The 1,142,178-nt window shown below is 44.9% G+C and overlaps 8 protein-coding genes and 3 long non-coding RNA genes across 15 annotated transcripts in view; 3 read left to right on the forward strand and 8 right to left on the reverse strand.

Annotated features, from left to right (window-relative positions):
• Positions 1–86,762: 86,762 nt before the first annotated feature.
• LOC141051007 (uncharacterized) lies at positions 86,763–937,222 on the reverse strand. Its single transcript, XM_073547783.1, is given in 30 exon segments — positions 86,763–89,768; positions 115,281–115,371; positions 115,570–115,667; positions 115,748–115,871; positions 115,955–116,134; positions 116,264–116,413; positions 174,056–174,153; positions 174,237–174,360; positions 174,443–174,622; positions 174,752–174,889; positions 180,607–180,704; positions 180,780–180,915; positions 181,000–181,179; positions 273,486–273,629; positions 299,556–299,653; positions 299,735–299,858; positions 299,943–300,122; positions 395,276–395,425; positions 400,471–400,595; positions 425,158–425,248; positions 425,437–425,534; positions 440,958–441,081; positions 441,163–441,342; positions 908,433–908,567; positions 910,916–911,040; positions 915,453–915,543; positions 915,733–915,830; positions 915,906–916,287; positions 916,417–916,563; positions 937,166–937,222. Coding segments are annotated over 30 exon segments (5,415 nt in total). The 5' UTR covers positions 937,193–937,222; the 3' UTR covers positions 86,763–88,269.
• LOC141051140 (uncharacterized) lies at positions 119,093–129,437 on the reverse strand. Its single transcript, XR_012220576.1, has 3 exons — positions 129,338–129,437; positions 119,670–119,733; positions 119,093–119,352 (listed from the first exon to the last, which is right to left on the reverse strand). It is a non-coding gene; the product is annotated as an uncharacterized lncRNA (long non-coding RNA).
• On the reverse strand, positions 312,903–314,394 carry LOC141051139 (uncharacterized). The gene is made up of 3 exons (XR_012220575.1): positions 314,186–314,394; positions 313,983–314,093; positions 312,903–313,878 (listed from the first exon to the last, which is right to left on the reverse strand). It is a non-coding gene; the product is annotated as an uncharacterized lncRNA (long non-coding RNA).
• Positions 329,021–361,217, reverse strand: LOC141051018 (uncharacterized). The gene is given in 13 exon segments (XM_073547807.1): positions 329,021–330,857; positions 340,401–340,491; positions 340,674–340,771; positions 340,855–340,978; positions 341,052–341,231; positions 341,361–341,495; positions 343,649–343,773; positions 350,606–350,696; positions 350,893–350,990; positions 351,070–351,193; positions 351,266–351,445; positions 351,575–351,724; positions 361,191–361,217. Coding segments are annotated over 13 exon segments (2,877 nt in total). The 3' UTR covers positions 329,021–329,403.
• Positions 465,152–524,756, forward strand: LOC141051010 (uncharacterized). Of its 3 annotated transcripts, none has more exons than XM_073547786.1 (12): positions 465,152–465,291; positions 488,802–488,951; positions 489,081–489,260; positions 489,341–489,464; positions 489,548–489,645; positions 489,844–489,934; positions 506,657–506,781; positions 508,704–508,835; positions 508,957–509,136; positions 509,219–509,342; positions 509,426–509,563; positions 520,835–524,672. In XM_073547786.1, the coding sequence occupies exons 2-12, from the start codon at positions 488,874–488,876 to the stop codon at positions 523,036–523,038; spliced, it is 3,474 nt and encodes a 1,157-aa protein (XP_073403887.1). In that variant the 5' UTR covers positions 465,152–465,291; positions 488,802–488,873; the 3' UTR covers positions 523,039–524,672. The 3 variants fall into 3 exon arrangements, with proteins under 3 accessions (XP_073403887.1, XP_073403888.1, XP_073403886.1); XM_073547787.1 differs by lacking the exon at positions 465,152–465,291 and adding an exon at positions 466,089–466,279; XM_073547785.1 differs by lacking the exon at positions 465,152–465,291 and adding an exon at positions 473,356–473,400 and having other exon boundaries at positions 520,835–524,756.
• Positions 570,838–600,419, reverse strand: LOC141051145 (uncharacterized). Its single transcript, XR_012220581.1, has 2 exons — positions 600,327–600,419; positions 570,838–571,193 (listed from the first exon to the last, which is right to left on the reverse strand). It is a non-coding gene; the product is annotated as an uncharacterized lncRNA (long non-coding RNA).
• Positions 602,175–666,020, forward strand: LOC141051013 (uncharacterized). Of its 2 annotated transcripts, none has more exons than XM_073547792.1 (13): positions 602,175–602,276; positions 612,443–612,552; positions 616,714–616,863; positions 616,993–617,172; positions 617,247–617,370; positions 617,454–617,551; positions 617,750–617,801; positions 644,215–644,333; positions 649,750–649,881; positions 650,011–650,190; positions 650,264–650,387; positions 650,471–650,608; positions 662,273–666,020. In XM_073547792.1, the coding sequence occupies exons 3-13, from the start codon at positions 616,786–616,788 to the stop codon at positions 664,246–664,248; spliced, it is 3,201 nt and encodes a 1,066-aa protein (XP_073403893.1). In that variant the 5' UTR covers positions 602,175–602,276; positions 612,443–612,552; positions 616,714–616,785; the 3' UTR covers positions 664,249–666,020. The 2 variants fall into 2 exon arrangements, with proteins under 2 accessions (XP_073403893.1, XP_073403894.1); XM_073547793.1 differs by lacking the exon at positions 602,175–602,276 and adding an exon at positions 602,637–602,706.
• Positions 718,262–798,503, forward strand: LOC141051012 (uncharacterized). Of its 2 annotated transcripts, XM_073547790.1 has the most exons (12): positions 718,262–718,329; positions 740,179–740,312; positions 740,389–740,535; positions 740,618–740,741; positions 740,825–740,919; positions 741,119–741,209; positions 753,982–754,106; positions 756,579–756,713; positions 756,843–757,022; positions 757,106–757,229; positions 757,313–757,450; positions 796,249–798,503. In XM_073547790.1, exons 2-12 carry the CDS (start codon positions 740,235–740,237, stop codon positions 798,297–798,299), a joined length of 3,288 nt encoding a protein of 1,095 aa, XP_073403891.1. In that variant the 5' UTR covers positions 718,262–718,329; positions 740,179–740,234; the 3' UTR covers positions 798,300–798,503. The 2 variants fall into 2 exon arrangements, with proteins under 2 accessions (XP_073403891.1, XP_073403892.1); XM_073547791.1 differs by lacking the exon at positions 718,262–718,329 and having other exon boundaries at positions 740,444–740,535.
• On the reverse strand, positions 904,048–906,624 carry LOC141051048 (uncharacterized). Its single transcript, XM_073547867.1, has 2 exons — positions 905,607–906,624; positions 904,048–905,512 (listed from the first exon to the last, which is right to left on the reverse strand). Exons 1-2 carry the CDS (start codon positions 906,508–906,510, stop codon positions 904,410–904,412), a joined length of 2,007 nt encoding a protein of 668 aa, XP_073403968.1. The 5' UTR covers positions 906,511–906,624; the 3' UTR covers positions 904,048–904,409.
• Positions 937,223–972,018: 34,796 nt separating the features above from the next.
• Positions 972,019–1,017,820, reverse strand: LOC141051019 (uncharacterized). Its single transcript, XM_073547808.1, is given in 13 exon segments — positions 972,019–975,584; positions 997,263–997,400; positions 997,484–997,607; positions 997,690–997,869; positions 997,999–998,130; positions 1,000,362–1,000,486; positions 1,007,682–1,007,772; positions 1,007,962–1,008,056; positions 1,008,136–1,008,259; positions 1,008,338–1,008,517; positions 1,008,647–1,008,732; positions 1,008,735–1,008,795; positions 1,017,777–1,017,820. Coding segments are annotated over 13 exon segments (2,817 nt in total). The 5' UTR covers positions 1,017,804–1,017,820; the 3' UTR covers positions 972,019–974,130.
• Positions 1,017,821–1,077,110: 59,290 nt separating this feature from the next.
• The window catches only part of LOC141051175 (uncharacterized), a 223,470-nt gene continuing 158,402 nt past the window's right edge, over positions 1,077,111–1,142,178 (reverse strand). The window contains 7 exon segments of the mRNA XM_073548040.1: positions 1,077,111–1,078,100; positions 1,127,870–1,128,619; positions 1,130,672–1,130,795; positions 1,130,879–1,131,058; positions 1,131,188–1,131,337; positions 1,134,028–1,134,054; positions 1,134,829–1,134,935. Of these exon segments, the coding sequence (XP_073404141.1) occupies positions 1,077,427–1,078,100; positions 1,127,870–1,128,619; positions 1,130,672–1,130,795; positions 1,130,879–1,131,058; positions 1,131,188–1,131,337; positions 1,134,028–1,134,054; positions 1,134,829–1,134,935 (2,012 nt within the window). The 3' untranslated portion in view covers positions 1,077,111–1,077,426.

Genomic DNA, 1,142,178 nt, shown 5'->3' on the forward strand with positions numbered 1-1,142,178 from the left:
CTCTTAACATGGCGGCGGGGAGCGGTGATCAGCAGCCTGAACTGTACTTCTAAAGTCATGCTGTGAATACTGCTGCCAATACTCACCTCATGCCGGCGGACCTCCGCATCTCGACATCTACTGACATTGAGCGGTGACAGGCATTAAGAAAATGGCGCCGATCTCCTCCGACAGCTATAACCTGGACAGCCCAGGTCACAGCAGGAGGCAGCCAAAGTGCAGCAGATGCGGTCAGACACTGATCACAGGTTACTATGTACAGGGGCTGCCATATTTGAGGTGTCGTGCTCAGACACTTACACACCAGCAAATGGCAGTCCACAGTGGCTGCTGTTAATTTTGTATTAAAAATAATTGACTTTCTAATCAATAATTATTAACCACTTCACCACCCAACCTTTTTTCACCTTCCTGACTAGGCTAAATTTTACAATTCTGACTAGGGTCATTTTATATGGTTATAACTCTGGAACGGGGACTCCGCTGATTCAGAGAATTTTTTTGCAACACATTGTACCGTATTTTGCGGATTATAAGACGCTAAGGCGCACCCTAAATTTTGAGGAGAAAAATAGGAAAAAAAAAACTTTTTGTAATAAAATGGTGGTGCCTCTTCTTATGAGTCATTGCTTACAGGGGGTGGTGGCTGTGGTGAAGAGGGGTCCCAGGGTCGCTGTTGGAGGGGGTGTTCGGATGTGCGACGCTGTGGGTGTTCCGTGCTGCCGGGGCTCTGCCGACATTTTGAGAAAGGCCAGAGCCCCCGCAGTTGTATGGTCTCCTATGCGGAGGACTCCAGGAAAATGGCTGCCGGGTGCGGCGCATGTGCAGATTGAGATCTCGGCCCCAAGATCTCGGGAGAGGAGATTTCAGTGCTGAGATTGCATCTCCCGAGATCTCCATCTGTGCATGCTCCACCCCTGGTAGCTATTTTTCCGGAGTCCACCGCATAGGAAACTGTTGTGAGTTCATTTTCCCCTTCACCATTTAGGTCTGATGAACTCCCTCTTCTGGTGAAGGAAGGTAGTGTGGCTGATTACCAAGCACCTGAGCAGAATGATGATGACTGGGTGACTGGAATTGCTGACTGGATATAAGGCAGCCGACACCCTTCTGCCTTGCGGGTGATTTCTCTGAGGGATTCTAGGAGACCAGTCTGATTCCTGCTCCTCAAAAGCTAAGTTTTCTGCTCTGCTTTTTGCATTTGTGTTTTGGTTTTGTTTTGCCTTGTTTTTCTGGATTTCTGCCATTCCCTGCTGGGGTGAGCTGAATTCCTTTTTGCTCTGTCTTCAGAAAATACCTGAGTACTGATATAGTCTTTTTCAAGCCTAGCATCTTCAGGGATTTTTTCCCTATCAGTCTGTTGGCTCTTGTTTTGATAGGGTTTTTGGCGGCTTGCAGACAGCAGCTTTTCTATCCTGTCCTATTTAGTTAGCTTGGGCCCCATCATTTGCTCAGCCTATCAATCTATCTGTGTGTTTTTTCATCTTGCTTCACCGTCATTATATGTTGGGGGCTGCCTATTGCTTTGGGGTCTGCTCTGGGGCACTTTAGATTTCCCTTTCTGTCTTTAGGCTATTTAGTTCTCCGGCTGTGATCGAGGGGTCTAGGGCACCGTAGGAACCCCCCACGGCTACTGCTAGTTGTTGTTGATAGGTTCAGAGGTCTGCAATCCGATAGTTGCCAACTTCTCTGGGTTTCTGGACTTAGCTAGTATTTCTGTTTTTTGCCTCCTACGGTGACTCATTCATAACAGAATCACCCGCCATACCGCAGATCCTAGGGTACTCAATAGCAGGAAAGAATTGTAAAAAAAAAAAAAGTGTGTATATTTTTTCCTCTATATCTCTGAGGCCGTAGGGGGGAATTTTTTTTTTCTCTCAATGGAGATAAAGCAATTGTCTGATCGTGTGGAGCAGCTCGCTGCGGAAGTGCGGGGAATTTCCGCCTACCTTGCTCATTCACATGCTGCTGAACCAAAGATCCCTACTCCTGATGTTTTTTGGGGATCGGTCTAAATTTTTGAATTTCAAAAATAATTGTAAATTATTTTTTGCATTGAAGCCTAGCTCGTCAGGGAGCTCCGCGCAGCAGGTTAAAATTGTCATCTCTTTGCTGCGTGGCGATCCCCAGCATTGGGCGTTTTCTTTGAAACCAGATGATCCTATTCTGACTAATGTGAACGCATTTTTTCAAGCCTTGTGGTTGTTGTATGACGAACCTAATGCTATTGATCAGGCTGAAAAGACCCTGTTGGCATTGAGCCAGGGTCGAGATTCTGCAGAATTGTACTGTCAAAAATTCCAAAAGTGGGTGGTCCTAACTACCTGGAATGATAATGCCTTGGCAGCTCTCTTTCGGAAAAGCTTGTCAAAAGCCGTAAAAGATACTATGGTGGGATTTCCTGTTCCCTCTGGTCTTGACGATTCTATGTCTTTAGCCATTCAGGTTGATCGGCGTTTACGTGAACGCAGGACTGCACGAGAGGTGTTGCCACCTGTTGAACAAGTGTCTGAACCTATGCAATGTGGTAGAGTTTTGTCCAGGGAGCAACGTCAGGAGTTCAGAAGGCGTAATAAGCTGTGTTTTTTTTGTGGAGATGCCTCGCATATTATTTCTGTCTGTCCTAAACGAGAGAAACGTTTTGCACACACGTTTTCTGTGGGTGGTGTTCAACCTAAGTTTCTTCTGGCAATTACTCTGATCTGCTCCCTGTCCACATTTTCCGCCAAGGCTTTTGTGGATTCGGGAGCAGCCCTGAACCTAATGGACTTGGATTTTGCTAAACGTTGTGGATTTCCTATGACACCTCTGCGGACGCCTATCCCTTTGAGGGGGATTGATGCTACTCCTTTGGCGAAAAATAAACCTCAGTTTTGGACCCAGGTGGTAATGCGGGTCGCCCCAGACCATCAAGAAAATTGCAGATTTTTGGTGTTGCATAATTTGCATGATACCATTGTTCTGGGGTTTCCCTGGTTGCAAATTCATAATCCAGTTTTGGATTGGAAATCTGTGTCTGTGGTGAGTTGGGGTTGTCGGTGTGCCCTTAGTGAGGCTCCGTTTTTTTCCACCTCTCCTCAGTCGCATGATGTTCCTGACTATTTGGCGGACTTTTATGATGTATTTAGTGAGAATGAGTCTGTGTCTTCGCCTCCTCATAGGAGTTATGACTGTGCAATTGAACTGAGCCCGGGGTGTAAATTTCCCAAGGGTTGGCTCTTCAATTTATCTGTACCCGAGCACGAGGCTATGCGATCCTATATTAAGGAGGCGTTGGAAAAGGGTCATATTAGACCATCCTCTACACCCTTAGGTGCCGGTTTTTTTTTGTGGCCAAAAAGGATGGTTCATTAAGGCCTTGCATTGATTATCGTGCCCTCAACAAAATTACTATTAAATATCAGTATCCGTTACCCCTGATTTCGGATCTATTCTCCAGAGTTAAGGGTGCTTGCTGGTTTACCAAGCTTGACCTCAGGGGGGCGTATAATCTTATCCGCATTAAGCATGGGGATGAATGGAAGACGGCGTTTAATACTCCGGAGGGACATTTTGAGTACCTGGTGATGCCTTTTGGGCTTACTAATGCCCCTTCTGTCTTCCAGTGCTTCATGAACGACATTTTCCGAGACTTTGTGGATAAATTTTTGATTATCTATCTGGATGATATTTTGATCTTCTCCAAGGATTGGGATTCTCATGTGGAACATGTTCGGACTGTGTTCCGGATCTTGAGGGAGAATTCCCTGTATGTCAAAGGATCGAAATGCCTTTTTGGGGTACAGAGGATTTCATTTTTGGGATTTATTTTGTCTCAGTCAACTATTGAAATGGACCCGGCCAAGGTACAGGCCATTTATGATTGGGTTCAGCCCACTTCTTTGAAAGTCCTCCAGAAGTTTTTGGGTTTTGCTAATTTTTATCGGAAATTTATAGCAAAATATTCTAGTATTGCCAAGCCATTGACTGATCTGACTAAGAAGGGTGCTGATGTGTTGAATTGGTCTCCGGAGGCTGTTTCTTCCTTTCAGGAGCTGAAGCGAAGATTCACTTCTGCCTCGGTTTTGCGGCAACCTGATGTCTCACTTCCGTTCCAGGTAGAGGTGGACGCTTCTGAGATTGGTGCAGGAGCTGTTTTGTCCCAAAAGGATCCTGTAACATCTAAAATGAATCCCTGTGCTTTCTTTTCCCGAAAGTTCTCTCCATCTGAACGTAACTATCATGTGGGGAATCGGGAACTGTTAGCCATGAAATGGGCATTTGAGGAGTGTAGACATTGGTTGGAGGGAGCTAAACATCAAGTCGTGGTCCTCACTGACCACAAGAATTTGATTTACCTGGAGTCGGCCAAACGCTTGAACCCTAGACAGGCTAGGTGGGCCTTGTTTTTTACACGTTTTGATTTTGTGGTCTCTTTTCTTCCTGGCACTAAGAATGTTAAGGCAGACGCCCTCTCTAGGAGCTTCTTTGCGGATTCTCCTGTGGTGACCAAGCCTGCTACCATCTTAGGCGAAGGGGTAGTTCTTTCTGCCATCTCGCCCGATTTGAGACATGCTCTGGAAGAGTTCCAGGAGGACAAACCTGAGCGTTGTCCCAGTGGAAAGTTGTATGTTCCTGACCAGTGGAAGAAGAGAGTGATGTCTGAAGTTCATTGCTCTGCATTGGCTGGTCATCCAGGTACTTTTGGTACTAGAGATCTGGTGAGTCAGTCTTTTTGGTGGCCCGCCTTGTCTCGTGATGTCAGGAATTTTGTGCAGTCCTGTGGGACTTGCTCCCGGTCTAAACCTTGTTCTCGCTCTAGTGGGTTGTTGATGCCTTTGCCGGTCCCCAGGAGGCCATGGACCCATATTTCAATGAATTTCATCTCTGATATGCCTGTCTCTCAAAGAATGACTGTTATTTGGGTGATTTGTGATAGGTTCTCTAAGATGGTTCATTTTGTACCACTCCCTAAGTTGCCATCTTCCTCTGAGTTGGTGCCCCTGTTTTTGCAACAGGTGGTTCGCTTGCACGGGATTCCTGAGAACATTGTATCTGACAGAGGAGTTCAGTTTGTGTCTAGATTTTGGAGGACTTTCCGTTCCAAGCAGGGAATTCAGTTGTCCTTCTCCTCTGCTTTTCACCCTCAGACCAATGGGCAGACGGAGAGAACAAACCAGACCTTGGAGTCGTATTTGAGATGTTTTATTTCCGCTGATCAGGATGATTGGGTTTCATTTTTGCCCTTGGCCGAATTTGCTTTAAATAATAGAGCTAGTTCTGCCACTTTGATGTCACCTTTTTTTTGTAACTTTGGGTTTCATCCTCGATTTTCTTCAGGGCAGGTGGAGCCTTCTGCCTGCCCAGGTGTTGACACTGTAGTGGAGAGAATGCACCAGATCTGGGACCAAGTGGTGGATAAGTTCTCTCTCTCCCAGGAAAAGGCCCAACGGTTTTCCAACCGACATAGGACCATTGCTCCCCAGTTTAAGGTTGGTGATATGGTTTGGTTATCATCAAAAAATATCGCTATGAAGGTGGCTTCTCCTAAATTTAAGCCTAGATTTATTGGACCTTACAAGATTTTGGAGATTATTAATCCGGTCTCTTTTCGGTTGGCTCTTTCACATTTAAAATCCATAATGTGTTTCATAAGTCCTTGTTGAAGAGGTTTGTTGAACCAGTTGTTCCTGGGGTGGCACCTCCGGACCCTGTATTGGTTGAAGGTAATATGGAATATGAGGTAGAGAAGATACTGGATTCCCGTCTGGCTAGACGGAAACTCCAGTATTTGGTTAAGTGGAAGGGTTATGGTCAGGAGGATAATTCCTGGGTCTCTGCCTCTGATATTCATGCCAAAAGACTGGTGCGTGCCTTTCATCGGGCTCACCCTGATCGCCCTGGTGGCGTGGATGAGGGTTCAGTGACCCCTCCTCAAGGGGGAGGTACTGTTGTGAGTTCATTTTCCCCTTCACCATTGAGGTCTGATGAACTCCCTCTTCTGGTGAAGGTAGTGAGGCTGATTACCAAGCACCTGAGCAGAATGATGATGACTAGGTGACTGGATATAAGGCAGCCGACGCCCTTCTGCCTTGCGGGTGATTTCTCTGAGGGATTCTAGGAGACCAGTCTGATTCCTGGTCCTCAAAAGCTAAGTTTTCTGCTCTGCTTTTTGCATTTGTGTTTTGGTTTTGTTTTGCCTTGTTTTTCTGGATTTCTGCCATTCCCTGCTGGGGTGAGCTGAATTCCTTTTTGCTCTGTCTTCAGAAAATACCTGAGTACTGATATAGTCTTTTTCAAGCCTAGCGTCTTCAGGGCTTTTTTCCCTATCAGTCTGTTGGCTCTTGTTTTGATAGGGTTTTTGGCGGATTGCAGACAGCAGCTTTTCTATCCTGTCCTATTTAGTTAGCTTGGGCCCCATCATTTGCTCAGCCTATCTTTCTATCTGTGTGAGTGTTTTTTCATCTTGCTTCACCGTCATTATATGTTGGGGGGCTGCCTATTGCTTTGGGGTCTGCTCTGGGGCAGTTTAGATTTCCCTTTCTGTCTTTAGGCTATTTAGTTCTCCAGCTGTGATCGAGGGGTTTATGGCACCGTAGGAACCCCCCACGGCTACTGCTAGTTGTTGTTGATAGGTTCAGGGGTCTGCAATCCGATAGTTGCCAACTTCTCTGGTTTTCTGGACTTAGCTAGTATTTCTGTTTTTTGCCTCCTATGGTGACTCATTCATAACAGGAAACCATGCAACTTCGGGGCTCTGGCCTTTCACAAAGTGTCGGCAGAGCCCGGGCAGCACGCAACATCAGTAGCATGGATCATCCGCAGCACGGAACACCTCATATCCGAACACCCCCTCATCCCAGCCTGTGGCCTGCAGCGACCCTAGGACCCTGCTCCACCGCGGCCGGTAAGGTATATCAGCATTATAATTGGCACCCCCTATTCTGTCCTCACTGAATGAGACAGACTCGTTGCAGCTTATACAGACAGCTAAACCGCTATACCGGGGTCCAAAAAGGAGACTAGTTGAGTCTGTGTTTTTATTGAACTTGATAGTATATTGGTGTGGTGAAATTGTGAACAATCCTAATACACATAATCAGTACAGGGTACAGAAGAAATACATATTATACATGTGCATGAAGCTTACAAACTAGAACTGACCAAGGAGCAGGACTAACTAAACCAGGCTAATATTAGGACAGGAGTTAACTAACATAAAGACATACCGGCAATGCAATCGCAAGGGGACAGCCATAGATGAGCTCCTTCTCAGATACACGCTGAAGGAAAAATGGAGGAAAGTGGAGGGAGATGGAGGCTGGGCTAACCATAATGTATTGCAGAAGAAGGGAGGAGATTCAGACATTGAAAATGAAAAAAACAGAAAATAGGACTGAGAACATGACTCTGGCCGCTAGAGGGAGCCAAAACACTGCAGATGAATAAAGATAATTAAACTCTTAAATATACAATTTCCTATATGAAATTACAAATTATGCAAACAAACAATCAGATAACGATTAAATGTCGGAGACGGATGTCACTATCCCTTTTTTTCCTGAAGGCAACAACAGGACCTGTTCAGTTACCTGTCTGAAAAATGTCTTAGGTTCATTCCCTTTGGTCATCCTTAGTTAAACTTTGCGGACGTTACCATCCTTGCTCGGGAATGTTGCGGTGACTAGATCAAGTGGCCACTGGTTCCGGTGGACTTGGCAGTCTTTCACAAGGACGAAGTCACCTATGCTCAGATTAGGCCTAGTAGATTGCCACTTCGTCCGTGGCTGCAAGGTAGACAAATACTGTTTGCGCCACCTGTCCAAGAATGTGTTTGCAAGACTTTGTACCTGTCTCCATTGGCGCTTGAAGAGGTCCTTAGCATCGAATCCTCCTGGAGGGGCACTGGTCAGTCTTGTTTTCTGGGTAAGGAGAGTAGCTGGAGTCAATAACAAGGGTTCGTCGGGGTCGTTAGGGACTGGAACCAAGGGTCTTGTGTTGATTATAGCTGCGGCTTCTGCCATGAAGGTGATTAGGCTTTTGTGGGTAAGCCTCGCTGCTCCTTCTTGAAGAAGAGGGGAGTCAAGAATTCTCCGTACTAGACCAATCATTCGTTCCCAAGATCCACCCATGTGTGAAGAGTGAGGCGGGTTGAACGACCATGTGCAACTTTGGTCACTGAGGAACCCCTCGAGAGTCTTACAGTCTAGATTTGAAGGCATTCCTAATTCTTTTGCTGCATCAATAAAGTTAGCACCTCTATCTGAACGTATATGCTTGAAAGGACCATGGATGGCAATAAACCTTCTTAAAGCATTGATGAAGCTTGAAGTGTCAAGGGACTCAATGAGCTCTATGTGGACAGCTCCGATTGACATACAGGTAAACATGACAACCCAACGTTTACTACTGGCTTGGCCGCCCCTCGTATAATGTGTAACAACTGACCAAGGCACAAACACATCAAGATCAACGTTGTTAAAAGGAGGGCCTGGACTGAGTCTATCTGCTGGTAGGTCAGCCATCTTTTGGGTATGAGTCGAACCACGAAGCTTACAGCAGGTAATGCATTTGTAGATGACACTACTGATGAGTTTCTTTGCACCGACAATCCACAGGCCAGCAGTTCTGATGGCTCCTTCAGTAAAAAGTCTTCCTTGGTGCTTGACCAGATTGTGGTAGTGTTGTACGATTAAGTAGGCAACATGACATTTTCCGGGAAGAATAAGAGGGAATTTCTCCTCAAACTCCATTTTAGCTTCTTTGAGTCAGCCTCCTACTCTCAGCAGGCTGTTTTTGTCGAGTTTTCCCAATACGCTGCTCACTGGTATTGGTGCTTTGTTAATAAGACATTGGATTTCCGCAAAGTAGGTTTCTCTTTGAACGGTGAAGATGATGTGGTTTCTGGAGAATTCCAAGTCTGAGGTAACATAGGCATTTTTTACAAAGATGCCAACCTTTACATTTATCTGTGTCACAAGCTCTGGTGGTCCTGAATAAGCGAGCTATATGAGCCAGGCAGGTAATGTCTCGAATAAGTGACTTCCATCTTGAAAATTTATCAAACCTGTGAGATCCAAGCTGGATAGCAGAGGTTTTTGTATGAAGTGTAGACACCTGAGGGTGGATTTCAGCATCTGAGACCTCTCCTACTAGTTCAAAGGTGTCTGGAAAACGTTCCTCAGTGTACAATAGTTTTGGTCCTGAGAGCCATGTTATGCTCCCTAGTCGACTGCTCTAGTTGTGTGATCCGCAGGATTCTTGTCTGTGGGAATGTAATGCCACTGATTTGGATGAACTGATCTCCTAATTCGTAGCACTCTGTTATTGACATAAACGTAGAATCATCTAGTTTCATTGTGGATGTATCCCAGGACTACTTTGCTTTCTGAGTAGAACTTGGCCTGTGTCAGGTCGATATCCATCTCAGATGCGATGGACTCTGCTAACTCAACAGCTTAGACTGCAGCACAAAGCTCTAACCTGGGTATAGTTTGCTCTGGTTGTGGAGCAAGTTTGGCCTTCCCAATAAAAAAAAACAATGTCGCTCTGACATTTGGAGTCTACAGTTTTGAGATAGGCAACAGCGGCAATTGCTTTGACAGAAGCATCTGCAAATACATACAGTTTTTGGCTTTGTATTTCTGTAGATGGCACAGGGGTGTGTATGGTCTTGGCACGTTCAGGTTGGAGAGGGCTGCTAAAGAGATCTTCCATACTTCCCACTGGATTCTCTTATCAGGTGGCAGAGGTGCATCCCAGTCAGATGTTTCCGTAGTTAAGTCTTTTAGTAGGGCTTTGCCTTGTACAGTACAGTAACAGGCGCTGAGAATCCCAAGGGATCGTACAGACTGTTGATGGTAGACAGGACACCTCTACATGTGAAAGGCTTTTCTTCCTGGCTGACCCGAAAGGTGAAAGTGTCTGACTGTAGATTCAAAAGAAGCCCGAGGCTGCGTTGTATTGGTGTGGGGTCTGACCCCAAGTCCAGGTCTCTGAGACCAATACATAAGCCTTGTGAAGGGAATGCTTCCATGAGTTCTTGGGTGTTTGAGGCTATTTTATGAAGCCTGAGGTTTGAGCAGGCAAGCATCTTTTGGGCTCTCCTGGGAAGACTGATGGCAGTCTCATTTGAAGCCATGGCTTTCAGACAGTCGTCAACATAAAAGTCTTTGTCTATGAATTGCCTGACATCTGCTCCGTATTCTGCGTCTCCTTCTCGAGCCGACCTTTTGAGTCCATAAATGGCGACTGCAGGTGAAGGACTGTTGCCAAAGATATGTACTCTCCTGCAATACTCTGTGATTTCTTTAGTAGGATGATTGTCTCTGTACCAGAATAATCTTAGGAAGTTCCTGTTTCTCTCTCTCACAAGGAAACAATGGAACATTTGCTGGATGTCAGCGATGAAGGCAATGGAATCCTTATGAAAGCGCATAGGTACTTTCAGCAGTTTGTTACTGAGGTCTGATCCTGTCAGTAGAATGTCATTCAGGGAGACGTCATCAAACTTAGCACTGGAGTCAAACACCACTCTAATCTGGCCTGGTTTCTTAGGGTGGTATACTCCAAACATGGGTAGGAACCAGCATTCTTCAGAGTCTTTGAGAGTGGGATCTAGCTCTGCATGGCAGTTTTCAAAAATCTTTGACATGAAGGAGAAAAAGTGATCTTTCATCTCTGGTTTCTTTTGCAGATTATGTTTGAGAGAGGAGAAACGTTTTAATGCCTGATTTCTGTTGTTTGGTAGACGTGGTCTGTGGGTTCTGAAGGGAAGAGGTGTGACCCAGCTGTTGGTCTCATCTTTAACAAGTCCCTTTTCCATTACCTCTAAGAACAACTTGTCCTCTACCGACATTGCCACTTGGTTGTCTTGCTTAGTTCTCTGGAAGACTGTGCGCCCTAACTGATCCTCGTAGCTTCTAGACACTATACTGCTGTCGTGAGTAAAGTCTATTAAATGATTGGGCAGTTGGATGCTGTGTGGTAGTTCTCTGATATGGAACTCGTTGTTACAAGGTTGAAACAAGAGATGGGTGTCCTTTCTCAAATGTATTTGTCAGCATGCTTGTCACAGAAGTTGGGGCGTGCATGCATCCCAAGCATACATTTCCTATTATGACCCATCCTAGGTCTAGCTTTTGGGCATATGGAGCATTGTGGAGTCCATAGATATGATGTCTCACTTTATGAACCTGTAGGATATCTCTCCCCAAAAGCAGTATTATCTGGGCCTGATGGTTGAGTTCCGGAATAAGGTGTGCTATGCGTTTTAAGCGAGCGTGACGATTTGCCACATCTGGCGTAGATATTTCAGATCTGTTGTCTGGGATCTGGATACACTCGATGATCGTTGGTAGTGGTAGGCAGAATTGTCCGTCTAAGGACTCAATTTGGTAATCAATAGCTTTCCTGTCTGCTGTTGTCACAGTACCTGCACACGTCTTTAATGAGTAGGGAGTGCTTGGCCCTTTGATGTTGAATAGGTCAAAGAATGTTGATCTAGCCAAGGATCTTTGATAACTTTGATAATCCAAGATAGCATACAGTCTTACAGCTTTGTCTCTATGGCCCTTTGGGTACACTCTGACGAGGCATATTTTTGAACAGGACCTACTGTCTATTGTTCCTTTAGACTTCAGTACATCGTTAAGTGATCTCTTGCATAGCTGCATCAGTGTTCCTTTCCTCGCCATACTCACTGTCAGCTGGCCTGTTTTAGTGTACTCCACGGAGCTGGGCCAGGGTGTAGAGCAGTGTTACGATATGTCGTGCTACATTCTGTGCATTTTACACTGACCTTACAATCCTTGGCGAGATGAGTTGTGGATGAGCAGCACTTGTAGCAGATACCGTTCTTTCAGGAAGCTTCTGCGATCTGGCATAGGTTTTCCTCTGAAGGCTCTGCATTTCAGGAGAGGATGAGGCTTCTGATGGAGCGGGAACTACATGTCAGGGTCCTGCACCATTGTCTCTGATTGGTATCAGTCAGCAGACCTGTAAATGGAACCTGGAGAAGAAACATAAGTCGTGCGCACTGCCACAGACGTTCTGCGTGGATTTGCAGCTGGCAACGGTGTGGCAAAGTCAAAGCTGGGATCGTTTCTAATTCTCGCTTGTTGGTGTACAAAGTCTACAAAAACGGAGTAGGGAGGAATGGAACACTGTTTGTATTTGTACATGGAACCATGTGTGAGCCACCTCTCCTGTAGATTGTAGGGTCAACACCTCTGGCTGTATCGAGGAATCCAAGTCCTTGTAGGTCATCTTCGCATTTAGCAACTTGGACTTCCTTTAGCAGGTCGCTTAGTTCTCTAAGTTTCTGGAGACCTTTATTATATATTTTAGGAAAGTCATCGATTCTTTTGAACAAGGCTTTCTCTATTACCTCTGCTGAGCCGTAACACTCATCCAGCCTCTTCCAGATCTATTTGAGGCCAGTCTCAGGGCAGTTCATATTAATGTCTCTGATCCTTAATGTGTGTTTGACTGACTCTTCTCCCAGGTATTTGACTAAGAGGTCTATTTCCTCCCTATGTTGTAGCCCAAAGTCTCTATAATAATGTAACCCAGGAGGGCACCACAAAATAAAGGTAGGGATGCTCCTGCAGTCAGTAAAGACTAGACTAGAATAATGTGGAGAGAAAGCTACTCACCAAACAAGCAGGGATCACCTCAATACATAAATTTTATTAGGTACACTTAGACAAAACCATATTAAAACATTTCATTTAAAATTCATACAAATGACATATACACAGGGAAAAACACAAAAATGGCTCATAATAGAGCCCTAAAAAGCTCCCCATAAGAGCAGTAGTAGTTATAATAGAAGTGGCTATATATACAAATAACAGATGATACAAACACAGTAGGATTACACAATATGTCATACATATGCATGAAAAACTCCCAATATAAATGGAGAGATAAATAACATGCCCAATGACAAATAGGTGGCCATAAAAAGACCTAAATAGGCCCCTGACGAAGCCACCTTGCGGCGGCGACACGCGGCGGGCATCTCCACAAGCTCCCCCTATTGAGCGGTATTGTACTGGGACAGTGTGTGCAGGGTTGACAATTTGACTTTTTAAGATATAGATTCCTCTCTTCTGGTGATACTTACTGGTGCCCAGATTTATTCCTAATGTTTTTTTCTTTTCCTGCCTGTTGTATTTCTCGACTGTCCAATTACTACCAGCACATGTGGCCATTTTCTAGGATTTCGGTGGTCCATTTATTTCTATGGGCATTGCTAGTTATTGATCTTGCAATTCAGGTCTTTTTATGGCCACCTATTTATCATAGAATCGTAGAGTTGGAAGGGACCTCCTGGGCCATCTGGTCCAACCCCCTGCTCAAAGCATGATTCGCTAAATCATCCCAGACAGATGTCTGTCCAGCCTCTGTTTGAAGACTTCCATTGAAGGAGAACTCACCACTTCTCGTGGCAGCCTGTTCCACTCATTGATCACTCTGTCAAAAAGTTTTTTCTGATATCTAATCTGTGTCTCCTTCCATTCAGTTTCATCCCATTGCTTCTAGTCTTTCCTTGTGCAAATGAGAATAAAGTTGATCCTTCTACAATGTGACAGCCCTTGAGAAATTTGTAGACAGCTATTAAGTCTCCTCTCAGTCTTCTCTTTTGCAAGCTAAACATTCCCAAATCCTGCAACCTTTCCTCATAAGACAGGGTTTGCAGACCGGTCTCCATTCTGGTCGCTCTTTTCTGAACTTGCTCCAGTTTGTTGATGACATTGGGCATGTTATTTATCTCTCCATTTATATAGGGAGTTTTTCATGCATATGTATGACATATTGTGTAATCCTACTGTGTTTGTATCATCTGTTATTTGTATATATAGCCACTTCTATTATAACTACTATTGCTATTATAACTACTATTACTATGTTTTTATATGGTTTTGTCTAAGTGTACCTAATAAAATTTACATATTGAGGTGATCCCTGCTTGTTTGGTCAGTAGCTTTCTCTCCACATTATTCTAGCCCCAAGTCTCTAGTGACATTTTGGAATGACGCTTTCCAAGCTCTGTAACCTTCAGCTTGGTCAGTGAATTTCATGAGTCCCTTGGCAACCAGTTCATATCGTGTGAAGAACTTAGCAAATTCATTGTGAACCGGTTGTCAGCAGAGTATACTGGTGATGGGTCGCCCTGATAGTGATGTGAGGTGCTTTGGTACCTGTTAGTATCTCTTCACAGTGGCGCCAGCCGGTGTCGTATTGCTTCGGTCTGACGTGCGATGTGTCAGCAAGGTGATTTACGTTGGTTACCTGGTGAGGGGCAAGGTAGTAATTAACAGAGTTGTTTTGATCCACATTTTCCTGGAGCTGAGCCTCATGACGACTCTCGCTCGTTTCACTGGAGATGTCGTGTTCTTGTTCAGAAGCCGGTTCAGGGTTATAGTTTGGATCAGGAAGTTCATTAACATACTGGGATGTGCGTTGTAGTGAATCTTGCAGTGTAAACTCCAGACTTGACGTACTGCTTTGTCTATGCAGCTCAGGGTTTTGCACGGCTTCTAGCGATTCTGCTTCAGCTAGGACTGCGGCAACTTCTCTTTTTGCTGCTAGGCTCTCTAAGGCGGCATCCACGTGTGCCTTCTCTAACAGCGTCTTTCTCCCTTGGTCATCTAGGCGTGCTTTCTCTAATTTAAGTTGCATCTCTTCGTCAGCAAAGCTCGTTCGCATTTTGGCGGCTTCAGCATTTGCGCGGGCAATGGTGACCGCGCTACTGATGGATGTAGTCTTTGAGGAGACGGAAGTAACAGATTTTGTCCTGTGTGATTTGTAGGATATGGTGTCTTGGGGAATGCTTGGCTGTGCAAAGATTGCTGTATTAAGTCTCTGTGTAGCTGGTGACTTGAATCCCACTAGCTGGATGGCTGCCTTTTCACTGAATCCCACAAGCTGGATGGCTGCCTTTTCACTGAATCCCACAAGCTGGATGGCTGCCGTTTCACTAGTTCCTACTTCCTACTAGCTGGATGGTTTCCGTTTCACTGTTCTGTCCTCACTGAATGAGACAGACTCGTTGCAGCTTATACAGACAGCTAAACCGCTATACCGGAGTCTAATAAGGAGACTGTAGTTGAGTCTGTGCTTTTATTGAACCTGATAGTATATTGGCGCGGTGAAAGTCTTAGTTACTCACAAGTTAACGGTATTTTTCAGAGTCTATGACAGCACCACCTGAGAGAGGGGATCCGCCCTTCAGGAACAGGAAATCCTACAGATACATAAGGGCGGCACCTCTCCCACATATCACTTGGTTTACAGAGCACAAAAGGACCACCAAGGTTAATAGCATAATTTATGTACAATACTTTACTCAACTATTTACTACCAGTGTACATATAAGAGGAAGAAGTGCACACCCAAACTAAATAAAAGGGAGGGAATCTACAGGTGCTGTTATGGACTTCGAAAAATACTGTTAACCGGTGAGTAACTAAGACTTTATTTGGTCGTCCATGATAGCACCACCTGAGAGAATTACAGAGAGTAATCATTACTTAGGAAGGGAATACAGCCTACAGAACCCTTACACCAAAGGAAAGGTCTGAGGAAGCACCCAGGTCTAGTCTATAATGGTTGTAGAAGGTGCTCGAAGAGGACCAGGTAGCTGCCTTACATATTTGGTCGATCGAGACTTCCGATCTATCCGCCCACGAGGTTGCCATGGCTCTGGTGGAATGCGCCCTCAGCTTGCCAGGAGCCGTTCTGCCCTTTGAGGTGTATGCTAACGAAATGGCCTCCCTAATCCATCTAGCTGGCGAGCTTTTTAAAACCCTAAGGCCCTTCCTAGTGCCCTGATAGGAGATAAACAAGGCATTATCTTTCTTCCAGGGATCGGTAACTGCCAGGCATTTCAGGAGACATCTCCTAACTTCTAGAGTGTGTAGTTTTCTTTCCTTTTCGTTCATTGGATTAGGGAGGAAGGATGGAAGGACTATCTCCTGTGTTCTATGGAAACTGGAGGCTGCCTTAGGCAAGTATGCTGGATCAGGTGTAAGTATTACCCTGTCGTCCCTGAGTTGTATGTAAGGAGGAAGTATATAATAATAATAATAAATTTTATTTCTATTGCGCCGACATATTCCGCAGCACTTTACATTTCAGCTAGATAACGCCTGGATGTCAATTACTCTACGGGCTGACGTCAGTGCTACCAGAAAGGCCACTTTAAGAGACAGATTTTTTTGTAGAGGCTGATGAAATAGGTTCAAACGGGGCCTCTATCATAGCCGTGGATCCCATGGCATAAATTTATTTCTTACTACCGGTCTGGACCTGCCTGTTGCCTTAATAAATCTACTGATCCAATAGTTACTGGCGATGTTGCAGTTAAAAAGGGCCCCTAAGGCTGACACTTGTACTTTAAGGGTACTGGTGGAAAGCCCAATGTCCAGACCTCTTTGTAAGAACTCTAGGATCTGCGCTATCAGTGTGGACTGTCCAGCTACTACCCCAGAGTTCTGAAGGAATCTTTTCCAGATCCTAACAGATTTTGGTTGTGATCGGCTTTCTGCTCTTAAGCAGGGTGTTAATTAAGGTTGGGGAGAACCCTTTCTCCTTTAGCAGTGACCGTTCAAAATCTCTGGAAGGACCCATGGGTCGGACACCGACATGGTCCTGAGGCATGAGAACCGTGCCCTCCTGGGCCAAAACGGGGCGATCACTATAACCTTCGCCTTGTCCTTCCTGACTTTCCTCATCACCAGGGGTAGTAGAGACAGGGGAGGGAAGGCATATCCTAGCCTGAAGTCCCATTTTATCAAAAGAGCATCTACTGCCAGAGGCCCTTCTCTGGGATTTAGAGAGCAAAACTGAGACACTTTCCTGTTCTCCCTTGTGGCGAAAAGGTCCACTTCTGGCTGCCCCCATTTTTGTGTGATCAGGTCGAAGATGGAGGTTTCAAAGGACCATTCCGCTAGTCTTAGAAGGTTGCGGCTTAGTAAGTTCGCCATGGTGTTTTCTCTTCCTTTTATGTGCAGAGCTGTTAAAGACAGAAGATGTTGCTCTGCCAGTTGGAACAGCCGCTCTGCTACATTCATTAGGGGTCCGGCACGGGTCCCACCTTGGTGATTGATGTAAGCCACGGTGACGTGATTGTCGGAGAATATTCGAACATGGTGACCCTGTAGATACACAAGAAGGCTTTTAACCGCCTGCTCTACGGCTGTTAACTCTTTCAGGTTGGAGGACATTTCCACCTGATGGTGATCCCATAGGTCCTGGACTAAGACCTCCTCCATGTGGGCCCCCCAACCAGTAGGGCTTGCGTCCGTGGTGACTACACGGGTCATGTTATATTCCCAGGGCACCCCTCTGGCTAAATTGTTTTCCTCTAGCCACCAACCAAGGGATTTTATAGTATGTTGGGACAAAGTCAACTGGCCTTCTAGGTAACCCCCCCAGGATTTTCTGATGAAGTAAAACTTCGCCCTGTAGAACCCTTGTATGGAACTGGGCCCACCGGACCGTGGGGATGCAGGACGAGAGGGAACCTAGGAGAGACATTGCTTTCCTGAGGGACATGGTGGGGTTATTGGAGGCGTTCAAGACCTGATAACGTAGGTGAATCAATTTTTCGGGTGGCAGACGACACTCCTGATTTTGCGAATCTAGGATTAGACCTAAGAACTGCTGAATTCTCATGGGTTGTAGGCGGAACTTTTTAATGTTTAGTAGCCACCCTAACCGTTCCAGTGCCGCCTTTGCTTTCTGCAATTGATCCAGACAATGGTCTGCTGTTTTGCCTACAATAAGGAAGTCATCCAAGTAGGGGATTATCAGGATATCTGCTTTGCGCAGATTGGCCATAACCTCCGCTATAACCTTAGTAAATACTCGGGGGGCGACTGCAATACCAAAGGGAAGGGCGACATATTGGAAATGCTGTACCGACCCCTCTAAATGAACAGCCACTCTACGGAAACGCTGATGAGACGCATGGATGTGTATACGGTAATAGGCGTCCTTTAGATCCAACACCACCATAAAGCAGTTTTCAAACAGTAACTTTATTGTGGAATTGATTGTTTCCATCTTAAATGGGCGAATGACCAGAAATTTATTGAGTGCCTTCAGATTGATAATGGTCCTGTAAGAGTCATCCGGCTTACGGACCAGGAATAGAGGGGAGTAGAAGCCTTTGCCTTTTTCCACCTCCGGTACCTCTGTCAGGACCTTCTTATAGCAAAGGTCATGGATTTCGGTTTCTAGGGCAGCTTGTTCCGATAGGGAAGACCTGAGAGGGGTGACCTTAAAATTGTTCCGGGGGTTACAGGAAAATTCTAGTTGTAGACCTGAGGCTACCAACTCCAGGATCCAGTTACTGTTTGAAGTCAGTGACCAGGCTTGGTAGAAGGCAGATAATGTACCTCCCACCGGAGCCGCTAGTCATTGGGGAGGCTTCTTGGTCTCCCGGGATGATACTTTCTGGCGTGCCCCTCCAAACATAAACCCGGTACCTTTCTTCCTCTTATCTTCCCATCTGCCTCGATCTCTGGATGACCTTCTATGGAAAAATCTCTTCCTAGTGAAGGGACGCCTATAGGAACGGGTTGGCAGGGTAGGGAATTTCTTTTTATCGTCCCCGACTTTCTCCAAAAGTTCATCCAGAACTGGACCGAAGAGATATTCTCCCTCACACGGGATGGAGCAAAGACGGGATCTGGCCTGGATATCTCCGGGCCAGCACTTCAGCCATATAGCCCTTCGGGCTGCATTTGATGGGCCTGCAGATTTGGCCGCCATCCTTGCCGAATCTGCTGATGCATCGGCTAAAAAGGCTGCAGCATTCTGGATGGTAGGGAGGGTCTTCAGGATGGACTCTCTCGAGGCCCCGTCTCCTAACTGTGACTCAAGCTGGTGCAGCCAGACCTTCATAGATCTGGCTGTGCAGGTAGCCGCTACTGCTGGCCTTAGGGCGCCAGCCGACATTTCCCATGTCCTTTTCAGGTAAGAATCTGCCTTTTTGTCCAATGGATCTTGTAAGGAAGCCATGTCGTCAAAGGGGATAGCTGATTTTTTGGATGCTTTAGCCACCGCTGCGTCCAATTTTGGGGCTTTATCCCATCTGTTCACCATGGCGTCCTCAAAGGGATATCGGCGTTTAAAAGCCGGTGGTAGGGAGCCCTTTCTTTCTGGTTTCTTCCATTCTCTATTGATCAGGTTCTGGACCTTGTCATTTAATGGGAAAGATTTACGTTTCCTGGGGTCTAGGCTGCCGAACATCAGGTCCTGTGCTGACCGTTCTGTTTTTGTGTCTGCTACACCCATGGTGGCCCTTACTGTCTTGACCAACTTATCCACCTGCTCTAGACTCAAGCAGAAACGACTGGAGACCTCCTCTGAGGAGGATGCAGAAGAAGAAGTTGAGGGCTCTGAGGAATCTTCATTTCCTCTAGGGCTAGCTGAGGAGTCCGACCCTGAGAAACTCGCTCCTTTTTTCTTCTTAGAGGATTCCCCTTGGCATAAAGACTTTAGAGCCTTAACTTCCGATCTGATAATTTCCCTTAGACTCGTAGCGAAGTCAGGGGTTTCTTCCGCCACCTGTAGAAGTGGGGAAAGTGTAAGGAAGTATGTATGGTAAATTTTGGGGGACTACCGCCTCCCTTTTTTTTTTTTTTTACAATCCCCTACCGTCTGCCGTATACATGACTGACACAGCTTTTTAGGGCAGGCGTCTGGCAAGGGACAACTGCAAAGAGCGCACTCCCTATTTTTCGCTTTACACTTCTTCCCCTATAGGAGAGAAAAATATAAGGGGAACACTGCATCAGGGCACATTCACGAAGATCTCTTACCCGAGCAGTAGGAGTAGGTACCGGTTCACGGGGGAGGCTAGCTGGATCCTTCAGCCTGGAGGAACTTCTGCGGCTGGATTGCCCAGTACGTTTCTTCTGCCGGGAGCTTGCCTGGGGCCTCTCTGAGGCACGTTCCTGCTCTCGGTCCAGCTGGGCCACGGAAGCTTCCGGCTCATTCATTGCTGCAAATGGGCCAAAAGCAGCCCTACAGCGTTTGTGGCCTTTTATGACCCCCCCGGAAATCCGGGTCAGCAGGCGATGTGGCCAGGGGTTCCATTCCTCCCTCCACCCTCTTTTGGCCGTCCACGCCTCCCCCCCGCCACCATGCCGGGACCCGCGTCGCCGCCACCCAGCGGCGAACAACAGAGAAAAGCCGGCGGTATCCGACTTCCGGCCAGGCGCCGCTGGCTCTGCCCGCATCACTTCTGGCACTTCAGTGAACGTGAAAAAATGACAGCGGCGTGGCGCCACGGCCCGACCCGCTCCGTGCCCGCCACCACGCCATGCCAGCCGGCCCCGGATGACGGGCCGGACCACAGGAAGGTGCACCAAGAGGAGACCCAGACGGACCCAGGGGTTCGGGAAACAAGATACTCACGCGCCGGCGCTGGCCCCGGAGACAGGCATCCTCCGGACCCCGCTCTCACCTGCTCTGCACACTGTCGTAGAGCCCTACCTGGAACCACCGTGGCGCTTCCAGGGACCCCGCACTGACCGAGGTAGGAGACCCCCCCCGCTACCTGAGTCGGTCAGCCGGCTTGGGGATTCCTCATCCATGATAGTACGATCTGTAGGGAATCCTGTCCTTTAGGAACAGGAAATCAACTGATGCGTGGGAGAGGTGCCGCCTTTATGTATCTGTAGGATTTCCTGTTCCTGAAGGGCGGATCCCCTCTCTCAGGTGGTGCTGTCATGGACGACCGAATAAAGTGTGAACAATCATAATACACATAATCAGTACAGGGTACAGAAGAAATACATATTATACATGTGCATGAAGGTTACAAACTAGAACTGACCAAGGAGCAGGACTAACTAAACCAGGCTAATATTAGGACAGGAGTTAACTATAAAGAACATAAACATATACCGGCAATGCAATCGTAAGGGGACAGCAATAGATGAGCTCCTTCTCAGATACAGGCTGAAGGAAAAATGGAGAAAAGTGGAAGGAGATGGAGGCTGGGCTAACCATAATGTATTGCAGAACAATGGAGGAGATTCAGACATTGAAAATGGAAAAAACAGAAAATAGGACTGAGAACATGACTTGGCCGCTAGAGGGAGCCAAAACACTGCAGATGAATAAAGATTGCTAGACTTGTAAATATACAATTTCCTATATGAAATTACAAATTATGCAAACAATCAGATAACGATTAGATGTCGGAGACAGAAGACCCCCATTTCCCTCCCATAACTTTGGGGGAAAAAAATGAGTCTTATAATCCAAAAAATGGTATTTAGACCTACCGCTAAATGTATCTCCAGGAATCCATCCTGAGAGCACCATGGAGGACGTCCTTCATATCCTTCTTGGGACAGCAAACAACGAGAGCTTAAAAGGTCCCTCCCCTCACCACCCCCTCCAGTGCTTTCTTAAAGTATCACGTCTGGATGGATGCAACAAAATTTCATTAAACAATCTTATACAAACATTACTTCACATTAGTAAAGAATATTTGCAGTAGGGAGGGAACTAGTAGTGCTGTCAGGATGTATTTATGGAAATACAATTACCGGTAGGTTAATTACCTTTTTCCAGTTCACCACATGACAGCATCATGGAGAAGTACCAAAGAATGACAGTCTAGGGCGGGACTACTGCGTGAAGAACCTTCCTACCGAAAGCTACCTGCCCTGAGACTATGTCTAATTTGTAGTGTATAGTAAAGGTACTAAGGTTAGACCAGGTTGCAGTCCTGCAGATTTGGTCTGCTGAAGCCCCCCTCTTTCTGCCCATGAAGTGGCTATGGTTCGAGTAGAGTGGGCTCTAAGTACATCCGGTGGAGATTTCCCCTGGGCTTCGTAGGCCAGACTTATTGTGGATTTAATCAACCGGGCGATTATGGATTTTGATGCCCTCCTACCTCTATTTGGACCCCCATACTGAACGAATAGGTTTTTGTCTTGCCTCCAACCTCCCGTTGCTTTTAAGTATTCGAGAACAGTCTCCCTAACGTCTAGGTTATGATAAGTTCTCTACTTCGGGTTTTTAGGGTATTGGCAAAATGAGGGAAGGACGTCTTGATTTATATTTGAACATAAGGATGAGTGACCTCATGGAGATCAACATCCAACACTGCGGAGACACCATCACATGTTTCTCAACGCAGTGATCTAGAGCAATGCCCCCATCCCTTATGGGAAATATGCAAAAGCATGTAAATCAACAGCCGCGGAGACACCATCACATGTTTCTCAACGCAAGCAATGACTAGCCAGGTCTTTCCCCGGGAAGGAACAACCACGGGAAGGGCAGTCTCCAATGAAGGAAACCACCTATGCCAAAACATGGTATCCATCCACAGACAGCTGTTTCGGGGTATTGCCCCTCATCAGTGTGGAGTAGGAAACTGGCTAGTAGGAGCAATGCCTAGTGAAAGGCTATGAACATAAGGATGAGTGACCTCATGGAGATCAACATCCAACACTGCGGAGACACCATCACATGTTTCTCAACGCAGTGATCTAGAGCAATGCCCCCATCCCTTATGGGAAATATGCAAAAGCATGTAAATCAACAGCCGCGGAGACACCATCACATGTTTCTCAACGCAAGCAATGACTAGCCAGGTCTTTCCCCGGGAAGGAACAACCACGGGAAGGGCAGTCTCCAATGAAGGAAACCACCTATGCCAAAACATGGTATCCATCCACATTGATTTATATTTGAGTCTGCCACAACCTTAGGAAGAAAGGTTGGGTCAAGCCTCAAAACTAAACGGTCTTTGAACTCCTGAAGTTACGGGTCTTGGATGGACAGGGTCTGTAGTCCCCCTAGCCTCTTTGCTGACGTGATGGCCACCAGAAATACCGTTTTGAAAAAGAACTTGCTGATTTCCATGTCTTCTGATAGGTCGTATGGGTGTTCACACAGAGTATTAAGGACCAGATTAAGGTCCCAAGATGGCACCAACTTCCGTAACAAAGGCTTTAGCCTCTGTACTGCTTTGGAGAACCTAGCTATCCAGGGGTGTAAGGACAAAGCCGAGTCAAAGAATACGCTAAGGGCCGAGATCTGCACCCTCAGGGTACTAGGTCTAAGGCCTTTTTTAAAATCTGCCTGCAGGAAGTCGAGAATTTTAGGGATGTTAGGATGGGTGGTATCTATTGATGTTTCTCCACATGAGCTGCATAATCGTTTCAAAATCTTGTTATAGATGGTGGAGGTCACCGGCTTCCTACTTGCTTGGAGCGTGGAAATCACCTCGTCTGATAAACCTCTGGATCTCAGGACCTCCCGTTCAGGATCCACGCTGCGAGTTGCAGAGCGCCCGGGTGGTGGTGCAGGACTGGGCCCTGGTGCAGGAGATCTTCCCTCTCTGGCAGTAGTATGGCTTCTTCTTTCGACATCTTCCTCAGCAGAGGAAACCAGGCTCTCTTTGGCCAGAAGGGTACTGCTAAGATGACTGTTGCCTCTTAGTCTCATATCTTCCAGATCAGGGGGAGAGGTGGGAAAGCATATAGGAGGCCATCTTCCCATGACTGGGACAGGGCATCGAGCCCTGCTGTCCCGTCCAGAGGATCTAGAGAGAAAAACGTCCTGACCTTTGCATTTTCCATGATGGCGAATAGGTCCACGTCTGGTTTCCCCCAGCATTGGCACAACTTGTTGAACACGTCATCACTTAGCTCCCATTCCGAGGGGTATACCTTCCTTCTGCTCAGAAAATCCACCACCTTGTTGTTGGTCCCTTCTAGATGTACTGCCGAGATGGATAGGACAGATTTCTCTGCCCAAGTGAAGATTCGCTTTGCTAGCCGTTGAAGTGCCGGGTGTCTTGGACCTCCTTGGTGACGGAGGAAAGCCACTGCCGTAGTGTTGTCCGACAGGACCTTTACGTGCTTGCCTCTGACCAGGGACCGAAGCTGGAGAAGCACCTTCCATATTGCATATAGCTCTCTGAACTTTGATGATTTGGCTCTTACTGGGCTCCAATCTCCCTGGAAGTATCTCCCTTCCAAATGACCTCCCCAGCCTAGCTGACTTGCGTTGGTGGTGATAATGATGCACGGGGAGAGAATCCACGGAACTCCAACCCGAACGTTCTCCGGAACCGTCCACCAGCGTAGAGACTTCCTCACCTGCGGGTATAGGGGCATTGCCTTGTCCAGCGAGAACTGACTTCTGTCCCATGCTGACAGGACTTCCTTCTGCAGATCCAAAGAGTGGAACTGGCTTCATCTCACACAGGGGACGCAGGATGCCATCAGACCCAGAATCTTCATCGCCTCCATGATACAGCAGCGTTTTTTTGTGAAGTGGTGAATCTTTTCCGCTATCCCCCTTTGTTTGTCTTCTGGTAGAAAAGATGTTCTGAGGTGGGAGTCTAGCAAGACCCTAGGAATTTTGTTCTTGGTTCTGGGACCAGGTTTGATTTCTCCCAGTTTATGACCCATCCCAAGCCTACAACTTGCAGTAACCACCGATCCACCAAACCGCTGCGCGACCAGCTCTACCCTCGCCTACTATATCCTCACCCATCCCGTTGTAGATTGTGAGCCCTCGTGGGCAGGGTCCTCTCTCATCCTGTACCAGTCGTGACTTGTATTGTTTAAGATTACTGTACTTGTATGTATTATGTATACCCCTCCTCACATGTAAAGCGCCATGGAATAAATGGCGCCATAATAATAAATAATAATAATAATCCCAGATTCTACAGCGTGGAGATTGACCTTTGACAATTGGCACTAAGCTGTTCTCTCGAATTGGCCCCTATTAAGAAGTCGTCTAGGTAAGGAACGATTGTGATGTCGTGACTTCTCAGATGGGCGACCACTTCTGCCATTATTTTGGTAAATACTCTGGGAGCAGAGGTGAGGCTGAAGGGAAGGCACCGGAAGTGGTAGTGACTGACCCCTTCCGGAGCCCCCAGGGCAAATCTCAGAAATTACTGATGAGATTCGTGAATCGGGACGTGATAGTACGCACTTTTTAAGTCCAAAGTGCACATCACCATGTCCCTGTCTATTAGGAGTACTGTGGATCTTATGGACTCCATCTTGAACCTTTTGTACCTGACGTGTATGTTTAGAGGTTTGAGATTTATTATTGTCCGGGTTTCTCCGGAAGGTTTTCTTTATTGAGAAGAGGCTTGAATAATGTCCTCTGCCCCTCTCATGAGCTGGTACTGGAACTATGGCTCCAATTTCCAGGAGGTCCTGGATGTCTGCCCACATTGAGGAGTTTGAGGGAAGGTTGGGGTTGGTTACTACAAACCACTCTGGAGGTAGATTTGTAAACTCTATCTTGTATCCCATGGAGATGGTCTGAAAAACCCATGGACTCTGAGCTCTCTCCATGCTCCCTGGAAATCTTTTAGCCCAGGGTTCCCCAACTCCAGTCCTCAAGGCCCACCAACAGGTCATGTTTTCAGGATTTCCCTGTTAGGAACGGCGGAACGCACTAAATAAAAATAATAATAAAGTGTGTTTGCCGCTCAGGGTCCACCGTGCAGTAGATGATATGACTGCTGCTAAGTGGTGGCAAGCAAGCAATATGGCGGAAATGCGCACATGGGTTAAACGTCACCCAGGTGTTCAGAGCAATCTCTGTTAAGTCACAGAGGTGCCAACAAAGACAAATACAATAAGGCTGAGCCTGTTGGAGTCACAGTACTCAAGAGTAAATGCACACACGGTATCTGGTCACAGGATCAGAGTCAAAGACAGCGGAACTGCGTCCTTCTAGACCTACCATGCGTCCAACGTCGCAACTGCGGACGCCAAGGAGGGCTGCAACTGCAGCGCGGCGTAGGACACTGCCGCTAGATGACAAAGCTAGTACCAGGGCTGTGGAGTCGGTAAGCCAAACCTGCGACTCCGACGCCTCAATTTCCCTTACACCGACTCCAACTCCGACTCCCACATATATTGCTTATATTTAAGTGAAAAATATATTGTAGTACAATGTGAACACCAGACATTTGATCATTTCTATGATCCAATAATCAAGATATTTAGGTAGAACATAATATCTATTTATTGGAATACAACTTTAGAACACAAAAAACTGTAATAAATTGTAAATATGTAATACACTGTATAATATCGATTACATATATACAGTACAGACCAAAAGTTTGGACACACCTCATTCAAAAAGTTTTCTTTATTTTCATGGCTGAAAATTGTAGATTCACTCTGAAGGCATCAAAACTATGAATTACATGTGGAATTATATAATTAACAAAAAAGTGTGAAACAACTGAAAACATGTCTTACATTCTAGTTTCTTCAAAGTAGCCACCATTTGCTTTGATTACTGCTTTGCACACTCTTGGCATTCTCTTGATGAGCTTCAAGAGGTGGTCACCGGAAATGGTCTTCCAACAGTCTTGAAGGAGTTTCCAGGGATGCTTAGCACTTGTTGGCCCTTTTGCCTTCACTCTGCGGTCCAGCTCACCCCAAACCATCTCGATTGGGTTCAGGTCTGGTGACTGTGGAGGCCAGGTCAACTGGCGTAGCACCCCATCACTCTCCTTCTTGGTCAAATAGCCCTTACACAGCCTGGAGGTGTGTTTGGGGTCATTGTTCTGTTGAAAAATAAATGATGGTCCAACTAAACACAAACCGGATGGAATAGCATGCCGCTGCAAGATGCTGTGGTAGCCATGCTGGTTCAGTATGACTTCAATTTTGAATAAATCCCCAACAGTGTCACCAGCAAAGCACCCCCACACTATCACACCTCCTCCTCCATGCTTCACGGTGGGAACCAGGCTTGTAGAGTCCATCCATTCACCTTTTCTGCGTCGCACACAGACACGGTGGTTGGAACCAAAGATCTCAAATTTGGACTCATCAGACCAAAGCACAGATTTCCACTGGTCTATTGTCCATTCCTTGTGTTCTTTAACCCAAACAAGTCTCTTCTGCTTGTTGCCTGTCCTTAGCAGTGGTTTCCTAGCAGCTATTTTACCATGAAGGCCTGCTGCACAAAGTCTCCTCTTAACAGTTGTTGTAGAGATGTGTCTGCTGCTAGAACTCTGTGTGGCATTGACCTGGTCTCTAATCTGAGCTGCTGTTAACCTGCGATTTCTGAGTCTGGTGACTTGGATGAACTTATCCTCTTCAGCAGAGGTGACTCTTGGTCTTCCTTTCCTGGGGCGGTCCTCATGAGAGCCAGTTTCTTTGTAACGCTTGATGATTTTTGCCACTGCACTTGGGGACACTTTCAAAGTTTTCCCAATTTTTCGAACTGACTGACCTTCATTTCTTAAAGTAATGATGGCCACTCATTTTTCTTTACTTAGCTGCTTTTTTCTTGCCATAATACAAATTCTAACAGTCTATTCAGTAGGACTATCACCTGTGTATCCACCAGACTTCAGCACAACACAACTGATGGTCCCAACCCCATTTATAAGGCAAAAAATCCCACTTATTAAACCTGACAGGGCACACCTGTGAAGTGAAAACCATTTCCGGTGACTACCTCTTGAAGCTCATCAAGAGAATGCCAAGAGTGTGCAAAGCAGTAATCAAAGCAAAAGGTGGCTACTTTGAATAACCTAGAATATAAGACATATTTTCAGTTCTTTCACACTTTTTTGCTAATTAGAATTATATAATTCCACCATGTGTTAATTCACAGCCTTGATGCCTTCAAAGTGAATCTACAATTTTCATAGTCATGAAAATAAAGAAAACTCTTTGAATGAGAAGGTGTGTCCAAACTTTTGGTCTGTACTGTGTATATATATATATACACACACACTATGACTTATCTCAGCTAAGACAAAGCCTAGATCCTCAGGCTACATTCACACTATGGGCGTAGCCAAGATCAAACCTGGGGGGGGGGGGCAGAACCTCATGCTGTTCCGCAGAATTTCATACTGCACACCCCTACACTTGAAAATAAAGCCTGCACCTTAAGAAGATGTGGTGATGAATGCAGTCTATTTATTCCATCTATCAGTTGATGTTGATGTTACTGAAGACGAGCAATGCCTGTCCTGGGCGTCCTTTTGGGCAGCTATGAGGTGTCCCTGACTGGTGCTAAAAAAAAGGAGTGTTAGACTGTGTGCTACCCGGCTTTCATTCTTTTTGGTACAGATTTGATATGGATACAGATATGGATAAATGGATAGATAGAGCAGATTTCTAATCTGCTTTTGCTATTGAAAACATTATCTATGAGCTCAAAAACCTTTCAGGTGATGCGGTTTTTTAAAAAGCTGATCTGCTTTTGCAGCTGAAAAACGTATCCTCAAAAAACGCAGGAAAAACGCTGAGTGTGAATGTAGCCTTAGATCAGGAATAGAACAGACATTTATAGGACATTTCATAACTTTCCCAAATTCCTATGAAAAAATATTCAGCACATTCTGCATTGAACTACTGTACCCAATTTATTATATATTTTAGGAGTCGGAGTCGGTCCATTTTATACCGACTCCAACTCCACCAAAATGAGCACAGACTCCGACTCCACAGCCCTGGCTACTACAAAGCGCAATGTCGGACGCTAGCAACTGTGGATGATGTAGTAGTGGCGCGCTGGTGCTGACTCTAAGCTTAGTCCCTGTCCACATACGTAATATCAGAGGGAAGGGGTTTCAAATGAGTCATTCACCAGAATCATAGATCCATCATCATTCACACAGTAGCAACGGCCATGCGCGCTTTTTATAGCAGCCGGGACCTTCCGGAAGCTTCCAGATCTCCGAGATGGACCAATGAGATCTGGAACAGGACCTGAGCACATGACTCCCGATCACCAATGGGAAATCGTCTCATGAGCATGCTGGAATGCACGAGGCCCTCAGGGAGGAGGCGGCCCCCAGGCTGCCGCATGTTGTAGGCGGTGTGGATGCTGGCCGGACACCGGGGGAATGCGACCGGAAGTGCCTGCTGAGATGCCTGCCGCCGGCGACCGTGGGAATGACCGTGAGGAAGAGCGTCGAGAGCCCCCAGGTAGGGGGAAGCGGCTCGGACCCCAGGAGCAGCGCTACATTGGGGTAAGCTGAGGGACCCCTTTGGAGTTGGGGTGTCAGCCGCAGATCGCTTGGCCTAGCCTAGCCAATCTGGCTGGTCTGTTCAGGGATAGGAGCTTCCTCTTATTGTTCCTATCCTCCGTGGGACAGGAAAAAACACTGAAGGGTGGTAAGGGGAGAGTCCTTTTAATCTCTCGTTGTTTCCTGTCCCAAGAAGGATATGAAGGACGTCCTCCATGGTGCTGTCAGGTGGTGAACTGGAAAATAAGGTACTTTATGTTAGTGGTATATGAAGGCAGATATTATTGGTCTTTGTTTGTAAAAATATTGGAAGTTTGCAAAAATTTTGAAAATTTCACAATTTTCAAACTTTAAATTTGTATGCCCTTAAAACAAACCTATCAGCAGGATTTTTGCTAAGCAACCAACAGACACTGTCAGATTGGCAGTGTTAAACTGATTAAAATGATACCTGGGGTGAAGAAATCCATCTTGTGGTTCTTGTGTAATCAGTGTCAGAAGTTTTCAGTTAATGAGATGCTCATGCTCCAGTGTGGGACTGTAGGCAGAGTCTTATCTTGGTGCTCTAAGCCAGACAAACCAAGGAGAGACCAGCACAGGCCATCCTGTAGCAAAAACAGACTTTCTGTATGATGAGGAACATGTGTGTCCTTTGGGCGGCCTGTGGGTAGGTCTTTCCTTGGTTTCTCAGGCTTAGAGCAGGAAGATAAGACTCTTCACCTCAGGTATCATTTTAATCAGTTTAACACTGCCAACCTGACACTGTCTGTAGGTTACTTAGTAAAATCCTGCTGACAGGTTCACTTTAAACCAGATATTTGTAACATAAAATACTTAATAAATAACATTTTCCACATGACTGCTTTACATAAGCATCATTTTTGAAACATAATTTTATTTTGTTAAGAAGGATTAAAAGTTGAACAGAAATTTCTCAATTTTCCAACAAAATTTACAAAACCAACTTTTGTAAATGTCACATTGCATCTGAAGTGACTCTGAGGGCCCTATGTGACAGAAAATACCCAAAAGTTACACCATTTTAACTTTATACGATAAAGAAAAAATGCAGAAAAAATGATTGGAAATGGGTAAAGCTGGGAACAAAATTTGTCACACAATTTCTGCTGAAGAGAAAGGACCCCATTTTGGAAATTACACCCCTCCGGGAATTTTTCTACAGGTATAATGATGATTTTGATTCAATGAGTGTTCTCCAGAAACAAACAGCAGAGGATGTTGCTGAGTAAAAATTGCAAATCTGTCAGTGTTGTGCCTACTACATTGTAGTGCCCTGTACATTGTGCCCAGCTTGAGCTTCAGGAGATATGGAGCCCGCAAATTAGGCGGACTCCAATCACTACACAAACGCCAAACGTGTGGATGCTAAATATGGTTTAGAAACATTGTGGGGCTCATAAGGAAGGGAGGCATTTGGATTTGGGGTGCTGGATTTGCTGGATTACTGAGTGACGGATCCGAGTGGGGACTTGTTTTTTTTTTTGTGGATAAGTTGAAGCATTTTTTGAGAACATTTTACTTAACATTTTGGATCACATTTGTCCTGCGCTCTACGCTGAGCACTCACAACGGGGTTTCCATCTAAATCTCTGATCCATTCACTATAATGAGTTTCTCTGGACTCCGTTCAGCAGTATTCTTCCTTTCAGAGGTGCACAATACTGTGTCGGACAGCGCTTTTATGCTCGCCTAAAAAGTCGTCCACTACCAGATCACAGGTCAGACAATATCCACAGTGCCTCCATTGGAGTCATTATAAAGAATCTTCCGCTGGGGGTTGTGTCTGAATCACGTATTTCAGAGATTTATATGGAGATCCCAGTGTACGGGTTTAGTGTCGAGCACAGGATAAAGGGCAACGACAGGGTAGAGTGAAGGATGCTTCTCCCGTATGGACGCGACCTGGAGAACACTCTGCACTTCACTTGGGTGAGATCCATGATGTTTCTTCCTTTTTCATTCACCTTATTGCACTGTGACACTTTAGGCTATGTGCACACGCTGCGGATTCACCTGCGGGTTTTTCCACGCAGATCCGCAGGTAAAGTGACCTGCGGTTTTCCTGTGGATTTGCCTGCGGTTTGACACCTGGACAATGGAACAGGTGCCAAACCGCTGCGGAATCCGCAGAAAGAATGGACATGCTGCGGTTTGTAAACTGCAGCAAAACCGCGCGGAAAAAAACGCAATGAGGGCACAGCTGTTTTGAAAACCCATAGGATAACATGGTACTGTACCATGTCTGCAGAACTGCTGCAGATCCGCAAGGACAAAAACGCTGCGACACCAAAGCAGAATCCACAGCGTGTGCACATACCCTTACTCATTTCGTCCTAGCACCACTAGTCAGATACAGTATGATAGCTAGCATTCCCACTATAGGATGGGAATGCTTCTTTGTGGTTTGTTGTATACTGATAGTAGGTGCTAGGTTTGGATGCTGCTTCGCTAAATTTTTAAGTTATGATTTAATTAAAAGTTAATTATTAATTGTATCCTCAAGGCTGGATGTGTTAGTAATACTGAGGAGGTGGCAAGATAAAAACAAGGGCCTTTATTCCTTTACCTAAACAATACAAATCCACCCTAAGGCTATGTGCACACGCTGCGGAATGGTCTGCGGATTTGTATCTGCGGAACCGCAGGTAAAGTGACCTGCGCTTTTACCTGCGGATTGGCCTGCAGTTTATCACCTCTACAATGGAGGAGATGGTAAACCGCAGCAGAATCCGCAGAAAAGAATTGACATGTCATTTCTTTCTGCGGATTCAAAACCGCAGCATTTCCGCAGTTAAAAATCCGCAGCATGTGCACAGCAGAATGTAAATCACATAGACTTACATGGTACTGTACACTGTCTGCAGAACTGCTGTAGATCCACAGCGGCCAAAACCACAGGAGATCCGCAGCAAAAACCGCAGCGTGTGCACAAAGCCTTACAGTCTGCAAATCCCACCAAACATCCCCCAGCATTACAAAGCCCCTGATCCCACCAATCATCCCCCAGCATTACACATCCCCCGATCCCACCAATCATCCCCCAGCATTACACATCCCCCGATCCCACCAATCATCCCCCAGCATTACACATCCCCCGATCCCACCAATCATCCCCCAGCATTACACATCCCCCGATCCCACCAATCATCCCCCAGCATTACACATCCCCCGATCCCACCAATCATCCCCCAGCATTACACATCCCCCGATCCCACCAATCATCCCCCAGCATTACACATCCCCCGATCCCACCAATCATCCCCCAGCATTACACATCCCCCGATCCCACCAATCATCCCCCAGCATTACACATCCCCCGATCCCACCAATCATCCCCCAGCATTACACATCCCCCGATCCCACCAATCATCCCCCAGCATTACACATCCCCCGATCCCACCAATCATCCCCCAGCATTACACATCCCCCGATCCCACCAATCATCCCCCAGCATTACACATCCCCCGATCCCACCAATCATCCCCCAGCATTACACATCCCCCGATCCCACCAATCATCCCCCAGCATTACACATCCCCCGATCCCACCAATCATCCCCCAGCATTACACATCCCCCGATCCCACCAATCATCCCCCAGCATTACACATCCCCCGATCCTACCAATCATCCCCCATTATTATACATCCCCCCAATCCCACCAATCATCCCCCAGCATTATACTCCCCTTCAAATCCCCCACAAAACTTTCCCCTCTCTGAGGATCCCACACTTTGCCCCTTTGTACCTGCAACTTCTTATGGTAGACAAGAACAGTTGATTCCTTGAGGTAAAGATGTCACCGGAAGGGGCGGGGCCTACTTCAGTCCGGTGAAGATCCAATGGCAGGAAGCTGCTTTGTGCTGAGGCTGCTGGAGAAGAGAAGCTTGAAGTGAGGGGCTGCACTATGGAACCATGTCAGGAGAGAACCGAAAGGCTGAAGCCAGAAGAGGAGACTAGAATGGAGTCTGTATGAGAATCACAAAAAATCAACTCTGATCTAGACGCAAGCATATGGCTGACGCTGTTCTGTGCACACAGGACCTGGGATGAGGTCACAGGAGGGGAGGAGTCAGGGGTCACATGATCAGGGGCCTCAGTGTATACAGGACTCTGCTGTGCTGGTTGTCATGGTGCTGGATGAGGGGAAGTTTCTGTGGGGGGTCAGGAGGGGTTTACAGGGTGGATGTAGCAGAGCCGCGTGTGGACGAGGTGTACGGAGCAGAGCCGCGTGTGCGCGAGGTGTACGGAGCGGAGTCGCGTGTGCGCGAGGTGTACGGAGCGGAGCCGCGTGTGCACGAGGTGTACGGAGCGGAGCCGCGTGTGTACGAGGTGTACGGAGCGGAGCCGCGTGTGTACGAGGTGTACGGAGCGGAGCCGCGTGTGTACGAGGTGTACGGAGCGGAGCCGCGTGTGTACGAGGTGTACGGAGCGGAGCCGCGTGTGTACGAGGTGTACGGAGCGGAGCCGCGTGTGTACGGAGCAGAGCCGCGTGTGTACGAGGTGTACGGAGCGGAGCCGCGTGTGTACGAGGTGTACGGAGCGGAGCCGCGTGTGTACGAGGTGTACGGAGCGGAGCCGCGTGTGTACGAGGTGTACGGAGCGGAGCCGCGTGTGTACAAGGTGTACGGAGCGGAGCCGCGTGTGTACGAGGTGTACGGAGCGGAGCCGCGTGTGTACGAGGTGTACGGAGCGGAGCCGCGTGTGTACGAGGTGTACGGAGCGGAGCCGCGTGTGTACGAGGTGTACGGAGCGGAGCCGCGTGTGTACGACGTGTACGGAGCGGAGCCGCGTGTGTACGACGTGTACGGAGCGGAGCCGCGTGTGTACGAGGTGTACGGAGCGGAGCCGCGTGTGTACGAGGTGTACGGAGCGGAGCCGCGTGTGTACGAGGTGTGCGGAGCGGAGCCGCGTGTGTACGACGTGTACGGAGCGGAGCCGCGTGTGTACGACGTGTACGGAGCGGAGCCGCGTTTGTACGAGGTGTGCGGAGCGGAGCCGCGTGTGTACGAGGTGTGAAGAGCAGTGTGTGTACGGCGCGGAGTCGCGTGTGTACGAGGTGTGAAGAGCCGCGTGTGTACGAGGTGTACGGAGCGGAGCCGCGTGTGTACGAGGTGTACGGAGCGGAGCCGCGTGTGTACGAGGTGTACGGAGCGGAGCCGCGTGTGTGCGAGGTGTACGGAGCGGAGCCGCGTGTGTGCGAGGTGTACGGAGCGGAGCCGCGTGTGTGCGAGGTGTACGGAGCGGAGCCGCGTGTGTGCGAGGTGTACGGAGCGGAGCCGCGTGTGTACGAGGTGTGCGGAGCGGAGCCACGTGTGTGTATGAGGTGTACGGAGCGGAGCTGTGTGTGTACGAGGGTTCCAGAGCAGAGCCGCGTGTGTACAGAGCAGAGCTGTGTGTGTGTACGAGCTGTACAGAGCGGAGCCGCGTGTGTACGAGGTGTGGAGCAGTGTGTGTGCGATGTGTACGGCGCGGAGTCGCGTGTGTACGAGGTGTACGGAGCGGAGCCGTGTGTGTACGATGTGTACGGAGCAGAGCCGTGTGTGTACGATGTGTACGGAGCAGAGCCGCGTGTGTACGAGGTGTACGGAGCGGAGCCGCGTGTGTACGAGGTGTACGGAGCGGAGCAGCGTGTGTACGAGGTGTACGGAGCGGAGCAGCGTGTGTACGAGGTGTATGGAGCGGAGCAGCGTGTGTACGAGGTGTACGGAGCAGAGCCGCGTGTGTACGAGGTGTACGGAGCGGAGCTGCGTGTGTACGAGGTGTACGGAGCGGAGCTGCGTGTGTACGAGGTGTATGGAGCGGGGCCGTTTGCATCAGAGCCATGTTCATAAAATGTGTACAGAGCAGAGCCGTGTGTATGATATGTTTATGGAGTGGATCTGTGTGTGTATACGAACTGTAAGGAGCAGAGCCATGTGTGTACGATGTGTACATAGTGGAGCCATTTGTGTACGTAGGGGAACACTGTGTGTACAACATGTACAAAGCAGATCCATGTGTGTTTATGATGTGTAAAAAGTATAACTGCGTGTTTATGATGTGTGTGGAGCAGAGTCTTGTGTGTATATGATGTGTGTGGAGCGGAGCCATGTGTACGATGTGTGTATGACGTGTATAGAGCGGTGACGTGTGTGTACAGAATAAAGCAGTATGTGTGTTATGTGTACGGGGCGGAACCGTGTGTGTATATGATGTTACGGAGCGGTGTTAAACAGTGATTGTGGAGAGGATTTGTGTGTGCAGAATGTGTAGGAGGCGTGTAGACCACAGCTGTGTGTACACAGTGGAGCAGTGTGTGTAGGATGTGTGTCGATTGAAGCTGCATATACAATAAGTCAAATGAAGTAGAATGACCAGCTCAACAGCGTAGTGAAAAGCAAGGTTTTTATTCACTACAAACACATTCCAGAGAGAGGATAAAATATCAGCATGACAGGTTACAGATTATCGGATCGACGCGTTTCTGGAGACCAAGCTCTCTTAATCATGATGGCCGACATTCAAAATTGCAACACCTTTATGCCAAGATCCAGAATACACACCGGTGAAATAATTATGACATAATAGACACAGATGTCAACATAGCAAATAGGTGTGATGTGGCTACATAGAAACATACCCAATAGAACACTGAAATACAGAAGATAAAACAATAAAATCTTGACATGATTACAGCAGCAAGTTTGCAAAAGAGAAAGCTATGAATGAACATACATATGTTCCCAGAATAAGGCAAAGATTAATTAGACACCCTTCAAAGTTGGCGGATAAATATATGTATAAATAATGAGTTTCAATGGGGGCAAAGTACTCCCTCTCTCTTGCAAATCTGGTCATGAGTTGGTGGGAGGAATTGTATGTATATACTGTAGATAATTCTTTCAGGGACTGTATGCTACGATATGGTAGATGCATAGATGATGTGATCATTGTGTGGGGCTCTGATGCATCTGCTGTGCAAGATTTGGTGTGTTAAGGGGGTTTTACACATAGCGATATCGCTAAAGCGTCACCAACTTTGTGACGCAGCAGCGATATCGCTATGTGTGACACTTACCTCCGGCCGGCTCCCCCGCTGGCTATCGCTGATCGCGCGAGATCGGCCGGGTCCATTTCTCGTCGGGCGCCGACGAGCGACGTGTTGAAGCGGGTGGGAGGACGTCAGCATCGCTGCGTGTGAAAGGTAAGTAACGACGACTGCTGCGTCGCTATGTCGCTGTGAGATCTGCCTGTTTGGCAGCTCACTAGCGACCACTTAGCGATGCACCAGCGATTCTGTCCGGGTCGTATCGTGGTCGGATCGCTGGTGCATCGCTAAGTGTGACAGGACCTTTACTTTAACTCTAACCCTGTCAATCTTAAATTTACAGTCCATCATAATTCTTCATGCATAGACGTTCTTGATCTCAAATTGAGGGGCATACCGAATGAGATAGTCATTCTACACGCCAGTAGTCTTCACCCTAAACACACAATAAGGAGCATTCCGGTGGGAGAAATGATCAGGGCCAAACGTAATTGCAGCACCCAGAGCGATTATAAAAGGGAAGTTGATAAAATCAAAAAGCGGTTGGGCGATAGAGGATATCAAAAGTGGAGTCTGAACAGAGCTGAAAAAATAGTGGATAAAAAACCACAGTTTAAAACAGAATTTGACACTGGGAAAAATAATATAACTCCTGTAACCCTAGTTTTACAATACAGCAATCAGATCTCTACTATCAGAAATCTGATCCTCCGTAATTTGTCGATTTTGAAAGAAGATTCTGAAACGGCAGCGATTATCAAAAACGGGTGCAGAGCAGTATCTAGGAGAGCGCCATCTCTGAAACAGACTCTTTCACCAAGCTGCTTAAGATCTGGCAATACCAAGACAACTAATTGGTTAAATATTAAAGGGTATCACAAATGTGGGGCCACAGATTGCAAAAATTTGCAAATTTTCTAAAAAAATGTGTGGAATTTTTGGATTCAAGTGGACACAGTAAGTTCCCTATAAAAACCTTCCTAAAATGTAACACAAACAATGTAGTTTATATTATGGAGTGTACGTCATGTCGTTTAATATATGTTGGGGGCACAAAGCATCAATTAAAGATGAGAAACAGAGAGCATCTGTGATGTTGGAAATGTGAATATAAATAGGAATACATCCCAGGTATTAAAACATTTCATAGATCGCCATCAAAGTAATCTGGAGTCGCTTAAAATCTATGCTATAGAAAAAATTCATAAATCCACGAGGGGAGGTGATACTGAAGTGGCCCTAAGAAAGAGTGAAATTTGGTGGATATTTAAATTAAATACAAGATCACCACTAGGTCTTAATAAAAGATAGGATATCATGTTGCCCCAGCACAGCCCAACCCACCTGCCCCAGCACAGCACATCTGCCCCAGGACAGCACACCTACCCCAGCACAGCCCACCCCACCTTCCCCAGCACACACCACCTGCCCCAGCAGACCACCTGCCCCAGAACAGCCCACCTGCCCCAGCACAGCCCACCCCACCTGCCCCAGCACAGACCACCTTCCCCAGCACAGACCACCCCACCTGCCCCAGCAGAGCCCACCTGCCCAAGCACAGCCCACCCCACCTGCCCCAGCACAGACCACCTGCCCCAGCACAGCCCACCTCACCTGCCCCAGCACAGCACACCTGTCCCAGCACAGCCCACCTGCCCCAACACAGCACACCTGCCCCAGCACAGCACAGTGCCCCAGCAAAGCCCACCAGCCCCAGCACAACCAACCTGCCCCAGCACAGAGCCGCCACCACCGCACCAGCCTGGACCACCGAACGACCCCTGTGACCACTCCTCCACCTGGGCCGGATCCCTTCCCTGGTAAGCTGAATTCGGACTGTAAGACTGACCCCTATTTGACACATTATTAATTTTTTCCCTATTTTCCTTCTGAAAATTTGGGGTACGTCTTATGGTCCGGTGCGTCTTATAGTCTGAAAAATACGGTATGTTCATTCATAGCTTTCTCTTTTGCAAACTTGCTGCTGTAATCATGTCAAGATTTTATTGTTTTATCTTCTGTATTTCAGTGTTCTATTGTGTATGTTTCTATGTAGCCACATCACACCTATTTGCTATGTTGCCATCTGTGTCTATTATGTCAAAATTATTTCACCTGTGTGTATTCCGGTACTTGGTATAAAGGTGTTGCAATTTTGAATGTCGGTCATCATGATTAAGGGAGCTTGGTCTCCAGAAGCGCATCGATCCGTTAATCTGTAACCTGTCATGCTGATGATTTATCCTTTCTCTGGAATGTGTTTGTAGTGAATAAAAACCTTGCTTTTCACTACGCTGTTGAGCTGGTCAATCTACTTCATTTGGATTCTTCACGCCTTGACACAGCGGTTCCGTGCTCCAGGCATTATCAAGATGCAGAAACGGTGAGCTGGAAATCTTTTCCATATACAATAAGTGCAGAGTGCAGCTGTGTGTAGGATGTGTGCGGAGTATTTTGTGCGTGTCAAGATGATGAAAAAGTTCTATTTTTTACACATTTTATATTTATTTTACAGTGTTCATCATATAGGATAAATAATGGGAGACTTTTATAGATCAGTTTGTTCCGATAGTAGCGATTACCAGTATGTGTACGTGAAGGACAGGGGGAATTTAATGGCAGCTTACAATCTTCCTGCAAGCATGTGTAGCTGTAACAGGACACCTAGCTCAGCAGGTGGTCCTGCCACACTAGTTAGTAAAAGCCAACAAAAATTAAACTATCCAAGAAAGAGCTCATAAAGCATAATTCATCTTTATTAAGTAAGGTATAAAAGACATACAATTAAAAACCAAGTTTAAAGGGGATTATTTTAACAGAGACAAGTGGTAAACAATCATATATACGTTCAAATAATTACATGGATTTACAGCTCAAAATATTAGCATATAATTGAAAAAGGAAGATACAATAATCTCGGTAAACCATGTGTAAATATAAGAAATGAGGCAAATATCAAATGCTGTTTCTCCATCTAGTGGCCATATGCGAAAGTGCAATCATAAGGTAAGGTATATCCTATAACAAAATCCGTATCAAGGTTGGGTGTATATATAAATGACTGTCAGTGCACGTTATATACTGTGTAAAAGGTATATACTTGTTAAAAGATTATAGATTTTCAGTTTAATATCAATCTAGGAAACTGTGCACTGCTCAATGAATAACCTATATAATGACAGGACACAGAGCAAAAGGGGTACAAATAATAGACAAATACACAGCAATCAGTGTATCACACTGATGGAGTAAAAGTAGAAAATATAAAGTGCAAGCAAGTGCTATATGGAATATTTCATCATTGTAGTGAAGCCAATATAGTTCAAAGGAATAAACATCCTTATAAGAGAATGGGGATTGCAATAACCTAAAAAGACATGCCGGTAGTATACAGATTGAGATAAAATATTTACCACTATTCCCTCTCACACTAGTTAGAATCCAAGCTCCTGTGAAACTGCTTTGTTCAGTCAGCTAGGATTTTAAAAGGAGAATATGAAATTATTGTATGTCCTATCCACACACTGTTTACATTTTCGAGATATCTCGAATGGGCCAAACGCCTTCCAGGGTCTTGTTCCATTCTAGAACCCCAGGGTGGGGAGATACATAGCATGGCTAGTAGGAGTAGGTAGCAAATCTATTTGTAGGTCGACCATCAAATACATCATCCAACAGTAGGTGGGGTACAGGAAAGAGATAGAGAAAAAGTCAGGGAGTGGGAAAAGACACGAAAGAAAGAAGGCACGTAACATCAATTGGTTAGCTTACGTAGTCATCCCATGGAGCCCAGATGTGATTAAACAAATCAAGTTGATTATTAATACAGGCTGTAAGATTCTCCATGCATCTCATTTCTTTAATCTTCATCCTGAGTTTTTTCATGAAGGAGCTGACCTTTTCTTCCAGTACGAGGTTATTAGACACTTCGCCGATGTTAGGATATGGAGGAGCAGCCTGGCAGGGCCCTTTCTCATAGGTACGGGGGAGAAATTAAGCAAATACAGTGGGGAAAAAAAGTATTTAGTCAGTCAGCAATAGTGCAAGTTCCACCACTTAAAAAGATGAGAGGCGTCTGTAATTTACATCATAGGTAGACCTCAACTATGGGAGACAAACTGAGAAAAAAAAATCCAGAAAATCACATTGTCTGTTTTTTTTTTCATTTTATTTGCATATTATGGTGGAAAATAAGTATTTGGTCAGAAACAAAATTTCATCTCAATACTTTGTGATATATCCTTTGTTGGCAATGACAGAGGTCAAACGTTTTCTGTAAGTCTTCACAAGGTTGCCACACACTGTTGTTGGTATGTTGGCCCATTCCTCCATGCAGATCTCCTCTAGAGCAGTGATGTTTTTGGCTTTTCGCTTGGCAACACGGACTTTCAACTCCCTCCAAAGGTTTTCTATAGGGTTGAGATCTGGAGACTGGCTAGGCCACTCCAGGACCTTGAAATGCTTCTTACGAAGCCACTGCTTCGTTGCCCTGGCAGTGTGCTTTGGATCATTGTCATGTTGAAAGACCCAGCCACGTTTCATCTTCAATGCCCTTGCTGATGGAAGGAGGTTTGCACTCAAAATCTCACGGATACATGGCCACATTCATTCTTTCATGTACCCGGATCAGTCGTCCTGGCCCCTTTGCAGAGAAACAGCCCCAAAGCATGATGTTGCCACCACCATGCTTTACAGTAGGTATGGTGTTTGATGGATGCAACTCAGTATTCTTTTTCCTCCAAACACGACAAGTTGTGTTTCTACCAAACAGTTCCAGTTTGGTTTCATCAGACCATAGGACATTCTCCCAAAACTCCTCTGGATCATCCAAATGCTCTCTAGCAAACTTCAGACGGGCCCGGACATGTACAGGCTTAAGCAGTGGGACACGTCTGGCACTGCAGGATCTGAGTCCATGGTGGCGTAGTGTGTTACTTATGGTAGGCCTTGTTACATTGGTCCCAGCTCTCTGCAGTTCATTCACTAGGTCCCCCCGCGTGGTTCTGGGATTTTTGCTCACCGTTCTTGTGATCATTCTGACCCCACGGGGTGGGATTTTGCGTGGAGCACCAGATCGACGGAGATTATCAGTGGTCTTGTATGTCTTCCATTTTCTAATTATTGCTCCCACAGTTGATTTCTTCACTCCAAGCTGGTTGGCTATTGCAGATTCAGTCTTCCCAGCCTGGTGCAGGGCTACAATTTTGTTTCTGGTGTCCTTTGACAGCTCTTTGGTCTTCACCATAGTGGAGTTTGGAGTCAGACTGTTTGAGGGTGTGCACAGGTGTCTTTTTATACTGATAACAAGTTTAAACAGGTGCCATTACTACAGGTAATGAGTGGAGGAAAGAGGAGACTCTTAAAGAAGAAGTTACAGGTCTGTGAGAGCCAGAAATCTTGATTGCTTGTTTCTGACCAAATACTTATTTTCCACCATAATATGCAAATAAAATGAAAAAAAAACAGACAATGTGATTTTCTGGATTTTTTTTTCTCAGTTTGTCTCCCATAGTTGAGGTCTACCTATGATGTAAATTACAGATGCCTCTCATATTTTTAAGTGGTGGAACTTGCACTATTGCTGACTGACTAAATACTTTTTTTCCCCACTGTAAGTCACAGGATCCAGAGGAATCTCTACATCCAACACCTAAGAAATCAACCTCTGTACCCTTTTCCAGAACGGGGATATAGTCTGGGAATCCCAGAATATGTGGCAATGAGCCCACAGCCCCCGGGCATCTCCAGTATCTATCCAACGTGGCAGGGTAAATATTATGTAAAACCTCCAGTGTATACCAATGCATCAGTATCTTGTACTGATTTTCCTTCTGTATTATGCATGGTGACGATTAGCTGCCTTAGACCACATGACCTGCCAGACAGGAAGCAGAAGTTCCCTCCCCATGTATCACTCCCACTTAATCATGTAAGCATATTTAGGAGGGGGATCTGATGGCGGAGTGAACAATATATTATAATTGTCCGTGATCAAACCCTTTGTAGAGGGATTCCCTTTACAGATTCGTTCAAAGGGAGTGGGGGTAGAGAACGTTGTGTTTTTATATAAAGTTAAGGCCAGGTGGCGGATCTGTAAGTATGAGAAGTAGGTCCCAAGTGGGAGTTTAAACCACTCTCTAAGAGTCTGGAAAGGAAGAATATTTCTGTTAAAGGGGTCTACAATATCCGCGCAATAAAATAATTGTGCTTGAAGCCATGGTTCCGTCATAGCTGCAGTAAGACTATCAGGTATGGAGGGTGTAAAAAGAAAGGAGATCATAGGGGATCTGGGGGAGATCAATGGAAAGGCCCTTCTGCTTATCCTCCAAATTTTCATTGTAAATGCCATAGAGCCCAGGAGAGGCACCGAGGGGCATGTACTCCCATCTCCCCATAGCAATGAATTGGGATGCGCTGGAGCCATCCAAAGTTTCTCAATTTCTACCAATTTGCTATAAGCCTGCAAGGAGGCCCAAGCTGGTATCCTTCTAAGGCGCACAGCCAAGTAATATCTCCAGATGTCTGGAAAAGAAATACCCCCTGCATTCTTGAAGATGTGAGGACTGATTTAGCTATTCGATGAAGTCTCTGACCCCCAAAAAAATTTAGAAGCATGGTCTGAAACCTCCTCAACACCGCTCATGCGATCAGAACCGGCAAAACCACCACCATGTATAAGAACTTAAGTATAATAGACATCTTTATTGAATTTGCTCTACCAAAATGTGAGAGAGGAAGTTTAGACCATTTAGAAAGTAACCCATTAATCTCTTGAAAGAAGGCTGGGAAATTATGTCTATAAAGAGAGTTGTAAGAGCCAGTCAGGAAGATACCCAAACATTTAATTTTTGTGTACTTCCATGCTAATTTAAACTTTGCTCTCAGGGCATCCACCAATGCACATGGTAAGTTAATTGGGAGCGCTTCAGTCTTTGTCGTATTTACCTTGCACCCTGAGAATAGTCCATATTCTGTCAAGGTAGATTGGGGAGTGAAATGTGTGGTTTGGTGAGGGTGAGGAGAATATCATCCACAAATAGAGACAACTTGAACTCTCTCTCCCATACCTTAATGCCCTGGATATCTGGATTATTCATAATTTTGAAAGCTGAGGGCTCTATGCAGAGGAAAAACAGCAGGGGAGAGAGAGGACACCCCTGTCTAGATCCATTTTAGATACTGACACGAGAGGAAGATGCATGGGGGAGTTTAACCACAGCATTGGGCAAGGAATATAAAGCCTGTATAGCCTGAAGAAATGGACCCGATAGGCCATACCTGTGTAAAGATGCAAATAAAAAATGCCAACTCAGTCCGTCGAATGCCTTCTCAGCATCTAAACTGAGCAGAAGACCAGATTGACCATTTCTTTCAAGGACATCAATAAGATCTATAGTACGTCTAGTGTTATCTCCCGCTCGCCTATTTGCTACAAAACCAACCTGATCTTTATGGATTAAATCTGGGAGAAACAAACTCAATCTATTAGCCAGGATTTTAGTAAATATTTTAAGATCGGCATTTAGTAGGGATATAGGACAATAGTTGGCACAATCAACAGGGTCCTTTCCCTGTTTATGTAATACCGTGATATGTGAACTCAGCATAGGGGGAAAATGGGAGAACCCGACATGAAGGAATTAAAGAGCGGTAACATAAAGGCCATTAGTTCTTTCTGGAATGTTTTGTAATATAAATACGTGAACCCATCAGGTCCTGGGGCAATTCTTTAATTGTATTCCCCAGTTCTTCAGTTATTATGTTATTTAGTGTTAAAAGGGCTTCCGCACTCAAGGTTGTAATTGACAAGAGTCCAAGTAAGTTTTGAGTCTTTCAGATCTATCAATCTGGTCTATGGGTAGAGTAGAGTGTAATGAATACAGACGGGAATAATAATCCTGAAATATGTTTGCTTGTTTCTGTGGATCATATCTGAGGTATCCCTTTTTATTTTTGATGACAAAGGGGAAGCCTTAACCAATCTCTCCCTTAACTGAGCCACCAAGAGAGAATGGGCCTTATTACCCCTCTCATAGTATTTTTACTTAGTATACACCATCATTTTTTCAACTTTCTGGATAGCGAGATCCTTCAGCCGACCCCTTACCTCAACAATTTGTACATTTAGAGGGTTGCATAGACATTCTGTTCCAACTTTTTGAGACGTGCCGAAAGGTTCATCTGTTGATGATTACTGTCTCTTTTTAAGTGTGATGCTAATAAAATGCAGTTCCCTCTCATTACAACTTTATGTGCCTCCCAAACGGAGGAGAATGAAGGGACCAAATCTTTATTTAGAGTAAAGTAATCCTCCAACTGTTCTTGAAGGTCGACTTTATGCATTGGGTGTTTGAGTAAATAATCATTTAGCCTCCAGTGACGTTCCCGCCTTGGCGAGGAGGCCTGGCGGAGATCCAGCAAAACTGGCGCATGATCTGACCACGCAATTTGGCTAATGTCTGCTGTTGCAGTCCCTCGCAAAGCCAAGAGATTGCCAAAGAAAGAGTCTATCAGCGTGTGGGTAGAGTGTGGATGTGAAAAGAATGTGTTTTATTTGGCTGTCAGGTTCGAGGTGTGCCACAGATCATAAAGGCCATGCTTCGCAATAAGCGCATGGAACACCTTCATTTGTCTAGTCAAAGTCAGTGGGGTTGGGGCATCACTTACAGAAAGCCTGTCATTTAACGCTGAAAAAAATCAAATTAAAATCTCCTCCCAAATATAGCGCAGGCGATGGGTTTTGCAGTAATTTAGCTAATACCCGATTTAGGAAAAGTAGCTGTCCAGAATTAGGGGCACATACAGTTAGGTCCATATATATTTGAACAGAGACAACATTTTTCTAATTTTGGTTCTAGACATTACCACAATGAATTTTAAACAAAACATTTCAGATGCAGTTGAAGTTCAGACTTTCAGCTTTCATTTGAGTGTATCCACATTAAAACTGGATGAAGGGTTTAGGAGTTTCAGCTCCTTAACATGTGCCACCCTGTTTTTAAAGGGACCGAAAGTAATTGGACAGATTAAATAATTGTAAATAAAATGTTCATTTCTAGTACTTGGTTGAAAACCCTTTGTTGGCAATGACTGCCTGAAGTCTTGATCTCATGGACATCACCAGACGCTGTGTTTCCTCCTTTTTGATGCTCTGCCAGGCCTTCACTGCGGTGGTTTTCAGTTGCTGTTTGTTTGTGGGCCTTTCTGTCTGAAGTTTAGTCTTTAACAAGTGAAATGCATGCTCAATTAGGTTGAGATCAGGTGACTGACTTGGCCATTCAAGAATATTCCACTTCTTTGCTTTAATAAACTCCTGGGTTGCTTTGGATTTATGTTTTGGGTCATTGCCCATCTGTAGTATGAAACGACGACCAATCAGTTTGGCTGCGTTTGGCTGAATCTGAGCACACAGTATGGCTCTGAATACCTCAGAATTCATTCGGCTGCTTCTGTCTTGTGTCACATCATCAATAAACACTAGTGACCCAGTGCCACTGGCAGTCATGCATGCCCAAGCCATCACACTGCCTCCGCCGTGTTTTACAGATGATGTGGTATGCTTTGGATCATGAGTTGCACCACGCCTTCGCCATACTTTTCTCTTTCCATCATTCTGGTAGAGGTTGATCTTGGTTTTATCTGTCCAAAGAATGTTCTTCCAGAACTGTGCTGGCTTTTTTTTTAGATTTTTTTTTAGCAAAGTCCAGTCTAGTCTTTTTATTCTTGATGCTTATGAGTGGCTTGCACCGTGCAGTGAACCCTCTGTATTTACTTTCATGCAGTCTTCTCTTTATGGTAAATTTGGATATTGATACGCCTACCTCCTGGAGAGTGTTGTTCACTTGGTTGGCTGTTGTGAAGGGGCTTCTTTTCACCATGGAGATTATTCTGCGATCATCCAGCACTGTTGTCTTCCGTGGGTGCCCAGGTCTTTTTGCATTGATGAGTTCACCAGTGGTTTCTTTCTCAGGATGTACCAAACTGTAGATTTTGCCACTACTAATGTAGTAATTTCTCGGATGGGTTTTTTCTGTTTTTGCAGCTTAAGGATGGCTTGTTTCACCGGCATGGAGAGCTCCTTTGACCGTTGTTTCCTTCACAGCAAAACCTTCCAAATGCAAGCACCACACCTCAAATCAACTCCAGACCTTTTATCTGCTTAATTGAGAATGACATAATGAAGGGATTGCCCTCACCTGTCCATGAAATAGCCTTGGAGTCAATTGTCCAATTACTTTTGGTCCCTTTAAAAACAGGGTGGCATAGGTTAAGGAGTTGAAACTCCTAAATCCTTTATCCAATTTTAATGTGGATACCCTCAAATGAAAGCTGAAAGTCTGAACTTCAACTGCATCTGAATTTTGTTTAACCCTTTAACGACCAAGCCATTTTGTAGGTTAGAGACCAGGCCTTAATTTTGAAATAGGACCACTGTCACTTTATATGGTTATAACTCTGGAACGCTTCAACGGATCCCGCTGATTCTGACATTGTTTTTTCGCGACATATTGTACTTCATGTTAGTGGTAAAATTTCTTCGATATGACTTGCGTTTATTTATGAAAAAAATGGAAATATGCCGAAAATTTTTAAAATTTTGCAATTTTCATAGTAACATAGTTATTAAGGTTGAAGGGAGACTTTAAGTCCATCTAGTTCAACCCATATCCGATCCTAACTTGCCCTAACATGTTGATCCAGAGGAAGGCAAAAAAAAAACCCATGTGGCAAACAGTAAGCTTCACATTGGGGAAAAAAATTCCTTCCCGACTCCACATACAGCAATCAGACTAGCTCCCTAGATCAACGCAATGTTAAGGAAACTAGTTTATATACCCTGTAATATTATACTTTTCAAGAAAGGCATCCAGTCCCTTCTTAAATTTTAGTAGGGAATCACTCATTAGAGCATCATATGACAGAGAGTTCCATAGTCTCACTGCTCTTACAGTAAAGAATCCGCGTCTGTGAGTATGCTTTATACATTGTAATAAGATCACCGCTAAGCCTTCGATTCTCCAAACTAAATAACCCCAAGTGTAATAACCTGTCTTGGTATTGCAGACCCCCTAGTTCCCTAATAACCTTGGTCGCTCTTCTCTGCACCCGCTCCAGTTCAGCTATGTCTTTCTTATACACCGGAGACCAGAACTGTACACAGTATTCTAAGTGTGGTCGCACTAGTGACTTATATAGAGGTAAAATTATGTTCTCCTCATGAGCATCTATGCCTCTTTAATGCATCCCATTATTTTATTTGCCTTTGCAGCAGCTGCCTGACACTGGCCACTAATTGTGAGTTTGTCGTCCACCCATACACCCAGGTCTTTTTCAGTGACAGTTTTGCCCAGTGTTTTACAATTAAGCACATAATTATACATCTTGTTCGTTCTACCCAAGTGCATGACCTTACATTTATCCCCATTAAAGCTCATTTGCCATTTATCAGCCCAAGCTTCTAGTTTACATAAATCCTCCTGTAATATAAAATTGTCCTCCTCTGTATTGATTACCCTTCAGAGTTTAGTGTCATCTGCAAATATTGAAATTCTACTCTCTATGCCCCCTACAAGGTCATTAATAAATATGCTAAAAAGCAGGCCCAAAATTGACCCCGTGGTACCCCATTGCTAACCGTGACCCAGTCCGAGTGTGCTCCATTAATAACCACCCTTTGTTTCCTATCCCTGAGCCAGCTCTTAACCCACTTACACATATTTTCCCCTATCCCCATTGTTCTCATTTTATGTATCAACCTTTTGTGTGGCACCGTATCAAAAGCTTTTGAAAAGTCCATGTACACCACGTCCACTGCATTCCCTTGGTCCGGAACTTACCTCTTCATAAAAGCTTATCAGATTTGTCTGACAGGAACGATCCCTTGTAAACCCATGTTGATATTGGGTCATGAGGTTATTCTTCTCCAGATACTCCAGTATAGTATCTCTTAGAAAACCCTCCAGGATTTTACACACAGTTGAGGTTAAACTTACTGGCCTATAATTTACAAGTTCAGTTTTTGTCCCCTTTTTGAATATTGGCACCACATTTGCTATACGCTAGTCCTGTGGTACAGATCCTGTTATTATGTGTCAAAGAAATGGTTAATTCTAGTTCTCTAAACTCTAGAAAAATAACTGAAAAACAACTTGTAACCCATGACACCATTTAATTGTTATCATCTGTCTACATGGTTATATAATTCTGCCAGTGGTCAGTTCCAAATCTTTCTCATAATAAATGTCTAAATATGTTGAGGCCAAATATTTATCTGGCCGAAAAGTACTAACGGAAATAGTTCCACGAATTGTTAAATTCACATAAGGGAAATGCCAAAAACTCCCGTCACCTCCAATTAAATATATCTTATAATACATGATACAGTTGACATCTTGTTATATAACTTTCATTCTTGCCAATTATTGTGTAAGCTCTCTGCCATTTTGTTAATTATTACACAATGTTACGGAATTGTCCATGTTTGTTCATTTCCTCTTCTGATGAGCTTTAAAAGATCTACCCTTACCCTCCCAATAGAGGAGATTAACTTGAAAGACAAGCAACCTGTGTCTCTTTTTATTTCTCCACTCCTAGGATCCTAGGTAAGAGAAGTTCTAAGTGAGCTTTACCCGAGGTTGGTGACTAGAAAAGAAATCCCGACGCTGACAACTTGGAGGCCCACAGTGGGATTGCATTCCCCTTTAACTATCGATTTGGACTGAAAAAGATTGCCTTGCTTTTGTCGGAGGGAGAGCAGAAAGAGGACCCGGGTAAGTGAGCATTTTTGCTCGCATCCTTTCTTGTCTCCCTCAGACAAGGTAGGTAGGTCAGTCTGTCTGGATCTTTGAATGGGAATCCCCTCGGGTAACAAAATTTAAAAGAGTTAGGTTTATTTTATTTTTGTCTCTTTGCTGTAATCTATTTTGTTTTTGTGTTCTTGTTTGTTTTTGCATATTTGTATTTGCATTTGTCTGTCTGACTAAAAATACTAACCATCTTAACATTCTAATATTGTGTGCTTAATTGTTGTTGCAAAGCAAAGACCGGGCAATAGACCAAAATTGCTGTTAACAATTGTTTTGTTTCAGGATGAAGTGCGATGATTTTCCATTTGTTTTGTCTGTATCTGTAATAAAGGTTCCTGTCTTTCTGTTTGTAATGATATCAGTGTTTAATATTGAAAATATTGCAATCAAATTGTCTTGATCCTGCTTTGCTATACTTGGTTTATGTTTGTTCTAACTTTTATTCTTTTGTTTGTTGATGCCTTGTCAAATGTTAATTGATAAGTAGTACTGATAATGCTGTCCTGATATGTTGCTATATCTGTGTTGTGGAGCACTAAGCTGCGCTGTTGAGAGATGGAAGCGATTTAGCAGAGAACATGATAAATGGATTAAGAAACATGGTTATGAGGAGCAAGCGGTCGCATGGATGAGAACAGCTGAGCAGTATGATCCATATTTTAATACTGATGATGAGAGGGAGTTCGCCCAGAATAGGAGAGGGAGAAATCAAATAGCGCAGGGGCGAGCAGCAGCCCCTCCTTTACAGCGACAGTCTGTGTCCGCAGCTCCCTTCGCCCCTTTGAGAGTAGGGAAATCTCTCTTAGTGACTCAAATGTTACCAGTAGTTGCAGTTCTACAAGGGACAGAATCCAGTTAAGTAGTAAAAGGATAAGTAGTAAAAGGATTAGAATTGGTTGATTGGTGTGAATCTGAAAACCCCACGTTATTGGAAGTCTGAGGAAAAGATTACTGGAGGAGTTGGCTGGTGGGCAGGCATAACGTGGCTCGGACCTGTGAGAGTATATATTGACTATAAATATTCATTTTAGAGTGCCTCGAGATATCCCGGTCAATTGTGAGATAGCGAAGATTTGGAAGTGCAGGAGCCAGTTATTGCCCAGTGGCTTTGGGACACTTTGAGATGAATACTAGTCTGTGAAGTGTACGTGTTACATGTCATGTGAAAATTGTGTTCGGTTACTATAGTTGGAAAAAGAGTGAGAAGATTAAGGTCTGATTGGTTTCTGGAAAGAATACATTTGACGCCAGTTGTTCCCCATCAGTACAGGAGAGCAAATAAGTTGTATAGAGTATGTATCAGCATTAGGACAGAACAGAGAGCTGCGGTTTATGTTATTGCTTTGATAGTGGGATTGCTGGCTATTGTAGGTAGACCAGTGCGATCCCACTAATACATAACAGGGCTGAAGATAGGGGTCACTACCTTTGACAGCTGTTATGGGTGCTAGGCAGGTTAATACATAACAGGGCTGAAGACAGGGGTCGCTACCTTTGACAGCTGTTATTGGTGCTAGGCACACCAGGTCAGGACAGACTACGGATCCGAGATATAAGATAAAGGACCTGCAGGATTATGAAGCAGTTAACGATACCGCTGACAATTCTTGAAAAGGCAGAAGAGCCAAGAGTCAATTTCTACCAATTTGCTATAAGCCTGCAAGGAGGCCCAAGCTGGTATCCTTCTAAGGCGCACAGCCAAGTAATATCTCCAGATGTCTGGAAAAGAAATACCCCCTGCATTCTTGAAGATGTGAGGACTGATTTAGCTATTCGATGAAGTCTCTGACCCCCAAAAAAATTTAGAAGCATGGTCTGAAACCTCCTCAACACCGCTCATGCGATCAGAACCGGCAAAACCACCACCATGTATAAGAACTTAAGTATAATAGACATCTTTATTGAATTTGCTCTACCAAAATGTGAGAGAGGAAGTTTAGACCATTTAGAAAGTAACCCATTAATCTCTTGAAAGAAGGCTGGGAAATTATGTCTATAAAGAGAGTTGTAAGAGCCAGTCAGGAAGATACCCAAACATTTAATTTTTGTGTACTTCCATGCTAATTTAAACTTTGCTCTCAGGGCATCCACCAATGCACATGGTAAGTTAATTGGGAGCGCTTCAGTCTTTGTCGTATTTACCTTGCACCCTGAGAATAGTCCATATTCTGTCAAGGTAGATTGGGGAGTGAAATGTGTGGTTTGGTGAGGGTGAGGAGAATATCATCCACAAATAGAGACAACTTGAACTCTCTCTCCCATACCTTAATGCCCTGGATATCTGGATTATTCATAATTTTGAAAGCTGAGGGCTCTATGCAGAGGAAAAACAGCAGGGGAGAGAGAGGACACCCCTGTCTAGATCCATTTTAGATACTGACACGAGAGGAAGATGCATGGGGGAGTTTAACCACAGCATTGGGCAAGGAATATAAAGCCTGTATAGCCTGAAGAAATGGACCCGATAGGCCATACCTGTGTAAAGATGCAAATAAAAAATGCCAACTCAGTCCGTCGAATGCCTTCTCAGCATCTAAACTGAGCAGAAGACCAGATTGACCATTTCTTTCAAGGACATCAATAAGATCTATAGTACGTCTAGTGTTATCTCCCGCTCGCCTATTTGCTACAAAACCAACCTGATCTTTATGGATTAAATCTGGGAGAAACAAACTCAATCTATTAGCCAGGATTTTAGTAAATATTTTAAGATCGGCATTTAGTAGGGATATAGGACAATAGTTGGCACAATCAACAGGGTCCTTTCCCTGTTTATGTAATACCGTGATATGTGAACTCAGCATAGGGGGAAAATGGGAGAACCCGACATGAAGGAATTAAAGAGCGGTAACATAAAGGCCATTAGTTCTTTCTGGAATGTTTTGTAATATAAATACGTGAACCCATCAGGTCCTGGGGCAATTCTTTAATTGTATTCCCCAGTTCTTCAGTTATTATGTTATTTAGTGTTAAAAGGGCTTCCGCACTCAAGGTTGTAATTGACAAGAGTCCAAGTAAGTTTTGAGTCTTTCAGATCTATCAATCTGGTCTATGGGTAGAGTAGAGTGTAATGAATACAGACGGGAATAATAATCCTGAAATATGTTTGCTTGTTTCTGTGGATCATATCTGAGGTATCCCTTTTTATTTTTGATGACAAAGGGGAAGCCTTAACCAATCTCTCCCTTAACTGAGCCACCAAGAGAGAATGGGCCTTATTACCCCTCTCATAGTATTTTTACTTAGTATACACCATCATTTTTTCAACTTTCTGGATAGCGAGATCCTTCAGCCGACCCCTTACCTCAACAATTTGTACATTTAGAGGGTTGCATAGACATTCTGTTCCAACTTTTTGAGACGTGCCGAAAGGTTCATCTGTTGATGATTACTGTCTCTTTTTAAGTGTGATGCTAATAAAATGCAGTTCCCTCTCATTACAACTTTATGTGCCTCCCAAACGGAGGAGAATGAAGGGACCAAATCTTTATTTAGAGTAAAGTAATCCTCCAACTGTTCTTGAAGGTCGACTTTATGCATTGGGTGTTTGAGTAAATAATCATTTAGCCTCCAGTGACGTTCCCGCCTTGGCGAGGAGGCCTGGCGGAGATCCAGCAAAACTGGCGCATGATCTGACCACGCAATTTGGCTAATGTCTGCTGTTGCAGTCCCTCGCAAAGCCAAGAGATTGCCAAAGAAAGAGTCTATCAGCGTGTGGGTAGAGTGTGGATGTGAAAAGAATGTGTTTTATTTGGCTGTCAGGTTCGAGGTGTGCCACAGATCATAAAGGCCATGCTTCGCAATAAGCGCATGGAACACCTTCATTTGTCTAGTCAAAGTCAGTGGGGTTGGGGCATCACTTACAGAAAGCCTGTCATTTAACGCTGAAAAAAATCAAATTAAAATCTCCTCCCAAATATAGCGCAGGCGATGGGTTTTGCAGTAATTTAGCTAATACCCGATTTAGGAAAAGTAGCTGTCCAGAATTAGGGGCACATACAGTTAGGTCCATATATATTTGAACAGAGACAACATTTTTCTAATTTTGGTTCTAGACATTACCACAATGAATTTTAAACAAAACATTTCAGATGCAGTTGAAGTTCAGACTTTCAGCTTTCATTTGAGTGTATCCACATTAAAACTGGATGAAGGGTTTAGGAGTTTCAGCTCCTTAACATGTGCCACCCTGTTTTTAAAGGGACCGAAAGTAATTGGACAGATTAAATAATTGTAAATAAAATGTTCATTTCTAGTACTTGGTTGAAAACCCTTTGTTGGCAATGACTGCCTGAAGTCTTGATCTCATGGACATCACCAGACGCTGTGTTTCCTCCTTTTTGATGCTCTGCCAGGCCTTCACTGCGGTGGTTTTCAGTTGCTGTTTGTTTGTGGGCCTTTCTGTCTGAAGTTTAGTCTTTAACAAGTGAAATGCATGCTCAATTAGGTTGAGATCAGGTGACTGACTTGGCCATTCAAGAATATTCCACTTCTTTGCTTTAATAAACTCCTGGGTTGCTTTGGATTTATGTTTTGGGTCATTGCCCATCTGTAGTATGAAACGACGACCAATCAGTTTGGCTGCGTTTGGCTGAATCTGAGCACACAGTATGGCTCTGAATACCTCAGAATTCATTCGGCTGCTTCTGTCTTGTGTCACATCATCAATAAACACTAGTGACCCAGTGCCACTGGCAGTCATGCATGCCCAAGCCATCACACTGCCTCCGCCGTGTTTTACAGATGATGTGGTATGCTTTGGATCATGAGTTGCACCACGCCTTCGCCATACTTTTCTCTTTCCATCATTCTGGTAGAGGTTGATCTTGGTTTTATCTGTCCAAAGAATGTTCTTCCAGAACTGTGCTGGCTTTTTTTTTAGATTTTTTTTTAGCAAAGTCCAGTCTAGTCTTTTTATTCTTGATGCTTATGAGTGGCTTGCACCGTGCAGTGAACCCTCTGTATTTACTTTCATGCAGTCTTCTCTTTATGGTAAATTTGGATATTGATACGCCTACCTCCTGGAGAGTGTTGTTCACTTGGTTGGCTGTTGTGAAGGGGCTTCTTTTCACCATGGAGATTATTCTGCGATCATCCAGCACTGTTGTCTTCCGTGGGTGCCCAGGTCTTTTTGCATTGATGAGTTCACCAGTGGTTTCTTTCTCAGGATGTACCAAACTGTAGATTTTGCCACTACTAATGTAGTAATTTCTCGGATGGGTTTTTTCTGTTTTTGCAGCTTAAGGATGGCTTGTTTCACCGGCATGGAGAGCTCCTTTGACCGTTGTTTCCTTCACAGCAAAACCTTCCAAATGCAAGCACCACACCTCAAATCAACTCCAGACCTTTTATCTGCTTAATTGAGAATGACATAATGAAGGGATTGCCCTCACCTGTCCATGAAATAGCCTTGGAGTCAATTGTCCAATTACTTTTGGTCCCTTTAAAAACAGGGTGGCATAGGTTAAGGAGTTGAAACTCCTAAATCCTTTATCCAATTTTAATGTGGATACCCTCAAATGAAAGCTGAAAGTCTGAACTTCAACTGCATCTGAATTTTGTTTAACCCTTTAACGACCAAGCCATTTTGTAGGTTAGAGACCAGGCCTTAATTTTGAAATAGGACCACTGTCACTTTATATGGTTATAACTCTGGAACGCTTCAACGGATCCCGCTGATTCTGACATTGTTTTTTCGCGACATATTGTACTTCATGTTAGTGGTAAAATTTCTTCGATATGACTTGCGTTTATTTATGAAAAAAATGGAAATATGCCGAAAATTTTTAAAATTTTGCAATTTTCATAGTAACATAGTTATTAAGGTTGAAGGGAGACTTTAAGTCCATCTAGTTCAACCCATATCCGATCCTAACTTGCCCTAACATGTTGATCCAGAGGAAGGCAAAAAAAAAACCCATGTGGCAAACAGTAAGCTTCACATTGGGGAAAAAAATTCCTTCCCGACTCCACATACAGCAATCAGACTAGCTCCCTAGATCAACGCAATGTTAAGGAAACTAGTTTATATACCCTGTAATATTATACTTTTCAAGAAAGGCATCCAGTCCCTTCTTAAATTTTAGTAGGGAATCACTCATTAGAGCATCATATGACAGAGAGTTCCATAGTCTCACTGCTCTTACAGTAAAGAATCCGCGTCTGTGAGTATGCTTTATACATTGTAATAAGATCACCGCTAAGCCTTCGATTCTCCAAACTAAATAACCCCAAGTGTAATAACCTGTCTTGGTATTGCAGACCCCCTAGTTCCCTAATAACCTTGGTCGCTCTTCTCTGCACCCGCTCCAGTTCAGCTATGTCTTTCTTATACACCGGAGACCAGAACTGTACACAGTATTCTAAGTGTGGTCGCACTAGTGACTTATATAGAGGTAAAATTATGTTCTCCTCATGAGCATCTATGCCTCTTTAATGCATCCCATTATTTTATTTGCCTTTGCAGCAGCTGCCTGACACTGGCCACTAATTGTGAGTTTGTCGTCCACCCATACACCCAGGTCTTTTTCAGTGACAGTTTTGCCCAGTGTTTTACAATTAAGCACATAATTATACATCTTGTTCGTTCTACCCAAGTGCATGACCTTACATTTATCCCCATTAAAGCTCATTTGCCATTTATCAGCCCAAGCTTCTAGTTTACATAAATCCTCCTGTAATATAAAATTGTCCTCCTCTGTATTGATTACCCTTCAGAGTTTAGTGTCATCTGCAAATATTGAAATTCTACTCTCTATGCCCCCTACAAGGTCATTAATAAATATGCTAAAAAGCAGGCCCAAAATTGACCCCGTGGTACCCCATTGCTAACCGTGACCCAGTCCGAGTGTGCTCCATTAATAACCACCCTTTGTTTCCTATCCCTGAGCCAGCTCTTAACCCACTTACACATATTTTCCCCTATCCCCATTGTTCTCATTTTATGTATCAACCTTTTGTGTGGCACCGTATCAAAAGCTTTTGAAAAGTCCATGTACACCACGTCCACTGCATTCCCTTGGTCCGGAACTTACCTCTTCATAAAAGCTTATCAGATTTGTCTGACAGGAACGATCCCTTGTAAACCCATGTTGATATTGGGTCATGAGGTTATTCTTCTCCAGATACTCCAGTATAGTATCTCTTAGAAAACCCTCCAGGATTTTACACACAGTTGAGGTTAAACTTACTGGCCTATAATTTACAAGTTCAGTTTTTGTCCCCTTTTTGAATATTGGCACCACATTTGCTATACGCTAGTCCTGTGGTACAGATCCTGTTATTATGTGTCAAAGAAATGGTTAATTCTAGTTCTCTAAACTCTAGAAAAATAACTGAAAAACAACTTGTAACCCATGACACCATTTAATTGTTATCATCTGTCTACATGGTTATATAATTCTGCCAGTGGTCAGTTCCAAATCTTTCTCATAATAAATGTCTAAATATGTTGAGGCCAAATATTTATCTGGCCGAAAAGTACTAACGGAAATAGTTCCACGAATTGTTAAATTCACATAAGGGAAATGCCAAAAACTCCCGTCACCTCCAATTAAATATATCTTATAATACATGATACAGTTGACATCTTGTTATATAACTTTCATTCTTGCCAATTATTGTGTAAGCTCTCTGCCATTTTGTTAATTATTACACAATGTTACGGAATTGTCCATGTTTGTTCATTTCCTCTTCTGATGAGCTTTAAAAGATCTACCCTTACCCTCCCAATAGAGGAGATTAACTTGAAAGACAAGCAACCTGTGTCTCTTTTTATTTCTCCACTCCTAGGATCCTAGGTAAGAGAAGTTCTAAGTGAGCTTTACCCGAGGTTGGTGACTAGAAAAGAAATCCCGACGCTGACAACTTGGAGGCCCACAGTGGGATTGCATTCCCCTTTAACTATCGATTTGGACTGAAAAAGATTGCCTTGCTTTTGTCGGAGGGAGAGCAGAAAGAGGACCCGGGTAAGTGAGCATTTTTGCTCGCATCCTTTCTTGTCTCCCTCAGACAAGGTAGGTAGGTCAGTCTGTCTGGATCTTTGAATGGGAATCCCCTCGGGTAACAAAATTTAAAAGAGTTAGGTTTATTTTATTTTTGTCTCTTTGCTGTAATCTATTTTGTTTTTGTGTTCTTGTTTGTTTTTGCATATTTGTATTTGCATTTGTCTGTCTGACTAAAAATACTAACCATCTTAACATTCTAATATTGTGTGCTTAATTGTTGTTGCAAAGCAAAGACCGGGCAATAGACCAAAATTGCTGTTAACAATTGTTTTGTTTCAGGATGAAGTGCGATGATTTTCCATTTGTTTTGTCTGTATCTGTAATAAAGGTTCCTGTCTTTCTGTTTGTAATGATATCAGTGTTTAATATTGAAAATATTGCAATCAAATTGTCTTGATCCTGCTTTGCTATACTTGGTTTATGTTTGTTCTAACTTTTATTCTTTTGTTTGTTGATGCCTTGTCAAATGTTAATTGATAAGTAGTACTGATAATGCTGTCCTGATATGTTGCTATATCTGTGTTGTGGAGCACTAAGCTGCGCTGTTGAGAGATGGAAGCGATTTAGCAGAGAACATGATAAATGGATTAAGAAACATGGTTATGAGGAGCAAGCGGTCGCATGGATGAGAACAGCTGAGCAGTATGATCCATATTTTAATACTGATGATGAGAGGGAGTTCGCCCAGAATAGGAGAGGGAGAAATCAAATAGCGCAGGGGCGAGCAGCAGCCCCTCCTTTACAGCGACAGTCTGTGTCCGCAGCTCCCTTCGCCCCTTTGAGAGTAGGGAAATCTCTCTTAGTGACTCAAATGTTACCAGTAGTTGCAGTTCTACAAGGGACAGAATCCAGTTAAGTAGTAAAAGGATAAGTAGTAAAAGGATTAGAATTGGTTGATTGGTGTGAATCTGAAAACCCCACGTTATTGGAAGTCTGAGGAAAAGATTACTGGAGGAGTTGGCTGGTGGGCAGGCATAACGTGGCTCGGACCTGTGAGAGTATATATTGACTATAAATATTCATTTTAGAGTGCCTCGAGATATCCCGGTCAATTGTGAGATAGCGAAGATTTGGAAGTGCAGGAGCCAGTTATTGCCCAGTGGCTTTGGGACACTTTGAGATGAATACTAGTCTGTGAAGTGTACGTGTTACATGTCATGTGAAAATTGTGTTCGGTTACTATAGTTGGAAAAAGAGTGAGAAGATTAAGGTCTGATTGGTTTCTGGAAAGAATACATTTGACGCCAGTTGTTCCCCATCAGTACAGGAGAGCAAATAAGTTGTATAGAGTATGTATCAGCATTAGGACAGAACAGAGAGCTGCGGTTTATGTTATTGCTTTGATAGTGGGATTGCTGGCTATTGTAGGTAGACCAGTGCGATCCCACTAATACATAACAGGGCTGAAGATAGGGGTCACTACCTTTGACAGCTGTTATGGGTGCTAGGCAGGTTAATACATAACAGGGCTGAAGACAGGGGTCGCTACCTTTGACAGCTGTTATTGGTGCTAGGCACACCAGGTCAGGACAGACTACGGATCCGAGATATAAGATAAAGGACCTGCAGGATTATGAAGCAGTTAACGATACCGCTGACAATTCTTGAAAAGGCAGAAGAGCCAAGGAATGGATTTTTGGATGCTGAGAGATATGAGTGTTTAAGTAAGGAGCATGCTGTATGGATTGGAAAATGTGATTATGGTGTGCAAGTTGCAGCGTGGATCAGAATCTCTGAATGATATGGTCTGTTTTAATACTAAGAATGATGAAGTTATTACTAAGAAGTTATGATGAATGATGAAGTTAATTCTAAGTGTAATGACGTTAGAAAGAGAGAATGTACTGTATGTCAGGCAATTTGCAGCGTCTCCACACACAGGCTGCTCCCCCTTCACAAGATCAGTCTGTTTCCACAGCTCCCTCCTCCCCTGTAGTAGCGGAGGGGATGAGACCACCCCCCCTTAAGCAGCCCAAAGAGCGAAGTTATATGCTGACAAGCGATTTCTTCTGTGTCTGCAGCCTTAACATCTGTATAATTCTCTACACCCCATCTCTGGTAGACCCTAGTGATATACCATCAGCCAGGGGTCCCATAGGTGCCAAACACGGGGGGAGGACTGATCCCCATGTCTCCGCAGATGCAAACTAGCTGACTTTTATATGATGCTTCTCTATACTTATTACCCTTGGGTTGCCACAGGGGTTCACAGACAGTTTCTCCATTCCGGTAAGGAACAGCCCCAAGCAGTTCATACAGTGGGGAGAAATGAGGAAACATTTTACATTTCACTTGCAGGCATCCCTTACACCTCATAACTATGATTTGAAAAACCCCAGAGAGGCTAGATTTGGAAAAAATATGTTACTGATAGGATTGAAGGAAGATCTGAGAACAGAAGTAATGAGAGTACGGCCAGAATGTATATACAATCCCTTCCCATGTTTAGGGGATAGAGGACCAGATTACCAATAGGAAAAGTAAAGAAGCAGCAGAAGGCGACTCCTGTTATGGTGAATATACCTCCGGATGCATTTAATAATGCTGTTAAAACTGTGGTGCAGGTGGCAGGTATACTTCACAGGGGAACAGTAGAGAGAGAAGAAAAGGAAAGATGGGATAACAGACCCAGAGAAGTGGAAACAAGAACAGCGGTTCCCCCACAGGATGGTCCAATCACTATGACATAATTAAATCTTCCTGGGAAACCATTAAAATTCCTGATTGATAGGGGGTGAGCTGTACTATAATATATAAGAAAAAGGATATGCCACAATTCATGACAGGAAAAATGGTACAAGGATTAGGAGCAGGAGGAATGGTTCATCCTTTGCATGAAACAGAGCCTATGAATGTGCGAATAGCTCAGACTACTGACTTATGTGCCCAATTGTTAGTTTCAGAAAAGTGTCCACTGAATATGATAGGTGCCGATATTTTGAATGCTGTCAATGCAATCATTAAGTTTGGGAAAAAGGGAATTACTGTTTCAGGCCCTTTATCGGAAGAAGCCCTATCCACGGTGATGTTCATGATGCAGTTAGAAGAACAGGAAAAACAACAGGTTGAGCAAGATGAGGAAATACTGCAAATGCTCGAGCAGATACCAGCTGCACTATGGGTAAAAGATAAAACAGATGTTGGTTTCGGATAGTACCAGTATTCATTAGATTGAAGCAAGGAACTGTACCGGTGCGTATTAGACGATATCCCCTGAGCAGAGAGAAAACAGGTATGTCTAATGGAAACAGCTTCCTTGTTAATATTTTTGTACCATGAAGGATGTAAGGTGTCAAGAGGTAACTGCCAATAGCAGAGGAAAAGGTTTTCTTAGGTCATTGCATTTCACTTCAGGTGAAACGCATAACACCAGAAGAAAAAGCCATAAGACAAGCAATGGAGCTCACTTCCATCTGCCACTGAGTATATTCCTGGGGCTGACCAGGTACTGTAGAGAAGTCATACCAACTGACCCCAGGAAGCAAAAGAGGGGTTCAAGGACCTGAAGGAAACCATTCTCTCAGCCTCGGCTCTAGGAATCCCAAATTATGACCTCCACTTCCATATGCACTGTCATGAATGGGTGACATGCTAAGGGTATACTGTATTTTTAACATGGCTACTTGACAATGTGCAAGAGACACCAATCCCTAATGTAGATCAAGAGTTTTATGTAGATATGTCACAGGTTTATCAAAATGAAGTACCTTATACAGGTTATTCAATAGTTGATCAATATAAGGTGGTACAAAGTAAAGCTTTGCCTTCTAGAATGTCTAGGATGTCTACTTGAGAAGCTGAATTGAAAGCACTCGCTGAGTTGTGTGTAATCGCACTTGACAGAAAATACTTTTACAGATATCCGCTATGCATTTGGCATCTGCCATGATTATGGTCCCATATGGAAGAGCAGAAAGTTTGTTGGTTCCTCTGGTAAGCCCATTAAAAAAGCTGAATTGGTAGCCCAGCTTCCCAGAGCATTGGAGCTGCCTAAAGAAAGTTGCTATAGTGAAAGTGAAAGCTCACACTAAAGAGCACACTAAGGAAGCCGAAGGTAATAACCGAGCTGATATTGCAGCCAAGGCTGCTGCTTTATTCCCTCTTCCCGCAGGAACATACACTGTACAGGTGTTGGGGGAGGTGGATCTTCAATTACTCCAGAGCCTGCAAGAACAGGTCTCTGCACCAGAAAAGAAAGAATGGCAAAGGCACACAGGTGCGAAGGAAGAAGATGGATTGTGGAGAGCAGATGGTATTGCTTGCCTAGGGCGCTGTTCCCTATGGTATGCTCCCTCTCCCACGGATTAACACGCCAATCCAAGGATGGAATGGTAAGCCAGGTAAAAGCAAGTTGGGTCGCACCAGGGTTCCATTATGCTGCTGCAAAATTCGTACAGGGATGTGTAATCTGCGCATGCTATAATGTGGGAAAAACGGTGAAGGTGCCACCAAAGTGCACCCCCAGGCCATTGTACCCTTTTCAGCGACTGCAGATTGATTTCATTCAGCTTCCAAGAGTAGGCAACTATAAATATGCGCTGGTATGTGTGGATCTTTTCTCCAATTGCAAATGCACGAACTGTGGTTAAAAAGCTAATGTCAGAAGTTGTTTGCAGGTTTGGAGTGCCAGAGGTAATTGAAAGTGACCGAGGTAGTCATTTCACATCACAAGTGTGCCAAGGAATCACCCGAGCCTTAGGAATGGAGCAATCATTTTACACTCCCTATCATCCGCAGAGCAGTTGCAGGGTGGAAAGGTTAAATGGTACACTGAAATTGAAAATTCAGAAAGCAATGGCAGAAACAGGTAAACCATGGACTGAGTGTCTTCCCATTGCATTGTACACTGTTAGTGTAACTCCCAACCAAAAGACAAGTTTAAGTCCATATGATGTATTGTATGGGAGCCCTCCCAAGACAGGATTGTACTTTCCCCAGCAGATGCAGGCCTCTCATTCAAATATGGCCTATGTGGGCACATTACAACAGGTGTTGCAGCAAATTCATACGCGTGTTTTCAGTTCCCTTCCAGATCCGTCCTCCTTATCAGGCTCGCATGACCTTAAGCCTGGAGATTGGGTGGGAACGCAAAAGCACCTGAGGAAAAGTCTAGATCCTCACTTTGAAGGACCCTACCAAGTCCAGCTGATCATGCCCACATCTGTTAAGCTGGAAGAAAAGTCTGCCTGGATTCACATGTCTCACTGCAAGAAATTCTACATGAATTAAAAGAATAGAATTTGGGAAGTGCTATCCATTCTTGCTTCTCACTGTGATTATCTATTCAATGAAAAATAATAATGATGTCTTCTAACCATGGGATAGTGATGTGTCAAAACGGTGGGCTAATAAATTTATCCAGCACCATAGCTATATTGCCCAGGTCAGAAATCTATCCAATTGCTGGATTTGTTCACATGCCCCAATTGCTGCAAAAACTATGCAATATTTTATAACTCCATTGAGAGAGGCAGTTTATGTAGATGAAGAAACCAGAGAAGGTCAGTATGGAGCTGCTGAGATAAGTATAAATACTGAACCAGAATGTCAGACATTACGATATTATAGGGCAGTCACTATGGATTTAGACGACTCTTGGTGTCTTTACACTGACACTACCCGGTTGGTTTCAATAGCAATAGCTGTTCTTAATGAATTTCAGTTTATAAACATAGTATGTGGGAGTAATGCATATATGTGGATTCCTAAAGGAGCTGAAGGTGCATGTACTCTGGCTAGGTTAGAGCCAGTCACCTGGGTATGGAATGAGAATGATTTCCCTTATAAAAATGTCCCTGGTCACATGATAGCAAAGCATAGTGCACCCTCTCCATAGCCACCCAAGCATTTAATGCACACTCCATGGTATCTTAAAACTGGGATGGTTCTCACTGGTCCTCTGGGAGTTATGTTCGGAACTCTAAGAAATGCTCAGATGATAGAAGAATTGGGTGATATCTTTGATAAAGTAACTGAGTATTTATTTGATGCCATCAATGTAGAATCTGCTTATATGAGACAGTTCATTGTTATAACTAACCAACACTCTATGGTGCTTGACTATCTTACAGCATCTCAAGGGGGATTCTGTCAGGTAGTGGGACCCGCATGCTGTCATATCGATCCATCCGGACTGATGAGAGTCACTCATGACATAGAACAAGCTAGGCTGATAAAGGAAGGAATACGGAAGGTTAATTCCCTGGAGGACCTGTCCCTCCCTGAATGGCTCGCATGGTTAAATCCTTTGAATTTGTTTAAAGGAATAGGCGGATGGATATCAGGAATAATTAATTTTCTAATTCAAACAGTTTTTGTGATATTGGTTATTGCAGTAATGATAAGAATATTTGTTTTACTCATAAAGAAAATTCTTGGCTCTAATTGTAAATATTTTCCAGGTAAACGTAAAGCTAGAATCAATACTGACTCTGATATAAAGCAAACCCAAGTGATGACAACCTTCATAACCACTGGTCAGCGTGAATGTATATTCTGCAACAAGCAAACTTCAGTAGACCTGGCTGATTGTATGCATTGTGGAAAACCCCGCTGGTTTGAGCAAAGACAAAGGCTCTACAAAGAACTACAACGATGAAGATTACATGCATTATGGACTTTAAATGATTAACACTTACTAATGAATAAAAATATATACTAATATATCAAAATATATGTTACCATGTATTACAGTAATTATGAATTTACTTTATCTTATTAACATGTTACACACAAAACAAACTCCCCTCAATAAAATCTGTATTCCTCTGAGATAGGGAAATAAGTAAAAGAGAAATTGGGAAAGGAGGTTTAATTCACAGGTACAATCTGAATGGATGCACAGAAGGACTGGTATCCCATGATATTCATAGGACAAGCCGTGTATTTTGTGAAGTAGGGTTATCTTGCAGGCCTCGGATAAAGGCAAGGAAAGGTAAAGGTAGACAGATAATAAAAAGAGGGGAGTTGTCAAAGAAATGGTTAATCCTAGTTCTCTAAACTCTAGAAAAATAGCTGAAAAACAACTTGTAACCCATGACATCATTTAATTGTTATCATCTGTCTACATGGTTAAATAATTCTGCCAGTGGTCAGTTCCAAATCTTTCTCATAATGTCTAAATATGTTGAGGCCAAATATTTATCTGGCCGAAAAGTACTAACGGAAATAGTTCCATGAATTGTTAAATTCACATAAGGGAAATGCCAAAAACTCCCGTCACCTCCAATTAAATATACTGTATCTTATAATACATGATACAGTTGACATCTTGTTATATAACTATCATTCTTGCCAATTATTGTGTAAGCTCTCTGCCATTTTGTTAATTATTACACAATGTTACGGAATTGTCCATATTTGTTCATTTCCTCTTCTGATGAGCTATAAAAGATCTACTTCCTGCTGGGTTAAGCAGGTGACATTTAATGGAGAATTTTTATCCCTGATCATGTTATCCGTTATGGGATTTTCTTGTGTAAATACCGTTGAAAAAAGTCATTTAGCATATTGGCTTTTTCCTCATCCTCATCCACCATTTCACCCAGACTATTTTTAAGGGGACCAACACTATCATTTTTTAGTTTCTTACTATTTATGTAGTTAAAGAATATTTTGGGATTATTTTTACTTTCTCTGGCAATGAGTCTCTCTGTCTCAATCTTTGCTGTTTTGATTTGCTTTTACAGAATTTATTTAATTTTCTGTATTTATTTAATGCCTCATCACTACCTACTTGCTTTAATTCTCTAAGTGCTTTATTTTTATCTCTTATTGCGCCCCTTACAGCTCTATTTAGCCATAGTGGTTTCCTCCTATTTCTAGCATGTTTATTCCCATACGGTATATATTGTGCACAGGTCCTATTCAGGATGCTAATAAACGTCTCCCATTTTCTTTGTGTATTTTTATGCCTCAGGATATCGTCCCAGTTAATTGCCGCAAGATCATCTCTCATCCATTGGAAATTTGCTTTCCTGAAGTTTAGTGTCCTTGTAACCCCTCTACTACACATCTTATTAAAGGATACATGAAAACATATTAATTTGTGATCACTATTACCCAAGTGACCCTCAACCTTTACATTTGATATGAGGTCTGGCCTGTTGGTTAATATTAGGTCTAGCAGTGTCCCCCCTCTTGTTGGGTCCTGAACCAGTTGTGAAAGGTAATTGTCTCTCATAGTTGTCAAAAACCTATTACCTTTGCTGGAACTGCAGGTTTCGGTTCCCCAATGTATTTCAGGGTAGTTGAAGTCCCCCATAATAATGACTTCTCCTTGAGTCGCAGCTTCATCTATTTGCTTTATAAGGATATTTTCTGTTGCTTCCATTATTTTTGGAGACTTATAACAAACCCCTATCAGTAATTTATTATTTTTCCCCCCTCCCCTTATCTCCACCCACAGGGACTCTATATTTTCATTAGATTCATATATATTATCACGAAGGATGGGTTTTAAGGCCGACTATATGATTTTATATATAAACACACGCCTCCCCCTCGCTTATTTGTACGGTCATTTCTGAACAGACTATAGCCCTGTAAATTAACCGCCCAGTCATGGCTCTCATCCAGCCATGTCTCAGATATCCCCACCATGTCATAATTATGTTCCAACAACATTATCTCCAATTCCTCCATTTTGTTGGCGAGGCTTCTGGCATTAGTATACATGCACTTTATGTATCTCTCTGTACCTCTATTCTTTTTTAAATTATTAACTGTTCTAACCCCACCCCCATGCCACCCCAATCCCCAATGTCATTATTTGTGCCCAGGTCTCTTTCTGCACTGTCTTCCCCTCCTATAAAAGGAATACCCTCCCCCCGTCCCTAATTTAAACACTCCTCCAACCTTCTAGCCATTTTCTCCCCCAGCACAGCTGCACCCTCCCCATTGAGGTGCAGCCCGTCCCTAGCGTAGAACCTGTAGCCAACTGAGAAGTCGGCCCAGTTCTGCAGGAACCCAAACCCCTCCTTACACCAATTCCTGAGCCACTTATTAACCTCCCTAATCTCCCGTTGCCTCTCTAGCATGGCAGAGAAAGTATTTCCGAAAATACCACCTTGGAGGTCCGTGCTTTAAGCTTACAGCCTAATTCCCTGAAATCATCTTTAAGGACCTTCCACCTACCTCTAACTTTGTCATTTGTGCCAATGTGCACCATGACCGCTGGATCCTCACCAGCCCTCCCAGTAATCTGTCAACCCGATCAGCGATGTGTCGGACTCGAGCGCCAGGTACGCAGCACACCGTTCGACGATCCCTGTCTTTGTGACAGATTGCCCTATCTGTTCCCCTAATAATTGAGTCCCCCACTACCAGAACCTGTCTGGCCTGTCCTGCTCTCCTATTAGCCCCCTTACTGGAGCAGACACTCCTCCGGCTTTCAGAGGACATGCCTTGCTGCAGCAGTGCTACTCCTGCACTAACACTCCCCTCATCTGCCAACTTAGCAAACTTATTGGGGTGTGCCAGATCAGGACTCGCCTCCCTTGTGCTCTTCCCTCTACCCCGCCTTCTAACTGTCACCCAGCTAGCTGCTTCATTGTCCTGCAGCTCCAACCTAGCATCCCCCCCTCATCTATCCCATTGAGCGTCTGCTCAGTGAGCCGAAGACTCCTTTCCATATTGTCTATGGATCTCAGTGTTGCCAGCTGCACATTTAGATCCAGTATCTGGGCTTCCAAATGCACAACGTGCTCACATCTCGCACAGCAGTATGCACCCTCGACCGGCTGTTCAAGGTTTTCATACATGCGGCAAGACGTGCACTGGATGGCATTGGCAATAGTTGAGCACATCCTAATGGGGATTGCACCAGACAATAAGATAAGCAAAAATAAATAAAAATCTCAAGTCACACACCACAGTTCGCACTTATGCTCAGGTCACACTCAGCTCGTTCACACTCGCTCAGGCAGAGGTTTTTTTTTCCCCCTTTTACCAGCACACCACCGTGCTGCTCAATGCACTTCCAAAAGGAGTTGAGCCCCAACCAGCTGCCCCTTATAAACCCTTAATTACTGTATGAACTCCCACTCTTAATTAACCCCTTGTGAATATAGTTACACCTCAAGATTTAAATACAATATAGTTAACCCTTAAAAACACAGATAGTAAAATAAGAGATTAACCCTGTAGAGAGAAAAAATAGGTTAAACAAGCCCCCCAAAAATTGAACAGGTAGAAAGCACTCAGCAACCTACAATTCAGCAACTCACACAGGTATTTGTTATAGGTTTTCCAAATACCTCTTCACTGAATCTCAAGTCACACACTTACCACAGTTTGCACTTACGCTCAGGTCACACTCAGCTCGTTCACACTCGCTCAGGCAGAAGATTTAAAAGTTTTTTTTCCCCTTTTACTAGCACACCACCTTGCTGCTCAATGCACTTCCAAAACTTTCAAACTTTTAATTTTTATGCCCTTAAATTAGAGACATATGTCACAAAAAAAAAGTTTATAAATAACATTTCCCACATGTCTACTTTACATCAGCACAATTTTGGAACCAAAATTTTTTTTTGTTAGGAAGTTATAAGGGTTGGAAGTTGACCAGCAATTTCTCATTTTTCAAACAAAATTTACAAACCATTTTTTTAGGGACCACCTCACATTTGAAGTGAGTTTGGGGGGTCAATATAACATAAAATACCCAAAAGTGACACCATTCTAAAAACTGCACCCCTCAAAGTGTTCAAAACCACATTCAAGAAGTTTATTAACCGTTTAGGTACTTCACAAGAATTGAAGCAATGTGGAAGGAAAACATGAACATTTAACTTTTTTCCCAAAAATTTTTATTTGGACACAATTTTTTTTATTTTGTCAAGGGTATCAGGAGAAAATGAATTACAATATTTGTTGTGCAATTTCTCCTGAGTGCACCGATACCCCATGTGTGGAGGAAGACCAATCTTTAGGCGCATGGCAGTGCTCAGAAGGGAACAAGCATCATTTGAGATTTTGAATATCAAATTGGCTGGAAACAAGAGTGGACACTATGTCGCGTTTGGAGAGCCCCTGATGTACCTAAATAGTGGAAACTCCCCATAAGTGACCCCATTTTGGAAACTAGACCCCCAAGGAACTTATCTAAATGTGTGTTGAGCACTTTGAACCCCAAAGGGCTTCACAGACGGTTATAACGTAGAGCTGTAAAAATAAAAAATCATATTTTTTCCACAAAAATGATCTTTTCACCCCCAATTTTTATTTTCTCAAGGGAAACAGGATCCCAAAAGTTATTGTGCAATTTGTCCTGAGTACGCTGATACCCCATATGTGGGGGGAAAATTACTATTTGGGTGCATGGCAGAGCTCGGAAGGGAACGAGTGCCATTTGACTTTTTTGGCTGGAATTGAGATCGGAAGCCATGTCGCATTTGGAGAGCCTCTGATGTGCCTAAACAGTGGAAACCCTCCACAAGTGACCCCATTTTGGAAACTAGACCCCCCAAGGAGCTTATCTAGATGTGTGTTGAACACTTTGAACCCCTAACTGCTTCACAGAAATTTATAACGTAGAGCCGTGAAAATAAAAAAATATTTTTTTCCACAAAAATGATCTTTTTGCCCCCAAATTTTTATTTTCCCCATATGTGGGGTGGATCCACTGTTTGGGCGCATGGCTGAGCTCAGAAGGGAAGGAGCACCGTTTTGGAATGCAGACTTTGATGGAATGTTCTACGGGCATCATGTTGCGTTTGCAGAACCCCTGATGTGCCAAAACAGTAGAAACCCCCCACAATGACCCCATTTTGGAAACTAGACCCCCCATGGAGCTTATCTAGATGTGTGGTGAGCACTTTGAACCCCCAAGTGCTTCACAGAAGTTTATAACGCAGAACTGTGAAAATTAAAAAATCATATTTTTTTCCACAAAAATGATCTTTAATGAGCTATAATTTTTCCATATTTTGGCCGACAGAGTCATGTGTGGGCTTGATTTTTGCGCGAAGAGCTGACGTTTTTATTGGTACCATTTTCTGGCACTTAACGTTTTTGATCACTTTCTAGTCTGATTGTTCTGTTCATTTTTTGAATGAACAAAAACCAGCAATTTAGGAATGCTTTCTTTTTCCCCTCCGTTCCGCATGTGGTAAAATTAGTATGGCAGCTTTATTCTTCGGGTCACTACGATTCCAGCGATACCTCATTTATATCGCTTTTTTATGTTTTGGTGTTTTTTACACCATAAAAACTTTTATAGAAAAAATATTTTTGCATCACTTTATTCTGCGAGGTAACATTGTTATTTTTTCACTGATGATGCTGTATGGCAGCTCGTTTTTTGTGGGACAAGATGACGTTTTCAGAGGTGCCATGTTTATATCCGTTTTTTGGAGCATGTGTTATTGCACTTTTTCCAAGCGATATGATGATACCACTTGGAAAAAGTATAATTTGCTGTTTTTTTTACGGCATTCACTGCAGGGGTTAACTAGGGTGACACTTTTATAGATGGGATTTTTACGGACGTGGCGATACCAAACGTGTATGTTTTTTTTTTTTTTACATAAAAATGTGTAATTTTTAGGGGATTTTTTAGGGAATTTTTTAATTATTTCTTAATAATTTTTTTACATATTTTTAAAAAAAATGTGTTTTTTTTTACCTTGTCCCTTTATGGGACTTTCACTTTTGCTTTGACTTTAGGTATAATACATTGCAATGCTCCAGCATTGTAATGCATTATACCAATGCTGAAAGCTGGTGACACCTTGTTGTGAGCATGGTCTCTCCAGCTTTCAGTAGGTAAATGACCCGGAGGTCGTCATGACACCTCCGGGTCATCATGTCACATGTCGGGCCCCGCGATTTCATCGCGGGGACGCCGGCCTGATGCAGAGGGAGCCCCCTACCCTCTGCCTCCCCCTCTGAACGCTGCGATCACGCTCAATCGCAGCAGTGAGGGGGTTAACAGCCAGGGGCGGGGGGGGGCTCAGCTCCTAGCTGTCAGTGCAGGACGCTCAGCCACTGCAGCGCTGAGCTCCTACACTGATATAGGGCATGAAAGGCTCAAATTTCAGCCTCTCCTGCTCATCGCTGCTGTGTTTGGTCTGTCAGATTGAGTGACCAATCACAGCGCTGTGGGTGCAGGGACCGAGTGCAAGGGTCCCTGCCCCCCTTGCTGTGCCTCTCAGCTGTCATAGACAGCTGTCCGCACTGAACTGAAACTGTGTGTTTACACGCAGTGACAGTTCAAAGGCAGGACGTGCAGAGTCCGTCATGGTGCGGGAAGTCACCTCCTGCCATGACGGACTCTGCACGTCCATAGACATTAAGGGGTTAAAATTCATTGTGGTAATGTCTAGAACCAAAATTAGAAAAATGTTGTCTCTATCCAAATACATATAGACCTAACTGTACATTACATAGTAACACAGGGATTCCTTTCAAGGTGCCTGTTAGGATCAAGTATCGTCCATCAGGGTCTGAGTCCGAACTAATAACCTGGAAAGGGCAATTTTGAGCTATCTTAATCACCACTCCCGCTTTTTTCCTATTTTGGGTGGCTGCATATACTATTGGGAATCTCCCCCTAGCAAAGTTGAAGGATCCTGTTCCACCATGGTGCATCTCCTGCAGAAACACAATATCTGCATTGGAAGACTTCAATTCTCGTAGAAGGAGGCGTCTCTTAACATCCGAGTTGAGCCCCTTAACATTCAATGACATGAGATGCATCATGATAGAGCCATTGTCTCCAATAAAAACAATATATACAATATGAAGCAATATACAGTATCTCACCCCCTTACAGGTCCACTGGCCCTGTCTCTTGAACAAGCAGTGGCCCACCAAAGCTGCTCACTCCATACTGGAATAGCTACATGATGGTGTTACCTAGGAGAAGAAAAAGAAAAGAAGGAAAACATGAAGGGAGGAGGGAGAAGAGAAGGTAGGGAACAAACAAACTTTAGGTCACATTGCCAAGTGTGACCCCATTCGAAATTAGACTCCAAAATCAAGTCCAGAGCCCGATTTCTTTTTGAACCGTGGTCAAAATCCCATATTGACCCTATTCCTTCTCTGACGCCCGAACTGATATTAGGAAGCTGCAAATGTCAATATGGGGGTAAAAAAAACAGGAAAAAAACAAACTAGAAGATTCTGGAGATTTCAAATAGACCAAGCTGTTTGCCTTCTTGCACTCCCTGCCAGCCTTGCAGCTGAGGCAGTATTATCTTATGCGATCATTCTTACATAGATATAAGATAATCTGTAGTGCAAGACCCAGGGTCTGTTTGTGTTGGCAACACAGGCAAAATAGTCCACCTAGTTTTCCATCAGTGCCTGGAAGGGTGGTGGTTTTTCTCTGGAGACAGCATCGGGGGGGGGGGGGGGGGGCACGTCGTTTTTCAGCTGAAACTTGCTGCCAAGCTAGGAGTAGCGGGGGTGGAGCAGGGGGGGGTCAGTAACCAGTTACGTAGTTTTGGGACTGGAATTTCTAAGGCTGAGCAAAACTGGTGTAGGGCGGCCGCAACTCTAAGGGTGGTTGAGCGGCCATTTCTTCTGGCTGTAAGGCTGAATGGGAACCCCCACCTGTACATGATTTGGTTTTCAGTGTTAGAAGGGGACGCGTAGCAGACACCTCCTTTGCAGAGTGAATCAGCAGAGGTCTGGCAGGATCTGGAGTTGATTTCCCTCAAATTCAATGCTCCATTTTCTCCTGGCATGGAACATTATTTCTTCATTTAGTCCATAATCTATGACACAGCATATGATATCACAGGGCAGTGGAGATGTTCCTTTAGGACGTAGTGCTCTATGTGCTCTATCTAGTTTGATCTGTTGAGCAGGAGGCGCGTCCATTATTTTATTAAAAATCGTCTTCAAAATCTTAGGGAGATTTTCCTCCCCATGAGGTTCTGGCAGGCCACGAACCCTAATATTATGTCTACGACCCCCATTTCCAAATCCTCCAGGTGCCTTTGATAGTCACAAATTGCTTCACCCTGCACCATAACTGTGGAATAGAGCTGAGAAACATATGTAGAGGTTAGATCATGGTCATCTTCTAGGGTCTCAACTCTGTGTGAAATAAGTTGAATATCCTTCCTTACAGTCACAATCTCCACTCAGCACGCATTACGCACTTCAGCTATAAGCAGTTTAAAATCTGTGGGAATTTGTTTCATATATGAGCTCCATTTATCATGAGCATCATCAGGTACTGTAAATTCGAAGTCTGAGGAGGATTCCTGGTCTGTATTACTGGCAAATTGAGACAGGCGAGGAGGATTTGATATATCAGCTTCTTTACCTGTACATGGATCTTGCCGCCCTGACCTCCTGAGATGGGGGATGTCTCCTGTGCTGCAGCTGAGCTGATACACCGCTCTGCTTGGACAATTCCCCTTGCATGTGTAACTCTGGGAGGGGGGCAGGGGTGGATCTGAGGGGGGCTGCAGACTTTTCTGCTCCTGTCTCATATCAGAACGACCCTCCAGTGTCTCAGGGAAAACTTAATTCACCACTGTGAATTCACTATACACTATATACAGAGCTCCTGTATATATTCATTGATGAGTCATTGTATTACCTGTACACTTACTACACTTACACTCTACACTTTATACAGAGCTCCTTTGTAGAATGTAATCATTGGAAATAAGTGTTGTAAGCATTGTGTTTTTTTTATTAATGATCTGTATTCTAGTATTCGGTCGGTCACTATGTAGTGGTAATATGTTGTCTGGTCAAGGTGTGGCAGTATTCATCCCTGTAAGTGGTATTATTTGTTCACTATGTGGTCTGGTCATGGTGTGGCATTTTTTTCCCTTGTATGTGGAATTTTTTGGTCGCTATATGCTGGTAATATGTGGTTTGGTCATGGTGTGGCAGTATTTCTCCCCTGTGTGTGGTATTATTCGGCCACTATGTGCTGGTAACATGTGGTCTGGTTATGGTGTGGGGATGTTTCTCCCTTGTATGTGGTGTTATTGGTCTTGGTATAGTGGATTGTGTTGTGTATGGCAGTCAATTCTTCTCTCTGATATTAATTACTAGAAGATTAAGTATTTAATCACTAATGGAAAGAAATAATGTCCACAAGTGATAAGTTATTGATTGGAGGGGTCTGACTGCTGGGACACACACTGCTTGGCAGAATGTGGAGCTTTTATCCCCATTAGACTGGACCACTGATCCATTTATTCCCTTGGTGGCTGCAAGCTCTCCTCTTGTTTTATTCTGGAAAGCCCAAAGAGAATGAATGATGCTGCAGTCAGACATCTCACCTGCCTCTTCATTTTGAAATGGAGATAAAAGTTCCCTGTCAGGGATAACAGTTTCCAATTCTTCCGATCAGTGCAGTTTACAACAGTCAAACCCAAACGATAAAGAAGTTAATCACCTATCCTGTAGAGCCCATGGATCGGTGTGTTTTAACCAAAGAACCCCTTTAACCCCCCCTTAACCACCGGAGCTGTTTTTGGTTTTGCGTTTTCGTTTTTCGCTCCCCTTCTTCTCAGAGCCATAACTATTTTATTCTTCCGTCCATATGGCCATGTGAGGGCTTGTGTTTTGTGTGACGAGTTGTACTTTTGAACGACACCATTGGTTTTACCATGTCATGTAAAAATTCCAAGTGCAGTGAAATTGCAAAAAAAAAATGCAATCCCACACTTTTTTTGCTTGGCTTTTTTTATGCTAAAACTGACCTGCCATTATGATTCTCCAGATCATTATGAGTTCATAGACACCAAACATGTCTAGGTTCTTTTTTATCTAAGTGGTGAAAAAAAATTCCAAACTTTGCAAAAAAAAAAAATTTGCACCATTTTCCGATACTCGTAGCGTCTCCATTTTTCGTGATCTCAGGTTGGGTGAGGGCTTATATTTTATGTGCCGGGCTGACGTTTTTAATGATACCATTTATGTGCAGATACGATCTTTTGATCACCCGTTATTGCATTTTAGTGCAAGGTCACGGCAACAACAAAAAATGTAATTCTGGCGTTTCGATATTTTTCCCGCTACGCCGTTTAGTGATCAGGTTAATCTTTTTTTTATTGCTAGATCGGGTGATTCTGAACTCAGCGATACCTAATATGTGTATGTGTGATTTTTTTTTTATTGTTTTATGTTGAATGGGGCGAAAGGGGGGTGATTTAAACTTTTATATTTTTTTCATATTTTTTAAAACTTTGTTTTATTGTGGCATGCTTCAATAGCCTCCATGGGAGGCTAGAAGCATCCACTATTTGATCGCTACTTGATCGGCTCTGCTACATATAGGCGATGAGCAGATCGCCTACATGTAGCAGAATCACAGCATTGCTATGAGCGCCAACCACCGGGTGGTGCTCATAGCAATGCCGCATCAACAACCATAGAGGTCTCTATGAGACCTCAGGTTGTTATGGCAATGCATCACTAACCCCCGATCACGTGTCGGGGGTCGGCGAAGCGTTCATTTCCGGCTACTCTCATTTCCTGCTGGAAGCTCTAGCGTTCGACAGCGGGATTTAACGAGTTAAAAGGCACGGGCGGATCGCGTTTCCGCTCGCGCCTATTGCGGGCACGTCAGCTGTTGAAAACAGCTGACATGTTGCGGCTTTGAGGTGGGCTCACAGCCGGAGCCCACCTCAAAGCGAGGAATACAGACCGCTGACGCAATAGTACGTCAGCGGTCATAAAGGGGTTAATGCAAACTACCGTAATTGTACATCCCAGTTATAGTATGCACATGGTAGATGTGCAGGAGCCGCTTGTTTTTTACAGTCGCTGCTCCATTATAACGGGTATAACGGCTAACAGGTATTTGCATATAACTGTAGGGTGGGCCTTAGATACCCCAGTCCAGTGCTGGAAGAGCGTATCTCAAAACTTTGCAGCCCTTACAAAGTAATTTTCATCCTATTGGACCCCCTAGATTCCCCATATAGTCCAATGGGCTCCACATAGATGGAATAACATAGATGTCCTGTAGATATATACTTTCAGAAGCCTACTATATATAATAAACTTGCACCCTTTAGTGCTTTTAATATGGCGCTAAGGGGTGCTTAGCCTTACTTACCCTAATAAATAAATGAGAAAAATGACATAGTGTTCCACCTAGATTTAATAACCAGCCCAGGTAAAGAAAACAGCTGTGAGCTGATATTATCAGTCCCTAATTATTGGGCCTTTTCAGCCTAAAATTACCAGCCTGCAGTCACCCCAGTATTGGTGCATCACTTTAGATACTCCAATTTTGGCACTTTGCCCCACTCTTCACAATTGCCCTGGCGCGGTGACAATCGGTGTAATGATAGTTGGGGTTGATGACAGCTGTGAATTGTCAATATTCATAGCTGGCATTAAGCCCTGGGGTTTGTAATGGAGAAGTGTCTATTAGACACCCCCATTACTAACCCAGTAATGAAAAAAAATACAGAAAAATAAATTTTATTTGAAAGAAACACTCCCACACACGTTCCCTGGTTCACCGATTTATTTTTGAAAATAATATGCAGTCCTTCGTAGTCCAGTGAATCCGCTTTAGTCCACAAATGGAAAGTTGAAAAACATAAAAAGAGAGAAATAAAAGCAAGATACTGTTCCTCATTCACCAATTTATTAGAAAACAAAAAGTTCTCATGCAGGTCCACCGTAATCCATGGTGTTCCCACGGCATTCTCCGAATCTGACGTTGAAAGGCTTGTTTAGACAACAAAGCTGCATAGGCTGTAGCATCAACCACTCCAGGTCCCGCTGTGTTACGTGCTACCCTACGGCTCAGAACAGAGGTGACAGTAACTACACCATTCATCAGAGTTGCCAAGTCATGCTACTTTCTGTATAGTGGCCCTACATAGTGCACCACAGTTTAATTGACCCAAATAGTGCCCCACAGTATAATAGCCCCATATAATGCCCCACAGTATAATGATCCCACATAGTGCCCCACTGTATAATGGCCCCATATAATGCCCCACAGTATAATGGCCCCATATAGTGCTCCACAGTATCCTTGTATATGTGCCCCATCCTGGTATATATATATGTCCACCCATCCTGGTATATGTCTCTCATCCTGGTACATGTCCACCCTCCTGGTACATGTCCCCCATCCTTGTATATCTTCCTCATCCTGGTCCCCATCCTGGTGCATATTTCCCATTCTGGTATACGCCCCCCCATATATTCAATGCATAGGAAAAAAATGCTTCTACTCACCTGCACTCCCAAGCAGATCAGCATCCACTTGTGTCAGTTTGTTCAAAGCACAGCAGCGTGATGATTTCCCTGCTGTGCTCTGAGCACTTCAGCAGTGATCACAGCCTGTACTGTAATAGTGATGACAGGCTGCAATCACCTCTTCCCAACACCGCAGATACTCACTGCACCCCATACCTCCTCTCCACGGCAGCTCCTCTTATCACATGCACTAAGCAGTGTGGGTAATGACAGGGGAAATGTGCAGCATGCACATACACCGCAGGCTGCACAAAGATGGAGCCCAATTCCTCCAAGAGCTGTGACCTGGACAGCCCATTGGGTGTGCCCAGGACACTGATAGATCATACCACTGCCATCTTTGTCAAGATACGCAACTTCGCTGCCTCTAATCGTCAGGACAAACACGCAATGGGCTGCCGAATGATCGATGAGGCTGCGACTGAGCATATGGCACATACAATGCCGATTCCAATGCATTGAAAATAAACTTCTTTCTCACCCCCCTGGGGTTGATCTTTGTTGTCCTTTCTCATTTCTCGGGTCCTCTACCAGAGGCCTGGGAGTTTGAGGGTTCTGCGCAGCATCTTAGTTGTTCCCAGTATTGCGCTTTTCTGGACAGAGAGCTCAGATGTTGCTCCTGCGATCTGTTGTAGCCATTCTTTCAACTTAGGGGTCACTGCTCCAAGTGCTCCTATCGCCACTTGAATCACTGTTGCCTTCACCTTCCACACCTTCTCCAGTTCTTCTTTGAGGGCCTAGTATTTCTCCAGCTTCTCATATTTCTTCTTTCTGATGTTGCTGTCACTTGGCACTGCCACTTTTATTATCATTGCTATCTTCTGATCCTTGTCTACTATCACAATGTCTGGTTGGTTAGCCAACACCTGCTTATCCGTCTGGATTTTGAAGTCCCACAGGATTTTTGCCCTTTCATTCTCCACCACTTTCTCTGGGGTCTCCCACCTGGACTTAGGGGGGCTTAGCCGATATGCTGCATAGATGTTCTTGTATATAATTCCTGCTACTTGGTTGTGGGGTTCATAATGCGCTGTTCCTACTTGCATTTTGCATCCTGCCACTATGCAAACTTGTTTGCGCTTCCGCGTAATGTTCATAACAGCAGAGAGAAAGCCAGCGGCTGAGGGCTGATGTTAATATTCTGGGTAAAGCCCCTGTTACACACTGCGATATCATTAGCAATATCGCTGTAAAGTCACCGATTGACGTAGCAGCGATATTGCTATGTCTGATACCTCCGACCGGCTCCCCCGGTGGTTATCGCTGGTCGCGCGAGAAGGTCTTGAACCATTTCTCGTCGTCAGCTTCCTGCTGTGACGACGAGCAACGCGGGCGGGAGGACGTCAGGATCGCCGCGTCTGACAGGTAAGTAGCGACCCCCGACCCCTGCGATGTCGCTGGTGAGATCTGCCTGTGTGGCAGCTCACTAGCGACCACTTAGCGATGCACCAGCGATCCATATCGTTGTCGGGATCGCTGGTGCATCACTATGTGTAACGGTACCCAAGAGCCAATATCCATGGCCCCTTCTCAGGCAATTAATATCTGCTCACAGATGTTTGCTTAGCCTTTACTGGCTAGTTTGCAGGGGAACCCCAGAAAAAATTGACATGGGGTTCCTCAATAAAATTGAACCAGCATAGGCTAGCCAGACACCTGTGGGCTGATATTAATAGCCTGGGAAGGGGCCATGGACATTGGGCCTCCCAGGCTAAAAGCATAAGCTCTCAGCTGCCCCAGAAATGGCACATCTTATAGATGTGCTCCATTTCTGGCACTTAGCCTTGCTCTTCCCACTTGCTCTGCAGTGGTGGAAAGTGGGGTAATATTTGTGGGGTTGATGTCACCTTTGTATTGACATCAAGCCCATGGCTTAGTAATGGACAGGCATCTATAGGACACCTATCCATTACTAATCCTATAGTGATATGGTAAATAAAGACAGACACCCAGAATAAAGTCCTTTATTTGAAATAAACACACAGACATTTACCATACTTATTGCATTGCCTAATCCCCGAATCCCTCATCTCCTGCAACAAAAATAAAATAATAAACCAACACAAATACTCCCTGGTCCGATGTAGTCCTAAATGAGTGTCCCACGACGATCTCATGTGCAGAATAGTCACATCGGGAGACGTGACTGCTCTACATGGCTCCGGTGATACACTGAGAGGTCACCGGAGTTCGTGCTCTCACTTATGGCACCACTGCTGTGAGAATTTTCTCACGCAGTGGTGCCGCAAGTGACAGCATGAACTCCGGTGACCTCTGATGGCGGCGCAGTGATACACTGTGGGAGGATACCACTGTATCACTGGAGCCATTTAGAGCAGTCACATCTCACGATGCGACTGTTCTACATGTGAGATCGTCGTGGGAAACTCGTTATTTAGGAGACAGTCTCCGCCCACACACTCTTCCTCCTTCCTTTCTGCAGTGTTTTTGGCACACAAATCCGCAGACCTTTTTACACCTGTGGTTTAGCTGCGGATTTGACTGACTCACTGTAATTCAATGGGTGCAGAAATACTGCAGATCCGCAAAAAGAATTGACATGCTGCGGAAAATAAAATGCTGCGAATCCGCCCAGAATTTTCAGCAGCATGTGCAAACCAATTCTGGATTCCCATTGGTTGGGCAATACATTGTGGATTTGGTGCAAATCCACACGGAAAAACCGCTGCGGATCCGCATAAAAATCCGCAACGTGTGCACATAGCCCACAGAAATGCTATGCACCTGTTTCACAATGCAGATGATGTCTTCCTCCTAAATAGAACATTGAAGCTCGGGGAACCATTAACCACAGAGAAGATGGCCACAGGATGAGTGGAATTTACAATGGGCTACTTGCCATTCAATTTGTATATCTTACTGCTGCGCCATGCACCTTCTCTGCTATAAGCTATCACCTTTGCTTTCCTCCATCAATCAAGAGGCGGAGGGCAGTGACATGTGTATTTCAGAGAATACATTTGGAACAAAGAATGTTGCAGGACCCTCCCTTTCAAACCAGTGGTCTTATTACCTTGCAGCACAAAACCAGCATTTAAGGTGTTGGTGAGAGGGACTAGGAATAGGAGTTAGGCCTCTTTCACACATCAGGTTTTCGCCGTCAGGCGCGATCCGGCGCTTTTGACAGAAACCGGATCCGGTTTCCCCCCCATTGACTTGCATTTGCGCCGGATCGCGCCGGATGGCCATGCATTTCATCCGGTTTTCGCCGGATCCGGCAATGTGTCGCGATCCGGCGTCTGGAAAAAACGGCTACTGTAACGTTTTTTGTCTCCGGCGAAAAAGCCGGACATGCCGGATCCGGCGCGTCCGGCTTTTTCACACAATGAAAGCCTATGAGCGCCGCAATGCGCCGGATCCGGCAAAAGCCGGATCCGGAGGCCGGATCCGGTTTTTTGGTCTGAGCATGCTCAGTAGCTCTGCCCACAAGACATATATAAAAGCAAGACAGTGGGACCCACAGCCACACCCAACATGCCACCCAAGAAAGCAACCAAGCGAAGCAGGAGAAGGCAGGAGACCACTGCAGCACCATCAGCACCACAACCACCCCAAATGGAGCAGCAAATGCAACATGCTGAGGAGGGGAGGCCAGCAGCAGATGAGAGACGGTAATTATCAAATCCCCCATTCCTCCAAACTAGGGCTATTGAATATCAAGATATTCATTGGCCCTTTGTTTCTCTTTATTCAACAGCCACCCAATAGATGCAGCAGCAGCAGCAGCAGCAGCAATGGCAGCAGCTGGAACACCACCCACAGGCATGGAGTGTGGCCACCAGGAAGACAGCACATCATCTTCTGGGAGCCCTCCCTCGCATCGTCAGCGTTTGACGGTAAGTTTTTATTTCCAAAATCCATCTTCTCTGTAATATATGTCTATTCATTGCCTTTTATTTCAAAACAGGATTCACAAGATGAAGAGGAGCTCCCAGAAGAAGAAGAAGGAAGGGGTGGACAGACACCTGGAGTGGGCTCACAATTGGTAAGTTTTTTGCATCAAACGCAGAAACACAACATCACACTACACACAACACATAGAAAACAATGTTCTGCAGACCACACACAGCAAACAAATGCCTACATCCAAAGACATAACATTTTTTGTTTTCTTCTCTAGTCTTCCCAATCTGGTGCTCGGCCAAGAGGTCCTCGCAGTGCCTCCCAGGGTCGTCGGCGCCAGCAACGCGGCGGTCACCAGCGTGTAAGTATAAATATTTTTGCTTTGTTTTTTTGCACTTTTTATTTCATTTCTTATGTGGAGGCGTTATTTTTGTCTTTTTCTTTAACAGCCTTCACAGCGTGCTCCCGACTCTGACGGTGAGGATGGAGGACTTGATGTGGACCACCTCATCGATCTCGTCCGAGAAAGGGAGCCGCTCTGGAATATGGCTGACCGCCGCCACGCTGACCTTATCGTTACCCGACGACTCTGGGAGGAAAGCTGTTCGCTGCTTGTGGGCCGCTGGGAGGACCTCGATGTTCGGGCCCAGATTACAGAGCGTAAGTATATACAGTACCGGTTGCTTGATGTAAACCAGTGTTTCCCGAACTCCAGTCCTCGTGGTCCCCACGGATCATGTGTTCAGGATTTCTATTTACTATGGAAATCCTGAAAACATGACCCCTGGGGACCATGAGGACTGGAGTTTGGGAAACACTGATGTTGTATACTAACCACTCCTTTCTCGTTTCAGGGAACAGAATTGTGAATCGGTGGCGGTCTGTGAGGGATCGTTTCAAGAAGGAGTTCAATAAAGAGATGCGGGCCCCGAGTGGATCTGGAGGACGCAGGAGCAAGTACAAGTACGCAGAAGCCCTGTCGTTCCTCCGGGAAACAATGGTCACCAGAAGGTAAATATTACACACCACATGTGAAAACAAATGTTAGATGTAAATTTTTTTTTCAGCCAGGGCCATACCATGTCAGTATTTTAATTGTTTTTTTTTCTCTTTATTCCACAGCACGGTGAGCAGCACTCGGGAGCCTGCACGATTGGACCCTTCTGAGGCGATCCCTGAGGAGACCGGCACCGAGGGACACTTCGACCGCCCCGGTACATCTGCACCTTCCCAGCCTTCCCACACATTCGACCCATCTGTCCCATCCACCAGCACAGGAGCATCGTGGCCGCCTACATTACATGAAGCTGCTGGTGAGGAGATCGCTTTCCCTTTACCCCACCCTTCTGCCCCTGCCACCTCTAGTACACCTGCGGGTACTGGGCGGCAGCGGCAGAGGGGTCAGGAAAAGACTTATGCGCCAGAGTTCTTGCATCTGAATGCATCTTTCCAGAACTGTCTAAAAGTCTTGTCAGAGCAAATCTCCGCAGGCTATCAGATCAACTCCAGCATTCTGGAGGTGAAGACACTTCTGCAAACCATGCATTCAGAAGCAAGATCTTCGCCAAACCACACCTTTTTCAGGTCTGTTGTGGAGCGCATGGAAATGCTCTCTCCTGCCCAGCAGATGCATGTAATGCATTCATGCCACGCTGCTCTCCAGCAAGTTACCTCCCAACCTCCTCCTCCCACCACAGTAGTTCCTCCACCTGCACCCCCTCCAGCCACTTTCCATCCTCCCCCTCCTATTACATCTACACCCCCTCCAGCCACTTTCCATCCTCCCCCTCCTATTACATCTACACCCCCTCCAGCCACTTTCCATCCTCCCCCTCCTATTACATACCATCCACCTCCCCAGCACCATCCACCTCCCCAGCACCAGCAACCTCCCCAGCACCAGCAACCTCCCCAGTACCAGCAACCTCCCCAGTACCAGCAACCTCCCCAGTACCTGCAAACTCCCCAGTACCTGCAAACTCCCCACTTCCAGCAACCTGCCCCGTACCAGACATCTCCCCACTTCCAGCAACCTGCCCCGTACCAGACATCTCCCCACTTCCAGCAACCTGCCCCGTACCAGACATCTCCCCACTTCCAGCAACCTGCCCCGTACCAGACATCTCCCCACTTCCAGCAACCTGCCCCGTACCAAACTCCTTCCCCATACAACTTGCCATCAACATCATCTGCTCCTACAGTCCCTGCCCAACCCTCCACTCCACCACCCACCACCTCTTCTGCTTCCCACATGTCCACCCATTCTGTAGTTTTTTCCACACCTTCACCTCTAACTGTTCCTTCCCCACCACGATCCCAGTCCTCTCTCCACACTCCCAGTGTCGAAGTGTCCCGCAGCCCCTACAGCAGTATTTCCACCACACACTACACAGATTTATAATGTGTGTATTTAAATAAAAATGACCAGTTTTATGGTTTCAGTTTTATAGTTTCAAAGTTTTATTAAACAAGTTTATTAAAATTTTAAAAAAGTTTACTAAAAAAAACATTTTTCAATAAAAGTTAAATTATTTTACACTGGTTGTCTGTCATTTCTTTCTGCGGCGAAAAAGGTTAAATACAGGGTATTTAAAAGGTGAAATGGTATTCAAAACTAGGTATATAACTGTGGGTAAATTTTAGCTTTTTGCCACAGTTGTGTTCCTGGTTGTGTTTGAAGCAAAGTATTTCACCTAAAAAGTTGTGTTTATTGTTGGTGATTTCCTAACAATGTACACAACTTTTGTTAAAAGGTGAAATACTTTGCATAAAACACAACCAGGTACACACCTGTGGCCTAAAGCTAAAAATAGAGACCATGACAAGATAGCCAACTTTGGTTGGCAAAGGTATATACTGTTGGTACAGAAGGTACACAAGTTTGGTTGGGCACAAATCTTTCACACTCTGTCATCCTGCCAGTGTACTCTGCCTTGAGGTGACATAAAGTATAGTGCAAAATTGTCCCTCATTACTGAAACCATCACAGAACTTCTAGTGGTAATGTCATGGTAATCTTGCAAGGTGGTTTCTTCAGAGGTGTCCTCAATGGAAATGGGTTCCTTGCAGATAACAAAATTGTGGAGTACCACGCACGCTTTGATCACCTCGTCCACAGTTTCTGTCTTGAGGTTGATCGCAGTCAATAGGACCCGCCATTTGGCTGTCAGAATACCAAAGGTACATTCAACCATTCTTCTTGCTCTTGTGAGGCGGTAATTAAAAATGCGTTTTGGTCTTGTCAATCCTCTGCTAGAGTACGGTTTCAAAAGGTGTTCTGACAGCTGGAAGGCTTCATCCCCTACACAGACAAATGGTATAGGTGGACCAGATGTTTGCGGCAGCGGTCTAGGTGGTGGGAACTGGAAGGTGTTTCCATACAGTTTACGCCCCATGGCAGACAGTTTGAAAACTTGAGAGTCATTGGAGCGGCCATAGGCCCCAATATCAACCACAATAAATTTGTATTCCGCGTCAGCGATGGCCATGAGGACAATTGAAAAATATTTCTTGTAATTGAAATATTCCGATCCCGATCCAGCTGGCTTTACAATGCGGATGTTTCCCGTCCACAGCGCCCAAGCAGTTTGGAAACTGACATATCTGTTGAAACTTGTCAGCAATTTCAATCCACCTCTCTGTTGTGGGCTCTGGTAAAAACTCTTCAGCTAAGGAGTCCCACAGTGCACGGCATGTGTACTTCACAATTCCAGATATGGTGGAAATCCCGAGTCTGTACTGGAAATGCAGTGACGAAAGGGATTCTCCAGTTGCAAGAAATCTGTGGGGAATTAAAAAACAATAAATTAGTTTTAAATCACAGCATTACATACCAAAACTGAGCTATAACACTTGGAGATACAAACTACCACCAACAAGATTGCAGTGAAAGTGTGCTCTGATGCGAGCATATCCAATAAATGTGGCTTACCTTAAAGTCACCATCAGACGCTCTGCGGGTGAAACAGAGAAGCGGCAATAGGTGTCCGCTTTTCTTATGAGGTGTGCAATGCGCTCCACCAAGTAATCAAAATTCTCCATTTTCATCCTAACATATCCAAAAAATTTATCCGGGTTTCGTCGAAGGTCCATGCATAGTGTAGAAGAGACCCCACGCGTCATTCTCTTGGCTGTGATGGGGTGGATCCACAAACGTCGTCTACGATGCCTGATGCGCTGCTGTCTCGCTCTCTCCTTCTCCAGAACAATCACCCTCAAACGATTTGCCTCCGCTGTAAAATCCGCCAAATTCTTCAAAATATTTCCAATGACAACATCCATCTTCGCCAGTAACTTGCTCTTCTCTCCAACCTGCACTTTCTCCTCTACAACCTGTCAAAGAAGGGCTGTAGGAACATGCTATATATAGTTTTCCAGTAGCCAATCCCGTTCGGAAGGCCACAAGGGTCAATTTTAAAAACCGGATCCGGCGTAATCCGTCGAAAAACGGATAGAAAAACGGATGAACCGGATGAGACGGATCCGGTTTTGTCTGTCAAGAAAAAGACGGATCCGGCAGAAAACCGGATCCGTCACATCCGGTTTTACGAAACAGTTGCTGGATCCGGCGTTCCGGCACGACGCCGGATCGCGCCTGACGCCGAAAACCTGATGTGTGAAAGTAGCCTTAGTGGTGACATCTTTCAATATCTAGTATACAGATTTATTATCTGCTTTGGAAAATGGAACATTTGGTGAAGTTAGGTCAGGACCACTTACTGTTCCACTGATCCACAAATATTGTCTCTCAAAGAAATTCTCATTTATTAAAAGTTATGTATTTTATTAATTCTTTTAAAAAGGAACTACCACAAATATTCCCAAACAAACACAAACTGGCCCAGCAAAATATCTGAATTCCTAGGCCATAATATCAAATCAGGGGTAAGGTACCTACTGTGACATCGGCGGCCGCGGTCGCCCCTCACCTGCGCACCCCCGTCCGTCCACACTTCCGTCCTGTGGTCCCTCCGGCTGCTGGCACCCGCGCCGGTCTTAGGTCGTGGGCGCGCGCCCGCCCCTTCTCTTCGTCTGTCCGTGGGCGTCACTGAGGGGCAGGGCTGGGGACACACTTCCTGCTCCTAAGGTATTTCAGGCGTCTTCCCTATGAGGAAGACGTCTGGTGATCGTGTGGTATCCCGCACTACTCTGGCCTGCATTCCTAGCGCTACTATCCGGCGTCTCCCTGTTCTGTTTCCTGCTCTTCCAGTCTGCCTCCGTCCCTCCTGTCTGTACATTCCCCTCCGTACTCCGCTAGCCTGCTGTCTGCCTTTCGTACCCGTTTCCTGCCTTCTTGGTTCCTCTGTCTTATGCCCATATACATATGTACACATTTCTCCCTGGGGTCTCCTGTCTGCACTCCCTCGGCTTCTGTACCTTTCCCTGCCGTCCCTACGGGTATAGCTGCCTGGTTCCTTCCCTCTCGGATATCCTCTGTTCAGGTACCCTAGCTTCTGTTCGTTATCCTTGTTCTGTCTCTTGCCTTACTCGTCCTTCGAGCCGTCCCTCCTGGTATCGGCTGTCGCGGCCCTGACCTCTGTGGTCTTGCCCCCAACGATCCCTGTATAGAGGTCGGTCATCACCTGGTGCGCTCCCCCCGGAGGCTCCAGAGCCGCGACCCAGAGGGTCCACTCTCGGGCGTAGTCTGCTCCTGAGCATCACACCTACCTACTACACCCGATTTGATATTATGGCCTAGAACTTGAAGTATTTTGTTGGGCCAACTTGTGTTTGATTGGAAACATTTGTGGTAGTTCCTTTTGAAAGGATATATAACTTTTAATTGAGAATTTCTTTGTGAGACATTACTGATACTCGCCAACACATCTTATATATGGTTAGCTCTGATCCATAACTCTGTAAAGAAGGCCTCACATTGTATACATCTGTGTGGAACAACTGGACCCCACCTAAACTACATCTGAATGGGTTTGAAAATTGGATTTCATCAGTAGAGATGAGCAAACCCGAACTTAAAAGTTCATGGTTTGTACCAGACAGTTAGTGTCTGGTTCTAAACTGTGAACTTCTCCCCAAAGTCAGTCATAATGCTAGGAGTTCCGTGGAAAGACAGAGTGAGATTTCCAGTTCAAAAGTTCAGGTCCCAATTGTTCGGGTTCAGGTTCACGCTCTGGCACCCAAACAGAACTTTGGACTAAAGTTTGGGATGGGTACGAGAATTCGAATTTTCACAGATCCGCTCATCCCTATTCATCAAGTATTACAAGACTCAGACATCTATTATACAATAATGCTGTTTGTCTCATCAGTTATAGGAGGAATAGAAGCTCCTCATAGATGATTTTATCATATTCAGATACGACAAATCTTTGATGCACAAAACAGGATTAAGAAACCTTAAATGCAGTCAGACATGTTACTGAACACAAATTCAGGGAGAACGTCTGGTATGACTTCTGGACTTTATAAAATGTCGCCATTTAAATATTTGAAAAATGATCCCCTTGTAAGAATGGATAAATGGAAAAGGGACATTGAGCCCGATACTGATGACCAATTGACAAGCGTCCTTGAGGTGGTCAGGTGTATAGACAGACCTAAGGGAAAGTATCAGTCTGTCACAATTATATTATCCATAGGGGATATATGACCCCTCTGTTTCTCCACAAGATCGGAATAGGTACGGAGGTCAAAGCTACGAAGTCCTTAGTAGAAGTTGCTGATCTTATACACATGCTCGGGGATTACACAGTAAATACTTTCACAGAGTAAAGTTATTACAATTGTGTAATCATAATTGATAGGTTTCATTGAAGACACCAAGGTATTTTTTCATAAATAATGTAGAAGAACCAACACTGGACACACATGGTAAAACTGTGGTAGGACATTTATTGTTTCTTGCATATAAATTGATAACATTTAGATGGATTCAGAAAAACCCTACTACAAAACATGATTAACAAAGTCATTACTACAGGACTGTATGAGAAAGTGGTTTATTCTAAAAGAATCGCTAGAGGTAAAAATGAGAGAATTCGGGCTCCGTGGCTGGATACTTCGGGCCTGGTTCCCAGCATGTTAGTACAAAACGGGGTCTTTGTCCTTAATGCTCCTCTACTCAGTATAATGAGACTCACTAATACTGTTGATCTACAGAGCGTTTGTGTAAAGTAGAAACTGCCAAAATACGAGGACCTCCTCTGATCTATATGTCATTGTATAAAGAACTATGGAGATAGCGGTATTCACTATATAAAATATGTGATGTTCCTGTAGCCCTAATATTTCCGTACATGAGGTCTCTGAATAAATAATCTTTCCCCAGCATTACAAATTTGGATAAGGGAGGCGGGGAGAAGGAGACATTTTATTTTAATTGGAATGGATAACCAAAGATGTTCAAACAAACAAGGAATGGATCGTACATGTGAATAGTAATTTACAATATGAACATGTTTATTATTGTAGTATAGAAAAGTTATAGACTTTGTTCACACACGGAGATTGTGGATTGAAGAGACTGATGAATGGCAGGTCACTGATATTGGAGGTAGAAGGAAATATTGGGTATTATTTGGTAGATTTAAGGGGAGGTGTTGCAATTCTCTTGTTCATATAGGGTATATTTAAATATGTAGCTGTGAACTATTCAAAGGAATATTGCATTTAATTTGATGTTTAGATAACAGGTGTACCGTATTTTGCGGGATTATAAGATGCACCCCAAATTTTGGGGTGACACAAGAAAAAAAATTTACGTAAAATTTGGGTGCCTCTTATCGATTTTAAGGGTAGCTTACCTGGGGTGGAGCGGGATCACAGGAGGCAAGGATGCTGCTTCAAAAGGCTGGTGGTGGTGGCAGGAGTGGGGCGATGCTGTGATGCCTGGGCGCTTATTAGATATCGGAGCCTGCGAGCGTAGTCCCCTTACCCATTCAGTTCCCTGCGGCGGGCTTTGGAAAAATGGCCTCCAGATTGAGATTTCGGGAGAAGAGATCTTGTTTCCCGAGATCTCAATATGCGCATGCGCTGCCTCCGTTGGCAATTTTCCTGAAGCCCACTGAATGGGAAGCTGAACTGAATTGTTAAGGGAACTTCTCTTACCGACACCAACATCTAATGAGAGCCCAGGCACCGCAGCCAAATTTGGATGAAAAGATAGTGCATCTTATAATATGAAAAATACGATATATTAAGAACATATGTTTTAATTCAAATGTAAGTTCTAACTTACTTTCTGGTTTACGTTGTCGTTAGTTTGACTCTCTGTTATGTGTTTTCTTGTACAGTTTGTCAAAAATATATGGTTTATACCTGTGTGAGTTTTCCTTTGTGGTCAGCAAAATATGATTTTCAAGTAAAACATTTCCCACATTCTAGGTATGATAATGACTTCTCTCTTCATGAGATATTTGATGTTTAATAAGACTCTTTTTGTTGGTAAAATATTTCTCGCATTCTGAACATGAAAAAGGCTTCTCTCCTGTGTGACTTCTCTGATGTCTAACAAGAGGTGATCTATCTGCAAAACATTTCCCACATACTAAACATGAAAATGGCTTCTCCCCTGTATGAATTCTCTGATGTGTAACAAGAATTGATTTATATGCAAAACATTTCCCACATTCTGAACATGAAAATGGCTTCTCCCCTGTGTGAGTTCTCCGATGTATAACAAGATGTGATCTATCTGCAAAACATTTCCCACATTCTGAACATGGAAATGGCTTTTCACCTGTGTGAGTTTTCTGATGTGTAACAAGAATTGATTTATATGCAAAATATTTCCCACATTCTAAACATGAATATGGGGTCTCCCCAGTGTGAGTTCTCTGATGTATAACAAGATGTGATCCATCTGCAAAACATTCCCCACATTCTGAACATGAAAATGGCTCCTCTCCTGTGTGAGTTATCTGATGTGTAACAAGATGTGATTTATCTGCAAAACATTCCCCATATTCTGTACAAGAAAATGGCTTTTTCTCTATGTGAGTTCTCTGATGTTTACTAAGATGTGATTTCTGGTTAAAACATTTACCACATTCTGAACATGAATATGGCTTCTCCCCTGTGTGAGTTCTCTGATGCTTAATAAGAGTTGATTTATCTGAAAAACATTTCTCACATTCTGAACATGAAAATGGCTTCTTCCCTGTGTGAATTTTCTGATGTTTAATAAGATCTGATTTGTATGCAAAACATTTACCACATTCTGAACATGAATATGGCTTCTCCCCTGTGTGAGTTCTCTGATGTTTAATAAGATCTGATTTAAATGCAAAGCATTTACCACATTCTGAACATGAATATGGCTTTTTCCCTGTGTGAATTTGTTGATGTCTAATAAGAGTTGATGTAATGTTAAAATGTTTCCCACATTCTGAACATGAATATGGCTTCTCCCCTGTGTGAATTCTGTGATGTGCAACAAGTTTTGACTTATTTGCAAAACATTTCCCACATTCTGAACATGAATGTGGCTTCTTCATTGCGTGAACTTTTTCTTGTCTAACAAGCTTTAATTTCTGGTTAAAATATTTCCCACACTCGGAAGAAAATCTTTTCTCCGCTATGTCAATTTTTGGATGTGTAACGAAAGACGTTTTGAGGGAAAAACTTTTTACACATTCTACATTTGAAAATGGCTTGTTTGCTGTAAGAGCAGTTAGATTTTTAACGTTTCTTTTGTGACACTTATTTTTCTTAATAGTCTCTGATAAATCAGAAGATAGGACCCGTTTAAAAATATCAGATGAAGACTGTACTTCTGGAATAGTGGTATAGACATCAGTTATATCTTGAGTGATATCAAGGTCTTCTGATTTAAAAATTAAACATGTCAGCTGTCCATCTGATCTCTTGGTGTAATCACCTGCCAAGAATAAAGATTATTTTTTAATAAATCATGTTGAATTATATTTTTAGAACATTTCTAATTTGCGTAAAGAAATTGCAAGTTATGTAGCAAAATTAAATTATTTAGCAAGACAAAAACAGTTAATAATTTAACCGTAGACCTTGAAAAGCAACCTGGCTTCATGACCCAATCCAGCAAAATCTGTGCTCCCACAGCCAAATATTCCCTCGCTTTTGAGTTCTGCTGTGTGCCAAAATACTGCTACAATCCACATTTTTAGCATTTTACATTAAAATTTATGTATGGTAGACGTGTCTCCAGAAGCAAAAGTTGGGCTACGCTTATTGGGCATTAAAATGACATATATGCAATTTTTACTCTCCAGCATTCACTGCGTGCTAGTTTCCAGATATTACATTTGGAGTCAAAATAGTCTCTACACCGAAAGGTGAATTCCATGAGGGTAATACAGTCACTTTATGCAGTTTTCTACTGTTCTATTTTCTGTTGTTCTGTCACCCACACACTATTCCAGCAAAATCTGCATTCCCATACCAAAATTTTCTTCATTCCCTTCGGAATCCTGCCATGGGCCCAAATAGTATGATATTGTCCGATTTGGGAGAAGTTGCAAAATATATTGTGGGGTCCATTTTTTCTATTTACCCTTGTAAATTGAAAAAATTGGGGCTGCATCAACAATTTAGTGATTTTTTTAAATTTTTGAATTCTAATTGTTAATTATTGTTTTACACCTAAAAAGGTTAAATTTCATGAATGCTTCATCGTTTTAAGATTGAAGGTAGACTTAGTCATAGAATGTTAGAGTTGGAATAGACCTCAAGAGTCATCGTGTCCAACCCCTTGCTCAATGCAGAATTCACTAAACCATCTCAGCCTCTGTTTGAAGACTTCTGTTGAAGGAGAACGCACCACCTTTTGTGGCAGCCTGTTCCACTCAATGATCATACTCACTGTCAAAAAAGCCGGATTACTTACCGGTAATGCTCTTTTAATGAGTCCATGACAGCACCCACTTGGAGAGAGGGATCCTCCCATAGGAACAGGAAACCTACAGAGATAAAAGAGGGCGGTCCACCTCTCCCCCTCAGTTGGATTTCAGAGTACCAGGAGGACCGCCAAATATTAGGCCATTATATTATCCAATTATTCTAAGTTATTAACTTCACAACTAAGAAGGTGTATATACATTATGTTAACTTCTAGGGAGGGTTAGTGAACGGGTGCTGTCGTGGACTCATTAAAAGAGCATTACCGGTAAGTAATCCGGCTTTTTACCCTTCGCCACGACAGCACCCACTTGGAGAGACTTTCAGAGACCTTCACCTGGGAGGGACCACCGTGCCGAGGACCGCTCTACCAAAGGCTAGGTCAGATGAGCATGATAAATCAAGCCTATAGTGATTATAAAAAGTAGAGGGTGTAGACCAGGTTGCCGCCTTACATATAGATTCGATTGCGACGTCTCTCCTTTCTGCCCAAGAGGAAGCCATAGCTCTGGCTGAATGTGCTCTGACACCCTCCGGAGGATTCTCATTGCTGAGTATGCCAGCCCAATCGCATCTCTGATCCGAGACAGGGTACCCCTTGTAACTTCACATCCCTTCTTTTGGCCCTGAAAAGAAACAAATAGAGCCCTACTCTTCCTCCAGCTGCTAGACCTTTCAGTGTATTGTAATTTTGCTCTTCTAACGTCTAGTGTATGGAATCTTTCTTCCTCTGGAGTAGAAGGGTTACTAAAAAATGAAGGGAGATGGATTTCTTGTGACCTATGAAACCTCCCTGCTACTTTTGGTAAGTATGAGGGATCTGGTTTTAATATTAGCTGATCCTGTAACGTCACTAAAAAAGGGGGATCTATTGAAAGTGCCTGTATGTCACTAACTCTTCTGGCTGAGGTTAGTGCAACTAGCAGTGCTGTTTTGAAGGATAGGTGTTTAAGGGAAATTGAATCTAAGGGTTCAAAAGGCGGACGTGTTAAGGCCTCCAGAACCGGGTTCAGATCCCAAGGAGGGACTCTAGGTATGTGTACTGGCTCGCTCCGCTCACATGCCGCGATGAATCTGCTTATCCATTTATTGCCTGCCACATTATAGCTATAGAGGGCCCCTAGAGCTGACACCTGAACTTTTAGTGTGTTGACAGCTAGCCCTAATTCCTTTCCTTTCTGTAGGAATTCTAGGATCGCCGTAATCGGGATTCCTCCAGACTCAGGCCTTGTGTGGGACTCTAGGAATTTTCTCCATACTCTGGTATAAATTCTCGTCGTTGTTATTTTCCGACTTTGTAGGAGTGTATTGACTAGTCCCTCCGAGAACCCTCTTGATTTCAACATTTCCCTTTCAAGTTCCAGGCAGTCAAGTGGAGACTGCCCACTTGAGGATGGAAAAAAGGTCCCTGTGAGAGGAGCCTGGGGGTTGAGGGAAGCACCCACGGATCTGTTACTGACATCGCTTGCAGGCATGAAAACCACGGCCTCCTGGGCCAGAATGGTGCTATTAGGATTATTCGTGCTTCCTCTGCTCTGATTTTCCTGATCACCTGCGGTAGTAGTATGATTGGTGGGAACGCATATGCCAGTTTGAATTGCCACGGGGCCTGGAGGGCATCCAGAATTTCCGGACTGTCTGACACATTTAGAGAGGCGAACCTCCGCACTTGCCTGTTTTTTCTGGTGGCGAAGAGGTCTATTTGGGGGAAGACCCCAAAGCGACACGATGTGTGTGAATATTCCCCGGTTTAGACACCACTCCCCTTGCCGCAGTGTATGGCGGCTTAGGAAATCTGCCTCCACGTTGTCTCTTCCCCTTATGTGGAGGCCTGAGAGAGACAACAAATGTTCTTCTGCTAGGGATAAAATTCTTCTTGCGGAAGACATTAAGGTGACCGATCGAGTTCCGCCTTGTCTGTTCAGATAAGCGACTACGGTGGTTGTCCGAAAGGATTCTCACGTCCTCCCCTTGTAACTGTGGAAGAAAATGAAATAATGCATGATAAACTGCCTTTAGCTCTTTTAAATTTGACGAATCCTTATCTTCACCTATATCCCATAGGCCTTGGGCAAAGTTATTCCCCATATGGGCTCCCCATCCTGTGGGGCTAGCGTCCGTGATAATTATACGGGAGGGTGTTATAACCCAAGGTACTCCCGCCGTTAGGTTATCATCCTTTAGCCACCACGCAAGGGAGGTTAGGACCTCCTGGGACAGCGTGATTTTCTTTGTCAGATTCCCTCGGTCACGGGACTCCTCTAAAAGAATTTGGTATTGTAGCGTCCTCGTGTGGAACTGGGCCCACTGAACTGCCGGGATGCAGGCAGTAAGGGATCCCAGAAGGGACATTGCTTCCCTTAAAGACATGTGTGGCCGACGTATCGCCATCTAAACCTTCTTTTTAATCGCTGAGATTTTTACCTGCGACAGCAGACACCTTTGGCTTATGGAATCTAGCTCGAGACCCAGGAAAGACTGAACAGACTGCGGCTCGATTCTGGACTTTTTGAAGTTTATTATCCACCCTAGGGCCTGTAAGGACAAGATTGTGTCAGCAACTCGATCACTACATTGTCGAGATGAATTTCCCACTATCAGAAAATCATCCAGATAGGGTACTATTAGTGTGTCCTTCTGGCGTAAAAAAGCCATCACTTCCAGCATCACCTTTGTAAATACTCGTGGTGCGATGGAAATGCCGAATGGCATGGCTGTGAACTGGAGATGCTGTATCTTGCCATCGAGAAGGACCGCCACTCTGAGGTATTTCTGATATCTGGAATGGATGGGAATATGATATTAAGCATCCTTCAGATCCAAGCCTGCCATCATACAATTGGGGAAGAGGAGCTTAATCGTGGATCTTATGGATTCCATCTTAAATTTATGATTTATTATGAATGAATTTAATTTTTTCAGGTTGATAATTGTCCGGAATGATCCGTCTGGTTTAGATATCAGAAAGAGAGGGGAGTAAAATCCTCTCCCTTCTTGCCCCTTAGGCACATGGACCAAAACTTTTTTGTCCAGTAAATTCCGAATCTCAGCTTCCAGGGCCTGCTGTTGGATTGGTGAGCTGAAGGATGTTATAATCAAAGAATTACGGGGTATATGATGGAATCCTATTTTTAACCCGTCTCTGATAATGCCTAGGACCCAAGGGCTAGCCGTAATTTTCTCCCATTCTCGGAAAAAAAATTTTTGTCTCCCTCCTACTGGAGGGACCGGCTCCTCAGTTCCTGTCCCTGCGGAAGGAGGATCCCCTAAACATGGCACCTTTGCCTTTTCCTTCCTTTGTGGCCCAGCGGTTTTGATTCTCCGCTGATCTTCCCCGGCCGAAGGGTCTTCTCCTAAACGCCCTCCTATAAAATGGGAGAGGAGGGTTAGGGAATCCTTTTTTCCTTTCTTTTGCCTTCGTAAGGATTTCATCTAAGGCTCTTCCAAATAAGAACTCACCCTCGCAAGGAATGGTACACAGTTTTGCTTTGGACTGAGTGTCACCTCTTCAGCTTTTAAGCCACAGGCTACGCCTGGCGTTATTAGCCAACTCCGCTGTTCTGGCTGCCATACGTAAGGAATCAGCCGAAGCATCCGCTATATATGCTGCTGCACCGCGGATTAGTGGTATGGCGGCTCGTAGTTTGTCTCTAGGGATCTTCTGGTCTATTTGCTGGTCTAGTTGATCGATCCAGACCAGCATAGAACGAGCTGTGCAGGTACTAGCTATTGCCGGTTTAAATGTGCCGGTAGCTGCTTCCCATGCCCTCTTCAAAGAGGCGTCAGCTTTGCGGTCAAGCGGGTCTTTTAAAATGCCCGTGTCCTCCACTGGTAAGACCGTTTGTTTTGAGGCGGAGGCCACTGCCGCATCTACCTTTGGGACCTTACCCCATGTCGACAACTCTTCGTCGTCGAAGGGGTACCTTCTTTTTGAGGTTGAGGGAAGATACCCTCTCTGGTCCTGTCTCTCCCATTCTTTCTTAACCAGCGCTTTTATTGCTGGAATAACTGGAAAAACTCTCCTCTTTTTGTCCGTCAGACCTGCAAACATGATTTCTTGAGTCGTCTGCGGCTCCTTTGTGTCCGTGCATCCCATTGTATTCCTCACGGATTTGACTAGATTATCCATGTGATCTAAAGGAAAACAGCAGCGGCCCTCCATCTCTGAGGAGGATGCTGATGTGGATGCGTTGGAACTATCTGAGACTACTTCGCCCTCATCGGTGTCTACAACCGCTGGTTTGGTAGTTTCGATATTAGAGGGCCTGCTCTGGTTTAGGGCCTGTAGCTCTTCCCTAATTATGGCCCTTATGTCTACGGCTGATGCCTGTTTTGCCGTCTCATTAATGCATTTTTTGCATATCCTTTTTGTCTAAGACTCCGGTAACGGACGTGCACACAGGGCGCACTCTTTATTTTTTGATTTTTCCTTCCTTTTTGCCTGAGATATGATGACGGCAGGGGAGAGAGTAGAGAGGGAGAGAGAGAGAGAGAGAGAGAGACATTTTATCAGCTTGATAGGCAGAGCGACGTCCACTCACCCAGGGAAGCTGTAGGTACCGGCTCAGGCTGCGAAGGAGGCTTGTTGGCGTGGCTTCTGTGGCTACGATCCGAGGACCCTCGTCTTGTATGGTCCTTGGTTGCTGCTGCGTCGCCTGCCTGGGGATGCGGGTCCTGTCTCGGTGAAGACATGATTGCACGCCATATCTCTGCGCCCCAGGCCTTTTGTAAGCCCCTTCATACCTGGTACCTCCCCCTCCAGGTGCGCCTATTTGCGGCTCATTAGTATGCGCATCGGCGCTGACACTAGCCGCTTGCGCAGATTGAATCGCTCTCTTTTTTTTTTTTTTTTTCTCTCTGCTGGAGGGGGCGGGGAGCGCCTCTATGCCTGCGGTGCCGCCCATCCGCGCGTGCGCTGTGAGTCGAGGAACCTCCGGTAACCCGGAAGTTCCTCCTTACCACATCCTGCCGCTCTGCATGTGCGTCCTCCTGGACGCTGAAGCCTTCTAGGAACGCCGGAGGTTGCCGTTTCCTCCGGTTCCTGCGCCCCCACATGGACTGGAATGGATCCTCCTGCCCGGTATGTTACCCCAGACAGACCCCGGTCGGCGCCACCCGGTACCGGTGTCTCTGCACTCCATACCAGCCGAGGAGGGAGCCGGATTCCAGCACTCCCCCGTCGCTGCCTCTGGACCAGAACCCCTGCCGTTCTCGCAGACACTGCACAGGCGGTTCCTTGGCCCAGGTAAGCTGTAGCGTATCCTGCGGTTCCCCATCGGAACAGGAAACCAACTGAGGGGGAGAGGTGGACCGCCCTCTTTTATCTCTGTAGGTTTCCTGTTCCTATGGGCGGATCCCTCTCTCCAAGTGGGTGCTGTCGTGGCGAAGGGTAAAAATTGTTTTTAATATCTATTCGGTATCTACTCCTTTTCAGTTTCATTCCATTGCTTCTCGTGATTCCATGTGCAATTGAGAATAATGATGCTCTTTCTACACTGTGACATCCCTTTAGATATTTTTAGACAGCTATTAAAGCGAACTTGTCAGCTGTTTTGCCCGATATAAGATATGGCCACTGTCTTTCAGGGCTTATCTACAGCATTCTATAATGCTGTAGATAAGACCCGATCTGACCTGCAAGATAAGAAAAATAACTTACACTCACCCAGGGGGGCGGTCCAGTCCAATGGGTGTCGCAGGGCCTGGTCCAGCGCCTCCCATCTTCTTATGATCGCCGTCCTCCTGCTTTCTTCATGGTCCCCGGCATCGCGCTACTGCACAGGTGTACTTACCTGCCCTGTTGAGGGCAGAGCAAAGTACTGCAGTGCGCAGTTGCCAGGAAAGGTCAGAGAAGCCCAGCGCCAGCGCACTTCAACAGGGCAGATAAATACTCCTGCACAGGAGCGCGATGCCGAGGAGCCTGTGAAGCAAGCAGGAAGGCCGCATCACAGGAAGATGGGAGTATAAAGAAAAACTCCTGAATATAAATATACCCCCGACTAAGGAATATACTTCCGAAACGCGCGTCGGGGTGTGCGCAGTATTAGGCACCGGCAGAATTTAAAGGTACAGACCCCTCTTTTCATAGATGATATTCTTGTATTAGTATTCTTTGTGTGCTGCATCACACTGACTGGAATTATTTTCTCATGTAATTTCTTCCCCCTTTCCTTTTTGCACTTCTGGCACTTCATGTGGTATATTGCATTTAACCACATATGCACTTTTTTGGTCACTCATTTGCGTGTATTCACTTTTTAAAATTTATATTCAGGAATTTTTCTTTATACACCATTTAATGATGCATACACAAGTATTTTTTTATATTTAAAAATCATCTTTTTATAACACTTTTTAATCTTCTATTGTCCAAATTGAGGGGCTTTTTTACATTTGACCATTGATTTTTTTTTTTATATTTATTTGGTATGTGTTTATTATTGTTTTAATACCTTCTCCATGTCCGCCTTTTTGTACATACAATATATACGTTGATTTGTTGTAAATAATTGTTACTACATTTTCTAGGTTCCTAATTACAGGCACATGTTCTGATATGGTACTACCATTTGCCATTTTAAAATAAAGGCATTTCATTTGAATAATTAATTGTCTGTCGACTTTGTTGTCCACTTATCTGGGTATCTTGGTTCTCTGTGAAAGTGGAAGTAGTATGTTGTTTGATGGGAATCTACTTACAACGTATTGGGGAGAAGTCATCATGACATCTTGCTATCTTCAAAACAGAGTGCCAGGTAAAGCCACAAATAAAACTCCATATGAGCTATGGAACTGCGAGAAGCCTAACCTGAAGCATCTCAGGATATTTGGAAGCAAAATGTTTATGTATGTTCCCAAAGAAAAACGTGCCAAGTGGGAATCACATGCAAAGCAAGGAGCCTTGGTGGGCTATAGCAAAACTCAAAAGGGATACAGAATCCTGCACCCGGAGACCAACACAGTAAAAACCAGCAGAGATATAGTGATTGATGAAAACTCTGTATCACTCAAATTCCATTAAGTTACACCAGTTATTCAACCTAAGAAGCAAGAACAAGAATCTCAATCACCAAACCCAGACACCAAAAAGGAAAACACTCAAGTGTGGATAAGCTCTGAAGCCACCAAGGAAGACACAGAAGAACCAAGTCAACCTCCAGTCAGGAGATCAGAAAAGGCCAAAAGTATCCCAGCTAGACGCCTTTCTTATATGGTCAGAACTTAGACATGTTGGGTATCTGCAAACTCGTAATGACCTGGAGAATCATAACGGCAGGTCAGTTTTACATTTCGTGAAAATGGTAAAAAAATTCTAAAAAAATAATTGTGGCATTGCACGTCTTTTTGCAATTTCACTGCACTTGGATTTTTTTTCCCGTTGTCCAGTACACTATATGGTAAAATCATTGTCGTTGTTCAAAAGTACAACTCATCTCGCAAAAAACAAGCCCTCATAAGGCCAAATTGATTGAAAAATAAAAAAAAAAGTCATGGCTCTGGGAAGAAGAGGAGTGAAAAACAAAAATTCAAAAACTCAAGCTGGTAAAGGGGTTCAAGTTATTTACTACATAAAAGGAAACATGTCAGATTACAAATATGGGGCAGAAAACTGGCTATGGTAGAAAGTTATTAACTGAAAGAATCTTGTGCAATAACTAATATAGACAAAAACTGACATTTCTTGAGTAATTAGAGCAGACCTGCACAACACACATGCCGTGGGCCACATACGGCACGCCAAAGGATGTTGAGTGGGCCGCGGAGCTGACCGGGAGATGCCGCTCCCTTCTTCCCATATTCAGCCCCAATGTGCATTAACAAGGTGGTCAGCACGCTGCTGATCTCTTCAAACTGCTGCTGGCGCCAGGCCGCAGAGGTGACGAGGACTTGGCGTGCATTGGTAAGCGCTCTAGGAGGAGGATGAAATGTGTGTTTTGTGCTACTTTCCAGGGGACATTATGGACAAATGGCGAGATTATGGAGCAATGGAGGATATTATGCGGCAGTTAAGGGGGGTTGTGAAAGGGGTCATAATATAGTGTACGGAGTAAGGGGACTTTATGCACAGAGGCAGTGTGGGGAGATATTATGGAAAAGTGCATTTTGGGGGTGACATGGAGAGCAGCAGTGTGAGGGAACATTATGGAGATGGGCAGTGTGGGGGAAATATTATGAAGCACTATTTGGAGAATTGCAGAGGGGAAATGTGAGGGAGACATCATAAAGAGGGGTATTTTGTGTGGGGGGCATTATGGTGTTAAGAAGTGTGGGGAGATATTTTGTGCAGGACGCATAGTGAGGGGCAATTATATATTCAGGGGCGCATCATGGGAGATATTTAAATTAATGGAGCAGTATAATGATACTTTTATTTCTAAGGGCACCGTGTCAAGCTCTGGGCATGAAATCTTATAATCATGTCTGCACTACATGGGGACAAAAGGTATGGGAATTATTTGAATTAAAGAAGATGTCGCCTATAAGGTACATGGATGTAAATGTTTTATTTGTGATCCTGCCTGCATTTCATCAGTGCTATGGCTCCTGCATGGTCCGCAGTCTTATGAAGGTCAGTAACAACTCCCAGCATTTCCTTACCACTGATAAGGACATATTGGAAATTGTAGGATCAAGTAATATAATTATATGTGGGGCTGACCTGTCATTACAATTGATCACTGTACTAAGATTGGTGTTGTATAATTCTACTGACGGTGGTTCTGGTGGTACATTCAAGCATTCAGGTTTTGATTGTGGTTCTGGAATTGCATTTATGTACTGATGGTGATTCTAGCACCGCATACATGTTCTGATCTTGTACACATGTAACAATCCATAATGTGATTCATGGCTATGTTAAAATATAAAAATCCTGTAAACATAGAAATTTGAGATTCTGAGAATTTGGCAAGTTTCTGCTGCAAAAACTCTGGTTAAGGCTAGTTTCACACTTGCTTTTTTTTGCAGCGCGTTTTTCCCGCAAAAAAACGCATTAAAAAAACGCATACAAAAGCATACAACTGCTGCGTTTTTTTCAAGCATTTTTATGAGCATGCATGAAAAAAACGCAGCGTTTTTATGCGTTTGTATGCGTTTTTAGTGCGTTTTTACCGCGTTGGCGTTTTTTTCCAACATTAGGTGGCCCCTCACACTAACCCAAACCATGACTTTACTAACCCTAACCCTAACCAACCCTAACCCTAACCCTGACCCTAACCCTTAACCAAACCATACTTAACCCTAACCCAAACCCTAAACCCTAACTAACCCTAACCCTGACCCTAACCCTAACCCTAACCAACCCTGACCCTAACCCTGACCCTTAACCAAACCATACTTAACCCTAACCCAAACCCTAACCCTAACCCTGACCCTAACCCTTACCCTTAACCAAACCATACTTAACCCTAACCCTGACCCTAACCCTGACCCTAACCCTTAACCAAACCATACTTAACCCTAACCCTGACCCTAACCCCAACCCTAACCCTGACCCTAACCCTAAACCCCTTTAACTAACCCTAACTCTAACCCAAACCCCTAAATTCCATGGTTAAAAAAAAAAAAACGCTTGTGCAAAAAAACGCATACATAAGCATGCCAATGCGCACATATGCGCACCCATAGGCTATAATGGCCATTTTTAGCGCAAAACGTGCGCATATGTGCGCATGCGCTTTTTTGCAGGGCCAAAAAATGCAACATGCTGCGTCTGGAAAATACCAACGCACACCCCAAAAAAACGCAGCGCATGAAAATCGCATACGTGCGCATGCCAGCGCGCAGGTATGCGCACCCATGTTAAATATAGGGGAAAAAACGCATGCGCAGGTATGCGTTTTTTTCCAGCGCTAAAAAACGCAAATGTGAAACCAGCCTAAGTTAGCTTGTGTTAATACTGATTTTTATTTGGAGTAGAAACTCTCCAAATCCTCAACTTGGCAACAGTGACGTATTAATGTACTGATGGTGCTGCTAGTGATGGATTTATGTAAGCACCCCTTGAAATTTTTCGTGGACCTTGGAATTGGTTCAGTATGGCAATGTACCTTTTAGAGCAAAAAATGTTGTGCAACCCTGAATTACAATATGTGACATGGTATTACTAGGCAATCCAAACAATCGTAGGGGACAATATTTTCTGTTTGATGAGTTTATTTAACCCCTTCACCCTGAGCCGGTTTTCACCTTCATGACCAAGCCAAATTTTACAATTCTGACCAGTGTCACTTTTTGTGGCAAGTACTCTACAATGGATCCCACTGATTCTGAGGCTGTTTTTTGTGACGCATTGAACTTCATGATAAAGTGGTAAAATTTCTTCGATTTGACTTGCGTTTATTTGGGAAAAAAAAAAAAAAATCAGAAATTTGGAGAAGTTTGAAATTTTTTAGTTATCTTCAAACTTTTAATTTTTGTGCCTTTAAATCAGAGAGTCATGTCACACAAAACAGTTAATAAATAACATTTCGCACATGTCTAATTTACATCAGAACAATTTTTGAAACTTTTTTTTTTATTAAGTAGTTTTAAGGGTTAAAAGTTGACCAGAGATTTCTTATTTTTACAAAACCATTTTTTTTTTTTTTAAGGGACCACATCACACTCGAAGTGACTTTGGGGATCTCTGTGGCAGAAAATACCGTAAAGTGACACCGTTCTAAAAACTGTACCCCTCAAGGTGCTCAAAACCACGTTCAAGAAGTTTATTAACCCTTCAGGTGTTTCATAGAAGTTATTGGAATGTGGAAGGAAAAAATGAACATTTAACTTTTTCACAAAACATTAAATTTCGACCCCAATATTTTTAATTTTCACAAGGGTAACAGGAGAAAATGGAACACAAAATTTGTTGTGCAATTTCTTCTGAGCACGCAGATACCCAAATCTGGGGGAAAATTACTGTTTGGGTGCACGTCAGTGCTTGAAAGGGAAGGTGGCTATTTGACTTTTCGTATACAAAATTTACAGGAATAATTAGTGGACACCATGTAGCATTTGGATAGTCACTGATAAAACTAAACAGTGGAAACTCCCACAAGTGACCTAATTCTTCTCAAGGAATGTATCTAGACATGTGTTGAACACCTTGAACTCACAGGTTCAAGTTTATAAAGTAGAGCTATGAAAACAAATAAAATCACATTTTTTCCACAAAAATGTTTTTAGCCCCAAATTTTCAACGATGCCCCATACGTAGTCTAAAACTACTTTTGAGGCACAGTGCAAAGTTCAGAATTGTAGGAGCGTCATATCACATTGCAGATTTTTCTGCCTGGTTTGAGGGTGCTATGTCACACTGGCAGAGCCCCTGAAGTGCCAGAACAGAAAACCCCACATAAATGACCTCAATTTACAAACCACACTTCTCAAACTCATCTAGGGGTGCAGTGATCATATTGACAGCACATGTGCCTCACAGAGTTTTATACCATTGGGCAGTGAAGAAAAAATAATTAAATTTTTACCACTAAAATTGTATTTTAGCCCCAGATTTTACATTTTCATACTGAGAAATGGGTAAAAATGGCACCAAAAATTGTCCCACAATTTCTGCTGAATGTAGAAACACCCTATATATGGCTGTACAGTACAGCTTAGCCACATGGCGAGACTAGGAAGGAGGAGCGCTATTTGCCTCCTGGAGTGCAGATTTTCCAAGAATAGTTTTCAGACTCCATATATAGAGCCACTACGTGATAGAAAAGCAAAATCCCACCTCAACTGACCCTTTTTTGGAAATTATCTACAGGTATGCTGACGATTTTGACTCCATGGGCGCTTTGCAGAAACAAGCAGCAGTGGATGTGAAAATTACAAACTGCCATTGTAGTGACCAGTACGTTGTAGTGCCCAGCTCGTGCTTCTGGAGACATGCACCCTTAAATTAGGTGAACTCTCATTGCTACAGAAATGCCAAACATGTGGACGCTAAATGTGGTTTAGGCACACTGGGACTTAGAAGTAGGGTGTATTTGAATTTGGGTGCCATAAGCGATTTTCCAGAGCCTTTGTGCTACCAGAAACGTGCAAACCCCCTATATATCCGTTAACAAATGGCAGACCCGAGTGGAGACTTCCTTTTTTGTGGATTGAGTTGAAGCTTTTAATAGGGACATTTTACATAATGTTTGGGATCACATTTATTCTGTGCTCTTCGATGAGCACTTACATCGGGGTTTCCATCTAAATCTCCAAGTGACGTGATTGAGATGAAACACTCGAGGGATCTATTCACTATAATGAGGCAGGAGAGTTACTCTGGACTCCATCTGGCCTCTGTTCAGCGGAGTTCTTTTCAGAAGTGCACAAAACTGTGGCCATCGGCGCTTTTATGCACACCTAAAAAGACGGACACCGCCGAATCAAAGGCCAAACGATGTCCACAGTGGCTCCATCTGCCTCATTATAGGGAATCTTCCGAGGGTTCCATCTGAATCATGTATTTCAGAGAATTACACAGAAACCTAGGTTGACACGCTCAACGCAGGATACATGTGAACCGAGCCTTACTGCGTTCTTTGGGAGGCAGAATGAACAAAATCAACAGCAGGTGAAGAATTGGTTTTATTTTTTATGCCGTTCTTTGTGCAGTATAAGTGATTAGACAACTTTATTCTTCGGGTCAGTGCGAGTTCAGCGATACCAGATTTATATAGTTTTTATGTTTGTCTGCTATCACACATTAAAAGACGCTTTTTATTGCGCATCCTCATATTTAGATTGCTATCATTTTTCATATTTCGGCTGACAGTCAGGTCAGGGTTTGTTTTTGCAGGGCAAGATGATGTTTACAGTGATACTATATTCATTAACATATGTCTTTTATCGCATTTTATTTCACTTGTTCAGCAGTATGATGATAAAGTATATTTTTTTGCCTCACTTTTTTATTTTTTTTTTACAGTGTTCGCTAAAGAGGTTAACTAGTGGGGCAGTTTTCGTGGCAATACCAAATGTGTACTTTTTTTATAACAATATTTCTGTGTACAATATATATATATATATTTTTTATTATTTTATCTTTCTTTAAAAACATATTTTACTTTGCCCCTCTATTGGACTTTCACTTTTTTTTTTTTTAAAACTCTGATTGCTTCTGATTACTTGTAAAGCATAACAATACATGAGCATCGTCATACTTAATAAACTGTCTGTGCTGAAATGAAAGACAGACAGGATACACAATGCTGTGAGCATAGTGCAACATGTTTGCTAGCTCTGGTGACCCGGATGTCGTCATGATGACATTGAGTCACCATGGCAACAATCAGCTTCTCACAATGACATCGCGGGGCGCCAACCGGAGGGCAGAGGGGCTTACTCCCTTTGCATGCCTGCTAAATGCTGCAATCAATATAGAGAGAAAGTCTATTCTTAGGCCCTCCTGGATTAGGTTTACTATCCATGGGTTGTTTGAAATTCTCCTCCAGGCTGGAAGAAAAAGGGTTAACCTTCCCTCCACCCTGGGCGTACTGTCACTTGGAGGGCTTTTTGTCTCGGGAAGAGTTACTAAAGAAGAACCCTCTATCTCTTCTTTTGTCATCCCACTTTTGTTCCCTCGGTGGTCTCCTCTGAAAAAACCTCCTATTTCGAAAGGGCCTTTTAAATGCTGCTGGCCCCAAATTTGGGAACCCTTTCTTCTTGTCCGCTGCTTTCTAGAGGATGTCATCTAACATCTCCCCAAAAAGGAATTTCTCTTCACAGGGGATTGAACATAATTTCATTTTGGTCTGTAGGTCCCTTGGCCAACTTTTAAGCCATAGTGTTCTTCAGGCCGCGTTTGAAAGTGCTGCTATTTTGGACGATAGCCTGACTGAATCGGCCAATGAGTCCGCTAGGAAAGCAGCCGCTCCCCTTATTACTGGGATAGAATCTAAGATCTTATCCCTTGGTGTCCCTTCCCTCAGCTGTTTCTCAAGTTGGTCCACCCATACCATTAGGGCTCTTGAAGTACATGTCACCGCTATGGCTGGCCTGAGGTTACCGCCTGCTGACTCCCATGCCCCCTTTAGAAAGGTATCTGCCTTTTTATCTAGGGGATCCCTGAGGGTGCCCATGTCCTCAAAAGGAAGGGCGAATTTCTTTGAGGCCTTTGCGACTGCTACATCAAGCTTCGGGGCTTTATCCCAAGACGTAGATGCCTCCTCCTCAAAGGGATATTTTCTTTTAAGGGAAGGGACTGTAGTATTTTTCCTGTCTGGCTTGTCCCATTCTTTTTTGATTAGGCCCTTGACAATTTTGTTAAGTGGAAATGCTCTCAGTTTTTTTCTGGCCTAGTCCCCCGAACATTATGTCCTGGACTGTTTTATCCGGCCTAGGGTCCAATACCCCCATGGTAGACCTTACAGCTTTTACTAGTCTGTCTACCTCTTCTAGGGGAAAACTGTGACGCCCTCCTGTTTCCTCGTCTGAGGAGCCGGATTCCGAGGTTTTAGACGTGATTTCTCCCGACGTGGAAGAGTCTGACTGGCAGGTTCCTATCGTGTCTTTCTTCCTCGTTTTATCCCTATGCTTAAGGGATACGAGGGCGCTCTGAACCTCTGATTTGATTGCGGCCCTTAGGTCGGATGCGAAATCCGGAGTCTCCTGACAAAGAATTTTTGTGCAAGACTCACATAGCTTTTCTCCCATGATACAGGTAGGGGTCTAGTGCAAGTGGGGCATTCCCTGTTCTTTTTTCCCTTCTTCTTTCCCTAATAAGGGAGAGGAATTGTATTACAAGGGTGAACATTCACGAAGATCACTTACCCCCAAAGGTGCGCGGCTGCAGGTACCGGTTCGGGAGATGGAGTCAGGTCCTGTATAGGCTGATCTCCTGGTGGCGATTTGCTCCTTGCCGCTGACGTACTGCACCGCGTGGAGTGACTGCTGGAACGGCCATCTCTGTTTCGTTCCTTCTGCCGGTGGTGGTGTTGGTGGTGCTGCTGCTGCTTGAGCTGCAGCCTGGCATGCTGCTCCTGTTGCTGGTCGCTATCCCCCATTATCAGGATTGCTTCCAGCCAGGAGTTCTGAATCCACCATTTTTAAATGTGCCGTCCCCGTGACGTCACCGCTCCCATCCTGCACCGCGGCTGGCCGGGGAGCATGCTCCTGCGCATGCGCCGGTTTGAGGGACCCAGAGGCCGTCTTGGTACTCTCTGTCCAATGGCGCTGCCCACACTTCCACCGGGTCCCCGTGAACCCCGATCTCCTTTCCGGAGCGGCGGCTCCGACGTCTCCCGCCCGCTCACCCAGCAGCACGCATCGGCCCCAGTGGTGGTGGCGGTGGTGGCTTCGGGCACTGTTCCTGCCGCAACAGGGGCCTCCCCCCTGCCGTATACTGGACAAGTCGGCCCCGGATCCGGACTCTTCTCCTTCAAATCACAGGTGCGCCGTACTGTGGGTCCCCCTGTCAGGGACAGGAACCCAACTGAAGGCGGAGGAGAGGTACCGCCCTTTTATCTGTAGGTTCCTGTCCCTGAAGGGCGGATCCCCTCTCTCTGTGGTGCTATCATGGGTGAGAGAGAAAGTTCTATTCTAAGCAGTATGTGTGGAGAAAACCAAGCAATGCTCATCACCTGCCCAATACAATCCCAACAGTGAAACATGTTGGTGGCAGCATCATGCTATGGTGGTGTTTTTCAGCTGCAGGGACAGGACGACTGGTTGCAATTGAAGGAAACATGAATGTGGCCAAGTACAGAGATACCCTGGATAAAAACCTCTTCCAGAGTGCTCTGGACCTCAGACTTGGCCGAATGTTCACCTTCCAACAAGACAATGACCCTAAGCACACAGCTAAAATAACAAAGGAGTGGCTTCAGAACAACTCTGTGACCATTCTTGACTGGCCCAGCCAGATCCCTGACCTAAACCCAATTCAGCATCTCTGGAGAGACCTGAAAATGGCTGTCCTCCAACGTTCACCATCCAACCTGACGGAACTGGAGAGGATCTGCAAGGAAGAATGGCACAGGATCCCCAAATCCAGGTGTGAAAAACTTGTTGCATCATTCCCAAGAAGACTCACTGCTGTACTAGCTCAAAAGGGTGCTTCTAATCAATACTGAGCAAAGGGTCTGAATATTTATGACCATGTGATATTTCAGTTTCTCTTTTTTAATAAATTTGCAAAAATTTCTACATTTCTGTTTTTTTTCAGTCAAGATGGGGTGCAGAGTGAACATTAATGAGAAAAAAAAGAACTTTTTTGAAGTTACCAAATGGCTGCAATGAAACAGAGTGAAAAATGTAAAGAGGTCTGAATACTTCCCGACCATGACGGATATTTACTGCAAATGTCGTGAAGGGGTTAAAGTACGACTCCAGTGTTGTTTTTTTTATTGCACTGCTGGAGTGGTGCTTTAAATCTAAATCCTCGGCCACCTGTCTGATACTCACCTGCAGCATTCATCTGTTTCCAGCATTGCTCCAGACGATCTCTGCAAAAAGTGACCTGCTCGCAGCTCCAGTGCTTCATGGAGAGATGCGGAAATTACTTTTCAATAAAAGTCTATTAGAGCCTCATTTTAGCTCTCATAGACCTGTATTGAGAGAGTGTGACGTAGGTTCTGACTTCCGGCCAGTTAGAATCTACTGTCACAAGAAGGCGCAGGGGGCACCAGGAAGGTACTGAAAAAAATTATAAAGACACCGCAGGCAGGGGGGATTAGATTCAAAGCGCCACTCCAGCATTGAAAAAAAAAAAAAAAAGTCATATCCTTTTGTCTATTATGTAGAGCCTCTCCTTTCCCTAATGTTTTTTTTCTTTTGTCTTCCCGAAGGGACAGGTGGTAATGTTGGCAAGTATCTCGCTCTAACATTTAATTTTATATAGACACTTACCTTGGGGTGCTCCTGCCTGTGTGGGTCGACATTGGTGGAACTGCTGATCATTGTCTTTTGTTTACATATAAATATGTTTGGGGAACAACGGTTCTACTGTCCGCAGGCTAACAGTACCCTCCAAAAGGATGGATAATTGCTATATCCCACATTGCTGCCGCTGCTTTAGGATTACAAGGATTATTTCCTTTCATTTTTCCTTTAATTCGAAGAAGCAGCAGGAACTTTACCTCCCAATAAAGTTGTGTTTTTCCTGCAGTTTTTCTAGGACTGAGGCATCTTTAATTATATTTGATAATTACACAAGGGAAGGAGGGGAACTAGTAGAGATTATATATATATACACAGTGTGGAAAATAAGTATTTGATCCCTTCCTGATTTTGTAAGTTTGCCCACTGACAAAGACATGAACAGTCTATAATTTTAAGGGTAGGTTATTTTTAACACTGAGAGAGAGAATATCAAAAATAAAATCCAGAAAATCACATTGTGTAAATTATATACGTTTATTTGAATTTTGCTGTGAAAAATTTGATCCCTCTGGCAAGCAAGACTTAATACTTGGTGGCAAAACCCTTGTTGGCAAGCACAGCAGTCAGATGTTTTTGTAGTTGATGATGAAGTTTGCGCACATGTCAGGAGGAATTTTGGTCCACTCCTCTTTGCAGATCATCTCTAAATCATTAAGATTTTGAGGCTGTTGCTTGGCAACTTCAACGCGCTCCACAAGTTTTCTATGGGATTAAGGTCTGGAGACTGGCTAGGCTACTCAGTAACCTTAATGTGCTTCTTTTTGAGCCACTCCTTTGTTGCCTTGACTGTATTTTTTGGGTCACTGTCTTAATGGAAGACCCAGCCACGACCCATTTTTAACGTCCTGGCAAAGGGAAGGAGGTTGTCACTCAGGATTTTAAGGTACATGGCTTCATCCATTCTCCCATTGATGTGGTGAACTAGTCCTGTACCCTTAGCAGAGAAACACCTCCAAAATATAATGTTTCCACCTCCATGCTTGACAGTGGGTATGGTGTTCTTTGGGTCATAGGCAGCATTTCTCTTCCTCTAAACACGACGAGTTGAGTTACTGCCAAAGACCTCAATTTTTGTCTCATCAGACTACAGCACCTTCTCCCAATCACTCACAGAATCATCCAGGTGTTCTTTGGCAAACTTCAGATGGGCCTGTACATGTGCCTTCTTGAGCAGGGGGACCTTGTGGGCACTGCAGGATTTTACACCTTCACGGCGTAATGTGTTAGCAATGGTTTTCTGGGTGACTGTGGTCCCAGCTGCCTTGAGATAATTAGCAAGTTCCTCCTGTGTAGTTTTAGTCTGATCACCTTCCTCATGATCAACGATACCCCATGAGGTGAGATTTTGCATGGCGCCCCAGATCGATGTCGATTGACAGTCATTTTGCATTTCTTCCATTTTCTTACTATTGCACCAACAGTTGTCTCCTTCTCACCCAGCATCTTATTGATGGTTTTGTAGCCCATTCCAGCTTCTCTGTCCCTAACATCCTTAGAAACCTCTTTAGTCTTACCCATGTTGTAGAGGTTAGAGTCTGACTGAGTTTGTGGACAGGAGTCTTTTATAAAAGGTGACTATGTAAGAGAGTTGACTTTAAAGCAGGTAACGAGTTGATGGAGCATCTAACTGGTCTGTAGGAGCCAGAACTCTTAATGGTTGGTAGGGGATCAAATACTTATTTCTCACTGCAAAATGCAAATAAATTTACATAATTTATACAATGTGATTTTCGGGATTTTATTTTTGATATTTTCTCTCTCAATGTTAAAGTTATACACTGTTCATGTATTTGTCAGTGGGCAAACTAACAAAAATCAGTAAGTCAGCAGGGGATCAAATACTTATTTCCTCCACTGTATGTATGTATATACACTGCTCAAAAAAATAAAGGGAACACTAAAATACCACATCCTAGATATCTCTGAATGAAATATTCCAGTTGCAAATTTTTATTCATTGCATAGTGGAATGTGCTCAGAATAAAACATAATTATCAATGTAAATCAAAATGAATATCCCATAGAGGTTTGGATTTGGAATGATGCTCAAAATCAGTGGAAAATCAAATTACAGGCTGATCCAATTTCAGTGAAAATGCCTCATGACAAGGAAAAGATGCTCAGTATTGTGTGTGGCCTCCAAGTGCCTGTATGACCTCCCTACTGTACAACGCCTGGGCATACTCCTGATGACGCGTCGCATGGTCTCCTGAGGGATCTCCTCCCAAACCTGAATTAAAGCATCCGCCAACTCCTGGACCGTCTGTGGTGCAAGGTGACGTTGGTGGATGGAGCGAGACATGATGTCCCAGATGTGATTGATTGGATTCAGGTATGGGGAACGGGCGGGCCAGGCCATAGCTTCAATGCCTTCATCTTGCAAGAACTGCTCACACACTCCAGCCACAAGAGGTCTGGCATTGTCCTGCATTAGGAGGAACCCAGGGGCAACCGCACCAGCATATGGTCTCACAAGGGGTCTGAGGATCTCATCTCGGTACCTAATGGCAGTCAGGCTACCTCTGGCGAGCTCATGGAGGGCTGTGTGGCGAAAATGCCAAGGTGCTGATAATAGCGGCACACCACGCAGCCGCTATGGGCCCCTTGAGTCGGGGGGGGGGGGGGTCGCTTGCAGCCAGCACCAACTCCACTCCGCTGCAGTGTTCAAAGCAACGATGGAGGAGAGAGCGTCAGATGACGCTCCCTCTCCCATCATTTCCCTCTGCCTTTGACACTGCGCGTACACGATAACGTCACTTCATCGCGCACCAACTGTATGCCGCCGTAGAGACCGGAGACAAGCCTGGAGCAGCGCGGGGCACGAGGAGGTGAGGATTGTGTTTTTTTTATTTTATATATATCATTGAGTACTGGACGGTGGGGCCTTTCTGGGGGGGCAACATTATATTCTATGGGCAGCTGTATTATATTCTATGGGGGGGGATACATTATATTCTATGGGGTGGTGGGCTGTATTATATTCTATAGGGGGTACATTATATTCTATGGGGAGGTGGGCTGTATTATATTATATGGGGGGCTACATTATATTCTATGGGGAGATGGGCTGTATTATATTCTATGAGGGGGCTGTATTATTTTCTATGGGGGGGCTACATTATATTCTATGGGAAGGTGGGCTGTATTATATTCTATGGGGGGCTGCATTATTTTCTATGGGGGGGCCTGTATTATTTTCTATGAGGGAGGATTGCATCATATTCCTTGATGGGGCTACATTACAGTATATTATATGGGGAGGTGAGCTACATTATTTTCTATGGGGGGCTGTATTATTTTCTATGAGGGAGGATTGCATCATACTCTTTGATGGGGCTACATTATATTCTATGGGGAGGTGGGCTGTATTATATTCTATGGGGGCTACATTATATTTATTATATTCTATGAGGGGTGATTGCATCATACTCTATGAGGGGTCTACATTATACTACAGTATATGACGGGGCTGCATTATATTGTATGGGGGTTACATTATATTGTATGGCGTGGCTGCATTATACTCTGAGGGGGCTACATTATATTCTATGGAGTGGCTGCATTGTGGGGTGGCTGCACTGTACTATATGTGGACTGCATTATAATGTATCGAGGACTATATGAAGAACTATGGGATGCATTATACTATGGGAAGTGAATTGTACTACATGGATGACTATGGAGGTGCATTGTACTAAATGGAGCACTATGAGGAGTGTATTATACTATATGGAGAATTGAGGAGTGTATTATACTATATGGAGGACTGAGCAGTATATTTTAATTTATGGAGGACTATGAGGAGTGTATTACACTATATGGAGGACTATGGGAAGTGTTGTAAACTCCCTTGCTCGGATTTCTGAGCTCCCTCTGGTGGTTAATGAGAGAAGTGGAGCTGGCCAGGTGGATGGAGGTTCTCCACCTGACGATGATAAATGGGAATCTGGGATTGCTGGCTGGGAGCATATAATGGAGCTGGCTGCTCTTGAAGGTTGCTGGTGATTTTTTTCCTCTGTGTGCATTTGGAGCTCTTTTGTCCCCTGCCTGATCTGCATGTTCAGCTAAGTGATTCTTTTCTAATCCTTTGCATCTAATCTGGTTGTGTCTTTTTTTGCTTTCTGTTTTGCTGTTAGGGTTCAGCGTGTTCCCTGCTGGGGGCAGCGCTGGGCCCTGCTTCATATGTTGCAGCTTGTTCAGTCCCCTGTTATGTTAGTATCTTTTTGCTTGCTGCCAGTTTATATCAGAGTGCTGATCTAGCGGGGGTGAGATCGTGTGATCTCAGGATTTTTTATATATCAGAAGTGTTTGACTTTTTCATGGTTTTGTGCGTGATTGCAGACAGTATCTTTTTCTGTCCTGTCTAGACAGCTTGGGCCCCACCGTTTGCTTAGTTTGTTCTCTGCCTGTGTTTGTGTTTCATATTGTCTCACCGACAATATATGTTTGGGGGCTGTCTATTCCTTTGGGGATCTGCTCCGGGGCAGTTTAGATTTCATCTTTCTGTCTTTAGGCTTAGTTAGTCCTCCAGCTGTGACGAAGCGTCTAGGGCATCGTAGGAAAGCTCCACGGCAACTGCTAGTTGTGCGGATAGGATCAGGGGTCTGCAATCCGCTTAGTTACCAACCTCTCTGGTCTTCTGGTGGCTTAGCCTGTTCCTGCCATCCTCCTCGGTGACCCATTCATAACAGAAAATCACCAGACTAACCGCAGACTCTAGGGTACTCAGAAGAAGGGAAAAAAAAAAAAAAAAAAAAAAAAGTGTCCGAATTTTTTTTTTATATATTTTTTCCTCTTTTTCTCTTGGGACGGAGGAGGATATTTTTTCTTTAATGGAGACTAAGCAATTATCCGATCATGTTGAGCAGCTCGCTGCTGAAGTGCGGGGAATTTCTGCTTATCTCTTTCAATCATCTGCTGTAGAACCAAAGATCCATACTCCTGATGTGTTTTCTGGGGATCGGTCTAAATTTTTGAATTTCAAGAATAACTGTAAACTATTTCTTGCCTTGAAGCCTAATTCATCAGGGAGCTCGGTGCAGCAGGTTAAAATTGTCATCTCACTGCTGCACGGCGATCCCCAGGATTGGGCTTTTTCTCTGACACCTGGAGATCCTATTCTGGCTAATGTGGATACGTTTTTTTCAGGCCCAGGGGTTGTTGTATGATGAACCTGATACTATTGATCAAGCTGAGAAGACCTTATTGGCATTGAACCAGGGTCAGGATGCTGCGGTTATACTGCCAGAAGTTCCGAAAGTGAGCGGTCCTTACTAAATGGAATGATGATGCCCTAGCAGCTCTCTTTCAGAAAGGTCTGGCAGAAACCGTAAAAGATGTTATGGTGAGATTTCCTGTCCCCTCTGATTCAAATTGATCGACGTTTACGTGAACGTAAAAGTACGCGAGAGGCGGTGCTGCCTTTTGAACAAACTTCTGAACCCATTCAATGTGATAGGGTACTGTCTAGGACGCAACGTCAAGAGTTTAGAAGGCGTAGTAAGTTATGCTTCTTTTGTGGGGACGCCTCTCATGTTATTTCTGTCTGCCCTAAACGAGAAAAACGTTTTGCTCACGCATTTGCGGTGGGCAGTGTACAGCCTAAGTTCCTTTTGGCGGTTACCTTGATCTGCTCCTTGTCTACTTTTTCTGCTAAGGCCTCTGTGGATTCAGGAGCAGCTTTGAATCTGATGGATCTTGACTTTGCCAAACGTTGTGGTTTCCCCATGGTGCCCCTGAGAACCCCTATTCCCTTGAGGGAGATTGATGCTACCCCTTTGGCAGAGAATAAACCACAGTTTTGGACCCAGGTGGTAAGGCGGGTCGCCCCGGACCATCAAGAGAATTGTAAATTTTTGGTGTTGCACAATTTACATGATACTATTGTACTGGGTTTTCCTTGGTTGCAAACCCATAATCCTGTTTTAGATTGGAAATCGCTGTCTGTGGTAAGTTGGGGTTGTCAATGTGTTCTTAGTGACACTCCTGTTTTCTCCACCTCTCCCCAGTCTCAAGACGTTCCTGACTATTTGGCTGATTTTTCTGATGTATTTAGTGAGAGTAAGGCTGGTTTCACATTAGCGCTTTTTAAGCGCACGCACGGCCGGGGGTAGCTCCGCCCCCGAGCCGGCTCTCTGCCCGGCGTGCCCGCCCCTTGCTTGTAGCGCCGCCTCCTAGCGCACAGCAGCGCCTGCGATCGGCGCACCCTATCTTTAGCATAGGGTGCGCAGATCGTGCGCAGGCCGTGCGCTAGTTGCGCTTTGACCTGCGCTGCGCACTTTTGACGGTGCGCCGTGCGCGCCAAAAATCAAACTTTTCGGATTTTGGCGCGCACGGCGCACCATCAAAAGTGCGCAGCGCAGGTCAAAGCGCAACTAGCGCACGGCCTGCGCACGATCTGCGCACCCTATGCTAAAGATAGGGTGCGCCGATCGCAGGCACCGCTGTGCGCTAGGAGGCGGCGCTACAAGCAAGGGGCGGGCACGCCGGGCAGAGAGCCGGCTCGGGGGCGGAGCTACCCCCGGCCGTGCGTGCGCTTAAAAAGCGCTAATGTGAAACCACCCTAAGTCCGCGTCTTTGCCTCCTCATAGGAGTTATGACTGCGCAATTGAGTTAATGCCCGGTTGTAAATTTCCTAAGGGTCGACTTTTCAACCTGTTCCTGTCATCCTCCTCGGTGACCCATACATAACAGGGAACTGTATAATACTATATGGAGGACTGAACAGTGTATTTTAATATATGGAGGACTATAGGGAGTGTAACATACTATATGGAGGACTATGGGGAGTGAATTATACTACATGGAGGACTAAGGGGGCACATTATATTATATGGAGGTCTATGGGATGTGCATTTTACAATATGGAGGACTGTGGTGCACATTATAATATATGGAGGACTATGGAGTGCATTATGCTAAACAAGCAAAATGCTCCATATTCATCGAGTGATTGGATTGTTTATGCCGGAACAGAAATCACTGTTCTCAGCAGCACATCGCCGGTGTAAACTGTAGATGTGCTGCTGATAACATGAAACTGTATGGGGACAGACTGATCCATTAGTTATTGTTCTGTGCCAATCATTGTTTCTCAGTTGCTGTAAAGAGGCCGGGAAACAAGCGTCGAATGACTTCACTATTGTCAATCACACTCGTTTAGTGGCCTGAACTCAGCGCATGTAAGTACAACAGAAATGCTTTTGTGTGATGTGCAATAGGTTAGCATTTGGGCCCCATTTTAAACTTTTGCCTAGGGCCCCACTTTGCCAAAAAACCGGCCCTGCTGACTACAAAGGTTGAAAAAGTATTGGTACTCCCCATTTTAGGTAAGATTGTGGAGTAATTTTCACTACTTATGATCGACAACATCATGAAATTCATGACATGGAGTCATCAGATCCAACGTCTTATAAGAGGTAAGGGGAGATGTTTATTTTCTGACCTTGCATATTCAACAATGGATGGCTCCAGTACAATTTCTTATATAAGTGCTCAAACTAAGAGGGACAGTTTTTGGTGTAGGAGCATGCAGTGGTATAGCGGCAAAATGGTGACCTTTAATGGTGATATGGTTGGATTACACAGCCGATAAGCAGTGACAGCCAGTGACTGAGGAGAATCTGTGACTTCTCTGCATTTAGTGGTTACTACTCACCTGGGTAGTCATATGTAGGAATCTCCTCTTTACACCACTCATCACCCCTCACATTTGTCTCTGTGGTATTAATATGAGTCAGATCTTCATCCTGAAACAAATATTGTAAAAGTCACAGACAGATGGAGAAGTCACATCTATGATCAGCTCTAATCCTGCCATCTCCACCGTTCTTATTACACAAATATAAAATATATAATACTGGTGGATAAAACAAGACTGAGCACAAGACCTTCACAGCCGTCTACACTTCATAGGGGAGATCTCATGACACCTTCTCTCCATCTACCTGATGAGCCAGAGGAACATTGGGATCTTCTTGTTTACAGTCCTGTGGAAGAAGAGGACGGGGACATCTCTCTGGTGTTGTCCTCTTACTGGATAGAACTAGAGGAAACACATAAAAGGGACTGAATTAATTCCTTACATACAGATAATTATAGGCCATGTGTATTTAGTACTATTACCTGGTGATGTGAGGGGCTGGGGAACCTCCATCATGACGTTCTTGTACTGATCTGTGTGTCCTTCTAAATACTCCCACTCCTCCATGGAGAAATAGATGGTGACATCCTGACACCTTATAGGAACCTGTCACATACAATGATATTGTCATCCCTCCAATCCCTTCATAGCCATACTGCATAATGTCCCAGCATTCCCAGCAGTGTCACCTCTCCAGTCAGCAGCTCAATCATCTTGTAGGCAAGTTCTAGGATCTTCTGGTCATTGATGTCCTCATGTATCAGGAGGTGAGGTGGAGGCTCCATGATTGGACTCTGGGGTCTTCTCCATCCCTCAGACACAGGGGCCTGACAGCGCCCCCTAGAGGTCTTCTTCACTACTGTGTAATCCTAGTTATAGAGAGACACATTAATAAATCTCACTACAGACATTTCCAGAGTCCTCACCTCTCCAGTTCTGTCCACCTGTTATTCCCATAGATAAGAATTATGTAATATGATTTTATCTGAATCTCTCACCTCTCCAGTAAGCCGGAAGAGGATCTCTATGGTGAGGTGTAATATCCTCTCCGCCATCTTGTGCTTGTCCATATCCATCCTTGATGGATCAACCAGAAAAAATCTCTTATATAGAAGATCTCCACTGAGAGGATCCAATATTGTAGGGATCTAAATGGGGAGAAGACAACGATGTAACATCATAAAGATCCCATGTAATAACACAATTACAGGTGATAATAAGGAGAATATATAAGGAGACAGAAAGCATAGGATGTTGTATTGTCAGATTGTATGAAGTGGAATGTCATAAACTTGCTGCTCTTGTAACTTGGATGTGATTGTAAAGGAGCACTCTGCTTTTCACAATCACTTGTTCATTCAACTACCACAATAGGCTGAAAATGTGCTAAGCGCCCCCCAGGTTATCCCACACAGTCGCACCACACTTCTCACAGCCACCACTCGCCATTTTGATAGGCCACCAAGACGCCTGCCCTGGATGGAACACTAGCTCACATGCACAGCTAACTATTCAAAGCACCAGCTAGGTCCTTCTTGCACTTTGCCATACACCAGGTGAAAAAATAAACAAGCTATTCTTTTCCTTTATGATGTTGGCACGTTTAGAACAGTGATATACAGCAAAAGTAGTATCGATTGTTCCATTGCACAGCGTACCAGGTACCCTTATAAGTTTACCCCCGTACTAAAAAGCCATAACCCAGATTGCACATATAAATCTAGCACATTGATAATACCACAATGCAGAAGGGTATACAAACAAAAGGGGTGAGAATACCACAATACGGAAAGGTATATATAAACAAAGGGAATGAAAAATAGGAACAATCTCACCACAAATGAAGAACAGGAACGGAAGTCATCAGGAATCCTAAGTCATGGTATGCAGCATGGGGAAGACAATATCCTGTCAATCCCTATGGGGCTAGCAGTCATCTATCCCCAAACTCCCGCCCTGACAAGGGCAGTCCACAGCAGACCCTATGTTAAACATGCCCTGTATTGTGAGTGGTTTATATTGCATCCCAATGGATTGTGTCCGCCTCAGTTAGTATACAGGCATTTTGACTGTGTAGGTGGAACATTCCATCTTATTTTATTCACTGAGGGTGACAAAACCTTTTTTGGTTATGTTTTTAGTGACATTATTAAAAGTTCTGCTTTAATTTTCACCTTTTGCTGTATATCATTATTCTCTTTGGTGAGATTAGTTTTGATGTTAGTTTTGGTATTTACCACAAACTCCTTGCTTTATTTTACGTTTAGAACAGCAAGGAACAAACTTATTAAACTTTAGATTTAATATATATAAGAAAAGTACAGTGCTTAAAAAAATGACAATTAAGTAAAATGATAAGATTTGCACAAAAGGAAAAAACTGCACAAAAATAAATGGGTTAAATTCAGAAACATGTTATGGATTCAGATCTTTACTGTGAAACAAACATTGTAAAAGTCACAGACAGATGGAGAAGTCACATCTATGATCAGGTCTAATCCTGCCATCTCCACCGTTCTCATTACACAAGTATAAAACATATAATACTGGTGGATAAATCAAGACTGAGCACAAGACCTTCACAGCCGTCTACATATCAGAGAGGAGATCTCATCACACCTTCTCTCCATCTACCTGATGATCCTGAGGAACATTGGGATCTTCTTCTTTACAGTCTTGTGGAAGACAGGGACATCTCTCTGCTGTTGTCCTCTTACTGGATAGAACTGGAGAAAACACATACAAGGACTGAATTCATTCTTTACATACAGATATTTATAGACCGTGTGTATTTAGTCCTGTCTATTACCTGGTGATGTGAGGGGCTGGGGAACCTCTATCATGACGTCCTTGTACAGGTCTCTGTGTCCTTCTAAATACTCCCACTCCTCCATGGAGAAATAGACGGTGACATCATGACACCTTATAGGAACCTGACATACACAATGATACCTTCATCCCCGATCCCTTCATAGTGTTACTGTATAATGTCCCAGCATTCCCAGCAGTGTCACCTCTCCAGTCACCAGCTCAATCATCTTGTAGGTGAGTTCTAGGATCTTCTGGTCATTGATGTCCTCAAACATCAAGGGGTGAGGTGGAGGCCCCGTGATTGGGCTCAGGGGTCTTCCCCATCCTTCAGACACAGGGTCCTGACAGCGCTCACTAGAGGTCTTCTTCACTACTGTGTAATCCTGGTTATGGAGAGACACATTAATAAATCTCACTACAGACATTTCCAGAGTCCTCACCTCTCCAGTTCTGTCCATCTGTTATTCCCATAGATAAGAATGATGTAATGTGACGTCATCAGAATCTCTCACCTCTCCAGTAAGCCGGAAGAGGATCTCTAGGGTGAGGTGTAATATACTCTCTGCCATTTTATCCTTGTCCCTATCCATCCTTGACGGGTCAATCAGGAAAAATCTCTTATATAGAAGATCTCCACTGAGAGGATCCAATATTGTAAAGACCTGAATGGGAAGAAGATGATGTAACGTCATTAAGATCCCATGTCATAAAACAATCACAGGAGATAATAAGAGGAACAGTCGTCTCACATATCCACACCACTCGCTATTTTGATAGCCATCAAGACACCTGCCCTGGGTGGCACACAAGCTCACATGCGCAGCTAACTTTTCAAAGCCGCCGACAGGTACTTCTTACACTTCAGTGGAATACACTGGGTAAAAAAACAAAAACAAACAACCTAGACGTACATTCAGCTAGTGAGCAGCACAGAGGATTTCCACTAAATATTTCTTCTTGAGGAGAGTCTTCTAGGTTACGCTGTAACCCGTGGATCTGCAGCAGCTGTAAAATACCACACACGCAAAAGAAGTCTAATCATGTTAGCACAATCTAACGCGTATACCCCTATTTTATATGGTTAAAACCTTATTTTACGCCATATTCTCTCCCCAGCTTTTTTCAGTCTGAGCAACTGTCACACTACAAATGAAGACCGGGGTCCCAGTTGAGGCGATTGCACGCCAGGAGCCAGTGGCAGTGTCTGTTGCATGCTCAGACTCTGTTCCGAATGGGTCTTGCTCAGAGTTCTCTGATGATGATGATGATAGTGGCTCTGAAAGGTCACGAAAAGAAAATCTCTCTCCTGAAGATTTAGCAGTTATATCGCTGTCTTTACAGTACGACGGGGACAATGAACTTGATAAGCGATTCAACATGACTATGGATACTGCTTACGATGACTCAATATTAGGAGACCAAAATCAACATTACTTGGCATACCATACTGAGGAATACCCTAAAATGGAGATTAAGGGGAAAAGGGATTTTTTTACGTCTCTCCCACAGCTCAGTAATGTTGGTCATGTGGAGGAAAAGTCTAATGTTAATACAACTACAGCAATAGAAAAGTCAGAAAAGTCAGAGACTCACTCAAATTCCCATTGTTCCAAAGAATCGACTAGTCAAGATTTACCATCCAGGGAAAATTCTTCATCTACAACCAAAGAAAAGCAAAATTTCACCCCTTTAAAATTCCCTAATGGTAATGACCCCTCAGGAAAATATAGTAAAAGAATTAACTATACTAGCTTGGTCCGTGAGAAATTTTCGCACATTGGTCGTTGGGGGTACAGGTAATTTAAGCAAAAGCATGCTGGTCAAATGTAAATATATTTCATATTTATATATTAATCCAATTTGTCCACAAACTTCGAAAATTATAAATGGCACTTCAACCAATTCATATATCACAAACCAGAGTAAATGAACTCCAGATAGAAGCGTTCCATTAAAATGAGATTTATTTCAATATATTTTTTATTTTTTTTTTTAAAAAGACAGACAATAAAACGAAACAAGATGTCTCCAAAAATGAGACGTCACCGCAAATCAGTTAACCACCATCAGTATAAATTTTTGGCAAACAAAAGTACATAAGAATTGAATTCACAGGAAAAAAAATATTCTCTCTCCTTCTATATATCTATATATGTACATATACACTTGGCTATAAAATCATATGCCTAAGTGTTCTTATTTATAACCATCAATTTCAAGGTATACAATATATTGTTATGCCAAACAACTATAGTAGACTGATATAATTTGTATTTGATAAAATATATATATACCAGGAAATCAATCCTTATAAAATCGTGAATGTGTGGTTTGTTTGGCTGTTTTCTTGCTGAAGGGAGCAAGTTTACCTTTCAAATGGTGTATCATGTGTGTGTGGGGCGAAGTAATGAGTGAAAAAGCAGTGCATGTTTACAAATGTGTTGGTAGTGTGCTTTAAGGTACTGTGGTGTCACCTGCAGGTCATTTTTCTTTACTGCAGGTTTATGAAAATTAATGTTTAAACTGTATTTTGTGATCAAATCGTGGATGTGTGGTTTGTTTGTCTATTTTCTTGCTGAAGGGGGCAAGTTTACCTTTCAAATGGTGTATCATTTGTGTGTGTGGGGGTGATACAAAGGAATCACTGAAAAACAGTGTTTAAAAATAGAATAGATTGAAAAATTACATGCTACTGATGCACCTCTGTCATAAGAATTTAAGGCAAGACTAAACGCAATTCGTCAAACATTTGATCAACCTCCTGTCATATCCTTAAATGAAAACATTTCCATTGATATAGACGGTGACAACTCTTTAAAACGCTAAATAATTTGGAAAATTCAAGTACAAATAGTATACCTGTATCTAATATATTTATTAATCCCTTTAACCGTGAAGGTGGTTTGCAGGTTAATGACCAGGCCACTTTTACAATTCTGACCACTGTCAGTTTATGTGGTTATGACTCTGGAACGCTTCAACAGATCCCAGCGATTCTGAGACTTTTTTTTAGTGACATATTGTACTTCATGATAGTGGTAACATTTCTTTGATATGACTTGCAGTTCTTTGTGGAACAAAAACAGGACTTTGACAAACATTTTGAAAAATATCGCAATTTTCAAAATTTGAATTTTCATGCCCTTAAATCGCTGAGATACAGTATGTCACACAAAACAGTTAATAAATAACATTTCCCACATGTCTACTTTAAATCAGCACAATATTGTAACCAAAATGTATTTTGTTAGGAAGTTATAAGGGTTAAAAGTTGACCAGCGATTTTTCATTTTTCCAACAGAATCATATTTTTTAGGGACCACATTAAATTTTAAGTCACTTTGAGGGGTCTATATAACAGAAAAATACCCAAAAGTGACACCATTCTAAAAACTACACCCCTCATGGTGCTCAAAACCACATTCAAGAAGTGAGTTACCCTTCAAGTGCTTCACAGGAAGTTTTGTAATGTGGAAAAAAAATGAGCATTTAACTTTTAAAATAAAAAATTTACAAGGATAACAGGAAAAAATGGACCCCAAAATTTGTTGTGTAATTTCTCCTGACCATGTCAATACCCTATATGAGGGAGAAAACCACTGTTTTGGCGCACAGCAGAGCTCAGAAGGGAAGGAGCGTCATTTGACTTTTTGAATGTAAAATTTAATGGAATCATTAGCGGATGTCATGCCCCATTTGGAGAGCCCCTGAATGTGCCTAAACACTGGAAGCCCCCCACGAGTCACCCCATTTTTGAAACTAGATGACTCAAAGAATGTATTTAGATGTGTGGTGGACACCTTGAATCCCCAGGTACTTCACAGACGTTTATAATGTTGAGCCGTGAAAATTATAAAATCAAATTTTCCCCACAAAAATGTTATTTTGGTCACAAATTTTGCATTTTCATAAGAGTAAAAGGAGAAATTGCACCATATAATTTGTTGTGCAATTTCTCTTGAGTACGCCGATACCCCATATGTGAAGGAATACTACTTTTGAGGCACTGTGCAAAGCTTAGAAGGGAAGAGGCGCTATACTAGAGTTCAGAATTTGCTGGAATGGTTTGAGGGTGTTATGTCACATTGGCAGAGCCCGAGGTGCCAGAACAACAGAAATCCCCTATATGTGAACTCATTTTACAAACTACACTCCCCAATGAATTCATCTAGGGGTGTAGTGATCATATTGACAACACGTCTGCCTCACAGAATTTTATACCAGAGCACCAGATTTTACTGTTATGGTTTGCAGGTGCCATGACCCACTGGGCGAGCCCATGAGGTGCCAGAATAGCAGAACCCCCATAAGTGACCCTATTTTACAAACTACACCTCTCAATGAATTCATCTAGGGGTGCAGTCATCATATTAACACCAACATTTTGTTTTAGCCCCAGATTTTACATTGTCCCTTAATTTCTACTGAATGTAGCAATATCTCATATGTGGCTGTAAAGTACTATTTAGCCATACAGAGAGACTCGGGAGGGACGGAGCACTATTTGCCTTCTGGAGCGCAGATTTTCCTAGAATAGTTTGCGGACTCCATATACAGAGCCCCTAATTGCTAGAAAATCAGAATCCCCCCTCAAGTGACCCCATTTTGGAAATTATACCCCTTTGTGAATTTATCTAATGGTGTTGTGATGATTTTTACTCCATGGGTATTTTCCAGAAACAAGCATCAATGAATGTTGCCGAGTGAAAACTGCAAACTGCCATTGTAGTGACCAGTACGTTGCAGTCATCAGTATATTATGCCCAGCCCGTGCCTCTGGAGACATGCACCTGTAAGTTAAGAGGACTCTCATCACTACAGAAATGCCAAACATGTGGGTCCTATATGTGGTATATGTACACTGTGGGGCTCAGAAGGGAGGGGGCATTTGGATTTGGGAGCAGAGATTTGCTGAATTTATTTTGGAGGGTGAGGAGTCATTTTGCTTTTCACTCGTCTAGCTAAAAGTCTGCTAGCTCTGTCCCTCATCGCATAGAAGGATAGTTTCAATTTTTAAGGTCATGTTCATATTGACCGATTAAATGGGAATGGAGTCTAAATCTAAGATCACAGATCTCGTTTTAAATTTTGACTGTGGGGGACTTTTTATTTGCCTCCTCTAGTTTTTGAATTTGAGCGATAAGATCAGACCGCTCTTTATATCTCATTTTTTTCTGATAGGAAGCTATTTTTATGAGTTGACCCCGAATCACAGATTTGTGCGTAGACCATAGTGTCTCCTCATTTACTTCACCATTGTCAATGTCCCAGAAGTAATCTGTTAGAGTTTTAGTAATCTCAGAGATCGTCCCATGATTTAGTAATAGCCGGAGGTTCAGTCTCCAGAATGGGGAGCAATTCAGAGAGTACTAATCAGAAACCTTGAGGAAAATTGAGGCATGATCGGACCAAGTAATTGGTCCTATAGATGCAAATATACAGTTAGCGACAGAGCGACTATTTACTAAAAGCATGTCAATTCTGCTATACCATTTGTGCCTAGGAGAAAAGAAAGTAAAATCTCTCTCTCTGAAGCATGAAGATATCTCCATATGTCGTGGAGATGCAATTCAGAGATTAACGAACCCAAGTCCATCCTGCGGGCTGGCTTTTTAGAGGAGGTATCCATCTCCGAAGAAGCCGGAACATTAAAGTCCCTGCAGATAATTTCAAAGCCCTGAGCTATCTCTTTGACTTTTAACAAAACACCACGAATGAAAGATGTTTGACCAAAATTTGGCAGTATACATTGGTTATCGTGTAAGGCAAGCCGTTTAAGGAGCATACCACAATGTAAAAACGACCGCCAGGGTCTTTATGAAGGTTAAGGACCTTAAAAGTAACAGTGTTCTTTACACATATACAAACTCAACCTTTCTTTTTAAGATCATTTTCAAATAGTACTGTAATTGAGAGAATTGCGGGTGCTTCACTCGCCAGTTGTCTGACTCCAGCAAGTGAGTCTCTTGAATGCAGGCGAGGTCACAATTGGAGGTCAAAATCTCTTTCCACAATGAAGTTCTCTTCATGGGCGAATTCAATCACTTTACATTCAACAAGGGAAATTTAATACTCATAAGAAATCCAACATCAGCTTAACTTCTGTTGCACTCTCACATTGTCCAATAGGAAGGGAACAAGGATGGAAAGGAAAGGAAAGGGAACACAAAAACACAACAAGTTCAACCAGGACCACATAAGCCATGGTTGGTCGACATGCCCTAGGTCCATGAGCATGCTGGGGGGGTTATACTACGTTAACCCAGAATTGGAAAATACAGCACAGGACATATATATGCTTAAGTTCAACCTTTATACCAGTCAGGAGGAAGCTTGAATGACCCCAGATCAGACCTCACCATTGAAATGGCTTGAGGAACGATTAGGTTCCATTCTTTCATTAGTTTCTCCAGTTGCAAAGGAGAGTGGCATATGTGCAGTCTCCCATCGTGGGTGACCACCAGCTGCAAAGGAGAGTGGCATATGTGCAGTCTCCCATCGTGGGTGACCACCATTTTAACCGGAAATCCCCACTAGTACAGAATATTGTTTTCATGGAGGATCCTAAACGGCCCCGCAAATTCCTTTTGGCGAAAGTAGCGGCAGACAAATCAGGGAAGATTTTCAGGTTGTGGAAAGGGTCTGGAGGTGGATGATCCTGCTTGAATTTCTGCATGAGTGCATCTTTAGCCGGAAAAAAATGAATCCTTGCCAATGTACCACGGTGGGAGAGCTGGGTCTATATTTTTAGGCTTTGGGACCCTGTCGATCCTGTCCACAATAAGATCCCTAGTAATCCAGTCAGGCAGCGACCACTTTATAATAATAATTTTTTATTTATATATAGCGCCAACATATTCTGCAGCACTTTACAATTAAGCGGGGACATGTACAGACAATAAATTCAATACAATTAAAGACCAAGACTTTAGCAACTTTTGAAAGCAATCATGCAGATCTTTGTCAGCAATGGCTTCAGGAATACCGATTTTAACATTATTACTCCTTGCTCTGTCCTCCTGATCACAGACTTTGTTACTCAGGCGCAAGACCTCTTCCGCTAGTGCTGCATTAGCATCTATGAGTGCATTGTGTGATTCTGCAAACTGTGCCATTTTAGCTTCTATGTGTGAGGTCCGCTCCCCTAGTTCCTGAATGTCTCCTTTAATGTGTTTTACCATGTCCCTCAAGTCTTCTTGTAAGGATGTCCTTAGTGAAGATAGCAATGTCTGCATTATTTGTTCTGTGAGGGGGATGTCAGAAGAGCTTCCCTTCTGTGCAGATTCACAACCTGGGTGAGGAGCGAGATGCGTGGGAGGCAGCTGCAGAGGAGCCATTTTACTGGAGGGAGAAGCTAGTTTGTCCCTCGGATAAAAGTCAGTAAGTTTAGCTGGCACAGCCGGTTTGTGGGGTTTCCCCTTGGGCATGACAGGCACGAGGTACTAACACAGGTCTGGGTAGGTAAACATGTCGATATGAAGCCGTGTAGAGCCGGTTTATGGTCCTATGCTGTGGAGCTCCTGGATCAAGCAGCCATCTCCCTAGGCTGGCAGGCCATGCCCCCCATTTTGCTTTTCCAGAGCCTTTGTGCTACCAGTAATGTGGAAGCCTCCTATATTTCCATTAACAGATGATTGCTTTTTTTTGTGAGTTAAAGCTTTTATCGAGAACATTTTACATAATGTTTGAGATCACATTTACCCGGCGCTCTACAATGAGCACTTACTTTGTGGTTCCATCTAAATCTCTGAGTGACGTGATTCAGATGAAACCCCCAAGGGATCCATTCACTATAATGAGGCAGCAGAGTTACTCTGGACTTCGTCTGGCCTCTGTTCAGCGGTGTCCTTTTTTAAGAAGTGCACAAAACTGTGGCCGACAGCACTTTTATGCAATCCTAAAAAGATGGAAACCGTTGGCTCACAGGTCAGATGGCCTCCACAGTACCTCCATCTGCCTCATTAACAGCAGGGAATCTTCCATACAGGGTTCTGTCTAAATCACGTATGTTAGAGATTTACAAGGAAACCCCTGTGTAAACGTTCAGCACAGAGCGCAGGATAAATGTGCACTAAAGCCTTACTGCGATCTTTGGGAGGCAGAATTAAAAAATCAACAGCATGTGAAGAATTGGTTTTATTTATTTTTTACGCCGTTCTTCGTGCAGTATAAGTGATTAGGCGACTACTCTTCGAGTCGGTGCGATTACAGCGATACCAGATTTATATCGGGTTCCTAAGTTTGGCTGCTGTCACACACTAAAAGACGATTTTTATTTCAAAAGAAATAGTTTTTTGCATCCCCATATTTTGAGAGCTATAATGTTTCAATATTTTGGCCCACAGTCATGTGAGGGCTTCTTTTTTGCAGGATGAGTTGACGTTTTTATTGGTACCAGTTCCAGACACGTAAAATTTTTTGATTGCTTTCCATTCCGATTTTTAGGAGGCAGAATGAACAAAAAACAGCAATTCAGGAATAGGTGCGAGTGGACAGTGCACCCTTTCACCAGACGACCTCACAGATATATTTTGAAGAAGACAACTATATGTGGGGAAAAAAAAACCAAAAAAAAAAAAAAAACCACAAAAAGAGGACTTGAAAATCCTCCAAATATCTATAAAAAGCACCAAGAAAAATGCAGAGATGCTTACCTGCCTAGGTCTCAAAACAAATGCAGGGTGCAGTGGACCCAAATAAAGATGGCGGCTACACAGGTGCAGTAATAGCGATGAGACAGCCAGCCTACAGTCAGGGATTGGCCGTTTGGTACACCAGTGCAAAAAAAGATACAATCTGTAAGCGGCATTGTTCACACACAGAAGAAGCAGAGCATCTGGCTTACAGCCTATTAACGACTCCCATACTCTTAGATTAGGCGCGCCACCCAGTGCTAACTAAAATGCATCCTGTGTCACCAGACACCACAGTTTACAGATCCATCTGGGCCCAAATGCACCCTGAAAAAATAAAGTGCAAAAAAACAATAAATGTGAGGTGGGGGATGGCGGCACTGTGGAGACATACTGTGTGTGGGGGGGGATGGTGGCACTGTGGGGACATTACACTGTGTGTGGGAGGGATGGCGGCACTGTGGGGACATTATACTGTGTGTGGGGGGGTGGTGGCACTGTGGGGACATTATACTGTGTGTGGGGGGGTGGTGGCACTGTGGGGACATTATACTGTGTGGGGGGGATGGCGGCACTGTGGGGACATTATAATGTGTGGGGGGGATGATGGCACTGGAGGGACATTATACTGTGTGGGGGGGATGACGGCACTGTGGGGACATTATACTGTGTGGGGGGGATGACGGCACTGTGGGGACATTATACTGTGTGGGGGGGATGACGGCACTGTGGGGACATTATACTGTGTGTGGGGGGATGGCGGCACTGTGGGGACATTATACTGTGTGGGGGGGATGACGGCACTGTGGGGACATTATACTGTGTGGGGGGATGGTGGCACTGTGGGGACATTATACTGTGTGTGGGGGGGATAGCGGCACTGTGGGGACATTATACTGTGTATGGGGGATGACGGCACTGTGGGGACATTATACTGTGTGTGGGGGGATGGCGACACTGTGGGGACATTATACTGTGTGTGGGGGATGGCGGCACTCTGGGGACATTATACTGTGTGTGGTGGGATGGTGCAATTTGGGGACATTATACTGTGTGGGGGGATGGCGGCACTGTGGGAACATTATACTGTGTATGGGGGATGGTGGCACTGTTGGGACATTATACTGTGTGTGGGGGATGGCGGCACTGTGGGGACATTATACTGTGTGGTGGATGGCAGCACTGTGGGGACATTATACTGTGTGGTGGATGGCAGCACTGTGGGGACATTATACTGTGTGTGGGGGGATGGCGGCACTATGGGGACATTATACTGTGTGTAGGGGGGGATGGCGGCACTGTGGGGACATTATACTGTGTGGGGGGATAGAGGCACTGTGGGGACATTATACTGTGGGGGGATGGCAGCACTGTGGGGACACTATACTGTGTGTCAGAGAGAGTTGCTGTGCTATGGGAGCAATACACGTGTGCTGACTTCCGATTCTTAATATTTGGGTCATATGTATCTATCAGAGGAGAGGAAAGAAAGTGTTATACTTCTTAGTACGCTGGAGTCACACTAGACGTATAAAAAAATTGGTCCGTTTTTCACGGACGAGAATCGCACAAATGTTTCATGAACAGTGATCCGTATGTCATCTGTGTGCAATGCGAGGATGCAATATCTGTGTGACATCTGTGTGGCATCCGTAGGGTGAGATTTTCTCGCCGGCTTGCAAAATGGACATACAATGGATCCATAGCCTCAAATATTCGTGAAAACATATATGCAGTCTCTCTCTCTCTCTCTCTATATATATATATATATATATATATATATATATATATGTCAGTGAGACACATATACTATATATATATATATATATATATATATATATATATAGATAGATAGATATGAGACATGGTTTACATACAGTAAACCAATGCATATCCATTTTTGAAAAAATTGGGCGGGGCCCACGCCAGTTTTTTCCATGAACTAATCCTTTCATTTAACACCTACAGCTCCAAAATGTTACACCCAAACACTACTAACATTATTAGTGAGGGACATATAAAAACAAAATAACGGATATGCAATGGTTCACTGTATGTAAGCCATGTCTCATAGCTTGTCGGGTTCTGTAATGGTTTTACAGATGTCGACAATTGAATTTTAACCTATTCTGCTATCTAGATCTCTATGAAATATATATATATATATATATATATATATATATATATATATATATACACACACACACATTATGTGTCTCACTGACATATACTGTACATACCTATACTAAGTGTATACATGTATTCTATCTATCCTATTTTAACCTGTCAGTGTGATTTTACAGTATAGCGCACTGAATTCCCGGCTTTTCTAAAGGACACGGGTGCCTATTTCTCGCAAGTCACACATGTGGTCCGTGTGTAATCCGTTTTTTTCTCCCCCCCAATAGACTTGCATTGGCAAGTCTCGGCCGTAATACGGTGCAAATCGAAGCATGCTGCAATTTCACCCGCACGTATAATACAGGCGAGAAAAAAACAGATGATGGGAGCTGCCCCATAGATTAACATTGGGACGAGTGCTATGCGATTTTTTTTTCTCACATAGCACTCATCTGTATTTCTCTCTAGTGTGACGCCAGCCTGTAATGGGGACTCTCCAGCACCTACCTCCACCTGCAGGGGGCGCCATCTCCGGGAATGGAGGGGTTACTGCCCCCTGTGCAGCCCAGTAATGGGGAATCTCCAGCACCTACCTCCACCTGCAGAGCCGCACTCCACATATATGGCTGCTCTGTGCGCACAGGACCTGGGATGAGGTCACAGGAGGGGAGGAGCCAGGGGTCACATGATCAGGGGCCTCAGTGTATGCAGGACTGTGCTGTGCTGGTTGTCATGGTGCTGGATGAGGGGAAGTTTCTGTGTGGGGTCAGGAGGGGTTTACAGGGTGGATGTAGCAGAGCCGCGTGTGTACGAGGTGTACGGAGCAGAACCGTGTGTGTACGACGTGTACGACGTGTATGGAACGGAGCCGCGTGTGTACAAAGGTGTACGGAGCGGAGCCTTGTGTGTACAAGGTGTACGGAGCGGAGCCATGTGTGTGTATGAGGTGTACGGAGCGGAGTCGTGTCTGTACGAGGTGTACGGAGCAGAGCCATGTGTGTACGGAGAGGAGCCGCGTGTGTACGAGGTGTACGGAGCAGAGCCGCGTGTGTACGAGGTGTACGGAGCGGAGCCGCGTGTGTACGAGGTGTACGGAGCAGAGCCATGTGTGTACGGAGAGGAGACGCGTGTGTACGAGGTGTACGGAGCGGAGCCGCGTGTGTACGAGCTGTACGGAGCAGAACCGTGTGTGTACGAGGTGTACGCAGCGGAGCCGCGTGTGTACGAGCTGTACGGAGCGGAGCCGCGTGTGTACGAGGTGTACGGAGCAGAGCCGCGTGTGTACGAGGTGTACGGAGCGGAGCCGCGTGTGTACGAGCTGTACGGAGCGGAGCCGCGTGTGTACGAGGTGTACGGAGCAGAGCCGCGTGTGTACGAGGTGTACGGAGCAGAACCGTGTGTGTACGAGGTGTACGGAGCGGAGCAGCGTGTGTACGAGGTGTACGGAGAGGAGCCGCGTGTGTACGAGGTGTACGGAGCGGAGACGTGTGTGTACGAGGTGTACGGAGCGGAGCCGTGTGTACGAGGTGTACGGAGCGGAGCCGTGTGTGTACGCGGTGTATGGAGCAGAGCCGTGTGTGTACGATGTGTACGGAGCGGAGCCGCATGTGTACGAGGTGTACGGAGCGGAGCCACATGTGTGCGAGGTGTACAGAGCGGAGCCGCATGTGTGCGAGGTGTACGGAGCGGAGCCACGTTGTGCGAGGTGTATGGAGCGGAGCCACGTGTGTGCGAGGTGTACGGAGCGGAGCCGCATGTGTACGAGGTGTACAGAGCGAAGCCGCATGTGTACGAGGTGTACGGAGCGGAGCCACGTGTGTGCGAGGTGTACAGAGCGGAGCCGCATGTGTGCGAGGTGTACGGAGCGGAGCCGCATGTGTACGAGATGTACGGAGCGGAGCCGCTTGTGTGCGAGGTGTACAGAGCGAAGCCGCATGTGTACGAGGTGTATGGAGCGGAGCCACGTGTGTGCGAGGTGTACGGAGCGGAGCCGCATGTGTACGAGGTGTACAGAGCGAAGCCGCATGTGTACGAGGTGTACAGAGCGGAGCCACGTGTGTGCGAGGTGTACAGAGCGGAGCCACGTGTGTACGAGGTGTACGGAGCGGAGCCGCATGTGTACGAGGTGTACTGAGCGGAGCCACGTGTGGGCGAGGTCTACAGAGCGGAGCCACATGTGTGCGAGGTGTACGGAGCGGAGCCGTGTGTGTGCGCGAGGTGTACAGAGCGAAGCCGCATGTGTACGAGGTGTACGGAGCGGAGCCACGTGTGTGCAAGGTGTACAGAGCGGAGCCACATGTGTGCGAGGTGTACGGAGCGGAGCCGTGTGTGTGCGAGGTGTACAGAGCGGAGCCGCATGTGTACGAGGTGTACGGAGTGGAGCCACGTGTGTGTACGAGGTGTACGGAGCGGAGCCACATGTGTGCGAGGTGTACGGAGCGGAGCCACATGTGTGCGAGGTGTACGGAGCGGAGCCACATGTGTGCGAGGTGTACGGAGCGGAGCCGTGTGTGTGCGAGGTGTACAGAGCGAAGCCGCATGTGTACGAGGTGTACGGAGCGGAGCCACGTGTGTGTACGAGGTGTACGGAGCGGAGCCACATGTGTGCGAGGTGTACGGAGCGGAGCCACATGTGTGCGAGGTGTACGGAGCAGAGCCGTGTGTACAATGAGTGCAGAGTGCAGGCTTTTACACATCAGTTTGTTCTGGAGGTGTTGATTCCCAGTAGGTGTTTTTTAATTTGTACATAAAAACAGTGTTTTTAGTAACTAAATATTTTTCAGGACATTTAGGACTTTGTGTGAAAAAGATAAAAAATGCAAAAAGTCTGTGTTCTTTTTATGTCTACTATTATTGGCTCAACATTTTTCTATTTTTCTTAAATATTAGTATATGGAAGGTGTTTTAGAGCTTTGTTTTCAAACTTTATATGCTTTTTTTATTGTTTTTTTTTATAATTTGTCCGAGTACAGGACTTCAATTTTCACTTATTTGATTTCTGATTTAAAGGGAATCTGTCACCTGTTTTGGCCACTATAAGATGCAGCCACTGCCTTTCAGGGCTTATCTACAGCATTCAATAATGCTGTAGATAAGCCCCGTTCCAACCTGAAAGATAAGAAAAATGCGTTTTATTATACTCACCCAGGGGGCGTCTGGTCCGATACGTGTCAGAGAGGTCCAGCGCCTGCACACTGCAGTACTTAGCTCTGCCCTCAACAGGACAGATCATTACACCTGCGCAGGAGCCGAGACACGAAGCAAGGAGGATAATGACATTGTATGAAGATAGAAGATGAAGGACCCGGACCTGTGACGCCCATTGGACCAGACCGCCCCCGGGTGAGTATAATAAAACTTGTTTTTCTTCTCTTTCAAGTCGGACCGGGGGCTTATCTACACCATTATTGAATACTGTAGATAAGCCCTTAAAGGAGGTGGCTGCATCTTATAGCGGCAAAACGAGGTGACAGGTTCCCTTTAACTCCTTCTCCCCGAAGCCTGTTTTCACCTTCCTGACCAAGCCAATTTTTACAATTCTGACCACTGTCACTTTATGAGGTTATAACTCTGGAACACTTCAAGGGATCCCACTGATTCTGAGAATGTTTTCTCGTGACATATTGTACTTTATGATAGCGGTACAATTTCAATATGACCTGCGTTTATTTGTGAAAAAAATTTAAATTTGGCGAAAATGTAGAACATTTTGCAATTTTCAAAATTTCAATTTTTATGACCTTAATTCAGAGAGATATGTCACAAAAAATAGTTACTAAATAACATTTCCCATATGTCAACTTTTCATCAGCCCAATTTTGGAAACAATTTATTTTTGTTAGGAAGTTATAAGGGTTAAAAGTTGACCAGCGATTTCTCATTTTTGCAACAAAATTTTCAAAACCATTTTTTTTAGGGACCACATCACATTTGAAGTGAGTTTGGGGGGTCAATATGACAGAAAATACCCAAAAGTGACACCATTCTAAAAACTGCACCCCTCAGGGTATGTGCACACGTTGCGGTCCTGCTGCGGATCTGCAGCGCATTTGGCCCTGCAGAGCCGCATCAGATCTGCAAGTGAAGTACAGAACCATTTTAGCCAATGTAAAACAAAAAACACTGTGCACATGCTGCAGATTTTTCCACTCAGATTTTCTGCTGCATGTCACTTTTGTGCAGATCCGCAGCATTTTTACACCTGCTCCATTATAGGAATCTGCAGGTGTAAAAACGCAGGGGAAATCTGCAGAAAATCTGCAGAAAATCTGCAGAAAATCCGCAGTAAATCTGCGCTAAATCCGCAAGTAAAACGCAGGTCCTTTTACCTGCGGATTTAGCAAAATCCGCACAGAAAATTCCACAGCAGAATCTGCAACGTGTGCACATACCCTCAAGGTACTCAAAACCACATTCAGGAAGTTTATTAACCCTTCAGGTGCTTCACAGGAATTTTTGGAATGTGGAAGAAAAAAATAAACATTTACTTTTCTTATCCAAAATTTTTCCTTTAGACCTATTTTTTTTTTATTTTCGCAAGGTTAACACTGTGCAATAAATTTCAGGGAAGTTCTTGTCCCCTGAGAAAATTTTATTGTATCTTATAGATTTTGATATGCTGAACATGAATATGTGCTCCAACAGTCTGTATTACATAAGGTTTTTAAGAAACAACAGTTTATAATCTACATTATAACATCCGAGACACTACATCCATGTGCATCGATGTCAGTAGCAAAAGCAATTGTTCAAAAGTGTTTTGCAGACGACTTTCATTTATAATCCTTGTCAGATGCTTCTCGAATAAGATTCCAGCAATAGTCAGCCAGCATTGACGTACTCCACTTTCCCTGGTAACTTTTCTCCATCAGCGCAATGTCTTGGTGAAATTTTTCACCGTGTTCATCACTAACGGCACCAAGATTGGCTGGAAAAAAGTCCAAGTGAGAATGTAGAAAATGCATTTTTAGTGATATATTGCATTTCATCAAATGATATGCTGTGAGCATGTTGTCCACAAGTTGTTCAAAGTTTGGTGCTCTGCTGTGACCAAGGAAGTTGAAGGTCACATCTTTAAAGGCTCTCCATGCCACTTGTTCAGCACCTTGCAAAAGACCATCAAAGCTACTGTACTGTCATTCATTCTATCTCTGATCTGTGGGCCAATAAAAATACCTTCTTTAATCTTTGCATCACTTATTCTTGGAAATTTCTGTCGCAAGTAAGAAAAGGTTTCCGATTCTTTGTTCATTACTTTGACAAAATCATTCATTAGCCCAAGTTTAATATGCAAAGGAGGGAGAAATATCTTTGCTGAATCAATGAGATTCCAGCAACCAGGTTTTTGCGGAGTGGCCAGTCCTTTTCTCGTGCATGACTGTCCCACTCACAAATAAAACAACAATACTTGGTATATCCAAGCTGCAGTCCAAGAAGAAATGCAACAACTTTTAGATCACCACATATGTTCCAGTTATAATTTTTATTAATGTGGGTCAACAGTAACTCCATATTCTCATATGTTTCTTACATGTGTACGGCATATCCAATAGGTGTAGCAGGATAAATATTTCGATTGTGTAGTAAAACCACCTTCAGACTTAAAAATGACGAGTCAATGAACAGTCGCCATTCCTTCGGGTCATGTTCGCATCCAAGAGGACCAAACAACCCCAAGACATCGTTGCAAAAAGTTAAACTGTCGAAATGGTTAAAAAATTGATTAAGGTCTTCTTGACAACTGCAAAAAACAGAAACTCTTGTTCCTGGTAATAAGAGATTCCATTCATGTAGCTTTGATCCCAATAATTCTGCCTGCCTCTTTGACAATTTCAAACCTCTGACCAAGTCACTCAGATTAGCTTGACTGAACAGATGTGGATTAGATGTAGAAGGCTCAAAGTCTGGGTCTGAAGCAGTTTCATTTTCCACTGACATTGTTAGTTCATCTTCGTCGTCCTCCATTGCCATACTTTGGGTGGCTTTGGAACACGAAGACTTTCATCGTGTGGCACTGGTCTTATGACTGAAGGAAGATTATGATATTCTATTGATTTCTTGTTCTTTGCTGAATATCCTGTTACATTTGTAAGGCAGAAGTAGCAATCTGTTACATGAGCTCTCTGCTCTCCATATCATTGGAGCAGCGAACAGCATTGAAGGTCGTGATCCATTCAGCCATGCTCTAAGTATGTCAGTATTGTCTTTTGATTCCTCCCCTGCCCAGAAGATGTGGTATGCTCCGTACATGGTCAGCCGAATAATTCACTGTGACTGCGCGGAATTCGCATAAGTGCTTGCATATGTGTAGATCAGCGATTTATGTTATTTCAGTGGAAAATTCAGAATATACTGTTTCAGCAAAAGTTCATATATGAGGTTTTAGAATTAAAAGAGAATATTATAATGTTTTGTATCATTTCTCAAAAACCTTACGCGATAGGAAAAATCTGAAGTCATTTCTGAAATCAGCATGAAAAAATCTATGAGGAACACTCAAAATTGTCCGAGTGACAAAACCTTGGTAACACAGTGTAAGGCCGGTTTCACATTTGCGCTTTTTAAGCGCACGCACGGCCGGGGGTAGCTCCGCCCCCGAGCCGGCTCTCTGCCCGGCGTGCCCGCCCCTTGCTTGTAGCGCCGCCTACTAGCGGACAGCGGCGCCTGCGATCGGCGCACCCTATCTTTAGCATAGGGTGCGCAGATCGTGCGCAGGCCGTGCGCTAGTTGCGCTTTGACCTGCGCTGCGCACTTTTGACGGTGCGCCGTGCGCGCCAAAATCCGACAAGTTTGATTTTGGCGCTCACGGCGCACCGTCAAAACTGCGCAGCGCAGGTCAAAGCGCAACTAGCGCACGGCCTGCGCACGATCTGCGCACCCTATGCTAAAGATAGGGTGCGCCGATCGCAGGCGCCGCTGTCCGCTAGTAGGCGGCGCTACAAGCAAGGGGCGGGCACGCCGGGCAGAGAGCCGGCTCGGGGGCGGAGCTACCCCCGGCCGTGCGTGCGCTTAAAAAGCGCAAATGTGAAACCGGCCTAACAGGAGAAAATGGACCATACATTTTAATGTGCAATTTCTCCTGAGCATGCAGATACCCCATATGTGGGGGAAATCTACTGTTTGGGCACACGGCAGGATTCGGAAGGGAAAGAGCGCCATTTCACTTTTTTAATGTAAAATTTACTGGAATAATTAGCGGTTTCCATGTCAGGTTTGGAGAGCTCCTGATGTGCCTAAACAGTGGAAACCCCCCACAAGTGACAACATTTTGGAAACTAGACTTTCCGTATCACATTTCGGCCATTTCACCAGTTTGTCTTTTTGTCTAATATTCAAAAAATTGAAACCATATATGGCCCTATGTATAAGTCTGTATTGAGTGTCTCTCCAGATTTTGTTTACTATCTTCTTCCTCATCTCCATCCACCCTTTCAAGATTTTTTCTTCCCCTTCTTGGTCTCCCAACTGCTTTGCCCATCCCTCTAAAATTTTCCCTGGTATGTTGGGAACTAATGCTTCTCTCAAGTCCCTATAGAGACCCGAAATGGTAATCTCATGAATGTCCTTTAATAAAATCGTGTCCAAGTGGTTTACCTCATATTCATTGTTTACGTTGAGTAATTTCCTCATTATCCCTTGCTTTAACTGTTCATACTGGAGAGTCTGGAATGGGCGCAAGTCATATTTCTCTCTTATTTCCCCACATCCATCTCCGCTCTGTATCATGCATCAAGTCCCTTAAAGTCCTTATCCCCTTCTCCCTCCACTCTCTAAACAGGTCATTTTCCCTCCCCTGTGGGAAATCTGGGCTTGCCCAGATGTTAATGAATTTTGAAATATTCCATGCTAGCCCAAACTTTTTTCTAACCGCCTTAAAGGTCATTACTGTGTCCCTACATATCAATGAGTATTTAATAATGGGTGGTAAATTTGGTATGGATGTATGTAATATTGATCTCAGGTCCCATGGCCTACAGAATTCGGCTTCTAAAGTCCAGTCAGAGTGTCTACTTGTTTGTCTAATCCAGTCAACTGCATGTCTCAAAATGCAAGCCAGGTTATAGCCAGGGGCGTAACTACCGGGGTAGCAGCCGAAGCGGTTGCTTTGAGGCCCGGCCTATATAGGGGCCTGGGTCCCCGGCTCCGATGGGCGCTACCCGGTAGTGCAATTTAATTACCCTAACCACCGGTCCGCAGCCCAGCACCAGGCCATTGCAGTGCTCTTGCCGGTCCGCGGACACAAGGGGAGTCGGCGGCTGTGTAGCAGCTGATACTCACCCTGCATAGCGGTCCCTGTCGGCACGGCTGCTTCATCCAGCGTTGAGCTGTCAAGTGTACCGCTCATTTAAGGTCATGAATATGGACGCCACTCCTCTCCCATAGGCGTGGCATCCATATTCATGTACCTTAATGAGCGGTAGCACGTGACCTCTCCGCACAGGAAGAAGCTGAAGCGCCGCCATATATACAAGGGAGGGAGAGTGGAAGCAGAGCCATATATACAAGGGAGGGAGAGTGGAAGCAGAGCCAAATATACAAGGGAGGGAGAGTGGGAGCAGAGCCATATATACAAGGGAGGGAGAGTGGGAGCAGAGCCATATATACAAGGGACGGAGAGTGGGAGCAGAGTCATATATACAAGGGAGGGAGAGTGGAAGCAGAGCCATATATACAAGGGAGGGAGAGTGGAAGCGGAGCCATATACACAAGGGAGGGAGGGTGGGAGCGGAGCCATGCATACAGGATGGGACAGGGGAGCCATGTATACAGGATGGGAGGGTGGGAGCAGAGCCATGTATACGGGATGGGAGGGTGGGAGCGGAGCCATGTATACAGGATGGGAGAGTGGGAGCAGAGCCATGTATATAGGATGGGAGAGTGGGAGCGGAGCCATGTATACAGGATGGGAGAGTGGGAGCAGAGCCATGTATACAGGATGGGAGAGTGGGAGCAGAGCCATGTATACAGGATGGGAGAGTGGGAGCAGAGCCATGTATACAGGATGGGAGAGTGGGAGCAGAGCCATGTATACAGGGTGGGAGAGTGGGAGCAGAGCCATGTATACAGGGTGGGAGAGTGGGAGCGGAGCCATGTATACAGGATGGGAGGGTGAGAGCAGAGCCATGTATACAGGATGGGAGAGTGGGAGCAGAGCCATGTATACAGGATGGGAGAGTGGGAGCAGAGCCATGTATACAGGATGGGAGAGTGGGAGCGGAGCCATGTATACAGGATGGGAGGGTGAGAGTAGAGCCATGTATACAGGATGGGAGAGTGGGAGCAGAGCCATGTATACAGGATGGGAGAGTGGGAGCAGAGCCATGTATACAGGATGGGAGAGTGGGAGCAGAGCCATGTATACAGGATGGGAGAGTGGGAGCAGAGCCATGTATACAGGATGGGAGAGTGGGAGCAGAGCCATGTATACAGGGTGGGAGCGGATCCATGTATACAAGGATGGGAGGATGGGAGCAGAGACATGTATACAGGATGGGAGAGTGGGAGCAGAGCCATGTATACAGGATGGGAGGGTGGGAGCCGAGCCATGTATACAAGGATGGGAGGATGGGAGCAGAGACATGTATACAGGATGGGAGAGTGGGAGCAGAGCCATGTATACAGGATGGGAGAGTGGGAACAGAGCCATGTATACAGGATGGGAGAGTGGGAGCAGAGCCATGCATACAGGATGGGAGGGTGGGAGCGAAGCCATGTATACAGGATGGGAGCAGAGCCATGTATACAGGATGGGAGAGTGGGAGCAGAGCTATGTATACAAGGATGGGACAGGGGAGCCATGCATACAACAGGGGTAGCCACACAGAGCTGGACAGGATGGGGGGGACCACACATACATTTTCTGATGATTAGAAAATAATCAGTATGTACAGTACTCCAGTACAATTTTTCTTAAGTGCTCAATGCTCCATTTCCTTGTAGATTCCAATCATCATTAGCAGTGACTGTCATCAGTAGAAGTAGCCCAGTGCTCCCACTGAAACAGAGAACCAAACAAGCCAGGTGTTCCCACTCATTCAAAACCTATGGTGAGTTGAGTCACATTATAAATGTTATAATTAAATGATAAGTATGCACTGCTAAACTACAACCGCGTCCATAGCCCCGCCATCTTATGACCAAAGCCCCGCCCCTGTCACGCATCCATCCCCGCCCTGCTGGGCCATGGAAGAATGGTCTTGCTTGAAGCCGGTCCCTGGTGCAAAAAAGGTTGGGGACCACTGGTGTAGGGGATCCGGGGCCCCGGCGGAAAAAAATGTACACTATGATTTAGCAGCCTACGCTGCATTTCTGTGCCTGCTGTGCGGAGCGAAAAACATATTTGGCCCGCCTCCCTGCCTGCAGCCAGTCACAGAGTGTATTGCTTCAGACTAGTTCAGTCCCGCCCCTTCCCTGAGCCTTCGCTGTCTATTAGCTCTCTGCAGAGCTGCCTGCCGCATGGACCTCTGGGAAATGTAGTTCCTGGAGGGGTGTGTCTTTGAGGGGGTGTGTCTTTAAGGGGGCCCCGTTTAAAAGTTTGCTATGGGGCCCAATCAGTTCTTGTTACACCCCTGGTTATAGCCTCTAATATTTGGTAGTTTGATCCCCCCCTCTCCATTGATAGCATTAACTTATTAGCGCTAATCCTCGATCTCTTTCCCTTCCACAAAAATTGAGAGAATGCCTTTGTCAATCTTTTTATGTCTGAATATTTGAGAAGTAATGGGATTCTCTGCATGGGGTAAAGGAGCCTAGAGAAGCTCATCATTTTTATCAGATGATTTCTTCCCAAAAGGGTCAGCGGAAGATTAGCCCATCCCTGCAGTTATTTCTCTATACGTTCGATTAGTGGGGAATAATTTAAGGAATATAAAGCTTTTGGATCCCTCCCCACCAGCACTCCCAAGTATTTAATTGTGTTTCTGGCAATAGGAATGTCACATATTGAGCCTCTCTCTCTCTCCGCTCTTTTTTCTCCCAAAAAGAGTATTTCACATTTATTTTTGTTAAGTCTGAATCCTGCCAGTTTCCCGAACCCCTCAATTTGTGCTATGACTTCACTCAGTTGTGTTTTGGGCCTACTCATAAACAGGACAATATCATCAGCAAACAATGCCGAACACAGTGCTCTGCCCCCCACTTTGATCCCTTCAAGTCATCATCCACTGTTCAAACGTCTAGCCAATGGTTCGATAGCTAAATTGAATAACAAAGGTGACATCGGGCAACCCTGCCTGGTTCCCTTTAACAAAGGAAACGTTCTTGATAAGAATCCCGGGGTGTTCACCCTAGCTTGTGGATTCACGTACAGCACCTGCACAAAATTTCTAAAGGCTCCATGCAAACCCAGATGATCTAACACCTGTTCCAGTCATGACCACCTCACATTGTCAAATGCTTTTTCCGCATCCAAGGTGATCAATGCTGGAGTTTCTCCCCCTCTCCGCTTAGCTATGTCAACTGCCAACATTACTTTCCTGATGTTCGTCACTGCTGAGCGCCCCTTGACAAATCCCGCCTGGGGAGATCTATAATCTCTGGCAATATCGGTGCCAATCTATTAGCCATCAACTTTGCCAAAACTTTCAGATCCTGGTTGATTAACGAGATAGGCCTATATCTAGTTGGGTCCTCTAGGTCCTTTCCTGCTTTAGGGATGAGCTTTATGTATGCTGTGTTAAGGGTAGCCGATACTCGCTCTCCCCCTAATATCTTATTAAATAACTCCTTCAATACAGGTGAAATTTGTTCCTTTAAAATCTTGAAGAAACTGCCATTGAACCCGTCTGGTCCCGGGGCTTTCGTTGAACTCATCTTTCCTATGACTTCCCCTATTTCTTCCTCCGTCACCTCCCTATTCAATATCTGTAGATGCTCCTCCATAAACCTAGTCATTTGCGTTCCCCTTAACCATTCCTCTCCTTCCACCCTCCTCACTAACCCCTCCTCTTTGTATAGATCTGCATAGAAGTCTCCCAGGATATCATTTATTTCCTTCGGATCTGTTGTTTTGTTTCCCAAAGCATTCCTCAGTGTCGTTATACGAGTCATTGGTCGCCTTCCCCTTGCCAAGTTTGCCATTAATTTCCCTGCCTTATTCCCGCAGCGCGTCAACTCAGCCTCCTGTTGCGTTCTGTACATATTCTCTTTCCTTTCCGACCAGTTTTCAAAGTCTCCCTTCGCCTCCACGCACTTTGCTTTTGTCACCCTTGATGGTTTTTCCAGAAAGACCGTATATGCTTCCCTAACTAACCGACTGGCTTCTTGAAATTTTACTTTCGCCTGTCGTTTTGCCATCATCGTGTATCCCATCACCTTCCTCCTCAGTACTGCCTTTGCCGTCTCCCAAAACAACCCTATCTCTCCTCTATGTTCCTGATTCGTCAGTGTGTACTCCACCCACCACTCTCTCAATATCCTGTGAAAGTTTTCATCTGTCGCCAAGAAAGTGGGGAATCGCCAAATGTAGTCCTGTCCTCTCTGAGCTTTGTCAGCTACACTTGCTACGACTGGACTATGGTCTGAAATCACCATGTTTTCTATGTCAATCCCTTCCACCCTCTGCATCAAAGTCTCACTTGTCAAAAGAAGATCAATCTGTGACCACGAATCATGCGGGTGTTAGTGCGTGAACTCTCTCTCTTGTGGGTGATACATTCTCCAGCAGTCGTGTAGGGTCGTGGTTTCCAACATCGCTTTTAAAGGTCCCTCCGTATGCCTCCCCTGTTTCCCCTGGCTTCTCCTGTCTTCTTCTTGGGAGACTACAGTGTTGAAATCACCACCCACCATTTTACACACTTCCCCATCAAGTAATATCCTATTTGTTATGTTTTCAAAAAAATTTTTTTGTTCCATGTTGGGAGCGTAAACATTGTGGATGCTAAAAGTGCCCTGAGTGCCTACGATTTTGATATGTAGGTATCTTCCTTCCTCATCTGATTCTTGTGACTCCACCGTGTGTGCCAAGCTCTTATTGATCAGAGTGAGCACTCCTGCCTTCCTACCTTGTGATGCCGACCCATACACCTTTCCCACCCACATCTTGTTCATACGGAAGAAATCCTCTTTCCGCAAGTGTGTCTCCTGCAATAAAGCAATATCAGTTTTAAGCTTCTTAAGATGACGTAAAATCATATTTCAATTGAGTGGAGATCTGAGTCCCTTAACATTCCACGTTACTATCCTAGCCATAATCCCTTAAAATGATTGCTCTTTTTCCCGGCCGTGTTGCATGTACTAGAAAAACTACTTTCCAAATCCCCCCTCCCCTCCCCCCTCAACTGATTGCTTGAAACCACCCTCATTTTCAACTGTACATAAACATTTTTCCACTTCCATTTTTTCTGAGATGTTAAATTTACCTCCCAAGCCTCTGCCATAAGTCGAACCGTCTTGATTGACACCCCTTTCCTGATGTCTCCCTCCTCCCCTCTCATAATCTCCCACCAATTCCATCCCCTTCCATCATTTTTTGCAGATTTACCAAGATATGTCACTTCTAGTTAGAAGACAGAGAGAAGCACAAGACATAACGATACGCTTATCACCATATTCCTCCTCCCAACGTTCCAAAAATTACAATCTCTGCTTCCTCATCTCAAATCACCAGCGACTGTTTCTTCCTCCTTTCTTCCCAGTTGACAAGGCCATGTGTCGTTTTTCTCTTGGACTTTCCACCCTGGTGCCCGCTTGACTCCGATCTGATTCTGGATTCGGTCTGTCTGAAGATGGTCTGTTAGAAACGGAGCCTCCTCCATCCGATTCCGTGACAGTCCCCTCTTTTGGGTTCTTGTCCTGTCGCCGTGAACTCCCCTCCTGGGTTAGCATCCGCTATGCTTCCAACGGGTCCCGAAAAGTCTTAGTCGCTCCATCTGGCCCTCTTACCCTCAATATTGCAGGGTAGAGGAGCTGGAATTTGATGTGTTTGTGGTAAAGAGTTGTGCACACCTGACTAAAAGCTTTTCTTTACCGGGTGACTTCCGCAGAGTAGTCCCCAAATATTAAGATCTTATGTCCTTGGATTCACAGATGTTGCTTTCTGTTCCAGAAGGCCCTCAGGATTTCTTCCTTGTCTTTGTATTCTAGATATTTGACTATGACCTGACGTGCTGTGGACCTTTCATCTTGCCTGGATGTATCGTCTGTAGTGGTCCTTCTCTCCTGCGTCATCGGTCCCACTCTGTGGGCTCTTTGCACACGACAGCTGTGTGTTAGGCCCAGGGCCTGTAGAAGTTCTTTCTCACAGATTGCATCCAGCTGGCTTGGCATCACTGACTCCGGCAGTCCCACCACTCTCAGATTGCTCCTCCTTGACCTGTTTTCCAGGTCATCCATTTTTTCTTTCATCAACTGGGTGCTCGTGTCTAATTCTTTAAATCTGCTCTCCGGCCATGCCAGTGTATCTTCAGCGTTGGACACCCTCTGTTCTGCCTTAGTCAGCCGGACATTCTGATGTTCTATGTCCTCCTGCAATCCTGCTAAAGCCTCCTTCACGGTGTCCTTCAGAGCTTCTCTGTGTCATGGTTAGGACATGGTTAATGTCCTGGTTTCTCAGGGTTAATTTTGCTGGCCTCCCTTTGGATCTGGGATGGGTAATTATACTCACTCCAGACTAGGATTCCCTGTCAGCTATACTGTTATTCTGGCTGTGTGTCTGACCCGCCTGGTGTGCTGGTAAACTGCATTGCTTGTTTGATTCCCGTGTATGACCCGGTCTGTCCCCTCACTCTGTTCTCTGTCTCACGTTTGGTACTATTGTCTTCTCTGGTTCTGACCTCCTAGCTTGGCTATTGTTACTCCGTTACCATTTGCCCCTTTTGTACCGTCTATTGCCCGTTCTGGTTTTCTGATCTATTGCTACATCCTGACTATCCGCTCTGGTTAATCCTTTGGTACTGTCCTGCTATCTCGTGCTTTGACCCCGGCTTGATCTGGTTTACGTCCCTGTCTATGCCCCTTGGTAACTTGTCCCATAGTTACCTTTCTAGGAGTCTCCCTGCAGCTCCTAGCTCTGTGGAGTTTAGGCCACGCCCCCAGCAGTCACATGCTTCAGGTCCTGATAGTCTGAAGCACGCATCGTCACCGCTGCTGCCTTGCTCCACAGGTATCTTTGAGCACTGTTTTTGTACTCAGGACACACGCACTGGCTTAGTGAGCAAGTGCAGTGCGGTGTTCCTGACACTCTGACCTCTGCAGCCAGGTGATCTGCTACTTCTCTGGCCAGTCTGCAATAGGTGATCTCTCCCCCACTCAACCTCTGTGATTCATTATTAGGTACAGCGTTACTGCTCCTTTGTCTGTCAGCGTTCTCTCCCTGGAGCTGCTGCTGCTTCTCCCCCTCAGCTCCCTCCTCTCTACCGGTGCCATCTTGAGACCGCTCACTGCCCTCACTCTGGATGCTGTCTCAGCTCTGCTCGGCGTGCCCCCACTCCTGAGGAGATACTGCTCCATGCACTGACCCTCGGTGAGGTTATCAGCTGTTTTCACGCCGTCCTGGGGAGTCTCCTTGTCGTTTTTGTGAGATTTAGTGCAGTGGCCAGCCGGAGCTTCTCACCTCCCTCACCTCACATCACAGCCCCGGAACCGGAAGTCGGGTGGCGATTTTAATAAGGTGCACGACATTGAGATCATAGAATCATAGAATCGTAGAGTTGGAAGGGACCTCCTGGGCCATCTGGTCCAACCCCCTGCTCAAAGCATGATTCGCTAAATCATCCCAGACAGATGTCTGCCCAGCCTCTGTTTGAATACTTCCATTGAAGGAGAACTCACCACTTCTCGTGGCAGCTTGTTCCACTCATTGATCACTCTGTCAAAAAGTTTTTTCTAATATCTAATCTATGTCTCCTCCCATTCAGTTTCATCCCATTGCTTCTAGTCTTTCCTTGTGCAAATGAGAATAAAGTTGATCCTTCTACAATGTGACAGCCGTTTAGATATTTGTAGACAGCTATTAAGTCTCCTCTCAGTCTTCTCTTTTGCAAACTAAACAATCCCAAATCATGCAACCTTTCCTCATAAGACAGGATTTGCAGACCGGTCACCATTCTGGTTGCTCTTTTCTGAACTTGTTCCAGTTTGTTGATGTCTTTTTTAAAATGTGGTGCCCAAAACTGGACACAATATTCCAGATGAGGTCTGATCAAAGAGGAGTAGAGGGAAATAATGACTTCACGTGATCTAGACTGTATGCTTCTGTTAATACATCCTAGAATTGCATTTGCCTTTTTTGCTGCTGCATCACATTGTCGACTCATATTCAGTCTGTGATCTATTAGTATACCCAAGTCTTTTTCACATGTGCTGTTGCTTAGGCCTATTCCTCCCATTCTGTATATGCTTTTTTCATTTTTATTGCCCAGATGTAGTACTTTGCATTTTTCCCTGTTAAAAACTGTTTTCTGTTAGTTGCTGCCCACTTCTCCAGTTTATTTATATCTTTTTGAATCCTCTCTCTCTTCTCTAGTATTAGCTATCCCTCCTAGCTTTGTGTCATCAGCAAATTTAATCAGTTTACCCTCAATTCCTTCATCTACATCGTTGATAAAGATGTTGAACAATACAGGGCCCAGGACAGAGCCCTGTGGTACCCCACTTGAGACATTCTTCCAACTGGATGTGCAGCCATTTACGACCACTCTTTGGGTACGATCACTAAGCCAGTTATGAATCCACCTAACAGTTGCCTTGTCCATTCCATACTTAGTCATTTTTTCAATAAGGATTGTATGAGATACTTTGTCAAATGCTTTGCTGAAGTCAAGATATACTATATCTACAGCATTTCCTTGATCCACCCAATCAGTGATTCTGTCATAGAAGGAAATTAAGTTAGTCTGACATGACTTATTAGTTACAAACCCATGCTGACTCTGTTTAATCACTTCATTCTTATCCAGGTACTGACATACATGTTGTTTAATAATTTGTTCAAAGATCTTTCCTGGTATAGAAGTCAGACTCACCGGCCTATAGTTGCCTGGGTCCACCTTCTTCCCCTTTTTGAAGATAGGAACAACATTTGCTCTTCTCCAGTCTACTGGGACTTCTGTTCTCCAAGAATTTTCAAAGATTATGGAGAGGGGTTCAAATATTTCTTCTGCTATCTCCTTCAGTACTCTGGGGTGTAATTCATCTGGACCTGGAGACTTGAATTCATTTAGGTTAGCTAAGTGTTTCCTCACTATCTTTCTGTTTATAGATATCCTGGATTCTTCTATTCCCTTAATAGGACAGTGAAGAACAGTTGATGTTACATTTCCTTTCTGAGAGAAAACAGATGCAAAATAGGAATTTAAAAGTTTGGCCTTCTTAACATCCTGTCTTACCATTTCATCATTTTCATCCTGTAAAAATCCTATAGCATCTTTGACTTTTCTTTTACTTTTGACATATCACCAAAATCCTTTATTATTGCTTTTGACATCTCTTGCAAGCATCAATTCATTGTCAGCTTTAGATAATCTGATTTGTGCCCTGCAGGTTCTGCAGACAGCATTATATTCTTCTTTAGATATGCCTCCCGCTTTCCATTTTATAAACATTTTTTTCTTCCTATTTAGCATGTGCTTAAGTTCTGTGTTCATCTATCCTGGCTTCCTTAAATGCTTCCTATTCTTCCCTCTTTTCGGAATTGTTAACAATTGTGCTTTGAGAATTTCATTTTTCAAGATTTCCCATCCTTCCTGGACATTTTTGTCTTTAAAGATATCCAGCCATCGGATCCCTCCAATTCTCTTTCTGAATCCCTTAAAATCTGCCTTTCTGAAACCTAACCTTGAAGTCTGAGTCTTCACAGGTCTTCCTCCTCCAGTTATCCAAAATTCTAAAATAGCATGGTCGCTACCTCCTAGGGTCACAGCCACTTTTACCTCCTCAACCATTTCCTCCCTGTTTATAAGGATTAGATCCAAGGTAGCAGTTCCCCTTGTTTTCTCCCCTACCTTTTGGAATGGATGAGATTGAGAGCCAGATGGATAGATCTGGCTCTCAATCTCCTCATATACCTACGCAAGGGAGACTAATACAATCTTTTTTAGATCATCTGGGACTGTTGGATGTTTGGAGAGTGCAACACCCTGTTGAGAGAGATTACTCCCACTATTCGCATGTTCACAATTCCCATGCTAGAATTGATTACTGGTTGCTGAACCCCTCACTCATGCCAAGAATCACACATACCACAATTATGGACGTACAGTACATATCTCAGATCATGCACCGATAACGTTCAGCCTAAAACTTACTAACCCAATCTATTTTCATAGGAAATGGAGGTTTCCTTCATACCTATATCACTCAGATGATTTAAAAAATGTATACAATTCTCATGGGATACGTACAAATCTGATAACCAAATACACTGTGAAGCACCAATTCTTTTCTGGGATACCGCTAAAGCAGTGTTGAGAGGACAAATAATTGCATATATAAGTCATAAAAAAAAACAGCTGCAGGAATGGACCCTGGCTGCACAAAGGGCTTTAACTTCAGCATATAAAAATTTTAAACTTAATAATTCACCCTTCACGAAAAAACAATATATCGAGGCAAAAGAATTGGCGGATGCACTAGCTTATGAATGGGCAACTTATAGTATTGATTTACAAAAGCAAACATTTTTTAAATGGGGCAATAAAACTGGCAAATTACTTGCGTCTCTTACCAGACCATACAGAAAGGCCACAAGGATTCACAAAATTCGGACCAAAGAGGCCAGAGTGTTGACAGAGAATGGGGAAATTGTAGAGGAATTTAGATCATTTTTGGCTCCCTGTATAGAGCAGAGAAGAGAGAGGGGAATGATATTCTAAACTTTATGAAAACAGAGGTGGCACCTTTACTAACAGTGGAACATAGGGAAATTCTCAACGCCCCTATATCCCCTTCAGAAGACGTCCAAACTAACAGCTCCTTGAAGCTCTCTAAATCTCCTGGCCCTGATGGGTATAGTAATGAATTTTACAAGATATTGGGAGGAAGTATAGGGACCAATCTTAGTGAAGTCTTTAATCAATTGGTTCAGTCGGGGCAGCCCCCGGATCGTTCTAATGAAGTAGACATAATAGTGCTCCTCAAACCAGGCAAAGATCCTTTACTAGTGGAAGGATATAGACCAATCTCTCTTTTAAACTCCAACTTTAAAATTTTTACTAAAATACTAGCAAATAGAGTGCAAAAAATAATCCCCAACCTGATACTGCCTCAAAAAATTTGGTTTGTTCATGCTAAATCCATAACATACAATATTCGGACGGCTTTGGGAGCTATCTCTTACGGAAAATCTCATGGCTGTTTAGAGTCTATTGTGGTCAGCCTGGATGCTGACAGAGCATTTGACAGGGTTGCATGGGATTATCTCCTCGATACTCTGGAGTTTAGAAACTTTGGTCCATGGTTCTGTGATGTGATAAAGTTGCTATATAAAAGTCTGGTGTCCAGGCTGGCCATAAATGGTATACTCTCTTCCACATTTGTAATCCAGAGAGGAACGCGTCAGGGTTGCCCCTTGTTGCCCTTACTTTTTAACCTCGCTTTAGACCCTTTGCTTAGAACTCTCCAGAATTCTTCATTATAAATGGGCATAGAGGTGAGTTCCACCTCACTTAAAATTGCGGCATTTGCCGACGATATACTCTTTTTTCCATTCTACATGACGGCACCACGAGAGAGAGGGGATCCGCCCAGCGAGGACAGGAAACCTTCAAGATAAAAGGGGCGGCTCCTCTCTCCGCATCAGTTGGTTTCCTGTCCTCGATGGGAAACCCTCAAGATGAAAACCTCTTGATGGAAGAAAGAAGAGGATGCCTGGGCCTGGATCGGGTGATCAAATAGCAGGCGCCGGTCTGCTACACCTGATACCAGGTACCGGTAGTCGCCTCGGGGGTCATATATTCCTATGTCCCCCCTGAGCGAGTGCATGGCCACAGCCCATGGGGCAGATGCCCGGGTGAAGCTGGATACCTTGGAGGCCACAGGTGGTGTACCCTCCAAGAGGTAAAAATACCCCGTAAAACGTCCACGGAGGCCACTTTTCGTGTTCCCTCCCTGTCGACGTACGGTGGCCATGCAGCCCATGCGACACATCGGTGTCTGGGCGAAGATATTGCTCCTCGGGGGTGCCACGTTGGTGTACCCACCCTGTTGAGACCCGACGCCAGTCCCTGCAAGATTCAGGGGAAGGTTTACCTGGTGGATGCGTTGCTGGTATAGTGGTCGCCCATCCTCTTCTCCTCAGGTAAGAGGGAGCAGATGGCCGGTATAGGGCCCAGGCGCTCACCGGGCAACCCGGGATCGCGCCGCTGAGCACACCGGGGCGGCAAGGATGCGCGCATGGGAGCACGCATGGCGGGGCCTTGCTGGGAGGAAGCCGACGCTAAACCGGAAGTGGTAAGCGGCGACCCGGAAGTAGTACTGGCGCGCTCAGCAGAGACACAGGAGGGTGTGCGCAGTTACTGGGGACGTGCGGGCACAGGCGGTGGCGCGCGCGCGCGCACACAGGGCGCAAACAGGGCGCGGGGACCAGGCGGTCCAATTAGAAAAAAAAAAAAAAAAAGGGGGAATAACCCTCCCTCTTAGGCGGAAGGTGACTGCTCTCATTAAGTGGCTCCTGCTAAGCACCTGGAAGCTGGGGGCTGCTATTTAAACCAGTAGCGGCAGGCGTCACTACACCATTATATGGTAGGGTGTGACTGCTCTCAGCACAAGATAGCAGCAGACATATACGGCAGGATGGAGAGCCCCTCACCAGAGCATATACAACCACGCCAGGAAGCAAGGCGGTCACGCTCACACGAAAAGAGCCAGACACGCCGCAGCAGCAGTGGAAGCCGCTCGGGCAGCGCACGGGCGGATCGTCAACGCAAGAAGGAGGGGTCCCTAGTCTCCTTGGGAGACAGTGAGAAGACCAGTCAGCCTCCAGATCCGGTACCCGTTTTATGAAAGCGTCCGAGTGGTGAGTGAACTACGAGAAAGTCCAGTACTCTAATGTCTGTTCTCTTTCTCTTGTCTCCTCTCTTCCTTCTCCTCCCTCTCTTACATACACTGGCGGGGTGGAGTATAGGAAGTCCCTAGGAAAAGTAGGGGAAAATCTAAGAATAAAGAATGTGCTTTATGCAAAAGTCCCGTGGGAACAGCCTGGAATAAAAAGTTATGCCAGGAGTGTATTAACAAAACTATAGCGGAGGAGACTCCCTCATTTTCGGATAGTCTGAGGTCCCTAATTCAAACCGAGGTTTGTAAGTCAGTAAGTGCATTGCAAACTGCGGATGCAGATAGGAAAACTAGGGATAGATCCAGCCCCTCAGGGGTCTCTCAAGAAGACTATACAGGATCAGAGGAGGACTCAGATAAAACGCACTATTCAGATAGTAGCTCAGATGGGGAAGATACGTTCCCAGTAGATTCTACGGATGAACTTATTAAAGCAATCAGATCTACCATGGGTCTGGTAGAGGAGCGAGCAAAAAAGACAGCCCAAGAACTTATGTTCAGTGGACTACAAAAGAAAAAGCGTAAGACCTTCCCTATTAATGAGCAAATAGAAGAGCTCATAAAACGCGAATGGGAAAAACCAGAGAAAAAGTCCCAGATATCTAATTCTCTGAAGAGGAGGTATCCCTTTGAGGAAGAGGCATCCTCATCCTGGGATAGAGCTCCCAAAATCGACGTAGCGATATCAAAAGTCGCCAGGAAAACCTCCCTACCCTTTGAGGATCTGGGGTTTCTGAAAGAACCGCTGGACCGAAAGACTGACAGTTGCCTTAAGACAGCCTGGGAAACCTCGGCTGGGGCACTAAGACCAGCTATCTCAGCTACGTGTGTGGCTAGGTCTCTAAAGATATGGGTAGACAACTTGGAGGATCAACTAGAACATGGAGTGCCCAGAGAGTCAATTCTGGAAGCATTACCGGCTATTAGAGCGGCGGCAGACTTTCTCGCAGAGGCTTCTGCAGACTCGGCCAGACTAGCAGCAAAGTCAGCAGCCTTAACCAATGTAGGACGGCGCGCAGTATGGCTAAAATGCTGGCCGGGAGACACTCAGGCAAAGATGAAACTGTGCTCTCTGCCATGCGAGGGAAATTTCTTGTTCGGACCAGCGTTGGATGACGTATTGGAAAAAGCGGGTGATACAAAGAAAAATTTTCCAAAACAACCATTTCAGGCGTTTCGGCGCTCCTTTCAGAGGGGCCGAAAATTCAGAAAGCAACAATTCAGAGATCGAGACAAAAACAATTCTGACAGACGATACAGAGGAGGGAGAGGCTTCTATTTCGGTAAGCCCTCCAGGGAAGCCAAAAAGCCCTCCCAGTGACGGTCCTTCTCAGGTGGGGGGAAGGCTCTCTCACTTCCTCCCAGCCTGGGAGAGAATCTCATCCAGCACCTGGATCCGACAGATAGTGGGGTCAGGTCTGGAATTAAAGTTCCACCATTGGCCACCACAAAAATTCATTCAGACTCCAGTGCAATCTTCTCAAGAAAGACAAGAGAGTCTGGAAGAGGAGGTATTGTCACTCATACAGAAACTCGTACTGGAAGAAGTTCCGGAAAAAGAAAAAAAGGAAGGCTTTTACTCCCCCCTATTTCTAATAAAGAAACCAGACAATTCCTGGAGGACAATTATAAACCTGAAAAGCCTCAACAGATATTTGATAGTCCCATCATTCAAGATGGAAACCATAAGATCTGCAGTGAAACTCCTCTTTCCTCGGTGTTACATGGCGGTCCTGGATCTCAAGGACGCTTACTATCATGTCCCGATCCGGCAGCAAGACCGCAAATATCTCAGGGTGGCAGTCCAGATAAAATCTCAGTGGCATCACTTCCAATACAGGGCTCTGCCCTTTGGGGTAGCAATAGCCCCCCGGATCTTCACGAAATTAATTGCGGAGGTCTCGGCACATCTCAGGGAAAAAGATGCCCTGGTAATACCATATCTGGACGACTTCCCGATAGTGGGGAGAGATTTCTCTCACTGTCAGGAACAAGTCAAGATAGTGATGGAGACACTTCAGACTCTGGGTTGGCAACTGAACCTCAAAAAATCCAAACTGGAACCAACAATGATCCAGAATTTTTTGGGCCTAACAATAGACTCAGTGGTGCAGGAATGTCGCCTCCCAGAGGAAAAAGAAGGAAAAATCAAAAACCTAATCAGGACAACATTAAGAAAGCCAGTAATGACTCTGAGGAAAGCCATGTCAGTGTTGGGATCCCTAACTTCCTGCATACCAGCAATAAAATGGGCTCAGTTTCACACAAGGGAACTTCAGTGGTGCGTGTTACAAAACGATCTGAGGCTTCAGGGGCAGTTAGAGCAAAAACTCACCATCCCGGACCCTGTACTCCAGTCACTCAGGTGGTGGTTACAGATAGAGTCCTCTCCAAGGGGAGTACCCTGGACATACACAGCCTCCAGAGTAATCACGACAGATGCCAGCCCTTGGGGCTGGGGAGCCCATCTAGACACCCTATGGCTTCAAGATCCTTGGGCTCAGGACGAAAGAGATCTATCCTCAAACGAGTGGGAGCTGTTAGCCATCGAAAGGGCGTTGGAAGGTTTACTGACACACCTGACAGGACATCACGTGAAAGTCCTATCAGACAATCGGACAGCAGTAGCATATGTGAACCATCAGGGGGGCACCCGTTCTCGGTCATTAATGAAGATAGCGGGAAGAATCCTGACTCTAGCAGAACGTCAGTTTCTCTCATTATCGGCCCTGCATATCCGAGGTGTGGACAACTTGAAGGCAGACTTTCTGAGCAGGAACCGGTTGAAGCAAGGCGAATGGTGTCTAAAAGAGTCCATTTTTCAACGGATTATGCTTATGTGGGGGAAACCCATAATAGATCTCTTCGCCTCAAAAACCAACAGAAAGGTTCAAAAGTTCTGCTCTCTAAGTCCGGCAGACATGCCACTGGCGGTAGACGCCTTCAGGATAAAATGGACATCAGGTCTCCTGTACGCCTTCCCTCCGATATGCCTCATTCCATTAGTCCTGAAGAAGATCAGGGAGGACCGAGCCAGAGTAATTATGATAGCTCCCTTTTGGCCAAAAAGACCATGGTTCTACTGGCTAAGAGTGATGTCAGTGACGGACCCGTGGGTACTCCCAGAGGACCACGACCTCCTAACACAGGGTCCCTTCAATCACCCTCCGAACTCCAGGTTGCATTTGACAGCCTGGAATTTGAAAGGTCGCTGTTAGAGGAAAAAGGGTTTTCACAAAGGTTAATTTCCACCCTAATCAGTAGCAGAAAGCCAGTGACTACAAAAATATACGGGAGAATATGGAGAAAATTTTTGTCCACCTCGGGCCCAATACAGGAGGGGGAAGTACCTGTGAGGGCAGTGCTAGAGTTTCTGCAAAGGGATTTAGACTTGGGCTTAGCTGTCAGCACCCTCAAAGTACACGTTTCAGCACTGGCAGCATTATTCAATTATGACCTAGCAAATGATAGATGGGTGGCCAGGTTTATCCGGGCCTGTACTAGAGCCAACTCTGTCCCATCTCCTAAACCTCCTCCCTGGGATCTAAACTTAGTCCTATCATCTCTAACAGAAAGTCCATTTGAACCACTAGACGTGACATCAGATAAAGTGTTAACTTTAAAAACAGCCTTATTAGTAGCGCTTACATCGGCACGTAGGGTGGGGGACTTACACGCACTGTCAGCAGACCCGCCGTACACTCAGATTATGGACGATAGAGTTGTCTTAAGATTAGACCCAGCATACCTCCCTAAGGTAGTGTCGAAATTCCACAGAGCTCAAGAAATAGTCTTGCCATCCTTTTGTTCTAACCCCGGTAACAAGAAGGAGGAGAGGCTACATTGCTTAGATGTTAGGAGATGTATCCTACAATATTTGGAGATGACAAAACCCTGGAGGAAACAGAGGGCCCTGTTTGTTTCATATCAGGGGGCAAGGAAGGGCCTTAAAGCCTCTAAGCAAACTATAGCTAGATGGGTGAGAGAGGCCATCATACTAGCATATAGTAGTGCAGGTAGGGCTGTTCCAGAGGGCCTAAAAGCCCATTCCACGAGGGCCATGGCAACGTCCTGGGCGGAGAGAGCGGACGCCTCCATCGACCAGATCTGTAAGGCGGCCGCTTGGTCCTCTCCATCTACCTTTTTCAGACATTATAGATTAGACCTATCTGCTACCTCTGATCTCACATTCGGGAGAAGAGTGTTACAAGCAGTGATCCCCCCCTAAAGAGAATACAAATCTCTGTAACTCTCTCGTGGTGCCGTCATGTAGAATGGAAAAACACGGGTATTACATACCTGGTAATGTGTTTTTTCATGAGACATGACGGCACCCTTATATTCCCTCCCTATTTGATCACGTCATTAGTTGGGTGCATTATTAGTATTATACACTCCCTTGGTGTCGGAAATTTATCAGCGTTAAAGTTGTATTATTTATGTGTACACTAACCTGCGGAGTTCCTCTCGTGCTCTGTAAAACAACTGATGCGGAGAAAGGAGCCGCCCCTTTTATCTTGAAGGTTTCCTGTCCTCGCTGGGCGGATCCCCTCTCTCTCTCGTGGTGCCGTCATGTCTCATGAAAAAACACATTACCAGGTATGTAATACCCGTGTATTCATCTCCGATCCCAGCATGGCAATACCAGTTATTATGGAGGCCCAAAATAATTTTGGCAAATGCTCAGGCTTTAAAATAAATTACAGTAAATCAGAGGCCCTGGCTCTGTTTGAGCAAGGGAAATTAAATAACTCAACACTTTCTTTCCAATGGAGCACATCATCTATCAAATATTTAGGTGTCCATCTCCCGGTAGATTTGATGTCCCCATACCACATTAATATTAGACCCCTAATTGCATCCACATTAAATCTTCTAAACTCTTGGAAACACTTTACTTTATCCTTTTCCGGATGATGTTAAAACGCTAAACACTGCTTTTAGCAATTTTATTTGGGGAGACAAAAATCGCACACGTATAGGTCTAATCAAACTACAAGCCCCAAAGGAGGAGGGTGGCATCAATTTTCCAGACATTGGAGAGTACAATATACAAAATGAAAAAATCCCTGTTATAATTAAATAAGTAAAAAGCAAAAGTGCATTTAAATCATACAGAGTTCTTAGTAATACTGTATTTGATCAAACATAGCATAAAAGCCGTCCCACCATCGACAAGGTGACTCTGTGGTCGGGGCGGTCCTACACTGTCTAATATTAATAACCTTATCATGTGTCAAAGTGGACGTCTGTGTGAATAAGGGCAGACAAGGACCGGGTCCCAACCAGTGGACACCAGTCAGGGGAAGCCTTTAAATACAATTTCCAGCTCAGGAGAGGGAGGCCACACCCCAGGTTGCACAAAATGCAAAAATGCAAAGAAAAAACACAAAAATTGAGCTTGGTTTGAGTTAGTACACATGCAGCATATAAATGCATGTTCACATGGCCATAAAGCATACAAAACCTACCCTGACTGGTGTCCACTTGTTGGGACCCGGTCCTTGTCTGCCCTTATTCACACAGACGTCAACTTTGACACATGATAAGGTTATTAATACTAGACAGTGTAGGACCGCCCCGACTACAGAGTCACCTTGTCGATGGTGGGATGGCATTTATGCTATGTTTGATCAAATACAGTATTACTAAGAACTCTGTATGATTTAAATGCACTTTTGCTTTTTACTTATTTAATTATAGCAGGGTTTTTTCATTTTGTTTTTTTGTAGGTTTTGTATGCTTTATGGCGATGTGAACATGCATTTATATGCTGCATGTGTACCAACTCAAAGCTAAATTTTTGTGTTTTTTTCTTTGTATTTTTGCATTCTGTGCAACCTGGGGTGTGGCCTCCCTCTCCTGAGCTGGAAATTGTATTTAAAGGCTTCCCCTGACTGGTGTCCACTGGTTGGGACCCGATCCTTGTCTGCCCTTATTCACACAGACGTCAACTTTGACACATGATAAGGTTATTAATACTAGATAGTGTAGGACCGCCCCGACCACAGAGTCACCTTGTCGATGGTGGGACGGCTTTTATGCTATGTTTGATCAAATACAGTATTACTAAGAACTCTGTATGATTTAAATGCACTTTTGCTTTTTACTTAATTATAGCAGGGTTTTTTTCATTTTTTTTTTCATTTTTTATTTGGTCTTTTGTAGGTTTTGTATGCTTTATGGCCTTGTGAACATGCATTTATATGCTGCATGTGTACCAACTCAAACCTAGCTCAATTTTTGTGTTTTTTTTTTTTGTATTATTATTGGAAAGTACAATCTAGCAGCAAATTTCAGATATACCATCGATTGGTTAAGGGGTAACTCACACTTCGCGAATGTACTTCTAGACCAACAATTAAGCCCTCAGGTCTCCATACCAGCATTACTACATATGGTCAACAATGACCTTATTGCAGACATAAGAAACCACCCCACCTTATGGCATACAAACGTGGAGGAAGTGCAGGAGACTATGTCATTTGAGAAGCGATGTCTCTCCTTTTGAGCCTTTTCTTGGTAACCTGGACTTTATGGGAGGTAAACCACCCTTATTTTACATTGAGCTGGCCGGGCAGGGTTGCATCTTGGCAGCTGACCTATTAGATGATAGATTCTCCGCGCTTGCATTTGACATAGCAGCACAACGTTTCCCAACATTTGTAAACAAACCCTTCCTTTTTCTTCAAGCAAGGAGCTTAACTTTGAAGAGTATAGTAACTAGAGGTGGAGATAGAGGGAGGAATGTTTTGGATGGCTTCCTTAGGACCGCCAGGTTGCAGATAGCCTCAACAAGCAGTATCTACACATTGTTGCGTAAGCAATGGTAATGGGAGGGGAAAAAAACAGGCCCAGCACAATGGGTTGATGATATACAGAACATCACAGTCGGGGAAATCTTAAGGTGATCCCCTCCATTAGTTATGCAGACATGTCTTTATTACCCCTTCATAGAGCTTATGTTAGGCTGGCAGAACGCACCAAATAATATAGATGTTAATGAGGTGCGTTCTCAGCCTGGGGTCCACCGTGCAGTGATGGAAACTGCTGCTAGACAATGGCGGATAGTAGCACGCTCGGGTTACCTCACCCGGAGTGTGCGAGTCGAACCCTGTTACTTCACAAAGTCGCACTAATATAATGTGAGCGCAAGCGATCTGATCACAGAACTCTGCCCAGAGGCATGGAGTCAGAGTCCTTCTAGACCCACTTGCGCACAGAGCCGCTGCAGCGGCGCTAGAGAGTGACGCTAGGAAAGTGCTGTGCCCTGTTAGCTGTCACAGGGTGCAGCGGATAGACTCATACCGCCCAGAGGTACAGGGGATATGGCGGCACTATGGCGCTAACCTTTGTGCTGGACTGGAGCACTGTGGCACATGCTTTGCCACCATGAGGCGCTGACTCAGGCTAAACTAACCCTAACACATATGTATCAAAGGAAGGGGTTATTTAATGAGTCAGTCACCAGTTTCATGCATCTGTCATCACCCACACAAGTCTCAACAAAAATTTATCTTAGCGCATGGCCGAGCGGCCATGCGAACCTTTTATAGCAGCATCCTTCCGGGTCCTTACTGACCTTCCTGATGGTCCAATCCGAGCTGGAGAAGGACCTGAGAATGTGACCTCCGATCTCCAATGAGAGATCGTCCCACGGGCATGCTCAGTGAACTGACAGGAGGACTTAGTCCCTGGAGTAGCTCGCTGCTGACCAACATGCGGTGCTATAGCTAGACCAGAGGTGGCAGCAGCAACCAAACCTACAATGCTGGTGTGAGCAGAGCCCTGGGATCTATGAGTCCGCTGAGCAGGCTCCACTGCGGCCGGAGAGGAATAGGAGATGGCCGAAGGCAAAGCTTGGGATTCCTGCTGTGCAGGAATCCGACGCCTAACATTACCCCCCCTCCTATGGCCCCCTCCTCTCTGAGCCTCGCTACGCTCAAATGCCGCAATAAGGAGCGGAGCGTGGATGTTCTCCACTGGCTCCCAGGTCCGAGCCTCTGGGCCATGATCCTTCCAATCCACCAAATAAAACTTTTTGCCCCGCACCACCTTGCATCCCACGATGGCATTGACCTCAAACTCGTCTGAAGGCAGGTCTGATGTCCCGGCAGATTCTCGCGATATTACATCCCCGCTAGTACCGTAGCCCTCAGCAAACGGAAGGCCCCCATTCATGGGCGCCGGCACTGGTGTTCCCAAAGGCGAGTGGGCACCCCCACCTGCTCAGGTCCCCGGCACTTGCCCGTGTGCTGACGCTAACCCTGCATGGCAAAGTCAGCTATGGTGTAAGATTCTTACTACCATACAAAAACCCCTCAGAGGTTAAATATCATCAGTAGCTTGGAGGATTCCCCACTTCATAAAACATAACCTTTAATCAGTCATTAAAACGTGAGACAACACAATAACAAACAAAGTAGTGCTTGTGCAAATCCGTGCTCATTAAAAAATGGTTTGGTCTCACCACTAATAACGGACATAGCAATCCCGGTCTGTTTTCAGATGTATCCTACCGGGTACTGGATCCAAAAGAGGGAAAAAAGAGAGCATAGAGGGGGAGGGATATGAGTATGCAATATTTCCCTATCCTCCCTGTGTTGTCTCAGGTTTTAATGACTGATTAAAGGTTATGTTTTAACCCTGCATGGCCCCTTTATCCCCATCCTGGTATACATGTGTCACGATCCCACTGGGGATCGGTCAGCGGACGGCACAACACACACTCAACAGGATGGTAAAGGGGAGAGAAGGCCCTAACAATAGGGAATGAGGGATGTGACACCTCCAGAGCTCCAACCTGAGCCTGTTCCTGCACTCCCCTAATGCCCTAAGCGGGTCCTTCCCCCCCCGCCGCCATCATGAACTTCATCCTTCACTGTCACCTCACACTATCTTGGCTAGTGCACTGTATGGCAACAGCTCTAGCATCACCACTGCACATAGTACAACACAGGGGATAGTGACAAGCATGAGACAGACAAGGTAAAAATACAAACTAAGCTAAAGGCACCGCTGCCAAGCTCCATACCGCAGAGGACACAGAAACAGAACCCAGAACTCCAGAAGTAGCTTATACAGCGCTGACACCAGAGAGTTGCAACTGCAAGGCTTGTCTCCATAGAATAACTATCACTAACAGTCAGATGATGCATCAGGTGACTAAAGAATGGTGGGAGTGGTCACCACCCACATCAGCTGACCTAGCAAATCAGCAGCTGCAGCATGCTGCCAGCAAGAAAAACTGATATTAATCCCTGCTGGTCTGAAAGGAAAAAAAACACATTTAAATTATAGTGGAACCAGAGCTGCCACAAATCCCAAAATGGATTGTGACAGTACCCCCTTTCAACTAGGGGCCTCTGGACCCCTAACACCGGACCTCACCGGAAATAACATACGGTGAGGACGCCTTTTCCCACTAGAATTCACCTCCGCAGTCACCTGATCCGCAGGTTTATGGCAAATACAGCCCGATGGTGATGGAAATAACGTAGACTCCGGAGGCGCAACAAATCTCCAGAACGACGACCTGTGGAATACCTTATGTACCTGAATTACCTGGGTTAATTGAAAAGTCCCCGGGCTGAGAATGGCTGACATTCGATACTGCCCGGTCACCCTAGAACTCCAGGTCCCAGATACGTACTTCCACTTGATGTTTTTAGTGGACACCCACACGTACTCATTAACACACACACACACACACACACACAGGTACGGACCTGAACGTTTATTTCCACGCGTACGTTTGCCAACAGACGATGATTTCCCTGAGGAACAAACAGAGGTGTCGCCCCATGTCACCAAGCTCATATTCTCACTACATTCAAGGGGAAACACCACCCTCCCCTGATCCATCCTCCTGAGAGCAAATCGAGACTCAGGGTTTTCTTGTGAGGGTTGCATTCTGCCCCTATTCATTTGTAACACCTTATCTGCCTCCACAAGAGAAGGGGTAGGTTTGAGAAGGACGGCAGAGACAGTAGCTCCCAGGCAGCAGTCTTTACAAGACTGGTCCCAACTAACTACTTCCCTGGACTGCCAATCAATGAGCGAATTGTGTCTCTTTAGCTAGGCAAGGCTTAAGACGATAGGATTTGGCATACCCTCCAAGACGTAGCACGCAAGGGCCTTCATGAAATGTCCCTACATGCAGGTTAATATTGTCTACGACTTGGGTCACTCAGTCAATTGCCTGAATGGAAACGGGTCTTGCCAGCATCCTATCGATAATAACAGAGTCTGAATCCTCTAGATTGACCCCAGGCTCCACTATCCACAAGAACCGGTACCGTCTCCGTCTCCCCACCAAACACCACAGCAGCAGAAATAGAAAACGGAGACGTGAAGGTGGAGGAAATGTACACACCCTGGTTGCCTCTCTCTAAACGACCAGGGGAATGTGGCTTTGGAGATGAAGTACCAACTTTGGAGCGAGATGGGCAGATATTAATGTAATGATCCATAAGACCACAGTAGAAACATGCCCCCATCCCATGGCGAACCGCAGGCAACCCAGTTTGAAAAGAGACTCCTCCCACCTGCATAGGTTCGTCTGTCTGCACCAGTGTGTTCTCCTCCCTAGAAAGAACAACAGAGGTCAGATTCAGCGTAAGTCTCTCCCTGAGGAGTCTATCCACCTGGATAGCAAGGGCCATAGAAACTTCCAACGACCCAGGAGTAGTACACTGCAGCAGAGTATCCCGACGCCTAGCTGCTACAGCACTGACACCAGAGAGCTGCAACTGTAAGGCTGGTCTCCATAGAATAACTATTACCAACAGTCAGCTAATGCATCAGGTGACTATTTAAAGGATGGTGGGAGTGGTCACCACCCACATCAGCTGACCTAGCAACTCAACAGCTGCAGCACGCTGCCACCAAGGAAAACTGACATTAACCCCTCCTGGATTGAAAGGAAAAGCGGTACCGTACATACTCATGTTTAAGCCGAGTTTTTCAGCACTTTTTTGTGCTTAAAATGCCCCCCTTGGCTTATACACGAGTCATTGTCCATAAAGCCTGTGAGGGGAGGGGCAGGAGCCGGCAGCTGCGGTTGTAACTGTGCCACTGCTAAAGAGAAATGAATATTAATTTCTCTTACAGCAGTGACTGCTGCAGCTGCTGGCTTCCAGAATACATCATACTCATCCTCCTCGCACCGTCGCTGCATCTCCGTTGGTCCTGGGACCGGTAGCTCTTCCTCTGCTGAGCAATCATGTGGCACTGCTCATTAAGGTAATGAATATGCATGCCTCTCCACTCCCATAAGCGTGGCGCACATATTCATTACTTTAATGAGTGGTACCACGTGATTGCTCAGCACAGGGAGCACTTCTGGAGCTGGAACGAGGTGCTGCGCCTGTGATGGCACGCTGGAGGATGGTGAGTAGGATGATTTTTGTTTTTTTTAGTAAGAGGAAGCATGCATACCAGGAAAGGAGGGGGTGAGACATGCATACGACGGGACCGGGGGAGCCATGCATACAGTGATGGACCGGAGGAGCCATGCATACAACTACAGGACCGGGGGAGCCCATACATACGACGGGACAGGGGAAGCCATGCATACAATAACGGGAGAAGCCGAAGAAGCCACGCATACCAGGACAGGGATGAGGAGACAATGCATACTCGGCTTATACTCGAGTCAATAAGCTTACCCAATTTTCCGTGGCAAAATTAGGTGCCTCGGCTTATACTCAGATCGGCTTATACTCGAGTATATATGGTACATTTAAATTATAGTGAAAGCAGAGCTGCCACGAATCCAAAAATGGATCGTGCCAACATGGTTCCCTCATCCCTATCCTGGTATGCATGGCCCTCTCATCCCCATTCTGATCCTGTTATACATGGCCCCATCAGAAAAAACAAATAAACCCAAACCATTTCTACCTGCCTTCTCTGCGCTCCCTTGCAGTGTTCTGTTCTGATGGCAGAAGCTGGTTTATGCTTGTAAGCAGCGCTTACTGCTCAGGAAGTCTGGGACTATGGGAGTGTGGAGCAGTGAATTTTCATTTCTCTTTAATAGCAGGCACAGTGTTAGCCACAACCGCCGGCTTTCTGAAGCAGCTGGGCAATCACGTGTGTCCACTACCTAAAGAAAAGAATATTCACTGCTCTCCACTCCCATGGGCGTGAGTAGTGAATATTCATTCTCTTTAATAGCGGGCACACGTGAGGGCTCAGCCGATGCGGCTAACAGTGTGCCTGCTAATAAAGAGAATGAATATTCACTGCTCCACGTGCCCATAGTCCCTCCCAACTGTTGACGCTGGCTTTGGTGCCTAGAGGTGGACGGGATTATGGGAATAGGGAGCAGTGAATATTCATTTCTCTTTAATAGCAGGCACAGGGGTTAGCCGCAGTAGCTGTAATATTTTTGTACATGAGGTCTCTGAATAGATAATCTTACCCCAGCATTACAAATTTAGATAAGGGAGGTGGGGAGAGGGAGACATTATTTTAATTGGAATAGATAACACTAGATGTTCTAACAAAGAAGGAATGGATCGTACATCTAAATAGCAATGTGCAATATGAACATAATATTGTAGTACAGAAAAGTTAAAGACTTTGTTCACACATGGAGATTGTGGATTGATAGAGTATAATGGTAGATCGCTGAGATTGGGAGTTAGGAAGATGAGATAGGAGGAAATATTGGGTATTTTTTGGAGGTTAAAGGGGAGTTGTTGCAATACTCTGCAAATAGTGAATATATAAATATGTAACTATGAAATATTTAAATATTGCATTTAATTACACTTATAGATTACAGCTGTATATTAATAACTTCACATGTTTTAATTCAAATGTAAGTTCTAACTTTCTTGTTTACTTCTTAGTCTTTACTTTGACTCTCAGTTATGTATTTTCATGTAGTTTGTCAAAAATATATGGTTTACACCTGTGTGAGTTGTCTTTTGCAGTCAATAAAATATGATTTACAAGTAAAACATTTTCCACCTTCTAGGTATGATAATGACTTCTCCCTTTGTGGGATATTTGATGTTTAGCAAGACTCCTTTTGTTCGTAAAATATTTCTCACATTCTGAACATGAAAATGGCTTTTCCCCTGTGTGAGTTCTCTGATGTGTAACAAGATGTGATTTCTGGTTAAAATGTTTCCCACATTCTAAACATGGAAATGGCTTCTCTCCTGTGTGAGTTCTCTGATGTTTAACAAGACTTGATTTATTTGAAAAATATTTCCCACATTCTAAACATGAAAATGGCGTTTCCCCTGTGTGAGTTCTCTGATGTTTAATAAGAGTTGATTGATCGGCAAAACAGTTACCACATTCTGAACATGGAAATGGCTTCTCACCTGTGTGAATTCTCTGATGTGTAACAAGACTTGATTTATTTGAAAAACATTTCCCACATTCTGAACATGAATATGGCTTCTCACCTGTATGAGTTCTCTGATGTGTAGCAAGATATGATTTATCTGCAAAACAATTACCACATTCTGAACATGAAAATGGCTTCTCCCCTGTGTGAGTTCTCTGATGTGTAACAAGATACGATTTATTTGCAAAACATTTACCACATTCTGAACATGAAAATGGCTTCTTCCCTGTATGAATTTTCTGATGTTTAACAAGATATGATTTATCTGCAAAACATTTCCCACATTCTGAACATAAAAACGGCTTCTCCCCTGTGTGAGTTCTCTGATGTGTAACAAGATAAAATTTATCTGGAAAACATTTACCACATTCTGAACATGAAAATGGTTTCGTCCCTGTGTGAGTTTTCCGATGTTTAATAAGATTTGATTTCTTGTTAAAATGTTTCCCACACTGTGAACATAAATATAGTGTCTCTCCTGCTTGAGTTCTCTCATGTGCAACGAGTTTTGACTTACTTGCAAAACATTTCCCAGATTCTGAACATGAATATGGCTCCTTTCTTGCGTTAACTTTTTTTTGTCTAACAAGCTCTAATTTCGGGTTATAATATTTTCCACACTCTGAAGAAATCCTTTTCTCCTCTATGTGAATTTTTGGATGTGAAACAAAAGATGTTTTGAGGGAAAAACTTTTTTCAAATTCTTCACTTGAAAATTTCTTGTTTACAGTAAGAGCAGTTAGTTTTTTATCACCTTTTTTGTGACATTTGCTTTTCTTAATAGTCTGTGATGAATCGGAAGATAGGACCTGTTTAAAAGGGTCAGATGATAGATCTTTGCTGTGAAAGGAAGACCGTATTTCTGGAATAGTGGCATAGATGGCAGCTATATCTTGAGTGATAGCAAGGTCATCTGATTTAAGAATTGAAGATATGCGTTGTCCCTCTGATCTCTTGATGCAGTCATCTGCCAAGAATAAAGATTATTTTTGAATAAATTATGTTGAATTACATTTTCATTACATTTCTAAATTACCCATATAAACTGCACGTTACAAAGCAAAATTAAATTATTTACTAAGACAAAATCAGTTAACAATATAACAGTAGACCTTGAAAAATAACATTCATGAACCAATCCAGCAAAATCTGTGCTCCCAAAGCCAAATATACCCCTCGCTTCTGAGTCCTACTGTCCACATTTTTAACATTGCTGTAGCAGGGTAAAACCAAGTGGCTCAGTGGTTAGCACTGCAGCCTTGCAGCGCTGGAGTCCTGAGTTCGAATTAAACCAAGGACAACATCAACATCTGCAAGGAGTTTGTATGTTCTCCTCGTGTTTGTGTGGATTTCCTCCCACATTCCAAAGACATACTGATAGGGAATTTAGATTGTGATCCCTATTGGGGACAGCGATGATAATGTGTGCAAACTGTAAAGCGCTGCGGAATATGTTAGCGCTATATAAAAAATAAAGATTATTAAATAAAAATTTGTGGTGGACGTCTCTCCAGAAGCACAAGCTGGGCTCCACTTATTGGGCACTAAAATAGAATATCTGCAATTTTCACCCTCCAGCATCCACTATGTGCTTGTTTTCAGTGATTACCTGTGGAGTCACAATAGTCACTACTCCTAAAGATGAATTCCATGAGGATAATACAGTCACTTTATGCGATTTTCTACTATTCTGTTTTTCCATCACTCTGACACCTTCAGTGATCTTCAAATGGTGCCCTCAATCTATTCCAGCAAAATCTGAATTCCCATACCCAAATTGCGTTCCTTCCCTTCTGAGCTCTGCCATGTGCAAAACAGCATGATATTGTCCGATTCAGGAGAAATTGGAAAATATATTGTAGGGTCCATTTTTTCTATTTCCACTTGTAAAATTAAAGAAAACATGGGGATACGTCAACAATATAGTGATTTTCTGTTTTTTTAACTTTTTAATTCTGATTTTTGCTAATTATTGTGATACACCTAAAAGGTTAAATTTCTTGAATTGTTCAATTTTAACCCCTTACCGACCGCTGATGGGATAGTATGTCAGCGGTCGGTATCCCCTGCTTTGAGATGGGCTTGTGGCCATATCAACAGAAAAATAAAAAAGTTATGGCTCTGGAAAGAAGGGGAGCGAAAAACAAAAAATCGAAAAAAGCTCCGGTCATTAAGGGGTTAAGGTTGAAGGTAGACTTAAGTCCATCGAGTTCAACCTATAGCTCAACATGTTGATCCAGAGGAAGGCAAAAACTCAATGGCTCCATACTAAGGACAAATGGCGCTGAGATGTCCAGTCCGATTACAGAAATAACACTTGCGGGGATCGGATGTAGCCCTGACGTTGGCAAAGGGGACAAGTCCTCTGGTGGGTCGGCTGGTAGGGGTATTGGGGTTGGTTGATGGCTTACCCCCTTTTCAGCTGGCGGTGACTGGCTTCCGCATCTCCAGTTTACGGTTGGCCTTGTAGGTGTCGGCGATCTGCACTGCTTTGTCCGCGTCTTTTGGCTCCCGGTCCATCACGAACTGTCGCACCTCAGCCGGACAAAGATGTAGGAACTGGTCTTTTATCATCAGGTCCTTCAGCTGCTAAAAGGTGATCACTGACAGTCCTTGGATCCACTGGTTAAAGTGGGTTCTGAGTCCATGTACCACATCACTGTAGCTGCCGTGTGGGAAACGTTGGCGGTTCTGGAACTTTTTATGGTAGACCGCAGGAGTCAGCTGGTACTTCTTTCTCAGGGCCTGCTTGATGACCTCATAATCTCCATCTTGGTCTTGAGGGAGAGACGCAAACTCCCCAGAGCTTTTCATTTGAGCTCTGGAGTTAAATATGGGGCCCATTGGCTGTCAGTCAGCTGGTACTGTCTGCAGACTTTTTCAAATCACAGCAGAAAAATGTCCAAGTCCCCGTCCTTTTCCATCACAGGAAAGTGCTTTGGCTGGGGTTTAGGGAGATGAGGTTTGCTGTCACAGGGAGTTGTTCCAATACCACCCGCAGGTAGGGGTCCACAATATCCTGGTTGCGAGTAGGGCTGGCAGTCACCTGTTGGATCTCTGGTTCGGTAACGTACACACTTTGGCTGACCCTTACCTCCACTGGGCTCAGGGAACGGTCTTGATCCGCTTTAAGTTGCACCAGTTCTTCGACCATTTTGTCCTTGGTTTTGCCATGAGGGTCATGGTCTTGGAACGTATATATTCCAAGAATGTCCTTTTTCTGCTGGGTGTACCAGGATTCTCCCCTTGCAACCAAAATTGCCAAATAAAAGATAGGACAGAAAAACCAAGAGAAGGGGAGAGGGTAACTGCTACACACACCGTATTGTGTCAGATCTAGTAAACATTAAGTTCGATCTTCAAAAATTTTTGCACAGGGTCCTCGTAAGAACCATGCAAGTTTTTAGTGAGAGGAATGATTGCGCAAACCAGATCACTAATGCTCTATGATCCCACCGTTGTGCCACCAATATGTCAGGGATTTGTCTATCCCACTACTGACACCAATATGTCAGGAATCGGGGGGAAGTTTTGACACCAGTTGTCAGGAATCTATATATAATATACGTGGTCGGATGATATATAAATCTCCACAACTTTCGTTTCCACTTTCAGTTCCGTTTCGGAACTTGCTGCTCTCTGGTGCGCCCCTTACCTTCAGGTCAGTCAGGGAACTGCACCTAAGTTAAGTAGTCACCAGAAAGGCTGCCTGGTCACATCCTGGTTATTGGACACTCTGCAGTGAGGGCGATATGTATATCACCCATCTCAGCAGGAAATACACACACAAACCTCCGATCCGTCACTGCCAGGGTTTTCCAGTATCACCAGGGGCGCATCGCTGCCACCAGTTCCTCGCTTGATACCAGCTTATATCGGGTCAGGAACGAACCCAATAGGTAGCGTAATTTAGCGTGGAGGATAATCATAGAGCTAAAAGAATGAACTAGTAATTATATAAGTTTACTCCAGAAAACACAGGCAGTGTTTACAGAAAGATACAAAAGATATTACAAAAGGAGACAAAATACAGTATATAAAAACAGTTACAAAAAATAGAGGGTTAAAGTAAGAAATTACACATTTCAGTCACTGGTATGACGTGTCGATGAGGAGGGGAGGAGAGCAGTCACAGATCAAAGGGTACATATCTGCACAGCTTCATGTAGCTGATTCTCCCGGCAAGTGGCACCCCCGATTGAGCATCTGGGCTTTATCCCTTTTCCCAAAACCAAGGGACTCCCCCCCCTTGCTGACCTCACTAGGTGGGCTGGGCATGCCCCTTTTTGAAAGTTATTAGAAACTTCTATTTGTCATAACTCTGGGTGGAAACCTCACAAAGAGACGACAGGGGTATAATTTTTCCTATTACAAAATTATCTTTCATTGAAGAGTGAACATGACCTCTCTGCAGGTCACAGGGGGGCAGAAACTGTTTTCCCGGTTTCTGGGGACTCTGGAACCAGCAGAACGCGGTCGTGCGTAACTTTCGTTGTACGGATTCCGAAAATATATGTTCCCTGGCCCTAGGATTATTGTGCATTATTAAATTTGAGTTTGAACAGACAAAGGAAATTCCAAATCCTTGGCGGAAAGAACTGCTCTTGATAATGACCAGCTGCTGTAAGGAAGGGAGGGGGAAGGGTGGATTGAATTACACACAGGCAGGGAGAGAGGGGAAAAGGGGAGAAAATGCAGCATGAGAAGCTCAGTGCTACACTGAAAACCTAAAGGGGATGGGGGACCATGAGCACTGGAGCAGTACCTAGGATTTTAGGAATCACTCATATTTTCCTGACAAAAATCTTCATACCAGTTTTTATTTCCAGCACTGAAAACATTGCACAGTTTTCTAATTGAAAACATGAAAAGAAATGCATATTATTTTTAACTACTTTGCAGAAAATATAAAAAAATGTATTATTTTTATGACTATTTAGCATTCATGTGAATCACTAACCTAATAGTTGTATACCCAAAGTTTTTAAGAACTGCTTCACATCTCTGTTGCATAGAGTCAAACCCCTGTCAACTGTTAATCCAGCCCCAAGGTAATTGAAAAAAGGAGGAAAGGATCCAACGGAAGGTGGGGTGTAGCTAAAATTTTACTTTTAATCAAAAAGTGGTTTAATATAATATACAGAATATACAGAAGAACAGATCAGTTTGATCTGATTTTCTGTGTCTTCAGTACCCGACAATACAGTCATATGTAAAAGTTTGGGTACCCCTATTAATGTTAACCTTTTTTCTTTATAACAATTTTGGTTTTTGCAACAGGTATTTCAGTTTCATATATCTAATAACTGATGGACTCAGTTATATTTCTGGATTCAAATGAGGTTTATTGTACTAACAGAAAATGTGCAATCTGCATTTAAACAAAATTTGACCGGTGCAAAAGTATGGGCACCCTTATCATTTTCTTGATTTGAACACTCCTAACTACTTTTTACTGACTTCCTGAAGCACTAAATTGGTTTTGTAACCTCATTGAGCTTTGAACTTCATAGCCAGGTGTATCAAATCATGAGAAAAGGTATTTAAGGTGGCCACTTGCAAGTAGTTCTCCTATTTGATTCTCCTATGAAGAGTGGCATCATGGGCTCCTCAAAACAACTCTCACATGATCTGAAAACAAAGATTATTCAACATAGCTTTTCAGGGGAAGGATACAAAAAGTTGTCTCAGAGATTTAACCTGTCAGTTTCCACTGTGAGGAACATAGTAAGGAAATGGAAGAACACAGGTACAGTTCTTGTTAAGCCCAGAAGTGGCAGGCCAAGAAAACTATCAGAAAGGCAGAGAAGAAGAATGGTGAGAACAGTCAAGGACAATCCACAGACCACCTCCAAAGACCTGCAGCATCATCTTGCTGCAGATGGTGTCACTGTGCATCGGTCAACAATACAGCGCACTTTGCACAAGGAGAAGCTGTATGGGAGAGTGATGCGAAAGAAGCCGTTTCTGCAAGCACGCCACAAACAGTCGCCTGAGGTATGCAAAAGCACATTTGGACAAGCCAGTTACATTTTGGAAGAAGGTCCTGTGAACTGATGAAACAAAGATTGAGTTGTTTGGTCATACAAAAAGGCGTTATGCATGCGCTGTATTGTTGACCGATGCACAGTGACACCATCTGCAGCAAGATGATGCTGCAGGTCTTTGGAGGTAGTCTGTGGATTGTCCTTGACTGTTCTCACCATTCTTCTTCTCTGCCTTTCTGATATTTTTCTTGGCCTGCCACTTCTGGGCTTAACAAGAACTGTACCTGTGTTCTTCCATTTCCTTACTATGCTCCTCACAGTGGAAACTGACAGGTTAAATCTCTGAGGCAACATTTTGTATCCTTCCCCTGAAAAGCTATGTTGAATAATCTTTGTTTTCAGATCATTTGAGAGTTGTTTTGAGGAGCCCATGATGCCACTCTTCATAGGAGAATCAAATAGGAGAACTACTTGCAAGTGGCCACCTTAAATACCTTTTCTCATGATTTGATACACCTGGCTATGAAGTTCAAAGCTCAATGAGGTTACAAAACCAATTTAGTGCTTCAGGAAGTCAGTAAAAAGTAGTTAGGAGTGTTCAAATCAAGAAAATGATAAGGGTGCCCATACTTTTGCACCGGTCAAATTTTGTTTAAATGCAGATTGCACATTTTCTGTTAGTACAATAAACCTCATTTGAATCCAGAAATATAACTGAGTCCATCAGTTATTAGATATATGAAACTGAAATACCTGTTGCAAAAACCAAAATTGTTATAAAGAAAAAAGGTTAACATTAATAGGGGTGCCCAAACTTTTACATATGACTGTATGTGTTTATGGTTTTTTTAAACCACTTTTTGATTAAAAGTTAAATTTTAGCTACACCCGCCTACTGCTGGATCCTTTCCTCCTTTTTTCAATTACCTTGTGGTTGCTCAACCAGATCCGAGTGTGGCGTTGGCTGGAAGCAGGGAGTCAGCACACAGCCCAGGATAAGCTGACTACACCCTATTTTTACGTTACTCCAGCCCAGGATGCTTTGACTAATTCCCACAATTTTTTGGCATTTGTTGGCTTTGCCTCAAAAACAGCATTTTTATATCACCCCATAAGTGTTCTATCGGACTTAGGCCGGTTTCACATTAGCGCATTTTATGCGCACGCACGGCCGGGGGTAGCTCCGCCCCCGAGCCGGCTCTCTGCCCGGCGTGCCCGCCCCTTCCTTGTAGCGCCGCCTCCTAGCGGACAGCGGCGCCTGCGATCGGCGCACCCTATCTTTAGCATAGGGTGCGCCGATCGTGCACAGGCCGTGCGCTAGTTGCGCTTTGACCTGCGCTGCGCACTTTTGACGGTGCGCCGTGCGCGCCAAAATCAAACTTTTCGGATTTTGGCGCGCACGGCGCACCGTCAAAAGTGCGCAGCGCAGGTAAAGCGCAACTAGCGCACGGCCTGCGCACGATCGGCGCACCCTATGCTAAAGATAGGGTGCGCCGATCGCAGGCGCCGCTGTCCGCTAGGAGGCGGCGCTACAAGGAAGGGGCGGGCACGCCGGGCAGAGAGCCGGCTCGGGGGCGGAGCTACCCCCGGCCGTGCGCGCGCTGAAAATGCGCTAATGTGAAACCGGCCTAAGGTCCGGGGATTGTGCTGACCACTCCATAACCTCAATTTTATTGGACTGGAATCAAGATTTTGCTCATTTACTGTTGTGTTTAGGGTCGTTTTCTTGTTGAAACACGCATTTCAAGGGTATATCTTCTTCACCGTAAGGCAACATGACATCTTCAAATATTTTAATATAGGCAAATTGGTCCATGATCCCTGGTATGCAGTAAATAGGTTTGGCACTATAGTAAGAGAAACATGCCCATATCATGATGCTTGCACCACCATGCTTCACTGTCTTCAAAATGTACTGTGGCTTGAATGCATAGTATGGGGGTTGTCTGACAAACTGTCCGCGGCCCTTGGATCCAAAAAAAAACCTTTCATCAGTGAACAAAATGTTCTCCATTTCTCTTTAGGCCAGTTGATGTGTTCTTTAGCAAATTGTATCCGCTTCAGTACTTGTCTTTAACAGTGGGACTTCTTGCTTAGAGATTAGCGTCACACAGGCATCTTCTGTCACAGTCCTCACGGGTAACTTAGGCTACTTTCACAATTGGTTTTTTTTGCAGCGCGTTTTTCCCGCAAAAAAACGCATGGAAAAAATGCATACAAACGCATACAAATGCTTCGTTTTTTTCAAGCATTTTTATGCGCATGCATGAAAAAACGCAGCGTTTTTATGCGTTTGTATGCAGTTTTAGTGTGTTTTTACCGCGTTTGCGTTTTTTTCCAACATTAGTTGGCCTCATCAAAAAAATCAAGATAGGGTTAGGATTAACACTAACCCAAACCATGACTTTACTAACCCTAACCCATAACCAAACCATACTAACCCTAACCCTTAACCAAACCCTACTAACCCTAACCCAAACCCTAACTAACCCTAAACCCTAGCCCTTAACCAAACCATACTAACCCTAACCCAAAACCCCCTTAACTAACCCTAACTCTAACCCAAACCCCTAATTTCCATTGTCTAACCAATGGTCAACAAAAAAACGCATGCGCAAAAAACCGCATACATGAGCATGCCAATGCGCACGTATGCGCACCCATAGACTTACAATGGGCGTCTTGCTGTAAAAAAAACGCTTTGCGCGCGCATGCGTTTTTTTGAGGCAAGTCGGACGCCCAAAAAATGCAACAAGATGCATTTTGCGCGCCAGAGCGCACACCACAAAAAAATGCATGAGCGTAAAAACACATACAAACGCATGTGTATGCGCACATAAGCGCATCCCATGCAAAATATAGGAAAAAAAAGCGCATGTGTTTTTTAGCGCTAAAATACAGCGCAAAAAAACGCAAGTGTGAAACCAGCCTTAAGACTGTCTTTGATCATCCTGGAGCTGATGATTGGTAGAGTCTTTGCCATTCTGGCTATTCTTCCATCAATTTGAATGGTAGTCTTACATTTTCTTCGATGTCTCTCTGGTTTGGCGTTCCATTTTAAAAGATTGAAGATCATTTTAGCTGAACAGTCTATCATTGTCCGTCATTCTTTATTAGTTTTACCCTCTCCAATCAACTTTTTAATCAAATAGAATATTCTTCTGAACAATTTCTCGAACGATCCACATTTCTCAGGCTTTCAAGGAGAAAGGCATGAACATGTCCTGCCTTCACCCTTAAATAAGGACCACCTGATTCACACCTGTTTCTTCACAGAATAATTGAACTCCATACTGCTGTTATTTTGAACACACCCCTTTCAATTAAATCATTCTAATATACAGACTCAAAAACATGAAGCTCATGAATGCTGAGCTGAGTCTGTTGGTTTCCTTAGAATCTACTGCCCCGACTGGTAAATTGTTTGACATGTGGTAATATAATTTATACCAAAAACAGTGACTAATCTGGTTAGTCATATTGGACTGCTATTATCTTGAACACTACTGTATGGGGCTGACATTACAATTGATCGCTGTACTAACCTTGGTGCTGCATACATGTACTGTAGGTGGTTCTGGCCCTGGATTCATGTACTGACAGTGGTTCTGGTGCCACATACATGTGCAGATGGTGGCTCTGATCTTGTACATATTTAGTAATCCATAATGTGCTTCATGGCTATGTTTAAACTTAAAAATCCTCAAGTTTAATTAAGTTAGCGTGAGTTCAGACTGATTATGTTTTGGAGCAGAACTTGGTTCTGGTGATGTATTCGTGTTCTGATGGTGGTTCTAGTGATGTATTCACACAATGTTGCCCTAGGTTCAGTGCCTCAATGTGGCCATTGCAACAAAATATGTTGTGCACCACTGAGTATGTGACATGGTAGTTTTTGGCAATCCAAACTATTGTAGGGGCAATATTTTCCATTTGAGGAGTTTCTTTAAGAAACATTAGACATTTAGAGAGAACTTTTCAACATAGTGCACTAAATCTGAGTTGTATTCATTTATGATAGACCATTGGACCTACTATAAGTCCTGTCTAGGAAGGAAGAAAAAGTATTAGTGCTCCCCCGTTTTAGGAGAGACTGTGCAGTAATTTTCCTTCCTATGATGTAAAACATCATGAAATTTATTACATCGAGTTATTACAGCCATCAACCACGCACAGCTTAGAGATATATCATGGCACTGGTGTAATGTGCTTCAGTGTAGTTTATCGTGAACTTCTTTGAAGTTAGGTCTTTTCTCACAGAAACTGAAAAGTCAGGATAAGGGAAACTCTGCTGTTATTGTACAGAAATTCACATTTGGTCAAGACTAAAAATGATTACACTTAATTTAATCTACTAATAAGGGGATTATTTTCTGGCCGTGCAGATTCAAAAATGATGGCTCCAGTACAATTTCTTATATAACTGCCCATACTAATTGGGACCGTTTTGGGTTGGGAAGCATACATAGTATGGTATAGTGGAAGAATGGTGACCTTTAATTATGATATGATAGAACTACACAACAGATAAAGCAGTGACAACCAGTGACTGAGGAGAATCTGTGACTTCTCTAAATTTAGTGGTTACCACTCACCTAGGTAGTAATATGTAGGAATCTCCTCCTTACACCACTCATGACCCCTCACATATGTCTCTGTAGTATTAATATGGAGCAGATCTTTTTCCTGAAACAAATATTGTAAAAGTCACAGACAGATGGAGAAGTCACATCTATGATCAGCTCTAATCCTGCCATCTCCACCGTTCTCATTACACAAGTATAAAACATATAATACTGGTGGATAAAACAAGACTGAGCACAAGACCTTCACAGCCGTCTACACATCATAGGGGAGATCTCATGACACCTTCTCTCCATCTACCTGATGATCCTGAGGAACATTGGGATCTTCTTGTTTACAGTCCTGTGGAAGAAGAGGACGGGGACATCTCTCTGGTGTTGTCCTCTTACTGGATAGACCTGGAGGAAACACATACAGGGACTGAATTCATTCTTTACATACAGATAATTATAGGCCGTGTGTATTTAGTCCTGTCTATTACCTGGTGATGTGAGGGGCTGGGGAACCTCCATCATGATGTCCTTGTACAGATCTTTGTGTCCTTCTAAATACTCCCACTCCTCCATGGAGAAATAGACGGTGACATCCTGACACCTTATAGGAACCTGACACATACAATAATACTGTCATTCCCCAATCCCTTTATAATGTTACTGTATAATATCCCAGCATTATCAGCAGTGTCACCTCTCCAGTCAGCAGCTCAATCAACTTGTAGTTGAGTTCTAGGATCTTCTGGTCATTGATGACCTGATGTATCAGGGGGTGATATGGAGGCTGCTTGATTAGGCTTAGGGGTCTTCCCCATCCCTCAGACACAGGGGCCTGACAGCGCTCACTAGAGGTCTTCTTCACTACTGTGTAATCCTGGTTATGGAGAGACACATTAATAAATCTCACTACAGACATTTCCAGAGTCCTCACCTCTCCAGTTCTGTCCATCTGTTATTCCCATAGATAAGAATGATGTAATGTGACGTCATCAGAATCTCTCACCTCTCCAGTAAGCCGGAAGAGGATCTCTAGGGTGAGGTGTAATAGCCTCGCCTTGTCCATATCCATTCTTGACTGGTCAATCAGGAAACTTTTGTTACATAGTAGATATCCATTGAGAGGATGCACTATTGTAAAGACCTGAATGGGAAGAAGATGAGGATATAACATCATAAAGATACTATGCAATATCACAACTACTGGAGATAATACGGAGAACATATCAGGAGACAGAACTTGCAGATGTTCTATTCTCAGATCGGGTAAACTGAAATGTCATAAACATCATCCACTTGCTGCACTCATGATTACGATGTGATTGTAAAGGGGGACTCCGCTTTTCACAATCACTTGTCCACTCAACTACTACAATAGGTTGAAAATGAACTAGGCGCATAGTCATCTCACGTGTCCACTCAACACTTTTAAACTTCTTGCAGCCTCCACTTGCCATTTTTAAAATTGCTTTATTGCAAACTGCTACACAACAATACATGTATTCCAAATGACTTGTTCAGAAGCAGGTACCTAAAATACAACAATATGCATTGTTCTTATTGTGACTGAGCCCTTACACTCACATGTGGATGAACAAGCCAGGGGAGATGTTTAAACTGCACACCTCATGTTCATATACAGACTATGCAAATTCCTAACCTGACCCTGATTTGCTTTTTCCTGACCGCGTAGGTTGTCCATCTAAAATTACGCAATGGCGCCCCCACCCTGAGTGTCCTTAATTGCACCCTTAACTTTACAAAGAGTGTAACCTGATACAACCACAAAAGAAAGTGCACATAGAAAGACGGTGAGACAAAGGATTAAAGTAATACATCAAAAACTAAAGAAAAAGAAAGGAAATAAAAAAAAACCTTTGGTATAAATGAAAACCCAGAGAGCTTAAATGTAATTAAATGGGAAAAATGCGGAGAAGGGGAACCCGTAAACAAACCATTGGAGAAGGCATAGAGAAAATCATAGCAAGATAATCCTTCACTGGGGAGCTGGGACCGAAACACCCACCCAATTTGAAATATAGACAGCAAAGACTGCATGTGCTAGGTAAGTAAAAATAGCCCCTCCCAAGATGTGATAGGAGAAACCAAAACGAGGAAGTGAAAACACCTGACAAGAGCATTATCATTAGCAGTTGGACAGAGACAACACAGGCTGTGGTCCAACAGAGAGGGAAACTAACGCACAGCAAGAAGTTACGGGATCATGCTCAGCAGACGAGCCAGCCATAACAGTTCTTCAAAAGATGTTTATAAAGGATATTATCAGGTACACCTATCATTGCATAGTTTCATACTAGCAAGTCTATTAAAACCCGATTTGAGTTGAAGTATATAAACAATATACACGTTATCATCAAACCTGAAATACAGTTCAGAATTTAAACCATTTAGAAATAACAATAAAACCTTTTGCAGCCCACTGTAAGAGTCCCATCTACCATTCCAAACTATATGTAACCATTAAATGGTAATAGAAATAATACCTCAAATGTGAAAGAGCGTATGCACCGATGAGTTCCATTAGTCCAATACCCTGAGGGCATCCTTTTTTATTATGATACACTGTTTTCTAATATGTGATTGCTGTGTTTACGGAATCAACGCAAACCCTTAACAGTGGGGAAGAATTACCCATCCATCTTGTAGCTATCAATTTCCTGGCAAGACAAAGTTTCTACAAGAAAGAATATGGTATAATGACTCTATATTTCCTACTCTAGTAGTCCAAATAAACATTTTAGGATCTAGTGGAATGGGAATGGATACCAAGAAAGATAGGAAGGTGACTACACCTTGCCAGAAGGAGAGAATAATTGGTGAAGCCTAAACCATGTTCTAGAAATCTGTGTTTAAAGGGAATCTGTCACCACTTTTTTCGCATATCGTGTAAAAATATTCATTTCAGTGTCACCTGTGCATTATAACAATACTTTTGATACCCCTTGAGTCCCCACTTTTGATCAATAAATACTGTTTATATTCCTCCCACAGTGTAGGTAAATCTGCTCGGTCCGATGGGTGCGGCTTATTGTCAGTTTCTCCCCCCTCCTGTCTTGCTTTACGCATTTCTTTCTTATAATTCCTGCGTTCGAGTACTGTTACCGCGTGTGCGCAATCAAATGGCCTTTCGCGCGTGCGCAGTCTGTTTTGCCCAACAAAACATAAAATCAGTATTGCGAATGTGCCGGCATACGCCATTAAGTTCTATGGCCCGGAAGTATTGCGATGCGTGAGGGAACACATAATTTGCATCGCAATACTTCCAGGCCATAGAACGTAATGGCGTATGCCGGCGCATGCGCAATAACAGTACCGCGGTAACAGTACGCGAACGCAGGAATTACAAGAAAGAAATGCATAAAGGAAGACAGGATGGGGGAGAGAGGGACAATAAGCCCTGCCCATCAGACTCAGCAGATTTACATACACCACGAGAAGCATATAAACCTTATTTATTGATCAAAGGTGGGGAGTCAAGAGGTATCAAAAGTACAGTTATAATGCATAGTTGACACTGAATTGAATGATATGTTTGCATGATATGCAAAAAAGTGGTGACAGATTCCCTTTAAGGTGTGACACCATAAACATTTCCGAAAGGGTAATCTACTCATTCGGTACAACCTTCATGGGGTTATATAGTCTTGGCGAATAATATATACGGTGATTGCGTCATACAGGTTTGGGATTCCAAGATCTCCTCCTAGTGCTCCTCATTAACTGTGGGAATAAGGAGCTCCCACTTATCTTTCACCTTCAGTGAAGTAGAACCAATACCTATTGATAGCATGTACAGGTGCTTCTCACAAAAGTAGAATATCATCAAAAAGTTACTTTACTTCAGTTCTTCAATACAAATAGTGAAACTCAATTATTATATACTGTAGAGTTATTACACACAGAGTGATCTATTTCATGTGTTTATTTCTGTTAATGTTGATGATTATGGCTTACAGCCAATGAAAACCCAAAAGTCATTATCTCAGTAAATTAGAATACTTTATAACACCAGCTTGAAAAATGAGTTTAAAACCTGAAATGTTGGCCTACGGAAATGTATGTTCAGTAAATGCACTCAATACTTGGTCGGGCTCCTTTTACATCAATTACTGCACCAATGCGGCATGGGTGGCATGGAGGCGATCAGCCTGTGGCACTGCTGAGGTGTTATGGAAGCCCAGGTTGCTTTGATAGCGGCTTTCAGCTCGTCTGCATCGTTGGGTCTGGGGTCTCTCATCTTCCGCTTGACAATGCCCCATGATTCTCCATGGGGTTAAGCACAACACACAAGAACACATTGACCATAAGTCCTGAATGTAAAAATATATATACTTTATTATTTTATAAATAAAGGTACTTGAGGTATTTTAAAAGTAGCAAAGCATCTGTGTTTTATAATATAAAAATATACATAGGAGGGCAGTACTAGCCATTTCATAAGGGCAGATTACTGCAGTAAATGGTGCTAACAAATATATATATCTCAACAGTGAAAACATTTTTTTAAAAAACCAAAACAAAATGATAATATATATTCATAAGTAAGGTGCATACAAATTAGTAAAAATTGTATATCAATTCCCTATAGGTGTACATCATAATTATACAAAGAAGAAAACGTATATAAAGTGCAAAAAATATATAGGTATTAAAGTGCAATATTAGTGCAAAAATAGTGAACACCATATGTGTCACTGCATAGATATACCACATGAATAATGGGAATAATACCAAATAGCACCAATAGGTGTCAGTATATGCATAGTTTATGTCATAGACCAGGAACATTTCTGAAACAGTGTTAGACATCAAGGAGTATAGTTAACCCCCTGATGAAGGCTAAGGGCCGAAACACGTGTTGGGGTGTTGGGGAGGGCGGCTGTCCAGACCAGGTGCAGTGTAGCTTGTAAGTTATACCTTATACTTACCATACTCTTTGATGTCTAACGCTGTTTTCAGAAATTATCCTAGTCCATGACATAAACTATGCATATACTGACACCTATTGGTGCTATTGGGTATTATTCATGTGGTATATCTATGCAGTGACACATATGGTGTTCACTATTTTTGCACTAATATTGCACTTTAATACCTATATATTTTTTGCACTTTATATACGTTTTCTTCTTTGTATAATTATGATGTACACCTTTAGGGAATTGATATACAATTTTTACTCATTTGTATGCACCTTACTTATGAATATATATTATTATTTTGGTTTTTAATTTTTTTTTTTCACTGTTGAGATATATATATTTGTTAGCACCATTTACTGCAGTAATCTGCCCTTATGAAATGGCTAGTACTGCCCTCTTATGTGTATTTTTATATTATAAAACACTGATGCTTTCTACTTTTAAAATACCTCAAGTACCTTTATTTATAAAATAATGAAGTATATATATATTATATTATTATTCAGGTTCCTCTTTCAAGTGAGATGGAGGCAGATGGAAGGCCACTCACTACCACCTTAGCCTTAGGGGCCACATATAGTATAAATATCCATTTGCAGAATTTGGGGCCAAATTAAAATTTTTGAAGACGTTGCAAGAAATGGCCATTCTACTGAGTCAAATGCCTTCATGGTATCAAGTGAAGCTAATTCCCAAATGTTCTCAGGCCGTAGTGAAAAGCGGAATGTACCCTTATGATATTTATGGAAGTACTCTCGCCTGGCATAAACCCCGTTTGGTCTGGATGTACTAAATCTAGATTCACTTTATTGAGTCTCATAGCGAAAATCTTAACGAAGACTTTAGAGTCAACATTTACTGAAGAAATAGGCCGATAAGACCTGAAATTCATAGAATCCTTCTCTTAATAATAGAATAAAGTTAGCTTCATAAAAGGAAGAATCACCCTGGAACTCTTTCAATAAAAACCTTCAGAAAGTGGGGACTAAAAGCCTTGTGATGTCTAACATAGAATTACAGTGGGATTCCATCTGGGCCTGGTGCTTTACCGGAGGCCATATCACTCAGGGCCGTGCTAATTTCCTCTACAGTGATATCAGCATCTAAAAAGATTTGCTAACACTCTCATTGAAAGTAAGGAACTGTAAATCCGCCAAGTACGCCAGCTGTCATTATATTAACAGGGTACTTAGATTTGTATACAGTGTCATAATACGCTCAAAAACAATGAGTAATGCGGACGTTACTGCAGAGCCATCCAAAGCTCTGACCTTAACAATAGGATTAGACATATTCTGCTGACGAACCATAAAAGCCAATAGTTTTCTAGACTGAGGAATAAAAAACAACTTGCGCTTGGATTTAGTATCAGTATGCGCATAAAGGAGTTGAAACTGCAACCACCTCACTTTATTTGGATCACTCTCCATTTTGATAGGTCATCAAGATGCCTGCCCTGGGTGGCACACTAGATCACATGCACAGCTAACTTTTCTAAGCCCCCGATAGCTACTTCTTACACTGTGGCATACTCTGGGTGATAAAACAGTCCAGCGCTCCTTCCACTTTTCCTCTTTGATGTAGATACGTTTAGAATTAATATATAAAAAACAAAGTACAGTGCTTAAAAAAGACAAATTAAATAAGATTTAAACACAAGAAAAAACACTACAAAAACTGGGTTAAATACAGAAATGTCTTGCAGTTTCAGATCTTTACCCCAAAACAAATATTGTAAAAGTCACAGACAGATGGAGAAGTCACATCTATGATCAGCTCTAATCCTGCCATCTCCACCGCTCTCATTACACAAGTATAAAACATATAATACTGGTGGATAAAACCAGACTGAGCACAAGACCTTCACAGCCGTCTACACATCATAGGGGAGATCTCATGACACCTTCTCTCCATCTACCTGATGATCCTGAGGAACATTGGGATCTTCTTGTTTATAATCCTGTGGAAGAAGAGGACTGGGACATCTCTCTGGTGTTGTCCTCTCACTGGATAGAACTGGAGGAAACAAATACAGGGACTGAATTCATTCTTTACAGATAATTATAGGCCGTGTGTATTTAGTCTTATTACCTGGTGATGTGAGGGACTGGGGAACCTCCATCATAACCTCCATAATGACGCTCTTGTACAGATCTTTGTGTCCTTCTAAATACTCCCACTCCTCCATGGAGAAATAGACAGTGACATCCTGATACCTTAGAGGAACCTGACACACACAATAATACCGTTATCGCCCCGGATTCCTTCAAAACATTACTGTATAATGTCCCAGCATTCCCAGCAGTGTCACCTCTCCAGTCAGCAGCTCAATCATCTTGTAGGTGAGTTCTAGGATCTTCCGGTCATTGATGTCCTCATGTATCAGGGGGTGAGGTGGAGGCCCCGTGATTGGGCTCAGGGGTCTTCCCCACCCCTCAGACACAGGGGCCTGACAGCGCTCACTAGAGGTCTTCTTCACTACTGTGTAATCCTGGTTATGGAGAGACACATTAATAAATCTCACTACAGACATTTCCAGAGTCCTCACTTCTCCAGTTCTGTCCATCTGTTATTCCCATAGATAAGAATGATGTAATGTGACGTCATTAGACTCTCTCACCTCTCCAGTAATCAGGAAGAGGATCTCTAGGGTGAGGTGTAACATCCTCTCCACCATCTTGTCCCTGACTCTATCCATCCTTGAGGGATTAATCAGGAAGTTTCTCTTATATAGAAGATCTCCACTGAGAGGATCCAATATTGTAGGGACCTGAATGGGGAGATGAGCCAATGTGACATCATAAAGATCCCATCCAATAACACAATTAACACCCACTTGCTGCACTCATGACTTGGATGTGATTGTAAAGGGGGACTCCGCTTCTCCCAATTACTTGCCCATTCAACTACCACAATAGGATAAAAATGAGTCAAGCGCACCCCTCAGTCTTATCACACATTTGCTTCCATATTAACCTGTGTGGTCTTGAATTTTAATTTGTAGTACTGAAAATTTTGTACAGACCAGATACATTTTGGTTGGATCTAAATGTTATGATCTATAAGACAAGATAAAACTGAGGAGAGAAAGAGCGCAATAGGGTCTTATCTGGGTAACAGATGAAATAAATTCAGAGAATCTACTCACCTTTTCCAAGATAGTTTAAAGCATGTAGATCAATGTCAGTCTGCTGCACGCCCGAGGTTCACGTCCGTGACCACAGATAAAGATCCTTTTGGATAAATTATTGGGCTTATTGTGCGCTGCTGAGCCAAAGATAAAGTCGCCACATGAAATACTTTTTAACTCTTTATTCCCAACGTGTTTCAAAGTGGAATATCACTTCTTCTTCAGGGGATGACATAGAGTCATCCCCTGAAGAAGAAGTGATATTCCACTTTGAAACGCGTTGGGAATAAAGAGTTAAAAAGTATTTCATGTGGCGACTTTATCTTTGGCTCAGCAGCGCACAATAAGCCCAATAATTTATCCAAAAGGATCATGATCTATAAGACAGCACTTACTGTACATGTATAAATTATTAGATAAGTTATGTGGATGCATTAGGAATTTTTTTTAATTGTTGAGTGATTCTGGTATATCTTTTGGAGTTATAATCGTGGTCCCAGTCACCTTAACCATGGCTAAACAGGGCCAGAAGGGTCAGCCATCGGTGAGCAGGGATGCCATTTGCACAGATATAGGGTGCCAACCTCCACAGCAAGGCACGGACAGGACAGCGACCTTGCAGGGTGAAGCACTGGTGCTTATTTGTTGTCTTCCCTTTAGCTTTTTTGGTGATGCTAGTTCTATTTTTGTTCACCTATATGTGGTATTTTTAATTAACTATTAAAGGTTACATTTTAATATATCTTATTAATTATTATCTTATTTAATATATCTTATTGACTTGGGGATCCTAGTTAATGATAAACTTACCTGGAGCAGCCAGTGCCAAGCAGCAGCTACCAAGGCAAACAGGATCATGGGGTGCATTAAAATAGGTCTGGATACACATGATGAGAGCATTATACTGCCTCTGTTCAAATCTCTGGTTAGACCGCACATGGAGTACTGTGTACAGTTTTGGGCACCGGTGCTCAGGAAGGATATAATGGAACTAAACTGAGTACAAAAGAGGGCAACAAAATTAATAAAGGGGAAGGGAAAGCTACAATACCCAGAGAGATTAGCAAAATTAGGATTATTCAGGCTAGAAAAAGACGACTGAGGGGGGATCTAATATCCATGTATAAGTATATAAAGGGATAACACAAATATCTCTCCAAGGATCTGTTCATACCAAGGAAGGTGAGGCTCACAAGGGGGCATTCTCTGAGTCTGGAGGAGAGGTTTTTCCACCAACATAGAAGAGGAATTTGTTAGGGCAGTGAGAATCTGGAATTCCTTGCCTGAGGACGTGGTGATGATGAACTCAGTTGAGGGGTTCAAGAAAGGCCTGGATGTCTTCCTGGAGCGTAACAATATTGTATCTTACAGTTATTAGGTTTTTTAGAAGGGCGTAAATCTGGGGATTTATTCTGACAGAATATAGGCTGAACTGGATGGACAAACGTCTTTTTTCGGCCTTGTTAACGTTGTTATTATGTTATAAGTATAGTTTTTTTGCGGTGAAATAATTGTCTGATATACTGTATGTACTAATTGTTCCCTTTCGTCTGTGAACTTAACCCCTTTCTGCCATATGATGTACTATCCCGTCCATGTGCCCTGGGACTTAATCCCCAAGGACAGGATAGTACTTCATAGCTGACACCCGGCACTATGATCGCAGTGTACCGGGGCATAGGAGAGAAGCGCACTCCGAGAGTCCACCTCCCTGCAGGCCCCCTGATCCAATATGGCCACGGGGTCCTTCGGGGGCCTGCAGGGAGGCGGCTTCCTCACTGCCTGCTGAAAGCAGGCATGAGGAGGCATTGTGCAGCGCCTGTCAGATCGCTGATCTGACAGACAGCTGTCTAAACTGTCAGATCAGCGATCTGACATCTTATAGTGATGTGCCCCCCTGGGACAATATAATAAAGTTAAAAAAAAAAGTGTAAAAATAATTTATAAAAAAATAAATAAATAAATATTCCCCAATAAATTCATTTTTTTGGAAATAAAAACAATCAAACAATAAAAGTACACATATTTAGTATCACCGCGTCCGTAACGACCCGCCCTATAAAACTGTCCCACTAGTTAACCCCTTAAGGTAACCCCTTAAAAAAAAACGAAGCAAAAAACAAATCTTTATCATCATACCACCGAACAAAAAGTGCAATAACACGCGATCAAAAAGACAGATAAAAATAACCATGGTACCGCTGAAAACATCATCTTGTCCCGCAAAAAACGAGCCGCCATACAGCGTTATCAGCGAAAAAGTAAAAAAGTTATAGCTCGCAGAATAAAGCAATGCAAAAATAATTATTTTTTATATAAAATTGTTTTCATTGCATAAAAAGCGCCAAAACATAAAAAAAGACATAAATGAGGTATCGCTGTAATCGTACTGACCCGAAGAATAAAACCGCTTTATCAATTTTACGACACGCGGAACGGTGTAAACGCACCCCCCAAAAGAAATTCATGAAATGCTGTTTTTGGTTCATTCTGCGTCCCAAAAATCAGAATAAAAAGCGATAAAAAAAGTCACGTGCCCGAAAATGGTACCAATAAAAACGCCAACTCGTTCCGTAAAAAATAAGACCTCACATGACTCGGTGGGTCAAAATATGGAAAAATTATAGCTCTGAAAATTTGGTGATGCAAAAGCTATTTTTACATTAAAAAGCGTCTTTTAGCGTATGACAGCTGCCAAACATAAAAACCCGCTATAAATTGTACATCAAACCCCCCGTTATCACCCCCTTAGTTAGGGAAAAATAATAAAATAAAAAAAGTATTTATTTCCATTTTCCCATTAGGGCTAGGGTTAGGGCTAGGGCTAAGATTAGGGTTAGGGGTGTGTTGGGGTTAGGGTTGGAGTTAGAATTGGGGGGTTTCCACTGTTTTGGCACATCAGGGGCTTTCCAAACGCGACATGGCGTCCGATCTCAATTCCTGGCAAAAAAGTCAAATGGCGCTGCTTCCCTTCTGAGCTCTGCCATGTGCCCAAATAGTCGTTTACACCCACATATGAGGTATCAGCGTACTCAGGACAAATTGCACAATAACTTTTGGAGTCCTGTTACCTTTGGGAAAATAAAATTTGGGGGTGAAAAACGGTAATAGCCCTACCAGTAATTGTGTTTCTAGGAATCCATCCTGACAGCACACTGGAGGACGTCCTTCTTATCCATAGTGGGACAGGAAACCACGAGAGCTTAAAAGGATCCTCCCCCGACCATCCTTCAGTGATTTCACAAAGTAACACATCTGAATGGATGCAAACATAGACTTTCTTTGTACCAACATTATTCATACACGTTACATCACAGTTGTATGGAAAGTGTCATCGGGAGGGAACTAATAGTGCTGTCAGGATGGATTCCTGGAAACACAATTACCGGTAGGTCTAATTACCGTTTTCCAGGTCACCACCTGACAGCACACTGGAGTAGTACCAAAGGATATTGGTCTTAGGGCGGGACCACTGCATGGAGTACTTTTCTCCCAAACGCTAATTGTGTGGATGCAACGTCTAGTTTATAGTGCTTGGAGAAAGTACTAAGACTGGCCCAAGACGCTGCCCTGCAGATCTGCTCTGCCAAGGCTCCCCCCCCCTCTCTGACCATGATGCGGCCACGGCCCTAGTTGAGTGGGCTCTAAGGCTCCCCGGGGGATTCTGACCTTGTGCTCTATAGGCTATGCTAATAGTGGATCTAATCCACCTTGCTATTGTAGATTTCGACGCCTTTTTCCCCTTTATTATGGCCTCTATATTGGACAAAGAGATTATTGTCCTGCCTCCAGGGTCTGGTTGCGTCCAGGTACCTGAGTACAGTTTCCCTTACGTCCAAGTTACGGTAAGCTTTTCCCCTGTTATTCTTGAGGGACTGAAAAAAAGAAGGGAGCACTACCTCCTGATTCATGTTTGAGTTTGAGATAACCTTGGGTAGAAAGGCCGGGTCGAGTCTTAGGACTAACCGGTCACTAAATACTTGTAAGTAGGGGTCTTAGGTCGATAGGGCCTGCAGTTCTCCTAGTCTTTTGGCTGAGGTAACTGCTACCAGAAAGGCTGTTTTGAGTGAGAGATTACCAATATTTATCCCTGCTCCTAGCTGTTATGGCTATTTACATAGCGCATTGAGGACTAGGTTATGGTCCCAGGGAGGGCCGGTCTTTCTTATTAAGGGTTTAAGCCTCTGTACCGCTCTCGAGAACCAGGCTATCCACGTGTGCGATGATAGGGTTGTGTCATAGAACACGCTCAAGGCTGCAATCTGCACTCTGAGTGCTGGGTCTAAGGCCCTTTTTGAACCCTGCCTGCAAGAAGTCAAGGATCTTCGGGATGTTGGGTTGGTCAGTCTCGACTGTCGCCTCTCCACAAAAGCTGCAGAACTTTTTCCAGATCTTGTTATATATTGCTGCGTTCACAGGTTTTCTACTTGCTTGTAGGGTAGATATGACTTCATCCGATAGACCCCTTGCTCTTAGGACCTGCCGCTCAGGATCCAGGCTGACAACTGGAGTGCCTCCGGCCTTTGGTGTAAGACCGGACCCTGGTAGAGGAGGTCTTCTCTTTTTGGCAGGAGAAAGGGTTCCTCGCCCGATATCTTCCTGAGTAGGGGAAACCAACTTCTTCTTGGCCAATAGGGGACCACCAGTATGACCCTGGCTCTGCCCTTGCAGATTTTCCTGAGGACCCGTGGAATGAGAGCTAGAGGTGGGAAGGCGTACAACAGGCCTCTGCTCCAGGACTGTGATAGATCGTCTATCCCTGTCTGGCTTCCCAGAGGGTTCAGGGAGTAGAAGGCCCTGACTTTTGCATTCCATTTGTCCGCAAATAGGTCTATTTCCGGTTGTCCCCAACAGTCGCACAGGCTGCTGAACACTTCGTCGTTGAGTCCCCAGTCTGTTGCGGTTATTCTTCTTCTGCTGAGGAAGTCCGCGACCTGGTTCCTGGTGCCGTCCAGATGCACGGCTGAGATTGAGAGGACCTCTCTCTCCGCCCATCTGAAGATCTGCTCTGCTAAGGCCTGCAGTGTCGGGTTCTTGGTCCGCCCTGGTGACGGAGAAAGGCTACTGTCGTGGTATTGTTTGACAGTATTTTGCCGTGCTTGTTCTTTACGTGAGACCAGGCGACGAGTAGTACCTTCCAGACCGCATGAAGTTCTCTGAAGTTGGAGGACCTGTTGCTGTCCTCCGGACTCCATCGTCCCTGGTAGTACTTTCTTGCGACGTGTCCGCCCCAGCCGTACAGACTCGCATCTGTTGTCACTATGACTTCCGGGGACTGAATCCATGAGACACCGGTTTTTAGGTTTCTCGGAGTGGTCCACCATAACAGCGACCTTCTGACCCGAGGGGTTAACTGTATCTTCTTGTCCAGTGAGCCCTGCCTTCTGTCCCAGGACGCTAGGACTGCCCGTTGTAGGTCGCGGGAGTGGAATTGACTCCATCTGACGCAGGAAATGCACGAAGTCATCAGCCCCAGGATTCTCATTGCGTCACTGATCGATACCCGTTTTTTTGAGAACTGACGAAACTTCTTTGGCATGCTGGCCTGCTTTTCGTCTGGTAGATAGGACATTATTCTTTCCGAGTCTAGCATGACCCCCAAAAATTTTATTCTGGGCTTGGGTATGAGATCCGACTTTGACCAATTTATGATCCAACCCAAACTCTGCAGCGTGGAGATTGAGGACTGACAGTCGACTCTGAGCTGGGTTGCTGAATCGGCTATAATTAAGAAGTCGTCTAGATACGGGACCACCGTGATGTTTCGAGCTCTTAGGTAGGCAACTACTTCCACCATTAATTTTGTGAAGACTCTTGGGGCTGATGCTAGGCCGAAGGGTAGGCAGCGAAACTGATAATGGTGTATCCTGCCGTCCCTTTCGACCGCGAACCTGATATATTTTTGGTGATCTGGGTGGATGGGGACGTGATAATACGCGCTTTTTAGATCGAGCGTGCACATTACCACCGCTTTTCGCAGAAGCGGAATTGTGGATCTTGTTGATTCCATCTTGAAGCGTTTGTATGTTACACACTTGTTTAGGGGCTTGAGATTTATTATGGATCTGGTTTCCCCAGATGGTTTTTTATTGCGAAGAGGCTCGAGTAGTGTCCTCTCCTTTCTTCTTGGGTGGGTACTGGCGTAATTGCTTCTATCTCCAGGAGATCCTGGATGTCCAACCACATGACGGAAGCTGAACTGAGTCGAGAACTGGTCACTAAGAATCTGTTCGGGGGCAGGGAGTTGAACTCTATCCTGTACCCCTGAGAAATGACCTATAATACCCAGGGGCTGGAGGTAACCTTCTGCCATTCTCCCTTGAACTTGAGCAATCGCCCCCCTACTCTGGTGGCGTCATTTTTTTCGGGAGCTGGACCATGGGCCAGAGAAGGTGTTATCTCTATTCCTATTTCTACCCTCACCCCCTTTGGGGTAGCTCCAACGACCCGACTTCCCCTTCCCTCTGTAGTCCGTTCTCTGGTTGTAACGGGGTCTACGAAAGGGCTGGTATCTTTTACGTTTCTTTTCAGGGAACCCCTTTTTTTCATCTGATGCCTTCTCTAAGATATCGTCGAGCACAGGCCTGAAGACTCTACCTCCCGAGAAGAGAATTGAGCATAACTTATTCTTTGAATGCATGTCGCCCGACCAACTCTTAAGCCAGACAGCTCTTCTGGCTGCGTTGGACAAGGACTGGCTTCTGGCCGTGAACCTAACGGACTCCGCCGAGGCGTCAGCCAAAAACCCTGTAGCTAGTTTTAGTAAGGGGAGGGACTTCAGGATAGTTTCTCTTGGGAGTTCTATCTGACAGGTGCTCCTCCAAATCATCTATCCACAGATGCATGGAGCGTGCCACTGAAGTCGCGGCTATATTTGTTTTTATGATCGCTGATGAACTCTCCCAGGCCCTCTTTAAGGGTCCATCTGTCTTTCAATCTAGGGGCTCCTTTAGGTTTGAGGAGTCCTCGAACGGAATCACCGTCTTTTTTGATACCTTCGCCACTGGGATGTCTATCTTTGGGACCTCCTCCCAAACCTTGACCTCCTCAGGGTCAAACGGCAGGCGAAGCCTGAAGTCTCTGGGGATAGTCAATCTCTTCTCTGCTTCCTCCCATTCGTCCAATATCATTGCCCGTATATGGGTGTTTACTGGGAAGACCATCGAAGTCTGGGAGCGTAACCTCCCGAACATCTTGTCCTGTATTGAGAGGGTAGCCGGGGGTTCCTCAATCTGCATAGTCTGCCGCACCGCCCCCAGTAGTTTGTCCGTATCTCCGGATGAAAAAAGATATTTTCTTCCCCTTTCTGAGTGCTCTCTGATCTCCTCCTCCTCTGCGTCTGATTCGGACAGGATGTCTTCAGAAGACGTGTTTGATTCCCTCTGCCTCTTTTTGGATAACTGGGGGTTCACCAGCAGGGTCTGGGAGGTGGCCAGGCCGGATACCGAGGCCTGTACTTCTCTAATTATTGCTCTCATGTTACACATGAGTGTCGCTTGTTCTTCCCCCACTATGTGTTTTGTACATGCATCGCAGAGGGTCTTTTGCCACGTGTCCTTTAGCTTCTTAGAGCAAACTGGACACTTCTAATCCTTCCTCCTGGGCTTCTCTCTCTCTCTGAGGTGGAGGTTCCCCCTTGGAACATATAAAATACCTGTTCTGTGGGGTCTGTCTTAACAGCTCCCTGCAGTGACCTCTCTTTGAGGTTACTCACGTGACCCTGGGTCTCTGCTGCCATCTCCGTCTTTGCCTAGTCCTCCACCCTGGTAGAGAGGAATACTGTGGCTGCCTGCTGACCGCTGTGAAGACACAGAGATGTGTAAGTGTCCATGGGCACCACGTCCAGCTCCTCTAACTGCAGCAGAGCCCTGCGTACCGCTGCTTGCTGATCCGCGCTGCCGATCCGCTCCTTGGACGCCTGCCCACCTTCTCTGGTGGGCCTATCCGGCTGCGGCCTGTGACGCCGGGCGGTTGTTGACCGGAAGTTGCGCCGCGCGACACGACCGGAAGTGACGCACCCTCGGCCGATGACGCGACTGAAAGTGACGCGCCCCCAGTCTGCGACATGCGCCCAGTCTCCGGGCACGGCGGGGCCTTGTTCCTGACGTGCCGCGTCCCATGGAGGGGGGGGAAGGTGCGGTGATCTGCTGCCGGGGACCGCTTATGGGGCCAGAGGGCTCCATAGAGGCGGCCCGGGCTCCGGTGGTGGCGTCCGGGGTCGAGAACCCCCGTCAGGAGGAAGCGGCCCCGTCTCCAGGAGCAGCGCTACACTGGATGGGCTGAGGGACCCTCTGTCGGGTGTCAACTGCAGACTTCTTGAGGTAGGAAGGGAAAGGCTGGGCCCCCCCGATCCTAACCATCTGCGTGGAACGGTCGGATCTTCTCTCGTCGTTCCTATCCGCAGTGGGACAGGAAAAACACTGAAGGATGGTAGGGGGAGGATCCTTTTAAGCTCTCGTGGTTTCCTGTCCCACTATGGATAAGAAGGACGTCCTCCAGTGTGCTGTCAGGTGGTGACCTGGAAAGATCATTTTTGTGGAAAAAAATATGATTTTATAATTATACGGCTGTACGTTATAAACTTCTGTGAAACCCTTGGGGGTTCAAAATTCTCACCACATAACTAGATAAGTTCCTTGGGGGGTCTAGTTTCCAAAATGGGGTCACTTGTTGGAGGTTTCCACTGTTTAGGCACATCAGGGGCTCTCCAAACGTGACATGGAGTCCAATCTGAATTCCAGCCAATTTTTCATTGAAAAAGTCAAATGGCGCTCCTTCCCGTCTGAGCTCTGCCATGCGCCGAAACAGGTGGTTCCCCCCCACATATCAGGTATCAGTGTACTCAGGACATATTGCACAATAACTTTTGCAGTCCAATTTCTCCTGTTACCCTTGGTAAAATAAAAAAAATTGGACCTGAATTAATTTTTTTGTGAAAAAAGTTAAATGTTCATTTTCTTTAAATATTCAAAAAATTCCTGTGAAGCACCTGAAGGGTTAATAAACTTCTTGAATGTGGTTTTGAGCACCTTGAGGGGTGCAGTTTTTAAAATGGTGTTACTTTTGGGTGTTTTCTATCATATAGACCCATCAAAGTAACTTCAAATGTGATGTGGTCCCTAATAATAAAATGGTGTTGCAAAAATGAGAAATCGCTGGTCAACTTTTAACCCTTATAACTTCCTAACAAAAAAAAATGTTGGTTCCAAAATTGTGCTGATGTAAAGTAAACATGTGGGAAATGTTACTTATTAAGTTTTTTGTGTGCCATATCTCTGTTATTTAAGGGCATAAAAATTCAAAGTTGGAAGATTGCGAAATTTTCAAAATTTTCGCCAAATTTCCATTTTTTTCACAAATAAACACAAGTTACATCAATAAAATTTTACCACTAACATGAAGTACAATATGTCACGAGAAAACAGTGTCAGAATCACCGGGATCCATGGATGCGTTCCAGAGTTATGACCTCATAAAGGGACAGTGGTCAGCATTGCAAAAATTGGCCTGGTCATGAACGTGCAAACCACCCTTGGGGGTAAAGGGGTTAAAGGAGTTGTGGGGGATCATTAATATGACTATTACTATTTTTATTATTTTATAGTAGTCAGTTTTTTCTTTACATATGCTCATAAAACCTATACATTTGAGGCCACACACACAACAAGCAGTTTCTTCCTTGGACTCTTCAGCTGAATATGTTTCTCATAGACTCATCTTCCATAACGGTAATTCATGTGCCATTTAGTAACATAGTTATTAAGGTTGAAGGGAGACTTTAAGTCCATCTAGTTCAACCCATATCCTATCCTAACTTGCCCTAACATGTTGATCCAGAGGAAGGCAAAAAAAAACCCATGTGGCAAACTGTAAGCTTCACATTGGGGAAAAAAATTCCTTCCCGACTCCATATACGGCAATCAGACTAGCTCCCTGGATCAACGCAATATTAAGGAGACTAGTGTATATACCCTGTAATATTATACTTTTCAAGAAAGGCATCCAGTCCCTTCTTAAATTTTAGTAGGGATTCACTCATTACAACATCATATGGCAGAGAGTTCCATAGTCTCACTGCTCTTACAGTAAAGAATCCGCGTCTGTGAGTATGCTTAAACCTTCTTTCCTCCAGACGTAGAGGATGCCCCCTTGTCCCAGTCACAGGTCTAAGAGTAAAAAGATCATTAGAAAGGTCTTTGTATTGTCCCCGCATATATTTATACATTGTAATAAGATCACCCCTAAGCCTTTGATTCTCCAAACTAAATAACCCCAAGTGTAATAACCTGTCTTGGTATTGCAGACCCCCTAGTTCCCTAATAACCTTGGTCGCTCTTCTCTGCACCCGCTCCAGTTCAGCTATGTCTTTCTTATACACCGGAGACCAGAACTGTACACAGTATTCTAAGTGTGGTCGCACTAGTGACTTATATAGAGGTAAAATTATGTTCTCCTCATGAGCATCTATGCCTCTTTTAATGCATCCCATTATTTTATTTGCCTTTGCAGCAGCTGCCTGACACTGGCCACTAAATGTGAGTTTGTCGTCCACCCATACACCCAGGTATTTTTCAGTGACAGTTTTGCCCAGTGTTTTACAATTAAGCACATAATTATACATCTTCTTTGTTCTACCCAAGTGCATGACCTTACATTTATCCCCATTAAAGCTCATTTGCTATTTATCAGCCCAAGCTTCTAGTTTACATAAATCCTCCTGTAATATAAAATTGTCCTCCTCTGTATTGATTACCCTGCAGAGTTTAGTGTCATCTGCAAATATTAAAACTCTACTCTCTATGCCCCTACAAGGTCATTAATAAATATGTTAAAAAGAAGTGGGCCCAAAACTGACCCCTGTGGTACCCCACTGCTAACTGTGACCCAGTCCGAGTGTGCTCCATTAATAACCACCCTTTGTTTCCTATCCCTGAGCCAGCTCTTAACCCACTTACACATTTTCCCCTATCCCCATTGTTCTCATTTTATGTATCAACGTTTTGTGTGGCACCTCATCAAACGCTTTTGAAAAGTCCATGTACACCACGTCCACTGCATTCCCTTGGTCCAGTCCGGAACTTACCTCTTCATAAAAGCTTATCAGATTAGTCTGACAGGAACGGTCCTTTGTAAACCCATGTTGATATTGGGTTATGAGGTTATTCTTCTTCAGATACTCCAGTATAGTATCTCTTAGAAAACCCTTCAGGATTTTACCCACAATTGAGGTTAAATTTACTGGCCTATAATTTCCAAGTTCAGTTTTTGTCCCCTTTTTGAATATTGGCACCACATTTGCTATACGCCAGTCCTGTGGTACAGATCCTGTTATTATGGAATCTTTAAAGATTACAAATAATGGTCTATCTATGACCGTGCTTAATTCCTGCAGTACTCGGGGGTGTATCCCATCCGGGCAGGGGGATTTGTCAATTTTAGTGATTTTTAGACGCCGCCGTACTTCCTGCTGGGTTAAGCAGGTGATATTTAATGGAAAATTTTTGATCCCTGATCACGTTATCCGTCATGGGATTTTCTTGTGTAAATACCAAAACTGGAATCGGCATTAGCAATACTGCAGGAGATATTCATTACACGTGACATGAGAAATGACTTCACGATGAGGACGACATTTTCATTTTTACTACGGATCTATGACATATTTGGTCAGAGTCCATCTCTGACTACATTATCACCAGCTGCCTACAGTAGTGTGAAAGAATGTTTTCCCCCCTTCCTGATTTCCAATTCTTTTGCATGTTTGTTACACTTAGTGACAGAGATCACCAAACAAATTTAAATATCAGACAAAAATAACACAAGTAACCAAAAAATGCAGTTTTTAAATGATGGTCTTTCTTATTAAGAAAAATAAAATCCAAACCTACAGTGTCCTGTGCAAAAAGTGTTTGCCTCGTAAACCTAATAACTGGATGGGCCACCCTTACCAGCAACAACTTCAATGAAGTGTTTGCGATAACTGGCAATGAGTCTTTTACAATGTTCTGGAAGGAATTTTGGCCCACTTATCTTTCCAGAATTGTTGTAATTCAGCCACATTTGAGGGTTTCTGAGCATGAACAGCCTTTTTAAGGTCATGCCGCAGCATCTCAATCGGATTAAGGTCAGGACTTGGCCACTCTAAAGTATTAATTTTCTTTTTCTTAAGCCAGAGGTGGACTTGCTGGTGTCTTCTGGATCATTAACCTCCTACATAACCCAAGTGCGCTTCAGACTGAGGTCAAGAACAGATGGCCAGACATTCTCCTTCATTATTTGGTAGACAGCAGAAGTCATAGTTCCATTTACCACAGCAAGTCTTCCAGGTCCTGAAGCAGCAAAACAGCCACAGCACTACCACTACCATATTTTACTGTTGGTATGATGTTCCTTTTCTAAAATGCTGTGGTACTACTACACCAGATGTAATGGGGCATACACCTTCCAAAAAGTTAAACTTTTGTCTCGTCAGTCCACAGAGTATTCTCCTAAGTCTTGGAGATCATCAAGATGTTTTCTGGCAAAACTGAGACAAGCCTTTATGCTCTTATTGCTCAGCCGTAGTTTTCATCTTGAAACTCTGCCATGCAGGCCATTTTTCCCAGTCTCTTTCTATGGTGGAGTCATGTACACTGACCTTAACTGAGGCACGGGAGGTCTGCAGTTCTTTGGATGTTGTTGTAGATTTTTTTGTGACCTCTTGGATGAGTCGTCGCTGCGCTGTTGGGGTAATTTTGGTCGGCTGGCCATTCCTGGGAAGATTCACCACTGTTCCTTGTTTTCATAATTTGTGGATAATGGCTATCACTGTGGTTCGCTGGAATCCCAAAGGCTTTAGAAATTGTTTTATGTCCTTTTCCAGACTGATAGATCTCAATTACTTTCTTTCTCATTTGTTCCTTTATTTCTTTGGATCGCAGCATGATGGCAAGCCTTTGAGGATCTTTTGGTCTACTTCACATTGTTAGATAAGTCCTATTTAAGTGATTTCTTGATTGAGAACAGGTGTGGCAGTAATCAGGCCTGAGTGTGGCTAGGGAAAATAAATTCAGCTTCCCAAAGATGTGATAAACCACAGTTAATTTATGTCTTAAGGGGGCAATCACCTTTTCACATAGGGCCCTGTAGGTTTGGACACCTTTTACCCTTAAAGGGGTCGTCAACTACTAGGAAAACGCTTTCTTAAACTAAATGTTTGGCCCCAATATAGTAAAGCCTATACTCAGCTCCCGGGCTGGCGCCATTCCCGCGGTGTCGATACTCGCTCTCCCCGGGGCTGTGATGTAATCTTGTGAAATGTGACGGTATGGACATCATACTGTGTGTGGTGGGAGAGTGGCACTGTGAGGACATTAAACTCTGTGGGGGGGGATGGCGGCACTGTGGGGACATTATACTATGTGTGGTGGGATAGTGGCACTGTGGGGACATTATACTGTGTGTGGGGGGATGGCGGCACTGTGGGGACATTATGCTGTGTGTGGGGGGATGGCGGCACTGTAGGGACATTATAATGTGTGGTTGGGGATGGCGGCACTGTGGGGACATTATACTGTGTGTGGGGAGATGGCGGCACTGTGGGGACATTATACTGTGTGTGGGGAGATGGCGGCACTGTGGGGACATTATACTGTGTGGGGGATGGTAACACTGGGGACATTATACTGTGTGTGGGGTGATGGCGACACTGTGGGGACATTATACTGTGTGTGTGGGGATGGCGGCACTGTGGGGACATTATACTGTGTGTGGGGGATGGCGGCACTGTGGGGACATTATACTGTGTGTGGGGGATGGCGGCACTGTGGGGACATTATACTGTGTGTGGGGGATGGCGGCACTGTGGGGACATTATACTGTGTGTGGGGGGATGGCGGCACTGTGGGGACATTATACTGTGTGTGGGGGATGGCGACACTGTGGGGACATTATACTGTGTGTGTGGGGATGGCGGCACTGTGGGGACATTATACTGTGTGTGGGGGGATGGCGGCACTGTGGGGACATTATACTGTGTGGGGGAATGGCGGCACTATGGGGACATTATACTGAGTGTGGGGGATGGCGGCACTGTGGGGACATTATACTGTATGTGGGGGGATGGCGGCACTGTGGGGACATTATACTGTGTGTGGGGGATGGTGGCACTGGGGACATTATACTGTGTGTGGGGGGATGGCGACACTGTGGGGACATTATACTGTATGTGGTGGGATGGCGCACTGTGGGGACATTATACTTTGTGTGGGGGATAGTGGCATTGTGGGGACATTATACTGTGTGTGGGGGGGATGGCGGCACTGTGGGGACATTATACTGTGTCAGACAGGAGCGCTGTACTATGGGAGTAATATGTGTTTCCTGACTTCCAGTTATTTATAGTTGGGTTGTATGTATCAGAGGAGAGGGAAGAAAGCGTTATAGTTCTTAGTAATGGGGAATCTCCAGCACCTACCTCCACCTGCAGAGCCGCACACCACATATATGGCTGCTCTGTGCGCACAGGACCTGGGATGAGGTCACAGGAGGGGAGGAGTCAGGGGTCACATGATCAGGGGCCTCAGTGTATGCAGGACTCTGCTGTGCTGGTTGTCATGGTGCTGGATGAGGGGAAGTTTCTGTGTGGGGTCAGGAGGGGTTTACAGGGTGGATGTAGCAGAGCCGCGTGTGTACGAGGTGCACGGAGCGGAGCCGCGTGTGTACAAGGTGCACGGAGCGGAGCCGCGTGTGTACGAGGTGTACGGAGCGGAGCCGCGTGTGTACGAGGTGTACGGAGCGGAGCCGCGTGTGTACGAGGTGTACGGAGCGGAACCATGTGTGTGTACGAGGTGTACGGAGCGGAGCCGTGTGTGTGTGTATACAGAGCAGAGCCATGTGTGTGTATACAGAGCAGAGCCGTGTGTGTACGAGGTGTACGGTGCGGAGCCGTGTGTGTACGAGGTGTACTGAGCAGAGCCGTGTGTGTACGAGGTGTACGGAGCGGAGCCGTGTGTGTACGAGGTGTACGGAGCGGAGCCGTGTGTGTACGAGGTGTACGGAGCGGAGCTGTGTGTGTACGAGGTGTACGGAGAGGAGCCGCGTGTGTACGAGGTGTACGGAGCGGGGCCGTGTGTGTACGAGGTGTACGGAGCGGAGCCGCGTGTGTACGAGGTGTACGGAGCGGGGCCGTGTGTGTACGAGGTGTACGGAGCGGAGCCGTGTGTGGACGAGGTGTACGGAGCGGGGCCGTGTGTGTACGAGGTGTACGGAGCGGGGCCGTGTGTGTACGAGGTGTATGGAGAAGAACAGTGTGTGTACGAGGTACGGAGTGGAGCTGCATGTGTATGAGGTGTACAGAGCAGAGGCATGTGTGTGTACGAGGTGTACGGAGCGGAGCTATGTGTGTACGAGGTGTACGGAGCAGTGTGTACGAGGTTTACAGGGCAGAGCCAGGCGGGTACGAGGTGTACAGAGTGGAGCCGTGTGTGTACGAGGTGTACGGAGCGGGGCCGTGTATGTACGAGGTGTACGGAGAAGAACAGTGTGTGTACGAGGTACGGAGTGGAGCTGCATGTGTATGAGGTGTACAGAGCAGAGGCATGTGTGTGTACGAGGTGTACGGAGCGGAGCTATGTGTGTACGAGGTGTACGGAGCAGTGTGTACGAGGTTTACAGGGCAGAGCCAGGCGGGTACGAGGTGTACGGAGCGGGGCCGTGTGTGTACGAGGTGTACGGAGCGGGGCCGTGTATGTACGAGGTGTACGGAGAAGAACAGTGTGTGTACGAGGTACGGAGTGGAGCTGCATGTGTATGAGGTGTACAGAGCAGAGGCATGTGTGTGTACGAGGTGTACGGAGCGGAGCTATGTGTGTACGAGGTGTACGGAGCAGTGTGTACGAGGTTTACAGGGCAGAGCCAGGCGGGTACGAGGTGTACAGAGTGGAGCCGCGTGTGTACGAGGTGTACGGAGCAGAGCCACGTGTGTAAGAGGTGTACGGAACAGAGCCACGTGTGTACGTAGCGGAGCCGCGTATGTACGAGGTGTACGGAGCAAATCCGCGTGTGTACGACGTGTACGGAGCAAAGCTGTGTGTGTACGAAGCGGAGCCGTCTGTATGAGGTGTACGGAGCGGAGCCGTGTGTGTATGAGGTGTACTGAGTGGAGCTGTGTGTGTATTACGTGTATGGAATGGAGGATGAGTGCGGAGCAGAGCCATGTGTACAGAGTGGAGTAGTGTGTGTACGGTGTGTATCTGATGTGTACAGAATGGAGCCATGTGTTTGCAGAACAGTCATGTGTGTAGTATCTGTGCGGAGCGAAGCCGAGCCGTTTGTATGATATATAATGGGAGACTATTATAGATCAATCCAGTCCCTTTCCCCTGCTGTCACCACTCACCTAACTAAAATATTTAACCTCTCTCTCTCTTCCGGTATCTTTCCTTCCTCATTTAAGCATGCCATCATACAGCCATTACTTAAAAAACCATACCTCAACCAAAACTGTGCCGCTAACTACAGACCTGTCTCTAATCTTCCCTTCAGCTCCAAACTCCTGGAACGCCTGGTCCACTCCCGTTTTTTCCGCTATCTCTCAGATAACTCTCTCCTCGACCCTCTCCAATCCGGTTTCCGCTCTTTACACTCTACTGAAACTGCCCTCACTAAAGTCTCTAATGATCTACTAACAGCTTAATCTAATGGTCTCTACTCCATGGTAATTCTCTTGGATCTCTCTGCAGCATTTGACACTGTGGATCATCAGCTCCTCCTCACTATGCTCCGCTCCATCGGCATCAAGGACACTGTTCTCTCGTGGTTCTCCTCCTATCTCTCTGATCGCTCCTTTACTGTATCTTTTGCGGGCTCCTCCTCCTCTCATCTTCCCCTTACTGTTGGGGTTCCTCAAGGATCAGTCCTAGGCCCCCTCGTCTTCTCTTTGTATAATGCCCCTATTGGTCAAGCAATCAGTAGATTTGGGTTCCAGTACCATCTCAATGCTGATGACACTCAATTATACGCTTCTTCTCCTGACATCACGCCTGCCTTTTTGGAAAACACCAGTGATTGTCTTACCGCTGTCTCTAACATCATGTCCACTGTCACGCCGCTTCCTCATACTCACCTGGCCTCCGCTCACACGCCGCAGCCACCCGCCGCCCGACAGCCACGGCGGTCCCTTCTGACAGGCTCGCGGCCAACGGGGTCTCTGCATGCAATGCGCATGCGCCATAGACCGCGCCTCCCTCCTGTTACTTGTGCTCCGGCAATGCCCTGACCCAGAAGCACCTACGGACCAATGGCAGACCTGACAGGGCCACATCAGGCCGTTCCCCCCTGAGAGAAGCACCTGATCGTTGTGTTTGCTAGCACACTAGGCCCTGCTTCCTCGTGTGCCCTCTGCAGTCTCGCAGTCCTGTCTTCAGTGATTCCTGCAGTAGCCTCGCAGTTCTGCCTTCTATGGTCCCTGCAGTAGCTCCACAGTCCGGTGCTCCGTGGGTCCAGCTATCTATACTCCAGTCCTGCCTCCTGTGTTCCTGCTCCGTCCTGTTGTCTATGCTCCAGTCCTGCAGTCCTACTTCGGTCCAGTCTCCAGTGATCCCGCACTGTTGTCTACGCTTCAGTCCCGCACTCCTACTCCAGTCCGTCCTAAGCCGCCCCTCTCGGTACCGGCTATCGTGGTACCCGAACCCCTGGGCCTGCTCCTAACGATCCCTGTATAGAGGTCGGCTCCACCTGGCAGCTCTGGACCGTGGCACCGAGGGGCCCTGGGCGAGTGTCCACTCCTGAAGATTTGTCTCCTGACCAGCCGTGGTAACATCCTCCCTCTATCTGAAACTGAATCTGTCAAAAACTGAACTCCTCATGTTTCCTCCCTCTACTTACCTACCTATATCCGACATTGTCATTTCCGTGTGTGGTTCCACCATTACTCCCCAGCAACATGCCCGCTGTCTTGGGATCATACTTGATTCCGAGCTTTCATTCACCCCCCACATCCGATCACTGGCTCGCTCTTGTTATCTGCACCTCAAAAACATTTCTAGAATTCGACCCTTTCTTACTTTCGACTCTGCAAAAACGCTTACTGTTTCTCTTATTCATTCTCGTCTGGACTATTGTAACTCTCTACTAATCGGTCTCCCTCTTATCAAACTCTCCCCCCTCCAATCTGTCTTGAATGCTGCAGCCAGGATCATATTCATCACCAATCGCTATACCGATGCCTCTACCTTGTGCCAGTCCTTACACTGGTTACCCATCCACTCCAGAATTCAGTATAAACTTATTACCCTCACCCACAAAGCACTCCATGGTTCAGCACCATCCTACATCTCCTCCCTATTCTCAGCCTACCACCCTACCCATGCCCTGCGTTCTGCTGATGACCTGAGGTTAACATCCTCATTAATCAGAACCTCCCACTCCCGTCTCCAAGACTTTTCACGTGCTGTGCCGATTCTTTGGAATGCACTACCCAGGCTAATATGATTAATCCTCAATCCCCACAGTTTTAAGCTTGCCTTAAAAATGCAATTGTTCAGACTGGCCTACCGCCTCAACGCACTAACCTATATATTCCTGTGTGGCTCATTTCAAAATTTTTTACCATATCCAGGGTCCTTGCACCAAGTTCTCTGTGTCTGTACTGTTACATATTTAGACTGTTTAAATGGTTCATGCAGCAACAGGAACACCCGATTCTTACACTATGGCTGGTCCACACAATGAAAGCAATTGTTACCATCCACCTTTCGTGTCTCCCCTTTTCCCTCATAGATTGTAAGCTTGTGAGAAGGGCCCTCATTCCTATTGGTATTTGTTTTGATCTATGTGTTTATTACTATGCTATGCTGTAAAGTCTATTGTTTGTACAAGTCCCCTCTATAATGTAAAGTGCTGCGGAATATGTTGGCGCTATAGAAATAAAATTATTATTATTATTACAAAAGGGTCGATTCACAGTAGGTGTAATTTTTTCTTGTTTTCTTTTTACATATAACAGTGTTTTTAGTGACTAAATATTTTTCAGGACATTTTGGACTTGGTTTGTGTGAAAAAGGTGAAAAATAGAAAAAGTCTGTGTTCTTAAATTGTCAACTTTTATTTTTACACAGAAAACAACTATTTTAGTGGTTCAACATTTTTCTATTTTTTTTAAATATTTTGTTGGGGCTTTTTAAATCTATTTTTACAAACCTTTTTTGGCTTTGTTTTTTTTATAATTTGTCCCCACTTATCTTTTTCACTTTTCTGATTGCCGGTTTATTAGCCTCAAAACCACAGAAATGAGCCGGACTATAAGCTGGTAAAAGTGCGGAGTGTAAGAGCGCGTTCACACTTTGGACATTTCACAGACAAAACCCAAGAAAAACCTAAATAATCATATACCTTGCAGTAAGGTAATAGTGCATGTAATAGCATCGGGGACTTATTTATCGCTATTTTTATATAAATAAGCATAATACATATATTTTTTTAAACTTTATTTTTGAAAGATTTTCCTTTTTCTTGTGCAAATAACATTATAAACACAAATCTAGTTTTGGAAAAATTATGCAAAACATTTTAGATGTTTCCTCCAGTGGCATAGTGCGCTGCACTGCTGCTCCTACCAACAATAGGTCAAACATCTAATGCATCATCCAACACTAGATGGGGTACACGGAAGAGATAGGGAAAAAGTCAGGGAGGGTAAAAGACACGAAAGAAAGAAGGCACGTAACATTGATTGGTTAGCTTAGTTACATAATCCTATGGTGCCCAGATGCAATTAAACACATCAAGTTGATTATTAATACAGGCCGTAAGATTCTCCATACGTCTCATTTCTTTCATCTTCATCCTGAGTTTTTTCATGAAGGAGCTGACCTTTTCTTCCAGTGTGAGGCTATTAGACACTTTGCCGATGTTAGGATATGGAGGAGCAGCCTGGCAGGGCCCTTTCTCATAGGCAGGGGGGGAACATTAAGCAAATAAGTCACAGGATCCAGAGGAATCTCTACATCCAACACCTGAGAAATCATCCCCTGTACCCTCTTCAGAACGGGGATATAGCCTGGCAATCCCAGAATATATGTGGCAATGAGCCCACAGCCCCCGGGCATCCATAACATCTATCCGACGTGGCAGGGAAACTATGTAAAACCTCCGGTGTATGATACTAATGCATCAGTATCTTTTACTGATTTTCCTTCTGTATTGTGCATGGTGACGATTAGCTGCCTTAGACCATATGAACTGCCATATAGGAAGCGGAAGGTCCATCCCCAGGTATCTCTCCCACTTAATCATGTAAGCATGTTTAGGAGGGGGGGTCTGATGGCGGAGTGAACAGTAGATTATAAATGTCCGTGATCAAACCCTTTGTAGAGGGATTCCCTTCACAGAGTCGTTCAAAGGAAGTGGGGGTAGAGAACGTTGTGTTTTTATATAAAGTTAAGGCCAGGTGGTGGATCTGTGAGTATGAGAAGTAGGTCCTAAGTGGGAGTTTAAACCGCTCTCTGAGAGTCTGGAAAGGAAGAATATTTCTGTTAAAGGGGTCTACAATATCCACGTAATAAAATAATTGTGCTTGAAGCCATGGTTCTGTCATAGCTGCAGTAAGACTATCAGGTATGGAGGGTGTAAAAAGGAAGGAGATCATAGGGGACTTGGGGGAGATCAATGGAAAGGCCCTTCTGCTTATCCTCCAAATTTTCATTGCAAATGCCATAGAGCCCAGCAGAGGCACTGAGGGGCATGTACTCCCATCTCTCCATAGCAATGAATTGGGATGTGTGGGAGCCATCCAAAGTTTCTCAATTTTTGCCCATTTGCTATAAGCCCACAAGGAGGCCCAAGCTGGTATCCTTCTAAGGTGCACGGCCAAGTAATGTCTCCAGATATCTGGAAAAGCAATACCCCCACTGCGTTTTTGGAGATGTGAGGACTGATTTAGCTTTTTGATGTCATCTCTGACCCCCCAAAAAATTTAGAAACATGGTCTGAAACCTCCTCAACACCGCTCGTGTGATCAGAACCAGCAAAACCTCCACCATGTATAAGAACTTAGGTATAATAGACATCTTTATCGAATTTGCTCTACCAAAAAGTGAGAGAAGAAGTTTAGACCATCTAGAAAGTAACCCATTAATCTCATGAAAGAAGGCTGGGAAATTATGTCTATAAAGGGAGTCGTAAGAGCCAGTCAGGAAAATACCCAAATATTTAATTTTGGTGTCCTTCCATGCAAATTTAAACTTTGATCTCAGGGAATCCACCATTGCGCACAGTAAGTTAATTGGGAGAGCTTCAGTCTTTGTCGTATTTACCTTGTACCCTGAGAGTAGTCCATATTCTGTCAAGGTAGATTGGAGATTGGGGAGGGAAATGTGTGGGTTGGTGAGGGTGAGGAGAATATCATCCGCAAATACAGACAACTTGAACTCTCTCTACCGTACCTTAATGCCCTGGATATCTGGATTATTCCTTAGTTTGGAAGCCAAGGGCTCTATGCAGAGGACAAACAGCAGGGGAGAGAGAGGACACCCCTGTCTAGATCCATTTGAGATATTGATACGAGAGGAAGATGTATGGGGGAGTTTAACCACAGCATTTGGCAAAGAATATAAAGCCTGTTTAGCCTGAAGAAATGGACCCGATAGGCCATACTTGTGTAAAGATGCAAATAAAAAAGGCCAACTCAGTCCGTCGAATGCCTTCTCAGCATCTAAACTGAGCAGAAGACCAGATTGACCACTTCTTTCAAGGTCATCAATAAGATCTATAGTACGTCTAGTGTTATCTCCCGCTTGGCTATTTGTTACAGAACCAACCTGATCCTTATGGATTAAATCTGGGAGAAACACACATGCACCAGACGCACCATGATAGAGCCATTGTCTCAAGAAAAAAACAATACATACAATATGAAGCAATAGATCTCACCCCCTTCCCGGTCCACTGGCCCCATCTCCACCAAGCTGCTCACTCCATACTGGGATAGATAGATGATGCCGTTACCTAGGACAAGAAAATGAAAAGAAGGGAAACAAGAAGGGAGGAGGGAAAAGGAAAGGTAGGGAAAAAACAAACTCTTGATCATGTTGCCAAGTGTGACCACATTCAAAATTAGACTCCAAAAACAAGTCCAGAGCCCGATTAATTTTTGAACTGTGATCAAAATCCTACATTGACCATACTCCTCCTTCTGACATCAGGAAGCTGGAAATGTCAATACGGGGGGTAAAAAACAGGAAAAACGAACTAGACGTTTCTGGAGATATTAAATAGTTCAAGCTGTTAGAGTGCCTTCTTGCACTCCCTGCCAGTCTTGCAGTTGAGGCAGTATTATCTTATGCGGTCATATTTCTATAGATATAAGATGATCCTGTCATGATTTGTCTGGCTCGGTTATTCTAGGGTTAATTCCTAGAAAGGTAACTACAGGACAAAGTTACCCAGGGCCATAGACAGGGACGTAAACCAGATCAGGCCGGGGTCAAAGCACGAAATAGCACGACAGTACCAAAGGATTAGACAGAACGGATAGTCGGGGCCAGGCAGAGGTCAATACCAAACAGACAGAGAAGGTACAGAGACAGAATCCATCAAGCAGTATCCAGAGATCAGACCGAGTCAAAAATCAAAGTATCAGGCAAACCAACACACTCAGCCAAGGGCGAAAGTATAACTGACAAGGGAAATTCCCAAATAAAAAAAGAAAAAAGGTCCAGCTTTGCAAATTCAAGTCCAATTTATTGTTAAAAACAAGTCCAAAACAGAGCAAAAAATATTGTGTTCACATGAGTAACAAGTAGTAGATTATGCGTTTCGAACAATAGCTTGTTCTTTCTCAAAACTACTTCCCCTGGGTGTTACTGCAATATATACTCTTTCCACCCAGTAAATTACAAACACATGGTGTGAAGGGAGAGAAAAAAAAAAAAGGGGGGAGAGGGAAACGTGTGAAATATAAAATATAAAAAATAATGTGACAAAGAAAAACACAATTTTTATGTAGAGAGGGGGGAGCCAAAAAAAGACTGCACGTGGTCCGGGCTATCCGCTACACATGTCTTCAGGTGAGCTGGCTTCTTTTTCTCTTTTTGAATGTTTACAGTTTTTTGGCCGTGCACACCAATAGCTATATTTTTAAGGAATGTTCTATAATAATTAATAGCTATATGGCATTGTGTATGTGTTAAAGTCCGATTTTTTGAGTAAATCACAATGAACACAAGTCCAGAAAGAGTGTGCATGGCGGCTCAATTATTTACTTCAGATGGATCCACATTTGCAGGTTGCTTGGAATCTGATCCATTTGTGACAGATATTAGCAAGTTAGAGAAAACAATGATTAATGAAACCAAAGTATGGTGGGACTATACAACCCTTGAGAACTATGTCCATAAAAACATGATTCCAAGGGGTTTACGCATAAAAAAGATTCCAACTACTGTGCACTCCCAAGACTTTGTCAAAGAATGGAATCTGATTCTCAGCAATTGCTCTATACAGCTCATGCAATTAATCATGAAATATGAGTCCACCAAGCTAAAGGATTTTCAAACTGAAATTGACCAAATTAAGTCAAAGCTGGAGTCGAATAATAATGCTAAGTTTGAGGAAGAACTTGCCAACATAAAAAAATCTATCTCCAAGTTGGAAGAAATTATTATAAAACGTAAGTGGAATAAGTTCCAGCGTGACTTGGATGATTATTAGATGAATCAAGTTTATGAATGGGGAAGATGGCAGAAACCTCAAAAAACTCCCAGGTCAATTTTAAAACGCAGCTATGTTTTTTCTAACACACCTGAACGACAGGTTTCCTTCAGCTCCTCAGATGTGGAATCCACTGATATTAGCTCAAATGATATTCAGAGTGACACCAGCATGAATTGGATGAGTAACACCAATTCTTACTATAGAAAACCTAAAAGGTATTTTTCAAAAAACGCAAAAGGCAGGGGGGCCGGAAGCACCGCAATAAATACACGGATGACAACCCGCAACAATAAAAAATAGCTTCAACCTCTCAAAATGATTTTTCTAATATTTTAAACATCTCTGGCTACAATCTTACAATGGAACAACTTCAGGTATTGACATTGGGATTAAGTTTTGCACCAGGTCAACATTTCAACATTTTTAATACACTTTTTCTTCCTCTCCCTTCACACCATATGTTTGTAATTTACTGGGTGGAAAGAGTATATATTGCAGTAACACCCAGGGGAAATAGTTTTGAGAAAGAACAAGCTATTGTTCGAAACGCGTAATCTACTACTTGTTACTCATGTGAACACACCATTTTTTGCTCTGTTTTGGACTTGTTTTTAACAATAAATTGGACTTGAATTTGCAAAGCTGGACCTTTTTTCTTTTTCCTTGGTTACTGCGTGAAGACTGCACGTGGTCCAGGCTATCCACTACACATGCCTTCAGGTGAGCTGGCTTCTTTTTCTCTTTTTGAAATTCCCAAATGGAGGCCATAAAAAGTCTATTCAGAGTCAGAGTGAGGCTACAGGAGTTTTCCTTCAGCTCCTATCTCTCCGGAGCTTAGGCCAAACCCACCAACATTCAGGTGCTTCAGGTCCTATCTGGCCTGAAGCAATCTCTCTTCTGTCCTGCTCATTCCGCATTCCTAGGAGCCTGAGGCTGTCTTCTGAACCTGTCTTTCCGGGAGATTGCACCGGTGAGTTCACTTGCAACTCTTCCTGTGACAGATCCGTAGTGCAAGTCCCAGAGTCTGTTCATATTGACAACACAGTCAAAATAGTCCTCCCAATTTTCCATCAGCGTCTGGAAGGGTGGTTTTTCTCCTGAGACAGGACCTGGGGGAGGCACGCTGTTTTTTAGTCTGGTTTCACATCTGCGGACGGAGGGCTGCGGGACTTCCTCCGTGAAGCCCTGCCCCCACCGCGCCTCCTCCAGCTATTTTCAAAACGACGCATGCGGCGGCATCCACATACTGCGGCACGGCCTGCGTACCCAAAGCCGCATGCGTCGTTTTGGCGATGCGGCACCCGCATAAAATTCCAACATAATGCATTCTACGCGGGTCGCCGCACCGTCAAAACGACGCATGCGGCGGCATCCGCATACTGCGGCATGGCCTGCATACCCAATGTTAAAGATAGGGTATGCAGGCCGCATGCAGAACTAGGCAAATGTCCACAAATGTGAAACTAGCTTAAGTTGAAACTTGCTGCCAAGCTGGGGGCGGCGGTGGAGCAGGGAGGTCAGTTCCCAGTTAGGTAGTTTTGGGACTGGAATTTTTAAGGCTGAGCAAAACTGGTGCAGGTCGGCCGCAACTCTAAGGGTGGTTGAGCGGCCATTTCTTCTGCTGAATGGGAACCCCCAACTGTACATGATTTGGTTATATTTCAGTGTTGTTAGAAGGGGACGTGTAGCAGATGCCTCCTTTGCAGAGTGAATCAGGAGAGGTCTGGCAGGATCTGGAGTTGATTTCCCTCAAATTCAATGCTCCGTTTTCTCCTGGCATGGAACACTATTTCATCTTTTAGTCCATAATCTATGACACAGCATATAATATCACGAGGCAGTGTAGATGATCCTTTAAGACGCAGCACTCTATGTTCCCTATCTAGTTTGATCTGTTGAGCAGGAGGAGCATTCATTATTTTATTAAAAATATTCTGTAAAATCTTAGGGAGATTTTCCTCGCCATGAGGTTCTGGCAGGCCACGAGCTCTAATATTATGTCTGCGACCCCTATTGTTCAAATCTTCCAGGTGCCTTTGATAGTCACAAATTGCTTCACCCTGCGCCATAACCGTGGAATGGGGCTGAGAAACATATGTATAGGTTAGATCATGGTCATCTTCTAGGGTCTCAACTCTGTGTGAAATAAGTTGAATATCCTTCCTTACAGTCACAATCTCCACTCAGCACACAACACGCACTTCAGCTATAAGCAGTTTAAAATCTGTGGGAATTTGTTTCATATATGAGCTCCATTTATCATGAGCATCATCAGGTACTGTAAATTCGAAGTCTAAGGAGGATTCCTGGTCTGTATTACTGGCAAATTGAGACAGGCGAGGAGGATTTGATATATCAGCTTCCTTACCTGTACATGGATCTTGCCTGTATTAGAGCCCTGACCTCCTGAGATGGGGGATGGGCTCCATTCTCCAAATCCGCAGGGGGAAAACCGCACAAAAACCGCTGGAAAGCCGCAATAAAAAAGGAAGAAATCCGCAGGAAAAGTGCAGGTCATTTGACCTGCGGATTTCTTCAAATCTGCGCAGAAAAATCCGCAGGAGGAAAATCTACGTGTGCACTTAGCCTTAAAGTCAAACCAGAAATTATTTACATTATTAATTGCCACATCACTTAGCTTAACAGTCAAAGCAAAAACTCTATTTGAAGACACATGTTTTGGGGTGTTTGCCCATCATCAGTGCAAACAAAATTGTCCGATTTGGCTGAATGTGAGGCCACTGACCAACGTCTAAGATCTACTGTCTCTCTGTGTGCAGAATGCTAATGAGAGTGCATGTGAACAGTGACTTATAGGCAATGAAATGTTCCTCTGGGAAATGACAAATTTCAAATTGCCCCTTCTGAGAGGAAGAATACTTGATCTCTAGATTTGTTGATATTCCTGAGGATGAGTGGAACATACAATGGGCTATTTACCTTTCAATTTTTTTTATCTTGTTGGGCTCTGCTATACTGCTGTGCCACGCAACTTCTCTGCTATATCAAATTTGTTTTTCCACCATCAATCAACAAGTTAAAGGCAGTAACATTGTATAAATGTGTCTTACAGAGATTTAATTTGGAACAGAGGAGGTGGCATGACTGTTCCTTTCCAAGCTTATTACCTTGCAGCACAAAACAAGCATTTAAGGTGTTGACGACACGGACTAGAAATACTTGTAGGTGTTGGTGGTGACATCTTTCAATATCAAGTATATGGATTTATTATCTGCTTTGGAAAATGGAACATTTAATGAACTTTGGTCCCGGCCACTTACTGTTGGACTAATCCATAACTCTGTAAAGAAGGCCTCACTCTGTATACATCTGTGTGGAACAACCGGACGCCACCTGAACTCCTACATCTAGATGGGTTAGAAAATTGGATTTCATCAGGTATTACGAGACTCAGACGTCTATAGTCCAATAATGCTTTCTGCTCGTCTCAACAATTACAGGAGGAATAGAAGCTCCTCATAGATGATTTCATCAGTATATTCAGATACGACAAACCTTTGTCAGACACATTGCTGAACACAATAGCAAATTTAGGGAGAACGTCTGGTATGATTTCTGGACTTTATAAAATGTCTAAATATGTGGAAAATTAAAAGTAAGTATAGGTAAATGGAAAAGGGACATTGGGCCCATTATGGACCAATGGACAAGCATCCTTGAAATGGTTAGATCTGTATACAGATCTAAGGGGAAGTAGCATTCTGTCATAATTATATTATCCATAGGGGATATCTGACTCTTCTGTTTCTCCACAAGGTCGGAATACATACGGATGTCAAAGGTTCGAAGTCCTTAGCGGGAGCTGCTGATCTTATATACATACTCCGGGATTATAAATACCTTTTAAAGAGTTATTACAATTGTGTAATCATAATTAGCAGGTTTGGTTGGAGAAACCGAGGAATTTGTTTTAATAGAATGTAGAAAAACTGACACTGGACACACATGATATAACTGCGGTAGGACATTCATCGTTTCTTGCACATTGATAACATTTAGATGGTTTCATATGAATCCTCCTACAAAACGTGATTAACAAAGTCATTACTACTGAAATGTATGAGAAAGTGATTTATTGTAAAAGAAACGCTAGAACCAAAAATGAGAGAATTCGGGCTCCGTGGCTGGATACTTTAGGCCTGGCTTCTGACGTGTTAGTACGAGACGTGGTCTTTGTCCCTGGAGCTTCTTTACTCGGTATAATGAGACCTCACTGAACTTGTTGATAAGCAGAACTTTTCAGTAAAGTAGAAACTGCATAAATATGAGGACCTTGTCTGAGCTGTATGTCTTTGTATGAAGAACTATGGAGATAGCGCTATTCTGTATAAACTACAGTGGGGAAAAAGAGTATTTAGTCAGCCATCAATTGTGCAAGTTCTCCCACTCAAAAGATGAGAGAGGCCTGTAATTGATTCATAGGTAGACCACAACTATGAGAGTCAAAATGAGAAAACAAATCCAGAAAATCACCTTGTCTGATTTGGCAAGATTTTTTGCAAATTATGGTGGAAAATAAGTATTTGGTCATTAACAAAAGTTCATCTCAATATTTTGTTATATATCCTTTGTTGGCAATGACAGAGGTCAAACATTTTCTGTAAGTCTTCACAAGGTTGGCACACACTGTTGGTGGTATGTTGGCCCATAGTCCCTGCAGATCTCCTCTAGAGCAGTGATGTTTTGGGCCTGTCGTTGGGCAACACGGACTTTCAAATCCCTCCAAAGGTTTTCTATGGGGTTGAGATCTGGAGACTGGCCTAGGCTACTCTAGGACCTTCATATGCTTCTTACAAAAACACTCCTTCATTGCCCTGGCGATCATTATCATGCTGAAAGACTCATCCACGTTTCATCTTCAATGTCCTTGCTGATGGAAGGAGGTTTGCACTCAAAATCTCACGATACATGGCCCCACTCATTCTTTCATGTATATGGATCAGTTGTCCTGGTCCGTTTGCAGAGAAACAGCCCCAAATCATGATGTTGCCACCCCTATGCTTCACAGTAGGTATGGTGTTCTTTGGATGCAACTCAGCATTCAGTCTCCTCCAAACACGACGAGTTTTGTTTCTACCAAACAGTTCTACTTTGGTTTCATCAGACCATATGACATTGTCCCAATACTCTTCTGGATAATCCAAATACTCTCTAGCAAACTTCAGACGGGCCTGGACATGTACTGGCTTAAGCAGGGGGACACATCAGGCACTGCAGGATCTGAGTTCCTGGCAGCGTAGTGTGTTACTGATGGTAGCCTTTGTTACGGTGGTCCCAGCTCTATGCAGGTCATTCACTAGGTCCTCCCGTGTGGTTCTGCGATTTTTGCTCACCGTTCTTGTGATCATTTTGAGCCCATGGGGTGAGATCTTGCGTGGAGCCCCAGATCGAGGGAGAAGATCAGTGGTCTTGTATGTCTTCCATTTTCTTATTATTGCTCCCACAGTTGATTTCATCACACCAAGCTGCTTGCCTATTGCAGATTCAGTCTTTGCAGCCTGGTGCAGGGCTACAATTTTGTTTCTGGTGTCCTTCGACAGCTCTTTGGTCTTCAGCATAATGGAGTTTGGAGTGTGAATGTTTGAGGTTGTGGATAGATGTCTTTTATACTGATAAGTTCAAACAGGTGCCATTACTACAGGTAATGAGTGGAGGACAGAGGAGCCTCTTAACCCCTTAATGACCCCAGCTTTTTTCAGTTTTCCGTTTTCGTTTTTCGCTCCCCTTCTTCCCAGAGCCATAACTTTTTTATTTTTCTGTCAATATGGCCATGTGAGGGCTTATTTCTGGCAGGACGAGTTGTACTTTTGAACAACATCATTGATTTTAGCATGTCGTGTATTCAAAAATCGGAAAAAAATTCTAAATGCGGTGAAATTCCCAAAAAAGTACAATCCACACTTGTTTGGCTTTTGTGCCATTTTCCGATACCAGTAGCGTCTCCATTTTTCCTGATTTGGGGTTGGGTGAGAGCTTGTTTTTTGCATGCCGAGCTGATGTTTTTAAGGATATCGTTTATGTGCAGATACAATCTTTTGATCGCCCGTTATGGCATTTTAATACAATAATGTCGCGGTGACCAAAAAAACGTAATTCTGGCGTTTTGATTTTTTTTCCTGCTACGACGTTTAGCGATCAGGTTAATCCTTATTTTTATTGATAGATCGAGCAATTGTGAAAGCGGTGATACCTAATATGTGTATGTGTGATCTTTTTAATTGTTTTATTTTGAATGGGGCGAAACAGGGGTGATTTAAACTTTTATATATTTTTATTTTTTAAAACATATTTTTTTAAAATTTTGGCATGCTTCAATAGCCTTCATGGGAGGCTAGAAGCATCCACAACTTGATCGGCTCTGCTACATATAGGCGATGAGCAGATCACCTATATGTAGCAGAATTACAGCATTGCTATGAGTGCCAACCACCGGGTGGCGCTCATAGCAATGCCTCATCAACAACCATAGACGCCTCGAGGAGACCTCTGGTTGTGATGGCAATGCATTGTTGACCCTTGATCACGTGACGGGGGTCTGCGATTCGCGTATTTCCGGCCCGAAGGAACGGAACCGCTGGTTAAATGCCGCTGTCAGCGTTTGACAGTGGCGTTTAACTAGCTAATAGGCACGGGTGGATCGCGATTCCACCTGCGCCTATTGCGGGCACATATCAGCTGTTGAAAACAGCTGACATGTCCTGGCTTTGATGCGGGCTCACCGCCGAAGTCCTCATCAAAGCGGGGGATCTGACCTCAGACGTACTATAGTGTCCGAGGTCAGAAAGGGGTTAAAGAAGAAGTTACAGGTCTGTGAGAGCCAGAAATCTTGCATGTTTTTAGGTGACCAAATACTTATTTTCCACAATAATTTGCAAAATAAATCTTGCCAAATCAGACAAGGTAATTTTCTGGATTTGTTTTCTAATTTTGACTCTCATAGTTGTGGTCTACCTATGATGTCAATTACAGGCCTCTCTCATCTTTTTAAATGGGAGAACTTGCACAATTGGTGGATGACTAGATACTTTTTTTCCTACTGAATGTGGTGTTGCTGTGTGGTACTTGCAGGTACGCAGGATGCAGTGACGAGTCGCGAGACAATTTGGTGCTTTCTATAATAATGTTTATAAGACTAGAGGGAACTTTCCTCAGTCACGGCTTGATCACCAAAATGGGTGATACGGGTTGCCCTCGCAGTTGCTCTAAAACAAGCAAACACAAACAGGTAGAACATGACTACTTCCGGCAATAGCTGGTCACTATAGGGCCGCGGTATGGCCGACTGCGGGTCCGTAAATATATAGTCAACTTAGCCATCCAGACGTCCCTCGCCGTTCGGGATGGTGGTCTTTCGGCGTAGTAGTCGCTGGGCCCAGTTGCTGAGGCGTTGGCGAAGTCTTTGCGCGCTTTGGCGCGCTGATGACACTGAAGCCCCACAGGCCCCGGCGGAGTCCTTGGACGGGTAGACCGCAGTCCCCGGACTGGGGCAAGTGGCAGCAATGTAGGGTGGTGAATCACAGACCACCTGCGCAGCTATCGGCTGCGACGGGGAGTCCGCGGCCAGCAGAGGCTCGGCCCCTGCTGCGGACCGGAGCGAGACAGTGGTGGCCGGCGGCGGCACTGTACTTGCCTCGGCCACTGGTGAGAGCAGGGCGGCAGCGGGTGGCAGCAGCCGCGGGCTAGAGCGAGATTTCAGCGGCCGCGGGCGACCGCGGGTAGGCCGCAGCCGCGGGCTGGAGCGAGATGGCAGCAGCCTCTGGAGTCCTCAGTCGGCGTCTTCCCTGGCACTGGTAGGTTGCTCTATCTTGCAGTCGCTCCCACGGTCTCCTGCTGCCTCTGTCCCGGTCTGCTGACTCATCGTCCCGGGGATTCCCCGCCTCCTTTATACTGGTCCCTCCCCCAGCCCATCTGTCTGTCACAACGGTCCATCCTCGAACTCTGTCCCCCAGGGACAGTTTCCGGCGGAACCCAAATGACGGCTCCCTTGGATCCAGCCCGGACACTCGACGGGGGCCGTTCCTCCCACAGCTGTAGCCCTAATAGTTCTGCACATGAGGTGTTGTGTCCCATGAATGGGAACAACTTGTTATGTATTCTTTATGTTATGCATTGTATTCTGCTATTGCTAGGGAAAAGCCCTGCCCCTTGAAGTTTGTCCCTTTTTTCTCTCCTGTAGTTGGTGAGGTTAGTCTTCTTTATCATTATCAGTTTCCTGTAGCCACTTCGGATGTACATGTGTACTTCTCTGTTTGGGATTACTCTTTCTACCTGCTGCATTGTGCTTAAATACAATATTTCAGAGAAAATCAACTCTGTTTCTCCTGGACTCTTAGTTCCAACTCAGCCACACTGACTTGTAATATCTGAGGACGCATCACGTGCGAGTACAAAAATCATACAGTTATTTAAGGGTTTGATGGCTAAGGATTTAGAGACTCATACTGCTTTGAAGAGTCAGAATAGTGGAAAGAGTGGCCTGCCACCACAAACAGTATTCATCTTACACTCCAGAGAAAGGAACATCTATAAAGCTAATTGTGAAGACACAGCCACTTTATAGAGTCTGCAGACACTGCCAGTGCTGCTTATAAACAGCAACATTGTATGTGAGCTCCTCTGCAGCTAGGAGCAGAACAGCCCCCACCTTTGCATTCCTTTGTACAATGGCAAAGAAAGGAAGGATTTCTAATTCTCTGCCTGATTTTGAACAGCAAGAAAAAGACATGGGATCTCAGTCTTCAGCGAATGATCCAAAAGCTTGACTAAACCTACATGGAAGGTCAAAGACAATCTAGAAACCGCCAAATGTGAATTACTTTCCAGTGTATCTTCCCTATGGCAAAGGGTGCTGAATCAAGTGAATGTCTTATCTAGGCCTGGCGGTCATGGACTACCACCAGAGGGAGCCCTGGAATGATTGTACTCAGCATACCAGTCTATCAAGGATATTTGTGAGAAATATATCTCCATCTTGGTGAGACTAAACACACCAGAGTTTCTAAAGGAACTTCACAGCTTTCAACAACTCAATTCTGAACGAGACTGCACTGTGCATGATATCATGAATAAAACAGAAGCAAAAATTGCGCAGAAGTCGGAAGTGTCATTTCACAAATCCAGGTCCACTAAGTACTCAAAGCACTCATCCAGATCAAGTGCATCAAAATTCTCTACCCTCAGTGAATAACTTATAAGAGTGTGTTCCGACGCAGAAACTACAAAACTACAAGCCGTCTTCACCCAAAAGAATGCAGACATGGAAGCTGAATCTGCATGCAAGAAAGCAGAGATGGAAGCCAAATCTGCGCGCAAGAAGGCAGACATGGAAGTTGAATCTGCATGCAAGAATGCAGACATGGAGGCTGAATCTGCACACAAGAAAGCAGAGATGGATGCTGAATCTGCACACATGAATGAAGATATGGAAGCTAAATCTGCACGCAAGAATGCAAACATGGAAGCTAACTCTGCACTTAAGAATGCAGAGATGGGGGTGTGGCCTAGCTCTTGCCATGTGAGGAAGCAGGAGACTGGGGCTCCCACAAGACTTCCCAGAAAAGTGACTATAAAGCAGACTTTGAGGTTCCAAACTATCCTCTTTTACTGTGGGACAATTGCTACTTGCCCCAGGATCATCTGATCAGACCTTTAGGACCAAGCAAACTGAAGTTTTCCAACATAGAAAGTATCAGGATTACATTGCTTCCCTATCCAAGATGTCTGCCATGCTGTCCTTGTACAGCTAAAACCAGGAGAAATGTTCCCCTTCCCCTTATGTGGGTGAGTAGCTGAATTTGCCTATATACATCAAAGTACTTTGCATTACCTTTCTGAAGAAAGAAGATTTGCATATAAAAAGAGAATCCCTGGTTCATAGAATTATCCTGTGGATTCAAAGAGGCCAGATAAATATTCCTGCCTGAGATGAATGTGCCTCCATCTGCCTAGTTTACATAAGGAGCATTAGACTTTATTGATCTGCTTTATTTACAGCCAATCTCATATTACATAAACTATAGAGCTCACTGTGGTATATACTGTGATCTGTACTAAGTATACCGCTCTGTCACAGGTGGAGAGACATTTTGCACCCTCAGCTCAGCTCTACCCCCCGCGCTTCACTTTCTGGCAGGGAGAGAGAAGGATGGATTCCCCGGGCAGAGGTGCTGGGCTCCATATAAGTATTGGGCTCAGTGCTTTCTGCTTCTGCCTGGGGGACCCTATACAATACCACAGGACACCAGTAGATGATCTTGTTTACAGCAGGCCTCCCCGGGATTTACAAAGGGCGTCATCGCAAGTCCACTTAGATTAAGGCTATGTGCACGCGTTGCGGATTGTAAGCGTTTTTGCCGCGTTTTTTCTCCGCAAAAAATGTTCTGTCCCCACATGAGGCGAATGGAGGTGTAGTTGAGTGGTGCTGGGAGAGATTCCTACCTTCCGTTTCCTCGATGCAGAGCAGACAGGACCATTGTTGCTGTTTTGCTGTTCATGCGTCCGGAGAGATGATACACACCAGATATTGTGAAGTCCAGACTTGTTTATTGGAAATCTGGACATACAGCGTATGATTGGTAATGCAGTACTTCTCCAGAAATGCAGGTGTAACGACCCAGGTGGTACAGCAAGATGTGTGCAGCAAGGTATGCCGCAAGATGATTCAGCAAATTTAGCAAATTGTGTGTGGGTGGTCAAAAAACTGATGCCTTCCACAGCCTGGTAAGCGTGTCTCTCCCGGGTGAAAAAAAAACTAGTAATGGCCACCGGCAGGAAGAGAAGGAGTCACTGACCTGGAAGTGGGAGGCATGTACTAGAATTAATTAGCTGCCGTCTGCTATACAGAAAAGGGACATCAGGTGGCAGCAGACCAAATGCAAAACTGAATACAAAGAAAGGTAACATAACACAATTATATAAGCATACAATCATAACCTTAGATGGAACAGCACAAAAAACGCTGCGGAAACGCTTACACAACGCAACCCATTGAATTCAATGGCATTCCACAATGCTGTGCTAATGCTGCGCATTTTTCCGTGGCGGAATCACATCACAGAAAAATACGCAGCATGCTTATTCTTTGTGCGGAATCGCGGCGATTCCGCACACATAGGAATGCATTGCCCACCATGTGCAAAGTAAGCGGATCATGTGCGGATGGTACCCAGGAGGAGAGGAGACTGTCCTCCAGGCTCTGGGTATCATATCCCTGTTAAAAAAAAGAATTAAAATAAAAAATTGTGATATTCTCACCTTCTGTCGGCCCCCACACCCAGCCCGGTCCTTACCGATGCTCCCGGCAACTCCCGTTCCCAGCGATGCCTTGCCACAATGACCTGTGATGACATAGCAGTCTCGCATGATGCTACATCGTCTGGGGTCATTGTCGCAAGGCATCGCTGGGAACGGGAGTTGCCGGGAGCATCGCGAGGATCGGGAAGGCTGCGGGGGCCTCCGGAAGGTGAGAATATCATGATTTTTTTAATCTTTTTTTATTATTTTAAACATTGTCTTTTTACTGCTGATGCCGCATAGGCAGCCTCAATAGAAAAAGTTGGTAACACTTGTCAAACACTATGTTTGACGAGTGTGACCAACCTATCAGTTTTCCATGCGATGCTACAGATCGCTTGGAAAATGCTAGCATTTTGCAAGCTAATTACGCTTGAAAAACGCTAGTGTTTAGCGAGAATACGCATGTCAATTCCGCATGCGTTTATCCCCCGGCAGGGAGTTGCGGAATTTCCGCTGCAATTCCGAACGTGTGCACATAGCCTTACAGCCGTCTACTGCAGCCTGCCAAAGAAGAAGCTGCAGCATCAGCTAACCAGCAGATCCAGGAGCGCTGCTCATCCCAGCACAGAAGCCACATCAACAGGGAGTCCCAGCGTGTGACGTGAGGCATAACTCCTTATAAGAATCTCTGCTTCTGCTCCACAGACCCTGTACAGTCCTCTGCTTTCCCTCCAGCAGCCTTTACAGCAGAACTGCCTCACACGTGAGCCTGCAATGGACTCTGCAGGGCTGACAGCCTTCCTACCAGCACACAGGATTCAAGACTGGATCTCCAAAATAGCTAAAAGCCTCATCTCTAACCTTTTCTTTTTTCTCTATGTACAGCATCACCACAGGTGACTTATTAACTGTTTGTTATAACCCAGGACTTGCCATACTTTATATCATAAGATAGAGACTTGGGGGATTATTGTGACAGCTGTTATTCTTTGTCCAACAGGTTTCTTATTTGATTTTGCTAGCCTCCTTGTACTCTACCCTGGTAATCAGGCTTGTAGACTTATATAGCATTCTGCATCCTTTCAGCACCATCTACTGGTTTACAAACTTATGTCCACCTAACCTTCACTTCTCCCTCCAAATACAGTCTACTACTGATGTGAACATTTTACCTGCTATTTCCAGAGGTCAACTCCACGCAGTTTGAGGCTCACCTTCAGTATTGCGGTTTACCCTGGCCCTATCTTGGACATATTGGTGCCTACTTGTTACTTAACCCTACTTACTGTCATGTAAGTATACAAATTTCCACAACTAGGGCCTGAAAAAATATGGCACTTCCCAACTAATGTATACACCAAACAGATCAAGGAAGCATAATGCCATAAAATACAAATTGCTTTATTGAAATACATACAGCAGACATGAACATGATAAAAAGAGATAGATATATCGATGGATATCACAAATACAAGTGTGCTAATCGTGTAAAAGTATACACAAAAAATGATACACCAAAGATGAAATATCAAAAAATCACAACAAAGTGCATCAGTATGAGGCATAAGGGGTATGCAAAACATGTACATTCATAAGCAGATAGTATCACTATTGCAGTAGACTACAGTCTAACAGGCAAAAATACTGAAAGCATCCAATATTACATGACAATGTGATAGACATGACCAAAATGTATGCCCTACATGAGGAGGAAAGCTCTCAGCAGACAATATATAGGATATGGTCAAATTCAATGCACGACACTGCTATAATAGCTTAGACAAGAAACCATGTCTTAAAAAAGTATATATTTTGACCTATTATCATACCAGTAACACTAAACAAACATGCATAGTCAAGAAGCGTGACATATAGTATGGCCAAAATACTAAGTATTTATAAATATGCTGCCAATAATAATATAAAACATTATCTAAGTCAGGGGCAGAAGATAATGTATACCCACAATGTTATGCCATCACATAGGTGCAATAAATGACACAAGTGTGTCCATGGCATGTATAACCCCATTCTAAGTGTGAAGCAACCCCCCTGAGTGAAAAGCACATATGACCTGTGATACCGTAGTCCCCGACGCGCGTTTCGCCTTAGGTTCGTCCTGGGAGGTAAGTGAATGTGGCTACATGGTGTGTTGGAGTATATATAGCGGCATAATTGCAAATCGCTCACACCTGAGAAATCGCCCAGTGCCCGGCATGTGACGTCATCATGGCGCGCGTCTCCCGGCCGCACAGCCACTCCCCATCATACACGTCATGATGTGGAGACGGCTGAATGAAACCAGGGAGAACGCGTTGCCAAGGCGACGCACCACACTGCAGGATGACACTGCAGATAGGTAAGCCACTCCTCCGCCCGACGTGTCAGGGCAGAGAGGCGGACTTAACCCGTCCAACAGACGTTTCCACACAGAATGTGCACAGTGCACTGGGAAATGCATGGGAATGGCGGTATACAACAATATAATGTTATATCTGAGGATTTTGCTGCTCAGATGCATCATTTATAAATGCATAGTGGGCATAAATAGCGCCCTACTGGACTAGGTTCGAAAGTCTATATATCCAAGAATTTCTCCATTAGAGTATGTAATATATAGTAGATGGAAGGGGGGGAACGTGGTGGTATGGCCTGTAATAGCATATGAGAAGGAGGCATTTAGGCAATTGAGGGATGGGAGATGTTATCAGAAAATGACTTTTAATCCCACAAAGCAAACCAACAGGAAATTAAAGCAATTTTGGAACGTGCTTTTGCAGATGGGCTGATTAATCGAGAGCTTAGAGACAATCTTGTACCTTTATTCCCTAAGGTGGCATGTATATATTTTATACCAAAAATTCATAAAAACCGTACTACCCCACCTGGACGACCGATCGTGTCGGGCAATGGGAGTTTATGAGAAATTGTGTCTAAATACTTGGACTTCTATTTAAAACCTCTAGTCTCTGACCTGCCATCTTATGTGAAAGACACCAGTGATGTCCTTCGCAAAATCAAGGGCATCCCATTTGAAGATGATATGTGGCTTGTTAGTCTTGACGTTGAGTCCCTATACACCTCCATTCAACACCAGGATGGTGTACGGGCCACTCAGACTTACCTAACGATGGCGGATCATGACGAGAGGTTTGTTAACTTTCTGGTGACATTATTAAAATTTGCCCTTGAACATAATTATTTTATGTTCAAAGAAACCATCTACTTGCAAAAACAAGGCACAGCTATGGGGGCAGCGTTTGCCCCCTCATATGCCAATTTATTTTTGGGCATGTGGGAAAGGGACATTTTTTTCACTCGCCCAGTTGCCTTTATTGAGAAGGTCCTGTTCTGGGCCCGTTATATAGATGACATACTTCTGATTTGGCAGGGAACAGAACAGGACCTTCTCAGCTTCCTCAGCATACTTAATGATAACTCCATTAATGTCAGGCTTACGTGTAAGCACAGCCAGTACGACATAGACTTTTTGGACATTAAAATCTTTAAGGGACCAGATGGTTTTTTACACACTGACATGTTCCGGAAAGAAACAGCGGTAAATTCTATTCTACACGCCACTTCCTCACATCCCAAACCATTGGTGGAAGGGATTCCAACAGGACAATTTCTCAGGGCAAAACGCATTTGTTCGAGCGAGGAAGCGTATCAGGGGCAAGTAGAGGATCTTACATCTAGGTTTACGTCTAGAGGTTACTCTAGACGCAGTATCCACAGAGGAATGAGGAAAGCCAATCAGGCGAAGCGAGTGGATCTGCTTGTTCCTAAACATAGACCCATAGAAGCACAAAAAGTGAGATTTATCTCTTCGTTTAATGATAAGTGGCACGAAATGAGACAGGCTTTAGACAAATATTGGCCAATTCTCATGACCGATAGAACTTTAGTAAAATATGTCCCTAAACATCCTTCCATTACATACAGGAGGTCCAGTAATTTACGGGACAAATTAGTGCACAGCTATCATGTGGGTCAAAGGCCTGAGAAAGCATTTAGGTCTAAGGGTCCTAAGTTGGGATTCTTTCCGTGCAAAGAGTGTATTGCATGCCCCAATATGAAACAGGCTTCTTCTTTTAAATCCAGTGACGGTGGCACAACATATAATATCACGCAGCATATTACTTGTAACTCTATTGGTGTAGTCTATTATGCTGTATGTCCATGCGAAAAAATCTATGTCGGCATGACCTCCAGGCCCTTAAAAATTAGAGTAAGGGAACATTATAGAGATATCAGGAACGCCTCTGAAACTGAGGATAACACAACTCTCAAGTCAGTTCCGAGACATTTCAAATTGTTCCATGGGAGTAATCCCAAATTATTTAAGGTCTGTGGAATAGACAAGGTCCACATTGATCACCGTGGTGGAAACTGGAGGAAAACATTAGCTCAGAAAGAGGCTGAGTGGATATACAAGCTGGGAACAGTTCAACCGAGGGGACTTAATGAGGTTCTGAGCTTTGCCCCATTTCTGTAGGATGCTATAGGTATATGGTGTAGGTCTGTTTCTTCATGTTTTTAACCTTTTTTAATTCTCAGTTTTATTTTCAGTTCATCACTCTTTTATCACATTGCTGTGTGGTGTGTATGGACGTCGGGTTAGGATGGCGTCTTCAAGCCTATTGTTGGAGAAGTTGTCATAAGCCACCTTACATTGGAGGATATCCGAAAAGCAATTGGTCTACACCTATGAGAAATCAAGAGAGAACCCGACCATCGTGGGGTCTGTTTTTCAGGACTGCTGCATGTCTACACTGTGGATTTTTTGTTTGTATTAAGGATGCATATACCAGCATATGTATATATGTTCTTGGGTCCGTATAATACTTCTTTTGGAGTTTTATTCTTCTAATCTTGACACACTATGTGCCAAGAAGTCTGCATTATATTGTAGATGGGTAGACACTTCAGTAGTAATCATATTTCATGCACTTGGTTTGGGGAATGATGATGCTATGATAATGTCCCTGCAGAATTATAGACCTAGGTTCTAATATGCATGTTATACGCCTCTTAGGGATTAATTTCCATATGGTCATTTTCCGTACAATGTGCAGTATTACTCTAAATATATTGAGGATTAAAGGGACATTCCATGTTATTATGTTTCTTGTGTACTTGGTGACTTACACTATATTTAATCCAGACCCTCAATTTTCGCTATATATGTTACTGTAAAATTAAATTTTTTAAACAAGGGTCATCAATATCGCTTTCTCTATATTAATATTTTCGGAATTGTTCCCTACACTTTATCACATTGCTAGATAAATTTCCATCTACTATATATTACATACTCTAATGGAGAAATTCTTGGATATATGGACTTTCGAACCTAGTCCGGTAGGGCGCTATTTATGCCCACTATGCATTTATAAATGATGCATCTGAGCAGCAAAATCCTCAGATATAACATTATATTGTTGTATACCGCCATTCCCATGCATTTCCCAGTGCACTGTGCACATTCTGTGTGGAAACGTCTGTTGGACGGGTTAAGTCCGCCTCTCTGCCCTGACACGTCGGGCGGAGGAGTGGCTTACCTATCTGCAGTGTCATCCTGCAGTGTGGTGCGTCGCCTTGGCAACGCGTTCTCCCTGGTTTCATTCAGCCGTCTCCACATCATGACGTGTATGATGGGGAGTGGCTGTGCGGCCGGGAGACGCGCGCCATGATGACGTCACACGCCGGGCACTGGGTGATTTCTCAGGTGTGAGCGATTTGCAATTATGCCGCTATATATACTCCAACACACCATGTAGCCACATTCACTTACCTCCCAGGACGAACCTAAGGCGAAATGCGCGTCGGGGACTGCGGTATCACAGGTCATATGTGTTTTTCCACTCAGGGGGGTTGCTTCACACTTAGAATGGGGGCATACATGCCATGGACACACTTGTGTCGTTTATTGCACCTATGTGATGGCATAACATTGTGGGTATACATTATCTTCTGCCCCTGACTTAGATAATGTTTAATATTATTATTGGCAGCATATTTATAAATACTTAGTATTTTGGCCATACTATATGTCACGCTTCTTGACTATGCATGTTTGTTTAGCTTTACTGGTATGATAATAGGTCAAAATATATACTCTTTTAAGACACGGTTTCTTGTCTAAGCTATTATAGCAGTGTCGTGCATTGAATTTGACCATATCCTACATTATCTGCTGAGAGCTTTCCTCCTCATGTAGGGCATACATTTTGGTCATGTCTATCACATTGTCATGTAATATTGGATGCTTTCAGTATTTTTGCCTGTTAGTATCACTATTGCAGTAGACTACAGTCTATCTGGTTATGAATGTACATGTTTTGCATACCCCTTATGCCTCATACTGATGCACTTTGTTGTGATTTTTTGATATTTCATTTTTGGTGTATCATTTTTTGTGTATACTTTTACACGATTAGCACACTTGTATTTGTGATATCCATCGATATATCTATCTCTTTTTATCATGTTCATATCTGCTGTATGTATTTCAATAAAGAAATTTGTATTTTATGGCATTATGCTTCCTTGATCTGTTTACTGTCATGTAAGTTGCTTCAACTAAATCCTGGCTATATTATCCCCCTCCTCAGTTACATGCATATCTTGTGACAACATACTCCACGTCATCACCCATGGAAAGATTTGGTAGTTTTAAATCTGTTAAAACCAGACACAGGTTGCTAAGTCTCCTCCAAAAACATCGAACTCTTCTATTGCTGTCATGCCCGCCATGTCTGTTATGCCGCATGAACCCTGGAGCAGTGTGCACGTGCACTGAACCATCATGCCCGTTATGTCTTATGCTGCAAGATCCCTGGAAGCAGTGTGCACACGCACCTCGTGACTGTTGTGCTGCAAGATGCCTGGAGCAGTGTGCACGCGCGCCTTACCTCATGGCTGCCTGCCAGTGCGCATGTGTGTTTTATCTCATGGCTACACGCCGTTGCTGTGTGACCAGCCGTCTCTGCTCTGCCTGCAGCAATCCTCTATGTGGTCCTGCCCCTGATCATGTGACCTTTCCTATGTTCCAGCACTGTCTGATCCAGCTAACCTCTCAGTGTTTCTGGAGTCCCTGATCATGTGACCTTCTCTATGGTCCAGCCCAGTCTGATCTAGCAATGCTCTCTATGATCCTGGAGGATCTGAACCAGAAGTCCTTCCATGGTCCTGACCCGGAAGTGCAGGTGCTATATCAGACCTCCCCTTCCTATGGTTGGGGCCTGAGTATCGTGTTGCTTCCCTGCATGCGTCGCTGCACACGCTCTGTGCTTGTATTCTGCCTCTTGTCTCGTGCCATGTCTTGTGTTGTCTTTTGTGCCATGTTTTGTCTCTGCTATCCTTGGACTTATAGTACTTCCTATGTTCTCTGCCTTTGCCTGTTTTCGCCATGTCTTGTCCTTGCTATGCTTTGCCTTGTAGTACTTCCTTTGTTCTCTGCCTTGCCTGTTTCGCCATGTCTGGCCTTTGCTATTCTGAGCCTTGTAGTACTTCCTCATTCTCTGTCTCTGCCTGGTTTTTCTTACTCTGTCTTCTGGTGCTCTCCTGCACATTCCATGTCTACTCTCAAGGTTCTGCCTTAACCCGGCTCTGGGCTTCGGCCTACGCTCTGCTGCTAGCCCTATACTCTCTCTGACCCCGCTCTGTGCTTCTGCCTACGTTCCGCTCCTTGTTCCGTACCTTGTCTAGCTTTGCCTTGTTTCTTGCCTTGCCTTGTTTCTTCGTGTGCCTTTTGCATGTGCCTGGCATTCCTAGCCTCCTGTCTGTGCCTCAGCCGTGCCCGCCCTAACCGTGCCCGCCTGCTTGTGCCTCAGCCGTGCTCATCGGCCAGTGACAGCTGTGTCGCCTGTTATGCCTCAGCCGGGTTCGCCTCAGTCTTGCCCATCTGTCTGTGCCTCAGCCCGACCAGCTAGCCAGTGCCCCAACCGTGCTCCCTGTGATTCCTTGCATCCACTCTGTCTCTGCATTGTGCTTTGCGTGCTTCTCTAATAACATGCGCAGGCCCTAGCCTGCTCCTTGGCATACCTTCCCATGCTTCTGTAAAAGTACGCGCAGGTCTTGCCATGTACCCTGTCGTGTCCTCTTACACGCACAGGCCCTAGCCTATACCCTGTCATGCCCTCTTGCACGCACAGGCCCTAGCCTATACCCTGGCGTGCCTCCTAGCAAGCGCAGGCCCTTGCCTTAGCCTGAACCCTGGCGTGTCTCTTAGCACGCACCCTGACTTGAACCTGACCCTGGCGTGTCCCTCGGCACGCGCAGGACCTTGCCTTGAACCCTGACCCTGGCGTGTCCCTTGGCACGCGCAGGACCTTGACTTGGACCTTGAACCCTGGCATGTCCCTACACACGCACCATGTCTTGTACTTTGAACTGTGAACCCTGGCGTGTCCTCTACACACGCACCGCGTTTTGTACTTTGAACCTGGTGTGTCCCGTACACACGCACCTTGCCTTGCACCATGCCCTGGACCCTGGTGTGCCCCTAGCACGCACCCCGCCTGGAACCTTGCCTTGGACCTTGGCGTGTTCCCTAACACGCACCATGTCTGGAGATCTGTCGTGCCTCCTTGCCTGAATCCTGGGTTGCCTGCCGGATGCCCGGAACCTGCCGATCGCTGCCAGAGATCGTAAGCCTGACGACTGCGGCCTGATGTCCGGAGCTGATGTCCGCATCCTGATGCCCTGATCCTGTCGATCATTGCCAGCTGTCCGGAGTCAGATGCCATCAAGCCTTGCTTGTACCTAGGCGTGCCATCTAGCATGTACCATGCCATGGACCTTGGCGTGCCATGCACGCACCTTGCTGTGTTTTGCCTGTTATCACGTTTTGCACCTGATGTTACCCTGAGTGTGCCTTAATGAAGATGCCTTGAATTCACGTCTTGTCTTGTTTCCTGCATGTTCTTTGTCGTCAGACACTCGTACTTAGTGTCTACCTGAGCCGGCCGTCTGGTTCCAGCAGTCGTGGTGGCTCACCCCCTTGGTCTTGCCCCTGACACTCCCTGTATAGGGGGTGGTCCCTCACAAGGTTAGCTCGCCCTAGGTGGGTGGGTGCCACGACCCAGAGGGTCCACTCTAATGAAAATGACTCAGCGTAAGTTGACTCCGTCACAATTGCCATGTCTGAAGAATCTTTACAAGCTATCGCCGCTTCTATCACATTGAAGCTCATGCCGGCAATCAACACCAGACTTCAGTCTTTTCAGTCCTCGTTGGAAACCATCACATCTCAATTAACCGATCACACCAATAAAATCTCAGCAGCAGAGCAACGGATCTCCAATTTAGAGGATACTGTTCAATCCTACGCCGCTCAAATAAAGGACAGAGATCATGCAATAGAGCAGCTCCAGGAAAAACGCGATGACTTGGAGAATTGGCATCGTCGAAACAATCTTCGGATCATTGGTGTCCCTAAGTCAAAGACCTTCATCACTTTACCTCCTCATGGCTCCCACGGGCACTCAATTTGCTGTACGTGCCTGGCTCCATGGTAGTAGAGAGAGCGCACAGGACTGGACCTGAACGTTCCAATCCAAAAGCTCGCCCACTCCCTGTTATTTTTAAATTGCTTAATTATCAGGACAAATTGCAACTTCTTCGGGCATTTCGAGCCGTCTCCAGGTTGAAGTATGAGGGGCATTCCCTTCATATGTTCCAAGTTTTGTTGCATGACAGGAGCATTTGTTTTGCCATTCTATACCCTGCATGCCTTTGGGTACTGCTTCACAGACGATCCTGATCCAGCCTCGAGGGAGGTGGAGCGCTCCTCCCGGGCACCTTCTTCAGTTACTTAAAACATGACCAGAAATCAGAGTTATTTCCTTTAAAGGGAATCTGTCACCCTTTTTTTTTTGACTATTTGTTGCTGGCACCAACATCAGGGGCTTATCTACAGCATTCTGTAATGCTGTAGATAAGCCCCGATGTAACCTGAAAGATAAGAAAAACAAGTTAGATTATACTCACCCGGGGGGGGCAGTCCTGTCCGATAGGTGTCGCCGTCCGGTCCAGCTCCTCCCATCTTCCTATCGTGGCTCCTGAGGAGGCGCACTGCTCTACCCTGTTGAGGGCAGAGCAGAGTACTGCAGTGCGCAGGCACCTGGAGAAGTCAATAGGGCAGAGCAGTGCGCCTGCGCTGGAGCCACGACAGGAAGGAAAGAGGACGGCATCATATGAAGATGGGAGGCGCCGGACCGGACCGCGACACCCATCGGACTGGACCGCCCCAAGGGTGAGTATAATCTAACTTGTTTTTCTTATCTTTCAGGTTACATTGGGGGCTGTACATAAGCCCCTGATGTCGGTGCCGGCAGCAAATAGTCGAAAAAAAAGGGTGATAGATTCCCTTTAAGTATTGGGATCTGGGTGATGATGTGATATCATTGTACAAGAATTACCTAGGTTTTCCTTTAGTACCTTGCACAATGTTTGCTTTTATTGTGTAAAATTCCATTTAAGGGGATACTACTGGCAGGGATAATTTAAGCTGATGTTATATATGGTGTTTTTCAGTTTCTTTGGGGTTTGGGAGTGGGGGGGGGTCGTTTCATTTCCTGGGGCACACTCTGCGTTCAGTCTTTTCAGTTAATTTGAGTATTAGGGTTCACTCGCTGGGACAGACTTTTGGCCATATGTTTTTTTCTCACTATTTCTATTTACTGGCCTCCATGTGGGATAGGTTAATATGACCACATTTAATGATGTAGCTTCTCATATCAATACTGACTCTCTCAAACTCTTATCTTGGAATGTAGCTGGTCTGAACTCGCCGGTAAAGCACAGGAAGGTGTTAGATCATATTACCTGCCTACGCCCACATATCGTCTTCCTACAAGAAACCCACTGGCTTTGCAGGGGTCACCCAGCGCTCCGTAATAGACATTATTTTAGTGAGTGGATGATTTAGTGAGTGGATGATTACAGGGTTTTATGCAAACTTCTATCAGGAATCATTGCAGTCTTTAGAGCCCGCGGCAGATATTCCAACATACAAAATGTCATGGCGAAATGGATCTCCTCTTGGGCTTGCCAACGTGTGCACGTAAAGGGGTTTACGCCTCTCATCTTTTTAAGTGGTGGAACTTGCACTATTGCTGACTGACTAAATACTTTTTTGCCCCACTGTATGTCATGACATTATTTTAGTGCTTGAAGGCTTCTTTTTCACGGAAGAAGCATGGGGTGGCTATTTTTTTTCATAAAAATCTCGATTTCTCTGTACAAGATGTGGTGAGAGATAGGGCGGGACAATATTTACTAGTCAGAGTTCTTATTGAAGAGCGGCAATACTGTCTCGTTATTGTTTATGCACCTAATAATGCCAAACCTTTTTTATTGCTAAATTAGTGGAAGTTGTCCACAGCTTGCACCCCACTAATATATTATTGGGTGGGGATTTAAATACCCTTCATGACACCTTCCTTGATAGATGTACACCCATGCCTGTATCTCATTCTCCAACTGGAGCGATTTCCACCCTACTAGATAGGCTTGATTTAGTTGATGTTTGGAGATACTGCCACCCCACGGAGAGAGAGTACACCTTCTACTCTAGAGTACATGACGTTCATACTCGTATTGATTATTGGTTGTTCTCTGCCACTCTTCTTCCATTCTTAAAAACAGCTGATATCCTCCCATCGGTTATTTCGGTCCACTCTCCAATTTTACTTACTTTAGAACTCCCCACTAGTAGAACTGTATCTTTTCGGATTACTTTAAACTTTCTTTAATTGGTTGTTGGGAGACTTTCATGGAGGACAACTTGGAACACTTGGAAGATATCGATTTGTTTTGGACCACTGCTAAGACGGTGCTTAGGGGACATATTATCTCTTTTGTGTCTCAAAAAAAAAGCGGATTACTTACCGGTAATACTCTTTTGTAGAGTCCACGAATGCACCCACTGAGAGAGGGGATCCGCCCCTAGGAACAGGAAACCTACAGAGAGATAAATGGGGCGGTCCCCCTCGCTCCCTCAGTTTGGATTACAGAGAACAACGAGGAACCGCCATACATGTTTTAGTTAATTTGCCAGATAAATAGTTGACACTTATACATATCTATCGCTTGCTACACAAAAATACTCCTTAATTCTCGTTTTCCACCACCAAGGAGAACCACGTGCAAGTTTCTAAATTAAGGGAGGGAAGTGAACGGGTGCTGTCGTGGACTCTACAAAAGAGTATTACCGGTAAGTAATCCGTTTTTTTCTCTTCGCCACGACAGCACCCACTGAGAGACTTTCAGAGATAGTCACTTGGGAGGGCACACCGTGTTAAGAACTGATCTACCGAAGGCCAAGTCCTCAGAAGAGGATAAATCTAGTCTATAGTGGTTATAAAACGTAGAGGGAGAACACCAAGTTGCAGCCTTACATATTATTTCAATTGGAACGCCTGCTCTCTCTGCCCAGCAGGATGATATGGCTCGAGTAGAATGTGCTTTTACACCCTGTGGAAGGTCTTCTCCTTTTGCTAACTATGCCGTCGTGATCGCATCTCTGATCCACCAGGACAGTGTTGCTCCTCGTAACTCCAGACCCCTTCTTGTTACCCTGGAAGGAGATAAAAAGAGATCTACTCTGCCTCCAGGGACTGGTTCTATCTAGGTAGGTCAGGACTGCTCTTCTGACATCTAATGTGTGAAATTTAACTTCTGGCGTCACTGGGTTCTCATAGAAGGAGGGAAGGCAGACTTCTTGGGCTCTATGAAATCTAGTAGCACGCTTGGGAAGATAGGACGCGTCTGTTTTCAACACCAGCTTGTCATGGCTTACTAACAGGAATGGGGTTGATCTACCGATAGTGCCTGGAGATCACCTACCCTCCTCACCGAAACTAGGGCTACCAATAGAGCAGTTTTTAATGAAAGCTATTTCAATGATGCTAGGTGCAGAGGCTCGAATAGGGCCTGAGTTAAGGCATCTAAGACCAAGTTAAGGTCCCATGTAGGTAGCTGAGGAATGTGGACTGGACTCGCTCTCTGACAAGCTGAGATAAATCGGGTCACCCATCTATTGCCTGCTATATTGTGGTTATATAAGGCTCCTAGAGCCGACACGTGAACCTTTAGGGTGTTAACTGAGAGTTTTAACTCTCGGTCCCTCTGCAGGAATTCTAGAATAGCTCTAATGGGCATCTCACTGGAAAGCTTTGCAGTGTGAAAAGCCAAAAATGTCTTCCTTATTTTTACATAAATTCTTGTTGTGGATTCTTTTCTACTCTCTAGTAGCGTGTTAATAAGATTATTCGAGAACCCTCTTAATCTTAATAGCCTCCTTTCAAATTCCATGCCGCTAGGTGCAAGGATCTGACTCGGGGATGGTGGCAGGGTCCCTGGGAAAGAAAGTCCCGATGTAGCGGGAGAATCCATGGGTTGATTATCGACATCGCTCTCAACCATGAGAACCACGGCCTCTTGGGCCAAAATAGGGCTATCAGGATAACTTTCGCCCCCTCCTCCCTTATCTTCCTGACCACACCACTGTTGGTAACAATATCATTGGAGGGAAGGCGTAGGCCTGTTGAAATGTCCAGGGTGTTTGAAGGGCATCGAGGACGTCTGGATTGTCCTCCCTGTATAGTGAAGCGAATCTTTCTACGTGTCTGTTGGCTCTTGTCGTGAACAGATCTACAGTATATCTGGTTTGCCCCATCTGGCCGTTATCATCTCGAAGATGTGTCGTCTGAGAACCCACTCTCCTTGGTGTAACGTTTGGCGACTGAGATAGTCCGCTCTAGCGTTGTCTATTCCTCTGATGTGGATGGCGGATAAGGAGTGGAGATGTAATTCGGCCATCTCTAGAATTTCCTCCACTATAGACATGAGTGGTCCTGATCGCGTACCTCCTTGCCTGTTTATGTATGCCACTGAGGTGATGTTGTCTGTTTGGATTCTCATGTAGGTACCTTTTAGCTGCGGAAGAAATTTAGATATAGCAAGATATATCGCTTTTAGCTCCTTCATATTTGACAAGCACTTTGTTTCGAGTTCGGACCACTGACCCTGTATCATGTTCTCTCCTAGATGGGCTCCCCATCCTAAGGGGCTAGCGTCCGTGGTAACTACTCTAGAGGGGGTAATCCACCATGGGACCCCTCCTGTTAGATTGTTAGGGTTCAACCACCACCTTAAGGAGCTGATTACCTCCGGTGATAGGGATATCCTCCCATTCAACCACCCATGCAGCCTGTTTCTCGTAAAATGGCCCATTGCAATTTTCTGGAATGGAATTGAGCCCACTGCACCGCAGGAATGAATGATACTAAGGACCCCAGTAAGGACATGCCTTCTCGTAAGGACATCGAGTTTTTATCACACGCCATCCGTACTTTGATAATTAAAGCCCGTGTCTTTTTTTCTGGCAAAAAACATTTCTGACTTACAGAGTCTACTTGGAGGCCCAGGAACATCTGACAGGTTACCGTTTGCAGTCTGGACTTTCCCCAGTTGACCAGCCAGCCTAGTGTCTGCAGGGATGAAATTATGTTAGCTACTCTTTCTTCGCATTGGGACACCGAATTCCCCACTATAAGCAGGTCGTCCAAGTACGGGACTATTAAGGTGTCATCTAGCCTTAAATACGACATCACCTCTAGCATCAGCTTGGTAAAAATGTGGGGAGCCATTGATAACCCGAACGGCATCGCCGTGACCTGGAAGTGTCGTATTTGGCCCTTTACAGGGACCACCACTCGAAGGAACTTTTGATGCTCTCTGCATATAGGGAGATGATAATAGGCATCCTTTAGGTCCAATACTGCCATATAGCACCTAGGAAACAAGAGTTTTATCGCTGAATGAATCGATTCCATCTTAAAGGTCCGCAGCTTTAGGAACGAATTAAGCTTCTTTAACCCCTTTCTGCCATGAGACGTACTATCCTGTCCATGTGCCCTGTGACTTAATCCCCAGGGACGGGATAGAACGTCATGGCATTTAATGCGACATCGCGACTTAAGTCGTGATGATCGCATTAAAATTCCGATGCCATCGTACCTTATTGTAGATGGCCTCGGCATCCTGGGGTCTGTCGCCGCCCTCCCTTCCTCCCGAGCGCTGTGATTGGCTGTTGAAATCGAAACAGCCAATCACAGCGCTTCTCATTGCTTCAGCCAATCGGCGCGGCTGAAACAATGATGTCCTAGGCTAGGATCGAGTACCAATGTACTCGATCCTGGATCCGGTGCCTGGCACCGGCAAAACCCCCCCCCCCGGATTGGCGCGATCGAAGTACATTATAGCGCTGCTCTGCCAGTATCGGTCCGGATCGGTGCTGTATTAGCACCGATCCCAGCAGGGCCTGCAGGACTGGTTGGCGCGATCGATTAGATCGGCGATTGCGCCAACCACAGGGCACAGCTGTGGTCACACTGTGACTGCTCTGTGCCCTGCTGATGACCTGGGCATGACCTGCCTTTGAATCGGAGCTGTGAGCTCCGATCCTAGGCGGTTGTCATGGTCACCAGGCAGTGCAGGGATTGGTGGATCGATGTTATCATTCGATCCCAGCAATGACAGGTCACAGCAGCTCTGTGACCTGTCCCTGACCTGCCTGTGACCTGTATGACAGCTCTGCAGGGGGTCCTCACACTAGCTGAGGATTCCCTAGAGAGCGGTCATAAGTCTGGATCTCCTGGTGTGCTGGGTATTGTGGTACTACAGCAGCTTGTAGCATCACAATACCTGCTAAAGAAAGAAGAAAAAAAACCCTACATCTGTAAGTATTGCCTGATCCCCGATCCCTGCCCAATCTAGCTTCACCCCCCCAATCTAGCTTCATCCCCCCCAATTCCCCCTTCCCCCTCTTTTTACCCCCCTCCACCCCCCCTTTGCGCCACCTCCATGCCTACATTTACCAGCCGCCGAGCGTTGATTGGTGACGCAGTTCACCAATCAACACTCGTGCTTGCTTTTTTTCCCTAAACCCCCTTTGAGCCAGCTCCATATTCGCATCCTACAGCCGCCAAACTTTGATAAGTGACATAGTTCACTTATCATAGCTTGTGCCTGATGATTTCCTTTTTTTTCACCCCCCTTTGCGCCACCTGACTACAAGCGTAAGTGCTAATCCCTGTCCGATCTCGCTTCATCCCCACCCTTCCCCTTCTTTTTACCCTCCTCAATCCCTTTACGCCGCCTCTGTGCGCACATTTAGCAGCCCCCTTTGCGCCACTCCTTATTCACATCCCACAGCCGCCAAACTGTGATAAGTGACATAGTTCACTTATCATAGCTTGTGCCTGCTGATTTCCTTTTATTTCACCCCCCTTTGTGCCACCTAACTACAAGCGTAAGTGCTAATCCCTGATTCCTGTCCGATCTCTCTTCATCCCCCCTTCCCCCTCTTTTTACCCCCTCCATCCCCCTTTGCGTCGCCTCTGTGCGCACATTTAGCAGCCCCCTTAGCGCCAACTCCTTATTCGCATCCCACAGCCGCCAAACTGTGATAAGTGACATAGTTCACTTATCAGAGCTTGTGCCTGCCGATTTCCTTTTTTTCACCCCCCCTTGCACCACACCTGTACGCACACCCAGCAGCCGCCACTGAACTTTGATAAGTGACGCCGTTCACTTATCAGAGCTAGGGCCTGCTGTTTTAGACTTTTCTTTTCACAGGTATTTTTCTCCCCATTTCCTTTTTCTTTTAGCTTTTTCTTTACAGGATAGTGTGCACCAATCACTAGCCCCCCACACATACACATAGTTGTAAATAAAGTACACCCAAGCACCACTTTCACAAAAAATGTCCCACCCATCGCGTTCGTCCCAACAGCGCTATTCAATGGAGGAGGCATATTCTTACCTTGCCTCTGACACTGATAGCGAGGACGAGGATCCAACTTTTCTTTATTTTTCGGATTCTTCATTCTCTTCCTCTTCCCCCTCCTCATCTTCCTCCTCAGGTCCTGTGGAACCGCCATGCAGATGCTCCAGGACAGAAGATGAGGCAGCGCCCACCATGCCCGAAGCTGATTCAGTAGACCCTGTATGGACTTCGCCCCCTGAAAATTACGAGCCACTGATTCCTGATTTTGTGGCAGAATCAGGAATCAAATTTGACACCACCAGCCTCACAGAAATAGACTTTTTCAAAGTCTTTTTTCTCTGAGGATTTTGTTAACCTCATGGTGGAGTAAACTAATTTGTACGCTCGTCAATTTTGGGCGGAAAACCAGCGTCCATCATATTCCAACTGGTCTTCTGTGGACGTAGTTGAAATGATGCAGTTTTGGGGTCTGGTCCTCCACATGGGGATACTGAAGAAGCCGGAAATTCGACAATATTGGAGTGCTGATATTTTATACAACACTCCAGTGTTCCGAATGGTCATGGTCCGGACGCATTTTGAGGCCATCCACAAGTTTCTGCATTATACCGATAATGCACAGTGTCCCGCACGAGATGACCCCAACTTTGTCCGTCTGTTCAAAATTCGGCCGGTCATCGAACACTTCAACATAAAGTTTGCTGAAGTGTACGTGCCCCAAAGGGAGATCAGCGTGGATGAGTCCTTGGTCCATTTCAAGAGAAGGCTCGGATTCCGTCAATACCTAACCAGTAAGAGGGCCAGGTACGGAATCAAACTCTACAAACTTTGTGAGAGTACCTCAGGGTACACTCACAGGTTTAGAGTCTACGAAGGAAAGGACACCAGAATTGAACCCCCTGAGTGTCCTCCTGTCCTGGGAGTGAGTGGGAAAATTGCGTGGGATTTGGTTCACCCACTGCTGGATAAAGGTTATCACCTCTACACTGATAACTTTTATACCAGCATCCCACTCTACAAATCCCTCTCTGCGCGAGGTACCGCAGCCTGCGGTACTGTCCACAAAAATCAGAGAGCCCTTCCGAAGATGCTACTTGGGCTGATGCTCATAAAAGGTGAGAGCAGAGCCCAATGTAGGGACCACCTACTGGTGGTCAAGTACAAGGACAAGAGGGATGTCCATCTCTTGACCACCATACACGGTGATGGCAGCACCCTCTGCACTGTATGGGGTACCTCCACACAGGTCAGCAAACCGACCTGTGTCGTGGGGTACAACAAAAACATGGGGGGGTTGATCTCTCCGATCAATACCTCCAACTGTACAATGCTCTCAGAAAGGCCAGGGCGTGGTACAAAAAGCTGGCCGTGCACATCGTACAAATGGCAATGCTCAACGCATTCCTGCTGTCACAATGTACACGCCACACCGATACGTTGTACCTTCATTTCCAGGAGGTAGTGGTTAAGGCCCTGATGTGTGGCGCTCAGCAAGGAACTGAAGGTGCTCGTATCGTACCAGGTCAGCATTTTCCAGGGGTGGTCCCGCCAACTGGTACTGCTGAGTGTGTTACAAAAAGGGAATACGCAAGGACACCATTTACCAGTGCGACACCTGCCCCGAAAAACCTGGCCTGTGTATGAAGGATTGCTTCAAATTGTACCACACCTCCATGCACTACTAATTTACATTAGTTTAGTTGGGGGCACATCTAGATTTGTTCTTTGGGGGTCTAGTATACAAAATGATGTCACATGTGGGTTTTTTTCCTGTTTAGGCACATCAGGGGCTCTGCAAACGGAACATGACGCCAGCAGACCCATCAAAGTCTGCATTCCAAAACGTCACTACTTTCCTTTCGAGCCCCGACATGTGCCTAAACAGTTTTTTCCCACATGTGGGGTACCAGCGTACTCAGGTCAAATTGGACAACGTCTTTTGGGGTCCAATTTCTCCTGTTACTCTTAGGAAAATTAAAAATTGGGGACTAAAAATCATTTATGTGGAAACAAAATAGGATTTTATATTTTCACGCCCGGGCATTATAAGCTTTAGCAAAACACTTGGGGGTTCAAAGTGCTCACCACACATCTAGATAAGTTCCTTAGGGGGTCTAGTTTCCAAAATGGGGTCACTTGAGGGGGGTTTCCACTGTTTAGGTACATCAGGGGCTCTGCAAACGGAACATGACGCCCGCAGACCATTCCATCAAAGTCTGCATTCCAAAACGCCATTACTTCCCATTCGAGCCCTGCCGTGTGCCCAAACAGTGTTTCTCCGCCACATATGGGGTATTAGCGCACTCAGGACAAATTGGATAACAACTTTTGGGGTCCAATTTCTCCTGATACTCTTGGGAAAATAATAAATTGGGGACTAAGAGATCATTTTTGTGTAAAAAAAATTATTATTTTTTTTTCACGCCCGGGCATTATAAGCTTTAGCGAAACATTTGGGGGTTCAAAGTACTCACCACACATCTAGATAAGTTCCTTAGGGGGTCTAGTTTCCAAAATGGGGTCACTTGTGGGGGGTTTCCACTGTTTAGGCATATCATGGGTTCTCCAAACGGAACATGGCGTCCGATTTCAATTTCAGCCAATTTTAGGTTGAAAATATCAAACGGCACTCTTTCCCTTCCGAGCCCTGCTGTGTGCCCAAACAGTGTTTCTCCCCCACATATGGGGTATCAGCGCACTCAGGACAAATTGGACAACAACTTTTGGGGACCAATTTCTCCTGATACCCTTGGGAAAATAACAAATTGGGGACTAAACGATCATGTTTGTGGAAAAAATATGATTTTTTATTTTTACGCCCGGGCGTTATAAACTTCTGTGAAGCCCTTGGGGGTTCAAAGTGCTCACCACACATCTAAAAGTTCCTTAGGGGGTCTAGTTTCCAAAATGGGGTCATTTGTGGGGGATTTCCACTGTTTAGGCATATCATGGGTTCTCCAAATGGAACATGGCATCCGATTTCAATTTCAGCCAATTTTAGGTTGAAAATGTCAAACAGCACTCCTTCCCTTCCGAGCCCTGCCGTGTGCCCAAACAGTGTTTTTCACCCACATATGGGGTATCAGCGCACTCAGGACAAATTGGACAACTTTTGGGGCCCAATTTCTCCTGATACCCTTGGGAAAATAACAAATTGGGGACTAAACGATCATGTTTGTGGAAAAAATATATTTATTTTTACGCCCGGGCGTTACAAACTTCTGTGAAGCCCTTGGGGGTTCAAAGTGCTCACCACACATCTAGATGAGTTCCTTAGGGGGTCTAGTTTCCAAAATGCCATCACTTGTGGGGGTTTCCACTGTTTAGGCACATCATAGGCTCTGCAAACGGAACATGGCGTCCGATCTCAATTTCAGCCAATTTTAGGTTGAAAAAGTCAAACGGCGCTCCTTCCCTTCTGAGCCCTGCCATGCGCCGAAACTGTGGTTTCTCCCCACATATGGGGTATCAGCATACTCAGGACAAATTGGACAATAACTTTTGGGGTCCAATTTCTCCTGTTACCCTTGGGAAAATAAAAAAAATGTTGCTAAAAGATAATTTTTGTGACTAAAAAGTTAAATGTTCATTTTTTCCTTCCATGTTGCTTCTGCTCCTGTGAAACACCTAATGGGTTAATAATCTTCTTGAATGTAGTTTTGAGTAGCTTGAGGGGTGCAGTTTTTAGAATGGTATCACTTTTGGGTATTTTCTGCCATATAGACCCCTCAAAGTGACTTTGAATGTGAGGTGGTCCCTAAAAAAAATGGTTTTGTTAATTTTGCTGTAAAAATAAGAAATCGCTGGTCAACTTTTAACCCTTATAACTTCCTAATAAAAAAAAATTTTGTTTCCAAAATTGTGCTGATGTAAAGTAGACATGTGGGAAATGTTATTTAGTAATTACTTTGTGTCACATATTTCTCTATTTTAAGGGTATAAAAATTCAAAGTTTGAAAATTGCAATATTTTCAATTTTTTTTCCATATTACCATTTTTTCACAATTAAACGCAAGTTATAGCAATGAAATTTTACCACTAACATGAAGTACAATATGTCACGAGAAAACAGTCTCAGAATCGCCTAGATCCGTTGAAGCGTTCCTGAGTTATGACCTCATAAAGGGACAGTGGTCAGAATTGTAAAAGGGGTTAAATTAATTATCGTTCTAAAGGAACCATCCGGCTTAGGGACTAGAAACAGGGGAGAATAGAACCCCGCTCCCCACTCCTCTCTTGGCACTTCTACCAGAACATGCTTAGACAAGAGCCCCGCTATCTCTATTTCCAAAGCTTTCTGCTGCGTTGGGGACTTCAGAGAAGTCAATAGGAAGGAGTTCGGTGGAAACCGAACAAATTCTAGCCTTAGCCTTAGTCCTGATGATACAATAATAATTGCCCAGGACTTTGATGTTATTAGATGTTATTCTCTCCCACTGATGGCTGTATTTTAGTAGCCTGCCACCTACCGGTGATTTATCGCTACTGGAACCTGTCCCCTGACTTAAAGGGACGCTTCCCAAATAGGTTGCTTCTCTGCTTTGGATCTTTATTACCCCAACGGTCTTGGGGTCTGAAATCCTTTTTCCCAAATGGAGGCTTCCTGAAGGCTCTCCTGTTAAAGGGAATGTATGGGTTAGGGAATCCTTTCTTCCTCTCCCCCGCTTTTGTCAGGATGTCATCCAATTGTGTGCCAAACAGGTGCTTACCCTGACATGGCATAATGCAGAGTTTGGTTTTAGTTTGCACATCACCTCTCCACCTCTTCAACCATAAGGCTCGTCGGGTTGTGTTGGTTAAACCCGCTGCTCTGGCAGATAGACGAAGGGAGTCAGCTGAGGCGTCGGATAAGATGGCGGCTGCCCCCTTAATCAGGGGAATGGAGGAAAAGAGCTTATCTCTCGATGCCATACTTTTTATTTTATCCTCCAATTCGTCCAACCATACTATCATGGACCTTGCCATGCACGTGGCGGCTATAGCCGGTTTAAAGGTCCCTATGCATGCTTCCCAAGACCGTTTGAGGAAAGTGTCAGCTCTACGGTCTAGTGGATCAGACAATGTCCCTGCATCCTTTACTGGTAAGGATGACCGGCGGGAGGTGGAGGCTACTGCCGCATCCACCTTGGGAGCTCTAGACCAAGACACCAGCTCTTTATCGTCAAAGGGATATTTTCGTTTGGAAGCTAAGGGGATAAAGGCTCTCTGCCCCTGTCTTTCCCATTCCTTTTTTACCAGCTCTACTACAGGGAAGGCTCTGACTTTCTTTTGGGCGATGCCCGCCAACATAATTTCCTGCGGGGTTGTGGGCTCCTTAACATCACGTAGCCCCATTGTATTTCGCACAGATCTAACCAGATTATTCACGCTGTCTGTGGGAAAGCAAGACTGCTCTTCCTCTTCCGAGGTTAGGTATTCCTGAGACCTATCCGAGTCCAATTCTCCAGCCTCCGAAGGCGACCCCGATGTCGGTGACCTTACCCCTCTAATGGAAGTCTGTCCACCCTGACTACCAGCACCGCCCAAGGCCTGCAGCTCTTCTCTGATAACCATACGAATATCCTCCTTTCTAGTGGAGGACTCCTCCCGCAGGGTTTGATCAATACATAACTGACATAACTGCTTAGGGTGACCATCCGGGAGGGGTTGGGAGCATAAGGCACATTCCCTGTGTTTATTTTTCTCAGTCCTTTTGGTCTGAGGGTATACGAATAGACAAAAACAGAAACGCCATCAGCTAAGAGCTTGATCCAAAACACTCACCCGTGAACTTCGTCAGCTCAATACCGGCTGCGGGGCTCGAGACTCAGGCGAGGAGCGAGGTGCTTTCTTCCACTTTTTTCCACCTAGAGCGTCCGCTGGTCTCTCTCCTGGAGCTGCTGCTTCTTCTGGAGTTGCTATTTTTCCTAGTAGCGCTCTGAGAAGATTCTCCGGGTGTACCTCGGAGAGCGAAACCGGGTCGTTTGTGGTCGACATGGCTGCGCACCGGTGTGCCTCTGGCCAGTGCCTTTATGCAGCCCCCCCGGTTTCACTTTCTCCTCCCTTTTTGCGCTACTGCGCACACGCGGTTGCGCCCGCGGTCTCGCGATATCTCCTGCTGCTTCGGAAGTGCCTCCACCACTTCCGGGTTGCCTGGTCTCCACGCAATGGCACCAGGTATCTGCTCCTTTGGCCGCCGCGCGCACCCGCGGTCCTCTCCCGACCGCTGCCTCTGCACCGCCAGATCAACATACCGCTCTTATTCAGATATTTGAAGATTCTCCCTTTCAGCGCCTGTGGCACATATTGCGTCCTGCGCGAGCTTCATCCTCCTCCCTGGCCTCGCCATCCCCGGACTTCTTTTGGGGCGGGGGAGTGAGAGGGGGGCCTTCTCCTGGTTCCCCGAACCCCCGACGCTGTGCCGCGCTCCGTAATGCGTAATCCCCTATCGGGGAATCTCCCGGGTGCTACTCCCATGCACCTCCTGGTGAGCCAGGCACTCCTCGCCAAGGCCTCACCCGCATTACAAGCAGAGGGGGGATTCCTATGCTGGATCCGCCCGTCACTGCTTCCAGCTCTGGGGCCCCCGTTGCTCATATAATGCCGCGGGCGGCTACCAGGCCAGGAATCCTCTACTCTGTGGGTTCCTTCCTAGGAACAGGAAACCAAACTGAGGGAGCGAGAATTCAAGTCTCCAGGTCCAGATGAATTACACCCCAGAGTACTGAAGGAGATAGCAGAAGAAATTTTTGAACCCCTCTCCATAATCTTTGAAAATTCTTGGAGAACAGGTGAAGTCCCAGAAGACTGGAGAAGAGCAAATGTTGTTCCTATCTTCAAAAAGGGGAAGAAGGTGGACCCAGGCAACTATAGGCCGGTGAGTCTGACTTCTATACCAGGAAAGATCTTTGAGCAAATTATCAAACAACATGTATGTCAGCACCTGGATAAGAATGAAGTGATTAAACAGAGTCAGCATGGGTTTGTAACTAATAAGTCATGTCAGACTAACTTAATTTCCTTCTATGACAGAATCACTGATTGGGTGGATCAAGGAAATGCTGTAGATATAGTATATCTTGACTTCAGCAAAGCATTTGACAAAGTATCTCATACAATCCTTATTGAAAAAATGACTAAGTATGGAATGGACAAGGCAACTGTTAGGTGGATTCATAACTGGCTTAGTGATCGGACCCAAAGAGTGGTCGTAAATGGCTGCACATCCAGCTGGAAGAATGTCTCAAGTGGGGTACCACAGGGCTCTGTCCTGGGCCCTGTATTGTTCAACATCTTTATCAACGATTTAGATGAAGGAATTGAGGGTAAACTGATTAAATTTGCTGATGACACAAAGCTAGGAGGGATAGCTAATACTAGAGAAGAGAGAGAGAGGATTCAAAAAGATATAAATAAACTGGAGAAGTGGGCAGCAACTAACAGAATGGTTTTTAACAGGGAAAAATGCAAAGTACTACATCTGGGCAATAAAAATGAAAAAAGCATATACAGAATGGGAGGAATAGGGCTAAGCAACAGCACATGTGAAAAAGACTTGGGTATACTAATAGATCACAGACTGAATATGAGTCAACAGTGTGATGCAGCAGAAAAAAGGCAAATGCAATTCTAGGATGTATTAACAGAAGCATACAATCTAGATCACGTGAAGTCATTATTTCCCTCTACTCCTCTTTGGTCAGACCTCATCTGGAATATTGTGTCCAGTTTTGGGCACCACATTTTAAAAAAGACATCAACAAACTGGAGCAAGTTCAGAAAAGAGCGACCAGAATGGTGACCGGTCTGCAAACCCTGTCTTATGAGGAAAGGTTGCAGGATTTGGGAATGTTTAGTTTGCAAAAGAGAAGACTGAGAGGAGACTTAATAGCTGTCTACAAATATCTAAAGGGCTGTCACATTGTAGAAGGATCAACTTTATTCTCATTTGCACAAGGAAAGACTAGAAGCAATGTGATGAAACTGAATGGGAGGAGACACAGATTAGATATTAGAAAAAACTTTTTGACAGTTAGAGTGATCAATGAATAGAACAAGCTGCCACGAGAAGTGGTGAGTTCTCCTTCAATGGAAGTCTTCAGAGGCTGGACAGACATCTGACTGGGATGATTTAGCGAATCCTGCTTTGAGCAGGGGGTTGGACCAGATGGCCCAGGAGGTTCCTTCCAACTCTGCGATTCTATGATCTATGATTCCTGTTCCTAGGGGCGGATCCCCTCTCTCAGTGGGTGCTGTCGTGGCGAAGAGAAAAAATTGTTGTCCTCCATGCGGCCTCTCTTCGACCGGCTTATTCAAGCATATAGGGATTTTAAGTTATATAACACTCCCTCCTTCAGAGAAATTTACCTTACAGCTAAACAAAACTTAAACACCCTACTACACGAACAGGCACACAGTTAGCTCATCAACGTAAACGATATTTTCGGTGGGGAAATAAACCAGGCAGTCTTTTGGCGTCCCTAACGAAACCTTTCAAAGAGGCCACTAGAATCCCTAATATTACATTACCCGATGGTTCTATTACTCATGACCCAACTCAAATCTGTGCGGTTTTTAGAGACTTTTATGCAGATCTTTATGGCCCATCCCTAGACTCCCTATTGACCCCTCATTACAGCGGTTGTGCAGGAAATACAATCTTGGAAGTCTCTTAAGTTATCCTTTGCAGGCAAGGCCCATCTGATAAAAATGATTTATTTCCCTAAAATACTTTATCCCTTACAGACGCAACTGGTTCTATTATCTAAAGCTGTTGACAAGCTTTTGACAAAAGTTTTTCGTCAATTTATTTGGGGTTTGAGTTTGGGCTCTAGAATTAGTATTTTTAAGTTGCAACAAACTAAATCCTTGGGTGGTCTTAATCTCCCTAATTTACGTCTATACAATACAGCGGCTGTCTTTCATCATTCCCTGGACTGGATCTATGCTTTTACCCGCTTTACCAACACTCCAATAGATGAGGTGATGTGTAAACCCTTTAGTCATTCTGCTTTACTTCACTGATGCCAGGCTGAGATCCCAGTGGAGATTTAGGGATAACCCCAACTGTGGTCAGTAATCTTGGGATCGCGCCATGCTAGACGAATTAGGCCTCTTTCACACTTCAGTTTTTTGTGTCAGTTATAATCCGCCAAAAAGGAGGACAAACGGATCCGATCCTAACTGATGCGAACGGATGCCACAGGACCCGTTTTTTGACGGATCCGCAAAATGAGGAAATTTAAAGGAACCGCTGGCCGGGAAGAGAGAGAGAGAGAGAGAGAGAGAGAGAGAGAGAGAGAGAGAGAGAGAGAGAGAGAGAGAGAGAGAAAAAATTTTTGTCCGGCACCCAGACAGAATTTCGGGTTAAATCAGTGTCTGGAGGATCCGCCAGCCAAAAAAATGTTGCAAGCTCCGTTTGGAAATCTTTGAGGATGATGACGCACAGCAACCTTATGGCGGATCCGAACAAAAACGGATGCAACGGACGGCAATCCGTCAAGATCCGCCAATAATGAAAGTCAATGGGGAAAAAACGGATGCGCAAAAAAAAATTTGCGGATCCGTTTTTTTCAAAACCTGGCGGATTTTGACTGATTGTAAAAAACGGAAGTGTGAAAGAGGCCTTAGTGAACTCGACTCCCATATTTCATCCTTTCCGAGGCAATCCCTCCTTTCCACAGGGCAGGCCACCTCCCATCTATCGTGTGCTTGAAAATAATGGTTGTCGTCTGATTTGCGACATGTTAGCAGACAATCAATGTCCCCTCACTTTGGAAGACACTGCTTTAAAATACCCATTCCTGATGGGAGATAATTTTACTATTGCCCAAATTAAACATTATATAGGCTCGATTTTGCGGGATATACCAGACGACGTTAGAGCACACCCTCTAAACTTAAGCTCCATTGGAGCTCACACGGAAAATTATTCTTTAACTTTATTTATAAATCAATAAAACCTTCCATATAGTGGTCAGACTCTTCACCAGGCCCGGGGAGATGGGTATCTCAACTAACCGACTATCAGGTAAAAGACCTTTCGAAAGCCAAAATAGGTATTAACTCTATGTTACCGTATGATAGCTACACAACCATGACTCTCATGATATTTCATAGACCATATATCTCCCCAGAGATTAAATCTAAAATGTTCCCCTCAGGTGATTTTCCTTGCCCTAGATGCTTACATTCTCCAGCTGATATTTTTCATTGTCTCTGGGACTGTCCAAAAATAAGGGAGGTATGGGGTACACTTTTTGCAATATCTCACTAACACTTTTGGTATAAATATTTCTCTTTCTCTGGAGTGGGCCATATTCAACATTCTCCCACGAGAACAATTGGTGAGGCTTTCTGTTCAGCAACGTCGTATTCTATTCGTGTGGGTGGCAGTTACTCGCAAAAGTATAATGCATCTATGGGCACAGGATAGTACCCCCTCTTTGAATTTCATTTCTTCAAAAGTGGCCTGTCTTTTCAGGATGGACTGGATGGAGTCCATATTAAATAAAGAAAAACACACTAAACGTTTTTTTCTTACATGGTCTTCTTTTATTAATACTCAGACATGATCTATAAGCCAGGCGATTCATGACTGCTTCCAATTTACAGATTGGTACATGAGCGAGCAGACTGATGGCAGAACTCCGGTTAAGCTGGATTAAAGGTATTTTTTGAAAATACGGATGTGTGCCCTGGGGGGGGGGGGGAGAGGGAGGAGAAAATGGTTATAGTTATAAAACACTGTCTAAGTCAAAGTACTGTAAAATTTTTACTTATCAGATCTTTTTCTGATGCTTTCGTACAATTTCCTGTCTGTTCCGACACCTCTCCAAAGCACCAAGACGCTGAACCGCCTGCAGCTCTCAAGGTCAGTCCAACACACGAACAATGCCCAAACCTGAATCTCATTCAGGCTTTAATACTCAGCCAAACACTGTACCTAGGCAAACTCCAGCCCACATCTACAAGCAACCTAACATGGCGGCAAGTCACTATACATTTGACAACTGCATGGCTCCAGCCTTGCATACAACAGAGACTGTATACACCAAATTGCTGGGTTAAACACTATGTCGCTCCATACCTTCCCATGTTTCTGAATCAAAAAACTAGTGCTTCTGATTCGCGGTGGATGCACCGTCACTGCCCCATACCCAGCACATTCACTGGACTGACTCTGCACTACTGTGCCTTATGTCCCTATCCCCGGGGGGACGTCTAATCTTTTGGCTTTGTGTTAGAGCACTGTGTAAACCACAATAGTACAATACTTCGTACTTTAATGAAGGTCAATGTGACTGAAACGTCTACGGTATGTACTGGTTATTAAAATCATCGTTCACTGGAAATCACTATTAGTGTGTGCCAAGTCTTTGTACCCATTCAGATGAAGACTTTAGTCTAAGTGAGGATTGGCATTAAGTTAGGGTCCTGGAAAACAAGAAATGCCTTACCGTGGCTTCCAGGTACACATGAATTGACCATTTTATTTGCTAAACTTTCTCATACTTCTAATGCAGTAATGCAATTCATTTTTCATATTTGCATGCTATGGCGCTAGTGTGCTGCCTTTTTTGTTTGAATGTATATGAGTTGGTGACTCTAGGTTAAGCACCCGTTCACACTGTTTATGCTTGGATGTGACGGTCAGTTTTTTTAAATTTGTATTAACCTTCTGTCACGATGACCCGTCCAGTGTGACACGGCCCGCAGGCCAGTAACTGAAACTACAAGATGCGGCACGTGATACTGTCCTGTGTGACACGGCCAGCCGGCCAGTACTACAACAAGACACGGGGAAAGTGGATACGGTTACAACGGTGGGCCCTGCGATAGGGAAAGGGGATGTTGTATTAGACCTCTTCGGTCCTTGGTCGGTCGTTACAACAAGAACTCGTGGGGGAAGTGTGAACAGTAAGCGATGGGCGGTTCTATTTACCTGTTTAAGTAACCGTGCAGTTCACATTGAGGTTATCGAGTCCATGGACTCTTCATGCTTCATCAATGCCCTAAGAAGACTAATACTGCCTTGAAGAGTCAAAATATGAGGTCTCAGAATAATCTTACCCCAGCATTACAAATTTAGATATGTGAGGTGGGGAGAGGAAGACATTTTATTTTAATTGGAATGGATAACACCAGATGTTCCAACAAAGAAGGAATGGATCATACAAGTGAATAGTAATTTACAATATGAACATGTTTGTTATTGTAGTATAGAAAAGTTATACACTTTGTTCACTTACAGAGATTGTGAATAGAATGAGACTGATGAATGGCAGATTGCTGAGATTGGGAGTTAGGAAGAAGAGGGAGACGGAAATCTTCGGTATTTTTTCGGAGGATTAAGGGAGGTGTTGCAATAATCTTCTCCATATAGTGAATATATAAATATGTAACTGAAATATTTAAAGTTATATTGCATGCAACCTGATTCTTAGATAACAGATGAATATTAATAACTTCATATTTATTATTTCAAATATAAGTTCATTTTGAGTTCTTTTGTAGTCAACAAAATATGATTTTCAAGTAAAACATTTCCCACCTTTTAAGTATGATAATGGCTTCTCCCTTTGTGAGATATTTGATGTCTAGTAAAATTACTTTTGATGGAAAAACATTTCTCACATTCTGAACATGAAAAGGGCTTCTCACCTGTGTGAGTTCTCTGATGTCTAACAAGAATTGATTTCAGGGTAAAATGTTTCCCACATTCTGAACATGAAAATGGCTTCTCCCCTGTGTGAGTTCTCTGATGTGTAACAAGATTGAACCTACTTGGAAAACATTTCCCACATTCTAAACATGAAAATGGCTTCTCACCTGTGTGAGTTCTCTGATGTGTAACAAGATGGATTCTACTTGGAAAACATTTCCCACATTCTAAACATAAAAATGGCTTCTCACCTGTGTGAGTACTCTGATGTGTAACAAGATGCAATCTATTTGCAAAACATTTCCCACATTCTAAACATGAAAATGGCTTCTCTCCTGTGTGAGTCCTCTGATGTGTAACAAAATTAAATCTATTTGTAAAAGATTTCCCACATTCTAAACATGAAAATGGCTTCTCCCCTGTGTGAGTTCTCTGATGTGTAACAAGATGTGGTCTATGTGCAAAATATTTCCCACATTCTAAACATAAAAATGTCTTCTCTCCTGTGTGAGTTCTCTGATGTCTAACAAGATGTGATCTTTCTGCAAAACATTTCCCACATTCTGAACAAGGAAATGGCTTTTCTCCTGTGTGAGTTCTTTGATGTATAATAAGACTTTTTTTATGAGCAAAACATTTCCCACATTCTGAACATGAATATGGCTTTTCACCTGTGTGAGTTCTCTGATGTTTAACAAGATTTGATTTATCTGTAAAACATTTTTCACATGCTGAACATGAAAATGGCTTCTTCCCAGTGTGAAGTTTCTGATGTCTAATAAGAATTGATTTCTTGTTATAATGTTTCCCACATTCTGAACATGAAAATGGTTTTTCCCCCGTGTGAGTTCTCTTATGTGTAACAAGATCTGATTTATATGCAAAACATTTCCCACAATCTGAACATGAATATGGCTTCTCCCTTGCGTGAACTCTTTTTTGACTACCAAGCTCTAATTTCTGGTTAAAATACTTCCCACACTTGGAGGAGAAAAAATTTTCTTCTTCAATGTGAATTTTTGGATGTGTAACAAAAGATGTTTTAAGGGAAAAACTTTTTTCACATTCTACACTTGAAACTGGCTTGTTTGCTCTAAGAGCAGTTAGATTTTTAACACCTCTTCTGTGACTTTTATTTTTCTTAATAGTCTGTGATGAATCAGACGATAGGACCTGTTTAAAATGATCAGATGATAGATTTCTGGTGTAAAAGGATGACTGTATTTCTGGAACAGCGGCATAGATGTCAGTTATATCTTGAGTGATATCAAGGTCATCAGATTTAAAAACTGAAGATGTCACTTGTCCCTCTAATCTCTTGTTGCAGTCACCTACCAAGAAAAAAGATTATTTTTTAATGAATTAAATGGAATTGTATAACATTTCTAAAATATTAAAAGAAATTGCAAGTTAGGTAGCAAAATTACATTATTTACCAAGACAAAAACAGTTAATAATTTAACTGTAGACCTTGAAAACCAACATGGCTTCCATGAACTTTTCCAGCAAAATGTGTGCTCCCAAAGCAAAATATTACCCTCGCTTCTGAGTCATGCTGGGTGCCTAACTACTGTTACCATCAACATTTTTCGTTTTGCTGCAGCAGGAAAAAGCCACTTATTTTGGCCTGGGGTGCAAGCAGATAGCAGTGGCCCATGAACAGCTGGCCCATCCTTATAGTTACAGTATGAAATTCACCATTGAGTGGGCTACATACATAAAGCACTGAAAGATCAAAACCTACTACACAGCTATGGTATCAAACCCAAGCTTAGGGTAACATTTTTTACGGGATTCTACCTTAAAAAGAGCTGCAAAAATGCCACAACAAAATGAACGTAATAAACAACATTGCTGTACACATGTTTAATATTTTGTTACCTCTTTTAACCGCTTCAGGGATTGGAAACTGAAGAAGTTAAAAGAAGTGACGTGTTCATTCATTGCTAAAGTCACTCTCCACTATTGTGTAAAATAAAGAGAAACTACGCCGGCGTCTGGACCACCACAGAAAACTACGGCAAAGCCACCAGTGAAACTACTTTAGGAAAAGGAGCGCTGGTATTTTCTTGAAGCTTCTTTGCTTAGAAAAACTTGGCTAACCAGATGTTGTGTGCACATATCAATAAGGGTATTTCAGAAACGGTGCTAAAGACACATACACTGTCACGATTCCCCTCTATTCCCAGTGTGAGCAGTCGGTCACGTGATCCCAGGTATGTGATTTTCACAATTTCAGTCAAATACCAACTAGTTTTTCATCTGCTTCTCTCAATCTTCTACTGAGAGAAGCAGTCGAGACTCAAGTCGGTACGTGACTGCAACTGTGAAATTCACATACCTGTGATCACATGTCCGACTGCTCACACTGGGAATAGAGAGGAATCAAGACAGTGTATGCATAGCACTCTATCGCAATTCAGATATCTGCAATGACAGAGGGACTACAGAAATTTGTCTATAGAACCTGGAAAACCCCTTTAACCTAAAGAGGCAGTAGCAGATCCATGTGCACTACATACATACAATAACAAAGCTAGTAGTGGTAGTAAACTTTGTTCTACTACTTATAGATACTGAAAAAAATGATCAGCAGTATAAGTTGGTATGCATGCATCATATGGGAGCATATTCATACTGGCTATTAAACAGACAACACCTAAGATAGAAACAAAAGTCTTAGTTACTTATCGGTAACAGTATTTTTTGGAGCCTATGACAGCACCACGAGAGAGGGGATCCACCCTTCAGGGACAGGAAACCTACAGACATAAAAGGGTGGCACCTCTCCCACACATCAGTTGGATTACAGATCACAAGAGGACCTTCCATGGTTAATGGCAGAAACAGCTAATACACCTGAGGAGCAGCACTTTTAGACCTAATACTATCTAACAGACCTGACAGAATAACAAATCTGCAGGTTGTTGGGCATCTAGGAAATAGCGACCATAATATTGTACAGTTTCACTTGTCGTTCACTTGTCTTTCGCTAGGGGGACATGTCAGGAAGTCACAAAAACACTGAACTTTAGGAAGGCAAAGTTTGACCAGCTTAGAGATGCCCTTATCTGGATGACTGGGAAAATGTCCTCAGAAATAAGAATACAGAAAATAAATGGGAAATGTTTAAGAACATCCTTAATAGGCACTGTAAGCGGTTTATACCTTATGGGAATAAAAGGACAAGAAATAGGAAAAACCCAATGTGGCTAAACAAAAAAGTAAGAGGGGCAATTAACAGTAAAAAGAAAGCATTTAAACAACTAAAGCAGGATGGCACCGTTGAAGCTCTAAAAAACTATAAGGAGAAAAATTCTTTTTCTAAAAAAATAATTAAAGCTGCCAAAAAGGAAACAGAGAAGCACATTGCTAAGGAGAGTAAAACTAATCCCAAGCTGTTCTTCAACTATATCAATAGTAAAAGAATCAAAAGTGAAAGAGCAGGCCCATTAAAAAATTGTGAGGAAAGTATGGTTGTAGATGATGAGGAAAAAGCTAATATATTAAACACCTTCTTCTCCACGGTATTCACGGTGGAAAATGAAATGCTAGGTGAAATGCCGAGAGACAAAGAAAACCCTATATTAAGGGTCACCAATCTAAGCCAAGAAGAGGTGCAAAACCGGCTAAATAAGATTAAAATAGATAACTCTCTGGGTCCGGATGGCATACACCCACGAGTACTAAGAGAACTAAGTAATGTAATAGACAAATCATTATTTCTTATATTTAGAGACTCAATAGCGGCAGGGTCTGTTCCACAGGACTGGCGCATAGCAAATGTGGTACCAATATTCAAAAAAGGGCTCTAAAAGTGAACCTGCAAATTATAGGCCAGTAAGTCTAACCTCTATTGTTGGTAAAATATTTGAAGGGTTTCTGAGGGATGTTATTCTGGATTATGTCAATGAGAATAACTGTTTAACGCCATATCAGCATGGGTTTATGAGGAATCGCTCCTGTCAAACCAATCTAATCAGTATTTATGTAGAGGTAAGCTATAGACTGGACAAAGGGGAGTCATTGGATGTGGTATATCTTGATTTTTCCAAAGCGTTTGATACCCTGCCACACAAGAGGTTGGTACACAAAATGAGAATGCTGGGTCTGGGGGAAAATGTGTGTTAATGGCTAAGTAACTGGCTTAGTGATAGAAAGCAGAGGGTGGTTATAAATGGTATATTCTCTAACTGGGTCGCTGTGACCAGTGGGGTACCGCAGGGGTCGGTGTTGGGACCTATTCTCTTCAACATAATTATTAACGATCTGGTAGAAGGTTTGCACAGTAAAATATCGATATTTGCAGATGATACAAAACTATGTAAAGCAGTCAATACAAGAGAAGATAGTATTCTGCTACAGAAGGATCTGGATAAGTTGGGAACTTGGGCCGAAAGGTGGCAGATGCAGTTTAACAATGATGAATGTAAGGTTATACACATGGGAAGAAGGAATCAATATCACCTTTACACACTGAACGGTAAACCACTGGGTAAATCTGACATGGAGAAGGACTTGGGGATCGTAGTTAATGATAAACTTACCTGGAGCAGCCAGTGCCAGGCAGTGGCTGCCAAGGCAAACAGGATCATGGGGTGCATTAACCCCTTCTCCCTCAAGGGTGGTTTGCACGTTCATGAACGGGCCAATTTTTACAATTCTGACCACTGTACCTTTATGAGGTCATAACTCTGGAACGCTTCAATGGATCCCGGTGATTCTGACATTGTTTTCTCGTGACATATTGTACTTCATGATAGTGGTAAAATTTCATTCAAATAACTTGCGTTTATTTGTGAGAAAAACGGAATTTTGGCGAAAATTTTGAAAATTTCGCAATTTTCCAACTTTGAATTTTTATGCCCTTAAATCACAGAGATACGGCACACAAAAAACTTGATAACTAACATTTCCCACATGTTTACTTTACATCAGCACAATTTTGGAACCAAAATTTTTTTTTGTTAGGAAGTTATAAGGGTTAAAAGTTGACCAGCGATTTCTCATTTGTACAACACCATTTTATTTTTACGGACCACATCACATTTGAAGCCACTTTGAGGGGTCTATATGATAGTAAATACCCAAAAGTGACACCATTCTAAAAACTGCACCCCTTAAGGTGCTCAAAACCACATTAAAGAAGTTTATTAACCCTTTAGGTGCGTCACAGGAATTTTTTTGAATATTTAAAAAAAAAAAAAATGAACATCTAACTTTTTTTCACAAAAAAAATACTTCAGGTTCAATTTTTTTTATTTTACCAAGGGTAACAGAAGAAATTGGACTGCAAAAGTTATTGTGCAATTTGTCCTGAGTACGCTGATACCTGATATGTGGGGGGGGGGACGACTGTTTCGGTGCATGGCAGAGCTCAGAATGGAAGGAGCGCCGTTTGACTTTTTCACTGCAAAATTGGCTGGAATTCAGATCGGACGCCTTGTCACGTTTGGAGAGTCCCTGATGTACCTAAACAGTGGAAACCCCCTACAAGTGACCCCATTTTGGAAACTAGACCCCCCAAGGAACTTATCTAGATATGTGGTGAGAACTTTGAACCCACAAGGGCTTTACAGAAGTTTATAACGTACAGCGGTACAATTAAAAAATCATATTTTTTCCACAAAAATGATCTTTTCACCCCAATTTTTATTTTCCCAAGGGTAACAGGACCCTAAAAGTTATTGTGCAATTTTTCCTGAGTACGCTGATACCCCACATGTGGGGGTAAACCACTATTTGGGCGCATGGCAGAGCTCGGAAGGGAAGCAGCGCCATTTGACGTTTTTGGCTGGAATTGAGATCGGACATCATGTCGCGATTGGAAAACCCCTGATGTACCAAAACAGTGGAAACCCCCCACAAATGACACCATTTTGGAAACTAGACCCCCTAAGGAACTTGTCTAGATGTGTGGTGAGCACTTTGAACCCCCAAGGGCTTCACAGAAGTTTATAACGCCCGGGCGTGAAAATAAAAAATTCGTATTTTTTCCACAAACATGATCTTTTAGTCACCATTTTTTTTATTTTCCCAAGGGTACCAGGAGAAATTGGACCCCAAAAGTTGTTGTCCAATTTGGCCTGAGTATGCTGATACCCCATATGTGGGAGAAAACTACTGTATGGGCACACGTCGGGGCTCGGAAGGGAAGTAGTGACGTTTTGGAATGCAGACTTTGAGGGAATGTTCTGCGGGTGTCATGTTGCCTTTGGGGAGCCCCTAATGTACCTAAACAGTGGAAACACCCCCACAAATGACCCCATTTTGGAAACAAGACCCCCTAAGGAACTTATCTAGATGTGTGGTGAGCACTTTGAACCCCCAAGGGCTTCACAGAAGTTTATAATGCCCGGGCATGAAAATAAAAAAATCGTATTTTTTCCACAAACATGATCAATTAGTCCCCAATTTTTTCATTTTCACAAGGGTAACAGGAGAAATTGGACCCCAAAAGTTGTTGTCCAATTTGTCATGAGTACGCTGACACCCCATATGTGGGAGAAAACTACTGTATGGACACACGTCGGGGCTCGGAAGGGAAGTAGTGACGTTTTGGAATGCAGACTTTGATGGAATGGTCTGCGGGTGTCATGTGCGTTTGGAGAGTCCCTGATGTACCATAAACTATTGAAACTCCCCACAAGTGACCCCATTTTGGACACTAGACCCCCCACGGAACTTATCTAGATGTGTGGTGAGCACTTTGAACCCCCAAGAGCTTCACAGAAGTTTATAACGCTCGTACGTGAAAATAAAAAAATCATTTTTTCCACAAAAATGATATTTTTGCCCCCAATTTTTTATTTTCCTAAGGGTAACAGGAGAAATTGAACCCCAAAAATTGTTTTACAATTTGTCCTGAGTAGGCGGATACCCTACATGTGGGGGTAAAACACTGTTTGGGCGCATGGCAGAGCTTGGAAGGGAAGGAGCACCATTTGACTTTTTCAACTCAGAATTGGCTGGAATTGAGATCAGACGCCATGTTGCATTTGGAGAGCCCCTGATGTGCCCAAACAGTGGAAACCCCCAATTCTAACTCCAACCCGAACCCCAACACACCCCTAACCTTAATCTCAGCCCTAACCCTAGCCCTAACCCTAATGGGAAAATGGATATAAAATACATTTTTTTTATTTTATTATTTTTCCCCAACTAAGGGGGTGATAACGGGGGGGGTTTGATTTACTATTTATGGCGGTTTTTATGTTTGGCAGCTGTCGCACACTAAAATACGCTTTTTATTGTAAAAATAGTTTTTGCGTCACCACATATTGAGAGCTATAATTTTTCCGTATTTTGACCCACCGAGTCATGTGAGGTCTTATTTTTTGCGGGACGAGTTGACGTTTTTATTGGTACCATTTTCGGGCACGTGACATTTTTTGATCGCTTTTTATTCCGATTTTTGGGACGCAGAATGAACAAAAACCAGCGTTTCATGAATTTCTTTTGGGGGGGGTGCGTTTACACCGTTCCGCGTGCGGTAAAATTGATAAAGCGGTTTTATTCTTCGGGTCAGTGCGGTTACAGCGATACCTCATTTAGGTCTTTTTTTATGTTTTGTCGGTTTTATGCAATGAAAACTATTTTATATAAAAAATAATTATTTTTGCATCGCTTTATTCTGCGAGCTCTAACTTTTTTATTTTTTCGCTGATGATGCTGTATGGCGGCTCGTTTTTTGTGGGACAAGATGACGTTTTCAGCGGTACCATGGATATTTATATGCTTCTTTTTGATCGCGCGTTATTACACTTTTTGTTTGGCGGTATGATAATAAATCATTATTTTTTGCTTCGTTTTTTATTTTTATTTTTTAAGCGGTTCGTTAAAGGGGTTAACTAATGGGACAGTTTTATAGGGCGGGTCGTTACGGACGCGGCGATACCTAATATGTGTACGTTTATTTTTTTTTTTTTTTTTATTTCCAAAAAATGGATTTATTGGGGGAATATATTTTTTTTTTTCCTAATTTATTTGGCGATTTTTTTAAAATTATTTTAACACTTTTTTTTACTTTTTTTTTAACTTTATTACATAGTCCCAGGTGGGACATCACTGTCCTGTGACAGATCGCTGATCTGTCACATCACAGATCACTGTGACAGATCAGTGATCTGTCACAGGCAGTGCAGAAGGCTTCCTCATGCCTGCGCTTTGCAGGCACTGAGGAAGCCAGCTTCCTGCAGGCCCCCGAAGGCCCCCGTCGCCATCTTGGATTCGGGGACCTGCTGGAAAGGAGCCCCCCGCAGCAGCGCTGCACATTGCGCTGCCGTGGGGGGCTCAGGGAAGCACGGAGGGAGCCCCCTCCTTGCCGATGCTTCCCTTTAACCCCGGTACACCGCGATCATGTTTGATCGCGGTGTGCAAGGGGTTAACGTGTCGGGGGCGGTCCGTGACCGCCCCTGACACATTGTGCCGGGTGTCAGCTGTGATAATCAGCTGACACCCGGCCGCGATCAGCGGTGCTCACCACGTGGGCGCCGCTGATCGCGGTAGACGTACTATCCCGTCCATGGGCATAGGGGCCCGGGTCCCATGGACGGGATAGTACGTCGGATGTCAGGAAGGGGTTAAAAGAAGTCTGGATACACATGATGAGAGCATTATACTGCCTCTGTACAAATCTCTGGTTAGACCGCACATGGAGTACGGTGTACAGTTTTGGGCGCCGGTGCTCAGGAAGGATATAATGGAACTAGAGCGGGTACAAAGGAGGGCAACAAAATTAATAAAGGGGATGGGGGAACTACAATACCCAGAGAGATTAGCAAAATTAGGATTATTTAGTCTAGAAAAAAAGATGACTGAGGGGCGATCTAATAACCATGTATAAGTATATAAGGGGACAATACAAATATCTCTACGAGGATCTGTTTATACCAAGGAAGGTGACGGTGACAAGGGGGCATTCTCTGCATCTGGAGGAGAAAAGGTTTTTCCACCAACATAGAAGAGGATTCTTTACTGTTAGGGCAGTGAGAATCTGGAATTCCCTGCCTGAGGAGGTGGTGATGGCGAACTCAGTCGAAGGGTTCAAGAGAGGCCTGGATGTCTTCCTGGAGCGTAACAATATTGTATCTTACAGTTATTGTTAGGTCCTTTAGAAGGACATAGATCTGGGGATTTATTCTGACAGAATTTTATAGGCTGAACTGGATGGACTAATGTCTTTTTTCGGCCTTACTAACTATGTTACCTAATACCTGATAATTTCACACTCGTGAATACTTACAAGTGGAAGAAGTGCACATCCACACATGAAGGGAGGGAATATAAGGGTGCTGTCATGGGCTCCGAAAAATACCATTACCGGTAATTAACTAAGACTTTATTCTGTCTCCCATCAGTAGTGACCACCTGAGTTAAGATTTTCCTAGGGAACCCCCTCTGGACAGATAATCCTGGACTAACCACCACATCAGAGAATGTATAGAAGGGCAGGTACCCTTTAAAGGAACTGTCATTAAACAAAACATTCCACTGCAAGGTTCTTGAATGAAACTGAGCCCACCGGACCGCTGGGATACATGAAAGTAGTGACCCCTACAGGGACATAGCCTTCCTAAGGTATATTGTGGGATTGTTTGAGGCTTTCATTACTTGGTGACGAAGGTTAACCAATTTATCAGGCGGTAAACAACACTCCTGCCTCTGAGTCCAGAATAAGCCCCAGGAACTGCTGCACCATTGATTTTTTAATATTCAGTGGCCACCCTAAGTGCTCCAAGGTGGCCATTATCCCCATTACTTATGCTGAGCAATGATTTGCTGACCTGCCTACAATAAGAAAATCGTCCAGGTAGCGAATAATCAAGACATTGGTTTTATGCAGGTGGGCCATGACCTTGGCTACCACCTAGGTAAAAACGGGAGGGGCCACAGCAAATCCAAAGGGGAGAGCTCTAAATTGGAAATGCCTAACCGTACCATCTATGACTACTGCCAACCTTAGGAACCGCTGATTATCTGCGTGAACAGGCACATGGTAGTACACATATTTTAGATTCAACACCGCCATAAAAGTTTTCAAAGATTAGCTTTATTGCTGATCCAATTGACTCCATTTTTAAGGGACGCACTACACGTTTCACCCCCTCCAGATATCAGGGCTCATCAGGGGACACAGATTAGGAGCAGTCCATAATGACATAACTGCTGGATATGGGATATGACCCATATCCAGCAGTTATGTCATTATGGACTGCTAATCTGGTTACTGGGAAGCGCCCCCCAGGACCAGCCCCGACGTGTAACCATGGCATCCCCGGCCGCCTCACCAGGGTCTGTCGGCCACGTCATGAGGCCCGCCCAGTAACGTCATCAGCCGAGCCCCCAGACCGCTCGAGTCACATCACGCGGCACACCCCGGGACGTCCCCAAATGCGTCACGGGAGCCCCAGTACACACCCCCAGCCCTAGGCTGAACGCTCCAGGAGGCTCCACGCTGCTACTCTAGGGTTATACTTACCAGTCTTCCAGCGCTGACCTTCTGGAACTGGTAATCCTCCCCAGATACCGCTCCGCTCACTGTCGTGCGGTCCACCCTGGACCCACCGTGGCGCTTCCAGGGACCCCGCACTGGTCGAGGCAGGGGACCTCCGCTGCCTGAACCAATTGGCCGGGCCTGGGACCCCTCGAATCGTAATACAGGTATGTCTGATAAGGTTCCCAGTCAGGGACAGGAAACCAACTGATGCGTGGTAGAGGTGCCGCCCTTTTATGTCTGTAGGTTTCTGTCCCTGAAGGGCGGATCCACCGTCTCACGTGGTGCTGCCATGGGAGACTGAATAAAGGAGCAAATACCCTGCTGTAAGTAAAAAATAATAGGGCACTACTTCGTAAACACTGTTTTTTGATTTAAAAAAGCGTAAAAGCATCTCACCACGACAAGGTGTACCCAAACTGGGAGGGTCCTATACTGTCACTGAGTCACACTAGTGTATAGCATCTGATGCAATATGCTAATGACACTTGGCTCCAGCTCTGCTGCGATCGTGAGCCGAGTGTCAGTGCTCTGATCCTCCTGCATGAAAGTATTGCTGCATAGCTGCGAAGGAGATGGAGAAAGTAGTTTCTCCATCTCCTCCATTGCCTGTCATACAGTGGACTGCACGGAGATGACATCTGAGTGCAGTCCGATGTCTCACATGCACCCTTAGACTTGTATGGGTGCGAGTGAGCGGAGATTTGCTGCCAAATGCTGCATGCTGATGAAACGGCATGAGAAAATAATCGCAGATCTGCTCTACCGCAGACCCGAGTGCTATCCGATAAAACATCACATAGCATCACATTAAAGGGAATCTGTCACCCCTGGGATGTATATGACCTATTAACCCCTTAGTGATAGAGCCAATTTGGTACTTAATGACCAAGTCCATTTTTACAATTCTGACTACTGTCACTTTATGAGGTTATAGCTCTAGAACGCTTCAACGTATCCCACTAATTCAGAGACTGTTTTTCTTGACATTGTACTTCAGGTTAGTGGTAAAATTTCTTCGATATAACTTGCGTCGATTTATGAAAAAAAAACAGAAATTTGGGAAAAATTTTGAAAATTTTGCAATTTTCACACTTAAATTTTGTACCCTTAAATCAGAGAGCGGTGTCACACAAAATAGTTAATAACTAACATTTACCACATGTCAACTTTACATCAGCACAATTTTGGAAACATAATTTTTTTTTGTTAGGACCTTATAAGGGTTAAAAGTTGACCAGCTATTTCTCATTTTTCCAACAAAATTTACAAAACCATTATTTTTTTAGGGACCACCTCACATATGAAGTGAGTTTGAGGGATCAATATAACAGAAAATACCCAAAAGTGACACCATTCTAAAAACTGCACCCCTCAAGGTGCGCAAAACCACATTCAAGAAGTTTATTAACCCTTCAGGTGCTTCACGAGAACTAAAGCAATGTGGAAGGAATAAAATTACATTTTACTTTTTTCACAAAAAATGTACTTTTGAACCAATTTTTTTTTCACAATGGTATCAGGAGAAAATGGACCACAAAATTTGTTATGCAATTTCAATATACGCCAATACCCCGTATGTGGGGGAAAGCCACTGTTTGGGTGCATGGCGGAGCTCAGGAGGTAGGGAGAACCATTTGACTTTTTGAACGGAAAACTGTCTGGAATCAATGATGGTGCCATGTTGAATTTAGAGACACCCTGATGTACCTAAACAGTGGAAACCTCCCAACTCTAAATCGAACCCTAACCCCAACACTCCCCTAACTCTAATCCCAACCACAAACCTAACCCTAACACACCCCTAAACCGTAATCCCAACCATAACTACAACCCTAACCCTAGCCCAATCCTAACTTTAGCCTACCCTAACGGACAAATGGAAATAATTTTTTTATATTTTATTCTTTTTACCTAACGCCTAACTAAGGGGGTGATAAAAGAGGTTGGATTTACTATTTTTTTTTATTTCGATCACTGTGATAGGGTCTATCACAATGATCAAAATGAACCAATAGGAAATGTTTCCTATTGTTGCTGGGTGCCAGTCGGGAGATCTCGGCGGGCGCACTGCGCATGCCCCCGCCATTTTCTTCCCAGAAGACGCCAGCAGCAGGGGGACTTCACAAGGGGAATGCAGGGACACAGGAGGTACCAGGAGAAAAATGGGGGACCCCATTTCTCTCTCCTCTGATGTGTGAGGAGAGCGAAATTAAATTGGAAATCAGACTTTTTGTTTTTTTGCGATCGCCGTTATTCCATTAATAACGGCAACCGCAACACTAGGGTTGGTAAAAACCGACCCGAATCATGTTCTCTGGGGTCTCAGCTACACCCTACAGCTGAGATGCCGGAGAAATTCCGACTCTGGGGGGAGCTATACACTTCTTTCTCAGCGCCGTTAAAAAGCAGCGCTGAGGCATAAGTACCCTTAACCACTGCCGTTAAAAGGCGTATCGGCGGTTGTTAAGAGGATAATATGGGCATATAGGTAATAGAAATTTTATACTAGTCCTACCTGTATGCCTCATATTATTGGTCTCATTGTTGAGAAATGTTATATTCTGTCTTTATTCTAATGATTTCTCCCAGGCAGTGCACGCCTGCCTCCTGTCTTCATTGTAATACTACCCCCTCCCATGCACATCAGTTACGCCCTGGAATCGTGCATCTACGCCTTGCACTCCCTCAAAAATCTATACCTCTTCCCTTTTGTGGGCACTGCATTCAGGGATCTTCTGCTCCAGTGACCACCTGCGGTGTGTGGGCTAATAAGGTGCTCTCCCCACTTCCTCCTTGCATAGTCATCGCTATGTACGCATGGTTCCTAGCGATGACTGTGCAGTGAGGAAGTGGGGAGAGCATATTATTGGCGCGCACACCAGAGGTCACAGAGACTCGCCGGCACCTGTGCAGAAAATCCTTGAATGCAGTGCCCACAGAAGGAAAGAAGTGGTATGTTTTTCTGGGTCCGTAACTGACGCTAATGGGATGAGGTAAGTATTACATGAAGATAGGGGGCAGGGATTCCTTCCAGGTACCGCACGCCCCGGAGACTGGAAGAAATCATTAACAAAGAAACAGGGATTTTTGTGATAAACTCACCGTAAAATCCTTTTCTCCAAGACGCTCATTGGGGGACACAGCTACAGTGGGAGTATGCTACTGCCGCCTGGAGGCTGACACTAAGTGAAAAAAAAAAAAAGAGGTTAGCTCCTCCGCCGTATACTCCCTTGCCCCGATTGCGGGCGGAAACCAGTTTAGTGCAAAAGCAGTAGGAGAACAACAAAATCAGCCTTAATGCAAGTAACAATATGTCTAGAAAATAACCACCTCAATGTCAACGAAAATGCACATTAATTAAACATACAAGAGCCAACTGGCTAACAGGGTGGGTGCTGTGTCCCCCAATGAGCGTCTCGGAGTACAGGATTTTACGGTGAGTTTATCACAAAAATCCCTGCTTCTCCTTCGCCTCATTGGGGGACTGTTGTGAGCTCATTTTCGGGTTTGCCTCTGGCTTCTGTTGAGGGTTATGGAGCTGGCTGTGCTGACAGAGGAGTAGTGAGTTCTCTATCTGGACTCCCTCTGTTGGTGAAGGGAGGTAATTAAGCTGATCTAAATGGCAGAGACCGGCCACCTGAGGAAGAGGACTGCGATTGGACATCAGGAGTTTCTGATTGGATTTAAGGCAGCCGACTCCCTAGTTTCTTGCTGGTGATTTTTCCTGACTGTGGCTCCTGGTTTCCAGTTTGGTTCTTGCCTTCCTAAAGCGAAGTTTTCTCTGCTATTGTTCATATGAGTTTTTGTCTGGTTTACTTAGTTTTTGTGTTCAGCCAGCCCTGGCTGAGACTGGGCTGCATCCCCATTTTGTCTCTGATCAGTTGATCTCTTTTGCTCTGTCTTCAGAATATACCTGAGTGCTGATATAGTGATTTGAAGTCTAGCGACTTCAGGGCCTTTTTCTATCAGACGTGTTGGACATTGTTTTTGGCAGGGTTTTTTTGCATGATTACAGACAGCAGCTTTTCTTTCCTGTCCTTTCTAGTTAGTGAGGGCCCCATTGTTTGCTCAGCCTATCTTTCTACCTGTGTCTGTGTTTTCATCTTGTTTCACCGACAATACATGTTGGGGGCTGTCTAATGCTTTGGGTCTGCTCTGGGGCAGTTTAGATTTTCCCTTTCTTTCTTTAGGCTTATTTAGTTCTCCGGCCGTGACGAGGCGTCTAGGACCACCGTAGGCACGCTCCACGGCTACTGCTAGTTGTTGTGGATAGGATCAGGGGTCTGCAATCCGCTAGTTACCAACCTCTCCGGTTTTCTGGGCTTAGCTTGCTTTTTGTTTTTTCCTCCTCGGTGACTCATTCATAACAGGGACAAAGGTACTGTGGGACGTCCTAAAGCAGTCCCTGGGTGGGAAGTTGACTCACCGATCCAAGCTACATGCACCTCCTGTTTAAAGGTGCGCCACTGCTGCTTGTAGAATCCTTCTACCTAGGCTCGCATCTGCTGAAGCCTGAGTATGGATATTGTAATGTTTGGCAAACGTGTGCAGGCTGGACCAGGTTGCTCCCTTGCAAACCTGTTCCGTCGAAGCCTGGTGCTGAAGCGCCCAAGAGGTGCCCACTGCCAGAGAAGAGTGTGCTCTGATCCCTGCTGGAACCGGCGCACCTCTGATGCGGTAGGACTCCTGAATAGTCAAACGAATCCATCTGGCTATGGTCGATTTCGAGGTAGCGAGTCCCCTCCTGCGCCCCTCGGTGAGCACGAATATCGTGTCTGTCTGCCGAAAGGGTGCCGTCCGTGACACGTACCACCTGAGGGCTCTTACCAGGTCCAACGTGTGAAGAGCCTTTTCCACGCGGTGTACCGATGCTGGACAGAATGAAGGCAAGATAATATCCTCTTTAATGTGAAACAAGGAAACGACCTTCGGCAGAAAAGGGGGGAGCTGGTCTGAAAACCACCTTATCCTTGTGGAAAGTGAGAAACGGGGCTTGGCATCATAGAGCTGCCAGCTCTAAGACCCGACTGATTGATGTTATCGCCACAAGAAACACTACCTTCAAGGAAAGGTATGACAAGGAGACATCCTGTAGCGGTTCAAATGGCGCTTCCTGCAGAACACTTAAGACCAGGTTAAGGTCCCAGGCATCCAGGGGCGCCCTATAGGGAGGTACCAAGTGGGAGACTCCCTGGATGAAAGTCTTTACCTGTAAATTGGCAGCAATTCTGCGCTGGAACAGGACGGATAAAGCCGATATCTGTCTCCTGAAAGAGCTCGGGGCCAATCCTGAGTCTAGGCCAGACTGTAGAAAGGCCAAGATGTTGGGAAAAGAGAATCTCAGAGGAGGATAACCGCGGTCTCGACACAAAGAAAAGAACACCTTCCAGGTGTGATGGTAAATTCGCGCTAACCATAGTAGCCACCACCTCGCGCCCAAACCCCGCCTGGGTCAGAATCCAAGATTCAACGGCCATGCCGTCAAACACAGGGCCCCTGAGCTCGGGTGCAAGATCGGGCTCTGGCAGTCGCCAAGGAACGTCGGCGAGCAGCTGCACTAGATCTGCGTACCACACTCGACGGGGGCCAGCAGAATCGCTGAAATCCCCTCTGTTTTGATCTTCTTGATGACCCTCGGAAGTAGTGGCAGCGGGGGCAATAAGTATGTGAGGCAAAACTGGTTCCATGGCAGAACCAACGCATCCACGGCGATCGCCTGCGGGTTTCGGGACCGAGCGACAAACATGGGCACCTTGGCGTTCATCCTGGAGGCCATCAGGTCCACATCCGGTGTTCCCCACCGTTGGCAACTCTGCTGGAAGACCTCGGGGTGCAGTGACCATTCCCCGGACGCAAGACCCTGCCAGCTGAGGAAGTCTGCCGCCCAGTTCTCCACGCCCGGGATGTGGACCGCCGATATCACCGAGTGGTTTCTTTCGGCCCAGTGAAGAACGTGCCCTACCTCGCGCATGGTTGCTGTGCTGCGGGTGCCCCCTTGATGATTTATGTAAGCCACCGCCGTGGCGTTGTCCGACTGAATCCGGACGGGGTGGCCTGCTAGAAGGTGCTGAAACTGTTGCAGAGCCAGCGAGATCACTCGTATTTCAAACAAGTTGATCGGGAGGCGTGCCTCCTGCGGCGATCACCGTCCCTGGGTCGTGTGGTGGCGAAAAACCGCTCCCCAGCCGAGGAGGCTGGCATCGGTTGTGACTACAAACCAATGGTCTGGGGGAAAAGGTTTCCCCTGAAGCAGTGCGGAACTGACTGTCCACCACTCGAGTGACTGACTGACCTGAGAGGACAACCGGCACCGGTGATCGAGCGTGAATGGGTTCTTGTCCCAGGATGACAAGAGGGCGTGCTGCAGGGGGCGAAGATGAAACTGGGTGAACGGAATCGCTTCCATCACTGCCACCATTTTTCCTAGTATCCTCATCCCGAAAACGGATGATGTGAGGGACCGGTCGGCGAAGCGTCCGGACTCCCTGCCGGAGAGCTAGGGCTTTGTCTTGAGGGAGAATTACCAACTCTCGGCAGGTGTCGAAGATCATCCCTAAAAAGGCAATCCTCTAAGCTGGGACCAGGGATGATTTCTTCATGTTGACCAACCATCTTAAGCGGGAAAGAGACACTTTCCTCGCATGCCCCAATTGAAGGGCCCTTGACCAAGAGATCGTCTAAGTAAGGAAAAACGGCCCTTCGGTGGCTAGCCCGAAGGGCAGCGCTGCGAACTGGAAATGTAAACAGCTGATGGCGAAGCGTAGAAATCTTTGATGCGGAGGGGAAAATGGGGATGTGCAGGTAGGCGTCCTGGATGTCGATAGAGGCCAAGTATTCTCCCTGCCCCATGGCTGATATAACTGAACGGAGAGACTCCATCCGGGAATGTCTGATGCTGATAAATTTGTTCAGGAGCTTTAGGTCCAAAACAGGCCTGACCGTCCCGTCTTTCTTGGGGACCACGAATAGGTTGGAATAGAAGCCCTGAGCCTTCTCGTGCTCTGGTACGGGAATAATTACTCCGTTGTGCTGTAGTAATTCGACGGCTCCTAGCAATGCCTTTGCCCAGGTCTCCCCTCTGGGAAGACGGGAGAGAAAGAACCGCTTTGGGGGGTACCTGAAACTATCTTGTACCCTGAGGATACCAGCTCTCTCACCCCTGAGTCATGTGCGACAGTGACCCAGACGTGGCGAACCAGAGTAGGCGGCCACCTACTTTGCTGATGTCGCCTAAAAAATGCCTCGAGTCATTTGGCTGAGGCTCTCTGGGACCTAGTTCCCCTCGACCTGGGCTGGCGAGCACACAATCTCCCCAACGGGTTGGCTCTGAGACTTGTCGATCCCTATCTCGGTTGGGGCGACTTGAAGCAGCGGAATTGGCCGCTGTAGTCCACCCGGGGTTGCGAAAGGCCCGAAACCGTGCCTGAAACTGGTGGCTAAACGGCGGTTTGACCCTTTGTTGAGGGAGAAACCCGCTCTTCCCTCCTGTGACGTTGGAGATGAGCTGGTCTAACTTCTCTCCGAATAGGCGGCCGCACTGATAAGGTAGGGAAGTCAAGGACTTCCTGGAGGTTGAAATCGGCCCACCATGTCCTTAACCATAAGGCTCTCCTAATGGAAATTGCGTTTGCGGCAGCCAGTGACGCGCAATTGGCCGCATCCAAAGAAGCATTAAGTAGTCCCCAGCAATAGCGATCTGACTCGCGATCTCTGATACCTCTGCAGGTAGCTCCCTATCCTGCAAGGTTCTGTTCAATGATTCAGACCAAGAAATCATGGCCTTGGCTACCCACGTTGCCGTGAATGAGGGAGAGATTGCTGATCCGGATGCTTCAAAAACTGAGTGAGTCGAGCTCTCTATGAGACGATCAGTGGGGTCCTTAATAGAAGAACCACTAGGTACGGATAACAGGGTTTTAGAGGCCAAGCGTGACACGGGTGGATCCACCGTTGAGGATTCCGTCCATTTTTTACAGAGATCCGGGGCAAACAGATACCTCGCTTCCAGCACCTTCTGGCCGTTCCCTGTGTCGTTGCATTATGTCCTCGAACTCTGGGTGAGTGCAAAAAACTCTATGTGGCCGCTTAGCTCGCTTAAATGACACCTTATGGCCTGAAGCCAGGGTGGAATCATCCTCAATCCCCAGAGTCTGATTAACGGCTTCGATGAGGCTGTCCACTGTTTCTCGACACCCCGGGGTAACTAGATCCAGGGGTTCGTCCAAGTCATAATTTGAACTTTGCTCGCTCTCGACTGCTGGTACGGGAGAGCGAGAAGCAGAACTCACGGATCCCGAGGCACCGGACGGGCCGGGAGACGTCGCGTGGGTTCATTTCCCCCGCGTCTGCCTGGAGTGAGAGCGGCCCCTGCAGGCCCGAGGCTCCTGTGAGGTGGAGGACACATCCAAGACAGGCGAGCCACTATCCCTGCTCCTATCTGGGGCGCGAAGGGACTCGATTGCTCTCTTAAGTGACGCCATAGACTGTGACAGTGATAAGGCCCATTTTGGAACACTGGGCTCGGTCGCAGGGGAGGGCTCCTGGGCGCGTTTGGAATCGCAGGCTTCGCATAATCGCTTGCTCTGTGCCCGCAGGTAAGCGGCTCGACAAGAGATGCAAGCAGCATGTAGGGACGTGTGCGTCTTCGCTTTTCCGGAGATCCTGTATCTGCCAGGCATCAGTACTGCAGCCTGCTGGGGGGGAGGAACACTCCTCGTCTTCCCGTAACGTGGCCTGTCGGGTTGGGGTGCAGCACTTACCCCAGTCCTGTGCCTCCCACGTGTCCTGGAAGTGTCGGGCCTTGTTCCACTCAAAAAAAGCACGCGCCTCAGCTACGGGCGGGCTGTCGGAAGAAGAGGCATTCTGGACGGTACTTCCGGTTGAGGCCTAGCGCTGGTCCGAAGCCGGGAGCTCAATTTCTTCGGCGCCCGCCCAGGCCACCGGGGGCGGGCCGCCGGAAGTAACGCGAAGGGAGGCGGGACTTCCGTCCGTGGCCCAGCACCCGGCCGAAGCCACGGGCTGGATTTTCAGCGTCTGCCCGCGAGGGGGGGGGACGCCATTAACCGCCAGCCGAAGATACGTGGCCGGATGCCAGGACACGCCGCCATGAGCAACGGGGGTGACTACCTTCGCCCGACAAGACAAGGCTAAGGGCTCCAGCCCTGTGGACGCTGCTGCAGGAGCCCTCCCAGGCCATCCCCTCCGTGACGATGCTTCAGCTTCCTAGCTCAGGTAGAGGGGAGGGGGGCCACATATAGGACGGTGCAGGCACCCTAGCTCCATCTAACCCCTTCAAGGGGTGAAGAGAGGGACCATCCGCCGCCTTGCAGCACCGCAGTCTAGCATTGGTGGAGCAGTGGGGGCCGCACGGACTATGCTTGCGCCTCTGTACAGCCCATGGTTTCAATGCCTAGGGGTGGTCAAGGCTAAGTCCGGCATCATGTCCCACGTTGCAGGATAGGATACGTGGAGGCGACACTCGCACGTGCTCGCCCGTTGTTGGTTTGAGGAAATCGGACCCTTTCAATAGGATCTGTTGCCCCTGTCTCATCTTCATGGAAGGTGAAAAAAAAAATAAAGTCTGGGAAAGAAAAACAGACGTGTGCCTCCAACGGATACTAAGCATGAACTGGTTTCCGCCCGCAATCAGGGCAAGGGTGTATACGGCGGAGGAGGAGCTAACCTTTTTTTCACTTAGTGTCAGCCTCCAGGCGGCAGTAGCATACACCCACAGTACCTGTGTCCCCCAATCAGGCGAAGGAGAAATATTATAACATTTCGCAGCCACAAGACTATTAATATGAGAAATACAGGTATAACGAATGTAACATTTCTATTACCTGTATGCCCATATTAATAGGTCTTATACGTCCCAGGGGAAGGGGGGGGGTGACAGATTCCCTTTAACTATACTTCCCTAAATCTGAGTATATAGTGTAGTGTCAGGGATCGCACTCATCTGCGTTAATAAAATTGCTTTGATGTTGTTCCAGAAAAATAGGATGAGTGTCATGCTAGTACAATGCGATTTTTCTCACATAGCATCTGTATGGCATGCGTATATAAAGCGTTTTTTTTCTTTACAACTATTATTCTACAATCATTTACTGTGTTCTATGCCACTTGCATTGGAGAGTCTCGTTTGATATATGCAGCACTTGCAGCATGCTGCAATTTTGTGCTCAGTCTGATTCAAGCTGAAAAAAAAAAATGCAGATGAACAGTGAATCAGTGAATAACATTACTCATTGTGCAATCCGATTTTTTTATTGAATTGCAGTCATCCGAGTTAAACATAGATGAGTATGAACCGCCAGTATGTTAAAGGGTTTGTCCGGGCTTTTCACATAATCTCAGTACATATCTGGGCTGCAGAATTATGACAATAAGTATAGAATCGTAGAGTTGGAAGGGACCTCCTGGGCCATCTGGTCCAACCCCCTGCTCAAAGCAGGATTCGCTAAATCATCCCAGTCAGATGTCTGTCCAGCCTATGTTTGAAGACTTCCATTGAAGGAGAACTCACCACTTCTCATGGCAGCTTGTTCCACTCATTGATCACTCTGTCAAAAAGTTTTTTCCAATATCTAATCTGTGTCTCCTCCCATTCAGTTTCATCCCATTGCTTCTAGTCTTTCCTTGTGCAAATGAGAATAAAGTTGATCCTTCTACAATGTGACAGCCCTTTAGATATTTGTAGACAGCTATTAAGTCTCCTCTCAGTCTTCTCTTTTGCAAACTAAACATTCCCAAATCCTGCAATCTTTCCTCATAAGACAGGGTTTGCAGACCGGTCACCATTCTGGTTGCTCTTTTCTGAACTTGCTCCAGTTTGTTGATGTCTTTTTTAAAATGTGGTGCCCAAAACTGGACACAATATTGCAGATGAGGTCTGACCAAAGAGGAGTAGAGGGAAATAATGACTTCATGTGATCTAGACTGTATGCTTCTGTTAATACATCCTAGAATTGCATTTGCCTTTTTTGCTGCTGCATCACACTGTTGACTCATATTCAGTCTGTGATCTATTAGTATACCCAAGTATTTTTCACATGTGCTGTTGCTTAGGCCTATTCCTCCCATTCTGTATATGCTTTTTTCATTTTTATTGCCCAGATGTAGTACTTTGCATTTTTCCCTGTTAAAAATCATTCTGTTAGTTGCTGCCCACTTCTCCAGTTTATTTATATCTTTTTGAATCCTCGCTCTCTTCTCTAGTATTAGCTATCCCCCCTAGCTTTGTGTCATCAGCAAATTTAATCAGTTTACCCTCAATTCCTTCATCTAAATCGTTGATAAAGATGTTGAACAATACAGGGCCCAGGACAGAGCCCTGTGGTACCCCACTTGAGACATTCTTCCAACTGGATGTGCAGCCATTTACGACCACTCTTTGTGTCTGATCACTAAGCCAGTTATGAATCCACCTAACAGTTGCCTTGTCCATTCCATACTTAGTCATTTTTTCAATAAGGATTGCATGAGATACTTTGTCAAATGCTTTGCTGAAGTCAAGATATACTATATCTACAGCATTTCCTTGATCCACCCAATCAGTGATTCCGTCATAGAAGGAAATTAAGTTAGTCTGACATGACTTATTAGTTACAAACCGATGCTGACTCTGTTTAATCACTTCATTCTTATCCAGGTACTGACATACATATTGTTTAATAATTTGTTCAAAGATCTTTCCTGGTATAGAAGTCAGACTCACCGGCCTATAGTTGCCTGGGTCCACCTTCTTCCCCTTTTTGAAGATAGGAACAACATTTGCTCTTCTCCATTCTTCTGGGACTTCTCCTGTTCTCCAAGAATTTTCAAAGATTACGGAGAGGGGTTCAAAAATTTCTTCTGCTATCTCCTTCAGTACTCTGGGGTGTAATTCATCTGGACCTGGAGACTTGAATTCATTTAGGTTAGCTAAGTGTTTCCTCGCTATCTTTCTGTTTATAGATATCCTGGATTCTTCTATTCCCTTAATAGGACAGTGAAGAACAGTTGATGTTACATTTCCTTTCTGAGAGAAAACAGATGCAAAATAGGAATTTAAATGTTCGGCCTTCTCAACATCCTGTCTTACCATTTCATCATTTTCATCCTGTAAAAATCCTATAGCATCTTTGACTTTTCTTTTACTTTTGACATATCCCCAAAATCCTTTATTATTGCTTTTGACATCTCTTGCAAGCCTCAATTCATTGTCAGCTTTAGATAATATGATTTGTGCCCTGCAGGTTCTGCAGACAGCATTATATTCTTCTTTAGATATGCCTCCCTCTTTCCATTTTATAAACATTTTTTTCATCCTTTTTAGCATGTGCTTAAGTTCTGTGTTCATCCATCCTGGCTTCCTTAAATGCTTCCTATTCTTCCCCCTTTTCAGAATTGTTAACAATTGTGCTTTGAGAATTTCATTTTTCAAGATTTCCCATCCTTCCTGGACATTTTTGTCTTTAAGGATATCCAGCCATTGATCCCTCCAATTCTCTTTCTGAATCCCTTAAAATCTGCCTTTCTGAAATCTAACCTTGACGTCTGAGTCTTCACAGGTCTTCCTCCTCTAGTTATCCAAAATTCTAAAATAGCATGGTCGCTACCTCCTAGGGTCCCAGCCACTTTTACCTCCTAAACCATTTCCTCCCTGTTTATAAGGATTAGATCCAAGGTAGCAGTTCCCCTTGTTTTCTCCCCTACCTTTTGGAAGATAAAGTTGTCAGCAAGAGAGGATAAGAATTTCCTTGACCTGTTAGTTTTGCCTGAGAGAGATTCCCAACAAATGTCTGGATAGTTGAAATCTCCCATGACAACTATGTCATATTTTTTGGAGAACTTGGCCATTTGATGCATAAAGAGTTCATCCATATCTTCAGCTTGCACAGGCGGCCTGTAGTAAATGCCTACAATGGTGTCCTTTCCATTGTTCTGTCCTTGTATTCTTACCCAAACAGTTTCCACAGAACTCCCAGTCTCTGAAGCTTCAATCTCTGTGCAGATATACGCGTTTTAACATACAATGCGACACCTCCTCCTCGTTTATCAAGTCTGTTTCTTGCAAATAAGTTGTATCCTTCTAGTCTTGTATTCCAATCATGTGTATCGTCCCACCAACTTTCAGTGATTCCAATGGCATCATATTTCTTTTCCTGTGTTAGTAGTTCCAATTCTCCTTGTTTGTTGCCCATGCTTTGTGCATTAGTATAGAAACATTTTAGTTTGTGATTGGTTTCTCTTTCTCCAATATTTTTATCAATTCTTTTGTCTTTGTTCTTCCTTTCCACTTCTAATAGCAGAGTTCTCAATAGCATTTGTCAGGTGTATGGCTTTTTCTGGTCTTTTGCTTCCCTTCCCATGTTGTTCTAGTTTAAAGCTCTCCTTACAAGTGTAGCAAGGCAACTTCCAAATACATGTTTTCCAGTCTTCGTAAGGTGCACCCCATCTCTAGCAAGTAGTCCATCGTAAAGGTAATTCACTCCGTGATCCATAAATCCAAATCGTTGCTGACGGCACCATCGACGTAGCCAGTTGTTCACCTGCAGAATCTTATTCCACCTCCTTGTTCCATGGCCATCCACTGGGAGTATGGAAGAGAAGACCACCTGCGCTCCCAGTTCTTTCACTTTCTTGCCTAAGTCTTCAAAGTCTCTGCAGATGGTTTCCAGGTCGTTTCTTGCAGTGTCATTTGTCCCCACATGTAGTAGCAGGAATGGGTAGTCATCTGTAGGTCTGAAGAGTCCTGATATCCTGTCAGACACATCTTTAATTTTTGGACCTGGAAGACAGCACATTTCTCTTGAAGTTATATCCGGTCTGCAGATAGCGGCCTCTATTCCTCTCAACAGGGAATCCCCCATGACCACCACTCTCCGTTTCTTCTTCACAACATTTTTCTCTCTCCATCCAGGAGGACTCTGAAGGCGTACAAAGTTGCTGGTTGTGGGCAAAGTCTTACCCTGATGTATTTCTTCATCGTTTTCCTGCGTGAGAGCCTGGTACTGGTTCATGAGAAGTATGGGCGCTGACTTTCTGTCAATAGTTTGCACGGTTTTCTAGATATTCTGAACAAAACGTCCAACGGGGGGGGGGGGGGGGTGTTATGGCATTGAAATGAGAACTAGTCGTAACCTCCTACTCTACTCCAAACATGCCCTCTATAGCAACAACCCCACCCTCCATAGCTACAGGCCCTCCCCGTCCACATGAAGAATCATACTGTATTCTGGACGATGAGATTATGTGAAAAGCCCGGACAACCCCTTTAATATACTCACCTCCTGCTGCACTCTCCAGGATCCAGTGCTGTTCTTCTCAGTGATGCCACTGCTCTGCAGGATCTCCAGATCAAGCTGCGCTCTTCGTGACTTAGAAGTGGCTTTTACAATGTAAATCTATGGAGGGTAAGTACGAGGCCTCATATCCTCACATTGTAAAAGAGACTTCTGGCTCACACATAGACCGCCGTGTGATCTGGGGGGGTGTAAATCACCGTCATGTGACTAAAGAGGAGCGGAGCGGTGCTGGACACAAGAGAAGACAGTGATAGGTAAGTATATTAACACACTGACACTACAATACATAGATATATTATCTACTATATAATCGTTTAATTCTGTCTGTAACGTAAATCCTGCGTCACCCTTTGGTCGCGCCTGGCTGGGCGCGACCAATTAGCAACAGACGCAGTCCGGCTGCAAATTGGCGCGGAATTCGAACGACGCACGCCACCCCTACCGTCGGGAGATCTGCAGCGCTATCTCCTGCCGCATGGAGGTCAGCGGCGACGCAGCCGGGAGATGACCGGCGCATCGCTCAATGTGCGGATGGTACCCAGGGTCCGGAGGAGAGGAGACTCTCCTCCAGGCCCTGGGTACCATAAACCTGCGCCCAGCATATTCCGGTCCCAGTAATGCTTTGCGCGAAAGACCGCTGATGACATTGCGCTCTTGCGAGAATGACATCATCTCCGGACCTTCGCGCTAAGCAGTACTGGGACCGGAAGATGCCGGGAGCGTGGAGAGGAGATCGGGGGCCGTTGGAAGGTGAGAATAACCTTTTTTTAAATTTTTTGTCTCCCGCTGGCCATATTCTAGGATACCCGATGCGTTAGAATCGGGCCACCATCTAGTATATACATATACATCTCTGGCAAAAATTAAGAGACCACCACATCAAAACCCTGTCATGGGCAGTCCATTCTCCAGACCTGAACCTCATTGAAAACCTCTGGAATGTAATCAAGAGGATGATGGATAGTCACAAGCCATCAAACAAAGAACAGCTTAAATTTTTGTGCCAGAAGCAGTGTGAAAGGCTGGTGGCAAGCATGCAAAGACGCATGAAAGCTGTTTTTAAAAATCATGGTTATTCCACAAAATATTGATTTCTGAACTCTTCCTGAGTTAAAACATTAGTATTGTTGTTTCTAAATGATTATGAACTTGTTTTCTTTGCATTATTTGAGGTCTGAAAGCACTGGGGTTTTTTTTTTTTGGTTTTTTTTGTTTGTTTTTTAATTTTCACCATTTCTCCTTTTCAGAAAAAAAAAAAAAAATGTATTGCTTGGAAATATTATTGTCTGGCCTTGCAGATTCAACAATGGATGGCTCCAGTACAATTTCTTATATAAATGCTCAAACTAATAAGGACAGTTTTGGGTGGAGGAGCATGTAGTGGTATAGTGACAGAATGGTGATCTTTAATTGTGATATGGTCAGACAACACCACCGATAAAGCAGTGACAGCCAGTGACTGAGGAGAATTGTGACTTCTCTGCATTTAGTGGTTACTACTCACCTGGGTAGTAATATGTAGGAATCTCCTCTTTACACCGCTCATCACCCCTCACATATGTCTCTGTAGTACTAATATGGGTCAGATCTTCTCCCTGAAACAAGTATTGTAAAAGTCACAGACAGATGGAGAAGTCACATCTATGATAAGCTGTAATCCTGCCATCTCCACCGTTCTCATTACACAAGTATAAAACATATCCACCAGTATTATAACACAAGACTGAGCACAAGACCTTCACAGCCATCTACACATCATAGGGGAGATCTCATGACACCTTCTCTCCATCTACCTGATGATCCTGAGGAACACTGGTGTTTTCTTGGCTACAGTCCTGTGGAAGAAGAGGACAGGGACATCTCTCTGGTGTTGTCCTCTTACTGGATAGAACTGGAGGAAACACATACAGGGACTGAATTCATTCTTTACATAGAGATAATTATAGGTCGTGTGTATTTAGTCCTGTCTATTACCTGGTGATGTGAGGGGCTGGGGAACCTCCATCATGACGTCCTTGTACAGATCTTTGTGTTCTTCTAAATACTCCCACTCCTCCATGGAGAAATAGACGGTGACATCCTGACACCCTATAGGAACCTGACACAAACAAAGATACCGTCATCCCTCCGATCTCTTCATAGCATAACTGTATAATGTCCCAGCATTCCCAGCAGCGTCACCTCTCCAGTTAGAACCTCAATCATCTTGTAGGTGAGATCTTGGATATTCTGGTGATTGATGGTCTCATGTATCAGGGGGTGATGTGGAGGCCCTGTGATTGGGCTCTGGGGTCTTCCCCATCCCTCAGACACAGCATCCTGACAGCGCTCACTAGAGGTCTTCTTTACTATGGTGTAATCCTGATTATGGGGAGACACACTAATAAATCCCACTACAGACATTTCCAGAGTCCTCACCTCTCCAGTTCTCTCCATCTGTTATTCCCATAGATAAGAATGATGTATTGTGACGTCATCAGAATCTCTCACCTCTCCAGTAAGCCGGAAGAGGATCTCTAGGGTGAGGTGTAATATCCTCTCTGCCATCTTGTCCATATATATTTGTGATGAGTCAACCAGGAAAAATTTTTTATATAGAAGATCTCCACTGAAGGGATCCACTTTTGGAATGACCTAAACGGGAAGATGATGATGATAGTATCATAAAGATCCCATGTAACTATTACTAACAATTACAGTAGATAACATGGAGAACATATTAGATGAAAGAAAGAAACAAAAGAAGACCTTTAGAATACATCAAACCCCCCAGACTATGAATATAACAAAATGTGAGAAGTACAGAGAACTTCAACACACAAAACCGTTGTTGAAGCAATAGAGAAAACCTTTGCAAGATGGCTTTCAAAAAAAATAATATATATATATATATATATATATATATATACATACACACATATATATATATATATATATATATATATATATATATATATATATATATATATATTTTTTTTTTTTTTTTTTTTCCAAGAACTGTCATGGCTCGTCTCCGAGCCATATATATTTGCTCAGGTACACGGATCATTGCATAGTTTCACATTAGAAAGTCAATTAAAACCAGATTTGTGCTGAAACGGACATATAAACAATATACATCTTACTCTATATTCAAGCCTGAAATACAAGCTCAGGGTTTAAACCGTTCAAATCTAACTGCCCACTGTAAGAGTCCCAACATCTCCAAACTATAATATGTAACCTTTTACTGGTAATATACAGTATAACACCTCAATTGTGAAAGACCATTTGCGCCGATGAGTTCTGTATGTCAGATACCTATCAAACGTCTGAGGGCATCCTCTATTGTATACACCGTTTTCTCATATGTGATTGCTGTGTTTATAGAATCAACCCAGACCCTTAAGGTTGGTGGAAAATTACAAATCTATCTTGTAGCTATCAATTTCCTGGCAGAAAGTAAAGTTTCTACAAGAAAGATTCTGGTATGATGACTCCATATTTCCTCCACTAGTAGTCCAAACAAACATATTTTAGGATCTAGTGGAATGAGAATGGATATCAAGTAAGATAGGAAGGTGACTATGCTTTGCCAGAAGGAGAGAACAAGCCCAAAGCATGTGCTACAAATCTGTGTTTAAGGTGTGACACCATAAGCATTCTGAAGAGGGTAATCTACCCATTCAGTATAATTTTGATAGGGTTAGGAAGGCTTGGTGAATAATGTATAATTGAGACATTTGCTTGTTTAATGAAGGGGAGACATAAAGGAGGGATTCTATGACATCCCCCCAGAGCTCCTTAATAATAGTGGCAATAAGCAGTTTCCACTTGTCTTTCCCCTTCAGTGAAGTAGAACCAATACTTATTGATAGCATGTGTGTATAGGACTGATATGAAACCTTGTGGGACTTGAGATTTAAGATTACCTATCAAAAAGATGGAAGATAAGGTTACTGCTGCATATTGTGCAATTATGATCAGAAAGCGGACCTTAATTGAAGGTATCTACAATGTTCTCAACTGAACAAAAGATCACAGTATACCGTATATACTCGTGCATAAGCCGAGTTTTTCAGCACATTTTTTTGTGCCGAAAACGCCCCCCTCGGCTTATACACGAGTCATTGTCCCGGAAGCCGGCGGGGGGAGGGGGAGCGGCAAAGCAGCGGGTCACGGGACAGGAGCCGGCAGCTGCGGCTGTTAACTGTGCCGGCTGCTAAAGAGAAATGAATATTCACTGTACTGGCAAGGAACATTCTTTTCTCTTGTAGCGCGTGCACAGTTACAGCTGCCGGCTTCCAGCAGCTGTAAAAAAAAATAAAAAAAAATTCCTACTTACCGTCATGCGCGCCCTCGCAGCAACTTGTTGTTCCGGCTTACAGTAGCTCCTGCGGCTGGGCGATCTCGTGTCCCCGGTGAGGGGTGAGAGGTGAATATTCATTACCTTAATGAGCGAAGAAACGTGATCGCTCAACCGCAGGAGCTGCTGGAAGCCAGAACAACAAGATGCTGTAAGGGCGCGTGCAGGGAAGGTAAGTAGGAGGGTTTTTGTTTTAATACTTTTCTCATGGGGGGCCATGCATACAAGGATAGGGATGAGGACACATGCATACCAAGACAGGGATGAGGAGCCATGCATACAAAGATAGGGATGAAGAGCCATGCATACATAGATAGGGATGAGGTGACAATGCATTTCTGGCTTATACATGAGTCAAAAGGTTTTCCCAGTTTTTCGTGGCAAAATTAGATGCCTCGGCTTATACTCAGGTCGGCTTATACTCGAGTTTATACGGTACTCCAGTTATAAAAGGTCGCCAAATAAAAGGACATTTTGAGTGCTCCAAAATTGAGAGGATGGGTGACATAACAGGGATGGAAAGTAAGGGTTCTGCATAGAGACATGACAGCTAAAATATGAGTAAATTTGACACTCATCTGTACTGTCTCCAGCCTAATAGCACTATCTTCATACGCAACATGTTGGGAATCTCATGTTTATCAAACTCCAAAAATCCACTTAGACAGAGAGTGCCTCTCACTTCCGCCAAGTGACTCTCCGAATTTGGCAGTTGAGAACCTGGCATCCAACTACTTAGTGCCTTTAGCTGGCCTGCTATGTAGTAAAAAAAAAAAAAAAAAAAAAATCTGGGTCAAGACCTACCCCACACAAATGAAGACATTAGCGAGTTAAAGGGAACTTGTCACTTCGTTTTGCCGCTATAAGATGCGGCCACTGCCTTTCAGGGTTTATATACAGCATTCTGTAATGCTGTAGCTAAGCCCCCGATCTAACATGAAAGATAAGAAAAACAAGTTTTATTATACTCACCTTGGGGGCGGTCCGGTGGGTGTCGCAGGTCCGGGTCCGGCGCCTCCCATCTTCTTGCGACGCCGCCCTTCCCGCTTGCCTTGTTACTTCCTGGCATCGCACTTCTGTGCAGGCGTACTTCTCTGCCCTGTTGAGGGCAGAGCAAAGTACTGCAGTGCGCAGGCGCTGAGCCTCTCTGAACTTTCCCGATGCCTCAACAGGGCAGATCAGTATGCTTGCGCAGGGGCGCGACACGAAGTAAGCAGGATGACGACATCGCATGAAGATGGGAGGCTGTTGAATGAGTCACCGGAGGAGGAACAAACAAAAACACAAGCTAAATCCAGAAAACCGGAGAGGTTGGTAGCTAGCGGATTGCAGACCCCTGATCCTATTCACCACAACTAACAGTAGCCGTGGGGGGTTCCTACGGTGCCCTAGACCCCTCGTCACAGCCGGAGAGCTAAATAAGCCTAAAGAAAGAAAGGGGAAATCTAAACTGCCCCAGAGCAGACCCCAAAGCAATAGACAGCCCCCAACATGTATTGTCGGTGAAAAACAGATGAAAACACAAACACAGACAGAAAGACAGGCTGAGCAAATGATGGGGCCCAACTAACTAGATAGGAAAGGACAGAAAGATGCTGGCTGCAATCATGCAAAAAACCCTGCCAAAAAATAATGTCCAACACGTCTGATAGAAAAGGCCCTGAAGTCACTAGACTTCAAAATCACTATATCAGCACTCAGGTATATTCTGAAGACAGAGCAAAGAGATCAACTGATCAGAGACAAAAATGGAGTTCAGCCCGTCCCAACCAGGGCAGGCTGAACACAAACACTAAGTAAACAGACAAAATCTCATGGAAAAATAGCAGAGCAAAAACTTAGCTTTTAGTAGACAGGAACTAAACTGGATGCCAGAGCTCAGAGCAGAAAGGATCACCAGCAACCCTACAGGGCGTCGGCTGCCTTATATCCACTCAGAAATCCCGGATGTCCAATCACACTCCACCTGTTCAGATGACAGGTTCTTCCCATCCAGATCAATTTCACTACCTACTTTCACCAGCAGAGGGAGTTCATCAGACATCAGAGGTGAAGGAGAAAATGAACTCATAACAGTACCTCCCCCTTGAGGAGGGGTGACCGAACCCTCATCCACGCCACCAGGGCGATCAGGATGGGCCCAATGAAAAGCACGAACCAATCTTTCGGCATGAATATCGGATGCAGAGACCCAAGAATTATCCTCCTGGCCATAACCCTTCCATTTAACCAAATACTGGAGTCTCCGTCTAGCCAGACGAGAGTCCAGTATCTTCTCAACCTCATATTCCACATTACCTTCAACCAATACAGGGTCAGGAGGTGCCACCACAGGAACTACTGGCTCAACAAACCTCTTTAACAGAGACTTATGAAACACGTTATGGATCTTGAATGTAACAGGAAGAGCCAATCGAAACGAGACTGGATTAAGAATCTCCAAAATCTTGTAAGATCCAATAAATCTAGGTTTAAACTTTGGAGAAGCCACCTTCATAGAGATATTCTTTGATGACAACCAAACCATATCACCCACCTTAAACCGGGGACCAATGGTCCTATGCCGGTTGGAAAACCGCTGGGCCTTTTCCTGGGAGAGAGACAACTTATCCACCACTTGGTCCCAGATCTGGTGCATTCTCTCCACCACAGTGTCAACACCTGGGCAGGCAGAAGACACCACCTGCCCTGAAGAGAATCGAGGATGAAACCCAAAGTTACAAAAAAAAGGTGACATCAAAGTGGCAGAACTAGCTCTATTATTTAAAGCAAATTCAGCCAAGGGCAAAAATGAAACCCAATCATCCTGATCAGCAGAAATAAAACATCTCAAATACGACTCCAAAGTCTGGTTTGTTCTCTCCGTCTGCCCATTGGTCTGAGGGTGAAACGCAGAGGAGAAGGACAACTGAATTCCCACCTTGGAACAGAAAGTCCTCCAAAATCTAGAAACAAACTGAACTCCTCTGTCAGACACAATGTTATCAGGAATCCCGTGCAAGCGAACCACCTGTTGCAAAAACAAGGGCACCAACTCTGAGGAAGATGGCAACTTAGGGAGTGGTACAAGATGGACCATCTTAGAGAATCTATCACAAATCACCCAAATAACAGTCAGTCATTCTCTGAGAGACAGGCATATCAGAGATAAAATCCATTGAAATATGGGTCCATGGCCTCCTGGGCACCAGCATCAACACCCCACTAGAGCGAGAACAAGGTTTAGACCGGGAGCAAGTCCCACAGGACTGCACAAAATTCCTGACATCACGAGACAAGGCGGGCCCGAAAAAGACCGACTCACCAAATCTCTAGTACCAAAAATACCTGGATGACCAGCCAATGCGGAGCAATGAACTTCAGACATTAATCTCTTCCTCCACTGGTCAGAAACATACAATTTTCCAATGGGACAACGCTTAGGTTTGTCCTCCTGAAACTCTTCCAGAGCACGTCTCAAATCGGGCGAGATGGCAGAAAGAACTACCCCCTCACCTAAGATGGTAGCAGGCTTGGTCACAATAGGAGAATCAGCAAAGAAACTCCTAGAGAGGGCGTCTGCCTTGACATTCTTAGTGCCCGGAAGAAAAGAGACCACAAAATCAAAACGTGTGAAAAACAAGGCCCACCTAGCCTGTCTAGGATTCAAGCCTTTGGCCAAATCCAGGTAAATCAAATTCTTGTGGTCAGTAAGGACCACGACTTGATGTTTAGCTCTCTCCAACCAATGTCTCCACTCCTCAAATGCCCATTTCATGGCTAACAGTTCCCAATTCCCCACATCATAGTTACGTTCGGATGGGGAGAACTTTCGGGAAAAGAAAGCACAGGGATTCATTTCAGATGTTACAGGATCTTTTTTGGGACAAAACAGCTCCTGCACCAATCTCAGAAGCGTCCACCTCTACCTGAAACGGGAGTGAGACATCAGGTTGCCGCAAGACCGGAGTAGAAGTGAACCTTCGCTTCAGCTCCTGAAAGGAAGAAACAGCCTCCGGAGACCAATTCAGCACATCAGCACCATTCTTAATCAATGGTTTGGCAATACCAGAAAAATTAGCTATAAATTTACGATAAAAATTAGCAGATCCCAAAAACTTCTGGAGGGCCTTCAAAGAAGTGGGCTGAACCCAATCATAAATGGCCTGTACCTTGGCCGGGTCCATTTCAATAGTTGACGGAGACAAAATAAATCCCAAAAATAAAATCCTCTGTACCCCAAAAAGGCATTTCGATCCCTTGACATACAGGGAATTCTCCCTCAAAATCCAGAACACAGTCCGATCATGTTCCACATGAGAGTCCCAATCCCTGGAAAAGATCAAAATATCATCCAGATAGATGATCAAAAATTTATCCGCAAAGTCTCGGAAAATATCATTCATGAAGAACTGGAAGACAGAAGGGGCAAAAGGCATCACCAGGTACTCAAAATGTCCCTCCAGAGTATTAAACGCCGTCTTCCATTCATCCCCATGCTTAATGCGGATAAGATTATATGCCCCCTGAGGTCAAGCTTGGTAAACCAGCAAGCACCTTCAATTCTGGAGAATAGATCAGAAATCAGGGGTAACGGATACTGATATTTAACAGTAATTTTGTTGAGGGAACGATAGTCAATACAAGGCCTTAATGAACCATCTTTCTTGGCCACGAAAAAAAACCCAGCACCTAAGGGTGAAGAGGATGGTTTAATATGACCCTTCTCCAACGACTCCTTAATATAGGATCGCATAGCCTCGTGCTCGGGTACAGATAAATTGAAAAGTCGACCCTTGGGAAATTTACACCCAGGGATCAGCTCAATTGCACAGTCATAACTCCTATGAGGAGGCAAAGACGCAGACTCATTCTCACTAAATACATCATAAAAATCAGCCAAATAGTCAGGAACATCATGCGACTGGGGAGAGGTGGAGAAAACAGGAGCGTCACTAAGGGCACACCGACAACCCCAACTCACCACAGACAAAGATTTCCAATCCAAAACTGGATTATGGATTTGCAACCAAGGAAACCCCAGAACAATGGTATCATGCAAATTATGCAACACCAAAAATCTGCAATTTTCTTGATGGTCTGGGGCGACCCGCATTACCACCTGGGTCCAAAACTGAGGTTTATTCTTCGCCAAAGGAGTAGCATCAATCCCCCTCAAAGGGATAGGCGTCCGCAGAGGTGTCATAGGAAACCCACAACGTTCAGCAAAATCCAAGTCCATCAGGTTCAGAGCTGCTCTCGAATCCACAAAAGCCTTAGCGGAAAATATGGACAGGGAGCAGATCAGAGTAATTGCCAGAAGAAACTTAGGTTGAACACCACCCACAGCAAATGTGTGTGTAAAACGTTTCTCTCGTTTAGGGCAGACAGAAATAACATGAGAGGCATCTCCACAAAAAAAAAACACAGCTTATTACGCCTTCTAAACTCCTTACGTTGCGCCCTAGACAAAACTATCACATTGCATAGGTTCAGACATTTGTTCAACAGGTGGCAACATCTCTCGTGCAGTTTTGCGTTCACGCAAACGCCGATCAACCTGAATGGCTAATGACATAGAATCGTCAAGACCAGAGGGAACAGGAAATCCCACCATAGTATCTTTTACGGTTTCTGACAAACCCTTCCGAAAGAGAGCTGCCAAGGCACCATCATTCCAGGTAGTAAGGACCGCCCACTTTCGGAAGTTTTGACAGTACAACTCTGCAGAATCCCGACCCTGGCTCAATACCAACAGGGCCTTTTCAGCCTGATCAATAGCATTAGGTTCATCATACAACAACCCCAAGGCTTGAAAGAATGCGTTCACATTAGTTAGAATAGGATCATCAGGTTTTAAAGAAAATGCCCAATCCTGGGAATTGCCGCGCAGCAAAGAGATGACAATTTTAACCTGCTGCGCGGAGCTCCCCGATGAGTTAGGCTTCAAGGCAAAAAATAATTTACAATTATTCTTAAAATTCAAAAATTTAGACCGATCCCCAAAAAACACATCAGGAGTAGGGATCTTTTGTTCAGCAGCATGTGAATGAGCAAGATAGGCGGAAATTCCCCACACTTCAGCAGTGAGCTGCTCCACACGATCAGACAATTGCTTAATCTCCATTGAGAAAAAATTCCCCCTACGGCCTCAGAGAAATAGAGGAAAAAATATACACAAAAAAAAAAAAAAAAAAATTCTGACACTTTTTTTTTTCTATAATTATCTCCTGCTATTGAGTACCCTAGAATCTGCGGTATGGCTGGTGAGTCTGTTATGAATGAGTCACCGGAGCAGGAACAAACAAAAACACAAGCTAAGTCCAGAAAACCGGAGAGGTTGGTAGCTAGCGGATTGCAGACCCCTGATCCTATTCACCACAACTAACAGTAGCCGTGGGGGGTTCCTATGGTGCCCTAGACCCCTCGTCACAGCCGGAGAGCTAAATAAGCCTAAAGAAAGAAAGGGGAAATCTAAACTGCCCCAGAGCAGACCCCAAAGCAATAGACAGCCCCCAACATGAAGTGCCGGTGAAAAACAGGTGAAAACACAAACACAGACAGAAAGACAGGCTGAGCAAATGATGGGGCCCAACTAACTAGATAGGAAAGGACAGAAAAGATGCTGGCTGCAATCACGCAAAAAACCCTGCCAAAAAATAATGTCCAACACGTCTGATAAAAAAGGCCCTGAAGTCACTAGACTTCAAAATCACTATATCAGCACTCAGGTATATTCTGAAGACAGAGCAAAGAGATCAACTGATCAGAGACAAAAATGGAGTTCAGCCCGTCCCAACCAGGGCAGGCTGAATACAAACACTAAGTAAACAGACAAAATCTCATGGAAAAATAGCAGAGCAAAAACTTAGCTTTTAGTAGACAGGAACTAAACTGGATGCCAGAGCTCAGAGCAGAAAGGATCACCAGCAACCCTACAGGGCTTTGGCTGCCTTATATCCACTCAGAAATTCCGGATGTCCAATCACACTCCACCTGTTCAGATGACAGGTTCTTCCCATCCAGATCAATTTCACTACCTCCTTTCACCAGCAGAGGGAGTTCATCAGACATCAGAGGTGAAGGAGAAAATGAACTCATAACAGGAGGCGCCGAACCCAGACCTGCGATAACCATCGGACCGGACCGCCTTTCCCCTGGTGAGTATAATAAAACTTGTTTTTCTTATCTTTCAGGTTAGATCGGGGGCTTATCTACAGCATTACAGAATGCTGTAGATAAGCCCTGAAAGGCAGTGACTGCATCTTATAGCGGCAAAATGAGGCGACAGGTTCCCTTTAAGTGTTGTGAAGGAGGATTTAGGGATATACACAGCACTATGCTGTAAAGTATAACTGAATTTTGGCTATATTATCTTAATTTCAAAACGTCACTACTTCCCTTCCGAGCCCCGACGTGTGCCCAAACAGTGGGAAAATAAAAAATTGCCGGCTAAAAAAAAAATAATTTTTTTTGAGGAAAAAAATGATTTTTTATTTTCACGACTCTGCGTTATAAACTTCTGTGAAGCACTTGGGGGTTCAAAGTGCTCACCAAACATGTAGATAAGTTCCTTGGGGGTCTAGTTTCCAAAATGGAGTCACTTGTGGGGGGTTTCTACTGTTTAGGCACATCAGGGCCTCTGCAAACGTAACATGATGCCCACAGACCATTCCATCAAAGTCTGCATTTCAAAATGTCACTACTTCCCTTCCGAGCCCAAACAGTGGTTCCCCGCCACATATGGGGTACCAGCGTACTCAGGACAAACTGGACAACAACTTTTAGGGTTCAATTTCTCCTGTTACCATTGGGAAAATAAAAAATTGAGGGCTAAAAATTTTTGGAGGAAAAAAAAAAAAATTTTTTTATTTTCACGGCTCTGCGTTATAAACTTGTGTGAAGCACTTGTGGGTTAAAAGTGCTCACTATGCATCTAGATAAGTTCCTTGGGGGGGGGTCTAGTTTCCAAAATGGAGTCACTTATGGGGGAGCTCCAAAGTTTAGGCACACAGGGGCTCTCCAAACGTGACATGGTGTCCGCTAACGATTGGAGCTAATTTTCCATTCAAAAAGTCAAATGGCATTCCTTCCCTTCCGAGCCCAGCCATGCGCCCAAACAGTAGTTCCCCCTCCCACATATGAGGTTTCAGCGTACTCAGGTCAAATTGGACAACAACTTTTGGGGTCCACTTTCTCCTTTTACCCTTGGGAAAATAAAAACAATTGTTGCTAAAAGATCATTTTCGGGACTAAAAAGTTAAATGTTCATTTTTACCTTCCATGTTGCTTCTGCTGCTGTGAAACACCTGAAGGGTTAATAAACTTCTTTAATATGGTTTTGATCAGCTTGAGGGGTGCAGTTTATAGAATGTTGTCACTTTTGGGTATCTGCTATCATATAGACCCCTGAAACTGACTTCAAATGTGAGGTGGTCCCTAAGAAAATGCTTTTGCAAATTTTGTTGGAAAAAATGAGAAATCACTGGTCAACTTTTAACCCTTATAACTTCCTAAGAAAATAAAATTTTGCTTCCAAAATTGTGCTGATGTAAAGTAGACATGTTGGAAATGTTATTTATTAACTATTTTGTATCACATAACTCTCTGGTTTAACAAAAAAAATTCGAAATTTTCAAAATTGTCGCAAAATTTCCGATTTTTTTCACAAATAAACGCAAAAACTATAGACCTAAATTTACCACTAACATGAAGCCGAATATGTCACGAAAAAACATTCTCAGAATAGCTAGGATCCGTGGAAGCGTTCCTGAGTTATCTCATAAAGGGACACTGGTCAGAATTACAAAAAATGGCCAGGTCATTAAGGTCAAAATAGGCTGGGTCATGAAGGGGTTAAATTCCTATTTTGCATCTGTGTGCTCTAAGAAAGCAATTGTAACATCAACTCATCTTCACTGTGCTTTTGAAGAAATAAAAGAATCCACACCATCTATAAACAGAGATGGCGAGGGAACACTTAGCTAATTTAACTGAATTTAAATCTCCTGGTCCAGATTAATTGCAGAGGAAATGAGAACAGGATAAATCCCAGAAGATTGGAGGTCAAATCTTGTCCCTACCTTCAAAAAAGGAAAGAAGATGAAGCCATTAAATTACAGGCCAGTAAGCTTTACTTCTATATCAGGTAAGATCTTTGAACAAATTATTAAACAGCATGTATGTAAGTATTTAGATAAGAATACAGTAACTAACCAGAGCCAGCATGGGTTTGTAGCAAACACGTCATGCTAGACTAATATAATTTGCTTCTATGATGGAATCACTAACTGGGTGGATCAGGGAAATGCGTTAGATAAAGCATATCTCGAATTCAACAAAGCATTTCATAAAGCATCTCATACTATCCTTACTGAAAAAATTATCAAGCATAGGACTGACAATGCTACGGTTAGATGAATTCATAACTGGCTCAGGGTTTGTACTCAAAAAGTGGTTATATATGAATACACATCCAGTTGAAAGTGTGTTTAAAGTGGGGTACCACAAGGATCTGTCTTGGCCCCAGTGTTGTTCAACATTTTTTACAAATGATCTAGAAAAGGGAACTGAAAGTAAACTAATCAAATTTGCAAACGATGAAAAGCTAGGAGGGATAGCTAACACTAGAGAATACAGAGAAAGGATTCAGAAGGATCTAGATAAGCTTGAACAACGAGTGGCGGCGTCTAATAGGAGAAATGCAAGATTCTACATCTGGGCAAGAAAAATGAAAATTACATCTACAGAATGGGAGGAATAGAAATAAGCAACAGCAAATGTGAAAAAGACTTAACCCCTTTCCAACATCGGGCGTAAGTACGACGATGTCGGACTTCCAATGTTTGGTGTTGGCTCCGGCCCTGAGCCCACACCTTTCCGGGTACATGTCACCTGATTTATATACAGCTGAAAAGTGCCCGCAACAACCATGGGATCACCCGTGGCTGTTAACAAGTTAAATGCCGCTGTCAATCTCTAACAGTGGCATTTAACTGGTGCTTACTGGAAACGCATCAGAAATCCCGCCCATCAATGACCCAGACACATGATCGCAGGTCACTATGGTTGTCATTGCCAGATTGCTGTCAGCGCCGACATCGCCTGTGTAGCAGAGCAGATCAAAGTACTGCAGCTTCTAGTCTCCCATGGAGACTATTGAAGCATGCAAAAAGTAAAAAAAATATTTTAAAAAATATAAAAAAAAATAAAAGTTCAAATCACCCCCCTTTCGCCTCATACAAAATGAAACAAACAAACAAAAAAAATCAAATATACACATATTTCATTTTGCCGTGTTCAGAATCACCCAATCAATATAAAAAAAATAATTAACCTGATTGCTAAACAACGTAACGAGAAAAAAGTCAAAACGCCAGAATTATGTTTTTTTGGTCGCCGCAACATTGCATTAAAATGCAATAACGGGTGATCAAAAGATCAAATCTGCAGCAAAATGGTATAATGAAAAACATCAGCTCGGCAAGCAAAAAACAAGCCCTCACCCAAAACGAGATCACGAAAAATGGAGACGCTACAGGTATTGGAAAATGGCGCAATTTATTTTTTTAACAAACTTTTTTTTATTTAAATGGTGAAAAAAATTCCAAATAACCTAGACATGTTTGGTGTCTGTGAACTCATAATGACCTGGAGAATCATAATGGCAAGTCAGTTTTAGCAGTTAGTGAACATGGTAAGAAAAAAAAAACCAACTGTGGAATTGCACCTTTATTGCAATTTCACCGCACTTGGAATTTTTTTCCCATATTCCAGTAAACCATATGTTAAAACCAACAGTGTTGTTCAAAAGTACAACTTGTCCCACAAAAAAGAAGCCCTCACATGGCTCTTCGAAGATGGGGAGCAAAAAACGAAAACGCAAGAACAAAAATACCTCTGGTCGTTAGGGGTTAATAGATCACAGACTGCACATGAATCAGCAGTGTGGTGCAACAACAAAAAAGGCAAACTTATGGGATTTATTAAGAGAAACATACAGTCTAGATCACGTGAAGTAATTAGCCCTCTACTCCTCCTTGGTCAGGCCTCATCTGGAATACTGTGTCCAGTTCTGGGCACCACATTTTAAAGATGACATTGGAGTAAGTTCAGAGAAGAGCTGCTACGACGGTGAGCAGACTTCAAGTATGTCCTATGAGGAATGGATAAAGGATCTGGGAATGTTTAACCTGCAAAAAAAAAGAAGGCTAAGAGGAGACTTAATAGCTGTCTACAAATATTTGATGGCCTGTCACAGTGTAGAGGGATCATCCTTATTCTCATTTGCACATGGAAACACGAGAAGCAATGGGATGTAACTGAAAGGGAGAAGATACAGATTAGATATTAGAAAAAAACTTTTTGACAGTAAGGGTGATGAAACAGGGTGCCATGAGAGGTGGCAAGTTCTCCTTCAATGGAAATCTTCAAACAGAGGCTGGACAGACATCTGTCTGAGATGGTTTCGTGAATCCTGCATCGAGCAGCGGGTTGGACACGATGACCTTAGAGGTCCATTCCAACTCTAACATTCTAAGATTCGATGAATGTCAGAAGTGATCCCTTTTACTGTTTTGATGAATGTTGATCCCTAGATATTTAAAATGTGTGACTACTAACAAAGAATCTAAATGGATGGAAGGCCCACGTGACAGAGGCTTTAACGCCTATTCGTTCCAGTTAAGTGAAAGATCAGAAAATCTACCAAATGTATCTGTAGTAGGGATAACATGAGGTAAAGTGTCACCGACCTGGTCTTTAAAAATGATCACGTCATCAGCATATAACCCAATGTTATCCATTAGTGATGAGCGAACGTGCTGGGATACGATGTTATCCGAGCATGCTCATGTGCTAACCGATTGTCTTTGGTGCGCTCGAAAAATATGTTTAACGCCCCCGTGGCTGCATATCTCGCTGCTGTAAACAAACAGGAAATCCCTGCATGTGTTGAGACTGTCGAACAGCTGTGAGACATGCAGCCGCAGTGACTACAACAAATTTTTTGAGGACGCCAAAGACACTTTGTTGGCACACAAGCATGCTCGGACAATGCCTTATTTGACCGCGTTCCCTCATCACTAGTATCCGTCCGATCAGCTATAAATATGCCTTCAATTAATGGCGTGGCGTGTATTCTAATCACTAATGCTTCAATAGCCACAGCAAATAAAGCGGGGAGAAGGGACAGCTCTGATGAGTTCCTCTCTCAAGTGAGGTGGATGCAGATACCATTCATTAACACCTTAGCCTTAAGGGCCACATATAGTATAAATACACTGCTCAAAAAAAATTAAAGGGAACACTCAAATAACACATCCTAGATCTGAATGAATGAAATATTCTCATTGAATACTTTGTTCTGTACAAAGATGAATGTGCTAACAACAAAAATCACACAAAAATCATCAATGGAAATCAAATGTATTAACCAATGGAGGCCTGGATTTGGAGTCACACACAAAATTAAAGTGGAATGCAATGTCCTTAAAACACGTTAAAATGATGCTCAGTATTGTGTGTGGCCTCCACATGCCTGTATGACCTCCCTACAACGCCTGGGCATGCTCCTGATGAGGTGGCGGATGGTCTCCTGAGGGATCTCCTCCCAGACCTGGCCTAAAGCATCCGCCAATTCCTGGACAGTCTGTGATGCAACGTGACGTTGGTGGATAGAATCATAGAATCGTAGAGTTGGAAGGGACCTCCTGGGCCATCTGGTCCAACCCCCTGCTCAAAGCAGGATTCGCTAAATCATCCCAGTCAGATGTCTGTCCAGCCTCTGTTTGAAGACTTCCATTGAAGGAGAACTCACCACTTCTCGTGGCAGCCTGTTCCACTCATTGATCACTCTGTCAAAAAGTTTTTTCTAATATCTAATCTGTGTCTCCTCCCATTCAGTTTCATCCCATTGCTTCTAGTCTTTCCTTGTGCAAATGAGAATAAAGTTGATCCTTCTACAATGTGACAGCCCTTTAGATATTTGTAGACAGCAATTAAGTCTCCTCTCAGTCTTCTCTTTTGCAAACTAAACATTCCCAAATCCTGCAACCTTTCCTCATAAGACAGGGTTTGCAGACCGGTCACCATTCTGGTCACTCTTTTCTGAACTTGCTCCAGTTTGTTGATGTCTTTTTTAAAATGTGGTGCCCAAAACTGGACACAATATTCCAGATGAGGTCTGACCAAAGAGGAGTAGAGGGAAATAATGACTTCACGTGATCTAGACTGTATGCTTCTGTTAATACATCCTAGAACTGCATTTGCCTTTTTTGCTGCTGCATCACACTGTTGACTCATATTCAGTCTGTGATCTATTAGTATACCCAAGTCTTTTTCACATGTGCTGTCACTTAGCCCTATTCCTCCCATTCTATATATGCTTTTTTCATTTTTATTGCCCAGATGTAGTACTTTGCATTTCTCCCTGTTAAAAACCATTCTGTTAGTTACTGCCCACTTCTCCAGTTTATTTAAATCTTTTTGAATCCTCTCTCTCTCTTCTCTAGTATTAGCTATCCCTCCTAGCTTTGTGTCATCAGCAAATTTAATCAGTTTACCCTCAATTCCTTCATCTAAATCGTTGATAAAGATGTTGAACAATACAGGGCCCAGGACAGAGCCCTGTGGTACCCCACTTGAGACATTCTTCCAACTGGATGTGCAGCCATTTACGACCACTCTTTGGGTCCGATCACTAAGCCAGCTATGAATCCACCTAACAGTTGCCTTGTCCATTCCATACTTAGTCATTTTTTCAATAAGGATTGTATGAGAGACTTTGTCAAATGCTTTGCTGAAGTCAAGATATACTATATCTACAGCATTTCCTTGATCCACCCAATCAGTGATACCGTCATAGAAGGAAATTAAGTTAGTCTGACATGACTTATTAGTTACAAACCCATGCTGACTCTGTTTGATCACTTCATTCTTATCCAGGTATTGACTTAAATGTTGTTTAATAATTTGTTCAAAGATCTTTCCTGGTATAGAAGTCAGACTCACCGGCCTATAGTTGCCTGGGTCCACCTTCTTCCCCTTTTTGAAGATAGGAACAACATTTGCTCTTCTCCAGTCTTCTGGCACTTCTCCTGTTCTCCAAGAATTTTCAAAGATTATGGAGAGTGGTTCAGAAATTTCTTCTGCTATCTCCTTCAGTACTGGATGGAGCGAGACATGAAGTCCCAGATGTGCACAATCGGATTCAGGTCTGGGGAACGGGCGGGCCAGTCCATAGCTTCAATGCCTTCATCTTGCAGGAACTGCTGACACACTCCAGCCACATGAGGACTGGCATTTTCCGGCATTAGGAAGAACCCTGGCCAACCGCACCAGCATATGGTCTCACAAGGGGTCTGAGGTTCAAATCTCGATACCTAATGGCAGTCAGGCTACCTCTGGCGAGCACATGGAGGGCTATGCAGCCCTCCAAAGAAATGCCACCTCACACCATTACTGATCCACTGCCAAACAGGTCATGCCGAAGGATGTTGCAGGCAGCAGATCGCTCTCCTTGGCATCTCCAGACTCTGTCACGTCTTTCACATGTACTCAGTGGGAATTTGCTTTAATTTGTGAAGAGCACAGGGCGCCAGTGGCGAATTGACCAATCCTGGTGTTCTGTGGCAAATGCCAAGTGTTCTGCATGGTGCTGGGCTGTGAGCACAACCCCCATCTGTGAATGTCGGGCCCTCAGACCATCCTCATGGAGTCGGTTTCTAACCGTTTGTGCAGACACATGCACATTTGTGGCCTGCTGGAGGTCATTTTGCAAGGCTCTGGCAGTGCTCCACCTTGCACAAAGGCTGAGTTAGCAGTCCTGCTGCTGGGTTGTTGCCCTCCTACGGCCCCCTCCTCGTCTCCTAGTAGCGCCTCCAGTCTCTGGACACTACGCTGACAGACATAGCAAACCTTCTTGCCACAGCTTGCATTGATGTGCGATCCTGGATAAGCTGCACTACCTGAGCCACTTGTGTGGGTTGTAGAGTCCGTCTCATGCTACCACGAGTGTGAAAGCACAACCAACATTCAAAAGTGACCAAAACTTGAGCCAGAAAGCATTGGTACTGAGCTGTGGTCTGTGGTCCCCACCTGCAGAACCACTCCTTTATTGAGGGTGTCTTGATAATTGCCAGTAATTTCCATCTGTTGTCTATTTCATTTGCAGAACAGTATGTGAAATTGATTGTCAATCAGTGTTGCTTCCTAAGTGGACAGTTTGATTTCACAGAAGTTTGATTTACTTGGAGTTATATTATGTTGTTTAAAGTGTTCCCTTTATTTATTTTTTTAATATAAATTTTTATTGAAAATTTTCAGTAACAACAAAATAGTAGCATAGGTAACATCAATCATGACAATTAGACATCATAACTATTGCTATCACAGCATATGTAGGTTGAAGTCTTAGATTGAAAGTGCCACTTTCCGGAAGCAGTAGGGATAACCCTAATTATGCTATGCAGCCTATGAGAGACGACTAATAAATCTGTCGATAATACAAAAACGAACAATAAAACAAAGAGGAAAAGGAAAGGGACAAGAAAGGGGAAGAAAAAAAAGGGGGGGGGGAGCCTCCACCAAGACGCCTCACACATCCAAACCGGCGGTCTAGCTTGCCTCTCCTCCAATCAGCAAAACATCATTATAGTGTGTATTAGTATTGGGGGGCCCCTTCCCTCCGCAATCCTCATCCCCAAAAATGTAAAACCGCCATCGGCAGAGATAGCGTCCTTACGTTGCTCCATAATTTGCCGAGCAAACCCAAAACTAAGTCCCAAAATGGGACTATATTACTACAGGACCACAGGCCATGCAATAAAGCAGAGCTAGGTCGCTGACATCTAAGACAAGCTGTAAGTCTGTCAGGTCTAGTGTCAGGTTTATGGATGTTAAAAGCGTAAATTGCTCCATGCATGATTTTAAATTGCGTTTCCCTCCAATTCTCATTTATTATGTTTCCGGAAAAGAGACCATCCTTTTCTAATTAAGGAGGGAGTTTCATCATCATCCAATTGTTGTCTCCAATATTTATAAAAAGTATCTGGATGAGGGTCCATTAAATATGGTTTCACTATGGAGCATATTGTGGAGGTGGACGGGGTCCCAGTAGGGTATTGAAGCAGATTGTCTAGCATATTGTGGCTTGACTCAAATGTAACATCTTGTTGATTAGACATAACTGAGCGTTTAACCATGTAGCCTCCGTTGGGTGGAGAAGATGTGAGACGTTGACAATCTCTCTGTCGCCATGTTATAAACAATTTATTTTCTATACCCTGAGGGAATTCGTGATTTGCCCACAGAGGTAAATATTTGGATATTCTAAAAGAGAGGCTATATTTTTTCCTCACCGCTTTCCAGATTGAGATAGTGCCCCTAAATAGAACTGATTGTCTTAAATGACGGGGAAGGGAGGGGAGGCACGCATGTAAAACAGCCGACAAATTTATTGTGTGCGCAAAATCAGCATCCAGTCTGGTGTCTGTCTATGAATGTCTTGTGCAGCCAATCAATAATGTATCGCATATTACAAGCTAAGTTACAATTCCTAATACTAGGGAAATATATTCTTCCATCATCTTTGGAGGCCATCAATTTCGAAATAACAATTCTGGGACGTTTATGATTCCATATAAATTGGCTATTTAGAAAGTTAACATCAGAGTGTTTGAGCAAGAGGGGCAATGTTTGGAGAGCGTACATCAGTTTGGCCATACTAATCATCTTAAGATGAGCTCTTCCCATGAACGAAGTTGGGAGATTTTGCTATGTTTTCAATTGGTTCGAAATTTTGGATATTGGGGGGGATAATTTAGATCGTATAAAGATGAAGGAGTCCTGCCGATTTTGATACCTAAATAGGTGATATAAGATGAGGTAATGGAAATGCCACCCAAGGGGATTTTCCGTAGCACTCCTTTATTTTTTTGAGCAGTGTATATAAAATATCTATTTAAGGAATTTTGGCCTAAATCCAAATTTTTTAAGACATGTAGCCAGAAATGTCCATTCTACTAAGTCAAATGCCTTTGTGGCATCAAGTGAGACTAATGCCCACCTGTTTCAGGCCGTAGTGAAAAGCGTTGGACTACGGAATGAACCCTTGTGATATTTATGGAAGTACTCTCGCTTGGCATAAACTCTGTTTGGTCTGGATGTATTAAATCTAGAATCACTTTATCGAGTCTCATAGCGAGAATCTTAGTGAAGACTTTAGAGTCAATGTTTACTAAAAACATAGGCCAGTAAGATCTGTAATCCATAGGATCCTTCTCTTCTTTTAATAATAGATTAAAGTTAGCTTCATAAAAAGCAAGAATCACCCTCGAACTCTGGCAACAAAAACCTTCAAAAGTGGGGACTAAAAGCCTTGTGATGTCTAACATAGAATTACAGTGGGATTCCATCTGGGCCTGGTGCTTTACCGGAGGCCATATCACTCAGGGCCGTGCTAATTTCCTCTACAGTGATATCAGCATCTAAAAAGATTTGCTAACACTCTCATTGAAAGTAAGGAACTGTAAATCCGCCAAGTACGCCAGCTGTCATTATATTAACAGGGTACTTAGATTTGTATACAGTGTCATAATACGCTCAAAAACAATGAGTAATGCGGACGTTACTGCAGAGCCATCCAAAGCTCTGACCTTAACAATAGGATTAGACATATTCTGCTGACGAACCATAAAAGCCAATAGTTTTCTAGACTGACTCCCCAGTTCAAACTAAGACTGACAAGTAAAAAAACAACTTACGCTTAGATTTAGTATCAGCATGTTGGGCATAAGGGCGTTGAAACTGCAACCACCTCACTTTATTTTCATCAGTTGCCATATTGATAGGCCACCAAGACGCCTGCCCTGGGTGGCACACTAGATCACATGCACAGCGAACTTTTCAAAGCCCCCGATAGCTACTTCTTACACTGTGGCATACTCTGGGTAAAAGAACCAAGCTATACTTTTCCTCTGTGATGTGGGTACGTTTAGAACAGAAAGGAACAAACTTATTACACTTTATTTTTTTTTTTATATGTTAAATCTAAAGTACAGTCATGGCCAAAAGTTTTGAGAATGACACAAATATTATATTTTCACATGATCTGCTGCCCTCTGGTTTTTATGTGTGTTTGTCAGATGTTTTTATCACATACAGAAATATAATTGCTATCATATTATGAGTAACAAAAGGTTATATTGACAGTTAGAATGAGTTAATGCAGCAAGTCAATATTTGCAGTGTTGACCCTTCTTCTTCAGGACCTCAGCAATTCTCCCTGGCATGCTCTCAATCAACTTCTGGATCAAATCCTGACTGATGGCAGTCCATTCTTGCAAAATCAATGCTTTTATTTTGTCTGAATTTGAAGGTTTTTGTTTGTACACCCGTCTCTTGATGATTGACCACAAGTTCTCAATGGGATTAAGATCTGGGGAGTTTCCAGGCCAAGGTCCCAAAATCTCTATGTTTTGTTCCCTGAGCCATTTAGTTATCACCTTTGCTTTATGGCAAGGTGCTCCATCATGTTGAAAAAGGCATTGTTGATCGCCAAACTGCTCTTGGACGGTTGGGAGAAGTTGCTCTTGGAGGACATTCTGGTACCATTCTTTATTCATGGCTGTGTTTTTAGGCAAGACTGAGAAAGAGCCCATTCCCTTGGCTGAGAAGCCACCCCACACATGAATGGTTTCAGGATGCTTGACAGTTGGCATGAGACAAGACTGGTGGTAGCGCTCACCTGGTCTTCTCCGAATAAGCCATTTTCCAGATGTCCCAAACAATCGAAAAGGGGATTCATCAGAGAAAATGACTTTACCCCAGTCCTCAGCAGTCCACTCCCTGTACCTCTTGCAGAATATCAGTCTGTCCATGACGTTTTTTCTGGAGAGAAGTGGCTTCTTTGCTGCCTTCCTTGAGACCAGGCCTTGCTCCAAGAGACCCCCCTCACAGTGCGTGCAGATGCACTCACACCTGCCTGCTGCCATTCCTCAGCAAGCTCTGCACTGCTGGTAGCCAGATCCCGCAGCTGAAACACTTTTAAGAGACAGTCCTGGCGCTTGCTGGTCTTTCTTGGGCGCCCTGGAGCCTTTTTGGCAACAAGGGAACCTCTCTCCTTGAAGTTCTTGATGATGCGATAGATTGTTGACTGAGGTGCAATCTTTCTAGCTGCGATACTCTTCCCTGTTAGGCCATTTTTGTGCAGTGCAATGATGACTGCACGTGTTTCTTTAGAGATAACCATGGTTAACAGAAGAGAAACAATGATGCCAAGCACCAGCCTCCTTTTAAAGTGTCCAGTGGTGTCATTCTTACTTAATCATGACAGATTGATCTCCAGCCCTGTCCTCATCAACACCCACACCTGTGTTAATGGAGGAATCACTGAAACGAAGTTAGCTGGTCCTTTTAAGGCAGGGCTGCAAAGATGTTGAAGTGTGCTTTGGGGGGATAAAGGTAATTTTCTAGGCAAATATTGACTTTGCAAGTAATTGCTGTTAAGCTGATCACTCTTTATAACATTCTGGAGTATATGCAAATTGCCATTAGAAAAAATGAAGCAGTAGACTTTGTAAAAATTAATATTTGTGTCATTCTCAAAACTTTTGGCCATGACTGTACAGTGCTTAAAAAAGACAAATCTATGAAATAAGATTTAACCTCTTAGTGACCGGGCCAGATTTTTTTTTAAATCTGACCAGTGTCAATTTATATAATAACAACACTGGAACACTTCAGAAAAATCCCATTGATTTTCAGACTTTTTTTCGTGGCATATTATAAATTTATGATAAAGGTAAATTTAGGTCGATATGCTTTGTGTTTATTTATAAAAAATAAATTTGATAGAATTTTTTTTAAAAATGTGCAATTTACAAACTTTAACCTCTTACCTACAATGGATGTAATATTCCGTCCATGTGACCCTGGACCTAATTACCATGGTCGGAATGTTATATCACAGCGATCAGTGGCGCCCACGTGGTGAGCGCCGCTGATCGCGGCCGGGTGTCAGCTGATTATCACAGCTGACACCCGGCACAATGTGTCACGAGCGGACACGGACCGCCCCCGACACGTTAACCCCTTGTACACCGCGATCAAACACGATCGCGGTGTACCGGGGGTTAGAGAGAAGCTTCGGCAGGGAGGGGGCTCCCTCCGTGCTTCCCTGAGCCCCCCCACAGCAGCGCAATGTGCAGCGCTGCTGCGGGGGACTCCTTCCCTACAGGCCCCCGGATCCAAGATGGCGACGGGGGCCTTCGGGGGCCTGTAGGGAGCTGACTTCCTCACTGCCTGCAAAGCGCAGGCATGAGGAAGTCTGCAGAACTGCCTGTGACAGATTGCTGACAAGGTAATAAAGTAAAAAAAAAAAAAAGTGTTAAAAATAATTTAAAGAAAAAAAAAAACACCGCTAAATAAATTAGTAAAAAAAAAAATTATTCCCCAATAAATCCTTTTCCAAAAAAAACAAACCATAATAAAAGTACACATATTTGGTATCGTCGCGTCCGTAGCGACCCGCCCTATAAAACTGTCCCATTAGTTAACCCTTTAGCGAACACCTTAAAAAATAAAAATAAAAAATGAAGCAAAAAATAATGATTTATTATCATACCACCGAACAAAAAGTGCAATAACGCGCGATCAAAAAGACACATATAAATAACCATGGTACCGCTGAAAACGTCATCTTGTCCCGCAAAAAACGAGCTGCCAAACAGCGTCATCCGCAGAAAAATAAAAAAGTTATAGCTCGCAGAATAAAGCGATACAAAAATAATTATTTTTTATATAAAATTGTTTTCATTGCAAAAAACCGACAAAACATAAAAAAAGACCTAAATGAGGTATCGCTGTAACCGTACTGACCCGAAGAATAAAACCGCTTTATCAATTTTACCGCACGGGGAACGGTATAAACGCACCCCCCCAAAAGAAATTCATGAAACACTGGTTTTTGTTCATTCTGCGTCCAAAAATTCGGAATAAAAAGCGATCAAAAAATGTCACGTGCCCGAAAATGGTACCAATGAAAACGTCAACTTGTCCCGCAAAAAATAAGACCTCACATGACTCGGTGGGTCAAAATACGGAAAAATTATAGCTCTCAATATGTGTTGATGCAAAAACTATTTTTACAATAAAAAGCGTCTTTTAGCATGTGACAGCTGCCAAACATAAAAACCACCATAAATAGTAAATCAAACCCCCCGTTATCACCCCCTTAGTTAGGGAAAAATAATAAAACTAAAAGAAAATGTATTTATTTCCATTTTCCCATTAGGGTTAGGGCTAGGGTTAGGGGTGTGTTGGGGTTAGAGTTGGAGTTAGAATTGGAGGTTTCCACTGTTTGGGCACATCAGGTGCTCTCCAAATGCAACATGGCGTCTGATCTCAATTCCAGCCAATTCTGCGTTAAAAAAGTCAAATGGTGCTCCTTCCCTTCCAAGCTCTGCCATGCGCCCAAACAGTGTTTTACCCCCACATGTAGGGTATCAGCCTACTCAGGACAAATTACAAAACAACTTTTGGGGTCCAATTTCTCCTGTTACCCTTAGGAAAATAAAAAATTGGGGGCAAAAACATCATTTTTGCGGAAAAAAATGATTTTTTTATTTTCACGCCCAGGCGTTATAAACTTCTGTGAAGCACTTGGGGGTTCAAAGTGCTCACCACACATCTAGATAAGTTCCGTGGGGGGTCTAGTTTCCAAAATGGGGTCATTTATGGGGGGTTTCAATAGTTTAGGTACATCAGGGGCTCTAAAAACGCACATGACACCCGCAGACCAATCCATCAAAGTCTGCATTCCAAAACGTCACTACTTCCCTTCCGAGCCCCGACGTGTGCCCATACAGTAGTTTTCTCCCACATATGAGGTATCAGCGTACTCAGGACAAATTGGACAACAAGTTTTGGGGTCCAGTTTCTCCTGTTACCCTTGGGAAAATAAAAAAATTGGAGACTAATTAATCATGTTTGTGGAAAAAATACGATTTTTTTTATTTTCATGCCTGGGCATTATAAACTTCTGTGAAGCCCTTGGGGGTTCAAAGTGCTCACCACACATCTAGATAAGTTCCTTAGGGGGTCTAGTTTCCAAAATGGGGTCATTTGTGGGGGGTTTCTACTGTTTTGGTACATCAGGGGCTTTCCAAACGCGACATGGTGTCCGATCTCAATTCCAGCCAAAAACGTCAAATGGCGCTGCTTCCCTTCCGAGCTCTGCCATGCGCCCAAATAGTGGTTTACCCCCACATGTGGGGTATCAGCGTACTCAGGACAAATTGCACAATAACTTTTAGGGTCCTGTTACCCTTGGAAAAATAAAAAATTGGGGGTGAAAAGATCATTTTTGTGGAAAAAATATGATTTTTTAATTGTACCGCTGTACGTTATAAACTTCTGTGAAGCCCTTGTGGGTTCAAAGTTCTCACCACATATCTAGATAAGTTCCTTGGGGGGTCTAGTTTCCAAAATGGGGTCACTTGGAGGGGTTTCCACTGTTTAGGTACATCAGGGGCTCTCCAAACGCGACATGGCGTCCGATCTGAATTCCAGCCAATTTTGCATTGAAAAAGTCAAACGGCGCTCCTTCCCTACTGAGGTCTGCCATGCGCCGAAACAGTGGTTCCCCCCCACATATCAGGTATCAGCGTACTCAGGACAAATTGCACATTAACTTTTGCAGTCCAAATTCTCCTGTTACCCTTGGTAAAATAAAAAAAATTGAACCTGAAGTATTTTTTTTTTAAATATTCAAAAAATTCCTGTGACGCACCTAAAGGGTTAATAAACTTCTTGAATGTGGTTTTGAACACCTTAAGGGGTGCAGTTTTTAGTATGGTGTCACTTTTTGGGTATTTTCTATCATATAGACCCCTCAAAGTGGCTTCAAATGTGATGTGGTCCCTAAAAATAAAATGGTGTTGCAAAAATGAGAAATCGCTGGTCAATTTTTAACCCTTCTAACTTCCTAACAAAAAAAATTTTGGTTCCAAAATTGTGCTGATGTAAAGTAAACATGTGGGAAATGTTATTTATTAAGTTTTTTGTGTGCCGTCTCTCTGATTTAAGGACATAAAAATTCAAAGTTGGAAAATTGCGAAATTTTCAAAATTTTCGCCAAATTTCCTCTTTTTTCACAAATAAACGCAAGTTATTTGAATTAAATTTTACCACTAACATGAATTACAATATGTCACGAGAAAACAATGTCAGAATCACCGGGATCCATGGAAGCGTTTCAGAGTTATGACCTCATAAAGGGACAGTGGTCAGAATTGTAAAAATTGGCCCGGGAGTTAACGTGCAAACCACCCTTGGTAGTGAAGGGGTTAAATGATTATCCCTTTAATCAAGATAATGTTTTGCTATGGTATGACTTAATAAGCAACATTTCTCTCATATCCGCTTCACATCAGTATGGTTTGCAAAATGTTACTTTGTTAGCATTTAAGGAGGTTTCAAAATGTAGCTGTAATTTTTCATTTTTGCAAGGAAATTTATTTTTTTAGGGATCTATCCAGGTTTGAAGTGGTTTTGGGGGTCCTGTATATTGCAAAGTCCTCAAAAGTGATACAATTTTAAAACAGCACCCCCCAACATATTGAAAACTGCTGTCAGGTAGTTTATTAACCCTTCAGTTAATTTTCAGGAATGCAAAATGACATGACAGGAATGAAAAAGTGATTTTTAACACGAACTTCTGAATAGGCCGCTATAGCTGGCAGACTCTAAGGTCGCTATTTGACTGTGAATTGCCATGGCAAACATCAGGACCACAGCATCATGATATCAGAGTGCTGATGAGGATAAAGAGGGAGCCTCCACACTCTTAACCATTTATATGATGTAGTCACTATTGACAGCTGCATCTAAGGGGTTGAACAGATATGGATGCTATTCTCTTATATCTCAGGTCAGTAAAAAGACATATTAGAGGTCATTAAGTGGTTAAACACAAGGCAAAAAACACACACACAAAAAAAGTTAAATACAGAATTGTCTTACAGTTTCAAATCTTTACCCTGAGACAAATATAGTAAAAGTCACAGACAGATGGAGAAGTCACATCTATGATCAGCTCTAATCCTGCCATCTCCACCGTTCTCATTACACAAGTATAAAACATATAATACTGGTGGATAAATCAAGACTGAGCACAAGACCTTCACAGCCATCTACACATCATAGGGGAGATCTCATGACACCTTCTCTCCATCTACCTGATGATCCTGAGGAGCATCGGGATCTTCTTGTTTACAGTCCTGTGGAAGAAGAAGATGGGGACATCTCTCTGGTGTTGTCCTCTTACTGGATAGAACTGGAGGAAACACATACAGGGGCTGAATTCATACAGATAATTATAGGCCGTGTGTATTTAGTATTTAGTCCTGTCTATTACCTGGTGATGTGAGGGGCTGGGGAACCTCCATCATGATGTCCTTGTACAGATCTTTGTGTCCTTCTAAATACTCCCACTCCTCCATGGAGAAATAGACGGCGACATCCTGACACCTTATAGGAACCTGACACACACAATGATACTGTCATCCCCCCCGATCCCTTCAAAACATTACTGTATAATGTTCCAACATTCCCAGCAGTGTCACCTCTCCGGTCAGCAGCTCAATCATCTTGTAGGTGAGTTCTAGGATCTTCTGGTCATTGATGTCCTCATGTATCAAGGGGTGAGGTAGAGGTCCCGTGATTGGGCTCAGGGTTCTTCTCCATCCCTCAGACACAGGGTCCTGACAGCGCTCACTAGAGGTCTTCTTCACTACTGTGTAATCCTGGTTATGGAGAGACACATTAATAAATCTCACTACAGACATTTCCAGAGTCCTCACCTCTCCAGTTCTGTCCATCTGTTATTCCCATAGATAAAAATGATGTAATGTGACGTCATCAGAATCTCTCACCTCTCCAGTAAGCCGGAAGAGGATCTCTAGGGTGAGGTGTAATATCCTCTCAGCCATGTTGTCCCTGTCCCTATCCATCCTTGTAAGGTCAATCAGGAAAATTCTCTTGTATTGAAGATTTCCATTGACAGAATCCAATATTATAGGGGCCTGAATGGGAAGGAGATGAGGATATAACATCATAAAGATCCCATGTAATAACACAATTACAGGAGATAATAAGGGAACATATAAGGTGATAGAGCGTGTAGATGTTCTATTCTCAGACCATATAAACTGGAATGTCAAACATCACCCACTTGCTGCACTCGTGACATGGATGTGATTGTAAAGGGGGACTCCACTTCTCACAATCATTTGTCCATTCAGTTACCACAACAGGCTGAAAATGAGCTAAGCGCCTCCCACAGTCATCTCACACATCCACACTCATCGCACCCACCACTCGCCATTTTGATAGGCCACCAAGACGCCTGCCCTGGGTGGTACACTAGCGCACATGCACAGCTAACTATTCAAAGCACCAGAGAGTGGGTGTTTTTTCTAATTTGGCATACACTGGGTAAAAAAAAAATAAATAAGCTATACTTTTCCTCTTTAATGTGGGTACGTTTAGAACAAGGAACAAACTTATTAAACTTTAAATTTAATATTTAAAAAAATAATGTACAGTGCTTAAAAAACAGAAATAAATGACATACTAGATTGGTCGTCGGGGGCGCAGGCAATTTCAGAAAAAGCAAGCTGGTCAAATGTAAATGTATTTCATGAGCTGAAGAACACAGACAGGTATTTATATATGTAGATTGGTAATACAATAAATTGTTTTGATAAGTAGAGGCCAAAAAAATGTTTTCCGGTTGAGGTGCCACCTGCAGGTCATTGTGTCTTTCTGCAGGTTTATGAAAAAGAATGTTTAAACTGTATTTAGGGATAAAATTGTGGATGTGTGGTTTGTTTGGCTGTTTTCTTGCTGAAGGGAGCAAGTTTACCTTTCAGATGGTGTATTGTGTGTGTGTGTGTGGGTGGAGTATGAACGGGGATACAAAGGAATCACCGAAAAATAGTGTTTAGAAATAATAGAATAGATCATTAACACACAAGGAAAAAAGAAACATTGAACCTTCTGGCGGAGGAGATCACCACAGAAATTAGGACAGATCTACACCCTAAAATTCAGCTACATTATCTAAAGAACTAAAAAGTTCTATTTCTGGGATAATCTGTCCCCAGAATGTCTCCATAAGGCTGGAGTCACACACAAGGTAGAAAAATACGGACCGTATTTTACACCCGTAATACGCATAAATGGTCCCTAAATAGTGCTCCGTATGGCATCCGTTGTCAGGGTGTGGCCGCGTATTTTTCTCATGTAAGCATCCGTATACCGTTTTTTTCTCGCAGGCTTGCAAAACGGACATATAATGGAGCCCAATGACAGGTTTTCAAATCCAAACGAAAGAATAGCTATACACTAGGGTGACCGCAAAAAATCGATGTCGGAATTTTGTCCGTCTGAACCCCACAAAACGATTCCCCTTTCCAGATATTGAGATAGCCAAAATTTGAGCTCGATGAAACGACGTTAACCCGTGCCGCTCGTCGCTCAAAGTTTGAAAAAATCCAAATTGAGGTATTTTAAGATTTAGGTATTTTGCATAGTCTGTTAGACTATAAAGAATGTGACAACAACATTGCAGAAATAGCCATGACCAAATTTTCGAACCATTTGTGGTATTTGAATGCAGAGTTGGTGGGATTATCGTTTTTTGATCCCACCATTACAGACAATGAAAAGTTGTTAATGGCTAATAAATTGCTCAGTAGCACAGATGAACCATCAGAGCATGCTAGGGTTGTAAATCCAAAAGTTAGGAAAGAAAAATTAAAAGAGGTAGGAAGTAACCGACTTTAACGACCTTCTGACAAAAGATGAAGAACAAAAGCAATATGTCCTGCAAGTTGTAAGCAAATGCCGAGCATTATATTCTGACGTTTCAAAAACTACTTTAACAAAAGCTTTAGAATAGATTAGATAACTATGTAAAATTATCAACTCATGTAGGTTAGCGTGCTCTGATGGTTCATCTGTGCTACTGAGCAATTTATTAGCCATTAACAACTTTTCATTGTCTAATGGTGGGATCAAAAAACGATAATCCCACCAACTCTGCATTCAAATACCACAAATGGTTTGAAAATTTGGTCAGGGCTATTTCTGTAATGTTGTTGTCACATTCTTTATAGTCTAACAGACTATGCAAAATACCTAAATCTTAAAATACCTCAATTTGGATTTTTTCAAACTTTGAGCGACGAGCGGCACGGGTTAACGTCGTTTGATCGAGCTCAAATTTTGGCTCTCTCAATATCTGGAAAGCGGAATCGTTTTGTGGGGTCCAGACGAACAAGATTCTGACATTTTTTCCCCCCCATATGAGATCCGGTCACCCTACTATACACACACACACACACACACACACACACATTGTATGTGTATATATATATATATATATATATATATATATATATATATATATATATATATATACACACACACACACACGTCATTGAGACACATATATATTTATATTTCACAGTTCTTCATAGCGGAATAGCCGCTAATTCAATTGCCGGCTTCTGTCAAATCATTCCCCAACCTGACATAAAATGACACATGGTTTACATTCAGTAAACCATTTCATGTTTTTATATGTCCCTAACTAATAATTAGATGAGGCTTTGTGTGCAAAATTTGGGAGGTGTAGGTGTTAATTTAAGGGGTTAATTCGTTGTAAAAAAAAAAAAAAAAAGGCGTGCGCTCCCGCTGTAATTTGTCAACCACAGAGGTAAAGCAGGCGAGTGAGGGCAGATTTTAATAGCCATGAGAGGGACCATTGTTTTTGGCCCCCCGGCTACAAATATCTGCCCCCAGACACCCCAGAAATGGCGCATCTATAAGATGTGCTAATTCTGGCACTTATCCTCTCTATTCCCATTGCCCTGTAGCGGTTGCGAATTGGTTAATATAACAAAGGGTTAATGTCATCATTCGATTGTAAGGTGACATTAAGCCGATTAATAATGGAGAGGTGTCAATAAGACACTGATCCATTATTAACCCTATACTAAGAAAGGGTTAAAAACCACACACAGACATTAATTAAAAAGTCTTTTAATGAAATAAATACACCAAGTTTTTGACAAATTATTATTAGTCTGGTAATCCAAAATAAAACCACGACCTGCAACAAAAATAACAAAAAAAATCACCAATATCCTTACCTCTCCGCCTTTGTCATGTCCCACGCTGCAATCCATCAGAAGGGGTTAAATAGCTTACAATGAGGACCGGTGCTAATGCGACCAGCCCCACTGTAATCTACTACAAAATGAATTGATTCAGCTCTGCGCAGCCTCAATGGCTGCCTGTAGATGAACTAATTACCGTGGGAAAGTTTCTGACTTTTTTCCCACGGTCATTAGTTCACTTCAGGTCAGCCAGGGGACTCATCGCAGCCTCAGTGACGTCAGCAGGAGTCCCCGGGTGATCTGTGAATGAACTAATGACCGTGGGAAAAAAACGTAATTAGTTCATCTACTGGCAGCCATTGAGGCTGCGCAGAGCTGAATCAATTCATTTTGTAGCAGATTACAATGGGGCTGGTCGCATTAGCACCGGTCCTCATTGCAAACTATTTAACCCCTTCTGATAGATTGCAGCATGGGACATGACTGAACAGCGGAGAGGTAAGGATATTGTTGATTTTTTATGTTATTTTTGTTGCAGGTCGTAGCTTTATTTTGGATTACCAGACTAATAAAAATTTGTCAAAAACTTGGTGTATTTATTTCATTAAAAGACTTTTTAATTACTGTGTGGTTTTTAACCCTTTCTTAGTATAGGGTTAATAATGGATCGGCGTCTTATTGACACCTCTCCATTATTAATCGGCTTAATGTCACCTTACAATCGGATGGTGACATTAACCCTTTGTTATATTAACCCATTCGCCACCACTACAAGGCAATGGGAATGGAGAGGATAAGTGCCAGAATTGGCACATCTTATAGACATGCCATTTCTGGGGTGTCTGGGGGCAGATTTTTGTAGCCGGGGGCGGGGGGCAAAAACAATGGTCTCTCTCAAGGCTATTAAAATCTGCCCTCACTCACCTGCTTTACCTCTCTGGTTGACAAATTACAGCGGGAGCACACGCATTTTTTTTTTACAACGAATTAACCCCTTAAATTAACACCTACACCTCCCAAATTTTGTACACAAACCCTCATCTAATTATTAGTCAGGGACATATAAAAAATAAATAAATAAATAAATAAAAAAAAACAAAAACATGAAATGGTTTACTGTATGCAAACCATTTGTCATTTCATGTCGGGTTGGGGAATGATTTGACAGAAGCCGGCAATTGAATTAGCGGCTATTCTGCTATGAAGAACTCTGTGAAATATAAATATGGTATATATGTGTCTCAATGACACATATATATATAGATCTATTCTTTCGTTTCTTTATTAAACCTGTCAGTGTGATTTTACTGTATAGCGCACTGAATTGCCGGCTTTTCTAAAAGACACTGGGTGCGTATTTCTCGCAAGTCACATGTGTGGTCCGTGTGTAACGCATATTTTTAGCGCACCCATAGACTTGCATTGGCGTACTACGGCCGTAGTACACTGACAATCGCAGCATGCTGCGATTGGCACGGACCGTAGAATATAGATGAGAAATATACGCCTGGTGCGAGGGACCCCATAGAGAATTATTGGTCCGTGTGCAATGCGTCTTTTTTTATCGCCTCTCACTCGTCCATATTCCTCTCTAGTGTGACGCCGGCCTTACAATGTACATCCCACACCGCAGAAAACAGCCCCTCATACATCTACAGCACCGGCCCGGGGGCCACAGATCCAGATGGTCGGTGCTGTGTCCCGGGGTCATTTGTATCAGGAATGGGGAGAAGGGAGCATTTATTTATTAGTCGGTAGGGTGGGTGGTACCTTACTGTGGGGGGCGTCTTGTAGTACCATAATGTGTATGGATGGGGTTGGCTGAACTGTGGGGATAGTCACACTGTGGGGACATTATACTGTGTGTGTGGGGATGGCGGCACTGTGGGGATATTATAATGTGTGTGGAGGGGGATGGGGGAACATTATACTGTGTGTGTGGGGATGGCGGCACTGTGAGGACATTATACTGTGTGGGGGGGGATGGCGGCACTGTGAGGACATTATACTGTGTGTGGATGGCGGCACTGTGGGGATATTATAATGTGTGTGGAGGGGGATGGTGGCACTGTGGGGACATTATACTGTGTGTGGGGGGGTGGCGGCACTGGGGACATTATACTGTGTGTGGGGATGGCGGCACTGTGAGGACATTATACTGTGTGTGGGGGGGTGGCGGCACTGGGGACATTATACTGTGTGTGGGGATGGCGGCACTGTGGGGACATTATACTGTGTGTGAGGATGGCGGCACTGTGGGGATATTATAATGTGTGTGGGGGGATGGCGGCACTGTGGGGACATTATACTGTGTGTGTGGGGATGGCGGCACTGTGGGGATATTATAATGTGTGTGGAGGGGGATGGGGGCACTGTGGGGACATTATACTGTGTGTGTGGGGGGATGGTGGCACTGTGGGGACATTATACTGTGTGGGGGGATGGCGGTACTGTGGGGACATTATACTGTGTGTGGGGGGATGGTGGCACTGTGGGAACATTATACTGTGTGTGGGGGGGGGATGGTGGCACTGTGGGGACATTATACTGTGGCAGACAGGGTTGCTGTACTATGGGAGCAATGTGTGTCTCCTGACTCCCGGGTCTTCAGAGTTGGGTCGTCTGTATCTATCAGAGGAGAGGGAAGAAAGCGTTAGGCTGTGTTCACACACAGCATTTTTTTTTTCACGTTTTTCCCACGGATTTACCAAAAAAATCCTCTCAAAAAAATGCTTAAAAGAAGCTTCCCATTCATTTTAATGCATTTTGCACTTTTTGTGCACATTGATGTGTTTTTTACCACAAAAAAAAACGCTTTGCGGTAAAAAACGCAGCATGCTCATTAATTTCACAGTAAATTCCGCATAACTGGCTATTTTTCTGGGAAGGAGTCCTGTTTTTATGCAGAAATTTTCTGCATACGTGTGCACATACCCTTATAGTTCTTAGGCTAGGTTCACATTTGTGTTCAGGAGGGTTGCAACTTCCTCCCTGAAGCTCCGCCTACTTCTGTATGCCTCCTGCGTTTCCCTGAGTACCTATCTTTAACATTGTGTATGCAGGGACATGCCTTGTATGCGGATGCTTCCACATGAGACGATTTGAAGTGTGCGGCGACTGCACGGAAACACAGAGTTTTAGCGACACAGTCATGAACACGTTCTGTCTCCTGGAATGCGACCTCAGCACTGAGGGGGTTAATGTCCCCTGCCCCCAGTAATGGGGAATCTCCAGCACCTACCTCCACCTGCAGAGCCGCACACCACATCTATGGCTGCTCTGTGCGCACAGGACCTGGGATGAGGTCACAGGAGGGGAGGAGTCAGGGGTCACATGATCAGGGGCCTCAGTGTATGCAGGACTGTGCTGTGCTGGTTGTCATGGTGCTGGATGAGGGGAAGTTTCTGTGTGGGGTCAGGAGGGGTTTACAGGGGGGATGTAGCAGAGCCGTGTGTGTACGGGGTGTACGGAGCGGAGCCGCGTGTGTGCGAGGTGTACGGAGCAGAGCCGCGTGTGTACGAGGTGTACGGAGCGGAGCCCCGTGTGTACGAGGCGTACGGAGCGGAGCCGTGTGTGTACGAGGTGTACGGAGCGGAGTCGCGTGTGTACAAGGCGTACGGAGCGGAGCCGTTAGTATGTCGTGTAAAGAGCGGAGCGGTGTGTGTACAAGGTGTATGAAACGGAGCTGTGTGTACATAGTGTAAAAAACAGAGCCGTGTGTATATGATGTGTACAGAGTGGAGACGTGTTTGCGATGTGTATGGTGCAGTGTCATGTGTGCAAGATGCTTGTGGAGTCGTGTGTGTGTAGGATGTGTACAGAGCCATATGTGTAGGATGCGTGTGGAGCAGAGCCATGTGTACAGTGCGTAGCGGAGCCGTGTGTACTTTAAGTACAGAGTGGAGCAGTGTATAGGATGTGTGCAGAGCAGTGCGTGTACAATGAGTGCAGAGCGGAGCTGTGTGTAGGATGTGTGCAGAGCGGAGCTGTGCGTATACAATGAGCGCAGAGCGGAGCTGTGTGTAGGATGTGTGCAGAGCGGAGCTGTGCGTATACAATGAGTGCAGAGCGGAGCTGTGTATAGGATGTGTGCAGAGCAGAGCAGTGCGTGTACAATGAGTGCAGAGCAGAGCTGTGCGTGTACAATGAGTGCAGAGCGGAGCTGTGTATAGGATGTGTGCAGAGTGGATCTGTGTGAAGGATGTGTGCAGAGCAGAGCTGTGCGTATACAATGAGTGGAGCGGTGTGTAAGATGTGTGCGGAGTATTTTGTGTCAGGCTGATGTAAAAGCTTTATTTATTACATGTTATTACATGGCAGTTATTACATGGCAGTTAGTCTGGGCAGGAGTCAGGTAACCCACACTCTGCTCTCCTTTTTATCCATGTGCTTTATTCCTATCCTCCTATGTTCTCTTGCAATCCACTTTCACCGACCAATCCCCCCTCCATCACGACTCGTATACATCAGCTCCTCTCTCTTTCCTTCTCCCATGTACAGCTCCCATGCACTTCTCACTTCTTAAAAAACCTCAGCCCATCTTGCCCAAACACACTGCACAAAAAATCTTCATACAATTCCAATAACTACTTGCTCTTTATCTTCCTGCTCCTACTGATTTCAGGGGACATCTCCCCCAACCCCGGTCCACCATCCCCCAACCTCAACCCCTACCCTACCTCACATCGAAACCTTAATAATCTTACTAATATTATTTGCACTCCTTCATCTCCTTCTTTCAATTGTGCCCTTTGGAATCCACGGTCTGTATGCAACAAGCTTCCTTTCCTACACAATTACTTTCTGAAAAACTCTCTGAATCTGTTGGCCCTCACGGAAACCTGGATTCAGGATTCTGACACTGTCTCTCCTGCTGCCATTTCCCATGGTGGCTTACAATTCTCCCATTCCCCGAGACAGACAAACAGACCTGGTGGTGGAGTCGGCATACTCCTGTCCCCACAATGCACTTTCCAGGTCATCCCCCCAGTTCCATCACTCTCATTCCCTTCTTTTGAAGTCCACACCATCAGGCTCTTTCGTCCCCTCTCCCTCAGAGTAGCGGTCATATACCGGCCCCCAGGCTCACCCACCCACTTCCTGGACCATTTCTCTGCCTGGCTGCCGCACTTCATGTCCTCAGAACTACCAACCCTTATCCTGGGAGACTTCAACATCCCCATTAACAGCCCCACTTCCATATCTGCATCCCAGCTTCTATCACTAACCACTTCTCTAGGCCTCTCACAGCTCTCAACCTCTGAAACACACAAAGACGGTAACACCCTGGACCTGGTTTTCGCCCGGTTCTGCTCAATCTCCTACCTAGATAACTCACCGCTTCCCCTCTCTGACCACAACATTCTCTCCTTTACACTCACAAATCCTCGCTCACCCCAGCACCCTCCTACCTACCATTCAGTCAGAAATCTACAAGCCATTAACCCTCATACACTTTCAGACTACCTACACTCATCATTGTCCCCAATCTCTTCTTTGTCCTGTCCTGATCTGGCTGTACATCACTTCAATGACACTCTTAGAAGCACCCTTGACCAAGTAGCTCCCCTCATCCTCAGAACCTCCAAACACAGAGTGAAACAGCCCTGGCTCACATCGCAAACCCGATTTCTCCAGCGATGCTCTAGGTGTGCTGAACGCTTATGGAGGAAAACATGCACACCAGAAGACTTCATACACTTCAAAAACTCTGCCCTTCACCTCGCCAAACAGACCTACTTCACCACCCTGATCTCCTCACTATCCAACAACCCCAAGAAACTTTTTGACACCTTTCACTCCCTCCTCAGGCCAAAAGCACAAGCCTCTATCACAGACATTTGCGCTGATGACCTGGCCTCCCACTTTATAGAGAAAATAGACAATATCCGTCAGGAAATCCGCTCCCAATCACCAAGTTCAGTGAGTCCCATCCCTCCCTGCATTTCCCCTGGCTCACTCTCCACATTCAATCCCATCACAGAAGAAGAAGTCTCCAGGCTCCTCTCCTATTCTCGTCCGACTACATGCACAACCGACCCCATTCCCTCACATCTCCTCCAGTCGCTCTCTCCAGTCGTCACAACTCACCTAACTACAATCTTTAATCTCTCCCTCTCCTCTGGCATTTTCCCCTCCTCCTTCAAACACTCTATCATTACTCCATTACTATAGAAACCCACCCTCGACCCATCCTGCACAAACAACTACAGACCAGTCTCCAATCTCCCCTTCATCTCTAAACTCTTGGACAGACCATCAGCAGATTTGGCTTTCAGTACCATCTTTATGCTGATGACACACAACTGTACACATCATCCCCTGACCTTACCTCCGCTGTACTACAGAACGCCACTGACTGTCTGTCTGCAGTCTCCAACATCATATCTGCTCTCTATCTGAAACTCAACCTCTCCAAAACTGAACTTCTTCTGCTCCCGCCATCTACTAACCTCCCTAAATCTGACATTTCCCTCTCCGTGGGTGGCACCATAATAACACCCCGACAGCAGGTGCGCTGTCTGGGTGTTATGTTTGACTCCGATCTCTCCTTCACCTCCCATATACAATCTCTTGCCCGCTCGTGCCGCTTACACCTAAAGAACATCTCTAGAATCTGCCCTTTTCTCACCATGGAAACAACAAAAACCCTCAGTCGCCCTGATCCACTCCCGCCTGGACTACTGTAATGCTCTATTAATTGGCCTCCCCCTCACTCGACTCTCCCCTCTCCAGTCTATCCTTAATGCAGCAGCCAGGGTTGTCCATCTGGCTAATCGTTACTCAGACGCGTCCGCTCTTCGCCAGTCGTTACACTGGCTGCCAATTCATTACAGGGTACAATTCAAAGTACTTGTTCTCACCCACAAAGCTCTCCACAGTGCGGCACCCCCTTACATCTCCTCCCTCATTTCTGTCTATCGGCCTAACTGACCGCTGCGCTCTGCAAATGACTTTCGACTAACCTCTGCCCTAATCCGTACCTCCCACCTCCAGACTCCAAGACTTCTCCCGTGCTGCGCCAATCCTCTGGAATGCTCTACCCCAAGATATTAGGACCATCCACAATTTGCATAGTTTTAGGCGCTCGCTCAAAACACATTTGTTCAGAGCGGCCTATCACATTCAGTAATCAAAGTCATTTTATGTTAGTGTGTGTGTAGCCCGTTCACTATCTAAATCTAACCCACACCCCCTGAAGATGGCTGGACCATCATTGTAAATACATCATTGTAAATACAAACCTGTGCTTTGTATCTCCCCCACCTCATTGTAGATTGTAAGCTCCCACAAGCAGGGTCGTCTTATTTCGCTTTAATTATTGTATTGTTAACGTTGTTACTTATGACTGTTGTGTTTGAAACTGTTCAACTGTAAAGCGCTGTGGAATATGTTGGCGCTATATAAAGATTATTATTATTATTATTTATGACGTGCTTTATATTTTTTACGGTGTTCATCATATAGGCTAAATAATGGGAGACTTTTATAGATCAGTTCATTCTGAAAGTGGCGATTCCAAGTAGGTGTACTTTTTGCTTTTATTTTTACATAAAAACAGTGTTTTAAGTGACTAAACATTTTTCAGGACATTTTGGACTTGTGTGTGTGGAAAAAAAGATAAAAAAATGGAAAAAAAAGATAAAAAAATGGAAAAAAGTATGTGTTCTTTTGTCTATTTTTATTTCTACATAGAAAACAACTACCGTATATACTCGTGTATAAGCCGAGATTTTCATTACATTTTTTTTGTGCTGAAAATGTCCCCTCGGCTTATACACGAGTCATTGTCCAAAAAGCCTGCAGGGGAGGGGGAGCGGCGGTGCAACGGCAGGAGCTGGCGGCTGTTGCACAGTGACAGCTGCAGCCGCCGGCTTCCAGAAGACATCATACCCACCTCGCATCTCCGTCCCAGCAGCTCTTGCTGTGCTGAGTGGTCACGTGGTACTGCTCATTAAAGGTAATAAATATGCACGCATTTCCACTCACATAGGTGTGGAGCGCTTATTCATTACTTTAATGAGCGGTACCACGTGACCGCTCAGCACAGGAGAGCTGCCGCACCGGGACAATGGAATTACAGCGACGGCACGAGGAGGGTGAGTGGGACGCGGAGGTGTGAGCCATGCATACAGCGATGGCACAGGGGAGCTGAGCCATATGGGACCGGGAAGCCATGCATACAACAGGGGGAGCCACACATACCAAGACAAAACGAGGGAGCCGCATACCAGGACAGGGGAGCCACACATACCAGGACAAAACGGGGGTGGACCACATACCAGGACGGGGGAGCCACACATAGCAGGACAAAACGGGGGAGCCACGCATAGCAAGACAGGGATGAGGGGACAATGCATACCTGGCTTATACTCGAGTCAGTTTTCTGTGGCAAAATGAGGTGCTTCGGCTTATACTCGGGTCGGCTTCTCATACTAGAGTATATACAGTATTTTAGTAGCTCAATATTTTACAGTTTTTTTGTGTCAGAGCACGTTCACACTGTGGCTATTTCACAGACAAATCCCAAGGAAAAAAAAAAAAAAAAAAATCAGCATATGTCCTACAGTAAGTAAATAGTACATGCAAATAACATAGGGTACTTATTTAACACTATTTTGATTAAAAAAAAAAAAAGCATAAAAGCCATCCCACCACGAAAAGGTGTACCTATCGGGATGATCCTAATCTGTCTATACAGGGTGGGCCATTTATATAGATACACCTAAATAAAATGGGAATGGTTGGTGACCCAGATCGGCGCGCTAAATTTGCAGAATGGGCAAAACAGAGATTGGAACAGGAACCTCAAGTTTACACAGAACGTTATGTTCAGTGATGAGGCTAACTTTTTTGGGTGGGCCACTTATATGGATACACCTAAATAAAATGGGAATGGTGACAGTTTTCTTGCATAGGGAGTCTTGCATTGAAATCTGCTGCAATGACTTGGGTACTGCGTTCACCAGACATCAACACAATTTCTATTCGCTCCTCACGTGTTAACCTCTGCGACATGTCAGTACCGAAGTGCGTATAGTTCACCCTTATTATAATGTGTTGGGACTGGTGTTGATAATTTTTCAAAAGTATTACAAAAAAAAATTATTTTGGGTGTCTAGATTTTGTATTGTAAGTAACGGCTAAACTGTTCCTTAAACACAGCTGCTTCATCAGCTCCCCACCCGATGATGGAGCGGCTCTGTGTCTGGGGCAGATACAAATTCTATATCGGTAGCAGGTACTAACACCGCTCCATGAGTCCTCGGCTTTTTACATCCATTAACAGAATTAGATACACTGCCATGAGATGTGTTACCCAGTGTAGGGATTCGCTCTGGTAGGTAATGGCAGGGCTGTAGTAACGAGGCAACACACAGGATTAAAGTCCAATTTCAGTGGTTTAATGTCATGTTGCAAACAGCAGATTAACAGAAAGTAAGGAAAAACATAAAAATACTCCAGCTTGGATGATCACTGGTCCCAGACTCACCCCTTGCACGGGACGGGCTTAACAAAGCGGCTGCCAGGTCCGCAGCATCCGCCAGGTGCCATTCCCAGGGTTGTTGAGAGTCTTGCTGCTATAGTCCTGCAGCATGGGGATCCTGTATACAAGTCCAGGCTAAGTCCAGCCAGGTTCCTGTAACTTCCAGACACACACTCACCATGTGCCAAACCCCAACCTCCATTACATAGGCCATAACCCCTCCTACAAGTGAGGTAGACATCACATGGGCTGATCACGTGACCATGACATCATCGCAGGTCCTGTCTTTAGGGAAAAACCCGGGCAAACATTAATCTGCTGGGATAAATGTATCTCCCATCCAGTAAAACACCCTTTACCTTACCACACCAGATTAGAGGTGCCTGACAGACCGGCACCAGAGGGATTAGTAGGTACAATTTAAGATGCTGCTGATGGCTGTATAGTATGAGGCACCCGTATAATGACTGGTTCTATGGCGGGTTGCTTACCTTCAGCGAGCTGACCAATCTCACGATCAAACGCTTCACGAGTCTGTTGTCTTGTGTTATTCATGGCGCTGGTCGTGCTTGTTGGTGGCTCTGAAATACGCTTTGTTTTTCGCTTTTGTTTTTGGGGTGGAGCTACTATGTCCTGATATAGTTGTGTTGTGCCATTCACATGAATGATCGATGGTGGGGCAGAATTTGTATGGCGCATTTCACACTGGACTGCTGACACATGGCTCCCCCCCCCCGCGTTGCACTACACAGATCGGTGATAGCGACTGTGTTCTAACAGCCCCATTAGCAGGCTGTATCGGCTCCCACTTTGGTGCTGTGTTATTCTCGGAAAGCTGTAGTGGCTGTAGAGCTGCTGGAGGTGTTTTTCTCCTGACTCGGCGTTTAGCTGCAAGGAAAGATTATACAAGTGTCTGATATGTTCGAAACCACAGCATCATTGGAGAAGCAGGTGTATAAAGATTACGCAGATATATCAAAATATACATTTACGGGTGGATTGGGCGACTGCAGTGGTGACTTCAGGCGCATCTATGAGGTTCTCCATTAGTAGAGGTATATTCTCTTTTGAAAATATAATTCTCCTAGGTTTCAGTTCATAATCTATAAACAAAAAATATAGTCATTAGTTGCGGCGTCGCAATTTTCTCTTGGTAGTTGTGCAAAACAAGTTTTCATACGCCGGGGACCTTTACCCTTCTTGCTCGTCGCTTTTCGTGGTTTTGTAGGGACTTTAGAAACCAGACCGTTTCTCGGTGTGGCGGTTGAGTACAGCATGACTTCTGCGGGCATCTGATTGTTTTCCGACGTAACGGGCTCTTGAACCAGCTCGACATCTGTAAAAGAATTTATATTTATTTTCACATAGTGGTACGGCAAAGGGTGTTTTACTTGATGGGAGATACATTTCTCCCAGCAGGTTAATGTTTGGCCGGGATTTTCCATAAAGACAAGGACCTGCGATGATGTCAGGGTCACGTGATCAGCCCGTGTGATGTCTACCTCATCTGTGGGAGGGGTTATGGCCTATGTAATGGAGGTTGGTTTTTGGCACATGGTGAGTGTGCCTACCATTGCCTACCAGAGGAAATCCCCACAATTGGTGGAGAATGCGGGCATACGCAGTGAGGCCGGGCTGTGTTTTGCTCATTTTTTGCTCTGTACTCCACCTTATGTCCTGGGTGAAAAGAGTGCCACAGACCCAGGTGGAGAACTTTCCAGAAATGGAGATCACAGTAAAAATGCTTGTGGAGGCCATGCAACAGCAGCAGCAGGCTATGCAGCAGCAGCAGGAGGCCATGCGGCAGCAGCAGCAGGAGGCCATGCGACAGCAGCAAGATGCTACACAGCAGCAGCTGATATTTAATCAACAGCAGCAGGAAACAAATCGGCTGTTGATACAGCATATCACGACAGCGCAGACAACAGGAAATTCCGGGGAATCCATGATGTCCGAAATGGAGAAGTCTGACGATGTTGAGACCTACCTAGAGATGTTCGAAGGAGTGGCTGACAGGGAGAAACTTCCCCGTGACCAGTGGGCAGAAATCATCAAAGCATATCAGGACCTACCCACTGAGCAAAGGGCAGGCTACACGATCGTCAAGGGTGAGACACTGGCACGTCTTGGGGTAAATGTGTTAGTCCGGGCCCTTCGGGTACACTAGTGGGAGTTTACCCCCTCTAACCCGGCTCGGTCCAGTATTACGACCTTGTGCACCTGTTACAAAAATGGTTGCAGCCTGAGGTATTGTCTCCCACAGCCAGGCTGGACCGCATAGTGACTGATAAACATTGGAGGGCTTTGCCCCACTCCCTCCAAACATGGATTGGACAGGCATCTTCTACTAATGCTCTTCAGATGATAGACCTCATAGAAAGATATGGGGCTACCAAGGAGCTACAGGGAGGGACTCCCCAGAAGGTAACAGAAAGGTTTCCTAAGTCCCCACCCCTGGCTCGGCGAACAGAGCCCAGGAAGGCCGCTCAGGACTTATTTGGGGAAGAAAGGAGTCCCATAATCTGCTGGCGGTGCCAGGAACCAGGTCATGTGAGAGCTGATTGCCCCCACCTGGCTGAGCCCATGGACACAAACTTTGGGTACCGCCAGTCCCACTATGCCGAACCAATGTGTGCAATGGGCACCCCGAAGGGTCCCAGTATGGAACATTTGTGTAAGGTTGAAGTGGAAGGCACCCCGAGCGAGTATACTGGTCGGAAAATTGGGGTGTTGTGTATACATGGTGACTTAACAGACTATCCTACTGCACTAGTGGTGATAAACACACCAGCGGGAAGGCAGTGCCATAAGGTGGGGGTTGTGATTAATTTGCATTATGAAGTGATAATTGGAAGAGACTTTCCTCTATTTTCTGTGCTTTGGGCAACTGTTGTCCCACCCACTGAGCAACTGCCGGCACCAGAGGCAACCAGGTTACATTCTCCAGAGGTAGAGCATGAACCTGGTGGCCCAGAGGAAGAAGTGCTGGCTGTTGGGGTAACCTTTCCTTCGGTGGAGGAGGGGAAGAATTCTCCCATAGAAGTATTGACTGGAGAGGTGGAAGACTTGCCGCCGGGACCTGAACTGTCCGACTTAAATGTATCAGGTGACAATTTTTGGTACGGCGCAACTCCGAGACCCTACTTTGGCTCGAGCCAGGGAAAATGTACTATTTGTCAATGGGGAACCCCACCAACCTGGGGCAGCTACAGTGTTGCCACGCTTTGAGCTGAACCAGAATTTGTTGTATCGAGTTGAGAAAATACGTGGGAAAATCATAGAACAATTACTGGTACATCAGGCATATCGTAGGCTGGTAATGGACTTAGCGCATTCGCATGTACTCTGTGGGCATTTGGGCCAAAAGAAAACCCTAGACCGAATTCTGTAGCGGTTTTACTGGCTAGGTGTCCATGAAGAAGTTAAACTGTACTGTAATTCATGTGTGCCAGGTAACCAGTCCCCAGCCTCACTTTTGGAGTTCTTTGGTGCCTTTACCAATTATAGAGTTACCTTTTGAAAGAGTGGCAATGGATCTGGTTGGGCCTGTCAATAAGTCAGTAAGGGGACACCAACACATCCTTGTAGTTCTAGATTATGCTACCCGATATCCTGGGGCCATTCCACTGCGCCACACATCAGCTAAGCTTATAGCAAAAGAACTCATGGGTATGTTTTCGCGAGTGGGAATTCCTCAAGAGATTTTAACAGACCAGGGAACCCCCTTTATGCCAAAAATTATGAAGGAACTCTGCCGCTTGTTAAATGTTAAACAATTGCGCACATCGGTCTATCATCCCCAAACAGATGGTCTGGTAGAAAGGTTCAATAAGACGCTGAAGAACATGTTAGAGAAATCAGTTTCCAAAGATGGGAAGGACTGGGATCACTTATTGCCATATTTGTTGTTTGCAGTGCGGGAGGTGCCCCAGGCATCTACGGGGTTCTTGCCCTTTGAACTATTGTACGGCAGACATCCACGGGGCTTACTCGATATAGCCAAAGAGGCCTGGGAGAACCAACCTACCCCCCACAAAAGTGTCATAGAACATGTTGCAAAAATGCAAGAAAGAATGGAGACAGTCCTACCATTAGTCCGGGAACATATGGAGGCAGCACAACGGTCACAGAGTCGGGTCTATAGCCAGGAGGCTCGGGTAAGAACCTTTAGCCCTGGGGATCGAGTGTTGGTACTTGCGCCTACCGTAGATAGCAAATTTCTTGCAAGGTGGCAGGGACCCTACGAGATCATGGAGAAGGTGGGGCCAGTAGACTACAAGGTACACCAACCAGGACGGAGAAAGCCAGAACAGGTATACCATGTTAATTTGCTTAAACCATGGAAAGATAGAGACCACCTTGGTGGGGATAGTCCGCTGCCTGCATTTCAGATGGAGAAGGCTCCATTACCTCTGGGCGAGTCAGGAGAAACCCACTCCGTAGTCAAAATAGCAGATACTTTGTCTCCTCGACAGGTTCAGGTGGTCCGGGAGTTTGTTAGCCGAAATACAGATGTTTTTTCGGAGCTCCCTGGACGCACCTCCCTAATCCAACATGATATTGTCACGGAGCCACAGACCAAAGTCTGACTAAAGCCTTATCGGGTGCCTGAGGCCCGGCGACGTCATCTTGGAAGAGGTAAAAACTATGCTACAGTTAGGGGTCATTGAAGAGTCCCAAAGTGAGTGGGCCAGCCCAATAGTCCTAATACCCAAGCCTGATGGGACTCTAAGGTTCTGTAATGATTTTAGAAAACTTAATGAAATTTCAAAAATTGACGCCTACCCCATGCACCGGGTTGATGAGTTGATAGAGCAGTTTGGCCAGGCACGGTATTTTTCAAATCTGGACCTCACAAAAGGATATTGGCAGGTATCCCTAACAGAGGAGGCGAGGGAAAAAACGGCTTTTGTAACACCCGAGGGGCTGTTCCAGTATAAGGTGTTCCCCTTTGGGTTGTATGGCGTGCCAGCGACGTTCCAGCGGTTAATGGATATTGTTCTTCATCCCCATCGCCGCTATGCCTCAGCCTAGCTAGACGATATTGTGGTGTACAGTACAGACTGGGAAAGTCACTTACCAAAAGTACAGGCAGTGATAGATTCTCTATGACAAGCAGGCCTAACTGCCAAACCAAAGAAGTGTTCCATAGGGTTGGAGGAAGCTCGGTACTTGGGTTATGTCATTGGGAGAGGAGTCCTCAAACCCCAAGTAAACAAAGTGGAGGCAATCCAGAACTGGCCCCGTCCCCTCACAACCAAACAGGTAAAAGCCTTTTTAAGTTTAGTGGGATATTACAGGCGGTTTATTCCCAACTTTGCAACCCTGTCCGCGCCTTTAACAGACTGCTTAAAGGGGAGGAAGTCTGTGATGGAATGATCAGATAGAGGAGGCCTTTGTAAAGTTAAAATTGGTACTATGTGGTACACCAGTTCTGATCACACCCGATTTCAAAAGAGAGTTCATTGTGCAGACTGATGAGCCTGAGATAGGGCTCGGTGCCGTGTTGTCTCAGGAGATTAACGGGGAAGAGCATCCCGTTAGTTTCCCATGCCTGAAGCTTACCCCAGCTGAAACCAGGTGCAGTATTGTGGAGAGAGAGTGCCTGGCCATTAAGTGGGCACTTGAGTCATTGCGCTATTATTTGCTAAGGAGAACATTTTGTTTGGTGACAGATCACTCCCCTCTTACGTGGATGAGTCAAGCTAAAGAGAGGAATGCACAAGTCACCATGTGGTTCCAGTCCCTGCAAAATTTTAAATTTTCAGTAGAACATCGGGCAGGCAGACTACAGGGGAACGCAGATGCCCTGTCCAGAATTCACTGTATGTCATGTGTCCACCCCCCCTAGGGTTGAACATAGGAGGGAGGTATGTGGTACAGCAGTCTGCAGCTCCTCTTGGCGTCCGCAGTTGCGACGCCGCATGCACCGTAGGTCTAGACGGACTCTGACCCTCTGCCTAGGGCCCAGCTCCTGTGACCATATACCGTGCGCGCACTTCTATGAGACCTGTGAGTCCAACAGGCTCAACATTTATGTTATTGCCTTAGGCGTCTCTGTGAAGCTAGCAGAGTACGCCCAGCGCACACCGGGTGACGTCTAACCCGCGTGCAATATACCGCCACATAGCGCGTCTGCCATTATCTAGCAGCTGTTTAACACTTACTGCACGGTGGACCCCGAGCGGTGAACGCACTTTATTATTTATTTATTTAGTGCGTTCTGCCGTTCCTAACATACAGGAACTTGGCTGGAGTTAGCCTGAATCTGTTTGCTGGACTGCATGTGCTGCAGAGCTATAGCAGCAAGACTCCAAACAACCCTGGGAATGGCACCTGGCGGATGCTGCTGACCTGGCAGCCGCTTAGTTAAGCCCGTCCCTTGCAAGGGTGAGTCTGGGATCAGTGGTTCTCCAGGCTGGAGTTTATTTGTGTTTTTCTGTTAAACTGCTGTTTTTGAAGTGACATTAAACCACTGAAGTTGGACTATAAGCCTGTGTGTTGCCTCATTACTGCGTCCCTGCCATTGCCTACCAGAGCAAATTCCCACAATATATATATATATAATATATATACACACACACACACAATGTACCGATGATGTCTTGCGCTAAATTAACTTCCAAGGTTTCCGCTTCTTTAATGTTACTACACACCGCTCCAGGTAAAATCCCGCACTCGCGGTCAGTCATGCTCAAGGCTGCTAAAAACTCCTCAGAGACATCACAGTGCATAACATATGTGGCTGAAACAAGAAAGAATAAGATAATATAAAAATAATATACAAAACAACACTTAATCGGAATGTCACACTAGCATTTGTGTTTATATAAGACATAAAGCATAGCTAATTCCGAATCCGTAAGTGCGGGTGAAAAATGATCCACAAAATTTTGGCATTTCATCTAAAATAAAATTAACTGTGTGAATTTTCAGTGCTATCAGTATTAAACCTACACCACAGTCAAATACGTTTTATACAGTAAAAACTAGATTATACAACACAACAACTACATTTGAGCCTACTGCATAAATACGCCTATATTAAGCAAAACACATGTAATACAGAATAAAGCTTTTCTATATTAATTCTATACCACAGACAAATATGCTAGATTAAACTACACAGTAACAAAATTTGAGCCTACTGCATAAATACGGAATCTACACCACAGACAAATACGCTTTATATAGTAAAAACTAGATTATACAACACAACTAAATTTGAGCCTACTGCATAAACACAGAATGTACATCACAGACAAATACACTTTATACAGTAAAAACTAGATTATACAACACAACTAAATTTGAGCCAACTGTAGAAATACAGCTATATTATACTATTGAGTATAATGACAAGACATAATAAATAGAATATACAGCATACAATCTGGTAGGGCCTGCGGAACGAACCAAATAATATGAAAGGAGACATGAGGTGCGTTCGCAGCCCGGGTTCCACCGTGCAGAGATGGAACCTGCTGCTGAGTAATGGTGGAACTAGATGGTGGCTAAACGCTTGCTCACACATGGGTTAACTTCACCCAGTGTGAATAGAGGCGAACTGTGTTACTCCACAGAGCCGTTGAAACAAACGCAGGAGCCTGTTGAACTCACAGAGCTCGGCTGAGTGAGCACTAATTAGGGGTCACAGAGCCCTGTCCTAGAGACACCGGATTAGAGCTCCTCTAGACCATCAGCGCTGCGGCTGCAGTGCCAGCAAAAGGTAACAGTATATGTAATCGCACCAAGTGCACACAGTGCCGCCTTGGCGAACGCCACTAACCACCCAGGAAGGGAATGAAAGCACTAGAGGTGTGCACGGCGTCGCACGGCAGTCACAGCTACCTGGTGCGCTACGACAGTGCCCCTAGCAGGGAGGCACAGTTGGACACTAGTGTGCGTAGAGTACTGGGAGCACGGGGGCTTGAGCATAGCCACCCATTGATGCTGACTCTCACGCTGAATCCCTAACCAACATGTGTATCAAAGGGAGGGGAGTTTTAATGACTCAGTCACCAGATACATGCATCCATTATCATTCACACAAATAAGCATAAGAGTCTATACTAGCGCATGGCCGAGCGGCCATGAGACTCTTTTATAGTGGCGTCCTTCCAAGACCTTCCCAGTGGTGGGCCAATCCGAGCAGGAGCGGGACCTGCGCATGTGACCTCCAATGGGAGGTCGTCCCACGGGCATGCTCAGTACCCAAAAGATAGGACTTAGTCCCAGAAGCGTCTACTTGCTGCTGACTCAGGCATGGAGTTATAGCAGAGCCAGAAGGAGCAACCAGATGCCTAGCATCAGCCTGGGCAAGATGCCTGGAGCGACGACCCTGCTGAGCAGGAATCTCTGCGGCTGCAGAGGAATAGGTTACCGCAGAGAGCATGGCTCGAGATTCCCCCTGTGCAGCGGGGAAAACTCGACGCCTAACACAATCTTTATACAAGGCTACACATCCCATGTGTTGAACACACTATTTAGGGACTATTAACTGTCAGGTTGCTGCAATGCAGATAGGTGCAGGTTGAGTAGAAGCAGAACTGCACCTAAACAGAGCAGGCTTGCAGTGCAGCAACTAGGCTACCACAGGTGGCAGCAGATTAGTCAAACATGCTGAGTCAAGCAACAAACTAGCGCGGTACCAAACGGAATGAACAAACTCAGGGTCAGAGGCAAGCCTAGAAGGTCAGTAGCGGTCAAGAGCAGATAAGCTAAAAGACAGAAGCAGGTTAGGATACAAGCCAAGTCAGAACAGGGGAGTCAATACATTAAAGGGAAACACTGAGTCAAAACAGAAAAGGGGGAAAACAGAGACACTGGTTCAGACAGTAAACGCAGCAGAACAAATCAGAGCATTCAGGGTCAGCTACAGCAGCCTTAGGGAAAAAATATAACTGGCATAGCCTGCAGGAAGCAATGATATATAGCCAACCTACACCCACACTGAGAAAGGTTAACCCCAGACATGACCAGACCGGAAAAAAGGGAAAACAGGAATCAAAACCCTGTCTAGATCATGACAGTGTCCTCGTCTCAAGGGGGGGCACAGGACCCCCAGGTTTCCCAGGATGCCGCGCATGAAACGCCCTAACCAACCGATCGGCATGAACTGATTGCGCCGGGATCCAGGATAGATCCTTAGGACCGTAACCCCTCCAATGGACCAAATACTGCAGTGAACTGCGGACCATGTGTGAATACACAATCCGTTTCACCTCATACTCCATCTGCCCATCCACAGAAATCGGAGGCAGAGGGGATGGAGACCCATCCGCGGAAGGTACAAATGACTTCAAGAGAGACTTATGGAACACATTGGGGACCCGAAGCGACGGAGGTAGGCGTAAGCAAAAGGCAACTGGATTGTCAACCTCAATTACTTCATAAAGATCTATAAATCTGGGATCTAGTTTAGCGGAACTTTCAGCCAAATGTTCTTGGTAGACAACCATACTTTATTTCCCACCAGGAATATAGGTCCTGTAGATTGTCGCTTATCAGCAAACTGTTTGTTTGCCCTAAGCCTCCCCAATGTTCCTCTGGACCTCCTTCAATACCTCCCTCAACCGCTGAATGGCCGAATCAACCCCTGCACACCCCGAGTCAATCCTGGAAAACTCACCAAAATGGGGGTGAAAACCATTGTTAGCATGGCTGGTCTGGAGCCGGAATCTCCAGGAGCGGACCCTCTGGGACATGGCACCGAGGGGCCCCGGGCGAGCTGCCAGGTGGAACCGACCCCTATACAGGGACCGTTAGGAGCAGGCCCAGGGGTTCGAGTACCACGGTAGCCCGTATCGAGAGGGGTGGCTCAGAATGGACTGGAGTAGGAGTGTGGGACTGAAGTGTAGATGACAGGACAGAGCTGGAACACAGGAGACAGGAGTGGAGTAAGACTGTAGACTGGAACATGGAGGGACTGAAGTGATGACAGGACAGAGCTGGAACACAGGAGACAGGAGTGGAGTAAGACAGTAGACAGGAACGTGGAGGGATGGCTGGAGCAGGAACACAGGAGACAGGATTAGAGGACGGAAGGACTGGAACAGGATGGAACTGGAACACCGGAGGCAGGACTGGAGTAGGACGGAAGGACTGGAGCTGGATGGAACAGGAACACCGGAGGCAGGACTGTAGTAGGACGGAAGGACTGGAGCAGGATGGAACAGGAACACCGGAGGCAGGACTGGAGTAGGATGGAAAGACTGGAGCAGGATGGAACAGGAACACCGGAGGCAGGACTGGTGTAGGATGGAAGGACTGGAGCAGTATGGAACAGGAACACCGGAGGCAGGACTGGAGTAGGACGGAAGGACTGGAGCAGGATGGAACAGGAACACCGGAGGCAGGACTGGAGCACAGCAGGGGACACGGATATCAGGACTGCGAGGCTGCTGCAGGGAGCACACGAGAACGGGACTGTGAGACTACAGAGAGCACACGAAGAAGCGGGGCTCAGTGTGCTAGGAAAGACAACGATCAGGCGCCTCCCTCAGGGGGAAGCGACCTGATAAGCCCCTGTCTGATCTGCCATTGGTCAGGGGGTGCTTCTGGGTCAGGGCATAGCCGGAGCACAAGCAGAAGGGAGACGCGGCCACGGCCTATGGCGCATGCGCATTGCCTGCAGAGACGCCGTCGGCCGCGCGCCTGTCAGAGGTGACCGCCGTGGCCATCGGGCGGTGGCAAGGGGCTGCGGTGTGGGAGCGATGACCGGGTGAGTATGCAGAGACGGTGTGGGAGCGGAGGCCGGGTGAGTATGTCAGAACAGCGTGACAGTACCCCCTCCCCTAAGCTGCCTTCCCTGGAGATTAGCAAGAAATCTCTTGAGGATACGGGGAGCATTGATATTCTCCCGGGGTTCCCAGGATCTCTCCTCAGGACCAAAGCCCTTCCAGTCAACAAGAAAAAATGTCCTACCTCTAACCTTTTTCATGGCGATAATGTCCTCCACTTCAAAGACATCATTGGCACCCACCGACTGAGGACCGGAATCAGGCAAGGAATGGAAGCGATTCAGCACCACCGGTTTCAGGAGAGAGACGTGGAAGGTGTTTGGGACCCGGAGCGAAGCAGGCAACCTCAATTTGTAGGCGACTTCGTTGATACATCCAAGAATTTCAAACGGACCGATGTAGCGTGGCCCCAACTTGTAGGAGGGCATTTTCAACCGGATGAATTTGGACGAGAGCCAGACCTTGTCCCCGACACGATAGGGTGGAGGATTCAATCTCTTCTTGTCGGCATAATTCTTCATCCGATCAGCGGACCTCTTGAGTGACGTGTTGGTCTCGGTCCAAATCTTGTAAAATTCGGAGGACAGAGCGTTGGCCGCGGGTACCTCGGAGGAAGGGGTTATCGGAAGGGGAACACCAGGATGGCTGCCGAACACAATGAAAAACTGAGACTTGGCCGAGGACTCGCCAGCATGGTTATTGTAAGCGAACTCTTCCCAGGGAAGTAAGTCAACCCAATTGTTCTGGTGGGCGTTGGAGAAATGAAGTAGGTACCCAGTCAACGTCTGGTTGGTACGCTCCACCTGCCCATTGGACTGTGGATGGTAGGCCGAAGGAAAGTCAAGGGAAACGTTCATGAGCTTACAAAGTGATCGCCATAACTTGGAGGTGAACTGAACCCCTTGGTCAGACACAATGCGTTGAGGTAGTCCATGGATGGGGGATGGTGGCTGAAGACTTTGGCCAACTCCGGAGCTGAGGGGAGACCGGGCAGAGGGACGAAGTGGGCCATCTTGGAAAAATGATCCACCACCAAGATGACTGTGCAGCCTGAAGAACAGGGTAGGTCGGTGATGAAATCCATGGCGATGTTTTCCCAAGGGACCGCAGGGACGGGCAATGGCAGCAACAAGCCGGACGGAGGTCTTCGTGGCACTTTGTTTTTTGCACAGGATGGACAAGAAGCCACAAAATCGAGTACATCTTGGCAAAGCGTGGGCCACCAGTAGTGACGCGCAATAAGGTCCAGGGTCTTCTTAGTCCCGGCATGGCCGGCCAGTTTGGAGAGGACCCAGGCCCCTCTGAGGCGGTCAAACAACTCCGGAATGAGTGGAAGAGGGTACCTGTTCATGATGGTAATCTCATTCAAGCCCCTATAGTCAATGCACGGCTGTAGAGTTCCGTCCTTCTTTTTGACGAAGAAAAACCCGACTCCCGCGGGCGATGAGGATTTCCGTATAAAGCCTTTGGCGAGGTTCTCGTGGACGTATTCGGACATGGCTGTGGTCTCAGCGGGAGACAGGGGGTAGATTCTGCCCCTTGGGGGGGTTGAACCGGGAACAAGTTCAATTGGGCAGTCAAAAGGCCGGTGTGGAGGAAGGACCTCCGCTTCCTTCTTATCAAAGACATCGGCGTAGGAACTGTAGGCTGGAGGGAGACCCGGAAGGTCTGGGGGTGGCCGAGGAGCGGCCGCAAGGCGGACAGGAGTCAGACAGCGAGCTTGGCACGGGTGCCCCCAGCTGATTATCTCCCCAGAAGACCAGTCGAGAACAGGCTGATGAGTCCTTAACCATGGGAGACCGAGTAGAATGGCGTGGGAGAGCTTAGGCAAAACGCAAAAGGCTATCTTCTCTCGATGTAAGGGACCGACTTGCAACTCCACTTCTTCAGTGACCAAGGTGACGGTCACCTGTAGCAGTTTGCCATCCACCGCGGCAATCTGGAGAGGGTTAGATAGAGCAACCATGGGAATTTGGTATTTGTCCACTTCTTCAGGCCGAATCCACGTAGGCCACCTCGGACTCACGTCTCTCCCCTGAAAGCAAAAGAACAGATTTAGTAAGAGGTTGAGAGGGATCATCACCTAGGGAGGCCTCTCTTACCTGACCTAGGTGGAGGAGTTTCCCTGTCTCTTAGGACAGGTGCGGATATAGTGTGAGGAACTTCTGCAATAAAAGCACAGACCTTGTGCCCGCCTCTCTTGCTGACGCAACTCGGCCAACTTGAGGCGGTCTATTTGCATGGACTCAAACGAGGAGGAAGAAGGGGACCCGGCCGAACGAGGACTGGCAGAACGGGTGAGAAGGGGAGCTGGCCTGGTGGACCTCCTGTCTCTCGCTGACTCCCGAGCGCGCTCCTGGAAGCGTAGGTCAATGTGGGTAGCCAGCGAGATACGTTCCTCTAAGGTGGTTGGGGTATCTCGACCTGCTAGTTCATCTTTTATTCTGCCTGAAAGACCGCGCCAGAACACCCCTACCAAAGCCATGTTATTCCAGCCGAGCTCAGAGGAGAGTGCAAAAGCGGATAGCATACTGTCCGACCGTGAGAGAACCCTGATGTAAGTTAAAGAGTGACTCTGTGAGAGCGGCTAACCGACCGGGCTCATTGAAGACCCTGCGAAAAGTATCCAAGAAAACCGGAAGACTTGAGACAACGGGATCGTCACGTTCCCAGAGAGGATTCAACCAGGACAAGGCCTCTCCCTCTAGATGGGACATAGTAAAGGCTACTTTGGCTCGGCCAGAGGGATATTGCTGCGGCAACCATTCAAAGTGGAGACTACACTGATTTAAGGACCCCCTGCAGAAATTGCGATCCCCAGTGAAGCGAGGCGGTTTGGCGGGGCGTGGCGTCGTGAGAGTTGTAGGAGCGGAGGGAGGAGTCGGAGTAGCGGCGGCAGACTGGAGGACCGACAAGCGGCTCTCAAAGGAGGCCATGTAAGACAAAATATGGGCTTGAGTATCTTGTTGCTGGCCCAGCTCCTGTTGAAGACTGGCCAGACAACTGGGAGACAACTCAAAATGATAAGGAAAGACAACGTCCAAGCATATAGGTTTTAAAGGAAACATTTATTATTTTTAACAAGTTTTGAGACACTTATATTAATGTGAAATATCCACTGTGTACAGTATGTTTTATATAGCATGTTATCTTTTTATGGGGTAATATAACTTATTGGTAAGTGCAGACAATGTTCCCAAAGGTTAACATGAGAACCAATCAACTGAATTTAATTCTGTATAATATTAACACTTTATAAATAGCCATAACAAGAACGGTTTTGATTAGATGATACTGGTCAGTATAAGATCACCTGAGCATATAAAGAAAATGGCTGATTTTTCATCTGTATTGTCATCAGCAGTCAATTAAATTTACAAGACCAAATACAGTTTTCTATGTATATAATTTCAATTCATTAGTAAAAATTGGATGCTAAGCTGGTGATCCATATGGGATTGATTTTTTTTTCTATGCACCCAAAGACTTGACGAGACGAGACTCTGAAATACGGCACGGAATAGTATACGCTGCAATATATTTTTTCACGCAGCCATTTGGTCCATGTGAAAAATCTATCATCAAGATACAAAGGAAATTTGTCATCTTTAACTTTAGGCCTTTTAGAGGTCATTTCATCTTCAGCTTGCTTAACTGTTCACAATAACAGTAATTTTGACCAGGGATGCCCAAACTTTTACATGCTGTACAGTTGTGGCCAAAAGTATTGACACCCCTGCAATTCTGTCAGATAATACTCAGTTTCTTCCTGAAAATGATTGCAAACCCTAATTCTTTGGTATTATTATCTTCATTTAATTTGTCTTAATGAAAAAACACAAAAAGAATTGTCCTAAAGCCAAATTGGATATAATTCCACACCAAACATAAAAAAGAGGGTGGACAAAAGTATTGGCACTGTTTGAAAAATCATGTGATGCTTCTTACCTGTGGCACCTAACAGGTGTTGGCAATAAGTAAATCACACTTGCAGCCAGTTGACATGGATTAAAGTTGACTCAACCTCTGTCCTGTGTCCTTGTGTGTACCACACTGAGCATGGAGAAAAGAAAGAAGACCAAAGAATTGTCTGAGGACTTCAGAAACCAAATTGTGAGGAAGCATGAGCAATCTCAAGGCTACAAGTCCATCTCCAAAGACCTGAATGTTCCTGTGTCTACCGTGCGCGGTGTCATCAAGAAGTTTAAAGCCCATGGCACTGTGGCTAACCTCCCTAGATGTGGACGGAAAAGAAAAATTGACAAGAGATTTCAACGCAAGATTGTGCGGATGTTGGATAAAAAACCTCGACTAACATCCAAACAAGTTCAAGCTGCCCTGCAGTCCGAGGGTACAACAGTGTTAACCCGTACTATCCGTCGGCGTCTGAATGAAAAGGGACTGTATGGTAGGAGACCCAGGAAGACCCCACTTCTTACCTCGAGACATAAAAAAGCCAGGCTGGAGTTTGCCAAAACTTACATGAAAAAGCCTAAAACGTTTTGGAAGAATGTTCTCTGGTCAGATGAGACAAAAGTAGAGCTTTTTGGGCATAGGCATCAACATAGAGTTTACAGGAGAAAAAAAAGGCATTTAAAGAAAAGAACACGGTCCCTACAGTCAAACATGGCGGAGGTTCCCTCATGTTTTGGGGTTGCTTTTCTGCCTCTGGCACTGGACTGCTTAACCGTGTGCATGGCATTATGAAGTCTGAAGACTACCAACAAATTTTGCAGCATAATGTAGGGCCCATTTTGAGAAAGCTGGGTCTCCCTCAGAGGTCATGGGTCTTCCAGCAGGACAATGACCCAAAACACACTTCAAAAAGCACTAGAAAATGGTTTGAGAGAAAGCACTGGAGACTTCTAAGGTGGCCAGCAATGAGTCCAGACCTGAATCCCATAGAACACCTGTGGAGAGATCTAAAAATGGCAGTTTGGAGAAGGCACCCTTCAAATATCAGGGACCTGGAGCAGTTTGCCAAAGAAGGTCTAAAATTCCAGCAGAGCATTGTAAGAAACTCATTGATGGTTGCCGGAAGCGCTTGGTCGTCGCAGTTATTTTGGCTAAAGGTTGTGCAACCAAGTATTAGGCTGAGGGTGCCAATACTTTTGTCTGGCCCATTTTTGGAGTTTTGTGTGAAATGATCAATGTTTTGCTTTTTGCTTCATTCTCTTTTGTGGTTTTTCATTTAAGACAAATTAAATGAAGATAATAATACCAAAGAATTTGTGTTTGCAATCATTTTCAGGAAGAAACTGAGTATTATCTGACAGAATTGCAGGGGTGTCAATATTTTTGGCCACAACTGTATGTGCAGCAGATTGGTAAGGTAACTCTAACATTTGCTCACTAATTTCCTCATGAATGCTCCTGCCGAAGTTAGAGGAGCCCTGCAAACGGTAAAGACTAAGCAGTGCCTTGCTTTCAACATCACTCACTTCCACCGATAAGAATATGCTGTCAGGGGGTGGGGCCACAAAGAATTTATGATTCTGACAAAAATCAATAAAATGGATGAGTTCAATTGATCTTTTCAGACCTTTGACTATCCCTACCAAAAAGTAGAAAAGACAGTGCCTCAAACGGTGAAAAACGGAATCACATTTATTCTGCCTCCTGTGGCAATGTTTCGATCAGAAGATCTTTATCAAGCATCGTGTATACTTTTTCAGTTATGTCCATGTCTTTTTTGATGTTTGACAAGACTTGTTTTTCGAGTAAAACGTTTCTCACATCCAAGACATGAATATGGCTTCTCCCCTGTGTGAGTTCTCTGATGTGTAACCAGAGTCGACTTCTTTGCAAAGCATTTTCCACAATCTGAACATGAAAATGGCTTCTCCCCTGTGTGAATTCTCTGATGTACAAGAAGGTCTGATTTCATGTGAAAACTATTTCCACATTGCAAACATGGGAATGGCTTGCCCCTTGTGTGAGACTGCTGATGTAAAACAAGATATGATTTACTGCTATAATGTTTTCCACATACTGAACATGAAAATGGCTTATTTGTTTGAATTCTCTCTTGTGTCATGTTTGAATAAATGCTTTCCTTCCCATGTTCTGAAATTAAAAATAATTCGACACCTGTGTGAATTTTTTGATGTGCTACAAGATTTGCCTTAAAACTGAAATTTTTCCCACATTCTGAACATGAAAATGGTTTCTCCCCTGTGTGACTTCTTTGATGTCTAATAACATCTGATTTTAGTTTAAAACTATTTCCACATTGCGAACACAAAAATGGCTTCTCCCCTGTGTGAATTTTTTGATGGAGAACAAGACCAGACTTACTGCTGAAACGTTTCTCACATTCTGAACATGAATATGGCTTCTCTCCTGTGTGACTTCTCTGATGTACAACAAGTTTTGACTTTTGATGAAAAGAATATCCACATTCTAAACAGGTAAATGGCCTTTTCCCTGTGTGATTTCTCTGATGAATAACAAGAGAGGCTTTAATCCTAAAACATTTACCACATTCTGAACATGAAAATGGTTTTTCACCTGTGTGAATTCTCTGATGCATAACAAGTTTGTATTTGAATCTAAAACATAACTCACATTCTGAACATGAAAATTCCTGTTTATCTGTGTGACTTCTCTGATGCCTTATAAAAGATGATTTGTGATGAAAACATTTTTCACATTCTGGGCATGAATATGGTTTCTCCCCTGTGTGAGTTCCGTGATGTGTAATAAGTTCTGATTTCAGGCTAAAACATTTCCCACATTCTGAACATGAAAATGGCTTCAACCCTAGATGAATTTTTTCATGTTTAATAAGAGTTGATTTCAGATTAAAACATTTCCCACATTCTGAACATGAAAATGGTTTCTCTCCTGTGTGAATCCTGTGATGTTTAGCAAGATCTGATTTCTGGCTAAAACATTTCCCGCATTCTGAACATGAATATGGTTTCTTTACAGGATGGGCTGGTTGTTCTTTATCAACACTTTTGTGATTTTTACTCTGTTTAACAGTCTTTGATAGGACCTGTTTAAAACGTTCAGACGGTAGATCTTTGCTTTGCTCTTCACATATATGTTGTGTTATGCCACCATCTTTTGCCTTGAAATCTGAAGATATCCGATGTCCTTGCAATGTTCTGGAACAGTAATCTGCCAAAAACATAACCTTTATTAAAAGAGTTAAGGGTAATATGTGTATATTTTTTATAAACCCTCAAGCGACTCACTATTAGAGTTGATGTTCGGAAAGGATCGTTATATCGTGCCATATTGGTACTGTAGTCTTCCCAAATTTATGTTTGATGATCGGTTCATATTCGCTCATTTCTACTCCCATTGACTCCACTGGCGTTCAGCTGTGTTCGATAAATATTGCAAATACAATATTCGCCGGCGAATGTAATCTGAACCGAACATTGAAAAATTTGCTCAACTCTACTCACTATCACGTCAGATCCAAGGCATTTTTGTAACGTGAGGTCTCCAAAGCATTCGAGCTATTTGAGTGGCGATTCTTGTTTCATAAACTTTAAGATTAGGGTAGACTTCAGAATCCTTTCAGCTACCATGCAGCATCAGGAAGGGCTGTATTTTGTAAGGAGAGCTTTAAACTAGAACAACATGGGAAGGGAAGCAAAAGACCAGAAAAAGCCATACACCTGACAAATGCTATTGAGAACTCTGCTATTAGAAGTGGAAAGGAAGAACAAAGACAAAAGAATCTAAATAATAAAAATATTGGAGAAAGAGAAAACAATCACAAACTAAAATGTTTCTATACTAATGCACAAAGCATGGGCAACAAACAAGGAGAATTGGAACTACTAACACAGGAAAAGAAATATGATGTCATTGGAATCACTGAGACTTGGTGGGACGATACACATGATTGGAATACAAGACTAGAAGGATACAACTTATTTGCAAGAAACAGACTTGATAAACAAGGAGGAGGTGTCGCATTGTATGTTACAAACGCGTATGTCTGCACAGAGATTGAAGCTTCAGAGACTGGGAGTTCTGTGGAAACTGTTTGGGTAAGAATACAAGGACAGAACAATGGAAAGGACACCATTGTAGACATTTACTACAGGCCGCCTGTGCAAACTGAAGATATGGATGAACTCTTTATTCATCAAATGGCCTAAGTTCTCCAAAAAATATGACATAGTTGTCATGGGAGATTTCAACTATCCAGACATTTGTTGGGAATCTCTCTCAGGCAAAACTAACAGGTCAAGGAAATTCTTATCCTCTCTTGCTGACAACTTTATCTTCCAAAAGGTAGGGGAGAAAACAAGGGGAACTGCTACCTTGGATCTAATCCTTATAAACAGGGAGGAAATGGTTGAGGAGATAAAAGTGGCTGGGACCCTCGGAGGTAGTGACCATGCTATTTTAGAATTTTGGATAACTAGAGGAGGAAGACCTGTGAAGACTCAGACGTCACGTCAAGGTTAGATTTCAGAAAGGCAGATTTTAAGGGATTCAGAAAGAGAATTGGAGGGATCCAATGGCTGGATATCCTTAAAGACAAAAATGTCCAGGAAGGATGGGAAATCTTGAAAAATGAAATTCTCAAAGCACAATTGTTAACAATTCCGAAAAGAGGGAAGAATAGGAAGCATTTAAGGAAGCCAGGATGGATGAATACAGAACTTAAGCACATGCTAAAAAGGAAGAAAAAAATGTTTATAAAATGGAAAGAGGGAGGCATATCTAAAGATGAATATAATGCTGTCTGCAGAACCTGCAGGGCACAAATCATATTATCTAAAGCTGACAATGAATTGAGGCTTGCAAGAGATGTCAAAAGCAATAATAAAGGATTTTGGGGATATATCAAAAGTAAAAGAAAAGTCAAAGATGCTATAGGATTTTTACAGGATGAAAATGATGAAATGGTAAGACAGGATGTTGAAAAGGCCGAACTTTTAAATTCCTATTTTGCATCTGTTTTCTCTCAGAAAGGAAATGTAACATCAACTGTTCTTCACCTATTAACGGAATAGAAGAATCCAGGATACCTATAAACAGAAAGATAGTCAGGAAACACTTAGCTAACCTAAATGAATTCAAGTCTCCATGTCCAGATGAATTACACCCCAGAGTACTGAAGGAGATAGCAGAAGAAATTTTTGAACCCCTCTCCATAATCTTTGAAAATTCTTGGAGAATAGAAGAAGTCCCAGAAGACTGGAGAAGAGCAAATGTTGTTCCTATCTTCAAAAAGGGGAAGAAGGTGGACCCAGGCAATTATAGGCCGGTGAGTCTGACTTCTATACCAGGAAAGATCTTTGAACAAATAATTAAACAACATGTATGTCAGTACCTAGATAAGAATGAAGTGATTAAACAGAGTCAGCATGGGTTTGTAACTAATAAGTCATGTCAGACTAACTTAATTTCCTTCTATGATGGAATCACTGATTGGGTGGATCAAGGAAATGCTGTAGATATAGTATATCTTGACTTCAGCAAAGCATTTGACAAAGTATCTCATACAAACCTTATTGAAAAAATGACTAAGTATGGAATGGACAAGGCAACTGTTAGGTGGATTCATAACTGGCTTAGTGATCGGACCCAAAGAGTGGTCGTAAATGGCTGCACATCCAGTTGGAAGAATGTCTCAAGTGGGGTACCACAGGGCTCTGTCCTGGGCCCTGTATTGTTCAACATCTTTATCAATGATTTAGATGAAGGAATTGAGAGTAAACTGATTAAATTTGCTGATGACACAAAGCTAGGAGGGATAGCTAATACTAGAGAAGCGAGAGAGAGGCTTCAAAAAGATATAAATAAACTGGAGAAGTGGGCAGCAACTAAGAGAATGGTTTTTAACAGGGAAAAATGCAAAGTACTACATCTGGGCAATAAAAATGAAAAAAGCATATACAGAATGGGAGGAATAGGGCCAAGCAACAGCACATGTGAAAAACACTTGGGTATACTAATAGATCACAGACTGACTATGAGTCAAGAGTGTGATGCAGCAGCAAAAAAGGCAAATGCAATTCTAGGATGTATTAACAGAAGCATACAGTCTAGATCACGTGAAGTCATTATTTCCCTCTACTCCTCTTTGGTCAGACCTCATCTGGAATATTGTGTCCAGTTTTGGGCGCCACATTTTAAAAAAGACATCAACAAACTGGAGCAAGTTCAGAAAAGAGCGACCAGAATGGTGACCGGTCTGCAAACCCTGTCTTATGAGGAAAGGTTGCAGGATTTGGGAATGTTTAGTTTGCAAAAGAGAAGACTGAGAGGAGACTTAATAGCTGTCTACAAATATCTAAAGGGCTGTCACATTGTAGAAGGATCAACTTTATTCTCATTTGCACAAGGAAAGACTAGAAGCAATGGGATGAAACTGAATGGGAGGAGACACAGATTAGATATTAGAAAAAACTTTTTGACAGAGTGATCAATGAGTGGAACAAGCTGCCACGAGAAGTAGTGAGTTCTCCTTCAATGGAAGTCTTCAAACAGAGGCTGGACAGACATCTGACTGGGATGATTTAGCGAATCCTGCTTTGAGCAGGGGGTTGGACCAGATGGCCCAGGAGGTCCCTTCCAACTCTACGAATCTATGATTCTGTGATCAACAATTTTATTCACATAAGTGATAGAAACCCTGACAATACATCTTTAGCAGGACCCTGAAGTACTTGGTCTTGATGTACTCCTGGTGAGCGAACCCCGATGTGTCGCTTGAACACATTATGGACCATCTACATCATTCTGGTTTCATGTTTGGACACCAAATTAATTGATGAGTCCAATTTATTACATATTTTATGGGTTGCAGCACTTCACTATGTACATACGTGGTCAAAATTGTTGGTACCCCTCGTTTAATGACAGAGAAACCCACAATGGTCACAGAAATTACTTAAATCTGACAAAAGTAATAATAAATAAATCTATGAAAATGAGCAAATGAAAGTCAGACACTGGTTTTAAACCAAGATTCCACAGAACTCATGAAATAGGTTTGGATAGAAATGATGGTACCCCTGAAAATAATGTGACAAAAGGGACATGATAAATCAAGGTGTGTCCACTAATTACCGTATTTTTCGGACTATAAGACGCACCGGACCATAAGACGCACCCCTATTTTCAGAAGGAAAATAGGGAAAAAAATAATAATGTGTCAAATGGGGGTCCGTCTTACAGTCCGAATTCAGCTTACCTGGGAAGGGATCCGGCACAGGTGGAGAAGTAGTCACAGGGGTCATTCAGTGGTCCAGGCTCGTGCGGTGGCGGCGGCACTGTGCTGGGGCAGCTGCACTGGGGCTGGGGCGGGTGGGCTGTGCAGGGGCAGCTGTGGCAGGGGCTGCTGTGCTGGGGCAGGTGGGCAGGGGCAGCTGTGCTGGGGCAGGGGCAGCTGTGGCAGGGGCAGCTGTGGCAGGGGCAGCTGTGCTGGGGCAGGTGGGCAGGGGCAGCTGTGCTGGGGCAGCTGTGGCAGGGGCAGCTGTGCTGGGGCAGGGGCAGCTGTGGCAGAGGCAGGTGGGCAGGGGCAGCTGTGGCAGAGGCAGGTGGGCAGGGGCAGCTGTGGCAGGGACAGGTGGGCTCTGCGGTGCGGTGGTGGCAGCGGGCTGTGCTCCGGTGCAGGGGCGGCAGCTTCAGATCTCGTGCCGAGATCTCGGGGGACGAGATCTCGTTGCCGAGATTTGAATCTCGCCCCCCGAGATCTCGGCACGAGATCTGAAGCCGCTCATGCGCCGTCCCCGGACCGGCGGCCATCTTGCCGGCGTCCATGCTCCCGGAGGCCACCGCAACATGGCGGCGCCCAGCAAGGGGTGCGCTGAGAAGAAACGCCGGCGGAGCCGCCGCCCCTGCACCGGAGCACAGCCCGCTGCCACCACCGCACCGCAGAGCGCCGCCCGCTGCCACCACCGCACTGCAGAGCCTCGCTCGCTGCCACCAGCGCATCAGGTACCGTGCATTGCGACCATAAGACGCACCCCCCACTTTTCCCAAAAATTTTGGGGGAAAAAAGTGCGTCTTATGGTCCGAAAAATACGGTAGCATCACAGGTATCTACAATCTTGGACTCAGTGAGTGGGTCTGTATATAGGGCTACAGATAATTATAGATAAATGGCGTGCACTCTGTTAGTTGTAGGGCAGGTGCAGGCTGAACCTGGAGCTAGTCCAGTTAAAGTCATATAAGTGAAGAAACAGCTGCACTCAAAATATGATTTTTCAACTGCAAAGCATAGATGAATTTATTGAAGTCACCACACTTGACACTTTATTACTGCTGTGGTGACTTCAATAAATTCATCTATGTTATGCATTTGAAAAATTATATTTTGAGTGCGGCTGTTTCTTCACTTATATAGGGCTACAGATACTCACTGTGGTGTTTGGTGACATGGTGTGTATCACACTCAACATGGACCAGAAGAAGAGAAGGAAAGAGTTGTCTCAGGAGATTAGAAAGAAAATTATAGACATACATGTTAAAGGTGAAAGTTATTAGACCATCTCCAAGCAGCTTGATGTTCCTGTGACTACAGTTGCACATATTAATCAGAAATTTAAGATCTATGGGACTGTAGCCAAACTCCCTGGACGTGGCCGCAGGAGGAAAATTGATGACAAATCAAAGAGACGCATAATACAAATGGTAACAAAAGAGCTTGTCAACTACATGTTGACAAGTCACACTGCTTCTGGGAGAATGTCCTATGGACAGATGAGACCAAAAAATTAACTTTTCGGCAAGGCACATCAGCTCTGTTCACAGACGGAAAAATGAAGCATATCAAGAAAAGAACACTGTCCCAACTGTGAAACATGGAGGTTGCTCTATTATGTTCTGGAGCTGTTGTGCTGCATCTGGCACAGGGTGTCTAGAATCTGTGCAGGGTACAATGAAATCTCAAGACTATCAAGGGATTCTAGAGAGAAATGTGCTGCCCAGTGTCAGAAAGCTTGGTCTCAGTCGCAGGTCATGGGTCTTGCAACAGGATAATGGCCAAAAAAACACAGCTAAAAACACCCAAGAATGGCTAAGAGGAAAACATTGGACTATTCTGAAGTGGACTTCTATGAGCCTTGACCTAAATCCTATTGAGCATCTTTGGAAAGAGCTGAAACATGCCGCCTGGAAAAGGCAACCAGTTTGTTCTTGAGGAGTGGGCCAAAATACCCGTCGAGAAGTGAAGTCTCATTGACAGTTACAGGAATTGTTTGATTGCAGTGATTGCCTCAAAAGGTTGTGCAACAAAATATTAAGGTAAGGGTACTATTATTTCTGTCCAGGCCTATTTCATTATCTCAGCATAGGAACATTTTTTTTAACACACCCAATTGTGGAACTTATTATTCCAAAATCTATTCATTAAAATGTACTTTGTTTGTGGGACAACCCTTTTAAAGTCGCTGATATACGTAAGGCTACAGTCAGCAAAACCCACCAATATCATTGGGAGCTGATGACAGTCTAATCTGTAGAGGGGTCTACTAACTCCCCATTACATCATGATGTTGAAAAAGAAAAACAATCCAGACTGTTGGATTTCCAACAGTTGATCCTTTTGTGTCCAAGGAAAAACACTGATGCCAGAAAAGTCTCATAGAAAACAAAGGAACACTTGGCTGAGTTGAGTGTTCCTGTGTATGGAGAAGTTGGAAGAGATGGCTGTCGATTGAACGATGGATTATCACTAATAGCCAGCACCTACTGCAACTGAAGAACCTATGACCTCCTGAAAAAAATGTTCTGCTCTGCTCACTTGCGCATTGGGAGGTGAAGGGGTCAACCGACAACATACCTACTGATACCTGGCAGTACGATCAACAGGCATCAGTAGATAAGACGTCACCAGACCCATTCACCTCCTAATGCGGAAGTTTGCAGAACTCAAATAAGCCCTTAGGATGGTTTAAGGCTTGCAGCACACATTTCTCCTAGTGTTATATAATTGATTTTTTTCCCCTAGTTACAGCATTGGGAGTGAAAAAAAAAAAAAAAAGTGACTGAAGGCAATAACAATTTTATAATCCGTGATCAATGTGAAGTTTCAAACTGAGGTCAACTGTGAGAGGATCCAAAATCGCACTGATTTGACTAGAACTGCTACAGCATTATATATTTGAAACTGCACAGTCAATTTACCAACATTATAGGGTAAATCAGCTAGGGAGATGGTTCCTTACTTGTAACCCTGACTACAGTACTAAGTGGAAAAAATGTTATTGCCTGAGGACTCTTTGATGATGTCCAGAAAGTATCAGAAAGGTTCAACCAAAAAGATATTTCCCTCAAATCTCATTGGGATCAATGTTATCAACAGGTCCAAATATTTTGGTTTATTTGTGAAGCTCCTTAAAATGTAGCCTTTAAGTGCACAATAGAAATACACCAGAAATGTACTAGAAGTGACCAGAAGGTTAGAGCTGCAACACTTTAATAACTGTGTCTTCTTTTTCATCTTCCCACGTTATTTTCACAATGCTTACACATGCCCTTACAGTTATTGCTCCACTAATCCTTAGTCTCCTTTGCTATCCCCAAATCCCAAAACCCACCAATCAAATATTTATTTCTCCTTCCTTTTTATCTCCCTACCTGACCTCATCTGCAGACCTGCTCCTAAACCTCAGATCCCTCCTTCTAAAACACATAACAAGCTGGTTCCTCTCCTTCTCCCACTTGTTTGCTCTTTCTTTGCTTCTCCTCACTGCTGGCGATATGTCTCCCAATCCTGGACCGCCACAACTAACACCCCCATTATTTCGCCCTTCTATTATTTCCCATCTACAAGAAACTACTGCAATTCCTCCAACGTAAAACCCATTCAGTTAATCCCAACTCCACCGCTTCCTCTCTCTGGAGCACTATGGAACAACCGTTCCATCCGCAATAAACTCAATGTCATTCACAACCTATTTACCTCTCGCAACCTATCCTTCCTGGGCCTCACCGAAACATGGACAGCACCCTATGACACAGCCTCCCCTGATGTGCCTTTTTACTGTGGCCTTCACTTCAACCACACACCTTGCACCTTCAACTCAATCCCACCTCTACTCTACCATATCCTCCCTTCTTTTGAAGCGCACGCTATCCATATCCACTCTACCTCCAACAGGCCAGAGCGGATATGGGCCTGTCCATTACCTTATAGACCACTTCACCTAGATATTTCATTTTCTTTTTTTTCACCTCTTTCCAACAAAAACTTTCACATTCAAGTCAGGCCTTAACTCAGCTAAATAGAAAGACTTTGCAACCATCAAATCTTCTTTATCTCATAACCCCAAACAGTTATTCAACATGTTTAATTTCCAACTCCGCCCACCATTGCTCCCTCCAACCTCCTTCATTTCTGCAGAAAACTTTACTTTACAAAGTCTTTACTGCTCAACCACCACAACCCCTCCATATAACAGACAAATGTCTTTCCCCCAAAACTTTCCCTCCCCACTATCACTGAAGGAAAGCTTACTCATCTTCTCTCCAAATTGTGCCTCACCACTTGTGAACTGAAACCCATCCCATCCTAGCTCCTCCCTAACCTCGCCACCACACTTATCTTAACCTATCTCTGCAACCTATCAATAACTTCTGGTACTTTCGCGTCTGCTTTCAAACATGCAACAGTCACACCCATCCTTAAGAAGCCATCCCTCGACCCAACCTCTTCATACAGCTACCACATACATATTAAACTTTCCTCCCAACTCATTCTTTGAAATCCTACATACTGGATTCAGTCTCCTCCACTTCACCAAAACTGCCTTAACCAAAGTTGCTAATGTCTTACTCACTGCCAAAGCTAACAGAAAATTCTCTATACTTCTTCTAGACCTGTCCTCTGCCTTTAACACAGTCAATCACTCCCTCTTACTACACACTCTTTCCTTGGAATCAAAGACCTTGACCTTTCCTGGATCTCCTCATACCTCTCCAACCACACATTTTATGTCTCCTATTCCCATACGAACTCCGCATGCTACCCTATTTCTGTCATTGTTCCTCAAGGCTATGTCCTTGGACCCCTGTTCTTCTCCGTCTATACTTTTCACATGGGACAACTCAAAGTCCTATGGCTTCCAGTATCATCTATCTGCTGATGACACTCAGATCGACCTCTCTAGCTCAGATATCACCTCTCTGCTGTCCAGAATCCCAGAATGTCTCTCAGCCATATCCTCCTTCTTCTCATAATGCTTCCAAAAGCTTAATGTGAATAAAACCGAACTCACCATCTTTCTTACATTCCACTCAACTTCCTTAACCGATGAGTGTATCACAATAAACAAAATCAAGCTTTCCCCTGTTCCAGAAGTCCACAGTCCTTTTCTTAATCCTGAATCTACTACAATGTTAGTGCATGCCCTCATCATTTCCCACTTCGACTACTGCAATATCCTCCTCTGTGGCATCTCAGCTAACACTATTGCACCTCTCCAGTCCGTTCTTAACTCTGCTACTCGATTAATACACCTTTCTCCTTGCTACTTCTTCAATTCTCCCCTCTATAAATCCCTTAATTGGCTTCCAATTCCCAAGAATTCAATTTAAACTACTAACATAGACCTACAAGGCTGTCCATAATATGTCTCCTCCATATATCTCCAAACTAACCTCTCGTTATCCTCCCACATTCTCCAGTTCTCCAATGACCTCCTTCTCTCCTCTACACTTCTACATTTAGTGGTTCCTACTCACCTGAGTAATCATCTGTAGGAATCTCCTCTTTACACTGCACATCACTTATCACATATATCTCTGTAGTATTAAAATTGTTCAGATCTTCACCCTGTAACAAAAGTCACAGACAGATGGGGAAGTCACATCTATGGTCGGCTCTAATCTTGCCACCGCCACCATTCTCATTGCACAAGTATAAAACATAAATGGTAATACTGATGGATAAAACAAGACCTTCACATCCTTCAACACATCATAGGCGTGATTTCATGACACCTTCTCTCCAATCACCTCATGATCCTGAGGAACATTGAGATTTTCTTGTTTACAGTCCCGTAGTGGAAGAGGATTTAAACATCTCTCTGGTGTTTTCCTCTTACTGGATAGAACTGGAGGAAACACATACAAGTTCTGAATTCATTCTTTACATAGGCATAATTATAAGCCGTGTGTATTTTGTTCTGTCTATTACCTGGTGATATGAGGGGCTGGGGAACCTCCATCATGACGTCCTTGTACAGATCTTTGTGTCCTTCTAAATACTCCCACTCCTCCATGGAGAAAAAGACGGTGACATCCTGACATCTTATAGGAACCTGACACATACAATGACACGGTCATCCACCCAATCCCTGCATAGAGTTACTGTATATGTCCCAGCATTGTCACCTCTCCAGTCAGCAGCTCTATCATCTTGTATGTGAATTCTAGGATCTTCTGGTCATTGATGTCTTCATGTATCAGGGACTGAGGTGGAGACCCCGTGATTTGTCTTAGAAGTCTTCCCCATACCTCAGACACAGGGTCCTGACAACACTCTCTAGAGGTCTTCTTCACTACTGTGTAATCCTGGTTATGGAGACACACATTAATAAATCTCACTACAGACATTTCCAGAGTCCTCACCTCTCCAGTTCTGTCCTTCTGTTATTCCCATAGATTAGAATGATGTAATGTTACGTCATCAGAATCTCTCACCTCTCCAGTAATCCGGAAGAGGATCTCTAGGGTGAGGTGTAATATTCTCTCTTCCATCTTCTTCCTGGTCCTATCCATCAGGAGAATTTTCTTATATAGAAGATCTCCACTGAGAGGATCCGATATTGTAGGAACCTGAATGGGAGAAGATGACGATGTAACATCATAAAGAATTACTTGAGATAAGAAGAAACTTATGAGGATATATAACATGTAGATTGTTTATTAGTAGTTAAGAGTATTCCATGTGTGGTTATTGAAAATGGTTACCAAGGGGAAACTGCTTTATTGAATAGAGCAAATAGTAAGAAATTCAAATTTGCCAGCTTCGTTGAATTAAGGGGGTATTCCCATCTCCAAGATCCTATCCCAATATGTAGATGTAATAATAATAATAATATTAGCAAATACCTCCAAGTAGAAATGTAGTATAGTTTTTCTGATACGCTATGTCGCTTTCCCAATTTAGGGCATTGCAGCAGCTTTTATATCCATGGTTACTTGTTGTGAGCTCATCTGTTCATTTACCTTTTGTGTCCGAGGATCTTCCTCTTCTGGTGATGGAAGGTAGTGAGGCTGATTTGGATGAAAGAAACCAAACAACTGATCACCTGGATTGTGACTGGGTAACAGGAACTTCAGACTGGATATAAGGCAGCCGACACCCTTCTGAGTGGTTGGTGATTTCTCTGCTGGATTCTTGGAGACCAGTCTGATTCCTGCTTCCCAAAGATAAGTTTTTGATCTGCTATTGAACTTATTAGTTTTGTTTTTGTTTACCATGTTTTTTTTAGTTCAGCCATCCCTGGCTGGGGGTGTGCTGGATTCTTATTCCTTGATCAGTGTTCTCTTTTGCTCTGCTTTCAGAATATTCTGAGTGCTGATATAGAGTTTGAAGTCTAGTGACTTCAGGGTCCTTTTTGCTTATCAGTTGTGTTGGTAATATTTTTAGCAGGGTTTTCTCGGATTACAGACAGCAGCTTTTCTGTCCTGTCCTTTTTAGTTAGCTTTGGCCCCATCGTTTGCTCAACCTATCTTTCTATCTGTGTTAGTGTTTTCATCTTGTTTCACCGTCATTATATGTTGGGGGCTGCCTATTGCTTTGGGGTCTGCTCTGGGGCAGTCAGTTTTTCTCTTTTCTGTCTTCAGGCTTATTTAGATCTCCGGCTGTGTCGAGGTGTCTAGGATCACCGTAGGAACACTCCACGGCTACTGCTAGTTGTGTGATAGGATTAGGGGTCTGCAATCCGCTAGTTTCCAACCTCTCTGATTTTCTGGGCTGAGCTTGTGTTTTGTTTTTCCTCCTCGGTGACTCAATCATAACAGTTACTACCACTAACAGCAAATTAACTATCATTATATCAGTGGCCGTAACCATGGATACCTAAGCTCCTGGAATGCCCTAAATGAGAAAAGCGACATAGCAAATCAGAAGAACTATACTGCATTTCTAATTGGAGGTATTTGCTAACATTATTATTATTACTACACCTACTACATATTGACATAGGATCTTGGAGAAGGAAATATCCCTTTAAACGAAAAATTTTCATTTGTGGTGAATAAGTTCACACAAATTGCATAATTAAAAAGCCTCAAGTTGCCTGGAAAATATTTGTAGTACATTGTGACTTCCATATTTCCTATATTCTGAAATTAAAAGTAACTCGACCCTGTATAAATTCTTGGATGTGCAACAAGATTTGCCTTTAAACTGAAACACTTCCCATATTCTGAACATAAAAATGGTTTCAACCTGTGTGGCTTCTCAGATGTCTAACAACACCTAATTTCAGTTTAAAACTTAATTTGTACATTGTGAAAATGAATATGGGTTTTCTCCTATATGAATTTGTAGTCTAATTGTTGAAATGTTTCCCACATTCTGAACATGAATATGGCTTCTCCCTTTTGTGACTTCTCTGATGACGTAAATGACTTGTTTCCCTAAGCAATTTATGCATTTCCTACCTTCTGAACATAAAAAAGGGCTTTTCACCTTTGTGAATTCTCTGACATGTATTGTGCTTGTATCTAACACATTTTCCACATTCTGAACATGACAATGCCTTTTTCTCTGTGTGAACGCTGTGATGTCTTATAATAGATTCTGGGCATGAATATGGCTTCTCCCCTGTGTGAGTTCCCTGATATTTAAAAAGATCTCATTTCTGTCTAAAATATTTCCTGCATTTTTAACATGAATATGGTTTCTTTACAAGATGGGTGGTTTGCGCTTCATTGCCCCTTTGGTGATTTTTACTTTTCCTAACAGCCTTTGATAGGACCTGTTTAAAATATTCAGATGATTGCTTTCTGCTTTGCTCTTCATAAGTATGTTGTGGTTTGCCAACATCTTCTACTTTGAAGTCTGAAAACATCTGATGTCCTTGTAATCTCCCGAAACAGTCATCTGCCAAAAATATAACGTGTATTAAAAGGGTTGTTGCGTTAAAACAATTTAACACCTATCCAAAGGATAGGTGAAAACATACTGATCAGTGGAAATCCAATCGTTGGGACCCGGGTTGAACAGCAGAACGAGGAATTCTTATCCTCAACAAGACTCTTTTATCCCTGTTGTGAAGTGGAGCAGCAGGTCGAATGATTGATGAAAGGGTCAATACAATGGAATTTTCTTACCTTTACTGTGTCAGAGCTGGTGCTTAACCCTCCCACCTGATATCCCCTTATATCCAATACTTCTTAACAATTCTAGGGAATTTTCCCTCATTCTTGTAAAGCAATGGTCTGAAATGAAAATTTCTTTTAATCCTAAATCTATATCTAATATCAAAATCAAATCTTTTTACTAATGTACGTTAATTAAAAAATCCCTATCATTGCCTCTCTAGTCTAACTGCTTCACTTTTTACTGCTTATTGTGTGATGATGCTTCATTTGAGAATGCCAGTACATGCTGGGATACACGAGTCGTCATCAGGGAACAGAGGCTGCGGTCAATGCCGTAGCCTCTGCCCCCACTCTGAAACCAAGCGTCATCAGTGATGTCTGTTTCAGGGGCTGTTCTAATTCCTGTTCTACTGAGCATGCGACGGTTGTCAATTCCGACAGTTGCTCAGTAGGATTTTCTCACTGTTCACTAGTCTTCTCGGTGCACAATGCACTCTCTTGCCGGCTCTGGTGAAAAGTGAGGAGCCGGCAAGAGAGTGCACTGTCAGTATGTATTGTAAGGAGAGAATGAAAGAGCAGAGCTGGCTGGAGAGAATGAAAGATCAGATGTGCAGATTAATCCAACCTGCATGGCCAGTTGAAAGGTAGAGGGAACTGTGCAAGTTCGGCCTCTTGGGAGAACTAAATGGACGGACATAGGTACCAGTACTGGAGGCGCTATACTGACCTTCAAAGGTACATATGTTTTGAAAGATACATAATTTGTAGTAGGTTTAATTTACAAAAGCATTTCTTTATGTGCTTTCTGCAGCATTACCTATATATTCTACGGTGGCACAACCCTTTTAAAGGTGGTGCCATTTGTTCATAGGGTCAAAAAACAGAGACAGTATCCCCTTAAATAGCATTGTGAGGGAACGATAGGGATTTTTTAATGCGTATTAGACAACAGATTAGATAATAACATTAAATAGACATTTGGGATTAAAATCCATCTTGGTTTTGGACCACCCTTTGATGTATGAATTAAAAAAACAAAAAAAAAACAAACAGTGTGCACTAGCATTCAATTTTAATGAATGATCAGGTGAAGAACAAGTTTTGTTTTGCTTTTTTTTGTGTTTTACATTTCATCACATTATCAGTATTTGGTCAGTATTTTACATCAGTATTTCTAAGCCAAAACCAGGAGTGGGTGATAAATACAGAAGTGGTGACGTGTCTCTATTACACTTTTTCACTGATTATTCCACTCCTGGTTTTGGCTTACAGATACTGATGTATATTGACCGTGGCCTAAAAAAGATAGATGACTTTGTTGAGGAGAGCCTTAAGATCAAATACTTAATTAACCTCAAGACATAAGAGATTGAGAGGAACTGTCCAAAAAGTGTATTATCTCACCTTACCTGAGCTTTTCCAGATCAAGGTGTGACACTAAAGATGGCTGCCATTTCCTGTCTCACAACACACCATGTGCTCCATGGATCTGCCCACGATGACGCCTACCCTGATGACCTCATGGATCCACCCATGACGACGCCCACTCTGATGACATCATGGACCAACCCAGCTTGATGACCTCATGGATCCGCCCACGGACTAGCTCACTGCCCAACGCACTAACCAATGGAATACATCCGAACACTCCCATTTTAGGGTTAACCGAGCCCCATTTATAAACCTATGTTTGGATCAATAAAGCTCTCTCTCTCTCGGAGCTGTGCCATAGATTGAGCAAAGAGAGGTTACATCTGACTGTGTCTGGTGTGATTCTTTAAGTGCCCACTGATCAATACCCATTGGGCCAGGAGCAGGCAACTAGTGAACATTTCTTATTGTTCAACCTAACATTTTACATGAAATAACTTTTGAGTTGCTTAGACAGCTATATACAGCGGAATTTTTTGTAAAAAAAAACACAGCATAAAAAAATACAGCATTTACACTATCGATCACCGTAAATCTGTTTACTGTATTGTACGAATATATTGTTACAATTACTGGGACACCAAATAAACATATTTTTTAAAAAGTGCATTGAAACGTTGTTATTGTTTTTATCTTTTAGTCATTTTATAGTTCAAAAAATTGACTTATTTTACTCTAAAACACAGGCCTATAGAAATGCATTACTATATACACTCACTGGCCACTTTATTAGGTACACCTGTCCAACTGTGTGTTAAGACTTAATTTCTAATCAGCCAATCACATGGCGGCAACTCAGTGCATTTAGGCATGTAGACATGGTCAAGACAATCTCCTGCAGTTCAAACCGAGCATCAGTATGGGGAAGAAAGGTGATTTGAGTGCCTTTGAACGTGGCATGATTGTTGGTGCCAGAAGGGCTGGTCTGAGAATTTCAGAAACTGCTGATCTACTGGGATTTTCACGCACAACCATCTCTAGGGTTTACAGAGAATGGTCCGAAAAAGAAAAAAAATCCAGTGAGCGGCAGTTCTGTGGCCGGAAATGCCATGTTGATGCCAGAGGTCAGAGGAGAATGGGCAGACTGGTTCGAGCTGATAGAAAGGCAACAGTGACTCAAATTGCCACCCGTTACAACCAAGGTAGGCAGAAGAGCATCTCTGAACGCACAGTGCGTCGAACTTTGAGGCAGATGGGCTACAGCAGCAGAAGACCACACTGGGTACCACTCCTCTCAGCTAAGAACAGGAAACTGAGGCTACAATTTGCACAAGCTCATCGAAATTGGACAGTAGAAGATTGGAAAAACGTTGCCTGGTCTGATGAGTCTCGATTTCTGCTGCGACATTCGGATGGTAGGGTCAGAATTTGGCGTAAACAACATGAAAGCATGGATCCATCCTGCCTTGTATCAACGGTTCAGGCTGGTGGTGGTGGTGTCATGGTGTGGGGAATTTTTTCTGGGCACTCTTTGGGCCCCTTGGTACCAATTGAGCATCGTTGCAACGCCACAGCCTACCTGAGTATTGTTGCTGACCATGTCCATCCCTTTATGACCACAATGTACCCAACATCTGATGGCTACTTTCAGCAGGATAATGCGCCATGTCATAAAGCTCGAATCATCTCAGATTGGTTTCTTGAACATGACAATGAGTTTACTGTACTCAAATGGCCTCCTCAGTCACCAGATCTCAATCCAATAGAGCATCTTTGGGATGTGGTGGAACGGGAGATTCGCATCAGGGATGTGCAGCCGACAAATCTGCGCCAACTGTGTGATGCCATCATATCAATATGGTCCAAAATCTCTGAGGAATGCTTCCAGCACCTTGTTGAATCTCTGCCACGAAGAATTGAGGCAGTTCTGAAGGCAAAAGGGGGTCCAACCCCTTACTAGCATGGTGTACCTAATAAAGTGGCCAGTGAGTGTACAATTGTACCTCTATTTACCAGTACAACTTGCCTGTAATTTAGAACAAGTATAATGGACATTCAAGTACAGAAAATTCCCCAATACTTGACAGTGCAGGTTCTAAAATTGTGCATACACTCACATACGAGTAACTGAAAAAGGCTAGTTCAACCACAGGGAGGCGCCGCATCTAGACCCCACTGGACCCTGCACACACTAGAAAAACCCTAGCCACCCAGGTAAAAACATCACCTCAGACTAAAGCCCCCATTACACATTGCGATATCGATAGCAATATCGCTGTAAAGTCACCGATTTTGTAACATAGCAGCGATATTGCTAGCGATATCGCTATGTCTGATACTTACCTCCAACCGGCTCCCCCGCTGATTACCGCTGGTCGTGCGAGAAGGTCCTGGATCATTTCTCGTCGGGCGCTTCCTGCGGCGCCGACAAGCGACGCGTGGACGCGGGCGGGAGGACGTCAGGATCGCCGCGTCTGACAGGTAAGTAGCGACCCCCGACCCCAGCGATGTCGCTGGTGAGATCTGCCTGTGTGGCAGCTCACTAGCGACCACTTAGGCTACTTTCACACATCTGGGGTGTGGGGTCCAGCGGAGTGCGGCGAAAAGCCGGGACGCCGGATCCGGCCTGCAGCGGTGACACCGGATGTGTATGTGGCGTCTGATACGGCTCGGACATGATTTAAAGGAGCCGCAGGAGGAACATATACACCGGTGGACGAGAGAGGCAGCCGCTGAGAGAGACAGCTGCTGAAAGGGAGGGGAGGGGAGAGGGGGGTGGAGAGAGAGAGAGACATGTGGGGTTAACACTCAGTGTCCAGGTGAGAGAATCTCTCTCTCTCTTGCCGGGCACTTGTGGGGTTAACCCCACAGAGAGATCTCTCTCTCTCACCCAGACACTGTGAGTGTTAACCACACAAGTGCCCGGCGAGAGAGATCTCTCACAAGTGTCCGGGCGAGAGAGAGAGATCTCTCTCTCTCTCGCCGGGCACTTGTGGGGTTAACATTCACAGAGTCTGGGCATGCGCTGTGGAAAAAGCCGGTCCGGCGCTGACAAAAACCGTTGCAGAGAACGTTTTTTGTAGATGCCGGACGGCTAATTTTTGCCGTGTCTGGCAACGACGCATAACCATCCGGCACGATGCGGCGACCATGAAAGTTTATGGGACAAAACCGGATCCGGTGCTGGATCCGGTTATTAAAAATTTTGCCGCATCGTGCCGGATTACAAAAGCCGGATGTGTGAAAGAGGCCTTAGCGATGCACCAGCGATCCATATCGTTGTCGGGATCGCTGGTGCATCGCTAAGTGTAACGGTACCCTAACTCTCTAAAAGACAGTCGAGGGGTTTCAATTGCCTCCTGAGGAACCAGAGGGGAGACCACAACACACTGCAAACAAGGGAAGAGGAAAGTATGCAGTAAAATACAAAAACCCATGGTGAGAAACTAAAAAGCGTTCACATTGGGTTGGGAAGGAAATCAAAATAAAAGGAACAAGTAACATCCCAGAAACAGTAGTAAAACGAAAAGGTGCTGGGAAGTAACGCAAACAGACTCACTGCAGGAATACAACTGGAATTTATCAAACAAGAATAAACCCCTTAGCTGAAGAGTCGGAACATCTGAATCCACATCCAAAAAGAGGTTTAGCCAGCAAGAAAGTGCAGTGAAGAGTGAATATATAAAACCCCACCCAGAATATGAGAGGGCAAGCCAAAATGGGAAAATGAGAAATACCTGGAGAGGGGCAAACCAAGGAGGGAAAAGAAAGACAATAGATAATCTTCAGCATTTGGACAGGGAAGAAAGGGAAATCACTCAACAGAGGAACTGACCACGCAACAACAGGTCACCAGATCGAATTCCCAAACCAAGCCATGACAGCACACTGTGGCTTGCCGTTTTTGTTGCTTACTGCAATGATAGAATTTGGGTGTTTGAATCAAGGGTAGACCAGATCTCATGAAAAGAAAAGAATGACTTATTTAATTGACTGTGTGTAAAGTGCAGCGAGGCTGGTCACGCCTGCTAAAATCAGGGGAGGAGGAGGAACTATGGAACAGTGAAGATGGTAGGAGAGAGACTTTGCACAGTAAGTGAAAACTGGAATATTGCCCTGACCTCCCGGGACGGTTGAGAGTTATGCAATTATATCCAATGACTAATTGCTCGCTTTCCCTTTTCTTTTGACCACACAAGGTGAGGTAACACATTTCTCTGCCTTTCTTATGATATTAGTGAGTGTTTCTGCTAAATCATTAGATTTCCAATTGCTGATCATTTTATTTTCAACGAATATACACTGCTACCAAAGTAGTTTGGCAGCCCTCTCATACAGAACAAAGGATCAGTTGGCCAAGCTATGTGTTCCTGTGTATGGAGAAGTCAGGAGAGATAGTTGTCGGTTGAACGGTCATTTGGCCGATAGCTATCTAATGTGTATGGGAACCTTTAATACTGTGAATTTACAAAAAAGAGAAATGGAAGTGGGATTGTTACTATCTTGGGAAGAATGTTCCAAACTCTATGCAATGTATGATCTGTGCTGAAGAGGAAAGAGAACAAACTCTTATACTATGCATCTGTGCACTGTGAGGATGCTCTCTGCGATAAGCATACTCTAGGCCACATTCCAACTAGATGGGCTCAGCCACGCTCAATGCAAGTGTTTTGAGCGAGGCCAGAAAGTCTAGTCGGAATGTGGCTGGGAGTATGCATAACGTATACTTGTGGTCACATGATTGCCAGCTCCTGACGACAGCATTGGAGAACACTCGCAGCACGAGGACTGACAAGTCTGGAGTAACAGAGTCACTGCAGACTTGTAGCTTAAGACCGGACAGCCCCTTTAGGTTTAAAATTAGGTCATTTTTGAGAAAACAAAGAATAGCACTGATTTAACTTGAACCCCTAGAGCTTTATATATTTCAAACTGTACAGTATATTTACCAACATTATAAGGTATATCCGCTAGGGAAGATGGGTCACTGCTTGTACCCCTGTCTGTAACAGTAAGTCACAAATTATATTGTTTGATGGCAAGTCTACAAATTGTTTGTACAAGTAGAAAGGCAGAAAGTTTGGACATACTTTATCATTATTCTTAGTTTTAAGGTTGTTCATGTACATTCACCTGATGAAGTGGCTTTAGCAAAGCTCTCCTAGATAAAATCATGCTCCAATTTCCGAATTAGATTGCTGTAATTCAGACATTCTCTACATTTAGTGGTTACTACTCACCCAAGTCATCATCTGTAATAATCTCCACTTTAAACCACTCATCGTCCCACACATATGTCTCTGTAGTATTAATATGGGTCAGATTTTCACCCTGGAACAAATACTGTAAGTCACAGAAAGATGGAGAAGTCACATCTATGATCAGCTCTAATCCTGCCATCTCCACCGTTCTCATTACACAAGTATAAAACATATAATACTGGTGGATAAAACAAGACTGAGCACAAGACCTTCACAGCCATCTACACATCATAGGGGAGATCTCATGACACCGTCTCTCCATCTACCTGATGATCCTGAGGAACATCAGGATTTTCTTGTTTACAGTCCTGTGGAAGAAGAGGACGGGGACATCTCTCTGGTGTTGTCCTCTTACTGGATAGAACTGGAGGAAACACATACAGGGACTGAATTCATTCTTTACATACAGATAATTATAGGCCATGTGTATTTAGTCCTATTACCTGGTGATGTGAGGGGATGAGGATCCTCCATCATGACGTCCTTGTACACACCTTTGTGTCCTTCTAAATACTCCCACTCCTCCATGGAGAAATAGACGGTGACATCCTGACACCTTATAGGAACCTGACACATAATGATACAGTCATCACCCTGATCCATTCATAGCGTTACGGTAAAATGTCCCAGCAGTGTCACCTCTCCAGTCAGCAGCTCAATCATCTTGTAGGTGAGTTCTAGGATCTTCTGGTCATTGATGTCCTCATGTATCAGGGGGTGAGGTGGAGGCCCCATGATTGGGCTCAGGGTTTTTCCCCATCCCTCAGACACAGGGGCCTGACAGCGCTCACAAGAGGTATTCTTCACTACTGTGTAATCCTGATTATGGAGAGACACATGAATAAATCTCACTACAGACATTTCCAGAGTCCTCACCTCTAAAGTTCTGTCCATCTGTTATTCCCATAGATAAGAATGATGTAATGTGACGTCATCAGAATCTCTCACCTCTCCAGTAAGCCGGAAGAGGATCTCTAGGGTGAGGTGTAATAATCTCTCTGTCATCTTGTCCCCATCCCAATCCATCCTTGATGGATCAATCGGGAAGATTCTCTAATGTAGAAGATCTCCACTAAGAATATTTGATATTGTAGGTACCTGAATGAGAAAATGAGCCAATGTAAAATCATGAAAGACCCCATAAAGAAATTCAAATTTAACAGCTTCAACTAATTTTCACAAAAAAATTGATTTGCGTTGAATATGTTCACGCAAATTGTTTACTTAGGAAGTTAGGAACTACATGACACGGCACAACTTCAGGTTGAAGAACATAAAGTTTACTCAACCGAAATCAAAGTACATAGACAGAACATAGATATGCCAGGCTCCCGATTCCGCACATCAGGGACAGGTAAGACGACTCAAGAACATAGAAGAAGGAATGAGGACATCACGGGTTGATGCAGTTCAGGGTCATCTGGCACGGGCATACTAGTACGGCCTCTCTCAGGCCTCAGGCGTAGCACTGGCTCAGCAGGAGAACATCAGACACCGACCTCAGATAGACGTCAAAACGATGGCAAGGGTCAACACGGGTTGATGCAGTCCAGGGTCATCTGACACGGGCATACTAGGACAGCCTTTCTCTCAGGCCTCAGGCGTAGCACAGGCTCAGCAGGAGAACATCAGACACCGATCCAGGACAGATGTCATCACAAGGTGGACCTCAGGGAACCAGCGGAACATTGGGACACAGGCAAGACAGGAACTTCGGCATGGCAACACTGGTCATCAGCTGGTTGGATCCAGGCAGAGTCGTCACCGGGAAACAAGGCTGGGGACTCCCCAGGAACACAGGCGGGACCGACTCTGGAACACAGGCTGGTCCAGACATCTGGACACGGGCTGGACAACCTGTACCATGGACTGGACATCGAGACACATCTGGACATCAGGAACACGGACTGGACATCAGGAACACGGACAGGACATCAGGAACAAGAACAGGACATCAGGGCACCAGGCGGACATCAGGACACCAGGCGGACATCAGGTCTCAGACAGGACATCAGGTCTCAGGCAGGACAACAGGACTCGGGATCTCAGATAGAACATCAGAACACTGGCATCGGACTCCGGACATCAGGCTGTGTACATCAGCTCCGGACATCGGCCGCAGTCATCAGGCTCTGGACCTCTGGCAGCGATCGGCAGGCTCCGGACATCGGGCAAGGAAGCATAGGATCTGGACATCTGGCGGAGGACATCAGGCACAGCACATCTGGAAAAAGTCGTCAGACACCGGACATCAGGCCGCGGTCATCAGGCTCCGGGCAAAAGGCCACGGACATCAGGCAGCGACCTAAAAAGGAACCAAAGCGGTCTGGTGCAAGCCCGGCCGGGCTGGACTGGAACCGGCCGGGTATTGCACCGAATAACAAGCTGAGCACAGAGTAGCAGAAACTCAGCAGGCAGACCAGGCTCCTACTTCCAACCTGAACCCAGGTTAAATCACAGAAAGTCATGTAGCAAAGAGTCAAGTCACTGGACACAGGGTTCAAGATACGGAAGGACCTCAGGAACACCACAGAGGACACAGTTCAGACAGGGTCAGGTACAGGAACAAATCCAGGATCCAGGATTCAGGAAACAAGACACAACAGGAAACAGGTACAGGGCAAGACTCCAAACATTAACACAGGGATTAGGATATTCTGCCTCCTGGAGGGTGGACAGGAACAAGGGCCAGGATATTCTGCCTCCTGGAGGGTAGACAGGAACAAGGGCCAGGATATTCTGCCTCCTGGAGGTTGGACAGGAACAAGGACCAAGATACTCTGCCTCCGGCGTTACAAGGTCAACATTTCGGATTTTAAAATCATTTTTCAAGCTGGTGTTATAAAGTATTCTAATTTACTGAGATAGATGACTTTTGTGTTTTCATTGACTGTGTAAGCCATAATCATCAACATTAACCCCTTCATGACCAATGACGCCACAAGTTATATTATACTCACCGGGGGGCGGTCCGGTCTTGGTCCGATGGGTGTCGGGGTCCGGCGCCTCCCATCTTCTAGCGATGACGTCCTCTTCTTTGCTTCCTGTCGTGGCTCCGGCGCAGGCGTACTTTACCTGCCCTGTTGAGGGCAGAGCAGAGTACTGCAGTGCGCAGGCGCCAGACCTCTCTGACCTGGTCCGGCGCCTACGCACTGCAGTACTCTGCTGTGCCCTCAACAGGGCAGAGTGCGCCTGCGCAGGAGCCACGATGGGAAGCAAAGAAGAGGACATCACTGTTAGAAGATGGGAGGCGCCGGACCGCTACACCCATCAGACCAAAACCGGACCCGGACCGCCCCTGGGTGAGTATGATATAACTCATTTTGTTTCACTTTTTGTATTGAAGAACTGAAATAAATTATCTTTTTGTTGATATTCTAATTTTGTGAGAAGCAACTGTACATTAAATGGGAGTATACTCGGGACTACAAACATGAAAAGGACTTAGGTATTCTAGTTACAAGTAAGCTGAGCAGCAGTACTCAATGTCAAGCAGCAGCTGCAAAAGCAGACAAGAGAGAGAAAATCCCGCGATCCCAATGTATTATTACCTCTTTATAAATCACTGGTGAGGCCACATCTAGAATCTGGGATCCGGATTTGGGCTACACATTTTAAAAAGGATATTCAGAAGTTTGAATCAGTTCAAAGGCGGTCAACTAGATTATAACAAGGGATGGAAGACCTCTAATATGATGAGCGGTTGGAAAAGTTGGGCTTGTTTAGCTTACAAAAAAGATGCCTCAGAGGAGTTCACATTTACATGTATAAATGTGTGTTGTGAGGCAGTGACTGGTGTTACATGTGAAGGTCACTGCATGTTCCCCCCAGGAGGCGCACGGAGGCGTATTGAGGCCATGAGACTGCACTGCAGTCACAGACGTGTCTGTGGTTGCAATGCAGACTAAAGTGAGTGTAGGGCTTGGACATGCTGGTAGTCCAAGGCAGATTTGGGGAAAACCTGCTCTGGGCTTTTGTGTTTGAAACAGACTGCAGATTGTAGTGGTGCAGTCCGTTTCATTCCCGGACCAAGTTTTCCATGTGGCCTACGGCTACAGGTTGCTAGTTAAAAACCCTGCAGTATAGGGTTTGGGTGTGTCAGATTCAGTGTCATTCTGGTGTTTGATAGAGTGCAGAGCAGTCAGCTTGGCAGAGCTCCACCTGTGTGAGGCAAAACTCTATGATTCTAAAACAGGCAAGTGGAGCCAAAGAGCCACGGAAGTCTGGCACCCACAGTGTACACAGCGGTGCAGTTGCCAATGGCAATGGTCTCAGGAGGTGGACTGGCATGTTTATTGGCTGTAATCCAGAGGATATGGTTCCCGGCTGTGTTGTGCATTATTTGTGAGTTAAACATTAAAGAGACTTTTGCTTTGAACTTTGCTGGGTCACTGCCTCATTACTGCATACGGTGTTACCGCTGCACTACATATGGTGGAGAGTACGGGCAGTGTGAATTGAGGCATAACCCAAAGCGTGCTGCATATCAGTGATTAAGCCTGCAACGCTACAGCTCAAGCCTGCTGACAAAATGGTGGCGCTTTTGAAGCAGTTGGGCCTCACTCAGCAGAAGCAGCAGGAGCATCAGCAGCAGCAATAAGAAGAGCAATGGCAGCAGGAGAAGCTCCAATTGCAGCTGCTGTATCAGCAGCAGCAAAAAACTAATGAGCAGATTCTACAGCAGGTTGCGGCTACGCTAGAGGCACCCTCCACAGTGACACCTGTTGTGAATTCTCTTGCTCGGAGTTCTGAGCCGAAGCTCCTTCTGGTGGTTGCTGAGAGTAGTGGAGCTGGCCAGGTGGATGGAAGTTGCCCACCTGATGACAATAATTGGAAACCTGGGATTACTGGCTGGGAGCATATAATTGAGCTGGCTGCTCTTGGAGGTTGCTGGTGATTTCCTCAGTGTGCATTTGGAGCGCTTTTGTCCCCTGCCTGATCTGCATGTTCAGCTAAGTGATTATTTTGCTAATCCTTTGCATCTAATCTGGTTGTGTCTTTTTTTTTGCTTTCTGTTTTGCTGCTAGGGTTCAGCGTGCTCCCTGCTGGGGGCAGCGCTGGGCCCTGCTTCATATGTTGCAGCTTGTTCAGTCCCCTGTTATGTTAGTATCTTTTTGCTTTGCTGCCAGTTTATACCAGAGTGCTGATCTAGCGGGGGTGAGATCGTGTGATCTCAGGTTTTTTGTATATCAGTAGTGTTGGACTTTTTCAGGGTTTTGTGCGTGATTGCAGACAGTATCTTTTCTATCCTATCTAGACAGCTTGGGCCCAACCGTTTGCTCAGTCTGTTCTCTGCCTGTGTTTGTGTCTCATCTTGTCTCACCAACAATATATGTTTGGGGGCTGTCTATTCCTTTGGGAATCTGCTCCGGGGCAGTTGCAGTTTAGATTTCATCTTTCTGTCTTTAGGCTTAGTTAGTCCTCCGGCTGTGACGAAGCGTCTAGGGCATCATAGGAACGCTCCACGGCTATTGCTAGTTGTGCGGATAGGATCAGGGGTCTGCAATCCGCTTAGTTACCAACCTCTCTGTTCTTCTGGTGGCTTAGCCTGTTCCTGCCATCCTCCTCGGTGACCCATTCATAACAGACACCGATCCGTTCTGAGGCCCGGTACAAAGTCCAGACAGAGCTAAGGAAGATGGGTCCTGAGGATGACATGGAGGCCTTCCTCACCGTCTTCAAACACACTGTAGAGCTGGAAAGCTTACCAATGTCACAGTGGGCTGAACTGGTGGCACCATACATGACGAGAGATGCCCAGAAGGCTTACCTGGATCTCAGTCGGGAGGATGCCCTGGACTATGAGAAGCTCAGAGGTGAGATCCTTGCCTGACTGGCAGTTAATACATATGTGCGGACTCAACGGGTGTACCAGTGGTCCTTTTTGGAGTCTCATCCTGCCTGCTGGTATCTGAAGCCATGGACTGCGGGTATGGTCGCCATATGTCTATGTATGCCCAGCCAGTCAGTAACGCCACTAAAGGCACTGCCACCAGCAAACCCCAGCTGTGCCAGGTACTTGTGAATGGGCACCAAACAGAGGCTCTCCTGGACTCGGTGAGACTAGTGACTTTGGTCCATGGGTCCCTTGTTGCCGGAGACAAGCCCAAAGGATGGAAAGTGGAGGTGATGGGTATCCATGGAGAAATCCAGGCGTACCTAACAGCGGAGGTTAATTCCCAGTCCGGGTTTTCCAAGTGGCCCAAGGCCACATATTGCTAGTTAAAAACCCTGCAGTATAGGGTTCTGGTGTGTCAGGTTCAGTGTCAGACTGGTGTTTGCTAGAGTGTCGAGCAGTCGGCTTGGCAGAACTCCACCTGTATGAGGCAACACAGGCCAGCGGAGCCAAACAGCCATGGGAGCTGAAAGGCCTGGCACCCACAGCGTAAACAATGGTGCAGTCACTCACGGAAACTGGTTTCAGGAGGTGGACTGGCGTGTTTATAGGCTGTAATCCAGAGGATATGGTTCCCGGCTGTGATACGGAGGATATCGTGTGCTGTGCATTATTTGTGAGTTAAACATTAAAGAGACTTTAGCTTTGAACTTTGCTGGGTCACTGCATACGGTGTTACCGCTTCACTACAGTTGTCAATTCAAAGGATTGGCACATGACCTATTTTTTCCAAAGGTGCACACGAAGGACCCGGGGCACTCATTATACGTGGAGAAAAGATGATTCTAGCAGGTAAATAGGAAAGGGTTCTTTACAGTTAGAGCAGTCAGACTGTGGAATGCCTGACCACAAGAGGTAGTAATGGCAGACTCTAGATCAGCATTTTATAAAGGGGCTGGATGCTTTTCTCACAACAAATGGCATTGTGGGAAATAAATAATCTAGTGATGGAGAATGTAGAACTTATGGAGAAAGTTCCCATCTAAGGCCCAAGTCACACGTCCGTGCTTAAACAGGAGCATAATAAAATGGTCCTGGTGTCAGAGTTTTGTATCAGTGCCCGGTCTGAGTGTCTGCTTTTACCATCAGTACCCGGTCTGAGTGTTCTCTTCTACCATCAGTGCCCGGGCCGAGTGTCCCTTTTACCATCAGTGCCCCGTCCGTGTGTCCACTTTTACCAACAGTGCCTGATTCAAGTTTCTGCTTTTACCATCCGTGCCTGGTCCGAGTGTCCGCTTTTACCATCCGTGCCTGGTCCGTGTGTCCGCTTTTACCATCAGCGTCCGGTCTGAGTGTCCGCTTTTACCATCGGTGCCCGGTCTGTGTTTCTACTTTTATCATCAGTGCCTGATCCAAGTTTCCGCTTTTACCATCCGTGCCTGGTCCGAGTGTCTGCTTTCACCATCCATGCCAGGTCTGTGTGTCCGCTATTACCATCAGTGCCCGGACTGTGTTTTCCCTTTTACCATCAGTGCCTGGTCCGAGTGTCCGCTTTTACCATCCGTGCCTGGTCCGTGTGTCCGCTTTTACCATCCGTGCCTGGTCCGTGTGTCCGCTTTTACCATCCGTGCCAGGTCCGGGTGTCCGCTTTTACCATCCGTGCCTGGTCCGTGTGTCCGCTTTTACCATCCGTGCCTGGTCCGTGTGTCCGCATTTACCATCCGTGCCTGGTCCGTGTGTCCGCTTTTACCAACAGTGCCCGGACTGTGTTTTCCCTTTTACCATCAGTGTCCGGTCCGAGTGTCCGCTTTTACCATCCGTGCCAGGTCCGTGTGTCTGCTTTTACCATCCGTGCCTGGTCCGTGTGTCCGCTTTTACCATCCGTGTCTGGTCCGTGTGTCCGCTTTTACCATCCGTGCCTGGTCCGCGTGTCTGCTTTTACCATCAGTGCCCGGACTGTGTTTTCCCTTTTACCATCAGTGTCCGGTCCGAGTGTCCGCTTTTATCATCCGTGCCAGGTCCGTGTGTCCGCTTTTACCATCCGTGCCTGGTCCGTGTGTCCGCTTTTACCATCCGTGCCTGGTCCGTGTGTCTGCTTTTACCATCAGTGCCCGGACTGTGTTTTCCCTTTTACCATCAGTGTCCGGTCCAAGTGTCCGCTTTTACCATCCGTGCCAGGTCCGTGTGTCTGCTTTTACCATCCGTGCCTGGTCCGTGTGTCCGCTTTTACCATCCGTGCCTGGTCCGTGTGTCTGCTTTTACCATCAGTGCCCGGACTGTGTTTTCCCTTTTACCATCAGTGTCCGGTCCGAGTGTCCGCTTTTACCATCTGTGCCAGGTCCGTGTGTCTGCTTTTACCATCCGTGCCTGGTCCGTGTGTCCGCTTTTACCATCCGTGCCAGGTCCGTGTGTCTGCTTTTACCATCAGTGCCCGGACTGTGTTTTCCCTTTTACCATCAGTGTCCGGTCCGAGTGTCCGCTTTTACCATCAGTGCCCGGACTGTGTTTTCCCTTTTACCATCAGTGTCCGGTCCGAGTGTCCGCTTTTATCATCTGTGCCAGGTCCGTGTGTCCGCTTTTACCATCCGTGCCTGGTCCGTGTGTCCGCTTTTACCATCCGTGCCTGGTCCGTGTGTCCGCTTTTACCATCCGTGCCTGGTCCGTGTGTCTGCTTTTACCATCTGTGCCAGGTCCGTGTGTCCGCTTTTACCATCCGTGCCTGGTCCGTGTGTCCGCTTTTACCATCCGTGCCTGGTCCGTGTGTCTGCTTTTACCATCAGTGCCCGGACTGTGTTTTCCCTTTTACCATCCGTGCCTGGTCCGTGTGTCCGCTTTTACCATCAGTGTCCGGTCCGTGTGTCCGCTTTTACCATCCGTGCCTGGTCCGTGTGTCTGCTTTTACCATCCGTGCCAGGTCCGTGTGTCTGCTTTTACCCTCAGTGCCCGGTCCGAGTGTCTGCTTTTACCATCAGTGCCCGGACTGTGTTTTCCCTTTTACCATCCGTGCCTGGTCCGTGTGTCCGCTTTTACCATCAGTGTCCGGTCCGTGTGTCCGCTTTTACCATCCGTGCCTGGTCCGTGTGTCTGCTTTTACCATCCGTGCCAGGTCCGTGTGTCTGCTTTTACCCTCAGTGCCCGGTCCGAGTGTCCGCTTTTACCATCCGTGCCTGGTCCGTGTGTCCGCTTTTACCATCAGTGCCCGGACTGCGTTTTCCCTTTTACCATCAGTGTCCGGTCCGAGTGTCCGCTTTTATCATCTGTGCCAGGTCCGTGTGTCCGCTTTTACCATCCGTGCCTGGTCCGTGTGTCCGCTTTTACCATCCGTGCCTGGTCCGTGTGTCTGCTTTTACCATCTGTGCCAAGTCCGTGTGTCCGCTTTTACCATCCGTGCCTGGTCTGTGTGTCCGCTTTTACCATCCGTGCCTGGTCCGTGTGTCTGCTTTTACCATCAGTGCCCGGACTGTGTTTTCCCTTTTACCATCCGTGCCTGGTCCGTGTGTCCGCTTTTACCATCAGTGCCTGGTCCGGGTGTCCGCTTTTACCATCCGTGCCTGGTCCGTGTGTCTGCTTTTACCATCAGTGCCCGGACTGTGTTTTCCCTTTTACCATCCGTGCCTGGTCCGTGTGTCCGCTTTTACCATCAGTGCCTGGTCCGGGTGTCCGCTTTTACCATCAGTGCCCGGTCCGAGTGTCCGCTTTTACCATCCGTGCCTGGTCCGTGTGTCTGCTTTTACCATCCGTGCCAGGTCCGTGTGTCTGCTTTTACCCTCAGTGCCCGGTCCGAGTGTCCGCTTTTACCATCCGTGCCTGGTCCGTGTGTCTGCTTTTACCATCCGTGCCAGGTCCGTGTGTCTGCTTTTACCCTCAGTGCCCGGTCCGAGTGTCCGCTTTTACCATCCGTGCCTGGTCCGTGTGTCTGCTTTTACCATCCGTGCCAGGTCCGTGTGTCTGCTTTTACCCTCAGTGCCCGGTCCGAGTGTCCGCTTTTACCATCCGTGCCAGGTCCGTGTGTCCGCTTTTACCATCAGTGCCCGGACTGCGTTTTCCCTTTTACCACCAGTGCCTGGTCCAAGTGCATATATAAGTGACAAAGCTCTTCTTACTCTTTGCAATGATAAATAAGGCGGCACACAGATATGTTTGTGTCACGGACCCATTTGGCAAATGTCATTTGTGCTGCTGGTAAAACACGGACATGTGACTAACACCATAGAATATGATGGATGCATGTATGTATTGGTGGGAAACCAGAAGCCACAACACGTATGTGTGAACGAGGCTGAACTATTAGGACGCCACGTGGCCTCTTGTGAGGTCGGTGTCACGTTTAGGCCGGGCTCACACATGCGACAAACACGTCCGAGTCTCGCGTGTTAATACCCGGCACTGCCACCGGCACTCGGATTGGAGCGTGCGGCCGCGTAGCAATACATGGAGCCACACGCTCCGCTCCTGAGTGCCGGCGGCAGTGCTGGGTATTAACACGCGAGACTCGGACGTGTTCCTCACATGTGTGAGCCCGGCCTTATTAATTCAACAGCAGACAAAGTTGCAAGCGGGACCGGATCAGGTAAGAAGAGGGGTCTTATATCAAAAAGGGGCGAGAGGTCAAAATTATAGATAATCGCACCTGTATCCCCCCAAGTAGTCCTGTAATACCGAGAAGGCAACCTCATCCTGAGAGAAAAGCAGGTTTCTCTGGTAATGAAGGGGTTAATGTTCACCTACCTCCACCTGCAGAGCCGCACTCCACATATATGGCTGCTCTGTGCGCACAGGACCTGGGATGAGGTCACAGGAGGGGAGGAGTCAGGGGTCACATGATCAGGGGCCTCAGTGTATGCAGGACTCTGCTGTGCTGGTTGTCATGGTGCTGGATGAGGGGAAGTTTCTGTGTGGGGTCAGGAGGGGTTTACAGGGTGGATGTAGCAGAGCCGTGTGTGTACGAGGTGTACGGAGCGGAGCCGTGTGTGTACGAGGTGTACGGAGCGGAGCCGCGTGTGTACGAGGTGTACGGAACGGAGCTGCGTGTGGATGAAGTATACGGAGCGGAGCCGCGTGTGGATGAAGTGTACAGAGCGGAGCCGCGTGTGGATGAAGTGTACAGAGCGGAGCCGTGTGTGTGCGAGATGTACAGAGCGGAGCCGCGTGTGTACGAGGTGTACGGAGCGGAGCCGCGTGTGTACGAGGTGTACGGAACGGAGCCGCGTGTGTATGAGGTGTACGGAGCGGAGCCGCGTGTGTATGAGGTGTACGGAGCGGAGCCGCGTGTGTACGAGGTGTACGGAGCGGAGCCGCGTGTGGATGAAGTGTACAGAGCGGAGCCGTGTGTGTGCGAGATGTACAGAGCGGAGCCGTGTGTGTACGAGGTGTACGGAGCGGAGCCGCGTGTGTACGAGGTGTACGGAGCGGAGCCGCGTGTGTACGAGGTGTACGGAACGGAGCCGCGTGTGTACGAGGTGTACGGAACGGAGCTGCGTGTGGACGAGGTGTACAGAATGGAGTTGTATATGTAAAGGGGGAAGCTGGGATGAAGAAGACGTTGTGGCGATGCTGTTGAGTTTTATATATTTTATTTTTATGGCCTGTGTTGTACTTTATGTTCAGTTCTTCTGCAGGCTATGCCTACGGCTGTCTCTGGGAATGCAGGAGGTTTGTCCACTAGGAATCATACAGCAGATAGGTATATAGTACAGTTTGCACTACTCTAGGGATTAGATAGTTATTACAGCTGGGATTAGCCCACAGTTTGGGAGAGGTTAGATGAGGTTTTATAGAAAATGTTTCTGGGTTAGTTAGTGTCGTAAGGACTGTCACACAGTCTAGTCTAGGACTCATCAAGTGCAAGTTCGGGGTGGAGAGCAAGGCTAAACATAGCAGAGTTAGCAGGTGCAAGTGCAGCTAAGTTGTAGCAGAAGAGAATGGGTCCAGTCAGTATTAGTTTCCTAAAAGAATGAAGACACAGCTTCAGTCACGTCTGGATGCTTGGACAGTCTTGGGCCTAAGGTTTATGCCTCTGTCTCCCTCATGAAGATGTCAATCGGGTTGAAGAGTGAGGTGAAGGTGGTGGGTCTCAGGACAGGACGGGGACAAGAAACTAGGGGTTAAACCGCACCTAATATCTGTCATAGTCTTTAAGACAAGTTTTCAAAGCGCACGCCAAAACTAGGGAGTCCATCCTGGAAAGGATTCTATATCAATAGACAAAAAGACAGCACCTCAAACGATGGTGAAAAATCTTACATTTTATTTTGCCTCCTGTGGCGACGTTTCGATCAGAAGATATTTTTCAAGCTTGAAAAATATCTTCTGATCGAAACGTTGCCACAGGAGGCAGAATAAAATGTAAGATTTTTCTTCACCATCGTTTGAGGTGCTGTCTTTTTGTCTATTGATTAGGACGGGGACAAGGACTGATGGAGTACAAAACCAAGGGAACATCACTAATCTGTATGCTGCAGCCAGGTGTGAACGAATTACACAGTAACGTCGAACCTGTTTACCAGGACCCAAGGTCTTCTGTCTTGTTTGTTGCCAGGTCCGGTTCCATGGACAGGGAGGTAAGGAACGTACTCCATCACACCACCCAGACATCCGTTTAGAAGATGGGTTGCGGGGCAATCAGAACTCTGTTCCAGCTCACAGCAGACACGTGTGTCCTGGTCCCGCTTCACATGTACGTGTATGGAGCCATGGGAGTGTGTTGTGAAGGAAGTGGATCCATTTGTGTGACACTTAAGGAGCCATGCGTGTGCTTTGTGATAGGTGTGGTATTGTGCATGTGCTATGCATACAGAGTGGACTAGTGTGTGAGCGCCACACGTAGGGTGGAGCTGTGTGTTCGGTAACCCATGAAGCACAGCAGTTTGTGTACGCGATTCAGGTCTCCCTGGACAGTGATTCGCTGCAGTTACCGTTTTAGCAGAACATTACATGTCAGGCCTGTAGCAGGTTGTAACAGCTCGTGCCATCTACTCTATAAATCAGAGGTCCGGCTCTTGATCCTTTTTGTGGGTGATCTCCACATAGCGATGCACCAGCGATCCATATCGTTGTCGGGATCGCTGGTGCATCGCTATGTGTAACCACAGGTCAGTCAGACTAATCTCTGGCAGGACAGATCTTCTCTGACCAGAGATACAGGTTATAACATCTCCTATATCCAGCACTGCTCATAGTGACATAATTATGCTCTTAGAGACTATGACAAGGTCATTCCCTTCCCCTCCCACCTTCTGATAATGCGGAGTCGAATTCATTGTGCATGTATTGGTGAAGATGTCTTACGTATACCAATAAGGAATGTCATTTAAAATGTCAAGAAAGAAACTCAGATATGTACAGTTCTGTGCAAAAATTTGCCAGTGGGGGAAAAAAAATGGTACAAAAGCAAGAATGTTTTAAAAAATAAATGTATAACAACATGCAAAGTGAGTGAATACAAGAAAAATCTAAATCCCATCAATATTTTTGGGAAAATCCTTCACCTTCAAAACAGCTTTAAATTCTTCCACAGACACTTTCTGTCAGTTTTGGAAGGAACACAGCAGAGAGGTTGTTCCAAACATCTTGGAAAACTAACCACAGATCTTCTGTGTGTATAGACTTGTGCAAATCCTTCTGTCTCATCTTGTAATTCTAGTCATACTCGATGTTGAGATCAGGGCTCACACTTCCAGGAATCCTTGTTCTACTCTACACTAAAGATAGGTATTGATGACATTGGGTCCAAATTTATTTAGCATTAGGAGAACAACCTTAAATAGCCAATCAGATATCTCCCTGATGGTATTGCATGATGGAAAAGTATCTGACTGTATTTCTCAGCACTGACCACATTTTCCATCATTTACTAAAATGCAGCTCTAAAGTAGGGTGGCATTGCTTTTCCTCAACAATCTAGATTATTGTGTTAGCAAAGACAGTGGTACTGAATTCAACTAGAATGCAAAACTTCTTTCACCTTCCACACATGCAAGGTATGGTCTTGAATCCACATTGAGATATTGCTGATGTGGAAAATTCTGGTTATTGCTTTCAAATTAACTCCTAGTGTTCCACACTAAAGAGCTGTGTGTTCCAGCCTTAGGCCCTATAAGAGGGTTACTGTCTGCAATTAGAAACTATGTTCCTCTAGATACCACGACCGTAGCACGTGTATACCCCTCCAGCCAGGAACAGTCCTTAAGATTTGTGATGAGTGAGTATACTCGTTGCTCGGGTGATCTTCGAGTATTTTGGCGTGCTCGGAGATTTAGTTTTCATCGCCTAAGTTGGATGATTTACGGCTGCTGGACAGTCTGAATACATGTGAGGATTTCCTAACAAACAGGCATTCCTCACATGTATTCAGCCTGTCCAGCAGCCACAAATCATGCAGCTGCATCGACCAACTAAATCTCCGCACACGCCAAAATACTCAGAGACCACCTGAGCATGCTCTGGGAAACCCGAGAAACAAGTATACTCAGAATACTCGCTCATCACTACTTAAGATAGTTCCTCACATCCAGATGATAGATATCACAACCATAGCACATGTATGAAAGTCCAGCAGGCAACTGATACCCAATATCCACGGGCCTTACCAACAGATCCTCGCCCTTCAGCATCAATAAACATTTACAGGCGGAGTGCCGCTAATACAGCCACTCTGTAAACTACTGTAGAATGAATGGAAGCTGCCGGCGCAAAGTCAGCGATGAGCGGTGACTTCACCGCTAGTTACTGAGCATGCGTCGGCTGCCTCCATTCATTCCCCAGTAGTTTACAGTTGGAGTGGCTGTGTTAGCAGCGCTCCGCCTGTAAACTGATTAACCCCCCCAAGATGGATTACGCCGTGGGACGTGACTGAGCGCCAGACACGTATTGTATATTTTTGGTTTATTATTTTAAACATTTTACAGGAGAACAATGGCATCGCAATGGAATTAGGAGTGTAATAAAGATTTTAAAACTGTGTAGTGTATTCTTTCATTAAAATACTTTGTTCTAATTGTATTTAACCCTTTAATTACTATAGGATTAGTGTCTTATTGACATCTCTCCATTACTAATCCGGGCTTAATGTCACCTTACAATAGAAAGGTAGCATTAACCCCTTATTACCCCACTTGCCATCGCTACAGGGCAAGTAGGAAGAACCAAAGCTCCAGAATAGGCGCGTCTAATAGATGTGCCTTTTCTGGGCAGCTGAGGGCTGCTTTTTTTAGGCTGTGGGGGCCAAGATCAATGGCCCCTTACCAGCCTGAAAATAGCAGCCCCCAGCTCTGAGTTTTGCCAGGTTGGTTACAAATATAAGGGGGACCCCACATCGGGTTTTTTTCATTCTTCTCTCCTGCTCGCTGTTGCCGGCAGAGCAGGAGAGAATGACAGCCGCGGTCAGCACCAGCCACCGGGGAACAGCGCTTATAGTAGTGCTTCTTCCCCGGAGGCTGTCCGTGAGCACAGAGGACAGTGTGAACTGCTCTCTGTGTGCACATGTTCAGCAGTTTTGCAGACCATGCGCTCCCATGAACACTGACATGTCTGTGTTTTTCACACGGACCGTGCAGAGACACATTCATTTTAATGTGTCTACGTGTCAGTGTCTCCGGTACGTGAGGAAACTGTCACTACATGTACCGGAGCCACTGACGTGTGAAACCAGCCTAAAAGGAACTATATTTCTCAACATAATTCTACCAGAGTGCCAAGTTTTTTTATGACACTCCACCTGAACTGTCGTTTGACCCTCCGCCATCTGAATGAAAGCACTGGGCTGTGGTCCCTCCCAGGAGCAGCCCTCCTGCATGTCTGAACTGACTCCCTCCTGTGGGTGGTTATGGTCCCAGTTGGCTAAGTGTTGTATTAGGGTCTCCCAGTTGTCCTCAGGCAATCACACCAGCTCTCTCCCAGAGCAAAAAGCTCTCAGCTCCTCCATCTTGAGCCTTTTGTAGCTGGAGTCTGCCATCTCTTCTGCCAAGTCACCGTAGAGTAACTTTCCCTGGTATGCTGACCAGAGATAGGTGATCCCACTGCTGCCACCACTTGTGACGATTTGAGGTCGTGGGTTGTATTAATCACCTAGGCAGGTTAATGATGCAGTTAGCTTTATTTTTCCATCCACGGTCATACAGCAACTCCAGGTAGATACCCAAAATAGAATGCCCTCAGTCCACAAGTTCCAACCCCGGATCCGTAGTTCCACTGCCGCAGTACCTGGTGATACCCACTGTCTCCCAACTTTTGGTTGGCCCACAGCTTTTGGTATCTCCTTCTGGTATATTCTGCAGTCACAGCATATGATCCTCCAGATGACAGATATCACAACCGTAGTACATGTATACCCCTCCAGCCAGCAACAACAGTCTAAGATAGTTCCTCACATCCAGACGATAGATATCAAAACCCTAGCATGTGTATCTAGCTGCAGCCAGCAACCAATCTCCATAGGCCATCCATACAGAGGCACCAGGACCTCACCGACAGATCCTCACCCCTCGGCGTCACTGTACCAACTGCATGAGTAAACATGTGGCTTAGTGTTCTTCTTTTCTGGAGATCAGCCCCCTGTATGGGCAGAAGTGTTCACACCCACCCTCTTAAACATTTACTTTTAACTCATAGAATGTTCCAGAAGCAGAGTCTCCAGCCTTTCTGCAGGGTTGTATATTAGGGATGCTCCCTGCAGAGAGGAACAAAGACACACATGCCCCACACCAGATGCAGGACAGAAATGTTAATATAGTCCTTATTTTTACATGAGATCCATGCTGCGCTTCTTCCTCTACTTGTTGTCACGAAATGGAAACATTGATTCTTGAAGGTGAACACTTTCCAGGTGAAATTAGTGCACTTAAACTGATGAGTAGTGATGAGCGAGTATACTCGCTGCTCGGGTGTCCTCTGTGTATTTTGGCATGCTCAGAGATTTAGTTTTCGTTGCCTCAGCTGCATGATTTGCGACTGCTAGGCAGCTTGAATACGTGTGGAATGCCTATTTGTTAGGGAATTCCCACATGTATTCAGCCTGTCTACAAGTTGCAAATCATGCAGCTGAGACGACGAAAACTAAATCTCAGAGCACGCCAAAATACTCGGAGGACACCCGAGCATGCTGGGGAAAACACGAGCAACGAGTATACTCGCTCATCACTACTGACGAGCAAGCAAATCTCTAATAAACACAAAATAAGATTGACGTACCTGTGCTCCATGTCATAGAAGGTCCATGGCTATCTCCTCACACTGTGAATGAAGGAAAAGGTCACGTTCAAGCTCCCATAAAAATCCTTGTTATTGATTCATTAAGGCTGTGTGCCCACGTAGCGATTTTTAAGCGTTTTTGCCGCGATTTTCGGTGCGAAAACGTTTAAAAATCGTGTACAGAACGCACCCCATGCATTCCTATGGCATTCCGCGCATGCTGTGCTAATGCTGCGCTTTTTTCCGCGGCGGAATCGCATTGCGGAAAAAAATCGCAGCATGCTCATTCTTTTGTGCGGAATCGCAAAGAATTGCCGCGATTCCGCACCCATAGGAATGCATGAGAACCGCTTACTTCCCGCATGTGGCTATGCCCACCATGCGGGAAGTTAAGCGTCTCATGTGCGGTTGGTACCCACGGTGTGGAGGAGAGGAGACTGTCCTCCAGGCCCTGGGTACCATACCCCTGTAAAAAAAGAATAAAAAATAAAAAAATTGGGATATATTTACCTTCCGGCGTCCCGTGCTGCATTACCGGCCTAAGCGTTCCCAGTAATGCCTTGCGGCACGGTCCAGTGATGACGCGGTCTCGCGAGATCGCTATAGCAACGCGAGACTACGTCATCACAGGTCTCGCAAGGCATTACTGGGAACGCTGTGGCCCGGGATGGCAGCGCGGGACGTCGGAAGGTAAATATACACCGATTTTTTAATTTTTTTTAGCATTTTTAACATTCTATCTTTTACTATTGATGCCGCATAGGCGGCCTCAATAGTAAAAACCTGGTCACACTTGTCAAACACTATGTTTGACGAGTGTGACCAACCTGTCAATCACTTTCCAAGCGATGCTTCAAATCGCTTGGAAAGTGCTTGAGAAAATCGCGGCAAAATCGCGATCATAATCGCGGTGAAATCGCGCGGAAAAAAACGCGCGATTTCTGGGAAGGAGTCCGGTTTTTGGTGTGCGTTTTAACACGCACTGTGGGCACATAGCCTAAATGTGGCAAAAAAAAAGCTCCTTAAAAAAAGGCAAATCGAGGCAAAGCGATGCGATTCGATCTGAACGATCTTTATCACAGCTTGTTCATTTATGGCAACTCTCAGGATTTTATAATGATGGGGAGCAAGGGACTAGCACGCAACAAAAAAGCTATTATTTGGATTGGAAACTCGCAAACATTGCTCTTTAACATAATATGGTTAATTCAATTATCCTTTCTGAATATCTCATTTTCAAAAAGTGTCTTAAATTCCAGTATTGAAAGTCAGGCGTGTCCTATTGTAAGAAAATTGTCCTGGCATTCATGTGCAATCGCAAAATCATCATTATTGCTCAACTTTTTATCTTGAAGTCAACATCAAAAGGAGAGGCAACTCAAATTGATAAAGACAGGCCAAGCCCAGGCATTTAAGGTTGCAGAAAATTCATTTTCCCATGGGACCACATGAGATACTGGGAACCAATCGACTGAACCTAATTCTGTACACTATTAATTTTATCACTTTATAAAAAGCTATAAACTATATGGTTTTGATTAGCTGATACTAGTAAATCTAAGATCACAAGAGCGTATAAAAAAAACAACAGATTTTCATCTACATAGCCATCCTTGTGGCCACCATTTGATAAATCAACAGTGAATTGGATTTACAAGACCAAATACAGTTTACTATTAATTTTAGTCTGTAGAGAAAAAAAAAAAAAAAAAAAATCAGATTGACACCCACAGACTTGATCGAGCGAGTCTCATCTGAAATACGTCATGAAACACTGCACATTGCGATTTATTTCATGTGGCCATCCATTCAATATGAAAATTGTCATCTGAACAGCCTAATAACATACAGTATTAGTCTTAGTGCTGTCTTAATGAAGTCAGTTTTGTTTGTTTTTTTTGTCTTTTTATTTTAACATGACAGGACTCGAATCGAAAATACTGTTGTGTGAACGTAGCTTAAAGGAAATCTGTCACCCTTTTTTCGACTATCAGCTGCCGACATTGACATCAGGGGCTTATCTGCAGCATTCTGTAATGCTGTAGATAAGCCCTGATGTAACCTGAAAGAGAAGAAAAACACGTTATATTATACTCATGGAGGTGGGCGGTCCGGTCCGATGGGTGTCGTCGTCCGGCGCCTCCCATCTTCATATGATGCCGTCCTCTTCTTTCCTTCCTGTCATGGCTCCTACGCATGCAAAACACAATCCGCGGAGACACCATCACGTTTCTCAACACAAGCAATGACTAGCCAGCTCTTTCCCCGGGAAGGAACAACCACGGGAAGGGCAGTCTCCAATGAAGGAAACCACCTATGCCAAAACATGGTATCCATCCACAGACAGCTGTTTCGGGGTATTGCCCCTCATCAGTGTGGAGTAGGAAACTGGCTGGTAGGAGCAATGCCTAGTAGAAGACTGTGAAAAATGAGGATGAATGAACTCATGGAGATCAACATCCAACACTGCGGAGACACCATAACATGTTTCTCAACGCAGTGATTCTAGAGCAAAGCCCCCATCCCTTATGGGAAATATGTAAAACATGCAAAACACAAGCCGCGGAGACACCATCACATGTTTCTCAACGCAAGCAATGACTAGCAAGGTCTTTCTTCTGTTGAGGGAAGAGCAGAATACTCTCCTGACGCCTGTGCACTGCAGGACTCTGCTCTGCCCTCAACAGGGCAGAGCAGTGCACCTGCGACGGAGCCACTACAGGAAGGGAAGAAGAGGACGGCATTGTATGAAGAAGGGAAGCGCCGGACCGCAACACCTATCGGACCGGACCGCCCCCTACGGTAAGTATAATCTAACGTGTTTTTCTTATCTTTCAGGTTACATCGGGGGCTTATTTACAGCATTCTGTAGTGCTGTAGATGTCAATGCCGACAGCTCATAGGGCAAAAAAAAGGGTGACAGATTCCCTTTAATAATGCATGGTATAATAAGCTGTATAGTATTAGCAGTGTGAGGTAGCGCTGTCATTCAAGTAGGGGATACTCGCTTGCAGCCACAAAAAAACAGATCCGGCATGGGTTTTCCACAAAACAATCATAGTCCCTTCGGTTTATTCAGCATCATAAACCATCACAGCAACAGAAAACAGAATATAATCAGCATAGCATCCATTACAGAGTTTCCCTCTGTTATCCTGTAGTCATATAAGTTATGCACTGTTCAATGCGCAGGCATCCTAGCCCCAAGCTCTCTCACCCTGTCAGGGTTTCCTCATGCTGTTTGACCATGCTGCACACGTTCATTCCCTCCAGGGAACTAACAGGCACACGTCGCCATTACTCACAGCCACTTAATAGGCTGTTAGCCAGGAAGCGCCATCTCAGCAGGACCTTCCACACTGGACCAACCGGGTCCCAGCATTCACCACGAGACCTACCCTGGCCACCTTATACGGTCCGTAGTCACGCCCACCGGGTCACATGGCTATAATCTCATCACAGGTCCTTGAACCATTCACACACTTTCATCACAACTTTCTTGAACACACCCCCTGGGTGGGTTTGTAGGTAACTGGGCCAGCCCGTCTCCCCAGGTACCTGGAGACTTCTCCCTGACACATTGAAACAACACCTCAGCAATATCATTGCTGATCAACACACACACATAAGTCTCCATCTCAAGGCCACCCACCTTGAGATACATAACGGTCCTTCAGGATTCTGCCACTCATCCTCTCTCTTGGGACATCCACACAACGCCCCATAGCGGACACAGTGGTCACTACACCACAGCAGTTAATGAAATAATGGAAAAATTGGGAAAAAGTTTTGGTCACCCATATTTTACAAGCATAGAGCCACATGTAACGTGGGGGGGGGGGGGATGCGACCGAAAAGGCGTGAGAAATCTTTACTAGAGTCAAAGGAGAGGATGTGAGAAGCCGCAACCATAGAAAGGAGCATGTGTGAGGGGCTTAACCCTTCCCCCTACTGCACAAGACATACAACAGGGCAAAATAACACACTAGGTCGGTGCAAAAGTGAAGGTTAGCATTAACCCTTTTACACATAAAGTTGAGGAGGCACCAGAGTACATGGCATGGCATAAGGTTTAGCGAGCACATTTCAGCAGTGAAGGATGGAGGTAAGGGGCACATAGAATATTATATTTGAAGGCCGCATGTAGTGAAAATGAGAGGTAATTCACACCGTTTGACCCAGTACTCAACAGGAATACTTTGCGTGTTTGAGCTTACCTGAGGCATTCCAAGGAGATGCAGCAGCTACTAATTAGCTGATCTCCCAACATACAAACTGTAGTGGAAAACTTCATCCCGCAAATAGGGGATTAAGTGATAAAGAAGCAGCACTCTTAGCGAGACCTACACAGCACTGCTTCCTTAGGAAAAACCCACTGATTAGGTTAGGCCACAATAGAAATTATGACTGATAAAAAAAACAAACCATAATCATGGATCAATTCAATCGAACTTTTCGGTCCTTTGAATACCCCTGTCAGCAGGCCAGACAGACACAGCCAAAGAGACAGATGTGGCCAGTTGGCTGCAATTTGTCAAGATCTGCTCCAAACTATTTTATCTTCCTCATATATGACTTTATTTTGACTTTCTGTTGTATACTTTTTTCAGTTGTGTGCATGTTTTTTTATGCTTGACAAGACTTGGTTTCTGAGTATAACATTTCTCCCATCTGCGACATGAAAATGGCTTCTCCCCTGTGTGAGTTTTCTGATATGTAACCAGAGTTGACTTCTTTCTAAAGCATTTTCTACATTCTGAACAAAAGAATGTCTTGCCCCTGTGCGAGATCGCTGATGTACAGCAAGGTATGATTTACTGCTATAATCTTTCCCACATACTGAATATAAAATTGGCTTGTTTCTTTAATTTCTCTTTTGTGCAATATTTGAATTAATGCTATAATCTTTCCCATGTTCTGTAATTAAAACTAACTCAACCCCTGTGTGAATTCTCTGATGTGCAACAAGGTTTGCCTGAAAACTGAAATGTTTCCCACATTCTGAGCATGAAAACTGTTTCTCCCTTGTGTGTCTTTTCTGATGCTTAATAAATTGTGTTTTCAGTTTAAAGCTATCTCCACATTGTGAACATAAAAATGGCTTCTCTCTTGTATGAATTTTCTGATGGTGAACAAGAGCAGACTTATTGCTGAAACGTTTCTGACATTCAGAGCATGAATATGGCTTCTCCCCTGTATGAATTCTCTGATGTGCATCAAGATTTGCCTTAAAACTGAAACATTTCCCACATTCTGAACATGAAAATGGTTTCTCCCCTGTGTGACTTCTCTGATGTATAACCAGATTTGACTTTTTTGCAAAGCATTTTCCACATTCTGAACATGAATATGGCTTCTCCCCTGTGTGTCTTCTCTGATGTATAACTAAAGTTGACTTATTTGCAAATAATTTTCCACATTCTGAACAAGAAAAAGGTTTCTCCCCTGTGTGACTTCTCTCATGTCTAACAACATCTGATTTATGTTTAAAACTATTTCCACATTGCGAACATGAAAATGGCTTCTCCCCTGTGTGAATTTTCTGATGGTGAACAAGAGCTGACTTACTGCTGAATTGTTTCTCACATTCTGTACATGAATATGGCCTCTCCCCTGTGTGACTTCTCTGATGTATAACAAGTTTTGATTTCTGATGAAAAGAATGTCCACATTCTAAACAGATAAATGGCTTTTTCGCTGCATGACTTTTCTGATGCATAACAAAAGAGGACTTAATCCTAAAACATTTCCCACATTCTGAACATGAAAAAGGCTTTTCACCTGTGTGAATTCTCTGATGTATAATGAGTTTGTATTTGAATCTAAAACATAACCCACATTCTGAACATGAAAATTCCTGTTTCTCTATGTGACTTTTCTGATGTATTATAAGAGATGATTTGTGATGAAAACATTTCTCACATTCTGAGCATGAATATGGCTTCTCCCCTGTGTGAGTTTCCTGATGTGTAACCAGTCTTGATTTCTGTTTAAAACATTTCCCACATTCTGAGCATGAAAATAGTTTCTCCCCTTTGTGAGTTGTATGATGTTTAACAAGATCTGATATCTGGTTAAAGCATTTACCGCATTCTGAACATGAATATGGTTTCTTTATAGGGTGAGCTGTTTGCGCTTTATCACTCTTTCTGAGATTTTTAGTTTGTTTAACAGCCTTTGATAGGATCTGTTTAAAATGTTCAGACGATAGATCTTTGCTTTGCTCTTCATATGTATTCTGTGCTATGCCGCCATCTTCTGCTTTGAAATCTGAAGATATCTGATGTCCTTGTAATGTCATGGAATAGTCATCTGCCAAAAACAAAACCTTTGGTTAAAACAATTTAATCACCTATTCAAAGCTTACTGACCAATGGAAGTCCAACCACTTGAATGTATGTCGATCAGCATAACGAGGAATTCTTATCCCTGATGAGGCACTTTTATCCCGGTTACAAAATGAAGCAGCAGGTCGGATGCTTTATCGCCGCTCAAATTATTCTATAAGGAACTGCCAGAAAGAGCAGAGTGAAGAGGGAATAAATGGAGCAGTGGTAAAGCATGTGCACTGCCAGCCTGGTGAGGACCCTTGACTGTGTAATTCTCATTGGCCAGTTTTTCTACTGCAATTGGATATTACAATTTTAGCCAAAATATTAGCATGACCTGAGTCATTCATTTAGAAATATACCCTTACCAAACGGGCTTTAAGCCTGGTTGCTCAATGACCTTTAATATACATAGACATCATAAAAACCCTCAAGCAACGCACTGTCATATGGGGTCCAGGGCAATGTCTCCAAAGCATTTGACTCAATTGAGTGACCTTTCTTTTCCATACACTAATATTTGGTGGACCTCAGAACCATTTCACCTAAAACACAGCACGAGTGAATTAGTGAATTGGAATACATCTTTGGCAGGATCCTGCAGTATTGGAGTTTGATTTACCCCTAGTGAGCGGATTCTGATGTGTCACTCAAACACATTACAGACCATCTACATCATTCTGGCTTACTGTTTTAACTACAAATTAATTGATCCACGTCCAGTTTGTTACCTATATTATGTATTGCAGCATATTATGTATATCATAGAATCGCAGAGTTGGAAGGGACCTCCTGGGCCATCTGGTCCAACCCCCTGCTCAAAGCAGGATTCGCTAAATCATCCCAGTCAGATGTCTGTCCAGCCTCTGTTTGAAGACTTCCATTGAAGGAGAACTCACCACTTCTCGTGGCAGCTTGTTCCACTCATTGATCACTCTGTCAAAAAGTTTTTTCTAATATCTAATCTGTGTCTCCTCCCATTCAGTTTCATCCCATTGCTTCTAGTCTTTCCTTGTGCAAATGAGAATAAAGTTGATCCTTCTACAATGTGACAGCCCTTTAGATATTTGTAGACAGCTATTAAGTCTCCTCTCAGTCTTCTCTTTTGCAAACTAAACATTCCCAAATCCTGCAACCTTTCCTCATAAGACAGGGTTTGCAGACCGGTCACCATTCTGGTCGCTCTTTTCTGAACTTGCTCCAGTTTGTTGATGTAATTTTTAAAATGTGGTGCCCAAAACTGAACACAGTATTCCAGATGAGGTCTGACCAAAGAGGAGTAGAGGGCAATAATGACTTCACGTGATCTAGACTGTATGCTTCTGTTAATACATCCTAGAATTGCATTTGCCTTTTTTGCTGCATCACACTGTTTGACTCATATTCAGTCTGTGATCTATTAGTATACCCAAGTCTTTTTCACATGTGCTGTCACTTAGCCCTATTCCTCCCATTCTGTATATGCTTTTTTTCATTTTTATTGCCCAGATGTAGTACTTTGCATTTCTCCCTGTTAAAAACCATTCTGTTAGTTGCTGCCCACTTCTCCAGTTTATTTATATCTTTTTGAATCCTCTCTCTCTCTTCTCTAGTATTAGCTATCCCTCCTAGCTTTGTGTCATCAAAAAATTGAATCAGTTTACCCTCAATTCCTTCACCTAAATCGTTGATAAAGATGTTGAACAATACAGGGCCCAGGACAGAGCCCTGTGGTACCCCACTTGAGACATTCTTCCAACTGGATGTGCAGCCATTTACGACCACTCTTTGGGTCCGATCACTAAGCCAGTTATGAATCCACCTAACAGTTGCCTTGTCCATTCCATACTTAGTCATTTTTTCAATAAGGATTGTATGAGAGACTTTGTCAAATGCTTTGCTGAAGTCAAGATATACTATATCTACAGCATTTCCTTGATCCACCCAATCAGTGATTCCGTCATAGAAGGAAATTAAGTTAGTCTGACATGACTTATTAGTTACAAACCCATGCTGACTCTGTTTAATCACTTCATTCTTATCCAGGTACTGACATACATGTTGTTTAATAATTTGTTCAAAGATGTTTCCTGGTATAGAAGTCAGACTCACCGGCCTATATTTGCCTGGGTCCACCTTCTTCCCCTTTTTGAAGATAGGAACAACAATTGCTCTTCTCCAGTCTTCTGGCACTTCTCCTGTTCTCCTAGAATTTTCAAAGATTATGGAGAGGGGTTCAAAAATTTCTTCTGCTATTTCCTTCAGTACTCTGGGGAGTAATTCATCTGGACCTGGAGGCTTGAATTCATTTAGGTTAGCTAAGTGTTTCCTCACTATCTTTCTGTTTATAGATATCCTGGATTCTTCTATTCCCTTAATAGGACAGTGAAGAACAGTTGATGTTACATTTCCTTTCTGAGAGAAAACAGAAGCAAAATAGGAATTTAAAAGTTCAGCCTTCTCAACATCCTGTCTTACCATTTCATCATTTTCATCCTGTAAAAATCCTATAGCATCTTTGACTTTTCTTTTACTTTTGACATATCCCCAAAATCCTTTATTATTGCTTTTGACATCTCTTGCAAGCCTCAATTCATTTTCAGCTTTAGCTAATCTGATTTGTGCCCTGCAGGTTCTGCAGACAGCATTATATTCTTCTTTAGATATGCCTCCCTCTTTCCATTTTATAAACATTTTTTTCTTCCTTTTTAGCATGTGCTTAAGTTCTGTGTTCATCCATCCTGGTTTCCTTAAATGCTTCCTATTCTTCCCTCTTTTCGGAATTGTTAACAATTGTGCTTTGAGAATTTCATTTTTCAAGATTTCCCATCCTTCCTGGACATTTTCGTCTTTGAGGATATCCAGCCATTGGATCCCTCCAATTCTCTTTCTGAATCCCTTAAAATCTGCCTTTCTGAAATCTAACCTTGACGTCTGAGTCTTCACAGGTCTTCCGCCTCTAGTTATCCAAAATTCTAAAATAGCATGGTCGCTACCTCCTAGGGTCCCAGCCACTTTTACCTCCTCAACCATTTCCTCCCTGTTTATAAGGATTAGATCCAAGGTAGCAGTTCCCCTTGTTTTCTCCCCTACCTCTTGGAAGATAAAGTGGTCAGCAAGAGAGGATAAGAATTTCCTTGACCTGTTAGTTATACACATTCCCAAACTTTTAGCTCAAACATGGGAGAGCACGACAGCCTCATTTGTGTGGAAGAACAGATGGCATGGGGTATTCACTAGATATAATGGGAGGCTTGGGGCATGGCATTACCGGACATTTGGTTATACTATTGGTGGGTCAATTAGCACATCACAATAGGTGGCAGACATCAGTGTGAGGACAGTGCCGTATCTTGAAGCTCATGGGTCCCAACGGGGCCCATCTATTATTTCAAGTCTTTAATAGTATTAGTGTCTTCATATAGGCTAAATGGGAGTTTTTGTGCCCCTTAAGCTCCAGGGCCCAGGTGCAATTGCAACCCCTGCACCTATGGTATTTACACCTCTGGGTACAGACGCTTCTGGCATAGTGTCTGGTTTATCACACAGATTTCATATTTTCCAGGAGAGAACTCTTGTTCCCAAGGTTCTTTGCTCTGGACCTCAGATTTGGCCGAAGGTTCTGTTATGGAAATATATATGTACAATATATGTATTACATCTAGATCTCACTTGCCTGCTATAGGCTATATACTCTTATATACTCATATACACTCTATATAATCCTATATGCGCACTTAGAGATATAATCACAGCTGTCCTGAACTTTGCAGCTAGTTACTGGAGATGACCTAACCCCATGAACCAGTCTGGAGAGCTGATGTTACCTCATGATAGCATTGTCTTGTGACATTTGTCCCAGACATACAGAAGAGGAAGTTAGGCCAGATGGTCCAAGCCGATATTGGAGTCTTGCTGACATTGTAAGACAAGGGGCAGTAAATCATCTGATTCTTAAGTCACCACAGGTCGGACACCCATATATGTTCATGTATTTAAACTGACCAATTAGATAAGAAGTTCAGCCTTTATGTTAATGAGTAACCACTCCTTTGTACGAACTAATAAAACCAAGAATATTCAATAAACTTCCAGAGTTCTGCTGGAATGGATTGCTGCTAACCAGGTGTGGCGTCTTTCCCTCCTTGAGCGCTCAATAAGACTCTGTCTAATTAGGACAGGCCACAGCACGCACAAGGGTATATCTACCTATTCAAAAATCTATCCATGACAAGTGGCGCCCAGACACGAGGCGTGGACGAAAACGCACGGGGATCGTGCTGACTGGAGAGGACAGAGGTGCCGGCCAAGGCCTTGGCTCATGGGAACGGAGATTTACGCAACTCCATAAGTAAGGTAAGAAAATCTAGTTATCTTACCTGAATGTTCCCTGTGCCCAGTCCGGGTCAGCAACTCTAGCCAGTCAGTGTGGTCACCAAACCCAGGTAGTGTAAAAAAGTCCACGCTCTTATCCAAACCCTGGGATAAGCAAAGTGTCTGCTGTGGTCGTGAGTCTAGATCCAGGAGAGAGTTGGTGGAAAAACGGTGACTGATTTGTGCTTGTAGTTGCTGAGAAACCGATAGCAAGACATTGACTCCAAGTTAAATCACGTCCCCGCACCACGCGGAGGTTTTGACTTAGATGGGATATCACAGGTGAGTTCCTCTGAAAAAGCTGTCACGGTCCCCGCACACATACACGGAGGTGTCAGCTTCAAGGAGGTATCGCATGCGAATCCCTCGGCTGTCACAGCTCCCGCACACATGCGGATGCTGGCAGACTGGAGAGATATCACTGACTGATCCCTGGAGAGATTACCATGGTCCCCGGGTGCACACGGAGGGGTGATAATCTAGTGGGATATCACGGCTCCCGTCTCCCACGACGGAGGGTGATACATCCCGGTGCTAACCAAAGCGCCACGGGTGATTGGCAGTTATCGGTTGTCAGCAGCTGTTTGACATACGAGTCACAAAACAAGGGCTTCGATCTCTCCCTGGACGTCTATATGTGCATCAACCTGTTTTTTCACTGCTGATTTCCACAAAGATCTGAAGCAGAAAAATTTTTTTTTCCTTCCTTTTTGCACTTCCTCTTTTTGCCTATAGGGTGTGCCCCTGTTATATATATTTTTCATATTGTCACATTTTGTTTTATACTCTGTTTGCATAATGTTATCTTGCATTTTTGGTGGAGATTTTTAGTCTGGTTACTGTAGTATGAGAATTTTCAGGAAAGCTGGGTCTTTTGAGCATATCACTGCAGTCTCAGTCTTCTTTCTGGTTTCCATTGTTCTCAGAGAATTTCACTGAGAGACGCAGGCATAGAAAGAGGAAGTGGGTGTGTGTTCTGCAGTCAGCACACTTTTTAGATTGTTGGAAGTGTACTTGTATTGATCTTTGATTTTTTTGGAGTGGTTTTTAAGTTTTATCAACTTTGATTTTTTTTCCTTTTAAAAATCTTTTACTCCCTGATCATTTTTCTCTTTTTCTTTTGTTTTTTTTTCCATTTTTAAGTTTTGTTATGAGTCTTTTTGGTTTTCACTACTCAGATTTTTCCTTTTCTTTTATTTTGTTAGAAAGAGAATTTTTACCTGCATTTGGTTATTCCTGTGTTCTCTTGTCAATTTTGATTTTCCTTTTTTTGTTTCTACTACTTTTGAAGTTTTTACTAAGTATTTTGATTTTGTTTTTCCTTCCCTTTTAAGCAAGTTAAAAGGGGTTGCAAAGTTTTTAAAGTTTTGATCACTTTTTTCCAGTTTTTGGAACAGACATAGCAGGTGTTATTCAGAAAGTCAAGTATGTGGTTTTTGCAAGAACAGTTTTTCTTTAAACTGTAGCATGGCATAATATATTGGAAAAAAAAAAAAAAAGAGAGGAAAAAGGGAAGTAGATAGTGAATCTGAATTGCCATCTGCATTTATTAAAGTGACAGCGGATTTTACAGCGTAGAAGGTGCTAACAGATAGTGTGAACAGGAAAGGATTATTTTTTTACGTGTAGAAAGTGTTTTCAGCGGCATTCTAATCTGTGCCGTCTGACAGGGACCACAGATCTAAGCATGCCTTCTGTGACGGCAGAAGGGGGGGGAAGCAGGTCGCTCCCCCCCCCCCCCATCTCCTCTCTCCCCACTTTTCCCTCCTCCCATCTCTCTCACCTCTCTCCTCCCTCTATGTCCGCTATTCTCACTCCCACCTCCCCTATCTCATCTATTTCTCCTCCTATACCTCATCCTCCCTCACCATCTCTCTCTCTCCCTCCTCTATCTTCTTTATCTCCGCCTATCTCTCGCCCTTCTCTCTCCCATCTCTCCTCCCTCTCCACCTTCCTCACCAACACCCAACTCTCATTCTCTCCCCCTCTTTTGTCTCCTCCCCACTCTCCTCCACTATCTCTCACTTCTTCTCCTATTCCCAATCTCTCCTCCACACTTCCCTGCTTCTCTTGCTCTTCTTCCCCCCCACCTCTCCGTTCATCAGCTGGCCCAGTGCCAGATCCAGACAATGAGGTGTCCCCATTTCCACAGGGCACCCTCTCTAGAGAGACAGCTATGACATCGGGAGAAGAAAGTGAATCACTCCCCACACAACTCTGATGCCCTCCCGATACAACAGCTAGCAGAAGGGAGGTGTGGGTCATCAGAGACTGCAACTGCTAAGTCTGAGACTGAAGATCCTATGTGCCAGACGGAGCTACAGTCTCGGGGGGGGGGGGTGGAGTTCTGCACACACACAAGACAAACACACACTGGCACGTTTCCTCCTCTAGTGAACATGAAGAGGGGGTTATGCTACATAGTACTAGGGGAAACTCACAGACACCAAGAAGGCAGGGGCAGATAGAGCCAGAACTCTTACACTATGTGCCCTTCACCCCTAGTAAGGTGTTCAGTATTCTAAGAAATCTGCCAGACCCAGATATGGACCCCATGCCATTTTACCGAAGAATGCAGCAGAGCCAACAGACATATGCTGCAACCTGGAGTGATCTCTGGTCCATAATGGAGATAAAAGCAGGAGAAACACTCTGGCCAATCATGAAGGAACACTTCAAGCTTCCATCAGAATTAGATGTGCATTCCTGGGAATCAGGATCAAAGCTAATTGAACAGCTCAGAGAGTGGGCCAAAGCCAGACAAGCACTCAGCCTGCATAACATGAGCCAAGCCAAGACAGAGTCTGTAGACGAGTTTCATGGCAGAGTGGCAAGTATTCCAAATTTTAGGCTTCACTATTCATGATCAGGTACACGGACAAATGTTGGCACAGGCCTTTGTGCATGGACTAAGAGAACCAATCAAGAAACTACTGATAGTTGCCAGGCCTGAGTACAGTACAATAGCAGTAGATATCCTGCTCGCAGTAGCCAGAAGAATTGAGTCCCTCCCAGGAGTGCGGAGAACAGGCCCTCCTGTGGTGGCCACTGACGTGGAGGAGCAACTATCACACAGAGTTAGGAGAGCTGGCAGGTGTTTCAATTGTGGCAACTTTGGCCATTTCCGGAACCTGTGCACAGCACCCCGGCAATCCGGGTCATCCCGCAGAGGAGTAGGCCAAGAAAGAAACACCGAAGACAATGAAGAACCCTGTCCATAGGACAGAGGCAAACCAGGTCCACCAGACGTCACGCCCCTGACATGTGAAACCCCATCAGCGGACCCAATACCTCAAATCACTGGGGGCTGTCATATCTTTCCTTGTGGACACTGGTACAGTCGGAAGTGAAAAACCCCGACCCCACCAGTCTATCAGAGCACTCTGTGTCTTGAATGGGGATTAAAGGTCAAGACAGACGTTCCCCAGCTTGCAAGCCCCTGAGCATGTGGACACTGCCAGAACACTCCATCCTGTTCCAGTTTATGGTGGAGACCTGCCCACCCCACCTGATGAGCGCAGACCTACTGCAGGAACTGAAGGTGACCAAAGTGTCCCATGAAAATGTGACCTTGACCTCTTCCCCACCCCAGGCCCAAGAAGAATCAATCATGCCCATGCTGGTGGCCCTACAAGAGCCTCGCTCGAACAACCGGTGCAAGCCTACCCAAGATGGTGCTGGACATAGCACCCGGAAGCCTATGGCCCAAGGGAGACTTCAAGTTGCGCCAGTACGGGTGCCACTCAAGTCAGGAACCCCGGACGCTCAGAAGGCCCAGCATCCGCTGCTCATCACCCAGTGATAAACTGCCTCTGACCAACTGGAGGTCTAAGTGGAACTGCTGTTCAAGAAACGGCCTAAGAACTTTGGCATGGGCCAGGAAAACTCCCAACCCAGAGGGACCATACCCGCTTCGTGAAATGGCTGCACTGCTTCTGGCTCCAGCGCCAGAGGATCATCTTGGACAAGATTCTGAAGGCGCTCCCTGAAGTTAATCCAGGCCCTGGACCAGAAGACTGCCACTCAGTCCCTCAAACTGGTTAACAAATGCAGACCTGAGATCAAGCTGGGTGAAAGGAACTGCTGCTGGCTGGTAAAGAAGACGCCCCAGCAAAAAGACCCCCTGTGAGAGCAAGAAAGCTCAGCTGGACGTCATCTCTGATGAAGAGGACCCCAGTATAACGGCTTGTTTTCCTGCCGGCCCTGTGCCAGAAGATGGGAGTCACTCACGGCACTGTGAAGAGCAAGGCCAGATTGAGCCACCTCACCCACGGGAATCATCATGCAGTCCCAGCTTTTCTCAATCAAGAGGAAGACTGTGAAAGGAAAACCAGACTGGGTTGAATGGTGCATAACCTGAGGGCTGTGAGCGAAGCAACCGTGTTTGAAACCCCCGTTGTGCCAGATCTGCACACTCTGCTGACAAACGTGCCAGGCACAGCAACGGTGCTCACGGCAATGGATCTGCCCGAAGCTCCCCTCAATGTTCCCCCTCACCTGGACGACCAGTTCCTGAAAACGCACAAGGGGGGTGCAGAACAAATGGACAGTTATGGCCAAGAGGGCCCAGAACAGCCTTTCACAGCTCACCAGAGCATTGGCCTCCATCCCCGTCAACTGGATTGCGAAGCATGCAGAAGTCATCGACACAGCTACCTGCACAGCGCTTTCCATGTCCTCTCCTCAGAAAAGGAAGGACAAAGATGGAGAAGGTCGTGCTACTCGTGTCTTAAAACAGACCCACGGAGGAAAAACCAGAGGCCTCCAGAATACCTCTCAGCCGGCCTGGATCCAGTTGCAAGGGGGGGCCACTCCTGCATGAAAATAATATCTGCAGCACACGCCCTCCTGACAAGGCTGCTCTCCACCACTCTTCAGTGCCCTCAGCCGTTACCTGTCTCTACTCCCACTCCCAAGGGGGGATGCGGATACAGACCCTTAGATGAAAAATCTGCAAGATACCATAGATGGCTCCAGTTTTGCAGATGATGAAGGAAGGTTCCATACAGGCTGTGCAGTGACCAGCAATCAAGACATCCGATGGTCCAGAAGTTTGTCAGCCAAGAGCCCAAAAAGCGGAACTGATGGAGCTGACGAAAGGCCTGCCAGATTGCGAAGAACAAAACTTTCAGGTACTCGCATGGCATAGCACACGACTTCGGGGCCATCTGGGCTGCAAGAGACTTCATCACAGCAAGCAGGTCGACCGTGAAGCACCATTGAGCCATCAGAGACCTGCTGGACGCTCTTCAACTACTAAAAGTGGTGGCAGTGTTGAAGGTCAAGGCACATGGAAAACTGAACACAGTAGAGACACGGGGCATCAACATGGCAGACGTGGCAGCCAAAGAAGCAGCCAGGGGAAGACAATATGGAAAATGGGAGAGGTCGTAGAGCCGGACGGCTACTACATGACGACTGAAGACGAGAAAACCTGGCAAACAGAAGTCAATGGGAAAACCGGTGAGGACGCCATCTCTGAATTTGACAGAAGTGCTGCCTCCTCCAGAAAATGTTTCACGGATTTCTCTACTGCCCATAGTTCTTTTACATTTGAACCGTGATCCTTTTCTAGCGAGGACCAGGTTCCCCGTATCGAGAGGGATCTCAGGTGTGCTCCCCACCCTGTGGCAATCGCGTTGGTTGTAATGATGTCCTCGACTGGTTTCTGCCATGGGACGACGGCTGTTAGATGCTCTTCTACAGTCCACCAGAGTAGGGAATCTCTTACCTCCATGGAGAGACATAGCTCGCCCTCTAAATGCTCTTTCAATTGTTTCTGCGCTGACAGAACTTCCCACTGCAGTTGTCTTAAGTGGTACTGTGCCCATGCTACCGTGGGTATGCACAATGTCAACGAGCCAAAAAGGGACATTGCGTTCCTCGGTGTCATAGCTGGCCTTTGTATTGCTGTGCGAGCTAGGCGCCTTATCTTAGTCACTTTGTTCTCTGGTAGGAGGCAGCACTGTCGCTCAGAGTCCAGTATTAACCCTAGGAAGGATTGCATCTTTACTGGTGTTAATCTCGACTTGGGGATGTTTACTATCCAACCTAGCCCTATTAAAGTTGATATCACTTCCTTCACTTGGTGTGTGCAATGGGTCTCCGACCTCCCTACGACAAGAAAGTCGTCCAGGTATGGGACGATGACTATGTCCCGGGAACAAAGAAATTACATTACTTCGGCTATCACCTTGGTGAAAACTCTGGGGGCTGTAGACAGGCTGAACGGAAGGGATGTGTATTGGTAGTGTTTGACCTGAGCTTGGACATAGAGCGCTACTCTCAAGTACTTTTGATACTCCCAATGGATTGGGATATGATAGTAGGCATCTTTTAAGTCTATCACTGCCATGAGGCAGTGCTGGAACAGGATTTTTGTGGCCGGATTGATTGACTCCATTTTGAAGGAGCAATTGTCTATCCATTGACTGAGTCTCCTAAGATTGACTATGGTCCTCCAAGAGCCGTCTGGTTTTTGTATTAAAAAGAGGGGGGAGTAAAACCCCCTTCCTTCTTCTTGAACTGGGACTTCCTGTAGGACTTAATAATAATATTTTTTTTTTTATATAGTGCTAACATTTCGCAGCGCTTTACAGTTTGCACACAATCATCACTGTCTCCGATGGGGATCACAATCTAAATTCCCTATCAGTATGTCTTTGGAATGTGTGAGGAAACCGGAGTACCCGGAGGAAACCCACACATTAACCCCTTTACCGCCAAGGGTGGTTTGCACGTTCATGACAGGGCCAACCTTTACAATTCTGACCACTGTTCCTCCACGAGGCCACAACTCCGGAACGCTTCCATGGATCCTGGTAATTCTGACACTGTCTTCTCGTGACACAGTGGCAAAATCTCATCGACATAGCTTGCGTTTATTTGTGAAAAAAATGGAAACTTGGCGAAAATTTCACAATTTTCCAACTTTGAACCCTTATGCCCCCAAATCACAGCGATATAGCACATAAAAACTTAATCAATAACATTTCACACATGTCCACTCTACATCAGCACAACCCGGGAACCAAAACTCTTTTTTGTTAGGAAGCCACAAGGGTCAAAAGACGACCAGTGATTTCTCATTTTTACAACACCATTTTATTCTCAGGGACCACATCACACCTGAAGTCACCCTGAGGGGTCCACACGATAGAAAACACCCAAAAGTGACACCATGCCAAAAACTGCACCCCTCAAGGTGCTCAAAACCCCTTGTTTTTGCACAAGTCCCAAGACTTCCGTCTCCAGGGCCAGTTGTTGCTCTTGGGCTTTCCTTCAGGGTGTCATTATAAAGGTTTGCTTGGGCGGACGGGTGAATTTTATTTTTAAACCGTCCTTGATTATGCTTAGGACTCATGTACTCATGTACTAGGGGAGATATTTGCCCAGGCAGAAAGGAAGAGAGAAAGCCTTCCACCTACCTCCGACCTGATGTCATTGGGGAGATTTTTTGGAGGAAGTAGAGGGCCCTTTAAACATATAGCCCGATCCTCTCCTTTCTTTAAAGTCCCAATTTTTCCTATCTCCCGGGGGAGGAGCCCTGTTAAATCTTCTCCTCCGAAAGGGCTGCATTTTTGGTTCTCCCGGAAATCGGGGAAAGCCTTTCTTCCTCTCCCCCCACATGCTCCAAAATTTCCTCTAGTTTGTTACCGAAGAGGAATTGGCCGTCACTTGGAATGGAACACAGTCTATGTTTCGATGGCAAATCTCCCGGACACCCTTTAAGCCACAGAGCTCGTCTTGCCGCATTTGACAAGCTTGCCGCTCTAGCTCTTAATCTTGCGGAATCCGCTGAGGTATCCGCTAGGAAAGCCGCTGCACCATGTACCAGTGTCAGATTAGACAGTATTTCGTCCCTAAGAACTTTATCCCTGATCTGGTCCTCTATTTGTTGTAGCCAGATCATGAGGGCACGAGCGGTACAAGTACCAGCTATTGCCAGTTTTAATCCACCTGACGATGCTTCCCAGATATGTTTCAGGAAACCATCTGCTTTTTTATCAAGCGGGTCTTTCAGCATGCCAGAGTCCTCTAATGGTAGAGATACCTTTTTTGAGTATTTGGCAATGGCACCATCAATTTTTGGGACTCTCTCAGGTTTCTGAGTCTTTTTGTTCAAATGGGTAACTCCTTTTCGATGTAGAAGGTAAGGCACCTGACCTCTCAGGTTTTTCACATTCCCTGTCAATTACGACCTTTATCTGATCATTTACAGGGAAGGTGCGTTTTTTCTTTTCCTCCAGCCCTCCAAACATAACATCCTCCAATGATTTAGGAGTCTTTTCCTCCTTAAGGCCCATTGTGGACCTGACCGCTTTGACCAGCTTTTCTACGTCCTCTGTTGGGAAATACGGACGGCCCCCTATATCGCTGTCCGAGGAGGATTCTGAGGACTGAGTAGAGGAAGAGGAGGTGAAGGGGGATAGGGATTTTTCACGGCCTTTCTGCACTAGCGAGGCCGCTGAATCAGAATCCCTTTTGTGGCTTCTTTTATCTGTCTTTTTAAGGGCTGCCTTTAGGGAGCCTTTCACCTCCTCTTGTATTATAGCCCTAAGGCTAGTCACCAAATCAGGGGTTTCATCCCGTATGGTTTTGTTTATACAGTCAGTGCAGAGATCTTTCTGCCACTGATTTGCCAGTGGGTCTCTGCATAGGGCGCATTCTCTATTCTTTGTTTTGCCACTAGACTTCCTCGACCCCTAGTGATCAAACAGAAAAATGGAACCCCGTTACCATAAGGGTGACATTCACGTAGATCACTCACCACCGCTGTCAAAGGTACCGATCTCGGAGGCTCCTCAGATGCACTCGTGACGTTTTTTCTGGACGTCTCAGAGTCATGCCGGTCGTATTTACGACTGCCGCTCCCATCACTCGAGCGGCTACTCCTGGTATGCTGGCGGCTCGGCAAGGCATCTGGCGAGAGTTCCTCCTGCTGCTGCTCTTTTTGCCCCACTTCCATTGTGAAGTTTTGGGCATGAGTGTGTCTTCTGTGGTCATCCCTCTTTTTAAGAGGGATCCACTGCACTCTCCGCCTCCTCCGATGCCCATTTACAGTCCCTCCCCCCTGCCACGCCGCCGGGATGATTATTTGCCGACTGGCGTTTTTTCCATGGGCGCCGCCATCTTGGATCTTGACACGCCGTCTTCAGCACACGGGTCCCTGTCAGGACAGGAAACCCAACTGAAGCGCCCTTTTATCTCCAGTAGGGTTCCAGTCCTGACTGGGCGGATCCCCTCTCTCATGTGTGCCGTCATGGGAGACGGGAAAAAACAGAATTTCAGGAATTTGTTCAGGCTCTTCAGGTTGATCGTTCTGAAAGTATAGACTTTTTTTCCAGAGGGAAATAAAATCATTTGTCTTTTTATTGTACAGGAACCTCTCAGAGGACAGATTTCTGTACCAATTCTAGGACCTCTAATTTTAAGGATAGTTGTTTGTCTGGAGAAGTCCACTACAAAATTCCGAGGAACAGACTGAAATTCCAGCTTTAGGCCAAACCTCACTAGGTTGTGAATACAGAAATTAAATAAATTTTTTCCCAGGTAGGGAAAAAGAGGGAGAGCCATCCCTTTAGGCCGGGATCATACTTGCGAGAAACTCGCAGGAGTCTTGCACCTCAAATTCCAGCATTGCCGCCGGCACTCGGGACCAGAGTGTGCGACTGCATGTATTTCTACTCTATGTATTAATACTCACCTGCGGGACGGTCCAGTCTGATGGATGTCGCAGGTCCTGGTCCAGCGCCTCCCATCTTCTTGAGATGCCGCCCTCCTGCTTGCTTCATGGCTCCCAGACATCGCGCTCCTGCGCAGGGGTACTTATCTGGTTTGTTGAGTGCAGAGCAAAGTACTGCTGTGAGCAGGCACCGGGAAAGGTCAGAGATTATTGCCCCAAACTAGACGAGAACTTTGCCCACGTTCTACCACATATTCTAGTTGTTACTGGCTTCCTGCTTTTAAGCAGAGTAGAAACTAAGTTCGAGGAGAAGCTTTTTGGATCAATAATGCCCTTTCAAACTCCAGGCCATCAAATGCAGGCCTGACCTCTGGGGATAGAGAACTGGACCCTGCCTAAGGAGATCTGGGATATCTGGTAGGACCCATGGATCTGTTACAGAGATCATCCTCATCCATGCAAACCATGGTCTCTTGGGCCAGAATGGAACAATCAAAATGATCATGGCTCGCTCCTCCCAGACCTTCCCCAATACTACAGGAATCGGTCACGACTTGTCAGGAAACCAGGGTCTCCTTCCCTGTCCCTAACACTAGGGGGCACGCTAGCTTGTCCTGTTTACTGGGTTACTTCTGAACAGGGCTGTGGAGTCGGAGTCGTGGAGTCGGAGTTAGTTTTGGTTGGAGTCGGAGTCGGTAGAAATGTACCGAATCCAGCTTTAAAAAAAATGTATTAATATTTCATAATTGAACTTTCATATGAATTTTATAAATGTTACTCAAATATATATGTTCTATTAAACTATGAACAACAGTGATAAGCAGTTCTGCTGGAGATACAGACATTTCTTACTTCTTGTGTGTCACTGTTCTCCACTGCCCTTATCTAATCTTATACTTGGTTAACCTCATGCTGCCCCAACCCCCCTACTTACAATGTATGAAACTGAAAGTGAAAATGTGTTGCAAATTCTTAGTAGTAAAGCTCCTCCTCTAAACTAGATCATACTAGGTGTGCGTCTTCCAAGCATCTCACAGCTGCCTGCTACTCAGAAGAGGAAGACTGTAAGAAGTATTATCCTTTCAACAAACTTTGCATCAGTTAACTGTGAGTACATGAGGAATAATAACAGTATTACTGACCACTATATCAGTTGTACGACCTGGCAATTTTGTACAATTTTTTTTTTAGGAAAAACAATTGTCATTTGGATTGTGAATGCAGAATTAAAAACCTGAGAATGTTAAAGAAGCATCACATTAAATCAGCTGTATTTGAACATTTCACCATCACTCAAGAGAGAAAACATTATGTCTGTCAGTGTATGACAAATGATCCAGATGAAAACAAATGCTGTGAAGCCAAGATGAGTGCATATTCAGGCAAAGATAAAAATGCTCCTACCAGAGCTTCTAATCTAAAGAGACATTTACAGCGCTTTCATCCAGAAGTACTGAAAGCAGTGGACGAGAAAGACTGCATCCAAACCAATGAACCAGTGCCCAGCTCTTCCAGCCAAACAAAGGAGCAGAGAACTTTGCAGCCATCAGTTGCAAGACATTTTGTCAGTGACAAAGTTCCTGTGACAATGACAGTAGATACATTTAAAAAACAGATCATAGAGCTTGTTGTAAGGGATAGTGTGCCTATTTCATTATTTTCACGACCAGCTTTTATGTGTCTGAATGGGGAAATGGCCCGCAAGCTTGGTGTTTCTCTGGAGAGAGAGAGTATTAGAAAATTAGTAATCGAAGAAGCTTTTAAACAAAAGGAAGAACTTAAAAAAACTCTCAAGGGACGCTTTCTGTTTCTTAAAATGGATGCCTGCACACGTCACAGAGTGAACTATTTTGCCATCAATGTCCGATTTGTTTGTGACAAAAATGAAATAGTTACCAAGACATTGGCAGTAAAAGACATCAAAGCTCATCACACCAGTGAGTTTCTCCAGGTCTTGGTGGAAAAGGTTCTGCAAGACTATGAACTTAAAAAAGAGCAAGTTCTTTCTGTCATAACTGACAATGCTTCAAATATGATAAGTACTATTAAGCTAATGAATGAGAGTAATGATGGTGACCAGCAGCTAGAAGAACATTCTGGGTCCACAGACACAGAAATGTTTAAAATAGAGGAACACAGTATTGTAACTGAGGAGCAAACTGAAGTTGCTTCAGATGAACAGCAACATGATAGTTTAGATGATCTTGTTGAAACTGTGTCAATATGTTCTTTCATTCATCACATGCGCTGTGTTGTGCATACGCTACAGCTGGCTATAAGAGACAGTCTGCAAGAAGGACATGCTGCTGCACTGATTGGCAAGGTGAGAAAATTGGCTACTGTTGCCAGAACCCCTAAAGTTGACTCAATTTTGAAGAGACGTGCTGGAAAAGGGGCAATTTTTGATCAAGCCACACGATGGGGCAGTACTTACTTAATGATTCAGCGCTTGGTTGAACTGAAAACCTTTCTTGTAGACATGGCTAACCCTCAACTGACGCTAAATGAAAGTCAGTGGAATCAGGTGACTGAGCTGGAAAAATTGCTAGAGCACCCATTTACAGTGACTAAAAAATTACAAGCAGAGGACTTAACTCCAGGTATTTTCTTAAAGGAGTGGAAGAACCTGATGTTTCGCCTGTCCCAAACAGGAGGGTTAATTGCAAGTGGCATTGCTACATCAATGAAACGGAGAGAGGAGCTACTATTACAAAATAACATTCTTTTGGCAGCTGTTTATGTAGACCCAATGCATCGGATTCTTCTAGATGATCAACAGCTAAGTAAAGGAAAAGAAGCTCTGTTTGAAATAGCAGTAAGGATGAAAGGGTTGCAGAACAGTCAGGAGGAACAAGAAGAATTTGGTCGTCCTGCCACATCTTCACCCTCATCATCAACTGATGAAGAATTTAATTTCGAAAAATATTTGGATCACAAGGACCGTGCAAAGCGTTCCCGCATAGAAGAGTCATCCCCATGAAGGAACACAGCCAGTACATTTCAGCAGAATTTTTCATGTGCACTAAAAAATTGAGAAATTTGACCGTTCATCAAAAATAACAGTGCAACAAGCGATTCCTCTGTATCCTGACATTGTCAGAGATGTTGCCCGAGTGGTTACTGCTTTGCCACCAACACAAGTTAGTGTAGAGAGGTTGTTCTCTGCTCTCAAAATAATTAGATCAGATTTGAGGGCATCCATGAAGGAGGATCTGACCGAGGCAATACTTTTTCTGAGGACAAATTTATAGATTTCTTCTTATTAACTGCATAAAAGTGTTTATTGCATATTTACTTACAGTTTAGAAAAGTTTATAAAAGTTATTTGCTATATTCTAATTGTATTCTAATAAAGGTAGTTTTTGCTCTAAGTGCTCTGATTACTTATATGATGGTGAGAAACTGAATAAGCACGATGTTTAATATTTTACAACAGTAAATTTGTTGTTATGAATTGGCCATTTATGAAGGAGTCGGAGTCGGAGCCTGATAAAATCCAGGAGTCGGAGTCGCAACTGTGGCTTACCGACTCCACAGCCCTGCTTCTGAAGGTGAAAACGCTGGGGCCACATACCTTGCGTTATCTCCTGAATCTGCCCTCCATCTGTACCCTTCCCCTGACCAGGGAAGAGGGGAGTAGTTGTGCACCGTAGTACAACATACAGACAAACAAGGTAACATGAACAGGGAAAAAGGAAAATAACAGGCATACAAATATTCACTCAGATATAACGGAGAAATGCACCGGGGAGTGGATTATGGGGTACAACCAAAATAGGAGAAGAAAAAGGAATCATCACAATTACTAAACCAAGCAACTGTCACAGAAACCCACCAAAATCCTTCCTATATAACCACCAAATACTATCCCTCCCAGCCATGCTGCAAAAGCTGACGCTGTGTCAGTCGGGACTCAGATTATATAGGGAATAGGCGTGGCTAACCGTGCTCAGCTGAAAGCCCTAGCTCCTAGAGCTCTCAACATGGCTGATTAACCCCTGTACTGCCAAAAGAAACACCATTTTAAAAGAAGGTGAAGTGCTTCTTTTCAGCGCAGGAGTAAGAGCAATCAGACCCTGCGGTCTTCTGGCTCCTCTCTGTCGCGGTAACCCCGTGACAGAACCTACACCAATGGGGGGAGTGAAGAGTAGGCCAGGTGGAAGTCTCAGGAAATTTGCAGTGCATACACTGCATAAGGTTCCTTTCTTGGATTCAGTAAGCAGAAGTTTCCTCTTTTGCTTGTTTGCAAACAGGTCGATATCTGGCTGTCCCCAGCGCTCCACAATCTGATGGTATACCACTGGATTCAGTTCCCATTCCCCTTATTTTAGACTCAGGAAGTCTGCTATTTCAATTTACTTCCCTTTTTGATTTGCAGTACTGCCAGTATCAATTTATGTTTTTCTGTGAACCGAAGGATCTCTTTCGTCACCAACATAAGAGGGAGGGATCTCGTGCCCCCTTTGGTGGTTGATGTAGGCAACTGTTGTCAAGTTGTCTGACATGGTGTGAACATGATGCCCATGCAGGAGGGGAAAGAGCTTCATCACTGCATTTTTTTTACTGCCACCAACTCTTTCATATTTGAGGAATAGTCTCTCGGTTTTCAACCACACTCCCTGGACTATGCAATCTCAGATATGCTCCCCATCCTTCTGAATTAGCATCTGTCATGATTACATCCCTAATCTGATAGGACCAAGGGACTCCCTGTGACAGATTCTCTGATTCCACCCACCATTTCATGGAATTGATAGTCACTGGGGAAAGTGTTATCTTCTCCTCAAAACAGCCCTTGAGTCTTCTTTCCTCTTTTAGAATGTCCTGCTGTAAATATCTAGAGTGTATCTGGGCCCACTGGGCTGCTGAAATACAGGAAGTCATTGTTCCTAGTAGTGATATTGCCTTTCTTAGAGTTATAACTGGTTTTGTGACTGCCACTGAGACTAAGCCCATGACTTTGTTCTTCTTTCCTTCTAGTAGAAGACAAGTAAGATAAGCCGTAAAAAGACTGAACCCTCTGTCGTTACAGTTCTGACTTTTCCAGATTTAGCATCCATCCTAGATTGGTCAGGCTGGTTCAGATTTTTCTTAGTTGGTAATTGCAGTGCTCTAGAAGATCTGCCGACCACTAGAAAATCATCCAGGTATGGGATTATTAGGGTATGCCGTTCCCTTCTGTGACTTTCAGAATGATCTTTGTAAAAACATCCTTGGGGCTATAGATAGGCCAAAAGGTAGAGCCCTGTACTGAAAATGCCTGACTTGTTGGTCTGCATACAAGGCTAGTCTCAAGAATTGGTGATCTTTCACATGGATTGGGATGTGGTAACAAGTGTCCTTCAGGTCCAGGAAACTCAGTAAACATTCTGGAAACAACATCTTCATGGCCGATTTTATGGACTCCATCTCGAAGGGCCTGTAGACCACAAACTTGTTCAACCCTTTCAGGTTGACTATGGTCCTGAAGGTGCCATCAGGTATTTTTTATTTTTCATTAGGAATAGAGAATAGACCCCAACTGTCTCACTCTATCTACACTATCCTCCATGTGTGACCATTCTTTCACCAAGCACAGCTGCACCCTCCCGATTGAGGCGCAGCCCGTCCCTACCATAGAGCCTGTAGCCGACAGAAGTCGGCCCAGTTCTCCATGAACCTAAACTCTTCCTTCCTGCACCAATTTCTAAGCCACTTATTTATCTCCCTAAGCTCCCGATGTCTTTCTAGTGACGCTCGTGGCACCAGCAGTATTTCTGAAAACTTCTCTCCTAGCTCCCTGTAATCATTAAGGACGTTCCATATGCCACTAAGTTTGTCATTGGTATCAATTTATACCATGACCGCTGGGTTTTCCCCAGCCCCACCTAGCAATCTGACTATCCGAACCTGAGCACCTGGCAGAAAACACACTGTTCGACATTCACAGTCTTGGCGTCAGATGACCCTGTCTGTCCACCTAATTAGAGTCCCCTACCACCAACATCTTTCTGGCCTTTGCTGCTCTCACATTACCCTGCTTCCTACAGCAGCTGTTTTCCTGATTGCTAAAAGCAACGTCATGCTGTTGTAATCCCATTCCTGTGCCTGCATTTCTAATAGCAGGCATACAGGCAAATTTACTAGGTTGTACCAGATCAGGACTGAGCTCCCTTAAACGTTTTCTCCTACCCCTTCCTGTAACTGTCACCCAGCTACATGATAGTACCATATTTGAAATCCAGCTGAGAGAAAATAGCTTCTATGTGGAAGTAGAATCTGTGACTTCTCTACATTTAGTGGTTACTACTCACCTGAGTATTCATCTGTAGGAATCTCCTCTTTACACTGCACCTCACTTATTAAATATGTCTCTGTAGTATTGATATTGTTCAAATCTTTATCCTGTAACAAAGTCACAGACAGATGGGGAAGTCACATCTATGATCAGCTCTAATCCTGCCATCTCCACCGTTCTCATTACACAAGTATAAAACATATAATACTGGTGGATAAAACAAGACTGAGCACAAGACCTTCACAGCCATCTACACATCATAGGGGAGATCTCAGGACACCTTCTCTCCATCTACCTGATGATCCTGAGGAACATTGGGATCTTCTTGTTTACAGTCCTGTAGAAGAGGACGGGGACATCTCTCTGGTGTTGTCCTCTTACTGGATAGAACTGGAGGAAACACATACAGGGACTGAATTCATTCTTTACATACAGATAATTATAGGCCGTGTGTATTTAGTCCTGTCTATTACCTGGTGATGTGAGGGGATGGGGAAACGATCTCATGATAGTCTTGTACAGATCTTTGTGTCCTTCTAAATACTCCCACTCCTCCATGGAAAAACAGACGGAGACATCCTGACATCTTATAGGAACCTGACACATACAAAGATACCGTTATCCCCCGATCCCTTCATAGCATTACTGTATAATGTCCCAGCATTCCCAGCAGTGTCACCTCTTCAGTCAGCAGCTCAATCAACTTGTAGGTGAGTTCTAGGATCTTTTGGTCATTGATGTCCTCATGTATCAATGGGTGAGGTGGAAGCCCCCTGAATGGGCTCCGAGGTCTTCCCCATCCCTCAGACACAGGGTTCTGACAGCGCTTATTCGTCTTCACTACTGTGTAATCCTGGTTATGGAGAGACACATTAATAAATCTCACTACAGACATTTCCAGAGTCCTCACCTCTCCAGTTCTGTCCATCTGTTATTCCCATAGATAAGAATGATGTAATGTGACATCATCAGAATCTCTCACCTCTCCAGTAAGCCGGAAGAGGATCTCTAGGGTGAGGTGTAATATCCACTCTGCCATCTTGTACTTTTCCCTATCCATCCTTGACGGATCAATCAGGAAACTTCTCTTTTGTAGAACATCTTTACTGATAGGATCTAATATTGTAGGGACCTGAATAGGGAAAATATGATTCAATGTAACATCATGAAAAATTACTTGAGATAATAAAAGGAAAGATAAGAAGTATGTAGATGTTTACTACCAGTAGTTAGGAGTATTACAATGTTTGGTTATAAAAAAAATTCTTAGATATGAGCCAATAGGTTGAAATTCAAATTTGCTGGATTCTGTGAACTAAACCCAAAATTTTGATTTCAAGTGAATAAATTCACACACATCGTATGATTAAAAAGCCTGAAATTTGTAGAACATTGTGAGTTCCCCTAGGAGTCAATTGAACACGTGTTGAGATCTGTAATTCAAATACAGCCTTTTTAATGTCCAAGTGACTTCAATCTATCTGGCTAGGGGAAAAACAGAAGGCAACCAGAGGTAACAGTATATTTAAGGACCTACTGCAGTATCAGACTTTCTAGGCTACCTAAATTGTATGAACAGTGAACAGTCAAAATGTACATTTTAGGGGCAGATGCTTGCATTGCTGTTGTATACAGACAGGCAGTGAAAATGGAATAAGCTGCTGAATTTTCACTTTTTTTTTTTTTTTTAAATGCTTGACGACCTGTTTTCTGACAGATCTAAAAAAAAAAAAAAAAAAAGAAAAAGAAAAAGAAGAAAAAAAAAAAAACAGAAAAATTACATGGTTTTTTTTTTGTAAATAAAATGGTGAGTGTTATAATTCACTTTTGCGGAAGTTTACCTGGTGGGCAGCGTTGGTGGAGCAGGGTCCCAGGTGGTAGTGTCGCTACTACAGGCAGGTAGACAGGGTGTTCGGCGGCAGGAGTTAGGCCCATGGCTGCAGGCACCAGGCTGATACGACGTGGTGTTCAGTGGTTTGGGGGCTCCGCCGGTAAAATGGATGCCAAAGGAGGCGCATGGGCAACTGGGATCTCAGTAGTCGAGATCTCAGTGTAGATCATGCATAGGAGGAGTATGAAAAGTGCGGGGCTCTGGGCCTTCACAAAAGGCCGGCGGAGCCCTCGCACTGCCGAACACCTTTCCGTACCAGCCTGGGGCCCGCAGCCCTCGAATGACTCCTGCCTGCACCTGAAACTTCACTGCAGCAGCGACCCTGGGATACTGCTCCACCACAGCCATAAGCTCCACCACAGCTACAATTCGGATTATAAGATGCACCCCCATTTCTCAAAAATTAGGGGGAAAAAAAAGGGCGTCTTATAAACCAAAAAATACGGTATTTGATCACCTACCAACCAGCAAGAATTCTGGCTCTCACACCTATTTGTTTTTCTTTAAGAAGCCCTTCTACTCTACACTCATTATCTGTATAAAAGACACCTGTCCACACACTCAATTACACTCCAACACCTCCACCATGGCCAAGACCTAAAAGCTCTCTAAGGACAAAACTGTAGACCTGCACAAGGCTATGATAGGCTACAGGACAATAGGCAAGCAACATAGTCAGAAGGCAACAATTGTTGGCACAATTATTAGAAAATGGAAAAAACACAAGATGACTGTCAATCTTCCTTGGTCTGAGGCTCCATGCAAGATCTCGCCTCGAGGTGGAATAAGAATTCTGAGAAAGGTCAGGAATCAGCTCAGAACTACACGGGAGGACCTGGTCAATGACCTGAAGAGGGCTGGGACCAGTCTCAAATATAGTAACACTATGCAGTCATGGTTAAAAACCCTGCAACGCAAACAAAGACCCCAGCTCACACCAGCACATATCCAGGCCCATTTGAAGTTCGCCATAACCATCTGAATGATCCAGAGGAGGCATGGAAGAAGGTCATGTGGTCAGATGAGACCAAAATAGAACTATTTGGTAAGAACTCCACTTGCCATGTTTTGAGGAAGGATGAGTACAACCCCAAGAACACCATCCCAACTGTGAAGCATGGTGGGGGAAACATCATATTTTGTGGGGGCTTTTCTGCAAAGGGGACAGAATTACTGCACCGTATTGAAGGGAAGATTGATTGGGTCATACATTGTGAGATTTTGACTAACAACCACCTTCCCCAAGTAAGGACATTGAAGATGGGTTGTGGCTGAGTCTTCCAGCATGTCAGTGACCCGAAACACACAGCCAGGGAAACTAAGGAGTGGCTTTGTAAGAAGCACTTCAAAAGGTCCTGAAGTGGTCTAGCCAGTGTCTAGAACGGAACAAAATAGAAAATCTTTGGAGGGAGCTGAAATTAAAAGTTGCTCAGCAACAGCCTTGAAACCTGAAAGATCTGGAGAACATCTGTATGGAAGAGTGGGCCAAAATCCCTGCTGCAGTGTGCACAAACTTGGTCAAGAACTGCAGAAAACGTCTGACCTGTGTAATTGCAATCAAAGGTTTCTGTACCAAATATTCAGTTCTGTTTTTCTATTGGGTCAAATACTTATTTCATTCAATAAAATGCTAATGTATTATGTAAAAATCATATGTGATTTTTTTAGGTTTTTATTTTCAGATTCTGTCTCTCACAGTTGAAGTGTACCTACGATGAAAATTATAGACCTCTTCATTCTTTGTAATTGTAGGTGGGAAAAATTTCAAAAATCAGCAGTGTAGCAAATACTTATTTTCCCACAGCTTCAGCATGAAAATGGCTTCTCCTCTGAGTGAATTTTTTTCTGACTTAAAGGGAATCTGGCACCTCATTTTTGCCCTATGAGATGCGGTCACTGCCATCAGGGGCTTATCTACAGCATTCTATAATGCTGTAGATAAGCCCCGATGTAACCTGAAAGATAAGAAAAATGAGTTAGATTATACTCACCCCGGGGTTCGGTCCGGCGCCTCCCATCTTCTAGCGATGACGTCCTCCTCCTTACCTCTGCCACGGCTTCTGCGCAGACGTACTTACTCTGCCCTGTTGAGGGCAGAGTAAAGTACTGCAGTACGCAGGCGCCGGACCTCTCTGACCTTTCCCGGCGCCTGCACACTGCAGCACTCTGCTCTGCCCTCAACAGGGCAAGATACAGTACGCCTGCGCAGGAGCCGCGGCATAAGAAGGAGGACATCATCGCTAGAAGATGGGAGGCGCGGACCGAACCCCGGGGTGAGTATAATCTAACTCTTTTTCCTTCTCTTTCAGGTAACATCGGGGGCTTATCTACAGTATTACAGAATGATTTAGATATGCTCCTGATGGCGGTGGTTGCATCTCATATCGGAAAAATGAGGTGACAGATTCCCTTTAATGTTATATTTCTTTTATTCTGAAATTAAAAGTAACTCGACCCCTGTGTAAATTCTTTGATGTGCAACAAGATTTGCCTTAAATATTTGCCAGCAGCATTCGGGTTTCAGTCCCGGGGGTGGCGCCAGCGAAGGATCAGTCTCAGCTCTGTGTACAGACAGCGATAGAGGGCGCAGTTACAGTCATTGTTATCTACACAGAGCAGTGACTGAAACCATGCCATCACCACTATTATGACTGAAACCAAAGCCCAATGCCTGGAGAAAATGAGCTTAAGTGCCAGTACACTATTAACAGCGTTTTTTTTCTCCATGTGACAGGTTCCCTTTAAAACAGAAATGTTTCCAATGTTCTGAACTTAAGAATAGCTTCTCCCCTGTGTGACTTCTCTGATGTCTAACAAGATGCGATTTAATTTTAAAACTATTTCCACATTGTGACCAAGAAAGTAGTTTCTCCTTTATCTTTAACGTTTGAATATGGATTCCCACCTTCGTGTTATACATCAGAGAAGTCACGTTTTGATTTCTGGTGAAAATAATTTCTACATTCTAATAAATAGGCTTTTTACTTAGTAATTTCTCTGATGCATAACAAGAGAGGATTTAATTATAAAATATTTCCCAGATTCTAAACATGAAGCAAAGGTTTTAACCTTTGTGAATTCCCCGATGTGTAAAGCGTGTGTGTTTGCATCTAAAATATACCATATTTTTCGGACCATAAGATGCACTTTTTTCCCCCAAAATTTTTGGGGGAAAATGGGGGGTGCGTCTTATGGTCGCAATGCACGGTACCTGGTGCGGTGGTGGCAGCGGGCGAGGCTCTGCGCTGCGGTGGTGGCAGCGGGCGGCGCGGTGGTGGCAGCGGGCTGTGCTCCGGTGCAGGGGCGGCGGCTCCGCCGGCGTTTCTTCGCAGCCCGGAGGCCCCCCGCACACCCTTTGCTGGGCGCCGCCATGTTGCGGTGGCCTCCGGGAGCATGGACGCCGGCAAGATGGCCGCCGGTCCGGGGACGGCGCATGCGCAGCTTCAGATCTCGTGCCGAGATCTCGGGAGACGAGATTCAAATCTCGGCAACGAGATCTCATCCCCCGAGCTCTCGGCACGAGATCTGAAGCTGCGCATGCGCCGTCCCCGGACCGGCGGCCAGCTTGCCGGCGTCCATGCTCCCGGAGGCCACCGCAACATGGCGGCGTCCAGCAAGGGGTGCGCGGGGGGGCCTCCGGGCTGCGAAGAAACGCCGGCGGAGCCGCCGCCCCTGCACCGGAGCACAGCCCGCTGCCACCACCGCAGAGCGTCGCCCGCTTCCACCACCCCAGAGCCCACCTGCCCCAGCACAGCTGTCCCTGCCCCAGCCCCAACACAGCTGCCCCAGCACAGCTGCCCCTACCCCAGCACAGCTGCCCCAGCACAGCTGCCCACCCGCCCCAGCCCCAGCGCAGCTGCCCCAGCACAGAGCCGCCGCCACCGCACGAGCCTGGACCACTGAATGACCCCTGTGACTACTTTTCCACCTGTGCCGGATCCCTTCCCAGGTAAGCTGAATTCGGACTGTAAGACGGACCCCCATTTGACACATTATTATTTTTTTCCCTATTTTCCTTCTGAAAATAGGGGTGCGTCTTATGGTTTGGTGCATCTTATAGTCCGAAAAATACGGTAATCCACATTCTGAACAAGAACATGCATTTTTCTCCCATTTGTAATTCTGGTTTGTAATAGAAATATTTTTTTTTTTTTTACACATTTCTGGGCATGGATATGGCTTCTCTCCTTTGCAGTTCTCTGATGTATAACAAGATCTGATTTCTGAGTCAAAACTTCATCAACCCTTTTGTGACTTTTAATTTTCCTAACAGCCTTTGATAGGACCTGTTTATACTGCTCAGACGATGGATCTTTGCTTTGCTCTTCATATGTATGTTGTGTTATGCTGCCATCTTCTGCTTTGAATTCTGAAGATAACTGATGTCCTTGTAATCTCCCGGAACAGGCATCTGCCAAAAACATAACCTGTATTACAAAGGTTGTCCAGTTAAAACAATTTACCACCTATCAAAAGAATGGGTGAAAGCTTGCTGATCAGTGAAAGTCCAACCATTGGGACCTGTGCTAATCAGCAGAATGATGAATTATTATCCCAGAGAAGGCACTTTTATCCCTGTTACAAAATGTAGCAGCAGGTTGAATGCTTGACCACCGTGCCATTTATTCTTTACGGAACTGCAGAAAGTGTTGAGAGAAGCCCCAGAGGAAATCATTAGAGCCGTGGTCAAGTATGTGCAATGCCAGACTGGTAAGAGCCCTATACTGTGTGATTATTAGTGGCCAACTTCCCTACTGCAATCGGATATTAAAATTTTGGGCAAAATATTTGCCTGGCAGGTAACCTCAGTGGCTTATTCATTAATACACTCTCACCAAACGGGCTTTAGACCTGGTTGCCCAATGAACCTTAATACACGTAGACTTTTTACAAATCCTCAAGCAACTCAAAAACAGGTATTGTACTGTGATGTTTCCAAAGCATTTGACTCGATTGAGTGGCACTTCTTGTTCCATATACATTCAGATTTGGGTTCGGAAATACCTTTATGTCATGGGTAGGTCTTCTCTACTGTACATTGAGCCAAACTCCTAGTTAATGATGAATAAGTGGACCTCAGAACCCATTCAGTAACAAAGTAGCACTAGACAGGGCTGCCCTTTATCATCACTGTTATTGGCTTTAGCGATAGAACCCATGGCAAATTGTCTACGGCATGACCCTGCATTACTCTGTTCTGATGAAACCTCACTAAGTGAGAAAGCCAATTTGTATGCAGATGATAGTCTTAGTTACTCACCGGTTAACGGTATTTTTCGGAGTCCATAACAGCACCACCTGAGAGAGGGGATCCGCCCTTCAGAAACAGGAAAACTACAGATAAAAAAGGGCGGCACCTCTCCCACACATCAGTTGGATTACAGAGCACAAGAGGACCTCCAAGGTTAATGGCATGATTTATGTACAATACTATCACTACTTAATTATTTATCACTAGTGGGTATATACAAGAGGAAGACGTGCACACCCAAATTAAACTAAAGGGAGGGAATATACGGGTGCTGTCATGGACTCATAAAAATACCGTTAACCGGTGAGTAACTAAGACTTTATTCGGTCGTCCATGACAGCACCACCTGAGAGAATTACAGAGAGTAATAACTACTTTAGGGAGGGACTACAGCCTGCAGCACCCTTATTCCCAAAGAGAGGTCTGTGGAAGCACCCAAGTCTAGCCTATAATGACTATAAAAGGTGCTCGGAGAGGACCAAGTAGCTGCCTTACATATCTGGTCAATGGAGACTTCTGATCTCTTGGCCCACGAGGTCGCCATGGCTCTGGTGGAATGCGTCCCCAGCTTCCCAGGTGCCGGTCTGCCTTTTGAGGTGTATGCTATTGAAATCGCTTCTCTAATCCACCTGGCTAGTGTATTTTTTGACACTCTAAGCCCTTTCCTAGGGCCTTCATGGGAGACAAACAGGGCATTATCTTTCTTCCTGGGATCGGTAACTGCGAGATATTCTATGAGACATCTCTTAACATCTAGGGTATGTAGTTTCTCCTCCTTCTCATTAGTTGGACTAGGGAGGAAGGATGGAAGGACTATTTCCTGTGTAAGCTAGAAACTACCTTAGGTAAGTACGCTGGATCAGGTCTGAGTATTACCCTATCGTCCTTGAACTGTATATAAGGAGGACGCCTAGATAATGCCTGGATGTCGCTTACTCTACGAGCTGAGGTTAGAGCTACCAGGAAGGCTACTTTGAGGGACAGGTTTTTTATGGAAGCTGATGAGATGGGTTCAAATGGAGCTTCTGTCATAGCCGTGAGGACTAGGTTCAAGTCCCACGGCATGAACCTTTCCTTCACTATTGGCCTGGATCTACCTGCTGCCTTAATGAATCTACTGACCCAGTAATTACCCGCAATGTTGCAGCTAAAGAGGGCCCCCAAGGCTGATACTTGTACTTTAAGGGTACTAGTGGAAAGACCCATGTCCAGACCTTTCTGTCGAAACTCTAGGATTTGATTTATAGGCGCTGAACCCCCAGCGATTATTCCAGAGTTCTGAAGGAATTTCTTCCAAATTCTGACAAATTTTGGTAGTAATGGTTTTCCTACTTTTAAGTAGGGTGCTAATCAGGTCTGGGGAGAAGCCTTTATCTTTTAGCAGTGTCCGTTCAAACTCCACGCCATCAGATGTAGGCCAGCCACCTGAGGATGGAAGACTGGGCCCTGGGATAAGAGATGAGGGATGTCCGGAAGAAACCAAGGATCGGACACATGGTCCTGAGGCATGAGAACCATGCCCTCCTGGACCAAAATGGAGCGATAACTATAACCCTTGCTCTGTCTCTCCTGATTTTCCTCAACACCAGGGGTAGTAGCGATAGGGGAGGGAAGGCGTAGGCTAGCCTGAAGTCCCACTTTATCAGAAAGGCATCTACCGCCAGGGGGTTCTCTCTGGGATTTAGGGAGCAGAATTGTCTTAATTTTCTGTATTCCATGGTGGCGAAGAGATCTACCTCTGGTTGTTCCCACTTTTGTACAATCAGGTCGAAGATGGAGTTTTTTAGGGACCATTCTCCTTGCTTTAGCAGATTGCGGCTTAAGAAGTCTGCCGTGATGTTTTCTTTCCCTTTTATATGTAGAGCTGTTAAAGATAGAAAATGTTGCTCTGCTAGCCGGAACAACCGTTCTGCCACATTCATCAGGGGTTTGGAACGAGTCCCGCCTTGGTGGTTGATATAAGCCACGGTGACCTGATTGTTGGAGAACACTCGCACATGATGGCCCTGTAGATGCACAAGTAGCTTCTTAGCTGCCTGCTCTACTGCTGTCAACTCTTTCAGGTTAGATGACATTTCTATCTGATGATGCTCCCATAGGCCCTGGACCAGGATCTCACCCATATGAGCCCCCCAACCGGAAGGGCTAGCATCCGTGGTGACTATGCGGGATATGTCATACTCCCAGGGAACCCCTCTGGATAAATTATCCTTGTCTAGCCACCACTCTAGGGACTCCCTTGTGTTTCGGGACAAGGTTAGCTGGCCCTCTAAGTAACCCCCATGGATTCTTTGATGCACTAAAACCTCGCCCTGTAGAGTTCTTGCATGAAACTGGGCCCACTGGACCGCCGGGATACAGGACGAAAGAGAACCCAGAAGGGACATGGCTTTCCGGAGGGACATGGTAGGGTTATTGGAAGCGTTCAGAACCTGATAATGTAGGCGAACAAGCTTCTCCGGAGGCAGACGGCATTCCTGTTTCTCAGAATCCAGGATCAGGCCCAAGAATTGTTGGACTCTCATTGGCTGTAACCAAGATTTTTTGATGTTAAGCAGCCATCCTAACCGCTCTAGGGCAGACATTGCCCTTTGTAGCTGTTCCAAACAATGTTTTGCCGTTTTCCCTACAATCAGGAAGTCATCTAAGTAGGGGACTACTAGAATGTCTGATTAACGTAGATGGGCCATAACTTCCGCTACCACTTTAGTAAACACACGGGGAGCGACTGCCACCCCAAAAGGGAGGGCCGCATATTGGAAATGTTGAACTTTCCCATCTAACTGAAATGCCACTCTGAGGAAACGCTGATGAGCTGCATGAATGGGTATATGGTAGTAGGCATCTTTTAAATCTAACACCACCATAAAGTAATTTTGAAACAGCAATTTTATTGTTGAATTAATTGTCTCCATCTTAAACGGGCATTTGACCAGGAATTCGTTGAGGGACTTAAGATTTATTATAGTCCTAAAGGAGCTGTCTGGCTTGCGGACCAGGAACAGAGGGGAGTAGAAACCTTTCCCCCTTTCTCTCTCTGGAACCATAGTTAGGACCTTCTTGCCGCAAAGATCATGCACCTCGGCCTCCAGGGCAGCTTGTTCTGATGTAGAAGACCTGAGTGGGGTGACCTTAAATCGATCTTGGGGAACCCGGGCGAATTCTAGTCGTAGACCCGCAGCTATCACCCCCAGTATCCAGTTACTACTAGTAATCATGGACCAGGCTGGGTAGAACGCAGCTAGTCTCCCCCCTACTGGAGCAACTAGTCATTGGGGCGGCTTTTTAGTGTCACGTGCTGGACCTTCCTGGTGCCCCCCCCCCTCCGAACATGAATCCTGTACCTTTCCTTCTTTTGTCATCCCATCTGCCCTGATCCCTGGACGGCCTTCTACGGAAATATCCTTTCCTGGTAAAGGGATTTCTATAAGAAGGGTTCGGCAGACTGGGGAACTTCTTTTTATCATCCCCGGCTTTCTCTAAAAGTTCATCCAGGATGGGGCCAAACAGATATTCCCCCAGACACGGAATGGAGCAGAGTAGTGACCTGGCCTGGATATCACCTGGCCAGCATTTTAACCAGAGAGCCCTTCGAGCTGCGTTGGATAAACCCGCGGTCCTAGCCGCCATCCTCGCAGAGTCTGCCGAAGCATCAGCCAAAAAAGCAGCAGCACTTTGGATGATCGGTAGAGTTTTTCAAATGGATGCTCTTGAGGCTCCGTCCTTCAGCTGGGAATCCAGTTGATCCAGCCAGACCATCATGGATCTGGCTGTACATGTGGCAGCTATCGCTGGTCTTAGAGTGCCTGCTGACATCTCCCATGTTCCCTTTAGAAAAGAATCCGCCTTTTTTATCCAGCGGGTCTTTTAAGGAGGCCATGTCGTCGAAAGGTATGGAGGATTTTTTGGAGGCTTTGGCTACTGCTGCGTCCAGCTTAGGGGCCTTATCCCATCTGCTTACAACTGGGTCATCAAAAGGGTACGTCCGCTTGAAGGCAGGTGGCAAGGAGCCCCTTTTTTCAGGTCTTTTCCATTCCCTATCTATCAGGCTCTGGACTTTGTCATTTAATGGAAAGGCGCTGCGCTTTCTGGGATCTAGACCCCCGAACATCATGTCCTGTGCCGAAAGTTCTGGCTTTGCGTCTGCTACCCCCATGGTGGACTGTTATGAATGGGTTACCGAGGAGGAAAAAACAAACAACAAGCTAAGTCTCAGAAAACAAAGAAGTTGGTAACTAAACTGTGTTCCAAATTATGCAAAAAGAGTTTAGGAGTGATAAGGTTAGAATTTTTTTGTTTGTCATTTAAACTCATTTATGGTGATGTGTGTCAGGGCTCTTTATATCACTGAAAGCAATTGCAGATACCTGTACAAATTAGTTTTGCAGGTGTGTCCAAATAAAGGCAAGATTACTTAAGAAGGATGTTCCACATTATTAAGCAGCCTACATTTTTTGCCAAAATGGGAAAGAAAAAGGATGTGTCGGCTGCTGAGAAGCAACAAATTGTGGAGTATTTAGGTCAAGGCATGACTACAATCAACATTGCCAAGACACTTCATCGTGATCATCGCACAATCAAGTAGTATGTAGCTGATTCCCAGCATACAAGTGTGCGTGCTGATAAGGAAAAACTGAGGACTCTTTCCAACAGGCAATTGCGTCAGGTTAAAAGAGCAGCTGCAAAAATGCCTTGTCATAGCAGCAGACAAGTTTTTGAAGCTGCTGGTGCGTGGCTGTCGGGCGTGGGGCGCGGCGCCTGGGGGGGGGGCAGGAGCATGGGCGAGAAGGTCCCGGGGGGGGTCCCGGGTGGGAGGTGCCGCGGTCAGCCTGCCCCTGCTGGACACTCCCCCCCCCCCCCCCCAGCCTTACCCCACCACGGCGACCCTGCCGTCACGGCCTGAAGATACGCCACCTCGTCATAGGCGAGATTAAAGACCCGCGACCCAGCTTTGGGGAGAGACTCCTTGATAAAGGACGGCTACAGGTCATCTGGGGAACTGTGTCATCACCACGCGCCACCATCATCGCTTTCTTCAGGGCCTGTTGCGCCCCGCCGGCATCGCTTTCTTCAGGGCCTGTTGCGCCCCGCCGGCATCGCTTTCTTCAGGGCCTGTTGCGCCCCGCCGGCATCGCTTTCTTCAGGGCCTGTTGCGCCCCGCCGGCATCGCTTTCTTCAGGGCCTGTTGCGCCCCGCCGGCATCGCTTTCTTCAGGGCCTGTTGCGCCCCGCCGGCATCGCTTTCTTCAGGGCCTGTTGCGCCCCGCCGGCATCGCTTTCTTCAGGGCCTGTTGCGCTCCATCGGCATCGCTCTCTTCAGGGCCTGTTGAGCCCCATTCCTTCCAGGAGTAGCGAGGTGTCAGGACAGCCGCCTCAGCGACCTCTACGCGGCCACGCTCACGAAACCGACAGCCCCTGGAAGGCTAAGTTACTAAATAGTTTTGTTAAGATTGTTGAGTCCCTGCGTGGACTGTTTGTTTGTTCTTATTTTTAGGTTTGTTCAGCCAAGCCCCAGCGGCTACAGTTTGATAAAAGTTATTTCACAATCCACCATCCGTCTAGTGTCTCGTCACTGCATCCTGCGAACCTGCTCAACCCTACATAGTGTCGTGGGAGACTGGGGCCATGGCATTACTTATTGCATTACACAAGTAGCATATATCATTAGGTGGCAGATATCAGAAGCAATGAGGGTGCCAACATACATCCTTGCTCACAACAATAGGGCAAAATGTCAACAGCTGGGGATCACAGCTGATAAACTTCCGGATGTCCTGTTACTCACAGATCTTGATAATGAAGGGGCAAGAGGTCCCCTTCACAGACCTTAAACCAAGGAGCACTAAATTGCAAACAGTAGACGATATTAGCAGCATTGATATCTTCTTAAAAACTTGTAACAGAAGAGATCAATATGATCACTCCAGATCTGTGTCTCCCCCTCCCTAATCTGTGATTTATGGAAAGGAGAGCATTACAAAGTTACCTCCATAATTCTCAAACCATCAAAGGAGGCAACACAGTACTGTTTGTGACAAATATGCTGACATGTGTCTATACATCCTATCTGATACTACCACCTATGAAACACTCCGTAAAGACCCTACTCCGGAATATACCAAAGGGCCATCTCAAATTTTACATGAAGCAAAAATAGCAGGTCTGATCTAGTTTAATGATTTTTTACTCCCCAAATATCCACTAACAGCAACCTTTTACGCTATCCCTAAAATCCTTAAGGGGCCTTTCCCGCTAAAAGGTAGACCTATCATTACAGGCATAGATTCACTTTGTCAAAACTGCAGCATCTATTTGGACCAAATATTAAGAACACTAGTAACTGCTCTCCCCTCATATTTGAAAGATACCACTGATATTTTGACAAAGGTGGAAAGGACCACAGTAGAGCCAGAAACTATCCTGGTTTAAATAGACGTGGAGACCATGTCCCGGCAAAACTACATAGCATTTACCCAAATGGTTCAGGGGATGAAATCTACTAGGAGATATGAAACATATTTGGTGGACTTGCCCAGCGGTATCAAACCTATGGCATGAACTGAAGCTTTTCGTTGAACAAATGTTTGGCGGGTCAGTCCCATTAGACCCCTCTATCTTTCTCCTGGGGGCAAAACACCCAGGATTCACTAATAATTTACACAGACTGGTAAATTTTCTATTTAGGTCTGCCAAAATCCACATAGCAGCAAAGTGGAAGTCTCCTTCACTCTCTATTATTCTGGTAAAAGAGAGGATGAATGCTATCATGCTATACAAGCGTACTGAAGCCACCAGAGCTGATATGTGGGACTCCTTTAAGATTTGGAACCCTTGGACTGATCTGGATCAGAACCCGCAACTAAATCTGGCCCTGCGCCTGTCACCCTGATGAGGCAGGACCTGAAGGACTTAAGGAAGATGTCCAAAGACATAGCGTGCGACAGTTGATAATAAGCTGGTGTAAAACACACTGTGGATTACCTGTTTGTCTTCCCTTTGTACTGTCCCCCCCTATCTTTGTCTTGCTCCCCTATGTTAAAAATTTGTATTTGTTCATTATTGTTGAAATTTACACCTCCCCTGCGTGGGAGAACCTACCCAAACAGTTGTAGATTTTCAATATTATAATGCTAAATAAAACTTATTGAAACTAAATAGATGTGGAGGCCCATTATTCTAGCATTCATCACATAGCGGGCCTGTTAGCAGTGGAATACTTTTTAAATTCAAGGGGAACACATCTGATCCAACATAAGTTCATGTTGGAACTGTTACAATTTACTCTGCGACATAACATTTTCTTATTTAATGGGAAGTACTACCATCAGCTAAGGCCTCTTTCACACTTCCGTTTTTTACAATCAGTCACAATCCGCCAGGTTTTGAAAAAAACGGATCCTCAATTTTCTTTTGAGGATCCGTTTTTTTCCCCATTGACTTGCATTAATGGCGGATTGCTGTCCGTTGCATCCGTTTTTTGTGAGGATCCGCCAAAAGTTGCTGTCCGTCACCATCCTCAAAGATTTCAAAACGGAGCTTGCAACGTTTTTTTCCTCTGGCGGATCCTCCAGACACTGATTTAACCCGAAATTCTTTCTGGGTGCTGGACAAAATTTCAATTTATTTTTTCTCTCTCTCTCTCTCTCCTCATTTTCAGGATCCGTCTAAAAACAGATCCTGTGCCATCAGTTCAGAACGGATCCGCATCTCTGACTTTTTGGCGGATTTGAACTGATGCTAAAAAATTGAAGTGTGAAAGAGGCCTAAGGGGTGCAGCAATGCGGAGCCCTGGTGCTCCCACTTACGCTAACTTGCTCCTGGGCTGGTGGGAAGATACCGTGGTCTTCAAAGACAGGGATGTCACCTGGTGCCCCCATATCCAATTTTTTGAGGTGGTACAACGATGACATCCTCGTCCTTGGTCAGGGAATCGTACCCCCTTTGAATTCTTCAAACAGTACCTGAATAACAAAAAGCTGAGTTTAAAAGGAGACAAGATTGCCTTTCTCGAGGTTACCATTTCAATTGATATAAACAGCTCCTTGAAAACATCAATATTTTGGAAACCCACAGCAACCAGTAGTTTACTTAAAGGGAAGGTGCCATCCAAAAAAATTTTTTTCAGCAATTGAAAAAATGTAAAGAATTAATGTTTACATTTTCTTAAAAAATATTATCATTTGTTTTTAATTTTGCAAAATATGAAAAATAATTTTAAAAAATTTGGCATTTCCACTTGTTAACACTAGGGGGAGCAGCTACTGAAATCTGGCACAAAAACCTATGACATCTAGGAACACAGTGAGCAGCCATTTTGATGGGGCCTGCAAAGTTACTGACTGTCTTTGCATGTAAAGTCTGGATCAGAACGGCCATCAATCAGCCTGATCCAGACTTTGCAGGCAAAGACCCCATTCCCCTCCTCAGATCCTGTCCTGGCGATGTGTGAAAGCGAGGCGACAGGCGCAGTCCGGGGTGACGCTGGGAAGCAGGATGGGGGAAATGTAGCCATACAGTAACGATAAAAATGAGAACCCTCTCTTCAGCTACCTCACCAGCCCTCCCCTGACTGCACCTATTACCCCTGCATTGTGTGCAGGTGCTCAGCCAGAACCACCCTAGAATGGGTCCCCTTTCAGCAGATAATACTGCCATAGTGTTCTCACATAATACCACCATATAGTTCATACCACCATGTAGATCTCACACAAAACCAGCAGGGTGACAGCAGCACAGAGTATTTCAGGAGAGCAGTATCACACGGGATAGGATTAGATACACGGATCAGCAGACAGCATCACACAAGAGAGTATTAGATACACGGCTCAGCAGTCAGTATGACACGGGAGGATTAGATACACGGCTCAGCAGTCAGTATCACACGGGATAGGATTAGATACACGGCTCAGCAGACAGCATCACACAAGAGAGGATTAGATACACGGCTCAGCAGTCAGTATCACACAGGAGAGGATTAGACACATGGCTCAGCAGTCAGTATCACACAGGATAGGATTAGATACACGGCTCAGCAGTCAGGATCACACAGGAAAGGATCAGATACACGGCTCAGCAGGCAGTATCACACAGGAGAGGATTAGATACACGGCTCAGCAGTCAGGATCACACAGGAAAGGATAAGATACACGGCTCAGCAGTCAGTATCACACAGGATAGGATTAGACACATGGCTCAGCAGACAGTATCACACAGGATAGGATTAGATACACGGCTCAGCAGTCAGTATCACACAGGATAGGATTAGATACCCAGCTCAGCAGTCAGGATCACACAGGAAAGGATTAGATACACGGCTCAGCAGACAGTATCACACAGGATAGGATTAGATACACGGCTCAGCAGGCAGTATCACACCAGACAGTATTACAGATATGCCCACACTGGTGAAACTTCCAGCCCCCCCATACACTAGACAATGGGCTGTATATGTCACTGTCCTCCTCAGACAGCCATAAAAGCTGTTATAAAAGGGAAGGTGTCAGATTACTGGAGATCACTGGGGCTGTGAGTGAGGAGACAGAGCAGAAGAACACAGTAGAGCAGGAAGCACAGGGCCGAGCCTGCAGTAAGCAGGACAGAGGAGCATAGATGAAAGTCACCCGCACTCACCACTCTCCATCCTCCGGCTCCAGTGAGCGCTTCTCTCCTCTGCTGACCACCTTCTCCATATCTACAGCCTCTCCTCACAACACAGGACCTGTTATGCCACAAGTGGCCTGTGATAGAGGGTAAGTGGAGCTCAGCAGATAGCACTGGGCTACAGTAAAATGGCGCCCAGCCACACCTACAGCAGTGAATGGTGCAGCCCACAGGGGCGTGCCCAGTTCACTGCTAATGAGGCTGCATGGTGGGGTCGGGAGCCGACCCGCAGTCTCCTATGTCCAGGGACGGCCATATTTGCAGACTGTATGAGTCCTCCACAGATCTGCAAATCAAGATGGCAGCGCCCAGTGGCTACATTAAAACATTATTACAAACAAACCATAAATCCTGGTTAGTACAACATTTGCTGAAACAACATGTTTTGTTACTATTTTTTTGCAAATTATATAAAATTGCGGCACCTTCCCTTTAAGTGTGAAGTTACTAGCCCATGCCCTTAAAATGTGCAATGCCGAATGGACAGTTCCTTAGGTTGCAGAGGAACTGTTCCTCTATAGAGGATTGCTGCAACAAAGCTACTGACCTAAAGAAAAGGTTTACAAATCGAGGGTATTGTTTGAAAATGCCAGTCAATTGAGATGCATCGAACACCTTGCCTCGGGTGGAACGCATTTGCGTTGGGACAAAGGGATCTGACAGACAACCATCAAGACTTAGATAAGCGATCTCCTGGATACATGTTTATTCAACGTCACGAATCTGCCAAGATGATTGAATATGCATGCACAAGTGCACTTTGAATCGCTACATCAACAATTAATTAATATAAAGTTACTGTGTGATATTTTTAGTGAGTATAAACTAGCTCACAAAAAGGTATGCTTGGAAACCATTATATAGTTGGGTCCATATATATTTATTTGGACAGAGACAACATTTTTCTAATTTTGGTTCTAGACATTACCACAATGAATTTTAAACAAAACAATTCAGATGCAGTTGAAGTTCAGACTTTCAGCTTTCATTTGAGGGTATCCACATTATAATTGGATGAAGGGTTTAGGAGTTTCAGCTCCTTAACATGTGCCACCCTGTTTTTAAAGGGACCAAAAGTAATTGGACAATTGACTCCAAGGCTATTTCATGGACAGGTGTGGGCAATCCCTTCGTTATGTCATTCTCAATTAACCCCTTAGCGACCGCTGATACGCCTTTTAACGGCGGTATTTAACTGTACTAAAACCACAGCGCTGTGGAGAAAGTGAATAGCGCCCCCAGTGTCAGATTTTCTCCGGGGTCTCGACTGCCGGGAGTAGCCGAGACCCCAGAGAACATGAAATCGGTCGGTTTTTACCGACCCCGCTTTTGCGATCGCCGTTATTAACCAAAAAAAAAAAACGCGATTTTACATTTAATCTCTCTTTCCTCTGATGTGATCGCACATCAGAGGAGAGAGAAAGAGGGTCCCCAATCCCCCCCCCCCCGGTACCTCTCCGTGGTCCAGGGTCCCCTCCCGGTGGTCCTGCGTCCCGCCGACATCCTCCGGTGGGCGCCGCCATCTTGGATCCGGGGAAAATAGCGGGCGGATGCGCAGTGCGCCCGCCGGGAATCTGCCAGCTCCGGCTGGCAGATTCCATTCATTCATTTTGATCACGATGATAAACTATCATCGTGATCAAAATAAACTAATAAACTAAATAGTACATAATCCCCCCCTTTATCACCCTCTTAGTTAGGCCAACATAACAAAATGAAGAAAATATATATTTTTTCAGTTTTCCATTAGGGTTAGGCTATGTGCACACGTACCGGAACTCTCGCGGAAATTACCGCGAGAATTCCGGAATTCCATTCCGCGGGAAAATCGCATTTTAAATTCCCGCGATTTTCCCGCAGAAAAACTAGCATTTTGCAAGCGTAATTAGCTTGCAAAATGCTAGCGTTTTCCAAGCGATCTGTAGCATCGCTTGGAGAACTGACTGACAGGTTGGTCACACTCGTCAAACATAGTGTTTGACGAGTGTGACCAACTTTTTACTACTGAGGCCGCCTATGCGGCCTCAGTAGTAAAAGATAGAATGTAAAAAAAAATAAAAAATGGTGTTATTCTCACCTTCCGACGTCCCGCGCATCCGTTCCCAGTAATCCTTTGCGAAAATGCCCGCGATGACGTCCGTTCTCGCGGGATCGTGAGGTCTCGCGGTAATTCGCGATGACGTCGCGCGAATGACCGCGAGACTTCGTGATCCCGCGAGAACGGACGCCATCGCGGGCATTTTCGCAAAGGATTACTGGGAACGAGAGCGTGGAAAGAGGCGGGAATGCTGCGTGGGACGCCGGAAGGTAAGAATAACAATATTTTTTATTTTAAATTCTATTTTTTACAGGGATATGGTACCCAAATCCCGGAGGACAGTCTCCTCTCCTCCGGACCGTGGGTACCATCCGCAATTGTTCTGCTTACTTTCCGCATGGTGTGCACAGCCACATGCGGGAAGTAAGCGGAACAATGCATTCCTATGGGTGCGGGATCGCCACGATTCCGCAAATTAATGAGCATGCTGCGTTTTTTACCGCAAAGCGATTCCGCCGCAGTTAAAACCGCAGCATTAGCACAGCATTGCGGAATCCCATAGGAATGCATGGGATGCTTATTTTTCGCGTTTTCGCGGCAAAATCGCGCTGTTAAAACCGCCGCGGAAATGTGAAAAAAACGCCACGTGTGAACTCAGCCTTAGGGTTAGGGCTAGGCTAGGGTTGGGGTTAGGCTAGGGCTGGAATTAGGGTTAGGGCGAAATAGGATTAGGGTTAGAATTAGGGATTAGGGTTGGGATTAGGGTTAGGGGTGTGTTGGGGTTAGGGTTGGAGCAAGAATTGAAGGGTTTCCACTATTTACCAACTTTGGGGGTCTAAAAAAAAAAAAATCACTTTTGTGGAAATAAAGATTTTATTTTCACGGCTCTGCGTTTACAAACTTCTGTGAAGCGCTTGGGGGTTCAAAGTGCTCACCACACATCTAGATAAGTTCCGTAGGGGGTCTAATTTCCAAAATGGGGTCACTTGTGGGGGGTTTCCACTATTTAGGCCCATCAGGAGCTCTGCAAACGCAACATGACGCCCGCAGACCATTCCATCAAAGTCTGCATTCCAAAATGGCACTCCTTCCCTTCCAAGCTCTCCCATGCGCCCAAACAGTGGTTCCCCTCCACATAAGGGGTATCAGCGTACTCAGGACAAATCGCACAATAACTGTGGGGGTACGATTTCTCCTGTTACCCTTGTAAAAATACAAATTTGGTGGCGAAAAGATCATTTTTGTGGAAAAAAATGGATTTCTTATTTTCACGGCTCTACATTATAAACTTCTGTGAAGCACTTGAAGGTTCAAAGTGCTCACCACACATCTAGTCAAGTTCCTTGGGGGGGTCTAGTTTCCAAAATGGGGTCACTTGTTGGAGGTTTCCACTGTTTAGGCACATTAAGGGCTCTCTGAACGCAACATGGCATCCGATCTCAATTCCAGCCAATTCTGCGTTGAAAAAGTCAAACGGCGCTCCATCCCTTGCGAGCTCTGCCATGTGCTGAAAAAGTGGTTTACCCCCACATATGGGGTATTGGCGTATTCAGGAGAAATTGTACAACAAATTTTGTGGTTGATTTTCTCTTTTAACACTTGTGAAAATAAAAAAAAATTGGTTCTGAAGTAAATTTTTTGCAAAAAAAAAGTTAAATGTTAATTTTTTCCTGTGAAGTACTTAAAAGGTTAATAAACTTCTTGAATGTGGTTTTGAGCACCTTGAGGGGTCTAGTTTTTAGAATGGTGCCACTTTTGGGTATTTTCTGTCATGTACACCCCTCAAAATGACTTTAAATATGATGTGGTCCCTAAAAAAAAAAAAAAATGGTTTTGTAAATTTTGTTGTAAAAATGAGAAATCGCTGGTCAACTTTTAACCCTTATAACTTCCTAACAAAAAAAAATGTTGCTTCCAAAATTGTGGTGATGTAAAGTAGACATGTGGGAAATGTTATTTTTTAAGAAATTTTTGTGACATCTCTCTGATTTAAGGGCATAAAAATGTAAAGTTTTAAAATTGCTAAATTTTCAAAATTTTCGCCATATTTCCGTTTTTTTCATAAATAAACAAGACTTATCGATGAAATTTTACCACTAACATGAAGTACAATATGTCACGAAAAAACAGTCTCAGAATCAGCGGGACCCATTAAAGCGTTCCAGAGTTATAACCTCATAAAGGGACAGTGGTCAGAATTGTAAAAATTGGCCTGGTCATTAAGCTGCAAACTGGCTCTGTCGCTAAGGGGTTAAGCAGATAAAAGGTCTGGAGTTGATTTGAGGTGTGGTGCTTGCATTTGGAAGGTTTTGCTGTGAAGGAAACATGCGGTCAAAGGAGCTCTCCGTGCAGGTGAAACTGTCAAGGTGAAAATATATTTTCTTATATAACTTTTATATTTTTATACTGTGAAACAATAAGTTTTTCCTAATTGCTTGCTAATGCAAATGTAACTGTATTAAAGATGGCTGCCAGTGTTCACTTTCACTTAAATTCAGTGTCTAAAGAGTTAAGTTTCATTTCTCCTAAGTTTCATTTCTCCTAAAAAAAGATAACTCAGGAATGTGAAGAAGGAGTAACCATCGGGAGACGTTTTGACGAATCAGAGAGAGACTGGACACTAGATGTATACTGCATAAACCCCGCCTAGTGCACGCCTTCCCCTAACACTCAATATAGTATTGTGTATTTTTAAATAAAAGCCAGTTGTTGTACTGCTCCTGACAGGTGTGGATGCAGGACATTAGCTAAGATTGAATCAGCTACGTGTCTGAGTCATTCTTAATCGGTACCAGATGTTTTGCTCTCGCACAATGATTTGGAATGACTGGTGAATGAGGATTCATTGTCGTTTACGACCCCGACAATTTGGAGCCCAACGGGGGGCGTGGACAGTGATCCGAGGCTCCTCTGGACCCATGCTTGGATGTCTGTGGATGATACCTGTAGTGGCTGACCTCGAGGACTGATCACCCTCCAAAACACGGTAAGTGAGATCATATACACTGTATGTGTCACACTTGCTAGTGTCTCAGCCGTTATTGGTTTGTCTGTGGTCTCCTTGGGTCTGAGGGGTGACCGGTCGAGTGGTGAGACCGAGTGCGATCCTGTGCCACGCTCTGAACCAGCAACTGAGAGACGTCGCATTCTGCGCGTCCTCGTGTACACCACACCTCCTCCACCGGTCATTGTACTCCATTCAACCACCCTACCCGTGACTATTGTCTAGTAGTGAAGTGGAGTGATAAATTGAGCTAGTTGCAGATTGTGGGGCAACCTAGAGGAAGGGATAGGAGACGCAGCCTCTGTGATATTGTACCAGCTAGGTAATTAAGACGTCCCGAGAAGGGACCACCTGTATTTCTGTGGAGGGCTCTCACTAGGAGACCGCCTCCCGACTGTTGGAATATCGTGGCAGGATAGTCTGTTAATCACTGCTGTTCAAGGTTAGGGAAAGGAAATATTGAGCGCGAGGCTCTTTTCCTAGTACGTCGAACGTGAGGCTCCGTACTGTGGAACATCAGTGTTGATATCGCTACCAGTGGTTTTTCTGCAGAGAACCATAGTATTCTGTAAGAGTCATGCTGCGTATCTTAAAGCAGAAGAAGTCTGTGCCCCACAAGTTAGATGAGGATGCTGTGGAGGTCAAGGCAATAGTAGCGTCACGGGAAGGCAAGAAGGCAGTCAAGAATGTTGAGAGATTGTATAAGCATGTAGGATTGCCCTCGTCAGGGAGATTACAGCCGGCTATGTGGCATAATCTCATAGAGAACAAAAGAGGCATGTTGAAAGATAAAGGATTGTTAGAACAAGCACAAGCTCATCTGCGAGTTGCGCGAGGCTTGAAGAATGAAGGATGGAAAGAGATTGATGGGGAAGAGTCAGGGAAAGATACCTGAAGAAGGAGACCGGTTATGTGATATAATTGAGGATAGATATGGAAGTAGTGCAGCAAAGAACCTGGAAAAAGTATTAATCAAATCCAAAGTGCAAGATAGGCAGGCTGTGTGAATCCTTGTATATATGTCTATGAGAACCTCTGAATAAGATGAGAGATGAGTAATTGAGTAAAAAAAAAAAAAAAAAAAAAAAAAAATCAGTGAATGAGCACGTATGAATGAATCATCACACATCATTTTTGTGTCAAGAGATTTGTGACCTTTCTAGTTGTGGTGGAATCCCGGACAGATGCGTTATAGATATTTCAAATCTACATCTGAGACTGAATGAATTGAGTAATGATATAGTTCGTGTTATATGTGGCATTACATTGTAAAGTTTCCTGAATGCATTTGGCCAGAAAAAGGGCAAGGCATGGTTAATCTCATTATACAGTTATCTGCCCTTACAGTGAAATCCCGTGATTTTGAGTTTCTTTGTAGAAATTGATTTTGATAAGTCTAAAGAACTACAGAATTCTGTGAAGGACGACGCTGCATTCTGATGGGAGGGGTGAAGGATGGAGCTGCGTAGTTTTTCTTCTCCCTTCGCTCTTATCTCTGCTGAGTGTGAGCTGTGCTCAAAATTCTCTGTAATTCTATCCGTAAGGTACAAGCTGAAAGATTTGTGCATTTTAAAGCAACAGTACTTAATTGAAGATTGGAAGTTAAAAGTAAGATATGGTGCCTAATTTAGAAGGGAATTGTAAGTGATTGCTTGGTCATTAATGTGTTTGAACCTGCTTCTAGTTGTGTGATTGATTTGTATAGCAAATTGTGTCAAATTACAAGAGACAGAGAAGGAAGTACAGCAGACATATAAGTGTACCTGGGCAGACTTAGAGAGGTTGGTGAGTTTAAAGGCAGGTGACGCACTAGATCATATAATTAAGACACACAGATGTGACAAAGAATCAGGCTTGGGGCATGGATGATAAATCTGCACGATCTGGGGAGACGTACTGTGAGTCACTAAGACAATGGGCTGCAGTGGAACAATCAGAGCAGTCTGTACTCCTGACTAATGTGACACAGCAAAGAGGAGAGAGAGTAGAGATATACCTTGGACGGTTACAGCTGAAATGGGCAGACATGGGGTACATTTGCATAAATCCACTTGATGTTAGAATACTGGTGGATGCATTCATTGACGGTATGAACAAAGACTTACGAGACGCAGTACAGACAGCCAGACCTGAATGGAGACATGTAGATCCGAAAGACCTCCTTAAGGTAGCTAAAGAAATTGAGCAAACAAGGACAATAAAACGACCTGTCATGTATGCTGGAGCACAAGGAAAAAAGTGGAGACGTAATAGGAAAGGCATGTGAGATGACACTGACGATCCATGCCATACTCCTACAAGTTCAACCAAAACATCTGTCTATGGCCAGACAGCTCCGACTTGAGTGTGCTCTACTAATTCCTGAGTATGTCACTCCTCAAAAGATGTAACGTTCTGAATCCAGCCACCCTCCTGCCTGTGGATTCAGAAAAGGGGGAATTGGTGACCGTATTAGCGAGTGAGGAAGGATACTTTGACATGACGCATGAACATGTCTGCATAGAACTGATGAGTCAGGAGACAGTTGGGTTTGCACACATTCATGAAAAACCTGTTCCTAATGCAGACTTTGAGTTTCTTTTTTGTAGATGGCCCCAGATACCACCAGGATGGACGATTCTACACTGGATATGCAGTAGTATCCTCACATGAGGTAATCCGAGCGGAACCACTCTCTCCTCACATGTCGGCGCAGGAGGCAGAGTTGAAGGCACTCACTGAGGCGTGTAGAGCCGCTGCAGGTAAAGTCGCTAATATTTTCACAGATTCGAAGCCCATTAAAAATGCAGAGCTGGTGAAACAATTGATGGAGGCATTGATGTTACCAGTCCAGGTTGGCATTGTCAAGGTAAAAGCACACACAAAGGTGACTCCGTGGAGGTAGAGGGCAATAGAAGGGCGAACGAGGCTGCTAAAATAGCACAAGGCGGCCTAGAGAGAGCAGTGGACGGTGGCGGGGAGTTAGCGTATTCCAGCCACATTGGGTCTAGATGTCCTGAAATCCCTCCAGCAAAAGGCTGCCCAAACAGAGAAGGTACACCGGGGGAGACTGGGAGCTGAGCTGAACTCAAATGGAGTATGGGAGAATAAGGATAAAATGTGCCCACCAAAGTCCCTGTTCCCAATCATGGCGCAAGCAGCACATGGCCCCAATCACACCTCAAAAAGTCACATGTGTGCCATGGTAGATGCCTTCTGGATCGCTCCTGGCTTCAGTTGCGCAGCCGCGAAACTTGTACAATCATGCCTCATCTGTGCACAGCACAACCCAGGTAAAACAGTAAAAGTCCCTAAGAAAGCGACATCTAGGCCTCTCTACCCGTTTCAGAGACGGCAGATTGACGACATACAGCTACCAAGGTAGGAGTGTATGCAAATATCCTAGTATGTGTAGATCTCTTCTCTGGATGGCCAGAGGCCTACCCGGTGAAAACGGCTACAGCTCGAGCCACTGCAAAGAAACTGGTGATGGAACTAGTACCACGATTCGATGTCCCTGAAACAATTGAATCAGACAGAGATCCAGATAGTGTGGAAGGAACTCACTGTCTACAACCTGGTGATTACGTATATGTCAAGAAACACTCCAGAAAGACCCTTGAACCCCGATATCAAGGACCTTACCAAGTACTCCTAACAACGCCTACTTCTGTTAAGTTGGAAGGACGACCAACCTGGATCCACGCATCACATTGCAAACTAGCCACAGGAATTAACAAAGCATAAGAGTGCATAATGTTTTGGTTTGGTTTTGTTGCATTATCTGTAATAATGGTAGCTGCGTGGGACAATCTAAATTCTCCAATGTCCTTGAATAATAAGTTTATACAACATCATGAAAAATTACTAAATGATTGGTCAAAAGACACTCAGTCTCCAGCAGATTGCTGGATCTGCACACATTCAGCAGTATCAGCCACTAGTATTCCGTTCCTTGTTATTCCTGTGCCACCCGAGGAATTATTTGCCTGGACCAGTTGTTCTGATACACTTGCTAATAATGCCACAAATAATGTGAAGTTATGGAACACAACTGTTGGTATACCTATTGTGGGATGGGTAGGATACCCTTGGTGGCAGGGTAATCTTTCAGGAAGTAACACATACCTTCAATATCTGGCATATAAAGGGGGGGCTTGGGTACCCAGGAATAGAACTCGGTTAACCTACCTGGGGCAAATTCCAATGTATGGCCTACAACTTAGTTTTAATGTAACTTCCCACTCTACTGATGCCTTCAAACCAATACTGCTAGAAAGAAGGTTGCATAATACGTCCTGGGAGTATTCCAATTTATTTCCCCAGGGCAATAATGAAACTTGTTTTAATATTTCAGGTAATATACCTTGCAACGAGTTATCTGGATATGAGAAAGGAACTCCCACCTGTGGAAATCCCGATGTAGGGTATTGTAGCCCTTTAGGACAACTTCCAAATTGGTGTATGCTTCAGAATGTATCTGCGTTCATAGATTTAGTTCATAGACTGGTATTACAACATTCAGCCCTATGGGACCTACCTAGTGACATGTTCTGGGTATGTGGAGACAATGCATATAAATGGTTGCCAGTAGGGGTAAAAGGTGCTTGTACTCTGGGTCGTTTGACTCCAGCTACCTTTGTTATTCCGAATGACCAGTTGAATACTCAGAGCATACCTAAACACCACTGCCTGTGTCATGAATTTGTTGAAAGGTTTGAAGCCCACTGATTGCCCAGATTATGTCCCACTAATTCATAAGGAACCCAAACTAAAGGTCCCAGGAGAAGTAACTGTATTAGCTGACAATTACACCTGCTATAATTCCCACGACACCACAGGTACACCAGTAGGGATCTTCGAGACAGGTTTCTGCAAAGAGAATAGTTCTCTAGATACTGACTTGTTAATCAAACATACACAATATATGTATGACATTTATTGGTTATGTGGAGATGGTAAGCTCCGTCCTAGGTTGCCAAATGCCTGGACAGGCCAATGCACCCTTGTTAAACTAGCTATGCAGTTCAAGATTCTACCCTGGGATCCAAAGATACCTGATGAACCTACCAGGAAAAGGAGAAGCCTCGATCAGCTCCATATGAGTTATGAAGAAGATCCACTAGTATATATTGATGCTATTGGAGTGCCAAGGGGGGTGCCTGACCAATTTAAAGCCCAGAACCAGATCTATGCTGGCTTTGCTTCTATAATCCCACAGGTGCAGATTAATAAAAATGTTGAATGGATCAATTACATATATTACAGTGAACAAAGGTTTGTCAATTTCAGCCAAGATGCCTTCCAAGGTATAGTTGAAGAATTGGGCCCTAACACTAGAATGACACTCCAAAATCGACTAGCCCTTGATATGATATTAGCTGAGAAAGGAGGAGTTTGTGGGATGGTGGGAGAGGAGTGTTGTACCTATATCCCTCAGAACTCTGGAGTGAATGGAAAAACCATGATAGCCCTTAAAAAGATAACTGGGTTAGCAGCATTGAAAACTAATGCTGGAGTAGACACATCTTTCTTTTCCGGCTGGTTGGGTGGACTCAAGGGATTCCTTCAACAAGCTTGTATAGTACTGATTGCCCTCCTTGTAATTGGATCAATAACTCTTTGTTGTGTTATTCCCTTGTATAAAAAGGTTATTGCCAAAGCAACTCCGACTGGCACCTTCCTCAATCAAGAAGTAGACCCACCAGAGTACGATGGTACTGATCTAGGGGAGATCCCTAAGTATATTCCCCTCAAGAGAGTAGACAAAACCCCCCATTCTCAGATGATGTTGAGAGACTTAGTTTAGGGACAGCGGGAGAACTCCATGTGAGGTTAGTGAAGGGTTCAGCTGCCTGGAGGCCTCTCGCTAGGGGAGAGCTTCTGAGGTGTCTGGATGAAGAAATCCACCTCCCCTTTTCCCATCACATGGACAGTCTCGAAGGATCTTTCATTAAGGGAAAAACTTAGTGTTTAGGGGGGATTGTCAAGGTGAAAATATATTTTCTTATATAACTTTTATATTTTTATACTGTGAAACAATAAGTTTTTCCTAATTGCTTGCTAATGCAAATGTAACTGTATTAAAGATGGCTGCCAGTGTTCACTTTCACTTAAATTCAGTGTCTAAAGAGTTAAGTTTCATTTCTCCTAAGTTTCATTTCTCCTAAAAAAAGATAACTCAGGAATGTGAAGAAGGAGTAACCATCGGGAGACGTTTTGACGAATCAGAGAGAGACTGGACACTAGATGTATACTGCATAAACCCCGCCTAGTGCACGCCTTCCCCTAACACTCAATATAGTATTGTGTATTTTTAAATAAAAGCCAGTTGTTGTACTGCTCCTGACAGGTGTGGATGCAGGACATTAGCTAAGATTGAATCAGCTACGTGTCTGAGTCATTCTTAATCGGTACCAGATGTTTTGCTCTCGCACAATGATTTGGAATGACTGGTGAATGAGGATTCATTGTCGTTTACGACCCCGACAAAACAAGCCATCCTTAAGCTGCAAAAACAGAAAAAACCCATCCGAAAAATTGCTACAACATTAGGAGTGGCAAAATCTACAGTTTGGTACATCCTGAGAAAGAAAGAAAGCACTGGTAAACTCATCAATGCAAAAAGACCTGGGCGCCCACGGAAGACAACAGTGGTGGATGATCGCAGAATAATCTCCATGGTGAAGAGAAACCCCTTCAGAACAGCCAACAAAGTGAACGACACTCTCCAGGAGGTAGGCGTATCAATATCCAAATCTACCATAAAGGGAAGACTGCATGAAAGTAAATACAGAGGGTTCACTGCAAGGTACAAGCCACTCATAAGCATCAAGAATAAAAAGACTAGACTGGACTTTGCTAAAAAAAACATCTAAAAAACCCAGCACAGTTCTGGAAGAACATTCTTTGGACAGATGAAACCAAGATCAACCTCTACCAGAATGATGGAAAGAGAAAAGTATGGCCAAGGCGTGGTACAGCTCATGATCCAAAGCATACCACATCATCTGTAAAACACGGCGGATGCATTGTGATGGCTTGGGCATGCATGGCTGCCAGTGGCACTGGGTCACTAGTGTTTATTGATGATGTGACACAGGACAGAAGCAGCTGAATGAATTCTGAGGTATTCAGAGCCATACTGTGCGCTTAGCTCCAGCCAAACGCAGCCAAACTGAGTGGTCGTCGTTTTTATACTACAGATGGACAATCACCCAAAACATAAAGCCAAAGCAACCCAGGAGTTTATTAAAGCAAAGAAGTGGAATATTCTTGTCACCTGATCTCAACCCAATTGAGCATGCATTTCACTTGTTAAAGACTAAACTTCAGACAGAAAGGCCCACAAACAAACAGCAACTGAAAACCACCGCAGTGAAGGCCTGGCAGAGCATCAAAAAGGAGGAAACACAGCGTCTGGTGATGTCCATGAGTTCAAGACTTCAGGCAGTCATTGCCAACAAAGGGTTTTCAACCAAGTACTAGAAATGAACATTTTATTTACAATTATTTAATCTGTCCAATTACTTTAGGTCCCTTTAAAAACAGGGTGGCACATGTTAAGGAGCTGAAACTCCTAAACCCTTCATCCAATTTTAATGTGGATACCCTCAAAAGAAAGCTGAAAGTCTGAACTTCAACTGCATCTGAATTGTTTTGTTTAAAATTCATTGTGGTAATGTCTAGAACCAAAATTAGAAAAATGTCTCTGTCCAAATATATATGGACCTAACTGTATACCCGCCAATTGTTTGCAATTTGAGTTGCTAAGAGTCCTAGAATAAAAAATCTAGCACCATGTTGAATGTTTAGGGTGCCAACCTTCATGGAAAAGCAATTCAAATATACTTTTTAGTGAATTACATTAAAAATTACTTAAGGGTTTTTTCGGTTGGTTCTTAATACATCCCATTAGCAAAGTATATTTGCTTCCATTACATCTTATGTTTTGTTGTATGTGAGGCAGAGGATCACCTTTGGAGGCCCCAGGAAATAGGCATAGTATGGAAGGTGGGTGAAAGACTTTTCAAGGTAGTTGGGATTAATGCACATACTCCCCTTTCTGGCACAATTACATTTTTAATTACCTACATTTCAGAACACCCAAATGAGTGCACAAATGGGTCCAAGACCATGGAACTTGCGTGCCTTTTCCGTGTCGGAGCTGGCGCTTAACGCTCCCACCTGATATCCACCTTTTATTCAATACTCCTCACTAATTCTAGGAAATCTTCCCTTGTTCTTCTAAAGCGGTGGTCCAAAACTAAAATGTATTTTAATCAAATATATTTATCTTTTTAACGTCATAATCCAATTTGTTTTATTTAAATATTCTTCAGTTAAAAAGTCCCTATCTTTCCCTCATTACTCTTCTTTTTTTTTACTGCTCTGTGTGATGACACTTGATTTGAGAATCCCAGTGCATGCTGGGATAATTAAAAAGAGCCATATCATCAGGCAGAGGCTGCGGACTCCAGACTTGTAGTTAAGACCAGACAGCCCATTTAACTTATAAAATAAGGTCAACTGTAAGATGATCCTGTATCGCACTATTATGACAAGAACCCCTAGAGCTTTACATATTTGAAACTGCACAGTAAATTTAAGAACATTATAGGGTGAATCAGCTAGGGAGGATGGGTCCTTACTTGTACCCCTGTCTGTAGTACCATGTCGAAAATGTTATTGTCTGATGACAATTTGAGTATGTCCGGACAGTATCAGAAAAGGTTAAAGCAAAACGATATTTCCCAGAAATTATCTCCTTTGGATCAATGTTAACAACAGACCCAAATACTTTCTTAAAGTTCTTGCATTGTTTGTACCAGTGGAAAGGCAGAAAGCTTGGACATATTTTATCCTTTTTCTTAGTTCATGTACATTCAACTGTTGAAAAGGCTTTAGCAGAACTCTCCTAGAAAAAATCCCTCCCCAATTTTGGAATTAGTTTTCAGGGATTTAGACATACTACTGAGACAAAATGGCTTCTACGTCAAAGTAGAATCTACAACTTCTCAACATTTATTGGTTACTACTCACCCAAGTCATCATCTGTAATAATCTCCACTTTAAACCAGTCATCACCCCTCATGTATGTCTCTGTAGTATTGATATTTTTCAAATCTTTATCCTGTAACAAAGTCACAGACAGATGGAGAAGTCACATCTATGATCAGCTCTAATCCTGCCATCTCCACCGTTCTCATTACACAAATATAAAACATATAATACTGGTGGATAAAACAAGACTGAGCACAAGACCTTCACAGCCTTCTACACATCATAGGGGAGATCTCATGACACCTTCTCTCCATCTACCTGATGATCCTGAGGAACATTGGGATCTTCTTGTTTATAGTCCTGTGGAAGAAGAGGACGGGGACATCTCTCTGGTGTTGTCCTCTCACTGGATAGAACTGCAAAAAACACATACAGGGACTGAACTCATTCCTTACATACAGAGAATTACAAGTCATGTGTATTTAGTTGGGTCATTCCATATCAATTGATCCAAATATGAATATTTTTCTTACCTGACGTCTGTAGATTTTTTTTTTTTTTTTTTTTTTATGAAGTACAACTTTAGTTAATTACAGATTAAAAGTTTTGAATTTTTTTCTTCATCAGTTAATTTTTTTTTAGACTTCAAAAGTTTTGAAAAAGAACGAATTTTGGCCTGGTATGGCTTTACATTTTTTATCATATCTCAGGCTAGAATTAAGATAAAGAGGTGGGAGATGCATGTCACAAGACTATGGTTCTTTATTATTTTGTTTTGGAGAAATTTTATTCAAAATTTTGATGCGCAATTGCGAAAAAAAACGTATGTTTTAAAACTGTGAAAAAATGCATGCGTGTCACTTGTGTTCTTGTTTATATTTGTACAGGGATTCAACTTGGGACCTATCAAATTTATATTTTTTTTTTTTTAAGCTTTGGATCATCTGATTTTATGTTTGTGAGTTTCTTCCTTTTTTCTTTTCAAATTACAACTTATTGAATTCAACATTTATATGCAACAATAAAGAAACACAAAAAACAAATACAGTAAGTGCCAGAATAAATATATCTTAATCATCACACAACATGCTCAGCATTTTCAACCTGAATGCATTGAACAAACCAAAAGAAAAAAAAGTCATCATATCCTCAAGTGTGATTTTCTCAATACAGTCTTATCCTAAAAAACAAGATTAAAAGAACCAATATTTTTACCACCTAGTTATACATGTAACAATTCATCACTAAACATGTCATTTATGAAGTGTTTAAGAAGAATAGTTCAGTAGTTAAATCCTCGTTCTATAAAATATGAACTAATCAAACAATTAATAGTACATTTTTAAACTGGCCTTTTATCAATTTGTCCCTTCTAGTGGGTGAAATGTAATCTTGTCCAGAAGCACTTACTAGCAATGGCCATTTCCTTTTGTGTCAAAGAGTCATGATGTTCGGCTCCACCTGAGTTAATATCTGATTTTTGTTAACTTTTAAGATGTCTGGTTTTCTTGGATACATAAAGGATGGCGTTGGGCCAGAAGGATGCAAAAAAGTCACTTCTACTTAATTTTCACAATTTTTGGAGAGTACAGTAGCCAGCCACCAGTGCCGATCATATTCACAGGTCACATAACCAGTTATGTCATCCATTGCCAATCTTGTGCCGCCTTCTACCACTTCATGGACTTCACGGTCTTTGCTGAATGAAAAAAATCCTTGTTTTTACTTCTGTTTCACTACATGGAATGACAGTGTGGTATTGCTGAGTCCCTTTTATGGGTTCTGCTTCCTGTAACCGATGTTTTAATAAACTCTCCTCCTCTTCGTAGTCCTGGTTTGTACAATACGAGGGGTGATCCAAAAGTAATGATAATCGGTTATTTCTATTGCACACAGAAATTAAAATAAAATGTTTTCTTCTCTGTTAAGTACCCACTAGTCCAGGAAAAAAATAAATCACTTAAATGGGCCACGATTCCCGGGAGCTACATTCATTTGAATATGAACTGCCAAGGATTGAACATCAAAATGGAAAAAAACGAGCACAGAGCTGTCATCAAATACCTCTGCTTGGAAAAAATGTCTACCAAAGACATACACAGCGACTTGGTGGAAACATTGGGGGGACTCTTCTCCTCCATATTCCACAGTTGCACGCTGGGCCAAGGTATTTAAGCTGGGAAGAACATCGACGGAAGATGAACATAGCGAAGGACGCCCATCCACGTCCCTCAATGAAGAAAATGTGAAAAAAGTTGAAGAAGTTGTGTTGGCAGATCGAAGAGTGACTATCAGGCACGTAGCTGAGGTCACAGGGATCTCATATGGCAGTATTCAAAGAATCCTTGCAAAAGAATTGCATATGAGGAAGGTCTCTGTGCGTTGGGTGCCAAAAATGTTAACCGACGAGCAAAAGATGAAATGAGTTGACATTTCAATAGCAAATCTCGAAAAGTTCCAAGCAGACAAGGAGAATTTTTTGTCACGTTTTTTGACCATGGATGAGACCTGGATCCACCACTTTGATCCCGAAACTAAAACAACAATCGATGACATGGAAACGAGCCGACGCCGAAGAAATTCAAAGTGTCAAGCTCAGCAGGGAAGGTTATGGCGTCCGTTTTTTGGGACGCAGAAGGAATTATGGTGGACTATTTGCAGAAGGGAGCCACTATTACTGGCTCCTACTACGCAGAACAAATAAGAAGATTGTGGGAGGCTATCAAGGAGAAAAGGAGCGGCAAACTGCGGGCTGGAGTGGTTTCACCAAGATAACGCACCGGCTCACAAAGCTGCAGTTGCCATGGCTACCATTCAAGAAGCGGGCTTTGAATTGGTGGAACACCCCCCCCTATTCGCCAGATCTAGCCCCCAGTGACTTCGTTCTCTTTCCTCGGCTCAAGGAACACCTCCGGGGCAAGAAATTTGACGACAATAGCAACGTGATAACCGCTGTTGGGGAGTTTTTTGAGGGTCAAGATCAAGAATTTTTTTCGAAGGGAATTCTAAGTTTAGAAAAGAGATGGACTAAATGTATAGACTTGTTAGGAGACTATGTAGAAAAATAAAAATTTTTTATTTACTATATTCATTGTGTTTATTATTGATTATCATTACTTTTGGATCGCCTCTCGTACATGAACTGGATGTTAAGAATATTTTTCCCACTCCATTTAAAAAGTTGCATGGGTGTGCAGAAGAGTCATCCGAGAAGTAGTAGACCTTGCTAAAACTTGGTAGGATGTCCGTTTTTATCACTGAAATCAATTTTTTTTTGGAACAAATGAACAGCTATTGAATCATGAAGTAAGCACTCAGATATCATAACTACACTTTTGTACTTTATTTCTCCATTCTCACTGTAATAGATTGCAAAGGGTGCACAGTTGCTTGTTCATTGTTCCAGTGAAATGACTGTGCTTCATCCTGAACAACAAAGGAATAGTTCTCTGAAAAGTCTAAGCTTATTACTGTCTCATGTTGTTTGATGCTTTCTTTGAGGTGACTGTAGTAGTCATACTGTTGGCGAGCTATAAATGAGTGTTTAAGGACTGTTAAACACTCAGCTGTTCACAAAATTATTCTATAAAATGTTCTGCACTTTTAAAAACAGTGTCTAAAGTACCCCTACCAACAGATATCCACTGTTTATAAGTTATATTATCTACCATAGCCTCTTCAAAATAATTTAATATTTTTTCTTTGAGAGCCAATACTGAAGGACATTTTTGCAAATATTGAGGTAACAACTCCAACTCTTTTCTGGACACAATATTTGAGATAGACATACTTTGTAATCGCCAAGATTGGACTCGCCAATCTGAACATCTTTCAGCTTACCCCCTTCAATCATGAGCTTAGTGTTCTGGTGTGTTGTACATATGCATACTGGGTGTGTACCACTACCACCAGCCAGGACACAATTCTTCGGTCGCAGTTAAGCAAATTTTGAAAATCCTACAGGATGGTGGGGAAGGAGACAGTAGGTTGGTGGGTTGCAGCAGTTCCGGTGTTGGTTGAGGTGATATCACGGGTAGTGGTGAGAGAGAAGGAGGTAGCGGGATCATTGCAGGCTTTCTTGAAGAAGTGGGTTTTCAGGTTCGATCTGAAGGATCCAAATGTGGTTGATAGCCGGACTTGTTGGGGCAAAGAATTCCAGAGAATAGGGGCTATTCGGGAGAAGTCTTGGAGGCGGTTGGGAGAAGAGCGAATAAGTGTGGAGGAGAGAAGGAGTTCTTGGGAGGACCGGAGATTACGTGAGGGAAGGTATGAGGAGATTAGTTGAGAGACATATGGGGGAGACAGGTTATAAGATGGCCTTGTAGGTCAGTATTAATTTGAAATGGATACGCTAAGGGAATGGGAGCCAGTGAAGAGATTCAGAGGGGAGAAGCGGAGGAGAGAGATGAATTAGTCGGGCGGCAGAGTTAAGGATGGACTGGAGAGGTGCGAAGGTGTTAGCAGGGAGACCACAGAAAAGGATGTTGCAGTAGTCGAGGCAGGAGATGATGAGGGCATGCACAAGCATTTTAGTAGATTGAGGGTTGAGGAAAGGACGGATTCTGGAAATATTTTTTGAGCTGGACGCGACAGGAGGTAGAAAGAGCTTGGATGTGCGGTTTGAAGGACAGGGCAGAGTCAAAGGTTACTCCGAGGCAGTGGACTTCTGGTACTTGGGAAAGTGTGATGTCATTGTTATAGCTAGGTCGGGTATGGAAGATCTGTGAGATGGAGAAAGATGAGGAGTTCAGATTTGTCTACATTGAGTTTGAGGAAGCGAGAGGAGAAGGAGGATATGGCTGATAGACACTCTGGGATTCCGGACAGCAGAGAGGTGATGTCTGGGCCAGAGAGGTAGATCTGAGTGTCATCAGCATAAAGGTGGTAGTGGAATCCGTGGGACTTTATGAGTTGCCCCAGACCAAGTGTATAGATTGAGAAGAGGAGGGGTCCTAAAACAGAGCCTTGGGGGACTCCAACAGAGAGAGGGTGGGATGAGGAGGTGGTGTGGGAGTGGGAGACGCTGAATGTGCGGTTGGAAAGGTATGAGGAGATCCAGGATAGGGCAAGGCCTTTGATGCCGAAGGAGGAGAGTATCTGTAGTAGGAGGCAGTGGTCAACTGTGTCAAATGCAGAGGACAGGTCTAGAAGCAGGAGTATAGAGTATTGTCCATTTGATTTAGCTGTAAGTAGGTCGTTAGTAATTTTGGTCAGGGCTGTCTCAATGGAGTGAAGGGGGCGGAAACCAGATTGTAGATTGTCAAAGAGCAAGTTAGATGATAGGTGGGAGGAAAGTTCAGCGTGGATTTGCTGTTCCAGGAGTTTGGAAGCGAATGGAAGCAATGATATTGGGCGATAGCTGGGCATAGCGGTTGGGTCGAGGGTTGGCTTTTTAAGGATAGGCTTGATTGTGGCATGCTTGAAAGCAGAAGGGAAGGTACCAGACGTTAGTGATAGGTTGAAGAGGTGGGTTAGGGATGGGATAAGTGTGGTGGTGAGGAGGTGGGATGGGGTCAAGTGCACAGGTTGTGAGGTGCGATTTGGAGAAGAGGCGATTAAGCTCCCCTTCAGTGATGTTGGAGAGTGAGGTTATGTGACTTTCTAATTTTTTTGGCAATAACCTGGATAATGGATATTTTTTTGCAATGGGCAATTCTTCGATGTTAGAAAGTGATTTAATCAAATACTCTATTGTTAAATCAGGATTTATAAAATCCTCTGTGTTGGAAGTTACAGGTTCTTCAAAATTTTCTGCCTGCAGAGTATTTTTCTCATTTGCAAGTTGCTTTCAAAAAACTGTCACAAATTTTCATGCCTGCATTGATTGATGGATTCATTTATATGAAACATCCAATCTTGTACCGGCCTAAGATTTTTTCTTGTTGTGTGTCCAGTTTTTTCAAAAGGATTGCAACAGCAGATATTATAAAATGCTATTCCATGAGAAGTAGCAGCCATTGCTGTGTGAGAAAAATACAGTTAATATTAAGGAAGATGGGTAATAAAAAAAGCGAATTACTTACTGGTAATACTCTTTTATAAAGCCACGACAGCACCCATAGAGAGGGGATCCGCCCCTAGGAACAGGAAACCTACAGAGAGATAAAAGGGGTGGTCCCCCTCGCTCCCTCAGTTGGATTACAGAGACCAAGCGGAACCGCCACATATGTTTTAGTTAATTTGTCCAGCAAGCGATTTTAGCATAAACATACTTATAATTTTCGCTATATACATTTCATATATTTATATAGCACAATGAAAGAAAAAAGGATGGCACTCACCGTTACCAAAAGTAGAAGTCTTCATTTCATGGATAAAAATGCAAGGGCTCGGGAGCAATGCAGAGAGTGCGGACAACGGCCGTTTCGCGCTCCTGCGCTTCAACGGGTCCTAATCAGTTTAGGACCCGTTGAAGCGCAGGAGCGTAAAACGGCTGTTGTCCGCACTCTCTGCATTGCTCCCGAGCCCATGCATTTTTATCAATGAAATAAAGACTTCTACTTTTGGTAACGGTGAGTGCCATCCTTTTTTCCTTTCATTGTGCTATTGGATTTTGTTATATTTCTTCAGGATTGAGCACCCGTTCCTTGGGGTATGTGGCGTTTATATAGTGTGTGAAGGGTCTCTTTAGGTTTGTTTAAGAGACCACGGTGGTGAAGCGGTGACGAATCTGTTTCTCTTTTTTGGACTTTATTCATATATTTATATACAGTTTCTATCCTTCACCAACCAGAGTGAACCACGTGTACATATATTAAGGGAGGGGAAGTGAGTGGGTGCTGTCGTGGCTCTATAAAAGAGTATTACCGGTAAGTAATCTGTTTTTTTCTCTTCGCCACGACAGCACCCACAGAGATTTCCAGAGACAATCACCTGGGAGGGCCCACCATGTCAAGTACGGATCAACCAAAGGCTAAGTCCTCGGAGGACGATAAATCTAGCCTATAGTGACTATAAAAGGTAGATGGAGAAGACCAGGTTGCGGCCTTACATATTAGTTCAATCGGAACATTTGCCCTCTCGGCCCAGGAGGAAGATATGGCTCGTGCAGAATGTGCCTTTACGCCCAGTGGCGGGTCTTCTCCTTTTGACGAATATGCCAACGTAATTGCGTCCCTGATCCACCGGGACAGCATGCTTTTTGTAATTCTCGGCCCCTGCTTGTTACCCTGAAAGGAAACAAAAAGAGCCCTGCTCTGCCTCCAGGGCCTGGTCCTATCTAAATAGGCTAAAGGGGGTTTTACACTAAGCGATATCGCTAGCAATATCGCTAAAACGTCACTGGTTTTGTGACGTTATAGCGATATTGCTAGCGATATCGCTATGTGTGATACTTACCAGCGACCGGCTCCCCCGCTGTCCATCGCTGATCGCGCGAGAATGTCTGGCTCCATTTCTCGTCGGGCGCTTCCTGCTGAGACTTCCTGCTGTGACGACGAGCGACGCTGGAGGCGGGCGGGAGGACGCAGGATCGCTGTGTGTGAATGGTAAGTATCGTGCGCTGCGTCGCTGCTGCATCGCTGTGAGATCTTTCTGTATGAAAGCTCACTAGCGATCATTTAGCGATGCACCAGCGATCCTGACCGGGTGGGATCGCTGGTCGGATCGCTGGTGCATCGCTAAATGTAAAAGGGCCTTTAGCCTGCTCTCTTCACATCTAAGGTGTGATATCTTTCTTCCTGTGGTGTCGTTGAGCTATCATAGAAGGATGGAAGATAGATTTCTTGAGATCTGTGAAATTTAGTAGCCCTTTTAGGAAGATAAGCCGGGTCCATTTTTAACACTAACCTATCCTGGAATATTGATAGGAAGGGGGGGGGGGGGAAGGTAGGAATCTATTGACAGGGATGGAGATCACTTACTCTCCTTGCTGATACAAGAGCTACTAATAGGGCAGTATTTAATGACACACATTTTATTGGTGCAGAGTATACGGGCACGAATGGGGCCTGTGTGAAGGCATCTAAGACTAAGCTAAGGTCCCACAGTGGTAGTTGAGGAATGTGGACCGGGTTTGCTCCCTGGCAAGCTGAAATAAATCGAGCCACCCACCTATTGCCTGCCAGTCTGCCACATCATAATTATACAAGGCCCCTAGGGCCGACACCTGGACTTTTAGAGTGTTTACAGAAAGTTTCAAGTCATGCCCCTTTTGAAGGAATTCTGGAATGGCTGGGATAGGTATCTCACTGGCCCTGCTTATTGGAAGGCTAAAAATTCCCATATTCTGGAATAGATTTTTATAAACATATGGGAAAAATTGGGTTACGATATACATATTCCACCTATAGGATGCTCTTAAAAGATATAATAAAAACCATCTAAGAAACAGAGTTTATTTAATCCCATTAACAATATACTCCAAAAGAATTCAATAATCAAAAGACAAGCTTTCATAAAAAGTGCAATTTGTCTTTATTGAGTGTAACAATATTTGTATCAAAAAAAGTTGATGCTAAAACTTAGCATAGTAAGGAACAAGCGGGCAGCAATACAACCATAATGCCATGGAGAGCGTCATAATTAATGTATACAGGCGTGCAAATAAGTAAACATCAAATGCTAAAGTGCATAGTGCAATGTGTAGCAGCATAATACATTGTTTTGCACAGCCAATTAACATGCATATATGCAAAAGTAAAATAGGCCAAAGTAAGGAGGATGGGAAACAAGGATCACCTCACAAGTCACAATGCTTTGGCATGGGTAAGGATGGATTTGGGCTATAAATTATATAATGAACTGCTGCACACTGATCGTTACTTAGCAGAACATCTGTGTATGTGCTAGTACTGGTATATCTTGTTTAGTGTGACTTGTGAGATGATCCTTGTCTCCCATCCTTCTTACTTTGGCCTATTCTACTTTTGCATATATGCATATTAATTGGCTGTGCAAAACAATGTATTATGCTGCTATATATTGCACTATGCACTTTAGCATTTGATGTTTACTTATTTGCACGCCTGTATACATTAATTATGACGCTCTCCATGGCATTATGGTTGTATTGCTGCCCGCTTGTTCCTTACTATGCTAAGTTTTAGCATCAACTTTTTTTGATACAAATATTATTGTTACACTCAATAAAGACAGATTGCACTTTTTATGAAAGCTTGTCTTTTGATTATTGAATTCTTTTGGAGTATATTGTTGTTAATGGGATTAAATAAACTCTCTGTTTCTTAGATGGTTTTTATAGATGTTTGTTGTAGTCTCCTTCCTACTTTGTAGGAGGATATCTAGATATTAAGTTATTCGAGAATCCTTTTTGCTTTAATAACTCCCTCTCAAATTCCATGCCTGGAGGCGTAGACCTTTTACCTGAGGGTGGTAGCAGGGTCCTTGTGAGAGTAGGTCCCGATCTAGAGGGAGAATCCATGGGTCGGAGATTGACATGGTTCTCAGCCACGAAAACCATGGCCTCTTGGGCCAAAACGGGGCTATTAAGATGACCCTCGCCCCTTCTTCCCTTATTTTCCTGAGGACAGTTGGTAACAGCATCATTGGAGGGAAGGCATAGGCTTGTCAGAATGTCTAGGGTGTTTGGAGAGCGTCAAGCACGTCCGGATTGTCTGCCCTGAACAGAGAAGCGAACTTTTCTACGCGTCTGTTGGCCCTTGTGGCGAATAAGTCTATCTCTGGTCTGCGCCACTTGGCCACTATCATCTCGAAGATGCGCCGGCTGAGCACCCATTCTCCCTGATGAAGGGTGTGGCGATTGAGGAAGTCTGCTCTGGAATTGTCTACCCCTTTGATATGGAGAGCAGACAAGGAATGGAGGTGTTTTCGGCCATTTTTAGAATCTCCTCCGCAATAGACATTAGCGGACCTGATCGCGTGCCTCCTTGCCGGTTTAGGTATGCCACTGAGGTGGTGTTGTCCGAGTGAATCCTTGCATGGGTTCCTTGGAGCTGTAGGAGAAATTTAGATATGGCATAAAATATTGCTTTTAGCTCTTTCATATTGGAGGAATCCTCTGCCTCGGACCACTGTCCCTGAACCATATTCTCATCTAGATGGGCTCCCCACCTGAAGGGACTAGTGTCCGTAGTAACTATTTTTGAGGGAACGACCATCCATGGGACTCCTCCCGAGAGGTTGTCTGGGTCTAGCCACCACCTGAGGCCGGTTTCACATTAGCGCTTTTTAAGCGCACGCACGGCCGGGGGTAGCTCCGCCCCCGAGCCGGCTCTCTGCCCGGCGTGCCCGCCCCTTGCTTATAGCGCCGCCTACTAGCGGACAGCGGCGCCTGCGATCGGCGCACCCTATCTTTAGCATAGGGTGCGCAGATCGTGCGCAGGCCGTGCGCTAGTTGCGCTTTGACCTGCGCTGCGCACTTTTGACGGTGCGTCGTGCGCGCCAAAATCAAACTTTTCGGATTTTGGCGCGCACGGCGCACCGTCAAAAGTGCGCAGCGCAGGTCAAAGCGCAACTAGCGCACGGCCTGCGCACCCTATGCTAAAGATAGGGTGCGCCGATCGCAGGCGCCGCTGTCCGCTAGTAGGCGGCGCTACAAGCAAGGGGCGGGCACGCCGGGCAGAGAGCCGGCTCGGGGGCGGAGCTACCCCCGGCCGTGCGTGCGCTTAAAAAGCGCTAATGTGAAACCGGCCTCAGTGAGCTGATCACCTCTGTTGACAGGGACATTCTGCCTTCTAATCTTTCTACCTCTTGCAAGACGGACCACTGCAATTTCCTAGTATAGAATTGGGCCCATTGCACTGCCGGAATACATGATGTTAGGGAGCCTAGCAAGGACATGCCCTCCCTTAAGGACATATTAGGCCTACTGATAGCCGTCCGCACTTTATTATAGTCACTTTCTTTGTTTCCGTCAGGAGGCATTTTAGACTTACTGAGTCTAGATGAAGGCCTAGGAACGTCTGGCGGGTTACCAGATGTAGTCTGGATTTTTCCCAGTTGATTAGCCAGCCAAGCTCCTGCAAGGATGAGATAATGTCAGCTAGCCTGTGTCTGCATTGAGACCTAGAATTTCCCACTATCAGCAGATCGTCCAAGTACGTGACTATTAAGGTGTCTTTTAACCGTAAATGTGCCATCACCTCCAGCATCAATTTGGTGAAGACGCGGGGTGCCATGGATAGCCCAAAGGGCATTGCCGTAAACTGAAGATGACGTATCTGGCCTCTTAACATGACTGCCACTCGGAGGAACTTTTGATGCCCCCTGTGTATTAGAAGATGGTAGTAGGCATCTTTGAGGTCCAAGACTACCATGTAGCACCTAGGAAACAAGATTTTCATAGCTGATCTTATAGATTCCATTTTAAAATGATCGTGGCCTTAGAAAGGTATTTAGCTTTCTCAAATTAATTATGGTCCTAAATGAGCCATCTGGCTTAGGGACCAGAAATAAGGGAGAATAGAACCCCCTTCCCCCTTTCATGTGCTGGAACCTCTAGAAGAACGTGCTTAGTTAAGAGGCCCACAATCTCCAGCTCCAATGCTTCCTGCTTGCCTGGGGACTTCAGAGAAGTCAATAGGAAGGAGTTCGGCGGGTATCGAACAAATTCTAATTTCAGACCCGATGTAACAATGTCAATGGCCCAGGGGTTACCCGTTATCATTCCCCATTGATGGGGAAAAATATAGCAACCTGCCACCTACTGGTAGATTGGGGCTACTGGAATTTGTCCCTGGATCTGAAGGGGGGGGGGGGGGGGGTTTATCAAATAGGTTCCTCTTCTGTTTGGGATCCCTGTTGACCCAGCGGTCTTGGGACCTGTAGTCCTTCTTTGTCCCCAAACGAAGGCTTCCTGAAGGCCCTCCTGTAGAAGGGAACATACGGGATAGGGAATCCCTTCTTCCTCTCTCCCGCCTTGGTCAGGATTTCATCTAAGACTGTGCCAAACAGGTACTTACCCTGACAGGGTATAGCGCAGAGCTTGGATTTCGTCTGCGTATCCCCCTTTCACCATAGAGCCCGACGGGCAGCATTGGTTAATCATGCCGATCTGGCAGCTAATTGGAGGGAATCGGCAGAGGCGTCTGAAAGGAATGCGGCTGCACCAGATTAGAGGAATAGAGGAACGAAGCTTGTCTCTCGATGTTCCGTTCTTTATATTCTCCTCCAACTGGTCTAACCATATCAACATGGACCTCCCAGTACATGTGGCCGATATTGCCGTTTTGAAGGCCCTGTGCATATTTCCTAGGATCTTTTGAGGAGTGTATCGGCTTTGCGGTCTAAGGGGTCAGATAACATACCCGAATCCTCCACTGGCAGGGAGGATCGGCAAGAAGTGGAGGCTACTGCCGCATCAACCTTGGGGGCCTTGGCCCAAGAGGCTAAATCCTCATCGTCAAATGGATATCTCCGTTTGGAAGTCACTGGGGGAAAACTCTTGTGCCCCTGTCTTTCCCACTCTCTCTTTACCAGCTTCTTTATTGCCGGGATTACTGTGAAAGCTCGGACTTTCTTTTGGGAGAGTCCAGCAAACATTATTTCCTGAGGAGTTTTGGGGTCTTTAGTGTCTGACAACCCCATTGTATTGCGCAACGACTTGACTAGATTATTAATACTGTCGGTGGGAAAGCAACTATGTTCCTCCTCTTCTGAGGATAGGTACTCCTGGGACTCATCCGAATCTAGTTCCCGTGTTTCCGAAGGTGACCTGGACCCCGGTGAGGTGATCTCCCTGCTGGATACTTGTCCTCCCATACTACTAGAGCCCCCTAGGGCCTGTAGTTCTTGTCTAATAATTGAACAGATATCTTCCGCTCTAACTGAAGACTCCTCTTGCAGGGTCTGTCCGATACAGATCTGGCATAATCTTTTAGAGCAGCTATCTGGGAGAGGTTGGGAGCATCAGGCACACTCTTTATGCTTGCATTTCTCCGTCCTTTTTGCCAATGGGGTATACACAGGAGGACGCCATCAGCTACATAAGGGTGACAAAAAAAACAAAAAAACAAAAAAAAAAAAAACACTCACCCGTGAATTTTGTCCGCATGGTACCGGCAGTGGGGGTGGAGGCACAGGCTGAGGCGTGGAGTGGCTTGATTTTTTCTCCTTTCCATCTTTTCCCATGGCCTCACTCTGTTTAGAGCGTCCACTGCTACTTCTCCTGGTGCTTCCACTTCTCCTCCTCGTACTGCCACATGGGGATTCCCCTGGCTGCTCCAGTGGGAGCGAAACAGGGTCGCTTGAGGACGACATTGCTGCGCACCGGTATCCCTCTGGCGCTTTTGGAAGCGGTACCTCACTTCCGGGTTATGCTCTGTGCCCCGCGCGGCCGCTCCATACTGGCGACGCCGCGCTGTGTGATCCCTCCCCCAGAAGTTCAAGGGACGACTTCCGGGTCACACTGCAGTATGCCCCGGGAGCGCCGGCATTCTGCCCGCCGCGTCTCCCGGTTACCGCTATCCCCATGCCGCCGGGGGGGGGGGGGGGGCTACCATGTCTGCAGCCCCGACGCTGTGCCGTACTTTTACCCAGAACGGCCCTGGTTCGTAATGCTGCATCCCCTTCTTCTCTCGGGGGATATCCACAGGTGCCGCCTTGCACCACACGTGAGCCAGGGTGGCCACAGCCGTAATCTGGCCTCACGCTGCATTACCAGCTGAGGGGGGAGCTGATGAAACAGATCTCTCCCGTCACTGCTTCTGGTGCTGGGGCCCCTGCCGCTCTCATGGACGCTGCACAGGCGGCAACCAGCCCAGGTATCCTCTTCTCTGCAGGTTCCTTTAGGAACAGGAAACCAACTGAGGGAGCGAAGGGGACCGCCCCTTTTATCTCTCTGTAGGTTTCCTGTTCCTAGGGGCGGATCCCCTCTCTCAGTGGGTGCTGTCGTGGCGAAGACAAAATAAAGATTTACAGTACACTTAAGATATAACTGTTACTATAATGTGAGTATTAGGGCTAGGGCGCACACAGCTTTTTCTGTCTGAGGATAAACGCTGCAGTTTTGGCAGCATTTTTCCACCGAGTTTTCACTATATCTGCTTTAGTTTTTTTTTTGTTTTTTTGTTTTTTGTTTTTTTAAATCGCTAGGGAAAATGATGGCAGCTTTTTTTTTTTATATAGTGATAAATGTTGCGTTTATTGCAGCGATCAAAAAGTAGTGCAAGCAGTAATTTACTCAAAAAACACTGCATGTGTTTAACCCCATTGAAATCATTTCGGGGGCATTTTTCTGAACGATTATCACTCAGAAAAGCGCTGTGTGTGTACTAGCCCTTAATAAGAAAAGTATTAAACTATTAATATAAATGTACTCAAACTTTAAACACACTCACCAATATTGGAGCACACCGGCTCCCTTGATGCCTGTTTAGACTATTGTTTGTTCAAGAGTGAACATGTCCAGTCATGTCAGGACATGAAAGCTCGGAAACTCTGTCTTACCTCCTGCCTCTCCGGTGGGCAGATACTTAACATGATTGACAGAGCTGTTGGCCTGTCATCTGCTCTGCATTCACTGTCTACCCCTGTTCATTCTCAGGTTGAGCCCTAACAAAGCTTTCTCCTCTGTCCTCTCCTGCTTCTAAGGCCTGTTTCACATTTCCGTTTTTGACCATCAGTCAAAATCCGCCGTTTTTTTGAAAAAAACAGATCCGCCATTTTTTTTTGGCAGATCCGTTTTTTTCCCCATTGAGTTGCATTACCGGCGGATCTTGACGGATGGCCATCCGTTGGATCCGTTTTTTTGCGGATCCGCCAAATTTTTTTGCGTCCGCCGATATGCCTGGACGGACCCGGCAACGTTTTTTTTTGCTGCAGGATCCGCATTTTACAGTGCGCATGCCCAGAGAAAGGAAGTCAGCCAGGAATTTAACCCTGAAATCCTTTCTGGCGGACGAAAAAAAAATTCTCTCTCTCTCGGTAGCGGTTCCTTTAAAATTCTTTATTCGGCGGATCCGGTGGCGTCCGTTCATATCAGTTAAGAACGGATCCGCTTTCCGCCTTTTTGGCGGATTTTGACTGACGCAAAAAAATTAAGTGTGAAACAGGCCTAAGCGGTAAAATAATAAAATAATACAGTAATATCTAAAAATCATGGATAATTTGGTAAATATAGACCCCACACTTTTAGACCACAGGCTGAACAGATCTCAATCCAAGAATTTCGAATTGACACTGTTAGGCTGTGTGCACACACAGCGTTTTTTTAGCGGATTTGCCAATAAATCCGCTATAAAAACGCTAAAAATAAGCTTCCCATTCATTTCTACACATTTTGCACTTTTTGATGCGTTTTTTTACCGCGAAAAAAACCGCTTCGCGGTAAAAAACGCAGCATGCTCATTAATTTTGCGGATTTTTCCGCATTTCTGGCTGTGTGTCAGAACAGCGGTTTCTGGGAAGGGAGTTAGGTTTTTAAGCAGAAATTTTCTAGATATAGATATATTTTTAAATATGAGCCTATCACGATCCCAAATTGAATTTTGGTACAGATGTGGCTAGGAGCATAGCAGGCACATGTATTTTTTAAATTAAACGCTTTTTTTTTTTTTTTTAAATGCATTTTAAAATTTTGCGCTTGCATGGGTAAAAATTATTAACAAAGATACTCTCTCTTGTGACATATCTGGTGAAAGCCTGTACAGTTCTGAGTAGAATGGGGTTTATTTTGATTCTCTATCTTTTTTTTAGCCTGCGTTACGAGGAGAAATGTAAAGGCAGGCAACACCAAAATTTGCACTTTCCGAACTTTGAAAATCAATTAAAAAAAAAAAAAAAAAATCCAGATTTTTTTTTTTTTCACAGTTTGCATTCTCTGACACACCATTACCAAATAACATCTCAAACGAATTAAAAATATAGAGATAAAAATCATTGGTTCACTTGACATGGAATGAACCAGTTCTGTCTGTTACCTGGTGATGTGAGGGGCTGAAGAACCTCCATCATGACGTCCTTGTACAGATCTTTGTGTTCTTCTAAATACTCCCACTCCTCCATGGAGAAATAGACAGAGACATCCTGACACCTTATAGGAACCTGACACATACAATGATACCGTCATCCCCCGATCCCTCCATAGCGTTACTGTATAATGTCCCAGCATTCCCACAGTGTCACCTCTCCAGTCAGCAGCTCAATCATCTTGTAGGTGAGATCTAGGATCTTCTGGTCATTGATGTCCTCATGTATCAGTGGGTGAGGTGGAGGCTCCGTGATTGGGCTCAGGGGTCTTCCCCATCCCTCAGACACAGGGTCCTGACAGCGCTCACTAGTGGTCTTCTTCACTACTGTGTAATCCTGGTTATGGAGAGAAACATTAATAAACCTCACTACAGACATTTCCAGAGTCCTCACCTCTCCAGTTCTGTCCATCTGTTATTCCCGTAGATAAGAATGATGTAATGTGACGTCATCAGAATCTCTCACCTCTCCAGTAAGCCGGAAGAGGATATCTAGGGTGAGGTGTAGTATCCTCTCCGCCATCTTGTCCCTGTCCCTATCCATCCTTGTAGGGTCACTCAGGAGAATTCTCTTATATAGAAGATATCCACTGAGAGGATCCGATATTGTAGGGACCTGAATGGGGAGAAGATGACGATGTAACATCATAAAGATCCCATGTCGAAATTCAATTTTGTTGGCTTCAAAAATTTTTCACAAAAGATTTGTTTTCCGTTGAATATATTCTCACAAATCACATCATTAAAAAGTCTCAAATTGCCTGGAAGGTATGTGCAGAACAGAGTTCCCTTTGGACTTAATTGAACACGTGTGCAACTTTATTATGCAAACACAGGCTTATTAATGTCCAAACAACGTCAACCTTTCTGGCTAGGGAAAAAACTATGGTAACCAGAGGTAACTAATAAAATATTTAGCAACATGCTGCTAAATAGAAATTATATAAAAAGTCAAAAATATCCATGGCTGTTGTATATCGACAGGTGATGCACAGGAGAGCACTATAAAACAGCGTGCAGCCAAGGGTTGTGCAACTGGCATGACTCACCAGACACATTAAAGGGAACCCGTCAGGTCCCAAATAACAACCAGCAGTTGCGTCTGTATATGTAGACATACTGCCTAACAGTCACTGTGTCATATTACATACATAAACAGATCTTTAGAAAAAGTATTTCTAAAGTCCATTTGTGATATGTAAATGAGGCCATTGACTAGTCGAGGAGGACATTAGTGTAACCAGACTAGTAAACCCACTAAGGTTTTTTTTTTTTTTTTTTAAAAACCTCATTTTTATTTTCAGAAAATACATTAAGGCTGCGTTCACACGTCGCGTTTTTTTCACGGTGGTTTTTAACGCGAAAACGCAAAAAAAAAAACTGCATTCCTATGGGATTTCGCAATGCTGCGGACTTTCCCGCGGCGGAATCGCATCGCGGAAAAATCTGCAGCGTGCTCATTAATTTTGCGGAATCGGGGGGATTCCTCCCACATAGGAATGCATTGCTCTGCTTACTTTCCACATGTGGCTATGCCCACCATGCGAAAAGTAAGCAGAACATTTGCGGATGGTACCCACGGTCCGGAGGAGAGAAGACTGTCCTCCAGGCTGTGGGTACCATATCCCTGTAAAAAAAAAAAATAGAATAAAAAAAAAAAAAAAATAATAAAATCGGGTTATAGTCACCTTCCGGTGTCCCGCGCAGCCTTCCCCAGCCTCAGCAATGCTTCCGTTCCCAGTAATGCCTTGTGAGACCTTTGATGACGTTGCGGTCTCGCGATATTGTAGCGGTCCCTATTCCTTGCAAGATCTTTTTACTACTGATGCCGCATAGGCAGCCTCAATAGTAAAAAGTTGTTAACACTCGTCAAACACTGTTTGATGAGTGTGACCAACCTGTCAATCAGTTCTCCAAGCGATGCTACAGATCACTTGGAGAACGCTAGCATTCTACAAGCTAATTATGCTTGCAAATCGCTAGTTTCTCTGCGGGAAAATCGCGGGAATTTAAAATGCGATTTTCCCGCGGAAAGGAATTCCCACAGAAGTTACAGCGGGAATTCCGCAATGTGTGCACATAGCCTAACACAACAGACTGTAGAAGAAAATCAAATGAGAGTGTGCAGACGGGGCCGATAATACCAACTTTTGTAAATGAAGATTGCATGACAAACACAAAAAAATAAAATCTTTAAACTATCATCAACTATTTGAACATGTGACCTAGCTGACATTGAGTTTTATTGAACATCATCATGAAAAAAAAAAAAAATTATTTTGTAATCAAATTATAAATTACTAGCTTGGCCCGTGCAAAATTTTCGCATATTGGTCGTCGGGGGCGCAGGCAATTTCAGAAAAAGCAAGCTGGTCAAATGTATTTTATGAGATGATGAACGCAGACAGGTATTTATACATGTAGATTGGTAATACAATGAATTGGTTTGATAAGTAGGGGCCAAAAAATGTCTTCCGGTTGAGGTGCCACCTGCAGGTCATTGTGTGTTTCTGCAGGTTTATGAAAATGAATGTTTAAACTGTATTTAGTGATAAAATCGTGGATGTGTGGTTTGTTTGGCTGTTTTCTTGCTGAAGGGAGCAAGTTTACCTTTCAAATGGTGTATCGTGTGTGTGTGTGGGGCCAAGTAATCAGCGAAAAAGCAGGTCATGTATACAAATGTGTTGGTAGTGTGATTTGGGGTACTGTGGTGCCACCTGCAGGTCATTTTTCCTTACTGCAGGTTTATGAAAATGAATGTTTAAACTGAATTTAGTGATAAAATTGTGGATGTGTGGTTTGTTTGGCTCTTTTCTTGCTGAAGGGGCAAGTTTACCTTTCAAATGGTGTATCATTTGTGTGTGTGTGTGCAGTATGAACGGGGATACAAGGAATCACCAAAAAACAGTGTTGAGAAATAATGAAATAGATAAGCACTCACCTAGAAATAACCTCCCCTACTTTAATTCGGCCGCAATAGCCCCAGGTTGTTCTTGAGAGCCTCAAGTATATACCACGCTGTAGATGTGAAGGGCTTTTATTAGAGTCCAAAAACACAAAAAAAAAAAAAATTAAAAACAAGTGACACACATCCCATGCTGGGGTTAATCCTCCTGGACATGAGAGCATCTAATGCATGTAAACAATTGACAGACGTAAAGTTGATTTCACTGGATCAAAATAACTCTGGACATGCAAAATTATGGCACCAAGTATAAACTATAAGCCTGCATCTAAGGAGTATGTCGTATACAGAGAATGGTAAACGCTTATACACCAAGAATAAACCGATTGATAAAAAGCTGTATCGCTCTAAGTTGGTAAACAGAAGTGTTATACAGCAGAGACGGAGACAAGAATATCCAATCCCCCTCTTGTATTATGGCATGAGATTAGGATCAGAACTAATGCTGCTGGATGGGTTCAAAACCAATATTCAATAGAACACCTGACGGAGCCAGATATCACAAACAGGATGCTGCTGATAGCATATACCACTCACAAATACAGGACCCCAAAGGCCTAAATGAAGAAAAAGCCCTGATTAATAGATTATGTGAACATTATCATTCTGCAATATAGTCATATACACGATACATATAGTGGTAGCGTTCCGTGACCTGAGGATATGGACTAAAAAAAAAAATAAAAAAAAAAAATCAAATAATGTATGTGAAAAAGATACTAAAGCAGAATGCGGTATACAGCTTACCCAAACCGGATAATCAGAGGCATAGGGCCTGATATGGCCAAAATTAACTCCGCCTAAGAGTTATCGAACACCTAAAATAAAGACATCGTCAGGGCCCCTGATGAAGCCACTCTTGTGGCGACACACGGACCTCTGGTTTGCACCTACTCTGGTCATGTTCTTTGAGATGTTGCTATTTCCATCCCCTATTATGGCTTGCAGCGTCTAATTATTTGTTAATGTCCTTATTTTAGGGAATCTAATAAAACCTGAAATTGAATAATTTCTTGGTGGTCCCAGAGCATAGTATGGTTTTTTCTCTCTCTTGTTTGCAAAGAGCAACAATTCACAATCACCTGCCTGCATTTTAGAAGAAACTTGCCCCCTTGCATTTCTTTATTCCATAAGGCATCTGTCTGCTCCACCTCCATGAAATGCTTCATTTGTGCTATCAATTCTACAAAGGGGGGGGGGGGGGGGTGGATTTGGCCAATATAAGCAATACTGTCCCATGCCTGTACCCAGTAATGAGGATTCTCCACAATGGAGGCTCCAATCCCCCCCGCCTCACATTACCGTCTATACACAGAGCCCCCCCCCAGCCTCACATTACCGTCTATACACAGAGCCCCCCCCCCAGCCTCACATTACCGTCTATACACAGAGCCCCCCCCCAGCCTCACATTACCGTCTATACACAGAGCCCCCCCCCAGCCTCACATTACCGTCTATACACAGAGCCCCCCCCCAGCCTCACATTACCGCCTATACACAGATCCCCCCCAACCTCACATTACCGCCTATACACAGATCCCCCCCCAGCCTCACATTACCGCCTATACACAGATCCCCCCCCAGCCTCACATTACCGCCTATACACAGATCCCCCCCCAGCCTCACATTACCGCCTATACACAGATCCCCCCCCAGCCTCACATTACCGCCTATACACAGATCCCCCCCCAGCCTCACATTACCGCCTATACACAGATCCCCCCCCAGCCTCACATTACCGCCTATACACAGATCCCCCCCCAGCCTCACTTTAGCGCCTATACGCAGATCCCCCCCCAGCCTCACATTACCGCCTATACACAGATCCCCCCCAGCCTCACATTACCGCCTATACACAGATCCCCCCCCAGCCTCACATTACCGCCTATACACAGATCCCCCCCCAGCCTCACATTACCGCCTATACACAGATCCCCCCCAGCCTCACATTACCGCCTATACACAGATCCCCCCCAGCCTCACATTACCGCCTATACACAGCCGGTACAGGGGGAAATACACACAATAACCGCACTACTTACAGCTGAGCACAAGGCTCCACTCACTACAGACACTTCCCACCATCTCTGCCCCACAGGAAGGAAGAGCCAAGCTTCCTGTCAGAGGAGGAGACAGAGAGCAAGGAATGGAGAACTGGGGTCACTGCGAGCACTGGGATAAGGGGGGCGCCATCTCCGGGAATGGAGGGGTTACTGCCCCCTGTGCAGCCCAGTAATGGGGAATCTCCAGCACCTACATCCACCTGCAGGGGGCGCTATCTCCGGGAATGGAGGGGTTACTGCCCCCTGCGCAGCCCAGTAATGGGGAATCTCCAGCACCTACCTCCACCTGCAGAGCCGCACACCACATATATGGCTGATCTGTGCGCACAGGACCTGGGATGAGGTCACAGGAGGGGAGGAGTCAGAGGTCACATGATCAGGGGCCTCAGTGCATGCAGGACTCTGCTGTGCTGGTTGTCATGGTGCTGGATGGAGGGGAAGTTTCTGTGTGGGGTCAGGAGGGGTTTACAGGGTGGATGTAGCAGAGCCGTGTGTGTACGAGGTGTACGGAGCAGAGCCGCGTGTGTACGAGGTGTACGGAGCCGCGTGTGTACGAGGTGTACGGAGCGGAGCCGCGTGTGTACGAGGTGTACGGAGCGGAGCCGTGTGTGCACGAGGTGTACAGCCGTGTGTGCACGAGGTGTACGGAGCGGAGACGTGTGTGTACGAGGTGTACGGAGCAGAGCCGTGTGTGTACGAGGTGTACGGAGCGGAGCCGCGTATGTACGAGGTGTACGGAGCTGAGCCGCGTGTGTACGTGGTGTACGGAGCGGAGCCGCGTGTGTACGAGGTGTACGGAGCGGAGCCGTGTGTGCACGAGGTGTACAGCCGTGTGTGCACGAGGTGTACGGAGCGGAGACGTGTGTGTACGAGGTGTACGGAGCAGAGCCGCGTGTGTACGAGGTGTACGGAGCGGAGCCGTGTGTGTACGAGGTGTACGGAGCGGAGCCGCGTATGTACGAGGTGTACGGAGCGGAGCCGTGTGGACGAGGTGTACGGAGAGGAGCCGCGTGTGTACGAGGTGTACGGAGCGGAGACGTGTGTGTGTACGAGGTGTACGGAGCGGAGCCGTGTGTGTACGAGGTGTACAGAGCGGAGCCGTGTGTGTACGAGGTGTACGGAGCGGAGCCGTGTGTGTACGAGGTGTACGGAGCAGAGCCGTGTGTGTACGAGGTGTACGGACCGGAGTCGCGTGTCCACGAGGTGTACGGAGCGGAGCCGTGCATGTGTGAGGTGTACAGAGAGGATCTGTGTGTACGAGATGTACGAAGCTGAGCCGTGTGTGTACGGAGCGGAGCCATGTGTGTTCAGCATGTACAGAGGGGAGCCGTGTGTGTGCGATGTGTACGGAGCGGAGCTGTGTGTGTACAAGGTGTATGGAGCGGAGCCGTGCATGTACGAGGTGTACAGAGAGGATCTGTGTGTGTGTACGAGATATACGGAACAGAGCTGTGTGTATACAAGGTGTACAGAGCGGAGCGGTGTGTGCGACGTGTAACGAATGGAGCCGTGTGTGCGTCGTGTAGAGAGTGGAGCCGTGTGTGTACGAGGTGTATGGAGCGGAACCATGCATGCACGAGGTGTACAGAGAGGATCTGTGTGTGTACGAGATGTATGGAGCAGAGCAGTATGTGTACGAGGAGTACAGAGCGGAGACGCATGTGTACTAGGTGTACGGAGCGGAGCCATGCATGTACGAGGTGTACAGAGAGGATCTGTGTGTGTACGAGATGTATGGAGCAGAGCCGTGTGTGTACGGAGCGGAGCCTTGCGTGTGTACAAGGTGTGCGGAGCGGAGCTGTGTGTGTACGAGGTGTATGTAGCGGAGCTGTGCATGTACGAAGTGTACAGAGAGGATCTGTGTGTGTACGAGATGTACGGAGCAGAGCCGTGTGTCTACGAGGTGTATGGAATGGAGCCGTCTGTGTGCGACGTGTACGGAGTGGTTCTGTGTGTGTACGAGGTGTACGGAGTGGATCTGCTTGATGAGGGGAAGTTTCTGTGTGGGGTCAGGAGGGGTTTACAGGGGAGATGTAGCAGAGCCGCGTGTGTACGAGGTGTATGGAGCGGAGCCGTGTGTGTACGAGGTGTACGGAGCGGAGCCGTGTGTGTACGAGGTGTACGGGGCGGAGCCGTGTGTGTACGAGGTGTACGGAGCGGAGCCGCGTGTGTACGAGGCGTACGGAGCGGAGCCGCGTGTGTACGAAGTGTACGGAGCGGAGCCGTGTGTGTACAAGGTGTACGGAGCGGAGCCGTGTGTGTACGAGGTGTACAGAGCAGAGCCGTGTGTGTACGAGGTGTACGGAGCGGAGCCGTGTGTGTGCGAGGTGTACGGAGCGGAGCCGTGTGTGTACGAGGTGTACGGAGCGGAGCCCTGTGTGTACGAGGTGTACGCAGCGGAGCCGTGTGTGTACGAGGTGTACGGAGAGGAGCCGTGTGTGTACGAGGTGTACGGAGCGGAGCCGTGTGTGCACGAGGTGTACGGCCGTGTGTGCACGAGGTGTACGGAGCGGAGACGTGTGTGTACGAGGTGTACGGAGCGGAGCCGTGTGTGTACGAGGTGTACGGAGCGGAGCCGCGTGTCATGGTGCTGGATGAGGGGAAGTTTCTGTGTGGGGTCAGGAGGGGTTTACAGGGGAGATGTAGCAGAGCCGCGTGAGTACGAGGTGTACGGAGCGGAGCCGTGTGTGTACGAGGTGTACGGAGCGGAGCCGAGTGTGTACGAGGTGTACGGAGCGGAGCCGCGTGTGTACGAGGTGTACGGAGCGGAGCCGCGTGTGTACGAGGTGTACGGAGCGGAGCCGTGTGGACGAGGTGTACGGAGAGGAGCCGTGTGTGTACAGGTGTACGGAGCGGAGCCGGGTGTGTACGAGGTGTACGGAGCGGAGCCGCGTGTGTACGAGGGGTACGGAGCGGAGCCGCGTGTGTACGAGGCGTACGGAGCGGAGCCGCGTGTGTACGAAGTGTACGGAGCGGAGCCGTGTGTGTACAAGGTGTACGGAGCGGAGCCGTGTGTGTACGAGGTGTACAGAGCAGAGCCGTGTGTGTACGAGGTGTACGGAGCGGAGCCGTGTGTGTGCGAGGTGTACGGAGCGGAGCCGTGTGTGTACGAGGTGTACGGAGCGGAGCCCTGTGTGTACGAGGTGTACGCAGCGGAGCCGTGTGTGTACGAGGTGTACGGAGAGGAGCCGTGTGTGTACGAGGTGTACGGAGCGGAGCCGTGTGTGCACGAGGTGTACGGCCGTGTGTGCACGAGGTGTACGGAGCGGAGACGTGTGTGTACGAGGTGTACGGAGCAGAGCCGTGTGTGTACGAGGTGTACGGAGCGGAGCCGTGTGTGTACGAGGTGTACGGAGCGGAGCCGCGTATGTACAAGGTGTACGGAGCGGAGCCATGTGGACGAGGTGTACGGAGAGGAGCCGCGTGTGTACGAGGTGTACGGAGCGGAGACGTGTGTGTGTACGAGGTGTACGGAGCGGAGCCGTGTGTGTACGAGGTGTACAGAGCGGAGCCGTGTGTGTACGAGGTGTACGGAGCGGAGCCGTGTGTGTACGAGGTGTACGGAGCAGAGCCGTGTGTGTACGAGGTGTACGGACCGGAGTCGCGTGTCCACGAGGTGTACGGAGCGGAGCCGTGCATGTGTGAGGTGTACAGAGAGGATCTGTGTGTACGAGATGTACGAAGCTGAGCCGTGTGTGTACGGAGCGGAGCCATGTGTGTTCAGCATGTACAGAGGGGAGCCGTGTGTGTGCGATGTGTACGGAGCGGAGCTGTGTGTGTACAAGGTGTATGGAGCGGAGCGGAGCCGTGCATGTACGAGGTGTACAGAGAGGATCTGTGTGTGTGTACGAGATATACGGAACAGAGCTGTGTGTATACAAGGTGTACAGAGCGGAGCGGTGTGTGCGACGTGTAACGAATGGAGCCGTGTGTGCGTCGTGTAGAGAGTGGAGCCGTGTGTGTACGAGGTGTATGGAGCGGAACCATGCATGCACGAGGTGTACAGAGAGGATCTGTGTGTGTACGAGATGTATGGAGCAGAGCAGTATGTGTACGAGGAGTACAGAGCGGAGACGCATGTGTACTAGGTGTACGGAGCGGAGCCATGCATGTACGAGGTGTACAGAGAGGATCTGTGTGTGTACGAGATGTATGGAGCAGAGCCGTGTGTGTACGGAGCGGAGCCACGCGTGTGTACAAGGTGTGCGGAGCGGAGCTGTGTGTGTACGAGGTGTATGTAGCGGAGCTGTGCATGTACGAAGTGTACAGAGAGGATCAGTGTGTGTACGAGATGTACGGAGCAGAGCCGTGTGTCTACGAGGTGTATGGAATGGAGCCGTCTGTGTGCGACGTGTACGGAGTGGTTCTGTGTGTGTACGAGGTGTACGGAGTGGATCTGCTTGATGAGGGGAAGTTTCTGTGTGGGGTCAGGAGGGGTTTACAGGGGAGATGTAGCAGAGCCGCGTGTGTACGAGGTGTACGGAGCGGAGCCGTGTGTGTACGAGGTGTACGGAGCGGAGCCGTGTGTGTACGAGGTGTACGGGGCGGAGCCGTGTGTGTACGAGGTGTACGGAGCGGAGCCGCGTGTGTACGAGGTGTACGGAGCGGAGCCGCGTGTGTACGAGGTGTACGGAGCGGAGCCGTGTGGACGAGGTGTACGGAGAGGAGCCGTGTGTGTATAGGTGTACGGAGCGGAGCCGTGTGTGTACGAGGTGTACGGAGCGGAGCCGCGTGTGTACGAGGGGTACGGAGCGGAGCCGCGTGTGTACGAGGCGTACGGAGCGGAGCCGCGTGTGTACGAAGTGTACGGAGCGGAGCCGTGTGTGTACGGAGCGGAGCCGTGTGTGTACGAGGTGTACAGAGCAGAGCCGTGTGTGTACGAGGTGTACGGAGCGGAGCCGTGTGTGTGCGAGGTGTACGGAGCGGAGCCGTGTGTGTACGAGGTGTACGGAGCGGAGCCCTGTGTGTACGAGGTGTACGCAGCGGAGCCGTGTGTGTACGAGGTGTACGGAGAGGAGCCGTGTGTGTACGAGGTGTACGGAGCGGAGCCGTGTGTGCACGAGGTGTACGGCCGTGTGTGCACGAGGTGTACGGAGCGGAGACGTGTGTGTACGAGGTGTACGGAGCGGAGCCGTGTGTGTACGAGGTGTACGGAGCGGAGCCGTGTGTGTACGAGGTGTACGGAGCGGAGCCGCGTATGTACGAGGTGTACGGAGCGGAGCCGTGTGGACGAGGTGTACGGAGAGGAGCCGCGTGTGTACGAGGTGTACGGAGCGGAGACGTGTGTGTACGAGGTGTACGGAGCGGAGACGTGTGTGTACGAGGTGTACGGAGCGGAGACGTGTGTGTACGAGGTGTACGGAGCGGAGCCGTGTGTGTACGAGGTGTACGGAGCGGAGCCGTGTGTGTACGAGGTGTACGGAGCGGAGCCGTGTGTGTACGAGGTATACGGAGCGGAGCCGTGTGTGTACGAGGTGTACGGAGCGGAGCCCTGTGTGTACGAGGTGTGCGCAGCGGAGCCCTGTGTGTACGAGGTGTACGGAGAGGAGCCGTGTGTGTACGAGGTGTACGGAGCGGAGCCGTGTGTGTACGAGGTGTACGGAGCGGAGACGTGTGTGTACGAGGTGTACGGAGCGGAGACGTGTGTGTACGAGGTGTACGGAGCGGAGCCGTGTGTGTACGAGGTGTACGGAGCAGAGACGTGTGTGTACGAGGTGTACAGAGCAGAGCCATGTGTGTACGAGGTGTACGGAGCAGAGCCGTGTGTGTACGAGGTGTACGGAGCGGAGCCGTGTGTGTACGAGGTGTACAGAGCGGAGCCGTGTGTGTACGAGGTGTACGGAGCGGAGCCGTGTGTGTACGAGGTGTACGGAGCAGAGCCGTGTGTGTACGAGGTGTACGGACCGGAGTCGCGTGTCCACGAGGTGTACGGAGCGGAGCCGTGCATGTGTGAGGTGTACAGAGAGGATCTGTGTGTACGAGATGTACGAAGCTGAGCCGTGTGTGTACGGAGCGGAGCCATGTGTGTTCAGCATGTACAGAGGGGAGCCGTGTGTGTGCGATGTGTACGGAGCGGAGCTGTGTGTGTACAAGGTGTATGGAGCGGAGCCGTGCATGTACGAGGTGTACAGAGAGGATCTGTGTGTGTGTACGAGATATACGGAACAGAGCTGTGTGTATACAAGGTGTACAGAGCGGAGCGGTGTGTGCGACGTGTAACGAATGGAGCCGTGTGTGCGTCGTGTAGAGAGTGGAGCCGTGTATGTACGAGGTGTATGGAGCGGAACCATGCATGCACGAGGTGTACAGAGAGGATCTGTGTGTGTACGACATATATGGAGCAGAGCAGTATGTGTACGAGGAGTACAGAGCGGAGACGCATGTGTACTAGGTGTACGGAGCGGAGCCATGCATGTACGAGGTGTACAGAGAGGATCTGTGTGTGTACGAGATGTATGGAGCAGAGCCGTGTGTGTACGGAGCGGAGCCACGCGTGTGTACAAGGCGTGCGGAGCGGAGCTGTGTGTGTACGAGGTGTATGTAGCGGAGCTGTGCATGTACGAAGTGTACAGAGAGGATCTGTGTGTGTACGAGATGTACGGAGCAGAGCCGTGTGTCTACGAGGTGTATGGAATGGAGCCGTCTGTGTGCGACGTGTACGGAGTGGTTCTGTGTGTGTACGAGGTGTACGGAGTGGATCTGCTTGTGTACGAGACATACGGAGCGGAGCCGAGTATGTATGAGGTGTACGGAGCAGAGCCGTGTGTACGAGGTGTATAGAGCAGAACTGTGTGGTACGACGTGTGCGGACTGCGGAGCTGTGTGTGTACGACGTGTGCGGAGCGAAGCTGTGTGCGTATGACGTGTGCGGAGCGGAGCCGTGTGCCTACGACGTATACGGAGTCGTGTGTGTGCGACGTGTACGTGGTGGAGTCGTGTGTGTATGGAGTGGAGCTGTGTGTGTACGGAGCCAAGCCATATGTCACGGGGTCCTTCTTTGATATCAACAGAGCGAGGGAAGTGTGAACAATCCCAAGACCTTTATTATAGGCAAAACTAAAAGGTCCATAAACAATCCACCACACTGAGGATACAATAGTCCAGAACACGAATGCAGTCCAGTAACAGGATGAATGTCCAAGGAGATGAGAGTCCAATAATCCAGCAGACAGAGGATAAAATGGGTCCGTATGCTTCCATTTCTCTCTGACGTGCCGTCTTCACACGATCATCACACAGGGTCTGACTTGAACAGCTCCTGTCCTCCCGGCCCCCTCCTCACATCCAGGGGTAGTCAGACAGGTTGGGGCAGCTTTCAGGCCTCCCAGACCTGACAGGTGCCCTGGGGATTAAGGCACCACAGGGGGTCATCAAGAGACATTGATACAGTCAGGCTGCAAACAGTAAGTGAGCTAATTCAATTATCAGACTTTTGGAAGGTAATTGAGACTCTAGACAATATGCGGAATACACAGAATGATACAGGGCAACAAGAGAACACTATGGAAATATGTAAAATATAAATATACACAAAATTGTACCCACATAACATATCACACCATACTTGTTGTGAACAGAATGGAGCCGTGTGTGTATGAGGTGTACGGAGTGGAGCTGTGTGTGTACAGAGCCAAGCCATACGTGTTTGGTGTGAACAGAGTGGAGCCATGTGTGTGACTCTTGAGGAGCCTTGTTGACTAATTCAGTGAGCCACAACCCAGTGAGAAAACATTGCATAGCACTCAGCCCAGTGTTAGTCTATGGGGCAGCTCACATCAGCATTTATTTTATCAGCCGTATTCGGCGTGTGTGTAAAATCGCAGCATGCTGCGATTGTCACCGAGACTCAGCCAAGATTCGCCAAATCAAACCTATGGGTGCGAGAAAAAAAAAAAATCGCAGAGCATTCGGACCATGGTGTTCATTAAAATCACACTGACAGGTTAGAATAGAATAGATACATACATATAGAATACATAGATATATAGATGTCAGTGACACACACAGACATACAGTGGGGCAAAAAAGTATTTAGTCAGTCAGCAATAGTGCAAGTTCCACCACTTAAAAAGATGAGAGGCGTCTGTAATTTACATCATAGGTAGACCTCAACTATGGGAGACAAACTGAGAAAAAAAAATCCAGAAAATCACATTGTCTGTTTTTTTTTCATTTTATTTGCATATTATGGTGGAAAATAAGTATTTGGTCAGAAACAAGCAATCAAGATTTCTGGCTCTCACAGACCTGTAACTTCTTCTTTAAGAGTCTCCTCTTTCCTCCACTCATTACCTGTAGTAATGGCACTTGTTTAAACTTGTTATCAGTATAAAAAGACACCTGTGCACACCCTCAAACAGTCTGACTCCAAACTCCACTATGGTGAAGACCAAAGAGCTGTCAAAGGACACCAGAAACAAAATTGTAGCCCTGCACCAGGCTGGGAAGACTGAATCTGCAATAGCCAACCAGCTTGGAGTGAAGAAATCAACTGTGGGAGCAATAATTAGAAAATGGAAGACATACAAGACCACTGATAATCTCCCTCGATCTGGTGCTCCACGCAAAATCCCACCCCGTGGGGTCAGAATGATCACAAGAACGGTGAGCAAAAATCCCAGAACCACGCGGGGGGACCTAGTGAATGAACTGCAGAGAGCTAGGACCAATGTAACAAGGCCTACCATAAGTAACACACTACGCCACCATGGACTCAGATCCTGCAGTGCCAGACGTGTCCCACTGCTTAAGCCTGTACATGTCCGGGCCCGTCTGAAGTTTGCTAGAGAGCATTTGGATGATCCAGAGGAGTTTTGGGAGAATGTCCTATGGTCTGATGAAACCAAACTGGAACTGTTTGGTAGAAACACAACTTGTCGTGTTTGGAGGAAAAAGAATACTGAGTTGCATCCATCAAACACCATACCTACTGTAAAGCATGGTGGTGGAAACATCATGCTTTGGGGCTGTTTCTCTGCAAAGGGGCCAGGACGACTGATCCGGGTACATGAAAGAATGAATGGGGCCATGTATCGTGAGATTTTGAGTGCAAACCTCCTTCCATCAGCAAGGGCATTGAAGATGAAACGTGGCTGGGTCTTTCAACATGACAATGATCCAAAGCACACCGCCAGGGCAACGAAGGAGTGGCTTCGTAAGAAGCATTTCAAGGTCCTGGAGTGGCCTAGCCAGTCTCCAGATCTCAACCCTATAGAAAACCTTTGGAGGGAGTTGAAAGTCCGTGTTGCCAAGCGAAAAGCCAAAAACATCACTGCTCTAGAGGAGATCTGCATGGAGGAATGGGCCAACATACCAACAACAGTGTGTGGCAACCTTGTGAAGACTTACAGAAAACGTTTGACCTCTGTCATTGCCAACAAAGCATATATCACAAAGTATTGAGATGAAATTTTGTTTCTGACCAAATACTTATTTTCCACCATAATATGCAAATAAAATGAAAAAAAAACAGACAATGTGATTTTCTGGATTTTTTTTTCTCAGTTTGTCTCCCATAGTTGAGGTCTACCTATGATGTAAATTACAGACGCCTCTCATCTTTTTAAGTGGTGGAACTTGCACTATTGCTGACTGACTAAATACTTTTTTGCCCCACTGTATATATGTATATATTACATAGATAAAAGAAAAGCCGGCAATTCATCTGCCGTGTACTGTAAAATCACAGCAGGAGCCGACAGGATAGAAGAGATAGATTACATACAGTAAATACATAGAGAATAGGTAGATATATAGATGTCAGTGACAAATACAATTAGTACAGTGTGTGTGCAGCTTTCTGTATATGTATTTAATTAATAAAAGATTATTTTACTGAAAAAAAATGGCGTAGGCTTCTGCACAATTTTTGTAACCTGCAGAGGGAAAGCTGATGGCTGGGGGCCGATGTTTATAGCCTGGTAAGGGGGTAATACCTATGGAGCTTTACAGGCTATTAATATCAGCTCGCAGCTGTATACTTAGGGTACTGTCACACTTAGCGATGTACCAGCGATCCCGACCAGCGATATGACGCGGTCAGGATCGCTGGTGCATCGCTAAGTGGTCTCTAGTGAGCTGCCACACAGGCAGATCTCACCAGCGACATCGCTGGGGACGGGGGTCGCTACTTACCTGTCACACCAGGCGATCCTGCGTCCTCCTGCCCGGCTCCACGTGTCGCTCGTTGTCACAGCAGGAAGCGCCGCAGGAAGCTGACGACGAGAAACGGTCCTGGACGTTCTCGCGCGATCAGCGATAACCAGCGGGGGAGCCGGTCGTAGGTAAGTATCAGACATAGCGATATCGCTAGCAATATCGCTATAACGTCACTAGTTATAGCGATATTGCTAGCGATATCTCTTAGTGTGACATGCCCTTTAACCTTTACTGGTTATTAAAACCTTTCTGACTTCAGACGAACTATTCCGTCCATGTGACCCGGCCCTATTTGACCATGGACGGAACAGTACGTCTAAGTGATTGGCTGCGCTCACAGGGTGTCTGCTGAATCTGACAGCTGACACCGGACAATAGGTGCACAGACCGCTTCCGGCACTTTAAGCCACGAATATACTGCGATTTAACAAGATTGCAGATTGCAGCATTCAGGAGCTGGCACAGGGGCTGACAGCCTCTCTGCCTTTGTATCGGAGACCCCGCGGCATGACATGGTGAGTTGTCATGACAACATCCGGTTCACCAGAGCTAAGTAAACTTCCGATCATGCGCAGTGCATGATCAGCAAGTCTCTCTCTGTTAGTGCAGCACTGAGAGCTTATATGGTATGCAGATGCTGCTTCCTCTGCATGCCATAGAAGCTATCAGGTTGCAAAAAATGATTGTCCCATAGTGGGACTAAGTAAAAAAGTTAGGAAAAAGTAAAAAAAAAGTAAATTGTAAAAATATTAAATATTATAATTTTTCTATAAAATAGTTGTTATTGTATAAATGCGCCAAAACATGAGAAACGATATGAGGTATCTCTGTAATTGTACTAACCCAAAGAATAAAACTGCCTTATCAATTTTGCCACACACAGAAAGGTATTAATCGCCCCCCCCAAAAAAAAATAAATTTATGAATTGCTGGTTTTTACTCATTCTGTCTCCCAAAAATCGGAATAAAAAGCGATCAAAAAATAGAATGGGCCCAAAAATGATACCAATAAAAACGTCAACTCGTCCTGCAAAAAACAAGACCTTAAATGACTCTGTGGGCCAAAATATAGAAAAATTATAGCTCTCAAAATATGGTGATGCAAAAACTATTTTTTTGCAATTAAAAGTGTCTTTTAGCGTGTGACAGCAGCCAAACATAAAAACATTAGTTTTCAATCTCGACGGTGCCAAGATGCTACCGTCCACGCTGAGAACCACTGGTGAATGAGCTGCTGGGAACGCAGCGTCTGTAACTGGGGGGAAGTCATAGAGGTTACCTCCAGTCACTGAGCTCTGTTCCCAGCCGGGCAGAGCTGCGGTGAGATCCGATGACATCCCCACTAGCACCGTGAGCGCTCACAGCTCATAGTGCTAGCGAGGATCTCACTGAAGCCACCGCAGTTACATCCGGTCACTGGGCTCTGTTCCCAGCCGGGATGAGATCTGGGGTCACTTATAGAATTCACATACCAGACCAAGCTGGATTTATGCCAGGCCGAGAGGCCAGAGATAATACTATTAAGTCTATTAACTTAATTCATCATGCTAAATCCCGGAATGTCCCATCAATCCTCTTATCCACTGATGCCGAGAAGGCATTTGATAGGGTCAATTGGGTTTTCATGGAAGAGACCCTCATTCATCTGGGTCTGGGAACAAGGATTCTCCAGTGGATCCTGTCTCTATATTCAGTCCCTTCCGCCAGGATCCGGGTGAACGATGCACTTTCAGATCCGTTTTATATTTATAATGGCACACGACAGGGATGCCCTCTGTACCCCCTCATTTTCATCCTCACCCTTGAACTCTTTCTTAGACATGTTAGAGCCAACCCCAATATCTCAGGTATTCATGTACTTCAAAACACTTATAAAGTAGCAGCATATGCTGATGACCTTCCTTCTTCATTACCTCACCTAAGATCTCCCTGCCTAACCTAATGAATGAATTCAGAACATATGCCCAACTCTATGCTGATGGACCCCCGGAGCCGGTCGCCCCCTTCTTTCCTTGCACAGTGGGAGAGAGATTTAAATATTTATTTTACGGAAGATCAGAGAACTCGAATTTTTACCCTTGTACACTGTGCCTCGATTAGCTCTAGGTTCCAGAAGGCTGGCTATAAGATTTTGTGCAAATGGTACAGAGTGCCGTCGAGGTTGCACACCATATTTCTGGAAATTAACCCCAACTGCTGGAAGTGTAGAAGGGCAGAGGGCACGATTTTTCATATTTTCTGGCAATGTGACATTTTGCAATAATTTTGGACAGAGGTGTGGGAAATTATTTGTCGGGTTACGGGTTGTTCCGAAAAGTTGACTGCGGCTCTGATACTACTCCAACATAATGAAATCCCTCTCCGGATCTATAAAATCCTCTCTGTTGAAATTTTTTGATCATGGCTGCGAGGGCTTGTATCCCGGAGAGATGGAAGAGTCCCGTTCCTCCAACCATAACTCAGTGGATTGCAAAAGTCAATGAAATTATGTATATGGGGGACCTCACCTCATCCACACATGAATCACACCCAAAGTTTTGGGCTACTTGGTTTGGATGGATGGATTTTCGAAGCTCTAGTGAGTATTGTGATCTAATGCTGGAGGCAAACCCCCCCCGAGCTTAACTGAAAACATCAGGTTGAGTGGTGGACTTGGTCGGGTGGCTACTCCTTCCCTTACCCAGTTTTTTCCTTCCCTCCCCCTTTTTTTTTTTGCCTCTCTTGGCTCCATCACTTATTTCCCCCCACTCTCTTATTTCGCTTCAACTGCTCTCCTTCTTCTTCCTCTGCTCTGTCTTTTCTTTCCTATACTGTTTGTTAAAAGTTTAAAAATGAAAGACCCTCCGAATTGACCTCTACTATCGGCTCCCCGGATGTTAAGGACTCGTGGACGATTGTCTTGGTCGGGAGTTAAGTTGTATTGCATGTATTCGTCTACTTGTCTGGTTTCAATTATTATGTTGACCTGGATTTCGTTGTGAGTCTTTAAATAAAGAATTATAAAAAAAAATAAAAATTCACATATCAGGAAACAGTAGATTAGTTCCAAAAAGGGGGCACTTGTTGGGCATTGCCACTGTTAAGGCACATCAGATAAGTTCCTTAGGGGGTCTAGTTTCCAAAATGGGGTCACTTGTAGGGGGTTTCTTCTGTTTAGGCCCAATAGGGGCTCTCCAAACACGACATGGCGTCCGATCTCAATTCCAGCCAATTTTGATTTGAAAAAGTCAAACAGCGCTCCTTCGCTTCCGAGCTCTGCCATGCGCCCAAACAGTGGTGTCCCCCCCCACATATGGGGTATCAGCATACTCAGGACAAATTGGACAACAACTTTTGGGGTCCAATTTCTCCTTTTACCCTTGGAAAAATAAAAAAATTTAGATCTGAAATAAATTTTTTGTGAATAAAAAGTTAATTGTTCATTTTTTTAAACATTCCAAAAATTCCCGTGAAGCACCAGAAGGGTTAATAAACTTGAGTGTGGTTTTGAGCACCTTGTGGGGTGTAGTTTTTAGAATGGTGTCGCTTTTGCATATTTTCTATCATATAGACCAGGGTTCCCCAACTCCGATCCTCAAGGCCCACCAACAGGTCAGGTTTTCAGGATTTCCTTAGTATTGCCCAGGTGATAATTGCATCACCTGTTCAATACAAGGGAAATCCTGAAAACATGACCTGTTGGTGGCCCTTGAGGACCGGAGTTGGGCAACCCTGATATAGACCCCTCAAGGTGACTTCAAACGATGTGTAAATGACATAGAGAATTTCTCTATGTAAAAGCTCATGCTAAAATCGCATTGCAATCTGGTAGCAATCGCACTGCATTCGGATGTATATCGGATGCTAGGTGTGAAGAATCCGATTGTACTCACATGACATTCTCATGACACCCGCATTACACTCGTGTGACTCTTGGCAGGGAGACTCGGACCAATTTTTCATATGTTTAGTGTGACTCCGGCCATAGGCGAAAACTCCACCCCCTGAGGCTTCACCTCCACTACAAAAAGATGCTCTAAGGGTATGTGCACACGTAGTGAAATCTGCTGCGGTTCTGCAGCGTTTCTGCACCTGCGGGTCCGCAGCAGATTCTGCTGCGTTGTACAGTACCTTTATTTTCAATGGAAAAAAAAAATGCAGTGCATATGCTGCGTTTTTTTCCGCGCGGTTTTGCTGCGGTTTACAATCCGCAGCATGTCAATTGTTTGGTGCAGAAATGCTGCCGTTTTACACTTCATCCATTATGAGGTGTAAACCCGCAGGGCAAAACCGCAGATAAACCGCAGGACTTTTGTCCTGCGGATTAACCTGGCGTCCTTGACTTTTCCAGGGGAAGAGTCCTGAGGAGAGAATTTGCATATTCCCAGTGCCTTCTGGGATAAGTGAAGAGTCTCCGCGAGCTCAGCGATCACTGGATTTTGGCTGTTGCAGCTGAAAAGAGATTTATTTGGGTTGAAGATAAAGTCTCTACCTTTGTCACATTTCAGATAGCTCAAATATCCTGTCTTCCCTTTACCTCAGTATTCCTTTGTCTATTGGGACAAAAGTTTTTCCTGTGTTTTTCCTCTCTCTCTTCTTGTGGGAAACCTTTCTTTTTAGTCACAGATTTTTTCCAAGATCTGATCCAGGACCAGCCCAAAGAGTAATTTTCCTTCAAGGCATATGCTGGCCCATCTGGACTTGGAAGTTGTATCACCCTGACAGTGTATGAGCCATAGAGATCTTCTAGGTGCGTTAAAAAAAAGTACCATATATTACAACGTCAGAGTCAAGGACACCAATGGTGCTGCAAGGAGACGATTTGTATGAGGTCCTGGCACACTATGGGTAAGAAACTGGGATTCAAATTTAGCATTTTCCCCTTTACTTTCAGTGCAGCAAACTCACTCCAGAAGTTCATTGTGGATCCCTGAATGATCCAATGTTGTCCTAAATGGCTAATGATGATAAATATAATCCACCTGTGTGTAATCAAGTCTCTGTATAAAAACACACCTGCTCTGTGATAGTATCAGGGTTCTGTTTGATGCACAGAGAGCTTCATGAAGACCAAGGAACATAACAGGCAGGTCCGTGATACTGTTGTTGAGAAGTTTAAAGCTGGATTTGGATACAAAATGATTTTGAAAACATTAAACATCCCAAGGAGCACTGTGCAAGCGATCATATTGAAATGGAAGGAGTATCATACCACTGCAAATCTACCAAGACCTGGCCGTCCCTCTAAACTTTCATCTCAAACAAGGAGAAGACTGATCAGAGATGCAGCCAAGAGGCCCATGATCACTCTGGATGAACTGCAGAGATCTACAGCTGAGGTGGGACAGTCTGTCCAAAGGACAACAATCAGTCATACACTGCAGAAATCTGGCCTTTATGGAAGAGTGGCAAGAAGAAAGCCATTTCTCAAAGATATCCATAAAAAGTGTCGTTTAACCCCTTCTTGACCCAGCCTATTCTGACCTTAATGACCTGGCCATTTTTTGCAGTTCTGACCAGTGTCCATTTATGAGGTAATAATGCTAGTAGTAAATTTAGGTAAATAATTTTTGCGTTTATTTGTGAAAAAAAACGGAGGTTTGGCGAAAATTTTGAAACTTTTGCAATTTTCAAATTTTGAATTTTTACTCTGTTAAACCAGAGAGTTATGTGACACAAAATAGTTAATAAATAACATTTCCCACATGTCTATTTTACATAAGCACAATTTTGGAAACAAACTTTTTTTTGTTAGGAAGTTGTGAGGGTTAAAAATTGACCAGCGATTTCTCATTTTTACAACAAAATTTACAAAACCATTTTTTTTACGGACCATGTGAAGAAACCAGATTGTATCCTAATTTCCCAGACAACCATGCTTTTGTAAACCCACAAGAATTGACTTTTTATCCGTATATTGGCTTGTGGATTTAAGTGTTTATGTCTGGTGGGTCAATAAGACAGACTTTCATACCATTTAACATACTGTGTAAAGGCCCCCGTCACACATAAAGATGCACCAGCGATCCTGACAACGATACGAACTTGTCAGGATCGCTGGTGCCTCGCTACATGATCGCTGGTGAGCTGCCAAACAGGCAGCTTCACCAGCGATCAGCACCAGCGAGGACGCTGGTATCTAAGGTAAATATCGGGTTACTAAGCGGCGCGCGTCACTTAGTTACCCGATGTGTACCTTAGAAACCTGAAACCTGCGTGCTGGCGCCGGGAGCTGCCAGCACACAGGTTTCTAAGGTACACATCAGGTAACTAAGTGACACGCCGCTTAGTAACCCGATCTTTACCTTAGAGACCAGCTCTCAGCGCCTGCTTAGAGCGCTGGGAGCCTCGCTGATCATTGGCTCCCGCTGCCACACGCAGCGATGCGCGCTGGCCAGCGGGAGAGCAACGATGAGAAAATGGCCCAGGCCGATCGAGCACGTGTGGCGTCACAAAATCAGCGATCTTGCTAGCGAGATCGCTGTGTGTGACGGGGCCTTAAGTCTGTAATAGTGTCCTGTTCATAGTGTGTGCTTATCTGTGTTTATTGTGAGCTGATATGCTAATTGTGTATTGTCGTCTATAACCAGTTTGTTGACTTCGAAGGTAGATAGGTAAAGGCTGTGAGGGTGTACTGAAGGACACTGGGTAATTCTAAAAATAGCTTACTTGCCTGGGGTATAAAAAGACCCTGAGACGGAGAGACCAGATCTCATCTCATCACACAGAGCGCTACCAGTCTGCACAACACTCAACGGACAAAAGAGAGGACTGCAGCCAATTCATCAAGGCACCATCACGAGGGACACGGATCTATGATGCTAAGGGAAACCTAGGAGTGATCGGCTCCGGTTGGAAGGACACAGATCTGATCCAGTGAACATCTCTGAAGCATGAATATGTTTGGAGAAAGCCAGGTTTTGGGACCCGCTGGTCGCCTGGTTCCAGGGAGATGGTCGGATAAGCCAGGTGGTGACTCTCGTGTCTACCGGCTTTGGACCTTGTATGGACAGTATGGACTGTCACCTCCCTACACTTGTTATCTCTTCTCTGTGTGTATATCACAGGTGGAATAACGACCCTGGGAGCTCTGACGTAACATCTACCATTATCAAGGCGAGTCAGCGGAAGGGTTAGGCCCTGTAAAGTGCACCATTTTGGGGGTAATTGCTGGAATTGTTCTGTTTGCTATTGGGTGTTGTGGTTCAATAAAGTATTGCCACACTGTTGCACCCTAACCCAGAGATGTCTGTGTAGTATGTTGCCCACGGGGAGATAGAGCGGGCATTCAGTGGTATGAGCCCTGGTCCATGCAGTCTTTCTAAAGGCAGCCGGGCCAGCGGACGGGAGCACCCACTGATCCCGTTTCTCCACAGCGGTTCTGCTCCGTACACCTCGTAAACACACGCGGCTCCGCTCCGTACACCTTGTACACACTCGGCTCCGCTCCGTACACCTTGTACACACACGGCTCCGCTCCGTACACCTCGTAAACACACGCGGCTCCGCTCCGTACACCTCGTACACTCAGCTCCGCTCCGTACACCTCGTACACACACGGCTCCGCTCCGTACACCTCGTACACACGCGGCTCCGCTCCGTACACCTTGTACACACTCGGCTCCGCTCCGTACACCTTGTACACACACGGCTCCGCTCCGTACACCTCGTACACACGCGGCTCCGCTCCGTACACCTCGTACACACGCGGCTCCGCTCCGTACACCTCATAAACACGGCTCTGCTCCGTACACCTCGTACACACACGGCTCCGCTCCGTACACCTCATAAACACGGCTCTGCTCCGTACACCTCGTACACACACGGCTCCGCTCCGTACACCTCATAAACACGGCTCTGCTCCGTACACCTCATACACACACGGCTCCGCTCCATACACCTCGTACACTCAGCTCCGCTCCGTACACCTCGTACACACGGCTCCGCTCCGTACACCTCATACACACACGGCTCCGCTCCGTACACCTTGTACACACACGGCTCCGCTCCGTACACCTCGTAAACACACGCGGCTCCGCTCCGTACACCTCGTACACTCAGCTCCGCTCCGTACACCTCGTACACTCAGCTCCGCTCCGTACACCTCGTACACACACGGCTCCGCTCCGTACACCTCGTACACACGCGGCTCCGCTCCGTACACCTCGTACACACTCGGCTCCGCTCCGTACACCTCGTACACACACACCGCTCTGCTCCGTACACCTCGTACACACAGGGCTCCGCTCCGTACACCTCGTACACACACGGCTCCGCTCCGTACACCTCGTACACACACGGCTCCGCTCCGTACACCTCGTACACACACACCGCTCTGCTCCGTACACCTCGTACACACAGGGCTCCGCTCCGTACACCTCGTACACACACGGCTCCGCTCCGTACACCTTGTACACACTCGGCTCCGCTCCGTACATCTCGCACACACGCGGCTCCGCTCCGTACACCTCGTACACACGCGGCTCCGCTCCGTACACCTCGTACACACACGGCTCCGCTCCGCACACCTCATAAACACGGCTCCGCTCCATACACCTCGTACACTCAGCTCCGCTCCGTACACCTCATACACACACGGCTCCGCTCCGTACACCTCATAAACACGGCTCCGCTCCATACACCTCGTACACTCAGCTCCGCTCCGTACACCTCATACACACACGGCTCCGCTCCGTACACCTCGTACACACACGGCTCCGCTCCGTACGCCCCGTACACACACGGCTCCGCCCCGTACACCTCGTACACACACGGCTCCGCTCCGTACACCTCGTACACACACGACTTTGCTCTGTACACACACGACTCTGCTCTGTACACACACGACTCTGCTCTGTACACACACGACTCTGCTCTGTACACACACGACTCTACTCTGTACACACACGACTCTACTCTGTACACACACGACTCTGCTACATCCACCCTGTAAACCCCTCCTGACCCCACACAGAAACTTCCCCTCATCCAGCACCATGACACCCAGCACAGCAGAGTCCTGCATACACTGAGGCCCCTGATCATGTGACCCCTGACTCCTCCCCTCCTGTGACCTCATCCCAGGTCCTGTGCGCACAGAGCAGCGGCTCTGCAGGTGGAGGTAGGTGCTGGAGATTCCCCATTACTGGGCTGCACAGGGGGCAGTAACCCCTCCATTCCCGGAGATAGCGCCCCCTGCAGGTGGAGGTAGGTGCTGGAGATTCCCCATTACTGGGCTGCACAGGGGGCAGTAACCCCTCCATTCCCGGAGATAGCGCCCCCTGCAGGTGGAGGTAGGTGCTGGAGATTCCCCATTACTGGGCTGCACAGGGGGCAGTAACCCCTCCATTCCCGGAGATAGCGCCCCCTGCAGGTGGAGGTAGGTGCTGGAGATTCCCCATTACTGGGCTGCACAGGGGGCAGTAACCCCTCCATTCCCAGAGATAGCGCCCCCTGCAGGTGGAGGTAGGTGCTGGAGATTCCCCATTACTGGGCTGCACAGGGGGCAGTAACCCCTCCATTCCTGGAGATAGCGCCCCCTGCAGGTGGAGGTAGGTGCTGGAGATTCCCCATTACTGGGCTGCACAGGGGGCAGTAACCCCTCCATTCCCGGAGATAGCGCCCCCTGCAGGTGGAGGTAGGTGCTGGAGATTCCCCATTACTGGGCTGCACAGGGGGCAGTAACCCCTCCATTCCCGGAGATAGCGCCCCCTGCAGGTGGAGGTAGGTGCTGGAGATTTCCCATTACTGGGCTGCACAGGGGGCAGTAACCCCTCCATTCCCGGAGATAGCGCCCCCTGCAGGTGGAGGTAGGTGCTGGAGATTCCCCATTACTGGGCTGCACAGGGGGCAGTAACCCCTCCATTCCCGGAGATAGCGCCCCCTGCAGGTGGAGGTAGGTGCTGGAGATTCCCCATTACTGGGCTGCACAGGGAGCAGTAACTCCTCCATTCCCGGAGATGGCGCCCCCTTATCCCAGTGCTCGCAGTGACCCCAGTTCCCCATTCCTTGCTCTCTGTCTCCTCCTCTGACAGGAAGCTTGGCTCTTCCTTCCTGTGGGGCAGAGATGGTGGGAAGTGTCTGTAGTGAGTGGAGCCTTGTGCTCAGCTGTAAGTAGTGCGGTTATTGTGTGTATTTCCCCCGGTCCCGGCTGTGTATAGGCGGTAATGTGAGGCTGGGGGGGGGATCTGTGTATAGGCAGTAATGTGAGGCTGGGGGGGATCTGTGTATAGGCGGTAATGTGAGGCTGGGGGGGGATCTGTGTATAGGCGGTAATGTGAGGCTGGGGGGGGATCTGTGTATAGGCGGTAATGTGAGGCTTGGGGGGATCTGTGTATAGGCGGTAATGTGAGGCTGGGGGGGGATCTGTGTATAGGCGGTAATGTGAGGCTGGGGGGGATCTGTGTATAGGCCTTAATGTGAGGCTGGGGGGGGGGTTCTGTGTATAGGCGGTAATGTGAGGCTGGGGGGGATCTGTGTATAGGCGGTAATGTGAGGCTGGGGGGGATCTGTGTAAAGGCGGTAATGTGAGGCTGGGGGGGATCTGTGTATAGGCGGTAATGTGAGGCTGGGGGGGATGTGTATAGGCGGTAGTGTGAGGCTGGGGGGGATGTGTATAGGCGGTAGTGTGAGGCTGGGGGGATCTGTGTATAGGTGGTAATGTGAGGCTGGGGGGGATCTATGTATAGGCGGTAGTGTGAGGCTGGGGGGGATCGGAGCCTCTAATGTGGAGATTCCCCATTACTGGAAACAGGTGCTAGTAACCCCTTCATTACCAGGGAAATCTCATTTTTCTTTTAAGATGAGGTTGTTGTCACTGAAGTGCAGGACTTTGAGGGGAAATGAGAAATTATCGATGGTTTTGATCGCTCGATCACCCTTGATATTAACCCCATAGTGACCACTAATACATCTTTTTACTAACCTGAGATATAAGTGAATAGCATCCCTCCCTGGACAGGTGACAGTGCAGCAGCTGTACAGTATAGCTGACCCCCTGCTGCATCAGTCACCATCAGTTTTGGCACCAGATGGCTAACAGTGTGGGGGGCTTCCTCTTTAACCCCATTCACACCCTGAGATCATGATCGTGTGGTCCTGATGGTCACAATGGCAATCCACGGCCGTAGAGTCTGCCGGCTACAGTGACCTGTTCAGAAGTTAGTAGCATTTTAGTGGTAAACATAAATTGTATTCAATCCCATCATGTCACCTTGCGTTAATATCTGAAAATCATCTGAAGGGTTAATAAACTACCCAGTAGCAGTTTTTAATATGGTGAAAGGGGGCTGTTTTTTTAAATGGTCTCACTTTTGGGGGTTTCCAACACATAGGTCCCCCAAAGTCAATTCAAAACTGAATAGTTCTCTAAAAAAGCTGCTAAATTTTTAAACATCCTAACAACATGAAGACATCTTACCGATCATAGAAATGTTTATTTTTTTGTGTGGTATGACTATCTGGATTAAAATGTATAAACCCTTAAAATTTGAAAATTGCTAATTTTACTCTTCGCCACGACAGCACCCACTGGAGGTATCGGATCCGCCCATTTGGAACAGGAAACCCTACAGGAAAGATAAAAGTGGCGGTCCACCTTTCCTCCTCAGTTTTGGTTTCCTGTTCCAAATGGAGCAGGATCCTGCAGGATCTTACCTGGGCCATGCATCCGCCTGTGCGGTCTCCTCGGGAACGGCAGGGGCTGCGGTCCGGAAGCAGCGTCGGGGGAGATTCCGTTTGACGGCTCCCCCCTCGCCTGGTGGCATAACGGTGATGACCGGGTCCAGGGAGGGCCGCCCGGTCTTACCAGGGAGCGGGCCGGTCTGGCATCCGGAGGCAGAACACCCCCCCCATCGGTGGGGATACAGCGTGGGAGGTGAAGCCATGAGCGCGCGAACCGCGCGTGTGAGTAGCGGTGGCGCAGGAGCTGGCCGGCGCCCGACGCTCCTATACCCCGGAAGTAATGGTTGAACTTCCGGGGTAGGATGGCGATGACGCGCCGCATGTGCCCTGACACAGGGCGACTTCCGGGGGCACGACAGGAGTGAAGATAAAACAGCGCTCCAGCGCTGCAACGATGGAACCATGTCGTCCCCCACGGAGTCGCAGGCCCCAGCAGGGGATTCAGCTGGGGGCAATTCCACCAGGGACCGCAGCGCCAGGACAGAGACTGCCCGCAGGAGCGAGGCAGCAGAAACCAGATCCAGACCGTCTCAGCCATCCGACCGGGTATTAAGCTTCACTGGGTGAGTGTGCAAAGTATATACTCTAACTATTAAGCTAACCTCCCCCCCCCCCCCCCTCTTTACCTTTGACCTCCCACTTCAGTCAAAGAAAAAAGAAAATACTAAACATAAAGAATGCGCATTATGTTCAGAGCCTCTCCCTGACTCCTACCCCAAAAAACTCTGCAAACAATGCATGAAAGAGACCAGGCAGGGGTCGACGATATCTTCTAAAGATATCCGAGCCATAATTAGGGAGGAGATACAAGCCATCAACCGCGCCAGCACTCCCTCAGAGTCCAGTCATAAGAAACAGGTCGTTGTTAGTTCAGAGTCAGAGGAAGAACAGGAGTTAAATTCAGGCTCCGCATTCACGTCCTCATCGTCATCCTCGGAGATGGAAGGACGCGCATGTTTTCCACTGGACAGCGTAGATAACCTAGTAAAAGCGGTTAGAAATACTATGGGGTGTGAAGAGGAAAGGGGAGCCCAAACCGCGCAGGACATTATGTTTGCGGGATTGGCAGAAAAAAAGAGGAGATCATTTCCGGTGATACCGGCAATTAAGGACCTCATCAAAAGAGAGTGGGAAAAACACGACCAGAGGGGTTTTCTCCCATCAGCCTCAAAACGGAAGTATCCGTTCACTGATGAAGACCTATTGAAATGGACTAAAATACCAAAGGTGGATGCCATCATAGCCTCCACTTCCAAACAGACCTCGATCCCGGTCGAGGACGCAGGATTATTAGCAGACCCATTAGACCGAAAGGCAGAATCTTCGCTCAAAAGGTCCTGGGAGTCCACCACCGGGGTATTCAAACCCGCAATAGCCAGCACATGTACTGCTAGATCAATGCTGGTATGGCTAGATCAATTAGATCAGCAGATCGAGCAAAGAGTGTCAAGGGAGAAACTGCGTGCAGCCATCCCGTTGATAAGAGGTGCAGCTGCCTTTATGGCAGATGCTTCAGCGGACACCCTAAGACTGGCAGCGAGGTCGGCAGCCCTGGTGAATAACGCCAGATGCGCGCTGTGGATAAAAAGCTGGAAAGGGGACGCACAATCAAAATCCAAAATTAGTGCAACCCCATGCGAGGGTGAGTTCCTCTTCGGGAAAGCCTTAGACGAAATTCTCGCCAAGGCAAAAGAGAGGAAAAAGGCCTTCAGTGATTCTCCCATTCAATTTTATAGGAAAATCTTTAAGAGACGGCCATTCGGGAGAAGAAGACAGTCGGACAGAACGAATAGATGGGCCACGAAAGACGAAAAGCAGAAGGGTACCATCTTCAGAGGGCCAACATATAGGAGAGATAAAAATTAAGAGTTTAGACCCACCAGTTGGGGGTAGATTAAAATTTTTTGTTACCAAATGGGAACAAATTACGTTAAGCCCATGGATTTTGAACATAATCAAGGAAGGAATAAAGATTGAATTCCTTCAGATCCCTTATGAGTTCTTTGTTATAACTCGCCTTAATTCCTCAGTTCAGCAAAAGGCTCTCGAAGACGAGATTCGAGTCCTACTAGCTAAAAAAGTTTTAGTTGACGTCCCTGAGGAACAAGAGGGTAGAGGCTTTTACTCTCCCCTGTTTTTGGTTTCTAAACCAGACGGTACGTTTAGAACCATTATTAATTTAAAGAAGCTTAATTCATTTATAAAAAATTATAACTTCAAAATGGAATCAATTAGATCCACTATAAAGCTTCTTTTCCCAAATTGCGTAATGGCAGGGATTGATTTAAAAGATGCTTATTATCATCTCCCTATTCACAATAGATTCCAGAAATATCTAAGAGTCGCAGTGGAAGTCGAGGGCAGGATTCGTCATTTCCAATACGCGGCCATGCCCTTCGGGCTTTCCACGGCACCAAGAATATTTACCAAGGTGATGGCAGAAGTGATGGCCTACCTTCGCCAAAAGAACACACTGATCGTGCCGTATTTAGACGACTTCCTAATAATTGGGAATTCAGTCAAACAATGTACCGAACGCGTGACTGAGGCAATCTCCTCTTTTCAGAGCCTTGGCTGGATCATCAATATCCAAAAGTCCAGACTCGATCCACAATCTCTCCAGACATTTCTAGGATTTCAACTAGATTCCTTGACCCAGAGATGTCTACTACCTCAGGTAAAAATCACCCTCACGAAACAAAAAATACGAGCAGCTATAGATAGACCACGTGTGTCCTTGAGAGGAGCAATGTCACTATTAGGATCACTAAATTCTTGCACCCCGGCAGTCCGGTGGGCCCAGTACCATGTCCGTACACTACAACACCAGATCCTCCAAGAGGATAAGCGACATAGTGGTCATTTACAGAGCAAAATAACCCTGTCACAAGAAGTCTTGACTTCTCTAGAGTGGTGGTTAGATGATGACCATTTATGTTCAGGAGTTCCATGGGTTATAGTTCCATCCTGTATCGTAACCACCGATGCCAGTCCCCAGGGCTGGGGAGCCCACATGGAGAATGGGTTTCATCAGGGAAGGTGGAATAGAGAGGAATGCGAGTACTCATCCAATTTAAAAGAACTGACTGCAGTGTTCTATGCGCTATACAACTTCCTTCCGCAGCTCCAACAGAAGCATGTCAGGATCCTATCGGACAACACCACCACAGTGGCCTATATAAACAGACAAGGAGGGACTCGATCAGAGACTCTGATGTCTTCAGCGGCAAGAATTTTAAACTTAGCAGAAAACTATTTTTTGTCCCTCTCGGCCCTTCATATCAGAGGCGAGAGCAATCAAAAGGCAGACTTCCTAAGCCGACACTCTACGGCAAGGAGATTGGTGCCTCAATCAGAAGGTCTTCAGGGACATAGTAGCCCTATGGGGACAACCCGAGGTGGACCTTTTCGCCACAGAGGAGAACAGGCAGATAAAAACATTTGCCTCCCTATCTCCATCAGATCACCCAGACATACTAGACGCCCTTCTAGCTCCATGGAATTTCAACCTGGCGTATGCATTCCCTCCATTGATCCTCCTACCTCAAGTAATTCGGAAGATCAGAGACGACAAAGCAAGGATAATCTTAATAGCACCGTTCTGGCCAAAAAGACCGTGGTTTTCGTGGCTGCAAATTATGTCAATAACAGATCCTTGGGTCCTTCCTTCGACTCCCAACCTACTCTCCCAAGGCCCCTTTTTCCACCCTCAAGTGGCCAGCTTGCACTTGACGGCGTGGAATTTGAGAGGCAGTTATTGAGGACAAGAGGGTTCTCTGAGTCTTTAATTACTACACTACTACAAAGTAGAAAACAGTCCACAACCCAAATTTACACTAGAATATGGAAAAAATTTCTTCAATTCCATACAGTACCTCATACAGCAGAAGTTCCGATAATCCCAATCTTGGAATTTCTGCAGAAAGGGAAAGACTTAGGCTTAGCAGTAAATACGCTAAGAGTACAAATATCGGCATTAGGAGCACTATATGGCCATAATATAGCAGGCAACAAGTGGATAACTCGATTCATTACAGCTTGTGAACGAATAGCTCCAATCCACATACCCTCCGTCCCTACATGGGATCTAAATCTGGTCTTAGACGCCCTAACGGTAGACCCCTTTGAGCTGATCGACACAATTCCCTTCAAATACTTAGCACTTAAAATGGCCCTCTTGGTAGCACTGACCTCAGCTAGAAGAGTGGGTGATATCCAGGCCTTGTCAATAGATCCACCTTTTTTTCAAGAATACCAAGACAGATTGGTATTAAAACCAGACCCTGCCTACCTGCCAAAAGTGGCAACAAAATACCATAGATCTCAGGAGATACTCCTCCCAACCTTCTATAAAAATCCCTCTACTCCGGAAGAGCAGAAGTTCCATACTCTGGACGTCAAAAGAACTGTCCTAAAATATATTGAGAGGTCCAACAGTTGGAGGCAGAGTAGGGCCCTATTTGTTTCATTTCAGGGTTGTAAGAAGGGGTATGGAGTCACGAAGAGCACCATTTCCCGGTGGATCAGAGAGGCCATTCGTTTAGCCTACTCCGCAAAAAACGAAGATCCTCCAGGGAACATCAGGGCGCATTCCACCAGGGCAATGGCAACTTCTTGGGTGGAAAAGGGAGATGTTCCGATTGAAACTATATGTAAGGCGGCAGTTTGGTCATCCCCTTCTACCTTCTATAACCACTATAGACTTGATCTTTCATCAACCTCTGACTTAAGCTTTGGCAGGACTATCCTTGGCACGGTGGTCCCACCCAGGTCTCTGGAATCTCTCCAGTGGGTGCTGTCGTGGCGAAGAGTAAAAAGCCGGATTACTTACCGGTAATGCTCTTTTAATGAGTCCACGACAGCACCCGCTCACTTCCCTCCCTAAAGATATACTTTAACTATTGATATCAACCAAATAATGGATAAGAAAGATGTTAAAATAAGAGAACATTGCCTAATCCTTGGCGGTCCTTCTGGTACTCTGAAACGTAAAACTGAGGAGGAAAGGCGGACCGCCCCTTTTATCTTTCCTGTAGGGTTTCCTGTTCCAAATGGGCGGATCCGATACCTCCAGTGGGTGCTGTCCTGGACTCATTAAAAGAGCATTACCGGTAAGTAATCCGGCTTATTTTTCATGTCTTTATCAAATATCTGTGTGTGTGTGTGTGTGTGTGTGTGTGTGTATATATATATGTGTGTGTGTGTATATATATATATATATATATATATATATATATATATATATATATATATTTTCACAATACATTGCGACCTAAATTTACCACCAATGTAAAGTGCAATGTGTCACAAAAAAAACTTCCTCAAAATCACTGAGATATGTTGAAACTTTTTAACCATACATTGAGATCAAAGAAATTTCTCTTTTTCTATACCCTGAAATCATGTTTCCTTTTGCAGCTGCTGCTTGACATTGAGCGCTGCTGCTCAGCTTACTTGTATCCAGAATACCCAAGTCCTCCTCCTGTTCTGTAGTCCCGAGTATGGTCCCATTTAATGTATGTGCAGCAATAGGATTACTCTGTCCCAGGTGCATTACTCTACATTTATTTACATTAAACCTCATCTGCCAAGTGTTTGCCCATTCTGTCATCTTATCCAGATCAAGGTCCGATTTTTAACATCCTACATAGTTTTGTGCCATTAGCAAAGACCACCAGGTCTAGTTTTGTGCCATTAGCAAAGACCACCAGGCCATAAGCCCCCATTACACATAGCGATATCGCTAGCAATATCGCTGTAACGTCACCGATTTTGTGACGTAGCAGCGATATCGCTATGTCTGATACTTACCTCCGACCGGCTCACCCGCTGCTCATTGCTGGTTGCACGAGAACGTCCTGGATCATTTCTCGTTGGGCGCTTCCTGTGGCGCCGAGCGATGCGCAGACGCGGGTGGGAGGACGTCAGGATCGCCGCGTCTGACAGGTAAGTAGCGACCCCCGACCCCTGCGATGTTGCTGGTGAGATCGGCCTGTGTAGTAGTTCACTAGCGACCACTTACCGATGCACCAGCGATCCATATCGTTGTCGGGATCGCTGGTGCATCGCTAAGTGTAACGGTACCCATAGTTTTGTGTTATCCGCAAGGTCAGTAATAGAGATTAAAAAGAATTGATCCTAACATGGTGATCCCCACTGTTCCCAGTAAAGATCATTGTGGTCCCCACTGCTTACTTTATCCTATATAGAGACTGTAAAACAATTTTGTTTCCTGTTCCTTAACCAGTTGTTACCTAAGTGCATATCGTTTCCCCCAGTCCCTACTTCTGGAGCTTCCGTATAGGGCTGTTATGTGGTACATTGTCAGATGCCTGTGCAAAGTCCAGATAAATCACATCAGCCGCATTACCAACATCCAGATTTGCACTCACCTCCTCATAGAAACCCAGCATGTTAGTTAGACACAACTTAGGGCCCCGTCACACATAGCGACTCACCAGCAATCCTGACAACGATATGAACTTGTTAGGATAGCTGGTGTGTCGCTACATGATCGCTGGTGAGCTGCCAAACCGGCAGCTTCACCAGCGATCAGCACCAGCGACGCCGAGCGGGTGCGTCGCTGTGTACGTTAGTTACCAGCGCGATGATGCTGGGAGCTGGTAACTAAGGTACACATTGGGTTTCTAAGCGGCGCGCGGCACTTAGAAACCCGACGTTTACCTTGGTTACCAGCTAGCTGATCGCTGGCCGTTGCTCTCCCACCTGCCACACGCAGCGATGCATGCTGGCCAGCGGGAGACCAACGACCCAAAAAAAGTCCTGACCTTTCATGAACGATCAGCGATACCCGGCAGGGGGGCGGGTCGCTGATAGCTCTCACACACAGCGATCTCGCTGGTGAGATCGCTGTTGCGTCACAAAACTTGTGACTCAGCAGCGATCTCGCTAGTGACGGGGGCTTTACTCTTCATGAATCTGTGCTGGTTGTCAGATATATATATATATAGTGACCTGCAATAGATTTTTGCAGGTCACTTCTTATAATACTTTCTTATAATTGCCTGGATCCACCTTCTTGACTTTCTTAAAGGAGTTGCCCGGTTAAAAATAAGTTTGCAATCAACTAAACTAGTTTTACATTTGCAGTTGAGTCTGCAGCGTATCGTCCGCAACCGCTAACGTATGCAAAAACGCATGCAAACACAGCACGTTTTATCCGCATCAGCTTGCGCATTACGGCAAAAAAACGCTGCTTTTTTTGCATGTGTTTGCACTTTTTATGCGCATGCGTTCGATGGGAAAAGATTTTCCAGGAGAAATTCCTTGACGACAGACACAACCAATGGTCGTGTCTCATGAGAATTCTATATATAAACCCTTGTGTAGATGAAATCCTCAGATTTTGCTCCTGTATCCTGCGTCAAGATGGATCTTCGCATGAAGAGTTTCTATCGGTATCTGGATTTGTTTTGTTTTAATGTTTTATTTATTGAAATCTGCAAGTTACATCCGAAAGAAAGCAATCAACAAAGTAGCTTACAAAATTATTATATAACCTACAAATTCCGCTTTTCGGGAGTTAAACAGATGGTTTGAAATATCAATTCATGGCAAAAACTATTGATATATAGAGGTATAAGGACAACAACAGCCTTAAAGGAACTTCCAGTAGCAAGATTATCTGGGTTCAAATCTGGGTTCTTCCCATCCACACGCCCCTGCTACATCACATATGCCATGATTTCAAACAAAGATGAAGAAGAACAAAAAAGAAGAAAGGAGAAAAAAAAAACAGTATAGGGAGTAAAGGGACAGGAGGTCAAGTAATTAGAGGGAGAAGTTGGGAGATAGGGGTGGAATATAGGGGAAGTAAGGGGGGGGGGAGAGGGGAACACTAGGCAACAAGGGTTTCGTCCACTCTGATAAAGCCGAGCAAGGAGGCCACTATAGCCTTATCAACTTCTACTAATGGATCTGAATCGGGTCCATGGGTGCCATACTCTTTCAAAAGCTGAAAGTGAGCCATTCACCAAGGCAGCCAGTTTGGCTACTTGATATAGCATATCTACCTTCTCTTGCAATTGGGATATAGATGGAGTGGTAGTTGTCTTCCAATTCATAGGTATCAAAAGTTTCGCTGCTGAAAGAATGTGTTGAGTCAACAGAGCAGTATTCTTATGTCCAGTTGGTGACAGAAAATTTAAGAGCACTATCTCCGGTGTCAATGTAAGCTTTTTGCCCACAATTTCCCCGATATAATCCTCCACTAGTCGCCAGAACTGCAGCAGGGGTGGACAGGACCACCACATATGTAAGTATGTTCCCTCCGAGTCACAGCATCTCCAGCATCTAGTAGAAGACCCCGTCTGCCAATGAGTGTTCTGCTGTGGTGTAATATACCATCTGGCGACTATTTTAAAGGAATTCTCTTGTGCTCTAACGCATTGTGATGGGCCATGAGAAGAATTATAAATGTGTGATATTTGATTTGGGGTAAACTTGTATCCCAAATCCTTTTCCCAATGTGTTATATAGGCTCTTTTGAGGCAACAGTCAGTTATATTTAAAACCTGGTAAATAGACGACATTATCTTTTTGGGTTTATCCTTTGTTGCACAGAGAGTCTCAAATGCAGTCAGTGGGCGGGTAACGTCTGCTCCTAAAAGATACTGTGCCAAGGAGTCTCTTATAGAGCCGAATTGTATAAAGGTCAAGTTGGAAAGCCCTGATTGCTTCTTCAGTTCCTGAAAGGAGGGGAGTGCCCCGTCCGTTAAGAGTTCATCAACCGCTACATTTGCCAGGGAGCCGGGTTTGATTAGATCATTGTCTCGGGAATAAGATGCGTGAGGCATTATATCTGCCAACTTGAGTAAGGGGGACAAAGGGGGAACTAGAGTTTTCACCAATCCCTTCCATAATTTTAAGGTAGCTTTGGTGTGTATATTAGGTAAATTTTTGTTTATGTTTTTACAAGGATATGTCAAAAGGATGGATCTCAGGGGATAAGGCGCTAGGGCTTCCTCCACCTCAATCCACTGCTTATTGTTAGGAGACCGCAACAGGTCTACCACTCTGGTAAGCATTGTCGCTTGGTAGTACCTTACTATGTCTGGTGCACCCATCCCACCCCTCGATTTGTTTAATGTTAATGTCCTGTATGCTAATCGGGGCTTTTGCTTTTTCCAAACATATCTGCGGAATAATGTATTAATTTTAAGAAGATACGATTTGGGGATGGTTATAGGGAGCATTTGGAAGATATATATGAACTTGGGTAAGATTAGGCTCTTCAGTAAATTTTTCCTTCCCATCCACGACACATACGAGTCCCTCCATGATTTCATGATGGTTTCTACTGAAGCAATTAGGGGGGGAATATTCTGTTGAAAAAGGTCTCTATCCGATCTTCCTATCTTTACCCCTAAATATTTGATATATTGTTTTGGCCAGGTGAATGGGTATGTACTTTTTAGTTTAGCTAAGGTGTTCGGGGATATATGTATGTCTAGCGCTTCCGACTTAGACATATTTACTTTAAAATTGGAAATTTTGCTATATTGATCTATGAGATCCATCAATGTTGGGAGTCCCAGCAAAGGATTAGTCATCAAGACTAAGAGATCGTCCGCAAATGCCGCTATTTTATAGTGTGTCTTATTGATACGAATGCCCTCTATTCCCTCATGTATTTGTATGGCCTTTAAGAGAGGTTCCATTGCTAGCACAAATAACAACGGGGATAGGGGACAGCCCTGTCTTGTTCCGTTCTTTATAGTAAATGCATCTGTTGTAAAATCGTTAATCCTAATATGTGCCTTGGGCTTATCGTACATTGCCATTACGGCTGCTATAAACGCTTCGGGTATCTCAAACTTGATCAGCACTTCCCGTAGGTATACCCAGTCCACCCTGTCAAAGGCCTTCTCTGCATCTGTTCCAAGAAGCATCAATGGGAGTTTACGATTTTTTGCGTATTGAAGAAGGTGTAATACTTTGTGGACATTATCCCTTCCCTCCCTTCCACCCACAAACCCGGTCTGATTTAAGGAAATCAAATTTGGCAATGACTTGGCCATTCTTTTTGCCATCAGCCCTGCTAGGATTTTTAGGTCCACATTAAGGAGAGAGATTGGCCTATAGCTACTACATTGTTCAGGATCCTTCCCCTCTTTGTGTATTAGGGATATTCTGGCTGTAAGCATTTGGTTTGGCAATGGGTGGCCTTGTAAAACTGCGTTGCAAACGTTCAATAAATGTGGGAGTAGGAGGCCAGAGAAGGATTTATAGTAAAGTGCTGAGAATCCATCTGGACCGGGCGCTTTCCCCTTCGGGCACTTTGACAGGGCGGACTGCAACTCCCCTAGTGAAAAAGGTCTAGTGAGATATTGTTTTTGGGAATCAGATAAGACAGGCAGATCTAAAGTGCTTAGGAAGGACCTAGTGTCCATGCTTCTTTTAAGTGCGGAATCGGCGTTATCTTCCGGACGGAGATTATATAATTTCTTATAGTAGTCAAGGAATGCCTGCTCCATGTGCTCAGGAGTTTGCGAGCTTAACCCTTGTTCATTCTTGATTGAGTTAATCAGCGTACGTGACTGCCGCTTCCTTAGTTGTGATAACATTAATTTGGATGCTTTGTCTCCATGGACGTACATTCTGTTTTTCCATGTTGCATAGAGCTTAGCAGATCTCGAGTTTAATATGTCTTTAAGTTGCTGTCTTTTTTGTTGCAGCTTCTCTAAGCTATGTTGATCTATTTTACGTTTATGTGTAAGCTCCAGCTGTGATATACTATCATAAAGATCCTGGATTTCTTTTTGTTGCAGTTTATTTAGAAAGGAAGTGATAGATATCATCTCCCCTCTGACAACTGACTTATGTGCTTCCCATAGTATCTGTGAGGAGATTTCTGGTGAAGCATTTTGCTCAAAATATTGGGAAAGCACTTTGTTTATACGTGTCTGTACCTCGGTACGTCCAAGTACTGACTCATTGAGCCGCCATACTCTATGTCGGGGAAAGGCTTTAGATAATGAGAATTTTAACAAAACCGAAGAGTGATCGGAATAAATATTCGGGATTATTTTCGCCTGTTGTATATTGGCAAGCATTTTACTGGATATAAAAATATAGTCTAAACGGTGGTAAGATTTATGAGGGTGGGAGTAGAAGGTGTAGTCTCGGTCAGAGGGGTTTAGATATCTCCATGTGTCAATCAATTGTAGAGATCCCAATTGTGACTTTATTCTGTAAAGATCTTTAGGTGAGAGCGAACTTTTCTGTTTGGTCGTGTCTAACAAAGGCTCTAATGCAACATTCAAGTCCCCACCCACTATCAATGCACCCTCTCTAAAGCCATCAATTTTTTTCAGTGTTGAGAGTACCCATCTTAATAGTTTTTTATTTGGTGCGTATAAACTGCACAATGTTACAAGGGCACCGTTTAGTAGACCTTTGACAAAGATGTAACGACCCTGAGGGTCCGCCATAGTTTCTCTTAGCTGGAAGGGCACTCCCCTTGCCACTGCTATTGACACTCCTCTAGAACCGGACTGGGTGGTTGTCGCATGAAGCCATTTATCATATATCGAGCTTTCAAAGGAGGGCAATTTATCCGGTTTGAAGTGCGTTTCCTGAATAAGCAATACTGCTGCCTGCTGTTTTTTGAATAGTTGTAATGTGTGGCGTCTAGTGTTTGGAGAATTCAGCCCATGTGCGTTAAAAGAGATTAATGTGTGTACCTTATCCGAATCCATCATGTTTCTGTACACAGCAGCATCCTTGCAGCTCACGACGGAGACGAATCCCTGTGCCTATGGGAGTGGGGAGGGGGTCTAGGACAAGTAGAGCAGACAAAAGAAAGAAAAGGGTAGAGAAAACAAAAAGGTGAAGAGGGGGAGAACACAATATTAACATTATCCATGTTATTATGTTGCACAATATCATTGACCAATATGCCAACGTACCATAGTTACCTACTGACATTGTTTCATAGAGTGCCAGCTTGAGGAAAATTCCAATCAACCTTATAAACTAAATATGAAATGCTCCATTCTAGGAGAATGCCCAGTTTGGGCTGTAACTAGATCTAGGTTGAAACCTTACAACGAATTATTGGATAGATGTGGCAGCAGTGCTTATCCATATTTGGAAAAGCACGCCAACCCCATCAGATTTGCTTCAACCATACTCAATACCCCAACTGGGGTAGACACCAAGAAAACTTAACTGCAAAATCTGGGTCTAACCCAAAGATCAAGTATTGTCTCTGGAGTCCTTAGGAAGCGAGGTCTTTGTCAGCTTCCTTTTCAGCCTTTGTGATTTTGGCGTCAGGGCTATCTGCCACGCCGGGTCATCTGGTAGCGGGTGCAATAGGGTCGCCGAATGGAAGGACTCCAGGTCCGGGTAGGCCTCCAGCTCAATCCCCAAGGATTCACATGCCTCTTTGATGTCTTGTGATGTTCTTGCTGAGATACCTTTGTCTCCATTTGTGATATGTACTCCAAACGGGAACAACCATCTAAAACGGATGCCTTTTTTTATCAATGCTTCAGTGAACGGTTTCAAGATCCTCCGCTTCCTGAGAGTGCTAGCCGATAAATCCTGGAAAAGTTTAATTTGTGAGCCTTCATACGAGATCTCCTGCGCCTCCCGCGCTCTGCGAAGAACTAAGTCTTTTGCTCGATAATCGAGGAAGCGACAGATCACATCTCGTGGAGTTTCCCCTTGAGAAGGCCTCGGACGCAATGCTCTGTGTACTCTCACCAGTTCGATTTCCTGTGGATCTGATTCATTAAGTAGATCTTTGAATATCTCTTGTGTTGCTTTCCATAACGCCTCAAAGGCCACCGTTTCAGAAAGGCCTTTAACTCTTATGTTGTTACGACGTTCTCTGTTTTCATGATCTTCTAGCACCGTGTGAATTGTATGTAGTTGGAGTTCATGGACTTTTAAAGAGTCTAGAACAGCGTTCGAACTTTGTGTCATGGCAACTTGCGAATTTTCCAATGTCTCAAGTCTGTGGCCTTGAAGTTTTAGGTCGTGTTTTATCTCTGCAAGTTCTTGTCCTATTGGCTCAAGAGCTTTAGACAATATACGTTTGATGAACGAACGAGTGACTAAGGCCTCTCTCGCTGTGCTGCCCGTGTCAGAGTCACTCTCCGGCTCAGAATCTGAATCTTCTAATGAGGTCAAAGCACGAAGCTTGGGTGGTTTAAGAGAATCTGACGGAACCGTTTGTTTTTTAAGAAAGTCATCCATGTCTATTTGCGTAGTGGACTTTGTAGGTTTGGGCATGCTCTTTTGCGTTTTTACGCTGGATCTCCCCATTTTTGCAGTTATCTAAAGCAGAGAAGAATAGAGCAGTTTGAAGATTAGAATTCCTCTCGCTGGCTATGAATTTAGCTAATGTTCCATTTTATGCCCAGTCTTATAAGTGATAAACAATGGAAAGAGATGTCGTTCTGGCTCTGGTCACTAGATGGCAGTCTATAACCACTTTCTGCTGGTTTTCCAGAGAATCCTCTCTTATATCCGTTCAGCTAGGTATAACATGGGTTAATTAGAAAGCAGATAAGGGGGGGAGGAAAGATGTAGGGACAGCACTGGTGGGGGGGGAGCGCTTAATACAGATCTAAGGCTCCTTATATTACTCCCTTCTCTCCTCGCACCCCTCGGGTCAGACAGTCTCAGGCCCCCACTTGATTAATTGATTATCTCCTTTATTGCTACGGAGTTAGGGAGAATGACCATGCTCTCCTGATCCTCTGTCCCCTGAATCAGACCCCCCTGCTCAAGACACTCCGTCACCTTGCTTCTGTTATTTCAGCGTTACCTCAGCTCCCGGAGACGCTTGAATCCCTCAGATCTCTCTCACTGATTGCAGAGAGGGGAGGACGCTGAAGCGTGCCGCTGCACGTCTATTCTAGGTCCCGGGCCGCGTGTCTTCTGCAAGCCCGACGGGACTATTTTCAATGCTGCGGCGTGATACACACTCTCTGTAGCCGTCCCCCAGCTATGAGAACAGTAGCGATTTTGTGTGTCCTGGTCTGGGGATTTCGCAATGGTACCTTATCTGCAGGGGAGGGTTAGCTCCGGGGTCTCTCTTATCTGACAGCCTTAGGTCAGGGGTGAAGTCTTCTGCCCGAGGCGATGGTGCTGTTAGCAGTATATCCCTCCTCCACTCCGGCAATCTCCCGCCTGCAGGGCCTCAGTTAGATGAATCCCTTCTTTATCCCGATCGTGACTCGCCACCCAGGGTCTATGCGATCCAGTGGGGTCCTGGTTTGGGTTGTAATGCGGGGATGGTATAAAAAGAAGGCTCTGGTGATATTAGAGCCCCTTTTGGTGCATTTGTCCGGGAGCTCAGGTTTCCTGCTTCTTGCTCCACCCTCGGTATCTGGATTTGGATGTCAACTTGTTTCTTGCCTTTGCATTTGCCAGTGAGCAAGAATGGAAAAGACAAAGACGGAGAAGATGGTGTCGGCACTTTTGGCAACACCCCATTCTTTAAGTCCGGGAAAGCCGTGGAGCCTACCACTCCTTATTCAGTGAGCTCCGTGAAAATATTTTGAGTACACAAAGATGTCTCGAGAGCTTCCGGGATTTGCTGCTTTGTGTACAAGGAGCCATCAGCAGTCAGGACACACAGCTCCGTAGAGCGATTCCTGCTGAGGAACGTCTGCTGGTGACACTAAAGTACGTAATATTTAAAAATAAACGCCTGTCATAATTATTGTTCTGCAATGTATTTAATTTTTTTTCCTTTTTCTGTTTTGCCAAACACCTGTCCTAAGTATTATTGTTCTAAAAGCCATGTCCTTGTCCTTAATTGTTTTTTCTTTCTTGGCTACAGGAGAGCCTATCATCGCTCCATTTCCAGTTAAGGATTGGCCTTTCCACCCTTTCTGGGATTGTTGCAGACACTTGCCAGGCTTTGTGGGACGTTCTCCGTGAGGAATTTATCCTCCTACCCACCGCGGAAATCTGGCAGGAAAATGCCAAAAAATTCTTTGAACTTTGTAATTTCCCCAACTGTTTGGGAGCAGTGGATGGAAAACATATTTGTATTACCAAACAGGCTGGAACTGTATCAGAGTACTAATACTTCTCTATAGTGCTCATGGCGATTGAAGCTGTGGATTGTAGATTTATAGCCGTGGACATTAGATCTTTTGGCCGTGGTAAAGACTCCCAGACATTTAAAGAATCGGACATGGGCCGATGGTTGTATGGGAATAATTTAAAATTTCCCTTCCATGACCTCTTCCCAACACTGAAGGCCCGCCAATGCCATTTGTTGTGTTTAGGGATGAGGCCTTTCAGATGTGTGGAAACCTCCTTAAACCATATTCCAGTCGTGACTTGAACCACACAAAAAGGATTTTTAATTACCGACTCACCAGGACGCGAAGAACTTTTGAGTGTGCCTTTGGTATGCTTGTCTCAAAATGGCGCATTTTGGAAACTGCCATTAATCTCAAAATTGAGACAGTCGTTGAGGTTGTCAAAGCGGGTATGGTTCTGCACAACTACATAATGGCTACAAAACGACCCAACGTTGAACTTGATGACCCTGTTTGTAACCCGTTGCCAGATTACCATCATCACCCTCTGAGGACAACAAGGGAAGTTGCCCAAATGAGCGATACATTTGCTGCCTACTTTGTTTCTGAGATTGGACATGTGGCATGGCAAGATGAAATGGTTTAGTTAAATGTTATTATTATTATTATTATTTATTTATAAAGGTACCATTGGTTCCATGATGCTGTACATGTTCCTGTAATGTTATGTACCTGGAATGTTAAAATGTACCTTTAATGTTTGTTGACAATAAAACGCCTATAATGAAACACCCTTTCCAAGTGCCCTCTACATTAGAATTTTTTTTTTTTAAAGTTTCATAAGGTGATCACTGGTTCACAACTGCACTCCCACTCCCTGTCTCATGCAGATTGCATGAGACATTGAGTGCATTATACACAGATTGGCTTATGTCACCCATAATACAACTCTTCTCTCTGAGGTCAGAGCTATGGTAGGTGATGTCGGATTAGCTCCATCGACTCTTCAGTCTGCATTAATCTATAGTCCAATAGATTAATGCAGACTGAAGAGACGGTGGCGCTAGTCCACCTCATATGTTTATTCACCTGCCTGTGTGTCAGTACTAGTGAACTCAGGATGCAGAAAACCTAGTATCCTGAGTGCACTAGTGCTGATACCTGGGCAGGTGAGCATTGCTGACCCCTGACTCCCTTTGTGCTGTATTCTGATTTTTTTGGAGGATTTTCAGTTCTCTTTATGTTTTTTCCACCTCATAGGTTCATGACAGACACAAAAACCAAGCTGCAGTGTAAAAGCAAAGAAAGAAAAGGAGTAGATAGTATCTGTCATGGAGCTATGAGGTAGCAAGCACACAGTGTGTGTAGATGGCGATGTGTGTGTTGCCGGCGACGGAAAGAACAAAGAGCAAGCAGTGATAGGGGAAAAACAAGACAAATTTATTTACAACACACAAAAAAATTTACTTTTTACGAAATATTGAGGGGAAATGTTATGGACCTGGGGGCTGTGGAGTTGGGAGGATTGGCTCGGTGTGGACGATGAAGGGGGTTCCAGGGGAAGGCCCAACTAAATGTGTGGGGTCTGGGAGGTCAAGGATGGAAGTGGACGCATCAGAAGTGGAAGCATGGGACGGGAGAGACACACTGGACAACACAGACAAATTGGGAGGTGAGGGTGGAGGTAGTTGGACAGTTCGTCTCTTCTTTTTGTATTTTGCTGGCTGCTGCTGGCTTCTTTTATGACTGTGCCTCCTTGAGAGGGTTGGAGTGGTGGGTCCAGCAGTGGATGTGGAGCGGCCTGCTAGATCTGGACCCGGCATGGTGGTGGCGGTGGACAGCCTCGCAGGTTCTTGCCCAGGCATGATGGTGGCAGTGGACAGCCGCGCAGGAGCAAGACTCAGCATGGTGCTGGAGTGGCATTCAGCAGCACCTGGCATGGTGATATAGTGCTGTGCGGCAGGACTGGGCATGGTGGTGGCGGTACAGTGATATGCAGCAGAACTCAGTAACGAACTGAAGCGGCTTAGTGGTGGCACAGGTGTAAATGCCACGTGTGGCTGCTGGGAGTACAGAGTCTGCTGCATAGCCTAAACGTAAGCAGCATTGCAGGCCTGCATCATATTAAGCTGGAGTTCAGGTTTAAGGTGTTCTGACATGCCCCGCTCTTTCCCATGAAAAAAATGTAGTGCCGGTCTCTGGAGGTTGGCTTCCAGATGGTCAAGGCGTCGGTTGACATCCTGGAAAAGTGTGTTTTTATGGGAAAACCCACTTTCCAGTCTGTCACCGAGCGACGTCAGGCCATTCTATAAGACCGAGCTCAAGTGAACAAACTCTGGCATGAGTGGCCTGTCAAAGGCCTTCTGCCGCTGGTGGGAAGACCCATAAAAAAACAGTGGCAGAGGCCTGGGACAGGGTAACACCTGTTCTCCAGCCTTTGAAGCCGGCCCACTTGCAGCATCACTGGTGGATGTTCGTGGATGTTCGATGAGGGGCCGCTTCAGAGGATGATCCAGGTTCTGTGTGGAAAAGAAAAACATTACTACACAAAAATAACAATTGTAAAAGCGCCAACTCCTGTGGAATAGAAAAATTCAGATTATGGAATACAACACAAAAAAACTTACGTTCGCCGAGCAAGGACAGGCCTCAGGAAAGTCAGCATCCTGTGATACTTGTATTTTCTTATCCTTGCTGCAGCACCACTGCGAACTTGGCTCTCCTGTCTCAGGTCCTTGTTAAAGCGATCCTTCATCGAAGCCAACAGGATCTGACTTTGTTCACTGTGATGGGGGAAAAAAAATTGTTACTGTACTTTAGGCTGGGATCACACAACCGTGTGTGATGCGAGAAACTCACAGGAGTTTATCGCATCACAAACGGTTGTGTGATCCTGGTCTTACAGGTTCTCTTCTGCATCAGACCACATTGCTATACTTACGAAATTCCTTTCGGACTTGTGGCGTTGTCCCAGTCATCAATCAGCGATCGGGCCACCTCATTCCACAGCTGCCGAATCACCACGTTGTCCGAGTTCTGCTGCTCACAGGTGTCCCACAATGGAACTCGCTCCTCCACCAATGTGATGAGGAGGTCATTATCCACTTCTTCCTCCTCCCATTGTGGAACCTAGAAATGAAAGAAAGACATTAATGTTGGAAAGATAAAACACTGATAAAACATTCAACCGAAAAAAAAAGTCAAAACACTTACACACAAAAAACAGTCAAGAATACTTACACGCCGTCTTGCCACCGGAACTTAGGCCTGAGTCTGCTGCTCCTGCTCATCTGCACTGGAATGGTTCTGTAAAGAATAAACATGATTTTGCCACATGTGTAAAGGTGACAGTGAATACTTACAAATCTGTAGAAATTGTACTCACTTCAGTGTCCTGTCCGCTGTGTGAGGATTGTTCAGCACTTGATGCCATGGTTATGTTGCTAAATGCTGCAATAAAGAGAAAAAAATGATTACAGACTGCAGGGAGAATAACAGACATTAGCGTGTATACTCACATTTTGTAAATTCAGAGTCTTCACAGATATCTGCCACAGTCTGAAGAGTACTGTGATACAAATGGGATATGCATGAGTGAGAGACTGGTATAGATAGGCATCCAGTCAATAAGATAGTGATTGCAGTACATTGAAACATCCATTTGGATACTATTGATTGTGACCGGAATCTGAACTTTTCCTACCATGAGGAGAGCACACACTCAGGAATGTGAAAAGCAACCACCTGCTCAGGCATTGTTGTGGGAGTTGGAAGGGAGGAATGTGAGAACCAAACCAACTGAGATAAAGGAGGAATGTGAAAAAAAAACAAGTTACTGCGCATGTCAGTGCGTGATCATTCCAATTGATATTATAAAAAGTACTGACCTCCTCAGCGGGTGGGGACTTTCCAGACGATTCAAGTGGACGCACTTAGTCTGTGATGCTGACCGAGGAAAACCCCTTCCCGCTGATCGAGGTCCCCCGATGTGAAGGGTGATGCTACAATAACTCGGTAATTATTATTGATGCTGAAATCTTTCATGTCATAACTGTCGTTTTTAAATCAATGAGACTATTCATGTGCTATGTAAAACAAAATGATTGCTTGCTAAAATAAAAGATTGTCAATAATCTTTGCCTGGTTGGGATGCCAGTGAGCGCTACGTAAGTTAAGGTAAATAACCTAATTTGGGAGAAAATTTAGCAAGACAAGTACTGAACTTCCAGTGCCCACACCCTCTTTGTATACATATTTGTGTGTGTGTGTGGGGGGGTGGCTAAAACCAGTTCCTGGACATGTTTACTCAGGAAAACGTATGCAAATGCAAGCGAACGCATGTCTATGCGTTCCCATAGACTGTAATGCGTTGTTTTGACTCCTTCCGCAAGCGTCTGGTGGCGGAAATTTGATGCCTCAAAAAATGCAACATGTTGTGTTGGCCGCGCCCCACTGCACACCGCGAAATGACACATGCGTAAACGAATGCATGCAAACGCATCTACCTGCATCCACAATGTAAAAGATAGGAAAACATGACGCATGCGGATGTGTGCGTCAGAAACACTGTGGACACAACCGCAAATGTGAAACCGGCCTTAGTGTGACTGCAGACTTGTGAATCTTCCCAGCGCACGCATTGTGTGCTGCAGGGATTTGCTGGTTTCTGAGCCAAATCCGGTCGGTGAGTATGCATACTCCCGGCCAGAGCCTGACTAGTGGGCTCTGCCTCTCTTAGATCAATGTCTGATTGTGGGGTGTGGCACCCGGCACCATCTCCGATCAGCTGTTCTCGGTGTCAGAGCACAATACAGCTCTGACACCAAGTACTACACATCTATCTTCTATTCAAATCAATAGGGGGTCGGGGCGGATGTGCAACACCCAGCCACAGCCACTATTCTCTCAACGGAGCTGCACTGTGCAGCTCCACAACTGAGCAGTTCCGGCCACCAACTGACACGGATAGGATAATGTTGTGGACAACCTCTTGAAAGGATTTACATCTATCACAAAAGAGTGAGCTATAAAATTAGCTCCTATATTAACTGTAGTTTCACATATACTGCATTCCTAATTACATGTACTACCTGTAGGGTGCCATATGTTGGTTGTACAATTTGTGAACTGAAAACACATATTAGAAAACATCTCACTGATGGTACTAACGAGAAAATCCATACCAAATAGCCGCATCTAGACATTGTGCAAAGACACAAGTAGTACTAACTCATTACAGTTTGTTGGCATAGAGGAATCATATTGTTCAAATGTTGCGTTAATAGATGCTTACTCTTAAATAGGGAATCTTTTTAAATCTTTAGGCACAAGATCTTCATAAGGTCTCAGTATCCAATATGATGCTATGTTATTATTATTAAACGGCCTTCGGCTAGATCTCGAGCCATAGCGACGTGAAGGATGAATGAGCGGTCTTGTGCAAGCCTAGATAGGTCCACCAGGTGTTCGCCATTATGTTGATTGTATCAAGTAATTTGATTGCTGGTTTTCCTCTTCACCTTGTTCCTTCTCTTCCAACCATGATGTCCTTCACCAGTGTTTGCTCTCCTCTGTTAATGTGTCTAAAGTAGGCAAGTCTTAATTTGGTGATCCTTGCTTCAAGTACATGTATGGCTTGATTCGTTCCAAAATTAATTTTTTGTTTGTTCTTCTTGCCATCCATTATATTGATAACATCTTTCTCCAGCACCACTTTTCATTGGCATAGGTTCTTCTGTCTCGTTTCTTTATAGTCCAGGTTTTGCATCCATATGTAACTAAAGAAAAGACAAAACTATGTATGAGCTGTGTTTTGTCAGCAGTGAAAGGTTCCTCGATTCAAAAACCTTGTCCAGTGTCTTCATTGTTGATTTACCCATAACTCCTTAATGTTGCATCGGTTTATCTTCTTCCCATTCAGATCCCTATAATATTAGATCCTCTCAGTGGAAATTTTCTACATAAGAGAATTTTTCTGATTGACCGGTCAAGGATGGATAGGGACAGGGACAAGATGGCGGCTAGTATATTACACCTCACCCTAGAGATCATCTTCCGGCTTACTGAAGAGGTGAGAGATTCTGACAATGTCACGTTACATCTTTCTTATCTATGGGAAAACCAGATGGACATAACTGGAGAGGTGAGGACTCTGTAAATGTCTGTAGTGAGATTTATTAATGTGTCTCTCCATAACCAGGATTACACAGTAGTGAAGAAGACCTCTAGTGAACGCTGTCAGACCCCTGTGTCTGAGGGATGGGGAAGACCCCTGGGCTCAATCACGGGACCTTCAGCTCAGCCCCTGATAGATAAGGGCGTCTATGACCTGAAGATCCTAGAACTCACATACAAGATGATTGAGCTGCTGACTGAAGAGGTGATATTGCTGGGAATTCTGGGAAATTAATGTACTACTATGTAGGGATCAGTGGATGACGGTATAATTTTATGTGTCAGGTTCCTATAAGGTGTCAGGATGTCACTGTCTACTTCTCCATGGAGGACTGGAAGTATTTAGATGGACACAAAGATCTGTACAAGGACATCATGATGGAGGTTCTCCAGCCCCTCACAACACAAGGTAATAGACAATACTAAATATACATTGCCTATAATTATCTGTATGGAAGCAATGAATTCAGTCCCTGTATGTGTTTCTTCCAGTTCTGTCCAGTAAGAGGACAACACCAGAGAGATGTCCCCGTCCTGCTCTTCCACAGGGCTATAAACAAGAAGATCCCAATGTTCCTCAGGATCATCAGGTAGATGTAGAGAAGGTGTCATGAGATCTCCCCTATGATGTGTAGACGGTTGTGAAGGTCTTGTGCTCAGTCTTGTTTTATCCACCAGTATTATATGTTTTATACTTGTGTAATGAGAGCGGTGGAGATGGCAGGATTAGAGCTGATCATAGATGTGACTTCTCCATCTATCTGTGACTTTTAAAATATTTGTTTCAGGGTAGAGATCTGACCAATATTAATACTACAGAGACTTATGCAAGAAGATATTTGCACTGTAAAGAGGAGATTCCTTCAGATGATGACTCAGGTGAGTAGTAACCACTAAATTTAGAGATGTCACTGATTCTGCATTCATGTAGAAGTACCGTATATACTCGAGTATAAGCCGACCCGAGTTTAAGACGACCCCCCCCCTAATTTTGCCACAAAAAACTGGGAAAACGTATTGACTCGAGTATAAGCCTAGGGTGGAAAATGCAGCAGCTACTGGTAAATTTCAAAAATATAATTGGATACCAATAAAAGTAAAATTAATTGAGACATCAGTAGGATAAATGTTTTTGAATAGCCATATTGAATCAGCAGCCCCATGTAATGCTCCATACAAAGTACACCCCATATAATGCTGCACAAAGGTTAATTATGCTCCCATAAGATGCTCCCTAGAATAATATGCCCCATATGCTGCTCCATAAAGGTTATGGCCCCATAAGATGCTCCATAGATTATGCCCCATATGCTGCCCCCATAAGATGCTCCATACATCATGCCCCCATATGTTGTCCCCATATGCTGCTCCACATATGCCCCCATATGCTGCTCCATATATTATGCCCCAATATGCTGCCCCCCCATAAGATACTCCATATATCATGCCCCCATATGCTGCTTCATATATCATGCCCCCATAAGCTGCCCTCATAAGATGCTCCATACATTATGCCCCCCATATGCTACCCCCATAAGATGCTAAACCTACAAGAGAAGCTGGAGTCTAAATTGCCCCAAACAGTATATAAGCAAAAGCATCTTCTTTCTTATAAAAATATCATTTTATTAGAAACTAGCTGAAGAGCCCAGCGCTGCCCGTGCATAGTAACTAACTGTGGTTAGTTACAACAAATTATAATTATCCTCCATCCCACAGTCCCGTGCCCATATACTCATAATACATACCCTCCATCCCATAGTCCCGTCCCCATATACCCATCATACATATCCTCCATCCCATAGGCCCGTGCCCATATACCCATCATACATATCCTCCATCCCATAGTCGAGTGCCCATATACCCATCACACATCCTCCATCCCATAGGCCTGTGCCCATATATACCCATCATACATATCCTCCATCCCATAGTAGAGTGCCTATATACCCATAATACACATCCTCCATCCCATAGTCCCGTCCCCATATATACCCATCATACATATCCTCCATCCCATAGTAGAGTGCCCATATACCCATCACACATCCTTCATCTCATAGTCCCGTGCCCATATACCGTCATACATATCCACCATCCCATAGTCCAGAGCCCATATACCCATCACACATCCTCCATTCCATAGTCAACCATTATGGCATCATAATGAGCGGCGGGGCTTGCAACCTATGATGAATCAGCGTCGCCATGGAAACCATTATGACATCATGAGGGGCGGGGCTTGATACGCACACACTTTTTCTCCATTATGTAGATAGGGGCAAAATTGTTTGGTGAATTGGAACACGCAGGGTTAAAATTTCGCCTCACAACATAGCTTAGGACGCTCTCGGGGTCCAGACGTGTCACTGTGCCAAATTTTGTGGCTGTAGCTGCGACGGTGCGGATGCCAATCCCGGACACACACATATATACATACACACATTGAGCTTTATATATTAGATTACATATAATGTAGTACAAACACAATAAAAAATGAGTGTATTATCCCAGGTGGTAAGACACAGAAAAGATGCACACATTAGTTACATTATTACAAAATGGTAGGTTTTACAAAATTTGTAGGAAATTAATAAACAAACCATCCAAACTCCCAAATAAAGGCTACTGAGTAACGCATATGTAATTTTATACATATAGGCAGCCACATGATCCACATAAGTTACCAAAATTGTGGTCAAAATTGTGGGTACCCTCGTGTAATGACCAAAAAAAAACCCACAATGGTCAAAGAAATAACTTGGATCCGACTTGAATTCCTTTTGGAAGTGCATTGAGCAGCAGGGTGGTGTGCTGGTAAAAGGGGAAAAAAAAAAAAATCTTTTCAATCTTCTGCCTGAGCGAATGTGAACGCGAACTTTGGTAAGTGTGTGACTTGTGATTCAGTGAAGAGGTATTTGGAAAACTCCTAAGGCTACTTTCACACTAGCGTCGGCCGACGGACGTCGCACTGCGTAGTCCCGACGTACCGTCGCACGTTATGAAAGTTTTGCACAACGGGGCAGCGGATGCAGTTTTTTAACGCATCCGCTGCCCCATTGTAATGTCCAGGGAGGAGGGGGCGGACCCGACGCACAAAAAAAGTTACATGTAACGTTTTTGTGTGCGTCGCGGCCGCCAGACGGATGCAACGTGTGGCCATACGTCGCAATGCGACGCTAATGCAAGTCTATGGAGAAAAAACGCATCCTGCAGGCAACTTTGCAGGATGCGTTTTTTCGCCAAAACTACGCATTGCGACGCTAGTGTGAAAGTAGCCTAACAAATACCTGTGAGTTGCTGAATTGTGGGTTGCTGAGTGCTTTCTACCTGTTCAATTTTTGGGGGGCTTGTTTAACCTATTTTTTCTCTCTACTTTAATCTCTTATTTTACGATCTGTGTTTTAAGGGTTAACTATATTGCATTTAAATCTTGGTGTAACTATATTCACAATGGGTTATTTAGGGGTGGGAGTTCATAATTAAGGGTTTATAAGGGGCAGCTGGTTGGGGCTCAACTCCTTTTGGAAGTGCATTGAGCAGCAGGGTGGTGTGCTAGTAAAAGGGAAAAAAAAATCTTTTAAATCTTCTGAGTGTGACCTGAGCATAGGTGCGAACTGTGGTAAGTGTGTGACTTGTGATTCAGTGACTTTGGATTCAGGGAGTTTCCAAGGGAGGTATTACTGAATTACTGTTATATTTTATTTATACTTTTTATTTTATTTTTGCTTATCTTTTCTGTCTGGTGCAATCCCCATTAGGATGTGCTCCACTATTGCCAATGTCATCCAGTGAACGTCTTGCCGCATGTATGAAATCCTTGAACAGCCGGTCTAGGGTGCATACTGCTGTGTGAGATGTGAGCACGTTGTGCATTTGGAAGCCCAAATACTGGATCTAAATGTGCAGCTGGCAACACTGAGATCCATAGACAATATGGAAAGAAGTCTTCTGCTCACTGAGCAGACGCTCAATGGGATAGATGAGGGGGGGATGCTAGGTCGGAGCTGCAGGACAGTGAAGAAGCTAGCTGGGTGACAGTTAGAAGGCGGGGTAGAGGGAAGAGTACCAGGGAGGCTAGTCCTGATCTGGCACACCCCAATAAGTTTGCTAAGTTGGCAGATGAGGGGAGTGTTAGTGCAGGAGTAGCTCTGCTGCAGCAAGGCATGTCCTCTGAAAGCTGGAGGAGTGTCTGCTCCAGTAAGGGGGCTAATAGGAGAGCATGGCAGGCCAGACAGGTTCTGGTAGTGGGAGACTCAATTATTAGAGGAACAGATAGGGCAATCTGTCACAAAGACAGGGATCGTCGAACGGTGTGCTGCGTACCTGGCGCTCGAGTCCGACACATCGCTGATCGGGTTGACAGATTACTGGGAGGGGCTGGTGAGGATCCAGCGGTCATGGTGCACATTGGCACAAATGACAAAGTTAGAGGTAGATGGAAGGTCCTTAAAGATGATTTCAGGGAATTAGGCTGTAAGCTTAAAGCAAGGACCTCCAAGGTGGTATTTTTGGAAATACTTCCTGTGCCACGCCAGAGAGGCAACGGGAGATTAGGGAGGTTAATAAGTGGCTCAGGAATTGGTGTAGGAAGGAGGGGTTTGGGTTCCTGCAGAACTTGGCCGACTTCTCAGTTGGCTACAGGTTCTACGCTAGGGACGGGCTGCACCTCAATGGGGAGGGTGCAGCTGTGCTGGGGGAGAAAATTGCTACAAGGTTGAAGGAGTATTTAAACTAGGGATTGGAGGAGGGCATTCATTTTATAGGAGGGGAAGACAGTGCAGATAGAGACCTGGGAGCAAATAATGAAATGGGGGGTGGGGTTAGAACAGTTAATAATTTAAGAAAGAATAGAGGTACAGAGAGATACATAAAGTGCATGTATACTAATGCCTGAAGCCTCGCCAACAAAATGGAGGAATTGGAGTTAATGTTGTTGGAACATAATTATGACATGGTGGGGATATCTGAGACATGGCTGGATGAGAACCACGACTGGGCGGTTAATTTACAGGGCTATAGTCTGTTCAGAAATGACCGAACAAATAAGCGAGGGGGAGGCGTGTGTTTATATGTAAAATCATCCTTAAAACCCATCCTTCATGATAATATATATGAATCTAATGAAAATGTAGAGATAAGGGGAGGGGGAAAAAAATAATAAATTACTGATAGGGGTTTGTTATAAGTCTCCAAAAATAATGGAGGCAACAGAGAATATCCTCATAAAGCAAATAGATGAAGCTGCGACTCAAGGAGAAGTCATTATTATGGGGGACTTCAACTACCCTGAAATACATTGGGGAACCGAAACCTGCAGTTCCAGCAAAGGTAATAGGTTTTTGACAACTATGAGAGACAATTACCTTTCACAACTGGTTCAGGACCCAACAAGAGTGGGGGGCACTGCTAGACCTAATATTAACCAACAGGCCAGACCGCATATCAAATGTAAGGGTTGGGGATCACTTGGGTAATAGTGATCACAAATTAATGTTTTCATGTATCCTTTAATAAGATGTGTAGTAGAGGGGTTACAAGGACACTAAACTTCAGGAAGGCAAATTTCCAACGGATGAGAGATGATCTTGGTGCAATTAACTGGGACGATATCCTGAGACATAAAAATACACAAAGAAAATGGGAGACGTTTATTAGCATCCTGAATAGGACCTGTGCACAATATATACCGTATGGGAATAAACATGCTAGAAATAGGAGGAAACCACTATGGCTAAATAGAGCTGTAAGGGGAGCAATAAGTGACAAAAATAGAGCATTTAGAGAATTAAAGCAAGTACGTAGTGATGAGGCATTAAATAAATTCTGTAAAAATCAAATCAAAATAGCAAAGATTGAGACAGAGAGACTCATTGCCAGAGAAAGTAAAAATAATCCCAAAATATTCTTTAACTACATAAATAGTAAGAAGCTAAAAAATGATAGTATTGGTCCCCTTAAAAATAGTCAGGGTGAAATGGTGGATGAGGAAAAAGCCAATATGCTAAATGACTTTTTTTCAACAGTATTTACACAAGAAAATCCCATGACAGATAACATGATCAGGAATAAAAATTCTCCATTAAATGTCACCTGCTTAACCCAGCAGGAAGTACGGCGGCGTCTAAAAATCACTAAAATTGACAAATCCCCGAGTACTTCAGGAATTAAGCACAGTCATAGATAGACCATTATTTTTAATCTTTAAAGATTCCATAATAACAGGGTCTGTACCACAGGACTGGCGTATAGCAAATGTGGTGCCAATATTCAAAAGGGGACAAAAACTGAACTTGGAAATTATAGGCCAGTAAGTTTAACCTCAACTGTGGGTAAAATCCTGGAGGGTTTTCTAAGAGATACTATACTGGAGTATCTGAAGAAGAATAACCTCATGACCCAATATCAGCATGGGTTTACAAGGGACCGTTCCTGTCAGACTAATCTGATAAGCTTTTATGAAGAGGTAAGTTCCGGACTAGACCATGGGAATGCATTGGACGTGGTGTACATGGACTTTTCAAAAGCTTTTGATACGTTGCCACACAAAAGGTTGATACATAAAATGAGAACAATGGGGATAGGGGAAAATATGTGTAAGTGGGTTAAGAGCTGGCTCAGGGATAGGAAACAAAGGGTGATTATTAATGGAGCACACTCGGACTGGGTCACGGTTAGCAATGGGGTACCACAGGGGTCAATTTTGGGCCTGCTTTTTAGCATATTTATTAATGACCTTGTAGGGGGCATAGAGAGTAGAATTTCAATATTTGCAGATGACACTAAACTCTGCAGGGTAATCAATACAGAGGAGGACAATTTTATATTACAGGAGGATTTATGTAAACTAGAAGCTTGGGCTGATAAATGGCAAATGAGCTTTAATGGGGAAAATGTAAGGTCATGCACTTGGGTAGAATGAACAAGATGTATAATTATGTGCTTAATTGTAAAACACTGGGCAAAACTGTCACTGAAAAAGACCTGGGTGTATGGGTGGACGACAAACTCACATTTAGCGGCCAGTGTCAGGCAGCTGCTGCAAATAAAATGGATGCATTAAAAGAGGCATAGATGCTCATGAGGAGAACATAATTTTACCTCTATACAAGTCACTAGTGCGACCACACTTAGAATACTGTGTACAGTTCTGGTCTCCGGTGTATAAGAAAGACATAGCTGAACTGGAGCGGGTGCAGAGAAGAGCGACCAAGGTTATTAGGGAACTAGGGGGTCTGCAATACCAAGACAGGTTATTACACTTGGGGTTATTTAGTTTGGAAAATCGAAGGCTAAGGCCTCTTTCACACATCAGGTTTTCGCCGTCAGGCGTGATCCGGCGCTTTTGACAGAAACCGGATCCGGCGAAATGCAATGCCGGATCCGGTTTCCCCCCCATTGACTTGCATTTGCGCCGGATCGCGCCGGATGGCCATGCGTTTCATCCGGTTTTCGCCGGATCCGGCAATGTGTCGCGATCCGGCGTCTGGAAAAAACGGCTACTGTAACGTTTTTTGTCTCCGGCGAAAAAGCCGGACCCGTCGGATCCGGCGCGTCCGGCTTTTTCACACAATGAAAGCCTATGAGCGCCGCAATGCGCCTGATCCGGCGAAAGCCGGATCCGGTGGCCGGATCCGGTTTTTTTGGTCTGAGCATGCTCAGTAGCTCTGCCCACAAGACATATATAAAAGCAAGACAGTGGGACCCACAGCCACACCCAACATGCCACCCAAGAAAGCAACCAAGCGCAGCAGGAGAAGGCAGGAGACCACTGCAGCACCATCAGCACCACCACCACCCCAAATGGAGCAGCAAATGGAACATGCTGAGGAGGGGAGTCCAGCAGCAGATGAGAGACGGTAATTATCAAATCCCCCATTCCTCCAAACTAGGGCCATGGAATATCAAGATATTCATTGGCCCTTTGTTTCTCTTTATTCAACAGCCGCCCAAGAGATGCAGCAGCAGCAGAAATGGCATCACTGGCAGCAGCAACAGCAGCAGCAATACCCACAGCCATGGAGTCTGGCCATCAACAGGACAGCACATCTTCTTCTGGGAGCCCTCCCTCGCATCGTCAGCGTTTGACGGTAAGTTTTTATTTCCAAAATCCATCTTCTCTGTAATATATGTCTATTCATTGCCTTTTATTTCAAAACAGGAATCACAAGATGAAGAGGAGCTCCCAGAAGAAGAAGGAAGGGGTGGACAGACACCTGGAGTGGGCTCACAATTGGTAAGTTTTTTGCATCAAACGCAGAAACACAACATCACACTACACACAACACATAGAAAACAATGTTCTGCAGACCACACAAAGGAAACAAATGCCTACATCCAAAGACATAACATTTTTTGTTTTCTTCTCTAGTCTTCCCAATCTGGTGCTCGGCCAAGAGGTCCTCGCAGTGCCTCCCAGGGTCGTCGGCGACAGCAACGCGGCGGTCACCAGCGTGTAAGTATAAATATTTTTGCTTTGTTTTTTTGCACTTTTTATTTCATTTCTTTTGTGGAGGCTAATTGTTATTTTTGTCTTTTTCTTTAACAGCCTTCACAGCGTGCTCCCGACTCTGACGGTGAGGATGGAGGACTCGATGTGGACCACCTCATCGATCTCGTCAGAGAAAGGGAGCCGCTCTGGAATATGGCTGACCGCCGCCACGCTGACCTTATCGTTACCCGACGACTCTGGGAGGAAATCTGTTCGCTCCTTGTGGGCCGCTGGGAGGACCTCGATGTTCGGGCCCAGATTAAAGAGCGTAAGTATATACAGTACCGGTTGCTTGATGTAAACCAGTGTTTCCCGAACTCCAGTCCTCGTGGTCCCCACGGATCATGTGTTCAGGATTTCTATTTACTATGGAAATCCTGAAAACATGACCCCTGGGGACCATGAGGACTGGAGTTTGTGAAACACTGATGTTGTATACTAACCACTCCTTTCTCGTTTCAGGGAACAGAATTGTGAATCGGTGGCGGTCTGTGAGGGATCGTTTCAAGAAGGAGTTCAATAAAGAGATGCGGGCCCCGAGTGGATCTGGAGGACGCAGGAGCAAGTACGCACGAGCCCTGTCGTTCCTCCGGGAAACAATGGTCACTAGAAGGTAAATATTACACACCACATGTGAAAAAAAATGTTAGATGTAACTTTTTTTTTTCAGCCAGGGCCATACCATGTCAGTATTTTAATTGTTTTTTTTTCTCTTTATTCCACAGCACGGTGAGCAGCACTCGGGAGCCTGCACGATTGGACCCTTCTGAGGCGATCCCTGAGGAGACCGGCACCGAGGGACACTTCGACCGCCCCGGTACATCTGCACCTTCCCAGCCTTCCCACACATTCGACCCATCTGTCCCATCCACCAGCACAGGAGCATCGTGGCCGCCTACATTACATGAAGCTGCTGGTGAGGAGATCGCTTTCCCTTTACCCCACCCTTCTGCCCCTGCCACCTCTAGTACACCTGCGGGTACTGGGCGACAGCGGCAGAGGGGTCAGGAAAAGAGTTATGCGCAAGAGTTCTTGCATCTTTCCAGAACTGTCTAAAAGTCTTGTCAGAGCAAATCTCCGCAGGCTTTCAGCAGATCAACTCCAGCATTCTGGAGGTGAAGACACTTCTGCAAACCATGCATTCAGAAGCAAGATCTTCGCCAAACCACACCTTTTTCAGGTCTGTTGTGGAGCGCATGGCAACACTATCTCCTACCCAGCAGATGCATGTAATGCATTCGTGCCACGGTGCTCTACAGCAGGTTACCTCCCAACCTCCACCTCCCACCACTGTAGTTCCTCCACCTGCACCCCCTCCAGCCACTTTCCATCCTCCCCCTCCTATTACATCTGCACCCCCTCCAGCCACTTTCCATCCTCCCCCTCCTATTACATACCAGCAACCTCACCAGTACCAGCAACCTCCCCAGTACCAGACATCTCCCCACTTCCAGCAACCTGCCCCGTACCAAACTCCTTCCCCGTACCAAACTCCTTCCCCGTACCAAACTCCTTCCCCGTACCAAACTCCTTCCCCGTACCAAACTCCTTCCCCGTACCAAACTCCTTCCCCGTACCAAACTCCTTCCCCGTACCAAACTCCTTCCCCGTACCAAACTCCTTCCCCGTACCAAACTCCTTCCCCGTACCAAACTCCTTCCCCGTACCAAACTCCTTCCCCATACAACTTTCCATCAACATCATCTGCTCCTACAGTCCCTGCCCAACCCTCCACTCCACCGCCCACCACCTCTTCTGCCTCCCACATGTCCACCCATTCTGTAGCTTTTTCCACACCTTCACCTCTAACTGTTCCTTCCCCACCACGATCCCAGTCCTCTCTCCACACACCCAGTGTCGAAGTGTCCCGCAGCCCCTCCAGCAGTATTTCCACCCCACACTACACAGATTTGTAATGTGTGTTTTTTAATAAAAATGCCCATTGGGTTTAAAACCTTTATTAAAAAAGTGTTTTGCACTTTAAAAACATTTTACAAAAAAAAAAAAAATTTTAAATAAAAGTTAAATTATCGTTTCACAATGGTTGTCTGTCATTTCTTTCTGCGGCGAACTATGTTTAAAAAAAAAAAGGTTAAATACAGGGTATTTCAAAGGTAAAAAGGTATTCAAAACCAGGTATATAACTGTGGGTAAATTTTAGCTTTTTGCCACAGTTATGTTCCTGGTTGTGTTTGAAGCAAAGTATTTCACCTAAAAAGTTGTGTTTATTGTTGGTGATTTCCTAACAATGTACACAACTTTTGTTAAAAGGTGAAATACTTTGCATAAAACACATCCAGGTACACACCTGTGGCCTAAAGCTAAAAATAGAGACCATGACAAGATAGCCAACTTTGGTTGGCAAAGGTATATACTGTTGGTCCAGAAGGTACACAAGTTTGGTTAGGGCACAAATCTTTCACACTCTGTCATCCTGCCAGTGTACTCTGCCTTGAGGTGACATAAAGTATAGTGCAAAATTGTCCCTCATTACTGAAACCGTCACAGAACTTCTAGTGGTAATATTTCCAATGACAACATCCATCTTCGCCAGTAACTTGCTCTTCTCTCCAACCTGCACTTTCTTCTCTACAACCTGTCAAAGAAGGGCTGTAGGAACATGCTATATATAGTTTTCCAGTAGCCAATCCCGTTCGGAAGGCCACAAGGGTCAATTTTAAAAACCGGATCCGGCGTAATCCGTCGAAAAACGGATAGAAAAACGGATGAACCGGATGAGACGGATCCGGTTTTGTCTGTCAAGAACAAGACGGATCCGGCAGAAAACCGGATCCGGCACATCAGGTTTTACAAAACATTTGCCGGATCCGGCATTCCGGCACGACGCCGGATCGCGCCTGACGCCGAAAACCTGATGTGTGAAAGTAGCCTTAGGGGTGATCTTATTACAATGTATAAATATATGCAGGGACAATACAAAGACCTTTCTAATGATCTTTTTACTCTTAGACCTGTGACGGGGACAAGGGGGCATCCTCTACGTCTGGAGGAAAGAAGGTTTAACCCCTCTCTGCCATCTGACGTCTAATCCCGTCCATGGGACCTGGGCCCCTATGCCCATGGACGGGATAGTACGTTATAGCGATCACGGCCGGGTGTCAGTTGATTATCACAGCTGACACCCGGCACTATGTGTCAGGGGCGGTCACGGACCGCCCCGACACGTTAACCCCTGGCACACTGCGATCAAACACCCCTCCGTGTTTCCCTGCGACCCCCGCAGCAGCGCAATGTGCAGCACTGCTGCGGGGGCCTCTTTCCCTGCAGGTCCCCGGATCCAAAATGGCGGCGGGGACCTTCGGGGGCCTGCAGGGAGCCGGCTTCCTCACTGCAAAGCGCAAGCACGAGGAAGCCTTCTGCAGTGCCTGTGACAGATCGCTGATCTGTCACAGTGATGTGACAGATCAGCGATCTGTCACATGACCGTTATGTCCCCACTGTGACATTGTGCTAAAGTTAAAAAAAAAAAAAAAAAAGTGTAAAAATAATTTATAAAAAAATCGCTAAATAAATTGAAAAAAAATATATTCCCTAATAAATTCATTTTTTGGAAATAAAAAAAAAAAACAATAAAAGTACACATATTTAGATCACCGCGTCCGAAACGACCCGCCCTATAAAACTGTCCCATTTGTTAACCCCTTTATTGAACCCCTTAAAAAATAAAAATAAAAAACGAAGCAAAAAATAAAGCTTTATCATCGTACCGCCGAACAAAAAGTGCAATAACTCATGATCAAAAAGACGAATATAAATAACCATGGTACCGCTTGAAAACGTCATCTTGTCCCTCAAAAAACGAGCCGCCATACAGCGTCATCAGCGAAAAAATAAAGTTATAGCTCGCAGAATAAAGCGATGCAAAAATAATTATTTTTTATATAAAATTGTTTTCATTGCATAAAAGCGCCAAAACCTAAAAAAAGACATAAATGAGGTATCGCTGTAACCATACTGACCCGAAGAATAAAACCGCCTTATCAATTTTACCGCACGTGGAACGGTATAAACGCACCCCCCAAAAGAAATTCTTGAAATGCTGGTTTTTGTTCATTCTGCATAAAAAAAAAAAAAAATCGGAATAAAAAGCGATCAAAAAATGTCACGTGCCCGAAAATGGTACCAATAAAAGCGTCAACTTGTCCCACAAAAAATAAGACCTCACATGACTCGGTGGATCAAAATACAGAAAAATTATAGCTCTCAAAATGTGGTGATGCAAAAACTATTTTTACAATAAAAAGCGTCTTTTAGCGTATGACAGCTGCCAAACATAAAAACCCGCCATAAATAGTAAATCAAACCCCCCTTTATTACCCCCTTAGTTAGGGAAAAATAATAAAATTTAAAAAAATGTATTTATTTCCATTTTCCCATTAGGGCTAGGGTTAGGGATGAGATTAGGGTTAGGGGTGTGTTGGTGTTAGGGTTGGAGTTAGAATTGAAGGGGTTTCCACTGTTTGGGCACATCAGGTGCTCTCCAAACGCAACATGGCGTCTGATCTCAATTCCAGCCAATTCTGCATTGAAAAAGTCAAATGGTGCTCCTTCCCTTCCAAGCTCTGACATGCGCCCAAACAGTGTTTTACCCCCACATATGGGGTATCAGCCTACTCAGGACAAATTGCACAACAACTTTTGGGGTCCAATGTCTCCTGTTACCCTTAGGAAAATAAAAAATTGGGGGGCAAAAATAAACTTCTGTGAAGCACTTGGGGGTTCAAAGTGCTCACCACACATCTAGATAAGTTCCTTGGGTGGTCTAGTTTCCAAAATGGGATCACTTGTGGGGGGTTTCCATTGTTTAGGCACATCAGGGGCTCTGCAAACGTAACATGACGCCCTCAGACCATTCCATCAAGTCGGCATTTCAAAACGTCACTACTTCCCTTCCAAGCACCGACGTGTGCCCAAACAGTGGTCCCCCCACATATGGGCCCCCCAGTGGTCCCCCCAGCGTACTCAGGACAAACTGGACAACAACTTTTGGGGTCCAATTTAGCCTTTTACCCTTGTGAAAATAAAAAATTGTGGGCCAAAAATCATTTTTTGAGGAAAAAATGATTTTTTATTTTCAAGGCTCTGCGTTATAAACTTCTGTGAAGCACCTGGGGGTTCAAAGTGTTCACGATGCACCTAGATAAGTTCCTTAGGGGGTCTAGTTTCCAAAATGTGGTCATTTGTGGGGGAGCTCCAAAGTTTAGGCACACGGGCTCTCCAAACACGACATGGTGTCCGCTAACAATTGGAGCTAATTTTCCATTCAAAAAGTCAAATGACTTTCCTTCCCTTCTGAGCCCTGCCGTGCGCCCAGAGAGTGGTTCCCCCCCCACATATGGGTTACCAGCGTACTCCGGACAAACTGGACAACAACTTTTGGGGTCCAATTTCTCCTGTTACCCTCGGGAAAATAAAAAATAGGGGGCTAAAAAATCATCGGCTCTGTGTTATAAACTTCTGTGAAGCACTTGGGGGTTCAAAGTGCTCACCACACATCTAGTTTAGTTCCGTGGGGGGGTCTAGTTTCCAAAATGGGGTCACTTGTGGGGATTTTCAACAGTTTAGGCACATCAGAGGCTCTCCTAGCGTGACATGACACCCGCAGACCATTCCATCAAAGTCTGCATTCCAAAACGTCACTACTTCCCTTCCAGCCCCGACGTGTGCCCTTACAGTAGTTTTCTCCCACATATGGGGTATCAGCGTACTCAGTACAAATTGGACAACAACTTTTGGGGTCCAATTTCTCCTGTTTCCCTTGGGAAAATAAAAAAATTGCAGACTAAAAGATCATGTTTGTTGTAAAAATATGATTTTTTTTTTATTTTCACGCCCGGATGTTATAAACTTCTGTGAAGCACTTGGGGGTTCAAAGTGCTCACCACACATCTAGATTAGTTCCGTGGGGGGTCTAGTTTCCAAAATGGGGTCACTTGTGGGAGGTTTCCACTGTTTACGTACATCAGGGGCTCTCCAGAGGCAACATGACACCCGCAGACCATTAAATCAAAGTCTGCATTCCAAAACATCTCTACTTCCCTTCCGAGCCCTGACGTGTGCCCATACAGTTGTTTTCTCCCACATATGGGGTATCGGCGTACTCAGGACAAATTGGACAACAACTTTTGGGGTCCAATTTCTCCTGTTACCCTTGGGAAAGTAAAAAAATGGGGACTAAAAGATCATGTTTGTGGAAAAAATATGATTTTTTTTTTTATTTTCACGCCCGGGCATTATAAACTTCTGTGAAGCCCTTGGGGGTCAAAGTGCCCACCACACATCTACATAAGTTCCTTGGGGGGGTCTAGTTTCCAAAATTGTGTCATTTGTGTGGGGTTTCCACTGTTTAGGCACATCAGGGGCTTTCTAAACGCAGCATGGCGTCCAATCCCAATTCCAGCCAAAAAAGTCAAATGGCGCTACTTCCCTTCTGAGCTCTGCCGTGCGCCCAAATAGTGGTTTACCCCCACATATGGGTTATCAGCATACTCAGGAAAAATTGCACAATAACTTTTAGAATCCTGTTCCCCTTGGGAAATTATAAATTGGGGGTGAAAAGATCATTTTTGTGGAAAAAATATGATTTTTTAATTGTACGGCTGTATGTTATAAACTTCTGTGAAGCCCTTGTGGGCTCAAAGTTCTCACCACATATCTAGATAAGTTCCTTGGGGGTCTAGTTTCCATAATGAGGTTACTTGTGGGGAGTTTCCACTGTTTAGGTACATCAGGGGCTCTCCAAACGTGACATGGGGTCCAATCTGAATTCCAGCCAATTTTGCATTGAAAAAGTCAAACGGCGCTCCTTCCCTTCTGAGCTCTGCCATGCGCCGAAACAGTGGTCCCCCCCACATATCAGGTATAAGCGTACTCAGTAGAAATTGCACAATATCTTTTGCAGTCCAATTTCTCCTGTTACCCTTGGTAAAATAAAAAAAAAATTGGACCTGAAGTAATTTTTTTGTGAAAAAAAGTTAAATGTTCATTTTTTTTTAAACATTCAAAAAATTCCTGTGAAGCACCTGAAGGGTTAATAAACTTCTTGAATATGGTTTTGAGCACCTTGAGGGGTGCAGTTTTTAGAATGGTGTCACTTTTGGGTATTTTCTATCACATAGACCCCTCAAACTGACTTCAAATGTGATGTGGTCCCTAAAAATAAAATGGTGTTGCAAAAATCAGAAATCGCTGGTCAGATTTTAACCCTTATAACTTTCTAACAAAAAAAAATTTTGGTTCCAAAATTGTGCTTATGTAAAGTAAACATGTGGGAAATGTTATTTTTTAAGTTTTTTGTGTGCCATATCTCTGTCATTTAAGGGCATAAAAATTCAAAGTTGGAAAATTGCGAAATTTTCAAAATTTTCGCTAAATTTCTGTTTTTTTTCACAAATAAACGCAAGTTATTTGAATTAAATTTTACCACTAACATGAAGTACAATATGTCACGAGAAAACAATGTCAGAATCACCGGGATCCATGGAAGCGTTCCAGAGTTATTACCTCATAAAGGGACAGTGGTCAGAATTGTAAAAATTGGCCTGGTCATGAACGTTCAAACCACCCTTGGGGTTTAAGCATACTCACAGACGCAGATTCTTTACTGTAAGAGCAGTGAGACTATGGAACTCTCTGCCATATGATGTTGTAATGAGTGATTCCCTACTAAAATTTAAGAAGGGACTGGATGCCTTTATTGAAAAGTATAATATTACAGGGTATATACACTAGTCTCCTTAATATTGCGTTGATCCAGGGAGCTAGTCTGATTGCTGTATGTGGAGTCGGGAAGGAATTTTTTTCCCCAATGTGAAGCTTACTGTTTGCCACATGGGTTTTTTTTTGCCTTCCTCTGGATCAACATGTTAGGGCAAGTTAGGATAGGATATGGGTTGAACTAGATGGACTTAAAGTCTTCCTTCAACCTTAATAACTATGTTACTATGTAAAAGTAATAATAAATCAAAAATCTATGAAAGTGAACAAATGAAAGTCAGACATTGCTATTCAACCATGCTTCCACAGAATTTTTAAAAAAATAAAATACATGAAATAGGCCTGGACAGAAATTATGGTACCCTTAAAGAGAATCTGTCACCCTTTTTTCGACTATCAGCTGCCGGCACCGACATCAGGGGCTTATCTAGAGCATTCTGTAATACTGTATATAAGCCCCCGATGTAACCTGAAAGATAAGAAAAACGAGTTATATTATACTCACCCAGGGGCGGTCCGGGTCCGGTTTTGGTCCGATGGGTGTCGCGGTCCGATCCAGCGCCTCCCATCTTATAACGGTGACGTCCTCTTCTTTGTTTCCCGTCACGGCTCCTGCGCAGGCCCTGTTGAGGGCAGACCAGAGTCCTGCAGTGTGCAGGTGCTGGGAAAGGTCAGAGAGGCCCAGCACCTGCGCACTGCAGGACTTTGCTCTGCTCTCAACAGGGCAGAGAAGTACGCCTGCGCAGAAGTGTGATGCCAGGGAGCGATGAAGCAAGCAGGAGGGCGGCGGGTGAGTATAAGAAGTTATTTTTCTTATCTTTCAGGTTGGATCGGGGGCTTACCTACAGTAGTATAGAATGTTGTAGATAAACCCTGAAAGGCGGTGGCGGCATCTTCTAGCTGTCAAAACAGCTGACGGGTTCACTGTAAGTTCCACAATTGGATGTGTGGGAAAAAAGATGTGCAGAGCTAATCTTATAAATGTGCCCTTGCTGTGTACTGTGTAATGGATGTGTCTAACCGTGCAGGGACATGATCATATCACATCTATGGGGAAGGGGAGGAAACCTGAGCGAGTATACAGACGACACAGTAGGAGCTCGCAGTAGGACTGAGGACTCCTCACAAATACTCCCTACTGTGATAAAACAGGCAGGGAAATGTGTCGCATCACAGCAATAAGCAGCATTTGACCTGCTGCTCCACTTTATAACTGGGGTAAGAGTGCCTCATCATGGGGAAGAATTCATTGCTCTGCTGAGCGACCTGGATCCAAATGGTTGGACTTCCACTGCTCAGTAAATTTTCACCTGGATAGGTGACAAATTCTTTTACTTAGACAATTGTTTTAATACAGGTTATGTTTTTGGCAGATGCCTGTTCCGGGAGATTACAAGGACATCGGATATCATTAGAATTCAAAGCAGAAGATGGCGGCATAACACAACATACATATGAAGAGCAAAGCAAAGATCCATCGTCTGAGCAGTATAAACAGGTCCTATCAAAGGCTGTTAGGAAAATTAAAAATCACAGAAGGGATGATAAAGCACAAGCATCTCACCCTGTTAGGAAACCATATTTATGTTCAGAGTGCAGGAAATATTTTAACCCCTTAACGACTAGTTTTGCATTTTCATTTTTCCCTTCCCTGAGCCATAACTTCTATATTTTTCAGTCAATATGGCCGTGTGAGGGCTTGTTTTTTTGGCGGTATGAGTTGTACTTCTGGACGACACCATTGGTTTTACCATGTCGTGTAACAGAAAACGGGGAAAAAAAATTCCAAGTGCGGTGAAATTGCAAAAAAAAAGTGCAATCCCACACTTTTTTTTTTGGTTGGCCTTTTTGCTATGTTCACTAAATGCTAAAACTGACCTGCCATTATGATTCTCCAGGTTATTTCGAGTTCTTAGACACCAAACATGTCTAGGTTCTTTTTTATTTAAGTGGTGAAAAAAATTCCAAAGTTTGTATAAAAAAAAAAAAAAAAAAAAGTTGACATTTTCTGAGACCCATAGCGTCTCCATTTTTCAGGATCTGGGGCTGGGTGTGCACTTATTTTTTGCGTGCCAATCTGCTCGTGTAATGGTTTATAACAGAGATCAGGCTGCTGAAAGAGAGTCTCATAAATGGACTAAATAAATAAATAAATAAAGAAAAAATTATATATTTTTTTTAAAAATAAGAAAATAATAAATACAAATTTCTTGGTAAAATGTATATATTTTTATGTAAAAAAAAAAAAAAAAAGTACGCATTTGGTATTGCAGCATGAAACTGTCTCACTAGTTTGCCCCTTCAGTGAACACAATAAAAAACTGGGCAAAAAAACAATGCAGTTTCATCATACCGCCAAACAAAAAGTGGAATAAAACGCAATAAAAGAAAACAAATGTAAACAAAAATAGTATCTCTGAAAACGTAATTTTGTCGCGCAAAAAAGAAGCCGCCACACAGCTCCATCAGAGGAAAAATAAGAGTTATAACTCTCAGAATAAAGCGATGCAAAAATAATTTTTTCTATAAAAGTTTGTGTCAAAGTAGCAAAACATAGAAAAAGTATAATTATGGTATCACTGTAATCGTACCAACCTGAAGAATAAAGTCATCTAATCACTTTAATCACACAAGGAATGGCGTAAAAAATAAATAAAATCAATTCTTCACCTGCTGCTCCGTCTGCGCTTGCTCTGCCTCCGGCAGCCATTTTCCCGTAGTCCACCGCCTAGTAAATCATGGAAGTGCTGAGGCTTCGGGCTTTTACAAAATGTCAGCGGAGCCCCAGCACCAGCGAACACCCGCAGCGTCGCACAACCGAACACCCCCTCATCCTAGCCTGCGGTCTGCTGCAACGCTCCACTTTTGCCTCCTGCAGTAGCGACCCTGCGACCCAACTCCACCGCGGCCTGCACCACCTAACACCCGCAGCAGTGCACATCCATACACCCCTTTCTCCCAGTCTGGGATCCGCAGCATCGCCCCACTCCTGCTTCCACCAGCAACGACCCTGGGACCCCACTTCACCAGAGCCACCATCCCCGGTAAGCAATAAGACACATGGATTGTAAGAAGCACCACCATTTTATTAAAAAATATTTTTTTTCCAATTTTTTCCTCAAAATTTGGTGTGATTCTTATAATTTGGTGCGTCCTATAAACCGTAGAATACAGTAAAAGAATGTGCTTACATAACTGAAGCCAAAACATGTTCAGTTGACTCATAGGAAAACTCACAATATTATCCAGGCAATTTGAGGCTTCCTAATGTGTGATTTTATTCATTGGAGATTAAAATTTTGGGGAAAATTCTCCAAATGTTACTGGTAGTGAACTTCTGCATGTTGTATCTCCTCATATGTTTCCTCTTGTCACCAGTAAAGCTTTATGATGTTACATCGCCATCTTCTCCCCATTTAGATCCCTACAATATCCGATCCTCTCAGTGGAGATCTATATAAGAGAACTTTCCTGATGGATAGGACCAGGGAGAAGATGGCGGAGAGGATATTACACCTCACCCTAGAGATCCTCTTCCGGCTTACTGGAGAGGTGAGAGATTCTGATGACGTCACATTACTTCATTCTTATCTATGGGAATAACAGATGGACAGAACTGGAGACTCTGGAAATGTCTGTAGTGAGATTTATTAATGTGTCTCTCCATAACCAGGATTACACAGTAGTGAAGAAGACCTCTAGTGAGCGCTGTCAGGCCCCTGTGTCTGAGGGACGGGGAAGACCCCTGAGCCCAATCACAGGGCCTCCACCTCACCCCCTGATACATGAGGACATCAATGACCAGAAGATCCTAGAACTCACCTACAAGATGATTGAGCTGCTGACTGGAGAGGTGACACTGCTGGGAATGCTGGGACATTATACAGTAACGCTATGGAGGGATCGGGGGATGACGGTATCATTGTATGTGTCAGGTTCCTATAAGGTGTCAGGATGTCACCGTCTATTTCTCCATGGAGGAGTGGGAGTATTTAGAAGGACACAAAGATCTGTACAAGGACATCATGATGGAGGTTCCCCAGCCCCTCACATCACCAGGTAATAGACAGGACTAAATACACACGGCCTATAATTATCTGTATGTAAAGAATGAATTCAGTCCCTGTATGTGTTTCCTCCAGTTCTATCCAGTAAGAGGACAACACCAGAGAGATGTCCCCGTCCTCTTCTTCCACAGGACTGTAAGCAAGAAAATCCCAACGTTCATGTGATAAGTAATGTGCAGTGTAAAGAGGAGATTCCTGCAGATGACGACTCAGGTGAGTAGTAACCACTAAAGGTAGAGAAGTCACAGATTCTACTTCCAAATAGAAGCTATTGTGTCTCAATAAGATGTCTGAATCCCAGCTATCGAATTTTGAATTTGGGGAGTGATTTAATCTATTCGTGTTCTGCTGAATCCAATTCATCAGGTGAATGAACAGGAGCAACCTTAAAAATAAGAAAAAGCATAAAGTATGTCCAAGTTTGCTTCCTTTCTACTGGTACAAGCAATGTATAGTCTTTAGGAAAGTATTTATTTTTAAAGCCTCATTGATTCCATGGCTCGGTACATGTGAAAAGGGTTTACATACAGCAAATAAATATAAATTACAATGAACAAACCATGACAGCCCAGCACAAAAATGCCCTGCCCTTGCTCCATTGGTGATGAGGGGATGGTGGGGTAATTGCAGGCTGTAAGCTTTCTTGAAGAGAGAGGTTTTCAAGCTCCATCAGAAAGGTCCCAATGTGGTAGATCATCGGATATGTTGGGGTACGGGGTACAGAATTCCAGAGGAAGGGGCAGAGTCGAGGGTTACTCAAAGGCAGCAGACTTCCGGTACAGAGGAGAGCGTAATGTCCGTTATTGTGATAGAGATATTGGATAGGGGCTTGAGTGGGATCGAGGAAAGATGAGTTCATTTCTGTCCACATTGAGCCGTAGAAAAGCTTGATGAGAAGAAGGATGACATGGCTGATAGAAACTCTTGGATTCTGGACAGCAGAGAGGTGACTTCTGGGCCAGAGACGTAGATCTGAGTGTCATCAGAGAATGGATGATACTGGAAGCCATGGAATGTTATGAATTGTCCCAGGCAATAAGGTATAGATTGAGAAGAGTAGGGGTCCCAGGACACAGCCTTCAGTGACACTGACAGGAGGGATGAGGAGCATATGGGCAGCACGGTGGCTCAGTGGTTAGCACTGCAGCCTTGCAGCGCTGGAGTTTGTATGTTCTCCCCGTGTTTGTGTGGGTTTCCTCCAGGTACTCCGGTTTCCTCTGACATTCCAAAGACATACTGATGGGGAATTTAGATTGTGAGCCCCATGCACACATGATAATGTGTGCAAACTGTAAAGCGCTGCGGAATATGTTAGCGCTATATAAAAATAAAGATTATTATTGTTATGAGGAGGTTGTATGGCACTGGAAGACACTAAATGTGAGGTATGAGCAGATCCAGGAGAGGGAAATCTGATGCAAAGGGAAGAGAAGATGTGTTGTAGGATGGAGTGCTCGACTGTGTCGAAGGCAGATGACAAGTCTAGAAGGGGGAGTATAGAGAATTGTCTGTCAGCTTTGATAGAAAATCATTGGTAATTGTGGTTAGGGCAGTTTCAGTGGAGTGGCAGGGACAGAAGACAGATTTTTGGGTAAAGGGATGGCTTCTTAAAGATTATTAAGGAAACATGTGATAGTGGCATGTTTGAAAGCATCAGGGAAGGTACCAGAAGTTAATGATAGGTTTAAGAGAGAGGTTAAGGCCGACAGCCTGGAGGCTGCTGGAAGGGCAAATGAAGCAAATGCCTCCTATGCACAGAGACTCGAGATAGCAGCTAAATTGGAGAAGTTTGCAAGGCTGGAAGGAACAGCAAAGGTGATGTTTGAAGGGGGAGAAGGGGAGACCGAGGAGAAAGAGAAGGAAGACTCAGACACTGATTCGATACAGGAGGGGTTAATGGGTAAGGATGAACGGCGGGAAAAGGAGAGTGTGGAGCAGGAAGACATTGTGGAGCCTGTCATAGGGGAACCCACATTGAAGGATGTATGTGACTTGGTTAGATTCTGTAAGACTGCACTAACAACCCTTACACAGAGAGTTGATGGTGTTAAAGAAGAAATATCCAGCATGAAGGCAGCCATAAATAACGCTTATGCCAGGGTGGGGGCAGTGGAGGAGAGAGTGAGTGTGCTGGAGGATCAACTTTCTAAAATGCAGAAGTCTCACACTCAATGTTTGCAGAGATGTGCTGCCCTGGCTGGTAAAATTGATGACTTGGAATACCGCTCAAGGCGGAATAATGTGAGATTAGTGGGCATCCCCGAGAAGGCAGAAGGAACTGATCCAACAGCATTTATTGAGGACTGGCTCCGCTCTAAAATTGGCGCCGGTAACTTGACCAAACTTTATACGGTGCAGAGAGTGCACCGCGTCCCCATGAGACCCCTCCCGCCAGGATCCCCCCCCGTACTATCCTTGCTAGGATCCTTAATTATAGACAGAGATATTATACTAAGGAAAGCAAGAACGGCCAAAGATCTGTGCTTTAATGGCCAAAAGATTTCCATTTATCCTGATTACTCAGCCAAGGTGCAAAAGCAGAGGCTGCAATATGGTGCAGTGAAGAAAAGACTGAGAGACTTGGCTTTGGCTTACTCCACCTTCTATCTGCCAAAGCTCAGGGTTGTGGTCCTGGGGACAGTGCATTTTTTCCAAACACCGGAGGAGGCCGTGAAATGGCTTGACTTAAACAACAAGCGGCTCCAGGCGGATAAGGACAGAGGGAAGTGAGCGGAGTGAAATGTCGTGCTGAGTCGTGTCGTTTTCTGATAAGGAGAAACTAAAAGACGGTGCTGTTATATGGAGGTTTCTGGTTCCTGCATATTAATTGATTTTAACTATGGAGGGACTGATTGTAATAATATCTATATGCGGAGGAGGTGTGGGAGAGTTTTAGGTAGATCGTGGTTCAGAGGTAACGTTTATAGGGGAGCTAGACGTTGGAGTACCCACTCTCTGGTAAGAGAGGGAAAAATACATTGGGAGAACTGTTATGGTTTGTTGTATTACTGTATATGGGGGGGAGGAGAGGGGTTAATTGTTTAGGGAAGAGTTTTATTGCATACGGAGAGCTGCAATATATTTTCAAGGGTCGGGAACTTGTATGTACAGAATTTTATGATGGGTGATAGAATTAAAATCCTTAGTTGGAATGTAAGAGGACTGTCAGAGGGAACACGAAGAACGGCGATCATGGAATATGCTAGGAAGAGGAGGCCGGATATTCTATGCCACCAGGAGACTCATTTACTACGGGAAAAGGTGGAGGTGTTGAAGAGGCGGTGGATTGGGAGAGCATGTCATTCCACATATTCTTCATATGCTAGAGGGGTCTCTTTATTAATAGGAACGTCTATGTCAATTGAAGAAATTGAAAGCCATGTTGATAGTGAAGGACTGTATATTTTTGTTGTTTGTAAAATCTATGGGTAATCACTATGTGTAGTAGCTATGTACATACCACCGCCATATAGCGGGAAAAAGTTATGTGAGGTTATGGAATTATTTAAGCGGGGTACGGGATTACCATTACTTATTATTGGTGATTTCAATAATGTTATAGATGAGGGGTGGGATAGACATAAACAGAGTGCAGGTAAAAGCATTAGGAAATTGACGGCATTTGGGAATTATATTAAAGAGATTGGAATGATGGACCTGTGGAGGGTGAGAAATGAGAATGCGGTGTGCTACTCTTGCTATTCTGCGATGCATGGGTCTCTCTCACGAATAGATATGGCACTGGGGAATGAACTAATGACACAACTGGTTTGTGGAGTGGAATACCTCCCAATGGTGATTTCGGACCATAGGCCTATAGAATTGTCCATTAGATGGATGGGGGGGGGATTGGGAAGGGAGGTGGGTGGAAGTTGAACCCAGTGGGACTGGAATATATTGATATGAATATTATCAAGGAAGAATTGGAGGAGTATTGGCGGATTAATGAAGGGAGTGCTGATAGTCGGGTGGTGTGGGACGCTATGAAAGCGGTCCTAAGGGGTCTTTTGTTTCGAGAGATTTCCAGGTGTAGGTCGAAATCTCAGCTAGAAAACAGGAAAATAATAGAAACCTTAGAGAGGGTGGAGAGGGATATGGTACTGGACCCGTCAGCAGAAAATCAGAGTAGGCTAAGGGGTGCACAGGAAGAGGTTAATAAGGTGTATTTGAGGAAAGCAGAGAGGAGGAGGGCTTTCCAGAAGCTGCTCAGGGCCAACAGATGAGGGGGTGGGAGGGATGTGTCTGGGGCTGGTTCAACACAAAGGGTCTTGGTTCAGGTGATGGGGAGGGATCCCTTGGTTCAGGGGTTGGAGGCAGGAAGTTTTAGGAAGTTAGGTTTGATGTATCCCACTTTAGTGCTGATACATAAAGTCTGGGAGGCAATTAAAAAGATTAGGGGTTTGGAACACTTGACAAATTTTTCCCCGATATGGCAAAACGAGACTCTACCGGAATTTGTTAAAATGGGAGAATTGAAAAATTGGATGAGACTGGGAATACAGTACATGGTTCCGATGCAGGACGCGCAGGGACTGGTGCCCTTTGGAAAGTTGCAGGAAGATTATGGGCTACCGGAGGTCTGCAGATTTCAATATGGGCAGTTTAGGCATGCTTATGTTATGCAGAGTAGGACAATGAATATGGAGATTCACAAGGATATATTGATTGATTATGTCTGTGCCGAGGGGGGAACAAAAGGGGTAGTGTCGGGCATTTATAAGGATCTAATGCATACTTTTTAAAATAATTACCCTATTAGAGCACAGGGAAAATGGGAGGAGGAGTTTGGTAGGATAGAGGAAGATAAATGGGAAGTGATTATGGAATATACACTCACTGGCCACTTTATTAGGTACACCATGCTAGTAAGGGGTTGGACCCCCTTTTGCCTTCAGAACTGCCTCAATTCTTCGTGGCAGAGATTCAACAAGGTGCTGGAAGCATTCCTCAGAGATTTTGGACCATATTGACATGATGGCATCACACAGTTGGCGCAGATTTGTCGGCTGCACATCCCTGATGCGAATCTCCCATTCCACCACATCCCAAAGATGCTCTATTGGATTGAGATCTGGTGACTGAGGAGGCCATTTGAGTACAGTAAACTCATTGTCATGTTCAAGAAACCAATCTGAGATGATTCAAGCTTTATGACATGGCGCATTATCCTGCTGAAAGTAGCCATCAGATGTTGGGTACATTGTGGTCATAAAGGGATGGACATGGTCAGCAACAATACTCAGGTAGGCTGTGGCGTTGCAACGATGCTCAATTGGTACCAAGGGGCCCAAAGAGTGCCCAGAAAAAATTCCCCACACCATGACACCACCACCACCAGCCTGAACCGTTGATACAAGGCAGGATGGATCCATGCTTTCATGTTGTTTACGCCAAATTCGGACCCTACCATCCGAATGTCGCAGCAGAAATCGAGACTCATCAGACCAGGCAACGTTTTTCCAATCTTCTACTGTCCAATTTCGATGAGCTTGTGCAAATTGTAGCCTCAGTTTCCTGTTCTTAGCTGAGAGGAGTTGTACCCAGTGTGGTCTTCTGCTGCTGTAGCCCATCTGCCTCAAAGTTCGACGCACTGTGCGTTCAGAGATGCTCTTCTGCCTACCTTGGTTGTAACGGGTGGCAATTTGAGTCACTGTTGCCTTTCTATCAGCTCGAACCAGTCTGCCCATTCTCCTCTGACCTCTGGCATCAACATGGCATTTCCGGCCACAGAACTGCCGCTTACTGGATTTTTTTTCTTTTTCGGACCATTCTCTGTAAACCCTAGAGATGGTTGTGCGTGAAAATCCCAGTAGATCAGCAGTTTCTGAAATTCTCAGACCAGCCCTTCTGGCACCAACAATCATGCCACGTTCAAAGGCACTCAAATCACCTTTCTTCCCCATACTGATGCTCGGTTTGAACTGCAGGAGATTGTCTTGACCATGTCTACATGCCTAAATGCACTGAGTTGCCGCCATGTGATTGGCTGATTAGAAATTAAGTCTTAACACACAGTTGGACAGGTGTACCTAATAAAGTGGCCAGTGAGTGTATACCCCAATTATCGCTGGGTGAACCGGGCAGACTCTCGCAGATATGTACTCCATAGAGTATATACAGTTGTGGCCAAAAGTACTGACACCCCTGAAATTTTGTCAGATAATACTCAGTTTCTTCCTGAAAATTATTGCAAACACAAATTCTTTGGTATTATTATCTTCATTTAATTTGTCTTAAATGAAAAAACACAAAAAGAATTTTCCTAAAGCCAAATTGGATATAATTCCACACCAAACATAAAAAAGAGGGTGGACAAAAGTATTGGCACTGTTCGAAAAATCATGTGATGCTTCTCTAATTTGTGTAATTAACAGCACCTGTAACTTACCTGTGGCACCTAACAGGTGTTGGCAGTAACTAAATCACACTTGCAGCCAGTTGACATGGATTAAAGTTGACTCAACCTCTGTCCTGTGTCCTTGTGTGTACCACATTGAGCATGGAGAAAAGAAAGACCAAAGAACTGTCTGAGGACTTGAGAAACCAAATTGTGAGGAAGCATGAGCAATCTCAAGGCTACAAGTCCATCTCCAAAGACCTAAATGTTCCTGTGTCTATCGTGCGCAGTGTCATCAAGAAGTTTAAAGCCCATGGCACTGTGGCTAACCTCCCTAGATGTGGACGGAAAAGAAAAATTGACAAGAGATTTCAACGCAAGATTGTGCGGATGTTGGATAAAGAACCTCGACTAACATCCAAACAAGTTCAAGCTGCCCTGCAGTCCGAGGGTACAACAGTGTCAACCCGTACTATCCGTCGGCGTCTGAATGAAAAGGGACTGTATGGTAGGAGACCCAGGAAGACCCCACTTCTTACCCCGAGACATAAAAAAGCCAGGCTGGAGTTTGCCAAAACTTACCTGAAAAAGCCTAAAACGTTTTGGAAGAATGTTCTCTGGTCAGATGAGATAAAAGTAGAGCTTTTTGGGCAAAGGCATCAACATAGAGTTTACAGGAGAAAAAAAGAGGCATTCAAAGAAAAAAACACGGTCCCTACAGTCACACATGGCGGAGGTTCCCTGATGTTTTGGGGTTGCTTTGCTGCCTCTGGCACTGGACTGCTTGACCGTGTGCATGGCATTATGAAGTCTGAAGATTACCAACAAATTTTGCAGCATAATGTAGGGCCCAGTGTGAGAAAGCTGGGTCTCCCTCAGAGGTCATGGGTCTTCCAGCAGAACAATGACCCAAAACACACTTCCAAAAGCACTAGAAAATGGTTTGAGAGAAAGCACTGGAGACTTCTAAGGTGGCCAGCAATGAGTCCAGACCTGAATCCCATAGAACACCTGTGGAGAGATCTAAAAATGGCAGTTTGGAGAAGGCACCCTTCTAATATCAGGGACCTGGAGCAGTTTGCCAAAGAAGAATGGTGTAAAATTCCAGCAGAGCATTGTAAGAAACTCATTGATGGTTACCGGTAGCGGCTAGTCGCAGTTATTTTGGCTAAAGGTTGTGCAACCAAGTATTAGGCTGAGGGTGCCAATACTTTTGTCTGAAATGATCAATGTTTTGCTTTTTGCTTCATTCTCTTTTGTGTTTTTTCATTTAAGACAAATTAAATGAAGATAATAATACTAAAGAATTTGTGTTTGCAATCATTTTCATGAAGAAACTGAGTATTATCTGACAAAATTGCAGGGGTTGTCAATACATTTGGCCACAACTGTAGGACTCCTGAACGGCTGTATAGAGCGGGTCTGAGACAGACTTCTGAGTGTCCTTTGTGCCGAATGGAGGGGGCTGGAATTCTCCATATGTTATGGCAGTGTCCAAATCTGAACACATATTGGACGGCAGTGCTTAATGCCATAGGAGGCGTGTATGGCTGTAGGATTGAGAGGGATCCTGTGGTGTGTATACTGAGATATGTGGAGGAGGTTCAGGTACATAATAAATATAAGTGGCTATAGCTAGATTATTATATATTGCACGAAAACTGATCGCCAGACACTGGATAAATGAAGATCCGCCGACATTGAGGGAATTTTTCAGATAGTCTGACTCTATTGTGAATATGGAAAAAGATATTTACGTTAAGAGAAAAAGCATAAGAACATTTGAACATTTGAGACAGTGAATACCTTGGGTGGAGAGAAGATGACCTTGAACTTAGGTTACACCATGCATTATTTGCTGCTCTTGTATGTAATGGGGAGAGGGGAAGGGAGGGAATTTCTGAAACTAATGACCATTGTTAATGTTTTCATTGCGATTTTTGTTCTATTGTTTTGTACCTGAATTTGGTTAAATAAAAATTTATCTGATTTAAAAAAAAAAAAGAGAGGTTAAGGCCAGAAAAAATGTGGTGGTGAGGTTGGGGAAGAGGTGTGATAGGATGGATTCAAGTGTACAAGAGGTAAGGTGTGATTTGAAGAGATGATGAGTAAGCTCTCTTTCAGTGATGTTATAGGGGAAGAGCATTGGTCTGTTATATGGAGTGGTTGTGGTGGTTGAGCATTAAGTACTTGGCTGATTTTGTTCGGTTTTATTTTGAAATGTGCAGCAAAGTCTTCTGCAGATACAAATGAGATCTATTGGGGCAATGATGGATGGAGGAGTGTTTGGGCGCATGGCAGAGCTCAGAAGGGAAGCAGCGCCATTTTGGAATGCTGACTTTGATGGAATGTTCTGCATGTGTCATGTTGTGTTTGCAGAGCCCCTGATGTGCCTAAACAGTAGAAACCCCCCACAAGTGACTCCATTTTGGAAACTAGACCCCCCCAAGGAACTTATCTAGATGTGTGGTGAGCACTTTGAACCCCCAAGTGCTTCACAGAAGTTTATAACGCCCGGGCGTGAAAATAAAAAATCATATTTTTTCCACAAACATGATCTTTTAGTCCCCAATTTTTTTATTTTCCCAAGGGTAACAGGAGAAATTGGACCCCAAAGGTTGTTGTACAATTTGTCCTGAGTACACGGATACCTCATTGGTGGGAGTTAAAACTACTGCATGGGCACACATCGGGGCTCAGAAGGGAAGTAGTGACATTTTGGAATGCAGACTTTGATGGAATGGTCTGCGGGTGTCATGTTGCCTTTGGAGAGCACCTGATGTGCCTAACCTGTGGAAACCCCCCACATTTGACCCCATTTTGGAAATTAGACCCCCCAAGGAACTTATCTAGATGTGTGGTGAGCACTTTGATCCCCCAAGTGCTTCACAGAAGTTTATAACGCCCAGGCGTGAAAATAAAAAAATCATATTTTTTCCACAAACATGATCTTTTAGTCCCCAATTTTTTTAATTTCACAAGGGTAATAGGAGAAATTGGACCCCAAAAGTTGTTGTGCAATTTATCCTGAGTAGGCTGATACCCCATATGTGGGGGTAAACTACTGTTTGGGCGCATGACAGAGCTTGGAAGGGAAGAAGCACCGTTTGACTTTTTCAACGCAGAATTGGCCGGAATTGAGATCAGATGCCATGTTGCATTTGGAGAGCCTCTGATGTGCCCAAACAGTGGAAACCCCCTAATTCTAACTCCAAACCTAACCACAACACACCCCTAACCCTAATGGGGAAAATGGAAATACATCTTTTTTATTTTATTATTTTTCCCTAACTAAGGGGGTGATAACGGGGGGTTTAATTTACAATTTATAGTGGGTTTTTATGCTTGGCAGCCGCAATAGGCTAAAAGACGCTTTTTATTGTAAAAATAGTTTTTTGCATCACCACATTCTGAGAGCTATAATTTTTCCATATTTTGGCCCACCGAGTCATGTGAGGTCTTATTTTTTGTGGGACGAGGTGATGTTTTTATTGGTACCATTTTCGGGCACGTGACATTTTTGATCGCTTTTTATTTCGATTTTTGGGACGCAGAATGAAGAAAAAACAGCAATTCCTAAATTTTCTTTTTTTTTTGTGAGGGGGCGATAACACTGTTCCGCGTGTGGTAAAATTGATAAAGGGGTTTTATTCTTCAGGTCAGTACGATTACAGCAATACCTCATTTATATCTTTTTTATGATTTGGCTCTTTTATACAATAAAAACAATTTTATATAAAAAATATTTTTTCATCGCTTTATTCTGCGAGCTATAACTTTATTTTTTTGCTCATGATGCTGTATGGCAGCTCGTTTTTTGCGGGACAAGATGATGTTTTCAGCGGAACCATGTTTATATTCGTCTTTTTCATCGCGCGTTATTGCACGTTTTGATCGGCGGTATGATGATAAAGCATTGTTTTTTGATTATTTTTTTTTAAGGGGTTCACTAAAGGGGTTAACTAGTGGGACAGTTTTATAGGGCTGGTCGTTACGGACGCGGCGATACTAAATATGCCTTCACCTCCCGCCCTGCCTGCAGTGCACACACTGGTATCTAGGGTAAACATCGGGTTTCTAAGGGCCCCACGGCCCTTAGAAACCTGATGTTTATGTTGGTAACCAGCGTTCTCGCTGGTCCTGATCGCTGGAGGGGCTGTCTATGTGACAGCTCACCAGCGATCAGCTAACAATGTCCCAGCGATCCCATCCATGTCGGATCGTTGGTGGGATCGCTGGGACATCGTTATGTGTAACGGTACCGTTAGACCAGTTAGTTAGGAGTCTAGACATGGAGCTGAATTGATGTAGACAGTCCATAATGTTTTTGAGTGACATATCAGGTTCCCAAGGTATCATCTGCTCTGACTTTCTCGCTCACTGAGGGTTCATGAAAACCGAGTGCTACAGGATCCTGCCATAGGTTATCAGGATTTTTTTTCACTTATGTGAATATAATTTGTGATAAAGGGAAGCCCTACCTGTGCCACTTTATAGTTTGTTACCAGGGAGTTAGGTTCAGTGTAGTGTACCCATGAAATAAAGGTGTCTCCAAACCCTAATCTGAAAGTGTTCAGCACAACAAATGCCACTTAATCGAGTTGAATGTTTTGTAGACTTCACGGGAGAAAATTGCCCTGGACCCAATATGATAGTAAATTTCTTTAGGGTGTGTAAAAATTATATGTGTATTAAGGTTCATTGACCAATCAGCCATAAAGCACATTTTGTCAGGGTGTATTAATGAACAAATTACTGAATCTACCTGACCAGCTAATATTTTGTACAGAATTTTAATATCAGATTGTAGTGGGAAAATTGACTGGTAAGAATCACAAAGTCTAGGGTTCTTAAAATGCTGGCAATAAACATGCTTTACCACTGCTCGATTCTTTCCCTCTGGGGCTTCACTAAGCTCCTTCTGGCAGTCCTATAGAGAATGAATTGAGTGTCATCTGACCTGCTGCTCCATTTTGTAAAGAGGATAAAAGTGCCTTGTCATGGGATAAGAATTCCTCATTCTGCTGATTGACATGGGTCCCAATAGTTGGACTTTCACTGATCAGTATATTTTCACCTATCTTTTGGATAGTGGATGCATTATTTTAGCTTGACAATCCTTTTCATAAAGGTTATATTTTTGGCAGATTACTGTTCCAGGACATTACAAGGACAACGGATATCTTTAGAATTCAAAGCTGAAGATGGTGGCATAACACAGCATACATATGAAGAGCAAGACAACGATCTATCATCTGAATGTTTTAAGCAGATCCTCTCAAAGACTATTAAGCAAACTGAAAATCACAAAAGGGGTAATAAAGCGCAAACAGATCACCCTTCAAAGAAAAAATATTCATGTTCAGAATGCGGGAAATGTTATAGAGCTAAAAAACATCTTGTTACACATCAAAAGATTCATCAAAGGTTTAAGACATTTTCATGTTTAGAATGTGGGAAATGTTTTAATCGGAAAACACATCTTGTTATACATCAGAGAATTCACACAGGGGAGAAGCCGTTTTCATGTTCAGAATGTGGGAAGTGTTTTAATGAAAAATCAGGTCTTGTTACACATCAGAGAACTCACACAGGGGAGAAGCCATATTCTTGCCCAGCTTGTGACAAATGTTTTCATATAAAATCATGCCTTACAAAACATCAGAGAATTCACATAGAGAAAAAGGAATTTTCATGTTCAGAATGTGGGTTATGTTTTAGATATAAGGGCACACTAATTACACATCAGAAAACTCACACAGGTGAAAAGCCTTTTTTATGTGCAGAATGTGGGAAATGTTTTGGCACTAAATTCACTCTTATTATGCATCAGAGAAATCACACAGGGGAGAAGCCATTTTCATGTTCAGAATGTGGGAAATTCTTTATAAATAAGTATAGTCTGGTTGCACATCAGAGAATTCACACAGGGGAGAAACCTTTTTCATGTTCAGAATGTGGAAAATTCTTTACAAATAAATCAATTCTAGTTATACATCAGAGAATTCACACTGGGGAAAAGCCTTTTTCATGTTCAGAATGTGGAAAACTCTTTACAAATAAGTCAATTCTGGTTATACATCAGAGAATTCACACTGGGGAAAAGCCTTTTTCATGTTCAGAATGTGGAAAATTCTTTACAAATAAGTCAAGGCTGGTTATACATCAGAGAATTCACACAGGGGAGAAACCTTTTTCATGTTTAGAATGTGGGAAATGTTATAGAGATAAAAAACATCTTGTTTCACATCAAAACATTCATCAAGTATTTAAGCCATTTTCATGTTCAGAATGTGGGAAATTCTTTTTAACCAAGTATAGTCTGGTTACACATCAGAGAACTCACACAGGGGAGAAGCCTTATTCATGCTCTGAATGTGAGAAATGCTTTAATGAAAAATCATCTCTTACAAAACATCAGATAATTCACACTGAGGAAAAGGCATTTATTTGTTCGGAATGTGGGTTAGGTTTTGGTTACAAAAACTCTCTCATTAGGCATCAGAGAATTCACACAGGTGAAAAGCCTTTTTTATGTTCAGAATGTGGTAAATGTTTTACCCATAAATCCTCTCTTGTTATGCATCAGATAAATCACACAGAGAAAAAACAATTTGCCTTGTTAGAATGTGGAAATTCTTTTAATCAGGGAAGTCAGACGGACGAGAAGCTATATTCATGTACAGAATGTGAGCAATGTTTTAGCACTAAGACTGCTCTTGTTCTTCATCAGAAAATTCATACAGGGGAGAAACTATTTTCATGCTCACAGTGTGGAAAATTCTTTTCAAGTAAGTCAATTCTAGTTAAACATCAGAGAATTCACACAGGAGAAAAACCTTTTTCATGTTCAGAATGTGTAAAATGCTTTAAAAGTAAGTCAAATCTGGTTATACATCAGAGAAGTCACACAGGAGAAAAGCCATTTTCATGTTCACAATGTGAAAAATTCTTTAAAAGTAAGACAATTCTAGATAAACATCAGAAAATTCACACAGGGGAGAAACCTTTTTCATGCTTAGAATGTAAAAAATGTTTTACAACTAAGTCAAATCTTGTTATACATCAGAGAAGTCACACAGGAGAAAAGCCATATTCATGCTCAGAATGTGAGAAATGTTTCAGCAGCACATCTGCTCTTATTAACCATCAAAAAATTCACACAGGGGAGAAGCCATTTACATGTTTACAATGTGGATACAGTTTTAAACTTAAATCATACATGGTTAAACATCAGAGAACTCACTCAGGTGAGAAACCTTTTTCATGTTCAGAATGTGGAAAATTATTTGCAAGGAAATCAACTCTGGTTACACATCAGAAAATTCACAAAGGGGAGAAGCCAATTTAATCTTGAGGAGGTGAGAAGTATTTTATTCAGAAAACAAATCTTGTCTGGCATAAAGAACATGCACATGAAAAAAAATATACAACGGGAATAGTCAAACTAAAGTCACATGTCACACAAAAAAGAGAAAATAGTTCGTAGAAGACCTAGGCAAATTGCAGCCTATGGGCCAGAGCTATCGCTTTGAATTTGTCCGGCCTGCTGACGGCAATAATCAAAGGAGAAAAAAGGGTGATTTAACTGATCCATGCTTTTAATTTTTGTCAGAATTATAATTTCAATTGTATCCCCGTCACAGATGCCATCTTCTGGTGGAACTGGGTGCTGCAGAAAGAAGCAAGGGGATGCTTAGGCCGGCTTCACATTTGCGGGATGGCCGAACTGCGGATGGCTGCGGGCTTCCGTGAAGCTCCGCCCACTTCCGCATCTCCTCCGGTCAGCTCCGTCTATGTCTGCATGAGGCCTGCGCACCCTATCTTTAACATTAGGTACGCAGGTCGTGCGGATGTATGCGGATACCTCCGCATGCGTCGTATTGACGATGCGGCGACCCGCGTCGAACCCAACATGTTGCAATTTAATGCGTTCGCCGCATCGTCAAAACGACGCATGCGAAGGCATCCGAATACATCCACATGGCCTGCGTACCCAATGTTAAAGATAGGGTGCGCAGGCTGCATGCAGACGTAGGCGGAACTGACCGGAGGAGGTGCTGCAGTGAGCGGAGCTGACCAGAGGAAGTCCGCAGCTCGGCCATCTTCAAATGTGAACCTAGCCTTAGTCCCTGGCTGTCAGCAGGGCTTCTCAAACCTTGGTGGGAGAATTCATGAGGAAAGCAGTGAAGAAACGATAGGACTATCTTACCCATTTTCTGCTTATAACTGGCAAGTAGTCAGCGACTAAGTGGGTCCTGGAGAGTGTAATTAAATAAGACCTAAGAGACTGCATTGTGGACTGTGGCTGTATATGTTTGGAGATCAGCTATTTAGGAGCAGCTGCATCTCCCCCAGAACATCTCGTTACAGCTTAAATACTTGGGTGAAGTATTTTTAATGAATACTGGGTCCAACAGTGTGAAGTTTCCCTCAATTCCACTACATGTGGTCTTCACGTATAATATTCTATGTGCCCCTTTCCTCCATCCTTTACTAGTGAAGTGTGATCCTTAAACTGTCCTTTATTCCTCACCATGTGCTCTTGTGCTTCTCACCTGTGTCTGTAAAACTGTTAACCCTTACCTCACCCTTTGCACTAAGCTTGTTCTTTTGCTACGTTCTATATCTTGTGCAGGGGAGGTAAAGGTTGAGTCCCTCACGTGCTCTTTTCTATGATCTCCCCTACATGTGGATCAAGTGGAGTGGGTGGTCATATGTTTTTTTCGTGATGAAGCTCGGACAAATTTTTAATACGCTCTTTTGATCATAGATTTACCAGTATCAGCTAATCAGAGCCATGTATTTTATGGCATTTAACAGATAAAATTAATATTCTAGAGAATTATGGTCAGTTGCTTTACAATTTGCGGTGTGAACCCTTGGGAAAGTTAGTTTCCCTAGATGGTGATTAATGTCTGCAATTACCAATAATCATCTTATGCAATAATATTACACAACTCTATAAAACATATCTATTGGATATTTCACATTAGTTTAAATAAGTTTCTCCAAAATAATTGTTAAAAAATAATGTTTCCTTTTATAATAAAATGTTTCCTTTTTATATGCCTGGGCTTGGACTTTCTTCATCATTTTCAGTTGTCTCACCTTCTGATGTTGACTTCAAGATGAAAAGGTGAGCAATGCTGAGGATTCTGTGATGGTACATGGCTGCCATGACCCATTCCTTAGAATATGAGTCATCAGACTTTCGATCCCAGACTTTAAGACAATGTTTTTGAAAATATACTATTCATCGAGGATAATTGTATTAAACATATTACACTACAGAGCCATGTTTAAAAGTTTCCAATCCAAGTAATTGCTCTTCTATTGTGTGCTAAGAGTCCTTTGTAGGGTTAAATATTCTTTGCTCCCAATCAAAAATGCATTTCAAGGGGTAGTTGACATTGGATAGCATCCGAAACAAGGTTTGTTATTTCTGCCCTAAAGACGCAAATACCAAGATAAGATCATAGTAGAAGTATAAAATATGTCCATGCCCTATGGCATTGTGGTAATGGAACTCTACCACTTGTAAGTAACCCTACACGGGCATTGCCAAGCAGGAGGTGAAATGGATGCAGGAACTCAGAGCTATGGTCCGTTCTAGCCAAAAGTGATTTTTTAAGCAGAATCTGGGTTAATATCTCTACCCGAAAACATAATTTGGCCACCCGTAACTCACAGTTAAACAAATATGTTTACAGGCAGAAAGAAAATGGCAGGAAATGTCTGGACTTTGTATAATGATGTGAACGTCTCTTCCTCTGATATACAAGCCTACCACATAGACTGAGGACTGAAAAGCCAACCAGCTTCCTATACTATGCAGCACTACTGGTTTAATCATCTAATTTACCCACCCAAACACTATGAGGATTAAAAAAGGCTCAGACATAATGTGAATGCTTCAATATAATGTTCAAAAAATCCTTACTCATAATAAAGGAAGAACAAATGAAGAGATCCATAAAATAATTATATTTATTTAAATCCAAAATTAAAAACGAGCAATATAAAAAAAGGAGAATCCCTCAAAGAACAGGATCGGATAACATCCACAATAATGTCCCTATATAGGTAATACTATGTAAAAAGATATTCCCAAACAATCACTATAGCCAATATAAATATGTAATTAAACATAAATATACCAAATCTCTATAACATAAAGTGCAGTGCAAATAAATAATCAGAGATCAAATTATATTCTAGATAGCATAATTCCCAAGAACATAACTATTGGACTAATAAAGAGAAAAATAGAAACATAGTAAATTAATCCAAATAGGGTAAGTTCATATTTACAGGCAACCTATATGAAAACCACATTAACCCCTTCATGACCCAGCCTATTTTGACCTTAATGACCTGGCCATTTTTAGCAATTCTGACCAGTGTCCCTTTATGAGGTAATAACTCAGGAACGCTTCAACGGATCCTAGCGATTCTGAGACTGTTTTTTCATGACATATTGGGCTTCATGTTAGTGGTAAATTTAGGTCGATAATGTTTGTATTTATTTGTGAAAAAATGGAAATTTGGTGAAAATTGAGAAAATTTCGCAATTTTCACATTTTGAATTTTTATTCCTTTAAACCAGAGAGTTATGTGACACAAAATAGTTAATAAATAACATTTTCTACATGTCTACTTTACATCAGCACAATTTTGGAAACCAAATTTTTTTTTGTTGGGAAGTTATAAGGGTTAAAAGTTGACCAGCGATTTCTCATTTTTACAACAAAATTTACAAAACCATTTTTTTTAGGGACCACCTCACATTTGAAGTCACTTTGAGGGGTCTATGTGGCAGAAAATACCCAAAAGTGACACCATTCTAAAAACTGCACCCCTCAAGCTACTCAAAACTACATTCAAAAAGATTATTAACCCTTCAGGTGCTTCACAGCAACTAAAGCAATGTGGAAGGAAAAAAATGGACATTTTAATTTTTCCAACAAAAATTTTCTTTTAGCATCAATTTTTTCATTTTCACATGGGTAACAGGATAAAATAGATCCTAAAATTTGTTGGGCAATTTCTCCTGAGTACACCGATACCTCATATGTGGTCATAAACCACTGTTTGGGCGCACGGCAGGGCCCGGAAGGGAAGGAGCGCCATTTGACTTTTTGAATGGAAATATGCTGGAATATTTAGCGGTTGCCATGTCGAGTTTGGAGAGTCCCTGTGTGCCTAAACATTGTAGCTCCCCCACAAGTGACCCCATTTTGGAAATTAGAACCTCCAAGGAACTTATCTAGATGCATAGTGAGCACTTTCAACCCCCAGGTGCTCCACAAATTGATCCGTAAAAGAAAAAAAGAACTTTTTTCACAAAAATTTTCTTTTAGCCTCAGGTTTTTCATTTTTCACATGGGCAATGGGATAAAATGGATCCTAAAATTTGTTGGTCAATTTCTCCTGAGTGCACCGATACCTCATATGTGGTCATAAACCACTGTTTTGACTTTTTGAATGGAAAATTAGCTCCAATCGTTAGTGGACACCATGTCGTGTTTGGAGAGCCCCTGTGTGCCTAAGCATTGGAGCTCCCCCACAAGTGACCCCATTTTGGAAACTAGACCCCACAAGGAACTTATCTAGATGTGTAGTGAGCACTTTGAACCCCCAAGTGCTTCACAGAAGTTTATAAACGCAGAGCCAAGAAAATAAAAAATCATTTTTTTTTCCTCCAAAAATGATTTTTTAGCCCGATATTTTTTATTTTCACGAGGGTAACAGGAGAAATTGGACCACAAAAATTGTTCAGTTTGTCCTGAGTACGCTGGCACCCCATATGTGGGGGGGAACCACTGTTTGGGCGCACGGCAGGGCTCAGAAGGGAAGGAGCGCCATTTGACTTTTTGAATGGAAAATTAGCTCCAATCGCTAGCGGACACCATGTCGTGTTTGGAGAGGCCCTGTCTGCCTAGACTTTGGAGCTCCCCCACAAATGACCCCGTTTTGGAAACTAGACCCCCAAAGGAACTTATCTAGATGCATAGCGAGCACTTTGAACCCCCAGGTTCTTTACAGAAGTGTATAACGCAGAGCTGTGAAAATAAAAAATCTTTTTTTTTTCCTCAAAAAATTATTTTTTAGCCCGCAATTTTTTATTTTCACAATGGTAACAGGAGAAATTGGACCCCAAAAGTTGTCCAGTTTGTCCTGAGTACAGTGGTACCCAATATGTGGGGGGGGACCACTGTTTGGGCACACATCGGGGCTCGGAAGGGAAGTAGTGACGTTTTGAAATACCGACTTGATGGAATGGTCTGCGAGCATCATGTTACATTTGCAGAGCCTCTGATGTGCCTAAACAGTGGAAACCCCCCACAAGTGACCCCATTTTGGAAACTAGACCCCCCAAGGAACTTATCTAGATGTGTGATGAGCACTTTGAAACCCCAAGTGCTTCACAGAAGTTTATAACTCAGAGCCGTGAAAATAAAAATTTTTTAGCCCCCAATTTTTTATTTTCCCAAGGCTAACAGGAGAAATTAGACCCCCAAAGTTGTTGTGCAATTTTTCCTGAGTACGCTGATACCCCATATGTGGGGGTAAACCACTGTTTGGGCACACGTCGGGGCTCAGAATGGAGGGAGTGCTGTTTGACATTTTGAACGCAAAATTGGCTGGAATAAACTGTGGCGCCATGTCGCGTTCGGAGACCCCGTGATGTGCCTAAACAGTCGAAACCCCTCAATTCTAACTCCAACTCTAACCCCAACACAGCCCTAACCCAACCCTAATAATAACCCTAACCCCAACTCTAACCCTAACCACAAGCCTAACCCTAATGCCAACCCCAACCCACCTCTAACCCTAATCTTAACCCTAACTCTAATTCCAGCCCTAACCGTAATTCCACCCCAACCCTAATTTTAACCCTAATTCCAACCCTAACCCTAATTCCAACCCTAATTCTAACCCTAACCCTATTTCTAACCCTATCTATAACCCTAATTCCAACCCTAACCCTAAATGGGAAAAAATATATATTTTTTATTTTATTATTTGCGCCTGACTATGGGGGTGATAAAAGGGGGTGTATTTACTTTTTTTTTTTCATTTTGATCACTGTGAAAGTTTATCACAGTGATCAAAATGAAAAATGAATGGGCAGCCGGCAAATGGCACACTGCGCATGCGCCCGCCATTTGGCAAGATGGTGGCGCCCATGATCTGGACGGCGGGACACCGGGAGCCACGGTGGGACACCGGGAGCACCAGCAGGATATCGGAGGTGCCGGGGGGATCGGAAGGTGGGAAGGAGCGATAGGAAGGGGAGGGGGAGCAGATGATGGCGGCGACCGATCGCCGCCGTCCATCGGTGGCGGGGGCCGATCGGTCCCGCCAGTCGGTGGGGGGGGTCGGGTGTCTGTGTCCAGCCATGTCCGATGCTATTGCAGCATCGGCCATGGCTGGATTGTAATATTTAACCAAATTTCATTGGTGAAATATTACAAATCGCTCTGATTGGCTGTTAAAAGTGAAACAGCCAATCAGAGCGATCGTAGGCAAGTGGGGGCTAAGCCACACCCCCTGGGATTAACCCAGGAGTATCCTCTGTGGGTGGGTCGGGTGACCTTTCAGTGACCCCGGTCACTCGACCCGCAGGGGGGCTATTTATAGCATGATGCCTACGGGGGCGTCATGGGTCGTTTGGGCACGACTTTTCATGACACCAACGTAGGCGTCATGGGTCGTGAAGGGGTTAGACTAAAAGGGAAGTCAGAAGTCTCATTAAATTAATTATGGTATGCAGCAAAGAGTAAGGTAGCTAAGAGACCTGAAAATGATTCACCTTGTGTGGAGCTGTATGCATCATCCCGATACCATGACGTGCGTTTCACCGCTTGGCTTCTTCCTGGGGGCGCCCCCATGTCTCAATGCTACCATCCCGCTTTTTTGTAATGAGTTTAAATTGTATGAGTTTAGATTTATGTTGCCGAGTAAACTAACCATACCAACATTCTATGCCTTACCTAAGGTCCACAAGGGTCTTAGTCCATTAAAAGGCTGTCCTATTGTAACAGGCATAGATTTTCTAACACAAAATGTTGGTATTTACTTGGATAAGGTTTTGAGACCTTATGCTACATCGCTTTCCTCCTATGTACGTGATGCATCTCATCTACTCAATCTTTTAGAGGGGTTCTCTATTGAAGCTGACACATTGTTGGCCTTGATAGATGTGGAAGCACTGTATAGCAGCATTCCTCACAATTGTGGTATGAGAGCTGTTAACCATTTCTTACAGTCAAGAGCAGTAGAATATGATGAACACAATACTCTTAAAGAGGAGCTTCTTCATTTTACTTTGACCCACAATTACTTTCTGTTTGATGGTAAGTACTTTCACCAGCTCAGGGCTACAGCAATGGGGAGCCCTTGTGCCCCCACATATGCTAATGTATTCCTGGGCTGATGGGAGCAAACCCTCATTTTTGAAGGGGATGATATGTGGTGGAATCCTTATATCAGCCTCTGGGCCAGATATATCGATGGTATTTTGGTCTGGCCCGGAGAATGAGTTCCAATGTTTCATGGAAAGTATTAATACTAATGAGATTGGGTTGAGGTTTACGTTAGAATGTCACACTCGGAGTATAAATTTTCTTGATTTGACTTACAAAAAAGCGGGATGGTAGCATTGAGACATGCACATACCGAAAACTCACAGCCACAAATAATCTATTGAAGTGGATGAGCCATCATCCAACCCCCCTGAAAAGGGGGAATACCAAAGGGGAAGTTTCTCCGAATCAGCAGAAACTGCTGATATTGGTATCTTCAAGAGTCAAGCGTCTGACTTGCATAGTAGATTTAGGGCCAGGGGCTACCCAGAATATGTTTTAAGAAAATCTTTTCAGGAGGCTCTATCTGTAGATAGACCTTCCCTTCTTAGGGATAAATGTATCTAAGTGGAAGAAAACGATCCGGTTAGGATGATTGGCACTTTTGATGGCCAGGCTGAGAGGGTGTACCAAATTTTTAAAAAACACTGGGGAATTCTGGCAGATCCCTTGGTGACCATTTGGTCCATAGCCTCTATCAGAGACCTAGGAAGACAGGAACTTGGCTGGATAGAAGACCTGTGGGTTTTTTTCAGATTTGGGAATTGTTCTAGGTGTGGGGTCATGTCTCAATCAAAAACCTTTCGTAGCGCAGTGGATGACAAAGTCTACTGGATTAGGGTTTTGGCAATTGTAGGTCCTCAGGGTTGGTCTACAAGGCCACATGTACCTGCCCCTTGGACTATGTCGGCAAAACCATGAGAGAACTGAGGGTAAGGGTGAGTGAACATTTGAATGACATCAAAAATAAAAGTGATACACCTGTCGCCCGCCATATGAATGAGGTACACAGGGGATCTTTAAATGACATTACATTCAGTTAGTCAGGCCAAATATTCGAGGGGGTGATTTGGATAAAACCATACAGAAGAGAGAAAAGGAATGTATATATAGACTCCAATCTCTCACCCTCAAAGGTCTAAATGAATGCTTGTCATTCACATGCTTTTCCTTTGCTCTAACAGACTTTATGGGGTGTTTGAAGATTTTATCTTTTCTATTGCATATAATGTGATTTTTCTGCATTTGCTATATTATAAGCCATTATCTTCTCTTATTTGAAGTTTCAGTTTCTTATCTTTTGTAATTGTACTGTTCCTGCCAAAGACCCTTGCATGATTTGCGGTATATTTTAAGGATTTTCTTGGTCCCGCTGTTTTTTCCGTGAGAAGAAGGGAATGTAACTATTGTTATTACCTGTACAATTGCATAGCGCTTTAAGATATCTTTGCGCATGTGCATAACGTTAGTGGTGCATTCCACTTGGAGGAACGCAAGCAGGTTATTCCAGACATGCGCTGAAGGATATCATTTCCGGTCATGCACAGTGAGTCTGGAACGCACGCTGAGCCGGGATGGAATGCAGAGAGGGCTTCCGACCGCGGGTCTATGCAGAGATTGGATAGGTAGGCAGGCGTGTTTTATCCTTCTCTGACCTTGTTGATTTTAGGGATACTGATTGGGTATTCCGGTACATTGCTTGCGCGCATGATCTATGGGGGTTATTTAAGTCTGCCCATTACAGACCGCCGGTATGCCTTTTTCATCATGGTATCCGGCATCACAAATTGCATCTGTTATCTGCGGTGCTAACCATATAGGCCTCCTGATGAACCGTCATACCGGGGAAACGCGTCAAGGCGTCCATATACGATAAGTGACCACTGCTGCTATTATTAATGCTCTGACTATTCATCTTGGACTTGTCATTTGGGCCTCTAATATGATATATCTATTGTGCCACTGGTTGGTCATGTTTAGTGTTTCAAACAATGGCATTTAGCAGGATCACACTTATTTATTTTTTTGATGTGATCCATGCATGTTTGTAATGTATTTATTGATTGAGAATAGCATTGACAAAGCATAATTATTTTTCTTGTGGCTTGAAAATATGCTAAGAGTATTTTTTCTTACATGCATGAGAATTGGAATGTATTAGTATTTAAATATTTTTTCCTACAAATTTACCTTCTATATCCTTCATTCCTCTTCCTTCATCTCCTTCCTATCAATTATTGTTTTCCCACCTTTGATTGTAGGGTGAGGTAGGAGAGAGAGGGATAGTCTACATTGAGTGGGGGTGCCAAATAATTGTTTCTTTTAGGGTGCCAACCTCCACAGCAGGGAAGTTGTCAAGACAGTTTCATTGCAGGGTTTTTGTAGGACTTCATGTTCTATAATATTGTATTGAAATTGTGGAAATTATTTAATTCCTTCACTCACAGGGCTAGGTAAGAATTTGTTATTACAAGATATTTTTTTAAGGGTTCACAAGGATTTCACATATATTCCTTTTATATGTTTTTTGGTACAAACTCTTAGCTACCTTACTCTTTGCTGCATACCATAATTAATTTAATGAGACTTCTGACTTCCCTTATAGTTTAATATGGTGTTCATATAGGTTACCTGTCCATATGAACTTACCCTATTTGGATTAATTTACTATTTTTCTATTTTCCTCTTCTTTATTAGTCCAATATTTATGTTCTTGGGAATTATGTTAACTATAATTTGAACTCTGATTATTTATTTGCACTGCACTTTGTTATAGAGACTTGGTATATTTATGATTAACTAGATGGGCATTTCCTTAAGGAAATACATGGTGCTTGAACAGCGCTGCCAGCTTTACAGCAGTGTATCAGGTGTCGACTGTAAGAAAGTAAAGTTAGAATATGAATGTTGTGTATAGCCACTTTGGCACATTCGCACCTCAGTGGCCACTTTGCCTCAGGGGCCACTTTGGCACACTGGGCTTCTAAAGCCACTTGACTGCAGTCATAGAGAACCTTGGCACTCCAGCTGTTGGAGAACTACAACTCCCAGCATTCCTCAACTGCTGCAGGTTGCAAGGGCATGCTGGGAGTTGTAGTTTTACAACAGCTGGAGTGCCAAGGTTCGCCATCACTGGGTGGAGCTTTTCAGAAGCCATTGGCGCGCTGCGCCTTTAAGACCTTGAATCAGCGATCTGTCAGCTTCTATTAGCTAATACGGGTCATGTGTGGAAGCTGCATTTGCATAGCTGCCATCTTTGTAAGGCCACTGCACCTGCGCTGTGGCTTCAATCCATGTCAGTTTGGGGTCATGGAAAGGTCGCCATTAATTCCTATGGGAAAATTTTTGCTTAAAATGCAATTTTTTTTAAAAAACTACAAATCTGATCGACTTCAAAAATACATAGCACACCTGTCCCTATCGAGGGCTTCGAAACGCAGCCTGAACGGGGTCTCAGCTCCGAGCGGTTCGGGACCCTTTAATTGCAGAAAACGCTGAGTAGAATAATAACTAGATGTGTATTTCCTGAAGGAAGTACAGATAGTGGTTTGAAATGGTGCCTGGGCTGCCCCTTTAAGAGAGACTTGCCTGCTGCCCCTGTAAGACTTTCAACTCAGGATCTGTTTTAACTGTGGGTGCCTCTCAGGGGCCACTTTGGCCTCAGGGTCCGATTTTGTGGGTGGGGCCCCTCAGGGTCCGATTTTGTGGGTGGGGCCCCTCAGGGTCCGATTTTGTGGGTGGGGCCCCTCAGGGTCCGATTTTGTGGGTGGGGCCCCTCAGGGTTCGATTTTGTGGCCTGGGCCCCTCAGGGTCCAATTTGGTGGCCGGGGCCCCTCAGGGTTCGATTTGGTGGGTGGAGCCCCTCAGGGTTCGATTTTGTGGCCGGGGCCCCTCAGGGTCCGATTTGGTGGTTGGGGCTCCTCAGGGTCTGATTTTGTGGCCGGGGCTCCTCAGGGTCCGATTTTGTGGCCGGAACCCCTCAGGGTCCGATTTTGTGGGTGGGGCCCCTCAGGGTCCGATTTTGTGGGTGGGGCCCCTCAGGGTCCGACGATTTGGTGGGTGGGGCCCTTCTGGGTCCGATTTGGTGGGTGGGGCCCTTCTGGGTCCGATTTGGTAGGCGGGGCCCCTCTGGGTCCGATTTGGTGGCCGGGGCCCCTCAGGGTTCGATTTGGTGGGTGGAGCCCCTCAGGGTTCGATTTTTGTGGCCGGGGCCCCTCAGGGTCCGATTTGGTGGTTGGGGCTCCTCAGGGTCTGATTTTGTGGCCGGGGCTCCTCAGGGTCCGATTTTGTGGCCGGAACCCCTCAGGGTCCGATTTTGTGGGTGGGGCCCCTCAGGGTCCGAATTGGTGGGTGGGGCCCCTCAGGGTCCGACGATTTGGTGGGTGGGGCCCTTCTGGGTCCGATTTGGTGGGTGGGGCCTCTCAGGGTCTGATTTGGTGGGCGGGGCCCCTCGGTCCAATTTTGTGGCTGGGGCTCCTTAGGGTCTTATTTTGTGGGTGGAGCCCCTCTGGGTCCAATTTGGTGGGCAGGGCCCCTCAGGGTCCGATTTTGTGGGTGCGGCCCCTCAGGGTCCGATTTTGTGGCTGAGGCCCCTCAGGGTTCGATTTTGTGAGTGGGGCCCCTCGGTCCGATTTTGTGGCCGGGGTGCCTCAGGGTCCGATTTTGTGGTTGGGGCCCCTCAGGGTCCGATTTTGTGGTTGGGGCCCCTCAGGGTCTGATTTGGTGGGCGGGGCCCCTCAGGGTCCGATTTTGTGGTTGGGGCCCCTCAGGGTCTGATTTTGTGGTTGGGGCCCCTCAGGGTCTGATTTGGTGGGCGGGGCCCCTCAGGGTCCGATTTGGTGGGCGGGGCCCCTCAGGGTCCGATTTGGTGGGCGGGACCCCTCAGGGTCCGATTTGGTGGGCGGGGCCCCTCTGGTTCAGATTTGGTGAGCGGGGCCACTGTGGGTTCGATTTGGATGCCAGGGTGGCTCAGCCTCCGATTTGTAGGCCAGGGTCGATCAGCCTCTGATTTGTAGGCCAGGGTCGATCAGCCTCCGATTTGGAGGCCGGGGTGGCTCAGCCTCCGATTTGGAGCCTGGGGTCACTCAGCTTTCGATTTGGCGCGCCGGCCCTTTAAGACTCATTTTGGTGCGCCGGCCCTTTAAGAATCACTTAGGCGCGTCGGCCGTTTAAGAGCCAGTTTGGCTCACTGGGCTTCTAAATCCACTTTGGCGCACATTCTCTCCGGGGCATGCGTCATGTGATGAAGCTAGATTTGCATTTGTGCTGTGGGTTTCGCTTTAAGAACTGATATTATCTGGCAGAATCTGTGTCCTGGGGGCGTCATGTGAAGTTCGTAGGTGTTGGCATAGTAACTGGGTGTGCCTGCGCATATCAATGAGCTTAACTGCCATTTCAATCGCCTCAGGGCACGTTTTGTCTGTGGCAACATTTCCCATTGAAAAGCAATGAGACAATGCATGCCAATGACGGGAAAAAAAATTTTCTAACGCAAATTGTGCAAAAACTACAAATCCGATCAACACGAAAAATACTTAGCACATCACTTGTGGACGCTGGCTTCGAAACGACACCTCAACGGAGTCTGTGCGTGTAGCGGTTCGGGCCGCATTAATTGCGGAAATCAACTGAATAATAAGAATAAGTTAGCAGCGTTCGGATTACAAGATAGTGCTTTGTTCAAAGCACTATAATAAAATATAAGAAATCAGATTACAATATATTGCTTGAACCTAGAGATTCAAGCACCATAACTACATATTTATATTGGCTATAGTGATTGTTTGGGAATATCTTTTTACATAGTATTACCTATATATGGACATTATTGTGGATGCTATTCGATCCTGTTCTTTGAGGCATTCTCCTTTTTTATGATATTGGTCATTTTTAATTTTGGATTTAAATAAACATAATTATTTAATGGATCTCTTCATTTGTTCTTTATTATGAGTAAGGAATAGTGTTACTAATAATGTGAATGCGGCAACCAATCATTGACTTTAGCACTCACTTGATGACGCCGGCAGATGTTGATCCTAGCAGACACAGTACTGACTACAAAGGAGTGGTGCTGGTCCAGGCAGTAACTTGTTTATTGGGCCATCAAGATGGCACTGACATTAGATAACCTCGCTGTCCTAGTAGGAATAGGAAATACAAGCAGAGAGGTAAAAGCCTTCCCTTTACCTTTTAGACCCTGTGGCTGGCGGCAGGGTTTTGGACATTCTTTAGCCAGGAGATCTAGGAGCGATACTTTGAGATATTCCCACTACTGGGTTTCATGCTAGGTCTTGACAGGGTTGAGTTCCATGGTCTCGTTTCTCAATGGGGGATATAGGTTGCAGCTGTACAGTGTTTGGAAGCACTCATGGGCTGTGCCAGGTCCCTGCATGGGGTGTCTCCCGGCATTCCTTGTGACTGCAATCACATGTCTGGCCATGTCACAGGAGGCGTGTCATGCTGATGTGATCAGGTGACTCCTGGCAGTTAGATTTCGGAAGATATTAGAGTGAAATTTGAATTCAGGAGCAGAAGCATATGCATTCTTAATGGAGTTGGACTGCTTCTATAGATGCCTACAATATAAGGGTTCTTTTACACTTGACGTGTTTTTGTGGGCCGTTTTTGCGGCCCGCAAAAATATATCAGAGTGCCATGTGCCGTATGGCCATGAGGGCCGTAAATATGGCCTTGAAAAAATATTGCGCTTGCTCGATATTTTTCATGGTTTATGGACATGGCCTCCATTTAAATCAATGGTACCGCAAAAACATCAAAAGCTTGTTTTTGCGGTACACCATATTTGCGTATCGCCGTTTTTTTCCCTGCAGGGAAAAACGGTGATCCAAGAAGGTCTTTATGCGGCCCATTTTTTCGGGAGACCGCAAAAATCATGGCAATATGGCCTGTAAAAACGGGCTGCAAAAAAAACGGCAAGTGTAAAAAAACCCTTAGAGAGATGAGTGCGTGATCAGGCTAAGTGTCAGGAAGCCATGGATAGCTTGTTATCCCACACGGAATCTGCTGAGCAGTCTGCCAACCACTAGCCTAGTAAGTGGCATTTGCTTCCTTGTTACCAAGGTAAAAATATGAATAAAACTGACCAGCACATCCAAACAGAATAAGACAACTGTAAACTTGACTATTAAATATAACCCAAGAAAATACAGCCGTACTCTGAATTGCTATAATATGCAAACATTGAATATATGAAATTGGAACTGCATTACTGATATGGAAAATATGTTAAAAAATTAAGGTACTAGTAAGGAACGTGTGAACACTCACACAAGGGAACAGACACACCTACACCCAATTTGTCCCTGTACAGACTAGAATGGCCTTAGCGACTCAACTTACACCACCACCTTGGACCTAACTCCCTAAAAGGCTATCGAGGGGTTTCTCGTACATCCTGAGAAACTAGAGGGGAGGCCACAAAGCACTGCTAACAAGGGCAAAGGAAAATGTTAAGCAAGATGCAAAAAAAAAAATGCTTAACCTCCCAGAAACCTAACCGTGTTAAAAGGAAAAGGTGCCCTGAGGAAATGAAAACAGATTCCGTGCTAAAATACAACTGGAATTTACCAAGCAAGGTACTCCAAAGTTGAAAGGGCTGGAACTCCTGAACACACATCCACCAAGAGGTATAGCCAGCAAGGAAGTGCAGTGAAGGGTGAATATGTTAACCCCTTCCCAACCTGTGACATCACGTAGGCATCATGAAAAATGGTGCCTTCCCAACCTGTGACACCACATAGGCGTCATGGCGGGATCGCGTTCCTGCGGGTCGGGTGACCGGGGTCACTGAAATGTCACCCGACCTGAAGGTACGCCAGGAACGGTACTTGACCCCAGGGGGTTGGCTTTGCCCCCCGTGGCAACGATCGCTCTGATGACCTCTGTCACCCCCTAGATCTGATTGGAGCTAGCATCCATGTGACACTATCCCTCCAATCAGATGTGGAGAGGCAGAGTGAACTATGGCTGCCCTCGCTCTTCAGCCTCATCGCGTCCGTGGAAGCTGAAGAGCGAGGTCCCTGCCTGCTACCCTGCCATCCGGTACTCCCCTATACTGCCCCCGCTCCCCCCGCCATCCGATTCCACCCCGATCTCTGCTCCCTCCCCCGCCCGGGCGATCACCACCCTGCCCCAGTGATCACAGTGCTGCTGCCGGCTGCCTGCTTCTCCTCAGCCCCCTCCTGCCCCCCCTGTGCCTGACAGCCCCCTCCTGCCCCCGGTGATCACCCTCCCCGCCTCTGTGATCACCTGCTGCCCCAGTGATCACGGTGCTGTTGCTGGCTGCCTGCATTTCCTCAACCTCCTCCAGCCCCCAGTGATCCTCCCACCCCAGTGATCACCCCCCCCATCCCAGTGAGCTTTTTCTTGATAACAATCCATGGTACCGGCACCACGGCTACCACCGTTAGTTACCCCAGTCCACAAACCGGACTGTGCCCTGGGGTGCAACAAACACATGGGGGAGTTGATCTTTCTGATCAAGTCCTCCAGCCTTATAGTGCCATGTGGAAGGCGAAGGTCTGGTATAAAAAACTGGCTGTGCACATCGTACAAACGGCACTGTATAACGCATACGTGCTATCACGATGTGCAGGCCAGACCAACAACACCTTCCTTCAGTTCCAGGAGGCGGTGATAAAGGCCATGATGTTTGGAGATGGAGAGGGCCCCAGCACCCCTGGAACTCAAGTTTCCCGTATGGTACCAGGGCAACATTTTCCCCTTGGGGGGACAGCAAAAAAAAGATTACGGGTATGCTATAAAAGGGGGATAAGAAAGGAAACTCATTTCCTATGTGAAATGTATCCTGACAAACCTGGACTGTGTTTGAATGAATACTTCAGAATCAGAATTCATCACAAGTCCATGGACTAAACACATCCTGACATTCCCCTATAGAACTCACCCACACCATCCAGACATACACAACACCACACACACACACCTACCTGACGTACACTAAACCACACACACCAACCTGACGTACACTACACCACACCAACCTGACATACACTACATGCTTTCCATATGCGACATGGTGTCAGCTAACGATTAAAGCTAATTTTCCATTCAAAAAGTCAAATGGCGCTCCTTCCCTTCCGAGCCCTGTCGTGCGCCCAAACAGTGGTTTATGACCACATATGAGGTATCAGTATACTCAGAAGAAATTGCCCCACAAATTTTAGGATCCATTTTATCCTGTTGCCCATGTAAAAATGAACAAATTGAGGCTAAAAGAAAATGTTTGTGAAAACAATAGTACTTTTTCATTTTTACGGATCAATTTCTGAAGCACCTGGGGGTTCAAAGTGCTCACTATGCATCTAGATAAGTTCCTTGGAGGGTCTAGTTTCCAAAATGGGGTCACTTGTGGGGGAGCTCCAATGCTTAGGCACACAGGGGCTCTCCATACGCGATATGGTGTCCGCTAACAATTGCAGCTAATTTACCATTCAAAAAGTCAAATGGCGCTCCTTCCCTTCTTAGCCCTGCCATGCGCACAAACAGTGGTTTATCACCACATATGAGGTATCGGTGTACTCAGGAGAAATTGCCCAGTAAATGTTAGGATCCATTTTATCTTGTTGCCCATGTGAAAATGAAAAAATTGAGGATCAAAGAAAATTTTTGTGAAAAAAAAAAATACTTTTTAATTTTTACGGGTCAATTTGTGAAGCACCTGGGGATTCAAAGTGCTCACTATGCATCTAAATAAGTTCCTTGGGGGGGTCTAGTTTCCAAAATGGGGTCACTTGTGGGGGAGCTCCAATGTTTAGGCACACAGGGGCTCTCCATACGCGACATGGTGTCCCCTAACAATTGCACTAAACACATCCTGACATTCCCCTATTGAACTCACCCACACCAGCCTGACATACACAACACCACACACACACACACCAACCTGACATACACTAACCCATACACACCAACCTGACGTACACTATGCCACACCAACCTGACATACACTACATACTTTCCATACGCGACATGGTGTCCGCTAACGATTAAAGCTAATTTTCAATTCAAAAAGTCAAATAGCGCTCCTACCCTTCCAAGCTCTGCCGTGCGCCAAAAAAGTGGTTTATGACCACATATGAGGTATTGGTGTACTCAGGAGAAATTGCCCAACAAATTTTAAGATCCATTTTGTCCTTTAACAATTTTGTTGGAAAAATTAAAATGTCCATTTTTTCCTTCCACATTGCTTTATTTCCTGTGAAGCGCCTGAAGGGTTAATAGTCTTCTTGAATGTAGTTTTGAGTAGCTTGAGTTGTGCAGTTTTTGGAAGTTTTGGGTGTCAAATGTGATGTGGTCACTAAAAAAATGGTTTTGTAAACTTTGCTGGAAAAATGAAAAATTGCTGATAAACTTTGAACCCTTATAACTTCCTAACAAAATTTTTTTTTTTTAACCAAAATTGTCTTGATGTAAAGTAGACATGTGGGAAATGTTATTTATGAACTAATTTGTGTCACATAACTGGTTTAACAGAATAAAAATTCAAAATTTGAAAATGGCGAAATTTTTGATTTTTCCACAAATAAAAGCAAAAATTATTGACCTAAATTTACCACTAACATGAAGCTCAATATGTCATGAAAAACACTCTCAATCGCTAGAATCCGTTGAAGCGTTCCTGAGTTATTACCTCATAAAGGGACACTAGTCAGATTTGCAAAAAATGGCCAGGTCATTAAGGTAAAAAAAGGCTGGGTCGTGTTGGGTTAAACCCCACCCAGTATTGTGCTAGAGCAAACCAAAACAAAGAAATGAGAAACACCTGGAAAGGAGCAAACCAAGAAAGGAAAACAAAGACATTAGAAATCATCAGCATTTGGAGAGGGAAGAAAAGGCAATACCTCAGCAGACGTGGGATCTGACCACACAGAAACAAGACACTGGATCGAATCGCCAAACTGAGCTTTGACAGTTCGTAGTGCACACATTGGCCAATTCATGAGAGCCCATCAGCCTTTGATGGGATGCTAATCTTATATGCCTCTCCTGGGTTGAAAGCAAAAAAAATTTAAGGACAGGCAAAATCCAGCTCTAATTAAAAATTCCTTAGGCTAATAGGAGGAGTGCTCAATCAGAAAGGGCTGAACTTCAAATATCAAAAAGCAGACTTGTACCTTCAAAACCAAATAAAACCAGTGCGAAAACAGGTGTAAGTCGTAATGACTAACAACCAATAAAATACAGCTACACTCTAAAATGCTGTAATATGTAAACTTTGAATACATGTGTAATGCTGGTGTCCTTGCATGATTCCCCCTCCTCCTTCCAATGGCCACTCAATGGGATCTCCTCCTGGCTCTCACCGCTGCACAAAGGTTCATGGCTCAACTCATGTCATACTGGTTTCTCAGCAATGCGCTTAGATTCTCGGTACTAGATTCTCGTCGGATGCTTCCAGAGTCTGTTGGTTTCGTTTGTTGATAGACAGGCCCTATCCAGAGTCATTCATTTTGATAATGAGCAGGTGAAGATCGGTGTAGAAATGCTGCATATGGAGAAGATCGCCTTAGGTGTTGCCTAGCCTGTCACATCCAATTCTTCTGGGCCTGCTTTGGGTAATTATTCTCGAACCCATCCTAGACTGGAGATTCAGTGAGGTGCTTTGTTGGGGAGAGTCTTGCTACAAAAGGTGTCTTGTCCTTATACGTCCAGTTCGGCCATCTGTGATTCCATGTACTCTGCCGGTTCTGCCACTGGCTTACTGGTCATACACTGATGTCTTCAGTAAGAAGGAAGCAGAGACGTTACCTCCACATAGACTGTACGATTGTCCCATTGATCTGCTCCCAGGATCCTCACCTCCTCAAGGCCTTATCTACCCTATGTCACTTGGAGACCTTAGCCATATCTGTTTACATTAAGGAGAATCTGTCAAGGGGATTCATCCAGAAGTCTTCTTCACCGGTCACAAGCTGATTTCTTTGTTAAAAAAAGAATGGAACTCTCTAACCTTGAATTGACTATATCAGTCTCAACCAGAGCACAATTTAAAAAAATATCCGTTGCCATTAGTTTCAGAATTGTTTGATCATCTTAGAGGTGCCAGGATCTTTACCAAGCTTGGTCTGAGAGGAGCCTACAACCTAATTACATTCGTCGCAGAGATAAGTGGAAGACTGCTTTCAACACCTGAGATGCCCACTATGAGTTCTGTGTTATGCTGTTTGGGCTCAGTAATACCCATCTGTCTTCCAAGAGTTTGAAAATGACATCTTCCAAGACCTCATATACTCTTGTGTGGTGGTTTATTTGAATTATATCATAATCTCTCCAGATCTGTCTTATCATAGGAGGAACGTTCGCCAGGTCTTACAAAGGCTAAAGGTACTGTCACACTAAGCGATATCGCTAGCAATATCGCTATAACTTGTGACGCTATAGCGATATTGCTAGCGACATCGCTGTGTCTGATACTTACCTACCATCCGCTCCCCCGCTGGTTATCGCTGATCGCGCAAGAACGTTCAGGACTGTTTCTCGTCGTCAGCTTCCTGCGGCACTTCCTGTGGAGAGACGAGCGTGGAGCCGGGCGGGAGGACGCAGGATCGCCTAGTGTGACAGGTAAGTAGCAACCCCCGTCCCCAGCGATGTCGCTGGTGAGATCTGCCTGTGTGGCAACTCACTAGCGACCACTTGGCGATGTAGCAGCGATCCTGACCGCGTCATATCGCTGGTCGGGATCGCTGGTACATCGCTAAGTGTGACAGTACCTTTAGAGAGAGTTGCCTCTACTGTATGCTAAGTTTGAGAAATGCATCTTTGAACAGTCCTTTCTGCCTGTCCTAGGATATATAATCTTGGACATGGGTTTGAAGATGGATCCATAGAAGGTGTCTCCAATTCTCGAATGGCCACGTTAGGCTGGTGATAAGGCAATTCAGTAATTTTTAGGATTTGCTATTACTGCCCGTTTATTCCTCACTTATCTCGGATCGCTGTCATTTCAGGCATGATCCACAAGGGCGCCAAATCCAAAGGTTTAGATGCCGGAGGATGAGAACACATTTTTCTCTCTAAAGCAGGCATTCTCCTCTACTCCCATAGTATATAGACCCGAGATCAACAAACAATTCTTCCTGGAGGTGAATGATTCAACCTCTGGGGCAAGGGCTGTTCTCACACAGAAGTCTTCCTCAGATCGAATGGTCGCTTGTGGTTTCTCCTCCTATTAAATACACCATAGATAAAAATTTGGCTTACCTGCAGTCTGCACAAAGACTGAATCCTCGCCAAACCAGATGGGTGCTATTCTTTGCCCGGATGTGCTTTCTAGGTCCTTCTTACCTACTGACAAAGAGGAGTCTTCCACATAATAATAAGGACCAGGAGGGCACCACTAGGTATAAGATAGGGATACTCCTGCAATCAGTCTAGACAAAAACTGAAAATAGTAGAAAAAGCTACTGATCAAAAAACGCAGGGATCACCAAAATACTATAAATTTTATTAGGTACATCTGAACAACACCATATAAAAACATTTAACCCCTTCCCGACCTGTGACACAGCTTATGCGTCATGAAAGTTGGTGCCAGTCCGACCCATGACGCATACCCTGTGTCATGACTTCAAAGCCCCCCTGCGGGTCGGGTGACCGGGGTCAATGAAAGGTCACCTGACCCGCAGATACAGGGGGCTTTGTAATTCACCACAGGGGGCGTGCCTTCACCCCCACATGACTACGATCGCTCTTATTGGCTGTTAAAAGTGAAACAGCCAATCAGAGCGATAGTAATTCATCAATGAAAATTGATGAAATATTACAATCCAGCCATGGCCGATGCTGCAGTAGCATCGGACATGGCTGGAGACACTGATTCGACCCCCCCCCACCGGCATCTGCCCCCCCTCCCATTCCCTCCGCTCCCCACCAGCTTCCGATCCCCCTGGTACCTTCTGAGTCCCCCTGTCGCTCCCGGTGTCCCGCGGGTCCGGCTCATGGGCGCCGCCATCTTGGAAAATGGCAGGCACATGCGCAGTGCGCCTGCCCGAATCTGCCGGCTGCAGATTCCATTCTTTCATTTTGATCACTCTCACAGTGATCAAAATGAAATAAAAAGTAAATAAACCCCCCGATTATCACCCCCATAGGTAGTCACAACTAATAAAATAAAGAAAATATTTTTATTTTTCCATTAGGGTTAGGGTTGGAAGGAGGATTAGGGTTGGAAATAGGGTTAGGGTTGGAATTAGGATTAGGGTTGGAATTAGGGTTAGGCTTGTGGTTAGGGTTATGGTTGGGATTAGGGTTAGGGGTGTGTTGGGGTTAGGGATAGGGATGTGTTGGGGTTAGGGCTGTGGTTAGGGGTGTGTTGGGGTTAGGGTTGAAGTTAGAATTGATGGGTTTCCTCTTTTTAGGCACATCAGGGGGTCTCCAAACGTGACATGGTGCAACCATTGATTCCAGCCAATTTTGCGTTCAAAAAGTCAAACGGTGCTCCCTCCCTTCCAAGCCCCGACGTGTACCTAAACAGTGGTTTACCCCAACATATGGGGTATCAGCGTACTCAGGAAAAATTGCACAACAACTTTTGGGGACTAATTTTTCCTGTTACCCTTGGGAAAATAAAAAATTGGGGGCTAAAAAATTTTTTTTTGTGGAAAAAAATGATTTTTTCATTTTCACCTATCTGCATTATAAACTTCTGTGAAGCACTTGGGGGTTCAAAGTGCTCACAACACATCTACATAAGTTCCTTGGAAGGTCTAGTTTCCAAAATGGGGTCACTTGTGAGGGGTTTCCACTGTTTAGGCACATCAGGGGCTCTGCAAACGTAATGACCACTGCAGACTATTACATCAAAGTCTGCATTTCAAAACGTCACTACTTCCATTCCGAGCCCTGACGTGTGCCCAAACAATGGTTCCCCCCCACATATGGGGTACCAGCGTACTCGGGACAAACTGGACAACAACCTTTGGGGTCCAATTTCTCCTGTTACTCTTGTGAAAATAGAAAATTGTGAACTAAAAAAATCATTTTTTGAGGAAAAAATGATTTTTTATTTTCATGGCTCTGCGTTATAATCTTCTGTGAAGCACTTGGGGGTTCAAGGTGCTCACCACACATCTAGGCAAGTTCCTTATGGGGTCTAGTTTCCAAAATGGGGTCACTTGTGGGGGGTTTCCACAGTTTACGAACATCAGGGGCTCTGCAAATGTAACATGATGCCCGCAGACCATTCCATCAAAGTCAGCATTTCAAAATGTCACTACTTCCCTTCCGATCCCTGACGTGTGCTCATACAGTGGTCATCCCCCACATATGGGGTATCAGCGTACTCAGGACAAACTGACAACAACTTTTGGGGTCCAATTTATCCTGTTACCCATGTGAAAAAAAAAATTGCGGCCTAAAAATCTTTTTTTTTTTTTTTTTTTGAGGAAAAAAAAATAGTAACATAGTAACATAGTTTTGAAGGCTGAAGGAAGACCTTATGTCCATCTAGTTCAGCCTATTTTTAGTGCATTTGTTCTGCATTGTTGATCCTGGTGAAAGCATCCATTCCTTTCTTAAATTCATTCAGTGAGTTGGCCATCACCACTTCCTCAGGAAGAGAATTCCAGAGCCTCACTGCTCTTACCGTGAAGAACCCTCTTCTATGCTGGTGCAGAAATTGTCTTTCCTCCAAGCGAAGAGAATGCCCCCTTGTTCTTGTCACAGTCCTTGGTACAAACAGTTCATTGGAGAGATCTCTGTATTGCCCTCTGATATACTTGTACATATATATTAAGTCTCCCCTAAGTCTTTTCTTTTCTAGAGTAAATAGACCTAATTTTGATAACCTTTCTGGGTATTGTAGTGAACCAACTCCATTTATCATTTTAGTAGCCCGCCTTTGAACCCTTTCAAGTTCAGTAATGTCTTTCTTGAGCACCGGCGTCCAAAATTGCACACAATACTCCAAGTGTGGTCTGACGAGTGATTTGTACAGAGGGAGAATTAGGTTTTCATCTCGTGTCTCCAGACCTCTTCTAATGCATCCCATGACCCTATTTGCTTTGGTGGCAGCTGCCTGACACTGGGCACTCCAATTTAGCTTCTTATTGACTAAGATGCCTAAGTCTTTTTCCATGTCTGATTTCCCCAGCAGTTTACCATTTAGTAAGTAATTGTAGCATCTGTTTCTCCTTCCCATGTGCATAACCTTACACTTATCTGTGTTAAACCTCATTTGCCATTTTTCAGCCCAATTCTCCAATTTACTCAAATCTGTCTGTAGCTGCAAACTGTCCTCCTTTGTGTTAACTACCTTACATAGTTTTGTGTTATGAATGAGTCACCGTAGGAGGCAAAGACAGAAATACTAGCTAAGTCCAGAAAACCAGAGAAGTTGGCAGCTATTGGATTGCAGACCCCTGAACCTAACAACAACAACTAGCAGTAGCCGTGGGGGGTTCCTACGGTGCCCTAGACCCCTCGATCACAGCCAGAGAACTACATAGCCTAAAGACAGAAAGGGAAATCTAAACTGCCCCAGAGCAGACCCCAAAGCAATAGGCAGCCCCCAACATATAATGACGGTGAAGCAAGATGAAAAAACACTCACACAGATAGAAAGATAGGCTGAGCAAATGATGGGGCCCAAGCTAACTAAAAAGGACAGGAAAGAAAAGCTGCAATCTGCCAAAACCCTCTGAAAACCAGGGCCAACAGACTGATAGGTAAAAAAGCCCTGAAGACGCTAGGCTTCAAAAAGACTATATCAGTACTCAGATATTTTCTGAAGACAGAGCAAAAAGGAATTCAGCTCACCCAGCAGGGAAAGGCAGAAATCCAGAAAAACAAGGCAAAACAAAATCAAAACACAAATGCAAAAAGCAGAGCAGAAAAACTTAGCTTTTGAGGAGCAGGAATCAGACTGGTCTCCAAGAATCCCTCAGAGAAATCACCCGCAAGGCAGAAGGGCGTCGGCTGCCTTATATCCAGTCAGCAATTCCAGTCACCCAGTTATCATCATTCTTCTCAGGTGCTTTGTAATCAGCCTCACTACCTTCCTTCACCAGAAGAGGGAGTTCATCAGACCTCAATGGTGAAGGGGAAAATGAATTCACAACAGTACCTCCCCCTTGAGGAGGGGTCACCGAACCCTCATCCATGCCACCAGGGCAATCAGGATGAGCCCAATGAAAGGCACGCACCAATCTTTTGGCATGAATATCAGAGGCAGAGACCCAGGAATTATCCTCCTGACCATAACCCTTCCACTTAACCAAATACTGGAGTCTCCGTCTAGCCAGATGGGAATACAGTATCTTCTCTACCTCATATTCCATGTTACCTTCAACTAATACAGGGTCCGGAGGTGCCACCCCAGGAACAACTGGTTCAACAAACCTCTTCAACAAGGACTTATGAAACACATTATGAATTTTAAATGTGACAGGAAGAGCCAAACGAAAAGAGACCGGATTAATAATCTCCAAAATCTTGTAAGGTCCAATAAATCTAGGCTTAAACTTAGGAGAAGCCACCTTCATAGCGATATTTTTTGATGATAACCAAACCATATCACCAACCTTAAACTGGGGACCAGTGGTCCTATGTCGGTTGGAAAACTGCTGGGCCTTTTCCTGGGAGAGAGATAACTTATCCACCACTTGGTCCCAGATCTGGTGCATTCTCTCCACCACAGTGTCAACACCTGGGCAGGCAGAAGGCTCCACCTGCCCTGAAGAAAATCGAGGATGAAACCAAAGTTACAAAAAAAAAGGTGACATCAAAGTGGCAGAACTAGCTCTATTATTTAAAGCAAATTCGGCCAAGGGCAAAAATGAAACCCAATCATCCTGATTAGCGGAAATAAAACATCTCAAATACGACTCCAAGGTCTGGTTTGTTCTCTCCGTCTGCCCATTGGTCTGAGGGTGAAAAGCAGAGGAGAATGACAACTGAATTCCCAGCTTGGAACAGAAAGTCCTCCAAAATCTAGACACAAACTGAACTCCTCTGTCAGATACAATGATCTCAGGAATCCCGTGCAAGCGAACCACCTGTTGCAAAAACAGGGGCACCAACTCAGAAGATGGCAACTTAGGGAGTGGTACAAGATGTACCATCTTAGAGAACCTATCACAAATCACCCAAATAACAGTCATTCTCTGAGAGACAGGCATATCAGAGATGAAATCCATTGAAATATGGGTCCATGGCCTCCTGGGGACCGGCAAAGGCATCAACAACCCACTAGAGCGAGAACAAGGTTTAGACCGGGAGCAAGTCCCACAGGACTGCACAAAATTCCTGACATCACGAGACAAGGCGGGCCACCAAAAAGACCGACTCACCAGATCTCTAGTACCAAAAATACCTGGATGACCAGCCAATGCAGAGCAATGAACTTCAGACATCACTCTCTTCTTCCACTGGTCAGGAACATACAACTTTCCACTGGGACAACGCTCAGGTTTGTCCTCCTGGAACTCTTCCAGAGCACGTCTCAAATCGGGCAAGATGGCAGAAAGAACTACTCCTTCGCCTAAGATGGTAGCAGGCTTGGTCACCACAGGAGAATCAGCAAAGAAGCTCCTAGAGAGGGCGTCTGCCTTGACATTCTTAGTGCCAGGAAGAAAAGAGACCACAAAATCAAAATGTGTAAAAAAACAAGGCCCACCTAGCCTGTCTAGGGTTCAAGCGTTTGGCCGACTCCAGGTAAATCAAATTCTTGTGGTCAGTGAGGACAACGATTTGGTGTTTAGCTCCCTCCAACCAATGTCTATGTCTCCACTCCTCAAATGCCCATTTCATGGCTAACAGTTCCCGATTCCCCACATCATAGTTACGTTCAGATGGAGAGAACTTTCGAGAAAAGAAAGCACAGGGATTCATTTTAGATGTTACAGGATCCTTTTGGGACAAAACAGCTCCTGCACCAATCTCAGAAGCATTCACCTCTACCTGGAACGGGAGTGAGACATCAGGTTGCCGCAAAACCGGGGCAGAAGTGAATCTTTGCTTCAGCTCCTGAAAGGAAGAAACAGCCTCCGGAGACCAATTCAACACATCAGCACCCTTCTTAGTCAGATCAGTCAATGGCTTGGCAATACTAGAAAATTTTGCTATAAATTTCCGATAAAAATTAGCAAAACCCAAAAACTTCTGGAGGGCCTTCAAAGAAGTGGGCTGAACCCAATCGTAAATGGCCTGTACCTTGGCCGGGTCCATTTCAATAGTTGACGGAGACAAAATAAATCCCAAAAATGAAATCCTCTGTACCCCAAAAAGGCATTTCGATCCTTTGACATACAGGGAATTCTCCCTCAAGATCCGGAACACAGTCCGAACATGTTCCACAAGAGAATCCCAATCCTTGGAGAAGATCACAATATCATCGAGATAGATAATCAAAAATTTATCCACAAAGTCTCGAAAAATGTCGTTCATGAAGCACTGGAAGACAGAAGGGGCATTAGTGAGCCCAAAAGGACACCCTCCGGAGTATTAAACGCCGTCTTCCATTCATCCCCATGCTTAATGCGGATAAGATTATACGCCCCCTGAGGTCAAGCTTGGTAAACCAGCAAGCACCTTTAACTCTGGAGAATAGATCCGAAATCAGGGGTAACGGATACTGATATTTAATAGTAATTTTGTTGAGGGCACGATAATCAATACAAGGCCTTAATGAACCATCCTTTTTGGCCACGAAAAAAAAACCGGCACCTAAGGGTGAAGAGAATGGTCTAATATGACCCTTCTCCAACGCCTCCTTAATATAGGATCGCATAGCCTCGTGCTCGGGTACAGATAAATTGAAGAGCCGACCCTTGGGAAATTTACACCCCGGGCTCAGTTCAATTGTACAGTCATAATTCCTATGAGGAGGCAAAAACGCAGACTCATTCTCACTAAATACATCATAAAAGTCTGCCAAATAGTCAGGAACATCATGCGACTGAGGAGAGGTGGAAAAAACCGGAGCCTCACTAAGGGCACACCGACAACCCCAACTCACCACAGACACAGATTTCCAATCTAAAACTGGATTATGAATTTGCAACCAGGGAAACCCCAGAACAATGGTATCATGCAAATTATGCAACACCAAAAATCTGCAATTTTCTTGATGGTCTGGGGCGACCCGCATTACCACCTGGGTCCAAAACTGAGGTTTATTTTTCGCCAAAGGAGTAGCATCAATCCCCCTCAAAGGGATAGGCGTCCGCAGAGGTGTCATCGGAAATCCACAACGTTTAGCAAAATCCAAGTCCATTAGGTTCAGGGCTGCTCCCGAATCCACAAAAGCCTTGGCGGAAAATGTGGACAGGGAGCAGATAAGAGTAATTGCCAGAAGAAACTTAGGTTGAACACCACCCACAGAAAACGTGTGTGCAAAACGTTTCTCTTGTTTAGGACAGACAGAAATAATATGCGAGGCATCTCCACAAAAAAAACACAGCTTATTACGCCTTCTGAACTCCTGACGTTGCTCCCTGGACAAAATTCTATCACATTGCATAGGTTCAGACACTTGTTCAACAGGTGGCAACACCTCTCGTGCAGTCCTGCGTTCACGTAAACGCCGATCAACCTGAATGGCTAATGACATAGAATCGTCCAGACCAGAGGGAACAGGAAATCCCACCATAGTATCTTTTACGGCTTCTGACAAACCCTTCCGAAAGAGAGCTGCCAAGGCATTATCATTCCAGGTAGTAAGGACGGCCCACTTTCGGAATTTTTGACAGTACAATTCTGCAGAATCTCGACCCTGGCTCAATGCCAACAGGGTCCTTTCAGCCTGATCAATTGCATTAGGTTCATCATACAACAACCCCAAGGCTTGAAAAAATGAGTTCACATTAGTCAGAATAGGATCATCTGGTTTCAAAGAAAACGCCCAATCCTGGGGATTGCCACGCAGCAAAGAGATGACAATTGTAACCTGCTGCGTGGAGCTCCCTGACGAGTTAGGCTTCAAGGCAAAAAATAATTTACAATTATTTTTGAAATTCAAAAATTTAGACCGATCCCCAAAAAACACATCAGGAGTAGGTATCTTTGGTTCAACAGCATGTGAATGAGCAAGGTAGGTGGAAATTCCCGGCACTTCCGCAGCGAGCTGCTCCACACGATCAGACAATTGCTTTATCTCCATTGAGAGAAAAAAAAATCCCCCTACGGCCTCAGAGATATAGAGGAAAAAATATACACTTTTTTTTTTTTTTTTACAATTCTTTTCTGCTGTTGAGTACCCTAGGATCTGCGGTATGGCGGGTGATTCTGTTATGAATGAGTCACCGTAGGAGGCAAAGACAGAAATACTAGCTAAGTCCAGAAAACCAGAGAAGTTGGCAGCTATCGGATTGCAGACCCCTGAACCTAACAACAACAACTAGCAGTAGCCGTGGGGGGTTCCTACGGTGCCCTAGACCCCTCGATCACAGCCAGAGAACTACATAGCCTAAAGACAGAAAGGGAAATCTAAACTGCCCCAGAGCAGACCCCAAAGCAATAGGCAGCCCCCAACATATAATGACGGTGAAGCAAGATGAAAAAACACTCACACAGATAGAAAGATAGGCTGAGCAAATGATGGGGCCCAAGCTAACTAAAAAGGACAGGAAAGAAAAGCTGCTGTCTGCAATCCGCCAAAATCCTCTCAAAACCAGGGCCAACAGACTGATAGGGAAAAAAGCCCTGAAGACGCTAGGCTTCAAAAAGACTATATCAGTACTCAGGTATTTTCTGAAGACAGAGCAAAAAGGAATTCAGCTCACCCAGCAGGGAAAGGCAGAAATCCAGAAAAACAAGGCAAAACAAAACCAAAACACAAATGCAAAAAGCAGAGCAGAAAAACTTAGCTTTTGAGGAGCAGGAATCAGACTGGTCTCCAAGAATCCCTCAGAGATATCACCCGCAAGGCAGAAGGGCGTCGGCTGCCTTATATCCAGTCAGCAATTCCAGTCACCCAGTCATCATCATTCTGCTCAGGTGCTTTGTAATCAGCCTCACTACCTTCCTTCACCAGAAGAGGGAGTTCATCAGACCTCAATGGTGAAGGGGAAAATGAACTCACAACAGTTTTGTATCATCTGCAAATACTGATATTTTACTGTGTAAGCCATCCACTAGATCATTAATAAATATATTAAATAGTAGGGGGCCCAATACAGAACCCTGTGGTACCCCACTAGTAACCCTGGCCCAATCTGAGTATGCGCCATTAATAACCACTCTTTGATGACTTCTGGTTCCGGCGCCCACATGTGAGGAGGAGATCTCCCAGCGCTCCCCAATCCCCTGCCAAAAGGCAGCAAAAATACCGAAACCAGACCCCTGACATACCTGAAACAGGTGAAGGAGAGTGCCCGGATTCAGCACACCGCCTCATGAACAGATACGTCCTCAGGAACGGCGGTAAGGAGACACCACAGAACCGGGGAAAGGAGACACGCGCGTCTCTGAAAAAAAAATGGCGCCGACGTCGGCCTCAGCAGCGGCTGCAAAGCAGCCAGTGAAGAAAGCGGGGCAAGGAGGAGAGAGAGGTGGAGGGGGAACGCTGCATAGAGCGAGAGAAATGACCGCAGGGGACCCCACCGGGACCCACAAGACATACAATATCCTTGAGATACAGAGCACCCCTGAAGCATTCAGTGCCCTGGAGGCGCGTCATACTCCTGAGACACACAGCCCCCCTGAGACACAGGTGCCTAATATTGATTAAAAAAACTGGCTGAAGAAGTGGCGGGACACTTGCTGCCGGAGATAGCACCCAGACTTAAAGAATATATTAGCTCTGCCCTACACGACATGCAGAAACAATTAAACGAAACAGCTGAACAAGTGACCTCAGCAGAGACACGTATCTCAACACTGGAGGACGATGTATATGATGACCATGCAACAATATCCAGACTGTCGAAGGAAAATCTGATCTTGAGGGACAGAATCGATGATCTGGAAAACAGATCCAGACGGAGCAACATCAGGATCATAGGAATCTCTGAAAAATTCCCCATAAAAGACCTAAGAGACTTATGCGAAAACATGATCCCTGAGGCATTGGGGGTCGAAGCAGGCAGGAGAATCGAGCGAGTACACCGCATTGGTCCCCCTAAAACCCCGACCGAATCGGGCAACCAGACAAGACCCAGGCAGATCATCGCAAAATATTTGGACTTTACCGATAAAAATGACATCATTCAGTCCTACAGGAGACTCAGACGTCCCCTTGAAAAAAAGGGAGAAAAGGTGCTCTTGTTCAAGGATTTTTCTGCTGAGGTGACCAGACAACGCAGAGCTTTTAGTGTAATATGCTCAGAAATGCACAAAAAAAATATTCGGTTCCAATTGAGATACCCAGCAACCCTCTACATTAGACATCAAGACGGCTCTTCACACTCGTTTTTGAATCCCAAAGAGGCAGAGAAATACCTCAAAAACTTGAGAGGTGAACATACCGGGGAGCTGAGACCACAAAAAACTGCAAGTAATCCCAGGAACCAGCATAATGACTGACCGATGCAAGCGGAGGACAGGAGACCGAGACTAATCTCTGAATTACTGAGAACTCTGGGACAATCTAAAATTCCGGGGAAAACCAGAGAATCCACCCGGCAGGATCACATCAGAAGACGAACCTAAAATGTTGTCCTTACGGTCAGGGACTGTGACATAAGGGGGAGGGGGGAAAAGGGAAAAAAAAAAAAAAGAAAAACAAAAGAGAGGGGGGATGGAAGGGGAGGAGGGGAGCAAGGGAGAAAAATGAGCGGGGAAGAAGTGAAGTCAAAAAGTGACAAAAGCCAAATTTGGCAAGGGCCCTGGAGTCATACTTCAGGTTCCTCATGGGTTAAGGGAAAGGGGAATAGGTTTACTTTTGTTGAAAATGTTTGTTGGAATTGTTATTATAATTTTGAATTCCTTGTTAAGATTTCTACACCAGGCGCTCTCCGGATGATAATATGGAGGAGAATCAGAACACAAAGAAAAAGAAAGGCAGAATACGCCCATGACCGTGTCCCACTACCCATTGTCAGTGTGTCACCCGAGGTGAAACAGGAGGTAAACTACACCACACAACGCAACACAACCAGATTCATCTACCCTAGAAGTACTCTGACATACAGATCACCTACACAAATTCCATGCGGATAGTCACTTGGAATGTAAAGGGTCTGCGGTCTCCACATAAGAGATTAATGATTCTCAGGCATCTCAAACGTATCAAACCAGATATAGCCCTATTACAAGAGACACATTTAGAGATATCAGATTTCCAGAGGATGGAAAAACTATGGGTGGGTAAGACATACGGATCATCAGCAGTCAGTAACAAAGCAGGTGTACTGATCTTAATAGATAAAAATTTACAACATCAGATAGTGGATACCCAATCAGATAAGGCAGGGAGGCTACATTCAATCACCATAACTACATCCGGAGGTACATATAAAATATTAAACATTTATGCCCCTAATGAGAATAACAAAAAATACTATCAATATCTAGAACAGGAAATATTGAAAGACCCAACACAAAATCTAATAATTGGAGGAGATTTCAATTCAGTGGTGAATACCTTAGAAGCCAGGAAAAACAAATCTCAAAAGATATCGGTGGTGAGAAGCCACGACAAAGTGATTCCCCTAATGCTAGAGAACACAGGGTTACATGACGCGTGGAGATATCTCCATCCACAGGATAGAGAATACACATTTTATTCTAATGCCAAGGACTCATGGTCAAGATTAGATTACTTTTTTGTCTCCACCCATCCTCAATAAACTTACTTCGGTCATAATACACGACCTGGTGATATCCGATCATGCCCCAGTGGTTATGGACCTGGCAGAAACGTTCCCTAAAGGAACAGATTATCTGTGGAGGTTCCCTAAGTATTTATATGAAATGAGGACTTTGAACTTAGGTTGAAAGAGTGGTGGGTGGAGATAAGAGAGGATAACAAAGCACATGAGACTGACCCATCCCTATTAAGGGAAACAATTAAAGTAGTCATGAGGGGGAAAATAATCTCATATACATCTTCTATTAAGAAAAAAGCCCAGGAAAAGTACAACGTACTTACGAATAAGCTCAGAAACACTTACACTTTATTTCAAAGTCACCCTAATAAATTAAATAGGGAAAATTGGATAATGGAACAAAGGGAGTATAATACTTGGATGGAAAAAAGGGAGCAGTTATTTAAAACATCTCAAGAGGCCAAACTTCATAAGTTCAGAAATAAGGCAGGAAAATTGATGGCCTCCATGGGCAGAAATAGATTCTTTGCCCAAGGCCCACTACATTTAAAGGATCAAAATGGAGAAATACAAAATAAACCAAAAGATATAGTTAACATATTGGGAAAATATTACAAAAACCTTTATACGGCCATGGCAGATCAAGAAATACCAAATAATACCTTACTTGACCGACCAGATATCCCCATGCTGACAGATGAACAAAAACAGCTCCTTAATGCACCCATCACAGAAGGGGAAATAAAATTAGCAATTAAAAATCTAGGAAACGGGAAAGCCCCGGGTCCGGATGGCTACTCAGGAGAATTTTTCAAGCTTCTACAAGATGAAGCAACCCCTATTATGACAGAAATATTTAACGGGATAATGAAGGGGAAACCCATGACGAGGTCCAGCAACTTAGCATATATTAAGGTTTTACCAAAACCAGGAAAATACCCCATGTCACCAAGTTCATACCGTCCCATATCCCTAATAAATGTAGACAATAAAATAATGTCCAAGATACTAGCCGACAGATTGGCAGATGTTTTGCCAAAACTAATATCTGACCCGCAGGCGGGATTTGTAAAGGGGAGATCTGCGACGATCAACATAAGGAAAGTCATACTGGCATTGGACATGGCGGAAATGAATTTTGGAGGTCCCTTTTTGGCCTATATCAAAGAAATATATTCAAAACCTGAAGCCCAGATTTACATTCCTGGTTTCCTTTCTGATAGATTCCAGTTGTCCAAGTGTACAAGACAAGGGTGCCCACTGTCACCATTGCTGTTCAATGTAGCGTTGGAACCTCTGGTGAGAGAGCTATCTGACCCATTGCTGTTCCCTGGAATTCAGATCAACAAGGAGGCAGTGCAAGCTATTTTCTTTGCAGACGACATTCTGCTTTTCCTTGGTGATCCATTTGAACAGGTGGCAATGGCACTGAAAACAATACATACATATGGGACTTATTCGGGCTTTAAAATTAACAAAACAAAGTGCGAGCGGCTTCCCTTGGGAAAGTGGGACACGAGAAACCAAGACAAATTAAACGAAGCGCAATTAGGGGTGAGCATTGCAAAATCCTACATCAAATATCTGGGCGTTAAAATAGGGGGGGAGCCATCTTCCATTTATAAACTAAATTACCCACCATTAATAACAAACATAGTGAAAGATCTAGAAAGATGGAGAGATTTACCACTAAACTTGACAGGGAGAGTACAGCTAATTAAAATGATGAGCACCTCGAAACTAATGTACCACCTACAAACAATCCCATTACTTTTGAAACATAAAGACATAAAAATTTTAAACACAAATTCGTCTGGAGAAACAAACAACCGCGCATAAGTCTCAAAAAGCTGATGACTCCAAAGTTAGAAGGGGGCCTAAACCTACCTAGTGTTAGAAATTACAATATAGCAAGCCTTGCGAGGTACCTTCTGAATTGGATTCACGAGGAGAGCAAATACCCTGCCTATAAATTGGAGAAAGACTACGCCCAACCGTTGGATCTTAGATCCCTAATACACGCAAGAATAAAGATGTTACCGCCCAAAATAAAAAACTCACTGATATTTAGAGACACCATAGCCACCTGGAAGACGGTGAGAAAAAAATATAAATTATCGTTTAGAATATCAAAATACCTTCCAATATGGAACAACCCAGAATTTCTACCGGGAGTAGAAAATAAATTATATAAAGAATGGAGAGATAGGGGTATAAAAGACATCACACACCTGATACATCCCACAGAAAACAGATGGCTACGTAAAAAAGAAATAATAGAAAAATTCAGTCTAAAAGAATATCAAACTATACAATTTGAACAAATTAAATACCATGTCATGACCCAACTAGTTGACACGCAGACTGAGTCCACACGTAATGCGTTTGACGTAATGGTTAATTCAGCGAAAAACTCAGCGTCTATATCAAAGCTATATAGCGAGATGAGAGAGGTCCTCTTGGATAGCCACCCAGACACATTCTATAAGAAATGGGAAACGCAACTAGAGGATAAAGATTTGGGAGACAAAATAAGGAAAGGGTGGATGAAAGTCCGCCAGTTCCTTGGAAATGAAGGCTGGAGAGAAACTCAATATAAAATAATCCATAGGGCGATTTATGCCTTCCAGTTTCCAAAGGGCTCTGCAGCATCAGAAAGAATCACCCACTGTCCCAAATGCAACACACCACATACTGATCTACTTCACGGTTTGCTGACTTGCCAGCTAGTAACAGACCTCTGGTGGGCGGTGAGAAAATTTATGGAAAAAATCTGGGACTGGGGGGACGAAATCCCGGTGAACTTGGTTCTCTTCCATTATTGGGAGGAACAATCTAAAATACGATTGGGAAGCGGAAGCCCCCCACAGGTTGTACATATAATTATTATGCTCACAAAGAAATTACTATTAAAATATTGGCTGAAGTCAGAAATACCAACCATTAAGGAACTCACGGAACATCTAAAACATATAATGATTCTCGATAAATTAGAAGCAGAGAAGAGAAAGTCCAAAGATACAGCTAAATTTTTCACGAAATGGAAACAGTTTATTAGGGAACATTGCAGTGGGGAAGAAATAAAGCGTATAGTTGGTCCATTTGTGGACACAACGTGGTATCACACAGAAGCTCTGGGAGGAACATTGGGCTTGCTAAAACTGAATTAAAAGACCTGAAGAAGTGATGATTGTCGGCCGGAGAGCGTCCTGGTTGATCCCAGATGGAGGGATATGTTCTAACTGTAGTCTGATAAAGCTTCAGGGTAAGGGGAGGAGATTTGTATGAAAAAGTTATATGGGGAGGGAGATATTAATAATTCAAACTGAAGCCTAAAGAGATGAAGGGTTACCACTAGCAATGTCTGACAAACCTGCAATGTAATAATTTATATAGCATTATGTCTCTTTTGAATTGTGCAAGTCTGTTATTGTTTTGTTAAAAACCAATGAAAAGAGTTTAAAAAAAAAAAAAAATAACCACTCTTTGTTTTTGATCACTAAGCCAGCTACCTACCCATCTGCACACATTTTCACATTTTTTTATTTTCACGGCTCTGCGTTATAAACTTCTGTGAAGCACTTGGGGGTTCAAGATGCTTACCACACATCTAGATAAGTTCCTTGGGTGGGTCTAGTTTCCAAAATAAGGTCAAATGTGGGGGGTTTCTACTGTTTAGGCACACGGGCTCTGCAAATGTAACATGACGCCCGCAGACCATTCCATCAAAGTCAGCATTTCAAAATGTCACTACTTCCCTGCAGAGTCCCAACGTGTGCCCAAACAGTGGTTCCCCCCACATAAGGGGTACCAGCGAACTCAGGACAAACTGTACAACAACTTTTGGGGTCCAATTTCTCCTGTTACCCTTGTGAAAATAAAAAATTGCGGACTAAAAAATATTTTTTTTAGGAAAAAAATATATTTTTTATTTTCACGGCTCTTCGTTATAAACTTCTGTGAAGCACCTGGGGGTTTAAAGTGCTCACTATGCATCTAGATAAGTTCCTTAGGGGGTCTAGTTTCCAAAATGGGGTCACTTATGGGGGAGCTCCAAAGTTTAGGCACACAGGGGATCTCCAAACACAACATGGTGTCCGCTAACGATTGGAGCTAATTTTAATTTCAAAAAGTCAAATGGCGCTCCTTCCCTTCTGAGCCCTGCCGTGCGCCCAAACAGTGGTTCCCCACCACATATGGGGTACCAGCGTACTCAGGACAAACTGGACAACAACTTTTGTGGTCCAATTTCTCTTGTTACCCTTGTGAAAATAAAATATAGCGTGCTAAAAAATCATTTTTGAGGAAAATAAATGATTTTTTATTTTCACTGCTCTACGTTATAAACTTTTGTGAAGCACTTGGGGGTTCAAAGTGCTCCCTACACATCTAGATAAGTTCCTTAAGGGGTCTAGTTTCCAAAATGGTGTCACTTGTGGGGGAGCTCCAATGTTTAGGTACACAAGGGCTCTCCAATCGAGACATGGTGTCCAATAACGATTGGAGCTAATTTTCCATTCAAAAAGACAAATGGTGCTCCTTCCCTTCCGGGCCCTGCCATGCGCCCAAACAGTGGTTTATGACCACATATGAGGTATTGGTGTGCTCAGGAGAAATTGCCCAACAAATTTTAGGATCCATTTTTCCTGTTGCCCATGTGAAAATGAAAAAACTGAGGCTAAAAGATAATTTTTGTGAAAAAATAGTCCTTTTTTTAAAGGATCAATTTGTGAAGCACCTGGGGGTTCAAAGTGAACACTATGCATCTGGATAAGTTCCTGGGGGGGTCTAGTTTCCAAAATGGGGTCGCTTGTGGGGAAGCTCCAGTGTTTAGGCACACAGCGACTCTCCAAACGGGACATGGCAGGCGCTAAATATTCCAGCATATTTTCAATTCAAAAAGTCAAATGGCGCTCCTTCCCTTCTGAGCCCAGCCGTGCACCCAAACAGTGGTTTATGACCACATATGAGGTATCGCTGTGCTCAGGAGAAATTTCCCAACAAATTTTAGGATCCATTATTTCCTGTTGCCCATGTGAAAATGAAAAAAATGATGCTAAAAGAAAATTTGTGTTGGAAAAATTAAAATGTTCATTTTTTCCTTCCACGTTGCTTTAGTTCCTGTGAAGCACCTGAAGGGTTAATAATCTTCTAGAATGTAGTTTTGAGTAGCTTCAGGGGTGCAGTTTTTAGAATGGCATCACTTTTGGGTAGTTTCTGCCATATAGACCCCTGAAAGTGACTTCAAATGTGAAGTGGTCCCTAAAAAAAAATGGTTTTCTAAATTTTGTTGTAAAAATGAGAAATCGCTGGTCAACTTTTAACCCTTATTACTTCCTAACAAAAAAAATTTGTTTCCAAAATTGTGCTGATGTAAAGTAGACATGTGGGAAATGTTATTTAGTAACTATTTTGTGTCACATAACTCTCTAGTTTAACAGAATATAAATTTAAAATGTGAAAATTGCGAAATTTTCGCCAAATTTCTGATTTTATCACAAATAAATGCAAAAATTATCGACCTAAATTTACCACTAACATGAAGTCCAATGTGTCATGAAAAAACAATCTCAGAATCGCTAGGATCCGTTGAAGCGTTCCAGAGTTATTACCTCATAAAGGGACACTGGTCAGAATTGCAAAAAATGGCCAGGTCATTAAGGTCAAAATAGGCTGGGTCATGAAGGGGTTAATTATTATGATACTTTTTTGTTCTTCCTATGATGCATTGTGAATAACTGCTAATGGCCTAATATTAATGGCTGTTCCATATATGGTTCTAATTTTATACATGTCAACATTGTAATCATGATATTATTTTTTGTTCATTTGACTATATTTATTCTCTCTGCATTTTTATTGTCTTATAGTAATGGTGGGATCATTGATGTTTGTTTATCTAGGTAAGCTGTTTGGTTCTTGTTTTATTGATTATGTCGGTAATTATGCCTTAAATACAAATACACAGTCATATGTAAAAGTTTGGGCACTCCTATTAATGTTAACCTTTTTTCTTTAGAACAATTTTGGTTTTTGCAACAGCTATTTCAGTTTCATATATCTAATAACTGATGGACTCAGTTATATTTCTGGATTCAAATGAGGTTTATTGTACTAACAGAAAATGTGCAATCTGCATTTAAACCAAATTTGACCGGTGCAAAAGTATGGGCACCTCAACATAATAGTGACAGTAATATTTCGTAGATCCTCCTTTTGCAAAAATAACAGCCTCTAGTCGCTTCCTGTAGCTATTAATGAGTTCCTGGATCCTGGATGAAGGTATTTGTGACCATTCCTGTTTACAAAACAATTCCAGCTCAGTTAAGTTTAATGGTTGCCGAGCATGCACAGCCCGCTTCAAATCATCCCACAGATGTTCAATGATATTCAGGTCTGGGGACTGGGATGGCCATTCCAGAACATTGTAATTGTTCCTCTGCATGAATGCCTGAGTAGATTTGGAGCGGTGTTTTGGATCATTGTCTGGCTGAATTATCCATCCCCTGCGTAACTTCAACTTCGTCACTGATTCTTGCACATTATTGTCAAGAATCTGCTGATACTGAGTTGAATCCATGCGACCCTCAACTTTAACAAGATTCCCGGTGCCGGCATTGGCCACACAGCCCCAAAGCATGATGGAACCTCCACCAAATTTTACTGTGGGTAGCAAGTGTTTTCTTGGAATGCTGTGTTTTTTAGCCTCCATGCATAACGCCTTTTTGTATGACCAAACAACTCAATCTTTGTTTCATCAGTCCACAGGACCTTCTTCCAAAATGTAACTGGCTTGTCCAAATGTGCTTTTGCATACCTCAGGCGACTCTGTTTGTGGCGTGCTTGCAGAAACGGCTTCTTTCGCATCACTCTCCCATACAGCTTCTCCTTGTGCAAAGTGCGCTGTATTGTTGACCGATGCACAGTGACTCCATCTGCAGCAAGATGATGCTGCAGGTCTTTGGAGGTCTGTGGATTGTCCTTGACTGTTCTCACCATTCTCTGCCTTTCTGATATTTTTCTTGGCCTGCCACTTCTGGGCTTAACAAGAACTGTACCTGTGTTCTTCCATTTCCTTACTATGTTCCTCACAGTGGAAACTGACAGGTTAAATCTCTGAGACAACTTTTTGTATCCTTCCCCTGAAAAGCTATGTTGAATAATCTTTGTTTTCAGATCATTTGAGAGTTGTTTTGAGGAGCCCATGATGCCACTCTTCATAGGAGACTCAAATAGGAGAACTACTTGCAAGTGGCCACCTTAAATACCTTTTCTCATGATTTGATACACCTGGCTATGAAGTTCAAAGCTCAATGAGGTTACAAAACCAATTTAGTGCTTCAGGAAGTCAGTAAAAAGTAGTTAGGAGTGTTCAAATCAAGAAAATGAAACGGGTGCCCATACTTTTGCACCGGTCAAATTTTGTTTAAATGCAGATTGCACATTTTCTGTTAGTACAATAAACCTCATTTGAATCCAGAAATATAACTGAGTCCATCAGTTATTAGATATATGAAACTGAAATAGCTGTTGCAAAAAACAAAATTGTTATAAAGGAAAAAGGTTAACATTAATAGGGGTGCCCAAACTTTTACATATGACTGTATGTAATTAGTTAGAATCACTACTTTGCACCTTGCACATTGCTTAATGATCATGTGGTATTTCTGACCCGTGAGTTATTATTTATTGAGCAATTATCTTATTTTTGCAATTGCACATAGTCACTTTACATTCTTATTTATATTATTATGCCTATGTGGAGTCCCTGATGCTTCGTCACATTCTTCAGGCTGACGTCCGGTCTGTGTCTACGTCATGTAGGGCTTGGTGCTGGCCCGCTCGCGTGACTAGGATCGTGATGTTCATCTCCAGGCGTGGGACGCAAGGGTGACGGGATTCGCGGCATGCGCACAATGAGTTCATAACACGGTCATTTGACCGGAATCACTGTGTAAACTGTATGTATCTCTGCACTTTAACACCTTGTCATTCTAACACGTACATCAACATGTGCTTATATCACCCTACATGGGTCAATATAATAGCATTGCTACAGGCACCACCATTTCCCAATGGCCATTTTTATACTAGTAAACTGGCCATCATTGAGCGCTGCCTCGATTATGTTTCCATTTAGTTCATTCCCAGTATACGCTCACATGTGCACATGTATTGTTGTTAGCACATTTGCACTGTGCCAAGTGTATCAGTGGATTTTTGTATTCAGCTGCTTCTTCGGACACACAATCTCTATAGTCTTTAGATTATCCACATTATTATTTGGATATGCACCCCCGGTCATCTTGTTGTATTACTCTCGCACATCTATTGATTGGTTAATAAAGTTTAGATATTCAGTAACACGATCTATATTTGTCCTTTACTCTGTTTTTTTTTTCTTGTAGTCTCTGCAGAATGAAAAGCACAAAAAACAGACTGGTGAAAAAATAAAAAACATACACTTCTATCGCCAATCTCCTGTCTCTGTCCGGTCCTCCGCTGGCTCGCTTACTCCCACCTGAATTCCCTATTCGCAGCCTCCTTACTAACAGCCCAGCACCTTGTAATTCAAGTGACACAAAACGGAGAACACGAGAATTGGCCGGTCCTACGTTCTCTGCACAGATGAGAGCATGTTCACACTGAGCAAGTGACAGATGTGATAGTCTGGAGACGCCGTGGTGAATGTTATGCAGTCTGCACCATCACCTGGTAGGACGGGTACTATGTGACAGCCAACAGCTCCTGACTGCTATTAGGTACCAGGATGAAATTCTCAGAGCCATTGTCAGACCTTACCACAGTGCAGTGGACCCTGGGCTCCTCCTAGTGCAGGACATTACTCGACCTCATGTGAACAGACTGGGTACGCAGTTACTGAATGATGAAGGTATTGATGAGTCCATGATCCCCAGACCTGGTGCAATTTGTACAGCCACACAGGGGTCCAAGAGGTTAGGGGGCCACTACCACCTCCAAAACAGGCCCAGACCTGAATCCAATTGGGAACCTCTAAAACATTATGCATCAATGCATCTAATGCCGGGGTCTGGGAGGCTGTGGTTGGTGTTGCCCAAAAAGCTGATTGCAACAGACTCCATGGATGAGCGACTTATGTCTATTAATGTACAGAAGGGAGGCTATATTGGGCACTGATATATATTTTTTAAATGCCAGAAATGTATTTTTTAACTTTTTGAGTTCCTTGATTATTATTCTCACTGTAAGAGGAAAATAAACAAATGAGATGAGAAAATGTATGTTTTTCATTTAGTTGCATAATAATTCTGCACAATAATAGTTACTCAATACTTCTGCGCACAGAGATATTCTCCTAAGAAAGAAAAAACTTTATTTTTAATTTCCTAAATATTCAGGTTTCAGATTAACATTTTGAATCAATCAGCAGCACAATAGTTGTTCCATAATAAAATGAATCAAAAATACAAATTGTGCACACAGGGTGTATATGTACATGCATACAGCCGCAAAAATTTGGTTCATCATCCTTTAAATTTCATTTCTATCTATTATCTATCTATTTCTCTCTCTATCATCTCTCTCATGGTGACATCACAATAAAACCGATGTCACAAGTGATGTGATGACATCTTCACATTCTATATTCTATTGTACTAGCCTAAGGGAAATCACTGCCTTACAGACTCCCAAGGGTGAGGCAACCCCTTTTGTTTTACGTGATGAACGAAGCAAAAATTCATTCTAAAATGGATAAAGAGAGAAGAAGAGCCCAAAGAGATCGGGTTCTGAGAGAGAAGAGAGGAATAAATGAAGAGCAGGTACCATTGTTCGCTTTAGGGCGAAAAGACTCTATATTACCGGACATGGACACTGAAGCCTCAGAAATGGCATCCAAACGACAAACTCAGGAGAAAATGAGAAAGTCAAAAAGGCATGAGATCCTTACAGAGAAAAGGAAAATGGAGACCCTCATGGAGTCTCACTCTGCAGCCTCCGCTGAGCTTCAGAGGGCCATTCTTATCTCCTTGAAAAAAATCGGAGATCTGGTCCCTGAAATACGGAGGAGGAACAAAGAAGACATCCTCAATAAGTGGAGAAACATCAGGGCAGAGTTAGAGCTGGAAGAGGTTCTCCAAGAAACACCGAGACATGTCACATTCTCCAGATCTGAAAGTCTGGAGACAGCGAACCTACAAAGAGCGGCAGCCCAGAAGAGGATCAGGAACAGCAGAGACTGGGTTGTCCAATGTACAAGAGGTCTCATCTATGCTAAACCCATTATAAATGGGAATGGTGCATTACAGAGGTCCAGGACATCAGCTGAAAACATCTCCATCCCAGAGAACAAACAGCTGAGTGATTCTCCACCAAACACCTCACTGGATAAAGAGGGACCAGGTAAGATGGACACTGCTCAGTATAATAAGACTGGGGTGAGTGGGATTATACTTCTAATATTATGTACTGGCCACAGTTATCGAAAGTGCAGAAAAACTGTCATTGTTGTCCATAGCAACCAATCACAATGCGCTTTCATTGTTCTATAGAATGTTAAGAAATGGAATCTGTGCTGTGATTCGTTGCTATGGGCAACAGGAACTTTTTGCTAATGGACAGTTTTGATAAATGGGAGCCCAAATATTAGACATTTCCTGCTCATTTACATAATGCTGTATAAAATTGTAATATTTCTTCTGGAGCTATATTTGTTAACCCCTTCTTGAGCTGGTAACTGTACATTTTTTGTCTTACTCCTTATAAAACCAATAACTATTTTTTTAATTTCTCTGACAAAGTAGCCATATGTGGACTTGTTTTTTTAGTGGACAGAGCTGTAGTTTTGAACATTATTTATTTTACCATTCAATGTTCTGGAAAATAGGGAAAAAGATTCAAAGTGTGGGTAAAAAAAGTGATGCTTGTATTATTTTTCTCTGTGTTCATTGAGTGGTAAAAAGGACCTCACAAAATATTTCTCCACGTCAGTGACAACTATGACAATGCTGAATATACATAGGGGTTTTCATTTTACTTGATGTTGAAAGAAAATTGTGAATTTAAAAAATAACTGGTTTGTGTTCCCATATTTTGAGACATTGTCTCTTTCTGATTTTGATAGCTTGATGGAGCTGTGTGAGGACTTACTTTTTGCGTGTCGAGTTGTAGCTTTTATTGATACCTTTCCTGGGTAGAGCGGACATTGTGATATCTCTTCATTACAATTGTTTAGGTGGATGCGGCACTCTCACAAAATCAATTTTCATTTTTTTTCTCATTTCAGTGTTTACAGTTAGGGTTAGTAATAATAAATATTGCATTTTTGTGTATCAGACCAATATAGATGTGGTGATAATAGAGATGCAAATTATTATTATCATTGCTATTATTAATGGGAAAGTTTCAGTTTTTACATTTATTTTCTGTTTTCTTCTGTAACAATTTTTTCAGTTACTTCTTTTCTTTAGTCTCCTTAGGGGACTTGAACCTGTGATCTTCTGATCGCTTGTACTACATACTGTGCTAGAACTGTATATAGCTAAATTAATGTTCTCATATGAAATTAAGCCAGGCTGGTCTTCACAGGAGAAGGAAAGTGAGAGACAGGGGCTTTCAGTAGGTCCAGGTAGTCATTTCAAACAATCAACCCCAGCAATTATATCCTGCAATTGCGTGGACACAAATTGGAAGTCACTTAGTTTAAATACAATTGTCAGCATTGAAATGGATAAACTACAGTAATCGGAGAACGCTCTGGTCGCTGACGTTATAGGCAGGTGGCAGCTATGTAATACAGCAGGCATTGGTACGATGCATGCTCAGCTCCTGAGCCCGCTCCATATATTTACTACACAACCTGACAAACATTTCCATCATATGTTCGCTAAGGGGCTAATAAATCTTGTATCATCTCTTGCAGATGGAATGGATAAGATGTCCATCGACGGAGTGGAAATGATGTCCATCGACACACCATACATGCCGGCACGACGCCTTGGTGATGCCAGTGTACAGATTTCTCCACACAGAGGACTGGTCCACACAGACCAACCTATGGACCTTTACAGTCTTGAGTTCTTGAAAGATCTTGGAAAAGGAGGCTATGGAAAAGTAAGTGTCAATTTATATTTGTCCGTGACCCTCAATGTATCCTGCACAGATACACAGGAGGGATGGACTTATTCATTACAGGATGTTCATATGTAATGATACTTGGAATAAACCAGTGACATGTTACAGAGTAATAGATGGGAGTTTGGTCTGATCTGTTGTGATTTTTCTCCAGGTCAGCTTGGCATCAGATCCGGTCAATGAAGGACTGCTGGCCATTAAGATCATGGACAAGAGATCTTGTGAGCACATAATCTCTACAGAGGTAGAAGTCCTGAGACTGGCTGCCGGGTGCCCCTTCCTAATGTCTATGAGGGCGTTTATGGAGACACCTACGGAATATGCAATAGCCATGGACTATATGGCCGGAGGAGACCTGTTTCACCACATGAAAGATTCAATGATGTTTAACACAAAGACAACAAGGCAAATGTCTTATACTGAATCTTAATAATCCGCTGCCTGCACATTGTAGCCCTGGAGCAATAGAGAGTGACAACAAGAGCAAATAATGAGGTGAAAAGGACACGTGTGTGATCTCCTCATGTTCTCCGTATGATTGCGTATGTAACCACTGATCCATCTTTTACTTTCTATTCCACAGACTCTTTGCGGCAGAGATGGTGTGCGGACTCCAATTCCTGCATGAACACGGCGTCATACATAGGTAATCATTTCACCTCCATAAATCTGTCACATGGGACTCTCTGTTGTCTCCTTACATATCTATTGTAGAAAGTTATTTTCATGAATAATCCTCACAATCAGGGTCTGCTCCTTCTCCCTGCAGTGACCTGAAGCCAGAGAACATCCTCCTCCAAGACAACGGACACATCAAAATCTCCGACTTTGGCTTATCAGCCGTGAATGTATCTGAGGGGGACCTAGTGAGGAACATTGCTGGCACTAAGGGTTACGTAGCGCCTGAGGTAAGGAACATCTCTGTGTGATTGGTGCCGATAGCAGGATTGAGGGATAATCTGATCTCTATGTATCCTGCTCACATCTAATCACAGACCGGTACTCATATTCTCTGTGTATCATTCTTCCCGTAATATTCAACTTCTCTCCAATCTCATGTTCCCACAGATAATGAATGAGGAAGGATACAACCATCTGGCAGACTCCTTTTCCTTCGGAGTCATCCTATATATGATGAGTGTAGGTGACTGGCCATTTTACAGCAAAGTCTCACTGGACAAATACCACCAGTCTCTGCGTGAGCACACCCCTTATTTTCCACCAGGGATATGCACTAATACCACTGACATCATAAAAGGGGTGAGTAGTATCAGATGGATAAAGATGACGGTGGAATGCAAGAATAGATAGAAGATAAGATGTGGACATTCCATAGACATTGTGTAATAACTTATCAGTAATAATACATAATCTAATGACTAATGGTCTCATTCATTTTCTAGCTTCTCTGCAAAACTCCATCTGCCCGATTTGCCATAACATCCATCAGGTCCCACCCGTTCTTCCACTCTATAGACTGGAGCGATGTGGAGTGCGGCAGATCCGACCCACCATTCCCATATTACTTTGTAAGTATAACACATACGGACATCCATAATGTTATCACTACCCAGTAACGCACTTACCCACTATACCTCTTATTGTTATATCCCCCAAAACACTGTATATACGGAATGTGAGGAGCTGATTCTCAGACGTGTATATTTCTCTTCTTACAGCAAGACTATTAAGCTGATAACAGTCAGCCCCATTCCAGTAACATCCAGGAATGAAGATTTACATTAATCGGATGAGACGACAAAACTGGACATTCTCATTAACCGGACTGTGACAAACCTACCGAGCTTCCACCACATAACACCCATGTGGATTTGAGCACCAAACATCCAGGGATTTATTCCCGATCGCCATATTTGGGATCAGGAAGGAATTTTTTTCCCTTGATATGAGGAAAATCCATCAACGAGTCCTCGGTTATTTTTCGCCTTCCTCTGGAGCAACATAGCAAGTAATTAAAGGCTGAAATTGAAGGAATTCTTTCAGCAATACTTGCTATGTCACCATCTGGATGACTCATCTACAATGTGGTGGTAAGGAGAAGACTACCGAATATGGACAGACAGAAGGCAGCGGCTGCTCCTACACCTACCGGATATTACAGAAAGAAGGAAGCGGAGGCTCCTTCACCTACTTGGTCATGTACAGACAGAAGGAAGTGGCTGCTCCTTCACCTACAAGGCCATGGACAGATGGAAGGAAGCGGCTGCTCATTCACCTTCCTGCCCATGGTCAGACAGAAGGCCATATGGTTGATCGCAACGCTGTAGGAATCCAGGAAAACTCCAACTACACAGATCACATGTCACACATTCCTGCTCTTCTCCTTTCTGTCATGTGTGATCCCGACCTGGATATCCAAAATCAGCACAAGTGCAAACCAAGGCCCGAGAAGCGGAATCGTCATCATCTGCTCCTTTCTACAGAAAGTCACTGTATTTACACACTTCCTTTTTCATATTTGCATAATATTAACAACTTTTATGCACAAATATATATATAAAACATCTATGTTGCTTTTGGTTAGATTCTTCTCATATACAGACCTGCTTTTTGGTATCTTTAGTAATATGATCAGGGTCAGGACAAGGTATTTTGAAGCCTTAGGCAGATGAAGCCAATGGCGTCCTTCCAAGCAAAGTAATGGGTCAGTAACTATGCTAACAGTACCCCTAAAGCAGCACCTCCACCCTCCGAACGGTCAGGAAATACACTTTGATGACCACTTCCACTAAAATTGTTTCCTTTTTCACCAAAAATACCAGCAAAAGTGAAAAAATGGGGTGAGGCTTAACAGGGAGCACATTTTCAAAGTTTTATATAGAACCAATCATTGTTTGTAGATCATTTACACAATACAAAGGTCAAATAATAATATTCATCCCTGACATCTCATATTTTAGATGTCAAACCCAATAATGGTCATGGGAACTATCATAGCTTAACTATAATGGGGGCTGTTTGGTTTCAATTAATGTCATGCTGTAAGGGTGTGGACTGTATTGCATGTGTTGTGTCATGCATTATATTTATAATGTAAATGGAGATGTGTCCTTCTGACTGAAGAATTGACGGCTGCGCAATGTGGAGTCGGGAGCAGCGCATGCGCATACTGCACTGCAGCACGATTTTATTGAAGAGTGCCTTCGATTAAATGACGCCGTAGTGTGGACACCGCCGACGCCAGCCAATACTTCAGCTGAATGTGGGTAATCGGACACACATCCAGCTGAAGTGTATTGCAGCTCAGGAACATGCCGGTCCGTGCTCCGCAATATAAGTTGCCGGCCAATCAGAGGTCAGCAGCTGATGTCGGCGTGCACGTGACTGGGTTCATGGCAGCGATATCATGCGCCTCCGTGACTTGGACGCTGTAGCCAGGAACTGGCTTCAGAAGACAACCCTTTGCAGGGGAAAAACGAGTAGGAGTGTTTATTATTTTTTTTCTTCTATGTTTCGAACAGCAGTGCAGGCAGTGTGAGGGAACATATGTAGAAATCACAGGTACACGGGATGCACTGACGAGCAGGAGGCAGAGCAAGAGTTAAAGGGTTTATTACAGGGGTTACTCCACACACGGAGAGAAAGAGTTATGAAGGGGAGTAAACTGAGTAATGTATCAGGGTAAGAACTAATGTTTATGAAACTGGTAAACTTATCAGTCTGATGGTTTCCGGGCAGGGGAAGCTTGAAATCCCACGGTAGCGCCGCAAGTAATGCGTGAAGTCTCTCGCCTGATCCTGAAGAAAGTTGAGGCACTGTCTCCTGACAGAAGCGCATATCCTGGCTCTTCTGGGTGAGTGTTACTCCCACAAGGCGTGAAGGTGTATATTGGACTCACTGGACCACTGATGGTGCAGTGGTAGCTGTATACCCGATACACAAGAGACAGGAGAATGAGCTTTCAAACCAAGGATGTTTATTAAAGGAAGCAAACAAACGGAAAAGGTGCCTGAGGGAAGAACCCTCTGGACCATGACACAGTACCACGTAGTGGAGCACCGGGCAAGGTGTACCCCTATACAGGGGCTACTCCGTCGCAACACCAGGTGACTTTAATGCCGCGATACCCGGACCAGAGGGACGACCCATACAGACTGAATAGAGTAGGTGGCAGGAATCCTGGAAGGTCTGTGAGATCTTCTAGCCGGCAATGGTAACTGGCTGATTCCAAGATGAGAGCCTTGGTCAGTCTGGGGTAGAAACCGAAGTGTCCAGAAGGATCCAGGAGAGGGTACTGCCAGCAGAGGATTCTGAGGAGACAGAGAGATTAGGATATTGCAACAGCCTTCAGTATGCAGAGCAAAGCAGAGTGTGGCCTGAGTGGAAGGCAGAGATCCCACAGAATGAACACGTTGTTCAGACACCTCCCTCAAAGGGAGGATCCCTTTTATGCACAGAGCATCATAGCCCTAATAGAGAACAGGTGCCCTGCTGTTGTAAGTATGTGCAGGAAGCGGGGCGCGTCTCCTAAGAGCATTACCAGGAGACCTGCCAAGAGCATGCAGGTTCTTATCAGAGAAAGGGGCCGCTGATTGTCAGGAGCCACAGACTGGCTGAGTAGTACCAGAGGAGCTGTGAGATAGGCGCCGGTCTCCCTGAACAGCAGAGACTGGGCCTGCGGCTGAGGGCATGACAGTGAGGTCCTACATTCCCAGAGCAACGAACGTGGTGTGACGTAGTCTGTGGCACCACTGGAGTGTCACTTAGTTCAGTGGCGGAGGCTGGGGGTGAAGCAACCCGGCTCTGTATGATTTACCTGGTCAGAATTAGGCCACAGCCCGCGGCAGTAAGCGGAGTGGTGCGGGACTGATTCTCAGTCACCGGAGTCAACGGACACACACAAATAAGTTGCTCAGTCAGTGTGTGTATGGGCTGGGGAGCTGCAGCTCGGGCCTGAATTATCATGTAGCTCCACGGAGGGGGAATTAATCTTCTCCTGCTGTACGCTCTGTCTTCCCGCCAAGTGTCCTGCTTCCTGGAACAACTCATTAAGAAAACGCATGTGTATAGAATGCATGTGCGTACGCTTGTCCTTGCGTGCACAGGTGTTTCCATAGACAGTAATGCGTTTATTCGACGCAATCATGCTCATGACTGCGCATATTTGCCGGATTTTTGCCGCTTCCAAAAATCCAACATGATGCGCTCACAACCCCGCCACACACCAAAAAACGCATTTGTATGCTGACGCATGCGAACTGATGCAAATGCATGCACCAGCGTACGCCATGTTGAAGATAGGGAAGCATGATTGCTGCAGATGAACGCAAATAGACGCTAGTGTGAAACCAGCCTTAGGCCGGTTTCACATTTGCGTTACAGGCCGCAGCGCCGGCCTGCGCACGGCCGCTGCTAAGCCCCGCCCCTGCCCGCCCCATCCGGTCATCACCGCCTACTAGCGCACATGGACGCTTGCGATCTGCGCACCCTATCTTTAGCATAGGGTGCGCAGATCGTGCGCTGGCCGTGCGCTAGTAGGATTTTGGCGTGCGCTGCGCACTTTTGAAGGTGCGCCCGTGTGCGCCAAACGCAGCATGTTGTATTTTGGCGCACCTTCAAAAGTGCGCAATGCACGCCAAAATCCTACTAGCGCACGGCCATCGCACGATCTGCGCACCTTGTGTGCTAGTAGGCGGCGATGACCGGATGGGGTGTGCAGGGAGCGGGGCTTAGCGGCTGCCGTGCGCAGGCCGACGCTGCGGCCTGTAACGCAAATGTGAAACCGGCCTAAGATGGTGGTTCCAAGAGAAATAAGAGAACAATTTCCATTTAATGATGAAGACATTGAGATTTGGGATGAGATACCAAAGACTGATCTCCAGGTGTCTAGAGTGGTTAAGAAGACTGCCTTATCGTTTGAGGACACCTACCACCTTTGCGTTACTCTATGCCTGATGAGTAGTCTGGAAAGCTTGCAATTTGTTACCATTTAATGACTAACTGAAAAGATGGTATCAACCACTGAGGACTCTCCAATCTTAATATTTTTCTATCTACTGGCTAACATGGTACAAAGATATACGGTATATCTTTCCTGTACCTCCCACCTTAGAAATCCCCTGGACACAAAGACTGATTGGCTCCTTTACAGAACCTGGGAGGCATCCGCTTGCTTACTGAAACCAAATATTGCAGTGACTAGCATTGCTAGATCCCTCTTTATTTGGTTGGAAGAGCTTGAATCTCCTTTGCTAGAGAAAACATCACGAGACTGAACTCTCCAGTCTGTTTCTATATGAAAACTGGCCACGGGATCTTTATGAGATGCATCGGCTGAATCTCTCTGTACTGCTGCCCACAGTTCAGTCTTATTGAATGGAACTAGAATATCATACACTGTCAGATTCAACTTCCAAGTCCAGGTTGTGTGGTATAACTCTGGAAGGAAAATCACACTGGACTGGTTCTTCACAAGATCCTGAGAATAACTGTGGATAAAAAGAAAGGTTTTGCACATGAAGAGAGAAACAAAAAAAAAAAAATAGGAGAAACTTTTGTTTCCATAGACCAGAGATGTTAAACTCAAATACACAGAAATTCAAAATTAAAAGCTTAAGGACAACTTAAAAAAGGATTGTCCCAAAAACAAAGTACATTTTAGTTAGTAGACATTTGAATAAAATTTTGAAATATATTATCTAAGAGCAGTAAAAAGCATATGGCTCAATGGCATGATTTACAAATGTAATAACAGAATAAAAACCCTTGAATAATACAGGTAATAAACTATGATGCAAACAAAAGTGCCCCCAAACACAATATGATTTTACAGTGAATTCCTTCAAAGTACAATCCACATGCACAGCATGATGACCCTACTGTACCCTCAATCCCCCTGACAAATAATGGTGACCCCATCACAATATGATTCTCCAACTGTAATCCTCACACAGCTTTCCATACAGTATAATGGCCACAAAAAGTGCTCCATATAGTATAATGGATTCCACATAGTCCTCCATACATTATAATGGGGCCTGCATTGCTTTCCATACAATACAATGGCCCCACATAGTCCTCTATACAGTATAATGCCCCAGATGGTGCTCCATACAGTATAATGCACCCTACATAGTGCTCCTAATAGTACAATGGCCCCACATAGTGCTCCATACAGTATAAAAGCCCTACATGCAGTACAGATCTTTTAGGGGCTTTTTCTCAACATTTTAAGTTACTGGGGACATTCTTTACTAATTTACATAAGACATGCCAGTGTTGTGTAGACTGCCCTAATAGCCTGTTCCTGTGTTCCATGCCAGTGTTATGTAGACTGTGCTAAGCGTGTAACAGTACAGACACAGAGGGATAATGGATGCATAAAGAAAGTGGGAACAAGATGCGGGGAACCTGGTTATGGTAAAACTTTTGGCTCTGCCACACAGGGATAGATTAGGTTAATATGTTGAGGTGATCGGCCGGTCTGAATATATGCGTTTTCAGGGCATGCTTAAAATTGTGGGGATTGGGGACTAATCATATTGACCTGGGACGTGCATTCCAAAGAATTGGCGCAGCACGTGTAAAGTCTTGGAGATGGGAGTGGGAGGGTCTGATTATTGAGGATGCTAACCTCAGGTCATCAGCAGAACGGAGGGCGCGGGTAGGGTGGTATACTGAAACAAGGGAGATGTAGGGTGGTGCTGAGCCATGGAGGGCTTTGTGGGTGAGGGTAATAAAGTTTATGCTGAATTCTGGAGTGGATGGGTAGCCAGTGTAATGACTGGCACAAGGTAGAGGCATCGGTGTAACGATTGGTGAGGAATATGATCCTGGCTGCAGCATTCAAGACAGATTGGAGAGGGGAGAGTTTGGTAAGAGGGAGACCGATTAGAAGAGAGTTACAATAGTCGAGACGAGAATGAATAAGAGAAACAGTAAGAGTTTTTGCAGAGTCAAAAGTAAGAAAAGGTCGAATTCTAGAGATGTTTTTGAGGTGCAGATGACAAGAGCGAGCCAGTGATCGAATGTGGGGGGCAAAGGAAAGCTCGGAATCAAGTATGACCCAAAGACAGCAGGCATGTTGCTGGGGAGTAATAGTGGAGCCACACACAGAAATGGCAATGTCGGGTATAGGTACAATAGTAGAGGGAGGAAACACAAGGAGTTCAGTCTTTGACAGGTTCAGTTTCAGATATAGTGAGGACATGATGTTAGACAATTGCCGGTGTTTTCTAGAAAGGCTGGCGTGATGTCAGGAGAAGAAGCGTATAATTGGGTGTCATCAGCATAGAGAGGGTACTGGAAACCAAATCTACTGATTGTTTGACCAATAGGGGCAGTGTACAAGGAGAAGAGGAGGGGATCTAGGACTGATCCTTGAGGAACCCCAACAGTAAGGGGAAGGCGAGAGGAGGAGGAACCGGCAAAAGATACAGTAAAGGAGCGGTCAGAAAGATAGGAGGAGAACCAGGAGAGAACGGTGTCCTTGAGGCCAATGGAACGGAGCATAGTGAGGAGGAGCTGATGATCCACTGTGTCGAATGCTGCAGAGAGATCCAAGAGAATTAGCATGGAGTAATGACCATTTGATTTAGCTGTTAGTAGATCATTAGAGACTTTAGTGAGGGCAGTTTCAGTAGAGTGTAAGGAGCGGAAGCCGGATTGGAGAGGGTCGAGAAGAGACTCAGAGAGATAGCGGATAAGACAGGAGTGGACCAGGCGTTCCAGGAGTTTAGAGATGAAGGGAATATTAGAGACAGGTCTATAGTTAGCGGCACAGTTTTGGTCGAGGGATGGGTTGTTTTGTTTTTTTTTTAAGTAGTGGATGTATGATGGCATGCTTAAATGAGGACGGAAAGATACCAGAAGAGAGAGAGAGAGGTTAAATATTTTAGTTAGGTGAGTGGTGACAGCAGGGGAAAGGGACTGGAGATGTGACGGAAATGGGTCACTGATGCAAGTGGTTGGGCGAGAAGATGCAAGGAGCCCGCTTACTTCTTTTTCTGTGACTGGTTCAAAATCAGAGAGTGAGCTAGATGCAGTGGGGGAGGGAGGACAGTGCATGGTATGAGGTGATTGGGAGATAATTTCCTGTCGAATCTGGTCAATTTTTTCTTTGAAGTAATTGGCCAGATCGTCAGCTCGGAGCTCCGTGGTTGGGGCCTGTACTCTTGGGTTGAGTAGAGAATGAAAAGTGTCAAAGAGACGTTTCGGGTTATTGAACAGTGAGGTGATGAGGGTGTTGAAATAGGTTTGTTTGGAGAGGTGAAGGGCAGTGTTGTATGTTCGAAGCATAAACTTATAATGGATGAAATCTTCGTGTAGATTGGATTTTCTCCACAGACGTTCGGCGCACCTGGAGCATCGCTGCAGGAAACGTGTTTGCAGGGTGTTCCAGGGTTGTCGCAGTCTGTGTTGTGGTGTTCTATTTATAGGGGGTGCAAATTCATCCAGGGCACTTTGAAGTGTTTCATTGTAATGCTTCAATGCAGAATCAGGACATGAGCGGGAGGAGATAGGGGCCAATGAAGACTGCAAGTTCTTCGTAAGTTTCTGGGTGTTAATGGGCTGTATGTTTCTCTAAGTATGGACAGTGGGGGTGACCTGAGCGGCCTGGCAGTTCTTGATAGAGAATGAAAGAAGATTGTGGTCAGAGAGCAGGAGAGGGGAGTTTGCAAAATCATCCACTGCATAAAGCAGAGAGAAGACCAAGTCGAGGGAGTTTCCGTCTTCATGCGTTGGAGAATTGGTAAGCTGCAAAAGGCCAAACGAGGAGGTTAGTGATACAAGGTGAGTAGCAGATGGGGAGAGGGGAAGAGCAATGGGGATGTTGAAATCTCCCATGATGAGGGTAGGGATGTCACAGTAAAGAAAATGTTGAAGCCAACTGACAAAATGATCCAGGAACTGATGGGAGGGGCCGGGAGGACGATACACAACTGCCACTCGCATGGAGAAGGGGGTGTAGAGTCTGACGGCATGGACCTCAAAAGAAGGTAAGACTAGTGAGGGTAGTTCAGGGATAAACTGAAAGGTACATTTTGGTGATAGAAGCAGACCAACGCCTCCACCTGCATCACCTTCCTCAGGCGCACGCAGGAGACAGGACGTTCTGCGTTATTTGTTAGACCCCAGTTCCACAGAACAAATAATGAGGCCAGAACATGTGGCGGCCATGTTAGATTGGATGGCTGAGAGTGCCTCCATTTCCTTCACATTTTCTTCCACCCAATGCTCTGCAGAAAGCATTCAGTTGGCACTTGAGGATTTTAGTCATCGCTCTTCCACCTCAGCCCCTTGTAAATCATCCAACAAGTCTGAACCCCAAGTTATGCAGCAGTCTCTTATGCTGTTTAATGAGTCTGCTGGCTGGGATTCCATGGCCCATCCTTCTGGCCTTGCCCCAGAAATGGAAGAGAATGAGTGCACTGATGCCCTACTACTCATTGGGTTGAAGCACAAGTATGTGGGAAAGCCAGTGCACACAGTCAGTATACCACTGCAACACATCTGTAGGGATGAGGAACCACAGGTACCGACTGCTGTAGCTTTTTGTAGTGTGCTGACTGTCAAGGAGGGCAAGGGTCAGGACTGAATGGAAGATGATGTGGGGGTTGATGAGGTCCTTGACTCCACATGGATCAAAGGGCCTCATATTGATGTGTGCAGTTCGGAAGAAGAAAAGGTGGTCACGCTTCCCAATCAGCACGAAATTACTAGCGTATGACATTCCATCTGCTGGGCACAGTCAGTTTAAAAAAAACTGATGTCTGTGGCTGTCCTGCAGTACGTTGTTCCCAGCTGCCAGGTAGGCCATCCTTGCCCTGCACACACACATTTCTGATCAGATAAGATGTGTACTGTGCAAAACCATCTCTGGCAAGATCTATGTTAGAACAGATGTGTGGACCAGTAAGCAAGAACAAGGACATTACCGCTCCGTAACTGCTTACTGGGCAGTCAGTAGTAGGGGCAGGGACAGAGGCGAAAGACATTCCAGCAAACATCCTAACACCACCAACGATTGGTGGACATTTCTCTGTAGATGTATATATTTCTCTGTATATAGTGAGCCCCACACGACCAATTTCAGCACAGGCAGGAGCACACGCTTGCAGCCTGGTCTGCAACTTATCTGTTTGGGGGACAGATCACACACCATGCAGGAGCTCTGGACGGGGATCAAACAGCAGACTGATGAGTGGTTGGTGCCCGTGAAACTCAAGCCTGGCCTGGTGGTGTACGATAACAGGTGAAAACTGGTACCAGCTCTGGGCCTAGCCGGTTTTATTATGCTTTGCTTACAGAGCGCCATCATATTCCCCTACGCTTTACATATATTGCGCGATCCGGCGTCGTGCCGGAACGCCGGATCCGGCAAATGTTTAGTAAAACCGGATGTGACGGATCCGGTTTTCTGCCGGATCCGTCTTTTTCTTGACAGACAAAACCGGATCCGTCTCATCCGGTTCATCCGTTTTTCGACGGATTACGCCGGATCCGGTTTTTAAAATTGACCCTTGTGGCCTTCCGAACGGGATTGGCTACTGGAAAACTATATATAGCATGTTCCTACAGCCCTTCTTTGACAGGTTGTAGAGGAGAAAGTGCAGGTTGGAGAGAAGAGCAAGTTATTGGCGAAGATGGATGTTGTCATTGGAAATATTTTGAAGAATTTGGCGGATTATATAGCGGAGGCGAATCGTTTGAGGGTGATTGTTCTGGAGAAGGAGAGAGCGAGACAGCAGCGCATCAGGCATCGTAGACGACGTTTGTGGATCCACCCCATCACAGCCAAGAGAATGACGCGTGGGGTCTATTCTACACTCTGCATGGACCTTCGACGAAACCCGGATACATTTTTTGGATATGTTAGGATGAAAATGGAGAATTTTGATTACTTGGTGGAGCGCATTGCACACCTCATAAGAAAAGCGGACACCTATTGCCGCTTCTCTGTTTCACCCACAGAGCGTCTGATGGTGACTTTAAGGTAAGCCACATTTATTGGATGTGATCGCATCAGAGCACACTTTCACTGCAATCTTGTTGGTGGTAGTTTGTATCTCCAAGTGTTATAGCTCAGTTTTGGTATGTAATGCTGTGATTTAAAACTAATTTATTGTTTTTTAATTCCCCACAGATTTCTTGCAACTGGAGAATCCCTTTCGTCACTGCATTTCCAGTACAGACTCGGGATTTCCACCATATCTGGAATAGTGAAGTACACATGCCGTGCACTGTGGGACTCCTTAGCTGAAGAGTTTTTACCAGAGCCCACAACAGAGAGGTGGATTGAAATTGCTGACAAGTTTCAACAAATATGTCAGTTTCCCAACTGCTTGGGCGCTGTGGACGGGAAACATATCCGCATTGTAAAGCCAGCTGGATCGGGATCGGAATATTTCAATTACAAGAAATATTTTTCAATTGTCCTCATGGCCATCGCTGACGCGGAATACAAATTTATTGCGGTTGATATTGGGGCCTATGGCCGCTCCAATGACTCTCAAGTTTTCAAACTGTCTGCCATGGGGCGTAAACTGTATGGAAACACCTTCCAGTTCCCACCACCTAGACCGCTGCCGCAAACATCTGGTCCACCTATGCCATTTGTCTGTGTAGGGGATGAAGCCTTCCAGCTGTCAGAACACCTTTTGAAACCGTACTCTAGCAGAGGATTGACAAGACCAAAACACATTTTTAATTACCGCCTCACAAGAGCAAGAAGAATGGTTGAATGTACCTTTGGTATTCTGACAGCCAAATGGCGGGTCCTATTGACTGCGATCAACCTCAAGACAGAAACTGTGGACGAGGTGATCAAAGCGTGCGTGGTACTCCACAATTTTGTTATCTGCAAGGAACCCATTTCCATTGAGGACACCTCTGAAGAAACCACCTTGCAAGATTACCATGACATTACCACTAGAAGTTCTGTGACGGTTTCAGTAATGAGGGACAATTTTGCACTATACTTTGTCACCTCAAGGCAGAGTACACTGGCAGGATGACAGAGTGTGAAAGATTTGTGCCCAACCAAACTTGTGTACCTTCTGTACCAACAGTATATACCTTTGCCAACCAAAGTTGGCTATCTTGTCATGGTCTCTATTTTTAGCTTTAGGCCACAGGTGTGTACCTGGTTGTGTTTTATGCAAAGTATTTCACCTTTTAACAAAAGTTGTGTACATTGTTAGGAAATCACCAACAATAAACACAACTTTTTAGGTGAAATACTTTGCTTCAAACACAACCAGGAACACAACTGTGGCAAAAAGCTAAAATTTACCCACAGTTATATACCTAGTTTTGAATACCATTTCACCTTTTAAATACCCTGTATTTAACCTTTTTCGCCGCAGAAAGAAATGACAGACAACCAGTGTAAAATAATTTAACTTTTATTGAAAAATGTTTTTTTTAGTAAACTTTTTTAAAATTTTAATAAACTTGTTTAATAAAGCTTTGAAACTATAAAACTGAAACCATAAAACTGGTCATTTTTATTTAAATACACACATTATAAATCTGTGTAGTGTGTGGTGGAAATACTGCTGTAGGGGCTGCGGGACACTTCGACACTGGGAGTGTGGAGACAGGACTGGGATCGTGGTGGGGAAGGAACAGTTAGAGGTGAAGGTGTGGAAAAAACTACAGAATGGGTGGACATGTGGGAAGCAGAAGAGGTGGTGGGTGGTGGAGTGGAGGGTTGGGCAGGGACTGTAGGAGCAGATGATGTTGATGGCAAGTTGTATGGGGAAGGAGTTTGGTACGGGGCAGGTTGCTGGAAGTGGGGAGATGTCTGGTACGGGGCAGGTTGCTGGAAGTGGGGAGATGTCTGGTACGGGGCAGGTTGCTGGAAGTGGGGAGATGTCTGGTACGGGGCAGGTTGCTGGAAGTGGGGAGATGTCTGGCACTGGGGAGGTTGCTGGTACTGGGGAGTTTGCAGGTACTGGGGAGGTTGCTGGTACTGGGGAGGTTGCTGGTACTGGGGAGGTTGCTGGTGCTGTGGAGGTTGATGGTGCTGGGGAGGTGGATGGTGCTGGGGAGGTGGATGGTATGTAATAGGAGGGGGAGGATGGAAAGTGGCTGGAGGGGGTGTAGATGTAATAGGAGGGGGAGGATGGAAAGTGGCTGGAGGGGGTGTAGATGTAATAGGAGGGGGAGGATGGAAAGTGGCTGGAGGGGGTGCAGGTGGAGGAACTACTGTGGTGGGAGGAGGAGGTTGGGAGGTAACTTGCTGGAGAGCAGCGTGGCATGAATGCATTACATGCATCTGCTGGGCAGGAGAGAGCGTTTCCATGCGCTCCACAACAGACCTGAAAAAGGTGTGGTTTGGTGAAGATCTTGCTTCTGAATGCATGGTTTGCAGAAGTGTCTTCACCTCCAGAATGCTGGAGTTGATCTGCTGATAGCCTGCGGAGATTTGCTCTGACAAGACTTTTAGACAGTTCTGGAAAGATGCATTCAGATGCAAGAACTCTGGCGCATAAGTCTTTTCCTGACCCCTCTGCCGCTGCCGCCCAGTACCCGCAGGTGTACTAGAGGTGGCAGGGGCAGAAGGGTGGGGTAAAGGGAAAGCGATCTCCTCACCAGCAGCTTCATGTAATGTAGGCGGCCACGATGCTCCTGTGCTGGTGGATGGGACTGATGGGTCGAATGTGTGGGAAGGCTGGGAAGGTGCAGATGTACCGGGGCGGTCGAAGTCTCCCTCGGTGCCGGTCTCCTCAGGGATTGCCTCAGAAGGGTCCAATCGTGCAGGCTCCTGAGTGCTGCTCACCGTGCTGTGGAATAAAGAGAAAAAAAAACAATTAAAATAGTGACATGGTATGGCCCTGGCTGAAAAAAAAAAGTTACATCTAAACATTTTTTTGTCACATGTGGTGTGTAATATTTACCTTCTGGTGAGCATTGTCTCCCGGAGGAACAACAGGGCTCGTGCGTACTTGTACTTGCTCCTGCGTCCTCCAGATCCACTCGGGGCCCGCATCTCTTTATTGAACTCCTTCTTGAAACGATCCCTCACAGACCGCCACCGCTTCACAATTCTCTCCCCTGAAACGAGAAAGGACAAAGTGGTTAGTATACAACATCAGTGTTTCCCAAACTCCAGTCCTCATGGTCCCCAGGGGTCATGTTTTCAGGATTTCCAAAGTAAATAGAAATCCTGAACACATGATCCGTGGGGACCACGAGGACTGGAGTTCGGGAAACACAGGTTTAAATCAAGCAACCGGTACTGTATATACTTACGCTCTTTAATCTGGGCCCGAGCTTCGAGGTCCTCCCAGCGGTCCACAAGGAGCGAACAGATTTCCTCCCAGAGTCGTCGGGTAACAATCAGGTCAGCGTGGCGTCGGTCAGCCATATTCCAGAGCGGCTCCCTTTCTCTGACGAGATCGATGAGGCGGTCGACATCAATCCCTCCATCCTCACCGTCAGAGTCGGGAGCACGCTGTGAAGGCTGTTAAAGAAAAAGACAAAAATAACATAATTAGCCTCCACAAAAGAAATGAAATAAAAAGTGCAAAAAAAACAAAGCAAAAATATTTATACTTACACGCTGGTGACCGCCGCGTTGCTGTCGCCGACGACCCTGGGAGGCACTGCGAGGACTTCTTGGCCGAGCACCAGATTGGGAAGACTAGAGAAGAAAACAAAAAATGTTATGTCTTTGGATGTAGGCATTTGTTTGCTGTATGTGGTCTGCAGAACATTGTTTTCTATGTGTTGTGTGTAGTGTGATGTTGTGTTTCTGCGTTTGATGCAAAAAACTTACCAATTGTGAGCCCACTCCAAGTGTCTGTCCACCCCTTCCTTCTTCTTCTGGGAGCTCCTCTTCATCTTGTGATTCCTGTTTTGAAATAAAAGGCAATGAATACACATATATTACAGAGATGATGGATTTTGGAAATAAAAACTTACCGTCAAACGCTGACGATGCGAGGGAGGGCTCCCAGAAGATGTGCTGTCTTCCTCATGGCCAGACTCCATGGCTGTGGGTGGTGTTTCTGCTGCTGCCATTGCTGCTGCTGCTGCATCTATTGGGCGGCTGTTGAATAAAGAGAAACAAAGGGCCAATGAATATCTTGATATTCCATAGCCCTAGTTTGGAGGAATGGGGGATTTGATAATTACCGTCTCTCATCTGCTGCTGGACTCCCCTCCCGTTGTTCAGCATGCTGCTCCATTTGGGGTGGTGCTGATGGTGCTGCTGCTGCAGATGTCTGCTGCCTTCTCCTGCTCCTGGTTCTTGGCTTGGGTGGCATGTTGGGTGTGGCTGAGGGTCCCATTGTCTTGCTTTTATATATGTCCTGTTGGCAGAGCTACTGAGCATGCTCAGGCCAAAAAAACCGGATCCGGCGCATTGCGGCGCTCATAGGCTTTCATTGTATGAAAAAGCCGGACACGCCGGATCCGGCGTGTCCGGCTTTTTCGACGGATACAAAAAACGTTACAGTCACCGTTTTTTCCAGACGCCGGATCGCGTCACATTGCCGGATCCGGCGAAAATCGGATGAAACGCATGGCCATCCGGCTCGATCCGGCTCTAATGCAAGTCAATGGGGGGGAAACCGGATCCGGCATTGCATTTCGACGGATCCGGTTTTAGTCAAAAGCGCCGGATCGCGCCTGAAGCAGAAAACCTGATGTGTGAAAGAGGCCTTATCCGTACATTTAGCTAATTAGACAATTATACCAGCTGCACCCAGCCATGGTTACGACTATTTGCCATTCACTTAATTTTGGGGCCTACCCCACCAAAAATAAAGAAAAAAAAAAAAAAGGTGTTGGATACTTCTTCTGCCTCCACTTTCTCCTCATCCTACAATTGGATCTCGGCCTCCTAGTTCAAGATAATAGTTTGTTTTTGCATTTAACTTCTGTTATTTTTATTAGTTCTCCTTAAAAAAAAAAATATATATATTATATATATATTGTGAGGTGCCAAAGGGAGAGGTACTAGAAAACAGGTATATTTCTCCCCGTTTCATTTCATGTGTCTCCCTGTACTGATGATGAAGCCAGTTTATTTCACTGTAATCCAGTCCTGGTTTCCTTAGTGATCAGCATGGAAAGGACTGGTAGTTCCCCCTCCACTAATTCAATCCAGGTTTTGGTTTCCTGACTGGTCCAGCTGATATAATCAGGAGGAGCTGGAATCTCTCAGTCTCTCTGTCTGCTGAGCTGGGAGCTGACACAGTAAGATAACATGGACTTGTTTGCTGTTATATAGGTTTATTTTGTAGTTAGCCTGCTATTGTTAGTTAGTGGCCAGACGGCCTTAGACGTTTTATTTCATGTTTGGCATGTGTAACATTGGATAACAAGTGTGCACAATAAATATGCCGTGTCCATATTGCTAGTCTGCTGAAGTGACTTCATAGCCACACGCTTGTGCCAAAGCAAAGATCCCAGCTGAGCTATCTATTCCCCACAAATGGTGTTTCGAATGCGGGCAGTTGTGGCTGCTGGACTGTGACTGCAGAGAAAACGCTGTGTATGTCCTGGCTGAAAGCTTCTGCGCTTTTGAAGAGCCAAGAGTCCAGTAATATGGAGGAACTAGTGAAGCAGTTATTGCAAGCAAATGTGCAGCAACAGCAGACTAATGCTTGCTTCCAGAAGGCTCTGGAGCAGCAACACCAGATGCAGCAAGAGCAGTTGGAGGCAATAAAACAGGCCTTGGTTCGGCAACCCCGAGATGAGGGAGACCGTGCACAAAGCGCTGCTAGTGCGCAGAAAGCCGTACAGAAGACTTTGCTTAAAATGACCGCAGACGATGATGTGGAAGCATACCTCACCGTGTTCGAACGTATTGCAGAACGTGAGCACTTGCCACTGGACAGATGGGCTGAGGTAGTTGCTCCATTTCTGAGCGGAAATCCACAAAAGGCCTATTACGATCTGAGTGGAGCGGATGCTATGGACTATATCAAACTCAAAGGCGAAATCCTGGCAAGGCTGGGAGTAAACACGTATGTACGCGCACAGAGGGTGCATTTATGGACTTTTGTGGAGCATCAGCCAGCCCGCTCACAAATGCATGATCTCATCCATCTAGTAAAAAAATGGCTGCAACCGGAGGCTTTGACGTCAGCACAGATGGTGGAGCGTGTTGTTCTAGACAAGTACCTGCGGTCCTTACCCGCTAAGATCCAGAGGTGGGTTGGATAGGGTGACCCAACTACTGCTGACCAGTTGGTGAATATGGTCGAACGCTACAATGCTTCTGAAAGCCTACTCCAAGGGACGTTAGCACCCCACTGGCTCCCCAAGAAATCGCTGGAGAGTCCTGCGAAACCTACTTCATCTTCAAAAGAAGAGAACGTCACAATGAAGGGTAGCAGACCTACAAAGGACTATGGAGGTGGTACGGGCTCACATCAAGCCAGCAGACCTCGTCTGGGATCTCCATCGAGGAGACAAGGGCCTATACAATGTTGGCAATGTCGCGGGCTTGGCCATGTAGCAGCTAACTGCCCAATGACTACAGAGCCAATGGACTGTAATGCTATGAGGCGTCTTTCGTTATATGTGCAGTCAGTCTGTGTGGCGGAGACCCTCACGGGAAATGAACAACACGTGTGCCACGTCGAGGTTGACGGTTATAGTGTGAATGCCGTCTTGGATTCTGGCAGTCAAGTAACTTTGGTACATGCCAGTTTGGTGGACTCTAGCGCCCTAACGAACTTAACAGTGGGCATTAGTTGCATCCATGGGGATACTAAGAACTACCCCACTGCCTGGGTTACTCTTGCCACGCCAGTAGGGACCAAAAGACATCAGGCGGCAGTCATAAAGTCTATGGGACACAGTGTAATCCTGGGGAGAGACTTTCCCTTATTTTGGGACTTGTGGAACTTCAAAAGTGGCATGAACCCTCTAGTTGAAGACGGTACTCTGGAGCTAGCCCCTGAACCATTGCAGCAAGACGACGGAGAACCCATCTCAGAGGAAGTACTAGAATCTGCGGACTCTCCTCTGGCTGTGTATGCAGGCGAGGCAGACCAGCTAGAGGATGTTTTAGAAATGCCTGATCTTGAGGTGGCCCGTGGTAAGTTCGGGACCGCTCAGCACCAGGATCCTACTCTAGCAAGGGCGTGGGAAAATGTAAAGGTCTCCGAGGGAAGACCATTGTACCCAGGGGCTCAAAACGAGTTCCCACACATGGCGGTGCAGCAGGATATGCTGTATCACATAGACAAGGTGCGAGGAGTGGTGGTAGAACAACTAGTGGTACCTAAGTCCTTTCGCCAGGTAGTTTTGGAGTTGGCACATAAACATCCCTTGGGAGGACACCTGGCGGTAGAAAAGACAAAACACCGTATTCTGCAACGTTTCTTTTGGCCGGCTCTAGTGGGAGACGTGACCCAGTACTGTCGGTCATGTCCTACGTGTCAATTGACCGCACCTATGTCACATTTTAGAAGCCCCTTAGTGCCCTTACCAATAATAGAGGTGCCCTTCGAGACGATAGCAATGGATATAGTCGGTCCGTTAGTTAAATCTGCCAGGGGTCATCAGTACATTTTGGTAGTATTGGATTACGCCACGCGTTATCCCGAAGCAGTGCCCTTGCGGAATGCCAATGCAAAATTAATTTCAAAGGAGCTGGTTAATATGTTTTCCCGCACCGGCATTCCGAAAGAGATACTTACGGATCAAGGGACCCCCTTTATGTCTCGTATACTTAAGGATTTATGTAAACTACTAAAAATCTCCCATTTGCGTACCTCAGTATATCACCCTCAGACTGATGGTTTGGTGGAGCGCTTTAACAAAGCCCTAAAGGGAATGTTGAAAAGGGTGGTGGATAAGGACGGGAGAGATTGGAATGCCCTACTACCATACCTCCTGTTCGCTATACGTGAGGTACCCCAATTCTCCACAGGCTTTTCACCTTTTGAGTTGGTTTATGGGCGGTGTCCTAGAGGCTTGTTAGATATTGCCAAGGAGACTTGGGAACAAGAGGTGACTCCTTATCGCAGTGTAATTGAACACATAACACTTATGCAGGACCGAATTGCAGCAGTTATGCCAATAGTTAAAGAGTGTTTAGAGCGAGCACAACATGCCCAAAGCACGGTATACAACCGAGCGGCTAAAACACGAGTCTTTCAACCCGGAGACAGGGTGTTGGTATTGGTACCTACCGTAGAAAATAAATTTCTTGCGAAATGGCAGGGACCATACGAAGTGCTGGAACGAATAGGTGAAGTAAATTATAAGATACACCAACCAGACAAGAGAAAGCCCGAACAAATATACCACATAAACTTGCTTAAGGCCTGGCGGGACAGGGAGAGTCTGGTGGCAGGAGCTGCCCTTGAGGATGGGCCTCGAGGGGCACCACCTTCTAAGGTAAAGGACCCCCAGGTAGCTCCGCCAAAAGTAGGTATTGCAGACACGCTATCTGAAAGCCAAAAACGAGAGACCAGGGAATTCACACAGAGGAACGCAGGAACGCAGATGTTTTCTCGGAACTTCCTGGCCGGACTCACCTAATTAAACATGACATTGTTACTGATCCACAGGCGCGGGTACGGCTAAAACCATATCGAATTCCGGAGGCTCGGAGACAAGCCATTGCCCAGGAAGTGAAGATGTTAGAGCTCGGGGTCATTGAGGAGTCCCGGAGTGATTGGGCTAGCCCTATCGTACTGGTGCCCAAACCCGATGGGACTATCCGATTTTGTAACGATTTTCGGAAAGTAAATGAAGTATCGAAATTTGATGCCTACCCGATGCCAAGAGTCGATGAACTGATAGAGAGACTGGGTTCGGCCAGGTACATATCCACTATTGACTTAACAAAAGGTTATTGGCAGATTCCCCTCACGGAATCAGCCAAAGAGAAAACTGCCTTTGTTACGCCCCAGGGATTATTCCAGTACCGCGATATGCCATTTGGGTTGCATGGTGCCGCAGCCACCTTCCAACGTCTCATGGATATTGTCCTAAAACCCCATGGCCAGTATGCGTCCGCATACTTGGACGACATCATTATCTTTAGCGATGATTGGGACACGCATTTGTCAAAAGTACAAGCCGTCTTAGACTCCCTAAAAACAGCTGGGTTGACTGCCAATCCCAAGAAATGTACGTTGGGATTGGAAGAGGCTCGCTATCTGGGATATAGCATAGGGAGAGGCGTCGTGAAGCCTCAAGCCAATAAAGTGGATGCTATTCAAAATTGGCCACGACTAGTGTTGAGCATTCCGATACCGCAAGTATCGGAATTCCGATACCGACATCCGATATTTTTTCAATATCGGGCATGGGCATCGGAATCAGAAGTTCAAAGTTGATTGACAGCCGAAATGACGTCATCATGATGCGCGGTGTGTGCGCATCATGATGCGCCATCATTTCGGGCCTTCCGGGGGTCTCTGCCGGCCTGCCGGGGGGCTGTGTGGACTGCCCGGGGTCTGTACCGGCCTGCCGGGGGGCTGTGCCGGCCTGCCGGTGGTCTGTGCACCCTGTGGGGGTCTGTGCCGGCCTGCCGGGGGGCTGTGCCGGCCTGCCGGGGGGCTGTGCTGATGTCCGGGGGTCTGTGCAGGCATCGTCCGATGGGACTACAAGTCCCATCGGGCGATGCCTGCTACCATGACAGTGATTGACACATTAGCCAATGATGGGACAGTAGTAGTCCCATCATCCGGCTAATGTGTTAAATGTTTAAAAAAAAAAATATATATATATATAATACATACATACTACATGCATGCTACATACATACTACATGCTAAATACATACCACATATATACTACATGCATGCTACATGCTACATACATACTACATATATACTACATGCATGCTACATACATACTACATGCTACATACATACTACATGCATGCTACATACATACTACATGCTACATGCATGCTACATACATACTACATACATACATGCTACATACATACCACATATATACTACATACATACTACATGCTACATACATACTACATGCTACATACATACTACATACATACTACATGCATGCTACATACATACCACATATATACTACATGCATGCTACATACATACTACATGCTACATGCATGCTACATACATACTACATGCTACATACATACTACATACATACTACATGCATGCTACATACATACCACATATATACTACATGCATGCTACATACATGCTACATACATACTACATACATACTACATACATGCTACATACAATACATACATAGACATACAGTACATATAACATAGAGTAACATACTTACCAATACTTGTCACATTGTTCCCCGAAGCCATTGTCGTCTACGGAATAAATATTAACATAACAAACCACAAAAATACTCACCCATGATCCGAAGCAGTCCACGAGCTTCGGATCATGGGTGAGTATTTTTGTGGTTTGTTATGTTAATATTTATTCCGTAGACGACAATGGCTTCGGGGAACAATGTGACAAGTATTGGTAAGTATGTTACTCTATGTTATATGTACTGTATGTCTATGTAGCATGCATGTAGCATGTATGTAGCATGTATGTAGTATATATGTGGTATGTATGTAGCATGTAGTATGCATGTAGCATGCATGTAGTATGTATGTAGTATGTATGTAGCATGTAGCATGTATGTAGCATGCATGTAGTATATATGTGGTATGTATGTAGCATGTAGTATGTATGTAGCATGCAGTATGTATGTAGTATGTATGTAGCATGTAGTATGTATGTAGCATGCATGTAGCATGTAGTATGTATGTAGCATGCATGTAGTATATATGTAGTATGTATGTAGCATGCATGTAGTATGTATGTAGTATGTATGTAGCATGCATGTAGTATGTATGTAGTATGTATGTAGCATGCATGTAGTATATATGTGGTATGTATGTAGTATATAAGTGGTATGTATGTAGCATGTAGTATGTAGCATGCATGTAGTATGTATGTAGTATGTATGTAGCATGTAGTATGTATGTAGCATGCATGTAGTATGTATGTAGTATGTATGTAGCATGTAGTATGTATGTAGCATGCATGTAGTATGTATGTAGTATGTATGTAGTATATATGTGGTATGTATGTAGTATGTATGTAGTATGTATGTAGCATGCATGTAGTATATATGTAGTATGTATGTAGTATGTTGCATATATGTAGCATGTAGTATGTATGATGCATATATGTAGTATGTATGTAGTATGTATGTAGCATGTAGTATGTATGTAGTATGTATGTAGCATGCATGTAGTATGTATGTAGCATGTATGTAGCATGCATATAGTATATATGTAGTATATATGTACTATGTATGTAGTATGTATGTAGCATGCATGTAGTATATATGTAGTATATATGTACTATGTATGTAGCATGTAGTATGTATGTAGCATGCATGTAGTATGTATGTATGTACTACTACTGTCCCATCATTGGCTAATGTGTCAATCACTGTCATGGTAGCATGTAGTCCCATCGGACGATGCCTGCACAGACCCCCGGACATCAGCACAGACCCCCGGACATCAGCACAGCCCCCCGGCAGGCCGGCACAGCCCCCCGGCAGGCCGGTACAGACCCCCACAGGGTGCACAGACCCCGGGCAGTCCGCACAGCCCACCGGCAGGCCGGCAGAGACCCCCGGAATGCCCGTACAGACCCCCGAGAGGCTGTACAAGGGCATGAAAGGGTTTTTCCAATTCCGATACCGGAAGTCTCATAGACTTGAATGGGCGATACCAATACTTTTTTTTTAAAGATCGGCCGATCCATTCCGATCCGATATTTTGAAGTATCGGACGGTATCGCTCAACTCTAGCCACGACCGGTAACCAAAAACAGGTTGGAGTTTTTTTAGGGATCGTTGGTTATTATAGGCGGTTCATCAAACATTTTGCGACCATCGCAGCTCCTCTCACAGATCTTACTAAGGGGTCGAAATCTGTCACAATAAAGTGGAACCCAGAAGCAGAGGAGGCCTTTCAGCGATTGAAAACAGTCCTCTGTGACCAACCAGTGTTGGTTGCACCAAACTTTAAACGGGAGTTTATTGTCCAAACGGACGCCTCTGGGGTGGGCCTCGGCGCGGTTTTGTCTCAAGAAGTAAATGGCGAGGAACACCCAGTGGCCTATCTAAGCAGAAAGCTTTCGAGAGCAGAAAAGAACTATAGTGTAGTTGAGTGGGAAGCCCTGGCTGTGAAATGGGCCCTGTGCACCTTGCGCTATTATTTACTAGGTCGCCAGTTTAGGCTAGTGACGGACCATTCGCCCCTAACGTGGATGTCCCGGGCAAAAGAAGGCAATGCGCGGGTGACACGCTGGTTCTTAGCATTACAAGGCTTTAAATTTTCCGTTGAGCACAGGGCGGGCACAGCGCACAGAAATGCAGATGCGTTGTCTAGAACGCACTGCTTGGTGACTCATCGTGTCCGACCCCACGGGCTCGAACAGAGGAGGGGGGTGTGTGAGGTGCCAAAGGGAGAGGTACTAGAAAACAGGTATATTTCTCCCCGTTTCATTTCATATGTCTCCCTGTACTGATGATGAAGCCAGTTTATTGCACTGTAATCCAGTCCTGGTTTCCTTAGTGATCAGCATGGAAAGGACTGGTAGTTCCCCCTCCACTAATTCAATCCAGGTTTTGGTTTCCTGACTGGTCCAGCTGATATAATCAGGAGGAGCTGGAATCTCTCAGTCTCTCTGTCTGCTGAGCTGGGAGCTGATACAGTAAGATTACATGGACTTGTTTGCTGTTATATAGGTTTATTTTGTAGTTAGCCTGCTATTGTTAGTTAGTGGCCAGACGGCCTTAGATGTTTTATTTCATGTTTGGCATGTGTAACATTGAATAACAAGTGTGCACAATAAATATGCCGTGTCCATATTCATGTGGAACTTGCTAGTCTGCTGAAGTGACTTCATAGCCACACGCTTGTGCCAAAGCAAAGATCCCAGCTGAGCTATCTATTCCCCACTATATATATATATATATATATATATATATATATATATATTAGTGCCTTGCGAAAGTATTCGGCCCCGTGGAACTTTTCAACCTTTTCCCACATATCATGCTTCAAACATAAAGATACCAAATGTAAATTTTTGGTGAAGAATCAACAACAAGTGGGACACAATTGTGAAGTTGTACGAAATTTATTGGTTATTTTAAATTTTTGTGGAAATTTAAAAACTCAAGAGTGGGGCATGCAATATTATTCAGCCCCTTCAACTTAATACTTTGTTGCGCCACCTTTTGCTGCGATTACAGATGCAAGTCGCTTGGGGTATGTCTCTATCAGTTTTGTACATCGAGAGACTGAAATTCTTGCCCATTCTTCCTTGGCAAACAGCTCGAGCTCAGTGAGGTTGGATGGAGATCGTTTGTGAACAGCAGTTTCCAGCTCTTTCCACAGATTCTCGATTGGATTCAGGTCTGGACTTTGACTTGGCTATTCTAACACCTGGATACATTTGTGAACCATTCCATTGTAGATTTTGCTTTATGTTTGGGATCAATGTCTTGTTGGAAGACAAATCTCCGTCCCAGTCTCAGGTCCTTTGCAGACTCCAACAAGTTTTCTTCAAGAATGGTCAGTGGCGTAGCGTGGGGGGGCGGTCCGTCCCAGGCGGCACCTGTGTGGGGGCGGCGCGGCAGCAATTCCACTCTGTGGGAGAAGCACGGAGGCACAGTGCAGTGGCGGGCAGGGAGCGATCACAGCAGCTCCGCTGCCTGCAAGAGGGAATAGCAGGAGCGGAGTTGCAAGGGTCCGTCCTGCTTCCTGCCCGGAGGCCGCGCTTCCTGTTTGACACAGAGGAGCGCCGCTGAATGACGTCATCATTCAGCGGCTACTGCTGTGTGAGCGAGGAAGCGCGGGCGATGCTGCAAACAGGTGAGAGGAGAGAGGTGGTGTATGTATGTGTGTCGGTAGGTTAGCCTGGCCCTGGAGGAGATGGGGACATGAGAAGACAGTGATAGGGAGAGAAGGCCATGATGTTTGGGGTGACGGGAGAAGGCCATGAGGGGGGTAATGCAGAGAAGGCAATGATGGAGCAGACAATGATGGGAGTGATGGGGAGAAGGCAGTGATGGGGAGAAGACAATGATGGGAGTGATGGGGAGAAGGCAATGATGGGGGGTGGAAAGGGCAATAAATGGGGGTGGTGGAGGAGGAAATGATGGAGGTGGTGGAATGGGCAATGATGGGAGTGGTGGGGGAGAGAGCAAAGATAGTGGTGGGGGAGAAGAAAATGATGGAGGTGGTGGTGAAGAGGGCAATGATGGGGTGGGGGAGAGGACAATAATGGGATGCTAGGGGAGGAGGACAATGAGGGGTGTGGGGAATTGGGATGGGAGGAAGGGGGACTTATAATGGCCTTAGTAACAGGGGGAGGTGAAGGAAGACATTATCGCTTATTATGTCTAACACAGTCCCTTAGTATATAGTGTACTCACTATGTCTAACACAATCCTTTAGTATATAGTGTACTCACTAATTCTGTATAACACCATCCTTAGTTACATAGTTTCTTTTTTTATTATGTATAACACCATCCCTTATTACGTATCATCCTCTCTAGTTATATACATATGATACCGTCCCTCATTATATAGCTTCCTCTGCTGTTATGTATAGTGCTGTCTCTTACATAGTGTATTCTTGTTAATTTTGTTATTTACAGTGCCCTCTTTTATTACATAGACCCCTCTCTTTTTAGATATAAAATGACTGCTGATCGAGGAGCCGGTGACCAAACTACCAGTCCATCAGCTCCTCCATTAGAAAGGAAGCTTTCCCATGCTCCATCAGCCATCATTGCATTATACAGCCAACAAGACAGGACGGTATGTAATAAACAGGGCTCTATATAATCCAATATGTAAGGGACGGTACTGTACATAACAAGAGAGGGCACTGTGTAAGGGACAGCAATATACATAATAAAGGAGACTATGTAATATATACACGTGTGTGTTTGGCTATATAATATCAATATCTATCTATCTGTATATATACACATACACACATGTAGCTTTGACGCCATAAAAGGAGGGGGGCCCAGACACATTTCTTGCACAGGGGCCCCAAGCTGTCAGTGTCCGCCAAAATAATTTGTACTGTGTTTTTGTTTGTCACATTATTAAAAATTATTAAAAAAGCCATTAGGTCTTCATCCAGCATCATCAAGCTAATACATACATACAGAGAACTGCAAGAAGATGAAAGTCTAGAAATAATAACAGCAGAGTTAGTAGCAGACTAAAAATTAGATCTTTGAGTGTAGTGTGGGCTCTTCGGATGCTTCCGAATTATCAATGACCAAAGGGGCGGCAAATTTTTTGACCGCCCCAGGCGCCACAAACAGTAGCTACGCCACTGAGAATGGTCCTGTATTTGGCTCCATCCATTTTCCCATCAATTTTAGCCTTCTTCCCTGTCCCTGCTGAAGAAAAGCAGGCCCAAACCATGATGCTGCCACCACCATGTTTGACAGTGGGGATGGTGTGTTCAGGGTGATAAGCTGTGCTGCCTTTACGCCAAACATATTTTTTGGCATTGTTGCCAAAAAATTTGATTTTGGTTTCATCTGACCAGACCACCTTCTTCCACGTTTGGTGTGTCTCCCAGGTGGCTTGTTGCAAACTTTAAACAACACTTTTTATGGATATCTTTGAGAAATGGCTTTCTTCTTGCCACTCTTCCATAAAGGCCAGACTTCTGCAGTGTATGACTGATTGTTGTCCTATGGACAGACTGTCCCACCTCAGCTGTACATCTCTGCAGTTCATCCAGAGTGATCATGGGCCTCTTGGCTGCATCTCTGATCAGTCTTTTCCTTGTTTGAGATGAAAGTTTAGAGGGACAGCCAGGTCTTGATAGATTTGCAGTGGTATGTTACTCCTTACATTTCAATATGATCGCTTGCACAGTGCTCCTTGGGATGTTTAAAGTTTTGGAAATCAGTTTGTATCCAAATTCAGCTTTAAACTTCTCCACAACAGTATCACGAACCTGCCTGTTGTGTTCCTTGGTCTTCATGAAGCTCTCTGTGCTTCAAACAGAACCCTCAGACAATCAGAGCAGGTGCATTTATACAGAGACTTGATTACACACAGGTGGATTATATTTATCATCATTAGTCATTTAGGACAACATTGGATCATTCAGAGATCCACAATGAACTTCTGGAGTGAGTTTGCTGCATTGAAAGTAAAGGGGCTGAATAATATTGCACGCCCCACTTTTTAGTTTTTGTATTTTCACAAAAATTTAAAATAACCAATAATTTTCGATCAACTTCACAACTGTGTCCCACTTGTTGTTGATTCTTCACCAAAAATTTACATTTGGTATCATTATGTTTGAAGCATGATGTGGGAAAAGGTTGAAAAGTCCCAGGGGGCCGAATACTTTTGCAAGGCACTGTGTGTATAATTATAAAAATATATATATATATATCTCACACACCAAAACCAAAAAAAGTGTTGTCCAAGTAGGAAGTAGCCAGTTATAACTACATGACAACGTGTACTCATCATCGACTTGGACCTCCATTGTTCTGTATCTTGTTCTCGGTTATTTCCTCTTAAAAATAAAAAATGATAAAAACAAGTCCTATGTTGTCTCTTACAAGTACATCACGAGGTCCACCGCCACCTCTACTTGGGCTTCAGCCTCCTGGTTCAAGAACCTTTGTCCACCCCCTCACAACAGAACCCCTTTAAGTAATTTCCCTACTCACATTTGTTTTGTCCTGCTCTTAGGCTACTTTCACACATCAGGTTTTCGGCGTCAGGCGCGATCCGGCGTCGTGCCGGAATGCCGGATCCGGCAAATGTTTTGTAAATCCTGATGTGCCGGATCCGGTTTTCTGCCGGATCCGTCTTGTTCTTGACTGACAAAACCGGATCCGTCTCATCCGGTTCATCCGTTTTTCTATCCGTTTTTCGACGGATTACGCCGGATCTGGTTTTTAAAATTGACCCTTGTGGCCTTCCGAACGGGATTGGCTACTGGAAAACTATATATAGCATGTTCCTACAGCCCTTCTTTGACAGGTTGTAGTGGGCAGAGCTACTGAGCATGCTCAGACCAAAAAAACCGGATCCGGCCACCGGATCCGGCTTTCGCCGGATCAGGCGCATTGCGGCGCTCACAGGCTTTCATTGTGTGAAAAAGACGGACGCGCCGGATCCGGCGTGTCCGGCTTTTTCGCCGGAGACAAAAAACGTTACAGTAGCCGTTTTTTCCAGACGCCGGATCGCGACACATTGCCGGATCCGGCGAAAACCGGATGAAACGCATGGCCATCCGGCGCGATCCGGCGCAAATGCAAGTCAATGGGGGGGAAACCGGATCCGGCATTGCATTTCGCCGGATCCGGTTTCTGTCAAAAGCACCGGATCGCGCCTGACGGCGAAAACCTGATGTGTGAAAGAGGCCTTAACCATTGCTTCTGTCACGGTCACGTGTGTCTGGACGCAGCGAGTACCGCAAGGCGAACCCATTACACCCGTGACCCTGGATACACTGCCTCCAGTAGGGCGAATTTAAATAATAAAACGTGCAGCTGGATACACTGCCTCCAACTGGCGAATCTAGGTAATACACATATTTATACAAGTCTGGAAACCCCGCCTCCAGTAAGGCGAGTTTAAATAATGAAGGGGAACCTGGGTAACATTAACAATGGTGGGCCCTGCGATAGGGACGTGGAGACCTCCTGCACTCCCCTGAGCCAGTGTCCGTGCACTCCTAACGTTCCCTATGCCGGTTTCCGCACAGGAACCTAAAAACCCTAGCTCGCCCTGCACCTATACCCTCCCTAGGGAATTGGTCGGTGCGGAAACTAATCCCACCATTGCACTAAACACACATGAGGAAAGATGATAAAACAGGGGAAACACCACTTAGCTTTGCTCTGCTGCGTACGCTTCTAGCAACAGAGCCCACCACCTGCGTGCATCTTCTCCTCCACCCGGATCCATCACCATAGTGCAGCCTTGGAGCAGAGTCCACCACCAGTTGCAGCTGCCCAGCAAACAGAGTCCCAAAGATGAGTCCAGCTTCTGCCAAAAAGTCCAGCACGCTCGAGTCCAACTTTTCTGCCAAGAAGTCCAGCATGCTTGAGTCCAGTTTTCAGCAACCAAGTCCAGCATGCTGAGTGCAACTCTCACCATAGTCGCCACTCCACCAAGCCATGCAAGCACTTCCTGCTGACACCATAAACTGCAACTCCACCACGCCATGCCAGCCCTTCTTGCAGACCACATCGTTGGACTCCACCAATCCATGCCAGCACTCCCTGCAGACTCCATAGCTGACTCAACCCCTTTGGCTGGGCTGCCCAGGACTCTCATTCAGCTCCTTCATCACCCAGGCTTGCTTCCCAAATGACGAACTGTCAATATCACCAACACTGATTGATACACCTGACACTCTTTTGTAGAGCATTCACACCTGCATTATAATTACGTGCACAAACTAAGGTACTAGAGTGCACTTAATTGTTGTGCCAATATTTTAATAAAGGCATTTTTATATCTAAACATTGTGTTACTTATTATTTTATTATCATTATTTTGTCTTTTATATATATATTTTTTATATGTCATATTAATTTTTACATAATTTTTTTCATCTTCTCACCCTGTGGGATTTTCATTTCCATCCATCTTTGAGTCTTTTTTCTTCTATGTATACCGGATGGTCTGCCATCCTTTGTTAGGGGGATTGGTTCAATCACATTTTTTAGATTAACATATACCATCACATATTTGCTTACAGATTACTATATGTAAATATATTGTGAGTTTGAATCCTTTTCCTCTGTTTATATGCATGTTATAGGTCAAACATACAGGAACAGCGGCACAGAGGGTGTCAGGAGAGACAGCCACAGCGGCACAGAGGGTGTCAGGAGAGACAGTCACAGTGGCACAGAGGGTGTCAGGAGAGACAGCCACAGCGGCACAAAGGGTGTCAAGGAGAGACAGCCACAGTGGCACAAAGGATGTCAAGGAGAGACAGCCACAGAAGCACAGAGGATGTCAGGTGAGCCAGCCACTGCAGCACAGAGGATGTCAGGAGAGCCAGCCACAGCAGCACAGAGGATGTCAGGAGAGCCAGCCACAGCAGCACAGAGGATGTCAGGAGAGCCAGCCACAGCAGCACAGAGGATGTCAGGAGAGCCAGCCACAGCAGCACAGAGGATGTCAGGAGAGCCAGCCACAGCAGCACAGAGGATGTCAGGAGAGCCAGCCACAGCAGCACAGAGGATGTCAGGAGAGCCAGCCACAGCAGCACAGAGGATGTCAGGAGAGCCAGCCACAGCAGCACAGAGGATGTCAGGAGAGCCAGCCACAGCAGCACAGAGGATGTCAGGAGAGCCAGCCACAGCAGCACAGAGGATGTCAGGAGAGCCAGCCACAGCAGCACAGAGGATGTCAGGTGAGCCAGCCACAGCAGCACAGAGGATGTCAGGTGAGCCAGCCACAGCAGCACAGAGGATGTCAGGAGAGCCAGCCACAGCAGCACAGAGGATGTCAGGAGAGCCAGCCACAGCAGCACAGAGGATGTCAGGAGAGCAAGTCACAGCAGCACAGAGGATGTCAGGAGAGCCAGTCACAGCAGCACAGAGGATGTCAGGAGAGCCAGCCACAGCAGCACAGAGGATGTCAGGAGAGCCAGCCACAGCAGCACAGAGGATGTCAGGAGAGCCAGCCACAGCAGCACAGAGGATGTCAGGAGAGCCAGCCACAGCAGCACAGAGGATGTCAGGAGAGCCAGCCACAGCAGCACAGAGGATGTCAGGAGAGCCAGCCACAGCAGCACAGAGGATGTCAGGAGAGCCAGCCACAGCAGCACAGAGGATGTCAGGAGAGCCAGCCACAGCAGCACAGAGGATGTCAGGAGAGCCAGCCACAGCAGCACAGAGGATGTCAGGAGAGCCAGCCACAGCAGCACAGAGGATATTAGGAGTGCCAGCCACAGCAGCACAGAGGATATTAGGAGAGCCAGCCACAGCAAAACAAAGGATATTAGGAGTGCCAGCCACAGCAAAACAAAGGATATTAGGAGTGCCAGCCACAGCAAAACAAAGGATATTAGGAGAGCCAGCCACAGCAAAACAAAGGATATTAGGAGAGCCAGCCACAGCAAAACAAAGGATATTAGGAGTGCCAGCCACAGCAGCACAAGGGATGCCAGTAGAGGAAGCCACAGCAGCACAGAGGATGTCAGGAGAGGCAGCCGCAGCAGCACTGATGACGTCAGGAGAGGCCCAGCCACAGCAGCACAGAGGATGTCAGGAGAGCCAGCCACAGCAGCACAGAGGATGTCAGGAGAGCCAGCCACAGCAGCACAGAGGATGTCAGGAGAGCCAGCCACAGCAGCACAGAGGATGTCAGGAGAGCCAGCCACAGCAGCACAGAGGATGTCAGGAGAGCCAGCCACAGCAGCACAGAGGATGTCAGGAGAGCCAGCCACAGCAGCACAGAGGATGTCAGGAGAGCTAGCCACAGCAGCACAGAGGATGTCAGGAGAGCCAGCCACAGCAGCACAGAGGATGTCAGGAGAGCCAGCCACAGCAGCACAGAGGATGTCAGGTGAGCCAGCCACAGCAGCACAGAGGATGTCAGGTGAGCCAGCCACAGCAGCACAGAGGATGTCAGGAGAGCCAGCCACAGCAGCACAGAGGATGTCAGGAGAGCCAGTCACAGCAGCACAGAGGATGTCAGGAGAGCCAGTCACAGCAGCACAGAGGATGTCAGGAGAGCCAGTCACAGCAGCACAGAGGATGTCAGGAGAGCCAGCCACAGCAGCACAGAGGATGTCAGGAGAGCTAGCCACAGCAGCACAGAGGATGTCAGGAGAGCTAGCCACAGCAGCACAGAGGATGTCAGGAGAGCCAGCCACAGCAGCACAGAGGATGTCAGGAGAGCCAGCCACAGCAGCACAGAGGATATTAGGAGTGCCAGCCACAGCAAAACAAAGGATATTAGGAGTGCCAGCCACAGCAAAACAAAGGATATTAGGAGTGCCAGCCACAGCAGCACAAGGGATGCCAGTAGAGGAAGCCACAGCAGCACAGAGGATGTCAGGAGAGGCAGCCGCAGCAGCACTGATGACGTCAGGAGAGGCCCAGCCACTGCAGCACAGAGGATGTCAGGAGAGCCAGCCACAGCAGCACAGAGGATGTCAGGAGAGCCAGCCACAGCAGCACAGAGGATGTCAGGAGAGCCAGCCACAGCAGCACAGAGGATGTCAGGAGAGCCAGCCACAGCAGCACAGAGGAATCCACACACACACCTGCAGTGCATTCATGGCCCCCTCCACAGTGCGTGCAGCAGGGCCCCCCTCCCTAAGGTGCAAAGTGCGTTGTAAATGTAAAGTGCCAGGATGCCAGCACAGCAAGGGGACACATTTAACAAAAAAAAATCCACCACGGGCTCACCTCACCATCTTGTGTGTCCACCCTCTCCCTGAGTGAGAGAGGCTCATGAATGTTTTCTGCTTCCTGTAATGCATGTGGTGTTCTTATGCAAATCCAGCCAGAGACTGCTGACCAGGAAACAAGGAAAGCTTCAAGGGGCCCAGCCAGGGGGTATACAGTGGCCGGCTGCCTGTGCTTACATTTAATTAAAGGAGGTAGTACTGTGTCAGCACAGAACAGCTGCCAAACTGCAGCGGCCGTCGCATACCCCCTCACCCATCCAGGCCCCCTCATCTCTCCGGGCCCCATAGCAGCTGCTGGTCTGCTCCTATTGACGGTACCCACTGCTCTGAAGTCTGAGTTCCCATTGATTTATATGGGGTTTGGAATTAAGTTCACAACCGAAAAAAAATTGCCCTAACCAGCCAGACACAGACATCCACAGGTTTGTTGTACACACGGATCCGCACCGTACACACGCGGCTCCGCTCCTTACACCTCGTACACTCGTGGCTCCGCTCCTTACACCTCGTACACACGCGGCTCCGCTCCTTACACCTCGTACACTCGTGGCTCCGCTCCGCACCCCTTGTACACACGCGGCTCCGCTCCGTACACCTCGTACACACGCGGCTCCGCTCCGAACACATCGTACACACACGGCTCTGCTCCGTACACCTCGTACACACACGGCTCCGCTCCGTACACCTCGTACACACACACGGCTCCGCTCCGTACACCTCGTACACACACACGGCTCCGCTCCGTACACCTCGTACACACGCGGCTCCGCTCCTTACACCTCGTACACTCGTGGCTCCGCTCCGCACCCCTTGTACACACGCGGCTCCGCTCCGTACACCTCGTACACACGCGGCTCCGCTCCGAACACATCGTACACACACGGCTCTGCTCCGTACACCTCGTACACACGCGGCTCCGCTCCGTACACCTCGTACACACGCGGCTCTGCTACATCCACCCTGTAAACCCCTCCTGACCCCACAGAAACTTCCCCTCATCCAGCACCATGACAACCAGCACAGCGGAAGCAATGACCAGCCAGGTCTTTCCCCGGGAAGGAACAACCACGGGAAGGGCAGTCTCCAGTGAAGGAAACCACCTATGCCAAAACATGGTATCCATCCACAGACAGCTGTTTCGGGGTATTGCCCCTCATCAGTGTGGAGTAGGAAACTGGCTGGTAGGAGCAATGCCTAGTAAAAAGACTATGAAGAGGAGGATGAATGAACTCATGGAGATCAACATCCGACACTGCGGAGACACCATCACATGTTTCTCAACGCAGTGATTCTAGAGCAATGCCCCCATCCCTTATGGGAAATATGCAAAACAGAAGCCGCGGAGACACCATCACATGTTTCTCAACGCAAGCAATGACTAGCCAGGTCTTTGCCCGGGAAGGAACAACCACGGGAAGGGCAGTCTCCAATGAAGGAAACCACCTATGCCAAAACATGGTATCCATCCACAGACAGCTGTTACTAGGTATTGCTCCTACCAGCCAGTTTCCTACTCCACACTGATGAGGGGCAATACCCCGAAACAGCTGTCTGTGGATGGATACCATGTTTTGGCATAGGTGGTTTCCTTCATTGGAGACTGCCCTTCCCGTGGTTGTTCCTTCCCGGCCAAAGACCTGGCTGGTCATTGCTTGCGTTGAGAAACATGTGATCGTGTCTCCGCGGCTTGTGTTTTGCATATTTCCCATAAGGGATGGGGCAGTGCTCTAGAATCACTGCGTTGAGAAACGTGATGGTGTCTCCGCAGTGTCGGATGTTGATCTCCATGAGTTCATTCATCCTCCTCTTCATAACCAGCACAGCAGAGTCCTGCCTACACTGAGGCCCCTGATCATGTGACCCCTGACTCCTCCCCTCCTGTGACCTCATCCCAGGTCCTGTGCGCACAGAGCAGCCATATATGTGGTGTGCGGCTCTGCAGGTGGAGGTAGGTGCTGGACATTCCCCATTACTGGGCTGCACAGGGGGCAGTAACCCCTCCATTCCCGGAGATAGCGCCCCCTGCAGGTGGAGGTAGGTGCTGGAGATTCCCCATTACTGGGCTGCACAGGGGGCAGTAACCCCTCCATTCCCGGAGATAGCGCCCCCTGCAGGTGGAGGTAGGTGCTGGAGATTCCCCATTACTGGGCTGCACAGGGGGCAGTAACCCCTCCATTCCCGGAGATAGCGCCCCCTGCAGGTGGAGGTAGGTGCTGGAGATTCCCCATTACTGGGCTGCACAGGGGGCAGTAACCCCTCCATTCCCGGAGATAGCGCCCCCTGCAGGTGGAGGTAGGTGCTGGAGATTCCCCATTACTGGGCTGCACAGGGGGCAGTAACCCCTCCATTCCCGGAGATAGCGCCCCCTGCAGGTGGAGGTAGGTGCTGGAGATTCTCCATTACTGGGCTGCACAGGGGGCAGTAACCCCTCCATTCCCGGAGATAGCGCCCCCCTTATACCAGTGCTCACAGCGGCATTGTGACACTAGTTCTCCTTCCTCCTTTGTACTCCTCCACAGTGAATTCCTCGGCTCCACGTACATACTTTTCTGTTGACATTTTAGGTTCTTGGGGCCATTCTTAAAGGGAATCTGTCAGCCCCCGGGACATATATGACCTATTAATATGGGCACACAGGTAATAGAAATGCGACTGGTACTCGTGTGGGGACTCCAATAGTGTCGCTGTACAAGTTCAGGTGGAAAGGAGTAGGAGCGCTGATGTCCCGCTTGTCTGTGTTCGGAGTCACAGTCTGGAGTGGAATCAGTAATTTAGTTAGAACCCACCTATCCCGCTGGCAGTGTTGGAAAAAAGTCACCATTTCAGCACATCTACCACAAGTCAGCCCTACCTACCATCTGATTCTGGAGGGCCTGGCCTCGTGCCAAGTTAGTGGTGGAACTACAGGATGAGGAACCTAAATGCTTTAGGTCAATGTTACTTGTTAAACTCTGGAAACAAATGACATTTTCCGGACAGGGGCTAATTCCATTTGCCTTTAGGTTTTTACAGTTTATAAGGGGATACACCTGTCGGAGCAGATTACACTCTGTAGTATTTTCTCCTTCTGTAACAGAAAAATACCTGAATTAAGCAGGAGAAAGCAATTGGGTTTGTCTGGTTGCTTATAGGGTAGGGTATCAGGGTAGAGTCTTTGGAAGCATTAGGTTGCAGGGTCTCAGTCTTACGTAGAATAGGTCAGTTCCTGATAGCCTTAAGAGAAGTGTCCTAATTGGTTAGTGTCCCTGGGATATTTATTCCCATCACATATAGTCCTGAGTCTGTAACAGAGGGGTTCTCTATCGTCAAGTATAAGGGAAGACAGTTGTCAGATGTACAAGTAAGACAGGACCCTACTGTACAACATTTGGACACGTATTCTGGTTGTAACAGAGTCATTCTAGTAAGGAGGCTTCTACCCTTGCTCTTTGTTTTCTCTTGGGATACAAAAGAGTTTGTAGGCCCAATGTTCTCCAGTGTTCCACCCCACCATACTCCAGGACTCACAATCAGGCCCATAGTCAGTTTTGCGGGCGATGACACATACAGTGGGGAAAAAAGTATTTAGACAGTCACCTATTGTGCAAGTTCTCCCAATTAAAAAGATGAGAGAGGCCTGTAATTGACATCATAGACCACAACTATGAGAGTCAAAATGAGAAAACAAATCCAGAAAATCACCTTGTCTGATTTGGCAAGATTTATTTTGCAAGTTATGGTGGAAAATAAGTATTTGGTCATTAATAAAAGTTCATCTCGCTATTTTGTTATATATCCTTTGTTCGCAATGACAGAGGTCAAACGTTTTTTGTAAGTTTTGACAAGGTTGGCACACACTGTTGGTGGTATGTTGGTCCATTCCGCCATGCAGATCTCCTCTAGAGCAGTGATGTTTTGGGCCTGTCTCAGGGCAACACAGACTTTCAAATCCCTTCAAAGGTTTTCTATGGGGTTGAGATCTGGAGACTGGCTAGGCCACTCCAGGATCTTCATATGCTACTTACAAAGTCACTCCTTCGTTGCCCTGGCGGTGTGCTTGGGATCATTATTATGCTGAAAGACCCATCCACACTTCTTCAATTCCCTTGCTGATGGAAGGAGGTTTCCACTCAAAATCTCACGATACCTACCCCCATTCATTCTTTCATGTACACAGATCAGTTGTCCTGGTCCCTTTGCAGAGAAACATCCCCAAAGCATGATGTTGCCACCCCCCTGCTTAACAGTAGGTATGGTGTTCTTTTGGATGCAACTCAGCATTCTGCCTACTCCCAACATGATGAGTTTTGTTTCTACCAAACAGTTCTAATTTTGGTTTCATCAGACATTATGGCATTCTCCCAATACTCTTCTGGATAATCCAAATGCTCTCTAGCAAACTTCAGACGGGCCTGGACATGTACTGGCTTAAGCAGGGGGAAACGTCTGGCACTGCAGGATCTGAGTCCCTGGTGGTGTAGTGTGTTACTTATGGTAGTCTTTGTGACAGTGGTCCCAGCTCTATGCAGGTCATTCACTAGGTTCCCCGTGTGGTTCTGGGATTTTTGCTCACCATTCTTGTGATCATTTTGACCCCACGGGGTGAGATCTTGTGTGGAGCCCCAGATCAAGGGAGATTATCAGTGGTCTCTTGCATGTGTTCCATTTTCTTATTATTGCTCTCACAGTTGATTTCATCACACCAAGCTGCTTGCCTATTGCAGATTCAGTCTTCCCAGCTTGATAAAAGGTTACAATTTTGTTTCTGGTGTCCTTTGACAGCTCTTTGGTCTTCACCATAGTGGAGTTTGGAGTGTGACTAAGGTTGTAGACAGGTGTCTTTTTTACTGATAACAAGTTCAAACAGGTGCCATTACTACAGGTAATGAGTGGAGGACAGAGGAGCCTCTTAAAGAAGTTATGGGTCTGTGAGAGCCAGAAATCTTACATGTTTTTAGGTGACCAAATACTTATTTTCCACCATAGTTTGCAAAATAAATCCTGCCAAATCAGACAAGGTGATTTTCTGGATTTGTTATCTCATTTTGACTCTCATAGTTGTGGTCTACCTATAATGTCAATTACAGGCCTCACTCATCTTTTTAAGTGGGAGAACTTGCACAATTGGTGGCTGACTAAATACTTTTTTTTCCCCACTGTGCATACTTTTGGGTCAGTCTATAAGAGTCCCCACACCGTCAATCCACCCTAGGGCAGGAGACCATGTTATACAGGTCAAATTTTAACTGACTATAGGGTCTGAGGAATTAAAATGGCTAATAACTGTCTCCCCATTCTTCAAATAAAAAAGGTTAAGGCACAGGGTGTGCATCCACATCATTCGGTGGCTTTCTTGAGTCAGCTCTCTTCCTGCAGCGCCCATTTCCGCAAGTTGTCTACAGCTGCTGCCGAAAGTGTGACCTCACCGGCTGGTGCGCAACATGTAATCACACTGGAACTCCACACTACGCTTGCTGGCAAGGCTTTGTGAGCAGAAGATGCAGTTGTTGAGTGCCAGCTTGAACACACCCAATGGTATTTTGGTCAGCCTCCGCACATAACATCTGAAGAGTGGGCATGGATGTCTGACATTTGTTTGGTTCTCCAATACTTTGAGAACTTCCCAAAATGGTGAGCAGTGATGAAGCAATAGTCAGCCCAACAATCACCCTTCAAAATCATGCAGTGTGTCGTGTAAAATTGTATCACTGACTCTATGTCCTCCAAATATTTTTTCGAATAAAAAAATCACAGTTCGTGGAGCTGAAGTTTTCTCATCGGTGATTGAGGACGCTTAGTCTTAAATAGGGAATCTTTTTGGATCTTTGATTTTTGCACATGATTTTCATAAGGTATCAGACTTGATGTTATATTGTTACTAGCTTAAGAGCCCGGCGTTGCACGGGCATAGTAACTACAGTTAGGTATGACAAATTATAATGAATATTATATATATAAAGCTGAGAGTATAGCCCCGCCCACTCCGCATAGCCACATTCACTATAATATCCCACATCATCCCGTCAGCCAGAGCCACCGAACTTCTACCCCTAATATCCCACATCATCCCGTCAGAGCCACCCGATTACTGCCCCTAATATCCCACATCATCCCACCAGCCAGAGCTACCGGACTACTACCCCTAATATCCCACATCATCCAGACAACTACCACTAAAATCCCACATCATCCAGTCAGAGCCACCGGACTACTACCACTAATATCCCACATCATCCAGTCAGAGCCACCGGACTACTACCACTAATTGCCAACATCATCCCGTCAGCCAGAGTCACCGGACTACTACCACTAATTGCCAACATCATTCCGTCAGAGCCACCGGACTACTACCCCAAATATCCCACATAATCCTGTCAGCCAGAGCCACCAGACTACTACCCCTAATATCCCACATCATCCCGTCAGCCAGAGCCACTGGACTACTACCCTTTATATCCCACATCATCCCATCAGAGCCACCGGACTACTACCCCTAATATCCCACATCATCCCGTCAGAGCCACTGGACTACTACTCCTAATATCCTACATCATCCCGTCAACCAGAGTCACCGGACTACTACCCCTAATATCCCACATCACCCCGTCAGCCAGAGCCACCGGACAACTACCACTAATATCCCACATCATTCCGTCAGCCAGAGCCACTGGACTACTACCTTTTATATCCCACATCATCCCGTCAGAGCCACTGGACTACTACTCCTAATATCCTACATCATCCCGTCAACGGACTACTACCCCTAATATCCCACATCACCCCGTCAGCCAGAGCCACCGGACAACTACCACTAATATCCCACATCATTCCGTCAGAGCCACCAAACTTCTACCCCTAATATGCCACATCATCCCGTCAGAGCCACCAGACTACTACCCCTAATATCCTACATCATCCCGTCATCCAGAGTCACCGGACTACTACCACTAATAGCCCACATCATTCCGTCAGAGCCACCGGACTACTACCCCTAATATCCCACATCATCCCGTCAGCCAGAGCCACTGGACTACTACCCCTAATAATAATAATAATAATCTTTATTTTTATATAGCGCTAACGTATTCCGCAGCGCTTTACAGTTTGCACACATTTCATCACTGTCCCCGATGGGGCTCACAATCTAAATTCCCTATCAGTATGTCTTTGGAGTGTGGGAGGAAACCGGAGTGCCCGGAGGAAACCCACGCAAACACGGGGAGAACATACAAACTCCTTGCAGATGTTGTCCTTGGTGGGATTCGAACCCAGGACCCCAGCGCTGCAAGGCTGCAGCGCTAACCACTGAGCCACCGTGCTGCCCACATCATCCCGTCAGCCAGAGCCACCGGACTACTACCCCTGATATCCCATCAGAGCCACCGTACTACTACCCCTAATATCCCACATCATCCTGTCAGCCAGAGCTACTGGACTACTACCCCTAATATCCCACATCATCCTGTCAGCCAGAGCTACTGGACTACTACCCCTAATATTCCACATCATCCCGTCAGCCAGAGCTACCGGACTACTACCACTAATATCCCGTCATCCTGGGGTCATAACCAGAGCACTGAGTGAAACGGTCCTAACTTCCATACCGGGGATCCCTTTAAGATACGTCTGGGGTCAGAACCAGAGCGCTGAGTAGATTTGCCCTGACTTCCTTACCAATGATCCCTTTAATAGAAGCCTGGGGTCAGAATCGGAGTACTGAGGGATTTGCCCTCCCTTCCATACTGGGGATCCCTTTAAGAGGGGCCTGGGGTTAGAACCAGAGCGCTGAGTGGAATTGCCCTAACTTTCATACCAATGATCCCTTTAAGAGAGCCTGGGATCAGAACCAGAGCGCTGAGTGGAATTGCCCTAACTTTCATACCAATGATCCCTTTAAGAGAGCCTGGGATCAAAACCAGAGCGCTGAGTGGAACGGTCCTAGCTTCCATACCGGGGATCCCTTTAAGAGAGGCCTGGCATCAGAACCAGAGCGCTGAGTGGAATTGTCCTGACTTCCATACCGGGGATCCCTTTAAGAGAGGCCTGGGATCAGATCCAGAGCGCTGAGTGGAATTGCCCTAACTTTCATACCAATGATCCCTTTAAGAGTGCCTGGCATCAAAACCAGAGCGCTGAGTGGAACGGTCCTAGCTTCCATACCGGGGATCCCTTTAAGAGAGGCCTGGCATCAGAACCAGAGCGCTGAGTGGAACGGTCCTAGCTTCCATACCGGGGATCCCTATAAGAGAGGCCTGGCATCAGAACCAGAGCGCTTAGTGGAATTGTCCTGACTTCCATACCGGGGATCCCTTTAAGAGAGGCCTGGGATCAGAACCAGAGCGCTGAGTGGAATTGCCCTAACTTTCATACCAATGATCCCTTTAAGAGAGCCTGGCATCAAAACCAGAGCGCTGAGTGGAACGGTCCTAGCTTCCATACCGGGGATCCCTTTAAGAGAGGCCTGGCATCAGAACCAGAGCGCTGAGTGGAATTGTCCTGACTTCCATACCAATGATCCCTTTAATAGAAGTCTGGGGTCAGAATCGGAGCGTTGAGGGATTTGCCCTAACTTCCATAGCTGAGATCCCTTTAAGAGGGACTATGGGATGTGTGATGGGTATATGGGCAGGGAGGGGGATTCATTTCTGTCATGTGCTCTCTGCTCCTTTCTGGGGGGCAGATAATGGCTGGGAGTTTGTTCCTGGGGATGCTAGATTTCTCCCACCCGGTCAGTGTCTGTTGAGGTGTTGTGGAGTGGGAAAACTGTTGCTCATAGCAACCAATCACAGCTCCGCTTCTTTTAAACAGCTCTGGTGAAATGAAAGATGCTTAGTGATTGGGTGGGGCTATGTGGAGTGGGCGTGGCCGATATGCCCATCCATACACGCATACATTCATTTTTATATCTATAGATTACATTATTTAACGCCGTTCGGCTGTATCTCGAGCTATGGCGATTTGATGGATGAACAATCTGTAGGAAGATCGATCACGTGCAAAGCTAGATAGGTCACAAGACGTCCTCTACGCTATTATCTTGATTGTATCAAGCCATTGGGTTGCTGGTTTTCCTCTTTGCCTTTTGCCTTGTTTCTTCTATTCTTCAAACCATGATGTCCTTCTTCAGTTATTGCTCTCTTCGTATCATGTGTTCAAAATAGGCAAGTCATAGTTTGGTGAACCTCAGAGTGAAAAGTATGGCTTGATTTGTTCCAAAATTTATTTGGTTTGTTCTTCTTGCCATCCATAGTATTGATAACCTCTTTCTCCAGCAGAACATTTCAAAGACCTTTCTTCTTCTGTCTTGTTTCTTTGTAGTCCAGGTTTTGTATCCATAAGTTACTGCAGAAAAGACCTATATCTTTTTATCGTGCTAGCCAGTAGATAGAAATATATTTAGAATTGAGAGTCCTCAGTGGTTGATACCTTTTAATGGCTAACTGAAAAGATGGTAACAAATTGCAAGCTTTCGAGACTACTCAGGTCTCTTCATCAGGCTTGACTAATACAACATCTGAACAATCACATATTTATACACAAAACAGCACAAGAATAATACAATTGATAAGACAAGAGACATGAAGCAGAATTGTCATTATGGGAGAGGGATAAACATAAATATTGGAACAGTTCATAGATAAGCAGTGTGAAAGTTATATTGTCCTCTGATTGGTGTCTGGTTGTGTGTTGTGATGCCCCCAGAAGATCAGAAGAGCAAATTGCTTAACTAATGTAAAATACATAAATCCATGCAACACATTCATTCCTGCACTGAGTGTGTCAAAGGTTGTCATAAATTTATATTCCCAGACCCTCCTGTCTCTCTGAGACTTGAAGTTAGTTACCTTTGGCCAAACATTTTTGTATCCCCGGTCATAGCATGATGGACATTAGATTACTTGTATTAAAAGGTAACTTCAAGTCTCACACTCACATTCACATTCACATTCACACACTCAGACACACATTCACACACTCAGACACACATTCACACACTCAGACACACAGTCACACACTCAGACACACAGTCACACACTCAGACACACATTCACACACTCAGACACACATTCACACACTCAGACACACATTCACACACTCAGACACACAGTCACACTCTCACACAGTCACACTCTCACACACACAGTCACACTCTCACACACACAGTCACACTCTCTCACACACAGTCACACTCTCTCACACACAGTCACACTCTCACACACACAGTCACACTCTCACACACACAGTCACACTCTCTCACACACAGTCACACTCTCTCACACACAGTCACACTCTCTCACACACAGTCACACTCTCTCACACACAGTCACACTCTCTCACACACAGTCACACTCTCTCACACACAGTCACACTCTCTCACACTCTGTCACACTCTCTCACACTCTCTCACACTCTCTCACACTCTGTCACACTCTGTCACACTCTCTCACACTCTCTCACACTCTCTCACACTCTCTCACACTCTGTCACACTCTGTCACACTCTCTCACACTCTGTCACACTCTCTCACACTCTGTCACACTCTCACACTCTGTCACACTCTCACACTCTGTCACACTCTGTCACACTCTGTCACACTCTCTCACACTCTGTCACACTCTCTCACATTCACTCAGACACTTATACACACACACTTACACACTCACATTCACACTCTCACTCTCACACTCAGACTCACACACTCACATTCACACTCACACACACTCACATTCACACTCAGACTCACTCTCACACTCATGCAGCCTCTTGCGCGGTACCACCAGTGGAACATCGTCGCACTGCGCCCGCGCGAATTCCACGCAGGCGCAGTGAATCATTCGGCTGATCCAGGCGGTAGATGCGTGATGTGTCTATAGGCAGAGGAAGCCGGTCACATTGAGGCTGTGTGCCCACATTGCGTTTTTTAAGCGTTTCTGCCGCGGAAACGCTTAAGAAGAGCATCCCATGTAATCCTAATTGAATCCGCACATGTTGTGCTAATGGTGCGTTTTTTTTCCGCTGCGGAAGCACTTAGCAGAAAAAAACGCAGCATGTTCATTAATTTTGCGGAAACGTGTGCGTTTCCGCATACATACAATTGTATTGCAAAAACGCATAGGAAAACGCATGCTAAACGCTTACAAAAGCGCAGCATAAAACGCATGTGTTTTCCTGGGAAGAGGGTGTGCGTTTCTGCTTAAAAAACGCAACGTGGGTACATAGCCTAAAGGGGTTTTCCCACGCACGAAAGTTCATTTTAAAAATTGTCTGTGTCTGACCGTGTACAGAATATACCATAGATCCTGGGCAATGAAGGAAGCAAAAGACAATATTGACATTACAGCAGGGGATCGGATTCACTTTGTGAGGTAAAATATTTCACTGACTGTTTTAAAACAATATTTTACCTCTCAAAAAGTATTCTCAGCGATCGCCTGCTGTAATGCCAGTATTGTCTTTTGCTTCCTCCCCTGCCCAGGAGCTGTGGTATGTTCTGTACACGGTCAGACACAGGGGTGAGACAGCTCAAATGGGACAGCACATGAGGGGAGAACACAGCACAGGAAGGAAACAGACAGCAGACAAGGGGGATAGCACATGGGTAAGACAGAAGAGAGCATAGACGGGAGAAGTCAGCACATGGGGAGGACAGATTCTCAACGCTGCAAAGCCTGCCCCCATCGTGACATTACCACCCTCTCGATGCGATAGCATCAGGCCTCCATCTAGTATATATATCTCACATCACATGAGAACTACTGAGACTGCACATAGAAGAAACTAAGGCTGCAGAGTATACATCACATAGGAAATGTTGGGGCTGGGTGCATATACATCACAGGAGGGACTGCCGCTGCATTTAATGGGCCTGGCCATTGTGATCCAGAGCCTGAGCACTGCGGTTCTCAGAAAACTGCTTGGGGCCGAAAATAGAACATTGCAGGCCTTAAACTGCCCATGGACCAGAAGTTCCCCACGCCTTCCTTAGATAGTATCGTACTATAATATATAAATGAGATCTACTTATCCTATTTGTTCACTGATAATTTAATGTTTTTAATTTAGTATTTTTTTCCCTTTTTTTGTACTTGGTGTGCTTTAAATGATGATCATGCTTTTCTTATGCATTTTTGTCAGGTGCTCTATTAAGTGGAGTCTGAACTACTGGTGTGGAAGTAACACTTTCATTTAGATATGGGCTTTCAAAAGATTTCCATGTACCTGGAGTTTAGTATACCATCTACAAGGTGAGCTGGGCTTTTGAATATATTTTATCCAAAACTGAACTGTTGTAGCTTCTCATCATTACCATTCAATGTGTGACTGTAAATTCTTACATCTGTGATATACAGTACCCACAGCACCTGTATTAGTTGCTTTTTTTAAATTATTTGTTTTAGGCTATGTGCCCACGTTAGCGTTTTTAAACGCTCAGGAAACGGGTCTCCTTCCCAGAAAACGCGTGGAAAAAACGCGCGTTTTTTGCCACTATCTTTGCTGGAAAAACGTGCGTTTTTGATGCGTTTTTTTTTCCCGCTCGTCTTCTGGGCTATAGGAAATAGCCAAAAACGCGGACCTAAGCGGAAATTAATGAACATGCTGCATTTTTTACCTCTAAGCGTTTCCTTAGTGGTAAAAAACGCATCCATTGTCACAAAAAGGCCAAAATGCATTAAAATGAATGGGATGCTTCTTTAAGCGTTTTTGATGCGGTTTGACCCCGAAAAACGCATCAAAAATGCTTAAAAAGACGCAACGTGGGCACACAGCCTTACTATGCCAATAAGCAAGGGTAATATTAAACCATTCATTGCTTGTTTTGCCGCTAAATCCAAATTCTCAATTCAAGGCTTGTTACTGTTTGTAAATGAAAGTGTGATCTCTCTGTTTTGTGAGCTGCCACTTTTTTAAAGATAAATCTCCCTAATTCTGAAACACAAGTATTTAACTACCAAACTTAGAGCTTTATTTAAAATAATTTTTGAGCCCGCATCATTGCATTAGTAGTCTAATATTAGATGCTTACGCATACCACTTTGTTACAGCATTCACTTGGACATGCTTGCTATTGGTATGTGATTCTACCTAGATTTTTGGTAGACTTGATGAAAAGCTTTTGTTATTGCCTAATCATTTTGTGGAAATGCACAGTCAGCAATATAAATTCATATGACACACATCAACGCCGCGTTTCAGGTGTATGCGCAGTCGCACCCTTAATCATGATGCCTAGTCATGGGAAGTTACCTCTTTTATGTTGTCAATCCGGTGAACACACCAGTACACTAATTAGCTTAGCTCATTAAAATCTGTTCTAACGCACAAGTGATATACATAAAACATTAAAACATATAGAGGAGCATATAAAGGAGCAGCACGTAGCGTAGTCAGGGATAGCCAAGAAGTCAGGGACGCAGCAGTATAATCTTAGAATGAAGGTGCAGATGAAAGGAAGCTTGCCTAGAGGCTGGTAGCTCAATAATCTCGGAAAGAAGGGAGTGCAATGCCAGGTTTAAATAGGGTGTGCAATCAGGGTGGAGCCAATCAGGAACTCAGAGTGGAGACAATGAGAAACAACACAGGTACAAGTATCTGGGTTAGCACAGAACTGTCCAGTGAGTTAAATAGCTCAGAGGGAAGAGCTGCCGCCTGGTATACAAGAGCTGCTGGTTCGAGTCCTGACAGTATGTCCCAATATAGACGTAAATGCAACAAAAACAAATTATTTTTTTTTATGTTTTTACAATTTTGTACAAAAATTGCTTGGTAACCTCACTTAATTGGATTGCAAGATCAAAAAGTGCACTGGCGTGTTTAATTGTGTGCGTACAATAGGCAGGAGAATAAAAAGGTCTTGGGACATAGCATGTAAAAGCCATACATCTACATACACTTGTTGTCTCAGTTGGACATAAGTTACCATACCAACCATATGCCATGAGAATGAGTCAAATTGTTTAAGAGGGAGAGGAGGAAAGAAAACACAGGTTCCACACAGCACAGATTTACGAGCCTGTTTCTATGCGGTCCCTGCATACAGCAAGGGAATTCCTGTGCGTCAGTGATGAAGACTACAGAGCAGCAGGAAAGCAGGTAAAGAAACCAACTGAGATACTTGAACATTTTCTAAGATATTAAGTAATAAGAGTCAGAGAGAAACTCTTTTGTAACTTATTAAAGCATAACTTATCCTGGAGGAAGGAGAGCGAATGAGAAGAGAGAGTCAGTAAAAAAACATAATGTCTTTTCTTAGATTCAAGACATACAGCACTCTGGTGTTGAGCTGAAAAATCCACCATGCCTCTTTGTTCCTCAGTGCCATTTCCATGTCCCCTCCTCCAGGAGATTTAATTGTTTTTTTCTATTGCATAAACGGTTAGAGCATAAGTTACTTTGATGTTCCTGAAAACAAATGTTTGGAGATCTGTAGTGTTTAAACCCTTGTTCTCAATATCATAGATATGTTCTCCGATTCTCAACCTCAGTTGGCGTTTAGTACTGCCCACATATTTCAGGTTACAGGCTGTGCAATCCACGACGTATACTACATTATACGTGTTGCAGTATAGGAACATTTTAACTTGATAAAGGTTTTTGTTACCTGAATCTGAAAAATTCTAGCATGTAAATGAATACTTGCATGTCTTAGGGTACCGTCACATTTGGTGACGCACCAGCGACCCCAACAACGATGCGACCTGCTAGGGATCACTGGTGCATCGCTACGAGGTCGCTGGTGAGATCTCAAACAGTCAGATCGCAACAGCAACGATACGGAACGATACAACGGTCGTTGGGACCCTGTCTCTCAGACCTGTAGTATTGAGGTCGTTCTTCGTTGACCTTGTCAAACACAGCGAAGCATGCTGGCCAACGGGACACCAGCGATCAAAAAATGGCCCAGGACATTCGAGCACAATCAGCAACATCGCAGCAGGGGCCCGATCACCGCTGTGTGTCACACGTAGCGAGAACGCAGGCGAGATCGCTGTTGCGTCACAAACTTGGTGACGCAACAGCGATCTCGCTATGTGAGATGGGGGGCTTTACGTGATGTTGACCCACACTTAAAAAATCCCTTAAAATGTGGCCAATTAGAGGAATCTGCTTGGACTAGATCCAAGGTGTTTTTTTGGTCTGGTAGGTTGACTCACTTAGCTGCTTTCAGAGGTAGACACAGTAATGCTTCTTGGGTCAAACACCTCCTCATTTATAAAAGAACAGCATAAAGCTTGGCAAGATTTAACAAGATAAACATGGCCTTTCAGGCATAACGGCAAAACAAAATATAACGTATATTCGAGTCTGTATGCCTGTGGGATTTGCCCGCTCAGAATATAATAAATCTTCAGCTCATGTTGGAGCTACCATCTGGAGACTTGACGGTCTCCAAACACACACAGAAAAGAAATTGTAGGTGGACATTTAACTTCTCCAACTACTCCCTTGAGGTGGAGATATGGTGAGTAGGCGTCCCGCCCATCTGTTACACCTACTCACAAAAAAAACCCAACCCTTGTAATTGCTGGTTAACCCCTCAGCACATAACAACATGCTTAAGAAAGATTTATGGGTTTCACATCACGGAAGATAGCAATGTTCGTGAAACATATCTCCCCTCCAATACAGCACTAGTGACCCTGTCGCACTCAATATCACTCTGCACCCATTTTTCGTTATCTGAGCTATATCTGGGTCTTCTTTTAAAACGGCGAGATTATTATTATTTTTTCAAATTCAAAATAGTACACCAGTTGTGTCTCCCTAAAATTATATGTATAGTTTTTTCATAAACCGTCCAAAAAGTCTATTTTCTTTATCTAGCAAAGTGTAGACCTCCCAAACAGTGATAGATGTTGCACCCAGCCCTGTAAAAATGCAACAGCTTCTTCCATTTGCACTGCCTTTCTATATATAACAGCAATGCACGCATCTGCCTCCCTCAAAATGGAAATGTTTTGGCCGTACTATTTAGGTAGCCTATAAAGTCTGATACTACAGTAGGTTGTTAAATATTCTGTTTGTTACCTCTGGTTACCATCCGTTTTTCTCTAGCCAGAAAGGTTGAAGTCATTTGGACATTAAAAAGGCTATGTTTGCATTAAAGAGCATTAAAGAGTTCTGAGTTCTATGAATACTTTCCAGGCGATTTGACGCTTTTAATTTGTGATTTGTGTAGTAAATTTATTCAGTGCAAATCAAAATTTTGGAGAAAATTTGGCAAAGCCGGCAAATTTGGATTTCAGACGATGGGCTCAGTTTCCACTTGGAAGCCATTTTCAGTAACCACACATTGATTACTCTTAATTAATGGTAGTAAACATCTATACCTTATATGTTGTATGTTTCCCCTTTATTATCATTAGTAATTATTTGATGTTACATTGGCTCATCTTTTCCCCATTCAGGTCCCTACAATATTAGATACTTTCAGTGGAACTCTTCTATACAAGATAATTTTTCTGATTGACTGGCCAAAGATGGATAGGGACAAGAACAAGATGGCGGAGAGGATATTACATCTCACCCTAGAGATCCTCTTCCGGCTTACTGGAGAGGTGAGAGATTCTGATGACGTCACATTACATCATTCTTATCTATGGGAATAACAGATGGACAGAACTGGAGAGGTGAGGACTCTGGAAATGTCTGTAGTGAGATTTATTAATGTGTCTCTCCATAACCAGGATTACACAGTAGTGAAGAAGACCTCTAGTGAGCGCTGTCAGGCCCCTGTGTCTGAGGGATGGGGAAAAAGTCTTAGCCCAATTATGGAGCCTCCACCTCATGCCTGGCTATTTGAGGACATCAGTGACCAGAAGATCTTAGAACTCACCTACAAGATGATTGAGCTGCTGACTGGAGAGGTGACACTGCTGGGAATGCTGGGACATTACACAGTAATCCTATGTAGGCATGACTGTATCATTCTTTGTGTCAGGTTCCTATAAGGTTTCAAGATATCGCCATCTATTTCTCCATGGAGGAGTGGGAATATTTAGAAGGACACAAAAATTTGTACAAGGACGTCATAACGGAGGTTCCCCAGCCCCTCACATCACCAGGTAATAGACAGGACTAAATACACACGGCCTATAATTATCTGTATGTAAAGAATGAATTCAGTCCCTGTATGTGTTTCCTCCAGTTCTATCCAGTAAGAGGACAACACCAGAGAGATGTCCCCGTCCTCTTTTTCCACAGGACTGTCAACAAGAAGATCCCAATGTTCCTCAGGATCATCAGGTAGATGGAGAGAAGGTGTCATGAGATCTCCCCTATGATGTGTAGACGGCTGTGAAGGTCTTGTGCTCAGTCTTGTTTTATCCACCAGTATTATATGTTTTATACTTGTGTCATGAGAACGGTGGAGATGGCAGGATTAGAGCTGATCATAGATGTGACTTCTCCATCTGTCTGTGACTTTTACAATATTTGTTTCAGGCTAGAAGTGATGTGCAGTGTAAAGAGGAGATTCCTAAAGATGATGACTCTGGTGAGTAGTAACCATTAAATGGAGAGAAGGCACAGATTCTACTTTCATATAGAAGCCATTTTGTCTCTATAGACTGTCTGGCTGAATCTCAGCTATCTAATTCTGAAATTGTGGAGGGATTTTGTCTAGGAGAGTTCTGCTAAAGCCATTTCATCATATGAATGTACATGAACAGCCTTATAAATAAGAAAAAAAAATAAAGTATGTCCAAGCTTTCTGCCTTTATACTGGTACAAATAATGCGATAGCAAAAATCCCAGCTGCATGCTAAATGCCAGGGGAGTAACACTAATAGTGGCCCACCCTATGGAAACCAACACCAACTCCAAACAACATGGAAATGAAGAGGATAAGGAGTAACAGGTGGAATGATGTAAAATCAAATACAAATGTTATTAAATATCATACAAAAATATAAAGTTCATACAGTACAGTAACAGAACGCCAAGACAGTACAAGTGTACCAGGGTCACCCAATAAGGGTCAAAAGATAAGGTTTTATATATATGCACACAGCAAAGCCTAAAGCAGTGTTTCTCAACTCCAGTCCTCAAGACCCACCAACAGGTCAAGGTTTCAGGATTTCCTTAGTGTTGCACAGGTGATAATTTCATCACCCGCTCAAGCATTAATTCCATCACCTGTGCAATACTAAGGAAATACTGAAAACATGACCTGTTGGTGGGTCTTGAGGACTGGAGTTGAGAAACACTGGCCTAAAGGGTCACAAGCCCGGTGGTGAGCTCAAATGGAAACCATCCCAAGGTAGTAGGAAAGATATGTAACAGCCAGTAATGCAGTATGAAATAATACCCCAAGGGTAGACCTTACCAGCGGTATGAGAGTGACCCTGGACCTGATGTAAAAATCCTGACGCACGTTTCGCGGGTACAAGACGCCACTTTCTCTGTTACATGTTGTGGGAAGGCCTTCCTCTGTCCAATGTCTGTGTTCTTTTGCCCATATTTATCTTTTCCTTTTATTAGCCAGTCTCGGATATGGCTTTTTTTTTGCCACTCTGCCCTGAAGGCCAGCATCTCGGAGTCGCCTCTTCACTGTAGACAATGTCACTGGCATTTTGCGTGTACTATTTAATGAAGCTGCCAGTTGAGGACCTATGAGGCGTCGATTTCTCAAACTTCAGGCTCTAATGTACTTGTCTTGTTACTCAGTTGTGCAGCAGGGCCTCCAACTTCTCTTTCTACTCTGGTTAGAGCCTATTTGTGCTCTCCTCTGAAGGTAGTAGTACACACCGTTTTAGGAAATCTTATGTTTCTTGGCAATCTCTCACAAGGAATAGCCTTCATTTCTAAGAACAAGAATAGACTGTCGAGTTTCACATGAAAGTTCTTTTTTTCTGGCCATATTGAGAGTTTAATGCAACCAACCAATGTAATGCTCCAGATTCTCAACTAGCTCAAAGGAAGGTCAGGTTTATAGCTTCTCTAATCAGCAAAACTGTTTTCTGCTGTGCAACATACTTGCACAAGGGTTTTCAAGGGTATTCTAATCATCCATTAGCAATTTTCTGCGCCAGAGGGGGAAAACCGATGACCAGGAGCCAATATTTGTAGCCTGGGAAGGGGGTAATACCCATGGCCCCTTCCCAGGCTATGAATATCAGCCCGCAGCTGTCTGCATAGCCTTTACTGGCTATTAAAATAGAGGGACCCCCAAAAAAATGATGTGGGGTCCCCCTATATTTTATAGCCGAAAAGGCTACACAGACAGCTGCGGGCTGATATTTATAGCCTAGGAAGGGGCCATGGATATTGCCCCCCCGGCTACAAAACCAACCAAAAGCCGCCCCAGAAATGACGCATCTCTAAGATGTGCCCATTCTGGCACTTAGCCCCTCTCTTTCCCACTCCCGTGTAGCGGTGGGATATGGGGTAATATAAGGGGTTAATGTCACCTTGCTATTGGAAGGTGACATTAAGCCCGGTTAATAATGGAGCAGCGTCAATAAGACGCTTATCCATTGTTAATCTTTTAAAAAGGTTAAAAAAACCACACATAAGAATAAAGTCTTTTAATGAAATAAAACACACCACGGTTTTCATCTTTTTATTTAACTCCCAGATCCAAGCGACGCCCTCGTCTCCTAGAAAAAAACAAAAAATAATAAACCAACTGTATACTCCCTGTCCGACACAGTCCAATTAATAACGAGGGTCCCACGATGATCTCCCCTATAGAACAGTGACATCAGGTGATGTGACTGCTCTATAGGGCCTCCCATTGATGAACTGACAGGAGACAATGCCTCCTGCAGTCCATCACTGAGGTTACCTGAGTTCAGGGTCTCACTTTCCAGCACTGCTGCGTGAGAATTGGGGTTAGGGCTAGCGCTAGGGTTAGGGTTACGTGACCTCTTTCCCGGCAAAGGGATACACAGCGGAGGATTACATATGCCTGTCATTTCAGTGCTGGAGCCCCTGGAGAGCGGTCGCATCAGCTGATGCGGCTGTTCTCCATGGGAGATCGTCGTGGGACCCTCGATATTAATTGGACTACGGCGGAGAGGTGAGTATAGGTTGGTTTATTATTTTATGCTTATTACAGGAAATCGAGGGCTTCGGGGAATTGGGTGTGTATGGTGAGTATGTACTCTGTTATGTGTTGTATGTTATATATATGTTCTGTATGTTATATGTTGTATGTTCTGTATGTTATATGTTCTGTATGTTGTATGTTCTTTTTTTTTTTTTTTTTTGTTCAACACAATAGCCAGATGATGGGACTACTACTGTCCCATCATTGGCTAATGTGTCACTCACTGTCAGGGTAGCAGGCATAGCCCGATGCGACTTGCCTGCATATACAGTACATACATACATACATACATACATACATACATACATACATACATACATATATACATACATACATACACAGCACCGCAGCCCCCCTCCTTGCACACCCGCCGGAGAGACCGATGACCCACGGACAGTCCCGCAGCCCCCCACAAGGCCCCACCAGACCCCCCCCCGACAGCCCGGTGACCCCGGCACAGGCCCCGCACAGACTCCTGACAGCCCAATGAGCCATGTTAACCCCCCGCACAGACCTCTGGACAGCCTGATGAGCCCCGCAGACCCCCGCACACACACATAGCTCACACACAGATACACGCCCAGTCACAACCCACACACCATACACGCACAGTCACCGCCCACACTCCGCCCTCATTCTTCCCCCCCTCCCGATCTGCAGCGTTTCATCTGCAGCAAAGCCGCGGATCTTTTTGAGACCTACGGTTTTGCTGCAGGTCAATGCAAGTCAATGGGTGCAGTAACGCTGCAGATCCGCCCAAAGAATTTGCATGCGGCGGAAATGAACCCACAGCGTTTCCGCAGCATGTGCACAGCGTTTTTCAAATTCCATTGACTTTATTGGTACTGTACAACGCAGCAGAATCTGCTGCGGACCCGCAGGGCCAAATCCGGTGCGGATCCGCGGTAGAATCCGCAATGTGTGCACCTAGCCTTAAGAGAAAAATCAGACAAACTGAAAATTTTGCAGTGGTCCCTTAAGTTTTACCAGAGAGATAGAAATGAGCATAGCATAAATATCCCTATATACCGATACTTATACTTCCCTTTTCTTGATATTGGGTCTAAGCCAGCCTTCTCCACCTGGTACTTCTAAAGCTCTGAACTTGCTTCAAAGCCATTGCATTTTCATTACACGAACAGTCTACTGTTGTGAACTCATTTTCTGGTCTGCCTTTGGTTTCTGGTGAGGGGACTATTTGTGCTGGCAGAGGAGTTGTGAGTTCTCTTTCCGGGCTCCCTCTGGTGGTGGCAGGAGGTAATGAAGCTGATCTACTTAACAGAGACCTGCCACCTGATAATGAGGACGACGATTAGACATCTGGAGTCTCAGACTGGATTTAAGACAGCTGACTCCCTATTCCCATGCTGGTGATTTTTTCCTGCTTCCTGAGGTCTTAGTTTCCAGCTCAGTTCCTGTCTTCTCAAGCTAAGTTTTCTCTGCTAATGTTCACATTTGATTTGGTTTTGTCTATTGTGTTTTTGTGTGGTCAGCCAGCCCCGGTATCACCGCGTCCGTAACGACCCGCCCTATTAAACTGTCCCATTAGTTAACCCCTTTAGCGAACCCCTTAAAAAATAAATATAAAATACGAAGCAAAAAATAATGATTTATTATCGTACCACCGAACAAAAAGTGCGATAACGCGCGATCAAAAAGACGCATATAAATATCCATGGTACCGCTGAAAACGTCATCTTGTTCCGCAAAAAACGAGCCACCATACAGCATCATCCACAAAAAAATAAAAAAGTTATAGCTCGCAGAATAAAGCGATGCAAAAATAATTATTTTTTATATAAAATAGTTTTCATTGCATAAAACCGACAAAACATAAAAAAAACCTAAATGAAGTATCGCTGTAACCGTACTGACCCGAAGAATAAAACTGCTTTATCAATTTTACCGCAGGCGGAACGGTGTAAACACACCCCCCCAAAAGAAATTCATGAAACGCTGGTTTTTGTTCATTCTGCGTCCCAAAAATCAGAGTAAAAAGCGAGCAAAAAATGTCACGTGCCCGAAAATGGTACCAATAAAAACGTCAACTCGTCCCGCAAAGAATAAGACCTCACATGACTCGGTGGGTCAAAATAAGGAAAAATTATGGGTCTCAAAATGTGGTGATGCAAAAACTATTTTTACAATAAAAAGCGTCTTTTAGCGTGCGACAGCTGCCAAACATAAAAACCCGCCATAAATAGTAAATCAAACCCCCCGTTATCACCCCCTTAGTTAGGGAAAAATAATAAAACTAAAAGAAAATGTATTTATTTCTATTTTCCCATTAGGGTTAGGGCTAGGGTTAGGGCTGAGATTAGGGTTAGGGTTGGAGTTATAATTGGGGGTTTCCACTGTTTGGGCACATCAGGTGCTCTCCAAATGCAACATGGCGTCTGATCTCAATTCCAGCTAATTCTGCGTTGAAAAAGTCAAATGGTGCTCCTTCCCTTCCAAGCTCTGCCATGCGCCCGAACAGTGTTTTACCCCCACATATGGGGTATCTGCATACTCAGGATAAATTGCAAAACAACTTTTGGGGTCCAATTTCTCCTGTTACCCTTAGAAAAATAAAAAATTGGGAGCAAAAATGTAATTTTTGTGGAAAAAAATTTTTTTATTTTCACGCCCAGGCGTTATAAACTTCTGTGAAGCACTTGGGGGTTCAAAGTACTCACCACACATCTAGATAAGTTCCTTAGGGGGGTCTAGTTTCCAAAATGGGGTCATTTGTGGAGGGTTTCCACTGTTTAGGTACATTAGGGGCTCTCCAAAGGCAACATGACACCTGCAGATCTTTCCATCAAAGTCTGCATTCCAAAACGTCACTACTTCCCTTCCGAGCCCCGACCTGTGCCCATACAGTAGTTTTCTCCCACATGTGAGCGATCAACGTACTCAGGACAAATTGGACAACAACTTTTGGGGTCCAATTTCTCCTTGTACCCTTGGGAAAATAAAAAAATTGACTAAATGATCATGTTTGTGGAAAAAATACTATTTTTTTTATTTTCACGCCGGGCGTTATAAACTTCTGTGAAGCACTGGGGGGTTCAAAGTGCTTACCACACATCTAGATAAGTCCCTTGGGGGGGTCTAGTTTCCAAAATGGTGTCATTTGTGGGGGGTTTCTACTGTTTTGGTACATCAGGGACTTTCCAAACTCGACATGGTGTCAGATCTCAATTCCAGCCAAAAACGTCAAATGGCGCTGCTTCCCTTCCAAGCTCTGCCATGCGCCCAAATAGTGGTTTACCCCCACATGTGGGGTATCAGCGCACTCAGGACAAATTGCCCAATAACTTTTAGGGTCTGGTTACCCTTGGAAAAATAAGACTTGAGGGTGAAAAGATCATTTTTGTGGAAAAAATATGATTTTTTAATTGTACCGCTGTACGTTATAAACTTCTGTGAAGCCCTTGTGGGTTCAAAGTTCTCACCACATATCTAGATAAGTTCCATAGGGGGTCTAGTTTCCAAAATGGGGTCACTTGTGGGGGGTTTCCACTGTTTAGGTACATAAGGGGCTCTCCAAACGCGACATGGCGTCCGATCTGAATTCCAGCCAATTTTGCATTGAAAAAGTCAAACCGCGCTCCTTCCCTTCTGAGGTCTGCCATGCACCGAAACAGTGGTTCCCCCCATATATAAGGTATCAGCGAACTCAGGAGAAATTGCGCAATAACTTTTGCAGTCCAATTTTTCCTGTTACCCTTGGTAAAATAAAAAAAAAAATTGAACCTGAAGTATTTTTTTGTGAAAAAAAGTTAAATGTTCATTTTTTTTTAAATATTCAAAAAATTCCTGTGACGCACCTAAAGGGTTAGTAAACTTCTTGAATGTGGTTTTGAGCACCTTGAGGGGTGCAGTTTTTAGAATGGTGTCACTTTTGGGTATTTTCTATCATATAGACCCCTCAAAGTGGCTTTAAATGTGATGTGGTCCGTAAAAATAAAATGGTGTTGCAAAAATGAGAAATCACTGGTCAGTTTTTAACCCTTATAACTTCCTAACAAAAAGAAATTTTGGTTCCAAAATTGTGCTGATGTAAAGTAAACATGTGGGAATCCAGAAATTTACTGGATTCACAGGTTGCAGACTCTGCAACCATACGGTTTAAATGAAATATCTGACATCTTTAAATAATTTTGGTGCTCTGCATATTTGTCTGCTAAGAATTAGAGTAGTATTGGCATCTGATAATTGTGTGATGTCCATGCTATAACATTACAGCAAGGGAATGATCATATCGCTAACATATAAAGAGATACAATCGGCGGCATTTTACTATTATTGGAATAGTTGGCTGGTGCCTTGAAAAGGAACTGACAGCTCTGGAGATGTGGAGCCTTTGGCTGAGAGAACAGAAAAGTTTCTTGAGTGCAGAGCATGGGTCTGCTGTGCAGGATCGAATCCGCATAGGAGTACATACATTAATTAATATATGATCATCTGCCTGAAATATAAGGAAAGTAAAAGTATAATATGTTGAATGAAGGGTTAATACTGAAAGGAAAATATAAGTGCAGTTATATAAGAGATTTGTGAATGTTGTTCTGCTAATTGATATGATGTACCAAGAATTTTAGACTTTTATTGAGTATAATCATAATTTTATTATAATGTTTTACATTTTTTCTAGTGTGAAGTTTTACATATGTGGGTTTTTATATAAGTGTGTTTTATAGATGAATTTTAGTGATTTTTGTGATTTTACATTATGTTGATAGTTATGTGTGAATTTTTTTTAAGTGCAATGAGCACCTACCTCACTTCCTGGGGGAGTTAGTATATAAGGAGAATGGAATGTGATGCCAGTGTAACTTTGCTCCTGAGGAAGTGTACAGTGTGTACACGAAACGCGTAGAGTTTTTGGAATAAAAAGAAAGTTATAATCACTGCTTGGTCCTTGGATTAACTCCTTGTGAACTTTGGACTGGAACAGCGCGATCCTGAAAGCCGGACTTCTCTCCTTCCTATATATGCATAACAAGGGATTAGCAATACTGAACAGACTGACATAAGCTGTGGCATATGGAACGGGGTTCAGCACCGGTCCCAGCAGGGAACAATGCTGAACCCACACAGCAAAGCAGAAAGCAGAGTAAGGCAAAACTGGATCAAATGCAAAAGATTCCAGCAAACAAATAACTTATCTGAGATTGACTTCTGTCAACCCGACCAGCTCCACTACCTGCAGCAACCACCAGAGGGAGCCCAAACTCAGAAGTCAGGTCAAGAGTGTTCACAACAGTACCCCCCCCCTTGAGGAGGGGTCACCGAACCCTCATCCAAGCCACCAGGCCGAACTGGATGGACCCGGTGAAAGGCGCGAACCAATCTCTTGGCATGAATGTCAGAAGCAGACACTCAAGAATTATCCTCCTGACCATAGCCTTTCCACTTGACCAAGTACTGGAGTCTCCGTCTAGTCAGACGAGAATCCAATACCTTCTCTACCTCATACTCCAGATTACCCTTAACCAGTACAGGATCAGGGGGAGCTACTGGCTCCACAAACCTTTTCAACAAAGATTTATAAAAAATGTTGTGAATCTTAAACATTCCCGGAAGAGCCAAATGGGAAGAAACGGTATTAAGGATTTCCAAAATCTTATAAGGTCCAATGAACCTTGGCTTGAAAATGAGACCCAGTCGTCCTGATCAGCAGATATAAAACATCTCAAATAGGTTTCCAAAGTCTGGTTTGTTCTCTCAGTTTGCCCATTGGTCTGAGGGTGAAATGCAGAGGAGAAAGACAACTTAATTCCCAGTTTAGTACAAAAAGCTCTCCAAAATCTGGAAACAAACTGGACTCCTCTGTCAGACACAATGTTCTCAGGAATACCGTTCAAACGAACCACCTGTTGTAAAACCAAGGGCACCAACTCAGAAGAAGATGGCAACTTTGGGAGTGGTACAAGATGGACCATCTTAGAAAATCTATCACAGATCACCCAGATAACCGTCATTCTCTGAGAGACCGGGAGATCAGAAATAAAATCCATTGATTTATGGGTCCATGGCCTCCTGGGAACCGGCAGGGGCATTAACAAACCACTAGAATGAGAACAGGGTTTGGACCGAGAACAAGTCCCACAGGACTGCACAAAATTCCTGACATCTCGAGATAAGGCAGGCCACCAAAAAGACCAACTCACCAAATCTCTGGTACCAAAAATACCAGGATGAACAGCTAACGCGGAGCAATGAATTTCATACATTACTCTTCTCCTCCACTGGTCAGGGACATACAATTTCCCCATAGGGCATCGTTCAGGTTTGTCCTCCTGAAATTCCTCCAGGGCAAGTCTCAAATTGGGAGAACTGGCAAAAAGAACCACACCTTCATTTAGAATGGTAGTAGGCTCGGTCACATCAAGAAAATCCGCAAAGAAACTCCTAGAGAGGGCGTCCGCCTTAACATTCTTGCTACCCGGAAGAAAGGAGACCACAAAATTAAAATGCGTGAAAAACAAGGTCCACCTAGCCTGTCTAGGATTCAATCGTTTGGCTGATTCGAGATAGATCAAGTTCTTGTGGTCGGTGAGGACCACAACTTGATGTCTGTCTCCCTCCAACCAATGTCTCCACTCTTCAAATGCCCACTTCATAGCCAACAATTCCCATTTCCCCACATCTTAGTTACGTTCAGATGGGGAAAATTTTCAAGAATAGAAGGCACAGGGATTCATCTTAGAGGTTACAGGATCTTTTTGAGACAAAACGGCTCCTACGCCAATCTCAGAAGCATCTATCTTCACCTGAAATGGGAGTGAAACATCAGGTTGCCGTAAGGCAGGAGCAGCAGTGAATCTCCGCTTAAGCTCCTGAAACGCCGAGACTACCTCTGGAGACCAATTCATCACATCAACTCCCTTTTTGGTCAAGTCAGTCAGTGGTTTAACAATACCAGAAAAATTACTTATGAATTTACGGTAGAAATTAGCAAAACCCAAAAACATCTGGAGAGCCTTCAAAGAAGTGGGCTGAACCCAATCATAAATGGCCTGGACCTTGGCCAGGTCCATTTTAATAGAAGGGGACAAAATGAATCCCAAAAACGAAAACTTTTGTACGCCAAAGAGACATTTCGATCCCTTAACGTACAAAGCATTTTCACTCAAAATCCGGAACACAGTCCGAACATGTTCCACATGAGAATCCCAGTCACTGGAAAAAATCAAGATATTGTCCAAATAAACTATCAAAAATGTATCCACAAAGTCCCGGAAAATATCGTTCATGAAAGATTGGAAGACGGAAAGGGCATTAGTGAACACAAAAGGTATCACTAGGAACTCAAAATGTCCCTCGGGTATTAAGCGCTGTCTTCCATTCATCACGTGCTTGATGCGAATAAGATTATAAGCCCCCCTAAGGTCACGCTTGGTAAACCAACTAGTACCTTTAACTCTGGAAAATAAGTCAGAAATCAGGGGTAATGGATACTGATATTTAACAGTGATTTTATTAAGTAGACGATAGTCAGTACATTGCCTTAATGAGCCATCTTTCTTGGCCACAAAAAAACCCAGCACCTAAAGGTGAAGAGGATGGTCTGATATGACCCTTCTCCAATGACTCCTTTATATAAGATCGCATAGCATCATGTTCAGGTACAGAAAAGCCGACCCTTAGGAAATTTACAACCCGGCACTAACTCGATCGCGCAATCATATGAGGAGGCAAAGATGCGGACTTACTCTCACTTAATACATCGGAAAAATCGGCCAAATAGTCAGGAACGTCTTGAGACTGGGGAGAGGGGGAGAAAACAGGAGTGTCACTAAAGAACACATTGACAACCCCAACTAACCACGGACACAGATTTCCAATCCAAAACAGAATTATGGGTTTGCAACCAAGGAAAATCCAGTACAATAATGTCATGTAAATTATGCCACAATAAAAATTTGCAATTCTCTTGGTGGTTCGGGGCTACCCGCATTATCACCTGGGTCCAAAACTTGGGTTTATTCTTTGCCAAAGGGGTATCATCAATATCCTTTAAAGGAATAGTAGTCCACAAGGGTACCATGGGAAAACCACAACGTTTGGCAGTCAAAATCCATCAGGTTCAGGGCTGCTACTAAATCAACAAAAGCCTTAGCAGAAAATGAAGATAAGGAACAGATGAAGGAAACCGCCAAAAGGAATTTAGGCTGTACACTAGGGTGACCGGATCTCATATGGGGGGAAAAAATGTTGGAATCTTGTCCATCTGGACCCCACAAAACGATTCCCCTTTCCAGATATTGAGATAGCCAAAATTTGAGCTCGATCAAACGACGTTAACCCGTGCCGCTCGTCGCTCAAAGTGTGAAAAAATCCAAATTGAGGTTTTTTAAGATTTAGGTATTTTGCATAGTCTGTTAGACTATAAAGAATGTGACAACAACATTGCAGAAATAGCCCTGACCAAATTTTCGAACCATTTGTGGTATTTGAATGCAGAGTTGGTGGGATTATCGTTTTTTGATCCCACCATTACAGACAATGAAAAGTTGTTAATGGCTAATAAATTGCTCAGTAGCACAGATGAACCATCAGAGCACGCTAACTTACATGAGTTGATAATTTTACATAGTTATCTAATCTATTCCAGAGCTTTTGTTAAAGTAGTTTTTGAAACGTCAGAATATAATGCTCGGCATTTGCTTACAACTTGCAGGACATATTGCTTTTGTTCTTCATCTTTTGTCAGAAGGTCGTTAAAGTCAGTTACTTCCTACCTCTTTTAATTTTTCTTTCCTAACTTTTGGCTTTACAACCCTAGCGTGCTCTGATGGTTCATCTGTGCTACTGAGCAATTTATTAGCCATTAACAACTTTTCATTGTCTGTAATGGTGGGATCAAAAAACGATAATCCCACCAACTCTGTATTCAAATACCAAAAATGGTTCGAAAATTTGGTCAGGGCTATTTCTGCAATGTTGTTGTCACATTCTTTATAGTCTAACAGACTATGCAAAATACCTAAATCTTAAAAAACCTCAATTTGGATTTTTTCAAACTTTGAGCGACGAGCGGCATGGGTTAACGTCGTTTGATCGAGCTCAAATTTTGGCTATCTCAATATCTGGAAAGGGGAATCGTTTTGTGGGGTCCAGACGGACAAAATTCCGACATCGATTTTTTGCGGTCACCCTGCTGTACACTGCCCACAGCAAATGAGTGAGCAAAACGTTTTTCCCGCTTAGGGCAGACAGAAATAATATAAGAGGCATCCCCACATAAGAAGCATAACTTATTACGCCTTCTAAACTCTTGACGTTGTGCCCTAGACAAAACCCTATCACATTGCATGGGCGCAGAAGTTTGTTCGAAAGGCAGCAAAACTATGCGAGAGGCTCGCATAGTTTTACGTTCACGTAAACGTCGATCAATTTGAATGGCTAATGACATAGTCGTCAAGACCAGAGGCAGAGGAAACAAGAAATCCCACCATAACATCTTTTACGGTCTCTGCCAGACCTTTCCGAAAAAGAGCTGCTAGGGCGTCATCGTTCCATTTAGTAAGGACCGCCCACTTTCGCAATTTTTTGACAATATAACTCAGCCGCTTCCTGACCCTGGTTCAATGCCAATAAAGTTTTCTCAGCTTGATCAATAACATTAGGTTCATCATACAACAACCCCAGAGCTTGAAAAAACGCATCCACATTAGCCAGAATAGGATCTCCAGGTGTCAGAGAAAAAGCCCAGTCCTTGGGGTCGCCGCGCAACAGGGAGATGACAATTTTAACCCGCTGCACCGAGATCCCCGAGGAATTAGGTTTCAAGGCAAAAAATAGTTTACAATTATTCTTAAAGTTCAAAAATTTGGACCGATCCCCAGAAAATACATCAGGAATAGGGATTTTTGGTTCTACAGCAGACGATTGAGCGAGATAGGCAGAAATTCCCCGAACTTCAGCAGCGAACTGCTCAACACGATCGGACAATTGCTTTGTCTCCATTAAAGAAAAATCCTTCTACGGCCCCCAGAGAAAAAGAGGAAAAAATATATAAAAAATTCTGACACTTTTTTTTTTTTTTTTTTTTTACAATTTTTCCCTTCTTTAGAGTACCCTAAAATCTACAATTTTTGCTGATGATTCTGTTATGATTAGGTCACCGAGGAGGATAGCTGGGAAATAAGCTAGGCAACCAGAACACCGGAAAGGTTGGTAACTTAGCGGATTGCAGACCCCTAAACCTAACAACACAACTAGAATTAGCCGTGGGACGTACCTACGATGCCCTAGACGCCTCGGCACAGCCAAAGAGTTAACTAAGCCTAAAGCAAGAAAGGGTAAAGCTGAACTGCCCTGGAGCAGAGCCCCAAAGGAATGGATAGCCCCCAAACATATATTGCCGGTGACACAAGATGAGGCACAAACACAGGTAGAAAGTAGAGTAAGCAAATGATGAGGCCCAAACTGTCCTAAAAAATCCAACACGTCTGATATGCAAAAATACTGAGGCTACACGACCTCTACCCCACTAGGCCAGCATTCTGGTGTGAAATGGAAGCAAAACCAAAGATACTGCTATAACAGGGGATTAGCAATATTGAACAGACTGACATAAGCTGTGGCACATGGAACGGGGTCTAGCACCGGTCGTAGCAGGGAACAATGCTAAACCCACACAGCAAAGCGGAAAGCGGAGAAAGGCAAAACTGGATCAAATGCAAAAGATTCCAGCAAACAAATAACTTATCTGAACAATGCAGGACCAAGCAGGGGACAAGTTAACTTCAAGATGCACAGGAAGAATACCAAATCACCAGTAGCAACAGAGGGACGCTTGCCCACTTAAATCTTCCCAGTCTGTAACACCTGACTTCCACTCATCGTCTTCAGGTGATGGACTTCTGTCAACCCGACCAGCTCCACTACCTGCAGCAACCACCAGAGGGAGCCCAAACTCAGAAGTCAGGTCAAGAGAGTTCACAACACACATCCTCAGGTGAGTGCAGGAGGCGTCCCTTCCCCCATTCCCTATCAACAGGGCCCACCATTGTTATTGTTTCCCTGGTGTTCTCTGGTTTGTTTTGCTGTTTGGTGATTGACCAACCGTTGGGTCGTGTCACACTTGTCAGTCACTCCGTGATATTAACACCGACCGCACGTTTTTTTTTCTGGTGAGCCATGGCTCAGATGCAGGCCTTTTCCCAACTGCTCCAGACTCTCACTGATGAGTTCAAGGTGCTGCGTGGTGAGGTGGTGCAGCAGTTAACGGGGATTTTGGCCTCGGCTCAGTTGTAGGCTCATCCGGAACCCACACTATCTCTCCCTGATCAGTTCTCTGGAGGGAGAGATAAGAATGTAGTGTTTAAGAAGGCCTGTAATTTATACTTCAGACTCCGCCCCCATTCATCAGGGAGTGAGGAGCAGCATGTGGGGATTATAGTCTCCCTTCTCAAGGGTGATCTCCAGTCCTGAGCCTTCTCCCTGCCGACAGATTCACCATCTTTAGGGTCGGTGGAGGGGATTTTTGCGGCATTGGCGCTTGTGTATGGGGATCCTGATGGCGTCTCCCTGGCGGAATCCTGTCTCCGTAAAATAAAGCAGGGGGGCCGCCGGCTGAGGAGTACTGCTCAGGGTTCAGGAGGTGTGCCACTGACACACAGTGGAATGACCCTTCCCTTAGGAGCCATTTTAATTAGGGTCTGTCCCCAAGGTTGCAGGATACTCTTGTGCAGTGCTCCGCCCTCAGGTCGTTGGAGGCCACCATGACCATTGCCATCTGGGTGCATAGACACTTGAGGGAGAGGCATACACCAAATGTGCCCCCTGTTGTCCTTGCTAGGGAGAAGGACACACCTGAGCAGGCAGACAAACCCATGCAGGTGGGAGGAGTTGGTTCCCAAACGGTGTTGCCTGCGGTTCACCATGGTGTGGGGGCATGTTTTTTCTGTGGGCAGACTGGTCATTTTATTGGGGTCTGCCCAACTCGTGCCAAAGTAGTACCATCTAAGAAGCCGCGTCTCCCTGGTCGTGTGAAGGGAGGCGACCAGGGAGTGTATATTGCCTCCATTTTTTTCCACTCAGTGTACCTTATCTGCTGAAGTTGTGATTGGGGGGGTAACTGAGAGTATACCGGTGCTTGTGGACAGTGGAGCAGGTGTCAATCTGGTGGATGCTCACTTTGTCCATATGCATGGCCTGAGGTGTAGGACGCTGGCAAAACCCCTAAGCGTCCAGACCATTGACTCTGTGACACTCAGCCAGGGGAGGGTGACCCAAGTCGTAGGTGATATACACCTGCGTATAGGGACTCCTCATGAAGAGTCCCTGTCATGCTACGTCTTGGGGGGAATGCCAGCACCCATTGTTTTAGACCTCCCTTGGTTGAAAAGACACAACCCAGTCATAGATTGGTGGTCCAGGGAAGTAGTCAGCTGGGATCAGTTGTGTGAGGGCTGCTGCCCGGGGGATACTGTCTGCCGTCTTTCTACAGCCGTCCCCTTCGTCTCCGGTGTGGGCAGTAGAGGTGCTGCCAGGGAGTAGGGGCAAGACTCAACCCTCACCACAGAGTCCTCTTGGGAGGAGGGGTCAGGGGAGGGTGGTGGTTCCCTCTGTGTATAGTGGGGGTTTGAGTGTGGTGACACAGGGGGACCCCTCTGTTGTCAGTTCCTCAAAGAGTATGCCATCTAGTGGCAGACCTGCGTGGCAATAAACGATCAGGTCCGGACCTGTGTGTGGATGAGTATATGTGGGTGTCCACCAAAAACATCCGGTGGAAGGGTGCTACTGGGGTCTGGAGTTCCAGGGTTATCGGGCCGTAGTGTCAGGTGACTGCTGAGGTGAACTCTGGTGGATCGAGGCATCCTCACCATAGGTTGTTTTCTGGTGAGGTCCGGTGTTGAGGGTCTGGTGGCCCTACATTGAAAGGGGGGCACTGTTGTGAGTTCATTCTCTGGTTCACCTTCCAGACTCCCTCTGGTGGTGACAGGAGGTGGCGGGGCTGATTTGATCGGTGGAGATCTGCCACCTGAGAATGAGGATGACGATTGGATCTCAGGGGTCTCAGATTGGATTTAAGACAGCCGACGCCCTGTTCAGTTGCTGGTGATTCCTTCTGGCTTGTCAGCTCTTAGTTTTCAGCTCTGTTCCAGTCATCTAAAGCTAAGTTTTTCTGCTAATGTTCACACTTGATTTTGTTGGTCTATTCAGTTTTTTGGTGTGGTCTGCCAGCCCCTGCTGGGGGTTGTGCTGAATTTCCACTCTTATTTATCAGTATTTTGCCAATTGGCATTTTGTCTTACTAGTTCGGTCTCTTTTTGCTCTGTCTCAGAATATTTCAGAGTGCTGATATAGTGGGAGAAGTCTAGTGACTTCAGGGTTAATTTTGTTATCAGAAGTGTTGGACATGATTTTTGTAGGGTTTTTTGCAGGTTGCAGACAGTGTCTTTCCTTTCCTCTCTAGTTAGTTTGGGCCCCATCCTTTGCTCAGCCTATTTTCTTGCCTGTGTTTGTGCCTTCATCTTGTTTCACCGTCAATACATGTGTGGGGGCTATCTATTCCTTTGGGGTCTGCTCTGGGGCAGTTTTCCCTTTTCTTGCTTTAGGCTTATTTAGTCTTCCGGCAGTGACGAGGCGTCTAGGAACATCCACGGCTACTGCTAGTTGTTATGGTAAGATCAGGGATCTGCAATCTGCATAGTTACCAACCTCTCTGATTTTCTGTGACTTAGCTTGTTTTGCTTTTTTCTCCTCGGTGACCCATTCATAACAGGGCACTGTCATGATCCATTTTTTGGATCTGTGGCAGATCTGGCTTCTCAGATTAAAACTTTTTTTCCTTTCAGGCCATCAGGGGTTAATGTCAGTTTTTTCCCGCTGGCATACTGGTGTAATTGCATTGCTGCTGGATAGGCTGATGTGGCTGGTGACCACTCCCACCATCCTTCAAGAGTTCACCTGATGCATCAGCTGACAGTCGGTGTTAGAGGATTCTACAGTGACCAAATTGGATGAAGGAGCTGGCTGTGTACAGTGCTGCTTTGCTGAGTTTGCTGATCTGGTGTCTTTCATGTTCACCATGACTAAGGCACATTAACCAATACGCGTTGGTTTTCCAGTTGTGGACCACTATGGTATGCGACATGTTGGACTTTTAAACTGTGTAAATAAAATGTCGTCTTTTTTGCAAGCTAAACATTCCCAAATCCTGTAACCATTCCTCATGGGACATGGATTACAGACCGGTCACCATTCTGGTCGCTGTTCTCTGAACTTGCTCCAGTTTGTTGATGTCTTTTTTAAAATGTGGTGCCCAAAACTGGACACAGTATTCCAGATGAGGCCTGACCAAGGAGGAGTTGAGGGCAATAATGACTTCATGTGATCTAGACTGTATGCTTCTGTCTTCTACATCCCAGAATTGTATTTGCTTTTTGCTGCTGCATCACACTCTTGACTCATGTTCAGTTCATGATCTATTAGTATACCAAAGTATTTTTCAAATTTTCTGTTGCTTAGCCCTATTCCTCCCATCCTGTATATGCTTTTTTCATTTTTATTGCCGATATGTAGTACTTTGCATTTTTCCCTGTTATAAACCATTCTGTTAGTTGCTGCCCACTGCTCCAATTTATTTATATCTTTTTGAATCCTCTCTTTCTCTTCTCTAGTATTAGCTATCCCTCCTAGCTTTGTGTCATCAGCAAATTTAATCAGTTTACCCTCAATTCCTTCATCTAAATCGTTGATAAAGATGTTAAACAATACAGAGCCCTGTGGTACCCCACTTGAGACATTCGTCCAACTGGATGTGCAGCCATTTACGACCACTCTTTGGGTCCGATCACTAAGTCAGTTATGAATCCACCTAACAGTTGCCTTGTCCATTCCACACTTAGTCATTTTTTTCAATAAGGATTGTGTGAGATACTTTGTAAAATGCTTTGCTTAAGTCAATATATACTATATCTACAGCATTTCCCTGATCCACCCAGTCAGTGATCCTGTCATAAAAGGAAATTAAGTTAGTCTGACATGACTTATTAGTTACAAACCCATGCTGGCTCTGATTAATCACTTCATTCTTATCCAGGTACTTGCATACATGTTGTTTAATAATTTGTTCAAAGATCTTTCCTGGTATAGAAGTCAGACTCACCTGCCTATAGTTCCCTGGGTCCACCTTCTTTCCCTTTTTGAAGATAGGAACAACATTTGCTGTTCTCCAGTCTTCTGGGACTTCTCCTGTTCTCCAAGAATTTTTAAAGCTTATGGAGAGTGGTTCAAAAATTTCTTCTGCTATCTCCTTCAGTACTCTGGGGTATAATTCATCTGAACCTGGTGACTTGAATTCTTTTATATTAGCTAAGTATTCCGTCACTATCTTTCTGTTTATAGATATCCTGGATTACCGTATTTTTCGCTTTATAAGTCGCATCCCAAATTTTGAGGAGAAAAAAATAAAAAAATTTGTTTTTAATAAAATGGTGGTGCTTCTTATAATCCATGCATCTTCTTATTGCTTACTGGGGGTGGTGGCTGGGGTGAAGCGGGGTCCCATTGTCGCTGCTAGAGGAGGCAGGAGTGTAGGGCGAGATGAGGGGGTGTCCAATGTGCAGTTGCTGCCCGGGGTGTCTGCTGCTGCTGCCAGAGGTCTCTGCTGCTGAGGCTGCCAGGAGTCTCTGCTGCTGCTACCGCCAGGGGTCTCTGCTGCCCGCCGCCGCTGCCCAGGGTGTCCGAGGCCGCCACTGCCTTGGATTTCGGCAGCTGCTTCCCGCCGCTGCGGCCCGGGATGTCCACCGCTGCGGGGGCTCTGTCGACATTTCTTGAAAGACCAGAGCCCCCTGGAAGTTCCGTAGTTTCAGCCTGTGCGGGTGGACTCCAGTAAAATGGCCGCCGACGCATGCGCAGATGGAGATCTCGGGAGATGAGATCTCAGCACTGAAATCTCATCTCCAGAAATTTTCATCTGCGCTTGCGCTGCCTCCCGGCGGCCATGTTACTGGAGTCCACCACACAGGAGGAAACCACAGAACTGCCGGGGCCTCTGGCCTTTCATGAAACGTCAGCAGAGTCCCCCCACAGCGGCGGACATCCCGGGCAGCAGACGCGGACATCTCAGGCAGCGGCGGCAGCGGACACCCCCTCATCCCAGCCTGTAGCTATGGGACGGGTAAGCGGAAACCGGTATATTCGCATTGTAAGACGCACCCCCATTTCCCCCCCAAATTTTGGGGAAAAAAGTTTGTCTTACAAAGCGAAAAATAGAGTATTTTATTCCTTTAATAGGACAGTAAAGATCAGTTGATGTTACATTTCCTTTCTGAGAGAAAACAGATGCAGTATAGGAATTTAAAAGTTTGGCTTTCTCAATATCCTTTCTTACCATTCCATCATTTTCATCCAGTAAAAATCCTATAGCATCTTTGACTTTTCTTTTCCTCTTTACATATCTCATAAATAATTTTATTTCTTTTGACGTCTCTTGCAAGCCTTAATTCATTGTCAGCTTTAACTAATCTGATTTGTGCCCCGCAGGTTCTGAAGACAGCATTATAATCTTCTTTAGATATGCCTCCCTGTTTCCATTTGATAAACATTTATTTCTTCCTTTTTAGAATGTGCTTAAGTTCTGTGTTCATCCATCCTGGTTTCCTTAAATGCTTCCTTTTCTTTCCTCATTTTAAAATTGTTAATGACTGTGCTTTGAGAATCTCATTTTTCAAGATTTTCCACCCTTCCTGTTACAGGAAAGATGTATATCTTTGTACCGTGTTAGCCAGTAGATAGAAAAATATTCAGAATTGAGAGTCCTCAGAGGTTGATGCCTTTTAATGGCTAACTGAAAAGATGGTAAGACATTGCAAGCTTTCGAGACTACTCAGGTCTCTTCATCAGGCGTTGACTAATACAAAATCTGAAGAGTCACATATTTATGCACAGCACAGAAAAAATGCAATAGATAAGACAAGTGACGTGAAGCAGAACTATCATTATGGGAGAGGGAAAAGCATAAATATTGGACCATTTCATAGATAAGGAGTCTGGATGTTTCATTGTCCTCTGATTGGGGTCTCCTAATGTGTTGTGATGCCCCCACAAGGTCTTAGGAGCAAATTCCTTAATTGATGTAAAAAGCTATAAATCCATGCGACACATTCATTCCAGCATTGAGAGTGTCAAAAGTCATCATGAGCTTGTACTCACAGACTCTTCTGTCTCTCTGAGATGTGAAGTTACTTTTCCATACCAGTAACTTCATATCCATGGTGTTGTGATCAGGCGTACAAAAATGTTTTGCCACAAGTAGATCCATTCTTTTTTCTCTTATTGTGTGGCGATGAGTAGTCCCAATTCACATCAGGACTACAAGATCCCAGGTACTTTCAGCTGCATCACAGCCTCACAATACATTTGTACATTGTTCCCAGCCACCACAACTTTTCGAGGCGGGCCATCCCTGCCCTGCGCACACATGTGGCATGCCAAATCAGTGGCAAGGTCCACATGACCACCGATACGTAGACCAGTAAGCATGGCTGGGGACTTTACATCTCCCTAACTGCCCACTGTGTAAATGTAGTGGTGGCTGTGCCTGAGGTGGAAGACATTCTAGGACATATCCCACCACCAAGGATTGCCTGACGTTCCTCTGCCCATGTTGCCTCTTCCTGCTCCGCTTCCTTCACTGCCTCCTCATCTAGTCACAGTAAGAACTGATACAGATACAGATCAAAGAAAATGGATTTTAAGAGTATGGGAAAACTCAAAATGCTGAAACAGAGCAAATTGGGTTGAAACATTTGGTACTCAAGCCCCAAAGAGACAAACCATTTACCGCATTCTTGACAAATTCTATGCCACTGGCTCAATCCTTAATGCTCCAAAAACTGGTCGACCCAAAACAGCCTGTACAGAAAATAAACAACTTGTTGCTGAAATGTTTGTTCAGAGTCCAAAAAAGTCCACCAGAAGAGTCTCTTTAGAATTGGGAATTTCACGAGCTTCCATCATGCGAATCCTGAAATCTATTGGGTGGAAGGAAAGCTTATCGTCCACGTCTAATTCATAGTTTATTGGAGGATGATCCAGACAGGCAGCTGCAATTTAGAGAGATCATGCTTAACAAAATTGAAGAAAATCCAGTAATTTGAGATAAAATTATGTGGAGTGATGAATCTTCTTTCAAATTATTTGGCCATATTAACAGACATAATTGTATTTACTGGTATAATGAAAACATACATTTAACATTGGAGCAACAACTAAATGAGCCTGGTGTCAATGTTTGGGGTGGTATTTCAAGTTTTGGTGTTTTTGGACTATTTTTTTATATGGAACAGTCACAGGAGATAAGTATCTCGAAATTCTAATGAATCAAGTTGATCCCCAGTTACAGCAACAGCCTAATTCAAATGACCTTTATTTCCAACAAGATGAGGCCCCTCCACATTATTCAAGAGTAGTCTGCGAGTATCTTGATGAAACATTTCCTAATAAATGGATTGGCTGAAGAGGCCCACTTGATTGGCCGGCACGTTCACCAGACTTGACCCCATTGGATTTTTTCTTTTGGGGAGTATTCAAGGACAAAGTTAAGCTCGAAAACCAAAAAGTGTTAGTGATTTGAAAAATTACATAAGAGATGCATTTCAAGAAATTAATACCCAAAGAGCAAAGAGATTTGTGTAAAAATGTTTGTCGAAGCGTAAGAGGCAGACTTCAGAGCTGTGCAAATTGTGATGGAAAACAGTTTGAGCACCTGCGTTGATAAAATGTAAAGGCTTTTGTATTATTGTTCAGAATAAAATTTAATTGTCAATGTTATGCTTGTGTTAGTAAATATAATCTCTATATATAAAACTGTATGTGTGTGTGTGTGTGTATCACCAACCAATCACGAAGCATCTTTCATTTCACCAGAGCGGTTCAAAAGAAGCTGAGCTGTGATTGGTTGCTATAAGCAACAGCTTTCTTTGCAACCAATCACTAAGCATCTCTCATTTCACCAGAGCTGGTTAAAAGAAGCTAAGCTGTGATTGGTTGCTATGAGCAAGTTTTCCCACTTGACAACACCTCAGCAGACATTGACATGGTGGGAGAAATCTAGCATCCCCGGGAACATAAGCTCCCAGCCATTGTCTGTCCCCCCAAAAAGGAGCAGAGAGCGCATGACAGAAATGAATCCCCGTTCCCATATACCCATCACACATCCTCCATCCAATAGGCACATCTTCCCTCTTAAAGGGATCATTGGTATGGAAGTCAGAGCAAATCTATCCAGCACTGTGGTTCTGACCCCAGGGTCTCTTAAAGGGATCTCTGGTATGGAAGTCAGGGCAAATCCATCCAGTGCTTTGGTTCTGACCCCAGGCCTCTCTTAAATGGATCTGCTGTATGGAAGTCAGGGCAATTGCCTTCAAATGCTCTGGTAATGACCCCAGGCTCTCTTAAAGGGATCTCCTGTATGGAAGTTAGGGCAAATCCCTCAGCGCTCTGATTCTGACCCCAGGGTTCTATTGAAAGGGATCATTGGTATGCAAGTCAGGGAAAATCCACTCAGCGCTCTGGTTCTGACACCAGGCCCCTCTTAAAGGGATCTCCGGTATGGAAGTGAGGGCAAATCCACTCTGCCCTTTGGTACTGACCCCAGGCCTCTCTTAAAGGGATCTCCGGTATGGAAGTCAGGGCAAATCCACTCAGCGCTCTGGTTGTGACCCCAGGCTGATGGGATGATGTGGGATATTAAGTGGTAGTAGTCCGGTGGCTCTGGCTGACAGGATGATGTGGGATATTAGGGGTAGTAGTCAGGCGGCTGTGACGGGATGATGTGGGTTATTAAGTGGTAGTAGTCCGGTGGCTCTGGCTGACAGGATGATGTGGGATATTAGGGGTAGTAGTCCGGTGGCTCTGGCTGACGGGATGATGTGGGATATTAGGCTTAGTAGTTCGGTGGCTCTGGCTGATGGGATGTTGTGGGATATTAGGGGTAATAGGCCTGTAGCTCTGGCTGACGGGATGATGTGGGATATTAGGGGTAGTAGTCCGGTGGCTCTGGCTGACGGGATGATGTGGGATATTAGGGGTAGTAGTCCGGTAGCTCTGGCTGACGGGATGATGTGGGATATTAGGAGTAGTAGTCTGGTAGCTCTGGTTGACAGGATGATGTGGGATGTTTTAGTGAATGTGGCTATGCGGAGTGGGCGGGGCTCTACACTCAGAGAGAGATATATATATATTCATTATAATTTGTTATAACTAACCGTAGTTAGTTACTATGCCCGGGCAGCGCCGGGCTCTTCAGCTAGTTTTATATATAAATCAAAATAAATGTTATTATTTTCTATCCACCTACTTTTGGATCACCCTGTGTGTATGTATGTGTATGTGTGTATATACAGTGGGGAAAAAAAGTATTTAGTCAGTCAGCAATAGTGCAAGTTCCACCACTTAAAAAGATGAGAGGCGTCTGTAATTTACATCATAGGTAGACCTCAACTATGGGAGACAAACTGAGAAAAAAAAATCCAGAAAATCACATTGTCTGTTTTTTTTTCATTTTATTTGCATATTATGGTGGAAAATAAGTATTTGGTCAGAAACAAAATTTCATCTCAATACTTTGTGATATATCCTTTGTTGGCAATGACAGAGGTCAAACATTTTCTGTAAGTCTTCACAAGGTTGCCACACACTGTTGTTGGTATGTTGGCCCATTCCTCCATGCAGATCTCCTCTAGAGCAGTGATGTTTTTGGCTTTTCGCTTGGCAACACGGACTTTCAACTCCCTCCAAAGGTTTTCTATAGGGTTGAGATCTGGAGACTGGCTAGGCCACTCCAGGACCTTGAAATGCTTCTTACGAAGCCACTCCTTCGTTGCCCTGGCGGTGTGCTTTGGATCATTGTCATGTTGAAAGACCCAGCCACGTTTCATCTTCAATGCCCTTGCTGATGGAAGGAGGTTTGCACTCAAAATCTCACGATACATGGCCCCATTCATTCTTTCATGTACCCGGATCAGTCGTCCTGGCCCCTTTGCAGAGAAACAGCCCCAAAGCATGATATTTCCACCACCATGCTTTACAGTAGGTATGGTGTTTGATGGATGCAACTCAGTATTCTTTTTCCTCCAAACACGACAAGTTGTGTTTCTACCAAACAGTTCCAGTTTGGTTTCATCAGACCATAGGACATTCTCCCAAAACTCCTCTGGATCATCCAAATGCTCTCTAGCAAACTTCAGACGGGCCCGGACATGTACAGGCTTAAGCAGTGGGACACATCTGGCACTGCAGGATATGAGTCCATGGTGGCGTAGTGTGTTACTTATGGTAGGCCTTGTTACATTGGTCCCAGCTCTCTGCAGTTCATTCACTAGGTCCCCCCGCGTGGTTCTGGGATTTTTGCTCACCGTTCTTGTGATCATTCTGACCCCACGGGGTGGGATTTTGCGTGGCGCACCAGATCGAGGGAGATTATCAGTGGTCTTGTATGTCTTCCATTTTCTAATTATTGCTCCCACAGTTGACTTCTTCACTCCAAGCTGGTTGGCTATTGCAGATTCAGTCTTCCCAGCCTGGTGCAGGGCTACAATTTTGTTTCTGGTGTCCTTTGACAGCTCTTTGGTCTTCACCATAGTGGAGTTTGGAGTCAGACTGTTTGAGGGTGTGCACAGGTGTCTTTTTATACTGATAACAAGTTTAAACAGGTGCCATTACTACAGGTAATGAGTGGAGGAAAGAGGAGACTCTTAAAGAAGAAGTTACAGGTCTGTGAGAGCCAGAAATCTTGATTGCTTGTTTCTGACCAAATACTTATTTTCCACCATAATATGCAAATAAAATGAAAAAAAACCAGACAATGTGATTTTCTGGATTTTTTTTTTCTCAGTTTGTCTCCCATAGTTGAGGTCTACCTGTGATGTAAATTACAGACGCCTCTCATCTTTTTAAGTGGTGGAACTTGCACTATTGCTGACTGACTAAATACTTTTTTTCCCCACTGTATATATATATATATATATATATATAATATATATATATATATAATATATATATATATAATATATATATATATAATATATTATATGCACACATATACATATATATATATATATATTATTCTATATAATGTGCTGCAACACACAATTTTTTTTTTTTTTTTTTTTTTTTTTTTTTTTAAAGGAGTTTTCAGTTTAAATTATACTTAATCTATCTGCCGTCCATAATGGGAGCTTACTCCATCCTTTAATTTTAGTCTCTAGGTAGGAGAAAAGTGGCATTACATTTAGCTGCATGTATTCGGTCACAGGCCTAGACACCACGACCACCCAATTATGTGATGGTTGATTTTTTTTATAGTGGCGCCTGTGCCTCCGATCTAGAAGGTGCCATTATATTTGTAGGTAACAAACTGGACTTTGACCAATTAATTTGGAGTTCAGGCAGGGAACCAACGTGATGTAGACAGTCCATAATGTGTTAGAGTGACATATCAAGGTCCACAAGGTAAAGGAGTGTATCATCTGCATGCAAACTGACTTTCTCGCTCATTGAGGGTTCATCTAAAGTGAGTACTGCAGGGTCCTTCCTTAGATGTATTGCCAGGGGGTTCGATCGATAATGCAAATAATACTAGTGATAAAGGGCAGCCTTGCCTCTGGTGCCACATTGTAGCTGAAAGGGTCCTGAGGTCCACCTGGTCACCATTACCAAGGAGTTTGCTTCAGTGTAGAGAAGGCATACTCCCATGAAATTAAACGTTTCTCCAAACCCAAATCTGAAAGTGCACGGAACAAGAAACAAAGCTCAATCGAGTCGAATGCTTTGGAGAAATCACAGTACAAAATTGCATTGGACCTCACATTATAATGAGGCCCTTGAGGGTTTATATAAACTCTACATATTTTAAGGCATTCCACCAAAAAGCGTGTAGGGGAAGTGGCACCATCGCATGGTATGTTTATTAAATTCATTACGTCAATGTAATATGTACTATGGTTTTCACATCTATGCTCCATTGTTCTATCCAATGTGTATTGCAGGCAGCCGTAATTTTGAGGGTTATAGGAATATCGTCAATGCACTAAATGATTTTTACCAGCCTCTGGATGCAAGTTTCATTTATGTTGGTACTTATTTTTGTATTTTCAATTTTTGACTACATTGTATTAGCATTACATCTTGCCTGCCATCTGGTGGTGCCCCTTACTTTCTTTGGCTCATCACCTTGCACTATATTGGCACTTTTTTTTACGTATTGATTGTCTTTTAAATTATTTCTAATAAAGTATTGTATTTTTATTGTTCATCTTACGCCTATCCGTAGCGTAGAACAGCTTTTTATACAGTCCTGTTTGGATGCTAGAAAACTTTCTGTCACACTGGACCATAAAATTTGTTTTTTGATTATTATTAGCATCATTCGCTAGGGATTCAATGTATACTTTTGTATTTAAGGGTCTTTGAGCAACCAGGCATCTAAAGCCCATTTGGCCAGGGAGTTTTATTGAACGAATCATTGATCCTAACCGCCTAGGTAATATTTTGTCCAAAATTTTAATATCAGATTTGAGTTGGAAATTTGGCTATAAAAATCACAGTCTGTGGTCCTTACCATGCTGGCAGTGCACATGCTTGACCTCTGCTACATTCATTTCCTCTATGGCTTCACTCAGGACTTTCTGGCATTTCTATGAAGAATTAATGGATCTTCGGTCAAGCGTTCGACCTGCTGCTCCACTTTTTATCGGGGATAAAGGTGCCATCAGAAATTCTTCTGATCAACCCAGGTCCCAATGGTTGTACTTCCACTGATCAGTATGTTTTCACCTATCCTTTGGATAGGTGATAAATTGTTTGAACCGAACAACCCTTTTAATACAGGTCATGTTTTTGGCAGATGACTGTTATAGGAGATTACAAGAACATTGGATATCTTTCAAAGCAGAAGATGGCGGCATAACACAAAATACATATGAAGAGCAAAGCAAAGATCTATCATCTGAATATTTTAAACAGGTACTATCAAAGACTTTTAAGCAAACTAAAAATCACAAAAGGGATGATAAAGCACAACCAGCTCACCCTGTAAAGAAACCATATTCATTTTCAGAATGTAGGAAATGTTTTAACCAGAAATAATTTTTTTGTTACACATCAGAGAATTCACACAGGGGAGAAGCCATATTCATGCCCAGAATGTGTGGGAAATATGTTCATCACAAATCACGTCTTATGAGAACCCTTTCAGCAATAAGAGTGCTCTTGTTCTCCATCACAAAATTCATACTGGATATAAGCCATTTTCATATTCACATTGTGTAAATAGTTTTAAAGCAGAATTCACACGTGTTGTTAGACATCAGAGAAGTCACACAAGGAAGAAACCAGAGCTCAGAAAGCTAACTCCGTCCACCCCACAGGTTTCTTTGTACATTGTCTTTTGACAGTAAGCTGCTTATCAGAGGAGGGGCGTACTCTGACGAGGGCTCCACTGTAGCCCCAGCAGTGACAATCAGCTGATGATAAAACCTTCATTGTTTGGAAAAAACAGCACACAGCCTAGTATGGGACACCTCCCTGAAATCTGTTTCCTCTGCTACATTATGATGTCCTCAGATTACGTATCAAATACCTCCCAGCAGATTCCCATCAAGGCAAATTCTTGTTGCATATCAGAGAATTTATACATGGTTGAAGTTAGTTTTAATTTTAGGATATGGGAAACATTTTAACTTTCTAATATCGCATAACAGAGAATTCAAACAAATAAGCCATTTTCATGTTCTGTATATATGGGAAACATTATAGCACTAAATCATATTTTATTATACATCAGAGATCTCACACAGGGAGGAAGCCATATTCATGATCAGAATGTGGAAAGTGTTTTACAAAGAAGTAAACTGGATACACATCAGAGAATTCACACAGGAGAGAAGCCATATTCATGCCGAGGATGTGGGAATTCGGTTTGACTGTTTAGGTAGCCTGAATAGTCTGATACTGCAGTATGTTGTTCAATATGTTGTTGGTTACCTCTGGCTTCAATTTGTTGGCTGTGTTTACATTATTGAAGTCAAAACATGTTCAGAGACTCCTAGGAGAACTCGCAATGTTCTTCCAATATTTTCACGCAATTTGAGGCTTTCTAAAGTGTGAATTTATTCATTGCAAATCAAAATTTTGAGGAAAATTCTCCAAATGTTACTGGTAGTGACATCATAGTAACATAATAACATAGTTATTAAGGTTGAATAAGTCCATCTAGTTCAACCCATATCCTATCCTAACCTGCCCTAATAATAATAAATAATAATAATAATTTTATTTCTATAGCGCCAACATATTCCGCAGCTCTTTACATTATAGAAGGGACTTTTACAGACAATAGACATTACTGCATAACAATAAACACATAGATCAAAGCAGATACCAAGAGGAGTTAGGCCCTGCTCGCAAGCTTACAATCTATAAAGAAAAAAGACACGAAAGGTGGATGGTAACATTTGCTTTTATTGTTTGGACCATCCCTAGTGTAAGAATCGGGTGTTCCTGTTGCTGCATGAACCAGTTAACAGTCTAAATTTGTAACAGTACAGACACAGAGGGCTATTAAATGCATAAAGCATGCGAGAACATGATGCGAGGAACTTGGTTATGGTAACAAATTTTGAATGAGCCACACAGGGATATTTAGGTTAATGCTTTGAGGCACAAGGCCAACCTGAACAAATGTGTTTTTAGGGCACACTTAAAACTGTGGTGATTGATCACATTACCCTGGGTAGTGCATTCCAAAGAATTGGCGCAGCACGTGAAAAGTATTGGAGACGGGAGTGGGAGGTTCTGATTATTGAGGATGTTAACCTCCGGTCATTAGCAGAACGGAGGGCACGGGTAGGGTGGTAGTCTGAGACAAGGGAGGACATGTAGGGTGGTGCTGAGCCATGGAGTGCTTTGTGGGTGAGGGTAATAAATTTATACTGAATTCTGGAGTGGATGGGTAACCAGTGCAATGACTGGCACAAGGTAGAGGCATCGATATAACGATTGGTGAGAAATGTGATTCTGGCTGCAGCATTCAGGACAGTTTGGAGAGGGGAGAGTTTTGTAAGAGGGAGATCGATTAGTAGAGAGTTACAATAGTTCAGACGAGAATGAATATGAGAAACCGTAAGAATTTTTGCAGAGTCGTAAGTAAGAAAAGGTTGAATTCTAGAAATGTTTTTGAGTTGCAGATAACAAGAGTAAGCCAGTGATCGGATGTGGGGGGGTGAATGAAAACTCGGAATCAAGTATGACACCAAGACAGCGGGCATGTTGCTGGGGAGTAATGGTGGAACCACACATGGAAATGGCAATGTCGGGCATAGGTAGGTTAGTAGACGGAGGAAACACGAGGAGTTCAGTTTTTGACAGATTCAGTTTCAGATAGAGGGAGGACATTATGTTAGAGACAGCGGTAAGACAATCATTGTTTTCCAAAAAGGCAGGCTTGATATCAGGAGAAGTGTATAATTGGGTGTCATCAGCATAGAGATGGTACTGGAGCCCAAATCTACTGATTGCTTAACCAATAGGGGCAGTATACAAAGAGAAAAGGAGGACGCCTAGAACCGACCCTTGAGGAACCCCAACAGTAAGGGGAAGATGAGAGGAGGAGGAGCCAGCAAAAGATACAGTAAAGGAGCGGTCAGAGAGATAGGAGGAGAACCAGGAGAGAACGGTGTCCTTGAGGCCGATGGAACGGAGCATAGTGAGGAGGAGCTGATGATCCACAGTGTCGAATGCTGCGGAGAGATCCAAGAGAATCAGCATGGAGTAGAGACCATTAGATTTAGCTGTTAGAAGATCATTAGTGACTTTAGTGAGGACAGTTTCAGTAGAGTGAAGAGAGCGGAAACCGGATTGTAGAGGGTCGAGGAGAGAGGCCCTAACATGTTGATCCAGAGGAAGGCAAAAAAAAACCTATATGGCAAACATTAAGCTTCACATTGGGGAAAAAAATTCCTTCCCGACTCCACATACGGCAATCAGACTAGCTCCCTGAATCAATGCAATATCAAGGAAACTAGTGTATATAACCTGTAATATTATACTTTTCAAGAAAGTCATCCAGGCCTTCTTAAATTTTAGTAGGGAATCACTCATATACAACATCATATGGCAGAGTTCCATAGTCTCACTGCTCTTACAGTAAAGAATTGATGGGAAGTGCCATAGCTGAATATAGCATTGTTGAACACTATATTGATGAGTAAAGAATCTGCGTCTGTGACTATGATTAAACCTTCTTTCCTCCAGACATAGGGGATGCCCCCTTGTCCCCGCCACAGGTCTGAGAGTAAGAAGATCATTAGAAAGGTCTTTGTACTGTCCCCACATATAATTATACCCTAGCTGAAGAGCCCAGCGTTGCCTGGACATAGTAACCAACTGTGGTTAGTTATAACAAACAACAACAACAACAGCAGAAAAAAGAGCAGTCACAAAGTCCAAAAAGGATACTGACAACTTTATTAAACAAATAGTAAATATAACAGACATACTGCAAAAATGGGGATAAAAGGTGGAATCGGATGAATCCCAACACCATAAAATTGCCCAAGGTGGGCGAACACTCATACAGGAGCACCCGCAAGTATGTATATATCTATAAAATACAAGAAGCGAGGCAATATGTGCTTACAGATAGAATATGTATGTAGGGCTATATAAGCCACCACCCATATCGGTAGATAATATCATAGTCAAATCATATATTATTAAGCAAATATCCCTCAAAATCATCCAAGTATAACATAGTAGGGTAAACACAGACCCCAAGCACATAAAGCAAGTGTCACATTATCATATCGGTAAATACCTTAAGCAGAGTGAAACACCATACAGGACCAGCCCACCCGCCCCGACGCGCGTTTCGGCGGTCCCCTTTTTGAATATTGGCACCACATTTGCTATACGCAAGTCCTGTGGCACAGACCCTGTTATGATGAAAGCTTTAAAGATTAAAAATAATGGTCTATCTATGACTGTACTTAATTCCTGCAGTACTCGGGGGTGTATCCCATCTGGGCCCGGGGATTTGTCAATTTTAGTGATTTTTAAATGCCGCCGTACTTCCTTCTGGGTTAAGCAGGTGACATTCAATGGAGAATTTTCTTTGTTATCACTGATCATGTTATCCGTCATGGGATTTTCTTGTGTAAATACTGTTGAAAAAAAGTCATTTAGCATACTGGCTTTTTCCTCATTCTCATCCACCATTTCACCCAGACTATTTTTAAGGGGGCCAACACTATATCATTTTTTGGCTTCTTGCTATTTATGTAGTTAAAGAATATTTTGGGATTATTTTTACTTTCTCTGGCAATGAGTCTCTCTGTCTCAATCTTTGCTGTCTTGTTTTGCTTTTTACAGAATTTATTTAATCTTCTGTATTTAGTTAACGCCTCATCACTGCCTACTTGCTTTAATTCTCTAAATGCTTTCTTTTTGTCACTTATTGCGCCCCTTACAGCTCTATTTAGCCATAGTGGTTTCCTCCTATTTCTCGCATATTTATTCCCATACGGTATATATTGTGCACAGGTCCTATTCAGGATGCTAATAAACGTCTCCCATTTTCTTTGTGTATTTTTATGTCTCAGGATATCGTCCCAGTTAATTGCACCAAGATCATCTCTCATCCGTTGGAAATTTGCTTTCCTGAAGTTTAGTGTCCTTGTAACCCCTCTACTACACATCTTATTAAAGGATACATGAAAACTTATTAATTTGTGATCACTATTACCCAAGTGATCCTCAACCCTTACATTTGATATGCGGTCTGGCCTGTTGGTTAATATTAGGTCTAGCAGTGCCCCCCCTCTTGTTGGGTCCTGAACCAGTTGTGAAAGGTAATTGTCTCTCATAGTTGTCAAAAACCTATTACCTTTGCTGGAACTGCAGGTTTCGGCTCCCCAATGTATTTCAGGGTAGTTGAAGTCCCCCATAATAATGACTTTTCCTTGAGTCGCAGCTTCATCTATTTGCTTTATAAGGATATTCTCTGTTGCTTCCATTATTTTTGGAGACTTATAACAAACCCCTATCAGTAATTTATTATTTTTCCCCCTCCCCTTATCTCTACCCACTCTACATTTTCATTAGATTCATATATATTATCACGAAGGATGGGTTTTAAGGATGATTTTACATATAAACACATGCCTCCCCCTCGTTTATTTGTTCGGTCGTTTCTGAACAGACTATAGCCCTGTAAATTAACCGCCCAGTCATGGCTCTCATCCAGCCATGTCTCAGATATCCCCACCATGTCATAATTATGTTCCAACAAAATTAACTCCACATGTTATATCTCCTCATATGTTTCCTCTTATCACTAGCAATTCTTTATGATTTTACTTTGGCTCATTTCCTTCCCATTCAGGTTCCTACATTATCAGATCCTGTCAGTGAAGATTTTTTATATAAGATAACTTTCCTGATGGCTAGGGACATGTGCAAGATGGAGAATATATTACACCTTTACCTAAAGGTTCTCTCCCGGCTTATTGGAAAGGTGAGCTATTCTGATAACGTCACATTGCATCTTTCTTATCTATGGGAATAACAGATGGACAGAACTGGAGAGGTGAGGACTCTGGAAATGTCTGTAGTGAGATTTATTAATGTGTCTCTCCATAACCAGGATTACACAGTAGTGAAGAAGACCTCTAGTGAACTCTGTCTGAAGCGTATGTCTGAAGGATGGGGAAGAACCCTGAGCCCAATCACTGAGCCCCCATCTTACCCAATGATACATGAGGACATCAATGACCAGAAGACCCTAGAACTCGCCTATAAGATGATTGAACTGCTGACTGGAGAGGTGACGCTGCTGGAACATTATACACTAACGCTATGGAGGGATCGGGGGATGACGGTATCATTGTGTGTGTCAGGTTCCTATAAGGTGTCAGGATGTCGCCGTCTATTTCTCCATGGATGAGTGGGAGTATTTAGAAGGACACAAAGATCTGTACAAGGGCGTCATGATGGAGGTTCCTCAGCCCCTCACATCACCAGGTAATAGAAAGGAATAAATACACACGGCCTATAATTATCTGTATGTAAAGAATGAATTCGGTCCCTGTATGTGTTTTCTCCAGTTGTATCCAGTAAGAGGACAACACCAGAGAGATGTCCCCATCCTCTTCTTCTACAGGAGTGTAAGCAAGAAAATCCCAACGTTCATGTGATAAGTAATGTGCGGTGTAAGGAAGAGATTCCTGCAGATGATGACTCGGGTGAGTAGTAACCAACAAATATAGACAAGTCACAGATTTTATCTACACCAGCAAGCTAGAAAAATACCAGAAATAAAACTAATCTACTTTATTAAAAATTAGATTTAAAAAGGACTTAGTCCATTCATAAAAAATGTACATGTACAAAAAGACAAACACTTACAAGAAATAACCGCTCTGTCAGATGCGGTAAGACCAAACTTTTAAACACCTTACCGGTATACCCTTAGTGTCGTTATCCAACTATACATAGACACCCCCTCAGAGTATCCGCTTAGTGTAAATTTCTTTTGAGAAATCACACTCTCATGGTGCTAGAAAAATGTCTTTTACAGATCCATTGTTCTTTATGTGCCACTTCTGTGTAACATACATAATCATCACTAACAATGATCCTGGACAAATTTCGTAGTAACAGCCTTATTTCAATGATCACCTAAAAATAAAGAATGGCATAATATACAGTCTGTAATTATGAAACCAGGGTGTGAACCTAGACATTCCTCTTTAGATCATGCAGTTCACCACCTTTACAGATTTTTTATGTCATCTAGTATATCATGGAAAGATCTCACCCAAATCTTTACATTCATGGGTTCCTCCATGTGACGCTCCCTTCTCCCGGGAAATTTGTCCAGGATCATTGTTAGTGATGATTATGTATGTTACACAGAAGTGGCACATAAAGAACAATGGATCTGTAAAAGACATTTTTCTAGCACCATGAGAGTGTGATTTCTCAAAAGAAATTTACACTAAGCGGATACTCTGAGGGGGTGTCTATGTATAGTTGGATAACGACACTAAGGGTATACCGGTAAGGTGTTTAAAAGTTTGGTCTTACCGCATCTGACAGAGCGGTTATTTCTTGTAAGTGTTTGTCTTTTTGTACATGTACATTTTTTATGAATGGACTAAGTCCTTTTTAAATCTAATTTTTAATAAAGTAGATTAGTTTTATTTCTGGTATTTTTCTAGCTTGCTGGTGTAGATTTAGTCTTCTAGCTAGTAGATCACTCGCTGTTAACCCCCAAGTCACAGATTTTACTTAAAAATAGAAGCTGTTGTGTCTCAATAGGATGTCTTAAACCCAGCTATCTAATTTTGAAATTGGGAAGGGATTTAATCTAGGAGAGTTATGCTAAAGCCATTTCATCAGTTGAATGAACAGGAGTAAGCTTAAAAATAAGAAAAAGCATAAAGTGTCTCAAAAACTTGCTGCCTTTCTACTGATAAAAACAATGTTTAGACTTTAGTTAAATATATTGCACATGTGAAAATAGTTTACATACAGCATTTAAATATAAATTACAATGGACAAACTAACAATGACGGTCTGGTAACAAAATAAGAGGGCCCTACCCTTTTGTGATTACAGTTTACAGGATAATGGGGAAGGAAACAAGAGGGTAGCAGTTTGCAGCAGCTATGTTGGTGAGGTAACAGTGGAGTCATTGTAGGCTTTAAACTTTCTTGAAGAGATTGGTTTTCAAGTTCCAACTGAAAGTTCCAAATGTGAATAATTGGATTGGATAGTACGGGAGAAGTCTTGGAGGTGATTGGGTGAAGAACTTACAAATGGGGAGTAGAAAACGAAGTCATGGGAGAACCGGAGATTATGTGTGGGATGATATCAAAAGATTAGTTCAGAGATATATGGAGGAGACAGATTATGGATGGCCCGGTAGGTCAAAGTTAGTAGTTTGAACTGGAATCGTTGGGAAATTGGGAGCCAATGAAAGGATTTGTAGAGGGGTGAAATGGAGGATAGTCGAGGAAACAAGTGGATTAGTCTGGCAGCAGAATTAAGGATGGACTGGAGAGGTGGGAGAGTGTTAGCAAAGAGGTCACAAAGGAGGATGTTGCAGTAGTCGAGTCAGGAGATGATGAGGTCATGCTCTAACAATTTATTAAATTCAGGGTTGAGAAAAGGAGGAACTCTGGAAATATTTTTGATGTTGAAGCGGCAGGAGGTGGTAAGAGCTTGGATTTGCCGTTTGAAGGACTGGACAGAGTCAATGGTTACTCTGAGGCAGCAAACTTATGGTACAGGGGAGAGCGTGATGTCAATTATTGTGATAGAGAGATTGGGTAGGGGAGTTGAATGGGATCGAGGAAAGATGATGAGTTTGCTGTTGTCCACATTAAGCCTTAGGAAGTGCAGTGAGAAGAAGGATGATATGGTTGATAGACACTCTTGATTTCTGGACAGCAGAGTGGTAACAAATGTGTCACAGAGGTAGATTTAAGTGTCATCAGAGTATAGATGACACTGGAAGCCATGGGACTTTAAGTTGTACCAGGCCAAAGGTATAGATGTAGATGAGTAGGGGGTCTCAGGACAGAGCCTTGAGGGATACCGATATAGAGTGGAAGGGATGAGGAGGTCATATGGGAATAAGAGAAAATAAATGTGCAGTTAGTGAGGTATGAGAAGATCCAGGAGAGGAAAAGGTCTTTGATGCCAAGGGAAGAGGGGATGTGCAGTAGGATGGAGTGGTCTACTGTGTCAAATGCAGATGACAAGTTTAAAAGGAGGGGTGTTATGAATGAGTCACCGTAGGAGGCAAAATGTGAGGCTCTGAGCCATGTTCCTGTTCTGTTTGACTTTGCCCTTACTTTTGCCCTTATCAAAGATGGAGTAAGTAGCTTCACAAGGGGCCATCTTGTTCCTGTTTTACTTTGCCCTTACTTTTGCCCTTATCAAAGATGGAGTAAGTAGCTTCACAAGGGGCCATCTTGTTCCTGTTTGACTCTTCCTGTTTCCTGCCTGCTGTGTACAAAAGGGACTCAGCACATTATACCTGTGCTTGTGTATCTAGATCTTCACCTGCTGCCAAGCTTGGAGAACTCGCATTGTGCCTGCTTCTTCTATACCTCGGGATTCCCCGTTTGTTACTTACCTGCCGTCCTGCCTGACCGCCTCTCCTGTCCGGATCTTCTCTGCTTCATTCATCTCTGCGGCCTGCTCTCCGCTTGAAGCCTGGTCCAGTCTCAGGACTTTAGGACTGTGTGCTCCCGGACCTCAGACTCTCGCCAGTTGGTTCGTACAGACTCTACCTGTTGCCAGAACTTATATCTGCTTACCGTGTAATACTGAAGCCTGCTTCCTGCAATACCCCTGAACTATCTTTGCATAGTACTGTGACCTGTTGCTACAATACAATACTGAACCTTTGAACATATACTGTGTCTGTCTTCTCTGACCCATGCTACCGAGTTCCATAGAACCTATAGTACCAATTTGACAGGATACACAAGCCAATAATATGGAGCTCGCTGGGTCAGATTCTGTGGAAGTACGCCTTAAAAAGATATGCACATTTATCTCAGGACTTCAAGGGGAGCTTCAGGCTACCAAAACAAAATTGTCGGCACTAGAGACTCAAGCTAACCATAATGCTACCATAGCCGATACGTCCATTCAGGCGTTAGCTACTCGTCTCTCAAAACTAGAGACTACAGTTTCAGCCCCAGCCGCAACCCCACCTTCGATTCCAGCTTTCCCTAAACTCCCGCCATTCAGGTTCGGTGGCGAAAGAGAAAAGTTCCGAGGGTTCCTAAATCAGTGTCAGCTGTATTTTGCTGCGCATGCGGCTCAGTTTCCAACAGGACGAGACAAGGTGTTAGCTATGATAATGCTGTTAACCAACAAGGCTCTTGCTTGGGCAAATCCCCTGATTGAAACTAATGATGTCTGTTTGAATTCTTTAAATGACTTTATTTCCGCAATGTGTCAGATGTTCGATGACCCCAACCGAAGTGCCACAGCAGAAACCGCATTGCTGGCCCTCCATCAGGGAAAGCGTCCTATCGTAGAATACGCGATGGAATTTCGGAGGTGGGTGTTGGATACCACATGGTGCGACTCAGCAAAATACGCAGTGTTTAGGAGGGGGTTATCTGCCGCAATTAAAGACGAATTGGCTAGAGGCGAGTCACCCACTGCCCTGGGAGACTTCATAAACCATTGCATTCGTATTGATATTCGTCTTGCAGAACGCCGGCAAGAGAGATGGGCAGATGCTAACCACAGTAATTTTTTAACCTTGCCGTCTCCCTCCAGGGAAGCTCAGAACAAGTCTTTCCTCCCGGTTGAGTCAGAACCTATGCAGGTCGATGTAGTCTGGAGAAGTCCTCCTGACCCACGCAAGGAGCACCGTTTTAGAGAAAATTTATGCTTCTATTGTGGAAAATCAGGTCACTATATTTCAAATTGTCCCGGTAAGAATCGCAAGACCACGGCTGCGGTAATCGAATGTGACTTTTCGGATGTATCTTCAGTAGTTTCCCACTCAAACCCTCCTAGGAAGGAAATAGTCTACTGGAATCACGACTTCTCCGACTGTACTTCAGAAATATTCTCACCGGTGAATGCAGCCATCTCATCAGTAAGTTCCACTACTTCGACCTTGAACGGCTCAAGGAAGGACTCGCACTGTTATATCCCCATCAAGATATGGACCCAGTCCCAGTGGATTACTAGTTTCGCTATGGTTGACTCAGGGGCCAGCGGCAATTTTATGGACATTACATTCGCTAAAAAACACAGTATATGTTCACAAAGGAGGATTTCTCCGGTATTGATGGAAACTGTGGATGGTTCCCCACTGGTATCCGGGCCCGTAGACCTTGAAACAACGTCACTGAAAGTCCATATGGGGGCGGATCACTCAGAAAGACTGTCCTTCTTGTTAATTTCTTCCCCTCATTTTCCCATAATCCTAGGATTACCATGGCTACGACTGCAAAACCCTACTATCAATTGGGAGACGAAAGAAATACAGTTTCCAAGAAGACAGATATCATCTAAAGAACCAGCTTTAGTTGGGTCAGCATGCTCAGTTGACCTAAATCTACCAATAGAGTATCAGGATTTCATCGATGTATGTGACAAAAAAAATGCAGACAAATTACCTCCACATCGGCCGTACGATTGCCCCGTGGAACTGCTACCTGGTGCCGCGATTCCGTTCGGTAACATTTACCCTTTGGCTGGGCCAGAACTAAAAGCCCTCAAGGAGTATATCGATGAGAACCTAGCCAAGGGATTTATACGACCATCTTCCTCTCCAGCGGGTGCCCCAATCTTCTTCGTAAAAAAAAAGGATGGTTCACTCCGCCCATGTATTGATTACCGAGAACTCAACAAAATTACGATCAGGAACTCCTATCCACTTCCATTAATTCCTGAACTACTTGAAAGGGTGCGACACTCTAAAATCTTCACGAAATTAGATCTCCGTGGAGCATACAATCTAGTACGGATCCGCCCCGGTGACGAGTGGAAAACAGCCTTCCGGTCACGCTATGGGCATTTTGAGTACCTCGTCATGTCTTTTGGTCTCCGTAATGCGCCGGCTACATTTCAACACTTGGTGAATGACATTTTCAGAGACATACTCGATATTTTTGTTGTTGTTTATTTGGATGACATTTTGATCTTTTCCAGCAACATCGAGGAGCATCAGGAGCACGTGAGAGTAGTCTTGGATCGTCTACGGCAGAATCACTTGTATATCAAGTTGGAGAAATGCGAATTTCACAAGACGGAAATCCAATTCTTGGGGTATGTTATCTCTCCTCAGGGTCTCAGCATGGATACCAGTAAAACTCAAGCCATTCAGGAGTGGCCAATTCCCAAGTCTGTGAAAGAAGTACAACGATTTACTGGATTCGCCAATTTTTACAGACGATTCATTAAAAATTTTTCGGAGATCGTCATACCCATCACCCAATTGACCCGGAAGAAGATACCATTTGTCTGGTCACCGCAAGCGCAGACAGCATTTTCCAAGTTAAAAGCTAAATTCACATCAGCACCGATCCTCGTACACCCGGATCCGGATCGAGCTTTCATAATGGAAGTAGACGCTTCCGACTGTGCGATAGGGGCCATACTCTCGCAAAGAACAGGTGAGAAAGATCTTTTACACCCTTGTGCCTTTCTTTCCCAGAAATTGTCGCCCGCAGAGAGAAATTACGATGTCGGGAATAAAGAGCTATTGGCCATTATAACCGCATTCAAGGAATGGAGGCATCTACTACAGGGAGCATCTTACCAGATTGTTGTATTTACGGATCATCGGAACCTCGAATTCATGAGATCGGCAAGGTGTCTAAAACCTAGACAGGCCCGATGGACTTTATTTCTTAATCAGTTTGACTTCATTGTTTCCTACAGGCCAGGCTCTCGTAATTTGAAGGCCGATGCACTATCTAGGATTCACTCAGGAAACGTAACTCCAGCATTACCTCCGAGGACTATACTCTCAGAAAGAAACTTCATAGGAGTGTTACACAATCAAGATCTATTAACAGGTATTAAGGAAGCCTACGCTGGAGACCCACTACTGATCCGACTCCCCCAATCAGGTAAACCTAACCTTGAAAAACAGACTTTGGTTTCAGGGGCAACGCCTGTATATTCCGGAAACGGTCAGGCTAAGTGTACTAAAATTAATGCATGACTCAAAGATCGCCGGTCATAGAGGAGTCCAGAAGACTCAGGAATTCTTGTCTCACTTCTTTTGGTGGCCGACCTACCGGAGAGACGTTCAGCATTACGTCTCGTCATGTGAGGTATGTGCAAGATCAAAGGTTCCCCGCTCCTCACCTACGGGACTGTTACAACCCCTCCCTATTCCATCTCGCCCTTGGGGGTCTGTTTCAATGGATTTCATTGTAGAATTGCCTACTTCTAAGGGGAAAAACACTATCCTAGTAGTGATCGACCGTTTGACCAAGGCTGCCCATTTCATTCCCTGTATTGGTCTTCCGACAGCCAAACAGACAGCGGACCTCATCGTACAAACTGTTTTTCGGCTACATGGAGTTCCTGACGAAGTGATATCAGATCGAGGGGTCCAATTTACCTCAAAATTTTGGCGAAGCTTCTGTGCCGCCCTGGATATCAAGGTAAATCTATCATCTGCTTTTCATCCGCAGTCTAACGGACAAACGGAACGGACTAATCAAACCTTGGAGCAGTATTTACGTTGCTACGTATGCCACTTGCAAGATGATTGGGTAAACTTACTCCCGATGGCCGAATTTACATATAACAACTCGCAGAGTGCCTCCACCAAGCAGTCTCCTTTCTTCGCCAATAAAGGGGTATCATCCCAGCATCCTCCCTCGACTCCCGATAGACACGTCTGTACCCGCAGCAGCTGACCGAATTACGTGTTTACAACAGAGTTTAGAGTCTTTGAAACAAACGCTGGCTACAGCTCAAGAGAGATGCAAGAGAGCTGCAGACAGGTTCCGTAAACCAGCACCAACATACAAGGTAGGAGACATGGTCTGGCTTTCGACAAGAAATTTGAAATTAAGGATTCCGACATCTAAGTTGGGACAGAAATATGTTGGCCCATACAAAATCGACAACATAGTGAGTCCTGTAGCCTGCCGTCTTAAGTTGCCTACATCTTTGAAAATACACCCTGTTTTTCATGTCTCCTTGCTTAAACCGGTAGTACCGAATCCTTTTCCTGGCCGTACACCTGTTCCACCTGGTCCGGTTCTCATTGACGGGCAAGAAGAATTTATCGTGGAAGGGATCATCGACTCTCGGATCCATAGGGGGAAACTTCAGTACTTGGTGAAATGGCAGGGTTACCCATCAGAGAAGAAATTCCTGGGAACCTCAGGAGAACATTCGAGCTCCCCGTCTGATCCAACGGTTCCACAGCCGATACCCCAATAAACCTGATCTAAGGTCGTCCGGAGGACATCCTTGAAGGAGGAAATAGTGTGAGGCTCTGAGCCATGTTCCTGTTCTGTTTGACTTTGCCCTTACTTTTGCCCTTATCAAAGATGGAGTAAGTAGCTTCACAAGGGGCCATCTTGTTCCTGTTTGACTTTGCCCTTACTTTTGCCCTTATCAAAGATGGAGTAAGTAGCTTCACAAGGGGCCATCTTGTTCCTGTTTGACTCTTCCTGTTTCCTGCCTGCTGTGTACAAAAGGGACTCAGCACATTATACCTGTGCTTGTGTATCTGGATCTTCACCTGCTGCCAGGCTTGGAGAACTCGCATTGTGCCTGCTTCTTCTATACCTCGGGATTCCCCGTTTGTTACTTACCTGCCGTCCTGCCTGACCGCCTCTCCTGTCCGGATCTGCTCTGCTTCATTCATCTCTGCGGCCTGCTCTCCGCTTGAAGCCTGGTCCAGGCTCAGGACTTTAGGACTGTGTGCTCCCGGACCTCAGACTCTCGCCAGTTGGTTCGTACAGACTCTACCTGTTGCCAGAACTTATATCTGCTTACCGTGTAATACTGAAGCCTGCTTCCTGCAATACCCCTGAACTATCTTTGCATAGTACTGTGACCTGTTGCTACAATACAATACTGAACCTTTGAACATATACTGTGTCTGTCTTCTCTGACCCATGCTACCGAGTTCCATAGAACCTATAGTACCAATTTGACACAAAAGCAGAAATACAAGCTAAGTCCAGAAAACCAGAGAAGTTGGCAACTATCAGATTGCAGACCCCTGAACCTATCAACACAACTAGCAGTAGCCGTGGGGGGTTCCTACGATGCCCTAGACCCCTCGATCACAGCCGGAGAATTACATAGGCCTAAAGAAAGAAAGGGGAAATCTAAACTGCCCCAGAGCAGACCCCAAAGCAATAGGCAGCCCCAACATATGACGGTGAAGCAAGATGAAAATACTAACACAGACAGAAAGATAGACTGAGCAAAGACGGGGCCCAAAACTACCTAGATAGGAAAGGACAGGAAGGCTGCTGTCTGCAATCTGCCAAAACCCTATCAAAGACATAAGCCAACAAGCTGATATGAAAAAGGCCCTGAAGCAGCTAGGCTTCAAAAACTAAATCAGCACTCAGGTATTTTCAGAAGACAGAGCAAAAAGAATTCAGCACACCCCAGCAGGGAATGGCAGAAATCCAGAAAAACAAAGCAAAACAAAGTCAAAGCACCAAAGCAAAAGGCCGAGCAGCAAACTTAGCTTTAGAGGAGCAGGAATTCAGACTGGTCTCCAAGGATCCCACAGAGAAATCACCCGCAGGGCAGAAGGGCGTCGGCAGCCTTATATCCAGTCAGTAACTCCACTCAGCCAGTCATCATCATCAGCCTCAGGTGTTTGATAATCAGGCTCACTACCTTTCTTTACCAGAAGAGGGAGTTCCTCGGGCCTCAGTAATGAAGGGGAAAATGAACTCCCAACAGAGGGGTATAGAGAATTTATCGTTTAGCTTTCGTGGTAAGTAAATTGTTAGTAATATTGGTTAGGGCAGTGTCGATGGTGTGGCAGAGAGTGAAGCCAAATTTTCGGTTGTCAAAAAGTGAGTTGAATGAGAGGTGGGAGGAAAGTTTGATGAGGACTTGCTATTCAAGTAGTTTGGAGGCAAACGATAACAACAATATGGGGCGATAGTTGGATGTAGGGGTTGGGTCAAGGGATGGCTTCTTAAGGAAAGGTATGATTGTGGCATGTTTGAAATCATCAGGAAAGATATCAGAAGTTAGTTAATTGTAGTGATGAAAATCAACAGTTACTGGATTCCCTACAATATAGCTAATGACAATCACTAAAAATTGCAAGGTGCCACCAGATGCATGGAAGGAATAATATAAAGCACATACAAGAAAAGGCCATGACATATAACCAGTGCACACTCATGTATCCATAACCATATTATTTTATGAGCATCACAAAAAGCACTCAAGGGTTAAAACCAATTAAAAACAACTGTCCGTGCTCATGTCCAATAGGGGACAACCAGAGATATTGACTTATGTGCAAAAAATACAAATGTACAAAATTACATAATAAGATACACACCCCTCAATCAAACAATAACCATGTCTCTGTATATATATATATATACATATAGCTGTCAAGGGCGTCCCCAGAGACAGCAAGCTCACCAATTTGAGAGGAAACTACATCTGTTAAAGCACTGAACGATTCCCCCTCCCTAATTCACTGACAATAGAAAAGGGGTTGTAATAACCCAGATGTATGAAATACAACCACGTACAGGAGAATCCCCCCAGAAAAATCCCAAATGGGACAAGAGATGTGCAACACAAAATAGTCACTCGGCCCAACCTGAGGACTTCAGTTAATAGAGGTGAACCTCTCAGGTGGATAAGATGTCCCGGATGGGGTTTCCAAAGTGAAAAGCCGCTTGAGAGAGTACCCAAAAAGGGGGTGGGAGACAAAGGAACAGGGCACAGGAAAGCCCCACGCATATTGCTGCAGCTTCGTCAGGGGAAGCGCGGTGTGAGGTTGAGGAGGAGGTGCGATGGAGGCCAAGTGTTCAGGTAGTGAGGTGTGATTTGGAGCGATGACTAAGCGTTCCTGCAGTGATGTTGGGGAGGAATTTTACGGGGGAAGGGCATTGGTCAGTTATATGAAGGGGTTGTGGTGGTTGAGCAGTAAGGACTTGTCTGATTTGGTCGGTCTTGTTTTTGAAATGTGTGGCAAAGTCTTCTGCAGAAACCAGTGAGGTCGGTAGGGGCAATGGTGGGAGGAGGAGGCAATTAAGTGTTGAAATCCTGGAATTCTGGTGTAGAGCAGATATGATGGTTGCAAAGTGATCCTGTTTAGCAGATGTCAGGGTCGACATAAATGTTAAAGTTGTTTGAATGAGATGACATCTTCCTGCAAGTGCATTTTCTTCCCAAGCCTCTCCGCAACCCTAGACACTTGCCAAAGTTTTTTGAGAAATTGGTGTGCTGAGGTTGTCTATTGATTTGCTGCATTCTTTCATGCACAAAAGGGGTGACAGTCAATAGCTGATGTTAGTGTGCCATTGTAGAGAATGGTGGCTGTGTCTGTGTTGTGAAGTAAAGATATGGAGGACAGCCGTAGAAATGAGTCAGAGAGTGTGTGAAGGTCTAGCTGGGCAAAGCTTCTGTGGGGATGCGCTAGCAGCTGGACTTGTGGGGCAAGTGAAAAGATCACTGATGAGAAAATGAGTAAATGATCAGTTGGGGGAGAGGTGAGGTTAGAGAGCAGAAGCAGGTGAAGATTAGGTCTAGTGTATGTCTATCTATGTGGGTGGCTGCGGAGCTGTTGTGTAAGACAAAAGGTTGAAGCAAGCGACAGGAGTTTGCGGACTGGCGGGTGTCAATAATGGGATGTTGAAGTCACTCATGATGGTGGAAATGTCAGAAGAGAGAAAGGGAAGTGGTAAATAAAGGCAGTGGCCAGGCCCGGGCAGCTGTATATGATGGCCACTTGGAGGTTGGAGAGAGTGCATTTCAAAAGTAGGAAGGGCCGAAGTGGGATTCAGAATTGGTCTTCTCCTTTCTAACAGTTGTTAGAAAGGAGAAGACTAATTCCTCCAATATGTCTATTTCTAGGGTGAGAAGTGTGGTTGAAGTGAAGGCCATTGTAACACAACGCAATATTGTCAGTGCACATGCTTGACCTCTGCTTGATTCATCCCCTTTGGGGCTTCACTAAACTCTTTCTGGCAGTTCTATAGAAAATGAATTGAGCGGTGGTCTGGCATCCGACCTGCTGCTCCATTTTGTAACAAGGATAAAAGTGCTTTATCAGGATTAAGAATTCCTCATTCTGCTGATTGACACGAGTCCTAACAGTTGGACTTCCACTGATCGGTAAGTTTTTAATTGTTTTAATTGGACAATCCATTTAATAAAGGTTATGTTTTTGACAGATTACTGTTCCAGGACTTTATTAGGACAACGGGTATCTTTAGAGTGCAGAGCAGAAGATGGTGGCATAACACTGCATACATATGAAGAGCAAAACAAAGACCTATTATCTGAATGTTTTAAACAAATCCTAACAAAGACTGTTAAGCAAACTAAAAATCACAAAAGGGGTGATCAAGTGCAAATAGTCCACCCTACAAAGAAAAAATATTCATGTTCAGAATGCAGGAAATGTTATAGAGCTAAAAAGCATCTTGTTACACATCAAAAGATTCATCAAAAGTTTAACCAATTTTCATGCCCAGAATGTGGGAAGTGTTTTAATCGGAATATACATCTGGTTATACATCAGAGAATACACACAGGCGAGAAGCCATTTTCATGTTCAGAATGTGGAAAATTCTTTGCAAATAAGTCAAGGCTGGTTATGCATCAGAGAACTCACATAGGGGAGAAACCTTTTTCATGTTCCGAATGTGGGAAATATTATAGAGATAAAAAACATCTTGCTTCACATCAAAACATCCACCAAGTATTTAAGCCATTTTCCTGTTCAGAATGTGGGAAGGGTTTTAATCGGAAATCACATCTTGTTACACATCAGAGAACTCATACAGAAGAGAGGCCATATTCATGCCCAGAATGTGACAAATGTTTTCATGAAAAATCATCTTTTACAAAACATCTGAGAATTCACACAGAAAAAAAGGACTTTTCATGTACAGAATGTGGGTTATGTTTTAGATACAAACACACACTCCTTAGACATCAGAGAAGTCACACAGGTGAAAAGCCTTTTTTATGTTCAGAATGTGGAAAATGTTTTAGCACTAAATTCACTCTTGTTATGCATCAGAGAAATCACACAGGGGAGAAGCCATTTTCATGCTCCGAATGTGGGAAATTCTTTACAAGTAAGTCAATTCTGGTTACCCATCAGAGAGTTCACACAGGGGAGAAACCTTTTTCTTGTTCAGAATGTGGAAAATTCTTTACAAGTAAGTCAATTCTGGTTACCCATCAGAGAATTCACACAGGGGAGAAACCTTTTTCATGTTCAGAATGTGGAAAATTCTTTACAAAAAAGGAAAATTTGGTTAGACACCAGAGAATTCACACAGGTGAGAATCCTTTTTCATGTTCAGAATGTGGAAAATGTTATAGAGATAAAAAACATCTTGTTTCACATCAAAACATTCATCAAGTATTTAAGCCATTTTCATGTTCAGAATGTGACAAACGTTTTCATGAAAAATCATCTCTTACAAAACATCAGAGAATTCACACAGAGAAAAATACATTTTCATGTTCAGAATGTGAGTTATGTTTTAAATACAAAAGCTCTCTCGTTAGACATCAGAGAACTCACACAGGTGAAAAGCCTTTTTTATGTTCAGAATGTGGGAAATGTTTTACCAATAAATACTCTCTTGCTGCACATCAGCAAAATCACACAGAGAAAAAGCCATTTGCCTGTTTAGAATGTGGAATTTTGTTTAATCGAAAATCAACACTTGTTATACATCAGAAAAGTCACACAGGTGAGAATCCACAATCTTGTTCAGAATGTGAGCAGTGTTTCAGCAATAAGTCATCTCTTGTTCTTCATCAGAAAATTCATACAGGGGAGAAACCTTTTTCATGTTCACAGTGTGGAAAACTCTTTACAAGGAAGTCAATTCTAGTTATACATCAGAGAATTCACACAGGGGAGAAACTTTTTTCATGTTCAGAATGTGGAAAATCCTTTACAAGTAAGTCAAATCTGGTTATACATCAAAGAAGTCACACAGGAGAGAAGCCATATTCATGTGCAGAATGTGAGAAATGTTTCAGCAATAAGTCTGCCCTTAATAGCCATCAGAAAATTCACACAGGGGAGAAACCTTTTATGTGTTCAGAATGTGGAAAATTATTTGCAAGGAAGTCAAATCTGGTTACACATCAGAAAATTCACACAGTCGAGAAGCCAATTTAATCCTGAAGAGGCGGGAAATATTTTACTCAGACAAAGAACCTTGTCTTGCATAAAAAAGCGTGCGTGACTGCAAAAAAGAATACAACAGAAACAGTCAAAGCAAAGTGACATGTCATATAAGAAAGAAAAAATTGTATAAGAAGACCAAATTGCAACCTTTGGCCTACAACTGTTGCTTTGAGTTTATATGTCCAACCTGCTGACAGGGATAGTCAAAGGCCCAAAAAGGGTGATTGAACTGATCCATACTTCTGATTTCTGTCAGAATTATGATTTCAGTTGTTGCCCTGCCCCAGATGGCATCTTTTTCATGGTGGAAGTGGGTGCTATTGAAAGAAGCAAGGGATGCTTAGTTCCTTGCTATCAGCAGGGCTGCTCAAATCTGGGGGGGAGGATTCATGAGGAAAACGGTGAGAAAAACCTTGGACTAACTTACCCATTTGCTGCATATAACTTGCATCTAGTCAGCGAATAAGTGGGGCCTGGAAAGTGTAATTAAAGAAAACTTAATAGACTGCACAGTGTGCCTTGGCTGTGCTGAGTTGGTCTCAGTGCCATTTCTGATACTTTTACCATTTCCTTTATTCCCTAATTGCAGGATGAAAGCCCCAACTACAGTTTGTATGTTGGGAAATCAGCTATTTAGGAGCAGCTGCACCTCCTTACAGCTTAAACACTTGAGTGAAGCATTTCTGAAGAACACTGGGTCCAACAGTGTCAAGTTCCCCTCAACTCCACCACATGCAGTCTTCACATAATATTCTATGTGCCCCTTTCCTCCATCCTACAATGGTAAAGTTTTCTCCCTAAACTGCTCTTTATTCCCCACCATGTACTCTTGTGCTTCTCACATTTTTGTGTAAAAGGGTTATCCCTTACCTCACCCTTAGGCACAGAGCTTGCGTGTTATTTTGATACATTCTGTGTCTTGTGCAGGGGGTGTAAAGGTTGAGTCCCTCACATGTGCTCTCTTTTATGCTCTCACCTACGTGACGTGGATAAATGCATGTGTTATGGGTGGGCAATAATTTTTTACCCAATGCTCACAATTTTTTCATTGCTTGATTACCTGCTAGTACCATAATGATTATTGTACCCTGCATTATTAGGCGAGGTTCATACGCCCGTATGTTCGGTCAGAGTGTTGTCTCTGTAAAATAATACTGACTTCACACAAACAGAACTAGAACTAATCTAATGCTATTGGACTGTTCTGATAAAAAGTCTTTAACATGGATCGAATGTTCGAGTGAAAAAAATAGCAATGAACACTTCCGCATTTCAGATGAGACTCCGCAGTCAAGTCTATGGGTGCATATAAAAAATGGATCTCATACGGATCAACAGTATAGCATCTGATTTTTGCAGATGATTGTCACACGGATGGCAATAAATATGAGAAATCGGTTGTTTTTTGTGATGAAAATCGGACAATTTTTTACATGCTGTTATGATCGTAGCTTTACCAGAATCTGCTAATCAATACAATATACCGTAGTTTGACTGTTTTAAAAAGATAAAGTTAATAATGTACAGAATTAAGTTTAGTTGATTGGTTCCCAGTTTGTCTCGTGAACCCTTGGGAAAATTAATTGACCACCCCTATTTTGGAGCACTAAATGATGATTAATGTCTACAATTACCAATAATCATCTTATCCACAAAAGATAATACACCTCTATAAAACATATCCATTGGATATTTCACATTATTTTAAAAAAGTGTCTTAAACTAATTGTTACAAAATAATAAAATGTCTTCTTTAGAACTTATATGCTTTGGGCTTGGTCTTTATCATTTTGATTTGTCTCACCTTCTGATGTTGACTTCAACATACAAAAAGTGAGCAATGCTGATGACTTTGTGATGGTGCATGGCTGCTATGACCCATTCCTTAGAAATAGGACTCTTTAGACTTTGGATCCCAGACTTTGACACTGTTTTTGAAAATGACATTTTAATAGAGGATAATTGTATTAATCATATTATACTACAGTGCCATGTTTAAGAGTTTCCAATCCAAATAAGTGGTGTTCTATTGTGTGGTAAGAAGAGTCCCTTGTAGGGTTTAACATTCTCTGCTCCCTATCAAAAATGCATTTCAAGAAGTAGCGGATATTGGATAACCTCTGAAACAAGGTTCGTTATTTCGGTCTAAAAGATGCAAATACCGAGACAAGACCATAGTAGATGAATAAAATGTGTCTATACCCTATGAAATAGTGATATTGGAACTATTCCACTTCTAAATAGCCTTACACGGGCATTGCCAAGCATGAGGTGACATCGATGGATGAACTCAGAAATGTGTTCTATAATAGCCAAAAGTGATTTTTAAGCAGTATCTGGGTTAATATGTGAAAACTAAGGGTACGTGCACACGCTGCGGAATCCGCTGCGGATTAATCCGCACGGATTTTGCAAAAACCGCAGATAATCCGCAGGTCCAAAGACCTGCGGATTATCTGCGGTTTTGCCTGCGGTTTGGTCCTGCGGATTCACTATCTCCACAATGGTGGAGATAGGAACCCGCAGCGGTTTCCGCAGAAAGAATTGACATGCAATTCTTTCTGCGGATTCAAAACCGCAGCAAATCCGCACGTTTTTTTCCGCAGCGTCGGCACAGCGTTTTTTTTTTCCCATTGAAATGAATGGTACTGTACACCGCAGCTAAAACTGCTGCGTATCCGCAGCGGCCAAAACCGCTGCGGAAACGCAGCGGAATCCGCAGCGTGTGCACACAGCCTAAAACATAATTTGGACACCCGTAACTCACAGATAAGTACAAATGTTTAAAGTAAGAATGAGCATTACAGGAAAAATCTGGACTACTTTGGATAATGAGGTAAGCTTCTCTTCTTCTGATATACAAACCTAGCACATAGACTGTCCGAGGACCCAATAGCCAACCAGCGTCCTATACTCTGCAGCACTACTGTTTCAATCATCTGGTTTAACCAAACAAACACTCTTGAGGGCTAAAAAAGGCTCAGAAATAATGTGAATGCTGTAGCCAATCAACGGCTATTAATTGTAACACTCATGCGACGACGCTAGCAGATGTTGATCCAAGCAGGTCCAGTACTGACTGCAAAAGAGTGGCGCTGGTCCAGGAGACAGGAGATATCTTTTTTATTGCGCCAACATGACAGCACTGACATTGGATAACCTCTCTGTCCTAATAAGATCAGGAAATACAAGCAAAGAGGTTAAAAGCCCTTCCCCTATTCCTCAGTATTTTATGTTCCTAGCAGGATAGTGGCAGAGATAGATAATGTTTCTGGTACACAAGGCCGGACTGGCCATCTGGCAAATGCCAGAAGGGCCTGTCTGGTTGTGGGCTGCCTTGTCTGCTACGTTGTTAACAGAATCGGTGTTCTCAAGACACACATATTGTTAAGAGTTGTGAAGAAACACAAAGTCGCTGACTCCGTCAATTAACCCAGCAGGCCATCGGTATCAATAAAAATATTGCTCTTGTAGTAAATCTTGCTTTTCTCCATCCAGGGTAATATTAGTTATATATTCCATCTAGTTCTTGGGGACAGTTACAGCTTGGGCCTGTGTGATTTCAAATACCAGGGCTGAATTGCAGTCCCAGTCCGTGCCTGCTGGTACCTTTTTAGACCCTGTGGCTGGCGGCAGGGTTTTGGACGTTCTTTAGCAAAGCAGTTTAGCAGCGACACTTTGGGATATTCTTACTGCTGGGGATCACTGTGTGATCAGGCTAATGGTCAGGAAGCCATGGATTGCTTGTTATCCTGCTCAGAATCTGAGCAGTCTGCCAACCACTAGCCTAGTAGGTGGCTAGTAAGGTAAGAAAAATATAATAACTGACCAGCACCTTCAAACAGAGGAAGACTACAGAGTGGATCATTTATATGGATACACCTGGGTGGGCTGACTTCAAAATGGTCACCACCTACCTTGAAAAGTTTTCCCCCGCCCATATACTAATGTGCCACAAACATGAAGTTGATATCACCAACCATTCCCATTTAATTTAGGTGTATCCATATAAATGGCCCACCCAGGTCTAACCTTATAAATGGCCCACCCTGTAGGTTGAACTGGTGCAAGCCGTCATGACTATCAAATATAACCAAGAAAATACAGCTGCAATCTGAAATGCTATAATATGCATACATTAAATACTGTATATGAATTTGGAACTGCATTACTGCTATTGAAAATGTTAAAAAAAAAAAAGTGAAGGTACTAGTTAGGAACATGTACACACTCACACATGGGAAACACTGCACCAACATCCAACTGGTCCTTGTACTGACTAGAAAAGTCCTAGCTGTGCAACTAAAAACAACACGTCACACCTAATTCCTTAAATGGCCGTCAAAGGGTTATTCTTACCTCCTAAGTAACCAGAGGTGAGGCCACAACACACTGCCAACATCAAGAAAGAAAAGTGTGAAGCAAGGTATGAAAACCCACCGTGAGAAACTAACACGTATTCATATAGGGTAGAGAGGGAAAGCTAAGAAGAACCAAAAATAAAAGGAACAAGTATAGCCTCCCAGAAACCTGACAGGTAATGGGAAAAGGCACTGGGAGGGAAAGCAAAAAACACTGCTAAAATACAACTGGAATTTACTAAGCAAGGTACCCCTCAGTTGAAAGGGCTGGAAGTCCTGAAGACACATCAACCAAGAGGTATAGCCAACAAGGAAGTGCAGTGAAGGGTGAACATATAAAACCCCACACAGAATGTGATAGGAGAAACCAAAACTGGAAAATGAGTCACCCATCGAATTCCCCAAACTGAGCCAGGACAGTGCTTGGCACACAAATTGGCCAATTCATGAGAACCCATCAGAAGTGGCAAGGCATACCCCTTTTGATGGGACTCTAATCTGAGTTGAAAGTCTACAATTCTAAAGGCAGGCAAGCTCCAGCTCTATTTAAAAATGCCTAGGATGATGGGAGGAGGACTCAGTCAGAAAGGAGTGTACTACTTCTGACCAGCACCGCCAAACAAAATAAAACAAGTGTGAAATTGTTTGTTGGGCTCTCCATGCATGTGTTGTGACTGTCATACAGCCACAACACATGCAGCTGCGGCGCCAAAGAGCTGATTATCTGGAGTGCTACTGGTATCCGGGTTCTCAATGCAGCTATTCGGTAAGCACTATAGCTATTCGGATAAGTAGTTATCCGAAGCTATTCACTCACCCCTAGTTACTGTTTCGGGGGAAGAAATAATATAAGAAAATTATTTCTCGTCATAGTGTTGCTGATTGAGATTTTGCTTGGTACAATGTTTTTTCAAGTTAAAGGAAAAGATTGAACCAAGAACTATTCAGGAAGAAATGTTCAGTGAGCTCCCTCATAACATAATGGTCTTTACCATACGTAACAATGTTAAGAAGTTGATTCTGGATAAGTGAAAACATTCTGAGAGGCAGCTGGTGTTTCCAAAAGAATTAATGGAGCTGCTTCCATTTAATGATGAAAACACTGAGATCTGTGATGAGATAGCAAAGATTGATGTCCTGGTGACACAAATGATTAAGAAGACCTTCTTACCGTTTGAGGACACATCCTATCTTAGAAATCCCATTGACAGAGAGACTGAAGGACTCCTTTGCAGGACCTGGGAGGAATCCGCTGCCTTACTAAAACCTAATATTGCGGCGACTAGTACAGTTAGAGCCCTCATTTTTAGGCTGGAGCAGCTTGAATCTCGTCTGAAAGGGAAAACATCAAGATACAGAACTCTCCAATTCGTTACTATGTAAAATCTGGCTTCAGTATTTTTATGAGATGCAATAGCTGAATCTGTCCGTCCTGCTGCCTGCTCTGCTGTCTTATTGAATGCAGCTAGAAGATCTCTATGGCTTATACACAGGGTGATACAACTTCCAAGTCCAAAGTATGCGACATACCCCTTGAAGGAAAAATACGCTTTGGACTGGTCCTGGACAGGATCCTGAGAAAATTTGTGGATAAAAAGAAAGGTTTCCCACAGAAAGAGAGACAGGGAAAAAACACAGAAAATGTTGGCCCTATAGACCAGGGATGTTAAACTCAAATACACAGAGGGCCAAAATGAAAAGCTTGGACAAAATCGTGGACCAACAGTGATATTTTACAAATGTGTATAATTGCAGAAGTTTTTCCTTATCAATTACACAGTGGGTGCGGAAAGTATTCAGACCCCTTTATATTTGTCACTCTGTTTCATTGCAGCCATTTGGTAAATTCATAAAAGTTCATTTTTCTCATTAATGTACACTCTGCACCCCATCTTGATTGAAAAAACAAATGTAGAAATTTTTGCAAATTTATTAAAAAATAAAAACTGAAATATCCCAGTCATAAGTATTCAGACCCTTTGCTCCGACACTCATATTTAAGTCACATGCTGTCCATTTCCTTGTGATCCTGCTTGAGACAGTTATACTCCTTCATTGGAGTTCAGCTGTGTTTAATTAAACTGATAGGACTTGATTTGTAAAGGCACACACCTGTCTATATAAGACCTCACAGCTCACAATGCATGTCAGACCAAATGAGAATCATGAGATCAAAGGAAATAGCCAAGGAGCTCAGACAAAATTGTGGCAAGGCACACATCTGACCATGGTTACAAAAGAGTTTCAGCAGTACTCAAGGTTCCTAAGAGCACAGTGGCCTCTATAATCCTTAAATGGAAGAAGTTTAGAACCACCAGAAGTCTTCCTATACCTGGCCGTCCAGCCAGACTGAGCAATCATGGGAGAAGAGCCTTGGTGAGAGAGGTAAAGAAGAACCCCCAAGATCACTGTGGCTGAGCTCCACAGATGCAGTAGGGAGATGGGAAAAAGTTCCTCAAAGTCAACAATCACCTCAGCCCTCAACTAGTCGAGCCGTTATGGCAGAGTGGCCCGACGGAAGCCTCTCCTCAGTGCAAGACTTATGAAAGCCCACATAGAGTTTGCTTAAAAAAAACACATGAAGGACTCCCAGACTATGAGAAATAAGATGCTCTGGTCTGATGAGACAAATAACTTTTTGGTGATAATTCTAAGCGGTATGTGTGGAGAAAACCAGGCACTGCTCATCACCTGCCCAATACAATCCCAACAGTGAAACATTGTGGTGGCAGCATCATGCTATGGGGGTATTTTTCAGCTGCAGGGACAGGATGACTGGTTACAATTAAAGGAAACATGAATGAAGCCAAGTACAGAGATATCCTGAATGAAAACCTCTTCCAGAGTGCTCTGGACCTCAGACTTGGAGGAAGGTTCATCTTCCATCAAGACAATGACTCTAAGCACACAGCTAAAATAACAAAGGAGTGGCTTCAGAACAACTTTGTGACCATTCTTGACAGGCCCTGACCTAACCCCAATTGAGCATCTCTGGAGAGACCTGAAAATGGCTGTCGACCAGGATTCACCATCCAACCTGACAGAACTGGAGAGGATCTGCAAGGAAGAATGGCAGAGGATACCCAAATCCAGGTGTGAAAAACTTGTTGCATCATTCCCATGAAGACTCATGGCTGTAATAGCTCAAAAGGGTGCTTCTACTCAATACTGAGCAAAGGGTCTGAATACTTATGACCATGTGAGATTTCAGTTTTTCTTTTTTAATAAATTTGCAAAAATTTCTACATTTCTTTTTTTTCAGTCAAGGTGGGGTCCAGAGTGTACATTATTGAGAAAATAATTAACTTTTTTTAAATTTACCAAATGGCTGCAATGAAACAAAGAGTGAAAGATTTAAAGGGGTCTGAATACTTTCCGCACCCACTGTATTTTCATGCGATGGAGAACTCACCACCTCGTATAGCAGCGTGTTCCACTCATTGATCACCCTCACTGTCAAAAAGTTTTTCTAATATTTACTCTATATCTTCCTTTCGGTTTCATTCTATTGTTTCTCATGTTTCCATGTGTAAATGAGAATAAGGATGATCCCTCTACACTGTGACATCCCTTAAGATATTTGTAGACAGCTATTAAGTCTCTTCTTAGTCTTCTTTTTTGCAAGTTAAACATTCCCAGATCCTTTAATTGTTCTTCTTATGACATGTTTTGCAGTTCACTGACCATCCTGGCAGCTTTTCTCTGAAGTTGCTCCAGTTTTTCAATGTCTTTTTTGAAATGTAGTGCCCAGAACTCGACACAGTATTGCAAATGATTCCTGACTAAGAGGAGGAGTAGAGGGGTATAATTACATCACATGATCTAGACTCTGTGCTTCTCTTAATACATCCTAGAGCTGTCCTTGCATTTATTGCTGCTGCATCACACTATTGAATTGTGCAGTCTGTGATCTATTAGTATATCCAAGTCTTTTCCACATGTGAAGTTGCTTAGTTCTATTCCTCCCATTCTGTAGATGTAATTTTCATTTTTCTTGCCCTGATGTAGAATCTTGCATTTCTCCCTGTTAAATACCATTATATTAGTGCCCACTGCTCAAGCTTACAGTGGAGGAAATAAGTATTTGATCACTTTCTGATTTTGTAAGTTTGCCCACAGGCAAAGACATGAACAGTCTATAATTTTAAGGGTAGGTTAAACTTCTTTTTATTGGTTTAACAACGAGAAATAACATTACATGTGACTGATATGATCAAGCATTATTAGTTTCTCACATTTCAAGTTTGATCTTACTAATCGTATATTCACATCTCATATATTACTGCTTGATACTTGTTGCTATGCAGTAAACCAGGTAGTATCCGTCTAAGTTTTATTGCTTAAACTCATGAGTCCCAGACAAAACCTTTTGACGTAGATCCCTGGAAAAGATGTACACATCAGTCGTAACAAAATACAAACTTTTAACTGAGTAGAAAGAATAAAAGAGAAGTAGAGTGGATAGAAGGGGGAGTAATTAAGGGTGGGGTGGAGTAGGAATTCCAGTCAGGGGGTGATGTCCATTCAGCAGGGGGTTTTGCCCTATTGTCTGAATGGTCAACCAATGTTGCTCCAAGATTAGTTGGTCTTAGGGCAATTTGATAAATTTTACTAAGGGTTTAGTAGTTTTAAGTATTCATCTGTTTCTCTAAAGAGTGTCCACGGCGCCCAGGTCAGTCTGAATTTACCTATCTTAAAGGTCGTGCTGGCTATTATTTCTTCTATGTAATATAATTGGTTCACCTTGTGCAACCATTCTGCCAGGGTAGGACAGTCCTGTGATAACCAATTTAAGGAGATAAGCATTTTGGCTGCTGCTAACAAATACATAAGAAATTTTTTATGTTTGTATTGTGCAAGATCGCTTGACCAGTTTAGAAAAATCAATTTCAAGGATGGGGGGTTTGGAAGCTGACAAAGTCTTGTTGCAATTTTAAGCACTTTCCTCCAGAATAGTTGAATATTTTCGCACTGCCACCATATGTGTAAATAAGATCCCCCTCCCTGAAACATCTCCAACAATTAGAGGGTGCATCAGGCTGCCACTTCTTTCTAGTGTCAGGGGTGGTGTACCACCTAGTAAGGACTTTGTAATAATTTTCTTGGACCCTCACACAGCCAGAAGGACCATGCGAGTTTTTATATATCTTTTCAACCTCCCAATCTTGCAATACAACCTCAAGGTCCCTTTCCCATTTCATTATAAACGCTCATTTAACCGAGGTTGAGTGGGCCAGGAGCATCTGGTAAAGCTTACCCAACACGCCCCTTGGTTTATTTCTCTGAGTCAGCAACTTTTCAAAAGCGGACAACTCTCTGTGGGGAAGTCCAGATTGTAAATACGATCTGATCGAGTTTTTGAGCCTGTTGTAATGAAGAAAGTTAATATGATAGTGTGGAAATCTCATTTGTAAATCTTGCAGAGGGAGGATCACACCATCCTCCATGAAAGCATCTAGACTTTCGTTTATTTTATGTAGAGAGCCTGTGTCCTTAAGAAAAGGGTGATCTAAATAGAGGCCAGGTAGGTCCCCTACTTTTATCAGGGGTGATGGAAGTGGCATTAGTGAGGATGAGAATCTGGCCCAGGTCCTGATTAAATTTTTTGTTATTGCATTTGGAGAGAGAACCTTATTTGTAAAACCCGTTGGCGAGTGAAGGATAGTAGAGATTGGTACTGACAGTAACTCGCTAGCAATCCCTGTCCAAAGTTTGTGATTACTCTCTCTCGTCCAATCGATTAATAGCGACAAAGTTGCCGCTGCGTGGTATTTTTGTGGGTCCGATAATCCTATACCTCCTTTATGTTTAGGTAGGGAAAGAGTATTATAGCTTATTCTAGGTCTTAAGCCCCCCATATATACTTCCCAAAAAGAGATCGGACCTTCTGAATAAACGTGTCAGGGACTTTAATTGGTAGCATTCTGGATATATAACTATACTTGGGTAAAATAAATCCTTTGAGATTTTTTCTTCCTATCCAGGAAATATAGGGTGCTCTCCACGACTTAATGGCTTCAAGAGTATCATCGAGAAGGGGTACAAAGTTGAGTGAGAAAAGGGAGTTCCAGTGAGGACTCAGTTTAATACCTAAATACTTAATATATTTAGAGTTCCATTTTATTGGGAATTTAGCTTTCAAATTTTGGATTGTTGTATGTCGAATATTTATCCCCATCGCTTCAGACTTCTCTAGATTAATCTTAAAGTTCGATAACTCTCCAAGTGCCTCAAACCTCTCCAACACCGCCGGAATTTCTTTTTCAGGGTCCGATAAGAGCAAGAGAAGGTCATCTGCAAACGCTGTTACTACATGTGAGGAGTCCGAGATCTCGATACCCCCTATTGCTGGATGCTCTAATACTCTGAATTAGCGTCTCAATGGTTAGGACAAATAAAGCCGGTGAAAGGGGGCAACCCTGACGTGTGCCGTTTTTGATCTCAAAGGGTGGAGAAAAGTCCCCGTTTACCCTTACTTTCGCAGACGGTGACTTATACATTTGAAAAATGGCATCTATAACTGTGGGAAGAAAACCAAACCTCGCAAGAGTCTCACGCATGAATGTCCAGTCCACCCTGTCAAATGCTTTCTCTGCGTCGGTGCACATTAAGACTAGGGGTTTGTGGTGGCTGTGCGCATGCTGCATCAGGTACAGTACTCTAAGGGAGTTGTCTCTTCCCTCCCTACCCCTGACAAAACCTACTTGCTCAGGTGAGATGAGTGTGTCGAGGATCAGGCCTATCCTTGTGGCTAACATCTTTGCAAATATTTTTAGGTCATTATTTAATAGTGAGATCGGCCTGTAATTACTGCATATTTCGGGGTCTCTACCTTCTTTGTGTATTAAGGATATGTGTGCTTCCAGTGTCTGCCCTGCAAAGGCCGCACCCCCCAGTACACCATTGCACAGCTTCAATAAAAACGGACTCAACGTGTCCTGAAAAGTCATAATAGGATGCCGGGAGGCCATATGGACCAAGGGGCCAATAGGACAGTCTGACAGGGTAGACTGGAGTTCCCCTATCGTGAAAGGGGTTGTCAGTTCCTGTTGTTGTGTTTCAGATAAGGTAGGGAGGTTTATAGATTGTAGGAATTCTTTTATATTCACTCGTCTTTTTTCTATCTGTTCTACATTCTCTCCCGGTCGCAATTCATACAAGGTGGAATAGTACTCCCTGAAAACTGAAGCTATCCCGTCTGGGTTTGTAATTTTGGCTCCATCCGACCCCTTTACCGTATATATAAGAGACCTAGCCTTACACTTTTTAATCATGGTTCTCATAAATTTTGACATTTTGTCTCCATGAGCAAATACCCTGTGTTTCCATCTAGTATAAATTTTTATTGAGTCTTTGCTTAGTAAGTCTCTAAGAGATTGTCTCTTCTGTGAGAGGAGAGCTAAGGCATCAGGGTCCAGTGTCATTCTATGATCTCGTTCTAGTGTTTGGATCTCTTTATAAAGAGTGTCGTTTTTTTCTTTTCTGCTTTTATCCTTATGCGAGGCCATAGAAATCAATTCACCTCTTATTACGGCCTTGTGAGCCTCCCAGATAGTTGAAAATTGAATATTTTCACTCAAGTTGATCTCAAAGTACTCTTGAATTTTCTTTTTATTTTATTTCTGGAGGGTTCATCTGCAATTAAAGTTCCGTGTAGCCTCCAAGGGATATTATTTGGTCTATGGCCTATCATAAGTTTGTTTATTAAGATGGAGTGGTCGGAGTGAACGCTTGGAATTATTTGTGAGTCTTTCAGATGTAAGGACATCTGGAATGGGATAAAAAGATAGTCAATTCTACTATAAGACGATTGCGCTTGTGAGAAATGTGAGAAGTCTCGTACAGTGGGGTGGAGAAATCTCCAAGTATCAATCAGTTGGTTCAGATGTAGGGTTGTTCGGATGCGTGTTAGTGCATTCTTAGGAACACTAGATTTCCCAGTAGAGGAGTCTATTGGTGGCTCAAGAGGAACATTCAGGACACCTCACAGGATCAAAGTGCCCTCTACAAATTGACTTGTCTCATAATTCTGGAAAACCAGGTGTCTTGTTTTGTGTTGGGGGCATATACACATCCTATCGTGACCAGTTTGTGTGCCAACTTCCCCTTTATGAAAATATATCTACCATCTCTGTCATGAACCATGTCGATATACTGAAATGGTGTATTTTTTGCAAGAGCGATTGCCACTCCCCTCCCCTTCCTGGAAGAAGAAAACGAGTGGAACCATGTATTATAGTAGTGTTTCTCAAAACTCAGGGTTTTTTCCTGTATAAAGTGCGTCTCCAGCAGGAGTGCAATGTCAGCCCCCAATTTCTTAATATGTGCCAATACCTGAGCTCTTTTAATTGGCGCGTTCAGTCCTCTTACGTTGTATGATGCTATTGTCGTTTCTTGCATACGATCAGCCATGTCGGGTCATTGGGCGCCGGGGCTCAGGACAAGATGAAAGGTGATTCGCCGATGGACATGGGAAAGGTTGGGGAGGGGAAGAGAGAAAGGTAAAAGACAAAAACATTAGCATATATTCAACAAAAAGGGCTTGTTGCCCTAAATTAACAACGTTCTTTGTAATAAGCAAAATTACAAATACCACTGTAATACCCATCAGGGAGTGTAAAGGAGAAAACATGACAATTTTTCAATTTTTTCCATATGTTAACTAGGCAGTCACTGTGGATCAGCTTAAATGATCCATACAGAGATGGTTAGGAGACAAGGGTCCCTAATTCAATCGCTGGAGGAATGCTGCTTCCCTGCTTGTCTTTTTCGGCTTCTTTGTTCTTTAGAGTTGCTCGCTCTTCTCCAGGGTTCTTGCAATGGCAGATCCGGAAGACTGAAATTAGTGCGGGCGAGACGAAGATCAGGCAGCGAGTCGAGTTGAATACCCAGCTCTGCACATACTTTGGCAATGTCGGAAGATGACTTAACTGTAAATCTCTTGCCGTCTGCTGTGATGAATAGACCGAATGGGAAAAGCCATCTGAAAGGAAACTGTCTGCTTGAGGGCGTCCGTAAAGGGTTTCAATAAAAATCTCTTAGACAAGGTTGATGGTGCCAGATCCTGGAAAACACGAATTGTAGAGCCTTTATATTCCAATGAGCTTAGTGTCCTTGTCTTTTTGAGAATTTTCTCTTTCATGCGGAAGTCCAGAATTCTGCAAATTATATCTCTAGGGAATTCTGATTGTTTGGGCTTGGGTATTAGTGCCCTATGTGCTCTCTCAAGAATTAATATCTTTCCTTCTGTGTCTAGCATAGGCAGAAAGAGTTCATAAAGAATGGCTGGTACATCCTCTCGGTCAGTCGCCTCCAGCACTCCCCGGACTCTGAGATTGTTTCTTCTGTTCCTGTTTTCAATATCTTCCATTGCAGTATAGAGGGAGTTGATATGATCTTCCTGTTGCTGAAGGCCCGTTTTTAGATCCCCAGCGAAGGCGGACAGCTTTGACTGCGCCTCCTCCAGCTCCTCCACTCTGCTGCCAATCTGCTGAATGTCCTTTTTAATTGTAGATAAATCTTTCGCAAGGGGGGCCAAAGCTGAGGACAAAATACTTTTAAGGAAGCTTCTAGAAATAGGTTTATCTGAGTCCGCAAAGTCAGAAGGATCCTCCTGCGATTCCTCCAAATCTGGGTCATCACCTGGGTCCCTATACTGCGATGGCCCTTGTTTAGGTCCACTGTGTTTTGTGATAAATTTTTCCATCTTTTTGGTTGTTTGTGACCCACTATTAGCGTTTGTGTCAGCTGATCTACCAATCTTAACCATGATCCGTTTTTGCTGAAAAAAAAAAAATACTGGTGATGTAGTAAGTTTCGCCACTAAAAACCGTGGGCAGGTATCCGGACTGTTAAATATAATATCTCTCGGCAGAAGTGGGACGAGAGATCAGAGAGATTTCTCAACTGGCACTTTCCAAATGCTCCACTAGATGGGCATCACTCCCCTTTTTCTCACAAGCCTTTCAGTGGCCTAGCCACTAGTGTACTTTATAGCATGGATAAGAAAGAAAGAAAAAAAAATTGCCTAACAGCAGCTTGGCGGTTCATTCAGCAGTGAGCATTATTTTGTGAGAGAGAAAGTAGCTTCCCTATTACTCATGGGAGTCCCAGGTCTCCCCATCTCCATGGAACTTTCATATATGTACCTCCCCAGTGGGCATAATGGCAGTTCTTTAAATCATGACAGGAACGGAAAGATTGAGCGGTTGTTCAGAGAAATAGTGCTCAACAAAGCAGAGATAGGTGTCGTGCATAGCGTTGCCTCTAATAAATGTTGAAAATGAATGCTCTTATTTGGAGCTTCCAGCTATGATCGCTGCTGCATATATCTTCCTCCAGGGGAGGGGGAGAGCAACTGTTGCTGGGGTGAGTGGGCTTTATATAGCGCCGTGAAAATACAAGTCAATTTGGCATCAGGGCCTAATAGTGGGTCTATTAGAGGGTCCCAGCGGCACCTGTTTCTTCCCACTTTACTCGGGCAGATTGTCGGCCCTCTGCTTCACCCGTCACCCACCTAGTGGATGTTGGTCAATCCTCTGTGTTTCTGCTCCTCTGTAAAGGCTGCCTGCAGGCAGAGCTCAGTTCAGTAATAGGAGCAGGGATGTTTACTCACAGTAGGGGAGGGGGAGGGATCTTCTTGTCTATAGCTGTGAAGGCAGCCTGGCAGCCATATTGGGATCTTGCAACAGTGTGATCTTATCTTCTGTGATGAATATCTTTGGATTAAATGGTCCAGGGGTCCGAGTTAGGTCTCAAAATGTTCCAGGGGAGATAGGGAATAATCCTATGGTGAATTGGAACCTCAAAGTCCGCTTTTGAGTTGCTTTTTAGGGAAATCCTGTGGGAGCTCCAGACTTCTGCTTCCTCACATGGCAAGAGCTAGGCCACGCCCCGTAAGGGTAGGTTAATTTTAACATTGATAGATAGAATATCAAAAATAAAATCCAGAAAATCACATTGTGTAAATTATATAAAGTTATATGCATTTTGCAGTGAGAAATAAATGTTTGATCTCTCTGGCAAACAAGACTTAATACTTGGTGTCAAAACCATTATTGGCAAGCCCAGCAGAGAGACGTTTTTTGAAGTTGATGAAGATGTTTGCACACATGTCAGGAGTAGAGTTGAGCGAAACGGGTCGAAAAATTTCAAAAGTCACTGACTTTTGGCAAAGTCGGGTTTCATGAAACGAAACCCGACCCTAGGATGAGGTCGGCCACGAGGTCGGCGACTTACGCGCCAAAGTCGCGTTTCAAAAGTTTGTTTTGCGCTCTTTTTCAGCCAATCAGGATCCACGGACACTGTGGGCAACGTGATGACATAGGCAGGGGTCACCACCATCTTTCAGAAGGGCATGCAAGTGATTGGCTTGCTTTGGTGGGCGTCACAGGGGGTATAAAAGGGCGTGCACGCCGACCGCCATCTTACTTCTGCCGATCTCAGTATAGGAAGAGGTTGCTGCTGATTCTGTAGGGAGAGCGTTAGGCAGGGAAGAAGACAAAAAAACTGCTTCTGCTGCTAGCGATTTGGCCTGCACAACACACCAGTCACTGTGTGTGCAGTGCAAGGGGAGGCTATATAGTGGTGTATCAGTGGTGTTGGTTGTTGGGCTGCCTTCTAAGGCTTCTTGACATTCCTGCATTGCTGTTTACCCACTGCTCCGCAAACTGCTTTTTTAAAAGCAATCCCAATTTTTTTTTTTTGTCCTGCTGAGAAGAAAAAAAAACTTCTTCTGCTGCTAGCAATTTGGCCTGCACAACACACCAGTCACTGTGTGTGCAGTGCAAGGGGAGGCTATATTGTGGTGTATCAGTGGTGTTGGTTGTTGGGCTGCCTTTTAAGGCTTCCTGACAGGCTGGCATTGCTGTTTACCCACTGCTCTGCAAACTGCTTTTTTAAAAGCAATCCAATCTCCCTTATCCTCCAGTCACTTTTGTCACAGCTGTGCCATCGAGCCTGTGACATAGCGCTCAGATATCAGTGGGCCTCACACAATCCAAAAGTGTCCAGTGTCCAAAAGTGTGTGCAGAGATTCAAAATCTCCCTTATCCTCTAGTCACTTTGGTCACAGCTGTGCCATCGAGCCTGTCACATAGCGCTCAGATATTCATTGGGCCTCACACAATCCAAAAGTGTCCAGTGTCCAAAAGTGTGTGCAGAGATTCAAAATCTCCCTTATCCTCTAGTCACTTTGGTCACAGCTGTGCCATCGAGCCTGTCACATAGCGCTCAGATATTCATTGGGCCTCACACAATCCAAAAGTGTCCAGTGTCCAAAAGTGTGTGCAGAGATTCAAAATCTCCCTTATCCTCTAGTCACTTTGGTCACAGCTGTGCCATCGAGCCTGTCACATAGCGCTCAGATATTCATTGGGCCTCACACAATCCAAAAGTGTCCAGTGTCCAAAAGTGTGTGCAGAGATTCAAAATCTCCCTTATCCTCTAGTCACTTTGGTCACAGCTGTGCCATCGAGCCTGTCACATAGCGCTCAGATATCAGTGGGCCTCACACAATCCAAAAGTGTCCAGTGTCCACAAGTGTCTGCAGAAATTCAAAATCTCCCCTGTCCTATAGACACCTTGTACCTTGGTTTACATTACTATATAGTTTGTTGGATTTTGTCTACATTTCTACCAAAAATGAGGAAGGCTGGTGGAAGAGGCCGTGGAATTGGGCGGGGGTTGGCAGCTGGTAATGATGGTGTTGGTGGTGGATCTGATGGTAGTGGCAAGAGCAAAATAGGACCGAATGCAGGAGGTGTTGAGCCTGCGTCATCGTCTGGCTACATAAGGCCTCGAACGCTTAGTTTTCTAGGAGTTGGCAAACCGCTTTTAAAGCCAGAGCATCAGGAAAAAGTTTTGTCTTACATTGCTGACTCAGCCTCCATCTCTATCGCCTCCTCTTCTTCAGTTGTAAAAAGTAAAAGCACTGAGTCGTCATTGGAGGCTCATGTTCATGAACCACACCTTTCCTTGTGTCCTTCACCCCAACCAAGATTGAAGGATGACACAGGCCATACTACTGATTACTCCATGGAGCTGTTTTCACATACCATGCCTGGATTATCAAGTCAAATGGTGAATTACCCGGGCCAAGATGAATCTGACATGGAGTGCACTGATGCACAGCCGCTGATGGATGATTCTGCTGGTACATTCACTCAGAGCACCTCGCAGTGTACAGAGCCAGATTCTGACCCTGATGAGACTCAGGTGCCCCTTCCCGCACACTATACCACCATACACGGTGACACAGAGGAAGGTACACATGACATAGAAGAGGAGGTGATGGATGACCCAGTTGTTGACCCAGATTGGCATCCATTGGGGGAAGAGGGTGCTGCTTCCAATAGCTCAGATGAGGAGCATCCACAGCAGACATCGACATCGCAACAGCTGTTATCTGGCAGGCCCGGAGCACTCCAAAGACAGGTTCCAAACATCAAAAGAGTTGCTGGACAGCTTGTCCAGAGGGTCAAAAGATCACAGCGTGCTAGGCCGCAAAATGTCTGCCAAAGTAGGAAGAGTGCAGTGTGGCACTTTGTTGAACAAAATCCTCATGATCAGGCCAAGGTTATCTGTAAGAAGTGCGCAAAGACCTTTAGCCGAGGGAAAAATCTGAAAAATTTGAATACCAGTTGCATGCTTAGACATTTAACCAGCATGCACTTGCAAGCATGGACACAACACCAAACCTCAAGTGCCACATGTGCAACTGATCACAACGAAGGTAGTCAGCAACGCTACATTGTTTCCCCCACTGTAAGCCCACCGGTTAGCACAGCAGCAAATGTTGAGGTGTCGTTGCAAGGCCACAGCAGTCAGGGAATCCCACTGTTATATCAACGAAAGACTGATTCTAGGCCATCAGAAAGAACACCAACTCCATCACCATCATCAACCCTCTCTCAGTCCGCCCTGTCCACCGCTACTTCCACCATATGCAGCTCTCAAGTCCAGCTCACCCTCCCAGACACTATGAGTAGGTCAAGAAAGTACTCAGTCTCTCATCCGCGTACACTGGGTTTGAACGCCCACATTGCCAAACTAATCTCGTTTGAGATGATGCCCTTTCGGTTGGTGGAAAGCACAGCTTTCCGCGAACTCATGGCCTATGCAGTACCACGCTATGACCTACCCAGTCGCCACTTCTTCTCTTGCAAAGCCATCCCAGCCCTCCACCATCATGTGAAAGACCGCATTGTCCATGCACTCAGTCAGTGAGCGGAAAGGTGCACCTCACAACTGATGCATGGTCCAGTCGGCATGGCCAGGGCCGTTACGTGTCCATCACTGCGCACTGGGTTAATGTGGTGGATGCAGGGTCCACAGGGGACAGCGGTGGTGGGACAGTGCTGCCTAGCCCACGGTATAGGAAACAGTTGGCTGTAGGCGTTCGACCCTCCTCCTCCTCCTCCAGAAGCGAAAGCTCGTCCACAGAGCGCAGTCGTACAAGCACTCCATCTGCAGCTGCCACTGTTGCACACGATGTGTCCCCCTATCGAGCAGCTAGTGGAAAGCGTCAGCAGGCTGTGTTGCAGATGATGTGTTTGGGCAACAGACACCGCCGAGGTGCTGGCCGAGTACTTGAAGCGACAAACAGTCATGGCTGGGCAGTGTACATCTTGAGGCAGGCAAGGTAGTTAGTGATAACGGCCGTAATTTTGTGGCAGCCATAGCCCTTTCAAAACTCAGCCATATACCTTGCTTGGCTCACACCTTGAACCTGGTGGTGCAGTGCTTCCTCAAAAATTATCCGGAGTTAACAGCCCTGCTCCAGAAGGTGCGAAGACTGTGCACGCACATCCGCCGGTCGCCTGTACACTCCGTTCGTATGCAGAAGCTGCAGCGATTGCTCCACCTTCCCAACCACCGCCTCATTATCGACATTGCAACAAGGTGGAACTCCACCCTGCACATGGTGGAGCGGCTGTGCGAGCAGAGGCAGGCCATAATGCATTTGTGGGAGGATACACGGCCAGGCACTTTGAGAGCAGACATGGAGTTGACAGGTGTGCAGTGGTCGAAGCTGAAAGACCTCTGTAAAGTCCTTCAGTGTTTTGAGGAATGCACACGGCTGGTAAGCGCAGACGACGCCATCCTAAGCATGAGCATCCCACTTATGCGTCTGCTCATGCAAACTTTGACGCACCTTAAGGAGCAGGCGTCTGCAGCCAATGTTGATGAGGAGGAGGGAATCCTTGATGACATTCAGCCATTGTCTGCTCAGGGACCTCTCCTGGACGAGGTGGAGGAAGAAGAGGAGGAGGAGGAGGATGATGGGGATGATTACTTAGGGGAGGAGGATGCATCTCGTGGGGCAAGTGAAAATGTTGGCGTGGCAAGGTCTGGTACAGGGTTTGTGCGTGACTGGAGGGATGTGGATTTGCCAGAAAGTGCTCCTCCAACCAGCACTCGCAGTGCATCACTGACACCGGGAACATTGGCCCACATGTCAGATTATGCCTTGCAGATCCTAAAAAGGGACCCACGCATTGCCAAAATGATGAACGATGACGACTACTGGTTGGCCAGCATCCTGGATCCACGCTATAAAGGCAAATTACAAAACATCATGCCACAGGAGAACCTTGACCTAATATTGGCTAATAAACAAGCAACTCTGGTAAATCGGTTGCTTGAGGCATTCCCAGCACACAGCAGCGGTGATGGTTCTCACACGAGCCGTACGGGCCGGGGGCAGCTTGGCAGAGGTGTTCGTGGTGCACACAGCAGAAGTGGCGTTGGAGACAGGGGTTTCATGACAATGTTGTGGACTGATTTTTCAAGTACCGCTCACACAACTGGTAATACTGCATCGATGGAAAGTGACAGGAGACAGCAGTTGTCAACTATGGTTACAAACTACTTTTCCTCCCATATCGATGTTCTCCCACACAGGTCATTCCCCTTTGACTATTGGGCCGCTAAACTGGACACCTGGCCTGAATTGGCACAATATGCCTTACAGGAGCTCGCTTGCCCAGCTGCAAGTGTGCTATCGGAAAGAGTCTTCAGTGCAGCTGGATCAATCCTGACAGAAAAAAGGACCCGTCTGTCAACCCAAAATGTGGATGATCTAACCTTCATTAAAATGAACCACGCATGGGTTTCCAAGGATTTTGTCCCACCTTCCTCTGATGACACATAGGGTGACAGAAAAATGGCTTGCTTTGGTCCACCTCTTCCTGGGACTTGACCTATTTCACCTTTTGCATCAGCTGAATGTCCAACATCAACATATGCCACTTTCTAAAACTCCCTAACTGTGCTGCCTCCCCCCCCCATGGCCGGGGTCACCACCTAGCGCACAACACCGTGCGAGTGCCGTTGCCCTGGACAGGTGGGTAGGCCGACTCTTGGGCGCGGGCACTGGTACAGGGTCCTTCATAGTGCAATCAAGTGTCTCTGACGGTGGTGGTGCACACCCGCCGTCAGACACACCGCCGTACTATGAGGGGCCCAGTGCCAGTACCGACGCCCACGAGTGGGCCCCCCTTGCTTGGGCAGGGCCCCAGCATTTGCAATCTTTACCTCTCCCTGCGCCTCCGCTGTGTAGTCTGGGCCGTCAAATCCATACTGTGCCTGACACCGTCTGAGCCTGCCTCCTGATGTATAGACATATATTTTGAATGTGTACGCTATCCATACATGTTATCCGGGGAAACGGTACCCTTTCTAACCTTTGTGCAATCACGTGCAATCCATACTGGGCCTAACACAGTCTGAGCCTGCCTCCTGAGACATATATTTTGAATGTGTACGCTATCCATACATGTTATCTGGGGATACGGTACCCTTTCTCACCTTTGTGCAATCACGTGTAATCCATACTGGGCGTGAGAACGGCTGGCGAGCTGTTAAGCAAACTACAGCACCTGTGGTTTGCACACGTAAGTTTTTCATTTTTTCAGGAATGACGGTTAGGCCTAATTCCGGAACTGCGGTTGACCTGCACTTACTGGGAAATCATTGTTCGCGGGTAATAATTGTAATCAGTGATCCCCATCACTAACGTTGTTCAGCGGGTTATCTGCACCTGTAAGCGACAAGTGCTGGCCTTTTCAGTGTAGCGCACATGCAGCCACGGACATGTAAGGGCATGACACACCAGTTATTGGCCAATCTCATGTGCCAGAGCCTCACGTGTCCCTCTAGTAAGCCGGACTCGGACCGCGGGGCATGACGGAGTCTCGTTCGTTAACGGAATTAAGCTTGCAATGTGTGCATCTGTTCTGTAGCTGGCATGGTTGAGGTTTCCCAGGTGGAGTCGAATTTAACCGTAGGCTCCACTCCTGGTGGTGCCCTTCTGGACATTCCTTTAAGGTTCAGCTTTGCAACCATACTGCCCACGTAAAACAAACACTTTGCCTTCATGAACGCTGTTTGGAGGGTCATGACTCGTGGGAATAACGCCGCCCAATCAGTTAACCTGCTAGAGAGATCCTTCGTTGCTCCCAAGCATGACATCACACTCCCTAGGAAGAAGGTAATGCCACTGTGGCGACCGTACTCCTGGGGGCGACACAAGTGCACTGATGCCCAGCCACTGCTCGATGAATCTGCTGGTACATTGCCCCAGACCACTACATTCCCCTCGCACGCTACACGACCTGAATCTGACCCTGATGAAACTCAGGTTACCCTTTCCATATACAGTTCCATCTTACACGGTGACAAAGAGGAAGCTGCAGATGAAAGTGCAGGTTCGGTCCACCCGCCATCAGACACACCACCGTACTATCAGGGGCCCTGTGCCAGTGCCGTCGCCAACGAGTGGGCCCCCCCTGCTTGCCCAGGATCACAGCACTTGCAAAGTTGAAATACTGTGCAGTGAGATGGAAGATGGGGACGACGAGGAATCCAGACAAGTACAGGGATTCCCTAGCGAGGAGACTTATTTGATTGTTTTCAATGTTGGGACAGCAATTTTTGGGGAGCACTATACTCTGGAGAATGATAGATGTGGCCCACCATACACTGGAACATTCCAAAGGTGGACATCAGACACTGGAGCAGCATTTACAGGGCCCATTATACACTAGAGCATTAGAAATGGGGCCCATTATGTTTGGAGCATTATTTGGGCCCATAAGACAGTGGAGCTTCATCCATGGGGACCAACATATACTGTAGCATTATGTGGAGCTCATCATATACTGTTTCAAACATTATATGGGACCAATGATTCTGTATGGAGAAATAGATGGGCCTCGTCATGAGATGTAAAAAGTGAGGTATTTTTCATTGTACTATACCGCTATTTCTCTGCCGTATCGGAGCATGATGAGTTGTGGTATGTGTTAAAGGGGCGCTCTTTCGCCCAGGGCACATGAAAACCTGAAGCCAGCCCTCCCCCCCACAACTTTAGCCAAATAACCCCCATTTTTCAGTGCGTAACTTGTATTATGAAGTTAATTAAGGTTGACAAGCTTAAGTAAGAAGAATTGATGCTTTTGGCATTCAAATGGGCACTGTAGGTGTGTTTCCTGTCCTACTCTCACTGCCGACTTTTATTCCACATTGACTTACATTGGGTTTCGGGACGACCCCGACTTTTCCCTATAATCGGACGATCTTGCTCGACCCGACTTTTGGAAAAGTCGGGTTTCATGAAACGAAACGCGACCCTAAAAAACCAAAAGTCGCTCAACTCTAGTCAGGAGTCATTTTGGTCCACTTCTCTTTGCAGATCAGCTCTAAATCATTAAGATTTTGAGGCTGTCACTTGGCAACTCGGAGCTTCAACTCCCTAGATAAGTTTTCTATGGGATTAAGGTCTGGAGACTGGCTAGGCCACTCCATGACCTTAACCCCTTCCTGACATCAGACGTACTATCCCGTCCATGGGACCCGGGCCCCTATGCCCATGGACGGGATAGTACGTCTACCGCGATCAGCTGCGCCCACGTGGTGAGCGCCGCTGATTGCGGCCGGGTGTCAGCTGATTATCAGCGATCTGTCACAGAACAGTGATGTCCCACCTGGGACTATTTAATAAAGTAAAAAAAAAATTAAAAAAGTGTTAAAATAATTTAAAAAAAATCGCCAAATAAATTGCAAAAAAAAAAAAAAAATTCCCCCAAATAAATCCATTTTTTGAAAATAAAAAAAAAACAATAAAAGTACACATATTAGGTATCGCCGCGTCCGCAACGACCCACCCCATAAAACTGTCCCATTAGTTAACCCCTTTAGCAAACCCCTTAAAAAATAAAAATAAAAAACGAAGCAAAAAATAATGATTTGTTATCATACCGCCAAACAAAAAGTGTAATAACGCGCGATCAAAAAGACGCATATAAATATCCATGGTGCCGCTGAAAACGTCATCTTGTCCCGCAAAAAACGAGCCGCCACACAGCATCATCAGCGAAAAAATAAAAAAGTATAGCTCGCAGAATAGAGCGATGCAAAAATAATTATTTTTTTATATAAAATAGTTTTCATTGCATAAAACCGAGAAAACATAAAAAAACAACCTAAATGAGGTATCGCTGTAACCGTACTGACCCGAAGAATAAAACCGCTTTATCAATTTTACCGCACGCGGAACGGTGTAAACGCACCCCCCCAAAAGAAATTCATGAAACGCTGGTTTTTGTTCATTCTGCGTCCCAAAAATCGGAATAAAAAGCGATCAAAAAATGTCACGTGCCTGAAAATGGTACCAATAAAAATGTCAACTCGTCCCGCAAAAAAATAAGACCTCACATGACTCAGTGGGTCAAAATACGGAAAAATTATAGCTCTCAATATGTGGTGATGCAAAAACTATTTTTACAATAAAAAGTGTCTTTTAGCGTGCGACAGCCGCCAAACATAAAAACCGCCATAAATAGTAAATCAAACCCCCCGTCATCACCCCCTTAGTTAGGGAAAAATAATAAAATAAAAAAAATGTATTTATTTCCATTTTTCCGTTAGGGTAGGGTTAGGGCTAGGGCTGAGATTAGGGTTAGGGGTGTGTTGGGGTTCGGGTTGGAGTTAGAATTGGGGGTTTCCACTGTTTGGGCACATCAGGGGCTCTCCAAATGCAACATGGCGTCTGATTTCAATTCCAGCCAATTCTGAGTTGAAAAAGTCAAATGGTGCTCCTTCCCTTCCAAGATCTGACATGCGCCCAAACAGTGTTTTACCCCCACATGTAGGGTATCAGCCTACTCAGGACAAATTGCAAAACAATTTTTGGGGTCCAATTTCTCCTGTTACCCTTAGGAAAATAAAAAATTGGGGGCAAAAATATCATTTTTGTGGAAAAAAATGATTTTTTTATTTTCACGTGCGAGCGTTATAAACTTCTGTGAAGCACTTGGGGGTTCAAAGTGGTCACCACACATCTAGATAAGTTCTGTGGGGGGGTCTAGTGTCCAAAATGGGGTCACTTCTGGGGAGTTTCAATAGTTTAGGTACATCAGGGGCTCTCCAAACGCACATGACACCCGCAGACCATTCCATCAAAGTCTGCATTCCAAAACGTCACTGCTTCCCTTCCGAGCCCCGACGTGTGTCCATACAGTAGTTTTCTCCCACATATGGGGTGTCAGCGTACTCATGACAAATTGGACAACAACTTTTGGGGTTCAATTTCTCCTGTTACCCTTGGGAAAATAAAAAAATTGGGGACTAATTGATCATGTTTGTGGAGAAAATACGTTTTTTTTATTTTCATGCCTGGGCATTATAAACTTCTGTGAGGCACTTGGGGGTTCAAAGTGCTCACCTCACATCTAGATAAGTTCCTTAGGGGGTCTAGTTTTCAAAATGGGGTCATTTGTGGGGGGTTTCCACTGTTTAGGTACATTAGGGGCTCTCCAAAGGCAACATGACACCCGCAGAACATTCCATCAAAGTCTGCATTCCAAAACGTCACTACTTCCCTTCCGAGCCCCGACGTGTGCCCATACAGTAGTTTTCTCCCACATATGGGGTATCAGCATACTCAGGACAAATTGGACAACAACTTTTGGGGTCCAATTTCTCCTGGTACCCTTGGGAAAATAAAAAAATGGTGACTAAAAGATCATGTTTGTGGAAAAAATACGAATTTTTTATTTTCACGCCCAGGCGTTATAAACTTCTGTGAAGCACTGGGGGGTTCAAAGTCCTCACCACACATCTAGATAAGTTTCTTGGGGGGTCTAGTTTACAAAATGGTGTCATTTGTGGGGGGTTTCCACTGTTTAGGTACATCAGGGGTTTTCCAATCGCGACATGGTGTCCGATCTCAATTCCAGCCAAAAACGTCAAATGGCGCTGCTTCCCTTCTGAGCTCTGCCATGCGCACAAATAGTGGTTTACCCCCACATGTGGGGTATCAGCGTACTCAGGACAAATTGCACAATAACTTTTAGGGTCCTGTTACCCTTGGAAAAATAAAAATGGAGGGTGAAAAGATCATTTTTGTGGAAAAAATATGATTTTTTAATTGTACGGCTTTATGTTATAAACTTCTGTAAAGCCCTTGTGGGTTCAAAGTTCTCACCACATATCTAGATAAGTTCTTTGGGGGGTCTAGTTTCCAAAATGGGGTCACTTGTAGGGGGTTTCCACTGTTTAGGTACATCAGGGACTCTCCAAACGTGACATGGCGTCCGATCTGAATTCCAGACAATTTTGCATTGAAAAAGTCAAACGGCGCTCCTTCCATTCTGAGCTCTGCCATGCGCCGAAACAGTCGTTCCCCCCACATATCAGGTATCAGCGTACTCAGGACAAATTGCACAATAACTTTTGCAGTCCAATTTCTCCTGTTACCCTTGGTAAAATAAAAAAAATTGAACCTGAAGTATTTTTTTTGTGAAAGAAAGTTAGATGTTCATTTTTTTTAAAATATTCAAAAAAATTCCTGTGACGCACCTAAAGGGTTAATAAACTTCTTGAATGTGGTTTTGAGCACCTTAAGGGGTGCAGTTTTTAGAAAATACCCAAAAGTGACACCATTCTATCATATAGACCCCTCAAAGTGGCTTCAAATGTGATGTGGTCTGGAAAAATAAAATGGTGTTGTAAAAATGAGAAATCGCTGGTCAACTTTTAACCCTTATAACTTCCTAACAAAAAAAAATTTTGGTTCCAAAATTGTGCTGATGTAAAGTAAACATGTGGGAAATGTTAGTTATCAAGTTTTTTGGGTGCCATATCTGTGTGATTTAAGGGCATAAAAATTCAAAGTTGGAAAATTGTGAAATTTTCAAAATTTTCGCCAAATTTCCGTTTTTCTCACAAATGCGTTATTTGAATGAAATTTTACCACTATCATGAAGTACAATATGTCACGAGAAAACAATGTCAGAATCACCGGGATCCATGGAAGCGTTCGAGTTATGACCTCATAAAGGTACAGTGGTCAGAAATGTAAAAATTGGCCCGGTCATGAACGTGCAAACCACCCTTGGGGGTGAAGGGGTTAATGTGCTTCTTTTTGAGCCACTCTTTTGATGCCTTGGCAGTATGTTTTGGGTCATTGTCTTGCTGGAAGACCCAGCCACAGCCCATTTATAATGGCCTGGCAGAGGGAAGGAGGTTGTCACTCAGGATTTTATGGTACATGGCTCCATGCAATCTCCCATTGATGCGGTGAAGGAGTACTGTGCCCTTAGCAGAGAAACACCCCCAAAACATGTTTCCACATCTATGCTTGACAGTGGGGACAATGTTCTTTGGGTCATAGACAGCATTTTTCTTCCTCCAAACATGGCGAGTTAATGCCAAAGACCTAAATTTTTGTCTCATCTGACCACAGTACCTTCTCCCAATCACTCACAGAATCATCCAGGTGATCATTGGCAGACTTCAGACAGGCCTGCACGTGTCCTTTCTTGAAAAGGGGAACCTTGTGGGCAATGCACGATTTTAAACCTTTACGACGTAATGTGTTAGCAATGGTTTTCTTGATGACTGTGGTCCCAGCTGCCTTGAAATCATTCCCCGTGTAGTTTTTGGCTGATCTCTCACCTTCCTCATGATCAAGGATACACCATGAGGTGAGATTTTGCATGGTGCCCCAGATCAATGTCGATTGACAGTCATGTTGTCTTTCTTCAATTTTTTTTACTATTGCATCGACAGTTGTCTCCTTTTCACCCACCATCTTACGTATGGTTTTATAGCTCATTCCAGATTTGTGCATGTCTATGATCTTGTCCCTGACATCCTTATAAAGCTCTTTGGTCTTGCCAATGTTGTAGAGGTTAGAGTGAGACTGATTAACCCTTTAACCCCCGGATCTATTTTCATTTTTGTGTTTTCATTTTTCGCTCCCCTTTTTCCCAGAGTTATAACTTTTATTTTTCCATCAATATGGCCATGTGAGGGCTTATTTTTTTGCAGGATGAGTTGTACTTTTGAACAAGATCATTGGTTTTACCATGTCGTGTACTAGAAAACGGTAAAAAAAATCCAAGTTCGGTGAAATTGTTAAAAAGTGCAATCCCACACTTGTTTTTTGTTTGGCTTTTTTACTAGGTTCACTAAATGCTAAAACTGACCTTCCATTATGATTTTCCAGGTCATTACGAGCTCATAGACGCCAAACATGTCTAGGTTCTTTTTTTATCTAAGTGGTGAAAAAAAAATCCAAACCTTGTAAGAAAAAAAAAATTTTACGATTCCATTTTTCGTGATCTCAGGTCGGGTGAGGGCTTATTTTCTGCATGCTGAGCTGATGTTTTTAATGATACAATTTTGGTGCAGATACAATCTTTTGATCACCAGTTATTGCAATTTAATGCAAAGTCTTGGCGACCAAAGAAACGTAATTCTGCCATTTTCACTTTTTTTTTCTCGCTACACCTTTTAGCGATCAGGTTAATCCTTTTTTTATTGATAGATCGGGTGATTCTGAATGTGGTGATACCAAATATGTGTATGTTTGATTTTTTATTGTTTTATTTTGAATGGGGCGAAAGGAGTGTGATTTGAACTTTTATATTTTTTAATTTTTATTATATATTTTTAAAAACTTTATTTTTTTACTTTTGGCATACTTCAATAGTCTCCATGGGAGACTAGAAGCTGTCATAACCCGATCGGCTCTGCTACATACAGGCAATGATCAGTTTGCCTGTATGTAGTTGAATTACTTGCTATGAGCGCCGACCACTGGGTGGCGCTCACAGCAAGCCGGCAGTGACAACCATAGAGGTATCCAGGAGACCATTGGTTGTCATGCTCACCCACGAGTGACCCGCGATCATGTGATGGAGGTCACCGGTGGGCGGATTTCCGGCGTGATTGTGGGAAGTGCATGTTAAATGCCGCTGTCAGCGTTTGACAGTGGTATTTAACAGGTTAATAGCTGCGGGTGGATGGCGATTCCACCCGCAGCTGTTAAGGGCACTTGTCAACTGTTCAATACTTTTGACAGGTGCCAGGAAAGATGTGGGATGACCGTCGGAGACCACATCAAAGGCTGGGAGTCTGACATCAGCTTAAATATACGCCCCATGTTGTAAAGGGGTTAATTGAGTCATTTTCATGTCTGCTCATTAATCATCCAGCAATGTTACACTATGGTTATATATTTCACATACATCTAACCACACATTTTAACTTTTTATCTCCGTATACATTTACTGGGTCGCATATAATGTCGACCTCGAAACTTGGAGATCGATACCCAATAACTATTTACAAAACAATAACAAAAAATTAACATTTCTGCTGGAAAAACTGTTAAATATTAATAATCCGTTAATTTCTTATTACACCCAGTTCTGTAGAATGCTTTAGCTTACATGACATAGGCTATTTTTAAGCTTGGCTCATGGTAGAAATGTCAGCTCACTACATATTTAAGTTTAGCCTTGAGGTAAATGTCAAACTCCATATATACCGAGATCACGTGTTTCAAGAGACGTATATAATTCATGGCTAACTGTAGAGGGTGCTGTCTTCTTCCCTCACCATCATGAGAGACAGACGCAAGATGACATGACATAACAGCTGGTATATTACTTGACGGCGATGTGAGAAGCCGAACTGAGACACAGCAGCCATTTGCTATTCAGGATCTCGGAGAGAAGAAGGATACATGTTGCTTTTGCCATTTGGGATCTCAGAGCATGATCTAATGGACAATTTCTCTTTCACCTATTTTTATTCACCTGTTTTTCTGTAATAACCTTTCTTTGATGGAAGAAACCAAATAAACCACTATATTTTTATCTGGTAACTAGTCCTGAGTATTTTACAGGATATGCATTATTTTACATTGGAGAGCCAGCCAGATCTGAATTTTTGTACTTTTTTGCGGATTTCCCTCAACTTGCACACACGGGGGATTGGACTTTGCTAACGTCAAATCATATGTGCAAGTTATCGGGAATTCCACTACTTACAAGAATCACATAGAACCTAGAAGTAAGAAGTACCAGATAGATTGAGAAGTACTACAAGTGCCAAAAGTACCAGACGTAAGCCAGACGTGTAAAGACAGGAACCCAGCGTTGTCCATCAAAGGGAACAAGCTGAGACATTTCAAGGTAAGAGAAATGGATGTCATTAATTGTCTTGCTAAGCAGAGTAAATTGAAATTTAAGTCTGTAGACAATTCTAATTCAGAAGTTTTATGGTTAAGTTTATATGCCGAGTGTGAACTCGAGAATCAGAGGTTAGATTCTAAGTTTTTCAATAGAGAAAGAGAGAGATTAAAAAATATTCTACAGATGGTAGATATATTTCATAGATCTGTGTCAGAGAAATCTAAAAATGATTGTGTAGAGGATAGTGATATTCCCGAGATTCACTGTAATGTGGAGAAACAGTTACAAGTAGCAGTCATTGAAGGTGACCTTGCAGACGTGGAACAAGATGGAGAAGTAGGAGGAGACTTCAGAACTGACGTAGAGGACGTACAAGGGAAAGACGTACCACTAAAAATAGAAGACTCACAGGCCCAAATCCGAAGTAGCGTGAGGAAGAATTTGATAAAGATATGCCAAATAATTCCTGCTTATGACAACAAAATAGATGTTTATAGAAACTCTGAGATCTTTGAAAGTTGTACTGATAACTTTGATTTATCTAACGAGGAGAAGAATCAGTTGTTCAAAATGTGGATCCCTGTAAATTTTGCAAGGAGATTGTCTTTAAAGTTATCTGGTGAAACACATGAGAATTTAACTGATAAGGACAGATTAAAAATTCTCATTTTTTGTTCATCAAATGAAAATCATCCAGATATTGATATTCTTCAAAAATTAAGGATTGGTCGGAAGGAATGTATTTTTACGTTCATGTCCATATATGAACGTTTGTACAAAATGCTGAGTGAGAATGTCAAAACACCGTCCCTCATAAGGAGTTTTGTAAGCAAATTTTGGTTTCTAAATCCTGCATCTCGTGTTATTGCGTCACAAAAAGATTCTTTGTTTGAATGTGCGCAATTTCTTGATTTTGCCAGGAAACACGAGAATCGTGAAAGGAAAGTAAATTGTGCTAATTTTGGAAAGACAGGCAGAGTAAAATCTTATCAGAAGCCTGTATTAGCAAAACCTTCTAAAATGAGTTTTCCCCAAATATATGAAGTACAAAGGAGATCACATGTTTGTTATAAGCCATATGGAATGATGCAAAAGAACACCGAAAAGACACAAATTGAATTAAGAAAAATGATGAGTTCTGATTTTCTTTCTGTAACAAAGATGGCCGAATTTAACAGACAGAAACAGGTGGTGAGTGACATCATGGCCTGTAAACTGAATACTCTGCTCCAAGAATCTATCAGCTTTAAAATGGCAAGAACCTTTCAGGATATTTTTTGCAGAGAAATAAGTATGGGTGTAGGAATTGGCTAGAAAAAGTAATATATATTGTGTAACAGTGTTATACAATTAGTGAGTTATAGAGTATAATCCTGTAGTTTTATGGTTTGTGGATATATACATAGTCATACAGTATATATATATATATATATATATATATATATATATATATATATATATATAGAGTGTTTGTAGAAGTAGAAATAGTAGAACTGTATTTTTTAATGAAAATTAAAATCTACATCAGTAATAATATTTAGAATATGAATATGATATTAACCTTATTTTTTATGTTTCCTTAGAATTTTCATTTCAAAGCAGGACTTAATCGAGAAAAATTCTCTTCCAAGGATTTATGCCTTTATTTACACAGGATGTTGCAATAATTGCATGATTTTATATATCTAACCCTTAAAAGGAAATAACCAATTGCTTTTTAAAATGTTCTGGGTGTGTGCTTTTTTACTGCATGGTTTGAATGACAACCACAGCAGGGGAATTTGAACCTTGTTCTAATAATACAAGTATACCAGTATACTATGTCCCTGTTCCTTAGGAAAAGAATTTTAAAGGGGGTCTCAACTTTTGCAAAGCAATGGAATTTTTTTTCCAGGCCTAAATGTCAAGTATAGCTATACATATATTTATGTCATGTGTATTTGGGGAATATTCAAAGAAATATTAAGAGACTAAATTGAAATAGTTTACAATGCATTGATAATTAGGATAATTTGGGTTAAAATACGTGTATTCATCACACTTTCATATGTGAAACTTAATATGTGACACAGTCTGAGTGACAGTGACTGAGTGTATGAGCAGCTGCTGAGCGAGTAATGTGATACGTTTGTGAGACCTCAGGATCCTGAATGCATGAGAGAGGGAAAAAAAAAAAAAAAACCCAAAAGCTTTTATCTTTAGGAAATTATTAGAATATTAAGATACATAATGAAATATTATCTATACAAACATATATTTCTATATTTCTATAGTAATTATTATTTCTTGATTTAGTTAATTGTGGATATGTGCAATCGCACAACAAAATAGAAAATAGTTTAGGAAGAAAATCTATTCTTTCCTTATCAGCTTTAGCTCTTTTAAACAGGCACCAGCACAGAGCCTGGTATTCACCAGCTGCATCTGGGAATAGTGGACCTTCCTTCTCTGTCCAAGTGTGTTACATTTAAATTAATTTTTCCAAAGGATAATTTTATGATATTCAAATTAATTTTGATGGTTACACATCTTCAGACAAATAATGGTATAAGCAAGTATAAATTCACATAATTTATACATTATTTTTAATTTTGGTTTTGATAAATGAATTATTTCATGAAACAATATTTTTTGGTATTAAGGGGGAAATATGTTTTTTATCTTGACTACATAATCACATTTGATTAATACTTCTTCTTCACACATTTTAATAGGAAAAAATATTAATAAGGTACAATGGTATAAGTATTGGGTATAATAACAAGTATTATAAAGGGTCATTTCTTTACACTAAGAGGAATTACATGCAAAATTGCATAATTTGAAGACATAACTACACTGCATCAACATAAAGGCCTTATTCTTATTTTTATTTTTCATTCTTATTTTTCATTATTTTTAATTCTTTCACCAATATTTAGTAAAGTAATATCTACTGAGAATATTGCTTCATTAAATATAGCAATTATATGGTTCTATTACTAAGGAAAATGTTTCACTTCTGAGTTATATGCAACAATTCTTTTATTCATTCTCTCACTCATATATTCTTATTTTGGTTCATGGCTATACATTCCTACATATTATTAGTATAATAAATATATTCCTTATTAATAAAGATGAAAACACTGGTTACATAAAACACAGTGACACCTATGGGTTGAAAAAGGTAATTACACCTATGACATAAAAATGTTCTATCACATGAAAAAAATGGATAATAATGTATTATCACTTATTATTGGTTTATTATTTCAAATATTGAAATCCATATACAGTACAAATTCTGATAATAATTATATGGATATTACTGATTGCTATGGTACGCTGTGATATTATGGGATAGGGAAATTACCAGATTTGGTATAGAATAGGGAATGAAGACTTCAAGCAAGATACTGAAATTATATTAATAAAGACTTTTCACATTTCTAAACTTCATTGATTTTTATCAGTTGCAAGAAGAAGAATGCCGCGATCCAGAAATCCCAGAAGGTAACAAAGCTATGATTACTGAGTAATAGACTGTGTTAATTACAAATGCAGTATCCACCACTGACAGTCACAAGTGCAGTATCCACCACCGACAGTCACAATTAAAGTGTCTAACCTGACAACCAGAGGACGATGATCCTATGATGCTGAGATGAACGGTGTTATCACGTTCTTATCAAGTTCCAGAGGTTTTCAATCACCTGAAAAGCTTCGATGAAAGCTGGTGAACAATGAAGGTAATTATCAGGAAGCTACAACCCTGACATATGTCCTGTGCATTAGGACAAGGACTGGTTATGGTGCTATGTTTAGCAAGGAAGAGTCATTTTAACCCTTGCTTTGCTGACCAAAGACGTCACACCTGTTCAAAGACCAGTACCGATGGAGGATTCCAGAATATCCAAGGCGAGCCAATGTAAGCCCAGGTTTTTAAAGATAACACTGCACAGATATTAAAGCTGCATAGACTTTGTTTTCGTATTAACATTTGAAATTATGGACTTTGATTTGATACACAACACATCTATATGCTATAAGAAAACTGTATTTTTAAAAAAAGAACCAAGAAGAAGACAGAAGACATCAAAATGAAGACCAGATGACATCAGATGATGATGACTGGACCTGAGATGCTTCAATTTAGACTTAGGGAAGTATAATTATACATATTTTATATGAATATTGTTCATGGCTTACCATAACATGAATTCACATCAATTATGTCATTGAGTACTTATAACGGTAATTTAATATTATTATTATTATTATTATTATTATTGATATTAAATTATTTTGTCGAAGAAAAGAAGAAAAAAGATCGTTATATTTGAGGGTTCCAATTAATGTCTGTCTCCCTCAAAAGGGGGAATTGTTAAATATTAATAATCCGTTAATTTCTTATTACACCCAGTTCTGTAGAATGCTTTAGCTTACATGACATAGGCTATTTTTAAGCTTGGCTCATGGTAGAAATGTCAGCTCACTACATATTTAAGTTTAGCCTTGAGGTAAATGTCAAACTCCATATATACCGAGATCACGTGTTTCAAGAGACGTATATAATTCATGGCTAACTGTAGAGGGTGCTGTCTTCTTCCCTCACCATCATGAGAGACAGACGCAAGATGACATGACATAACAGCTGGTATATTACTTGACGGCGATGTGAGAAGCCGAACTGAGACACAGCAGCCATTTGCTATTCAGGATCTCGGAGAGAAGAAGGATACATGTTGCTTTTGCCATTTGGGATCTCAGAGCATGATCTAATGGACAATTTCTCTTTCACCTATTTTTATTCACCTGTTTTTCTGTAATAACCTTTCTTTGATGGAAGAAACCAAATAAACCACTATATTTTTATCTGGTAACTAGTCCTGAGTATTTTACAGGATATGCATTATTTTACAAAAACCAACACACCTGTAAATGTGGTTTGGACACACCTCCCCACGTCAATATTCTTAGGCACTTGTTAGATAGTGACGGGTGTTGAGTTCTAGAAGTCCCATATTTTATAGAATTTCCCAGGGTACCCTCTATTTTGATAGACCGTGTTTTCATATGGAATCACTGAATAATAATTTTATTTCTATAGCGCCAACATATTCTGCAGCACTTTACATTTTAGAGGGGACTTGTACCGAAAATAGACATTAAGCATAACAATAAACACATAGGTCAACAGATCCCAAAAGGAATGAGGGCCCAGAATTTACAAGTTTTACCCAGGATCTCAGATTGGGTGTAAACTACCCATCCATCTAAAAGCAATTAATTAACTGGCCAAAAATAGCGTCTCTCTGAGAAATATTTTAATATAATGGTCCCAATTATCTTCTTCCACAACCCCAAATAAGCACACCAAGTGATCCAGAGGAATTGGCATTGCAATTAGGGATGACAAGAAGGTGGTAACCTCCTGCAAGAATGTATGTTTTACTGGACACCTCCACATCATGTGTATGAAGTCAACCTCCAACTCATGACACCTAGGGCATTCCGAGGTCTGAGAACATCCCATTTTTGCTAATTTAGTAGGATGTGCTTAGCTTTAGCTTGATGGATTATTGTCTTCTACCTTTTGAAAGATAAAGTTGTCAGCAAAAGATGATAAGAATTTTCTGGACCCATTACTTTTGCCTGAGAGAGATTTCCAACAAATACAGTATCTGTATAGTTAAAATCTCCCATGATCACTGTGTCGTACTTTTTGAGAACAAACATCTAATGTAAAAAGAGTTCATCCATATATTCAGTCTGTCTAGGTGGCCTATAGTAAACACCTACAATAGTGTATTTTCTGTTCTACTGTCCTTGTATTCTTGCCCAGTTTCTACAGAGCTACCAGTCTCAGAAGATTGGATCTCTGTGGAGATAATATCCTAACATACAAGGCAACATCTCCTCCCCTCTTGTTAATCCTGTTTCTAGTTTATCTAGTTCTCCAAGATGTTTGGAACAACCTACTTTCTGTGTTCCTTCAAAAACTGTCAGAAAGTGTCCCTGGAAGAATTTAAGCTTTGATGCCATTTTGAAGGCAAAATTTTGTGCCACCAAATACTTATGTGATTTAGATTTATCTTTTTATTCACTAACATTGCATTTTGGTCACAGATAAAAATAAGCTTCAGGGTGGGCCATTTATATGGATACACCTGGGTGGGCCATGTATATGGATACACCTAAATAAAATGGGAATGGTTGGTGATATCAACTTCCTGTTTGTGGCACATTAGTATATGGGAGGGGGGAAACTTTTCAAGATGGGTGGTGATCATGGCGGCCATTTTGAAGTTGGTCATTTTGGATCCAACTATATAAATGGCCCACCCAGGTGTATCCATATAAATGGCCCACCCTGTACTAATGCATTTATTTTTTTTAAGCCTTCTTGCTTTGCACCCTTTTTCCACACCAGCCTAAAACTTTTGCACAGTAATGTACACACTATTGTTTTCTTGACATTTTAAGTTATTGGGGACATTCCTAATTAGCATACATAAGGCATCTTCATTGATCTATGCATAATGAATTCCTGTCCTTAGACACTTGGAATTATTGGAGGGTGGGTGTAACAATTAAATGGGCACTAAGGAATCTGATTGCGTGGGATATTATGACACTGAGACCAAAGTTGATGCAAATAAGTATATTTAACAAGTATAACAAAACTAGCAAGGCACTTCCTGCAAAAGTAACGAAAATCCAGCACAATATGGAATGATGCAAGTAAAGCAAAACCAACAGAGCACTTCCTGCAATTGTAACGAAAACACAGCACATTATGGAATAATGCAAGTAAAGCAAAACTAACAGCACTTCCTGCAATTGTAACGAAAACACAGCTCAATATAGAAATATGCAGAGTAACTGAAGAGCGGGGTGCGGCCACTAATATAACCAGTCCAACAGTAATATAACGCAGGTATGTACAAGGCACTAAATGTAGGAGTCCAGCAGAAAGTATGTGAGTAAGGACACCACATTTAATGAGGCAGTCCAGCGATATTAAGAATGAGCACGCATACAGCCCTAAAGTATAGAAGTCCAGCAATCATAAAGGTGGGAATGCACTAGAGACTTAAACGTGGAAGTCCAGCTTTATACCGGAGTGGCATTAACAACAGAATGTCACTATGTGTACCTTGTGGGCAGTAAGTCCTGCACAAGTCCCGCACAGCAGCCCACACTAACATAGACCTAGAGGAGAAGATGATGTCAGAATTCCTTACAGACCACAGCAGTTTCAGGGGTGAATAACTCCAACTAGAAGTCCAGACAGAGATAAGCACAGACAGCATCAGGGAGACGCCCAGAGGACTGTAGGCAGCAGAACGAGGAGAGGCAGAGCACCAAGTAACCAGCAGCAGGCGTCCACCAGCAGAAGTTCAGGAGCCAACAGCAACAAAATACTCAGGCAAAGAGGAGCACATGACCTGAACTTAAATAATCAGGACAGACAGGAAGTTCCATGGCAGGGCAAGACACAAGACTCCATCTTGGATCAGGGTCAGGGCAAACAGGCACAAAGGAAAGTCCAGAATCTTTACATTACTGCCACCTTAGAAGCGGCCTCAGAATGATCCAGGACCAGGCTTTTCAGGATATTTCTGAAGGAATAGTGTAATATTTTGAGGAGCACAGATATTGCTCACCAGCTCCCGAGAGTTTTCCTCAGACGGATATCTTTGCCACTTGATGAGGTACTGAAGTTGATTTCTGCGGATCCTAGAGTCCAGAATCTTCTCCAAAACAAATTTTTCTTGTCCGTTCACCAACATAGGCTGAGGAGGAGGCGTAATACGACCCTGAAAAGTATTTGGAGACACTGGTTTTAATAGGGAGACATGAAACACAGGATGTACCTTCAAGGTCCTTGGTAACTTCAGACGACAGGCAACGGAACTCATGATCCCAGAGATCTTGAACGGGCCAAATAATTTTTGTCCCAGTTTCTGTGACGGAACATTCAATCTCGAGTTTTTTGTGGATAACCACACAGAGTCCCCTACCTTGAACATAGGTGCAGGCCTCCGAAACCTATTGGCAGATCTTTTATATCTTTCCTGTGCAGTAGATAGTGATTCCTTTAAGGTTTCCAGATTCTGTCTAATTGCCACCAACCTCTCATGAACTGCAGGTACCGATGCATCGATCGAGGATCTGGGAAGAATACTGGGATGATAACCCAAGTTGGCAAAGACAGGTGTTACCTTAGTAGATGAACTCATAGTTGTAACAAAATTCTGCTTGAGGAAGCAACTCCAACCAGTCATCCTGCGAATGGCTGATATAGCATCGAAGATATTGTTCCAGATTCTGATTAGTCTGCTCCGTCTGCCATTTAGTCTGAGGATGACACGCAGAAAACAGACAAATAATAACACCAAGCGCAGAACAGAATTCCTTCCTGAACCTGGGCGTAAACTGCACTCTCTGATTGGAGATGATTTCATCTGGAACTCCATGCAGCCGGAGCACATTCTGGATTACCAGATCTACCGTCTTCTTGGCAGAGGGAAGACCAGTACAAGGGATGAAGTGGGAAGCTTTATTAAGGTGATCTATAACCACCAGAATAGATTTTTTTTTTCCCCCAGAGGTGGGCAATTCTACTATAAAGTCCATTGAAATAGACCCCCAAGGGCGTGAGGGAACGGGTGGTGGTTGTAGCAATCCAGTAGGTGATACACGAGGAGTCTTAAAGCGTACACATACCTCCCAAGAGAGAACATAACTCTTCACGTCTTTCAAACAGGGCACAAAAAAAAACAGCTGAGAAACTCCTGTGTCTTCTGTACCCCCGATGATCAGCCAACTTGGAGTCATGGACAAACTTGAGGACCTGCAGCTTTAAGGCCTCCGGAACGTATAAACATTGATCCCGGACCCACATACCATTTTTGAGAACTAATTTCACATCAGCAGTCTTGTTGGCGAGAAATGGGTCTGCGTCAGAGGCCTCCTTAATGGTCTTCCATAAGTCCTTATTCTGAATGACTCCGACAAAGTTGGCATCAGACAAGATGATCTTGGACGGTGTCCCAGGTACGGAATCTGTGGCATGGATTCGGGACAAAGCATCCGCTTTCCCATTACATGACCCTGGGTGGTATGAAATGACAAAATGAAATTGGTTCAAACATAGACTCCAACGAGCCTGCCGTGGAGAAAGAACCGCAAATTTTGGCTCATTTTTCATCGCTTTGAAATCTCGTAAACAATAACAATATGAAAGAGGCCAGAAGGCATTTGGTGAGCTGCATTTTTTGCTACATGTTCACAGACTTACCAGTGGAAAAGCCAAACTTCACATGCCACAAATGCAAGCTTGTGTCCTTGTTGGAGGAAAAGTTGCAAAATCTCGGAGAGGTTAGCTACATTGAAGATCATTAAGGAAGGTGAAGAGTTCTTAGACAGAGCAGAATTATGTCTTCATGATACAGAAAGAGAAGAAATTCGAAGTGCACCTGAAGAAACAGAGGAATGGAAACATGTGACCCAGAGAAGCAGGAGGATCGGGAGGCAGTCAGCGCCCATACTGCTAAGGAGCCATTACCAGGCTCTTACACAGGAGAACAATGAAGAAATACATCAAGATAAGACTTTGCCCACAAACAGCAACCTTGTACGCCTTCAGAATACTCCTGGATGGAGAAAGAAAAATGTGAAGACAACGAAAAGTGGTGGTCATGGGGGATTCCCTGTTGAGAGGAACAGAGGCCGCTATCTGCAGACCGGATATAACCTCAAGAGAAATGTGCTGTCTTACAGGTGCAAATATTAAAGATGTGTCTGACAGGTTATCAGGACTCTTCAGACCTACAGATGACTACCCATTCCTGCTAATACCTGTGGGGACAAATGACACAGCAAGAAACGACCTGGAAACCATCTGCAGTGACTTTGAAAACTTAGGTAAGAAAGTGAAAGAATTGAGAGAGCAGGTGGTGTTCTCTTCCATCCTCCCAGTGATGACCATGGAACAAGGAGGTGGAATAAGATGCTGCAGGTGAACAACTGGCTATGTCGATGGTGCTGTCAGCAAGAATTTGGATTTCTGGATCACGGTGTGAATTACCTCTACAATGGACTACTTGCTAGAGATGGGGTGCACCTTACGAAGACTGGAAAACATGTATTTGGAAGTCCCCTTGCTACACTCATAAGGAGAGCTTTAAAACTAGAACAATGTGGGAAGGGAAGCAAAAGGCCAGAAAAAGCCATACACCTGACAAATACTATTGAGAACTCTGCTATTAGAAGTGGAAAGGAAGAACAAAAACAAAAGAATCTAAATAATAAAAATATTGGAGAGAAACCAATCACAAACTAAAATGTTTCTATACTAATGCATAAAGCATGGGCAACAAACAAGGAGAATTGGAACTACTAACGCAGGAAAAGAAATATGATGTTATTGGAATCACTGAAACTTGGTGGGAAAATACACATGATTGGAATACAAGGCTAGAAGGATACAACTTATTTGCTAGAAACAGACTTGATAAACGAGGAGGAGGTGTCGCATTGTATGTTAGAAAAGCGTATATCTGCACAGAGATTGAAACTTCAGAGACTGGGAGTTCTGTGGAAACTGTTTGGGTAAGAATACAAGGACAGAACAATGGAAAGGACACCATTGTAGGCATTTACTACAGGCCGCCTGTGCAAGCTGAAGATATGGATGAACTCTTTGTGCATCAAATGGCCAAGTTCTCCAAAAAAATATGACATAGTTGTCATGGGAGATTTCAACTATCCAGACATTTGTTGGGAATCTCTCTTAGCGACCATGCTATTTTAGAATTTTGGATAACTAGAGGAGGAAGACCTGTGAAGACTCAGACGTCAAGGTTAGATTTCAGAAAGGCAGACTTTAAGGGACTCAGAAAGAGAAATGGAGGGAACCAATGGCTAGATATCTTTAAGGACAAAAATGTCCAGGAAGGATGGGAAATCTTGAAAAATGAAATTCTCAAAGCACAATTGTAAACAATTCCGAAAAGGGAAGAATTGGAAGCATTTAAGGAAACCAGGATGGATGAACACAGAACTTAAACGCATGCTAAAAAGGAAGAAAGAAATTTTTATAAAATGGAAAGAGGGAGGCATATCTAAAGAAGAATATAATGCTGTCTGCAGAACTTGCAGGGCACAAATCAGATTTTGGGGATATGTCAAAAGTATAGGAAACTATAGGATTTTTACAGGATGAAAATGATGAAATGATAAGACAGGATGTTGAGAAGGCCAAACTTTTAAATTCCTATTTTGGATCTGTTTTCTCTCAGAAAGGAAATGTAACATCAACTGTTCTTCACTGTCTTATTAAGGGAATAGAAGAATCCAGGATATCTATAAACAGAAAGATAGTGAGGAAACACTTAGCTAATCTAAATGAATTCAAGTCTTCAGGTCCAGATGAATTACACCCCAGAGTACTGAAGGAGATAGCAGAAGAAATTTTTGAACCCCTCTCCATAATTTTTGAAAATTCTTGGCGAACAGGAGAAGTCCCAAGACTGGAGAAGAGCAAATGTTGTTCCTATCTTCAAAAAAGGAAAGAAGGTGGACCCAGGCAACTATAGGCCAGTGAGTCTGACTTCTATACCAGGAAAGATCTTTGAACAAATTATTAAACAACATGTATGTACCTGGATAAGAATGAAGTGATTAACCAGAGACAGCATGGGTTTGTAACTAATAAGTCATATCAGACTAACTTAATTTCCTTCTATGACAGAATCACTGATTGGGTGGATCAGAGAAATGCTGTAGATATAGTATATCTTGACTTCAGCGAAGCATTTTACTAAATATCTCACACAATCCTTATTGGAAAAATGGCTAAGTATGGAATGGACAAGGCAACTGTTAGGTGGATTCATAAATGGCTTAGTGATCGGACCCAAAGAGTGGATGTAAATGGCTGCACATCCAGTTGGAAGAATGTCTCAAGTGGGGTATCACAGGGCTCTGTCCTGGGCCCTGTATTGCTCAACATCTTTATCAATGATTTAGATGAAGGAATTGAGGGTAAACTGATTAAATTTGCTGATGACACAAAGCTAGGAGGGATAGCTAATACTAGAGAAGAGAGAGAGAGGATTCAAAAAGATATAAATAAACTGGAGCAGTGGGCAGCAGCTAACAGAATGGTTTTTTTTATCATAAAGGTTTTTATTGAGTTTTCAGAAAAAAAAATACAAACTTCACATACAAAAACATCAAGAACAAGGGCAATGAGTAGCAAGAGGTGGAATAACCTCGAGCCATTATTAGAATATCAATCTGGGACATTAAATACCCCTTCCAACAACAACTTGAATATAGAAGCGGAGAGAGGGGGGGGGAGAGGGGGAAGGGGAAGCAGCGCAACATGCATGGCATTCTTAGGCACAATCAATTTATTTATGGTGTAGGTGTCTGTATCTGGGGGAGGGCCGTTGCATAAAGGGAAGTGGCCCACGGATGCCATTGTTTAAGTCTCACCGTTCTCTTCTCTAGATTGGGGGTCAAGTTGGTTTCGTATAGCCAGTGTAGGTTGGTCCTCTCAATTAGTTCTGTTTTTGTAGGGGGGCTCACCGACCTCCACTTGTATGCCACACAGTACCTGCCGGCTATGAGAATGTGAGAAATGATGTTTTTGAAAAGATCCGGGATCCCATCTAGGCCAATGTGTAGCACCGCTAAGGTTGGGTTTGGGGAAAGACGGAGACTAGTAACCTCATGGATTAGATTGAACACCTCCTGCCAGAAGTTAGATAACTTAGGGCAAAACCACCACATATGACACAAGGTGCCCCTGTGGTTACAGCCCCTCCAGCACAAAGGTGACATATGTGGGGAAAAAGAGGCCAGTTTAGTAGGGAGTTGTACCACCGCAGATGAACCTTTTTTAATTGCTCTATGTGATTGAGACATGAAGAGAATTTGTGGATCCATTTTGAGGCCGCGAACCATTCTTGCGACGGAAGCTGAGAGGCTAGATCTTTTTCCCATTTGAGCATATACGGCAATTGTTTGTCCGGTTCCGGAGAGTTTAGCAGGTTATGGATGTATGAAAGGCCTTTGATTTTGCTGTTTTGAAAGAATTTTTTAATTGCGGCGTGGTCGGCTGTTGTGGGAACCGGTAGGTGAGGAGTGGACTGAAGGAAGTGTCGTATTTGAAAAAACTGGAATAAACTGTGTCGGGGGAGGTTAAATTTAACACACATTTCTGAGTACGGGAGTAGGACGCCTTCTCTATAGAGATCTGCTAGGGTAATTGGACCTCCACGTGTCCAGGCGGCAAGATTCAAATTCGGAATGAAGGCTTCCAGCGATCTAAGGGGAAGGCTGGGACCTAGAGCCTGTGACACTGGCTTGCTCCATAAGGACCAAGCTTTCTTTAGAGCTGCTGTGGTGGGTAGAAGATCGCCGGGGGGCAAAGGGGTTAGGAGCAGGGAGTCTATGAATTGTTTAGGGGAGTGGGCCTGTGCCCAGGTGTACTCAATCTGTAACCATCTCAAGTCTGAATCATTCTTCCACCAATCTCGAGCCGGTTCCAGGATAGCAGCTTTGTGATATGTTAGAATATTAGGAATACCCATTCCTCCACCACTGAACGGGGCATGCATACATCTCAGGGCTATTCTAGGTTTTTTCCCAGCCCATTTAAATTTACTCATTAGCGAATGAATTTTGGAGAGATACCGTTGCGGAATTGTTAGGGGCAGGCACCGAAGTAAGTAGATAATTTTTGGGAGACAGATCATTTTAAAAGTCTGCATTCTCGCCACCCAAGAGAGCGGGAGAAGAGAAAGGCGAGTAAGTTCTTTATCCAATGAGGTGTGCAGGGTCAGCAGATTTCTCCGGATCACGGAGTGTAGCGGGGCCAGTATAATACCCAGGTAGGGGATTCCCTCGTCTTCCCATTTGAAAGGGTAAAGATGAGAAAGAGTGGCTCTGGTAGAGGCTGGCAAGAAGAGCGGAAAAATTAAGGACTTGGTAATATTAAGCTTGTAATACGAGACTTGAGCGAAGGAGGACAGGATCTCCATTACGTGTTGTAGGGACACCTCTACATTAGTGCAAGATAAAATCACGTCATCTGCATATAGACTGATCACATGATTTATACTCCCCACTCGAATCCCCGAGATCCGAGGGCATTCACGGATAGTCTGCGCCAGAGGCTCTATAGCAAGGGCATAGATGATAGGGGAGAGCGGACACCCCTGGCGTGTCCCATTGGTTAATTCAAAACTCCGAGATATAAATCCGGATGCCAGAACTTTGGCGTTAGGGTTAGAGTACAGCGCCATTATGGCATTAAGTATGGGGCCTTTGAAACCAAACTTGGCCAGAACAGATTTCAGATATCCCCAGTGCACCCTGTCGAACGCCTTCTCTGCGTCCAGGGACAGGAATACACTGGGGATTTTCCTCCCCTCAGCCACCGCAATCAGATCTAGCATACGTCTCGTCCCATCCTTCGCCTGCCTCCCCGCCACAAACCCCACTTGATCCGGGGAAATCAGTGATGGAAGAACTTTATGTATTCTAGCTGAGATTATTTTGGCGTACAATTTTAAGTCGCAGTTTAGGAGGGATATTGGCCTGAAGTTTCCTGGTGAAATAGGGGATTTTCCTGGTTTTGGCAGGGTAGCTATAATGGCCTCTAGATTATTTGGTGAAATATCTGCTGTGGCTCGCCAAGAGGAGAAAAGTCTCAGGAGGAAAGGAGACAGGGTTTCAGTGAATTGCCTATAATAGGAGTTAGTGAGGCCGTCTGGGCCTGGAGCTGAATTTCTTTTGGCTGTGGTCACCGCCTGGCGAACCTCCTCCAGAGAAAAAGGGGAATTTAGTTGCTCCAGCTGTACTGCAGATAACCGAGGAAGATTAATATTGTTTAAGAAGGAATTAATTGCCGTTTGGGTAGGCTTTGGGGCAGTGGGGTCATTTTTAAGGTTGTAGAGAGACTGGTAAAAGTCAGCGAATGCGTTGGCTATTTCCGTTGGGTTACGTATTGTGGCATTAGAACCCGTCACGAGGTATTCAATTTTATTTTGTATTTCTCGTTTTTTAACCCTCCTGGCTAGTAAGGCACCCGCCCTGTCACCCATCATGTAGTACCGTTGTTTGAGGGATCTTAAGTTTTTCTCATAGTCTGCCATCAACACTTGGCGGAGCTGTGTTCTTAGTTTCCTGAGTTCGTCAGATGTCGACAAGTTTGGGGCAGATTTATTGTGGGCTTCCAAAAGTACTATGTGGGACAGTAGAGCTTTGTAAGTTGCCTGACGCCTCCTTTTCTCCCTAGTGGCAATTTTGATGAACGACCCCCTAATATAGGCCTTGTGTGCAGACCATAGCGTTTCCTCTGTCAACTCCTTGTTGTCATTAAAGTTAAAAAACTCTGCGAGGTCGGCCTGCAACTCCTCAGAGATTTGTCTACAGGCTAGGAGGGAGTCATTCATGCGCCACCGGGCAAAAACAGGCGCGCGGTTTTGCTCCTGAACTATCAGGTATATGGGGGCGTGGTCCGACCAAGCTATAAGTCCAATTTTTGAATCTGAGCAATCCATAATAAGTGAGCTATCAACCAGAAAGTAGTCCAATCTGCTGTAAGAGGTGAACCGAGGCGAGAAGAATGTGTAGTCCCTCTCATTTGCATGTTGGCATCTCCATATATCATGGAGATGCCTTTCTGAAATTATTGTGCTCATCTCCTTCCTCCCCACAGCAGTATTGGAGCAATCCAGAGTGCTGGACATTACCATGTTAAAATCCCCGCAGATTATTTGCTTACCCTCTTTAACGGATGAAAGCTTGGAAAGAAACCTCCGCAAAAAGCCGATCTGACCAGAGTTGGGGGCGTAAACGGTTGCAATAGTATACTTAGATCCATTTATGGAGCAATTAATAATGGCGTATCTACCGTCAGGGTCTAAATGTTGTGAATGTAGTGTGAACGCAACAGTATTTTTTACACAAATGAATACTCCAGCCTTTTTTTTTTTCCCACAAGCCAGCAATATGAAAGGGAAAGGAAATTTAGCATTATTTAACCTGTGCGAGTCCCCTTGGAGAAGATGAGACTCCTGACCACATATTACATCACATTTGGATTTAACCACTTCCCGCCAAAACATGGATCTCTTGGCTGGCGAGATCAGACCCCTAACATTTATAGACATACAGTTCAGTACCATTGTACAGGAAAAAAAAGTCTCTTGCCTAGAGCTGCAGGGGGAAAAGGAAGGTCAGGCAGGAAAGAGGTAACACTAACAATATTGACAACACTAACATTACTGATGTAGGGAGCATCAGTCCACAAAGAAAAAAGCCCAAAAAAGGGGCCTGCGGTATGGTGGAAATTTACCGCCATGGGGGTTCAGGGTCCTGGTTGAACAAAACCAGCGGACCTTAAAAGTAGCAACTAAGTCTCAGCCGCGACTCAAACATATCACATAACTCACGCGACGGACCAATCTTCATTCACTTTATCCTGTTGGGATGATCCTGTAGCTCTTGGAGATCTGGCCGGGAGATTTGCCAAGTTCCATGAGGATAGGAGCTTTGCCAACTGCTGTGGGGAATGGCAGGCGTGGGTATTTCCTGCTCGGAAAAGCAGGATCTTTACAGGGAAACCCCATCTATAGGATATAGCTTCATCCCTGAGAATTTTGGTATAAGGAGCAAATTCCCTCCTCTTTGCCAGGGTTCCTGCAGACAGATCTGGAAAAATGGACAGGTGCCGAAATTGCTCAGACAGAGGGGGTCTCTTTCTCAGGGCCTGCAGCAGGGCTTCTTTGGTCTTGTAAAAGTGCAGGCGAGCTAAAGTGTCCCGAGGGACATCAGCACTGAGGGATTTAGGCTTAGGGACTCTGTGTATTCTGTCCACCAGGAAATCAGTTGCAGTCAGGTCTGGGAGCAGCTCCTGCAGTAAGGAGCCTAGAAAACTCTGCAGCCCCTTGTCTGGTATGGCCTCTGGAATTCCTCTGATTCTTATATTATTTCGGCGGGACCTGTCCTCTAAATCCAAGACCTTGGTATGGAGCTTTTGCACTTGTTCCTCCAGTGCTGCATTGGCATCAATGAGGCTATTGTGTGACTTTGTCAGCTCCCCCATTTTAGATTCAATATGTGCTGTGCGACTGCCTATGGCAATGATATCTCCCCTCAGCTCAGCCACCATATCTTTCCAATCCTGCTGCAGTGATGAGCGAAGGGCACTGAGCAGTTTCTGCATTGTACCTTTGGTAAGCGGTATATCTGCAGCGTCTGTGTCCAAGTCTGGGCCTGCTGTGGATCCCCTCCTGGATGAGCGTGAGGAAGCTGCGGAGGAGGATGCTGCCGCCATTTTCCCTCGCCCCGTGCTGGAGAAGAAGTCTGCAACTTTCGCCGGGGACGGCTTTTTCTGGGATTTTCCCCTTGGCATGCCACGATCCTGGATACCTCCGCAGTACCCCCCCCCCCCGTGTGCAGAGAGATTGGTGCCGCTGGTGAGCCGCAGTGAGCCGGTTAGGAGTCGAAGTGGCTGGAGCTCAGCAGCTAAGTGACCGGTGCCATTAGCAAGCAGGCCACGCCCCAACAGAATGGTTTTTAACAGGGAAAATGCAAAGTACTACGTCTGGGCAATAAAAATGAAAAAAAAAGCATATACAGAATGGGAGGAATAGGGCTAAGCAACAACACATGTGAAAAAGACTTGGGTATACTAATAGATCACAGACTGAATATGAGTCAACAGTGTGATGCAGCAGCAAAAATGTAAAATGCAATTCTAGGATATATTAACAGAAGCATACAGTCTAGATCACGTGAAGTCATTATTGCCCTCTACTCCTCTTTGGTCAGACCTCATCTGGAATACTGTCTCCAGTTTTGGGTGCAACATTTTAAAAAATACATTAACAAACTTGAGCAAGTTTAGAAAACAGCAACCAGAATGGTGACCGGTCTGCAAACCCTGTCTTATGAGGAAAGGTTGCAGGATTTGGGAATGTTTAGCTTGCAGAAGAGAAGACTGAGAGGAGACTTAATAGCTGTCTACAAATATCTCAAGGGCTGTCACATTGTAGAAGGATCATCTTTATTCTCATTTGCACAAGGAAAGACTAGAAGCAATGGGATGAAACTGAATGGGAGGAGGCACAGATTAGATATTAGAAAAAACTTTTTGACAGAGTGATCAATGAGTGCAACAGGGTGCCATGAGAGGTAGTGACTTCTCCTTCAATAGAAGTCTTCAAACAGAGGCTGGACAGACATCTGTCTGGGATGATTTAGCAAATCCTGCTTTGAGCAGGGGGTTGGACCACATGGCCCAGGAGGTCCCTTCCAACTCTACCATTCTATGATTCTAAGACATCTAGCAGATCTAAGAAATTCCAGATTGCGATGATCCATGATTACAATAACTTTTTGTTCTGCCCCCTGCAGATGATGCCTCCATTCCTTAAATGCAGTGATAATGACTAGAAGCTCTTTATCTCCCACATCATAGTTATTCTCTGCAGCGGAAAGTTTGTGAGAAAAAAAGCACATGGATGTTACAGACCATTTTCTCCCGTTCTTTGTGAGAGGATGGCCCCCAGAGCACAGTCTGAAGCGTCCACTTCCACAATGAAAGGATGTGCTGGGTTAGGGAGAATCAGTACAGGTGCAGAAGTAAACTGGGACTTAAGACAATCAAAGGCTTCCTGAGCCTGTGAGGACCACAAGAAAGTCTTTTCCTTCTTGGTTAGCTGTGTAATGGGTCGAAAAATCCCAGAGAAATTCTGAATAAATCGTCTAGAAAAATTTGCAAATCCAAACGCTGTATCTTGTTGACATTTTTAGGTGCAGGTCAATCAAGAATAGCCTGGTTCTTACTTGCCTCCATATTAAGCCCCTGTGGCGAGATGACATACCCCAGAAATTGAGTCTCTGTGCGATAAAATTCACATTTCTCAGGCTTAATGTAGAGATGATTCTCTTTCAGACGTCTCAGGACAGTTTTAACATGCGCCTGATGTTCCTGCAATGAATCAGTAAAAATCAAAATATCGTCCAGATAGATCACGACAAAATGGTCTAACAGATCTCTAAATATATCATTAGCCAGATGTTGGAAGGTTGCTGGAGCATAGTAGAGACCGAAAGGCATCACCAGATATTAGAAATGCCCATACCGACATCTAAATGCAGTCTTTCATTCATCTCCAGAGCGGAGCCAAATCAAATTATACGCTCTTTGAAGATCCAACTTAGAGAAGACTTTAGCATGTCGTACTCTTTCCAGCAATCATAAAAGTGGGAATGCACTCGGCACTTAAACATGGGAGTCTAGCTTTATACCGGAGTAGCAGTAACAAGAGAAGGTCACTATGTGTACCTTTTGGGCTGTAAGTCCCGCACAGCAGCCCACACAAACACAGACCTAGAGGAGAAGATGATGTCAGGATTCCTTACAGGCCGCAGCAGTTCCAGGGGCGAATAGCTCCAACTAGAAGTCCAGACAGTAGATAAGCACAGACAGCATCAGGGAGACGTCCAGAGGACTGTAGGCAGCAGATCAAGGAGACGCAGAGCACGAAGTAACGAGCAGCAGCAGCAGGGAGTCCACCAGCAGAACAGCAGGAGCTCAGGAGCCAACAGCAACAAAATACTCTGGCAAAGAGGACCTGAACTTAAATAATCAGGACAGACAGGAAGTTCCATGGCAGGGCAAGATACAAGACTTCATCTTGGATCAGGGCAAACAGGTACAAAGGAAAGTCCAGAATCCTTACAGTGGGAGTGGAAGTGAATGACCTTAGCATAGACTGTTATTGCATAATTATGTCACTATGAGCGGTGCTGGACTTAGTGGATGTAGCCTGTATCTCTGGTCAGAGCAGATCTGTCATTCCAGGTTTTAGTCTGACTGAGACATGTGGTTCCATTTAGCCAGTTGGCAGATACCTGCACTGAAGCTCCTGGACACCTGTGCTGTTCGCTTTGTTATGCCAGGATTAGACCCGACTTACACACTGACTTCATGTCATTCCGTTTACCCTCCTGATTCTGACCTTGGCTAGTAAGACCACTCTGTTATATGCCCCCGAATTGCATTGCAGGATATATTCTGTATCTCTATAAAATAACTGGTGGCCTTCTATTACACGTTGTACATGCAAGGCTCCACACACATGGCTCCGCTCCGTACACGTCGTACACACAGCTCTGCTCTGTACACACGACTCCGCTCCGTACACACACTGCTATGCTCCGTAAACACATGCCACTGCTCCGTACACGTCGGACACACACGCCAATGCTCTGTACATGTTGTACACGCACGCCACTGCTTCGCACACATCGTATACACACACAGCTTTGCTACTTACACATCATGTATGCATGCCACTGCTCCATACAAGTCGTACACACATGCCACTGCTCTGTACATCTGGTACACGCACGCCACTGCTCCGTACACCAGGGCTGTGGAGTCAGAGTCGTGGAGTCGGAGTTAGTTTTGGTTGGAGTCGGAGTCGGTAGAAATGTACCGACTCCAGCTTTAAAAAAAATGTATTAATATTTCATAATTGAACTTTCATATGAATTTTATAAATGTTACTCTAATATATATGTTCTATCAAACTATGAACAACAGTGATAAGCAGTTCTGCTGGAGATAGAGACATTTCTTACTTCTTGTGTGTCACTGTTCTCCACTGCCCTTATCTAATCTTATACTTGGTTAACCTCATGCTGCCCCAACCCCCCTACTTACAATGTATGAAACTGAAAGTGAAAATGTGTTGCAAATTCTTAGTAGTAAAGCTCCTCCTCTAGACTAGATCATACTAGGTGTGCGTCTTCCAAGCATCTCACAGCTGCCTGCTACTCAGAAGAGGAAGACTGTAAGAAGTATTATCCTTTCAACAAACTTTGCATCAGTTAACTGTGAGTACATGAGGAATAATAACAGTATTACTGACCACTATATCAGTTGTACGACCTGGCAATAATTTTGTACAATTGTTTTTAGGAAAAACAATTGTCATTTGGATTGTGAATGCAGAATTAAAAACCTGAGACTGTCAAAGAAGCATCACATTAAATCAGCTGTATTTGAACATTTCACCATCACTCAAGATAGAAAACATTATGTCTGTCAGTGTATGACAAATGATCCAGACGAAAACAAATGCTGTGAAGCCAAGACGAGTGCATATTCAGACAAAGATAAAAATGCTCCTACCAGAGCTTCTAATCTAAAGAGACATTTACAGCGCTTTCATCCAGAAGTACTGAAAGCAGTGGATGAGAAAGACTGCATCCAAACCAATGAACCAGTGCCCAGCTCTTCCAGCCAAACAAAGGAGCAGAGAACTTTGCAGCCATCAGTTGCAAGATATTTTGTCAGTGACAAAGTTACTGATCAGATCATAGAGCTTGTTGTAAAGGATAGCGTGCCTATTTCATTATTTTCACGACCAGCTTTTATGTGTCTGAATGGGGAAATAGCCCGCAACCTTGGTGTTTCTCTGGAGAGAGAATTAGAAAATTAGTAATCAAAGAAGCTTTTAAACAAAAAGAAGAACTTAAAAAAACTCTCAAGGGACGCTTTCTGTTTCTTAAAATGGATGCCTGCACACGTCAGAGTGAACTATTTTGCCATCAATGTCCAATTTGTTTGTGACAAAAATGAAATAGTTACCAAGACATTGGCAGTAAAAGACACCAAAGCTCATCACACCAGTGAATTTCTCCAGGTCTTGGTGGAAAAGGTTCTGCAAGACTATGAACTTAAAAAAGAGCAAGTTCTTTCTGTCGTAACTGACAATGCTTCAAATATGATAAGTACTATTAAGCTAATGAATGAGAGTAATGATGGTGACCAGCAGCTAGAAGAACATTCTGGGTCCACAGACACAGAAATGTTTGAAATAGGGGAACACAGTATTGTAACTGAGGAGCAAACTGAAGTTGCTTCAGATGAACAGCAACATGATAGTTTAGATGATCTTGTTGAAACTGTGTCAATATGTTCTTTCATTCATCACATGCGCTGTGTTGTGCATACGCTACAGCTGGCTATAAGAGACAGTCTGCAAGAAGGACATGCTGCTGCACTGATTGGCAAGGTGAGAAAATTGGCTACTGTTGCCAGAACCCCTAAAGTTGACTCAATTTTGAAGAGACGTGCTGGAAAAGGGGCAATTATTGATCAAGCCACACGATGGGGTAGTACTTACTTAATGATTCAGCGCTTGGTTGAACTGAAAACCTTTCTTGTAGACATGGCTAACACTCAACTGATGCTAAATGAAAGTCAGTGGAATCAGGTGACTGAGCTGGAAAAATTGCTTGAGCACCCATTTACAGTGACTAAAAAATTACAAGCAGAGGACTTAACTCCAGGTATTTTCTTAAAGGAGTGGAAGAACCTGATGTTTCGCCTGTCCCAAACAGGAGGGTTAATTGCAAGTGGCATTGCTACATCAATGAAACGGAGAGAGGAGCTACTATTACAAAATAACATTCTTTTGGCAGCTGTTTATGTAGACCCAATGCATCGGATTCTTCTAGATGATCAACAGCTAAGTAAAGGAAAAGAAGCTCTGTTTGAAATAGCAGTAAGGATGAAAGGGTTGCAGAACAGTCAGGAGGAACAAGAAGAATTTGGTCATCTTGCCACATCTTCACCCTCATCATCAACTGATGAAGAATTTAATTTTGAAAAATATTTGGATCACAAGGACCGTGCAAGGCGTTCCCGCATAGAAGAGTCATCCCCATCAAGGAACACAGCCAGTACATTTCATCAGAATTTTTCATGTGCACTAAAAAATTGAGAAATTTGACCGTTCATCAAAAATAACAGTGCAACAAGCGATTCCTCTGTATCCTGACATTGTCAGAGATGTTGCCCGAGTGGTTACTGCTTTGCCACCAACACAAGTTAGTGTAGAGAGGTTGTTCTCTGCTCTCAAAATAATTAGATCAGATTTGAGGGCATCCATGAAGGAGGATCTGACAGAGGCAATACTTTTTCTGAGGACAAATTTATAGATTTCTTCTTATTAACAGCATAAAAGTGTTTATTGCATATTTACTTACAGTTTAGAAAAGTTTATAAAAGTTATTTGCTCTATTCTAATTGTATTCTAATAAAGGTAGTTTTTGCTCTAAGTGGTCTGATTACTTATATGATGGTGAGAAACTGAATAAGCACGATGTTTAATATTTTACAACAGTAAATTTGTTGTTATGAATTGGCCATTTATGAAGGAGTCGGAGTCGGAGCCTGATAAAATCCAGGAGTCGGAGTCGCAACTGTGGCTTACCGACTCCACAGCCCTGCCGTACACGTCGTACACACACACAGCTTTGCTACTTACACATCATGTATGCATGCCACTGCTCCATACACGTCATACACACATGCCACTGCTCCATACATGTCGTACACACATGACTCCGCTCTGTACACACACACGGCTCCACTCCATACACCTCGTACACACATGGCTCCGCACACGCATGCCACTACTCTGTATATGTCATACACGCACGCACTGCTCCGCACACATCGTATAAACACACAGCTTTGCTACATAAATGGGATATATGCATGCCACTGCTCAGTACACGTCGTATACACACACATGACTACGCTACATACATGTCTTATATACACGCCACTGCTCCATACTCCTCGTACACACGCGGCTCCGCTCCTTACACCTGGTACACACGCGGCTCCGCTCCGTACACATGCGGCTCCGCTCCGTACACACGCGGCTCCGCTCCGTACACACGCGGCTCCGCTCCGTACACACGCGGCTCCGCTCCGTACACACGCGGCTCCGCTCCGTACACACGCGGCTCCGCTCCGTACACACGCGGCTCCGCTCCGTACACCTCGTACACACGCGGCTCCGCTCCGTACACCTCGTACACACGCGGCTCCGCTCCGTACACCTCGTACACACGCGGCTTCACTCCGTACACCTCGTACACACGCGGCTCCGCTCCGTACACCTCGTACACACACGGCTCTGCTACATCCCCCCCCCTGTAAACCCCTCCTGACCCCACACAGAAACTTCCCCTCATCCAGCACCATGACAACCAGCACAGCACAGTCCTGCATACACTGAGGCCCCTGATCATGTGACCCCTGACTCCTCCCCTCCTGTGACCTCATCCCAGGTCCTGTGCGCACAGAGCAGCCATATATGTGGTGTGCGGCTATGCAGGTGGAGGTAGGTGCTGGAGATTCCCCATTACTGGGCTGCACAGGGGGCAGTAACCCCTCCATTCCCGGAGATAGCGCCCCCTGCAGGTGGAGGTAGGTGCTGGAGATTCCCCATTACTGGGCTGCACAGGGGGCAGTAACCCCTCCATTCCCAGAGATAGCGCCCCCTGCAGGTGGAGGTAGGTGCTGGAGATTCCCCATTACTGGGCTGCACAGGGGGCAGTAACCCCTCCATTCCCGGAGATGGCGCCCCCTGCATGAGCCAATACATGCTGCAGTGTCTGCGCAATGACCGCCAAGTTGCCTGTATTATCACGAGTGCAGATTACTGAGTAGCCACCCTGGTGGATCCCCGCTACAAGGACAACGTACCATCAATACTTCTGTCACTTTCCACTCCCGCAACAATGCATGCATACAAGCAGACGCTTGTAGAAAAGCTACTGATGGCTTTCCCACCTGGGAAGAACAAGGCGGAGGAGGAAGCCGCCAAAGCAGCTGAGGTACGGCTAGCACCTTGGTTAGGCAGGGTTTCCATGGCAAAAATGTGGCAAAACTTTGAGCACGCAACAACATACAGCACCACCATGTAATAGGGTATGTAATAGCAGAAGTCAGCATTACAACAGCATGGTGGAAGAGTATGTATCCACAAGTCTCCATGTACTAAAAGATACATCTGCCCCTTTTAATTTCTGATCTCCAAATTGGACACATGGCCTGAGCTTGCCCTTTATGTCTTGGAGGTTCTGTTCTGCTTTGCGGCAAGGGTCATGTCGTAAGGTGTGTTTAGCACAGCAGGGGTCGTGAACACAGACAGGCGCATCCACCTGTCCACATCCAACTTGGGGAAGCTAACATTCCATAAAATGAACTATTCATGTACCTCACAGGACTTGCCCATACCTTTAGGGTGACTAGACAACTATAACACCCAAACTTAGCTAGTCTTAATTTCTAATTGATATTTGTTTCATTTGGGTGCCTCCTTCACAGATAAAAAAAACAAAAAATCTGTGCTGGCTACTTCCTCCTCTGACCTCTTCCTACACAGTCACATCCACCTCCTCCAGTTGGACCTCCGCCCCCTGGTTGTAGCTTGCATACAAAAATAAAATAAATGATGTTACAAAGCAAGCTTTAACCCCTTAGCGACAGAGCCAGTTTGCAGCTTAATGACCAGGCCAATTTTTACAATTCTGACCACTGTCCCTTTATGAGGTTATAACTCTGGAACGCTTTAATGGATCCCGCTGATTCTGAGATTGTTTATTCGTGACATATTGTACTTCATGTTAGTGGTAAAATTTCTTCGATAAGTCTTGTGTTTATTTATGAAAAAAACGGAAATATGGTGAAAATTTTGCAATTTTAAAACTTTAAATTTTTATGTCCTTAAATCAGAGAGATGTGTCACACAAATTTCTTAATAAATAACATTTCCCACATGTCTACTTTACATCAGCACAATTTTGGAAGCAAAATTTTTTTTTTTTTTGTTAGGAAGTTATAAGGGTTAAAAGTTGACCAGCGATTTTTCATTTTTACAACAAAATTTACAAAACCATTTTTTTCAGGGACCACATCATATTTAAAGTCATTTTGAGAGGTGTACATGACAGAAAATACTCAAAAGTGGCACCATTCTAAAAACTAGACCCCTCAAGGTGCTCAAAACCACATTCAAGAAGTTTATTAACCCTTTACGTGCTTCACAGGAACTAAAGCAATGTGGAAGGAAAAAATTAACATTTAACTTTTTTTTTTTTTGCAAAAAAAAATTACTTCAGAACCATTTCTTTTTATTTTCACAAGTGTTAAAAGAGAAAATCAACCTCAAAATTTGTTGTACAATTTCTCCTGAATACGCCGATACCCCATATGTGGGGGGTAAACCACTTTTTCCGCACACGGCAGATCTCGCAAGGGATGGAGCGCCGTTTGACTTTTTCAGCGCAGAATTGGCTGGAATTGAGATCGTATGCCATGTTGCATTTAAACAGTGGAAACCTCCAACAAGTGACCCCATTTTGGAAACTAGACCCCTTAAGGAACTTATCTAGATGTGTGGTGAGCACTTTGAACCTTCAAGTGCTTCACAGAAGTTTATAACGTAGAGCCGTGAAAATAAAACATTTTTTTTCCACAAAAATGATCTTTTCGCCCCCAAATTTTTATTTTTACAAGGGTAACAGGAGAAATCATACCCCCACAGTTGTTGTGCGATTTGTCCTGAGTACGCTGATACCCCATATGTGGGGGTAAACCACTGTTTGGGCGCAGGGGAGAGCTTGGAAGGGAAGGAGTGCCATTTTGGAATGCAGACTTTGATGGAATGGTCTGCAGGCGTCATGTTGCGTTTGCAGAGCCCCTGATGGGCCTAAACAGTGGAAACCCCCCACAAGTAATCCCATTTTGGAAATTAGACCCCCCCCCCCCCCCCAAGGAGCTTATCTAGATGTGTGGTGAGCACTTTGAACCCCCAAGCGCTTCACAGAAGTTTATAAACGCAGAGACGTGAAAATAAAAAGTCTTTATTTCCACAAAAGTGATTTTTTTTTTTTTTAGACCCCAATTTTAAGACCCCCAAAGTTGTTAAATAGTGGAAACCCCTCAACTCTTGCTCCAACCCTAATCCCTAATCATAATTCTAACCCTAATCCTAGTTCGCCCTCACCCTAATTCTAACCCTAGCCCTAACCTTAGCCCAACCCCATCCCTAGCCCTAACCCTAATGGAAAAGTGAAAAAAAAAAATATTTTCTTTATTTCGTTATGTTGGCCTAACTAAGGGGGTGATAAACAGGGGGGGTTATGTACTATTGTTTTATTTTGATCACTATGATAGTTTATCATAGTGATCAAAATGAATGAATGGAATCTGCCAGCCGGAGCTGGCAGATACCCGACGGGCGCACTGCGCATGCGCCCGCCATTTTCTTCCCGATCCAAGATGGCTGCACCTACCGGAGGACACCGGCGGGACGTAGGACCACCGGGAGGAGACCCTGGACCACGGAGAGGTACCGGGGGGGGATCGGGGACCCTAGTTCTCTCTCCTCTGATGTGCGATCACATCAGAGGAAAGAGAAATTTAATGCAAAATTGTGGCTTTTTTTTTTTTCGGTCGCCGTTATAAGGTTAATAACGGCGATCGCAAAAGTGGGGTCGGTAAAAACCGACCGATTCATGTTCTCTGGGGTCTCGGCTACCCCTGGCTGCCAAGACCCCGGAGAAAATCCAACACTGGGGGGCGCTATTCACTTCCTCTACAGCGCCGTGAATTAGCGGCGCTGTGGTTTAAGTACACTTAATTACCGCCGTTAAAAGGCGTATCGGCGGTCGCTAAGGGGTTAAGGACTTCTTAGGTGCTTTCCTCAGGTATGGTACCTGTCACGTGGACCCGTCCTGTGTGATGCGACCAGCAGGCCGGTAACTAAAACAGGACGTGGCACGTGATACTGTCCTGTGTGACACGGCTTGCAGGTCAGTAACTAAAACAACAAGACAAGGGGTAGGGAGACAGTTACAACGGTGGGCCCTGTGATAGGGAAAGGGGACATGGAGACCGCCTGCACTCCTCTGAGTCAGTGTCCCTAACGCTCCTGACGTTCCCTATGCCGGTTCCGCACCGGGCGCCGATCAGGAACCTGTCGCCCTAGCACACGCTACACCAGGGGTCCTCAAAAACTTTTTAAACAGGGGGCCAGATTACGGTCCCTCGGACCGTTGGAGGGCCGGAATATAGTTTTAAAAATAATTATGAATAAATTCCTGTGCACACTGCACATATATTATTTAGAGTAATAAAACAAAAATAGGAACAAATACAATATTAAAAATGAAGTTAAATCATCAAACTTACCGATTTTTTTGGGGTTCTTCGAATATCCTACACAGTCAATTTTTTCTCTTTCTTGATATTGTTTCCTAGGGATTCAAAATTGCTATTAGTAAAATACCAACATATATACAGCGCTACAAAAACAATATACCAGCAATAAAATTGCCCACACAGAGACATACAGACTGCACTGACCATCAATGCGGCCTGATCAGTGCCCATCAATGCGGCCTGATCAGTGCCCGTCAATGCGGCCTGATCAGTGCCCGTCAATGCGGCCTCACCAGTGACCATATTGGTGGAACTCCACTTTTACCTCAGGCTCAGACTTGTGTGGTGTAAGAATCCCCAATAGGCAGCATTGGTCCCTAAAAGGCAGGTAAATGTCCCCATTAGGCAGCACAGGTCCCCAATAGGCAGGTAAATGTCCCCAATAGGCAGCACAGGTCTCCATTAGGCAGGTAAATGTCCCCATTAGGCAGCACAGGTCCCCAATAGGCAGGTAAATGTCCCCATTAGGCAGCACAGGTCCCCAATAGGCAGGTAAATGTCCCCATTAGGCAGCACAGGTCCCCATTAGGCAGGTAAATGTCCCCATTAGGCAGCACAGGTCCCCAATAGGCAGGTAAATGTCCCCATTAGGCAGCACAGGTCCCCAGTTGGCAGGTAAATGTCCCCAATAGGCAGCACAGGTCCCCAATAGGCAGGTAAATGTCCCCATTAGGCAGCACAGGTCCCCAATTGGCAGGTAAATGTTCCCAATTGGCAGCACAGGTCCCCATTAGGCAGCGCAGGTAAGTGTCCCCAATAGGCAGCACAGGTCCCCAATAGGCAGGTAAATGTCCCCAATAGGCAGGTAAATGTCCCCAATAGGCAGGTAAATGTCCCCAATAGGCAGGTAAATGTCCCCATTAGGCAGCTAAATGTCCCCATTAGGTCCCCATTAGGCAGGTAAATGTCCCCATTAGGCAGGTAAATGTCCCCATTAGGCAGGTAAATGTCCCCATTAGGCAGGTAAATGACTCCAATAGGACCCGGCGTTAAGTACTCACCTATGTCCCCCGCTGCTCTGAAGAGGCGCCCGCTCATCTCAGTCTTCTTCCTGCACAGGCACACAGGAGGCGTGATGTCATCAGGCCGCGCAGGTGGCTTGATGACAATCACGCCGTCTGTGTGCACTGTGCTGTGCTGCATACGGAGGGCTGCGTAACGCCTTTCCTTGGCGCCTCGTCCCGCCCGCGATTACAGGGCCCGCCGGCATTGAACTGCAGTGCAGTTCATGAGTTCGATGTCGGCCTGGCGGGGGGCCGGATAAAAGTCCTTGGTGGGCCGCATGTGGCCCGCGGGCCGTAGTTTGAGGACCCATGCGCTACACCTATCCCTTGCTAGGGGCTGGGCGGCGCAGGCACTGGCCCCACCGTTGTACTAATACACACTAAGGAAAAACATAAACAGGGAAACACCACTTAGCTTTACTCTGTTGCACTTGCTCCTGGCAACAGAGTCCACCACCAACATGCAGCTCTCCTCCTGAATCGCTGCCACCAAGCTCTGTCAGAGCTGCTCTCCAGCTCCTTCCTCCACCAAGGATGATTGAAATGAACACTATCACAAACACTGATTGCAACACCTGTGACTCTTTTATAGCAGAGCCAGTAATCACACCTGCATTATAATCATGTGCACTTAACTAAAGAAACTAGAGTGCAATGACGCTCACCACCACTGGGGGCAAACTTAGAACAAACGAGACCACAGTGCAATAATCCTAATGGCTACCGGGGACAAAAACCAACCTTAAGCACAGCTTAGGAAAAAAAAAAAGGTTACCTGTGCTTTTTATCAGTCCTGATCCAGCATGGATCATGACAGTACCATTCCTGAGGAAGGGACCTAAGAATTCCCGAAAGCTTGCTTTGTAACATTATTTATTTTATTTTTGTTAGCCATTAAAAGGTATCATAAATACAAGACTATTTTGTTTTTCACACTGAGAGCATTATTTTTTCAACTTCCTAACATGGCACCAAACCCCTTTTTTTCTTTTAACTAAATATATTTTTTACTTCTTTGCAGCCATGTCTGTGATTGTACTTTGCCAAAATCCGCTGTGTGTATTTATCTATGGGAGTACTGTGCCTTTAGGCTGCTGTGTGTACTCTTTTTAACCCTTCCTGTAGGGGTACTGTGTACCATTGTCTGGGTGTGAAATTTTGAATCCACTTTTTTAGGGAAATGAGGAAACTTGGTTTGTGGGTAAAATTTATTAGCTTCTGTGGGGGTAATGTGCTAAAAACATCTGTGCACTCTGTAGTCATGTCTGTATGAGTAGTGTGCCTAAAATATTATTTAACTCTACCTATGTGGCCTGGCTTAATGCTAATTAAAGGATTTAACGACTCATTCCAATAACAGAGCCTCTAAATTGTCATGAATGGCTATTTTGTCTTGCAATATCAACTGCTGACTCAATTGATAAGTGGTTAATTTGCTTGACTCCCGCTTTCCTTGGATGTGGTACACGTTTCTCAGACTGCCTTTCTGAAACAGAACTGCGATTCTCCGTTACACTTGTTTACTCTGCAACCCCACTGATGGGTGCTATGTGATTGGATGGCTCAGTGCCTCCAGTTCCTTCACATTGTGTTCCACCGGGTCACCTCTTAGGCTAAGTGCACACGTACCGGAACTCTCGCTGAAATTACCGCGAGAATTCCGGATTCCATTCCGCGGGAAAATCGCATTTTAAATTCCCGCGATTTTCCCGCGGAAAAACTAGCATTTTGCAAGCGATCTGTAGCATCGCTTGGAGAACTGATTGACAGGTTGGTCACACTCGTCAAACATAGTGTTTGACAAGTGTGACCAACTTTTTACTACTGAGGCCGCCTATGCAGCATCAGTAGTAAAAGATAAAATGTAAAAAAAATAAAAAATGGTGTTAGGCCGGTTTCACATTAGCGCATTTTCAGCGCGCGCACGGCCGGGGGTAGCTCCGCCCCCGATCCGGCGTGCCCGCCCCTTCCTTGTAGCGTCGCCTCCTAGCGGACAGCGGCGCCTGCGATCGGCGCACCCTATCTTTAGCATAGGGTGCGCCGATCGTGCGCAGGCCGTGCGCTAGTTGCGCTTTGACCTGCGCTGCGCACTTTTGACGGTGCGCCGTGCGCGCCAAAATCAAACTTTTCGGATTTTGGCGCGCACGGCGCACCGTCAAAAGTGCGCAGCGCAGGTCAAAGCGCAACTAGCGCACGGCCTGCGCACGATCGGCGCACCCTATGCTAAAGATAGGGTGCGCCGATCGCAGGCGCCGCTGTCCGCTAGGAGGCGGCGCTACAAGGAAGGGGCGGGCACGCCGGGCAGAGAGCCGGATCGGGGGCGGAGCTACCCCCGGCCGTGCGCGCGCTGAAAATGCGCTAATGTGAAACCAGCCTTATTCTTACCTTCCGACGTCCCGCGCATCCGTTCCCAGTAATCCTTTGCGAAAATGCCCGCGATGACATCCGTTCTCGCGGGATCGCGATGTCTCGCGGTAATTCGCGATGACATCGTGCGAATGACCGCGAGAACGGACGCCATCGCGGGAATTTTCGCAAAGGCTTACTGGGACCGGGACCGTGGAGAGAGGCAGGAAGGCTGCGCGGGACGCTGGAAGGTGAGAATAACAATATTTTTTATTTTAAATTCTATTTTTTTACAGGGATATGGTACCCAAAGCCCGGAGGACAGTCTCCTCTCCTCCGGACCGTGGGTACCATCCGCAAATGTTCTGCTTACTTTCCGCATGGTGTGCACAGCCACATGCGGGAAGTAAGCGAAACAATGCATTCCTATGGGTGCGGGATCGCCGCGATTCAGCAAATTAATGAGCATGCTGTGTTTTTTACCGCGAAGCGATTCCGCCGCGGTAAAAAACGCAGCATTAGCACAGCATTGCGGAATCCCATAGAATGCATGTCTGGGACTGGTGGTAGCAAGTCTTGTGGCTGACTGCCAGTTGTATCCAGAATCAAACTATGAGCGTTTTATCTGCCGCCGCTCTATTGTATGCTATTGCGCTATTGAAGATAAAAGTTTGGCTTTGTGGGTAAAATTTGTAAGCCAATTCTGTAGGGGTACTCTGCCCCATGCTATGTGGGTGAAATTTTTAACTAGACTGGTGGTAGCAGTCCTCGTAGTGGAGTGCCATCTCAATCCAAGATCATACTACCAGCTTTTTGTCAGCGTCTGCTTGTATGCTACTGGAGGCTAAAATTTGGAGCTGTAAGGGAATGAGAAAACATGTTCTGTGGGTAAAATTTTTATAAGATTCTCTTGGGTAATCTGACCCATGTTCTGTGGGTGAAGTGTATTAGTAGCTTCTGTGGGGGATATGTGGAAACATGCTCTGCAGGTGAAATTTTTTAACTGGACTGCCAGTAGCAAGCCTCTCTATGGACCGGCAGCTCAATCCAAGATCATACTAAGGGCTTTTCATCGGCGGAATTTATAAGGTACGCTACTGGAACAGACATTTTTGAGCTGTGAGGGTACTGTGCCCCAAGATCTCAGGATGAAATTGTTAACTGGACTGGCAGTAGCAAGCCTCAGTCTTTGTGAGGGCACTATTAACATTTTTATGTTATTTGTTTGCTTCCTATTTTGCCATGTCCTGCTCTTACCCCCATTATTCTAACTTTGGTAACCCCCAAGCCCTTATTTAGATCATTTTAGAGCCATTTTATGGGGTTCAGTGTCTAGGGTCAAGTTCGGGTCTCGAACCTGACTTTTTTTAAATGTCCGGCCAAATCTGCCAAACCCCAACATCTACTGGTTCGGTCATCATTAAAGGGAAGGTGCCGTGTTTTTTCATAATTTAATGTAAAAAAGAAAATAGTATATAAAGATATTGTCCCCTAAGCTTGACTCAGTGGTGTGTATGGACTTTTTTTTTTCTGTAGTAATGCAGCCACTGGGGGCTGCCATCTTACCTCTCTGGCTGCTGAACGACACTTTCCATGCTCATTTACGGCAGTCCCTGGGCATAAGAGATAATAGTCGGCTTCCGACCCTATCTGTCACGGGGGCTTAGTTCAACTAAGGCTGAAATACCCGGGGCCCCTGTGGTGTCCCTTTACTAGGGGAACCCTGTCTGACCCTCAACCCAGGGTTTTTGCTGAAGGTGCAAATGCCTGAGCCTCCGACCCTTCCTTATCTCCTGCTCAGCCCTGCACTTAACCCTCCACCCTCCACCCAGTGAGAAGTCACCACCAAAGCTCCCACACAAATAATGACAGACAGGGAGAACTTAAACTGCACTGCGCCGCACACACACAGGAATAAACAGTAATGTGAACAGGGCACAACTAAACACAAATATGGGAAGGAGAAAGGATAACGACGGATCATACGACACCAGATATGAATCTCTCTCTCTTGAACACCTCCACTCCAGACCAGAACCACTTGGTATGAAACACAAGCTATAATTGGCGACGCCCATAGGCCAGCATGACTATTTAAAGACCGTGGGTGTGACTAACCATCCAACCTGGTCTCCAGCAGGATTAACCCCCGAGAGCCTGAAGATCAGGCCGGCGCCACCGAGGCTATAGTGGCTGGAGGTGGAACTACCTCTGCCTGCCGGATGCTGTGGTGTGAACAGCGTCCGACATGACAGTACCCCGTCTTCTACGAGGGACCCCAGGGCCCTCAAGACTCCTAGGACCCGGCTTGTCCGGATGACGACGGTGAAAAGAACTGACCAGCCGATCCGCATGTATGTCTGAGGCTGGAACCCAAGACCTCTCCTCTGGACCATACCCCCGCCAGTGCACCAAATACTGAAGAGTACGGCGTACTACTCGAGAGTCCACTACCTTGGCGACCTCGAACTCTAACTCGCCATCCACCATGACTGGAGGTGGCATCGGCGTTGTGTCCACAGAGCCTACCACCTTTTTCAATAAAGCCCTGTGAAACACGTTGTGTATCTTGTACACTGCGGGAAGTTCCAACCGATAAGACACTGGGTTAATGATGGCAGAAATCCTAAAAGGCCCAATAAACCTTGGACCCAGTTTTAAAGAAGGGATTTTGAGTTTTATGTTCTTCGTAGCTAACCACACCCATTCACCCACACACAGGTCCGGACCTGGCACGCGTCTACTGTCAGCCACCCGTTTGTACCTGGCACTCATGCTCAACAAACGCTGTTTCACCCGCCTCCAGACTGATGACAATTGGGCTCCTAGCTGATCCTCCTCCGGGACACCCCCGGAGTCACCCTGACGTAAGGTACAAAACTGAGGATGTTGACCGTACACACAAAAGAATGGAGACTCTCCTGATGACTCTTGGCGGTGATTATTTAATGCGAATTCGGCCAGAGGAAGGAAAGTAGACCACTCCTCCTGGTTGTCGGACACAAAGCATCGTAAATACTGTTCTAGATTTTGGTTCATGCGCTCAGTTTGTCCATTAGACTGTGGATGAAACGCCGATGAATGTGACAACTTGATCCCCAACCTTGAGCAAAAAGCTTTCCAAAACCTCGCCACAAATTGCGTACCCCTATCAGATACTATGTCAGACGGTACTCCGTGGAGTCTGACCACCTCCTTCACAAATACCTGAGCCAACGTCTTAGCATTGGGCAAAGAGGACAACGCCACAAAATGCGCCATCTTTGAAAAACGGTCAACCACCACCAGGATGACCGTGTTCCCTGCCGAGGCTGGCAAGTCAGTGATAAAATCCATGGAGATTTCTGTCCATGGCCTATTGGGTACCCCCAGAGGCTGTAGCGTGCCAGCAGGACGGGTTCGGGGTGACTTAGCCCTAGCGCACGTGATGCAAGCTGCCACGTACGAGACCACGTCCTGCCGGATTTTGGGCCACCAGAAACGACGCGATACCAGCTCTAAGGTGCCCTTCACCCCTGGGTGACCAGCCAGTACCGAATCGTGGTGTTCCTTCAACACTTTAGGCCGAAGATGCAGGGGTACAAATGATTTGTTGGCGGGAAGTCCTGGTGGTACCTCCTCTTGGGCCTCGGCAATCACCGCCTCTACCTCAGTCGTGAGAGCCGAGACCACTACCCCTTTCTGGAGGATGGGTACCGGCTCTTCCCGAGGTTCTCCCCCCGGAAAACACCTAGACAAAGCATCCGCCTTGGTGTTTTTAGCCCCGGGACGGTACGTCACAAGAAAATTGAAACGAGTAAAAAACAATGCCCAGCGAGCCTGCCTAGGAGACAGACGCTTGGCCGACTCCAGGTAGAGCAGATTCTTATGGTCGGTGATAACTGTGACCTGGTGAGCCGCCCCCTCCAAGAAGTGTCGCCATTCCTCAAAAGCCAGTTTGATGGCCAACAACTCCCTGTTGCCGATATCATAATTCCGTTCGGCCGGCGACAACTTCTTGGAGAAGTAGGCGCATGGATGCATCTCGCTCAAGGACGAGCCTTGAGACAGTACTGCCCCCACTCCCACCTCCGACGCATCAACCTCTACCACAAAAGGTTTAGACACGTCTGGTTGCACCAGAATGGGGGCTGAAGCAAAACTATTCTTCAGACGCTCAAATGCACGTATAGCCACCTCAGGCCAGATCGGCACCCTTTTTTGTCATGTCCGTGAGCGGTTTGGCGACAGTCGAAAAGTGTTTTATAAATTTCCTATAATAATTCGCAAACCCAAGGAACCGCTGGAGTGCTTTCAGACTCTCCGGCCTCTCCCATTGCAACACCGCTTGCACCTTAGCGGTGTCCATTTTAAAACCAGCTGCGGACACAATATATCCCAAAAAGGGCAACTCCTGGACAAAAAATAAACATTTTTCCAGCTTAGCATAGAGCTGGTTCTCCCGGAGCAACTGTAACACCTGCCTAACATGCTGCAAATGAGTGTCCCGATCGCTAGAATAAATGAGGATATCATCCAGGTATACAATCACAAATCTCCCCAGGACATGAGCAAAGACATCATTAATAAAATGTTGGAAAACGGCAGGCGCGGTGGTCAACCCAAACGGCATAACCAGACTCTCAAAATGACCCTCAGGAGTGTTAAACGCCGTCTTCCACTCATCCCCCTGACGGACCCTTATGAGGTTATACGCCCCCCTGAGGTCCAGCTTGGAAAACCATTTTGCCCCCGCTACCTGGTTGAACAAATCCGGGATCAACGGCATTGGGTAGGGATCACGGATAGTAATCTGGTTTAACTCTCGGAAATCCAGACACGGGCGTAACCCCCCATCTTTCTTCTTAATGAAGAAAAACCCCGCGGCTACAGGCGAGGACGAAGGCCGGATGTGACCTTTGCTCAGACTCTCCGCGATGTAGTCTTTCAGAGCTTGTCTCTCAGGACCAGAAATATTAAACATCCTGGCCTTAGGTAATTTGGCCCCGGGTTTTAACCTAATAGCACAGTCATAGGCTCTATGTGGAGGCAGTTCTGAGCAACCTTTCTCAGAGAAAACATCCGCGAAATCCTGCAAAGCCTCCGGCAGGCTGGGCGTCACGGCGGACACACATGTGGCCAAGCAATTGTCTTGGCAGAAACCACTCCATTGTACTATGTCCTGAGTTTACCAATCAATTACCGGGTTGTGCCTGGACAGCCATGGAAAACCCAGGACCATTTGAGCTGGGAGATTACGGAGGACCCTACATGTAACCGACTCAGAATGTAGGACCCCAATGTGGAGTTTCACCTCTGCCACAAACTCAGTAATCTCCCCTTGAGGGAGGGGAACAGCATTAATGGTCACCACCTGTATGGGGTGAGGAAGTTTTTCAATCTTAAACCCGGCGGTGTGTGCAAACTCCTCGTCTATGAGATTAGTGGCGGAACCGCTATCCACAAACACTGATATAGGTAGCTCTCTGCCGGCGACAATAACCTTGGCAGGGAGCATACATTGAGATACCATCATGGAGGATATGCATACGCTCAGTTGGGTCTCCTCCATACCCTCTGAGCTTAACAGTTTTCCGCCGGTTTGACCCTCTTAGGTAGTACCGGGCAAACGTTAACATAATGACCTCCTTTACCACAGTAGAAACATGCTCCGGACTTCCGGACTCCCGGAGCGCGAGGCTGAACCTGTGCCACGCCAGCAATCTGCATAGGTTCAGGGGACTCATCTACTTCAACCACACCTGCACCTCTGTTTTCCCCCAGAGGTAGCGTCTCCTGTGCCCCCTGACGAAAACGGCGATCAATACGTATCACCAAACTCATGGCAGACTCCAATGATGCCGGAGTCTCATACATCAGGAGGGCTTGTTTCACCCTCCCTGATACCCCATGAATAAACTGGCTCCGCAGTGCTGGGTCATTCCACTGTGTGTCTACAGCCCAGCGGCGAAATTCCGAACAATAGTCTTCTGCCAAGCGCTCCCCCTGGCGGAGGGCGCGGATTTTAGATTCCGCTAGAGCCAGTCGGTCAGGGTCATCGTAAATGAGCCCGAGGGCAGAAAAAACATTATCGACCGAATGAAATGTAGCAGAGTCAGGTGGTAAGGAAAATGCCCATGCTTGGGGGTCACCACTCAGTAATGACAACACCAGCCCTACTCGCTGGGCCTCATTACCTGAGGATATTGGCCGCATGCGGAAGTATAATTTGCAGGCCTCCCGAAATACGACAAATTTGCTGCGATCGCCTGAAAATCGTTCTGGCAGCGGAAACTTCGGCTCTGCAGCGATACCTGCAGATGCCGTTTGCACCTTTGCTACTACCATGCCCTGCTGCTGAACTGCCCCATTCAACTCAGAGACCTGTATGGACAGCGCCGCCAACTGGCGGGTTATGGAATCTAATGGATCCATGGACTCCTGAAAAAATGTGGGCCAATTATAATGTCACGGGGGCTTACTTCAACTAAGGCTGAAATACCCGGGGCCCCTGTGGTGTCCCTTTACTAGGGGAAACCCTGTCTGACCCTCAACCCAGGGTTTTTGCTGAAGGTGCAAATGCCTGAGCCTCCGACCTTTCCTTATCTCCTGCTCAGCCCTGCACTTAACCCTCCACCCTCCACCCAGTGAGAAGTCACCACCAAAGCTCCCACACAAATAATGACAGACAGGGAGAACTTAAACTGCACTGCGCCGCACACACACAGGAATAAACAGTAATGTGAACAGGGCACAACTAAACACAAATATGGGAAGGAGAAAGGATAACGACGGATCATACGACACCAGATATGAATCTCTCTCTCTCTCTTGAACACCTCCACTCCAGACCGGAACCACTTGGTATGAAACACAAGCTATAATCGGCGACGCCCATAGGCCAGCATGACTATTTAAAGACCGTGGGCGTGACTAACCATCCAACCTGGTCTCCAGCAGGATTAACCCCCGAGAGCCTGAAGATCAGGCCGGCGCCACTGAGGCTATAGTGGCTGGAGGTGGAACTACCTCTGCCTGCCGGATGCTGTGGTGTGAACAGTGTCCGACATGACACGTCCATTGCAGTTATCGCGATAACTTGGCTTATCGCGAGAGCGGCCGTGCACATGACCGGGCTTTATCTCTGGTCACACTAGGCTAGTTCTCACGGTCAGCTGACCATGAGAGCTAGAGTGTAAGTGATCGCCGGAGACATCTCCGGTGGTCACCTAGCTCTGCTATATCTGGATGTCATGCATCCAGATGTAGCAGGAATCGTCGTGGGACACTCGTATATGGACTACGTTGGATCAGGGAGTCTACGGTTGGGTTTTTTTTTTTTTTTTTCAGGAGATCGATGACTTTGCTTGGATTAGAAGTATAATAAAATGGCAAAACTGTGTGTTTTATTTCATTAAAATACTTTTTTCTGACTGTCTTTTTTTTAACCCTTTCATACTATAGGGTTAATAATGGAGAGGCGACTTATTGACGCCTCTCCATTATTAACCGGGCTTAATGTCACCTTACAATCAAAGGTGACATTAACCCCTTATTACCCCATATCCCACCGCTACACAAGAGTGGTAAGAGAGGCTAAGCGCCGGAATTGGCGCATCTTACAGATGCGCTATTTCTGGGGCGACTGCGGGCTGATATTTGTATCTGGGAGGGGCCAATATCCATGGCCCCTTCCTAGGCTATGAATATCAGCCCGCAGCTGTCTGCATAGCCTTTCAGGCTATTAATTATAGGGGGACGCCATGTAATTTTTTTATTTTTTCTTTGGGGCCCCCCCTATTTTAATAGCCAGGATAGGCTACGCAGACAGTTGCAAGCTGATATTCATAGCCTGGGAAGATACATGGGTATTACTCCCTTCCCAGGCTATAAATATCGTCACCTGGCCGTCGACTTTCCCACTCTAGACTTGAAAATTGTGCGGGAGCCCACACAATTTTTTTCCACTTTTTTTTTTTAATTAAACCTATTGGGTTTAAGGCCGGGGCCACACTTGCGAGAAACTCGCACAAGTCTCGCATCTTAATACCCGGCACTACCGCCGGCACTCGGGACTGGAGTGTGCGGCTGCATGTATTTCTATGCTGTCGCACGCTCCGCTCCAGAGTGCCGGCGGCAGTGCCCGGTATTGAGGTGCAAGACTCATGCGAGTTTCTCGTAAAGTGTGACCCCGGCCTAACACAGATTTTTTTCTATCTATAGATATATCTATCCATTATCTATCTATCTATCTATCTGTAATGGAGTGTGGGTTAGACGAATATTAATGAGGAAGTTGGACCAGAAATTACATCACAATTTTTTTTTTTTGCTGTTAAATAATAGATCTTTATTTAGCTTACAAAAAAAAGCAAATCCGCATGTAAAAACCGCATCAAAAACGCAGGTGACCTGCCAGTGACCTCAGGTACAGATTTGGTGCAGATTTTACCTGCGTCAAATCCTGAGCAAATACTGATGCAATACTGACCGTGGAAACATACCCTAAGACACTGGTAGTACTAAATCATTACAAGTTGTTGGGATAGAGAAATCATATTGTACAAATGCCTTGGTGATAGGAGACACTCACTATTAAATAAGAAATCTTTGTTTTAGGCACAAGCTATTCATAAGTTCTCAGTATTATGCTATGATGCAATAATATTATTATTTTCTATAAATATAAAGCTGAATGTGTGTATGTATCAAGCCACCCAGTCCACATATCCCCGCCCACTGGCGGCTGGAGAGTGGGGTTGCAAAGGGAAAGTGCGGGTGGAGAGTGGAGCTGCGAGGGAGAAAGCGGGACACGGATGGAGAGCAGGGCTGAGGAGGGATAGAGCAGGATGGCGCGTGGAGAGCGAGGCTGTGGAAGGAGAGCGGGACACGGATGGAGAGCGGGGCTGCGGAGGGATAGAGCTGAACGGCGCATGGAGAGCGGGGCTGTGGAGGGAGAGAGAGAGCATGATAGCAGGGGGAGAGTGGGGCTCTTAAGGGAGAGAGTGGTACGCGGGTGGAAAGCTGGGCTGCTGAGTGGAGACTGGGGCTGCGGAGAGACATAGCAGGATGGACAGTGGAGAGAGCAGGACAGACAGTGGAGTCGGGCTGCTGAGGGAGAGAATGAGGGACAGCAATTAGAGAGTGGGGCTTTGGAAAGAGAGAGTGTGATGGTGGATGGAGAGCGGGGCTGCGTAGCGAAAGCGGGACAACTGAGGGAGTGAGCGGACGGTCAGTGGAGACGGGCTGCGGAGGGAGAGACCGGGACAGTAGATGGAGAGTGGGGTTGCTGAGGGAGAATGCTCGTCGGCGGGTGTAGAGCTGGGCTTCAGAGGGAGAGAGCAGGACGGCGAGTGGAAAGCGGGGCTGCGGAGAGAGTAAGCAGGACGGCAGTTAGTTACTATGCCCGTGCGATGCTGGGCTCTTCAGCTAGTTATTATTATTATTTAATGACCTTCGGCTAGATCTCGAGCAATCACAACTTAATGGTTGAACGATATGTCTTGTGCAAGTCTAGATAGGTCCACCAGTGTCTTCACCGCCATAATATTGGTTGTATCAAGCGATTGGGTTGCTGGTTTTCCTCTTCACCTTGTTCCTTCTATTCTTCCGACCATGATGTCCTTCTTCAGAAATTGCTCTCTTCATTTAATGTGTCCAAAGTAGGCAAGTCTTAGTTTGGTGATCCTTGCTTCGAGTGACATGTATGGCTTGATTTGTTCCAAAATTGATTTTTTTTTTGTTCTTCCCATCTATGGTATTAATAACAACTTTCTCCAGCACCACATTTCAAAGACATGAATTCTTCTGTCTTGTTTTTTTTATAGTCCAGGTTTTGTATCCGTATGTTACTAGAGAAGAGACCAAACTATGTACAAGCCGTGTCTTCATTTCTTGCCCAGTGATTTCATTGTTGATTTTGCCCATAACTATTCTCCTATTGTTTTCCACTGTCGTTCCTGCATTTTAAGTGATCCTTGATCCGAGTTAGTTGAAGGACTCCTTTACAACTTCCAGCTCATCGCTGTCCATCTCAAATGTGTCCTTGTCGTACCTGGCAGTAGTCAATATTTTTGTCCTTATATTGAACATCTACTGATGTTATGTTCCATTATTGATTTTTATGAGCGTTTTTCATGTCTCAAGTTACAATAAAAAGGTGTACTCAATAGTATTATACTGTGCAATTTGCCTCTTCACAGAGGAAGAGGACAAGAACTATGGTGCCATCTACTAGAAGTAGCAATTCTAAAAGTTAATATCAATCCTTTAATGATCATGACTTTTAGAATTGCTGCTTCCAGTACGTGGCACCAGTGTTTTAGTCCCCTTCCTCTCGGAAGAGGGAGTTTTCATATTAAATTTCCCAGAGTAGTTCTCTATGTCCTATAATTCTCCTTAAACTCCTGGGTTCATATACCAGCAAGAACAATATCTGCAAGGAGTTTGTATGTTCTCCCCATGTTTGCGTAGGTTTCCTCCCGGGTACTCCGGTTTCCTCCCACATTCCAGAAAGACATACTGATAGGGAATTTAGATTGTGAGCCCCATCGGGGATAGTGCCAATAATGTCTGTAAAGCGCTGTGGAATTAATGGTGCTATATAAATGAGTAAAATAAATAAATAAAAAATGTCAGGCATGTCACTCTGCCCAAGGAGAAATGTTACCCCTTAGATCAGGGGTGGGAACCTTTTTTTCTGCCATTTGGATATTTATACCATCAGTCGGGGGCCGTAAAAAATGATCAACTTGACATCTATTCTGCTTTATTTGGTCAAATATTTGATTAACTCACCCCTAATATTATGGCTGGAACTTTTTCTCTTTGATGCGATGTTGAAGATGTTGTTGCTCGCAACTGCTTTTTCAGATTTGCGTTGGTTTGGATCACAGTCGACTATTTGCAATTAATTTTGAAAAGAACTCGCAGCAATACATTCTGAACACAGATGTATATTACACTACATCCGCTCCCATTGGATATTCCTCACTGCTCATGTAGTGTTTATAGAACTATACAGTGGGGAAAAAGTATTTAGTCAGCCACCAATTGTGCAAGCTCTTCCACTTAAAAAGATGAGAGAGGCCTGTAATTGACATCATAGGTAGACCACAACTATGAGAGTCAAAATGAAAAAACAAATCCAGAAAATCACCTTGTCTGATTTGGCAAGATTTATTTTTTAACTTATGGTGGAAAATAAGTATTTGGGCATTAGCAGAAGTTTATCTCATTTTGTTATATATCCTTTGTTGGCAATGACAGAGGTCAAACGGTTTCTGTAAGTCTTCACAAGGTTGGCACACACTGTTGGTGGTATGTTGGCTCATTCCTCCATGCAGATCTCCTCTAGAGCACTGATGTTTTGGGCCTGTCGCTGGGCAACACAGATTTTCAAATCCCTCCAAAGGTTTTCTATGGGATTGAGATCTGGAGACTGGCTAGGCCACTCCAGGACCTTCATATACTTCTTACGAAGCTACTCCTTCATTCCCCTGGCGGTGTGATTGGGGTCTTCATGCTGAAAGACGCATTCATGTTTCATCTTCAATGCCCTTGCTGATGGAAGGAGGTTTGCACTCAAAATCTCACGATACATGGCCCCATTCATTCTTTCATGTACACGGATCAGTCGTCCTGGTCCCTTTGCAGAGAAAAGCCCCAAAGCATGATGTTGCCACCCCCATGCTTCACAGTAGGTTTGGTGTTCTTTGGATGCAACTCAGCATGCTATCTCCTTCAAACATGACGAGTTTTGTTTCTACCAAACAGTTCTACTTTGGTTTCAACAGACCATATGACATTCTCCCTATACTCTTCTGGATAATCCAAATGCTCTCTAGCAAACTTCAGACGGGCCCGGACATGTACTGGCTTAAGCAGGGGGAAACGTCTGGCACTACAGGATCTGGGATTTTTGCTAATCGTTCTTGTGATCATTTTGACCCCACGGGGTGAGGTGTTGCGTGAGCCCCAGATCGAGGGAAATTATCAGTGGTCTTGTATGTCTTCCATTTTCTTATTGCTCCCACGGTTGATTTCATCACACCAAGCTGCTTGCCTATTTCGGATTTAGTTTTCCGAGCCTGGTGCAGGGCTACAATTTTGTTTCTAGTGTCCTTCAACGGCTCTTTGCTCTTCACCATAGTGGAATTTGGAGTCTGACTGTTTCAGGTTGTGGACAGGTGACTTTTATACTGATAACAAGTTCAAACAGGTGCCATTACTACAGGTAATGAGTGGAGGACAGAGGAGCCGCTTAAAGAAAAAGTTATAGGATTGTGACAGCCAGAAATCTTGCATGTTTTTAGGTGACCAAATACTTACGGTATTTCCACCATAATTTGAAAAATAAAACTTGCCAAATCAGACAAGGTGATTTTCTGGATTTGTTTTCTCATTTTGACTCTCATAGTTCTGTTCTACCTATGATGTCAATTACAGGCCTCTCTCATCTTTTTAAGTGGGAGAACTTGCACAATTGGTGGCTGACTAAATACTATTTTTCCCCACTGTACATCACATAAGAGACACTAAGGGTCCCGTTTCACATAGCGACGCACCAGTGATCCTGACAACGATACAACCTGGTAGGGATCGCTGGTGCGTCACTACATGGTTGCTAGTAAGCTGCCAAACAGGAAGATCTCTTCAATGACGCACCAGCGATCCCGACAACGTTTTTGACCTGGTAAGGATCGCTGGTGCGTTGTCACAGCGCAGCTATTCTGAACGATTCCAGCCTGCGTCCCTAAGTTCTGCGTCGCCAACGAGGTCGCTCGTTGGCGTCAAACACAGCAATGCGAGCTGGCCAGCAGGACACCAACGATCAAAAAATGGCCTAGGACTTTCGAGCACGATCAGCGATATCCAGCGGGGGGGCCGGTCGCCGCTATGTGTCACATGTAGCGAGAACGCTGTTGCGTCACAAAATCGGTGACGCATCAGCGATCTCACTATGTGAGACTGGGCCTTAAGACTGCTGTATATACAGGTGCATCTCACAAAATTACAATATCTAGAATATCATCAAAAAGTTAATTTATTTCAGTTCTTCAATACAAAAAAGTGAAACTCATCTATTATATAGTCATTACAGACAGAGTGATGTATTTCAAGTGTTTATTTCTGTTAATGAAAATCAGTGAAAACCCAAAAGTCATTATTTCAGTCAATTAGAATACTTTATAACACCAGCTTGAAAAAAATGATTTTAAAATCCAAAATGTTGGCCTACTGAAATGTATGTTCAGTAAATGCACTCAATACTTGGTTGGGGCTCCTTTGTCATAAATTACTGCTTCAATGTGGCGTGGCATGGAGGCGATCAGTCTGTGGCACTGCTGAGGTGTTATGGAAGCCCAGGTTGCTTTGATAGCAGCCTTCTGCCTGTCTGTATCGTTGGGTCTGGTGTCTCATCTTCTTTTTGACAATATGCCATAGAATCTCTATGGGGTTAAGGTCAGACGAGTTTGCTGGCCAATCAAGCACAGAGATACTGTTGTTTGTAAACCACTAATTTGTACTTTTAGCAGTGTGGACAGGTGCCAAGTCCTGCTGGAGAATGAAATTTCCATCTACAAAAAGCTTGTCGGCAGAGGGAAGCATGAAGAGCTCTAAAATTTCTTGGTAGACGGCTGCGCTGACTTTGGTCTTGATAAAATACAGTGGACCTACACCAGCAGATGACATGGCTCGCCAAACCATCACTGATTGTGGAAACCTCATACTAGACCTCAAGCAGCTTGGATTGTGTGGCTCTCCACTCTTCCTCCAGACTCTGGGACCTCGATTTCCAAGGTCTAGTGTGAAGTATCCACAATCAGTGATTGTTTCAGGAGCCATGTCATCTGCAGGTGTAGGTTCACTCTGTTTTATCAAGATTAGCAAACCACTTGCGGACCTCAAAAAAAAGGATAATTTTTTTACTTCTTGTTCAGAGGTCCTTACTTCACATTCAAAATAATACACCTGTTTTGTCTCCATAATTAAATGTATAGTTTTTTTCATCAACCATCCAAAAATTACAGCTTCTTTATTTACCGAAGTGTATACCCTCCCAAACAGTGATAATTGTTGCACCCTACTGTGGAAAAATGCAATGGCTTCTTTTGTTTGTATTGCCTGTCTATAAACAACAGTGCATGCATCTGCCTCCCTCAGAATGAAACTATTTTGACACTGCATTTTAGGTAGCCTACAAAGTCTGGTGGTACTGAAGGTTGTTAAATCTTTTGTTAGTTACCTCTGGTTACCATCCGTTTTTTTGCTGGCCAGATAGGTTGAAGTAATTTGGGCATTAAAAAGGCTGTATTTGCATTATAGAGCTCAAAATGTGTTCAATTGACTGCAAGAGGAATTTTGAATTCTATGAATATTTTCCAGGCAATTTTATGCTTTTTATTTGCATAAATTTATTCACTGCAAATCAAAGATTTTGAGAAAATTCAGCAAAGCTGGCAAATTCGGATTTCAGATGATGGAAGCAGTTTTCACTTGGAAACCATTTTTAGTGACCACACATTCATTACTCTATTGGTAGTAACATCTACATGTTAAATCTTCTCATATGATTCCGCCTTATTATCAATAGTAATTCTTTGATGTTATGTTTTTCCCTACAACATTAGATCCTTTCATTGGAAATCTTCTGTGCAAGAGAATTTTTCTGATTGACCCATCAAGGATGGATAGGGACAGGGACAAGATGGCGGAGAGGATATTACACCTCACCCTAGAGATCCTCTTCCGGCTTACTGAAGAGGTGAACGATTCTAATGATGTCACATTACATAATTCTTACTGTAGTGAGATGTATTAATGTGTCTCTCCATAATCAGGATTACACAGTGGTGAAGAAGACCTCTAGTGAACACTCTCACGGCCTAATTACAGGGCCTCCACCTCACCCCCTGATAGATGAGGACATCAATGAACAGAAGATCCTAGAACTCACCTACAAGATGATTGAGCTGCTGACTGGAGAGGTGACACTGCTGGGAATGCTGGGACATTATACAGTAACGCTATGGAGGGATCGGGGGATGACGGAATCATTGTATGTGTCAGGTTCATATAAGGTGTCAGGATGTCGCTGTCTATTTCTCCATGGAGGAGTGGGAGTATTTAGAAGAACATAAAGATCTGTACAAGGACGTCATGATGGAGGTTCCCCAGCCCCTCACATCACCAGGTAATAGACAGGACTAAATACACATGGCCTATAATTATCTGTATGTAAGGAATGAATTCAGTCCCTGTATGTGTTTCCTCCAGTTCTATCCAGTAAGAGGACAACACCAGAGAGATGTCCCCGTCCTCTTCTTCTACACGACTGTAAACAAGAAATCAGCAGACATCAGGATCATCAGGTAGATGGAGAGAAGGTGTCATGAGACCTCCCCTATGAAGTGTAGACGGCTGTGAAGGTCTTGTGCTCAGTCTTGATTTATCCACCAGTATTATATGTTTTATACTTGTGTAATGAGAACGGTGGAGATGGCAGGATTAGAGCTGATCATAGATGTGGCTTCTCCATCTGTCTGTGACTTTTAACAATATTTGTTTCAGGGTAAAGATCTGCCCCATATTAATACTACAGAGACATATGTCAGAAGTTATGAGCAGTGTAAAGAGGAGATTCCTACAGATGATGACTCAGGTGAGTAGTAACCACTAAATGTCGAGAATTCACAGATTTTGCATCCACATAGAAGCCATTTTATTCTCAATACTTTGTCTAAAACCCAGCTGCACTGAGGAGCACAAGGGTAACAATGTTTTGATCTTTTGACTTTCAGGCTCCATACCTCACCATCTACTACTGCTTTGAAAATAAGACTACCATCATTTTATAGACAATCAACTTGGCTATCTCATACATAAATTTGACTTTAGCATATGATTAGTTATGCAGACTCTTGTCATGTCACTGTTTTGCTCCTGTTTCGGAAAAATCTTTTTCTTCCTGTATACTACAAAATACAGCCTGTTCTCACATTCCCTAATAGCTTAGTGTGTTATTAGGCTGATTCTCAAAGCAAAGCTTTTCCAAGAAAATAGAAGCAGCATCATCTAGCTCCTCACGCAAGTGCCGTGACAGTTGGAAGAATACGAAATTAAGTCCTTCCATCCATTCAAAAGTCCTAAGAGGTGGACGTCCAGCCAAAATATCGGAGTCAACAAGTCGGTGTCAACAAGTCGACGTCCAGGCGTAACAAACATGGCACTGGAGGTGACTCATGTGCTTCGTAATAGTGAGATCACAGACATCACAGCATGTTACACGCATCTGGAATGGTGACTCAAAAAAAGGTGAAGAAGCCTCAACTCCAATATCGTCATAAGAAGCGTTAGCTTTAGTTTGCAAAAGGTACAAAAAATGGACAGTAGAACATTAAAAACGGGTGATTTGGAGTGATGAGACAGAAGTCAGTAGACTAGCCTCTGATAGATGCAAGTGGGTCTGGAAGAAATAAAGGAAAAAGGGATTAATGGATCGAGAAGTTGAAGGAACTGTCAAGTCCGGTGAAGGAAACCTGATGATGTGGGGTTGTTTCACATCCAAAGGGGTTGGATACTCGACCAGCATCAATTGTGGGTTGTAATGCTGAGCTATATGTGAGTATCCTACAAGACGAGTTACTTCGTACACTCGAGTACTAATGTTATGAAAAGAATGACATAGTGTTCCAGCAGGACAACGACCCAAAGCATACGTCGAAATTGGCAAAGAAATAAATCAATGACAAAGAAGTAAAAATGCTGGTTTGGCCCACACACTCCCCAGTCCTCAACCCAATTGAAGAAGAAAATTGTATACATACTCAAGTGAGTTGACCTGCATGCACTAACTTTGGCAACGTGTACCCGCAATTTATATCGTGGGTTCAATTACTGTATGCACATCCGTTGGCTAGAATTATGGTGAATGGGGTACTGTCTCATACAATCGAATTGCATAGGGGAACGAGGCAGGGGTGTCCAGTCTCCCCTCTTTTGTTTGCTCTAGCTGTGGAACCGCTAGCCGCAAAAACACGACAGTCTACAAAGGTCTCGGGTCTTAAATACAGTATAGTAAAGGAAAAAATAGCGCTTTATGCGGACGATATTTTGTTATTCTTAAGTGATTCCTAAACATCTTTGAGAAGCACTATACAGCTCATTGAGGGGTTTGGATCTCTGTCGGGGCTGGTGATCAACTGGAGTAAATCAAACTTGTTTTATATACTGTAGATGAAACAGTTGATGAAATGGACAGTGGTGTAGAAGTGGGCTGACTTAAAGTAGTGAAACAATTCAAATATCTTGGGATATGGATATCATTGCCGATCACTGATTATCTGCATAATAATTTGACTCTCATTTTGGGGACCCTTAAGGCAAACGTAGGAGCCTGGAATAAATGGCACCTGTCGGTAGTGGGCCGAGTCAACCTTATTAAAATGATTCTGATGCCCAAAATATTGTATGTCCTACATAATGCGCCTGTGCGCATACCTCAGGGGAAACTTAAACAAATACATTATCTGTTTAGAAACCAGGTTTGGGGATGCAGTATCCCCGGATTAAACTGGAGTTCCTTCAGCGTCTCAAGGATGATGGGGGACTGGCTCTGCTTAATCCCAGAATATATTTAATTGCAGCCCAGTGCCAACATTTAAGGGGATGGGCGCATGAGGCGACCTCCAGCACGGTACAACTTATTCTGGAAAAACTGACAAATAGATGTCCTGTGGTTAAAAGCGTAGAGGATGGCTCTCTGAGGACACTTGAGAAAACATACCCTACACTGTCTCTGGTACATAAAGTATGGGGGAAGGTTAACCTCTTTACTCCCAAGGGTGGTTTGCATGTTAATGCCCGGGCGAATTTTTACAATTCTGACCAGTGTCCCTTTATGAGGTAATAACTCTGGAACGCTTCCATGGATCCTGGTGATTCTGACATTGTTTTCTCGGGACATATTGTACTTCATGATAGTGGTACAATTTCATTGATATAACCTGCGTTTGTTAAAAAAATGGAAATTTGGCGAAAATTTTGAAAATTTTGCAATTTTCCAACTTTGAATTTTTATGCCCTTAAATCACAGAGATAAGGCACACAAAAAACTTAATAAACAACATTTCCCATATGTTTAGTTTACATCAGCACAATTTTGGAACAAATTTTTTTTTTTTTTTTTGTTAGGAAGTTATAAGGGTTAAAAGTTGACCAGTGATTTCTCATTTTTACAACACCATTTTATTTTTACGGACCACATCACATTTGAAGTCACTCTGAGGGGTCTATATTAATAGAAAATACCCAAAAGTGACACCATTCTAAAAACTGCACTCGTCAAGGTGCTCAAAACTACATTCAAGAAGTTTGTTAACCCTTCAGGTGCTTTACAGGAATTTTTTTAATGTTTAAAAAAAATTAGCATTTAACTTTTTTTCACAAAAAAATTGATTCAGGTCCAATTTTTTTTATTTTACCAAGGGTAACAGGAGAAATTGGACTTCAAAAGTTATTGTGCAATTTGTCCTGAGTACGCTGATACCTGATATGTGGGGGAGAACCACTGTTTTGGCGCATGGCAGAGCTCGGAAGGGAACGAGCGCTGTTTGACTTTTTTAACGCAATTTTGGCTGGACTTGAGATTGGGCGCCATGTCACGTTTGGAGAGCTCCTGATGTGCCTAAACAGTGGAAACTCCCCACAAGTGACCCCATTTTGGAACCTAGACCCCCCCCAAGGAACTTATCTAGATATGTGGTGAGAGCTTTAAACCCCTAAGGGCTTCACAGAAGTTTATAACGTACAGCCGTACAATTAAAAAATCATATTTTTTCCACAAAAATGATCTTTTCACCCCCAATTTTTATTTTTCCCAAGGGAAACAGGACCCCAAACGTTATTGTGCAATTTGTCCTGAGTACGCTGATACCCCATATGTGGGGGTAAACGACTATTTGGGCGCATGGCAGAGCTCAGAAGGAAAGCAGCGCCATTTGACTTTTTTGGCTGGAATTGAGATCGGACGCCATGTTGCATTTGGAGAGCCCCTGATGTGCCTAAGCAGTGGAAACCCCACACAAATGACATCATTTTGGAAACTAGACCCCCAAGGAACTTATCTAGATGAGTGGTGAGAAATAAAAAAATTATAGTTTTTAAACAAACATGACCTTTTAAACCCCAATTTTTTTCATTTTCCCAAGGGTAACAGGAGAAATTGGACCCCAAAAGTTGTTGTCCAATTTGTCCTGAGTGCGCTGGTACCCCATATGTAGGGATAAACCACTGTTTGGGCGCATGGCAGAGCTTGGAAGGGAAGGAGCACCGTTTGACTTTTTCAATGCAGAATTGGCTGGAGTTGAGATCAGATGCCATGTTGTGTTTGGAGAGCACCTGATGTACCCAAACAGTGGGAAACCCCCCCCCCCAATTCTAACTCCAACCCTAACCCCAACACACCCCTAATCCTAATCTCAGCCCTAGCCCTAACTCTAACCCTAAGCCTAATGGGAAAATGGAAATAAATACCTTTTTTTTTTAATTTTATTATTTTTCCCTAACTAAGGGGGTGATAACGGGGGGTTTGATTTACTATTTATGGCGGGTTTTTATGTTTGGCAGCTGTCATACGCTAAAAGATACTTTTTATTGTAAAATAGTTTTTGCATCACCACATTTTGAGAGCTATAATTTTTCCATATTTTGACCCACAGAGTCATGTGAGGTCTTATTTTTTGCGGGACGAGTTGATGTTTTTATTGTTACCATTTTCGGGCATGTGACATTTTTTGATCGCTTTTTGTTCAGATTTTTGGAACGCAGAATGAACAAAAACCAGCATTTCATAATTTTTTTTTTACTTTATTACATTGTGCCAGGGTGGACATCATTATCTAGTGTCAGATCGCTGATCTGACACCTTGTACAGCAGTGTGGGAGAGAGAGTTGGGCCCATTAGAGGATGACACATGGGACTCCGCCCTGGAGTGGATACCGAGACTGTCGCTGAGTGAGCCGAGTAGGCTGTCTCAGCTTTATATAATGCACAGAGTTTATAAGTCCCCGTACGTACTATTTAAGGCGGGCCTAAGACCTAATTCTGAATGTCCCCGGTGCAGGAACGACTGTGCAGGTACATACCATATGATGTGGACTTGCCCAAGACTGGCCTCTTTCTGTATAGTAGTCCTGAGACGTATAGAAGGGGCATATAGTTGTGTGACTCCAAGGGAGCCGGTGGTATGTCTGTTGGAATATGTGGAGGAGATAGCGGTTGATAATGCATTGAAGGAGGCAATTGCCAGACTACTTTATATAGCCTTGAAGATGATTGCTAGATGCTGGATAAGAGAGGAGCCGCCGTCTAGGGGAGAATAACTCAAATACGCGAAACATGTCATTAAATTGGAGAAGGGAGTCTATAGGAAAGGGAGGAAATCTGCCCTATATGAAAAATGGTGGACACCATGATTGAAGTATGGATAGGGAGGTGGAAACTGTGGGGAAAGGTCCTGGGATATTGTCTGCAGGAGTACTGTACTGAAATAAATGTTCATTCTGTAATGTTGGGAAACGCTAGAATGTTAATATGAGCTGTCTAAAGGGGGGTTGGGGGATGGGTGTTGTTCTTGGTTAATCAGGTTGTTCTCTTGAAACTGAATGTACAATTGTGGCCAAAAGTATTGACACCCCTGCAATTTTGTCAGATAATACTCAGTTTCTTCCTGAAAATGATTGCAAACACAAATTCTTTGGTATTATTATCTTCATTTAATTTGTCTTAAATGAAAAAAACACAAAAGAGAATGAAGCAAAAAGCAAAACATTGATCATTTCACACAAAACTCCAAAAATGGGCCAGACAAAAGTATTGGCACTCAGCCTAATACTTGGTTGCACAACCTTTAGCCAAAATAACTGCGACCAACCGCTTCCGGTAACCATCAATGAGTTTCTTACAATGCTCTGCTGGAATTTTAGACCATTCTTCTTTGGCAAACTGCTCCAGGTCCCTGATATTTGAAGGGTGCCTTCTTCAAACTGCCATTTTTAGATCTCTCCACAGGTGTTCTATGGGATTCAGGTCTGGACTCATTGCTGGCCACCTTAGAAGTCTCCAGTGCTTTCTCTCAAACCATTTTCTAGTGCTTTTTGAAGTGTGTTTTGGGTCATTGTCCTGCTGGAAGACCCATGACCTCTGAGGGAGACCCAGCTTTCTCACACTGGGCCCTACATTATGCTGCAAAATTTGTTGGTAGTCTTCAGACTTCATAATGCCATGCACACGGTCAAGCAGTTCAGTGCCAGAGGCAGCAAAGCAACCCCAAAACATCATGGAACCTCCGCCATTTTTGACTGTAGGGACCGTGTTTTTTTTCTTTGAATGCCTCTTTTTTTCTCCTGTAAACTCTATGTTGATGCCTTTGCCCAAAAAGCTCTACTTTTGTCTCATCGGACCAGAGAACATTCTTCCAAAACATTTTAGGCTTTTTCAGGTAAGTTTTGGCAAACTCCAGCCTGGCTTTTTTATGTCTCGGGGTAAGAAGTGGGGTCTTCCTGGGTCTCCTACCATACAGTCCCTTTTCATTCAGATGCAGACGGATAGTACGGGTTGACACTGTTGTACCCTCGGACTGCAGGGCAGCTGGAACTTGTTTGGATGTTAGTCGAGGTTCTTTATCCAACATCCGCACAATCTTGCGTTGAAATCTCTTGTCAATTTTTCTTTTCCGTCCACATCTAGGGAGGTTAGCCACAGTGCAATGGGCTTTAAACTTCATGATGACACTGCGCACGGTAGACACAGGAACATTCAGGTCTTTGGAGATGGACTTGTAGCCTTGAGATTGCTCATGCTTCCTCACAATTTGGTTTTTCAAGTCCTCAGACAGTTCTTTGGTCTTCTTTCTTTTCTCCATGCTCAATGTGGTACACACAAGGACACAGGACAGAGGTTGAGTCAACTTTAATCCATGTCAACTGGCTGCAAGTGTGATTTAGTTATTGCCAACACCTGTTAGGTGCCACAGGTAAGTTACAGGTGCTGTTAATTACACAAATTAGAGAAGCATCACATGATTTTTTGAACAGTGCCAATACTTTTGTCCACCCTCTTTTTTATGTTTGGTGTGCAATTATATCCAATTTGGCTTTAGGACAATTCTTTTTGTGTTTTTTCATTTAAGACAAATTAAATGGAAATAATAATAACAAAGAATTTGTGTTTGCAATCATTTTCAGGAAGAAACTGAGTATTATCTGACAGAATTGCAGGGGTGTCAATACTTTTGGCCACAACTGTATTTTGTAGAAGAGACTTGGGATCAGATTTTGGTTGAGACATGTTTGAATTTGATCGCGAACACGCACAGAAGATTTCAGGCAGTATTGAAAGCCAAAGGTGAATTTACAAAATACTAACAAAGTAATAAAAATTAAAGTATAGTGTTTTAGGAGCAAAACAGTAACATTATGCAGTGACATGATAAGAGTCTGCATCATCTAATCATATGCTAAATAGGTGCAAGTCAAATTTATTTATGATATGGCCAAGATGATTGTCTATAAAATAATGGTAGTCTCATGTTCAAAGCCGTAGTGGATGGTGAGATCTGGAGCCTGAAAGTCAAAAGTTCAAAACGTTTTTGACCTTTTTCTCATCAGTGTATCTAACTGTGGAAGGATTTTATCTAGGAGAGTTTTGCTAAAGCCATTTCTTCAGGTGACTGTACATGAACAGCCTAATAAAGAATTGTAAGGATAAAGTATCTAATTCTGAAATTTGGGTGGGATTTTCTCATTTCTGCTAAAGCTGTTTCATCAGGTGAATGCACATAGATAAAGGATAAAGTATGCCCACGCTTTCTGCCTTTCTACTGGTACAAATAAAGTGTAGACCTTAGGAAAAGATTCAGAGCTGTTGACAACATTGATCCCGAGGAGATAATATGTACGAAATAACTTTCCAGGACGTCCTATCCTGACAGCACCATGGGGTTGTCCTTTCATCCTTCCAGGGACAGGAAATGCACGAGAGGTTAAAAGGTCCCCTCCCACACCACACTCCAGTGTTTTTCCTGTCCCTGTAAGGACAGGCACGGGAGCGCCGCAGCCGCGGCATACAGGAAGGAAGCTAGAGGATCTTACCGGGGCCAGGAGGTGCGGGGTCCTAAACGCCAACTCCTCCGGGTCGGACGTTGTAAGCGGCACCCCCCTAAGGGGGGTTCTCCACCGGGTGTCCCGTGGAGCGTCGCTCCGGGACTCATCCCCGCTTCCCCAGCGCGGCTCCCGCGAGGCCCAGAATGCAGAGCGGCGGCGCGTCACTTCCGGGCGCCCAGGGATGACGACTTCCGGTCGGGGCACGGAGGATGCGTCACAGGGCGGCAGAAGGAGCATTCCTGCGCAAGACAAGGTAGGATAAGAGCGGGGGGAAGCGGGAGACCAGCGCACCTCCAGGCAGATTGAGAGGTGACAGACGAAGTTTCTGTCAGACGCCGCCAGCATGGACACTAGGACCAGTGACCAGCCAGAACCAGCGTCCGTGAGTAAAGGGCACAGGGGCAGGATGGCCAGAAACGGGAGCTTTTTTTTTTTTTTTTTTTAAAGGGAGGACTCCTGTCTTTCTAGGATAAAGCGACGCCAGCAACAGCCAGGACATCAGGCAAGCCTAAATGCCCCATCTGTGCCAGCAAACTGCCGAGCGCATGGAAGGTACGGGGCCTCCTCCGCTGTCCGCTCGCCCTGTTTTCCTGCCTCTCATCAGCGCCTCCTCTGTTTCCAGAAGCCCCTATGCGAAGATTGCACACTCCGAATCGTCAGAGGCGAGCAGGCAGCCTTTCTCACGGAGATGCGCGCAGTAGTCAGAGATGAAGTTCAAGCCTCGGTCTCTGGAATACTACCTACTCAGTCTTCCGGCCGGTCCCAGTCCAAAAGACATAGATGGGAGTCCGACCTATCATCGGAAGAAGAGATACGGGGCACGGACTCGGAGGAAGAGGGCGAGATTACCTCGGAACCCCTAGAAACAGGGAAGAGGTACCTCTTCACATCAGAAAACACGGAAGAGCTGCTCAGGGCAGTAAGAAGTACGATGCAGAACGAGGAAACCCCGAAAGAACAATCCATCCAGGACACAATGTTCGGGGGACTTAGAGACAGGATTCGTCAGGTCTTCCCAGTTAATGACCATATCCGGGCAATGATCCTGGAAGAATGGGAAGATGCGGAGAAAAGACTGATCGTGCCTCGAGACTTTAAGCTGCGACTTCCATTTAACCAGGAGGACATCAGCACTTGGGACGAGGTGCCTAAGATCGATTCACCGGTGGCCAAGGTGTCGAGAAAAACTTCGATTCCTTTTGAAGATTCTTCCAGTCTCAAGGAGCCCATGGACAAAAAGGCCGATGTGCTCTTAAAAAGAGCTTGGGAGGCCTCAGCGGCAGTGATAAAAGCAAATATTGCCGCTACTTCGGTCGCTAGATCCATGCACCTATGGATCGACCACTTGGAACAACAGTTAAAGGATAAGACCCCTAGGGGTGATATCCTTGAGAGTATTCCCCTGTTGAAAATCGCGACCGGTTTTCTGGCAGATGCTTCTGCAGAATCGGTACGGTTTGCGGCCAGAAATAATTCCCTATCCAACGCGGCCTGCCGAGCCATATGGATGAAAACCTGGTCGGGGGACTACCAATCTAAAAATAAGTTATGTTCCATACCCTTCTCGGGCGGGAAGGTATTTGGGCCAGCTTTGGATAAAATTCTAGAGAGTGCCTCCGACGACAAAAAAGGTTTTCCAGAGGAAAAACCAAAAAGGCAATTTCCCTTTCAGAGATCCCGCCCATACCAGAGGCAGGAATATAGAGGGAAAGGGAAATCTTCTCGCTGGGAGTACTTGAGGGGGGGAAGAAGTAGAGCTCCCCCGTCTCGCTCCGGACAAAGTTCCAGGAGCAGAAGGCAATGACGCCATGCCGGTAGGGGGGCGCCTAAAACACTTTGCAGGGGCATGGCAGCGCATCTCCCAGAACCCATGGGTCCTCAGTACAATTGCCCAGGGCTATACCCTCGAGTTCACAAGATCCCCTCCAGCACGATTTGTGGTTACAAAACCCCGTTCCGAAGCCATGGTAGACCCTATATGGGCAGACATAAAAGACCTGTTAAAAACAGAAGTAGTAATTCCTGTCCCAGAGGTAGAGAGAGGTCAGGGCCACTATTCTACACTCTTCACAATAAAAAAACCATCGGGGGAAAGCCGAACTATCATAAATTTAAAACCATTGAATCAATGGGTTCGTTACAAAAGGTTCCGAATGGAATCCCTGAAAACCGCCATCCCGCTAATAGACCAGAACGCGTCCATGTGCACTATAGATTTAAAGAATGCATATTATCACGTTCCCATCCATCCTCAATCTCCGAGGTTCCTGCGTTTCGCCCTAGAGAAAAGAGGCAAACACTACCACTTCCAGTTTCAGGCTCTTCCGTTCGGCTTGGCATCAGCACCTCGTGTTTTCACAAAACTGGTGGCCGAAGTCGTGGCAGACTTAAGACAAAGAGACATAATCATTGTGCCTTATTTAGACGACTTCTTGGTAATATCCCGGTCAGCGTCCGAATTAAAAGAACAACTCAGCTCAATAATTTTCAGCCTCGAGAGCCTAGGTTGGATCCTAAACAGAGAAAAATCAGATCTGCGGCCCAGCACCCAGAAAAAATTCCTAGGGGTAATGCTAGACTCCAGAAAAAGGGTCTCGTTCTTGCCAGAGGTGAAGAAGAAGCCCATCATGGACAAGGTGCGGCAGTTCGGCCAACACCAGATTTCGATAAGGACCGCGATGGAAGTCCTGGGCACCCTAACCGCATGCATACCCTGTGTCATGTGGAGCCAGGCTCACACAAGAATCCTACAAAAGGAGAGCCTTACGAAATGGGACAGACGGCAGTCATCGCTGGACAAGAAGTTCCGACCGTCTCCGGCGCTGAGATCATCTCTGAAATGGTGGATCAGCAACAGAAACATCAGCCGGGGAGTTCCTTGGATCCTGTCTCCATGCGTGACCATCACTACAGATGCCAGCAGGGAAGGATGGGGAGCCCACCTAGAAGGAAGATTCTTACAAGGGACGTGGCCCAGGAATATCAGCTTACAGTCCTCAAACTACCGAGAGCTGCGAGCAGTCTGGGAAACTCTGAAGAGAAGCGGTTCAAGACTACAGAACCAACATATAAAGATCATGTCGGACAACGTGACCACAGTAGCCTTCCTACGCCACCAGGGGGGCCCAAGGCAAGAGAAACTTCAGAAGCTAGCAGCTCGCATCCTCACCTGGGCAGAAAACAATTCTCGCTCCCTATCAGCAGTGCACCTGGAGGGCTCCCAAAACAGGATAGCCGACTATCTAAGCAGACAAGGAGTGCGAACCACCGAATGGGAGCTAAAAGAGGAGATCTTCAAGGATCTTTGCCATCGCTGGGGGACACCCCAGCTGGACCTCTTCGCGACAAGAAAAAACGCCAAGCTGAAGAGGTTCTACTCCCTCAACCTGGCGGACCATCCGGAAGAAATCGACGCCCTGGACCAGAATTGGGGAAGGGGACTCCTATACGGGTTTCCACCGATTGCCATAATACCGAGGGTCCTCAGGAAGATCCAGGAGGAAGGAGCTCGGGTGATGCTGGTCATACCTTTTTGGCCCAGGCGGAGTTGGTTTTCCCTCCTCAGAAAGATGGCTCAGAGGGGGCCACTCCACCTACCAACAATACCAGACTTGCTCTCCAAAGGTCCAGTGTTACACCCAGACCCAGGAAGCCTGCAACTGGCAGCATGGATCCTGAGAGGGACATCCTAAAGTCCAATGGCCTCTCGGACCAGGTGATCTCCACATTGCAGGCCAGCCGAAAACCGGAGACAAGAGCGATATATTGTAAAATCTGGAAGAGATTCTGTACAGAAAGTGGTAGTGCCCCTCTAGACCTATCTCGGCCTGATATCCCTCGGATCCTGGACTTCCTACAGGCCGGATTCGATAAGGGCCTGACCCTGAGCACACTCAAAGTCCAGATAGCGGCCTTGAGTACCTTCTTTAATTTCTCCCTATCCTCCTTGGATAGCGCGATTTACTAAAGCCACCCAGAGGCTAAGACCCACATTGAGGAAAACTGTCCCCCCATGGGACCTAAATCTGGTACTCAACGCGCTGTGTAGGCCCCCTTATGAGCCAATTTCAGAAATAGACATTTCAAAGCTCTCACAAAAAACTGCTTTTTTGGTAGCTATCACCTCAGCTAAACGTTTAGGTGAGATCCAGGCCCTCTCAATCCAGAATCCCTACATTCAGATCTTCGAGGACCACAGAACGCTCAAACTAGATCCAAGGTTTCTCCCTAAGGTAGTATCGCCGCAGAATCTAAACCAAGAAATAATCCTGCCCTCGTTTTGTCCAGCCCCAAAGAATGATAAAGAAAAATTGTTTCATTCTTTGGATGTTAGACGCACGGTCGCCCGTTACCTGGAAGTCACCCGGGACTGGCGACAGGACACAAAACTATTTGTCCAGTACGGCGGCAAAAATAAAGGTAGAAGTGCGGCTACACAGACTCTAGCGAGGTGGATAACAACAATAATCTCCTCGGCGTACGAGGCAGAGGGCTTGCCGGTACCTGAAGGGCTTAGGGCTCATTCCACCAGAGCGATAGCGACTTCATGGGCAGAGAGGGCGGGTGCCTCAGTAGAACAGATATGCAGGGCCGCCACCTGGTCTACACCAAATACTTTCTGTAGACACTATAAGTTGGACACTCTATCAGCTATCCAGGCGACCTTCGGTCACAGAGTTCTACAAGCAGTAATCCCACCCTAAGCGAATTCCTACTTTGGTATTCCCTATGGTGCTGTCAGGATAGGACGTCCTGGAAAACGGAGATTAGACCTACCGGTAATGTTATTTCCAGGAGTCCATCCTGACAGCACTGGTAGTTCCCTCCCTATGATTTGTATTGGTATCATTATGCTTGTACTAAATCTAAATAAAATTTAATTGCATCATACTGGTGTGGTACTTGGAAAAATCACTGGAGTGTGGTGTGGGAGGGGACCTTTTAACCTCTCGTGCATTTCCTGTCCCTGGAAGGATGAAAGGACAACCCCATGGTGCTGTCAGGATGGACTCCTGGAAATAACATTACCGGTAGGTCTAATCTCCGTTTTTTGCTTGAACTTTTCTGATGCTGGACTGATATCCTCAAAGAGTCATCAGACAACAACATTTTCCCACTTAGTTGTGGATACGAATTCATCGTTCTGCTGATTAACCCTGGTCCAAATGGTTGGCCTTCCATTGATTAGAAATTTTTCACCTATCCTTTGGATAGATGATACATTATTATATTTGGACATATTTTTTTAATACAGGTTATATTTTTGGCAGATGACTGTTCCAGGAGATTACAAGGACATCGGATATCTTCAGATTTCAAAGCAGAAGATGGCGGCATAACACAACATAGATATGAACAGCAAAGCAAAGATCCATCGTCTGAACATTATAAACAGGTCCTATCAATGGCTGTTAAGCAAACTAAAAATCACAAAATTGGTGATAGAGCACAACCAGCTCGCCCCCTATTAAGAAACCTTAATCCTGCTCAGAAAGCAGGAATTGTTTTAACTAGAAATCAGTTCTTGTTACAGTTTAGAGAACTCAAACAGGGGACAAGACATAATCATGCCCAGAATGTTAGAATCCTTTCATCAATAAGACCACTTGTCACTGTTTCACCATTGACTGTGGCCGAGGGATGCTGTGAGGGACAGATCTTGAGTGTGCTGGACTGTCAGTTTTGTCCGTGATCCATTCTGAGCCTGTGGCGTGCTGAGTTGTCAGCATTTTGATTGACAGTCCCTTGGCTCAATCTTGTCTAGTCTGCAGGTGTTTCCCCAGGTACCTCCCATCCTTAATCATTTGCAAGGTATTTAGCTGGCTAGCTGTTAGTAGTCCGTGTCAGTGGTAGCTTTGCTTAACTTAGGTGCGTTTTCTTAGCCCTGTGTCTCTTTCCTCTGCCCTTGTTGCTGTTAACTGACCACTAGAGTTGAGCGACTTTGGTCGGATCGGGTTTCATGAAACAAAATTTGTTTCAGATGAAACTGATCCGACTAGGGCAAAAAAAGTCGGATTCTCGTCCGAAACCCGACCTCAATGCAAGTCAATGGGGATTAAAAGTTGGCATTGAGTGGATGAATGTCATCCGCTCAATGCCGACTTTTATTTCCCATTGACTTGCATTGGGGTCGGGTTTCGGACGAGAATCCGACTTTTTTTGCCCTAGTCGGATCAGTTTCATCTGAAACAAATTTTGTTTCATGAAACCCGATCCGACCAAAGTCGCTCAACTCTACTGACCACGCCTTTGTCTTACTCCAGTGTACTTCGAGTCCTCCTAGTATTTGACCTCAGACCTCCTGACTATCCTTTTCTCACTGCTTGTCAGTGAGTAGTGACTCAGCGTCACACTGCTTTTGTTCTCCATCAGAAAATTCAGATTGGGTACCAGCCATTTTCTTGTTCACATTGTGGAAATAGTTGTAAACTGAATTCACATGTTGTTAGACATCAGAGAAGTCACACGGGGGGAGAAACCATTTATATATTCGAAATAAGAAAAAATTCAGTTTTAAAGGGAATCTGTTCCTGGGTTTTTGCTACTTCATCTGAGAGCATTAAGTACATGATGTAGGAAAAGAGATTCCATCGAAGTATCAGTTACTGGGTGCAGCAGTTGTGACACAGAGATTTTAGATGTAGCATCTAGCTGAGCTCAGAAAGCTAAAACCCCCCCTACACTACAGCTTTCTGTGTTTATTGTCTGTTGACAGAAGCTGCTTATCAGAGTGAGGAGGCATGGCCTGACCAGAGCTTGTATGCACTGTGGTCCTAGCAGTGATAATTTTCTGGTGATAAAACATTCATTGTATGAATAAAATAGCACACAGCATAATTTATTTATTTTACTCATTTATATAGCGCCATTAATTCCACAGCGCTTTACAGTTCTTTATTGACACTGTCCCCGGTGGGGTTCACAATCTAGATTCCCTATCAGTATGTCTTTTGGAATGTGGGAGGAAACCCACACAAACACGGGGGAACATACAAACTCCTTGCAGATGTCGTCCTTGGTGGGATTTGAACCCAGTACACCAGCACTGCAAGGCTGCAGTGCTAACTACTGAGCCACCTTGCCGCACCGAGCTGCTGACTGAAGAGGTGACACTGCTGGAACATTATACAATTATAATAAGCGACATATCCCTGAAATCTGTGTTTCAGCTGCTACATCTTGCTGTCCTCAGATTGCACAGCAAAAACCTGCTCCCTTTAAGGCCAATCGTATTGCACATCAGAGAATTTATACAGGGTTTGAGTTAGTTTAAATTTCAGAATATGTGAAATATAATAACATTAATTCAAATATCCCATAACAGAGAATTAAAACAAGTCATTTTCATGTTCAGTATATGGGAAGCATTATAGCACTAAATCAGATTTTGTTATATATCAGAGATCTCCCTCAGAGGGGAGAAGCCAATTTCATGTTCAGTAGGTGGAAAGCGCTTTACAAAGAAGACAACTGGGTACACATCAGAGAATTCACATAGGAGAAGCCATTATCATGCTGAGGATGTGACTGTTTAGGTCTCCTGAAAAGTCTGATACTGCAGTACGTTATTCAATATGTTGTTGGTTACCTCTGGCTTCCCTTAGCCAGATAGGTTGCAGTTGTTTATACATTAGAAGGCTGTGATTATATTATGGAAGTCAAAACATGTTCGGTTGACCCCTAGGGAACTCGCAATGTTCTACCGATGTTTTCCAGGCAATTTGAGACTTCTTAATGAGGGAAATGTATTCATTGCAAATCAAAAATTGTGGGTAAAATTCTCCTAATGTTACTGGTAGTAAACATCTACATGTAATATCTCCTCATATGTTACCAGTAATTCTTTATATTTTACATTGACATTCAGGTCCTTACAATATCAGATCCTCTCAGTGGAGATCTTCTATATAAGAGAATTCTCCTGATGGATAGGACCAGGGAGAAGATGGCGGAGAGGATATTGCACCTCACCCTAGAGATCCTCTTCCGGCTTACTGGAGAGGTGAGAGATTCTAATGACGTCACATTACATCATTCTTATCTATGGGAATAACAGATGGACAGAACTGGAGAGGTGAGGACTCTGGAAATGTCTGTAGTGAGATTTATTAATGTGTCTCTCCATAACCAGGATTACACAGTAGTGAAGAAGACCTCTAGTGAGCGCTGTCAGGACCCTGTGTCTGAGGGATGGGGAAGACCCCTGAGCCCAATCACGGGGCCTCCACCTCACCCCCTGATACATGAGGACATCAATGACCAGAAGACCCTAGAACTCTCCTACAAGATGATTGAGCTGCTGACTGGAGAGGTGACACTGCAGGGAATGCTGGGACATTATATAGTAATGCTATGGAGGGATCGGGGGGATGACGGTATCATTGTGTGTGTCAGGTTCCTATAAGGTGTCAGGATGTCACTGTCTATTTCTCCATGGAGGAGTGGGAGTATTTAGAAGGACACAAAGATCTGTACAAGGACGTCATGATGGAGGTTCCCCAGCCCCTCACATCATCAGGTAATAGACAGGACTAACTACACACGGCCTATAATTATCTGTGTGTAAAGAATGAATTCAGTCCCTGTATGTGTTTCCTCCAGTTGTATCCAGTAAGAGGACAACACCAGAGAGATGTCCCCGTCCTCTTCTTCCACAGGACTGTAAGCAAGAAAATCCCAACGTTCATGTGATAAGTAATGTGCAGTGTAAAGAGGAAATTCCTGCAGATGAAGACTCAGGTGAGTAGTAACCACTAAAGGTAGAGAAGTTACAGATTCTACTTCCAAATACAAGCTATTTCGTGTCGATAGATAGCTGGGTTTCAGACATCCTAATTTTGAAATTGGGGAGTGATTTAATCTATTAGTGTTCTGCTGAAGCCATTTCATCAGGTGAATGAACAGGAGCAACCTTTAAAATAAGAAAAAGGACAAAGTTTGTCCAAGCTTGCTGCCTTTCTTCTGGTATAAAGAATGTGTAGATTTTAGGAAAATATAATTTGTTTTTAGTTCACCATTAATTCCATGGTTCTGTACAGTACATGTGAAAAGGGTTTATATACAACATACAAGTATAAATTACAATGAACAAACTAACAATGAAGGACTTGTACAAAAATGAGTGTCCTGCCCTTGCGGGCTTACAGTTTACAGTATAATGGGGAAGGAAACTGTAGGTTAGCAGTTTGCAGCAGCTTTGTTGGTGGTGAGGTCAAAGTGAGGTCATTGCAGTCTGTAACTTTCTTGAAGAGATGGGTTTTCAAGTTCCATCTGAACGTTCTGAATTTGGTAGATAACAGAACGTGTTGGGGTACAGAATTCCATAGGATGGGGGTACTTGAGAGATGTCTTGGAGGCAATTAGGTGAGTAACTTACAAGTGCGGAGAAGAGAAACAGGTCTTGGGAGTTCCGGAGATTGTGTGGGAATATATCAAGAGACTAGTTCAGAGCTACATGGCGGAGACAAATTATGGATGGTGTCATGTACCCGCTTCTCCGCACGGGACTTGCGGTTGCACCTGCAAGGGTAATCTATCTCTTCTCAGTCCAGCATTCAACCTCTGTCCTATACTGCACTGGGAGCCTAAATCACAACCCAATACAGAGCACACACCCCGCTTCATACACGCTGCCACCACTCACCGAACACACAGGCGATGAATCCCGGAAGAACTACTACTACTGTCTGCCAATCATCAGGATCATACACTCTAAGGCTATGGATTCTTTTAGAGCATACAAGGTTCAAACGCATTAAAGATTTAAGCTTTAATAGAAAAGGTACAGTGCTTACAATAAAAGGATATAAAAATGTGGAAATAACAAGTGACATACAAATATGTAAAACAGTTCTAAAAACACAATAGAGAAACTTACAGAAATATCTAAACCTTGCAGTCTGCTCCCTGAGGGGGGGATGAATATGAAATAGATCACATAAGCTTAGCTTTCCCTCAGTCTGTGAACAACTTTCTTTGTGTATGGCATAATTTATAAATTTAACCTGGAGATCAGATTTCTAGACCAGCCGCTCATGTTAATATTCTAATTCCTGGTTTGTGCCTGGATCATGGCTACTTTACCAATGAAGACATTATTTTCCTCTGAACACTCGTTGCGTAACCTTTCTTTCTCATAGTAAATATACAGTGTCAGGTTGCAATTTGGTATCTCCCTTCACAGGCATCAGAAGGTGAGAAATGCCTTCAATTCTGTGTTCTCTCAGGAAGGCACCCTGGGGTCTAAATTGTCTTTTCTCAGGATAACATATGCTTTCACTTTTGTGAGATCTGCCACCTAAGGACAGATGCTAGTTATCTGCTGGCCGCACATCACCTACAAATACATATTTCCACTACAGATGGCCTTGTATGTCAATGTTAGTAGTTTAAACCAGAATCGTTGGGAAATTGAAAACCAATGAAGGGATTTGTAGACCTGAGAAATGGAGGAGTAGCGAGTAGGCCAGGTGGATTAATCAGGTAGCAGAGTTAAGAATGGACAGGAGAGGTGTGAGAATGCTAGCAGAGAGATTACAGAGGAGGTTGTTGCAGTAGTCCATGCAGGAGATTATGAGGGAATGCACTAACATTTTATTGGATTCAGGGTTGAGTAAAGGACAGAGTCTGGAAATATTTTTAAGTTTGAGGCGACAAGAGGTGGTAAGAACTTGGATGTGTGGTTTGAAAAACAGGTCACTCTGAAGGGTTACACTGAGGTAGCAGACTTACGGTACATGTGAGAGCGTGATTTCAATTATTGTGATAGAGAGCCTTAGGAAGCATGATGACAAGAAGGATGATATGACTTGTAAGGTGCGCAGGGTGGTAGTCATGGGTTAGGGTCTGCTGCGTTCTCACACCTTGGCACCCCACAAGTAAATAATGTCCTGTTTCCCGTAGGGTGTGTGTATGCTATAACACTCACGGTTTGGCTTGAAGCTGACTCCTCGATTCCAGATCCAAAAATATTCGCACAACAGGAGACACCTGATCCTTTTCAACAAATTATCTGTGATGACACCGGTGGTGTCACTAGCGCTGCCTAGGGGGCGCTATCAGGGGGCACGTGCATGATCACAGGGAGTGCTGGAACAAGGCATGCTGTGCACAAGGACCTGAGACTAAGCAGTGAGCAGTGCACAGGACCTGGCACTGAGCAGTCACGTGACGAGGGGGCGGAGCCACCGTGTGAGTGCAGGGAAGGCAACTAAATGCCCAGAGTGCAAGCCAAAGATAGTACACGTGGTCAAGGAAAGCCGAGGGTCAAGCCAGACGAAAGCGTAGTGCCTAGGGAAAAGACAAAGAGTAAACGGAGACAAGCCAAGGGGGTCAGATAACCAGGAGAGAAATGGCAGTACAAAGCAGGATACAGAGGCGAGAGACAGAGGACACACCGGGTCATACTCAGCAAGGCACATAAGCACAGAGGCACAACAGTTACGGAAGTAACCTGGGTCAGCAACCACTAGCCGAGTACAGTATAGGGAAGTATCACCGACACCAGACTCAGGAACTGCGAGCATTAAATAGCCGCCCCAGAACCAAAGAGAGGCGAATTAAAGTTGACCCTGACCAGGATGGAAGTGGAACCATCCTTTCCAGGCTCATGACAGTACCCCCCTCTCAATGGGGGCCATCGGACCCCCAGGTTTCCCAGGAAACCTAGCGTGAAAGGCGCGCACCAGACGGTCAGCATGATGAACCGATTGGGCAAGAACCCAGGATCGATCCTCAGGACCATACCCCTTCCAGTGCACAAAATACTGGAAGGAATGACGGACCAACCGGGAATCCACAATGCGCTCAACCTCATACTCCTCCTGACTATACACAAATACCGGCAGAGGGGGACCCAATGATGCTTCTTCCACAGCCCACAATGGTTTCAGCAGGGCCCTGTTGAATACATTGGGGATCTTAAAAGGTGCTGGAAAGCGCAAATGAAACGCTAATGGGTTAATCACCTCCGTGATCTCATAAGGGTCAATAAATTTAGGACCCAATTTTGCTGGAGGTACCTTAAGCTTATTGTTTCTGGTCGTCAGCCACACATTATCACCAACCCGAAGGGTGGGTCACAAAGTTCGTCTATTGTCCGCAAAAAAGCTTAAACTTCCTCTAAGCCTCCCCAATATTCTTCTGGACCTCCCGCCATAATTTCCTCAACTGCTGTACGGCAATATCAGCCTCAGGGCAACTGGAGTCAAGACGAGAAAACTCCCCAAAGTGTGGCGTAAACCCGTAATTACAATAGAAAGGGGAGGTACCTGTAGAGTGGTTAACGCGGTTGTTGAATGCAAATTCTGCTAACGGCAAAGCATCGGACCAGTCCTCTTGACTGGAGGTGGCCAGACAGCGCAAAATCTTTTCTAAGTTCTGATTGGTCCATTCGGTCTGACCATTGGTCTCCGAATGGTATGCCAACGTAAAGGACAACTCAACCCCCAACCTCTTACAACACGCCCTCCAAAACTTGGACACAAACTGCACACCACGATCAGACACAACATTCAAGGGCACACCATGCAAACGAACCACATGTTGAACGAACAACCTAGACAAGTTCTCGGCAGAAGTTAGTGCTGCTAAGGGTAGAAAGTGTGCTTGCTTCGAAAACCTGTCCACCACTACCCAGATGAAAGTATTAGGCTACTTTCACACTTCCTTTTTTTTTTTGCAGCGCGTTTTTCCCGCAAAAAAACGCATGGAAAAAACGCATACAAACGCATACAAATGCGTTTTTTTCAAGCATTTTTATGCGCATGCATGAAAAAAACGCAGCATTTTTACGCGTTTGTATGTGTTTTTAGTGCGTTTTTACCGCGTTTGCGGTTTTTTCCAACATTAGTTGGCCTCACCAAAAAAATCAAGATAGGGTTAGGATTAACACTAACCCAAACCATGACTTTACTAACCCTAACCCTTAACCAAACCATACTAACCCTTAACCAAACAATACTAACCCTAACCCCTAACTAACCCTAACCCTTAACCAAACCATACTAACCCTAGCCCAAACCCTAACCCTAAACCCCCTTAACTAACCCTAACTCTAACCCAAACCCCTAATTTCCATTGTCTAACCAATGCTCAACAAAAAACGCATGCGCAAAAAAACGCATACATGAGCATGCCAATGCGCATGTGCGCACCCATAGACTTACAATGGGTGTCTTGCTGTAAAAAACCGCATTGCGCGTGCATGCGTTTTTTTGAGGCAAGTCGGACGCCCAAAAAATGCAACAGGATGCATTTTGTGCGCCCGAGCGCACACCACAAAAAACGCATACAAACGCATGTGTATGCGCACATAAGCGCATCCCATGCAAAATATATGGGAAAAAAAGCGCATGCGTCTTTTAGCGCTAAAATACAGCGCAAAAAAACGCAAGTGTGAAACCAGCCTTACCCTTGGAGCGAGGACGATTGCTGATAAAATCCATGGACAAATGTGTCCATGGTCTATCAGGAACTGGTAAAGGCACCAATGGCCGGTTATGAGAGCTCTTAGCGTGGGTGCAAACTTCACAAGCAGATACAAATTTCCTCACATCAGAATTAAGCGAGGCCCACCAAAACATCCTCGCGATGGCCCCACGAGTGGCCGAAATCCCCGGATGTCCACTCAGCGCCGTATCATTGAACTCCTGAAGGATTCTGAGTCCATTGTGATTAAGAACAAACAATTTTCCCACCGGCTTGGACGGAGGAGCCTGAGACTGGGCTTCCCTAATCTCCCGTTCCAAACCTGCAGACACATCAGCCACCACCACCTCAGGTTGAAGGATGGAGGCTCGTGAGGAGAAACTGGATCCAGACTGCGGGACATGGCATTGGCCTTCACATTTTTAGATCCCGGACGAAAGGTGATCGAGAACTGGAATCGGGGAAAAAAAAAGTGACCATCTAGCTTGCCTAGGGGTCAACCTTTTAGCAGACTCAATATACAGTAGGTTCTTGTGATCAGTAACTACAGTAATGGGATGAACTGCGCCCTCCAAAAAATGCCTCCATTCATCAAAAGCCAACTTGATCGCAAGAAGTTCCCGATTACCACGTCATAATTTCTTTCCGCAGGGGAGAACTTGAAGAAGAAGGCGCATGGTTTCAGATTGGTCAAGGTGGCAGGCCCTTGAGACAATACAGCCCCAACCCCCACCTCCGAGGCGTCAACCTCCACTACAAAAGGTTCTGATGGATCAGGTTGAACCAGAACCAGGGTAGTCATAAAGCATTCTTTAAGAGTGAGAGTCGCTGCTGCCGCTGAGGCAGACCAATTGTTAACATCAGTCCCCTTCTGTGTCAAGTCGGTGAGGGGCTTGACCACCTGAGAGAACCCTTTAAGAAACCTCCGATAGTAATTGGCGAATCCCAAAAAGCGCTGAAGGCTTTTCAGGTCCCAGAGCTGAACCCAATCTACAATGGCCTGTACCTTTTTGGGATCCATACAAAACCCCTCACTGGAGACAGTGAACCCCTAGAAAGGCAGTTCTTTGGACAAAACAAAAAAACGAGCATTTCTCTAGCTTAGGCCTCTTTCACACTTCAGTCTTTTGACGTCAGTTGAAATCCGTCGTTTTTTTTAGAAAAAAACGGATCTGCCATTTTTTTTGGCGGAATCGTTTTTTTCCTAAAGCCTTACATTAGTGACGGATTGCGACGGATGGTCATCCGTTGCATCCGTTTTTTGACGGATCCGTCATAATTTTGGCGTCCGCAATGTTAGGACTGGCGGAACGCACCAAATTATAAAATAATAGTAGGTGCGTTCGCAGCCCGGGGTCCACCTTGCAGAGGTGGTACACTGCTGCTAGGTAATGGCGGAAGAATAGAGCGCCGTAAAAACAGTCACACGTGGGTTACGTCACCCAATGTGAACAGGAGCGGACTCTGTTAATTCACAGAGCCACACAGCCGCTGGACGTGGATGCCGGAGCCTGTTTAACTCACAGAGGATGGCCTAAGAACGCACAGCAAGCGGCCACAGAACTCTACCCCAAGGACACGGGGTTAGAGTCCTTCTAGGCCCACTGAGCGCGCAGCGTTGCTGCCACGAGCGCCGCTATAGATGCTGACTATGGTGTGTGGAGCATGGGGCAGTGAGGCGTGCCGAGTCACTGATGATGGCTAATGCCTGACTCGATTTCTGACCTACCTACGCCTAGCCTGGGCGCTAGCAGGCTAGGCTGCACAACACATGCATACCAAGGGTTGGGGTTTCATAATGAGTCAATCACCAGAGACATTCATACGTGCATACACCACTCACTCCTTATATTCTGAAAATACAGGCTATCCTAACGCATGGCCGAGCGGCCATGCCAACCTTTTATAGCCACGAGCGTCCGGGACCTTCCTGGCTTCTCGGATGGGCCAATCCGAACACGAGCAGGAATCTTGCTGCTGAGCAGCATGCATTGCCATAGCTGTGCCAGAGGTGGCAGCAGCAAGCAAACCCACGGAGCTGGTCTGGGCAGAGCGCCAGGACCGACGAGTTTGCTGAGCAACCTCCTCTGCGGCTGGAGAGGAATGGTAGACCGCCGAAAGTAAGGCTCGGGATTCCCACTGTGCAGCGACAGGAACCCGACGCCTAACAATACCTCCCCTCCTAGGGCCCCCTCCTCTCTGAGCCTCGCTCCACTCAAATTCCGCAATGAGAAGAGGAGCGTGGATGTTTTCCACCGGCTCCCAGGTCCGCGCCTCTGGACCATGACCCTTCCAATCCACCAAGTAAAATTTTTTGCCCCGCATCATCTTGCATCCCACGATGGCATTGACCTCAAACTCGTCTGATGACAGGTCTGATGTTCCGGCAGATGGCTCAGAAAGCCGGGACATGTGCACCGCCTTAAGGAGAGACACATGAAACGTGTCCGAGATAGCCAATTGTGGTGGAAGAGCCAGGCGGTAGACCACAGGGTTGATCTGCTCGAGGACCTTGAAAGGGCCAATATAGCGCGGTGCAAACTTAGCGGATTCCACCCGCAGCCTGATGTTTCGAGCGGAGAGCCACACTAAGTCGCCAGGGGCAAAGGTCAGAGCCGGGCGCCGGCGAGTGTCAGCGGAGGACCTCATTCTCTCCTTGGAGGCCCGGATAGCATCCTGCGTGCGATCCCAAATGTCACGTGCCTCCACCGCCCAGTTTGCCACCCTTGAGTCGGTGGATGGCGGCCATAATTTAAGAGGAATGGGGTCTGACCGGTGGAGTCGGCCACAGCGTTGTTCAAGGCGAACTCCGCCCACGGCAGCAAGGGTGCCCAATCATCCTGCCTGGCCGAGACAAAATGTCGCATATATGTCACCAGGGTCTTGTTGGCTCTCTCAACCAACCCGTTCGTCTCGGGATGATAGGCCGAGGAGAGATTTGGCTCTATGCTGAGCAGAGAACAGAGCTCTCTCCAGAGCCGAGACGCAAACTGAAGACCCCGGTCGCTGACAATCTTATCTGGCATGCCGTGCAGGCGGAAAACATGTTTAATAAACAATGCTGCCAGGCCCCGGGCCGAAGGTAGCCGAGAGAGTGGTACCAGATGCACCATCTTGGAGAAATGATCGGTGACCACCCAAATGACGGTGCTGCCACTGGTCTTGGGCAGACCCACCACAAAGTCCATACCGACCATCTTCCAGGGCCTGTCAGCAACCGGCAGAGAATAGAGTAACCCAGCGGGCCACTGCCGAGAGGGCCGATTCTGGGCGCAAGAGACGCACGCCCGTATATAGTCCCTGACGTCACGGGCCATATGCGGCCACCAGTACGTCCTCGCCAGAAGCTCAGAGGTCCGTTTGGTCCCAAAATGTCCACCCAGCTTGGACAAATGAGCCCAAGAGAGGACCTCCGGTCGCAGATGGGCAGGGACAAAAGTCTTGCCCGGAGATACAGACTCGAGGGCGACTGGAGCCACGGTCCTCAGGCTCTCAGACGGGACTATCAGCCGAGGCTCCTCCGATGACACCATGGAGCAGGAGAGAGCATCGGCCCGGACGTTCTTCTCCTCGGAGAGAAAATGCAGGGTGAAGTGGAATCGGGAGAAGAACAAGCACCATCTGGCCTGGCGAGAATTCAGCCGCTGGGCTGTTAGTAAATAGACCAAATTCTTGTGGTCGGTGAACACCTGGAAAGGGTGGCGAGCCCCCTCCAGGAGGTGTCTCCACTCTGAAAAGGCCAACTTCATTGCTAGAAACTCCCTGTCCCCGATGGAATAACTCCTCTCCGCCGGTGTGAAGGTCTTGGAGAAGAAGAAGCATGGGTGCTTCCGACCTTGCGAGTCCTTCTGGAACAGGACCTCTCCAGCACCGACGGAAGAGGCATCCACCTCCAGAATGAAGGGTTTATCCACATCGGGGAGATGTAGAATGGGAGCGCTAGCAAAATGGGATTTAATAGAGGAGAAGGCCTTGGAGACAGGTTCTGACCACAACTTGGGGTTTGCACCCTTCTTGGTGAGGGCTACCAAGGGCGCTACCAAAGTTAAGAAGGGGAATGAATTGTCGATAGTAATTTATGAACCCCTCAAAGCGGTGCAGCGCTTTATGAGAATGGGGTTCCTGCCAATCCATCACCGCCTGTAGCTTGGCAGGATCCATGGCCAAACCCTGGGCAGAGATGATATAGCCCAAGAAAGGCAAGGACTCCTGCTCAAACACACACACTTCTCCAACTTGGCATAGAGGGAGTTTGCCCGCAGGAGGTCGAAAACTTTGCAAACTTCTCTCCGGTGGGAGTCAATATCTGGAGAGTAAATGAGAATATCATCCAGATAGACTACTACCAAGGTGGTAAGCATATCCCGGAAGATATCGTTCACAAAGTCTTGGGAGACGGCTGGGGCATTACAGAGCCCGAAGGGCATCACCAGATATTCATAGTGCCCGTCTCTGGTGTTAAATGCAGTCTTCCATTCGTCCCCATCACGGATGCGAATCAGGTTGTAAGCCCCCCCGCAGATCAAGTTTGGTAAACACTCTCGCTCCCTGTAGCCTATCAAACAGCTCCGATATCAGGGGTAGAGGATACTTATTCTTAACGGTGATGGCGTTAAGACCCCTGTAATCGATCCAAGGATGTAGTTCCCCACTCTTCTTCTGGACGAAGAAGAATCCCGCCCCCGCTGGTGACACTGACTTCCTAATGAATCCTCTTGCCAGATTCTCCCTGATGTATTGAGACATGGCCTCTGTCTCCGGGAGAGATAGGGGATAGACTCGACCCCGGGGAGGCTCAGCACCAGGCAAGAGGTCAATAGGACAGTCATAGGTGGAAGTGTCTCCGCCGCCTTTTTGGAGAACACGTCCGCATACTGTCGATAGTGTTTGGGAAGCGAGGAAAGATCTGCGGGGACCTCGGTGGAGGCAACCTGGATGCATTCCCTCAGAGATCTACCCTCACATGACTTACTCCAACCAAGAATTCTCCCCGAGGACCACTCTATATGGGGAGAATGATACCGCAACCAGGGGACCCCTAGAAGGACCTGGTCGATACGCTCGGGCATGACGAGGAGGGATATCGTCTCCTGATGTGATGGAGACACCGAGAGTAACAGTGGAGCGGTTTGGTGGGTAATCTGTGAGGGCAGAGTCGCGCCATTCACTACTCTGACGGTGACAGGCTTGCACATCATAAGCAGTGGTATCGCGTGCCTTTGAGCGAAGGCAGATGACATAAAATTGCCCTCCGCTCCGGAATCCACTCAAACCTCCACTGCCAGAGTGGAAGAACCAAACCCAAGTGTCCCCTTAAAGGACAACATGGAGGAAAACGCCACGGATTCTAGTGAGCCGCCTCCTACAGCCACTAGGGGCGAGCGGATTCCCAGACGCTGTGGGCACAGGTTGGCAAAGTGACCGGACTGCCGGCAACCATGACAGATCACGGGCTCGAGCGGGCCGGGGCCTGGATCCCTCGCGGGAAGCCCCCTGACGCTCGGACGCCCGAGCGGGAGATTCCAGAGGTTTAGCAAAACTGGGTGCCAACCTAAACCTCTGCCTACACTGGGACCGCTTCAACCTTCGCTCGGCAAAGCGAAGGTCTATACGGGTGGAGACGGTGATAAGCTCCTCCAGTGTAGCAGGAATCTCCCTGGTGGCCAGAGCGTCCTTCACATGGCCAGCCAAACCTCTCCAGAATGCCGGAAAGAGGACCTTATCTGGCCACTCTAACTCCGAGGCCAGCGTCCGGAACAGGATGGCAAAGTGGCTGACCTGGACGAACCCTGTGACAATGCCAGCAGCCGGAACGCGGTGTCATGGGTGACTCGCGGTCCCAGGAAGACATGCTTCAGAGTGTCCAAGAACCGAGAGGCACTCTACACCCCATGATCACCACGCTCCCACAGCGGTGTGGCCCACTCCAAAGCCCTGCCCTACAAGAGGGAAATAATAAATCCCACTTTGGCCCGCTCGGAGGAGAATCGTGCTGCCAGCAGCTCCAGTTGTATCAAGCACTGGCTCACGAAACCCCTACAAGAGGCACTATCAGCGGAGACTTCTCTGGCAGTGGGAGGCGGGACAAAGTCGGGGCAGGGATGGCAGTAGTCACACAGGAGACAGCCTCTGTGGCTGCCTGAACAGCGACCGCAGTAACTTCCGCAGCTGAGGCTGGATGCTCGAGAGCTGCCAACCTGCCCTGCAGCAGTCGCTGTTCGTCCACCATTACTAGCCAGATCCTGGCGCTAGGATAATGTTAGGACTGGCGAAACGCACGAAATTATAGAATAATAGTAGGTGCGTTTGCAGCCCGGGGTCCACTGTGCAGAGGTGGTACACTGCTGCTAGGTAATGGCGGAAGAATAGAGCGGCGTAAAAACAGTCACACGTGGGTTACGTCACTCAATGTGAACAGGAGCGAACTCTGTTAATTCACAGAGCCGCACAGCCGCTGAACGTGGATGCCGGAGCCTGTTTAACTCACAGAGCCTGGCCAAAGAGCGCACAGCAAGCGGCCACAGAACTCTACCCCAAGGACACGGGGTTAGAGTCCTTCTAGGCCCACTGAGCATGCGGCGTCACTGCCACGAGCGCTGCTATAGACGCTGACTATGGTGTGTGGAGCACGGGGCAGTGAGGCGTGCCGAGTCACTGATGATGGCTAATGCCTGACTCGAACTCTGACCTACCTACGCCTAGCCTGGGCGCTAGCAGGCTAGACTGCACAACACATGCGTACCAAGGGTTGGGGTTTCATAAAGAGTCAGTCACCAGAGACATTCATACGTGCATACACCACTCACTCCTTATAGTCTGAAAATACAGGCTATCCTAGCGCATGGCCAAGCGGCCATGTGAACCTTTTATAGCCGCGAGCGTCCGGGACCTTCCTGGCTTCTCGGATGGGCCAATCCGAACACAAGCAGCACGTGACCCTTGATCTCCAATGGGAGATCACTCCACAGGCATGCTCAGTGGCCCGACATGGGGACTTAGTCCCTGGAGAATCTTGCTGCTGAGCAGCATGCATTGCCATAGCTGTGCCAGAGGTGGCAGCAGCAAGCAAACCCACGGAGCTGGTCTGGGCAGAGCGCCGGGACCGACGAGTTTGCTGAGCAACCTCCTCTGCGGCTGGAGAGGAATGGGAGAACACCGGAAGTAAGGCTCGGGATTCCCACTGTGCAGCGACAGGAACCCGACGCCTAACACGCTGTCTGGAGTGGACGGACATCGGAACGTTTTTTGTCTGCGTTAAAACAGTGGATAGCAACGGATCCGTCGCTGTCCACCATGTGCTATAATTGACGCCTATGGGCGACGGATCCATTGCAAACCATTACTTGACGGAGTCCGTCAACAGATTCCGCTTTTTTTTATACTGAGCATTCCCGGAAGTGTTTCCATTCTTATACCCCGAAAGTTGTTATGGCACCGAAAAATCTCTCTCTCTCTTTTCTCTCTCTCTTCTTTCCTTTAAATTTCAGCCGAAACGGATCCGTTTTTTCACACTTTGACGGTTTGCAACTGACGTCAAACAACTGAAGTGTGAAACAGACCGAAGTGTGAAACAGGCCTTAGCGAAAAGTCAGATCTCCCTGAGTCTTTGGAGAACTGCCCTAAGATGACCTATATGTGTCTGCTTATCAAGTGAATAAACCAGAATGTCATCTAAGTATATTACCACAAACCGCCCAATAAATTCAGGGAACACATATAATTGATGAAGTTTTGGAAAAACACAAGGGCATTGGTTAGACCAAACGGCATAACTAAATTTTCGAACAGCCCCTCTGAGGTGAGAAATGCAGTCTTCCACTCATCCCTCTCTCACACCCTAATGAGGTTATATGCCCCCCGCAAGTCCAGTTTCAAAAACCATTTGGCCCTGGATAATTGATTGCACAAATCATTTAATGAGTGGGAGGGGATTTGTGTTTCTTATAGTAATCTTGTTCAGTTCCCGAAAGTAAAGGCATGGGCGGAGACCGTCTTTTTTCTTTTTTTTTTTTTTTTTACAAAACACCCTGCAGCAACAGGAGACACAGAGGGACGGATATGCCTTTTGTGGAGACTCTCAGATATGTGCTCCTTCATGGCAATCCGCTCCAGACCAGACAAGATAAATAATCGGGCTTTTAGGCAACTTAACCCCAGGAACCAGGTCAATGGCACAATCAAAAGGACGGTGCGGTGGTAACCCCTTGGCCTGACTTTTGGAGAACACGTCCTCGAAGTCCTTCAGATACTCCGGAATACCCTCCAGACCAACGGACAACTCAGACACAGGATTCAAACATTTGTTTTTACAGTTAGATACCCATTTAACAATCTCTGGGCCTCCCAGTCAATGACTGGATTATGACATTGCAGCCAAGGAAACCCCAAAACCAAACCAGCAGGGAGATTGTCCAGAACTTAATAAGCTATATGCTCCAGATGCACAGACCCCACCTTAACGACGAATTGTTTAGTAACAGAACGGATCTCATCCTTGGTGAACGGGGTTGAGTCAATAGCCACCACTCTCATGTGTTTGTCCAATCTAACTGTCCCTATCTCACAGTGGGCCACAAGCCTCGAATCAATCAAGTTTGCTGACGACCCAAAATCCACAAAAGCAGAAGAGGGGAAAAAAAAACAATTGTTTACACCATCTTCCACTTTCATCAATAGTTTGAAGGCTGAGGAAAAAAGTACTTGTGGGTCTGGGTAACTGCCGAGGAGTTATTTCCCGAGACCTTGAAATGCGGGGGGGCAAGAGGGACAGTCTTTTATTCAATGTCTGGGTGCTCCACAATAGAAACAATAGAAAGAGTTTTTTCTCTCTGCGACGTCTCCTCTCCTTCTCCCTCATTGAGACAGCCCCGACCTCCATGGGCTCAACCGACGACAAAGACTCCGGTTTCACTGGCAACAGAGGAACATCTTGTTGCACGACACCTCTTTCTCTCAGTCTACGGTCCATACGGACGGCCTGGGTCATGGCCTCCTCCAGGGAAACGGGCGGTAGATGCAGGGCCAAACCATCCTTCAAATGCTCAGAGAGATCCCGTCGGAATAGCCCCCTGAGTGCCGAGTCACTCCAAGAAACCTCGGATGCCCACTGCCTGTACTCGGAACAGTAACACTCAGCAGAGAGCTTTCCCTGGGTGAGACTCATAATTGTGTCTTCTGCCAATCTCACATGATCAGGTTCATCATAAATAAGACCCAAGGCCTCGAAGAACCGATCAACAGACATTCTCTCAGGGGAGGAAGGGGAAAGGGAGAAAGCACAGGATGGCGGCCCCTCACGTTAGAGGGAAATAACTATCCCCACCCTTTGACTCTCACTACCCGAGGAGCGAGGATGCAGAGAAAAAAGTAATTTACAACTTTCCTTATACACCCGGAATTTTTTCTTATCCCCAGAAAAGGTATCCGGAAGTTTGACAGCGGGTTCAGGAGAGGATAGGAAAACATCAGACACAGTACCCTCCCCATTGCCAGCCGAGGAAGAGGCACCTCGAACAGTATTAACTGTATCTGCCTACTCCCTCTGTACCTGTTGGTGTGAAGCATCCAACGCTCTTTGCTCTACAGAGAGGTTCTGCATCATCTTAGTCAGGTTAGATACCTGATCTGACAGAGCACGCAGCGGGTCCATAACAAACACACAAGACCTCCCCTGAAACATTGTATAGGGTCGGTGATAACGGTGATAATGTGATGACACTAGTGGTGTCACTAGCGCTGCCTATGGGGTGCTATAAGGGGGTACGTGCATGAACATAGGGAGTGCAGGAACAAGGCACATTGTGCAGAAGGACCTGAGACTAAGCAGTGAGCAGCGCACAGGACCTGGCACTTAGCAGTCACGTGACCAGGGGGCAGAGCCACCGCGTGTGAGTGCAGGGAAGGCAACTAAATGCACAGAGTGCAAGGCAAAGATAGTACACGTGGTCAAGGAAAGCCGAGGGTCAAGCCAGACGAAAGCGTAGTGCCTAGGGATAAGACAAAGAGTAAACAGAGACAAGCCAAAGGGGTCAGATAACCAGGAGAGACATGGCAGTACAAAGCAGGAAACAGAGGCGAGAGTCAGAGGACCAACCGGGTCATACAAAACAAGGCACAGAGGCACAACAATTAAGGAAGTAACCTGGGTCAGCAACCACTAACCAAGTATATGGAAGTATCACTGACACCAGACCCAGGAACTGCCAGCATTAAATAGCCTCCCCAGAACCAAAGAGAAGTGAACTAAAGTTAACCCTGACCTGATCAGAATGGAAGCTGAACCATCCTGTTCAGGGTCATGACATTAACGTTACTGAACAGTCCAATCTCCATCTTAGTCATAGCACAGTGCGATGTTACATTCACGTCTTTTTCAGCCTGAGTTATCCCTTTCTGGCTTAGCGTCCCTGGAATACTCTATTCGCCTCTGCAGCTTTCATTTGTTCTGACCCACTTTCCTTACAGTTTCCCGTTTGGCTTCCCCTTCTGGGAAGAGAATAAGGCAAGCTCCACCGTGCCTATTTCGGGCCATAGACCCCGAACGTTCTGGGAAGGTTCGCTAAAGTTATTGGAGACCATCCACATGCTGCTCCAAAAGATCATACTTTCTTGTGCTTCTCAACCCTCTGGCCTTGGACTTCACTAATCACTTTTTCTATCTAATCTTCTCATTTCTATCTCTATATGACTAAAACCAGGAAGTCCTTCATCTTTTAATCAACCCTACCCCTATCATACTGAGGCTGATCCTAAATATGTTAACTGTTCCTATTCTATACTTTCCATTTCCTGCTCTTCTCCCAGACGTATATTCTATCTAACGCGAAACCTATATCCTATGTCCTATATCTTATCATTTCCCTATATCTAATACTGTACATCAGTACATTATACACAATAGTAGTATTTAAAACATGCTATAAAATTATTCATATTACAACATTCACATTAGTGCCCATAAGATTCTATGCACTTGAAATACATTTGTAATACACAAAACTGCACCCTTTTTATTAGGAGAAAGAGCATGATTGTCTTAGACACACTCTTACAGGCTGATACAAACTCTGGCATTCTGGAGGTAACATTTGAGCCAGAGAGGTAGATCTCAGTGTCATCCGCTTATTGATGATACTGGGAGCCATGGGAATTTAAGTTGTCCCAGTCCAAATGTATAAATTGAGAAGAGTAGGGATCCCTCAGCATGGTATTGACGGACACTGACAGAGAGATGGTGGGATGAGGAGGTCATGTGGGACTGGGAGACATTAAATGTGCAGTTAGTGAGGTATGAGAAGATCCAGGAGAGGGAAAGGGAAGAGAGGATGTGTAGTAGGATGAAGTGGTTGTCTGTGTCAAAGGCAGATGACAAGTCTACAAGGAAGAGTATAGAGAATTGTCTGTTCACTTTGGTGGCAAGGAAATCTATAGTGATTTTGATTAGAGTAGTTTTAGTGGAATGACAGGGACGGAAGCCAGATTTTTGGGTCAAGGGATAGCTTCTTAAGGAAATGTGTGATTGTGGCATGTTTGAAAGCATCAGGGAAGTTTGTGATAGGTTGAAGAGAGAGTTTAAGGCCGAGATAAGTGTGCTGATGAGGTTGGGGAGGAGGTGCGATGGGATGGGGTCAAGTGTACAAGAGGTGGGTTGAGATTAGGAGAGATGATGAGTAAGCTATCCTTCAGTGTTGTTGTGAAGGAATTTTGTGGGGGAAGGGCATTGGTCTGTTATATGGAGGGTTTGTGAAGGTTGAGCATAAAGGACTTCTGCAGATACAATGGAAGTCGCATGGGGCAATGGCGGGCGGAGTAGGTAATTAAGTGATGTATAACTGGGGTTATGGGATAGAGCAGAGATGATGGTTGTGAAGTAGGTCTACTTAGCAGAGGTGAGGGCCGACATGAATGTGAAAGTTACAGTTTTGATAATATCACCGCGCTATCAATTCTGAAAATGCTGTGAAGATACTCACAGTACGAGAAGTAAGGTCAGGATCCTTGGTAAGTGCAAGAAGGGTGGTTCCAATGGGGCTGTATAGTGAACTGAATGGAAGAGAATTTATTGCATATAAAAAGCCGCCGGATGCAGGGAGCTAAACCATGCAGATGAGTGTACTCACTGGTTTCTGTACTTCAAGTGTGTATCAGTGCTTTTATTGCTCGGGTTAACTGGCCTTTGGTATACTAGCTTATTCAGGATGGATTCACTGTGATGAAGTACAGAAACCAGTGAGTACACTCACGGCGCCGACTTGACACTGTGTGTAGGTTACTGTGCACAATCCTGCTGACAGGTTCCCTTTAACCCCTTTACCCCCAAGGTTGGTTTGCACGTTCATGACCGGGCCAATTTTTACAATTCTGACCACTGTCCCTTTATGAGGTAATAACTCTGGAACACTTCCATGGATCCCGGTGATTCTGAGAATGTTTTTTCGTGACATACTTCATGTTAGTGGTAAAATTTAATTGATATAACTTGCGTTTATTTGTGAAAAAAACGAAAATTTGGCGAAAAATTTGCAATTTTTCAACTTTGAATTTTTATGCCCTTAAATCACAGAGATATGGCGCACAAAAAAATTAATAAATAGCATTTCACATATGTTTACTTTACATCAGCACAATTTTGGAACCACAATTTTTTTTGTTGGGAAGTTATAAGGATTAAAAGTTGACCAGCGATTTCTCATTTTTGCAACACCATTTTATTTTTACGGACCACATCATATTTGAAGTCACTTTGAGGAGTCTATATGATAGAAAATACCCAAAAGTGACACCATTCTAAAAACTGCACCCCTCAAAGGTGCTCAAAGCCACATTCAAGAAGTTTATTAACCCTTCAGGTGCTTCACAGGAATTTTTTGAATGTTTAAAAAAAAAAATGAACATTTAACTTTTTTCACAAAAGCATTACTTCAGGTCTAATTTTTTAATTTTACCAAGAGTAACAGGAGAAATTGGACGCAAAAGTTATTGTGCAATTTGTCCTGAGTACGCTGATACCTGATATGTGGGGGGAACCACTGTTTCGGCACATGGCAGCGCTCAGAAGGGAAGGAGCGCCGTTTGACTTTTTCAATGCAAAATTGGCTGGAATTCAGATCGGACGCCATGTCATATTTGGAGAGCCCCTGATGTGCCTAAACAGTGGTGACCCCCCATATGTGACCCCATTTTGGAAACTAGACCCCCCCCCAAGGAACATATCTAGATATGTGGTGAGAACTTTGAACCCACAAGGAATTCACAGACGTTTATAACATACAGCTGTACAATTAAAAAATCATATTTTTTCCACAAAAATGAACTTTTCACCCCCACTCTTTATTTTCCCAAGGGTAACAGGACCCTTAAAGTTATTGTGCAATTTGTCCTGAGTACGCTGATACCCCATATGTGGGTGTAAACGACTATTTGGGCGCATGGCAGAGCTCGGAAGGGAAGCAACGCCATTTGACTTTTTTGGCTGGAATTGAGATCGGACGCCATATCGCGTTTGGAAAGCTGCTGATGTGCCAAAACAGGGGAAACCCCCCACAATTGACACCATTTTGGAAACTATACCACCCAAGGAACTTATCTAGATGTGTGGTGAGAGCTTTGAACCCCCAAGGGCTTCAAAGAAGTTTATAATGTACAGCCGTACAATTAAAAAATCATATTTTTTGCACAAAAATAATCTTTTCACCCTCAATTTTTATTTTTCCAAGGGTAACAGGACCCCAGAAGTTATTGTTTCCAAGGGTAACAGGACCCCAAAAGTTATTGTGCAATTTGTCCTGAGTACGCTGATACCCCATATGTGGGGGTAAACCACTATGCGGGCGCATGGCAGAGCTCAGAAGGGAAGCAGCGCCATTTGACTTTTTTGGCTGGAATTGGGATCGGACGCCATGCCGCGTTTGGAAAGCCCCTGATGTGCCTAAACAGTGGAAGCCCCCCACAAATGACACTATTTTGGAAACTAGACCCCCCCCCAAGGAACTTATCTAGATGTGTGGTGAGCACTTTGAACCCTCAAGGGCTTCACAGAAGTTTATACATGATCTTTTAGTCCCCAATTTTTTTATTTTCCCAAGGGTAACAGGAGAATTTGGACCCCAAAAGTTGTTGTCCAATTTGTCCTGAGTACACTGATACCCCATATGTGGGAGAAAACTACTGTATGGGCACTCGTCGGGCCTCTGGAGGGAAGTAGTGACGTTTTGGAATGCAGATTTTGATGGAATGGTCTGCGGGTGTCATGTCGCCTCTGATGTGCCTAAACTGTTGAAACTCCCCACAAGTGACCCCATTTTGGAAACTAGACCCCCCGCTGAACTTATCTAGATGTGTGGTGAGCACTTTGAAGCCCCAAGTGCTTCACAGAAGTTTATAACGCCCGGGCGTGAAAATAAAAAAATCATATTTTAAATGATATTTTTGCCCCCAATTTTTTATTTTCCTAAGGGAAAATGACGTTGATGACGCTGTATTGCGGCTCGTTTTTTGCGGGACAAAATGACGTTTTCAGCGCTACCATGCTTATTTATATTCGTCTTTTTGATCGCGCGTTATTGCACTTTTTGTTCGGCGGTATGATAATAAAGCATTATTTTTTTGCTTTGTTTTTATTTTTATTTTTTAAGGGGTTCACTTAAGGGGTTAACTAATGGAACAGTTTTATAGGGCGGGTCGTTACGGATGCGGCGATATTAAATATGTGTACTTTTATTGTTTTTGTTTGTTTTTTTTTTTCCAAAAAATGAATTTATTAGGGAATATTTTTTTTATTTTCTTTATTTATTTAGCGATTTTTTTATAAATTATTTTTACACTTTTTTTTTTAAACTTTATTATATTGTACCGGGAGGGACATCACTGTCATGTGTCAGATCGCTGATCTGATACGTCACACAGCGCTGTGACAGATCAGCGATCTGACAGGCGCTGCACAACGATTCCTCATGCCTGCGCTCTACATGCATTGAGGAAGCCGCCTCTCTGCAGGCCCTTGAAGGTCCCCGCCGCCATGTTGGATCCGGGGACCTGCAGGGAAGGAGGCCCCCGTAGCAGCGCTGCACATTGCGCTGCTGCGGGGGTCTCGGGGAATCACGGAGGGAGCCCCCTCCCTGCCGATGCTTCCCTAATCCCCGGTACACTGCGATCGTGTTTGATCGCAGTGTGCCAGGGGTTAACGTGCCGGGGGTGGTCCGTGACCGACCCTGACACATAATGCCAGGTGTCAGCTGTGATAATCAGCTGACACCCGGCCGCGATCAGCGGTGCTCCACCGTGCGCGCCGCTGATCGCGATGACGTACTATCCCGTCCCCGGTCATAGGGTCCCGTGGACGGGATAGTACGTCAGATGTCAGGAAGGGGTTAAGATTGAGATTTCGTTTATGCTCCCCTTTTACTCCCCTTTTTATTTACTCCCCCTTTTATACTATACAAATTTGTTCATAATAGAGCTACAGCCCACGGAGAAAAGACATGACATGAATACTTGATGAAAAAAATGGATATACCCATATTCAACAATGTACGAACAAGTGGATACACATGTTTCATCAAATAGAGAACATAGAGACACTAATTGCAGTAGGTATGTAATAATACTATAAAGCAATTTAAGGACTGCACAAAGAATACATAATGGCCTGCACACTGATCACCGCAGAGAAGTTAAGGTGTGACCTGTATAAAAAAAAAATCCTCAAGTAGCAAAAAAAAGTATAAGGATAAATGCAAACGGTTAAATAGAGAGAGTATTCATTTCAATCATATGAAAACACTATGAACGCGCTGCAATAATGTGGCACAGTCCTGGAGAAAAAAGTGCAATATAAGCAAGTCATGATAAGGTGCATTTAGGAACAGGGAAATCCAATAAAACATAAAGTGCCATTTTAGACAAGAAATGTCCAATAAGAAATAAATGGACACATGATTCCACCTAAATAAGAGATGAGATGCATGGGATGTAAGACGCCTCACAAAATGTAAGTGAGCGCGGTGGTCCTGCCTAAAAAAAAGTCACATATGGAGGGCTGAAGAGATGCCCGACGCGTGTCGCCACCCTAAGTGGCTTCGTCAGGGGCCAGCCTAATAAACTGACCTGTGGTGCTTGATTTATATCTGGCACATGCCAATTTCTCTTGCGGGTACGCAGCACTTTCTGTGTGGAATTTCCATATAAGCTTGTGTTGGGTGCGGGAAATCTGCAGATAAGAAATGCATCAAAATCACATGTTATCCTCACATGACTGTATCAACAAAGTTTTGTCAAAGCAAAGTACCAGGAAGTATCAAAAACAAAGCCGCTTATTTTAAAGCATGACATACCAAAAAATGCAGCGTCAAAAATGCAATAGACGCATGAAAAAAAATAAAACGCACTAAAATATGCAATACAAAAACGCAAGTAACCAAATTTACATAATAGATGCATAGAATCTACAGCATCGGAGACCACTGGCTCATTGTTAGAGCTTAGCCTTAGGCTATGTTCCCACCATGCGTTTTTGGTGACTTTTTTTTTTTAAATTCGTTTATTAAACACCAGAGTACAGAGAATGCACATCATACATAATGAGTTGTGATAACAGAATACAAAGAAATTGCACACTCTCACAAATAAACAAGGTAATGTGTACATTTCCATCCGAACATATTTAAAGGATAACTGTTTGTGTTTCCCCATACATATATCACTTTAATTTAAATTTCACAAACCTTGTCATGTAACAGTAAGAGCTAACTAGAACTCCTAAACTACATCTACCACTATCTCAACTAACATCTACTATTTCCGCAGCCTAGATCACGTTGTGTCATGCGTGATGTCTCAGTTTTGTAGAGTAAGGTGAGAGGAATTCCACACCTCCCAGATCTTCTCAAACTTCCCCGGGCATCCCCTATTGTGATATAACGTGCGCTCATATGGAACAACCGAATTCACCAACTTGATCCAAAATCTAAGGGAAGGATCTGAGCCCCCCATCCACCTCAGTGCCAGCACTTTCCGCGCCATAAACAGCGTCTCGCGCAAGAAGACTCCAGCATATCAATCCCAGATCTCCTCCTCCCATACCCCAAACAAGCAAATCAATGGCTCTAATGGGACAGGGCCTGCATCAAGGACGTCAGTAGTGTGGTGACCTCTTTCCAGTAATGTAGGATAATGGGACATTGCCACACCATATGGATAAAATCAGCATCTGGCGAGTGACATCGCATACATTCTGATGATTGACGCCGACCCATCCTAAAAAGTCGCAACGGAGTCAAATATGATTGATTTATTATATACATTTGTATCATTCTGTTATTGATAGATGGTGATACTCCAATCGGAGACTCCAGAATCTCCTCCCATTCGTAAACCCTATTACCTTCTTGATTTGTCTCCATATTAATCGTGCCAGCTGGAGCAGGGGCAGCAGACGTGGAGCATTAGTTTTTTCCAACTCAAGGAAACCCAATGGGCAATCCGCTTGTGCAGCGTGAAGCAGGTGGCTTTCAGAATTAGGGAGGCAGTTACCCGGCATCCATTTATTTAAAGCTTTAACCTGCCCAGCTAAGTAGTACAGGAAAAAATCTGGCAGCGCCGCCCCACCTCCCTTCTTTGGTCTTTGTAAAGTGGACAATTTAAGTTTGGGCCTAGTTTTCCCCCAAATAAAGGATGTGACCAGAGAATTAAGATTGACAAAAAAGGACTTGGGCACCGCTACCGCACTGTGCTGGAGCGAATAGCCAAATTTAGGGAGTAATATCATTTTAATCAGATTAATGCGTCCAGCCACAGATAATGGGAGCCTACTCCAAGACGCAAATTTAGCTTTAACCAGGTCCAGCAATGGGTGGACATTAAGTTGTAGATCAAGTGTACTATTATTAGAGATGTAGATGCCCAAATATTTAAAACTATATACAATAGGCAACGGGGAGAGATCCTCTAGCTGGGGAATCGGAGCATGGGAAAGGGGTAACAGGGCAGATTTTTCCCAATTTATATGTAAACCTGAATATTTACTAAATTTATCTATAAGGGATATCACCTGTGGCAAAGTGTCTTCCACATTATTGAAGAATATCACCATGTCATCAGCATATAGGCCAATGGTGTCTACCCGACCTGCTATATCTATACCTCGGATATTGGGAAAGGACCTTATACGTATTGCTAGTGCCTCAATCGCAAGAGCGAATAGAGCCGGGGAAAGAGGGCAACCCTGGCGGGTACCCCTATGCAACATAAAAGATTCAGATATAGAATTAGTTATTATAATACGGGCCTTAGGTTTCATGTATAATATTTTGATCCATGTAATAAATTGATTGCCAAAGCCATACCTCTGCAAACATGCGGAAAGGAAAGGCCATTCAAGAGAGTCAAAAGCCTTGGCAGCATCTAACGATGCCAATGCCCATCTGTTGTTTGGTACCAAGGAGCTATATTGGACTATTGACTGGGCTATTCTGATGTTAATGGAAGTGCTTTTGCCCGGCATAAAGCCCGTTTGATCCGGATGTATGAGATTCAATATAATGGAATTCAACCTAGTAGCTAGACTCTTGGTAAAAATTTTATAGTCCACATTCACTAATGAAATGGGACGATAGGATCCACATTCTAAAGGGTCCTTCCCCTCCTTCCAAAGCACCATGATATTAGCCCCGTAAAAGGACTCAGGCATAGAATTCCCCTCCCATATTCCCCGATAGACCTTTACTAGGAGTGGCGTCAATATATCCCGGTACTTCCTATATAATTCAATAGGCAACCCATCAGGTCCAGGGGCCTTCCCAGAAGCCATATCTGTCATAGCGTTATTTATCTCCTCTGGAGTAAACTCAGCGTCCATAAGGGCCCGCTGCTCAGGATCTAATGTGGGAAATGATATATCTGACAAATAGTCTAAGCACCATAAAGTATCAAAGTCACTTTTAAATTTATATAGTGACCTGTAGTAATCTTGAAAACAGCCGAGAATATCCTCGGTTGAAGACACCAGTGTACCGTCTGCCTTGCGAATTTGCAAAATCATATTAGAGGTGTTATGTTGGCGCACCAGGTAGGCCAAAAATTTGCCCGTTTGGTTCCCCAATTCAAAATAGGATTGACGGGTAAAAAACAATTTACGCTTAAATTTAGTGTCCACGTGCTGAGTATATAACCTCTGGGCAGCCAGCCACTCACTCCTGTTCCCGCTGGTCTGGCTAGATATATATGCTGCCTCCGCGTCTTTCAGTTGTTGCTCCACCTCGTCATCTTTGCCTGCGGTAACCCGCTTAATATAAGAGATCGTGGAGGACAAACAGCCCCTCAGGTATGCCTTAAGGGCATCCCAGAATAAATTATCCTGGGGCTCCGGGTGGGACGCGATGAAGCAATTCAACTGATCAATCGTTCTGTCCGGAGATCCCATCAGTTTTAACTAGAATGGATTTAACTTCCAAGCTATCCCACTGTTCACTTGCCCATATTTGAGTTTAAGGATGACCGGGCTATGGTCTGAGATCCCTCTACTGCCTTGTTCTATATCAGCCACCCACATTGCCAAATCGCTAGAACCGAATATATAGTCTAGGCGTGATAGAGAGCGTTTGGTGGATGAGTGACAAGTGTACTCCCTTAACTCAGGGTGACGCATCCTCCACAAATCCAGCCACCCGCCACCCTCCATAAATGATGACAACGGGGTTGTAGACGCTGGGGATGACCCCCCGGTCGCTACATCATCCAGCCTCAATTTATCCAGGCGGTTGTTCATAACCATATTAAAATCGCCCATACAAATAACATCTGCGTCTGGGTAGTTAAGGGCAAAGCTCATTGCTTTCTGCAAGATTTATATACGAGCCGGAGGGGGGTTATAAATACATAGGACTACATATTTCCTGGTGTTCACCACTGCGTGGACAAAAACAAAACGACCCTCAGGGTCCCTTCGAGTTTCCCCCGCCTCCCATCTGACGTCTTTATGTACCAACAGAGAGACCCCTCTGGAATAGCTGGTGTGGAATGTATGGGCAGACCATTGTACCCAGGGCTTCTGCACGCACCGTACCGTATCCCTAGTCAGGTGCGTCTCCACCAAGGCCACAATGTGAGGACGATAATGTCTGACCTGTGAAAAGACCTTGATCTTTTTTCGAGGTGTTTTTATTCCCCTCACGTTCCATGTCATACATATTAACTCCGACCCCATACTTTGCTACTCTGAACATGGTGCATGGTATTACCCGGGCAAAATTTAGAGACATCACCTGTAGACTGAAATTGTTGTCGACTGCGGTTACAACCTAAGAAAAAATACCAAAAACCTCTACGGAAAAAAAACAAAGTAAATAAACAACGAACAACATGGGAGTAGAGTCCTGTACTCCCATCACGGAACAAACAAGGGGATACCATCACTGAGCCCAGTGTCCGGTATTGTTGGTATCTTGGACGCTTCCGAGTGTAGCTCCAATCAGTCGGTTAATAGAAAAATACCAACTGACAAAAGATGCATTAGGATTCCTTTTCGGCAGACCCTCCATGGGATCGCAGCCACTCCGCCGCCTCCGCCGGATCTGTAAAAAATGAAGTAGAACCCCCGTGGACCACCCGGAGCCGGGCCGGGTAAATCATCGAGTACATAATGTTCCTCTCCCGCAGACGTCTTTTGACCTCCGTAAACTGCACCCGTTGTTTCTGGAGTTCCGCAGAGAAATCCGGGAAGATCGAGATCGTGGCATTGTTGAAGTTGATAGGGCTTTTTTGCCTTGCCAGTCGTAAAACCACGTCTCTATCCCTGCAGTTGAGAATGCGCGCCAGAAAGGGTCTAGGCGGGGCTCCTGAAGGGAGAGGCCTAGTAGGGACTCTGTGGGCCCTCTCCACCGCAAAAATCGAGGAGAATTCGTCACCCAAAGTGGTTTTAAGCCAATCTTCTAGGAATTGCTCTGGATGTTGTCCCTCCGATCGCTCCGGCAGGCCAATAATTCGGATGTTATTTCGACGCATCCTATTTTCCAGGTCATCTGGTTTTTGCCTCCACGCATTCATGGAACCCGCCACTTTTGTTAGTTTAGCCTCCATGGGTGTGATAGTGTCCTCCACCTGGGATACCCGTGTCTTCACCTCCGTAATGCGGCCCTTCATGGCTTGCATATCTTGCCGGAGGCGTCCCACTTCATTATATACGTCCTCTATCTTCCCAGTCAGAGACGTCCTGGTCAAGGAGATGGCCTGCATGAGTTGTTCAGACGCCTGCTTAAGGGTTAATTCCCCCTGCTCACACTCCTCCCCACCTTCAGAGGGGCGGCTCTTATGCTGAACCTGTGGGGGGTTATTTTTTGTAGATCTAGAGCCCTCAGCACGGTCTATATTCCTTTAGCTTTTCTGCAGCCGCTCCGGACCCTTTGGAACGACTCATTGTAAAGGCAATAGGGCACAGCCGGATGGCAGAGATCGTGCACTTTGGGGTCCCCAAATTAATGTGGCAGACAGGGTATTGTGCACAGAGGGTGATTGCAGGGACCCAGGCACAGCACAGACACGCAGTGTCTCACAAGGGGGGCAAAGTTCAGCCCCAGGCGGCAAGCAAGGGCCCCCACAGCCCAGGGAGCGACTCTCACAGGGGCTATAGCCAGGAAGGAATCCAGGCCCCAATAATTATGGCCCAGGGCAGGCAATATGGTAAGGAGGGGGACGCGGGGCCCAATTTTCCAGGGCTCACACCGCTTGTCCCTCACAAATAGTTAAATTGTAGCTCACCGTCCTGCTCCCTCAGCGCTGCAGCGATGACACTCAGCACCACGTCTCTCTTCAGCAGAGCGCGCCTCCAAGATGGCCGCCGCTCCCTGCAGGCCCCGTCAGCTGCCCAGGTTTCCAGAGCTGCCGGCTCCCAAGAGTCCAGCCCCGCTCTCCCACGGGGGTCCAGGAGGGACCCCGAGTTCAGAGGGGTCAGAAAAGGGGTGAGTGTGCCGCGGGGTTAAGAGACTGCCGACCGGATTCTATCAGGATGGCAGGAGCTTCCACCACGTGCGTCCTACTCCGTCGCTGCCATAGCCACGCCCCCTTGGTGACTTTTTACGCTAGTTATTTTAGAAAAAAATACAAGTGCAGAAAATCTGTAACATGAAAATCTCACCAAAAGCTCATTGTCGGAAAATACCCTTAGGGTTGGTAATTCATTTGACATTGTTGGTGACACAGGAGCATTTTTTTCTCAGTCGTAGCCCTTGAACCAGTCAGAACGATGCCTTAATCAGACAGTGTACAACAGGATGGTGTAGAAGTGAGGAAGTCCAGTGAGAATTTTCATAGAACCATAGAATGTTAGAGTTTGAAGGGACTTCCAGGGTCATCGTGTCCAACCCCCTGCTCAATGCAGGATTCTCTAAACCATCTCAGGCAGATGTCTGTCCAGCCTCTTTTTGAAGACTTCCATTAAAGGAGAACTTGCCACCTCTCGTGACAGCCTTTTTCACTCACTGTCAAAAAAGTTTTTTTCTAATATCTAATCTTTATTTTCTCCCTTTCAGTTTCAATGCATTGCTTCTTGTGTTTCTCTGTGCAATTGAGAATAAGGATAATCCCTTATACTGTCATATCCATTCAGATATTTGTAGACAGCTATTAAGTCTCCTCTTTGCCTTCTTTTTTGCAAGATAAACATTCCCAGATCCTTTAACCATTCCTTGTAGGACATAGTTTGCAGTCCGCTCACCATCCTGGTACCTCTTCTCTGAACTTGTTCCATTTTTTCTTTTTAAAAATTTGGTGCCCAGAACAGGAACACAGTATTCCAGATGAGGTCTGACCAAGAAGGAGAAGAAGGGGGATAATTACTTCACGTGATGTGATGCAAACTCTATGCTTCTCTTAATGCATCCTATAACTGTGTGTGCTTTTTCTGCTGCTGCATCACACTGTTGACTCGTGTGCAGTGTGTGATCTATTAGTATTACCAAGTCTTTTTCACATGTGCTGTTGCTTATTTCTATTCCTCCCATTCTTTAAATGTAATTTTCTATTTTATTGCCCTGATATATAATCTTGCATTTTTCCCTGTTAAATACTAGTCTATTAATCACTGCCCATTGCTCAAGCTTATCTAGATAATTCTGAATCATTTTTCAATTAAAGCAAACCGAAGATGCCCACAGCCGACTCAAGTGTTTGCACTGTCGATCACTGCTTTCTATTGAAGGGGTTACTCTGTCTCGTACAGTTCCCGCTCCCAGAATACCGCCATGGGATAAATATTTACGTCATATGTTGTGTCACTGCCTTTGATGCGGGCTACAGTACTGAACCTGCATTTATTCCTGAACATGACAGCTGATTTAATTGGGTGTATTGGATCTCCACCTGAGGGTGATAACCAGTTAGATCAAGCTGTCAATCTCTGGATTTATCAAGGGCCAGCTGGAGGCGTGTCACAAATCCTGCCCATCGGTGCCCCTGTCACGTGAGCGGGAACCGCTGATCGCTTGTCATAACAGCCAGGGTCTACATTAGACCCCTGTTCCTGCCATTAAGATACTACTGTGAACGCCGGCTCGTGACGCTGGAGCACTGCTATGTATAGCACAGACGATCACAGCTTCAAGTCAACTAAGGAGCCTATTCCTTCAGTAAAAAGTGGGAAAAAACCCCCCAAAAGTTATTAAAAAAAACACAAGTTAAAATCGCCCCCCCTTCACCCCATTGAAAATAAAACAATTGAAAAAAACATATTTAGTATTGCTGCATTCAGAAATGTCCGATATATCAAAATATAATGTAAATTGATCAGATTGTGTGTATATATACAGTATATATAATGTACACAGTGTGATGAGCGGCTCCTAATTGTATGATATTATTCCAAGATGGTAAAATGTAAGTTACAAAAAAAAATAACAAAACTTTTTTTCACCTGATCATTGGTGGCCCTGCCCCAAAGAACGGCATGGAATGGAAGAATCCTTTTATCATCAGTAGAATGGAGCTGTAGTGCACACACTTTTTTAGGTTTTTTATCTCAAATATTAATTTTATTTAGAGTGTGCACAACAAGAATAACAATCAGTATACAATAATAAGAATAATGTCTAGATCTGATATTGCTTCATATAGAGAGGTTCCATTAGTAGAAAAGCAATATCCAATGTCTATGTGCAGAAATGGGGTTGACATAGCAGCCACCAAGATCAATGTATGTCATTTATGTACAAGTTCCTTGAGACACGGGGGGGTCAGTGGGTTCCCTCGTCCGCTGGCCCAAGACTGCGTGGACCATGGCTCTTCCCACTGAACGCCCGCTCTCCTTTCCCCATGGACACAATACTACACATGGTGAGGATAAAACAGTGTGGCAATATTTTATTGAACCACCAACTGACAATAACATATAGAACAGTCCCAGCTAATACACAAGATGGTGCACATTACAGAGTCTCACCCTTCCACTGACTCACCGGGATTAGAGCAGCTGCGACTTTAGGGCTTCCAGGGTCGACTACCCCCACCAGTGGCACCCCGCTTTTGGTGGGCACCCACCTAGAGGAGGTGATGACAAGCTTAGGAAGCTAACCAAGAGCAATGAAGTATGTGGCCAGGTGACCTGATTGTCCCAACCTGGGTTCTTAAAGATGTCTTTGAGGTTTCAGTGATGGTCAGTGGAGCAGATCTTTGTTCTTCCTGCTGGGGCCCCTAAGCTGACAGTTGTCCTGGCAGCTGTTCTGTCAAGTCACACTTGATACAGAGGCATATTTCTCTTATATAGTTCACAACTGTCCTTCAAGACATTATCCACAGGCCAAGGGGAAGGTGTGATGAGATTACAGAGCATTGTTTGAGTATTTAATTATTCTGTCTAGTTTGTCATCAGCGTCGGACTGGCCCACCGGAGAACCGGAGGATTCTCCGGTGGGCCCTGGCATCTGGTGGGCCCTGGCACCTGCTGGCATACAGGGCCAGCAGTTGCCTAGGGCCCCCGCTGCTCCAGGGGCCCCCAGCCAGTGGTGTGTCGCACACCATGCAGCTGCTATGGGGGCCCCTGCCAGCGGAGCAGCAGCGGGTGTCAGGAGGCAGGAGCCCCTGTCCCCGCTGCTAAAGAGAAATGAATATTCACTGCGAAGCAGTGAATATCATTTCAGGTCTCCACCCCCAGAGGCCCCGCCCCCAGCCCAGTAAGCTGCTCTGCATCAGGGCCGGCGCCGCCCTCAGTCCTCTCTGCTCCTGACTCACAGCCAGTGCGCGATGACGTCACTACATCGCGCACCCGCTGTGTGTCTGGCAGAGGGGGCAGCTCCTGACACTGAGGCCGGGATCAGCGTGGGAGCGAGGAGGAGAGGTGAGTATTGTGTTTTGGTTTTTTGTTTTTTTTTTATATCACTCTCGCTCTCTCTATCTGTCTCTATCTATCTATCTATCTCTATATATATCTCTCTCTCTATCTCTCTTATATCTATCTATCTTTCTATCTCTATCTATATCTATCTATTATCTATATCTATCTATTTCTATATCTATCTCTATCTATCGCTCTATCTTTATATCTTTCTATCTCTACATCTATCTCTATATCTATTTATCTATCTCTATATCTTTCTATATATATCTCTATATCTATCTATCTTACTCTATCTATCTCTATATCTATTATCTCTATATTTATTATCTATCTAGCTACCATCTATATCTATCTATCTATCTTTATCTATATATATCTCTATCTAATATCTATATCTATCTATTTATCCGTTATCTATCTCTATATCTTTTCTCTGTATCTATCTCTATATCTATATCTCTCGCTATCTATCGCTCTATCTCTATATCTATCTCTATATCTATCTTTATATCTATATCTATATATCTATCTCTATCTATCTCTATATCTATATCTATTTCTCTCTATATCTATCTCTATATCTATATCTATTTCTCTCTATATCTATCTCTATATCTCTCTATAGCTATCTATCTATATATCTCTATCTATCTCTATATCTATCTCTCTGTATATCTATCTATCGCTCTATCTCTATATCTATCTTTCTATCTGTATATCTATATATCTATCTATCTTTCTGTATCTATTTATCTCTATATCTTTTCTCTGTATCTATCTCTCTCTATATCTATATCTATCTATCTCTATATATATCTATTATCTCTATATCTATTTCTCTCTATATCTCTCGCTATATCTTTCTATCTATTTATCTCTATATCTATCTCTCTGTATATCTATCTATCTTTCTATCTCTATATCTATCTCTATATCTATCTATCTTTATCTATCTATTTATCTCTATCTATTATCTATATCTATCTCTATATCTATCTTTCTATCTCTACATCTATCTCTATATCTATCTTTCTATCTATATCTATATCTATCTATTATGTCTATCTATCTAGCTATCTCTATTATCTATATCTACCTATCTCTATATCTTTCTATCTTACTCTCTCTATATCTATCTGTTATCTCTATATTTATTATCTATCTTTATCTATCTATCTCTATCTATTATCTATATCTCTCTATCTATTTATCGATCTCTGTATCTATCTCTCTCTATATCTATCTCTCTCCCTATCTACCGCTCTCTCTATCTATCCTTATATCTATATCTATCTATCTCTATATCTATCTATTATCTCTATATCTATCTACCTATCTATCTCTATATCTATCTCTATATCTATATCTGTTTCTCTCTATATCTATCTCTATATCTCTCTATAGCTATCTATCTATATATCTCTATATCTATCTCTCTGTATATCTATCGCTCTATCTCTATATCTATCTTTCTATCTCTATATCTATATATCTATCTATCTATCTTTCTCTATCTATTTATCTCTATATCTTTTCTCTGTATCTATCTCTCTATATCTATATCTATCTATCTCTATATATATCTATTATCTCTATATCTATTTCTCTCTATATCTCTCTCTATATCTATCTATCTCTATCTCTATATCTATCTCTCTGTATATCTATCTATCTTTCTATCTCTATATCTATCTATCTTTCTCTATCTATCTATTTATCTCTATCTATTATCTATATCTATCTCTATATCTATCTTTCTATCTCTACATCTATCTCTATATCTCTTTCTATCTATCTCTATATCTATCTATATCTATCTATTATGTCTATCTATCTAGCTATCTCTATTATCTATATCTACCTATCTCTATATCTTTCTATCTATCTATCTGTATATATCTCTCTATCTCTCTTATATCTATCTATCTATCTTTCTATCTCTATCTATATCTATCTATTATCTATATCTATCTATTTCTATGTCTATCTATTTCTATATCTATCTCTATCTATCGCTCTATCTTTATATCTATCTTTCTATCTCTACATCTATCTCTATATCTATCTATCTATCTCTATATCTTTCTATATATATATCTCTATATCTATCTTACTCTATCTATCTCTATATCTATTATCTCTATATTTATTATCTATCTAGCTACCATCTATATCTATCTTTATCTATATATATCTCTATCTAATATCTATATCTATCTATTTATCCGTTATCTATCTCTATATCTTTTCTCTGTATCTATCTATCTCTATATCTCTCGCTATCTATTGCTCTATCTCTATATCTATCTCTATATCTATCTTTATATCTATATATCTATCTCTATATCTATTTCTCTCTATATCTATCTCTATATCTATTTCTCTCTATATCTATCTCTATATCTCTCTCTATAGCTATCTACAGTATCTATATATCTCTATCTATCTCTATATCTATCTCTCTGTATATCTATCGCTCTATCTCTATATCTATCTTTCTATCTCTATATCTATCTATCTTTCTGTATCTATTTATCTCTATATCTTTTCTCTGTATCTATCTCTCTCTATATCTATATCTATCTATCTCTATATATATCTATTATCTCTATATCTATTTCTCTCTATATCTCTCGCTATATCTTTCTATCTATTTATCTCTATCTCTATATCTATCTCTCTGTATATCTATCTATCTTTCTATCTCTATATCTATCTCTATATCTATCTATCTTTATCTATTTATCTCTATCTATTATCTATATCTATCTCTATCTTTCTATCTCTACATCTATCTCTATATCTATCTTTCTATCTATATCTATCTATTATGTCTATCTAGCTATCTCTATTATCTATATCTACCTATCTCTATATCTTTCTATCTTACTCTCTCTATATCTATCTGTTATCTCTATATTTATTATCTATCTTTATCTATCTATCTCTATCTATTATCTATATCTATCTCTCTATCTATTTATCGATCTCTGTATCTATCTCTCTCTATATCTATCTCTCTCCCTATCTACCGCTCTCTCTATCTCTATCTATCCTTATATCTATATCTATCTATCTCTATATCTATCTATTATCTCTATATCTATCTACCTATCTATCTCTATATCTATCTCTATAGCTATCTATCTATATATCTCTATATCTATCTCTCTGTATATCTATCTATCGCTCTATCTCTATATCTATCTTTCTATCTCTATATCTATATATCTATCTATCTTTCTCTATCTATTTATCTCTATATCTTTTCTCTGTATCTATCTCTCTATATCTATCTATCTCTATATATATATATATATCTATTATCTCTATATCTATTTCTCTCTATATCTCTCTCTATATCTATCTATCTCTATCTCTATATCTATCTCTCTGTATATCTATCTATCTTTCTATCTCTATATCTATCTCTATATCTATCTATCTTTCTCTATCTATCTATTTATCTCTATCTATTATCTATATCTATCTCTATATCTATCTTTCTATCTCTACATCTATCTCTATATCTCTCTATATCTATCTCTATCTATTATGTCTAGCTATCTCTATTATCTATATCTACCTATCTCTATATCTTTCTATCTTACTCTCTCTATATCTATCTGTTATCTCTATATTTATTATCTATCTTTATCTATCTATCTATCTCTATCTATATCTATCTCTCTATCTATTTATCGATCTCTGTATCTATCTCTCTCTATATCTATCTCTCTCTCCCTATCTACCGCTCTCTCTATCTCTCTTTATATCTATATCTATCTATCTCTATATCTATCTATTATCTCTATATCTATCTACCTATCTATCTCTATATCTATATGTTTCTCTCTATATCTATCTCTATATCTCTCTATAGCTATCTATATATTATCTCTATATCTATCTATATATTTTCATCTCTATATCTATCTATCTCTATATCTATCTATCTATATATCTATCTGTTATCTCTATATCCATATCTATCTCTATATCTATCTCTATATCCATATCTATCTCTATCTCTATCTATCTCTATATCTATCTTTCTATCTAACACTATATCTCTATATCTATCTCTATATCTCATTATCTCTATCTCTCTCTCTTTATCTATCTATCTATTGATCTATCTCTATATCTATCTCTATATCTATCTATTATCTCTATTATCTATATCTATCTATCTATCTAGCTATCTCTATCTATCTCTATATCTCTCTCTATATCTATCTATCTTTCTAACTCTATATCTATCTATCTCTATACATATCTCTATATCTAGCTATTATCTCTATATCTATCTTTCTATATCTATCTGTCTCTATATCTATCTCTATATCTATCTATCTATCTCTATATCTATTATCTCTATATCTATCTATCTCTATATCTATTTATAGCCATCTATCTATATATATTTATTTCTATATCTATCTATATATGTCTATATTATTATTATTATATCTGTATATCTCTATCTATTATCTATCTCTATCTATATATCTATCTATCTCTATATCTTTCTATCTATAGCTATCTATCTCTATATCTATCTATCCATTATCTATTTTCTATCTATCTCTATATCTATCTACCTATCGATCTATCTATCTATATTTCTTTCTATATCTATCTTTATATCTATCTCTATGAATCTTTCTATCTATATCTATCCATTATCTACTTTCTATCCATTATCTACTATCTATCTCTATATCTATCTATTTCTACATCTATCTTTCTATCTATATCTATCTAACTCTATATCTATATATCTATATAGCATTATACCCTATGAGGGGGGCAGCATTATACCCTATGAGGGGGCAGCATTATACCCTATGAGGAGGCAGCATTATACCCTATGAGGGGGGCAGTATTATACCCTATGAGGGTGGCAGCATTATACCCTATGAGGGGGCAGCATTATACCCTATGAGGGTGGCAGCATTATACCCTATGAGGGGGCAGCATTATACCCTATGAGGGGGGCAGTATTATACCCTATGAGGGGGTGCATTATACCCTATGAGGGGGTGCATTATTCCCTATGAGGGGGCAGCATTATACCCAATGAGGGGGTGCATTATTCCCTATGAGGGGGGCAGTATTATACCCTATGAGGGGGCAGCATTATACCCTATGAGGGGGTGCATTATTCCCTATGAGGGGGGCAGCATTATACCCTATGAGGGGGCAGCATTATACCCTATGAGGAGGCAGCATTATACCCTATGAGGAGGCAGCATTATACCCTATGAGGGGGTGCATTATTCCCTATGAGGGGGGCAGTATTATATTCTATGAGATGGCTGCATTATACTATGTGAGGGGGCGTCTTTATATTCTATGAGGGGGCTACCCCAACTCCTGCTACATAATTAAGACATGTACAACCTTATATTATACCCAGATATTAGCGTGTTTTACCGCATAATTGGTGGTCTGGTATTTAACTCTATGCAGCTACATAGTGGGCCCCAAGAATGATTTTCTCTGGTGGGCCCAAGGTGCTCCAGTCCGACGCTGTTTGTCATCCTCTGTTTTGCAGGTGAACAAACTAACTGTACTTGTACAATATGTAATCAAGATATTAACATCTATTGTTCAATTACCCTATGTCCCTGTCCCTCGAAATTAGCAGACAATAAGTTGCAGCAAGCAACATTCAAACAATAGTCTGTGATTTTTGACCTACCAAAATAAAACATCAATTCTAGAGTCAACATTCAGACTCATGAATAATAGTTTGTCTATGGCCTGCTGAAAATGGACGTCTGGCAGAATTAAGATTAGATGCTCTTAAATCAATATAATTTAGTCATCCTGATAGAACATACTTTACACTAAAGGACCCCGAGAACAAGATTTACCTCTCCTAGAGAATCAGAAATCAGTGCAATAAACCGAAACCTTCGAAATGAAAGGAATTGTGTTCGGTTAAAGTTTTGCTGCTGGATGTAAATAAACCTTCAAATGTCCAAATAGTAACTTAGATACATGCAGAGACACGAGCAGCAACGGATCATTTTTCAAGACAAAAAACACTATCTGTTGTGTTTTTAAGTCTTGAAAAATTAGCTGGTGCGGCTTTGAAACGCGTCAACCAATAAATTTGCATGTAACACTTTTTAACCAGGTTCACTTCATATAATTATATGAGGATCATCCTCCAGCACACAGAGCAGCAGTTGGGATTTATAGGCTTTCACTGTTGTTGTCCTTGTCACAACCCCTCTCGGTGAGCACGTTCCCTGAGGCCTCCAAAAATGGCTCTCTGCCCCCCACGCCACAAAACAAAAGATTCAATGGATGCGAATATCCCTTATGTCTGCCACCTAGTGTGATGAGCTAATTGACTGAACAAATAGTATAACCTAATGTCCAGTAAGGTCATGCACATAACCTACCACAACGCCACACAATGTCTAGTGGATACTCTGTTAGCCTTTATGTTAAACAAATGAGGCTATCATGCCTCTCCACTGTTTGTGACATATATTCCCACACATATAATGCAGAGTGTGGCAATATACAAAATATTTTGAGTAAAGGGATCCTTTTAATTAAACTTACTCTAACTGCCATCCATAATCGGAGCTTGCTCGATCCTTAAATTTTAGACTATAGGTGAGACAAAAAGGACAAAACATTTATTTGTGTGTATTCTGTCACAAATATGCACACTACAACCACCAATATACACTCACTGGCCACTTTATTAGGTACACCTGTCCAACTGTGTGTTAAGACTTAATTTCTAATCTGCCAATCACATGGCGGCAACTCAGTGCATTTAGGCATGTAGACATGGTCAAGACAATCTCCTGCAGTTCAAACCGAGCATCAGTATGGGGAAGAAAGGTGATTTGAGTGCCTTTGAACGTGGCATGATTGTTGGTGCCAGAAGGGCTGGTCTGAGTATTTCAGAAACTGCTGATCTACTGGGATTTTCACGCACAACCATCTCTAGGGTTTACAGAGAATGGTCCGAAAAAGAAAAAAAATCCAGTGAGCGGCAGTTCTGTGGCCGGAAATGCCTTGTTGATGCCAGAGGTCAGAGGAGAATGGGCAGACTGGTTCGAGCTGATAGAAAGGCAACAGTGACTCAAATTGCCACCCGTTACAACCAAGGTAGGCAGAAGAGCATCTCTGAACGCACAGTGCGTCGAACTTTGAGGAAGATGGGCTACAGCAGCAGAAGACCACACCGGGTACCACTCTCAGCTAAGAACAGGAAACTGAGGCTACAATTTGCACAAGCTCATCGAAATTGGACAGTAGAAGATTGGAAAAACGTTGCCTGGTCTGATGAGTCTCGATTTCTGCTGCGACATTCGGATGGTAGGATCAGAATTTGGCGTAAACAACATGAAAGCATGGATCCATCCTGCCTTGTATCAACGGTTCAGGCTGGTGGTGGTGGTGTCATGGTGTGGGGAATTTTTTCTTGGCACTCTTTGGGCCCCTTGGTACCAATTGAGCATCGTTGCAACGCCACAGCCTACCTGAGTATTGTTGCTGACCATGTCCATCCCTTTATGACCACAATGTACCCAACATCTGATGGCTACTTTCAGCAGGATAATGCGCCATGTCATAAAGCTCGAATCATCTCAGATTGGTTTCTTGAACATGACAATGAGTTCACTGTACTCAAATGGCCTCCTCAGTCACCAGATCTCAATCCAATAGAGCATCTTTGGGATGTGGTGGAACGGGAGATTCGCATCAGGGATGTGCAGCCGACAAATCTGCGCCAACTGTGTGATGCCATCATGTCAATATGGTCCAAAATCTCTGAGGAATGCTTCCAGCACCTTGTTGAATCTCTGCCACGAAGAATTGAGGCAGTTCTGAAGGCAAAAGGGGGTCCAACCCGTTACTAGCATGGTGTACCTAATAAAGTGGCCAGTGAGTGTACATGATGGTTGATTCCCTTAATAATGGTACCTTTGCCACCGATCTAGCATGAGCCATTATGAGAAATTGTGGTCTGCAGGTTATTTACATATAAACTGAGTTTCTCACTCACTGGGGGTACATCAAAACAGAGTATTGCAGGGTCCAGCCATAGACGTACTGCCAGCGTTTTTTCCACTAATGCAAATAAAATTGGTGATAAAGGGCAGCCCTGCCGAGTGCCACTTTGTAGCTGAAAGAGTTCTGAGGTCCTCCTCTTCATTGTTACCCAGTAAATAGATTCAGTGTATTTTATCCATGGAATAAAGGTGTCTCCTAACCCTAAACTGAAAGTGTATGACACAAGAAAGGCCACTAAATTGAATTGAATGTTTTGGAAATAGCACGGGAAAATATTGCCCTGGACGCGATATGATAGTAAGTCGCTTTAGGGTTTTTTAAAAATTATATGTGCAATAAGGGTCATTGAGCAACCAAACAACAAGCCCGTTTTGTCAGAGTGTATTAATGAACAAAGTTCTGAATTTACCCAACTAGCTAATATTTTGGCCAAAATTTTACTATCCGATTGTAGTACACAAACTGAGAATCACATATTCAAGGGTTCTTAAAATGCTAGCTATGCACATGATTCACCCCCTCTGGGACTTCACTAGAGCTCCTTCTGGCAGTCCTATAGAGAATTAATTGAGCAATGGTCAGGCATCGCCCTGTTTCTCCATTTTGTAGGCAGGATAAAAGTGCATTGACGGGGATATAAATTCCTCCTGCTGATTGACACTGGTCGCAACAGTTGAACTTCCAGTGATAAATTGTTATAACTGGACAACCCTTTTAATAAAGGTTATGTTTTTGACAGATTTCTATTCCAGGACATTAGAAGGACAATGGATATCTTTAGAGTTCAGCACAGAAGATGGTCGCATAACACAACATGCATATGAAGAGCAAGACAAAGATCTGTCAGCTGAACTTTTTAAACAGATCCTATCAAAGACTATTAAGGAAACTAAAAATCACAAAAGGGGTGATAAAACGCAAACAGCATACCTTTTAAAGAAAAAATATTCATGTTCAGAATGTGAGAAATGTTATAGAGCTAAACATCTTCTTGTTATACATCAAAAGATTCATCAAAGGTTTAAGCCATTTTCATGTCTAGAATGTGGGAAATGTTTTAATCGGAATACACATTTGGTTATACATCGGAGAATTCACACAGGGGAGAAGCCATTTTCATGTTCAGAATGTGGGAAGTGTTTTAATGAAAAATCAGGTCTTGTTACACATCAAAGAATTCACACTGGGGAGAAGCCGTATTCCTGCCCAGATTGTGACAAATGTTTTCATATAAAATCATGTCTTACAAAACATCAGAAAATTCACATAGAGAAAAAGGAATTTTCATGTACAGAATGTGGGTTATGTTTTAGATACAAACACACACTCATTAGACATCAGAGAAGTCACACAGGTGAAAAGCCTTTTCTATGTTCAGAATGTGGGAAATGTTTTAGCAGTAAATTCACTCTTATAATGCATCAGAGAAATCATACAGGGGAGAAGCCATTTTCATGTTCTGAATGTGGGAAATTCTTTATAAATAAGTATTGTCTGGTTTCACATCAAAGAATTCACACGGGGGAGAAACCTTTTTCATGTTCAGAATGTGGAAAATTCTTTACAAATAAGTCAATTTTGGTTACACATCAGAGAATTCACACAGGGGAGAGACCTTTTCCATGTTCAGAATGTGGAAAATTCTTTGCAAATAAGTCAAGGCTGGTTACACATCAGAGAATTCACACAGGGGAGAAACCTTTTTCATGTTCCGAATGCGGAAAATTCTTTACAAGTAAGGCAAGACTGATTACGCACCAGAGAATTCACACAGGGGAGAAACCATTTTCATGTTCAGAATGTGGGAAATGTTACAGAGATAAAAAACATCTTGTTTCGCATCAATACATTCATCAAGTATTTAAGCCATTTTATTGTTCAGAATGTGGGAAGTGTTTTAACCGGAAATCACATTTTGTTACACATCAAAGAACTCACACAGGAGAAAAGCCATATTCATGCCCAGAATGTGACAAATGTTTTCATGAAAAATCATCTCTTACAAAACATCAGAGAATTCACACAAAGAAAAAGGCATTTTCCTGTTCAGAATGTGGGTTATGTTTTAGTTACAAAAGTTCTCTCACTAGGCATCAGAGAATTCACACAGATGAAAAGCCTTTTTTATGTTCAGAATGTGGGAAAAGTTTTACCAATAAATCCTCTCTTGATACACATCTGAGAAGTCACACAGGGGAAAAGCCATTTACCTGTTTAGAATGTGGACATTCTTTTCACCAGAAATCAAAACTTGTTATACATCAGAGAAGCCACACAGGGGAGAAGCCATATTCATGTTCAGAATGTGAGCAATGTTTCAGCAATAAAGCTGCTCTTGTTCTTCATGAGAAAATTCATACAGGAGAGAAACTGTTTTCATGTTTACAGTGTGGAAAATTCTTTACAAGTAAGCCAAAGTTGGTTATACATCAGAGAAGTCACACAGGGGAGAGACCATATTCATGTTCACAATGTGGAAAATTCTTTAAAAGTAAGTCAAATCTAATTACACATCAGAAAACTCACTCCGGGGAGAAACCATTTTCATGTTCACAATGTGGAAAATGCTTTACAACCAAGTCAAGGCTGATTACACATCAGAGAAGTCACACAGGGGAGAAACCATTTTCATGTTCAGAATGTGGTAACCGTTTCAGTTTTAAGGCAAATCTTGTTGCACATCAGAGAATTCACACAGGGGAGAAGCCATTTTCATGTGGAGGATGTGACAAATGTTATATTCAGAGACAAAGTCTTTACAAGCATCAAAAAAACCATGGACATAACTGAAAAAAAAGTGTACAACAGAAACAGTCAAAGTAAAGTCACATGACATACACAAGAAAGAGAAAACCGTTTGAAGCATACTTGGGCAAATTTTGATGTCTCAACAGTCAGGCCCCCTGAGAGAGATAGTCAAAGGACGAAAGAGTGCGATTGAACTAATGATTCTGATTTTTTTCAGAATCTCAATTGTAGCCCCTCATCAGACAACATAATTTTATTAGTGGAACTAAGTTCTGCTGAAAGAAGCAAAGAGTTGCTTAGGTCCATGCAGTTCGCAGGGCTGCACAAACTTTGGCGAGAACGTTCATAAAGAAAGCAGTGAGAAAAAGCTAGGACTACGTTATCTATTTGCTGCACATAACTGGCAACTAAGTAGGGTCTGGAAAGTGTAAGTAAATAACACCTAAAATACAGCATTGTGTCCTGTAGCTTTCCTGAGTAGTTCTCAGTACCAATGCTGATTCTTTTAATCCCTTAAAGGGGATCTGTCACCCCATTTTTGCCCTATTAGCTGCGGCCACCTCCATCAGGGGCTTATCTACAGCATTCTGTAATGCTGTAGATAAGCCCCCGATGTAACATGAAAGAAAAAAAAGTTAGATTATACTCACCCCGGCGTTCGGTTCGGTCCGATGGGTATCGCCGTCCCGTCCGACACCTCCCATCTTCATACGATGATGTCCTCCTCCTTGCTTCTCCCTAGGCTCCTGCACACGCGTACTTTATCTGCCCTGTGGAGGGCAGAGCAGAGTACTGCAGTGCGCAGGCGCCGGACATCTCTGACCTATCCCTGCGCACTGCAGTACTTTACTCTGCCCTCAACAGGGCAGATAAAGTACGCCTGTGCAGGAGCCGAGGGAGAAGCAAGGAGGAAGACATCATCGTATGAAGATGGGAGGGACTGGACCGTGCGACACCCACCGCACCCAACTCTACCCCCCGGTGAGTATAGTCTAACGTGTTTTTCTTATCTTTCAGGTTTCATTGGGGGCTTATCTACAGCATTACAGAATGCAGTAGATAAGCCCAATGGCTGTGGCCGCAGCTTATAGGCCGAAAATGGGGTGACAGATTCCCTTTAATTGCTGGATGAAATCTCCAACTACACTTTGTATGTTAGATAAAACACTAGGGAGAAAGTAGCACCAATAGGGTCTTACCCACCAAACATTAAGAGTATTTTTATCAGATTGTGCTAACCTAATCCATTGTATTAAATGTTTTTAAGTTGATGTTTAGCTGTTGCTGATCCACGGGTTGTCAAAACCAATGAATATCTGAATCTGGGGATTTTGTGGATACTTCCCGCGTTGCCGATTTATTGAAGACGTCAATTGAAAGAAATTTATTAACTTGCAATTTTTATTCAACACATTTTAAAGTGACAGGCATTACTGCAGGACACAAACACATATAAACAATAATGTACAGGATGGTTTTTAAAGGCTTAAATTTTGAATAACGGTGCCAGATCGACACAAGACTGTCAGTTCTATCAAAGTTCAGTAAATTGGCACATGATTACATCGGATAGCAAAAGTAAATATGAATTCATTAAATTTATACATGAAGAATCTTTATAAAAAGTGTATAAAAATCATGTTAGAAACATTTACATTTATATATATTAATTCAATTTTTCGTTTCAATAAAACTGCTCATTCACTTATTTAAAAACCAGGAGTTGGACTCGAACCCAGGTCTCTATAGGGAAATCCACAAAGTTCTCTATTATTTATTCATTAAACTACTATGTGCATTTTTGAGGGTTAACAGGAAAAGAAAGGCAGGATCCAAGGGTAGAAAAGAAAGTTTTTTTTCATAGAAAACGTGATTTGTTATATTCCATGATTTTCTTGTTTTATTTCATTTATTTAATATGTATATTTCATTATAATGAGCTAAAATATTATTATTCCAATTCTTCTAGGTGTTATTTCAGCTGATTGTATATGTAACTATTCAAACCAACCTTTATAGCATAGGTATTTCATATCCCTGGTATTCTATGTATTACTTTGTGTCATTATACTGATCTGTGTATTTTAATTATTATGTGATTTTAATTATTTTTATGTGATTATGTGCAGTCGCCCACGGAAACTGGACAAAGGGAGGTCCAGCGTGTTTAGGGGCTGCAAACTAATGAAGTGAAGCTGTGTGTAAGAGACTTTGTCACAATGTGCAGTCACCCACGGAAACTTGACAAAGGGAGGGCCAACGTGTTTAGGCACTGCAAACTAATGAAGTGAAGCTGTGTGTAAGAGACTTTGTCATGGTGTGCGGTCGCCCACAGAAACTGGACACAGGGAAGTCCAGCGTGTTTAGGGACTGTGATTTAAAGCAGTGTACTATGTAGTGCTATGACCTGATGTGAACTGAACACTAATGATATGCACTTGTGTGAATTTGAACTTTAATGCCGTGAAGATAACACATTAAAGAGATTTTTGTGTTTGAATTTTGTGGGTCACTGCCTCATCATTGCGTACGGTGCTACCGCTGCACTACAGGGGAATCTCACAGTCAAATAGTCAGGAAAACCCTAAACTAATACTTCAAATAATCTTTAACTCTGTTCTTGGAGATCCACCCTCCAAAATAGACAGAACACATCGAGCTCTACAGCCTAATGGATCTACAACATGTTGAAATCATCTCTTGCCTTCATGATTATTCAGACGAAAGAAAAGGTTATGACAAAGGCTAGGTTTCAGAATGAGTTATCATCCTACTTATGCTCTGAAATTCAGCTATTTCTAGATCTGTCTCGTATCACCCTACAGAAGAGAAGACTTCTTAAACTTATATTAGACGTTCTAAACGACCTACGAATCCCCTACAGGTGGAGGTTTGTTTTTTTTGCATTAACAGCCCATCATGAAGGAATTTCTGCGATACTGTGTTCCTTGAATCATTTACCAGCTTTTTGTGCAACCTTGAATTTGCAGGCTCCTAAAATTGTGGACTGGGAGGCCCCTCTGCCTTTGGGGGCACCACAGGCAATTTGGAACCGAAAAAAGAAGAAAGGATCATAGAGGATCGGATGATAACGGCATTGGGGAAGATTTTTCTCTTAATAGACCCCGTTGAGCTTATTCTAATTGTCACTAGACATTATTATCAATGCTTTTCGCCTGATGCCTTTGGAGGTTATTTTCTAAGATCTGGCGGGTACTTGTTTGTTCTTATGCTGATTTTGGTTATATGTGGAGCTTTCTATATTATATGCAAAATTTCCATATGTGGTAAACAATATAAGCCTGGGGGGGTTCTTGTCTGATACGTTGTATAGGGTTCTTTTTTTTTTTTTTTTTTTACCTTTTTTGTTCTCTCTCCCTTGGCTTATTCAGCTTATAATAACAGTAAGAAAGGTGGAGTGGCAATTTTGTTTTCTTCAAACTGTTCACTACTGGTGACTAAGGCTCATAGTGAACCGGAGAGTAGGTTTGTTGTCCTGGAAGCACTTCTGCAGTGTTAACCAACAATTCTATGTAATATCTATTCATCAACATAGTAGACATCTCCAGCTTGTCTCATATGATCTTTCAGATCCTGTCAACTCCCTGATGGGGGGAAGCCCTGAAACAAGGACTCTGTATTTAGTTAGCCATGACAGGTGTATGTTTCTCCCACGGGGTCCTCCATGTCCTCCCCCTGATCCCCGAGTTGTCCTGGGAAATTCTACATGTACCTGATGAGAATGGAACTTGTGTCCACTGCATCCAACCCCAGAGTGCTCACCCCCAGCTAGGGGGATGGTCACTTGGTGGCCTGGTAAATACTGTTCTGGGAGCACAATATTTGGGTTGACCAGTGTCCTGAAGTCCCTGTGCATCGGGCTTGTCAGACTCCCGAATCTTTCTCCGGTAGGTTTCAAGCGTGACGGCATACCTCTCTAATAATGCGTTGCGAATAGTAGAGTAACATTTCTGGTCCCCAGAAGACAAGTTATTAAAAGCTTCTCTTGCTTTTCTGGTCAGGCCAAAATCTGGGCCAGTCACTGACACACTTCATGCAGCAGGCAGAGGTTCTCAAATAACCGGAGATGTTCATCAAAATCTGAGGTGTCCTCATTGAACTGTCATATATTCCAGTACCTTAAAGATGGGGGCCAATCTCTCCTGTTATCCACTGTCCTCTGCCCTGGGGCGGGTGAGAGTACTGTTACATGCACACCCAGATATTTGCTTAACACTGCCGCCAGCTCTATCTCCGTGGCCCAGCCTCCAGCATCTGCCTCAGCTCAGTCGGTCGATCCTCCGCCATCTGGATGATGGCCCTAAGCTGTGGTCCATCCATGTGGTTGCTCACAGTCCCAGTCAGTCCAGTGTTGTATTATGTTTGCCTAATTTTCATCTGGCAAGCACTCTAGCTCTCAGAGCAAAGGGCTCTCAGCTCCTCATTCTTGAGCCTCTTAAAGATGGAGTCTCATCTCTTCTCCCATATCACCGCGCAGTAATTTTCCCTGGTAAGCTGTCCAGAGATAAGTGATCCCACCAGCTGCCACCACTTGTGAAGAGCTGAGGTTGTGTGTTATAATAATCACCTAGGCAGGTCAACAATATAATTATTTTTTTATTCCATACATTCAATGTTGTACAACATATCCAGGTAGATGGCCAAAATACAATATCCTCAGTATACAAGATCCCTTCTCCGGGGCCGATAGCTTTACTGTCCCTGTACCATGTGATAATCACGGTCTCCCAACTTTTGGTTGGCCCACAGATTTTGTATCTCTCGCCAGTATAGTCTGTAGTCACAGTCCAGGCTGTCCATACAACAAATATCACAACCGACGTCCATTTATCCAGGACCAACAATCCTTAAGAAAATTTGTTAAATTCAGACAACAGATCTCCAACCATAGCAGGGGATTCAGCACGGCCAACAACCGATCTACAAAACTCCATAGATCCATCCATCTATCCATCTATCCCAGCATAGATGCTCTCCTTCCAAAGTCACTCCAACAACTGCCTGACTAAACCTGTGGTGTCTTTTTCTTCCTCCCCTGGGTCTACAATTCCCATCCATACAATGGGCCTAGGCTGGGAGTAAAATGGCTTGAGACCCTGAGATACAGATGAGATTGACAGAAGGATTGCTTTACATTGACCTTTGGCAATCTCCTGTCTGGCCTTGGGTATATATAAGATCCAGCCTACACACCTTCCTCTGCTTGCTGTCACTGAATGTAAACATTGATTCTTGAAGATGAACTGATGAGCAAGCAAATCACTAATAAAACACAACAAGCAAATATCTAATAAAATACAACAATATCAATGCAACTGGAAAAGTCTACATCCCGTAGAGCAGTAGACTCCACTCTAAGGGCATTGGTCCAATAGTCTTTAGTCCGTGGCCAGCTTCTCACAGACCTCAACATTAGAAAATCTTTAATGGATCATCTATCTGACTTTTTTCACCTTGATGAGGGTTCAGTATCTTCAATTTTGTGGGAGGCATATAAGGCGGTAGTGAGGGGTCATTGTATTAAAGAGGGTTCCAAATTGAAAAAAATGCCAAACTTGAAAACAATAATTTATCTTCATAACTTAAAAGAGAAGAATATAAACTATATAACTATATTGTCACGATTCGACTGGCAAGTGACCTGTGACCAGGGGCACCTTTCTTGGCCCTAACACTAGGGGTCACCCTAGCTCGCCCTGTTCCCCGGGATGCTTCAGATGACGAAGCTTGTCAATGCAACCCCCTACTTCCACTCTTGACATACTGATAGTAACACCGCAGAAAAAATGCTAGCACAGGCTTCCGTTGTTTCAGATGCTGCACATCTCAAATTTTCACAGCATAGACAATTGCCTTCAGATGACCCAAAAGATAAAAATCTAAGGGGGTCAGATCGGGAGACCTTGGTGGCCATTCAACTGGCCCACGACGACCAATCCACTTTCCAGGAAACTGTTCATATAGGAATGCTCTGACCTGACACCCATAATTGATGGTATGGTGTGGTATATGGGGTACAAAGATAGTGGGGCCATTCTTCATCAATGGAAACCTTAATGCCCCAGGATATCTGAAATTGCTACATGATGATGTGTTGCCCTCTTTATGCACTGAAGATGGCACATTCCCTGAGTTTTTCCAGCAAGATGGTGCACCACCACATTATGGGTGTCAGGTCCGAGCATTCCTACAAGGAATCTGACCCCCTTAGACTAGCATTTCTTCTACGGTGTTGCTATCATTGTGTCAAGAGTGGGAGAAGAGGGTTGCATTGACAATCCAACACAATGGGCAGCACTTTGAACACATTTTATAAGTGGTCATAAACTTGTAAATAACTCATGAAAGAATAAAGTTACGTTAAAACCAAGCACACCATTGTTTTTCTTGTGAAATTCTCAATAAGCTTGATGTGTCACATGACCCTCTTCCCTTTGGGAAAAATAATTTTTGATCCAAAATGTCCTACTTCAAAATGGCCGTCATGGTCACCACCCATCTTGAAAAGTTTCCCCCCTTCCATATACTAATGTGCCACAAACAGGAAGTTGATATCACCTACCATTCTCATTTTATTTAGGTGTATCCATATATATGGCCCACCCTGTAGATACCTCAAGGGCACCTCGTACATGGTATCATGTACACCAGGGTTCCCCAACTCCAGTCCTCAAGGCATGGGCGGACATACCGCCGGTTCAACCGGTGCGTTGCACCGGGGCCCAGAGGCTCCAGGGGGCCCCTGTAGGGCGGCTAATGATGAGGGCAATCTGGACAGTTTCTCCGGGCCCAAGGCTCCGGGGGGCCCCTGGCTAGATTTCCCTCATGTGTAGCGGAGGGCAGGGACAGATCCCAACAGCTCCGCTGCCTGCAAGAAAAAACAGCAGGATACTTCCTGCCCGGCGCCAGCGCTTCCTGTGTCTCTCTGACACAGAGAGCAGCGCCGCTGAATGACATCATCATTCAGCAGCCGCTGCTGTGCCAGAGACACAGGAAGCAGCCGGAGGGCGGAGGCGGTGATGCTGCGGAGCGGACATCTGAGGTACTGTGCTGCCTGTTGCTGCTGTGTGTGTGTGTGTGTGCGTGTGACTGTGTATGTATGTGTGTATGTATGTAGTATGATGATGGGAGTGATGGGGAGAAGGAAATGATGTAGTATGTGTGTGGAGTGGATGTGTGTGTGTGTGTGTGTGTGTGTGTATGCATGTGTCGTGTGTACGTGTGTGTGAATCGATGTGTATGTGTGTAGGTGGAGAAGGCCATGATGGGAAGAAGGCCTTGATGGAGGTGATGGGGAAAAAGCCATGATGGAGGTGATGGGGAGAAGGCCATGATGGAGGTGATGGGAAGAAGGCCATGATGGAGGTGATGGGAAGAAGGCCATGATGGAGGTGATGAGGAGATTGCCATGATGGAGGTGATGCGGAAAAGACCATGATGGAGGTGATGGGGAAAAGGCCATGATGGAGGTGATGGGGAAAAGGCCATGATGGAGGTGATGGGGAAAAGGCCATGATGGAGGTGATGGGGAAAAGGCCATGATGAAGGTGATGGTGAGAAGGCCATGATGGGGGTGATGGGGAGAAGGCCATGATGGGGGTGATGGAGAGGGTAATGATGGGGATGGTGGGGGAAGAGGAAATGATGGAAGTGGTGGAAAGGGCAATGATGGGGTGGGGGAGAAGGCAATGATGGTGGTAGTGGAAAAGACAATGATGGGAGTGATGGGGAAGGAGACAATGATGGGGTGATGGAGGAGAAGGCAATGATGGAGGTAGTGGAAAGGGCAATGATGGGGTGGCAGGGGAGAAAGCAATGGTAGTGGTGGGGAGAAGGCAATGATGGAGGTGGGAAAGAGGGCAATGATGGGGTGGGGGAGAGGACAATAATGGGATGCGGGGAGAGGAGGACAATGAGGGTTGTAGGGGATTGGGATGGGAGGAAGGGGGACTTATAATGGGCTTAGGAACAGGGGGAGGTGGAGGAAGACATTATTATGGCTTATTATGTCTAACACAGTCCCTTAGTATATAGTGTACTCACTTATTATGTCTAACACAGTCCCTTAGCATATAGTATATGTACTTATTATGTATAACATAGTCCCTTAGCATATAGTGTACTCACTAATTCTGTATAACACCATCCTTAGTTACATAGTTTCTTCTTTTATTATGCATAACACTGTCCCTTATTACGTACCATCCTCTCTAGTTATATATGGTGCCGTCCCGTAATATATAGCTTCCTCTGCTGTTATGTACAGTGCTGTCTCTTACATAGTGTATTCTAGTTAATTTTGTTATTAACAGTGCCCTCTTTTATTACATAGTCTCCTCTCTTTTTAGATATAAAATGACTGCTGATGGAGGAGCAGGTGCCAGACGACCAGTCCATCAGCTCCTCCATTAGAAAAAAAGCTTTCCCATGTTCCATCAGCCATCATTGCATTATACCGTTAACAAGACAGGATGGTATGTAATAAAAAACAGGGCTCTATATAATCCAATATGTAGGGAACGGTGCTGTACATAGCAAGAGAGGGCACTGCATGATAAGGGACAGCAATATGCACAATAAAGGAGACTATGTAATATATACATGTATGTGTGTGGTGCAATATATATATATATATATATATATATATATATATATATACACACAGCTTTGTCACCATAAAAGGAAGGGGGCCCAGACACATTTCTTGCACAGGGGCCCCAAGCTGTCAGTGTCCGCCCCTGCCTCAAGGCCCACCAACAGATCATGTTTTCAGGATTTCCTTAGTATTGCTCAGGTGATAATTGCTTCACCTGTGCAATACCAAGGAAATCCTGAAAACATGATCTGTTGGTGGGCCTTGAGGACTGGAGTAGAGGAGCCCTGATGTACACCACATTGGAAGATGTGCATGAAAAGAAATCCATGACCTTATAGTCCTGATTTGTGTTTGGTATGTGGACTATATTTGTTGGTAATCTGTTGGTAAAAGGTTTGCATTTATTATTGTTACATGGCAATATGCCCGTCCCTGATGATGGGACAACACTTCTGACAAGGAAATTCCTTAAGTTAGGGGTCAGTTTGTAGGAGAGAAGCGGTAGTTCGGAGAATATTTATTTCAGTTTGTGGTCTCTGTGGAATATGGTTGGAGATCGGCACCAATTTTCCTTAGGATGCTCATGTGGGGTTGCATGTGACCACAAGAGGCACCCTGTTGTTATTCTCTCTCATTCTGTAATCCAGGGGTCCCCAACCTGTAGCTCGGGAGCCACATGTGGCTCGCGGTCCCATGAATTGTGGCTCGTGACTGTCTGCCAGCTTGGTGCATTAACTCCAGATCTAGCAAACGGGTATGAAGAGTACATCTCAAAATGGTGAATTTTGTGAGTAGCCCTGCACAGAAGAGCAGATCTGGGTGCAAATATACTGGTCTGGGGGTTTAGAGATGTTTTAGGTATGGTACCCTGGAGGATGGTACTACCTGTTGGAGGAGGTGCTCAAAGCTGGATGTGACAGTGTGTTGGGAGAATACTGAATGTGGGTACTGTAGTGAAACCACCAGGGGGAGCTGGTGAGGGAAGAGAGGTTACACACTAAGCGTAGCAACTAGAGTTGAGCGAAAAGGGTCGAAAAATTTCAAAAGTCGCCGACTTTTGGCAAAGTCGGGTTTCATGAAACGAAACCCGACCCTAGGATGAGGTCGGCCACGAGGTCGGCGACTTACGCGCCAAAGTCGCGTTTCAAAAGTTTGTTTTGCGCTCTTTTTCAGCCAATCAGGATCCACGGACACTGTGGGCAACGTGATGACATAGGCAGGGGTCACCACCATCTTTCAGAAGGGCATGCAAGTGATTGGCTTGCTTTGGTGGGCGTCACAGGGGGTATAAAAGGGCGTGCACGCCGACCGCCATCTTACTTCTGCCAATCTCAGTATAGGGAGAGGTTGCTGCTGATTCTGTAGGGAGAGCGTTAGGCAGGGAAGAAGACAAAAAAACTGCTTCTGCTGCTAGCGAATTGGCCTGCACAACACACCAGTCACTGTGTGTGCAGTGCAAGGGGAGGTTATATAGTGGTGTATCAGTGGTGTTGGTTGTTGGGCTGCCTTCTAAGGCTTCCTGACATTCCTGCATTGCTGTTTACCCACTGCTCCGCAAACTGCTTTATTAAAAGCAATCCCAATTTTTTTTTTTTGTCCTGCTGAGAAGAAAAAAAAACTGCTTCTGCTGCTAGCAATTTGGCCTGCACAACACACCAGTCACTGTGTGTGCAGTGCAAGGGGAGGCTATATTGTGGTGTATCAGTGGTGTTGGTTGTTGGGCTGCCTTTTAAGGCTTCCTGACAGGCTGGCATTGCTGTTTACCCACTGCTCTGCAAACTGCTTTTTTAAAAGCAATCCAATCTCCCTTATCCTCTAGTCACTTTGGTCACAGCTGTGCCATCGAGCCTGTCACATAGCGCTCAGATATTCATTGGGCCTCACACAATCCAAAAGTGTCCAGTGTCCAAAAGTGTGTGCAGAGATTCAAAATCTCCCTTATCCTCTAGTCACTTTGGTCACAGCTGTGCCATCGAGCCTGTCACATAGCGCTCAGATATTCATTGGGCCTCACACAATCCAAAAGTGTCCAGTGTCCAAAAGTGTGTGCAGAGATTCAAAATCTCCCTTATCCTCTAGTCACTTTGGTCACAGCTGTGCCATCGAGCCTGTCACATAGCGCTCAGATATTCATTGGGCCTCACACAATCCAAAAGTGTCCAGTGTCCAAAAGTGTGTGCAGAGATTCAAAATCTCCCTTATCCTCTAGTCACTTTGGTCACAGCTGTGCCATCGAGCCTGTCACATAGCGCTCAGATATTCATTGGGCCTCACACAATCCAAAAGTGTCCAGTGTCCAAAAGTGTGTGCAGAGATTCAAAATCTCCCTTATCCTCTAGTCACTTTGGTCACAGCTGTGCCATCGAGCCTGTCACATAGCGCTCAGATATTCATTGGGCCTCACACAATCCAAAAGTGTCCAGTGTCCAAAAGTGTGTGCAGAGATTCAAAATCTCCCTTATCCTCTAGTCACTTTGGTCACAGCTGTGCCATCGAGCCTGTCACATAGCGCTCAGATATTCATTGGGCCTCACACAATCCAAAAGTGTCCAGTGTCCAAAAGTGTGTGCAGAGATTCAAAATCTCCCTTATCCTCTAGTCACTTTGGTCACAGCTGTGCCATCGAGCCTGTCACATAGCGCTCAGATATTCATTGGGCCTCACACAATCCAAAAGTGTCCAGTGTCCAAAAGTGTGTGCAGAGATTCAAAATCTCCCTTATCCTCTAGTCACTTTGGTCACAGCTGTGCCATCGAGCCTGTCACATAGCGCTCAGATATCAGTGGGCCTCACACAATCCAAAAGTGTCCAGTGTCCACAAGTGTCTGCAGAAATTCAAAATCTCCCCTGTCCTATAGACACCTTGTACCTTGTTTTACATTACTATATAGTTTGTTGGATTTTGTCTACATTTTTACCAAAAATGAGGAAGGCTGGTGGAAGAGGCCGTGTAATTGGGCGGGGGTTGGCAGCTGGTAATGATGGTGTTGGTGGTGGATCTGATGGTAGTGGCAAGAGCAAAATAGGACCGAATGCAGGAGGTGTTGAGCCTGCGTCATCGTCTGGCTACATAAGGCCTCGAACGCTTAGTTTTCTAGGAGTTGGCAAACCGCTTTTAAAGCCAGAGCATCAGGAAAAAGTTTTGTCTTACATTGCTGACTCAGCCTCCAGCTCTATCGCCTCCTCTTCTTCAGTTGTAAAAAGTAAAAGCACTGAGCCGTCATTGGAGGCTCATGTTCATGAACCACACCTTTCCTTGTGTCCTTCACCCCAACCAAGATTGAAGGATGACGCAGGCCATACTACTGATTACTCCATGGAGCTGTTTTCACATACCATGCCTGGATTATCAAGTGAAATGGTGAATTACCCAGGCCAAGATGAATCTGACATGGAGTGCACTGATGCACAGCCGCTGATGGATGATTCTGCTGGTACAGTCACTCAGAGCACTACATTGTCCTCGCAGTGTACAGAGCCAGATTCTGACCCTGATGAGACTCAGGTGCCCCTTCCCGCACACTATACCACCATACACGGTGACACAGAGGAAGGTGCACATGACATAGAAGAGGAGGTGATGGATGACCCAGTTGTTGACCCAGATTGGCATCCATTGGGGGAAGAGGGTGCTGCTTCCAATAGCTCAGATGAGGAGCATCCACAGCAGACATCGACATCGCAACAGCTGTTATCTGGCAGGCCCGGAGCACTCCAAAGACAGGTTCCAAACATCAAAAGAGTTGCTGGACAGCTTGTCCAGAGGGTCAAAAGATCACAGCGTGCTAGGCCGCAAAATGTCTGCCAAAGTAGGAAGAGTGCAGTGTGGCACTTTTTTGACCAAAATCCTCATGATCAGGCCAAGGTTATCTGTAAGAAGTGCGCAAAGACCTTTAGCCGAGGGAAAAATCTGAAAAATTTGAATACCAGTTGCATGCTTAGACATTTAACCAGCATGCACTTGCAAGCGTGGACACAACACCAAACCTCAAGTGCCACATGTGCAACTGATCACAACGAAGGTAGTCAGCAACGCTACATTGTTTCCCCCACTGTAAGCCCACCGGTTAGCACAGCAGCAAATGTTGAGGTGTCGTTGCAAGGCCACAGCAGTCAGGGAATCCCACTGTTATATCAACGAAAGACTGATTCTAGGCCATCAGAAAGAACACCAACTCCATCACCATCATCAACCCTCTCTCAGTCCGCCCTGTCCACCGCTACTTCCACCATATGCAGCTCTCAAGTCCAGCTCACCCTCCCAGACACTATGAGTAGGTCAAGAAAGTACTCAGTCTCTCATCCGCGTACACTGTGTTTGAACGCCCACATTGCCAAACTAATCTCGTTTGAGATGATGCCCTTTCGGTTGGTGGAAAGCACAGCTTTCCGCGAACTCATGGCCTATGCAGTACCACGCTATGACCTACCCAGTCGCCACTGGAAAGCGTCAGCAGGCTGTGTTGAAGATGATGTGTTTGGGCAACAGACACACCGCCGAGGTGCTGGCCGAGTACTTGAAGCGACAAACTGAGTCATGGCTGGGCAGTGTACATCTTGAGGCAGGCAAGGTAGTTAGTGATAACGGCCGTAATTTTGTGGCAGCCATAGCCCTTTCAAAACTCAGCCATATACCTTGCTTGGCTCACACCTTGAACCTGGTGGTGCAGTGCTTCCTCAAAAATTATCCGGAGTTAACAGCCCTGCTCCAGAAGGTGCGAAGACTGTGCGCGCACATCCGCCGGTCGCCTGTACGCTCCGTTCGTATGCAGAAGCTGCAGCGATTGCTCCACCTTCCCAACCACCGCCTCATTATCGACATTGCAACAAGGTGGAACTCCACCCTGCACATGGTGGAGCGGCTGTGCGAGCAGAGGCAGGCCATAATGCATTTGTGGGAGGATACACCGCCAGGCACTTTGAGAGCAGACATGGAGTTGACAGGTGTGCAGTGGTCGAAGCTGAAAGACCTCTGTAAAGTCCTTCAGTGTTTTGAGGAATGCACACGGCTGGTAAGCGCAGACGACGCCATCCTAAGCATGAGCATCCCACTTATGCGTCTGCTCATGCAAACTTTGACGCACCTTAAGGAGCAGGCGTCTGCAGCCAATGTTGATAAGGAGGAAGAGGAGGAGGGAATCCTTGATGACATTCAGCCATTGTCTGCTCAGGGACCTCTCCTGGACGAGGTGGAGGAAGAAGAGGAGGAGGAGGAGGATGATGATGGGGATGATTACTTAGGGGAGGAGGATGCATCTCGTGGGGCAAGTGAAAATGTTGGCGTGGCAAGGTCTGGTACAGGGTTTGTGCGTGACTGGAGGGATGTGGATTTGCCAGAAAGTGCTCCTCCAACCAGCACTCGCAGTGCATCATTGACACCGGGAACATTGGCCCACATGTCAGATTATGCCTTGCAGATCCTAAAAAGGGACCCACGCATTGCCAAAATGATGAACGATGACGACTACTGGTTGGCCAGCATCCTGGATCCACGCTATAAAGGCAAATTACAAAACATCATGCCACAGGAGAACCTTGACCTAATATTGGCTAATAAACAAGCAACTCTGGTAAATCGGTTGCTTGAGGCATTCCCAGCACACAGCAGCGGTGATGGTTCTCACACGAGCCGTACGGGCCGGGGGCAGCTTGGCAGAGGTGTTCGTGGTGCACACAGCAGAAGTGGCGTTGGAGACAGGGGTTTCATGACAATGTTGTGGACTGATTTTTCAAGTACCGCTCACACAACTGGTAATACTGCATCGATGGAAAGTGACAGGAGACAGCAGTTGTCAACTATGGTTACAAACTACTTTTCCTCCCATATCGATGTTCTCCCACACAGGTCATTCCCCTTTGACTATTGGGCCGCTAAACTGGACACCTGGCCTGAATTGGCACAATATGCCTTACAGGAGCTCGCTTGCCCAGCTGCAAGTGTGCTATCGGAAAGAGTCTTCAGTGCAGCTGGATCAATCCTGACAGAAAAAAGGACCCGTCTGTCAACCCAAAATGTGGATGATCTAACCTTCATTAAAATGAACCACGCATGGGTTTCCAAGGATTTTGTCCCACCTTCCTCTGATGACACATAGGGTGACAGAAAAATGGCTTGCTTTGGTCCACCTCTTCCTGGGACTTGACCTATTTCACCTTTTGCATCAGCTGAATGTCCAACATCAACATATGCCACTTTCTAAAACTCCCTAACTGTGCTGCCTCCCCCCCAATGGCCGGGGTCACCACCTAGCGCACGACACCGTGCGAGTGCCGTTGCCCTGGACAGGTGGGTAGGCCGACTCTTGGGCGCGGGCACTGGTACAGGGTCCTTCATAGTGCAATCAAGTGTCTCTGACGGTGGTGGTGCACACCCGCCGTCAGACACACCGCCGTACTATGAGGGGCCCAGTGCCAGTACCGACGCCCATGAGTGGGCCCCCCTTGCTTGGGCAGGGCCCCAGCATTTGCAATCTTTACCTCTCCCTGCTCCTCCGCTGTGTAGTCTGGGCCGTCAAATCCATACTGTGCCTGACACCATTTGAGCCTGCCTCCTGATGTATAGACATATATTTTGAATGTGTACGCTATCCATACATGTTATCCGGGGATACGGTACCCTTTCTAACCTTTGTGCAATCACGTGCAATCCATACTGGGCCTAACACCGTCTGAGCCTGCCTCCTGAGACATATATTTTGAATGTGTACGCTATCCATACATGTTATCCGGGGATACGGTACCCTTTCTAACCTTTGTGCAATCACGTGCAATCCATACTGGGCCTAACACCGTCTGAGCCTGCCTCCTGAGACATATATTTTGAATGTGTACGCTATCCATACATGTTATCCGGGGATACGGTACCCTTTCTAACCTTTGTGCAATCACGTGCAATCCATACTGGGCCTAACACCGTCTGAGCCTGCCTCCTGAGACATATATTTTGAATGTGTACGCTATCCAAACATGTTATCCGGGGATACGGTACCCTTTCTAACCTTTGTGCAATCACGTGCAATCCATACTGGGCCTAACACCGTCTGAGCCTGCCTCCTGAGACATATATTTTGAATGTGTACGCTATCCATACATGTTATCCGGGGAAACGGTACCCTTTCTAACCTTTGTGCAATCACGTGCAATCCATACTGGGCCTAACACCGTCTGAGCCTGCCTCCTGATGTATAGACATATATTTTGAATTTGTACGCTATCCATACATGTTATCTGGGGATACGGTACCCTTTCTCACCTTTGTGCAATCACGTGTAATCCATACTGGGCGTGAGAACGGCTGGCGAGCTGTTAAGCAAGCTACAGCACCTGTGGTTTGCACACGTAAGTTTTTCATTTTTTCAGGAATGACGGTTAGGCCTAATTCCGGAACTGCGGTTGACCTGCACTTACTGGGAAATCATTGTTCGCGGGTAATAATTGTAATCAGTGATCCCCATCACCAACGTTGTTCAGCGGGTTATCTGCACCTGTAAGCGACAAACGCTGGCCTTTTCAGTGTAGCGCACATGCAGCCACGGACATGTAAGGGCATGACACACCAGTTATTGGCCAATCTCATGTGCCAGAGCCTCACGTGTCCCTCTAGTAAGCCGGACTCGGACCGCGGGGCATGACGGAGTCTCGTTCGTTATCGGAATTAAGCTTGCAATGTGTGCATCTGTTCTGTAGCTGGCATGGTTGAGGTTTCCCAGGTGGAGTCGAATTTAACCGTAGGCTCCACTCCTGGTGGTGCCCTTCTGGACATTCCTTTAAGGTTCAGCTTTGCAACCATACTGCCCATGTAAAACAAACACTTTGCCTTCATGAACGCTGTTTGGAGGGTCATGACTCGTGGGAATAACGCCGCCCAATCAGTTAACCTGCTAGAGAGATCCTTCGTTGCTCCCAAGCATGACATCACACTCCCTAGGAAGAAGGTAATGCCACTGTGGCGACCGTACTCCTGGGGGCGACACAAGTGCACTGATGCCCAGCCACTGCTCGATGAATCTGCTGGTACATTGACCCAGACCACTACATTCCCCTCGCACGCTCAGGGGTGGATTAAGGGTAGCCAGGGCCCGGGGCAGTTCAGACTCTGTGGGCCCCCCTCGTCACGTGACGGGGGTCACGAATCGTAGAGCCACACTCTACATAGAGAATAATGGGGCCTCCAGCACCGACCTCCACCCGCAGAGCCGCACTCCACATAGAGAATAATGGAGCCTCCAGCACCGACCTCCACCTGCAGAGCCCCACTCCACATAGAGAATAATGGAGCCTCCAGCACCGACTTCCACCCGCAGAGCCGCACTCCACATAGAGAATAATGGAACCTCCAGCACCGACCTCCACCCGCAGAGCCGCACTCCACATAGAGAATAATGGGGCCTCCAGCACCTACCTCCACCCGCAGAGCCGCACTCCACATAGAGAATAATGGAGCCTCCAGCACCGACCTCCACCCGCAGAGCCCCACTCCACATAGAGAATAATGGAGCCTCCAGCACCTACCTCCACCCGCAGAGCCGCACTCCACATAGAGAATAATGGAGCCTCCAGCACCGACCTCCACCCGCAGAGCCACACTCCACATAGAGAATAATGGAGCCTCCAGCACCTACCTCCACCCGCAGAGCCGCACTTCACATAGAGAATAATGGAGCCTCCAGCACCTACCTCCACCCGCAGAGCCGCACTCCACATAGAGAATAATGGAGCCTCCGACACTGACCTCCACCCGCAGAGCCGCACTCCACATAGAGAATAATGGAGCCTCCAGCACCGACCTCCACCCGCAGAGCCGCACTCCACATAGAGAATAATGGGGCCTCCAGCACCGACCTCCACCCGCAGAGCCGCACTCCACATAGAGAATAATGGGGCCTCCAGCACCGACCTCCACCCGCAGAGCCGCACTCCACATAGAGAATAATGGAGCCTCCAGCACCGACCTCCACCCGCAGAGCCGCACTCCACATAGAGAATAATGGGGCCTCCAGCACCGACCTCCACCCGCAGAGCCGCACTCTACATAGAGAATAATGGGGCCTCCAGCACCGACCTCCACCCGCAGAGCCGCACTCCACATAGAGAATAATGGAGCCTCCAGCACCGACCTCCACCCGCAGAGCCGCACTCCACATAGAGAATAATGGAGCCTCCAGCACCGACCTCCACCCGCAGAGCCGCACTCCACATAGAGAATAATGGAGCCTCCAGCACCGACCTCCACCCGCAGAGCCGCACTCCACATAGAGAATAATGGAGCCTCCAGCACCGACCTCCACCTGCAGAGCCGCACTCCACATAGAGAATAATGGAGCCTCCAGCACCGACCTCCACCCGCAGAGCCGCACTCCACATAGAGAATAATGGAGCCTCCAGCACCTACCTCCACCCGCAGAGCCACACTCCACATAGAGAATAATGGAGCCTCCGACACTGACCTCCACCCGCAGAGCCGCACTCCACATAGAGAATAATGGAGCCTCCAGCACCGACCTCCACCCGCAGTGCCGCACTCCACATAGAGAATAATGGGGCCTCCAGCACCGACCTCCACCCGCAGAGCCGCACTCCACATAGAGAATAATGGGGCCTCCAGCACCGACCTCCACCCGCAGAGCCGCACTCCACATAGAGAATAATGGAGCCTCCAGCACCGACCTCCACCCGCAGAGCCACACTCCACATAGAGAATAATGGAGCCTCCAGCACCTACCTCCACCCGCAGAGCCGCACTCCACATAGAGAATAATGGAGCCTCCAGCACCGACCTCCACCCGCAGAGCCGCACTCCACATAGAGAATAATGGGGCCTCCAGCACCTACCTCCACCCGCAGAGCCGCACTCCACATAGAGAATAATGGAGCCTCCAGCACCGACCTCCACCCGCAGAGCCCCACTCCACATAGAGAATAATGGAGCCTCCAGCACCGACCTCCACCCGCAGAGCCGCACTCCACATAGAGAATAATGGAGCCTCCAGCACCGACCTCCACCTGCAGAGCCGCACTCCACATAGAGAATAATGGAGCCTCCAGCACTGACCTCCACCCGCAGAGCCGCACTCCACATAGAGAATAATGGGGCCTCCAGCACCTACCTCCACCCGCAGAGCCCCACTCCACATAGAGAATAATGGAGCCTCCAGCACCGACCTCCACCCGCACTCCACATAGAGAATAATGGAGCCTCCAGCACCGACCTCCACCCGCAGAGCCGCACTCCACATAGAGAATAATGGGGCCTCCAGCACCGACCTCCACCCGCAGAGCCGCACTCCACATAGAGAATAATGGGGCCTCCAGCACCGACCTCCACCCGCAGAGCCCCACTCCACATAGAGAATAATGGAGCCTCCAGCACCGACCTCCACCCGCAGAGCCGCACTCCACATAGAGAATAATGGAGCCTCCAGCACTGACCTCCACCCGCAGAGCCGCACTCCACATAGAGAATAATGGAGCCTCCAGCACCGACCTCCACCCGCAGAGCCGCACTCCACATACATGGCTGCTCTCAGTGCTCTGTGCTGTGCGCACAGGACCTGTGATGAGGTCACAGGAGGGGAGGAGACAGGGGTCACATGATCGGGGGCCCTGACACCTTACCTCTTGTGATCTCATCACAAACCTTTGCACGCTACCAGCAGCATCAGCGTTCACGCTACTTGTAGATGCTGCTGGTAGCAGAGCACATAATGCCGCCCCCACGGTCACTTACTTTTAGGTGGGGAGAAGATGGAGTGCCATTGCAGCAGCCAGCAGGAATGTGGTGGGGGCCCCCTTAGAAGCTCTTGTGGTGGGGGCCCCGGGGCTGAAGCCCTGCGCGGTGGCGGATTATAATGGGGCAATTTACTGGCCTGGGCTGTGGGCCCCTTAACCCCACTGGGCCCGGGGCAACTGCCCAAATTGACCTCATTATAATCCGCCACTGCGCACGCTACACGACCTGAATCTGACCCTGATGAAACTCAGGTTACCCTTCCCATATACAGTTCCATCTTACACGGTGACAAAGAGGAAGCTGCAGATGAAAGTGCAGGTTCGGCCCACCCGCCATCAGACACACCACCGTACTATCAGGGGCCCTGTGCCAGTGCCGTCGCCAACGAGTGGGCCCCCCCTGCTTGCCCAGGATCACAGCACTTGCAAAGTTGAAATACTGTGCAGTGAGATGGAAGATGGGGACGACGAGGAATCCAGACAAGTACAGGGATTCCCTAGCGAGGAGACTTATTTGATTGTTTTCAATGTTGGGACAGCAATTTTTGGGGAGCACTATACTCTGGAGAATGATAGATGGGGCCCACCATACACTGGAACATTCCAAAGGTGGACATCAGACACTGGAGCAGCATTTACAGGGCCCATTATACACTAGAGCATTAGAAATGGGCCCCATTATGTTTGGAGCATTATTTGGGCCCATAAGACCCTGGAGCTTCATCCATGGGGACCAACATATACTGTAGCATTATGTGGAGCTCATCATATACTGTTTCAAACATTATATGGGACCAATGATTCTGTATGGAGAAATAGATGGGCCTCGTCATGAGATGTAAAAAGTGAGGTATTTTTCATTGTACTATACCGCTATTTCTCTGCCGTATCGGAGCATGATGAGTTGTGGTATGTGTTAAAGGGGCGCTCTTTCGCCCAGGGCACATGAAAACCTGCAGCCAGCCCTCCCCCCCCACAACTTTAGCCAAATAACCCCCATTTTTCAGTGCGTAACTTGTATTATGAAGTTAATTAAGGTTGACAAGCTTAAGTAAGAAGAATTGATGCTTTTGGCATTCAAATGGGCACTGTAGGTGTGTTTCCTGTCCTCCTCTCACTGCCGACTTTTATTCCCCATTGACTTACATTGGGTTTCGTGTTTCGGGACGACCCCGACTTTTCCCTATAATCGGACGATCTTGCTCGACCCGACTTTTGGAAAAGTCGGGTTTCACGAAACGAAACGCGACCCTAAAAAACCAAAAGTCGCTCAACTCTAGTAGCAACACTGAGCAACCACACAGGTGTCACAGGTAATGAGAGAATGGTCAGACGAACTGAGTCAGAAACGATCAGGAGCAGACGTACCAGAAGTAGCAGCAATACATGTAGTCAAAATACCAAGCCGAGGGTCAAAAGGCCAAACATGAGCGCAGGGTCAAAAAATGTGAGATGGAAGACGTGGTCGGGGTACAAGCCGGGGAATCACAAGCCAGACAGAGAACATAGCAGCAGAGACGAATATCAAGAGACGGGGTCAGAGATCAGTCCGGGTCATACATGTGGATACAAGTCAAAGGCAGGAGGATCTCCAAGGTACAAAGGTCAGAGGCTCCAAAATGGAAGCTTGAGCTATCACTAACACTGGTCAGCAGGTTGTGACGGACTGAAATAGCCTAGCTAGCTCCAGAACGAGGCCAAGGAGAATAACCCACACATGACCAGTCCAGAGAGAGGACAGCAGAAAATAAACTCTGGACTGAACCATGTCAGGTACTATGGGAAGCCCTGGACCTTAGTGTACTGCTTTGGAGTGATTTCTGTGGAAAAGCTTTGTTTATCATTATACCCGTAATGGGGGCTTTGGTTGACACTGCGTTAATGGGGACAGGAGCAGGATGTGGCTCACGACCCCCTCTCAGAGCTGAATGTGGCTCTCAAGGTCAGAAAGGTTGGGGACCACTACTGTAATTTATGAGACTGCTTCCTGGGATCCATGTAGCCATGATGATCTGTATGTAGATCTGAATGTATTCCTCAGTGATAGCAGGTGTAGTTTTCTGTCTTTACTGTCTGAACAGATTCAAATGTACTTCAGCGCTTGACTGTAGATGATGGTTTTTTTCTGTGTCTGGGATGAAGCTGTTCCATCTAAGATATGCCGGTCGTCCTGTGAGCTTATACAAATTGATGTTTGTATGCTGTTGTCCTTGATGTATATGGTCATGTCCAGAAAAAGTATTTGGGACCTTGAGAAGTTGAGGGTGAGCTTGATGATTGGGTGGAACTTGTTGATGTTATTGTGGAAGGTAAGTTAATCATCTTTTGAGCCTAACCGGATTATTAGCAGATCATCAATGTAGCGGAAGTATGCCAAAGATTTAGCAGAGCAAGATGACAAAATCTCCTCCTCTAGTGTAGTCATGAATAGGTTAGCATATTGTGAGGACATTTTGCTTTCCATGTCGCTGCCCATATACTGTTGGTATAAATTGTTCCCAAGAGAAAAATAGTTGTGATGAAGCACAAATCTGATAAATTGCAGTGTTGGTTCTGTAGCTAGATTGTTGTTTTTGAAGAAAATATTTGCATGCCACAATCGCATCCTCATGAGGAATGTTGGAATAGAGGAACTCTACATCCATGGTGGCTAGCTAGTATTGTATCTTCAAGAAATGGGCCCAGGGCTGACAATTTGCATAGAATATCCGTGGTGTCCTGGATATAGCTGGGTGTGCACCTCACAAGGGTTTCAGAATGTTCTCCACCCAGCCTGAGATATTCTCAGTTAAAGTCTCAATACCAGAGATGATTGGCCTCCCAGGATTACCTTCTTTATGTATTTTAGGCAACATGTAAAAGGTAAATGTTTGGGGATTGTCTGGTATTAGTTCCAGTAGTGGTGATGAAGTAGAATCAAACCCATGGATATGTGTTAGCTCCTCTGTGTATTTTTTTGGTGGGATCTTCCTGAAGTGGAGTGTAGTATTTCATGATGACTACAGCTCCTCCTTTGTCTGCTGGTTTGATGATGATGTTGTTGTTGGCTCTTAAGAATTGTATTGCTTTTCTTTCGTCCATATTGTGTGGCACTTTATGGTGTCTGAACAAAATGTCAGATTTAACTTTTTACGGAAACAGTCTATGTAGTGATCCAGAGTTTGGTTGTGCCCAGGTTGCGGGGACCATTTTGTCCTCTTTTTCTTTTTTGCTGTGTCGTTCACATTGTCTTCAGGAAAGAAAGGAGAGGTTTGTGGAAGATATCCGCTCTTGCTGATCAATGATGAGATGTATATCCCAGATTGTCAAATGAATAGTGGTTTATTCTACGTGTTTCAAAGTACAAAACACTTATTCATCAGGAAAGACCACTCTCAAATATGGTGACATAGTCCCTAATTTCATTGATACCTTGTGAGAAAATGTGAATATTGTCAGCATGTAGTGTTCATCTATTATTAATTGTTGGTATGGCTAATATACTGTTGTTCACAAAGCACCATCTCTTCTCTCCCTTACATCACTTAAGAGATTTTTTCTGGCCACCTGTGGTCACCAACTGTGGTCTGTCACGGTACCAATAGGAAACAATCACTGACCTCAGGGAGACCAGTCAAAGAAAACACTGCGGCAGCCAGCAAAGGCGCTCAATCAGTGAAATCCGAGGTGCATTGCTCCCTGGGAAATACGAATATGCAAATAAAGTCCAAGGAGCCTCATTTAAGAGTCTCAAACACAGGACTAGCCAGATCTTCCTCCAGGGAAGGACCCAGCCAAGGAGTGGCTCCTTTCGGAAACCACCATTATCACCATATTAAGTGGCCCTTTAAGTCAATATCCAGGTCTTTACGAGTTTACAGATATGATAAGGGAAATACCAAGGCCAGGTATCCATCCACAGACAGCTGTTTCAGGGTGTTGCCCTTCATCAGTGTGGAGTAGGATTCTGGCTAGGTGGGAGCAATGCCTAGTAGACCAACATCACGAAACAATCACTGACCTCAGGGAGACCAGTGAAAGAAAACACTAGCCAGAATCCTATTCCACACTGATGAGGGGCAACACCCCGAAACAGCTGTCTGTGGATAGCTACCTGGGTCAATGCTTTTGTGGGACAGAGCAGCAAGCTGTTAGAGCAGTCTACGCAACACTGGCATGGAACACAGGAACAGGCTATTAGGGCAGTCTACACAACACTGGTATGGAACACAGGAACAGGCTATTAGGGCAGTCTACATAACACTGGTATGGAACACAGGAACAGGCTATTAGGGCAGTCTACATAACACTGGTATGGCACATATGAACAGGCTTTCAGGGCAGTCTACACAATGCTGCTATGTCTTATGTAAATTAGTAAAGAATGTCCCCAATAACTTAAAACGTAGAGAAAAAAGTCCCTAAAAGAGATCTGTACTGTATGTAGGGCTTTTATACTGTATGGAGCACTATGTGGGGCCATTGTACTATTAGGAGCACTATGTAGGGTTCATTATACTGTATGGAGCACTATCTGGGGCATTATACTGTATAGAGGACTATGTGGTGCCATTGTATTGTATGGAAAGCAATGCAGGCCCCATTATAATGTATGGAGGACTATGTGGGATCCATTATACTATATGGAGCACTTTTTGTGGCCATTATACTGTATGGAAAGCTGTGTGAGGATTACAGTTGGAGAATCATATTTTGATGGGGTCACCATTATTTGTCAGGGGGATTGAGGGTGGAGGGTACAGTAGGGTCATCATGCTGTGCATGTGGAATGTACGTTGAAGGAATTCACTGCAAAATCATATTGTGTTTGGGGGCACTTTTGTTTGCATCATACTTTATTATCTGTATTATTCAAGGTTTTTTATTCTACGTTATTACATTTTTAAATCATTCCATTGAGCCATATGCTTTTTACTGCTCTTAGATAATATATTATTTCAAAATTTTATTCAAAATCTATTAATTAAAATATATCCCTTCCGTATATACTCGTGTATAAGCCGAGATTTTCAACCAATTTTTTGGGGCGGAAAGTCCCCCTCTCGGCTTATACACGAGTCATATACCTGGGGGTCAGCGGGGGAGCGGGAGTGTCAGAGATCATACTGACTCTCCCCCCGGCGCAGTCTCTGCAGCTCCCCTGCTTCTCCCATGGTCTCCCTTCCTGCCCTCAGCGGTCACGTGGTACCCGTCATTAAACTCATGAATATGCGCATATTCATGAGTTTAATGATCGGTACCACGTAACCGCTGAAGGAAGAGCTGCCAGAGACTGTGGGAGTCGGAGAAGTGGGGCTGCAGAGACGGCGCCAGGAGGGGGTAAGTATATCCAATATTCACCTGTCCCGGTACCATCGCTGCTCACTGCTGTCTGCTGCGTCCTGTGTCAGTGACATTTAGGCATCAGGGGGCGCGGTAACATGGTTAGTGCGCGCCGCGCCCTCTGCTGGCTCAACAGTCACTGACACAGGAAGCGGCAGACAACGGTGAGAAGCGATGGACCTCGGACAGGTGAATATCTCAGATGCCGGGTCCTGAGCAGGAGAGGCGAGTATGGCATTTTTTTTTTTGCAGCAGCATATGGGATTATCACAGCTGACACCCAGCACAATGTGTCAGGGGCGGTCACGGACCGCCCCCGACACGTTAACCCCTTGCACACCGCGATCAAACATGATCGCGGTGTACCGGGAGTTAAAGGGAAGCATCGGCAGGGAGGGGGCTCCCTCCGTGCTTCCCTGAGCCTCCCACGGCAGCGCAATGTGCAGCGCTGCTGCGGGGGGCTCCTTTCCTCCAGGCCCCCGAATCCAAAATGGCGACGGGGGCCTTCGGGGGCCTGGAGGAAGCTGGCTTCCTCAGTGCCTGCAAAGCGCAGGCAAGAGGAAGTCTTCTTCAATGCCTGTGACAGATTGCTGATCTGTCACAGTGATCTGTGATGTGACAGATCAGCGATCTGTCACAGGACAGTGATGTCCCACCTGGGACTATGTAATAAAGTAAAAAAAAATAAAAAAAAAGTGTAAAAATAATTTAAAAAAAAATCGCCAAATAAATTAGTAAAAAAAAAATATTCCCCAATAAATTCATTTTTTGAAAATAAAAAAAACCCAAAACAATAAAAGTACACATATTAGGTATCGCCGCGTCCATAACGACCCGCCCTATAAAACTGTCCCATTAGTTAACCCCTTTAGCGAACCCCTTAAAAGATAAAAATAAAAAAACAAGCAAAAAATAATGATTTATTATCATACCGCCAAACAAAAAGTGTAATAACGCGCGATCAAAAAGACACATATAAATATCCATGGTACCGCTGAAAACGTCATCTTGTCCCGCAAAAAACGAGCTGCCACACAGCATCATCAGCAAAAAAATAAAAAAGTTATAGCTCGCAGAATAAAGCAATAAAAATAATTATTTTTTATATAAAATAGTTTTCATTGCATAAAACTGACAAAACATAAAAAAACGACCTAAATGAGGTATCGCTGTAACCGTACTGACCCAAAGAATAAAACCGTTTTATCAATTTTACCGCACGCGGAACGGTGTAAACGCACTCCCCCAAAAGAAATTCATGAAACGCTGGTTTTTGTTCATTCTGCGTCCCAAAATTCGGAATAAAAAGCGTTCAAAAAAGTCACGTGCCCGAAAATGGTACCAATAAAAACGTCAACTCGTCCCGCAAAAAATAAGACCTCACATGACTCGGTGGGTCAAAATACGGAAAAATTATAGCTCTCAATATGTGGTGATGCAAAAACTATTTTTACAATAAAAAGCGTCTTTTAGCGTGCGACAGCTGCCAAAAATAAAAACCGCTATATAGAAAATCAAACCCCCCATTATCACCCCCTTAGTTAGGGAAAAATAATAAAATTAAAAAATGTATTTATTTCCATTTTTCCATTAGGGTTAGGGTTAGGGCTAGGGTTAGGGCTAGGGTTAGGGTTAGGGCTAGGGCTAGGGTTAGGGTTAGGGTTAGGGCTAGGGTTAGGGCTAGGGCTTGGGTTAGGGCTAGGGCTAGGGCTGAGATTAGGGTTAGGGGTGTGTTGGGGTTCGGGTTGGAGTTAGAATTGGGGGTTTCCACTGTTTGGGCACATCAGGGGCTCTCCAAATGCAACATTGCGTCTGATCTCAATTCCAGCCAATTCTGAGTTGAAAAAGTCATATGGTGCTCCTTCCCTTCCCAGCTCTGCCATGCGCCCAAACGGTGTTTTACCCCCACATGTAGGGTATCAGCCTACTCAGGACAAATTGCAAAACAATTTTTGGGGTCCAATTTCTCCTGTTACCCTTAGGAAAATAAAAAATTGGGGGCAAAAATATCATTTTTGTGGAAAAAAATGATTTTTTTATTTTCACGTCCGAGCGTTATAAACTTCTGTGAAGCACTTGGGGGTTCAAAGTGCTCACCACACATCTAGATAAGTTCCGTGGGGGGGTCTAGTGTCCAAAATGGGGTCACTTGTGGGGAGTTTCAATAGTTTAGGTACATCAGGGGCTCTCCAAACGCACATGACACCCGCAGACCATTCCATCAAAGTCTGCATTCCAAAATGGCACTGCTTCCCTTCCGAGCCCCGACGGGTGTCCATACAGTAGTTTTCTTCCACATATGGGGTGTCAGCGTACTCATGACAAATTGGACAACAACTTTTGCGGTCCAATTTCTCCTGTTACCCTTGGGAAAATGAAAAAATTTGGGACTAATTGATCATGTTTGTGGAAAAAATACGATTTTTTTTATTTTCATGCCCGGGCATTATAAACTTCTGTGAAGCCCTTGGGGGTTCAAAGTGCTCACCTCACATCTAGATAAGCTCCTTAGGGGGTCTAGTTTTCAAAATGGGGTCATTTGTGGGGGGTTTCCACTGTTTAGGTACATTAGGGGCTCTCCAAAGGCAACATGACACCTGCAGACCATTCCATCAATGTCTGCATTCCAAAACGTCACTACTTCCCTTCCGAGCCCTGATGTGTGTCCATACAGTAGTTTTCTCCCACATATGGGGTGTCCGCTTACTCAGGACAAATTGGACAACAACTTTTGGGGTTCAATTTCTCCTGTTACCCTTGGGAAAATAAAAAAATTGGGGAATAATTGATCATGTTTGTGGAAAAAATACGATTTTTTTATTTTCATGCCCTGGCATTATAAACTTCTGTGAAGCCCTTGGGGGTTCAAAGTGCTCACCTCACATCTAGATAATTTTCTTAGGGGGTCTAGTTTTCAAAATGGGGTCATTTGTGGGGGGTTTCCACTGTTTAGGTACATTAGGGGCTCTCCAAAGGCAACATGACACCCGCAGACCATTCCATCAATGGCTGCATTCCAAAACGTCACTACTTCCCTTCCGATCCCCGACGTGTGCCCATACAGTAGTTTTCTCCCACATATGGGGTATCAGCATACTCAGGACAAATTGGACAACAACTTTTGGGGTCCAATTTCTCCTGTTACCCTTGGGAAAATAAAAAAAATGGTGACTAAAAAGATCATGTTTGTGGAAAAAATACGAATTTTTTATTTTCACGTCCGGGCGTTATAAACTTCTGTGAAGCACTGGGGGTTCAAAGTGCTCACCACACATCTAGATAAGTTCCTTGGGGGGTCTAGTTTACAAAATGGTGTCATTTGTGGGGGGTTTCCACTGTTTAGGTACATCAGGGGTTTTCCAATCGCGACATGATGTCCGATCTCAATTCCAGACAAAAACGTCAAATGGCGCTGCTTCCCTTCCGAGCTCTGCCATGCGCCCAAATAGTGGTTTACCCCCACATGTGGGGTATCAGCATACTCAGGACAAATTGCACAATAACTTTTAGGGTCCTGTTACCCTTGGGAAAATAAAAATTGGGGTGAAAAGATCATTTTTGTGGAAAAAATATGATTTTTTATTTGTACCGCTGTACGTTATAAACTTCTGTAAAGCCCTTGTGGGTTCAAAGTTCTCACCACATATCTAGATAAGTTCCATGGGGGGTTTAGTTTCCAAAATGGGGTCACTTGTAGGGGGTTTCCACTGTTTAGGTACATCAGGGACTCTCCAAACGTGACATGGCGTCCGATCTGAATTCCAGCCAATTTTGCATTGAAAAAGTCAAACGGCGCTCCTTCCATTCTGAGCTCTGCCATGCGCCGAAACAGTCGTTCCCCCCCACAAATCAGGTATCAGCGTACTCAGGACAAATTGCACAATAACTTTTGCAGTCCAATTTCTCCTGTTACCCTTGGTAAAATAAAAAAAATTGAACCTGAAGTATTTTTTTTGTGAAAAAAAGTTAGATGTTCATTTTTTTTTAAATATTCAAAAAAATTCCTGTGACGCACCTAAAGGGTTAATAAACTTCTTGAATGTGGTTTTGAGCACCTTAAGGGGTGCAGTTTTTAGAATGGTGTCACTTTTGGGTATTTTCTATCATATAGACCCCTCAAAGTGGCTTCAAATGTGATGTGGTCCTAAAAATAAAATGGTGTTGTAAAAATGAGAAATCGCTGGTCAACTTTTAACCCTTATAACTTCCTAACAAAAAAAAATTTTGGTTCCAAAATTGTGCTGATGTAAAGTAAACATGTGGGAAATGTTAGTTATCAAGTTTTTTGTGTGCCGTATCTCTGTGATTTAAGGGCATAAAAATTCAAAGTTGGAAAATTGCAAAATTTTCAAAATTTTTGCCAAATTTCATTTTTTTCACAAATAAACGCAAGTTATTTAAATGAAATTTTACCAGTAACATGAAGTACAATATGTCACGAGAAAACAATGTCAGAATCACCGGGATCCATAGAAGCGTTCCAGAGTTATGACCTCATAAAGGTACAGTGGTCAGAATTGCAAAAATTGGCCCGGTCATGAACGTGCAAACCACCCTTGGGGGTGAAGGGGTTAAACTGGGGACCAATGGTCCTATGCCGGTTGGAAAACCGCTGGGCCTTTTCCTGGGAGAGAGACAACTTATCCACCACTTGGTCCCAGATCTGGTGCATTCTCTCCACCACAGTTTCAACACCTGGGCAGGCAGAAGGCTCCACCTGCCCTGAAGAGAATCGAGGATGAAACCCAAAGTTACAAAAAAAAGGTGACATCAAAGTGGCAGAACTAGCTCTATTATTTAAAGCAAATTTGGCCAAGGGCAAAAATGAAACCCAATCATCCTGATCAGCAGAAATAAAACATCTCAAATACGACTCCAAAGTCTGGTTTGTTCTCTCCGTCTGCCCATTGGTCTGAGGGTGAAACGCAGAGGAGAAGGACAACTGAATTCCCAGCTTGGAACAGAAAATCCTCCAAAATATAGACACAAACTGAACTCCTCTGTCAGATACAATGTTCTCAGGAATCCCGTGCAAGCGAACCACCTGTTGCAAAAACAAGGGCACCAACTCTGAGGAAGATGGCAACTTAGGGAGTGGTACAAGATGGACCATCTTAGAGAATCTATCACAAATCACCCAAATAACAGTCATTCTCTGAGAGACAGGCATATCAGAGATAAAATCCATTGAAATATGGGTCCATGGCCTCCTGGGCACCGGCAAAGGCATCAACAACCCACTAGAGTGAGAACAAGGTTTAGACTGAGAGCAAGTCCCACAGGACTGCACAAAATTCCTGACATCACGAGACAAGGTGGGCCACCAAAAAGACCGACTCACCAAATCTCTAGTACCAAAAATACCTGGATGACCAGCCAATGCAGAGCAATGAACTTCAGACATCACTCTCTTCCTCCACTGGTCAGGAACATACAATTTTCCAGTGGGACAACGCTCAGGTTTGTCCTCCTGAAACTCTTCCAGAGCACGTCTCAAATCGGGCGAGATGGCAGAAAGAACTACCCCCTCACCTAAGATGGTAGCAGGCTTGGTCACAACAGGAGAATCAGCAAAGAAACTCCTAGAGAGGGCGTCTGCCTTGACATTCTTAGTGCCCGGAAGAAAAGAGACCACAAAATCAAAACGTGTGAAAAACAAGGCCCACCTAGCCTGTCTAGGATTCAAGCGTTTGGCCGACTCCAGGTAAATCAAATTCTTGTGGTCAGTAAGGACCAGGACTTGATGTTTAGCTCCCTCCAACCAATGTCTCCACTCCTCAAATGCCCATTTCATGGCTAACAGTTCCCGATTCCCCACATCATAGTTACGTTCGGATGGGGAGAACTTTCGGGAAAAGAAAGCACAGGGATTCATTTTAGATGTTACAGGATCCTTTTGGGACAAAACAGCTCCTGCACCAATCTCAGAAGCGTCCACCTCTACCTGAAACGGGAGTGAGACATCAGGTTGCCGCAAAACCAGAGCAGAAGTGAACCTTCGCTTCAGCTCCTGAAAGGAAGAAACAGCCTCTGGAGACCAATTCAGCACATCAGCACCCTTCTTAGTCAAATCAGTCAATGGTTTGGCAATACCAGAAAAATTAGCTATAAATTTACGATAAAAATTAGCAAAACCCAAAAACTTCTGGAGGGTCTTCAAAGAAGTGGGCTGAACCCAATCATAAATGGCCTGTACCTTGACCGGGTCCATTTCAATAGTTGACGGAGACAAAATAAATCCCAAAAATGAAATCCTCTGTACACCAAAAAGGCATTTCGATCCCTTGACATACAGGGAATTCTCCCTCAAAATCCGGAACACAGTCCGAACATGTTCCATATGAGAGTCCCAATCCTTGGAAAAGATCAAAATATCATCCAGATAGATGATCAAAAATTTATCCACCAAGTCTCGGAAAATATAATTCATGAAGCACTGGAAGACAGAAGGGGCATTAGTGAGCCCAAAAGGCATCACCAGGTACTCAAAATGTCCCTCCGGAGTATTAAACGCCATCTTCCATTCATCCCCATGCTTAATGCGAATAAGATTATACGCCCCCCTGAGGTCAAGCTTTGTAAACCAGCAAGCACCTTTAACTCTGGAGAATAGATCAGAAATCAAGGGTAACGGATACTGATATTTAACAGTAATTTTGTTGAGGGAACGATAGTCAATACAAGGCCTTAATGACCCATCTTTCTTAGCCACGAAAAAAAACCCAGCACCTAAGGGCGAAGAGGATGGTCTAATATGACCCTTCTCCAACGACTACTTAATATAGGATCGCATTAGCCTCGTGCTCGGGTACAGATAAATTGAAAAGTCGACCCTTGGGAAATTTACACCCAGGGCTTAGCTCAATTGCACAGTCATAACTCCTATGAGGAGGCAAAGACGCAGACTCATTCTCACTAAATACATCATAAAAATCAGCCAAATAGTCAGGAACATCATGCGACTGGGGAGAGGTGGAGAAAACAGGAGCATCACTAAGGGCACACTGACAACCCCAACTCACCACAGACACAGATTTCCAATCCAAAACTGGATTATGGATTTGCAACCAGGGAAACCCCAGAACAATGGTATCATGCAAATTATGCAACACCAAAAATCTGCAATTCTCTTGATGGTCTGGGGCGACCCGCATTACCACCTGGGTCCAAAACTGAGGTTTATTCTTCGCCAAAGGAGTAGCATCAATACCCCTCAAAGGGATAGGCATCCGCAGAGGTGTCATAGGAAATCCACAACGTTTAGCAAAATCCAAGTCCATCAGGTTCAGAGCTGCTCCCGAATCCACAAAAGCCTTAGCGGAAAATGTGGACAAGGAGCAGATCAGAGTAATTGCCAGAAGAAACTTAGGTTGAACACCACCCACAGCAAATGTGTGTGCAAAATGTTTCTCTTGTTTAGGGCAGACAGAAATGATATGCGAGGCATCACCACAGAAGAAACACAGCTTATTACGCCTTCTGAACTCCTGACGCTGCGCCCCAGACAAAACTCTATCACATTGCATAGGTTCAGACATTTGTTCAATTGGTGGCAACACCTCTCGTGCGGTTTTCCGTTCACGCAAACGCCGATCAACCTGAATGGCTAATGGCATAGAATCGTCAAGACCAGAGGGAACAGGAAATCCCACCATAGTATCTTTTACAGTTTCTGACAAACCCTTCCGAAAGAGAGCTGCCAAGGCACCATCATTCCAGGTAGTAAGGACCGCCCACTTTCCGAATTTTTGACAGTACAACACTGCAGAATCCTGACCCTGGCTCAATGCCAACAGGGCCTTTTCAGCCTGATCAATAGCATTAGGTTCATCATACAACAACCCCAAGGCTTGAAAAAATGCGTTCGCATTAGTAAGAATAGGATCATCAGGTTTCAAAGAAAACGCCCAATCCTGGGGATCGCTGCGCAGCAAAGAGATGACAATTTTAACCTGCTGCGCGGAGCTCCCCGACGAGTTAGGCTTCAAGGTAAAAAATAATTTACAATTATTCTTAAAATTCAAAAATTTAGACCGATCCCCACAAAACACATCAGGAGTAGGGATCTTTGGTTCAGCAGCATGTGAACGAGCAAGATAGGCGGAAATTCCCCGCACTTCAGCAGTGAGCTGCTCCACACGGTCAGACAATTGCTTCATCTCCATTGAGAAAGAAAAAAAAAATTCCCCTTGCGGCCTCAGAGACAGAGGAAAAAATATACACAAAAAAAAAATATTCTGATAAACTCTTTTTTTTTTTAACAATTCTTTCCTGCTATTGAGTACCCTAGGATCTGCAGTATGGCTGGTGATTCTGTTATGAATAAGTCACCGAAGGAGAAAAAAACAAAAATACAAACTATGTCCAGAAAACCAGAGAGGTTGGTAGCTATCGGATGGCAGACCCCTGATCCTATCCACAACAACTAACAGTAGCCGTGGGGGGTTCCTACGATGCCCTAGACCCCTCGATCACAGCCGGAGAACTAAATAGGCCTAAAGAAAGAAAGGGGAAATCTAAACCGCCCCAGAGCAGACCCCAAAGCAATAGGCAGCCCCCAACATATAATGACGGTGAAGCAAGATGAAAACACTAACACAGATAGAAAGATAGGTTGAGCAAATGATGGGGCCCAAGCTAACTAAAAAGGACAGGATAGAAAAGCTGCTGTCTGCAATCCGCAAAAAACCCTACCAAAAAATGTCCCAACCGTCTGATAGGAAAAACAGGCCCTAAAGTCGCTAGGACTTCAAAAATGACTATATCAGCACTCAGGTAAATTCTGAAGACAGAGCAAAGAGACAAACTGATCAGAGACAAAAATGGAACTCAGTACACCCCCGACCGGGGATGGCTGAAATCCAAAAAAGAAGGTAAACAAAACAAAACTAATAGGTTCAATAGCAGAGCAAAAACTTATCTTTGGGGAGCAGGAATCAGACTGGTCTCCAAGAATCCAGCAGAGAAATCACCAGCGACTCAGAAGGGCGTCGGCTGCCTTATATCCAGTCAGCAGTTCCTGTAACCCAGTCATCATCTACCAGATCAGGTGTTTGGTAATCAGCCTCACTACCTTCCTTCACCAGAAGAGGGAGTTCATCAGACATCGACGGTGAAGGGGAAAATGAACTCACAACAGGGCATATACTATGGGGCAGCATATGGGGGCATAATCTATGGAGCAGCATATGGGAGCAACATATGGGGGTTTATTCTATGGGGCAGCATAAGGGGGTATATTCTATGGGGAAGTATATGGGGGCATATTCTATGGGGCAGCATATGGGGCATATTCTAAGGAGCAGCATATGGGGGCATATTCTATGGGGCAGCATATGGGGGCATATTCTATGGGGCAGCATATGGGTGCATAGTCTATGGAGGAGCATGTGGGAGCAGCATATGGGGGCTATCGGGAAGCATATGGGGGCATATTCTATGGGGAAGCATATGGGGGCATAGTCTATGGGGTAGCATATGGGGGCATAATCTATGGGGCAGCATATGGGGACATAGTATATGGAGCAGCATATTGGAGCAGCATAAGGGGGCATATTCTATGGGGCAGCATATGGGGGCATATTCTATGGGGCAGCATATGGGGGCATATTCTATGGGGCAGCATATGGGGGCATAGTCTATGGGGCAGCATATGGGGGCATATTCTATGGAGCAGCATATGGGGGGCATATTTTATGGGGCAGCATATGGGGGCATATTCTATGGGTCAGCATATGGGGGCATAATCTATGGAGCAGCATATGGGAGCAGCATAAGGGGGCTTATTCTATGGGGCAGCATATGGGGGTATATTCTATGGGGAAGCATATGGGGGCATATTCTATGGGGCAGCATATAGGGGCATAGTCTACGGGGCAGCATATGGGGCATATTCTATGGAGCAGCATATGGGGGCATATTCTATGGGGCAGCATATGGGGGCATATTCTATGGGGCAGCATATGGGGGCATATTCTATGGGGCAGCATATGGGGGCATAGTCTATGGGGCAGCATATGGGGGCATAATCTATGGGGCAGCATATGGGGGCATAATCTATGGGGCAGCATATGGGGCATAGTCTATGGAGCAGCATATGGGGGCATATTCTATGGTGCAGCATATGGGAGCAGCATATGGAGGCTTATTCTATGGGGCAGCATATGGGGGTATATTCTATGGGGAAGCATATCGGGGCATATTCTATGGGGCAGCATATGGGGGCTTATTCTATGGGGCAGCATATGGGGGCATATTCTATGGGGAAGCATATGGGGGCATAGTCTATGGGGCAGCATATGGGGGCATAATCTATAGGGCAGCATATGGGGGCATAGTCTATGGAGCAGCGTATGGGGGCATATTCTAAGGGGCAGCATATGGGAGCAGCATATGGAGGCTTATTCTATGGGGCAGCATATGGGGGTATATTCTATGGGGAAGCATATGGGGGCATATTCTATGGGGCAGCATATGGGGGCATAGTCTATGGGGCAGCATATGGGGGCATATTCTATGGAGCAGCATATGGGGGGCATATTCTATGGGGCAGCATATGGGGGGCATATTCTATGGGGCAGCATATGGGGGCATATTCTATGGAGCAGCATATGGGAGCAGCATATGGGGGCTTATTCTATGGGGCAGCATATGGGGGCACATTCTATGGGGAAGCATATGGGGGCATCGTCTCTGGGGCAGCATATGGGGGCATAATCTATGGGGCAGCATATGGGGGCATAATCTATGGGGCAGCATATGGGGGAATAGTCTATGGAGCAGCATATGGGGGCATATTCTATGGTGCAGCATATGGGGCATATTCTATGGAGCAGCATATGGGGGCATATTCTATGGGGCAGCATATGGGGGCATAGTCTATGGTGCAGCATATGGGGGCATATTCTATGGGGCAGCATATGGGGGCATATTCTATGGAGCAGCATATGGGGGCATATTCTATGGGGCAGCATATGGGGGCATAGTCTATGGAGCAGCATATGGGGGCATAGTCTATGGAGCAGCATATGGGGGAATATTCTATAGAGCAGCATATGGGGGCATAATCTATGGAGCATTTTATGGGGGCATAATCTATGGAGCATCTTATGGGGCATAATCTATGGAGCATCTTATGGGGCCATAATCTTTATGGAGCATTATATGGGACATATTATGCTATGGCGCAGCATATTCTATGGAGTATCATATGGGGCCATAACCGTTATGTAGCAGTATATGGGGCATATTATTCTATGGAGCATCTTATGGGGGGCATAATTAACCTTTGTGCAGCATTATATGGGGTGTATTTTGTATGGAGCATCTTATGGGGCCCATCATTAACTGTATGGAGCATTATATGGGGCTCCTGATTCAATATGGATAATCAGAAACATTTAACCTACTGATGTCTCAATTAATTTTACTTTTATTGGTATCTATTTTTATTTTGAAATTTACCAGTAGCTGCTGCATTTTCCATCCCAGGCTTATACGCGAGCCAATAAGTTTTCCCAGTTTTTTTGTGGCAAAATTAAGGGGGGGTCAGCTTATACTTGGGTCAGATCATACACGAGTATACATGGTACTTTGTTTTTGGGACAATCCTTTTTAAAGTTGTCCTTAAGCTTTTAATTTTGAACTTCTGTGTATTTGAGTTTAACATCCCTGGTCTATAGAAACAAAAGTTTCTCCTTTTTTTGTATCTCTCTTCAAGTACGAATCCTTTCTTTTTATCTACAGTTATTCTCAGGATCTTGTAAAGAACCAGTCCAGAGAGTGATTTTCCTTCAAGAGTTATACCACACAACCTGGACTTGGAAGTTGAATCTGACAGTGTATGATATTCTAGTTCCATTCAATATGACTGAACTGCGGGCAGCAGTGCAGAGAGATTCAGCCATACCTCCCAACTTTTGAAGAAGGCAAAGAGGGAGAAAGGCTGCGGCGCGCTATGTGGCAAATTTTAGGCCACGCCCCTAGCCACACCCATTTTAGTAGTCACGCCCATATCCACGCCCCAACCACACCCATTTAGCACTGCTGATCACACTGTTTCATAAACAATAATTATAAACAGAAAAGAAAATGGAGCGCTGTATGGAGCGCTGATGCCCCGCCGCCGATTCTCTGTCCTCCTGCGGAGTCTCGAACGATTACCTCCTCCTGAGGTGACATGCTATAAGCTGACTGCCGGAAATGAGGTCAGCAGTCATTTCCAGCGGTCAGCTTACAGCACGTCACTTCCGGTGGAACGTGATGTGTGGCGCAGAGTGCATACACCCAGTGGCGTAGCAACTGTTTGTGGCGCCCGGGGCGGTCGAAAAATTTGCCGCCCTCTTTGGTCGTTGATAATCCGTAAGGGGCTGAGGGCCCCGCCTATAGCATCACACAGAGGGCCCCCACCAAACAGCGCCACACAGAGGACCCCCACCAAACAGCACCATACAGAGGGCCCCCACCAAACAGCGCCACACAGAGGTCCCCAACTAAACAGCGCCACACATAGGGCCCCCACCAAACAGCACCACACAGAGGGCCCACACCAAACAGCGCCACACAGAGGGCCCCCACCAAACAGCGTCACACAGAGGGCCCCCACCTATAGCGCAACACAGAGGGCCCCCACCAAACAGCATCACACAGAGGGCCCCCACCTATAGCACCACACAGAGGGCCCCCACCAAACAGCGCCACACAGAGGACCCCCACCAAACACAGTCACACAGAGGGCCCCCACCTACAGCGCCACACAGAGGGCCCCCACCACATAGCAAGTGCCAACCATGACGCTACCACAGAAAGGAAACCCAAAATAAATGTCTCATGAAGATAAACCCTGTATACCCGTCATTGCGAGGGGGTCACCTGCCCAGGACCCCATGTATTTGCAAGACCTGTGGATTAAAGATGTTTGTGTACTAATACCACAAATATCTGGCAGTCCCCAGTAAAGGTGGATTAACAGCGAATCCCTGTCTGCAATAAAACAATCCAATAAAATATCACAGAAGAAAAAAATAAATCCAAAACCTGATGGTCGCGTTGCTGTACGTCCTGGTGCGCAGTAGCGCGACAGCGCAAACACCGGCACCAGGGCATCCAGGAAGCTCATCCAGCAATTTGACCATTCTGCATTTATAATGCGTTTTCTTAAATTCAGCTTACTTACAGATGTAGCAGAGCCAAGTTTGTCATTTGGCATAACTCACTCATTGTCACATAATAAGGCAATTTTTTTGCATTGGGTCCTACAGTACTATATATATCAAGCAATTGCATTGTGAGCAATTCCCTGGCAATCTTTCTTCTTTTTCCCTCAGTTCTCAGTTGTCAACCACCCGCTGTACGACATGCACAAGGGGTGTAAGAAAATCAGTCGTAAGGGTACGGAAAATTCAGGCTCCTAAACTGGGCTACAAGATGTGCAATGGGAAAGTGCTTACAATGCAATTGCTTCACTGCTTGTACAGCATGCAGTTATATGACACACCCAACTCTGCTATATCTGTGCATAACCACATCACTATTATCAGCTCTGAGCAGCTGCTGCAGAACCTCTTGGCAGGGATCACACACAGAGGGCATGCAGCCTGGTGAAGCAGTTTTTTCCATTAATAATAAAAAAAAAAAACTTCATGAGTTTTCCACTAGTTGCACATACTAATAGGATTAGCAGGGCTGCCCTGCTCTCCCCCCATGCCTGGGGCACAGATCCCTGCAGCATATCTTCCTGGCACTCTAAAGCCCCTCACCCACACAGTGCACCCAGCAGAGCAGGAGTGGGCAACAGCCTGGCAGAGGACTTGGTTCCCGCCCCGGGCTGTACAGCTCCTGTCCCGGGCACATCCAGCATGAGTGAGAGCATGGAGCAAACCCTGCCCTGGATCTAGTGTATACACATCAGACTGGGCTGGTCTACAGCAATCCCAGCCACCCCCATAACTGGAGGAAGGAGGAGACCTCCAGCACTGCTGCACCATCCACAGCTAGGGAGACTGGGCGGAAATGAGTTCTCCCACAGAGGAGAGGAATTGCTGCCGCGCCGCCCCCACACACGTGCCGCCTGGGGCGGACCGCCCCTCCACCCTACGCCACTGCATACACCGCGATTGCGGGATAGATAGCTTCCCGGCCGGGACGGCGGGATAGGGCCCCGAAATCGGGACTGTCCCGCGGGAATCGGGAGGGTTGGGACCTACGATTCAGCCGATGCATCTCATAAGGATCCCGTGGCCAGTTTTCATATAGAAACAGACTGGAGAGTTCAGTCTTGTGATGTTTTCCCTAGCAAAGGAGATTCAAGCTCTTCCAGCCAAATAAAGAGGGATCTAGCAATGCTAGTCACTGCAATATTTGGTTTCAGTAAGCAAGCGGATGCCTCCCAGGTTCTGTAAAGGAGCCAATCAGTCTTTGTGTCCAGGGGATTTCTAAGATGGGAGGTACAGGAAAGATGTATATCTTTGTACCATGTTAGCCAGTAGATAGAAAAATATTAAGATTGGAGAGTCCTCAGTGGTTGATACCATCTTTTCAGTTAGTCATTAAATGGTAACAAGTTGCAAGCTTATCAGAGTCATCAGGCATAGAGTAACGCAAAGGTGTAAGGTGGTAGGTGTCCTCAAACGATAAGGCAGTCTCCTTATAACCACTCTAGACACCTAGAGATCAGTCTTTGGTATCTCATCCCAAATCTCAATGTCTTCATCATTAAATGGAAATTGTTCTCTTATTTCTCTTGGAACCACCATCTTTAGGCTGGTTTCACATTAGCGTCTGTTTGTGCAGCATTTCATCCGCAGCAATCGGCATGCGTCATGTTTCCCTATCTTCAACATGGTGTACACTGGTGCATGCGTTGTTTTTCGGTGTGCGGCGGGGTCCGGAGAACACATCATGTTGGATTTTTGGAAGCGTCATGAACATGCGGATGATTGCGTCAAATAAACCCATTACTGTCTATGGAAACACATGCGCACACAAGGACAAGCGTACGCACATGCGTTCTATACGCATGCGTTTTCTTAATGAGCTGTTCCAGGAAGTGATTCATCTACCTGATAATTGAGAGCTCTATAAAAGGAAGTGTGGACACAGCAAGGCCATAACACTCTGGACTCTGGATGATACTACAACACTCGTCGCTATGTAAGTATACAACCTTAGAAAATGTCTGTCTTTCTCACTGCTTTTTTTTCTACTTTCTATTCATTTTTTTTCTGTTTAATTTTAGACGTGGCCTGGTACAGTGGTTGGCTTCTGTTTGGCTCTTGGTTCAGCGGGTTTCTCTAGTTTGTCTCCTGGTGCTGCTTTCTGTCGTGGTGCGGACAAGACTGTCTATGTAAGTATAGAAGCTTTGGAAATGCTTTTTTTGTTCCTTGTAGCATAGTAACATAGTTTTGAAGGCTGAAGGAAGACCTTATGTCCATCTAGTTTAGCCTATTTTTAGTGCAGCTGTTCTGCATTGTTGATCCTGGGGAAGGCAAAAAACCCACAGAGTAGAAGCCAATTTTCTCCATAGGGAAAAAAAATTCCTTCCCCTAAGTTGGGTCAACCATTTGCCTATAATATTATGTTATTCATAACCTTCTATACTGTTACTCACAAGAAAAGCATCCATTCCTTTCTTAAATTCATTCAGTGAGTTGGCCATCACCACTTCCTCAGGAAGAGAATTCCAGAGCCTCACTGTTCTTACCGTGAAGAACCCTCTTCTATGCTGGTGCAGAAATTGTCTTTCCTCCAAACGAAGAGAATGCCCCCTTGTTCTTGTCACCGTCCTTGGTACAAACAGTTCATTGGCGAGATCTCTGTATTGCCCTGTGATATACTTGTACATATATATTAAGTCCCCCCTAAGTCTTCTCTTTTCTAGAGTAAATAGACCTAATTTTGATAACCTTTCTGGGTATTGTAGTGAACCAACTCCATTTATCATTTTAGTAGCCCACCCATTGGCATAGCGTGTGGGGGGGAGGGGAGGCGGTCCACCCCAGGCAGCACGTGTGTGGGGGCGGCGCGGCAGCAGCAGCAATTCCTCTCCTCTTGGATAATCCACGCACGACGGACACTGCTGATTGGCAGCGGCTCTGCGCTCACTGCTGCCACTAGCTGGAGTTGGCCACAAGAAGTGTGAGGTGGGGGAGGACCCGTGTGAGAGCCCGGGCCCCGGACACGAGCCTGCAGCAGGTACTCGACATAACGGTGTGTGTGCTGAAGTTTGTGCGGCTGTGGCACGGGAGTCCCGTGTGCTGCAGGCCGGTCACCTCCCCTCGCGGCTCGCTGTCCTGAGTGACAGTAGCCCCAGGGTGGCAAAGCAGTTCCGGTCAGCTGCCAGCTCCTGCTTTTTAGGAACAGCCCGTGCAGCAGCAGCAGCTGGTGGCGGCAGTGCCCTCTCCATGTGTGCAGTCCCGCCTGGCTCCTGCTGCCACTACTGGTGTCTGTGCCAGTGGGTAGAGCGCCAGTGTCGTGGAACTCCAGAGCCGCACACTGCCCCCCCGTCCATGGCTCCTGCAATGTGACCTGAGAAATGGGTAGGCGGGAGCGCAGGCTGCTGGCGGAGGCTCCACAGCTCGGGGGTGGAGGCCGGGAGCAGAACTTCCCTTGTTTACACTCCTGTTGCGAGGCGCGCTGCTGCCAGGCTCCCCGGGCACCACAGCAGCGCCACGGCCAGGTGTAGCGTGCCTCTGCCCTGTCTGCCACCAAGGAGAACGTGAAAGGTGAGGCACAGAACAAACGTGTGCGGAAGTGACAGGCTGCCCAGGCCGTGCCATCTACACCTTACCTATGTGTCACACATGTGCCAGCTGCTATATGTATGCTGCCAGAAAGTGGGTGACAGTAACACGCCCTAGTGAGGTCTGCCCGCACATGGATCGCTCACAACTTATACCACCCGTACAGGGCACAGAGTAATGACACTTCACCATTGTGCCCTAGTGAGGTCTGCCTGCACATGGATCACTCACAACTTATACCACATGTATAGAGCACAGAGTAATGACACTCCACCATTGTGCCCTAGTGACGTCTGCCCGCACATGGATCACTCACAACTTATACCACACGTATAGGGCACAGAGTAATGACACTTCACCATTGTGCCCTAATGAGGTCTGCCCGAAAATAATTTGTACTTTCTGTTTTTTTTTCTGTCACATTATTAAAAATTATTATTAAAAAAAAGCCATTAGGTCTTCATCCAGCATCATCAAGCTAATACATACATACATATAGAGAACTGCAAGAAGATGAAAGTCTAGAAATGTAGAAATAATAACAGCAGAGTTAGTAGCAGACTAAAAATTAGATCTTTTTGAGTGTAGTGTGGGCTTTTTGGATGCTTCCGGATTATCAACGACTAAAGGGGCGGCAAATTTTTCGACCGCCCCGGGCGCCACAAACAGTTGCTATGCCACTGAGCCCGCCTTTGAACCCTTTCAAGTTCAGTAATGTCTTTCTTGAGCACCGGCGTCCAAAATTGCACACAATACTCCAAGTGTAGTCTGACGAGTGATTTGTGAGGGAGAATTATGTTTTCATCTCGTGTCCCCAGACCTCTTCTAATGCATCCCACGACCCTATTTGCTTTGGTGGCAGCTGCCTGACACTGGGCACTCCAATTAAGCTTCTTATTGACTAAGATGCCTAAGTCTTTTTCCATGTCTGATTTCCCCAGCAGTTTCCCATTTAGTAAGTAATTGTAGCATCTGTTTCTCCTTCCCATGTGCATAACCTTACACTTATCTGAGTTAAACCTCATTTGCCATTTTTCAGCCCAATTCTCCAATTTACTCAAATCTGTCTGTAGTTGCAAACTGTCCTCCTTTGTGTTAACTACCTTACATAGTTTTGTATCATCTGCAAATACTGATATTTTACTGTGTAAGCCATCCACTAGATCATTAATAAATATATTAAATAGTAGCGGGCCCAATACAGAACCCTGTGGTACCCCACTAGTAACCCTGGCCCAATCTGAGGATGCCCCATTAATAACCACTCTTTGTTTTCTATCACTAAGCCAGCTACCTACCCATCTACACACATTTTCCTCTAGCCCCAGCTTTCTCATCTTACTTACCAATCTTTTATGTGGGACAGTGTCAAATGCTTTAACCCCTTACCTACAATTGACGTAATATTCCGTCCATGTGACCATGGACCTAATTACCATGGACGGAATATTACGTCATCGTGATCAGCGGCGCCCACGTGGTGAGCGCCGCTGATCGCGGCCGAGTGTCAGCTAATTATCATAGCTGACACCCGGCACAATGTGTCAGGGGCGGTCACGGACCGCCCCCGACACGATAACCCCTTGCACACCGTGATCAAACGCGATCGCGGTGTACCGGGGGTTAAAGGGAAGCATCGGCAGGGAGGGGGCTCCCTCCGTGCTTCCCTGAGCCCCCCACGGCAGCGCAATGTGCAGCGCTGCTGCGGGGGGCTCCTTTCCTCCCGGCCCCCGAATCCAAGATGGCGATGGGGGCCTTCGGGGGCCTGAGGAAGCTGGCTTCCTCAGTGCCTGCAAAGCGCAGGCATGAGGAAGCCTTCAGCAGTGCCTGTGTCAGATCGCTGATCTGTCACAGTGATCTGTGATGTGACAGATCAGTGATGTCCCACCTGGGACAAGGTAATAAAGTAAAAAATAAAAAAAAAAAAGTGTTAAAAATAATTAAAAAAAAAAATCGCTAAATAAATTATTAAAAAAAAAAAAAAAATATTCCCCAATAAATCCATTTTTTCAAAATAAAAAAAAACAAAAACAATAAAAGTACACATATTTGGTATCGCCGCGTCCATAATGATCTGCCCTATAAAACTGTCCCATTAGTTAACCCCTTTAGCGAACCCCTTAAAAAATAAAAATAAAAAACGAAGCAAAAAATAATGATTTATTATCATACCACCGAACAAAAAGTTCAATAACGCGCGATCAAAAAGACGCATATAAGTATGCATGGTACCGCTGAAAACGTCATCTTGTCCCGCAAAAAACGAGCTGCCATACAGCATCATCCGCAAAAAAATAAAAAAGTTATAGCTCGCAGAATAAAGCGATACAAAAATAATTATTTTTTATATAAAATTGTTTTCATTGCAAAAAACCGACAAAACATAAAAAAAGACCTAAATGAGGTATCGCTGTAACCGTACTGACCCGAAGAATAAAAACGCGTTATCAATTTTACCACACGCGGAACGGTGTAAACGCACCCCCCCAAAAGAAATTCATGAAACGCTGGTTTTTGTTCATTCTGCGCCCCAAAAATCGGAATAAAAAGCGATCAAAAAATGTCACGTGCCCGAAAATGGTACCAATAAAAACGTCAACTCGTCCCGCAAAAAATAAGACCTCACATGACTCGGTGGGTCAAAATACGGAAAAATTATAGCTCACAATATGTGGTGATGCAAAAACTATTTTTACAATAAAAAGCGTCTTTTAGAGTGCGACAGCCGCCAAACATAAAAACCGCCATAAATCGTAAATCAAACCCCCCGTTATCACCCCCTTAGTTAGGGAAAAATAATAAAACTAAAAGAAAATGTATTTATTTCCATTTTCCCGCTAGGGTTAGGGTTAGGGCTAGGGTTAGGGTTAGGGCTAGGGTTAGGGTTAGGGCTAGGGTTAGGGCTAGGGTTAGGGCTAGGGTTAGGGCTAGGGTTAGGGCTAGGGCTAGGGCTAGGGCTAGGGCTAGGGCTCAGATTAGGGTTAGGGGTGTGTTGAGGTTAGGGTTGGAGTTATAATTGGGGGTTTCCACTGTTTGGGCACATCAGGTGCTCTCCAAAGGCAACATGGCGTCTGATCTCAATTCCAGCCAATTCTGCGTTGAAAAAGTCAAATGGTGCTCCTTCCCTTCCAAGCTCTGCCATGTGCCCAAAGAGTGTTTTACCCCCACATGTAGGGTATCAGCCTACTCAGGACAAATTACAAAACAACTTTTGGGGTCCAATTTCTCCTGTTACCCTTAGGAAAATAAAAAATTGGGGGCAAAAATATAATTTTGCGGAAAAAAATGTTTTTTTTATTTTCACGTCCAGGCGTTATAAACTTCTGTGAAGCACTTGGGGGTTCAAAGTGCTCTCCACACATCTAGATAAGCTCCGTGGGGGGTCTAGTTTCCAAAATGGGGTCACTTGTGGGGGGTTTCCACTGTTTAGGTACATCAGGGACTCTCCAAACGCACATGACACCCGCAGACCAATCCTTCAAAGTCTGCATTCCAAAACGTCACTACTTCCCTTCCGAGCCCCGACGTGTGCCCATACAGTAGTTTTCTCCCACATATGAGGTATCAGCGTACTCAGGACAAATTGGACAACAACTTTTGTGGTCCAATTTCTCCTGTTACCCTTGGGAAAATAAAAAAATGGGGACTAAAAGATCATGTTTGTGGAAAAAATACGATTTTTTTATTTTCACGCCCGGACGTTATAAACTTCAGTGAAGCACTGGGGGGTTCAAAGTGCTCACCACACATCTAGATAAGTTCCTTGGGGGGGTCTAGTTTCCAAAATGGTGTCATTTGTGGGGGGTTTCTACTGTTTTGGTACATCAGGGGCTTTCCTAACGCGACATTGTGTCTGATCTCAATTCCAGCCAAAAACGTCAAATGGCGCTGCTTCCCTTCCGAGCTCTGCCATGCGCCCAAATAGTGGTTTACACCCACATGTGGGGTATCAGCGTACTCAGGATAAATTGCACAATATCTTTTAGGGTCCTGTTACTTTTGGAAAAATAAGAATTGAGGGTGAAAAGATCATTTTTGTGGAAAAAATATGATTTTTTAATTGTACTGCTGTACGTTATAAACTTCTGTGAAGCCCTTGGGGGTTCAAAGTTCTCACCACACATCTAGATAAGTTCCTTGGGGGGTCTAGATTCCAAAATGGTGTCATTTGTGGGGGGTTTCCACTGTTTTGGTACATCAGGGGTTTTCCAATCGCGACATGGTGTCCGATCTCAATTCTAGCCAAAAACGTCAAATGGCGCTGCTTCCCTTCCGAGCTCTGCTATGCGCCCAAATAGTCATTTACACCCACATATGGGGTATCAGCGTACTCAGGACAAATTGCACAATAACTTTTAGGGTCCTGTTACCCTTGGAAAAATAAAAATTGGGGGTGAAAAGATCATTTTTGTGGAAAAAATATTTTTTAATTGTACCGCTGTACGTTATAATCTTCTGTGAAGCCCTTGTGGGTTCAAAGTTCTCACCACATATCTAGATAAGTTCCTTGGGGGGTCTAGTTTCCAAAATGGGGTCACTTGGGGGGTTTCCACTGTTTAGGTACATCAGGGGCTCTCCAAACGCGACATGGCGTCCGATCTGAATTCCAGCCAATTTTGCATTGAAAAAGTCAAACAGCGCTCCTTCCCTACTGAGGTCTGCCATGCGCCGAAACAGTGGTTCCCCCCCACATATCAGGTATCAGCGTACTCAGGACAAATTGCACAATAACTTTTGCAGTCCAATTTCTCCTGTTACCCTTGGTAAAATAAAGAAAATTGAACCTGAAGTATTTTTTTTGTGAAAAAAAGTTAAATGTTCATTTTTTTTTTAATATTCAAAAAATTCCTGTGACGCACCTAAAGGGTTAATAAACTTCTTGAATGTGGTTTTAAGCACCTTAAGGGGTGCAGTTTTTAGAATGGTGTCACTTTTGGGTATTTTCTATCATATAGACCCCTCAAAGTGGCTTCAAATGTGAAGTGGTCCCTAAAAATAAAATGGTGTTGCAAAAATGAGAAATCGCTGGTCAATTTTTAACCCTTATAACTTCCTAACAAAAAAAAATTTTGGTTCCAAAATTGTGCTGATGTAAAGTAAACATGTGGGAAATGTTATGTATTAAGTTTTTTGTGTGCCGTATCGCTGTGATTTAAGGGCATAAAAATTCAAAGTTGGAAAATTGCGAAATTTTCAAAATTTTCGCCAAATTTCCGTTTTTTTCACAAATAAACGCAAGTTATTTGAATGAAATTTTACCACTACCATGAAGTACAATATGTCACGAGAAAACAATGTCAGAATCACCAGGATCCATGAAAGAGTTCCAGAGTTATGACCTCATAAAGGTACAGTGGTCAGAATTGTAAAAATTGGCCCGGGAGTTAACGTGCAAACCACCCTTGGTAGTGAAGGGGTTAAAGAAGTCGAGATAAATGACATCCAATGATTCTCCTTGGTCCATTTGAGAGCTTACATCCTCATAGAATCTGATCAGGTTAGTTTGACAGGAGTGATCCTTCATAAATCCATGTAGATATGGAGTTAAACATTTATTAACATTGAGATATTCCATAATGGTATCCCTTAGAAATCCTTCAAAAATTTTACCCACAACAGATGTTAAGCTTACCAGCCCATAGTTTCCAGGTTCCCTTTTACACCCCTTTTTGAATATTGGTACCACATTTGCTTGGCCTGTCTATCACATTACTTAACTCCCTTAATACCCAAGGGGAATGCCATCAGGGCCTGGTGATTTGTCAATTTTAATCTTACTATGGCGGTTCTGCACTTCTTCCTGGGTTAGGCAGCTAATACTTAATGTGGAGTTTACATTATCACTCTGCATTTCCCCTGGCAAATCCTTTTCCTGTGTGAACACTGTTGAGAAAAAAGTATTTAATACATTTGCTTTTCCCACATCGCTCTCTATGATTTCACCCTCATTGTTCTTTAAAGGGCCGACACCATCAATTTGAATCTTTTTACTGTTTATATAATTAAAGAATAGTTTGGGGTTTGCTTTACTTTCCTTAGCAATGAGTCTCTCAGTTTCCACTTTTGCTAAATGTATTTGTTTTTTAGACATTTTATTTTTTTCTCTATAACTTTTTAATGTTTCTTCATTGCCTTCTTGTTTTAGCTTCCTAAATGCCTTGTTCTTGTTATTTATTGCCCTTTTTACATCCTTATTTAGCCACATTGGTGTTCTCCTGTTCCTAGCCCTTTTATTTCTGTACGGTATGGCTAGCTCGCAGTGGGTGTGTAAAACTGATTTAAACATTTCCCATTTATTTTCTGTGCTCCCATTTTTGAGGACATTGTCCCAATCAATTCGGCGAAGGTCCTCTCTAAGCTGATCAAACTTTGCTTTCCTGAAATTCAGCGTTTTTGTAACCCCCTTCCAGGGCAACTTACTGAAGGACAAGTGGAATTGTATTATATTGTGGTCACTGTTCCCTAGGTGCCCATCGACTCGTACTTCTGTTATTCTATCTGGCCTGTTGCTTAAAATTAAGTCCAGAAGGGCTGTCCCTCTAGTTGGGCCCTGCACAAGTTGTGACAGATAATTATCCTTGGTTACTGACAGAAATTGGTTTCCTTTCTGAGATACGCAGGTTTCAGTTTCCCAGTCTATGTCAGGGTAGTTGAAGTCCCCCATAATAATCACCTCATTGTGATTTGCTGCTTTGTCTATTTGTTTCAATAATACATTTTCAGTGGCTTCTGTTATATTTGGTGACTTATAACAATGAGGATCCCCTATGAGGATTTTATTACTTTTTCCTCCTTGTATCTCCACCCATAGAGACTCCACCTCTTCATTTCCCTCTTGTATATCTTCTCTTAGTGTAGACTGGCCGATTCTCTATGGCGCAGTGGGTGTTTCTTCTGGTGCAGCGGTTTTCCTGTGTTCGTCTCCTGGTGCTGTAGTTGGCTTCTGTTGCTGCCGTGTGTCCCTGGCCTGTGCTGACTGCTGTGGTGTTTGACTACTGCCTTTTTTTGTCTACATTGATTTTTGATCCTTACAAGTTTAATTTTTCTTTTTTTTTTCTGTAGTGTTTCACTTGGCTGCTGCCTGCTCTTCAACCATGTCCTCAACTGAAGAACAGACTTCTTCCCAGGGTGGACCAGACAAAGATTACGTAATCACATTCGCTTTACTGATTGGTATGTATTGACTGGCAATACTCCGCATGTGTTAAATCATTTAATTTCTTTACCTGGCAATGATGAAGAGCAGGAGCAGTCCACTGGAGAGGAATCTTCCCAGGGTTGCTGGGCTCAAGTGTCTCAGGAGGAAAGACGGGGTGTAAGTATTCCTTTCATCAGAGTTGTAATACAATATTTTCAGTTAGAATTAAAATTCTTTTTTTCTATTTTATCTATAGGTTTCACAACGGGAAGAAGCCACACTAGATATAGAAAATGAACAACTCATCCACCTAGTGCAAGAGCGAGTACTGTTGTGGGACACCCGTGACCATCAGCACTCCGACAATGTTGCCATTCAACTGCTCTGGGAACAAGTGGCAACATCACTGCTGCCTTGTTGGGATCGTGCCACGCCGCCTGCCAGAACAGATTTTGGTAAGTATTGCAATGTGGTCTGGACCGGCAGTGAACCTGTGAATGGATGTGCATTGTTTTCTAATTTTTCTTTGTTTTCCCCTCACAGTGAAGCAAATCAAAATCCGTTGGCACTCGATGAAGGACCACTTCGATAAGGACATGAGAGAGGAGCTTCGGGTTCGAAGTGGTTCTGCTGTAAAGGTCCCGTTACATTTAGCGATGCACCAGCGATCCCGACCACGATATGACCCGGTCAGGATCGCTGGTGCATCGCTAAATGGTCGCTAGTGAGCTGCCAAACAGGCAGATCTCACCAGCGATGCAGCGATGCTCGGCGGTCGTTACTTACCTGTCAGACACAGCGATGATGTCTTCCGCCCGCGTCCATGGCTCGCTCGTCGGCGCCAGCAGGAAGCCGACAATGAGAAAACGGCCCAGGACGTTCTCGTGCGCTTACCGATATCCAGCGGGGGGGGCGGTCGGAGGTGAGTGTCACATGTAGCGATATCGCTGCTGCATCACAAAATCGGTGACGCTTTAGTGATGATATTGCTAGCGATATCGCTATGTGCAAAAGGCCCTTAAGGTTCAGAAAATACAAATACCACCGGCAACTTGCTTTTTCTGAGGCCTGCGCTTGCTCAGCGAACGTAAGTATATATATTTATATATATATATATATATATATATATATATATATATATATTTTATTTTTTTTTTCTTTTGACTAATGTTTAATTTTTCCCCCCACACAGAACCTGAAGCAGCACAACACAAACTTTATTTGTTCACTAATGTTTTTCTCAGAACCTGGTGCAGCACCACACAACCCGGAGCCTCCTCGGTTAAAGCGGCCCTTCATCTACCAGCCACTGAACAGATGCAGTACCAGTCATCTACCCATGATGGAGCAACCTTGCAAGCTACACTGGCTGGGGGAGAAGCAGCCAGGCCATCAGGTTTTCCCCTCTCCCAGCCCTCTACCTCTGCTTTTGCTGGGTCATCTCATCAGTGGCAGAGGGCCTAGGAGAGGTCAGGCATGCCCAAGTTTCTTCAATTAAGCTCGGCCTTCCAGGATGGGGTTAGGTTGATTGCTGACAGAGTGAAGAGTGGGTTCAAGGATGTCAGCCATCAAGCTGACCTTAATAGAGCGGCGCAACATTTTTTTTCTGCAATTGGGCGGAGTGTGTCGGATTACCTTACGCTTCAACTTCAGCTGTCAGTCATGTAGGCCTGCCAGTTTGCTTACAGCCACGCCTTACAACAGCAGCAGCAGCAGTCCCAATCGTACACGCAACAGGCCGGAGGATATTACCAGCAGCAAATGTACTATCCAGCTCCCACAGCACCGAACTATCCTCCACCACCACCACCTCCAGTTCACCGAACGACCATTCTGACAAGTCCTTCAACCCTGCATTCGGCAGCATCCTCCATGCTCCAGACTACAGCACCACTGCAGCCATCAGGATCAACGATGCTGCCCAGTCCACTACCCCTGCCCAGTCCACTACCCCTGCCCAGTCCACCACCCCTGCCCACTACAGCACCCCTAATGCGGCCCAGTCCAGAAAAAGGCCCAATGACTGCTACAGAGCCCAGCACTCCCACTCGGCCAAGAAAAGCAAGATCTAAAAAAAATAATCTTGGCATCAGGACCAAAACCAGGAGGCACTGAAATCTGCCCACCTTGAACCCACCACCTCCACCCTCACCTACCAATTTGTCACTACCTTCCCTTGTGTCTGTCTGTTCCTTCCAATTCCCATGATTCCACTTTGTCATCTATCTCCAATGTCTCCACTGCCATCCCTGATCAAATCCTTCAATTTGCTGCCCCTTCCCCTGTAGACCCTTCCCCTATAACCCCATCCTCATCAACTACCACCCAATCCTCACAGCTCCACACCCCCAAGGTCCTACCCATTTCACACTCACGTAAGCCCCGTCAAAAAAATAAATCACCCCAACCTTAACCCTTTTTTTTGTTAAAAATGTTGAAAATAAAAAAGTTATATTTTGTTACCACTATACATTGTTTGTTTGTTTTTTATCTTTATGCGCCGCCGCCGACACAAACACACTTGTTTTTTGAGGTAAAGTAAAACACAAACAGGTAAAGTACAACACAAACACTTTTTTGGGGGGAGGGAAGGTATTTTATATTTAAATCAGGAAACATTAGGGGTAAATTATTACATGTACATGTTAACATCACAGGTACATTTAAACATAACAGGTATGTAATATTTGACCTTACAGGTACATAACAGGTCAGAAATATAACAGGTACATTTAACTTAGCAGCTTAAATCATTTCGTCTTGCCAGGCCACACGTCCATTATCTGAAACAAAGTAAGCGGCAAACTTAACCCTCATCTGGGCAACATCAACAGTAGTTTTCAGAGGGTGAAATTGGTAATCATGCTACCATGGTCTATCGAGCTTGTGGGATTAGGTAGTTCAGAGATTAATCTGAAAGGCCTCACTCTGGGATTCTGGGAGGCTTCTTATAGCCTCATTGTGGGGTTAATTCCTCGTCGCTTATACTCTGAGCCTTGGCCGAGTGTGTGTGATCCTGTTGTGCTTGTGCTTTGTGACTGTGCTACTTTACAATTGTCTGGTTCTGACCTGGTTCTGTCCCCATTAAGAATTCTGCTTATCCCTCCTGTACTGCGCTGCCGTCTCTGTGTATGACCCCCTTTGCTTTGTCCTGACTATTCTGTTTAACTCTTTGGTACCGCACTGCCATCTCTGTGACCGACCTCTTGGCTTTGTTCTGACTATTCTCTGCTTAACCCTTCTGTGCCGCGCCGCCCTCTCCGTGTATTTCCTCCATTCTGTCTGACCTGAGTTTACCCTCCAGAGTCATCACCGCGTTCCCCTGGGTCTGCTGTCTCCCAGCGGTGCTCCGTGGTAGCCCCGCCTCCTCCTGTGACGCACGGTCACATGACCACAGGTCCTTCTGTCTCCAGTTTCCTTAGCGTCCTGGCTTACCGCAGCTCCCAGGTCCCGTCTCATTGAGCTTCCCCACAGCGCCAGACCTCGTGCTTCCTCGTGGTGGGGGATGAGTTACTCTGGTCAGCCGTGGCAAGTTGCCGGTGCTGACAGGGCCCTGATACATGCACTGTAACAGGTTCTTCAGGTTGTAAGCTTGGTCTCTCTTTCGCCATTATGTAGTTGGGCAGAAGAACACATGCTATCACAACCTCATCAATAGTGTCAATTTTTAGGCTAATGGATGTGCACCAAATGCGCCATTTCGATATCAGCAATCCAAATGCACAATCCACAGTTCTTCATGCCCTTGTCAGTCTGTAGTTGAAATTTATTTTGGTGTGGTTTAAGTTTCTACTAGAGTATGGTTTAATGAGGTTGGTGTCATGATCCCAGTGCAGGTTTTGACCTGCATGTCAGGGGTTAAGGTCTTGAGCCCAGTGCAGACTTTGACCTGCATGCCTGGGGTTAATTATTGTGGCCTCTCTTTGGTTCAGGGAGAGCTTCTTATAGCCCTGGGAAACTCCATTCCCCGTCAGTTGTACTTTTGCCTTTGGCCGAGTATGGTGACCCCTGTGTGCCTGTTGATTGTCTTCTAGATTGCTTATATGGTTCTGACCCGGTCCTGTCCCCCGTTGTGAGTTTGCTTGTTGATTCTGTACTGTATATCTGTTTCTCTGGTTTCTGACTTCTTGGCTACGTCCTGACTGTCCGTTCTGTCTAATCCTTTGGTACTGTCGTGCTATCTCGTGCTTTGACCCCAGCCTGATCTGGTTTACATCTCTGTCTATGCCTCTTGGTAACTTTGTCCCATAGTTAGCCTTCTAGTTTTACTGCAGTTTCTAGCTCTCTGGAGTTTGGGCCACGCCCCCAGCAGTCACATGCTTCAGGTCCTGTTGGTCTAGCATGCATCTTCACTGCTGCTGCCTGCTCCACAGGTATCTTAGAGCACAGTTTGTCTTACTCAAGACACACGTACTGGCTCAGTGAGCAAGTGCAGTGTGGTGTTCCTGACTGTTGGCACATATTTGGAAGGCCTCATCACCAAAAACAAAAGGCAATGGCGGTCCATCAGTGTTGGCAGAGGCAGAGGTCGTGGCAGCGGAAAATTAAAATCATTCACATACAGACGTTGGCCCATGTCTGAGTTTTTGAACGTCTGCGAGTCATTGCCTTGTCCGAAAGAGCCAATGTCCACAGCGATGAATTTACAATCAGCATCCGTAATAGCCATTAGTACTATGAAAAAATACTTTTTATAATTGCAGTACTCTGTTCCACTTCCAGCTGGTTTCATAATCCTAATGTGTTTGCCATCCACAAACCCCACACAATTAGGAAAATTGCAAATTTCCTGGAATTTGGAAGCATTTTCAATCCAGAGTTCACTTGTGGGTTGGGGGAGGAATTCTTGCCGCAGAATGCCAACTAAAGCACAACAAGTGTCTACAATAATCCCTGAGAGGGTGGGTACCCCAATCTGGAATTGGAAATGTAACAAGGACAATGTCTCTCCAGTAGCCAGTAATATACGGGAAAAAAAATAAAAACAAAAATCAGTACACTGGTTAGGATTAGGGATAGGGTAGGGGTAGGGTTCAACACTACGTTCTTCAGGGTGACCAAGAGACGTTCCTCAGCAGGAATTGCTTGCCGAAGCTGTGTGTCCTGCCTGGCGATGGATCCTTGGATATGTATCAGCAACTCATGGAAGCTCTGTTGCAACATCCTCGTGTAGTCAAAAAACTTCTCCGGGTTTTGATGCAGCTTGGTGTACAAGGAGTGGTAGGCTCCACAGCTCTCTCAGAGTTCAAGGATGGGGTGTTGCCAATAGCAACGACAACGTCTTCTCAGTCTCTCTTCTTCTGTGTTCTTGACAAGCAAAAGCAAAGGCAGCAGCCAACTTCAATTGTAAATCCAGATCTTCTAGGAAACTGTCCAGGTCAAGATTCATCTTGCAGGTAGAAACAGCAGCCAAAGATGAGGACTTCCTCAGTGCAATGTGTATATATATATATATATATATATATATATATATATATATATATATAGAGAGAGAGAGAGAGAGAGAGAGAGAGAGAGAAATCCCATGAATCACGCCTACTGGGTATATGATGTCAAGGAAAAGCTACTGGGAAAAATTGGAAATTTCTAACGCATGTGCATAAGAAAACCGCAAACGCATGCAAAAACTCACACACGCATGTAAACGCTGCGTTTTTTGGCATCATGCATAAGATGATGCAGATAAAAAACGCTCCGTAAACATATTTTTGCATGCGTTTGCGAATGCGGATGATATGCTGCGTACTCAACCGCAAATGTGAACCTAGCCTTATCCAGAATCAACCTCCTAACCTTATAGTAAAGACTATTCTTTTACAAAATATGAGCCCATAGAACATTTCTTCCTGAATGGTTTTTGGTTCAGTCTTTTCCTCTAACTTCAGATGACTTTGAGATTCTGTTTGGTACATTCATCAATAAAAAAGAGAGAAATAATATTTTGTATCCTCATCAATTGGCATATTAACTGAATTATGTCAACAATACACAAATATATAGCCCCATGGATTCTCATAGTTAATTAAACACATTAGTGTAGGATCATGAAAAATGTGAAAAAAAAAGTCCTTCCAGAAAAAACTTCTTCACAAGTTTTCTAATTTTTTGGGAAGTTTCTCCAAAAACTTGTTAAGAAGTTTTTTCTGGAAGGACTTTTTTTTCATGATCCTACACTAATGTGTTTAATTAACTATGAGAATCCATGGAGCTATATATTTTTGTATTGTTGTAGTTTATGTGCTATTATATGGTATTTTCATCAGGTAGTATGGGGTTTGTTTATTGTTAGACAAATAGCCAGGGTTTTGGTTAGATATCCACAGCGGCTTTTTAAGGGGTTAATAAATATGGTATAATGAATTAATTTTCTTTTCATATTGAGCACTTTTAATTCTTAGCAATATATATTTTTACACATATGATAATTTCACCCTAATTCACATTTCAATATGGGTTGCCACGTGGTTTTTGTATGGGTATATGTTGCCCGGTTTGAATTTTTCAAGTCTGAGATTAAGAGGTTAAGGCTTGTTTCTAATAATGCACATCGCACTTTATTTAATACTGTAGTACACTTTATTAATAGGCACTATGCACTTTCACTGCCGGTTCATGTGGGCATGCGCTGCCTGGATCGCCCTGAATCTCCCAGTCCCGGCACCAAAATGGTAGCGCGTGACTTCCGCCCGGTTCCCACTTGATGGTAGTCAGCAGTCCATTGTCCAGAAGTGGGAGATTCCATGAAGTGCGGTCTCTGCGCCGGATGCGCCGCTGTATTCCCGGCTTGTCGTCAGTACACTCCCCGTTCATTAACATGTGGGCCGTCACTTCTTATGCGATTGGTTACCGGCAATATATAATGACTTCCAGCCTCCTCCTAGACACGCCCCCGGAAGAACAGGCAAAACGCGCGTCGGAGTGGGTCGCAGTGACAGCTTGGACACACACTCAGGTATTGCTGACCTATATGTATAATCAGTAGCGTTTTCTATGGTCTATCACCCACTTTATGGAAAGGATGTTGATTGCAATGTAGCTAGGAATCCGGGCATTATGCCTTGTAATTGAATGGGTATTTTGGCCATTTAATGCACTAGTAAATGGTTAGTTCAGTGGATTTAGCAGTGCTTTTTTTCAAGCTGCAGGCGACCTTTGGTATTTTGAGGCATCTATGTGTAATTTTTATGTAACATGCTTTTCATTGTGAATAAAAATTAGTTATATTTTGTGCTATACATTCCTTGTGCCATTCAATGTATTTTGTAGCATTTAGTGTAAATTAGTTTTTTCATCCAGCACTACTTTATGTTCATAACTTACTCAGGAGTTTCTTGCATGAGTACACTAGCTTTTTGAAGCAAATAAGGGATTTATCAAATATTCACCCTACAGAATAACACACAACACTAAACCATGGCTGCAATAGTGTACATTGGTAATTAGCCTAAGGGTTAGGTTCTCATCAAATGGAAATGCCTTGCCATGGCTGATGGGCTCTCACGAATTACCCAAATTGTGCACTAAGTGCCACCATTTTTTTAACATATTTTACATAGCAGTAATGCAGTTCCAATTTCATATTGTCATGTTGGTGAGTGTGGACCCATTGCACCACGGACGAGTTTTAACCTGGAAAAGTGTAACTAGGCGACCACCAAAAATGTTCTTTTAGCCTCAATTTTTTCATTTTCACATGGTCAACAGGATAAAATGGATCCTAAAATTTGTTGGGCAATTTCTCCTGAGTATACTGATACCTCATATGTGGTCATATACCACTGTTTGGGCGCACGACAAGGCTCGGAAGGGAAGAAGCACCATTTGACTCTTTGAATGGAAAATTAGCTCCAATCGTTAGCGGACACCATGACGCGTATGGAAAGTATGTAGTGTATGTCAGGTTGGTGTGTGTGGTGTAGTATACACCACACACCAACCTGACATACACTACATCAGGTTGGTGTGTGTGGTATAGTGTATGTCAGGATGGTGTGTGGTGTGGTGTGGTGTAGTGTATGTCAGGTTGGTGTGTGTGTGTGGTGTAGTATACACCACACACACAGCAACCTGACGTACACTATACCACACAGCAACCTGACGTAGTGTAGGTAAGGTTGGTGTAGTGTAGTGTACATCAGGTTGAGCAAACAAAAAAATAGCCTCACTGTGTCCTATATTATGATTCAGTTCGTCTTGCAATGTAGTGGGTCTCCAGCCAAAAGTTGTGACTTGCGACTTATCATAAGAAAGAAATTTTGGCGAGTCCCAAAAATAGATAAAATCCTCAAATTTATTTCAAATATTTTAAAAGATCATATAGGTTGTGGATACATCAGGTTGGTTGTGTGGTTTAGTGTACGTCAGGTTGGTGTGTGGGTGTGGTGTTGTGTATGTCAGGCTGGTGTGGGTGAGTTCTGTAGGGGAATGTCAGGATGTGTTTAGTCCATGGACTTGTGATGAATTCTGTTTCTGAAGTATTCATTCAAACACAGTCCAGGTTTGTCAGGACACATTTCACATTGGAAATGAGTTTCCCTTCTTATCCCCCTTTTATAGCATGCCCTGCACCTTTTTTCTTTGCTCTCCCCTACCGGAGAAAATGTTGCCCTGGTACCATATAGGAAACTTGAGTTCCAGAGGTGCTGTGGCCCACTCCTTCATCTCCAAACATCATGGCCTTTATCACCGCCTCCTGGAACTGAAGGAAGGTATTGTTGGTCTGGCCTGCACAACGTGATAGCACGTATGCATTATACAGTGCCGTTTGTACGATGTGCACAGCCAGTTTTTTACACCACACCTTCGCCTTCCTCATGGCACTATAAGGCTGGAGGACTTGATCAGAAAGATCAACTCCCCCCATTTGTTTTTTTGTACCCCAGGGTACAGTCCGTTTTGTGGACCTGTGCTGGGGTACCTCTATCGGCGGTGGCCGTGGTGCCGGCACCATGGATTGTTAAGAAAAAGATCACTGGGGTGGGTTTTCATTGGGGTGGAGGGATCACCGGGGGGCAAGAGGGGGCTGTCAGGCACAGGGGGCAGGAGGGGGCTGAGGAGATGCAGGCAGTCGGCAGCAGCACTGTGACCACTGGGGTAGCAGGTGATCACTGGGGCAGGGGGGTGATTGCCGGGGCGTGGGGCAGGAGCGGAGGTCAGGGGGGTGGAGTCAAATGGCGGGGGGTAGCAGAGGGGAGTACCGGATGGCAGGTGGCGGCAAGGCAGGGACCTCGCTCTTCAGCTTCCACGGACTGGATGAGGCTGAAGAGCGAGGGGATAGAATCATAGAATCGTAGAGTTGGAAGGGACCTCCCGGGCCATCTGGTCCAACCCCCTGCTCAAAAGCAGGATTCGCTAAATCATCCCAGACAGATGTTTGTCCAGCCTCTGTTTGAAGACTTCTATTGAAGGAGAACTCACCACCTCTCGTGGCAGCCTGTTCCAATCATTGATCACTTTAACTGTCAAAAAGTTTTTCTAATATCTAATCTGTGTCTCCTCCCATTCAGTTTCATCCCATTGCTTCTAGTCTTTCCTTGTGCAAATGAGAATAAAGATGATCCTTCTACAATGTGACAGCCCTTGAGATATTTGTAGACAGCTATTAAGTCACCTCTCAGTCTTCTCTTCTGCAAGCTAAACATTCCCAAATCCTGTAATCTTTCCTCATAAGACAGGGTTTGCTGACCGGTCACCAGTCTGGTCACTCTTTTCTGAACTTGCTCCAGTTTGTTGTCTTTTTTAAAATGTGGTGCCCAAAACTGGACACAGTATTCCAGATGAGGTCTGACCAAAGAGGAGTAGAGGGCAATAATGACTTCACGCGATCTAGACTGTATGCTTCTGTTAATACATCCTAGAATTCTATTTGGCTTTTTTTCTGCTGCATCACTCTGTTAACTCATATTCCGTCTGTGATCTATTAGTATACCCAAGTCTTTTTCACATGTGCTGTTGCTTAGCCCTATTCCTCCCATTCTGTATATGCTTTTTTCATTTTTATTGTCCAGATGTAGTACTTTGCATTTTTCCCTGTTAAAAACCATTCTGTTAGTTGCTGCCCACTGCTCCAGCTTATTTATATCTTTTTGAATCCTCTCTCTCTTCTCTAGTATTAGCTATCCCTCCTAGCTTTGTGTCATCAGCAAATTTAATCAGTTTACCCTCAATTCCTTCATCTAAATCGTTGATAAAGATGTTGAACAATACAGGGCCCAGGACAGAGCCCTGTGGTACCCCACTTGAGACATTCTTCCAACTGAATGTGCAGCCATTTACGACCACTCTTTGGGTCCGATCACTACGCCAGTTATGAATCCACCTAACAGTTGCCTTGTCCATTCCATACTTAGCCATTTTTTTCAATAAGGATTGCGCGAGATAACTTCAGCAAAGCATTTGACAAAGTAAGATATACTATATCTACAGCATTTCCCTGATCCACCCAATCAGTGATTCTGTCATAGGAGGAAATTAAGTTAGTCTGACATGACATATTAGTTATAAACCCTTGCTGACTCTGTTTAATCACTTCATACTTAACCAGGTACTTACATACATGTTGTTTAATAATTTGTTCAAAGATCTTTCCTGGTATAGAAGTCAGACTCACTGGCCTATAGTTGCCTGGGTCCACCTTCTTCCCCTTTTTGAAGATAGGAACAACATTTGCTCTTCTCCAGTCTTCTGGGACTTCTCCTGTTCTCCAAGAATTTTCAAAGATTATGGAGAGGGGTTCAAAAATTTCTTCTGTTATCTCCTTCAGTACTCTGGGGTGTAATTCATCTGGACCTGGAGACTTGAATTCATTTAGGTTTGCTAAGTGTTTCCTCACTATATTTCTGTTTATAGATATCCTGGATTCTTCTATTCCCTTAATAGGACAGAGAAGAACAGTTGATGTTACATTTCCTTTCTGAGAGAAAACAGATGCAAAATAGAAATTTAAAAGTTCGGCCTTCTCAACATCCTGTCTTACCATTTCATCATTTTCATCCTGTAAAAATCCTATAGCATCTTTGACTTTTCTTTTACTTTTGACATATCCCCAAAATCCTTTATTATTGCTTTTGACGTCTCTTGCAAGCCTCAATTCATTGTCAGCTTTAGTAATCTGATTTGTGCCCTGCAAGTTCTGCAGACAGCATTATATTCTTCTTTAGATATGCCTCTCTCTTTCCATTTCATAAACATTTCTTTCTTCCTTTTTAGCATGTGCTTAAGCTCTGTGTTCATCCATCCATCCGGGTTTCCTTAAATGCTTCTTATTCTTCCCTCTTTTCGGAATTGTTAACAATTGTGCTTTGAGAATTTCATTTTTCAAGATTTCCCATCCTTCCTGGACATTTTTGTCCTTAAGGATATCCAGCCATTGGATCCCTCCAATTCTCTTTCTGAATCCCTTAAAATCTGCCTTTCTGAAATCTAACCTTGACATCTGAGTCTTCACGGGTCATCCTCCTCTAGTTATCCAAAATTCTAAAATAGCATGGTCGCTACCTCCTAGGGTCCCAGCCACTTTTACCTCCTCAACCATTTCCTCCCTGTTTATAAGGATTAGATCCAAGGTAGCAGTTCCCCTTGTTTTCTCCCTTACCTTTTGGAAGATAAAGTTGTCAGCAAGAGAGGATAAGAATTTCCTTGACCTGTTAGTTTTGCCTGAGAGAAATTCCCAACAAATGTCTGGATAGTTGAAATCTCCCATGACAACTATGTCATATTTTTTGGAGAACTTGGCCATTTGATGCATAAAGAGTTCATCCAAATCTTCAGCTTGCACAGGCGGCCTGTAGTAAATGCCTACAATGGTGTCCTTTCCATTGTTCTGTCCTTGTATTCTTACCCAAACAGTTTCCACAGAACTCCCAGTCTCTGAAGCTTCAATCTCTGTGCAGATATACGGTTTTCTAACATAAAATGCGACACCTCCTCCTCGTTTATCAAGTCTGTTTCTAGAAAATAAGTTGTATCCTTCTAGCCTTGTATTCCAATCATGTGTATTGTCCCACCAAGTTTCAGTGATTCCAATGATATCATATTTCTTTTCCTGCATTAGTAGCTCCAATTCTCCTTGTTTGTTGCCCATGCTTTGTGCATTAGTATAGAAACATTTTAGTTTGTGATTGGTTTCTCTTTCTCCAATATTTTTATTATTTAGATTCTTTTATTTTTGTTCTTTCCTCCCACTTCTAATAGCAGAGTTCTCAATAGTATTTGTCAGGTGTATGGCTTTTTCTGGCCTTTTGTTTCTCTTCCAACACTGTTCTAGTTTAAAGCTCTCCTGATCAGCGTAGCAAGGCGACTTCCAAATACATGTTTTCCAGTCTTCGTAAGGTGCCCCCCATCTCTAGCAAGTAGTCCATCGTATAGGTAATTCACTCCGTGATCCAGAAATCCAAATCCTTGCTGACAGCACCATCGACGTAGCCAGTTGTTCACCTGCAGAATTTTACTCCACCTCCTTGTTCCATGGCCATCCACTGGGAGGATGGAAGAGAAGACCACCTGCGCTCCCAGTTCTTTCACATTCTTACCTAAGTTTTTAAAGTCACTGCAGATGGTTTCCAGGTCATTTCTTGCTGTGTCATTTGTCCCCACATGTATTAGCAGGAATGGGTAGTCATCTGTAGGTCTGAAAAGTCCTGATATCCTGTCAAACAAATCTTTAATTTTTGCACCTGGAAGACAGCACATTTCTCTTGAGGTTACATCCGGTCTGCAGATAGCGGCCTCTGTTCCTCTCAACAGGGAATCCCCCGTGACCACCACTCTCCGTTTTTTCTTCACATTTTTCTTTCTCCGTCCAGGACTCTGAGGGCGTACAAGGTTGTTCTTTGTGGGTTAAGTCTTATCTTGATGTATTTCGTCATCGTTCTCCTGTGTAAGAGCCTGGTACTGGTTCCTTAGCAGTATGGGCGCTGACTGCCTCCCGACCCTCCTGCTTCTCTGGGTCACATGTTTCCATTCCTCTGAATCTTCAGGTGCACTTTGAATTTCTTCTCTTTCTGTAACATGAAGAGATAATTCTGCTCTGTCTAAGAACTCTTCACCTTCCTTAATGATCTTCAATGTAGCCAACCTCTCTTCGAGATTTTGCAACTTTTCCTCCAACAGGGACACAAGCTTGCATTTGTGGCATGTGAAGTTAGGCAGCCATAGTTCTCTCTTCCCCTCCATATCTGATTGGAGGGATAGCGTCACATGGACACTAGCTCCAATCAGACCTAGGGGGTGACACAGAGGTCACCAGAGCGATCGTAGCCACGGGGGGCAAAGCCACCCCCCGGGGTCAAGTACAGGTCCTGGCGTCCCTGCAGGTCAGGCGACATTTCAGTGACCACGGTCACCCGACCTGCGTGAACACGATCCCTCCTTGACGCCTATGTGGCGTCACAGGTCGAGAAGGCACATTTTTCATGATGCCTACGTGGCATCATAGGTCGGGAAGGGGTTAATATATTCACCCTTCACTGCACTTCCTTGCTGGCTATACCTCTTGGTGGATGTGTGTTCAGGAGTTCCAGCCCTTTCAATTTTGGAGTACCTTGCTTGGTAAATTCCAGTTGTATTTTTTCAGGGAATCTGTTTTCATTTCCTCAGAGCACCTTTTTCTTTTACCACAGTTAGGTTTCTCCTCTCTAGTTCCTCAGGACGTACGAGAAACCCCTCAATAGCCTTTTAGGGAATAAGGTCCAAGGTGGTGGTGTTAGTTGAGTGGCTAAGGCCTTTCTAGTCTGTACACAGGGAGAGAAAATATATTTTGGCGCACTGCGTTATATAAATAATTATAAGTATGAAATAGGGGTGCAACCAAGTAGTCAAACGAAACTATGACTAAAGAAGAGAAAAAAATACTACCGGAAAAATGATCACCACAGAAAAATATATATGAAAAATATAAATTACAACAATTTTATTGGCACACAATACAATTAAAACACACTTAAAACCATAGAACTGTGTCCACAGAGAAAAATTGATACACTAGTAACCCCCATGCATGAGAGTAGATAATAAATGACCCTCAATTAACCCCTATCCTAGTGGCTCATGAGGCTAAAGCAATACATATAAATTTAACCTGTCCAATAGGACCTGAAAAGCTCGATAGAATAATAATCCCAAAGGGAGAGCAAAGAAAAATATATATATGAACCGTCTCACCAGTAGTACTTTTTTCTCTTCTTTAATCATACTTTCTAGTCTGTACAGGGACAAGTTGGGTGTGTGTGTCTTTTCCCTTCTGTGAGTGTACACACGTTCCTTATTAGTACCTTATTTTTTAACATATTTTCCATATCAGTAATGCAGTTCCAGTTTCATATATTCAATGTTTGCATATTATAGCATTTCAGAGTACGGCTGTATTTTCTTGGTTATATTTAATAGTCATGTTTACAGTTGTCTTATTCTTTTTGTATGTGCTGGTCAGCTTTATTCATATTTTACCTTGGTAACAAGGAAGCAAATGCCACTTACCAGACTAAATGTCAGAGACACCGCACTGAACTTACTCACTGAGCCAGTGCGCGTGTCCTGAGTAAAGCGAACAGTGCTCAAAGCTACCAGTGGAGCGGGCAGCAACCGAATAGATGCGTACTTCAGAGCTGCAGGGCCTGAAGCACGTGACTGCTAGAGGCGTGGCCTAAACTCCACAGAGCTAGGAGCTGCAAGACAATTCCTAGCAGAGTAACTGCGAGACAAAGTTACCAAGGGGCATAGACAGTGAGAATAGTCAGGACATAGCCAATGAGTCACACACAGAGATAGCTGTAGGGTACCAAAGGGGGCGAGCAGAGAGTAACCAGGTCACATGCAATGAGTCATACACAGATAGTTGCAAGGTACAAAATCAACAGGCAAACTCACAACGGGAAACAGAATCGGGTCAGAACCATATAAACAAGCTATAGCAACAAACAGGCACACGGGGGTCAGCACACTAGGCCAATGGCAAAAGTATAACTGGCAGGGATTGAAGCTACCCAGGGGTTTATGAAGCTCTCTCAGAACCAGAAAGAGGCCACAATCATTAACCCCAAGTGTGCAGGTCAAAACCTGCACAGAGCTCCAGACATTAACCCCCGGTGTGCAGCTCAAAAACCCGCACTGGGATCATGACAGTACCCCCCTCTCAACGGGTACTTGGCATGGAATGCCTGCACCAGGCGATCTGCATGTACCGAGCGAGCAGGGACCCATGAGCGCTCTTCTGGTCCATATCCCTTCCAGTGGACCAGGTACTGCAAAGAGCGGCGCACCCGCCGAGAGTCCACAATATGTCCGACCTCATACTCCAATTGACCCTCCACCAGCACTGGAGGAACAACAGTCTCAGAGTTCTCTTTGACAGATCCTGCTGGTTTCAACAGAGACTTATGGAACACATTAGATATTTTTAAGGAGGCGGGGAGACGCAACCTATATGCCACAGGGTTGACTATCTCCATAATCTCGTACGGACCAATGAACTTTGGTCCCAACTTAACTGATGGTACCTTTAAGTTGATGTTACGCGTGGAGAGCCAAACCTTCTCTCCCACCTGAAACATGTCTCCCGAGGCTCTCTTTTTGTCCGCAAAATATTTGTATCTCCCCTGGGCTCGAGAGATATTACGCTGGACCTCAGCCCAGAGGTCTTTTAACCGTTGAACGGACCCCTCTGCTCCTGGACAACCGGAATCCACCCGAGAAAACTCCCCAAAATGCGGATTAAAGCCATAGTTAATCAGGAATGGGGACATGTTGGTGGACTGACTCACCCGGTTGTTAAAAGCGAATTCAGCCAACGGTAAAGCATCACACCAATCCTCCTGTCTGGCGGAGGTCAGGCACCTGAGAATTTGCTCCAGGGATTGATTGGTGCGTTCTGTCTGACCATTACTCTCCGGGTGATATGCCGACGAGAAGGAGAGTGAGATGCCCAATTTCATACAGAATGCCCTCGAAAATTTGGCCACAAACTGCACACCTCTTTCAGACACAACATTCAGGGGTGCCCCATGCAATCGGACCACATGCTGCACAAACAATCTTGACAAAGTTTCTGCTGAAGGTAATGCTGCCAAGGGAATGAAATGGGCCTGTTTAGAAAACCTATCCACCACCACCCAGATCACGGTATTGCCCCTGGAAGGTGGAAGGCCGGTAATAAAAGATGAGTCCATGGCCTATCAGGAACCGGTAAAGGTATGAGTTCCCCAGCCGGTCGGTTATGCGAGCTTTTGGAACGGGCACATATGCCACAAGCAGAAACAAATTCCTTGACATCGGACCTTAACGAAGGCCACCAAAAACCCCTGGCTACTGCCTCTCTAGTGGCCGTGATACCTGGATGAGCACTCAGCCTAGAATCATGAAACTCCTGCAGAAGTCTAGGCCGCAATGAATCTGGAACAAACAGTTTATCGCTTGGCCTGGTTGCCGGAGCTAGGGCCTGAGCCCTTAGGATTTCTTGTTCCAACTCAGTTGAGACCCCCGCCACTACCACCCCTGGGGGAAGAATGGAGGACGGCGGCTCAGGGGGAGACACTGGATCAAAACTTCTGGACAGGGCATCCGCTTTAACATTTTTGGACCCCGGTCGAAAAGTAATTGAGAACTGAAATCGTGAAAAAAAAAGTGACCAACGGGCCTGTCTAGGAGTAAGCCTCTTAGCAGATTCAAGGTATGCCAAATTTTTGTGATCCGTGACAACCGTGATAGGGTGAGCCGCCCCTTCCAAAAAGTGCCTCCATTCCTCAAACGCCAGCTTGACCGCAAGAAGTTCTCTATTGCCTACATCATAGTTTTTCTCAGCTGAAGAGAACTTCTTGGAGAAGAAGGCACAGGGTTTGAGATTGGTAAGGGTGGCCGGACCCTGGGACAGCACAGCCCCCACCCCCACTTCAGAAGCATCCACCTCCACAATGAATGGTTTGGACGGGTCAGGTTGCACCAACACCGGGGCAGACATAAAACATTTCTTAATCGCTGAGAAGGATTCCTTAGCGAGTACAGACCAATTTTTTACATCAGCTCCCTTCTGGGTAAGATCCGTGAGTGGTTTCACCACTTGTGAGAAACCTTTAATGAATCTCCGGTAATAGTTCGCAAATCCTAAGAAGCGCTGGAGCCCCTTGAGATCTCGAGGCTGAACCCAGTCAGCGATCGCCAGCACCTTCTTAGGATCCATACGAAACCCCTCACAGGACACAATCAACCCCAAAAAAGACAGCTCCTGTACAAAAAATGAACATTTTTCCAATTTGGCGAACAATTGGTTCTCCCTGAGTCTCTGGAGAACTGTCTTTAGATGTTGCAAGTGAGATTGACTGTCCGGGGAATACACCAAAATATCATCCAAATAAATAATAACAAAACGGCCTATCAGATCAGAAAACACAACATTGATGAAATTTTGGAAAATAGCGGGTGCATTAGTTAACCCAAACGGCATTACCAGGTTCTCAAAGAGTCCTTCTGATGTGAGGAATGCCGTTTTCCACTCGTCCCCTTCCCGAACCCTTATCAGATTGTAGGCCCCCCGCAGATCTAACTTGGAGAACCATTGGGCCCCAGCTAACTGGTTACATAAGTCTGGGATGAGGGGAAGCGGGTAAGAGTTCCTAACCGTTATCTTGTTCAGTTCCCGAAAGTCGAGGCACGGCCGCAAACCACCATCTTTTTTCTTCACAAAGAAGAACCCTGCTGCCACAGGTGACACAGAAGGCCTGATATGCCCTTTGCGGAGACTCTCAGCTATGTACTCCTTCATGGCTTGGCGCTCAGGCCCAGACAAATTGAACAATCGAGCCTTAGGTAACTTGGCTCCGGGTACTAAATCAATGGCACAATCATAGGGTCTATGTGGTGGCAGCGCCTCAGCCTCACTTTCGGAAAAAACGTCTTCAAAATCTTTCAGGTACTCCGGAATACCTTCAAGATCGACAGACGACACAGACACGGATTTAACAGCGTTAACAAGATGTCCCCGGATACCACATTTATTATTGCATCCCCATTGAGTGATTTCCCCTGTAACCCAATCAATGGTAGGATTATGGCGTTGAAGCCAAGGCATCCCCAGTACCAGTCCTGCAGGCAAGTTATCTAGCACCAGACAACTTAGTTTCTCCACATGAGTGGAACCCACTTTTAGAGAAAAATGTTCAGACCTGCAACAGATACCGTCTTGGCTAAGAGGAGATGAGTCAATTGCCACAAGTTTAACAGGATCATGAAGCCTGACTGTCCCTATCTTATTAAGAGTCATAACCTTGGTATCAATCAGGTTCACAGCCGAACCGCAGTCAATAAAAGCAGTAGTCTGAACAGGACCATAACCAAGTTCCAGTTCCACCTGCAGCACCATTTTTGCACATGAGGAAAATTGTACCTGAAGGTCTGGGTAGCCTCCTCGATTACTACCCAGACCTAGTCGTTTCCCGCCATCTTGGAGGATGACGGACAGGAGGGGCAGTCCTTCTTCCAATGTCCAGATTTCCCACAATAGAAGCACAACTGCTTTTCCCGGCGGCGTCTTCTTTCTTTTCCCTCACAGGTGACAGCGCTCACCTCCATAGCCATAGGAAGAGTCTGGGTCTTATCTCCACTGAAGAATAAGGGCGATTCCCGTTGCATAATGCCTCTAGCCCGCAGCCTGCGATCCATGCGAACCGCTTGGACCATGGCATCCTCCAGGGAGTGAGGCGGAGGATGAAGTGCCAAAGCATCCTTCAGACGTTCACACAGGCCTCTGTGGAACAGCCCCCGAAGGGCGGCATCACTCCAGGAAATCTTCGCTGCCCAACGTCTGAATTCAGTACAGAACCATTCGGCCGAGTGCCCCCCCTGACAGACACTCATTACTTTGTCCTCAGCCAACCGCACTCTATCAGGCTCATCATAAATAAGCCCTAAGGCTTCAAAAAATGCATCCACATTCTCTCAGGGGCAGAAGAGGAAAGCGAGAACGCCCAGGCTTGTGGGGACCCCCTAAGCAAGGACATCACCACCCCCACCCTCTTTCTCATCCCCAGAGGAGCGGGGTCTCAAAGAAAAAAAAAGCTTACAGCCCTCCTTAAATGCCCTGAAGTCATCCTTGTTACCAGAAAATATATCTGGCAATTTAACCGGGGATTCAGGTGGGATTAAAATGACATCTCTATTCCCCACCTGCTGGAAGCCTGCGGAAAGCACCCCCTGAACTGAGTCCTCAACCCGCCGTTGGGACTGGGCCAGAGATTGGTGTTCAAAACTAAGCTTCTGCAGTGACTGAGTCAAGCTTTTCACCTGCTCAGATAAAGCACACATTGGGTCCATGCTGCAGAAGTGAGGAGAGAGAAAGAGAAAAAAAAAAAAAAAAAAATTGTGGGCCAGTTATAATGTCAGAGACACCGCACTGAACTTACTCACTGAGCCAGTGCGCGTGTCCTGAGTAAAGCGAACAGTGCTCAAAGCTACCAGTGGAGCGGGCAGCAACCGAATAGATGCGTACTTCAGAGCTGCAGGACCTGAAGCACGTGACTGCTAGAGGCGTGGCCTAAACTCCACAGAGCTAGGAGCTGCAAGACAATTCCTAGCAGAGTAACTGCGAGACAAAGTTACCAAGGGGCATAGACAGTGAGAATAGTCAGGACATAGCCAATGAGTCACACACAGAGATAGCTGTAGGGTACCAAAGGGGGCGAGCAGAGAGTAACCAGGTCACATGCAATGAGTCATACACAGATAGTTGCAAGGTACAAAATCAACAGGCAAACTCACAACGGGAAACAGAATCGGGTCAGAACCATATAAACAAGCTATAGCAACAAACAGGCACACGGGGGTCAGCACACTAAGCCAATGGCAAAAGTATAACTTGCAGGGATTGAAGCTACCCAGGGGTTTATGAAGCTCTCCCAGAACCAGAAAGAGGCCACAATCATTAACCCCAAGTGTGCAGGTCAAAACCTGCACAGAGCTCCAGACATTAACCCCCGGTGTGCAGCTCAAAAACCCGCACTGGGATCATGACACTAGTGGTTGGCAGACTGCTCAGCAGATTCTGTGTGGGATAACAAGCTATCCATGGCTTCCTGACCATTAGCCTGATCACACACTCATCTCTACCTAAGGGTTCTTTTACACTTGCCGTTTTTTTGCGGCCTATTTTCATGGGCCGTATTGCTGTGATTTTTGCAGTCCCCCGCAAAAACGGGCTGCAAAAAACCTTCTTGGATCACCGTTTTTCCCTGTTGTAACAAATTAAGGTGTACCGCAAAAACTAGTTACAGTTGTTTTTGCGGTACCACTGATTTAAATGGAGGCCGTGTCTGTGAAAAATATCGAGAAAGTGCAATAATTTTTCACGGCCATATATATGGCCATACAGCACACGGCGCTCCGATGTATTTTTGCGGGCCCGCAAAAACACGGCAAGTGTAAAAGAACCCTTATATTGTGGGCATCTATAGAAGCAGTCCAACTCCATTAAAAAATGCATATGCTTCTGCTCCTGAATTCAAATTTCGCTCTAATATCTTACGGGCTCTAACTGTCAGGCATCACCTGATCACATCAGCATGACACGCCTCCTGTGACATGGCCAGACATGTGATTGCAGTCACAAGGAATGCCGGGAGACACCCCATGCAGGGACCTGGCACAGCCCATGAGTGCTTCCAAACACTGTACAGCTGCAACCTATATCCCCCATTGAGAAACGAGACCATGGAACTCAACCCTGTCAAGACCTAGCATGATACAAAGTAGAAGGGATTTCTCAAAGTATCGCTCCTAGATCTCCTGGCTAAAGAATTTCCAAAATCCTGCCGCCAGCTACAGGGTCTAAATGGTACCAGAAACAGTACCTCTCTTTGCCACTATCCTGCAGGAAACATGATATACTGAGGAAGTGAGGGAAGGCTTTTACCTCTCTGCTTGTATTTCCTATTCCAACTAAGACAGCGAGGTTATCTAATGTCAGTGCCATCTTGATGGCCCAATAAAAATGTTACTGCCTGGACTAGCACCACTCCTTTGTAGTCAGTACTGTGTCTGCTAGGATCAACATCTGCCGGCGTCATCACGTGAGTGCTACAGTCAATGATTGGTTGCCGCATTCACATTATGTCTGAGCCTTTTTTTAATCCTCAGTGTTTGGGCGGGTAAATTAGATGATTAAACAAGTAGTGCTGCATAGTATAGGAAGCTGGTTGGCTTTTCAGTCCTCAGTCTATGTGGTAGGCTTGTATATCAGAGGAAGAGACGTTCACATCATTATACAAAGTCCAGACTTTTCCTGCCATTTTCTTTCTGCCTGTAAACATATTTGTTTAACTGTGAGTTACAGGTGTCCAAATTATGTTTTCGGGTAGAGATATTAACCCAGATTCTGCTTAAAAATCACTTTTGGCTATAACGGACCATAGCTCTGAGTTCTTTTTAAATATTTTTTATTAGTTTTAAAATTTAAAAGGAAAAGGAGGGGAAATAGGGGAAAATGAAAAATGGAGAGCTCCGCTCTAGTGCAAAGACATTTGCAAACAAATACAGGTAATAACATTTCCTTCTAGACTTAGAATATATGTAACTAATAATAAATGTAGCCCATGAGTAGCAACAGAGTTTTACAAAAATTTGGAATTCCATACTTTCCATTTAAGATATTTATTCAGTTGCTAAAAGCTATCCTCTCCTCCATGAGACTGTGTACGCAAAGTCTCAATGATATCGAGGGACTAATAGATTCCAGGTCCAGAGACAAGAGTGCCATCTTAGGAGTAACTTCTTTTTTAACTGAAGATATAGAATTTATGTGATTTCCCACCTCTGTCCATAGAGTTCTTAAACTCGAACAACTCCAGAAAATGTGGTAGAGATTACCAGGCAATTTACAGCCCCTCCAACATAACGGAGAGATGTCTTTGCCAATGTGAGAGAGCCTAGTCGGTGTATAATACCACCGTACAATAAGCTTGAAGTAAGCTTCATGCAAAGCCATAGATGTAGTAGAGCCATATGAATATTTTATTGCCGATTCCCATTTATGTTCCTGAAATGTCATCTTAAGATCTGCTTCCCACTTTGTCATATAGCAGTTTTTAGAGAATATATTATCCCCGATAATTTGTAAGTAAATATTTCTAAGGCTCCATTTATTCCTAAGTGTTGGATTGCCCACTAAAGAGGAAATATTTTTCAAATTTAGAGATCTACTATTCAATAATAGTTGAAGGTGGTCTTTCAGAATCATATATGACAAACTCCATTGATGACAGATGGAACTTATCTCTAATCCTGGAAAAGGAGGCGATGCAAGTACCATCTCAGATATGTCTAACGTTTTTTATATTTGAATCAAACCATATATTGGGTAAAGAAAACTTATATATCCCTGTAAGCAATTTAAGAGGAAAGTTTTGTATAATAGAGAATTTATCTTTCTTTTTCTTTAGTTTGGCAAATTTCTTCCAAGCTTCAAGAATAGCACTACAAATTGGGTGCTTATGGCTTTTAAGTGAAGGTTTTAGCATGTAGGTGCAACTTCAGTGTTTTTTGTGCATCAGACGTGTTGACTTTTGCAGGGTTTTTTGCGTGATTGCAGACAGTGTCTTTCCTTTTCTGTCTGAGTGTGGGCCCCATCGTTTGCCTATTTTTCTGCCTGCGTTTGTGTTTTCATCTTGTCTCACTGACAATATATGTTTGGGGGCTATCTATTGCTTTGGGGTTTGCTCCGGGGCAGTTTAGATTTCCCCTTTCTTGCGTCAGGCTGTTAGCTCTCCAGCTGTGCCGAGGCGTCTAGGATCATCGTAGGTACGCTCCACGGCTACTGCTAGCTGTGTGGACAGGATCAGGGGTCTGCAATCCGCTTAGTTACGAACCTCTCTGGTTTTCTGTGGCTTAGCCTGAGCCTGCTATCCTCCTCGGTGACCCATTCATAACACAAATGAGTTTATCAGATTTTGAATTTTTATTATTAGTTTTGCATGAATTTGCAGCGGGAGGGTCCTAAAGATATATAAAATCTTGGGTAAAATAAAAGATTTTATTACCAAGACTCTGCCAAATAAGGTAAGAACAAGAAGATTAAAATGTGCAAAGTCTTTAGTAATCTTGTCTATGAGAGAAGCAATATTAGTAGCCACAATTGATTGGAAATTACTAGAAATATGAATGCCCAGATATACCAAACTTTCCTTCTCTAGCTGAAATTTAGTCCTATACAGAACCTCCTTAATATCACTATGTAACATATTAAAGGGCAAGATTTTAGATTTATGTATATTGACTTTAAAAAGGAGATTTTAGAAAATTGCTCCAAGACAGTCATCAGGGCCTCAATTGATTTAATCGGATCTGTCATAGAAGCAAAGAGGTCATCTGCAAAGAGAGTGAGTTTATGGGAACGCAATCTGATGTTTATTCCTGAAATGAAAGTGTTAGTCCTGATTGCTTCGGCAAGGGGCTCGATTGCCAATGCGAAGAGCAGAGGAGAAAGTGGACACCCTTGCCTGGTGTGATTTGAGATATTAAAAGGCTTAGAAAAATGATTATTTATGTAGATTCTAGTGTTTGGCTCAGCATATAGGGAGAAAATGATGGACACAAATTTATTGTCGAATCCGAATTTAATTAAAACGTTTTTAAGATATAACCAATTTAATCTGTCAAACGCCTTCTCTGCGTCTAGAGACAGGAACAGAGAAGGAACGTTTGAAGTCTTGATCAAGTGGAGTAAATTCAGAATTCCTCCTGGTTCCATCAGGCGCCTGCCTGTAATGAACCCGACTTGGTCATTTGATATTAATTGTGGTAGGGCATTTTTGAGACGATCCGCCATAATTTTAGAGTAAATTTTCATGTCCCCATTGAGAAGGGAGATGGGCCTATAGTTATGAATTTTTTCTGACTCACTTTTCTCCTTGGGAAGCATTATTATGGTCGCCTCTAGCATATCTTTAGGGAAAGAGCCAGTAGTGGATACTTGGTCGAATAGATTTTTTAATTGTGAAACCATCAGGACCAGGGGATTTTAGTGGCTTCAGCTTATTGATAGTATTGGTAATCTCCTCACTGCTAATAGGACGGTTTAGTAATCTTAAATCTGACTGGTCTATTTGCAGGAGATTTAAACCAGCTAAAAAGGAATCAGTCGCTAATTGGTTCTGATTTGGAGTTGAGGGGTCTTTTTTTAAGTTATACAGCTCACTGAAATATGCCGCAAAAACATCCGCAATATCTTGCGGGTGAGACTTAACAATCCCTGATGGAGATTGAATCTTGTGTATTCGTCTGATTGCGCGTTCTCTTTTTAACTTGTCCATCATATGTTTCGTTGGCTTGTTAGATGACGAATATGAAATAAATTTAGAAACCCTAAGAGCTGAATCGTATTCGGTCAGAATCTGTGAGCTAAGCTCGTCGTAATTGTAATATTTCTAGACGAAGGGCGTGGGATGGGGTAGCTAGACTGCTCTGTTGCTCTTTTTATTTGTAATTGTAGCGTGGCTATTTTCTCTCTCCTTTCCTTTTTGTATCTTGAAGAGAGCTGCATTAAACATCCACGAACAACAGCCTTATGCGCCTGCCATAAGGTAAATGGAGTAATTTCCCCTAAAGAGTTTTCAATAAAATAGTCACTAATGGTTTTTTCTATAATATGTCTATATTTGGGGAATTTTGAGCAGACTTTGATTAACTTTCCAAAGAAAAGTATTCTGTGTTGAGGGCCCTACATTAAATTTTGCCATGAGCGGGGTGTGATCGGAGAAGGACTTTTTCAAAATTTCTACCTTTCTGAATCTGGACGATGAAAAGATATTAGTAAGAAAAAGGTCAATTCTTGATGCGGAATTGTGAAAGTCTGAGTAATGTGTGTACTCCCGAGATGACGAATTGAGGCACCTGAAGATGTCAAATAGCTCATTTTTCATTAGCCAATTATTCAAGAAGGAAGATGAAAGTCGTGCTGGGGGGGACGAGTCCATATGTCTATCAGGCACAATATTGAAATCACCAACCAGCATCAATTCCCCTTTCTTATCTTTGTCAATTTTTTGAATTTATTAACCCCTTAACCCCCAAGGGTGGTTTGCACGTTCATGACAGGGACAAATTTTACAATTATGACCACTGTCCCTTTATGAGGTAATAACTCTGAAACGCTTCCATGGATCCCGGTGATTCTGATGTTTTCTAGTGTCATATTGTACTTCAAGTTAGTGGTAAAATCTCATTCAAATAACTTGCGTTTGTGAAAAAAACGGAAACTTGGTGAAAATTTTGCAAATTTCACAATTTTCCAACTTTGAATTTTTATGCCCTTAAATGACAGAGATACGGCACACAAAAAACTTAATAAGTAACATTTCACATATGATTACTTTACATCAGCACAATTTTCGAACCAAAATTTTTTTTTGTTAGGAAGTTATAAGGGTTAAAAGTTGACTAGCGATTTCTCATTTTTGCAACACCATTTTATTTTTACGGACCACATCACATTTGAAGTCACTTTGAGGGGTCTATATGATAGAAAATACCCAAAAGTGACACCATTCTAAAAACTGCACCCCTTAAGGTGCTCAAAACCACATTCAAGAAGTTTATTAACCTTTCAGGTGCTTCACAGGAATTTTTTTTGAATGTTTTAAAAAAAAATGAACATTTAACTTTTTTTCACAAAAAAATTACTTCAGGTCCAACTTTTTTTTATTTTACCAAGGGTAACAGGAGAAATTGGACTGTAGTTTCTCCTGAGTACGCTGCTACCTGACATGTGGGGAGGAACCACTGTTTGGGCGCATGGCAGAGCTCAGAAGGGAAGGAGCGCCGTTTGACTTTTTCATTTCAAAATTGGCTGGACTTCAGATTGGACGCCATGTCAGGTTTGGAGAGCCCTTGATATACCTAAACAGTGGAAAACCCCACAAGTAACCCCATTTTGGAAACTACACCCCCAAAGAAACCTATCTACATATTGGGTGAGAACTTTGAACCCACAAGGGCTTCACAGAAGTTTAGAACGTACAGCGGTACAATTAAAAAAAATCATATTTTTTCCACAAAAATGATCTTTTCACCCCCAATTTTTATTTTCCCAAGGGTAACAGGACCTTAAAAGTTATTGTGCAATTTGTCCTGAGTATGCCGATACCCTATATGTGGGTGTAAACGACTATTTGGGCGCATGGCAGAGCTCGGAAGGGAAGCAGCGCCATTTGACTTTTTTGGCTGGAATTGAGATCGGACACCATGTCGCGTTTGGAAACCCCCCACAAATGACACCATTTTGGAAACTAGACCCCCCAAGGAACTTAAGTAGATGTGTGGTGAGAATTTTGAACCCCCAAGGGCTTCACAGAAGTTTATAACATACAGCCGTACAATTAAAAAATCATATTTTTTCCACAAAAATGATCTTTTCACCCTCAATTTTTATTTTTCCAAGGGTATCAGGACCCCAAACGTTATTGTGCAATTTGTCCTGAGTACGCTGATACCCCATATGTGGGGGTAAACCACTATTTGGGCGCATGGCAGAGCTCAGAAGGGAAGCAGCGCCATTTGACTTTTTTGGCTGGAATTGGACACCATGCCACGTTTGGAAAGCCCCTGATGTGCCTAAACAGTGGAAACCACCCACAAATGACACCATTTTGGAATCTAGACCCCCCAAGGAACTTATCTAGATGTGTGGTGAGCACTTTGAACACCAAAAGGCTTCACACAAGTTTATAACGCCCGGGCGTGAAAAAAAATCATTTTTTCCACAAACATGATCTTTTAGTCCCCAATTTTTTTATTTTCCCAATGGTAACAGGAGAAATTGGACCCCAAAAGTTGTTGTCCATTTTGTCCTGAGTACACGGATACCCCATATGTGAGAGAAAACTACTTTATGGGCACACATCGGGGCTCGGAAGGGAAGTAGTGAAGTTTTGGAATGCAGACTTTGATGGAATGGTCTGCGGGTGTCATGTCGCGTTTGGAGAGCCTCTGATGTGCCTAAACTGTTGAAACTCCCCACAAGTGACCCCATTTTGGAAACTAGACTCCCCACGGAACTTATCTAGATGTGTGGTGAGCACTTTGAACCCCCAAGTGCTTCACAGAAGTTTATAATGCCCAGGCATGAAAATAAAAAAAAATCATTTTTTTCCACAAAAATGATATTTTTGCCCCCCATTTTTTATTTTCCTAAGGATAACAGGAGAAATTGGACCCCAAAAGTTGCTTTGCAATTTGTCCGGAGTACACTGATACCCCATGTGTGGGGGTAAAACACTGTTTGGGCACATGGCAGAGCTTGGAAGGGAAGGAGCACCATTTGACCTTTTCAACACAGAATTGGCTGGAATTGAGATCAGACGCCATGTTGCGTTTGGAGAGCACCTGATGTGCCCAAACAGTGGAAACCCCCAATTCTAACTCCAACCCTAACCACAACACACCCCTACTCTAATCTCAGGCCTAACTCTAGCCCTAATGGGAAAATGGAAATAAATAAATTTTTTTTATTTTATTATTTTTCCCTAACTAAGGGGGTGATAACGGGGGGTTTGATTTACTATTTATGGTGGGTTTTTATGCTTGACAGCTGTCATACGCTAAAAGACGCTTTTTATTGTAAAAATAGTTTTTGCATAACATTTTGAGAGCTATAATTTTTCCGTATTTTGACCCACCGAGTCATGTGAGGTCTTATTTTTTGCGGGACGAGTTGATGTTTTTTTTGGTACCATTTTCAGGCACGTGACATTTTTTGATCGCTTTTTATTCAGATTTTTTGGACGCAGAATGAACAAAAACCAGCATTTCAAGAATTTCTTTTGGGGGGTGCGTTTACACCATTCCGCGTGCGGTAAAATTGATAAAGCACTTTTATTCTTCGGGTCAGTACGGTTACAGCGGTACCTCATTTAGGTCTTTTTTTATGTTTGTCGGTTTTATGCAATGAAAACTTTTATATAAAAAATAATTATTTTTGTATCGCTTTATTCTGCGAGCTATAGCTTTTTTACTTTTCGCTGATGGTGCAGTATGGTGGCTCATTTTTTGCGGGACAAGATGATGTTTTCAGCGGTACCATGGTTATTTATATCCGTCTTTTTGATCGCGCGTTATTGCACTTTTTGTTCGGCGGTATGATGATAAAGCTTTACTTTTTGCTTAGTTTTTTATTTTTATTTTTTAAGGGGTTCAATAAAGGGGTTAAATAGTGGGACAGTGTTATAGGGCGGGTCGTTACAGATGCGACGATACCAAATATGTGTACTTTTTGTTTTTTTATTTCCAAAAAAAATGAATTTATTAGGGAAATTTTTTTTTTTATTAATTTAGCAATTTTTTATAAATTATTTTTACTTTTTTTTTTTTTTAACTTTATTACAATGTCCCAGGGGGGAAATAACGGTCATGTCACAGATCGCTGATCTGTCACATCACAGATCGCTGTGACAGATCAGCGATCTGTCACAGGCAGTGCTGCAGCCTTACTCATGCTTGCGCTCTGCAGGCAGTGAGGAAGCCAGCTCCCTGCAGGCCCCCGCCGCCATTTTGGATCTGTGGACCAGCAGGGAAGGAGACCCCCGCAGCAGCGCTGCACATTGCGCTGCTGTGGGGGTCTCAGGGAAGCACGGAGGGAGCCCCCTCCCTGCCAATGCTTCCCTAAACCCCGGTACACTGCGATCGTGTTTGATCGCAGTGTGCAGGTGGTTAATGTGTCGGGGCGGTCCGTGACCGCCCCTGACACATAGTGCCGGGTGTCACGTGGGCGCCGCTGATCGCTATGACGTACTATCCCGTCCCTGGGAATTAAGTCCCAGGGCACATGGACGGGATAGTATGTCATATGGCAGAAAGGGGTTAAATAAAGGGAATTGCTTTTTATTAGAGGCGTAAATGTTGACGATTGTAAACAATTTGCCATTGATCGTACACGTAAGAATGTGGTATCGACCTCTAGTATCGGCCTCCTCACTAATCAGTTGGAACGATATTCTGTTGCTGATAATGGTTATGACACCAGCTCTTTTTTTCTCACCCAATGCTTTAAAAATGTGAGGGTATTGTTTGTGCATGAAAGTGGGGTGGTTGTCTCTCGCCAACTTTACCTCTTGTAGACATGCCACGTCGACTTGATATAGCTTGATTTCTTTCCATGTTGTGTATCTTTTATAAGGGCTATCAAGGCCTCTGACATTATATGAGAGGATATTAATATCCATCTGTTCCCACCCTAGGGCACAAACCAAGGTACGTAGTCTGGGGAAATATGTAATACAAGAAAAACGAACAAAAAAAGAACAAAAAAGAAAAATGAATACAGATAAATGGAGTTCTCTTGAAGGAAACCAACACTTGTGGTTCCTCTTCTGAGTTCGGGGGTAAAAAAATGCGGCAAAGGTCCTACATGACTAGCCAAGGTCTATAAAAATATGCTGTAATATTACAATACATTAGAACCAGTAACTCTAAGGACGGACCTTATCCCTAAGGTCTTTGTGAAGGAAGGCAATGAAATCCTGACCTTCATCTATATTTAGTAGTGGGATGTTCTTACCCTTGTACCAAACAATGAGTTTGGTCAGAAACCCCCATCTATATGATATCTCCAAGTCCATTAGCTTAGTAGTAACTTCCCAAAATACTTTCCTCGCCTCCATTGTATTTCTGGTGAAGTCGGAAATTTTTTTTATGTGCTCATAAGGAGCCGGGAAGACACCACGCTCTCTTATAAATCTCAGAATCTTGTCTTTGGTTTCAAAGAAGAGCAAACGCAACATAGTGTTATCTGGCAGTATACCCCGTGGTTGCGGCAACCTATGGCCTCTATCAATTGTCAGCTGTAAATCTGATAGAGGGGACTGCCTTTTTGAAGAGGGCCTTTGTGTAATTAGAGATCGTCTTGCAGGACTGTCTCTGGGATTCCTCTGATTTTCAGGTTATTGCGTCGACTCCTATCATCTAGAGTTTGGATTTCAGAGACGTGATTTCCTCCCTCAGATCTAAGTTTTGTTGTAAGAGTGACTCTGTTTTTGTTTCCACTTTCCCAATTCTCTCCTCATTGATCTCGAATCAATTTGTAAACTTATCACAGACCTCCTGCAAGAAGCTTCTATGACTCAAAACCCATTGTAATGGAGTCATTTAAGGATTTGCAAAAGCTGGCCAGAATTCCCTCCGAGACTTGTTTATGTGAGGCCAAAAAAGCCTCAAAATTGACCATATCAAGCGAGGGGATAGTTTGGTGGAAGGATCCTGGGCAACCCTTTTTTGGAAGGGGTTTAGTCGGGCTACCATTAATCAGAGATTTCCCTGAGGTACTGTCAGAATCCAAGGTTGTAGCATCCATCCCCTGAGCCCCCTTTCCTAAGCTTTTCCTTTTGCTAGAATGTGTCATATCCATACCATCCTCTCTTTAGTTGCCTGTCTTGATATTTGTACCCTCTTTTATAGTAGATTTTAGTGTATTACTATGGAAGTCAGGGAGTAAATCTCTGTGTCGATTTCCCTTGTGACCCTTTTCCATGACAGGCATTTGAGGTGTTCGATGAGGGGCTCTCATGTCCCTAATGTCGTTTAATAGGCGATCTAGATTTAGTTGGCTTAAGCAGATTAGATGGGTCACCAAATAACTTTGTTTTTGTAGTATTCCATGTCCTTTGTGTTCTGTTAGCTTGTCCTTTAAATTTCAAGCCCCCAGTCGCCATTCTGTCAAGCGCTGGTGGTGTTATGGCAGGAAATTCAATATAACTTAAAAATATAAATTGTTAATGAGGTCTCTGTGTAGTGGTGGGTAGAACAGAAAGGCAATGCCAATCTTTGTGTTGGGAATCAAAACTTATAGGCAGAGTCACTCCACTTAGTATTGTGAATATAAGTTAAGAATCCCCTATGCAACAACCAGCCTCCACACCAGTGTTTATAGCTGGGTCTTATTATAAATCTACACCCCCTATTTCAGTGTGACACCTGGCTCTGCATAACAGATTCCCAGCACTCTAATCCTGTGTATTATTATAAGCAGTATATAAAGGCATATGAAGGAAGTGATGCCGTTTAAAGATCCAAAGATAGACTTATAAACTATTAATGAGAACTGTTCTAAATAACTGAGCAATATATAATATATACCAGTCAATGTGTCCCACAAGTGATATCGACGAACTGGGAGCTGGCAGGCTGGATTCTTCCCTTCACAATAGATTGTGAGGATATTAGTTGGAGTTTCAGTGCCCCAGAAATGTGCAGGGAGGCTGCGACAGTATAACGCACCAGTTTATTTATATGGTGCCTCATAAGGAATTCCTCTCCCCCTGTAGAATAACTCTGCACACCCCTGACACCAGTTGCTGCTTGTATTGTTAAGATGCACTGTCTCCAGGCACCCTTTATGTTCCAATACCCTCCCCACTCCTCTTTATGTGCTTACCACCACTGTTATGCAGGATTCACCAGGCCTCTCTCTGCCAACAGGAAACTCCACCCCACAATGTAGCCACAAGATTTAATACATTTCTCCTGCAGCAGTTTAATTTTTTTAACTCTTTTGCATCCCGCAGCCCCAGCAGGGCTATTGTTTAGGTTTAATATAGCTACTTATGCCTTTCCTCCTTGCTGCGATGTGTACCAGACGTCTTGCAGCTTTTCCCAGTGTCTCCGCTTCTCTTGTAGCAGCTCCGGTATCTTCCTGCTTTCCTCTGTTTCTTCCAGGGTTCACAGCTTTATTATCCGCTTCTTCTCTCTCTCCGCTCCTTTCCGACTCCTCTTTCTTTTTTCTGCTCTTGTTCTATCAGCTGTCTTCCTCCTCCGGCTGTCGCTGCTTCTCCTGTCCTCTGCTTTCTGTTTACCTCAGCATGGTGATTTTCCCGCCTTTTTCTTCTTCACAGCCGCGCCTCACTTTCCCGCTCTTTTAATGGCGGCGCCGGCTCCACTTATCTCATAGTGACGCTGGAGTTCTCGGTCTCCTCAGTCTCAGGTGCAGAGGCGGCAGACTCCACAGCTACTGACTCGTCCGGGACGGCCACTGAAGTTTCACTAAGGAGTGACTCCCAATCTCCTGCGACGTTTCCCGCCAATACCGCAGCTTCACTCACCGCGACATCGCTTAACTCCTTGGGCTCCCCGGTCTCACAGGTATAATGGCGGCAGTCCTTTTATTTCCTCCACAGCTTCCGACTACCCCAGAAAGGCCAGTGCTACCCTACCGAGAGGGGCCTCCCGGACTCTTGACTCTGGCTTCTGCAATATCCCGGCTTCACTCACCGCTTATTTCAGTCAGCTGTAGCAGGTGAAAAACAAGTCCCACACTTTAGAAAATGATATCAAACGATCCCAGGAAGGTTACGAACAACTTCAGGGATTAATTTAATCCATGTTCTTCCTTTTTTCCTATATTTTTTGTAGCTTGTCTGACTGGTCACGCAGGAGCTCTGAGCTCACACGTCCGCCATCCAGCTGAGCTCAGGCCACGCCCCCCCTAGCACTGAGTTCCTGCATCCATTTCACCTCCTGCTTGGCAATGCCCGTGTAGGGTTACTTACAAGTGGTAGAGTTCCATTACCACAATGCCATAGGGCATGGACACATTTTATACTTCTACTATGATCTTATCTTGGTATTTGCGTCTTTAGGGCTGAAATAACAAATCTTGTTTTGGATGCTAGCCAATGTCAACTACCCCTTGAAATGCATTTTTGATTGGGAGCAAAGAATATTTAACCCTACAAAGGACTCTTAGCACACAATAGAAGAGCAATTACTTGGATTGGAAACTTTTAAACATGGCTCTGTAGTGTAATATGTTTAATACAATTATCCTCGATGATTAGTATATTTTCAAAAACTTTGTCTTAAAGTCTGGGATCAAAAAGTCTGACGATTCATATTCTAAGGAATGGGTCATGGCAGCCACAGCCATGTACCATCACAGAATCATCAGCATTGCTCACCTTTTCATCTTGAAGTCAACATCAGAAGGTGAGACAACTGAAAATGATGAAGAAAGTCCAAGCCCAGGCATATAAAGAGGAAACATTTATTATATTATTATATTTTCATAGCGCCATTTCTTCCATGGCGCTTTACATGTGAAAAGGGGCAAATATAGATAAGTACAATAAACATGAGCAATACAAGACACACATAAGTACAGGAGAGAGGACCCTGCCCACAGTCTATAGAGGATGGGGGAGGATACACTAGGAGAGGGTATAAAATAAACATTTTAAAGGAAACATTATTTTTTTTAACAATTATTTTGGAGAAACTTACTTAAACTAATGTGACATAGCCAATGGATATGTTTTATAGAGTTGTGTAATATTATTGTATAAGATGATTATTGGTAACTAGCTGAAGAGCCCAGCGTTGCCTGGGCATAGTAACCAACTGTGGTTAGTTATAACAAATTATAACGATTATATTGCACATAAAAACATTTCACATCATATATTCAACACTACAGATTTGCAACACAAATTAACTAAACGATTACCCAAGTATTGATAGTATTTTATTTTCAACTCATTCAAGAGCCTTTTGATAAACATGTGTATCCGTGTATCTAATCCTATCCTGTGTGATGTCTGCTGAGCTGTGTACCTAATCCTCTCCTGTGTGAAACTTTCTGCTGAGCTGTGTATCTAATCCTATTGTGTGTTACTGACTGCTCAGCTGTGTATCTAATCCTATCCTGTGTGATACTGACTGCTGAGCTGTGTAACTAATCCTATCCTGTGTTACTGTGTGCTGAGCTGTGTATCTAATCCTGTCCTGTGTGATACTGACTGCTGAGCCATGTATCTAATCCTATACTGTATGAGTCTTCTGAGCGGTGTAGCTAACCCTATCCTGTGTGATACTGACTGCTGAGCCGTGTACCTAATCCTATGTGTGTTACTGACTGCTCAGTCATGTACCTAATCCTATCCTGTGTGATACTGACTGCTGAGCCGTGTATCTAATCCTATCCTGTGTGATACTGACTGCTGAGCCGTGTATCTAATACTATTCTGTGATTCTGTATGCTGAGCTGTGTATCTAATCCTATCCTGTGTGATACTGACTGCTGAGTCGTGTATCTAATCTTATCCTGTGTGATACTGGGCTCCCCTGCAGTCTGTGTCAGAGGGTGGTCTGTGTTGGCACGTTAATAAATTGTGTTATTTCCAGCTTTACAGAAGGACGATAACACCATAGAAATGATAAGAATAATAGGCAAAATTGTTTGGTGAATTGGAACGCGCGGGGTTAAAATTTTGCCTCACAACATAGCCTATAACGCTCTCGGGGTCCAGACGTGACTGTGCAAAGTTTTGTGGCTGTAGCTGCGACGGTGCAGATGCCAATCCCGGACATACATACATACATACACACACACACATTCAGCTTTATATATTAGACTAGCTGAAGAGCCCGGCGTTGCCTGAGCATAGTAACCAACTGTGGTTAGTTATAACAAATTATAACGATTATATTGCACATAAAAACATTTCACATCATATATTCAACACTACAGTTTTGCAACACAAATTAACTAAACGATTACCTAAGTATTGATAGTATTTTATTTTCAACTCATTCAAGAGAATTTTGATAAACATGTGTATCTGTGTATCTAACCCTATCGTATGATGTCTGCTGAGCTGTGTACCTAATCCTCTCCTGTGTGATACACAGCTCAGCAGAAAGTATCTAATCCTATCGTGTTACTGACTGCTCAGCCGTGTATCTAATCCTTTCCTGTGTGATACTGACTGTTGAGCAGTGTATCTAATCCTATCCTGTGTGATACCGTCTGCTGAGCAGTGTATCTAACCCTATCCTGTGTGATACTGACTGCTGAGCCGTGTATCTAATCCTATTCTGTGTGATACTGACTGCTGAGCCGTGTGTCTAATCCTCTCCTGTGTGATACTGACTGCAGAGCCGTGTATCTAATCCTATTCTGTGATACTGACTGCTGAGATGTGTATCTAATCCTATCCTGTGTGATACTGGGCTCCCCCTGCAGTCTGTGTCAGCGGGTGGTCTGTGTTGGCACGGTAATAAATTGTGTTATTTCCAGCTTTACAGAAGGACACCATAGAAATGATAATAGGCAAAATTGTTTGGTGAATTGGAACACGCGGGGTTAAAATTTCGCCTCACAACATAGCCTATGACGCTATCGGGGTCCAGACGTGTGACTGTGCAAAATTTTGTGGCTGTAGCTGCGACGGTGCAGATGCCAATCCCGGACATACACACATACATACAGACACATTAAGCTTTATATATTAGATTGCAGACATTAAATCACCATTTAGTGCCACAACCAGGGGTGGGCAACTAACTTTCCCAAGGGTTCACACCGCAAATTGTAAAGCAACTGAACATAATTCTCTAGAATATTAATTTTATCTGTTAAAAAATGCCTTAAACTACATGGCTCTGATTAGCTGATACTGGTAAATCTACGATCAAAAGAGTATATAAAAAATTTGTCCGAGTTTCATCACGAAAAAAACATATGACCACCCACTCCACTTGATCCACATCTCATGTAGGGGAGATCATAGAAAAGAGCACGTGAGGGACTCAACCTTTACCTCCCCTGCAAAAGATATAGAACGTAGCAAAATAACAAGCTCGGTGCAAAGGGTGAGGTAACGGTTAACAGTTTTACAGACACAGGTGAGAAGCACAAGAGCACATGGTGAGGAATAAAGCGCAGTTTATGGAGCACACTTCACTAGTAAAGGATGGAGGAAAGGGGCACATTAGGGGATTAAGCAAGTGCCAACATTTGAGACCAACTCAGCACAGCCACAACCCACAATGCAGTCTCTTAGGTCTTATTTAATTACACTCTCCAGGACCCACTTAGTCGCTGACTACTTGCCAGTTATATGCAGAAAAAGGGTAAGATAGTCCTATTGTTTCTTCACTGCTTTCCTCATGAATTCTCCCACCAAGGTTTGAGAAGCCCTGCTGACAGCAAGGGACTAAGGCTAGGTTCACATTTGCGGATGGCTGAGCTGCGGACTTCCTCCGTGAAGCTCCGCCCACTGTTGCACCTCCTCCAGTCAGCTCAGTCTACGTCTGCATGAGGCCTACGTACCTATCTTTAACATTGGGTACGCAGGCCGTGTGGATGCCTCCGCATGTGTCGGTTTTGATGATGCGGCGACCGCATTAAATTGCAACAGGTTGCGTTCAACGCGGGTCGCCGCGTCATTAAAACGACGCATGCGGAGGCATCCGCATACATCCGCACGACCTGCGTACCCAATGTCAAAGATAGATACGCAAGGCACATGCAGACGTAGGCGGAGCTTCATGGAGGAGGTGCCACAGTGGGCAGAGCTTCACGGAGGAAGTCCACAGCCCTCCGCAGTTCGGCCATCCGCGAATGTGAACCTGGCCTAAGCATCCCCTTGCTTCTTTCAGCAGCACCCACTTCCCCCAGTAGATGGCATCTGTGACGGGGATACAATTGAAATTATAATTCTGACAAAAATCAAAAGAATGGATCAGTTAAATCACCTATTTTGCTCCTTTGATTATTGCCATCAGCAGGCCGCACAAAGTCAAAGCAACAGCTGTGGCCCATAGGCTGCAATTTGCCCAGGTCTTCTCCAAACTATTTTCTCTTTCTTGTGTGACATGTGACTTTACTTTGACCATTCACGTTGTATACTTTTTTCAATTATGTGTATGTTTTTTATGCTAAACAAGATTTGTTTTCTGAATAAAATATTTCTCACCTCCTCAAGATTAAATTGGCTTCTCCCCCATGTGAATTCTCTGATGTGTAACCAGAGTTGATTTCCTTGCAAATAATTTTCCACATTCTGAACATGAAAATGGCTTCTCTCCTGTGTGACTTCTCTGATGTATAACAAGATTTGACTTATTTGTAAAACATTTCCCACATTCTGAACATGGAAAAGGTTTCTCCCTTGTGTGAATTTTCTGATGTTTATCTAGAATTGACTTCCTTGTAAAGAATTTTCCACATTGTGAACATGAAAATGGCTTCTCCCCTGTGTGACTTCTCTGATGTCTAACCAGAGCTGACTTACTTTTAAAGCATTTTCCACATTCTGAACATGAAAAAGGTTTTTCTTCTGTGTGAATTCTCTGATGCTTAACTAGAATTGACTTACTTGAAAAGAATTTTCCACACTGTGAACATGAAAATAGTTTCTCCCCTGTATGAATTTTCTGATGAAGAACAAGAGCAGTCTTAGAGCTAAAACATTGCTCACATTCTGTACATGAATATAGCTTCTTACCCTTGTGACTTCCCTGATTAAAAGAATTTCCACATTCTAACAAGGCAAATTGTTTTTCCTCTGTGTGAATTATCTGATGCACAACAAGAGAGGATTTATGGGTAAAACATTTCCCACATTCTGAACATAAAAAAGGCTTTTCACCTGTGTGAATTCTCTGATGCCCAATGAGAGTGTGTTTGTAACGAAAACTTAACCCACATTCTGAACAAATAAATGCCTTTTCCCCAGTGTGAATTCTCTGATGTTTTGTAAGAGTTGATTTTTCAGTAAAGCATTTCTCACATTCAGAGCATGAATATGGCTTCTCCCCTGTGTGAGTTCTCTGATGTGTAACCAGACGATACTTACTTGAAAAGAATTTCCCACATTCTGAACATGAAAAAGGCTTAAATACTTGATGAATGTTTTGATGTGAAACCAGATGTTTTTTATCTCTATAACATTTCCCACATTCTGAACATGAAAAAGGTTTCTCCCCTGTGTGAGTTCTCTGATGTATAACCAGCACTGACTTTTTTGTGAATAATTTCCCACATTCTGAACATGAGAAAGGTTTTTCCCCAGTGTGAATTCTCTGATGTATAACCAGAATTGACTTAGTTGTAAAGAATTTTCCACATTCTGAACATGAAAAAGGTTTCTCCCCTGTGTGAATTTTCTTATGTGCAACCAGACAATACTTATTTATAAAGAATTTCCCACATTCTGAACATGAAAAAGGTTTCTCCCCAGTGTGAATTCTCTGATGTATAACCAGCCTTGACTTATTTGTAAAGAATGTTCCACATTCTGAACATGAAAAAGGCTTTTCCCCAGTGTGAATTCTCTGATGTATAACCAGAATTGACTTATGTGTAAAGAATTTCCCACATTCTGAACATGAAAACGGCTTCTCCCCTGTGTGAATTCTCTGATGTATAACAAGATGTGTTTTCCGATTAAAACATTTCCCACATTCTAGACATGAATAAGTCTTAAACCTTTGATGAATCTTTTGATGTGTAACAAGATGTTTTTTAGCTCTATAACATTTCCCGCATTCTGAACATGAATATTTTTTCTTTGAAGGGTGATCTGTTTGCGCTTTATTACCCCTTTTGTGATTTTCAGTTTGCTTAATAGTCTTTGAGAGGATCTGCTTAAAACATTCAGATGATAGATCGTTGTCTTGCTCTTCATATGTATGCTGTGTTATGCCACCATCTTCTGCTCTGAATTCTAAAGATATTCGTTGTCCTTGTACTGTCCTGGAACAGCAATCTGCCAAAAATATAACCTTTATGAAAAGGGTTGTCAAGCTAAAATAATGTATCAGCTATCCAAAAGATAGGTGAAAATATACTGATCAGTGAAAGTCCAACTATTGGGACCCATGTCAATCAGCAGAATGAGGAATTCTTATCCCAGGACAAGGCACTTTTATCCTCTTTACAAAATGGAGAAGCAGGTCAGATGACTGGCCACCACTCAATTCATTCTCTATAGGACTGCCAGAAGGAGCTTAGTGAAGCCCTAGAAAGAATGAATCGAGCAGTGGTAAAGCATGTGCACTACCAGCATTTTAGAACCCTAGACTTTGTGATTCTTACCAGTCAATTTTCCCACTACAATCTGATATTAAAATTTTGGACAAAATATTAGCTGGTCAGGTAAATTCAGTAATTTGTTCATTAATACACCCTGACAAAACGTGCTTTATGGCTGATTGGTCAATGAACCTTAATACACATATAATTTTTACACACCCTAAAGAAATTTACTATCCTGTCGGGTCCAGGGCAATTTTGTCCCGTGAAGTCTACAAAACATTCAACTCGATTAAGTGGCATTTGTTGTGCTGAACACTTTCACATTAGGGTTTGGAGACACCTTTATTTTATGGGTACACTACAATGAACCTAACTCCCTGGTAACAATCTATAAAGTGGCACAGGTAGGGCTTCCCTTTATCACAAATTTTATTCACACCATTGAAGAAAACTCCTGATAATACTATAATCTATGGTAGGATCCTGTAGCACTCGGTTTTCATGAACCCCCAGTGAGTGAGAAAGTGAGAGCAGATGATACCTTGGGAACCTGATTTGTCACTCAAAAACATTATGGACTGTCTACATCGCTTCAGGTCCATGTCTAGACTCCAAACTAACTGGTCTAAGTCCAGTTTGTTATCTATAGATATGTCACCGATCTAGAAGGGGTCATTATAAGTACCATGATGGAGGGAATCAACCATAGCGTACTTGGGTGGTCATGGTTTCCTGATCTGTGATATAATAGACAGAGCTAATTGTATCAACACTTTTTTCTCAACTATAGTCTAAAACTAAAGGATAGAGTAAGGTCCCAATACCGCCAGCAGCTAGAGTAGGTTTAATTAAAAGGTCCCCTTTACCCAAAATATTTTGAGTGTTGCAGCACTCTACATTATACAGGTGCTTCTCACAAAATTAGAATACCGTATAAACTCGCGTATAAGCCGAGATTTTAAGCCCAGTTTTTTGGGCTGAAAGTCCCCCTCTCTGCTTATACGCGAGTCATATACCAGGGGGTCGGCGGAGGGGGTGTGTGTCAGGTCATCCTTACCCCCTCCTGGCGCAGTCTCTGCAGCCCCCCTGACTCTCCCACGGTCTCCCTTCCTTCCGCGGTCATGTGGTACCGCTCATTAAAGTCATGAATATGCGCATATTTATGACTTTAATGAACGGTATCACGTGACCGCTGAAGAAAGGGAGACCGTGGGAGAATGGGGCTGCAGAGAACGTGCCAGGAGGGGGTAAGTATTGCGATATTTACCTGTCCCTGGTCCATCGCTGCTTGCAGCTGTCTGCTGCATCCTCTGTTAGTGACATTCAGGCAGTAGAGGGCGCAATGACGTGGTTAGTGCGTGCCTCGCCCTCGGCTGCCTGAACATCACTGACAGAGGACGTGGAAGCCAGAGGCAAGCAGCGATGGACCGGGGACAGGTGACATCGGCACCTGTCCCCCAGCGATGGAGAGGTGATTATGTCTTTTCTTTTTTTTTTTTTTTAATTTGCAGCAGCAGCATATGGGGATAATCTATGGATCAGCATATGGGGGGATAATCTATGGGGCAGCACATGGGGGCATAATCTGTGGAGCAGCATATGGGGCCATAATCTATGGAGCATCTTATGGGGCAGCATATGGGGCCATAACCTTTATGGAGCAGCATATGGGGCATATTATTCTATGGAGCATCTTATGGGGCCATCATTAAGTGTATGGAATATTATATGGGGCTCCTGATTCAATATGGATATACAAAAACATTTAACCTACTGATGTCTCAATTAATTTTACTTTTATTGGTATCTTTTTACTTTTGAAATTTACCAGTAGCTGCTGCATTTTCAACCCTAGGCTTATACGCAAGTCAATAAGTTTTCCCAGTTTTTTGTGGCAAAATTAGGGGGGGTGGTCGGCTTATACACGGGTCGGTTTATACACAAGTATATACGGTATCATCAAAAAGATAATTTATTTCAGTTCTTAAATACAAAAAGTGAAACTCTTTATAGAGTCATTACAGAGTTATCTATTTCAAGTGTTTATTTCTGTTAATTATTATGGCTTGCAGCCAATGAAAACCCAAAAATCATTATCTCAGTAAGTTAGAATTAACAAAAAACACCTGCAAAGGTTTCCTAAGCGTTTAAAAAGGACCTTAGTCTGTTTTAGTAGGCTCCACAATCATGGGGAAGACTGCTGACTTGACAGATGTCCAGAAGGCAGTCACTGACACACTCCACAAAGGAGGGTAAGCCACGAAAGGTCATTTCTTAAGAAGCTGACAGTTCACAGAGTGCTGTCCCGCACAAGCATATTAATGGAAAGTTGAGTGGAAGGAAAAAGTGTGGTAGAAAAAGTTGCACAAGCAACCGAGATAACCGCAGCCTTGAAAGGATTGTTAAGAAAAGGCCTTTCAAAAATTTTGGTGATATTAACAAGGAGTGGACTGCTGCTGGAGTCATTGCTTCAAAAGCCACCACACACAGACGTATCCATGACATGGGCTACAAGTGTAGCATTCCTTGTGTCAAGAAGCCACTCATGACCAATAGACAATGCCAGAAGCATCTTACCTAGGCCAAGGAGAAACAGAACTGAACTGTTTATCAGTGGTCCAAGGTATTGTTTTCAGATGAAAGTTAATTTTGCATTTTATTTGGAAATCAAGGTTACAGAGTTTGGAGGAAGAGTGGATAGGCACACAATCCAACCTGCTTGAGGTCTAGTGTGAAGTTTCCACAATCAGTGATGGTTTGGGGAGCCATGTCATCTGCTAGTGTAGGTCCACTGTGTTTTATCAATACCAAAGTCAGGGCAGCAGTCTACCAAGAAATTTTAGCGCACTTCATGCTTCCATCTGCAGTCAAGCTTTTTGGAGACGGAAATTTCATTCTCCAGCAGGACTTTGCACCTGTCCACACTGCCAAAAGTACCAATACCTGGTTTATAAACAACAGTATCACTGTGCTTGATTGGCCAGCAAACTCGCCTGACATTAGCCCCCACAGAGAATCTATGAGGTATTGTCAAGAGGAAAATGAGAGACACCAGACTCAACAAAGCAGATGAGCTGAAGGCTGCTATCAAAGCAACCTGGGCTTTCATTAACCCCTCAGCAGTGCCACAGGCTTATCACCTCCATGCCATGCCGCCTTGATGCAGTAAATGATGCAAAAGCAGCCCTGACCAAGTATTGAGGGCTATTTAAAGACGAGAGAAAGGTTATAACATGGAGGACCGTGAAACCCAGTATAAACACTATAGAGAAAAAGGTCCTCCAAGGATATTATATAAAATATTCACATTTTATTAAATAACACAAAAAATAAAAAGAAACAGCAAATCATACAGAAAGTGGAAAATAGCATGACACTGGGTGACAAACATAAGAGCTATAAAATGACTGGTACAATAATGTAGCACATGAAGGAATATAAAACAATTCTTAAAGTGCTGGTGCAGCAAGCAGAAATAGATAATGTTAATAATATAATCTCACATATTAGAGCCTAATAGCATGTTAAATGAAGCCTGCAGCGACATTATGCACAATGAAATAGATGAAACCCAGACATTGCTGGTTTTCCCATAGCTGATCTCCTCAGAAGGAAAAAATCCTTCCTAAAAATAAATGATGTGGGTATAGACAGGATCAAGTAAGGGAAATACACCTCATGGCTAGAGAATTAAAGCAATAACATACTTACCAGCAATACTTAGAGCATGATGGCTTCATTTGCTTAAAATGAAGGGCAACATAGAGTATCCACTAGACATTGTGTGGTGTTGTGGAAAGCTGGCGGCATGGCATTACTGAACATTAGGTTATACTACATTGTGTCCGTAAAGTCATGGTGCACTTTTGACCAGTCACAGGAAAGCAACAAAAGACTATAGAATTGTGAAATCTGCACCAAATAAAAGGAAAACCCTCCCAGTTTTTCAGAATCCGTGACAAAAATGCTATGTGAATATTGGCGCGTTTATAACGAAGTGCCAACACATAGGAATAACATTACTCGGTGGGATAAGCAGTTGAAGGAAACCGGCAGTTTGGTAGAGAAACCCGGTTCTGGTAGGCCATCAGCCAGTGACGAGTCTGTAGAGGCTATATGGGATAGCTACCTAAGAAGCCCTAAAAAACCTGTGCGTGCGTATGCTTGATAATTACACCTAAGCAAGATTACAGTTCATAAGGTGTTAAAGAAATGTTCTCTGTTGTACGGGGTACAAATTGCGGCTGTTGCACGCTATCAAGCTGGCGGATAGACCCAAAAGATGCGCATTTGCTACAGATATGCTTCATGAGATCGACAATGATGCAAGATCTTTGAAGAAGATTGTGTTTAGCCATGAGGCGACCTTCCATAACTGTGGACATATTCATCGCCATAACGTCCAAATATGGGCTACTGAACATCCTCATGCCTACACTTAGTACGAACGTAATACCCCTAAAGTAAACGCGTGGTGTGGCCTGATGCATAAGACGATAGGCCCATTTTTTTCACGGAGCAGTCTGTGATGGCAAAAACGTATCTTGACATGTTGGAATTGGATGCAGTGCCACAATTTCCAGAAGGTGTCCTCTTTCAACAGGACGGTGCTCCTCCACACTACGCCACCATTGTTCGAGAGTTTCTGGATAGAACATTCCCCTGGCGGTGGATAGGCAGAGGTTCTGTCAAGCCATGGCCACCACGATCCCTGGATCTGACGCTCTTAGGCTGTGTGCCCATGTTGCATTTTATAAGCGTTTCCGCCGCGTTTTTATCGCAGCAGAAACGCTTAAAAAACGCATTCCCATTCAATCCTATGGGATTCCGCAATTGCCGTGTCCATGCTGCGGATTTTACCGCTACGGAATCGCATTGCGGTAAAATCCGCAGCATCTTCATTAAATCTGCTGAATCGCGGCGAATCTGCCGCCATAGGATTGCATTGCAATGCTCACTTTACGCATGTGGCTATGCCCACTATGCGTAAAGTGAGCGCTTCATGTGCAGATGGTACCCAGGGTCTGGAGGAGAGGAGACTCTCCTCCATGCCCTGGGTACCATATTCCTGTAAAAAAATAGAATTAAAATAAAAAATAGGGATATACTTACTCTGACGGCCCCCAGAGCACTCCCACCTCTCAACCACGCTGCAAGTATCTTCTGTTCCCAGGGATGCATTGCGCGAATGACCTCTGATGACGTAGCGGTCTCGCGTGATGCTACGTCCTCAGAGGTCATTGTCGCAAGGCATCCCTGGGAATGGAAGATGCTGACAGCGTGGCTGAGAGGCAGGAGAACTCCGGGGGCCGACAGAAGGTGAGTATATCCCTATTTTTATATTATTTTTTACATTCTTTTACTATTGATGTTACATAGGAAGCATCAGTAGTAAAAAGTTGGTCACACTTATCAAGCACTATGCTTGACAAGTGTGACCAACCTGTCAATCACTTTTCCAAGCGATGCTAAAAACGCTTGCAAAACGCTAGTGTTTTGCGGGAAAACGCATGCGAATTCTGCATGCATTTTACCCGCGGCAGGGAGTTGCGGAAATGCTGAGGAAAATTCTGCAGCATTTCTGCAACGTGGGCAGTTAGCCTTAGACTTTTACTTTTGGGGTTATGTGAAGCAACATGTGTACATTGAATGTATCAACGACATTAATCATTTAAAACAGAGAATCACAGACGTTATTCACTCTGTTACACCAGATGTCCTTACCCGTGTGTGGCAAGAACTTCACTATTGTTTGGATGTGTGTAGGGCAACAAATGGAGACCACATCAAACTGCACTGAGTAGGTATGAAACTAGGAGAGTTTTTCTTTTATTTGGAGCAGATTTCACATTTCTATCGTCTTTTGTTGCTTTCCAGTGACTGGTCAAAAGTGCACCATGACTTTACGGACACATTGTATTTGTTGAGTCAATTAGCTCATCACACTGGGCGGCAGACATCAGAAGAAATGAGGGATCCCGCCCTTCTCATACAATCCTATTGGGAATGAGCGAAGAGCTTTGGCTAAGTCCTTATCTGAATAGCCACAGCGCTTACGAATAGCTGCCTCGGTTACCTGGAGCGCTCCTGATAATCAGCTGTTCGGCACCGCAGCTGCATGTGCCACAGCTGTGTGAGTCACAACACATGCATGAGAGCCTGATATTTGCATCCACTGAATCCTCTGTTTTGTGATGTGGGAGGCAGGCGGCCACCTTTGGAGACCACAGTCCTTAGGTATTTGTTGCTGGTATGTAAAGCAATGGTGGGACTCATCAAGATAGTTGGGATTTATTCACATACCCCCCCTTTGGCGCAATGTGAAAGTGATACCCATCATTGGGGAACTGAGATGGAAGAAATAAGCGGTGTTGCTTGTATCCAAGTTACATACAGAAGCAGGGGAAATGGACTGTTTTGCAGACGAGCTATGATCTGCCACATGCCCATATTTTTAAATTCCTATGTTTCAAACATGCAATTAGTGCATAGATGTGTACAAAAACATGGAACTTGCCTACCTTTAGTGTGTCAGAGCTGGTGCTTGACCCTCCCAACTGATAATCATTAGTGATGAGCGAATGTGCTTGGATAAGGGGTTATTTTAGGATGCTCGTGTGCTGAGTGCCTTTGGTGTGCCGGAAAAATGTGTCCCCGCGGCTGCATATCTCGTGGCTGATAGAACGTCGCAACACGTGCATGAGTATGAAGCAATATCAGATCTAGACATTATTCTTATTATTTTACACTGTTTGTTCTGCACATCGCAATCAAATTAATATAAAAAAAAAAAAAAAAAAAAAAACACAGCATGCGCACTACCACTCCATTCTAATGGTGATAAAAGGTTCCTGGTCTGCCATTTGGTGCCGTTCTTAAAGGCTGGACCACCACTGATCACGTGAAAACAAGGTTTTATTTATTTATTTTATATATATCTTACATTTTATTATTTTTGAATATCACGTTTTTTAGGGGCTGTTCATGGCGCACTCTTCTTGACAGTGTATATACGTATACATATATACACACACACACACACACACACACACACACACGTAAATACTATATAGTGACCGTTACATACCTTCCAACTTTTACAGGACAGAAAGAGATACAAACTATGTGGCAAGCAATATGGCAAATTGTGACCATACTCATATTTGTTTTTTTTTTTTTGTCTATTCATTCATAGATATAGTAAGGCTATAAAGTTATGGCTTCTACATGAGGTCTTGCTTTTTTTTTTTTTGTTTCTGTAAGGCCATGTTCACACCGTCACATCTATATACAGAATTGCCTTAAATTGTCCGTTATCCACTTCCGTCTGGATGTCCCCGAATCCCACAATCCACCACGCCGCACCGGAAGAACGCCGACCGCCATTTTGGAACACCTGAGTGATGCTGCTCGGATCCAGGATGCAGCTGCGATCATGAGGCCGTGAACGGGGTGTAATGAAGAGGGTTTAATGAGGGGAAAGTAATGAGAGGGATGCCGCCGCCGGACCCCCGCCAGGACTCACTGCCTGACTACACGCGCCGGATCCCGCCGCTTCCTGCCCACCCATCTCCGTGCAGTCACAGCCAGCAGGAAAGACCGCGGCTTGAGGCCTGCGCTCGAGATAGGGTGTGGCCACCCTCTGGTGGCGCCGCACACCATCTCCAGCACAGACCGCAAAACACTGTCTTTCCTGCCGGTTGTGACTGCACAGAAGTGGGTGGGCCGCCACCCCCAGCGCCACAAAGATGCCCCCATCGTGATGTTACTGCCCTCCCGATGCGATAGCATCGGGCACACAACTAGTAATAAAATAAAAGCAAAAAATAATAATTTTATTTTCTGCACCAAACTAAGCAAAAACAATCTTCTCCAGACATTGCATTTCTGTTGCATTTTAAGGGTTTCCCCCCTTATTTGCTGCATTTTGGGGGCAGATTTACAGCAGCGATTTTAACATGTTTTTTATACTGCAGAAACATGGATTTTTGTGATAAACTCGCCATAAAATCTTTTTCTCAGAGACGCTCATTGGGGGACACAGGACTGTGGGTGTATGCTACTGCCGCCTGGAGGCTGACACTAGGTGAATGGAAAAAAAGGTTAGCTCCTCCTCTGCAGTATACACCCTTGCCTCGGTTGCAGGTGAAACCAGTTCGGTGTAAAAGCAGTAGGAGATCACAACAGACAAAAATCAACCTTAATGCAGGTGACAATAGGTCTAGAAAAAACCCACCTAGTATTATAAATACATATTAATAAACAAAGTAAACAAAGAGCCAACTGGCTATCAGGGTGGTTGCTGTGTCCCCCAATGATTGTCTCGGAGAAAAGGATTTTACGGTGAGTTTATCACAAAAATCCATGTTTCTCCTTTGCCTCATTGGGGGACACAGGACTGTGGGACGTCCTAAAGCAGTCCATGGGTGGGAAGACGTCTCACCGATCCAAGCTACATGCACCTCCTGTCTTAGAGGTGCTCCACTGCCGCTTGGAGAATCCTTCTACCCAGACTCACATCTGCCGAAGCCTGAGTATGGATATTTGCTATGAATGAGTCACCGGAGGAGGAAAAAACAAAAAGCAAGCTAAGCCCAGAAAACCGGAGAGGTTGGTAACTAGCGGATTGCAGACCCCTGATCCTATCCACAACAACTAGCAGTAGCCGTGGAGCGTGCCTACGGGGGTCCTAGACGCCTCGTCACGGCCGGAGAACTAAATAAGCCTAAAGAAAGAAAGGGAAAATCTAAACTGCCCCAGAGCAGACCCCAAAGCAATAGACAGCCCCCAACATGTATTGTCGGTGAAACAAGATGAAAACACAGACACAGGTAGAAAGATAGGCTGAGCAAACGATGGGGCCCTCGCTAACTAGAAAGGACAGGAAAGAAAAGCTGCTGTCTGCAATCATGCAAAAAACCCTGCCAAAAAGAATGTCCAACACGTCTGATAGAAAAAGGCCCTGAAGTCGCTAGACTTCAAATCACTATATCAGCACTCAGGTATATTCTGAAGACAGAGCAAAAGAGATCAACTGATCAGAGACAAAATGGGGATTCAGCCCAGTCCCAGCCAGGGCTGGCTGAAATAAAAAAACTAAGTAAACCAGACAAAAACTCATATGAACAATAGCAGGGAAAACTTAGCTTTAGGAAGGCAGGAACCAAACTGGAAACCAGGAGCCACAGTCAGGAAAAGTCACCAGCAAGAAACTAGGGAGTTGGCTGCCTTAAATCCAATCAGAAACTCCTGATGTCCAATCGCAGTCCTCTTCCTCAGGTGGCTGGTCTCTGCCATTTAGATCAGCTTCATTACCTCCCTTCACCAGCAGAGGGAGTCCAGATAGAGAACTCACTACTCCTCTGTCAGCACAGCCAGCTCCATAACCCTCACCAGAAGCCAGAGGCAAACCCGAAAATGAGCTCACAACAGATATTGTAGTGCTTCGCAAATGTGTGCAAGCTGGACCAGGTTACAGCCTTGCAAACCTGTTCCGCCGATGCCTGGTGCTGAAGAGCCCAAGAGGCGCCCACTGCCTGAGTAGAATGCGCACTGATCCCTGCTGGAACTGGTGTGCCTCTGATGCGGTAAGACTCATGAATAATCAAACAAATCCACCTGGCTATGGTCGATTTTGAGGCAGCGAGTCCCTTCCTGTGCCCCTCGGGAAGCACGAACAGTGTGTCTGTCTGACGAAAGGGTGCCGTCCGTGACACGTACCTCCTGAGAGCTCTCACTAGGTCCAACGTATGAAGAGCCTTTTCCATATGGTGTACCGGTGCTGGACAAAAAGAGGGCAGAAAGGGAGGGGCTGGTCTTAGAACCACCTTATCCCTGTGGAAGACCAGAAACGGGGCTCGGCAGGATAGAGCTGCCAGCTCCGAGACCCGCCTGATTGATGTTATCACCACAAGAAATACTACCTTTCAGGAAAGGTAGGCTAACGAGACCTCCTGTATCGGTTCAAATGGAGCTTCCTGCAGAACACTTAGGACCAGGTTAAGGTCCCAGGCGTCCAGGGGCACCTTATAGGGAGACTCCCTGAATGAAAGTCTTTACCTGCAGATTGGTAGCAATCATGCGCTGGAACGGGACGGATAAGGCAGATATTTGTCTCCTGAGGGAACTTGGGGCCAAGCCTGAGTCTAGGCCAGACTGGAGAAAAGCCAAGATGTTGGGAATAGAAAATCTCAGTGGAGAACAACCCTGGTCCCGACACTATGTGAAGAAAACCTTCCAGGTGTGGTAATAAATACGTGCTGAGGCCGGCTTCCGGGCGCTAACCATTGTAGCAACCACATTGCGCTCGAGTCCAGCCTGGGTTAGAATCCAAGATTCAACGGCCAAGCCGTCAAACACAGGGCCCCTGAGTTCGGGTGGTAGATCGGGCCCTGGGAAAGTAGGTCTGGGCGCTCTGGCAGGCGTCAAGGAACGTCGGGGAGTAGCTGTACCAGGTCTGCGTACCATGCTCGACGAGGGCAATCTGGGGCCAGCAGAATCACTGGAACCCCTTCTGCCGTGATCTTCTTGATGACTCCTAGAAGTAGTGGCAGCGGGGGAAATAGGTATGGAAGGCGAAACTGGTTCCACGGCAGAACCAATCCACGGCAATTGCCTGCGGGTCTCAGGACCGAGCGACAAAAGCTGGCACCTTGGCGTTTACTCTGGAGGCCATCAGGTCCACATCCGGCGTTCCCCATCGCTGGCAAATTTGCCGGAAGACCTCGGGTTGTAGTGACCATTCCCCGGATGCGAGACTCTGCCGGCTGAGGAAGTCTGCCGCCCAGTTCTCTACGCCCGGAATGTGGACTGCCGATATCGCCGAGTGGTTTCTCTCGGCCCAATGAAGAACATGCCCTACCTCGCGAATGGCTGCCCTGCTTCGGGTGCCCCCCTGATGATTTATGTAAGCCACAGCCGTGGCGTTGTCTGATTGAATTCAAACGGGGCAGCCTGCTAGAAGGTGATGAAACTGCCGCAGAGCTAGCCGGATTGCCCGTATTTCTAACAAGTTGATCGGGAGGCGTGCCTCCTGCGGCGACCAACGTCCCCGGGTCGTGTGAAGGCGAAAAACCTCTCCCCAGCCGAGGAGGCTGGCGTCGTTTTGACCACCAGCTAATGGTCTGGGGGAAAAGGCTTGCCCTGAAGAAGTGAGGCACTGGTTGTCCACCACCTGAGTGCCTGTCTGACCCGCGCGGACAACTGGCACCGGCGATCGAGGGAGAATGGGGTTTTTGTCCCAGGCTGACAAGAGGGCGTGCTGCAGGGGACGAAGATGGAGCTGGGCAAAGGGAATTGCCTCCATTGCTGCCACCATTTTCCCTAGGATCCTCATGCAGAAACGGATGGTATGAGGGACTGGTTGGCGAAGTCTCTGGACTCCCTTGTCCCGAGGGAGAATTACCAACCCTCGGGAAGTGTCGAAGATCATTCCTAAGAAGGAAATCCTCTGGGCCAGAACAGGAGATGACTTTTTCAGATTGACTAACCATCCTAAGCGGGAAAGAGTATCTAGCGTGATGCTGACACTCTACTCGCATGCCCGTAATGAAGGGCCCTTGATCAAGAGGTCGTCTAAATAAGGAAAGACGACTATGCCCCGGGACTGCAGGGTGGCCATGACGGCCACCATGACCTTTGTGAATACCCTGGGAGCGGTGGCCAGCCTGAAGGGCAATGCTGCGGACTGGAAATGTAGGCCATTGATGGCGAAGCGCAGAAACCTTTGGTGCGGGGGAAAAATGGGTATGTGTAAGTAGGCGTCTTGGATGTCAATAGAGGCAAAGTATTCTCCCCGCCCCATGGCAGATATGACTGAACGGAGAGACTCCATCCGGAAATGCCTGATCCTGATAAACTTGTTCAGGAGCTTGAGGTCCAGAATGGGCATGACTGCCCCATCTTTTTTGGGCACCGTGAACAGGTTGGAGTAGAACCCCTGAAATTTTTCGTTCTCCGGTACGGGGACAATGACTCCGTTGTGCTGGAGTAATTTGATGGCCCTGAGTAAAGCCCTTGCCCAGGCAGTTACTTTGGAGGATGGGAAAGAAAAAAAAACGTCTTGGGGGGGGTATTTGATGAATTCTATCTTGTACCCAGAGGACACCAGCTCTCTTACCCATGTGTCGTGTGTGACAGAGAGCCAGGCGTGGCGAAACCAAAGCAGGCAGCCGCCTACCTTGCCGGTGTCGCCTTGAAATTGCCTCGAGTCATTTGGCTGAAGATCTCTGGAACCTAGGTCCCCTTGATCTGGGTAGGTGGGTACGCATTTTCCCCAACGGGTTGGTTCTATATGAAACCTGCCGATCCCTGTCCTGGCTGGGACAATCTGAAGCGGCGGAATTGGTCGCTGCAGCCCACCCGGGGTTGCGAAAGGACCAAAACCGTGTCTGAAGTTGGTGACAAAACGGCTGTTTGACCCTTTGCTGAGGGAGAAAACTGCTCTTTCTACCTGTGGAGTCAGAGATGAGCTGGTCCAACTTCCCACCAAATAGACGACCACACTGATAAGGCAAGGAAGTCAGGGAGTTTTTTGGAGGTTGAGCCTGCCCGCCATGTCCTCAACCATAAAGCTCTCCTAATGGAGATAGCATTTGCCGCAGCGAGTGCCGCGCAGTTGGCCGCATCCAAAGATGCATTGATTAGGTAGTCTCCAGCCAAAGTGATTTGATTTGCGAACTCTGATACCTCTGCTGGTAGGTCCATACCCTGCAAGGCTCTGTTCAATGATTCTGACCAAGCAATCATGGCCTTTGCTACCCAAGTTGCCGCAAATGAGGGGGAAAGTGCTGAACCTGATGCCTCAAACACTGAGCGAGCCAGGCTCTCTATGAGACGGTCAGTGGGATCCTTGATAGAGGATCCACTAGGTATGGATAACAGGGTTTCAGAGGCCAAGCGTGACACGGGTGGATCTATCGTTGGGGACTCTGCCCATTTCTTACGGAGATCAGGGGCGAACAGGTACCTCGCCTCGAGCGCCTTTTGGCCTGAGAAATGCTTGTCGGGCCCCTCCCTGTGTTGTTGCACTATGCCCACAAACTCGGGGTGAGAGCTAAATACTCTATGCGGCCGCTTTACTCACTTAAATGAGACCTTGTGACCTGAGGCCAAGGTGGAATCATCTTCAATCCCAAGGGTCTGGTTGACAGTCTCAATGAGACTGTCAACTGTTTCCCGGTACTCTGGAGTACCTGAATCAAGCGGCTCATCCGAGTCGTAATCTGAGCTCCCGTTAATGACCATTGGTGAAGGTGAGAGAGACGCAGAGCTTATGGATGCCGAAGCACCAGATGGACAGGGAGACGCTGTGTGGGTTCGTTTCCCCCGCGTCTGCCTAGAGTGAGAGCGGCCCCTGCAGGCCGGAGGCTCCTGTGAGGTGGAGGACCCCTCTAAAATAGGCGAGCCGCTATCCCTGCCCCTATCTGGGGCTCGAAGGGACTCGATAGCTCTCGTAAGCGATGCCATGGACTGCGACAGAGACAGAGCCCATTCTGTGGGACTCGGTACACTGGGCTCAGTCGCAGGGGAGGGCTCCTGGGCACGTTCGGAATCGCAAGCTTCACAAGTCTGTTTAGTTTGCGCATGTGGGAAGGCGGACTGACAGGAGGTGCATGCAACATAAAGGAACGTGTGCGCCTTAGCTTTTCTGGACATGGTGGCCCTGCTAAGTGATATGCTGAGGGCAAAAAACTGCTTAGCCTCTGGTAAAACAGAGGATGGCCTTCCTCCAGGGGTAGCTCTTACCCCAGTCCTGGACCCCCTTAGGTGTCCAGCCTGCCGACCAGCTGCTCCTTTTTCTAAAACAAAGTGCGCCTCGGCGTGTTGGCGGGCCTTCAGAAGAAGAGGCGACCGCCGGGACGTCATGGGGAGGAGCTTCCGTCCGCGGCCTAGCTCCGGCAGAAGCCGGGGACTAAATTTTTTACGTCCGCCCGAGGTCCCAGGGGCGGGTCCGCCGCAAGTGGCCACGTCACGGGGGGGGGGGTTGGGTGCAGGACTTCCGCCCGCGGCCTAGCTCCGACAGAAGCTGGGGACTAAATTTTCGGCATGCGCCCGGACCCGGGATGGGACCGCCAGAAGCAGGGGCCTGGGCAGAAAAAATGCACCGCCGCCTGCCACGCTGTGTGGCGCACCCCGTGGAAGCCCGGGGATGTGGGCCGAAAACGACGCCACCAGAAGTGCCGACCCCGGGGGTCTACAGGAGCCCTCCCAGCCCACCTCCTTCCATGCCTCACCCCTAGATGTCCATTTGATCCTCAGGTGGGGGGGGGGGGGGGGGGAGGGGGGCTGCAAAAAACCTAAGGACGGTGCAGGCACCCTAACTCCTTCTTCCCTATGGGGATGAGGAGAGGGACCGTCCGCCACCTTCCATCACCGCTGTCTGGCATTGGTGATGCAGTGGGGGCCGAACGGACTGTTCGTAGGCCTCTGTACAGCCTAGGGTTTCACTACCTTAGGGTGGTCAGGGCTCAGACCAGCATCATGTCCCACGTTGCAGGAGAGGATACGTGGAGGCGACACTCGCACGTGCTCGCCCGTTGTTGGTTTGGGGAGATCGGACCCTTTCAATACGGTCCGTTACCCCTGTCTTATCTTCATGGAAAAAATGACAGAGTCTGGAAAAAAAGACCAGACGTGTGCCTCCAATGGACACTAAGAAAAAATTTGTTTTGCCTGCAACCGAGATGAGGGTGTATACTGCGGTGGAGGAGCTAACCTTTTTTTCATTCACTTAGTGTCAGCCTCCAGGCGGCAGTAGCATACACCCACAGTCCTGTGTCCCCCAATGAGGCGAAGGAGAAAAGTTTTGATTCTGAACTTGTAAAAAAAAAAAAAAAAGTTTCTTTTTTGTGTTTTTTTTTTTCCAGGCTCCACATAGAAGCCTATAGAGAAAAGAAAAGATCACCAAAACTGCACAGTTCATACGGTGTCTTTCAGAGTTTTCATGAGATCACAATCACTTTATCGCGCAAGGAGGTTTTTGTAACCATCACCAACTATCATGTACGGCGTCACAGTCTGTGGAATCCAGAGATTCTTTCACTTTTTCTTTTGACTCCATTGATAGCGTCGACTCAAAGAGCTGCAGCTCCAAGGCAGGTTACCAAGAGTTAAAGGGAACCTGTCACATCATTTCAAGCATCTAAACTGTCCCCAGTGCGCTGTTGGTGATGTAATGCGCATCACTTGATGTTTTTTAAATTAAAAACAGCGATGTAATAATGTTCAAAAAGCACTTTATATAGTTAGCTCGTACTGGATCATTTAGTCATAGGGGTCGTGCTTCATTTTCTGTTCAGTCACAGGCGTCATAGCCCGCTCCATTTGATTGACTTCCCCAGTTGCGCCAACGTCACTGGAATCCCACAATTGCACAGTGTGTAGCATGGAGCCGGCTGTGCTTGCACAGTGTCGAGCAGGGAACCGAGCATGCGCCGTGACATGAGGCTCCCTGTTCGACACTGCGCAAGCACGACCGACTCTACACTACACACTGTGCAAGCGCTGCCCCCTACTCTTCTCAATCAATACCTTATTGCCTGGGACAATTCACAACATTCCATGGCTTCCAGTATCATCTATTCTCTGATGACACTCAGATTTACGTCTCTGGCCCAGAAGTCACCTCTCTGCCGTCCAGAATCCAAGAGTTTCTATCAGCCATGTCATCCTTCTTCTCATCATGCTTTCTACGGCTCAATGTGGACAGAAATGAACTCATCTTTCCTCGATCCCACACAAGCCCCTATCCAATCTCTCTATCACAATAATGGACATTACGCTCAACTCTGTACCGGAAGTCTGCTGCCTTGGAGTAACCCTCGACTCTGCCCCTTCCTCTGGAATTCTCTACCCTGTACCCCAAGGGTACCGTTACACTTAGCGATGCACCAGCGATCCCGACAACGATATGGATCGCTAAGTGGTCAGTAGTGAGCTGCCACACAGGCAGATCTCACCAGCGACATAGCAGGGATCGGGGGTCGCTACCTGTCAGACGCGGAGATCCTGACGTCCTCCCGCCCGCGTCCACGCGTCGCTTGTCGGCGCCACAGGAAGTCCAGCAGGAAGCGCCCGACGAGAAATGGTCCCGACCTCCTCGCGCGATCAGCGATAACCAGCGGGGAAGCCGGTTGGAGGTAATTATCAGACATAGCGATATCGCTAGCAATATCGCTGCTATGTCACAAAATTGGTGACGTTACAGCGATATTGCTAGCGATATCGCTATGTATAACGGGGGCTTAACATGTCCGATTATCTACCACATTGGGACCTTTCTGATGGAACTTGAAAACCTCTCTCTTCAAAAAATCTTACAGCCTGCAATTACCCCATCGTCACCTCACCACCAACGGAGCTGCTGCAAAGTGCTAACCAACCATTTCCTTCCCATTATCCTGTAAACTATAAGCAAGCCAGGGCAGGGCACTCATATTTGTGCTGGGCTGTCATGGTTTGTTCATTGCAATTTATATTTGTTTGTTGTATGTAAACCCTTTTCACATGAACCGGCCCATGGATTCAATGATGCTCTAAAAATAAGCCGGATTACTTACCGGTAATGCTCTTTTAATGAGTCCACGACAGCACCCACTGGAGGTATCGGATCCGCCCATTTGGAACAGGAAACCCTACAGGAAAGATAAAAGGGGCGGTCCGCCTTTCCTCCTCAGTTTTACGTTTCAGAGTACCAGAAGGACCGCCAAGGATTAGGCAATGTTCTCTTATTTTAACATCTTTCTTATCCATTATTTGGTTGATATACTTTAACTATTGATATCTTTAGGGAGGGAAGTGAGCGGGTGCTGTCGTGGACTCATTAAAAGAGCATTACCGGTAAGTAATCCGGCTTTTTACTCTTCGCCACGACAGCACCCACTGGAGAGATTCCAGAGACCATCACCTGGGTGGGACCACCGTGCCAAGGACAGTCCTGCCAAAGCTTAAGTCAGAGGTTGATGAAAGATCAAGTCTATAGTGGTTATAGAAGGTAGAAGGGGATGACCAAACTGCCGCCTTACATATAGTTTCAATCGGAACATCTCCCTTTTCCGCCCAAGAAGTTGCCATTGCCCTGGTGGAATGCGCCCTGATGTTCCCTGGAGGATCTTCGTTTTTTGCGGAGTAGGCTAAACGAATGGCCTCTCTGATCCACCGGAAAATGGTGCTCTTCGTGACTCCATACCCCTTCTTACAGCCCTGAAATGAAACAAATAGGGCCCTACTCTGCCTCCAACTGTTGGACCTCTCAATATATTTTAGGACAGTTCTTTTGACGTCCAGAGTATGGAACTTCTGCTCTTCCGGAGTAGAGGGATTTTTATAGAAGGTTGGGAGGAGTATCTCCTGAGATCTATGGTATTTTGTTGCCACTTTTGGCAGGTAGGCAGGGTCTGGTTTTAATACCAATCTGTCTTGGTATTCTTGAAAAAAAGGTGGATCTATTGACAAGGCCTGGATATCACCCACTCTTCTAGCTGAGGTCAGTGCTACCAAGAGGGCCATTTTAAGTGCTAAGTATTTGAAGGGAATTGTATCGATCAGCTCAAAGGGGTCTACCGTTAGGGCGTCTAAGACCAGATTTAGATCCCATGTAGGGACGGAGGGTATGTGGATTGGAGCTATTCGTTCACATGCTGTAATGAATCGAGTTATCCACTTGTTGCCTGCTATATTATGGCCATATAGTGCTCCTAATGCCGATATTTGTACTCTTAGCGTATTTACTGCTAAGCCTAAGTCTTTCCCTTTCTGCAGAAATTCCAAGATTGGGATTATCGGAACTTCTGCTGTATGAGGTACTGTATGGAATTGAAGAAATTTTTTCCATATTCTAGTGTAAATTTGGGTTGTGGACTGTTTTCTACTTTGTAGTAGTGTAGTAATTAAAGACTCAGAGAATCCTCTTGTCCTCAATAACTGCCTCTCAAATTCCACGCCGTCAAGTGCAAGCTGACCACTTGAGGGTGGAAAAAGGGGCCTTGGGAGAGTAGGTTGGGAGTCGAAGGAAGGACCCAAGGATCTGTTATTGACATAATTTGCAGCCACGAAAACCACGGTCTTTTTGGCCAGAACGGTGCTATTAAGATTATCCTTGCTTTGTCGTCTCTGATCTTCCGAATTACTTGAGGTAGGAGGATCAATGGAGGGAACGCATACGCCAGGTTGAAATTCCATGGAGCTAGAAGGGCGTCTAGTATGTCTGGGTGATCTGATGGAGATAGGGAGGCAAATGTTTTTATCTGCCTGTTCTCCTTTGTGGCGAAAAGGTCCACCTCGGGTTGTCCCCATAGGGCTACTATGTCCCTGAAGACCTTATGATTGAGGCACCACTCTCCTTGCCGTAGAGTGTGTCGGCTTAGGAAGTCTGCCTTTTGATTGCTCTCGCCTCTGATATGAAGGGCCGAGAGGGACAAAAAATAGTTTTCTGCTAAGTTTAAAATTCTTGCCGCTGAAGACATCAGTCTCTGATCGAGTCCCTCCTTGTCTGTTTATATAGGCCACTGTGGTGGTGTTGTCCGATAGGATCCTGACATGCTTCTGTTGGAGCTGCGGAAGGAAGTTGTATAGAGCATAGAACACTGCAGTCAGTTCTTTTAAATTGGATGAGTACTCGCATTCCTCTCTATTCCACCTTCCCTGATGAAACCCATTCTCCATGTGGGCTCCCCAGCCCTGGGGACTGGCATCGGTGGTTACGATACAGGATGGAACTATAACCCATGGAACTCCTGAACATAAATGGTCATCATCTAACCACCACTCTAGAGAAGTCAAGACTTCTTGTGACAGGGTTATTTTGCTCTGTAAATGACCACTATGTCGCTTATCCTCTTGGAGGATCTGGTGTTGTAGTGTACGGACATGGTACTGGGCCCACCGGACTGCAAGAATTTAGTGATCCTAATAGTGACATTGCTCCTCTCAAGGACACACGTGGTCTATCTATAGCTGCTCGTATTTTTTGTTTCGTGAGGGTGATTTTTACCTGAGGTAGTAGACATCTCTGGGTCAAGGAATCTAGTTGAAATCCTAGAAATGTCTGGAGAGATTGTGGATCGAGTCTGGACTTTTGGATATTGATGATCCAGCCAAGGCTCTGAAAAGAGGAGATTGCGTCAGTCACGCGTTCGGTACATTGTTTGACTGAATTCCCAATTATTAGGAAGTCGTCTAAATACGGCACGATCAGTGTGTCCTTTTGGCGAAGGTAGGCCATCACTTCTGCCATCACCTTGGTAAATATTCTTGGTGCCGTGGAAAGCCCGAAGGGCATGGCCGCGTATTGGAAATGACGAATCCTGCCCTCGACTTCCACTGCGACTCTTAGATATTTCTGGAATCTATTGTGAATAGGGAGATGATAATAAGCATCTTTTAAATCAATCCCTGCCATTACGCAATTTGGGAAAAGAAGCTTTATAGTGGATCTAATTGATTCCATTTTGAAGTTATAATTTTTTATAAATGAATTAAGCTTCTTTAAATTAATAATGGTTCTAAACGTACCGTCTGGTTTAGAAACCAAAAACAGGGGAGAGTAAAAGCCTCTACCCTCTTGTTCCTCAGGGACGTCAACTAAAACTTTTTTAGCTAGTAGGACTCGAATCTCGTCTTCGAGAGCCTTTTGCTGAACTGAGGAATTAAGGCGAGTTATAACAAAGAACTCATAAGGGATCTGAAGGAATTCAATATTTATTCCTTCCTTGATTATGTTCAAAATCCATGGGCTTAACGTAATTTGTTCCCATTTGGTAACAAAAAATTTTAATCTACCCCCAACTGGTGGGTCTAAACTCTTAATTTTTATCTCTCCTATATGTTGGCCCTCTGAAGATGGTACCCTTCTGCTTTTCGTCTTTCGTGGCCCATCTATTCGTTCTGTCCGACTGTCTTCTTCTCCCGAATGGCCGTCTCTTAAAGGTTTTCCTATAAAATGGAATGGGAGAATCACTGAAGGCCTTTTTCCTCTCTTTTGCCTTGGCGAGAATTTCGTCTAAGGCTTTCCCGAAGAGGAACTCACCCTCGCATGGGGTTGCACTAATTTTGGATTTTGATTGTGCGTCCCCTTTCCAGCTTTTTATCCACAGCGCGCATCTGGCGTTATTCACCAGGGCTGCCGACCTCGCTGCCAGTCTTAGGGTGTCCGCTGAAGCATCTGCCATAAAGGCAGCTGCACCTCTTATCAACGGGATGGCTGCACGCAGTTTCTCCCTTGACACTCTTTGCTCGATCTGCTGATCTAATTGATCTAGCCATACCAGCATTGATCTAGCAGTACATGTGCTGGCTATTGCGGGTTTGAATACCCCGGTGGTGGACTCCCAGGACCTTTTGAGCGAAGATTCTGCCTTTCGGTCTAATGGGTCTGCTAACAATCCTGCGTCCTCGACCGGGATCGAGGTCTGTTTGGAAGTGGAGGCTATGACGGCATCCACCTTTGGTATTTTAGTCCATTTCAATAGGTCTTCATCAGTGAACGGATACTTCCGTTTTGAGGCTGATGGGAGAAAACCCCTCTGGTCGTGTTTTTCCCACTCTCTTTTGATGAGGTCCTTAATTGCCGGTATCACCGGAAATGATCTCCTCTTTTTTTCTGCCAATCCCGCAAACATAATGTCCTGCGCGGTTTGGGCTCCCCTTTCCTCTTCACACCCCATAGTATTTCTAACCGCTTTTACTAGGTTATCTACGCTGTCCAGTGGAAAACATGCGCGTCCTTCCATCTCCGAGGATGACGATGAGGACGTGAATGCGGAGCCTGAATTTAACTCCTGTTCTTCCTCTGACTCTGAACTAACAACGACCTGTTTCTTATGACTGGACTCTGAGGGAGTGCTGGCGCGGTTGATGGCTTGTATCTCCTCCCTAATTATGGCTCGGATATTTTTAGAAGATATCGTCGACCCCTGCCTGGTCTCTTTCATGCATTGTTTGCAGAGTTTTTTGGGGTAGGAGTCAGGGAGAGGCTCTGAACATAATGCGCATTCTTTATGTTTAGTTTTTTCTTTTTTCTTTGACTGAAGTGGGAGGTCAAAGGTAAAGAGAGGGGGGGGGGGGGGGAGGAGGTTAGCTTAATAGGTAGAGTATATACTTTGCACACTCGCCCAGTGAAGCTTAATACCGGGTCGGATGGCTGAGACGGTCTGGATCTGGTTTCTGCTGCCTCGCTCCTGCGGGCAGTCTCTGTCCTGGCGCTGCAGTCCCTGGTGGAATTGCCCCCAGCTGAATCCCCTGCTGGGGCCTGCGACTCCGTGGGGGACGACATGGTTCCATCGTTGCAGCGCTGTTTTATCTTCACTCCTGTCGTGCCCCCGGAAGTCGCCCTGTGTCAGGGCGCATGCGCCGCGTCATCGCCATCCTACCCCGGAAGTTCAACCATTACTTCCGGGGCATAGGAGCGTCGGGCGCCGGCCGGCTCCTGCGCCACCGCTACTCACACGCGCGGTTCGCGCGCTCATGGCTTCACCTCCCACGCTGTATCCCCACCGATGGGGGGGGGGGGGGGGGTGTTCTGCCTCCGGATGCCAGACCGGCCCGCTCCCTGGTAGGACCGGGCGGCCCTCCCCGGACCCGGTCATCACCGTTATGCCACCAGACGAGGGGGGAGCCGTCAAACGGAATCTCCCCCGACGCTGCTTCCGGACTGCAGCCCCTGCCGTTCCCGAGGAGACCGCACAGGTGGATGCATGGCCCAGGTAAGATCCTGCAGGATCCTGCTCCATTTGGAACAGGAAACCAAAACTGAGGAGGAAAGGCGGACCGCCCCTTTTATCTTTCCTGTAGGGTTTCCTGTTCCAAATGGGCGGATCCGATACCTCCAGTGGGTGCTGTCGTGGCGAAGAGTAAAAAATAATATTTTCCTAAAGACTATACATTGTTTGTACCAGTAGAAAGGCAGCAAACTTGGACATACTTTATGCTTTTTCTTATTTTTAAGGTTGCTCCTGTTCATTCACCTGATGAAATGGCTTCAGCAGAACTCTCCTAGATTAAGTCACTCCCCAATTTCAAAATTTGATAGCTGGGATTCAGACATCTTATTGAGACACAATAGCTTCTATTTGGAAGTAGAATCTGTGACTTCTCTACATTTAGTGGTTACTACTCACCTGAGTCGTCATCTGCAGGAATCTCCTTTTTACACTGCACATTACTTATCACATGAACGTTGGTATTTTCTTGCTTACAGTCCTGTGGAAGAAGAGGACGGGGACATCTCTCTGGTGTTGTCCTCTTACTGGATACAACTGGAGGAAACACATACAGGGACTGAATTCATTCTTTACATACAGATAATTATAGGCCGTGTGTATTTAGTCCTGTCTATTACCTGGTGATGTGAGGGGCTGGGGAACCTCCATCATGACGTCCTTGTACAGATCTTTGTGTCCTTCTAAATACTCCCACTCCTCCATGGAGAAATAGACGGTGACATCCTGACACCTTATAGGAACCTGACACATACAATGATATCGTCATCAACCAGATCCCTCCATAGTGTTACTGTATAATGTCCCAGCATTCCCAGCAGTGTCACCTCTCCAGTCAGCAGCTCAATCATCTTGTAGGTGAGATGTTGGAGCTTCTGGTCATTGATGTCCTTGTGTATCAGGGGGTGAGGTGGAGGCCCCGTGATTGGGCTCAGGGGTCTTCCCCATCCCTCAGACACAGGGTCCTGACAGCGCTCACTAGAGGTCTTCTTCACTACTGTGTAATCCTGGTTATGGAGAGACACATTAATAAATCTCCCTACAGACATTTCCAGAGTCCTCACCTCTCCAGTTCTGTCCATCTGTTATTCCCATAGATAAGAATGATGTAATGTGACGTCATCAGAATCTCTCACCTCTCCAGTAAGCCGGAAGAGGATCTCTAGGGTGAGGTGTAATATCCGCTCCGCCATCTTCTCCCTGGTCCTATCCATCAGGAAAGTTCTCTTATATAGAAGATCTCCACTGAGAGGATCGGATATTGTAGAGATCTGAATGGGGAGAAGATGGCGATGTAACATCATAAAGAATTACTGGTGACAAGAGGAAACATATGAGGAGATATAACATGCAGAAGTTCACTACCAGTAACATTTGGAGAACTTTCCCCAAAATTTTGATTTACGATGAATAAAATCACACATTAGGAAGCCTCAAGTTGCCTGGATAATATTGTGAGATTTCCTATGAGTCAACTGAACATGTTTTGGCTTCAGTTATGTAAGCACATCCATTTACCGTATTTTACAGTCTATATGACGTACTCCAAATTTTGAGGAAAAAATTGGAAGAAGCGCTTTTTTTAATAAAATGGTGGTGCTTCTTACAATCCATGTGTCTTATGGCTTACCGGGGGGTGGTGGCTGCGGTGAAGCGGGGTCCCAGGGTCGCTGCTGGTGGAGGCAGGAGTGGGGCGACACTGCGGGTGTTAGGTGGTGCAGGCCACGGTGGAGCTGGGTCGCTACTACAGGAGTCAAAAGTGGAGCATTGCTGCAGGCCACAGGCTAGGATGAGGGGGTGTTCGGATGTGCGACGCTGCAGGTGTTCGGTGGTGCTGGGGCTCCGCTGACATTTTCTAAAAATCGGACGTTGCCTGCCTGAATCCTGCTTATACAGGTACTATACACATGATCAGGCTTTTAAATTCATCAATTAGGACTGCTCTAAGATGGGTTACCTTGACGTTTGGTGGAGTGGCTTAGTATACATTTTTTTTTGCAAAAAACGTATCAACTAAATACCCTGTTTTGTCATCATCTTTTTACTAGCACTTGCTGTTCATGGTTACTTTTTACAACAGAGTATTTTTAAGTTTTACTGTATTTTTCTGTGCTTCAGTCTGTTGGTGGTGTGAACACTGTCATACAGACTTGTTTGCAGTGTTCACAGCCCATGTGTGTTTTTGTGACATTTTGTAAACGCCCGGAGCCCCAGCACTTCCATGATTTACTATGTGGTGGACTACGGGAAAATGGCTGCCGGGGGAAGCAAGCGCAGACGGAGCAGCAAGTGAAGAATTGATTTTATTTTTACGCCGTTCCTCGTGCGGTTAAGATGATTAGATGACTTTATTCTTCGGGTCAGTGCGATTGCAGCGATACCAGATTTAAATCTTTTTTTTCCTTTTGGCTGCTGTCACACACTAAAAAACTTTTTTTATTACAAAAACAAGTTTTTGCACTGCCGTATTTTAAGAGCTATAATTTTTCCATTTTTCGGCTGACAGAGTCATGTGAGATCTTGTTTTTTGCAAGACGAGATGACATTTTTTGATCGCTAACTATTCCAATTTTTGGGAGACAGAATGAACAAAAACCAGCAATACGTGAAAATATTGTTTTGGGGGGGTTTATGCCGTTCAATGTGTGGTAAAATTAATAAGGCAGCTTTTATTCTTCAGGTTGGCACAATTACAGTGATACCATAATTATAGTTTTTTTTAATGTTTTACTACTTTTACACAAAAACTTTTAGGGTACGTGCACACGCTGCGGAATCCGCACGGATTTTGCAAAAACCGCAGATAATCCGCAGGTCCAAAGACCAAATTTTATATATATATATATATATATATATATATATATATACACACACACACACACACACACACACACACACACATACATATACATACACACACACAGTATTTTATTATTTTCTGATTTGTTCAAAAATATTTTTACAATTTTTTTTTAAATTTATGTAGTCCCACTATGCAGCCTGATCGCTGTTATAAACCATTACACGAGTAGATTGGCACGCAAAAAATAAGCGCACACCCAACCCCAGATCCTAAAAAATGGAGACACTACGGGTCTCAGAAAATGGCAACTTTTTTTTTTTTTTTTTTTTTTTTTACAAATTTTGGAATTTTTTTCATCACTTAGATAAAAAAGAACCTAGACATGTTTGGTGTCTATGAACTCGTAATAACCTGGAGAATCATAATGGCAGGTCAGTTTTAGCATTTAATGAACCTAGTAAAAAAAACAAACAAAAAAGTCAAAGTGTGGGATTGCATTTTTTTGGAATTTCACAGCACTTGGAATTTTTTTTCCCGTTTTCTTTTACACAACATGGTAAAACCAATGGTGTCGCTCAGAAGTACAACTTGTCCCACCAAAAAACAAATCCTCAAATGGCCATATTGAAGAAAAAATATAAAAGTTTTGGCTCTGGGAAGAAGGGGAGGGAAAAATGAAAATGCAAAACTAGTCATTAAGGGGTTAAAATATTTCCTGCACTCTGAACATAAATATGGTTTCCTAACAGGGTGAGCTGCTTGTGCTTCATCATCCCTTCTGTGATTTTTAATTTTCCTAACAGCCTTTGATAGGACCTGTTTATACTGCTCAGACGATGGATCTTTGCTTTGCTCTTCATATGTATGTTGTGTTATGCCGCCATCTTCTGCTTTGAATTCTAATGATATCCGATGTCCTTGTAATCTCCCGGAACAGGCATCTGCCAAAAACATAACCTGTATTAAAACAATTGTCTAAGTAAAAGAATTTGTCACCTATCCAGGTGAAAACTTACTGAGCAGTGGAAGTCCAACCATTTGGATCCAGGTCGCTCAGCAGAGCAATGAATTCTTCCCCATGATGAGGCACTCTTACCCCAGTTATAAAGTGGAGCAGCAGGTCAAATGCTGCTTATTGCTGTGATGCGACACATTTCCCCGCCTGTTTTATCACAGTAGGGTGTATTTGTGAGGAGTCCTCAGTCCTACTGCGAGCTCCTACTGTGTCATCTGTATACTCGCTTAGGTTTCCTCCCCTTCCCCATAGATGGGATATGATCATGTCCCTGCATGGTTAGACACATCCATTACACAGTACACAGCAAGGGCACATTTATAAGATTAACTCAGTGCATCATTTTTCCACACATCCGATTGTGGAACTTAAACCTGTCACCTGCTTTTGGCCGCTATAAGATGCGGCCACCACCTTTCAGGGTTTATCTACGGCATTTTATAATACTGTAGATAAGCCCCCTGATCCGACCTGAAAGATAAGAAAAATAACTTCTTATACTCACCCGCCGCCCTCCTGCTTGCTTCATCGCTCCCTGGCATCACACTCTTGCGCAGGCGTACTTCTCTGCCCTGTTGAGAGCAGAGCAAAGTCCTGCACTGCGCAGGTGCTGGGCCTCTCTGACCTTTCCCGGCGCCTGCGCACTGCAGTATTTTGCTCTGCCCTCAACAGGGCAGATAAGTACGCCTGCGCAGGAGCACGATGCCAGGGACCGATGAAGAAGGAGGGCGGCGTCGCAAGAAGATGGGAGGACCCGGACCTGCGACACCCATCAGACCGGACCGCCCCCAAGGTAAGTATAATAAAAGTTATTTTTCTTATCTTTTAGGTTGGACAGGGGCTTATACATTAGAGATAAGCCCTGAAAGGTGGTGGTCGCATCTTACAGCGGCCAAAACAGGTGGCAGGTTCCCTTTAATATTTGTTTTATTTTTATTTAAATGTACTTTGGTCATGGGATAACCCCCTTTAGGTCTTCTATCATAAGGCTACAGTCGGCCAAACCCACTAATGTCAGTGGGATCTGCTGGCAGTCTAATATGTTTACTGCAACTGAAGAGGCTACGACGTCCAGAAAGAATGTTGTGTTGGAATCTCTGTTATGAAATGTTGGAGCAACAGGAAAGCAGAATTAAAGGCTCAGTCCTGCTCTGCTCACTTCCAAATTGGCAGGTGAGGGGAGGTCAATTGGCACCCTCCCTACTGATACCTGGCAGTATGCATGCCTGATCAGTATAGGAGATGTCACCTGCCCCATTTACCTCCTGATGAGGAAATGAACGGTGCATAAGTAACTTTTTAAGATAGATAAAGGCTTGCAGCACAAATTTGGGCCAGTCTTCGATATCTGATTTTTTTTTGCCCCCTATTTAGAGCACTGAGAATAAAAACTTAAAAAAAAAAAAACAAAACTAAACTACATACTGGTAATCGTTTTTTCGAGCGCATGACAGCACACCTGAGAGGTGGAAACCTAAATACAGTGGTGAGGGGACGGGGGGAGGTTTAAGGGTGCTGTCATGTGCTTTGGAAAAACTGATTACCAGTAAGTACTTTAGTATTTTACTTTCATCCATGAGAGCACAACGGAGAGATTTATAGAGAAACTAATCTACAGCAGGGAAGGACCCATCTACCAAAGGATAGGTCAGCAGAGGAAGATAGCTCCAAGAATGTTGAAGGTGAGGACCATGTTGCAGCCTTTCATGTTTGGGAGATGGATATATCTGCCTTTTCTGCTGAAGTAGTTTCTGGTTTCAACACGATTCTATCCTCAAAAGCCTGAGTATATGGGGATTAACTGATAAGGCTTGGATATCGCTCACCCTACGGGCCGAGGTCAATCTTACTGGAATGATTTCTTTTAAAGTAAAGTTCTTAATAGACAATTGCCGCAATGATTCAAACGGACTTTCCAGCAATGCCTCTTGAAATGAATTTAGATCCCAATGAGGAATTCTCGGATCGAGAAAAGGCCTAGACCTATCACAGGACCTAATGAACCTAGACATCCACATATTGGCTGCCAAAGTATAATCAATGTAGGCTCCTAAAGCTGACATTTGACCTCTAAGGCCGGTGTCACACTTGCAACTGCAATGCGAGAAACGTGCGAGAGTCTCTCGCCTCAATACCCGGCACCTTGTACATCTCAATCTTTCAAATGTGCCCCCCAACCGGTCATGCTTGCATCTGTGAAAATGATGTTGTGGATTGGAGACATCTATAGAACGCCATATGATTTCCTTGGTCTAGTCACCATGAGAGGGAGTCTATTGTTAAAGAAGATAGATTTACTTTCCCTTCTAACCACCCTCCTAACCATTTCTGGGCTTACAATATCTGCCATTGAAGCCGTCGGGTATGTAAATGGGCCCATGACACTGTCGGGATACAGGAAGTCAGAGTCCCCAATAATGACATTCCCTCCCTCAATGTAATTTCCATATCGTCCACTGCTTGCAATAACAAAGATATTACCTTGTCCTTTTTTCCTTCAGTAAGAAAACAAGCCTGGCTCATAGAGTTTAAAATGAGACCTAAAAAGGACTGTACTTTTACCGGCTTTAGGTTTGATGTCTTTATATTCAGTATCCAGCCCACTTCCTCTAAGATATTTCTGACTCCTTCTAGCTTTGCTTTACAATGTTCCGCCGACCTTCCCACAATGAGGAAGTCGTCCAGATATGGAACAGAGTATTCTGAACCTGAAGGTATGCTGTCATCTGGGCTTTAACCTTGGTGAAAACTCTTGGAGCCATATACAGACCGAAGGGCAGGGCTTTGAAGTGGAAGAGCTTTATTTCCCCCTGCAAAAGGGTAAAAATGTTTTGAACCTCTGACTTCAGGCTTCATATCTCACCATCCACTACCGCTTCGAATGTGAGACTACCATCATTTTATAGACAATCATCTTGGCTATCTCATACATAAACTTGACTTGCAACTATTTTGAATATGATTAGTTATGCAGATTCTTGTCAGGTCACTGCATGGTTACTGTTTTTTGCATCTAAAAATCTAAACTTTAATATTTATTAGTTTGTTAATATTTTGTAAATCCATCTTTGGTTTTTTAAAATGCCTGAATTATTTTGGGCATGCTCTGGATCAGATTCAACCATTTCTTAGCTGAAATCTGATCACACGTGTAGAAGATGAGATCACTTACACGTTCACAAAGTTGATGCTTACTGGTCAGCTCACTTAGGTATGTATACAGCTTTTTCTTCAACTCTACCCACAAGTGTTCGATTTGGTTGAGGTCAGGGGACTATGGGGGCCAATCCAGCACCTCTATTCTATTGTCACTGAATCATTTCTTTGGTAATCTCGAAGTATGTTTTGGGTTGTTGTCCTGCTAGAACACTATGTCATCCTTTTAATACTCACAGTTTATGAGTGTACAAAGTAACTCGCCTTGTAGGATACACACATATAGCTCAGCATTGAGACCACTCTTGATCCTGGTCAAGTAACCAACACATTTGGCTGTGAAACAACCCGATATCCTCAGACTTCCTCCACCGAACTTGACAGTTCTTTCAATTTCTCGATCCATTAGCCACTTTATCGCTTTTTTCTTCTCAACGCATTTGCACCCATCAGAACCTGGTCTACTGACTTTCGTCTCACCGCTCCAAACCACCCGTTTCCAATCTTCTACTTTTTGTACATGTTTGCCAACTTAGAATCTTCTTATGATGATATTGAAGTCGTGGCTTCGTCACCTTTTCTCAGGCCATCATTCCAGACTTGTGTAACGTGCTTTGCATGATGCTTGCATGGAGGTCTGTGATCTCGTTATTACAGAGCATATGAGCTATCTTCACTGCCGTGTTTGTTAAGCCAGAACTGACAGCTCTTGTGAGAAGCCGACTTGTTGACTCCAATATCTTGCCTGGACGTCCACCTCTTTGCTTTTGAATGGATGGACTTCATTTTATATTTTTACAACCGTCATGGCACTCACATAATGAGCTGGATGATGCAGTTTCTCTTGGAAAATCTTCGTTTTGGGAATCAACCCAATAACACACTGAGATTTTCCCCCCACCAGGAGAAAAACAGTGACATAACAAAAATCTGCATAATTAATCATATGCTAAAGACAACTTTATGCATGAGATCACCAAGATGATTGTCCATAAAATGATGGTAGTTTCAAGTTCAAAGCAGTATTGGATGGTGAAATAAGGAGCCTGAAAGTCAAGTTCAAAACATTGTTACCCTTTTGCTCTTCCGTGCAGCTGGGTTTTAGACCTCCTATTGAGAAAAAATTACTTCTACATGAATGCAGAATCTGTGACTTCTCTAAATTTAGTGGTTACTACTCACCTGAGTCATCATCTGTAGGAATCTCCTCTTTACAGTGCAAATATCTTCTTGCGTATGTCTCTGTAGTATTAATATGGGTCAGATCTTTACCCTGAAACAAATATTTTAAAAGACACAAAGATGGAGAAGTCCCTTTTATGATCAGCTCTAATCCTGCCATCTCCACCGTTCTCATTATAGTAAAAAACATAATACTGGGATAAAACAAGGCTGAGCACAAGACCTTCACAGCCGTCTACACATCATAGGAGACATCTCATGACACCTTCTCTCCATCTACCTGATGATCCTGAGTAAGATTGGGATTTTCTTGTTTATAGTCCTGTGGAAGAAGAGGACGGGGACATCTCTCTGGTGTTGTCCTCCTACTGGACGAAACTGGAAGAAACACATACAGTGATTGAATTGTTTCCATACAGATAACTATAGGCTGTGTGTATTTAGTCCTATTACCTGGTGATGTGAGGGGCAGGGGAACCTCCATCATGAAGTCCTTGTACAGATCTTTGTGTCCTTCTAAATACTCCCACTCCCCCATTGAGAAATAGACGGCGACATCCTGACCCCTTATAGGAACCTGACACAAAATTATACTGTCATCCACTGATCCCTAAATAGTAGAACATTAATTTCCCAGAATTCCCAGCAGTGTCACCTCTCCAGTCAGCAGCTCAATCATCTTGTAGGTTAGTTCTAGGATCTTCAGGTCATTGACGCCCTCATGTATCATGGGCTGAGCTGAAGGTCCCGTGATTGGGCCCAGGGGTCTTCCCCATCCCTCAGACACAGGGGTTTGACAATGCTCACTAGAGATCTTCTTCACTACTGTGTAATCCTGGTTATGGAGAGACACATTAATAAATCTCACTACAGACATTTCCAGAGTCCTCTCCTCTCCAGTTCTGTCCATCTGTTATTCTCACAGATAAGAAAGATGTATTGTGACATTGTCAGAATCTCTCACCTCTCCAGTAAGCCGAAAGAGGATCTCTAGGGTGAGGTTTAATATACGCTCCGTCATGTTGTCCCTGTCCCAATCCATCCTTGACCGGACAATCAGAAAAATTCTTTTATGTGGAAAATTTCCACTGAGATCTAATATTATAGGGACCTGAATGGGAAGAAGATAAGCCGATGTAACATTAAGGAGTTATGGGTAAATCAACAATGAAGACACTGGACAAGGTTTTTGAATCGAGGAACCTTTCAAAGCTGACAAAACACGGCTCGTATTTAGTTTCGTCTTTTCTTTAGTTACATACAGATGCAAAACCTGGACTATAAAGAAACGAGACAGAAGAATCTATGTCATCGAAATGTGGTGCTGGAGAAAGATGTTATCAATATAACGGATGGCAAGAAGAACAAACAAATCAATTTTGGAAGGAATCAAGCCATACATGTACTCGAAGCAAGGATCACCAAATTAAGACTTGCCTCCTTTAGACACATTAACAGAGGATAGCAAACACTGGTGAAGGACATCATGGTTGGAAGAGAAGAAGGAACAAAACAAGAGGAAAACCAGGAACCAAATGACTTGATACAATCAAGATAATGGCGGAGAACACTCATCCATCAAGTTGCCATGGCTCGAGATCTAGCCGAAGGCCGTTAAATAATAACATAGCATCATATAGTAAGAAAAAATGGTATAAAAACCAAAGCCAGCTCACCAACCAGACCATCAGGTGCACGGAACTTCATCTTGATGCGATGTCATCTTATAATAATGGAAAGAAAGATCTGTTCCAGCTCCTTTAACCCCTTCATAACCCAGCCTATTTTGACCTTAATGACCTGGCCATTTTTTGCAATTCTGACCAGTGTCCCTTTATGAGGTAATAACTCAGGAACGCTTCAACGCATCCCAGCGATTCTGAGATTGTTTTTTCGTGACATATTGGGCTTCATGTTAGTGGTAAATTTAGGTCGATAATTTTTGCGTTTGTGAAAAAAATCAGAAATTTGGCGAAATATTTTGAAAATTTCGCAATTTTCAAATTTTGAATTGTTATTCTGTTAAACCAGAGAGTTATGTGACACAAAATAGTTACTAAATAAGATTTCCCACATGTCTACTTTACATCAGCACAATTTTGGAAACAAATTTTATTTTTTGTTAGGAAGTTAAGGGTTAAAAGTTGACCAGCGATTTCTCATTTTTACGATAAAATTTACAAAACCAATTTTTTTTTTTTTTTTTTTAGGGACCACCTCACATTTGAAGTCACTTTGAGGGGTCTATATGGCAGAAAATACCCAAAAGTGACACCATTCTAAAAACTGCACCCCTCAAGCTACTCAAAACTACATTCTAGAAGATTATTAACCCTTCAGGTGTTTCACAGGAACTAAAGCAACGTGGAAGGAAAAAATGGACATTTTAATTTTTCCAACACAAATTTTCTTTTAGCATCATTTTTTTTTATTTTCACATGGGCAACAGGATAAAATGGATCCTAAAATTAGTTGGGCAATTTCTCCTGAGCACAGCGATACCTCATATGTGGTCATAAACCACTGTTTGGGCGCACGGCAGGGCTCAGAAGGGAAGGAGCACATTTGACTTTTTGAATGGAAAATATGCTGGAATATTTAGCGCTGCCATGTCGCGTTTGGAGAGTCCCTGTGTGCCTAAACACTGAAGCATCCCCACATGTGACCCCATTTTGGAAACTAGACCCCCCAAGGAACTTATCTAGATGCATAGTGATCACTTTGAACCCCCAGGTGCTTCACAAATTGATCCGTAAAAAGAAAAAAAAAAAAGTACTTTTTTTTTTTTCACAAAAATTATCTTTTAGCCTCAGTTTTTTCATTTTCACATGGGCAACAGGATAAAGTGGATCCTAAAATTTGTTGGGCAATTTCTCCTGAGCACACCAATACCTCATATGTGGTCATAAACCACTGTTTGGGTGCCCGGCAGGGCCCAGAAGGGAAGGAGCACCATTTGACTTTTTGAATGGAAAATTAGCTCCAATCGTTATCGGACACCATGTCGCGTTTGGAGAGCCCCTGGGCACCTAAACATTGGAGCTCCCCCACAAGTGACCCCATTTTGGATACTAGACCCCTTAAGGAACTTATCTAGATGTGTAGTGAGCACTTTGAACCCCCAAGTGCTTCACAAAAGTTTATAACGTAGAGCAGCGAAAATAAAACAATAAAATAAACGCTATTTTTTATTTTTAGAAGGGTAACAGGAGAAATTGGACCACAAAAGTTGTTGTCCAGTTTGTCCTGAGTACGCTGGTACCCCATATGTGAGAGGGAACCACTGTTTGGGCACACAGTAGGGCTCAGAAGGGAAGGAGCAACATTTTACTTTTTGAAATGAAAATTAGCTCCAATCGGTAGCGGACACCATGTCGTGTTTGGAGATCCCGTGTGCCTAAACTTTGGAGCTCCTCCACAAATGCCCCCATTTTGGAAACTAGACCCCCTAAGGAACTTATCTAGATGCATAGTGAGCACTTTGAACCCCCAGGTGCTTCACAGAAGTTTATAATGCAGAGCCATGAAAATAAAAAATATTTTTTTTTTTCCTGAAAAAAAAAATATTTCTTAGTCCGCAATTTTTTATTTTCACAAGGGTTACAGGAGAAATTGGACCCCAAAATATGTTGTACAGTTTGTCCTGAGTACGCTGGTACCCCTTATGTGGCGGGGAACCACTGTTTGGGCACACGTCGGGGCTCAGCAGGGAAGTAGTGACATTTTGAAATGCTAACTTTGATGGCATGGTCTGCGGGCGTCATGTTACATTTGCAGAGCCCCTGTGTGCCTAAACAGTAGAAACCCCCCACATGTGACCTCATTTTGGAAATTAGACCTCCCAAGGAACTTGCCTAGATGTGTGGTGAGCACCTTGAACCCCCAAGTGCTTCACAGAAGGTTGTAACGCAGAGCCATGAAAATAAAAAAAAATCATTTTTTTCCTCAAAAAATGATTTTTTAACTCGCAATTTTTTATTTTCACAAGGGAAACAGGAGAAATTGGACCCCAAAAGTTGTTGTCCAGTTTATCCTGAGTACGCTGGTTCCCCATATGTGGGGAGGAACCATTGTTTGGGCACACGTCAGGGCTCGGAGTGGAAGTAGTGACGTTTTGAAATGCAGACTTTGATGGAATAGTCTGCGGTCGTCATTACGTTTGCAGAGCCCCTGATGTGCCTAAACAGTGGAAACCCCCCACAAGTGACCCCATTTTGGAAACTAGACCTTCCAAGGAACTTATGTAGATGTGTTGTGAGCACTTTGAACCCCAAGTGCTTCACAGAAGGTTATAATGCAGAGACGTGAAAATGAAAAAATCATTTTTTTTCCACAAAAATCATTTTTTAGCCCCCAATTTTTTATTTTCCCAAGGGTAACAGGAGAAATTAGTCGCCAAAATTTGTTGTGCAATTTTTCCTGAGTACGCTGATACCCCATATGTTGGGGTAAACCACTGTTTGGGCACACGTCGGGGCTTGGAAGGGAGGGAGCACCGTTTGACTTTTTGAACGCAAAATTGGCTGGAATCAATGGTTGCATCATGTCGCGTTTGGAGACCCCCTGATGTGCCTAAACAGTGGAAACCCATCAGTTCTAACTTCAACACTAACCCTAACACACCCCTAACCCCAACACATCCCTAACCCTAATTTCAACCCTAACCATAACCCTAACCCCAACACACCCCTAACCCTAACCACAAGCCTAACCCTAATTCCAACCCTAATTCCAAGCCTAACCCCAACCCTAACCCTCTTTCCAACCCTAACCCTCTTTCCAAGCTTAACCCTCTCTCCAACCCTAACCCTAATGGAAAAATAAAAATAAAAATATTTTCTTTATTTTATTAGTTGTGCCTACCTATGGGGGTGGTAATCGGGGGGTTTATTTACTTTTTATTTCATTTTGATCACTGTGAGAGTGATCAAAATGAAAGAATGGAATCTGCAGCCGGCAGATTCGGTTGGGCGCACTGCGCATGTGCCCACCATTTTCCAAGATGGCGGCGCCCACGATCTGGACCCGCGGGACACCGGGAGCGACAGGGGGACTCAGGAGGTACCAGGGGGGTGAGGGGGGGGGGGGGGGAAATCGGAAGCTGGCGGGGAGCGGAGGGAATGGGAGGGGGGGCAGATGATGACAGCGGCGGCAGATCGCCGCTGTCATTCAGTGGCGGGTCGGATCGGTGTCTCCAGCCATTTCCGATGCTACAGCAGCATCGGCCATGGCTGGATTGTAATATTTCATCAATTTTCATTGATGAAATATTACTATCGCTCTGATTGGCTGTTAAAAGTGAAACAGCTAATCAGAGCGATCATAGCCACGTGGGGGGGAAGCCACGCCCCCTGTATCTGCGGGTCAGGTGACCTTTCATTGACCCCGGTCACCCGACCCGCAGGGGGGCTTTGAAGTCATGACACAGGGTATGCGTCATGGGTCGGATTGGTACCGACTTTCATGACGTATACGCTGTGTCACAGGTCATGAAGGGGTTAAAAAATTTTTTGTATCCGTTAATAATTCCAAAAATAGTGTATTCACACAATAAAAAATGTATGGACAGATTTCAGGAAGTTATGGAAAGAGAACTGAAAGTACTGGACAATAAAACTAATGACAATCATTTCAACAACAAAGGAAATCTGTCTAACAGTCTGAAAAAAAGCGCTGTTAGTTAGAAAAAATGGATAACATAGTAATAAAAATGTCAGATAAGGGAGGGGTAGTAGTGGTGCTCAAATCAGAAGATTACAGAATGAAAATCATGTAAATGTTATCTGATATAAAAATTATATGAAAAAATATAAGTATAAATCCCACATCTAGATTAATCAAAGAGATCAATTAAATTTTTGAGGATCGATTTAACTTGGCTGTAATCACTAAAAAACAAGCAGGCTTTCTCTGAGTGTCACAAACCCTGTACTCACCATAATTTATGGCAAACCGAAAATTCACATGGGAATAGGCATACCAGCAATGAGACCAATAATCTCAGGCATGGGCTCAGCTAATGAGCATTTGGGAGAATGGATCGATTCTCTCTTACAGCCTCAAGTGGCAAAAATGCAGGCTATATCAAAGACTCGAGAGATGTACTATATAACTTCTCCAAAAAGAAGTGGACAGAGAATTACTCATGGCTCAGCTGTGATGTAATTTCTTTATATACCAATATTCCCCACAAATTAGCCATGCATGCCTTACAATATCACTTAAACCAATATAGTATGTACTCTAAAGATCTGATTAATTTTATTCTTCAAGCCACTTATTATTTGCTTACTCAATTTTTTTTCGTTCGATGGTATGTTTTTTTTTATACAGAAAACGGGAGTAGCAATGGGGGAAAGATTTTCCCCATCGCTCGCAAACTTGGTAATGTCATTCTGAGAATCTGAGGCTATATTTTCTCAAAATAATCCATTTGCAGAACATATAATCTGGTATGGCATATATATCGATGATATCCTAATTATATGGGATGGGGATATATCTGTCATACCTAGATTCTATGAATATATAATAATAATATTATATCAACACGAATGGGAATAACATCAGATTTACCTATACACATAATTTTGACACCATCGCATTTTTGGACTAAAATCTGCAAGGTATTAATGATGAAATCATCACTACAAAAACACATGAAAAACCTTTAAGTGGCAATACTATTTTGCACGCAGCAAGTAACCATCCAAAACATACAATAAAGGCAGTTCCCGTTGGAGAGTTCATTAGACACAAAAGAAACTGCAGTAATGAAATTCATATGCAGTCTGAATTTTACATGGTAACTGAGAAATTAAAAAAAAAACGCAAATATCCCATTTGGATGCTAGATAGAGCAAAACACATAGCTGAAAAAATATGAGATGATTTAATAACCTCCATAACCACAAAAAAGAGTTAGGCCGGAGTCACACTACAGCGAGATACAGCCGAGTCTCGCAGGTTAAAACCAAGCTCTGGCACCGGCACTCCGGAGCGCAGCTCCATGTATTGCTGTGCGGCTGCACGCTCCGCTCCGGAGTGCTGGCGCCAGAGCTTGGTTTTAACCTGCGAGACTTGGCCGTATCTCGCTGTGTGTGATCCTGGCCACAGGCTAGTTTCACACTAGCGTTACCGGGCGCAGCGCAGAGCCACCCGCTAAGCTCCGCCCCCGGCCGCGCCCCCTCCGATCGCATGACGCTGCTATACTTAGCGCTGGGTACGCTGGTACACTTTTGCCGGCGCATCCGCCCTTTTTGCGCTACGCCGAGCGCACAAAATGCAACACAGTGCGCAATTTGAACAAATTAAACATACTATAAATAAATTCTTGCCAATCCTCTATAAGGACAAAATTTTAGCAAACATCTTAAATTAAGGGGTAAATGTGGTGGCAAGGAGAGGTAAAACTATAGGAAACTTTGTATCATATAGTATGTATAGTTCTAAAAATAAAAAAAAGAAACCAGGTTGGAAACTCAAGGTTTCTACAAATGTGGCAGTAAAAACTGCACCACATGTAAATATGCGCTGATAACCAAAACCTTCACAAATCAAGAAAACACAAAAGAGTTGAATATTAAAAAAATATATTAAATGCCACTCAAAAAATGTGGTATATAAAATCAATTGCTCCACATGTAATCCATCATATATAGGTTGCACTACAAGAAAGGTAAAAACGCGCATTACAGAGCATCTTAGGGACATCAATAAAAATATAATAAACCGCAGTATATCAGGGGCGGAAAGGCACTTTATTTCAGCACATGGGGGCAATCTGGCATCATTCCAAATTAGCGGCATAGAACAGATCCAGAGGTCTGAACGTGGAGGAGATGACATAAGACGTCTCCTCACATGTGAAGCCTTCTGGATCTACTACTTGAATACCAGAGCACTTAGCGGAATGAATAAGGGCAATGAAATTATGTTTCAGTGTTAAAGCTAATGTAATTATTTTATTATGCATATATTGTTGTAACACATTTTGCCTGTTTTAAAACTCCATTGCAGAGGTCGGTCAGGAACCAATTATAAGTCAGAGCTAAAAAGGTGCACACCTGCAAGATAATTAGATTGATATCAGACTTTTCCTGATTGGCAACTGCAGGGTTTAAATGTTCTTGTATGTTAGTAGGTGCAGAGCTTTGAGAAAGATCTGCAATAGATCGAAACGCGTCGCTTGCACTCATATTTGCACACTGTCTGTGGAGTTTTTTATTGTGTGAATACACCATTTATGGAATTATTAAAGGATAAAAAATTTTTTTCAAAGGAGCGTGAACAGATTTTTCTTTCTATTAACATAGCATCATGTTGGATACTGAGACCTTATGAAGATCTTGTGCCTAAAGATTCAAAAAGATTCCCTATTAAAGAGTAAGCATCTATTAACGCAACATTTAAACAATATGATTCCTCTATCCCAACACCCTGTAACGAGTTCGTACTACTCGTGTCTTTGCACAATGTCTAGATGCGGCTATTTGGTATGGATTTTCTCGTTAGTACCATCAGTGAGATGTTTTCTAATATGTGTTTTCAGTTAACAAATTGTACAACCAACATATGGCACCCTACAGGTAGTACATGTAATTAGGAATGCAGTATATGTGAAACTACAGTTAATATAGGAGCTAATTTTATAGCTCACTCTTTTGTGATAGATGTAAATCCTTATAAGAGGTTGTCCACAACATTATCCTATCCATCTCAGTTGGTGGCCGGATCTGCTCAGTTGTTGAGCTGTACAGTGCAGCTCCGTTGACAGAATAGTGGCTGTGGCTGGGTGTTGCACATCCGCCCAGGCCCCCTATTGATCTGAATAGAAGATGGATGTGTAGTACTTGGCCACGGCCACTATAGAGTTAACGGAGCTGCACTGTGCTCTGACATCGGGAACAGCTGATCGGAGATGGTGCCGGGTGCCACACCCCACAATCAGACATTGATCTACAGTGCCTCGCTAAAGTATTCGCCCCCCCCTGGAATTTTTCAACCTTTTCCCACATATCATGCTTCAAACTTAGAGATACCAAATGTAAATTTTTGGTGAAGAATCAACAAGTGGGACACAATTGTGAAGTTGAACAAAATTTATTGGATATTTTAAATTTTTGTGGAAATTAAAATACTGAAAAGTGGGGCGTGCAATATTATTCGGCCCCTTTACTTTCAGTGCAAACTCACTCCAGAAGTTCATTGTGGATCTCTGAATGATCCAATGCTGACCTAAATGACTAGTGATGATAAATATAATCCACCTGTGTGTAATCAAGTCTGTGTATAAATACACCTGCTCTGTGATAGTCTCAGGGTTCTGTTTGATGCACAGAGAGCTTCATGAAGACCAACAGGCAGGTCTGTGATACTGTTGTGGAGAAGTTTAAAGCCGGATTTGGATACAAAATGATTTCCAAAACTGTAAATATCCCAAGGAGCAATGTGCAAGCGATCATATTGAAATGGAAGGAGTATCATACCACTGCAGATCTACCAAGACCTGGCTGTCCCTCTAAAGTTTCATCTCAAACAAGGAAAAGACTGATCAGAGATGCAGCCAAGAGGCCTATGGTCACTCTGGATGAACTGCAGAGATGTACAGCTGAGGTGGGACAGTCTGTCCATAGAACAACAATCAGTCGTACACTGCACAAATCTGGCCTTTATGGAAGAGTGGCAAGAAGAAAGCCATTTCTCAAAGATATCTATAAAAAGTGTTGTTTAAAGTTTGCTACAAGCCACCTGGGAGACACACCAAACATGTGCAAGAAGGTGCTCTGGTCAGATGAAACCAAAATAGAATTTTTTGGCAACAATGACAAACAATATGTTTGGCATAAAGGCAACACAGCTCATCACCCTGAACACACCATCCCCACTGTCAAACATGGTACTGTCAAACGTAGGGCGGCACGGTGGCTCAGTGGTTAGCGCTGCAGCCTTGCAGCGCTGAGGTCCTGGGTTCGAATCCCACCAAGGACAACATCTGCAAGGAGTTTGTATGTTCTCCCCGTGTTTGCGTGGGTTTCCTCCGGGTACTCCGGTTTCCTCCCACATTCTAAAGACATACTGCTAGGGAATTTAGATTGTGAGCCCCATCGGGGACAGTGATGATAATATGTGCAAACTGTAAAGCGCTGCGGAATATGTTAGCGCTATATAAAAATAAAGATTATTATTATGGTGGTGGCAGCATCATGGTTTGGGCCTGCTTTTCTTCAGCAGGGACAGGGAAGATGGTTAAAATTGATGGGAAGATGGATGGAGCCAAATACAGGACGATTCTTGAAGAATCGTCCTGTATTTGGCTGTATTCGTCTGCAAAAGACCTGAAACTGGGATGGAGATTTGTCTTCCAACAAGACAATGATCCCAAACATAAAGCAAAATCTACAATGGAATGGTTCACAAATAAACATATCCAGGTGTAAGGCTGGTTTCACATTAGCGCTTTTTAAGCGCACGCACGGCCGGGGGTAGCTCCGCCCCCGAGCCGGCTCTCTGCCCGGCGTGCCCGCCCCTTGCTTGTATCGCCGCCTACTAGCGGACAGCGGCGCCTGCGATCGGCGCACCCTATCTTTAGCATAGGGTGCGCAGATCGTGCGCAGGCCGTGCGCTAGTTGCGTTTTGACCTGCGCTGCGCACTTTTGACGGTGCGCCGTGCGCACCAAAATCCGAAAAGTTTGATTTTGGCGCGCACGGCGCACCGTCAAAAGTGCGCAGCGCAGGTCAAAGCGCAACTAGCGCACGATCTGCGCACCCTATGCTAAAGATAGGGTGCGCCGATCACAGGCGCCGCTGTCCGCTAGTAGGCGGCGATACAAGCAAGGGGCGGGCACGCCGGGCAGAGAGCCGGCTCGGGGGCGGAGCTACCCCCGGCCGTGCGTGCGCTTAAAAAGCGCTAATGTGAAACCGGCCTTAGAATGGCCAAGTCAAAGTCCAGACCTGAATCCAATCGAGAATCTGTGGAAAGAGCTGAAAACTGCTGTTCACAAACGATCTCCATCCAACCTCACTGAGCTCGAGCTGTTTGCCAAGGAAGAATGGGCAAGAATTTCAGTCTCTCGATGTTCAAAACTGATAAGAGACATACCCCAAGAGTCTTGCAGCTGTAATGGCAGCAAAAGCTGGCGCAACAAAGTATTAAGTTAAAGAGGCCGAATAATATTGAACGCCCCACTTTTCAGTTTTTGAATTTCCACAAAAATGTTAAAATAACCAATAAATTTTGTTCAACTTCACAATTGTGTCCCACTTGTTGTTGATTCTTCACCAAAAATTTACATTCGGTATCTTTATGTTTGAAGCATATGTGGGAAAAGGTTGAAAAGTTTCAGGGGGCCAAATACTTTCGCAAGGCACTGTAAATGAGGCAGAGCCCACTAGTCAGGCTGGGAGTATGCATACTTACCGACCGGTTCTGTTCTGGCTCAGAAACCAGCAAATCTCCGCAGTACACAATGCGTACGCTGGGAAGATTCATAAGTCTGCAGTCACACTAAGGCCGGTTTCACATTTGCGGTTGTGTACGCAGCGTTACTGGACGCACACATCTGCATGCGTCGTGTTTTCCTTTTGTGGACGCCAGTACATGTGTTTAATGCGTTCGCCTGCGTTCTCTTAGGCTGGTTTCACATTAGCGTTTTTTAGCGCAGCGCATCGTGCGCGTCCATGCGCCCCTATGTTTAACATGGCGGGCGCATGGTCTAGCGTTTTCGCGCGCATGCGTTTTTTTGTAGTGTGCGCCTAGGCGCGTCAGACGCAACCTGTTACATATTTGGTCCGTCCAACCCGAGTTAAAAAAACGCATGCGCACGCTTGAGCACGGAATGCGAAAAAATAACATTAAAGTCTATGGGAACACAGGCGTGCGCATGGACATGCGCACGCCTGCGTTTAAAATCGCCTGCGTTTTAAGAGTTAACATGGCTAGAAACTGGTTAAAACGCATGCACCTAAAAAAGCAAACGCATGCAAAACGCATGATGCATTTCTATTGCGCACAAAGCGCAGCGCTAAAATTGCTAATGTGAAAGTAGCCTTACGCATGCGTCGTTTCGAGGTGTGCGGTGGGGCGCAGCCAATGCAACATGTTGCATTTTTTGAGGCATCAAATTTCCGCCGCCATAAACATGCGGACGCTTGCGGATGGAGTGCGTAAAAACGCTTTACAGTCTATGGGAACGCACAGGAACGTAAGGACATGCGCTCGCTTGCGTACACATGCGTTTTCCTGAGTAAACATGTCCAGGACCTGGTTTTAGCCACCCTCCCACACAAAGATGTATACAAAGAGGGTGTGGGCACTGGAAGGTCAGTACTCTCCAGACTGTGGCAGATATCTGTGAAGACTCTGAATTTACAAAATGTGAGTATACACGCTAATGTCTGTTATTCTCCCTGCAGTCTGTAATCATTTTTTTCTCTTTATTGCAGCATTTAGCAACATAACCATGGCATCAAGTGCTGAACAATCCTCACACAGCGGACAGGACACTGAAGTGAGTACAATTTCTACAGATTGGTAAGTATTCACTGTCACCTTTACACATGTGGCAAAATCATGTTTATTCTTTACAGAACCATTCCAGTGCAGATGAGCAGGAGCAGCAGACTCAGGCCTAAGTTCCAGTGGCAAGACGGCGTGTAAGTATTCTTGACTTTTTTTACTTGACTTTTTTTTTTTGGTTGAATGTTTTTGGTTTATCAGTGTTTTATCTTTCCAACATTAATGTCTTTCTTTCATTTTTAGGTTCCACAAAGGGAAGAGGAAGAAGTGGATAATGATCACCTCATCACATTGGTGGGGGAGTGAGTTCCGTTGTGGGACACCTGGGAGCAGCAGCACTAGGACAACGTGGTGATTCAGCGGCTGTGGAATGAAGTGGCCCGATCGCTGATTGATGACTGGGACAATGCCACGCCAGAAGTCCGAAAGGAATTTTTTAAGTATTGTAATGTGGTCTGATGCGGCAGTGAACCTGTAAGGCCAGGATAACACAACCGTGTGTGATGCAATAAACTCCTGCGAGTTTCTCGCATCACACACGGTTGTGTGATCCCGGCCTAAAGTACATTGTATAACAATTTTATTTCCCCCTTCGCAGTGAACAAAGTGGTAACCCGTTGACGTTCGATGAAGGATTGCTTTCACAAGGACCTGAGACAGGAGATACAAGTTCGCAGTGGTGCTGCAGCAAGGATAAGAAAATACAAGTATCACAGGATGCTGACTTTCCTGAGGCCTGTCCTTGCTCGGCGAACGTAAGTATTTTTGTGTCGTATTCCCTAATCTGAATTTTTCTATTCCACAAGAGTTGGCGCTTTTACAATTATTATTTTTGTGTAGTAATGGTTTTTCTTTTCCACACAGAACCTGGAGCAGCATCCTCGAACATGGATCGTCCTCTGGAGCGGCCCCGAACATCCACCAGCGATGCAGCAAGTGGGCCGGCTTCACAGGCTGGAGAACAGGCAACTGGTCCATCAGGTGATCCCCTGTCCCAGGCCCCTGCCACTGTTTTTTATGGGTCTTCCCACCAGCGGCAGAAGGCCATGGACAGGCCACTCATGCCCAAGTTTGTTCACTTGAGCTCTGTCTTACAGAATGGCCTGAGGTCGCTCGGTGACAGACTGGAAAGTGGGTTTGCCCATATAAACACACTTTTCCAGGATGTCAACCGACGCCTTGACCATCTGGAAGCCGACCTCCAGAGACAGGCACACCATTTTTTTCATGCGACAGGCATAAGGTGGTCCGAAATACCCCGCTCTGAACTCCAGCTTAATATGATGCAGGCCTGCAATGCTGCTTATGTTCAGGCTATGCAGCAGACTCGGTACTTCCACAGACTCGGTATTTCCGCCTGTGCCACCACTAAGCAGCTTCAGTTCATTACCGAGTTCTGCTGCATACCACTTTATCACCACCACCACCATGCACAGTCCTGAAGCACACCACTATTCCACCACCATGCCGGGTGCTGCTGAATGCCACTCCACCACCATGCCGAGTCCTGCTCCTGCGCAGCTGTCCACCGCCACCACCATGCCTGGGCAAGAACCTGCATGGCCGTCCACCGCCACCACGCCTGTACAAGAACCTGCACGGCTGTCCACCGCCACCACCATGCTGGGTCCAGATCCAGCAAGTCGCTCCACATCCACTGCTGAACCCACCACTCCAACCCTCCCAAGGAAACACAGACATAAAAGAAGCCAGCAGCAGCCAGCAAAAAGAAGAGACGAACTGTCCAACTACCTCCACCCTCACCTCCCAATTTGTCTGTGCTGTCCAGTGTGTCTCTCCCGTCCCATGCATCTACTTCCACACTTGACCCCCCAGACCCCACACATTTAGTTGGCCCTTCCCCTGGAACCCCTTCACCGTCCACACGGAGCCAATCCTCCCAGCTCCACAGCCCCCAGGTCCATAACATTTCCCCCTCAATATTTCATAAAAAGGAAATTTTTTTGTGTGTTGTAAATAAATTTGTGTTGTTTTTTCCCTATCACTGCTTGCTCTTTGTCCTTTTCGTCGCCGGCAACACACACATCGCCATCTACACACACTGTGTGCTTGCTACCTCATAGCTCCATGACAGATACTATCTTCTCCTCCTTTTCTTTCTTGGTTTTACACTGCAGCTTTGGTTCTTGCGTCTGTCATGAACCTATGAGGTGGAAAAAACTCAAACAGGACTGAAAATCCTCCAAAAAAAAAAAAAAATCAGAATACAGCACAAAGGGTCAGGGGTCAGCAATGCTCACCTGCCCAGGTATCAGCACTAGTGCACTCAGGATACTAGGTTTTCTGCATCCTGAGATAACTAGTTCTGACAAACAGGCAGGTGAATAAACATAAGAGGTGGACTAGCGCAGACTGAAGAGACGATGGAGCTAATCCGACATCACCTACCATAGCTCTGACCTCAGAGAAAAGAGGTGTAGTGTAAAGCATGCGTGACATAGCCCAATCTGGGTATAATGCACTCCATGTCTTATGCAATCTGCATGAGACAGGGAGTGGGACTGTAGTTGTGAACCAGTGAACACCTTATGAAAATTTTTCAACAAATTTTGTAATGTAGAGGGCACTTGGAAAGGGTGTTTCACTATATGTGTTTTATTTTCAGCAAACATGAAAGGTACATTTTAACATTCCAGGTACATAAAATAATTACAGGAACATTTAACTAAACCATTTAATCTTGACATACCACATGTCCAATCCCAGAAAGAAAGTAGGCAGCAAATGTGTCGCTCATTTGGGCAACTTCCCTTGTTGTCCTCAGAGGGTGATGATGGTAATCTGGCAATGGGTTACCAACAGGTTAATCAGGCTCAACATTGGGTCGCTCTTTAGCCATTACTGTATTTTTCGTACTATAAGACGCACCGGACCATAAGACGCACCCCAATTTTAAGAACGAAAATAGGGGAAAAAATAATGTGTCAAATGGGGGTCCGTCTTACAGTCCGAATTCAGCTTACCTGGGAAGGGATCCGGCACAGGTGGAAGAGTGGTCACAGAGGTCATTCAGTGCTCCAGGCTGGTGCGGTGGTGGCGGCTCTGTGCTGGGGCAGGTGGGCTGTGCCAACTGTCCTGGGGCAGGTGGGCTGTGCTGGGGCAGGTGAGCTGTGCTGGGCTAGCTGTCCTGGGGCAAGTGGGCTGTGCTGGGGCAAGTGGGCTGGGCTGTGCTGGGGCAGCTGGGGCAAGAGGGCTGTACTGGGCTGGGGCAGCTGGGCTCTGTGGGGTGAGGGTGGCGGCGGGCTGTGCTCTGATGCAGGGGCGGCGGCTCCGGGAACATGGACGCCGGGAAGATGGCTGCCGGTCCGGGGACATCGCATGTGCGGGTTCAGATCTCGTCCCGAGATCTCGGGGGACGAGATCTCGTCGCCGAGATTTGAATCTCGTCTCCCGAGACGAGAACTGAACCCGCGCATGCGGCGTCCCCTGACCGGCGGCCATCTTCCCGGCGTCCATGTTCCCGGAGGCCACCGCAACATGGCGGCAGCCAGCAATGGATGTGCGGGGCCCCTGGGCTGCGAGGAAATGCCGGCGGAGCCACCGCCCCTGCACCGGAGCACAGCCCGCTGCCACCACCGCACCACAGAGCCCCGCGGCACCCTCACTTGCCTCCAGCCATGATTGGAGGTTAGTATATTGCGACCATAAAACGCACCCCCCACTTTCCCCCAAAATTTTGGGGGAAAAAATGTGCGTCTTATGGTTGGAAAAATACGGTATGTAGTTGTGCAGAACCACCCATGCTTTGACAACCTCAACGACTGTCTCAATTTTTAGATTAATGTCAGTTCCCAAAATGTGCCATTTCGAGACAAGCATACCAAAGGCACACTCAGCAGTTCTTCGTGCCCTGGTCAGTCGGAAATTAAAAATCCTTTTTGTGTGGTTCAGGTCTCGACTGGAGTATGGCTTCAGTAGGTTTCCACACATCTGAAAAGTCTCATCCCCAACCACATCAAATGGCATTGGTGGGCCTTGAGTGTTGCGAAGAGGTCGTGGCAGTTGAAAATTAAAATTATTCCGATACAACCGTCAGCCCATATCCGATTCTTTAAATGTCTGGACTCATTAACATGGCCAAAAGATCCAATGCCCATGGCTATAAAGCTACAGTCAGCACCTGCAATCGCCATGAGCACTATAGAGAAGTATTTTTTTTTTATAACTAAACTACTCGGATCCAGTTCCAGCCTGCTTGGTAATCCGATTATGTTTTCAATCCACTGCTCCCAAACAGTTGGGGAAATTTCCGTGGTGGGTAGGGGGATAAATTCCTCACGGAGAACGTCCCACAAAGCCCGGCAAGTGTCTGCAACAATCTCAGAAAGTGTTGAAATTCCAATCCAGAACTGGAGCGATGTTAGGCTGGTTTCACATTTGCGGCTGGGCGAGCCCATTGCCGCACCTCCTCCGGTCAGCTCTGCCTACGTCCGCATGCGGCATTCGACGTGGGTCACCGCATTGTCAAAACAACGCCTGCGGAGGCACTTGCATACATCCACATGGCCTGCGTACCCAATGTTAAAGATAAGTACGCAATCCACATGCGGACGTAGGCGGAGCTGACCGGAGGAGTTGCGGCAATGGGCAGAGCTTCACGGAGGACGTCCGCAGCTCGCCCAGCTGAAAATGCGAAACCAGCCTTAAGCTCTCCCCGGTAGCCAGGAATCTGCCAAACAGAGAACGAAAAAAACAATTAAGGACAAGGCTTTTAGAACAATAATACTTAGGACAGGTGTTTGGCAAAAGAGAAAAAGGAAAAAAAAAAAATGTAAGAACATTGCAGAACAATAATTATTATGACAGGCGTTTAATTTTAAATATTACATACCATAGTGTCACCAGGAGATGTTCCCCAGCAGGAATTGCTCTATGGAGGTGAGTGTCCTGTCTGCTGATAGCTCGTTGTACAAAAGCAGCAAATCCTGGAAGCTCTCGAGACATCCTCGTGTACTCAAAATATTTATCCGGGTTTTCACGGAGCTCATTGAATAAGGAGTGGTAGGCTCCACGGCTATCCCGAACTTCAACAATGGGGAGTTGCCAGACGCACCGACGCTGTCTTCTCCGTCTTTCTCTTTTCCATTCTTGCTCACAAGCAAATGCAAAGGCAAGAAACAAGTTGACATCCAAACCCACATTCCGATAGAAACTCTCCATGCGAAGATCCATCTTGACACAGGATACAGGAGCAAAATCTGAGGATTTCAGCTCTACAAGGGTCTATATACAAAAATCCCATGAGACACGCCCATTGGTTGTGTCTGTTGTCAAGGAATTTCTCCTGGAAAATCTTTTCCTATCAAACACATGCGCATAAAAAGCGCAAACACATGCAAAAACGCAGCTTTTTTTTGCCGTAATGCGTAAGCTGATGTGGATAAAACACACTGTTTGCATGCGTTAGCGGACGATACGCTGTGGACTCAACTGCAAATGTGAAACAAGCCTAAGTGATTGCACACTTATTTTGAACTGGGAAACCCCTTCAAGAAAGTCAAGAAGGTGGATCCAGGCAATTATAAGAAAGTATTATAAGAAATGACCTGCAAAAATCTATTGCAGAGAATAATATAATAACGGACAACCAGCACAGATTTATGAAGAGTAAGTTGTGTCTAACTAACATGCTGGGTTTCTATGAGGAGGTGAGTGCAAATCTGGATGTTGGTAATGCGGCTGATGTGATTTATCTGGACTTTGCACAGGCATCTGACAATGTACCACATAACAGCCTTATACGGAAGCTCCAGAAGTAGGGACTGGGGGAAACGATATGCACTTGGGTAACAACTGGTTAAGGAACAGGAAATAAAATTGTTTTACAGCCTCTATATGGGATAAAGTAAGCAGTGGGGACCACAATGATCTTTACTGGGAACAGTGGGGATCACCATGTTAGGACCAACTCTTTTTAATCTCATAATGTAACTAAATGTAGGATAATGCACCTAGGACGGAGTAATCCTATTGCTGCACATACATTAAATGGGAGTATACTCAGGACTACAGAACAGGAGGAGGACTTGGGTATTCTGGATACAAGTAAGATGAGCAGCAGCGCTCAATGTCAAGCAGCAGCTGCAAAAGGAAACAAGATTTCAGGGTATAGAAAAAGAGAAAATTCTGTGATCCCAATGTATGGTTACCCCCTCTATAAATCATTTGTAAGGAGATGTCTAGAATATGTGCTGCAATGGGTTTTTTCACTTGAAAAAGACGCTAGTTTAGAGTTGAAACGTGTTGTAGAAATAAAAACCCATCTTCATTAGGATTCTTCCTTACAGCAGCGCAGGCCCACAGTGTGTTACCATCCCAATTGTTCATGTGACAATAACTAAAAGGTTACAATGTATCCCAGGGATTTGGAGGAAGTTTTTTTTGTGACACATTGCACTTTACGTTGGTGGTAAATTTAGGTTGCTGTGTATTGTGTTCATTTATATAAAAAAAACAGATATTTGATAAAAATATTAGCAATTTTCAAGTTTTATGGGTTTACACGTTATAATCCAGATAGTCATACTACACACAAAAAATAAACATTTCTATGATCGGTAAGATGTCTTCATGTTGTTAGGATGTTTACAAATTTAGCAGCTTTTTTAGAGAACTATTCAGTTTTGAATTGACTTTGGAGACCTATGTGTTGGAAACCCCCAAAAGTGAGACCATTTTGGAAAACCCCCTTCACCATATTAAAAACTGCTACTGGGTAGTTTATTAACCCTTCAGATGATTTTCAGATATTAACGCAAGGTGACATGATGGGAGTGAATACAATTTATGTTTACCACTAAAATGCTGCTGACTTCTGAACAGGTCACTGTAGCCGGCAGACTCTACGGCCGTGGATTGCCATTGTGACCATCAGGACCACACGATCATGATCTCAGGGTGTGAATGGGGTTAAAGAGGAAGCCCCCCACACTGTTAGCCATCTGGTGCCAAAACTGATGGTGACTGATGCAGCAGGGGGTCAGCTATACTGTACGGCTGCTGCACTGTCACCTGTCCAGGGAGGGATGCTATTCGCTTATATCTAAGGTTAGTAAAAAGAGGTATTAGTGGTCACTATGGGGTTAATATCAAGGGTGATCGAGCGATCAAAACCATCGATAATTTCTCTTTCCCCTCAAAGTCCTGTACTTCAGTGACAACAACCTCATCTTCAAAGAAAAACGAGGTTTCTCTGGTAATGAAGGGGTTACTAGCGCCTATATCCAGTAATGGGGAATCTCCACATTAGAGGCTCCGATCCCCCCAGCCTCACATTACCGCCTATACACAGATCCCCCCCCCAGCCTCACATTACCGCCTATACACAGATCCCCCCCCCAGCCTCACATTACCGCCTATACACAGATCCCCCCCAGCCTCACATTACCGCCTATACACAGATCCCCCCCCAGCCTCACATTACCGCCTATACACAGATCCCCCCCCAGCCTCACATTACCGCCTATACACAGATCCCCCCCCAGCCTCACATTACCGCCTATACACAGATCCCCCCCAGCCTCACATTACCGCCTATACACAGATCCCCCCCCAGCCTCACATTACCGCCTATACACAGATCCCCCCCCAGCCTCACATTACCGCCTATACACAGATCCCCCCCCAGCCTCACATTACCGCCTATACACAGATCCCCCCCCAGCCTCACATTACCGCCTATACACAGATCCCCCCCCAGCCTCACATTACCGCCTATACACAGATCCCCCCCCAGCCTCACATTACCGCCTATACACAGATCCCCCCCCAGCCTCACATTACCGCCTATACACAGATCCCCCCCCAGCCTCACATTACCGCCTATACACAGATCCCCCCCCAGCCTCACATTACCGCCTATACACAGATCCCCCCCCAGCCTCACATTACCGCCTATACACAGATCCCCCCCCAGCCTCACATTACCGCCTATACACAGATCCCCCCCCCAGCCTCACATTACCGCCTATACACAGATCCCCCCCCAGCCTCACATTACCGCCTATACACAGATCCCCCCCCAGCCTCACATTACCGCCTATACACAGATCCCCCCCCAGCCTCACATTACCGCCTATACACAGATCCCCCCCCAGCCTCACATTACCGCCTATACACAGATCCCCCCCCAGCCTCACATTACTGCCTTTACACAGCCGGTACAGGGGGAAATACACACAATAACCGCACTACTTACAGCTGAGCACAAGGCTCCACTCACTACAGACACTTCCCACCATCTCTGCCCCACAGGAAGGAAGAGCCAAGCTTCCAGTCAGAGGAGGAGACAGAGAGCAAGGAATGGGGAACTGGGGTCACTGGGATAAGGGGGCACCATCTCTGGGAATGGAGGGGTTACTGGCCCCTGTGCAGCCCAGTAATGGGGGATCTCCGGTATCTACCTCCACCTGCAGGGGGCGCTATCTCCGGGAATGGAGGGGTTACTGCCCCCTGTGCAGCCCAGTAATGGGGGATCTCCAGCACCTACCTCCACCTGCAGGAGGCGCTATCTCCGGGAATGGAGGGGTTACTGCCCCCTGTGCAGCCCAGTAATGGGGGATCTCCGGTATCTACCTCCACCTGCAGGGGGCGCTATCTCCGGGAATGGAGGGGTTACTGCCCCCTGTGCAGCCCAGTAATGGGGGATCTCCGGTATCTACCTCCACCTGCAGGGGGCGCTATCTCCGGGAATGGAGGGGTTACTGCCCCCTGTGCAGCCCAGTAATGGGGGATCTCCAGCACCTACCTCCACCTGCAGGAGGCGCTATCTCCGGGAATGGAGGGGTTACTGCCCCCTGTGCAGCCCAGTAATGGGGGATCTCCGGTATCTACCTCCACCTGCAGGGGGCGCTATCTCCGGGAATGGAGGGGTTACTGCCCCCTGTGCAGCCCAGTAATGGGGAATCTCCAGCACCTACCTCCACCTGCAGGAGGTGCTATCTCCGGGAATGGAGGGGTTACTGCCCCTGTGCAGCCCAGTAATGGGGAATCTCCAGCACCTACCTCCACCTGCAGGGGGCGCTATCTCCGGGAATGGAGGGGTTACTGCCCCCTGTGCAGCCCAGTAATGGGGAATCTCCAGCACCTACCTCCACCTGCAGGGGGCGCTATCTCCGGGAATGGAGGGGTTACTGCCCCCTGTGCAGCCTAGTAATGGGGAATCTCCAGCACCTACCTCCACCTGCAGAGCCGCACTCCACATATATGGCTGCTCTGTGCGCACAGGACCTGGGATGAGGTCACAGGAGGGGAGGAGTCAGGGGTCACATGATCAGGGGCCTCAGTGTATACAGGACTCTGCTGTGCTGGTTGTCATGGTGCTGGATGAGGGGAAGTTTCTGTGTGGGGTCAGGAGGGGTTTACAGGGGGGATGTAGCAGAGCCGCGTGTGTACGAGGTGCACGGAGCGGAGCCGCGTGTGTACGAGGTGCACGGAGCGGAGCCGTGTGTGTACGAGGTGCACGGAGCGGAGCCGTGTGTGTACGAGGTGTACGGAGTGCAGTCGCATGTGTACGGAGCGGAGCCGCATGTGTATGAGTTGCACGGAGCGGAGCCGCATGTGTACGGAGCTGAGCCGCGCGTGTACGAGGTGTACGGAGCAGAGCCGCGCGTGTACGAGGTGTACGGAGCAGAGCGCGCGTGTACGAGGTGTATGGAGCAGAGCGCGCGTGTACGAGGTGTATGGAGCAGAGCCGCGCGTGTACGAGGTGTACGGAGCAGAGCCGCGCGTGTACGAGGTGTACGGAGCAGAGCCGCGCGTGTACGAGGTGTATGGAGCAGAGCCGTGTGTGTACGAGGTGTACGGAGCAGAGCCGCGCGTGTACGAGGTGTACGGAGCAGAGCGCGCGTGTACGAGGTGTACGGAGCAGAGCGCGCGTGTACGAGGTGTATGGAGCGGAGCCGCGCGTGTATGAGGTGTACGGAGTGGAGCTGCGTGTGTACGAGGTGTACATAGCGGAGCCGCGCGTGTACGAGGTGTACGGAGCAGAGCCGCGCGTGTACGAGGTGTACGGAGCAGAGCGCGCGTGTACGAGGTGTACGGAGCAGAGCGCGCGTGTACGAGGTGTACGGAGCAGAGCGCGCGTGTACGAGGTGTACGGAGCGGAGCTGCGCGTGTGTACGAGGTGTACGGAGCGGAGCTGCGCGTGTGTACGAGGTGTACGGAGCGGAGCTGCGCGTGTGTACGAGGTGTACGGAGCGGAGCCGTGTGTGTACGAGGTGTACGGAGCGGAGCTGCGCGTGTGTACGAGGTGTACGGAGCGGAGCCGTGTGTGTACGAGGTGTACGGAGCAGAGCCGTGTGTGTACGAGGTGTACGGAGCGGAGCTGCGCGTGTGTACGAGGTGTACGGAGCGGAGCCGTGTGTGTACGAGGTGTACGGAGCGGAGCTGCGCGTGTGTACGAGGTGTACGGAGCGGAGCCGTGTGTGTACGAGGTGTACGGAGCAGAGCCGTGTGTGTACGAGGTGTACGGAGCAGAGCGCGCGTGTACGAGGTGTACGGAGCGGAGCTGCGCGTGTGTACGAGGTGTACGGAGCGGAGCTGCGCGTGTGTACGAGGTGTACGGAGCGGAGCTGCGCGTGTGTACGAGGTGTACGGAGCAGGGCCGCGTGTGTACGAGGTGTACATAGCGGAGCCGCGCGTGTACGGAGCAGGGCCGCGTGTGTACGAGGTGTACGGAGCGGAGCTGCGCGTGTACGAGTCTTGTGTATACGGAGTGGATCCGTGTGTGTACGACGAACCTGTGGATGTCTGTGTTTGGCTGGTTAGGGCAGATTTTTTTTTTTTATGTCTGGTTCGGGTCGGTTGTGAACTTGTTTCCGAACCCCATATAAATCAATGGGAACTCAAACTTCAAAGCTGTTAAATGGTAGGGCTAAGGGTCTGCAAAAGGAAGCGAAATGGGGGTAAGACCAGGACAATTGCCCTGCAAACAAAGGTGGATAGGAATGAATGTCTTTCAAGTGCCGGCAAAATCATAGCAGCGCACGGCCAGCATACCCAACGTTAAATATAGGGTACGCTGATCGCATGCAGCATCATGCGATCATAGGAGGAGCTGACCGGAGGAGTGGCGGCCTGGGGCGGAGCTTAGCGGCGGCCCTGCGCAGCGCCTCAGAATGCTAGTCTGAAAGTAGCCTTAAAGGGGTTATTTCACCATAGCAATCATGGTAACATAGGAAGTAAATGAATAACACACATCCAGCACCCTCACAGAAACTGCGGCTTGCTACCGTCAGACCAGTTAAAAATTTCCCCCACAGAGCATGGGGGAGAGTATCTCCAGAGAAGCCGCTTACAAACTTCACCCCCAGACCATGGGGCACAGTACTCCAACATAAGCTATTTCAGATTTCACCCACAGAGCATGGGGAACAATACCACTGTAGGCGCTGACTCAAATCTCACCCCAATAGGCAATGGGTGCCTGAAATGTTGTGCTGTAAAATGGTTATAGTTAGGGCTGAGTCAGACTTCCGTATAACTCGTGCGATAATCGCTTCGCACTGCAAAGACTGGCCCGACACCTCTCCTGACCTGAGCATATGATGGATTTCTATGCAGCTGTCAAGCTCAAGTCAGGAGAGCCGAAAGCCAGTACGAGTTTTATGATACGATTCTCACACGAGAAATACGGCAGTCTGTCTCTGTCCTTAGGGGAAGGGTCTGCAAAAGGAAGCAATGGTTAAGAGCAGGACAAAACAAATGTGAGTAGGGAAATTACTTAAAGGGGTTCTGTTGTGAGGGGGTGGACAAAGGTTCTTGAACCAGGAGACTGAAGCCCAAGTAGAGGTGGCGGTGGACCTCGTGATGTACTTGTAAGAGACAACATAGGACTTGTTTTTTGTTATTTTTATCATTTTATATTTTTAAGAGGAAATAACCGAGAACAAGATACAGAACAATGGAGGCCCAAGTCGATGATGAGTACACGTTGTCATGTAGTTATAACTGTCCAAGTAGGAAGTAGCCAACACTTTTTTTTGTTTTTGGTGTATATATATATATATATATATATATACACAGTACAGACCAAAAGTTTGGACACACCTTCTCATTCAAAGAGTTTTTGTCACGGTCACGTGTCTGGACGCAGCGAGTACCGCAAGGCGAACCCATAAGACACCCGTGACCCTGGATACAGCGCCTCCAGTGGGGCGAATTTAAATAAAACGTGCAGCTGGATACGCCGCCTCCAACTGGCGAATTTAGGTATTACACATTATACATACAGTAGTCTGGAAACCCCGCCTCCAGTAAGGTGAATTTAAATAATAAAGGGGAACCTGGGTAACATTAACAATGGTGGGCCCTGCAATAGGGAAGTGGAGACCTCCTGTACTCCCCTGAGCCAGTGTCCCTGCACTCCTAACGTTCCCTATGCCGGTTCTGCACCGGGCGACGCATAAGAACCTTTTAACCCTAGTTCGCCCTGAACCTAAACCCTCACTAGGAAATTGGTCGGTGCGGAAACATCCCACCACTGCACTAAAACACACATGAGGAAAAATGACAATACAGGGGAAATACCACTTAGCTTTGCTCTGTTGCGTACGCACCTAGCAACAGAGCCCACCACCTGTGTGCATCTTCTCCACCCGGATCCATCACCATAACTGGATCCTTCACCATAGTGCAGCCTTGGAGCAGAGTCCACCATCAGTTGCAGCTGTCCAGTAACAGAGTCCCAAAGATGAGTTCAGATCCTGCCCAAAAAGTCAAGCTCTCAGCAACCAAGTCCCGCATGCTGAGTGCAACTCTCTCCATAGTCGTCACTCCCCCAAGCCATGCAAGCACTTCCTGCCGACACCGTAAACTGCGACTCCAACAAGCCATACCAGCCCTTCTTGCAGACCACATAGCTGCCACTCGTCCCCTCTGGCTGGGCTGCGCAGGACTCATGTTCAGCTCCTTCCTTCACCCAGGCTTCCTTGTGAAAGACTAATACACAATATCACCAACAGTGATTGAACACACCTGGCTCCCTTTTATAGAGCCTCACACCTGATTTATAATTACGTGCACTAAACCAAAGAAACTAGAGTGCACTACCACTCACCACCACCGGGCAACTTAGAATGAACGACACCACGTGTAATAATTCTAATGGCCACCGGGGGCAATCACATCACTTTGGCACCTAGCCAAAGGAAAAAAGTTCACTTATCCATTTAATCTGTCAGATCCACGCTGGATTATGACAGTTTTCTTTATTTTCATGACTATGAAAATTGTAGATTCACTCTGAAGGCATCAAAACTATGAATTAACACATGTGGAATTATATAATTAACAAAAAAGTGTGAAACAACTGAAAATATGTCTTATATTCTAGGTTCTTCAAAGTAGCCACCTTTTGCTTTGATTACTGCTTTGCACACTCTTGGCATTCTCTTGATGAGCGTCAAGAGGTAGTCACCGGAAATGGTCTTCCAACAGTCTTGAAGGAGTTCCCAGAGATGCTTAGCACTTGTTGGCCCTTTTGCCTTCACTCTGCGGTCCAGCTCACCCCAAACCATCTCGATTGGGTTCAGGTCTGGCGACTGTGGAGGCCAGGTCATCTGGCGGAGCACCCCATCACTCTCCTTCTTGGTCAAATAGCCCTTACACAGCCTGGAGGTGTGTTTGGGGTCATTGTTCTGTTGAAAAATAAATGATGGTCCAACTAAACACAAACCGGATGGAATAGCATGCCGCTGCAACTGCAAGATGCTGTGGTAGCCATGCTGGTTCAGTATGCCTTCAACTTTGAATAAATCCCCAACAGTGTCACCAGCAAAGCACCCCCACACTATCACACCTCCTCCTCCATGCTTCGCGGTGGGAACCAGGCATGTAGAGTCCATCCGTTCACCTTTTCTGCGTCGCACAAAGACACGGTGGTTGGAACCAAAGATCTCAAATTTGGACTCATCAGACCAAAGCACAGATTTCCACTGGTCTAATGTCCATTCCTTGTGTTCTTTTGCCCAAACAAGTCTCTTCTGCTTGTTGCCTGTCCTTATCTGTGGTTTCCTAGCAGCTATTTTACCATGAAGGCCTGCTGCACAAGGTCTCCTCTTAACAGTTGTTGTAGAGATGTGTCTGCTGCTAGAACTCTGTGTGGCATTGAGCTGGTCTCTAATCTGAGCAGCTGTTAACCTGCGATTTCTGAGTCTGGTGACTCGGATGAACTTATCCTCCGCAGCAGAGGTGACTCTTGGTCTTCCTTTCCTGGGGCGGTCCTCATGAGAGCCAGTTTCTTTGTAGCGCTTGATGGTTTTTGCCACTGCACTTGGGGACACTTTCAAAGTTTTCCCAATTTTTCGAACTGACTGACCTTCATTTCTTAAAGTAATGATGGCCACTCGTTTTTCTTTACTTAGAATTTGTATTATGGCAAGAAAAAAGCAGCTAACAGTTTACTCAGTAGGACTATCACCTGTGTATCCACCAGACTTCAGCATAACACAACTGATGGTCCCAACCCCATTTATAAGGCAAAAAATCACACTTATTAAACCTGACAGGGCACACCTGTGAAGTGAAAACCATTTCCGGTGACTACCTCTTGAAGCTCATCAAGAGAATGCCAAGAGTGTGCAAAGCAGTAATCAAAGCAAAAGGTGGCTACTTTGAAGAACCTAGAATATAAGACATATTTTCAGTTGATTCACACTTTTTTGTTAATTATATAATTCCACATGTAATTCATAGTTTTGATGCCTTCAGAGTGAATCTACAATTTTCATAGTCATGAAAATAAAGAAAACTCTTTGAATGAGAAGATGTGTCCAAACTTTTGGTCTGTACTATATATATATATATATATATATATATATATATATATATATATATATATATATATATATATATATATAAATTTTAAAAGGAGCTAATGAAAACAACACAAATTAAATGCAAAAACAAAGTATTATCTTGAATCAGGAGGCCGAGATCCAATTGTAGGATGAGGAGAAAGTGGAGATGGACGTGGCAGAGGCAGAAGAAGTATCCAACACCTTTCAATTTATTTATTTTTTTTGGTGGGGGAGGCCCCAAAATTAAGTGAATGGCAAATAGAGCCTAACCATGGCTGGGTGCAGCTGGTATAATTGTCTAATTAGCTAAATGTACGGATAAGTCCTTTATGATCCATGTCTAGTTCATTTTGAATGTGAGGTTGCCCACGTTGGCTGTGATGACACCGCTTGCTATGCTAAACACATCTTCCAACATGACATTTGCCACAGGGCAGGCCAGGACCTTATCTTATCCTACTAAGAATAACATCTGCAAGGAGTTTGTATGTTCTCCGCGTGTTTGCGTAGGTTTCCTTCGGGTACTCCGGTTTCCTCCCACATTCCAAAGACATACTGATAGGGAATTTAGATTATAAGACCCATTGAGGACAGCGATGATAATGTATGTAAATCGTAGGAGAATATGATAGCGCTCTGTAAGCAAAGCATATTAAAACCGGCTAGGCCCAGAGCTGGTACCAGATTTCACTTGTTATCGAACACCACTAGGCCAGGCTTGAGGTTCACGTTCACCAACCACTCATCAGTCTGCTGTTTGATCCCCATCCACAGCTCCTGCATGGTTTGTGATCTGTCCCCCAAACAGATGAGTTGCAGACCAGGCTGCGAGCGTGTGCTCCTGGCTGTGCTGAAATTGGTGGTGCGGGGCTCACTATATAGGTGGTGGATGAAACAGAGAAGGAGGAGATGGCAACAGTACAGAGAAAAGTCCACCAATCTTTGGTGGTGTTAGGACGTTTGCTGGAATGTCTTTCGCCTCTGTCCTTGCCCCTACTACAAACTGCCCAGTGAGCAGTTATAGAGCTCTAATGTCCCTGTTTGTGCTTACTGGTCCACTCATCTGTTCTAACATGGATCTTGCCAGTGATGGTGTTGCACAGTACACATCTTATCTGATCAGAAATGTGTGTGTGCAGGGCAAGGATGGCCTACCTGGCAAAGTAGTGGCAGCTGGGAACAACGTACTGCGGGACAGCCACAGACATCAGTTTTTTAAACTGGCTATGCCCAGCAGACGGAATGTCATACGCTAGTAATTTAGAAAGGATGACATTCACGCACATGGTTCATGGGTGGTTCGGATAGAATTTCCTCTTTCTAGGATTTGGGGGATAGAGAGCTTAAAACTTCCATGGGACGGTGTAGACATGTTCAGTGGCACTGCTGGTGGTGGTAGTGTTGCTGTCACATCCTCTCAGCAGGGAGGCAGGTTGCCCTATTGAACGTGACCAAGAGGGAGCAGAAGGAGGCTATGATTTGTCATTCTTTTAAGACGTGTACTCCATTGCACCTTGTGCTTGCATTTCCCTTGGCACAGGAGGCATTAGCAGATGACGGCAGCTGTAATTTTCCACATTCCTCCCACTTTTGTCGTGCTGATGGAAACGTGACTTCTTCCGAACTGCACACATCAATATAAGACCCATTGATGCATGTGGAGTCCAAGACCTCATCAACACCCGCATCATCTTCCATTCAGTCCTGACCCTTGCCCTCCTTGACAGTCTGCACACTGCAAAAAGCTACAGCAGTCGGTACCTGTGGTTCCTCATCCCCAGAGATGTGTTGCGGTGGTATACTGGCTGTGTGTGCACTGGCTTTCCCACATACTTGTGCTCCAACCTAATGAGTAGTAGGGCATCAGTGCACTCATTCTCTTCCATTTCCGGGGCAATGCCAGAAGGATGGGCCACGGAATCCCAGCCAGCAGACTCATTAAACAGCAGAAGAGCAGTCTGCATGACTTGGGGCTCAGACTTGTTGGATGATTTACAAGGGGTTGAGGTGGAAGAACGATGACTAAAATCCTCAAGTGCCAACTGAATGCTTTCTGTAGAGCACTGGGTGGAAGAAAATGTGAAGGAAATGGAGGCACTCTCAGCCATCCAATCTAACATGGCCTCCACATGTTCTGGCCTCATTATTTGTTGTGTGGTACTGAGGTCTAATAAATAACACAGAACGTCCTGTCTCCTGCGTGCGAATGAGGAAGGTGTTGCAGTTGGAAAAGTAACAGGCGCAGATCGACCACGTCCTCTCCCTGTAGCAGCTAGACCATCACCACGAGCAGCACCATGTCCATGTCCCCAATTTTCTGCTCTCCTCAAGTTTTTCCCTTAAAAATACCTTGTAGGCAAGAGGCTGGATTTCAGCACTCTACTCAAGGCTATGTTGTCACAAAGCAACAAGGCAACAAGTTTTTATGACACAGAGTACTTTTTTTTCCAAAGAGTACAAGCTTTTTATGCAACGAAGCAATATGATTTGCTGCCACAGACAGCAAGGTTTATATGGCACAGAGCAACAGGATCTTATGCCTCAGAGTGCAGGGTTTTTATGTAACAGAGCAATAGGATTTTTTCCACAGGCTTTTATGGCACAGACCACAATGCTTTTGTGGCACAGAGCAGCAAGCTGTTAGAGCAGTTTACGCAACACTGGCATGGAACACAGGAACAGGCTATTAGGGCAGTCTACACAACACTGGTATGGCACATATGAACAGGCTTTCAGGGCAGTCTAAATAACGCTGCTATGTCTTATGTAAATTAGTAAAGAATGTCCCCAATAACTTAAAATGTCGAGAAAAAAGCCCCTCAAAGAGATCTGTACTGTATGTAGGGCTTTTATACTGTATGGAGCACTATGTGGGGCCATTGTATTATTAGGAGCACTATGTATGTAGTGTGCATTATACTGTATGGAGCACTATCTAAGGGCATTATACTGTATAGAGGACTATGTGGGGCCATTGTATTGTATGGAAAGCAATGCAGGCCCCATTATACTGTATAGAGGACTATGTGGGGCCATTGTATTGTATGGAAAGCAATGCAGGCCCCATTATAATGTATGGAGGACTATGTGGGATCCATTATACTATATGGAGCACTTTTTGTGGCCATTATACTGTATGGAAAGCTGTGTGAGGATTACAGTTGGAGAATCATATTGTGATGGGGTCACCATTATTTGTCAGGGAGATTGAGGGTACAGTAGGGTCATCATGCTGTGCATGTGGATTGTACTTTGAAGGAATTCACTGTAAAATCATATTGTGTTTGGGGGCACTTTTGTTTGCATCATAGTTTATTATCTGTATTATTCAAGGGTTTTTATTCTATGTTATTACATTTGTAAATCATGCCATTGAGCCATATGCTTTTTACTGCTCTTAGATAATATATTATATTATTTCAAAATTTTATTCTAAGATCTATTAATTAAAATGTACTTTGTTTTTGGGACAATCCTTTTTTAAGTTGTCCTTAAGCTTTTAATTTTGAACTTCTGTGTATTTGAGTTTAACCCCTTCACTACCAAGGGTGGTTTGCACGTTAACTACCGGGCCAATTTTTACAATTCTGACCACTGTCCCTTTTTGAGGTCATAACTCTGGAATGCTTCCATGGATCCCGGTGATTCTGACATTGTTTTCTCGTGACATATTGTACTTCATGTTAGTGGTAAAATTGCATTCAAATAACTTGCGTTTATTTGTGAAAAAAACGGAAATTTGGTGAAAATTTTGAAAATTTCGCAATTTTCCAACTTTGAATTTTTATGCCCTTAAATCACAGCGATACGGCACACAAAAAACTTAATACATAACATTTCCCACATGTTTACTTTACATGAGCACAATTTTGGAACCAAAATTTTTTTTTGTTAGGAAGTTATAAGGGTTAAAAATTGACCAGCGATTTCTCATTTTTGCAACACCATTTTATTTTTAGGGACCACTTCACATTTGAAGCCACTTTGAGGGGTCTATATGATAGAAAATACCCAAAAGTGACACCATTCTAAAAAATGCACCCCTTAAGGTGCTTAAAACCACATTCAAGAAGTTTATTAACCCTTTAGGTGCGTCACAGGAATTTTTTGAATATTAAAAAAAAAAAATGAACATTTAACTTTTTTTCACAAAAAAAATACTTCAGGTTCAATTTTCTTTATTTTACCAAGGGTAACAGGAGAAATTGGACTGCAAAAGTTATTGTGCAATTTGTCCTGAGTACGCTGATACCTGATATGTGGGGGGGAACCACTGTTTCGGCGCATGGCAGACCTCAGTAGGGAAGGAGCGCCGTTTGACTTTTTCAATGCAAAATTGGCTGGAATTCAGATCGGACGCCATGCCGTGTTTGGAGAGCCCCTGATGTACCTAAACAGTGGAAACCCCCCAAGTGACCCCATTTTGGAAACTAGACCCCCCAAGGAACTTATCTAGATATGTGGTGAGAACTTTGAACCCACAAGGGCTTCACAGAAGTTTATAACGTACAGCGGTACAATTAAAAAATCATATTTTTTCCACAAAAATGATCTTTTCACCCCCAATTTTTATTTTTCCAAGGGTAACAGGACCCTAAAAGTTATTGTGCAATTTGTCCTGAGTACGCTGATACCCCATATGTGGGTGTAAATGACTATTTGGGCGCATAGCAGAGCTCGGAAGGGAAGCAGCGCCATTTGACGTTTTTGGCTAGAATTGAGATCGGACACCATGTCGCGATTGGAAAACCCCTGATGTACCAAAACACTAGAAACCCCCCACAAATGACACCATTTTGGAAACTAGACCCCCCAAGGAACTTATCTAGATGTGTGGTGAGCACTTTGAACCCCCCAGTGCTTCACTGAAGTTTATAACGTCCGGGCGTGAAAATAAAAAAATCGTATTTTTTCCACAAAAATGATCTTTTCACCCTCAATTCTTATTTTTCCAAAAGTAACAGGACCCTAAAAGATATTGTGCAATTTATCCTGAATACGCTGATACCCCACATGTGGGTGTAAACCACTATTTGGGCGCATGGCAGAGCTCGGAAGGGAAGCAGCGCCATTTGACGTTTTTGGCTGGAATTGAGATCGGACACCATGTCGCGTTAGGAAAGCCCCTGATGTACCAAAACAGTAGAAACCCCCCACAAATGACACCATTTTGGAAACTAGACCCCCCAAGGAACTTATCTAGATGTGTGGTGAGCACTTTGAACCCCCCAGTGCTTCACTGAAGTTTATAACGTCCGGGCGTGAAAATAAAAAAATCGTATTTTTTCCACAAACATCATCTTTTAGTCCCCATTTTTTTATTTTCCCAAGGGTAACAGGAGAAATTGGACCCCAAAAGTTGTCGTCCAATTTGTCCTGAGTACGCTGACACCCCATATGTGGAGAAAACTACTGCATGGACACACGTCAGGGCTCGGAAGGGAAGTAGTGACGTTTTGAAATGCAGACTTTGATGGAATGGTCTGTGGGTGTCATGTTGCCTTTGGAGAGCCCCTAATGTACCTAAACAGTGAAAACCCCCCACAAATGATCCCATTTTGGAAACTAGACCCCCTGAGGAACTTATCTAGATGTGTGGTGAGCACTTTGAACCCCCCAGTGCTTCACAGAAGTTTATAACGACCGGGCGTGAAAATAAAAATATCGTATTTTTTCAACAAACATCATCTTTTAGTCCCCAATTTTTTTATTTTCCCAAGGGTAACAGGAGAAATTGGACCCCAAAAGTTGTTGTCCAATTTGTCCTGAGTACGCTGATACCTCATATGTGGGAGAAAACTACTGTATGGGCACACGTCGGGGCTCGGAAGGGAAGTAGTGATGTTTTGGAATGCAGACTTTGATGGATTGGTCTGCGGGTGTCATGTGCGTTTGGAGAGCCCCTGATGTACCTAAACTATTGAAACTCCCCACAAGTGACCCCATTTTGGAAACTAGACCCCCCACGGAGCTTATCTAGATGTGTGGAGAGCACTTTGAACCCCCAAGTGCTTCACAGAAGTTTATAACGCCTGGGCGTGAAAATAAAAAAAAAATTTTTTTCCGCAAAATTATATTTTTGCCCCCAATTTTTTATTTTCCTAAGGGTAACAGGAGAAATTGGACCCCAAAAGTTGTTTTGTAATTTGTCCTGAGTAGGCTGATACCCTACATGTGGGGGTAAAACACTGTTTGGGCGCATGGCAGAGCTTGGAAGGGAAGGAGCACCATTTGACTTTTTCAACGCAGAATTGGCTGGAATTGAGATCAGACGCCATGTTGCCTTTGGAGAGCACCTGATGTGCCCAAACAGTGGAAACCCCCCAATTATAACTCCAACCCTAACCTCAACACACCCCTAACCCTAATCTGAGCCCTAGCCCTAACCCTAGCCCTAGCCCTAACCCTAGCCCTAACCCTAACCCTACCCTAATCCTAACCCTAGCGGGAAAATGGAAAGAAATACATTTTCTTTTAGTTTTATTATTTTTCCCTAACTAAGGGGGTGATAACGGGGGGTTTGATTTACTATTTATGGCGGTTTTTATGTTTGGCGGCTGTCACACGCTAAAAGACGCTTTTTATTGTAAAAGTAGTTTTTGCATCACCACATACTGAGAGCTATAATTTTTCCGTATTTTGACCCACTGAGTCATGTGAGGTCTTATTTTTTGCGGGACGAGTTGACGTTTCTATTGGTACCATTTTCGGGCACGTGATATTTTTTGATCGCTTTTTATTCCGATTTTTGGGACGCAGAATGAACAAAAACCAGCATTTCATGAATTTCTTTTGGGGGGGTGCGTTTACACCGTTCCGCGTGCGGTAAAATTGATAAAGCGGTTTTATTCTACGGGTCAGTACGGTTACAGCGATACCTCATTTAGGTCGTTTTTTTATGTTTTGTCGGTTTTTTGCAATGAAAATTTTATATAAAAAATAATTATTTTTGTATCGCTTTATTCTGCGAGCTATAACTTTTTATTTTTTTGCGGATGACTCTGTATGGCGGCTCGTTTTTTGCGGGACAAGATGACGTTTTCAGCGGTACCATGGATATTTATATGTGTCTTTTTGATCGCGCGTTATTGCACTTTTTGTTCAGTGGTATGATAATAAATCATTATTTTTTGCTTTGTTTTTTATTTTTATTTTTTAAGGGGTTCGCTAAAGGGGTTAACTAATGGGACAGTTTTATAGGGCAGGTCATTACGGACGCGGCGATACCAAACATGTGTACTTTTATTGTTTTTGGGTTTTTTTATTTTGAAAAAATTGATTTATTGGGGAATATTTTTTTTTTTTTTACTAATTTATTTAGCGATTTTTTATTGTTAACACTTTTTTTTTTTTTTTTTTTTTTTTACTTTATTACCTTGTCCCAGGTGGGACATCACTGTCCTGTGACAGATCGCTGATCTGTCACATCACAGATCACTGTGACAGATCAGCGATCTGTCACAGGCACTGCTGCAGACTTCCTCATGCCTGCGCTTTGCAGGCACTGAGGAAGCCAGCTTCCTCAGGCCCCCGTCGCCATCTTGGATTCGGGGGCCTGGAGGAAAGGAGCCCCCCGCAGCAGCGCTGCACATTGCGCTGCTGTGGGGGGCTCAGGGAAGCACGGAGGGAGCCCCCTCCTTGCCGATGCTTCCCTTTAACCCCCGGTACACCGCGATCGCGTTTGATCGCGGTGTGCAAGGGGTTAACGTGTCGGGGGCGGTCCGTGACCGCCCCTGACACATTGTGCCGGGTGTCATCTATGATAATTAGCTGACACCCGGCCGCGATCAGCGGCGCTCACCACGTGGGCGCCGCTGATCATGGTGACGTAATATTCCGTCCATGGTAATTAGGTCCATGGTCACATGGACGGAATATTACGTCAATTGTAGGTAAGGGGTTAACATCCCTGGTCTATAGAAACAGAAGTTTCTTCTATTTTTTGTTTCTCTCTTCATGTGCGAAACCTTTCTTTTTATCCACAGTTATTCTCAGGATCTTGTAAAGAACCAGTCCAGAGAGTGATTTTCCTTCCAGAGTTATACCACACAACCTGGACTTGGAAGTTGAATCTGACAGTGTATGATATTCTAGTTCCATTCAATAAGACTGAACTGTGGGCAGCAGTACAGAGAGATTCAGCCGATGCATCTCATAAAGATCCCGTGGCCAGTTTTCATATAGAAACAGACTGGAGAGTTCAGTCTTGTGATGTTTTCCCTAGCAAAGGAGATTCAAGCTCTTCCAGCCAAATAAAGAGGGATCTAGCAATGCTAGTCGCTGCAATATTGGGTTTCAGTAAGCAAGCGGATGCCTCCCAGGTTCTGTAAAGGAGCCAATCAGTCTTTGTGTCCAGGGGATTTCTAAGGTGGGAGGTACAGGAAAGATGTACCGTATATCTTTGTACCATGTTAGCCAGTAGATAGAAAAATATTAAGATTGGAGAGTCCTCAGTGGTTGATACCATCTTTTCAGTTAGTCATTAAATGGTAACAAATTGCAAGCTTTCCAGACTACTCATCAGGCATAGAGTAACGCAAAGGTGGTAGGTGTCCTCAAACGATAAGGCAGTCTTCTTAACCACTCTAGACACCTGGAGATCAGTCTTTGGTATCTCATCCCAAATCTCAATGTCTTCATCATTAAATGGAAGTTGTTCTCTTATTTCTCTTGGAACCACCATCTTATCCAGAATCAACCTCCTAACCTTACAGTAAAGACCAATCTTTTACAAAATCTGAGCCCATAAAACATTTCTTCCTGAATGGTTCTTGGTTCAGTCTTTTCCTCTAACTTCAAATGACTTTGAGATTTTGTTTGGTACATTCATCAATAAAAAGGAGAGAAATAATATTTTGTATCCTCATCAATTGGCATATTAACTGAATTATTCTCTCTGTCTGAGGAGGATTTGTATTAAAAAAAATGGAGTCTGAATCCGATAGTACTTGGGTTTTTGGGCCTTTTTTAAGAAGGACGACAGCTTGAACTTGGATGCAGGTTTAGTGTAGATAGTGATAACTGTACGTCTTTGTTTGATAACAGCACTAGGTTTACAAGAAATAGACGTTTTTTCACCCAGCACTACTTTATGTTCATAACTTACTCAGGAGTTTCTTGTATGAGTACACTAGCTTTTTGAAGCAAATCAAGCATTTATCTAATATTCACCCTACAGAATAACACACAACACTAAACCATGGCTGCAATAGAGTACCTTGGTAATCAACCTAAGGGTTAGGTTCCCATCAAATGGAAACGCCTTGCCATGGCTGATGGTCTCTCACGAAATATCCAAATTGTGCACTAAGCGCCACCATTTTTTTTAACATATTTTACATAGCAGTAATACAGTTCCAATTTCATATTGTCACGCTGATTAGTGCGGACCCATTGCTCCATGGACGAGTTTTAACCTGGAAAAGTGTAACTAGGCAACCACCTGGTTTTTCACAAGAAACCCTGATGGTGTGGTTAGACTTGAGCTGCACGTGGTCACCAGGTATCACTCCTAGGGCAGTACCTGGTACCGCAACAGCTTACCCCAGGGGTCAGAGATGCAAGTACTGACTCAGAGTACCAGGCAGGACAGGAACAAGATCACTAGTAGTGTGAATGTCAGAGCTGGTTCGGACAGAATGGGTTCAGATTCAGATGAAATGACTGGTCCAGACAGCATGGGTACAGGGTCTGTTGGACAGCGTGGCTGGAAAAGACAGAACAAGTTCAGGGTCAGTGTACAGGATAGCATGATGGGAAGCTGACAATGTACTAGTAGGTGAAGACACAGACTGAGAAACTTCAGTTCCTAAACACCTACCTACAGAAGAGAGTGCCTTAAATATCTAATGCCTGTTAGCAATAGGCTGGGGACATATCAGGGGTGCGTGCTGCCCCTTATAGGCTATGTTTCCATGTTTCAAGATTTGCTGTGGATTTGACGCTGAGTACAGCCGCAGCGTCCAGATGTTACAGCATAGTGGAATGGATTTTATGAAATCCCATTTCCACTATGCTTACAAAGACGCAAGTGACACACCCACCTAAACGCACATGCAACACGTCTTTATAGACCACAGCATGTCTATTTATCTTGCAGAGACACTCAGTCTCCTCAAGATAAATAGCACAGTCTATGTATAGGATGCGGTGTTTCCGCATGTGTTCAATGAACATATGCAGAATCACCGCACATACAAAAGGGGACAGCGTTTTAGGCGGAGCGCTGCCAATACACCCCGTGGACACATACCCTAAGAACACTAAGTGTGTTGCAGGGAGACCAGCATGACTGGCGTGGACCTAGGAATCTGGGAGCCGAGGAGAGAGCTGGAGCAGGAGAAGCCGCTGAGCGGCTGTGGTGGTGAGCATGTCGGTGTCCTTGCTGGGGAGAGGAGAGTGAACCATGCAGGGATGCTGGCATTACCCCCTTCCTTACCCTCATTTTCTCTAAGCCTGAAAGAAATCTCTTCAGAAGAAGTGGGGCATGAATATTCTCCCTGAGCTCCCACAATCTCTCTTCGGGGCAGAATCATTTCCAACCCACCAGGAACAAAATGTTTTACTCCTCACCTTCACACCTTCATCATGGCCAAAATGTTCTTCATCTCAAAAACATCCTCCCAGCAGACTGGTTCAGGCATGAAAACTAGATCCTTAAAGAAGTGGCGCAAGATGACTGGCTTGATAAGTATGTGGAAGGAGGTAGGCATGCATAACAAGGCTGAAAACTTCCAATTGTACAATGCGTTGATTTTTCTGATGAGGGATAAAGCGACAACCCGAAATTGTAAGATGGAATCTTGAGACGGATGTATCTTGAGGAGAGCCACACCCTATCTCCTGCATGAAAACATGGATGATCTATGCATCTTTTGTCAGCATGCCATTTCATCCTTTCGGACAACCTCTCAAGAGTGGCTTTGGTGTCCTCCCAGATCTTGGAGAAATCTTTAGTGAGAGCATCGGCTGCAAGAACAACAGAAGCAGCCAATGCCAGAATTGGAATACCAGGCTGTTGACCATAGATAATGAAGAACGGTGATTTCGCAGACTACTCACATGATTACTATAGGAGAACTCCTCCCACGGCAAAAGTTTGATCCAGTCATCATGGTGCACATTCGTGAAATGCTGCAGAAAATTAGATAGAATCTGGTTGACCCAGTCCACCTGAATATTAGTTTGAGGATGGTATGCCAAAGAGTCCAAGATCACGTTCAACAGTTTACAAATGGCTCTAAAAGTTGCTTAAAGGGAATCTGTCACCCCTTTTTTCAACTATGAGCTGCCGGCACCAACATAGAATCATAGAATCGTCTCTGTTTGAAGACTTCTATTGAAGGAGAACTCACCACCTCTCGTGGCAGCCTATTCCAGTCATTGATCACTCTGTCAAAAAGTTTTTTCTAATATCTAATCTGTGTCTCCTCCCATTCAGTTTCATCCCATTGCTCCTAGTCTTTCCTTGTGCAAATGAGAATAAAGATGATCCTTCTACAATGTGACAGCCCTTGAGATATTTGTAGCCAGTTATTAAGTCTCCTCTCAGTCTTCTCTTCTGCAAGCTAAACATTCCCAAATCCTGCAACCTTTCCTCAAAAGACAGGGTTTGCAGACCGGTCACCATTCTGGTCGCTCTTTTCTGAACTTGCTCCAGTTTGTTGATGTCTTTTTTAAAATGTGGCGCCCAAAACTGGACTCAGTATTCCAGATGAGGTCTGACCAAAGAGGAGTAGAGGGAAATAATGACTTCACGTGATCTAGGCTGTATGCTTCTGTTAATACATCCTAGAATTGCATTTGCCTTTTTGCTGCTGCATCACACTGTTGACTCACATTCAGTTTATGATCTATTAGTATACCCAAGTCTTTTCACAGGTGCTGTTACTTAGCCCTATTCCTCCCAATTTGCACATGCTTTTTTCATTTTTATTGCCCAGATGTAGTACTTTGCATTTTTCCCTGTTAAAAAAACATTCTGTTAGTTACTGCCCACTGCTCCAGTTTATTTATATCTTTTTAAATCCTCTCTCTCTTCTCTAGTATTAGCTATCCCTCCAAGCTTTGTGTCAACAGCAAATTTAATCAGTTTACCCTCAATTCCTTCATCTAAATCATTGATAAAGATGTTGAACAATACAGGGCCCAGGACAGAGCCCTGTGGTACCCCACTTGAGACATTTATCCAACTGGATGTGCAGCCATTTACGACCACTCTTTGGGTCCGATCACTAAGCCAGTTATGAATCCACTTAACAGTTGCCTTGTCCATTCCATACTTAGTCATTTTTTCAATAAGGATTATGTGAGATACTTTGTCAAATACTTTGCTGAAGTCAAGATATACTATATCTACAGCATTTCCCTGATCCACCCTATCAGTGATTCTGTCATAGAAGGAAATTAAGTTAGTCTGACATGACATATTAGTTACAAACCCTTGCTGACTCTGTTTAATCACTTCATACTTATCCAGGTACTGACCTACATGTTGTTTAATAATTTGTTCAAAGATCTTTCCTGGCATAGAAGTCAGACTCACCGGCCTATAGTTGCCTGGGTCCACCTTCTTCCCCTTTTTGAACATGAGAAAAGCAAATGTTGTTCCTCAGTCTTCTGGGACTTCTCCTGCTCTCCCAGAATTTTCAAAGATTATGGAGAGGGGTTCAAAAATTTCTTCTGCTATCTCCTTCTGTACTCTAGGGTGTAATTCATCTGGACTTGGAGACTTGAATTCATTTAGGTTAGCTAAGTGTTTCCTCACAATATTTCTGTTTATAGATATCCTGGATTCTTCTATTCCCTTAATAGGACAGTGAAGAACAGTTGATGTTACATTTCCTTTATGAGAGAAAACAGATGCAAAATAGGAATTTAAAAGTTCGGCCTTCTCATCATCCTGTCTTACCATTTCATCATTTTCATCCTGTAAAAATCCTATAGCATCTTTGACTTTTCTTTTACTTTTGACATATCCCCAAAATCCTTTATTATTGCTTTTGACATCTCTTGCAAGCCTCAATTCATTGTCAGCTTTAGTAATCTGATTTGTGCCCTGCAAGTTCTGCAGACAGCATTATATTCTTCTTTAGATATGCCTCCCTCTTTCCATTTTATAAACATTTCTTTCTTCCTTTTTAGCATGTGCTTAAGTTCTGTGTTCATCCATCCTGGTTTCCTTAAATGCTTCCTATTCTTCCCTCTTTTCGGAATTGTTAACAATTGTGCTTTGAGAATTTCATTTTTCAAGATTTCCCATCCTTCCTGGACATTTTTGTCCTTAAGGATATCCAGCCATTGGATCCCTCCAATTCTCTTTCTCAATCCCTCAAAATCTGCCTTTCTGAAATCTAACCTTGACGTCTGAGTCTTCACAGGTCTTCCTCCTCTAGTTATCAAAAATTCTAAAATAGCATGGTCGCTACCTCCTAGGGTCCCAGGCACTTTTACGCCCTCAACCATTTCCTCCCTGTTTTTAATGATTAGATCCAAGGTAGCAGATCCCCTTGTTTTCTCCCCTACCTTTTGGAAGATAAAGTTGTCAGCAAGAGAGGATAAGAATTTCCTTGACCTGTTAGTTTTGCCTGAGAGAGATTCCCAACAAATGTCAGGATAGTTGACAACTAGGTCTTATTTTTTGGAGAACTTGGCCATTTGATGCATAAAGATGTCATCCATATCTTCAGCTTGCACAGGCGGCCTGTAGTAAATGTCTACAATGGTGTCCTTTCCATTGTTCTGTCCTTGTATTCTTACCCAAACAGTTTCCACAGAACTCCCAGTCTCTGAAGCTTCAATCTCTGTGCAGATATACACGTTTCTAACATACAATGCGACACCTCCTCCTCGTTTATCAAGTCTGTTTCTAGCAAATAAGTTGTATCCTTCTAGCCTTGTATTCCAATCATGTGTATTGTCCCACCAAGTTTCAGTGATTCCAATGACATCATATTTCTTTTCCTGTGCTAGTAGTTCCAATTCTCCTTGTTTGTTGCCCATGCTTTGTGCATTAGTATAGAAACATTTTAGTTTGTGATTGGTTTCTCTTTCTCCAATATTTTTATTATTTAGATTCTTTTGTCTTTGGTCTTCCTTTCCACTTCTAATAGTAGAGTTCTCAATAGCATTTGTCAGGTGTATGGCTTTTTCTGGCCTTTTGCTTCCCTTCCCACACTGTTCTAGTTTAAAGCTCTCCTGATGAGTGTAGCAAGGCAACTTCCAGATACATGTTTTCCAGTCTTCGTAAGGTGCACCCCATCTCTAGCAAGTAGTCCACCGTATAGGTAATTCACTCCGTGATCCAGAAATCCAAATCCTTGCCGACGGCACCATCGACGTAGTCAGTTGTTCACCTGCAGAATCTTGTTCCACCTCCTTGTTCCTTGGCCATCCACAGGGAGGATGGAAGAGAAGACCACCTGTGTTCCCAGTTCTTTCACTTTCTTACTTAAGTTTTCAAAGTCACTGCAGATGGTTTCCAGGTTGTTTCTTGCTGTGTCATTTGTCCCCACATGTATTAGCAGGAATGGGTAGTCATCTGTAGGTCTGAAGAGTCCTGATATCCTGTCAGACACATCTTTAATTTTTGCACCTGGAAGACAGCACATTTCTCTTGAGGTTATATCCGGTCTGCAGATAGCGGCCTCTGTTCCTCTCAACAGGGAATCCGCCCATGACCACCACTCTCCGTTTCTTCTTCACATCATTTTTCTTTCTCCATCCAGGGGGATTCTGAAGGCGTACAAGGTTGCAGTTTGTGGGCAAAGTCTTATCCTGATGTATTTCTTCATTGTTCTCCTGCGTAAGAGCCTGGTACTGGTTCCTGAGCAGTATGGGCGCTGACTGCCTCCCAATCCTCTTGCTTCTCTGGGTCACATGTTTCAATTCCTCTGTTTCTTCAGGTGCACTTCGAATTTCTTCTCTTTCTGTAACATGAAGATAATTCTGCTCTGTCTAAGAACTCTTCACCTTCCTTAATGATCTTCAATGTAGCTAACCTCTCTTCAAGATTTTGCAACTTTTCCTCCTACAGGGGCCCAAGTTTGCATTTGTGGCATGTGAAGTTTGGTTTTTTCACTGGTAAGTCTGTGAACATATAGCAAGAAATGCAACTCACCAAATGGCTCCTGGCCTCTTCCATATTGTTATTGTCAAAGAGATTTCAAAGTGATGAAAAATGAGCCAAAATTCACAATTTTGCAACGGCCAAAATCCAGTGATCATTGAGCTCATGGAGACTCTTCACTTATCCTAGAAGGCACTGGGAATATGCAAATTGTCTCCTCAGGACTCTTCCCCTGGTTTACCGATTTCCTCTGTTCAACTGCAATGGCCAAAATCCAGTGATCTTTGAGCTCGTGGAGACTCTTCACTTATCCCAGAAGGCACTGGGAATATGCAAATTGTATCCTCAGACTCTGTAGTGCTGTAGTAAGCCCCTGATGTAACCTGAATGAGAAGAAAAAGGAGTTAGATTATACTCACCCTGGGGGTGGTCCGGTCTTGGTCCGTTGGGTGTTGAGTGCCTGCGCGGTCTGGTCTTGGTCCGATGGGTGTTGCGGTCCGGCACCTCCCATCTTCTCCCGGCGCCTGCGCACTGCAGGACTCTGCTCTCAACAGGGCATAGCAGTGCACCTGCGCAGGAGCCACGACAGGAAGGAAAGAAGAGAACGGCATCGTATGAAGATGGGAGGAGCCGGACCGGATGGCGAGACCCATCGGACCGGACGCCGGAGTGAGTATAATCTAACTCTTTTTTCTTATCTTTCAGGTTACATCGGGGGCTTATCTACAGCATTACAGAATGCTGTAGATAAGCCCCTGATGTCAGTGCTGGCAGCTCATATTCGAAAAAAGGGGTGACAGATTCCCTTTAATCACGTATACCACAGGAATGATGTAAAAAATAAATAAAGCCAATTCTTCATGTTCTGTTGATTTGTTCATTCTATCTCCCAAAGATTGCATTAAGGCTCGGCTCACATTTATCCTGCACTTCTACTCTTCTATAGGAGTCACTTATAGGGGATTCTGCTGTTCTGGCACCTCAGGGGCTTTGCCAATGCGACATGGCACCCTCAAACCAGTACAGCAAATTGTGAACTCCAATATGGCGCTTCTTCCTCTCTGAGCTTTGCACAGTGCCTCAAAAGCAGTTTTTGACCACATATGGGGTATCAGCGTGCTCAGAAGAAATTGAACAATTTTTTGGGTCCAGTTTTTCCAGCTATCCTTGTGAAAATAAAAGCATTGGGAGTAAAATAACATTTTGGTGGAAATGTCACTGCTCTACCTTATAAACTTCTGTGAAGCAGCTGGGGGTTCAAGGTTCTCACCACACATCTAGATACATTCCATGAGGGGTCTAGTTTCCAAAATGGTGTCACTTGTGGGGGTTTTGCACTGTTTAGGCACATCAGGGGCTCTCGAAACAAAACGAGACATGACACTGGCAGACCATTCCATCAAAGTCAATGTTTGAAAACGTCACTCCTTTTCAGAGCCCTGCCTTGAGCCTAAACAGTAGTTGGGGATAAATAATATTTATGTGGGAAAAATTAGATTATTTTTATTTTCGCAGCTCAATGTTACAAATGTCTGTAAAGCACCTAGGTGTTCAAGGTGCTCACCACACATCTAGATAAGTTCCCTGAGGGGTCTAGTTTCCAAAATAGTATCACTTGGGGGGGCGTCCCCTGTTTTGGCACATCAGGGGCTCTCCAAAAGCCACATGTCATCCGCTAATTATTCCAGCAAATTTTGCATTCAAAAAGTCAAATGGCACTCCTTCCCTTCCAAGCCCTGATGTGTGCCTGAACAGTAGTTTTCCCCCACATATGGGATATATGTGTACTCAAGAGAAATTGCACAATAAATTGTATGGTGCAATATTCCCTGTTACCCTAGTAAAAATTCAAAATTTGGGGGTAAAGAACATTTTTGTGAGGAAAATGCAATTTTTTTTTTCATTTTTACAGCTTATCATTATAAACTTCTGTGAAGAACCTGAGGGTTCAAGGGGCTTACCACACAACTAGATAAGTTCGCTGAGAAATCTATTTTCCAAAATGGTGTCACTTGTCGGTGGTTTCCACTGGTTGGGCACATCAGAGGCTCTCCAAACGCAACATGGCGTCCGCTAATTATCCCAGCAAATTTTACATGTCAAATGATGCTACTTTCCTTCCGAGCTCTGTTGCGTGCTCAAACAGTGGTTTTCCCCACATATAGGGTATGTGCATGCTCAGGAGCAATTGCACAACAAATTCTAGAGGCCATTTTTTCCTGTTACTCTCGTGAAAATAAACATTTTTGGGTTGAAATAAAATTTTTGTGACAAAAAGTTAAATGTTAATTTTTCCTTTCCACATTCCAAAAATTCATGTGAAGCACCTAAAGGGTTAATAAACTTCTGGAATGTGGTTTTGAGCACCTTGAGGGGGCAGTTTTCAGAATGTTGTCACTTTTGGGTATTTTCTGTCATATAGGTCCCTCAAAGTCACTTCAAATATGATGTGGTCCCTAAAAAATGGTTTGTAAATTTTGTTGAAAAATGAGAAATCGCTGGTCAACGTTTAACCCTTATATCTTCCTAACAAAATATGGTCATGATCCAGACCAGGTTTTGGTATTGTCTCTCCTTTCCTGGTCTGGTCATGTCAGGGGTTAACTTTCTCTGCCTCGTTTGTGTGTCATATCTGCTATATCTCTGTGCTGCACCCTGCAGGCATTGCCAGTTATATTTCCTGGCTACGGTGTGTGTAGCTGGCTCTAGTGAACCCGATTTGTCCTGCTGCGTTTAGCTGACCTTGCCCGTGTATGTGCACGCCTCTCCTACCTGTCCTGATTCTGTGTGTCCCTGTGTGTTTGGATTCCCCGGTACTCAACTCTGCTTTGGCTCTGACCTGATTCGGTCTCTTCCTTCTGATACTTATGCTACTGACCGGCACTGACCTTTTGGCACTCCTCTGACTATGTCTGGGATTCACCTTTCTACTAATTCACCTTTCTACTACGCAACTCTCTGGTATCGACTCGACTTTCTGACTATTCTGCTGCCACCTGGTGGTAGCATCGCTGCAGTTCTGCTGGTCTGCTCTGAGCTGGATTTCAGCTTACTCTCCACTCTGCTGCCATCTAGTGGAGTTTGCTCTACTCGGCATTTACCTGCAGTGCTGCAGCATGACAAAAATATTGTTTCAAAAATTGTGCTGATGTAAGTAAAGTAGGCAGGTGGGAAATGTTATTTATTCAGTATTGAGTGTGATATAACCCTCTGAGTTAAGAACAAAAAAAATAATTTGAAAATTGCAAAATTTCTAAATTTTTGCCAAATTTCCTTTTTTTTCACAAATAAACACAACCATATCAAAGAAATGTTACCACTACCATAAAGTGCAATATGTCACAGACTCAGTGAGTCCATATAAAATGTCACTGGTCAGAATTGTAAAATTTGGCCAGGTCATAAAGGTGAAAACATGATATATAAACTTGGCACACACACGTGGAATACTGATGCGAAAAGTGATATTTTAATAAGATATAGTACATACAGTCAGTGACGTTTCGGTCTTATGACCTTCATCAATGTACCCTGTATTGTACTCAATTCTTTTGGTGTGTGAGCAAAAGATCCACAAGGGGTTACAATAGAATGCTTGTGGCCGCTTTTTGGACCATAGGTGCACAGAGTGTGTCTGAGCAGTGAACGCGGCGACCGTAACTGCCGAGGTTACTGCAACTTGATCTGGTCCATGGGGAACAGCTGGTGTTAGAGCATCTAATTGGGCGTTCACCGACCACAAAAGGACAGAATTTGTACATGCTGCCTTCGTTGGCGGTTGATCTCCCAAAACAACTCCAATGGTATAGGGGTACTGAAGTCAGCGGGGTCAATGGCCTGAGCAAACTTTCTCACTGGTGGATGTGGACCAACTGAGCCACAGACCAGGCATAACCTGGAAGAACGTAACTAAGCAACCACCTGGTTTATCACAAAAGATGTTGATGGTGTGGTTAACTTTGAGCCTCAGGTGGTCTCCAGGTACCACTCCTAGGGCAGTCCCTGGTACCGCAGCAACTGACCTCAGGGGTCAGAGACACAGGTACTGACATGGAGAGCTAGGCAGGACAGCAACAAGCAGTGTGAATTTAGGATCTGGTTCGGACAGTACAGGGTCACTTTACAGGTACTGATACAGAATAGCAGGACAGGGATGAGAACCTGACAATGGACTGATAGGTGAAGATACAGACTAGGAACTGAAGTTGTTCAAACTCTCTCTACAGTGGAAGGTGCCTATTCAATACCTAATGCCTCTCGGCAATAAGCTGGGGACATTTCTAGAGTGTGTGTGTAGCCCCTTAAAGTGAGTAGCATGCACGCCCTAAGCGCGTTGCTGAAAAACCAGTATGACATGAGTTGAGCCAGGAACCTTTGAGAGCCAAGGGAGGAGATCCCGTTGAGTGGCCGTGCCGGTGAATATGTTGGAAGGAGGAGGGAAAATCATGCAGGGACATGAGCATTACACATGTATTCAATGTTTGCATATTATATAATTTTAGAGTGCAGCTGTATTTTATTGGTTATGTTAACTAGTCTTTAAGGCTTACACCTGTTTTCGCACTGGTTTTATTTAGTTTTGGAGGTACTAGTCTGCTTATTGATATTTGAAGTTCAGCCCTTTCTGATTGAGCACTCTTCCTATTAGCCTAAGAAATTTTTTAATTAGAGCTGGATTTTGCCTGTCCTTAAAATTTTTGGCTTTCAACCCAGGAGAGGCATATAAGATTAGCATCCCATCAAAGGCTGATGGGCTCTCATGAACTGGCCAATGTGTGCACTAAGAACTGTCAAAGATCAGTTTGGGGATTCGATCCGGTGTCTTGTTGCTGTGTGGTCGGATCCCCTGTCTGCTGAGATATTGCCTTTTCTTCTTCTCCAAATGCTGATGATGTATATTGTCTTTGTTTTCCTTTCTGGGTTTGCTCCTCTCCAGGTGTTTCTCATTTTTTTGTTTTGGTTTGTTCTAGCACGACCCAACCTATTTTGACCATAATGACCTGGCCATTTTTTCAAATCTGACCAGTGTCCCTTTATGAGGTACTAACTCAGGAACGCTTCAACGGATGCTTGCGGTTCTCAGATTTTTTTTTGTGACATATTGGGCTTCATGTTAGTGGTAAATTTAGGTCGATACTTTTTGCGCTTATTTGTGAAAAAAAAATCGGAAATTTTGCAAAAATTTTTAAAAATTTCACAATTTTCAAATTTTTAATTTTTATTCTGTTAAACCAGAGAGTTATGTGACACAAAATAGTTCATAAATAACATTTCCCACATGTCTACTTTACAGTAGCACAATTTTGGGGACTTTTTTTTTTGTTAGGAAGTTATAAGGGTTTAAAGTTTATCAGCAATTTCTCATTTTTTAAGCAAAACTTACAAAACCATTTTTTTAGTGACCACATCACATTTGAAGTCCCTTTGAGGGGCCTACATGACAGAACACACCCAAAAGTAACCCCATTCTAAACACTGCACCCCTCAAGCTACTCAAAACTACATTCAAGAAGATTATTAACCCTTCAGGTGCTTCACAGAAACTAAAGCAACGTGGAAGGAAAAAATGGACATTTCAATTTTTCCAACAAAAATGTTCTTTTAGCCTCCCAAGAAACTTATCTAGATGCATAGTGAGCACTTTGAACCCCCAGGTGCTTCACAAATTGCACTGTAAATATGAAAAAGTACTTTTTTTTCACAGCAATTTTCTTTTAGCCTCAATTTTTTAATTTTCACATGGGCAACAGGATAAAATGGATCCTAAAATTTGTTGGGCAATTTTTCCTGAGTACACCGATACCTCATATGTAGTCATAAATCACTGTTTGGGCACATGGTAGGGCTCGGAAGGGAAGGAGTGCCATTTGACTTTTTGAATGGAAAATTAGCTGCAATTGTTTGCGGACACTATGTCGCGTATGGAGAGACCCTGTGGGCCTAAACATTGGAGCGCCCCCACAAGTGACCCCATTTTAGAAACTAGACCCCCCCAAGGAACTTATCTAGATGCATAGTGAGCACTTTGAACCCCCAGGTGCTTCACAAATTGATCCGTAAAAATATAAATTGTTAGAGGACACCATATCGCGTATGTAAAGTATGTAGTGTATTTCAGGTTGGTGTGGCGTAGTGTATGTTAGGTTGGTGTGTGTGTACTATACACCACACACACACACACACACACACACCATCCTGACATACACCACACACCAACCTGACATACACTAGGTCAGGATGGTGTGTGGTGTAGTGTACGTCAGGATGGTGTGCGGTGTGGTATAGTGTAGTCTATGTCAACTTGGTATGTGGTGTAGTGTACATCAGGTTGGTGTGTTTGGTGTAGTATACACCACACACACACACAACCTGACGTACACAACACACACACGAGCTTGACGTACACTATACCACACCACACACCAACCTGACGTACTGTATGTCAGGTTGGTGTGCGTCGTATAGTGTACGTGTGCTGTAATACACGTCAGGTTGGTGTGTGTGGTGTATTCTACACCACACGCACACCAACCTGATGTATACTGCACCACATGTACACTACACCACACACCAACCTGACGTACACTACGCCACACACACCAACCTGACACACTACGTCAGGTTGGTGTATGTGGTGTAGTGTATGTCAGGTTGGTGTGTGGTGGGGTGTAGTGCACGTCAGGTTGGTGTGTGCAGTGTAGTATACACCACTCACACACACACACAACCTTATGTACAAAACAACACACACAGCAACCTGACGTACACTATACCACACCACACAGCAACCTGACGTAGTGTATGTCAGGTTGGTGTGGTGAAGTGTACGTCAGGTTGGTGTGTGTGTATGTGTGTGTGTGGTGTTATGTATGTCAGGCTGGTGTGGGTGAGTTCTGTAGGGGAATGTCAGGATGTGTTTAGTCCATGGACATGTGATGAATTCTGAAGCATTCATTCAAACACAGTCCAGGTTTGTCAGGACACGTTTCACATTGGAAATGAGCACCTTTATTTTTTCTCTCCCCTCATGAGGAAAATGTTGCCCTAGTACCATACAGGAAACTTGAGTTCCAGAGGTGCTAGGGCCCACTCCTTCCTCGTCTCCAAGCATCATGGCCTTTATCACCGCCTCCTGGAACTGAAGGAAAGTGTTGTTGGTCTGGCCTGCACATGGTGATAGCACGTATGCGTTATACAGTGCCGTTTGTACGATGTGCAAAGCCAGTTTTTTTTTTTATACCACACCTTCGCCTTCTGCATGGCACTATAAGGCTGGAGGACTTGATCAGAAAGATCAACTCCCCCCATGTTTGTTGTACCCCAGGGCACAGTCTGGTTTGTGGACCTGTGCTGGGGTACCTCTAACGGTGGTGGCCGTGGTGCTGGTACCATGGATTGTTGTCAAGAAAAAGACATCCCTTTGTCTTTGAACTTGACCACAACCATGTTGCCGCTACATTGGGCTCGGCTCTCACCCTTTGAGAGAGCCTGCACAATTAGCGACAAAAGGATGCCCCTCTGGTTTCTGCGCACACTACCACAAGCTGCGGTAGCTCTGGCAGAGAGGGATTGAAAGAGTGAGATGCTTGTATAAAAGTTATCAACGTACAGATGGTACCCTTTATCAAGCAGTGGGTGGACCAAATCCTACACTATTTTCCCACTCACCCCCAGAGCAGGTGGGTATTCTGGGGACTGGATCCTGCTATCCTTCCCTTGGTAAACTCTAAAGCTGTGAGTGTACCCTGAGGTACTCTCACACAGCTTATAGAGTTTTATCCCGTACCTCACCCTCTTACGGAATTGAAGCCTCCCTTTGAAATGGATGAGGGATTCATCCACACAAATTTCCCTTTGGGGAATGTACACTTCAGCAAACTTGTTGCTTAAGTGTTCGATGACTGGTTGAATTTTAAATTCTATCAAAATTCGGGTCATCGCGGGGAAGGCTGTCAGTATTGTCTCTAAAACGGAGAAACTTATGAATTGCCTCAAAACATTTGTGAAACATAACCATGCCAAATATTGGAGTTTGATATAAAATATCAGTACTCCAGTAATGGCGAATTTCTGGTTTCTTCACAATACCCATGTCCCTAATATTTCATTTCTACTGAGTCAACGGGACACAAAGTAGAAAATGATGAATTAGGGTTTTGGGCAAAAAATTGCAGGGCGTACAAGTTAGTTTGATCCACCATAAGACTGACAATTGACTCAGAGAAATACACTTTGAAATAGTCTATTTCCCGGAGGTTGGCAGTCTCAGACTGGATTCCTGATTGGGGAACGAAATCAGGAATCCATGCAGCCAAATTTTCAGGGATGGGGGTCCAGAAAGGGACACTAGTGCTAGGTTGGGCATGACTAGCACTAGGTTGGGGGTTACTCACACTTGGCTGTGGGTCTTCTCCCCTGGCCTCCGGCTCTTCTTGCCTGGGCTCCGGATGATTTCTTGTCCTGTGACGTCTTCGTGGTAGCGCGCTTGTGTCATTGGAGGAGGAAGACGGGGAGGAATAGAGAAAAATGGGGTCTACTCCCTCACCATCAGTTTCTGAGACATTAATTGCATATGCCTCCTCAGCCGAGTACACCCTTTGTGACTGGGATGAGTGGGACATTGTGTGCTGTGTATGCGTAATTTAAACTTTATTATAGTGTGCGCGTATATGTGCGAGTGTTTGGTGAAACTTTCTTCTGCAGGTGGGGGTTGTCAGGCACGGGGGGCAGGAGGGGGCTGTCCGGCCCAGGGGGGCAGGAGTGGGCTGTCAGGCATGGGGGGGCAGGGGAGATGCAGGAGCTGGCAGCAGCAGCAGGGGGGTGATCACCGGGCAGGGGGGTGATCAATGGGGTGGGGGGATAACCGGGGAAGGAGGGGGCTGTCAGGCGCAGGGGGGGCTGAGATGCAGGCAGACCGGCAGCAGCACTGTGATCACTGGGGCAGCAGGTGATCAGAGGCGGGGGGGTGATCATCGGGGGCTGTCAGGCACGGGAGGGGCAGGAGGGGGCTGAGATGCAGGCAGCCGGCAGAAGCAGTGATCACTGGGGCAGGGGGATGATCGCCAGGGGGAGTGGAGGTCGTGGGGTGGAATCGGATGGCGGGGGCAGTACGAGGGGAGTACCGAATGCAGTACGAGGGGAGTACCGAATGGCAGGCGGCGGCGGTAAAGCAGCGGCAGGGACAGCGCTCTTCAGTTTCCATGAATGGGATGAGGCTGAAGAGCGAGGGCAGCAATAGTTCACTCTGCCCTACACATCTGATTAGAGGGATAGCATCACATGGAAGCTAGCTCCAATCAGATCTGGGGGTGACACAGGTCATCAGAGTGATCGTAGCCACGGGGAGCAAAACCACCCCCCCGGGTCAAGTACAGGTCCTGGTGTACCTGCAGGTCAGGTGACATTTCAGTGACCCCGGTCACCCAACCCGCAGGAATGTGATCCCGCCATGATGCCTATGTGGCATCACAGGTCGGGAAGGCACCATTTATCATGACGCCTATGTGGCATCACAGGTCGGGAAGGGGTTAATATATTCACCATTCACTGTACTTTTTTGCTGGCTATACCTCTTGGTGGATATGTGTTCAGTAGTTCCAGCCCTTTCAACTTTGGAGTACCTTGCTTGGTAAATTCCAGTTGTAAAGTATTTTAGCAAGGAATCTGTTTTCATTTCCTCAGAGCACTTTTTCCATTTACCACTGATAGGTTTCTGGGATGTTAAGCATTATTTTTGCATCTTGCTTAACATTTTCCTTTTCCCTTGTTAGCAGTGCGTTGTGGCCTCCCCTCTAGTTCCCCAGGACATACGAGAAACGCCTCAATAGCCTTTCAGGGAGTTAGGTTCAAGGTGGTGGTGTAAGTTGAGTCGCTAAGGCCATTCTAGTCTGTAGAGGGACAAGTTGGGTGTAGGTGTGTCTTTTCCCTTGTGTGAGTGTTCACACGTTCTTTACTAGTACCTTAATTTTTTAACATATTTTCCATATCGGTAATGCAGTTCCAATTTCATATATTCAATGTTTGCATATTATAGCAATTCAGAGTACGGCTGTATTTTTCTTGGGTTATATTTAATAGTCAAGTTTACAGTTGTCTTATTCTGTTTGGAGGTGCTGGTCAGTTTTATTCATATTTTGGTAACAAGGCAGCAAATGCCATTTACTAGGCTAGTGGTTGGCAGACTGCTCAGCAGATTCCGTGTGGGATAACAAGCTATCCATGGCTTCCTGACAATTAGCCTGACCATGCACTCATCTCTACCTAAGGGTTCTTTTACACTTGCCGGGTTATTTGCGGCCCGTAAATGGGCTGTATAGCAGTGATTTTTGTGGTCTCCCGCACAAATGAGCCACAAAAAACCTTCTCGGATCACCGTTTTTCCCTGTTATAACAAATTGTAGGGAAAAAAACAGCGATCCGCAAATATGGTGTACCGCAAAAACAAGCTACCGTTGTTTTTGCGGTTCCATTGATTTAAATAGAGGCCGTGCCCATGAGCCGTGAAAAATATCGCGCAAGCGCGATATTTTTCACGGCCATATATACGGCCCTCACGGCCATACGGCACATGGCGCTCCGATATATTTTTGCGGGCCGCAAAAACGGCCCTCAAAAACACGGCAAGTGTAAAATAACCCTTATATTGTAGGCATCTATAGAAGCAGTCCAACTCCATTAAAAATGCATATGCTTCTGCTCCTGAAATCAAATTTCACTTTAATATTTTACGGGCTCTAACTGCCTGGAGTCACCTAATCACATCAGCATGACACGCCTCCTGTGACATGGCCAGACATGTGATTGCAGTCACAAGGAATGTCGGGAGACACCCCATGCTGGGACCTGGCACAGCCCATGAGTGCTTCCAAACACTGTACAGCTGCAACCTATATCTCACATTGAGAAACGAGACTATGGAACTCAACCCTGTCAAGACCTAGCATGATACCCAGTAGTAGGAATATCTCAAAGTATCGCTGCTAGATCTCCTGGCTAAAGAATGTCCAAAACCCTGCCGCCAGCCACAGGGTCTAAGGCTGTGTGCACACGTAAGCGTTTTTTTCGCGTTTAAGCATTTTTACCTGCAAAATACTTAAAAAACGCTTAAAAGCATCCCATTCATTTTAATGAGTTCTGCACTTTTTGTGCATATTGATGCGTTTTTTCCGTGAAAAAAAAAAACGCATTGTGGTAAAAACCACAGCATGCTCATTAATTTTGCAGAAAAATCCGCATTTCTAGCTATTTTCTATGAGACTGGGGACGCGCGGGAAAAAACGCATAAAAAACGCGCGGAAAAAAAGCGCGTTTTCTGGGAAGGAGTCCGGTTTTCATGCAGAAATGTTCTGCATACGTGTGCACATAGCCTCAACGGTACCAGAAACAGTACCTCTCTTTGCCACTATCCTGCAGGAAACATGATATACTGAGGATGTGAGGGAAGGCTTTTACCTCTCTGCTTGTATTTCCTATTCCTACTAAGACAGCGAGGTTATCTAATGTCAGTGCCACCTTGATGGCCCAATAAACAAGTTACTGCCTGGACCAGCACCACTCCTTTGTAGTCAGTACTGTGTCTGCTAGGATCAACATCTGCCGGCGTCATCACGTGAGTGCTACAGTCAATGATTGGTTGCCGCATTCACATTATGTCTGAGCCTTTTTTTATTCCTCAGTGTTTGGGTGGGTAAATTAGATGATTAAACCAGTAGTGCTGCATAGTATAGGAAGCTGGTTGGCTTTTCAGTCATCATTCTATGTGGTAGGCTTGTATATCAGAGGAAGAGAAGTTTACATCATTATCCAAAGAAGTCCAGACTTCTCCTGCCATTTTCTTTCTGACCTTAAACATCTTTATATAACTTGTGGTTTCCAAAGTAAAAAGGTCGCACTCTACGAGATAATAGTGAAGATTTATTGACACATAATTACATGTCACGTCGGGGATGTGATAACAAGAGTGTCAAATGGCTGACAACGGCCATTTCGCGCTACTCGAGCGCTTCCACGGGTCAAAGTGCAGGGGGAAATGACGGACTCTTAAGCAAATCATGTCATCCAGTCACTCCTCCTACCTCAGCCGCTGTATAACTAACAAGTAAAACAGACAGGTGCTCAGTGCAAACATATAAAAAACACACATATTTCACCGCTGCAGCTGGAACAATAATCTTACATATAAAGACAAATATTACAAGGACTATTGAGTGATTATCATCATAACTAAAGGACCCCTATTATCAAATTAACCCTTCTGGGTAATCTGTTCCAAAGGAAACAGCTTATTAATATAAATCCGAGAGCTGCATGATACTAAATCCATAGGAAGTGTGTGCTTCCATACATTATGATCTAATCAAGATATATATATATGCAATTTTACCATGGCTCCAGCAATTAAAATAAAAAATTACTGACACCTATCTTTTGGCCATTTATGTCACAATGATGATCTAAGCCCATTGTATTGTCCTAGTTAAAACGATTTTAGGGCAAATTATACCGCATGATTCAGAACTAACCAATTAAGGAAATACACATATATATATATATATTTTTTTTTTTAATTATATTTTTTTATGAGATATGCATTACTTAACACCAATAATTTACATTATCCCCTAGATATTTGTCCTTAATTTATAACCTGCCAGTATTTACGGAAAAAGAAATGCATTATTTAAATCAGTTATATATATATATATATATATATATATATATATATATATATAGGTATTTCCTTAATTGGTTAGTTCTGGATCATGCGGTATAATTTGCCCTAAAATCTTTTTAACTAGGACAATACAATGGGCTTAGATCATCATTGTGACATAAATGGCCAAAAGATAGGTGTCAGTAATTTTTTATTTTAATTGCTGGAGCCATGGTAAAATTGCATATATATATATCTTGATTAGATCATAATGTATGGAAGCACACACTTCCTATGGATTTAGTATCATGCAGCTCTCGGATTTATTTTAATAAGCTGTTTCCTTTGGAACAGATTACCCAGAAGGGTTAATTTGATAATAGGGGTCCTTTAGTTATGATGATAATCACTCAATAGTCCTTGTAATATTTGTCTTTATATGTAAGATTATTGTTCCCGCTGCAGCGGTGAAATATGTGTGTTTTTTATATGTTTGCACTGAGCACCTGTCTGTTTTACTTGTTAGTTATACAGCGGCTGAGGTAAGAGGAGTGACTGGATGACATGATTTGCTTAAGAATCCGTCATTTCCCCCTGCACTTTGACCCGTGGAAGCGCTCGAGTAGCGCGAAACGGCCGTTGTCAGCCATTTGACACTCTTGTTATCACATCCCCAATGTGACATGTAATTATGTGTCAATAAATCTTCACTATTATCTCGTAGAGTGCGACCTTTTTACTTTGGAAACCACAAGTGATTTGTTATGAGGTCAAGCACCCGGGAATCCTCCATGTGAGCTCACCGCATGCTGCAAGCCAAGGATCCTAGCACGGTAACAGCGGTGCCGCCCGCTTCTTCTTTTTTATATCTTTATATAACTGTGAGTTACGGGTGGCCAAATTATGTTTTCGGGTAGAGATATTAACCCAGATTCTGCTTAAAAATCACTTTTGGCTATAACGGACCATAGCTCTGAGTTCCTGCATCCATTTCACCTCCTGCTTGGCAATGCCCGTGTAGGGTTACTTACAAGTGGTAGAGTTCCATTATCACAATGCCATAGGGTATTGGACACATTTTATACTTCTACTATGATCTTATCTTGGTATTTGCATCTTTAAGCCTGAAATAACAAACCTTGTTTCGGATGCTAGCCAATGTCAACTACCCCTTGAAATGCATTTTTGATTGGGAGCGGAGACAATATTTGACCCTACAAAGGACTCTTAGCACACAATAGAAGAGCAATTACTTGGATTGGAAATTTTTAAACATGGCTCTGTAGTGTAATATGTTTAATACAATTATCCTCAATGAATAGTATATTTTCAAAAACATTGTCTTAAAGTCTGGGATCAAAAGTCTGACGATTCATATTCTAAGGAATGGGTCATGGCAGCCACAGCCATGTACCATCACAGAATCCTCAGCATTGCTCACCTTTTCATCTTGAAGTCAACATCAGAAGGTGAGACAACTGAAAATGATGAAGAAAGTCCAAGCCCAGGCATATAAAAAGGAAATATTTATTATAAAGGAAACATTATTTTTTAACAATTATTTTGGAGAAACTTATTTAAACTAATGTGACATAGCCAATGGATTTGTTTTATAGAGTTGTGTAATATTATTGCATAAGATGATTATTGGTAATTGCAGACATTAATCACCATTTAGTGCCACAAACCAGGGGTGGGCAACTAACTTTCCCAAGGGTTCACAGCGCAAATTGTAAAGCAATAATAAACATAATTCTCTAGAATATTAATTTTATCTGTTAAAAAAGGCCATAAACTACATGGCTCTGATTAGCTGATACTGGTAAATCTACGATCAAAAGAGCATATTAAAAATTTGTCCGAGTTTCATCACAAAAAAAACATATGACCACCCACTCCACTTGATCCACATGTAGGGGAGATCATAGAAAAGAGCACGTGAGGGACTCAACCTTTACCTCCCCTGCACAAGATATAGAACGTAGCAAAATAACAAGCTCGGTGCAAAGGGTGAGGTAACGGTTAACAGTTTTACAGACACAGGTGAGAAGCACAAGAGCACATGGTGAGGAATAAAGCGCAGTTTATGGAGCACACTTCACTAGTAAAGGATGGAGGAAAGGGGCACATTAGGGGATTAAGCAAGTGCCAACATTTGAGACCAACTCAGCACAGCCACAGCCCACAATGCAGTCTCTTAGGCCTTACTTAATTACACTCTCCAGGACCCACTTAGTCGCTGACTACTTGCCAGTTATATGCAGAAAATGGGTAAGATAGTCCTATTGTTTCTTCACTGCTTTCCTCATGAATTCTCCCACCAAGGTTTGAGCAGCCCTGCTGACAGCAAGGGACTAAGGCTAGGTTCACATTTGCGGATGGCTGAGTTGCGGCCTTCCTCTGTGAAGCTCCGCCCACTGCTGCACCTCCTCCAGTCAGCTCCGCCTACGTCTGCATGTGCCTACGTACCTGTCTTTAATATTGGGTATGCAGGCAGTGTGGATGCCTTCGAGATCATAGAAAAGAGCACGTGAGGGACTCAACCTTTACCTCCCCTGCACAAGATATAGAACGTAGCAAAAGAACAAGCTCGGTGCAAAGGGTGAGGTAAGGGTTAACATTTTTAAAGTCACAGGTGAAAAGCACAAGAGTGCATGGTGAGGAATAAAGGACAGTTTAAGGATCACACTTCACTAGTGAAGGATGGAGGAAAGGGGCACATAGAATATTATACGTGAAGACCACATGTACTGGAATTGAGGGAAACTTCACACTGTTGGACCCAGTATTCATTAAAAATACTTCACCAAGTATTTAAGCTGTAACGAGATGTACACTAAACCACTCCTCACAGAAACAAGCTCTCAACTGAAGCTGAGGGGGCAGCTAGCTGTTATTTTCTGACTAAAACCAGTCAAACCACATTTTGTTACTCAAGGTTGTACACGCACACCTGTTCAAAGCAGTTAAAACTGGTTTGAATCACTGACTCTTAACCAACTTACGATTTTACTAGCACTTTAAATGCAGTAAAATCGGTATGATGCGGCGACTGTATCAAATTGCAACATGTTGCTTTTGAGGTAGGTCGCAGCATCCTCAAAATAACTTATGCAGAGGCATCCGCATACATCCACACGGCCTGCGTACCCAATGTCAAAGATTGGTACACAGGCTGCATGCAGACGTAGGCGGAGCTGACCGGAGGAGGTGCGGTAGGGGGTGGAGCTTCACTTAAGAAGTCCGCAGTTCGGCCATCCGCAAGTATGAAGCCAGTCTAAGCATCCCCTTGCTTCTTTCAGCCGCACACATTTCCACCACTAGATGGCATCTGTGGTGGGGATACAATCAAAATTATAATTCTGACAAAAATCAAAAGCATGGATCAGTTAAATCACCCTTTTTGCTCCTTTGATTATTGCTATCAGCAGGCCGGACAAATTCAAAGCAATAGCTGTGGCCCATAGGCTGCAATTTGCCCAGGTCTTCTCCAAACTATTTTCTCTTTTTTGTGCGACATGTGACTTTAGTTTGACCATTCACGTTGTATACTTTTTTCAATTATGTGCATGTTCTTTATGCCAGACAAGATTTGTTTTATGAATAAAATATTTCTCACCTCCTCAAGATGAAATTGGCTTCTCCCCTTTGTGAATTCTCTGATGTGTAACCAGAGTTGATTTCCTTGCAAATAATTTTCCACATTCTGAACATGAAAAGGGTTTCTCCCTTGTGTGAATTTTCTGATGTTTATCTAGAATTGACTTCCTTGAAAAGAATTTTCCACATTGTGAACATGAAAATGGCTTCTCCCCTGTGTGATTTCTCTGATGTCTAACCAGAGCTGACTTACTTTTAAAGCATTTTACACATTCTGAGCATGAAAAAGGTTTTTCTCCTGTGTGAATTCTCTGATGCTTAACTAGAACTGAATTACTTGAAAAGAATTTTCCACACTGTGAGCATGAAAATAGTTTCTCCCCTGTATGAATTTTCTGATGAAGAACAAGAGCAGTCTTAGAGCTAAAACATTGCTCACATTCTGTACATGAATATAGCTTCTTACCCTTGGGACTTCCCTGATTAAAAGAATTTCCACATTCTAACAAGGCAAATTGTTTTTTCTCTGTGTGATTTATCTGATGCATAACAAGAGAGGATTTATGGGTAAAACATTTCCCACATTCTGAACAAGAAAAAGGCTTTTCACCTGTGTGAATTCTCTGATGCATAATGAGAGAGTTTTTGTAACCAAAACCTAACCCACATTCTGAACAAATAAATGCCTTTACACCAGTGTGAATTGTCTGATGTTTTGTAAGAGTTGATTTTTCATTAAAGCATTTCTCACATTCAGAGCATGAATAAGGCTTCTCCCCTGTGTGAGTTCTCTGATGTGTAACCAGCCCTGACTTATTTGTGAATAATTTCCCACATTCTGAACATGAAAATGGCTTAAATACTTGATGAACCTTTTGATGTGAAACAAGATGTTTTTTATCTCTATAACACTTCCCACATTCTAAACATGAAAAAGGTTTCTCCCCTGTGTGAATTCTCTGATGTATAACCAGCCCTGACTTTTTTGTGAATAATTTCCCACATTCTGAACATGAAAAAGGTTTCTCCCCTGTGTGAATTCTCTGATGTATAACCAGCTTTGACTTATTTCTAAAGAATTTTCCACATTCTGAACATGAAAAAGGCTTTTCCCCAGTGTGAATTCTCTGATGTATAACCAGTGTTGACTTATTTGTAAAGAATGTTCCACATTCTGAACATGAAAAAGGTTTCTCCCCTGTGTGAATTCTCTGATGTGCAACCAGACTATACTTCTTTGTAAAGAATTTCCCGCATTCTGAACATGAATATTTTTTCTTTGAAGGGTGAGCTGTTTGCGCTTTATCATCACTTTTGTGATTTTCAGTTTGCTTAATATTCTTTGAGAGGATCTGCTTAAAACATTCAGATGATAGATCGCCGTTTTGCTCTTCATATGTATGCTGTGTTATGCCACCATCTTCAGCTTTGAATTCAAAAGATATCCGTTGTCCTTGTAATGTCCTGGAACAGTAATCTGTCAAAAATATAACCTTTATGAAAAGGGTTGTCCAGCTAAAATAATGTATCAGCTATCCAAAAGATAGGTAAAAATATACTGATCAGCGAAAGTCCAACTATTGGGACCCATGTCAATCAGCAGAATGAGGAATTCTTATCCCATGACAATTCTTATCCCATGACAAGGCACTTTTATCCTCTTTACAAAATGGAGCAGCAGGTCAGATGACTGGCCACCACTCAATTCATTCTCTATAGGACTGCCAGAAGGAGCTTAGTGAAGCCCCAGAAAGAATGAATCGAGCAGTGGTAAAGCATGTGCACTGCCAGCATTTCAGAACCTTAGACTTTTTGATTCTTACCAGTCAATTTTCCCATTACAATCTGATATTAAAATTTTGGACAAAATATTAGCTGGTAGGTAAATTCAGTAATTTGTTCCTTAATACACCCTGACAAAACGTGCTTTGTCTCGTTGGTCAATGAACCTTAATACACATATAATTTTTACACACCCTAAAGAAATTTACTATCCTATCGGGTCCAGGGCAATTTTGTCCCGTGAAGTCTACAAAACATTCAACTTGATTAAGTGGCATTTGTTGTGCTGAACACTTTCACATTAGGGTTTGGAGACACCTTTATTTCATGGGTACACTACACTGAACCTAACTCCCTGGTAACAATCTATAAAGTGGCACAGGTAGGGCTTCCCTTTATCACAAATTTTATTCACACCATTGAAGAAAACTCCTGATAATACCATAACCTATGGCAGGATCCTGTAGCACTCGGTTTTCATGAACCCCCCAGTGAATGAGAAAGTCAGAGCAGATGATACCTTGGGAACCTGATTTGTCACTCAAAAACATTATGGACTGTCTACATCAATTCAGCTCCATGTCTAGACTCCTAACTAACTGGTCTAAAGGCCCCGTCACACTAAGCGACTTACCAGCGATCCCGACACCGATATCAAGGTGTCAGGATCGCTGGTAAGTCGCTATGTGGATCGCTGGTGAGCTGTCACACAGACAGCTTCACCAGCGATCAGCACAGCGATGCCGAGCGCCCGGCATCGCTGGCCATAACTGTAAAAGATAGAATCAAAATAAAAAATATAGATATTCTCACCTTCCGACGTCCCATTCAGCCATCCTGTCTCTCTCCACGCCCCGGTCCCAGTGATCCTTTGCGAGAATGACCGCGAGATGTCACGGTCTCGAGGGATAACAAAGTCTTGCGGTCATTTGTGCAAAGGATCACTGGGACCGGAGCGTGGAGAGAGGCAGGATGGCTGAACGGGACGTCGGAAGGTGAGAATAACTATTTTTTTTATTATTTTTTACACCTGATCACTGGTCTCCCGCCTGTCACACACAGTGATGCGTGCTGGCCAGCGGGAGACAAGCGACCAAAGAAATGTACAGAGGTTTCTTCCAGCGATCAGCGATACCGGCAGGGGGGACGCTCGCTGATCGCTGTCACACACAGCGATCTCGCTGGTGAGATCGCTGTTACGTCACAAAAGTTGTGACTCAGCAGCGATCTCGCTACCGAGATCGCTTAGTGAGACGGGGCCTTTAGTCCAGTTTGTTATCTATAGATATAATGACCCCTTCCAGATCGGTGACATAAGTACCATGATGGAGGGAATCAACCATAGCATACTTGGGTGGTCATGGTTTCCTGATCTGTGATATAATAGAGCTAAATGTATCAACACTTTTTTCTCAACTACTGTATAGTCTAAAATTAAAGGATAGAGTAAGCTCCCAATACCGCCAGCAGCTAGAGTAGTTTTAATTAAAAGGACCCCTTTACCTAAAATATTTTGAGTGTTTCAGCACTCTAGACTATAGAGGTGCTTCTCAGAAAATAAAAATATCATCAAAAAGTTAATTTATTTCGGTTATTCAATACAAAAAGTGAAACTCATTTTATAGAGTCATTACAAACAGAGTGATCTATTTCAAGTGTTTATTTCTGTTAATGTTTATTATTATGGCTTACAGCCAATGAAAACCCAAAAGTCATTATCTCAGTAAATTAGAATAACAAAAACACCTGCAAAGGCTTCCTAAGCAATTAAAAAGGTCTCTTAATCTGTTTCAGTAGGCTCCACAATCATGGGGAAGACTGCTGTCTTGACAGATGTCCAGAAGGCAGTCACTCCACAAAGGAGGGTAAGCCACAATAGGTCACTGCTAAAGAAGCTGGCTGTTCAGAGTGCTGTATCCAAGCGTATTAATGGAAAGCTGAGTGGAAGGAAAAAGTGTGGAAGAAAATTGTGCACAAGCAACCAGGATAACCGCAGCCTTGAAAGGATTGTTAAGAAAAGGCCTTTCAAAAATTTGGGTGAGATTAACAAGGAGTGTACTGTTGCTGGAGTCATTGTTTCAAAAGCCACCACACACAGACGTATCCACGACATGGGCTACAAGTGTCACATTCCTTGTGTCAAGCCACTCATGACCAATAGACAACGCCAGAAGCATCTTACCTGGGCCAAGGAGAAAAAGAACTGAACTGTTGTTCAGTGGTCCAAGGTGTTGTTTTCAGATGAAAGTACATTTTGCATTTCATTTGGAAATCAAGGTCCCAGAGTCTGGAGGAAGAGTGGAGAGGCCACAATCCAAGCTGCTTGAAGTCTAGTGTGAAGTTTCCACAATCAGTGATGGTTTGGGGAGCCATGTCATCTACTAGTGTAGGGCCACTGTGTTATCAAGACCAAAGTCAGAGCAACAGTCTACCAAGAAATTTTAGAGCACTTCATGCTTCCATCTGCCGACAAGCTTTTTGGAGATGGAAATTTCATGCTCCAGCAGGACTTGGCACCTGTCCACACTGCCAAAAGTACCAATACCTGGTTTACACACAACAGTATCACTGTCCTTGATGGGCCATCAAACTCTACTGACCTTAACCCCATAGAGAATCTATGTGGTATTGTCAAGATGAAAATGAGAGACACCAGACCCAACAATGCAGACAAGCTGAAGGCTGCTATCAAAGCAACCTGGGCTTCCATAACACCTCAGCAGTGCCACAGGCTGATCACCTCCATGCCACACCGCAGTGATGCAGTAATTGATGCAAAAGAAGCCCCAAACAAGTATTGAGTGCACTTACTGAACAGACATTTCAGTAAACCAACATTTTGGATTTTAAAATAATTTTTCAAGGATAATGACTTTTGGGTTTTCACTGGCTGTAAGCCATAATCACCAACATGAACGGAAATAAACACTAGAAATAGATCACTCTGTTTGTAATGACTCCATATAATATAGGAGTTTCACTTTTTGTACTGAAAAACTGAAATAAATTAACTTTTTGATGATATTCTAATTTCGTGAGAAGCACCTGTATGTTTGGAAATATATGTTGCAAACAGTGAAGAGCATGATGGCTTCATCTGTTTAAAATAAAGGGCAACATAGAGTATCCACTAGACATTGTGTGGTGTTGTGGAAAGCTGTCGGCATGGCATTACTCAACATTAGGTTATACCAAATTGAGTCCGTAAAGTCATGGTGCACTTTTGACCAGTCACAGGAAAGCAACAAAAGACTATGGAAATGTGAAATCTGCACCAAATAAAAGGAAAACCCTCCCAGTTTTTCAGAATCCGTGACCAAAATGCTATGTATCCAAAGAAAAAATATGATTAAAAGGCTTTTATTACTAATATAAAGAAAAACTTTATTATTTGGAACCATAGATAAAATTACATATCACCAATTAAAGGAATAAGGGGAAGTAAACATACACATATGTATATTGTGATTACACATCTAAAAAGACGCACATATCCAGCACCTGGAGATATAAACTGTACAACTCCAATTATATGGCTATCCAAAAAATGGCAGTTTTACTGAAAATAGTACATCAACCTCAAAGTGGACAATACAATATTATATCCTCATATACTACAACTGATTTAGAAAACTGATATTAGAGATATCTCTAGCATATATAGAATGGGAGGAATAGGGCTAAGTGACAGCACATGTGAAAAAGACTTGGGTATACTAATAGATCACAGACTGAATATGAGTCAACAGTGTGATGCAGCAGCAAAAAAGGCAAATGCAATTCTAGGATGTATTAACAGAAGCATACAGTCTAGATCACGTGAAGTCATTATTTCCCTCTACTCCTCTTTGGTCAGACCTCATCTGGAATATTGTGTCCAGTTTTGGGCACCACATTTTAAAAAAGACATCAACAAACTGGAGCAAGTTCAGAAAAGAGCGACCAGAATGGTGACCGGTCTGCAAACCCTGTCTTATGAGGAAAGGTTGCAGGATTTGGGAATGTTTAGTTTGCAAAAGAGAAGACTGAGAGGAGACTTAATAGCTGTCTACAAATATCTAAAGGGCTGTCACATTGTAGAAGGATCAACTTTATTCTCATTTGCACAAGGAAAGACTAGAAGCAATGGGATGAAACTGAATGGGAGGAGACACAGATTAGATATTAGAAAAAACTTTTTGACAGTTAGTGATCAATGAGTGGAACAGGCTGCCACGAGAAGTGGCGAGTTCTCCTTCAATGGAAGTCTTCAAACAGAGGCTGGACAGACATCTGACTGGGATGATTTAGCGAATCCTGCTTTGAGCAGGAGGTTGGACCAGATGGCCCAGGAGGTCCCTTCCAACTCTACGATTCTTATATTATGCCTCCACCGCCAGGGAAATAGCCGTTATACATAATAGACGTTATCACTTATAGTAGTAAATCTATATGGTGTGGTACCTAAATGCAGCCACTTATCCTGGCTAATCACCCATAATGTTATCTATAATACCGCCAGCAAGTGGCCGCTAAACATCCACACTATAATGATTATCACCGGCAATAGCCGCTATATACAGAAAAAAAACACCACACCATAATGATTATTATCAGCAATAGCCGCTACATATACAGAATCAACGTCCATACTACAATGATCATTACCGGCAGTGGTGGTCGAGAGATACTCCGGTGCCTGGATAGCGCGTCCGCCCCCAGGACGTTATTATAGATAACATTATGGGTGATTAGCCAGGATAAGTGGCTGCATTTAGGTACCACACCATATAGATTTACTACTATAAGTGATAACGTCTATTATGTATAACGGCTATTTCCCTGGCGGTGGAGGCATAATATAAGAGATATCTCTAATATGAGTTTTCTAAATCAGTTGTAGGATATGAGGATATAATATTGTATTGTCCACTTTGAGGTTGATGTACTATTTTCAGTAAAACTGCCATTTTTTGCATAGCCATATAATTGGAGTTGTACAGTTTATATCTCCAGGTGCTGGATATGTGCGTCTTTTTAGATGTGTAATCACAATATACATATGTGTATGTTTATTTCCCCTTATTCCCTTAATTGGTGATATGTAATTTTATCTATGGTTCCAAATAATAAAGTCTTTTATATTAGTAATAAAAGCCTTTTAATCATCTTTTTTCTTTGGATATGTTATATTTGGTGATAGGCATAATTAATCCGAGTGGACACATGGGGACTCTAATGAATTATATATAATTGTTACCATGTGTCCTAGTCATACTTGGTATATTTACCAAAAAGCTAAGTGAATATTGGCGCGTTTATAATGAAGTGCCACCACATAGGAATAACATTACTCGGTGGGATAAGCAGTTGAAGGAAACCGGCATTTTGGTGGAGAAACCCAGTTCTGGTAGGCCATCAGTCATTGACGAGTCTGTGGAGGCTATATGGGATAGCTACCTAAGAAGCCCTAAAAAATTTGCGTGCGTATGCTCGATAATTACACCTAAGCAAGACTACAGTTCATAAGGTGTTAAAGAAACGTCTCTGTTTTACGAGGTACAAATTGCGGCTGTTGCACGCTATCAAACATGCGGATAGACCCAAACGATACGCATTTGCTACAGATATGCTTCATGAAAATCGACAATGAAGCAAGATTTTTGCAGAAGATTGTGTTTAGCGATGAGGCGACCTTCCATATCTGTGGATATGTTTATCGACATAACGTCCGAATATGGGCTGCTGAACATCCTCATGCCTACGTTGAGTACGAACGTAATACCCCTAAAGTAAACGCGTGGTGTGGCCTGATGCATAAGGCGATAGGCCCATTTTTTTTTTGCGGAGCAGTCTGTGACGGCAAAAACGTATCTTGACATGTTGGAATTGTACGCAGAGCCACAATTTCCAGAAGGTGTCATCTTTCAACAGGACGGTGTTCCTCCACACTACGCCACCAGTTTTCGTGAGTTTCTGGATAGAACATTCCCCTGGCGGTGGATAGGCAGGGTTTTTGTCAAGCCATGGCAACTACGATTCCCGGATCTGACGCTTTTAGACTTTTACGGTTATGTGAAGCAACAAGTGTACATTGAATGTATCAACGACATTAATCACTTAAAACAGAGAACCACAGACGTTATTCACTCTGTTACACCAGATGTCCTTACCTGTGTGTGGCAAGAACTTCACTATTGTTTGGATGTGTGTAGGGCAACGAGTAGGTATGAAACTGGGAGAGTTTTTCTTTTATTTGGAGCAGATTTCACATTTCTATCGTCTTTTGTTGCTTTCCAGTGACTGGTCAAAAGTGCACCATGACGTTACGGACACATTGTATTTGTTGAGTCAATTAGCTCATCACACTGGGTGGCATACATCAGAAGAAATGAGGGATCCCGTACTTCTCATACAAACCTAATAGGGATGAGCGAAGAGCTTTGGCTAAGTCCTTATCCGAATAGCCACAGCACTTACGAATAGCTGCCTCAGTTACCTGGAGCGCTCCTGATAATCAGCTGTTTGTCGCCGCAGCTGCATGTGCCACAGCTGTGTGAGTCACAACACATGCATGGAGAGCCTGTTTGCTGGGCTCTCCATGTATGTGTTGTGACTGTCACACAGCCGTGACACATGCAGCTGCGGCGCTGAACAGCTGATTATCAGGAGCACTCTAGGTATCCAGGTTGCCAATGCAGCTACTCGGTAAGCACTATAGCTATACAGAAAAGGACTAGCGATGAGTGAGTATACTCTTTGCTCGGGTTTTCCCGAACATGCTCGGGTGTCCTCCCGAGTATTTTGGCATGCTTGGAGATTTAGTTTTCATCACCTCAGCTGCATGATTTGCGGCTGCTGGACAGGCTGAATACATGTGAGGAATGCCTGTTTGTTAGAATCTTCTCCAGAAATTGCATTTTTGCTGCATTTTAAGGGTTTTCCCCCTTATTTGCTGCATTTTTGGGGCAGATTTACAATAGCGATTTTAACATGTTAAGTGTTTTTTTTCCAGGCTCCACCTAGAAGTCTATAGAGAACAGAAAAGATCATCAGAACTGCACAGTTCATATGGTGTCTTTCAGAGTTTTCAAGAAATCACAATCACTGTCTCTCGCAAGGAAATTTTTGCAACTATCACCATCTATCATGTACTGGAGCGTCGACTCAAAGAGCTGCAGCTCCTAGGCAGGTTAGCAAGAGTTCAAGGGAACCTGTCACGTCATTTCAAGCATCTAAACTGTCCCCAGTGCGTTGTTGGTGATGTAATGTGCATCACTAAGATTTATTTAATTTTTTTTAATTAAAAACGGCGCTGTAATAATGTTCAAAAATCACTTTATATAGTTAGATCGTACCGGATCATTTAGTCACAGGGGTTGTGCTTCATTTTCTTTTCAGTCACAGGTGTCATCGCCTGCTCCATTTGATTGACTTCCCCAGTTGCGCCAACGTCACTGGAATCCCACGCTTGCACAATGTGTAGCCGGCCGTGCTTGCACAGTGTCGAGCAGGGAGCCGCACAAGCGCCGTGACATGCGGCTCCCCATTCGACACTGCGCAAGCACGGCTCCAGGCGCCACACTACGCAAAAGTGGCATTCCAGTGACGTAGGCGCAACCAGAGACAAATCAAATTGAGTGGGCGGTCCGTGACTGAACAGAAAATGAAGCACACCCATATGACTAAATGAGCAGGTACGATCGAACTATATAAAGTGCTTTTTGGATATCATTACAGCATCGTTTTTAACTCATTCACCCCACCCAAGGCTTTTTGCTCCTTCATGACCAGGCCAAATTTTACAATTATGACCAGTGTCAATTTATGAGGTAAGAACTCTGGAACGCTTCAACGGATCCCAATGATCCTCAAACTGTTTTTTCGTGGCATATTGTACTTTATTATAGTGGTAAAATTTCTTTGATACGACTTAGGTTTACTTGTGAAAAAAAAATGAAATTTGGTGAAAATTTTGCAATTTTCAAACTTAATTTTTATGACCATAAATCAGTTATGTCATGCAAAATAGTATGTCTACTTTACATCAGCACAATTTTCAAACAGAGAATAAGGGTTATAAGGGATACAAGTTGACCAGTAATTTCTCATTTTTTCAACAAAATTTACAAAACATTTTCCTTTGGGACCACAATACATTTGAAGTGACTTTGAGGGGTCTATATGGCAGAAAATAACCAAAAATGACACTATTCTAAAAATTGCACCCTTCAAGTTGCTCAAAACCACATTCAAGAAGTTTATTAAACTGTTCAAGTGCTTCACAGGAATTTTTAGAATTAGGAATTTAACTTTTTCTTCACAGAAATGTTAGTTAAGACCCAATTTTTTTTTATATTCACAAGGGTAATAGAAAAAAAATGCATGCCATTATTTGGTGTGCAATTTCTCCTGAGCATGCCGATATCCCATATATGGGGAAAGAAAACATTGTTTGGGTGCACAGCAGGGCTTGGAAGAGAAGGAACACCATTTGACTTTTTGAATGTGAAATTTGCTGGATTAATTAGCGGATGACATGTTGCATTTGGAAAGCCCCTAATGTGCCTGAACAGAGAAAACCGTCCACAAATGATACCATTTTGTAAACTAGACCCCTTAGAGAACTTATCACATTGAACCCCCAGGTGCTTCACAGACATTTATAACATTGAGCCATGAAAATAAATAAATTAAAAAAAAAAAAAAATAATCAAATTTTTCCTACAAGAATTTTATTTTAGCCCTATTTTTTTCACAAGGGTAAGGGGAGAAATGGAACCTAAAATTTGTTGTGCAATTTGTCCTGCATATGCCAATAACCCCATATGTCCTCGAAAACTACTTTTGAGGCATAGTGCAAAGCTCAGAATGGAAGAATCGCCATATTAGAGTTCAGATTTGAGTGGTCTGGTATGAGGGTGCCAAGTCACATTGGCAGAGCCCTTGAAGTGTCAGAACAGAAGAGCTCAACATAAGAGACCCCATTTTACAAACTATACCGCGCAATGAATTCATCTAGGGGTGCAGAAATCATATTAAACACTACAGGTGAATCACAATTTTATAACATTGGGCAGTAAAGAAAAAAAATAATTACATTTCTCTTTCGTTTCATTGGGGACACAGGAACCGTGGGTGTGTGCTACTGTCATTAGGAGGTTGACACTATGCATGACGCCTCCGCAGTATACACCCCTCCGACCAGCTGTAGGACAATCGGTTTTCCTTAAGTGTCAGCAGGAGGTGGACAGAGGTCTCTCGCAGACCCATGCCTACCTCAATGTGCGTCGTTCCTTTTCAGGTAACCATGGAGCGATACAGAGTAGATATGCTACATCTGTATTCCCACACCGGGATTATGAGTACGGCGTGTACTGCCATCCCGTATCCTCATGAATCCAGCGGGCAGGACCCTATCCCCTAACACAGGACTCGTGTTCAGGTGGCAGCTCCTGGTCCTGACCCTCGTCTCCCATCGCTCGCCCACCAGAGCCTGATGATCGAGAGAGACGCCCTGAAGAAAAGGTTTGGGACAGCAATCTTTTCATGCAGGAAAACCGACCCCTGTTATGGGGTGAACTGGAGGTAAGAGGCTGCAGCGTTGTATGATCTGCTCACCAGCCGCTCTGGCTGAATGTGACCGCTCTAATCAGCACTCGGGCTTGCAGCCCATGGCTCTATACTTAGTTTAAGAGCCAACACTTACTTCCAAGCACGCGGTGCAGCGCGGTTCCAGCCTCCTCCCGTGGCAGTGTTATGGCCCTGGGCACCAGCAGGAGGCCAGCACGGCCGAGGCCAGACTCCGGCGGCAGGCTCTGCCCCCGGCTTCCTCTTCCTGTACCAGCGCCATCTTGGTGCTCCAGGAGGCCAGACCAGGGCCCCGCCCACCACTTCCGGGCGGTGATTTCATAAGGCTTCTAGGCAGTGGCAGGGCTGTTCACCTCGCTCTCTCTCTAATCAGCCTTCGGGCGGCAGCTGCGGTGGGGACACAGGTCGTAGGTATGTGAGTACTGCTCTACAGGTTGTTCCCTCACTCTGCTCTCTACCCTCGACGGTCTGCACCAGGTAAAACCTGCCTCGTCCCTGGAATCAGGCGATGCATTATCAGAGACACACTCAGAGGAGGGTTCGAGTATGGGTCAGAACAGTCCCAGGTCAAGGATATGGTTCAGGGCCTCATTGCCGCAGTCAATGAGACTTTTAACATTGGGGACACCACATCAAATCCTAATGATCAGGTTTTTTCATTTAAGCGTCATAAGTCCCCCTCTAGGGTCTTCGCCTTCCACAAGGATTTTGAGGAAGTGTTGGCCAGTGAAAGGGAAAACACAACCAGGCGGTTTCAGAGAGGGAATCGTTTTGGGATTCTATATCCCTTCCCTCCAGATCTCACCGCCAGCTGGGCCGCCTCCCCTTCGGTGGACCCACCAGTGTCCAGACTCGCTACGAATACAGTCCTCCCACTCACCAGTGGGGCAGCCCTAAAAGATCCCAATTATAGGAGGATAGATTCCTTGGCAAAATCCGCCTTTGAGGCAGCAGCCACTACATTGTGTCCAGCCTTCGCCTCAGCCTGGGTAGCTAAGTCTGTTACAGAATGGGCCAAACAGCTTAGACAGGGCATATTGGCCGGGGCACCACAAGCGGAACAGGCGAAGTTCGCAGATCAAATCTCTCAGGCCGAGAGGTATATGGTGTTAGCAGCCCTGGATGCTGCGTCTTGCGCAGCTCAAGCATCCAGTAACATGGTAGCCATCTGGCGGACGGTCTGGCTAAAGGCTTGGCAGGCTGATTTGTCCTCAAAAGAAATCACTGACCAATCTGCAGTTTCAGGGCACCCGGCTCTTTGGGTCAATGTTAGATCAAATCATTAAGGATGCAAAGGGGGGTACAAGCTCCCTTCTCCCTCAGGCCAAACCTCATCGATATGTTTTCAAACGTAGGGCTCAGCCCTTTCTCTGTACCCCAGCGACAGGCACTTATGCTCAGGGCCCGCAGAGGTCGCAAGCACCGAGAGATAGGAGGAAGGTATCATTACGGGCCACCCCGTCATGGCATTCCCGCAGTTCCAACAGCAGAGCTACCAGGTCAGGGCCGAGCAGAGCCACTTCAGCCTGACGCCAGCAGGGAGTCCAACTCCCTTCCCAGTACCTCTCCCAGACTAGGAGGTCGTCTTCTCCTCTTCAGAGATGTCTGGCAGAATTCAGTAGAGGATATCCGGGTAAAGGAGGCAGTATCAACAGGATGCAAGATAGACTTCAACGCGTTTCCGCGAGATCGCTTCTTTCTATCTCAGCCACCAAAAGACGCTGCTATGGCTCTAGGTTTTTTTGCGACAACCGACTCTCTCCTCAATGCAGGAGTAACCGTCCTCGTTTCCGAGCAGGAACGTTTTACCGGCTTTTACTCAAACCTGTTTGTAATACCAAAAAAGGATGGCTCAGTTCGTCCCATACTAGACCTCAAAAGGCTAAACAGATGGGTCCACTTACGCCATTTCAGGATGGAATCGATTCGGTCGGTTATTACGTCTATGGAGGATCAGGAATTCCTATGTTCCATAGATATCCGGGATGCCTACCTACACGTCCCCATTTTTCAGAGACATCAGAGGTTTCTGTGTTTTGCTGTCCAAAAGCAGCATTTCCAGTTTGTGGCCCTGCCATTTGGGCTGGCAACAGCCCCCAGAATTTTTACAAAGATTATGGCAGCGATGGTAGCTATATTAAGGGTCAGAGCATAATATTGGTACCATATCTCAACGATATTCTCGACAAGGCGCCCTCCTTCGCTCAGGCCCAGAAAAATCTAGCGGTAGTTTTAAACACGCTGTCCCGTTTTGGTAGGATCATAAACAGGGATAAATCCCACGTAACGCCAACACAACGCCTAGAATATTTAGGAATGGTAATCGACACCCGCCGCTCAAGGGTCTTTCTCCCAGAAAGAAAGTGGATTACCCTCCAGCAGGGAATTCGCTCTCTGTTGAAATTCCGGCTTCTATCCTTTCGCGGTGCCATGAGAGTCCTGGGTAGAATAGTGGCAGCTTCAGAAACAATACCCTTTGCCCTGTTCCATTCCAGAATATTGCAGAGGAACATCCTCCTTCAGTGGGACAGGTCCATCTCTTCGTTGGATCGCCCCTTCCTCCCCTCCATTTAGACCAGGGAGTCCCTCAAGTGGTGGCTGACCTCCCCCCTTGTTCATCTGGGAAGGCCTTTTCCCCCTATCCATTGGCAGGTAGTAACTACAGATGCCAGTCTCTTGGGCTAGGGTGTGGTATTCCGCCACCTGACTGTCCAGGGACGATGGTCGAGGCAAGAATCCTCACTATCAATCAACATTCTAGAACTGAGGGCGGTCTTTCTAGCACTTCGACATTGGGAAAGATACCTCAACAACCAGCCAGTCCGGATTCACACGGACAACGCCACGGCGGTGGCATACATCAATCACCAAGGGGGAACCAGAAATCCCCGGGCACTGGCCGAGGTATCCAGAATCTTCAACTGGGCAGAAACCGCAATTCCGGCAGTTTACATTCCCGGCACAGACAACACGGCCGCCGACTTCCTCAGTCGGGAGGGGCTCGTAGCAGGGGAATGGTCCTTACACCAGGAAGTGTTCCGTCAGATACAGTGGGGAAAAAAAGTATTTAGTCAGTCAGCAATAGTGCAAGTTCCACCACTTCAAAAGATGAGAGGCGTCTGTAATTTACATCATAGGTAGACCTCAACTATGGGAGACAAACTGAGAAAAAAAAATCCAGAAAATCACATTGTCTGTTTTTTTTTCATTTTATTTGCATATTATGGTGGAAAATAAGTATTTGGTCAGAAACAAGCAATCAAGATTTCTGGCTCTCACAGACCTGTAACTTCTTCTTTAAGAGTCTCCTCTTTCCTCCACTCATTACCTGTAGTAATGGCACCTGTTTAAACTTGTTATCAGTATAAAAAGACACCTGTGCACACCCTCAAACAGTCTGACTCCAAACTCCACTATGGTGAAGACCAAAGAGCTGTCAAAGGACACCAGAAACAAAATTGTAGCCCTGCATCAGGCTGGGAAGACTGAATCTACAATAGCCAACCAGCTTGGAGTGAAGAAATCAACTGTGGGAGCAATAATTAGAAAATGGAAGACATACAAGACCACTGATAATCTCCCTCGATCTGGTGCTCCACGCAAAATCCCACCCCGTGGGGTCAGAATGATCACAAGAACGGTGAGCAAAAATCCCAGAACCACGCGGGGGGACCTAGTGAATGAACTGCAGAGCGCTGGGACCAATGTAACAAGGCCTACCATAAGTAACACACTACGCCACCATGGACTCAGATCCTGCAGTGCCAGACGTGTCCCATTGCTTAAGCCTGTACATGTCCGGGCCCGTCTGAAGTTTGCTAGAGAGCATTTGGATGATCCAGAGGAGTTTTGGGAGAATGTCCTATGGTCTGATGAAACCAAACTGGAACTGTTTGGTAGAAACACAACTTGTCGTGTTTGGAGGAAAAAGAATACTGAGTTGCATCCATCAAACACCATACCTACTGTAAAGCATGGTGGTGGAAACATCATGCTTTGGGGCTGTTTCTCTGCAAAGGGGCCAGGACGACTGATCCGGGTACATGAAAGAATGAATGGGGCCATGTATCGTGAGATTTTGAGTGCAAACCTCCTTCCATCAGCAAGGGCATTGAAGATGAAACGTGGCTGGGTCTTTCAACATGACAATGATCCAAAGCACACCGCCAGGGCAACGAAGGAGTGGCTTCGTAAGAAGCATTTCAAGGTCCTGGAGTGGCCTAGCCAGTCTCCAGATCTCAACCCTATAGAAAACCTTTGGAGGGAGTTGAAAGTCCGTGTTGCCAAGCGAAAAGCCAAAAACATCACTGCTCTAGAGGAGATCTGCATGGAGGAATGGGCCAACAGTGTGTGGCAACCTTGTGAAGACTTACAGAAAACGTTTGACCTCTGTCATTGCCAACAAAGGATATATCACAAAGTATTGAGATGAAATTTTGTTTCTGACCAAATACTTATTTTCCACCATAATATGCAAATAAAATGAAAAAAAAACAGACAATGTGATTTTCTGGATTTTTTTTTCTCAGTTTGTCTCCCATAGTTGAGGTCTACCTATGATGTAAATTACAGACGCCTCTCATCTTTTTAAGTGGTGGAACTTGCACTATTGCTGACTGACTAAATACTTTTTTTCCCCACTGTATGCCAGCTATGGGCGACTGCAGATGTGGACCTCCTGGCATCGCGACAGAACAGAAGGGTCCAGCAGTTTGTCTCAAGATACCGCAATCCTCTAGCAATAGGGGTCGACGCGCTGGTCATTCCCTGGACACAGTTCAGACTCCCTTACCTGTTCCCTCCCCTTCCTCTACTGCCCAGACTGCTAAAGAAGATCAAGGCGGAAGGGATGACGGTCATAATGATCGCCCCATACTGGCCCAGGAGGGCCTGGTTCGCAGAAATTATCAATCTTCTCACAGGCACCCCCTGGAGACTCCCCGACAGATCAGATCTCCTGGCTCAAGGGCCGTTTTACCACCCAAATTCTCGGTCGCTCAACTTGACGGCATGGCTGTTGAAACCACAATACTGAGAGCAGCGAGTTTTTCGGACCGAGTCATTAATACAATGATCGAGGCTAGGAAGCCTTCCTCTTCCAGGGTCTATTATCGAGCCTGGAAGGCCTATTTTGGCTGGTGTGAGTCTAATTACGTCACACCTATGCCCTGTTCCCTGCCATCTGTCCTAGCTTTTCTCCAGGCAGGGTTAGATGGCGGTCTGGCCCTAAGTTCCTTGAAAGGCCAGGTATCTGCTCTCTATTCTTTTTCAAAAAAATTTGGCCTCCCGCTTACAGGTTAAGACCTTTCTGCAAGAAGTGGCACATGCAGCCCCTCCTTACAGATACCCTGTGGCTCCATGGGATCTTAACTTGGTCTTGGAAGCCTTGACAGATTCACCCTTTGAACCCCTAAAGGAAGCTCCCATGTCTTTGTTGTCCTGGAAGGTGGTATTTCTCGTAGCCATCACTTCTATTAGGCGGGTTTCAGAATTAGCGACATTGTCCGGTCACCCTCCATTCCTAATTATGCACCAGGACAAGGTTGTTTTGCGGCCTCCTCCTAACTTTCTTCCCAAGGTGGTATCGGCCTTCCACCTGAACGAGGATATAATCCTTCCGTCATTTTGTCCCGCTCCAACCCATCCTCTGGAGCGTTCTTTGTATAAGCTAGACCTGGTCAGGGCGATAAGGATCTATCTGGCCAGGACCGCTCCCTTCAGGAAGGCGGACTCGCTCTTTGTTATCCCCAATGGGGTGAGAAGAGGCCTGCTGGCCTCTAAGGCAACAAATGCCCACTGGATCAGAATGGCAATTCTGGAAGCCTCCAAGGTAAAGGACAGGGTGTCCCCTGCTGGGGTCAAGGCCCATTCAACCCGGGCGGTGGGCGCCTCCTGGGCGGTACACAACAGGGCATCAGCCATGCAGTTGTGCAAGGCTGCCACATGGTCATCCGTGCATACCTTTTCAAGGTTCTATAAGGTCCATACCTATGCTTCAGCAGACGCCAGCCTAGGCAGAAGAATCTTGCAGGCGGCAGTGGTGAGTTCTCCGACCTGAAGGAAGTTTCTGTCTTTTCCCACCCAGGGACTGCTTTTGGACGTCCCGCGGTTCCTGTGTCCCCCAATGAGACGAAAAAGAAAACAGGATTTTGGTTGCTTACCGTAAAATCTGTTTCTCAGAGTCTTCATTGGGGGACACAGCGCCCTCCCATGATTTTATTACGTGTGATGAATATATGAGGACTTAGATGATAATGTCTCCTCCTACTGCTTTTTCACTAACTGATTGTCCTACAGCCGGTCGGAAGGGTGTATACTGTGGAGGCGGAGTTAACATTTTTTTTTCATGCATAGTGTCAACCTCCTAGTGACAGCAGCACACACCCATGGTTCTTGTGTCTCCCCAATGAAGACTCTGAGAAACAGATTTTACGGTAAGCAACCAAAATCTTGTTTTTTACCACCAAAATTTTGCTTTCGCCCCAGATTTTACATTTTCACACTGGGAAATAGGCAAAAATGACACTAGATTTTATCACACAATTTGTGCTGAATGGAGAAATACCCTATATATGGCTGTACAGTACTGCTTTGCCGCACGGCAAGACTTGGGAGGGACGGAGCGCCATTTACCTCCTGGAGGGCAGATTATCCTAGAATAGTTTGCAGACTCCGTATACAGAGCCCTTAAGTGCTAGCAAAGTATAACCTTCCCTCAAGTGACCCCATTTTGGAAATTATGCCCCTTTGGAAATTTATCTTCAAGTGTAATGACTATTTTGATCCAATGGGTGTTTTCCAGAAACAAGAAGCAGTGAAAATGGCAAACTGCTGTTGTAGTGACCAATACATTATGCCCAGCTCATGCTTCTGGAGACACGCACCTATAAATTAGGTGGGCTGTCATCGCTACAGAAATGCCAAACATGTGGATCCTAAATGTGGTTTAGGCACACTGGAGGGGGCATTTAGATTTGGGAGCTCAAAATTTGCGGAATTTCTTTGGGGGAAGGGGGGGGGGGCAAGAGCCATTTCGCTTTTCCAGAGTCTTTGTGTTACGAGTAATGTGGAAACCCCCTATATTTCCATTGACAAATGGAAAACCAGAGTGGAGATTTTTTTGTGGATTCAGTTGAAGCTTTTATTGGGAATATTTTATGTAAAGTTTGGGATCACATTTATCTGACGCACTACGCTGAGCACTTATTTGGAGTTTCCATCTAAATCTCCGTGTGACATGATTCAGATGAAACCCTACAGAGAGCCACTCACTATTCTGAGGCAGCAGAATTACTCTGGATTCTGTCTGGCCTCTGTTCAGTGATGTCCTTTTTTTTTTTTTTTTCCAGAAATTCACAAAACTGTGGTTGACCGCATTTTTATGCATGCCTAAAAAGACAGTCTCCGCCAGATCATAGGCAGCCACACAGCGTCACAGTGCCTCCATCCGCCTCATTATAGGGAATCTTCTGCCAGGGATTCGGTTTCAATCATGTATTTCAGAGATTTACACAGAAACCAAGGTGTAACCGCTCAGCGCAGATCCAGGATAAGTGTGCATGGAGCCATACCACAATCTTTGGAAGTCATAATGAACAAATCAACAGCAGGTGCAAAATTGGTTTTATTTATTTTTTATGCCACTCCTTGTTCAGTATACGCGATTAGACGACTTTATTCTTCGGATCGGTGCGATTGCTGTAATACCAGATTTATATAGGGCTTTTATGTTAGCCTTAGTGTGTGACAGCAGTCAATATGCCCACGTTGCGTTTGTTAAGCGTTTCCGCTGCGTTCTTGCGGCCGTGGAAACGCTTAAAAAACGCATCCCCATGCAATCCTATGGGATTCCGCAGTTGCTGTGCTAATGCTGTGAATTTTACAGCTGCGGAATCGCATAGCGGTAAAAATCCGCAGCATGTCCATTATTTCTGCGGAATCGCCGCCATAGGATTGCATTGAAACGCTTACTTTACGCATGTGGCTATGCCCACCAGGCGTAAAATGAGCGCTTCATGTGCGGATGGTACCCAGGGTCTGGAGCAGAGGAGACTCTCTTCCATGCCCTGGATACCGTATTCCTGTAACAAAGTAGAATAAAAATAAAAAATAGGGATATACTCACCTTCTGGCGGCCCCCGGAGTCCTCAGCGACGCTGCCGGCAAGTTCTGTTCCCAGGCATGCTTTGCGAGAATCACCCCAGATGACGTAGTGGTCACATGACCGCTATGTCATCAAAGGTCCTTTGCGCAAAGCGACGTCTGGGAACGGAATTTGCCGGCAGCGTCGCTGAGATCGGGGGCCGCCAGAAGGTAAGTATATCCCTATTTTTTATTTTTTTTATAAATAGGCAGCATCAACAGTAAAAAGTTGGTCACACTTGTCAAGGACTATGCTTGACAAGTGTGACCAACCTGTCAATCACTTTCCAAGTGATGCTTCAAATTGCTTGGAAAAGCGCTAGCATTCTGCAAGCTAAAAACGCTTGCAAAACGCATGCAAATTCCGCATGCGTTTCACCCCCGGCGGGGAGTTGCGGAAATGCAGCATTTCTGCAACGTGGGCACATAACCTAAAAGACGCTTTTTTTTTTTTTGCAAAAACTAGTTTCTGCATCGCCATATTTTGTTTCCATATTTAGGCCGACATAGTAATGTGAGGGCTTGTGATAGCTAGAGTGGTTGGTTTAGATCAAAGCATAGTTGTGTGTGTGAATGGCCCAATCATTGTCCTGACCTAAATCCCACTGAGAATCTGTGGAAAGACTTCAAAATTGCTATATACATACATGTTATCAGTGAGAACCAGCTCTGCTATAGTGTCAATTAAGAGGTGGGAGGGTCTCATCCCTGATGCTCAAGAGGAGGATTGTGAGGAGATTCTTGAATCTCCAATTGGGGTGTCCCCATCAGTCAATAATAGAATGACCCAGCTGTGTATCATACACAGGTCATATCTAACTCCGTTGCGACTTTTGAAAATGGGTCGATCCCGAACATCAGAATGTTTGAGATGTCACTCGCTGGAAGCAAACTTTATACACATGGTATGGGGCTGCCCTATTATCCTATCTTACTGGAGTCAAGTAACGTCATTGTTGACATCTCTGGTACAAGCCCCTGTTACTCTCAGCCCTCTAGTCTGCTTACTTGGGGTGCTAGACAAAGAAATATGGGGACACTGTTAAAATTTTTCTGTTTGAGACACTCTTTCTGGCTAGAAAGGTGCTAGCATTATGCTGGATGGGTGGCACACATCCCTCTCTCAGGGAGTGGATAGAATTGGTAAACTCAATTATACCATACAAGCGAACATTATATCAAAACAGGGGCCGTTTAGGGAAATTTGACAAGATTTGGGACAGGTGGAACTCTTCTCATCTTACTGTAACGGGACATGGTGGCCTGGCAACATCATGTATGTCATGGTTAAAATACATCAAGTCATATTCTATGGCATCATATAGCTGTTAATATTACATAAAGGTAGTACTTGGATAGGATAGTTATAGTTTAATTAGATGTATAAGGTCATTTTTTGAGATACAAGTTACCAAATAGACAAAGTTGAGTAATGTCTTCTGCTCACTTGGCCAATGGTTTATTATACATACAGTAATATATAGACTCATGAAACTGGAATTGTACAAATACTGGCTTGGTTGTATACATGTGTATGTTGTTTTCTGGTTAATAAACGAATTAAAAAAAAAAAAAAAAAAAAAAAAAAAAATTTATTATATATATATATATATATATATATATATATATATATATATATATATACACATACACACACAACCTCACAAAGCTTTGCCAAGTGTCTAGGGTTGCAGTTAGGCAACGGGAAGAAAACGCACTTGCACGAAGACTTCACCTCACTCAACAGCTTTCATACTCATGCTGGCCCTCACCTCTGCTAAACAGGACTACTTCACAATGATCATATCTCCTCTATCCTATAGCCCCAGTTATTCAACACTTAATTCCCTCCTCCATCCATCATTGCCCCAATGGATCTCATTTGTATCTGCAGAAGACTTTGCTGCACATTTCAAAACAAAACCGAACAAATCAGCCAAGTACTTAATGCTCAACCACCACAACCACTCCATATAACAGACCAATGCCCTTCCCCTATAACATCACTGAAAGAGAGCTTACTCATCATCTCTTCAAATCACACCTTACCTCTTGTACACTTGAATCCATCCTATCACACCTCTTCCCCAACCTCACCACCACATTTTTTCCAGCCTTAACCTCTGTCTTAAACCTATCATTAACTTCTGGTACCTTCCCTGATGCTTTCAAACATGCCACTATCACACGTTTCCTTAAGAATCCTAAAGAAGCCATCCCTTCACCCAAAAATCTGTCTTCTGTCCCTGCCACTCCACTGAAACTGCCCTAACCACAATTACCAATGATTTTCTTTCTATCAAAGCTGACAGACAATTCTCTATACTCCTCCTTCTAGACTTGTCATCTGCCTTCGGCACAGTTGAGCACTCCATCCTACAACACATCCTCTCTTCCCTTTGCATCAAACAGATTTCCCTCTCCTGGATCTGCTCATACCTCACATTTAGTGTCTTCCAGTGCCATACAACCTCCTCATAATAATAATAATAATAATAATAATCTTATTTTTATATAGCGCTAACATATTCTGCAGCGCTTTACAGTCTGCACACATTATCATCACTGTCCCCGATGGGGCTCACAATCTAAATTCCCTATCAGTATGTCTTTGGAATGTCGGAGGAAACCGGAGTACCCGGAGGAAACCCACACAAACACGGAGATAAACTCCTTGCAGATGTTGTCCTTGGTGGGATTCGAACACAGGACCCCAGCGCTGCAAGGCTGCAGTGCTAACCACTGAGCCACCGTGCTGCCCATATGCTCCTCATCCCTCCTGTCGGTGTCACTGAAGGCTGTGTCCTGGGACCCCTATTCATCTCAATCTATACCTTATTGCCTGGGACAATTCATAACATTCCATGGCTTCCAGTATCATCCATTCTCTGATGACACTCAGATCTACGTCTCTGGCCCAGACATCACCTCTCTGCTGTCCAGAATCCAAGAGTTTCTATCAGCCATGTCATCCTTCTTCTCATCAAGCTTTTCTACGGCTCAATGTGGACAGAAATGAACTCATCTTTCCTTGATCCCACTCAAGCCCCTATCCAATATCTCTATCACAATAACGGACATTACGCTCTCCTCTGTACCGGAAATCTGCTGCCTTGGAGTAACCCTCGACTCTGCCCCTTCCTCTGGAATTCTGTACCCTGTACCCCAACATATCCGATGATCTACCACATTGGGACCTTTCTGATGGAACTTGAAAACCTCTCTCTTTAAGAAAGTTTACAGCCTGCAATTACCCCACCGTCCCCTCACCACCAATGGAGCAAGGGCAGGGCATTTTTGTGCTGGGCTGTCATGGTTTGTTCATTGTAATTTATATTTATTTGCTGTATGTAAACCCTTTTCACATGTACCGAGCCATGGAATCAATGAGGCTTTAAAAATAAATACTTTCCTAAAGACTATACATTGCTTGTACCAGTAGAAAGGAAGCAAACTTGGACATACTTTATGCTTTTTCTTATTTTTAAGGTTGCTCCTGTTCATTCACCTGATGAAATGGATTCAGCAGAACACGAATAGATTAAATCACTCCCCAAATTCAAAATTCGATAGCTGGGATTCAGACATCTTATTGAGACACAATAGCTTCTATTTGGAAGTAGAATCTGTGACTTCTCTACCTTTAGTGGTTACTACTCACCTGAGTCGTCATCTGCAGGAATCTCCTCTTTACACTGCACATTACTTATCACATGAACGTTGGGATTTTCTTGCTTACAGTCCTGTGGAAGAAGAGGACGGGGACATCTCTCTGGTGTTGTCCTCTTACTGGATAGAACTGGAGGAAACACATACAGGGACTGAATTCATTCCTTACATACAGATAATTATAGGCCGTCTGTATTTAGTCCTGTCTATTACCTGGTGATGTGAGGGGCTGGGGAACCTCCATCATGATGTCCTTGTACAGATCTTTGTTTCCTTCTAAATATTCCCACTCCTTCATGGAGAAATAGACGGTGACATCCTGATACCTTATAGGAACCTGACACATACAATGATACCGTCATCCCCCCATCCCTTCATAGTGTTACTGTATAATGTCCCAGCATTCCCAGCAGTGTCACCTCTCCAGTCAGCAGCTCAATCATCTTGTAGGTGAGTTCTAGGATCTTCTGGTCATTGATGTCCTCATGTATCAGGGGGTGAGGTGGAGGCCTCATGATTGGGCTCAGGGTTCTTCCCCATCCCTCAGACACAGGGGCCTGACAGCGCTCACTAGAGGTCTTCTTCACTACTGTGTAATCCTGGTTATGGAGAGACACATTAATAAACCTCACTACAGACATTTCCAGAGTCCTCACCTCTCCAGTTCTGTCCATCTGTTATTCCCATAGATAATAATGATGTAATGTGACGTCATCAGAATCTCTCACCTCTCCAGTAAGCCGGAAGAGGATCTCTAGGGTGAGGTGTAATATTCTCTCCGCCATCTTCTCCCTGGTCCTATCCATCAGGAAAGTTCTCTTATATAGATCTCCACTGAGAGGATCGGATATTGTAGGGATCTGAATGGGGAGAAGATGGCGATGTAACATCATAAAGCTTTACTGGTGACAAGAGGAAACATATGAGGAGATATAACATGCAGAAGTTCACTACCAGTAAAATTTGGAGAATTTTAATCTCCCATGAATAAAATCACACATTAGGAAGCCTCAAATTGCCTGGATAATATTGTGAGTTTTCCTATGAGTCAACTGAACATGTTTTGGCTTCAGTTATGTAAGCACTTTCTTTTACTGTATTCTACGGTTTATAGGACGCACCGAATTATAAGAATCACACCAAATTTTAAGGAAAAAATTGGAAAAAAAATATTTAATAAAATGGTGGTGCTTCTTACAATCCATGTGTCTTATTGCTTACCGGGGATGGTGGCTCTGGTGAAGTGGGGTCCCAGGGTCGTTGCTGATGGAAGCAGGAGTGGGGCGATGCTGCGGATCCCAGACTGGGAGAAAGGGGTGTTTGGATGTGCGATGCTGCGGATGTTAGGTGGTGCAGGCCGCGGTGGAGCTGGGTTGCAGGCTCCCTACTGGAGGAGGCAAAAGTGGGGCGTTGCAGCAGACCGCAGGCTAGGATGAGGGGGTGTTCGGATGTGCGACTCTGCAGGAGTTCGGTGGTATTGGGGCTCCATTGACATTTTGTAAAAGCCCGGAGCCTCAGCACTTCCATGATTTACTAGGCGGTGGACTACGGGAAAATGGCTGCCGGAGGCAGAGCAAGCGCAGACGGAGCAGCAGGTGAAGAATTGATTTTATTTTTTACGCCATTCCTTGTGCGGTTAAGGTGATTAGATGGCTTTTTTCTTCGGGTCAGTGCGATTACAGCGATACCAGATTTATCTAATTTTTTTTTTCCGTTTGGCTGCTGTCACACACTAAAAAACTTTATTACAAAAACAAGTTTTTGCACTGCCGTATTTTAAGAACTATAATTTTTCATATTTCGGCTGAGAGAGTCATGTGAGGTCTTGTTTTTTGCAAGACGAGATGACATTTTTATTTTTAACACTTTCGGGCACATGACATTTTTTGATTGCTTACTATTCCAATTTTTGGGAGACAGAACGAACAAAAACCAGCAATACGTGAAAATATTTTTTTTAGGGGGGGTTTATGCCGTTCAATGTGTGGTAAAATTAATAAGGCAGCTTTTATTCTTCAGGTTGGTACGATTACAGCGATACCATAATTATATAGTTTTTTTAGGTTTTGCTACTTTGACACAAAAACTTATAGAAATAAAATTATTTTTGCATCGCTTTATTCTGAGAGTTATAACTCTTATTTTTCCTCTGATGGAGCTGTGTGGCGGCTTCTTTTTTGCGCGACAAGATGACGTTTTCAGAGACACCATTTTTATTTACATTTGTTTTCTTTTATTGCGTTTTATTCCACTTTTTGTTTGGCGGTATGATGAAACTGCATTGGTTTTTTTTTTCCCCAGTTTTTCATTGTGTTCACTGCATTGGCTAACTAGTGAGACAGTTTTATGGAGCAGGTCGTTCTGGATGCAGCAAGACCAAAATGTGTACTTTTTTTTTTACATAAAAATACAAATTTCTTGGTAAAATGTATATATTTTTATTTTCTGATTTTTAAAAAAAAAAATTCAATATTTTTTCTTTATTTATTTAGTCCCTTTATGAGACTCTCTTTCAGCAACCTGATCGCTGTTATAAACCATTACACGAGCAGATTGGCACGCAAAAAATAAGTGCACCCCGAGCCCCAGATCCTGAAAAATGGAGACGCTACAGGTCTCAGAAAATGGCAACTTTTTTTCTTTTTATAATACAAACTTTGGAATTTTTTTCATCACTTAGATAAAAAAGAACCTAGCCATATTTGGTGTCTATGAACTCGTAATGACCTGGAGAATCATAATGGCAGGTCAGTTTTAGCATTTAGTGAACCTAACTTTTTTTTTTTGCAATTTCACCGCACTTGAAATTTTTTTTCCCCGTTTTCTGTTACATGACATGGTAAAACCCACGGTGTCGTCCAGAAGTACAACTCGTACTGCCAAAAAACAAGCCCTCACACGGCCATATTGACTTAAAAATATAGAAGTTATGGCTCAGGGAAGGGAAAAATGAAAATGCAAAACTAGTCGTTAAGGGGTTAAAATATTTCCTGCACTCTGAACATAAATATGGTTTCCTAACAGGGTGAGCTGCTTGTGCTTTATCATCCCTTCTGTGATTTTTAATTTTCCTAACAGCCTTTGATAGGACCTGTTTATACTGCTCAGACGATGGATCTTTGCTTTGCTCTTCATATGTATGTTGTGTTACGCCGCCATCTTCTGCTTTGAATTCTGACGATATCAGATGTCCTTGTAATCTCCCGGAACAGGCATCTGCCAAAAACATAACCTGTATTAAAACAATTGTCTAAGTAAAAGAATTTATCACCTATCCAGGTGAAAACTTACTGAGCAGTGGAAGTCCAACCATTTGGATCCAGGTCGCTCAGCAGAGCAATGAATTCTTCCCCATGATGAGGCACTCTTACCCAAGTTATAAAGTGGAGCAGCAGGTCAAATGCTGCTTATTGCTGTGATGCGACACATTTCCCTGCCTGTTTTATCACAGTAGGGAGTATTTGTGAGGAGTCCTCAGTCCTACTGCGAGCTCCTACTGTGTCGTCTGTATACTCGCTTAGGTTTCCTCCCCTTCCCCATAGATGTGATATGATCATGTCCCTGCATGGTTAGACACATCCATTACACAGTACACAGCAAGGGCACATTTATAAGATTAGCTCTGCACATCTTTTTTTGTCCACACATCCAATTGAGGAACTTACAGTGAACCTGTCAGCTGTTTTGGCAGCTAGAAGATGAGGTCACTGCTTTTCAGGGTTTATCTACGGCATTATAGAATGTTGTAGATAAGATAAGCCCCCGATCCGACCTGCAAGATATGAAAAATAACCTATTATACTCACCCGCCGCCCTCCTGCTTCTTCATCGCTCCCCGGCATCACACTTCTACACAGGTGTAGTTATCTGCACTGTCGAGAGCAGAGCAAAGTACTGCACTGCGCAGGCGCTGAGCCTCTCTGACCTTTTCCGGCGCCTGCGCACTGCAGTAATTTGCTCTACCCTCAACAGGGCATAAAACTATACCTGTGCAGGAACGCGATGACGGGGACAGATGAAGAAGTAGGAGGGAGGCTTCGCAAGAAGATGGGAGGCGCCGGACCCAAACTTGCGACACCCATCAGACCGGACCGCACCGGACCGGGGGCTTATACATTACAGATAAGCCCTGAAAGGTGGTGGCCGCATCTTATAGCGGCCAAAACAGGTGGCAGGTTCCTTTTAATATTTCTTTTATTAAAATGTACTTTGGTCATGGGATAACCCCCTTTATGTCTTCTATCATAAGGCTACAGTCGGCCAAACCCACCAATGTCAGTGGGATATGTGTTTACTGCAACTGAAGAGGCTACGACGTCCAGAAAGAATGTTGTGTTGGAATCTCTGTTATGAAATGTTGGAGCAACAGGAAAGCAGAATTAAAGGCTCAGTCCTGCTCTGCTCACTTCCAAATTGGCAGGAGAGGAGGGTCAACTGGCATCCTCCCTACTGATACCTGGCAGTATGCATGCCCGATCAGTATAGGAGATGTCACCTGCCCCATTTACCTACTGATGAGGAAATGAACGGTGCATAAGTAACTCTTTAAGATGGTTAATGGTTTGCAGCACAGATTTGGGCAAGTCTTCGATATCTGATTTTTTTTTTGCCCCCTATTTAGAGCACTGAGAATGAAAACTATTAAAAAAAAATACTAAAAAAAAAAAAAAAAAAAAAAACTACTTACTGGTAATCGTTTTTTCAAGCCCATGACAGCTCACCTGAGAGGGGGAACCTAAATACAGTGGTGAGGGGACGGGGGGAGGTTTAAGGGTGCTGTCATGTGCTTTGGAAAAACTGATTACCGGTAAGTACTTTAGTATTTTACTTTCATCCATGAGAGCACAACGGAGAGATTTATAGAGAAACTAATTTACCGCAGGGAAGGACCCATCTACCAAAGGATAGGTCAGCAGAGGAAGATAGCTCCAAGAATGTTGAAGGTGAGGACCATGTTGCAGCCTTTCATATTTGGGAGATGGATATATCTGCCTTTTCTGCTGAAGATGTTTCTGGTTTCAACACGATTCTATCCTCAAAAGTCTGAGTATATGGGGATTAACTGATAAGGCTTGGATATCGCTCACCCTACGGGACGAGGTCAATCTTACTGGAATGATTTCTTTTAAAGTAAAGTTCTTAATAGACAATTGCCGCAATGATTCAATTGGACTTTCCATCAATGCCTCTTGAAATTAATTTAGATCTCAATGAGGAATTCTCGGATCGAGAAATGGCCTAGACCTATCACAGGACCTAATGAACCTAGACATCCACATATTGGCTGCCAAAGTATAATCATTCAAGGCTCCTAAGGCTGATATTTGAAGTCTAAGGCCGGTGTCACACTTGCAACTGCAATGCGAGAAACTTGCGCGAGTCTCTCGCCTCAAACCCAGCACTGCCGCCGGCATTTGGGACCGGAGCGTTCAGCTGCATAGAAATACACGCAGCCAAACACTCCGGTCCCGAGTGGTGGAATCTGTGCCGGGTATTGAGGCACGAGTTTCTTGCATTGCAGTTGCAAGTGTGACACCGACCTAAGGGTGCTAGCAGCTAACCCCAGCTCTAGTCCTTCACAATGAAATTCCAAAATAGCTTTCATTGGAACCTCACCCTGCCCCCCCCCCCCTACCCCCCAAGTTTTTCTCCCAGGGAGGCTAAGCATTTTTTCCCAAGATCTGACAAATTCTTGTTACTGGTTTCCTACTCTTAAAGGGAACCTGACACCCCCCCAGGGCAGTCAACTACTGCGCATGCCCAAGATTCTCAGCCCCGCAGTGTGAATAAATCATAAGCGACTGCGGGGCGGGATCTGTGGCCGCGCGATATGAAGGCCAGGACGTGATCTGAGAGCACGGGCACAACGGGCAGCGCTAACTGCACATGCCCACGAAACTATAATACAGCGCAAGCATTTTAAAAGAACACTGAGGAGGCAGCGCCAAATACGAAATGACTGATGGATGTGAGCTGTCTGTCAGAAGGGGAAAGACCTGCCCCCCTGTCAAAATTCAGGTATTTTTGAACAATTTTAAAAACGATTATTTCTGCGGTGGAACGGAAGCTAAGTAACAGAGCCATCTTGACAGAATGCAGCATTAGTGCTGCACAAGGTGGCTCTTTTACTTAAAAACGCCTGGGGGGGGGGGGGGGGGGGGGGGGGGTGACAGGTTCCCTTTAAGTGGAAACTAAACCTAGGGGAAATCCCATCTGCATCAATAGTGACCTTTCAAATTCCTGGGAATGACAGATTGGACCCTGACTGAGTAGATGCGGGATTTCTGGCAAGATCCAAGGATTGGTAACGGACATTAGCCTCATACCGGAAAACCAGTCTTTTTGGCCAAAATGGGGCTGTGAGTATTTTCCTCGCATGATCCTCCCTGATCTACCTCAGAACTGCTGGAGTCATAACTATCAGGGAGAAGCGCATACCCCAGCCAGAAATCCCATGGAATCTGAAGGGCATCTACAGCACGAGGATCTTTTCTTGCGTTTAGTGAGCAGAATTTCTCTACCTTCCTGTTTTGTTTGTTTGCGAATAGATCTACACACGTGATCAAAATTGTTGGTACCCCTCGATTAATGTCAGAAAAACCCACAATGGTCACAGAAATAACTTGAATCTGACAAAAGTAATAATAAATCAAAAATCTAGGAAAATGAACAAATGAAAGTCAGACATTGCTTTTCAACCATGCTTCCACAGAATTTAAAGAAAAATAAAACTCATGAAATAGGCCTGGACAGAAATGATGGTACCCCTGAAAATAATATGGCAAAAGGGACATGTTAAATCAAGTGTGTCCACTAAGCAACACAGGTGTCTACAATCTTGGAATCAGTGAGTGGGCCTGTATAGAGGGCTACAGATACTCACTGTGTGTTTGGTGACATGGTGTGTATCACACTCAACATGGACCAGAGGAAGCAAAGGAAAGAGTTGTCTCAGGAGATTAGAAAGAAAATTATAGACAAACATGTTAAAGGTAAAAGTTATAAGACCATCTTCATGCAGCTTGATGTTCCTGTGACTATAGCTGCACATATTATTCAGAAATTTAAGCTCCAAGGGACTGTAGCCAACCTGACTGGTTGTGCAACAAAATATTAAGTTAAGGGTACCATCATTTCTGTCCAGGCCTACTTCATGAGTTTTATTTTTTTTTTTCTAAATTCTGTGGAAGCATGGTTGAAAAGCAATGTCTGACTTTCATTTGTTAATTTTCATATATTTTTCATTTATTATTACTTTTGTCAGATTCAAGTTATATCTGTGACCATTGTGGGGTTATTTGTCATTACATGAGGGGGACCAACAATTTTGACCACGTGTGTATATCTGGGAATCCTCATATTTGTACTCTCTGATGAAAAACTTCTGGATTCAGTGCCCATTCCCCTTGCCTCAGCAGGTTGCGACTTAGGATGTCTGTCCTGTAGTTCTCATTACCCATTATGTGTAATAACGTCAGGGAGGGAAGGTGCTGGTCTTCTAGCTGGAAAAGGCAAATCAGCTGCTTTCACCAGAGAGTGAGATTTTGATCCACCTTGATGAATCATATATGCCAAAGTAGATCAATTGTCTGAAAGAATGCAGATGTGATGGCCCTGGAGAGAGGTAAGGAATAGTGATGAGCAAGTATACTCGTTGCTTGGGTTTTCCTGAGCATGCTTGGGTGTCCTCTGACTATTTTGGAGTGCTCGGAGATTTAGTTTTTGTCGACGCAGCTGCATGATTTGCGGCTGCTAGATAGGCTGAATACATGTGAGGAATGCCTGTTTGTTAGGCCTGGATCACACTTCCGTTTTTTAAAATCCGTCTAAATCCGCCGTCTTCCGTTAAAAAACGGATACGCCATTTTTTTGAGGATCCGTTTTTTTGCCCCATAGACTTCCATTAGCGGCTACTGCGGATCCGTCAAAAAAACGGATCCGTTTTTTCACACTTTGACGGATGCCAAAAAACGGATGTGTGAAACAGGGCTTAGGAAATCCCCACATGTATTCAGCCTGTCCAGCAGCCGCAAATCATGCAGCTGCATCGAAACAAACAATCTCCGAGCACGCCAAAATACTCGGGAGGACACCCAAGCATGCTCGGGAAAACCCGAGCAATGAGTAAATTCGCTTAACACTAGTAAGGAACTCTTAATGCTTTCTCTACTGCCAGAAGCTCCTTCATGTTGGAATTTTTCCTCTCCTATATTGACCAAGGGCCTTGTACATCTCAATCTCTCAAATGTGCCCCCCCAACCGGTCATGCTTGCGTCTGTGATGTTGCGGATTGGAGACATCTATGGAACGCCTTATGATTTCCTTTGTCTAGTCACCATGAGAGGGAGTCTATTGTTACATAAGAAAGATCTACTTTCCCTTCTAACCACCCTCCTAACCATTTCTGGGCTTACAATATCTGCCATTGAAGCTGTCGGGTATGTAAATGGGCCCATGACACTGCCGGGATACAGGAAGTCAGTCCCCAATAATGACATTCCCTCTCTCAATGTAATTTCCATATCGTCCACTGCTGGCAATATCAAAGATATTACCTTGTCCTTTTTTCGTTCAGTAAGAAAACAAGCCTGGCTCACAGAGTTTAAAAGGAGACGTAAAAAGGACTGTACTTTTACCGGCTTTAGGTTTGATGTCTTTATATTCAGTATCCAGCCCACTTCCTTTAAGATATGTCTGACTCCTTCTAGCTTTGCTTTACAATGTTCCGCCGACCTTCCTACAATGAGGAAGTCGTCCAGATATGGAACAGAGTATTCTGAACCTGAAGGTATGCTGTCATCTGGGCTTTAACCTTGGTGAAAACTCTTGGAGCCATATACAGACCGAAGGGCAGGGCTTTGAAGTGGAAGAGCTTTATTTCCCCCTGCAAAAGGGTAAAAATGTTTTGAACCTCTGACTTCAGGCTTCATATCTCACCATTCACCACTGCTTCGAATGTGAGACTACCATCATTTTATAGACAATCATCTTGGCTATCTCATGCATAAATTTGACTTGCAACTATTTTGAATATGATTAGTTATGCAGATTCTTGTCAGGTCACTGCATGGTTACTGTTTTTCCTTCTAAAAATCTATATTTTAATATTTATTAGTTTGTTAATATTTTGTAAATCCATCTTTGGTTTTTTAAAATGCCTGAATTATTTTGGGCATGCTCTGGATCAGATTCAACCATTTCTTGGCTGAAATCTGATCACACATGTAGAAGATGAGATCACTTACACGTTCACAAAGTTGATGCATACTCGTCAGCTCACTTAGGTATGTATACAGCTTTTTCTTCAACTCTACCCACAAGTGTTCGATTTGGTTGAGGTCAGGGGACTATGGGGGCCAATCCAGCACCTCTATTCTATTGTCACTGAATCATTTCTTTGGTAATCTCGAAGTATGTTTTGGGTTGTTGTCCTGCTGGAACACTATGCCATCCTTTTAATACCCACAGTTCTCGAGTGTACGAAGTAACTCGCCTTGTAGGATACACACATATAGCTCAGCATTGAGACCACTCTTGATCCTGGTCAAGTAACCAACACATTTGGCAGTGAAACAGACCCATAGACTCAGACTTCCTCCACCGAACTTGACAGTTCTTTCAATTTCTCGATCCATTAGCCACTTTATCCCTCGTTTCTTCTCAACGCATTTGCACCCATCAGAACCTGGTCTACTGACTTTGTCTCACCCCTGCAAACCACCCTTTTCCAATCTTCTACTTTTTGTACATGTTTGCCAACTTAGAATCTTCTTATGATGATATTGAAGTTGAGGCTTCATCACCTTTTCTCAGGCCTTCATTCCAGACTTGTGTAACGTGCTTTCCATGATGCTTGCATGGAGGTCTGTGATCTCGTTATTACAGAGCATATGAGCCATATTCACTGCCCTGTTTGTTAAGCCAGAACTGACAGCTCTTGTGATAAGCTGACTTGTTGACTCCAATATTTTGCCTAGATGTCCACCTCTTTGCTTTTGAATGGATGGACTTCATTTTATATTTTTACAACTGTCATAGCACTCACATAATGAGCTGGATGATGCAGATTCTCTTGGAAAATGTTCGTTTTGGGAATCAACCCAATAACACACTGCGATTTTTCCCCCCACCAGGAGAAAAACAGCAACATAACAAAAATCTGCATAATTAATCATATGCTAAAGTCAACTTTATGCACGAGATCGCCAAGATGATTGTCCATAAAATGATGGTAGTTTCAAATTCAAAGCAGTATTGGATGGTGAAATAAGGAGCCTGAAAGTCAAGTTCAAAACATTGTTACCCTTTTGCTCTTCCGTGCAGCTGGGTTTTAGACCTCCTATTGAGAAAAAATTACTTCTACATGAATGCAGAATCTGCGACTTCTCTAAATTTAGTGGTTACTACTCACCTGAGTCATCATCTGTAGGAATCTCCTCTTTACAGTGCAAATATCTTCTTGCGTATGTCTCTGTAGTATTAATATGGGTCAGATCTTTACCCTGAAACAAATATTTTAAAAGACACAAATATGGAGAAGTCACTTTTATGATCAGCTCTAATCCTGCCATCTCCACCGTTCTCATTATGGTAAAAAACATAATACTGGGATAAAACAAGGCTGAGCACAAGACCTTCACAGCCGTCTACACATCATAGGAGACATCTCATGACACCTTCTCTCCATCTACCTGATGATCCTGAGTAAGATTGGGATTTTCTTGTTTATAGTCCTGTGGAAGAAGACGGGGACATCTCTCTGGTGTTGTCCTCCTACTGGACGAAACTGGAAGAAACACATACAGTGATTGAATTGTTTCCATACAGATAACTATAGGCTGTGTGTATTTAGTCCTGTCTATTACCTGGTGATGTGAGGGGCTGGGGAACCTCCATCATGACGTCCTTGTACAGATCTTTGTGTCCTTCTAAATACTCCCACTCCTCCATGGAGAAATAGACGGCGACATCCTTACACCTTATAGGAACCTGACGCAAAATTATACTGTCATCCACTGATCCCTACATAGTAGAACATTAATTTCCCAGAATTCCCAGCAGTGTCACCTCTCCAGTCAGCAGCTCAATCATCTTGTAGGTTAGTTCTAGGATCTTCAGGTCATTGACGCCCTCATGTATCATGGGCTGAGCGGAAGGTCCAGTGATTGGGCCCAGGGGTCTTCCCCATCCCTCAGACACAGGGTCCTGACAGCACTCACTAGAGGTCTTCTTCACTACTGTGTAATCCTGGTTATGGAGAGACACATTAATAAATCTCACTACAGACATTTCCAGAGTCCTCACCTCTCCAGTTCTGTACATCTGTTATTCCCATAGATAAGAATGACATAATGTGACGTCATCAGAATCTCTCACCTCTCTAGTAAGCCGGAAGAGGATCTCTAGGGTGAGGTGTAATATCCTCTCTGCCATCTTGACCCTGTCCCTATTCAACCTTGATGGTCACTCAGGAAAATTCTCTTATATAAAAGATCTCCACCGAGAGGATCCGATATTATAGGGACCTGAATAAGAAGATGAGCCGATGCAACATTAAGGAGTTATGGGTAAATCAACAATGAAGACACTGGACAAGGTTTTTGAATCGAGGAACCTTTCAAAGCTGACAAAACACGGCTCGTATTTAGTTTTGTCTTTTCTTTAGTTACATACAGATGCAAAACCTGGACTGTAAAGAAACGAGACAGAAGAACCTATGCCATCGAAATGTGGTGCTGGAGAAAGATGTTATCAATATAACGGATGGCAAGAAGAACAAACAAATCAATTTTGGAAGGAATCAAGCTGTACATGTACTCGAAGGAAGGATCACCAAATTAAGACTTGCCTACTTTAGACACATTAACAGAGGATAGCAAACACTGGTGAAGGACATCATGGTTGGAAGAGAAGAAGGTACAAGGTGAAGAGGAAAACCAGCAACCAAATGACTTGATACAATCAAGATAATGGCGGTGAACACATGGTGGACCTATCTAGGCTTGCACAAGACAGATCATTCATCCATCAAGTCGCCATGGCTCCAAATCTAGCTGAAGGCCGTTAAAAAAATAATAACATAGCATCATGTTGGATACTGAGACCTTATGAAGATCTTCCGCCTAAAGATTCAAAAAGATTCCCTATTTAAGAGTAAGAATCTATCACCGCAACATTTGAACAACATGATTCCTCTATCCCAACAACCTGTAATGAGTTAGTACAACCTGTGCCTAATCTGGTATGGATTTTCTCGTTAGTACTATCAGTGAGATGTTTTCTAATATGTGTTTTCAGTTCACAAATTGTACAACCAACATATGGCACCCTACAGGTAGTACATGTAATTAGGAATGCAGTATATGTGAAACTACAGTTAATATAGGAGCTACTTTTATAGCTCACTCTTTTGTGATAGATGTAAATCCTTATAAGAGGTTGTCCACAACATTATCCTATCCATCTCAGTTGATGGCCGGAACTGCTCAGTTGTGGAGCTGTACAGTGCAGCTCCGTTGACAGAATAATGGCTGTGGCTGGGTGTTGCACATCCGCCCCGACCCCTATTGATTTGAATAGAAGATGGATGTGTAGTACTTGGCCACGGCCACTATAGAGTTAACGGAGCTGCACTGTGTTCTGACATCGGGAACAGCTGATCGGAGATGGTGCCGGGTGCCACACCCCACAATCAGACATTGATCTAAGTGAGGCACAGCCCACTAGTCAGGCTCTGGCCGGGAGTATGCACACTCACTGACCGGTTCCAGCTCAGAAACCGGCAAATCTCCGCAGCACACAATGCGTGCGCTGGGAAGATTCATAAGTCTGCAGTCACACTAAGTGATTGCACACTTATCATTTTGAATCGGGCAACTCTTCTAAGAAATTCAAGAAGGTGGATCCAGGCAATTCTAAGAAATGACCTGCAAAAATCTATTGCAAAGAATAATATAGTAACGGACAACCAGCACAGATTCATGAAGAGTAAGTTGTGTCTAACTAACATGCTGGGTTTCTATGAGGAAGTGAGTGCAAATCTGGATGTTGGTAATGCGGCTGATGTGATTTATCTGGACTTTGCACAGGCATCTGACACTGTACCACATAACAGCCTTATACAGAAGCTCCAGAAGTAGGGACTGGGGGAAACGATATGCACTTGGGTAACAACTGGTTAAGGAACAGGAAATAAAATTGTTTTACAGTCTCTTTATGGGATAAAGTAAGCAGTGGGGACCACAATGATCTTTACTGGGAACAGTGGGGATCACCATGTTAGGACCAACTCTTTGTAATCTCTATTACTGACCTTAAGGATAACACAAAACTATGGCCTGGTGGTCTTTGCTAATGGCACAAAGCTACCGGTATGTAGGATGCTAAAATCTGACCTTGACATTACAATATTACAAAACGATCTGGATAAGATGACTGAATGGGCAAACACTTGGCAGATGAGGTTTAATGTAGATAAATGTAGGATAATGTACCTAGGACGGAGTAATCCTATTGCTGCACATACATTAAATGGGAGTATACTCAGGACTACAGAACAGGAGGAGGACTTGGGTATTCTGGATACAAGTAAGCTGAGCAGCAGCGCTCAATGTCAAGCAGCAGCCGCAAAAGAAAACAAGATTTCAGGGTATAGAAAAAGAGATCCCAATGTATGGTTACCCCCTCTATAAATCATTTGTAAGGAGACGTCTAGAATATGTGCTGCAATGGGTTTTTTCACTTGAAAAAGACGCTAGTTTAGAGTTGAAACGTGTTGTAGAAATAAAAACCCATCTTCATTAGGATTCTTCCTTACAGCAGCGCAGGCCCACAGTGTGTTACCATCCCAATTGTTCATGTGACAATAACTAAAAGGTTACAATGTATCCCAGGGATTTTGAGGAAGTTTTTTTTGTGACACATTGCACTTTACGTTGGTGGTAAATTTAGGTCGCTATGTTTAGTGTAATATTATATATATAACAGATATTTGATAAATCGTGAAAAATATTAGCAATTTTCAAGTTTTTTTTATTTTAATCCAGATAGTTTTTTTTTTTTTTGTGTGTGTGTGTGTGGTATGACTATCTGTAAGATGTCTTCATGATGTTAGAATGTTTAAAAATTTAGCAGCTTTTTTAGAGAACTATTCAGTTTTGAATTGACTTTGGGGGACCTATGTGTTGGAAACCCCCAAAAGTGAGACCATTTTAAAAAACAGCCCCCCTTCACCATATTAAAAACAGCTACTGGGTAGTTTATTAGCCCTTCAGATTTTCAGGAATTAACGCAAGGTGACATGATGGGAGTGAAAACAATTTATGTTTACCACTAAAATGTCACCAACTTCTGAACAGGTCACTGTAGCCGGCAGACTCTACAGCCGTGGATTGCCATTGAGACCATCAGGACCACACGATCATGATCTCAGGGCGTGAATGGGGTTAAAGAGGAAGCCCCCCACACTGTTAGCCATCTGGTGCCAAAACTGATGGTGACTGATGCAGCAGGGGGTCAGCTATACTGTACGGCTGCTGCACTGTCACCTGTCCAGGGAGGGATGCTATTCACTTATATCTCAGGTTAGTAAAAAGATGTATTAGTGGTCACTATGGGGTTAATATCAAGGGTGATCGAGCGATCAAAACCATCGATAATTTCTCTTTCCCATCAAAGTGCTGTACTTCAGTGACAACAACCTCATCTTAAAGGGAATCTGTCACCTATCAGACCAAAACCGGACCAGGACCGCCCCTGGGGGAGTATAATATACTTCATTTTTCTTATCTTTCAGGTTACATCGGAGGATTATCTACATCATTACAGAGTGCTGCAGATAAGCCCCTAATGGCGGTGCCGGCAGCTGATAATTGGAAAAAATAGGTGACAGATTTCCTTTAAAAGAAAAACGAGGTTTCTCTGGCAAATAAGGGGTTACTAGCGCCTGTACCCAATAAAGGGGAATCTCCACATTGGAGGCTACAATCCCCCCCAGCCTCACATTACCGCCTATACACAGATCCCCCCCCCAACCTCACATTACCGCCTATACACAGATCCCCCCCAACCTCACATTACCGCCTATACACAGATCCCCCCCCAGCCTCACATTACCGCCTACACACAGATCCCCCCCCAGCCTCACATTACCGCCTACACACAGATCCCCCCCCAGCCTCACATTACCGCCTATACACAGATCCCCCCCCAGCCTCACATTACCGCCTATACGCAGATCCCCCCCCAGCCTCACATTACCGCCTATACGCAGATCCCCCCCCAGCCTCACATTGCCGCCTATACGCAGATCCCCCCCCAGCCTCACATTGCCGCCTATACGCAGATCCCCCCCCAGCCTCACATTGCCGCCTATACGCAGATCCCCCCCAGCCTCACATTACCGCCTATACGCAGATCCCCCCCCAGCCTCACATTACCGCCTATACGCAGATCCCCCCCAGCCTCACATTACCGCCTATACGCAGATCCCCCCCCAGCCTCACATTACCGCCTATACGCAGATCCCCCCCCAGCCTCACATTACCGCCTATACGCAGATCCCCCCCCAGCCTCACATTAGCGCCTATACGCAGATCCCCCCCCAGCCTCACATTACCGCCTATACGCAGATCCCCCCCAGCCTCACATTACCGCCTATACGCAGATCCCCCCCAGCCTCACATTACCGCCTATACGCAGATCCCCCCCCAGCCTCACATTACCGCCTATACGCAGATCCCCCCCCAGCCTCACATTAGCGCCTATACGCAGATCCCCCCCCAGCCTCACATTACCGCCTATACGCAGATCCCCCCCCAGCCTCACATTACCGCCTATACGCAGATCCCCCCCCAGCCTCACATTAGCGCCTATACGCAGATCCCCCCCCAGCCTCACATTGCCGCCTATACGCAGATCCCCCCCCAGCCTCACATTGCCGCCTATACGCAGATCCCCCCCCAGCCTCACATTGCCGCCTATACGCAGATCCCCCCCCAGCCTCACATTACCGCCTATACGCAGATCCCCCCCCAGCCTCACATTACCGCCTATACGCAGATCCCAACCAGCCTCACATTACCGCCTATACGCAGATCCCCCCCCAGCCTCACATTAGCGCCTATACGCAGATCCCCCCCCAGCCTCACATTAGCGCCTATACGCAGATCCCCCCCCAGCCTCACATTACCGCCTATACGCAGATCCCCCCCAGCCTCACATTACCGCCTATACGCAGATCCCCCCCAGCCTCACATTACCGCCTATACGCAGATCCCCCCCCAGCCTCACATTAGCGCCTATACGCAGATCCCCCCCCAGCCTCACATTACCGCCTATACGCAGATCCCCCCCCAGCCTCACATTACCGCCTATACGCAGATCCCCCCCCAGCCTCACATTAGCGCCTATACGCAGATCCCCCCCCAGCCTCACATTAGCGCCTATACGCAGATCCCCCCCCAGCCTCACATTAGCGCCTATACGCAGATCCCCCCCCAGCCTCACATTAGCGCCTATACGCAGATCCCCCCCCAGCCTCACATTAGCGCCTATACGCAGATCCCCCCCCAGCCTCACATTAGCGCCTATACGCAGATCCCCCCCCAGCCTCACATTAGCGCCTATACGCAGATCCCCCCCCAGCCTCACATTAGCGCCTATACGCAGATCCCCCCCCAGCCTCACATTAGCGCCTATACGCAGATCCCCCCCCAGCCTCACATTAGCGCCTATACGCAGATCCCCCCCCAGCCTCACATTAGCGCCTATACGCAGATCCCCCCCCAGCCTCACATTAGCGCCTATACGCAGATCCCCCCCCAGCCTCACATTAGCGCCTATACGCAGATCCCCCCCCAGCCTCACATTAGCGCCTATACGCAGATCCCCCCCCAGCCTCACATTAGCGCCTATACGCAGATCCCCCCCCAGCCTCACATTAGCGCCTATACGCAGATCCCCCCCCAGCCTCACATTAGCGCCTATACGCAGATCCCCCCCCAGCCTCACATTAGCGCCTATACGCAGATCCCCCCCCAGCCTCACATTAGCGCCTATACGCAGATCCCCCCCCAGCCTCACATTAGCGCCTATACGCAGATCCCCCCCCAGCCTCACATTAGCGCCTATACGCAGATCCCCCCCCAGCCTCACATTAGCGCCTATACGCAGATCCCCCCCCAGCCTCACATTAGCGCCTATACGCAGATCCCCCCCCAGCCTCACATTAGCGCCTATACGCAGATCCCCCCCCAGCCTCACATTAGCGCCTATACGCAGATCCCCCCCCAGCCTCACATTAGCGCCTATACGCAGATCCCCCCCCAGCCTCACATTAGCGCCTATACGCAGATCCCCCCCAGCCTCACATTAGCGCCTATACGCAGATCCCCCCCCAGCCTCACATTAGCGCCTATACGCAGATCCCCCCCCAGCCTCACATTAGCGCCTATACGCAGATCCCCCCCCAGCCTCACATTACCGCCTATACACAGATCCCCCCCCAGCCTCACATTACCGCCTATACGCAGATCCCCCCCCAGCCTCACATTAGCGCCTATACGCAGATCCCCCCCAGCCTCACATTAGCGCCTATACGCAGATCCCCCCCCAGCCTCACATTAGCGCCTATACGCAGATCCCCCCCCCAGCCTCACATTAGCGCCTATACGCAGATCCCCCCCCAGCCTCACATTACCGCCTATACACAGATCCCCCCCCAGCCTCACATTACCGCCTATACACAGATCCCCCCCCAGCCTCACATTACCGCCTATACACAGATCCCCCCCCAGCCTCACATTACCGCCTATACACAGATCCCCCCCCCAGCCTCACATTACCGCCTATACACAGATCCCCCCCCCCAGCCTCACATTACCGCCTATACACAGATCCCCCCCCAGCCTCACATTACCGCCTATACACAGCCGGGACCGGGGGAAATACACACAATAACCGCACTACTTACAGCTGAGCACAAGGCTCCACTCACTACAGACACTTCCCACCATCTCTGCCCCACAGGAAGGAAGAGCCAAGCTTCCTGTCAGAGGAGGAGACAGAGAGCAAGGAAAGGAGAACTGGGGTCACTGCAAGCACTGGGATAAGGGGGCGCCATCTCCGGGAATGGAGGGGTTACTGCTCCCTGTGCAGCCCAGTAATGGAGAATCTCCAGCACCTACCTCCACCTGCAGGGAGCGCTATCTCCGGGAATGGAGGGGTTACTGCCCCCTGTGCAGCCCAGTAATGGAGAATCTCCAGCACCTACCTCCACCTGCAGGGGGCGCTATCTCCGGGAATGGAGGGGTTACTGCCCCCTGTGCAGCCCAGTAATGGAGAATCTCCAGCACCTACCTCCACCTGCAGGGGGCGCTATCTCCGGGAATGGAGGGGTTACTGCCCCCTGTGCAGCCCAGTAATGGGGAATCTCCAGCACCTACCTCCACCTGCAGGGGGCGCTATCTCCGGGAATGGAGGGGTTACTGCCCCCTGTGCAGCCCAGTAATGGGGAATCTCCAGCACCTACCTCCACCTGCAGGGGGCGCTATCTCCGGGAATGGAGGGGTTACTGCCCCCTGTGCAGCCCAGTAATGGGGAATCTCCAGCACCTACCTCCACCTGCAGGGGGCGCCATCTCCGGGAATGGAGGGGTTACTGCCCCCTGTGCAGCCCAGTAATGGGGAATCTCCAGCACCTACCTCCACCTGCAGGGGGCGCCATCTCCGGGAATGGAGGGGTTACTGCCCCCTGTGCAGCCCAGTATTGGGGAATGTCCAGCACCTACCTCCACCTGCAGGGGCGCCATCTCCGGGAATGGAGGGGTTACTGCCCCCTGTGCAGCCCAGTAATGGGGAATCTCCAGCACCTACCTCCACCTGCAGGGGGCGCTATCTCCGGGAATGGAGGGGTTACTGCCCCCTGTGCAGCCAAGTAATGGGGAATCTCCAGCACCTACCTCCACCTGCAGGGGGCGCTATCTCCGGGAATGGAGGGGTTACTGCCCCCTGTGCAGCCAAGTAATGGGGAATCTCCAGCACCTACCTCCACCTGCAGGGGGCGCTATCTCCGGGAATGGAGGGGTTACTGCCCCCTGTGCAGCCCAGTAATGGGGAATCTCCAGCACCTACCTCCACCTGCAGGGGGCGCTATCTCCGGGAATGGAGGGGTTACTGCCCCCTGTGCAGCCAAGTAATGGGGAATCTCCAGCACCTACCTCCACCTGCAGGGGGCGCTATCTCCGGGAATGGAGGGGTTACTGCCCCCTGTGCAGCCAAGTAATGGGGAATCTCCAGCACCTACCTCCACCTGCAGGGGGCGCTATCTCCGGGAATGGAGGGGTTACAGCCCCCTGTGCAGCCCAGTAATGGGGAATCTCCAGCACCTACCTCCACCTGCAGGGGGTGCTATCTCCGGGAATGGAGGGGTTACTGCCCCCTGTGCAGCCAAGTAATGGGGAATCTCCAGCACCTACCTCCACCTGCAGGGGGCGCTATCTCCGGGAATGGAGGGGTTACAGCCCCCTGTGCAGCCCAGTAATGGGGAATCTCCAGCACCTACCTCCACCTGCAGGGGGCGCTATCTCCGGGAATGGAGGGGTTACTGCCCCCTGTGCAGCCCAGTAATGGGGAATCTCCAGCACCTACCTCCACCTGCAGGGGGCGCTACCTCCGGGAATGGAGGGGTTACTGCCCCCTGTGCAGCCCAGTAATGGGGAATCTCCAGCACCTACCTCCACCTGCAGGGGGCGCTATCTCCGGGAATGGAGGGGTTACTGCCCCCTGTGCAGCCAAGTAATGGGGAATCTCCAGCACCTACCTCCACCTGCAGGGGGCGCTATCTCCGGGAATGGAGGGGTTACTGCCCCCTGTGCAGCCCAGTAATGGGGAATCTCCAGCACCTACCTCCACCTGCAGGGGGCGCTATCTCCGGGAATGGAGGGGTTACTGCCCCCTGTGCAGCCAAGTAATGGGGAATCTCCAGCACCTACCTCCACCTGCAGGGGGCGCTATCTCCGGGAATGGAGGGGTTACAGCCCCCTGTGCAGCCCAGTAATGGGGAATCTCCAGCACCTACCTCCACCTGCAGGGGGTGCTATCTCCGGGAATGGAGGGGTTACTGCCCCCTGTGCAGCCAAGTAATGGGGAATCTCCAGCACCTACCTCCACCTGCAGGGGGCGCTATCTCCGGGAATGGAGGGGTTACAGCCCCCTGTGCAGCCCAGTAATGGGGAATCTCCAGCACCTACCTCCACCTGCAGGGGGCGCTATCTCCGGGAATGGAGGGGTTACTGCCCCCTGTGCAGCCCAGTAATGGGGAATCTCCAGCACCTACCTCCACCTGCAGGGGGCGCTATCTCCGGGAATGGAGGGGTTACAGCCCCCTGTGCAGCCCAGTAATGGGGAATCTCCAGCACCTACCTCCACCTGCAGGGGGCGCTATCTCCGGGAATGGAGGGGTTACTGCCCCCTGTGCAGCCCAGTAATGGGGAATCTCCAGCACCTACCTCCACCTGCAGAGCCGCACTCCACATATATGGCTGCTCTGTGCGCACAGGACCTGGGATGAGGTCACAGGAGGGGAGGAGTCAGGGGTCACATGATCAGGGGCCTCAGTGTATGCAGGACTCTGCTGTGCAGGTTGTCATGGTGCTGGATGAGGGGAAGTTTCTGTGTGGGGTCAGGAGGGGTTTACAGGGTGGATGTAGCAGTGCCGTGTGTGTACGAGGTGTACGAGGTGTACGAGGTGTACGAGGTGTACGGAGCGGAGCCACGTGTGTACGAGGTGTACGGAGCGGAGCCACGTGTGTACGAGGTGTACGGAGCGGAGCCGTGTGTGTACGAGGTGTATGGAGCGGAGCCGTGTGTGTACGAGGTGTACGGAACGGAGCCGTATGTGTACGAGGTGTACGTAGCGGAGCTGTGTGTATACGGGGGGTACGGAACGGAGCCGTGTGTGTACGAGGTGTACGGAGCAGAGCCGTGTGTGTACGGAACGGAGCCGTGTGTGTACGAGGTGTACGGAGCGGAGCCGCGTGTGTACGAGGTGTACGGAGCGGAGCCGCGTGTGTACGAGGTGTACGGAGCGGAGCCGCGTGTGGACGAGGTGTACGGAGCGGAGCCATGTGTGTACGAGGTGTACGGAGCGGAGCTGAGTGTACGAGGTGTACGGAGCCGAGCCACGTGTGTATGAGGGGTACGTAACGGAGCCGTATGTGTACGAGGGGTACGGAACAGAGCCGTATGTGTACGAGGTGTACGGAGCGGAGCCGCGTGTGGACGAGGTGTACGGAGCGGAGCCATGTGTGTACGAGGTGTACGGAGCGGAGCTGAGTGTACGAGGTGTACGGAGCCGAGCCACGTGTGTACGAGGGGTACGTAACGGAGCCGTATGTGTACGAGGGGTACGGAACAGAGCCGTATGTGTACGAGGTGTACGTAGCGGAGCCGTGTGTGTACCAGGGCTGTGGAGTCGGTAAGCCAAACCTGCGACTCCGACTCCTCAATTTCCCTTACACCGACTCCACGACTCCGACTCCACGACTCCGACTCCCACAAATATTGCTTATATTTAAGTGAAAAATTTATTGTAGTACAATGTGAACCTCAGACATTTAATCATTTTTATGATCCCATAATCAAGATATTTAGATAGAACAGAATATATATTGGTGTACTACCCGGTTTTCATTCTTTTTGGTACAGATACGATATGGATAGACAGATATGGATAAATGGATAGATAGAGCAGATTTCTAATCTGCTGTTGCTATTGAAAACATTATCTATGAGCTCAAAAACCTTTCAGGTGATGCGGTTTTTTAAATAGATGATCAGCTTTTGCAGCTGAAAAACGTATCCTCAAAAAACACAGGAAAAACGCTGTGTGTGAATGTAGCCTTAGATCAGGAATAGAACAGCCATTTATAGGACATTTCATAACTTTCCCAAATTCCTATGAAAAAATATTCAGCACATCCTGCATTGAATTACTGTACCCAATTTATTATATATTTTAGGAGTCGGAGTCGGTCCATTTTATACCGACTCCAACTCCGACTCCGACTCCACCAAAATGAGCACCGACTCCGACTCCACAGCCCTGGTGTGTACGAGGGGTACGGAGCGGAGCCGTGTGTGTACGAGGTGTACGGAGCGGAGCCGTGTGTGTACGAGGGGTACGTAACGGAGCCGTATGTGTACGAGGGGTACGGAACGGAGCCGTATGTGTACGAGGTGTACGTAGCGGAGCCGTGTGTGTACGAGGGGCACGGAACGGAGCCGTGTGTGTACGAGGTGTACGGAGCGGAGCCGTGTGTGTACGGAACGGAGCCGTGTGTGTACGAGGTGTACGGAGCGGAGCCGTGTGTGTACAAGGGGTACGGAGCGGAGCCGTGTGTGTACGAGGTGTACGGAGAGGAGCCGTGTGTGTACGAGGTGTACGGAGCGGAGCCGTGTGTGTACGAGGTGTTCGGAGAGGAGCCGCGTGTGTACGAGGGGTACGTAACGGAGCCGTGTGTGTACGAGGGGTACGTAACGGAGCCGTATGTGTACGAGGGGTACGGAACGGAGCCGTATGTGTACGAGGTGTACGTAGCGGAGCCGTGTGTGTACGAGGGGTACGGAACGGAGCCGTGTGTGTACGAGGTGTACGGAGCGGAGCCGTGTGTGTACGGAACGGAGCCGTGTGTGTACGAGGTGTACGGAGCGGAGCCGTGTGTGTACGAGGGGTACGGAGCGGAGCCGTGTGTGTACGAGGTGTACGGAGAGGAGCCGTGTGTGTACGAGGTGTACGGAGCGGAGCCGAGTGTGTACGAGGGGTACGGAACGGAGCCGTGTGTGTACGAGGTGTACGGAGCAGATCCGTGTGTGTACGAGGGGTACGGAACGGAGCCGTGTGTGTACGAGGGGTACGGAACGGAGCCGTGTGTGTACGAGGTGTACGGAGCGGAGCCGTGTGTGTACGAGGTGTACGGAGCGGAGCCGCGTGTGTACGAGGGGTACGGAACGGAGCCGCGTGTGTACGAGGTGTACGGAGCGGAGCCGCGTGTGTACGAGGGGTACGGAACGGAGCAGTGTGTGTACGAGGGGTACGGAACGGAGCAGTGTGTGTACGAGGGGTACGGAACGGAGCCGCGTGTGTACGAGGTGTACGGAGCGGAGCCGCGTGTGTACGAGGTGTACGGAGCGGAGCCGCGTGTGTACGAGGTGTACGGAGCGGAGCCGCGTGTGTACGAGGTGTACGGAGCGGAGCCGCGTGTGTACGAGGGGTACGGAGCGGAGCCGCGTGTGTACGAGGTGTACGGAGCGGATCCTTGTGTGTACGAGGTGTACGGAGCGGAGCCGTGTATGTACGAGGTGTACTGAGCGGAGCCGTGTGTGTACGAGGGGTACGGAGCGGAGCCGTGTTACTGCCCCCTGTGCAGCCCAGTATTGGGGAATGTCCAGCACCTACCTCCACCTGCAGGGGGCGCCATCTCCGGGAATGGAGGGGTTACTGCCCCCTGTGCAGCCCAGTAATGGGGAATCTCCAGCACCTACCTCCACCTGCAGGGGGCGCTATCTCCGGGAATGGAGGGGTTACTGCCCCCTGTGCAGCCCAGTAATGGGGAATCTCCAGCACCTACCTCCACCTGCAGGGGGCGCTATCTCCGGGAATGGAGGGGTTACTGCCCCATGTGCAGCCCAGTAATGGGGAATCTCCAGCACCTACCTCCACCTGCAGGGGGCGCTATCTCTGGGAATGGAGGGGTTACAGCCCCCTGTGCAGCCCAGTAATGGGGAATCTCCAGCACCTACCTCCACCTGCAGGGGGTGCTATCTCCGGGAATGGAGGGGTTACTGCCCCCTGTGCAGCCCAGGTGTACGGAGAGGAGCCGCGTGTGTACGAGGGGTACGTAACGGAGCCGTATGTGTACGAGGGGTACGGAACGGAGCCGTATGTGTACGAGGTGTACGTAGCGGAGCCGTGTGTGTACGAGGGGTACGGAACGGAGCCGTGTGTGTACGAGGTGTACGGAGCGGAGCCGTGTGTGTACGAGGGGTACGGAACGGAGCCGTGTGTGTACGAGGGGTACGGAACGGAGCCGTGTGTGTACGAGGGGTACGGAACGGAGCCGTATGTGTACGAGGGGTACGGAACGGAGCCGTATGTGTACTAGGTGTACGTAGCGGAGCCGTGTGTGTACGAGGGGTACGGAACGGAGCCGTGTGTGTATGAGGTGTACGGAGAGGAGCCGTGTGTGTACGGAACGGAGCCGTGTGTGTACTAGGTGTACGTAGCGGAGCCGTGTGTGTACGAGGGGTACGGAACGGAGCCGTGTGTGTATGAGGTGTACGGAGAGGAGCCGTGTGTGTACGGAACGGAGCCGTGTGTGTACGAGGTGTACGGAGAGGAGCCGTATGTGTACGAGGTGTACGGAGAGAAGCCGTGTGTGTACGAGGTGTACAGAGCGGAGCCGTGTGTGTACGAGGTGTACGGAACGGAGCCGTGTGTGTACGAGGGGTACGGAACGGAGCCGCGTGTGTACGAGGTGTATGGAGCGGAGCCGCGTGTGTACGAGGTGTATGGAGCGGAGCCATGTGTGTACAAGGTGTACGGAATGGAGCCGTGTGTACGAGGTGTACTGAGCAGAGCCGCGTGTGTACCAGGTGTGCGGAGCGGAGACGCTTGTGTACGAGGTGTACTGAGCAGATCCGTGTGTGTACGAGGTGTACGGAGCGGAGCCGCGTGTGTACGAGGTGTGCGGAGCGGAGCCGCGTGTGTACCAGGTGTACGGAACGGAGCCGTGTGTGTACGAGGGGTACGGAACGGAGCCGCGTGTGTACGAGGTGTACGGAGCGGAGCCGTGTGTGTACGAGGGGTACGGAACGGAGCCGTGTGTGTACGAGGTGTACGGAGAGAAGCCGTGTGTGTACGAGGGGTACGGAGCGGAGCCGTGTGTGTACGAGGTGTACGGAGCGGAGCCGTGTGTGTACGAGGGGTACGGAACGGAGCCGTGTGTGTACGAGGGGTACGGAACGGAGCCGTGTGTGTACGAGGTGTATGGAGCGGAGCCATGTGTGTACAAGGTGTACGGAATGGAGCCGTGTGTACGAGGTGTACTGAGCAGAGCCGCGTGTGTACCAGGTGTGCGGAGCGGAGACGCTTGTGTACGAGGTGTACTGAGCAGAGCCGCGTGTGTACCAGGTGTATGGAGCGGAGCCGCGTGTGTACGAGGTGTGCGGAGCGGAGCCGCGTGTGTACCAGGTGTACGGAGCGTGTATAGACATCTCCTATATCCAGCACTGCTCATAGTTATTCGCATAAATATTCAGTAAGAGTCTATAATAAAAGCCGTCTTCTACAGCATGTCCACATCAGACCTTGCCTGCCTGAATCCTGCTTATACAGGTACTATACACATGGTCAGGTTTTTAAATACATTGGTTAGGCTACTTTCACACATCAGTTTTTTGCCGTCAGGCAGGATCCGGCTATTTTTAGAAAAAACGGATCCGGCGTAAATTTTGGAGAACTGTAGAAACGGATCCGTTTTTCTGCTGGATCCATCTAGCAGGTTATATCTGTTTCCTGGGGGCTGGCCAATTGGATCTGAGCATGCGCAGACTTAAAAAAACGGATCCGGTGGCTGGATCCGTCTTTTTCTGGATCCGGCGCATTCCGGCGCCCATAGACTTTCATTGTGGCAAAAAGCCGGAAGCGTCGGATCCGGAGCTTCCGACTTTTTCGCCGGAGACAAAAAACGTTACAGTAGCCGTTTTTTCCAGACGCCGGAATGAGACAAATAGCCGGATCCGACAAAAAACAGATGAAACGCAATGCCATCCGGCGCGATCCGGCGCTAATGCAAGTCAATGGGGAAAAACTGGATCCGGCATTGCATTTGGCCGGATCCGGTTTTCCAAAAAAAAAAGCCGGATCGCGCCTGACGGCAAAAAACTGATGTGTGAAAGAGGCCTTAGGGACTGCTCTGACATGGGATACCTTGACGTTTGGAAGAGCGACTTAGTATGCATTTTTTGCAAAAAGCGTATCAACCAAATACCCTGTTTGTTATCATCCTTTTACTAGCACTTGCTGTTTACAGTTACTTTTTTACAGCAGAGTATTTTTATACGTTTATTTTACTGTGCTTTTCTGTGTTTCAGTCTTCTGGTGGTGTGAACACTGTCCTACAGACTTGTTCACTGTGTGCATGGCCCATGTGTTTGCATTGCATAGTGTTTGACAAGTGTGCCCAACTTTTTACTATTGATGCTGCCTATGCGGCATCAATAGTAAAGAGATATAATGTTAAAAATATTTAAAAAAAAAACCCTGACATTCTCACCTTCCGGCGTCCCCCGCAGCCTTCTCGATCCTCGCGATGCTCCTGGCAAGTCCTGTTCCTTGCGACAATGACCCCAGATGACGTAGCATCACGCGAGACCGCTACGTCATCACAGGTCATTATCGCAAGGCATCGCTGGGAACGGGACTTGCCGGGAGAATCGCTGAGACCTGGGGACGCTGCGGGGGACGCCGGGAGGTGAGAATATCATGATTTTTTATTTTAAGGCTATGTGCCCACGTTAGCGTTTTTAAACGCTCAGGAAACTGATCCCCTTCCCAGAAAACGCGCATTTTATTTCCGCGCGTTTCTTGCACGGTTTTTGCACAAAAGACGCGCGTTTTTGACGCGTTTTTTTCCGCACGTTTTCTGGAAATATTAGTAAAGGATAAAAACGTTCAGCAATGCGGAAATTAATGAGCATGCTGTGTTTTTAGCCGCTAAGCGATTCCTGAGCGTTTAAAAACGCATTCATTGGCACAAAAAGCCCAAAACGCATGCAATTTAATGTGAAGCTTCTTTTAAGCGTTTCTGCAGCGTCTGAGCCGGCACAAACGCTGCGGAAACGCTTACAAAAACGCAACGTGGGCACACAGCCTAACAAGGATATGGTACCCAGGGCTAGGAGGACAGTCTCCTCTCCTCCAGACCCTGGGTACTATCCGCACATGATCCACTTACTTTGCGCATGGTGGGCACAGCCACATGCAGAAAGTAAGCGGAACAATGCTTTCCTATGTGTGCGGAATTCCCACGATTTCGCACAAAAAATTAGCATGCTGCATATTTATCCACAATGCGATTCCGCCGCGGAAAAATACGCAGCATTAGCACAGCATGTGCGGAATTCTATTGAATACAATGGGTTATGTTTTGTAAGCGTTTTCACTGCAAAAAAAAAGCTGCAAAAACGCTTACAATCCGCAACGTGTGCACATAGCTTTACACAATTTTGAAATGAATCAATAAATGCAGATTTTTATCTTCCACACACTGTCTCGCTGGAATCCTCTCTTTTCTGATAAGGTCATTCACTTGCCCTCCCAAACTCCAATAATTTAGAGTGTCTAAGGACAAAAAAGAAAAATTTCTGCATTGTTTAATGAAGATGCCTTAGGTATACCAATTAAGAAAGTACCCAATAACTTAAAATGTCAAGAAAAATAACTAAAAGGATTAAGTACTGTATGTGGGGCCATTATACTGTATGGAAAGCAATGTATGGCACCATTATACTGTATGGAGGACTATGTGGGGCCAATTATACTGTATGGAGTCACAAAAACCCTGAACTTTAGGAAGGCGAAGTTTGACCAGCTTAGAGATGCCCTTATCTGGATGACTGGGAAAATGTCCTCAGAAATAAGAATACAGAAAATAAATGGGAAATGTTTAAGAACATCCTAAATAGGCACTGTAAGCGGTTTATACCTTATGGGAATAAAAGGATAAGAAATAGGAAAAACCAATGTGGCTAAACAAAGAAGTAAGCGGGGCAATTAACAGTAAAAAGAAAGCATTTAATCTACTAAAGCAGGATGGCACAGTTGAAGCTCTAAAAATCTATAAGGAGAAAAATACTTTATCTAAAAAACTAATTAAAGCTGCCAAAAAGGAAACAGAGAAGCACATTGCTAAGGAGAGTAAAACTAATCCCAAGCTGTTCTTCAACTATATCAATAGTAAAAGAATTATAAGGGAAAGTGTAGGCCCCTTAGAAATTGTGAGGAAAGAATGGTTGTAGATGACGAGGAAAAAGCTAATATATTAACTGCTTCCCGATCGCCGATGGTAGATAAACGTCGGTGCTTGCTGGGCTTTATGCAGCGCCGACGTTTGTCTATGGTCGGCGGCTTTGTGCAGACCGGGACCCCCACGTACCTTATAATGAGGGGATCCCAGCGCACAGTGCTTCCTGTGACGCCCGACCTCATTGGGACCTGATTGGTTCAGGTCCTGATGTCAGCGTCACACCAGCCAATGAGAGAGATCACTAGTAAAGTTTGCTGTAGCAACGAACTTTCCCAGCGATCTGCCTCATAGTAACGCTGTTTCTCCTCTGATCTATTTTTGAGTTGAAGTCGTCAGGAAGCGGAAAGGGCTTGGATATGTGGTTTGAAGGAGAGATCAGTGTCAAGGATAACCCCAAGGCAGTGAGCTTGTGGGACTGGAGAGAGTGGGCAGCCATTTACTTTAATGGATAGGTCTGTTGGGGGGGTCACGTGAGATGGGCGAAAGATGATTAATTCTGTTTTGTCCATATTAAGTTTTAGAAATCTAGCGGAGAAGAAGGATGAAATAGCAGACAGACATTGAGGGATTCTGTTTAGTAGGGAGGTGATATCTGGTCCAGAGATGTAGATCTGTGTGTCATCAACATAGAGATGATACTGAAAGCCATGAGATTCTATGAGCTGTCCGAGGCCGAAGGTGTAAACGGAGAAGAGCAGGGGCCCTAGGACTGAACCTTGCGGGTCTCCGACGGATAGGGGGCACGGTGAGGAGGTGGTGTGCGAATGGGAGATGCTGAATGTCCGGTCTGCTATGTATGACGCAATCCAAGATAGGGCCAAGTCTGTGATACCAAGAGATGAGAGGGTCTGTAGTAATAGGGAATGGTCCACTGTGTCAAAGGCAGAGGACAGGTCCAGGAGGAGGACAGAGTAGTGTCGCTTGGCCTTGGCAGCTAGTAGGTCATTGGTGACCTTAGTTAGGGCAATTTCAGTGGAGTGGTGTGGCCGGAAGCTGGAATGCAAGTGGTCAAGGAGGGAGCAAGAAGAGAGGTGGGAGGATAGTTCAAGATGGACGATAGCACGACAGTACCAAAGGATTAGACAGAACGGATAGTCAGGATGTAGCAGCAGTCAAAAACCAGAGAAGCAGATACACAGTACAGAATCAAGAGACAAACTCACAACAGGGGACAGAACCGGGTCAGAACCATATAAGAAAGCTAGAAGACAATCAGAAGGCACAGGCACACAGGGGTCACCACACTTGACCAAAGACAAAATTATAACTGACGGGGATTGGAGTTTCCCAGGGCTATAAGAACCTTGAACCAAAGAGAGGTCACAATAATTAACCCCAGGCGTGCAGGTCAAAGCCTGCACTGGGCTCAAGACATTAACCCCTGACGTGCAGGTCAAAACCTGCACTGGGATCATGACAGGTTAGGGTTGGGGCTAAAGCTTGGGTTAGGATTGAGGCTAAAATTAGGGTTAGAGTTGGGGCTAGGGTTGTGGTTAGGGGTATGTTGCTGTTAGGGTTGTGGTTAGAGTTATGGTTAGAGTTGGGATTAGGGTTAGAGGTGTGTTGGGGTTAGGGTTGTGATTAGAATTGGGGGGTTTCCACTGTTTAGGCACATCAGAGGCTCTGCAAACGCAACATAACGCCTGGAGACCATCCCATCAAAGTCTGCATTCCAAAACGTTACTACTTCCCTTCCGAGCCTCACCGTGTGTCCAAACAGTAGTTTTCTCCCACATATGGGGTACCAGCTTACTCAGGACAAATTGCACAACAAATTTGGGGGTCTAATTTCTCCTGTTACCCTTGGGAAAATAACAATTTTGGAGCGAAAAGATCATTTTTGAGGAAAAAATATGATTTTTTTTATTTTCACGGCTCTACGATATAAACTTGTGTGAAGCCCTTGGGGGTTCAAAGTGCTCACCACACATCTAGATAAGTTCCTTGAGTGGTCTAGTTTCCAAAATGGTGTCACTTGTGGGGGGTTTACACTGTTTAGGCACATCAGGGGCTCTCCAAACGTGACATGGCGTCCGATCTCAATTCCAGCCAATTCTGAAAAAGTCAAACGGCGCTCCTTCCCTTCCGAGCTCTGCTGTGCACCCAAATAGTGGTTTACCCCCACATAATGGGTATCGGCATATTCAGGAGAAATTGCACAAAAAAATTTGTGGTTCATTTTCTCTTTTTACACTTGTGAAAATAGAAAAAAATTGGTTCTGAGTTAAAATGTTTGTGAAAAAAGTTTATTTTTTCCTTCACATGAATTAATCGAATGTGGAAGCACCTGAAGGGTTAATAAACTTCTTGAATGTTCTTTTGAGTACCTTGAGGAGTGCAGTTTTTAAAATGGTGTCACTTTTGGGCATTTTCTGTCATACTGACCCCCAAACTCACTTCAAATGTGAGGTGGGCCCTAAAAAAATGATTTTGTAAGTTTTGTGGTAAAATTAGAAATCACTGGTCAAATTTTAACCCTTATAACTTCCTAACAAAAAAATTTGTTGCCAAAATTGTGCAAATGTAAATCAGACATGTAGGAAATGTTATTTATTAACTATTTTGTGCGATATGACTCTGATTTAAGGGCTTAAACATTTGAAAATTGCAACATTTTCAACATTTTCAACAAATTTCCATTTTTTTAATAAATAAACGCAAGTCATATCAAAGAAATTTTACCACTATCATGAAGTACAATATGCCACAAGAAAACAACCTCAGAATCACCAGGATCCATTTACGTGATCTAGAGTTATGACCTCATAAAGTGACACTGGTCAGAATTGCAAAAACAGGCTCTGGCGAGAAAGGGTTAAACACCTTCTTTTCCACGGTATTCACGATGGAAAATGAATTGCTAGGTGAAATGCCGAGAGACAAAGAAAACCCTATATTAAGGGTCACCAATCTAACCCAAGAAGAGGTGCGAAACCGGCTAATAAGATTAAAATAGATAAATCTCTGGGTCCGGACGGCATACACCCACGAGTACTAAGAGAACTACCGTATTTTTCGGGCTATAAGACGCACCGGACCATAAGACGCACCCCTATTTTCAGAAGGAAAATAGGGAAAAAAATAATAATGTGTCAAATGGGACTGGGGCAGCTGCGCTGGGGCTGGGGCGGGTGGGCTGTGCAGGGGCAGCTGTGCTGGGGCAGGGGCAGCTGTGCTGGGGCTGGGGCAGCTGGGGCAGGGGCAGCTGTGGCAGGGGCAGCTGTGCTGGGGCAGGTGGGCAGGGGCAGCTGTGCTGGGGGAGGAGCAGCTGTGGCAGGGGCAGCTGTGCTGGGGCAGGGGCAGCTGTGGCAGGGGCAGCTGTGCTGGGGCAGCTGTGGCAGGGGCAGCTGCAGCTGTGGCAGGGGCAGCTGTGCTGGGGGAGGAGCAGCTGTGGAAGGGGCAGGGGCAGCTGTGGCAGGGGCAGCTGTGGCAGGGGCAGGTGGGCAGGGGCAGCTGTGCTTGGGCAGGGGCAGCTGTGGCAGGGGCAGCTGTGGCAGGGGCAGCTGAGGCAGGGACAGGTGGGCTCTGCGGTGGTGGCAGCGGGCGGTGCGGTGGTGGCAGCGGGCTGTGCTCCGGTGCAGGGGCGGCGGCGGCTCCGCCGGCGTTTCTTCGCAGCCCGGAGGCCCCCGCACACCCCTTGCTGGGCGCCGCCATGTTGCGGTGGCCTCCGGGAGCATGGACCCCGGCAAGATGGCCGCCGGTTCGGGGACGACGAATGCGCAGCTTCAGATCTCGTGCCGAGATCTCGGGGGACGAGATTCAAATCTCGGCAACGAGATCTCGTCCCCCGGGATCTCGGGACGAGATCTGAAGCTGCGCATGCGCCGTCCCCGGACCGGCGGCCATCTTGCCGGCGTCCATGCTTCCGGAGGCCACCGCAACATGGCGGCGCCCAGCAAGGGGTGTGCGGGGGCCTCCGGGCTGCGAAGAAACGCCGGCGGAGCCGCCGCCCCTGCACCGGAGCACAGCCCGCTGCCACCACCGCACCGCAGAGCGCCGCCCGCTGCCACCACCGCACCGCAGAGCCTCGCCCGCTGCCACCAGCGCACCAGGTACCGTGCATTGCGACCATAAGACGCACCCCCCACTTTCCCCCAAAATTTTGGGGGAAAAAAGTGCGTCTTATGGTCCGAAAAATACGGTAACTAATGTAATAGACAAACTATTATTTCTTATATTTAGGGACTCTACAGCGACAGGGTCTGTTCCACAGGACTGGCGCATAGCAAATGTGGTACCAATATTCAAAAAGGGCTCTAAAAGTGAACCTGGAAATTATACGCCAGTAAGTCTAACCTCTTTTGTTGGTAAAATATTTGAAGGGTTTCTGAGGGATGTTATTCTGGATTATCTCAATGAGAATAACTGTTTAACGCCATATCAGCATGGGTTTATGAGGAATCGCTCCTGTCAAACCAATCTAATCAGTTTTTATGAACAGGTAAGCTATAGACTGGACCAAGGTGAGTCATTGGATGTGGTATATCTTGGTTTGATACCATGCCACACAAGAGGTTGGTACACAAAATGAGAATGCTGGGTCTGGGGGAAAATGAGTGTAAATGGGTAAGTAACTGGCTTAGTGATAGAACGCAGAAATGGTATATACTCTATCTGGGTCGCTGTGACCAGTGGGGTACCGCAGGGGTCAGTGTTGGGACCTATTCTCTTCAACACATTTATTAATGATCTGGAAGAAGGTTTACACAGTAAAATATCGATATTTGCAGATGATACAAAACTATGTAAAGCAGTCAATAAAAGAGAAGATAGTATTCTGCTACAGATGGATTTGGATCAGTTGGAAACTTGGGCCGAAAGGTGGCAGATGGGGTTAGCAATGATAAATGTAAGCTTACACACATGGGAAGAAGGAATGAACATCACCTTACACACTGAACTGGAAACCACTGGGTAAATCTGACATGGAGATGGACTTGAGGATCATAGTTAATGATAAACTTACCTGCAGCAAACAGTGCCAGGCAGCGGCTGCCAAGGCAAACAGGATCATGGGGTGCATTAAAAGAGGTCTAGATATACATGATGAGAGCATTATACTGCCTCTGTACAAATCCCTGGTTACTCCGCACATGAAGAACTGTGTACAGTTTAGGGCACCAGTGCTCAGGAAGGATATAATGGAACTAGAGCGAGTACAAAGGAGGACAGCAAAATTAATAAAGGGGATGGGGGAACTACAATACCCAGAGAGATTAGAAAAATTAGGATTATTTAGTCTAGAAAAAAGACGACTGAGGGGCGATCTAATAACCATGTATAAGTATATAAGGGGACAATACAAATATCTCTACGAGGATCTGCTTATACCAAGGAATGTAACGCTCACAAGGGGGCATTCTCTGTGTCTGGAGGAGAGAAGGTTTTTCCACCAACATAGAAGGGGATTCTTTACTGTTAGGGCAGTGAGAATCTGGAATTCCTTGCCTGTGGAGGTGGTGATGGCAAACTCAGTCGAGGGGTTCAAGAGAGGCTCCACCCCAGTTCCGCCTCCACCGTACCACTGCCCACTTTTGGAAAAACTCAACTTCTCCACCACGTCCTCACCTATCAGTTATTAACAGTTCCCATGAAACACAAGATCACATTCTTAACCAGCAACTTTTGTTCTGGTCAAAACAATTTTTAGCTGCCACCATGACATGGTAGACTCTTTTGGCCGGGCCCTACTCTACTCTAAACTATTAAAAATAAATATATTTTTATGTATTTTTCTTTAAGGTCACATACATTTTTTTTAAATTACCATTAATGCAACATACAAGGGACAAATATCGCCATACCATGACCAGATCATATATTACCACCACATAGTGACTGAATACAATACTGATCATTAATAAAAAAACACAATACTAAGTGCCATTGTACACAGGAACTCTGTATTTACTGTCAGTGTACAGGTAATGCAGTGATCACTGGTGATATTGTACACAGGAGCTCTGTATATAGTATACAGTGGATAGTGTCAGTATACAGGTAATACACTAAGGCACCAGTGACGTCTCTAGCTGAAGTCCTTCAGATTTGCTTTTTTTTTCATCCAGCACAGACCGCCGTCACTACTTCAAGCCAGGACTAGTCTCTGCATAAAATAACGCGGTGGGCAGAGTTCACCCATAACAATCATTCCAGTGAAGCCACCACCAAGTCCCAATTTTTTGTGGTCTCCGGTCAGAAACCATGTGTACCTCTTCCAGTATCTTCGTCCTCTGGTGTATCCGCTGCCGATGCCCTCTCCCTAGAGTTTTCCCAAGTCTGGAGGAGGACCAAGGATGCTCTCGTACAAGCCGCAGCCTGGATGAAAAGGCATGCCGACAAGAGGCGGAGGGATCTCCCACCATACCATCCAGGAGATAAAGTCTGGCTGTCGACCAAGCATATCCGCTTGAAAATCCCTTCATATAAGCTGGGCCCCCGGTACATCGGTCCCTTTGAAATTCTTGGACGCATCAACAATGTGGCCTATAAATTGAGGCTGCCTGCTTCACTCTGGGTCCCTAACGTTTTCCACGTCTCGCTCCTGAAACCAGTCATCCTCAATCAGTTTTGCCCTGTGCCTCCCGTTGTTCCTCAGCCAGTAGGGGCCAATGACATCTTTGAAGTGAGAGATATTTTGGCCATGAAGAGAGTTAGGGGAAGGACCTTCTTCCTTATTGATTGGAAAGGGTTCGGTCCTGAGGAAATGTCTTGGGAGCCTCGAGGAATGTTGATGCCCCCCGCATTCTGAACAGATTCTTGACCAATCTCAGGAGGAGGAGACGTAAAGGGGTGGTACTGTCATGCCGGCGCCGGCTATCACGCCGGCGTCGGCTGCCATGCCGGTGCCTGCTCCTGCTGCCTCTGCCACATGCGTCTTCCGGCCCCCTGCTTACCGCTCCCGGCACCACGCTGCGACTCCTGCATCCCGTCCTGCCGCCCGGGGGATCCAGCGTGGGCTCTCTCCTCCCTCCTCCTTCTGCCCTGCTATAAGATAAGATAATCCTTTAATCGTCCCACCATGGGGAAATTCAGAGCATTACAGCAGCAAGGCAGGAACAAGTACAGATACAGATGCATAAAGGCATTACATTGACAGTAGGTAGGTACATATACGAAAAAAAAAAAAAATGTTACCGGACTGTCACAACTTTGGATCTATCAGTTCTCTGTTTGGGTCGTTCTCCGTTTTGGACAGTGCTGGTTATACAGCCTAACTGCAGCAGGAAGGAAGGAAGGACTTTCGATAGCGCTCCCTCTCACATTTAGGATGAAGTAGCCGGTCACTGACAGTACTGCACATCTTTGTCACGGTCTCATGCATGGGATGGGAATCATTCTGCACCATGTAGCTCACCTTGGCCAGTATCCTCCTGTCGCCTACTTCCTGAACTGGGTCAAGGGGGCATCCCAGGACAGAGCTGGCCCTTCTAATCAGTTTGTCCAGCCTATTCCTGTCCCTGGTTGATATGCCACTACCCCAGCACGCCACACCAAAGAAGATGACTGATGCCACAACAGAGTTGAAGAAAGATGCAAGGAGTGCCCCTCTAACTCCGAAGGCTCTCAGCCTTCTGAGCAGATAAAGCCTGCTTTGGCCCTTCCTGTACACTGCATCCAAGTGATGGGCCCAGTCAAGCTTATTATTGAGGATCACACCAAGGTACTTATAGGTGTCGACTATCTCAATGTCATTTCCCTGAATGTTCACCACTACTGGTGGATTTTTGCCCTTGCGAAAGTCCACCACCAATTCCTTGGTCTTCCCGGAATTAATCCTAAGGTGGTTCCTCTGACACCACTCCACAAAAGCTTGGTTAGTATCTCTGCACTCTCTTTCATCTCTGCCTGTGATGAGGCCTACTATTGCAGAGTCATCAGAATACTTCTGCAAGTAGCAGCTAGATGAGTTGCACTTAAAATCCGCAGTGTACAGTGTGAATAGAAAAGGGGCAAGAACTGTACCTTGAGGTGCCCCTGTATTGGAGATCACTGTGTCTGACACACTGTCCCGAACCTTTACAAACTGAGGTCGGTTCGTGAGGTAGTTAAGGATCCAGGTGGAGAGTTGGAGGTCCACACCAACAAGGCCCAGCTTGTCTCTCAGTAGACCTGGCTGTATGGTATTAAAAGCACTAGAGAAATCGAAGAACATTATTCTCACAGTGTTCCCAGGTTTCTCCAGGTGAGAGAGAGTCCTATCTAGAAGGTGGATAATGGCATCATCCACACCAATGCCCGGCCTGTAGGCAAACTGGAGAGGGTCCAGTCTAGCTCCGGGCATGTGCCTTAGGCGCGCTCCCATCCCTTCTTAACCCCTTCAGAACCGTCCCTAAGGAGTGATCAGGAGCCGGCGCGGGGTATATCAGGCGGCTCCTCCTTCCTGGAGGCGCCTGATTATCGTGTGCCTTCCTGTACGATACTCTGGCCCCGTCCTGTCGCTCCTGTCACCAGACGTTCCAGACTCTAGTCGCTCCTGACCCTGCTCGCTCCTGACTCTGGTCGCTCCTGACTCTGGTCGCTCCTGACTCTGGTCGCTCCTGACTCTGGTCGCTCCTGACTCTGGTCGCTCCTGACTCTGGTCGCTCCTGACTCCGGTTGCTCCTGACTCCAGTCGCTCCTGATTCCGGTCGCTCCTGTTCCTCTGACTTGTTGTCTCATCCACACTTGAGCCGCCCCTCTTGGTATCAGCTGTCACGGTATCCGACTCCTTCGGACCTGCTCCTAACGGTCCCTGTATAGGGGTCGGCACCACCTGGCCAGCTCGCCCCAGGGTTCTCGGTACCGCGACCCAGAGGGTCCACTCTTGCTACTCCCTACACTGCACATCCAGTTGGAAGAATGTCTCAAGTGGGGTACCACAGGAATTGAGGGTAAACTGATTAAATTTGCTGATGACACAAAACTAGGAGGGATAGCTAATAATAGAGAAGAGAGAGAGAGGATTCAAATAGATATAAATAAACTGGAGCAGAGGGCAGCAACTAACAGAATGGTTTTTAACAGGGAAAAATGCAAAGTACTGCATCTGGGCAATAAAAATGAAAAAAGCATATACAGAATGGGAGGAATAGGGCTAAGCAACAGCACATGTGAAAAAGACTTGGATATACTAATAGATCACAGACTGAATATGAGTCAACAGTGTGATGCAGCAGCAAATAAGCCAAATGCAATTCTAGGATGTATTAACAGAATCATACAGTCTAGATCACGTGAAGTCATTATTGCCCTCTACTCCTCTTTGGTCAGACCTCATCTGGAATACTGTGTCCAGTTTTGGGCGCCACATTTTAAATAAAACATCAACAAACTGGAGCAAGTTCAGAAAAGAGCGACCAGAATGGTGACCGGTCTGCAAACCCTGTCTTATGAGGAAAGGTTGCATGATTTGGGAATGTTTAGCTTGCAAAAGAGAAGACTGAGAGGAGACTTAATAGCTGTCTACAAATATCTAAAGGGCTGTCACATTGTAGAAGGATCAACTTTATTCTCATTTGCACAAGGAAATACTAGAAGCAATGGGATGAAACTGAATGGGAGGAGACACAGATTAAATATTAGAAAAAACTTTTTGACAGTTAGAGTGATCAATGAGTGGAACAGGCTGCCACGAGAAGTGGTGAGTTCTACTTCAATGGAAGTCTTCACACAGAGGCTGGACAGACATCTGTCTGGGATGATTTAGCGAATCCTGCTTTGAGCAGGGGGTTGGACCAGATGGCCCAGGAGGTCCCTTCCAACTCTACGATTCTATGATTCTATAATCCGCCACTGTGCCCCCACTAACTATACATACCACTTTCATCATTTAATATATAAATTAATTAGCACCTGTACTCTTTCCCCCAATTCATTGCCAGTCACTTCATCCTCAACGCCCCCCCACTATGTACTTCCTGCTCTAACTCTAACCCCACTTCATTATATTTACATGCCCCTTGCTCCCCAATTCAATGTCATGTCTTTCTCTCCCACCCTCTACTCATTATCAACAACTCTCCCCCACATTCAATACATCATTTACTTCCCCACCCTCAAAATTCATTATTTGTTCTCCCCCTAGATGAAGGGTGGGCAATTAATTTTCCCAAGGGGCCACATGAAAGACCATGACTGTTGTGGAGGGCCGAACCAATAGGCCAAAATTAATTATGCTCAATACTAATATCAATATTTTATAATTATTATATTATTGATAATTTGATTAATATTACCGTAATTGCATCAAAATTGCATATTAAGCAGAATTAAGTATGCTGACATCTCCCTATATATCGTTTGAACCCGAGCACAGCCCTTTCTGTATATTGTATGAGCCCAACAGCTCCTTATATGTGGCATGAGCCCCACACAGCCTTCTCCATATGCGGCATGAGCCCCACACAGCCTCCTTATATACTGCATTAGCCCCACAGCCTCCTTATATACTGCATGAGCCCCGCACAGCCTCCCTATGTACTGCATGAGCCCCACACAGCCTCCCTATATACACTGCATGAGCCCCACACAGCCTCCCTATATACACTGCATGAGCCCCACACAGCCTCCCTATATACTGCATGAGCCCCACACAGCCTCCCTATATACTGCATGAGCCCCACACTGCCTCACTATATACTGCATGAGCCCCACACAGCCACCTTATATACTGCATGAGCCCCACGCAGCCTTCCTATATACACTGCATGAGCCCCACACAGCCTCCCTATATACACACTGCATGAGCCCCACACAGCCTCCCTATATACACACTGCATGAGCCCCACACAGCCTCCCTATATACACTGCATGAGCCCCACACAGCCTCCCTATATACACACTGCATGAGCCCCACACAGCCTCCCTATATACACTGCATGAGCCCCACACAGCCTCCCTATATACACTGCATGAGCCCCACACAGCCTCCCTATATACACTGCATGAGCCCCACACAGCCTCCCTATATACACTGCATGAGCCTCACAGCCTCCCTATATACTGCATGAGCCCCACACAGCCTCCGTATATATACTGCATGAGCCCCACAGCCTCCCTATATACTGCATGAGCCCCACACAGCCTCCCTATATATACTGCATGAGCCCCACAGCCTCCCTACATACTGCATGAGCCCCACACAGCCTCCCTATATACACTGCATGAGTCCCACAGCCTGCCTATATACACACTGCATGAGCCCCACACAGCCTCCCTATATACACTGCATGAGCCCCACACAGCCTCCCTATATACACTGCATGAGCCCCACACAGCCTCCCTATATACACTGCATGAGCCCCACACAGCCTCCCTATATACTGCATGAGCCCCACACAGCCTCCATATATACACTGCATGAGCCCCACACAGCCTCCCTGCATACTGCATGAGCCCCACAGCCTCCCTATATACACTGCATGAGTCCCACAGCCTCCCTATATACACACTGCATGAGCCCCACACAGCCTCCCTATATACACTGCATAAGCCCCACACAGCCTCCCTGCATACTGCATGAGCCCCACACAGCCTCCCTATATACACTGCATGAGCCCCACACAGCCTCCATATATACACTGCATGAGCCCCACACAGCCTCCCTGCATACTGCATGAGCCCCACAGCCTCCCTATATACACTGCATGAGCCCCACACAGCCTCCCTATATACACTCCATACTGCCCAGATAGCCTCCCCATGTGCAGCATGTTTCCCCCATATGCAACACTATGTGCAGCATGTCACCCCCCCATGTGCAGCACCACGTCACCCCCCTCATGTGCAGCACCATGTTACCCCATGTCCTGTACCATGTCACCCCACTATGTGCGGCACCATGTCACCCCCCCATGTCCTGCACCATGTCCCCCCCCGTGTGTAGTACCATGTTGTCACCCCAAGTGTGCAGCACCATGTTGTCACCCCCATAGCCTCCCTATGCCCACCCAAATAGCCCATACACATAAGGAAAAAAAAACAAAAAACATCACATACTCACCTCGTCCCGTTCCCTGGCGCTGTGCTTCTCTCCCTGGCTCCGGTGCACGGACTCTATGGAGTAAACAGCTGATGTGATGACGTCATTTCATCTTGTCAGCTGTTTCACATGCTGATTGGTGGAGAAAGTGGCCGGAGGCCCCTCCTCTACCAAAGGAGTCAGCAGTGCCACGCAGCACACATGGAAACAGCGAGCGGCCGGGCAAGCATCGTGCGGCCCGTGGACCTCTGATTTCCAGCCCCACTGCTGTGTTGGTCCGCAGGCCAGACTGAGACAGCCAGAGGGCCGGATGTGGCCCATGGGCCGCGCTTTGCCCAGGTCTGCCCTAGATCATTTTCTCTCCCCACCTTCAATTCATCATTTGCTCTCTCCACCCCCCACCTTCAATTAAATTTCTGTACCCCGTCCCTCACCCTGAATTCATCATTTTCACTCCCCCTTTCCCTCCCACTTCTTCATTTGCAGTCCCCCCTTTAATTTGAAGTCACCTTACATCATCCATTGCAGTCCCCCATCACCCCCTCACTTCATCTGCAGTGCCCCTTTATCACTTGCAGCCCCCTGTCCCCTTTCATTTCACCATGTGCAGTCTCCCCCCCCACACACATTATCATGTGCAGTCCCATACAATGCTGCATGTCCAAAACACTGAGGAGACGCAGTCACATGGAGCAGGAACAGCTCTGATCTCACCCCACACTCTCCTCTCACAAATTTAACACAAGCACCAAAACTCCAGCAAAACCTACTGTAATCTCACCAGAATGGTGGGAATCGGAAATCTACTGCTGACTGATACCAGAGAACACAAGCTGCACACAACCAGGACGGAGCTGCTGCACTGAGAGCTGAAGGACGTGTGGTGACATCATCATCATGTGATCAGGGGGCAGAACTGATAAATGGTGAAGAACCTACAGCTCTGGCAAAAATTAAGAGACCACTGCACAGTTTTATAAAAATCAGCTTCTCTACATATCTGACAGCCATTCCATTCCAGTGTCAGTTGAATTCCAACCAGAGTACACCTCATTCTACTTAATGTGCTTCTGATTGGGTGATCACCTGAACCAAATCTTATTTAACGATGGAAAGTATAAAAAAACACTGCTGTGGTGTTCACAATCCTCTTGCAATAGGGCAAGCTGGATGGCAAAACAAGTGCTAGTAATATCCCAAAAGTAATAGGAATGAAAAAATAACTTTTAGCCATGCCAAAGGAGTTGAAAAGAAAAGTCTTGAGTGAGGAAAAGAAGGGCTCGATTCTGGCTTTACTAGCAGAGGGATACAGTGAGTGTCATGTTGCCTCCATCTTTAAAATTTCTAAGACGGCAGTCCATTACAACAAAGTCAAGCAGAAGACATTGGGGACAATGAAGCTACGGACCGGCAGAGGGCGAAAACGACTCTCCACTGACCGGGATGAACGTTATCATATTTGAATGTCACTAAGCAACCGCAGGATGACATCAAGTGACCTACAAAAGGAATGGTAAATGGCAGCTGGGGTGGAGCGCACGGCAATAACAGTTCATAACAGGCTCCTAGAGGCAGGGCTCAAGTCATGTAAAGCTAGAAAAAAGCCTTTCATCAATGAGAAGCAAAGGAGAGTCAGGGTGAAGTTTGCCAAAGACCATAAGGATTGGACCATAGAGGACTGGAGTAAGGTAATCTTCTCTGATGAGTCTAATTTTCAGCTTTGCCAAACATCTGGTCGTCTAATGATTAGACAGAGACCTGGAGAGGCGTACAAGCCAAAGTGTCTTGCACCCACTGTGAAATTTGGTGGAGGATTGGTGATGATCTGGGGATACTTCAGCAAGGCTGGAATTGGGCAGGTTAATCTTTTCAAAGGACGAATGAATCAAGCTGCATACAAGGTTATTCTGGAAAAACAGTTGATTCCTTCTGCTCAGGCAATGTTCCCCAACTCTGAGGACTGTTTTTTTTCCCACAGGACATTACGCCATGCCACACAGCTAGGTCAATCAGTGTATGTATGAAGGACCACCACATCAAATCCCTGTCATAGCCAGCCCAACCTCCAGACATGAACCCCATTGAAAACTTCTGGAATGTAATCAAGAGAAAGCTGGATAGTCACAAGCCATCAAATAAAGAAGAACTGCTTAAATTTTTGTACCAGGAGTGGCATTAGGTCGCCCACATGCAGTGTGAAAGACTGGTGGCAAGTGGGTCGCCCTCCCAGGGCCGTGGGGTACTCGGTACCGGGCCGGTATCGGTGGGATGTGTCACAGCGGCGGAGACCCGGACCGTGGCCCTGGGCGCCCAAGTAATAGGAAGATGTGAATGGTGGAATGTAGTTAAATGAATAGTTCGTGACGCCACCTGTGGTGTTCGGCAAGGGAGGTGTTAAGCCGACGTTGCAGACAGATCCTCCGCGACAGATGGTGTGGTGCAGCAATGATGTTATAGCCCTCCACAGGCAGGGCTGTTGTCCCAGGGCAGTGTAGATGCGGAGACATAAGAAGAAAAATCCAGCTCCACAAGGAATTAAATTTCCAAGTTAATTCCAAAATGGATAATGAACAAGTCAGCTCCAGGACTGCATCAGCTCACACAGGAGCGCTATAAGCGACGCGTTTCGATCGCTACATGCAATCTTTATCAAAGCTAACATATCAAGATCACACACAGATTTAAAAGAAACAGAGACCAATCATCTAGCTAATACATGTCACATGACCAAAAGGTCCTGTTCTGATGATACAATTCACCAAACAACGAAATCCAAAAACTAATCAAATTTATACAGAAAAAGATATAAGATATAGCCATATAATTAGAAGAGGCATTATTGATGTAAAATATTGCACTTTTATCCAAGCTAACATGATTTCGTTATATATTAGTGAATCATGTGACCACAAAAGATCTCTCACCGCTCACGTAAATACCAATTACCGGGATCATATGTGATTCACATAAATCATCAGAAAAACATGTAAAGAAGAACAAACACATATAAAATACATTATTCATATGAAAAATACTTTGAAAATTTAATAGTGGAACATGATTTCGTTCTTCTTGTTTAATCTATCAGGAAATCTGGTTCCCAAATTAAAAATCCAGAAAGCCTCCCGGGTAAGCAGTGTCCTTCTGGTATCACCACCCCTAGAAGATTTCCTTGTGGAGCTGGATTTTTCTTCTTACTTCTTCATTGAATTGACCACGGCAGGATGGTGTTCCGTGCTCCTAACAAGTCGGTGAGCTGGCTTTACATTTTTATATGACTGTTTTCCTGATGGCCTGGCACCCGACTTTGCTCCAGTTATTTTACTTGCATTTGACTGCATTTATCTCAGCTTGAAATATAGCAGGACGTTATTATTATATCAACATCACGACTGTGTTTGTGGTAACATGTCTGATCCATCAATGGATAGAATTAAGAAAGCCGCACAGGTTTTTTGTCATGCACCTGTGGATGGGAATGTGCCCTCTGGTGTATCTGCCTCTTATATGCAGCTGGAAAAGCTGATGATGCAAGAGATGAAAACCTGGTGGGATTTGACTACCTTACAGAATTACATTTCTAAGAATATGGTCCCTCGTGGACTTAGAAGTAAGAAGAAATGCACGATTTTTGTGAGAAATTTGTGGAGGAATGGAATGCGGTTTTGAATAACTGCTCTTTGAATTTGATGCGTTAAATTATTAAATACGAAGAGATTAAATCATCTGATATTCAAAAGGAAATTGCTGATATCAAACAGTCTTTCAGTGCAGCGGATTCATTGATTAAATATGAAGAATGGATTAAGAACATCCAGGATAATATGAATGCACTGGAGGACGATATTATGCAAAGAAAAAAACGCAAATTCCAATGGGATTTGGAGGACTACTCCCAGAGTAAAGTGTTTGATTGGAACACCTGGGAATCTTCAAGATCACCTAAGTCTATTCTGAGGCGATGCAATTAGAAAAAATCCCAATCTAAACGGCATGTCAATTTTTCATCTGAAGGAGATTCTTTTGAAAATAATTTGGATACATAAGACATGTCCTCCGGCAGGTCAAAAAACGTAAGAGGTGCGGTGGGCACAAGCATAGAAAACAATTTTGGCATGATGACTCACCGCAAGAAAAACTTCAAAAGAAAATGAATGTCTCTGAAAGGGTTTTACCTGCCGAACAAATGAAGGTATTGGCTTATGGGCTTAATTTTGTTCCTGATAAGGATTTTGATCTTTTTTCGACATTACTTGATGTGAATAAATTTATTCGTAATTTAACCATCAGGAAACATTTCTGGACTGGTTCACCTTCGGCTTTGGAGGATTCTGATCTGGCTTTTTTCAATGAATTTCACAAGCTTGATTTTCAAGAGCAGATTTCACTTATATCATTGAAGGAATTGTCAGGAGATTCTAGTAATAGTGATATTCCAATTAATCATTCTGATGCTCTAAAAACAAGAAACCCATTTTTTTTTATCCGATTCAGTCGCGTTCAGACTGCATGGATCGGTTTCAGGATGCTGTGGAGCGTGAATTGAAAATCCTGAAGAATAATACTAGTGAATACAATAAAAGAATTAATCTTTCAACCAAGGAGAAAAAGGCAGTTCAGGAGCTAAAAGATATGACAGATATTGTTATCAAAATGTCGGATAAAGGTGGCGTAGTGGTGATAATGAATTCCTGTGATTACCAAGCTAAAATACAAGAAATGCTTTATGAATCTTCTACATATAAAAAATTATATTTCCTTTTGAATTGCTAATTATCTAGCAATCCAACTCCCTTATATAAAATCAAAGTTGACAAACTTATTCAGGATGGTATTGCATTGGGGGTTTTAACTAAAAAACTGGCTGATTTTTTGGACGTTACTAATCCGATTTTACCAATATTGCATGGTCTACCGAAGATTCATAAAGATGAGAAATTTCCTTCAATGAGACCCATAGTCTCAGGAATCGGTTCAATTAATGAACATCTAGGAGAGTGGCTGGACTCTTTGTTGTAACCTTTAGTCCGTGTGATTCCTGGCTTCATTAAGGATACCAAAGATGTTTTGGATGTTTTGACACAGAAAAAATGGTTATGTGAATATTCTCGGGTGACTTGTGATGTTACAGCTCTCTATACGAGCATACCGCATAATATTGCCTTGCAAGCTTTAGAATTCCATCTCATGAAACATAGTAATTATTCTTTGGATTTGATTGGTTTTATGTTGCAGGTCACATCTTATCTTTTGACTCACAATTTTTTTTCATTTGATCACCAGTGTTACTTGCAATGTAAAGGCGTAGCGATGGGTGCCAAATTTTCACCTTCTTTGGCCAATATTGTTATGGCATTTTGGGAACACAATTTTTTGTATTCAACATCCAATATTTTTGCCCCCCATATTGTCTGGTATGGTAGATACATCGATGATACCCTGATCATATGGAAGGGAGATGTTTCTGCCATACCAGAATTTGTGGATTATATTAATTCTAATGATTATAACTTGAAATTTACCTTTGTGTGTAATAGACATGAGATTTCCTTTTTGGACTAATTCTTGCAGGGTACTCCGGGTCAACTGATATCTACTTGTACATATTCAAAACCGATGGCAAGTAATACCATCCTGCATGCTAACAGTGGTCATCCCAAACATACAGTGAAGTCAGTTCCTGTTGGTGAGCTGACAAGGATACGAAGGAATTGTAATAATAATAATAATTTGCAGCAGGAATTAATCAAATCATATAATAAATTAAGGGATAGAAATTATCCCAAATGGATGTTAAATAGAGCTTTGAATTTAATAACGGAGAATGGGTCTACATTGGGTAATAATAAGGAGAACAAAACTATTATGTCTAATAACCCTTTTGTATGTTTTCAATATAGTTCTAAATTTAATGAAATTAAAAAAATCATAAATAAATTTTTACCACTACTCTATGAAGATCCTATTTTGGCCACAGTATTAGAACATGGTTGCAATGTGGTAGCACGCAGAGCCCCCACTCTTGGTAATATTTTATCCCCCAGTCTTTTTTCATCCAGAAAAAAATAGTGGTACGTGGTTGAGCAATAAGGGGAACTATAAATGTGGGGGGAATAATTGTAGGACTTGCAAACACATGGTGAAAACTAATATTTTTTATAATAATGACAACACTACATCTTATAGAATAAATCATTTTATTAATTGTAATACGGATTTTGTGGTGTATAAAATTGATTGCACCTTATGCAGTAAATCCTATATAGGATGTACATCCAGGAAATTGAAAACCAGTATAGTTGAACATTTATATGATGCAACTAATGTGGTAGATGGAGTCCGTAATATTTCTTCTGCTGCTAAGCATTTTATTAATTTTCACTCTCGTAATGTCGCTTCTTTCCAGGTAACAGGCATTGAAAAAATCAGGAAATCTTCTAGAGGTGGTGATACTAGAAGGACACTGCTTACCCGGGAGGCTTTCTGGATTTTTAATTTGGGAACCAGATTTCATGATGGATTAAACAAGAAGAACGAAATCATGTTCCACTATTGAATTTTCAAAGTATTTTTCATATGAATAATGTATTTTATATGTGTTTGTTCTTCTTTACATATTTTTCTGATGATTCATGTGAATCACATATGATCCCGGTAATTGGTATGTACGTGAGCGGTGAGAGATCTTTTGTGGTCACATGATTCACTAATATATAAGAAATCATGCTAGCTTGGATAAAAGTGCAATATTTTACATCAATAAAACCTCTTCTAATTATATGGCTATATCTTATATCTTTTTCTGTATAAATTTGATTAGTTTTTTGGATTTCGTTGTTTGGTGAATTGTATCATCAGAACAGAACCTTTTGGTCATGTGACATGTATTAGCTAGATGATTGGTCTCTGTTTCTTTTAAATCTGTGTGTGATCTTGATATGTTAGCTTTGATAAAGATTGCATGTAGCGATTGAAACGCATCGCTTATAGCGCTCCTGTGTGAGCTGATGCAGTCCTGGAGCTGACTTGTTCATTATCCATTTTGGAATAAACTTGGAAATTTAATTCCTTGTGGAGCTGGATTTTTCTTCTTACTTTTTCATTGAATTGACCACGGCAGGATGGTGTTCCGTGCTCCTAACAAGTCGGTGAGCTGGCTTTACATTTTTATATGTAGATGCGGAGACACCTAGATGGTGCAGTGCTTGGCGTAGGGGATGTAGCAGTGTCAGGCGGACGGACGCAGGAAGGAATGGAGGACACCAGGGCATGTAGTTCCAAAGTTTTACTCACAGTCTGTAGTGCCCGCTTCTGTGCCGTGTCCTCCGGGTCAGGGACTCAGTCAACCTCCAGGCAAGATGGAATGCTCCCTTCCACACTCCGCCAACTTATGTGCCTTTTCCAGAACGTCTCCTCTATAGCGCCTTTAAGTGTGAAGATCTCCTAGTACTGTGTTACACTGAAATTCCTCCTGACAGATGTTCCCAAGAACTCTACTTGCACGGCAGACAGCTGTAGCCTGCTTCGGGGACTCTCTACTCCTAGTCCCGGCTCTCTATCCGTGTTGCTGTTGTGCCCTCAAGTCTTAGATGGGAGTAGTGCATTTACAGCCCACTACTCCACCGGTGTCTGCTGCAGAACCATTAGTGTCCATACAACCTCGGGGATCGGGCCCTGGCCTTGCGCTTAGAACTTCTAGGCAGGGTTCTTCCTCTAACCCATGTCCTCTGTGTTCCCTTTTACTCCTACGTTCCATACTTGTCTTTTCCCTTCTATGGAAGCTCAGGCTTCAGTTCAATGTCCTTCTCCTTCTTTCCTTTCCCGTGCCAGCTGGCTCAGATCACTGAGGCAGCTGCAGCACTCCTTCCTCCATCCCTCTTCCAGGGATCCCCACTCCTCCCGAGTGGCTTCCTCTCTCCTTCTGACTGACTGACTGACCTGTAATCCTAAACCATCCCGATCTTTTATATATTCTCAACTCCACCCACCTCCCAGCAAGTCTAGTGTTCCAAGCAGGGAACCACCAAAGGTGCTCTGCTTCTCTCTAAGCAAGGAGCCGCAATGTGGTTTTGCTGAACTACTCTATTGTGTGGGGTGCGAGTGTTGGAGCATGGTCAGGAGCCTCCAACTTACCTGGATGGTGGGGCACCACACCTTAGGAGAAGGTGCAGTACCTCTGTGGCGACTGTGCCTCAGGGGCGCCACACAAGCTGTGATTAAAAATCATGGTTATTCCACAAAATATTAATTTCTGAACTCTTCCTGAGTTAAAACATTAGTATTGTTGCTTCTAAATGATTATGAACTTGTTTTCTTAGCATTATTTGAGGTCTGCAAGCACTGCATTTTTTTGTTATTTTGACCATTTCTCATTTTCTGAAAATAAATACAAAATTTAGTGCTTGGAAATTCGAAGACATGTTGTCAGTAGTTTATAGAATAAAAGAGCAATTTACATTTTACTCAAAAATATACCTATAAAGAGAAAAATCAGACAAAATGAAAATTTTACAGTGGTCTCTTAATTTTTGCCAGAGCTGTATGTTAATGATGATGCCACCACAGGTCCTTCAGCTCCTTGGCCCAGCAGAGCAGCAGACACTAAAGGAAAAAAAAATTGCTCAGGTGCCGCCCTAGGCACATGCCCTCAAGTGCCTAGTGGCAAATACGGCACTGCTCAAAAACAAAACAGTCTGACACGTTGAAAACCATCAGCCCAATTCATGTTGCACTGACTTCTGTCAGGGTAAAGTGGGAGCACTTTCATTCATATTATTTATTTATATAGCGCCATTAATTCCATGGTGCTGTACATGAGAAGGGGTTACATACAAAGTTATAGATATTGTTTACAGTAAACAAATAAACAGGGACAGACTGGTAGGGAGGGGAGAGTACCCTGTCCTTGCGGACTTACATTCTACAGGATAATGGGGAAGAAACAGAAGGTCGGGGGTGTATATTAGATGGTCAACCCATCCTGGCTATACTGGTGGGTTCAGCTGACATTACTGTGTATTATTCCCCTAACATGTTGGTAGTAATACACCTCACAACCTAATGGTAAACCTCAAAGCAATGGCCAGTAGATCATGATGTTAGGCTAGTTTCACACTAGCGTTTATTTGCGCTGCGTTTTTGCGCAGTGCAAACACATACAAAAAACGCATCATGCATTTTGTATTCGTTTGCTGCTTTTTTGCGCATGTGTTTTAACCATTTTTTAGCCATTTTTACTCTTAAAACGCATGCATTTTTAAACGCAGACGTGCGCATGTCCATGCGCACATCTGCGTTCCCATATACTGTATTGTGTTTTTTGCGCATTCTGTGCGCATTCCGTGCGCATGCGTTTTTTTGAGACAGGTTGGACGGACCAAAAATGCAACAGGTAGCGTCCGGCGCACTTGGGCGCACACTGCAAAAAAACGCATGCGCACGTAAAATGCGTACGAACGCGTGCAAACGCTAGACCATGCGCACCCATGTTAAAGATAGGGGAAAAGGACGCATGCGCATGTATGCGCAAAAACGCAGCACAAAAAAATGCAAGTGTGAAACCAGCCTTAGTCCACCAGATTAGCCCATATGACTCTGGTAACACCAATCCTACCTCTCCCCAGAAGTTTCCCCCAACCCCCTCCCATAAATAAAAGCTCAGAAAACAATCCTTTTCTCTTTGGATAAAAATGGCCACAGCAGCCAATTTATTGATAATTAAAACAATTGGTGAGGTCCTAGAAGCTACAAAAAAATCTGGTGATTTTTTTCCCTCCCCTTCCAGACTTTCTCCTAGCTGTGTTCACCTGCTCAGGAGCACCGTGAAACCGAGGTAAGAGGTTGTCCTCCAATACCATTAATATAAACCCGACGTTCCATCGCTGGGTATCACTCAAATCTCACCAGACCACCCTCAAATAACCATCCAATTAAGGGGATCCACATATTTAATGAATCCCCAATCACAAATTTGTAACCAACTTCGAGGGCCCTCCAATGCCACACCGAGAGCATCTTGACCAGCTCAAGTGCTCAAGACCCCACCATCCAGCAATGCAGTGGCCCTTTCTATCCCCTCCTGCAACCATAAAGTCCACAAATCTATTCCCACCGCATTCAAATGCACTCAGTCCGCTTGCCAAAAATCCTCTTCCATAAGATCTAGATCTGCGTGGCGCACTACCACTCCCCCGTTCCGTACTACGAATTTGGATACCGCCTTGTTGACCTTAATGTGTGCCTTGGTAATCTTCAGAACCGACCATACCCCTACCAAATCTCCCTGCGTACATTATCAGACCACACTATTTTCAAACCTGGGAATGCCAACCATAGCCGCATCAGATCTATTTTAATGTCCCTAGCCAATATCCTCCCAGAGCGGACCCCCAGGTCATTACCCCCTACATGCAAGACTAAAATATCTTGGGCCCTATCGAGGTGAACAGCTCAGTGAACCTCATGTAGTACCCAACTCCAGGCCATACTCCTAAAACCAAGCCACCTGATTAACGCCGTGTCCCTTGCAAAACCCATCTGTCTCCCATCAGTCCGTCTGTTTGCAGCACTCCCCAGTGAACGTAAAAATGGCCTAGAATCCAGACTAGTAATGGAACCCGTCCTGTAATGAAACAAACATAAATTAGTGAATTTTAATTACCAGAATGATTAGCTTCCCCGCAGCCCTGAGGTCGGATGTAGGACCGATATCGCTGTAACTCCCACCGGCCAATCCTCCTTACAATCTCCGAACTCAAACCCCCCACAGCTGCCTCTGTTGCAGCTCCAATACGAAACGAATGGCCTGCATAACTGTGTGGATCCACACCAGCCTCCTCCAGGCACTTACGAAACACCATGATACACGGGTATTACGTACCTGACCAATGTGTTTTTCATGATCCATGACGGCACCAGGAGAGAGGTGATCCGCCCTTCAAGGATAGGAAACCTTCAAGATAAAAAGGGCGGCTCCTATCTCCGCATCAGCTGTTTTACAAAGCATGAGAGGAACTCCGCAGATTAGTGTACATTCAAATAATACATCTATTTCCTACAATTCTAGCTACCAACACCCAAGGGAGTGCCTAACCATAACAATGCACCGAATCAATAATGTGATCAATAGGGAGGGAATATAAGGGTGCCATCATGGATCATGAAAAAACGCATTACCAGGCATGTAATATCTGTGTTTTTCCATCACGCTTGACGGCACCACGAGAGAATTACAGAGATTTGTAGTTTCTTAGGGAGGGATCACCGCCTATAACACCCTTCTCCCGAATGTGGGGTCAGAGGAAGCAGACAGATCTAACCTATAATCTCTGAAGAAGGTAGACGGAGAGGACCAAGTAGCCACCTTACAGATTTGGTCGATGGAAGCATCTGCTCTCTCCACCAAGGATGTTGCCATGGCTCTCATGGAATGGGCCTTCAGACCTTCTGGAACAGCCCTGCCTGCACTACGATATGCTAACTTAATGGCCTCTCTCACTCATCTAGCTATAGTTTGTTTAGAGACCTTAAGGCCCCTTCTTGACCCCTGAAACGAGACAAATAAGGCCCTCTGTTTCCGCCAGAATTTTGTTACCTCTAAGTATTGTAGGAGACATCTCCTAACCCCTAGGCAATGAAGTCTTGCCTCCTTCTGGTTACTAGGGTTAGGACAAAAAGATGGTGCAAATATCTCCTGAGCTGTACAGAAACTTGACACCACCTTGGGAAGATAAGCTGGGTCTAACCTTAGCATAATCCTATGGTCCATGACCTGAGTGTAGGGAGGGTCTGCTGATAATGCTTGCAAGTCACCTATTCTACAGCTGAAGTGAGCGCCACTTATAATGCTGTCTTTAGTGTGATAATCCTTTCTGACACCATGTTCAATGGCTCAAAGGGACTCTGTTAAGGCTGATAAAACTAGATTTAGATCCCAAGGAGGAGGTGTAGGAGGTGGGACAGAGTTTGCTCTACTACAGGCTTGGATAAACATGGCCACCCATCTATCATTCGCCAGGTCACTGTTAAATAATGCTGCCAAAGCTGAAACCTGCACTTTGAGGGTACTAACTGCTAGTCCCAACTCTAATCCCTTCTGCAGGAATTCTAGTTTGGCCACTATTGGTACTTCCCCCTCCCGTATTGGTCCCGAGACAGATAAAAATCTCTTCCATATCCTCCCATAAATTCTGGTGGTTATCGGTTTTCTGTTACTAAGCAGTGTGGCCACCAACCCTGCTGAGAAGCCCTTCCTCTCTAGTAATGACCTCTCAAATTCCAGGCTGTTAAATGCAGCCCGGACCACTGAGGATGATGGAAGGGTCCCTGCATTAGATGGTCCTGGTCCTCTGGGAGTACCCATGGATCCGACATGGACATTGTCCTTAGCCAGTAGAACCATGGCCTTTTTGGCCAAAATGGGGCTATCAAGATTACTCTGGCTTTGTCTTGTCTGATTTTCCTCAGCACTGTGGGCATGAGGCATATTGGAGGGAAAGCGTACAGGAGTCCTGATGTCCTCTCTATTCTGAAGGCGTCCACCGCCAATGGCCTGTCTGCTGGACTTAGAGAACAAAACTTCTGAACTTTCCTGTTGGCTCTTGAAGAAAAGAGATCTATTTTGGGCCAACCCCAGATGTCCACTATCCAATTGAAAATGGACTTTTTTAGGGACCATTCTCCTTGTCTCAACTGATTGCGGCTTAAAAAGTCTGCCTTCAGGTTGTCTACTCCTCGGATATGCAGGGCTGATAATAAGAGGAAATGATGTTCTGCCAGACATAGGATCCCTTCTGTTCTCTGCAACAGCGTTAGAGAAAGGGTGCCCCCCTGGTGATTTATATATGCTACTGCCGACTGGTTGTCTGATAGGATGCTCACATGTTGACCTCGTAAATGTGGTAACAGCCCATACAGTGCCTTTTCAACCGCCAGCTTTTCTCACTCGTTTGATGATAGGCCCCTTTCTTCCTGGGCCCAGGAATTCTGGAGCCACAAAGTGTCTAGGTGGGATCCCCACCCCAAGGGAATGGTGTCCATTGTGACTACCCTGGAGGCTCTGCAAGTCCATGGTACTCCTCTTGGGGTTGATTTGATTTGCAACCACCACCTGAGTGACTGGACTACTGAGTCCTGGAGGGTAAGCTTCCGCTCTAACTACTTCTGTACTACTAGGTCGTTTTGCAGTACGCACCACTGTAGTTCCCTTGTGGCAAATTAAGCCATATTAAAATCAAGCTGCCTGACGCGTTTCGAGTGCCTTGTGTGCACTCTTAGTCAGTGCACACCAGGCACTCGAAACGCATCAGGCAACTTGATTTTAATATGGCTTAATTTGCCACAATAAAATATATTTTTTTCTTTATTCCTGGAGTGCCGTCAATCTCCTTTTTTCTGATTCCGCTATGCTAACTAGCTTGGATGTGCACCCTCCACATGTGAATTGGCTCGTCTAATTTGGCTTCATCTCGTGGCAGCTCCAAGACCTCCCTCCATGTAGTTCCCTTGTATGGAGCTGAGCCCATTTCACTGCTGGTATGCAGGAGGTTAGGGACCCCAACAATCACATCGCTTTTCTAAGTGTCATTTCCAGTTTCTTTATTGATGTCAAGGCTAACTGTTTGAACTTTTGCTCTTTTTCCTCTGGGAGGTGACACTCTTGTGATACCGAATCTATTAGCAACCCCAAGAAAACCTGTACCGTTGCCGGTTCAGTCTTGATTTTTTTAGGTTTAGCTGCCATCCAAGAGTCTGTAATGTGTCTATAACTATTCTGACCTGTTCCTGACAGTGAGAAAAATTCTTCCCCACCATCAAGAAGTTGTCCTGACACGGTATTATTAGAACATCCTTCTCTCTGAGATGCGCTGTGCATTTCTCTCTAAGCTCTAAAATGAGGGTTTTGAATACTCAAGGGGCTATTGCTAATCCAAAGGGCAGAACTTTGTATTGAAAATGGCGTATTTGAGATCCTATTTGCACTGCCACCCTGAGGAACTTGCCATCCTGCTGCCGGATAGGGAGGTGGTAGTATGCGTTCTTGAGATCTAGGACTGCCATGAAAAAATGTGGGAAGAGGAGTTTTACTGCCGATCTCACTGTCTCCATTTTGAATGCAGGAATTATTAGATAACTGTTGAGACCCTTCAGATTTATGATGGTTCTCCAGGAGTTGGCCGGCTTCTTTTTAAGAAATATAGGGGAATAAAACCCCTTCCTCCTCTCTTCCACTGGAACTTCCTCCAGCACCTGCTTTCTTAACAGCGACACTACCTCTTCTTCCAGGCTCTGCTGTTTTTCTTGTGAGGGCTGTACTGGGGTCTGTATGTACCTCTGTGGTGGCAAGTCGTGGAACCTCAACCCCAGGCCAGAACCCACGATCTGTCAAATCAAGGTGGTGGATGAAATCCTCTCCCATGCAAAGAGGAAGCGAGAGAGCCTCCCTCCCACCCGGGAGAGGCAGTCACTGGGAGGATTTTTGGTGTCTCTGGAGGGCTTGCCAAAGTAAAAGCATCTCCCTCCCTTGGATCGCTTGTCAGAGCTGTTTCTGTCTCGGTCTCTATATTGCTGTCTCTTGTATTTCCGACCTTTTTGAAAGGAGCGCCAAAAGGACGGAAATGGCTGTCTTGGAAAACTCTTCTTCTTGTCTCTGGCCTTTTCTAGCACTTCATCTAGTGCCGGGCCAAACAAGAAGTTACCCTCACAAGGCAGAGAGCAGAGCTTAATCTTTGCCTGCGTATCCCCTGGACAGCATTTAAGCCACACCGCGCGAGGTCCCGCATTGGCCAATGCTGCTGACTTGGCTGCCAATTTTGCAGAGTCCGCTGAGGCATCAGCTAAAAATACTGCCGCTGCTCTGATGGCCAGTATGGCCTCTAAGATGGCTTCCTTGAGGATTCTCCGTTCCACCTGATCCTCCAGATTGTCAACCCAGATCTTCAGAGATCTAGCCACACAGGTGGCCGCAATGGTCGGCCTTAATGCCCCTGCTGAGGCCTCCCAAACCTTTTAAGAAAACTATCAGTCTTCTTGTCTAATGGTTCCTTCAGGGAACCCAAGTCTTCAAACGGGAGGGAAGACTTCCTGGAGATTTTTGAGATGGCTACATCAATCCTCCGAGCCTTATCCTAAGACGAAGATGGTTCTTTTCAAAAGGGAATTTCCTTTTTAAAGAACTAATTATTTGTGTTCTTTTCTCTGGTTTATCCCATTCTTTTGTAATGAGACCATGCAATTGCTCATTAATGGGGAAGGCTCTACATCTTTTACCTCTGCAAGCTGCCAAACATGAGTTCCTGGGCCATCTTTTTAGCTTTCTCATCCACCAGCCTCATGGTAGACCGGATGGCCTTTATAAGTCTGTCCGTAGCCTCTACTGGAAACGTCACCTCCTCATCTGAACTACTCTCAGAGTGCCGTGACTGATCTGAGTCCTCCAGCTCTGATCCCGTGGAGTCCTCTTGAGATACAAACTAGGGGCTGGATTTGTCTCTCCCTTTACTGTCTATGACAGTTGGGGCCTGTAATGCTCTAACTCAGTGGTCCCCAACCTTTTTTGCACCAGGGACCGGTTTCAAGCAAGACCATTCTTCCATGGCCCGGCAGGGCGGGGATGGAGGTGTGACAGGGGCGGGGCTTTGGTCATAAGGGGGCGGGGCTATGGACACGGTTGTAGTGTAGCAGTGCATACTTATAATTAAATAACATTTATAATGTGACTCAACTCACCATAGGTTTTGAATAAGTGCTCCATCACCCCCTTCTCCCCATCATTGCCTTCACCCCATCACTCCCTTCTCCCCATCATTGCCTTCACCCCATCACCCCCTTCTCCCCATCATTGCCTTCACCCCATCACTCCCTTCTCCCCATCATTGCCTTCACCCCATCACTCCCTTCTCCCCATCATTGCCTTCACCCCATCACTCCCTTCTCCCCATCATTGCCTTCACCCCATCATTGCCTTCACCCCATCACTCCCTTCTCCCCATCATTGCCTTCACCCCATCACTCCCTTCTCCCCATCATTGCCTTCACCCCATCATTGCCTTCACCCCATCACTCCCCTCTCCCCATCATTGCCTTCACCCCATCACTGCCTTCTCTCCATCACTGCCTTCACCCCATCACTGCTGTCTCCCCATCATTGCCTTCACCCCATCACTCCCCTCTCCCCATCATTGCCTTCACCCCATCACTCCCTTCTCCCCATCATTGCCTTCACCCCATCACTGCCATCTCTCCATCATTGCCTTCACCCCATCACTGCTGTTTCCCCATCATTGCCTTCACCCCACCACTCCCTTCTCCCCATCATTGCCTTCACCCCATCACTCCCCTCTCCCCATCATTGCCTTCACCCCATCACTGCTGTCTCCCCATCATTGCCTTCACCCCATCACTGCTGTCTCCCCATCATTGCCTTCACCCCATCACTCCCTTCTCCCCATCATTGCCCTCACCCCATCATTCCCCTCTCCCCATCATTGCCGTCTCTCCATCACTCCCCTCATGGCCTTCTCCTCATGTCCCCATCTCCTCCAGGGCCAGGCTACACAAACACAGACCAACGCACGCACGCACACGCACACACAACACACACGCACACACAGACATACATACACACACACATTATACATACACACACAGACACCACCTCTCTCCTCTCACCTGCCCGCCGCCCGCGCTTCCTCGCTCTGACACAGCAGCGGCCGCGCTCCTCTCTGTGTCAGTCAGAGACAGGAAGCGCGGGCGGCGGGCAGGAAGCTGGACGCAGTGGACGGGTCCTTGCAGCTCCGCTCCTGCTATTCCCTCTTGCAGGCAGCGGAGCTGCTTGGATCGCTCCCTGGCCGCCGCTAAGAACTGCTGCGCGCCGCCCCAGCCCCCGCTACGCCACTGACCGCCCCTGGCTCCCCTTGTGTCCGCGAACCGGCAAGGGCAGTGCAGCGGCCCGGTGCTGGGCCGCGGACCGGCGGTTGGGGACCCCTGCTCTAACTGACCTGCAGACCTCTGATTCTATTAGGGATTTTAGGTTTGCAGAAAAAGAGGAAGTCTCTTCAGCTATCGTCCTGTCAATATAGTCCTGACATAGTCTCTTATCCCAAGATGCTGCCAGCTGACGTCTGTATAGGGGGCACACCTTAGTCTTAGTTTTAGACTTCCTCTTTTTAGGGACTTCCTATACTCCACCCCACCACTATATACAAAAAAGAGGGGAGAGTAGGAGACAGGAGAAAGAGAACAGATATTAGTGTACTGTACTTTCTCGGAGCTCACTCACCACTCGGAACGCTTCAACGGGTATCAGATCCGGAGAATTAATGGTGTTCTCAATGTCTCCCGTACCGACTATGGACCCCTCCTTCCTGGAACCACAAAGATCCGCCCGTGCGCTACCCGAGCGAACTCCACTGCTGCTGTGGCGTGGCTGACTTTTTTCCTGTGAGCGCGACCGCTTATCTGGCTCCTGCTGCTGGTGAGACTGCAAGTGCTCTGGCGAAAAGGCATCCATGATTACCACACCTGCACTTCTGCTTACTCCTTAACTACCTGGGCAGATTGGCATCACCTGGCTATTAACCCCCAAATGTGCTGCTAGACCCCGTGCTCGCGCTCATTCCAGTGCACGCTCCCCGGATGTCTCAGGGCTCCCACGCCATGACACCCGGCATCTATGCAATCCATTTGGCGCGCGCCCGGCCTTTCACTTCCGGAGTGCGCCGGGTCACATCCGGTGTGTGTTCCCAGGCTGTCCCTGCTGTCCGCTGTACCCGGCCCCCTCATCCACACAGCCGCCGGGCACGTCTGGCCCAGAATTCTCACGCATCTCGAGCCAGGATGAAGCAGACGGCCTCAGGGCCTGTCGGTAAGGTCACCATACTGGAGGGAGCAGCCTTACCACCTCTGGATATTGTCAGGTACCCCAGGGAGGGCGCAGTCCAAGGCTTCCACATAGGCACCGCCAACACGATGCTCAACAGGGAGGGCATGAAAAAACGTGATATTTATCTTCACCCGGGCATCGCCTCATGGGATGTGGCCATGCTTTCGCTCAGGGAGGGCATGGTGAGACATGGCCTCCGAGGCGACTACCATTACCTGGTGACGGATGCAGCAGGCCGTTGCATGCCAAAAAACCATCTGACCCAGGCCCAGGCATCCTCTTCTGTCTTCAAACTTTCATCTTGAAGGTTCCCCATCAAGGACAGGAAACCAACTGATGAGGAGAGAGGAGCCACCCTTTTTATCTTGAAGGTTTCCTATCCTTGAAGGGCGGATCCCCTCTCTCGTGGCACCATCATGGTTGACGGAAAAAAATTGATATTTTGTTACGAACGACCCGTCCTCGTGACATAATAAGGCTAGGTTCACATTGCATTAGGGCAATCCGTTTAATGGATCCATTTGTAAGTAGCACTAACGCAATGTAACGGACATGTTAACGCACCCATAAACTTCCATTAGCTGAACGGATCCTAATGCATGTCAAAATCGGCATGCGTTTGCAATGGTCTGTTAGTTTGTGATGCACCTTCCAACACGGACTACAACATTTTCGGGTCCGGTACGGCGAACGCACAGTGAACAGAAGTGTTCGTTCTGCCATAGAACTCTATTGCAAACGCAGGCAGACACATAAATGACCTAAGCAGCCACATGCATTAACGCGATGGCAAAAATATACCACAAAAAAACAATTTTGGGCTCATTTTAAACGGATTGCCCTAACGGTCCCTCCTGATGGGGCCTAGAAGTCATAAATATCCCAAAACATCGCAATGGGCACATAACAGAATCCTTCACCCTTCTCAACAGTACCCTCTTTCCTTTTCCCATTTGGTCTGCCTTTGACTTCCTGATCCAAAATTCTACCCCTCTCTGGGTGGCCATCATGTCTCTAGCTAAAATGCCTCCAACCTTGGTTCTGCTTGGTGCTACTAATTCCCCTATTCTCATCACCCCCAAAAATCACCAGTGACCTTCATTAGTGACATCTTATTCTTCGTTAGTGGCATCTAGTGCTTCTTTACATGACATATCTTCATACATGTCATTAGTGACATATGTGGCGCCCCTGAGGCTCAGTCGCCACAGAGGTACTGCATCTTCGCCTAATGTGTGGTGCCCCACCATCCAGGTAGGTTGGGAGCTCCTGACCACGCTCCAACACTCGCACCCCACACAATAGAGTAGTTCAGCACAACCACATTGCGGCTCCTTGCTTAGAGAGAAGCAGAGCACCTTTGGTGGTTCCCTGCTTGGAACACTAGACGTGCTGGGAGGCGGGTGGAGTTTAGGATACATAAAAGAGCGGGATGGTTTAGTATTACAGGTCAGTCTGACAGGAGGTCAGTGAGGAAGGAAGCCACTCGGGAGGAGTGGGGATCCCTGGAAGAAGGGATGGAGGAAGGAGTGCTGCAGCTGCCTCAGTGACCTGAGCCAGCTGGCACGGGAAAGGAAAGGAAAGGAGAAAGACGTAGAACTGAAATCTGAGCTTCCATAGAAGGGAAAGACAAGTACGGAATGTAGGAGTAAAGGGACCACAGAGGACGTGGGTTAGAGGAAGAACCCTGTCTAGAAGTTCTGAGCGCAAGGCCGGGGCCCGGTCCCCGAGGTTGTATGGACACTAATGGTTCTGCAGCAGACACCGGTGGAGTAGTAGGCTGTAAATGCACTACTCCCATCTAAGACTTGAGGGCACAACTGCAGCTTGGATAGAGAGCCAGGACTTAGGAGTAGAGAGTCCCCAAAGCAGGCTACAGCTGTCTGCTGTGCAAGTTGAGTTCTTGGGAACATCTGTCAGGAGGAACTCCAGCATACCACGGTACTGGAGATCTTAACATTTAAAGGCGCTATAGAGGAGACGTTCAGGAAAGGCACATAAGTTGGCAGAGTGTGGAAGGGAGCTTCCCATCTTGCCTGGAGGTTGACTGAGTCCCTGACCCGGAGGACACGGCACAGAAGCGGGCAATACTGACTGAGTAAAGCTTTGGAACTACATGCCCTGGTGTCCTCCATTCCTTCCTGCGTCCGTCTGCCTGACACTGCTACATCCCCTGCGCCGGACACTACACTACCTAAGTGTCCCCACATCTACACTGCCCTGGGACAACAGCCCTGTCTGTGGAGGGCTATACCATCATTGCTGCACCACACCATCTGCCCCGGAGGATCTGTCTGCAGCGTCAGCTTAACACCTCCCTTGCCGAACACCACAGGTGGTGTCACGAACTATTCACCATTAACATATCACCCTATTACTTGGGCGCCCAGGGCCACGGTCCGGGTCACCGCTGCTGTGACACATCCCACTGTCACCGGCCCGGTACCGAGTACCCCACAGCCCTGGAAGGGCGACCCACATATACCACTGTTCAGCGTGAGCGTGCACTGGAACCCCTCAGCAGGTTATTACACCTAGCTCTAGGGGAAATCCAGGTATGTAGAAAGTCCACTGAGCTCATCCCTCCCGGGAACCAGATTTCACTGTCCACTGGGCTCATCCCCGGGGACCCACATTTCACTGTCCCGGGGACCCTCATTTCACCATTCAGCGAGCGTACGCTGGAACCCATCAGTCGCTTATTACTCCTAGCTCGAGGGGAAATCCATGTATGAAGGATGTCCACTGTGCTCATCCCTAGGGACCCGCATTTCACTGTCCACTGGGCTCATCCCAAGTGGGCCCCACATTTCACTGTTCAGCGAGCGCACACTGGAACCCCTTAGCCGCTTGTTATACCTAGCTTGAGGGGAAATCCAGGCATGAGGAAGTATCGTTTCTTCGTTCACTGAGCTCATCTCCAGGGACCCACATTTTACCTTTCAGTGAGCGCACACTGGAACCCCACGGCCGCTCATTACACCTAGCTCAAGGAGAAATCCAGGTATGAAGAAGTATCCTTTCTCTGTCCATTGGGCTCACCCACAGGGACCACGATAATTATTATAATTTTTTCCTCCTGGACAAAGCACATTGCCATGTAGTAGAAAAAAAATACATTTCCATCTCTTCAAAGTACTGTGACTCATTTCACTGTCTGCTGCGCTCGCACAGGGCCCCATCTACAGCCCCCCTGAGCTCATCTCAGAATACACATTTACTTTATCCACATTTACTGTCTCCAGATTTCACCCCACCACATGAGCTCTTTCTATGGGGACCATGTTTTCCACCATTACTGATGACTGAGCTTAGTTAAGGGACAGACACATTAACTGCCAGCTGAGCTCACCCACGGACCTACATCGCACTGTCCGCTGAGCACAACCACGGGCCTACATCACACTGTCCGCTGAGCTCAACCACGGGCCTACATGTCACTGTCCGGGCTTACACCTCACTGTCTGCTGCCTATGGCTTATTTGAAGCACACACGTTTAAGACCAGCCAAGGGTTGCCCCTGCCAATCTAGATATAGACCGGCCATGAATGATAAGTGTCTAGTATTTACCTCATAAGGTCCCAGCTGCAAGTGCTGATGTAGGGAAGGTGACCTGATGGACGGACAGACTTGTCAGAATAGAGAAAGGAAGGTTTGCACAGTTTAGACAGATGTCAGTTACTACAGTGGGGAAACAGCTGAGAAAGTGTAGTAGACGTGCAGTACCTTGGGTTGAACAGTAGAGGGCAGGGAGGAGTGTGAGCAAAGGACTTGACATCAGCTTAGGGCTTAGGAAACCGTTGGTCATGGGGGGCGGAGTTACAGGGAACGGGAGTGATATAAATTTGACAGGAGGGTTACAGAAAGTTCCAGTCCCCAGGGGGAGCTCCAGTGACATGAGGACTAAGACAGTTTGTGCACTGTGAGGAAAACTAAACCAGGGGGACTGAGGAGAGAGAAAGTCAGGGGGGTGGTCCTGACACAAGAGTACCGCAGCATAGACAAGGCACCGAGGTAAAGCATACCCCAGGTAACCTGCGTCGCACAGGTGCAACAAGCACTGTATCTCGGACATTAAGATCACCTTCCTCATGGCATGATATTCACTTTTCAGGTGGATAACAATACTTGAATGCTGCGCTAACCCTACCTATATACTATCCAGAGGATCCACAGGTAACCCGTGACACCGAGGTGCATTTAGCACCAGATTTTAACAATAGTGACACCACTTTCATGGCCTGCCATTTGATCCACAGGTGGGCAACATTATGCGACGGCCATTGCATCCTCAGGCCAGAACTTTCCATTTATAAGGTATACTATCGGCTTATTTTGTGCATATACTCCTATTACATCTCATAAGCTACGCAACATTACGCCGAGATTGAAATGCCGCCGTTCTCCTCATCATTTTAGCCAGGACCGTATTTTGGTACTCCTATTCCTAATATTCAGCGACAGCGACAAACAAGCACATCAGGTATAACTTTTGGGTCCTCTACTGGGAATACGGATGTTTACTAAAATATATATATACTTCCACCTGTAGTACCTGGGACCGCCTCAAGGGGATCTTTTATTCTTTACAAGTGCCTCAAAGTTCTCTATTGTATATACTAAGGTAAATCAACCAAGTCTCCGGTCTCTTAAACCTCCTGTAGCTATTATTGTTTTACTACAATCCATCTATTATGCTGGCTAAGAATGAAGTAACGAAGCAACGCAGTATTCATACAGATCTGTTTTTTCCCTTATTTTTTCATGTATTTGATTCATTATGTTCAAACTGTCAATTGTCAGTCCAGTCTTTGTATATATTTGTATATATTTATTGTTTTCTTTTATTTTAGTGTACCCCATAAATAAGATCCGGGAGGATCGAAACGTCAGGTATTTTGTATAATTTTGGTGTTGGCACATTTTCAATTGGATTGGACATTCTGAATAAATTCACGTTTTGGTTGCAAAGTACTTAGTTGTTGAGTGCGGTGAATTATTTTTTCTATGCATGTCTAGGGCCCTTGTGGTCCAATTCACCAGCACCTATTTTTTTTTTTGAATAGACCTTGAGTGCACACCATCCTACACTTGGCCTATATTCCCTGTAGAACTGGCATAGGTAGGTAGAATCCGTATACACCGCATGTTAAATATATAACACCGGGCAGGATGCCAAACACAGGTACTACATAGGAGGAAAGCAATAGTGCCTCATCAGTAATGTCGCTTCAGTAATCCGCATTTTTTTTTGTTCCCAGCTATGACATGACAATAGTATAGTGCCAGGGCTTGTGTTATACCGTAGTGTATATATATCTATACGCCATACTGAATTATCTGATATATCGGCCATGCATTATGCAAAATATCTGTATATCCACCCCGTTGTCATGCCCACCATGTCCGTTATGACTGTCATGCCCGCCATGTCTGTTCTGCCGCATGATCCCTGGAGCAGTGTGCACGTGCACCGAACTATCATGCCCGCCATATCTGGTATGCCGCATGACTCCTGGAGCAGTGTGCACGTGCACTGAATTCTCATGCCCGTTATGTCTCATGCTGCAAGATCCCTGGAAGCAGTGTGCACACACACCTCGTGACTGTTGTGCTGCAAGATGCCTGGAGCAGTGTGCACGCGCGCCTTACCTCATGGCTGCACGCCGTTGCTAGGTAACCATCCGCCTCTGCTCTGATTCTGCAATCCTCTCTGTATTCCTGGAACCCCTGGTCATGTGACCTTTTCTATGTTCCAGCACTGTCTGACCCAGCTAACCTCTCAGTGTTTGTGGAGCCCCTGATCATGTGACCTTCTCTATAGTCCAGCCCAGTCTGATCTAGCAACGCTCTCTATGACCCTGGAGGATCTGAACCGAAAGACTTTCCCTGGTTCTGAACCGGAAGTGCAGGTGCTATGGTGCTATATCAGACCGCCCCTTCCTATGGTCGGGGCCTGAGTATCGTGTTGCTTCCCTGCATGGCTGCTTGGTCGCTCCCTGTATTCTGTGCCCCTGCACTCTGCTCTGTAGTGCATCTTTGCACATGCTCTGTGCTTGTACTCTGCCTCTTGTGTCGTGCCTTGTCTTGTGCTTGTCCATTGTACCATGTTTTGTCCTTGTCATGCTTGGACTTGTAGTCCTTCCCGTGTTCTCTACCTTGCCTGCTTTGCCATGTCTTGCCTTTGTTATGCTTTGCCTTGTGGTCCTTCCTATATTCTCTGTCTTTGCTTGTTCTTCCTTGCTCTTACCTATGGTGCTCTGTTGTGCCTCCTGGCACACGCACCATTCCTCCTCTCTTACCTTTTGTGCTGTCTAGCACATTTCATGGCTAGTCTCAAGGTTCTCCCTTGATCCGGCTCTGTGCTTCGGCCTACGCTCCGCTGCTAGCCCTATACTCTCTCTGACCCAGCTCTGTGTTTCTGCCTACGTTCCGCTCCCTGTTCCGTACTCTGCCTAGCTTTGCCTTGTTTCTTGCTTTGCCTTCCCTTCTTTCTTCGTGTGCCCTTTGCATGTGCCTGGCCTTCCTAGCCTCCTGCTTGTGCAGCAGCCGTGCCCGCCTGCTTGTGCCTCAGCCGTGCTCGTCGGTCAGTGACAGCTGTGTCACCTGTTATGCCCCAGCCAAGTTCGCTGGAGTCTTACCCGCCTGTCTGTGCGGCAGCCCGATCAGCTAACCAGTGCCCCAGCCGTGCTCTTGCTCTCTGTGCTTCCTTGCACCCACGCTGTCTCTGCACTGTGTATGCGTGCTCCTCTCTTAGCACGCGCAGGCCCTCGCCTGCCCCATGGCATACCTCCCCGTGCTTCTGTATAAGTACGCACAGGTCTTGCCATGTACCCTGTCGTGCCCTCCAGCATGCACAGGTCCTCGCCTATACCCTGGTGTGCTCCTCTGCACGCGCAGGACTCTGCCTTGAACCCTGACCCTGGCGTGCTCCTCTGCACGCGCAGGACTCTGCCTTGAACCCTGACCCTGGCGTGGTCCTCTGCACGCGCAGGACTCTGCCTTGAACCCTGACCCTGGCGTGCTCCTCTGCACGCGCAGGACTCTGCCTTGAACCTTGACCCTGGCGTGCCCCTCTGCACGCGCAGGACTCTGCCTTGAACCTGACCCTGGCGTTCCCCTTGGCACGCGCAGGACTCTGCCTTGTACCTGACCCTGGCGTGTCCCTCGGCACGCACAGGACTTTGCTTTGAACCCTGGTGTGTCCCCTACACACGCACCGTACTTTGCACGTTGAGCCTGGCGTGTCCCCTACACACGCACCTTGCCTTGCACCTTGCCCTGGACCCTGGTGTGTCCCTAGCACGCATCGTGCCTGGAATCTTGTCATGCCTCCTTGCCTGTACCCTGGTTTGCTTGCTGGATCCCCGCAACTTGCCATCACTGCCAGAGACCGTAAGCATGAACACTACAGCCTGATGCCTTGGTCCTCGCCAGCTGTCCGGAGTCCGATGCTATCGTGTCCTTGCCGGTAACCGGGCTTGCCTTCTAGCACATACTGTTCCATGGACCTTGGCGTGCCACGCACACACCTTGCCGTGTTTGCCTGTTATCACGTTCTGCACTTAATGTTATCCTGAATTTGCCTTATTGAAGATACCTTGAATTCACGTATTGTCTTGTCTTGTTTCCTGCACGTCCTTTGTCATCAGACACCTGTACCTAGTGTCTACTTGAGCCAGCAGTCGTGGTGGCTCACCCCCTTGGTCTTGCCCCTGACACTCCCTGTATAGGGGGTGGTTCCTCACAAGGTCAGCTCACCCTAGGTGGGTGAGTGCCACGACCCAGAGGGTCCACACTAAAGAAAAGAAATCGACTCAGCATAAGCTGACTCCGTCACACCCGTATTGTTCAACAGTACATATATACTGGCCGTGCATTACGATCGGCCATGTATGATACAGAAATATCTAGATAATGGAATATCAATATATCAGCCATGAATCCTAGAGCAATATGTATATATCATTGTGTATTATACCCAGTGTCATTATGTATAAAAATATTAATAGATATTAATATAGATATAAAGACCCATAAATAGGATAGGTATAATACAAAATGTATATCTGCCTAATAGTATTTGTGATACATCTGCTACATATTGTACAGCAGTGTCTATACCTCAGCCATAATAATACAATATTATCTATGTTATATTGGGGAAGTTATATAAAAATGTATCTATATAAGCGCCATGCACTGTATTGTGGTATATATTTATACCCCTGCACTAAATTGCAGTATATACATATACGCCATGCATTATGTCGAAGTATCACATACATTCACTATGCACTACATTGCAATATATACATAACCGCCATGCACTATATTGCAGCATCCATATATACACCATGCACCACATTGCAGTACCTCTATATACACCATATAGCAATATATACAGTATATATATGTATATATACATATGCACATCTGCTATGAATAATAGGGCAGTAATCCATGGCATAACAGCCATGCAGTACATAATATAACAGCATTGCCTATATATTATTATATATGTACGCCATGTCTGCAGCCAGGCCATAGTCACACAGTGCAGAGCCAGTGAGGATCTGCCATGTGTGAGGTAACATATAGAAATACCTGAGGACAAAGATCTCCCAGGATATAATGATCCTACATATGTACAGGATCAGACACTGCAGCAGTACATGGTGTATAAGGTAAATGTGCTCACCTCCCATATAATAAGGCCTGATATCCCCAATATTATACTCCCTGAGGCTGCAGACATGATCGCTGTCGAGTGGTCTGAGGTTAAAGAGGGTCAATCAACCTCGGTCAGTCCTATTTATGTTTTTCCCATGAGTCCCCACCTATAACCTGTCATTTCCTCCCTACCTTTAGACCACTACCCCTTGGATCACCATTCATCTCCCTCCCCGCTCTCCACCCCTCATCTTCTCCCATGTGGTCACTCCTTCCCTTCCAGCATCATGTCAGCTTCCCCCTATCCCTGCAGAGTGTCTAGCTGATACTTTATATTGACTCCACTACATTTAGTGGCGACTACTCACCTGGGTAGTCATATGTAGGTATCTCCTCTTTACACCGCTCATCACCCCTCACATATGTCTCTGTAGTATTAATATGGGTCAGATTTTTACCCTGAAACAAATAATGTAAAAGTCACAGACAGATGGTAAGTTGGTATAATGACCAGACTTGACAGCAGCAGTTCTCACATTGCTGCAGTTCTCCTGTATAAATCCCAACATGGCGTTTCCTAATTTTAACCAGCAGTCTCTGTAACCAGAAAATTGTGAGAAGATCCAGAAAACATCTGATATTTATGATCAGATTTATCCTGTCTTCTCCACCAGGTATAAATCATACAATGAACGGGCACTTTATTGGAGACACCCATCTAGTAGCATGTTAGACCTCCTTTTGTGAAATTCTTTGAAAAGCCAGTTCCACCTCAACATTGGATTAAAATATAAAGACTGTAAAGAGCGAGGAAGGATGACAAACGTTGCCATATTCCTGGAAGCAATCCATGACTATACAACCCTTGTGTCATGGTACATTGACCTTTTATCTTTGGGTAAACAGCTGCCCGGAATTGATAAACTTGCCAAAATGCTAAGGTAATGCCTAGTGTCCAAACGTCCATCCACATCTATCAGATGACCCAGGATGTGCTCAGAAAATATTCCCCACACCATTACTCTACTTCCACCAACCACAAATGTTAACATCTGACAAGAAGGGTACATGGATTCAGGCTGCTTATATGAAATTCTGACCCTCCCGTCAGCATGGTGCAGCAGAAATCTTGATTCATCTGACCACACAATGATTTCACCTGTTCAGACATATTGTCAGGATATCCAGAACTGACATCCAGTCAGTGTCTAGACCCCGAGAAATCCGTGCTGCTGCAGGGGTTTACCGGGATCCCTAGGGAGAGGAGCACGTCCCAGCATGACTGAGCACTAGCAGGACCTGCACCACAAGACTACCATGGGGCGGAGCCGGCCGCAGGTCTCCGAGAGGGAGCAAGAGCAGAGAGAGATGCTGGCCGAGAATAAAGACTCTACCAACAGGTATAGCACAAACAGAAGCGCCAAAGAGCGCTAGACGGGAGGGATGTCAGGGACAGGCTAAGGGTCACAAACGTACGGACAGCAGAAGTACCTGGGGTGTAGACAGGAGAATAACCAGAGACGTAGCCAAAGTCAGAAACCAGGAGAATAGACACTCAGTACCGAATCAGCAGGCAAGCGCACAATGGGGGACAGACCGGATCAGAAGCGAAGATATCAAACACAGATGCATGCACACACCACAAGGCACAAATGCACAGGGGTCACTTAAACTAACCCAAGGGCAAAAGTATAGCTGACAGAGAACCCTGGTAAAGAGTATAAATACCCCTCCCAGATCTAGAAAGAAGCCACATACACTTAACCCTGTGAGTGCAGGGCAAGAACCCTATCGAAACCATGACACTTATAAGTTGAGCTTTTGCCCACAAGAATTGGTTTTCAACTTGAACAACATTATTACCTGAAATGGTAGTCTGCTTTTATAGCCCATGCACATTAAGCAACGACAAGCACATTCAGGCACCTTAATCTGAGTCCCAGGATTGTATTCAGCTGCAAGATGCATCCCTGTGCACAGCCTGTTACGTAGAATAATTTTTTATATCGTCTTCGGACTACATTCAGTGAAGAATTGATTACATCCATATGATTTCTTTAGTGGAAGTTTATAGTCAATCACAACATTCTTATATTCTCAACACCATTACATTTAAAAAACCCATGACCATACCTCACTTACAGAAGCTCAATTTTCTAATTCTAATGCAGATTCACACTAAAATTAATCACTTGATTTTAAACATGGAAGCTCCAATCATGAAAAACCAAATGTCTCTAATTGTTGTGTCCCATGAATGGGAAACACCGGTATTGTATATTTCTCTCTGTTTAGTTTTTCCTCCAATCAGCAAAACTCCCTGTTGTTGCTAGGTAGAATTAGACTGTGTGAAAATTGTCCCTATGTCCCCCCTGTAGTTGAGCTCTGTATTAGGTTGCTCCTGCCTTCTTCAGTTTAGCCTACAGCAGCCATTACTCAAGATGCATGTGTACTCCCCTGTACAGATTACTCCTTTTTACCTACTGTTCATTGTAACTAATACAAGATTTTGGAAGAAAACAACATAGTTTCTCCTGGTCTTTCTATTGTTGCATTGCCAGTGGAGTTAAACTATCTGTGGACTCCTGGTGATGTGAGTACAAGTTACACAATTATCTAAGAAGCTGATAATTAGAATGTTTGGGATTCGCAGTCATCAGGAAGAAGCAGAATAGTAAAAAGGAATAGCTGTGACCAGGAATAGTATACAGCTGTAATCCAAGAAGAAGATTGTTTATAAGGTTAATGTAAAGCCACAACAATAGCAGCTTACATGGTTGCAGACATTCTGTGCTCTTCACTTCAGAAAATTGCACAGTGAAAAATTTAACCTGTTAGGCTGGTTTCACACTTGCGTTTTTTTTCGCGGTATTTTAGCGCTAAAAAGCGCATGCGTTTTTTTTCCTATACTTTGCATGGGATGCGCTTATGTGCGCATACACATGCGTTTGTATGCGTTTTTCCGCGCATGCGTGTTTTTGCGGTATGTGCTCGGGCGCACAAAATGCATCCTGTTGCATTTTTTGGGCGTCCGACTTGCCTCAAAAAAACGCATGCGCACGCAATGCGTTTTTTTACAGCAAGACACCCATTATAAGTCTATGGGTGCGCATATGTGCGCATTGGCATGCTTATGTATGCATTTTTTTGCGCATGCGTTTTTTTTTTTACCATTAGTTGGACAATGGAATTTAGGGGTTTAGGTTAGAGTTAGGGTTAGTTAAGGGGGTTTAGGGCTAGGGTTAGGGTTAGCTAGGGTTTAGGGTTAGGGTTAGGATGGTTTAGTTAAGGGTTAGGGTTAGGGTCAGGGTTAGTATGGTTTGGTTAAGGGTTAGGGTTAGTATGGTTTGGTTAAGGGTTAGGGTCAGGGTTAGGGTTAGGGTCAGGGTCAGGGTTAGGGTTAGTAAAGTCATGGTTTGGGTTAGTGTGAGGGGCCACCTAATGTTGGAAAAAAACACAAACGCGGTAAAAACGCACTAAACGCATACAAACGCATAAAAACGCTGCGTTTTTTTCATGCATGCTCATAAAAATGCTTGAAAAAAACGCAGCATTTGTATGCGTTTGTATACGTTTTTTCAATGCGTTTTTTTGAGGGAAAAACGCGCTGCAAAAAAAAGCAAGTGTGAAATTAGCCTTACTAAGAACAGTTCACAGCCTATAATCGAGAGAAAGGATCCATCTATAAGCTATTGAGAAGCTGCAGTTTTCATAGACTTGTATCACATTCTGTGCTGTCCAATTCAACTAGTTTCAACTTTGTATTGGTCTCCTTGACAACCAGGAGCAGATCAGCCCCCACCCTTGCACTCCTGCCACTATGTCCCAGGCTAAAAGAACCCTTTCAATGCTAGTCCTGCAGCAGCAAGAAATGGAAACAGAATTTTTCACAGTTCGCAGTGAAATATCCAAACTATCAACCAATCCTACATGGAAGGTCAAAGAGAACCTAGAATCCACCAAAGGTGAATTGCTACACCACACAACTTCCCTATGGAAAAGAATACTAGACCAAGCTACTGTCTTAACTGTGCCCAGCTCTCACGAGTTACCACCAGAGGGAGCCCTTTAATAATTGTACTCTGCATACCAGTCTTATAAAGACACTTGTAAAAAATGCATCTCTACTCGAAAGGAAATAAAGGAAATCCAGGACTTCCAACAGCTCAATGCCGAATGATACTGCACTGTGCGTGACATTGTGGACAAAACAGAAGCAAAAATCGCACAGATGTCAGATGCTGCATCCCACAGATCCAGGTCCGCTAGGAGCTCAAAGCACTCAATCATGTCAAGCTCATCAAGGTACTCAACCCTCAGTGAGCAGTTCATAAGAGTGCATACTAAAGCAGAATCTATGAAAGTGCAAGCCATTTTCACCCAAAAGAAAGCAGAGGGGGAAACAGAATCTGCACGCAAGAAGGCAGAGATGGAAACGGAATCTGCATGCAAGAAAGCAGAGATTGCATGCAAGGAAGCAGAGATGGATGCTGAATCTGCACACCAGAATGCGGAAATAGAAGCCCTGCAGAAGTAATATGAACATGCAGCAGCCATGGCAAAGCAAAAGGTCTTCGAGCAAGCTCTAGGTGGGAGCCAAGTAGGCAGCCTCAATTCGTAGAAACTCGACATTATCAGCATCCAACTGAACTTTAACTTTCCATTCTGGACTGGAACTTCTACTGCTGGGTTGGTGGAAGAGTTGGCATGGGCTTTCTATTGGACCCATTTTTCATTTTTTATTCAATGTCTATGTTTTACTACAAGTATAGACTTGATTTCTGCATTATATTGCATTGTTTTTCTTCTCTCATTGCAGGTTTTACGACATCGAGGGACAGAGTCGCCTCCTTATTTCGCACAATGACTTATGAAATCTGATGATTTCAGACGGGGAGTGTTGTGTCCCACGAATGGGAACAGCCTGTAATGTATATTTCTCTGTGTCTAGTTTTTCCTCCAATCAGCAAAATTCCCTGTTGTTGCTAGGTAGAATTAGACCATGTGAAAATTGTCCCTATGTCCCTCCTGTAGTTGAGCTCTGTATTAGGTTGCTCCTCCCTTTTTCTTCAGTTTATCGTACAGCAACCATTACTCAAGAAAGCATGTGTACCCCCTGTACAGATTAATCATTTTTACCTTCTGTTCATTGTAAACGAATACAGGATTTTGGAAGAAAACAGCATTGTTTCTCCTGGTCTTTCTACAGTTGCATTGCCAGTGGAGTTAAACTACAGTTAGGTCCATATATATTTGGACAGAGACAACATTTTTCTAATTTTGGTTCTAGACATTACCACAATGAATTTTAAACAAAACAATTCAGATGCAGTTGAAGTTCAGACTTTCAGCTTTCATTTGAGGGTACCCACATTAAAACTGGATGAAGGGTTTAGGAGTTTCAGCTCCTCAACATGTGCCACCCTGTTTTTAAAGGGACCAAAAGTAATTGGACAGATTAAATAATTATAAATAAAATGTTAATTTCTAGTACTTGGTTGAAAACCCTTTGTTGGCAATGGCTGCCTGAAGTCTTGAACTCATGGACATCACCAGACGCTGTGTTTCCTTCTTTTTGATGCTCTGCCTGGCCTTCACTGCGGTGGTTTTCAGTTGCTGTTTGTTTGTGGGCCTTTCTGTCTGAAGTTTAGTCTTTAACAAGTGAAATGCATGCTCAATTGGGTTGAGATCAGGTGACTGACTTGGCCTTTCAAGAATATTCCACTTCTTTGCTTTAATAAACTCCTGGGCTGCTTTGGCTTTATGTTTTGGGTCATTGTCCATCTGTAGTATAAAATGAAACCAGTCAGTTTGGCTGCATTTGGCTGGATCTGAGCACACAGTATGGCTCTGAATACCTCAGAATTCATTCGGCTGCTTCTGTCCTGTGTCACATCATCAAAAAACCCTAGTGACCCACTGCCACTGGCAGCCATGCATGCCCAAGCCATCACACTGCCTCCGTCGTGTTTTACAGATGATGTGGTATGCTTTGGATCATGAGCTGTACCACGCCTTCGCCATACTTTTCTCTTTCCATCATTCTGGTAGAGGTTGATCTTGGTTTCATCTGTCCAAAGAATGTTCTTCCAGAATTGTGCTGGCTTTTTTAGATGTTTTTTAGCAAAGTCCAGTCTAGCCTTTTTATTCCTGATGCTTATGAGTGGCTTGCACCGTGCAGTGAACCCTCTGTATTTACTTTCATGCAGTCTTCTCTTTATGGTAGATTTGGATATTGATACGCCTACCTCCTGGAGAGTGTTGTTCACTTGGTTGGCTGTTGTGAAGGGGTTTCTCTTCACCATGGAGACTATTCTGCGATCATCCACCACTGTTGTCTTCCGTGGGCGCCCAGGTCTTTTTGCATTGATGAGTTCACCAGTGCTTTCTTTCTTTCTCAGGATGTACCATTGTAGATTTTGCCACTCCTAATGTTGTAGCAATTTCTCGGATGGGTTTTTTCTGTTTTTGAGCTTAAGGATGACTTGTTTCACCTGCATGGAGAGCTCCTTTGACCTCATGTTTCCTTCACAGCAAAACCTTCCAAATGCAAGCACCACACCGCATATCAACTCCAGGCCTTTTATCTGCTTAATTGAGAATGACATAACAAGGGATTGCCCACACCTGTCCATGAAATATCCTTGGAGTCAATTGTCCAATAACTTTTGGTCCCTTTAAAAACAGGGTGGCACATGTTAAGGAGCTGAAACTCCTAAACCCTTCATCCAATTTTAATGTGGATACCCTCAAATAAAAGCTGAAAGTCTGAACTTCAACTGCATTTGAATTGTTTTGTTTAAGATTCATTGTGGTAATGTCTAGAACCAAAATTAGAAAAATGTCGTCTCTGCCCAAATATATATGGACCTAACTGTATCTGTGGATGCTTGGTGATGTGAGTACGAGTTACACAATTATCTAAGAAGCTGATAGTTAGAACACTTGGGATTAGCAGTCATCAGGAAGAGGCAGAATACTAATAAATTAACCATTTAGTGTATAATACTGGTGGATGAAACAAGACTGAACACAAGACCTTCTACACATCGTAGGGGAAAGTTCATGACACCTTTCCATCTACTTGATGACCCTGAGGAAGATTGGGATTTTTTTCTGAACAATCCTGTAGAAGAGGATTGTTACCCATCTCTCTGGTGTTGTCCGCTTACTGGATAGTATACAGATAATTATAGGCCGTGTGTTTATAGCCTTGTTATCTAGTGATGTGAGGGGCTGGGGAACCTCCATCATGATGTCTTTCTACAGATCTTTGTGTCTTTCTAAATACTCCCATTCCGCTATGGAGAAATAGATGTTGACATCCTGACACCTTATAGGAACCTGACACAATAATACCGTCATCCCTTTGTAGCGTTTCTGCATAATGTCCAGCATTCTCAGAAGTGTCACCTCTCCAGTCAGCAGCACAATCATCTTGTAGGTGAGTTCTAGGATTTTCTGGTCATTGATGTCCTCATGTATCAGGGGGTGAGGTGGAGGCCCAGTGATTGGGCTCTGGAGTCTTCCCCATCCCTCAGACACAGGGGCCTGACAGCGCTCACTAGAGGTCTTCTTCACTACTGTGTAATCCTGGTTATGGAGAGACACATTAATAAATCTCACTGCAGACCTTTCCAGAGTCCTCACCTCTCCAGTTCTGTCCATCTGTTATTTACATAGATAAGAATGATGTAATGTGACATCATCAGATTCTTTCACCTCTCCTGTAAGCCAAAAAAGGATCTCGAGAGTGAGGTGTAATATCTTCTCCACCATCTTGTCCCTGTTCCTATCCATGATGATTCGGTCAATCAGGAAAATTCTCTTATAAAAGACCTCCACTGAGAGGATCCGATGTTTTAGGGAAATGAATAGGAAGATGACTATGTAAAATCATAAAGATCCCATGTGATAATACAATTAATGGAAATAATAAGATGAAACTGGTCCTGGCCAATTAATGAGATTAATTCTCAGTTGGCATGCTGCATAATTCTGATTTTTTCAGAATCGAAAAGTCTAATTTTGCCCCTTCCATATATGAGCACTGTTTTACTTTGGATGGGAACAAGGTTGCTAAGATACTTGATTAGACAGAAGTGTTCTAGCGTGTTAAATATCTTCATTAGGAGCGGTGTGACCTGTACTGTGATCCTGCACTAAACCAGGAAACAGCCATCTTGCAAATACTGGAGATTTAGCCAGAGATGCACTGTGGTCTGTGGCTGTGACACTTCTAGGATACTAACTTGACCCCTCCACAGGCTTCAGGGAAAACTAGCACAGTTTGCCATTTATTTTCAACCTCCTCAAGAAAGTATCCAGTTCCCTATAATTTTCCAAAACAGGGAATGCTCCAAACCTAGCTTGCTGATCCTTCTAAAGTTTGATGAGTTCCAGTTGATAACATCTTGATGCAGAAAAAGGGCAAGTTTCTCAATCGGCTTGGCATTTGGCAGTCTCTCTTTCCTGAAATTGCAGTATAAGCTTTAACTTTTTGTCCAGTTCAACAGGATTATACAATTTTAAGACACTTTATAGGTAAATGTCCACAACCGACAATATTTCAGCCTTTGGAACAAGTTCCAGACCAGTCTCTAAAGTTGGAATGTGTCATCACTGGTACACAGCGCTCTCTTGTCCCTAATGCTCTAGTAGGAGGGCTCCTATCCCCCACCAATGTGGTGGAGGCATTTTCAAAAAGAGTTTTGCCCTTATGCATATATATTCATCACCACAATCCAAAAGAGCCCTGTCATGGTCCAGTCTGGAGTTTATTTTCTGCTGTCTTCACTCTGGACTGGTCATGCGGGGGTTAATCTCCTCAGCCTCGTTCTGGAGCTAGCTGGGCTATTTCAGTCCATCACAGCTTGCTGATCAGTGATAGTGATAGCTCAAGCTCCCAGTTTAGAGCCTCTGACCCTTGTACCTTGGTGATCCTCCTGCCTTTGACTTATATCCACATGTATGACCAGGACTGATCTCTTGGTATTCATCTCTGCTGCTATGTTCTCTGTCTGACTTTTGATTCCCCGGCTTGCACCCTGACCACGTCTTCCGTCTCATGTTTTTGGACCCAGCGCTCATGTTTGGCTTTTTGACCCTCGGCTTGGTATTTTGACTACGTGTATTGCTGCTACTTCTGGTAAGTCTGCTCCTGATTGTTTGACTCGGTTCGTCTGACCATTCTCTCGTTACCTGTGACACCTGTGCGGTTGCTCAGTGTTGCTACTCCTAGTGTGTAACCTCTCTTCCCTCACCAGCTCCCCCTGGTGGAGGTTTCACTACAAGCTCCTTATTCAGGAGACAGAACCTGACAGAGTATAAGCATATTTTTCCATCGACATCGCCACTATGCAAGACGAGTTGTAGCTTTGAATGCCACACTCAATTTACTATATCATGTACTGCAAAATGTGGAAAAAATGTATGTGAAGAATAAAAAGCAGTTCAATTGTTCAATTGTGTTTGGGTTCTGTTTTTTTACAACTTTCATTTTGAGGTGTAAATATCTGTTGACTTTGGGTCACTATAGTTATTCTCAAACCAAATTTATATAGTTTTTTTCTAATGTTTAACTACTTAAATCAGTGTTTCTCAACTCCAGTCCTCAAGACCCACCAACAGGTCATGTTTTCAGGATTTCCTTAGTATTGCACAGGTGATGGAATTAATGCTTGAGCAGGTGTTGAAATCACCTGTGCAATGCTAAGGATATCCTGAAACCTTTACCTGTTGGTGGGTCTTGAGGACTGGAGTTGAGAAACGCTGACTTAAATAGATAAAAATAGGTTTTTAACACAATAATCTGATAAAATTTTATGAAGGTGTCACGCTGTGACTGTCTTTGGTAAGGAAGAGGTGCCACAAACTGTTCCTTCAACTGGTACCCTAACTATGGACAAAGATCACGTATATGATGGAAACACGTCGCTTTGTCATCTTATCTTGCTTTTTTGATCTGTCCCAGAGCAATGATGTTTTAATGGAAGTAATTTTTCAATAAAGAATTTTCAAGTTTTTTTAAAAGGAGCTGGAACATTGCCTCTATTTTTTTTGGTACCCTATCTAGCCCTGTCCCGAGTGTACTCTTGAAGGTAGAGAGACCAGGGTCTCTGACCTTACTATGCTCCCGTAAACGTCCTAAGCTTTTCCCTCCCCCAGGAGGCTCGGGACAGAGAAGTTAGTGTATGAACACTCACCAAGGGTAGAGAGGAATAAAGGGAAGGAGAGGAATGTACAAACCAAATGGAAATAGGATAATGGAGAAAGCACACACCCAAAAACTGCATACAACACTCTCCAGCAGCAACTACAAACTCCAACTTCAGAACACCAACTCCAGATCTCCCAGGAGGACGTGACGCACTCATAACAGAGGGTTTGTTTTTTGTAGGGCAAGTTGTAGTTTGCATTAGTATTATTTTGAGCTATATACAACTTTGTGTTTGTGTCAATTTTTCTGTGTAGCCAAAGTGACAAAAAAATCAATTATATAATTTCACGTTTTTATTTTTGATGTTCACCATAAAGAATAAAAATTATTACATTTTATTAATTCAAACTGTTACAGACTTCATATTAAATATGTGTTGTGACAGGGTCACTGGTGTCGTACATGAGGGGAGATATGTATCACAAAGATTGCTTTCCTGTGTGATGAGAAAGCCATAGGTGTTTTCTTCAGCATGATATCTGCTGAGAGCAATCCAGTTACTATATGGGCATGGCTTTCATGGTAGGTAGGTCAGAGATGGGCGGGACGCCTACCCACCATATCTGGATGGAGGGGAGTTTAATGTCCAGCCAGTGTATTTTTCTCTGTCCATGTGTTCCGCAAGCCTCCGCATTGCTAGATCCTGCGAGAGCTGCCATATGTGTTGTCGCAGAGGACCTGGGCAGGACGGTGTATGAACTGTTTATTTTTCATTTGAGCCAGACAGGCTGTTTTTCTGTTACCATTTTGTTTTTGGTTTATGAGGCAATAAACCACCAAGAGACTTTAACCACCAGTGTGCTTGAGTCTACCTCGAGGAGCAGCTGAGCCTGTCAACCCCTCACAGTGTATTTTCACCTTTTTTATGTTTCGGGAAAGTGGGATGATTTGAATAGAAGGGGTTGATTTTTCTTACACTCTGTACATGAAGTGGGCTCAGCTCCTGCCTGAAAGCTGCAATATGATCTGAATAAGGTTTTCTTGCTCGTGGTGATCCATGTACATGCACAATGTACAGAAGAAAGGGGGTGAAGAAGTCAGTAGCCGAAACGTGCGTTGGGGCAGGCACCACCACCCACAAGAGGGTAATGTCTCTAATGTACTGAATATATTTTTTTTGTTTCCTTTCCCATTTAGAGTCCTCTTTTTGACGCAAAGACACTGTCTGTTTGTAGTACTCGAGAAGTTTATATTACACATTTTCTGTACAGCCTACATGTAACTTTTATGTGGGTGTATGGTGCCACCTTGTGGTTTCTCACTTTTTTAGCAACTTTTTTTTATATATTTTTTCATGTTAATAAAATTTGTATCTTTTATTCATTGGTTCTTGTTTACATATTTCTTTATACGACGCATTTTCATTGGGCTGAACCCATTACTTGTCCATGATCGTTTGTTGGCACCTCATTATCTTTTAACATTTAACTAGATGATTTTCTTTTTGGAGGAATGCCATAACTATAGCCACAACTCCCCCTTTATTCATACAGGAACAAATACACCCCCCAGTGAACACTGTCTGATAACAGCCAGGGGAACTCAAATCAAATGTTAACTCATTAGGTGCCAAATACTTTGATTGCTAATATCTCTGCAACAGAGAAGCAAAATAAAAAATACATATATTTTATAAACAAGTTTGATGTGTTATCTGAATTACATTTCCTTTTGGGAATACCGACCTTTGTTAATTTATTTTTTAATCATTATTTAGTGCTCCAAGCTGTTTTCCCTTATATGACGTGACTAACTACCGCATTTTTCGGAATGTAAGATGCACTTTTGTTTCGCCCAAATTGTGGGGGAAATGGAGGGTGCGTCTTACAATCAGAATAGTGAATAAATAGGGGGAAAAAGTGAAAAAAATCTTTCTTACTGAGAAGCTGGCAGCGGTTGCAGAGAAGCCTAGTAGAAGGAAGGGTCTCCGGTGGGGCAATGCAGGCCTGGAGCTGGGGTGTCGGTGCAGTTATCGGCGGTATGTGGGCGGCGTAATGCAGGCCAGCGCCATTGCACTTCGTGGATCAGGCTGCGAGTTTCCAGTTTCAAGAGTGAATATTCCAATGACCGCCTGTATCTACTACACAGGACTTCAAGAAAATGGCCGCTGAACCAGTGCATGCGCAGTTGGAGCTCTCGGTCACTGAACTCTCGCTCTGCACATGCGCTGCAGTAGATATGGCAAATAGCTGGCAGCAGACAGAATTCTGGGCTCAATGCACATGGAGACCTAAAGCAGAGGAGGGGGAGAGAAGAGTGATTCTCCTCTTCCTCTGCAAAGATGGATATTGATTGGTGGAGGGAACTGTTGCTGAGCTGCCTCCACCAATCAGATATCTATTCCTGCACAACGTATAGTGTAGCAGGTACATTAGCCCTAGATCCTTTGGAGAGGTGAGCACACATTGAAGGAAAGCACAACCCCCATCATCCTTCAGAATACACTGTACCAATGGGTGTATTCTGATGGATGATGGGGGTTGTATACATATTTGGTGTAAATAGGGAGGGATTGTAATGTGGCCAATGTGTTTATTTTAACTGTGACTACCACCTCCCTCATCTTTCAGAATACACCCATGTATACAGTACATGGATGTATTCCTAATGATGACGGGGTGGTAGTCACAAAATATGGTACTCCACAGATCCCCCATAACAGTGCATCATCTGCAGATCCCCCAAAAAATTTGTACCCTGCAGATCCCCATAACAGTGCATCACCACAGATCCCCTATAAGTGCGTACCATGCAGATCCCCATAAGTGTGTCATCCGCAGATCCCCCAATAAGTGTGTCATCCACACATCCACAATGCTGCTGTTGATTCCACTATGTTAAAATAATATTTTGTTATTTCATAAAAGGTTTTTGCACACTATTAGGCTCAAAATATTTTTTTTTTTCTTATTTTCTTCCTCTAAAACCTAGGTGAGTCTTATAATCAGGTGCGTCTTATAAAGTGAAAAATATGATGTGTTTTATGGCACTGCTTGTCAATGACAAATATTCAATGAAAATTGATGCTTCTTTGTGAGGTTTATATGTTTAAGATAACAAACACCTGTGCAAGATTTTGGTGGTCACCATGACTGAATGACAAAGTAAGACGTTTATGATAATATAAACATTTCTGAATAAATTATTTTCCATTTCTGAATAAATTATTTTCCACCTTCTGAACACAATGATTTTTTACCCTGTGAATTTTCCCATATCTAACAATGCAATTTCTCTGTAATACATTTCACCTTCAGAACATGAATATGGTTTCTCTTCTATATGAATTTCCCAATGTGTGACAAGATTTATCAAAACAAAAATGAATAAAAGATTCTACGCAGCGTGTGTTTTTTGATGGTGAATAAGATTTGATTTCCCAGAAAAATATTTCCCACATTCTGAGCATGAATATGGCTTCTCTCCTGTGTGAACTCTCTGATGTCTAACCAGGTGTGATTTCTGAGTAAAACATCTCCCACATTCTGAACATAAAAATGGCTTTGCCCCTTTGTGAATTCTCTGATGTTTAACAAGATTTGATTTAACTGTAAAACATGTTCCACATTGTAAACATGAAAATGGCTTCTCCCCTGTGTGAATTATTTGATGCTGAGCAAGATGACATCTCTGCGTAAAGCTTTTTCCACATATTGAACATGAAAATGGCTTCACCCCTGTGTGAACTCCCTGATGTCGAACAACGTCTGATTTTTGTTTAAAGCATTTCCCACATTCAGAACATGAAAATGGCTTTACCCCTGTGTGAATTTTATGATGGGTAATAAGATTTGATTTGTCTGTAAAGCATTTCCCACATTCTAAACATGAAAATGGCTTCTCTCCTGTGTGAGTTCTTTGATGTGTAACAAGTTTTCTCTTACATCTAAAAGGTTTCCCACATTCAGAACATAAAAATGGCTTCTCCCCTGTGTGAGATTTTTGGTGCTGTAGAAGATTTGGTTTCCGTGCAAAACGCAGTCCACATTTTGAGCATAAAAATGGCTTTTCTTTTGTGTGAGATTTTTGATGTTCAATAAGATTTGATTTCCGTGTAAAACGTTTTCCACATTTTGGACATAAGAAAAATGTCTGCCCTGTGTAAATTTTCTGATGTTCAGTGCTCTGTTGATCAGATGACGGGTCACAGATGTGAAGGTCTGAAGGTATATCGAAGATATAGGGATGCTTTTCATATGCATTTTGCTTGATATAACCATCTGCTTTAAAATATGAGGACATCCCATGTTCTTCCGAGCTCCTGAAACCGCCCCCTGCCAAAATTTAGACTGTTAGGATGTAAAGAGATCAGAATATGCTATAAACATAAAGATAAGAAAAACAAGTTAGATTATACTGACCTCGGGTCCGGTCCGGTGCCTCCCATCTTCTAGCGATGACATCCTCCTTCTTACTTCTGCCGCCGCTCATGCGCAGGCGTACTTTATCAGCACTATTGAAGGCATAGCAGAGTACTGCAGTGCGCAGGCACCGGGAAAGGTCAGAGAGGTCCGGCGCCTGCGCACTTCAGTACTTTACTCTGCCCTCAACAGGGCAGATAAAGTACGCCTGCGCAGAACCTGCGACAGAAGTAAGAAGGAGGATGTCATCACTAGAAGATGGGAGGCGCTGGACCGGACCGCGACACCCACGGCACCCGATGACGCCCCCCGGTGAGTATAATCTCAGGCTATGTACCCAATTAGCGTTTTATTCCGGACACTAAAAACCGGACTCCTTCCCAGAAATCGCGCGGTTTTGCCGCGATTTTCGCGTGCGATATTCAAGCACTTTCCAAGCGATTTGAAGCATCGCTTGGAAAGTGATTGACAGGTTGGTCACACTCGTCAAACATAGTGTTTGACAAGTGTGAGCAGCTTTTTACTATTGAGGCTGCCTATGCGGCATCAATAGTAAAAGATAGAATGTTAAAATGCTAAAAAAAAAATTAAAAAAAAAAAAATCGCTACGTGGGCACACAGCCTAACTCGTTTTTCTTATCTTTCTGGTTACATTGGGGGCTTATCTGCAGCATTACAGAATGCTGTAGATATGCCCCTGGTGGCGGTGGCCGCAGCTTATAAGCCAAAAATGAGGTGACAGATTCCCTTTAATTATCTAAAGGGGCCACATGAGAAACAATGATTGTTGTAGAGGGTCAAACCTATAGGTTGAAATTAATTCTGCTCAATATTAATATTAACATATTATTATTGAAAAAAAATTAGGCATATTGACTCGCTGCTACTGCTAATAAATGAGACCATACTGTGTCTTGTATTCTTACCTGTAGCAGCTAATGCAACCCATATAATGTATTGCTTTTTATAAAGCTTATAAATCACATGCTCCTGTTATTTAGCCCTTCTACCTAGACAAACAGCATCCCACACACAGTCTGATGTCCCCACAACCCTCCCACACACAACATGATGGTTCCACAACTTTGCTGCATAGCATCCCCCCACACAGTAGGATGGCTCAACAACGCAGCATGATGGTCCCCACAGCTCCCCACACAGTATGATGTTCCACAGCCCCTCAAATGGTATGATCATCCCCACACAGTATGATGTCCACACAACATGATTGTCCCACAATGTCCCAAAACAATATGATGCACTCCACTTTCTATCACAAACAATAATATCCCCTCACAGCCCCATTACAAATTATGATGACCCACATAACACAGCATGATGGTCTCCATGGCTCCCCACACAGTATGATGGTCACCACAGCTCCACACAGTGTGATGCTCCACAGCCTCTCAAATTATATGATGATCTCCACACAGAATGATGTCCCCACAACCCTCCCACACAAAATATGCTGGTCCCACAGCTCCCCACATAGTATGATGGTCTCACAGCCCTGACCCATAATATGATGGCCCTACAACACAGCATGACGGTCCTCAAACAGTATGATGGTTCCCACAGTTCCCCACAGAATAAGATGCTCCCACAGATTACCACAAAGTATGATGCCCCTCAAGTTACCCATGTTCCACTGCCATCTCTCCAGATTTTGCTGTGTGTGGATTGATACTGTCACATAGGCCGAGTCTGCTCCTTTTTTATTCCTGCTATACTAAGTCTCTATTCCAAATTAGGCTCTGCTAAATCTCTTACTTGTCGCCGAGTCAACTCTATTACATCGCTCTTTAAGCACTGCTTCAGTTCTGCCTCATCTGCTACTGTTGTTCCAACAAGATTGCTTTTCTGCACCAGTACCACCTTGTCATGCTAAATTAGAACTGCTCACCCAAACAAAAGGCTTTGAGGATCCAAACCTACAGGCGAGATATGCTTTTTTTGGCAAATACAACACAAGCCTTGGTATGATTGTTTGTCAGCGTCTAACTTTGCCATGTATGCCATTTTTGACCATTCCTCAGGAAAGTAAGATTTGCAGCCTATCAAATATTCTCCAGGAGTCTTTTATCAACCAATTATTCAAACTCCCATAACAACTGTTAAAACAATTGTGATGAGTTATGAACGACCACAGAGCTATAAACAATTAACACTAAATAGTAGCTGCCAGTGACTGAGAAGAATCTGTGACTTCACTGCAGTTAGTGGTTACTACTCACCAGTGCTGTTATCTGTAGGAATCTCCTCTTTACACTGCTCATCACCTCTCACAAATGTCTCTGTAGTATTAATATGGGTCATACCTTTAACCTGAAACAAATAATATAAAAGTCACAGACAGATGGAGAAGTCACATCTATGATCAGCTCTAATCCTACCATCTCCACCGTTCTCATTACACAAGTATAAAACATATAATACTGGTGGAAAAGACAACACTGAGCACAAGACCTTCACAGCCGTCTACACATCATAGGGGAGATCTCATCACACCTTCTCTCCATCTACCTGATGATCCTGAGGAACATTGGGATTTTCTTCTTTACAGTCCTGTGGAAGAAGAGGACGGGGACATCTCTCTGGTGTTGTCCTCTTACTGGACAGAACTGGAGGAAACACATACAGGGACTGAATTCATTCTTTACATACAGATAATTATAGGCCGTGTGTATTTAGTCCTGTCTATTACCTGGTGATATTACGGGCTGGGGAACCTCCATCATGACATCCTTGTACAGATCTTTGTGTCCTTCTAAATATTCCCACTCCTCCATAGAGAGATAGACGGTGACATCCTGACACCTTATAGGAACCTGACACATATAATGATACCGTCATCCCCCCGATCCCTTCATAGCGTTACTGTATAATGTCCCAGCAGTGTCACCTCTCCAGTCAGCAGCTCAATCATCTTGTAGGTGAGTTCTAGGATCTTCTGGTCATTGATGTCCTCATGTATCAGGGGGTGAGGTGGAGGCCTCATGATTGGGCTCAGGGTTCTTCCCCATCCCTCAGACACAGGGTCGTGACAGCGCTCACTAGAGGTCTTCTTCACTACTGTGTAATCCTGGTTATGGAGAGACACATTAATAAACCTCACTACAGACATTTCCAGAGTCCTCACCTCTCCAGTTCTGTCCATCTGTTATTCCCATAGATAAGAATGATGTAATGTGACGTCAAGAGAATGTCTCACCTCTCCAGTAAGCCGGAAGAGGATCTCTAGGGTGAGGTGTAATATCCTCTCTACTAGCTTGTCCCTGTACTTATCCATCCTTCATGGGTCACTCAGGAAAATCCTCATATGTAGAAGATCTCCACTGAGAGGAACCTGAATGGGAAGAAGAGGGGCTGATATAAAATAAGATGTTGTATTCTCTTTCAAATTTGACAAGACGGCTGAGTTTTCATTAGAGATGAGTGAACCAATACGTAATTAATTGAATCTGTTAACAATTTGCGAAAAACTTTAGATCCACCAACATCCACATTTTTGAGGATTCTATTTCATTGCTGCCAATTTGCTAGATTCTTTATTATTTACCAAATGATCTAAAAGAAAACTTTTATGCATAACAACCAATCACAGTGGATGTAACATAAAAGCTGAGTTGTGATTAGTTGCTAGGGTAAAAACAATGTGTGACAGGTGTGTCAGGTGTGACAGTCATCCTGTATCTGGCTATAGAAGGTCATTGTGATTAGCTCTGCAAGTGCCGTCTTGATTTTTGCATCTCTGTTATGGAGTGATAGCCTTCTCCCTACAGGACCCAACAGTTACCTCTACCTTATGCTGCTAATTAACACACCCTTGCTGAAGGTTTAAATACGTTAAGTCTGTTCAGCAAGGTGCTAGTGTCAGCTCAATTTCCCTCTGTCAAGTTGGAAGTACTAGCAGTCGGCTAGTGTCTTCTTGGAGGATTGCTGGCGTGATATCTCGGTGGTCTTCTTAAGCTAAGTGTATCCCTTTGTTTGTCCACCCTCTCTCTCTTTTTTTTGATCAAATAGATTTTTATTAATCAGAATATACAGTAAGTCTTCCACAAACAATAGATTTACAAATTGAACATCCCTGTTCCCCCCCTCCCCCCCCCCCCATGTAGACAGTATATACTCTTTTCTCCATAAGATTTCTCTTACACCGTAATTTACCATTAGTCATCCTCTTTACCCATATTGTCAATCAAACCATACAAAACAGAAATGTTCCTATGTCCGGGTATTAATGGTCTATCCACAACACCAGCATTGTAAAATATAGCACATTCCCATCAGTTAACTGTACCGTATTGTAACCAGGGATTCCACAACCTCTCATAGGTTTTAGAATTGCCTCTTTTAGCATATATCCTTTCCTCCAGCTGGATGATACAAGACACCTGTTTCACAAACTCTCTCCCAGAAGGTGGTTCTTTCCTGATCCAGTTCCTCGCAATCAGCTTCCTTGCTACATATAGCAGCCTGGCTATAGCAAGCTTTGCACTATTAACTATTTCAATTTCCTCCACATAACCCAGTATGCAGACCAGTGGGTTTTTGGGTATAACACTTCCGTAAGCCCCTTCTATTCTGTTAATGACATTAAACCAGAACGCAGATAGCCTGAGACAAGTCCACATCATATGAATGATTCCGGCATCAGACCCCCCACATCTTGGACAGTCAGAGTTGTCCCTCAGCCCCATTTTAAACATCAGAAGGGGGTACGGTACACACAATGGATCACATAAAGATGGGACAACCTAGCTGGTTCACTCATACTGAGATTGGGGACATATTCTAGGACGCTGTCCACCCTCTCTATCTTTAGTTGTAGTGGGGCTGACTAGCACCTACCCCATCCCCTCCCTATCCAGGGCCTATCGCTAGGGTTAGGCAGGGATTAGGTTCCTACTTGGTGATCAGTGCAGAGCCTATTTAGGGATGTCAGGTGAGACAGAATGTTGTTAGATCTGACTAGGAGTCTCCACTCCCCCCCTTCCCTAGCGTTTGGTCTTCTCCTCCCTCTTCCCGCTGTTATGCACCTTGCTTCTCCCTCACCCAGTGTGACAGAATTTGAGCTGTGATTGAATGATAGGGTAAAAGGAAAGTTGAGCTGTGATTGATTGATTGGGTAAAAGGAAAGGTGATCTGTGACTGGTTGCTAAGGTAAAAGGAAAGTGGAGCTCTGCCTGGTTTCTAGGGTAAAAGGAAAGGTGAGGTGTGATTGGTTACTAGGGTAAAATGAAAGCTTTGCTGTGACTGGTTGCTATGAGTAAACATATATTGCTCTCACGGTACAAAATCCATTCCACATTCAGATCTTATAGTGTAACGCGCTCTTGTGTTTTACTTGATATTTTGCCTCACAGTCACTATCTCCCCCTCCAGGACCGACGCCACAGACATTTCATGGGAAAATATTTGTATTTGGCCAGGGAACTCGAATCTATGTACTACGAATCAAATGCAAATTATTATGCGATGATCTCTCTCTAGAGCCCAAAGCAGAATTACCATATGTGTTGAAAAAAGTAATAAATCCCCGGTCCCCCCCATACACCCGCCTCCAAGCCGGTGGTCGTCATTGTTATCACTTTATATGGCATACGTCACGGTCTAGTCATTCTAGGAGACGTCAAAGCAGCCGGAAGACGCTGAGACGCCAGTACCAGAGACTGGACAGGATGAAATAGGGGGAGGAACAATGCAATATTACCAGTGATGAGCGAACGTGCTCAAAAAAGTGTTATCAGATCATGCTCGGGTGTTACCTCAGTGTCTTCGTCGTGCTCGAAAAATATATAGTCCCTGCGGCTGCAAGTCTTTTGCTGGTAAGCCACATCACAGACAGGGACTACCTGCTTGCTAGATAATCCCTACACGTGTTGCGGCTGTCGAATAGAAGTGGGGACTCGGACATAAAATTCGAGCACGCCGAAGACACTCGGTTCCCACCCGAGCATGCTGGGATAACGCCTCCTCTCAGCACTAAATATTACCTTTCTCTTCCTGACCCTTTTGAATCAAGTAAATTAGTCAGATTATGGTAAGCCCAATTGTTTTAATTTCAATGTGAATTCAATTTGACTCTTCCAGATTTGCTCATCTCTCCACAGACAATAACTCAGGGGTAAAACCCAGAGCGCCCTCCCCTGTACACATGAGCCCAGCCAGCGCTCTATTACTGTCCATATACACATGGCAGGGGGCGCTATCTCCAGGAATGGAGGGGTTACTGTCCCCTGTGCAGCCCAGTAATGGGGAATCTCCAGCACCTACCTCCACCTGCAGGGGGCGCTATCTCCGGGAATGGAGGGGTTACTGCCCCCTGTGCAGCCCAGTAATGAGGAATCTCCAGCACCTACCTCCACCTGCAGGGGGCGCTATCTCCGGGAATGGAGGGGTTACTGTCCCCTGTGCAGCCCAGTAATGGGGAATCTCCAGCACCTACCTCCACCTGCAGGGGGCGCTATCTCCGGGAATGGAGGGGTTACTGTCCCCTGTGCAGCCCAGTAATGGGGAATCTCCAGCACCTACCTCCACCTGCAGGGGGCGCTATCTCCGGGAATGGAGGGGTTACTGCCCCCTGTGCAGCCCAGTAATGGGGAATCTCCGGCACCTACCTCCACCTGCAGGGGGCGCTATCTCCGGGAATGGAGGGGTTACTGCCCCCTGTGCAGCCCAGTAATGGGGAATCTCCGGCACCTACCTCCACCTGCAGGGGGTGCTATCTCCGGGAATGGAGGGGTTACTGCCCCCTGTGCAGCCCAGTAATGGGGAATCTCCGGCACCTACCTCCACCTGCAGGGGGCGCTATCTCCGGGAATGGAGGGGTTACTGCCCCCTGTGCAGCCCAGTAATGGGGAATCTCCGGCACCTACCTCCACCTGCAGGGGGCGCTATCTCCAGGAATGGAGGGGTTACTGCCCCCTGTGCAGCCCAGTAATGGGGAATCTCCAGCACCTACCTCCACCTGCAGGGGGCGCTATCTCCGGGAATGGAGGGGTTACTGCCCCCTGTGCAGCCCAGTAATGGGGAATCTCCAGCACCTACCTCCACCTGCAGGGGGCGCTATCTCCGGGAATGGAGGGGTTACTGCCCCCTGTGCAGCCCAGTAATGGGGAATCTCCGGCACCTACCTCCACCTGCAGGGGGCGCTATCTCCGGGAATGGAGGGGTTACTGCCCCCTGTGCAGCCCAGTAATGGGGAATCTCCGGCACCTACCTCCACCTGCAGGGGGCGCTATCTCCAGGAATGGAGGGGTTACTGCCCCCTGTGCAGCCCAGTAATGGGGAATCTCCAGCACCTACCTCCACCTGCAGGGGGCGCTATCTCCGGGAATGGAGGGGTTACTGCCCCCTGTGCAGCCCAGTAATGGGGAATCTCCGGCACCTACCTCCACCTGCAGGGGGCGCTATCTCCAGGAATGGAGGGGTTACTGCCCCCTGTGCAGCCCAGTAATGGGGAATCTCCAGCACCTACCTCCACCTGCAGGGGGCGCTATCTCCGGGAATGGAGGGGTTACTGCCCCCTGTGCAGCCCAGTAATGGGGAATCTCCGGCACCTACCTCCACCTGCAGAGCCGCACACCACATATATGGCTGCTCTGTGCGCACAGGACCTGGGATGAGGTCAAAGGAGGGGAGGAGTCAGGGGTCACATGATCAGGGGCCTCAGTGTATGCAGGACTCTGCTGTGCTGGTTGTCATGGTGCTGGATGAGGGGAAGTTTCTGTGTGGGGTCAGGAGGGGTTTACAGGGTGGATGTAGCAGAGCCGTGTGTGTACAAGGTGTACGGAGCGGAGCCGCGTGTGTATGAGGTGTACGGAGCGGAGCCGTGTGTGTACGAGGTGTACGGAGCGGAGCCGTGTGTGTACGAGGTGTACGGAGCGGAGCCGTGTGTGTACGAGGTGTACGGAGCGGAGCCGTGTGTGTACGAGGTGTACGGAGCGGAGCCGTGTGTGTACGAGGTGCGCGGAGCCGTGTGTGTACGAGGTGTACGGAGCGGAGCCGTGTGTGTACGAGGTGTACGGAGCGGAGCCGTGTGTGTATGAGGTGTACGGAGCGGAGCCGCGTGTGTATGAGGTGTACGGAGCGGAGCCGCGTGTGTATGAGGTGTACGGAGCGGAGCCGCGTGTGTACGAGGTGTACGGAGCGGAGCCGTGTGTGTACGAGGTGTACGGAGCGGAGCCGTGTGTGTACGAGGTGTACGGAGCGGAGCCGCGTGTGTACGAGGTGTACGGAGCGGAGCCGTGTGTGTACGAGGTGCGCGGAGCCGTGTGTGTACGAGGTGTACGGAGCGGAGCCGTGTGTGTACGAGGTGTACGGAGCGGAGCCGTGTGTGTATGAGGTGTACGGAGCGGAGCCGTGTGTGTATGAGGTGTACGGAGCGGAGCCGCGTGTGTATGAGGTGTACGGAGCGGAGCCGCGTGTGTATGAGGTGTACGGAGCGGAGCCGCGTGTGTACGAGGTGTACGCAGCGGAGCCGCGTGTGTACGAGGTGTACGGAGCGGAGCCGCGTGTGTACGAGGTGTACGGAGCGGAGCCGTGTGTGTACGAGGTGTACGGAGCGGAGCCGCGTGTGTACGAGGTGCGCGGAGCCGCGTGTGTACGAGGTGTACGGAGCGGAGCCGCGTGTGTATGAGGTGTACGGAGCGGAGCCGCGTGTGTACGAGGTGTACGGAGCGGAGCCGCGTGTGTACGAGGTGTACGGAGCGGAGCCGCGTGTGTACGAGGTGTACGGAGCGGAGCCGCGTGTGTACGAGGTGTATGGAGTGGAGCCGCATGTGTATGAAGTGTACGGAGCGGAGGCATGTGTGTACGAGGTGTACGGAGCGGAGCCGCGTGTGTACGAGGTGTACGGAGCGGAGCCGCGTGTGTACGAGGTGTACGGAGCGGAGCCGCGTGTGTACGAGGTGTACGGAGCGGAGCCGCGTGTGTACGAGGTGTACGGAGCGGAGCCGTGTGTGTACGAGGTGTACGGAGCGGAGCCGCGTGTGTACGAGGTGTACGGAGCGGAGCAGTGTGTGTTCGAGGTGTATGGAGTGGAGCCGCATGTGTATGAAGTGTACGGAGCGGAGGCATGTGTGTACGAGGTGTACAGAGTAGAGCGTGTGTGTACGAGGTGTACGAGTCAATATTGACTTTTAGGGTTACCACTTCCAATTGATGTCACTAGAGTTCTGTCCCCTACCCGCTTCTCAGCACATGACTTGGGGTTGCACCTGCAAGGGTAATCCTCTCACTCAGTCCACCATTCAACCTCTGTTCTATGCTACACTGGGAGCCTAAATCACACCCTGACACAGACCACACACCCCACTTCATACACGCTGCCACCACTCACTGAACACACGGGCGATGAGTCCCGGAAGTACTACTACTGTCTGTCAATCACCAGGATCATACACTCTAAGGCTGTGGATTCTTTTAGAGCAACAAGGTTCAGACTTATTAAAGTTTGAAGCTTTAATAGAAAAGGTACAGTGCTTACAATAAAAGAATATAAAAATATGGAAATAAAAAGTGACATACAAATATGCACAACAGTGATAAAATAAAAGGTAGAAACCTACAGAAATATCTAAGGGTACGTGCACACGCTGCGGATTGGGGTGCGGATTTGGCCGTGCGGATTTTGTAAAATCTGAAGGTAAATCTGCAGGTGAAAAGACCTGTGGTTTTACCTGCGGATTAGCCTGCGGTTTTGCCCTGCGGTTTTTCATCTCCACAATGGAGGACATGGTAAACCGCAGCGGAATCCGCAGAAATAATTGTCATGTCAATTCTTTCTGCGGTTTAGAAACCGCAGGAAAACAGCGCGGAAAAATCCGCACCGTCTGCACTGCGGTTTTTAATATCCATAGGATATTATGGTACTGTACACTGCAGCAAAAACTGCTGCGGATCCGCAGCGGCCAAATCCGCTGCGGAACCGCAGCAGAATCCGCAGCGTGTGCACACACCATAAACCTTGCAGTCTGGTATTCTGCTCCCTGAGGGGAGGAGAAATATGGAATGGCTCACACCAGCTTGGCTTTCCCTCAGTGTGTGAACAACTTTCTTTGTGTAAGTCCTAATTTATAGATTTAACCTGGAGATCACATTTCTAGACCAGCCTCTCATGTTAATATTCTAATTCCTGGTTTGTACCTGGATCATGGCTACTTTACCAATGAAGACATTATTTTCCTCTGAACACTCTTTTGTGTAACTTTTCTTTCGCATAGTAAATATACAGTGTCAGGCTGCAATTTGGCATCTCCCTTCACAGGCACCAGAAGGTGTGAAATGTCTCCAATTCTGTGTTCCCAGGAAGGCACCCTGGGGTCTAAACTGCCTTTTCTCAGGATAATATATGCTATCACGTTTGTGAGATCTGCCGCCTAAGGACAGATGCTAGTTAACTGCCGGCCATACATCTCCTACAAATACATATTTCCACTACAAGTTCTAGTCCTCATCCTTTTGGAAGAAGCAATATGCATATTTAATTTCCCAGAGAAGCATCACATGACCTTTATGTCTCCTTACACTGGCACTCTCCACATGAAGAAACTTTACCCCTTAGACCCCATTTATTTTTAAACATTTTTGATCTTTATGAAGAAAAAAAAAAATTAGTAATATTGCAATTTTAACACTAGACTATTCTAGACTTATGTTTCCTGTCCTTTCAGGAATAGTTTTCCACAATGCTTCTTATAATCAGAGGCAGGATTACAATAACATATAATTGTTTACATAGGAGATAACACAGGATCCAGCACTCATAAGGTGATGTCACAGCTCACCTCCTCCTCCTGTGCGATGACTGATAACACCTCTATATACAACAGATAACACAGGATAGACCATTCACAATAGGTGATGTCACAGCTCACCTCCTGTACAATGACTGATAACACTTCTAAATACCACAGATAACACAGTATCCACCATTCACAATAGGTGATATCACAGCTCACCTCCTCCTCCTGTACTACAACTGATGACATCTCTATATACAGTAGATAACATAGGATACACCATTCACAATAGTTGATGTCACAGCTCACCTCCTCCTCCTGTACTACGACTGATAACATCTCTATATAAAGTAGAGAAAACAGGATCCAACAATCACAATAGGTGATGTCACAGCTCACCTCCTCCTCCTGTACTACGACTGATAACATCTCTATATAAAGTAGATAACACAGGATCCAACAATCACAATAGGTGATGTCACAGCTCACCTCCTCCTCCTGTACTATGACTGATAACATCTCTATATAAAGTAGATAACACAGGATCCAACAATCACAATAGGTGATGTCACAGCTCACCTCCTCCTGCAGAATGACAGATAACACCTCTATAAACAGTATATAACACATGATCCACCATTCACAATAGGTGATGTCGCAGCTCACCTCCTGTATAACTACTGACAGCACCTATATATACAGAAGATAACACAGCTCACCTCCTCACATTATTACTAACAACTCCATACACAGCAGACAACATAAAATCCACCAGTCACAAAATGCAATTTCACAGCTCACCTCCTCCTCCTTTCACAATGACCTTTGCCCAAGCTCATTAGATGCTTCAATACAAAACATAGGGTTTAACTCATTATGACCAGATCAGAGTCCAGTTAGGGCCTATAGAAATCTAAAGAGGAAAGAAGGGAAGATGGCTAAGAGACAGGGCGCGACACAGAAAAAAAATGATGAAAAAAAGCAGGATACAGTTGCGTTTATTTGAGAACGTACTCATTTGGAGTACAGATGATGGCAGTGATGGGTCAGCATTTGTGTTTTTCTAAGGCTTCATTTACACGCCAATAAAAAGACCCCCTTCTGGTTAGTATCCATGTTTTATGGATCCCCGTAGACTTGTATGGGTGAGTCTGTCCCCATACAACTTCGAAAGCAGCGTCACTGTCCTTCGGAATTTTTGAACATCAACAGGAAGCTAGGGCTGTGGCTGCTCTCTAATTCCTCTTGACGACATAACAATCTCACGTGAGCCCTGGGAATGCATGGGATGGTGACGTCACTGCCTGCTTATGCACAAGCACGCAAAAAGTCACGGCGTCATGATGTGATCTTGTACGCTGAGATCTTCCTCATCAGAAGTCCCGTCTCATCGTGAGATGTTCTGTGTTTTCAGTGCAAGAGGTGATGATCTGAAGATTTGTTGTCTACTGCAGTCTCATAATTACTCAATTCTTCATGAAAAGTGTCTTTATTACTTAGTACTGCCTCTTTGGCTGTTATAACTTGCTGCAAAGATTCATCAACAGACACCAGCTTCCGGCAGCTTTTATGTGGAATCATTCCTCAAGTGCATTGTCCTTCACATATCTAATATTTTGGGTGTTTGCACTGAAACTGCCTTTTTCACGTCTCACCAAACATTTCTGACGCTCCCCAGAGGCCGTGGGATACTCGGCGCCTGGCCTGGTAACTTCAATGGGAAATGTCACAGTGGCAGTGACCCGGTCCATGGCCCCACGCGGTCATGTAAAAGGGGTAGAATTGGATGGGGATAAAGTTTATGTAGTGATTCGTGACGCTAGTTGGAGTGTTCGACTGTAGTATAGCCGGCACTGCAGATGATCCCTGGGGGAGTAGATGGTGATGGCAGTGCAGATGTTAAACCCTCTCCAACCAGGGCAGACCCCCAGAGATTGTGATGGAAGTAGGAGGCAAGGCGTAATAAAGCAGAAAACAACACAGGGCTATGGAGTTGGAGTCGGTGCTCTTTTGGTAGCGTAGGTATAAAATGGACCGACTCCGACTCCTAAATATATATAATAAATTGGGGACAGTAGTTCAATGCGGAATGTGCTGAATATTTTTTCATAGGGATTTGGGAAAGTTATGAAATGTCCTATAAATGGCTGTTCTATTCCTGATCTAAGGCTACATTCACACACAGCGTTTTTCCTGCGTTTTTTGAGGATACGTTTTTCAGCTGTAAAAGCAGATCAGCTTTTTAAAAAACCGCATCACCTGAAAGGTTTTTGAGCTCATAGAAAATGTTTTCAATAGCAAAAGCAGATTAGAAAAATGCCGCACAAACTGACATGCTCATTCAGCCCAAAAACGGATCCTCAGAAAGCAATGTGTCTGAATGTCATATCTTGAAACCCTTTGACTTTGCTGGGATGCCCAGAGTCACTGCATTTTACTGCAAAAAAGGGATCCACAAAAACGCTGTGTGTGAGTCATGGCCGCAGCCAGCGAGGGGCAGGGGGGGCAGCTGCCCCCCCCTAGAAGCAGGGGCACGCACCTATCTAAACTCGTATGCTGCAGTGCTCCCGTCCTGCACCGGCTCCAGACTGCAGGGGGCAATCTCCCCTCCTCTGTCCTGTCTTCTGCCGTCTTCACCAGAGAGAGGAGGGGGAGGGGTGCCTGCCCTGCACAGGATCCGATTCCTGGGCCCCCCGAGCTGGAGAAAGTGAGAAAGTGAAAGTACTACTGCTCATCTCTGTCACAGGAAGGTAATTAATGCTAATATTGTAGGTGATTATTATGTGCTCTCTGTAAAAGGAAGATCTTAAAAAGACTCAAAAGACGCTTCATGTTTCTTAAAATGGATGCCTGCACACGTCACAGCGTGAACTATTTTGCCATCAATGTTCGATATGTTTGTGACAACAAAGAAATTGTTACCAAGACACTGGCAGTAAAAGATACTAAAGCTCATCACAGCAGCCAGTTTCTCCAGGCCTTAGTGGAAAAAGTTCTGCAAGATTACAAACTCAAGAAAGAACAGGTTCTTGCTATTGTAACGGACAATGCTTCAAACATGATAAGTACAATTAAACTGATGAATGAGAGTAATGAACAACAGCTAGAAGAAAATTTAGGATTCAGTATGTTTGAGATGGAAGGCCACAGTGCTGTTCATGTAACTGAGGAACAAACGGATATTACAACAGAAGAACAGCAAAATTATACTTTAGAAATAGATGATCTTGTTGAAGCTGCTTCAAAACACTTTCCTATTCATCACATGCGCTGTGTTGTGCACACGCTGCAGCTAGCAATAAAAAATAGTCTGCAAGAGGGACATTCTGGAAATCTGATGGGAAAAGTGAGGAAATTGGTTATTGCCACCAGAACCCCTAAAATTGATTCAATCTTGAAGAGACGTGCTGGGAAAGGGGCAATTGTCGATCAAGCCACTCGGTGGGGCAGCACTTATTTAATGATTGAGCGAATGCTTGAGCTGAAACCGTTTCTTATAGATATGGCGAACCCTCTGGTAACCCTAAATGAAGGTCAATGGACACAGGTGGCTGAATTGCTTAATCACCCATTTACCGTGACTAAAAAGGGAGTGGAAGAACTTGCTATTTTGTCTGTCCCAAAGAGGAGGTTTAATCGCAGATGGAATTTCTGCTTCAATGAAACGGAGAGAGACACAGCTATTGGAAAATAAAATCCTTCTGGCAGCTGTTTTTGTGGACCCAAGTCATCATATACTGCTTGATGTTCAACAGCTTACTAAAGGAAAAGAAGCTCTGACTGAGGTAGCAGTTAGGATGAGTGGCCTACAGGAGGACTGCCAGGCGCAAGAGGACTTGGGTCCTGACAGTGCTACTGCTGCCATATCTTCATCCTCATCAGATGAGGAGTTTGACTTTCACAAGTATTTGTATGATATGGAGCAGGCAAAGCGTTGCTGCAAGGAAAAAGATTTCACTCCGTCTTCTATAGCAAGAAGATTACCATATTTCAGCAAAATTCAGCATATTTCACTTGCTCTCAGAGAAATAGAAAAATTCAACTGTTCATCAAAACTGACTGTGCATGAGGCAATTCCTTTATACCCGGAAATTGTTAGAGATGTTGCCCATATGGTTACGGCTTTGCCTCCAGCCCAAGTTAGTGTAGAGAGGTTGTTCTCTAGCCTTAAAATTATTAGGTCAGATTTGAGGTCATTTATGAAGGAGAATCTGATGGAGGCAATTCTATTTCTTAGAACAAATTCATAGACTGCACAAATGTTATTTAGTATGTTTTTGTTGAAAACTTTTTTTTGAAACTTTCATAGTTTATTACATAGTGTTATATATACATATACATATATATATATATATATATACAATATTTTTATATATATATGTAATCGATATTACATAGTGTATTACATATTTGCAATTTATTACAGTTTTTGGGTTCTAAAGTTGTATTCCATTAAATATATATTATGTTCTATCTAAATATCTTGATTATTTAATATATAAAGCTCAATGAGTGTGTGTGTGTGTGTGTGTGTGTGTGTGTGTGTGTGTGTGTGTGTGTATGTTTGTATGTATGTATATATGTATGTCCGAGATTGGCATCCGCACCGTTGCAGCTACAGCCACAAAATTTTGCACAGTCACACGTCTGGACCCCAAGAGCGTCATAGGCTATGTTGTGAGGCGAAATTTTAACCCTGCGCGTTCCAATTCACCAAACAATTTGGCCTATTATTCTTATCATTTCTATGGTGTTATCGTCCTTCTGTAAAGCTGGAAATGACACAATTTATTACAGTGCCAACAAAGACCACCCTCTGACACAGACTGCAGGGGGAGCCCAGTATCACACAGGATAGGATTAGATACACAGCTCAGCAGTCAGTATCACACAGGATAGGATTAGATACACAGTTCAGCACACAGTATCACACAGAATAGTATTAGATACACGGCTCCGCAGACTGTATCACACAGAATAGGATTAGATACATGGCTCAGCAGTCAGTATCACACAGGATAGGATTAGATTAGATACATGTCTCAGCAGTCAGTATCACACAGGATAGGATCAGATACACAGCTGAGCAGTCAGTAACACACATGATAGGATTAGGTACACAGCTCAGCAGTCAGTATCACACAGGATAGGGTTAGATACACGGCTCAGCAGACGGTATCACACAGGATAGGATTAGATACACTGCTCAGCAGTCAGTATCACACAGGATAGGATTAGATACACGGCTCAGCAGTCAGTATCACACAGGATAGGATTAGATACACAGCTCAGCAGTCAGTATCACACAGGAGAGGATTAGACACATGGCTCAGCAGTCAGTATCACATGGGATAGGATTAGATACACTGCTCAGCAGACAGTATCACACAGGATAGGATTAGATACACAGCTGAGCAGTCAGTAACACACGATAGGATTAGATGCACAGCTCAGCAGAAAGTATCACACAGGAGAGTGTTACACTGTTCCGCCATACTCACCCGGCCTCCGCTCCCACGCCGCAGCCTCTCTCTACCTGACGGTCGCGGTGATCATCTGAGACGGGCTCACGACCGATGCCCTTTCTGCATGCAATGCGCATGCGCCATAGGCCGCAGCCGCGCCTCCTTCCTGCTTCTTATGCGCCGGCTGTGCCCTGACCCGGAAGCACCTTTGGACCAATGGCTGACCAGATGGGGCCATATCAGGCCGCTTCCCCCTGAGGGAGGCGCCTGGTCGTTGTGTTTCCTAGCACCCTGGCCTCGTTTCATCGTGTGCTCTCTGCTCCTGCAGTTCCGTTCTCGGCTGCTCTCTGCAGCAGCCTCTCAGTCTTGCTACCCGTGTTCCTTGTTCTTGTCCGCAGTTCTGCCTCCTGTGTTCCTGTCGTCCTGCTCCAGTCCTGTCTCCAGTGTTCCTGTCGTCCTGCTCCAGTCCTGCCTTCAGCGTTCCTGCCGTCCTGCTCCAGTCCTGTCTCCAGTGTTCCTGCCGTCCTACTCCAGTCCTGCCTTCAGCGTTCCTGCTGTCCTGCTCCAGTCCTGTCTCCAGTGTTCCTGCTGTCCTACTCCAGTCCTGTCTCCAGTGTTCCTGCCATCCTACTCCAGTCCTGCCTTCAGCGTTCCTGCCGTCCTACTCCAGTCCTGTCTCCAGTGTTCCTACTCCTGCCATTCCTTCTCGTTCCAGTCTCCTGTGTCACTTCTTTCTCCTTGTTCCAGTCTTGTTCTGTCATTCTTTACTCCAGTCTCACAGTCTTACTCCGGTCCATCCTGAGCCGCCCATCTCGGTACCGGCTACTGTGGTACTCAAACCCCTGGGCCTGCTCCTAACGGTCCCTGTATAGGGGGTCGGTTCCACCTGGCAGCTCGCCCCAGGGCCCCTCGGTGCCATGGTCCAGAGGGTCCACTCCCGGGGTTCCTGCTCCAGACCACCCACGCTAACAGTACGATCAGGCCACGGACTCCGCCAGTACTACGGCTGCTACCCAGAAAGAGTTGCTATTCCTACGGGAGAATCAGGGTCGCATTATGTCAGTCATGAAGTCGATGGACTCCCGTTTGTCGGCCTTACAGGTGGCCGATCCTGGAAATGCCACTCAGCTGGCCAGTCTCCAACAGGAGCTGGGTCAGCAGCAAGATACTCAAGCCCACATTTTGTCCTACATGGCCTCCTTTGACAGTCGCTTGTCGGCCCTCCAGGCTGCCACTGTAGTGTCGACTCCTCCCCCACGTTTACCTCTCTCCCGACTCTCCGCCTCGCCAAACCGCCTCGTTTCACCGGGGATCCCAAGCTCTGTAGTGGGTTCTTAAATCAGTGTAGCCTCCACTTTGAATGGCTGCAGCAGCAATATCCCTCGGATTGGGCCAAAGCGGCCTTCATCTTGTCCCATCTGGAGGGAGAGGCCCTGTCTTGGGTAAACCCGCTCTGGGAGCGTGGCGACCCGGTCGTCTCGAGTCTCCCGGTTTTCCTGGATATATTTCGTAAGGTTTTCGATGAGCCGGGTCGGTTAGCCTCTCTCACTGAGTCACTCTTTAACTTACACCAGGGCTCTCTCACGGTCGGACAGTACGCTATTCGCTTTCGCACGCCTCCGAGCTCGGCTGGAATAATGCGGCTTTGATGGGGGCATTCTGGCGCGGTCTTTCTAGTAAAATAAAGGATGAACTCGCAGGTCGAGATACCCCGTCCACCTTAGAGGACCTTATCTCGCTGGCTACCCGCATTGACCTGCGCTTCATGGAGCACACTCGGGAGTCAGCGAGAGAGAGGCGGTCCACCTGGTCAGTTTCTCCTTTCACTCGATCTGCCAGCTCTCGTTCGGCCGGTTCCTCTTCCCTCTCTTCGGGTGAGCCCATGCAGATAGACCGTCTCGGGTTTGCCGAGTTGCGTCAGAGAGAGAGACGGGCACAAGGTCTGTGCCTCTATTGCGGTGATTCATCACACTATGTCCGCACCTGTCCTAAGAGACAGGGAAACGACTCCACCTAGGTCAGGTAAGAGAGGCCTCCCTAGGTGATGATGATTCCTCTCAACCCCTTACGATTTCTGTGCTTTTGGTTTCAGGAGGGAGGCGTGGTTCCGAGGTGGCCTACGTGGATTTGGGCTCAGTGGGTAACTTCATTCGGCCGGAAGAAGTGGACAAATACCAAATTCCTGTAGTCATTCTATCTAACCCAATTCAGATTGCCACCGTGGATGGTAAACCGTTACAGGTGACAGTCACCTTGGTCACTGAAGAGGTGGAGTTGCAAGTCAGAGCCTTACATCGAGAGAGGATAGCCTTTTACGTTTTGCCTAAGCTCTCTCACACCATTCTATCTACTTGATCTCCCATGGTTAAGGACTCATCAGCCTGTTCTCGACTGGTCTTCGGGGAGATACTCCACTGGGGGCACCCGTGCCAAGCTCGCTGTCTGACTTCTGTCCGTCTGGCGGTCGCTCCACGGTCTCCTCCAGACCTTCCGGGCCTTCCTCCAGCCTACAGCTCTTTCGCCGATGTGTTTGACAAGAAGGAGGCAGAGGTCCTTCCTCCTCACCGGCCGTTCGACTGCCCAATTGAGCTTGTTCCCGGTTCAACCCCTCCCAGGGGCAGAATTTACCCTTTGTCTCCCACAGAGACTACCGCCATGTCTGAGTATGTCCGAGAGAACCTCGCCAAAGTCTTTATACGGAAGTCCTCCTTGCCCGCGGGAGCCGGGTTCTTCTTCGTCAAAAAGAAGGATGGAACTCTACGGCCGTGCATTGACTATAGGGGCTTGAATGAAATTACCATCAAGAACAGGTACCCTCTTCCACTCATTCCGGAGTTGTTTGACCGTCTTAGAGGGGCTCGGGTCTTCTCCAAGCTGGACCTCAGAGGAGCCTATAATCTGGTCCGTATCCATGCAGGAGACGAGTGGAAGAACGCTTTCAACACTCGAGACTGTCATTACGAGTACCTGGTCATGCCCTTTGGTTTCTGCAATGCTCCTGCAGTGTTTCAGGAGTTCGTCAATGAGATCTTCCGGGATCTCTTTTACTCCTGTGTGGTCATGTACTTAGACGACATCCTCGTCTTGTCGCCGGACCTCTCATCCCACAGAAAGAGTGTCCGCCTGGTGCTTCAGCGTCTTCGGGAGAACCGCCTGTATGTGAAGATCGAGAAATGTCTCTTGGAACAGACCTCTCTGCCGTTTCTGGGATACATTATCTCTGACACTGGTCTAAGGATGGATCCCAAGAAGTTGTCTGCCATCCTCAAATGGCCTTGCCCGTCGGATTAAAGGCGATACAACGATTCCTCGGGTTCGCCAACTATTCCCGGCAATTTGTCTCCCACTTCTCCACGATCACAAGGCTCATTTCTACGCTCACCCATAAAGGGACTACTCACAAGGATTGGTCTCCTGAGGCAGAAGAGGCCTTTCTGACCCTAAAGCAGGCTTTCTCCACGGCTCCGGTCCTGCATCGCACTGAGAGTGATCGACCTTTTGTACTCGAGGTGGACGCTTCCTCGACGGGGGCAGGGGCGATACTGTCCCAGAGAACCACCTCCAGTCACCTGCACCCTTGTGGCTTCTTCTCGAAGGCCTTTTCTCCATCCGAGTGTAACAACTCAATCGGCGACCGGGAACTTTTGGCCATCAAGTTGGCCTTGGAGGAATGGCGCCACCTCCTGGAAGGAGCTGTCCATCCTTTTGTCATCATCTCGGACCACAAGAATCTGGCCTATCTCCAGTCTGCCCAGAGACTTAACCCTCGCCAGGCCAGATGGTCCTTATTTTTCGCCCGATTTGATTTCGAGCTCCGTTTCCGTCCTGGCAACAAGAATTCCAAAGCCGATGCCCTGTCCAGGGTCTTCCAGCCACACGTATCCATGGAAGAACCTTCTCATATCATTGATCCCACTAGGATCATCACCGTGGCTCCAGTGAACTGGCTTACTCCCCCACCTGGCAAGACACTTGTGCCAGAGAATCTCAAGCGAAAGGTCCTTCTATGGGGCACTCCTCCAAACTGGCCGGCCATGCCAGAACTAAGAAGACCCTTGACCTTATCACGCATCAGTACTGGTGGCCCACGCTTCGCAAGATGTACTCGCCTTTGTGGCTTCTTGTCCATCCTGTGCTAAAAACAAAGTGCCACGGAGACCTCCGTCCGGCTTGTTGCTTTTGTTGCCCGTCCCTACGGTTCCTTGGGAAAACATCGCCATGGATTTCATCACCGACCTACCCTGCTCTTCGGGCTGCACAGTCATCCTGGTGGTGGTGGATCATTTTTCCAAGATGGCTCACTTCGTCCCTCTGCCCGGTCTTCCCTCAGCGCTGGAGATGGCCAAAATCTTCATTCATCAAATCTTCAGACTTCATGGTCTACCTCGACGCATTGTGTCTGACCGAGGGGTTCAGTTTACCTCCAAGTTCTGGTGTTCGCTTTGTAAGCTCATGAACGTTACCCTCGACTTCTCCTTGGCCTACCATCCACAGTCCAACGGACAGGTAGAGCATACCAACCAGACGCTTACGGGGTACTTACGTCACTTCTCCAACGCCCACCAGAATGATTGGGTCAACTTGCTCCCCTGGGCAGAGTTCGCTTATAACAGCCATGCTGGTGAGTCTTCGGCCAAGTCTCCGTTTTTCATTGTTTTTGGCAGACATCCTGGTGTTCTTCTTCCGGTAACTCCTGCCTCCGAGGTACCCGCGGCCAACGCCTTGTCCTCTGAATTTTCTAAGATTTGGGCTGAGACCAACACATCACTTAAGAGATCCGCTGATCAGATGAAGAATTATGCAGACAAAAAGAGGTTGGATACTCCACCGTATCGTGTTGGGGACAAGGTCTGGCTCTCCACCAAATTCATCCTATTGAAACTGCCCTCCTACAAGTTGGGTCCACGTTACATCAGTCCGTTTGAAGTTCTGGGATGTATCAACGAAGTCACCTACAAATTGAGGTTGCCTGCTTTGCTCCAGATCCCGAACACCTTTCACGTCTCTCTCCTGAAGCCTGTGATGCTGAATCGCTTCCATTCCTCTCTTGATCCTGGTCCTCAGCCGGTGGGTTCCGATGATGTTTTTGAAGTGCAGGACATTCTCACTTTGAAGAGGGTTAGAGGTAGGACTTTCTTTCTTGTTAATTGGAAGGGCTTTGGTCCTGAGGAGAGATCCTGGGAGCCTCGGGAGAATATCAATGCTCCCCGTATCCTCAAGAGGTTTCTTGCTAACCTCCGGGGAGGGTGGCTTGGGCGGGTACTGTTACACCGCTCCGCCATACTCACCCGGCCTCCGCTCCCACACCGCAGTCAGCCTCCGCTCCCACGCCGCAGACTCTCTCTACCCGACGGCCGCGGCGGTCATCTGAGACGGGCTCATGACCGATGCCCTCCCTGCATGCTATGCGCATGCGCCATAGGCCGCGCCTCCTTCCTGCTTCTTATGCTCCGGCTGTGCCCTGACCCGGAAGCACCTTTGGACCAATGGCTGACCAGACGGGGCCATATCAGGCCCCTTCCCCCTGAGGGAGGCGCCTGATCGTTGTGTTTCCTAGCACTCTGGCCTCGCTTCATCGTGTGCTCTCTGCTACTGCAGTTCCGTTTTCGGCTGCTCTCTGCAGCAGCCTCTCAGTCCTGCTACCCATGTTCCTTGTTCTCGTCTGCAGTTCTGCCTCCTGTGTTCCTGTCGTCCTGCTCCAGTCCTGTATCCAGTGTTCCTGCTGTCCTATTCCAGTCCTGCCTTCAGCGTTCCTGCTGTCCTGCTCCAGTCCTGTCTCCAGTGTTCCTGCCGTCCTACTCCAGTCCTGCCCAGTCTTCAGCTAGTTGTATCATAAAAATGATTAAATGTCTGATGTTCACATTGTAGTACAATAAATTTTTCACTTAAATATAAGCAATATATGTGGGAGTCGGAGTCTGAGTTGGAGTCGGTGTAAGGGAAATTGAGGAGTCAGAGTCGGAGTCGCAGGTTTGGCTTACCGGCTCCACAGCCCTGGAGACATGGAAAGTCACTTTATCATTTACTGTAGTTCAGGTGCAGTTCAGAGGAGATATTACAACTCTCACCAGGTTACAGTCTGCTCTAGAGAATGGGAGTCATCTTTCCCTGCTGTGACTCAGTGTAACTTCCTGCTATTCTAATCCCTTCTGGGACAAAGGCTTCCCGGAGTTTAGAACTTCCAATATTGCCTCTACTCACTGTGTATTTCTCCTTCAGCAACTCTCAACTTGAATCCTGTGTGAAGCAGCTCAAGTTCCCATTTGCACTATCCTTCACTGATCCTAGGTTATTGCAGTATTTCTGAGGGAAAACACTTTTCCGCTGGTTGCATAATCCCATGCAGTCTCTCAGCTTACCACCCTGCTCTGAAAGCATGGATGGTCTAGGGGCTGGTTCCCTGATGCTTCTTATTAGCTTTACTCCTGGAGGGACCACATGTCATCATGGCTTCCAGGAGCATTCTTCCTCCTTCTTGTTCACTGAAACAACAACTCGGCCCTTCCCCCTCCCAGTTAGGGTATGTCTGCAAAGCTCTAAGCTTCAGACAAGTGAGGGAGTGAGGCAAATTGTGTGTGTTTGTGGTCTCTAGCAGAGAAAGCATAACTCCCATTGCTCACAAAACACATACAAAACAGTACATATTTAACCCTTTTGTGGCAATAAAGACGTAGGGTGCCGCATTCCCCCTAGTTAAAGGTAGCACGTCCTCAGGCTACGCAAGAAACATAAGCATATAACAAAATGTCACAACATTTAACCTGGGTATGGGTGAATAGTCTCAGTAACTGAGTTGAGTGGTGGATTACAGCCCCAAACCACTTCTGATTGTTTGGATCGTCCCTGAGTGCAGCTGCAGGGCACACAGACCATAATATGAAAATTCACTACACTGGCTGTTTTAGATGGCTTCCTGCTAAGGCACGGTGAACAATTTTTCTTCTCGGGTTTAAGAGTCTTTACAAGAGTCTTGTAGTGGAAAAAGGCATAATAACTTCTAAAATCTCACATTAGTCCATGTGGGCACAATTTATTGCACATTTTCAATAACGTTACCTAAGGCAAAGTTCAATGTAAGTACAACTCAAAGCTAACTTATTAATCTTAGAATATTTTACAAATCAGTTCTATAGCGAGAAGGGGTTTGACCCTGTGTGCTACGCTGTGATCTGCACACGATAGGAAAACTAGGCAACTTCCTACGAATCTTTGAACCTACCATGGGTACAACAGATTCACTGCTGACTGTGGGCAAGATTTCTGATTCTTCCTCATGCACAGTGATAGTGGTTGGCATTAGCGACTCGTCGCTTCCAGAACAATTTGGTGTCTCTGGTAAAGACCTTTGTGGGAACACCATCACTGGAACTACCACTGTGTTGTTAACTTGTAGCCAAGAACTAGGGAATTCACCTAGAACAGTGCGAATCTTGGTATCAGTCTTTTCTTTTAGATGAGAGTCTTCCTTAGTCTTTCACGCAATTGTGCTGGACATACTTTCAGATTGTCTCTGGATACCGTAGTACATGTTTTTCCACCGTCTTAGGAGATGGTACACACTTTGCTGTTATCATAGCTAGATGGTTGAATAGTGTAAGGCTAAGTGCACACGTTGCAGAAAATTTCTGCTCAAAAACCTGAATCCCTTCCCAGAAACCGCACCTATTGTTCCGCTGCGTTTTTTGCACGGTTTTGATGCGTTTTTGATGCGTTTTTTTCCACAGCGGTTTCAAACCGCATGGAAGAAGCCAAAACCGCGGAAAAATCCGCAAAATTAAAGAGCATGCTGTGGTTTTTACCGCGATGCGGTTTTTTCTCGGTAAAAAAACGCATCAATGTGCAAAATGCATAGACATCACTGGGAAGCTTATTTTTAGCGGTTTTATAGTGAAAACCGCGGTAAAACCCGCTAAAAAACGCTGTGTGTGAACACAGCCTAAGGCTGAGTCTCCCATTGGTCATCTAACTTGTAGTTTCTTCTTTTTTTCTTTAGCACTTGTTCACCTATTGGTAAGGGCGCTGCTACAGCATGTCTATTGAAGTTCCTTTCCTGTTTTTGCCTAGCTTGCACAAGATTTTCCTCTACACATTGCTGAACTTTTTGATACTGCAGTTGTCTTTCTGTATTCCAATCAGTGTCCAATTGGCTGGATATGGTTTCAGGAATTAAGACTCCCATTTCCAGGTCGATGGGGAGTTTACCTGGATGTGCACGCATCAAGTAAGCTGGAGCATATCCTACTGTGCTGGTTGGGGTATGGTTGTACATTTCAGTCAAATCAGGCAATTTCTCAGGCCATTGGCTCCTTTCTTCCAGTGGTAGGACCTGCAGTAAAGCACCAGATGATTTTGTTTTTCGCAAAGAACATTGCCTTGGGGATGGTATGGTGTAGTTCTGATCTTTTTACATCCATAGAGGGAGCAAAATTCTTGGAAGACTTCTGCTTCGAAGGCTGGACCTCTGTCTGTGAGCACTTGATCTGTGTAACCATGGGGTCTGCAGAAATATTCTTGGAATGCCATTGCAGCTGTTCTTGCTGTTTGGTCTTTCACCGGAACGACCACTAGGAAACGTGAATAGTGATCCACTATTGCTAAGCCATAGGTATACCCTGATCGGCTTGGGGTTAGTTGAACGTGGTCCAAGGCCTCCAGTTCCAAAGGTTGTTTAGTGATGGTGGGCTTCAAGGGGGCCCTTTGATTGGCAGAATTCTTTCTTCTGAGATTACATGGGCCGCATTCCCTACACCACTGTTCAATAGACCGTCCAGAAGAAGCGGTCGCGGATGACTACTTCCAGCTTTTTCCAACCAAAGCGTCCCGCTTGATTGTGGTAAGCTTCCTAGACCATAGGCACGTCTTTTTTGGGGACCTCGATCTGCCATACCAGTTCATGCGTACGGGGGTTAATAGCTCTTCGGATCAACTTGCCTTCATAAAGGAACAGCTTCTTTCTCTCTTTCCACAACTGTTGGACCTCTGCAGGCACATCTGGAGCTGGAGATGAATCTGCTTCTCCAAGGAGTTCTTTGACCATACATATAGCCGGGTCACTGCTCTGCTTCTCTGCCCAACCATGGTGAGGTAGTGGATTAAGGGAAACTTCGAGAATGGCAAGATTTTTCCCTGTCACGTGGTTAGAGTCTTGGGAGGCACCATGGCGGTGGAATGCCGGCATCTCTATTTCTTCCAGGTCTTCTAGATCTTCTGCCAGATCAGGAGCATTTGGCATACAGGACAAGTCAGCGGCATTGGAGTTTTTAGTGCCAGCTCTGTATTTGATGACAAACTCATAATTGGACAACTGAGCCATCCATCTTTGTTCCAAAGCGCTGAGCCTGGCGGTCTCCAGATAGGTTAACAGATTGTTGTCTGTATAGATGGTAAATTTAGATGAGGCCAAATAGTGCTTGAACCTCTCGGTCACTGCCCAAACGATAGCCAAGAATTCCTGCTTGAAGGAGATATAGTTGGTAGAGTTCTTCTCAGTAGAACGAAGCTTCTGACTGGCATAAGCAATGACTTTTTTCTTACCCTGCTGTACTTGAGATAGGACAGCTCCTAACCCAACATTGCTGGCATCGGTGTGCAGGCTAAATGGCTGATCATAGTCTGGTTATGCTAAGATCTCTTCTCCAGTAAGTGCTTGCTTAAGGCTGTTGAATGACTCATCCAACCTAGCATTCCACTCAATCAGCGGACTCTTGCCTCTGGCCTTTTTGGGTTGGCCAACTAGGAGATCTTGAAGAAGAGGGGCTGCCAATTTAGTAAAGTCTTTGATAAAGCGTCTGTAGTATCCCACTAGGCCTAGGAATTGTCTGACCTCTTGGATGTTGGTGGGTACCTGCCAGTCTCTGATGACAGTCACTTTGTCTGGGTCGGGTGCTATTCCTTTTGCGCTCACGACATGACCTAAATACTGCACTTTGGGCTTTAAGAGATGACATTTAGATGGTTTTACCTTTAAACCGAAGTTGTACAACGTCTCCAAGAGCTCTGCCAGGTGTTGCAGATGCTCCTCATAGGTCCTGGAATATGCAATCACATCGTCCAAGTACAATAGCACAGTCTCAAAGTTCATATGTCCCAGGCAACATTCCATAATTCTCTGAAAGGTTCCAGGGGCACTGCTCAATCTGAACGGCATGTAATTAAATTCACATAGCCCCATACGAGTAGTGAACGCAGTTTTTTCTTTGTCTGCCTCAGCAACAGGAACCTGCCAGTATCCGCTGGTTAAGTCCAAAGAGGAGAAGTACCTAGCTGATTTTAACACCGCTAGAGACTCCTCTTTGTGCGGAAAGGAGTATGTGTTATGATTGGGTCACCGAGGTGGAAAACAAGACCAAGCTAAGCTACAGAAAATCAGAGAGGTTGGTAACTAAGCAGATTGCAGACCCCTGATCCTATCCACACAACTAGCAGTAGCCGTGGAGCATGCCTACGATGATTCTAGATGCATTGACACAGCTGGAGAACTAAATAAGCCTAAAGCAAGAAAAGGGGAAATCTAAACTGCCGCAGAGCAGACCCCAAATTAATAGACAGCCCCCAAACATATATTGTCAGTGAGACAAGATGAAAACACAAACACAGGTAGGAAAATAGGCTGAGCAAACGATGGGGCCCACACTAACTAGAAAGGACAGGAAAGGAAAGACACTGTCTGCAATCACGCAAAAAACCCTGCAAAAATGTCCAACACTTCTGATAGCAAAAACTCTGAAGTCACTAGATTTCTCCCACTATATCAGCACTCTAGCATATTCTGAAAGCAGAGCAAAAAGAGGCCAATCTAATAAGGGACAAAAAACAAACTGACACAGGATGAAAATTCAGCACAGCCCCAGCCGGGGCTGGCTGACCACACAAACCTGAATAGACAAAACCAAATCAAATGTGAACAATAGCAAAGAACACTTAGCTTGAGAATGCAGGTACTGAACTGGAAACTAAGACCTCAGGAGGCAGGAAAAATCACCAGCAGGGATAGAGGGAGTCGGCTGTCTTAAATCCAGTCAGAGACTCCTGATGTCCAATCGACATCCTCATTATCAGGTGGCAGGCCTCTGTCAATTAGATCAGCTCCATTACCTCCTGTAACCACCAGAGGGAGCCCGGAAAGAGAACTCGCGACTCCTCTGTCAATACAACCAGCTCCACTACCTTCACTAGCAACCAGAGGCAGGCCAAAAAGTGAATTCACAACAGTACCCCCCCTTGAGGAGGGGTCACCGAACCCTCATCCACGCCACCAGGCCGATCAGAATGGGCCCGGTAAAAAGCACGAACCAATCTATCGGCATGAATGTCAGAAGCAGAGACCCAAGAATTATCCTCCTGGCCATAACCCTTCCATTTGACCAAGCACTGGAGTCTCCGTCTAGCCAAACGAGAATCCAATATTTTCTCTACCTCATATTCCACATTGCCTTTAACCAATACAGGGTCAGGAGGTGCCGCCATAGGAACCACTGGCTCAACAAACCTCTTCAACAGAGATTTATGAAACACGTTATGGATCTTAAAAGTAGCTGGAAGAGCCAATCGAAAAGAAACAGGATTAAGAACCTCCAAAATCTTATAAGGTCCAATGAATCTTGGCTTGAACTTTGGAGACGCAACCTTCATAGAAATATTCTTTGACGACAACCAAACCATATCAGCCACTTTAAACCGGGGACCAATGGTCCTATGCCGGTTGGAAAACCGCTGGGCTTTTTCCTGAGAGAGGGACAACTTATCCACCACTTGGTCCCAAATCTGCTGCATTCTCTCTACCACAGTGTCCACACTTGGGCAGGTCGAAGATTCCACCTGCCCTGAAGAAAATCGAGGATGAAACCCAAAGTTACAGAAAAAGGGCGACATCAAAGTGGCAGAACTAGCTCTATTGTTTAGCGCAAATTCGGCCAAGGGCAAAAATGAGACCCAGTCATCCTGATCAGCAGATATAAAACATCTCAAATAGGACTCCAAAGTCTGGTTTGTTCTCTCAGTCTGCCCATTGGTCTGAGGATGAAACGCAGAGGAGAAAGATAACTGAATTCCCAGATTGGAACAAAATCTGGAAACAAACTGGACTCCTCTGTCCGACACAATGTTCTCAGGAATCCCATGCAACCGCACCACCTGTTGTAAAAACAAGGGCACCAACTCTGAAGAAGATGACAACTTTGGGAGTGGTACAAGATGGACCATCTTAGAAAATCTATCACAAATCACCCAGATAACAGTCATTTTCTGAGAGACAGGAAGATCAGAAATAAAATCCATTGAGATATGGGTCCATGGCCTCTTGGGCACCGGCAGGGGCATCAACTTCCCACTAGAACGAGAACAGGGTTTAGACCGAGAACAAGTCCCACAGGACTGCACAAAATTCCTGACATCACGAGATAAAGCAGGCCATCAAAAAAACCTACTCACCTAATCTCTGGTACCAAAAATACCTGGATGACCAGCCAACGCGGAGCAATGAATTTCAGACATCACTCTCTTCCTCCACTGGTCAGGAACATACAATTTTCCCATAGGACAATGCTCAGGTTTGTCCTCCTGAAATTCCTCCAGGGCACGTCTCAAATCGGGCGAGATGGCGGAAAGAACTACCCCCTCACCTAGGATGGCAGTAGGCTCGGTCATAATAAGAGAATCCGCAAAGAAACTCCTAGCAAGGGCGTCTGCCTTAACATTCTTAGTGCCCGGAAGAAAAGAGACCACAAAATTAAAACGCGTGAAAAACAAGGCCCACCTAGCCTGTCTAGGATTCAAGCGTCTGGCTGATTCAAGATAAATCAAATTCTTGTGGTCGGTGAGGACCACAACTTGATGTCTAGCTCCCTCCAACCAATGTCTCCACTCTTCAAATGCCCATTTCATGGCCAACAATTCCCGATTTCCCACGTCATAGTTACGTACACATGGGGAGAATTTTCGAGAAAAGAAGGCACAGGGATTCATTTTAGAAGTCACCGGATCTTTTTGGGACAAAACAGCTCCTGCACCAATCTCAGAAGCATCTACCTCCACCTGAAATGGAAGTGAGACATCAAGTTGCCGTAGAACCGGAGCAGAAGTGAATCTCCGCTTAAGCTCCTGAAATGCTGAGACAGCCTCTGGAGACCAATTCAGCACATCAGCACCCTTCTTGGTCAGATCAGTCAATGGTTTGACAATACCAGAAAAATTACCTATAAATTTACGATAGAAATTAGCAAAACCCAAAAACTTCTGGAGAGCCTTCAAAGAAGTGGGCTGAACCCAATCATAAATGGCCTGTACCTTGGCCGGGTCAATTTCAATAGCCGACGGAGACAAAATAAATCCCAAAAATGAAATCCTCTGTACACCAAAGAGGCATTTCGATCCCTTAACATACAGGGAATTTTCCCTCAAAATCCGGAACACAGTCCGGACATATTCCACATGAGAATCCCAATCACTGGAAAAGATCAAAATATCATCCAGATAGATGATCAAAAACTTATCCACAAAGTCCCGGAAAATATCATTCATAAAGGATTGGAAGACAGAAGGGGCATTAGTGAGCCCAAAAGGCATCACCAGGTACTCAAAATGTCCCTCCGGAGTATTAAACGCCGTCTTCCATTCATCCCCGTGCTTGATGCGAATAAGATTATACGCTCCCCTGAGGTCAAGCTTGGTAAACCAGCAGGCACTTTTAACTCTGGAAAATAAATCAGAAATCAGGGGTAACGGGTATTGATATTTAACCGTGATTTTGTTAAGGCAGCGATAGTCAATACAAGGCCTTAATGAACCATCTTCTTGGTCACAAAAAAAAAACAGCACCTAAGGGTGAAGAGGATGGTCTGATATGACCCTTATCCAATGACTAGAGTTGAGCGATACCGTCCGATACTTCAAAGTATCGGATCGGAATGGATCGGCCGATCTTAAAAAAAAAAGTATCGGTATCGCCGATTCCGATACCGGAAGTCCCATTCAAGTCTATGGGACTTCCGGTATCGGAATAAGAAAAATCCTGTTTTTCCCTTGTACAGCCTCTCTGGGGTCTGTACGGGCCTTTCGGGGGGCTGTGCCGGCCTGCCAGGGGGTCTGTGCAGGCTCCGGTGGTCTGTGCCGGCCTGCCGGGGGGCTGTGCAGGCTCCGGTGGGCTGTGCCGGCCTGCCGGGGGGCTGTGCCGGCTCCGGGGGGCTGTGCCGGCCTGCCGGGGGGCTGTGCCGGCCTGCCGGGGGGCTGTGCAGGCTTCGGGGGTCTGTGCAGGCATCGTCCGATGGGACTACAAGTCCCATCGGGCGATGCCTGCTACCATGACAGTGATTGACACATTAGCCAATGATGGGACAGTAGTAGTCCCATCATCCGGCTAATGTGTTGAATGTAAAAAAAAAATAAAAAAAAAATTACATGCTACATACATGCTACATACATACAACATGCATACTACATACATGCTACATTCATACTACATATATACTACATGCAACATACATACTACATATATACTACATGCATGCAACATGCATACTACATATATACTACATGCAACATACATACTACATATATACTACATGCAACATACATACTACATATATACTACATGCATGCAACATGCATACTACATATATACTACATGCTACATACTACATATATACTACATACATACTGCATGCTACATACATACTACATGCTACATACATACCACATACATACTACATACATACTACATGCTACATATATACTACATGCTACATACATGCTACATACATACTACATACATGCTACATACATACTACATGCATGCTACATACATACTACATGCTACATACATACTACATACATACTACATGCTACATATATACTACATATATACTACATGCATGCTACATACATACTGCATGCTACATGCATGCTACATACATACTACATACATACTACATGCTACATACATACCACATATATACTACATACATACTACATACAATACATTCATACAATACATACATAGACATACAGTACATATAACATAGAGTAACATACTTACCAATACTTGTCACATTGTTCCCCGAAGCCATTGTCTTTTACGGAATAAATATTAACATAACAAACCACAAAAATACTCACCCACGATCCGAAGCAGTCCACGAGTGTGTCCCACGACGATCTTGGGTAGAGAACTGCAGCATCAGATGATGCTGCCGTTCTCTACGGGCTGCAGGAATCCAATGACGGAAGGAAGGTATCCTTCCGCACTGTATTCCTCCGCCACTTAAAAAAAAAAAAGTCCCTAGTCTCACTTTATGCCATTGCTGCATGGGAATTTCCCACACAGCAATGGCATAAAGTGAGACTAGGGACTTTTTTTTTTTAAGTGGCGGAGGAATACAGTGCGGAAGGATACCTACCTTCCGTCATTGGATTCCTGCAGCCCGTAGAGAACGGCAGCAACAGCTGATGCTGCAGTTCTCTACCCAAGATCGTCATGGGACACACTCGTGGACTGCTTCGGATCGTGGGTGAGTATTTTTGTGGTTTGTTATGTTAATATTTATTCCGTAAAAGACAATGGCTTCGGGGAACAATGTGACAAGTATTGGTAAGTATGTTACTCTATGTTATATGTACTGTATGTCTATGTATGTATTGTATGAATGTATTGTATGTAGTATGTATGTAGTATATATGTGGTATGTATGTAGCATGTAGTATGTATGTAGCATGCATGTAGTATGTATGTAGTATGTATGTAGCATGCATGTAGTATGTATGTAGCATGCATGTAGTATGTATGTAGTATGTATGTAGCATGTAGTATGTATGTAGCATGCATGTAGCATGTATGTAGTATGAATGTGGTATGTATGTAGCATGTAGTATGTATGTGGTATGTATGTAGCATGTAGTATGTATGTAGCATGCATGTAGTATATATGTAGTATGTATGTAGCATGTAGTATGTATGTAGCATGCATGTAGTATATATGTAGTATGTATGTAGTATGTATGTAGTATATATGTAGCATGTAGTATGTATGTGGTATGTATGTGGTATGTATGTGGTATGTATGTGGTATGTATGTGGTATGTATGTGGTATGTATGTGGTATGTATGTGGTATGTATGTGGTATGTATGTGGTATGTATGTAGCATGCATGTAGTATATATGTAGTATGTATGTAGTATGTATGTAGCATGCATGTAGTATATATGTAGTATGTATGTAGCATGTAGTATGTATGTAGTATTTTTTTTAACATTTAACACATTAGCCGGATGATGGGACTACTACTGTCCCATCATTGGCTAATGTGTCAATCACTGTCATGGTAGCAGGCATCGCCCGATGGGACTTGTAGTCCCATCGGACGATGCTTGCACAGACCCCCGGACATCAGCACAGCCCCCCGGCAGGCCGGCACAGCCCCCCGGCAGGCCGGTACAGACCCCCACAGGGTGCACAGACCACCGGCAGGCCGGCACAGCCCCCCGGCAGGCCGGTACAGACCCCCACAAGGTGCACAGACCACCGGCAGGCCGGCACAGCCCCCCGGCAGGCCGGTACAGACCCCGGGCAGTCCACACAGCCCCCCGGCAGGCCGGCAGAGACCCCCGGAAGTCCCGAAATGACGGCGCATCATGATGCGCACACACCGCGCATCATGATGACGTCAGGCTGTCAATCAACTTTGAACTTCCGATTCCGATGCCGACTTCCGATATTGAAAAAATATCGGAAGTCGGTATCGGAATTCCGATACAGCAAGTATCGGCCGATACCCGATACTTGCGGTATCGGAATGCTCAACACTACCAACGACTCGTTGATATAAGATCGCATAGCATCATGTTCGGGTACCGATAAGTTGAAAAGCCGACCCTTGGGAAATTTACACCCGGGCATCAACTCAATTGCACAGTCATAACTCCTATGAGGAGGCAAAGACGCAGACTTACTCTCACTAAATACATCAGAAAAATCCAGTCAAATAATCAGGAATATCATGAGACTGGCGAGAGGTGGAGAAAACAGGAGTGTCACTAAGAACACACTGACAACCCCAACTCACCACAGACACAGATTTCCAATCCAAAACAGGATTATGAGTTTGCAACCAGGGAAACCCAGAACAATAGTATCATGCAAATTGTGCAGCACCAAAAATTTACAATTTTCTTGGTGGTCCGGGGCAACTCGCATTATCACCTGGGTCCAAAACTGGGGTTTATTCTCCTCCAAAGGAGTAGCATCAATACCCCTCAAAGGAATAGGCATCCGCAGGGGTATCATGGGAAAACCACAACGTTTAGCAAAGTCCAAATCCATCAGATTCAAAGCTGCTCCTGAATCCACAAAAAGCCTTAGCAGAAAATGTGTAGTTGCCAAAAGGAACTTAGGTTGTACACCACCCACAGCAAATGTGTGTGCAAAACGTTTCTCTCATTTAGGACAGACAGAAATAGTATGAGAGGTGTCGCCACAGAAAAAACACAGCTTATTACGCCTTCTAAACTCCTGACGTTGCGTCCTAGACAAAACCCTATCACATTGCCTTTGTTCAAAAGGCGGCAACGCCTCTCGTGTAGTTTTACGTTCAAGTAAACGCCGATCAACTTGAATCGCTAATGACATAGAATCATCAAGACCAGAGGGAACAGGAAATCCCACCATAACATCTTTTACGGTTTCTGATAAACCTTTTTGAAAGAGAGCTGCTAAGGCACCATCATTCCATGTAGTAAGGACCGCCCACTTTCGGAATTTCTGACAGTATAACTCTGCAGATTCCTGACCCTGGTTTAATGCCAATAGGGTTTTCTCAGCTTGATCAATAGCATTAGGCTCATCATACAACAACCCCAACGCTTGAAAAAATGCATTCACATTAGTCAGAATAGGATTTCCAGGAGTCAGAAAAAAAGCCCAATCCTGGGGATCACCGTGCAGCAAGGAGATGACAATTTTAACCTGCTGCACAGAGTTCCCCGATGAGTTAGGCTTCAAGGCAAGAAATAATTTACAATTATTCTTAAAATTCAAAAATTTAGACCAATCCCCAGAAAACACATCAGGAATAGCGATTTTTGGTTCAACAGCAGGTGATTGAGCGAGATAGGCGGAAATTCCTCACACTTCAGTAGCGAGCTTCTCAACACGATCAGACAATTGCTTAATCTCCATTAAAGAAATATTCCTCCTGTGGCCCCAGAGAAAAAGAGGAAAAAATACATATAAAAAAAAAAAAATTCTGACACTTTTTTTTTATAATTTTCTCCTGCTTTTGAGTACCCTAGAATCTGCGGTTTAGGCTGGTGATTCTGTTATGATTGGGTCACCGAGGAGGAAAACAAGACCAAGCTAAGCTACAGAAAACCAGAGAGGTTGGTAACTAAGCGGATTGCAGACCCCTGATCCTATCCACACAACTAGCCGTAGCCGTGGAGCGTGCCTACGATGATTCTAGATGCCTCGACAGAGCCAGAGAACTAAATAAACCTAAAGCAAGAAAAGGGGAAATCTAAACTGCCCCAGAGCAGACCCCAAAGGAATAGACAGCCACCAAATATATGTTGTCGGTGAGACAAGATGAAAACACAAACACAGGTAGGAAAATAGGCTGAGCAAACGATGGGGTCCACACTAACTAGAAAGGACAGGAAAGGAAAGACACTGTCTGCAATCATGCAAAAAACCTGCAAAAATGTCCAACACTTCTGATAGCAAAAACTCTGAAGTCACTAGACTTCTCCCACTATATCAGCACTCTGGCATATTCTGAAAGCAGAGCGAAAAGAGGCCAATCTAATAAGGAACAAAAAAACAAACAGACACAAACAGTAACATAAGGATGAAAATTCAGCACAGCCCCAGCCGGGGCTGGCTGACCACACAAAACTGAATAGACAAAGCCAAATCAAATGTGAACAATAGCAAAAAACACTTAGCTTGAGCATGCAGGGACTGAACTGGAAACTAAGACCTCAGGAGGCAGGAAAAATCACCAGCAGGGATAGAGGGAGTTGGCTGTCTTAAATCCAGTCAGAGACTCCAGATGTCCAATAGTCATCCTCATTATCAGGTGGCAGGCCTCTGTCAATTAGATCAGCTCCATTACCTCCTGTAACCACCAGAGGGAGCCCGGAAAGAGAACTCGCGACTCCTCTGTCAATACAACCAGCTCCACTACCTTCACTAGCAACCAGAGGCAGGCCAGAAAGTGAATTCACAACAGGTATGCATCTTTGTGAGTAATTTTGTTAATTTGTCTGTAATCTACACACGCGCATTGTACCATCTTTCTTTCTTACTAACACCAGGGGAGCTGCCCAAGGACTGTAGCTATCCCTGATTACCCCTGCTTGTTTCATTTCTCTTAGCATACCTTTTGCACACTGATAATGAGCTGGAGGTACAGGACGATACCTTTGTTTGATAGGTGGGTGATCTCCTGTGGGGATGTTATGTTGAAACCCTTTTACCTGCCCAAAATCCAATGGATGCTTACTGAAAACCCTCTTGTATTCTTGTATCACTCGCTGCACTCCATTTTTCTGATGTACAGGAGTGGAGTCGGTGCCAACATGTATCTGTTAGAACCATTCCTCCGTCTGAACAGAAGAGCCATTGCCATCCGTCGCTTCTAAGGGAGTCAAGGGTCCTAAAGCCTGAATATCATTGTTACTGACTGTGAATAGTTTGGCTGCGGTTGCATAACGGGGCAAGCAAGCTTCCTCCTCTCCACAGTTCAGAACACGTACTGGGACCCTGCTCCTTTTAACATCAACAATTCCCCTGTCCCTCAGCACAGTAGGTCTGCTATCTGAATAGACTGGTTCAAGGAGAGCTTGGTAGTCCCGTCCTCTGATGCCTATGGCTGCTCTTTACCAGATGAGAGTCTCACTCCTAGGGGGAAGCATAATGGAGTAGGGATCCCTCATTCTTAAGTTACTGTCACACTTAGCGATGCACCAGCGATCCCGACCAGCGATAAGACGTGGTCAGGATCGCTGGTGCATCGCAAAGTGGTCGCTAGTGAGCTGCCACACAGGCAGATCTCACCAGCAACATAGCAGGGGTCGGGGGTTGTTACTTACCTGTCAGATGAGGCGATCCTGACATACTCCCGCCCGCGTCCACGCGTCGCTTGTCAGCGCCACAGGAAGCCCAGCAGGAAGCTGACGACGAGAAACAGTCCAGGACGTTCTCGCGCGATCAGCGATAACCAGCAGGGGAGCGGTCGGAGGTAAGTATCAGACATAGCGATATCGCTAGCAATATCGCTATAATGTCACAAAAACCAGTGACGTTATGGCAATATTGCTAGCGATATCGCTTAGTGTGACAGGCCCTTTACACTACCAATCTCTCCACTAGTTAACACCACCTGCTGTTGCTGCACAAGGGCCTTGATAACTTTATTGAGGGCATGTTGTTCTTTGTACTGGGCCGACTCGGCTATGTCTTTCAAAATGGTTATGACATATTTTCTGGAGTTTTGAGTATACTTACAAGTGGTGTAATAATAGCTTTGCAGTGGTCAAGACAAAATATTATCAAATGGGAAAACGAATTACATACAATAATTGACCCTCCTGACCTTGAACAGGCATGCTCCCTCTCGTACGCCTCTACCATTTCCTTATCACTACAAGAGACGAACTTCAAACTTTTAACGAGATGGTATTATACCCCTTTAAGACTCCATAGAATCAACCCTGACAATTCTCCGCTTTGTTGGAGGGGTTGTGGAAGGCCAGGAAATATTTTGCATATATTTTGGCAATGTCCCAAAATTGTTCCCTTTTGGAGAAAGGTTTCAAATGTTATCGATTTTATCTTAGGAACGCGACTTATTTTGTCTCCTCGTCTGGCCCTTCTTTCTCTAGACGCTGACAAAATTGACCCTACTAACAGGCTGTTGATAATGCACATTTTACTAGTTTCCAAACACAATATCGCTTTCCTTTGGAAAAATCCAAAACCTACACAAATTAACAATATTATATACAAAATTAGCCTTCATCATTCCTTTGAACTGAAATTTGCACATATGCATGATCAATTTGCCAAACATGCTAGGAAATGGTCTAGATGGCTGGAGCTGTTCTCTTAAGGTCTTCAACCAGAGTGCGCCTGCCTAGGCCCCTTTGGGGTTAGGTCTTTGGCTTGGAACAAATGTAATATATTATATGCTTAGATACTTAACTTTGTAATAGTTCATTGTATAATATGCTTCTGCATTAACATGTTACATTTTATGTATTCTTTACATTTGGACATTGTTGTCCTTCCTCTTTTCCTTTTCATCTTTCCCTCCCTCCCCTACACCTTCTTCCCCATTTATTAAACCTCCAATAAAACGTTTGGAAAACAAAATGGTTATGACCTCATTTAAACAATTCTCAATCACATTTGTGCCCAATGTTATGATAGATTGACACTCTTCTCTTTCCACCTCTACCACCACAAGACCTTGAGCTTTGAGATCCACCTTCCCCACTTTAATGACAACCTCTTTGTACCCCACCTGTGTCAGAAGTTGACCATTACTTGCTATTAAAGACAAGTTACCATCAGGAAATTGGGTGAAATCAACATCAGTCCAATATCTTTGGTACAGTGTGTGGGGCTTGTGGTTACCTGTGATCCAGTGTCCATGAGGGCGGTGAAGGGGATACCTTCCACTACCATGGATATAAGTGGATGTCCTCCATCATACCTGTTTCTCCAGTTAGCTGAACCAGATTGGCTTACTCCTGGGGGTTGGTCCTCGGCCCCAGGAGTCGCCCGTTTAAAGGACATTCCCTTTCACTGTGATCCACCTTATTGCACCATCTGCAGATGGGTCTCCCAGAAGAGTTAAATCGGTCCGTTGTTCTCCTGCCGGAGCGAGTCAGTCGTCGCTGATGTTGCGGCATCCTCTTTGGCCGTCGCCATGGGAGATCATCCGGGCTTGATGCTAGTTGGATCCTCTCTATGGGGGAACAAGTCTGGAGAGTCTGGACAGTTTTACATAGAGCAGCCATATTTTTTGTCAGTTCCTGTACTTGCAGCCATAAATCTGCAGTAGAATCATCCACTGGAATCTGCACATGCTGTACTGCAGGCACCTGGGGTGAGGATACTGCCCCCTGGTGGTATGTAACTGCTGGAGGTAGATTCTCTTAAGATATAGATGGATCTGTCCTTAAACTGAACAAAGTCCATGTCAGGGTTCTGCAATGACATCATGCGCAGTTGTGCATTACTGGAATCAGACATAAGACCCTCAATGAACTGCTCTTTCAGCATTTTGTCCTCATCTCTTACTCTGTCTGGATCAATTTGTTTCATGGCCTGCAGTGCCTCCTGCAGGTTAAGGGCATAGTCTCTAACAGTGTCGTCTGGTTTCTGTCTGCCGCTGAAAAATCGCATCTTTATTTCTGAAGCAGTACGGGTGTCAAAAGTATCTTTTAATTTAGCAAAAATGTCTTTTATAGTCTTTTTATCAGTCGCTGGCCAAGATTTAACTTCTCTGTGGGCTGCGCCACTGAGCTGACTTGTAAGTATACTGACTTTCTGCTCCTCTGACATAGCTTCTCTGCACAGCTTCTCTTTAAAGTCACTTAAGGTGACAACATGTATGTCAGTACCTGGATAAGAATGAAGTGATTAAACAGAGTCAGCATGGGTTTGTAACTAATAAGTCATGTCAGACTAACTTAATTTCCTTCTATGACGGAATCACTGATTGGGTGGATCAAGGAAATGCTGTAGATATAGTATATCTTGACTTTAGCAAAGCATTTGACAAAGTATCTCATACAATCCTTATTGAAAAAATGACTAAGTATGGAATGGACAAGGCAACTGTTAGGTGGATTCATAACTGGCTTAGTGATCGGACCCAGAGAGTGGTCGTAAATGGCTGCACATCCAGTTGGAAGAATGTCTCAAGTGGGGTACCACAGGGCTCTGTCCTGGGCCCTGTATTGTTCAACATCTTTATCAACGATTTAGATGAAGGAATTGAGAGTAAACTGATTAAATTTGCTGATGACACAAAGCTAGGAGGGATAGCTAATACTAGAGAAGAGAGAGAGAGGATTCAAAAAGATATAAATAAACTGGAGAAGTGGGCAGCAACTAACAGAATGGTGCAGATGATCCCTGGGGGGTAGATCGTGATGGCAGTGCAGATGTTAAACCCTCTCCAACCAGGGCAGAGCCCCAGAGATTGTGATGAAAGTAGAAGGCAAGGAGTAATAAAGCAGGAGACAAGGAAAGTCACTTTATCATTTACTGTAGTTCAGGTGCAGTTCAGAGGAGATATTACACCTCTCACCAGGTTACAGTCTGCTCTGGAGAATGGGAGTTATCTTTCCATGCTGTGACTTAGTGTAACTTCCTGCTATTCTAATCCCTTCTGGGACCAAGGCTTCCCAGAGTTTAAAACTTCCAATATTGCCTCTACTCACTGTGTATTTCTCCTTCAGCAACTCTCAACTTAAATCCTGTGCGAAGCAGCTCAAATTCCCACTTGCACTATCCATCACTGATCCTAGGTTATTGCAGTATTTCTGAGGGAAAACACTTTTCCGCTGGTTGTATAATCCCACGCATTCTCTCAGCTTACCACCCTGCTCTGAAAGCATGGATGGTCTAGGGGCTGGTTCCCTGATGCTTCTTATTAGCTTTACTCCTGGAGGGACCACATGTCATCATGGCTTCCAGGAGCGTTTTTCCTCCTTCTTGTTCACGGAAACAACAACTCGGCCCCTCCCCCTCCCAGTTAGGGTATGTCTGCAAAGCTCTAAGCTTCAGACAAGTGAGGGAGTAAGGCAAATTGTGTGTGTGTGTGGTCTCTAGCAGAGAAAGCATAACTCCCATTGCTCACAAAACACATAAAACAGTACATATTTAACCCTTTTGTGGCAATAAAGACGCAGGGCGCCACATTTCCTATGGAGCTGAAGTAGACTGTGACATATAATTGGGATCACTCTCCAGATGAAAATTACAATGGTGGCTGATTTTCAGGTTGTTCACAGAAGGTGTGGTGTTTGCAGGTACGCAAGATGCAGTGACGAGTCGCGAGACAATTAGGTGCTTTCTATATTAACATTTATAAGACTAGAGGGAACTTTCCTCAGTCCCGGCCTGATCACCAAAAGGGGTAACACGGGTTGCCCTCGCAGGGGTTCTGTACAAGCACACACAAACGGGTAGAACACGACTACTTCCGGCAACAGCCGGTCACTACAGGGCCGCAGTATGGCCGACTACGGGTCCTTAATTACAAACTCAACTTAGCCATCCAGATGTCCCTTGCCGTTCGGGTTGATGGTCTTTCGGCGTAGTAGTTGCTGAGGCGATGACGAAGTCTTCGCGCACTCCGGCGCGCTGATGACACTGGAGGCTCACAGGCTCCGGCAGAGTCCTTGGACGGTTGGACCGCAGCCCCTGGCCTGGGGCAAGCAGCAGCGATGTGTGGTGGCGAATGACAGGCCACCTGCGCAGCTAACGGCTGCGACGGGGGTCCGCAGTCAGCAGAGGCCCGGCCCCTGCTGCGGACAGGAGCGGGACAGTGGTGGCCGCTGGCGGTACTGTACTTGCCGCGGCCACTGGTGAGACCAGGGCAGCTGCAGGTGGCGGGGAACAGGCCGCAGCCGCGGGCTGAGGGGAGGCGGCAGCGGCTGCGGGTTGAACTGGGGCCGCAGTGGCCGTGGGCTGGAGCGGGGCAGCAAGTCCCGGATGATCGCCTCGGTACCATCCTTCTGGAGTCCTCGGTGAGCGTCCTACCTGGCACTGGTGAGTCGCTCTCGCTTTCAGCCACTCCCACGGTCTCCTGCTGTCTATGTGTCGGTCTGCTGACTCATCGTCCCGGGAATTCCCCGCCCCTTTTGTACTGGTCCCTCCCCCAGCCCATCTGTCTGTCACAACGGTCCGTCCCTGAATTCTGCCCCCCGGGGACAGTTTCCCCCGAAACCCAGATGATGGCTCCCTTGGTTCCGGCCCGGACACTCGACGGGGGCCGTTCCTCCCACACTCCCCCGCCCTGTATGCTCGCCAGTCCTCGGGCGAGGGTTTTTGTAGATTCGGGTTAGCTTTTTGGGACGACAGTCCTTGTCGCCATATGAACTGGTCCTGTTCGTAACGTTCAGGGTGTTCGCCACCTGTTGACCGCTCGGAGCGTCGAAGCTCGGGTGTAGTGGAGTCTTCTGGGGTGGTGGAGGGTGGTCGAATAGTTGGTTCTGGTGGGATGCCCGGGTCTACTGTAGTGCCACTATTAGGGCGACCCGCAGATGCGACGGGGAAGTCCTCTTCGTCATCCAGGTCCCAGACCGGGGGCAGGGGGTCGGGGACCTGGAGGGTCGGCTCAAGCTGCAGGGGATCGGTAGACGTACAAGGTCGTAACATGTTACGGTGCACAACCCGAGTGAGAGGCGCGTTGTTTCCTTCAGATTGTATTTCGTACACAGGCCTGTTGGGGCTTATTCGGCGCAACACTCGGTACGGGTTCACTTCCCATCGTGGTTCTAACTTGTTTTGGGGGCGTTGATCAAGTACGAGTACCCGATCCCCAGTCTGAAAGTCAATGGGTGGGGGCACTGATCCTGGAGCTTTGTATGGACAATACGGTGGAGGGTCTGCAGCCGGTGCCGGTGGTTTCTGACCCACGAGGATACCCCGGTCCAGGGATGGGGTTCTTCTTGTTTCAATTCCACCTCCGTAATTCCTTTTCCTTCCCGCCCGAACAGCAATGAGTAGGGGGTGTAACCAGTCACTCGATGCACCCGATTGTTATATACCCACACCAGCTCAGGGACATATTCAGGCCAGCGGGCCTTGCGGTTGCTCTCCAGGGTGCGCAGCATTTGGATTAGCGTACGATTGAATCGTTCGCAGGCTCCGTTTCCCTGCAGGTGGTATGGCGTAGTCCGCGATTTATCGATACCGTAAAGATGGTGTAGCTCTTCCATGACTTTTTCTAGGAAGCACGCCCCTTGATCCAAATGTATTCATTGTGGACAGCCATACACTTGAATAAAGTTCTTACAAATCGCATAGGCGGCCGACTCTGCTATTTGGTCTCGGGTGGGGTGACCACGGCAAACTTGGTGAAATGGTCCACCATAATGAGACAATGTTCATACCCCTGATAGGCAGGACCTATGGTTAGATAGTCCACCATAAGAAGCTCCTGAGGGGCTGATGTTACAATAGTTTGCACCGGGGCTCGTTGCGCAGGGGGTTTAGCGAGCTCACACGGGCGGCAGGTTCGACAAACTTCTTCTACAGCAGCGTGCAAGCGTGGGTGGTACACTATCTGCTGCAGCCATTGTAAAGTCTTTTGAGCACCAAAATGAGCCCCCTTTTCATGGGCTTCCCGGGCCAGCTGGTTGAGATGGGCTCCGGGCACGATTACCTGCCATATCGTAGCTGACGTGGTTCGTGACATGGCTTTTCGATATAAAAGTCCATTTTTGATGGCTAGTTTTTCCCACTGGCGCAACATATCTTGGGTCAAAGTCTGTCTTTGTGAGCCCGTGGGCAATTTACCGGTGGCCACCCATCGGCGCAGGAGTCCAATTTCTGTATCTTCTTGTTGCTGCTGGATCCAGTTGTCGAGGGGCTGTTCCGGCATCCCTCCTAGGAGTCCCGGATGAGGTGCTTTTTGCGTCTGGACTGTAAGCGCGGCGGTGGTGAGGGCGAACGGCGTCTCGTCTGCCTCTAATTCATCGTCGCAACTTCTCCCTGGGGTCGTGTGTCGGATTCTGGAGAGCGCGTCAGCGTGCACGTTTTCAGCTCCCCATTTGTAGATGATCTTATAATTGAATTTGGCCATCCGAGCCACCCACCGCTGCTCGAGGGCCCCCAGTTTGGCATTCTCCAAATGGGCTAACGGGTTGTTATCGGTCCGCACTACTACTTCGGAGTCCGCCAGGTACTCTGCGAACCGCTCCGTCATTGCCCACACTACCGCGAGGAGCTCGAGCTTAAAGGAGCTGTAATTGTCCGGGTTGCGTTCTGAGTGGTGCAGCGACCGGCTATCATAGGCGATCACTTTCTCCCGGCCGTCCTGCACCTGTGACAACACAGATCCTAGTCCCTAAAGGCTCCCGTCGGTATGCAGGATGAACGGTTGCGAGAAATCTGCATATGCCAATACCGGGGCGTCCGAGAGAGCAGCCTTGAGATCTTGAAATGCATCCTCTTGCAGTTGCTGCCACCGGCTCTTCCGTCCATTCGCCCCGGCGGGAGCCCCCTTCAGCAGGTCCTGCAGGGCTCGAGCTCGGCGTGCAAAATTCTTCACGAACCGGCGGTAATAGCCGGCCAGCCCCAAGAAGGCCCGCACGTCCTTCACCGTCTCGGGGGTAGGCCACCCCTGGATGGCAGCAACATTTTCCAGGGATGGTCGGACGCCCTCTGCCGAGACGGTATGCCCCAGGTACTCGATTTGGGTGCGGAACAGGTGGCATTTCTGGGGCTTTCCTTTAACCCATACTTCTGCAGCCGGCCGAGCACCTGCCCCAACCGCTTCAGGTGGTCCTCGAACGTGGCGGAGTACTTTAGATTATAATATCATCCAGGTATATCAACGCTCCATCAACTGCTGGAAAGTTCCTGGGGCGTTGGCCAGCCCAAACTGCATCCGATTGAACTCGAACAGTCCCATGGGAAGGATGAATGCCGTCTTGGCCCTGTCTTCCTCTGACATCGCCACCTACCCACTGGCCAGCTCAAGGGTTGAAAAGTACGTTGCGTTCCCCAGGGCAGACAGAGACTCCTCTATGCGGGGCAGTGGATACGAATCCTTGATGGTGGAGGCGTTCAACTTCCGATAATCCACGCAAAAACGCAAAGTGCCATCTTTTTTCCGAACCAGGACAATAGGGGACGCCCAAGGGCTTTGGCTTTCTCGTATGACCCCCTTCCGGAGCATTTAGGCTAACAGAGTTTTCACTTCCTGGTATAGCTGCGGTGGTATTTGCCGATATCGTTCCCGGATGGGGGCCGCTCCTGCAGTGGGGATCCTATGCGTGATGGCCGTGGTACATCCGAAGTCGTCCTCATGGCTGGTGAAGACACTGTAAAATTGTCTAAGAAGTGTCTCTACTTGGAGAAGTTGGGCTGGCGCATTCTCTCCAGGATGACTCGACCTTTTTCTTGGGCCGAGGATGTGCAGCCTGTTGGTTCGTACCGTCACTGCCCAGGGATCTTCGGGTTGCACCCTCAACTGGACCGCGGGGTCCGGCAGCATCTCTTCCAATGGCCTTACTAGTTTGGCCATCTCGGCCCGGGGCTTCAGGGTGATATACTGATCTTCCAGGTTGACTCAACGTACCAAGACGGTCCCTTCCCGCAGCACTGTGGCCAGGGAGCGGGCCACCAGGATGCCAGGGTGCAGGCGCTCCGAGTAACATGGTTCCACCTGCATCTCCACGCCCTCCAGTGGTATCGGGGAGCGGATCGGCAGAGCCACCACCGTCTGCCCCGGAGGAAGCACGAGCGGAGGGGCCGCCGGTGCGATGACCTTGCCCAGCGCCTCACCCTCCTTACACTCCTGGAGCACTCGCGCCTCCCGCACCAACCGCTGGAAGACCTGCCCCTGGGCCGTGCGAGAACCGCACTTACTTAGGGTCTCCTGCGTGGTATCGTTGAGGAGTAGATTGCCAAACTCCCGTAGTATGTTCATGCCCAAGATGATCGGATGACTGTCGTTAGTCTCTCCTTGGGTTAGGACCACTCCCCGGGGGCCGAGGGATTTACCACATAATGTCATCTGAAGCCACACCACTCCAGCGACAGGTATCGGCAGTTGGTTTGCGGCCACTAGTCGCATCATGGGCCCCCATTGGGGCCTTGCCGCTTCTGGAAAATGCTGCCGGCATGGTCGTTACCTGCGACCCTGTATCCACTAGGCACCGTACAGCACGACCTTCGACTTCGGCCCATACTATTGGGCACTTAGCGACTAGTTCTTCGGGACTTCCACCACCCCTCGTTGTGGCTTCTGGCTCCGAGCAGCGTCCCCCATGCCCGGAGCCCTCTAGTTTAATGTTCGCCGGGGTGGGTATTTCCCATGCCGCGGACACTCCCGTGCAAAGTGGCCCAGTTCTACACACTCATAACACCGGGGCGGTGAGGCTCGGCCACCCCGGGTATTGCAAGGCCCCCAGGGCCCGGAATTGTAGCCAGGTTGGCCGGGCGCGGGCTCCGTTCTTTTCTTCACTTCAGCCAACTCGCCCCGGATACTTTTCAGTTCTTGTCTCATTTCCTCGATCCATCGAGGTTCTTCGACAACGCTTACGGAAGACTCCAGGCTCCGGGCCTTCCCCACAGGAGCTGTCATCCCCTGCTCTCGCTCTCCCACCCGAGCCTGACTCCCCACTTCGGAGAAGGCTAAACGTGGGTTCACTCGGACATGTTCCCGCAATGTCTGCTTGATTAGCGGGTCCCGGAGTCCAGTCACTAACAGGTCATGCAGGGTAATGTCAATGGGCCCTACCCCTATTCCGTCCTTCCATTCTATGGCGGTGTGTCGCTCCTGGAGGGCGTTCATATACTGGGTGATGGTCTCCCCCTCCCCCTGCATCCGACTGAACAACCGGGTTCTCAACTCCCGCACGTCTGTTGGATCCCCGTGGGTCTCTTCCAAGATCTGTAAGACCCTGGCAAAGGTGTTGCGACGCCCCGGGGGTCTCAACATAACCGACTTCCGGGCTTCCCCATCTAGCGCCATAAGGGCCACCTCAGCCTCTAAATCGGGGGTCATTGGGTGCATACGGAAGAGGCCCCACATACTTTCGATCCAGCTCCACAACAGGGTATCGGAGCAAGAAAACCGGGGAAAGTTACTTAGCATAGCCCCCAGGGAGATGCTGGAGCAGGGACCACCATCGTCAGCAGCGCCCGCAGCCCCACTCTGATCAGGCGCACCGCCATCTGCGCTCAGAGACTGCATCCTGCCGACTACGCCAAATGTGGTGTTTGCAGGGACGCAGGATGCAGTGACGAGTCGCGAGACAATTAGGTGCTTTCTATATTAACGTTTATAAGACTAGAGGGAACTTTCCTCAGTCCCGGCCTGATCACCAAAAGGGGTAACACGGGTTGCCCTCGCAGGGGTTCTATACAAGCACACACAAACGGGTAGAACACGACTACTTCCGGCAACAGCCGGTCACTATAGGGCCGCGGTATGGCCGACTACGGGTCCTTAATTACAAAGTCAACTTAGCCGTCCAGACGTCCCTCGCCGTTCGTGTTGATGGTCTTTCGGCGTAGTAGTTGCTGAGGCGATGACGAAGTCTTCGCGCAGTCCGGCGCGCTGATGACACTGGAGCCTCACAGGCTCTGGCGGAGTCCTTGGACGGTTGGGCTGCTGCCCCTGGCCTGGGGCAAGAGGCAGCGATGTGTGGTGGCGAATGACAGGCCACCTGCGCAGCTAACGGCTGCGATGGGGGGTCCGCAGTCAGAAGAGGCCCGGCCCCTGCTGCGGACCGGAGCTGGACAGTGGTGGCCGCAGCCACTGGTGAGAACAGGGCGGCTGCAGGTGGCGGGTTGAACTGGGGCTGCAGTGGCCGCGGGTTGGAGCGGGGCAGCAAGTCCCGGATAATTGCCTCGGTACCGTCCTTCTGGAGTCCCCAGTGAGCGTCCTCCCTGGCACTGGTGAGTCTCTCTCGCTTTCAGCCACTCCCACGGTCTCCTGCTGTCTCTGTGTCGGTCTGCTGACTCATTGTCCCGGGATTTCCCCACCTCTTTTGTACTGGTCCCTCCCCCAGCCCATCTGTCTGTCATAACGGTCCGTCCCTGAATTCTGCCCCCCGGGGACAGTTTCCCCCGGAACCCAGATGACGGCTCCCTTGGTTCCGGCTCGGACATTCAACGGGGGCCTTTCCTCCCACAAAGGCATGATGTTTTTTCTAAGATTTCCATAAACTTCATTGAATCCATCTTGCCATCTTCACGTTAGAGGTTTCCAGTTCCAGGTGAGGCTTAGCAGCCCCAGAGCTTCATCGAGCCATCGCAATGCTTCACTGTAAGCATCACCGAGTCGGTGCTATGCTTTACTGTAGGCATGTGATGCTCTTCTTACGGACAAGCCATGAGTCGAGGAAGTCGAGGAGTCCAAGGTAAAAAGCCAAGAGGATACGTCATAACTAGAGGGGTGAGACAAAAAGTGTAATCTGGTCACAGTCCAGGGACAGAATTCCAAGAAGGTAGCGGATCAAGACAAAGGGGCTAGGTGAACGGACAGTCAGAGGCAAATCCAAGGTTAGGCAACAAAGATCAGAATATAAGGACTCAGAGCACAGAGCAGACACACACCACTTGAGCAAATCTACAACTGGCAATGTTCTAATCACTATAAGCCAGCTAAATAGCCAACTAACAACCCACAATAGGTGACACCTGTAGTAAACCCCACAAGTCCGGCCAGATTGGACCTCTGCGCTGTCACAATAATGACAGCTCAGCATACCCCTATATTAGATTTGGCGGCTGAGCTGTCACTCACAATCCTGACAACTCAGCTTGCCCCTGATCCTATTGGGCGGCTAAGCTGTCACAGCATTCTTGGGACACTGCGTGGTGGAATCGTGACAGGAATAATCTTGTTTTTATTAGCTAGCCTGAAGCGACGTCATTATTGTAATGTGACACACATGTGCGTCACGTTGCAAAAATGGCATTGCTCCAGGCTGACTAATTAAAACATTAGCTGCGGATGTCGACAGGTAACAGGCAGTACTCCAACACCCTTGCTGTGTCCACAAACCACTGTCTTGGCCGATGTGACGTGCTGATCGATTCACACCAACTCTACGCTTGGGTCTATGATGTGATTTTCTCCTCATTATTGCGACAAAGCATGGCCACCATCTCCCTCCTTAACCCTAAAGTTCCTGTGGAAACACAATGAATAAAGAAAGAGAGGCCCAAACACAAGTATATACTTTAAAACAAGTATTTACTAAATATTTTGATGCATACAATTATATTGCATTGTATTTTATTTGCTATTTGGATTACAGACGTTATTGGCAAATTGTCACTATCATGAATTCCAAGAAGAAAAAAACAAAATGACTACTTCCTTGCATGAGTTATTTTAAATGGGTTGCACTAGGCTACTGTATATTAGGGCTCAGCACTCATGCCGACGTAGACGGCACACGCTACTGAGCCTAGGGACTGGCTGCTGTGGTCACGTGCCCCGTAGTTGTGCTGACACCAATGCAGCCTGTGAAAAAAGACCAGAGCAACCACGAAGAGGCATCCATGGAGCAGAGGAAGGTGATAATCTACTGAGTTTCTTGTTTTTAAAGAGGTCATGATGATGGCCATAAAAACGCTATCCCCTAAAACCCTTTAAAGTGAACCTTCTGAAACTTCCCCTCGTCCACTGCTCTGGAGTAACAAGTCTCTGAGTATGTGCGTGCACCGGCAGAGATCTGTCAATCCAGTGCAGCGGGCAAGGAGAAACGGCTTTTAAAGTATACAGCTCTGGCAAAAATGAAGAGACCACTTTCAAATGTTCAGTTTGTCTGATTTTTCTCTTTTAGTCTATAAACTTCTGACAACATGTCTCCAAATTTCCAAGCAATATATTTTGTATTTTTTTTCTGACAAAGAAAAACGATCAAAATTAAAAAACAAACAAACAATCAGTGCTTTCAGACCTCAAATAATGCAAAGAAAAAAAGTTCACAATCATCTAGAAACAAGAATACTAGTGTTTTAACTCAGGAAGAGTTCAGAAATAAATATTTTGTGGAATAACCATGATTTTCAATCACAGCTTACATGAGTCTTGGCATGCTTTCCTCCAGTCTTTCACACTGCTTCTTGTGCAAAAATTTAAGCAGTTCTTCTTTGTTTGATGGCTTGTGACTATCTTCCTTAGGATTACAATCCAGAGGTTTTCAATGGGGTTCAGGTCTGGAGAATGGGCTGCCCATGACAGGGTTTTGATGTGGTGGTCTCTTAATTTTTGCCAGAGCTGTATTTTTATCTGAAACAACGTGGTGTTTCAGAGTTTAAGCATAGCTAGCTGAGATCAAACAGCCAGTGCCCGATGCATCCTGCACACAAATTGGGCAGCATGTATCAGCGGACATGTTTACTTTAACGATATATTTGTCATAGACAAATTATTTCCCACATTCAGGCCAACAAGACTGATTGTCCAGTTAAAACATTTTCCTCATTCAAGGTATAATTGTCCTTACCTATTGTGTGACTTCTCAGATGTGCAGTAAGATTTGATTTCTGTTTAAAACATTTCCCACATTCTAAACAAGAAAATGGCTTCTCCCCTGTGTGAATTTTCTCATGTGCAAGAAGACTTGATTTCTGGCTGAAACATTTCCCACATTCAGAACATGAAAATGGCTTCTCCCCTGTGTGACTTATCTGATGTCTAACAACATGTGATTTCTGGTTAAAATATTTTCCACATACTGGACATGAATATGGTTTCTCCCCTGTGTGACTTCGTCGATGTCTAACCAGATGAAATTTCTGGCTAAAGCATTTCCCACACTCAGAACATAAATAAGGTTTCTCCCCTGTGTGAGTTCTCTGATGTTTAACAAGATCAGATTTCTGAGTGCAACATTTCCCACATTCAGAACATGAATATGGCTTCTCCCCTGTGTGAGTTTTGTGATGGTCAATGAGAACTGTTTTTCGAGTGAAAAATTTCCCACATTCTAAACATGAAAAAGGATCCTCCACTGTGTAAGAAGATGGTTCAATATTGTTTCTGAATTTGATATTTTGATTTTGCTTAACAGTCTGTGATGAATCCGAAGATAAGAGCTTTTGAAAAGGATCAGATGATAGATCTTTGCTGTAAAGGGCTAGAGGTGTATCTGAGATAATGGCATCTTCTTCATAAGTAAATGTTGTGATACCACATTCTTCTGTTTTAAAATCTATAGGAATCAGATGTTGCTCTGAGCTTCTGATATAGTCATCTGCCAAGAAAAAAATAAAGTTATTACATTTCATTTATTTTTTTAAATCTAACATTAAAATTACTGTATATTGATATTTTATTACATTTGCATACATGTATACATACATTTTACATACAAATTGCATTTCTCAAAATTAATTTTTTTTAAATTAAAGTTGCTATGCACTTTAGAGATGAGAATCTGGCCATGTCTGTAATTACAGCTACCATTAATAATATGGTGGCAGCGCGATATTTTAAAGGTTTTGTCCACTATTTTCTACAACTCCTTAAATGTTGTAGCCCCCCCAAATATAATAATTTAAAAAAGTAATACCCCCTGCACTAGCACCATTCCATTGAAGTCGGTGGCTGGTCGCCCAGCAGTTGCATAACATTGTTATGAAATGTCAGTACTGCAGCCATTTTGTGGCCGCTAGTGATGAGCGCTCGTCCACATCACTAGTTTTCAGAGAGTCCAGTATTTCAACTAATGTTATTTGTGGATTTTTCTTTGCATCACAGTTTTCCTGGCAGTTGTGGACTAAATATTTGTTGGTCTACCTGACCATGGTTTTGTTTTTACAGGGCCCTTGATTTTCCATTTGTTAATCACAGTTTGAACACTGCTGACTGGCATTATCAATTCCTTGGATATCTCTTTGTATCATTTTCCTGTTTTACTCAGTTCAACTACCTTTAGGGTCCCGTTTCACATAGCGACGCACCAGCAATCCCAACAACGATATGACCTGGTAAGGATCGCTGGTGAGTCGTTACATGGTGCCTAGTAAGCTGCCAAACCGGCAGATCTCTTCAACGACGCAGCAATGATACAGCGATCCGTGTAATGACCTCGGCGGTCATTGGTACCTTGTCACACAGCAGCTTTTCTGACTCACGCCTGCGTCCCTGAGTTCTGCTTCGCCAACGGGGGTCGATCGTCGGCGTCAAACACAGGGATGCATGCTGGCCAGCGGAACGCCAACGATCAAAAAATGGCCCAGGACATTTGAGCACGATCAGTGATATCCAGCGGGGGGGATGGTCGCTGCTATGTGTCATACATAGCGAGATCGCTGGCGAGGTCGCTGTTGCGTCACAAAATCGGTGACATTTTAGCGATCTCGCTAGCGATGTCGTTATGTGAGACGTGGCCTTTACCCATAGATCCGTTGACAACGCTTTTACTGAATGAAAGATGCAAGAATCTGTCTGGATCCCAGAAACTCACTCAGCTTTTTGTACACAAGCAAACAGGTCACAGGTGAGAATAATACCTTTAGTAGCCATTCAAACCTATTTGTGTCAACTTCAGGACAAAATCACCAGGGTATGTGAACTTTTGATCAGGGTCATTTGGATGTTTTGGGTTGTCATTATGATTTAAAAATAGAAGACACAGTAGTTTGACAATAAATGGCTTCACCCAACCACTGTAGAAAAAGGTTTGGTGTTATCATTCATATTCTCTGAAAAAAAAAAGGCCAAGAAAGCAAAAAATAAAAGTTTAAGGAAACTCACGCAAACACGGGGAGAACATACAAACTCCTTGGAGATGTTGTCTTTGGTGGGATTTGAACCCAGAACCCCAGTGCTGCATGTCTACATTATGTAGGCATTGTTTTTCAAACATCCTTTTTTTATTTGGTTAGAATGTTAGAAGAATCAAAAAGTTAGTATCAATTTTTTATTTTCCAATTTATCTTGTAATGTGCATGGACGCATTTTGAAGTTTGCACTTAAACTAGCTCTTTAAAGTGGTCAACAAAATTGGGAAATTATATAATGATGGATCCAAAGAGTAACTCAAAAAAAATACAAATTTCATAACTAAAACCTTATTTTGCAACCAAACTTTTTGAGGTGTTAGAGGCCTAGGACCACATGAATGGATGATGATAATCGGGTTACGTAAGCCAGGTCTACTGAAATGTTTTTAATGTAACTAACACAGTTTGTAAAATATTTTTGAATTGGTAAATGATTCTGATGTTTGCAAATAAATAATATTAAAGAAACAGACCAAAAAAAACTAGTTTTACTACAAGTCAGTTGTCATTTCTATTACCTGGTGATGTGAGGGGCTGGGAAACCTCCATCATGACGTCCTTGTACAGATCTTTGTGTGCTTCTAAATACTCCCACTCCTCCATGGAGAAATAGATGGCGACATCTTGACACCTTATAGGAACCTGACACATACAATGATATCGTCATCACCCCGATACCTCCATAGCGCTACTGTATAATGTCCCAGCATTCCCAGCAGTGTCACCTCTCCAGTCAGCAACTCAATCATCTTGTAGGTGAGTTCTAGGATCTTTTGATCTTCATTGACCTCGTATATCAGGGGGTGAGGTGGAGGCCCCATGATTGGGCTCAGGGGTCTTCCCCATCCCTCAGACACAGGGGCCTGACAGCGCTCACTAGAGGTCTTCTTCACTACTGCATAATCCTGGTTATGGAGAGACACATTAATAAATCTCCCTACAGACATTTCCAGAGTCCTCACCTCTCCAGTTCTGTCCATCTGTTATTCCCATAGATAAGAATGATGTAATGTGACGTCATCAGAATCTCTCACCTCTCCAGTAAGCCGGAAGAGGATTTCTAGTGTGAGGTGTAATATCCTCTCTCCCATCTTGTCCCGGTCCCTATCCATCCTTCACTGGTCAATCAGGAAAATCCTTGTATGTCCAAGATCTCCACTGAGAGGATCCAATATTGTAGGAACCTGAATCGGAAGAAGATGAGCCGATGTAACATTATAAAGAATCGCAGGAAATAATAATTACAGGAGATAATAAGGGGAAATATACAGTATGTTGAGATGTAACATGTAGGTGTTATAGTCTCTCTATTTTTCTATTGACAGGAATACTACTTCAGTGCTGGTGAACTTACATCTCTTATACCCGCGGCGTGTGCTGCGTTCACTGAAATTTCGATTTCTTCAGTAATAATTATCAGTCAGCATTACTAACACCAGAATAGTACAACTACTGAATTTATGCCACTTTTCAGCATAAATTATGGGGAATCGGTTGTCTCTCCCCCTAGGCAAAACCGCTTGAGGTTAGTGCATAAGAGCAACATTTTTGAATGCTGGGAGAACTTTTACATCTTTTGTTTAAATCAGATACATTTTTATTTAACCAAATTTAAGGTACAAAACAATAGAACAAAAATCGCAATGAAAACATTAACAATGGTCATTAGTTTCAGAAATTCCCTCCCTCCTTTCCCCTCCCCCATTACATGCAAGAGCAGGAAATAATGCATGGTGTAACCTAAGTTCAAGGTCATCTTCTCTCCACCCAAGGTATTCACAGTGTGTCAAATGTTCTTATGCTTTTTCTCTTAACGTAAATATCTTTTTCCATATTCACAATATAGTCAGACTGTCTGAAAAATTCCCTCAGTGTCGGCGGATCTTCATTTATCCAGTATCTGGCGATCAGGAACTTTTCCATCTTTGTTATGCCAGAAAATTGGTGCAGTAGAAATAATAAATTCTCACTAATATATTTAGAGTTATTTTTGGGAACTTCAAAAGTTGCTTTTAACAAATTTATGTCACAGTATAAAAGAAATGTAACGATAGTGTCACATCAATCTTAATGTACATTGTTTCATACAATATTCTGGTCTAAGATTCCAATCTACACCTCCAAGGTAAGTGTCCTCGTTACCAGGAATAATGCTACAGACATTTCATGAGAGAATATTGGTGTTTTATAACTACTGCAGCCGAAATTAGGAAAAAAAATTGTTTCTCAGTTCAATGAAGTATAAATAAATGAATTCCCTATAAATCTATATTTATGTGCAAAACAATAGCAGTCTAACATCACTAATTAATCATTAATTATCATTTATTACTGCTTTTGGCACAAAAGCTCATACAACATGGGAAAAAATTAATTACTAGGAGAGTAATGGGAAACCAACAGAAGTAACAGTCATGACATTCATGCTGCTAATTGGGTGTAATTGACTTATTTAATGAAAGGGGGGTGTTCTAATTAATAGCAGTGCATAAATTAATGTGGTCATTCATTCTGTGAAGAAACAGGTCTCAATCATGGCCCTTATTTAAAGAAGGAGTGCAGCAAAAGTATCTGCTGGTTTCCCCCCGTGGTCAGTGAGTAAAATGGGTTGTTTCAGACATTGTACCGAAGGAGAAAGAACTTTGATCAAGAAGTTGGAGAAGGGAGAAAGATATAAGAGCAGAAAATAATTGGCTGCTTATCTAAAAAGATTTCCAATGCTAAAAAATGGCAAACAAAATCCGAAACACGTAGGAAAAGAAATACTACCATCCGCATAGATCATAGAATCACAAGACTGGCAAAGAAGCATCCAATAATCAGCTCTAGTTAGATCCAAGAAGATCTTCAGTTCTTCGGATCTTCAATGAGTCCTGCAACCATCAGAGGACGCCTACGTGAAGCCAAGCTATTTTCAAGAAACGCTCGTAAAGTACAATTGCTGAAAAAAAGACGTGTTGAAAAGGTTACAGTTTGCCAAAGAACACACTGACTGACCTAAAGAGAAGTGGTGCAAGATTCTATGGACACATGAGAGCAAGATTGCTCTTATTGGGTGTAAAGGCCACAAATAGTTTGTGAGACCACCAATAAACACTGAATTCAGGACACTGTGAAGATTCTAAAACATGGAGGTGCAAGCATAATGGTTTGGGGATGTTTCTCATATTATGGAGTTGGGTTCATTTATTGCATATGAGGCACCATGGACCAGTTTGAATGTATCAAAATACTGGAGGAGGTCGTGTTGTCTTATGCTGAGGAAGAAATGCCCGTAAAATGGGTGATACAGCAGGACAACGACCCCAAACACATCAGCAAGTGGGGAATATCCCGGCTCCAGACCAACAAGAGTGACGTTATGAAGTGGCCGCCCAATCTCCAGATCTCAATCCGATAGAGAATTTGTGGAGAGACATCAAAAATGCTGCTTTTGATATGAAACCTAAAAATGCAAAAGAACTGTGGAACGTATCGCAGTCAGCGTGAGCTGGAATATCTGTTCACAGGTGTCAGATGTTACTGCCTCCATGCCACACAGATGTAAAGCAGTTATCAGAGCGCCCTCCCCCGTATACATGAGCCCAGCCAGCGCTCTATTACTGTCCATATACACATGGCAGAGCTGGGGGCGCCATCTCTGGGAATGTAGGGGTTACTGCCCCCTGTGCAGCCCAGTAATGGGGAATCTCCAGCACCTACCTCCACCTGCAGGGGGCGCTATCTCCGGGAATGGAGGGGTTACTGCCCCCTGTGCAGCCCAGTAATGGGGAATCTCCAGCACCTACCTCCACCTGCAGGGGGCGCTATCTCCAGGAATGGAGGGGTTACTGCCCCCTGTGCAGCCCAGTAATGAGGAATCTCCAGCACCTACCTCCACCTGCAGATCTGCACACCACATATATGGCTGCTCTGTGCGCACAGGACCTGGGATGAGGTCACAGGAGGGGAGGAGTCAGGGGTCACATGATAAGGGGCCCCAGCCACAGAATTCTGCCGGGAAGGTTCTGAGTGGAGTTGGAAAATCTGCAATTTGTAGGCCATAGTGATGAGCGAGTATGCTCGTTCGGGTTTTCCCGAGCATGCTCGGGTGGTCTCCGAGTATTTGGAAGTGCTCGGAGATTTAATTTCTATTGCCACAGGTGCATGATTTGCGGCTACTTGACAGCATGAATACATGTGGGAATTCTCTAACAAACAGGCATTCCCCACATGTATTCAGGCTGTCAAGTAGCCGCAGAGCATGCAGCTGTGGCAATAGAAAATAAATCTCCGAGCAGCTTCAAATACTCGGAGACCACCCGAGCATGCTCGGGAAAACCCGAACGAGCATACTCGCTCATCACTAGTAGGCCATTCTTAAGTGGGAGATTTACAGTGTAGGAGATCAGTGACTTCTCTGATCAATGTCTGTGAGGCCGTGGTTGCTACTGCTCAAAAAGTTGATCGTCAACAAATTAATCTTTCACATTCATGACAGTTCAGACACTTTATTACATTTTCATTTTCCCCATTATGCTAAAATTATCTAACTTTTTCATTTATAATGCTTACTCTATCCTCATTACAGCACATCCCCACAAAAGATTATTTGCACAAATACGCTACTCACAAAAAGTTAGGGATATTTGTCTTGCGGGCCAAATTTTAAGATAAACCCAAAATGCACTCTAACCTCTTCAGGTGAGCTTAGTTTGACTTTCTCTAAACTTTTGAACGTCAATGTCCAACTGTTCAATTTTTCAATACTTGTTGCACAACTTGCTGTTCTCTTACAAGGATCTTAATGGCAAAATTCACAACAGGTGTTTAATCCATGAATCAGCCAATACATTTTGGGGTTGAATTAGTATTAAACAATGCTCCAAATCATGCTGTTCACATTTGGACATCACAAGACCAAGACAACACCTAACAATTAATCAACAGTTCCTTGCCATTGTGAGGCTTCAAGCAGGGTGTGCTCAGAAAGAAGTGGCCACAGAGCTTAGAGTGTCACAGAGCCATCAGCACGTTGTAGCAGATACAGAGAGACTGGAAGAGTCACAGAAAGGCAGAGAAGTGGACGTCCTTTGGCCTCATACCAGGCTGATGACCGCTTCCTTGTGAACAATGCCCTTCGGAACCGGATGGATGATGAATGCAACACAACTCCCGACACATTTAAGGGAGATGAAAGGCACTCAAGTGTCACTTCAGACCATTCAAAACAGTTTACACCAGCATGGTCTGCGTGCTAGATGACCTACAAGGGTACCTAACCACACCATTAGGCACATAAAAAACTGCATACACATTAACTTACTTTTCTCAGTTCAGATTTGTTTTTTATTCATTTCATTCTGCATTCAGTGCATATAGGGGTGTGACCGCCCTCTTTCTGAGCTGGGAAAGCCATCCAGTCTGGCCTAAGCTGTTACTAGTGGTTCAGCCGCTCGACCCTTATTCACATTCACGCCACTTGGCAAGTGAAAAGGTTTTAAATACTAGAGTAGGGACTGTCCCACAAGGGTTGCCGTGACGTGGCGGGATGGCTTGTACATTATTTTGATCAAAATTATGTTTACTAAATACCCTTATTATTAATATTACCTTTATGCATTATTTGCAGTATATTTTTTACTTTTTAGTTCAGGATATTTGTGTTTTTTGCTTTTTGTTTTCTCACATAAAAAACTGGAGTCTGAACTGAGAAAGTAAGTTAATGTGTATGCACAATGTAAGTGCATATTAGCACATGACCATTAACTAGAGAAAACAAAAAGCAAAAAACACAAATATCCTAAACTAAAAGTAAAAAATAAACCGCAAATAATGCATAGAAGTAATAATAATAATAATAAGGGTATTTAGTAAACATAATTTTGATCAAAATAATGTACAAGCCATCCCGCCAAGTCACGGCAACCCTTGTGGGACAGTCCTATTCTAGTATTTAAAACCTTTTCACTTGCCAAGTGACGTGAATGTGAACAAGGATCGAGCGACTGAACCACTAGTAAAAGCTTAGGCCAGACTGGATGGCTTTCCCAGCTCAGAAAGAGGGCGGTCACACCCATATATGCACTGAATACACAATGAAATGAATAAAAAACAAATCTGAACTGAGAAAAGTAAGTTAATGTGTATGCACAATGTAAGTGCATATTAAGGGGGGCGTGGCCTGCATGCAGACCAGAGAGGCCACATAACTCACAGGCTCCTGCTTCTCCGGAGTGAAACCGGCTAATAACAGCACTCTATATTACCTCTCCTCCTCCCTGTGCACAGTAACGGTTCCTGGAAGGTCCTGGGCACATGATGACCCTAGGGAGAGTGCAGAAACGCAGTTCCCCGCCGAAGCTCCTGGACTTCTTCCCCCAAGGACAGACTGCACATGCTGCAGGTAAAATGGCTGCGGCTTCCCCCTCAGCTTCCTCCCGCTCTTCGGGTGGCATCTGAGACTCACAACAACCTTGTCTCCTATTACTAAAGGAGACATGAGGGACTTTCTGGCCTCCATCTGTGCTTCCCTAAAGGAAGACATGCAGTCCATGCTGCAGGAGATTAGAGGGGAAGTCTCGTCCCTGGGGGAGAGAATTGCTCATGTTGAGAGCAAGATGACTGAATATGCCAAGACTATAAATGCTCTAATGGATGACAACGAAGCTTTGAGGGAGGATATGGCTGTGGCCCAGGATAAGATGTATGATCTAGAAGATAGATCACTGAGGAATCATGTGCGTGTCAGGGACATTCCAGATAAGGAGCTGGCTGACTTTTTGCTTAAATTCATGCAAACTGTACTTCCAACCTTGCTCCCCAGAGATTTCCTGATTTACAGGATACATAGGCTCCCCAAACCCCGGCATGTGGACCCAGTCTTGCCCAGAGACACTTTGGCGCGCGTTCACTTCTATACTACCAAAGACGCCTTCATGCAGAGGATGAGGAATCCCCCTGAGCTCCCTGCTGAATACCAAGGCTTACAGGTGTTCCCAGACTTATCAGCGTCCACGCTGCCAAAGAGGTGAGAATACGCTCCTGTTTGTAAAGCACTACGTGATGTTCATATGTGGCGCCCCTGAGGCTCAGTCGCCACATAGGTACTGCACCTTCTCCTAAGGTGTGGTGCCCCACCATCCAGGTAAGTTGGAGGCTCCTGACCACGCTCCAACACTCACACCCCACACAATAGAGTAGTTCAGCACAACCACATTGCGGCTCTTTGCTTAGAGAGAGGCAGAGCACCTTTGGTGGTTCCCTGCTTGGAACACTAGACGTGCTGGGAGGTGGGTGGAGTTCAGAATATATATATGAGTGGGATGGTTTAGGATGAGAGGTCAGTCTGACAGGAGGTCAGTGAGGAAGGAAGCCACTCGGGAGGAGTAGGGATCCCTGGAAGAAGGAGTGCTGCTGCTGCCTCAGTGACCTGAGCCAGCTGGCATGGGAAAGGAAAGGAAAGAAGGAGAAGGACGTTGACCTGAAGCCTGAGCTTCCATAGAAGGGAAAGGACAAGTACGGAACGTAGGAATAAAAGGGAACACAGAGGACGTGGGTTAGAGGAAGAACCCTGCCTAGAAGTTCTAAGCGCAAGGTCGGGACCCGGTCCCCGAGGTTGTACGAACGCTAATGGTTCTGCAGCAGACACCAGTGGAGTAGTGGGCTGTAAATGCACTACTCCCATCTAAGACTTGAGCGCACGACAGCAATACAGATAGAGAGCCGGGACTTAGGAGTAGAGAGTCCCCGAAGCAGGCTACAGCTGTCTGCCGTGCAAGTAGAGTTCTTGGGAACATCTGTCAGGAGATCTTCACAATTAAAGGCGCTATAGAGGAGACGTTCAGGAAAGGCACATAAGTTGGCGGAGTGTGGAAGGGAGCTTTCCATCTTGCCTGGAGGTTGACTGAGGGCACTACAGACTGTGAGTAAAGCTTTGGAACTACATGCCCTGGTGTCCTCCATTCCTTCCTGCGTCCGTCCGCCTGACACTGCTACATCCTGTGCGCCAGACACTACATCACCTAAGTGTCTCCACATCTACACTGCCCTGGGACAACAGCCCTGCCTGTGGAGGGCTATACCATCATTGCTGCACCACACCATCTGTCCCGGAGGATCTGCATGCAGTATTGGCTTAACACCTCCCTTGCCGAACACCACAGGTGGCGTCACAAACTATTCATTTAACTATATTTCACCATTCACATCTTCCTATTACTTGGGCGCCCAGGGCCACAGTCCGGGTCACCGCTGCTGTGACATGTCCCACTGACACCGGCCCGGTACTGAGTACCCCACAGCCCTGGGCGGGCGACCCACATATCCGATGCAAATTTGGATTTAATCCAGTCAGGCTGATAATATCCTATGAAGGTCGTGATGTGGTCTGCCAATCTCCCAAACAGGCTGAGAACATGCTAACCGATTGGAAGATTTCCTTTGCTTCACGCCAGAACCCGATGGGAAAGAAAATTGTTCAGGACTGGATTCAAACTTGAAGAGGAGGATGAGATGCTGTCCGGATGCAGGACTCTGCTGTGAGGGTGCTACGGATTTTGTAACCTATTTCCCTTTTTCCACCTTTTTTCTTTTTGCTTCAGCACCCCGTCCAAGATAACTCTTGGTTATTTTCCATCTTTTTGGGAGTGAACCTTGGGACTGCCCTGAGCTGGCATTTACCTGTGGTCTAGGACTGACCACTCAGGCGTTTCACTGCCTGACTAGCCTGGCCTTTGGAGTCTGAACTGAGAAAGTAAGTTAATGTGTATGCACAATGTGTGGCGCCCCCAGGAGTATGGCCGCCACAGTGGCTTTGCTTCCTCCAGGGAGGGTAATGCCTGGCTTGAAAGCAGTGAAGGGTCTCTCTCGCAGTTAACCTATACAGTACATGTGGATCTGCATGCAGTGTCGGCTTAACATCTCACTTGCCGAACACCACAGGTGGCGTCACAAACTATTCCACCATTCAAACTTCCCCTTTTAATTGGGCGCCCAGGGCCACGAACCAGGTCACTGCTGCTGTGACACATCCCGCCGACACCGGCCCGGTATCGAGTACCCCACAGCCCTGGGAGGGCGACCCAAATGTAAGTGCATATTAACACATGACCATTAACCAGAGAAAACAAAAAGCAAAAAACACAAATATCCTGAACTAAAAAGTAAAAAATAAACTGCAAATATGCATAAAGTTAATAATAATAAGGGTATTTAGTAAACATAATTTTGATCAAAATAATGTACAAGCCATCCCGCCACGTCACGGCAATCCTTGTGGGACAATCCTACTTTAGTATTTGTGTTTTTTGCTTTTTGTTTTCTACCATTAGGCACATGCATCATCGTTTTGTATGGGCCAGGGAGCATCTATACTGGACAAGAGACCAGTGGGCTTTAGTGCTGTTCACTGATGAAAGTCGATTCACGCTGAGCAGAAATGATGGCCGCCAACAATGTTGAAGTTGTCAAGTAGAGCTCTATGCATCAGCCACTATAGCCACCAGACAAGCTTCTGGTTTGGTAGTGGTGTTACAGTGTGGGCAAGTATGTCTAGTCAATACAGAACTGCTCTACAGTACAGTACAAGGAGAAGTCACTTGTCATTACAAATTCCTCTGTAAACATAATTAGGAGGTGGTTCAGCGAAAGACATTTGGAATTCTCCTAAATCACTAAGGATTACCCCGATATGATATGTGCAGCGTCGGACTGGAAAACCTTGGGCCCACCAGAGAAAATCATTCTTGGGGCCCACTATGTAGCTGCATAGAGTTAAATACCAGACCACCAATTATGCGGTAAAACACGCTAATATCTGGGTATAATATAAGGTTGTACATGTCTTAATTATGTAGCAGGAGTTGGGGTAGCCCCCTCATAGAATATAAAGCAGCCCCCTCACATAGTATAATGCAGCCATCTCATAGAATATAATGCAGCCATCTCATAGAATATAATACTGCCCCCCTCATAGGGAATAATGCATCCCCTCATAGGGTATAATGCACCCCCTCATAGGGTATAATGCACCCCCTCATAGGGTATAATGCTGCCCCCCTCATAGGGTATAATACTGCCCCCCTCATAGGGTATAATGCTGCCTCCTCATAGGGTATAATACTGCCCCCCTCATAGGGAATAATGCACCCCCTCATAGGGTATAATGCTGCCCCCTCATAGGGTATAATACTGCCCCCCTCATAGGGTATAATACTGCCCCCCTCATAGGGAATAATGCACCCCCTCATAGGGTATAATACTGCCCCCCTCATAGGGTATAATGCTGCCCCCTCATAGGGTATAATGCTGCCTCCTCATAGGGAATAATGCTGCCCTCCTCATAGGGTATAATGCTGCCTCCTCATAGGGTATAATGCTGCCCTCCTCATAGGGTATAATGCTGCCCCCCTCATAGGGTATAATACTGCCCCCCTCATAGGGTATAATGCTGCCCCCCTCATAGGGTATAATGCTGCCTCCTCATAGGGAATAATGCTGCCCTCCTCATAGGGTATAATGCTGCCTCCTCATAGGGAATAATGCACCCCCTCATAGGGTATAATGCTGCCTCCTCATAGGGAATAATGCTGCCCTCCTCATAGGGTATAATGCTGCCTCCTCATAGGGTATAATGCTGCCCTCCTCATAGGGTATAATGCTGCCCCCCTCATAGGGTATAATACTGCCCCCCTCATAGGGTATAATGCTGCCCCCCTCATAGGGTATAATGCTGCCTCCTCATAGGGAATAATGCTGCCCTCCTCATAGGGTATAATGCTGCTTCCTCATAGGGTATAATGCTGCCCCCTCATAGGGAATAATGCACCCCCTCATAGGGTATAATGCTATATAGATATATAGATATAGAGTTAGATAGATATAGATAGAAAGATAGATGTAGAAATAGATAGATATAGAGATAGATAGTAGATAATGGATAGAAAGTAGATAATGGATAGATATAGATAGAAAGATTCATAGAGATAGATAGAGATAGATATAAAGATAGATATAGAAAGAAATATAGATAGATAGATAGATAGATAGGTAGATAGATATAGAGATAGATAGAAAATAGATAATGGATAGATAGATAGATATAGATAGATAGCTATAAATAGAAAGATATAGAGATAGATAGATAGATATATAGATAGATATAGATAATAGATAGAGATAGATAATAGATAGAGATATACAGATATAATAATAATAATAATATAGACATATATAGATAGATATAGAGATAAATATATATAGATAAATGGCTATAAATAAAAATAGATAGATATATATAGAGATAGATAGATATAGAGATAATAGATATAGAGATATATAGAGATAGATATAGAGATAATAGATATAGAGATAGATAGATAGATATAGAGATAGATATAGAGACAGATAGATATAGAAAGATAGATATAGAGATAGATATAGAGATAATAGCTAGATATAGAGATATGTATAGAGATAGATAGATAGATATAGAGTTAGAAAGATAGATATAGAGATAGATAGAGATAGCTAGATAGATAGATGGATAGATAGATATAGATAATAGAGATAATAGATAGATATACACTCACTGGCCACTTTATTAGGTACACCATGCTAGTAACGGGTTGGACCCCCTTTTGCCTTCAGAACTGCCTCAATTCTTCGTGGCAGAGATTCAACAAGGTGCTGGAAGCATTCCTCAGAGATTTTGGACCATATTGACATGATGGCATCACACAGTTGGCGCAGATTTGTCGGCTGCACATCCCTGATGCGAATCTCCCATTCCACCACATCCCAAAGATGCTCTATTGGATTGAGATCTGGTGACTGAGGAGGCCATTTGAGTACAGTGAACTCATTGTCATGTTCAAGAAACCAATCTGAGATGATTCGAGCTTTATGACATGGCGCATTATCCTGCTGAAAGTAGCCATCAGATGTTGGGTACATTGTGGTCATAAAGGGATGGACATGGTCAGCAACAATACTCAGGTAGGCTGTGGCGTTGCAACGATGCTCAATTGGTACCAAGGGGCCCAAA

The sequence above is a fragment of the Dendrobates tinctorius genome, unplaced genomic scaffold, assembly GCF_039654945.1.
Source record: "Dendrobates tinctorius isolate UK_male_01 unplaced genomic scaffold, ASM3965494v1 ptg000155l, whole genome shotgun sequence".
Classification (NCBI taxonomy): Eukaryota; Metazoa; Chordata; class Amphibia; order Anura; family Dendrobatidae; genus Dendrobates; species Dendrobates tinctorius.

Bases quoted from the DNA above. Each gene is read 5' to 3' on its own strand.
- LOC141051010 (XM_073547785.1), top strand. From the start codon at position 473,371: ATGTGCAGCAATAGGATTACTCTGTCCCAG. The intron at 488,952-489,080 runs GTGAGAGATTCT...CTCCATAACCAG, and splicing joins TCTTCCGGCTTACTGAAGAG to GATTACACAGTAGTGAAGAA. The intron at 506,782-508,703 runs GTCCTATCAAAG...CTCCCCATTTAG, and splicing joins CGTCTGAGCAGTATAAACAG to ATCCCTACAATATCCGATCC.
- LOC141051013 (XM_073547792.1), top strand. From the start codon at position 616,786: ATGGATAGGGACAAGAACAAGATGGCGGAGAGGATATTACATCTCACC. The intron at 616,864-616,992 runs GTGAGAGATTCT...CTCCATAACCAG, and splicing joins TCTTCCGGCTTACTGGAGAG to GATTACACAGTAGTGAAGAA. The intron at 649,882-650,010 runs GTGAGCTATTCT...CTCCATAACCAG, and splicing joins TCTCCCGGCTTATTGGAAAG to GATTACACAGTAGTGAAGAA.
- LOC141051012 (XM_073547790.1), top strand. From the start codon at position 740,235: ATGGATAGGGACAGGGACAAGATGGCGGAGAGGATATTACACCTCACC. The intron at 740,536-740,617 runs GTGACACTGCTG...TGTATGTGTCAG, and splicing joins TTGAGCTGCTGACTGGAGAG to GTTCATATAAGGTGTCAGGA. The intron at 756,714-756,842 runs GTGAGAGATTCT...CTCCATAACCAG, and splicing joins TCTTCCGGCTTACTGGAGAG to GATTACACAGTAGTGAAGAA.
- LOC141051048 (XM_073547867.1), bottom strand. From the start codon at position 906,510: ATGAAAGAGACCAGGCAGGGGTCGACGATATCTTCTAAAAATATCCGA. The intron at 905,513-905,606 runs GTGAGTTCCTCT...TCCATTTTATAG, and splicing joins TAGTGCAACCCCATGCGAGG to GAAAACCTTTAAGAGACGGC.